The 1,129,361-nt window shown below is 39.4% G+C and overlaps 49 protein-coding genes and 3 long non-coding RNA genes across 110 annotated transcripts in view; 22 read left to right on the top strand and 30 right to left on the bottom strand.

The window, feature by feature from the left end:
* Nucleotides 1-8,497, top strand: part of ccdc81 (coiled-coil domain containing 81) — a 9,646-nt gene extending 1,149 nt beyond the window's left edge. The window contains 10 exon segments of the mRNA XM_023332384.1: nt 1,936-2,044; nt 4,270-4,468; nt 5,552-5,647; nt 6,623-6,792; nt 6,881-6,959; nt 7,213-7,323; nt 7,422-7,478; nt 7,480-7,538; nt 7,623-7,748; nt 8,056-8,497. Coding sequence (XP_023188152.1) covers nt 1,936-2,044; nt 4,270-4,468; nt 5,552-5,647; nt 6,623-6,792; nt 6,881-6,959; nt 7,213-7,323; nt 7,422-7,478; nt 7,480-7,538; nt 7,623-7,748; nt 8,056-8,194 — 1,145 coding nt within the window. The 3' untranslated portion in view covers nt 8,195-8,497.
* A 7,753-nt stretch (nt 8,498-16,250) lies between these two features.
* LOC111608368 lies at nt 16,251-22,824 on the bottom strand. The gene is made up of 3 exons (XR_002752628.1): nt 22,703-22,824; nt 18,011-18,089; nt 16,251-17,826 (listed from the first exon to the last, which is right to left on the bottom strand). It is a non-coding gene; the product is annotated as an uncharacterized LOC111608368 (long non-coding RNA).
* Nucleotides 22,825-28,212: 5,388 nt separating this feature from the next.
* Nucleotides 28,213-32,740, top strand: prss23 (protease, serine 23). The gene is made up of 2 exons (XM_005799725.2): nt 28,213-28,598; nt 29,248-32,740. The coding sequence occupies exons 1-2, from the start codon at nt 28,573-28,575 to the stop codon at nt 30,428-30,430; spliced, it is 1,209 nt and encodes a 402-aa protein (XP_005799782.1). The 5' UTR covers nt 28,213-28,572; the 3' UTR covers nt 30,431-32,740.
* Nucleotides 32,741-33,949: 1,209 nt separating this feature from the next.
* tmem39a (transmembrane protein 39A) lies at nt 33,950-46,567 on the bottom strand. Of its 3 annotated transcripts, none has more exons than XM_023332663.1 (9): nt 46,262-46,567; nt 42,193-42,355; nt 39,961-40,180; nt 39,780-39,863; nt 39,515-39,669; nt 37,960-38,317; nt 37,652-37,839; nt 37,436-37,556; nt 33,950-35,416 (listed from the first exon to the last, which is right to left on the bottom strand). In XM_023332663.1, the coding sequence occupies exons 2-9, from the start codon at nt 42,303-42,305 to the stop codon at nt 35,177-35,179; spliced, it is 1,479 nt and encodes a 492-aa protein (XP_023188431.1). In that variant the 5' UTR covers nt 42,306-42,355; nt 46,262-46,567; the 3' UTR covers nt 33,950-35,176. The 3 variants fall into 3 exon arrangements, with proteins under 3 accessions (XP_023188431.1, XP_023188430.1, XP_005799828.1); XM_023332662.1 differs by having other exon boundaries at nt 39,961-40,183; nt 46,405-46,566; XM_005799771.2 differs by having other exon boundaries at nt 39,961-40,183; nt 46,262-46,566.
* A 2,948-nt stretch (nt 46,568-49,515) lies between these two features.
* On the bottom strand, nt 49,516-56,282 carry LOC102216914 (immunoglobulin-like domain-containing receptor 1). Its single transcript, XM_023331787.1, has 9 exons — nt 55,984-56,282; nt 55,175-55,345; nt 53,584-53,733; nt 53,176-53,295; nt 52,936-53,082; nt 52,667-52,789; nt 51,964-52,145; nt 50,508-51,101; nt 49,516-50,394 (listed from the first exon to the last, which is right to left on the bottom strand). Exons 1-9 carry the CDS (start codon nt 56,027-56,029, stop codon nt 50,356-50,358), a joined length of 1,572 nt encoding a protein of 523 aa, XP_023187555.1. The 5' UTR covers nt 56,030-56,282; the 3' UTR covers nt 49,516-50,355.
* Nucleotides 56,283-62,088: 5,806 nt separating this feature from the next.
* Nucleotides 62,089-78,856, bottom strand: LOC102217163 (immunoglobulin-like domain-containing receptor 2). Of its 3 annotated transcripts, XM_014469029.2 has the most exons (10): nt 78,691-78,856; nt 76,198-76,584; nt 73,848-73,967; nt 70,683-70,739; nt 68,488-68,634; nt 68,200-68,367; nt 67,328-67,465; nt 66,635-66,980; nt 65,827-66,556; nt 62,089-64,084 (listed from the first exon to the last, which is right to left on the bottom strand). In XM_014469029.2, the coding sequence occupies exons 1-10, from the start codon at nt 78,719-78,721 to the stop codon at nt 64,049-64,051; spliced, it is 2,160 nt and encodes a 719-aa protein (XP_014324515.1). In that variant the 5' UTR covers nt 78,722-78,856; the 3' UTR covers nt 62,089-64,048. The 3 variants fall into 3 exon arrangements, with proteins under 3 accessions (XP_014324515.1, XP_023188425.1, XP_023188427.1); XM_023332657.1 differs by lacking the exon at nt 70,683-70,739; XM_023332659.1 differs by lacking the exon at nt 67,328-67,465.
* Nucleotides 78,857-80,379: 1,523 nt separating this feature from the next.
* LOC102217418 (cell surface A33 antigen) lies at nt 80,380-86,175 on the bottom strand. Its single transcript, XM_023331738.1, has 7 exons — nt 85,974-86,175; nt 84,972-85,117; nt 84,684-84,900; nt 84,315-84,479; nt 83,538-83,654; nt 83,314-83,446; nt 80,380-82,057 (listed from the first exon to the last, which is right to left on the bottom strand). Exons 1-7 carry the CDS (start codon nt 86,011-86,013, stop codon nt 81,610-81,612), a joined length of 1,266 nt encoding a protein of 421 aa, XP_023187506.1. The 5' UTR covers nt 86,014-86,175; the 3' UTR covers nt 80,380-81,609.
* Nucleotides 86,176-98,650: 12,475 nt separating this feature from the next.
* On the top strand, nt 98,651-103,760 carry grpr (gastrin releasing peptide receptor). The gene is made up of 4 exons (XM_023332987.1): nt 98,651-98,958; nt 101,983-102,334; nt 102,681-102,794; nt 103,479-103,760. Exons 1-4 carry the CDS (start codon nt 98,651-98,653, stop codon nt 103,758-103,760), a joined length of 1,056 nt encoding a protein of 351 aa, XP_023188755.1.
* Nucleotides 103,761-110,114: 6,354 nt separating this feature from the next.
* On the bottom strand, nt 110,115-114,602 carry vegfd (vascular endothelial growth factor D). Of its 2 annotated transcripts, XM_023331965.1 has the most exons (8): nt 114,346-114,574; nt 111,905-112,121; nt 111,717-111,837; nt 111,526-111,595; nt 111,311-111,438; nt 111,123-111,238; nt 110,822-110,940; nt 110,117-110,387 (listed from the first exon to the last, which is right to left on the bottom strand). In XM_023331965.1, the coding sequence occupies exons 1-7, from the start codon at nt 114,451-114,453 to the stop codon at nt 110,837-110,839; spliced, it is 864 nt and encodes a 287-aa protein (XP_023187733.1). In that variant the 5' UTR covers nt 114,454-114,574; the 3' UTR covers nt 110,117-110,387; nt 110,822-110,836. The 2 variants fall into 2 exon arrangements, with proteins under 2 accessions (XP_023187732.1, XP_023187733.1); XM_023331964.1 differs by having other exon boundaries at nt 110,115-110,940; nt 114,346-114,602.
* A 15,254-nt stretch (nt 114,603-129,856) lies between these two features.
* Nucleotides 129,857-145,125, bottom strand: pir (pirin). 2 transcript variants are annotated; one of them, XM_023332860.1, is made up of 10 exons: nt 145,020-145,125; nt 142,222-142,341; nt 142,051-142,143; nt 140,294-140,374; nt 138,622-138,828; nt 137,223-137,307; nt 136,449-136,493; nt 134,466-134,548; nt 133,883-133,949; nt 129,857-133,772 (listed from the first exon to the last, which is right to left on the bottom strand). In XM_023332860.1, the coding sequence occupies exons 2-10, from the start codon at nt 142,312-142,314 to the stop codon at nt 133,654-133,656; spliced, it is 873 nt and encodes a 290-aa protein (XP_023188628.1). In that variant the 5' UTR covers nt 142,315-142,341; nt 145,020-145,125; the 3' UTR covers nt 129,857-133,653. The 2 variants fall into 2 exon arrangements, with proteins under 2 accessions (XP_023188628.1, XP_023188629.1); XM_023332861.1 differs by lacking the exon at nt 145,020-145,125 and having other exon boundaries at nt 142,233-142,312.
* A 115-nt stretch (nt 145,126-145,240) lies between these two features.
* LOC102218180 lies at nt 145,241-150,779 on the bottom strand. Of its 2 annotated transcripts, none has more exons than XM_023332008.1 (10): nt 150,673-150,779; nt 150,164-150,359; nt 148,333-148,517; nt 148,045-148,260; nt 147,432-147,819; nt 147,097-147,218; nt 146,753-146,992; nt 146,181-146,342; nt 145,984-146,073; nt 145,241-145,875 (listed from the first exon to the last, which is right to left on the bottom strand). In XM_023332008.1, the coding sequence occupies exons 2-10, from the start codon at nt 150,351-150,353 to the stop codon at nt 145,705-145,707; spliced, it is 1,764 nt and encodes a 587-aa protein (XP_023187776.1). In that variant the 5' UTR covers nt 150,354-150,359; nt 150,673-150,779; the 3' UTR covers nt 145,241-145,704. The 2 variants fall into 2 exon arrangements, with proteins under 2 accessions (XP_023187776.1, XP_023187777.1); XM_023332009.1 differs by having other exon boundaries at nt 150,164-150,355; nt 150,673-150,775.
* A 2,324-nt stretch (nt 150,780-153,103) lies between these two features.
* Nucleotides 153,104-158,874, top strand: LOC102218441. Of its 2 annotated transcripts, none has more exons than XM_023332914.1 (7): nt 153,104-153,212; nt 153,310-153,422; nt 154,078-154,171; nt 154,826-155,171; nt 155,495-155,620; nt 155,732-155,865; nt 157,866-158,874. In XM_023332914.1, the coding sequence occupies exons 1-7, from the start codon at nt 153,201-153,203 to the stop codon at nt 158,082-158,084; spliced, it is 1,044 nt and encodes a 347-aa protein (XP_023188682.1). In that variant the 5' UTR covers nt 153,104-153,200; the 3' UTR covers nt 158,085-158,874. The 2 variants fall into 2 exon arrangements, with proteins under 2 accessions (XP_023188682.1, XP_023188681.1); XM_023332913.1 differs by having other exon boundaries at nt 153,105-153,212; nt 155,732-155,871.
* On the bottom strand, nt 158,611-167,795 carry ace2 (angiotensin I converting enzyme 2). Its single transcript, XM_005799778.2, has 18 exons — nt 167,562-167,795; nt 167,306-167,464; nt 167,112-167,205; nt 165,982-166,125; nt 165,541-165,656; nt 165,340-165,445; nt 164,156-164,253; nt 163,869-164,041; nt 163,214-163,440; nt 162,304-162,448; nt 162,013-162,111; nt 161,566-161,688; nt 161,270-161,448; nt 160,689-160,747; nt 160,467-160,564; nt 160,231-160,347; nt 159,607-159,801; nt 158,611-159,521 (listed from the first exon to the last, which is right to left on the bottom strand). Exons 1-18 carry the CDS (start codon nt 167,751-167,753, stop codon nt 159,419-159,421), a joined length of 2,427 nt encoding a protein of 808 aa, XP_005799835.1. The 5' UTR covers nt 167,754-167,795; the 3' UTR covers nt 158,611-159,418.
* A 7,100-nt stretch (nt 167,796-174,895) lies between these two features.
* Nucleotides 174,896-222,338, top strand: LOC102218957 (Nance-Horan syndrome protein-like). 4 transcript variants are annotated; one of them, XM_014469018.2, is made up of 13 exons: nt 174,896-175,502; nt 211,172-211,324; nt 211,411-211,547; nt 211,987-212,034; nt 212,459-212,503; nt 212,592-212,642; nt 212,825-212,887; nt 213,014-213,212; nt 215,258-215,392; nt 215,502-215,654; nt 215,903-219,106; nt 219,532-219,655; nt 219,804-222,338. In XM_014469018.2, the coding sequence occupies exons 1-13, from the start codon at nt 175,223-175,225 to the stop codon at nt 220,435-220,437; spliced, it is 5,226 nt and encodes a 1,741-aa protein (XP_014324504.1). In that variant the 5' UTR covers nt 174,896-175,222; the 3' UTR covers nt 220,438-222,338. The 4 variants fall into 4 exon arrangements, with proteins under 4 accessions (XP_014324504.1, XP_023188796.1, XP_023188797.1 ...); XM_023333028.1 differs by having other exon boundaries at nt 215,261-215,392; XM_023333030.1 differs by lacking the exon at nt 174,896-175,502 and adding an exon at nt 205,921-206,142.
* A 3,705-nt stretch (nt 222,339-226,043) lies between these two features.
* Nucleotides 226,044-252,752, bottom strand: LOC102219219 (polycomb protein SCMH1-like). Of its 4 annotated transcripts, none has more exons than XM_023332865.1 (14): nt 252,421-252,752; nt 248,464-248,515; nt 248,203-248,271; nt 247,764-247,834; nt 242,796-243,030; nt 242,271-242,359; nt 240,738-240,981; nt 232,290-232,603; nt 231,924-232,050; nt 230,471-230,677; nt 229,788-229,961; nt 229,023-229,274; nt 228,680-228,834; nt 226,044-227,879 (listed from the first exon to the last, which is right to left on the bottom strand). In XM_023332865.1, exons 2-14 carry the CDS (start codon nt 248,483-248,485, stop codon nt 227,754-227,756), a joined length of 2,085 nt encoding a protein of 694 aa, XP_023188633.1. In that variant the 5' UTR covers nt 248,486-248,515; nt 252,421-252,752; the 3' UTR covers nt 226,044-227,753. The 4 variants fall into 4 exon arrangements, with proteins under 4 accessions (XP_023188633.1, XP_023188632.1, XP_014324505.1 ...); XM_023332864.1 differs by having other exon boundaries at nt 231,924-232,053; XM_014469019.2 differs by having other exon boundaries at nt 229,023-229,238; nt 231,924-232,053; nt 252,421-252,750.
* A 1,093-nt stretch (nt 252,753-253,845) lies between these two features.
* LOC102227250 (cyclin-dependent kinase-like 5) lies at nt 253,846-286,905 on the top strand. Of its 6 annotated transcripts, none has more exons than XM_023332679.1 (21): nt 253,846-254,397; nt 258,118-258,469; nt 261,595-261,629; nt 269,632-269,677; nt 269,789-269,925; nt 270,311-270,431; nt 270,739-270,798; nt 271,701-271,791; nt 273,343-273,445; nt 274,352-274,438; nt 274,914-274,994; nt 275,097-275,272; nt 276,603-277,465; nt 277,803-278,143; nt 278,845-278,946; nt 279,221-279,326; nt 280,519-280,654; nt 281,226-281,331; nt 282,079-282,201; nt 284,151-284,387; nt 285,465-286,905. In XM_023332679.1, the coding sequence occupies exons 2-21, from the start codon at nt 258,433-258,435 to the stop codon at nt 285,870-285,872; spliced, it is 3,396 nt and encodes a 1,131-aa protein (XP_023188447.1). In that variant the 5' UTR covers nt 253,846-254,397; nt 258,118-258,432; the 3' UTR covers nt 285,873-286,905. The 6 variants fall into 6 exon arrangements, with proteins under 6 accessions (XP_023188447.1, XP_014324528.1, XP_023188448.1 ...); XM_014469042.2 differs by having other exon boundaries at nt 253,847-254,397; nt 282,079-282,240; XM_023332680.1 differs by having other exon boundaries at nt 253,847-254,397; nt 280,561-280,654; nt 282,079-282,240.
* A 1,191-nt stretch (nt 286,906-288,096) lies between these two features.
* LOC102219481 (retinoschisin) lies at nt 288,097-295,777 on the bottom strand. The gene is made up of 6 exons (XM_014469031.2): nt 295,660-295,777; nt 295,333-295,358; nt 295,098-295,221; nt 293,308-293,449; nt 292,247-292,442; nt 288,097-290,848 (listed from the first exon to the last, which is right to left on the bottom strand). Exons 1-6 carry the CDS (start codon nt 295,712-295,714, stop codon nt 290,696-290,698), a joined length of 696 nt encoding a protein of 231 aa, XP_014324517.1. The 5' UTR covers nt 295,715-295,777; the 3' UTR covers nt 288,097-290,695.
* Nucleotides 295,778-296,436: 659 nt separating this feature from the next.
* On the top strand, nt 296,437-297,004 carry LOC106699646. Its single transcript, XR_001351206.2, has 2 exons — nt 296,437-296,603; nt 296,756-297,004. It is a non-coding gene; the product is annotated as an uncharacterized LOC106699646 (long non-coding RNA).
* A 1,248-nt stretch (nt 297,005-298,252) lies between these two features.
* ppef1 (protein phosphatase with EF-hand domain 1) lies at nt 298,253-309,646 on the top strand. Of its 5 annotated transcripts, none has more exons than XM_023332427.1 (23): nt 298,253-298,492; nt 298,844-298,980; nt 299,897-299,929; nt 300,464-300,591; nt 300,691-300,751; nt 301,790-301,953; nt 302,033-302,147; nt 303,154-303,200; nt 303,335-303,501; nt 303,580-303,616; nt 303,734-303,883; nt 304,704-304,855; nt 304,967-305,201; nt 305,278-305,463; nt 305,547-305,689; nt 306,481-306,587; nt 306,675-306,838; nt 306,974-307,058; nt 307,148-307,870; nt 308,078-308,187; nt 308,268-308,441; nt 308,614-308,778; nt 308,867-309,646. In XM_023332427.1, the coding sequence occupies exons 2-19, from the start codon at nt 298,926-298,928 to the stop codon at nt 307,372-307,374; spliced, it is 2,256 nt and encodes a 751-aa protein (XP_023188195.1). In that variant the 5' UTR covers nt 298,253-298,492; nt 298,844-298,925; the 3' UTR covers nt 307,375-307,870; nt 308,078-308,187; nt 308,268-308,441; nt 308,614-308,778; nt 308,867-309,646. The 5 variants fall into 5 exon arrangements, with proteins under 5 accessions (XP_023188195.1, XP_014324490.1, XP_023188192.1 ...); XM_014469004.2 differs by having other exon boundaries at nt 307,148-307,476; nt 307,735-308,187; XM_023332424.1 differs by having other exon boundaries at nt 307,148-308,187.
* A 4,159-nt stretch (nt 309,647-313,805) lies between these two features.
* LOC102219992 (phosphorylase b kinase regulatory subunit alpha, liver isoform) lies at nt 313,806-333,938 on the bottom strand. 9 transcript variants are annotated; one of them, XM_023332414.1, is made up of 33 exons: nt 333,074-333,437; nt 331,511-331,627; nt 328,847-329,005; nt 328,400-328,447; nt 327,087-327,255; nt 326,913-326,995; nt 326,218-326,298; nt 326,041-326,139; nt 325,807-325,953; nt 325,671-325,724; nt 325,382-325,504; nt 324,209-324,304; nt 323,975-324,082; nt 323,736-323,814; nt 323,465-323,599; nt 323,262-323,371; nt 322,976-323,120; nt 321,846-321,924; nt 321,600-321,748; nt 321,345-321,515; nt 320,889-321,007; nt 320,625-320,761; nt 320,358-320,520; nt 319,484-319,563; nt 319,325-319,403; nt 319,110-319,239; nt 318,915-319,016; nt 317,517-317,635; nt 317,410-317,433; nt 316,923-316,976; nt 315,548-315,781; nt 315,269-315,469; nt 313,806-314,827 (listed from the first exon to the last, which is right to left on the bottom strand). In XM_023332414.1, the coding sequence occupies exons 1-33, from the start codon at nt 333,077-333,079 to the stop codon at nt 314,654-314,656; spliced, it is 3,774 nt and encodes a 1,257-aa protein (XP_023188182.1). In that variant the 5' UTR covers nt 333,080-333,437; the 3' UTR covers nt 313,806-314,653. The 9 variants fall into 9 exon arrangements, with proteins under 9 accessions (XP_023188182.1, XP_023188185.1, XP_023188189.1 ...); XM_023332417.1 differs by having other exon boundaries at nt 333,067-333,191; XM_023332421.1 differs by lacking the exons at nt 331,511-331,627; nt 333,074-333,437 and adding an exon at nt 333,852-333,938.
* On the top strand, nt 333,291-336,802 carry LOC102234402 (AP-1 complex subunit sigma-2). 2 transcript variants are annotated; one of them, XM_005815621.3, is made up of 5 exons: nt 333,291-333,472; nt 333,897-334,075; nt 334,526-334,634; nt 334,742-334,879; nt 335,421-336,802. In XM_005815621.3, exons 2-5 carry the CDS (start codon nt 333,897-333,899, stop codon nt 335,466-335,468), a joined length of 474 nt encoding a protein of 157 aa, XP_005815678.1. In that variant the 5' UTR covers nt 333,291-333,472; the 3' UTR covers nt 335,469-336,802. The 2 variants fall into 2 exon arrangements, with proteins under 2 accessions (XP_005815678.1, XP_005815677.1); XM_005815620.3 differs by having other exon boundaries at nt 333,307-333,437.
* zrsr2 (zinc finger CCCH-type, RNA binding motif and serine/arginine rich 2) lies at nt 336,339-341,661 on the bottom strand. 2 transcript variants are annotated; one of them, XM_023332429.1, is made up of 11 exons: nt 341,408-341,661; nt 341,024-341,103; nt 340,860-340,938; nt 340,660-340,768; nt 340,210-340,296; nt 339,755-339,793; nt 339,454-339,584; nt 339,105-339,318; nt 338,948-339,003; nt 338,032-338,141; nt 336,339-337,943 (listed from the first exon to the last, which is right to left on the bottom strand). In XM_023332429.1, the coding sequence occupies exons 1-11, from the start codon at nt 341,449-341,451 to the stop codon at nt 337,102-337,104; spliced, it is 1,791 nt and encodes a 596-aa protein (XP_023188197.1). In that variant the 5' UTR covers nt 341,452-341,661; the 3' UTR covers nt 336,339-337,101. The 2 variants fall into 2 exon arrangements, with proteins under 2 accessions (XP_023188197.1, XP_014330643.1); XM_014475157.2 differs by lacking the exon at nt 341,408-341,661 and having other exon boundaries at nt 341,024-341,380.
* A 904-nt stretch (nt 341,662-342,565) lies between these two features.
* Nucleotides 342,566-350,115, bottom strand: tm6sf1 (transmembrane 6 superfamily member 1). 6 transcript variants are annotated; one of them, XM_023331891.1, is made up of 10 exons: nt 349,818-350,115; nt 349,607-349,710; nt 349,377-349,474; nt 349,191-349,294; nt 349,029-349,111; nt 348,801-348,919; nt 347,125-347,229; nt 346,951-347,043; nt 346,746-346,865; nt 342,566-343,394 (listed from the first exon to the last, which is right to left on the bottom strand). In XM_023331891.1, exons 1-10 carry the CDS (start codon nt 349,907-349,909, stop codon nt 343,203-343,205), a joined length of 1,110 nt encoding a protein of 369 aa, XP_023187659.1. In that variant the 5' UTR covers nt 349,910-350,115; the 3' UTR covers nt 342,566-343,202. The 6 variants fall into 6 exon arrangements, with proteins under 6 accessions (XP_023187659.1, XP_023187658.1, XP_023187661.1 ...); XM_023331890.1 differs by having other exon boundaries at nt 349,607-349,737; XM_023331893.1 differs by having other exon boundaries at nt 349,607-349,654; nt 349,818-349,857.
* Nucleotides 350,116-350,775: 660 nt separating this feature from the next.
* btbd1 (BTB domain containing 1) lies at nt 350,776-357,137 on the top strand. Of its 2 annotated transcripts, none has more exons than XM_005815618.3 (8): nt 350,776-351,371; nt 352,634-352,790; nt 354,208-354,313; nt 354,405-354,602; nt 354,747-354,939; nt 355,024-355,111; nt 356,152-356,298; nt 356,372-357,137. In XM_005815618.3, exons 1-8 carry the CDS (start codon nt 350,965-350,967, stop codon nt 356,528-356,530), a joined length of 1,455 nt encoding a protein of 484 aa, XP_005815675.1. In that variant the 5' UTR covers nt 350,776-350,964; the 3' UTR covers nt 356,531-357,137. The 2 variants fall into 2 exon arrangements, with proteins under 2 accessions (XP_005815675.1, XP_005815676.1); XM_005815619.3 differs by having other exon boundaries at nt 350,777-351,371; nt 354,810-354,939.
* A 7,318-nt stretch (nt 357,138-364,455) lies between these two features.
* Nucleotides 364,456-366,663, bottom strand: fam103a1 (family with sequence similarity 103 member A1). 2 transcript variants are annotated; one of them, XM_005815617.3, is made up of 3 exons: nt 366,569-366,663; nt 365,298-365,468; nt 364,456-365,209 (listed from the first exon to the last, which is right to left on the bottom strand). In XM_005815617.3, the coding sequence occupies exons 2-3, from the start codon at nt 365,465-365,467 to the stop codon at nt 365,020-365,022; spliced, it is 360 nt and encodes a 119-aa protein (XP_005815674.1). In that variant the 5' UTR covers nt 365,468; nt 366,569-366,663; the 3' UTR covers nt 364,456-365,019. The 2 variants fall into 2 exon arrangements, with proteins under 2 accessions (XP_005815674.1, XP_023188319.1); XM_023332551.1 differs by lacking the exon at nt 366,569-366,663 and adding an exon at nt 366,195-366,562.
* Nucleotides 366,664-366,843: 180 nt separating this feature from the next.
* On the top strand, nt 366,844-395,163 carry homer2 (homer scaffolding protein 2). Of its 3 annotated transcripts, none has more exons than XM_023332550.1 (9): nt 366,844-367,520; nt 378,369-378,525; nt 385,054-385,185; nt 385,496-385,588; nt 386,107-386,246; nt 388,150-388,306; nt 388,914-389,024; nt 392,216-392,296; nt 393,003-394,764. In XM_023332550.1, exons 1-9 carry the CDS (start codon nt 367,516-367,518, stop codon nt 393,006-393,008), a joined length of 882 nt encoding a protein of 293 aa, XP_023188318.1. In that variant the 5' UTR covers nt 366,844-367,515; the 3' UTR covers nt 393,009-394,764. The 3 variants fall into 3 exon arrangements, with proteins under 3 accessions (XP_023188318.1, XP_023188316.1, XP_005799786.1); XM_023332548.1 differs by lacking the exon at nt 393,003-394,764 and adding an exon at nt 394,771-395,163 and having other exon boundaries at nt 367,002-367,520; XM_005799729.2 differs by lacking the exon at nt 393,003-394,764 and adding an exon at nt 394,771-395,163 and having other exon boundaries at nt 367,013-367,520; nt 386,110-386,246.
* Nucleotides 395,164-398,370: 3,207 nt separating this feature from the next.
* Nucleotides 398,371-412,921, bottom strand: whamm (WAS protein homolog associated with actin, golgi membranes and microtubules). Of its 2 annotated transcripts, XR_002752663.1 has the most exons (12): nt 412,268-412,921; nt 410,276-410,449; nt 409,959-410,109; nt 409,055-409,224; nt 407,386-407,596; nt 405,296-405,480; nt 403,980-404,066; nt 403,753-403,848; nt 402,238-402,646; nt 401,518-401,657; nt 400,245-400,626; nt 398,371-400,157 (listed from the first exon to the last, which is right to left on the bottom strand). XR_002752663.1 is itself a non-coding variant. In XM_014469020.2 (11 exons), the coding sequence occupies exons 1-11, from the start codon at nt 412,844-412,846 to the stop codon at nt 400,474-400,476; spliced, it is 2,355 nt and encodes a 784-aa protein (XP_014324506.1). In that variant the 5' UTR covers nt 412,847-412,921; the 3' UTR covers nt 398,371-400,473. The 2 variants fall into 2 exon arrangements, 1 of the variants encoding a protein (XP_014324506.1); XM_014469020.2 differs by having other exon boundaries at nt 398,371-400,626.
* A 524-nt stretch (nt 412,922-413,445) lies between these two features.
* Nucleotides 413,446-420,917, top strand: fsd2 (fibronectin type III and SPRY domain containing 2). The gene is made up of 13 exons (XM_014469026.2): nt 413,446-413,523; nt 413,965-414,248; nt 414,405-414,500; nt 415,322-415,555; nt 415,693-415,715; nt 415,948-416,069; nt 416,420-416,584; nt 416,725-416,859; nt 417,841-417,994; nt 418,544-418,677; nt 418,972-419,104; nt 419,202-419,378; nt 420,525-420,917. Exons 2-13 carry the CDS (start codon nt 413,997-413,999, stop codon nt 420,772-420,774), a joined length of 1,875 nt encoding a protein of 624 aa, XP_014324512.1. The 5' UTR covers nt 413,446-413,523; nt 413,965-413,996; the 3' UTR covers nt 420,775-420,917.
* On the bottom strand, nt 420,911-428,149 carry LOC102228031 (protein BLOM7-like). Its single transcript, XM_014469016.2, has 14 exons — nt 427,987-428,149; nt 427,225-427,435; nt 427,015-427,134; nt 426,859-426,932; nt 426,329-426,381; nt 425,986-426,191; nt 425,250-425,458; nt 424,959-425,019; nt 424,633-424,690; nt 424,207-424,445; nt 423,300-423,404; nt 422,593-422,678; nt 422,388-422,515; nt 420,911-421,916 (listed from the first exon to the last, which is right to left on the bottom strand). Exons 1-14 carry the CDS (start codon nt 428,013-428,015, stop codon nt 421,786-421,788), a joined length of 1,710 nt encoding a protein of 569 aa, XP_014324502.1. The 5' UTR covers nt 428,016-428,149; the 3' UTR covers nt 420,911-421,785.
* A 2,198-nt stretch (nt 428,150-430,347) lies between these two features.
* Nucleotides 430,348-488,567, bottom strand: pde8a (phosphodiesterase 8A). The gene is made up of 22 exons (XM_023332532.1): nt 488,155-488,567; nt 456,552-456,608; nt 451,160-451,350; nt 449,357-449,413; nt 449,069-449,123; nt 448,731-448,819; nt 447,647-447,725; nt 447,201-447,341; nt 446,622-446,710; nt 446,485-446,536; nt 446,351-446,393; nt 444,473-444,550; nt 444,220-444,290; nt 442,353-442,517; nt 440,624-440,672; nt 440,361-440,496; nt 440,058-440,256; nt 437,891-438,108; nt 436,164-436,296; nt 434,201-434,365; nt 433,939-434,068; nt 430,348-432,663 (listed from the first exon to the last, which is right to left on the bottom strand). Exons 1-22 carry the CDS (start codon nt 488,305-488,307, stop codon nt 432,557-432,559), a joined length of 2,457 nt encoding a protein of 818 aa, XP_023188300.1. The 5' UTR covers nt 488,308-488,567; the 3' UTR covers nt 430,348-432,556.
* A 7,853-nt stretch (nt 488,568-496,420) lies between these two features.
* Nucleotides 496,421-500,608, bottom strand: gatm (glycine amidinotransferase). The gene is made up of 9 exons (XM_005799732.2): nt 500,460-500,608; nt 499,365-499,583; nt 499,074-499,269; nt 498,791-498,981; nt 498,490-498,627; nt 498,209-498,373; nt 498,031-498,094; nt 497,821-497,937; nt 496,421-497,731 (listed from the first exon to the last, which is right to left on the bottom strand). Exons 1-9 carry the CDS (start codon nt 500,526-500,528, stop codon nt 497,619-497,621), a joined length of 1,272 nt encoding a protein of 423 aa, XP_005799789.1. The 5' UTR covers nt 500,529-500,608; the 3' UTR covers nt 496,421-497,618.
* A 6,096-nt stretch (nt 500,609-506,704) lies between these two features.
* LOC102228805 (very long-chain acyl-CoA synthetase-like) lies at nt 506,705-518,340 on the top strand. Its single transcript, XM_005799733.3, has 10 exons — nt 506,705-507,510; nt 508,638-508,847; nt 508,954-509,112; nt 511,371-511,495; nt 514,730-514,924; nt 515,032-515,122; nt 515,210-515,408; nt 515,652-515,749; nt 515,837-515,967; nt 516,106-518,340. Exons 1-10 carry the CDS (start codon nt 507,027-507,029, stop codon nt 516,280-516,282), a joined length of 1,869 nt encoding a protein of 622 aa, XP_005799790.1. The 5' UTR covers nt 506,705-507,026; the 3' UTR covers nt 516,283-518,340.
* A 1,084-nt stretch (nt 518,341-519,424) lies between these two features.
* LOC102229067 (very long-chain acyl-CoA synthetase) lies at nt 519,425-527,835 on the top strand. The gene is made up of 10 exons (XM_005799734.3): nt 519,425-520,003; nt 520,974-521,183; nt 521,294-521,452; nt 521,836-521,960; nt 524,473-524,667; nt 524,818-524,908; nt 524,991-525,189; nt 525,929-526,026; nt 526,272-526,402; nt 526,489-527,835. The coding sequence occupies exons 1-10, from the start codon at nt 519,538-519,540 to the stop codon at nt 526,660-526,662; spliced, it is 1,848 nt and encodes a 615-aa protein (XP_005799791.1). The 5' UTR covers nt 519,425-519,537; the 3' UTR covers nt 526,663-527,835.
* A 288-nt stretch (nt 527,836-528,123) lies between these two features.
* hdc (histidine decarboxylase) lies at nt 528,124-532,180 on the bottom strand. The gene is made up of 12 exons (XM_005799787.2): nt 532,095-532,180; nt 531,774-531,946; nt 531,554-531,667; nt 531,346-531,468; nt 531,117-531,254; nt 530,886-531,029; nt 530,154-530,220; nt 529,886-530,048; nt 529,655-529,745; nt 529,469-529,567; nt 529,245-529,346; nt 528,124-529,021 (listed from the first exon to the last, which is right to left on the bottom strand). The coding sequence occupies exons 1-12, from the start codon at nt 532,120-532,122 to the stop codon at nt 528,251-528,253; spliced, it is 2,013 nt and encodes a 670-aa protein (XP_005799844.1). The 5' UTR covers nt 532,123-532,180; the 3' UTR covers nt 528,124-528,250.
* A 3,601-nt stretch (nt 532,181-535,781) lies between these two features.
* On the top strand, nt 535,782-550,795 carry usp8 (ubiquitin specific peptidase 8). 3 transcript variants are annotated; one of them, XM_023332626.1, is made up of 20 exons: nt 535,782-535,871; nt 536,448-536,622; nt 538,068-538,212; nt 538,295-538,380; nt 538,488-538,626; nt 538,745-538,787; nt 538,934-539,105; nt 539,307-539,469; nt 539,556-539,697; nt 540,662-540,939; nt 541,025-541,513; nt 541,667-541,741; nt 541,841-542,139; nt 543,025-543,246; nt 543,325-543,535; nt 544,422-544,424; nt 546,040-546,276; nt 548,986-549,128; nt 549,205-549,337; nt 549,413-550,795. In XM_023332626.1, exons 2-20 carry the CDS (start codon nt 536,519-536,521, stop codon nt 549,569-549,571), a joined length of 3,243 nt encoding a protein of 1,080 aa, XP_023188394.1. In that variant the 5' UTR covers nt 535,782-535,871; nt 536,448-536,518; the 3' UTR covers nt 549,572-550,795. The 3 variants fall into 3 exon arrangements, with proteins under 3 accessions (XP_023188394.1, XP_023188395.1, XP_014324498.1); XM_023332627.1 differs by having other exon boundaries at nt 541,025-541,498; XM_014469012.2 differs by lacking the exon at nt 544,422-544,424.
* On the bottom strand, nt 549,793-558,426 carry usp50 (ubiquitin specific peptidase 50). The gene is made up of 7 exons (XM_014469032.2): nt 557,867-558,426; nt 555,074-555,292; nt 554,796-554,991; nt 554,187-554,387; nt 553,958-554,100; nt 552,854-552,983; nt 549,793-551,154 (listed from the first exon to the last, which is right to left on the bottom strand). The coding sequence occupies exons 1-7, from the start codon at nt 558,424-558,426 to the stop codon at nt 550,990-550,992; spliced, it is 1,614 nt and encodes a 537-aa protein (XP_014324518.2). The 3' UTR covers nt 549,793-550,989.
* Nucleotides 558,427-575,039: 16,613 nt separating this feature from the next.
* mapk6 (mitogen-activated protein kinase 6) lies at nt 575,040-588,828 on the bottom strand. 3 transcript variants are annotated; one of them, XM_005799737.3, is made up of 8 exons: nt 588,610-588,828; nt 583,879-584,743; nt 583,447-583,764; nt 578,515-578,659; nt 578,063-578,227; nt 577,751-577,946; nt 577,546-577,663; nt 575,040-577,445 (listed from the first exon to the last, which is right to left on the bottom strand). In XM_005799737.3, exons 2-8 carry the CDS (start codon nt 584,113-584,115, stop codon nt 576,360-576,362), a joined length of 2,265 nt encoding a protein of 754 aa, XP_005799794.1. In that variant the 5' UTR covers nt 584,116-584,743; nt 588,610-588,828; the 3' UTR covers nt 575,040-576,359. The 3 variants fall into 3 exon arrangements, with proteins under 3 accessions (XP_005799794.1, XP_023188017.1, XP_005799793.1); XM_023332249.1 differs by lacking the exon at nt 588,610-588,828 and adding an exon at nt 586,977-587,060; XM_005799736.3 differs by lacking the exon at nt 588,610-588,828 and adding an exon at nt 586,095-586,220.
* Nucleotides 588,829-613,179: 24,351 nt separating this feature from the next.
* Nucleotides 613,180-623,435, bottom strand: leo1 (LEO1 homolog, Paf1/RNA polymerase II complex component). Of its 2 annotated transcripts, none has more exons than XM_014469005.2 (14): nt 623,336-623,435; nt 621,967-622,112; nt 621,448-621,728; nt 620,057-620,265; nt 619,694-619,798; nt 619,507-619,601; nt 619,237-619,385; nt 619,058-619,142; nt 618,874-618,968; nt 618,077-618,211; nt 615,946-616,081; nt 613,953-614,145; nt 613,778-613,875; nt 613,180-613,477 (listed from the first exon to the last, which is right to left on the bottom strand). In XM_014469005.2, exons 1-14 carry the CDS (start codon nt 623,391-623,393, stop codon nt 613,364-613,366), a joined length of 1,899 nt encoding a protein of 632 aa, XP_014324491.2. In that variant the 5' UTR covers nt 623,394-623,435; the 3' UTR covers nt 613,180-613,363. The 2 variants fall into 2 exon arrangements, with proteins under 2 accessions (XP_014324491.2, XP_023187504.1); XM_023331736.1 differs by having other exon boundaries at nt 621,967-622,115.
* Nucleotides 623,436-623,492: 57 nt separating this feature from the next.
* Nucleotides 623,493-628,456, top strand: LOC106699645 (probable tRNA N6-adenosine threonylcarbamoyltransferase, mitochondrial). The gene is made up of 3 exons (XM_023332386.1): nt 623,493-623,502; nt 627,421-627,780; nt 627,845-628,456. Exons 1-3 carry the CDS (start codon nt 623,493-623,495, stop codon nt 628,087-628,089), a joined length of 615 nt encoding a protein of 204 aa, XP_023188154.1. The 3' UTR covers nt 628,090-628,456.
* A 7,689-nt stretch (nt 628,457-636,145) lies between these two features.
* On the top strand, nt 636,146-652,262 carry tmod3 (tropomodulin 3). Its single transcript, XM_005799739.3, has 10 exons — nt 636,146-636,276; nt 640,521-640,750; nt 641,983-642,139; nt 647,406-647,528; nt 648,155-648,229; nt 648,320-648,450; nt 648,528-648,635; nt 648,739-648,882; nt 649,734-649,878; nt 650,404-652,262. The coding sequence occupies exons 2-10, from the start codon at nt 640,625-640,627 to the stop codon at nt 650,433-650,435; spliced, it is 1,041 nt and encodes a 346-aa protein (XP_005799796.1). The 5' UTR covers nt 636,146-636,276; nt 640,521-640,624; the 3' UTR covers nt 650,436-652,262.
* Nucleotides 652,263-658,841: 6,579 nt separating this feature from the next.
* On the top strand, nt 658,842-663,915 carry lysmd2 (LysM domain containing 2). The gene is made up of 3 exons (XM_005799740.3): nt 658,842-659,300; nt 660,061-660,413; nt 663,287-663,915. The coding sequence occupies exons 1-3, from the start codon at nt 659,052-659,054 to the stop codon at nt 663,336-663,338; spliced, it is 654 nt and encodes a 217-aa protein (XP_005799797.1). The 5' UTR covers nt 658,842-659,051; the 3' UTR covers nt 663,339-663,915.
* A 1,385-nt stretch (nt 663,916-665,300) lies between these two features.
* On the bottom strand, nt 665,301-678,913 carry scg3 (secretogranin III). Of its 2 annotated transcripts, none has more exons than XM_023332814.1 (12): nt 678,427-678,913; nt 677,855-677,907; nt 677,644-677,686; nt 677,277-677,504; nt 675,624-675,766; nt 675,177-675,320; nt 674,869-675,094; nt 674,420-674,536; nt 670,915-670,998; nt 669,854-669,964; nt 668,721-668,810; nt 665,301-665,724 (listed from the first exon to the last, which is right to left on the bottom strand). In XM_023332814.1, the coding sequence occupies exons 1-12, from the start codon at nt 678,527-678,529 to the stop codon at nt 665,606-665,608; spliced, it is 1,461 nt and encodes a 486-aa protein (XP_023188582.1). In that variant the 5' UTR covers nt 678,530-678,913; the 3' UTR covers nt 665,301-665,605. The 2 variants fall into 2 exon arrangements, with proteins under 2 accessions (XP_023188582.1, XP_005799798.1); XM_005799741.3 differs by having other exon boundaries at nt 677,289-677,504; nt 678,427-678,912.
* An 11,949-nt stretch (nt 678,914-690,862) lies between these two features.
* tnfaip8l3 (TNF alpha induced protein 8 like 3) lies at nt 690,863-714,331 on the bottom strand. The gene is made up of 2 exons (XM_005799743.3): nt 713,911-714,331; nt 690,863-691,960 (listed from the first exon to the last, which is right to left on the bottom strand). Exons 1-2 carry the CDS (start codon nt 713,954-713,956, stop codon nt 691,398-691,400), a joined length of 609 nt encoding a protein of 202 aa, XP_005799800.1. The 5' UTR covers nt 713,957-714,331; the 3' UTR covers nt 690,863-691,397.
* A 7,419-nt stretch (nt 714,332-721,750) lies between these two features.
* Nucleotides 721,751-725,017, bottom strand: LOC102231498 (aromatase-like). Its single transcript, XM_005799744.2, has 9 exons — nt 724,498-725,017; nt 724,265-724,415; nt 724,021-724,175; nt 723,769-723,933; nt 723,573-723,687; nt 723,378-723,486; nt 723,123-723,285; nt 722,648-722,889; nt 721,751-722,170 (listed from the first exon to the last, which is right to left on the bottom strand). The coding sequence occupies exons 1-9, from the start codon at nt 724,691-724,693 to the stop codon at nt 721,913-721,915; spliced, it is 1,554 nt and encodes a 517-aa protein (XP_005799801.1). The 5' UTR covers nt 724,694-725,017; the 3' UTR covers nt 721,751-721,912.
* A 4,058-nt stretch (nt 725,018-729,075) lies between these two features.
* gldn (gliomedin) lies at nt 729,076-734,599 on the top strand. Its single transcript, XM_014469024.2, has 10 exons — nt 729,076-730,366; nt 730,736-730,787; nt 730,875-730,892; nt 731,013-731,111; nt 732,584-732,685; nt 732,785-732,901; nt 733,056-733,136; nt 733,216-733,341; nt 733,431-733,581; nt 733,665-734,599. The coding sequence occupies exons 1-10, from the start codon at nt 729,842-729,844 to the stop codon at nt 734,128-734,130; spliced, it is 1,737 nt and encodes a 578-aa protein (XP_014324510.1). The 5' UTR covers nt 729,076-729,841; the 3' UTR covers nt 734,131-734,599.
* Nucleotides 734,600-735,303: 704 nt separating this feature from the next.
* dmxl2 (Dmx like 2) lies at nt 735,304-780,405 on the bottom strand. Of its 2 annotated transcripts, XM_023332726.1 has the most exons (54): nt 780,006-780,405; nt 772,333-772,458; nt 772,004-772,075; nt 771,801-771,879; nt 771,454-771,598; nt 769,853-769,919; nt 769,589-769,761; nt 768,258-768,438; nt 767,981-768,161; nt 767,671-767,889; nt 767,306-767,577; nt 766,377-766,646; nt 765,979-766,208; nt 765,199-765,401; nt 764,068-764,189; nt 763,706-763,795; nt 763,497-763,605; nt 763,292-763,411; nt 762,939-763,166; nt 761,831-762,108; nt 761,096-761,268; nt 760,362-761,013; nt 759,954-760,283; nt 759,755-759,874; nt 759,346-759,481; nt 757,950-758,060; nt 757,073-757,242; nt 756,719-756,816; nt 756,445-756,610; nt 755,112-755,373; nt 754,801-755,003; nt 754,311-754,694; nt 752,979-753,161; nt 752,599-752,889; nt 752,320-752,511; nt 751,784-751,860; nt 751,572-751,702; nt 750,212-750,457; nt 745,750-745,940; nt 745,510-745,643; nt 745,318-745,403; nt 744,998-745,199; nt 744,522-744,639; nt 742,669-742,734; nt 740,893-740,979; nt 740,569-740,690; nt 740,313-740,451; nt 738,557-738,617; nt 738,353-738,480; nt 738,185-738,262; nt 737,985-738,076; nt 737,854-737,906; nt 737,536-737,753; nt 735,304-736,973 (listed from the first exon to the last, which is right to left on the bottom strand). In XM_023332726.1, the coding sequence occupies exons 1-54, from the start codon at nt 780,090-780,092 to the stop codon at nt 736,764-736,766; spliced, it is 9,162 nt and encodes a 3,053-aa protein (XP_023188494.1). In that variant the 5' UTR covers nt 780,093-780,405; the 3' UTR covers nt 735,304-736,763. The 2 variants fall into 2 exon arrangements, with proteins under 2 accessions (XP_023188494.1, XP_014324520.2); XM_014469034.2 differs by lacking the exon at nt 742,669-742,734.
* A 50,258-nt stretch (nt 780,406-830,663) lies between these two features.
* On the bottom strand, nt 830,664-835,178 carry LOC111608445. 2 transcript variants are annotated; one of them, XR_002752665.1, is made up of 5 exons: nt 834,226-835,178; nt 833,884-834,145; nt 833,651-833,788; nt 832,428-832,491; nt 830,664-830,814 (listed from the first exon to the last, which is right to left on the bottom strand). It is a non-coding gene; the product is annotated as an uncharacterized LOC111608445 (long non-coding RNA). The 2 variants fall into 2 exon arrangements; XR_002752664.1 differs by having other exon boundaries at nt 833,884-835,178.
* Nucleotides 835,179-1,047,388: 212,210 nt separating this feature from the next.
* sema6d (semaphorin 6D) lies at nt 1,047,389-1,069,915 on the top strand. Of its 7 annotated transcripts, none has more exons than XM_023332638.1 (20): nt 1,047,389-1,047,566; nt 1,053,656-1,053,824; nt 1,054,278-1,054,389; nt 1,056,645-1,056,705; nt 1,056,916-1,056,978; nt 1,057,077-1,057,178; nt 1,057,322-1,057,412; nt 1,057,647-1,057,766; nt 1,058,948-1,059,036; nt 1,059,818-1,060,035; nt 1,060,114-1,060,245; nt 1,060,851-1,061,006; nt 1,062,018-1,062,191; nt 1,062,493-1,062,633; nt 1,062,843-1,062,920; nt 1,063,036-1,063,094; nt 1,063,666-1,063,722; nt 1,064,200-1,064,382; nt 1,065,897-1,066,153; nt 1,066,251-1,069,915. In XM_023332638.1, the coding sequence occupies exons 2-20, from the start codon at nt 1,053,704-1,053,706 to the stop codon at nt 1,067,379-1,067,381; spliced, it is 3,345 nt and encodes a 1,114-aa protein (XP_023188406.1). In that variant the 5' UTR covers nt 1,047,389-1,047,566; nt 1,053,656-1,053,703; the 3' UTR covers nt 1,067,382-1,069,915. The 7 variants fall into 7 exon arrangements, with proteins under 7 accessions (XP_023188406.1, XP_023188405.1, XP_023188407.1 ...); XM_023332637.1 differs by lacking the exon at nt 1,047,389-1,047,566 and adding an exon at nt 1,048,229-1,048,511; XM_023332639.1 differs by lacking the exon at nt 1,047,389-1,047,566 and adding an exon at nt 1,048,229-1,048,511 and having other exon boundaries at nt 1,065,897-1,066,138.
* A 24,496-nt stretch (nt 1,069,916-1,094,411) lies between these two features.
* Nucleotides 1,094,412-1,097,101, bottom strand: LOC102221815 (E3 ubiquitin-protein ligase RNF128-like). Its single transcript, XM_005799790.3, has one exon. It carries the CDS (start codon nt 1,096,684-1,096,686, stop codon nt 1,095,601-1,095,603), a length of 1,086 nt encoding a protein of 361 aa, XP_005799847.1. The 5' UTR covers nt 1,096,687-1,097,101; the 3' UTR covers nt 1,094,412-1,095,600.
* Nucleotides 1,097,102-1,099,961: 2,860 nt separating this feature from the next.
* On the top strand, nt 1,099,962-1,107,561 carry slc24a5 (solute carrier family 24 member 5). The gene is made up of 9 exons (XM_023332786.1): nt 1,099,962-1,100,277; nt 1,101,702-1,101,881; nt 1,103,094-1,103,177; nt 1,103,366-1,103,469; nt 1,103,620-1,103,720; nt 1,105,494-1,105,777; nt 1,105,869-1,106,075; nt 1,106,858-1,106,959; nt 1,107,033-1,107,561. The coding sequence occupies exons 1-9, from the start codon at nt 1,100,121-1,100,123 to the stop codon at nt 1,107,353-1,107,355; spliced, it is 1,542 nt and encodes a 513-aa protein (XP_023188554.1). The 5' UTR covers nt 1,099,962-1,100,120; the 3' UTR covers nt 1,107,356-1,107,561.
* A 384-nt stretch (nt 1,107,562-1,107,945) lies between these two features.
* Nucleotides 1,107,946-1,115,361, bottom strand: myef2 (myelin expression factor 2). Its single transcript, XM_005814760.3, has 17 exons — nt 1,115,159-1,115,361; nt 1,113,960-1,114,162; nt 1,113,142-1,113,194; nt 1,112,263-1,112,270; nt 1,112,067-1,112,160; nt 1,111,080-1,111,271; nt 1,110,838-1,110,991; nt 1,110,704-1,110,753; nt 1,110,551-1,110,611; nt 1,110,243-1,110,344; nt 1,110,061-1,110,099; nt 1,109,889-1,109,975; nt 1,109,698-1,109,769; nt 1,109,508-1,109,552; nt 1,108,837-1,109,015; nt 1,108,461-1,108,512; nt 1,107,946-1,108,318 (listed from the first exon to the last, which is right to left on the bottom strand). The coding sequence occupies exons 1-17, from the start codon at nt 1,115,266-1,115,268 to the stop codon at nt 1,108,155-1,108,157; spliced, it is 1,665 nt and encodes a 554-aa protein (XP_005814817.1). The 5' UTR covers nt 1,115,269-1,115,361; the 3' UTR covers nt 1,107,946-1,108,154.
* Nucleotides 1,115,362-1,121,456: 6,095 nt separating this feature from the next.
* On the top strand, nt 1,121,457-1,124,330 carry ctxn2 (cortexin 2). Of its 2 annotated transcripts, none has more exons than XM_023332585.1 (2): nt 1,121,457-1,121,876; nt 1,122,787-1,124,330. In XM_023332585.1, the coding sequence occupies exon 2, from the start codon at nt 1,122,856-1,122,858 to the stop codon at nt 1,123,099-1,123,101; it is 246 nt and encodes an 81-aa protein (XP_023188353.1). In that variant the 5' UTR covers nt 1,121,457-1,121,876; nt 1,122,787-1,122,855; the 3' UTR covers nt 1,123,102-1,124,330. The 2 variants fall into 2 exon arrangements, with proteins under 2 accessions (XP_023188353.1, XP_023188354.1); XM_023332586.1 differs by having other exon boundaries at nt 1,121,457-1,121,849.
* The last annotated feature ends 5,031 nt before the right edge of the window (nt 1,124,331-1,129,361 follow it).

Below are 1,129,361 nucleotides of genomic sequence, written 5' to 3' on the forward strand. Positions count from 1 at the left end.
CAACAAATCCACCAGCTGTCGACAATATCAGAGGAAAAACACGAGAACGGTCAGGCTCAGATCAGCTACAAACCTCCTCTCAGATTCTCGACTCCTCTAATAGCTGGAATGTTGAACACTGCCGGGTTGTTCGCCTCTCCCTTCAGTGTCCGAGAGACACACAGAACTTCGCTGAACATTTCAATCCTGTAAAAATAATCTTGACATCTGCCTTTTTAATTGTTGCCTGCACCAGAGTCGATATCAAAACCAAATAATACGTTGTGGTTCTTGAACTGTGTCCATTTTTTTTATTACACGCTAAAGATATCAAAGCTCACAAAATGTGCTTTCAAGAATTTGTGTGTTTTATGATACTCCAATCCTTATTCAACAAGTCAAAGAGTCACGGATTTTGAAATAAAGGTGAACTTAGTTCAGATGCCAAAATATAATAAATGTAACGTTTGTTTCCCTTTCAGTTGGTGCGGTTCGTTTTCACATTGCGCCCTTTAAAAAAATAAACCTGTCCTCCTCCGCAGAGCGGAGTTCACTTTTTTGGTCCGCATCAGAGATCAATTACGCATTCACATCTCACCAAGCGAACCGGACTTTCTAGGCAAACGAACTATGAAGTTGATTAAAGCAGACTGAATGGAGCTGGTATGAATGCATCCTAAAAGAGAATGAAACTTTGAAATGTAAAGCGCACCTGTGGGAACCCAGAGCTACTTTCAGCACAACTCCATCAAAACAGTGTATGTGTAGCAATTTTTTTCTGCTACACTTTTTTCCTTCCTCTCAACTTTCCTCAGACAGTTTAAAGAGGCCTGATCCACACGGTGAGGATGAGAGATGGATGGATGGATGGAAAATAGCTTCATTGTGATTTAAGAAACAGAAAGCAAACAGATCTGTTTTTTTGTAATGTCATTTATTAACCAATTCACTCCAGACAGGCAGTAAAATCAATAGTTCATGATCTTATCTTCATTTGCCCTTTGGTCATAGAATTTCCTGCACTCTTGCTTCAATTTACTGATACATTTGTTTTACCGGCAGTGACAACATCGCTTCAGCGTTTCAGGGAAGCTGGTAGTCTGTCATAGTTTTTTTTTAGTACTTTGAATTACAATCAGAACAACATTTTTTTAGTTTTCAGTGAGAACCTCAAGCTGATTATTGTAAAGGATTAAGCTGTATTTCAATATGACCAATAGATACATCTAAAATCAATTAGATTTATCACACAAAATATTTCAGTTATTCAGTGTAAGAAATTATAAATAATAAGAGGTGTATTTGGAGTTGTAATTCTGGGTCATTTTAAAGTTCATAGCTTATAGTAAAAGAAAACCTAAAATCCAGTTTCATTGAATATTTACATAGTACATCAGACTAATAAAAATACATTTGAACACAAAAATATACAGTACAGACCAAAAGTTTGGACACACAGTTGTGTGTCCAAACTTTTGGTCTGTACTGTATATAGAAAAGTAAGTCACTGTTGGATGCATGCACTCACTTGACCAGCTCTTCTTCTTGCCAAGTTGAGTTCGGACTTGATAAAACGCAGAGGTTTGAATGTCTCCTCAAATCACCAGCGACTGTGGAAACTTCACACTGGACCTTGAGTAAGTCCTGTTCTGTAACCTTTCATTCTTCTAGAGATTTTCAAATTCAATCCTAATTATACTTTCATCAAAAAAGACATTGAACTGCTGATCATGTTTTTAAAGTTGCTTATGATGCTTATGGTTCAGAGACAACAGTTATGTGATGGCTCTGACTTTAGCTTCAGTCCACAACTCGTACATGTCCCCCAAGATGTTCCCACGTCGCGGCTTAGATTCAGTTGTTAGAACAACATAATTAATAGCTTCCATTGTGAAACCAAGATAGTTAGCAGAGCCTTAAAGCAGTGAAGCCACTCAGTGTTGTGTTTCTTTGCAGAGGTTCCCCAGCAAAGAGAGTCTAAATCCAATCAGTCACTGCAGATGAAAGCTGTCGGCCTGACTGAGAAACTGAATCCAATCCCCCCTGCGGAGCCCACAAGCAGGTAGTCAACACACACGTGGATGAAAACACACACAGACTTCATACGGCGGGTCAGTTTTCAACACTCCGAATAAGCAGGTTAATTAGGGAGAGCTGAGAGCTTCATGGGGGTCTCAGATTAATGTCACTGCCTCTTTAACAGCTTCAGACGCCATAAATGATGTAGAACGGACAGATCCTCCTCTGTTCACACCTCTTTTCACTTCAGGCGTCTGCTTGGACAAGCACATCTGAAGCCTTTATAATGCAGCTGGTACATGAAAGCGATCTTTGGAACAAATGTTAACACAAGAACAGTGAGTTCATCTAGGAATGTCTGAAGGTAAATCCAGGAAACTCTCAGAATCATGCTCTGTCTTTTCGTGCGTTTCAGGAAAGAAACACAATTTGAAGTGCACATGTACTGTAAGCAAACACCGAAACCTCTCCATGGTTCACCTGAGAGAACATGAAACAGTTTCAAACCTTGAAGTCTTGTGTAAAATTGACTTTATTTGGGCTTTACATCATGTTAGAATGTTATTCCCTCATCACAAAACAAATAAAAAAATACCAGGAGTGTTGCCTTGAGTCTTTCATGCATGTTTGAGAAATACTTTATTTCCCCGTGGCAACCATTCAGTTGTGCAAAACACCTTGGTGGACCCAGCGCCGCCATGGGGACGGAGCTCCTTCCCGGACCTTGAATGTGCTATAAAATGTCTCTATGTGGCTGGAGTAGTGAACTGTTATAAAATTAGGTGTTTTACATATTTCTTAAAATTGTCACTGTGTCATGACAGAATAACATGACACAGACAATCTGTGAAAAAAAATGAGTTCCTCCGCCTTCTCCCTATGGTCCTATTGTCATCTGTAGAAATACACCGCTTGGTCAGAAACAATCAATCAGAGCGGGGAAGAAGGACTTAGCGCTATTAATCACACTCAAATCCCACACCGCATAACATAATACAGAAAGGCCTTGTGCGAAGGCAACAGAGCAGATGCCAGCGAGGCCCACAACCACACAGGACCCCTCAACAATCACCAGTATGACATCAACTCACCTGCCAAGCATCTCCTGACAGGAGGTGGGCTAATGGCTCCAACCGCACTCTTAAACCTACAAACAAACATACATCACTTTCACCGCCCAGGGAGAACCACCACCCACTCCAGCTACATACCCAACCAACCCAAATTCTGACAATCCCGCATCCAAGACGGGTTAACACCCTCAACTCCTCTTTAATATGTTTAATGCTATTGATAGAAATGTGTTGAGGTTGAGAAACGTTTTGTCTTTTCTTTTATTTCAAACATCGTGTTGGTCTTTCTGATGTGTGAAGCAGTCTGCTTCTACTCTCATTCCCACATTCTCTAATCAAAAACAGACCTGGAGTGTTGCTATGATTCTTCCATGCATGATTGAGAAATCCTTTAATCTCCCGTGGCAACCATTCAGCTGTGCAAAATGCCCGGGTGGACCTAACTCCGCGTTCAAGGCGTAGCTCCTCCCTGTAGCTGCAATTTCCAAGCAGCTAATGCTTCTGCATTACAGAGCAGTCCTCCCCCACCACTTAGTTCTGTTGCTTGCAGCCACGTTGACGTTTTTTATAGAGATTAGAGGTCAGGAGGAGAGCGTGGGCTCTGCGGTTCGCTGAATGTGGTGGTTTGAGCAGGGAACACTTCTTGAAATTCTTGACATGTTATAACCACTCCCAGTGCAAAAATACATTTTTCATAGAATGAGTGGAGGGAGTAGCTGTGATTTAAGATGGTGACCAGTGTCACTAAGAGCAAGGTTCACACTGTGTGACTGTCAGCAGTTTTCTACTAAATCTTCCGTCAATGTGGGGAAAGCTTTGGTTGTGAGATTGAATCGTTCAAACAGCCACACCCATCACTGACTTACTATTGTTACATCTAAAGTTGATCTGTGGGGAATATCAAGCATTGTTTAGCGTGACAACATGACTGTTACTGCAACTCATATGTCAATATTGTCCCTTTGTTCTAAGTTATGACCAGACCAAATATAAACATCAGTGAGGATGTTTGCATACTTATTGTTGGACTTATATTTTTTGTTGAATCATTCTGACAAGATTCCACTGAAGCAACCAACTGTGGATTCATTCTGTCACACACACCCAACATATTATGTAACATAGAGTATGCTGACTGTGAGAGGTTCAAGTCCTGTTGGGCATTTTTGGCACAATACTTGCCAGGCTAAGAATACAGCTACTGTTGCTCTGTGCTTCCAAGAAACCTAACTCTCCAGCTCTCTCCGTACAAGCTGTGCTACTTGTGCATGCAGCGGACTCTGAGGAATGTTCTAGAGAACAGACGAGAGCAACGAGACGCAGAGGAGAAAGCTTGTGGAAACCTTTTACTGCTTAAAGAACAACTGAGAGATGAGCAGGAGATGGAGCAAGAGCTAGTGTGTGCCAGTGTACAGCCAGAACACACCAGTTTATTTGTATTTAGAGTATTAATTACAAAAGGCTACATGTGAGGTAAAGCTGTGCTGTGCAAGTCTGAAAAATGTGAATATGACTAAAATCCCCTACGTTTCCTAAAATTTCTTCCTTTAGTTGAAAAACAACTGGGGCTTTAGTGCCATAAGTATTTATTCATCTTGATTACCTCATTCTTTTTAATATTTTTGAATTTCTTTCTGGAAAATCTTCTCCACGTATCAGGGTGAATTGTTTCATGGAAAAGCAAACTTTACTGGCAAAATTAGGGAGTTTTTGCTTGATGACAGGAGTTCTCAGATTGAGGCCGGGCCAATAAACACAAAAGAAATTACCAGGAAACAGAGGACTGGTTTACCCAGAAAAGGACACGTCTACAAGCTGCTAGATCCTGTGGTGGTGATTTACCAGGAAGAAATTCTGCCAATAATGACATTTTCCGATTCCAGAAACAAAAAAATTCCAACGAAAGGTCAGTAATGAGGGTAACTCCAGCCATGGATCTAATACTGAACTAGAGGAAATGAACCCCTCTTGCAAATCTCTGTTTACAAATTAAGAAAGGATACTCTGTAAATAACAATGTATTATAGTGGTTTACTTTACTCCATTGGCTGAGACACAGCTGAACAAAGCAGCACATGTTGTGTGATTTATTGACGTCACCTTACCTCACTGTTTCAGTGAAGATGAGATCTGATCCCCACAACAATAGTCACAAATAGTAACAAACTGCTGAAATTAAATTTGTAGGTTCCCCGTTTCTGTGAAAAACAAGTCACTTTGTCAGCCATGTATGCCAGTATGGAGATGAATGGCCATCGACATTATGGCACCCATTTCAAAGGTGCCAGAACTAATGCTTTTCTCAAAACTGGGACAATCCCAGTATTGGTAAGATGACCTCTGTGTTAAATGAAACGACTACAATAAATTACATTTCTGCATCCAAAAGAGTACGTTTAATTACGCTGATTTATGTAAAAGTGAAAAAAACTGCTAATAATGATCGTCAACATGTTTATTGAAAGTGTGTTTGTCTTCAGGCAAAGCTAACTGAGCGGCGTGAGCAGGCAAAGAAGGTGGCTGCGTTCAACTTGCACATGTCAAGGCGGGAGAAGAGCTCCTGTTTCAACTGTCCTGTGAGTAGAAGTAAACATAAAACCAACAACCTTTACACATCCTTTTTATTGTACAGCGTGATGGCAACTGTGGTTACTGCGGTAGGAGAGCAGTTTGCACCAGTGAGTCGGTTCGTGGGAATTTCTTAAGGTGTTTTTGATTGCTCATCTATTTGCAGTTCAGCGACTTATTGTCACATGCGTCAGTTTAATGTTTTGATCACAACAGAGATCAGTTTTACTTTACTGGAGTCAGTTTGGTTTGTTTTAGCAGGAAGCTTAGATGCGTCTGAATGAACTGTGGGATGAAAAACATGACAAGCAAGCACAGCAGCATTCCCTCTTGAGCCTGTAGTTCACTGACCTCTGAAGACCTTTTAAGTTATATTTAACTTAACGGGTTAAATATAACCTTTTGAAGTCATATTTATCTGATTTATTCCGGTTTCTATGTCTAATCCATGACTCATCCTCACATGCTGTAGTTGCTGAGTTCCTCCTGGTTCTGTGCTTGAAACGAAGCTCTTCCAAGTCTTTGCTTGAAAACTTAAGTGAACTTTATGTCCACGTCGCAGACTCCTCCGGACTGCTTGGCATGAAATTAATTTGTTATCGTTACAATTTTTTGCCTCATTCTCACCGATAAAACAATGATCAAAATCAGACATTACCAAAATCCTGCCCACTGATGAGAGGAACGCTGACATATAGGATTACTGCATGTTTCTCTATTGGACTACTTTAACTGATCACATGTGGGCTTTAACGGTGAACTGGTCTTACTGGTACTGAATACTGACTTTTCACTGGAGGATCTGCAGTGCAGGAAGTTCTCATTCCATGCCAGTGCAAATGCATCGGCGTTCTTTGAGAACACACAACAGAATCCTTCAGATATTTCTTGTTCACGTCAGGAGAATTTGCACAAGACTAACGTAAGGAAAATATGACGTTTTTTTTTTTTTTATTGCCGTGTCTCCTCCGGGTTGTGCTTAGAGATCATTCGTCTTCCCGGCTCGACCAGTCACTCCCCCGAAGAGGATACGGCAGCATCGTTACAGGCGTGATCTACGGAGCCAGATGGAAAGGAGACAGCAACTCGTGGCTCAGGACCAGCAGTACCGCCTTCTTACAGAGCGACTTGACCAGATGCAGCTGATGGAGGAGTGAGTTACTGAGCAACAAGTCAGATATCTGGATTTTATGTGTTTTGCAGCGGGTGTGCGTGTGTTTGTCCATATGTTTTAATTTCAGGATAGCTTTGCAGAGGGCTCAGCGGCTCCAGAAGAAACTGGAGAAAACCGAGCATTACAGGAAGGCTCTGGACGCTCAGGCTAGGAAACAGAAAGCCATCTCTGATTATTAGTATTTCTTTCATTTACTTGGAAAGACTTGTCTTTGTGCCCTCCCTGTTTCTGGAAGTGATAATAGCAAGTAAATTGAGGTTAATGGTTAACATTAACGGTGAATATAGTCTTTTTTTAAATGAGCCTTACCAATGTTCATCCACAACCTCCTCAAACATAGCTCAACATAAATTTATGAAGCATTTGCAACTAAAATGTTTCGTGTTGATTGCCTTTTAGGTGGAGGGCAAGATGTTCACATCGTGTCCCGAGTGTCCGCCTGACAAACCAAGACTAAATCGCTGCGAAACAGCAATTAGGAGGGCAGAGAACTGAAAGAGAGCACAAAAGGTTACTTCCCTTTTGATTTTTAGCTATTGATTCTTTTTTTAAGGGCCTGGGTATTCATCAGAACTTCTCTTTTACACCCGTGTTTTGTACTCTTACAGCTCTTTCAGGCGAACTTCAGTGTTGCCACTCAGAGGGAGGAGATCCAACTACACTTTTTTCTTTTTCTAACTACAGCTGGAAAAAGAAAAGGAAATGCTAAAACACACTAAGATGGAGTGAGGACATAAAATTTGATCCCAGAAAGACATGCAAGGAAAAAAAGTGTGCATCAAAAATGTGCTCCCCCACCCTCCGGACAGGTTAATGCAGGACAACACCAATCATTTCGAAAAGAAGCATGCCTTCCGAAAATCACTGGAGGACGACTGGAGTCGAAGTGTTGAGCTCAAACACAAGCGAGAGGAAGAGGAGAGGCGCTTCCTGAGGTGTGTTGTTGAAAGACACTCAAACTTCCTGAAGCAGATAGAAATATGAATCTGGGTTCCTCAATTTAATTTGTTTTACTGAAATTTGTGGAAATAAAGCGATAAATTAGACAGGTATTCAACAGCGCACGATAAAACCACGGGAAATGAAAGGAAGGATGCAGGTGATTCCTGAGCTTAGACTCTACGTCTTCCGTGGAAGGATTGTAAATCGCTTTTCCATATCTTTTTTTTTCTTTCAAAATATAATTTCATTCGTTTCCAAACATGTTCCCCTTCTCTGCCTTCTATGCCTCCCTGATTACAGATCTGCTGGAAAACTGCTGGTAGACAAGCTCAAAGGATGCCAACGCTGTTGGAGGTGTAAAAGGAGGACCACCAACTGCGGAGAAACCAACATATGGAAGGACTCGTGTTGCCCCTCAGGTTCACAGTTTATGATCTGAAGCAGAATGACGTTACGAGGAAAACGCTAACAAATTGAACAAGTCGCTGCTGCATTGCAGCCCAATGAAATATACACTATTTTAATTGTTCTTGATCACTCTTTCACAATTATAATGCGCAATTCGCAGCTGCTCTGTGTGTTTTATTTTTTTTTTAGTCGTTTTAAACTCTGGAAACTTTTTTCAGAGATCCATAATAAGTGTTTCTACAGAATAAGTTTTAAATAGGATTTGATGATTGTGAGCTTCATTTCATTGCTGTGCCTTTATTATCATTAAATTAAAGAAGCAAATCTGCGATGATACGAGCTTTCTCAGAGAGAATCTGTTCAAAACAGGCGACTTGTAGTTAGAAAGATTTAAAGTGGAATGGAAATACCCTTACTTACACTGCAGAGTTTAAATGAAGCTTAATTAGTACTTAGGAAATTCTTGAAAAAAAGTATCCCTCAGTGTCCCCTAATTTAACCAGCTGCAACTGGAACAGGATTACTACACATTTTCTGCTGCAGTTACTGGGAATGAGTGCAACACCCCCTGCTTTGCAGTATTTATCCTACTTGGAAGCTTTTCTAAATGATACTCTTAAATCTCCTGGGACCACCTAGGAGTTCCTCAGAAACCACAACAAAAGTGAGCCTGCAGAAACCCTGTGTGAAAGATCACTTTCCATCCTACAAAGCGTGGGGATTTTTCTTTTGACTAAAAAGATGGGAAATGGTAAATCAAAACGGCATCTCAACAAAACCACTGTGTGCTCTACATGTCCAGGCTTTGTACATGGCAGTGAAAAACATGATCAAATAACAGAGATTACAGATAATAACAGCCAGCAAAGACATTTTTTCCCCCAAACTCCCCGGCTTTATCTGCCATTCTGTTTCACTTCAGGATGTGCTTTTTTTTTTTAAATAAATACAAACATTAGTCCATAATATTGAATTAAAAAAAAACTGATTTAGGAAAGACTCTCCTCAGTAACTATTTTGATATATTCTGGAATTAAATATTCTGTTTATGCTTGTAATCATCTCTAAAGTGATGATTACAGGCATCTCATAAACTTACTAAGATTCCTGCCTATTTATGCCCCTTACACGAGACCCACCATTAGAAAATATCTACTACAACAGTAAGTTTCAACATGTGTAACTTGGGTAAGGTTCTTGCTGTTGTCATTTTGTCGTCTCCATTTTCATCTATGTATTTGGGTTCACGTTATATTAGAGTTTTACATTAACTAATTACTTCGGGCTCCCAGCTACATTGCCCTTTTTATATTTGGGAATCCTTTTTGAAAGCTGTCTACACTGTCTCTAGGATCACAAATAGAAATTCAGTAATATCTAAAGCTGAACCCCAATGCCACACCTGCATCCCACACTATCCTGTAATCGCTCAGTGAAAAGTCACAAACTGTGCACTAATACAAAAACCGTTTCAAGTAACGCCTTAGGGAGGAGACTTCAACCAGACAGACTGCACATACTGGTAAAAGTGCTGCAGCAAAAAAAAAAAAAAAAAAATAGCAACCACAGATTCTCAGAGCTTTATTTAAACCAGTTAATGTATTGCTTCAAAAGTGTCAGTGTGATTAATTGTTAGCTTAAGCAGGGGCGGCTCTAGCCTGTTTGATTCCCCGTGCGAACAACCTGCTTTAAATAGTTTTTTTTCTATTTTAATTTCAAATACACATTTCATGATGTTTCATATCACAACAAGAAAACTGAATTAATTTTTAAAGTTTGAGTTATTATGTTTTAATGTTATAAACGTTATGTTTACTTTATCATCTACTACTTTATGAACCAGGAACAAAAGCCAGCACTGCCAGTGAGTCAAACAATTGTTGATTCACTGATACATATTCATTTTACTCTGTATTGATTGCAGAGACAACCAATGAAAACTGTTTTGCTGGCTAACTCAAGTACACAATCAGTAATGTATGCCTTCTCTAATAACTTGGAAAATTAGAGCAATAATGCTATAGACGTTCACTAGATGTGTTAAACGGTCTGTTTAACATGCCTGAGACAATTTGACAAGATTGTTCAAAGCAATTAATTCCTGGTCAAAGGTAAGACTTTGGGTACGCAGACATTTGAGTGCTACTGCAAACTTTGACAGGTTGCAAACTTATTGCTAAAATGTCATTGAATGTAATTGTAATCAGGGATAACCCAACACTAATTAAATCTGCTGCAAAGGGATTTGGTCGGAAGACAGGATACTTTGGGGTATTTCCACATGTTTTGAGTAAAACCTGACAAAGATATTTTATCAACTTGTGCATACTTGTGGAAAAGGGCTGTTATTTCATCCTTCACAAATTTGTGAGCCAGTGCAACACAGACTGTCACTTGGTTTCTAAATGTTGTTCTATTTTTTGCTTAATCATACCACATTTTACCACAGAATGTCTGCTTACGGTTAGGAGAGGCTAAGATGTATGTCATTGTTCCAACACCATAAAATGTGTTCTCTTTGGTTCAAAGCGGATCATAGTTCATTTAGTGAAATATGGACACAGTTCTCAGTTTCTCTCTTTCTTTCAGGCTTTCCATGTTTGGATGTCTCGCTGCTTTCTGTTTCCAAGAACAGGAAGAAATCCATTCGAGTCGACTGGCAGCCAGATGGTGCTTGACTTTATTATAGCACCTATCCAAAACATCTGTTTAAAGATCCTAATGGTCTCAGCCTCCCCCACAAGCCATCCAAAAGTGACCAGAAGAGAAACCAGAATAAACAAGCTGCGACATGCAAACAAGATGCTTTCCTAAATGTCAGAGTCCAGTCACTGTTTGAGAAACGAGCAAGAAATATAACTGTTGAGTGAGTCAACACCCTGCAGGGTTTACAGTGGAAAAAAAAGCAGCAAAAACACATTTAATTATAATTGTTCGCATCAGTTTACCACAACATAGAAAGGTCTTTTTAGAGTGTCTCATAAGTCTTGCACGTAATCAAAGCTAAAAGAAATTTTTATCAAAAAACAGTTTCAAAAATTAGATTATTGATGAGTTGGAGTCTTCATTTCAAAATCCCCACTAGAGGGGGTGCAGGAGATGGGAGAAGACATCTTGTGCCTTAGCTAAAAAGTTCAGATGCAAACAAGCAGATATAGATGTTGAATTTCAGCACTTCCGTCAAACACTGCTGACTAAATAATTACAGTAAATGTTTCTTGTATTTCTCTTAATTTTAAACTTTGTTTGCACACACAAATGTGTCAGTTTCATAGATATTAACTCGATTAACATCCCCTTACTTGATCCATGTAAAATGTTGTAAAATGACGTTGCCTCATCGTTTGCAGCTCTTCTGGGATCATTTTTCACAGGGGTCAGGGGTTGTGGGAAGCTTTGATTCTTCTGGAAGTGAATATGTGAGGTCAGACACTGATGTTGGACGAGAAAGTCTAGCTAGTCTATAGGTTTTCTACCAGTTTGAGGACAAGATGTTCCACACTAAACTCGCCTACAGCTGGCAGCAAACACTGGGAGGACAGCATGGATGTGCCAAAGTGGAGACATCTGTGGTTTGTGGCACTGAGGAGTTTATTTTCAAGACAGAATTGATCTCCTAAGCTCAACAGTGAGCTCAAATTTACTCTGAACATCCGAATTAGGCGGAGGATACATCTCATCTAATGTGCTGCTGACAAAATTTAAACAGTGTGGGCAATGAGATCATGGGTGAACATTTTTTTTTCCCTTTTTGCTATGACGTGGGTAAATATTTCCAGTGTTTATTTTAGCTGATGATTTGTGCATATTTATGTGTTTCTCCTAACTCTGCACTCTCTCTCTCCCTCTTGCTCTCCATGTTTCATGCCTAGTTATGGTCAAAATATGACTGCATAGTCTCCCACTGCTCAGCCAGTGGGTATTAAAAGGAAAAGAGAAAGCGATAGGCTGACCGAGTAAAAAAGGGGACAAAAAAACCCAAAACCTTCCCTAAAGACATCTGTCACATAAATGGTTTGATCTGTTGATATTTCACAATATGTTTCCCAAACCCAACAGTATCCCTTTTGCAATTCAGCTACTCCCCTGACTTTTAACTGTAAATAAAGGAAAAGATTTTCACCACTCTACAAAATTTATCTCAAAATAAATCCTGGAACCGCTTCTCTTTTTTGAAACGGCTGAACGTGACTCAAGAAGCTGCAAGAAATGCGTTTCTACGCCGCCACTGGTCATTTAGCAGAGTTAATCAGCTCAGAAAGCGCAAACTAATAGCCATAAGTGGAAGAGTGAATGAGGTGCTAAACTGGAAATGAGTTTGGAAAATGCTGTGCTGGACTGAGTTACCAGCTCAATGATTCCTCCATCCTGCAGGCACTTTTATTCTTTTTTTTTTTCACAGCTCATTGCAGGAAGGGAAACAGTGAGTTGAGTTGCTTTTCCCGTAGGGATATTGCAGCGGTTAAGTTGAAATGTCAATATAACTACAGCTACCAAAAGCTGCTGTGCTGCTACATGTTTGTGGAGGGTGGAGGGCTAGCTAATTGGAAGTTAATTAAGAGTCAGTAAAGTGATTCACTAGTTTTGAACAATTTGTTCAGGACTCTTGCGAAACTAAAGGTTGTGGACGGGACAGCTCACTCGCTGCTAGCAAATCTGACACATTAAGAGAGACGACCGTTTTACCAATTGGTAGGAAATCTAATGTCACATCCAGTTAGAACTAGATCAGCTAAATTTGACTGTTTTGTATCATAATTTTCATTTAATCTGGATATTAATTGGGTTTGAATCTGACTATTGTTGAGACGTTTGCTCCAGACACGCACCATACATGCACGCACACACATCTACGGACACAAAGATTCTGCACAAAAGCCTTTTGTTTTATACGGACACTTTCTGTAGAAACGAAACTTAACTTTAGCTCATCGTCTGACCACTAGGCAGTGACGTAACACATCAGCAGACCAGGAGGCGGACTTTAGGATTTAAGCAAGGTGTCTTCCGTGTTTGAGCAGATGCTGTATAGATTCGGGCCTTTACACTTGACATCCACCTAAGCCTGTAAGGGTAAGCATCTCTTTCTTTTTAGCGCTAAAAAGAATAAAATAAGTAAACTCTGATTGTTCTGTGTTGGCTGATTTCCTGTTCGTGTGCTCACACGTTTTGGGTCCGTCGAGTTTAAATCACAACACTATATAGCTTAATAATTTTGGAATCAAGTTGGCCTGTGGTGGGTTTTTTCTGAAATGAATTGGACAGAGACGCTATGTACTCTGCCTGGTGATGAACACAATTGTAAACCTGTGTTGCATAAAACTCTTGACTTGTCTTGACTTGAAGGATTCATTGGCTGAGGACCAAAGCATTTTGTGATTCCTGTGATCACCCGGTGTATGAGTCAGTGGAAAAATGGAAAAATGAATTTGTACAATATTTGACCTTTAGCTTAAAGGTTGTCCTTACATGAGATCTGGTTCATCTCACACTCATTATTTGAGTCATACGTTTACTGTTCAACAATAAATTACCTTTTCAGTTTACCTGTCGCCAATGTGTTTGCGATAGAACAACCACTAATTTTATGGTGCATGCTGTTCAGACTTGTCTGATGCTAAGAGGAGGCAAAAATAATATTCTCTGTATGCAGAGACAGCAGTTTTTTGAAAATTAAAATGTCAAAAGAAGCTTAAAAGCCATTGCATGAAGATGTTTTCACGAGCACTTATTTACAGTGTGGTGTTAATTAATTTACACAAATATCGAATGAATATGACCAATTTATTCTGCACAGAGTAAAGTTACTTTTTCCAATTATTAAATGTTGGTATAGTATTTGAAATCTTTGCAGTTTATCAGCTCATGCAGGCTTTAATGAATGCAATTTGGCACTGACTGAGAACTTTCAGATTTAATAAACTATTATTTTTGTCATAAACGTCTCTGACTACGTTACAGATCAGAGTAGGACACACTTAGAGTTACAGGGACACGTACAGGCAGCCTGAAGGCTTCAACTTAGGGTTTTACTTCACAGTCTGAGGTTCTGCAGCTCTAGTGCAACACCCAGTGGTGTCTTGAGGATGTGTGCACAAATTTATTAGGTCCTTTGTGATCACACAAACACTTTCTCATCGGAGACTCATTCATTCACTCATCACCACTTGCATACAAGATAGAACAATCTAAATAGCAAGAGGGTTTAAGTGGTAATACGTTAGAGGTCTTATCACAGGAGGAAATATTCACATTGCAGTACTATTTGCAGAATACTGTAAACTATCTCACAGTGCTTAATCTCCCCTTCACACAAACATACACAGCTGTATTTCAGACCTCGCCCCATGTCATCACCTGTTAATCAGCCCATGCTCTCCAATCTCTTTGCACGTGTTATGTATGCTGTGATAGCTGACTGCTATATTGTGAAATAACAGATTAAAGTCAGTCTGGCTCATAAAGCCAAGAGAAACCTCAAAGGATTTCAGCAAATCCACTGTAAATGTATTGCAGCGTGACTAATTACATTTGATGTCAGTCTGATTTGGTCATCCGACAGGAATTAGTACATAAAACAAGTCTAATTGATCCCGTTAATTGTCGGCTGTTAATGAGTGGTGAACTGACAGATAATGACAGCTGGAAAAGAAAAACAGACAGATAAAAACCCTGAGAGCCTTCCAAAACCCGGAGGTGAGGCCCATCGTGTGCTGGGATGCTTTCCAGAACTTGGATTTTATAACCAGATGAAAACACTGATTTCTGGGAACAATTTTCACAACATGGAAATGCAACTTTTGGAGTAAGTGAATAAGATCAACTTGAAAGCTGATTCAGCTAAAAGGCATGACATGAAAATGGCCTCTGTGATGTTTGAATATGAACCTTTATCCTACGCTATTTGTTTCGTACAGAGGGCCTGGGCTCTCGGCTATTGAGAAACAAATGATTCCTGGAGGCACGGACTCCAATGAGGCTTTCAATTTTGCCCAGTTGCTAGCATTTGCCAGTGACGTATGTAATACGCCTACTTGACGCTAAAACTACAAACAGACTACAACTTAAAAACAGAGCAGAAATCGATATTATTCACAACTTCTTCTGTTTACTGATTGAATCTACCAGAGAATCCAAGCATAGGGGAAAAAACCCAGATTGTGCTGGAAGTGAAATTTCTTTTATGCACAGGAAGGCAATAGCCAGGCTCCCTTCAAGCTGGATTTCAGTACAAAAAGATGATCTCCAAATATCAGTGACCTCACATGCAGAGGAAATGTAACTTTCACTTAAATAAGAACTGCTGTACAAATGGTGTCTTAATTTAAACACTCTTTTGCACTTTGACTGCATTTGTTATTTTTCAAACAAACAGCCAAATTTAAAAGCTGGGAGTAAGTTGCTCAACTTCATCTTAAAGATAAAAAAAATCTGAATAGGATATGGTACATCATGTTAGTATTATTTTACCATAAACCGAGCCAAAGTTCTCAGTTATTGTGCCTTTTTTATGTTTTTGTTGCTTTAAACCCTCTGAACTCGGGCTGAACTTGATAGATCATCTATTACTTTTTCAGCTAACTCGACTGCTTTCCACCTGTGAACAATCTTTCCCACAGTAGAGTGATAAACTCTGACCAGTTGGGAAATGTCTCTGTAACTCTTTCCATGTTGAGAACAATTGAAAGGCAGCAACAATTGCCTCTGGAAGAATCATTTGTCATTGCTTTCCTGATTGGCACTGCGGTAACGCTGATAAGAAGGCTCCAAACCAGCCCAATGCCAAAAGCTCTGCGTTTACAGAACTCCACAAATCTGATGTCTATTTGCAATTAGTCGGAAGCCTGATGTATAAATGTTGTCATTAACTGTTCATCAGTTTGAATGTAGATACATTTAATTGCCATGGACCATTTGGTTTCCTTAGGTAAACCCTCAGAGTAGATTTTTTTTGTCATATCTAGTCTAAAATAAATTGTCTTAAAGTTAACAAAAGATCATTAGATCAAATCTGATCACTACTGATTTTTCCTTCAACACAAAAAAAATATCAATATCAGAAATGTGTAATGTCATGGATACTAAATGTAGTACAATTGGAGTGAAATAGAGTGTTACACTTTTCAACTACAGATCTCACTATTGTCATGAATTAATACCTTAAATGAAAGTAAGAGGTAGGGCTGGGCAATATATCAATGAAAATATATCATGATGAACACATGACCAATATCAATAGACAATATGTCTGATAGAATATTTAATAATTTCACTGAACTCCGATCCAGAACCGAACAGCATTCTGGGGGATGTAGGCAGAGGAAAGGCTTTAACCACTCTACTTCTCAGAGCTAGCTAAGAAAGGTTGGGAGCATCAACTAACTCTCTCAATCTTTCGTTACCTAGCAACAACTTTGTTAAGTACCTTGCGCAGCAGCAGTTTCAGGTTTTGCCACAGTGCTTCATAACTACTGAAAAATAAAAAAAAATGCTGTGGAGTGAAAGGAGAAAACGAGTACACCAGCTAGAGAAGAAACTGAGGATAAAACAGGAAAGGCCACAGCCCCAGTTTGGCAATGTTTCAGGTATAATCAATACTTATCAATAGACTGATGTGAAACACTTATATCATGATACACTTTTCAGCCATATTGCTCGGCCCTAGCAAGAAGTCTTATTTGGAAATGTTCACCCCTCATTATAAAAGCTTCTTTAGTTCTGATTGTAGATTAAACTGTTTCTCATGAAGGTCACATGAGTTCGCTCTGTGAGTCATTCGAGTTGTCATAACATGTGAGGTGGTTCTCAAAGCTCAGGATGAAGAAGTATGTCAGAGATTTATGTGACTTTACAACCTCATCAGCCTAATTTTCCAAACAATAACAGAGAGAAATCAAAGGAGAAACACCTCCAGCATGCAGTCAGTAAAGTTTAATTTTCAGGCCACAGATTAAAGTTTGTTGATAAAAAAAAATGTATGAGATGAACTTGATCAGACCATAGAACAGGTTGCAAATTCAATCTATTGTCCTCACAACTATAGAGCAAACAGTCTATAAATGTTTGTGTGATTGGGGACTAAAGCTCAGATCCAAAATCAGCACATATCACAACAAAATTACTCACAGACCTGAAGCGGAGCCATGCTGGACCCCGGCCATTTCCTGCTGCAGGCCCCTGGTTCAAGCATGAACTGAATGCTACAACCCTACAAGCTCAGTGAAAAACAGTCTGAACTACAGGACAATCCTTTTGCTCCCAGGAGCAAATATTCACCAAATCTACCCAATGAGAAGATGATATAGAAAAAAATATGTATGCAATTTTTTTTATAAACTTTAAGTTAAACTCTGAGTTGGCGCTGACAGGGTGGGGCGGAAATAGTTTGCACCTAATCTACACAATAGTCGGAATCCACTTATGGCAACCCTGACAGGAAAAATAAAAATACCTTGAACACAAAGCTGTTTGGGTGGCGTGATGTTGCTTCAATTATTCCAACGCAGGGATGCTTTGAAAGAGTATTCCTACATCAAAACATGGAAAATCCCTTTGTCTGAGTGACGCAGAGGTCTCCCTCCTGCTGTGGACTCACTCCTTCCCACACGGCAGCTCTCATTAACCCGAAATCCTCCACTCTTCCGGCTGGTCAGTCACCATGGCCTGGTTACGGTGTTACAATGGGAACATTGGTTTCGTGGGAGTGTGGAGGAGAGGAAAGATTGATGAGTACACAAAGATCCAAAAGGAATGAGGTTCTGTTTATCATCTGATGCAAACATGTAATGGATTTATTGACTGAAACCGAAAGATTTGCATGAAGAGCTACAGACAGAAGTAAAATTACCTTGTAGATTGTTTAGCGAATCTGCACAGATCCTGCTTTACTGGTGTTTCTGGGTTCTCTGAGTCATGCAGGTAATTTCCTAACAAAAAAAACAAAAAAACAAGAAGCCCAATCCAGCTTTTATTGTGTTAAACCATCGGTATCCTCGTGTCAGCTTGGCCTTTCCACCTGACGTGCTCTGTTTCATAAGATAAACATCTTCCCCCTTCAGCATTGTTTTCTGGATGTGATACAGCACATCTGCTTCTTCTCAAGGCAGATTACTCCAAACACACTATTAAAATAGGATGCCGTGACTGAGTAGACCGTTATCTGCCTGCTTGAATTTGAAATGTAAGAATTCAGCCATCCCGTAGCTAATCAAAGTATGTGGAAAAAAGAGAAATACTTTATATAAACAGATGGAAACAGAGGACAAAACAATGTTTAAATTGGAAGTGGTTTGGAAACTTACATTTAGGGGGTTACAGTTGGGATTTCAGCATCATAATCTGTGTCTAAAATATGTAACAAAAGCTAACTGCAACATTTTCCTTTTCTCCTGTTAAGTTGGTGAAACAGTCATTGAGGTTCTTGCCATATTAAGAAAACGCCTTCATAGGTTTTTTCCTCACTCTAAATATCACTAATCTTTAAAGATTCTTATCATAAGGACTATTTTCCGGTTACAGTGTAGGAAAAATATATATAATTGAGTACTAATATTGAATTAAATGTGTTTCACCCCCAACAGCCTACCCAAAATTAAGGTTTCAATTTTCCTTTCAGCGCCTCCATGGAGTTGCCACAGCACAGCAGCTTCCACAGCTGCTTACACACGCGTCGGGTTTCACATCTTGGTTTTAGTTCCTGCTCCAAGTTTGGTTTTCTACGTTTCTTACTCCTCCATGCTAAATCTAGTCCTGTTTATGTCATGTTTGTAACTTTGTTTCTTCCTTTTGGTAAATCTTCACCATGCCTCAGAGTCGCCATCTTACGTAAAATCTGCACTTCTCAACTTACAAAAAATGTATTCCTCACATTCTGAGTGAGAATATTGAACGTATTAATGCCCTGATAAATGCAAGTTTGTCTTGCCTTCTTTCTTTTTCTATTTTGTAAAAGAAAATGTAGGATATATATTTTTAGAAGTAATACAAAATTAAATACCAAGTGGCTGTCTGTAATAATTATATCAAATTAAGCCCTTATTAACCCACACTCAGACTGACTCATGAGGAAAGGGACTGAACAGATCAAGTGGATCAACAACCTCAGTGACTCACATATTCCTAAGCCCATTATTAACATCCTCCGCACCTCACGCCTGGGGTTTAGGCCCATAACGACCAGCCGGCCCTCACAGTGTAGTGTTTGTTGGAAAAACGGGCCTTACAATGTATCAAATACAAGGCCACACACAGTCAAACAGGCATCTAAAACTCCCTGCAGAACAATGCAGCCAATCAACAAAGCTCAGACATAAGAAATTGTGACCATGTCATGAAATCACCAGTGCCAAGATATTTCATTATGGTGTACTGACTTTTATAGATGGATGACGTTACTGGTCTTTTAATGGACTCTAGGTTTGTGTCACATCGACAGTCCATTTCTGGACAAAAAGAATCTAAGCTTTAAAGTTCGAGTGACAATGAGGCAAAAAAAAGGAGGAAATTTTAACCTGTGAAAAGATTTTTTTTTTATATCCGAATCCAACAGTAAACTCATTGATTTGGAAAAAGGAGATTATTTTCTTTCTCCTTAAAATTTTAAATACTTGGTGAACCATTTGTTCCCCCAAATGCAGGCTCACACAGTTTGATAGCCGTGGGACAAGAGTTCGAACTGAACAAGATGCTCCAACTGTGACCAAAGAATGGATGTCTTTATCTCTGAGAATGTAGCAGGCTTTGGATGGTAGCCATGGAAAAGCATTGAAAAATAGTCACAAGGTTTGAAGATTAATTAAATTCAGAAGGATTTCTGGGATCTGTGGCTCATCAGTGGCTGACGGCTACACGTTCTGCAGTGTGATGTTGCTCTCTCAGGGATGGGTGGATACACTTGGATCAGACAACAATCAACCTTCAGCAAAGACGGCGCTTGTCTTAGTCACCGTCTCTGCAGGCAAGCTGGTGGTTTGATTTATAAAAGCATGTTAATATATTATGGAGTAGTCATGTGAATGGTATGATGACAAGTCTATTAAATTTATTGTGCTTTGTTGGGATTCACGTTGGGGTCATGTTTGGTACTGTTTTCATCTGAGAAACAGAGCTGCTTAAGTGATTTGTTTTCAAGAAACAGATGAAGTTCAGAATCAGTTTCAAGATGCTGTGATGAAACAGCAAGAAGCGGAGTCATAAACAGATTGAAAAATCTTAAACTGCAACATGGCTTTCCTGAATGCGGCTGTTATGCAAAACAGGTTTATGTCATGGCCTGAATTTTGAGATGTTATAAAGTACTCGCATATATATTTATGGAGGGAGTTTGACCTTTTAACACACTAACAAGATAAGATAGTTGACTGTTGCTTGAGATAAGAAATTATAACAAGACTCTCCAAGCAATGGCTGCTGATGGTAAGGGTAACTCAACAAGATATTAAGAGGTGTTAGACAAGTCAGTGGGTCAAGTTAGAGATCAAGAGAGATAGGTCTAAGCCCTAACACTGTAAAAAAAATCTCTAATTTATAATAAAATACTGGCAGCTGTGGTTTCCAGAATTTTACCGTATAAATACAATAAAATACATATTTTACGGTAAAATTTCCCAATGTTTCAGGTTCTTTTGGGGGTTTTTTTTCTCCCTTGCTCCTTAGGACAAGGCATCATGGTTATCTTTTAATTTTCTGGCATAGCGCGCTACAAACAACGATGCTCTTCAGACCATCATACACTACTGGAGATTTGCGTGCTTGAGACTCACAACTTTTGTAGATCAAATTGGCATGCTCAATGAAAACTTCAAGGTATCAGTCCCCCCGAGTCACTCATTTAGCTAAAAACTGGATTTTGTGTGTATTATAATTGCACTGGATTAGACCCTGATCAAAAGGTCAAAATAATAATGCAATGATCATTTGATCTCGCTGACATAAAGCAGATGCTGCACTTGTACATTTGTGGTCTTCGGGGTGGAGGACAAAACATCAGATTTACTTATGTTAATTCAACCCAGCCTCCCAGACGCCATCAACTGGACCTGCCAAGTTTAAGCTTTGCCTCAAAAACTGATTTACCCGCTTTCGTTTTATTTCTCCTCCATCTGTTCTGTCGGATAACTCACATAAAACGTCCTCCCATGACCCTCGTTCCAGTGACTTACAGTTAATTACCACAGAATTGACTCAATGTCAGACGACGTTATGTTGTAACTCTATTACAAGCTCCAGCCTTATGAGAAAAAAAACAACATCAGAGAAACCAAAGTTTAAATAATTATTACCTGCCGATAAAACAAAATTGGGTTTGTGAGAACATCAAGTACAATAACCAAAAGAAAAATTGACACAAGAAAACCCCAAATCTCACAGGATGCCATAAATGCTTTGCCGTGAATTTCACTGCACAATCCAAGTTTGAGCTCTACATGTCATGTCAAACTGTATTTACCCTGGTCAAGTGGCACGCACACACTTTGACTAACCTTTAAATTCAATTCCAACATTCAGTATTTTTGAATTTAAACTTCTATTAGTCCTAGAGTTTTACTAACTGTAAACACAATCCACTCGATGCTTTACAAATTTTTATCTTGTGGTTAAAGCCATAGTTTGCAGAGGTTGCAAAGGATCAATTGTATGAAAGTCTTAGTCACCAGAGAGGCACAAAAACCCAACCATGACACACTAAATGCAGTCATCAGTAATTTGATAAAACATGGAGCCGTTGGGAAATAACTAAAATTGGCCATTTTTCCAAAACTGAACAGAAAACTTTCAGGAAGGTTGCCAAGAGCCCGACAGCACTGAGGGAGCTGTAGGAATTTCTGGTTAGTACTGATCGTTTTCCGCATGTGACAGCCATCTCCTGTTTTCTCCATATGTTTGGTCTGATGAGTGGGGTTGAAAGACAGAAGCATTTTCTTCCAAACATAACATCTCTCCAACGTAGCGGATGAAATCATGAACAGTTCTAAATGCCGCTTAGTTTTGACCCCAAACCTTCAAGTGTCTGCTAAGCAACTGAAGGTAAAAATAAGATTGAACTGTTCAGCATCCTTGTGACTTCAAACATTTAGCAAATTTAACAAAAGAATGGTTTCACCAGAAGAAAATAAAAGTTTTTGAATCACCAAACCAGAATCCAGGAAGAAAGCTGACAGAAAATCTGAGGTCAGCTATAGAAAGCTGTGGACAAGATAACGTCATCACTATCTGGGCAAATATGATCAAGTCAAGCTGTGAAACAGACTCCTAATGATGGAAACTAAATGCAGGAATTGAACTAAATGTCAGGTAAACAATCTTTTAGTTCAGCTGTGCTAACAGTGTTAACACCTACGCAACAAAGATATTATAAATCTTGCTTATTTATTTTAAAGTTTTCTGTCTGCCACATTTGTTCACCACTTTATGCATTTCTACATTATGTTCGTTAAGTCCCATCATCCTGTTGTAAAGGACCAGTATTGTGGAAAATCAAAAACATACCTGGCATTTTACTTTGATTTTTTTCATGTTTGAGAAATCCTTTAAATCTCACCTGGTAGCCATTGTGTTTGCAGAAACGTGGTCTCAAAAGGCGTTGCCTTTTCCACGAAGCTCATCCTCAGAGCTGCAGAATATGAAGAGCTAAAAGCTAGACGCGTACAGACACGCGCGAGATCGACTGACACGTGCGCACAAATGGCAGCAGCAAATACCTGGTGGGGCAGGGGGTAAATACGTCTTCTTCTTCTATGGTGTTTACTGGCTTGGAGTATTACCGCCATCAACTGGACGGAGGTGTAATCCAGAAATTCAATTTATCCTTTAAAACCCTAAAATAACTATATTGTATACATACAGTACATACACACACACACACACATACTAAAATCCTCTCAGCTAATTTCGTGTCATTTAAATATTTAATAAGTGCTTTAATTATTATATCTTGTGATTGATGCTTCCCTAATAAATTAGCCATAGTTATTGAAACGCCTGTTACCCTTTCCTGGTAAAAAAACAAACAAACAAAAAAAACGTTGTTAGAAGTTTGCTATAGCAATGTTGTTGTGATGATGTGCTGAAGGCTGCATGTCAGAAAGAGCAGGAATTTCTTAAAGAGACAGAGACCCCATTTCAAGGCATTGTTCAACACTCTTACCCCTAGTGGGGTCGCGAAGGGTGCTGGTGCCTATCTCCAGCAATCAACAAGCAACACCCTGGACAGGTCGCCGGTCCATTGCAGGACGAGACAGACGGACTGTGGGAGGAAGCCGGAGTACCCGGTGAGAACCCACACAGGGAGAACATTCAAACTCCATGCAGAAAGACTTCCAGGATTTGAATCCAGAACCTGCAGTGCTACCAACTGCCCACTGTGCAGCCAGGCATTAAAAGACGAAGTCAGATTTATTTTATGTCATGTTTGATATACTGCATTTTTATAAGAACTGAATGTAACAGTTACTTTACTGTGTGAAATGAAGTGACTCTATGCGCCCAGAAAGTACAAAATACTGTCCATTTTAATGGATACATTTGAATGCAGTGTTGTGAAATTAGACACCTCATGAGAAAAATACAAAAAGCAAATCTAATAAAGGGTTCGTCTTTCAATGATTTACCTCAGTCCTGATCCAGCCGGGCCCCATAACTTCATTTCTCAGTGGGGGGTTAATTGTTAACACTCTGTTGTATGGAAACTTTGCATTATCTGCATTCATTGTGTGGTGTGCATAACATGAAGTGAGTACATGGCTGCAACCTATTTACCCTGTAACGTTTCTCTCTAGCTGCTGCATGCAATCATAAACACTGTTACTGTGGGAAATCTGCTGTGCTTTTACATGGCAACACAAGGCCTGGCAAAATGACAGCATGTGGCTTACTGCAGGATGGCGGAAAGCAACAACTCCACATGCATGAAAAAGCTCATTTCCTTTGACTGCAACTGAACGAGTGTTAACAGGCTTTTATAAGAGGAAATAAACGCTAGATGTCAAATACGCCTGCCAGCACTTTTATTATCCTTATTATTTATTATCCTTGCAGTGAGTGGTGGACTTGGCTCAAGGTCATCCAAAGATTTCACAGCAAATCATTTCTCCAAAGACCTCCTCGGTTATCTCATTTCGCCTAACAGCTGTTCTGCGACCACAAGGGATGGGTGAGAGAAGAGGTCCAGGATGGGAGAGATTAATCAAACACGAGAGGCACAGAGACGGGAAAACACGGCGACGGAAGGAGGACAGGCAGAGGAGGACCGAGAGAGGCCATTCTCACTGGTGAGTCTGTCCACACTCGCTTGATTGTGCCTGTGGCCAGCAGCGAGAGGAGGACGGTGGGAGGAATAAAACAATTAACATGAGCAGCACTCCGGGGAATGTCGGTTACCTTGACGACAGTCGGCAAAGCCAAACAGACGGGTCCTTTCATAACATTTCAAAACAAACAGACATGTCTCTCATATTAGCACTCTGGCTTTGGTAAGATGGAAGCATCGCCTCCAGTCAAAGTAAAAAAAAAAAAAGAAATTAATTCTTCCCTTGTATCTCATTTAGCTCTGATGCCTCTTATTTCACGCGCTTCTTTAACATGTTTTTATCTTTAGAAAGGATCAAATCAGCTGGTCTAAGGAATGTGGAGCTGATTAGACCCAGGAGAATAACAACGAAAAGGTTAAATTGTGAGTTCTGCCCACTTTTTAGACATGGTCCAAGTGTGTAAATGACTGCAAGCCAATTTGTAGACTTGAGCGGTAGGATGGGTGTGGCTCTTTTCTTTTTTATTCTCAGCAGTGTTTGATGAGCCAGCAGGTCCGCCCTTTGTTCTGGCAAAGGTGCCGATCCGTAATCAGTTACAGAAGACCCTGAACAATGTTTTTGAATTGTATGCGCTTCCTTGCCAAAAACCATAAAAAAAGTAATAAAATGTTTTCTTCTTTGCAGCTACAATGTGAGCAGCTTTACCTTTGGCTTGTTCAAAGGTAAAGCTGCCTTTACCTTTGCCACAGTATATGAATATACTGTGGCATGTGTATACTGTGGTGGTCTCCAAATTGCTCTAACGTAGGAAAAAAAAATCCGTTATGAGGTATCTCAGGTAAAAATGTGATTCCAACAACTTCATATTAAATATTTTGCTGCAAGGATTTATTTGGATGATTTGGTAAATATGACAATATCCCGTCATGCAAAGTGAACTAATGGACTACACTTGTCTTCCTCTGCATTGAAAACAGACGTGTTCCTTATTAAAATCACTCCAAACAGCTCAAAAGTCCTATAAACATTATCCACTGAGTTTTTGCTGCATCTACAAATCCTCCCAAAAATCTGCACCATGCAAAAACACAAACATTCAAACAAGATCCAGAATGCCTCCTCCTTGTTAGGACCTAAACAGATTGCAGGGGATTACAGTGAAATGGAAAACAAGGATCATAATCATGGATATAAGCAACAAGTGTTTGTGGTCTTTTGTGGATCTCATTGTCTAGGTAACATGTAAAACGTTGAAGGCACCGTCGATGATAAAAACAGCAACATCTCACAATTACTGCCAAATTTATTAGCTCGTCTCTGAAGAATAAGATAGAGTAAACAGGTTGGTACTTAAAGCATGGTGTGGATTACAGGTATAGCCAAATTAAGGCTTGGATGCCCCTAACAGAAGTAACAATAACAGGTGTCCAGTTTTGCATCCTGCAAATTGTTCTCAAAAAGGCCATAGAAACTATTTACTCAAGACCAGACCAGGTAATGTCTGTATTTTGTGGCCGCCAGATGTCAAAACAACCAAAATGTGTTAATATGTGTGTCTGTGAGTTTCTACTTAGATTTGTTTTAAAGGCCAAGTACCGTTATTCTCCATTCTTTGCTCAATGTATAGATAAATACATTAATCATTAACATCATGCTGGGAGAAAATAGAAAAGATATTACCCAAAACAATTTGTTAATCTACTTACTGGTATTACTCAAACAGACATTAGAACAATGCCTGACCATAGGATGATCCCATAGGATCTAGTATTGGCCCAATGGGATCATAGGGATGAACTATGTTTCTGATTTTCAGACAGTTTTCCTCCAGAACAGCTTGTTGGATGGGATCCCTTGTGCTCTATATAAATGTTAGAAAATGTAAAACCTTTGGGAAATTGTAATACTTTATTTTCCTGAACTTATGTGTCTGCATTATAACTACTGTTCCAAAGAAAAATCCCACCCCCCCCTCATTGTCACAGTGTAATTTGTACCCTGACAGTAAGGAAGGTTACAAAATGCCCAAAGATCCTTGTTTAAGAAATCCAACAAAAAGTCTCCCTACTAAACACTTTGCCTTTGAACAGATCTGTCTTTTTTTTTCTTTAAATAACACATTTCTCAAATGCAGTTTTACTGTATTTGTATGTTTAATCCGTATTCCGCTTTCCACGAGAATGCAAAGCCAAATTTTCAAACGTATCCTTGAACACCCTGCGAAAGTGTTAGGATGGGTGGAGGCTTGGGGATCCATTAGTGCCTGGCTCACTTCCAGCAACCCTCTTGTTATTTCCTCTGCTCTCCCTTTCTCTCTGCTGGCAGTTCTTCCTACTGAAATCATTAGATAGAATAATATCCACTGACGGTCTGCATATTTTCAGCATGGGTGGCTCAAGTGGAAACACTTCCAACACTGGCATTCGAATCCCTCTTTGCCCACATCCAACATTCCCAACAGCAACGAGGCTGCTGTGACACTGATGATAGAAATTACACCACTTCAAATTCTGGAAGTTTGGAGAAATATCTGCAATGCGCATGGCAGAGCAAACCAGGCGAAGCCTTTGTTTTGCACTAAACAAAATGAGGATGTACAACAATGACCAACGATCAACAATGTCCAAGTCTGACTGGAAACCACTCATGTTTTTGCATTACATTTAGGGAATTTGGCCAGATGCGGACGTATTTGTCATTTTAGAGTCTGCATGAAGGAGTCACTTACAGATAATGTGCAGCATCTCAAATTTTCCTTCAAACACACACACAAAAACAAACACATTCAAAAGCCTGGATATCATTTTCCATCCTCCTCTGTGCAGCTTTACAGTCCCTCCCTTCCTCTTCGGTTCTGGCAGAGGGCTCGGTCCAGCTGTTCGGTCAGCGGATCTCGATTTGAAAAGAAAAGCCTTCAAATGCACAACTTGGAAACCAGTGCAGAAACTCTGGAAGATATCCAGTTTATCAGTGTTATGATAAACAATAATAACACTTTGGATGGTATATTTTAAACATTTCCATCTATTCATTCTAATGAATACAGACACAAAATAACCTCTCTGTCGTTCAAAATATTTGAAAAAAAAAAATTACACAGGACTATCTGAAAGGATTTTAGTATGGAGATGTTATGGCCTACAACACAATCATGAAGAAGACTGTTGATTCAGCAGTTGTGCAGCAGAATGACGTCCGCAAGGAGAATAAGTTACAATTACCTTTGGAGAAGAAGCTGGCTTTTTGGAGAGCATATTCATGGAAAGTTGAGTCTGACTAAAAAAAAGAAAAGAAAAGAAAAATGCGCCACAGTCTTAGCATTGTGAAATAAACGTAATTTAAGAGTTTGGGGAATATTAGCAAGATGAGGTATGCAGCATGCGGACGTCCAAGATGGGAAAGTTACTGCTTCTGAAAGAAGTCCAGATTGGGAAAAAATGTTGTGCAAGAAATAATAATAATAATAATAATAATAATAATAATAATAATAATAATAATAATAATAATAATAATAATAATAATAATAGTAATACACAGAACTACACAAACATTCCGCTTTCTGTGTCATGAAAATGTATATTTTTAATATTAATTACCAAGAACAAATTAAAATTCAGCAATGCCTATTATAGCAGCCCTATGTTGATGAGAGAGAGGCAAAAGCGAATGAATATTTTGATAATATTCGAACTTATTAAGATGCACTCGAAAACTTTTTTGCATGACGAAAACCAACAACATGCATAATTTGACGTAGCTGGACTCAAACCAGGAAGCCTCGCCTGCTCCGTGCAGCAATCGGCAGCAGCAGCGATGTGATATCACATGACGACACTGGGCTTGGCGCTGCGCGCTCTGGATCCTCGTTGGCGGATGTGACACTCTGGAGATCAGGCGGACGGCGGATCCTCCTCCAGCAGCGCACTATGATCCCGCTCATTCGCTCTGGACGCAGTTGCGCGTTGCGGACCGGACCGAATGATCAGGACTCGACATAAAACCCCGACGTCTTAGTTGAATAAGGCGACTTAAAAAAAAAAAAAAAAGAAAGAAAATTCCGGAGACACCGTCGGTTCTTGTTTTATAGGAGTGTCTTGTCTACCTGCGGTGGATTGAGGAGGGGTTGCTGTTCAGCAACAGGCTCACCTGCAGAGGCAGGACCATGCGCTCCAAGGCTGCGCTTCCCCGGTAAGTCACATAGCAGTGATGGAGATGTGAGCGTAATGAAAGGATGGATATAGAGAATTAAACTCGTCTATTTAGAAAGAAAAAAAAAGAAGAATAGTTTATTAATTGAAAGAACAGCAGACAATAGCAGCGCGCTTTTCCCTCGTATTTATAAGCTTTATAGGTTGCAAGAAGCAAAGGGAGAAAAGAAGGACGAGAGGTGAATTTAAAACTCATAGCCATGCGTTGTGTCCCACTAATCCATTTACAACATCCCACCCTCCTCCTCTGTTCTCCCTGCAACTTGCTTCAGCTGCTCTTTATGGTTTAAGGTCAGTCCCTCAGGCCAGTTCAGGAATTTTCCCTCAGAGAGCCGATCTTCTCCTTGTTTGTCGGGTTTACTGCGTTGAAAACAGTGGAAAGTTACAGCTGCAGATGTTCATCTCAGATCAGAATTCCTCAAGATTAAAAGCCCTCCCTCAACTCTCATGCATGTAATTAAAAATGTATGATGGAGGATTCAGGAATGAGGATGTTTGATAAGGGGGGGTCCAGACATCCGGTCACAGTTAATCGCTTGTGTCTTGCAGAAATATTTGCTGTTGCACATTTCACTTATTTCTTTCCACAACGTGGTTCACACGTTCTCCGCTTCTTCATGTCCACACAGGTTTGCCTCCCTTTTGTGTCTCCTTTTCCTTCCCTCGGTTTTGTCCTCCTCTCCTCGGCGTCAGTGGATTCTCCAGCGTATCCCTGTGGTCCTGCCCCAGCAAACAGAGGCTCGACCAACGCCGCAGTTTGTGAATGAGGCACGCCTGGACGTTGCTTCCCCCTGCGACCCAGAATGCCACAAGAAAGCCTCTCGTCCCAGCTACTGGGATTTGCGGAGCCTTCTGGCCTACGAGACCCTAGACTCTAACGGCCAACTCACTGAGACCGCCATTGGGATTTATGGCTACAATCCCTATTCCAATACTAGTCCTGCTTACTCCTCTGGTTCCTCTGGTAAGGCAGAGCGGTCACATGTCAGGAGAAAACGGCAGATATTTGGACATGATGGTCGTTTTAGTATTGCGGGGCAGAACTTCCTGCTGAAGTACCCATTCTCGGTGGCTGTCAAGCTGTCCACTGGATGTTCTGGTACACTGGTGGGGGACCGTCATGTTCTCACAGCTGCTCATTGTGTTCACGATGGCAAAAACTATGTGAAAGGAGCCCAGAAGCTTCGGGTGGGCTTTTTGAAACCAAAGCAACGGGATGTACAACATTCACCTATTTACCTTCCATCTAACTTTACCAACCATGTAGAGGGAGGCCCAGATCAGTACTCCCCACCTGCCAATGACAAAATGAAGTTCCAGTGGATCAGAGCCAAGCGCACCCACGTTCCCAAAGGTTGGATTAAAGGCAATGCCAATGACATCGGGATGGACTACGACTATGCTTTGCTGGAGCTGAAAAAGCCTCACAAACGCCGCCACATGAAGCTAGGGGTCAGCCCCCCAGCTCAGAGACTTCCGGGTCGTCGTGTCCACTTCTCAGGATTTGACAACGACCGCGCTGGACAGCTGGTGTACCGGTTCTGTCGGGCAGGCGAGGAGACGTCGGACTTGTTGTACCAGCACTGCGACGCTCAGCCTGGGGCCAGCGGCTCTGGAGTCTACGCCCGGATGTGGGACGGGCGGCGGCGGCGTTGGGAGCGCAAGGTGATCGGTGTGTTCTCCGGCCACCAGTGGGTGGAGAATAAAGGGACATCTCAGGAATTTAATGTGGCAGTCAGAATCACACCTCTTAAATATGCACAGATCTGCTACTGGATTAAAGGAAACTTTGTAGATTGCAGAGAGGGGTGAAGGGAAAAAAAACGTAGAGAGGACTACACAGGGGTGTAGCCACAAAAAGAACTGTGCCAATCTCTAGGAACCTTTTCACATGTTGTGACGTTACAACCACAAACTCAAGAGTGGTGCAGTTTTAAAAATGAATCTTTAAAAAAAAATAATAATGTGACATAAATGTATTCAGCCCCACTGACTCAGTCCTTTGTAGAACCACCCTTTATTACAGTTACAGATGCAGCAGAGATTTGGGTCATTACCAGCGTAGCAAATCTAGACACAGAAAATATTGACTCTTCTTTAATAAAATAAGTCATATTGGAGCTAAAATTTGACAGGACCAATCAAACCCTTAGATTTAACATATGGTTAGTGTTATACATGGCTCTCCCTCCAGGGTGTCATTAGCATTCAAAAAAAGTTGTCAGCTGCAAAGTTGTACTTGAAAAGGTTTTGTTTTATTTAACTGCAAGTCTAGTCAATGTGGAACTAACCTCTATCCACAGCTCAACCTTTGTATTTTGCATTGATTGAGTACTTAGAAAATATCTGTGCACCAGATGATTCTGAAGTTGGTTCAGAAATTTTCAAAAACACTTTTTAAAAAAGAATCTGGGCATGATTTGATCATCCCAGCTTTAAAATTCAAAATATGTTCAGGTTTTGTTGAACCATCTATAAAATTCTTCTTGTGAAGCAAAAGACTAGCAGCAAACTCATCAGTATATTTTAGTTCTTAATGTTTCTGATAAGTGCATCATATTTCTTTTCCACAATATTGTTTATTTAAAAGGTGGGTGTGTTTATGTGAAGTGGCTGTGGTACAATCAGGATGGTTAATCCAGGGGGGTATTTATGTTTGGTGAACCTCTTTCCCTGCCCCAACATTTCTCCAGCATTGCCCAGCATTTAGCTCCATCCTTTCCCTGCACTGCTGAAAGAAGAGGCTGCCACCTCCTGGTTTCATCGTGGGGGGGTTTGTTTTCAGGGTAATTCACCAAAATAGTTTCCAACCACCAATTTTCCATGTAGCCCAGAAAGTTACATTTCAGCCTCATCTAACCGGAAAACCTTCTTCGTTTGCTGTCTTTTATACGTGACTCGTGGCAACAATAGCTTCCTTCGTCTTAATTTCTGGAATGCCATGCTAATAGTTGTCCTATCAACAGCATTCTCCTACCTGTGCTGTGGATGTTTATCATTTCTACACAGGCGCCCCCGGCATGTGGATTGCCTTATTATAGTTCTCGTACCATGTATGTTTGCACTGTTGCCATATTTTTTGAAATATTGAATTTAACTTTATGGATTTAACTACTTCTTGAGGTGTTCAAAGTCTGGTATATGGTTTTATAAGCTAACATTATAAACATCTCCGTAACTTTTCCCCAGTCCGGTCTGCTGTGTTCTTTGTGTCGTTTTTTGATGTTTTAATCACGTTCTCTTAACAAACCTCTGAGGCCTTGACTGAACACCTGTTTTTAAGCAGAGATTACAGTAAACACAGCTTGACTTTTTTTTTTCCATCGTTTGATTTCTGGGGCCATTTTTTTTTTCTAATTCATTGTTTTTTGGGGCATCAGAGCGATGGGGCTGAATACATAGGCAATGCACACTTTTTTGTTTTCTTTTTCAGAAGGTTTGGAGAACTATTCATCTTTTTACTCCTACATAATTAAGAGCTTACTCTGTTGGTGATAAGAAAATCCCAGTTAAATACATTGAGGTTTGTGATTGTACCGTTACAACATGAACATTTCAAGCCATCTGGATACTTTTGCGAGGCGATGCATTTTCTTTTGGAGTGCTGGAAGCCAGAGGATTCCACATTTATCACCATTTTATGTTCAACACAGACACGGTAAAACAAATAAACGTCATGGTTTTGTCCAATTTCAGGGGAGGTAAAGAAAGCAATGAAAACCCTTGGTAATGGCAAACTATTCAAACCTTTATTTTTATGTTCATTGTTGCACCTTCATTTGCACCTCTAAAGTCCTACATATTTTTCAAAGATTGTATTTGTATTTTAAAAGATGATTTGAATAATCAAAGTATCTGTTAGCTTTTGTGATGTGAAATGCAAACTGATGGAGAGGATACGTCTTCCTTTGTTAGTTATGTTGACTAAGAATGCACTGCCAAGACTTCTACTGAGAATCATACCTGTGGATGAATGTACATGTCAGCTAAGCCAAAGTTGTAAACTGTATTTTGCACCTTCTCCTAGTTGACATAAAAGTTAATCAACAAGCATACATTATTTTCAGTGCTAATGGAGTCTAATAAATGAATCTTTATTTTACAGGATGATTCGTAAACACATGTTTTGTGTGGGCCATGAGTTATTGGAGCTTGTTGTATGGCGTCATCTCCTGGCGAGATAAAGTACTGCATGCATCCGCAAATTTTACCTTGTCAGCTCAATCTAGATTCAGATGAGGCTTTTCTAAAAGTCAAAGACTACAAAAATGTAAAAGCCAATCCTTAAGAAAACAAAAACAAATATATACATATATATATATATATATATATATATATGTCTTTATCTTCACACAGAAAAAAACTCAACTAGTTTGAACATAATTACTTTATTTCAGGTGTCCGAATATCCAGAAATGATTTGCAGAAGCTGAATATTGTCAAAAGCTGAGATATGAAGATTGAGGATCGGGTCCTATAACTTCACCATCGGTGACGCGCTGAATAAACAGGAATCTGAACCTGGATCCTGGGATTTGGCACACTGAAACCAAAACAGAACCCCCCTCCCCCAAGTCTTATTTTCAGTTTGAAACAATTGAGTCGCATTATCATTTTGTAAAATTTTATGTAAATTCATATAAGATCAAATACATTTCACAGCAATGGGATAAAAAAGGCCAACATGTAATCTGTCAACATACAGACTGATCGCTTTTTCTTTTTTCGACCTACTTTGGAGTTGCCAATTGGAAGGGAGTAAAGATAGAGCGTTGAAGTAAACTAAACAGATGCAGAACCTCAAACCCTTAAGCAATGTTACTCAGTTATGGGCGAGTGAAAAGACGGGAGAACCACAACATTCAAAACCAATATTTCAAATCACCGTACTCTTAAGACTGGTTGGAATCAGCTACACAAACATGCAACCTCAACAGAACCATTTCGTTGGTGATATTTACTACATTGGTGTGAAAAATGTGAAACACATAAAGCACCGAAGAGCAAACCTAAGAAGAAAACTGGCACTTGTATTTTTCATTAAGTTTAACCGAAGATTCAGGAGTTTCATTTCTCTCAATGCTGAATCTAACGAAGGTGGTAGTGACGGATCTCAAACAGAAAAGGCAACAAAGAACATGAGGCTGCTCAATGAGTGAGACGAAACAAAAAGTGACCTTTGTTTGGAAACTTTGCATATAGGAACTGGAAATGCTAGAAGTGCATTTCCTGCCAGCTTTCACTTTGGCTTTCACCCCAACCCAACAGTAGCTTCTTCAGATCAGTGTGTGATGACAGCTTTTTCATGTTGCAGTGGAAACAGGCGCTGGGACAGCCAAGAACATCTCTTTATTCGCCACGTTCTCTTCATTTTCTCCACTCTAATCCAACAAAACAGCTAAACTGGACGTTTTACCGTTACAAGTTGTACCATCCTCCCATTTAATTCCCATTCAGGAGTTAAAGTGCTGTGGAATCAATCTATGAAACAGAAACCTACACTGTCACAGAAAGTTGAATTTAGCAGGTCAAATTTAGGTCGGCCATCTGTCAGAGCTTTGAACTAAATAATGCACCTGTTGACGGTACGCTCTCCTAAACACCTCCATGTCGTGCGAGCGCTACGGTTTGACCACAGGCGGCGCTGTAGCTGATGTGAAGAGAGGGGAAACAAACATTTAGCGCAGTTTAATCAAATTAGCTTTTTTGTAGACTTCTAGGGTCAGTTTGCCTCCAGTTGTACTTAGTTTGATATTACTGACAAAACCAAACAAAACTACTAAAAAAAATCTGCTTTAGAAATAGTTTGTCATTTTGAAATTTATACATTTTTGGGTATAGTCGGATAAAAAGTCACTCATGTTTGTATGGCTGAGTTATTCAAATAAAACATGAAAAACCCAGTACAGCCCACATTACAGCTGCATACTTCAGCTTTATTTTGATTAAACTAAGGAATTTAGTTATGATCCCAAAACAAAACAAAATAAGTGACCTTTCCCATCCAACTCTGCCAATGAGAACATTTGGTACAAAATTGCAAACTATTTTAAAAGCAGAATCTAAGGGTTGTCACAAATTGCAGCATTGATGCTGAAATGATCAAACCTGTTGCCTCCCAAAACACTGGCTGCCTGCAGAGAAAAGAGTCTGGGTTGAAGCAAATAATAATAACAAGAAGAAACAACAACAATCTGGATCTCAGGCACAAATCCTTCCTCTCATCTCGAGTTCCCCACTTTATTAACAGTTTAGGGCCACATCTGATGTGCGAGTGGCCGCTTGCACTTGAAGTATCTTTGGTGAAAGTCACCCCCAGGCATTCCCCGACTTCCCTGTCGTCTGGCAACAACGTAACAACATGCTATCGTCAGAGCAGTAATGCCCGGTGTAACACGAAATAGTATACAAAATAAAAATATTCTTTTAAATAGGCATATACAAACATCGCATTAAAAATAGAACCGTATCAAAAACACAGTTATTGAGTTCACAGTCTGCACCCCCTCCGGCCCACAGCTCCACATCCAGAGTTTGTAGGTGAGGTTTTGTTGTCCTTTACTGCGACTTGAGCCCCGAACTGTTGGCGGACAGAGGGTAGGAGTAGGCTTTGCCCAACACTATGCGATCTCGAAGAAGTTTAAAAAGCACGTAATAGTTGCAGAGCAGAATAAGGCCCAGGGACAGCGTGTGGTTCCAGCGCTCAGAGCGCAGCAGAGAGTATAACTGGTACAAAACCACGCTGGACTCGATCCCGATCAGCAGGTTTAAGATCCGCAATGGCTTATGAAACAGGAACTGCAAGGACACAGAGGAGAATTGAGAATAAAAATCACTTTGGGCTTACTGGGTCAAAATAACTGAGAGCTTAACAATTTCTGTTTCAAAATTAAGATGGGTATTTCATTAAACTGACATTTTGTGCTGCGTCTGCGCCTCTTGTATATTCACAGAAGTAATTATTGGTGAGGATAGGAGAATTTTTCTAGACTATGGTGTGTTCATGCAGACCAGGCATAGATTTCTAAAAGCAATGAAGTGGTGACACGCTTCCTGCATGCTAGCTATCGCTTTCTGTTCTGGAACTACAAGATCAAGAGTGTGGAGTGTTTCGATATCTGAACTGCTTTGTCCCGACTAGGACGGCATTAAACTTCACGTTAGTGGAAAGTGCATCGGCTCAGAGGAAATAATAACTGTCAAATAAAACTGTTTTACAAGAGCCCTTCCAAAACAGCTAAAATATGCTCACTTTGAATTATGTTGTGCATTTAGCCTTTAGTGCTACCTGCCGACCAGGGGTATTTTCTAACATTTGTGAACATTTCAGAGCCTGTGTGGGTGCAGGAAATTTTAGAAACAAATTAAAAATCTGATCTTGTGAAGTGAGCAGAACAAATGTTGTAATTCTCATTTTAATTGTTTGGCTGATTTGGAAATTCAGGGTAATTTACTAAATTTTTTATTAGATATTTCTGCTTTTTCTGTGCCTTTCAAAGACTATAAACCTCCCCCCCCAAACGTTGCACATAAATTCAAATCCACCATCTGAGCAGGTTTCCTGTGGGTTTCCAGTGCATTAAAACCTCATTGGTAAAATTTTGAACTCAAGTTTTGAAGAGGAAAGTATAGAAAGTGATATTTAAGTTACATTCAATTCACAATTATTGTAAAGACGCTCAGTTAATTTTTTCTTCTAAAATAAATTTTCTTTAAAAAAAAATATGAAGCTTAAAATGCAAGTATTTTTTTAACAAATCTAATCTGACCTACATTTATCTGTTTTGACTTTTACCTCCTGCTTTCTCACTACAATGTCTTTGACTTGTTAAAACGTTGTCATAGTTTCTGCTTGTCACATAAATAACGTGACATTGTCACACAACCTTTAGACATCAACTCATCAACATTGATGATGATAAATTGTTTTATTTTAGATGATCTTATTTTTTAAATACACTGTTTTTTTCCCTTTTGATGTTAAGCAGGGCCATAATTCGAAGGCTGTGGTTCGTCATTGTGGGTGAAGTTTTATTTGTGTTTTATAATCTCTTTAATGTCAAAACTTCTTGTACTGGAGAAGTAGTTGACAGAGCGCATGCACCATGTGCAGAGGCTGCAGACCTTGCTGCGGCTCTATTCCCATTTGCTGAATATTTTTTGCCCCTTCTCTCTCCTTTATGTAAAATCAACTCAAACGTCCAGAAAACAAAACAAAAAACCTCGTACTGGACATACAGCACTGTTGAACGTATTCTTCCCTTTACAGATTTCTTCTACTTTTGCTCTTGACTCACACAAACAGAAGTTGTTGCACCAACGAAAGCAGAAGCTATCCACTTTCTTCAGTTCCCATCACAAATATTGGTAAATTGTAAAATCAGGCAGAAATTAAACATGTTTATGGCTCCATCCATCTATTTTCACACATTTGGCCTCCTTTCTCCAAATATGCAACACTTGAAAATAAGACATGCAATTAAACCGGCTTTACATATTCACCTTAGGGAAATTCATTTTTCTAAATACTCTATTATTAAAAAAGGGAACTGGTAAAATAAATTGGATTTTTAATTAACTTTTGCCTTCACTGATTACCTTACAGTACAAAACTCATTGGGGGAAGTTCAAAAGTGCATGCATTCAGTTTTTTTGTGGTTATGTTCGTGTAAATAAAAGGCCCCATTTTCATCAGGATCAAATGCTGGCCGAATACAAATCTAAAAAGCACCAATCCTCACTTCCCCATTTCGGGTTTTTTTTCCAAGAACACATGAATATGTAACTGGGTCCGACTAAACAAAATGAGATACTCACATAAAACCTTGAATGGGAAACATCAGAGGGAAGCGCAACATTATAGGATCCAACAGCTTTATATAGACATCGACTGTGTCGTACCAACACCCCCTGGGGCCAAACAGTGCTTTCTGACCACCTGAAAGACACCGACACCACACAAACCACAAACATCAGCTTCATTTGTCTCTGTGAGAATAACATTGTGTGTGTGTGTGTATGTTGGACACCTACACATGCTGAGGTGTGTTACTGTATGAACCGGGCTCCAGTTTCTGCCAGCGGCCCAGGTGAGCCGCCGAGCGATGGAGCAAGTCGCAGTAGCTGGGAGGCAGCAGTTGGCTCATCAGCATCACAAAGGCGTTGATCCACACCATAATCAGATGCTCACAAGACCAGCGCATGTCGTAGTACTGTGTACTCTGTTGGAAGGAAGGGAATGAGATTAGTTTTAACTTGGCCAAAAATGAAGGTAGTTATTGAACAAATGGAGGGCTGGGTATGAACCGGATGAAAGGACCTCATGTCAAGAAAACACCAACCTTGACAAAGCAGAGAGGCAAGAAGGCTACATAGTAAGCACTGAACAGTGAGTTGAATAGCACTTCTTTGATCCGCCGGTTAAAGTCGCTTTTCAGCTCCTCCACCTCTGCTCGAATCAGCTCGGGCGTGTCCGAGTGTATGTGCTGCGGGCAGGTGTGAGTGGGCATGTGTGGGGGGCTGGAGAACTGTTCTCTGATGTTCTCCCGCAACAGGAAGAGGAAGTCGCGAGGTCGGAAGAGCTGGGACTCTGCGAGGTCGGCCTGCTGGTGTTCGGAGGGGTATTCGCAGTCAGATCCCGGCGCTTGGCTTTTCCCTCCTTCCTGATGGAAGCAGCAGAGTGGGACGTACACGCCGAATCTGAAGAGGACAGCGAGTGAAGCGAGAGGGGAAAACAGAGAAAGAAGGAGATTCACATTATGTGTAACGTGAACACATCATGCATCTTTAAAATGTTGAGAGACACCAAGGGAGAGCAAATTGCATTTTCTGGTTCCATTAGCACATTAAACGGAAAGAGTCCCTGGCATTATTGAACTGTTGTGGATAAGCAGATCAATTAGCAGCTTTGTAAATCTTTCCTTGTAAAGATTTCTGATGAAGATACATTTTTACTAGCAATGGCAATTTATCAGATGCAACTGTGAAAATATGTTTTGTTTTGCTTAGGTAAGTGCTTTAAGGACAGTAATGGGAAAAGCACTGAATAGAAATCTTGTTCCAAGTAAACTAATCCAGTTCAGGCTTTACTGAAGTATTTTAGATTCTGGACTGAAGGTGATTAAGTGTAGACCTGTGTAATTAATCACATAATGAGTTAAAACAAGCTGAATAATCTCAATTTACATGATTTATTGTTTTCTCACCTCACTCTTTCTACCAAAACCTGGATGACAAAAGTCTTCAGTGTGGTGGTTTTGTCTCAACTAGACCTTTTTTTAAAGGACAAATTTATTTACTGATACTGCTTAATTAATGTTGTCGTTTCTGTTGCAATAACGAATTTTGAATGATTAGAATGTCTTACAGTTCCAGTGTCAAAATGTTCATTAGAATTTAAATTCATTGATTTTTGAGAATGAGTTCCTGGATTATTATGCCATTACTATTGTCTGACTTCAAAACAACAGTATTATCATTTATCGCAATAACTTCTGGGACAATTTGTCATCCAGCAAATTTTGTTGTCACGACAGTCCTAATTCCACTGGTGGAGCTGAGAGTGGAAGTGTGTGGGAGTGGGGTGCTCTGTGAGGGGGAGCTTTGTGAAAATAGGCTCCATTTTGAATGAGCAAGCGTTTAGGCACAAGCGATTAAAGGATTCCTCAAACATGTAAGAAAGAATCAAAGCAACATTTGTATGTTTTTAGTCAGGGAGTAACATTATAAGATATTAGGCTCAAAAAAGTGGATTTTATATTATACCCTCCTTTAATAAACAGTCTGATGGCAGACTTTCTGACTTTACCTCCCAACAGTCAGTGTAGGTGTAAATGTCTGGAATTAAATATTAGACAAGCACAGTGCTCTAGACAGTGATCTGCTCTGAGGACTCACGGGTATCCCAGGAACAGAAGGTTAAGGACAGAGTGGTTCCTGCACAGGTTGACCAGCGTCCAGCAGAGCACCCAGCCGCACATGGTCAGCAGGCTGAGCCGGGCAGTAATAAGTACTATGTAGCGGAACAGGGACCCTCCACTGCTCTGAGACACCTGAAAAAAGAAAATAAAAGTGATCTAACAACTACTTTACAATCATCAAGGCACATTTTGCAACTTTTGGATTAGAGCGCCAGCCAGCTGTCTGCATGCAGTTTATTTACCTCTGACACAATGGTCCAAACAAGCCTCCTGGCTAACATAACAGTGATGAAGATAGCCAGGTGGTAGTCCATTAGATGAAAGTTCTACAAGGAGAACAGAGTTAGTTATTCTACATTAGAAAAACATTTTAAAAAACCCCATTGTTCTACATTAACTGAACTAATGTCTATGTAATCTCACAAGTGAGGTAGAGGCAGCCGGGTGACTGTAGGGGTACCACCACACCGTCCTGTAGATGTTGATGTACTGGACGAATAAAGCAACCAACAGGTAGAGAAAGAGCAGGAACTCAAACAGGAAGCTGCTGTCCAACGGCAGCTCGGGGATCCGCGAGTGACGGACCGGCTCCGGAGTGATGAGAGTAGAAATAGGCGGAGCAGAAAGACCCACCGAGTTACTGCTTCTGAAAGAAGTCCAAGTAAACAGTGCATTTTACTGTAGTCAAATAACACCTTCAGTAAATTGTAGAGACTAAAACTCCCCAAAACATTTAGTTAAATTTGACTTCCTCACAAACAATGAAAGAAAACAAATGAAATACTAGAAACATAAGCATGTGATTTAATAATCCTCACAGCTTCATAACAAAAAGTGAAAATGACCAAGTTCAACAAGTTTATTAATCAGTGTGCTACAGTTTTTTCATAACAAAAATCCACAATTTTTCTGTGTCAAATTTCTAGCCTTTGCCTGGACTTCTTTTTATGAGACTTGATAACAGAATCTTGACCATGAACTTGCTTTAATAGCAGTGGGATCCTATTACCAGCAGGCTCCACAACACTGGAAAATGAAATGCTAAATTTGGTGTCAGATTTTCAATGTGGTGAGCTACTTCACTTCTTTTGTGACATTTTGACTGGTTTAGTTGGTCTGCTGTTACCTTGAAACCTACTGCACACCTTCTCATGAATACATTTAATATTTGAAACAAATCTGCAATTTCAGGAGGATCCTAAACATCCTAGAGACAGCAGAGTTTAACCTCATTCTGGTGTAAAGCGATCTTCATATCCAGGACCTCGAGGTCTGGCTCGATGCGTCTAAAAGTTCTGCAACTTTTAGATGCGCCACCGCTTCAACGCAGTCGAGTCAAATAATGAGGTCATCGCCAGGACTCTGGAAAATTTGACTGCATACAGGTGGTGATTCATCGATTTGATTCAGGTGTGTTGGACCAGAGGTGCAGCTAAAAGGCACCAGAGCTTGAGGCCTGGATGGGAAGACCCTTGGCCTACAAGTTCAGTTGACAACTTCTCCATCTGTCCTTGTAGTTGGACGGACGGAAAAAGCTCAGCCTTATTTATTTACAAACTGGGTAGGAACCACCACGAGATTGTGACTAATTACTACTCAAGAATAATGTTACCTGGTCGAACAAGTTCAACTGACACCACAATATTGAAAAGCGTGTCTGAACTGATCATTTGAAAGCTACATGTGTTAAAACTGACATAATCTGTAAAACGTACAAATTATATGAAAGTTACACAGGGTAAGACTAAACTCTGGAATAACAGAATGTTATTTCGCTTTTGAAATTTCTCCATTTGCATAACGGTGGACCTATTTTTGGTGGCCGACCAAAGCTGGTAACTGTGCAAAGGTTTGACAAGCAGAGCGTTTAAAACAGGGAAAGACAGAAGGAGCTTCCATTAAGAAGTCCTGATAGAGACACGACGATGTGGCGACCGTCCTGACACATCTGTGGTTGCTGAAACACTGACAACACATGCAAAGGTTCAAATGTGGAAGTTGCCACAGCGACGAGAAGAAGCTCATCATGCAGGGCCAGAGGGATTATTCAAAACCCATCCTCTTATCTGATTCGCAGTTAAAAGAAAACGATGCCAAGCTGTTGATTAAATATCAAATTTCAATGATTTTTTTGTAAACAGGGCCAAAACGTGTTGTATGACAGGTTCAAATTACAGCAGGACAGTTTTTTATATATAGTTCTTTATCAAAATCTGATTCACTGTTAGAGCTAGACATGGAAGCAGCTGGATAGTTTGGCCAAAATTACGTCACATAGCAACAAATGTTTGCCTTGGAAACAACAATTCAGATTTTTGCCACTAATCTACTTCATAACTACATTCACCAGGAGGAAAGTTGTAGTTTTTTAATATTTATTTTACCTTTACAGTTGTAAGAATTTTTAATCAGAATTTAGTCAAACCAAAGACAGCTTGTTTATTTTTTCTTTAATAATCAATAAAATATTGTTAAAGCTCTTTAATTCATTTTCCTGCAAAAAAAAGTCCTTGTATCAACACAGCAAACACCGCCTTGACACAGTTTGTGTTTTATGCCCTTTTCTCCACTTATTGACTATGTTGAGCTCCGTGTTCTAAACAAAGTCCTGTTGCAGCAGCTCCAAGTGTCCTCAAAGCTGCATATGTGCATTACCTGTTCCTGAGGCCCGTGCCATTGCTGACGCTGCCTCCGACCAGAGTCTGCAGGGACGGCAGAGAGGAGCGACTTAGCTGCTGTCTGCTGGGACCCCTGCGGCCTCCTGGCATGGTCGCCAGTTACCGTTCCTCTCAAAAACCCACCATGTACTTCAAGGTCACTGCAGGGTGTAACGAGGAAAACAAAAGGTTCAATTAAAACAAAAAGAAACGGGTAGGGGGAACGAAACAGATCATAAAAAAGCAATTGAAAACCAGCAAACCTGAAAGGTAAACAGTAATTAGCGTAAGGATGTGAGACATTAACTTTACAACCCATATGTAATAAGTACACGTTCGAGAAGTTAATTAAGTGAGAAAAAAATAAGCTGCACAGATGCTCCTGTTTGCCAGTGGGCGGGTTCCCAGTTGTTAATGCATTTATGTGTCATCACTGTAAAAACTAAATGTCACCTTAATGGTGGTGAAAACGCCACCATGATTAAATCTGACAAGATTTTCTACAGAACTTTCTTACTTAACTTTGGGGACTGCCTGTAACTATTTTCACGTTCCTAAGCAAAAAATAAACATAGTAAATCTGCCACGCCATGGCAAGAGTTCAGGAAAAAATACTTAAGAGTATTTTGTGAAAGTGGATTGTGTCTTTTTTTTTTTGGCTTTGGATTGGGATGTAAACAAAGATCTTTACTACAACATCCAGGTTGTAACCAGCATAAAGACAAAGAGATTTATGTCAGATCTGTCCGAGTTTCAACTCAGCTTGGCAACGGAGCGGCGTAGATCTTACAGACCAAACAAAGCAGCTTTCTGCAGATGGAACTTCATTGAAACTCTGTTTGTTTCTCATGTCGCTACCGACACAACCTCATCCAAAGCCTCCCTTATTGCAACATCCCTGGTTTTTGTCAAATAATATCTCAATGACACAAACGGAGCGACCCCCAATTCTCAGCGGAAAAAAAAAGCAGCCCTGCCCGGCTGAGCTCAAACTGGAAAACAACTGGCTAGAAGTGTTTGTCAAGTTAACTTAAAATAAAAAAACCTGGCAAATACAGGAGCAATTCACCTTCATTGTGTTACTATGTACTAAGTACTAAGTACTATGTGTCTGAAACAGAAAAAAAACAATGTAGTAAAAAACAAACAAACAAAAAAAAAAAGCTTTTGGGTCAGACTTTATTACAGTAGGAAAGTTGCAGGTATAACTACGGTATAGTAACCAGTAATGTGCTGCATTTATAGAGCAAGCAGGAAAACACACACAGTAAAATGTCTGACTGGAACATAGACAACAATTATGCGGGCACTTTAATACTTTTTGGAAAGTTTGCAGGTTATTAAAATACTGCAAAGTTCAGAAGCTGCCTTAAATATTTTTCAGCCCCTTTGCAAAGTTGGCACCAAATGTGACACTTTATTAAAACAATGAACTGTGTATCCCTACATCCCAATTGATGGGGGACTTTTGCTTATCTTAATTAATTTTAAAGTAAAAGTGTTTCTTCCAAACCAAATTTAAAAGCCCCAGCGAAGGCAAAATCAACTCGCATAATAAAAAAAAATAATTGACAGTCTCTATTAATGGCAACAAGATTTATATTATGTCCATGTAAAAAAAAAAATAAAGAAGCAAAACAACAAAACTGTCTGATCTCTGAAATGCTACCCTAGTTGAAAAAAACAAAAGTAAGTTTAGTGCATTAAAATAAATCCTCTTTACTCATATTTGTCTGAGTTCATGTAAATTGAATCTTAATATATTTACTATTCACTAAGGACTTAAAACAAATCATTCATAACTTGTTTCTTCCTCTACTTTACCTCTTAAGTATTTCCACTAAGTAGACTTGTAATGTCTCAAGCAACTGATCAAACCTGTGGCTGACAACAAGTGAAACATCACAAATTTAAGCTTCGGAAACTTAAGAAGAAAGCTGTTGACAACGCATCTACAAATACGTAAACATTATGGCAGCACTTCTTAATTAGGTCAAGTTATGAGTGGCAGATGTTGTTGTCCTGGTGCAAAGGTCATTTTTAACGGGGAAAGTAATCTACTGAAATGAATTGAAGTGTTAAATAAGGGTTTTAATTAAATTAAATTGTGCTTCTTGTGTTTGAATGCCACTGTCTTGACTAGAAAACCACATGTGGTAGAAATCAGATTTTAAACTGTGGCGTTCACTTTGCCGCAGAGCAACACAGAAAATCCTTTCTGCCTGTAACCATCAGGCTTTAAGACGCCCAAGTCTGAGTTACTTATAAAGTATATTCTATCGATCCATCTTAGATTACATGTAGCAGAACTAATAAGAACATTTTGCTGGTAATTTCCAGGTAAATCTCAGTATATGGTGGACAAATACTGGCGGCTGCCTTAGGTGAGTCCAAATTCCCTCTGAAGTCCCAACTTCAGTGTGAAATTCAAAACCTAGTAGGATCTGCCGAATTGTTTTCCTCGGCTGCTTCGGAGCAACGCAACACAGCAATGAATTCTTCTGCATTTTGTATTTTTAAACCCTGAGGCAACATGTTCACTGAGGAGGCTGTATAATATTCAGAGTGTGACCAAGACAAATAAATCTGTTCTTGCTCATTTAATCACACGATGTGCACAGTTAAGGTCTGCTTGTGCTGCAATAAATGATAGCTAATCATTTAAGCACCATGCACTCATGCACCATGATGCCTGTAATATGCGCTCAATGCAGCGCAAAGCGTTTTAGAAGGCAGAGAGGCGGCGGTGGTCAAGTCATTAAGAAAATATAGGTGTCAGCCAGAACTTCCCACTTTTTTCAATAATAAGAAAAGGACAGAAATATTTTTAATTATTTTTCCCAGCAGCTTGAATAGACGAGTCTCCGGTCTGTTTGCTATGAGCTGAAAGCCAAACACTTTTTAATTACTTCTTTATCCATATCGAGGTGAAACTGTCAACAATAATCAATATCGTCGCACATTTTTCTAATACAGTGGAGCCCTAACCACTAAGTTCTACATACAAGGAGGCCATACCGGACTTTGATGTTGGACCTCTGACTTTCGCACTTGGGATTTTGTCACCTAGAAACTTTCTGTCAACGTTTCAAGTTTTGAGATGTCAATTTTAAAATAAAAAAAACACACACTAGTTCCTTCAACCAGTTCCACTGTTTTTATATAATTACACTTAAACAGTAGCAGCAGTGGTATTTATTGAGGCAGTACTTTAAAAATAAAAGTTGGAGATCCGTTGTTTTCTGGTCGACAAAAACCAAGGGCTTAAAACAAGACATTTGAATCCCTATGTTAAAACAAGCTGTGAATACAAGCCCAACCAAAACATAATCTGTAAGACCCGATTTAATCGTCACATAAAAGGGGCTTCATTGTGAGTTTTGTGCATATTTCCATTCTTCTCATCATGTATTTTAAATGTTATTATGTTAACTAATCAACCCGGTTTTCCTTGCCGTTGTCACACAAAGCAGAGGCTGACAGCATCCAGCCTCTGAGTGAACCACCATCTCCTCTATGCTGATGTACTTTATGAAACATCGTGGAGATGCTGATAATGGGGATGACGCGTAGCAGCAGCTTTAGGCTGTTTGAGCCGCATCTACAAACAGGAAACAGACGTTAGCATGCACGCAAACACACCACAAGGGACCCGAACTACAGCTGTAAGTCAAAAGTGAAAACAGGAACTGTTGACTACAGACATTAACTACAATGACTCGGTCTTTGTGTGCAACCGCGCGTCTCTCTTTTGGGCTTTCAAGTGGCTTTTTGGAGACGATGACGTCCTGAACCGATGCACTTGTTGGACTCTGCTGTTTTCTTTCCTCGAAGGAACATTTTGCTGTGAGGCGTTTTATGGCCACCGACTTGCTAAGACATGCACTAAAAGCTGCTTGCGCGAATCATGCCACAAGGCAGCGTTGTCAATGTGTTCACCCCACGGAAAACTTGCGAGGACACTTTATAAAGCTTGCTTTGTACAAAGGCACACGCGTGAAGCTGCCAGCCCGCTGTTCAGCCTGTTGGAGTAAATGAGCAGCGTTTTAAAAGCTAGGTCTACTCACACAACATCGACAACATGCGGAGGGCTGAGCTGAGCCGAGCGAGGATGCATCAGTCAGTTGTGTGACGAGTCCAGACAGCAACGGGCATTTCTCCACCTCCCAGCTTCAATATCCAACACTATGCGGGCGTGGCGACGACTTACAACGGCAACGGCGACGCTGGGGGGTCGCTCTCTCCTCCTCTGGAAACATAAAACGGCTCTGAAAGTTAGTGCTGGGCTGGAGGAGCAACAGTGTGAGTGCGCTGCACAGAGACCGACGTGGCAAAGCAGCACCGCCTCGGCTCCCGTCGTCATCCAAACGCGACTCCGAAGAGCTACCCGCTGCGTGGTGACTGGGACGAGAGCGTCGGCCGGTTCTTTTCCGGGATCCGAATCACTTGGCTCAGCTCACCTGGAAAAGTGAATTCTTTCCGCTAGAGATGTTCACTTAGTTTTGCTCCTTGATTTGCAACTAAGACCAGCTTTGATGTTTATTGAGAATATGTCAGTTCACAAAGGTAGCTCACCATATGTTTGTTATAAAAAAACAAGATTTTTTTTACCCCTCCAGGGGTCTTTTTTTTTGTGGTGTCCCTTATATGAAAGTAGGCTGACAGGAAAGGGGGAAGACATGCGGAAAATATCGTCGGGTCCGGGAGTCGAACCCGCGACGGCCGCGTCGAGGACTCAAAGCCGCCAAACATGGGTCGCGTTGTCCCCTACGCCACGCCCATAACCTTATATTGTTTTATAAGGTTTTTTTTAATACTATAGGTTATTATTTCAAAAATAACCTATAGTATAAAACACAATACACTTACTGTATGTGGTACTTGTTTATGTTGTCTGTTAAAGACCTATATCCCTAATGAGGGCCAAAGCCAGTTCCTAATGTTGCAGATCTCATTAAGGAATAGGAGCTTACCAGTTCCGATTTGCATCTTTGGCAGTATTCTTTAAATTAGAAGCACTGAGCTCTGCAACATATGTAAGCATGCTTCTTTAGTGTTTGTATTCCACATTTCAGGCAATGTAGGTACTGCTACTGATGGCACACACCAGACATAACACTTTCTGTAATGCAGGTGTGTCAAACTCATGTTCGTTTTGGGTCAAATCCATCCATCCATCCATTTTCTGTTCACCCTTTGTCCCTAATGGGGTCGGGAGGGTTGCTGGTGCCTATCTCCAGCTACGTTCCAGGCGGGAGGCGGGGTTCACCCTGGACAGGTCGCCAGTCTGTCGCAGGGCAACACAAAGACATACAGGACAAACAACCATTCACACACACCCCTAGGGAGAATTTAGATAGACCAATTAACCTAACAGTCATGTTTTTGGACTGTGGGAGGAAGCCGGAGTACCCGGAGAGAACCCACGCATGCACAGGGAGAACATGCAAACTCCATGCAGAAAGACCCTGGCCGGGAATCGAACCCAGGACCTTCTTGCTGCAAGGCAACAGTGCTACCAACTGCGCCACTGTGCAGCCATACACCAGACATAACACTTTCTGTAATGCAGGTGTGTCAAACTCATGTTCGTTTTGGGTCAAATCGAGGTCACAAATATTCTCAAAGGGCCGTTGCAGAATGTTATTGATAAAACTACCACATTAATAAACTGTTAAAACATTAACAAATGCATTCTGTTGGTATTTGTTAAAATTAAATAGTACTGAGCATCTTTTAATATATTTGGCACTACACAGACAAAAACTGCTTTGATTTGGCTGATAAAATAGCATTTCTGTGTGAGGCTGTTTCCTTTAAAGACCTATTTCCTATTTTATGAGGGCCACATAAAAAAAAAAAATAATGGCCGATTTGGGCCCCGGGCCTTGAGCTTAACACATATACTCTAATGCATGCCCTGACCCCCTAACTGTAAAATCCAACATAAATGTTGTTAGATTATTATTATTATTTTTTTTTTTTACTAAGACTGGTATTTGAGGAAAAACAAGCTGAACTGACTTTCCTTTGTACATGCATCAGTCAAACGTTCACACCTGCAAACGTGAGGGAAAATACTTGGAGGCTCAGAGAGGCTTTTTCAAAGAGCAGTATTTATGTACTTTATGGAGCACACTAGTTGTAATGGCACAATAACATAACGGAAGGACAGAAAAAAAAAGAAGAGGCTTAAAGCTGTTCACATAAATGAGTGGGCAAAATGAACAGGCTCAGTCACAGCTGATGCATCACAACTCCTGAAAGCTACATCTGCACAGTCGCAGTTCAGGCACAGTTTGACAGATATGAGTTATGAGCTGGAGATCAAAGGAAAGCGCAAAACGGCCCATCAGGTTTATTCCTTGTATCATCAACACAATATTGTTCTGGTTTACAGAGTTCAGGAACACTTGAAATCAAGGTTGTTTTTCCTCTCATCCATGAAGCCACAGAGATGGCAAAACGATAAATAGCGGCAGAAAAATAAATAAGACAGACAACCATCCATCCGTGAACTGAGACACACTGAAAGTCAGCTACTCCTTAGTGCACACGGCATCATATCCATGAAAACAGTTAAAGGGAGGATGGAACTGTACAAATGTAGAGTCGTTCTAGTAGAAAAAAATAAATAAATGTAAAAAAATATGGGATTTAATTAGCTTTTCAGGCATTCTTAAACGTATCCATAATACATTTACCTCTTTGTGCGACTGCTGTGGCATTGTAAGGATAAGTTAGAAAACATTTATTGTTACAACTTTCTTTAAATGTTTCGATTTTATCATTTGTGTCGCTTTATATCACCATTTTCTGATATATCTTAGTGGGTGAAGTTGAAATTTACTAGCTGATGGAAAAAAAAGGAATAAAAACTAGAACCAACTGTGCCATTTGATTGTATATGCAGGAGGTTCTTTTGCAGGGAAATATAGTGAATATTTTGTTAAGGGAGTCTTTATTCCAAACTGAATTTACAGCTGATTTCGTGAAGCTGAATATTTATTCATGCCAGTTTTAAACAATGTTGTGGTGATTTCAGTCACAAACAGGGTGAAGTAATTTTATAGATTCAAGCCAAAACAAGACAATTTTTGTCACAATGCTAGTTAAGATTTTGTATCTTTTTCTAAATGATATATGTGGGAACAATTTTATATTATTCTAGGGAGGGTGATGTGATACATCTAATATCTGTCAAATGATTCAAAACATCTATAGAATACATCCCTTACCTTCAATCAAGAACAATATCAGCACATTGACAGGGACAGAATATTTTTCTTCAACTGTTAAGTTTCAAGACAGAAAACAATGATACCTAAAAGGTATAGAGTTTATTAATAAATTCACACCAACTGTACATGATTTTAAGAAACAGAGAAATCAAAGGCAACCATATGTTCATAACGTGCAACTATAAAAAAGAAAAAAAAAAAGTTTGGAGTGTCTCCTACATCGCTCAAAATCATCACTTATTTACACACAAAGCTTAATTTATTTATTTTTTTTCAAGTGAGCACTAAGTGCAAATATGTAATTTATCGCCTCCACAAAGATTTACAAATATGTTCAAAAATAACCCCGACTGCTTTTTGTGGCACAGCTTCCTTCAAAACGTTAAAAATTATATTCATTACACTCACTTTAAGATGTCCAGCAGATGTAAAAATACACTTATAAATTTAAGCATAAGGTGGACAAGGGTATTTTCATATTATGAAGGGTTCAAATAGGTCTAATGTAACAGCTGTAGTTAGTTTTGGCCCTGATTGCAATTGCAAAAGCATTTAATATCATAATATTACCAGGAAAACATCCAACTTGAGGTTTACTTGACATTACACCGACGGTAAGCCGTGACTCCGTTGCTACCTCAGAGTACTTTAAGCACACAAGCAAGCCAGCAGAGGGGAGTGTTACTCAGAATATTAAACAAAGGAAACCATTAGAAGCTCGCAGTATTTCACACTTTACAGGCTGCGTTGAGTCTTTCAAATAGATTTCCATCTTCTTTCCATCTAATTAGGCAAAAAAGTTAAATGAAAAATAAAAAACTGTTGCGTCGTTCTTTTTAAGTGTTTACCCATAGCCAGAAAAGGCAAATGAGTTGTGCACGTTTGCTGAGAGGTCAGAAATGGTTTCCCTGCTGGACAGCTTAGATGACAATACTGGTGGCGCTCCGGGAACTTTTGTCCTGTGAAGGAGAAAACCACTTTAGACCCACTTCAGAAGTGTGAGGGCAAGCCAAACATTTCATCAAGTCTATTTTGATCATTTCTGTGTTTACTTAAACAATGAGTGCCTTACAGAGTACTCATTCCTCCGCGGTCCTGGTTTCTGTCCTGGCTCGTATTCTGTGTACTTGGGAGGTTTGTCAGCCCAGCCTCCTCCTCCTCCTCTTCTACCCCCTGCTGCTCCTCTCCTGCTGCTGGAGTCATCATCAGAGTCCCACGATCCCCTGGAGCGTCTTGCTGCTGGAGGAGAGTAGTCCCCTCTGGACCTGCTATCAAACAAATCATCCCTGGAACGGGAGCGAGGCCGATCCATGCCTGGCTTCGATCTATTGTGACCTCTCCCGTCCAGGGATTCCTCGCTGTAGCTCCGGGGAATTCCTCTAGATCTGGCTGGAGAGGGGTAACGCCGTCCGCCTGTTGCCCCACGCTCATCGTAGCGGCTATAGCCACTGCGGTTGCTCTCGCTGGAGCTGGGAGGGCGGGTATTGGGTGCAGGGGGTCTTCCTGACTGCTTCTCCCTGATCGGCGGAACTGTAATGACGCGGCGGTTCATTGGACCGTCATCGAGAGCGGAGATCATACTGGGAGCCCCCGGGGAAAATGGGACATTCATAGGCATGTGCCTGGGAGGAGGAGGCATGTGCTGCATGTGCGAGGGTGGCACGGACTGGCAGAAAAAGAAAAATATCAGTTTATTTCACCTTACAAATGTATTCAGTTATGCACAAGAGCATTAAATAATGTGAACTGTGAACAAGATCTTTAATCCAAGAAAGTGGGGGGGAAATAAAAATTACATTCTGCATCAGTAGCAAAGCTTACAGATAATCATGCCGGGATAATTCCTACAGTATAAAATAAATCCAACTCCTACTTTTTACGTGGGAAACAACAACAACAACAAAAAAACGGACCTGGACAACATGGCTCTCAGGATCATAGAGGTACCCAAACCAAAACGTCTAGGGAAGTCTGAGGCCATGGATGTTAAACCTGGACTTTTAATATCTATAGTTACAAACTACTGAACTTTTAATTCTACTAACTGTACGTTGACATCAATAGGTCCTAAATGAGCAACAATTGAAAACTGAGGCACATGTGGAAAGGAATGGAAACAGTGGGTGGTGATTTCTTTAGAGCACAATAGGAATAGTCGAAGGAGCAATTAATGCACCCGAACTAATGTTTTTAAAGGAAGCACTACGTTGATGCATGCATGTCAGTAGCAATGAATCTGTGTTAAAATTATGGACAGTGATCTAGTCTCATTTCATGCAGTGAATTTCAGGCCAAGTCAATACCTAAATAATATTTTATCTAATATTTTATCAGCTGCAAAAAAGCTAAATGCTAAAATTATTGTGATAATGTAATCAAAGTGTGTTATTTAATTTGTAATAATTTATATTAGCTTCTAAATAAAAAGCAAAAAGAAGCAAAGAAAATGAATCAAAGTTCACAGGAACAGCAACACATAAAGTTGTAATTTAAATATTCGAGGTTAAGCATTAATATGGGGAATATACCTGTAGAAGAGGACTTGTGACATCTATTCCTCGCACCTGGTTCTCCAGGTAGTCAAGCATGTGATTGGTGTTGGCAGAAACATGGGTGCCTTGGACACTGGGAGGGGGCATGCTGTAAGCTATGGGCTGAGGGGTGGGCAGGGGCATTGGCTTTAGAGGGATGCTCTTCCCAGAGACAGATCCTAGAGAGGAAAAAACAAAACAAAACACAGAACAGTTAAAGGAGAGTACACATCCATTAGAAAGCTGATAGGTTTTAGCGTCAAACTTTTCCCTTTTTGAATGAAACTTAGTGGATCAATAATAATGCCTCAAAGGCCAAATGGGCTAAAGTGAACTCACAGTTTTAATTTTCTCAGTTTAGTCTTTAGCCAAATTAAGTTACTACCCCACCACCAAACCTCACTGATAGCTTTTTATCAATGATTGCAATGATAAATTGCGATAAAATGTATCATTGCAATGACAAATCAACATTCTTTTAAGGAGAAAAAAAAATTACAATGACGATACGATAAATGTCCACCGCTTGTTCACAGAACACAGATGCTGATCAGAACCCCAACAACTAACAATTTTAGTTGTTTAAAATTGTGTTTCTAAATTGTACGGATAACAATAAGACACCCATTTGCTATAGAAGTAGGAAAAAACCAAATACTAGAATCAGTGAGAAGAAGAAGCAGATAAGTTGTTTGTGTACCTGGATAGAGGGCTGGGTTCATCTGTGAGGACACATGGCTCAGTGGTGCATAAACTTGCTGTCCATTCATCCACGGAGCCATGGCCCTCTGAGCCTCCTTCATCATGCGATGCTGCATAACGGCTGAAAGGTAACAAAGGTAATGTTCAAAATAAGTCAGAACTTTAAAAATAAAATGAGGCAAACAGCATATTCCAAGTAGCAATAGCTATGCTGTTTGGGATACGACTTTACTAAATCATTTGATGGCTACATCATGCAACATTTACCTCTTTCAGGACAGCAGCATTTCTGCGGACAGCAGGGACAGCGGACATAGCAGCAGCAAATCTGCGGGCAGCACTGGCAGCAGCAAATACAGATGAGCAAGAGCAGGAGGAGGGCCCCGATGACGATGAACAGCACTGTTAGCCAATCTAGGAGAGAGAAGAAGAAACAGTGGCGTCTGGGTGAACTGTGCTACAGAAGGAACCATCCCGGCTGAGACGTTGACGTTCTCCGTTTCTTACGGTAGACGATGAGCTTGACTTCTTTGTCCGAGTCGCCGGTGGTGTCTCCAGGAGCGTCAACAGCACAGAAGTAAACGCCGTTGTCCCACCACATCACCTCATTTATCACCAAGTCTGCCTCTGTGCAAAAACACACAAACGTACATCAATGTTAAAGTCCGGTTGTCTGGATAAAACCGCCTGTTTGAAACATTTTTTTTTTCTCACATTAGTTGTATTGACGAGTATGGGATGAAGAATGGCGTTAAATTTCAATGAAGAAAATGGACTTTATTGATACCCATTACCTCGCAATAGTTTGAGTTAAGTGAAAATATTTTAAGACTGGGCAAAATAATAAAAGGGTGGGATGATAAAGCAATCTCCTAACTGAAATCAAACATCTTATAGAAACTTGTGTGGACTCACTATTTTGTATCGAGATCTTTCGATTCCGATATTCAGATCCCAGAATCGGCTCATTGCTTCCTCTCTTCTGGATTACGACTCGAACTGTCCGCTGACTGTCTTGGCAATCGTTAGCCGGGTCCTGTCCCAGCTGCAGAGCAGACTGGTACCCTGTTAAAAACAAAAACAGAGGCATGGCTTAAGTCATAACTGTTTCACTTATTCAATTGTGTGTGCTCCAAGGGTTCCTGACGTTTTCAGACTCAAGTTTCAAATGTTTGAAGCATTTTTGATACAAAACTACAAATATAGTGATTTTGTGATTGACTTTCAGTATACCTGTAGAACAGAAGATAAGATTTATTCAAAAACAAAGAGCTGAGTCTCAAGTACCGATTGTTTCCCATAATTTAAACTCTACGTATTGATTAGGATGTGAGAAACATAAAAAGACGACTCGCTCTTTTCAAGACTGAACAGGAGTGTTATATTCAACTTGACACTCTGAATTCATGCTCTGTAGCATAATTTCTTGACTTGTAATTTTCTTCTTGTCCTAAATCTAGTTCCATGAAAGATCAATTGTAAAATTTGCAGCATGTCCAACATTAACTTGTTTTTGGTGCAGATTTTGGCATCCAAATTAAGATACGTTAGCTACCGACGCCTGGTGAATGGATGCACCACTGTCTTTGAAAATGCTACATATTTTGTACACAAATATTTTAACCGCAACTGTTGTTTAGGTCTGACACACAAGCATAAGAAAGAAACCTGCTTCCTCTACTGTGGTATGATTAACATGGAACATTGTTTGTTTGATGTTTACTTGAAATGAAGTTAATTTTGGGTAAATGTCAGGAAGCTTTATGTGCAATGATGTACAGCAGGTAAACTAAGACGGCTTCCTGTGGGGGGGAAGCATTGTGGCCTTTACTGCATCATGTTTATCTTCTACGTGAGGGTGAAACATGATAACAAATTTTAACTTAGCATTTTGATGAGGCATCAATTCATGTCTTAACAAATAACACTTTGCCAACCTTGTCTGTTTCATCAGAAGAAAACAACTGGGTGCTCATCAGTTCACCCCCTTTACCAGTTTTGTGCTCAACTCTTTCAGCTACAAAAAGAAGAAGTCAACCTCAAGATGACCTGTTTCCATATTGTTACAATCTTTATCCACTGCCGGGTAACCAATTATAGTCATTTATCATAATCTGCTCATGGCTTACTGTCAGAAAATGTGGACATGTGACTCAAGTTTTAGCAAGATGTCACTGGGAGATATTTTAGTTTCATCAGGAGTTGTGGTCGCTCATATCTTATATGAACAAACTTGCCAGAACAAGGGTAAGAAGCTCACTCCAAGAAAATAGCATGCCATATAAAAATATTCACAAAAAGCAGCATAAGTGTGAAAGTTTATTTATTTAGCTCTGATTTTTTTTAAAAATATTTGAAAGAAATAAACTGGTTCACATTGCTAAAGTACATGGGAACGAAACTGGTTTGATTGCAGGCATGAACTGGAAGTAGGTTGGGAGGAAATGTCAACACCGCCACCAAACACACCACCTGTTTTCTCTGACATGAAATAGATCTACTTTACCTGTGGAGTAGAACTCCAGGACAGGATCCTTGCAGAAGGACTTGAACCTCCAGGTGACAAGAACTTCATTGGGGTTTGCAGACGTGGAGTAATCGCAGTTGATGATCACTGAGGCGAACAGAGCTGTGGAGCGCTGTGTCTCAGAAACTGTCACTTGAATACAAGCTGACTCTGTGGAGGAACAGATTAAAGAAGCTTCAGATCAAAACCAACGTAAAAGGTGAAGCTGATTTAGAGGACTGGGCTGTCCTTCCTTTGGAAGCGGCTGGCGTCGAGCAATGTGTGCGGGGCCTCTCTTCCAAACAAGGAGGTCATTTCAGACTGGCAAAACCAGAAAGACGGGTAGTACAGACACAAACACCGGAAATGACTCTCAGTGAAACTGCATACACATCTTTCAAAAAAAAAAAGTGGAATTAAAACTCTTTTGGCTTAAAATTAAGTGGTTAAAAGTAAACTGGGCCGGGAAGCAGTGACCTGTAAACATTGTTTATAAAACCCTTTTTTTTCCCTCCCCCTTTTATTTTGGACCTGAAGCTAATGAAGCAACAGGGTGGCCGGATAGAAAATGAATGTTAACAGTAACAACAAACAAATGTATTTAGATACAAATAAAATGTGCAAATGTCGACTGGATACCAAACATAGGCTGTTCAAAAGAATAGTTTCATTTTTATCTATTGAACATCGTCACGTGACCGATACCTTCACTTCAGAAGGTTTAACTCGAAATAAACTAATAATAACCAATTTATATACAAATAGGTTTAATAAACTACGAAGATAGAAAGCAAAAGGGTGTCACTTACCTTTCAGAAGAGACAGTAGGAGGACTGCGGCAAGTATTCTCCACATGATGATAAAATAGACACACACACACCCCCACACACACACCAGAAAAACAACCACCGACTAAAAAATGCTCACTCAAACTTCGACCAGGCCACAAATGTTAAAAACTTTCTGAAAAACAAGCAAAGCTAAGACTTTGTTTCCACCTCGACCTAAGACCAGCTAATCATCGTTCCACTCTAAAAAGTTTAGTTCCCGTCCTCTTGCGCCTGTGGCTGATACTGAGCTCGCCTCTGGCCACACCCCGAAACAGGTGAGCTCATCCGGGGCTGTGACGTAAACAGGTGAACTGAATTCCCCCACACGCGCCTTATCAGCTCTTGGAAAGTAAAACAAAGGCAAATTTGGAAAAGCAGGAACATAAATATGTGATATGTAAGAAAAACCTCCAAGTACAAATAACATCAGCTAGTTTCTCTATGCATCCGTTGTTCTGGAGAAAAAAAAAATACATTGACACATAATTTTGTAAATCCAGGAAGTTCCACCGGGAGAGTGAAGAGGGAAGCAGAATTACAATAAAGACGCAACTTATGAAATAATTGTGAAAAAATGTCATTAAGTTATTAAAACTAGAAATAAGAAGATAAATAATTTATTAAATCTATTATATTTGATATAATTCTACATAATATCACATTTAATTTTCGAAATCCAAAACTAAATGTTTTGGTTTCGTCTTTAAAACTATTATTTCATAATATTATTTAAGTTATTTAATTATCTGTCCATCAAGAACTAATTTAATCTATAAACAAATGGCTGTAAAAATATGCTACACACTTTTACCACACACAAGAGACACAAATATAACTACTTAGCTCATGACAATATAAAGCAAATTTAAAGGACTACGCTTCTCTGCTGCTACCACTAATCTGAAACTGAAGATGCCGAGCTACAAGCAGCTCTGATAAAAAAAGAAAAGGAATAACAAATAACTGCTATTTCAATTTAATTAAATGATTAGATCCTGTTATTCATTGTTCTTTTAAAATTTATTGTGGAGAGTGTGGTGCAGTAAAATTATTTACTTGTGAGTATAACACAAGAATCTCACACAAGCTTGGGGTTGAAGATATTAGACTCAAATATTGTTTTCTTAATATGAGATTCATTTGAGGCATCTTCAGTACAATTTGAATATAGCATCGAAGGATTGAACTAGTTCACTGTGTGACAGCTGTCCCGACTGTCACACACAGACACTATTGGTTTCCTGTTTTCCCTTAATATTACTTTATATATTGATTAGTGAGTAGTTTAGATTTTTATCTTTAAATTTGTTTTCAATAGTCTGACTCTTTAGTTAACTTTATGTGTCAGTTCTTTGTATATTTTGTTAAATATAACAAATTAATTTCTTTCTTTTGAGTTACCAGTTTCCTCTGGACCCGTTGCTGAAAATCAGAGATGAGCTCCAGCTGATTGGTGTCCATATATGGGTGTCAAACGTCCTCAGCGGGCCATTCCATTTGTTCACCAGGAGAGGGGGAAATTTGGTCTTTAGTTTAATTTTACCATTTATTTAATGTTTCTTCTTTTGGAAAGTTAGTTAAATTCTGATATTTATTTTATTTATAGATTTAGTAATTTTCTGACCAGTATTTGTTAGGTTTTTGTGTGTTTAATTACCCCCTAGTGTGTGTTAATGGTCTGATCAGCCACTATTTAAGTTCCCCTCATGTCTTGTTTGTTAGGTCAGTTTGTGCTTGAGTTTGTTCTGTTACCCCTTGAGTTGTACTTTGTTATGTTGACCTCAGTTTGGGCCCAATTTATCATTTTTGGATTTTCTTTGTTAATAAATTAAGACTATATTTTGAATTTTCTCCAACGTCTCTCTGGCTGGTTTATGCAAAACCTTCACACACTGTAACGTCAACAAACCTGCAGTTCTGCACAATGGGTGAGTAGGCAGCTGCATATTCAATAATGATTTTCCACCCCAGTTATATAAGCTTTGCAGGCTTTCAATAAAATCAATGTTAACCCTTAAAAATATATCTAGATGTCTTTCAAAAGAAAAAAAACATTTTTTGTCCCAAAGTTGCTGTCTGTCCATGCTCCTGTCTGTATGTAATATTTTACCAGATAAACATAAAACATGAAACTCCAAAACCTTCTTGATAATTCATTCAAAAAAAAAAAAAAAAAAAAAATGAATCATGCATTCTTCAAATAAACTATTTTATTTTGTTCACTTCAGATAATTGTAGATTATATAAACCACAAAAACGTTTAGTAATCACAAAGTCTGTGATTATTATAAGATGGTAAAGTATCCCAACAGGTCAAATAAATAGTTTCTATTTCCAAAGAGAGTTTATTTTGGGGGCGGGGGGAGACTTGCCGTCACTATGCAGGATTAAGTCTTTGTAGCGCTTACACATTTTTTTCAGAGCTACCACACCCTAGAGAGTTATTTTCTCTGTCTCATAAATATCTGGCTTGCAGACATGTAACAAATAAGAAGTGCTGCTCTTCCTGACTGAAGTTTTTTATCTTTCACCCAGTACTTTTAATCTGTCAAGGTAGAATAGCCAAGCAAATTATAAAAGGATTGATGCAATTCCTGAAAATCTACATAACCCCAAGTGCAACCCTGTCTAAGTTCAAAACAAAATGTTTTGTGACGTTGTTGGATATAAACAGTACGGACGTCTGGTAGTTTTGGGTTGTAGTTTGTTTCTCGACCTATTCTATAATAGACTTAAAATCAATGGGCTTTACATGAAAAACTTTTAAAATGAAAAAAGATAAACTTATATATAAATCATAGGTTTTCATTTTGTAGCGTTTTTTGTGAAGGCGTAATGCTTATTTCAAACCGCTAGGTGTCAGTAAAAACTTTACGCTCCCATTTGCTCACACACATCGGGATGTGGTTGTTTACTTTAGATCACAAAACTATTCACCCTCTTATTACTTCATCAGACTTACCCATCGTTTTGTAAATATACACACATTATCTCCCCAAAGAATCTGGATTGATCTGCATGTAAACTGGACCTCGTGTGTTCCTCAAATTCCCAGAACCTGTTTTGCTTCTGTGCTCAGCCCCTCTGCACCTGGGGCTCCTCAAACTATTTTTCTAGGAAATATCTGCCAAGATCCACTCGCGGTTTCCTGCCTGTGCTCGCACTCATCCTGACCATCTGCTGAGGCTTCAGTGCAAAAACAATGTATTCACTCTCAGATTATTACATTTTTTGTTGTTGGGCATTTTAATAAATTGTTAATCTATATACTAAATATAACTTGTCTGCACATTAAGGTTTTTCGCAACTTTTGTTATTTTTAAGTGCTTTAAATTCCAGTTCGTTTCATGTGTTTCTTTACTCAGACGGAGTCCATTAGAGTTAAAAAGTAGCGATGTTAAATACACATTCATTTTATCTAAGGTTTGGGGTTTAGAACCAAACGTCATTTTTACTGTACTGTGTATCTAACCTCTGTTTTACTAGTTGATTTCTCTGCTACTTTCAAGTTATAACCAGAATGTTTAATCCTGCACTAAAATGCATCACAAGCATACAACATATAACTAGTGCCACATGCGCGTAATGTTTGAAATTATTATTCAGCATATAATTTGTTTGAGTATTTTACTAATTGTTTTTATATTTTTCTAGCTTTCCTTCTTAAAAACTGGTCTATTTCATGTATAAAGGTGAATTATATCTATCTATTATTTTCCATTTCTGTGCAGTGGCTCATCTGACCCAGAAGGGGAATCTAAACATCCACCATCAGTGAAATGCTCCAGGTGTGAATAGAGATTTACTCTGTTCAGCTTTTATTATTTTTAAATTATTATTTACAGCCTCTGCAGACAGTCGTTCTGTCACCTAAAATCTCCCGTGAAATACATAAAAGTATTTGATTGGAAAGGGACAAAAGGTTTATATAGTTTAAGTGCTATGGATGATTTTTCAAGGGAGTCCTGGGTTTACCTCAGGATCTCCCCCCACTGCATGAAGATCCTCTAAAGGCAGGCAGCCAGGAGGCATCCTGATTATTGGGTCAAACTATTTAAGCTGTGTTAAATCCTCGCAAGGCAAACCCATAACAGGAACACAAAAAAGGAACAGATTTTACTTGATGGTGATGTCATGCTGAGCTTCTGTAGAAGTGAGAGCTACTCACTGACATTCCTGAGATATTATCAGGCTGGTCACTGTTGGAGCTCTTCCCTCCGATCTGAAACAAGCAATGAATGAAGGCTAAGGTCATGAAAGGAATTGATGCTCCCTTTCAAATCTTCAACTTTGGTAAAAGAATTAGAACTAAAATCCTGGATTCACCTTTCTGCAAATGTTATTGTTGCAAAATTTCTTTATTTATCAGAATTAAACATGTCACTCCAGACTGCTTTACTTTATATCTATTTGTACAAATAAAAAAAGGAATTCCTGCTCATATAATATGGGTTTGAAATATGTGTTTGAGTAGATAAATGTATAAAATTTGTAAAAAAAAAAGTTCAAAAAGCCCAATCTTTCATTTAAAAACAGGTTCTCCGTAGGAAAAACCCTACATTACTTAAGAGTAGTTTTTGTTAAAATTGTCAAAAACTTTTCACAACCTACATTTGCCAATAAGACAGTGTTTTATTGTCTTACAACATTTCAGATGGTTGAATTCTTTGACCGTTCTTTGCAGAATCTCAATAGATTCTCTCAAGTTCTGGGTCTTCCCAACTCTTTTATTTAGTATTTAGATCTGGAACTTCTTTAAAATGTGTCATTTTAAAGAAATCATCTTGCCTTGCAGAGAAACATCCCAGGAGGTCCACAGATCCTGCAGCAAGAAAACAGTGGAGCTTTTCCACATCTTTTGTTTTATGCCCGATCCACCTGAAACGTTTTTTTAATGAAAAGTTCAAGTTTTATCTCATCCAACCAAGGCAGCTGATATGAGTTGACATTTGCTATTGGTTTAGCAAATATGGCAGATATGTTTTTCTTATGTATTTTCCTTGAAGGCCCCCTAGAAACAGTTGGCACAAAGATAATGGTTGTCATGGAGATTTAGCAATCAGAAGATGCCACATATGAAGATCAACACACATCTGTTGTAACTAAATCGAATGTTTTCTCGTCTTGCCCACTTTGAAAGGTTGCTAAGAGAAATTTTGGATCTGTGCTCTGTGGCTTACAAGCCAGAAAATCATGAATTCATGGATTACTGATTAAAAGTTCTCCAATCAACTCCAGTCAAAAAAATAACATTAATTATAAAAATAATTTAGTTCACATTTTAACTAAATCATTACTATTTACTAAATAGTTACTATTTACTATTCGGTAAGTCGAATAGTAAATAGTAACAGTCTAAATATTTACTATGTAAATAGTGAATATTTACTAAATATTTACTATTTACTAAATATTTTGCTGTTTTGTAAATAGTAAAACATGTACTAAAGATTTGAATATATTTAGTAAATATTAACATGTGAGTAATTATTGGTGATTTTGTACAAAAACAACGATGATTTAATGTGGTGTGTACCTTTTGCTGTCTGCCTGGTGTTTCCCTGAGTTCTTTAAATATTTCTGTTATTTTGTGATTAAAATTCTTGTTGTGTCACTCCACTGCATTTGGGTCTTCAATCCTCGCTAATCAGGGCATTCAATGGTTTTTAGCACACCTTGACAAGAGGTACATTTTTAATGGTACTGCAAAGCCAGAGGTTTATATTTTTGTTTATTTGAAAAAAACCCAATTAATTTCATGACATATATGTCATATGTATATATGACATACATACGTAATATATGACATGACATACATGTCATGAAATGACATATTTGAAACAAAATATAATATTGATGAATTAGTAATGAAAAATCCAGGCAAATATTTGCACTTGAACTGGCAGAATGGTGTGTGACTTTACACACAGCTGCATAGTCACAACAGACGCTCCATGATGACAACAATGGACAAAGGACATGAGTCACACTCAATCACATACTGTTTCTTTTTTCAGAAAAGTAAAGAGTCATCTCTCTCTCTCTGTAATCAAAAAGCACACACAGACACGCAGCAGTCGGTACGAAACTGAAAATATGAAGTATGAAAAGCTACGTTTAATTTCAATTGTCAAACCTAGAGCTGAAAAGTGCGGGACGTACAAAATCACAAAACACAGGAAAAGTCAACATGAACATGTCATCTCCCAATCGAAAAGAAAAATTTGGAATAGATGAAAAACAAAATTCTTGACCTCTGTTTGTCTGTAAAAGGGTTACAAACCAATTTTGTTGTGTTTGGAAACCAATTAACCAAAGTGAGGGCCATTATCCACAAATTGAGAAAACACAGTACCGTGGTGATTCTTCCCTGAAGCGGCCGGCCTACAAATATCCTCCAAGAACGAATCAATGACTCGTTCAGGAGGCCATGAAAGAATCCAGAACGTTTCAGTTTAAGGAGTCTGTTCATGATTCATTATTCAAAAATAGCTTCCATGGGAGATTTTCAAGGCAGAAGCATCTTCTGACTTCTGGAAGGTGTGACGACCAAACATTAGTGTTGTGACTTGTACCGTGACTTTAACGGCTCATTCACAATCAAAACCTTTCCAAAGTGGTTGAACAAATTTTTCAAAGAGGGCCAAGTTAGTTTAAATATATTTTTTCTTTCAATGAAATCATTTGACCTTTTGCTTCTGCTTTATCCCATTAAGACATTTTAATACACAGAAAAATTCCTATTCTAAAAAACATTAGAGCACTGTAAAGCACAGAAATCCTAAGAGCACAGTCAGCATTTTAACTTGAAATGATTTATGTTTTTGTGTAATATTATAACAGCTGTGTCAGAAAAATATTACATATCCAGTCACTTCTTCTATTTTCACTTCAATGTAAAGTCAAGCCTAAGATATGGGTTAGTAGATAAGGCACAGCACGATGCAAACCTGTTTTTTCTTCATATTGTGCTTCCCAGGGAAACAACTAACTTGTTTAACAAAGAGTTTTCAGCTTTTATTTGGATATTAGCTGCTTATAACTCATTATTGTTACTTAACTATGCTCAGGGTAATGTTATTTTTGGATACAGTGATTATTTTATTAAATTTTTATTAATGGATCTTGGATTTTGTGAAGATGAATTATGCAATTTTCCTCAGGTTTAGGTCAAAAAATGCCTTTACTGACATGGTACACATTTCCTTGTTAGGATAGTAAATAATAAAAAGTAGCTGAAAACCTGGACTTCAGTCGTACGGAGCAACAGAAAGATGCTGTAATACTTTGAGATGATGTTTGGCTCCTTTAAAGGAAAATACAAAGAAATGAGAGATTTGCCCAGTGCTGTAAACGAATTTCATTTCAATCTTCATTATTAATAAAACATTTATAATGTTGCTGATGTTTGTCACAACTTTCAACTTTCAAAAATAAGTATCTGTCAAATATCTCTTTCAAACCTAAGTGCTTTAGTTGTTAAATGTTAATAAGTGACATCATGCACATTGTTTTCTGATGCAGTGGCAGGGTGTGAAGGGGTGGGGTGGGAGGGCGGGGGGTGTTGTTTACAATGAGCGTGTTGTCATTTTTATCTGTTCCACTGGTGGGCTCTTCTACTCCCATGTCTCATTAGATAGAAATGAATGCATTCATTGTGCTTGAAGAGTTAGCAAGTATCTGCTGCAGCGCTTTCCTAAAGTGACGAAGAGGAGACGGACTGCCTCCCACTGAGAGGAGCAGCCCAGGCCACACGTCCCGCCGACATTAGTGCTAGTCCGGCAGAGATATGCATGACACAGCGGGTGACTTCATCGCTCAGTGATATCACAGAGTTACTGTCACCCTGTATCTTTACTGATTCAGCTGTTCTTACGGTCCTCCCAGGCAGCTGTCCTTTGCAGCTGCACATAGGTTGATAAACTCAGACTCAAAGACTCTGCTCCGTCACCGTTTTCCAGCTGGCAACTTGCTCCTCGTGTGGAGTTTCACGGTTGCACTCTCACTCGGCTCCGCTCCTTCACTGTCTTTGGCTTCGAGTCGGTCAGACGATAAGAGAGTCTCGGCTGAGAAGCGTGCTCTGGTGAGGACGACACAAAAGTGAATGTTGAGCGGAGAAACGGCGAGAGCAAACATTAAAGCAGTGACGTGAGGTTAATATGGTGACGGAGGACCTGGGACAAACTGCTCTTCAACTGTTCTGCACATAGTTTTTGTTAATGACGATTTATTTTAAGGCCAGAAACAGGAAGGTTGGTTGAGGTTGAACACCACTCTGCCCCAGGTATGACTGTGAGTAAACAACCGGTTATAAATGTTATGGAGAGAAGTTGGATACAGAACAGAGTATTCTACCTAGTTTTCATTCTGGTAGCATCTGAACCTGACCTGTCAAAGGTACAACAACAAAACTTACTGTGGGTTTTCAACACACCTATCGCCCCCACCCAACACAGAATCAGCGGAGAGATAAAAGAGTAAAAACCTTCACAGATTTCTCGACTTTTAGCGTCAAAGATTCGTGTTCAGCACACGTTCAACTGCAGGGCATTTTGTCAGCTAAATAAGAAATCAAATAGTAAAAAAGAAAAAAAAAGGTTGTTAAAGCAGAAATCTGTCAAATCTGGCACAACAGACAAGCACCTACAGCAAAAACAACACCTTTATGTGGGGAAGTAGCTGATTTTGTGACCTTTGATGCAATGAAAAAGCTGCCAACGCATCACAGAGTTTTGGTTGGACCTTTTCAGCCCTTGAAGTGAGTTTTTATTTTATTTTATATGTGGTGAGTTTGATGATTCACATGAGCAGAACTCAACACAGGAGGGCACTTAATTTATAGAAATGTAGCTTTGCTTTTCTGACACAAAATCAAACTTTTAGGGATTTTAAATTTTTTTTAATTTTTTTTACGTGAGGTTCTGTGAAGTGGGTCGGTACCTTAACTAGAGTAGACAGGAATATTAAATTTGAAGGATACTCATAATTACACAGACATTTTACAATGGTGCAATCCATCTAATTATCAGTAGGTCATAAACTGGAAGACATTTGCATCATTGCTTAGTTTGCTTTTGTTTTCTGCACATACAGTCATAATTCCAGGGATATTCCTTCAAAACAGCAGCGAACACAAGCTGCTTTTCTCTGGTGAGATAGGAGGACCTCTCTCTAAGCAGGGACATATGATAACAAACCTTTGGCTCGATAAAAAACAAAAAACAAAAAAAAGAATATTTAGAAAAGACAAGATCACTGTGCAAAGACCAACAATCTACCTCAAGATGCAGAACTGAAATCTTTGCAGTTTTTGCTGCCAGTAGCAGAATATGAAAGCAACTTTACAGTGAATTAAGAGGGGATACCAAACATCAGCTTTACAGATAAATAATAATAATAATAATAATAATAATAATAATAATAATAATAATAATAATAATAATAATAAAATGTCTGACTTAAGTATGCTGGGTCCAAAAGTAAAGAAATAGGTCATCAAAAGTAGCCTTGTCTGTCATCTGAAAGATAATCTACTAGTTTGAGATATTGACTCCATAAGCCAATATTTTGTCTCACATGGTGAAATTATCTTATGTGTGAACTGAATCTCTATTGGCACCATAAAGTAAACTGACTTTCAAATCGAGGCACTTTCTTCACACTTTCACAGGAATGAATAAATGCATTAAAGTTTATACCAATAATACTTTCTTACAATCCTCAACCATTATGCCTTAAACATGTTTTACTCGTAGTTTTGAAGCTAAGCATTTCTGGCTCACAATTCAAACAGGAACCTCAACTGTATCTGATGTTCCTCACCACTTTCCTGGACTTGTCCCTGTGCTCCTCTCTGTGAGCGGGCAGGAGATGAAGAGGCGGAGGGGAGCGGGCGTTTGCGTGGAGCGGCCGCGGAGACGGCCTTTCAGTTCTGGTTCTCTCTGAGTTGGATGGAGACGGCGAGTCCGCCTCTGGCCTGTTACTGGGAGAGTGGCTGCAGTGGCGACTGGACTCTCTGCTGGTTTTTTTGCCGCTCCTTATTGAGGGCCAATCTAAATCTTCCTCAGCCCGGGTCCCGTTTCTCCCGTGGGAAAATCCTCGCAGCTTCGCTTTACGTTCCAACAGGCTGTTCAGGAAAGTGGCATCGTAGTCCCTTTCCTGAGAGGAATTCGATGGTGGATCCATTTTGGGGGGAGGTGGCTCGACCCTCTCCCTTTCCTGTGTGTTCCCCCTCTTTTTGGGAGAAGGTAGAGGGCTTATGTTGTGTTTGCTTTTATGGCTTGCTCTGGTATGCCCTTCATGCTCACTGTTGTCGTCAAGCTCATCCCCATTGCTGTAATAATGCTGAGGAGGACCCTTGCGATGGGAGGGATATCCACCATACTCCAGCACCTCCATCTCATACTCCACCATTTCTTCTTCTCTCCGTTCTGCTCCTCTGCCTCCTCTCTTCTTGTAGGTAGTAGCAAACTCCTCCAGTTCATCCAGAGAGACGGTCCGTCCTGAAGAGTGATACGTCTTCCTCTGCAGATGTTCTGAACGAGGGTTCCACCTACAAAATGTCACAGAAGGTTACTGCGTTCTTGTTTTTAACAATAAAGCCACCCCAGGATTCACATGTTTCCTTCACCTGTCATGCTTGTCTTCATCACTCGAGTTCTGTTGCCTCTGACTTCGGGTAATCCTGTGCGATTGAGAGGAAGACGGCGGGTCGTCACTGTATCGCCGTGGAAGCAGAGGCTCATCCTGGCTGTCGAGGTGGTCTGACTCAGGGTCGTGACGGTAGCGATGAGGCGATGAGGGGTTCCTACGGTGGCGCTGCAGGTCTGGACTGCGGTTCTCACGGTAACCGTGTGGTTCTGGGGAGGAGTCTTGATCAGGGATTGCGGGCAGAGCTTTTTTCTGGACATTCCTGAAAGTTTGGTGGAAGTTGGTGTCTCCTTCGTGGAGGGAGCTCAACTCTGACTGATTACAGGCTGGATAGATTTAAAAAGAATTAATTAAATATTATAATAAAAGGAATCATTAAAAAGAATCTTTGCAAAAGAGCGTACAGGAGTCTAAGAAAGTCAAAAGTCTGGAAGAAAAATGACCAGAGGTTGTGAGTAAGATTTGTGTAAAACCAATCAGAGAGGCTGGCATGCTCATCTGCTACATTTACACATGTGCACAACAAAAAATCCAACAGGCAGAACATTTGAGAGCGGAGAGGCATGCTGCGACAGGCTGAGGAAAATAGGAATCCTAAATGAAACTATGCCACAAGCAGATAGCACCAGCAGGCCTGAGTAGCAAAGCTGCAGAGTGGGTTTACTGAGCTTACACTGTTTGCTGTTGGACCCAGAAGGGTTGAAGTGAGCCAGCTGTTTCTCTACATACTGCAGCACCCTGAGAGAGTTTTGATCCTGTGATGAAGGTACGCGGTAGGGAATCCCTACTGCTTGCATGGGCATCGGAGATACTGCAACAGTCACAATTGTAAGCGACTACTTTCAGACAGCGGTACTTAGCAAGCATGAGTGATGCCGAATGTGGCCTTTGGTTCGTTTACAACGAGCTGGCACTGTCACCAGAATCTGCTACTTCCGCAAACTGTCTGCAACAAAAAGGGAAACACTGTGGAAATCCTAGTTCCAGTGAATTTGTATATTTTGTTTTGATTTATGCCACAAATACAACCTGAAACTGCTCCACTGACTGGTGTCGAGGTGACCAGAGTCAGACCAGTTATTGATGGGACTGTTTGGTGGAGAATCAGCAGATTCAAAGTGTAATTTTGCTTCACTAATGGCACATTTTGATAAGACAGTTTTTACTAATAAAGACTGAAAGTGTGGATTATGTGTAATGTCACATAATCCACACTTTGTCAGAATGAACAGAAAGTGTGGGATTTGCAAAAATTAGATATAGGAACTTGTGAATCAAACTGCAATTGGTTCATTTCTCATTATGGCGCTTAATTCAGCAGCCAAGAAAATTCTTAATCTGAGGCATATTTTTGAATTTCAACATACGATTTTACAGTAGTCAATAAGATTTGGCTGATTAATATTAACAGAGATGCATCCAACAATATTTAAGCAATCACTTCTTTTCCAAATCAGATCTTTTCTAAATACTTTTCAGTTCATATTGAGTCTCGAACCAATAATCTGTTTCTCATAGGAAGAAAAGATAAAGGTAACACCTCACCTGCTGCCACTAGAGTCCCATCTGAGGGGGGGACAGTAGACACCTTGTCCACCAGGGAGGGCGGGGCGATGGGGATCATGGCTGGAAGTCCAGACACAAAGTATGGAGGGTAGGCTGGTGTCTGAGGGGTGGAGGTGCCAGTCTTTATGCCTTTACCAGCTTCATACACTAAAAAAGAAACAATTATACTCACTTCCAAAATAAGAAAGAAGTCTTTTTTTTTTTTTAGTCGGCATCAATAATCTTGGCATGAATTGCGTCCCAGTCCGAGTGTGTGTTTATGCTCACGGTGTCGGGGGCAGCAGCACGTGTCGGGGCAGCACCAGCAGCTGACGTAGCAGCAGCAGGAGTGGGGACAGCACTGACACCAGCAAACTCCAACCAGGAGCAGGAACAACACGCTGCCGAGCACCACGGCCACCACAAACGCCCACTCTGCAGGGACACACAGACAAATACATGCTTGTCATAATATCTGCTTAAGAATCAGGACCTGATTCTGCTCTAGTATTTTTTCTAGAGGATGCCACGTTGTCATCTAACATGGCGGTTTACAACCTTGTCGAGTTTGGGCAGATGTGTAAATGCTTAACAGGGAAAACTTGATAACTTAGTTATATTCAATAAAACAACTCTTTTTGTTTTTTGTTTTCACTACCAGCTTGAACTTTTGCACTTCTGTCCAGGGATCAGACGTTTTATTTTTATGTACATCCTCAGCGCAACTGTTCTTTGACAGCCTCGCTCCATATAAACATCAGCAAAATGAGGATTACTCTTTTAAATCAACTGACTAATTTGTTAGATTATAAAGCAACACTGGCTGGTGACCCGCCAAATATACTTCCCACCTCTCAGTCGTGTGACCACAATGGATAAATGTTGCAAACCTGTGCTGCAACACACACATGAATCCCAGCACCACACAACACCGTAGTGCTACCAACACCGTGGCTGCTACATTTTATTGCAATTTATAAATAATGTTTGAGTCACATGATTTGTGTCAGCAATCAACACCATCTTACTTTTAATTTTCATGAGCAAAATAGCTGCTGTCAAGCTGAGAGAGAACTGTGTCACTTTAGATGAGACAACTAAATGGCAGCAGAGTGATAACATTGTTTTAAAACCTTCGTATCAAATCAGTTAAGTGTTTTAATGAACATATGGAACGAGAGATCTGCAAGGAAAGAACGCTAGATTTAAAATGTGACCAAACCAACTATCATCACATTGTCTGTGACAGAAACAAGAGGTAAACGTTTTACAGACAAACAGAGGAATAACCAACTTGCAGAAATGTAAGTCTTTTTCTACCTTCTTTAGAAATTCGAACAAATGACAAAAAAAAGAGGTCATTTTGCTCAATATTTTCTGAGTGTAACAGCACAGACATGATGCGTGCAATCAGTGCAGCCGATAGACCACATCTGCTGCCTCCGTCCTCGGAGACTACACAAAAAAAAGGGAAGGAGAGGGAAGATAAGGAAACCTTCAACAATGTTATGTTCCGCTCGGCATTCTCTCGCTGTCTCGTAAACAGCCAGCGGTCACGGCTGCCGAACACACACTGACAGGAAGCCTGCTTCTGCTGCAGGAAGGAAAAGGGCAGTTTATGCTGCTCTCTACGACACTGAAGATCTGTGGACGTTTCAGATAAATAACTCGTAATGTGATCTGATTTACAGTCACCGGGACGCCTACGCCAACACACGATCTCGCTTAAGCGTTTTTAGCCCCCACAGAAACCTGTGCGTGAGTCACTGCAGATAACACTCATCGACACAACGCCTGCAGCTGAAATAAGCAACTTCTAACCATCCAGCCTCAGAGTCAGATCACGTCACATTGGGAGTATTTCAACACCGTTCCTTCGGTTCGTCGATCATAAACATGTGTGACATAAAGCCAAACTCCCCCTCCTTTTCTAGCTGCTGCATTTTTACAGACCTTTAAACCAAACGCAGTGGGATGACATGCTAACCCGAGCCATAAATAACTGTAATGACCATAATAACTGTTTTCCAGCACTGCTCATCTTGGTGGGAGCAACGGCCAGCTCATTATTTGATGGGTGTGGACCAGCCTGTTATCTAGAAACTGGCTCTGTTAAAGTGTCCTTGGAGCTAATTCACACAAAAAAAATCTGTTGTGTTATCCATAAAAAAAATATCAAGAAAATAGAACATTGCACATGATGAGCATGCTTAAGTGTGGACAATTATTTATTTTATTTTTGTGGCCCATTTGTAAACCTGATTACAAGATGTTTTGGGAAAACTAAGATAAAAAGTAACCGATATGATGTCAGCCATCTGCAAACTAACTTTTGATTTTAATTTAGCAGACGATCTAGAAATTGTCCTTTGTCTGTTATCAGACAAAGCCAGAAGAAGCCAAGATGCGGTTTAAAGCCAGAAGGGTTAGCATGAACGAAAGACAGCAGATAAAGAGTAGAAGACATTATGCCCCGACTGTACCTGGCATAATCTTCAAATCAATGTCAGGCAGGAGATCTTCAGGCACACCTGAGAAACCTGGAGAGAGACAGAGCAAAGGTGACCAGAGCAGAGGAGAGCGGATGGAGTGAATCAAATCAAGTGATTGGTGTAATTAGGTGGAAGTATGCAAGCATGCCAATAAAGCATAAACACAGCAAAACGGGAAGAAAGAGGGAGAGAGAGAGAGCTGACAGGTCAAGGAATGAAAAGTAGGGCATGTTTTGTCTGGTTTCAGAAAACCGATATATCAGAGCTGCTGATGAGAGCAATCAGCACGTCGTTTCTGATTTTAAAGGTCTTAAAATGTCATCTGTCTGATAGTAGCACAGACTGAAACTCAAAATTATTCCCATGAAGATAAACAGGCAGGACCCATGAGAAAGGAAGAACTGTAGACATCCCAGATATGAACATTTCTTCAGTTCTCAACAGGCAGCAAAAACATTTTCTTAACCTTTCAGGCATAAATTATGATCCTTTGTGTCAGGATTTTTTTCACATTTTTTTTTATTTTCTTAAGGCATAGAAAAAAAGTAGGAATTTTTTTTTGTAAAAATGTTTTTATTTTACTTTTTTAGGTGATCAATTGTAATTTTCTCCATATTCAAAGTTGTCATTTGAAAAATACACCAGCAATACTGTTCTTGAGGGATTATCTGATGATCACAATATTTTTTTACCTGCAAGAGTCGTCTACAGGAGAAGGAGGGACAGGGACATTTTCAGCTGATGGCCAGTAGTTGATTTTTATGATGCATTAGTGTCCATTTCAGTGGTCTGTGTGCATTTATAACATAAAAATCCACAAGAAGCACAAGAAAATGGCTTTTAGATAGCTGTCTAAAAGTGACCAATATGCATGAAAAGGTAGGATTTCCCCAAGTCTGACCAACAGTCATCTCATCAGGTGTGAATACACTTTGTATGTAACCATAATAATTTTAAGTCTTTGTGTTTTTGATTGCAAAATTGCAAAGAGTTGGTCAAAGCTCCTCCGCAATGAAGTTTGCAAGTTTGACAAAGTTATTCAAAAGACAACTGCCTGAATTTATTGGTGCTAAAAATTGTTCAACAACATACTAAGTCAAACAGTATTTTGGAGATGGGAGAGGTGATACACAGTATGTCATTAATCATGCATTGCTATGAGACGTTTTATTTGTGTGTGTGTGTGTGTGTGTGTGTGTGTGTGTGTGTGTGTGTGTGTGTGTGTGTGTGTGTGTGTGTGTGTGTGAAAGTTTTACATAGTTTTTCATACATGTCACAGAGTAGTTTTACTGGTGCAAAATAGTGCATAATGAACAAATAATGAGTTTATTTTCTGTAAATAATGTACCTTTTGATGTTGAAATTTAAAACTTGTACATGTGACTGGCTGACCTGTAGGTTATTCCTTAAAATGTTCTTCTACCACAACATTAGAGGCATCAGCTGAGGTACAATATGGAATATTAGAGGCACTTTAAAAAGAAATTTGGTTACAAAGTGCATGTCATGTGTCCAGGGAAGCAAACTGCAGCTTTGTGAGAAGTGAAACCTCCCGGCAAATGTCTGAGATGCAAACAGAACCTGGTATTTAACAGCTGAGGGTGTGAGTATTGGCAGAAAGGACGAAATGAATATTTGCTGTGCCAGAAAAGAGGGCAGCAGAAACAACATGCAAGCTGATCGTAGCCTGACTCCAGCTGACAGTGCACATACCTCACTTAATATCTCTGGCAGGCTAAAACTGGTCTTTGCTGGATTTGAACAATTTGTTTTTCAGTTGAACAATTACAATTTGTCCTTTTATAGTTTTGTATATTTCAGTTTTGTTTTTTTTAACCTGTTGTTTTGTATTTTTTTTCTTGGTCATGCGCACTTGGACTGACTGAAACCTGGTGATTCTCTAAAATTGACTTCCACGGAGCTTTAGATTGTTTTTGTGCCCCGCACATGGTGATGTTCATGTACCGCTTCCCTTCCTTCTCTCCGTTTCAAGAAGAAGCATAGAATAGACGTGAGCTACGTGGATAAAAATAAAAGGTGGATAATGGGAGGAACTGGATGGTTTTAGAAGAAAATGAATCCGGTATCTTTCAACCTTGATGCAATTTTAACCAGCTTTTAACTGGTTTAACCAAAGAGACCATATTAAACAGCTAATTTTGTACAGTATTCATAGTTTTTGGATATTGGGCCTTACTTGATATAGCTCTGTAAAGTACCAGTCAAGTGTCTATTGTGACGCTGTGCTCTGCTCTGCTTTCTCTGCATCATTAAATCTTCCCTGCCTTCTTTTCCGTGAGGCGATTTGCTGTAAAGACAAAAGACACCCCGAGCGTGGCCTCCGCTGTTGTTATGGGAACACAACAAGCGCCTCACATGGTGCAGAAGGTCAGGAAATGCACATATTTTGGGGGCTATTGCGGATTTAGCTCAACACCCAACAACATAGCAAGACTATCTTCTTCTTGTGCTTTTAGTATTACGCTACCTCATCTTTATCACAGTGGAGAACATTCCCGCAGCTTAGAGAAAGCTGCAGGAGCTGCGTCCTGTGAGTCTGTCGAATACCAACCAAATAAAAGTTCAGCCTCTGGAAGCTGAAGGCACCAAACGGTCCAAAAATGTTTCTTGGCAGTCTTTGTGATAATGTTTGCTACTGAACACACACAAAACACACACACACACACACACACTTGGCATATTAATTTTAAATGTTGAAGTTTGTTTGATCGAAACTGCATTTTGGTAGAAACTGAATGCAGTTCTTGTAGTTTCAAATGAAGGAAGAACTCCTTATTCTTCAGCCCCTCAATGAGTGGCTCATTTTAAAAGTTTTGTTATAAAGAAAAGTCCAGCATAAAAGTTTGTTTCACAGTAAACAGTATGCCACTTGAAAATCTGCAATAAAAAGCATTTTGAAAATGACTGTCAAAGCGGTCACAGAGAATAAAATCCAAAAGTCTAGTGCCGGTAAAAGCATCTATTGAATCGGTGACACTGTTCCAACCGGTATGTCAAGTTGATTTAACAATTATGGATTACCTGACAATATTTACAAATAATTTTTTTTTATAGATCACACGTTCCTATTTGTTGTTGAAATTCGTTGCATCACAACGTGATGAAAGAAGCAATAGGAAAGCAGAAATATCTCACCAAGAACCAGCAGCTCCACCGAAGCTTCATTCTGCCCTTCTATGTCATCAGCTATAGTCACTTGGCAGAAGTACACACCGCTGTCTCCCCACTGGACCTCTCCTATACGCAGATCTGCTGCTGCATGAAAAATGAAGACACAATTTAAAGGCACCGACTCTTTTTTTTTTAACAAACATCCTCTAAAATAAGTGCGTTCTGGATTAGTCTGGAATGAAGCGTTTTTAAATTAATTTTTAGTTTCATTTGCACCCTGAAGGACTTATTCTAAACCCAACAACAAAAAAGTTTGATTGTTCTGGAAATATGTTATAAAGTGACTGCTGGGATTATCGCACTCAGCATGTATATTTTCATGAATCAGGGAGAAAAATTGGTCATTAAAATACTTGTATCCTACTTGTATTGTAACTCAGTCATATATTATTATTAACTTTATATTATTATATACAGTATATTATTATGTTATTCCTATATATTTTGATTCTGATTATCATTTAAAACAACTTTGTAACTTTTACCGATTATGACCTCATATCAACCAAAATAACTAAATAAAGTGATTTCTCCCTGGTCAATGTTTAATCATATAACTGTAGTTCCTTAGAGTAGAATATGGTAAATCAACTGATGGTCAAAACCTCATGATGCATGAACAGAACCGGTCAGTATCAATTTGTACTCGGAAAAATACAAAGTAACCAAAATGACAAAGACATGATATGTTGAAAGGGTGAAATAATCACCAGGTAAACCCTGCGCCAAAACACTTTAATGGAAAAAAGAGAATTCTTCTATTTGGTCAACATTTACTTAGCGTATAATTCAATGTTTCTTCAACCGTTTCAGAAATGGGAGAATATTTTGAGTCGTCCATTAATACTTGTATTATATATTGCATTAACGGAAGATGATGTTCTATCTAGGTTATTATTTCTAAATAAGAAATAAAACTTTCTTATTTAGAGTGAGATTGATCTGGGCAGAGTGAAAAATAGGGGAAAAGTTCATGTAATTCAGACTTTTTAAAAATTTTTTAACCCTGATGCTTCTCCTGATACTTTTCGCTTCGCCCATCATTGGTCTGATAACCTCATTGTGAAGCAGAGTATCCACAGCTTCTTCTCTTAGACAGGCGCAAAGAGGATCAGGAAACTTGAAAAATTACTGACAAATACCACTTTAAAGATTTCATGAGGTAACAAGTCCAAAAGAAATAAAGAATGGTTTAAAACGTTTGTGCAGTTTTACAGATTACAACTAAAATGGCGGTGAGAGAAAAGTAGTTATAAAGAAAGTTACTTCTGCAAAAGTAATTATTCCTGTGAACTGAACACGAACACAGCAATTCAACAAGTATTTCCCAGTTCTAGAGGGGCGGTTAGATTTAATTTGTGTGATTAAAATGTGATTTATAGAGCTGAAATATCATTGGCTTGCTGACAATCCTGGGTCTCCAACTCTATTGTAAGAGGGTCACATGCATAAATACTTCAGACAGGAAACACTTTGTAGAATTCCCTTCCTTTTCCTGTTGGCCAAGGAAAGACAAGCTGGGACCAGTCTCCGATTCACTTATAAAATCTGAGTGTCTACATCGCCTTTGGGTTTGTGGATTAACTTTTTTAGCTAATGTATGACTGTATCTTCTGAGCCGTGTGTATGAACCGTGAAGTGTTGAGCTTGTTAGCCATGTGATTACCAGAGCACCCGACCTGCCCAGAGCCCACTGAGAGAGACTCCAGACTCCAGCCTCCCTGCGACCCTGAGTAGGATTACATGGGTATGGATGACTGGACGTCTCCAAAGGCAACAAAGGATTTTATGTTTTTTTTATTTGGGGGGGGGGTTAGGTTTGCCAGTTTACAACATCGCTACTCTGAAAAGTAAGACAGGAGGTGGAGTGGGACAAAGAAAAGAGTGTGATGTTGAGGGGGGAAAAAAATAAAACTTGGACACAGAAATACATCAGAGGGAACAAACCAGAGGTCAAGATGAATGGAGAGACAGTGTGAAAGCCTTTTCTTTTGTCCAAAAATCCTGGCTCAAGAAGAGAGTTAGAGCTCCGTAAATCTAAGGCCAGCAAACAAGCCTACCTCTCTTTGCTCAATGAGTCTTTTCAGACGCACATGCATAAGAACAGTCTGTCCCATAGTTAGTCTTTGAAGGACATGATGGCAATACAGCGACACAAAGGGAAAACTAAGGGCAGTGGAATGGCATGTTTACATCGAGAGTTTGCATCCACAGCTGAAACATCACCAGGCAGCAACAATGACCATCACCAGGTGATCAAGGAATGAGAGGATGGTTTCGATGACAGAAATCGGCAGAAGGGGGAATGTCTTACTGTTGATGATGGTAACATCTCTGTTCTTGTAGTACTCTGAGAGCGTGACCGAGGATCCGGATATGGAGGCCACGGTCCTGACGGTCCTCCTGTTGTCGGAGCAGTCGAGGTGGCTCGCAGCGGAGCCCGCCTCGTAGCCTCCGCCGACCCCTCTGCTTCCACTCTGCAGCCCGCCTCCGCCCAGGCCGCCGCTCAAGCTGTCGGGGAAGCTGAACGAGTCCCTCGTGCGGTCCCGGCAGTACGACTTGTAGATCCATTTCACCATAGCAGACTGAGTGGAAACACTGGTGTAGTGGCAAGGCAGAACCACTGACTGGAACAGAGTAGCGTACCTCTTCTCATCTCTCACCACCACATGGAGGCCTGAGCATGGAGGAGGGATGATACCTGTAAGGGAAGAAAAAATATATAGGTTGGTAGCCTGAGGAAGCTGGGATGGTAAAAAGAATAACGTGATTGTATGTTAATGGAGCGTAAAGCATAATCACTAGCAAACTAGTAAATCAGCTGGAAAATATACTACGGTGCTAAGAACTCACATCTTCTAGTAATTATTAATAGTGTTTCAGTTTTTTTGATGGTCTTTCAAATGTCTTTGGATTAAGTTGTAATAATTGCTTTAATGACAGTGAATTTATAATAACGTTTGTGCTTAGTTCCCACAATGATCTTTAAGTCAGAGTTCAGAATAAAAACAACATTATCTCTAATGTATCTGGACAGCAAAAAGATGAATAAAAAGGCAACAAAAGCCCAAAGAAAACCCAGAAAATTATGACTCAAAATGCTTAAAGTGAGTACAGGAAAATGTTGCTCATTGGAAGTAAGAAATGCATAAATCAGGACACATTTTGACTAATAGTTGTTGCAACTGTTTGAGCTGCTTGTGTTCGCAGAAACCCAACAGAGCTTTGCTGCCCTGCTGGTCACTTTGCAGCTTCTGACAGCTTCGACTCACAGCATAACATGGAGACTATGCTAAAAATGCTAGGAACTACAGTGAAGCAATAATGTGAGGAAAAAAAAGAAAAAGGACCAATAAGGCATACACACCCAGAAACATCTGTGCCTGCTGTTCTGCGAATATTTTGATTTGTGAAATATAGGCTACAGGGGGCAAAATGATCCCTACCATTAAAAATGACTGTGGGCTGAAATGAGAGGAGGTGTGTGAAAACAGATCGCCTGAGGCAATCTGACATACAGTAGGTGATAGTGTGTTTTCTCTCACATTATCACAATTTAAAGAATCAGTTACATTTACTCTCTTATCTTACCTTATAACCTAAGGCTATGAAAGATCTAGATAGGTTGTGTAAAGAAGAAAATCCATCTCACAAGGAGGTGGTAAAAAATATTAATAGAAAAGGAGAATAAACTCTATTTAGTTGAATAATTGCAACGAAACCACATGTCATTTACGGTTGGATTTTTCATTCGGGAATCAAACTGCTGCAAGTGACGATATAAACTGCCTGGCTCAAACAGGTAGTTTAAACAGGTGGGGGTTCTTATATCATTTAGTCTTAATTACATCATGTCATTACAAGGGAACACCAGGCACACTCTGTTCTTAAAATGAAAAATAACCTGATAAAACAGATAAAACATTGATTCTCTTATCAAGTTATATAAATGATAAACGCTGAGCATCTAAAATCTTTAGCTCAGAGTTGTGGTACTATCCTGCATTTACTAGTTTTCAGCAAAGGAGGACAGGGAGTGTTTTGGATGTTCGTATTAAGGTCTTGTGAGGAAACACTGAGTGTGTTTTTTGCTGCATTGGATCAAACCTGTCTCACTTCAAAAAGATTTAAACAAATTGATTCAATAATCAATATGAGTTGAAGAAATTAGTTAAACTGCTGTTTGCTTTTTATGTTGCACTTTTTTTCCCTTTAACTTTATTTGGCCCCAAAATATTAAGGGAAGACTAATCTCTTTCAGATCTATAATGATATAAACCCATAAATAGAGAAGGTATATTTTTGCGCAGAAAATAAACTAAAGACAGAAGGAAAACGCAGATTTAAAGTTTTTGATTGCTATTGTCAGTTTCCGAATGTTGTCACTATAAGCAAGAAAACGTATGAAGATTACATCACAAGTATTCCCATACTTTTCTAATTTAATTTCTATAATTTGATGATTACTACTTTTTAATCCTTTCTATAAAGTTCTGTTCATACTTGGTCACATGTTTAGTGTATTTTTAGAGTGCTGTCACATATTTCCTCCAAACAAGCAGAGGTCAGCTCCTTTCTCCGAAAAATCCAGATAAAATGTAGCCTATCTGAAAAAACAACAACTTTGATCCCCAACCCCCAAAGCTTCTAACCCGACTCATTCACACATGACTTAATCCGAAACAAACAGTCTTGGCAAATGAAAAGCACAGCGAAACTGGCCCCAAACCTCCCTTAACTAAAACCTGTCTTTGGCAGTCTTTCCGCAGGCTGGATCACTTTTTCCCTACCTTTCTGCTCAGCCTACCTGCCAGAAAAAGGATGAAAATCCGCCACATTTCGGTGGAAACCAGCTTCCAGATCCTCGTGGTAAATATTGTGAAAATTGAAGGATAAAAACTTTGTTTTATTTCCTCCTCCGTCTCATCCCGGGATGATGGTTCAGGATCTCGGAGACAGTTTATAACGGGACTACAGCGCCCAAGAGGACATCAGTCAAGCTCGGAGAAGCTGAACACTTTCCCACTTGCGACCTTTCATAATAAAGTGATCACTGACGCAGACAGAAAAAAAAAAATAAACCACTTGGTTAAAATGTAGCTAATCATTTGCTATGGAAAATAATAAGTACTCGTGTCGCTTTAGGCTTTAAATATAAAGATCAAATTGTGGGATTTCAAAATTTTCCTTAACATGGGTCGTTTAGGACTAGCCTGCAGCACACTTTCTCTTTCTGATTTGAATCTGTTTTACTTTAATTTGAAGATAAAGCTCAACCTGCACATTCCGCAGATTGAGCAAAAATACTTGAGTGTAAAAAACAAAAAGCAAACGAACAAAAAAAAAAAACAACCTTAATTTTATTTTGAAATTGTGAAAATCTTTTTTCCTCAGTAAATAAGAGGCATCTTGGTGCACCAAGTGAGGCGTCAGGACGCTCCCCCAGTGCAAACAAAAGATGTTGGGAGAGACGGAGAGATGTGAAAATGCCTAGATTGAATCCTGACAACGTGGGTAAATAACCGAATCAATAAACGCACTATATAGAAGTTAAACATGTGTAGAAAAGTCTGCAAAATGAACTTGAAATTATGATATGGACTTCTAGCCAGGGGGGGAGGAGAGGGGGAGCAAAACAAAACAAAACAAACAAACAAAAAAAAAACCGTTAAAAAACTAAACAATTAAAACTGGTTAGCTAAATTTCTCGCTATTTATCGTTTAACGCTTAATTTGTTCTGTCAATATATAATTTGTTTATATCCATTTTTGATTCAATGGCAAAGTTCATACTAAATATACATAAATATCTGCAAAAAATAAATAACACATTTTTTACTTTGCACATTTGGTTGTTTACAAACCACTTACTTTTTATGCATGTATTAGCAGTTTGTTTTAAGCATTCTCTTTAGACAACAGATTGTCTACAAAAACATTCTAGAGATTCCTTTTGAAATTCAGAAAATTCAGCTTTGAATTTTGAAAGCAGATGCAAAATGGATAATATACAACTCTGGAAAAAATAATTAAGACACAGCTGAAATGATCAGTTTTCTGATTTGACTTTATCTAGATTTATGTTTGAGTAAAATGAACATTATTTTCACAATGAACTACTGACAACGTCTCTGAAGTTCCAAGCAAATATTTAATATTTACTTACAGAAAATGACAAATGGACAAAATAACAAAAAGGATGCAGTGCGTGCAGACCTCAACCAATGCAAAGAAAGCAAGTTCATATTCATTTAGAAACAACAACACTAATGTTTTAGCTCAGGGAGAGTTCGGAAATCAGTATTTGGAGGAATAACAATGAGGTTTTCAATGGGGTTCAGTGCAGTGAAGCTCCCAGAGCTGCGGGTTCGGATCAAGCAGCTCCTCTAAATCCTTGTGGATTCTGCAGCAAGAAATATTGAAAGAATGCTCTATGTCGCCCTTTAGTGTCAGGATTTTAAAATGTCCTGCTTATCCTGTGGAACAAACAACTTGGATTTTTCAAGAGAAATCTTTAATAAATGTAAACAGCAAAACAGAACAGCACGGTGCATTTAAAAATGTACATCACACATTCAGATTGAAATTATTTTTGTACATTGAGTTTTATTTGTAATCAAGGTTTACTGTAACAGAAAGAAAACAGGACGAGCATTATTAGACCAACGACCAGCATAAGAGAAAGCTCCATTTTAATGATATTATGGTTAAAAAAAAGAAAATTAGATGGTTGAATTAATACATTTATATGCAGTGATACACTATTAGCCTTGTGCAAAATAAACCAAGTAAGCATAAAAAAAGCACCAAGATAAAAGACTTCATCTCTGCCGAGGAGGCAGTCTTTTAAATAACTACAGCTTTTATACCCAGCAGAAGCAGATGTTTAAAGGCACTATAAAAAAAAATAAAATGAAAAAGTATTCAAAAAAGAAAAACACGCTAAAATACCAACTAATCTAATTGCATAGATCACCTTCCACACATTTGGCACCATTTCATAACAGCCTTTGTATTTGTACAAAACAAAATCTCTGACTGGAATGTGATCCAACAAAAACAACTTAAAATGTAACTGAATGTAAAAACTGAAACAGTCTTATATACTTAAAATATTTACATTTTCACTTCTAAGGAGGATAATTTTTCAAAGTACACCTGATATTTGACATAAAATCCCGTGAAGCCTACCATTTACTATAATTAGCTCGACACATATGAGGAAGTTGTTCGGCACTTTAAATAATATGCAGGAATCCTAAAAATATATATTTTGTGTGGTGGATATGTGAAATGTTGTCCACCTCCTGAAGTGTTTATTATCTGGATTTTGCATACAAATGTAACTAATATTTGGCTGCATTTAAAGGGGCAGTATTATGCATTTTGAAGGTACATAGTGCCTTTTTATAGCACAATGCTTTTCACCAGCGTTGCACTGAGTAGTAACTCGTATAATGAGCTCAGCAATCATCTCAAAACAGATTGGAAAACACTTCGTTCGTATATGGCAACAAGATGTTCTGGTCTATTTCCTCTTCTCGTATAATTGATAACTGAACAATCAAAAGAGTCAATATCATGTTTTAAAATCTCAGGAAAAATTCCAATGGGGAATAACTTTTGCATTTGGGTTAAAAAAACCAAAAACATGTAAAACTGTTAAACAAATCTGTGATTTAACACACATTAGCTGGATTACCCTCGTCATTCTAGTCCAGCTTCTCTAAGGTCTGTTGCGGTCATCTTCATAGCGGGGGTCTCTGCGATCATCATAGCGGCGGTCATCATCATAGCGGCGGTCATCATCATAGCGGCGGTCACCATCATAGCGCTCATTGCGGTCACTGGGTTTGCTGCGACGGTCATCGTAGTCACTGCGCCGGTCGTTATAGTCGCTGCGCCTATCATTGTAGTCGCTGCGTCGGTCATCGTAGTCGCTGCGTCGGTCATCGTAGTCGCTGCGTCGGTCATCGTAGTCTTTGCGGCGGTCGTTATAGTCGCTGCGCCGGTCGTCATAGTCGCTTCGGCGGTCGTAGTTGCGTTCACTCCTCTCCTCGTAGTTATCACGTGGATTAGCTGCTTTGGTCACACTGGTATCATCATATTGTCTGCTCTTCTCTTCAATACCTTTGCTACCCTCCCCTTTTCGAACAGACTCTTCGTCACCAACTCTGGAATTGAGACAACAGACAGACAATTAGGGTGAGGGGATAAGCTCCATTGACAGTCCACAAAAAGATGAGCTAGACAAAGCTGGTTGTACATTTGAAGAAAAAAGTAGCAAATGTATCCTTGCAATTTTGTAAAACCTTAAAAAATATCTGAGATACAAATGGACAGTAAACATACCATCTGGTTGTGAAGGCAAAAAGGTTTATAATAATCACTGGGAAATGTATAAAGTTATACTTATTGCTAGCCAGGCTGTGCTTTGTACAGAGGGTTTGCTACTGAGAACCGACTGTTTTCTGGAACCGTTGACTCCAGAGAGCAGGATTTAAATTGTACAGCTTTTAAATTTTACCCAATCACAGCCCAAATAGTTCATCAAACTTGCTTGTACTCATTAGGATTGTGTGAAATAAAGGAATTTGTCACGAGAGAATTTTAGGTAATCAGTACGCGTGAGTATGAAGACCCAAGCGTCCGCGGACAGTCAGCGCGGTTCATGGAATGTGCTCAGTACGCCCGAGTATGTGGGGGCCTTGAAGCTTACCAGAAATTGCCTGCACTGTAAAAAACTATCCCTCACTGCTAAGAGAGACATGCTGAGCTGAACTAGATGGCTGTTAATGTTAATTCAATATTTGGAAGCGTGACCAACATGAACTGAATAGCTTTGTTCACTTCCTCCTCTGCCATTTGCAAACTAAACACGTACTACAATTCTAAAACAGCACGGAAAATCGACCTTATTGTCCACAACTACTTCTTCTGCTTACTGATTGGTTTGATTGAAAGTCTACCAGAGAAATCAACTTCAATGGCAGAAAGACCAGAAAGCTGAAGGGAGATGAGAATCAAGCGGAATAACATAAGAAGGCAGATGCCAGGCAAACTAAAAGATTGTAACGTACTCTTCCTGTAAGAAATTAGAATTTCTTTCAATATTCTCCATTTTTGCCACAGTTAATTCATCATCAAAATGTACAAATATTTCCTGTCAAAATATCTTTTTAGTTATAACCTGATTTTCTTGTAAACTTGAAAGCCCCGATGTGAGCAGCTCACATATTCAACCTCAAACAAATCGCAGCCTCAGTCCGGGACAGTTGAGAATCTTGTCCATCATTTTGGATTTGCATTGTTTTATAACTAGCATGTTTCGTTTAGAGCTAGAGCGCGTGAGAAATAATAATAATAATAATAATAATAATAATAATAATAATAATGATGAATAATAATAATAATAATAAAAAAACATTACGGTGCCAGGGCATAATTCTCCTTCTCGTTGTCCTTCTTTCGGCAGCAACAGCAGTAGATAATAATGATCAGTATGACCAAAGCTACAATGACTACTCCAATGATTGCTGCAGTTGCAGCGATGTTCATGGTTGCTGCATAAATCAGAGAAGATGAGTTGAGACAACAACGAATAGCAGAATTAATTATTTTGATGATCAGATCTGTTAGAAGGTCATATATTACGTGGTAAGACTGAGAGTGTGAGGTTGCAGGAAGCTGAGCGAATCTTGTTTTGTGAGGTGCAGATGTAGAATCCAGAGGTCTCTTTGGTGATGTTGTACAGAGACAGGACGCCTCCCTCTGAAAGACAATCACAAACAAAACAAATAATGATGTATTCTTATATGTAAGGCTGCACTACATCATAGAAACATGCAGTATTACTTCTAAAAATCTGGAATGACGACATCTGTTGCAATCAACCTTCAATACTGTAATAAACCAATAGTGCATTGATGCAGAGGAGTGTAATGGTTCCTTATCTGTGTCTATGAGAGCTGCAAACAGATACCTAATTAAAAAATTAACCAAGGATCAATCTCATTTTATTGCTCTACCGCATATCAAAGTACTAGCTCATAAGTAGATTTCATTGCCAGCAGTGTTAAACAGTTGTCATAAGATATAATTGAAAACTGTTTGCATTTTTCTTCCATTTGTTACTTTCATTAACTAAAAGTTTTCAACACAGTACGTAATTCTGGATCGCTGCATGTTGCTGCAAACCTTTCAGGATGAGTACATTTAAACTTTAATTGATTTCACCCTGATTGTCCAAATTCTCACTGAACTGTCTGTTTACAGTGATCATTTCACAAGAAAAAAAAATACTATTGGCAAAAGTTAAACATCAAACCAATTTTGTCTCGTTTCTTTTTGTCTTTATCAGTTCCACAATTGTTTTGCAGAGGTTTACTCTCCTTTGTGTTTTTGTAGCTTCTGTGTGTCCTAAATACTTACTATCAGTGGTTCTGGGGTCATTAGCGCGAGGATTGTTTAGGACATCATAACTGTTCCACTTGTAAGTTGGAGGAGGAGACCCTTCCTCAGAAACACAGGTGAGGTTGATGTTTTGGCCGTACGTTGCTGTACCCTGAATCTTGCAGATGGGTGTAGATGGAGCCACTTGAAAAAATTAAAAGGATAAAGAGAGTGATATTATTTGTCTTTGAGAAATCTTTTCTTAAAGACAATTAAAAAAAAATTAAAAAATTCCCGCGCATGGTACATTGGGACTATTAAAAAGAATAATAATAAAAACACTGTTACTTACAATCAGATAAAACATGTGCAGCTACACAATATCTCAGAATGCAAATTAAGAATTACCTAGAACAGTCAATGTTGCTGTGTCAGTATTTTTGCCTTTGTCGTCTTTGGGGATATTTATATGACACTTATATTTGTTGTTGTCTGCCGATGTGACAGAGTAAAGGTTAAGGTCAGCTTTCCCAGTTCCACCATTAACATTTACATCCAGAGACGCCCGGCCTTCTAATTGATTGTCTATGTCTCCATTGGGATGATAGTAGATCAGAACCTCGGCCTGTTGAGAATCACAGCATTAGAGAAATATGTCGATTGATTCAAATGAAAAACACACATAGAGATACTTACTTCACCAGCAGACCATGTGATAACGATCAGTTTTGGACTGGGTAGAGCGCTTGTAAATGTGCAGGGCAGTGTGACGTTGTCTCCTCTGGCAAACTCATACTGATCTTTGGGGATGTCAACCTGGATGGCAGCAGCAACTGACCACACTGTAATAAATTAAAACGGCGGTCATTTCCATGATCATGTGATCATATATTGTTGAATAAACAGCAACAATGCTCAACGCTGAAGCTCATCATTAGGACTCAGCAGTGCTTCTGAGTTCACAAAAACACCAACTCACAATTTTAATCAAACATTTATTTTTCGTGTTGATTTGCTTTAAATTATTTAAAGTTAAAAAAAAAATAGAAGCACGCGGCAGTGGCGCGACTTTTAGTGCAGAGGCCTTAGTCCTTGGTGATGTCACCAGTCACTATCCCGGTCGCCATCGTTGTAAGTCTACCCGCCTTCCTGTCTGTCAAATGTCAAATAAAGGCCTCTAGAGCCAACTGAATCTCTTTAAAAGAAGGAACGAGTCATCATAAGAGCGTGTAATAAACCACTTTTCTAAAACGATCGACAAAAATGCTCATATCAAAAATTTTATTCAAATTCCAAAATGCTTCATTGATCCCATAGCGAAATTAAATACATTTGTCAATAATGCCAAACGTATTTGTTAAACCATTTAACAAAAATGTTTTTTGAATATTAACCATCGCTGTTAAAGTAAAACCTTGCATGTTAAGGCCAAAGGTTTTGAATATGGTCTGCTGGGCCTTGCGTTTTAAAATGGACAGTGTTGATTCTTAGAGCTGCTACTTGACACAATGTTTTTCGTAAAACTGTTAGAGGAAGAAGAAATTTAAGTAAAAAAAAAAGAGTACAGTTTAATAAGAGAACGGGGCCTAGGTTGTCTTTTTTTTCCTTCTTCAGAACGTTGATCCTGGATGTGCGCAAACAGGTGTGGTCTTTAGCCAACACAAGGAAACAAGCAAATTCTCATTGACAAATACTCACCCACACAAAGCAGGGCCAGTGTAGAAGTTCTCCTCTCCATGGCAAAGGTGGTAATTTAATCAAACCAAACTCGCGGCTCTATTTTCTTCAACCAAATAAGAAAAGCGGGCAGCCGATCGCCCAGGCTTTCATTTACATCGAAACCTGAAGACTCTCGACAGTGATGAGCCCGATGGGTGCGTCTGCTGCCCCGAGTTGATTGACGGCTTTCTCGGCCAATCACTACACAGCCTGCTCTGTAGGTGACTCTTTTGTCCCGCCCACCGCGCAGGTTTCTGCTTGTCCAGACATCCAGCAGGATATTTTGTCAGGAATCCTCGTTAAAGAAGCCTCGTTTCCACGAAATGGTCGAAAGCAGGAGAACATATTATTCCTTTTCACGTTTCTCTCTCATTCAATTGGTGAAGATATTCAACTTTGAGAATTGTGAGCAGGGGGTTGCTGCTTAATGCTCTCCATAATTGTAACAGAAATGTTTGTTTTCTTCCCTCACCTTGCAAGAATCACCTTAATAATGTTGTAAGACAGACAAAGTTTAGGAGAATTGATTAGCAGACGGTAATTTGCTGTCATAACTAATGTGTGCGACTGAGTAACAGAAATGTTTTTTTCCCCGGTCAAACTGGTTTGGCAGGTGTTGCACAAAATGACAGACGTGCCAGAACAGACACAGCAAAACAAAACAGGAAGGAAGAATTTAAAAGAATGCGGTTTCTGGTTTTGATATCTGTGCAGAATATTTCTAAGTATTACGCACAGATACCATAGCCTGTAGTTGGCACAGGCCTGTGTTGCTATAGCTACGTGTGATGAGTTCAATCGTTTTTCTTTCTTTTTTTAATAAAAAAAGGTTCAAATCATCAGACAGTGTTTGTCTGAAAGCCTTAGTATATTCGTTGTATGTAAACAGCTGCATGTTGATTTGATTTTACATAATAATTTCAACAATATTAATCACTTTCCACAGCCTGTCTTTATCAGATGAACAAAATGAACATCTTACAGAGTTGCCAAGTATAGTCAGTAACAAAGCTTAGGGAAAATTTGACCACCTGTGCTGCCTCGTCGTTTCGTAGCTCAGATAAATAGCTGAGTCGGTGTAAGTCGGTAGCTGCATGTCGGCGCTACGTGTCTAAAACTTTTACCGGGATGTTTACAAACCGAAAACTATAGCAGTTAATGTTAAATATGATTTCTTATCACTCATTTCTTTATGTGACGAGACTGAAGTGGAAGCTTAGAGGTTGTGCTTAGCATAGCATTGGAACAATTTACATGACAAACACTAAAATATCACTTCATCAGAATATCCGACCCGTTTAAAATGAAAAGCTATCGCAGATGTTTGCACTAATACTTTTATGAGAACTCTATATTCAAGAAAGAATTTGATGCAACTTGTACGTGTTGTGATTCTTATCCTTAAACTGCTGTCCACTTGTTTTGTCCCTTTGGTGCTTTTTGGCAGAATCGGTGTGACTTTATCCACAACAACATAGAAGCTCAATTTATGCTGTTATAGGAAGATGTCTTACTTGGCCTCACTAAAAGTTCAACAGTTCAGAGTTTCTCATAAATCCTTTATTGTCACTATTTAAATATCATATTCATTGTTCCAGGTAGGGGAAGCCGTGCTTTGCTGCATTTTACAATGAACTTAAGTTTTATATCCAGACTATCAAAGACAAAAAATAGCTATTAAAACAATTGAACTCTGTACTGCTTTGAATGAACAGTTGGGAACCGAAGCCCCGTAGCTTTTTCTTCATCTTGAATATATTTATCTGAATTTGTTTTTCTCTGGAGGCAGAACAAATGTTTCACTCTGTCGTTGTGCAGTGTGTCTGTGAATAAAGTTTAAAAAAAAAAACATCCCCCCTCCCCCACACCCAACAGACTTCTTGTGGCTTTGATGTCACAGTGATGTCACTCATCATGTCTATGACATCACTGGCGGCTGCCTTTGTATTCCCAGGTTCCACAGAGAAATTCATTTGCAGTCTGAACCAGAGAGCAAAGATGGAAGAAGAACAATTTTTGTTGGCAAAAATTAACAATTTGCAGAAGAACCGCAGCAAGCTGGCGGAGGAGAACAAAGAGCTTCAGAAAACTGTGGAAAGTCTGAAGATTAAACTGGAGCAACTAAACAGAACAAACAACACACACAACTGGAAAAAGGAAAATAACATACTTGTAAATACGAATGACTATTACAAGAAACAAATCAGAAAAATTCATCTGGACCTGGCGGAAGTAAATGCAAGTGTACGCCAACTAAGTTGTGATTATGAAGACCAGTTAAGAATAAAATATACACTGGAAGACGAACAGAAAAAACTGAGATACACTTTAGAGGACGATTTAATAGAAAAAACAGAAAAACTCGAGTGGCTAGAGACAGAAAATGAAGAGTTACATAAAGAGATTGTAGCGCTGAAGATTAAAAATGATAGGATCAAATCCAGGGTGGCAGAAAAAAGCGAAGATGTCCAACAAAGGGAAGAACCAGTCAGGGTACATATCCAGGAAGAGGAACTATCAGTATGTCAGAAAGTAGCGAGAATTTTTATGCATTTGTACGATTCAACGGTGGCGTATTGGGTGCCACCCTGGGTTTTTTTTTAACAGTAAAGGGTATTTTGGGTTGCTGGAAACAGGATGTTTGTGGGATAGTGATGATTTAAATGAATTACAAATATAAATACTCTTGTTTGCTTTTGGAATTTGTGCCTAGTGAGAGATGCTTGCAGGAAGACATCTAAACGGGTCAAACTGGAAGCTGACACCAGATGGTCTGCAGCAAGAGTGATGACTGACGGATAATTAAGGGTCGAAGTTTATGAACCAGAAACAGAGGAACGGTACATGAGACAGGGATGCACAAGACACCTCCTTGTTCTGTGGGTTCATCAGTTCCTGCATCGTTTCTACAGAAGGAAATAAACAAGAACTCTGAATTTTGCATTACGGCAGCTTGCAGGTGCAACACACCTGTGACTCAAGAGAACAGAAGAAGCAGCTGTGATTAACTCAAGATAACCAAATCCAGGGGTCTCAAACTCCAGGCCTCGAGGGCCGCAGTCCTGCAGTTTTTAGATGTGCCAGAGGTACAAAACACTGGATTGAAATGACTTAATGACCTCCTCCTTGTGTAGATCAGTTTTCCAGAGCCTTAATGACCTAATTATTCTGTTCAGGTGTGGTGCAGCAGAGGCACATCTAAAAGGTGCAGGACTGCGGCCCTCGAGAACTGGAGTTAAAGTCCCTCCACTGGCTCCCTGTAGCTCAAAGAATAGACTTTAAAATACTGTTGTTAGTTTATAAATCACTGAACGGCTTAGAACCACAATACATTAAAGATCTGCTGTTGTTGTATCAACCCTCCAGACCTCTCAGGTCTTCCGGTTCTGGTCGGCTCTGCATCCCCAGAACCAGAACCAAACGAGGAGAAGCAGCTTTCAGCATCTATGCACCACAAATTTGGAACAAACTTCCAGAAAACTGTAAAACAGCTGAAACACTGACTTCTTTTAAATCTCAACTAAAAACCCACCTGTTTAGAATTGTATTTGAAATGTAATCAATTACAAATTTATGGATGGAACTTGACTTAATGCTTTGCTTTGATTATTGATTCTATGTTGCATTGTGTTTCTGTGTTTGTAATGATGTAAAGCACTTTGAAATGTCTTGCTGCTGAAATGTGCTATACAAATAAAATTTGATTGATTGATTGATTGATTGAGACCCCTGAATAGGCTCTGTAACTAGGACCGCCCTAAGGAAATAAAAAGAAAGTCTCTGGGAGGAGCTGTTTTAGAGCGGGTAGATTGTAACTAAAGCACGCTGCTGTCCGTTCTCCTTGCAAGTAAATCTAAAACTCACTTGTCTCTCTCTTCTTTTTCAGTTTGAGAATGAGTTTAGAGATCCTTTTCCGGGACTGGTATTTGGTTTATCAGCTGGAATCTGACGCTTGACGGGACTCCGTGGAAGGGGAGAGACAACTGAGAGAAAATTGTCTTTTAAAAGAAAAGCGTGAATGAGTTGATCGCGTTCGCGTTAAAAGAAATCCCGTGTAAGAAACGCTGTGAATCCTGGGCTCTAACAGCTGAAACTAAACGGCTTTAACTTTATGCGGTTGTGGTGATAATTGGATGGCGGAGTCCAGCGAGCAGCCGCTTAAATCCGTCTTAAACGTTTCATTCCGTAAAAAAACAGGGCGGCGGAGTCCTGCGTGAAGACGCTTCAGCTCCGGAACTGAAGTGTGATTGGAGGTATAAACACCTTTAGGTATTTTATCTCATTTAAAGTAGCGGGTTTGGAAGGAGCAAACCAATTGTGGATGCAGAGGCAAGAATCCTCCACTCGTAAGAGTCCAAGAAAGGATTACCACAATCGGTATTTTTAATTGTTACCCACTATAAAAAAGAAACCAGTTTTTAGAACAGCCTAGGTGTTGACAAACTGGTCTAAATTGTTTAAAATGGGTAGAAATAGCAGGAAGTGGAGAGAAGTGTTTCAATATGTGTTCGTTTAATTTCTTTTATAAATGAATTCATTTAAATTGTCCGGAATGGTAGAAAAATAACTGCAGTACTGGAGAATACACAGCAGATGGCGGCATAGCAACCATTGAACGAATTACTGCTTTATATTTCAACAGTAAATGTAAATCAAAAGATTAACAGCAGTGAAAATATTGGGAGTGTGTTGAAGGGCAGGACCCTGATAAAATACAAAATATCTGAATAAATGGATCGTAAAGTACAGGTTAAAAGGTTAATTAAATACTAAAATAGAACTAGAACTATAGGATAAAATAAAAACTAAAGAAAGAGCCAAGAAATTAAGGAAACAGAAGATTGTGATAACAGTGTGTTGGCAAATAAATAGATGACTAAATGAAAAACTAAATAAATAAATACAGGAATAAGTAGATGAATATAATAAAAGAAATATCTAAAAACAGGAACAAAAGTCATAAAGGAAAACAAGTAACAGACAGGAATGTGAAACACAAGAAAGGGGAAAATGAAAGTTTTTTTAAGAAGGAAAAGGATGAGGAAACTTTAAACAGTTAAAGTTTCATAGAAAGAAAAATAATGATGAAAACTCAGTGAAACTAAAACTAACTCTCTTATTAAATAGTAATTGATCAAACAGAGGAACACATAGCCTTCATGGATTTCAAATGCACCATTAGCTCTGCTCTTGAAACCTTTATTTTTATTGCCAATATAAAACAAAAACAAATGTTTGCAGTCCAGTTTAAAGAATCCAAAACAGATTACAGTTTCTCTGGCTACAAGATCAATATACCAATGGGCTCTTTGCACCTGCTGCGCTGACGTCACAACCCAAATACGCTCTCTTTTTTCGCTTGAGTTACCATGACAACTAGAAAAGACACAGTCTTATTTCAGACGCAAATAAAACAATACTATGAACATTGCTGTCTTCCTAATATAATGGGCTTTTAAGTTTTCATGGATTTCCAAACGATCCTGAATTAAGAACATGGTGGCTTGTAAATATTCGTAGCTACCAGTTAAAGCTAACGCAGCACAGCAAAGTTTACAGCCTTCACTTCACTCCGGATCAACTTCGTCAGCCTAAAGAAGAAGGTAAAGGAGCCTCCTGTGTTATTTCCATGGAATCACTTCTGTATTCAGCCTGAAAGAGTTTATGGGAACCAGAGAGCAGACCAGAGCCAGACAGCCGAGCTACTGATCCGCCTGTACAAACCGCTGTAAACACCATCCTGCTTCACAAGAAACATGCAAAACTAATAAAGCGAAATAACACGGAGACCTTAAGGAACACGGCCATATTTTTCTAAACGCAACAACTTTGAACCTGAACAGTCAGCTGAACTAGAACTCCGACACCAGAGCTAATGTTAAGCTATGGGCTTGTTGTGCTTCAGAAGCAAAAAGCCTGAACAGTAAAATCCCCGTTACTTGGTCTCTGACACTAACGACAATAAACGCAGGTAATATACTTGAACATAAGGTAAAAACATTGTCCGTTAGAATGGATGAAAAATGTTTAGATACTTAGATAGCACATTTTTACAAGAAAAATGTCTAGCATAAGCTAAAGCTAATGTTAGCCACAAAGTTTAAAGAAAGTAAAACTCACCTTCGTATCTGTGTATAACGAGGCGAACATCTTAAAACCTTTCTCCAGCTTATTGTCGGGGCTTCGGATCGATGTACATCATTAATTGTTACCTTGGACAAGCCCTTCAGACGCCCAGTGTAAAGAGCCTTTTTCAATAGATCGGAAAAGATTGAGCCGCTTTTCCCCGAACGCGGAAGCTGAGGTGCAAAGAGCCCATTGTCGTTAGTGCCACGGTCTTTTAATTTATTCTTTGCAGGATTCATGCATTCATTTTACTTACTGTTAATCTCACAGATTTCCATGGAAAACAAAGTGATTCATTTTCTTTGAAAAAAATATTCCTTTGAAATTTAGACTCAACAATATGAAACAATTTGTCGAGAAGTCCCTTAAACGTCTGAGACTGTACAAATATTTGGTCCTTTGCACAACAGTGAAGAAACACTCTTTACCGGTGAAGAAGCCTTCTGTTAGCGACACTTTCTGATACTTCTGTCGAGACTCGCTCCTGTCTTCATCACAGCAACGGTGCTTTTCTTGTAACATAATAATGTTCACCTTCTTCACACCTCTCCATTTGTACAAGAAGCCAAAGCCAGGGGTCTCATTTAGCACCGTTGGTTCATCTTCTATATAAGCCTGTTTGTCTTTGACTTGGACACATGCCTAATGAGGCGTAAAGCACCTTTTCACATGAACGCACAAGTAAAAGTCTGAGTGTCTTTATACAACGGAGGGCAAGCTCTGTCAAACTTTCTTTGCAGATGCATGTTTCTTGTTGAAATAATGTAGCATCTCAAGATGAGAACAAGATGTTTTTCTTTCCCTTTTGTTTTCTGAAGTTACAAACTTATAACGTAAACACAAAACGAAGCCAAAAAGCCATTTGCTTTTGGGAAAGATCCTGTTTGTACTTTACTTGCAGCTATTTCCTGTCAGGATCTGTGTTTTTCTGTGTTCATTTAGAGTTTTTTGTGTCCTTGCGTCTCTTCGTTGTCCTGTCCTTCCCTTGATTGTTCCCAGGTGTGTCTCGTTCTGTCATTACCCTCCCGTGTATTTAACTCCACCTGTGTTCCTTGTTCCTCGTCGGGTCCTCGTCAATTATTCGTCAATGTAGAGTCTAGTTTGTCGTCGTCAATGTTCAGTCTAGTCCTGGTCAGTGTTTCCTTGTGCCTGCTGCTTGTGCTGGACTTATTACCATTAAACATCCATTATTCATCTCATCTGGGTCTACAGCGTCTGCCTCACCACCTCACCCGCACCACCTTATGACAGAAGGACCCGACCAGACCGAACGGTGAGGCACGCTATTTTTACCTATCATCATGGACCCTGAGGAGTTAAAGGAGCTAACGGACACGATCAGGGAATATAAGGAGGCGATGGCCAAACCATACGCTGCCTGCAGACGGCTCGGTTTCGCCATCCGCTTGGGGCTCCTACTGGACTACTGGGTTCCTCGTTTTCCGCACCCGGGGTTGGTGGAGTTGCAGAGGGAGGCAGAGTGGGAGCGTGTGGCGGCTCTAGCCGTCATGGCTGGCGAACCTCTGCCTCCCAAGCCACACAGTTTCTCCGCCAGCCCAGATCCTGCTCCAGTTCCGGGACCAGCACCTCCAGCTCCACCTCCGCTGTCTGCCCGGAGACAGCGACGTGAGCCGCCGGCAGACCCGGCCCCTCGTCGTTTCCCGGAGCCGCCACCTCCACGGTCAGCCCGGAGACAGCGACGTGAGCCGCCGGTGGACCCGGCCCCTCGTCGTCTTCCGGATCCGTCACCTCCACGGTCAGCCCGGAGACAGCGACGTGAGCCGCCGGTGGACCCGGCCCCTCGTCGCCTTCCGGAGCTGTCACCTCCGCTGCCGGTTCCCAGGCTCCGCTCCGGCTCGCCCCCGCAGCCGGTTCCAAGGCTTCGCTGCGGCTCGCCCCCGCAGCCGTTTCCAAGGCTTCGCTGCGACTCGCCCCCGCAGCCGTTTCCAAGGCTTCGCTGCGGCTCGCCCCCGCAGCCGTTTCCAAGGCTTCGCTGCGGCTCGCCCCCGCAGCCGTTTCCAAGGCTTCGCTGCGGCTCGCCCCCGCAGCCGTTTCCAAGGCTTCACTGCGGCTCGCCCCCGCAGCCGGTTCCCAGGCTCCGCTCCGGCTCGCCCCCGCAGCCGGCCCCGAGGCTCCGCTCCGGCTCACCTCCAGCCGGCGCACCCGAGGCCGAATCAGCCGGCGTTCCAGCCAGCGCACCTTCCGAGACTCCCAGTGTTCCTTCCGAGACCCAGACCCCCAGCGTTCCTTCCGAGACTCCCTGCGTTCCTCCTGAGACCCTGACCTCCTGCGTTCCTCCTGAGACCCTGACCTCCAGCGTTCCACCCGAGACCCTGACCTCCAGCGTTCCACCCGAGACCCTGACCTCCAGCGTTCCACCCGAGACCGAGACTCCCTGCGTTCCACCCGAGACCGAGACTCCCTGCGTTCCACCCGAGACCGAGACTCCCTGCGTTCCACCCGAGACCGAGACCCCTTGTGCGCCGACCGAGACCCCCTGTGCGCCGACCGAGACCCCCTGTGCTCCGACCGAGACCCCCTGTGCTCCACCAGAGACCCGACCTCGGGGGGCTCGTCATCGCCGTCTGTGGGCGGCCCCAGGGGCTCATCATCGCCACCTCCAGGGCCGCGGACGGCCGCCGGACCCCTCCTGGGGTCCCGCCTCCAGGGTTCCTGCCTCCAGCGCCGCGGACGGCCGCCGGACCGCCTCCGTGGTTCCCGCCTCCAGCGCCGCGGACGGCCGCCGGACCGCCTCTGTGGTTCCCGCCTCCAGCGCGGCGGACGGCCGCCGGACCGCCTCTGTGGTTCCCGCCTCCAGCGCCGCGGACGGCCGCCGGACTGCCTCTGTGGTTCCCGCCTCCAGCGCCGCGGACGACCGCAGGACCGCCTCCGTGGTTCCCGCCGCCGCGGGCGACCGCCGGACCACCTCCGTGGTTCCCGCCTCCTTTGCCTCCGCCCACCTTGTGGGTAGTTTTTTGTTGTTTTTGGACTCTTGGCCCTCCCTGTGTTTCCGCCCACAACGGTGGGTTGTTTTATGTTTTTTCTGGACTCTGGCCCCCCGTCCGGCGCCCCTCCACCCACCCTTGTTGTGTTTTTTGTTTTGTGGGCGTCTGGTAGCCGCCCTTGAGGGGGGGGTACTGTCAGGATCTGTGTTTTTCTGTGTTCATTTAGAGTTTTTTGTGTCCTTGCGTCTCTTCGTTGTCCTGTCCTTCCCTTGATTGTTCCCAGGTGTGTCTCGTTCTGTCATTACCCTCCCGTGTATTTAACTCCACCTGTGTTCCTTGTTCCTCGTCGGGTCCTCGTCAATTATTCGTCAATGTAGAGTCTAGTTTGTCGTCGTCAATGTTCAGTCTAGTCCTGGTCAGTGTTTCCTTGTGCCTGCTGCTTGTGCTGGACTTATTACCATTAAACATCCATTATTCATCTCATCTGGGTCTACAGCGTCTGCCTCACCACCTCACCCGCACCACCTTATGACATTTCCATCATGTTTTTCTGCCCTCATTGTTTAAATTGAGGGAATAAACTCAACTTAGACAAGTTGAGTTTACGTTGTTTAACTTAACAACTTGGGTTAGACAACTTAAGTTGTTCAGTTGTTTTCTTCCTGTTTTCTTTTTTTCTGTGGACTTTAAGTTATTTCTAGCATTCTCATTGTGGAAAAAAAAAAATAAAGATATGGTGAGAAGACTCCAGTTACCAATAATTTTCAAGTTTATAGAAAAATATTTAAGTCTTTTATATTTTTTCCCATTTTTTATATTTTCTCTCTCAGTTTTTCCTTTTTACTTGGAAAACTGCTATATTTTTTTCTGACCTTGTTACTCTGTTTTTCTTCACCCATCCAACAGAATGGCTGACAATCTAAATCTTCTGCTCCACCCCCCATCTCTCCGCTTTCTCTTACGTCTTCTTGTGGCTTCTTTACTACGCGTCGTACATTTTCTCTTTTTGAGGAATTGAGGAACAAAGTATTTACTGATCCAGCGCCGACTTAACAGGTCTTGTGGATTTCCGGTCCTTGAACAAAGCATCTCATCATCAAACATAACCTGTTTCCACGTAATTGGTCAATAATTTATTCTCCTGAGGACAACAAAAGGCAGCCTGAGTACAATCAGTGGTTCTTGTATCAGAAGGGACACAGATCCAGAGGCTTTTATTTGTGAGCTCATCGCTTAGAGTTGTTGGCTGGGAAGATTTCGTCCGATCACCCGCTGCCATTGTTCTCTTTAACTCCTGCTGCCTCAGATGTGTGCTAATTTCCATCACGTCGTCCAAATGTGCTAGCTCATTATAGATTCAACATGGATGTATGTTCTTTTTCAGGAGATGTGGTAAAGGTTAAAAGAGCTCTGTTTTCATTTGTCTGGTCGTGCTCAAAGCCTCGCAGCGTCTTTGCTTGATATTTACATGACATTTCAAGCTTGAAGACAGACTTTTTTAAAATAAAATTTATTAATTTCTTTGATTTTATTTGCGCTAAGCCAGAATCAGTTCATTAAGGGTGATGAATTATCGAATTAGAGGTTTGTTTGTGTTTTTTTCTCACTCTCTTCAGTCTAGAAGTGTAAAATTTCCCCATTAATGTGCCTCCGCTTAACAAAGAGAAGTTTCCGGCTCTCCTGGCTTTATCATCTCACCTCAACATGACTGAAAAAGCAAATTAAAGGTAAAATGAGGCTTGCAAGCACTTACTGCAAATTCAATTTTCTTCCTGCTCTCTGTAAACCATAGCAATAATCCAGGATCATAGATGCTCTTTCTCCAAGTGGCATTGCTAACCTGCTGCTCTGAGTCATTGACGTATTGTGTTTATGCCCAAGCATTTTCTATTACATCAATGTTCCGCTGCAAAGGTGAAAAGGTGTTTCATGGATTACTTTTCTCTTTCATGACCTGCTGCTGAAGTTTTTAGAGGTCCTTTATCGTCTCCTACACCTGTGGAGAGCCAGTTTTCTGTAGCAGCCACATATCTGTTCAGATGTGATGCTGCCTGGAGACCAGCTGAGCATTTGTCGGGTGTGAGTTCGACTGTGTGGTCTTTAAAATCCCCAGCATCTTTTGTCACTTTAAGAAAGAATAAATGCACCTACTCTTTTGGCAATGTCTCAAAAACTTTCAGAAAATGCTGGTTTATGTTTCAAATGATGCACTCAGCTGTGAGTACAGATATGCAACAGGTTGAAAAACAATGGATTAAAAAATGGCTTAAATCAGAAAGAAAAAAAACATTTAAAACTGAAATTACCATTAACATTTACTGAGTAATGGAGGGTTAAATGGTGGGGCCGCTGTTAGTGCTGTTGCTTTGAATCGAGACGGTTTGAATCTTGCATGGTGCCTTTGTGCACTGAGTTTGTAGAAAGTATATATTTGTACATTTGTCCCTTGTCCACTTTAATTTTTAGTATGTACAATAGAAAACCTTTTTTTATATATATAATTTAATGTTACAATGTTACTATCCTGTTTCTTTTTGTAAATATTTAAATATAAATGTAATAAAAAGTAGATCTGTTAGCCCAGAACTCCCAGTCAAACACAACTATCACAGAAATTAAGTCTAATTCGGTATTACAAAGATGAGGGAAGATGTAATGAGAAACATAACCAGGCAATAAACAGAGTAAATCCAAGAATATATATAAATATATATACACTCACTTTATCAGGAGCACCTGATTAATTGATTAATAAACACAGCAAATCACAAATAGAGAGGCAGTAATATACGGCACTTAGACACCTAGAGGTGGTAAAGAACAACATTCTAAACCTTAAAACAAATGGGCTATAACACCAGAATCCACCGGATGCAACTTCTTCCAGCTAAGAACAGAAAACCGACCTCATTGTCTTGGGAATCTTTAAAACACATAGCTAAATTTATACCATTAAGATCGTTCTGAAGGCAAAAAAGAAAAGAAAAAAAAGAGAGAGAAAAACGGAGCGAGATGTAGGCTACCTAATAAAGTGGCCGGTGAGTGCACACCCAGAAATAAGAAAAAAAAAAGGCAACAGGTGCGCTGATTAGGCAGTAAATAACTGAAATGTCAACGTGAAATGAACTTTTAAAAATTAAATCAAGAAACGAGCTTCAATAAAATAACAGGAAACAAGAGTTAATTTGATTTCACAACAAACCCAAAGCATTCGGCCTCCATAATGTCGACTACTGTATGTACACCAACTGGATAACAGGAATTTATTAAACTTTAAAAAAAAAACTTTAATAAAAAAAAAACAACAACAACAAAACTATGTTACATAATGCAAATTAAATTCAAAAGTTGAATTAGTCTTGCTTTGAGCGCACAGAGTGGCTGCGCGCTCAGACCCTGAAGTCATGCGCACACCTCCAAAGTTGGACACTGAGCTTTATCAGCTCCTCTCCATGGATGTACAGGAGCATTACGAGAACATATTTCCCGTCATCTCTTCTGCGTTCTGTGGCAGCCAGAGAGATGGAGAGGATTCACGCTAACGCATCGCGCAGCATCCCTTGATCGCGCAGCTCCTCGCGGAGGATGTGGTTTGCCGGCGCGGCCATCGCTTCCGTTTACGGGGCCATCAGCGTTTTGGGACTCATTGGCAACATCACGCTCATCAAGACGTTTTGCTCGGCCAAATCTATCCGCAATGTTCCCAATCTGTTCATGTCGAGCCTTGCACTGGGGGACGTTTTGCTGCTGGTGACATGCGCTCCGGTGGACGCCAGCCGCTACCTTTCGGACGAGTGGCTGTTCGGGAGGCTGGGCTGTAAGGTCATCCCCTTCATTCAGCTCACCTCTGTTGGGGTGTCCGTGTTCACCCTCACGGCCCTCTCTGCTGACAGGTGAGCTGTTGTTTCACGTGTAATCCGTTGTCTAAGCAAACATCCAGCATTGATCCGCTGAGTATTGTGATCAGCGTGCTTTAAAAGTGACTGTTCTTAGTTCGCAAGCAGAAAATTGGCAACTGCTTATTTATCTTTAGTTACTAAGTGACGCTGCTTAGCCACGTTTCATAGATTTACCACTAAACTAAAAAAAATGTAATGACTGATTATAAACGAGGATCAGAATAAAATAAATAAATAAATAACTAAAAAATGTGTGAGTCAAAGCTGTTGGACAATTCTTTAAACACATAAATCCACGTACATTAGACATTCCTTCCAGTTTTTAGTATTGTAAAATAGTAATTTAAAAAAAAAAAAATCACCATAGTTTTTTTTACAGAGCATTTCATTCACTGAATTGTGCCTGAGCCTTTTCCTTCCTTTTCTGCCATTTGCCGTAGTGCCTTGAAAACTGATTAAGGTTCATCATTATGGAGATTTCTCTAAACCTTTCAGTACTGACAAAGACACAGCTGACAGGCTGATTAAATTTAGCTGATTAAATTAGCTTTAAATTCAGCTTTGCAGTATTTTTTTTTTATCGTGGCACAGGTTACATACATATATATATATATATATATATATATATATATATATATATATATATATATATATGCAGTACAGACCAAAAGTTTGGACACACCTTCTAATTCAATGGGTTTTCTTTATTTTCATGACTCTTTATAAGGCAAGAAATCCCACTTATTAACCTGACAGGGCAGGTTGACCTATGAAGTGAAAACCATTTCAGGTGACTACCTCTTGAAGCTCATCAAGAAAATGCAGAGTGTGTGCAAAGCAGTAATCACAGCAAAATGTTGCTACTTTGAAGAAACTAGATTATAAGGGGTATTTTAAGTTGTTTCACACTTTTTTGTTTAGTGCATATTTCCACATGTGTTATTCATAGTTTTGATGCCTTCAGTGTGAATCTACAATGTCAATAGTCATGAAAATAAAGGAAACTCATTGAATTAAAAGGTGTGTCCAAACCTTTGGTCTGTACTATAATATATATATATATATATATATATATATATATAAACAATAATAAATAGATGTGCATTCAAACTTTGTTACAGAGATATAAAACATATAAAACAAATACTTTCTATTTATCTTCTCTTTATACATTCATTTCACACTGGCCGATTATTTAACATGGTATTACATAAAATGGTTTCCCCAGAATGTATATTTTATTTTTTTTTTCCTTTTTTTGTTGTTTGTAAAGATTTTTACCACACGAAAATATTGGTGACATTTTTACTTTAATGGCAGATGAAATTAAGCTTTACAGTGCATCCGGTAAGTATTCACTGTGCTTCAATAAACCTTGGGTCAAGGTTTATTACTTTAGAGCCTTGACCCAAGTCACATTAAATTAATCTTTTCCTGAAAATTATCCACACACATAGCCCATCATGACAATGCAGAAAAAGGTTTTTGTGCCTTTTGCAAATTTATTGCAAACAAAAAAACGAATAAATCACATTTAAGTAAGTATTCACACCCTTTGCTCAATACTTTGTTGATCCATTTTTGGCAGCAACGACAACCTCAAGTCTTTTTGAATATGAAACTCTCCATCACCATCATATTTGAGATGGTTTCCTTAAATATCAGACGGGATTACTGTGCTTTTTTAAGACAGATGTCACACAACAACTGTGAAAGTCCCTCTACAGCACTGGCCACTCTCTGAAAACACTTGTTGGATCTGCGTCTGTACTTCCCAGTGATACTTTCTGAATAGAATCGCTGTTGAAGTAGGTTTTTCCATGCTGAGGCTCATCAACTTTCTTCTGCTAAACTCACCACAAGTTACGCATCGAACTGGCCAAGGTGATTATGCAAATGCAGCACAAATGCAGACACTCAGCTGTGTAAATGTCAGCTAATTAAGACTTTTCACTCATGACATTGTCGGGACCTCAAATAGCCAGGAAACTCGAATTCAAATTCAAACATACTTTATTAATCCCAAAAGGGAAATTAACTACCATAGGTACATTCCTCTCATGTCAGTCAAATGGTATTTCTGATCAAGTTTTCACTATTACAGCAGTCAGTATGCGAAAAAAAAAATAAATAAAGATCATATGTCAAAGTTATTCTCCAATGCCGTGGTAAATTCAAGTCTCTCTTTCAGGCTGCCTGGCACAGGTCACACTATTGTCCTGACAGAAATGAAGACTGGTGGAACCGGTGACTGTTCTCTGAGCTATTGATTGTGTTGATTATCAAGAAAGTGCTCCATCTTTACTGGCTGTATCATTACATCCTTTGGTGGCTTAGAGGCATAAAAGCAACACTCTTCCATCCCACCTTGCTACTTGCAGTATACCCCACACAGAGAGAAAGAATGGTGTTCAAGTATAAAAGGTTTTTATGATATGTGCCTCGGAAAATAAATTCCCATTCTTCAGCTTAGAAAAAACACACACACATACACACACACACTTTTAGGTGTTTCAACGTGAATTACTAATTTAGTTAAAAGTAGAGGTGTGAGTTCTTATATACATATATATCTAGGAAGATGCGTACATTTTTCCTGCAATTTAAAGCGCTTACAAAATGAAAAAGTGCCCATATAAAAGCTCAAACAAGCCTACTAACATCTGATTGATTTGATTCTATATTGCATTGTGTTTCTGTGTTTGTAATGATGTAAAGCACTTTGAAATGTCTTGCTGCTGAAATGTGCTATACAAATAAAATTTGATTGATTGATTGATTGATTGACAGGTATTCTGTCAAGCAAAAAGAACAGAACTGACTGGAATAGAAAGATTTATTGCCGTTGTACACAACTGGCCTTGCTGCCAGTACAACAAAATTACAGATGCTACATTCAAAGTGCTATTTCATCCTATTATTAAAATTAAAAGAATGAGAGAAGCGTTTTTACATGTTCCCACGAATTTCTCACTTTAATTAACAATTAAAAATATTTATTATCTGTTTTTTAATCAGGTACAGGGCCATCGTGAAGCCCCTTGATCTTCAAAAATCGACCACCACAACCAGCATTGTCCTGCGAGCCGCATTCATCTGGGTCTTCTCCCTCATCTTGGCAATCCCCGAGGCTGTGTACTCGGACCTGCACACCTTCAATGTGACCTCTACAAACGAGAGCTTTGTTACTTGCGCCCCCTACCCCCACGCTGGGAAACTGCACCCTCAGATTCACTCCATGGCCTCCTTCCTCATTTTCTACGTCATCCCCCTGTTGGTGATAAGCATGTACTACACCTTCATCGCCCGCAGCCTTTTCAAGAGTGCGTCCAACCTTCCCATGGAGGGGAATGTCCATGCAAGACGACAGGTAAGCTGTATAGTGGCTTTGATTGTAGTTTCCTTACAACAACTTGCTGTAAACTTTTTGTGTTAATTTCTTAAATTTCACCACTTCAATTACGTCCTCAAAGGAAAACTATCCATCCTGCCTTTCTGACCGTTATACTCGTTTTGCCTCTAATTTCCATCATCTGTTTTGGATTTGCTTTCAAAATACCAATATAATACAATACAGTGTCCACAAGCTGTGTTTAAATGTCTTTTGCCATTAGTTTTATGTTTGTTTTGATAAACATTTTTTAAAAAATCCTTTATTTAATGCCAGGCATGTATTTTGTTCCTCGATAACATTTTGAAACGGTTTCAATCAACAGGTAGAATCCAGAAGACGCTTGGCCAAGACAGTTCTTGTGTTCGTTGGTCTCTTTGCAGTGTGCTGGCTGCCCAGTCACGCCATCTACTTGTACCGCTCCTATCACTATTCCCAGGTAACCATGAACAACATTGTCATCGTTTTTGGTCTAGCTAAAGTTTAAAATCTTCTGCAGTTTCTTTTCTTTAAAAATCTCTTCCTCACAGTTGCATCACTGCATTAAGTTAAATGGACTGAGATGTTACCTCATACCTAAATCTGTTTGGAGCACCAAACCGTATAAAATAAGCAAAGAAATATAGTTAGTCAGGATTGTTACTTACAAAGTTTGATTGAGCCTTTATTGGTTTTACATTGAGGATTTTCAATTTGACTTTCAATCCAACACTTTTTAGTTGTCGATAAATAAAAGCCTGACTATAGTCCTGATGTTCCAAAATGACAAACACAAATAAATAATTCATTTTTAAGGGGATGTAATTCATAATAGGAATAATTCAATTTAACAACAGACTTTGACAAACATAGCATTGATTCTTTACAATGTGTGAGCCGGTTGTAATGTGATATTCCTGAAACGATGCTGTTGAAGTGCCTGCTTGGTTTGCTGAGCCTTTTTCCATGAACAAACTACAATTAAAAAACAAAAAGTGTATTTAGTCCCAGCATGTTTGACTGACAAATACATATGAAACACTAAGGTGTAAAAGAAAAAGGGAAAAAAAAGGAAGAAATGGACAAAATCCTTTTTCACACTACTGTACATATGTATAATCCGTTTCTTTCTCTCCTCTGCCAGGTGGACACGTCTCTGGGTCACTTTGTGTTCAGCGTTGTTGCTCGGATTCTGGCCTTCACCAACTCCTGCATGAACCCGTTTGCCCTTTACCTGCTGAGCAAAACCTTCAAGAAGCAGTTCAACCAGCAGCTGTGCTGCTGCCGTCATTTCATGTTCAAACACTCCCCACAGAGCCCAACACATTATAACACACGCATGACTTCAGTCCACAGCACACGTCACTCTGTGGCAAGTCTGACAATGATCAATGGCAGGCAGCTCTGTCAGGAGGACTGCGTGTAAAAGTGTTTGTGAGAGAGAGATGTAAATTTGTGATCTTTTTCTCCACATGAAAAGCATGTTGAAAATCTAGACTTTGAAAACACTATAGAGTTCTGTGGTGATGACTTTGTGTAAAATGTTCGGTGTAGACTTGCGATTGTGGTTGTGAAATAACTTCAATGCTGTTTACATTTTTTTTTTTTTTTTTTTTACACTTTTAAAGTTTCTAGGCTGCATTTATGCATTTGAGAAGACGGCCTGCAATCTTTCATGTACAGTTTGGCAAATTATGTGGTTAATGATCAATTTGTGCTTGTATATGTCTATCAGTTTGTTTTGATGAATCTCCTTATGGTCTATTCCTAAAATAGCATAAAACATAAGCAAAAGAAAGAAAAAAAAAAACAGAATAGGTACATCAGTTGGAAGCAGTCTCTGTATTTTGATGGACAAGGCATTGAAGAAATGCATGAGAGAAAGACTCTACCTCCCAGAGAAAGAAATTAAGCCCAAATTGCCACCTAAGAACACATTAAAACTTACTTAATTTCCCAAATATTTTTAAAATAATTAATCATTAGTTAGTTTTAAATGGTGGTTAGTGTTTTAAAATATTGTAATATTTAGGTAAAGTTTGTTTTTTTCCTTTCCATCTCACCCTCAACCTGATCAGCATCAATGGGTTCAGAGTTACTTCAAATCCAAATTTTCTCTGGCGCGAGCCAAACTGGGAAACAATCCACAAAAACCAGCCAGGGAGTTGGGCCAGATCTCCCAGTCACAGAAAGGCATATTGGTTCAAACAGCTGTTTGGTTTAAGACCCGGTCCGTTTCACAAAGAGTTGACCGAACAAGATCAGTAGAATAAAAAAGATCACAGCTTCTTTATTCTACTGCTATGAAGAACTCAGTATTTTTCTTCTCCTAATTTTGCTTCTTCAAAATATCACTAGATATAACAACGTCATAGTTAAACTCTGGAAAATCTTCCTTCAAACTCCTGGGAGAGATGAAAAAAAACTTTTGATTAAAGTAAAACCTTTAGTTGGCATAGATAATATCTGAGACTTTTTTTTTTTTTTTATTCCTATTTTTGACAGAATAAAAATTGTGGAGCATGTTATTTATATTCTGTTAACTACATCAGTAGAAAACAGATGTTGATGTGATGATAATGAATGTATTTGTTGACTATGTGCAGTTAATTTGCAGATAATTGTTCTCCTCGTTAGTATAGTGGTGAGTATCCCCGTCTGTCACGCGGGAGACCGGGGTTCGATTCCCCGACGGGGAGTGAAGTTTGTTTCAGGTCCCTCTTGAAAATGAGATCTAGATCTCAACGGGGTTTACCTGATTAAAAAAAAAAAAAAAAAATTGTTTAATGAAATACACCTTCATTTTGACAAATGCCCAGAGCCTCCTCTCTTCTTTTAAATTGCAATAAAATCATTCACTGTCTTAGGTGAAGAATTCACAATCCAAAGAATAATTATGAGATTGAGACTGAAATCAGTTTATGTAAATTAAGTCATACACCTTAGTTTCTGACACCATACAAATAAAAGTTTGCACATGTGAAACCTGTGGTAACGGCGACGTAATTAATTCAATGTTTCTAAGAAAGAAAAGCTCAAGCCATGTTGTGTGAGTCTGTAATTCAGTCTGTACCGTATTTGTACAATTTGAGTATTTGGCCAATTTATTTGAAGACTAAAATGTAAATTATGCTGAGTAAAGTATGTTTTTAATAGTATTTAGGCTTTTTTTTTATTGCAACCATTGTGAAAAAAATAATGGCACTTTTGTTAGATCTATTAGTTTTGTTGGCTTTCTGTTCTTGATTTATTTTTCTATTTTAAAACAGGACGTTTAATGGACAGCATTTTTGAGTAAAGATAAACAAAGTAAAAGTCTGTTTTATTTCTGTTCAAGACAATAAAGCTATGTAATGCAAAAATGACATGAATATTGTTTTAACCATATCACAGGAAAGGTGTTAAGAAACTTCAACCAAGAAATAATGCAACAAAAATACAATTTGTGCAACATAAAACCTGTCAGAGATATTTCAGTCTTAATTTATGGATGTTCTATGTTCCAGGAGCTGAACCTGTTGTTTCTGCTCCCTTAAAAGACCCTTTTCAAACAACACATGCAGCCAGCTGACTCGTTATTAATGCTGATGAACGGAGCTTAATGCGATGATCTTCATCCAGTGAGACAAGGTTTCAGTGGCACGTTAAGATATTTTTAGGTCTTTTAAAAATACAGAGGGGCTCTATCCTGCATCCCGTCAGCCACTGTTTGTCAATTTGCCAACAAATGTGCCTGATGTTGGAGCTAAATCCATTGGAGCCACTTCTGTTTTATCAACAACATGCAAGAAATTTAAATGTATTCACAAAATTGTGATAGAATACCTTAGCCTGGTCTCATTGTTAGCTGGTTTGTAAATAAGCAAGTTCCTGTCCACCATCAGCCTCATCAGACGGGTCCTGCAGCAACCCTGTGTGTGATTTTTGCACATTTGGTGATGTCTGCCCACAGGATGAGTCTTTTCTTGATCCACTGTTTCTGCTTGGGTTTGTTGCCTTTTGTCATTTTACATTTAAGTCTTCTGTTTTTTTTTTTTTTTTTGAAATGCTCTAGAAATGAAGGCAGCAAGACCTTCAGGGACATCACATTATGCCTGGGTCTGACCAACCCAACAGTCTTTAGGGGGGAAAAAGACATCTTTCTTACACCTTTATTACATAAAATTCACTGTATTGCCAATTAAAAAGGCAATATTGGCTCACAGGGGAAACTGAGCCAGTAAAGACTCAACCCTGTGTGAGTGTCACTGTGACAAATCTACAGCTGAGACTATGAACACGTTTCCTGGAAGAGTCAAGTTCTGCCTGCTTATTGTATTTAATGTGGTATCCTGTAATGTGATTTTGCTTTGGATTTGAACTTAAATTCATCATCGTGTTGCCGCTACGCTAAACCACCACTGGTTGAAGTTGTTTGTGGGTCTTCATATTTTTCCGTCGACATATTCTCACATTGTTTTTTTTGATGCAAGTGAAAGTTCTTATTGAAATCAAGGTAGGAAGCATTACGAGTTAAAAACATTAAACTAACCACACACTGGCAATTTGGTTTGAATTGTCCTTTTCAATTAAAATAGTTTTTTCTTCTCAGAAAGACAAGAGAAAAAGCAATATGGAAGAACCATATGTCTGGATCTTGGGTGGTTTGGTTTTTATAGCTTTTATTATTTTTCTGTGTTTTTCCCTTTGATTAGACTGTTTCACTTTAGTTCAGTCTGTTCTTAGTTATTTTAGTGAGTTCATCTTTGCCGTTTATTTCTTGTGTCCAGTTGTGGCCAAGTCTGTTTCCTCAGCTCCTCCTGCTGGTGTTTTTGTCTCTTTTCTCCTTTGTGTTGTTTCCCTTTCCCTCTGCTTGCCTTCTGCTCTTCCCTCACAGCTGCATCCATTTTGTAATTAGTTCTGCTCCATTGTTCCAGCAATCACACCAGTATATAAGCACTTTTGTTTTATTCACTCCTTGCCATTTGCCTCATGTTTCCCCAGACCAACATGGATCCAGGCTTTACTTTTTGGTAACTATAAAGTCACAGCTGAATCCAAGACTTAGTGAACCAAGTACCAAACAACTAAAGAGGGTTTATGTGGAAAAAAAAAGGTGACACCGGGTGTTTATTCGCCCCTAAAACTAATAGCCAAATTTCATACCTGTCATGAAGTGCGGTTTGAAGTGGTGAGGCAGACGCTGAGGACCCAGGTAGGTGTGCAAAAATGATGATCTTTAATGACGTCCAAAGTATAAAGTCCAAAAAACCAGGCAGCACAGCTGAGCGGAAAGCTAATGCTCAATGCTGGTAGTAACTAGAAACACGAATGGACAGCGCGACAGATAGATAAACAAGACAAGGACCTGACAAAGACACAGAAACACAGGTGGCATTAAATACACAGACGTAATCACAGAACGAGACACACCTGGGAACAATCAAAGGGTAGACAGGACAACACGGAGACTCGAGACACAGAAATCCAAAATAAACGCACAGAAAACTCAAATTAACACAGAAGAAAAACCAATCTTGACAATACCTCTTTGTAGGGATGAGATGTTGGAGCCTGTACACTGCTCTTACAGGCTTTTGTTTTGTGTCAATAAGCTAAATTTTCCAAGGTGAAAGGGCTGACTGAGAGAAACTTCAGAAATCTGTCAGTCTGAGCAGATGAGATCCTTTCACAATCCAAACTTTCATTAATCAGCTTGAAAAACAAACAAGGTCAGGATTTTGATATCATCTCAAAAGTATCCATTTTAGAAAGCAAGTTCTGTGTTAAAATAAAGATCTGATCAGATTTCCTCACAAATTAAGTTATAATTTTGTGTATAAAGACACAGTAATGAACCATGGGGATTTTCAGAAGATGGTTTACAGCTGCCTGTTAATTGTTAAAAATTGTTTCGGATAAGTGGGAGTCACTTTAAAGTATTCTAGGTTTGCATCATATTTATAGACAGACAGCCCCACTGTGTAGATGCTAACAATTTTAGTTATGTTTCCTGAAAGGTATTTGGTCATAAATGTATATATAAAAAAACATTTCAAGAATTAGATTATATTACTAGTTCGTTTATGCAATTTTTCCTTGAAACATTAGCAGAAAGAGTTCAACTCAGGTAAACATCAGGAACATTACAAGAAAAAGGAGTACTCCAATTCTACAAGAAGAGGGAGACAAAATTCTTCCTTTTGTCACCGCTAGCAGCAGCTGACTCCTTTTAGTTTGGCTTTTTTGAAAGGAAGAAGAAAAGAGAAACAAATTTGCTCCTCGGGTTTAAAGTATTTTGCGCTCACGACAGAGATGACTGCATTCAGACACTGCAATGTCTGACCTATTAATGAATCACAAAAATCAATTAAGAGCCTTGTACAGCAGGAATGTACCAACATCACGCCTTCCTCTTCACATTTTATCGACTGGAAGCATTGTTGTGGAAAGAAATTTCATAAACCCACGTGAAAATCAATTCTTTTTTCCTGCTTCAACAGCAAAATGAACAGAAAAACAAATGTTGGCCGTGACCATTGAGACTCTGAGTCTTTTGCTCGCCCTGCTTGCTCATGGCTCTGGGGTTTTTAAAGGAGACATTTTTAGATTTGAATAGATTTCCATTAAGAAGTCTGTGTTATTGTGCTCTTTTAAATTAGTCTGAGCAAGACTTTATTTATTACTATTTTTTATTCCCTACATATAATCAACTCTGATTGCAGAAGTTTACTTAAGAAGCTATTTTCTTCTAGTCATTTTTGACTTAAAAGGGCAACGATATAGCCTGTTTATGACAACTAAAGTTAGCATAGTTACTGATTAAGCTATAAAATGGCACTATGAGGCTGGAAAACACTTTTTTGTTGTTTTAAATCACGTTATAATGTTATTCTCTCGTCACAAACATACCTGGAGTGTTTCTTGGATTCTTTTATGCATGTTTAAGGAATCCTTTTGCCCCCAGTGGCAACCATTTGGACACTTGCTCATGCAAAGTGCCGCCTGTTTACTCGATGCTCCTTCATGGGGTTGCAGAGCACCCCACTGTGAACCCACGTTCTCCACTCTGCTCCAGCAGACTAGTGGCAGCAGCGTAAATTTACTAAGTCAAATTTCTTTTCAGTTATTTTTGATGTAAACAGCATTTTTATAGAAACTGAAGGTAAAATGGGCACTTTAATGTGCTATAAAATGCCCCTTTAAAAATCAACACACATCTGTCTTCTTTGAATAGCATGTTTTCCTATTTCGAAGAAGTGAAATGACCTTTATGTTAGCATTCAAAACCACTACTACTAGACTACATCGCTAATGTAATTAGAAAATACTCAAATGATCTGATACTTTAATGGGACTTTAGAGGTGTAACTAAAGCTAGCCCTGATGATTTTATTAAAAACAAAAATTGCATATATTTAGTGTTATACAACTTTTCAATTAACTAAATATAGTCAAACTGAAAACCATATTTTCCATTCTAAACTGTCAGTGCAAGATTGTTTTAAAGCTACAAAATATAACTGAGCCGGTATATACTGTATATATATATATATATATATATATATATATACCGGCTCAGTTTTATTTTGTAGCTATATATATTAATGCCTCTCATAGAAGTGGCAATGAACGTGAAGAGACCTTCTTTTTCTAAATTTTTCCACACAGACCTGCTCAGACATTGGTAATAAAGAATGAAAGAATAAGTACAACTTTGATTATGAACCTGGAGTTCTGGGCTAACTTGGATGTAAACAGCAGAATATCAGAGAAACAAAGATATCAGGAGTTTTGAATTATAAAAATAATCTTTTATTTTGTATACTACACATTCAGCGCACAAGGAATGAATGCAATATCATACAAATTCATACACTGTACACTGATTAAAGCCTAATCCTGTCATGTTAAACCAGTCTATTAACGCGGTCAAGTGAGCTAATATAATTAAAGTGATTTGCATAAATAAGACTAAATAAATTATAGGACATTTTATGTTAGTCATTGCTCTTCATTGAGCAGCTTGTCGTAATTGTTATGTCCAGTGAAGCTCTACTTGGGCAGTTTGCACCTGCAAGGCAAAGAGAAATCAATGAGGATCATGAGGTACAAAGAGGAAGCCTTTCAGACTTTTATTTCCTATGGATTAAACTGAGTTCAGCGGCGGTCTTAGGAGCAGCACATTTTTATGTACAGAAAGCAAACTTTGTTTTTTTCTTCTCTTGAGTCAAGCAAGTGTATTATTACCACCGCAAAGTATTTCGAAAAGGTCTTTCAGGCAGGTTAAATTAATCAAAGCAAAACAATTATACAAAACTATTATACATAATAGTGATTTTGTACAATCAGATTTTATAGGTCTGATCCTACAAAAGTGGAACTTCATAAATTTGTTTCTTTTTCTGAAATGATTTGTTTTTACTCTGACAATATTTAATGTAACTGAAGGAGTAAAGATTTGGGGAAAACAAGGGAGTTTTAGATCAAACTCACTACCACTTCTACCTGAACAAATCTTTATCAAATTCCTGTGGGTGCCCACACAATCGGCTGAGGTCTGGGCAGACATTCACAGCGCTCCACGTCTATCTCACAGTCCGACAACCAGGACCTGAGGGGAAGCTCTGCACAAAAGACGTTACTGATGCAATAGTGGTAGTGACAACATTCAAAACTCAACAAATTCCAGGGGGATATTCCTGCATGGTAAACCTTTCCCTTAAAAAAAAAAACAACAACAAAAAAACATGAGCTTTTAATTCTGGAACATGTCAAAAGACTGAGAAATATTTCACCAAAAACAAACCTGATGTACTGGAGGGGTAAGGTATGCATTTTTCACTTGAACAATCCCAAATCCATCCACTAGCACAAAGTCTCCCAGAATCCTCTGCTTCCAACATCTGTCTCATCAGAGGGCAGCTGAACCACAAGGGGAAAACATGAACTCCAACAAAGGTGATAGCAAAGTGTTTTGAGACTTTCTCTACCCACCCACTGCGCCTGCGTTGCTGAGCGTTACGTCGAATTATTGCCGGCTCCATGCAGCTGCATGCGGTGTGGTTTGCGACTTTTATCAGCACGGGTTCTGGTACAAGTTTAAAAGGTGTAAAGCTGAAAATCTAAATCACAGACACAGAGTTGTTAAATTCAACTACTGAAAACTACTTTTACTCCTTCAAAACTCAACTGCATTGTGAGCTACTCACCGTTTTATTCACATATACAGTAGATGTATTCCTGCAGGTTAGGCCCTCGTCGTTGCAGCAGCCACCACACCTGTCAGCAAGAATCAGAGCTTATCAACAACTGACATGATACTATGGTGTTAGGGATTATTTTTTCTCCACTGTAAAAGTGATTAAAAGTTGGATTACATGAACTTGCATGCAAAACTCACCTGTGGACAGATACACAGGGTGGCTTGAAGAAAACTGAGGTATGAAAGTCCAACTCCTGGGCCACATCGATGCACGTCTCCCTGGGCATACACTGAATACTCTGCCACTCTTCTTCTATGGCTTAAGAGGGAAAGCAATGATGAATAGTATTACAAACCCACATCCAGTGATTTGCACACGATCCAACCTTTAAGTATCTCCAGGCTAAACGGTGTTGCTGCGTAGCGTGTGGAGCGGTGTGACCCGACCGAAGGTGGAGAAGAGGAAGCCTCTGTTTGGACCTTTAGCGGCTGCGGCTTGAAGCGACACTTCCACAGCTTCCAGTCTGGGAAGTCTGTGAGTCGCAGTAGCTCGTCCAAACTGGAGGACGAGCGGACCTGCTTCTCCCACTGTCTCCTTGCCCCCTGGGTTCAAGAAAACACACAGAAACACTGAAACAATCCGTTAACTGGGGTGCAGTTATGATTGATTTGAAAACTGGAAATTTTTTAGTGATAAGCATAATTCCACAATGAAAAAAGCAAACATTTAAATTAACATGATGCAGATGTCTTCATCAAGTGTGGCTATGGATTCAGAATTTAAATTTTATACACAATAGATGGACAATTAGCATGAAAACTATAATCTGTGAATGCTTTAATTTCATTTTCAATATGACGGCTTTTAATATTCAGTATCAAATGAACATGAGAAAGTTGTACTATAAAGTGACATTAGCTGTCCATGCTGAGCTAAACCTTATTGTTTTGTATTATGAAGGTGGATCTTTTTAAAGCCCAGCTGCATTTCTATGGTAACAGATGTTGATCTCATAATCTGCTGTGAAGTGATATCCTGCTGAAATGAGTTAAGCATCTCAGTTTAAATTACATGTGAAAATCCTTCTGGTGCAAAACATTATTTTGTACACAGAAATCTCTGGAAAAACCCAGAGTGTCTCTGGCAGGCAGCTCATGTCACAGGATTGGTTTCATTACCGCTCCATGTTTTCTCCATTTGGGTATATTGACTCTCACTTGACGTTCACTTCAGAATCCCAAAGATTCAAAAATTGCTTTGCAACCATTTATAGACTGATAAATAACTTAGTCTAGACTTACATTTTGTCATTTCCATGTGAAACCACCAACTGCATGCAGGTGTTTTTACACTAAATCTGGATGTAATTGGTATTGATTTAACAACACTTGCTAATTGTCAGTGTGTAGCACCTTTTACATTAAACACATAACATCACCAACAGTATTTACAAATGCTAAAACAATTAAAATGCCAAGACACATGTGCTGGATGTACAAAAAATAGCAAAATGTTGTAAGCTGGCCGTAACATTCTTGCTGGCACACCTCCAAAAGGAGTTTTAAAGCTGGGATTCAAGGGTGTGAGAAACCCATAAACCTCATGTCATGCTACCACAGGAAGGCAGAGTTCCCATGCTGACCAAACCAGAACAAAATAGAACCAGAGCCACTCAGAACCCCCATTGTTTGATAGAATCTAAAGATGCTTAAGTGTAACTAAGCAGCCAAATCCACGTGATTTCATATCAGAAATAGTTTTTTGTGAAAGTAATATTTTTTTCAGCTCTAATTGCTCTACATTTTAAATGGTCAAGCATCTAAACTACATGAGAAGGAAACTGGAAAGCACTTCAGATGAAAACAAGACCTTCCTAGACTAATGTCTGAGAAAAAATATGATCCCATATGGCAGGTCTGGAAATAGGGGTTGAGAACCATGAAATAATCAAAATGTTTGGTGTATTTCCAGTATAAGCTGAAATTGTGGGTTGTGACTGCGACTGAGTATCAGAGTCAATCTAAAGATTGTGCATAAAGAAACAACTGAAATTGAAAGAGTTTACCTGGATATATGCCTGCATAGTTTGTAATAAGTACAAATGAAGCCAAATGCCTAACATATTTCCAACTGGTATTCTTGTTAAAGCTAAATAGATGAGCATGGTTGCTGTTAGGACTAAACATGTGTGGGGGACCAGTTGCTGGGGACTTTAGATCAAGGAACCCACTCCCCCTCCATTAAAATATGACTCTATTCTCTCTCCTATGAATATTTTGTTTTGTTTTGTTATTAAAAAGCACTGTGTTTCATTGTCCATGTTAAGCTGAACATTCATATATATGTTGGTAACTATTCTGGCTGAGAGTGAAATGAGTTTAGAAAGGGACCAGTTTTGAACAGGCGCTTAGGACAGCCTTGGGTCCTAAGTTTCTGTGTTGAAGAACGTAAACTCAGTAGAACATAGCAGCCATAGTGTGACGCACGTCGGATTTATGAATGTTGTTTGTATTTTCAGAAAAAAAGGAAAGTAAAGAAAATGTACAACCACCTCATGTCCCGTCATCACTACTGTTCGAGTGTGCAACACATGCATCAGTCTACTGCCTTAGCAACAAGTGATTAACGTTTAATTTATTATAAAACGTCTGAGCAAGATGCAATCTCAGACTCGTACACTCGTACAATGGCTTTGCTTATTGACCTGCGAGAAAAGGCCATCAGTTGCAAAATTATTATTCTTTTTGTCACTTTGTGCTTGCACATGGAATAAAACCTACAACAAAAACCTACAAAAATGATGCAAAGTTTCATAAATGAACTTACCGTGTTGCCACCATCCCTGTGCATGCTGGAGCTCATGTTTATCCAACCCAGCTCCAACAGCAAGAAAAAGATCCAGCACAGACTGCATTCCATCTTCTTCTTCATCATCCACAGCTGACTCCCAGTTTTCTGTGAGCAGGGCTGTGAAAGCTCTGAGAGTTTACTGCCTCTCCAAATGCTGGATCAGCTGAGAGTCTCAGACCACACACTTTGTCTTTTCACGACTCATCTGCGTCAAAAAAACAAAACAAAACAAAAAAAAACTCTTGATCTTCCAGCTGCATGTAGAGTGTGTGGGGTGTGTGTGCGTGTGTGTGTGTGTGTGTGCGTGTGTGTGTGCGCGCGCGTGCGTGTGTGTGTGTGTGTGTGCGCGCGTGCGTGTGTGTGTGTGTGCGTGTGTGTGTGTGTTTGAGCCAACCTGTTGCAGCAACCTAGTCAGCTATGATCCAAAAGGAGAGATGGGCTTTTACCCAGTATGTTCCTGCTAAAGCTTTGATGGAGAAGTTGAGGTTTCCAGTCAGATAATGAGGCTGCTAAACCTGCTGAGTAAAAAAGCTTTTTATTACTGCTGTATTTCAGGACTTCCAACTTTACGGCTTTGCTACCTTAAATGGCCTTAAATTTTATGGGCCAACAACCCTACGTGATAGTAGCTACGAAATTTAGTTTTGACAAAGTCTCAAGAGTTGCTCGTCTTACAGCACCAAGATATATGTAATATATCTATTAACTTATAAATTTCATTTCTATCATTTGTCAAGCCTAGACTTACTGAGCCGCTCCAGGAGCAGGGACATAGAATAGAAGTACTTTATTCATCCCAGCAGGGAAATTACTTACATGTGTTTTAAATATGATCCAGACCACCGTAACGTGTGACGGGAAATAAGATGCCAGCACCACACCCGTCTCCTAGACATCCTACTCTTCCAGACCCATTCTGTTTAGTATTTAATTTGCTGGAAATGCACACACACACACCTGGCAGACACACACACAAAAAACTTTTTAAAAAAGCTGCACAGTGGCACAGCTGGTAGCACTGTTGATCTGCAGCAAGAAAATCCCAGGTTCAAATCCCAGCTTGGGGTCTTTCTGCGTGTAGTTTGCATGTTCTCGCTGTGGAAGCGTGGGTTCTCACGGGGTGCTCTGGCTTCCTCCCACAGAGCACAAACATGAATGTTAAGTTAGTTGGTCTCTCTAAATTCTCCTTAGGTGTGAGTGTGCCTGGTGGTTTGCCCTGTCTGTGTCTGTGTTCGTGTTGCGCTGAAATGAACTGTCAGCCTGTCCAGGATGTCAAACCTTTAAGTATCTCCAGGCTAACCGATGTTGGTGCGTACTGTGCGGAGCGGTGCGACCCGGCCGGAGGTGGAGAAGAAGAAGCCTCTGTTTGGACTCGAGGCGGCTGCAGCTTCAAGCGACACTTCCACAGCTTCCAGTCCGGGACGTCTGTGAGCCGCAGTAACTCGTCCAAACTGGAGGATGATGCACAAAAAATAAATAAATCAATGGCATGCATATACTGTGTAGTCTGTACCTTCAGATAATACCAGACTGTTTTGGTGAAGGAGTCTGGCTATGAATAATTATTATCTTGTAAGACAATTATTAATAAAACTAGTAATTTAGATGAAAATGACCAAGCTAGGGCACCAAATTGTTTAGTCTCAGTTACTATTTATAAATACTTGCCTTATAAGAGCTATCTTTCAAAACAATGAAGGGCAGCACAAGTGACTTATGCCGAGTAGCAATATTCTGCATATGTGTATGAAACAAACAACTTATCTGGATTATACAAGAGTTTATTAACAAAAGAGTTCAACTTTGCATTTGAAATTTTAATAAAAAAATATAAAATACTCACTATGCAACTAAAGCTACAGAGAAGAGAGTAAAATAATGAAAACTAAGCCTACTGAAGGTAAAAGATTAAAAACATAAAAATAGAATCAATAAAATAATGCAATCATGTCACACTCCAGTAAGATAAACCAGATTTACTTCATGACGTATTTTTATTACGTTAGTTAGTTTCAACTGATTCAGACTTGTACTCTTCATACAAACACCGGATATATGCAAAGAAAGAAACATTGAAAAAAAGAAATTAATTTAGTACAAAGCTGAAACATAACAAAATGATGCAATGTATCCATTCATCAAAGTCAGCTGGTTCTGATTTAGGCCAGACGACACACAGAGTTAGAGACTTGAAACTCAAATAGCTGCTTTAGTCTCAGCATCCCTTCTTATCCTCTGGTGTCATTAAAACATCTGGTTGTGATTACAGTCAGTTAAGTGATTCTTCAGGATAACAAAGGACAGTAATCAAACGTAGCAAGATTTTATAGCAGAATATTAAAATGAGTTCAAATAAACCAAGAAAGCCTGTGAAAAGAAGTCCAGTGTCTGGAAGAGTCTGTTCTCATGCAAAGGGAGTTTCCTGAACCTGAACCTACCCAGTGAGAAACATCAGGAATTTATCCACCAGGTCAAGCGGTTACAATCATATAACAGTTAAATTACATGTTACTGATATGCAGCTTGGTACGGTCATATTTTCTACGTGATTTGGTGATTTTATGCAAATAAAAACACCATTAGTAAGTCACAGTAAGAAGTGGTCAAGTTTTATAGTGCAGTGCATGCTGATCCAGTTTAACTTACTAGACATATTCCTTACATATAACATTTAAACTGTAAAGTTTCCTCAGAAATACTTGTGAAACATCTTTCAGCAAAGTCAAACATAAAGAGTGAGGTTGTTGGTAAAGAAAACCGAACTCACCACCAACAGCACTGAGAAATGAAGCAGGTCCATCCTGTCAAACAAAGAAATGTTGTTACAAAGCAATGAAGAATTAGGCGTATGATTAAAAAAATTACAGCTTCGATTCCCAGCAATAAACAGGATTCTGACATTTTATCATCTCAAAGGTAACAACCAACAACCCAATGCTGGTCTAGTCCTGTTCAAACTACTGAATATGTTAACTCTATAATGAGCATGTCTACTGCAAGAGATACTTGGATAAAGTCATAGTCATACAGTCAAAACTAAATTAAATGTATCAGTTCAGTCTTATATAGGTCATTTCACAGCATGGATACTTCCAAACCTGCACATTTCAAATAGGTCTCAAGTGAACAACTAGGTGTTTTTGAGTAGGTCTGCTGTGATCCTTTTGTTATTTCCAGTCCATCCCTGGTTTGAACAACAATGCTTTTACTAGTATTTATTTAAGGTCAATTCATGAGAAAACAGTATTAGAGGAGAATTCTGAGAGGGGAAAAAAAACAACGCTGACCAAAAAGAGTTCCAAGCTAAAAACATCTTATTCACCCCAACTACTCAACTTCCAGAAGCTCGTTTTTCAGCCACAGGGCAGGATAGATATTTTCGAGGAGCAATTATCCGAGGCCATGAGGAAGTACGTACCGAAACGTTAAATTCAGTTTTGGTCCGACGCAGTGGAAGAATGTCTCACCGTTCTTATTTTCTCATAATGCAGAAAATCAAATCTGATTTTGGAGCTCATCAATCATTGTTCCTTCTGCCTCTAAACTCATAATAGCAGATCCTCTCTGCCATGAATGATTGCAGTATTTATGTTGTAAACCACACACACCATGACGTTTGTCTCAGCGGGAGAGTTTTCACAGGAGTTTGGCTCGGTGTGTCTTGAACACCAGGAAGGGCAAAAACAAACATCCATAAAACACAGGTGACCGTGTGTCCACAGTTTGACTTCGCTCCGACCACGCCAGACACTTTATACTCTAATGGCTTTAAAGAATTCACAGTTTTACCCATTCTTGATCTCCAAGCTCAAAACCTTGGAGATCCCTAAACTCAGTCAGGGTGGAGTTACAGATGATATCTAGCAAAGTCCTTAGGAGTAAAGGCGCGTGTTTGTTTGCGAAAGAATCTTTATATTTCAATGGCCTGTTCATCATCAAATAAACAGAAACCCGTTTGCTGCGGTTCCTAAATCTTCTCATTTGATCCAATAAGCAAATACCTAAATGTCTATATGCCTTATTTGGTCTGTGTGTTAACGAACAGGGCTGCCTGTTTACCACAATGTTTGACCGCGGTGCTTGGAAGGACTGTTTGGAAAAAGGAAGCTAAAAATGAGGAACAGAACATTCTTGAGGAACATTCTTTTGGCATGCGGATGATGACTTGCAGTTTTGTGGCGTCTCCTGGCTGTTTTCCTACATGTGTGAACAGCGGTGGATTCTGAGGTGGCGTCTGATTGAGAAAGTGTGAACTGATGACAAACTGTGGCCAGCTGTGAGGCTGAGAGTGAAGCATGACTACAGGCTCAGTGCAGCTCAGGATAAGCTAACCCCTCTGAACGAGGCATGAGAGAGGCAGAGCCGGGGAGAACCATCGGTCTGGACTGCATTCACCCCAACCAGATTGAGCCGTACACTCTACCTCCTCCTGCTCACCAATTTGACTGGGTAGACATTGTTGTTTTAACTATAAGTTTAATCAAAATGTAAAGTCTTAAGCTAAGTCTTCATAGTCCCTCCACTACTTTTTTTTCAGTGGAAGATTAAACAGCTGTAACAGTAGTAGTTGTATATTCTTGACTCACTACTGAAAAAAATGTAGGACCCTTAAAATAAAGGCTTATTTTAAGCCTTTTAACTTATCTCGACCAAGGCAGTCTAAAAGTGTGGAGAGTGGGGTACGCACCAAACAAACTGCTTACATCAACCTGAAGTTGTTGAATAATTTATTCCAAAGATTTATTCAGAAGACTTGTTAGTGGTTTTGTAAGCTTCCAATGACCTTGTTTACATACAGATAGAGTTTGATGCAGAATTTAGTACTTAATTATGAAAATTGTAAGTCTGATTCTGCCACGAGAAAACATTCACACCTGATATGTTGCCTTTGAAGAAAGATTGTCTGAAATGGTTAACAAAAAGGTTTTGGACTTCCGGTAAAAATCAAGTGAAACATGTTTACCATCTAATTATGACCTTTTTATCTTGATGTGCCCTCAGTATTTAAGTTAAAAAAAATATGTTAAAACGTTATTTGTGGAGCCACCAGTCAGCTTGAGTTCATAAAGTATTAATGAAAGGGAAAATTACAGGCGCAATTAAACCCACAAAACCTGGAAATACAACCAGAAACAATCTGATAGCTGCGTGTGCTTGTCGTTTTCAGAGAAACAAAAATCTTCTTTGAAGCTGAGCTGCTGTATGCATTTTGTTTCAAGAGAACATTTTAATTCTTGATCATATTTTTTGTTTTGTGATGGTTTCTTTCCTTAACAAAATCATCCTTCTAAGAAAAAAGACTGACTTTGAAGAGTGCAGCTTTCCTGACGAGCCCTCGCCCACAGAGGAACACTGTGTGTTAGAGCAAGCTCAGCAGGACACGACTGAATCTGTGTTTCAAACTGAAACCTTGTCCGCAGGCGTGCACGATGATGTGTATGCGTGTTTATGTGTGACTGTGTGCGCTTTTATAATCTTACTGCTTTAAAAACCTTTAAGAAACAGTCATCAGGGCATCATACTTTATCTGTATTACTGTGACATGATTACAATACATGTGTGTTGAGATCAAGCGTATTTTGTATGTCTCCTTAGTTGTTCTGCTAATGTAGCTTCACCTTCATGCACAATGATAATAGTAAAAGGAACTCTGTAACATCTGAAAGAATAGAAATCATCATTTAATGTGGCAAATTTACTGATAGTGGAAAGCATCTTTACATCAGAGCTTATCAGCAATACCAAGATTTCTGGTAGACAGAGAGTAACAAATGTTTCTTCCCCCCCTATTTGAAGTGTTTGTCTAGGCTAAAATAATCTGCAACTTTATAATAGATAATTACTGTCTATTGTCCATTCACTCTTTATTCATTTCTATAGTTTAACCCTGAACCATATCCTAAACCTGATTGCATATGCCTAACTCTAACATAAATTGATAAACTATATGTCCCTGGTAGGAGTTTTGCTTTTACACTTAAATCCTTATCTGGATCATGTTTTAGCAAAATTTATTTCCTCTTTTAAGCAGCAAGACTTATTAATCATTTCGACATAAAAGCCTGAGCACTTGCTCTGAGTTAAATATAACATTCAACTTAACCGAGGAACAATTTTAAGTTTAACCTTCAGGAACTTTGTTATGGCCAGACTGTCACAAAATGACAGGTCCGGTTCTTTTAGTTTTACTCTTGAATCTACAAAAAAACATTAAACTGTCTGACACAAATAACTTTTAGTTCCACCAAGGTGATTTAAAGAAAAAAAACCTGAAATTTGAAAACTTGGTATGTGATCTGCACTTGATGCATCTCGTAAAATTCTTTCCATCTTCTGTACAAGAAATGTAAGAAAACTAAAATAATCGTAAACCTTTGCGCATGCAGTGCTGTCTCTTTTTTTCCCCCAATACTGGCTTCAGATTAAATGATACAGCATGCTGCAGCTTCAATTATTTCTGGTCAATGATTCGTAAAAGAATTGCTTTGTCATCACTAATCCTACATTCATGCATTCATTTCACTTCTGCAGTTGTCAGATGGAACAGGAAGAGAGCTTAAGGTTGCAGGCTCAAAGGTGACCATCTGTGTAAGGGAGGGAAACTCGAGTTCCAGCAGTGAACTGTGTGTTATCCATCTCCACAGCTGTGTGATTTCAAAAGCTGTGTGAGGGTCAGCTAAGGTGCTTACAGAAAGGCATGCTGGGAGTGAAGTCCATCCCTTTTCATGCAAACAGGGAGATGGAGACTCTATTGAATCAAATCAAACATAAGTTGGGGGTGGAGCTGTCTGGGATTTTAATGACAATTTTGAGTGTTTTCTTAGATTTACTTCAAAGACCACACTTCTATTTAATAATAGAGTTTTTTGTTTCAAAGCTGTCGTAGTAATTCCAAATCTGCTGTCAAAAGTGTGATTTGTAAACACTGAAAAGCGATGAACGTATGGGACTCAGTGGACTAATGTTGGGGCTGCACAGTGGCGCAGTTGGTAGTACTGTTGCCTTGCAGCAAGAAGGTCCTGATTTCGATTCCCGGCCCGGGGTCTTTCTGCATGGAGTTTGCATGTTCTCCCTGTGCATGCGTGGGTTTACTCTGGCTTCCTCCCACAGTCCAAAAACATGACTGTTAGGTAAATTGGTCTCTCTGAATTCTCCCTATAGGTGCGAGTGTAGTGGCGATTTTTCCTGTCTATTTCTGCGTTGCCCTGCGACAGACTGGCGACCTGTCCAGGGTGACCCCGCCTCTTGCCCCGAAAGTTAGCTGGAGATGGGCACCAGCAGCCCTACTGACCCCACTAAGGACAAGGGTGATAGAAAATGGATGGATGGATGGATGGATGATTATTGTCGCCATCTAGTGTTTAAATATCAGTTTCACTGTGTGCTGATGTCTGGATTTAGCTGCTCCGCTCAGTGTCACTTTTCTATAAAGAAAATGTGCCATAAATGTGCTATAAAGTTTTGGTTTTATAAAAAAAATGCCAGCATATATATGAACATCTTTACACTGTCGTCAAAAACTGATTTCTTTGTGACAAAGTGTAGACAATCTCAAATGAAATTAAGTTATTGCCATTTTCGTCTGTATCTTTGGATGAAAACATTTGAGAAAAATATTGTAGTTAAGTTCCACATATTATCAGCATACACTAATTTCATAAAAATCAAAAACATGTAATGGTTATTAAAGCTATTATTAAATAATGTTATGTGAGCATTTTGTGAAAAAAAGGTATATACTGGTAAATTTACTTTGAAAGGGCATTGAAATGAGGCGATATATGTGCAAGAATCACCAGATGTGGTGGTACGTGAGGTGAACACTATGTTCAAATTGCTGCGATGTTTCTCGAATGCTTAGCAGAGTGTTAGGACTCAGCTTTGTAAGAATTGAGTCATGTATCATCTCTTGATTCAGCTGGAACCCTGACATCTCTCTGTCCAGCTTCCCATGGGACAATTTCCAAACTGGTTCAGACAGGAAATACAATCCTTCCAGGTGTGGTGTCCAGCCTCAAGGCTGTCCTGCATGTTTTAGATGTTTCCCGTGTCATGACAATTATTTAGAAAGCCTCTGCTGAGGAGGTAATTAAGCCGTTTAACTCAGCTGTGTTGGAGTACGGACACATCTAAGACATGATGGACACCGACTGTTGAGGACAGGTGTTGGACACTCCTGATGAAGACTGACTGATTTGTGACTCAGATGCAACAGAATGTCCAGCTGCAAAAAGGAACTGTTCATTCTACGTAGTCACTTAACTGGTCAGATAAAAACAACTTCCAGAGGCACACCAAAGACAACGAAGTCTTGCTGTCAACTACACAGGATGTCTCGCCAGATTCAGACAATGTTTCTTTTCTTTGACCTTTGTACCATCCCCACACTCCTAATGTATGTCAAAAAAATTAAATAATTTTTTTCCTGGGTTTCATGTTGATAATTAAGACAATCAGGCCAGTAGATGATGGATATAAATGTTCAAAATGTTGCAAAAACAAACAAATTTCCAGGTTTTACCGTAGTAGCACAGTATGGAAATATGTGACATCAACCCATGCCATTAACTGGCCTCTAGAGGGCGTACTAAAGCCATTCCTAGAGTAGCATTGTGGCTCTCTGGTTGGACACTTTATGCGAAAGTTCTTCAGAAACAGAACATTTTGTGTTTTATTTCTTGGTGTCTTTAAACAGTTCCTCACTCTGGGACAGTAGGCTACACAAACATAGGGAAGACAGATGCATAGAAAACAGTCATGGTCACCCGTCGCAAGGAGGGAAAATCGCAAAAGGGCATTAGAAGAAGAAGAAGAAGAAGAAGAATTACTTTATTCATTCCAGCAGGGAAATTCACTAAATTACTGAAGAAGGTGGTTGTTCAGAGTTTTATATGTAAACATATTAGCTGAACATTGAGTGGAAGGAAGAAGTGTAACAGGTAAAAGTACACCAGAAACATGGAGAACTACAGCCTTGAGAGGATTGTCAAGCGAAATCCATTCCCGAGGAGCCACCACACACAGACGAATACCAGACATGAGCTCCAAGCTTAGCATCCCCCGAGTCAAGTCACTCCTGAATCAGAGACAACATCAGAGGAGTCCAAGGAGGAAAGGAACTGGACTGTTGCACATTGGTCCAGAGTCCTCCTGCCAATGAAAACCAGGAAGTTTCAAACCTGACGAGGGGTGATGAGCAAGATGGAAGCCTGGTGAGTCTAATCACAAGAATGCAGAACGTCCGAGGGAGATAACACATAACACATAAATATTATTTCATTTTAAGAAATACTAATTGAATGCCGAGAAGTATAATATTTGAACAGTTTATTCATTATTGTTTGATAGTTTTGTTAGTCCTTTCGGACCCAATCGTCCCTCATTTGGACTTTTATGATTTTGATGGGGTCCACAATGAAAATGGGTTTAACACCCTTGATAGGGTTTTATAATGAAGGTTGTTCCTTTGCATGTGGAAATTATATCCATCGAAAATATCTGAACAACTTAGAATATTGTCAAAAACCCTATTTGTCGATATAAGATGAGACAGTCATTTAATCAATATTGCTATTCACAGCTTTTACGCCCAATAAAAAGAAGAGAGAAAAATGTTAATGTAATAAGTGCCAATTAACCCTTTAACAACCACACCAAGAAAAAAACCTGTGAAAATTTTTTTCTTTGCATTTCTTTTACCCTAGGGTGACTCGTATACACAATCAAAAAAAAATTTTCCAACAGACCCTGTGGTTTTTAAAATATTGATCTCTACCAAACAGTTGAGATGTCACTTGATGGTTTAAGTATATGATGTAATAAAAATACCAAGTACAGTAGATAAATTCAAATAAAATGCTAATTTATAAAGAAATAACCAACAAAAAATGTCTGGGGCATTGGATACAGTTTATTTCTGTCAAAATGCCACAAAACACTGGTTTGAATTTCAACCAAGGAAAATATTGCGTCGAACAAGGGAATATTGCATTTTTAATCTTCCCATCTTGACTGTATCTGTATTAAAGTGCAACAGCACAAAATTCTCACATTCAATCCACTTCTGATTATAGGTAACAGTGCAAAATATTCATTTTTACATTCAAAAAGGAAAAGAAAATACTGCAGAACAATAGAAACATTTGTTGCTTTTATATCTCAGCACACCTTTTCTGTTTTGGTGCAACAGCATGTATTTTGGGACACAAGTGTCACGTATCTGGAGGATTGACTGAACTAGTGTTACTTGTTTTCATTTAAACTTTGAAAAAACATGGCAAACACAGAAAAAACATTACCAAACATATTAAAACATCACATTTCCAACCTTATCTATGTGTTTGCAAAACAACATTCTTTTTGTGCATTAGATGCACTTTACCTCTGGTGATATAACTTAAAGCATTCCTGGTTTGCATTCAAACACAGGAAGACATTACATTTCTCACATTTCCACCTGGACACTCCTTTTGGACACAGACTACATCTCCCTCATAAATGAATGTATCGCCATAACAGCTGGAATCTCCTCCTTGGCATGATGTCAGTGATCAGGTCGAAGCGTGATTCACGGTGCCAGTAGTCCTCCAGTGATGGGAAATTGAAAACACCCATAAAAAGAAGGATCACTAGGAAATGCTCTATCTTTTCAGGACTAGTCTTGATTGGATCCCCCAACTCTTGAGCAGAGTACAAATTGGTGTGATGTGCGATATATTCAATCATCTCATCAGTGAAGAGCATTTTGAAATACTGGAAGGGTGAGGGCACAGCTTCAAGGGGTTAAAATCTTGAATTAAGAACCTGGAACTCATCAATGTCTTCCTGCTTCCAGATTCTTCTTGTGCTTTTGTTGGGGCCTGGGGTGTAACTTGGGTCGGCGTTGTCATTTGGCTGCTCCAAGGGAACAGTTTTTAGTGTGTGTTTCCCTTTCCGGCTCCTTTTACGAGGTGGCTGTGTAGAAGATCTGCTTTTTCAGGGAGCCTCCTCTTCATCCAGGGATTCAGAAGAGCTGTCTCCAGTATCATCTGCTTGTGTGGGCTGATAATCAGGATCGTCTACTTGGTCATCATCACTTAGATGACAATCAGATTCTTAAGGATTTTGTGGTACAAGGGCGAGAAGAGTGCGTGGCTTTGCACCATAGAAGGATTTAGTGTCCCTCTAGTGGTGATTGAAAAGTTAAAATTAGTTAGTAGTTGTGAAAATTATGATTTCCCCACATTTATTCTAAAATTTTACCATATTTGCTAATATCAACTCAGAAAGTCACAAAAATTATTTTGTAAGATAATGATGTTATAATTATTCTTAGTGTATAACACTGTAATAACACATTGTTTCATATTTACGCCAATAGATGAAAATTACTTTTGATTTTATAGCAAAAAAAATTAAATGTTAACTACATTAGCTTAATTTGCAACATTTACCATAAAGTGACAAATCAACCGTTTGGTCAAGCATATTTTAAAAAAATTATTAGACCTTTAATTTAGCTTTTTAGGTGGTATCAAGTAACATAATTCTGTTTAGTAAGGTCTATAACACTATTATATGCCAGAAACCTATTTCTACCTTTCAAAGTTTTACCACAACCAGTCGATATTTGTGACAGATTTTTGTGTTTCTGACTTCCTGGTTGGAGAGGGGAAGAAGAAGAATACTATTTAAAGAAACAGTGCCCTCCAGTGGATTTCTTTAGCATATCGTACCTCAACCAAGCGGCAGACATGGCTCAATCAGGTTAAGCTAAGTTAGGCACTCCTCATATTGAGATATAGAGACTCAAAATGTGCTAAATCATATGGTCGAGTGGGCAGTTAAAGGGTTAATAATCAAATCATTAAGCTCAATTATTTGCACTACCGAAGATGTGAAGGTAAATAAAACTGGCATATACAAGTGCTTTCATCAATCAATAACATTGATTACAGAAACCATGTAATAAAATTTACATGGACTATAAGGAATTTGGGTATTGCGAATGAAGCCGCCATTTTGAGCTCTCAGGCAGGGAGTCGCGTGTCCGCTCTAATATGCGCCTCACGTGACATGGCTGCAGCGCACGTTCGATCTTAGGCCTGTCACGCTCTCGGGCCACGCCCATGTTGCTAGGTAACGTCAGCCGAACTCTGCCTGCTCCAGCACCTACGTGACCTTATGGAACACGTGACGTTGCTTGCCAAGCTGTCGTTTATGACGCTCGGAAGGTCTCCTTGGATGTTGTAGTCCCCATGACGCTACTTCATTTACTTCTTTCGTCGAGAAAAAAACTCGGAAAAGATTTTCTGTTTTTAGTGGAAAGTTTCAGAGACGAAAAGGACATTTTGCATTGAAGTAAAGTCACAAATCTGACAACATGGGTTCGTTTTACGATAACGCTTCAAACTTTATTGGAGGTGGATTAGGACTTTTTTCTGATCAACCAAACCTAAGTATGAGCCCTGAGGTGGGTTTACAAGTTGGACAAAACATCGAGAGATACAGGAATCTTCCGTCTCCATTTCAAGACATGCAGGAGGAAAGCAGCCCTAAATTAGGAAGGATAGGGTTAGTGGATAAAATTAGAGAGATGTACCCTGAAATGCTGGAATGCAAAGCTGCAAAGGAAGTAGATTCTACTTCTAACAAAGTAGTAGAATCTTCTTTGTTAGAAGTAGTTCCCTCTGCTGCTGACTTGAAGCCAGCTGACTTGAAGCCAGCAGCAGAGGGAACGTCTCAGGAAGAGCTAAATAGTTCCCTCTCACAGAATGAGATGACAGAGGACATAGCTACGGTTAATGCTGCCACAGAGGAAAACAAACATGTTTCTCATGACGACCCAGATTTTTTATTCTGTAAACCAACTGCAGTTGTCATAATTATTGGGTCTTTTGGTTTTGGTTTGTGGTTTTTGTTATGGGTTCTTTTTGGTGAATAGTTTTTGCTTTATTTATTTGTTTGTTTGTTTGTTTTTTCTGGTAGGTCTGTTTTTTTACAATTATTCTGGTATCCCCCTTCCCGAATATAGCTTGTTTTGTTTGTTTCTGTTGGTGTATTAGTTTATTCAATTTTTTATATTGTTTTACTGTTGTTAAAGTTTTTTCAGATTCTGTCAGTTTCTTTTACTCCTTGCTCATCACCAGATGTGGTGGTACGTGAGGTGAACACTATGTTCAAATTGCTGCGATGTTCCTCGAATGCTTAGCAGAGTGTTAGGACTCAGCTTTGTAAGAATTGAGTCATGTATCATCTCTTGATTCAGCTGGAACCCTGACATCTCTCTGTCCAGCTTCCCACGGGACAATTTCCAAACTGGTTCAGACAGGAAATACAATCCTTCCAGGTGTGGTGTCCAGCCTCAAGGCCGTCCTGCATGTTTTAGATGTTTCCCGTGTCATGACAATTATTTAGAAAGCCTCTGCTGAGGAGGTAATTAAGCCGTTTAACTCAGCTGTGTTGGAGTACGGACACATCTAAGACATGATGGACACCGACTGTTGAGGACAGGTGTTGGACACTCCTGATGAAGACTGACTGATTTGTGACTCAGATGCAACAGAATGTCCAGCTGCAAAAAGGAACTGTTCATTCTACATAGTCACTTAACTGGTCAGATAAAAACAACTTCCAGAGGCACACCAAAGACAACGAAGTCTTGCTGTCAACTACACAGGATGTCTCTCCAGATTCAGACAATGTTTCTTTTCTTTGACCTTTGCTATTTGCTTACTATTGGACAAAAAGCAAGCAAATATCAGAAATTATTACAACAGAAGTTGTATGCAAATAGTTTATATATATATGTGTGTGTATATATATATATATATATATATATATATATATATATATATATATATATATATATATATATATATATATATATATATATATAGTACATACTGCATATATATGCAGTATATATATACTGATTTATATATATAGATCCATAGATATAGCTATAGATCTATATATAGATATACTGTATATCTATGTCTATAGCTATATCTATAGGACATATCTAGAGATATAGATATATCTATAATTATATCTGTATATCTGTAATTCATTATTATGCAGTCTACGCCATGCTTACTGTCTACAGTTTCCTGTAAGATTTCCATTCAGACACATTCGTCTTGAGCAAAACAATCAAAAACAAAACATATTCTTGTTCTAAATAATGCAGTACATATAATCCACACATCTCATTCATCCAGTCATGTTTAATCTACAGTACTGCCACCACATTCCTCAATAGCATGTGATAGGTTTATTTGTCATAACCTGCAAAGAATCAGCCAGAGACAGAGATTAGGTTTCTTTTAATTTCTTTTCTGCAGAATAGGAGAATTCAGAACAGACGCGACGAATCGCTGTCAAACACTGTCTGGACTCAATTCTGCCAGTTCTTTCTTTGCATTTCTCTTTATTGTATAGAAAAAGGAGGTTGGGCTTCTTCACACAGTCACACAGAGAATTGACCAACCGTCTTTACATTCTGGAACCTCCTATGGACATGCCCTTACAAGGGCATGTGACTGACCACAACTAATCAGTTACATATGGAACTAATAACACATGAATGTTTAACGTTTTTAGCTTCCAAACAAACATCCTAAACAAAGTTAATAATATACTACAAAAGAACTAGAAGTTAAGTAAATATAAAAAGAAGAATAATATGAGAGTAATAATATAAAAGAATAATATGAAAACATAACTTGTAAAATAAACTCATGAGTAAATGAACAGGAGGATAATTTTTCTAACAGCATGCCAGCAGATCGCCAATTTGCTTAAAACTCTGTGTAATCCTTGTACTTTTGCAACTGGGATCTTTAATATCATTTGTTAAACCGACTTACATTCATTCTGCGCTTCAAGTCTTCATTCATACTGTGACACAACATCACTCCACGCACTGCTATGCACATGCTCCTCATGTTTCTGACTAATCTGAAAACAAGGAGTCAGATCAATTATTCAGATGAACTTTACTAAAAAAAACAAAAAAAAGGGTGAACTAATCATAATAGTCATAATACAGCAGAGTGTGAGAGCTCAGAAAAATATCTCTTAGAAAGAAAACCCTCCATCTTCTTTAACTTTCTTTTCCTACTTCCTACTTTCCTATGTCTTTAAACCTTTTTCTAAGATGTAATGAAGGTAAGCCAAAATTCAAAAACACTTTATTAACCCCAAAGGGAAATTAAATAACGCAAACAATACAAATAAGATAGTAAAAATGTAAACAACTATGGGTGAATACGTAGAAGTGAAGGAAGTTTTAAGGTATTTCAGGGAAATTGTGACTGATTATATGCAGTTTTGGAGGAAGAATTGAGTGATCAAGAAGAGGGAGCAGGTTCATCAGGACCAGCTCCCTGGTATCCGAGCAATATTGTTCAGGAAGCAATGTTGACTCAAATAATCCAGTTAGTTTCAGGTAGTTATTTAACCATTCTAATACTAAAAAAACAACAGAAAGAAATACACGTGTTCGTACTCAGAAGCAATGGAAACATGTTTATTTTTCAAGTGTACCTGAGACAACTGCCAGACGATGCCACAGGTTATCAAATGCCAGTCAAGAAATATAAGAAGTGCATTTCTTCTTCACCAGGTTTTAAAAGACACAGTAAAGAAATAATCATACATGAACATTTACCCGCCAAGCAAAGTATGTCCTCATTAACCATAAATAATCCCAATTTGAAACAAATTGGGATTATTCTTTTCTTCAAATTAAAGAATAATCACAAGTTAAGATAAATCTTGATGCTGTAAGACTGTCTTCGTAAAACTAGGTAAGGATTAGTGGATCCAATTTAAAAAAATTGAATAATCCCAATTCAGATTGGGATTATTCTCTTTCTCCATGTGGCTTCACCAGCCTCATGGTGAAATGAAATGAAATCCTGTGCAACGGATAAATCGAATCCAACCTAATTATTCTGGTTAGATTCGAACCAGAATCTCTTTATTTAGAAGAGTTAACAGTTCTAAATAAAGTTTAAAAGTAAATAAAACACACTACAAACATCGGTGCTAGGTGACTTCAGCTACATTTTCTCATTTACATACTTTATTCAGTCACCTTCCTGGCAGCCAGTATCAGCTGGTTTTAACGGTTTTCTGACTCAAAAAACATTATTTGTCAGATTATGGAGGATTCTGCGTGGATTTTTATGCAAGGACTTGTAGAGAGGCATGTGCAGGAACAGTTTGATGTACCGGTGCCAAGACACTTAGCAAGAGATGTGAGGAGAGTGCAGATATTATTAAGGGAGCCACGTGCAAATGAAAACATAATAGAAGCCGTCCGTATTTGGTTGTGGCACGTTTTGCCTATTTTTCATCATCTTTTTCTGTGGTAGTGCCCTCGTTGATTGGTAAGTTAACAAAACCAAGTTAAATAATGTCATTGTTTTTAAAGGACTGCAGTAGTCATGCCGTTGTGGACTTCCACTGGGTATCATGTCTGCAGCAGTTCCAATAGTTTATTGAGAGAGTGTAACGATATTCTGTGTCCTCCTTCTGCAGCGGCTCTGGAAAAGTTCTGTGCCAGAGGGAAGAGGAACTCCGACGACCCTTTCAGTACACCTGACTGTCCTCTATAAGACTTTTTTTTTGTTTGACATACTGCAGTATCACGTTGAGTTACAGTATGCTCTTAACCCCACGTCAGCGGACGTTTTTTTGAGGGTCCTTGCAATAAGCACATTTTCCTCTACTGAGCTATAGATGGTATTTTAAAAATATAATCATAGAACTTCTTGTCCGCCTGTGTTACATTTGGTCTGCTTTTGTTACACAAGATTGGATGTAAAACCTAAACCTAAACTTTATTTTCTGCTCCTTTGACCAATTGGCAAAGGAGCAGTTTTCAGGTGACTGAAAACTGTTTCAGTCACCTTCAAATAAGAAGAACAGAAAATGAAACTATTTATACCGTTTTTTTTTTTTTTTTTTGCATAGTAAATAGTTTTGTGGAAAAAAAAATCTGCATATTTATTTTTACACATTAAAAGTTAAGATAGTAAAAATATGACAATCAAAATCAATAACTGCAATGAACCTTATATTAAAAAAATAAAAATATGAAAGGCTTAAAATAAATTTACATGGTCATTTCTATGTAAAATGTCTAATTGCTCACCAGCGTTTTTTCACTAGCAAAAACACACTAAATGTGCTGAGCTGGTGAAGCATTTTTTTCCTGGCACCCATCTAAATGAACTTTGAAAGCTCAGGTTCAAGAGTGTGAGAAACCCACAAAACGCCACGTCACACTACTGCAGGAAGGTTCTCATGCTAAAACTAAAATTAAACTGAGAATTAAAGTTTAATTGAGAATTAAACAAAGACCTTCCTTCCTCCGTGTTTGTTTGAGCCAAATGGAGAGATGGGCTTTAAACCAAGGCAGTCCTGCTAAAGCTTTGATGAATAAACTGAGATTTCCTGTTAGACAACGAGGCAGTGCAAAAATGCTCTTTACTATTAGTGTATGTTTCAGGACTTAGAACTTTATGGCTATGCTACTTCAGGCAGCTTTGATTTTTATGGAAAAATAACCCTAAGGTTACTTTTAGGGTAATAAAAATAACCCTAAATTATTAGGGTTATTTAATAATCCTAATAATTATTAAATAATTATTAGGGTTATTAATAATGACCTATTAGGCAATATGTAATTTACTATTAATAAAAAATAAACTAATAATATTTTAGTAAACTAATAAAGTTTATAAACTAATACAAGATTTTGTTGTTTTGTAACAACAAAATCTACCTAGTTTTACAAAGACAGTCTTACAGCATCAAGATTTATCTTAACTTGTGATTCTTGTTTCTGTTATTCAAACCTTTGTATCAAGTTGACAGATCATCTGCCTGCTAAACCTTTCACCTTTCTTTTCTCTCTAGACTTGCATGACCCTGACTATGAGCGGGAACACGTGTTTTAAATGTGATCCAGACATGATGGGAAGTAAGAAACCAGCACCACACCCGTCTCCCAGACATCCTATCCACTAACCCTTACCAACACATTAAGTTTAGTATTTAATTTGCAAGACATGCACCACCACCACCAACAAACAAATCTATGGCATCTGTAAGCTGTGTAGTCTGTAGTTTTCAATATTTGAAGATGGAAAAATATGATCGTTATACTTGTCCAATCAAGACAGTCTTCAAAAGATTTACATTTTCAAATGTACAATGCTGGAGAACCTTATGTCCTAAAATGATGAGTTTAATAATATGTAAACTTCTTCTTAACTTTTATTACTCGTATGCTTTAGGTAACACACATCAGCTTCAAAGGGAAGATGGAATACACAGAGCAAACCTGTAGTGAGTCAATAAAATAAAGGAGAGCAAACAAAGTGCTTATTATCCATTAAAAATTAGTCTTTTGCCAAACCTTGTGTTAAAATATCTAACAAGTGTCACCAGGGAAATTTTCCTATGTGGTTGCTTTGGTAACTTCAGTGAAGATGAATTAATCAATAGGAACTATATCCCAGTAGCAGCGACTAAACACTCTCCTTCAGGAAAACATGCTTTAATTAGCACCATCTTGCAGGGGTTATACATCCACAAGGATGAATTTACGCCACAAATTCTCGAAACAGAATTTAAAATCCTTTTTCTTTTTTTTTTAAATAAACTAAGTCTCTGAAGGCGCCTAGCATAAGCACATGACACCATCTCAGCTTATGTGCTAATCTCCATTTCTAAAGTGCTGGTTAAGAACATATATTACTGCTGTGTTATTCTTTTTTTTAGCAAAATAAGAGACATTCCTTCCACTATGATAAAGCCGGTTTGTACAAACATCTCAATGCAGCACTTGCAGTTTGTGTTAATGGCGCCATCTAGCAGTCAAGATAATTATGACAAAAATAGAAGTGAAAAGTTTGGGGTTGAAGGTCACAAAGATGGAAAAGGAAAGCGGTGGAGGAGGATAGACAGAGGAAATCCTACTGAAAAAAAACACACCACAGCTTACAATTAATCAAGAAATCATAGCAGCTCAAACCTAAATTACATGTATTTCTGTACCCACTTAAAAACACAAAAATATAGTATTGTATATATTATTTCTGTAACTACAAACATCATAAGAAAGATACCCGTGTAAAGCATTATGATTAGGTATAAGTATATTTAAAGCTCTAAATCAGTGTCTTTTTTGTTGTTGTTGTACATCAGGTTTGTACTAAAATATCACAACACTCTCCAATCCATCCCCATGTGCAAGACAGAAACAACCTGTATAAAGAGCTGCATTGCTTAAAAAGAATCTCTGATTTTGGACCTCCAGTGTTTGGCTCTTTCAAAGCCATTTGTGCCATTATAGAAGTCCATCTTGGCCTGGTGGATCTCCTCCTGAGTGGTCATTACAAACGGACCTGAAGGCCAAACAACTTGAATTAACACATGAAAGCTGTGGAGAGAATTCCTGCTAATAACAAAGGCATGTTTTGTTTACTGAACAGTAATGGAAAAGCAGAGAACATACCCTGTTGTACCACCGGCTCGTTGATCGGTTCTCCAGCAATCAGCACAAAATGAGAAACTTCAGAGCCCTGGAGGTAAAAACAATCCATCATCTCTCTTGGAAAAAAGGTTAAAGGAAGATTTCAAGTAATAAAAATAACACCAGCGTAACAAAAGGTTTTTTTATAATAAAAATTTGATTAAAAAAAGTGATTTTTTTTAATCTAATTAAAAGTGTTAGATTGTAGATCTAGTGTTCCAAGCAATAAATTAGAACACAAAAAATTGCTAAATTTGAAAGTGGTTGAAATGTCAAGGCTTTCTAGATGCTTTCCTGCAGCAGGAACACCTTTTAAGGAACAATGGGGATGTTCCTTACAGCAAACTGGTAAAACTACTAATGAGTCTGAGACCAAAACTTCAACAATATTGTTAAGACACTTTGCAAACTGTTTATGAGTCTTAATGGCATTTTAAACTAAAAAAACAAACAAAAAAACAGTTGTGGCTGATGTCTTTTTATGATAAATGTTTCATTTTTGACAATAAAGTCCATCTGACAAACCATGTATGTGGAAAAAGTCTCAACATCTGAAGTTTTATACCTTGTTTTCAAACCTGACACAATCACCATCTCCAAACACCACAGTGTGATGAGGCCCCACCGGCTGCTGGTCCTGATCTGAGCCTTTTTAAAAAAAAAAAAAAAAAAAAAAAAGCACATTAATATGTAAACAAAATCATCACATTATTTACATCAAGTATAAACCTATGTGAGGTCAACCATTTATTGCATACACTCTCTTTCTATTTCATTTAGTCCACTTTGGTACTATCAGGTTGTACAGCCTTTGTCATGAGAACTGCTCTACTTCCTCATTGCACAGATTCAACAAGTTGTGAAAACATTCTTTAGAGTTTTTGATCCAAGTTAACAAGATAGCATCACATTGTTTCTGCAGCTTTGTCATCTGCACATCCATGATGGAAACCTCCCATTTCACCACAACACAAAGATGCTCTTGATATAATCTGGCAACTATGGAAGGCACAAGACTACTGTGAGACTTTTATGTTTTGTGACGTGGTAAATATTCATGTAAAGATGGATACACTGTGGTCCTATAGAGGGGACACTGGCAGCACCAAGCAGCCCGACATGTCGATGATGCAAGGCAGGACAGACTAAATAATGGCAGTACACAGGAAGTACCTTCTCTTATGTTCATGCAACTAATCACTAGATATTTTCTCTTCTTGGGCAATTCTCTTCACATTCAGTGGTTGTTGTCTATAGATCAGTGGTTTCTAAATTGCTCATACTAGCCAGTCTGGGAACAAGAACCATGGGACATCAAATAAATCTGTCTGAACATCAGCAAGTCATCTGCACCAAGCACAGCTGCCTAAATGTATTGCTTTGTGCCCTGTGACTGGCTTATTCACGATTTGAATGAATAAGACGCACCTGGAAAAGTAGTCTGTGAGTTTAGAGACAGTTTATGTTTTACACGTTTTACTAATTATGTCACTGTACGTTCTGAAAAGTAAACTAAATACATTAAGTCTAGAAAAACCGAACCGTGTTATTTTATATTTCATTATACTTTTCTAACATGTGTGAACTATCAGTATAATTAAAAGTAGTACAAGTAATTAACATAAAATTAAAATTAAGTAATTGACATGGCATTGATATAATTAATACAACACATTCACATAAGCTGCTCTTCAATTTGTGTTACTTGTTTGCAAACCATTTATGAACCATTTTATGGGTAGTATATAAAGATAGTAGCACAATGAGACTGAATGCTGAGAGAAAAACAATAGCGGCTCTCCTGGGTCCATTCATCAAAGTCAGCTGGTTCTGATTTAGGCCAGACGACACACAGAGTTAGAGACTTGAAACTCAAATAGCTGCTTTAGTCTCAGCATCCCTTCTTATCCTCTGGTGTCATTAAAACATCTGGTTATGATTACAGTCAGTTAAGTGATTCTTCAGGATAACAAAGGACAGTAATCAAATGTAGCAAGATTTTATAGCAGAATATTAAAATGAGTTCAAATAAACCAAGAAAGCCTGTGAAAAGAAGTCCAGTGTCTGGAAGAGTCTGTTCTCATGCAAAGGGAGTTTCCTGAACCTGAACCTACCCAGTGAGAAACATCAGGAATTTATCCACCAGGTCAAGCGGTTACAATCATATAACAGTTAAATTACATGTTACTGATATGCAGCTTGGTACGCTCATATTTTCTAGAAATATGATTGATATCAAAGAAAAACTAAAAACACTATTAGTAAGTAACAGTAATAAGTGGCCAAGCTTTAAAGTTGAACGTATTTAACCTTCTGGTTGGATTTAAAAGGCAAGCTGTTGTTAGTCTCAAAGCACTCACTTACTTGCTATGTAGATTTTTCAGTAGTAGTCAGGTAGTCTATATTACCCACCAAAGCATGTTGGCTCAGCTCAACTTACCAGATATATTCCTATTTGTTAATAACACTTAAACTGTAAAGTTGAGTCAGAAATACTTCCAGCAAAAATAAAACAAAGTAAAGAAAGTTGAAAAAAAAAATCCCTCACCAACATGAGTAGTTCCAGAGAGAGTATAAATGAAGGTGGTCCATCCTGTCAAAAAAAAGAAATGTTATTAGTATGCAATGGAAAATGCAGCTTCCATTATCTGCAATAAATGGTTTATTGAACCAAACTCAAAGGTAACAACACTATCTTGGTCTAGTTCTACTGAAATGACAATAGAACAGGTCTGTATTGTCCCACCATTGAGAAATTCAGGTGAAACAGCAGCATCATATGTAAAAGTTCACACAAAAAGATTAACAATAAGAACAACAGAAGTAGTAATAATGAGATACTGTACAAAACTGTAACAGAAAATACTGTGCAGTTATTAGAAATAGGAATATTGGACTCGCAATAAAAGGGATATGCAACAACAGTCTGATTACTTTTCCAAAAACGTCCATAATGTGCTTCATGTGTACTGAGCATGAAAAAGACAGATTATTTACAATACAGTATTTGAGTGTAAAAAAAACAAACTACAGAAGATGTTTAGTGTGCGATGAACATTTTTACAAACTTACTAAAAGGGCCACTGGGTTTCTACTGTCGAAATCTCATATATTCAAGATTAAATCAAATGCATTTTCCCATCACAAGCATCAGTGCAGCTTTATATAAACTAGATCATTTCACAGCATGGATACTTCCAAACCTGTACATTTATAATAAGTCTTAAGGGAACAACTAGATGTTTGTGAATAGGTCTGCTCCGATTCTTTAGTTATTTCCAATCCGTCTCTGGGTTGTACAACAATACAAGTATTCTCTTACCAGAGGGGACTGGCTGCACATGCATGGCCCCGGCCTGCAGCTTGAAGTCCAAATACAAGGTTGGTGTTCTTGTGTAAACCTTAGACTGTATACAAGAAAAAAAGCATATAGTAAAAAAATGCACAGATATGCATGTTTTATTTCGTACCATGGGCCGTTATGATAAGTTCACATTATAACGGCCCATAGTACCGTTATACTATGGGCAAGATATCATCACATATCTTGTTTGAGTTTGTTTTTCATAGGAATCAAGTTTTAATCTGTGATCAACACCAAATAAACTCAATATTTTTATTCCCCCAGAGTTCCATCTGGGTTGTGAGCTCACCCTCTGTAAAGTTTCTTCTCAAAACATATTCAAATTTAACACGTCTTCATGTTGCATCTCAACTAAACAAAGTGACTGAGCTTTAGTATTGTCGTTATGAGCACATTGTGTGCAAGTAAAAAGAGTATAGGGACATAAATTCAAATCAACCTCTTCCATCAGTGTTAAATCTGTGTTCAGTATTTTATGGGTATTTTGCACCAACTGTGCACTTTTGGTTTGTGTGCCGGTCACACATCCCAAAGTGCACATGTCAAATCACATGGGCTAAACAAGTTGAACTGGATTCTATATTTAGCCAAGAATATAAAAGCCCATTTCTTCGTCCAAGAGCTCCGTCCTACACCTTCTGATTAAAAGTCTGAAATTATTTCAAGCCAACGTGTTTTTATTATTTTAGGGAAGTTGAGAAGTTGTACTGTTCTTTAATTGAAACTAATGTTAATTCTTGGTTTGTGAAACACAGGAACATGCTGTGTCTTTTATGCTCTTGTTTATATTATGCACATATCAGGGCACTTGTACTTTTCCAATCCACTGATCCTCTTTATTTACCAAAGCTGTTATGTTAGCATTTCCTTATGAGCCATAACTTTTTAGCTTAATCTGAAGACCAGCAGATATGTGAAAATGTGATCATGTTTGAAATTACTTCAAATCAAGTAATTTCAACCATAACTAGTTCATCTTCACTCTCAGCCTCTCTGCTGGCCACAGTTTGTCACCAGTTCACACTTTCTCAATCAGACGCCACCTCAGAATCCACCGCTGTTCACATATGTAGGAAAACAACTAGGAGTAGCCACATAACTGCAAGTCATCATTCACATGCCAAAAGAATCTGTTCCTCATTTCTAGCTTCCTTTTTCCAAACAATCCTTCCAACCACTGCAGTAAAATATTGTGGTAAACACACTGTCCTGTTCAGTAACACACAGACAAAAAGGCATATACGTTTAGGTATTTGCTTATTAGATGAAAAGAGAAATCACTTCACTTAAAAATTTCTGCTCCTGCTTTAAGTTCGTTGGTTGAAATACGAAGATTCTCTCACAAATGAACACACACCTTTGCTCCCAGTGCTTCTCCGGATATCACGGCGACCGTGACCCCACCCTGGCTGCGTTTGGGGATCTCCGAGCTTTTAAGCTCCTGGTATGCTGGTTCAATCATCTTTTCTTGTTTTCGGAGGTTCACCCACAGCTGCAGTCCCACCACTGGCTCCTCTGACACAGGCATCTCAGCATGGACCACCCCCCGTCCTGCTGTCATCCACTGGCAGACAACGACACAATTTCTCTCATAATCTCAATCACAAAGTGCATACATGTAACCCTGATGTTGAGTATGTTCGAAAATGTTGAAGCTACAATATTAAGCTTATTTTGAAACTGTGTTTGTGTTACTTGAATTAAATAATGAACTTTAAAAAGTAAACATTGAAAATGTTTTTTCTGACATTTACTGAAGCAAAATCTTTAGTGAAGCCACTAATTGTAGAACCAGCGACCTGCTAAATTTAATCTGAACTGAATACAAATACTCACTGTAGGTCAGTTCATGCAACTGTAACGGTCGACGTAGGATAGTCTGATACAAATACCCTAAATAAATTGCAGGAACTTTAGCATAAAGGTAAATTTATGTTAAGCCTTTTAATGTATGACCAATGCATCCAATAGGTGTTGACAAACAAACTGCTTACAAAGACCTAAAGTTTTTTTAAATAATTTTTTCCATAAACTTGTTAATGATTTTATGAGCTTTCAGGAACTTTCCTTACAGGCAGTCACAGTCTTATGAAGAATTTAGTCCTTCAATTATGTAATTCTCTAGTTGCCTCAGGTCAGATTCAGAAATGAATCCATCAAGAGAAAACATTTACACCTGATAGGTTTAAAAAAAAAAAAAAAAAAAAGATTGTCTGAAAAGATCAACAAAAAGGTTTGGGATTTCTGGTAAAAACCAAGTGAAATATTTAGTATTCACCAGCTCCTCCTTTCTTTTACATCAGCTAGTTATGACCTTTTAATATTGATATAATTTCTATAAATATTCAGTAAAAAACTGACAGTTATACGAGAACCACCGTCCAGTTTGACTTCATAAAGTACTAATAAAAGTGAAAATTACAGGTGCAATGAAACATTTATCTAAAACCTGAGACAGCTGTATGGCTACATAAGTTTGTTGTTTCTTAAGGAAAACAAAATTTTCTTTGAAATGCTGCCGTTATAAATGCATTTTGTTTAAAGAAAATCTTTTAGTTCTTGGTCATATTCATTGTTTTGTTTCTGTCTTTAACAAAACTATACTAACTAAAATGCTTTGGGACATCTGCAGTTTTCATGAGGAGCTCTAGTCCACTGAGGTATGCTGTGTGTTGAAGTAAATTCAGCTGGACTTGACTGAAACTCTGTTTCAAGTTGTGTTTGTTGTACTGCTTTAAAAAAATTTAAAAATCACACATGTTAAAATCAAGGGTATTTGTATGCTACATTAGTTTTTCTGCTTATGTAGCTTCATTCACAGTGATAATAGTGAAATAAATAGAAATTATTATTTAAGGTGGCAAATTTACTGACTGAGGTTTAAAGCTTTAAACAAAGCTCATCAGCAATGTGAAAAGTGCTGGCAAAATAAATTACAATCGTTTCTTTTTTTTTGCCTAAAATAATCTGCAACTTTAAAGTAACAAAAGAATCACAAGTCATTTTTTTGCCCAATTCTTTTTCAGTACTTGTAAATCTCCAGGCATCAGACGTCCAGAATGACCGCAAAAGTCCTCATGGGCTGTGATTCCCCCCAAAACATACGTGACCTAAGACACAAAAACACACACACAGACGAAAACGCCACAAATTAAAGCTGTGGTTAACTGCCAAAATGATTACATTAAATCATAACACACAAATTAAATTAGTTTTTTTATTCATATTTTTTGCTCTCTCCTTTGAAGTCGCTAAACTATGTCTCCAAAGTCGGGTTTTTGCTTTTACATTCATACCAAATCTGTATTTTTTTTTTCTTTGTTAATTAACCCTCTTAACTGTAACTTAATCATTAGGTCATAAAAGGCTCCTAAACTCAAGGAATGTATAGTTGCAGAGTTAAAAAAAAAAAAAAAGTGCTTTGCCAACTCTATTCCCAATGTTCACCCCTTCATTTCATCACAGCAGGAAGAGAAACGCAGAGCTTAAGGTTGCAGGCTCAAAGTTAAACATCTGTCTAAGGGAGGGAAGCTCGAGCCCCAGCAGTGAACTGTGGATCCATCTCCACTGCTGTGTGATTTCAAAAGCTGTGGGAGGGTCAGCTGGGTCCATTGCTATTCATGCACACAGGGAGATGAAGGTTGCATATGCAAAACCAAACACAAACTGGGGGTGGGAGGTGTCTGGGATGTTAATGGAAATTTAGGTTAGGTTTTATTTGTTTTTAACATATTTAGTTCAATAATTTCAGAAAATTTCATTTATTAGTAAGAATTCATTATGAATGATCATAAAAGTATAAACAGCAGTGAAGTGACAGAAAATTCATTAAATCATAGATTTTCTGATAACACAGAACAACTCTTCTATTTAAAAAATTAAGGGATTTTTTTTTTCAAGCTGTCATATTGAAATATTTAACTCAATAATATGTTGACTTAGGTTAAGATTCTCCATAATTCAAAATGCAAAAACATATTTAATACCTACCACTGTCCTAATGTATGATTTTTGAAAATGTGTAAACTCAGAGTTACCATAACTGAATAGAATAATGTTGCTTCTTGTCGCCATCTAGTGTTTAAATATGAGTTTTACTGTTTGCTTGTATCTGGGCGTGGCTGTTCTGCTCGGTTTGAGCCTTTTCAAAAGAAAATGACTCAGCGTTTTGGTTACTTATATAAATAAGAAAAAAGGTAGCACACATTTCTATACGCCGTCATGAAAAACATATTTACGACAAAGTTTAAGCTAAATGAAATTATTCATTCTTTTTTTTTTTTTTTAAATAAGTCGTACTGCTTTTGAAATAAATAATACTGTTGCCTCTTGTCGGAGTCCAGTGTTTAAATATGAATTTTGCTGTTTGCTTGTATGTGGGCTTGGTTTTCTGTTCAGCTTCACCCTTTTAAAAAGAAAACGAGTCAACGTTTCGATTATTTATGTAATTAAGAAAAAGGGCAGCACACATATCTCTACACCGTCATGGAAAACAGTGTAAACTACAAAAAATTCTTTGTCTAAATACATGGAAGAAAACACATGAGAAATGGGCTGTATTTTAGTTGTGAAAGTAAGATAGACTAATACTTTTTATAAAAGACTGGAGATGTCGATTGCTAATGTAAAGACTTTGGTTTGGTTTTTGAAAGCTTTTTTCTCCCTAAGAGAAACAGGACGTAGTAAATGCTAAACTCTATAAAAGATAAATATCCAAAATAACAAAATTTCAAGAATCCCAGTTTTCAAACGAGGGTAGTATGAACTCTTTGTTCCGTCTTCTTACCGTCTCAAATCCTCTGTGAGGATGGTCTGGAAAACCTGCCGGCTTGACCACCTTAAACTCATCCAGCATCAGGAAAGGATCCAAGTTGCTTAGCTTCAAGTAAAATACATAGGGAATATTCATAAGTGTTACTCTTGAAGTGTACAACTGATCGATGTTGCTTGAACTTACTTCCTTCCTACCAATGCTCCTTCGGACCCGAGCGCCGACTCCCTCCGCTTGTTCCACACTGAGAACGGTCTTCAGCAGCTTCCTCACAATCATCTTCTTTGTGCAGAATTTCACGAGACACTGCAACACATACAGTACACTTTTGACTTTTTGAAAGCAGAAATGGCAGCCATTTGTATCCGTCCCATAACTTTAGTCCATGGTTCTCAAACTGTAACACAAGTACCACATGATGCATCTGGGCTTCCCTGAGTTGAATTGAATAGGAATTTTGAATCAGCTAATTAAAAAAGTACATAAAGACATCAATTGTGAAAAACTTATACAAAGTGCTAAAAGTATTTCCAGCACTTACTGTATATATGGTAATATGTTTACTGATGACAGTTGCATATACTTTTTGTTTGCCACAGTTATAGACATACATATTGCATTTTCAGGTTACTGAACCCTCATGAAGTAAGTATGACGTATGATCAGACGTTTTCAGATGGACATGTCATAATAAACTGATTAAAAGTAATATATGATGATTAATTCAACCCAGCATTGCCAGAAAGGCTGGCATAGCATGCAGTCATTGAGAAATAGTGGATGAACCAGTGTTACAGCAGTGCCTGCATCTCCGATGGATCAGCTGATCATATCCACTGCTGGTGAGCTGCGTTAGTTTCTAAAATACAAAACAGCTTGTAATCAGTGGCGCAAAAAGTGGGTATGCAGGGTATGCAACGCATAGGGGCGCTGCACTAGAGGGGGCGCCAAAACCCCGTCTCGAAAAATGTTTTTTTCTTGTTGGCATTTTCTATAATTAACAGAATGAAATGATCAATAACAGGGGAACAGCACTGATTAGGCGCCCCTCTGCTCCTTCACCTCCCCTCCTGTCGCTCTCCTTTCCCATACAGGTGGCTGTGCACGCGCCCCTAAGAGTACGCAGGCGCGTTTTTTTTTTTAATTTTAGACTACCACTCGTAGTGCACTTGACAAAATGGAGCGGCAGAAAAAAAAAGCTGTCCGGGGCGCAAAACAGGAAAAGGGAGAAGGATAAAGATGTTGGCGGGATGAAAAAAAGCCTTTCAATGTGGTTGAAAGATAGTAGGTAAGTACCGTCAGTGTATTAGCAGGACAGGAGGGCTGTAAATAATCAAGTTAGCTAAAGCTAGCAGCTAGCCTAATACGGAATCGTCCCATATTTGCTGTTAAAAGTTGCCTCCCCTATTAAACCATTAAGGGACGCGATTTGTTTTGTATTTCTATGAATATCTGATACATAAAATTGTCACAGACACATAACCGCGCACTAAGTAAGAATGACCGAAATATTAACACAGGAAAGCTAAAGCTGCTGTGGCGGCAGTGCCCAGCTATGGTCCAACACTTAGCCCTCCTGGGTGCATTTTTTCACTCATATGTATTATGGATTCTTTAATTAAAGATGAGTTGTTCAAGTTCATGTGTGTATCAGACAAATTAGTCATCAGAGTCACTAAAGCCCTTAAACTCAAAAAGGTTGGTGACCTATTTTACCAACCTTTTTGGCAGGGGGACACTTGAGTTTAAATGTCTTATTCAATACCACTACAGTGGTGTTGTGATGTATCTGATAAGTCAGATCAGATGTAATGTCCAATCAGTAACTGTTATCCAACAAGGAGTGGCCTTTACCACACAAAATGGGGGACACATTTAGGCAGTACATGGTTGTAAATGGCCCACAGAAAGTTTCTGATGGTCCATATCCAAGATCAGAGAAGAATAAGAGGTGTTTTTCCAAAGCATACTGTTTTCGTTTACTGTCTAATGGAGAGAAAGTTGAACGAGATTGGTTACTGTATTCTAAAAATACTAACAGAGTCTATTGTTTTGCATGTAAGCTTTTTGGTGAAGCTAAAGTTCTTGACACATGCCTTGTGGAGGGGTATAATAACTGGCGATGTCTTTCAAAAACACTGAAGCACCATGAAACCAGTAGTTCTCACATAAATGCTTATCTGACGTGGAAAGAAATGGCATCTCGCTTACGCCTAGGTAAAACTATTGATAGTGAACTGCAGAAAACCATGGCAGCTGAAAAAGCACACTGGAGAAGTGTGTTGACTAGAGTTATCGACTGCATACTTTTCCTTGCAGAGAGAAACTTGACACTAAGGGGGAAAAATTCTCAGTCAGGAAATCCTAAAAATGGAAATTTTCTGGGAATCCTTGAGCTCATAGCGCGATATGATGTAACACTGGCAGAGCATCTTAGAAAGGCTGCCTCCAAACAAACCACTGGATATCTGACATGGTGCACTCAGAATGAATTTTTAGATTCAGTATCAGAGTGTGTTTTGAGTAAAATATCTGCCAAGATCAAGTCCTCTAAGTACTTTGCAGTGGAACTGGACTGCACACCTGATATTTCAAAGCAAGAGCAGGCCTCAGTCATCATTCGATATATGGGGGGGCGCCGAAGATATGTTCGCATCCACCTCAAAAATATGGAGTTGCGCCCCTGCTTGTAATAATTTCACAACAGAGACGCATACATTGTCACATTATCTCTGCTGGACGTCCACCCTTTTCGGCGTCACTTCCCCATATGCGGCTTTATTGTTACGCCGCAATAAAGGTTTGCTGTAACCGCGGCTGCAGACACGTAGTTTTAACACCTGCTGCCACCAATATCTCGTTGAGACGTGCCAGACACACCGTGCTCAATAACGCAACAATGTAAAGTTTGAACGGTTCCAGTTTTCCACCGTCAGCAGCAAAAACTGAACCGAGCCGTCTGCTGTCATTGTGAATCCACTCACCTGCCTGCGTACAAAACCTGTCCGATTTCGTCGGTTTCTAATGCTTAAAAATCAAATAATTTCAGTAAATTTTATCCTAACCAAGATTAGAAGGCGGAAGTGAGGAAAGGGGGGCGGAGCTTAAGACACGACGGTTCAAGGTAAAAGAAGGAAAACAAGATTTAGCAAAAGTTGAAAAAAGACTTTTTTTTTTTAATTGAAATACATTTAAATAGCTGATTTTATAGATAATATTAATTTGTCAATATTTTTTACAAAAAAAATGTATTATTAATTTTTTAAAAAATCACCAAACTGTATTTTAAGGAGTGGGATAAAATCACTCATTTGTTCTGTTGGCCTTTTTTTCAAACAAGGGCAAGCAACACACACAAAAAAAACACCACAAAGAAGCAAAACTGAAATCAGAACAATCACAAGAAAATCTAAATAACACATACATTGCACAAAAGTAAAATAAATAAATATTTTTAAAATAACAATATATTTGAAAACATCTCAAGCTGAAGTTCGCCATACCATATCCAAAAGGGTCTTCTGATTTTTTTTTCTTTTTTCTTCATGTTATTTCAGTCCGTAAGTCTTTTTCTGCACAGGAGAGGGCAAGCTTGGTGGTTTACGTTCAGACCACTTATTTTATTATGTGATATTAGTCTCAGTTGCATCTGTTAACACTTAGTTAACACTAAAGCCAGAAAAGTCCTTTCATCTGCTGGATATATTCTTCAGTTTTGGATTTCCCTCTTCCCATTTCAGAATCCCGTCCTCTGTCCTGCATCTGATGGTGCGTGATGTTCTTGGCAATTCTCATGCTGGCAGCCTGTCCACCAGCTAGATTTACAGCATGAGGACCAACCTGTGAAGGAATATATAAGACTGAAAGCTCTTGAACTCAGAGAAACGCTACAGTTTGTTTCAGAAACCAAGATTTGCTTAGTAAAATGCAACAAAAATGTTTGCCTACCTGAAGAGCAGAGTACTGCCCCATCAGGTAGAGTGGGCATCCTCCCGTCCATTGTAAGCTTTCCAGTATACAAGGCCACCCATCAATCACCTTTAAAGTGGAAAACCCAGATGCACATCAATAAACTTAATGGTTTGTCCAATTGAGACTAAATTCCAAAATTATAACACAAGAGTTAGTTTGGAAACATAGCCCACCTGGACTGGGAAATTCTTCATCACGTCAGAAAGCAGTGGATCCTGTTTGACGTCAAGTTTGCAGCCGGTGGCCAGCCAGATCCTGTCCCCTGTCCAGTGGTCTCTGGTGCTGAGAGACAGATTCCAGGATTGTGACCTGTAGCACCAGCTGGCCTCGTTCACCTGTACAGTTGCCCAATTCAAGTTAACCTTAATTCATGAATAAACCTATTGACTTCAACTGGCAAAGTCAGCTGATTGCTCATCTTGTTATAATGTAATGTTCATCCAGGCATTCATTTATCAGCCACATAAACATTTTCCAATCCAATAGCACTCTGCAGGAAATCAGTGAGCCCTGCAGCATTTGCTTTAGAATGACTTAAAGAGCAAAGAATCAAAGAAATAGAGCATGTATGACTGGAAAGCATGCCTTATCATCTATTTGTTGTGCAAAAAACGAAGTGAAAGTTAACCAAATTTGTTCAGTGAGTATGAGCAGAAAAAGCTGTGATGTTCTTCTGCACATTTTCTGATTTTACAGTCAGTTTTATTCAAAGTTGTCACAGATCTGTATTTACAGGTTGCATTACCTGACAGAATGTCTTCAGCTCCACCTGTCCGCTCTGTATAAATGGCTGCAGGTGGATGTATGCCTCTGGGGTGATGGCGCCCCCTTTCCTCGCCTGCCGGATCATAGCCAGACGTTTGTGAAGGCTGCGTTCGTTGTAGAACTGCCTCAGGTAGGACTGGCCATCCATCTTGATGCCGTGCTCCACGTGGGAGTAACGGCCCACCAGGCTCTCCACGTCGCCAACATCAAACTGTTTCAGCTACGGAAGAAAGGTTGAACACGGCTATGTTTGAAGATCAAATGTGCCATCACTGTGTTGCTTTTATTGGTTGATCCACATGCTGTTTCACGCGGTCACTAGACCTGCAGGTGTTTTCTCATGACCCATGTGACGTGGTCGGCCCCTTGCTGCAGGGCAATCGATACGACATGCGCGCTGGTCAGACCTCCACCAACTACCATTACTCTCTGTCCTGCCTCACATACTACATGTAATGGACACACATAGTGATACAATTCTTGTGAAGGAACTCCATAGATCAGTTTCAGTGTCAACCTTCAGAATAAATCTAAAGGTTTCATGTAAAAGCAAGGCTTAACACTGGGCTTAAAATAATGCTTTTAAAAAGAAAGATTTAGAGAGTAAAAGTTATAACCCCCTTGGAGTTCACTCTATTGAAAGGAGAAATCTATCTTACCTTGACCGGATGAAGTCTCCTCCTGTCCTGGACAATCCATTTCTTGGAGTCTTTGCTTAGAGTTTGGCGGCTTGTGCATGAGATGAACTGTGTGTTGCAGTCGCCCCTCTGGGTAACTTTCCTCAATGCTTTTTACCCATTCGGGAATGTTGGACATTTGAACACGGGTTGGACCTGTTGCCAAAACAACCTGCCGGGCTCTCAAGATGCTGCCGTCTTGAAGTTCAACGCAGAAATGTTCAACCTTCTTTCTTGGGTGAACTTTCACCTGTTCACTCTCTCTTTGGGTTTCCTGTTCTTCATCCATTCCCTTTGTGTCCCCAGTCACTGGGATGATGTGTTCGACTGTTCCCTTCAGCAGAATTTTGTCCAATTTGTATCTCTTCACCTGCATGTTAACAAAAAACAAAAAATATCTGTGTGTCTTGAAATCCTCCAACACTCAGAAAGTCTCACTGAAATTCATAGGATAAAATAATCATTTTATAAAATAATGCCTTGCAATGTTGTACCTCAAAACAAATAGGATTGCAACATTTTATGAAGTGAAGCTACTTCAGAGAGACAGAAGTCACTTTAAGAGACATCTTTATTTGGAAAATATCTTTCCGACCTGTTCTTTAAAAACATCCACGCTCAGTTCGGTTCCCGGCAGGCTGAAGGACAAACTCTTCTTCAGCGTCGACGTGACATTCAGACGTCTCCTTTCCTTCTTGCCAAGCCGCATGTCATTGAAGAACGCGTTTTCATCCAGAATTTGAACGTGGTCCGGAAGGCTGTGAAGCTCTGCTGAACGATCATACTTGAGAACGAACTCCTGAAGCGCATTCTGTCACATGAAAAAACATACAGGCTGTATTTGTATTCCTCATTTCCACTTCAGGGGAAGTTATGTTAATACCTTATTTAAAGGGTCTGTGTGCACCAGTGTGTGAGAGCGCAGGTGAGGGATGTGCAGAGCTGTGAACTGGCTCTCCCACAGACCGGCCCACTTTCCATAGGTGTCCACCACCAGGACACTGAGTGGGGTGCAAACATTGCTTTCTGATATTGTTGGCTTTTCTTCCTGCTCCTCAGTCATCTGTCCTGCAGAGATGAATGATGTATGCATTTGAGCCGATGTTTGTTTCATTTTTGTACAACTTGTTCTTCAAAAAAAAAAAAAAAAAAACCAGCATATATCACAAATCATGATATACTCATATTCAAATTAAATTCATCCAGTAATTTGAAGCATCCACATCATGTTAACATAGTCATTTATTTGGAAATACCAGCTTGAATAAAAATTTTTTCAGAGTTTTATTTTCCCATCATAGCAAATGAATTTTACTCTGTGCTACGATTAAAAAAACAATCAAAATAAGGGGGACAACAAGTAAATATATGAGAAAACAACTTTTTCTAATCATAAAAAATTATTTCATCGAAATATTTTGTCAGGGACAAGCATTGCCGTCCATGCATTGCCCATGTGCTGTAATAAAAGAAAATTAGCAACAAGGTAAATAATAGCCCCTGGTTAAATATAAAAAAAACATAATATAATTCACCAGGTTTATGTAAATTAAATTAGAAAATACAACAAGGATAACCTGCCAAGTTTCTTCTTGGTTTCTGAGCAACATGGTCTCAAAACATAGCAACATCAGTAAATGCCTTGAGCTACGACCACGCTGGCGACCCAGAACCTGTTATTATGCTGTGTGTTCAGCAGAGATATTGCGCTAGAAATAAAGCACTGACCGAATCTGTTGATTTTCACAAAAGGGAACCTGAAGCGTGAACCATCTGGTAATTTCTGGAACTCAGAGAGAAGAGAGTATGTACTAATACTAATTATTTTTTTCTTTTATCAATTATTGCACAGGTGTATGATGTGGTGCCACTGATCCTCAAAAATAAAAAACACAAACCTTCTTTATTTTTGAAAGTGTAGCTTTTGCCCAGAGACTAAGGTGATCCGGTGAATCATAGAAAATACTCATGTTGTAGTGCAAAGGACTTTGTGGTGGCTCTGCACATTTGCAAGTTGAACTTTTAGAGTTTTGTCTTGGTTAAGGTTCTGTTGGCTTTAGTTTTCGTTTACCTCTTATCTTTGACCAGTTCCTGTTTTAATTTTGTAATCTGGTTCCTCTGTACATTCTTTGTGTCCTTCTATTTCCTGATTTGTTTTTCATTCTTGTTTCTGAATGTTAATTTTACCTTTTGGTCTGTAGTTTGAATTATACAAAGCTGGGTTGTGTTCCGAGCGATTCTGAAATTTCCTGGTGTCTGTGGTATTGTGTGTGCAGCCATTCCTCACATTAGTTTCCCTCAGTTAGTTTAGTCTTTTAGTTTTCCACTCAATTTCTTTCACTTGGTTAACTTGTCTCTCTATTTCTCTTCACTAATTTGTCTAATTAATGATTCTTTCAGCTTCTTACCAAACTAAGTCATTAAAAACCTTTCAGGCAGCAGGTGAGCATTTCTACATAACTCATTAAAAAGCGGCAATTTATTAATTAAAATGTTAAATTCAGCCATTTTGTGGGGGATGTTTGGCATTGCTGTCTTAAGAAAGAGTTCATCTTATTGTGGCATCTGTCTCCTTCCTTTGCATTATTTGCTGGAGAATAAATGTTGATTGTTAAAGAAAATCAAAACTTGTGACAAGGTTTGCGACTCTATTAAAGTTCTAAACATGTATGTTCCTGATTCTGCTTTAATAAATTAAAGCAAACATATTGTACCTGCTGTTGTCCTCCTCTTTCCTCTTTCATTACAGCTTTTGTGTTTGAATGTCTCAAGGTTCGAGAAAGGGGGGTTGGAGATACGAGAGTCATCTTCACGGTCAGAGTCTTGAACGGGGTCAAGGCTGTTGAGCAAGCTCGCCAAGGTCAAGGCATGGGGGCCGCCTCCTATTATTAACACATCGAGCATGTCTATCTGAAACCAAGACAGGAACAGACAACAGTACAAGACTCCTTATGTTGCTAGAACCCAGATGAGGGAAAATAGCTGAACATTTAGGGCTAGTTCATCAGCTGAGTCATAAAATCTCCCCAAACTGAAGCCCACCGAGTTACTGGTGGTTTATTTCGATTAGCGAGCAACGTGGTTTAAAATTAACACATATTTATTTTCAGTAATAATATCCAATCTGTCCACTTAATCCCCCTGATCAAATTTCAGAAAAAGACAGAAAAAAAATCCATTATGCAACAAATTAACATCGCCATGCAGAATCTCAGTGCAGTACCTGGCAGACTTGTCACTTTTCACCTGCTTGGAGGAAACTTTTGAGCTTCTTCAAGACAGGCATTATGCAGCGGACGGTGGGAGGCTTGACGTTTTGCAACATGTGTCTCTCATGTAATTCAATCTTCTCCCATTTGCACTTCCCTGGCTCAGCGGGGAAATCCCAAATTAACTTCTGTAAATGTGTGCTTGAATAAATTTAGTAACACATGCAAGTTCTCCAGTATCAACACATCAAAAAACATTATAAGAAACATCTGCCGTCTAATTCATCACATTCACATGCAAACATAAATGTTAAAATATTTTATTTAGAATAGCTTAAACAACTGCCGGCAAAGAAGAAGAAGAAAAAACCCATTAAACAGCATCATGCATCCAAGGCCTTAAAGTTTACGTGATGCAAATTTCCTCAAGTTCTTCATCTCCTTTCATGGTTGAAAGACTGCAACCCCTGTTTTCATGACACGGTTGATTTGGTGCTGCAACAATGCATAGATACATTTCCCAATCACAAGGGAGTACAAGAACTGGTAAGGAAAATCCCATATATGATGCTTTTAACTGAGGAAAATAGTGTGTATGAGAAGATGGATGTGGTGCAAAAACAGGCAGAACATGATTGCATGTGGATCAGTGTGGTCCCAGCACATTGCACATAAAAGTCCATTGATTAAAAATAGAATGAAATCATGCCAAGCTGATTTGAACTAAACTGAGAAATATTACTATAAACTTAAGTTCTGCTATTGTTTTACTATTACTATTTTGCTATTGACTTACACACAATCAGAGTTGATGACATTCTGTGAATCCAGTTTTCTGTTGGACAGTCAGGGAATACTTACTGTAGTCATAAACTACACTCTTAATACCGACTAATCGTTCCAAACATAAACACCTAAAATGTTCTTTTACTAAAGTTAAGACAGGTGTTTAGAGAATCCAAGTTATGCACTGATTGCCTTACAATAAGAGAGACATACTTTTGATCTGCTATAAATAATCTCAGTATTTGTTCTCCATTCCAACTCAAACCTGCTTCAAATATTCAGATGCGATGTTTGTTTGCTGATGTCTTGGGTTTTTATTTAATTGATCACTGGTCTATATTAGAGTGATCATGGTTCTATTAATGATTTCTTTAGTGACTAAATGCCATAAAACAACTTAGTTCAATATTAAAAGGGTGAAAATTGTGATTCTATTAATAAATGCATTTTAAAATGTATTCCTCTCATTTCGGTTTGTGGTTTGTGATGAACAGACATTATCTTTTTGACAGACTAATGAAAAAAAAAGTACTTTATTTAATGAGCATGAGTTTCGGTACATAAATATAATGAATGTATCAATCAGTATCGTGATTTGCAGTTGGATGAGATGAGGTAGAAGCAGCGGACCCAGGTTGAAGGAATGAAATGATGATTTTAATGTTAATTTCAGAAGTACAAAGTCCAATAAACCAGGCAGCACAGAGAGAGCAGAAGGCTAAGGCTCATCGACTGGTAGCAACTGGAAATACAAATGGATGGCAGCAACAGACATAAACCAGGCAGAATGACAAGACAACTTATTCCAACGAGCAACAAGGAACACAGGTGGGTTAAATACACAGAGGGTAATCAAGGAACGAGACACAGCTGGGAACAACCAAGGGGCAGACAGGACAACACAGAGACTCTACAGAACACAGAAACCTAAATAAACACAAGGAAAACCCAAATCACTACAATCAGTTGCTTTAGTTGATTCACCTTGAGGCAGAAAGCTTCTCTGCATACTGATTTTAGTCATGCATCTTGTGTAACAATAACGTTATCAATAGCCTTTCACCGCAGTATTGAATAGCTATAGATGGCATCTATGTAGTGATACTTTTATCACACGGATTTTATAAGTTGTACCTTGCTAACTACTCCCGACTACTTTTGATTGGCTTGAGCAATGACCATAGAATAAGGCATAGAAATAATTATTAAGATCACCTTTAGTGACTAAAGTCTAAAGAGGAAGTACAGTAATATGTCCTTAATATTTCCCATGCAATCTGTGATGATACAAGATATGTTCTCATTTCTTCTTTTCTGTTTTGCTTTCTCTAAAGGTGACTTACGGTTACGTTATTTCGAGAGCTTGCAAAATAACCTCTCTGTTCTCTGTTTTATTTGTTATAAGCACATTCCAGTACAGTGTTGAAGAGCGTGATAAGATCACCTCTTTAGGAACCTCTTCTGCTGGCGGCGGTTAAGGAAATAGCTTTTTTATTATTACAATTCAATCCCTGTTCTTCATTTAATAAGTTCTGTTCTCTTAACCAATTCCACACGACACCCCCTCTTCAGTGAGCGTTTGCCGAACTTTACTTCCTCTTTACAGATCAGTTCCTCTTTTCCAACTGCTGGGGCTCCCCATATCTGCTTCCCCTTGTCCTCAGCAGTTCAATAGACACCAAAGCTTTGACAGTCGGCTGTCGCCACCGGCTTCCTTCAATCTTCCACAACATCAGCCAGAGACTCAGCCTCCAACATGGACCTGGATGTAGGTTAACTTAATACAGAACACCTTTATGCTGTATTTGTTCACACTGGTGACTGAGTTGAAAGATTTGAAGATTGTTTTTGCTCATGTATTGCAGGATTCCACTGTTAAGGGGAGTGTGTTGATTCGACACCAACTCCATGAGGGGAAGCACCACTACGAAGTCGAAGAAGTGGTGAAGTACCAAACCAAAACTGATAGGTTCATAAGGTATGATTTATAATCTTTTCTCCAAACAGCTTGATTCACGTGAAAACATCAAACAATCGTTGGCTTGAGACAACGATTCGCTCTCGGTCATAGTGAAAGTGGGTTTCATTTATGGCTCTGCATGAGATTTATGACCGCTTAATATCATAACAATGATCAATGAAAGAGCCAGGAATAGGCTTCAGTTGTGACATTATTATTATTATTATTTTTTTGTATTTTATCATGTTTCACTTTTAAGGAAAATTAAAAATAAAATCCATTTAAAAATGAGTCTTTTCGGGGTACATTTAATAAAGTACATGGATGTATTTAATTCATTAGTCCCATCTATTATTTTGAGTCTCCTTAAAATTATGATTTCTGATTAAATTGAGTCAGTTTGTAATGATGAGAAGAATTTCTAATAATCCATTTCTTGAAGTGGGTTAAGGAAAGCATTTTGATTCATGAATATTTTAATTCCCTTTAAAGAACTGATGGAAATTTAAAAGTTTATCTGCAGCTAATTTTTCTGTTAAACTGCGTTAATAGTGTTGTCTGAAAGATTTTTTCTTTTAAATCTGGGATTTCTTATCAAATCTTTCTAAATATTTTGCTAATATAATATCATTTCTTGAACTTTTCCTTTTCATTTCCCTACTTTCTCCAAAAGAGGAGATAAGCTGACGGAGATAAATGGGGTTGATCTTCGGGACCTAGAACCTGAGGAGCTGGCCAAAATGATCGCCGAAGGAAATCCATTGCTGGTACGTCAATTGGCTCCCATACAGTACTTTCCAAAACAAAAAACTGTACTTTGTAAACCTTAAATGTTTTAGGATTTTGTAACTTTAGAGTCAGAAGATTCCATCTATTTTGTTGGGTTTTATTCGACATACCAACAAAAAGTAGCAGGTAGCTGAAAAATGGGAGGAAATACATGGCTAAACTTTTATCCCCCTTCCTATCTCTATAATACACTTAAAGATGCAGCCAAAGTTGTAACTGTACAGTTTAGATCAGGGCTGCCAAAGTGTCCTCAAGAGCAAATTTAGTTTATTTTATAGATGGAAGCTCTCAAGGACCAAACTTAAGCCCCTCTGGCTTAGATCATAGAATACTGTAGTCCAGTCAACGTCCAGGCCAAAGGAGAATATGTGGCAAAGCTGAATGAAACTGCATGCCATGGTTTTAGATTTTTATTTGTCAAAACCTTTGCAAACCATGTCTCATTTCCTGCCATGACATGACATTGACATTGTGCCCTACTTTGTACTGATTTTTTCGAAATGGGCTAGGAAATAGCACAAAAAGCAAAATTCTTTCTCTGACTGAGTGGTGTCACAAAGATATGAAGAGCCATTTTAAATGCGATGAACGTCTGTGGGCATTTGCACTGAAAGACATTTTTGTTTCCTCAGTCAGTGCAGAAGAGAGAAAAACAGTCTGAAAAGGAGGAGCAGCTGCCCCTAGATGAGGACACCTTGCAGCCCTACGACAAGGAGTCCACTGTCCTGAGTTTTTCCTGGGAGTTGACGAGGGAGGAAGGTGCCAACGAAGGAGAGAAAAACGGGACAACAGATTTAAAGGGGAATGTGTGCCAAGATATGAGCAAGGAGAATGGGGAGAGCAGAGAGCTCCTTGTAATTCACATGACGAACACCAGCATCGCTGTGGTGGGAACCAGGGGTTGTGAAGAATGTGAGGGGACAGGATGCACCGTCAATGACATCGTGGTGGTGGCAGAATCCAGCGCAGTGACATTTGGTGAGTTCAAAGGTTTTACTTCTCGCTTTGTCTTTGTGTCCAAATTCAATATATTTAGTCCTGTTTAAAATATTTAATTTTAAAGTAAAAAATGTATGATGTGTACTGAATGATTAAAGGATAGGGGTCAGCAGACAAGTTTAGTCCACATATGATCTTGAAGCAGCTTTTCTTTGGTGTTATTTTATGTAAATATTGTTGCCTTCATATTACATGGGATCATTTTGGTACTTTCTAACAGACCAAAGAAAACAAAACAAAACAAAAAAACAAAAAACAAATGAACCAAAGATAATGTTCTCTGTTTCCTCGGCCACTTTCAGTTCCCAGAGGAGATGTAAGTTTCAGGCAGGAAAAGCTGGCAGATGTCTTGATAAAACATGTGCCCACTCATCGCTACCTCAGAACTATCTGCTCGGAAAAGACCGTCTACTCTTCACCAAATCCAGGTTTGTCATTCAGAGCAATACATCTTCCAACCAACCTGCTTCCCACCAATACTGGCAACCGGAGTTGATGTTACTTTTTGTGATGCATGTTTGCTTTTCTTTCGTCCTCAGAAAAGATCACTATCTACTATTACAAGTCGAATGCCATGGATAGGACGTTCAGAGGAATTGCAGTGGTCCTAAATCTCACTGGTTCCAATTGCTTTCTCAGGTGCTGCAAGGAAGGAGATAGGGTGCTCCTACAGGTAGAGGTAAAACTATACGGAACAATGTATTTTTTTGACTTGAAGATGTTTTGTTTTTGTTTTGGTTTTTTTCATTGGGATTTAGCAAGCGAGACGCACTACCGGAGCATTAAAGTTTTCAACTTCAAATTACCGAATATGATTTAGGAAAAGAACCATGTCTCCACTCTTTAGCCCTGGATGGAGCTGGGGTAAAAAGTAAGAGCAATGAATATGCATCCAAACAGCAAGAAAATCAAATTTGATGTGCACAAGAGTATATTACATCCACAGGTAACCATGCATTTGTTTTAAACATTAAAACCACACACCTTACACTGAGTAAGTCCTTACCATGCTATATCGTAGTCTTTGCTTCTCTGAAATAAGAGACTTGCTAGTTTCCAATAATCTTGTTTTATCTCTTAGCAGAAGAAAGCCATAGACTGTCATGTTACTGAACTTTTTCTGCAACACATACTTCTAGTTTGCAAAGCGAGGCATCTGCTGGAGAGGAGTGATGATGCCATATGAATGGATGGATAACATAAAAGTTTCACTGAGTATTAAAATTAGCGTGTTTTAAATGAAGTGTTTTTGAGCTGAACTTCATGTTATTTTTATTTCTAGGGGTTACAATATTGTCAACCTATTAATTTAAAACAATTTTACAGATGTGAGCCTATTTTCAACGTATCATAATTTCAATTGATAATTTAAATTTGCCCATTCCCGTTTATGTAAACAAACTGCGTGGGGTGGAATGTAGAAGTGAATATTGTAGTGAGTATTGAGTAAGGTAGGTGAGCAATAACTAAAAACGTATCAGAGATGAGTTCTGGATTTGGGATGAATCCCTCCTTTATGGTGTTATTGTTTTATATAGAAGACCATTCTTCTTTTTTTCTGTGTTCCTAGGTTGCCATCAAGTTTGCCTTCTAGTAATGGACCTCCCAGTTTCAGGGAGGGGAAGGAAGTGGTGTTTGTATTATTTATTAAATCCACGATGACAAAAAAAAAATCTGCCTTTCATTAGCCAGCTTTTGGTCTATTTTCTCTACTTTTATCTTGCTTTGAACCCATAACAGTCACAAAGTATTTGAATTGTGTCTTAATTGGAAAAACTACTCTCCATGCACTGTGAAGTTAGAACTGGGTTTGTACCAAGTTATGCTGACATGAATAAATTGCTTACCAACTCATAACTTTCTGTGCAACTAGCAAGAGGAACAAATCTCATCCCAGAAAGTGATTTCTGAGACCTGTTCCTCTGTGAATGGAGATTACTGTTTTGCAGGCTCAAAATAATCTTTCCTGTCGCTGTTAGGCTATTAATAGAGAAGGAAACAGTTTGACATTTCTCAATATCCCTATTTTTCCCTATGTTTGTATGCATGCACCAGTACGCCACAGTTTAATTAGACTCACTCATAAGGTCAGTTTGGAATAACCATAACCTAGCCTAGCATGCATGCTTCTGAACTCTGGGTGGAAACTGAAGTAAATGGGGAAAAACCTCACCTGAGAACCACACTATTGACATTCTTGCTGTGACGCAATTCAGCAGATGTACTGACTGTCCAATTTCTTGGTTGTGATGTGCTGTTTTGACATTGCATAAAAAAAACTACTAAATTTCTCAACTGAATTTGTTGTAATTTGAGAAATCCTTGAACTAATGTCCTATGCAAATGTTTGTGGCAAAAAAACAACAACAAAAAAAACACATTCAAACATTCAGTAGAAGGATGCATTCCATCTTCTCTAGGTTGAGTAAAAAAACTATAAGATGTATAAATATTTATATATCTAAATATGTGTAGATAGATAAATATGCTTCATTATTTATTCTCAAGCAGATCTGTTGAGGGCTTTCTGGTTCTGCCGTAGCTGTGCTTCTACAACAGTTACAGCAATGTGATGTTAAGCCAATAAATGCAATATGTCACCAAAGCTAAATAATTCTATTTCTAACTTGAATTCAATAAACTGATAGCAGTTTTTTTGTTTTGTACCCGTAGACGTGTGAAAAGCAGAGACTGAGGCAGATCTCCAAGAATGACGACTGCACCTTCTCCTTTGTCTTCTACATGATGGCTGACCGCACAAAACAGCGGAAATTTGAATCTGCGCTCCACAACGGCTGGTTCATCCATGTAGCCAACACTGATTTGGTGGAAATGGCTGAGACAGATGGAGAAAGGGGAGAGTCATCATTCCTCTTTATCATTCAGAAGTGAGACAGGGTTGTTTTCTACATGCTTATACTCACTTTTTGGCCGCCACATTGTAAATAAAAAGTTGAGTCCTGATAGAAGCTCTTTTTGTTCAGCCCATCTAGTTATGTGACAAATACTAAGGTCTCTGTGTGAAGCTCTGACTTGGTGGACACGTGTCATACAGTTGTTTTACTATCGCTAAGCTTAACATTTTTTGTTGTTTTATATGATTAATATTTCAAATTATTCTGAAAAAAAGTGACTTTCAAACAACATTTTTTATGATAAATGAGTGGTTTTCCCCTTTGATCAAATGTTAGCCCATCCTTGTGTGATGTTTTATTTGAAATAATTTCATGCTATCTTAAAAGTCCTTATGAAATCCAATGTAATGTTTCTATATGACCTGTTTTTTTTATTATATGTCACGACTGCAGCTCTAACATTTTTCCCAGCTGAGACATAAAAACTGAGCTTACAAATATTCATATTTTTCAGAATGGCCTTTTCATGGAAGTATGTCAATTTACACAAAAAATATGCACACTTTGTCAAAGAAGGATTTATTGAGTCTGACCAATCAGAGCAGAGTTGACAACCATTGTTGCATTGATAAATTGTATTGTGTTCCAAAAATTGAAGAATAATTTTTGGCATACTGCAGTTTATTGGAGCATTTGTTGCACTTTCCCCCATTTTAATTTGTTGTAGCAGCAAAAATATTGGATAAAACCTTGTTTTACTATTATAGCTATCAAATTTATTTAAATGAAACCAAATTCCTTGCACTTCAAAAAAAAAAAAAAAAAAACTGAAATGACATGCTCAAACAAATTGTGCATATTCTGCATCAACCAGTAATTTAGATCAAGAATGAAAGCAGAATGTTACACTCTTTAGAGTACAAAGTTACATGGAAAGAAGACGTGTTGAAATCAAACGAATGAGGTGAAGTTTAGCTTAACCGTGTGAATGGAAACTGGCAGAAAAACAAAACCCTCTGAATTACATTTTCCTAACAAACTCGCACCATGTTTACAGCTTCACAGTACTTTAAAACAATATTTACTCCGTCATTATGTTACCATATATAAATGTCACAGGACCAGAAATTGCTTTAAAGACTGAAAGAAAATTAAGAATACGTTATGCAACATCCTTACTGAATAATTGTCATTATTGAAAGTCAATAAATATTAAAGTCTTTGGAGGTTTAGCCTGCTGTCTTGTTTTTGCGTTCATTTTGCCACTGAGGATTTTTACAATACTGAAATCTTTACATGTATTTACATTTAATGTTTGTGAAAAGTCACACAGAACTGACTTGTGAGACCTTTTCTCACTTCCTTGGCTCCTTAAAGTCCAGTTTGCTCGTCCCTAACATCCTCATAGGCAGCGTTACTAATCCCATCAACATCTATGCTGTAAGGATTCTCCGCAGGTGGCTTTGACGATTTCCTGCAAGCAGAAGAAGCAGAGAATGTTTCACCTCTATGAAAGTTACGGGTCACCGTAATGGAGGCCTGCTGAAAGCAACACTCACTTCTTGCGCGCCCTGACACCAGATATGACGAGGTAGACACCCAGCAACGCTGTGACTCCCATGACAACACCGAACACCACCAGCCACACCTCCACTGGCTGCTGTACAGGCGGGGCCAGCGTCGGTACCATACCTATGAACTCGAGTGTATGGTCGTCCAATTGGAAGGCTTCGTTGATTCGACCCCGATATAACCTTGGATTGATAGATAAATGTGCGTGTTACATAATGTCTCTGAAAAATGGTGTTTTACAATTGTAGGCAAACAGATATTTACACTGTATAACAATACATGTAACTTTATTTTACTCAGCATTTTAGTAGACATTTTTAGTGCTTTCTTCAAAATTTGACATTTGCATGCAGCAAGATTCATATACCTCTAAAGAACATGGAAAGGTCCAGCTGGTTATGTCTACTCTGATAGGTTAATTTATAAAATTCAAGATTAACGGATACATGCCGCTTCCTTGTGAGGTATCATGAAAAAGATTTAAAAAATCAGCCAACATATCAGGAAGAAAGTTAGACTGATACCTGGTTTCAGCCCTGCGTAAACCAGCTTTGTGGTGTTTCCACTCAATTACCTAACTGTAAGAAAATCCATCTGTCTGTGTGGCTAACCTGACAGCTGCCTCCATGTCAGACTTGTGAATGTACGTAGAGGGGCTTCCTGGGTTGGTGGCCACCATGTAGAAGGAGATCCTGGGCGTTTCTTCATAAGTGAGAATGTTCTCTGCTCTAGTAGTGGAAGAACAGAGAAGCACTCCGAGTAAGCGACAGAAAGCACAGACTCCACGTTTTAAAAGGTGCGTTAATTATCTTCGATAAACAGCCCCAGGATGGAGCGGGATACTGACGTGAAAGGGAGGTTCTGGTCCTTTTGACTGTAGTACTGCCTCAGGGCGTAGGCAATGCTGGCCTTGAAGAGGTACATCTCATTGGCGTTCCAGGAATACTGAAACGGATATTTGGACTATATTACCATATATGTGCCATATACAGGGAGAGATAGATAAAGAAAGAGAGAGAGAAGCAGAGTGGACTTTGTGTTTGTTGCAGCTCAAAACAATAATACTCACAGCATCGTCTCCCATAGCAGCTTTCAGACTTATTCTTACTTTAATGGCATATTGCGAATCTGTAAAAAAAAAAGAAAAAAAAAAAGTCATGATTTCTTATAAAGTTATGATCATTTCCATACATGTATGTTTAGTAATACAACTGACCTGGTTGATAGCTGAAATTTTTCCAGTCACACTAAGTATCTCTATGTAAACTACTTTCTAGTCACTAATGTGTTTTGAAAAGATTTTATCAGTCAAAACAAGTTCATGTCCAGTGTTTCTCCTCTCCTTATCACTTTTATACTCATGCATCCTTAAATGTTTCTTTGTCACAAAGACTGAAGCTCTCCTTGTTAAAAAGTTGGTTTAGTCAAGCATAAAGCCTGCAGAACAGATGCAACAGATGTGAATGTGGGATCAAAAACAAACCAGGGGAGAAGATGTTGCATTAAAAAAAATGAGTAAATAAGACACAATTGGGCAAGCAGGTGCTAAAAAGCAGGAGATGGGCAAGTATTTTCATTTTCTTTCTGAAAACTTTACTCTGTTTCAGCAAACAGAGTAATAATTTCTAGGGCGATCTAGTTTTTACTCACAGGGATCCACTGTTGTCTTCCAGCCAACAGCCCTGTTGTGTTTCTGGTTATTCTCTTTCAGCCAATCATACAGTTTCTTGAAGTAGTCCAGCAGTGGACCAGCATCCATTCTTGCATTTCCAGCTATTGTTTCCAAAGCCCTGGTCCAGGACTCAGAACTCCCCAGTTCCAGCATGTTTCTATAGAAAAGCAGCATTAATCATTTCAGAATTTCTTTGTGTTGCAACATGTGTAGCACATAAACGCTTTACTCAGGGCACAACGAGCAGGGGTAACAACAAACAGGAAGTAGATACCTCAGCTTGGTTCCTGCTTCCTTGGAACCAGTGATGTCACATGAGGACAAGTCACCAGTGTGACCAGCTGCGTCACACAGCGCTTTCTGGAACTGAAACTGGTAGATGGTTCTTGTAAAATACCTGGAAAAGAACAAACACACTTACTGAGTCTGCATTACACTTTTATCTTAAATAAAAGCATGCTATTTTCTCTTCTGTGTGTTATGACGCCCTCCCTCCCCAAAACGAGATGAACACCAGGTCTTTTTTTGGACAAGTTAAAAAGAACATTTCTTATATGCTGAAACTTAGACCAAGTTCCATTTTGAAGTTACAAGCTAATTTTCAGGTGGAAGATTTTAAAATGCTTAAATCAATAACATCTCTGCCCACAAAGTGGATAGAAAGAAAACACAGAGTCGAAGTAAAGCCTTCATTTGTTTTATGCGGAGCTTTGAAGCAAACCTGATGAAGGAGTAGTCTCCAGATACGTGAAACAGAGCAGGCGGGTCACAATAAGTTTCGTCTCTGGGGACAGGCTCGACAACTCCCACCAGCTCCCTCCTGTTAGGACAACGCTGAATCAGCACTAATGCACACCGACAGACCTGCAGCTAGGCAGGTCCTTCACTGCATAACACCAAAAATAGGTGTTTCATGTTTAACACATTTCCTTGGACTATAACCGGTTCAGTTTCAGAAAACAAACAAAAGGCAGAGCATCATCCGACAGATGCCCCGATAATTTCGGCTTACTTCATCTCCCACCAGCGCTTCATCCATTCATCTTTGGAGATATTCCCTGCAAACACCTGCCAGCGCCACTCCTCCAGCATGTAGGTGAAGGGCAGCGTGGCCACGATGGTGAGAGCCTGTTTCAGCAGGAAGTTGATCTCAGTTTCTACAATCGGAGCAGAAAGTGGAAGAAGTGCAGAAACTGTCATTTTCTTTCTTTTAATTTTCCGTGCGCGCCTAATCTGCGTTGGGTTGTGGAGAGGCTGCTGTCTATCTACAGTGATCAGTGGTCAGGGAACTCCCTGGTCACGTGACGGACACTCATCCATGCACATACCTAAGGAAGATGTAGACTGGCAAAACACGCCAACATGAAAGCTTTTTGCTCATAGGAAGAACTGGGTGATCATGAAAACTCTACATAGAAACCAAACCAAAGACATTTCTGTTAAGGTTGCATCTGTGTGGATTTACATAGATTCACTGCTAAAATAAGGAAGATTTAACACTATTTTCTCATTCATCTTTATGCACATAAATTATATCACACATACAGACAGGTCATGTTATTCTGACACTTCCAGTGTTGCTGAAGCTATTTTTAACAAGGACTCTTGAGAGGCAATAGGAAACACTCATTTAATGTGAGGTTTTGTGGGGACCTAAAGTTTTATTTAACATATCTAAAGTAATAAGTTTTGTCTCTGAGGTTTCCACCAACTTGAATTCTTTATCAGCTACAAGGACATGTGCCTCAATACCTGGATAAAATTAGATTTTTGAAAGAAGAAATGCAGATTGAGATGATTTTTCTTCCTGGGGTTTAATTTACTAAGAAAACACTCTCACATATCTAACTTTGTTTTTTGCTTTTTTAAAATAAAAACAACCCTGCTGATTTTGTGTCTGGGTCAACATATACAGAACATACCACTGTCATAAATGAAGTCACTAGGGAGAAGTCCCAGACTCTGCAGGTGTTTGGGCGTGGCAGCAGAGAGGGACATGATTTCTCCGACGGCCTCGTGGAAACCTTCGTTCGCTCCGTCCCTCAAGAGGTAGGACAGGTTGCGGTAAGCCATCTGGTACTGGTTGTGGCCCATCTCATGGTGCACGGTGAGGAAGTCGTCCATGTTGACCTTGGTGCACATTTTTATCCTGGAGACGCAGCAGCAGAAGTGTGGATGTCAGCAGTTACGCAGGGTGATGCATTTATATCTGGAGCAATAAAACGATCTGGAGCGATAACACGACTGGCTCAGTCTGATAAACACAGTCATTTTTATGGTGAGATTTCCTTCAGTAATATTTACCCAGACAGATACAAGTAGAGTCATAAAATATTATATTTTACGCTTATGCAAATGTTATCACTGTGAATTGCTGGGGTAATAATCTGAACTGATATTTTACAATCCAGACTTTGATTGTCTTTATCAGCAGGAAAGAGTGAGTCAACAATTATCACTTTCTCAACTACTTTTGTATTTTTAATGCTGTTAAAAATAAGATGATAGAAAGTAAGACTGGCACTTAAGTCTGTGTGAATGTGTGTGAGTATGAGCATGTTCTTGACTTCATCCCACCTGAAGTCCTCTCTGTTTCCCATGTCCCAGGCGGTGGGGTGGCAGACCACCTTCCGTCCATCATCGGGCTTCACCAACATGGAGTTAGTCCAGAAGTTGTCAAACATCTTGTAGAGTCCCACAGACATAAAGAACTTCTCTGCTTCCTTAAAAAAACGCATTTCATCCCAACCCTGAAATTCAAGAAGATATTCACTATATGAAGAGAATGTTATTTATTTAATTTACGAGTGGCTGAGAAACACTGGAGTATTTTTATTTAAATTTTACATATACTGGCACTGCACCTGCTGCACCATAGTGCTGCTGACGTCAATGTCTGGTTTTTCAGGGTAGGGGATCGACAGAGGATACAAGTTGGTCCAGAATCTTCCCCACATGTCACCTGAACAGCAAACATAAATATCCTAATATTGTTTTTCTTTTTTTCTTCTTCTTTGTTATAGACATTTGAAGTAGATCCTGATATGTTCTTTCAACAACAGAACACTATTATATTAATGAAATTCAAACCGAGACCATTTTAAAAAAATAATCAACCTGTTTCATGTTTGTTTTTTAGTAAAGTAGTTGTGATACACCATGACCAACAGAGGGAGACAAACTTCAGTTCTGAATTACAGTTTGAAGGATTTAGCGTCCAAAAACAAAATTTAATTCAAAATTTAAAACAATATTACCAAACTTCACATTTTGCCTGATCACTTCTTTAAATTGTCCATATGTGAATGTTTGTGTATTACACTTCTAACATAAGCAATATAATATTTAATGACTGAAAAGTGGGAATAATTGACAAGAAATTAATGTGTGAATCTTGAGGACATAAGTCAGTTCATATGATTATACAGTGACCTTTTGGCATAAACTGTTTTTTACTAAAAATAAAACTTTTTAGAGAGCTTCTGATGTTCATCTTAGTTGAGCAGACTTTAAAACGATCCTTACGTTCTGCTTGTTGTGGGAGCCCTATGCAGCCGATTACATATCCGGTGAACTCTTAGACTTTTATCAGTGTACTTCAATCCCGTATTAGAAACGATTATATAACTTAAACATTTCTGACATGTTTGGATGCAGGACTCAAAAGTGTATTAACTTCTCCATGTTAATAAAAGACTTTAAACAGAACAATGAAAAAAAGGAATGTTTTTTTTTGTTTCAGTGTCTTTGGGTTTCTCACACTGAACTAAATGTCCCAAATTATAGGGAAATGTTATCGTCTTTAAAAACACATTATTGCATAAAAAAAAATTTAATTGTGGGAATAGTGTTACTCTGAAAAAAATTGATACATACATATTGTATTTTAGTGCACTGTAAATTTTTTTTAGTATTTTTAACATTTTGTTTGTAGTGTGTGGATGTGACCGATAGTAGTGTCTATTTTGTGACTCTAAAAAATGGTTAATCAGTCAGGATACTTAGACTTACACTTGATTATGGATTCATAACTAATACTTTAACATACCAAGGAGGTGGGCGGGCAGGGGTCCCTGTGAGTCAATGTATCCTGGGTAGACCTCCATAAGCCTGGATCTTACATAGGTATGCAGCTCTGTGTATAAAGGCATGATCTACAAAAAAATATGGCAATTACAACCACAAGTTTCTTCATGTTGTGACATTGTCAACGGGACCTCATTCTCATTGTTATCGATGCACTGTGTACCTCTTTGTATATTGAGCGAACATCTTCCATCAGCTGTTTTCTGGTATACTTGTAAGGAACGTCTTCATCGAGGGTCTCATAATTGTATCTCCAATAAGCTCCATAGTCTTCAAAACCTGCAGATTTGTGAATGAAAAGAAACGGAAAAAGTTTAAGTTCAAACTCAGGCTGGCTGTTTGAGTAATACATTGGGCCTCAGTGAGGACCGGCTGGTCAGAAGCAAACACAAAGTCATCGCATACAATGTTGTCAGCTCTTCCTGTTCTTGTCTGATTTCATTTTATCTTCTCTAACTTACAGTGAGTTCAGCAGTTTTATTCCATCATAGAAGTTTAATTGTTTTCAGTTCAGATCCTGAAGCTTTTCCAACATCAACACAATAAAAACATTGCATATAACTTTTTTTTTTTGTTTCATGTTTTCTCCCAGATCATCATTTACCATTAAGTTTGGCAGCTTCATTCTTCAGATCCACATAGTCTTCGTACAGAGGCCTCATCCTTTTCCCCACCTCTCTCCTCCAGCCCTCCCACACGTGGAGACGCTCTTCGTAGTCTCGGCTGTTGGACATCACATACTCCAGGCCTGTACACAGAAAGAGAGACAAATCAGAGACAGGGAAAAAATCTGCTCTCATGACCCATTTGTCAAATTTTTAATGGTTCCGAAAAAGAAATCCAGCAAAATGTAAATTCACCCCCAAAACACAAAATTTTAGAAGAAGAATGGACAAACATGGAACAAATTTGGCAAAGTAAAGGCGTGCTGTGCTCACTGGTTCTTTATAATTAATGAATGGATGAAAATACCAATACAGCCACATTATTTTCTTTTGTTTACATAAAAAATATAGGGTGATTTTTTCTACTTTGTTTTGCATGTTATGTAGAGGAGGGAAGAAACTATAAAATTTTGTATATTGGCCTAGTTTCATTAAAAACATATATGGCATTTTAACAGACGTGTTTAAACTTTCGCATTTACTGAACTCAGTAACTAAATGATCAACTTGTCCAGGAAGTGATCGGTCGGATGAGAAGATGGAGACAAAGAAGAGAAAGAGATGACAGTATTGGACGAGAGACATCAGATATTGTGTAGACAAAAGCAGAAATACGAAGGAATGCAAATTAACTGTTAAATAAAACACAAAGGAAACATTCTCACAAAGGGAAAATACACAGGAAACATTTACACAAGAGGAAAATAACAGTTTTCAGTGGCTGAGAAAGTAGGGCGTGATGCAGTTTGTTCTAGGATTATGTATATAACGCCTTTCATCATGAGCTGTTTTACTGTAACAGGACATGTTTATTATAGCAACATTCAATTCACATACCAAACAACTGGGTGCTATTATTTCAGGTGAGACTAAGTCACTTGAAAACATAGCAGAAAACAAAAGATGCTTCATTATTTAAATAACTGTTATGATCAACTGTAGGAGTAAAGATTGCACGTGTGGATTACAGTTTTTAGTATCTTCTGATTCTGGGAAATTTTGTTAATTTATAACTGCAATATCTGCCTTTGTCAGGACCAGGAAGCTTTTTATAAATAACAGACTGTACCTGGCTCCAAAGTCTGGCAGTTAAGGGGGTCATCTTTCAGGCAAACTGTTGCGGTGCTGTAGATCGTACTCATCTCGCCCATGACCTTATTGAGCTGAAGGAAACATTTCACAAAAAAACATAATACAAATATCAGAAAGATATTGTTTTCACGAATGTGACAGAACTGGGAGTGTTTGAGCAAAAAGCCTTACATGTGAAGCTTTGTCCGCAGACAGAGCACCAGAGCCTTTGTCTTGTAAAGAGATGAGCTGTAATTTAATCACCGGGTCATTTATTTGGTCGATGGGATAATTGCGGGATTCTTCTGAGATCTGGGTGTAGAAAGTGCTCCAAATTTGCCCCAGCTCTGACTGCGTGGCACAACAACAGATATTAATCAGCAACTTTCAAACATACTGTTTAGAAACAACATGACAAATGAGTCTGTAGAAGCATTCAAGGACGTACCTCTTTGTCCAAGTTCTCCTGAGTGATGTCGGTGTTGTAGGCCCATGATGCCAGTGAGTACTTGTACATCTTCTCACTGGCATTCTGGTCAAACCTCTCCAGGAACGCCCTGGCCTCAGACTCCACGTCGGCAGTCGCCAGAGAAACAGCCGAAGACACGGCCAGAAACACTACAAGAATCCCGGTGGACATCTTGGCTTCTTGATCCACGCACACAATATGACTCTGAGAAGGGAGCTCACTTTTATTAACCTGCTGAGCTGCCTTGGCCTTTGGACAGCAGAGCAATAACAGAGGGTGTATCAGTTTTCATTTACAGATATGATGTCTTAAGGGATCATTCAATGCCACCGTGCTGAAGTCTGTATCATACTTCGATGCTTTATCAGATTCAAAACAGATATCTCATTCTGGAAGACTTTGTCGGTTTAACATGAAGTGATATCTCTTAATAAAGTGTCACGTTTCAGCCTGTCAGCATGATGAATCAAAATGTTTTGGCACAGAATCCTGTTGTGTACCTTCAAGATCGAAAGCAGGATTTATAAAAACCTGCTAATACTGGGAATAAAAAATAAGTGTAAATAAATGTCATGTGTATTTTTAAATCAAACAATGCATCTTATAAACAGGAGCCAGAATAAGGAAGAAAATTATCAGTATAAACAACTTTTTTTTTTAATTAAACATGCTAGATTAAGAAATGTGTTATCAGTTAAGGTATTTAAATATTTTATGATGTTTACGTAATGGTTTTAGGACTGAGATTTGTGTGTTTAACTTACTGAGTTGGTTTTCCATGTTTGGTTTAAGTAGATTTTGAAAATACTTGTAATAAATGGGTAAATATTCACTAATTCTGTTTCCATCCATTTCTGTACACCCTTGTCCCTAGTGGGGTTGGGAGGTGCTGGTGTCAATCTCCAGCTAACGTTCCGTGCGAGAGGCGGGGTTCATCCTGGACAGGTCGCCAGTCTGTCGCAGGGCAACAGAGAGACAGACAGGACAAACAACCATGCACACACACATTCACAACTAGGGAGAATTTAGAGAGACCGATTAACCTGACAGTCATATTTTTGGACTGTGGGAGGAAGCCGGAGTACCCGGAGAGAACCCCCGCATGCAGAAAGATCCCGGGCTGGGAATCGAACCCAGGACCTTCTTGCTGCAAGGCAACAGTGCTACCAACTGTGCCACTGTGCAGCCCCACTAATTCTGTTTGTGGTGAACAATTTGGGAGAAAAATATTAAGAAAAGAAAAAGATGATTTACAAACATCCTTATCAGCCGCAATGGATTTTCAGGATGAAACATAAATGATACTGTAAGTTATAAATACCGATAAGAAATCAGCAATGAGACCAAAGTTCATTAACCAACATGCCCAGCATGAACGAGCTTTTAATCAAGGATATTTTGATTTCTTTGCTAGGAAATGTTCGATTAACAGTGAAGTGAAATTACCAATACCAATACTAATCCACAGCCAGTGATGGCATAGTTACTTTGAAAAAAGTAACTTTAATCGGATTACTGAGTACTACTTGAAAAAGTAACTTTGTTAGATTATTGATTACTTGATTTGGAAAGTAACTTCGTTACATTAAAAGTAACTTCTTTAGTTACTTTCAGCAGCTGTTGACAATGTTCCACCACCTGTGAAAATTACATTGAGCTTTGTCAATACTTATTTGCAAGTTATTGTGTGATGATAACATCAACTAAAGGGAACCAGGTTGGATGAATGAAGGAAACCAGGATGGATGTATGGAGTTCATCTGGGTCTAAAAGCAGCTTCTCATCAGAAAGGTAGAGTTAAATCCTCACTTTCTTTTCAGATCTGCCCAGCAGGAGAAACACACTGCCTCTCCTCTCTCTTTGAGTGTGACGTAGCGAATCAAACCCTCCCTGCTCAGACACAAATAAAAAGGAGAAACAGAAAATCAGAGATTAATTATTTTCATCAACATGTATTATGTTGTTGTGATGGAAAATAAAAACCCAACTGAAAAGAAAGAAGCTGCTGAGTCGAAGGGAAGAAGTCCTCTTCGTTCTCAAACTTTAAATTCTCTAAATGTCTTCCACTGCAAGTGGAAGACATTTAAAATATCCTAAATAAATAAACAGAAACTATAAAATAAAAGGAATTATGAAGTCTCTGGTCTCAGCTAAACCTTTTTTTAAAAGAACAAATTTGTTTACAAAACACCAGATTGATGACTTTGTTCATCCAGTTTTTGGTAAAAACAGAGCATTTACAAATCATGTAAATGGAAACTGAAGTTGGGAAGGTGACAACAGGACAGGTGCAGGTTCCAAGTCAAACCCTTTAGCGACTCAAGAATGAAATCACTTTTCAAAAACTCATTATTAAATATCACTTAAATAAACAGCAGAATACCTGCAGCATTCCTTAAGAAAGATTGCTGAGAAAGTTTCAAGTCAAAATGGAGAACAATCACCTGTGAAAGCTTTCAGGGTTTTCTCCAGAAAACCTGCTGAGCCCGGTGGAAGAGCTGCTGGAGTCGTCCATCAGCGGTCTGCTGCGTGTTTGGGTTAAAAAATGTCAAGTTACAGAAACTCTGAGTTGCAGGATCAGGCATCAAAACTCAGAACTCCCCAGTCAGTTCAATGTCTCAACCATAAACCTTTATGTTAATCTGTCTTTACACTGTCTTTTTCACTGGTGGAGAAAAAAAAAATCCCCTTTTAAATTAACAACCCATAACCTGGTGAGGGAAACATAAAGCCTGGTGGGGGGAAATAAACCCTGGTGGCCCGCCAGGCTGATAAAACACTGGGAGAAAGTCTGACTTCTGTCTATAGCTCTGGTTGTAAGCAGGAACCCTGTCTATATCGCAATCTCTAAATAGGAACATTCTGTGTTTATATTTCTAAGCGATCTTTGGGCTGCTCTTGGTTCTATCCCTCACCTAGGACCCGTTTGCCCCAGCAGACCCGACCCAAATAGAGCCATGAAGCCTCCAACAGCCGTAGGATCACTGGGACACTCAAACCCCTCCACCACGATAAGGTGGCAGCCCACGGAGGGGAAAAAACAAAGCCAGGAACAGTTCCCTTATCTGAACTGAACTGATCTGGAGAGAGGCCAGAAGGTGGCGCTCTGGTGTTTCTAACTAAACTAATTGCCTAATTAGTTTAGATAGAAACTAAACCTTTTCTAACGAAAAAGTTTAAGTTTTTTGTTTTCTCAGTTATTTTTCTCTCCACAGAAGCTACACCTGGTCTGGCGTTGACTAGCTGTGGTTGTTTACTGGAAAAGGAACATTTGACTGACATGATGCTGCCATCGCCTAATCTTTCTCCCTCTCCTTTTCATTTCCACAAACATGGAAAGTTCTCCTGGTTCAGTTGACCGGTTGTTATGTTTTCTCTTTCATTAATTCTCGTTCATGCTCAGTCGTTAGTGTAAGACAGTTCAGGACGCCCCCTTGTGGATTTAAATAATCCCTTCACTCCTTTCAGAGCCTGAGATTTATTGCTGGTGTGTTTTTTAGAGAAGAAAACATTTAAAACCCATTACGTTAGAGCAGTAAACTGTCATGTAAAAGAAGCATGTTTTCTGACTGCTGGTTCAATACAAACACAAGTTTCAGACAAAATAGGAAGATTTCTGAATTAAAAGCTCCTATTCCATCAATTTTCCACAGGTAAATCTGTAAATGTTCATCTGTAAATGAACATCAAAAGCCAAATAACAAATTCATATGTTATTTTAAAACTCAAAATGCATATTTCACTTTACACTGACCCAGAAGAAGAGCTGTTGAATAAAGTCATTTCGAACTACGAGCTCTCATACATTTTGCAACGTTTTTCTGTTGGATAACAAATTAAGGAACCAAAACAAAAAACCTGAAGGGCCGCTTTGGAGCCGAATGAGCCGACTCTTTTTAGTGATCCGAGCCTAAAGAGCCGGTTCTCTAAAAAGAGCCAGGATTCCCACGCTGTCGTGAGCCCCTCCCACTTCCCCGAGCTCAGACAGGTGGTCAGTCCCACAGTAACCTGATTCAACGTCACCTGCACACAGAGACCCCACCTTCAAGAATACAAATGGAAACTGATCTTAGAGTTTTCGATTCCCAGACGAAAAACTGGCTAAAATAAAAACAAATACGTGAAGAGTGATTTATACTGACCTACATTGTTATGGAGAATTAGCTTTCTCTGATATACATTATGATATACATTTCTTGTTTATAGCAGAAATTCAAGGTAGGTGTCTGAGTACATGACAGGATTTTATAACTTTTGATATTAAAAATACAACCAAAAACTGAATTTTGTGCACAGGTTAGAAAACCTGTGCACAAAACAACAGTGTCTCTGTTTTTTTCGTACATGAAGCATTGTTTAATGTGCTGTCCTTAATTAAATAAATTTGACTTGAACTGAACTGAACTGAACCCCATTCTGTGTCCACATTGGAAATGAATCACGCATGCGCAAAGCTGCTTCTCGTCAGATTTTCCTACCGTAGCACGGATAGATAGCTATGTCTATCTGTCGGTGCTAGTGCTCAGGTAGGATGTATCGATAAGAAATCTGCTGAGTAAGCAGTATGTGACGTAGCATCGATGTGCCCATGCGCATTACCACAAGGTAGGACGGATGGATGGGTAGCACAGTAATGGATAGTTAGAACACCTGTTGCCACTTGACGCATAGAGAAAATAAAATTACATTACAAAAGAAAATGTTTTCATATGTTTAAAAAAAACCCAAAAACTTAAAGCATAAACCATGATGGCAAAACTTTTGTTTTACATTTTCAAGGGAGTGGCTGGAAGTATAAACTTATCAATATCCCCACTCCTTATGCATATATAATCTTACATTTATTATATGTATAGCAACTACACCGTACAACACCATAAATTAACATGACTTTAAAGTACTAGCTTATTATTATTACTATTATTATTAGTTGTAGTAGTAGTAGTAGTAGTAGTAGTAGTATATAAAAATATGAAATGTAATTCTGCCAAAGAATAAACTTACAGCATCATATATAAATAAAAGAACAACCATTCCATTTTCTACTACATAAAATGTGGTTTAAAGTAGTTTTTTTTTTTCAAGTAATAAAAATAATCACACAGCCACCTAAGGGAAGAGTCTCTTAACATTAATAGATCAAACATCTTTACTTAACTAAGCAAATCTCCATGCCAAGCAGTTGTGATGGATTGCTGAACTAATGTAGGGGTTCTAAGGATTCCTCCAGGTACTTTTTTTCATTTTTTCCAGATACATCTGAATGATTTGTAGCTGAACATTTGCTTTTCAGCCAGAGAACAGTTAGGTAAATGACAAGTTCCTGTCGGTCTGCAGTGTCTCAAATTTGCTGTAACTGCAAGTTCACTGCAGACATGTCTATATACAGCCTGAGCCCAGAGGCTATAGGCTAATCAGTGCAAATGAATCAGACAATGACCAGGCTTAGTATCCTGGAAAACCCCATTCAGCAGAAAAAAAACTCAGCAATGACAGCAAGCTGCATGTGAACTTTTCTGGCAGCATGTGAACTTTTCTGCTCTTGTTTGCTGCTGATAAGAGAAACTGACATGCTTTCCGTTGTGTTATTTTAGAACAATGTTTTATCTGTTGTATGTCACTGTGTATTTGCATCGTTCAGTAAAGTCACATTTTGCAGAGAAGAATCAAAGTGATGTTATTAGACAATGACCTCCATAGGCTTATTTATACCTAAAGATGGTCATCAATAACTGGAGCAGAAGTGAGAAAACAGTAACGTTACAGAAACTAGATGTTCCTAGAAGCTTTGAAAACACAAGACAGAAACTGTTCAGGATAGCAGCCAAGGAGCCGAGCAGGAATTTTCAACAAGTGCTGGCTATGTTCTATGTGAGACCGCTCCATCAGCGGTCTCAAACTACACTGCAGCATTTCTCAATTCCGGTCCTCAGGCCTCCCTGCCCTGCATGTTTTAGGTGTTTCCCTTCTGCTACACACCTGGATTGAATCTATGGGTGATCAACAGGTTTCTGCAGCACTTGATGGTCATGCAATCATTTGAATCAGCTGTTCTGGAATAGAGGCACATCTAAAACATGCAGAGCAGGGAGGCCTGAGGACCGGAATTGAGAAGCACTGCACTACAGTAATTGAGGGCCCTGGATCTTCTAAGTGCGTCCCTGGTTCATCATACCACAATCAAATGAGTGATAATAGGTTGTAGCTCAACACCACCCGACAATTCCCCCCTCTGTTGTCATCCAGTTTCAGTCAGCCTGCAGGAATGGCTTCAGTTTTTTTGTTCATAGCGTTGCCATGGCGTGGTCATCAAGTGTGGCATTACTCACTTTGGTTTTAACAAGCAGACATCTGGGCTAGTGTTGCCTTTCTCTCCTCTCAAATGATTATCACCTGAACTCTAGCATCAGCAAAATATCTTAAAGGTTTTGCTCCTTGAGTTCTCTTTTTCAGACCACTCTGTACATTTGAGAGAGAGAAACAAAAAGAGAGAAAGAGAGAGGTTGAGGCTGAATGTCCCAGTAGATCAGCCATGCCATGCTTAAAGTCATTTAATTGCAATGCTGAGGCTTAGTTTGAACACTGCATGTCATCTTTACCATGTCTAGATTGCGTCTAGTGATAGACTGACTTGTTGTTTGTGCTTATGTCAATAGAATTGACAGCTATGCCTAATAAAGTGGCCGGTGAGTGTATTGTTCTGGTGGAATTGATTCATATCCAGTCTAATTTCCTAACGTCAAGAAAAATCTTTTAAAAAAAAAAAAAAAAAAAAAAAGCTAAAAGTCAGTTTTGACAATCAATTTATTAATCTTACTGAGGATTTTTCTTTCTGTTTTTTTTTTAAATAATAAAAGTCCAAATCAGCAGGTATTCTTCCTGATCAGAGGTATTTGTATCACAGTGTGCTTGTAGGGATGAAGCCCTGTGACCGTTCCCTGTCCACAGATATCCACACCTCCGTGTTTTACCTCAGTCAACTCTCATCTTCACTGTCTGAACGCTCTTCAGGCCACGGATACAAGCTGCGTCAATAACCTGAAAAATAACCAGAACGTCATCGGAAAGGAAGAAAGGAGCCTAAAAAATAAAGGTTACACGTTTACAGAATGACCGAAATAAAATAATTGCTTGGCACAATATAATCACGTTAGAAATGCTACTCATGCGGATGTTTTATATTGTACAATTTAAAATTTTTTTTTTTTTTTTTGCAGCCACATTTCTCCTTTTCTCCACCCGACCGTGAGTCTTATTTTGAAATGCCTCAGCGTCTCCTCCTTTGCGCTCTGGCTGAATTGACGCGGCACGGAGGCAACCCATGATCGCAGACTCAACACGCATCCTCACACCACTGACCTGGGCTGCGCTGTGTCCTGCATGTGTGGGGGTGTGCATGCATGTGTGTGAGCGGGAGTGTGAGTGATCCCCAGAAACGAGCAGCAGGATGGAGGATCTCAAGGAGATCCTGGGAACTTTGGATTGACGCCCGGGGATAACGCGCCGTCGGCCTGAACCTCATCGGGCTTCTAGTGGATTTTATATATTTGGATGTTGTCTCTACCCCGTTTTTACCTTTTTCTTCTAGGCAGTGGGGATATACACTTGGCTCGCAGTCTCTGTTATTTTTGGCGAACAAAATGCCATTCGCCAAAAGGATTGTGGAGCCGCAGCTTCTGTGCAGACACCAGATCCCCAACGATGAAGGTCTGCTTTTCGAGGACCTGTGTGCCATCAGTCATGTGGTTCTCTCGCGGACCTTGCGACAGCTGTCCGACCTGGCACGGCATGCGTGCTCCTTATTTCAGGAGCTAGAGAACGACATCATGAGCACCAACCAGCGTGTCTGGGTCCTTCAGAACAAAATAGGCCAGATCCAGCAGACTGCCAATGCCCTGGACCCCAAAAAGGAGGCAGTGCGTAAGTAGACCACCACAAGAAGTCTGTAGCCGCGTCCTCCATCCATAAAAGAACAACAAAAAATGTTTAATCTTCTTTATGTCATAATTTTATTCATTCACATCACATGCGTCCCTTCATGCCACGAAGGGCGCCCACCTCTATATATATATATATATATATATATATATATATATATATTTTATTTTTTTTTTTTATTTTTTTTTTACCCAACTGCACGCACGCATACGCGGCCATGCATTCCTCCCCCACCTCCTCCCCCCAAATTAAAATGTGTCACACGGCTGCTGTTCGCATCCCACCATAAAGTAACATAGATAAGCATTTTCATTGCGCAGGATGGGTTGACTGCTCATTCATTTGGCGGTTCAGACTCGTGTGTGCTTGTGTGTGTTAGCCGTCGACGATCAGTGGGGAGTCTCTCTCTCTCTCTCTCTCGCTGTGTGTGTGTGCGTGTGCGTGTATGTGTGTGTGCGCTCTCTGAGGCTGGCAGCGCGAACGGAGCGGAGGGGCGTGTGTTGCCGCTGCATTGGCTCACCATCACTGCGGGTAGCGCACACCTGAAGCATGTTCTGGCGCCGCTCTCCGCCGCTCGAAGGCCCCGGCGTGGAGTGAATATGTGAAGTTTTACGGATCAGTTGTCTTTTTAACAAACAAAAAACAAAAATGATGAGCAAATGTTGTGTGTGTGTGTGTGTGTGTGTGCGCGCGCGCGTGCCTCTGCGTGTGTTTTGTCTACGGTATGTGATTGTGTGTGAGCGAGGAAAGAGATTTTCTCAGGCGTCTCCCCGTGCGCCAAACCCACCCTTCCCACATGCAGCGGCACCGACACACCATCGGTAACGAACCCAAATACATGTTGCTGGGTATACAAACTTATCACTACCAGATCGCCACAAATAGCCTAACAACAGTAGATATTTGCAGCCGTGGACCTATAAAATAAAAATAAAAAGGGAAAAAAAGCGGGATTGGCAGCGGTGAGAGACTCATTGCAATGCATTGTAACAGCGCGTTCTGTACCCCAGCTACGTATTATTTATGTTCTCTGCAGTCCCTCCAGCCTTTCTCGTGTAGATTGTAGACGATCAGTGTCCAATCCTGTGCACCAGTTTCCTCCTCTGCTGTAGCACATCATAATCTGGGGCAAAACTGAGCATTGTGGGCCAAGAGCGACTGTAGACTTATGAGCAGCCCTCCTTCAGATGTGAAGCCGTCACACAGGGGCATATGTGGCAGTGAGGCAGCCATGTCTTCATCAGTGTTTGCTCCGTTGAGACTTTGCTTCAGATCTGGATGGATGGGGCTGTGGTGGTGAAGGGAACTCACGCTCACATGCAAATAAATTGCTAGACTTTATATATATTTCCTGCAATACTTTTAAGATCTCTACAGCACAGCGATCTTCTCTCTTATCAGCAACTCAAACAAATGTCTGTCTACACTTGTTGATTTTAGAAAGTCCCATAATATTGATTTGTGGAGTAGATTGTTCAGTTAGTCAAGCCACATAGTGCAGCTGTCACGAAGCAGCTGCTTTCTACTGCCCCAGTTTTCTGAATCTTGAATGCACGAAAATCTCATTTCTGTGCTATATCTGCTGATAATAATTTTATATTTAAAAAAAAAAATCAACTTGAAGAAAGGCAGGTTCAATTCAAAATTCATTTCAAATGAATCCACTTCATTCAAAAGAAAAATCCAGTCATATGATCAGTTCAGTTGTACCTAAATTTGCAGCAATCCCTCATCATGAGAAAGCATGCGGTGAAGGTTGAACACGTAACGGCAGTGGAAGCTGTATGAATGACCTAATCCAAGAGAGTCATATAGACAAACAGTCCAGACCAGGTGTACAGTGTTTCTCCCATTCCAGCTCGCAGAATCAGTTCAAATTTTGTTAACATTAGAGCAATTACAGCTGCAAATTCAATATGAGAATATGAGACAATTTGACAGTTGAATGGCATACAAATTATGTGATTTTCAATCATCAAAAAATAAGAGAACATTAATTCCTTTCTGCTTTGGGTTAATAAAAAAAAACAATGAGTTGTCCATTCAGCGGCTAGGAAAGATACAATGAGGTCTATTTTTAAAAAATTACTGCTGTTTTTGGCAACAAAACAACTTGCTTGTAATTTCTAAATTACTTGGCCAACTTTACCTTCTGAAACTTTTTTATTCTTTATTTACTAGTTTCACCAAATCCATAACAGGAATACAGAGCCTGAATTGTAGTGTCTTAATAATTGACAAACATTTATTGGCATTCAAGCAGTTCATCACATTGTGTACATTTTGTGTACAGTGACAACGATAGCATGAATAAAATTCAAGTTAGTTCACAAATGTTCATATGATTTCCCAGATACATTTTTAACAAGGAGTTTTATATGTCTTTTTATTTGTCATTTATTGGATTATTAGAAGGAGAATCATCAAATATCCACCCATCTTCTCAGTTAAACATAACTTACACAAATTAAGAACAGGAAGTTCCACTTAGAAAATAGACATGTTGGGGTTATTCTATTTTGTCTTGAAAGAATATTTTTACCGAGCAAGTAGTGAAGGTAATTTTATTTTGTTATTTTTTTTAACATACTTTGCAAAAGTGTAGATATCGATTTGGGATTTAGCATAGATAAGAAATGGTTTGAAGTTTCCCAAAGAGTTTCAACTGAGTTGGTCTGTAACACTAAATGTAAGGTTTGCAACTTCAACTTATGTTGCTAGTCAAATTCCCTGTATTTCAAAACATTTTGAAGGGAAAAAAAAAATCCTCTTTCATAGTAGCAGCATGAGTTCATGTAAGTTGTTTGTAAATATTTAGTTCCACTTACTGGAACTCTACCAGACTGCTTTAATCGAGGCATTACATTGATTTTTATACGCTTTTATGCATCCACAGCCATGTAAGACTCAATATAAAATTGAAATTCAGTGTCAGTGGCAGTAAAGTTTCCCCACCTGATTGTGAAGAGTATCAAGATTCAAGGCAGTCAATATGGTCCTAACTTGGATTAATCCCCCACAAGGCAGCAGGCTGTGTTCAGATGGCGCTCAAACTGTTTGTCTGTCACATTCATGGGAAAATGTGTTGTGTGGAACAAAACAGTCTGCACTAGTGGCTGTCTGTCTTCTATTAACATTGGTTTGTCAATGGATTAGCAAGTTTTGACTATTTGCTTCATAATGCAAATATGTTTTTCATATTCTCTGGGTTATTAATCCAGCTGTGTACTTAAAGACACAAGTGCTAATAGAAGTTACATTTTTAGTTCTCATGCTCACATCTTGGTTATGTTTGGGTTCTGAGGTCGATGAAGACACATAAGACCTAGAGCTTAGGCCTTAAAGGGCACACGTTCTAATTTTTCTAACTTTTACTTTCAGGCTTGTAGCTCCCTTTAGATATATTAACACCTCACTTCAAAATAAATAAATAAAAATATGTAAAGTACTGTGAAAGAAGAAAAAGAGAAAAGACAGCTGAAAACACAAATTTGAGTTTTGGAAGAGTATCCTATGAGTAGGAGGAAGTCAAGGAAAATGTTTTATGAGAGCAATAGTTTACCACCTAACATTCAGGCACTTTGTGGATGGATTTAAAAGCTTCATATAGTTTTTTATCTGTCTCAGGCAGCATTCAGATGGTCGCATTCATTTTTTTCTCTAGTTGCAACGAGCATTGCTACCCTAATGTGCAGCCACTTTTCAGTTAAGTTCCTACCAATGAAATGTATTCCCATAATATAGCATAATAGCACCATGATATCAAGCTACTTTAAAAGAAAGACATTTCTTACCTGATTAACTTTATGCTCAAAAACAACAACTCCTGTTAAGTTGGTGGCCTGGCTGTTTACTCTCTGCTCAAGCTATTTCTCACTACCATAAACCAAAACATTATGTCCTCCTCTTTCAGGTTAGTTCAGAGTCCCTACCTTAACTCCAAGGTTTCTGTAGTTTGATATTCCTGGAATTAAGTGTTTCCAACAGAGAAACTGTTTTAGTTGCTGAAAAGAAATCTGCACTCCTCACCTGTTTACTTCAATACAACACAATATTGTTGAGATTTGTAGCAAAAGTATTGCTTTTTCTGTTGCCAATAGGGAGCTATGCTTCCTAAAAATGACATTTCCATTCAGTCCCACGTGTAACTTCAATGCATCAGATATTACAGATCCAAATTACAGCTCATCAACCAAATATGGTATTCACACTCTGTTTTTAAGAAAGATGGGGCTACAAAGGGCATTTTTGCAGACAATTGTTGCCATTAGACTTGCTATCTGCTTTGGCCTGTTATGATGTGTCTGGTGTCAGTATTTATAGGTTTTATGGCTCTAGAATCTTCTATTATTTCTTTAATGTAGAATAAAAGGATGTTGCTGCTCTTAAAATGTTCAAGGGGTTTTCATATAGATGTAGCAAAAAATAAATAAATAGATTTGTTTTTGGTTCAAGGTGATATTACATGAACATACATGTCTAGACAAAATTATGCTGCTTGAAATTTGAGGAAAGTAAAAAATAAAGTCTGTTTCCTCGTAGAGACTGTTAATTTCTGCTTTTGTGAAACCTTAGGGGATTTGAGTTGATTTTGCAATGTTGGAACTGTTTGATTTGGTGTAAAGATTAGAAAGTAAGGCTGGAAGAATCCTTCTAACCCTTACCAAAGACGTGTCTAGCCCACAGCATTTGTTGTTTATAGCTCCATTAGACTACCTGCATATTGTGCAAAATGTTCATTTTGTATTTATTCAGACAAATTTGTGTGGTGTAGTAAATGCCATTGTGGGATTTTTAAAATAAATTATATACACGTATTCTGACATATTTCATAATGACATGACAGTATCAAATATAGGCTTTGTAACAAAATTCTAACATAAATCTTAAATTATTGCATATCTGGACTTCATACAGTCCAGATATACAGTGCAGGGTTAGAGGAGGGAACAGCAGCAGCAACACCATTCTCATTCTTTGCATGTATGACTCACATCAAGCAGCAACATACAATGGGTGACAGCAACTCAATATGCATGAATTCCAATATTATTCATCAAAAAGTATGTGTAATATTGATAAACAAAGTGCTTCAAATACAAAAAAAGCTGCTACAGTTTTATATTTAGCAATATAAATATATTTAGTAGTTTTATTGGCAGTCAGGGTAATAAAATCCAGTAGGTTGTTCATGTTCAGTAGTCAGACATGGAATATAGAAATCTGAGGTAATTTTATAATTTCAGGGGATAAACCAGTGGAAATCCACTGCATACACTTTCCAGGCTCTGGACACACACAACCCCTATCACACAAGGTGGAAGAGGACTTTTGATGTGGACATATTCGTCTTTAGCAAATATGTTATACTGCTCCGGCAACACTGGTTTGTTCCCAGCACGCCATTTAAGCAAATTTGACTTTGAATGTGATCTGTGAGAGGATGGCCAGTGGCAGCGCAGGAGACTGCTCCGTCTCGCAAGTCTGCATAGTAACAGGACAGAGATGGAGCCCCACTTAAACCTTTCAGCTGACTCAGTCTCTTTCTGTGGTCATAAATTTTTGCATGCTATCGCTTAGATGAAAAATAGCATTAGTCCAGGAAGATAAAACATCTCTGGTGAATATTAGCAGATATACAAAGAATTAGAGTATGATTCTAGGTAGTTTGGAAGTAATTGTAGATTTATCTCCATGATGTGTTCCTCATAAATATAACAACCTACAAACATATTCACTAAGTTCGGTTTGAGTAACTGCGACATGTACACATTTTTACTGTCTCACACACAACACAATCTAGTGCAGTGATAATTAATGAGCTTTTACATCTCAGCGTATCTGCCTTAGTTTGCACTATACCACTCTATTTTTTATCTTTGCCTATCTGTGTCCATTCTGCATCTCCTTCTCCTCCTCCTGTGCTTTCTCTCCTCCATCTATACCTCTTTCCTCACTGCCCTACTTTCCCGATCATCAGCAGCATGGAGAGACTTCTGCTTCTTGACAGCATATTCAATGTTTAATGCCCTTTGATTTCCACCCAGACACAAGCTGGAGAGGAGAGATTTTTGTTTCCAGAACCAAAGGGGATAGGAAAGACGTATATATATATATATATATATATATATATATATATATATATATATATATATGCTGAATATACATATATACTGAAACGATTCCTCGAATGATTCGAGCACCTCGATTATTAAAATTACTCGAGGAAAATTTATCTGCCTCGAAGCTTGGTTAATTTATGTTTTTATTATTTAGCCACCGTGTTCCGGCCGGAACATTATTTGCGTTACGCGCAGTTCTGACTTCCTTCTCCGAGTTGGTGACGAATGCAAATGTTAGCGGCATAACGTCCAATTTTCTAGTTCAGCCCGTGGGGATTTTATCGATTGATGATAATGCCCGGGTTTTCATCGTTTTGGGGACCAGTAGACATGATTAAAATGACTGGCGCGATGCCTGGATTACTGCAGCCTTCCTCTTCCGGGAGCTGCTGGTTGAAAGCGAACGGCGGGAAAAGCGCTGCGGGATTATTTATACAGGTGAGCGGATGGACTGAAGACGGCGGGCGGCTGAGTAGTTGATGGTTACAGTGTTAGTGTAGCTTTACGGACGAACCGCACAATTAATTTCATATCATCCCGGTCTCAACAAACGGGTGGCGGAGCGCATCATGGCGGTACATGGCTGGTAGATGAGTTTCTTAGTGTGACGAACGAAGGTGCCGAAATATCCCCCCTTGGTCTATCGGTCCCCGGACTTACGTCCGTCTGTCCCCTGGTCTATGTCGTCCCCTCCACCCCCATCCGGTCGTTCGCTCGCCTGCCCCCCACCACGACAACCTCAAGCCCGCCACTCCAGGCGACATTTCACGTATTTTCAACCCAAAGCCTGACAGGTACAGAGATATATACATAAACTGATATATATATATATATTGCTCAAAAAAATAAAGGGAACACTTAAACAACACAATATAACTCCAAGTGAATCAAACTTCTGTGAAATTAAACTGTCCACTTAGGAAGCAACACTGATTGACAATCAATTTCACCTGCTGTTGTGCAAATGGAACTTTGTACAGAACAAAGTATTCAATGAGAATATTTCTTTCATTCAGATCTAGGATGTGTTATTTGAGTGTTCCCTTTATTTTTTTGAGCAGTGTATATATATATATATATATATATATATATATATATATATATATATATATATATATATATATATATATATATATATATATAGTGCATGAGTTAATTGCAGGGCTTATTATTAATTTAATATGATTAGTCACATTTAAATCGAAAACTGTGTATCAACAAAATAAACAATGTTTCAAATTCAAAAAGTCTTTGCTGCTAAATTATTGAATAAATAGACATATGAGCTGTACAACAAATATATTACTTATGTAAATATGTTATTTAGCTTATTTAACCATCAGACTGGTGCAAAGCTTTCAGGTGTTTCAGGACTCTCGGATCACTCATGTAGCTTCTTTAGGAATGTGAACAGTGGAGGCTGATATTAGCACCGAGTCTGTGCTGCTGCAACGTGTCTTGCATTGAGATGGTATTTTAGGCTTCAATAGTTTCAGTGACAGGTTAACTCTTTTTGGCACAACCTACACACAACAACACTCTTTTCTAGAGTCCCATCAGATTGTTTTTTGAGTAAATAATTAACCCCCAGTGGGCCAGGAGAAGCGGCTTTGTCATCTGTCGCCGTTGTTGCTTGTGCGTCACATTTGCAGTCATAGCCTACCAGAAACACATAAAATTAAGTCTGACAAAAACTTTTTCCATTTACATTCTTTAAGATTACAAAAAATATTGTTGTTTTCAGTTGTGGATAATTAAAAAAAATTCTAGGTTTTTTCCAGTTTGAACCAATACACCAAATAAGCATATAAAAGAGACAGCTCTAGGCAGTCTGCCAGTGTTACCAAATAAAAACAATAGTGTTTGTGTGCGTTTGGTAAGCTGCTTTCACTGGCACAAAGTAACCTTTCATTAAATGTTTTTGACATGCATGTGAACACACAAGTGAAGATAGCTCATTTTCTGGTAAATGAATTTTCTGGTATTTACCAAGAATCTGTGTTTGGTTCAGGTTTATATATAAAGAGAAAATTTTTAAAGGACATTTCAGTCACTAACTTATAGAGATAACGCAATGTCACAATAAAAACAAAGTTTTGAACAGTGGTTTTTTTTTTCCCCCACTGCATTTCAGATTAAGAAAATACAGAAAATAGTACATTTTTGTATTTTTCTGTCAATGTTTGTTTGTCAGCTCAAGTTTGGCTACATGCCAGACATTCACAATCAAAAGGAAAGAAGAAAACTCAACAAATTTGTATACTCTGGTTTTATTCCAAAGAAAGAAATGAAACATCACAAAGAGCACATAAAAACATATGGTCAGCACATATTGTCCTCCCATGTTGTCAATGACAGATATGGGCCCAACATGTGAGCAAGCAAACGAAAAGGATGTGACAGCTTTCCTTGTTGTTATTACTGTTTGCACAGGGCAAACCAGCTGTAGTTTTGCTAGACTCACACTAAGCACTTTATTGAGGTCCGCAGAGTCTCTTATGTCATGATGAGTAAAATCATAACTGCACATTGTCTGCTCCCATGCTCCAATTACCTCTGTGCTAATTTTGGATAAAGTGATCCCACTGCTTTGTATACTGCAGAACTCGTACATTTATATCAGGTCTTTAATAGTGTCCGAAAATGTCTTTCCCATCCGACAAACGTAAACATATCCACACATGAAAACACACTGAAAAAAGACAACAAGCTGCTGTTGTCTTGAGGTAATCTTTGCTTCCCTCATGTTAAATGATGTAAGTCAGAAAAAATCTCAGTGAATTCTTATGTCAGATTTTCTTTTATGCTAATTTCAAAATAAATCTATTCTTCAGACATACAATTTTTGACAAAAAATATTCAATTTGAATACAGGAATATCTCTTTGAATTCACTCCACTGATTAAATAGTTTGCTTATCCTTTCTTAAAGAGACCAAAACTGCACATTTTTCTATTTAAAAAAAGAATACCTGAGGATTTTAGAGTGCATAATGCAAAGAAACAGATTAGTTGTTTCCATCCTTGCTGACATCCTCTACTCATAGTTTCCTAAGTTGTATTCTTAAATGGTCTGCAGACAGTAGCAATAAATGTGCTCTAAAGTTATGCGAGCAGATGATAGACGGCTCATGTTTACCATTGGTGCACAAAGAAATCAAGCAATGACAACCATACTGCACTGCATTTCTGTTGTCAAGTAAAACCTGATGCTGTTTGACTGAGACTGTGTTTGGAGCCAGTAGAGTTTGTCCATGCATAAACTCTTTGCCGATGTGTGTATGTGTGCCATCCTCCAGTGACTTGCTACTCTGAACCATCTGAACTGCTGTCATCTGTGTCTGGAGACCACATCATCATCCTCCAAAATGTTTGACAGATGGCTAGAGACCAAAAAGGAAGCTCCATAGTCAGCAGCAGCTCTTGGTCTGTTTGTGGCTTGACAGCAAAGGGAGCTTTGTGTGGCTAATATTTGAGAATATATCAAAAGTCCTTCAACTTTGCCTTTCTACAAACATCCATTGCTACATCTGGGCCCATTGTGTTTCTCTTCCAGTAAAATATCTGTCAGTTGATTATTTTCACATTAAATAATCAACTGATGGATCAAAAATGGCAGAAGCACAAAATCTCTTACTTGTGGCAACAGTCAGTGACATAATCATGCTAAAATTGTCTGATTGAGTGAAACTTTCCCCTGATAGGGAAAGACCAGCAGATGCTTTTTCTAAATGATACCACCCTCAGAAAGGTTTCCAAATGGTCTTGTGACCTAATGGTGCGTTCCTTTTGTAGTCAGAAAGTTGGATCAGTTTCTAACACCGACTTTAATGTCTAATGTGGCGGCTTCTTGTATCAACAATAGTAAGCTGTGGTGGAAATATGTTTATTTTACAAGGTACAGATGTAAGAGAGCGCCGAAGATCAGTGGTACATGTAACTTCTGCAATGTTAAACTGAAGAAATTAAAATTGGTGTTGTGGAAAGTACAACTCAAAAAGATAATTGTCAGAGGTGCTACGAACAATGGCTAATTGAATATCAGCAGACAGGAAATCCAACTTCGACTACGTTGACCAGATCGGGTCATTCTGAGTTCTCACTTCCAAAGTAAATTGAATGTAGCATATTGCCCTTCTTAGTGTTGTTTGCTGTCTTTTTTTTTTCTCACATTAGAGAGACATAAAAAGAGTTGTGCAAATGGAGCTTGTGGAAGAATTACATAGTCATCAATGAGCTATCATAATTTTCCTAAACTGTCATTTTTATTCAAAGTAGAATATGCACAGTTTACGATGGCTTAGTTTATTCTCCCGTAGTTTGGCTGATATGTAATCCCCCCCCCAATTGCTGAAATGGCTAGAGCAGCCAGTTTCTAAAGCCAGTTGCATCACTAATGTTTTAGATATATTGAACTGTGGGAGTTAGGATTATTTATGGAGAGCAAAGGAGAGGATTTTCAGTGGAGGAGACAGTGGTTGGACTTTGGAGACTATCAACGTAAGATGGAATCTGATGGAAACAGATGGAGTCAGAAAAAAGCTTAGGAGGGACTGCCTGCTGCTTGTTTTAAGGATTGATCTGCTCTTAAGGAGATTCTTCGAAACAGATTGTCTTTTTTAAGAACCTTAGCAAGCCATAAAGACCAGCCAAACTAATTGGACTACAAGCAAACCGAGCCTTTAAGCCAACAGGAGCGCCATCCTGTCCCAGAGGTGTGCATGTGTGATGTGGAATGTGAAACAGTTTTCAGCAAAAAGAAAGTTTCTAGAAAAGATATAGACAATTAGCTTTTCTTTAAAATGCCCCCCCAAAAATGTCTGGCTTATTGAAAAGTTTACCTGTGTGTGAATTTTACCATGTATTTAGGCGAGTTAAATTAATCCAATTTCACTGCAGGCTTGAGAAAGGTGAGGACAGCTGACCCAAGGCTGCACTAATTAGCCACATACCTGTCACAATTAATTGAATCTGAGAACCTACGAAGGCCTGGACCTTTGTCTTCATCACAAACACATGTATCCAAATGTCCTCATCACACATACTAGAAAGCATTTTCATTCACAAAGAAAATAACTTTTGCCGTAAAATTTTGGTACTGAAAAGTAACATTTTTCTCAATGGTTGAAGAATTCACGAAGAAATAAAGATTGTGCCTCTAAACAGAATTTCCATGCATGAACGGTGTCCTCCATGATGCGAGTCCTTATGCACTTATGGATGACAGGGCAGAGTTGCAGTGTAGTGATGGCTGCAGGCATGCACAGCTGTTAAAGAGAGAAGAGGATGGGAGAGGTCATGAGAGTGTACTCAAGGATATAAAGGAAAATAAATATTACACTGTGCTTTTCAGCTTACAGGACTGACTACAGCTTTACAGCTGTTGATTTTTTTTCTCACACCCAAATGCTTGAGATCAAACAAATTACAATATTAGACAGAAATAGAGTGGGGAAAAAAACCCTCTAGAATTGCACTGCTAACGGTGGCAGCATGTTGAATTACTTTATGTTCATTCTGATTTGTTCATTTTAGAGATTTTGTTAATCTTTTTTTGGTTGAGGCATTGTCTTTGGCAATTATTTCCTCAGATTATGGATGTACTGCAGCTTAAAGGATTTCTGCTCTTATGTTTTACTTTTGGGCAGTTGTTATAATTTGTAACTGTGGTAACAAAGTCCTTTTTTTTTTTTTTTTTTTACCACCGAGAGCAACTGATTAGCTGCCAAAATGTCCAAATAATACCTGAAATACAATCCCAAATTCCAGAGGCGTTGAAACACGGCTTTACCAACAACTGATTGTGTCATCCAGCATGTTACAGAAAAATATCATCGATGCCGCCTGGATACCAGGCATTGATGTCTGTTAAACATTGATGGCTGCTATCCAGGCATTAAACTGTTAGCTTGTCATCACAGTCTTCTATGATCCACATGCCCAGAGCATCACCATCCACAACAACTCTTTGTAGACACTAGCTCTGTTTCCATTAGCAATAGAATCGTGCAAAGTGAAATTACAAAAATAAATTTGCTTAATGGAACCATGCCAATTAAAAAAATAAATAAAAACTCATGCTTTTCGACAAAAAGTTGTCATGCTAAGATGAGGTGGTTTTTCGCATTAAGCGAGTCATGTGACCGACAGCTGGATGTTACTACTGGTGAAAGCTTCAAAGAAGATGACAGGAAGTAGCCTTCTTTGTGGTTTGTAGTTTGTTTTTTCTTCAGACAACGTGCAGCTGACTCCCCTAGAACTCTCGGCATCGCAGAGTTTATAAAACGTTGTGGCTCATTCTTACGTGTCGAATCCATAACTTTCCAGCTGCCTGTAAAGTCACTGATGACAATTTCCTTCAAGCGCTGCATACATAGCCACTCCCAAGTATGAAGGGCTTGGCAGCCACATTAGAGGCTTTTCAAACCTGAACAGTCTTTATAAGGCTAAATTTTGACAGGGCCAATCAAAAACCACTTTTGTTTAATTTGAACCATTAAGAGGGGCACTTGCTAGCATGTGACTGGATCCAAAATGAGACAAGCTGAAGCAGCGAAGAGTAATGAAAAATAATAAATAAATAGGAACTAAACGAAACAAAACAGGGAATAAATAGGGAGCTGTCAAACCTGTGGTGGCAATGGCAAACTTATCAGTGAGTTTGGCACATTTTGCTGTGTCCACATGTGGACCTTTTAGCTTTTTTCTTGCAACTTTTCTTCATTCTCCATTGTACTTTTGAGATTTATCCAATTTTATTCACTTTCCTCCAATTCCTGTCAGCGCAAGTGGCAAAATGTGATCTGTCTTTAAAATGTCTACTGTAAATTTAGTTCACTGAAACTACTGTCTAGGTATTAAAATGTAAAGGAAAGTCATCTCTCCTGCAATAAAAATGAGGTGGAGGGAAACACACTGGAAGAATGAGTGAAGACAATGCCATCCTTTAGAGCTTGCTTCTTTGTGCCTTTACTGGCATGCCGTTTGGTCAGATCTTTAGTTAGTGTGTTTGCAAGCCTGTTGCATCACCGATTCAGGCCTGATAAGAACTGTACGTTTGGCAGATTGCTAATGAAAATAACCTTTACACGTGTCGGGCTTCTGTAATGTCACAGCAGTGTGATGAAACTTTTGTTAGATGGCAACGAAAACATATTTTCATCAACAATCTAAAACGAGAAAAATGAAAATGTTAGAAACCCTGAACCCCCTCCAATTAAAAGCCTTCATCGGCAGACGGCGGTACCCCATGCCACAGCTATAGCCTGAAGAAAGCTTATGTGTTTTACAAAGACCCACCCACTCAAATCTGATTGAGATATTTCAGTCTGGTTCCATACTGGAGAAAACAGTAGAAATAAGCAGGTAGAGTACTAAAACTGAATTGTTTAGCCAATAAAATGTAGTAATAATACTCTAGATACAACATTTAAAAAAATAATTGCAGTATCCTGACAGATCCTGCTCTCATTCTGTGATCTGGTAATTATCACAGCGCAGTTGAATAATTACAGTAGCAAGAAATTACAATTAACCAATCGTGTCTCTTGCAGGAGGACTCCTCCGCTCTATTGTGTCTGCATGTGTGATTGAACTTTACCCAGCAGATTACTCCACTGAGGCAAAGTCCCCACAGATGAAATGTGACGGCAGATTAATAATCTGACATACAAAAGTCACAATTCCTGTTATGTCCTCCTCTATTAGGGCTTCATAACTAGATTTCTAATAGCTGATCCGTTGGTCAACATGGGGCCAACAATTTTTTACACTTACAGTTGATTTTTATTGAAGAATTTGATATAATGTAAGTTTACAGTTAAAAATCGTTCTTACTGAATGATGTGATCATTGTGTGAAAGTGTAAGATCAATGCCTACAAATTACAGAATAAAAGCACATAACAAATTAATATTTGACTTCAGCCCATCAGCAGTAAAGTGGGAAACTGTGGCAAGAATGGGTCAACAAGACACCAATGTCTGAGTGATATTATTTTATTTTTTATTGCAATATTGCTTCCAGTTCATGCATAGCTGTTTACAATAGAGGTAGCAAAAGGCAGATTTTTAAAAAATTGGAGAATTTAGCTTTTATTTAGCAGATTGTGGGTTAATTATTAAATATGTATTCAAAAGGCATTTACTGAATGAAATGAATTAAAATGTATACCACATGAATTTTGTAGGGATTTGTAACTTTTATCTATAATGCACTAAAGATACTTGTTGATAAAGTCACGACCTCGAAAAAAGTCTTAAAAATCTTCAATTTAATAAAGTAAATGAATGCATTCATCCGTTTGCTTAATCCTGGGATGGTTGTGGGGACTGAAGCCTGTCTCCATCAGTCATAGGGGTCACAGTGAGGTACACGCTGACTACTGTCAGCAGCAACTTTTCTCTAGTAATCATTTAGGATCACGAAAGCAAATAATAGGCTAGGATAATAAACCGACAAGGGTTTTCTTCATAATAACTGATGGGTATGTAACAACATGTGTTGTTCTCATTGTTAGATATGTTTTATTTTACAAAAGGTCGGAGGAGCAAGAAGCGCATTGCGTGTTTTAAATATTTCCTTTCTTCAACACAAACTTGTTAATGAGCAGGTCATTAACAAGTTTCTGATTAACTAGGTGACCTGTCGAGGAGCTAATTCAATCATTTGAATCAGTGGCGTTTGACTCGTCTGAAACCTGCCAGGACCACCACTGAGAAACACCGCTTCAGTCCGTGCAAACAAAGCATTTAATCCATGGCTGTTAAAGTGAAGCTGAGCCATATGGCTCGCCCTGGATCAGAACCAGAGATCCTGAGGACGATACTGCCCCACCTCAATCTTTGTCCAGCGCATTTACACCATCTGACGTTTATCGCTGCAGAGTTGCCACGGCCAGGATAGCTCTGATCTCACACAACCATGTCGCTCATTATCCCCTATGTTAGCCAGCTTATGCATTTTAATGTAGGTTTGGCACTTTTGGTGCTTGTACTACTGAGAGCAGAGGAAAAAGCATTTTGTCAACAGAGAATCAATTAAATCATTGTTTTTACTGATTAGGCTTATTTATCTACTGTGAGGAGTTTTATTCTTTCACTATTGAGGGTCTCTCTCCGTCCAAACGTTCAAAACATTTTTTTTTTTTTTTGTCAGTTTTGTTTGTTACATGAAAGCATATATAGCACACATTTATTTACCGCACCAGACCAAAAACACAGATGCATAAATCTATGACCAACACTTGGATGTCCCACAGAAACTGGCTCTCCTCTCATCTTCCAGATAAAAGGGGAAACGATGCATTATACATTTTCTCCTCTTTTTAGATGCTCATTACAGTACAAGCAGAGCCTTTGCATAAAAACAAGTCTTTTGTAATGAGAGCAAGCTTGCTTCATAAAACCGTAATTTATAATAACAAAGTATAGTGCTTCTCTAGTATCACACTGTGGCCAATAATATTCTGTAAGTCTAGTGTTTTGCAGTTGTCTGCAGTGGATTTGTGTATGTTTTACTGTAATTATTAATATTTACAATGTACAGCATGCTAATATTTCATGTCACACCACAACTTGGTCAGTAAGCTTTACGGATGATTTTTTTTTGTTTTGTTTTGTTTTATATAATTCATTAATAAGGTGAATCCAAGTGAATACTACTTATATCAAACAAATTACAGTAAATATTTGTATCTCCCAAAGATGGTGATAGTATGTTGAATTGGATGTAGTTTTGTATTTTAGTTGCAATAAAAGATGTTATGTAGTTAAGTTGTTTGTTTTAGTTGTCATCTGCAGTTTTAGTTCTTTTCCAACTTTCTTGTGTTTAAAAGTTACTCTGTGTTAAAGTTTTACATTCACAGGAGTCTGGTTTAAATATTCTCTGTGCTAATTATTGAAATACTCCATGTTTTTCGCTAAAGTGACAAAAAACACAGTTCATAGTTCACAACTTTTTAAGTGGATCAAATCAAACTTCTGTGTTCTGACCGGATATGCTCCGAACAAACTTTTTTTTTTGTCCCAAACTCTAATCTGACTTATTTAAGGTTAAATATTTGCATGTATGGAGTCTCTACCCAGTATCTACATTTTTTATGGATCAAACTTGTACACAAAAATGTTTTTGTGAAAATTAGGGCTGAAGTGTATACAAGCATTAATTTCTACCTTCTTCTGTTTCCTCACATAAACTGGATTACAATGCAGATACATTTTAATACAACTACTCTTATTAACATACATTCTTATGTATATGTATATATATTTTTATGTAACTGGACCTGAGGCAGGAAAAGAAAATCACTATTTATTATCACATTTTCAACTTTGTTTGCCTTTTTTTTAAAGGAAAATTACTTCCTAATTTTCAGGAAGTACAATTAGTCTGATGTTTTTTAAGACAACACTTGCAACTGCAGGTCCTCACTAGGCTCTGTGGAGTTACTCTTCAGCTTACTAAATGATCACTAAATCTAAGAAAGTATCTGTAGTTTTATTTCAGCTGGTCTGAAAGAATGGATGTATGAAGCTGTAATTTTGCTCCTTTGCTTGTCTTGGTTTCAAGATACATGCAAACCCACATGCAGACTACATACTTACAGCACATTTAAGTAGTAATGGCAAACTGGGGGGCAAAAGAAACTCATTAAAATCTTATCAGATTTAATGGCTTATTCTTAAACTAAATTGCTGTCCAATTTAAAATGAGTACAAGGACAATTTAGTTCTGTTTAAAGTGAGGGAAGAGGAATGTACAGCAGGATAAATATGGGTCCCAAAACAAACCAAAAACTAAGGCTTCAAGCCCTGTAAATGGATTTAGTGGAAATACCTTGCTTAACTTCGCACTAAATGGATTGGATACTACTGACACTTATCTCATTAAGTAATGTGCTTTTGTAGGAAAAGCAGAATCGTCAGCTGGTTTGAAATCGGAACTGCTAGAAATACAGAAATACGACAAACTCCCTATTGGGAATTATACAAAAATCAAACCTGTTTGAAATTCTGGTCGCCCCTTGTGAATTTTGGAGTTTATGAACTTCGCATGTCTTCAAAGTCAAATAAAAATAAATGTTTTTTTTTTCCCCCAAGCATTTCTGCTTGCATATTAAATTTAAGACACACTCCCCTCTCTCAGATCAACATACATTAATATGTTTTTAAAGACAAAACAACAGCACTAAAGTAAGCCTTTAACTTTTGAGAAGTTAAAATTAAGGTTTCTCTGCACAGCATTTGTTGTTTATTGAGCATTTTCTCCTTTTTGGACAAGAATCTCCTCACATCCAAATGTTCTTCTTTTTCTTCTTCTTTTACTTTGTAGTTCTGGATACAAGACACACATATAGTGCGAGCAGTCAGGTCGCATCTGAGCACTGAGACGTACAGAGTCCTACATGATTCATACGCTGTGGCCTATTGAACCCTGCAATATAGTTGTGTAGTTTGAGCCGGAGATGAAGGCAAAGACTTAAAATGTTGTGCAGTGTATGGTATGAAACACACTGCCCAGCCAAAACAAAAAAAAGCCACCAAAAAATAAATAAAAAGGCCACATGTTTTGTTGTCCCGCCTTTAACTTTAACTACAGCACACATTGGCTGAGACATTGTTTTGCTAAGCCTGTGCAATTTGACACGACTTATTTTCATCCAGTGTTGCATTCATTTACCCCAAGTGAAGATCTTGTATTGATGACGATGAAGTGCCTGGACACTGTGCAAAGTTGTCAGTGTGGTTCAGGTCTGAACTATTGGCTGACTGATACATGTAAGAACATTATGTCTCATGCTCCCTAAAACACTCGCTTTGTTTTTTTTTCTTTTTGCATTATTACAATTCAGTTCTATTAACTACAGATAAAAGCAAAGGAATAATAGTTTGAAGGGCAAGATGATAACATAAGAAAGTAGAAGGGAAGGAATGTGCAACCATAGCAGAGTGTTGTGTATGTTTGTGTGAGTATGACGCTGAGTGACAGAGTGTGTCATGTACATGAAGGGGCAGCTTGTAAGAGAAGAGCAAGAAGGCCTGGGTTCTTGGAGGAGACTCACTCTCTCTGTCACATTGATCAGACTGAAACATCACACACTCCTGCTGTGTTGGTGATCTCATCGTAGAAAATACTGAATGGAGGTGAATGTTCAACGAGCTGCCCCATATGGAAATAATGGAGTCTTCACTTGTAATTGCAGAAATAGTCTAACATTGTGAGAAGGCACTGGCCTCTGAGCATCTTTGTTGGTGATATTATCGCATATTAGATGGTCAACTGACCATTTAATGATTACATTTCAATACTCAATGAGTGTCTTCAGATAATTTAGTCAAATAGTGGAGAATCCCCTAACATTTACATTTCAAGCATCCTGGGGTGAGTGAACCATCTAGAAAACATAACATGAGATTAATAGGCCACTGAATTGATGTTCACTGACTCTGTAGCAGTCATACATATGTACACTGATCAATGTTTTCGTGGAAATGAAAGGCTTGTACTTAATAGTGTGGCAGGGGTTACAACTGCAGAATAAACCATTCATGTTAAACCTTGAAAATTAAGCATAAATTCCACAATAAAATTAAATGCAAAAGAAAGTTTCTAGGTCACGATCATTGTAAGGCATTCAACTCAAACAAGGACAAAATGTGTTTAAAAATTAGAAAAAAATTCAATTTAGTAATTTCAAAAAAACAGTTAACAAAACATCAAGTTTGAATAAAAAGTAAATCAAACAATAAATAACAGATTCGAGCCCAACTCAACAGAGGTCAACTGAACACAAACAAAACTGACCTTCCTACAAAAAATAAATGGCTGCTTACATCTGCCACATGAGGGAAGCACAACATAAAAACTGAACAAAAATTACAAAATTAGCTAAAGCTATATATGAAACAGATAAAGCAAAACCAACTTTAACTTAGCACTATTAATACATTCAAGTTCAATTAATAAGTGAATATTAAAGGTTCAATTAAGTGAATATTAAAGAGACACAATTAAATAACTGAAGTAAACTTTAACAGGCAATGTTCCCCTTTAATCTTTTAGAAAAGTATGCTCTAGGCTTTCTCCTCCAGCTGGTCTGAGTTTGCAGAACTTCAAAACAAAGAACAGACAAATATTAGCTAAAGTGTGCACCCATTAGAAAAAAAACATTCTAAATAAAATTATTTTAACTTGAGCATAATGTAAGCTGTAACTAATAATGTCAATTAAGAAAATCAAATAAATACTAACGCTTTGTGGTGGTGGTAGGAGCATCCACCACAAACATCATGCCATGATTTTTCTCAGTATTCTCTTTGTATCCATCTTTTCCATATACCAACATAGTTTTTTTAATATAAATAATATTCAAGCAAAAACGTACTAATAAAAACTAGGTCTTAAGTGTGGAAATTAGCAGATTTATTCTAAATGAAGTTAAGTCTTTCCAACTTTACATGTGTTCCTGTTGTATTTTGTTGTTTTCCCACAGGGTTGGTGGAAACTATTTTTATTTCAAGCTTTGTTTATGTGTATGCAATGCAGTAAACCACAGATGAGATTTTACCATGTGTATATACAGTATATATGCGTGTGTATGTGTGTGCATGTGGGTGTGTATGTGTATAAAAAGCAAAAAAAAAAAAAAACCTATATATATATATATATATACAGTATATGCGTGTGTGTGTGTATGCCTGCTTTCTTGCTCCTGCTGCCCCTATTGGTTCTTGGCCAAACCAGCCATCCAATCACATTGGGCCTTGCTACTCTGTGAACAGAATTGCAAATAATCTATAGTCTTACAACAACAACCTACAAATGGAAAATTGTTAATTCCAATGCTGTGTAATTTTTGTTACCCCCTGAAAAGAGATAAAGGTTTTGTGGTAATATTAAAATGATACCTACTGTTATTGTGCTCTTGCTGTCTCTAATGCGTATTTTCTTAGATAGAGTGTACTTTGTTATTGTTTCACATTGTTCCATTGTTGCTGCTTGACTAAATGTCTCATAAAAATGTTGTTGTTTCCTCAAGTCTTTTGTTTAGTGAACAGAGGCTTATGAAGCTGTAGTGAATTATTAAACAGGGTGAATTATGGGGCTGCAGCAAGTGAAGCAGAGAGACAGACTGAAAAGGAGAGAGAGGGAGAGGTCTGGACAAAAATAGGTCAACCTTAGCTGTGGCAACCCAGGGACGTAGAAATGATGCTCTCTCTGAGGAGGAGCTCATTCTGTGTGTGTGGGTGTTTGTGTAAAAATGTGTATGTGTGTTTTGTGAAGGCTTCAAATTTGTTAACAGCTTATGTTGTAACGTGAAATCAGTTTTAAAGAGACCTAAAGGCTCGCTACAAGAGTCATTAAAGGGAGTGAAATGTCACCACACCAGTAGTTTGCATCTTGTAAATAAATCTGATTTTGAGTCATCAGCGCAGACTAATAATACAAGATGTGACTTAGAGTAATTAACATGTTACAAACTGTTTGCCGTTTTTTTCAATTAATTTATTTTTTCAAACTGGTGTCCCTAACTTATTTGGAATTTAAAATTGGTCATTTATCAAACATTTTGCCTTTCCCCATACACTTTATTAAAGGTTTAACCAAGTTTGCCTTGTTTCCCTTGTTTCCAACACAAAACTCTGAGAGACTACAGGACTAAACCAGCCCAATAGTTTCACAGTACAATTTCACTTTAATCGTAATTTGTACAATTCAAACACAAATGCTGTGACTTCAGCTTTTTTAAGTTAATATTGCCAAACAAACCAGTGGTTCCTGCTTATTAATACTGTAGCACACAACATTTGATCTCGCCATAAAATCTGCCACATATTTTTTGGGACATGTTGAAAAGTTCTACCACATACATTGCCACAGCTCTGTTATATACGTAAGTTTTACTGCACATATACACTAAAGCCACCAACCAACCTCAATGTCACATAACATACAAACATCATTTAAAGCACCAGAGTTATGCAAAATCGACTTTCTTTGAGCTTGATATCAAGTCATAATGTCACCCTCTCATCGAGCACATACCCAGAGAGTTGGAAAGGATGTTCCTAAATGCCAATTTCAAGGCATTAGCAAAACTATGGTGCAAAGTCAAATTTCTTTTAAGTTGTTTTCAGCATTTTCATACCAACTGAAGGTGACATAGTTTCTTGAATGTGCTATAGAATGGAACCATGTGCCTGGAAAATACATAATACTTCCCTCGTCCCTTAATCCTCACAGCACTTTACTCACTAGGGGACAGTGATGGCAAAAAGGTAAAAAAATAAAAAATAAAACAGGGGGAACTTACTCACTTATTGATTCATTTTGGTAATAATTACCTGTCCATTTTAGGGAACTCAAAACACATTGTGGTATTATTCCCAGATGGTCAGTTGATCCACGTGACAATGCCACCAGTAACAAACTGGACATGAGGCGGCAGATTATTGTGAATTCAACACAACTGATCACAACACACGTCACAACAGCTTGATAGGACATGATGTTCCAAAAGAAATCACTTTAATTTCCTCACATTTAGATGCACATAACACGTTTCCAAAAGGGCATTGTACATGGCAGCACACAGTGAGACAGTCATATAACAAAGCTCAAAATTCAAATGGCTGCGTTTTGCGTACGTTGCATTTGCAGAGGTTTAAGCCTTCCGTGTCAAACATTTGTATTAAAAGTCTTAGCAAACAGCTTTTCAATCTTTTCTTTGAAAACATTTCCATCTTGGTGAACCAGTAGCAATTCACTGTATGTCAGTCTGAGACCAAGTAGAAACTGTGGCATTGAGAACACAGGAAAATGTGTTGTTCAAAACATCAGAACGTACTAAAGAAAATATTTTCAATGATTCTGGTGAAAACTAAAGCTGCCATTTAAAGTTGTGCTTTTTTTCACATTCATCTGGCTTACAAATATTATTTTATTACATAGTGATCTTAATTTAAGTGGGAAAAGAAAAAGCTTGTCGAAAGGATGAGTTGAAGAAAAAAGAATTTCATTCCCTCAATCTATGTAAAAACAATGCTGCAATGAAAAATCTCAGTGCTTGAAAAAGAAATCCAAGTTTATCCTTGGTTATTCTGCTGCACAGGCTAAAGCAGTTCAACAAGAGTTCAAGACACGGCAGGAGGAGATGTTTTTCTGTGTGAATGTCAATCTTTTAATTTATCACATCATTTCTTTACTTTATTATAGAAGTAACCCATCGTTTTTATTAAGCACCCATTCAGTGAAGAACAAATCCATCATCTGTTACCAAACAGGTGAGAGTGTCGCCACGGAGCAACGTCACCTACCTTGTTTGAGTCTGAGGGAATGTTTGCAATGGGACAGATTTATTTCTGTTTGCATGAGCACACATTTGGCTGTCTATAGCAAGCTTTGTGTGCTTATGTGATGAAAATACATGCCTCTTTATCTAGTCCCCCTTTCTGTGTGTTTGTGTACGTGTGCGTGCGCATCAATGACAGGGTGAAGAGGTTTGTGCTTGTGCATGTGTGTGAGTAAAAGTGAGAGTAACAGAGAGAGAGAGAGCGAGAGGAGAAGCATGACCTACATTTGGCAAAGCTCATCGTATGAGCATGAAACTGCCTAACATCACCCCAGAGCTCTTCAGCGCAGAACCACACGATTGGCTGCTTTCAGCTCCAGCCTGACAACAGCACTGGCATCACCCAGGGGGAGGAGGGGTAGGAGTCAGAGGGGAAGACAAGAGAGCGTGGAGGACATGGATGGGAAACACATACATTGGATCCAAACAGAGAATACATGCAAATTGATCGAGAGAGACAAAGAATGGCAGAAAGAGGCCTTGGTATATAGCTAAAGATTTGCGTGTCTCCGTGTGTGGACTTTAAAGACATTTTTGGGATTAAAATACGCACACGTATAACATACAGATTTAGTCGCCACCCTTTGGAGAACAAAAGCTGCTTTACTCAGGGTAAACAACCACGTTATAGGGTTTAGGTACGTCATAGCAACACTTGTATGTTAAAAACAGCACTAGTTATGCTCTGCCTTCAAATAAGCTAATGAAAAATAGAGTGCGTGTCTTTTTGATATATATTTTCTCTTTAAATTATATATGCAGTTTATATACAGGAAGGGCAAAAGACTACTGGACTTTTGGCACACTTGCTTTACTTTTTGTGTTTTGTAGCAAATGAAATTTTTTATGGGAATTAAACTGTTTTGCTTTCATATTCTGTTTTTAGTATAATAATATTAAAACAGGAGTAGACAGTTGCATTGATGCAGCTTTGTGTTTAGCTCCTGTTTTATGTCAAACCACATTGAGACTGCATATACAGTACAGACCAAAAGTTTGGACACACCTTTCTAATTAAAATGGGTTTTCTTTATTTTCATGACTATTTATAAGGCAATAAATCCCACTTATTAACCTGACAGGGCAGGTTGACCTATGAAGTGAAAAGCATTTCAGGTGACGACCTCTTGAAGCTCATCAAGAAAATGCAGAGTGTGTGCAAAGCAGTAATCACAGCAAAAGGTTGCTACTTTGAAGAAACTAGAATATAAGGGGTATTTTCAGTTGTTTTACACTTTTTTGTTTAGTGCATATTTCCACATGTGTTATTCATAGTTTTGATGCCTTCAGTGTGAATCTACAATGTCAATAGTCATGAAAATAAAGGAAACTCATTGAATTAAAAGGTGTGTCCAAACTTTTGGTCTGTACTGTATATATATATATATATATATATATATATATATATAGGGCAATGCATAATCAAATACTTTTGGTTGGTTTGTTTAAAGGAGAGCTGCCTGTAAAGCCTTTTCTTTATTAATTTAACACTTAATGATTCCAAGCTGAAGCAAGAAGCTGCGGGTTTCATCTGGGACCTCTCTGTGTGGGATTTTCATGCTCTCCTCATATATGTGTGGATATACTCTGGAGGGATCAAAGTTTTCTAACATATTCCAACAATATGCATGCAGCATTAACTGAGGCTTTTTTTAATGTATCTGAGTAGTGAATAAGTGTGTGCATAGTTGATTCTCACATGGGGTTTAATGTTAGCATTGTGATGGACTCACAAGCAGTCCTGGATTTCTGCATTTTTTTATGCCTTCTAAAAGCTGCGAAAAGGATCCAGTGAGCCTGAAAAAAAGAATGAATGAATTAATCAATTTGATTTTAGGCAAAGAAGGGTTTGTCAAAGGGTTCCCGAATTTCCAAAGTTAGCCTCATAGTGTTAAAGCTAATCTAACTCAAAAACAGCTGGAACAAAAGTATAAGAGAAAAAAAAAATCATATTTGTCATTGTGTTTTTAAGATAAAGGTTATAGTTCAATTTACAGCATGTCAAGATTCAGATGTAATTATGGTTTCTAGTGAAGGAAATCAATGCAAGAACAGTTCTCTCTGTTTCTGTCAGCTTTGGATTTGCCTCGCTACAGATTTGTACCATAAAGTGACCAAAGACACCAAACTCAGCAAACAGCCCACATGGACTCCTCTTCTTGTTCTTTCACACTCTGTCTGCTTCTTTTCTCTTTCTTCTCCCGACATCCCCAGGCAGAGGGCTTTATGGGAATCGCTCTGGCTCACTCTTCACGGCTTTAATCTTTAAGTTGTTTCCATAGAAACAACTATGTTCACTCAGTTCTGCGGGATGGCTTGTATAACTATAGAAGAAAGTCATCATCCGACACAAACCCCCACTCAGCAACAGAGGATAAACTAAGACACTGTAAACTCATTGATTCAATGAGTTTACATTGAATCAATGCAGCAAAGATTTAAACATAAATGTAGTTTTGGTGAATAATGATGATGTCAGGCACTATTATTGCAGTTTTATTGACTAACATGGATCACGTTTCAATAAAGTCTTACAAACATATGTAGTGATGTGACTGAATAATCTTTATTTTACTAATTAAACAGAAGTTATCAACAAAAACGTATTTTTTGGGTGAGCAAAAACAACTTTCCTTTTTGGGCAGATGGTCTCACATTTTCCCAAAGCGCCATCTGATGCCTGAAAATAATTTGCAGCTCATAACACCTCCACCTCCATGCTTCACAGTTGTTGTGAGGGTGAGGGTCTTTTCTTGGAAGGCTGATTGGTTTAGACCCCTGTGTCGTCTGTTCTGGTGTCCACATATTTTAGTTTCATACTCACTTGTCCAAAGAACATTTCTACAAACTCCTGGAACATAGAGTTCTCTGGCAAGTTTTACTCTGGCCTTAGGCAGTAAACTTTTTCCTTTTAGAGTATGTCCCATGACAGTTTAGCTTTCTTGGGCATGTTAGTAGTTGTTTGACTTGTATTCCGTTTTCTGTGCAGTGGTGTGGTTGCTTTCAAATTCCTTTAAAAATCTCTTACCAGACTTGGCAACAACCTGCTGTCTGAAGGCCTTAGGCAGTTCGCTATGGTTTTCACTCTCACTTCAACAGTCAGGAGCACCAAACTAAATGATTGAGGTTTAAACAGGACAAACCTGCATGTCATGTGAAATGTCTGTGTGAAATTGTGGGGTTATTATATTTCATTCCACGTCAGAAATTGTATTTATTTAATCACATATCAAAGAACATTTTAAAAAGTTTTTTTTTTCAGATTTTATCGGGACATTTACCATTATTTATGCATCTGGTATGTTTTTCCAATATCATGCAGGTCCTGTGTAGCTACATGTCTGAGCATAAGTCATTTCAACATATTTTTCAATTATTTTGAAAAATAAATGGTGGTGAAAATTCTCCTTAAGGAGGAGAGAGGAAATAATTAAATACCCTATAGTCAAAGTCAAATGAATAAAGCCATTGAGAATCAGTCTGGAGTTGTGCAACATGACTTGTTCTGGAGCACAACAAGAAAAATGAACAAAAACAGAAATTCTGAAATAAATAGGCGATTCAATGAAATGTGTTCAAACATATTATACTTGAATGGTTCAAACACCCTTCAAAATTATGAGTGATTATGTTCTAATCACACAATAAATACTGCAGAGTTAAATCAACACTATGTCAACACACACACCTATTTTGTCCTTATCAGAATTGGTGTTAATTTAACTCTTACAGACTTATTTCAAAAATAGTTTGAGTAGTTACAACTTTTTCAAGAGTTACAACTACTCAATTTCTTGTTGAAATAGCTCTGAAAAGAGTTAAAATAACACCAATTCTGATAAGGACCAAATAGACACAGCATACTGTTGATTTAACTTGCTGTGCATGTGCTGTAGCTGGTGTGATTCCAGCCATTCTAAGTGAGAATAAATAATCCGAATTTATTACTCCTCAGAAATGACCGTTTTTATTACGTTCTACAGAACATTTTAAAATGTAATTTCTTCCATTTGTATGACTTATATATATTATCCGCATATTCTGTATCGTTAAAATTGATATTAAATGTCCATATGTTCCCATTTATAAAAATCGCTTACATAGCCTAAGTGAAGGAAGCCAGAAAAGTGCCAGAATAAGATTCCCATTCAAATGTTATATGGCTGATTATGGACATAAACCACTTTATGCAGCAGATAATTGTAGGGAATATTTACAGTAGTTTCAAACATTTGCCTTGCACAGGACATTGCCTTATGATTGATAGTGACTGTGATACTTGTGCACAAAACCCTTCAAGTTGGTCCTGAGATGTTGTCATATGGTGTAATTTGTGCATGGAAAACTGGAGTTAATATACCACTGAGATAGAGACTGTAAAAATAGACTTATGATAGGGGAAGTTTGGTTCATGATCAGATTGTGGGATAATCTGAACACCAATCATTGTGCATGGTTTAATTAAGGAACAGGATCCCCTCAAAAACGAACACAGACAGACACGTATACAGCCGCAGACACACTATGACCAGTGGTAGGAGTCCTCCATAACACATGCTCAGCAGGAGATCACCCCCCTCCCAGCATATGCGCCGGTTTCCATGGAGACACGCAGTTAAAAATAACATGGGCGATGGCTTGTCTTGTGCCATTCCACCAACATGGCTAAAGCTTTTGCAAACACACATACCTTAACACACACAGTGGTGGAATAATGCTGGCTGAAGAAGGCTTGACAAGCACACCCAGAGATTGGTTTAACTCCCACCCCCCTCCACACACACACACTCCCATACACCCCTACACACTCACTGCCGTCAGCATTGGTACCACTGTGACATCTTCCCACACACCTAATGCCGGTCTATACAGTGGTGCTCTCAGATTATATTTTTGGAGGGAATCTATAAAAAGAACACCTGCAACTGCAGTAAATGTTAGGTTGACTACAAATTTTTCAAAGTTGAGATGTTTAACCACATAGATGCGTCGTGCTTTTTTTAAAAACATTTTTGTCTTGGAAATGAGCTTGAAATCCTTGTTTCAATTTAGAAATATACGATTCAGTATCTTTTTTACCTGACAGTGTTAATGCTAATCATAATGGTTTTTGTTTGGCCAAAAGGTGGCACGCAATAAGGGTTGACACACACACCCACACACGCACACACACACACACACACACTTTCTGGAGGATTTGGTGGGACTTAGTAAAAAAAGAGCCCTTTCAACAAATTAAAGATTTTACGGAGAAGCAAGTTGTATTTGTTGTTTAGTTGTTTCTGCCAGCGTCTTTAGATTTCTAAGATTCGGGGCGCCTCTGTTTGCCTTTTTATCTTCACACCTTTCAGTGGGTTTTCAATGAGTGTCAATTTGTCTTTTATTTTCAGTTGTGTTTCTCGTTTGATGGTACTGACGACGGTCGGTTTTAACTTGTTGTTGTTTATTTGTACATCTATTGAAAACAGGTTACCTGACAATGAGACCCTGTGTCTAAGTCAGATTTACCTTGTATAAATAAAGGTTAAATAAATAAAATAAAATTAGTTATATAAAATCTCCAAGCACTGTTTTCCTAAAGACAGTCCTGCACCATGATGTTACCACCTTTAATGATTGCTGTTGGTACGGTATTTTGGGGATGATGTGTGTTGCTCTTGCCTCTCCAAACGTTGAGTGTGCAATGACAGCCAAAGCGCTTAGTTCTTTATTTTTCCCAATATTGGATCAGTTTGCCAACCAGAATGTATAATGAACATCAGCTTTTTCTTGTGAACTGAGTTGGCATGGAGAACGCTGTAGTTTAGTGCATTACTTGTTTTTTCCATGGCAAACCTCTACCAGCTAATTCCAGGTCTCTCTGAAGGTTTCAACAAGTGCTCGTTAACTTTTAGAAAACTATTCCAATTAATTTTCTGAGTTGGTTGGAACAGCCTCGAGAGCTTCTCTTTAATTTCATGAGCTATCATTTAGAACTGGCACTGATTGGGAGCAGGACTACTAAGAGATTTTAGCTGTTTTCTTGGCTTTCTATTCCTTTTTACGGCTAATTGTCTTCATGTGTTTAGTACTTATTTCCTGTGGCATTATACTTTATCACGCATAACCAAATTTACTGACTTACTTGTTTTGATTTGTTTGTCTGTGAGGATTTCTTGGATTTTCACTTTCATGCAAGTAACCGCATCAGAAACACATTTGCTCAGGAAACATTTTGACACGTTCATTGCATTCATTTCATTTCATGCGAATCTTGAGTTTGCAAACAGACCTAACTGCATATATGTTTCTAAGGCGAAAAACTGTCCCAGCACTCGCAAATAACTTAATTACACTGATTTCTGCCAAGCCACAGGCAGCTTTATCTGAGTCTGTAGTTTTCCCTTTTCACCACCGAGGGGCAGTAGAGGAGGTTGTATTTCACTGAGTTTGTAAAGCAAACTTTGAGAGCAGCTTCGGAAAATAATCCTGTTGCATTGGTGATATTTTTCTTTGACTCTGAGTCACTGTGGCATAGAGAGCGCTATAAATAAACCTCTTAGTTTCACTGTCGTACTCTTTGACTCGCCTTAAAGAAAACTTTCACAGCCTAATAAGAATGCGCACACAGTGTTTAACATGAATGCGGTGCAGGTCAGAGCAGAGTGGAACCAAGGAAGAGGAACAAAAAAGGAGCCTCTGTGGATTAGTGAGCAAGAATGATTTATTCATTTTAGTCTTGAGGAAAAGGTGTTGAGGGGAAAATATAGCACAAGATGTTTCATCAGTCTTTTATTAGAAGCAACTAAGCAGAAAAAAATGCTACAAATTGAACATTAAACCTATCAGTAATGTAGTGGAACTACAACTATGAGTATTTTCAAAGAATAGCACATTATGTGTGCTTAAGATGTCTGTGTGACCCAGCATTGATGTTTCACATAAGACATTACAACCTGACAAACAACCACAGGGGCTACAAGCTATTAAGAAGCTCCCTGCAGTCATGTTGGGGAAATCTGCTGTAAATAAATGAGACAACCCGCAAGGAGCATATGCACATTTAAAATTCACAGTGATCTTCTCTCCTGCCTGCTGGTGCTGACCGCCGCGGTAAAGCGTGCAAACCCACGTGTGTGCAGACTTTGCTGGTCTGTGTCGTTCTGGGGCATGGCGGGAGGTTGAAAGCTCCTCTAGCGGGCCGCTGGCTCTGGCGGCTCTATTCCAAAGTCGGTGAGCTGCCAGAGCTCCAGATTACAGCAGATTACCAGGCAGGGTGCTCTTCCACTCTCTCTGCCTGTCTGTGCACGTTTCATGCCGTGTATTTTGTGACCACACTGTAATATTTTACCTTCACCAGACAAACAAAGTTTTCTTGACGGCTTCATTCAACAATACCTATAGGTAATTGGGTTTGTGATTTTTTTTTATTTTTATTTTTTTTTATGTATTTGTATTTTTATGCTTCCTTTTTGGTTTAGAGTTTATCAGCAGCTGGCAATTACAATGAATCACTTTATTCCTGCAAAAACCCTCTCTAAGGTCTTCACTCTCTGATGGCAGCAATAGAGGGCTTGAGCATGTGATACATATTCCCAGCATGTAGTGGATTAATACATTAATACTTTGAGGTTGAATCTCCCCCTCCCTTCACATATTACTGCATCAAAAAGAGATTACGGTCAGTGACAGGCCATGCACAGGCAGGATCCTACCATCTGAGGCACGCAGATGAGGGGGTGAACTAGAGAGACAAATTAGAGGAAAAAAACAGAAATTTCAGTTTGTGAGACAGCATAGGCTTGCCTTACCGCTAAACCATAATGTGGACATAGAGAAGGATTGTTAACATAAAGAAAAAAGGGACAAAAAAACATCTTAATGACAGAACCAATGAATGGGGAACAGAATCGGGTGGGTTTGTGAAGAGGGGGAGCGTCTATGTGTCTCCAAATGCTGTTAGTTTGGATGCTGGACTTGCAAGGGAATGCTTCAGCAAGTTCTGCAGGAGTAAGTGCGGCGATGCTACTGAGCAACAGACTAAAAGGATTCTGCAGGAAGAAAGGAGGGGCTGCGTAGAAAGCAAAAATTGTGGGAAAGACACAGTAGACGGCTTCTAATCATGGCGTTGGCTTGTCTTGGTCTGGGCTGTGCCCCCGTACAGTCCAAAGGTACCGTCTATTACATCCCTGTTTATCTTGTCATGTTTTATTCCCTGTTTAGTTTGTGTTGTTGTCTGGAATGTCAAATATCTTTAGAGTGTATGAGATGTTGCTTTGTTGTTGTTCTGATGTATGAGCATCAGGAAAACCGATGCTATGTGGAGTTGTGCAGGAGGTATATCACACCAGCTTGTTTATCAGCTGATGCAGTGTAATTGTTGTAACATTAAGGTGTTGTGAATGGAAGCTCAGTTTAAGATTATGTCACAAAATGTGACCAGCACCTCCTGAAAGTTTCTAAAGGTGGTACATAGTGGAGCTTTGTGTGTTTTGCATTTTATGACTTTAAAGATCAACTCTGATCTGCCTTACTTGAATGTCTTGTTCTTTTGACTTCAAAAGAACAAGACATTGGGCCCATTGGGCGACATCTCAATACCCCAGAATAACAGGAAGTCAAGGTTTATTGCTATAATATCCCTAGATAACATAATTAATTTAGAAAAAAATATGAATTCCAAAAGCATTTATTTTATAGAAACTGTCTCTACGTTTATTTTTCTAGCACATTAATGTTCATCCATTAGAAATAGTGGATTTATATATATATATATATGGTTGTATTTTATATTTCATCTTAAGATAAGGATTTGCCATATTGACAGACACTAACAACGCCTACACTTAGTTGGCTATAGAAACTCCCTTTCTTTATTTTTTTACAATGTCCTCCATTGCCATATAGAGGAACCATAATCTGATGCATGCTAAAGTGTATCACATGTTGCTTATTTGCACATGCTGTTGTGAAAGGCACATTTAAAGCATGTGACGAATTAGAGGCGAACATCAAGTTGCAGACGAGACCCTCTAAAATCCAAAGTAAATTGTCTCTTGTATTCTGTTATTGGGATATTTTTGGTGGTGCTAAAGCTGCGTTTGCAGTTAAAAGAAAAATAAACGTAGAGGCAAAGGTTTGCTTCGAAAAATTCTGAATAAAAATGCCTGTGCATGTGGCTGGACGCTGCAGGATTTCCTTTGCAGCCAGCTAGTGTTTCTTATATAACAGCTGTCTGCTATGACAAGATTCTGCAGCTACTGCCATAGGGAGTGTGCTGCCTGACCCAGATACACCCTAATACATTCTCCACTAATGACTTACATTCACTCATATCTGTACTAGAGAGATGGGGAGATCATATAGCTGTGCCAGAAAGAGAAACGGCAATGGTAAATCTGTGTTCTCATCGCAGTTGGCATGGAGGATGGGACACTGTTGGGATCTCCTCACAATGTGATGGTACCACTCGTTTTACGCTACAGTTTAACTTCTCATAAAACCTAAAGAGCTGCATCAACAGACTTGCTGTGATTCTGAAGCTCGGTCTATGATTTTTATTTTTAATGTCAAAACTATAGGAGAATAATAATGTAATCTTCTTACCCTTTTCAATCTGTGTGCTTGACGTGCTTTATTCTACATTTAACAGGAACATTAGCTCTTCTTTTAGTCCAAGCGTTGGTGCAGTTAATCAGTACTGCTACAAAGGTTACACAAGTGTTTTACTTTTTATATGTTTCTATAAGAAATCAGGATATTATTAAATAACTAGTGGTAAAAAAATATATATATATAAATGAACCAAGCCTGCATGGTGACTGAGCCTGGAATAACAGGAGATGCACAGGATGATTTAGGAAAATTTAAGATAAATATGAAATGTTGCAATAGTCAAATAGAGTAGACAGGTTAGGGCATTGAGTGTTTCAGAAGTATCATTGCAACTTCTTGTGTCAGTTGTGTCTAATTGGCCATAAGCTTTAATTACTCCTGATTTTTGTGACACTTCAAAATAGTGTCATTAAAATACATTACAAAACAAATATGTCTACCTCCCTGTTTACAGCACTATTCCCCTGTTGCTTTTCTATATACTTCAGCAGTTTTGTTTGTGTCTGTCTGCTAAACCGATCTCTAGTATGCTAAACATGACTATCATTTATTATACTAGCTGCACCTTTTTCTTGCATGAATTTAGAAAATGTGAATTTACTCTCTACTGTATTAAACGCTGCCGTCAAAATTATATTTCCGCTTCATACGAACAGTAACCGTAAAGAAATACCGACTACTCGGGCCCCACAATCCTCTGTTTTCAGTTTTGCAGCGTATATGGCGAATTTATTCACTGTTTTTTTCTGTGTGCCACCGTTGGCGCTCAGAGGCAGTCTTAATGATGACAGTGTAAGCTGCTGACACTGCACCTGCAGACACAAAGATGGGGGAAACAGTTAGAGAAACACAGTAATAATATGATAGGTAGAGCAGAGGAACGGGACTCAATTAAAACAGCGTAGATCTGTGGTCAGTTGTATGTTTGCAGAACATCAAATGCTGCCACAGATAGTGAAGTGCAGGCCAAATAGAGTTAGGGATAGCCAGCTCAGCTTTCTTAAAGATTTATTGTCAAATCTTACCATGACCTGTTTTTTTAACACCGTGGGATTAGATTTAAAATAAATCATAATTAATAGGTATGTACTGTATCTTTTACCACTAAAAATGGCTTCTTAATCCTTGTCATAGGAGACGTAGGTTTTTAAATCCATACCCTAGATTTTAGGACAAAGAATCCCCCAATAATTAGTAAAAAAAAAATTGGATTAATTAAATGCTGAGTATTCTATAGATGTTTGTATGAAGGCAAGTGGATGCATGTGAATTGCATGTGGGGGGAAAAAAAACGATAATGAAGCAAACTGAATTTCAGTTTGTCAAGCAGCTCTCACGTCAATTTATGTTGTTGACAAAAGAGTTACAATAGCTCGACTGTGCCAGAAAACCCTTTCACCAGATACTTTGAAATATAGTATCTATGTCTACATCAATGTATTTATATATAAATATGTGTCTACACACACAGACAGACAGATCGATAGATCGATATAGATATATAGCTTAATATAAAGAACTGTGACTTGTCACTCTTCAGGGCAGGCAGCTGTGCCACTGTTTATGTTGTGTAATGAACTGCTCTAACCTTGTAGTTTCAATCAACCCGAAGCTGTTGATCTGAGCTCACTGATTTAATTGGCAGCAAATAAAAGCCTTGATGAGCGATGAAAGGTTGCTTGGCTACTGATGTACAACATGGCTTTCAAGGACACAACCGCATGTTGAATATCAGGTTAAAAGAGGGGAAACGACTCATAAATAAAGCCAGAGGACTTTTGAGAGCAGATAAGAGGAATGGATAATCACACTCCTCCTCTTCCTCTTCTTCCTACCATGGAGACTATTATACATCTGCCATTCAAGATGGCAGGGGTGCTTTTGTCTTCGTATAATGATATATTTTGGTAATAACCAAACATGAGGGACAGAGAGACACGGTGATCTGCACGTGTGGCTTTCGTGGGTGGGTTTGGCTGCCACCTGCTGGCATCTAATATGTTTACAACATTTATTTGCACAATAAAAAAAAAAGCAGAAAAAGAACATGCTTCACTGTATAATGTTACATCTTTAGCAAATTGTCTAATGTTTGATACAATATGGAATTAAACATGGTACTGAAGGTAAATTACAAAGTTGTATCTGGATGTGAGCTTGACAAATTTTTGCGCTACTTATGTTATAAAGTCACAAATGGCATCTTTCTTTGAAGAATAATGTTCATTATTAGCAAACATTCTTGGCTTATAGAATGTTTATACAGAGACCAGCTAATGATAGTACGTGGAATTATAAAATTATATATATAAAACACAGCCTGAAAACAAACAAGTTGTTGCAAAACACAAATTTTAGCTTCTTTCGGAGAACATAAACTATCACATAATAGTCACTTCATTGTTAAATGTGTTAAAATGTGCTATTTTAACACATTTAAAATATCTATGTGTTATCTTCTGGAACCTCTTTTTCATTTGGGGAAGTGAATGCATGGGCCACAGCTGCAAAACATAATTCATGAAATCTAAAGCTTCATTATCATATTGACTTGAAGCCCCGCCTCGTAAGAGTGTTGTATGTCACAATGTTGCTTCTTGGCATTCAAAGGCTGCTGTGTCTGAGGTTTTCTGCGGGGGTCCAGTGGTGTTTACATTGTTTTGCTGGAAGGGTGGTTGCATGATTCGCCATTTTTGAAGCTGCTGCAGAAATGCATTCAAGGATTACTTTTTCCTATGCAGATAATCCAGCTTTTACTGAAGGAGTTTGCAGCCGAGAGTGAAGCGGCCAGGATGAGGAACAGCGCCTCCAAATCTGAGGCCATCATATTGAACCAGAAAAGGATAGAGTGTCTTCTTAGAGTTGGGGACAAGGTGTTGCCCCAGGTGTAGGAGTTTAAGTATCTCAGGGTCTTGTTCACAAATAAGGACAAATTTGATCGGTAGGTAGATTGGTAATGCATCTGCAGTGATGTGAGCGCTGTACCAATCTTTTGTGGTTCGGTCAGAGTTGAGTAGAAGGGTAAAGCTCTTGATTTGCTGGTCGATCTACGTTTCTACCCTCATTTTTGGTCACGAGGTTTGAGTAGTGTCTAAAAGAATAAGATTGCTGACACAAGCGGCCAAAATGAGTGTCCGCCACCAGGTTTCTGGGCTCTCCCTTGGAGATAGGATGAGACACTTGGTCATTCAGGAGGAACTCAGAGTAGATCCACTACTTCTCCATGTTGAGAGGAGCCAGTTGAGGTGATCTGGCCATCTGGTTTGGATGCCTTCTGGACCCGTCCCAGTCACGTATCACTGGGAGGAGACATAGAGGAAGACCCAGGACACGGTTGAGAGATTATTTATATTTCTCGGCTGGCCTGGGAACGCCTTGGGATTCCCCCAGAGGAGTTGGCACAAGTGGCTGGGAAGAGGGAAGTCTGGTCCTCCCTACTCAGCCTGCATTGACTCACCACTTATCTGGGATAAGCGGAAGATAATTGATGGGTGGATGGAAGTTTCTGTTTGTAATTATTGAAATCATTGAAAAAGTCTTTGTTCCCATTTCATGTTTTCCTGTCTTTGTCCCTTCTCCCTTTAGCTGTGTCGAACTTGGATATAGAGAGCAAGCTGTCGGCGCACTATCAGGCTCCATGGCACCAGCAACACAACGTGTTTCACCCATGCACCAGACCGCCGTGTCTGGAGGAGCTCCACAGAAATGCCCGTCTGAGTCTTAGAGCTCTGCATCGCGGTGAGAGCAACATAGACACAAAGCAGCAATGTATTTGGTGCCTTTTTACAGATGATCAGTTTTTATGTATGTTTTTGGATGCACAGACGAACAACAGCATCAGCCTTCTTCAAGTCGAGAGAGAAACAGGGTGACCATCTCCATCTCTGTGGCGCCACCCATGCCCACCTTTCCCTCACCGCATAGCATTCGGCGGCAACAGAGGAGTCGGCTCGCACGAGCGGTATGCCTTTTTCAGACAGGGCATAGAACTTGTTTCATAAAAGATACCTAGTAAACAATCAGAATCAGCAAGCCATAAATACTTTCTATGGTAAAGAAAAGTACTTGACAGGGTTAATGAGAGCAATAGCTAAATTTAGTGAGAAAGAGAGACAGCTGAACAAAGAATCACTGGGTAGAAGTACTTTATATGGGAAAGGAAAACATCCCCAATGGATTCATTCAAGCAAGATACACAGTTAACACGAAAGCATGGTCAGTTAACTCATGTTACAGACTAAATTTACCTGAGACATTTTCAGTTGCTGCACAGTTTACATGGGCTTTTTATGTATTTTTCAGAGAAAAATTCTATTTAACGCAAATTCATTGTCTTATTATTAATTTATATATAAAATGTAACCTAATAACCTGAAACTTTTTCTAATTTCGTCATGCAGCAAGAGAGAGCAGAGAGGGAACGAGAGCTGGAGTATCAACCCAGAAAGGTGTGTTTTATATATATATACAGTACAGACCAAAAGTTTGGACACACTTTCTAATTAAAATGGGTTTTCTTTATTTTCATGACTATTTATAAGGCAATAAATCCCACTTATTAACCTGACAGGGCACACCTATGAAGTGAAAACCATTTCAGGTGACTACCTCTTGAAGCTCATCAAGAAAATGCAGAGTGTGTGCAAAGCAGTAATCACAGCAAAAGGTTGCTACTTTGAAGAAACTAGAATATAAGGGGTATTTTCAGTTGTTTTACACTTTTTTGTTTAGTGCACATTTTTACTTTATTAGAGTTGGGTTTATTTTGATTTATTATTTAAAGAAAAGAATGGAGTTTATTCAAATCTGTGGTGCTTTATGTCTTGTTTTGTAGCACTGATTTTAATTCTTTCCATTTTGAATCTTCTGAAGGAGAGGACTGTCAAAGAAACAGAGATCCAGACCACAGAGAGAAAGGTAAGGAATTCCATTAATGGCACAATATTGCCTTATTTTTCTTATGTTTACAAAAAAATACATTGTTTTTTATTTTTCTGTTGTTAAGCTACAAGAGAGGCCTGGTAGAGAGGAGGATATGAAAACAATTGAAAGGAAGGTGAGAAGTTTGCAACTACACAGAATATTTACTTACATTTGGAAAGAAGAAAATTCTCATTCATTTGTCATATTTTGATTTTCATTTGAACAATTTTATTTACTAATATTGTTTTGTTGTTTTTGATAACTCATGGTATTGTGTTTTCATTTATTTTTGTTTGTTGTATTTTGTGTTCATAGTTTGAGTGCTTTTACTCACTTGAAACTATTGAAGGTTGCATCTTCATTCCATGGAATAGAAAGGTATCCAAAATTAGTTTTCTTTAAACCTTTGTTTTTGTTTTTTCCTTCTATCTCTTGCCAGCATGAAAAAGTCCAGTGGTTTATAGTGTGCTAAATCACAAGTAACATTTTGCATGTCTCTTCCAGGTTACCTCGATAGAGAAAAGTGAAAGTAGTGAAGTTATTGGAGGCCAAACAGCCTCCAATAAGGCCGTAAACCACAGTGCCCCCTCAGCCCAGGACAAGCAGGCAAACTGGTCAAAGGAAAACGTCCCGCCATCAGATCAGAAGACAAATGGCGATTCTCAAGCGGTCTCCTCATGCATAATCCCCATTAATGTCACAGGTAAAATTAACAAGGAAAAAAAGAATTTGATTGAATGTTATTCACATTCATAGGCAAATGTACTTCAGCCGTTGCTCCACGATAGGAGATGATACAAAGACTATATGTGGAAGCATACACAATTTAGCCACAAAACTAAACTTAGGACAGAAACTACATTGAGTTTGGTCAGTTACGATACTTATTAAGAGTACAATACAGTACTCTAATAAGTACATTTTATACCACTGGGAAGCCTGTTTATTTCCCTTTAAATGGTGTCATATTTAAGCAGCACAGTTTGGTTTGGGGTTTGAGCCCATGAAAGAATTGTTCAATCTTTTCTGCCAATCTCTGTTGTTTGCTATTGTTTATTTGATTAGTAGGTTAAAGTATAACGTTATGTGTCAGGTCGACAATTGTTATGCGTTGGTTTGGCTGTGATAACTATTAATAAATGCCAAAAGGAATAATTAACAAAATGAGTAATTTAGTTCAAAATTTACTACATCTGCCCACCATCTGACTATCAGGAAATAATCGTCAAATAGTTTCCAGTCTAAGTTATTGTTTTAAGAATAAATGCCTGATAGGGCTTGAAATAACAATAAATGAAGGCTTAAGTTCAGCACTGGCGTTCTTGACCAGCTGGCTCTGCACATACATAAAATAAACGCAGACAATTTCTCTCAAGTATAAGAGTATTTTTGACAAAAATAATTCAACCTTCCAGTTAAAGTACGACAAACAATGAACTCACTGAGCTAGTGACTCTCCGCTAAACTGCTAAGTAAAAAAGAAGAAAATAATGAAAACTAACACAGTATCAAAAAGCATTTGAACAGTGAAAATGAACAAATAAAATGATGCAATGTTGTCACAAGTCATTGTGAACTTTAGACGTTCTGTAGAATAGGGGAATCTCTGGTGGTCAGTGAGTTGAGTGGAGAATGAGCAAAGGAAGTCGTTGTGGTGTGATCAGAGGGAACTGGGGAAGCGATGTAGGACTGGTGCACGCGAGCAGCGTGTGGGGGGGCCATGGCTCCTCTTCTCCCAGCTCCGGGGAGCGCTTTCTGGCCTGGGGCAAGCATGATCAGAAAGACCTTGGGGCAGCATTGGGTTGTACTGGCAGATGCAGGCAGCATGTGTGGAGCTGTGGTTCCTCTTCTCTCAGGACAGTGTCTTTGATCCTGCCTACTCAGTTGTAGTAGGCAGGATCAAAGACAGTGTCTTTTTTGGGGGGGAATCTATCATTACTTTGATTATTTTTGCAGAATTTCTAATAAGCTTCCTCAAGCTTATCTTCAGCTGGAATATGGCTGCTGGTTAGCCATTTGCAAACCGATCAGTTTTGATTCCAGGGTTTCTTTGAAGATGAAGTCCTATTTTATTAAACACAGAGAAGCTTCAGTACACAACCACAACAACCTGGTAACTCCTTCTCACGCTGGTCACCAGCTTGGTTACACACTTCTGTAGGATGGAATCCCCCTCACCTAGCATTTGCTGCAAATCAGGCTTTGTATAGTTGTTCTTGGTTACTCTGGCGCAGACAGCACTTTTAAGTTTATACCACAAGTGTTAATTGGTGCTGGGGTCATGACTGAAAACAAACCATTCCATCCATGCAACACTTCCATATTCTGCAGGCAATCTCTGCTATATTCAGCTTTGTTTTCATGAGTATTTTTCTCTTGAATAGAGTTTAGGTCCATAAGAGTACATATACTGTATATGATTGCCAGTATATAATCACACCACATCCTCAACCCTGCAGCTCAACCCACAATTCAATTATTTATTGGGAAATAAACAGACAATAAATACAATAGAGTAAGATTTAATGTCAAGAAGATTTGTTACAACAAGCAAAGAAAGAAAAACACAAATACCTTCTCATTGTTCTAAATATATTTGGCAAGGATGTTTTAAGCAATATATAATTTTGTTAATAATATTTTAAGTTTTCAGCACTAGTAAATCATTTGGGCACATAATCATCAGTGAGAATCTGTACTGCTCTGCTTCAGACTTGTAAATGTCTACTGGCTTCTCTGTTGTCAAAGCAGGAGTCGGGTTTGACAGAGAGGCCAGTGCCCGTTGCTCTCTAGTTCACTCCCAGTCGGTGCTTCAGAGAAGAAGGAAGCTGAGGAGGAGAAAGACTATCACTGGAATACCCAAACGGGTACAACAGGACATGGGTATGTTAATGCAGATACATGTAGGTTGATGTTAGGATTCTCATGACTTATTCACAGTTGCCACATCAAGAAAAAAAATGTATATATACTTTATTTTATTTCATTTCAGACTCAGATGAATCACCTGTGGCAAGAGAGCGTACAGTGATCATCCACGCCAATTCACATCAACTATCTCTCTGTCAAGAGGACCTCTCAATTAGTGGGCGTCTCCATCACACTCGTGACTCTGGCTGCCAGACAGATGATTTCCTTATAGCATGTATGTTTCAGATCACAAAGTATGGAGAATGTCACTGCAAGTTAAAATTTGAAATAGGGATAGATATTTTTAGCAGAAACGATAATTGATTGATAATTGTTTGGTCTAGCCTTTAAAATCAATGCCATTGCTTTTCTAGAATAGAACTATCTGTTTACATTAATCTTCGACTTACTGTATATCTATTGGTTCAGACAATGGAGAAAAAAAAAACACCTGTGATTCTCTCTTCTGATCCTACCTATTAGGTACAGCTGCTCCCTCCAGAAGGCGCATTAGAGCTCAGCGCAACCATCAAGGTATCCCTGCCTCTCTGTCCCATTCTACGGGTAACATTTCCTCCCTGGGTGACCAGTCGGACTCAACATACACAACAGCTTCTACACATGGTGGCCGCTTACGCTCACGTAGCCTTCCAAGAGAAGGAGGCCGTCTAATCGACAGTGACGAAGACGATGATGACAACTATGATGATGATGATGAAGATGAAGATTTATCACCTTATGAAGCAGAGGACTTCATTCCATCTGGACCAAGTCCAAGAATGAAGATGATGATGATGAAGGATGAAGAAGAGAGTACAGACGATCAGGCAGCCCCTGAGCCACTGCAACTTGGAAGCCTAAAACGACTGCAGAGGTCTAGTGAAAGAGACAGGGGTGGTGGAGGAGACGGGAGTCCAGAACATAGCTGGATGGAGAGGGGTCGTTCTCGCTTGCCCCGCAAGGCTGACATGGGTAGCTGTGAAATTTCATCCAGTTCTGATACTTTTAGCAGCCCTATTCACTCAGTGTCTACTACAGGCGTTTTAGGCAGTCATGTGGACCACAAGGAGGACCACCAGTCATCAAGTGGAAACTGGAGTGGCTCCAGCTCCACCTGCCCCTCACAAACATCTGAAACTATTCCCCCACCCTCTTCTCCACCCCTGACAGGCTCTTCCCACTGTGATTCAGAGTTATCACTTAATACAGCACCCAATGCCATTGATGAGGGATTTTCCCTGGATCCTTCCTACCACTCTGACCTCAGGCCCCAGAGTCAAGGCCACAGATCAAGCTCTTTTACATCATCAGCCACAGACCAGCTAGATGATGCAGGGGTCAGTACAGCCAGCGAAGGGGAGTGGACATACCCCCAAGACCAAGATCAGACCGATCCAGATCAAGATCAAGATCCCACCCAAAAGCTAAGTGAAAACCACCAGTTTCTTCAAGAATACAGCTCAATGGAAGGTCTTAATGACCAAACATGTTTCAGTAAACAGAAAACAAATGCTGAAAAAGAGCCTGAGTCTCATTACCCATCTGATACAGAAGGTTTCTACTCATCCTCTGTGAATCTTGGGGAGTATAATCCGACCTACAGAGAATACACATGTAACTATGCAGACCTCGGGCCTGATTGTCATCAGTCCAACACTGTGGCAAAACGATTATCCCATGGAGGTTATCCTCAGCCTCCACTTCAGTTCAAAACAGGCACTATGACTTTAGGGAGGACTTGCCGTCCTTTAAGGAAATCAAAAATCAAACCTCCACCACCCAAGCGAACATCCTCACTAAAGGAAACCAATAGTAGTGTTGATGTTGGAACAGACACACAAGCAGATAAGGATCATCCAAAGATGGTTAGTGAGCAAGAACTTACCTCGTCTTCCACAGATATGAAGCTGGAACTGGACCTGGAACTTGGAGGAGCTCCAGAACCATTACAGTCATCTTGTCTAGTTGCAGAGTCTTTAGGAACTTGGGGCATGGGACTGGGGGGAGCCATGGACATAGTAGAGCCCATGTCCTTTAGCTCTGCAGATACACACTCATTTAAGGATGAAGGTGCTGTGCAGTCTGACTATGCAGATCTGTGGCTTCACAACAGTGAGCTTAAGTCTAACAATGGTGAGTACGCATCAATGTCTAACTCAAGCACAGCTACAGGCACCACTGTTATGGATTGTATGAAGTCACCAGACAGCTCTTCCTCTTCCACAGAAACGCAAATTCAGGCTGTTGCCCAGACCTTAGAGTCCAAGGAAAGCAGTCCATCTCTCCCATCTGGAGACTTTAAACTTGGATCACCTGAGAAACTGGCTGGCCTAGCCTCACCATCAAGTGGTTATTCCAGCCAATCAGAAACCCCAACATCAACCTTACCCTCATCTTCAGCAGCCTTCTTCCCAGGACCTCTGTCCCCTTCAACTGGCAAAAGAAAGCCTAAAGTGCCAGAAAGGAAGTCATCTCTCTCTTCCTTGCAACAATTTCCCAGAGATGGGGCTTCCATTTCATTTTGCAATAAGAGAGATCCAGACTTTCCACCTCCACCTTCTCAGCTCGATCTCAATGTTCTACATGGAGGCTATGTGAGACACACCTTATCCCACCGAGCATACCACATGCACACCCTTCACCACAACAAACACAGAGTTGCAAATGTTTTGTCCATTGGACCAAAAATAATGGTCCCTGAGATAACCAATACCAATCCATCACCAAGTTCAGGCTCTGCTTTAACAAATCCAGGCTCTAACGTTCTGCCAATTACTCCATCAACAATTCGTTCAGTGCAGCTTCATTCAGTTAGCCAATCTGCAGAGCCGCAGAGTACTTCCACAACATACCAGGACACAACGAATGGAACTGAGACTGTGACAAGGCCAAAATGTCCCCCAAGTGGTTCCACCCTGGCTCCTCCCCCTGTTAATACCAGGCCTCTCCCTCCCAGAAGGCCACCTCCCAGGCCCCCATGTCATGATCACACCTCTTCTCCTGAACGTTCACAGCCACCTCCACCTGGTCGCCACCCTGATGGACCTCCATCCTATGAAAGTCTGCTTCTAAGGCAGGACCGGTATGGACCAGGAACCTTTTGGGCTATGACTGCCTTCAGAACAAGGATGGACCCTTCATCAGACATCTCTGAAGACAGTTCACCCCTGCATAGACCAGTTCCACGTGCTCCACACCCTTCACCTGTGGATCTCCACACTCATATTCACTCACACACAGAGTTCAGGGGGCTCACCCACTCAACACATGCACGTTCCGAGTTTAGAGTTTTGGGGGAGCGCTCGTTCTCCCAGGATGACGACGAGGATGAGGAGGAGGATGAGGAGGAGGAGGAAGAGGAAGAAGAAGAGCAGGTAAAAGAGCCGCAGAGGGCTGCATGTTCCAGAGGAGGAATGCGATCGGACCACCCTCCTCCCCCAGCCTATGAATTTGCTGGGGGATCCCACTTAAACTCAGGGTCATGGGCTAGTCCTGTCAAAGTGCCTGGTAACACAACAGAGGCATCGCATCCTTACCTAATCAGCGATGCAAGGACAGGAGGACAAGAAGTGCATGAAGAAGAGAGGGAAGTGATATCAGGTGCTACCAGAAGTGCCCATCCGCACCAACTCCAAGAGAACAAGGATGACTCCACCACTCCTGACACTGAGGATTACTTTAGCAAAGGTAAGCTGAAAAACTAAATCAAACTAAAATAAGTTTGTATACTGCATCTTACAGAACATAAATAGTGCACTGGGTGGGGATCTTGCTTGTAATAGTTTTGAAGCAAACACAGATTATGGTGAAACCAAATCTTCTGTTTCCTCATAAGGTAGACTGAAACAGTACTCTATTGTTCTTTGTTAAAAGTTGTTTTCTTTCCCATTTCAACTTATGTTGTACTGGATCCAGCTTCATATTAGTCCAAACATTGTCTACCCACAGAAAAAAATCAGTCCACTGTCGTGATCTGCCAATGAGCAAAACTCATTTTAGGCACAAATTTAAAGGATACAGAGTAGTATTTAGTAAAGAGCGGTCTGTTTTAGCATGTGTACTAATTAATCAGACAACCAGAAGACATATCAAGGAGATGTTGTGTTCCACAGATTCCACACCAAGTGACAATTCACTTTCCCCTCTGACGGATGACGCCAAAGTTGATGACGACATTATTATTACATCCCCTAACAAGAGTCGTACAACAGAAGACCTTTTTGCCATGATACACAGGTATTTGTACAGTTTGCACTTAGATTGCCTTCATGTGCTTCTAAACTGTATATGTTGCAATGCAACTTTAAAGCATTTCAAGTTTATGAAGTTTATGTTTATTTACTGACGATGTTCCTTTGTACTATTTTGTAATTTCTTTATTCAGATCCAAAAGAAAGGTCCTTGGCCGTAAAGATTCAGGAGACCTAAACGTGAAGTCTCGTCTTTGCCCTGTGTCAGCCGTAACCCCCAGTAATGTTTCCACTGGTGTTGTCCCTCCAGCTCCTCCTCTTAACTTTCCTGCTACTTTAGCCAATGCCGTTGGGTCACAGAGAGCTCCTGTTCCAATCTATCGTAGTGCTAAGAAATCCAGCACATCCAACGAGGAGTTTAAACTTCTTTTGCTAAAGAAAGGCAGCAGGTCTGATTCTAGCTATCGCATGTCAGCGACAGAGATTTTGAAGAGCCCCATTACCCCCAAAACACCCGGGGAGTCCCTTCAAGAAGGTTCAATTAGACAGGCAGAGGAGCAGTCTTCTATGCCTCAGGAGCCCCCAATCTCTGGTTTGGACCCAATCCAGATACCAGGCCTTTTTCCTCGGGCCAACTCGGAAAGTTTCACTCCCAAAACACTCCCCATGTCAGCTGCATCTCGACAGGGACGTTCTCGGATCCCCCCGGTTGCTAACAGCAGTCGCTACAGTACACGCAGTCGCCTCTACACAGCGCCCATGCAAGCCATTTCAGAAGGGGAGACAGAAAACTCAGATGGGAGCCCTCATGATGATAGATCGTCATAAAATAAGCTGATAAGAACTTTTGCCCGTTCTTAGCTGTTTTCTGGATTTTCAAAACCTGCACTTCTCCTTTTCACCAGTGGAGGGATTCCTGCAACATTTCAAATCTGTTGCTGAAATGCACTCAGCTGTTTAAAAGTGGCAGACTGTTGTGAGATAGAGAATCATTAAAGGATTATAATGAAGTCCTGAAAATATATCTAAATACCTTATTTAGTGAAAAATAGTCCCCTTCTTTAAAAGTGCAAGGAATATTTTGATTGAACAGGCTTTTTTCTAAAAATAAAAAAAATAAAAAAATCTCAAGGGTTTGGAAACTGATGGGACATAATATTGTGACAAAGTGAGTGTGCATGTACAGGCACATGCAATCTTTACTAATATTTGTACTTTTTGTGTTTTCAATGGTGCGGGTGCACGTATGTCACTTAGGGACTGATTTACTACTTCATTTAAAAATTCTTCCCACATTTTGTATTCTTTCAACCTAGGGTGCCCACTGCATCAGCCAGACTTCCTAGACTCGTTACTCAGTATTCCTGCCAACAAGCAAAGTCGGTTTGATGTGGAAGTCACTAGCAAGAGTCTCAACTCAGCACCAAGTTTTTTATTATATTTACATCTGCAGACCTGCCATAAAGTATATTACAAAGAGCCAGTCTTATATTTGTCGACTAAAATGATATCCAAATACTAACATGATGCATGTATTTTTGTAAAAATGCGCCTCAGAAAATGATAAGACTTCAACTTGTTGCATGACCTATGTGGAAAGAATCCTTGATCCTAGTTTGTGTCGACATTTTTGTACTTCTTTTGTATTACAGGAGAATTGATTACGTCACTGCGAAAGATATGAGTTGCATTTACGCTGCATAGATCAAAACAGATTTTTCTTTGAGTATCGAAAACAGAAGGAGCAAGGGCTTGCACCTATTTGTCTATCATCCAGACTAATTTTGGACAATCGCACAGTGGCCTTTCTCCTACAGAGTTGGTTGTGGCAGGGCATTTGAAAGTCCCTGAACGGATAAATTTATATGAAGCTACATGTAAAGTTTCACTAAAATTAAATCTCACACTTGTCAAAAGCTGACATTAAAATTTATTGCTCTTTCCAGCTGCTAGCAAAAATTGCCATTCCAGAAAAAGGAAATGTGCGTTTCATTGCAAATTTAAGTGAACCAGTGAGGGCAGATGGTGAAAATGCTTTAGAAGGACTTCAATCTGTTGGACTAGAGTTTAACTTGGCATGGTTTCACAGATCCAACCTCGTTTTGCACTTCGTGATACACAAGAATAGAAGAAAGAAAGATATATCTTATAATGAAATCCATGTATATTTGTACTGAATAGAAAGCTCTTATCTATATTAAAATTACGAGAACTTTTACGGGGAACCAATCTGCGTGTAGCAAAGAACAGGTCTCACTGAACATTACACATAATTTTTTTTTTTTTTTAGCAGTGTACTGTTCGCCTCTCCTTGTTGCCTCTCCTTCATTTGCACTGACCCAGTAGCATTAGACAGGTGAAAGCTCAACCCCAGTGGCCAATAAACCGTTCTGAATTATACTTCAAACTTAACATATCACATAATCTCTCTTCAAAAAGAGAGAAGACAATAATAGACAACAGTACGACATAAGATTGATGGTTCATTTATTACTGCTGCAAGGGTGAAAGAGATTTGCCCTTTGAACAGATATACATATGTGGAAAGCTTGAACTCTCACCTGCCTACCAGAAAAAACACAACACATATACTTCCTATGTTTAGAGACCATGCTTCAATTGAAACCATTCACTGTATTCTGTGAATACCTCAGAAATCATGTCTGTTTTATCATGATAGATAGATAGATAGATAGATAGATAGATAGATAGATAGATAGATAGATAGATAGATAGATAGATAGATAGATAGATAGATAGATAGATAGATAGATAGATAGATAGATAGATAGATAGATAGATAGATAGATAGATAGATAGATAGATAGATAGATAGATAGATAGATAGATAGATAGATAGATAGATATAGATAAAACACAACTGTCTGAAACTCAGCGAATCTAATGCAGAACTGACACTGTGTAAGATGGAGAGCGTAAAAAGCTGTGAACTGACAAGAATTTTGCATTCATCAAATTTCTAAAGCGCACTTGTTCCTGTCCACTGTTTTATTTGTTGTGTTTTTTTTTAATCGCATGCAATAAATAAAAAGGGGAAGGGAGGGCGGGGAGAGGGGAGAAAAGAAAATGACATCACCTATTCATTATTTTTATCTGCAGGATTTCTCCACAATAAAAAAAGATTTTGTATTTTCTGTTTAAATGTCAAGTTGAATAGTGTGTTCTATAGATGTACAAACTGTCTGGCTAATTCTGTTCTGTATAGTTGTGCTCACACACAGGGGTTTATCATGTACTGTATATCTCCTCACTGGACAATCACGCAGTTAAGAGACTGTAAAGTAATGGATATAGGATCTGTCTGGATGGTGGAAACTGAACAGCTTTGGTGCTGGGGCTCCGTCCCCCTGGAGCTGTGGAAGTGAGAAAGCTATTTCCTGAAGAAACCAGTAAACGTGTACAAGTGGACCGTCTGCTTTGGATGACATGTACAAATGAGCGACAAACACAGAAATGGAAACGGAAATATCAATGCATAAACACGTGGTTGGGTGGCCTGATCAGAAAGTCATTGTCTGTTTGACTCATAGTTGAATTTTGTTGCTCCAGCAAACATTATTATTGAACATGATGAATCTGAAAATATTGTAACATATCTGACCATTTATTTAGAGGGATTTGTCCATACTGTACTTCCTACTGGTACGGAGGAAATATTTGACGACTGTTTCTTTAATTTTAAAAGCAGTGAATGGAAGATTTATTAAAACCTTTTGATTAGGGATACAGACTTTGATGTATCCTTGCAGGCTCGTTACACTGTAATATCTGAATCCTGAGAAGCTTGGAAATAACAACATAAGGATCGAAAACTTTATAAAGTTTATTCCCGAGTTTGAAGTATAACAATAACCACATATTTTTCTTCAAATGTGTACAGTATGGAATATCACTAAACAGATAAAGAAAAAATATCTGAGCAGAAAAAAAACTGTAGGTAATGATAAAACGATAAAAAACACAGACACACACACACACTAACTGTTTCAATGTAGTTCCATGTTCAAAACTAGCTAGAACTTAACAGATTTCAATCTCTTTTGTATTTTTGTATAAATCTGTAAATATGTTTTTGAAGGAGAAAAAAAATCATTGGAAATTCTTTTTTTTGTAAAATAAATAAATAAAAGATTAAAAACAAAATCTTGTTTTCTCCTTTTATGTCAAGATGTTACTTTGGTCTTACACATATTTGTTTTTTTTCTTTTTATTGTGATAAACGTTCTGCGATTTATTAATTCATTTATCATTTTTTTAAAGATTTCTAAGTGTTTATTGTGGATTTAAAATAAATGTCATGCAATTTTGTCCTTGCCGTTAAACAGAAAACCTCTTGTTTCACTATTTGCTCCCCATTAGAACAAAGTGTACTAGCAGAGCATTTACACTAGATGGCAGTCTTTTCTTTTATTAGTTGTAGCTAATATATAAAAAGAAAATCAGATGAGAGATTTTCATTGGAGGAAACGAGGGGGGAAAAAAAACGTGATACAAAGAATTAAAAGCACATGACCGCAAAAGTGACTTTTCATTTCTTCTTCTGCTGCTCAGAAAGGGTAAAGACTCGTAATTCGTGTTTTTTTTTGTTCTGCGTGACACTAAAAATTATATGTAAGCATTACTAACACAATGTAAAAGGGCATCTGAAAGAATTTATTGCTGTTATGTAGACCAGAGGTACTCAAACTTTTTAGACAAAGTTTAAACATGAACAAATATGTAGGCCTAAGATTAATATTTAAGTATACATAAGACAGTGGCAGCTAAAAAAAATCGACTTTTGTTGCAGTTAAAAAAATACGGGAGAATTTATAATACATTTACCATAATTCATTATATTGTTTTGAATGTATGATCTTTTATTAACCACTTATCCATTAGTTCATTTTTCAAAGGAGGCATTTAACTATAAAAAAAACATAAAATTGACTGTTCCATTAGTCTTTGTCGACAATAGTAAAACCAAATGTTTTTATATTAATACAGTTCATATGTGAAAAGCAGCGATAAATGTCGGAGTACGTTAACAAACACTGCACTGGCAGAAATAGTTTCGTCCTCCGTCTCTAGGCCCACTGCTGTGTGTTCACGTGCATTCACAACACGTGGTACTACGTCTAACAACTTCAAACTTACTTTATCCTGTCTCGGACACTTCCTGTCCATGTGCCGTTTTGACGTGAAGAACACTTTGTGGCTCAAAACTAGGTTCAGTAGAACTAAAACTACTCAACGTCAAACAGCAGAGCCAGCGGGGCTCCGCAGGGCTCAGTGTCTGGAGCGAGGAAGTCTCGCTGTGCCGCACCTTATCGGGTTACAAATGAACGCTCAACAGGTACGTTGTTGTTACATGGAAAAAACGACAGGGGGCTCCTGCTGACCACACCAACTTCTTCCAGATTAGCATAATTACCCTGAAAACAGCCATGATCATTGCGATTTACAGATAACCAAATTCTAATTCTAATACTTGTAAAAACATTTAAGCAAATCTCTTGTATGAATTATCCCAAGTTGGTGATTCATAAATAAAAAAAAACAACATTTTAAATTAACCATAAATGGTTAATTTTAAATAGGAATCAGTCTGCTTAAACACTGTAATCTAAGCCTGTTCTACATTCTGTAGAATGAGTATATGTCAAGACGTTGCACGGATAACAGTTCTGGCCAGCAGGAGATCTTCCCACGGTGATGGAAGTACCTGTTAGTGCCTTGCGTTCAGCTCCTTTGGATTTTTTTTTGTCTTTTGCTGCCTCCTTGAACATTTCCTTTTCTTTATGTTGTGAAGCAAACTACAAACAGGACAAATAACAGAAAACTTCAGTGTGCATCGCATAACTATGCATTCCCCTAAATTTAGTACTTTGTAGAGCCATCTATTGCATGCGGAAGTCATGATGTTGCTTGATCAGTGTTGGTGTTGCAGCCACGGAGGCCTTTCCGAAAAGATGTGTATGCACCGGTCAGACCAGGTGACACTTAGCTTGCTCACAGGTGGACTTGATGTCACTAAGTATGTGGCTTCTGAAGGTAATTAGCTGCACTAGCGCTATTAAGTTTCATTGCAAAAGTAGTGAGATATAGTGATAAAAAGAGCATTATAAATACAATCTATTATTATTATATGCATGTGCAGATTTTCTTTCTTTTATACATATATATATCTGTTTTTATTTTACTTTACCAAATTAGAATATTTTGTGCTTTACATGCAATTTAGATTTTCTTTTTATTTAACTACAAGTTGAAATGCAACAAACAATAAAAAATGCCAAGATGGAAAATCTACTTTTGCAAGGCACTGTTGTTTAACGCAGCTCCTAAAATTCATAAGGAAGAACTGAGAACTGACGATGGAAAACACAAAGCTAGAAACACACTGCGAACAGCCTAGGCCTTCCACAAAATGGTAATATAAACAAATGTTTAATTGTGTGAATGCATAGTAGACATATTAAACACACTTGTGATACAGTAGAAAATTTGTGTTGGTACACAAGAAATGCTACAGAGCAATACATAGGCATTACAAATAAACATAATGAAAATGATGCTGCAGTACTGAACACAAAATGTTATCATGTAAAACATCTTCTAAGAGAAAACCCTCACTAAAACCTGAGTTTCACATTAAAGCAACACGGCCTCAAGTATCAACTTGTTGCCACTACAGGAGACTGACAATGTGAAAATGCAGACACGGTTTGGTTAGCAAATGATTCTGAAATGTTCAGAAAATAAGTATTTCTGCCTTCAAAAACAGATCAACACTTTGAAACAAGAGAATATTTACTCAAACACCTCATTACTCTGCAGGTAGATATTTGATGGTCACACAAAATACTATTCAGGCTAAAAAAAAATGGTTACACTTGATACAGGTGGATACACTTTGTTACAGTACAAAATGATACAAAATAACAAACAACCTACTTGTTAATTTAACTTTTGTACAAAACTATTTCTCCATTATGTTCAGGTAAAGCAAGTCTGGTTGCTGTACATCCTCCACAGAGATCAGACTTTACTATAAATGATGCACTTTTTATGTTAATATCAAAACACTTAAGGAATATTTCAGTCACTTAAAGTCTTGGTTTTGAGTGTGTGTTTGGCTGTCAGCAGTCAAGATGAGGCTGACCAGCACAAATGTCATCCAGCATGCAGACCATTGTAGTTCTATAACTCAGGAAGGCATTTTGTACAAGACTACCACTTTCTGAATCAAATCAGTCTCCACTCTACCAATCTTAATACATAATCTTTGTCAATAAAACTATACCGTAACGATTGACTTCAGCAAACATTTTTGTCCGGATTAAACCCTTTCAATTCCCATAACTGAGGTGCTCTCGTTGTTCAGTCCCTGTTACAGCCGCCGTGCTCATACATCCTGCAGCATGCATAAACAACGTTGAGCTATCCGTTTTGAAACAGGCTTTCAGAAACCTCATTGCCTGAAGCAAAACAAAATATTTACTGTCAGCACTTAGACTAATGTTTCCAGTTGTTTGTGCGTTATCTCTAGTTTTAAATTGAGATCTGTATACCGGTTTTTACCAGCTAAAAGTAGAAATGTAAAGTTACGACTTATTGGGATTCAGAAAAATGGCCTTCATTTGCTCATAATAAGGCAAAAAAAATACATAAAACAAAACCGATGTCTATGCTATGGAGTCAGATACAAACTGCTGCAGAGCATAGGTTCAACTTCCTACACAAGCTTTGCTTCCTGACTGGTGATAACAATTTAGAAATTATCAGCTTAAAATGGAAATAACAGTTTTCAAACTGGTATTTACTTTTCTATAATTGTGTCTTCTATGCATTTTCCTACACTGAAAGGCTAAATTTTGCTTGAAAATATACTAAATAATTTCATTATAGATAAATAATAAAAGTAGGAGGAATTATGTTTTTTTTCAGCCTCAGTTCATATGATTCACACTATTTATGCAGAAACTATGTTCCTGTTACTAAAACCCAGTATTCCCAAAAAGTACCAGAACATGGCCTCGGTGTCCTTATCGGATTTATACCGCAAAACATTCCTGCAAATTGACAAGAAGGTTTGGGTACCATTGACAAAACAGTCTCATCTTCATCATCAGCATCATCATTCAATGCTTGGTCTGTCTCAGCTTCTCGATGTGATGACACAGTTTAAGAGCCGGACCCAGCTTCAGTCCCATGTACTTCATAATGACATCACTGCGCAGCAGCATCAGAGCCTTGCCGTCGATCTCCTGCAGAGAGGATAGCGTGTCATCAGCAGACTCAGGATTACAAAGGTTCTCATGACAGAAATATACTTGCTTCTAAACTTCATAGCCAAAATGTTCATGTTTTTGGACACTCAAACATACACAAATATCTGATTTGTTGTATTGCAGACAATTGAGATGACGACAATGTAGGAGGGTAGCATTGCAACCGATACAAGAAAATTGGAGCGATCATTTGCACAAGCAGTTAAATAAGCCTTGAGAGAATGACTCTTTCATTGCAGAAGGACGCTGTTCAGAGGAGGAAAACACTAGATATGTAAAAAAATTATTGTTCTTAATAAAAGTGGTCCAACCAACTTTGTACGATTTGACAAAGGTGTTCACTTCAAATCATGTTACTGAATCATTTAATTGTAAAGTTATCTAAACTCTACTGCGTCCACAACCGGAGCCACATGCTTTTGGTCAAATGATACCAAGATTGAGTTTTAATTTAACAAATGTGCTGAAAACACAAGTGGACTTTACTGTCTTCTTTGAGCCTTTTTCTCTTCCAAAGGCCCCGGAACTGTTGCTAGAATATTTGACTTAATGAAATTTAGAACCGTCAGGCAACTTAGTGGTGGACTCCACCAGCAAACTTAAAAGTTTTCATTATTGGATCTCTCTGAAGGATAGTGATCCGAAATGTATGGTCAAATCAACACACAAGTGGTTCATCAGAAACAAAATCAGATAACTTCCATGTGGCTGGCACCACACCTGTTGCAGTCTAAAGCATGCATCAAGACATCTGTTAATTTGACAGAAATACTCACATGTTTCCTGAACAGGTCGACATGCGGACCAAGAGTTTGTGGATCCGCCTCTTGGACAAATCTTATGACCTCATCAACTGACCAGGAGGAAGCGTTGTTCCCTGAAGTTTCTCTGTCCTGTTTCATGTGATCTGGACCTGTTGTTGAGCTAGCTGCTGTAGAATGTGAGAGGAAGACAGCCTAGTCAAAGTAAAGCCCTTTTACTTTTACAAATGGATAGGAGCTCTGGTACAATTGCGTTTCGAAATCTACATGAAGATCTCACACATTTTACAGAGAATTAAAGCTTCACATAAAAAAGCAGTTCAAAACAGTGTTTGGTTGTGCGCATTTTAAAACCTACCTTCCACTCGTCTGTGTGTATTTACAGGACCAAGCTCGGGGGGGTTGGAGCTGACTCGCCGAAGGGGCGGCGGTGTTTGTGTGTGTCCAGGATAACACGGCCGCTCCCTCTTTGCTGCTCTGTAGTCCAGTGTGTTGTGAAGGGGCCGAGGGGAAGGTGTGGGGTCCTTTGTTGGATTGTCATTGGAAACGCCATTCTCAGTGATGGACAGTGGTTCTGTTCCAAGACGAGACGCGGCACATACTCCATGAACTTCAGAGGCAATGTGATGCATGTTTAGTGAGAGCAGCTCATACTGGACTCATTAAATGGCAGTATGGTTAGAAGTGAATTAAAGATGTTAAATTCACTGTGTGAGTCTAGTACTTTATGTAGACAACACAATTCTTCCCCCCGAGGTGAGAGCTTGGTGACTGCTGTGTCTGATGAAGTCATGGTTTTGTTGTAGCTTCTATAATACAAATTGAAGGCTACCGTCCAACCGATCAAAAATAGTCTATGTAACAAAACATGCATTCTTTCGCTTCAATTACATAAATATATATATTTAAATGTATTAATACTGGTAAGTATTCCTGAAACAACAGCACAGATCTTGTTTTAAATTTATGTGAGTAATGTTTTTATGAAATGTATGATTTTATGAAAGCAGAACACCAAGCTTAGAAAGTTTTAAGAATGGCAACGATTGCAAATGTATTCCAGACAAACAGCTTATCATTCAAATTACTATTTACTTTCAGAGACTGAAGGAAATCCCCCCACCTGACTTGGTTCTGTTGTAGAAGCGTGTGCTGTTGCTGTAGGGGTTAAAGGGCTGCGAGCTGAAAAGACTGTCGCTCTCCAGGTGTTGGCACATGTTTTCCAAGAACCGCAACACAGACGACGCACTGGAGGCCGAGGGCAACTTCACATAGCGAATGCCATGCTCTGAGCAAACTGAGGGCAGAGCAGAGCACCGATCACTGGGTGTACATACTGAATTCACACAAGCACATGCATAATATGCATTCACCGCTAAACAAAACAGCAGATGGCTCAGGGTTCGCACCCTCCCTTTATAAGACGTTAGTTTTCACCAGTTCCACGCGGCATGACGCCCTCCCACCCAAGCCAAGCCAGCACAAATTAAAGCCCACCCCCCCCTAACGCCGTCCACAGCTTTCCCTGGAGGAAGACTGAATCCCTGGATCCCAAACCAGGTTAGACGCACGTCAGTTCAGATTACAGAAACGGTTCTGACATGAGCTCCTGCTACAGAAACAATGTTTTGTTAGTCCAATTTTGCCTTTCTGACCAATCTGCGCATGTACTTAAAAACTGACAGAACTGCTTTATTGTGATATTAATTAGGTATATTTTGGCTAAGAAAAAGTTTAGAAAACTAGGAAACTACAGGTAGAAGTTGACTAGCTTTGCAGAAATATGTGCCTTTTCCCTGCATTTACCTCTAATGACCTCTCCTCCCGAGTGGGACTGGCTCTGTAGAAAAGACAACAGCACCGAGGGCTGATACGTACAGTCCACACAGGCCTGAACAGCCTGCTGAAGGACTGCGTTGACCGGAGCTGGACCAAAGTGGTCCGGCAGCTGCTGGACCAGTTTTCGATCTAGATGTGGGCCATAGTTGCCATGTTTGTTGACATAGACACACACTGCAGCGACACAAACCAAGAGAAAACAGGGTTAACAGGGTTCAGAGTTCACAGGGAAAAGTTAAGGATTTTTGGCAGAACTAAAAATGCTTTGGGATAATGTTGATGTTTTTAAGTGATTGGACATTTTATTCACTAGATTACAAGGGAGTGTTGTTTATTTATTTATTTTTTTTGCCATTTAGCTTGATTCATTCTGTCCTAATTTACATAGCACTGCAGCTGTCGCCCACTACGATGCTGCCACTGCCATGCTTAACTAAGAGGATTATATAATATTAGCCATAAGGCTTCATGTTGGACAAGCATGGTTGATTTGTTAAATCAAAAGAAAGTGCCAATTCTTTTTTGCTAGTGGTATTCCAGTGTGTGCTGGTTTTGTATTATTTTATAGGTCATAAAAATCAAACTGTCCAATTAATGACATTGTCAAAGTAGGAAGATGCATTTATTTGTTAAATACATGCAATTGTTTCCTGTGGTTTTGTACCTTTGTAACTTAACTTGCCGCTCACCAAATCTTGTCCCGACCTACATTGTTTTGTTTTTTTTGTCAGGTTTAGCACAACGACACAAGTGGTTAAAAATAAGCCAAGCCGGAGCAAAACACAGACTGCCTTCTGCTTTGGTTGATATTACGCCATAATTTTACTTTATGGAAACCAAAAAGTAGGTCTTTAGACTTTCAAGTTTGTGATTAGTCCAAATGTGGAATTGAATTAGTTACATTTTCTTTTGTTAAACATAAAATAGTTGATGAACTCATTAGCTATGCATGGGTTACAATTATGTTTTAGATCCATCACAGTGTAAAGTAATGAAAGCAAGGTGGCAGCTGCTTGCTTGCGATGCCACCAGGCCTCAGAATTTTGCCCTGAGGTTTCAGAGTTGGCAGTGGCCTGAGGACTGTCAGATTATTTACTCACTGAGGGTCTCCATCTGGCGCTAGCTACCCTACAAAAGAACCAGACCTCTCCCATCGCTGGGCCCTCTTTGTTATACTTCTTTTGTAAAAACATTGATTGGCTGTCTCTAAGTGAACTGATTATTTGTTTTTTAAAAAAAATCTGTTTTTGATTTAGACATACCTTTATTTCAATACACGACACATCAATTTTTATGTTTTTTAATAAATTGAATCACATTGCTTTTTTTATGGTTACCGACTTTCGATAACAACCTTATCTATACATTCATATCTATAGCCACAAACTGTTCACTGGAATCAGCTTAATTTGTTATTCACCTGTGCAAATTACATTTGAGCCGTTGCTGAGGTTGCTGTCCACAGAGACGTGGCTGGGGTTCAGTTTGATCTCTGGAGGCGGGGTAGTAACTGGAGATGAGCCTGGGGATTGCCCCATCAGAGGTTTCTTCTGGAGCAAAAAGCAAACAAGCAATTTTGATTAAATTTCTGTGAGCTTCATTTGGCTCCATGTAGGTTATTATTGGCATGTTGAATCTCTCCTACACATGCATGGCGCTGCAGATAATACAGACACTTATATAGTTCAGATGTTGTGCTGTTTATCTCTGCAAGACTGCATAAAAAAAAACATGACGGGGTTGTTTTTCCATTGCAGGACAGATTAAATATCTTGTGACATCTCACCTTGCCTTTAGGCTTCGGTCCTCTCTTCTTGTGTGGTCTAGGGGCCAGTGAAGTCTCAGTCACTGGGCTCTGCGGTGCTCCATTCACAGCCGCTGCCGCCGCTGCCGCCGCCTCAGCCGCTGCTTTCAGTAAAGCAATGGTCTGGGATTTTGGACGGCGACCTCGGACACCCTTGCGGACGGGGAGGGGTGGCAGGGGATTTGGCAGTCGGTATGAGGTCTGCATGGAGGTCGAGGATGAGGAGGAGTTGAAAGAGGAGCGACGTGTTGCAGATGTGGAAGAAACCGGAGCGAGAAGTGCACCAGGAAGAGTAACTGAGAAAAACCGGGATTCAGTGGGACAGAGATGGAATAAAGTAAGATTTCCACACAGACACAACACTAAAATTAATCAACAGTGTTCTCACAATATCAAGTAGTGTTAGTCTACTGATAGTCAAAAGATTTGTTTTCTGATTTCTTTGCAGATTGTCTGTCAGTCGGGTGTTTTGCATCGCAAATACAAACATAAAATCAACATGCTGCGAGAACCTAATTAATCATTCTCAATCATTGCACTGCTGGATTCTCTGCATGGAGAACAGTGAACCAACTATGTGACTCTATCTTACCAGAAAATAAAAACAGAAATTGTAGTACTCAAATGTAAATATCAAATTAAAACTATCTATATTAGCAATATTTCAATCTGCCTTTAGTGTTTAGGATTACAAACTGAATAAAGGTGAATTAATTCAGCTTTTGTATGTGATCTTCGGAGGGGAAAGATAACAACCATTCAGCCTCCAGTTTCACTGAAATTGACTTATATCCTATAATAAAAAATGTTAATAATAAGTAATATTGCAATACTAAATACTGCATCATTTCTCATTTCTAAAGTTACACTAAGATTAAATGTTTCCTATTTCATGTTTTAAAAAAAGTTATGAGAGTTTTTTGGAGGCATGTTTACACTTTAACATCTGCACACAAACAAAAATTTAGCATATCATATTTGATAGATATGATATATTTACATCAATATAGCATGAAAGGACAAAGAGGGTGTTAGAAAAAAGAAAACAGAGGCGCCGCCCCTTTTTGACATCATTAGCTTCAGCTTGACACTGTGATACGATCACATAATCATCGTAGTGAATGTGGCCAAGACAGAGCAAAACGAGAGTGGAAAAGAGAAAGATAACCATCTCGAATTTCAATAACAATGTGGTGCTTGGTGAGAATGGGGGTCTGAAAGCGCACACTGACTCTCTCGAGGGGGCAAAGCTTTCATCAGAGCCTCCTTGACTGAAGCAATATAGAGTAACTATGGAGTCTTTACAGTACTCTCAGAGGGGCTGCGAGGGGAGCAGTGAAAGCTGCTTAATTGGAAAATGAGTGAAAGTGGGCTCACAATACAACAGTGTCTTGTTTTAAGGAGCAAACGCTCACTCGCTTGTAATGGACGGGTCACAGACAACATGTTTAGAGAAGCACAGCGATGCACCCCGAACGCAGAGAGCTGGCCGCCTTATTTACACACATCATACTAGAAGCTGCAAAACTCTCCCAAAGCGCATTAAAATGTTTGAAGAGTGACAGACAGTGGGTTTTAATTCAGCAAATAAATCTGGGTTGGAATGCCTTCTCTGATCTTTCCCTGTAATATATTCACCTAATGTGACAGCCCATCATACCATTTCCATAGCTGTGATTAATGTCTTATTCCTTCATATATTAGTTTATAATCACATTTATGCAAAACAGATTGCACGCTTCCCTATGACAACACCTTTCAAAGGAAATCTGCTAAAATATGACTTTCATCAAACACTGACATTATCAGATCTAATTCATCATCTAGTTCCTGCTCTACTGTACAGCTATGGGAATTTCACTAAGCAAATCATCAAACTTTTAGGAAGAAATATCATTTACAGTATGACCATAAAATAAAATGGAAAAATTATATGACCAGAAAATATTTCACTGCTCAAAACAAAATGGCAGAAAGGATTAGTAAAAACTGAATGAAGCTCCAAATAAAAAAAAATTAAAAAAAGTATAATGTTTCCATGTTTTCCTCAAAGAATTTCACATCTATTATTTTCTGGTAGCTCAATAATCTGAATAACCTGAAACATTCATACATGTGGAGCCATATGCTGATAGAAAATCATGAAGGATTAAAACTTGTTGACAAAACTGCCACGGTGGATAGATTGTGATATGACCTCTAAGTTGCATCCTCTCTATTGTTGTGATTGATTCCTTTTTCTTTAGCTTCCCATCCTACATTATATTTCCTAAGAATACATCTGACCTGAATGTTGTTGCAGTTTTCCCTGTGAATAAATTCAAGGACCGATTTTAAGTTTGGCTAATCAGCCTGAGATTTAGAAAATTCTAGTTTTCTATAATGCATGCTGGTGAAATTAAAAGTGTTACAAATGAAAATCTGTTTAAAAAAAATTCCCCTTGGCTTAAATGCTTTTCTATATGTTGTTTTATTAAAGGCCATATTTTTCATATTTCCCTGTTTTTTGAAGATGTTTTGTCCTCATTATGTATAGAGGGAAACTACAGGACCAATCCTATTCTCCAGCTGCTAGTAGCAGCCATGTGGCCAATAAGGAGTAAGTAAACAGTGGCCTGGATGTTTGCTATCTTCACAATGTTTTAATTTGCCTATCTAAGTGGTTTCCATGTCGTCAGATTTATTGGACTGATAGCATTGTATTTAAGACAATAAAATGTAGCTTAAGGTCTCTATCTAGCATCAACACTGCAAATCTTACCAGGAATGAAGCGCCCTGAACTCTAAATATCATAAAGCTAATTAAAACCTCCTACAGTATCCTCTCTCTCATCAAAGCCAAACAATCTGAATGCTGCGTGGATTATGTGTTGAGGCTGCAGGCTGTAATTTATCACTGACAGATATTATTTAATCAAGTAGACAACCTGAATGTGTTGGTGCGAGTGTGATATAATTATTAAAAATATTATGATTACTACTGCTACCAATACTAAGTTATAAATATGATGAGTTTTTGAACAATACTCATGATACATAGTTTCAAGGTGGTAAAAAAAGAATTTACACGATTGTTGCCGTTTAGTTTTGAAAGTCAAAAAGAAAACATGCACTTCAGCTCTTGACAACAAACTTAATAAATGTTGATAGAGTAGACAAGTTTTGAAAACTCATTAGAATATGTCTAGAGAAGCTTTTTTAGAAGTTATGAATCCTTATAGGCACATTGAAATAAAATTGTGGTTTTGATTTGAAAATAAAAAACCTGCTATATTGTTGTTATATTGCCCAACCCTCTTTTAAAGGGGATTAAATTAAACCTTCTCACAGTACAGAAAACGGTGGAGAACATTCAAGAAAACTACCACATGCCCAGCTCTTGTCTTCCAAGCACATTCAAAGAACAGACCACAGGATCCTAAAAAAAAAATTTCAAAATCCCTTAATTGTCATTCCAGGACCTATCAAAGCATCTGGTGACTGTCATAGCTGTACAATCACAAAGAGACTGCACAAGTTTAACTTTCCTCGAGGGTTTGCAAGCAGGACACCTCGTTCCAAATGTGATGCATGAAGGTGGAAGTGTTGAGTTTGAGAATATTTTGCTCCAGCAGAACCTGACCAGCTCGATATCAAAGAATCCAAAACTGCACGAATAATATCAGAGACCATCTGTAAAACATTAAGCTGAAGCAGCACTGGACTTGGCAAAACAGCCACCAAGTAATTGTGTTAAGACGAGAAAAGGTGAAACTAGGAAGCGTTGTAGGAAATATACTTATAAAATTTAGATGCAGGAAAACCCTCAAATGCCTCACAGCTGAAAGTGAGGAGTGACGCAAACCTTCCTCAGATCTTCGTCAAAGACTAATAGATGGCTATAAGAAGCTTCTCACTGAAGTTACTTTAGCCAAAATCCCAACTTTTTTGTAGAATTGAAGAGAATTTATTGCCAGCAAAAGTACAAGACAAACAATAGCAATAATGCTTGCCTACAGCAAAGTTTTCCACGAGTCTTTAAACTGGTCACATTTTGCAGAACTTGATATTATGTAACAGATCACGAGAGATTGTATTCTGCACAAAGAATAATTTGTCTTCGGTTCCTGCCTAAGGACAGACTGCTCAGAAATCGTCTGGTGGGAGTTCATCCTTTCACTTTCAAGTCTGCATGCAACAGACGAGCCCGTTTAGATTACACTTTAGTTGTGAGGTTCCCATACCAAGCTGACACCAAACAACCAACGACATCAGTTATAATAATGATGCTTAATGACTGAAACATGATTCATTTTTTGCTGATTAGTGCACTCAAATCACTTTATTGTACTGAGATTTTACTGAGACAAGATCAGAAACATAAGAGAACAATTCCCTTGAATGACCTTTTTCACATGACTGCATATATTATACTTATATGTTAACGTCTTGCATCATCTAACAAACTGGAACCCCAAAAATAATGACTAGTTCATCAGAGAAAGCAATAAAAAAAAAAATAAAAAAAAAAAAAACAGAAATAAATCTGAGCAAATCATGAATGGCATGTCTACACTACAATGAAGCAGGGACATATGGTACTGATCATGAGTATATAATTCGAACTCGACCCGATGACCTGTGTAAAACCCTAGCCTGAGGAAATATGGTTGTGTATGCAAGTTGGGGTGTGTGTGTGTGTGCGTGTGTAAGAGTGTGTAAAGTGGCGCCGCTACAGAAGTGTGTCTGCAGTCTGGAGTCCTGGGGAGGGGCTTCACAGAGTTCTTTCTCATCTAATTAAGCTTACAAACCACACACACGCACGCGCACGCCCCCTCACACACATCAAATATAAATATACAGGCTGCTCTTTTCACTGATTCACACCACTCTGAGACTTCAGGTGTGTAACTGCATGTAAAAAAAGCAGAGAAGGGAAGTTACACAAATGGCTTCAAGCTGCAAAGCATGAATAACAAAATCTGTTCATGCACACATCGTCCAGCTTCATCAAACACTGAAACACAGAATGAATTGCTTGTTTAACTCTTCACCTGAACACAACCACACTTAATGAAATAGTTAACTCTTCATAAAAACATAAAGACAAATCCCAATAGTCATTGATTGTTTCCTAAGCCAGCTGCACACTAACAAAGACATGATTAGAAACACATGAAGCTCCAAACTTAAATAGAGCCACCATTGCTGGGAAACCTTCTCACCCAGGTCCCCTATTTCATACAAGTTTCCTGCTAATAATTTGAAGAATCAACAATGATTGATAAATTCAACAAGGAAAATTATTGTCTTTACCTGAACAACAGATTAACTTATTTCCATTTCTTGTTTTTCTTCAAAACAGTAACCAAACATGTATTAGTTTTGATCACTAATTTGTCTCTTTGGAGACTTTCCCCCTCTAAAATAAAGTTGCAGTGTTAGTTAAATAAAAATCACTACACCCCTGCAATCTCACCAAATCGACAATGGTAAACTGCCATAAAACAGCTATTAATGACAACTGTGCAATTATGTGAGTTGACGAAACGCTAAATTTCAAAAAGTAAAACATAAAGCCAGATAAAAAGTTTTTCCTACAATTATGCAATAGAACAAACTGACACCACTCACCAGGAAATGCAAAAAAAGAAAGAAAAAGAGAAAAGCAGAACTTCAGTGCACTGGAGTACTGGTTAGTAATGTCTTTGGCAATAAAAGTCCCTGCTTCCTGGTTTGTCTTTGTCACCGCTCTGTTTCTTTCAGACGCTGCTTCTATTTCTCCAGCGGCCGCTTCATCTGCACTTCATTGTCTACTTTCGGTGTCTTTATTAGCTGCTTCTCTCCCTGTCTCTCTTCTCCCGGCAGAAAACCCACAACAAAGCCCACGCTGCTCCTCGGGCTGCTGGCTGACGGAGCTGCAAAGCTTCCCTCACCAATGAATGAGCAGAAGGAGGGTGAGGCGGGGTAGGGGTGCTGGTGAATTTGCATAGGGGTAGGGTAGAGCGAGTAAAGGAAAGGAAAACTGGGTGAGGAAGGGGGAAGTTGAGCTATTTATTAATGTTATCTGTTTGCCATATCGACAGTCTGCATCAGTCACCTGCTTCTAAGTAATCCTCTGGGGGAGGGGGAGAACATGTGTGTGTTTGTTAGGGTGGGGAGAGGTTACCGGCGGGACTCCAAGACAGGGTGGGGGATGGTTTAAGCTTTAGGAGAGGGGCGGGGGGAGGGGGTAAAAGGTTAAACTGGATCAGGAGGGTCGAGATTGAAATGAATGAAAACTCCTGGAGTTATGCACACATAAGAAGGATTCTCCTCAGAAAAAGAGACACAAACACAAACACACACACACATATGGCAAAGACCCAGGAGGGGTCCATCTCAGTGTAACCCTAGACTATTCAGGCGGTTTCTGATGAAAGATGGCTGGGTCCTCCTTTGGGAGCTGACCAAGTCGGATGTCACCCAGACTCTGGGACAATGCGGGAAAGACCCTCGAATGACATCTTAATCTGCGTCTTAAATGGCAAAAAAAAAGGAAGTGTCAGATTTCTACTGACTTTTTAAATATATGTTCACCAGGATCTTCAAACAAATATTGAGCCCTCTGGTATTTAAAAATGAAATCATAAGCAGGAGCAAAATCCTACTATGTTATGTGCATATATAAAAAATATACCGATTTTATTCTTTGGGTTTGAATCTTATTAAGACATGTCAGTCACCCCTTTGTTTTTCTATCCATTCTCACTAGTTGAAAACCTAGTATTTATATGCTGTCCAAATTGAAAGTTTGAAAAGAAAATATTTTCCAAGCATTTGGAGCCAAAAAGTGACATTCACATTGGTTTCTACTATTATAAACAAAGAGGAGTGGAGCCTTTGTGTTACACCTAGACATGCATTCATACATTATTCACAAAACACTATTATGCGATTTTTATGCATTACCAAAAAAACTGCATGACTATAGCAAGATATTGTTTGTAAAACTCATTTCACTTGGTCTTGGCATGTTTTGGTTTTGTGAAGGAAAATACAAGTATCGGGGTCAAAAGGATGAACTAAATGAAAGCCAGATAAAGAAGGAGTAATTGCATTGTCTCTCACTTCTTCTCTCGTATGCAAAGTTAATTATCAGCCCATTAACACCTCCACACAGCCCTCACTTTTTCACCTGCTTGTAAAAGAAAACAAAAAACAGAAGTGTTCTTCCGATTATCATTATTCTTTGTTGTAATTGTAATTTTTTTTTCACAAAGCTTTTAAGTTTTGACCCGTACCGAAGACAATACGTTTGTTTAATGTCAACTGATTCAGAAGTACATAGATTCAATATTTTTTACAGTCTCCAGCTTGAGTGACCTAAATGTGCTTCTGAATTATTCTCCGTGCTTCTGGATATTTAATGAAGGATCCATTATTCATCTCACATTATTCAGGTTTTTAGTAGGCAAAATTTAAGCCACAATTTGATTATATTGTTGGTGATTCATTTTTGTACTTTTAAAAGGGTATAATATGTCACGTGAAATTTATTATATTAATTGGCAGGGACAATGCACATTAACTAACATTACTCTAATAAGGCACCAGAACTAATTACTTTTCATCTGTTGTCCCTGGATCAAGAGAAAATCTGTCGTGCTAGAAACGAAGCTAAATTTGAAATTACTTTACACAAATTCTGTTTATAAATACAATAAATATAATTGATACAATGTGTTAAATTTCTTTAAATATACCTTGCATTTTTAATATTTTATAATCATATGTTACACATTTTATGCCATCTGAGTGCTAAACAAAGACACAATATGGATTACAGAGTAAAAAGAGGACATTTTGATTTTTACCGTGTTCATGACTAAATGCATACACTGAAGGACTGGCACAAGCTTTGTTGAATCCATAATGATGTCGAGAAATGATAAGCAACCAGCTGGCAAGTTCAGAAATACATAATAAAAAGAACTGTAATCTGTAACATAAGACTTTATTCTTTAAGCAACTCAGTGTGGATTTCATCTCCTTCTTGCTAATTCACTAAATAGACAACTTTCAAATACAAGAATTTAACATCTGATGCCCTCTAGTGGTGAATTAACAAAAAAAACCCTGCCTGTTCACAACCAAGAATCAAAAGACCAAAGAAAGACAGAAAACCATTATGTCTTCTATTAGGATAGTATTTGTAAAATCTGAATTAATCTTGAATAATTAAGAATGAACTTTCATATCAGACAAGATAAACAGGAATTAAGTATTTGTCCTTTTCTCTACACCTACTGTGAGGTAAGTAAAGCTGAATTGAAAGTGAAAATCTATAGCTGGAAAATGAAAGATTCTTTATTCAAGTTCAATTTTCTATGAACAGATGAAAGATTTACCTAACTCCTGAGAAGTCTATTCAAAAGCTTGATTAAGAAAACAGCAAAAAGCAATGCTTACAGAAGTTTCCTGGTGGCTGTAAGCTGTGCTTCGTCAGGGCACACCAACCAACAGGGAAGATGTCTCTGGAGTCGAAGGGGCACCAGTAGTCGAAGGCACCTCGCCAGCCATCAAACATTACAAAAATCTCAAGGCCTCGGACCTCTCCCACCGTGGCGGGACAGATCAGGTAGGGGTTTTTCCTGTCCACAGCCTCCAGCTTCATGCCGGGCTGGAAGTAGTTTTTATCTGCGCTGGCTGGCTCCTAACACAACAAAATATGAAAACATGGGAACAATGTTATGTTATGACACAATGTAGTGCATAACTGCGAATTGGAAAAATTGGTGTATTATTCTAAGATGTTTTTAAGTGTGAACTCAATGTGTATCCCACACTTCTAATTGAATATGTTCAGCTGCAAGTCAAGGGCAATATCTCAAGCCCATCAGATTGCTCTGAGAGTAATCTAGAGTCATGGTTTCTAACAAACCGCACACAGGTGTTGCTATGGGTTTCCTTTAAGGAAGGAAGGAAGGAAGGAAGTAAGTAAGTAAGTAAGTAAGTAAGTAAGTAAGTAAGTAAGTAAGTAAGTAAGTAAGTAAGTAAGTAAGTAAGTAAGTAAGTAAGTAAGTAAGTAAGTAAGTAAGTAAGTAAGTAAGTAAGTAAGTAAGTAAGTAAGTAAGTAAGTAAGTAAGTAAGTAAGTAAGTAAGTAAGTAAGTAAGTAAGTAAGTAAGTAAGTAAGTAAGGAAGGAAGGAAGGAAGGAAGGAAGGAAGGAAGGAAGGAAGGAAGGAAGGAAGGAAGGAAGGAAGGAAGGAAGGAAGGAAGGAAGGAAGGAAGGAAGGAACCATTTTTGCTCCTCTTCCACAACGGGCAGATATGTAGAGTGTTCATAACAAATATCTATCCTGTCAACAGATTCTCCAACTTAAGGATTAGATCTCTGCCGTTCCTCTTGGCTGCTACTCTGCTCTCCTTGTCCAGCCAGTGAGTTTAGGTGGACAGTTTTGTCTTGGCAGGTTTACATTTGTGTCATACTCTTTCCATTTTCAGATAATGGACAGAGTGCTTTGTGGACTGGTATTGTTTTATAACCTAACTGAGTTTTGTTTTAAGGGTGTTATTAACACGAAGGGGGATGAAGGCAAAAGCACACCATGCTTTTCAGATTTTTATTCTAATAACATCCCAATTATGCACTAATTTGTGTTGGTCTAACTCTAAAACCACAACAAAGTACATTGAGGTTTGCAGTAGTAACATAACAAAATGTGAAATAGTGACATACTTTTACAGGTGCTGTTTTTGATTGATAAATATCTCCCTGTATTTTCTATACAAAGAAAAACAAGTCTTTGTCTAACGGAGGCTTCATTTGAAAATCAATCTCTATAAAATGATAAGCACCTTGTTCAAATATATTTTACAGAAATCTTTGTGAATCTCCTCACTTCAGGTCAGACCACTAACTGAATCCGAGATTGAATCATCCTATGTGACACATGGATCAGACCATTCTACAAGTTAAGTGTTTTTTAGGTTGCCTTCTTACCTTCTTAAAAGCAGAGGCGGGGGCTATCTCTGCACCGCTTAGCGTCCGCAGGAGAAACATGGGCCATGAGGATGCATTCATCCTGAAACCTGAATGTGCAGTAGATACCAAACAGTCACCACTTCTGAATCCTGTTGGGAATTTTTCAAGTGTATTCAAGGGCCTTTCTAATGGAGAAACCAGTGAGTGAGTAAAATCACGTGTAAAGGACAAAACTGCCAAAGCAAACTATGCAGGATGGCTAACAGTATCCCTGCTGTGATTCTGTTTTATCTTTTACATGTTCAGTTAAGTTGAATTCTGCAATTACTCAACCCAACACATATGTTTTTCAAAATAAACATTAACTTAAAACTAAAGAAAAGAAAGTGTTGAAAAGTAAAAAGTCCAATTTTCCTTCCAAATCTCTCTAATGTACGTCACATGTTTTGCAGTTCAAATCAAAGCTAAACTATTGTTATGATTTTATACAATTTCTACTGGTTAGACATCCAGCTGTGAGCCCTCGTGGTTAAAGACGCTCACCGAGGGGCGGCTGCAGCATGTCTCCAGTCCTTTCACAAGTTCCTATTGGCTGGATGTCCGAAGAGTCCACAAGCCGCCAGAAGTCATTAGTGTTGTCACTGCCATCCAGTCGTAGTCGCAGGCGAGTCCCCATCATGCCCATCACCGTGGCGATGCACACCGAGTTAGAGTTGCGAGGGTCTCGAGCCTCAAGCTTCATACCAGCTTTGAAATCATTGGAAGGGGGGATTCTAGACTGCAGAGAGACAAAAAGACACCGTCAGTCATTTTAACTGGTCTCTCTGTTCATATGGCTGCCATATAAAACAGATTTTTACTGAACAGAATTGGTCTGACTTGCTGATTTTGTCAATTTTTTTTATTTTCCTTTAAAAAAAAACTGCTTTTTGTGTGAAAATAAATGTAGCAAAGATTGGCTGTAAAGGAAAAGAAAACTGTGCAGCAGGTTACATAAAATAGGTCGTAGCTTTGAATCCAACAGAAAATAAAGGAATTACACTTTAACTATTATCCTATCGTAACAGTTTTCTCCAGGTCACTTCAAAATGTTTGTGGTAGATTCATGGCCCACAAGAACATTGATTTATATATAGGTGGAACAGAGGTAACATCTGATTTTTATATAAGTTCAAAACTTTTTTGTTAACCTGACAATGCATGCCAGTTGTTCCTCTTATATGACTGACTTTATTTTTATTTTACTAATGAAAAACAATCTAAGATCTTTAAAACACTCTTGATGTGTATGATTAATTCTACCCTAAATGTGGAATAAGATGTTAAACCTTAAATGTGAACCAATTATTTTATTAAGTAAAGTAATAATATCTAAAAAAAAAACTCTGAACATGAAAGCAACCCCAGAGATGAGGAGATATTCTGGCTGCAATAAAAGACTTGGTTTGTCTTGAGCTGTTAAAGGAAAATAATATCAACCATTGTTTTTATTAACTGTTTAAATTGGCATATCTTTTTGCCACAAGTCCAATTCTGATTGGTTAATCAGCCCTTCATGTTGATTCCTCCATCAAAAGCATCAAGACAAGAACAATAGTCCCTGACCTCTATTGAAGTGCATCAAAGAGTCCGCTGAACTTTAATTTGCTTAAGGACCAAATAAATCAACAAACAAGAAAAAAGTCAGACCTTCTACTATTTAACCCTCCAATGACCAGTCAAGGCAAAAAATGACTGATTTTTGCCATATAAAGCATCTCCATAGAGATGCAATATATATTGTCGTCATAATTGACAATACAAGAGGTTGATTTTCTCTGCCAGTAAAAAAGCAAAACATTTTTTTCTTTTACAGTATGTGCCAGTATTAATGCATCTCCACTGGAATGATATTCAGTCGTTACTTGTTGGGGCCTGCCCATAGCAATGCATAAGGAGAGCAGTACTGACTTGCGAAGCAAGTCAGTACTGCCTCCATGCATTGCATGGCAGGCACCTATTATTCTACACCCAATAGAATGTCTCTTTATTTATTGGGGCCTGCCCATAGCAATGCATAGGGATGTAATCCCTATGCATTGCATGGCAGGCACCTATTGTTCTACACCTCAAAATAACTGCCGCTTCCTACTACCGTTAATGCGGCTCGTACCGCTGCATGCCCCCTCACAATATATATATCAAAACGTGAGGCTCAATCCCGTGAGGGGAGCTATTACTTTTGTTGGCATTTCGAGTAACTGTGGCGACATAATTAACAAAAAACGAGCCAAATTTAACTCAAAACAAAAGTCTAACTGACACAAAACAGTGTCAGTTAGACTCAAAATAGACATAGAATTTAGTCTGCCTCTCTGAACTGCTCTTTAGAACTACAATGACTGAAGGTTAGAACTACAACATGGCGGACACTGAGTGCCTACAAAAGAGGTCTGAGCTGAATGTCAGAACTACAACATGGAGGAACTGTCAGTTGCTACAGAGGAGGACTGAGCTGGCCTTTAGAACTACTTGTGTTTTGGGCTTTTTATAACTGATTTTATCCAACCATTGTTACACATGGGATTAGTGTGGCAATTTAAAATGAAGCTTACTGAAAATTTCAAAATAAAAGCCTTGAATATTTTTACATCATGTAGTTGCTCTTTTTGGCTTTATTTGACTTTTTCATCCAAAGCACTGTTACACATGATATTAGTTTAGCTCTTTGAAATGAAGCATACTGAAAATTTCAAAATAAAAGCCTTGAATATTTTTACATCAGATAATTGCTTTTTGGCTTTATGTGACTTTTTTTATCCAAAGCACTGTTACACATGTGATTAGTGTGGCAATTTAAAATTAAGCTTAACAAAAATTTCAAAATAAAAGCCTTGACAATTTTTACATCAGATAATTGCTCTTTTGAGCATTATATAACTGATTTAACCCAGCAATTGTTACACATGGGATTAGTTTGGCACTTTGAAATGAAGCTTAACAGAAATTTCAAAATAAAAGCCTTGAGAAATCTTACATTAGGTAATTGCTCTTTTGAGCAATAAATAACTGATTTAACCCAGTGACTATTAGACATGGGATTAGTTTGGACCTTTGAAATTAAGCTTAACAAAAATTTCAAAATAAAAGCCTCAACATGCCCCTGAGGTTAGTGCACCGCCGCAGGCGGTGCAATAATATTAATCTGCATTATCTTTTTCTCTCAGGTTAGGAAACTGCCTTGCGCAGCAAGGCAGTTCATTAGCATTAGCATTTTAGCTTATATAAGCTATTAGCTATTTATTTGACTTATTAGCCATGTTTAGTCTACTGAATGGAGTAATACCATTATAGAAAACATCCTAGTGATGTCCCACATGCTAGTGACAGCAATGATGCTAACATTAGCATTTTTGCTCATTTTAGCTGATACACTCACTTTATCATACTGAATGGTGCAAGTCCATGTTAGTAAACATTCTTGTCAATCTCCACATGCTATTGATTACGTTGCAGCTTTCTTTAGCATCGATGCTAATTTCTAGCATCAGAACGCTGGGTCCAAACCGACGGGCACACTTTGGCAGGCCCCGGTTAAATTTCTTCAGGAATTTTCTAGTTTATATCTATCTTTATAGATTTATTTTTCTTCCATCACCGTTAATGCGGCTCGTACCGCTGCGTGCACCCCCACAAAAGTGGTATCAAAACGTGCGGCTCGATGCCGAGAAGGGAGCTATTATTTTTATAAGGAATTGGACTTACAATGGCGACGTAAAAAGCGAAAAACGAGCAAATTTTCCAACTGCCAAAACGCAGAGCATAACTGACACCAACTGCCGCTTTTTTAGAATGAGAAATGAAGAGAATTTTTGACCCCAAAATAATTTTGAAATCGCCATCACGCCCATAAATATCGCACGATTAGTATCAAAATCGGTCCTGACATTGATACGCCTGTCTGCTCTGGTAAAATGTTTTCGAAATTTATCTAGACCGTACGGTTTTCTGTCACGGTGCTTCAGAGCAAAGTCATGCGACAGGATTTTCTGTCGCTCTCTCAGGCTCTCTCCCATGTATTTTCATATATTTCTCAAAAATTTCAGATCTGGGCACACCATTTCTTTCTCTTATCGCTGTTAATACTGTGAGTGACGTAGAGATATGAATTGCGGGACTATCGGAGACGACAAATAGCCCTCTCATACGCTTCAAACGCTTTTCGAATATGTATTACGGTTCCCGAACGGGAAGGAGTTGTTTCCAATGCTTTTTTTAGTTCAAACTGGCTGGCTCAAACAGAGAATTGTCTCCCCCTGCATGTCTCACTCACAGCTGACAGTTGGCAGAGAGAATTATTTACCATAGCAACGGAACTCAGGAGGCTATTGGCTGCTGGTTAGGACTACAAATACGCATCACTGTAGTTCTAACTATAGTGGAAGACTCAGTTGAAACAGAGGAGGACTGAACTGGCCTTTATAACTACTTGCTGCTATGGGCTGTATATAGCTGATTTAACTCAGTCACCGTTACACATGGGATTAGTTTGGCCTTTTGAAATGAAGCATAAAGAAAATTTCAAAATAAAAGCCTTGAATATTTTTACATCAACTACTTGTGTTTTGAGCATTATATAACTGATTTAACCCAATGACTATTACACATGGGATTAGTTTGGACCTTTGAAATTAAGCTTAACAAAAATTTCAAAATAAAAGCCTCAACATGCCCCTGAGGTTAGTGCACCGCCGCAGGCGGTGCAATAATATTATTCTGCATTATCTTCTTCTCCCAGGTTAGGGAACTGCCTTGCGCAGCAAGGCAGTTTATTAGCATTAGCATTTTAGCTTAAATAAGCTATTAGCTATTTATTTGACTTATTAGCCATGTTTAGTATACTGAATGGAGTAAGTCCATTATAGAGAACATCCTAGTGATGTCCCACATGCTAGTGACAGCAATGATGCTAACATTAGCATTTTTGCTAATTTTAGCTGATACACTTACTTTATCATACGGAACGGTGCAAGTACATGTTAGTCAACATTCTTGTCATTGTCCTCATATGATTGCGGCTTTTTTTAGCATTGATGCTAATTTCTAGCATCAGAACGCTGGGTCCAAACCGACGGGCACGTTTTGGCAGGCCCCGGTTAAATTTCTTCAGGAATTTTCTAGTTTCTAAATCGTATGCTAACATATCACTCTTGTATACTTTCTGTAGTATTGTATGTGGTCATTTAATAACACAGTTGATTTCAAGAAGTTGTTCTTGCTAATGTGATCATTTTGAGACGAGAACTGCCTGACAATAAGTAGCTGCTATAGTTTTTAACCTTTGCTTATAAAATTGACTACAGGACATTCAAAGTGTCCGTTAAGCAGCAGCAGCAGCATCGACGCAACACTGACTTAGAAAACAGAACAGCTACAAACATGAAGGGAACAATGTAGTAAAATAAAGAGATAGTTTTTGGGGATTGAAGGAATAACAGAGCAAAAATGCATCTTACTGTGAAGATCAGCTACCTGTTTGAAGCAAGAAGGTGATGCTGCAACAGATGAGGTTTCTCTCAGATAGTCTTCCCAGCTAAACGGTTCTGTTAACAAAGATAAGAGCAGTAAACTGATGAATAGCTTCTTACTTGGAAGTACATTATGAATAGCTAAACAGATAAACGCAAGAAAAATAATAAAGATTAAGCCATTAATCAACTGCTGTTAAATAAAACACCATCAGTGGATACACAGCTAATAAAAAAACTTTACAAAATATGTAATTAAATTGCTCAAAGACACAATAAATAGCAGCTTAAGATCTAAATGAAAGCACAGCGGCTAATTCTAAGCAGTTTTGCGGTAGCTTATTTTTCAGTTTTCCAAAAAGTAATTTAAGAAAACCACTCAATAAGGCATTAACACTTGAGTCTTACTGAAAAGTTCAACAATGAAAAGCAGAATATCCGACCGTTTGATTTGTCGAGGGCAGAGCCTGCTGTGATGCTGCTCCGCCTCTCCTTCTTCTCCTCTTTTGGATCTGAAGTCAAAACAATAATCCAACGATGAGAACAACACGACAGAGCGGCAACATTTTGAGCGCATCGTAAACATTAAACACCGACGACATTATTGAAATGGTAGGCACTCTCTGTGATGCGTCTAAGATTCGGATTGGGGTAAAATCCTGAAAGATCTCAGACCGGACAACCCGAGAACAACGTACTCGTACCTCTTTGTGGTGTCCGTCCCATGATGACCAGACAAGAGGGCTCAACAGAAACCTAACAAGAAACAGGAAAAAAACAACCTGTAATTGTTATCACAAGGCTAAAGTAACCTGAATTTAAAAATACTTCAGAATAAATCATAAGTTTAAACAAGTTCTGGTTTTGATTACATCTGAATCCTTTGATCTGATTTCATCCAAACATCTCTGTTTTACGTTAGATTGTCGAAATTACATGTAAATATTAGGACAAAAATCAAAGTGTTGGAAGTTCAGTAACTGAATGGCAAATTTTCTATTTAAAAAAATCACAGCACTCATCATCTGCTGTGTTACTTCATTCTTTGTGTTCAGCATAACGATTGTTGAGAAAAATAGGCTTATAATGTAACGCTAGTGACATTATTACGCTGACATGACAGTGACCTGCCTCGTAAAAATATTTATGATTTATTTTGACTTTGATTTCTTTTTACGATTAGAGATTAAGTACAGAAAAAAAATGTCAAGAGTTTTCATTTTAAGTCACCAGCATTACAATTAGTTTCAACCCAAGCAATTCCTAAAGCTAAAATGTAAAAAAAAAAAAAAAAAAAGCAGGAAAAAAAAGCATTTTGTGCATGTTCCTTTGGTTTACTCTTCAAAACAGAAATGGCGAGACAACGTGCCATTCAAGCAAAGTGGTACGAATCTAAATAAACTCAATCTGCTCTCCATCAGTCAGAGCAAAAAATTTAAATCACGTGGAACAGGGACAAACTTAGTTTTTCCACTACACACAGTGAGAAAAATGGAAATAGAGATAAAACATTCAGACAAACTACTCTATATGTTCATCATTTTTTTCTACACTAGGCACAGCTACTGCAACAAAAGATCTGCGTATTTCAAGGCCTTTTGCAGAAGTAAACTATCTGTGCCAACAAATGTGGGGAGCATCATGTATTGCACGTAAAAGTAATTTTCTACATACGTCACATCTGGGAGAAACTTCTGACTTTATTAAGTTGCACATTTATTCTAAGCTTTAACTCCACTCTATGGTTAACCTCCTGGTTGTTTTAGTTTTATTCTTTTGATCCATTTGTTTTATTCTGTTTTTGTTTATCCAACTGCAGACCTTGTTTTTTGCTACCTTTGGGTCTTCATTGAGTTTGTTCACGGCGGGAAAAAGGAACATTTGTGAATAAAAGCAAAGAGTTTTTATATTTGTGTAGATTTTGCTTTTTCTCTCCTTAACCTGTAACTCTGCATTAGAAGCTAGCCTTTTTTTAATCTACTTTTCAAATTTGTTATTTGCTAGCTACCATCTAAAATTTGCCAACAGAAAAACTGAGTTAAAAACGTACTCGGCTAGAATAAATGTTGCAAGTCCTCACCATTCAGGTTTTGCGGCATTCTTCCATCCCAAATAGCTCTGCAGCAACGCTAATATTTTCCTGCTGCTGCAGTGGAGTGAAGACGTTTAAATAAAGCATTTCTGCAATGTTTAAACTGAAATGTTGTCACAAAAGTCTAAATTAGATTTATGAAAACTGCATGCCCTGGAAAGTCCATAAACAACTCAAGAAGCCCAACAAATGTAATCCATAGCAGCAAAATAGCTGCTACGCGCTACGAACCGGATCCGTTAGTTTGAAGGTTAAAATCTCTGCGAGAGCCTTCGCTTGTGTGAGCAAAGTCTTACGAACTGCAGCACAGCTGTCCTTCCTCCTGAAGAGTGAACCCCATTTAGTCTGAAGGAATCATAAAGCAGCTCAAGCCACCATAAAAAGCCATTAAGTTGTGTGGATGTGAGGACTTGAAAAGGATTCCTGCTCTCTGGGAAAAAAAAGCCCGGTGTGTGTTTGCTCTGGTCTGTGTGCTTCACCCAGGAGGGTCAAACTGAACTGCCCTGCAGATCAGGAAGCACTTAATTTTTACTGCCCCCATTTCCACCGGCTCTCACATTGACCTGGGATTTGGGTGAAGTTTAACAAAATCTAAACTGTGGTAAGGCTTAAAACGTGGCCTAAGGCCTGATTTCATGTAAAACTTTACTTCAGAAAAGTGAGGCAGCTATTATTTCATCTTGTTTTATCAAGTATTGGAAAAAAATCAGAAGCATTTAATGCAGAGACACACTCTAAGTGTTGCTAATTAATAGCATTAAAATGGCTACTTTAGTCATAACATGAATGAATAATGTAATTTCAGTAGGTCATTTATGAATGTTGGAAGAAAACAAAACTTTTAAAGGAAGATGGTTATCCCTCAATCCAAACAACCAGTCAAAGGTTAACGTATTTATAAAAAGAATACACTAAAGAGCAAACTTTGTATTGTGAGACTGTTTTCACTGTAATTAGCTTTCACCCAACAACTACTACTACTACTGGTGTTAAAAAAATAAAGATCAAAAAGACATCTTAAAGTTTATGTGATCACAAAAATATGTTTGCAGAAAGAATATATTATTTTGAATAAAAACCAGCACAAAGGGCCCTACTTTCTTTGCCTCAATTATTTTGAAAATGATCAACAAGGAAACAACTAAAATCTCTGAAAATATGCAATAGTGAAATTTCTCTGATTTATCAAATCATGTAAGAAAAATTATAGTCTTTTAGCACGATAATATATTTATATATTCTATTCAGGGGTTATTGACGATGCTACAAGAATGTTACAAAATTACTTTGGTGCGTTTTTCCACCTAAAAACAACACCATCACACAGTAAGTTTTAGTCATAAGCAAACAGATTAGTTGGTCAATTAATTTGAAAACATTGGCACAAATCAAGGACGGAAATGATTCTGCAGGTTTTTAACAACGTTAAAACGTTGTAGAATATCTCACCAGCATTACAGAGACGCAGCACTTTCTGAGTTCCTCATAACAATGACAAAAATAATATTCATAATTTAAAAAGCTAATAAAGAAAATAGCTAAGCACTGCTGCCACAACTTTTCAACATTTTTACTACTTCTACAAACTATTGAAGCAAATGCTTCAGATCAGTAAATCATTTAGACAGACTGACTTGATCAAACGATTTCTTGCTGGCACAATTTTATGTCTAAAGACTTTTTATTAAATTGTTAGATGCTGTTTTGTCTAATTGTTTTGTTTTTTTCTTCCGAATATCTTTCATTTCTTAAACGACACAAAAAACAAAAAGTAAAACTTGGATGTGAAATCCTCTGAAAGAAGCCCGCTGTTTGGACCCTGTGGGTGTCGACTCTGACTGGCAGAGAGCCTGCAGGCTCATGTTACTGCTGCTCGGGTCCTGGAGATGGGTGTGAGCCGCTGCATCATCACATCACATCAAACAACTTACGAAGCCCCACGAGTTCACATTTGGACCATTTAAACGCCCAGTTCGCCGTGAATCACACCATGAAATGTCGAGGTAATCTCACGCCCTGTGTTATTGATCAGAGTAAACGTCTAAATTAATTTTTTAACTACCTGGGAACGGCAAAAAAAAAAAAAAAAAAAAAAAAAAGCTGAAGAAAGCGTGGCTCAAAATATAGGTGAAGAAAAGTCTGTGACGCATTTTCATTTGGTTTACGGGCACATTTGGTGGGCGGGACGGCGCTCATTACACGGGCTACACACTGCTAACGTTGCATTTCAGCTACGGCGTGGTTCTTGATGCTGCGGGAGGTTATTATTTCCCCCTCCCCCCCCCCCTCTTAGTTTCAGTGCAAGCCTCTGCAGGAAGCCAGCAATCAAAAAGCGAAGGGATATCTGCAGAGTTCAGAGTAGCTACAGTAAAGCGCCAAGCCCCCCTTTTCTCTCTCTCTCTCGCTCTCCGTCCGTCCGTCCGTCTGCACAGAATAGCTACAGTATAAACAATCTATCAGTGCGCGGGGATAAGGAGCAGGGTACGGCGAGCAGCCGCGAAAAGAACCCGGGCAGAGACGCGTCACCTGCGGCCCATGAGACTATTTATGAGATAGCAGCGGTACAAACCGTGAGAGCGGGCTGTTTTGATGAGAGACTCCTCACTTTCCATCAAATGCAAGCCGCCATATTCGCTGCAGCTCCGCGCATGTCCACAACGCAGTGCTGTAATTCATCTTTTCCACCGGAGCTCCGGGGGAAAAAAACAAAACAAAACAGCGGTCACAGGAGGGGAATTAATAATTAGTCGCTCTAGTTGGACCAGAAATGTCCTCATGTTTCCGTTTCATCACAGACGGTGGAGGGGTCACGTGCAAACGAATGTCATTCATGTTTTTAATCGCTCTCTGATTGGCACGCAGAGGAAGTTCAAGCGTCATTCCTGACGGTAATAAATAGCAGCTTGGAGATGAATGACCAATTGACCAGGCGGTAGAGAACCCAACTTTTTCAGCTAAATTATTGTCTGATCCAAAAAGAAAAAAAAAAAAAAAAAAAAACTCGCACCAAAATAAACAATTTCTGATTATATGAAATACGTAATTATGTTTTTTTTATTATTATTATTTCGCCGTGCTTTCTGTTGTGCACAATGTCAGTAAAAGGAATTCTGATTCTGTATTCAAGTTATTATTTAGACTGTTAATGTGTATTTAAGTAGGTGATTTTTACCTGCAAATAGTCATCGTGTTATTAGTTACCTTTTGTATACAATTTACATAACAATTTTGGTCTTCTCAGTCTTTCATATCTATATCTATGTTCTTGTCCATGTTGCCATTTGAAGTTCAATAAAAATGCATTCTGAATGTATTGTTCTTTAATTCATATTAAAATAAATATCCCTCACTTTCAACACATTCAAATTTCTGTGTGGCTTTAAGTGTTAGTGAGAAAGTTTGCTTGTGGATCTGCTCTTCTTCTTCGTGACTTCTCCACAGAAGCGGAGCCAAAGGCAAGGTGTCATCATGACTGTTGAAACTAATAGTAATGCATACGTATTTTGATTATCTTTTTTTCTGATAACAAGTGTCAGTCATATTTAAAAATGTCTTATATTTGCAAAGTTGAACTCTTATATAAATGTTTCTGTTGATTTTTCTTCCTGCAAATGAAATTACGAAGAGAGAAAATATTAATTCCCGTTTTGCTTCAAAATTACAAAAGTAAATGTGGCGAAAAGCCAATATTTATGTTGTTTTTGTTTCAGTCAAAACATTTTACATCTTTTTTTATACTTTATCAAAAATCTGCATTTTGATGTGATAATGTAATTGTAAGTAAGAAGGACCGTTTTCACCTTCAGTTTCAGCTAAAATTTGTTGCAGAGGTCAAACTGCATGGCCTTCAGAATAAGTTCCTTTTTTTTTTTTTTGCACAGCCATCCGTCTGACACGAAGGTGCAGATTAAAAATACGTCTCCTGGTTATGAAACAGGTCGAGACACTGAGGAATTCTGCTAACTCCTCTGATTCCTCAATTAGTCCAATCCTGAAGGGGAGGCGGAGGTGAGAGAGGAAGGATCGACGGCAGGAAGAGATTGTTAATCAGTGGGTCTTGCAGACAGACCTGATTCCGTTGTTCTGCGACCAGAGGAAGGCGAGTAGCAACCAAAAAGACTTTCCATTCAACAGATGCTGCGCTGGATCTAATCAAAGTTTTATCTGATCGCAGTTCACGGTGGATGCAAGCGCACTGCTGGAACGCGCACGTTTCTATTGGCTCTCGGCTGCGTCGCTCACAGGAATGACGATTTTGCTGCTATACCCAGCTGATGCTGAGGCTACGAACGCGGAGCCTCCGAAGAACTGTTGATGGCACACTGACCCTTCCGTCATCGACGTTATGTCTGCGGATCCAGGTCTTATCTGCCCCCAGAGCCGGAGTGGGGAGGACATTTGATCGTGTCACGACGCGCAGGCCGTGGTTCGTTTTTCTCGCCCCTGTCGCTCCAAAGGATGTTTCTTCACCTCCCCACATAATCGCTTTCCCAGGGAATGATGCTCACTGCTTCCTCCACACACAGCCGACACATCGCATATGCAGGTAAACGCTGCTTTGGTTGGATCGCCAGTGCTTTTCGTTACCATCTGATTTATTTCACCTTTGTGCGCGTTGGAAGTGAATGTCATTCTTGTGGATTTGCGGGCTGCTCTACAGCCCTGTCGGTGTATATTGCTGTGCTGCACTGTGGTGAGCGGGCTCCGGCTGCTCTGTATGATGTATGCACTGGTTGCTGTGTAGGCTGAGAAACGCGTGGACAGCGATGGAATGGTGCTGCGCTCCGCTCCGCAGCGGCGACAGAGACGCAGTTCGGTGCAGAGAGAGAGAGCAGAGCAGCATTAGCTACTATCCTATCCCACCCCAACCCTCCAGCCTCCCAGCTTCTCCCTCCTATCCACATCACAGTCACGCGCAAGCGCACACTCCTTCGTGCACGCGGACGCCCGAGCCAAGCTATTAATTTCACGCACACTCAAACTCACTTGTTCCTATTCCGTTTTTCTTTTTGGAGCACACCCTTCGGTTTTCTATCTGCCTCTTTCGACATTACCGGTTAATTCATTAAGTTTAACAAGAAAGCTCATTAAAACAAGTCCTTGACCATTTTAGGTAAAAAAAACAACAACAACAGCAGCAACAACAACAAAAAAAACAAATGTTCAGGTCTTCATGTATTTCAAGTTGCTCCAACTTGTCTGTTACCTCCCCCTCAGCACCATATCCTCCACCGATGGCCTGCACATCCACATCTCATTTCTTTTCCCTGGAAAGCCTAAGATGTGTGGATTGCACACTGCATAGGAAAACGCCCACACACGGGCACATGAGCCAAATCAACATTAAAGTGTTTTCTTTTCTTCTTCTTCTTCTTCTTCTTCTAAATTTTCTTTCTTTTTTCTTTTTTTCTTTTTTACAAATCTAGTTGAGTCATTTCAGGAAGGAGCTTCGATGGTTCTAGTTTAGAAAATAATTTAATTACCAAAGAACTATTTTAACTGTTATTATTTTATCATCTCTGCTTTTTGGACACACAGCATTATTGAAAAATGTATTCCAACAGAACCCGGATGCATGATGGGAATAGGATTTTTATTCCCACTTAAACCAAAGACATTTGCTGTTAGACTCTCAGTTTAAAATGTATTTGTCATCTTTGTTTTGCAGTTTTGTCAGTGTTTATTTATATTATGAAAATATACTATCTTGCAAGAAATGTTCACTCAACCACTCAGAGGCAATAGAAAATGAAAAAGATGCAGAGATCACCGGACTCTGGAGCAGTGAAGACATGTTATCTGGCAATGACTGACGCGTTTCTGTTTCCTCTTTGCCAGGAGACCGCAATGGGTCAGATGTTCTGTCTTGAGCGGAAGAGACTATGGTTTGGGGCTGGTTGTTTGAAACTGGATTTGTTTGTCTTATAATGTTGAGGCTTGAGACATCATTTCCTGTCAAATTTACTTAAATAGTAAAAAACTAGAGTTGAGTTTGTCTCTTTAGTTCAAGTGAAATGAACTCTTAATTATTTGCTCCTGACTCTGTGTGAACAGTTCTCAAACTACGCCCCCCCCCCCCCCCCCACCACCACCACAGCATTAAAACTGAATCTCTATAGACATTGATGAGCAAGTTTGGTGTGGAAGAACTTGACTGGTCTGCACATGTAGTCCTCACCTCAACTCAACAGAATGCCTTTGGCGTTTGCGTTTGGAAGAATGCATTTGGAAAAATGGTAAAAAAATCCCATGAACACATGTTCCTAAACCTTCTGGATAGCCTTTCAGATATGAAGGCTATCCATGAAGGATATGGATGAGCTGAAACTGTAGTAGCAAAGGGTGCGCCTACATGCGATTAATCTCTGAGATTTGGATAAACAATGCTTTAGTTTCCATCCCTACGTCCAGCCATAAAAGACTAGAAGCTCAAAAGTGTATACAATCTTTCCAAACTGCAGTTTCTGAATGTAGTGCAACTCAAAACAGATTGTCTTTGCTTTTTTTTTCCCCCCAAAGATTTTTTCTTAGAATCTCTTTTGTGGCATTTAAGATTTTTGACATATTTATCTGCAGCTTCTAGACTCTGAGGAAATTGTTGATAATAGTGTCAGTGGAGCCCTTGTATTGATTTAGTATTTTAACTGCTTTTGTACAGATCTGTCAACAATTCATTACACACTCATCTCTGTGATTTACCTCAGGAAAACAAACACATCCTTTATTAGTCCCAGTCAGTTTCATTCCAGCTGTGCTAGATCTCATCTCAACACAAAAAAATACTCTCATGCTAAATTGAGTAAATCATATGCTTCTGTTGTTTGATCAAATTTCCATTCTCTGCTTTCTAAGGTGCCTTCTTGCAGTTTTGTTTTTTGGATTAATTTTTCTGGGATTCCGTCCATGAATGTTTGCATAATCCAGTGTCCTTCACACTGTCTGTCTTGTCACAGAAACTTAGATTTACACTGCAGCTCTTTTGCCAAGTCCTGAAGTTGAGTGCTCTATCTAGAGGCTTGGTTTTTATGCTACTTGTAAAAGTAAAATCATGCAAGGCATTTTCAATATGATGTCACTTCTGAATTATTTAAGTTGTTTAGTGTTGTGTAATCGATTGCTGCTGCATCTAATGATCAAGCTTTGTCTTCTGCCTGTCCACAGATATAGTTTTGTGAAGATGTAGCGTTGACCGCTTTTTTTTTTTTTTTTACCAAGTTAGACCATGCAAACTTATCCAAACTAAAAGTCTGAAATTTTAAGCCCAGAAAAATGAAACTTAGTTAAATTGATCTCACTGTGCTAATTTATAATTGATAGATTTTGCTTGGTTGCAAAACCTTTATAACCCATGTGAATATGGATTGTCAACAAGGCTAAAATGTTAAAGTTAGGAACTACAGCTAACAATTTTAGGCTAAAACGGCACTGAATGAATAAATCTATCAGGAGGTAAAAAAAAAAAAAGCGAGGATGTGGTCATCTGAGGTTTCACAAATTGTTTAAAAGTTCAGGAAATTCAGTATAATATGTACAATTTTTATCTTTGAAACATTTTCAGCACAATCTTTAGCAAAATTTTCCCAAAAATCTTTCTCTTGTTATTTTGGCTTTTGCAAATAAAAATGATTTTTGGTAATCCCAACTGATCTAAAACTTTAGACTGACTTAATGTCAGATATTAGCAATAATAAAGCAAGATATCTTTTTATATAGTGTAGCTAAACATCTGGTTTGACATTCTTTTTCTAACTATGTAAGGGAAAAAATCTTAAGAACTGTGCTTAGAGACTCTTAAGAACTCAAAACTGTATGTGGACTCAACTTTGCGTTTAGCAGGTTGTAGCATTAATAATGTTTTAACTTCTTACACCAATTTCTGCCTGTGAGGTTCGACTTTCAACCTAGCACTCCAAAACATTTCTATCTTAGATATTCTGCACTGCAAATTAGAAATAATTCATGCATTAAGAAGTGAAACGAGTTTAATAATCCAACCCCTGGAGAAATTGAATCAGAAGAAGACCTACTTTTAGAGTACATTAGCCTTAACATCACCGCTACTCTGTGACCAGGAATTGTTGCATAAGAAAGGTGATATGAGGTAGAATATGTGTCAAAGTCATGCCTTTACTCTATGTGCCTCATATTTTCATGTGTGTGGTTTACAGCCAGTGCTTCACCAACTGTGTGAAGCATTATGAATTAGAGATTGGAGTGATCTCCAGGCAAAGTATTCAAACACTTCTCTGTTTGTTTTCTCTTCCAGGTTCCCCCATGTGGAGTTTTGGATAAAGGCACAGGAGCAACACAAGGATATGGAGTAAAAGGACATTTAGAAGAACTCCAGTCAGATATTTTAATACAAGAAAACTGACATTTAGAGGACGTTAAATAGTGTGTGCCGTGGGAAAAGCAGGGCTGTGAAAAGAGGAGTAAAGATGGCTTGTTGTCAGAGGCCTGCCATGTTTCTCCGCGAGTCTGCAGCTGACCCGATCGGCTGCTGGTCCGAGCAGGAGTGTCCCTATTAAAGTCTAAGCAGCGTATTTCACCTGGTGGAGGAGACCCCGCTCTCTGTGATGTGATGAATAAGTTTGAAGTCCTTGGCATTGTGGGAGAAGGTGGGTGGTTTCACACAGCAGATTAAATGGTGTTGTTAACCTCCAGCTCTAATGCTGATGATCTGCACCACTCGGGATGTTGATGTGTCATGCTGCGTGTTTTTCATGAGAGTTTTAGTGTTTTGCATTGTGCGGCAGGACTCTATTCATAACTTTTATCGTATATGCTTCCCATTTAGCTTCTTTACAGTTTTATAGCAGGCAGATTCTGAGCAAATATATATATATATTTTTTAATGCTGAGAAATATGCAGAAGCCTGTGGGATGTGCAGACATCAGAAGGAAAATGTTGTAGCTGCAGATGAAAATCATCTACAGATTGTAGATGATATATCAAAATTTTAAAATAATATTTTAAAATTTTATTTTAAAATGACAAAATGACTTCTGCAAACAAATGCAACAAGCCTTAAACCTGATTCTTTTTTTTTTCTCAGCTGGTTTAAACCCTTTACAAAAAGGCTTGATCTGAGGCTTGATCAGACCAAGGCACAATGACGATGAAAGCGTTAATATGGTTTAACCAAACTCCAAGTTTGGTAACGTGGAACAAAAAGTATTTTTCCCTTGCATCACTCTGACATTGTCAATGGGGTTTACTGTTGAGTAGCTACTCATGGAGCTCAACTTTAAAAAAAAAAAAAAAAAAGAGCTTGAAATGCTTCTGTTACATTTATTTTTAGCAAATTGTGCCAATAAAATAGATTGAATGACTATAAACTACTTTCTTAACATGAGAGCATCCTAATCACTGAAAGACATACTAGATTAAAGGTTGCATTTAAAAAAAATGTCATTGTGATATTATAGTTCAACAATGAAAGCGACACTTATTTTAGGAATACTTGTCCATTTTGATCTTGAATCCTTTACTCTACGCTCTGATTGCTTGAACTCCAATTTCATCTGCTGACCTAATTCTCTCCATGCAAAAGTTAACAGTTGTTTCCTAATTGCATTTGCTTACATCTTCTCAAACCTCTTCTCGTTTTGATACGAGGAGTGAAACAATCCACCACATCTTTTGCTGGTGCTCCACATAAGAAGTCCTCCAGCAGCCTAAAGGGCATGTTCCACCCACTTCCAGCTTGGCAAGAAATGTTGAGTTTCACAGGCGCTCCCTCAAACCACACTTTAAAAAGCTACGCTCATGTCAAACATAGAGAAGAAAATAATATCTTAATATCTATCTCTGGAATGTATTAAATTATACTTGAGAAAATTACAAGTATTAGCAGTTAGCAGACTGCAAGAGAATGCAGGTGCTGTTGTCCTTGAAAGACTTTGAAATAATAAAAAAGAACTGATTAAATATATCATAATTCCTTTAACATCTGGTGTGATCTGATTTTGTGGCAATATGCAAAAAAAAAAAAAAGGTTTGCAGTAAATCACAAGACCACATTTTGTTTTTATTTTTATTTGGTATTATGTTTCCTTTAATTTTGATTCATTTTGTGTTAAAATCCAATGTACAGCAAATATTATAATCATTTTTATTATAATATATTGCTACCGTTCTTCAAAACACAGTGTGTGCTTTGGGTTGTTGGCTTGCTTTATGCATAAAGTGTTGCCAAGTTATTAATATAAGCAACTTTTGGCTTATTTTTTTTCTTCTTCTAAAGTCGCTTGCAGGTTGAATGGATTTTTTGGGCTTGTTTTTTAATGTGAAATTGTTTACTTGGGCATGACTATTTTTCTGAAAAAAGATTATATTAAGCTCCCCACAATAAAACAAAACACTAATGGTATGTAGTTTGCAGTGTTGTGTTGTGTTATCCACAAGTATATGTTGTAAAACCATTCTTATTTAAATCTTTTGGATTTGTGTCATCACCATTTCGTCTTCATGGAGCTGGTTGCTTGTTTCTTTAGCAAGGTCTACTGTTCATGACCCACTTTGACTGTTTTGAAACTTTGCATCTGCAGTAAAACAGTCCAAACCATGATGTAATCACCAGCATGTTAAAAAAAAGAGACGTATGCTGAAATTAGATGGGATTTTTTTCTTTCTTTTGAAAGATAATTTAGCTTTTTTTTCTCTTCAAGCACAAAACATCCGCTCTGGTCTTCTGTATTCAAAAACGTTTGTCCAGGCCTGACAACTTCACATGCACTCTGATGTGTACATGTAAGACTTGACGCAGGGTTTTTGCTCACCACAGACCAAACTTGCTCTTCTGGGCAAACTGTTGAACTCGGGGTAGTTGTGTGTTTGCTGCACCGACTAAAGCAAAAGCAGCAACCTGGAAAGAGTGAGACGCTCCACCTTGTCATGAATGCTGATGAGTTCATACAGATGCAGATCAGAGTGGTTCTTTCAAAATGAACTGCTCTGATTCTCAATCCCACGGAAATTACAAAACATATTTATTTTTTATGGGCTGCACAGTGGCGCCGTTGGTAGCACTGTTGCCTTGCAGCAAGAAGGTTCGATTCCCGGCCCAGGGGTCTTTCTGCAAACAGTTTGCATGTTCTCCCTGTGCATGTGTGGGTTCTCTCCAGGTACTCCTGCTTCCTCCCACAGTCCAAAAACATGACTGTCAGGTTAATTGGTCTCTCTAAATTCTCCCTAGGTGAATGTGTGTGTGAGTGGTTGTTTGTCATGTCTGTCTTTGTGTTGCCCTGCAACAGACTGGCGACCTGTCCAAAGTGACCCCTCCTCTCTCCCAGAACGTTAGCTGGAGATAGACACCAGCACACCTCCTGACCCCACTAGGGACAAGGGTGTTAGAAATTGGATGGATGAATTTATTTTTTACACCCCAGCCTGGTACAACTACAGTCACTGCCCTGTAGAAGTCTGCAACCTGATGGTTGGGGATCTCAGGTTTAAAGGACTGATCTGATGTATAAAGCTATTTTTATGTAGCTATATGGACATAGTCCAAATGCCTTAACAATGACAGAATGCAACAGGGTGACTTCTGGGTCAAGGTTTCACAAAGATCCAGGCGTTAAACTGGGAGAGAAGGTTTACCTCCTCTTCACTGCCTGATCTTTACTGCTCTGTCCTTTAAAGACGTTTTTACATGAGGTGACAAGCCAAAACATAATATCAGAGTGGCATCATAAGTGCTTGTTATTGATCTTTGTTTTGTCCCCCCTTCGTTTCTGCCAGGTGCATATGGAGTGGTGCTTAAATGCAGACATAAGGTAAGGATTTCCTCTGATCTTGCTGTCGTTAGTAAGAGTTTTCTTGTGTTTCGTTTTCGGGGCTTTTTAGGATAAAATCAAATTCCCATACAGGATAAAAGAAAATTTATCCCAGAAGAAGAATATGATGATTTGGTTTTGTTCAGTTTTAAGCCCGATTAGCAATGATCCTCAGCATCAACATGAAGGGAGGCCATAAAAACAATCTTTGTGTTCGTTTGCGGTCTTCACGGTTAGGCTTCAGACTTTGTGTGGTGGAATAGGTATACTGTTTTAAATATTTTAAAAAAAATCTTTAAAAGCTTTAAAACCTGTTTGAGCAAATCAGTGGCAAAAACTGGAGACACAGTCTGTGTGTACAACATTTATACACACTCTAAATATTTCATATGCACAACTGAACATAAAGGAATTGGGTTAATGGCAGATCTCTGCTAATATGACAGCCACCTTTTTGATGGCTTCATTAACTTACAGATGTTGACTAAGACTTTAATCTGACTAATAGCTGCTGTTACTGTGCATTTCTGAATCACTGAACGCCCATGCAGTCCTTTTTGCATCTTATTTGTGCTTTACACATAATTTTATAATTCTCTTTCCCATGCAGTGTGAAAAAGTGACTTTTTTTATAACTATTAGATAAAACATGGCACTGTGAACTCATAAAACAGATTGTTCCACTCTGTTAAATAATCATATTAAAGGTTAAAATGAACAATTTTTCATATTGGGGATGAATCATTGAGTTTGTGTTTGATAACGGATTATTCTACTTGTACGTTTAAATCATTTAACTTTGAACAGGCTTTGCATTAGTATGACACAATCTACTATACATAGTGTTGAACATAAACTGTATCGCCAGCCGTTTTCTGTTGTAACAGTATTATATGTTTACAGAATGTAAAGCCTCCTGAGGTTAGAGTCTGTTTTGTGATATTTTTAATTAAAATGAGCAGGTCTTGGTCAGTCAGAGCTGGTAACATTCAGGTGTACAGCTGAGGCAAATACATAATAGTGTATGTACATCATTAATGACCTTAGTCAATTTTCATACTCTAATTTGTTCACAGAAAACTGAATTGTTACAAGTCAGTATTGACAAACTGAGTCAAATTTGGAAAAGTAGCTTATTAATTTAAAGACTAAATTCAAGTAAACTCGATACTGAAGAAGCATCTGAATAACAAATGCATTTTACTGGAACCTTTGAGCCCCTGATGTTTGGTCCTGGATTGTTTTGTGGTTTGATTCTAGTTTTTAGGATATTCTGTGTTCCTCGGTCTCTTCCTTTGATAAGATCATTCTTGTTTCTGGTTTACTTTAGGTCAGTGCTTTCTCTGTGATTCTAGTTTACACGAACATTTCTTATGTTAGTTTTATTTCTTATGTTATTTCTTATGTCTAGTTATTCCTTATAACTCTACAGAATGTAAGGCTTCTTATGTTTATTATGTCCACTCATTCTTTAGTGTTAAATTTATTCCCTAGTCCACTCTTCCTCTCCCCCTGTGCCACTTTTGCTCTCCCTCTCTCTCTCTCTCTCTCTCTCTCTCTCTCTCTCTCTCTCTCTCTCCCTCCCCTCACACCTGCAGCCAGTCAGCCCAGGTACTTGTTCCACATTCACTCTTCCAGTACTTAAACACTTCTGCTGCTCTCACTCTTGTTCCTCCTGTTATCTCCCTGTTGAATCCCTGTCATTCTCTTACCATGGATTGCTGTTGTTTCTGTGGGTTTTATTATTTATCTTTTTCATTAAACATTCATAATCAGCTCTCTGCTTCTGTCCTGTGTTTGGGTCCTACTTCAACCAAATGGAAATGTTGACATTGGCTTTTTCTTTCATAATCAGGTGAAAGCTTATGGTTACTGTGACAATTCTGTCTTTATCTTCAGTTTTCTAGTAGATAAGTAAAGTTTTCATCAACACTGACTGGTATTTGAGCTGTTCATTACTTCCTACAGTAATAAAAATTAGTCTTTTGATGCTGCACATGGGCAACATCAAAGGGCAACTGTTGTGTTTTTTTTGTTAAGCATACCAATTGAAATTGTAACTCAAACTTCAAATTCAGCTTCATCATACTATAACACATTCTACCTCAGGATTTTATAAGATTTTAGCTAGTTTTAGATGTTTTCTGAAATAAAGGGCCACTGTCTTGTACCCTTATTCTTAAGCATACAGGAAGAATACAGAATATTATTTTTTTACCTGACAGCCATTTAAAATTATTGCCCCTCCCATCTTTGTGACTCTACAGGAATGTAGATTGCCTTTAGTAAGAGCTCTCTGTAAGTTCTGTCTTTGTTTAAAATACATTTTCGTGTTTTGGGGAGGATTTCCAATAGTATGTTGCGACCTACTTTCAGGATAAGGTTCCTTAGACTTGGGCTGGTTTTGATCTGTTGTGAATGTCCATGACATGTAGCATGACAGTATCAAGTTATTTTAAAATCCTCTTACCAGACTAATATGCAGGCTACATCTCTTTCAGTCTCATCATGGTGTTTAGTTTTCCACCAAATCACTCTTAGGCTTAAACAGGCCATGCTCTTCCTCTGACTTTTTTAAGTGTTAATAATTATTCAGTATTGATCAAATTGATTATCCATATGTCCAGTTGCTTTACATGACTGTAATATAGCTTACTGCTAAGCATGATGCATTTTTAAGGAGCCGATATTTTATCATCTGTCACTGATTTGTTCTGCATAAAACAGATGCACCATCAATATGCTCGTATATATCATGCAACATGCATCAAGCCAACCAAAGACATCACCATGAAGCGTTATCTTTTGTTCATAAAGAGAAATAACAGTTTGGCATCAAGCTTACCAGATCCTTAAGCTTTGTAATGCTGGCCTCTAGTTTTTCTAGTACAATTGATTGTTATTAGAACCTGGTCTACTTCATCATCCTTGTGGTTTGGATACTAGGAAAGACATTTCTTGCTCTGGGAGATTGCGCCAATCAGCTTTTAGAGCAGTAAATAATGGAGTGTTATGTTCATTTTCCTCAGTTGTTTTGTCTCCAGTATTGCTCAGACTTGGGTTGGTCTATCAGGATGAATCTTATTAGACTAGCAGCTCAAAGACTTTGTCTGGCTGTATCCTGGCAAATGAGCTGTTTTTCTTTTCGTGGAGTTTTCTGTTTCGTTATAGTTGCTGACAGACTTTTTTTCACATGGTCCTAATCTTGGCTTTCAGCCTCTTTCTTCCTGGGGTAATGCCATGATATTGATGGCTTGGTTCCCTATAATTAAACCTCATGTATTTGCACGCTTTGAAGCTGGCCCTAAATAGTCTCATCTACAACAAAGACCTTAAAGCCACCGCACCTGTCCATCACTCAAAGCTTCCACACTAATAATTAAGAATAGCTTTAAGTCTTATTACAATTCAGAAAGGAGAACTGAATGTTACCATGACAGGAAAATTGACTATTGAGAACAAATATATTCATGAGGCTTTGCTGTAAACATGTCAGACGAGGATGGTTTTGGATTGGTGTGCCTGACAAACGGGAAACGAAAACACCTCTGATAATCTTTTCTCTGTCCTTATCTTTGACAAGCATAACTGCAGGGGAAAAAAAATAACAGAATTAGACATACATTTATTTATATCGAGCAAGACATTCAGCATTTATCAGCTCTTGGGCAGTGTGAGCATGCAGTAAGCCATGTCATTTCAATTCAGTTTAGTTTATCAGTGTAGCACCTACAGGTGTGACGATACCTGGAACTAAGAGGACGAAACTCGATACTGAGGTGGCAGATTTTAATATTACGTTCAAAAAAACTTCAAAGATCAAATTTATGCTTCAAACAAAGGCCTTTTTTCTGTGTTTTATTCTACCTCTTTCAGCATCTGAACAACTTCCATTGCTTGCACATTGTTCATGTCCTTTTTTCTCACTCCGTTGCCATTTATCTTTCTGACTGGAAACCCAAAGATTTAGCAGCTCTGTTCGTGGAGGACTGACGCTGGTCTCAGGGATAAAATGAGATTAGCACATAAATAAATACAACCTATGCAAAAATACAAATGTAACAATATAATGTTCAGTTTATTAGCACACCACAAACGTTATGTTTAGAATTTATTGTCAAATTTTCTAAATATGCAACATGTTTGTTGGACAAACAGACTGCAAAAACTAGAGCTAATCAAGTGGCTCTTCAGAATAATGAATTGTTAATCTCTTATGTAGTTCGAAGGTCGAAACTCTGTTCCTTGTCCCAGTTTTTCTGAGAATTTCTGAGCATTGTAAGTTTAGTTTCTTAAATCTTTTTATGATCTCCCCTCGTCAGTGGCTGTCTGCACATTGGCTCTGTTTCATCACCTCTAAAGATGACAGCTTACAGTCGGTACCAGCTGATTCCCGTCTCCAGTCTGTAAACTTCCTTTTCTCCACTGCATTTTGATTTGGGATCTCAGTGATGCCTGACCTTTGGAGATATACTTGCTGCTGTTACAGTTTATGGAGTAAATGATTAAATTAATTAGTCTTCAGCTCAGTGTGTGTTATTGATTTCCAAAACAAAAGGCTGATGTGGTTAATATGAAGCTGACTTGGATACCAAGTCATTTGATGCATGTAGGAGCAGATCAAACATCTGGATCAGCTTTTTAACAGTAAAGTTGACATTTGGCAACAAAAATTAAAACATAAGCCATATGAATAATGACTCCACACAAGACAAGGTGAAAACAGGGTGAATTTCCATTTAATACTTTTGTCTTTTTGTCTACTGTACAACACGAAACATACAGAAAACACAAAAATGTTTCCTCACCTGGAGAACAACTAACAAGGCAAATACTTTAACTGTCTCTCTGGTTTTATTATAGCATTAATGTGTCATTCTCCAACAAATCTGCATGCAAATTAACCAGCAGCTTTAGAAGTAGTCAAGTTAAAGTTAAGGTGCCTTTTCTTTCCTTTGACCCACTAATGTGACATATGACATGTTTCCCACTTATGTAACAAAAGGAAAGACTCGATTTTACACGTGGGAGCCTGGGATCCTGACAATAAATGGTGTTTTTAGCTTTGCTGCAAGAGAGCAGTTATTTTTACTTTTCCCAGCTGGAAGCGGGACGAAAAAGACAGGGTGGCATCAGGAGAGAGAAAGAAGCAATGGGTGCACGTGTGTTTGAGGGAGAGGAAGTGATGCAGAGGGGTGTGTTGAACAGTGTTGGTAAATGGGTCACCCTGTTAGAGGACTACAGCAGACCTGTGTATGACGGAGGGGAATAATGCGACTGTAAATAGGTTGAAACCCAATCAGGAGACACAGTAGGCCTGAACATCACAACAATGGAACGAAATTAATTTTAAATAGACGTGCCAGTGTAATTTATAGGGACTTTACTCTGCAGTGTGTGCTTGATGGAACATTTTAATTAGTCAAGCGTTTGTGTGCCAGGACTTGTTCTGCCGCTTTATGCAAGTGTTGTTTAGCATATGTGGGTGTTTGTATGGAGGCTTATGTGTTATCTTGAATTTGTGCTTTAGGAGTGACAATATCACAACCTACACAGTTGCCTGTCTCCCGGTGCACAAACGGTGTCACTGTGTAGTACTGTCGGGGTAAGAAGACAAATTAATTATTAGCAATTGTCTATACTTGTGTTGGCTAAGTTTCAAAAAAACCTGCAGTGTGTTTACTTGAGTAATATCAGAGTATGAGTCATGGGCATAATTTTAAATTGAGACTCCTTTGAAGCCTCAATGTCAAATTGTATATCAGGGAAATGTTCAAGCATTAGTACTAATATAATGAGCTCATGTCATCAGACAGTTGCGATCTTGAAGGTTATTCTTAGTGCTGACTTATCAGTCGTTAAAAAGATTAATAAGAAGAGGTCAAAGATGTAGAACAAACATAAGCATCATCAACACATTGCAGCTGCAGTTTGAAATGTCATATGTGCTTGATGGGCCCAGAAAGACAGTATATTTTTGATAGTAGGTTGTTGTTTCTTTTTACACTTTTATCGAAAGTCATCACTGCACAGCCAGCATGTACCTCTGCCGTCGCAGTAAATCTTCGTTGTATGATCCAATTTGCTAATGAACATCAAATCTTTAACTGACAAGTTTGTATTTACACCTTCATATAACAATGGGCAGATGTAAGCGAGAGCACTGCCAGTGACAGGCAGCTCCACGCTGCCTTGCTCCATCGCAGTGATTCGGCCAAATGTGATGTCCGACCCGCTGTAGACAAAAAGACAATTGAGGAACATGAGCACAGCCAAGGACACTCTAGTGCATGATGTAATCCTCTCTGGCCCCCTGTGTTCACTGCTGCATCCTGAGGGTGTTACAGATGACAGAAAAAAAACAGCTTTCAAGGATTTAAGCTAAAAATGGAATGGTTGAAAACATTTTGTGTTCTGTTTAAAGAAAACTGTTATGTTAGGGGAATCATAACAACATACAGAAGTCTCTAAAAAATCCTTTGTGTTGAAGCCAGAATTTGCTGTAATTTTTTTTTTTTTTCTAGTTTGACACACCCCTGGTGTGTGATGTAAAAATTGAGGCCATGGATAATCATTTCAGAAATTAATTCACATTTTATGTGACATTTATTTTGTTCAACTGAAAAAAATTCTGTTAGATGAAAAAAAAAATATCTAAAAAAAGTTGTGGACAAATACTTGTAGCGGTGCCTTTTTATTTAATTTTAGCATTTAGTTTTATTTGCTTCAAACTTAACATCAACTGTTGTGAGTCAGATTAATCAAAAATAAAATTCAGCTGTCCCAATTGGACTTTCTTGATAGTTAGCTAATGCTGTAACTTCAAGAGGTTACAATGAATCAAAAATGTACAATGTACAACCTTCTTTTGTATCAGTCAGAAGGAGGTTGTAAACAAGAATGCATTTGTATGTATATAGGTTGCTGTATATTAACATATCACAAGTGTTCTTTGAATTATTGCTAGGCATTAGTTTCCTTTGGTTTGCTTTGTGTTGTTTTGGTCACAGCAGGGAGGTGAGCATCAGCACAGCATTTAGGTATCTAAAGAGTCAGACATTTTCTTTAGAGGTGCTGGAAATGAAAACAAGAACAAGAAATTGTGTCTCATAACTCTAATTTAGCTCTTTGGTGTGACTGTATGCATAATCATATACATTTTATTGTAATCTGGACACACAGTTGTTTGTTTTGTCAAACACATCTGGAGGAGAATTTTTCCCAAAACCAACAGAGCATTCATGAATTTCTGACTTTGTTCTAGAAAATGCTCCACATTTTGATTTCACATACGCACACCTTTACCTGAGTTGTTTCCTCTGCTTCTCCTGGTCCTGGGGTGGAACCCGGCCCACAGCAGAAATCAGTGCCATCAATGCACTGCTCTAAAAGTGCAGGGCTTCTATGCACAACATCACCAGGCAAAGTTTTATGCTCCAGCATAACTATGTAGAATAACACTGGTAGGAGAAGGGGGGGGTCCATATTTTGTATTGCAGTCGAAATCAAGTATCATTGAATTTGTTTCTAATTTCAACCACTGGTGCACTTAAAAATGATACTGAAATGTGTGGTGGCTGTTGGGTTTTAGACCAAGTACAGACTGCTCTAGGATGAAGAGCTTTACCATAGCTCATTAACAAAGTTGTTTATTCTTGTCCGTATCGTTTATTGTTTCATCATGATTTCATCAAACATTGGCTCTATGAATGGCTTAATATCGGATCAATGACTATTATGATGAAAATGACTGATTCTGAGTGCTGCCCATGTTTTCGGTAGTTGTGCATTTCTGTTATTTTCTTTAGGGAACCTGGTTCCAATTACAAATATTCAGTATACAAATACTTAGAGCTCACATTGTATAGCCCTTTTTGTTTTAGCTTTTCCCACAGCTCAGTGTCAGAAGACTAATCACTTCACATCTTTTCTTCTTTTAAAGTCATTAGGCACCTTTGTCCCACTAAAACGAAGCTAAACGGTTGTGCATTGTTCCTCACAGGAAACAAATGAGCTGGTGGCCATCAAGAAGTTCAAAGACAGTGAAGGTGAGTAAAAAAAAAAAAGAAAAGATAAAACATAAAAAACATGGGCACAAATAAGGAAAAATAGTAAAAGTGCAAAAAAACCCACATATTTGTCTTTTAATGCCCACTCAGAAAATGAGGAGGTTAAGGAGACGACCCTTCGGGAGCTGAAGATGCTCCGGACCCTGAAGCAGGACAACATCGTCGAGCTCAAAGAGGCTTTTCGCAGGAGGGGGAAACTCTACCTCGTCTTTGAATATGTTGAGAGGGTCAGGATAACATCGATGCCATGTTTATTTAATCAAGTCTGCATGCTGTACACACAGCACTTCTTTATGCTGCTTCATCCATGGCCGTAGGATGGTGACTGCTCAGTTAAGCATAAAAAAAGGCGTCACCATGGCAACAAAGAAGCTGTGCTGGTAGTAAGCACTGGTATTTCCCATTGTGTTGCCAGGGTGTCCAAACACGGTTTTTCATTATGTTTTTTAAATGAAAATTCAACACAGCATAATTCCCCAGATGTAATATGTACGGATGGATGGATGGATGGATGGATGGATGGATGGATGGATGGATGGATGGATGGATCATTGAAATTGCTGCTACAGAGTTTGTCAGATTTTTCATGATGTCATTATTGTGGTTTTTCAGAACATGCTTGAACTGCTAGAGGAATTTCCCAATGGTGCACCGCCGGAAAAAGTTCGCAGCTACATTTTCCAGCTCATCAAAGCCATCAACTGGTGTCACAAAAATGAAATTGTTCACAGAGGTCAGTATTCATATTTGTCTGCTTCCCTTCTACTCTTTTACAACCATCCATGATTTCAGTCACTGTTTCCTTTCTTTGGTGCCTCCAGCGTCTTGCCCATGTTTATCCAAAGCATTGCTGGTATTATCACTGCAAGGCCAGAAAATCTTTAACACCAAAACAATCCATGTGAATATTATATCACCACTGCTTGTTATTAAGGATTTTTAACCGATGCTACACTGTTAATGACAGAGATAAAACTGTGACTTAAAATTTTGGATTATTGAATTCAAAAAGATATTGATTTAGATCATCTCTCTTTCAGATATCAAACCAGAAAATCTTCTTATCAGTTCAGATGATGTTCTTAAACTATGTGACTTTGGTGAGTGTATCCTTAACCTTCTATTGTTTATAAGCTAATAACATCCTTCATTTCTAATGTAGTATCAATAATGCCATTTTCTCCTATATAATGTCATGCCAGTGTCCTTTGATGCTTTGATTTAGAAAGAAATACTTTTAAATGGTTTAATGGGTGTTGAGTAGACATCCTGATATGTCTTCCATCTTATCATATTGATGGTTATTATGTGTTGATTCTTTAACCAGATCAGTGATTCAGCGGTGCTCAGTTTTGTTTCTGTGGGTTGGTTTAAAATAGAAAATCCCACCTTTTTCTATCTTGTAAACTGATTATCAGAGAAACTAAATCTGCCTCTGGGAAACTGCCAATCAGCACCCTAAATATACCCTGGTGGCTGTTGATGTATTATTAGTTAATTGGTAACATCTCTGTCAAATCATAATGATGTTAGTAACAGAAACCCTCCTGTTCTGAGAAACACATTGATGGAAATGTACTAGTAGTTCATGGATTTGCCCTTTCACAGTGCTCTAGGTGTGTATTTTACATTTGGACGCGTATTTGCAAAACTGACACGGTCAGCTGGCTCTGAATAATTGGCTAATGCCAACCCACTGAGTCAGCTGGGGTGAGATTTGTTTGGTATTCACTGTTGGAGCTGGCATTCTGTCTACTGTGACTTTTCCTTGCTTAAAATGGATTCTCTCTACACCAGTTATCTAAAGTGGAGTCTCAGATCGCCTGCAGTCACATAACTAATTAGTCTGGTCACATGGCAAACATTACCATGCTGTCACTGTGGCTGTCCAAGCAATTTAGATACTGAATGTCCTTTACTGTTATTAATTGGTCATTTATGAATTGCTGTTGACAAAATAAAGTCCACTTGGTGTAATTATCTCTGTCCTCCTCCGGCTCAGGGTTTGCTCGTAACCTGTCTGAAGGAACAGATGCCAACTACACCGAGTATGTGGCCACCAGGTGGTACCGCTCACCTGAGCTGCTGCTGGGGTAGGTCACTATGTGTGGGAGCTTGTTAATTTTGATGTTAAGTATGTAATTTCTTTTTTCTTTGGACTATACAGCACATGTGTCAAACTCAAGGCCCACAGGGCCAATCCTGCCCGCCGTAACTATTTATGAGGGTCTCTAGTGCGTAGGGTCACAAAATCAAATCTAATTAAATTTTATTTGTATAGCACCTTTCAGCAACAAGGCAGTTCAAAGTGCTTTACATCATAAAAACACCAAAATACAAAGTCATGGAACAGACAGTCCACAATTGAAACATTACGTTTTCTCAGGTGCCATCGTTACACATCGAATTGTTGTTTAATTTTTCATTGATTAGGTTTCAAAAGCAACTATCTATATATATATATATATATGTAAATAGAAAAATCTAAATGAGAAGTGTACAGTAAGGGGCAGATTTACAATACTGTAATACTGTAATCATTAAAAATATTTCTTTACACTTTTTAAACAAGATGTGCAACTGCTTAGCACTCTAAATAAACTCTATTAGCCAAAATAAACACTTAAAAATACCTCTATGTGAGACATATCTATAAGTTTTTCATTTATGGAGTTTATTTGCTGAAATAACTTACCATTTCCATCATATTCTAATTAATCGAGGTGCATCTGTAGCTGTTCCTTCTGTTCTCGATCTCCCCAGTTGAGAATGAGTTACATTGTATTTCATAAGGAGTCATTTAGATAAATATAGTGGGTTTTTCATGGTTTTAAAAGAAACAGGGCTCAGTGAGTTCATGTCTACTTACAGATTCATGTAACACCAAGACCAAACTGTGCAGCTTTGTAAAGTCATGATGTGCTTAATTCCTAATGGATTTTAAAGGGCCAACATGATATCCTAACGATATGGACTGATTGTAGAGCATCTCTTATGCTGGTTATTTATTAAATGTTAGGTTAGCCATGACTCTGCCATGTAATCAGATCAGTAGGGAAAGCAAGTAGTAAGCTATGTGCTACATTGGAAGGTATGATGAATCTTCAGTATTGTATTTTGAGATCAAACATCAGATTTATTTTTAATTCTATAATGCGGCTCTTTTTCTCTTTTTTTTTTTTGGGTAATGTTTTTTGCTGCAACCAGTGTCCATCCTAGCTTGGAGACAGATGAACGTCATCTATCCGCACTGCTGTGGCTTGATTTAGTAAATGCCCTGGAACATTTACAGAGACAGTGTTTGAATGCCTCCCACTCAAATACTCTCTCCCTCCAACACCAGCGCTCCTTTGCTTCTCCGCTGCCAGAACTCTCACCATTTCTCACCAGATTCTCCACAGTGCAGAAATCTTCCCTAGGAGCCATAAAATATACAATTTAATGCCACTTATGAAAGATGCATTTCTCTTGCAATCATATCTTCTTAATTTTGTGGCTTATTTTTCGCCCTCATCACCCTCCATTGTTGTCATTATCACCCTTCTATCTAATTAGCAAGCTTCTTGTGTTCACTGAAATCTCTTCCTTGAATGATATTTCTGCATAAATGGTGTGATCATAGGTATTGTTTCCCCTTGTTGCAGGGCTCCCTATGGAAAGGCTGTGGACATGTGGTCGGTGGGGTGTATTCTGGGGGAGCTGAGTGACGGACAGCCTTTGTTTCCAGGGGAAAGCGAGATTGATCAGGTTGGTATAGCAGCAGTAGGTGCTAAATTTGAAAAGGAGGTGAATAAACAATATTTTTTAAATGTGAAAACCTTTTATTTAAAGGTCCTACAACTTTTCCTGTAACCAGTGGAAGCATTTTCTTTGAGGTTTTATTGTCTTTTCAAAGCAATTTTAAAATAAACTTTCTGTGACAAAGATGGTGTTTTGGATCTACAAGAAGCTGAACGATCTGGATAGATTTCATCATCTTCTCCCATGTCAATAAGCTGAAATAAAGTATCAAGTCCTTTTGAAAAATAAAAATTACAGCAATCACTTTTACAGTGACAAAAAAAAAAGAAAAGATCCTCAACTCTGCAGTTTCTTTTCAGCCTAGTCATTTTATTCCGATGTGGTTTTCAGACGCACTCATCCTTCCCATTTTAATGAACAACGTACTGTGATGCAAGGCAATAAACTCATTTTATAGACAGCCAAAGAGGTTGGTGAGAGTGGCAGAGCCAGCCCAAGGCATAAGGAAGCTGTGCAGTTACTTAAGACCCCCAAATTAACAGGCGGGCAACATGAGCCAAAAACTTATATACAACATCCTAGATTATTGTTAATGTGAAGTATATCTGAAATTATTTTTCACGTTGACAGTGCACATTTTTAAATACTAAGGGACATTCAGCACTGTAGTGTTCTGCTAGTTTCAAGACATAAGGAAATTCAGAATGGCTGATAAACTCTGTATAGGGTTAACTTACCATATGTACGACAAAAAACTGTTTTTATCTGGTCAGAGTTCTGACTTTAGGTGATTAGTTGGAAAATTTGACCTCTAAGAACAAAGAAAATGCACCATAAGTTTCTGCTGCAATGTTGTGCCAAGAATCGGATCAGCTCACTCTGCTTTCTTGATTTGCTGATGTTCACCTCCAGCTCTTCACCATCCAGAAAGTTCTGGGTCCTCTTCCTGCTGAACAGATGAAACTCTTTTACAACAACCCGCGATTTCATGGAATCAGGGTAGGAAACACAAACAGTCTTCTTCCCCTCCTTTTTTCCTTCCTTTCACGTTCTCTTCCTTCCTTCTTCTTCTTTCATTTTGTCCTCCCTCTCTCCGCTCTTCTCTCTTATCCTCGTCTCTCCTGCCCGCTCTTTCTATCCGTTTCATTTTTGTGGCAGTGTTCCCAGCACCATGACTGAGTGGATTGCTATGACTCATGAGATAGGTGGTTGGTGTTCAGCTTAACAGCAAGAGAAAATGTCCCAGAAGGCTGAGAAAAGCTACGCGTTTGTGAATGTGTGTGCAAACTCAGTAGTTTGTTTAGTGTGATCCGTGTCATACGAACTGAGAGTTACTTTTTTCTTCTTTTTTTTTTAAATGGGCAGGAACATTTACTTTGTTTTGTGAAGCGTAATATGAGTCTAAAGAAAACAAACAACAAAACCGTTACTGAGAATGAACGTTTCATCCAGGATTTTGTTTTTCCTGTGCCAGTTTCCCACAGTTACCCATCCTCAGACTTTGGAGAGACGGTACCAGGGAATTATGAGTGGTTTGATGTTGGATTTGATGAAGGTAGATTGAAAAACTTCTACAGTAAATGTGTTTTTCACTAGATTCAAAAGATTTTCGACTAATAGCTCCAAACAACCATTTTTGCTTCTGTTTTTCCATCAGAGCATGTTGCTGCTGAACCCTACCGAGCGTTTTCTAACCGAGCAGTGTTTGAACCATCCTGCTTTCCAGCCTTTCAGGCAGGCGGAGAGAGAAAAATCTTCTCCCGCTTCTCCAAACCCACCACGCTCGTCCAAGAGAAAAACACACCACCACGGAGAAAATACAGTCCCTACAAGGTAAGCGCTCTGTCATTTATATATAGTGACAAAACCCAACTTGTTACAAACTTCATGTTATCATGATCAATTTGAAATGTGATTGGAATTTGTTTATTTTGGTAAATAACTAGAGATAGAAAAAAAAAAGGCATTACTAAATTAAAGCTGTAACTCATTTACTACACAGGTGTTCTCAATCCAGGCTAGAAATGTCTACAATCACATTTTTATACATTTTACACCAGAGAAGGTCAGTTGCATTGCAATCCAGACATGTTACCATGGCAACACAACATAGGGAACAAAAGTTTGTGTTCAAAAAGATAAAAGGTTAAAATCGGATGGCTAAAAGGGATTTAAACATTGTTAGCGCCTACAAGGGCGTGACATTCAATGTCTTTGTTTATCTGAAAGATTTTGGACAGGATGAAAACGTTCAGCTTTTAGCATATTTTTCTGGGGTAAATACAGATAATGAATCTGCACTACAAGATTCTCATGATCATCCAGGGTTTGACGGGAAGCGTTCTTCACAGGTCTGCACCACCTTAAGCCTTTGTCTCTTTACTTCACTATACAGCTAGTGAAAAGTGTTTATCTTTTCTCAAACACTTTCCTAAGCAAGCAAGCATGAGCACATTCGGTGCAGCCGTCAGCTGATATAGAGTTAAGATGGGTTACAGAGCAGGTATGAGCTGCTGAACGCTCTGTCCAAAAAGTTGTTGAAATCAGGGCAGAAGGTGGCGTAATTGTACAGCAGGCATCAAATATACACTGAAAGAAGAAGTCAGTTGAACCAACCTAATTGAATTGCTTCAAATGGTAACAAGTAATTCAATTAGGTCTATCCAACCCAACTCATCAAGTTTATCAAAAGTGCACACTTTTGAGTGTACACTACAAAGTCCACTCTAAAATGTGTACTCTCAAAAGTATACTCTCAAAAGAACAGACTTTTTGAGAGTATACTTTTGAGTGTACACTACAAAGTCTATTTGGGGTGTAGTTCATGTTATGGCCTTATTTACATTCGTCTCACTTAATTCTCAAAAGTGTACACTTTTGAGAGTTCACTCTAAATTGTATAAACTTAATGAATTGAGTTTTATGATCATAATATATTGAGTTGGTCAGATGTAGGATATGAAACTGGCACTGAACTCAGTTGTTTCACGTAAAGTCAAAGTAAAAAGTTTCTTTAAGTTAAAGATGTGTAACTTTTAAGTTAATTTAACACAAAACGTAAGTTGTCATAATGAAAGCAAAAGAATTAAGTGAGATTCATCTATACAAGTCCATATGATGATCTAAGAAGTTACAAACTTCACGCGTCTCTCCGGCCCTGCAGGAGTCACACCAAGAGCTCAAGTCGTCGATCAACCAGTAAGGAATGTTCCAGCCTCCCTCGCCATGGAGACCTGCATCACCTCAGCAATGAGAGTTTTCTGAATGGTAACAAACCGGCTCCATCTAGTTTAAGTCCTACACTCCACCCGAAAGTCCAGTACATGTCCCAGACCCTAAATCGTTCAGCCTCGTCCAACAAAGATCTGGCTAACAACAACCTGCCACACCTTCTCAGTCCCAAAGAGGCAAAAAACAAGACAGAGTTTGATTTCAACTTGGGGCCCTCAACAAAGCTGTCAGATCAGGGACATGGGGCAAAGTACACGCACAGCAAACCAAACTCGTCTCGCTCTCAGCAGCAGCAACAGCAGCAGCAACAACAGCAACAGCAGCAGCAACAGCAGGCCAGCCGGCACACCTTTCTGGAAAATAAAACCAACACATTACAGTCTGGAGCAGAAAAACAACATGGCCGCCATGCCCACAGCATGGCAGACTCTGCACATGGATCCATGTCGTCCTCTTCTAAAAGTTCAGCTTCTTATCTAAGCCTGTCCAAGAGTCATGGGGCTCTTAGCGACGCCAAATCTGTGGGGAACCTAAGCGATGGTCGACTTCACCCAGACGACCCAAATGCAAATGCAACAGCCGTTGTAGGACCCAGTGCCCGTTTCTTCCCTGCCAGCTGTTTGGACCTCAACGCCCCGTCGGGTCTTCCAGGACCCCCCGGCAGTCCCTCGACTCGACACAGTGACCGATCAGGACACAGCCCCGCTTCCCGTAGCAGCGTAAATGTACGTATGGAGAGCAGCACGTTGGATTCCTCATCGAGACACAAGTCCAGACACAAATCGTTGGCTCCAGGTATGTTTAGATGAAAAAAAGAAATCTGCTTTCGTTCCCATGAAACGTTTGGATATTAGATCTTGAAATATTTCAGTCGGTACCATGACTACGGTATGTTTATATACTAACTCTTGTCCACAAAACAATTTGATAAAAATCCAAAATGTTTGCAGTATCAAGATGGTCATTAAAATATTCAGAAATCCAATGGATGAAATAAAACCAGTACTTTTTGCATCATCATATTGAATATTAGAAGATCAAATGAGGCAGTTGTTTCAAATATTTTATGAAAACCACTTTAGAAGCCGCAGTCGATGGCAATGCCAACGTAGCGCTCTGCTTTATTTCCCAGAAGACGCTGGTGCTCCAGAGCTCCTAGACCCAGGAGGACCGGCGATGCCCAACACTCACACCCTGCCTTCCCCCCACGAGTCTTATCACTACGGCCTTGGCTACACGTCCCCCTTTTCCTCCCAGCAACGGCCTCAGCGCCACTCCATGTACGTGAGACGGGAACGTCACCGACCACATGGGTCTGAGGGGGTCATGGCGGGCCTGCCGCCGCCTGGACAGGTCATACCGACTCGGGCCAGCAGCCTCCAACTCCTCTCCCCACAGCTGCAACACCGTACCAACCTGACTGGACATTCAGTGAGCTCGTCGAGAGAGGACTGCACCGACGACATGACGAGGGTTAGTGACCAACAAGTTCTGGGTGATTTATGGCTAAAAATGAAAGAATTCACTCTGAGAAAATGCCACCAGAGGAAGTAAAATGATCTTGCATTGCAATAGCATAATGTAACTCTAAAATGTTTAGAAACATATAAATAATGTAGATTAATCATGTTTGTTTTTTTTCAATTATTCTTTTAAAATTGTTCAGAAAATGAGTGATTTTATAACAAACACAATTATTTCTCCATGGACATTTGTTCTCCACCAAAAATAAGGTTACAAAACAAAAGATTGAATTTTCAAAATGTTTTGGTGTGAGATTGTGCTGCTAAAGTAAAATATGACTATTAAAAGGTGTTTTGCACATATTTTAGTGTTGGCAAACATAAATCAATATTATCAATGAAGTCGGTCGCAATCGGCAGATGTGGCCGATGACTGAGAAAAATAATGAAAGCATGATTACATTTCTTTAAATGAAGGGACTCCTGCTTATTTGAAACACAGTACACAGGTGTTAAAAAAACACCTATAAGTGTTTTTGGGTTTTGAGAGCAAACAACATGTTTCTACGTGTGGGTGTGTGTGTGGGGGGGGGGGGTGCTGCACAAGCTGCTGTGTGTGTGTAGGGACTGTCACTGTCACATTGTCATTGCCTCTGCATCGCTCTGCTTCTCCAGTCTGCTTTGACCAGCAACTGTCCGTCTCCTCAACAGAGTGAACAGCCCCCTAAAGACATGAGCCACCCTTGTGCCCCCATCAAAGACTCTACGAGGGACAACTCCGCTGCTTTTCATACACAGCGCTCTAAAAATGAGGTCCGACCCTCTGATTCCGCCTTACCTCCAAATAGCTCTTCTCACTGTCAGGGTTCATAACCCCCCCCAACAGCTTCACTGCACGTTGTCGCTGTTTTAAATGTAACCTCACTGAAAAGCTCTTAGATTGTCCTGACTGTCTTGTGAGGTGTGCCAGGGAAAATGATACTGAATAACAGTCAATTAAGATTATCAAGAAGAAAGAAACTGAAGAAGTTTGTGTGTGTACGTGCGTGTGCTTTTTCTGCATGGTGTGTGTGTGTGTGCTTCTTAGGTCGGTATGTATCATGACCCTCACGGTGAGGATGCAGGTTCCTCCAAGGAAAACCGGATGATCTTCACTGAGTCCATGCCTCGGAGAGTCGGCAGCTTCTACAGAGGTAAATCCTGTTGTTACACAAAATGTAGTGCAAGAAAAAAAAAAACAACACACATTAAAATATGATTTACATCAATGACAAATAGGGTAAATAAGCACAAATTAGCAAAATTTGTTGTTGCTTTTCCAGCAACGGTGCACGGCTACTCTTTAGGAGGTTTTTTAGTAGTCAGACTCTTGTGACAGTGACAGTGAAGTGACAGTATTAATTAGCCCTATAAGTGTTGAAAAATAATAATAAAAAAGACAATCTAAAAGTAAGTTCTGAATATGGAAAGGTTGCGTTGTAATACTTGAAGCCACATTTCTTTAGTCTTGGTCTTGTCTTGGCTTCAAATATGCTGGACTCAAGACCACAGCTGAAAAATGTCTTCTTTTTTTTATATACAGCAATTTAGAGTGAAACCCCCGGCTGCAATCAAATGCAACCAACAAAGTTTTGGGTTTTTTTCATTTGAACTTTACAATGCCGCAACCTGCGGCCCTAGGTGCTGAGCATGAGAAGATGAGAGGAATGAGAAAACAGCAGGGAGAAATATTTTCCAGTGCAAATATATGGCAGATTTTCTATCTGCAGAAGGTGCAGTGAGTGAAATCCTCCCCCACAACTCACTCTGCCTGCAGATAATGGCAAGTCAGATCACGTTTAGCTGGACGTTTTCAGGTTGGTCTGTTTAGTTTGGATCCAGGGTATCGGTTAGCTTGCTAACAGGCTTCTATGGTCAGATCGTCTTCAAGTGTTATAGCAATAATCTTGACAGTTGTTTCTAATTGGCTGGGTCTTGGTCTTGGATTTGGCCTCTCTCTCCTACAATCTTGGTTTTTACCTCCGTCAAAGTCTTGGTCTTGGTTTGGATCTGCTCTGATCTTGGTCTCAGATTGTGGTTTTGACTACAACACTTCAGAAAAATACTTCACAGATACATTCCATCCAATTCATTTTATGTACCTGGTTAATCATGTTCGGAGTTGTGTGCTGGTTTGTCTTCATATTTGTACTCATGCTGGATATATATTTATTAATTTTTTTTGTTTTTTGCCATTTTAGTGGAACAGTTAAAGCGTTCCTCAAACTGTTTCCTACGTATTTTTGACTCCACAGATGAACCCTTCACTGCAAACACAAACATGCCTCACTATAGTGTGGAAACACACGCTGTCAGTCAATTTCTTCCCTCCTTGTTTTTCTTTAGTCCCTTCCCCCAGACCGGATAACTCCTCTTCTTTCCACGAAGGTGTTGGTCAGGGAAGAGGGCCTGGTGTACCCGTTGTGGCCGGTGATCCAGGCGGCATGGCGAACCACTCCAAACGCCAGACGGCTTTTGATTGGTAGGAATTCATACGCTGGCAATGTCTTGTTGAAGCAAACATTACAGCCGATCTGCGCACGGACCCTGAGAGGCTAAATGTAACTTTTCATTCTTTTACCTGCACCACCAGCAAAAAATGTTGTTTGCGATCATCCTGGTAGTTATGTGGAAAAGAGCTGGCAACAGATGCAAAGCACTGATAAATGGAGATGTTTTTCTTCTCTTTCTGTCTACCATTATCATTACTTAAGATGTATTAGAGTTCTCATTGTTGCTTAGCTCTGTTGCTATTTAGTAGCTGAAAGAAAATGAATGAAAACATATCACAGTATACTTTTCTGCAACATGACATTCATTTGCACTTATTATGACAACAGTAGTACCAGAAAAAAGTTTTTTTTTTCCATAGGCACAAAATACAGTATTTACATTTTTTAAATTATAGAGGCATCCTTCTAAATTCATTCTTCTTCTTTTCTTTTTGTGTTTTTTTTTTTATATATTTGTGCTATACCGAAGCAGCTAAATCTTTGTTGTGATTTATTCCTAAGAGTGTAATTACAGAAGCCTTTTCCACATGTGCTCTGCAGGACTGCTGCAGAAGCAATGGTCATGAATCCTCCAGAGCCCACCAAAGAGAAGCAAAAACAAGGCTTCTTCAAAGCCATTAAAAAGAAAAAGAAGAAGACACAAATAGTAAGATTTGCAATTCTGTCAATCATCACGTCATGCAAAAAAGACCATCGACATTTATTTTTTTTGTGGATTCTGTGTTGTTGTTTTTTAAGTATATTCAAGCTCTCAAAAACTGATCTCAGCCATCATCAATGTGTGCAATTCCTGTAAGAATGATGAGTGGCATTAATCACTGAGAGTCCCAAAGGGTAATTCTGATTTGATATGAAAATGGTATATTGTCTGCAATCATTTTTAATCATAATAATAATAATAATAATAGACTGCATAGGTTGAAAATCACTACAAGCACTCAGATAATCAGACGGTTCTAGTAAAGCTCTGGCTCAGTAAAACACATTGTGGCGTTCAGCCGTGGGACAGAATTAGCTTGTTCTATTTTCTATTACCGTCTGTTTTCATGCGTTGTATACTATTTCTGTCATGTCCATACGTTTGTTTTTTAGATTTTTTAACATTTTCACCAACAATTTCTTATAGATGGATGGAAAATCAAAATGTTCTTTGCCAGCAAAAAGTAGGGATTAAAAACAACTTCCAAACAATAAAATGTTTTTTTTTTCTATTGCTTTTATCTCTCTAATGAAACTTTTGTGTCAATATTACTTGTGTCTTTTAGTGACTAATCTTATGCTGCATTTGCAAGGATGATTGTGGATCAGCTGCTGTTTCTTTTACCATTTCTTCTGTATTTACTACCAGAAAATTGTGTTGAAAGTTTGTGGCTGTGCATCTTTTCCTCCACAGACGGACGTGGAGGACGGAAGGAATCCGAGCATCAAGAAAAGCCTTTTCCCCCTTTTTAGCTCTAAGAATAGCTTAAAGCACAACTCAGCTGGAAAAATCCTACCTGTAGTTGCCTCGCCTATGGTACAGCATCAGCCTGCGGCACCCTACCCTGCCTCACCAGTAATCTAACTTCAACTCTACAGCTGCATGTTAACTGGCACGGCTCTCACGCCACAATGACAAGCTTTGAAATCTTCCTCAAAAGTTTCAAATTCCACATTGTGTTCTAGTTTGAGGGGATTTCAAATTATTTCTTTGCAAGCTTAAACCCGTAAGCGTTTCTTCTGGTGTGTGTGCATCCATTTGTCCTGCTAATATGAATGTTAAAATGCCGTCGCACTAATTCATGCTGCAGTGCATTTTGCTTGTGAGGCTGGCACTTTAAAAATCATCGTATCATGGTGGTCTTTGACATTTTCAACAAGTTACATCTTTGGTCAGTCTTTGTAAATTTGTTAGATCTGGGTAGTTTCAATGTACTCTTGTAACTTTTTGTCAGACAACATACAATACAGGATGTTATGATATAATGCAATGTGGATTTGAAAAACACACATTTCAATCAATATATTGCAAAACATACTTTAAGTTTTGGAGTAACATGCAAAGAAATATTCCCACTCATTGACCTCTTTTGCATCCTGTTATGCGAGAGCCAGAAACTTCAATGGGTAGAGCAGATTCAAGATGTGAGGGAAATTACTTGTTTTTAATTTTTGATTCTCTTTTTTTAACCAAAAATGTGACGTGTAACCAGGTTTAGATTCACGTTTTGCAGTGTGGGTGGTGCGATAGTCCTCCTCCTAAAGTTTAGCTTTAGTCTAATGTGACCAGAGCATCTTCCTAAACATGTCGCTGAGTCAACGACGTGGGTTGTGACAAACTTTATATGGGACTTTTAAGGTTCTTTTTTCCTGCCACTTGCCACATAGACCTGATTTGTAAAGTTTTTAAAGCTGTTGTCCTCTCAACCAACATGTCAGCTTAGTTGGACAATCAAGTTTAGCTTCTCTACAACGTCTTCCCAATTTATTCTTTGCTTTAATTGCACAAAGGTGGAGTCTGACGTCTGAAGACGATTGAATCTTATTTAGGGGTATCAGAGTAAATATTGCTGTTGGCAGTGACACTGACAAAAACGTGTTGTTGTCCGGAAGAAGATCCGTGTTTTTAAAAATTATTAGCATATTTTCATAGTGATTAAAGTTGAAATTTAAGAACTTAAATTTCTTAAATTTAAGTTAAGAAATTAACTTAAATTAACAGCTAATATAGACTGTATATAGATGTTAGTCTATATACATGCTAATTCTGTGATACATGTATCACAGAATTAGCATGTATATAGACTAGTGCATTTCTTGATAGTTTCATTTTAGGGACATGCCATCCTGTAAACTACTTGTTCCAGTTGAAGCACAATAACCTTAAAATGGAAATATAATGTTACCTAAATGATGATGAAGTGGTTTCTGAACTCCAGTCCCTCATAGTGTGTCTTGAGACACATCAATGAGGCCTTTGGTTAGAATAATTATAATTTTGCTTTCAAGTTTGAACATTGCACAGAAGGTCTGTTTATGCAATAAGTGGATCAAAAAGTTTTGACAAGTTTTCATTTGGAATTTGGAGAGAAAGTGCTTGTTTGGCAGCTCTGTGACTTGTCTGTTTTCTCAGATAATCTCCCACATCCCATACAAACTATCATCCAGAAAGGGCTTTACGTGTGTTTCCAGGGTTACCAACCCTCTGAAACTGTCCTTTTATTAGCTCACAAGACAATAAGTGGTTTCAAAGATTAGGAAGATGAGGCTTGTCAGCTTTCTTAAACCCTGGCAATGAATATAGAGTTATCACTGATCATCATCATCATCACCTGTTTGCTTTTTTTTTTTGTCAGCTACAAGGGTGCATGTTGAGCATCACCGGATTGTGGATGGCATCTCATTAAGTTCAATAATATTCCAGCAACACTGCAACAGAGTAAAAATATTGATTTTCAGCACTAATCTTCCTTCTTTGATTTTCAGGTTACTGGGAATGGACAGGAACACCTTTCCCTTCAGAGGAGCTCCAAGTCGTCCTCCCACCACAGCAGCAGACGGAAAAACCGCGAGCGATCCCGGGACAGAGACCACGACCGGGAACAGAGCAGGGACAGAGAGCGGGAGAGAGAAAACAAGAGGGAGAGAGAGAGGGAGAGGGGGAGGGAAAGAGAGAGAGTCACTGATTGGCCACCAGAAAAGCCAGTAGACTCCCACTCTCAGGTATGTGACTTTATCAAAAACAGTCCGTAACTCCATTTGCAATAAACATTTAATTGAGATTTACTTGGAAATGGAAGCATTTGATATGTTGAGTTGAAATTAGGAAATTGTTTAATTCTTTTTATTGTGCACTTATTTTGAATTTCTTCTCCCACGTGTGTCTTTAAAACTTAGAGATACCAAAAACCAGAGATGATGTTTCATGCTAATGCTGAATCACAGCTAAGAACGCTATTTGGAAAAGGGTAGATTTTATAACAAACTGTCCAAAGACACAACAGAGCGACTGAGTAAAGTGAAAGAAAAATAAACTCTCATTGTTACCTGCATGATTTTAAACTGTTCTGAGACGTATTGAACGGCAGCTCTATTCAGCCTGCCAATCTGCTTTGAAAACAACTATTCTACCACGGCTGTCTCTGCCTGAGTGGAGAAGGCCAGTGATAAGTAATTTTCATATTCCACCTGAAATATGTGGAAAATTGTCCAAAACAAATTTAAATCGGAAATCCTTACTCAATAAATGCTGCACTGTCATGGCTAAAGAGAAGCATGTTCATCTATGTTTTAGATGTGCAGAAGTTTGAAGCCAGTATCCTGGATGTGCATGCATATGTAAGGATGTCATTACTTCTGGTTAGTAAGCACAGACTTTAGAGAAAAACATATGAAAACCACCAACCCTTGAATGGCTGAAAAAGGTCTTCACGAGACCTAGTTAAACTCTTGACTTAAATCAAATTGACACATTGAGGCATAATCCTAACCTAACCTTGTATGACAAACAATTCTGAAATTCTTGGTTTATTTTTTCCCCTTTTTTGTCAAAGATATCTTTGTCTAATATTAGCATTTGTGTGATAACCTAGCAAAAGCAGAAGACGTTTGTAACGTGATAATAATTTGCAGAACACTGAACACGGTTTCAATTAGTTTGCTGTGATGGCAAAACCACAACATCTCTCAAATTGTTTGTCTTTAATATTGTACTTCTACAATATTAAATACATATTGTATGTTAAAGGTCAAGCCGTTTGTTAAATTGTCTATCAACTGTAAGCTTTTCTCTTATTCCAGAGCCAACCTCTGAAGTCTCTACGTCGACTCCTTCACCTCTCGCCTTCCCCCTCAAACCAAGGGCAGCCTCCTCCTCCACCTCCTCCGGACCTGCGCTTCCAAGCCCCCCTCCCCAACCCGCCTCAGTCCTCCTCCAAAGTCGGCTACCCAGAGGGTCGAGGGCACACGGAGAGCAGGGGCCACTCGGGGATGAGCAGCTCAGGCCAGGCGAAGAACCGCAAGGCCAGCTACACCTTACCGGGACAGATCGAATCCAGCTGGCACGTGTCGGCTTTACAGCGGGTGGAAGGCGCTCAGTTTACTCCAGAACAGCTGGGCATCAAACCGGGTCAGAACGGACCTACTTTTACCCGAGCATCCCGCACCAGGATGCCAAATCTCAACGATCTGAAGGAGACAGCCCTGTAACATCCCCCGACCTCTCTGACCTGTCTCCGTCCTTGGAGTCTGGCCGCAGACATCATGGTACGCTGGCAAAAGTTCAAAGAAATATAGTTATCTGTTGATTCTCGTGTCTCTGAAATCTACAAAGACCGGATGCAAACAGGCCAGACATCAGCAAGGTGGGACTTAACTTAAGACAAGGAGGTCGCAGTATCTTCTCTGGATGTCGGCACCACATCAGCTTATTCTGCTCACATCAGAACAAGCAGATCTTTGCTGTCAAGGAGACGCTGCCTGTGTGGCCTCTCTGCCGCCATCTTCTGCTTACAGAGCGCTACTGCAACGGTTGAGAAGCCGCTGTCGCATCGGTGGCCAATAAACTTAAAGGTTTTTCAAGCACTGATATTTGATAACAAAAAAGAGAGAAAGATTTATATCAATATTATTTATTAAATATTTATTTGTTTTAAATTAAAGGATATAAGCTATAAATGACACAGTATGTAGGTTATATGGGAATAATATAAAAAAAAATGTAGAATTAAATGTGTAATTGCAAGAGCTTTAGTTTCGACACAGAGAAATGAATAGATATTTATGTGTTTATAATAATGTCAACAGGAGTATTTAATAATGGTGAATGTCTTTTTATGTTGAATATGATGATGTTAACATATCTTATGTTATCCTATTTTTATCCGTTTTTATTTCATCAAACTGTAAACAAAAGGAAAAAGAAAAACTACTGAAAGTGAAAAATCTCTGACATTAGATGTAGTACAGATACGACCATCACCTTCATGACATTAGTTGTGAAGTTGTGTGATAATTCGGGACATTTGTAGACATTGTAGATCAACCAGAGGGTGACGGCTCAACGTTGTGCGTTAAGTTCACTGGAAATAAAAAGATCAAAAGTGCACACACCCTTGGCAGGAAGAAAATGCCGCGTTTTTGTGGTATAAAAATTGACCATAATAAGTTGTTTCAAACTATTTCCACCTTCAATTTGATATTTCTTACAGTTCAATCAAAAAGCAAACAATAAAAACCTGCTTATGGGAGTGTGTGTTCAGTTGGATTCATACTTAGCTAAGGCACCTTTTTTATTGAGTTTCAGCATTTCATCTGGTGTGAGTATATAACTACAGCACATCTTACCAAGGTCATATTTGCTAAATTAAAATGGCAACGGCTATAAATGTAACTAATTCCAGGATTTCCCCCGGAAAACGTGCAAAGCCCAGAGCTCAGGATGCCAGGGACACTAGGGCCTATAAAGTCTTTAAACAAAAGGCATTGATTAAAAAAACTAAAATAAATAAACAATGCTAAGCCTGGTGGGGGCACAAGTGAAGCCTGGTGGCCCGCCAGGCTTATAATGCACTGTGGGAAACCCTGAATTCAAAATTTCAGAGTTCTTGTTTTTTTGTAGTTTTTAGCAAACACTTAAACATTTTAGGTCTGAACTAGCTGGTATTTGGAACTGGAAGCAAAGCTGGAAATGAAATCATGAGTTAGAGATTGAATAAAGTAAGCCCACAGCATGATGCTGCCAACAATATGCTTCACTGTGGGTGTGGTGTCATTTTAGTGATATGCAGCTGCATTGTTCTTGTGTTGAACATGACAAGAGTTTGCTGAGAAATAGACTAAAGAGAGTAAAGCTGAGAATGCTGAAACTGAATAAGAAAGTGGTTCTAAAAAAAGTTGATTTTGCCGATTATGACAGATTTTTCTTTTTCTTTTCTTTTTCTCTCTTTAACTTATTGAATTGGATATATCACATTGAAGGTGGAATACTATTTTTTTACGATTATTTATGGTCTGAATTTTTTTACATCACCAACTCATGTCCTACTTCTGGTGACACTGTTTTTTAAATTTACCCCAATTTTCTCTCTTTTATCAAACAACAAACAGCTCTCCAGCTTCATGCTGCCATCTTGGGTGTGTCTACAACCTTCCCATGAGGCAACAGGTGTCTTTGCTCATTTTAACCTCTGGAACTGAGACATATAACATACAACTCTGAAGATTGTTTCAAAAAGGCATACCTCACTTACAGCCGTTAAGATCTTACAGGATAAGTCTGGGTGTACTTTTATACTGTCATTCTTGAAAGCCCAAACTTTGTAACCCTGGCATTGTCCAAACACAGGCTTCACATTGTTCAGTTTATAAATGAATGTTAGCAGAAAAGAAATATATATATATATATATATATATATATATATATATATATATATATATATATTCTGTCAATTTGTACAAGTTAATCAATTTCAAAACTCTTCATTTTAGTGATGGGTTAGGTGTCTAAAGTAGTTGCATCTTCACAGATGAAGAACTTCAAAAAGAAAGCTTCAAATATTTTACTATAACAAAAATGTTGATCTATTCTAACTTTTTAAATGCCAAATGAAGCAAACGATACAATCTTTGTAACTTTGCTTAGTTTTAGGACTGGATTTTACTGTCAAAACTGGCTATAAAAAATGATCCCAGACTTATTCTGTAATCTATGTTTACATCTTCTGTGTGCATTTTAAAGCTTGTGCCATCATCTTTTTGTAAATGCCTCTTTTGTAAACAATTTTAAACATCTGAAATTTTATTTCCCTGTTTGCATTACTTTTAACATCAGCAGTCATGATCAGGGATGAATTTACTCAAAACTCGATTATTTAAAATAACTTTTAAAACGATCAGCTTATCTTGTGACATGTGGGTGGTTAAAAAAAAAGATAACACTTTGAGGCCTATGTGAAGTTATAATGCAATTTCTCCTCTAATCTCCAACAGTGTTCCTTGTTCCTTCCTCCTTTAAAAATATTGGAATCATTACACATTTTATTCAAAGATGAACATAAAGATCACGTCTACCAGAATGCAGCTTTAATTTAATGGAGAACCAATTGACAACATGGCTGATTGAAAGCAATAACATCCAGAAATAATCTCAAAGTAATATGGGTTGGTCACATTTAAAAATTAAATTGAAGCAAAGACGACTTCCTGCAGTATATTGTGAAGCAGGAAAGTGAAGATAGTTCCATCATTCTGCAATATTTTCCCAGTGCTACTGTATCTCACCCTGAGCTTGGCTCATATCAAACACAGTGAAAATGTCCCATAAAGCTGTGCAATTGTGCAAACACTTAGTGCTAATGATTGTAAATGACTGCTGATGTGGGTTTGTTTATGTCCTTTGTGGACAGAGGGGTGACAAAGCTTGCCTTGCCAGTGACCCAAAGCCTTACAGTTAGCTCACTGACTCAACAGTTCTTGGTACAAAAGGCTCCAGTCACTCAAACACGGGAAGATGACGTTCTGTTCCCAAATATGAATGTGTTTCCTAAAACATCTTCTATTTTATTTTCTGTTTTTCCATTAGCTATTTTCCACCTCTGACAGGGTGTAAATACAAATAGCAGAGTGTATCTATGCTGACCATTCTAATTAAAATATGATAGGGTCTCATAATAAATACCGACTGTACATTTTTTGCATGAGTCGTATCTTTTGTTCCACAGACACAACATAAAAGTAATTAAAAAAAACAGACATGACACCTGTGTGGGTTTAATCTAGGAAAACAATTTAAAGGTGCAATAAAGGACACGCCTTCGATTCAGGAGTGCATCCCAAAGCATCGTGGGAAAAAAACTAGACATTTTATCACAAGTACAATATAGCAACAGTGAAGCTACCTGGAAAAAGAACTAACAAAAAATAAGCCAACAAGAAGAAAAGGAGAAGGTATTTAAATGGAAAGCAGGCCTATTTAGGCATCCTGAAATATAAACCTACTGAATGTTTCTGTTTGCATTCCATGGATCATAAAGTCACTCGGGATAAGAAGTTAAATATTGATCACATTCGACAGTCATTGAAATTATGGTTTAAATCACAGGTTTCAAAAAGTTTGAGACGAAGCAAATGAAAATATGCTTGTAGTAAAATGTAGATTTGATCTGTTTTTGTAAACCAACTTTGTCTTCACACTAAATAGATCTCTACCTAAGGAGCTTTTGCATTTGCTCTTTGGAATTATACATAAATTAAAACTTGGCCTCTGCATCATTCTTATTGTTTGCACATTGGCCGTTTACATTCACGTATCATTATTTATGGGTTGCACCTCATCGCTCCATGAGCCCAGTTTGCCAACCAGAGAGAAACAAACTGTACAGTAAGCGCTTTTGACATAACTCTATCAGAAAATAAATACTTAAAATAACTCAGATTAATTTTCAGAACATATTTACCATCTTCAATTTAAGACAAAGTGCACAAGGAAACCTTTCACCTTCTGCTAAAGACATTAATTAATTATCCTTTTTTATGGAAAGAGAATAAAATCAAACTATCTCGCTATTCTGGGTTCAAAAACAGAAACAGTTCTGTTTTTTGTATCTATGTGAGATATTTTTCATAATGTAACATATTTAACTTATTAATAGACTCGGTGTGTATTTCATGGACTGTCTGGTTCCTTCACACAGCACCACAAACCTGTGGCGACGAGCCCCTCATAGCAACGCTGCCTCTTCTCCTCAGCCACTAATTATTGCTTTGAATTTATGCCATTTCATTGCAAACTGAGCCACTCATTGAGAATGGTGAGAGAGACTGGTGTAGCACAGACAAAGCAGAGCGGACTGAATGAAAGCACGTTGTACATATCAAACAAACCTACTTTAATGGAAGCACGTCGGATGTAAAAACGGTTCGAGGTCATGAATATTTCAGGGTCAATTTGTTTTTCAGGAGACCTGTGAATACATAATCAAACGCTACGCAGGGTCTGGGACAACGCTTTGAGGGATACAAGGAGGAGAGATTCACATGCACTTCTTCATGCAGAGCAGCAACTCCAGGCGCAGAGCAATGCGAGTGTGCCATCCGAGGGGGAGAATGCGGATGTAGCGAGCCACAATGGGCGGCCTGAGGAGGTTCTGGACGGATGAAGAGCGGTCAGAGTTTCCATAAAACACCTGAGGAAAAAAAAAAAAAAATCAGGAAGGTGATGTTAAGGTGTGATTAGAGAAGAAAGGAAGAGCAGTGAAGGATTGACTGGATAAACCGATAGCTCAGACATTTTTAAGTGAGGTTCTTTTAAGGTATTATCAGTAATATCTCCCTTACCCGAAGTATAAAGATGTCATGTCGCAGTGAGTTTGTAGACAAGAGTAAATCCTCAGAGTGGTGGAAGGCTAGTCAGAAAGACCCACGTTTTACCTGACTGCAGCTTTTTAAGAACAGGCTGGATGTACGACTGAAGCCTGTCACAATTATCAGTCAAACCGACACATCAACCATCATAATCACTGTTCAGCTGAGAAAACTGTGACAAACTGGACACCAACATATAAAAGTGTAGATGATTCATATGTAATAATATGTCACTGGATCCAGAAGTAATTCATATTTTCAATTTGAGTTGTTCTAAGTTGCTAAAAATCAGCTGGAAGACAAGACTGTGCAATTATCATTACTGCCATAACAACATAATTCAAAGTTATTCCACTATAACATCTTATTTTCCAGCTATATAAACTATATCTGATTTTAGCTTAACAGAACATCACTTCCAAATATCTCAGCTGTCCCTTTAAGTCAAATACTGTTCCTACCGTATTTAGTGTCCAAAATCCAAAAGTTGTTTCAGAATTGTAAGTAAGCGCTGACTGGTTATTTAATTCTTTGAAGATATGATTTTCTACATTTTACAAATCTGTTACATCTGCGCATATATAAACTTAGGTCAAAAATATTCATACAACTGGTAGATTTGGATTTAAAACAAATTGAATTAAACCAAGAAGTGTGGCTGGGAAAAATACAAATAAATCTGCTTGTATTTAAATGTTTTCAATGACTTGTCAAAATTTATTTTTATCCTATTTAATAATCAGTAGAAAAAAATCTTTAAACCCTTTTCATAATTGCTAAGCTGCTTTTTGCATATTCCCACTGGTATTTTGAAAAACACGGCGTCTTGGTTAACCCTCTCCCTATCCCTGACGTTAACGTTACTTTCATTTAGAACAAACATGTTTGTAAGCCTTGAATGTTGCTATAAAACTAAACCTAGCAGGTGTGAGAATAATTTTGTGCTTGAATGTAGCAAGAAACTTACTAAAAGTATTGAGCATGCAATTTTATAAAAGTGTCTGAAAGCAATTGATTGATGTACTTTAAATAAAAATACATTTTGTATGTTTGTCCACTGCTAATTTGTTACGTTATTTTTGGAAAAATTTAAAATTGCTAAATAAAATGATGTTTCAAAAGCATATTTACAGCATCAATGTCACCTAACGACACAGTTTTACACAATACACCCAAAACAGTCTAGATTATTTTTTCCAGGGTGTTGTTGCTCTACTGACCCTGTTGTTTCCAGTTTGGTCTTTGTAATAAATCCAGTTGAGCTTCTCGTCTGTGCGGTACTGGACGCTGTACTTGGTGACCCACTCATCGGCGTCACAGCGGCCCTGAGAGAGGATCCCTGAAACCACCATCACCTCCTTCAGGTCGATCTGGAGCCACTGACTGTTGTCCTGGAATTTGGACAGCCAAGCACACCTTGGAGAAGAAACGGGGATGTGAAAATAAAACTCCTACATGATTACCGGTACTCCAGGCCGCTTTATTATAAGAGAACTAAAATTTGTCGAGTCGTATTCATTTTTTTAGTTAAGGAGGAAAATCAGAAGCTGTTCAAATGTCTTCATTAATATCAATAGAACGTTATATTAAAGAATGAGGACTTAATTTAGCAGAAATCTAATTGATAAAATAAACAATGAGGCTCTTAGTGTGTGTATTTTGGCATTGTGGTGTTCATATTTCCATGTTTTGAACAAAAGGACATATTGCACAACCTTGACCAGTTGTGTGAGCCATATTGTGTTTATCCTTACTGTTCCACACAGATTGTAAGAACATAGTTTTTTGTGTGGTTTTTTTTTTTCCATCATATTGGCACAAAACTCAGCAACATGTGGTAAAATGGAAACAGACTATAAAAACGTGCAGATATTTAAATGTTATGATCACACTGTGCTGTGAAAAGGTTTTTGTTTCATTGTAGGTCCTTTATATGTTTTTGCAACACTTGCTTCAGACTATCAAATTTTAAGACATGACAAAAGATGACCCAGGTAAACACAAAAAACTGTTTTCAAATCATATGTTCTTTCATCAAGAATAAAACAATAATAAAAATAATGTGTCTGGCTCTTTGTGAAAATGTAACTGCCCCCTTATTAAATTATGAACTAGCAGACCACGTTTTATTGTTCAGGCCTGATTACTGCTAAAACTGTGGCCTTACGAGACCACTCAATCAGAACCTGTCAGATACTTATTTAAGTCACTGCATGGCTGTAGTAATGCAAATATATTGTTTCTGTTGTTTTAAATCAATTCAAATTTTACTTTGACTTACCCGAAGCCTTGGCTGTTGAGCCTGGCTTTGCTCGGGAGCCATGAGGAGAACCACCCAGTGTACTGCTCCTGGTTAGAGCAGGTGACTTGGTCTGGACTCACAGATCCTGCCTCGAATCCAAGAGGCCTGTGATACGGACACTCTGCAAGTGAGGCAAAGTTGACCAATTCAAACTTTTTTATTTCTTTTTTATTGTCCCCATTTGTTTGGAAAGAACCTCCCTGGACTGAACAGATGGAGCCCATTGAGAGGAGGACATGCACAGAAGCAGTAAGCCACTGACGTTTTGACCACCAAATGGTCACCACAAAAGCCTCTTTGGATTTTTAGTCTTCATCCTTTCCGCTTTGCCCTCTGGTCCTGCTGACATCCTCGCACGCCCTCCAACACCGAAGACCCCCGCTGCGTGCAGCCGCAACGTGACCCACATTTCTTCCTAAAAGCCAACAGCTTAATTCTTCACAGTGAGAGATCAGTGATGTCCATTAGGACAGCAGGAAAGCAGATGGCCGTCCACTCTTCTTGACTGTAGCTCCGTGTTGCCCCAGTGCTGCAACCTCTCCGTGTCTCTAAGCTGGGTATAGAAATTTCACTACATACATATGAACGAGGGAGAAGATAGAGGTGAGTGAGAGTGGATTTGTAGATACATGCAATAAGACCTGGCTCTTCTGTTTATAGCTGCTTCAAGACTGTCAGGGGAAGGGATGCATTCGCTGTAATCCCAGCATTACAACGTTCACAGTAGAGCTTCTGTTTGAGTCAGGAGATAAGTGTTTGCATAACAATGACTCAAATGCCTCTGTAGTCCTCCCTTTGTAATTTATGAATGTTCGGATGGTTGAAATGATAGAAATTCCTGGAGGTGAGACACAGGGGGGAGGCAAAATGTCGACCGCAGCACAAAGTACTCATTCAGGCCCGTCATTCATCATCGCAGGGTCTGTGTTGTACTAATAGCTAGTTTCTGTTATTCTGTGATTGGTGCAGTCTAATAGGAGCTGCATCATGTTCTGGCAGGATGATTATCTGCTGAACTTGTGTGTCTTCGCTGTCACTGGTTGCCATGCAATTTGTGGCTCAGATGACACTCGCTTATTCACTTGTATCACTTGTAATCAGCGTTGATCTCTTCTGCAAGTCTGCCATGGTTTAAATCTGATCAGGCTCACCGTTGCTGCCTTCACCTGGTTGGAGCGTCTGGTTATTTACAGAAGAGCTAAAACAAACTATTTCTTATGGATTTAATGCTGGGTAAAACCTCAGACCAAAGATGTCATTGGACGTTTTTATGTCTGAAGTTTCCGGTTTTTACTCTTCTGTTCTTTTCATGGCTCTGTCGTCACGCAACGTCTAACATCACCTTCTCAGAGGATACCCAGTGGAGCATGTCCACCCTGTGGTGTTAAATCTGGACTCTGACGCTTTCATGCCCAACGCATCGTCTCTCTGCGTGCGAACAAATGGTTCATCTTTGGATATCTGAGGATTTAGTTTTAATGACTTCACATAATGATTTCATCAAATAATCGACTTCCTCATGTTAAATAGTTTATAACAATCCAGGCAGGGAGAGAATAATTTTCCATCATTCTTAGTTTGGAGGAGCTGGAGTTACTGCGTGGCTACAGTAAGCTCCAACTTGGTGTGAAATTAATATTTGTACTTCTTTAGGTTCTAAGTATAAGTCCAATATGAGATTTCACAAAACATTTTGCAGATTCACTTCAAACAGAACATGTTTGCTAAGAGCGATAGAGAGGTGTAAGCATGTGTGCTGAAGCATTTACCTGGCATGCAATCCACTCCTTTCACCATAGAGCCAGACCCCAGGATGGAAAACTCTGTTGGAGATTCGGCTCCATCGCAGTCGCATTTGCAAGACTTGGTGGTCCATGCCTCAGAAGCGGCAGTCTGATTCCAAAATATTAAAGAAATGCAGTGGCATTTGATGAACTCAACATGTTTTTGTTTGCATGATTTTAAATGGTTGCAATATTTTTATTATCTTAGGGGTTTTCATACCTCTTGAGCATGAATCCTGATGAGCACTGTCCAACCAGATGGCCAGAAAAAGGGGGGGAAAACAGCCAACACCGGGGAGAGAAGAGAAAAAGAACAAGAAGATGCTAAGGACACGACAAACATCCACTCTGTTGATAAAATCTGTTAATTTAACCACATTAAATAAATGTAAACAAAGCCAATAAGAACATGAAACTTTCAAACTTAGACATAAATCCTGCTGGATTCTTCAACAGAAAGAGTCATTCTGATATCAGCTTCCTAAAACTTCAGATTAGGTTTCTGAGCAGGTGAGGACAGATTGAGTTGCTGTCATTGAAATCGTACCGTCAGTTCCTAGAAGAAGTAAAGCGAGCAGAGAATGCTGCATGATGAGCGCCATCTTCCAACCCGCTTCCACACCAGACTGGACTCACAAATGAGTGAGCAGCAGGGACAAGAGAGACTGGATTAGAGTAATCCACAGGACGTTAATGGCCCTACCTAATACCATCCTTATCTGACAAAGCCCCTCCTACAGCCGGTAACACACCATCATGACAGCCATCAGCAGGTTCAAAATCGCTAGAAGTCATTGGGATGGCACAAGGGTCAGCTCAGAAATCCTATACACACACGCACATGTGTGGATGTGAGTGGAGGCTTGTGTGTCTGTCAGAAAGGCTTATGATGACCTTCAGCAAGTTGTCTTCCCCACATCTAGACACCAAAAAAGTGGCAAGTGAGTGATTGAGTATATATATAAATAGCCCAATAGGAGGGATAAAGAAAAAAATGGATTTCTCTTTTAGCCACTCTGTTGTTAAGCTATTAATAAGTCTAGAACATGGAAAATATGCATCCCACTCTGCATCAATTTTTAAGAGATAAACAGTCATAAAACAAAGCGCAGCTCTAAATTGTGTGACCACATGTTGTTATTTCTATTTGAGCCAGATTTTTCTCTCCTGCAGAAAGCTCCTGATCCCCCACTGAGGACTTTACAGCCAGGTGGGTGAAAGTAATTGAGCCTGATTAAGCAAAGCTGTTTTCAATTTGCGTTCATTAAAACCTCCTTTTCAGTACTAACACAGAGCCTCTGATTTTCTTGGGAGCAGTGTAAAAGGCTGTGCTAGCAGCTTTATTTATTTTTTTATATCTGTATCGGATGCCTGTTTTCAACTGAACACAACAAAATGAAGGCACCTGTTCAAGCAGCTCACTGGATTCCTGCAAAAAAAGCGAGGCGAGTTCGAGATCATTCCAAATTCATCTACAAAACTCATAAAGAGGTCAGAGCTGCTAGTTCTGTGTTGTGTCTAAGAACTGTATATGTAAGATATTGTTTTGGATGAGACATTTTTATCCTGTACATAAAAATCAACTTTCAAATCCTTGGGCTTAACATTTTTTTTTTTTTTTTTAATGTGCCCAATCTTAACAGGTTCATTGTGCAAAGATGGAAATTCCAGATTTCCTGTCCAGTCGGCATCTCTGTTTCCCCAGACCTCTCCTACTCAGACTGGTCAGCTTTGAAGCGTCTCGACTGTCAAAGAGCAACAGACTGAAACTCGTCACTCTGCAGGAGGTTGATGCTGCCATCGCGCTCTTAAAAAAGATGACTCGTACAAGAGCTGCTGCATAAAGTATTGGACTTTAAACTTTTACTGTGGTATTAATAAAAGTTAATTTTTAAACTGTAGTGCGTCTGTCTTGCTTTACAGGTATGTAGAATCTAGTGACATCTAGCTGTAAAGATGGGAACATTTCACATAACCGCCTCTTGCCAGGACAAACAAGAGCCACTTGGTGTAATTTGATTGGGCAGATCTTTGACAGGATGCCTGTTGACTCGCATAGAAACACTGAAAATTTAATGGTTGAGGATGTAGTAGGGAACTTAGATGATTTCAGGTGAAACCGTCAAGCTGTATTGCCTGTAGCTGTAAAACAAGACAAATCTTGCAAACTGGCTTAGGCCATATCTGCATTGCAATGATGCTCAAGTCCAAGCTTTCATTCTGCAGTTTCTTGGTCATTATGTCCTGCTGAGAGAACTACACTATTTACTTCAGGTGTTTGAGGAATGTGCCAAAACCAGCAGGATAGGAGGACTGGAGTGTGTTTTGGGCATTTGTCCCTATGCTAATCTCACTACTGCTATGTTCTCATGTTCTCATGTCAAATACAAATACAATTTGTATTTGTTTGAACCTTGAATTTACCCTGAAAACCTTAAGGTTTGGTTCCATTTATAAGGTTGTTTTTGGCAATTGAACCTGCCATGCCTAAGGTCCATTTTTTGTTTTTTTATTTTTTTTAAACATTTTCCTCAAACGTTCCCTCAGAAATGAGGCTGGTATGATGCAATTCTTTCAAGGCTTATTTAAAGCCTTTCAAATAAGCCTTGAAAGGCTTTAAATTTCAGAAAAACTGAATCATCGCTGAACTTTAATCAGTTCTGAGAGTATTTGAGATATCATTTTAAATGTTGGATTTTATGGATAACACAGTTCACTATTAAGTTTTATTTATTAAACTGTGCCAATTATTCCTAGTCTCTATTAAAGAACTACACTTACTCAAGATGCAAATGACTGTAATATATTCTCAAAGGTGTAAATTTCAGCAATGCTCTCTTAAATTGAGCATCACGCTTGAGGCGAACTTAACCTTTGATTTGTGGTTGATTGAGACCGATGTGCTTTACTATATATTTTGACATATAGTTTTACTATTTTAGTTTTTTTCTTTAAACTTTGTACCGCTTAGCTTTACTCACATTTATGAGTTTGTTTAAAAAATGTTTAAAGAATTAAAATCCCTAAGCATTTCAAATGCGTACACAGAGCATAATGTCACCGACTATTTGTAATCCAGATTTGTGACTTTTATGCCACAGTAGATGGCTCCATTTAAAATACGGAGTAGCATGTGGAGCTGCTGCTCCTTTGCGCCTCGTCTCCCAGCTCTGAGCACTGGCCGTGCGCCCTGCTCCTCCTCTTGCCACCGCAGCTTCTCTGGGAATGCTGCGACTTCCTCCTCGCATTTGAACGTCCAACTCCAGCACTTGGAGAGGACGCAGAGCTGGACCTTTCCATGCTGGCTTCGACGCACATTTTTACGCATGAATTGATGCGCTCCCATCATTCCAGGTGGACCGCGCGGATTTAAGCTTCTGGTAAGATTTAACGACTTGCACTACTGGAAGCGAAGCTTTCCTGTTAATGAAACCGTAAGAGGAGAAAGTTTTATGCAATTATTTCCGTAACTGCATATATTTTTGTGTGCAATTTGGTGACGCGTGTAAAGCATTGACTGTTAGCAGCAAGGGCGTTGCTAAGATTTTGTAAGACAGGGGCCTCAGCCCACACAGACAAATTGAATTATTTTCTTTAAAAAAAAAAAACATTTCAAACACTTTTTGGACAAAAAGTGTCTAATACATTGTGTCAGATACTTGCTTATAATAGCTTTTTTATGTATGACTAAAAAGGTGAGAAATGTTGGAATTAACAATAATTGTCATTAGTTACATGCTGCCATCTGAAGGAATCCCATAAGGCTTGGAAAAGAGAGACTAATGTGACCCCTGGACCTCCCTGCTGAGCGTCATGGGATGTGGCACTTCTGTTGCTACTGAAATGCAAGTAAAGCAACTGGAAACAGGTAAAAGTACTTATAAACTGTATATCTATCTATCTATCTATCTATCTATCTATCTATCTATCTATCTATCTATCTATCTATCTATCTATCTATCTATCTATCTATCTATCTATCTATCTATCTATCTATCTATCTATCTATATATATATATATATATACTGTATATATATACGGGTGCTCTGTTTGCAAACAGACGAATTTACAAAGCTTAAAGTTGTATGTTATATAAAATATAAACAAAGAATAAAGATTTAATAGAAGTTAAAATAATATGTTAACTTTTAAAGCAATATCTAAAATATGACTAAAACAGTATAGAAAGCACCTCTAATGAAATAGAAATATACTTTATTGTCCCAGTTGATAAATCCAGGTGATAATATTTAAAAGACAGTGCAGCAGGTGATCAATATTAATAGGTTATTCACTCTACTACTGTAATTACCCATTTGTTTTCTTCTGATGTAAAACCAATCATCTGAATCTCTCGCTTCATTTAAGAGCTTGTTTTGGTTTCTTTTGTTTAGCCCTATTTTAAGTAGCACTTCTTAAAATAGGGTTAACTGTACCAATGTGCGGTTCCATGTGGTTTGTTCCATGTTTCGCTGTTTTCTGTCACTGTGTTTGCTCACATGTTGCAAACACACACACACGCATACAGATGTTTGACAGATAGTAGTTTTTTCTCCTCCCAGCTTGTCTTTTCTCCTCTCTTTAATGAGTGTTGTTACTCCCCAAAGCTTGCTTAATTTGTTCAGTTTTTCCAGTCCCACTGGAAAAACAGAACAACTTCCCTTGTGTCTTGTTATCGCTCCTACTTTGTTTGTCTGCGTGTGTGTCTTCATGTGTGTCTGTGTTTGCACATGACTTCCTTCAATTACCAGCTTCTCGTGCTGACTCGTGTTTCCTCTCACAGATGAAGCCGTTAAAAGCCCCAGCCCGGCTCTCAGTAAGATCTTTTTAAGTCTTTGACTCTTCCCCCTGTATGGTATACATGGATGCATACGTATAGTACCGTGCAAAAGAAAAATACCCTATGCGCTTTCTGAACTACTGGTGTCTTATTGGGATTTTATCTGACAGATCGACACAAAGTTGTGAAAGAGATAGAAAAGGACGAGCTTTGATATGACAGTGGCACATAGTAGTAGGAGTATCCTGCTGTAGGAATGCTTTCTTCAGCAAGAACAGTAAAATATGGGTGATGATAAGCAGGACAATGCTGTAAACTCTCAATGTACACTTTCATGTTGCAATGTGGCAGAAAAAAAAACGTCCAAGGGATTTTAACCATTTTTTGCCGAGATTAGTAGTCCAGAGGTTTGTAGCATGCTTCTTACTTGCACAGTAGTATCTTAGAATAAAAAGGTAAAGCCAATGTAAGTTCTTCAGGGAGCTAACTTATATCATCTACCATGTGGCTGAGCATACGATTCCACTTTTCTTTGCTTTATAAAGTCCAACATCTGATACTGTCCTGCAGCAATGAAGGCAGCTGTTTTGATCCAGCGGTGGTACCGGCGCTACATGGCCCGACTGGAGATACGAAGGAGGTACACATGGAACATCTTTCAGTCCATCGAATATGCCGGCGAACAGGACCAGCTACAGGTCTCAGTCTCTCTGTCTCTCTCTGTTACCTGCATCTGAATGGTGTTTACAAAGAAGCCACCATAAATCTCTCATGTCCTTTTGTCTTGATCTCTCTAGCTGTCCAGTTTCTTCACTTATATGCTGGACAATTTCACCCACCTTAACGGAAACGGGCCTGGTGAGACTAAAACGGTGCTGACATTCAGATTTATTGTTTTCAGTAAATGCTAGATGACTCCTGTCATGAATCATGACTTCCCTTTTAATCCCATCGGTGGCTAAATTTGGTAAGGTTCAATTTTACGCTCTTATTATAGCTCCAAACATGTTGTTTACAATTTAGTGTGGTCTGTTATTCAAAACTGCTTCAGGCCTCGGTAAGTGGTGACATTTTAGTGTTTGTTAGTCATCAGCTGGAGCTAAGTTGCTGAGAAATAAATATAATTTCACATAATGAGCACAATTTTTGTGAAACAACTATGTTTTGGTCTAAATAAGAAAGCCCAACGTACACCCTGTTGCTTAGTTACAATCATGAATGTGGAGGCTAGCGTGTTGGTGTGTAGCTGCCGCAGTGTGTGTGGGGGTGTAGGCGTGTGTGTGACAGCTTGTCGCTTCATCGACAAGCTAGGCCGTAGCTCATCCTCCCGGCCGATTCTGTCCTGCATGTCGTCTTTCAATGGTTTTATATTCAGCCGTCATGCAGACAGGGTGGTCATTGTGTGCCGCGGACATCTGTGTTTTCTGTTTGTGTGTGCAAGAGACCAAGGGCAGAACAAAGGGAATTTAATGGACAGCAGACAATAGTCCCTACTAAAGTGGCCTGTAGGTAGATGTCTGCTTTTTGCTTGCATAAATTAGAGGTCGTTATTTTTTTTTTATTTGCATGTCAGAGTGCTCTCATGTCACATAGAGCTGAAAGTGATACAGTGGCAAGCTACTTACAGGAAGACACCTCGAATTAATGTCTGTGTTGGGGATATTTTCATTTCACAATTTGTCTGATTATAATCAATGTTCCTCTGACCCATTCAGACTCAGAATCTATTATGAAGTGCTCTAATTTTGGTTCAGGTCATACAAGTGGCCTTCATCATTACACTGTACTTTACAGTGACTTTGTACTTTCTAAGCTTTGAGGCAGCTGGGTTCTCGTGGGATAACTAAGAACAACTGAAATGAGTTTTTCAGCTTGTGAACATATCATCTCCTCCAGACCTGATCTCCCAGTTGTTGGATCCCGTCATCGACCCCTGGTTAGACAGAGAGACCTGCTACAAAACAATCCCCATCCCAGAGTCTTACACTGGACCTCGTATTTTGTTTCCTCTGTCTGTCTCTGATACAAACGCCCTCCTGAGTGCTTTTAAAGAGCAGCAGGTACCATTGTGACATTTTGTTTCGTCCTGATGCAACAATAAATGCGTCTTGAATATGGTGGGCCTCTGTTTCCATGCAGATTCTACATGCCAGGTATGTCTTGCAGCTGCTCTACGAGAGCAAAAAGCTCCTCAAACAGATGCCAAATATTGTCCATTTGTCAACGTCCTACACCAAGGAGATCACCATATGTGGTGAGGAGTCTCAATTTCAGTTCTCCTCGTTAACAATTAGATCCAGCATTGTCCTTTCTCTGTACACTAAGGCAAACCTGAAAACATTTGTCATTCTGATGCTGTGAACACGTCAGGTCAGTAAACACATCAATAAATGACCGCTGCTGTCTTTAAATGTGTCATAACTACTACTGCCTGTATCTTAATAGCAGCGCTGGAAGATATTTGCACACTAATCAGGCACTTGACTTCTCGTCCACAGCTGCCTCCTCACACCAACTTGCATCTCATTAAACTTAAGAAAACCTGTGATTAAAGCAAAGAACACATGCTGTTTGTGTTGAGGTGGTGCCAATTGGAGATGTTTGCATAGAAGTTGCGGTTTAAGCCATTTAATTGTATTTTGATTTTTATATCTTTTGGACATGTTCCTCATCCAATGTGGAAACAACTCTGAGATCATCGTCCTACCAAAACAGTTCAATTGTTTCCATGTCTCAAACTTCTTTTAATTGCTCTGACATTAACTTGAAGAATATAAAGGTTGTTCCACATTATTTCAATGACTTTGCAAAGTCCTCAGCATGATGCTACTGCCGCCATGCTTTATAGTTGGTGCAGTTTTCTTAAGCCTCTTGAAGATTTGTGAGTACAACCCAGAAAGTCAACCAAATTGAGAAGATTTCAGATGTCCTGCCAGAATTATACCCACTGTTTTCTTAAAGCAAAGTGCCTAGGTACAACAAGCAATGAATTAGCAGAGCTATAAATATACATAATAGGCCTGTTTGTATAATTCAGGCCCTGTGTGGTTTAAGGAAAATTCGGAAAATGTCCAAATTATTTTGAAAAAAGAAATGTCTGTTTTTTGGAAAAAGAACAAGTCAAAAAAATTCAAAATAATCCAGAAATCCTGGATTACACAAGGTACACAAGTGTGTGTAACCCTTTTACCCAGAGCTGTATGTCCATATCAGAATTAGCAATTTTTGTTTTTGATTTTTGTTGGGGGGTTTTGTCACAGGTGATCTGCACGGCCAGCTGGATGACTTGCTTCTGATATTCTATAAGGTACCCTAAAGCAGAAATGTCCATAAGCAGAAATGTCTCTGTTTGTAGACAGGCACAACAGAGCTTATAACAAATTTAAATGTTATTGTGCTGGTCAAAATGTAGTTAATTTTTTTGTTGTTGTTGATGTCCAGAATGGTCTGCCTTCTGCTGAGACACCCTACATCTTTAATGGAGACTTTGTGGATCGTGGGAAAAAGTCGGTAGAAGTGGTAATCCTCCTACTTGCCTACCTTCTGCTTTACCCAGACCACATGCACCTGAACCGAGGAAACCACGAGGATCACATCATGAACCTCAGGTGGGTGTGAGGGAAGAAAACATGGAGAAAGAAAAGTTCATCCCCAGAAGTCCTCAAGAATTTTCTCTTGCTTCTCAGATACGGATTCACAAAAGAAGTTACGCAGAAGTATAAGGTAAAGCCACTTTATAATGACATTTTTCCTCCTTCACAAAAATAACTTAGGATTTTATGATAGCCTTTGGATTTTTTGGTCCACCATCATAAGATCTATTTGTTTTACTACATGCAGACTCATGGCCATGAGATCCTCCAGCTGTTTCAGGACGTTTTCAGCCTTCTGCCCATCGCAACAGTCATTGATGCAAAGATCCTCATTGTGCACGGAGGAATTTCAGACCAGACTGATCTGGAATTGCTCAGCTCCATAGAGCGGCACAAGGTCAGAGAAAATCCATAACTACCTTTTTATTTTATGCTTTATAAACTGCAGGGATTTTTTTTTCCGTCATGTGAGGGCATAAAAAAATCACAGGTAATTCAGATGGTATTAAGATTCCTTACTTTAGTCTTGCTACCCTTTAAAGTTTGTCACATATTGTCACATTAAAACAAACTTAAATGTTTTTCATTTGGATTTTAAGTGATGGACTGCCACAAACTACTGTACAACTGTGAAATGTCGATTTTTAAACATTTTTCAAACAAAAACCTGAAAAGTATGTTGCACATCAAAATACATCCTGGTTAGTGCATTCAGTCATCCTTTGCTCTGACAGCCTGGAATAAATGAGTTCATTTAAGGGACATGCATGATCCACTTTTCAGATATTCAAACAGTTTTGCTGACCATGTGTCACTTTGTGCTATCCGGAGTATAACGCAGGGGAATGATTACATTTACAAGTCTATGTATTTTCTAAAAAGAAAAAAAAAAGAAGAAAACAAAACTGGACTTAAACAGGAAACTGTATTTTGAAACATATTTCCTTTTTTTGAGTTTTGGTGTGTTTTGAGACAAAACAATTACGAACTGAAAATAGCACTTTTTTAAATTTCTCTTAAAGGTAATTCAAACTGAACAACACTTGAAATTACACCATTTTGTTTGTAGTAAACCATCTATGTGTTACTGTCACAGTTAACCCTAGCTAAAGCTTTTTAAATCACTTCCGTTGAGATATTTAGGGGCTTTGCAGGATGTTCTGCCTTCTTCTATGAACATCTATGTTTGTTGTTGACCTCACATCATGTCCTCTCAGGTGAAATCTGCCCTGAGGTTTCCTAGACGCAGTTTGGAGCAGCTTGACATCGGTCAGTCCCATCGACTGGGCAAAAGAATGAGGTCGACGGACATTTCTCGTCCCAGCAGCAGTCGTAGCTACAATGGGAACCACAGGACCCCCACTCTGAGGTCTGACCTCTTATCTTTATTTGCAGATGTTCCCTTTTTTGGAGGATTCAGTCATTATTTATTCATTTTACTAAAATCCTGACTTTTCCTGCTACCTACTCTCATCCTCAGAAAGAGGAGATGCAGGCTGAGCTGGCAAGATAGCGGAGCCTCCACTTCGTCATCTTCATCCTCATCGTCGTCCTGTTCTTCGCTCTGCTCTCCTCGAACTCCCTCCTGCATCTCACCTCAAACGTACCCCTCATCTCCCAGCACACCCTGCAACATCCTCCAGGTGCCTTTCCTGGACTCTCTGTCCTCTGTTCCTCTCCCATCACCTCCACAACAGGAACGGGAATGGAAACAGGTGAGAGATTTTTCAGCTCTGTTTCATAAGCTGATGTGTCATATATAGCATCCGTGTCCACTCTTGCATTTACCAGATTGTGGATATATTGTGGAGTGACCCTAAAACCCAGGAAGGCTGCAGCCCCAACTCTTTCAGAGGTGGAGGCTGCTACTTCGGCCCTGACGTTACTCAGAGGCTGCTGCACAAGCACGGACTGCAGCTGCTCATCCGCTCTCATGAGTGCAAACAGGAGGGTTACGAACTCTGTCATAGCGGACGGGTAGGACACATTCAACGTGCTCATATTGCCCAAAAAACTGTGACATGTATGAACGGGCACAGACGAACTTGTAAATCTTATAGGTGATCACCATCTTCTCAGCATCAAACTACTATGAGGAGGGAAGCAACCGTGGTGCTTACATCAAACTGGGAAAGGAACTGGTGCCTCGCTTCTACCAGTACCAAGTCAGCCGCACAACCCGCAGGCTTACACTGACACAGAGGTGCAATGCAATCGCTCCTAAATTTTTTACTACTACCTGCAGTAGTAGTACATAAGATTTATCCGATGCTAATCCATGTTTGCCTTCTTTCACCTCATCCTTCTCTTTCTTTTCTTTCTCTCAAAGATTTTTGTGGTCTGTGATCAGTATTGACTCTTAAACCACTGGGACGCTAGGGGAGTCCCTCTTTCTGCACCCTAAAAGAAATGGAATAAACTATAAAACAGACAACAGTTTCCATATTTTAAAGAATCTCTGTTAACGTGTGAAACTATCCAGTTCAGGTTTGATTTGCTCTCGTATTTTGCATTTTGAACAAATGCTGACTATGCCACAAGCTCCCAAAAAAGTGAAATAACTCTTGGATATAATGGAATCAGAACCACCCTTATCTAATACAGCTATGCCTTCTTCTGTAAAGTGGATCTGCAAATAAACAATAGAAAACTGCTATGTTATGTGCAAGTAGCTGATTTCGCCCGAGCCCCACACCACATGCACGTGCCGCCCTCAGGCAGCATGCCACCTGGGGTAGTGAGCCACAGGGCCCACATCAGGAACCACTTTAATCTGTGATCACCCATCAGGCAGAGCTGTCAGGTGTGTGGTTCCCAGTCAGTCGTCACAGAAACATTTGCTGGAACCAGTCTAAGTGCATATTCCTCATCTTTAAACACTGTGAACTTTGTATAGTGTCCCCAGCTTTGGTTATCTTGAATGTTATTATCATTCTGGATAAAATATTGAAATAAAATTGTTGGTTTAGACCTTGTTTTTTATTTTTATTGCAGAGTTCGTGCAGCTGAAGGCTCTGCTCTCAGGGCTCTAAAGGAGAAACTGTTCGCCCATCGATCTGAGCTGATGACAGGCTTCCTGCAGTACGACCCAAATGAAACCGGTACTCTCTGCTCCTTCTAGCACCACTCGGGGGTCACCCTTATCATCACATGAAGCCATTACCTTAGCAGCAACTCCTTTGTTACAGGTTGCGTGTCAATCGGTGAATGGGCCAAGGTGCTGGAGTCTGTCCTGAGACTGGACTTACCCTGGCGGACACTTCGTCCACACTTAGTCCATCTGGCACCAGATGGCAGTGTTGAGTATCAGTCTTGCTTTGAGGATGTGGGACCAGGAGCTCCTCTGCCTCAGGTCAGAAGATAAAGTACCCAAGTGCTGTGTGAACAAATATTTACTAATCCCAGATAGGAAATGTGAAACTAAAAGACAAATCTTATAATGGTAATTATGTTATATTTACTTCATGTGTGTTTTTATTTTTTTTAGGTTGCTCCCAACTTGGCTGAAACTCTGTTCAGATACAGAACCGACATCGAGATCATTTTCAACATCATAGACAAAGATCATTCAGGTACATAAAACTCTACAGCATGTTTTAAGTTGGTTCATCATGTTCTCCGCCAATTAAAGTGTGTTCATGGTGGATGTGGATGTGTTAAGGTCTGATCTCCATTGAGGAGTTTCGCCACACCTGGCGCCTTTTCAGCGCTCACCTGGGAGTTGCCATTGACGACAGAGCCATCGATGAGCTGGCCCGCAGTATCGACTTCAACAAGGACGGCAGCATAGACTTCACAGAGTTCTTGGAGGCCTTCAGGGTGGTGCACAAACTGGACATTAAAGATCATCATCTGAGTGAAAACGTGCATAAAGAGAAGTTTGTTTGAGTATTTGAAAGAAGGCAAAAGAAAAGGAGACATAAACTCGATGCGAAGAGATACACCTGCACTCCTCCAAACGACTGCAACCTCCAGTGTTGATTTTTGAAGGTTCTTTTAATATCTGCTATTTATTTGTTTTGTTTAAATGAAAAAAAAAGAAACCTGCAAAAAATGAACTTTTTTTTTCTTTCCTACATTTACAAATTCACAAGCAGTATTTATCCAGAACCACATTTCCCATGAATGCAAAAAAAAAATTGCTTCCTTTGAGTCAACAATGTTTATTTTTCACAAGTGTTTCAAAGTGACTGCTTTGGTGTATGCTTGCATTGTAATTGGCTCCTATACTCTGGTTTTCTACCTCAGTGATTACAGAGCCGGGCATCCTGTCAGCTCGGGAGTTGGAGTTTTTTGAAGCAGTAGGTTTTAGACGTGTGTGAACACAAAGTCGATGCAAGAAGTGTAGAAACTGTTTTAGCAAAGCTGACTGCAATATAAAGAGGTAAGGCTGTCTAAAGACAGACTTTGTCGCTTCTGTATCTAATTAGCATTTGTGCCGTTGCTTCACTTCCTGCTCCCTACTTCACCTGATTCCTCTGGGATTTTCATTCTTCTGGACTCTACTTTTTCAAAGGCTTCCTACTTGCACTCTCCAAGTCTTTTTTTTTTGTCTCTGCTCCTCCCATCTTCCTTGCTCAAACATTCATAGAGGTGCTGCAGTCCTGATGATTACAGTTATATCCCGAGCGCACAGTCAGACAGGAGCTCCGATGGGACTCCTGGTGCCACTGGTCACTTTGGCTCTGGTCCAGGTTTCAGGTATGTCTTGAAATTGAGGTTGTGGAGGTGCTGAGGACAGCTGTGATTTCAGGCACTGACGGCGAAACTTTGTCTTGCAGTGCTTGGAGACACGGGATGCAGTGGGTTTAAGAATCTGGGCAATGGACAGACATTTTTCCGGTATGGTGGACTCATGGTGATCTTCCGCTGTCATCCGGGATACAAGCTCCATGGACACAAAACCAACAGCTGTGTGTCTGGACACTGGTCTCGAGAGCTCCCGGTTTGTGTTGGTAACATGCTTAATTTTCTTCTAATCGCCAAGATTGAATGATTTTATTCTCTGGATAGATTAGCTGTTTAATTTGAAGTACTGGGGGAGAACAAGGGTAGTTAGAACTTGGACATTTTTTAAGATTTTATTGAAAGGAAAACACATTTCTTAAAAATACCCACCCTGGTCAGGTTCAGGGTGCTCCCATCCAGGCTCGATCAACCACGGGACAAGCAGGATGAATGAGGATGGCTCCTGGACAGAGTTCAGCTGTAATAGAGGCTTTCGCTTACACGGCCCTTTAATGATATACTGCAAGGGCCACACCTGGAACAGCACAAAGCCAGTCTGCAAAGGTGAAGGTGGAAACATCTGCTTTTCTCTCTTAAGACACACTCATGTTGTTATATTATTAAACATGTGACATTTGTCTTTTTGTTTCAGAGGCAGACATTATGAGCTCAGTTTCACTCAGCAGCCTCTACGACTTGAACGCGCTCCAGAAACTCCAGATTTCTGCAGCTTTAAAACATCAGCTCCTCCACTTCAAAGCTGTCGGTGGCGGGGCTTCCAAAGAAGCACGCCTCAGATTCGATCGTTTGCCTTACGCGCCATTCAAAATGTTAAAGGGTGAGAGATATAATCTAACAAACCCAAGAGGCGACCTCATTGAGCGGAGTCAGTGTTCCAGCGATGGGACAGAGACAACCCAAGGAACCAGAAGGTTTGGCACTGTGGCGCAGACTTCACATGATTCAGCGAGAAATTTGGATTAAGCTACACAAATGTTCTCCTCAGAAGATCATTTTCCTCCCACTGTCCGGTCTGCTCATCAAACAGAGCGTTCAGCATACGAGCCGCGTCTTTCAACCACACCTGCACCAGCTGGTCCCGCTGTTACTGCAGCACCTGCAGGTGGAGCTCTGCACCGGTCCACTACTTCTTCCTTGGCTTCATCCTCCTCCGGTCCCAGTTCCACCCAGTCCAGCACACAAACACAGATCTCGGATAACGTCACCTTTCTTTCAGACGTCTCCAACTCAACTGACTTGAGATCCTCCTGGAGGGAAATTCACAACTTCACACAGTCCAGCACCTCAAAGCCAGTTGTGCATGTTCGAACTATGTGCCCATACCCACCTGTGCCTCTTCACGGGACGTTTTACTTCCACAATCTAGAGAACCCAGGCCCCAGTGAGTTTAAATATTACATACAGTACGCCTGTTACAGTGGGTATACTCTGGCTCATGGAGACGTAAGCAGCTACTGCCAGCCTGGAGGCGGGTGGAGCGGAGTCACCCCCTTCTGTCAGGGTAGGTGGTCGGATTTGCTTTTTATTTTTTTGGGGGGGGGGATTACTTGACTGCTTTCTCATGCAACTTATCTTTCTTCTTAATTTAGAGGACATAATTCCAGAAGGTTTGGCTCAGTGGTGCAAACTTCACATGATTCAGCAGGAAATTTGGATAAAGCCACACAAATGTTTTCCTCATAAGATTGTTTTCCTTCCACTTTACAGTCTGCTAATCAAACAGACTTTTATCTAGTTTGGCAGAACTGAATTATCCAGGCCAGCTTTACTACCAACTTTTGATTGCATTGTTTATTTTTTCTTAAAATGTTATGTTACAACATTTAGCGTGAGTCTTCTAGTTCAAATTTAGGAGTATGTAAAATGTAACTGTTTTTATTCCATTATTTCAGTGTAGCTCATTGAATGCACATTTATGTTACTTTTTACTGTTATTTAGGCAGAATTACCACATTTTCATTGTATTTTGTTATGCAGCAATATTAGCAACACGTTTAGGGGTCAAAGATTTTTCATAATGAAAGAAAATTGTCTTGATATAACCAAAAGTTTATACCAATTTTTTTTTCTCTTATCCGTCACAATGTTTAAGCTCATCATCTGCCGTCTTGATTGATTGTTTAAAATTTGCAGATTACAGCGTAAGAAAGCTGCTCAGTTTGTGTAGCCTGTCCTTGAGATGAGTCCTTCACAGATATTTTCATAATAAAATCGGTAACTTAAGAAGCAAAATCTAAGACTGCTGACAACGTTCTTGGTTGTTGTATCAATAATTAAGATCCAAGGTGAACTTTATGAACTAGTTTGATGATTTAAACTATTGATGAGTCCTGTCAGCTCTTGCTGAGTTGCACCCCACGCAGTGCTTAAAGACAATTTTCCCTCATGCTAGTAATTTGTCCAACGGATGATCAGGCCACCTCTTCTTTTTTAGAGTTGACACCTCGTCCAGTTAACAATGAGCTCTGCTCTCACTCCTCAAACTACAACCAGAACTCTAATGAGACACAAAGCAGAACCTGGTGCCAATGTAGATCTGGTTTCGCTCTGCTGGGTGATGAGCAGACCCGTCGAGGTTGAGCATATTGTTTTATACACCTGAGTCTTTTTTTTTCTTTTTTCTTTTTTTTGCCAGGACGGTTTTGTAGCATTGATCCCTCACTGCTGGTACCTCCTAAGTCATGTTCCTGCAAAGCAAAACATTTAGGATGGTTGATGTGTCAAAGTTCACAGACTACCCCAATTATGCTGAGAGATTTATGAGATCACTGCAGCACTTATAGACACCTAGTAGTTTATACACATACCTGCTCCCTGACAACCTGTCATTATTATTTGTTTATTTTGGTCCTCTGCACTATGAGAAAGAAAGGAAAAACCCAAAACATGGGCAGAGATGAGGCTGGAGAAATGTTGGTCTATCTTCCAGCAGAGACTCCTCTCCTCTGCGCTCCTCTGTTTCCTGTCTGAGGGACAGGATGCAGGAAAACATCTGGGTTATGGTTTGCTCATTAGAGGCCATAACAGCAGGCCAACATAGAGACATACCAGTGAAGTTTTAGAATACAACCTGTCATATTTTTTTGCTCCTCAATTTCCTTCCCCTGCAGTCTGTGCAGTTGTCTCAGTGGCTGCAACCAGCTTTTCCAACATATCGAAAGACAGAGTGCGAGTGTAAATAATTCATTAATGCTTGAACTCTGCACCGAGCGTTGATATAATCTGTTCCTCTGGATGCAGATCTGGACGAGTGCGCAGAGGGGCAGCATCAGTGTCAGCAGAGTTGCATCAACACATTTGGCTCCTTCAGGTGCGGCTGTCATGTCGGGTACCAACCAACTCCTGACCAGGCTTCCTGCGTCGGTGCGCCGATGACTGTGTGTCCTTCCACATTCGTGTTTATGTGAGTTTCCTCTTGTAAACAGACTATCTTTCTCCACATCTTTCCAGATGTTGACGAGTGCCTGCTGCCGGCAGCGGTCACAGGTTGTGTGTTTGGCTGTGTTAACACTCCTGGGAGCTTCCTCTGCTCGTGTCCAGATGGCTTCAGCCGGCTGAGTGCAGATGGCCGCTGCCAAGGTGGGAAAACATTTACTCAATATTAAACTGAGCTGTGGCGCCTTATGGTGGAGTGCTGTGAAAAACAGACTCCTTCTGTTTTTCTCTTCTTTTTTTATCACACTTCAGTGTTTTCGATTATTAAACTACTTTTATAATAACCTGACCTTGACTGAAAAAGCAATTGCCTCCAAAAGCTAATAATTGAAACAAGCCTTTTTGTAATTGCCGTCAGTCTTTGACTTCATTATAGGGGAAATTTGGCCCACTATCTGCTTATAAATGTTATCATTCAGTTACTTTAGATTTTGTTTTAACATAAAAGGTCTGTTTAACGTTCTGTCACAGCATCTCAATTGGATTTAAGCCTGGACCTTGACTAGGTTAGTTTGGATAGCCTTGCTCCCTTCATAAATCAAATCATCAATGTTAAAACTTCATTTACAATTTACTTGGGTTCTCTATGATTAATATCAAACTTTGGTTGATGATCTGAAACACTTAAGTGTGACAAAAAGCAAAATGGTTCTAAATGTTCTTATTTAATCCAGACATAGATGAGTGTGCAGTTAATAACGGACTTGGACCCTGCAAGCTGCGGTGCCACAACTTGCCAGGATCCTACAGGTGCTCCTGCTCTTCGGGCTACATCTTAGCAGGAGACGGACACAGCTGCTTTGCAGAGTGTCCACCTGGATACAGGAAGAAACCACTTACACTACCAGAAAATTCAACAGGACAAAATCCAAAGCTGGAGTGCGTAGGTAGGGATGAATTGATGCACTCAATGGGTCAGTTCAGTTTTTTTTTCAAACTGGAGTTATGTTTCTCTGTTGGCAGATATAAACGAATGCCTGGAGAACATTTGTGAATGGCAGTGCATCAATCTGCCTGGCTCCTACCGCTGCATCTGCCCCCGAGGATACACACTGCACCGAGACGGGCGACATTGCAAAGGTTAGTGTAGTTATAAAGTGTGGATACAATTGAACCAGTAAGACAAAACCAACTAAATTACTCTTTTTCTGATATTGCACAAATTAGGCATGCGACTAAACTAGAGTTGCAACGAGGCAGGAATTAGTACAGAAGTAACTTCATGGGTACACAGCAAGTATTTTTGTTTGTTTCATTAATATTTTTTTTCTGTTTCCCTTCTCCAGATATTAATGAGTGCAACCAGAAGAATGGAGGCTGCTCTCATTTGTGTTTGAACAGAAGAGGAGGTTATAAGTGTGCGTGTCCAGCCTCCCATCGTATGTCTTCCTTCAGCTGGAAGAAATGTTTGCTTAAGACAACAGCGCCCTCCGCTGGCTGAGCTCTTCATCTCCTCTGCTAGACATCAGGCTTTTGTTCAACACTGACAACTTGGTATTTTAAATATTTTATTGAAATATTAATAATTGCTGGTTCCTGGTCCTTCGCCTTTATTTTGCCTGTAACTTTTCAGCTTTTCAGGCTATGGGATAGGATAAATATTCTCTATTTTATCTTCCAATACTTACCCAGACTTGGAAAATACTTCAATTCTATATTATTGTAGAAAGCCTAATTCATATTCTTAATATCATCAGTGTCACTGTTAGTGTAAGTCCACACTAACCTGCTGTATTTAATAAAGTATGTGGAATTAATAGTTTTAAAGAAAAAAAAATTGACATTTTAACATGTTATTACAAAACACTAAAAGTTGAACAGTTGGACAGAATGAATCTACACCAAACAGCGGTGAGGAGCTCGGAGATTTCCTGAAGTCTTTCACACATCGGTATTGGACAACACACCATTTTTCTATAAAATTGATAAATATACTATGCTGTAACTACGCTGCTCCTAATGTGATTTTTACTGCACCATCTTTCACTTCACACCTCAGAAAGAGAAACATCTCATCCAGTCATTTTCACGTTGTGCTGACTCATCTCGCCTCTCGCCAGCTTCTCGCCTTTTCTTTTTCCTCACGCTGCAGGTGGTATGGAATAGGACGTTCAGAGCGTAGGCAACGAGAGGAATCCAGGTAGTAAAAGTGTTTATTATTTCAGAAAGAATGCACCATGATCTGAACCTTTCTGTTGTTGTACACAATTGATGGTGCATGCAGTCAGCGCAGATATCAAGTCTGCTGTTTTGTTTATGCAAATGACAAAGTTGTTACTATCTGCAGTTATTAGCAAAACTATTATATTTCTTTAAATAAATATTCGAAGGACTTTGTAAGGACTAGCAATAGACTAATCCTGAAAATAATACCACAAGAGTAGTTGTTCTCACTGCAAACAAATGAACAAACCATCAACATGCTGGATAAATATGGGGTGACATTCATATCCAGACACACCGATAAATAATCTTTTTTTTAATTAAAAGGTTCTCTTTTAAAGAAAACTAAAGTTACTTATTTTCATCATTCTAAGTCGGTCTTATTTATACTAGGACAATAAAATTCAAAAACTTGCGAATAAATAAAACAACAGTAATAAGTAGTGGAAATAAGTAGCGTGGACAAAGATCACAGTATTTTATGAGGATTAACAAATCAGTTCAGTAGTCTAAAGTTTTCACTTAAATCCAAAGGATTTAAATAAATTACAATATGACCTAAAACCACACATCTGTGCTTGCCCTGTTACAAATTTGGAATTTAAATAGTTTAAAATGTACACATATATTTGAACAGCAATCACAATGCAGACAAACAAGGATAATTTGTGAGCTGCCAACGCTGCGATGCTGCATCAGTACACCAGAGCTACTGTTTACTGAATAATTAGCAACAACAAAATCCACACGAGTTACAGATTAGAAGCTTAACCCTTCTGCTGCCAGAAAGGCTTTATTCGGCTTTCTGGAGTCGGTTTCTTCACTGCATCAAACAGCTGGAACTTGGCAGGAAGTCTTGGACGTAAGTGACGACTGCCTTGGAGAGGTAAGTCATGGTGCCGTAGCTGCCACTAGGGGCGCTGTCGTAGAAGAAGTTGCAAATTCCAGTAGCTGGGTCCTTCTCGAGGAAATAATCACTGGCGCTGAGCGATTTCTGGAGATTTTAAATTAGATGGATTAAGCTAAGGGGAACCCACAAGCGTTTGTCATTTATCTAATCTATCATAATCTATATCTATTAGTACAGGGCTGTGAAAAGCAATTCCCCTCCCAACAGTCAAGTTCACTTTTTGTTTCTTTTACTCTTTCAGGTAATCCACACATCAACTAAATTTTATTATCAGGCAAAAATAACCTGAAAAAAATACTGAACACTGCTTCTATTTGTGGAAAAAACTATAGTTCACTGCAGTCCCAAAGTCTAAAAAATGGTTCTGTAACCCTTTCAAGACTGATAATCTTTCATTGAAAGTCGTTATCTTTGTCTGACATTAAACATATTTGGTAAACTGAAACATTTAGGTGACAAAAGGCAAAAAAACAGAAGAAATTTCTAAGATGTCCAATGGTTTTCCATAAGCCCTGTGAGCCGTACCTGGTCACTTAGGAATAGATCGTTGGCCAAATGCAGAATGCGGTCCACGTGGATAATTCCACCGATGCTGTCCACGTCCACATCAGCCACCAGACCCAGAACCATCACAGTCTCCACCAGCAGCTGCCTGTACTCCGGTTGGGGGACGTGGTTCAGGACAGACTCCACTTGCACTGCAAACTTGATCTCTCCTGCTGTCATCTGCACAAGAAGACTTCAAGTCACACATCCATGGACGTGAACGCACCACAAATTCCAGAGCTAGCAGTAGCGTGCTACCTCTCTTGTGGTGGACGAGGGCAGCACGTATCCATCAATGGACAGGCCATGGCACTTCTGCAGAATTTTCCAAACTTTCTGGTAGAAACCCATCGGCACCCTGTTGATTGCTCCATCCAGCCGCCGTCTCCTCAGCCACTGGCCCTGCCTCTCCTCCCAGTGCAGCTGCCCGTCTCCCAGGCCATGTCCCACTGGGGACAGCATTCCACTGGGGGTAGAGGGGCTGCTGCAACGCTGCAGGACCAGCACACCACTGTTCTTACTGTCAAGCTTATTTGAGCCCAATAAACAAGTCAGAAGTAACTGCAGTTTTTTCCACAACACTGGGCTAATGTTAGAGCTCCTTGACCCATTTGTGACTGGTGGAGATAAGTTCTGTGTAATAAAGAGATTAGTAGCACACAGACACACACAGGCTTGTTGTATTCTCTGTCTCACACAAATAGTTGTTTTAATTTATGCAACAGTCCATGCAGTCACTCATGCAAAATGGGCCATTTTAAAAAAATATATAAGTTCAGACTGGCAATATCACAAGTTCTAGCTTTGTAAACAATTGTGTATGCACAAACTGAAATAAGTTACATACATTAATGAGTTATCTTTGTGTGACTACAGCAGATTGTATTGTCTCTGATTAATAAGCAAAATAAAAAGGAGCTACCACTTTAACATAGATGTGCATACGAGTTCACTTAGAACTTTTGTGTATTTATTATGGTGCACAAATCAATTTGATGCCCATTAATATCTGTCCTAATACTAATATGTATTCCTTAGATTGTTCAGATATTTAAGAAGTGCTCTTGAAGGTGTATGTGCCTTTGAACCTTTACATTTTATATTTGTCTTTAAAACTTTGGTTCTTACAAACTGTCTTTTTTGTTTCCTTGCCACACATGTGTTTCTTCTTACCACTTACTAAGGGCTTGTTTTAAGTAAATAATTTCTTAATATTGATGGAAAAGTACTAGTTTCACTATAACAGCACCTTTTTTCCCATAATATAAGTGAAACAATCAGCCAGTGGAACTAATACTTGCTTTAAATCAATATTAAAGAATTACTGACTTAAAGCAAGCTCCTATGTCTTGGTAAAACGTTACCTGTAAATTAGTTTTGTCAAATTTGAACCTAGAACCTAGACAAAATGCTTGGTCAGATTTTGTGTTTTTGCAGCGTTAGTTTAGCAAAACATGTTACCACTAGCCCACAACAACTTGACATAATGCCATTCTCAACCTTTTATGTGGGCTAATCACAGACAGGTGTCTAAATTAAGGATGAAATCATCAAGTATATGTTGCATACTACATTATGACCCTGAAAGGGATGAAGCAAGCCAGTGTGAAGCAGTTGAAATGAAATGGTTTACCGTGGAGCGAGGGGAAGTTACATTGCTACTCAAGGAAAGACCGCCACTGAAGATCTACACGTGGAACATGGATAGAGGACAGATTGAGATGGTTCACATGAATCTCATGATGCAGACGTATACATGGTAAAGCATAGACAGAAAAAAAGGCATGTTAAAAGAAGAAGAAATATAAGGGCAGACGATCCCAAAGCAGCTTAATCATGGCTTAAGTTGGTGAAAGAGATTGTAAAGTTACAGACATTTATATGTGCTGGTCTTCTACAAAAAAAAAAAAAAACACTGCAGATGGATGCATAGCATGCTGCATAGCATGTTTTCCTGCTGATTCGTAATGAGGAGAGTCACTCCAGCTGTGGAGGCCACTGTGGTACACAAAATGTTAACAGGCAGCATGTGATTGGTGGATAGAATTGAACCGGCGACTTGATTTTTATTTTAGATCGAGGTTAGAAACACATGCTAGAAATTATCAAAGATAACCCACACTGAGAGGTCGAGAGCCATCCAGCTGCAATTAAAAGCGAGAACAATGTTAAATAGAGAGAGAGTGAGAGGAAGAGAGAGAGACAGACAATCTTCTTTCTCACTCACATGTTTTATTTCGCTCTTTAACTTGTGAATCCCTGTGCGTTCAGTCTTTGTGGCTCCTGTGTGGCCCAGTTCATGAATAGAGATCGCAGGACTAGTGGCTGTGGACTGGATTGGACGCACTGAAAAACACGCAAACAACATCCATCCATCCATCCATCCATTTTTTGTACACCCTTGTCCCCAGTGGGGTCAGGAGGGCGGCTGGTGCCTATCTCCAGAAAACGTTTCAGGAGAGAGGCGGGGTACATCCTGGACAGGTTTCCGGTCTGTCGCAAGGCAATACAGAGACAGACAGGACAAACAACCATGCACACACACACACACACTCACACCTAGGGATAATTTAGAAAGACCAATTAACCTGACAGTCATGTTTTTGGACTGTGGGAGGAAGCCGGAGAACCCGGAGAGAACCCACGCATGCACACGCAGAACATGCAAACTCCGTGCAGAAAGACCTGGGAATCGAACCTTCTTGCTGCAAGGCAACAGTGCTTCCAACTGCGCCTCTGTGCAGCCCACGCAAACAACAAAGGGATGGAAATATAGCTTACTCTAAATATGATATTGATATTATTCTGTGGTCAGAACCACTGTGACAACAAAATATATAAAAACACCTGCAAACTAAACCAATTCAGAAAACTTCCACACATCAGCTTGGCATCATGTTAAATGTGTTTAATTTTGTAAAGTTTTTTTCTACTTTATTCCTGGTTCATGAATCTAAATTGTCCTGTTTGATTCTTCATGTATAATCTCAAATTATTGTTTGTCAAAATTCAGTTTCTTTTTTTATATATTTTACCCGAGGTATTGGCCCTGAGTCGGGTCAGTCAGTTCATTTTGGTCTGGAAGGGTCCTTATCTGACTGATTGAATTATTTACCTAAATCCATTAGCAGGAGAACTATAATGAAATAATCTAAAATACAAAAGCGCTTCAACATTTCCCTGATTAAATAATCTCTAATAAGAAACATTGGCTTGTCCTTAATGAGGATAAATTAGATTATTTCATACTCCAAAATTGCTTAATTTCATATGATTCAAAGCACTTCAACATTTTCACTAATCAGAATCAATCAGAGGCCATGGTTGAGTAAAAGCAGCAAAGGTTTGCAGCTTGTGAATACTTACATTTTGTGGCTTTAAGTTAGTGTCTTTTTTTTAATTCACCAACTCAACTAATCAAGTAACGTCTGAAATTTCACTAGTTTGATTTATGTAATAAGGCCTTGATGTAATGCAAACAATACGAGCAGATTTGAATCACCTTAATGCAGAGATGCAGACTCAAATCACTCCTTTACAGCATCAAAAGTCTTTCAATAGAGATAAAGTGAAAAAAACTAACATAATTTGATGATAGCTAAAGAAAAAAGAGGTAAAAACTCACTGCTTCTCTCAACCCCAAACTCTTTGCCACTGAGGATGTGATGCAGCAGATTCTTCATATCGAACGGACTCAGGCTCATCAAACTCTCAGACGCCTCCTCTCCTACAAAACCATCACAAAGCGTTCACTGTTTGCTTCCGCTTGTGTCGATCTGTCCACATGTATGTTTTTGATTCCTCCCCGCCACTCCCACACCTGAACAGTGCAGGCTGCGAGCCAGTTCGGTGGCCATCACTTGCATGATGAGTCCGATCCTGAGGCGGAGCATGTCGCCAAAAAGAGCGGGCTGGGAGCGAACGTACATGGCTAAATAAACCATGATTTCCTTTAACAGAAACACAAACGAGTCACAGGCGGACAGGAAGCATCCCTTAAGATCCTGACAGAGGTTTAAAATGTGACAACTTTACCTGAGTGAGAACAGCTATGCTGATATCCTGACCACTGGCTTCATATATCAGAGTGTTTAACTCCTCCGGGGGAAGTGGCCTGAGAAGAACAGGGCATTCATGTTGTTAGTAAAGGCCTTAGTGAAGGAGAGAAAGATCTGCAACTCATGAACATCTTACATGGTGATCACTCTTTCTCTTGGTTCAGGAGGAAGACCAACAGTCAGCTGCTTGTGATGAGAAATCAGATCTGTGCAGGCCTGAGAGAAACACGCAAAAAAGGAATACAGTGATTAAAATAACCCACCATGTGCAAGGCAACAATTCTCACAAGCGAATCACAGTGAACCTCACTGTCCTCAAATCGGTCATTGACGCTATAAAACATCAGAACAGACTGCAAGTTGACATTAAAAGCAATAAAAGTTAAATTACTTCAAATTATTTTTTGTCCAATAGTTGAGTGTTGGAGCTGGAATGTGATAAGAAAAAAAAGAGCCAATCAGAAATTATTTGATCTGACAGCCATGCAGAGTTTTGTCGGTAGTAGTCATTGTGTTTCATTGCTGGAATATCAATAAAATTAAACTAAATAAGCTTAAATTCAGACTGGCTTGGAGCTTCTCTGTGTTTTCTTCACAGCTGCAGGGTTTTCTCATTGACTATTTTTTTTATTTTAATGGGATATGAATTGATGTACTCTGCTAATTAGGAATAAAAATTTTGATCTGAGATCAAAGATATTTGGGATAATGCTCAAAAACATAGGTACTGATGCCCAAAAATAGTCAACTCAATGCTTGATGTGGTGCATCATGCTGAAGATGACATCATCATCATCACTGCATCCATCATTTGTACTTTAACAAATCAGAAAAGAGTCAGTCAGCCAGCCTTTAAAAACATATTTCACACACTTATCCAGACATTTCTGTACAGAACATTTTATGTACTTTTCTCTACTTTTTAAGACTCATTTGGAACTTTAAGGTTTTTATCTGATTAACTAACTGATTGACTGTTGCCATAAAAATAATCCGGACTTCTCACTGACCTCGGCGAGGACCTCCACTCTCTTGCGTAGTATTCCAGAGATGTACCTAATGAGCCCCCACTCTTTGCAGGCTCCAGCTCGCACATACAGTTCCTCGAGCAGTGAGCGCACGCTGACGCCGCCCTGTCCAGGTCCTGACAGCTCCACCACCCACTCCGCTCCTCTTTTTCAGAAAATAACACAAAAAAAAGTCACAGAGCAGAAAATTACGAGGAACGTTTTAAGTATTTTAGCTATATGCAGTGTGGTTGTCATATCTTTGCGTACTTCATAACGTAGAGTATGTAGAGAATGTCAGCCTGGTCCTGCAAAGTCGAACACTCCTTTATCTGATTCACCAGTGCTGCAAAGTCAGTGTTGCCCTGAGAGTCTCTTGGCAGATGTAGCTCAGAAATACTGCAGAGCTTCAGAAACAATATGAGGGTTAATCTTCCACCGTCACAGCAGGAATGGACACACACACACACACACCCACGCACACACACACACACGCCTGCACATTACACACTTCTAAACATATGCTGAGCATGCCTTGGGCTGCTCCGGCTGCTTTGCCTGCGGGCCAGGCTGAGGATGAGGAACTTCAAGGAGGTTCAGGGATCTCCGATGCTTGTTTGTGATTGGAGCCACAGGAAGATACATTGAGGTCTCTGAAATATAAATATGCACAAAAAAGCAAAATGGTGTTTCCAGAATGCTTGCACCTTCACAGTGCTATGTTCATGACATGTCATCTAATGCTCAAATAGACTTGCACATTTTGTAAATTTCTTTTAATTAACCAACTCAGTTCCACGTTCCTTTGGACTGAAGAAAATGTTGCCTTTACTGTACCGTATTTTATTCTTTATTTATTTATTTATTTTATTTATATTATATCTTTATGCGAGTCTATTTGCTGTTATTGTCAGTCACTTTGCTGCTGTTGCACAGAAACGTCTCCACTGTGGGACAGTAAAGGACATTTCTGTTCTATTCTGTACTCACTGGGCATTTTCAAGCCTTGGACCTGAGCCATAAAGGACAGGATGTCCCTGGTGGTGTGCTCAGGGCTGAAGATGTGGTGCTGCCCCCTCTGGATGGGAGGTAGATAGGACTTGGTGGTAGTGCTGTGAAGGAGCTGCGTGATGTACTGGTCAAATGTGTCCTTAGAGCCCACTGTTTTAAAAAAAAATGCTTCCAGTTAATATTTAATAAGACAAATTAAAGTGTGATGGTGGAAATGCAGTGTTTCTAACGTACGATCAGGTGTGTTATATTCAGCTCTGTATTCATCATTATCTTCATCGTCTACGTCGTCAAATAAACTATCGTCGGTGTCTTCATCCAGGAAGGTCAGGCGGGTGTAGAACGATGTAGTCTGGACACTGGACAGATCTGACATCTGCACTCTGAGGTGTCACACACACCAAAGCACATATAGAAGGAACTGTTCTATTTACATGAACGTGTGTGTGGTTTCAGCACTGCATACGGGAGGAAACAAACCTCGCTCCAGCGAAATAGCCATCCTCCAGCTTCCTGAGCGTGGATAAGATACATGGATCTATTGCATCTCCATCCTCAACTGGGAAGTTGGGAAAAGTAAAGTGAACTGAAATTACTTTGCAGCATAATTTTACTTTACACACTTCTATGAGATTCACCCTGTTGTCCCTTTAAATATTTCCAATCTCAAAACAAATTTTACCATTAGACTAAAATAACCAGAGTTCTTAAATTATGATTTCATGTATTAAGAGAACTGATTACGTCACTTTTGGCCGCAACATCTGCCATCAACTGTCTTAGATAACTGGTAATGAATCTTTTATATTGCTGTGGATGAATTTTGGTTCAGTCTTTTTTGCAAGATTGTTTTATTTCAGTGATTACCACCAGGTCATGGAGCAGCATCTTAATTAAGTTTAAGCCCTAGCACAGGATCCTCTAGCAGTAAAATAGTTCCAGACCTTCACATTACCACCACCATGTCTAACTGACTGAGATGCTGAACTCATTTTACTCTAGAAAGGAGTAACAGCAAGCAGCACAACTGCTAAAACTTTCCCCTTTTGTAGCCACAGAATATTTTTCACCAACGTCTGACATTTTTTGTTTTTATTTGGTAAATGTGAGACAGACCTTTGAGTTCTTTTTGGTCAAGGAGAGGTTTCTATACCATTGAACTCCTGAATGGACGCCATGTTGCAGAGTCTCTTTCCAAACAATGTGGGACCATCATTAAAAAAAATTCTAATTTGGAAACTGCTTTTGGTATTTACTCAGATTATATTTGCCTGATACCAAAAATTTGTTTGACGATCAGATACAGAAAACATAAAATCAAGAATAAAAGACATGTGTAACGTTGCAAATACTTTTCCAGCTTCAATAAAAACAGATCAAATGGAATCAACAAGACTGGCATAAAATGAACTTTTACTTTTAACAAGTAATTTAATTTAATTTTAAAATGAGATGAATTCATCAAGCCAATTTGGATATCAACAGCAGTAAAAAAAGATCAATAAGACCTAACAAGTTCAATTTATCCAGTTTATAAATTATGACAAAAGAAGCAGTACAACATGTAGTAAGTGTAGTTTTCTTGAGTTTTGGATGTAGAGAATTCATACCCAGCATGCTGCGTGTGATAGGGAAGGTGAGCGTGGGACGTCCCGTCATCCTCCAGCATGACGACAGATAGGCCAGCTCGGTTCGTAACATCTCAACAATCATCTGGTTGTCCAGTGCCAGGTAGAAATGATGCTGATCTAAAAACTGATTAATGAACACCGAAAAGAAGACAGGAGAGAAACACAAAGAATTCAAAATGTTACTATCATTATTTCTAGATTTTTCATCTGAGATTTTCTGTTGCGGTCACAGATGTGTCATCATCCCAGCCAAATGCCGTTTCACCTGAGGGGTGAAGATGTAGGAACGATTCCTGATCTCGTAGAACTTGGACGTTCCCAGAACTCCAATGTGTCTGTACGGCCTTCCGCTCAAATTCAGCTTCCTGCAGTTCCCTGAGGAAAAGACACCAGTTGTTACTTTTGTTCTACACACATACAGACACACAGATCTCAAAGTTTAAGAAAAAGAACAAAGTATGTGATTACCCAGTCTGACATAGATGTGGCTCAGGATGCGAGCAGGCATGACTCTTATAGGCATAACCTCTGATATGGTCTGCACCGCAATGCCAGCATCTCTTAGCAACTCCTTGATCGCTTCTGACTCTGCTAGCACACAGACTAAAGCAAACCAAAAGATAAACAGGTTTTTGATATTTTTGATATCATGTGTAGTCAACTCTCTTTGAACCAACCGGTTTTGTTTCGAAATATGTAAATAAATACATATCCCACAGGTAATTTACTAATTACCAACCTTGTACCACAACGTCAGGTTTGAAGTTTGTAGAGAATCTCCTGTTGAGAGGATCTATCTCTCCTGGTGCAAGAAAGCCCTTTCAAGGAAAAAAAATTGAAAATTGAAAAAAGTAGACTACCTGTATGTTTATATTTAGAGAACTGATTTGATTTGTTCTCTTTGTCCTTTTAGAATTTGCAACAAACACTTGTAAAACATCATATCAAAGTGATTTATTATATCTTGTCAGCCATTACCTCAGCCAGAAGACATCCCACAATGTAGAGGGATTGTCCCCACATGTGTGGAAGCTGTCCCATGGCCATCCTGTCCACAGAGTGAGGATTGCTGTATTCCTCCTCCACCTGCAGGAGAAACAAAGATTAGTTGTCAAAATCCTTGATTGATAAACTTCTCAGGCAGGTGGAGCTGGAGATGAACAAACAGTGACAAAGCTTTTTAATGGTGTCTTTTTATAAGAATATAGATACCTTATCAAGTGGTACAGCATAAAGTTCAGGCAGGAGTTTGATGCCATTTTTCCCTCTGATTAAAACGCCTTCCAGCGCCTCTCGGTACTCCTGCACCTGTGTGCAAAGCGTGTAGTTATTTAGTAACACAGCAGCACCATTTGAAATCATTTACACTGAATATATCACTGTGTCTCTGAAGCAAGATGGTTAACTCTAAAGAAAATGTTGGTAAATTGAAGGAGAGAGATCTGAGGAAAAGCATTATTTAAATTTCTACAATTAGTAGTGTTTTCTAGTTTCTAATTTTCCAATTTTACTTTAATACATCTGAAAAAAAGTATGTGTGAAGCATTTTTTTTTTTAACAAAGCCACAAACGGCACAACTAGAGGCACTATTAAAAGATCTCAGCATTTTTAAAAGCCACTTTCTAAGTTGCACCTTTTTGTTTTTTCCAGATGGTCATGGACTTTGAAATAGTTAACCCTTGACAGAAACCCAATTATCTTAGCCATTCTTCAAATATGGAAAGACAAGATTTGTGTATGTCTTCATAAGTCAGGAAAAGTTTTCTAGAATACGACGACTTGTCTAAACCTGTCCACATATACAGAGAGGCACTGATATGAAAATTTGGACATCAACAATCATCTTTGATATCTAATATAAATATTGCTGTTGTGCCCTACAATTGATATTCACTTATATTAAATATACCATATATATTTTTCACTACCCTTTCGACACCTTAAAAATAACGACCACACTGTAAACTTCACCACTTCTTCTCTGCTTCAGTAAAACTTCCCACAATCCTGTGCTGCGCCACTATCACTGTCACATGACCAAATAAATACCATATGACCAAACTTCACCCTTCCCCCTCCAAAAGAAAACAGAAACAAGGTGGAAATAAATAATGGTTGTTGATATCAGCCCAGGACAGATAACAATATGTTAAAGAATGACAAACATCGGCCACCATTGATGTTAGTGTAGATATATCGTGCATCACAATACTTAAAGCACCTACAGCAGAACAAGCTGTTACAAACAGGGCTTAATGAGTAGTTAATCTATCGGCCACACGCAGAAACGCTCACTTTTAGAGATTGACAGCAGATGTTTCAGTGTGAGATGATGCCGCTGCAAAGGGGGGATCGTTTCTGTTGTGCTTTATGTTTTTTCCTACCTGCACGTGATCTCCAGTAAAGATGCCGTCGAGGATGAGATACGTCCAGAACACCGGCCACTCACATTCGATGTTCTCAAACAACTTGAGCTCTGCAGGATCGTAGTGCAGCCGAGATGGATCCTAGTAACACAACGACCAGAATCTTGATTTTTCCATCCAATGCAGACTCTTTATGCAACAAGTGGCCTTAATGCTAAAAAATACTCCTTCTTATGACTTTTTTCATATACTAGTATGCACCCTGTCAACTAAATAATTTAGATATTTCGCAGAGAGAATGTGAAACCTCTTTAGGACAGTGATATCCATCCCTGATGAAGCGACAGCAGCCATAGCGACCCTGAAAGTAAACCAGTGGAAAGTTCAGCCTGACTCCACGAAGACAGGGTATACTTTTCACTTGTCTCTAATTGGGCTTGCACCTGCAGCTTGCTGATAATTTCGGACTTAGTGATGGCCACCAGGTCAGCATCCTCCACAGCAAAAGCAGGGAATGAAATAACGGACAGAAGGCCGGCATCTATCTCCTTGGAAGTTGAGGCTCTTGGAAGCATGGAGCAGAGGATGGCCTGAGGAAAAACACACACAGACACGCTGAGGGTGTGAACAAAGGTCTGAGCTGCTGCCAGGACGCCTGGAAGTGAACTCAGCCGTACCTGACAGTGCTCCACCTCGTCTGGTAGAACGTGAATGACTGACTTCGGCCCTCCGTGAGCCCCAAACAGATCCAGCTCATCGATGGCCTCCAGAGCTGCCTGAAACATCAGTGCTCCTGTAAACACTGGCACTGCATTGCTTAAAGACAATGGAAGAAGAAAATGGCGCTCCTGTACCTTGGCCATTCCTACAGAGCTGCCGTTGAGCTCGGGTATGCCCTGGTTGGTCTTATCACCTCGCTCCCACATCCCATAATCCTGCAGGAATCAGATATGATATGTAACATGTTTTATCCTGATTATTAAGCATGTAGTGGATAAAAATGATAAAATGCTACTATTCTCTTTTTTAAGAAGCTTCAAACAATGCTGAACCAAAGTTTCTAGTCAGATCTTACTTAACTAAATTAAGTTTCTAAAAAACAAAGGATGTCAGCAATCCTTGGAAGTGGTCTTGATCTATATTTCTCCAGCCATTTTATACCTGAATCATTTATAACTCACGATTAAACGACTAATGAAGCAAAAAAATAATCCTACACATGGTCAGAACTGGGAGTGACAAAACCAAATAAAAGCCTGAGAAGTATTGATTAAATTGCTACAAAATATAAAAGGTATCATAGTTGCTTTCATGTTGACTTATTCAAATTCAATCCAAAACTACTTTGTTGATCCCAAAGGGAAATGAAATACTGTAACTCATTTAACTAAGGAGTTATTATAGATGGTGATGGATGTGGACAGGAAAGATCTCCTGTAGTGGTCTGTACACCTAATCAGAAGAAGCTTCTGATCGAAGACACCCTTTTTTCTCTCTTCCTCTTTAAATTCCCCTCTTTAATTTACCCTAATTTGAATCTGATGCTTACCGCCACTTTGTAGGCTGCCTCAATGTAGAAAACTAAGTTCTGGATAAAAACTACTTCATCAAGGTTGGAGATTATTTGGAGACCTGCATGACAAAACAGAGAAAATGAATTGAACTAAAACTGTGTTGCCTTGATCATTTATGCAGGAAATGCTTTAATCTGTTTGTGATCCACCTGAGGCTGTCATCTGTGCCAGCATTAGCAGGTAAATGGAGGTGGCGTCCACCTGCAGATGACCCCACTGGTCATCCCTGACCACTGTGCTGCAGGTGGCTGTGTTATATTTGGCATGCAAGCAATCCTTGGTACTCTGGGTGTGTTTGAACTTCTCCACCTTATCCACCTGAAAACACATAACAAAATAGGCTAGGCTGGGGGTAAGTGAAACCTAGAAGGAACATCACAACCAAAGAAACCCGAAGGAAAATGAAAGAAATTAGATTTTCCATTTGCACACTTGATGATTTTTTGAAACAATTTTTGGGTCTGTAAATATCCTTCTTTTAAGACGACCGAGTAGTGGAGCAACCATGAAGCCAATGTGTCTTGGATGAGCATCTACAGTTACCAAAGTGGTTACCATGGAGACTCTGGAAGCAGGTTTGGTGGAACCAAACGTGATGCTTAAAGCAAGTCCTCTATCTGCTTGGGGGTAAAGGATTTTATTTTTTTGATAACCTCCTTTATTAATACATTTTACATTTTCAACATAGATTTTAAATGAATATAAAAGGCCAAATAAAAAAACTTTATACTTGTTTCATCATGCGGTTGCAAACAAATGATATCATAAACTTTATGATGCACTTTCTTTCGGCAATATTTTGGCCTCACTGTACAGTTAAGTCCAGAATTAATCATATCCCTGGTAGATTTAGATTTAAAATCATTTTCATTCAGAAGAAGATTGTTGATCAAAAAGAAAGCAGACATCTCTCAAATGATAGCAAAATAATGTAAAAGGAGTATAACGTTTTTTTAAATTGTTTATAATTTACAATTTATGAAAGAAAATAATTTTCTTGCAAAGAAATTTAAAATAGAATAGAATAGAATTCAACTTTATTGTCATTGCACTGTCACAAGTACAAGCAACGAGATGTAGTTTGCATCTATCCAGAAGTGCTCTACGAGATATAAATATTTATTTACGGATGTACAAGCTATGTATGTATGGACTATAAGGGGTTATAGCAAGAGATATAGATATTGTGTATAAATATAAATATGGGAGCTATATGCACAGATTATACTGATTATACAGAATGTACAAGAATGTTAGGGAATGGATTATAGATAAATAATGGCAGATAAAATTTACAGGTTGTATGTGTGTGTGAAGAAAACAGTCCGTGATGTGTGTGTGTGTGTGTGAGGATAGTCCATGTATAGTTTATGTAAGGACTGTCACCAGAATGCAGACTAGTGACGATCCTTCCATGCGTATTTGAACAAAAACAATAACACACTGAGCTACGGAGTCTTACCTGTCTCATCATGCACTGCAGAAGGCCCTGCATCAGCTTCACCACGCTCTGCCAAATAACAAGATAAGTACCAACAGATACAACTGTAAGTGAAACACAAAACTTTTACATTTTAGCTAATTTACGTGTTAATATATTTGGGCAAAAACAAGATGGACATAAAGCTCTCATTAAATATCCTGCTAATCAATGAGCAAGAAATTGTTTTCTTTTTAAAGAAAGAGAAAATAATGCACCATTATAATTTGAAACTTTATGCACCAGATATTTAATAACCTTGTTGTAAGATTTTTTAAGTTATTCAACATGTTCTGTATTTTTTTTGTTGTCATTTTTATTAAATGAATTTAGTTCAAATAAAAATGCAAGATTCACAAATCTTCTAGTGTTTGCCGTTGCAGACTCTATCACTCTCCATGAAAAAGCCTTTTCTTTTGGCTCTAGTACCTGCTCCAGTTCGTAGGCCTTGGCTTTGTCTTCATCGCGGTCAGCGTTCTTGCGATAAGCCATGCCCAGCCCCCACACAGCCAGGACACTGTACACGTTATCCCTCACCCAGGCATCCTTCTTCTGGATGCTGGCAGGGAGAAGTCCAGTCACTGGGTTCTGAGGAAGGAAGAGTCCAGCTTACAGTCAACAGATACGCTAAATGTGTGCAATTACACGTGCAAAATAAACAAGGTTACAGCTGTTTCATTTCCACACTGATATATTTTTAATTTACATTTTTAAAAATAATTCCTATTTATCTTTAAGTTCGTCCTTATTACTGTGAAATTTCTATTGTTTTAAGCCAATTAAACACAAATGTTCACTTAAAATGAGTTTTATGGTGGATATTTTAGAAAACCCAGGAAGGAAGAAATGAGGGAAGGAAGGAAAGATATAAGGAAGGAAAAAAAAAAAACAAGTGAACAAGCGAACAAACAAACAAAAAAATGAAGGAAGGAACAAAGAACCACAGACTGGATGAATGGAATCCAGCTATTTTTCATCCAATATTTTCGTTTTCTCGTACTTATTTAGATCTGTAAAACACTTCAACCTGTACTTTTCCTTCATTTCTAGTAGAGACACAAGTTCCATTTCTTTCCACGTAGGAAACAACTCGGAGCAACAATGCTCACACACACAAACACAAAGCGATTACATTCAAACATGATAGCTGAGTCGACACTGTAAACATTTCCAGATGAAAAGGCTTAAAAATGATGCCACTACAGTTTGCACTAACTGCTTCAGAAAACACTGCCAGCAATACAACAGCGACCCTCGTGACTTTTTTCAGTTTCAAAATCCTTCCTTATCTTTTGTTTTCAGTTGATGTTTTTTCATGAGAGTGATTAAATCAGTCATTGATCTATCTGCTGTAGGCAGCAAGAGTACACACAATCTTAAATTTTGCCTAAGTCCAAATACTTTCAAGGAAAAGAGAAATAAAGAGCGATGCAAAAGTAAGGAAAAGTCTGAAAATAGGCATTGAAGTGAAAAGTTAGCAGCTGAAAATGTTATAAAAGTTATTATTTTTTTCTACTTCAAACCAAACTCTACTTAGCTAACCCTCAAACCTAATTCAATTTATTCGGAAGATGAATAAAATGTTAATGATTTATAAATATTCATCCAATAATCTGTTTCTTACTGGTCACTTTCTGCATGATTACGCTAAACTGTTCTTCCTAATTTACCGCTAAGTTTGTCTTTTATTCTTATTAACAGATAGCATAACTGAACATCTATAAAAGGCAAACAAAGTGTCCCTATAAAATAGGAGAATGCACAGCGCCTTTAACCTTGATTACAATAACATACTAGTTTACACACAATAGCTTCAGCCTTTTTCAGGTCAACCTGTTTTTAAGCTAAAGCTTGTTAAACACTGTATAAGAGAGCATGGAAAGTTGACCCTGTTTTCTGTCAGCCGTGGACCCTCAGGGTCCCAGTTTCACTCCGCCAGTTTTGGACCGTGTCAGTGTGAACTCAAGAGCTGTTAGTTAGATAAAGGCGCATCGCTTCCCAGGGCTCAGCTGATTCCCGGAACTGAACTTTGTTCCCATGCTGTTTATTTCTCTGTGCAGCTGCTGTGGATGAACTTTAGCCTTTGTAGGCAGCAAAACATCTACATATCTACAATATTCCTGCACGGAGCAGGGGCAATATTTGATTACAAAGGCAGAAAATGAGAGACCATTTCAAACAGCCAATCAGAAGAATGTCAAACAGAAAGTTGGAAAATATATTATCTGCTAACATTCGCACGAGTTTGCCTTGTTTTTAAGGATATTGTTTTCTTAAGGTCTTGTTTGTGTTGTTTTGTTGTTTTTACTCTACTACATTTCGAGGTTATGCATTTTACTTAGAAGTTCATCAAAAGTGCATTGTGAATGTTGTCAATTATTCATATTTATATTTAGTTTAACAAAAAAAAAAAAAGATGTACTGCAGAAATGCACGAATCAGGTGTGTACTGGTCAATACTCACTTCCAGGATTTGCTACATTTTGGACTTATTGACTGGAATTTTACCACTTCCGATTTTTCTTCCCAGTGCTAAGCAAAAGCAAATAATGCGCTGGGTTGATTTTGTATTAATGAATTTATAAATCTAAGAAATAAATATTTCCAATTTTTCTGTTTTTGATGTGCCAATCACCAAACAGAGGTGATCAAGGGAAAATTGTCAGATACCAACTTATTTTTTTATATGTGAAATAAGTTAAATATATATATAACTGTCCCACTAGTCCACAGAAATATGTAATGCAGAAATAGTCCAAGAACAGAGAAAAAAGAAGAGGAAAGTCTTCATTTATAGAATTTGCTTCATAAAATGTACTTTTTGACATTAATCATCACAGTTGTAAAATGTAATACTGATATTACTATTAAAAAATTCAACATGCGTTCAAGTATTTATAAACTAGTCCAACTTGGTTACCCAACATGAAGCATACAAGTGGATTAAACAGTCAGCCTGGGGATTCACAGGTTATCAAGGCAGGTTGGAAATCACTGCAGTAACTTTGTTTTGCATTAATGAAATACTGCAGTTTTCCAGTATTTCATTAAAATTATTTCCTTCATTGGACACCTACATGCGTCTGAACCCACCTGATGACACAGGATAGTCTCCTGGACCAGCCTGGCATATCCGTCCAGCCTCACTCCTGAATTACTGCGGCTCCTCATCCTCACGGGTAACTGCTTAAACTGTTTTCCGTGGACCTCCTAAAGCATTCAGCATTTTTTTTTATCTCACCGTTAAATAGGATAAAAGTAACAGTTAAATTTAGCTTCGTGACTAAGCTAAGTTTATACGCAACCACCCATCTTTCCTGTCCTGCAGAGCCTGCCTGACCTCCGCAGAGGCTACTCAAGCTGCTAAAAAGCTGGCTAGCGTTGTAGCATCCAGACGACTAATAAATAGCTCCTAACTCCAGGTTTACTGTCCGTATTCACGTCCAGGAATTCAGCTGTCGCGGGAAAAAAGTTGTTGCTTTGGCGTGTCGGAGCTTGTGGATGAGTCTGAGTGAGTCAGGCGGCGTATGCCTGCACATCCATTCTGTACATTGTGTTCCGGATTTATCACAGTCTGCCGACAGAGGGCGCCAGACTCCTGTGCTGTTGATGCTGCTGTATGTGAGCAGCGTAACAATAAGCCCGTGATGTGTCGACGGCCAAAAGCGTCACAGTGCATAAATCGATCGTTTTTGCTAAATTAAAATCCATACATGTGCTGGTTTAAATAAAACTGTAATTAATACATTAAAAAAAATAACGAAATAAGCTACATACACATGCTGAATTACGTAGAAAATGTAATGATTAAATCAAATTAAAATTTAATGTCAATGTTTAAATAAGAACTTATACATGCATTAATTTGGTTAATATATCTTATGTAAATGATCACACATACAAATATTGTTTTTGTCAATGTCTTTGTTGAATGACAATACTGAAACTTGACACTGACATTATACAGTTCAGTGCAAAGGTAACTGATTAATAATTCTGCAAAGAGGACAGGACCAGAATTCCTTCACGAAGATGTCAGACTGCCATAGTTGCCAACGGTGAAACAATTTATTGTTTAGTTTACAGAAAAATAAATAATTCACTACCTGATTGGTTTTGATGTTTTTTTTCCCCTTCATAAATGAAACCATTATTTGAAAACTGTATTCACCCGAATTTGCCTGGTGAACTGAAATATTTGAGTGTAACAAAAAGCAAACTCGTAGAAATTGGTAAAGTGGAAAACATTATTTTATGACTCTTCATATGCTTTTATGTGTACCTTCTTTATGGGATCACTGAAGACTTCTGGAAGAGTCTTCAGTGATTCAATGCTTTTTACAATGCGAAATAAACCAAGTGCAACTTCCGTGTGCAGCAAATTACATTCAAATGGAACCCTGGCCTGAAAGTTTGGGGGCAGAAAGTAACTTAGAAATAAGAAAAGAGATAATACACTACAATAATACACCTAAGAGAGTTGTGTTTGAAATGCCTGCTTCAGTTGCTTAAACTGGAGCCCCAGTCACATTTAATCATATCTTAACGCCATTAGCAACGCAAGCCGTTGTTTGAGTTTTTTTACTAATTCGTTTTCAAAAAATAATATTTGCAGTTTTTAGAGTAACGTCTATTTCTTGTATAATTACCTTTTACCTTCATGATTGTTCTCTGGACGGATTTCTCCTAGTTTTAGTCATAAATGTTATAGTTAAACAAAGAGAAGCGAAACTAAGCACCCAGGAAACTTTCAGCCACAGCCATCAGCACCTATTCTCAGTTCCACATTAACGTAACGACTAACGGAACCTCAGAACCAATCAAATTGTAGAGCCGTGACTTTTCCAGCCAATCACAGCGCAGCTGGTGTGTCAACAGTATCCGCTAGGCAGTTTAGCATCAGGCTGGACGGGAAGCTAAGCTAGCTAAACCTCTCTCGTCCTGTGTTGATTATGTGTTCAGCTTTAATTTTCTGAAGCTGCAGCCGGTCAAGTCTCTAACTGGAAGGTCGATTCCAATGGTAACGAATCTTGTCTTTGCCGTCTTGTTTGTGCCGTAAGTAGATAAACGTCGCAGGAGGGGGGCGCAAATGTCACGTAACGTGGTGTTGATTTTAAAAATCGGGCAATTAAGTGACATTAGCTGATGCGAGCCAATAAAACATAATGCAAACGCCCCCAAGGCGAACGATGTACAAGATGTGATCCAAATTTGATAAAATATTAGTGTCGTGTTGTTATTGTTAACATCTCATTCGTTTCCTGCAACTAGCGCATTTCAACTTATTGCGATAAATGAGTTTTTCTGTCACAAACTGCCTTCGTTCGTTTTATGCTAAATGTTGTTGTGGTTTGTGAGTTTAAACCTAAAAAATAAATAAATAAAAAAATCCCCCAATCCACCGTTCGGTTTCATTTGCCCCAGTGCCTCTCACCCATTATGATTCTTGTTTGTCTCACCCTCGGATCTTCCCCCTCAGATGCAGTTCATGCTGCTGTTCAGCCGGCAGGGGAAGCTGCGGCTTCAGAAATGGTATGTCCCTCTGTCTGACAAGGAGAGGAAGAAGATCTCCAGGGATCTGGTCCAGACCATACTAGCCAGGAAGCCTAAGATGTGCAGCTTCCTGGAATGGAGAGACCTCAAGATTGTGTACAAAAGGTAGATGATGTAAAAAGAAACAAAAAAAACTTTTTACATAACAGGTCCCAACTTGTTGCCATCTGTTTACAGCCCTTAGTATTAAAAGTAATATCTTTATAGCTGTCAACCTTAAAACTAGTTTCTTCTAATCCAGTCTGTAAGGTAAACACAACCACTTTCACTAAACGGTAGAGTTGTATTGTCATTTTATACAGGGACTACCTAATACTGATACGCTTTTACAATTTCAATCTAGTTTATTGTGTTTCAATATGTTCTGTTTTTACATTTTGCATATACAACACTTTTAAATATTGTAAATCAATTCTGGATGATTGAGCAAAAATTACTCTTCTAACATTTACATTCTTTTAAGCTGTGGAGAAAATAATAAAAGGCTAACTAAATCTTTTCCAAATGTCTCTGTTGCATTTCCTGCCTTCATTGTTGTGTTTTTTATTTTTGCAGATATGCCAGTCTGTACTTTTGCTGTGCTGTCGAGGATCAGGATAATGAGCTGATCACTCTGGAAATCATTCACAGATATGTGGAGCTACTGGACAAATATTTTGGCAGTGTGAGTCACACAAACACCACGATGAAAACCTGCTACTGTAAAAAAAACAAAGTCTCCTTTGTATCTTTCTTTTTGTTATTCATCTCTGCCATACCGTTCCCACACAGGTGTGTGAGCTGGATATCATCTTCAACTTTGAGAAGGCCTACTTCATTCTGGATGAGTTCCTGCTGGGCGGAGAAGCTCAGGAAACCTCCAAGAAGAACGTGCTGAAGGCCATCGAGCAGGCCGACCTGCTGCAGGAGGTACGATCGGCATTTGAACGGGTCCAGTACTGTGGACATTCAAAGCAAAAGACGATTTAGCAAATTAGAACTGCAAAATTAATTTCCAATAATAAAAGGTTTGCTTGCTTTAAGAAAATTCCCATCTTTAAAGTTTGTAACTAGAAATTCTTTCCATGAAGAAGAAACCTGTAGTCGTTACCTCGTAGAAGTTCTTGGTGTATCTATTAAAAGAATTTCCCTGGGCAGGGAACCAAACAAGGGTCGCTGTGGCATCTTGACGCATTGCATTTTCCAATGTGCAGCCATCTGCACCTGCTGCCATCTGTTTATTCTAAGCCTGCAGCGCTTGAATTAAACCTCCTCGACACCCCGCCTGTTTGTGCTGGTGTCCAGCTATAGCCACTTCAAGCTGACTGATTCCCATCTCAGTGATTTTATTTTTAGCAAAGCATGCGGTGCTATTGTTGTCGTAGCTCACTATGAAGGCCTGCATGGTTATTGCTATTAATTACACTCACAGTAGAAATGCAGGAGATGTGTTTTTGTTTCTCCCCTGCAGGAAGCCGAGGCACCGCGGAGCGTCTTAGAAGAAATCGGGCTGACATAGATCACCCCGCTGCCTCTCGCTACGTCCCACAGATGCAGATCTGTTCACATCCACGTCTTTGTGTCCTTTCCTGTCCAGTGTCGGTGTTGTATGTATATAATCGGCATCGTTGTACTGCTCTGTACTGTAATGATCATTCAGTGTGGTGCCAAATGTGGTGTTTGTGTGTCTCCGCTGTCCAACTTCCTGTAAAGTATTTCTCCCAACATCTTAACTCAACAGAGAGAAATGTAGCACTAATGTCACAACTCCAGCATGTTTAGATCATCCATTGATCACTGTTTGCAGAATTAGTAATTAAGACTTTTAAGTGCTGCTAGTGCCTCTTCTACAGACACCAGGAAGGTTAACACGGCGTAAAGCTGTTCTTTAGGCATTTTCTGAATCCTTGGCTGTACAAATTGTTCGCCATTACAAAGTCCTGGTCCTTTCCGAGGGGGGGGGTTAAAATCATTTGACCACTGTGCAGTCTTGGTAATAAATCTTATTGCAAAATGCATTTGTTGGATTTAAATGTTTGTCTCAAAGAACATAAGTTCCCATTTTGTGCCATTTTGTTTTTAGATCAAATGCAGACACTCTATTGTAAAGTATTCCTGTAGTATGAGGCACCAACTTAGGTCAGTATTACAGTACCCTTTGTACCTGGGTAGATCACAGCATCAGAATTGTTTTCTGTGTCCGTTTGGACTTTTTGCAGATATGAACTGTTTACATATGTTGAACTTTGTGGTCTTTGATTTTGCTGCGGCGTGCTAAGCTTTCTGTTCTCTGTATTGTTGTTTTCGTCACGAGTATGGATCATATCTCCTTTCTGAAAGTGTTCAAGTGAAAATTTTACATTTTTGTGATCAATCTTCACTGGGTCTCTTCAAGTCTTCAGGACAGGATAGTGACTTAAAAAAAAAAGAAATCATAACCACTGGTAAAAGGTTTAGTTCATTCTTAGACTCACCTGTGACCAAAGAACACTGTGTTTAACCTTCTTAATGGTGTCTAAAAAATAAAGCCAGAAAAAGGGACTTCTAACAAAGTATGTGGGTACTATTCGATTACAGATGACTGTATTTTATATTCCTATCTCACAACTATGTAAACTTTGTGGAATAGTAATTATGAGCAGGAGATACAAAGACATCCAAACAGGTTTTAAATGCAGAAGAACAAGATGGATGCTCATCTTAGGTGATGCGTGTTTCTTTTCTGTAATCTCAACCCCATTATTGAACAAAACCATCTTTGCTAAATGACTAAATGGCTAAATGACTTGTTTTATATTTAACACTGCCAACAGTATTTCTTAAATCTGAGACAATAAATGTATTCAAGGACAACCCATTCTGATGTTTTTGTTTGTACCGAAGAGCCAGGAAGTGCTTCAAATCCCAATACCGAGCATTTATTTTAAAACGTATCCAAGTTATTCACGTGTCTATGAGCTAAGCCGCGCTAAAAAGCTGTCTTGAATTATGTTATGAAATATATTTGACCATTTCATAACATAATCTGAACACAGAGTCTGTAAAAAGCTTTCACCAGAAAGATATTACTAAAAATCCATAAAGCATCCATGAAATGTTTACACTACTTATTCTGATGAAGCTAGCAGTGGATGACTTTAAAGACGAAGAAATTAAGAAATGTCCCCGTTTGTTGTCAGTTCAGTCTTAATTTCAGCAGAGGCCTCGGTTTTCACCTCTGAAGCCAAATCATTCTGACCAGCACATTTTTCCTGAGTTCCCTCTTCTTCTTTAAGGCCTCCACTCGGACTTTGTGTTGAAGGATTACCACAAGTTTCTTCCTCTGAGTCTTTCTCACTTCCTGACTCCGTGGAGGAATGTGTCTTTTCAGACGAGAGCCTTTTCTTTTTGTGTTTCTTTTTGCTCTTCTTGGAGCGCTTGTGATGGCGGTAGGGTTTTGTATCATCAGAAAGACTTTTCTCTGATATCTTTGGGCTTCTTTCTTTGTGTCTCTTTTTTTCTCTACTTGCGCTTCTTGATCTCTCCCTTGTTTCTCTTCGAGGGTCCCCATCATCACCTCTGTCTCTGTATTTATTCTCCCCTTCTTTATCTCTACGCTGCTCTCTCTCTCTGCTTCTGCTCCTTGATCTGTCCCTACTCCTGCTATGGTGCAGGTCCGTCCTCCTGTCACTGTGTCGCGACCTAGAGGACCACCTGTCTTCTCTGCGCTGGTGGGACGTCCTCCTCTCTCTGCTCCTGCTCCTCTCCCGGTCGTCCTCCCACCATCTGTGGGATCGCTCTGATCTTGCCGGGCTCCGGCTGCTGCGGCGCTGCCTCCGCGGTCGCTCCCTGTAGCGCTCCGAATGCCACTCGTCCCTGCGACTCCCCCTGATGCTGCGATCGGGGGACACCTGGAGGTCCCTGTCGGCCTCCCAGAATTCGTTGCCCGGGTTTCGAAATACATGCAGAAAGTTACAGTGTTTGCCTTTAGGGCACTTCTGTCTGTCAAACAGTCCTAACAAGAAAAAAAGCATGAAATAGTCAACACACTGAAACGAATGTTGCTTCTCCACCCTTAAGGTGACATGTGAGAGCTAACTCACCACATATGGCGTTCTTCCACCGTGTAACAGGACAGATCTCACACTGAAGCTGCCGGCCTGCATACCACCTCCCGTTGAACTTCACAATGGCCTCTTTGCACATCTCCTCTCTGGACACGAAGCCAAGACAACAGGACAACATGTAATGGCTTCATACCACACTTGAGCTTTTCAACAAATTGTCTTCACAGCTGCAAATTTAACATGTTTTATGGCATACGTAGACAAGCACAAATATCTTAATGGTGAAGTTGAAGCAAAATAATTTAACTATAATAATTTCTTCTTACAAAATATTTATTAAAAATGTGTGCATTTGTATCAAGCCCATTTTACTTCGACACCCCCACATAAAACCTATTAAACTCAATTGCCTTCACACCTAACGAGCAAATAGGGTCAACTTGTGTGTCGTCTAATCTCAGTATAAATGTTCTGTGAGCGCCTAAGATGTTTGTTAGAGAATATTTGTGAAGAGGCATTCTCATAAAAGACCAAGAAACAAAGACGGGTCTGGGATACGACTGGAGAGTTAGGTAACAAAGTTTAGATCAAAGCATGTTCATGTGTAAGAACAGCTGAGTCACAACCCAGATCTTGACACGATCCATATGAAAATGAGTAGCAAGACTTTAACATTGCTGTCAAATATTCTACATCAAGTCTGACATAAAAGAAGAATGGAAAAACAAACATCTAGTAACCTGCACACTGACAGCTATATGTTAAAGTGGCTCAACAAAGTGTTGACTCAGAGAGTTGAATATAAATACACACACCATACTTTTTAGATTTTGAAACCAGGTATAATTTTCCTTGGCCTTCACAATTATCAGTTATTCTGTGCACTATATCACATAAAATCTAAAAAAAAAGTAGCAGTAAGCAGCTTAGAAAGACAAAATGAGAAACTTACGTGTTAAACTGAACGTAAACATTCCCTCTCAGATGTGGTTCATGATTGCAACAGACCTAAAAATAGAATGATCAGCGTACATTATAATGATATCCGAGAAAATCTGGTTTTCAGACCGTTAGATACATTTTCAGTGAACACTCTTGTCTCCCATCACCTTGAACTGCACCACTTTGCCGATGCTCTTGAACTCCGGCAGAACATCGTGGTAAAACTCGAGGAAAGAATCCAGCAGCTCCTCCTCGCTGTGCTCCAAACAGGCATCCATGTCGTAATCGTCCCGCCGCGACTCCTCCATTCCAAACGTCTTGAACATACCGCGGACCAGCAGGGTCGGGCTGGAAGTCGGATAGATGTGCTTCCGAGAACACCTGCGCTTATGGATCGAAATAAACCACCACATACAAAGAATAGTTCCTTTAGGTAAAGCATTACTTGCAATATATTTTATATTTAACTCATATGCTATATTTTTAAAATAAAAATAAAAAAGACACAAACAGAACCTGTCTCCAAATCGGCATGCTCCTGTCTTCAGGAAGAAAGGGCAGTTGGCAACGTCGCGCTCCGTTCCGAAGTTTTCCGAGTTTGTCGTAGCAGGAGCCTCGGGATTCATCCACGGTCCTCCATTTTCCAGCTAAAAAAAGACAACAAACTTTGACTTACATAAGAAGTCAAAAAACACATTTCAGCTTTGAGTCTTCAGTAGCACAAAGAGCTGACACTGGATTAAATACCACATTCTCTGTCTCCTACAGACATAAAAGGTTCCCTGCTCTTATAAGTGATACATATCTTTGTTTTTACCTGATTCTCGGCTTCATCCAACCTTTTCTGAACGGCCTCCTACAAATGTTTTAAACACACGATTTGTGAAAACGTGAAGACGTCAACATACTGCAGCATATCTGTTATCGGGGGTTAAGAGTTCATTCACAAAGCCTGACAGGCACAAAAATCACCCAAGATATCAAGGAAACCCGACAGATGTGTCAATCAATTTTACATACAATCCCAAACAAAGTAAAAGATACATTCTTGATGTGAAAGCTGAAGGTGTAAGCTTTTTTTCGCTTTGAGTGTATCTTAGGGAAGGAACATGATGGTTGCTTGTGCCACAAAGTCAAGGAAAAGTAATAATCATTCACAGAGGAAAAACGTGTTCATCTGATGAACTTATTGTATTATTTTAATTTTTTTTGATAAGTTAGCAGCAGAGGATATGTTGCTTTTATTTTCTATCCTCCTGGAGTCCGTTTCACCTCTCTGTCGCGCTTCTCCCGCTGCTTCTGATCCTTTTCCTCTTGTTCTCTCCTCTGCTGGGCCTCCCATTCCTCCTTTATCATTCGCTGTGAATTCAAGAACAGCAACCATTTGAAATCTACATTTATGACATAGATCGCTTACCCATTTTGCCCGTTTGCGCACCAATATCCACAGAATTTGTGTTTGATGGGTGCAAAATAAACCGCACAAGTCATATTTATTGTATATAAGATACCAAACAACAAAATTGAAGCACTACAGTGCAAAGCAATGTGAAATATTACCGTTTTCTGCCAGGAAAATTATTCTAAGTCCAACTTATTTATTGTTCAAACATGTTGGCAACAGGAAGGGAAAAAAACAAATTCATGTCTGCGTGTTGTGACAGCAACAAATTTGTGCAAACTGGCAACTAAGCTTCTTCCTTTCTAAATCATCAAAATTACCTCCTCCTCCTCTTTTCTTTTCCTTGCAGCTTCCTCCCTCTCTGTCCTCAGCCTGAATTCCTCCTGAGCCAGCCTCTCTCTTTCCAGCCACTCTTCATGTTGTCGCTGTCTGGAAAGCAAAAATACAGAATACAATTGAGGACTGATCTACTGAAGTTTTTGGCAGCTGCAGGACAGCAGCGACAGAAGTGTTGACCTACCTTTCATCCTCAGCAGCCTTGTCCCCCTCGCTATCTCCTTCATTCACCTCTTCCTCTTCTTCAGCGTCATTTTTCAATTCTACAATAAAGCACCAAAAGACTCAGCGTCCCATCGAGGCAACGACGAAATGAATGTTGTCAGTAAGTCTTAATAGGGTTTATACCACATTCTCTGGCTTGAGCAAGAGCTTGTCGTTTCCGTCTTCTTCTCTCCTTCCTCTCTGCAACTCTTCGCTGCTTCTGACTGCAAGTGTAAAAAGAACAACAACAAAACAGTAACATAAACACACCACACACAGCTGTAATAGAAGAGCCGTAGAGACAGTAAGCTCGACTCTGTTGGAAACAACTGACTAGGTGATGTTTTCTTATGTTGATGGATTGCAAGAACAGGGTGATGAAAACCGACATGCTTCAACGTGCTTTTGAAAATTGCCCAGTCCAGAGCAGCGATAGTTTGTATTTAAATAATTGGTCGACTTGTGTTTATAATGTAGCTTTTATTTACTACTTTTTTTTTTAACAAGACAAAAGAATGAGTTTCAAACCTTAATGTAGAAGTAGAGACAAGAGGAGTAGTGGGGGCTGCCATTGAAGCTAGCCGCGGCTAGCTAAGCTAACGTTAGCAAACAGCTCTATTTTAGAACGGGTTTTAATACTCTCCCTGATTAAGCTGCGAGTTTTTCTCAAGACCTTAGCTAATATAATCAGAATATGTACGTATTTGCATAATGAAAAGAAATGCGATTATTCAGTGTCTGTTGGCTACAGGCGAACTAGTCTTCTTCTTCTTTCTCGTTTGTTGGCTGTTAGTAAACAACATTGTCGTTTACCGCCACCAACTGGCTTGGAGTGTAAACCACAATGTCACTCAGACCAAATAAACGATATAATATAAAAAAAATAAAATAAAAACACATTAAATTAAATCCTCATAAAATTTGATACAAAAAGTTCATTTTGGAAATTGAAATAAAACAAGAAAAACACTTTTGAATGATTTTCTTCTTTCTTTCTGATATTTTTAAATACAACAAATCATGTTCTATGGATTTATCCTTCTATTTATATTTTTTACTTTATGCCAGTTGGCAAACAACTTTCAGCTGTTAGTGTTATCGCCACCTTCTCAGTTAGAGAATGGATCATAATCCATTATCATTAGACTCTTTCAAAAATCAAAATTAAAAACATCTGCGGAAGAGGATTGTGGCCACTGACAAAAAAAACATACGTTTCTTTCTTTTGCAGTGGCTCTAATCCTCCACTAAAACTAACTCCAAAATTGAATCAGCTGATTTTTATGAAGTCTTATAATTAGTATTTCCCTCTTATTCTCTTAGTACAGTCTAAAAATGTATGTTTTACTCTTTCTACTTTGCAAAAATCATAGCAGGCAAAATCTTGTGCAAATGACAGAAAGAGGCTCTGGAAAGTACTTCCCTTTTTTTGCCAATCCAAAAACTAAATAAACAAAAAAATTGTTTAAGCATTTTTAATTTAAAAAAAATGTTTCAGTAGTTATTCTCACAAAATCCCATTTATATTCTTATCTTGCACTGTTTATAAAGTCTGCCATTGAAATGCCCTACAATGAACACACACACATTGTTTTTACATATATATTCAATTCATCATATTTCATATTTATTTTACAAACACATGCCCACAACAGTTATTTGACCAATCCAATAATTGAAAAGATTGCTCTGGGTAATACATTCATTATAGTGACTGACTTTGGATGGACATGTATGCAAACAAAAAGACATCAGAGATAAAAAAAATAAAACATGTTCCTGTCCATTTTATGAAACAATGGTAAACAAGCAAGTTTTTATTGAAATCAATAGATAAAGTTGAAATTGTCCATAAATCTTTGTTTTATCCATATTGAGGTGATATTGTGGCATTTGAAAGGAATGCATCAGCAAGTAGTTCTGACTTATATTAACCTCTATTGCTTTGAGAATTGGATTCAAATGGAAAGACACAAAAACACAAATTATTTCTTTGCCAATTCAAATCTTAAGCCCATAAAGCAAATACTTTAGTTGACAAATATATATATTTGAATATATTAGGACAAATAGTTTAAAACCCACAAACATATTTTTAAATACACAAAATACACTTCATCACATTTACAGCATAAACAACCAGACATGGCACTGATTCAGTTTCCTGTTTAACACACACTTTGAAGGGGGTGGAGGGACCCCAGCTCCAAAACCAGAAACTGTGGGTAAATGCAAATATAAATCAGGGCTTTGCGAGTTATTCTGGCTTTTTTAAGGCTTTTAGCCCTCTGTAGTGTGCCTTGTCTGTCTCAGAGGTGCCGAGTCATTGTGTTTTTTTCTCTCCCTTTGGCTTGAGGAAGAAGACTGGTTGCGTGCAGCAACGGTAGCACAAAGCATGAGGCACAAGAGCGTACAGGACATTAACAAGCAAGAAGACAAGCTGACTGTCAGCTGGTACTCTGTAAGAGAACGGTGTCCGTGTGTGAAGGGATGCACCGATGTGAGAGAACTGGGCCTGTAAAACAGAGCAGAAAAAGACGCATGAGAAAGAAATTACAGTGAGGAACAAGCAGGGGCTAGGATTTTTTAAAAATTACAGGAAACGTTAGACATTTAAGGATGTAAAATGTAAAGTTAAAGCAAACGGGATTTATAGAAGCTGTTGCCTAAAAAAAAAAAAAACAATGTCAGGCCTGATATAAAGATGCCAGCAGCTTCTCCACATCTCAGATATTCTCAGAGTTGACTCCAGGGCTGATTATTCAGCTCTGCTCTTTGGTTAATAGGTATTTGATTACCTGAGGGGTATATACAAGTCGCACGCTGATAGACCATATCTGACAAAACACACTGAGATGTGTTTCGACCCAATTCCATAATTCCATTCAGTCCACAGACTGAGTGAAAGTGCACCTAAAGATGGAGGTGGCAGCATCAGAGGTTTTGTTCAAGGCGGATAAAGTTATGAAAACCTCCCAATACCAGTCATATTTCACCCATAATTTTCAGATGTCTGTTAAAAGCTGAGGAGGAAGAGAAGCTGAACATTTTAAGCATTATAGTCAGTCCAATTACACACCCAGATTAACGGAAGAATGGCTTAGTGAGAGGAAAATTCAAGTTGTTGTTGTTTGGGATGACCTAAGCAATTCCAGAATCTAGAAGACCTGAAGGAGAGGGAATGTCATTACAGCCTGATATATTTAAAAGAGTTTTTATGGCAGAAAGAGCAAAAACTGGAAAGTCTAGATGTGGGATGTGGATACACTCCTTTCAAAGAAAACAGATCATTTTTTTAAAACAGTGGGCTGAGAATGAAACCTTGAGGAACACCATCTGTATTCTTTGTATTTATAGCTGCCATATGACATAAAATAGTTCTACTTACTGGCAAATGAGATTTGACCCAATGTAGTGCATCTCAAGCAAATTTTTCTAATCTTTCAATCAGTATGTTTGTTTTCAATCATAACAAAATGCAACATTGAACTGAGATCGGATGAAGAGACTAAAGTTTTGAATGCATCACTGACAAGATGCGCCTTCCAAGTGATTTGGTGAGGCTGAAAACTGGATTTAAAAAATATTTTCTGTCAAATAAAAAAAATATTTAAAAAAATTAATCAATATGACATTGTCATAAATTAGAATTATATGGGAAGCTTGGGGTGCAGTATTTTCTTTTCAATATTGCCATATATTAAACTTCAGCATAGTATATATTTTAAATGTAAAATGAAAGGTTAACACAACAGGAGAAGATGATGTAATTACAGCTAATATTTTCTGTTAGTAAGCCATTGGATCTAGACGTGTAGTTGTTGACATACCCCTAAATAACTTGAAATGTAACTAAACCCGCCCTGTCATCTTTTCTAATTAAGCTACTGAAAATGGACGTGTTTCATAGCAAGCCAGCCTTCTGGACCATCAGCGCTTCTTTTTATAGCTCCCGCTGAGCAGTTGACATTTAAGTGAATACCACCAATACCACCATTCCTCTCGGTCTGAAGTCACCTTCTGCCCTTAGTCCCACTGATGAGTGACGTGGCAGCTTGGAGCTCAAACACAATAGCTGCTTTGTATGGCGGAGATGAGAGTGGCGCACTAGCTGCTGCCGCCAATCTTCATAGCGTTCCACTTTTAGATCTGAATAGATGTCTCTATTGTGCTCCCTGGTTAATTCACTAAAGAACAAGTCAATGAGTCCAGACACATTACAGTAGAAAAAGTTAAAGAATAACCACAATGTCACCATGAAGTCACTCTTTTTCTGTCATCTGGTCAAAATCCTTTGCTTTCCCGCAGAACTCTTTCACCTCTGTGTAATAAGGCCAAAACTATTACACTGACATATTAACTCACTATTTTAAATACCAAGACACAAAGTTAACACAGAAACGGATGCAATTTTTAGAAAAAACCCTGACTGAAGGTGAATAGTTGAAGCCCTTTCAGATACATTCACAAATGTGGCAGTTGGAGACTTCCTGTTAGTTCAACTTAAATCTTTTACACAACCTCCATAAAAAGCCTGTAAATAAAGTGAGAGGCTGCGCAACTCTATTGCTGCATAATCTCTGCAATACATTAAGCAAATCACTTTTAGGTGATCTGTTAAAGGAAATAAGTTGTTTCTTCTGACAGGTTAGTGAGTGTTTTACTAAAGGTCAAGTGAGGTGAGCCAAATTAAGTCGTTTATCATTGATTTTGTCTGTTCGACAAAACTGACCAGCTTCTTTGCATCAACACAGCATAATACTGCTACCACCATGTTTCTTTATTTGGATGCTGCGTCAGCATTGGATTTCCACCACACATAGCATTTGGTTGTGGACCAAAAAGTTGGATTTTTCTCATCTGACCTACTTCTTCCAAATGTTTTGTGTGTTCCCTACAAGGTTTGTGACCAACTTTAACAAAGATTTACTTTGGCATCTGTGATGTTCGCATTGTACTCTGTGTTTTTTGTTTGAGCCAATTCATGTCACGTCCCTCATTTCCGTTATTCCTCGCACCTGTGTTGCTTCCTGATTGTCTCCCTTCTTAAGCCTCTCTCAGTCACAACCACGCTGCCAGATTATCGAACGCTTTCAGCAAGTAGTTTTCCAGCACTTCTACCTCACCCTCATAGTTACTACCACGCTTTGTTCCTCGGATTTGCCCCTTCTGCCTTGCCCTTGTCGGACTGTTACTGATCACCCATCTGGATCTCGACCCACGCCTGTTTCAGTTACACCGCTCTCGCCCACTCCCACGGATTCTGCTCTCAGCCCCGATTGTGTATGACCTCGGCCTGTCTGAGTAAGAATTCGGATCTGGATTTGGTTCTTCTGCTGCTTCACAAGGTTGGTGCGCTGCCCTGCATCAGCGCTTCCCCTTCCCAGGCACTTCCTCCCGAGCCCTGCGCCAGCGCAGCATCTCCGCCTTGTCCCTCAGCCGATCACTACAGTAACTGATCGCCAAGCCAGTGCTGCAGCTGACGATCCTGTGTGCCTGGTTTTAGCTGCCTTTTAATAAATATCTGAGTTTACCGCTCACTCCTGTGTCGTGGCTGATTTTCTGGGTCCCTCTAGTGAATCATTACAGGCATCTTTTCAGCCATAACTGTTTTCTTACTACTCTTCCATAACGACCAGATTTGTGGAGATAATAACTAGTTATCTCTAAAGTGTCTGGTATGTCTTTAAGTATTCTTGAATACTTTCTGTTTGTCTCACGTAAAATCCCTCAAAATGCCTAACAGTTTGTGTTTGAAACATGAAATGAAAATAAATAAAAAAAAACACTTTTTTTGCACTTGTGTGTGCAAAAACGTTTGACTTGCCTACCCTCCGCTGTGCTCAAAATGATCAGTATTACCTACCTGAGCCAGAGCACCTGAGTGCACAAGAGTCAGATCGGGCACCCATTCACATCCTGGGACCAACAACCCATACAGGGTGATGATGTAGTAGGGTCCAGAATACAGCATGCTCGCTAGCATCTGGCAAATGTGAATGCAGTTTAAGACATTAAAGATCAGGATGTGTTTAGATGATGTTTTATCATATTTCATGTCATTGAGTTACCTGGACTTTGGGGTAGGCGGAGGGATCTTTTAGGTATGGCTCAAACTGCTGGGTGTAGTCCTCACACCATTTACTGGGGCAGTCCAGAACAACCTCCAAAACAAACACGGGCCACTGATGAATCATTTCATCAGTCCAGGATTTATACTTGTTGACCCTGTCACAGTTTCTTACCAAGCCTCTGAAGACACAAAAGGCCAAAGCTGGAATGAGGTAGACGATAAACAGCAAATCCAGAGGTCTCTGGAGCAAGTTTGTCCGCTGTGATTCCTGAATGCTCTGAAAAATGACATTCGACTAGTTTTCAACTGTCTGTGCTCCTGACATGAGCATCTACAGCTTAAAGCGCTTTGCTGTCTTCATCATTGAGAGAAAATGACCAAAGATCACCACTGAGATCAGAGCTGTTGTTGAAAAAGTTACATCAGCAATTTGTACTCTTATTTTCTGGACTAGGATCTATACACATAATGGGTGTATAGGTTATTATTAGGTTCATATATACAAATAACGTTAAGTATTATTACATATGAACAAAGCCTACCAATTTGGTTCTATTTTCCTTAATAATATGAATTAGCCAATGGAAGTATAAATCTGCAGTCACCAGTGCTTACTAAATTAGAGATTTAAGATAAGTATGATGACCTGGAAGAATTTAATCTTCAATTAAATTTGTTATTATTATTATTATGGAGAGTATTGCCTTCCCATTTATTGACAGAGCAGGTGTCTTTCCTGTTTTTGCTGCTTCTTGTTATCATAGAGACTGTCGGCTACAGACACGTTCTTGCTATTTGTATTTTTAAGTTTGGAGTGAAAATGTGCAGAAATAAAAGTTCATGTTAAATGCTTCTATTTCCTTTGTCTTTTATTTTTGTGTCAGACATACTAAAGTGTTGCTTTTTATAAGACAAAGTCAGCATGTGAAAGAAATTTGTGATATATTCTCATTTTGACCACTTATTTCAGACAGAGATTCACATTACGAGCACAAATCTGCTTAAAATTTATGTTCAAATTGTTACAGCTGAGTTTGAGAATCATAGTTTTTTCATGTGTAATTAATTTTGAGGCAATGAAATGCCTGTATGTTATAATTAGCACTGTTACCCTGAATGTTTATCCCTGGAACCTAATTACCCCGTGTTTTCCATCGCTCCCTCCAGATCAGATTCGACTTCTCAGTAGTTCTGCCAAGAACTCAATAAACTTGTAGGTTTTGTTTCCATTGTACAAAAGAATCACTGATGAACTATTACTGGTAATAACCACACTTCATAAAAATCCAAACTAACCTTTTGAAATCTGTTATTTATCCACATTCGGCGTGGGTTTGGTGTCACTTTGATTTTTGCCTTTGAAACCAAGAGGAGTAAAACTATCTAACCCTTAAAACCCTACAATATTATTTTGACCACAGAATTTACTCCTTGTGTCTTCACAGACAGGTGGAGGCAGAAGTCATTGGTATAAACTATTTTATACTCAAAGTAACAAAAAGGATGAACTGCAGTAGTTCATCCTTCAGGAAAGTAGAGTTTAAACTGCTTTATTTCAAATGTTTAGCAGCCTGCAACATTCATTTTCTACCCTGGTAATATGTTTTTTCACTTGGAACTATAGTGAAATGCTGATGTTGATGATTGGCGTGGTGAATCAGTCGGTTTCTGGAAATGTTCACTTCTGTGTCTTATATCCTATGCAGAGAGCATTCAGCAGAAGATGTACTAAAGAGTACATGATGAGATTTGACTGTAGCAGATGGTTCAAGTCATCTATTCAAGTGAGTCTAAAGCAACACCCCATGTAGAATAATTGAGGATGTGCAGAGGAATCCAGTAACTTACCGTTAACTGAGCATCGTGTGTAGAGGGTTGACTTAAGATCCGGAAGCAAGCCCAAACAGACACTGTGATATAAAGCATGTGGAGGACGAAGAGAGGAGTGACTTGGCTCCCATATTTTCCTGGACAAAATACATAACAAGATAACATATCACTGTGAGAAACACAGATTCACTTGAGAATTAAGAGTTGCTCATCTAAAGATACCCCCGTTATTTTTGGTGTTCTTACCCACAGCATTCCCAAGAATGTAGACCATGGTGCCCATGAGAAAAGAACCCACCCAGTACAGTCCAATCGCTCGGTAACTGTCCCTGCGCAAACCATATAACACCGCTATTATTACTGCCGGAACCACATGTACGGACACACACTTGGATGGACAGGTCATACCCCCAAGTAATGGCAGCAATCATAAGCAGATACATAAGATAATGCACACAGCCATCCCAATAGGAAATCATATGTCCATGCGCTGTATTAATGTGTGGTTCTGCCTGCAACACAGAGATTTATCTGTAAAATCTATATGTGGAAACATGTTTGTGAGCCACACACTGTATGCACAGCAGTTTTTACCTCTTTGAGGTAAAACGTCACAAAGCCATCAATGATGTTGTCTTGCTCCAGCCCAATGATCAGATTCACCACGCTCAGGAATGCCAATACTGCATACACTGCATTGAAATCTTTAGTTAGTTGATTAGTAAACAAAAATAACAATAATAATAATTTTGTGGTCATGAATAACAAAGTAGTGGATATATTAAGCAGTAAACGTTTTAAGAGTCAAGACAAGGAAATCATACCATAGAAAAGAGGATCAACAGGAGCCTTCTTCTTGAGCATAAAACGAACTGAAATGGTCAGAATGAGGACTGCTGTGCACCCAGCGAAGAAGAAAGCTTCTGCACTGAATATTAAGCAAAAATTCTGATCTCTAGAATAAAGCAATTTTAATAGCACTACACATTTATAGTTTTGTGATCCTCAAACCGAGTTAGTTGAAAATATACTTACCTGTTGTTGTAAATGAAGGAATTGAATAAGTAGCAGAAAGGGATGGACATCAGTGAGAGCATGAACACCCCCGTCCCCGCAGAAGCGCTCATTGTTGAACGTCTGGGGTTTTCTTGAAGAGAAAATACAATCAACAGAAATCAGCTCCAGAAAAGTCCCCGATTAGTCTGTGTCATGTTTGGAAAAGAGGGATCTGTTGCAGTCATCAAACTTTCAGTCCTGCTCTCACTTGTGAACCCAGTCTTGTCCCTCTCGTCTTTCTGGATCATCAATGCGGGTTTTTTTCTTTTCTTTTCTTTTTTTTTTTTTTTTTACCTCTTACCAACGTTCAGGGGCGCTCTCGTACACAACTGCTCATGCTCAGTGAGGCGGGCAATCTGCCATGTTTCATGCTAATCACACAGGAAACAATGCGAGCGGGTTATTTTTTCATTATTGTGAGATTACATACTTTTTTAAAACAAGAAACACCGAGATCTAGTCGTTGACTATAACAAACGACAAACAAAGCATCATCTCCAAAAGTGCAGCGGTATAGTAAAAAAGCTCAATAAACATTTACACACTATAATGATTCAAATGCAGTTAATATGAACAAAAGCATAAAGCAAAATATATATATATGTAATTCCAATCTTGAGTCAGTAATGTATGACGCACAGACTTCAATTCAGGGTTAAATAAATATATGTCAAAAATCATCATAATTAATTATCTTAGAATTAGAATTATTTCAATATTTAAGAATTTCAAATATACACATATTTAATATATGTATATGTAATATCTGATTTAGCAAAACCGAAAAGTGCACTTAATATAAATAAACATTAAAATTGAGGAACATTTATTTATTTATCTAAATTCTTGTTGATGAATGAGTGTAGAAAATTTGTGGAACTACACGGAGGAGCCCACCAGGGGGCAGTAATGCGACTTAAACAAGGCCAGACGCCGTCCAATCCTAAACGAGGAAAATGTGTTTTTGTAGGAAGTACGTCTCTTTAGCAACCGAAGAACCTGAGCAATGGCCTCCTGCGCGATGGACAACACGTAAATAAATTAATCACCTCTGCGGTCGCTACACGGTATCATTAGCACTTTGCTCTTTGCAGGATCAGAGGCAGAAAAACTGCTGTGGCTCGTAATGGCCAGCGGCGGCGGATTGGCGTCGAACCAAAGCGGTCCGGAGGCTCCGTCCAACTCGGTACAATGCGGAGCGGCAGCGGCTCTGTGCAACATGCCAGCCTCGGCTCCCGCACCGTCCGCCTCCCCGCCGGGCCTCGGCCTTCAGCGGGAGCCCGTCTACAACTGGCAGGCGACGAAGAGCTCCCTGAAGGAGCGGTTCGCCTTCCTCTTCAACAACGAGCTGCTCAGCGACGTCAGGTTCATTGTCGGGAAAGGCAGACAGGCCCAGAGGATACCTGCTCACAAGTTCGTCCTGGCCGCTGGCAGCGCCGTGTTTGATGCCATGTTTAACGGGGGGATGGCCACCACTTCGGCTGAAATAGAGCTCCCTGATGTGGAGCCTGCAGCTTTCCTGGCCCTGCTCAGGTAAGGTGGGACAGGTGGTCCCAGACCCCCCAACACAGCTTTCAGATGGCTGCACACCAGCAATGCACAGAGAAAAACAGAAAAGGTCATTTTAATAACAAGGGAACACAAGTTGTTTCCACACCAGCCCCTTCGAGAACGATAAGCGTATTAGAAAATGGATTATATTTACGGAATGGAGAACCTGTATGGAGAAAACTCTAGATTATTTTCATTCAGCAATTCTGCACTACTTTGTTTTGATCTATTGTAGGAAATCCTAATAAAATATATTGAAGTTTTTGTTATGTGACAAAATGTAAAGGGAAAACAATGTAAGGGACAATATAGACTTAAAGTTTCATCACAATATTTTGTGGCAGTATTGTGCATAGGCCTGTCATGATGACAAATGTTGCCAAAAACGATGACATTGTTGTTTTGGGACCATTTTTAAGTAATATAAAGGTAATGGCATAATAATGGAAAAACACATTCTGTAAGATCAATAAACATTGAATTCTAATGAACATTTAACACTGGAAGACATTTTAAATATCCAAAATAAATAAATAAAACAACAGAAACATAAAATAAATTATAAAGTCTTCTAAATTTATAAATTATAGACAAAATTCTTCTTAAAAAATTACTGGCTGAGACCAAAGCACCAGAATGAAGACCAGTTCTTGTAGAAAGAGAGAGAAAAGAGGAAAACGATAAACCATGCAAATGGAAATTATTGAGCTTGTTTTAATTTATCATGCGATTAATTGATTTATTGTTTATTGTGACAGGCCTAATTGTAATAACGATAAACGTGACCATAAAAACTATTTACTACTTCTTTTTCACACAACTTCCTGGCTGTGACTGCATGACAGAGCAGTCACAGCCACACAAACACAAACACTGCTCTTGAAAAACATGCATCTTTAATGCGCTTCTTTAGGTTACCAGTCACATAAAGAAGTCACAGCACACATTAACGGCATTTAATTATATTTTAAAACGTATTGATACTCTTATTAAAGCAAACAGTGGAGAAGATTCTAAAAAGTAACGATCCAGACAACAAGTACAGTATTTTTAGACATTAACTAGAATCAAAATCAAAATTCTTATCATGACAAGAAATTTATCACAGTAAAAAAATAAATGCCCACCCCTCAACCAAATACACGTGAAAATATAGATTTTCTTCACATTTGAATTCGAAGCTTAGGGTAGCTTGGTGAAAAATGCTTATTCTTATTCTTGCTATTCTTATTTTTGCTGTGCAGGTTTCTGTATTCCGACGAGGTCCATATTGGTCCAGAGACTGTGATGACGACTCTGTACACAGCAAAGAAATATGCAGTCCCAGCTCTGGAGGGCCATTGTGTGGAGTTCCTCACCAAGCACCTCAGAGCCGACAACGCCTTCATGCTTCTCACTCAGGTTACTGTCAGTCAACGCAGCTGCGTAGTCAATATATGATAGTAGAGGAACTAAAAACACTGAACAATGTAAATAATCCTCTTGGATGCAAAGTGCCTTTACTCAAACATGAGGTAATGTTCTTTTTAAAGTCATTGTTAACTGGTGAGACACTCACAGTCTTTTTTGGTGGCTGTTTTATGACATAAGTCACTTGGTCTAATCTCCATTTATATTTTCTTGGTATATTAAGTGGCTCCCAGTTTTTCCAAGTAGGCGTTTAATTACATTAGCTGCTCTATTTTGTGTTTATTCCTTCAGGTTTCAACATTTTGTTCTACAGTTGCTTGATATTTCTTTAACATCTTGAAGGACTGCGACGTAAAACATAGATTCTTCCACAAAACCTAAGCATCACACATTCCCAGTAGTGGTTTCCGAGTGTAATTTTTGGAAATGAACCAATGGCAGTTGAAGGATTTTTCCTTATTATCCCTTAATTGGCTCTGATTATCAGGTCATGCACTTAAAATAATATGATTTTTTTCCCCACTGGTTTATTAAATGCATGAAAAATAAGGTGCTTTCTGTTTCAGCCTCAAGACACACTGACTATATTCTTATATATACATATGATTCTTTGGTTTTAGTTAAGTTAAAATTAGGTAACACTAGGGACATGTGCTTCTGCTGTTAGATAAAAAAATATATCAGCTCCACTGAGGAACTTGTTGCACATGTTTATGCAAGTGTTTGCTACATCCTGAAAATTAGTTTCTTTTTTTCTTATAAAATGCATTAAAACTGGAATAAAAACCAACTACATTTTCAGTCAGTATAGTGTTTACACAACTAAAATATAAAATCTTAAGTATTTTTGTCTAGTTTCTAGTGCAAATATGTGTGTAGTGTTGAAATAAGACAAAATTAAGTTACTATTGACATTTCCACAAGAAATGGGACTTTGTTTTGAGTCAATAATTCAAAACAAATTGAATAGTTTGTTTGAATTGTCAATTAGTATTAATTGAAAAAAGTACAGATTCTACTGGCATTTTTTTCACGTCTTAAAGCATAGGAAAAATGCCTTATAAAACTTAGATACTTAAATAAAATTTAGACAAGGGTTAGAGACAGAAACAGGTAGGTTTGTAATATAATCTCTCAAAAAACCTGCAGTTCATTTTTTCTCATGTCTCACTCTAGAATGGGGGGTAAATGGCAGCTTAGACTGGAAATTGGCCATGAAGTGCCTGATTGGTGCATCTCTAATGAAATTACAATGCTTCATTTGATTCATCATATTTCATCACTGGCATGGTTTTGTATTAGTTTTACACACTGGTAAAATTCAAATGTATGCGCGTTATTTAATTGCTGCAGCCAGCCTTTAACAAAATGAATGGCTGTAATCTGAATATTCTGCTCTATTTCACAGGCGAGGTTATTTGATGAGCCTCAGCTTGCCACTCTTTGCTTGGACACTATCGACAAAAGCACTGCAGACGCAATAAACGCAGAGGGCTTCACTGATATTGACCTTGGTATGCGAGTCTTCTTCACTCCGTGTGTGCTGCTCCGCCACTTTGTTGTAGGATCTAACAGTATAGCTGCTCTGTGTGTTTGTGTGTGTAGATACTTTATGTGCAGTGTTGGAGAGAGACACACTCAGCATCAGGGAGAATCGTCTGTTCGAAGCGGTGGTCCGCTGGGCAGAGGCGGAGTGTTACAGACAACAGCTTCCCCCGACCTCGGAGAACAAGCAGAAGGTTCTGGGAAAAGCGCTCCCGCTCATCCGCTTCCCGCTCATGACCGTCGAAGAGTTCGCAGCCGGTATGTGTCCTGTTAGAAGGACCGTTTGGTTATCAGTGTGTCCTGAGCAGATCAGCCGTCACTCAGCACGTTCTTCATGTTTCCTGATGTGTCCATACAGCTCCAACCACAGAAACCAGTTTGATATTTTTTCTTGTGCGACAGGGCCTGCCCAATCTGGAATATTGTTCGATCGGGAGGTGGTAAATCTGTTTTTACACTTTACAGTAAACCCCAAACCACGGGTCGACTACATTGACAGGCCTCGCTGCTGCCTCAGGGGGGAGGAGTGTAGCATTAATAGATTCCAGCAGGTTGAGAGCCGGTGGGGGTACAGCGGCACCAGCGACAGAATCAGGTCAGCTTACGTTCGTTAGTCAACGCCTGGACGAAACCCGTGGTTTGTTTTAATAACCGTTCTCCTGTTTATGTTTCTCTGTAGATTTAATGTTAACAGAAGAATATCCATCGTGGGTTTTGGCTTATATGGCTCAATACATGGACCCACCGACTATCAGGTCAACATTCAGGTAAGGCCTTCAACCTCTGGTCCAGCAGGAATGGCGTGAGTAAAAACGATAAGCCAGATAATATTTTTACATATAGATTTAATATAGCTTTTAGGAGTTGTTTTTTTTTTCATGGAATAATTGCATTACATTTCCTCAGCAGAATGTCACTCAAAGTACCAGAAACGTGTTTTTAAAGCAATTTATTTTTTTGTCATTAGGTTGAAAACTGTGTGTCTTTAGCAGATTTTCCATAAAAACATCCCATGGAAGAAAATATGTTCATCCACTTGTCACAAACTTTTATGCTTTTTTTGTTTTACAACCCAAAACATGTAAATAAAATATTGGTAATTTAAGACAATGCGGTAGAAATTACAAGATGTCTCTTTTCAAAAGGTTATATGATATTTGTGGCTCTAAAGTTTTATTAAGATGGGCTGAGAGCAAGGATGGCTCTTTGGACTGTAAAGTTTGCAAACCTCTGACATAGATAGATTTAGTTACCTTATGACTTCAGCTTTAATCCTCTTTGAAGAGGGCAGCCAGAGGAACTCATCATATTTTCACTCCTAGATGTGACTTTAAAAAAAAAAAAAAATTGCTTAATACAAATCTGGTGGTTTGAAAATAGGGATTTCACTAGCAATCTTTACAATGTTTTCACAGTTTTTAACTTTTAAGAAAAGGCAACAGGAGCAAATAATAAAGCAAAGGTGAGAACTGATTAAACCTCCTTGTAAAAGGCAATCATTAACCTGCTGCACAATCCAAACAAATTGCCCTTGTAAAAGAAGTGCAGTCTGTGCTGGGACCTTTTACCACGCCAGTTTTGTCCCTAAATGACAACTTGCAAAGCAAATTTTATTATTAGACAAGATGGTAAATATATTTTTCAAATGCTGATTTCATCTATTAATGAAAAACAGTACTTATGTGACCACATGTAGGGAAATAAAACCACCCTGCTTGTTAAATCATCAATAACCTCTTTCTTCTTTCGTTATGCAGACAATACATGCAATGCTTCTGATAATAAATCAACAATTTCTTGTTTTCAGATCTTAGAGAGTGACAAACGTATCACACTGGGCCAGAATGATACCGGTTTCAGCTGCGACGGCTCAGGAAACACCTTCCGAGTGATGTTTAAAGAGCCTGTGGAGATCCTGCCCAACATCAGCTACACTGCATGTGCCACCCTAAAGGTTAGCCTGAGCATTTCGTCAGAAGAAATCACCGCGAAAACTTGAACTAACCGATTCGTGTTTTACCTCACAGGGTCCAGACTCTCATTACGGCACTAAAGGGTTGAAGAAAGTGACCCAAGAATCTACAACTGGGACCAAAACTACATTTCTGTTCTTTAGCTCACCTGGAAACAACAACGGCACGTCGGTAGAGGACGGCCAGATACCGGAGATCATCTACTACATATGAACTTTACATGCTGCCATGCAGGTACAAAGAACCAGGGAGACCTCAGGCCACTGGAAGGACTGGACTTCTGTGAATGGATGCAGTGCCTCGGGATCGCCTGGAGTATTGTGTGTGTGTGTAAGTGAGAATGCCGTGTGTGAGAATCTCTGTACATATATACACGTGCAACTCTGTTTGCAAAAAGAAAAAAAAAAAAGTTTTTCGGGCCTAAAATTTTATTTCGTTGCAAGTTGTCTAAATACTGATGTTCTGTCTGTGCAACTAAGCTGCCTGTGGTGCAGAAGTTGCACAACTAAAACAACAAAGATGGCAACACAACTTTCAATGAGGCCAACTCGCTATGTCTGTTTGTGCTGATGCATATTTTTAATGTGCACTGTTGTACTTTATAAAACAGGTGTCTTCAAGTACCTTTTCTCTGTGTTGTACAAAGTCTCCCTGTGCTTAATTTTGCCAGTAGTTCTTTCTGTAACTTATTACACAGTGTTTACTTAGCATTTCACTGAAATGTAAAACAGGAAACAAATGTTCTGAGACATTTATGGGTATATTAAACCGGAATTAGTTTATTTTTAGCTTTTGGGCAATAAAACGCGCTAAGACCAAACCGACTGATTCGTTCAGTCAATATTTCATGTGTGTTCTTTTGTTGTTGTTGTTGTTGTCGTTGTCTGCCACTAGGTGATGCTGTCTCCTAAACAAATTTCAAATCAGTGAAATTATTTAACTGCAGAAGACAAGTAAAAAACTATTAGTGGAAGTTATACATTGAGAAATACCTTTAAATTATTTATTTTTTCTCAAACAATGAATGTATTCAGTAAAAAAAAAAAAAAAGTGATGCAACATTGTGAAAATCCAGCAGATACTCTTTTTTTTTTTTTTTTTTTTTAACGATTTTTTAAAACGTTTTTTTTTTTTTTTTTTTTTGCTCGAAGGCCATTTATTTGACAGTACTTCCACAGACTAGTGGGGAATGAGAGGAAGGACGATATGCGGTAAAGGTCAAAGTGTCCGGGACTCGAACCTGTGACGGTCGCGAGGAAAAATGAGGCCTCCGTACATGAGTCACGCGCTTTAACCCCGCCGTGTCAAAAACACTTTTTATCCCATTTTTAAGTGGAGTATTATTATATTTGTTATTTTGAAGTTGTTTTTAATGAAGATTTTAGCAAAGATCAAAACATTATTTCACAACAACTTTAGCTTCTGTTATTCTGACCCAAATCATGCTGCGAAGGGCCCTAGCACTGCCCTGACGGATTTCCTGCTTGTGTGAGCTGAAGGGCCGAAACATCTCAAAATCCCAAGTGCTCTTGCATTGCATAAGGTGTACATGCATTATGCGGGACACGCTTTGGAAACAAGAGGGCCCTTTTAGACAGCTGTGAGTGGGCTTTGATGAGGAGATGGATCCACGATGGCTGTCAGGTGAGTCACCGAGACCTGAGAGCTTCTCCTGCCGACTGCCCACTTAGACATCCTTTTATAGAAGAAAGATTCTGTAAAATCAGCTTGACGCAAGGATTTTTTTTTTATTACACCCACGATGTAAAACAGTAATAAAAAAAAAGTAGGACACACACTGAAGCTTCTACTCTCACCTGTTTTGTGTTACAAGGCCTGGAATGTGTTGAAATACATCTCCATGTAATATTTAAAGGATCTATTAGGACTACATTTCCATTGAACAAAGTGATAGATGATAAGCTTGAACACAATGCTAACTGTATCATGTGATTTCTTTTTTTTTTTCATTGCTGAAGTTATTAGCTTACAAATCCATGAGAGGGTGTTGTGCTTTAATGTGTGTGGTGGTGTTTGTGTCTGCTATTGTGTGGGTGGGTGTATGACAGCAGAATGAGCTGTCTTTGACAGTTTGAGCCTTCGACTGGAGCACTAACAGCAGGGAAGGCGATTTCTGCCTCTGCTGTTGGTTCTTGACAATTTATGACACACGACAGTGCAGAAGTGAGATGTTTATCACAATGAAGCAGGACTATATTAGGCACTGCTGAGGACTTTGCTGTGCAATAATGATAATGCGTATCTGCGACTGTGGATAGCGTCCTAATCTCTTCTAAAGTGGTTTTACATCCAGGATATGAGTGAACACTTTAACATCAAAGATTATAGCCTTTTTTCTTTTGGGGGGTTTTTAGATAATATGCAACTAAAAAAAAGTTTGAATCAGAAACTTTGTCTCAGACCGGATTTATTTAGACCTATTAAAGTTTAACAATTCACACAGTACTCAGTGCATCATCCAAAGAAGAAGACTATGACACAAACCTGGGGCATTAATCAGAGAACTCTTTCTTGTTTACAGTTTTACAAGCAAATCACTGTCTATGACTGAAAACACCATCACTGTGATGCAGCACGGTGGTGGCAGTATCATGGTCATATGAAGCGGCGAGGTTGCTTTTCCTCAGCAGAGACAGATAAACTGCTTAGAGTTTATAGGAAGATGGCGGTAGCAATTTCTATTCAGATTTTTGACTAAGCTTAGCCATGCATTCTGGGAAACAGGGTTAGATACTTTACATTTCCTGGCCCATCTGCCAATTAATAGTTTTTATTACACAAACGCTAACAACAGCTCTAACTGGAGGAGACCTCAAGGTCTCATGGCTGCTCTCACAACCTGCCTGGGTAGAAAGACAGGATGATAAAAAAAACCCCGATTATGTCAACAAATTTGAACCAAGTGGGTCAGGCTTGATGGTTCCTATAGGTCTTCATTCTTTGTGTCTTTTTCTGTCTCTGACATTTTTGGGTTTTTTTGACTCAGCATCCAGAGCTCAGCTCAGTCAAGCTGCTCAGTGTTTACTATGCCTCATTCGTTAACTGTTAAGAAAAATAGACTGAATCTTTTGTTGTTGTTTTTTTCAAGCATAATTGGTACAACACCGTACAGCTGCTAGGAGTTGTAGATGAAAATTAGCAATTAGGGAGAAATCTACCTAGTCTTATATGATAGACAGAAATGTTTGTGTTGTGTAATGGACATTGTCTGTTTAAAAACAAAGAAAAGAGGAGGATATGAAAAAAAACCTCTTAGAGTCTACAGAAGAGTAGCCTCTAAGAGTAAGAACAGCCCTGCAGGTATGGAAATAAACGAGTTTGATGTATTTGCTCAGCTTTTACATTAAATCTCACATTTTTCCTGTTCTATGACTTTATTCTGAAAATTGTTCCATTTTGCTCAATCTGACTCAGAAAACAGTTTCCTTTTTTTAAGTCCCTCCTGAAATATGTACTGCACTAGTACACATGCTAGGATTTAACTTCGGGTTGCAGCTTGTCTGTTTTAATTTGCTGACATGATTTATCTTCACACTTACATTTATTTAGGTATCCTGTGCAGTGTGCTTTGACACATCCTCCATATCTGTAACTCATTTAAACGGTATTTAAACAAAATGTTCTGGTGTGAAACACAGCTCTGCGTGTGTGTATATCTGGCTGCTTCTGAGCAAAACTAACCTGCAGGGAAAAAAACAAACATGTTTGTGTGTTCCTTTTGTCCAGCTGGTGGAGGTTATGCAATTTGTCTCCTGATGATTTTAGACAGTTGGCTAATTAAACACCATGTAGACAGGACTGCATGGTGAGCATCAATAGCTCCTGCAAGACTCTGAATAGACAGGAAGGATTTTGATCACGTCAGATGAAACTGCTGCTTTGTGACTTCGTTCACATCAGATCACACAAGAAAAAGGAAGGAAGGGATGTGTTTATTTTTTCATTGCATCCGATAAATTGCCAGAGGGGTCTTGATATTGATGCCGATGAAAATCCATGACATCTGACTTAAGAAAAATATAGAAAAGACAAACAATCCATGAGAACTTGGTTTGTAGCTGAAAACAAAATTGAAATGATCAAAGTCTGCAATCACTTTTTTAAAATAATATTTAAATTCATTAGAAGAGTGATGAAAATATCCAAAAATATCTTTTCACTCTTAAAAATGTTTTCTTTTAAAGTTTTAATTCAAGACTCATTTTGCTAATGACACACAAAGCCTATTTTTAGCTGCGATAGCCCACAAAAAAAAATCACTTTAATGGAAAGACGAGAATAAAGTTGTGATCATATTTATTCAGTTTTATGTTCATGGTCTCCCCGCTTTTACATCATCTGAACCACTGCTGTCATAAAGGATTCCTGTTAAAGGCAAATAAAAAACATAATGTAGACGAATTAAACTAGCAAGTTGAATTTAACTTCAAGTTCAGAAAAATAGCATCATTTACTAGATTGAATTTTCTGATTCATTTGTTTGTGGCAAGTTGACATGATATTATAGAGAAAGAAACTAGTAAGTAAATGCAGATTTAGAAAATTAACTGATTCATTTGTTTTCTATGCATTCAAAAAGTAATTGAAGTAAAAAAAATTAAAGAAGCAGGAAGATCTTTCAATCTTGAATATTTTTTTCAGTTTTATTATTTTGTACAGATCAAGGAATCTGTATGGAATACAGATCATTTTGTATTATTTAGGTACAAATTATTGTCAGATTTTTGTGCAGTCACTTATGGATGCTATCAGATATACATGCCACACTCTTAACCGACACAAGAACTAACCTATTATTGTGACCCCCAAAACATTAACAAGAGCAAACCCTGATTCCTGATAGCCAAATTACATTTGTGTCAAAGCATGTCACACATTTTAACAGACATTTAGTAAACTGTGTCAACTTGTTCGTAGGAGTAAAGCGTGTCTCTCATATGACTGGTGACCTGCATGCCGCTGTGACCTTTTCCTGTATCAGAAGCAGTCCTTCAGTGACACATTTACTTGTGCTTCCGGTTTTATTCACATACTACGAATAAACCATTCAAGGTGAAATGAAGTTCAACAGAACTGTGTCAGGATATTTAGCGAGAAGGGAAAAAAACAGCTGACATTTGAAAGGAGCTGAAAGAAACATTTTTAAATGGACCTTTCAGGCACAGAGTATCCCGACACCCTATTAACGTGTTTGAGTAAAGAAAGATACCACCAGATATAATCAGACTAACAAGCTCGGCTCAGTGGCACAGTCCACTCTCTTTACATGCATGACCTGAGCAGATGCATGATTAACTTATAGGGTGTGCAGCTGGATGAACGGAGGACACGATGTTGTCAAACCTCATCTAACAGCAGCAATTTTTTAAAAAGAAATCCCATTCCTAATTTAAGTGCATACTGGTTAGCATTTGCTCACATGAGTTAATGAGATACAACTGTGTGGAGACATGCATGTTCTTGGCACAAACTGGAAACCACAAATTTCGACAAGAGCAGCAAAGCAAGCATGCTTCCACCATTCAGACTCACATGCAACACAAATCCTCTGTACTGTCTGCTGGAGGCTGGGGGCTGGCTGACCCGGGCCGATCTCAGTCCCTGCACTCTCCAACACCAGATGTAGGTCGCAAAGTGCTGCAGGGGCTGGGGGATGCAGGGCCCCGCCTGTTTGTGTGCAATAGAGGGGAGGGGGGGCTGGAGTTCATTGTGTGCAGACATGTATTTCTGTGTGCGGTAAGAAGGGGAGAGAGTGGAGTGATGATTGCACTGGATGAGTTCATCACCAAGGACATGGCCCCCAGCGCACTGTCTCCATTGCTGTCACTATGTATTGTCCCAAACAGGCCACATGAAGCCTGACAGCCCGGCAGATGAGACTGAGGCAGTGCTCCCATCTCTATACATACTCGTCTCTCTCTATTGTTTTTCCTCCCAGTCTCTAAATGATTCGCTATCAGATAACTAATTAAAATGCAGCAAAGGGTAAATATTTTTGGCATTAATAAATCCTAAAAGGTTCTGGAGATTTTTCCATGCAGTAAAAAAAACAACAAAAAAAACATTTGAAATAATGTTATCCTCTATTTAGAAGATGAGAGCAAAGAATGAGCCGATGCTCATGAAGTGAGTAGGTCAACACGTTGAGGTGAGGTCCGGATTAGTCTTTGCAGCGGCATGAACCCCATTTATGGTCTACTTATTGAAGATTTTCAGAGGATGTTAGTTTATCTTTGGATAAGAAAAATAAGTTTTGGACTTTTACCAAATGCCGTACTTCTTACAAGTCCAAAGCAGGCTAAGGGAATGCAATGCGTTTGTTTAAAAAATAAAAATAAAATCTGTAAAAGAGAATGGTAAAATCTCACTTTAGGAATTTTGATCAAAAGAAATCCCTAAAAAATATTTTCATGGCTGTACAATTTTCTAAAACAATGTGCAATGGGTAAATGCCATTATCTTAAGGAAAACCTCAACTTCCAGGATTAGGCAGTTACTCGGTATTAATGTTAATAAGACTAGAAAATGAAAGGCTAAATCCAAACTGTGCCAACAGGACAATATTAAAAGGGCTGGAGACACAGGACTCTGGGATGTAGATGATTTAATCTGAACTGGTTGCTTCGCAGCCTTCCCCTCTCTTCTTTAGTCGCTCACTTCCTCATCATCCAGCTGAATGTGTTGTCCAAATTAAATGTTAGCCTTGTAGACACTGGGAATCTGAATATAAAACTCAGAAATCATCCCAAATCCAGTAGCATTCGAACACAGTTACTGTTTATCACATAACAGAGTTCCTCTGTTTAATGGACTGTAAAGCTCAAAGTGCCGACATTAAGGCTCTGAGTTACATATGCCAGAGCCAACGGTGCATGTTGCAGTAATGTATTAATGATGCACATCAATGTTTTAGCTGCTTTTAAAAAAATGGGAACTGTTCTGAATATTGACTGTGAATGCAGGTTTTTCTCTACAGAGAGTAAAGTCGGGGTTGAGGTCACAACATGGACAGTAGAGGCTGGTAAAGAAATACCTTCTGTGAATCAACTCTTTACGCAGATGCATTGATAAACTTGAGGCACTATAACTGAAATCTAAAGGACTAAGCTGAATGACTAAATGTAACTTGTCCTAAATGATCTTCACTGTTCTCAGGAAGCATTTCAGTGACCCATTTAAAAAGCCCAACTGGAGAACAAAATTGAGACTGGATACCTTAATACATGAAAAGATACTGACTCCAGTGCGTGTTAGCAAACATTTTAGTGTATTTATAAATGCAGAATTTTAATCTATGAACATAAGTATTCTTTAAAAGAACCCTCTGATAACAACACATGTTGGTTTCACCTTTTTAACCAAACAGGTAGCTAACGCTATGCTACATCCCTGATGACTAGGAGTTTCTATTTCTAGAAGCAGTACGACCTTTCAGCAGCGATAGTGATGTGTGAGCATGTGTTATTCATGAGACACCTTTGCACTGAAGAGTATTTAAATATAATCAGGACGGTATATTACTCAACCCCCTTACTAGACCAACATTTATGTTAATACTCCACAATTACAATGTTCACCACCAGTAGATGTGTATGAGCTATAATCATCTCTGTGAAAGAAATGAGTTGGGTCTAAAAGTGCAGATTGCAGATGAGCATTTTAAATGTCTATTAACCTGCTAAAGACATTGTCTTGTAAGTGCTGCATAAGTAAAACAATTTAAAACAAAAAAACATCTTTTCTGTGTAGGACAGTGATTTGATCTTTATCTGCTCCCAAATTAGAAAAAGAAATCTTGTCACAGGAGAGATTAAAACAGTGAAATTGTTTTAAGTGTTAGCTGCTGCTTCATAAAATTAACAGGCATTTCTGGCTTTTTTACCTCATTGTGTTTCTTTAAGTGGATTACAAAAGTAACTCCTCGGGATGGTTAAAATACTGGTCTCTGAAAGCTGCTGGAAAATTCACAGAATGTGGTTTTCTTTGCATCTTGTGAAATAAGCTAAGTATCCTTAAAAAAAGTTTATGTTTTTTCCCAGAGGTTCATTTGTAAGAAAACCATTTGAAAACCACAACCTTTAAGTAGATATTAAAACATACTTCTCATTAAGCCCAGATTTCAATATTAAAATGTTTATTGATCTGATCTAATATCTTAGATGTGTTTTCATTGACTTGATGTAAAAATCATAATTGACATAAATAGGGTTGAATCTATTATTCAAGTGTGTTTCACATAGTGATTTGACTTAGAACACCTAAATTTAAAAAAAAAATCTTTAAAGACTGGAAACATGGTTGACACCCATTACAGTAAGGTTGGTATATGTGAATGGGTTTAAGCAATTAAACTTTATGCATCTGATTGCACAGTCAGCAGTCATTTTATTTGAAAAATACATATTCTAACAGAAACAAAAGTTAATCTGCAAGTTCATACACTGATGGCAAAAGTAAAGCTGTATCATGAATACATTTGTCTTGGAAATTCAGATTTCACATCACAATCACTGCAAAGTTCTGCCTTTACATGCATTTTTGCTATAGGTAAAAACAAGGGACAGGAAATTTAAAGAGCAGCTCTTACTGCATCACCGATGAAAAGGAGAAACCAGCTGAATCCTACCACAAACAAGTGAAGCTCAAGTCATGAGACTGTAAATAGTAGAAATCTGGAGTAATCAGTAGCGATCATAATGTGGACGATTATGGGAGTTGTATCCCTGATTGGAGCCTCTGGACCCAGACTGATATCCACTGCCATGCCCCCAGTTCTTGTCTCTGTCATGCCAGTGCTGTCCATGACGGTCCCCTCGCCATTTCCTGTCTTCTCCCCAACCGCGGTCTCTGTAGCCTCGGCGGTCCTGGTACCTGGAAGGTATTCATAAAAACCCAATTATTGCAGCGTAAAACATTTCCCATGGAGAGGTTGACTGAACACAAACTAGACCAAAGCTACCTGTTGTCCCTGCCCCTCTGGTTTCCCCCACCACGCCCCCGCCAGTCCTCAACAATTGGTGGCGGGTCAGCTGGACGTTTTAGATATTGCTGGTATTCACTGTCCTCTGGTGAAAATCTGTTAGAGAACAGCTCCTCGTAGCTCTGCGCGTTTTCTGAGGTGTCAGACATCCTGTTAGCAAGATAAAAAGAAAAGGCTGTTAAACTTTGAAGAAAACAAAAAAAAGTATGAGAGAAAACTGCCAAGATGATTGTGTTATAGGTGATTTCGACTTTTTCAAAAACAAAAAAAACCCCAACATAACTTTAATACTATGTTTACAAGTTTTATTATACAGAAACTAATTTTAAAACATTTCAAGGTGCTTCATTTTTCACGCCTAGTGAGATATTGTGTTCGAAGCGATTTTTAAACTCAAAGTGGATCAAATTCTGAGCGATTAAAATACCAGTGTCAAGCCAAAACTTAAAAGTATCTGCCTAAAAGCTGAAGATGAAAATTGACTTAATTTCCCAGCATTATGACAATAAATACTTATCCCAACCAGACATGTGTCTTCATCAGAAGAAAATTAAACTTGTGGCCAGAGTTCAGGACCAAGTCAGACAGGAAATCTGTAAAGGTTACTGCACAGAAAAATGTCAAAACCGGATAATGATGCCCAATCAAGATGTAGCGCGACAACAGACCAGTACTAAGGGGGACTGACTGGGTGTGTGCACTTTTAATATGAATTGTTTGTGTCTGTAGATTCCCAGGGGCTGAAACTGCAGCAAAGCCTTACTGTACCAGACAAACTGAAAAATTACACTATGTCCGTCAAGGAAAGAATACTTGTTTAAACAGTGAAAAATTTTTTTTTAAATATTCATTTTTAAGATTAAAATATATAAATACCTAGTGAAAGCAGCATGCTTAGCTGTAGTCCTTTTCGTATTTTCATAATTATTCCGTAAAGATCCTTAATATGTTCTGTCATGCTGAGTATTCCATTTGCCAACAACTAAAACAGGAAGTGATCTTTTCTGCCAAATAATATACAGTCTCTAGTTTGACAATGGACATTTAAACACTTATAGGGGAAAAAAACAGCTTTATAGAAACTACTAAACTGAATTGCTATTATTGCTAACACGGATTTTAAGATGGTTTTTTCCTATGAAGTTCGCAGCTATGAACTCCAAACCAGGCATTGATCCAGTACAATTACCATAATTAAAACATAAACGTTGTCCTTCAAATGCACTTTAGCAGAAAATGTAAGAACGCACCTTCACACGACAGCCGAGCTGTTAGCTTTAGCGTCAACCAGCATCGGAGCGTCACTGAAAATATGTTCCCTGAAACACAGAAGCCTGAGATAATGGTTCCGGGAGCGCGCGCACCTGCTCCTGATTACAAGCATTTCAGGTATTAGAAACCGAATTAAAAGCTTCTTTATTAGCATCATCTGTCCGTGTTAAGTCCGGTTATGAAGACGCAGTTTAACTAATATGCACGTTAGTTGTCCATCTGACTGTATAACGGATCTCAACTTGAATTCAGCATTATAAACATGTAAGTGTTTAAAAAAAACCCAAACCAAAACAAAACAAAAATAAGCTCTGGGTTCTGTTTCCTTGGACATTTCCTGATTTCAGGCCACAGAGTTTGGACACAGTTGTCAGCGTGAAACCGCAGCACCACAGATACCGCAGGTTTAAAGAGAGTGGGTGGTTTTGCAAAAGGAGGCAGGTGGAGGAAGCCGCTCCGTGTCGCTGCTGCTTGCTGCCTCTGCTGCCCTTCATATGAAACACAATCCCTCTGGGGAGGAAGAAACTCCGCGTTGAGACCAGGCAGGCAGGCAAACATCAACTTATTTCATTATCGCCCTACTGCAGGAAGCGAGGAGGAAGCCATTCTTAAGTGGGATTTAGCGCCTCACGTTTGATAGGAGCGACAAACCAGGAGAGGATTTAAAAAAAAAAAAAAAAAAAAAAACTTCCTGAACGTGTTTCTGTGGGAGCGAGCTTGACAACCCGGTGAATCGAGTTTACGGAGAAGTGCTCTCATATTTCACTTGTCTCTCAGCAGCAAGAAGACTTTTTTTTCCCCCTGCTGCGGACAAAGCGGGGTTTGTGACTACGCTGACCACTAATATTTTGAGGAGCTCACTTTTAACATTATTTTTCTATAGCTTCCAAATAAAGAAAAGGAGTTGCACCTCAAGTCCGCCGCAATGGGGTGAGTGATCTGGAGAGCGCCGTCCTTCAGAGTGCCTTTATTAACACCTGACTGTTCAATGTGTGTCGGTTCGCTGAAATACCTCTAGAGCTGTTCACCTGTTCACCTGAATGGGGTGAACTGTCTCGCTTCGACTGTCTGTGAGGAGGACCCTTGCTTTACAAGATTATATTTACAGACATCGTTTCTGTGAGATCATACGACTTTTTATGTAAACATATCATATTGCGTATAGCACATAATTTGAAGTGGATCCCTGTGCGTTTTACGTTCTTCATAATCTGTGCAGCTACAGCTTTGCGGCTGATGATATGGAGGTGTCAGAGTCAACACTGCCCACTAACAAGGAGAGATATGGCACTTGTGGGAGTGTGTGTGTTCTCTGGAGCTAGTGTGCACTTCCACTGTGGTTTGCAAGAAACTGCACATAATTTTGTGTCTATAGTCTGTTGTGTGGAGTGTTGACTCTGGCTCATCTCCATAGTTATGCAATCAGTAGCCCACTTGACATATACTTGATTGGGGTATCTATGTGAGGTACCTACTCTTCCTCTACATTCTGAAAACCTGTCATCCACTTCCACATTATTAGTTTCTACCCAATTACACAAGTTTGTCTCCAACTACATGTTTAATCAAACCAGTTTTACAATCTCGTCATCGTCTTGGAAGTTTTACAGTCACCTAACCGGTTTGGAGAGGTGTTGGTCTTGTCGTGTCATGAAACTGGCCCAGTGGACCAGGAGCCAGGCCAAGACAGGGCAGGTCACACTTCCTGGTGGAGACAGCTCTGTGGCTTCAGTCTGCCTTATAACATCGGCTAGCCGAGAGAATCTTGGAAGGCGGAGACGCCAGTCTCCTTGGAAATCAGGATTCATTTTAGGATTACGAGTAAAGTTTGCCATCACTTTGTTTTAGAAGATGCTTCCTTTGTAATCAGCTGATGGCTGATTTGTCCAATATTTACATGATCAGAGAATCAAAAGTGACTTTCTAAATGGGCTCAGTTCAAAACTTTTGATTATTTTTAAAACTCACTTGCAGTTCCCTAATTTTAAGCCTTTTTTAAACTAAGAGCTGAGCTGTCTTTCTGAAATCGTTTTTCTCTGCAGCACACAATGCTAAGAGAAATCTGCAGTGTACCTATGCCTGTGATTAAACAAGTTTACACTTGAATTTCAGCAAGAAGGAAGTATAGGAGAAGCGCTTTCAGGCAATGATGCTTCTTGTTCTGGTTTTCAATCAAATCCTTTTCTCTACTGTTGGTGTTTTGTCATTACATGAATACCAGGCTGCTCTTCTGAAAATGTGACATGTTTGTATACATGTAGGGTAATAATGATCAAAGTGGCACATCTAAAGCGGAACCTATAGTTGTGACATTATATATTATAGTTATAGCTTTACAGGCTTTGACCAGAGTGTCTGATACGAATATCAAACTGATGGAGGGTCGCAGGTTAGACGCTTGGATGGGGCGTACAGATGCTACGCCTACCTGATGTTGGAGACGATGGATTTTTGACTTCACCCACATGCCAGACAATTACACACCTACTGCTTTGACTGAGTACTTGAAACTCTAATACTAGTTTTACTGTAGGCCACAATTTATGTTCTACGCCATTCCAGATGTTCCAACTTGAATCAAATTGCATGGATACCCAGAGTTATTTTGTTTTTTGATATGGCTCTCCTATTAGGGAAGCATTTCTCATGGGGCGACATGAGCACTCGGTTAATGGGTGATTTCGTTTTACTTGTATTTTCAGCCAATGTGTAGCCGGCACCCCACGGAAAGTCTCGGGGTTTGTTTCACTCAATTTTCTTAGCTAAAAGAAAATCAGGTTTATATTACATTATCTCTATTCAAAAATATAAAATACACGTTCTGGTGTGACCTGAGCTTGGCGGGTCGACATTTGAGATTCATGATGCTTTCATTGCATTTGAATACAGAAAAAAAAGTATGCTCCATGATTGTTTTGGTATTATAAACACTATATTGTAACCTAAAAATGTATATCTATAGACCAGGGCTGAAATGATTAATCGATTATCGAAATAATTGTCAACTAATTTAGTAATGGATAAATGATTAACTGGAGTGCAGAGACTCAAAAAAGGCCATTTGGTTTAAAAAAACATAGTCAGAGGTGTAATCATCCCAAAACTACAAAAAATGAATTTTACTATTAGGATAAAAATATCTTTGCCTGTAATGTTTCAACCAAATTTTAAGTGGTAAAATTTTAGCTTCACCTGGTTCAGATTTACTAATAGAATGCTATATTTTCACATTTTAGGCAATAAAATATTTATTTGCATTATTAGAAAAGAAATTGAATAATTCCTTTTGAATTATTGAGTTATTTATTTTAATCATTTATTGTGTTAAGTGAAGAATCTGAGTAATGTGCCTTTATATTATCTTTAATTGAATAGATTATCTGATTAATTTATTCTTAAATTAATTGTTAGTTGTGGCCTCGGTGTAGACTGGCTGTTTGTTTTTATCTGAACGTTTGGTTTGTGGACTGATGGTTGATTCTTGGATATCTTATCATAGAAAGTTGATTTCGCAGGAAAGCGTAGCAGAAGTTTTACAGAAGCGATCTTACTTGCGCAATGTCTCTGATTACACCCTAGTGATGACGCAACAATGTTGCACCCTAGGGATCAGTCAGAGCTGACCAGGTGTGTCTTACTTTTTGTTTTCGCTTCATTGTTGGGAGTTGTTCTCTACGAAACTATTCACTTCTAAATGAAGTTTTAGATTAATCATTTCATATAAAAATACTTAGGAGAGGAAACACCCAGGATATTTTTCTTTTGTGCCTTAATTACTAGTCTTTGACTATATGAAGTCACTCTGGCGTCATTTATTTTTGTTAGTTTTTTTCGTCACTAAAGTTCCATAGGACTCATTGAGGCTATTGTGAATTTGTCTCAGTAATAATAATATAAACATACGCCTTAATCGCCTACCTGCAATTGAGTACTGCTGAATTTTGGGAGTGAGAACATTGTACTGCTGCAGTGTGAAAGAAAGTTGTATTTTTGGAAGAGGTTAGTAGCTAATGCACCGTGTCTCTGGAAGTGCTGAAAAATAAAGCTTGGATTGCCTGAAGCCCTGTTGTACAGAATAAGCACACAGCCAGCCAGCAGTATAATCAGCATATTGCTATTTAAAGCAAGCTATGCTGGGAGCAGCCCTAACACAGGGATAGATGATAATCTCCTGGCTGGCCAGAGAATGACATCCAAAGGCTTAACACTCATTGATTAGGCTCTGTGCAATGGCAGCAGGTCGCTTGGCTGCCCTGACAGGAGACTGGACTTTAAGCCTAACCAGAGAACCAGAGTGTGCGTCTGGTTTGGAGGCAGCCCTCGTTGAGTTCTTGTTTGCGAGAACAGAAGCAGGTTTTAGTGGTAAAACGGGTAAAGGAAGAAGGACACGGATGGTGGATTGAACGTTATCTCAGCAGATGGTTGAAGCCCAGGAGGCCATCTGCTGTCATACTGGGTTTCTGGGGAGATTTCCTCACTCCCTTTTCCTTGGATCTCTCAGATTAAGTTGGGCTCTTCGTGTCACCTCAGTGTGGCGGTGGGGGGCCTGCTGCGTCTGCTGGCGGGAACCTGGCCCGTCGCCTGTAGTACATGAGATGCTGCTGTATGACAGCAATAACTGGCAAGACTACTGAAGGTCACTGACGATGACTGCAGCTAAAGCAGGCTGATGGGGAATAAAAAAGAAAAAAATGGGGATTCTGTCAATTCAGTTGTTCAGAATAGGTTGTTTATACAATAAAACACTACAATATTATAGAAAATCGGAGTGCAAATGTAATGAGAAGACCCAATCTGAATGAAATCAGATTTTTATGTCATGAGTGATTTGACTGTATTGTGACTGACTCTACAGACTGACTGCAGGTATATCAGGGGTTGTATCACAATATTCAAATATTTCTTGAGGCAAAACTTGCTGATCTGTGAGCTGGTATTTTTGTGCATTGTTTTAATATTTTTATTAACTGAACAATTCAGGCTTAATATTCTATTCTAACTTTGGTTGATGTTTGTCTTTTAGATCCTCATTTTCTTCCATTTTTAATAAGCAGGTTGTTATAATATATCAGATTTATTCCATTATAGGGTCAAAATTTAACATGTCGTTCAAAATCACTTAAGTCACCTTTGGACTGAGAAGTTCAATGGTGAGGGTTTCATCTTTGCTCATCCTTCATCCACCAGGTTTAGTAGGTTGACTTGTAAAAGAGCTGCGTCATGATATGAAGAAGATATGTAATTGCAATACCATCAGTGAAAATTGGGACGACTCAGTTGATTACTCACATTTTTCTCACTCTTTTCTTTCATTATCATTTCAGAACATCCCCACCAGTTTGAGTTTTCTCATCTCGGCCACTAAAAATAATCATCAGGTCTGGGTATTAAGGGCACTTAGTCTGTCCACCTGGGCAAATGTATTATCAATTTGCAGAGTGTGCACTTGAACACTTGAAATTTAGTTTTCTACCAAAGATTACATCCAGGAAGTCTGTTGGAATTTCAGTATTTTAAGTCATTTTGGGATGGCAATTTTGTTAGGAAATAATTTCGAAAATCTACTTGCAGTTATGTTTTGTGGCTGCAGTTGTTAGAACAGGTCTTTCTAACACCTGATCTAAATGTCAGCGTTTTCCCTATCCTTTCATGAAAGCTTGCTTAATTTGTTGTTAATGATGTTAGAAAAAGCTGTTCTCTTTGGGCTTTGACACAGATTAGAGGATATTCTGCAGAAAGCTACATGTAGGGGTGGTAAAGTAATTCAACTTGTATTAGATATCACATTATTTAATATAAAAATATATCTCATTTTGGCTTCATTCAACCAGTTAAATAAAATATTGGCACACAAAAATTGGACTCATGACACTAAGACTACAAAAAGACAATATATACATAAAAAGTTCTTTGCGATACTAATATTGCACAAGTTAATAGTGTGTCAAAAGTATACTTTCATACTACACTGCAATCATGAGATGTCACAATGTAGTCGGTGGGGAAAAGAAACGGCAAAAAATGATTAAGTGTTAACTTGTCATTGAGCTTGTTGCAGCTTCCCGTTTTCCTTCCATATTAAGATTTGATCACCACTGACACCATTACTTGGCGTCACTTCAGTATTAAATTGAGAACTTCCATCCTCAGTAGAAAGTCAAGCAAAGTGTAAAGGCATGTTCAAACATTTAGTAATGTTAACAAGCCTGTTCGTGAAGCTGTCTATGCCGACATAATAAGGTGCCACCATGAAGATGTAGTGGAGGAAAGGGCATCCTCTGAAATAAAACTAAGTGGGTGTTTCACAACATCCTCGACTGCGCACACAGCCCTCTGCTAGGACTAGAAATGTGTTGAGCAGAGGGAGGAATACATCGGCGCTTCTTTCAAAAGCGGGCAGGGGCAGGCTAATTTCATTTGACATGTTTTGTGATCACTTGTGTTTTGATCTGAGTTTGCTTTTTAAGGGGGGAAAGGAAATGTTACATTTCTACATGCTAGCTATTAGGGACTAAAACCAGTCCACAGTAAAATATGCACCAGCCTTTATCTGTGATGGCACAGGGGGTCCATCACTGAATATTGAATCAGTAATTGTCCATGTGTGAAGATGCTATTGATATGACATGCCATAATCAGGATAATGTATTTTTTCCCCCCACATTTCCACCAGCATAGTTTCAGTTTATGTAACCGTCTGTGTTGTTTGGCATCAAATTTATTTTCCTCCTATTTTCTAAGCATGTTGATATTGTCAATTTAAAACTTATTAAACTTGCTGTGAATGTGGCTGGCCAGCAAAGCATTTGTCCCTCCAAAAAAACTGTAATGTTCCTTTTGCTTTATATATTATAATCCACATTTAAACTTTTAGCTGAAAATGCTCTAAAATAAAGATGAAAGCATAGGATAAATATTTCATATTCGTAAGTCTCATTAGGTTTCTATGAATCAGAGCAAGCTTGGTGCCTTTGTAAATGTCACAAGAAGGGGAAAAAATCATTATGCTGAGTTTTGTTCCAGTAATCTTAGCAGCATACAGCAGAAATCCCGCAGCTGAGGTTATTGCATTGAATATCTGGGGGCAAAACTGGGCTTTAACCTCCTGACTTCATTAGAGAAACGGCAACTTTATTGCATTGAAAACCCAGGTGGCTTGTTGTAATGAACAGAGCTCTTCTCTCCTGACTGTCTTGTTCAGTCAAATCTGTGAATTTCTACTGTTCCATAAAATGTCTAGTTTATATCCAGCCTTGTATGTTTGACATATGAAGAGGATTACACACAAACAGAGGCATACTGAGACTTTCATTTATTCATTTTTTGCAGTTTAGGCTCGGTTATGGATTCTGTTTTGGTTCTGACTTGAAATTGGAGAAGTGTTGCATTTTAATGCTGCCATATTGTGTAGCTGACCTCCAAATCTTCTGAACTAGAGGAAATTATTTTCCCTTTTCTCGTTGGAATAGAGAAGATATCCCCCGGTTTTCTTTTCTCGTTGAAAATCCAACTGTGTTCATGTCGGCGCTGGAAGGCGAAGGTAATAAAATATAATTTGTTCAAATTCAGCAGTGAGTAATTTTCCTTCTATTGCTCACGTTCTTGAAGTGAATGGAAAATACAAACGTTTTTTATAAAGCACATGGATCGGAGACAGCGGTCAGCATGTTTCCTATTGGGTCATTGTTTGGACCAATGCTTGGACCATTTGGGCTGCTGGGTGTTCTGGTTTGGCCCATGTCTAATCAAGAATGCTTGATTGTGATGAAAATGTAAAACAAAAAAAGTAGTTTTGTCTTGAACACATTTTGTTTGTTCCTAAATATTCAATCTGCTTGTGCCACTGCACTGGTTTCCTGTGGTTTATTTTGCTTCCTGACGATTTATTCAAATGAAAACCTATTTCTTGGACAGCTGGCCTTAGACTGTCCCAGTGGCAAAGAGACAAATGAGAATATCTTATTATGTAACAAACTCATTTATGTGATGGAGCCTGTGGTTCTGCTTCCATTAGTACCTGAATGCACAGTTGATGTTTTTTTTAAATATACTTACTGCTCTTTCAAAACACCAAACCTGGTGCTACATGGTGTGCTGACTCCCTCTCTGACCTGCAAACTTCAGACATTTTTAACAGCACTCCAAGTCCAAGGTTCTTTAGTGTGCACCAGTAAAATATTATCTTTCTTCATAGGAAGCAAAGCTGAACTAATAAGAATGCTTCTCAGGATTTCATTTCAATGCGCTAATGTATTTTCAGGTCCATCCTGACCATTTATTGAACGAGGATGAATGACAGCGGTTGCTTTATTTTCTTCCTTACGTAGGTTGTATAACCTGTCAGTCAGATACTGTTCACTTTCTGTCGGAAATGGAAATTTGCAGCCTCCGTCTCTGAAGCTGCTCGCTGCAGATTTTCTGTCAAACAGGCTGGTTTTCAATTTCGACATTCTGTTTGTTCGCTTTGACCTCACATTACCTCTTGGTCAGAAAATTTATGAAAACAGCTGATGATTGTTTGGCTTGTTAGCCTGGAGTGAATTCCTTAACTCAGGAATCTTGTTTAAAACCAGTTCCTCTAGTAGCTCTGTCTTCTTTTTTTGTTTTGTTTTTCTTGTCTTTTAAAAACCATGTAGGGGAGAAATGCAATGTGACTGCAACTCGTTGCAATAAAAAGCGCATCTAGAGTCTCAGTCAAAAGTGACAGCTGTGTGCTTTTTATTCACGTTTTCTCTCTGGACAGAGTGTCGGCTTTAAAATGTCTTTTTTGAACATAATCACAGTGCTGGAAAATCTCACTCCCCTTTTAGACCGTCATGTTTAGGAACATCATAGGTGGTTTAAAGTAAATCTTTTACAGGACTTCAGTGTTGTCTGCTGTCATTACATGTTATTAATGTAAAAGCTTGTAATCTATTAGCTGGAGGAACACATTTGACAAATTTCAGCTGGTTTACGTCGGCACATCTAGATTTGTCTTAATGTATTCTTTTTAAGCACGCAGCTCCATTAATGTCCCATGAGTGTTTATAGGTCTAAGATGAACAAAGAGATGATGTATGTAGAGACAGACAGAGCAAATTAACTCAGACTTGCCTCCCCTCACAGAAAGACACACACCTGTAAATTATTCAAAGCACCAGATGGGGACAGAGAGCACTCGACAGTCAGTGGGACCAGAATGTAGTCAAAACATCCCCAGCGTTTTTAATTCAGGAAAAATCAATCAACTTAATGCCTTTTATCCCCAAAAATCAGATCACTGGATTCCACTAACAGTTGTGTAAGTGCAGCCATGTGTTCAGTGTTGGCCTTTCGCTTGTCTTCCCCTGCCAGAGCGAGCTGGCTTCAGACACTGCCGCCCCAGCAAAGGTCAGCCTCTGTGTGTGTTTGTGTGTGTGGATGGAGCAACAGCAGTGATCTGTATAATGGGTTTTGTTGTTCCCAAAGCAGATGAAGATGGAGATTAGGCTTAAAGGGGGCAGCAAATTTATTAGGCTTTAATTTCTCAGCAACCCATAATCCCAATGGAAGGAAAAGCTTTATTAGCTCATGAATATTTGCAGCATGTCAGGCTGGCTCTCTGCTTCACATGTTCCTCTTTTTTTTTAATGGCGCAGCTTTAACTCTGCATCTCCTGAAATTAGATTGTTTGCAAATGTTTTTGACTTAAAAGGTGCCAAAAATGTGGTTTCATTTACATTTTCTGTACATATTCATAATAAATGCAGTGTTTTACTGTCAAGATATCAATTTGAGATTTGGGTCATGAACAGTAAGTCGAGTAAAAGTCAAATGCAAAAAGAGAAAGCTTGGGAAAACATAAGACGGTATTCGGTGAACTGAGATGAGAAATCGGTCGCTGATCTCACAGGTTGTATAAAATCAAATAAAAAAATTATGCTTTTCTCACTTCCAATGTTACTTTATCATAGTTTTTACAAAGGGGCTCTAAAAACTATAGTTGTTCCCTTCTGCGTTCAATATTTTAGTGATTCACATAGGCCGATTTTGAGTGATTTTAATATTTCTGAGGTTGGATAACTTTTGTACTTTAAATTAAGGTCATTTTTAGATGTTAATTTCTAAGTTGATATCTCAAAGGTTCTCATTGGAGGTGTGTGTTTTTAAATTAAATCATAAAATATACACTGCTGATTCTGAACTATTCTTTCTCTGCACAACTTAAATACACTTTTAAATGCTGGAACCTCTGCTTTGCTGTAAATCCAAATAATTTAAAGTCTACCCATTACTTTCTCCAGTCCTTTGCTTTTAGTCTCTGATCATTCTTGTTCTACGAGGTTTTGCAGCAGAACATTTTAAAAGGCTCTCCTGCACTCCTGTGCAGAAGCAACCCTTTATAGTGAATTTGCCTAAAGGTCAGATCCCATAATGCACTGTATTAATATTAAAGATGACTTTTACTTTGCTCCAGTAGTGAACCTAGGTGTCAGCATGAGATGGAGAATTTTATCTTGCTCTGCTCAAATGTGGCAAGTTACTTCAGGTTCTACCTGGAAACATTGAACTGTAAAATCTTGCAGGTCAGTGAACAAAAGCAGCAGATGCATGATGCATTGACCACATTTGATTCCCAGTTTAAATCTCTGCACAACGCCAGGGCAATTGACGAAAGTATGATAAAGGGAAAAGTAGATTCAGTTGTAGACGTTTAAAATGCTTTGGAGCTTTCCGATCATTGTGTCTTAGTCTTTGCTCAGGTGATTATGTTTGTGTGTGTTTGTTAGTGCAATTGACCGAAATGGAGGGTAGTCTGTCTTCAGAATGGGATGTGTAAAGCTGAGGAGCATTTAGGCTGCCTCAAGTCATGCTGCAGTTCAACTGGCACTCTTCTCACAGGCCATCTCTCCCCCCTTGGTGAGAGATGCAGCTAAATTGCTGAGAGGTAAATCATTTCACTCTCAAAGAAAAATTGGTATGACATTAAACATTCCTCCAACACAATCACTTCCGAGTTTGGCCCTGCTAGCCAGTTTTATAGTTTTTATCTTATGCGTACTTTACATTTAACTGATGGAAATTTGTTTGGAGGCAGGTAGACTTTGGCTTTGCTCACGTGAGGTGTAGCATGGCACAACTGAAGTCTGCTTGTAAATTCATAAAATACTATCTGGGATTAAATGTAGTGAAGCTCTGTAGCTTTTTACTTGTTAGTCATTCAAGCAATGGCAGAAAACAGGTTCACATTTCTGCAGTAAAATTTGCAGCTTGTTTTTGACATCTGGTGTTCACATTGAGAAATATAAATATGCACTGACACATGATTAGTCAAAAAACTACTGCATTTTGAAGCTTCCTAAGTTCACATGGATCTTTTTGTCTGAACATGAACTTTTTTTGTTGTTTTAAATTGTCTGGAACTTTATTGAAGATTTGTGTCATTATCCAAGTGAAAATGAAGTTGAGTGGAAACCCACGAGTGCCCGCTTTGTGTTGACATACAAGTAGAAAGGTGTTATTGACACCTTTGAGATGGAGGAGCGTGCTGATGTGCTAATGGCTTTGAGTATCTATAAGGATTTACTGAAGGGTTTGTGTTACATTATCACCTATCCCTCAGAGCCTAGGGACTCTGAAGGAAAGGGATGCTGAGACACAAAGAGATATTAGGCGACTCTAGCTGTGCATGTAGCAAAAACAGTTTGAGATATGACTCATTTATCAGTGGAGCTTATCTTAACCTGTAGATATTTTGCTCATGTTATCTTAAGTCCCCTCTAATGTGGTCCCTTCTCTTTGTCTTCAACTCTGCAGGGAGCAGCCGATCTACACCACCAGGGCCCATGTGTTCCAAATCGATCCAAGCACCAAGAAGAACTGGGTTCCTGCCAGCAAGCAGGCCGTCACCGTCTCTTATTTTTACGACAGCACACGCAACAGCTATCGCATTATCAGCGTGGATGGATCCAAGGTGTGTTTGTGGGCGTGTGTGCGTGTGTGTGTGTGTGTGTGGCTGCGTATTTTCTGTCAATGTAACGCGATCATAATGGCAAACATTTTAACTGCTTTCTGGAGACAAAGATGAGGTTTTGCACTCACAGCTAGAACCGAACAGAATGACTCATTATGGATTCTAATGTTGCATTTGAAGCTCCCACTAATAAGGACCAGCGTAGCATGCTGATGTTTATTTTTCTTGCGCTTTTCTTTGCTTGAAAGGTTATTAATTATTATAGCACTGTTTCACAAAAGGTTCCATAAATTCTGAGCATTGTTTAGAAATGCCTCTTCAGACTTGAGGATGCTGGCTCATTTTTTAATAATGTGTCTGAATGGGTTTTTTTTCTTTCTTTGTTTTAGGTTAGAGTTGCATGGTTTGAAAAACTAAAACACCAGGACTTAAGACATTCCAGTTATGAGCCGCTCCACATGAGTTCTGCTCTCTTTCATATTAAAACTATTTCTCTCAGCTGAGTGAAAGAGTAGATGATGGGTTTCCATGGCAATCCTCTCTGTGTGAAAACCGCCGTGGCATTATGACAGCAATATCACTCAGCTGACACAGCCAGGCAATAGTTTTTGAGCCTTAAATCACCCAGCATTCATGCAGAGCAACTTGAGAGACGGTGGATTAGGATTACCAAGCAAATGTCAGACCGGTGGATCTCACAGGATTTCTGGGTGGTTCTACTGGAATGTGGGATATTGCACAGAAATTTTTATTGCACAGAAAGCCCTTTCTGCTCTCTTCCAGTAAGCGATCAATAAATGCAAACCCTAGTGTTCTTCCAATAGATTTTGTATTTTTGCAAATTTGACCAAATGGATGGAAGTTGTTTTCATCTGCAGGTTGATCTTATTATTTTTAAGAAAAATCCCTGCAAGAAGATTTTAGCCTCTCGTTTTGTTGTTTGATTACTTTAAATCCCAAATAAACAGAAATTTGTCGGTGTAATGTGATAAAATATGAAGAAGTTCAAATGGTTCATAAATATTTTTACAAGGCATTTAGCATCCTCTATATAAATAATGTGACGGCCCTGTTTTCTGCTCCGCTGTCCTCCCTGTCTGCCACATTCCCCCACACTCCTGTAGCCGCCACAGAGGTGTGTCATAACAACTCTGCAGGGAACCATTACATGTCAAGCATGAGGATAAAGATTTATGAAATGTTATCTCAGCTTAAAAGGAGAAAACGTGTTCAGATTTAGATTTTCACTACTTGTTTACTAAGTGAATGTGGCATCTCTAAGAGCCGAGCAACCAAATTCGAGGAAATGTTGAGTCATCAAATGTTAAATATAGTTTCTGGTTTTTACACTGTAGCTGCAGGGGGAACATGTCTGTCCAGAATAATGATGTGTTCTGCTGAACATGACGGACCATCAGCTCACATTTGTCCAGTCATGATGTGTAGGCATCTTACTGGTGATGCTGCTGCAGCAAGAGGAAGAGCACATCAGCACTTTCCGCTGACACTGTCCCGAATCCTACAGCTCAGCCCAGGAACCTGCAAATGCTGTGCTCTTTTTTTCTCTCTCTTTGCTTATAAATTATTCTATTTGTAGTAGGTTTTTATGCCCTACCTTGACATGTAAAGCGACAAATTTATTTCAGGGGTTAACAATCTGTCGTCTTTTAGAATGTCTTTGCAAGCAATGTGAGCTTGTTAAAACTCACATCCCCTCTCTGACTGCTGAGGGCACGAAGAGGGGGAAACCCAACCTAGAAAGGATTAAGTTTTCATTTAACTGGGACTATTGGATAAACTTTTGCAGGGGAAGAGCTTGAAGCATTTCAGATTACATTTTTCCTCCCCAGCATTGTAATTCAGGATTATTAAGTTTAAATTCTATAGCTCATCATTTTTGTTTACTTCCACTGCAGTAGTTTAAATTGACACACATTTACAGTGTGTCAATTTAACTTAAGTCAGTATTTTGGGGGCTTAAACGGTTTTAGAGCCCAAATAAATCTCAATGCATCCTTATCAGATTTTACAGAAGTCAGGCCCTGTGCGTTTACAGTAGAACAGATGTGGAAATTCAGCTGTAACCTGAACCATCAAGATGTAGGTGTACAAAAGTTTGAAAAGTTTAAAAAATATGTAAAAAAAACCCCCCCGATGGATAAGAATAAACTCTACAAGATTATAACATCAAAATACTGTTCAGTTATTACAAAATATCGCACTCACAATAACAGTGTTTGCAACAATATCAGTCCTGCGCATAAAAACATGTGCAATAACAGAAGTGTTACTTGAAAAATGAATAAAAACTGAATTCAGGTTAGACGTAGGGTTAGGCATGTAATAGTCAGGGTTGTGCTATTGAAATAAATGAAAGTCAATACAAAGTCCTTGTGAAGATGGAAAGATGTAATATTTGTGTGCGTTTCATTCTTCTTTTGGTCCAACGTACGTTTTTATTAAATAACTGTCAATGTTAATAATTTTTTAAATTACTATAATTTAGTTTTACGGTATAAACACTGTGAAATGCTCACATATTTACAGTTAGATCGCCACTGAACACGACTGTTTCTTCACATCAAAACCAGAAGAACATGGAAGTCTGTAAAATGCCTTTAAAATGTGCCGTAGTTACACATTTCTGTGGGCTTTAGAGACTCTATGTAAGTGATAGAGTTACAGTTTATTGCTAAAAATCTCACCTTTTCTTCACAATGTAAGTTCCTGTCCCATTCACTGACTAAGACCTCAGCAAATAGAAAATGGCCACAAAAAATGACAGTTCTGGGTGTTGTAGTTAAAATGCACTTGAAGATTGTTTTGCCAAACTTTAGTCTGAATCTTGTTGAGATGTTCTTTTGTTGGGGTTTTCTTCAACCCTGCACATTCTCTAGTGTAGTTGCAAGGAGGTATTTTTTATTTTGACAGTCTACCTCGGTCCTGCTGTTTTTACATCTGTCAGGTTCAGAATTGTTGTTTTGAGAGGATGCTTCATAGTTTCCTACTCATTTACCAGAAAGCTTTATTGTTCTTATGAAGTGTGGTTTTAAAACGGAGCTGGATTGGCTGTTTTGCTGCATGTCCAGCTGTCATGAGAATGAACAGAGCTGATAAGCCCCAAAACAATTACCAAACAGGATCACACCAAACCTAGTATGAGTTAATCTGAAGCTCCAACAGCAGCTATGTTCATAAATGCAGCATAATCTGAAACATTATTTACTAGTAAAAATACTGCTCCCTTTCAGCTGAATGTCAAGAACTGAATTTCCTCCATATTTGGATATGTATTTTTTTTTTATTACTGCAATCTGCAGAGCGATATTCTCCTGAGTTTTCAGCTGAAGTTCTGTATATATGTCCTCAAACATTTCTACAGCTTTGTTCACATTCAAGGAATGTGGGTAATGCAGGTAAAGCGAAAGAAAGGATGTGCACACATTCCAGGCATGATTAGCTCCCCGTCAGCATAACAACCAGGAAACATTCCCACTCAAACCGATTGGGACCAGATGCAGAATATGAGCTTTCACCCTCATATAGATCTTAGTGGGTTCAGATCTTTGATCCCGTCATTGACTGTAACTAAATTTACCTGCTGAAGTACACCTGCGTCATTGCCACCACAGAGACATGTGGGCATGCGAGTGCATTTTCGGTCTTTGCATATCATAGCTTGTGTGTATATATAGTAAGATTGAAAGATTTGGCGAACATACAGAGGCACTTCTTAAGTTTTTTTGTTTTTTTTTTTCCCCACTATGCATAACTGTGACAGGCCTTGCTGTCAGCTTCTTCATGGTTTGTACTTTGAGTCATACTGTAATATCAGGTTATACATTCTGGCTTCTACGATCCTGGAAAAAAAATACTGTGCCAAGTTGTGGCTTTCACTTTGTTCCCCCTCAGGCCTTTTCAACTCTTCAAAATCATGTCATTTCTTTCCTACCCATGAATTTCTTTGCCTGTTTTGCATGACCACTCCTTATTCTGACTTGTCATATTCTGTGGATTCACTGAGTTTTTCTATAGTCTTCTGAAAACCTGGGGTTTTTATCTGCCCCTCGGGACGTGGGCCAGCGACGATCTTGTCTGTGCCTCATGTGCCACTTGATCTGCAGCCCATCTCACCATCCACACAGCTGCCAGCGTCACTCCACTCGCCCTCTGTCACACTCTCCCACTCGCACATTTGCTTGCTCACCATGTTGTGCATTCCTACACGCTAAAATACAGTCAGAGGAAGAAAGTCAGTTGACTGGAGTTTCTTAAACTAAATGTTAATTATCCCCAGAAATTTTGCTCATATGTTTGTACTGCTAACAAAAATCTGTTAAGCCTTGAAAGAAATCTTTTTGTTTGAGCAGCATAGTTCATCATGGAGATAAAAGGATCTTTGTTGTTTTTACATTGTCCAGAGTCCTGGATCCTCTCTTCCCTTCAGCTCACACTACAAGTTTTGTCTTATTATACATTTTAGATCTTGGGGAAGGGATTAATGTGAAAGTTGCTTGTTTTTTGTGTGTGTTTTTTTTGTTCTTTTTTCTTTTTTCATGTGTTGATTGGCCAAATTATTGATCATTCCACTGCTAAAGGCCCAGTGATGATTCATTTCTAGTCTTGCTGGTAGAGACCAACGGATTATTTGCATTTTAAGTTATCTTTGTGTATTTTTCTTTTATTTAAGAGGTCATGCTACTTTATGCTGTTGCAGATTTCAGTCTTTCAAAGAGGAAACGGATTTGCAGCATTACAGATGCTCCATTATGCTCAAGTGGTAGAGGTGATTTTTCAGTATTTTGTTTTACACCAGAGTCATTTGAAGTGAGAATGACAACTCAATCTTTGTTTTTATGATTGCTAAGGAATTTTGGTGCCACTCTTTGCTGCAGTTCTCGAACATTGAGCTTGAGACATTTTCATTTCTACCTCTCTAACCTTCATGCTGATTGTGCAATTTCTGATTGATAAGCTTGGGTTCTTGTCCAGCTTTTTTTTGCAGTTCCAGTTGTTTTAAACCTTTTAACTATTGTTATGACTGAAGAGGAGATTTAGCCGCTTTTCTGATTTTTATGAAGATCAACACAGATTTTCCTCTAATGGGGTTGTGAAGACTGGCTAGGAGAAATAGGCCACTGTGACACATCACATTATTACCAGAGGAGAAACATGAGCACATGGGTTATTGATCATCTAGTCTTTCTCTAGTTAAAGAATAAACTAGAAAATAACTGACATGCATTGATTTTGTTGGGAGTATTATAGATGCAAATAAATCTAGGATTAACTTTTTATGCATTTTTGGGGGGGAAATAAATTAATTAGAAAAGAAATTACTACTGCAATAAATGAACATGTGTGTATGGTGCACTATGCAACAAAAAATTTGAAATTTTATGAAGAAAAAAATCTGACTTTTAGCATTTCTACTGATTCATTTGGATATTGAGGTTTTTATTTGCCAAGCACCAGAATAAATCTCATGTCTGCTTACAATATTCTTTTTTATCTTGTAGTTTTAGCCCTGTTTATTTATTTTTTCATAAGGATAATTAAAATTTTATCTTGTCTTAACACACTGCTTTGAGCCAGCACAATGAGCTCTGTTAAATATTCACTTGGCTGCTTTAAAATGAGAACGTTGTTCAGGTTTCTCTTCAGGGTAAACTGGGTCACATTTGTTTTGCTGAAACCTCTGAAAGAGAGATGCTGTTTTATTTGAGTCTGTCTAGTGGATTGCTTTCTTATGTTTTCTTGCATTTCTGTGTCCAACAGTGACTCAGTGAAAATGTTTTTAACACTTAAGCCACTGAGAAGATGGAGAGTGAGACGGTGGGGGTGTAAAAACGGACACAAGTCTGTCAGCAGTTTGAAATCCGTAATCTGGTGTTCAGAGCCATGTTGCTATGAGACCAGGGCTGCACTGTGATTAATCTGTCTTCTATTGTTTCGTAATTGTTAGGGTAATTAACATGTGCTGCTTTTAAGTGCTGTTGGATCTTGGTCGTGAGAATCTTGTGCTTATTTGCACGTCTCTCCTTGAATCCAGCTTTAGACTTGTCTGTTCACAAACAGTCAGACTTCTGGAACGTCAACAATCCCTTAGTTTTGTTCTGCAGCAGATGATTCGTACCGTCTCATTTGCTGCTTTGCTTCAAAAGATAAATGTGTACCGTCACAAATACAGATAGTTTGAATGTCAGTGGGTCAGCAGCCATCAGAGCGTTACGCTTCATTTTTTGACGTTTGACATTTTTTATCTGGACATCTTTTAATGCGGCCGATTAAAATGACATTTCTTTTCATTTGCTTTTGCAGTTGTTGCAAAGCTGATTGTTGAACTCCCTGTTGCAAGGGGAAAACATAAACCTACTAAAGTAACAGGTTTGATTTAACATGTAAATACAAAAGTTTATACATTTTATTTCAATATTGAAAAGTCTTTTAGCACTCTATTTGTACTGACCTCCTTTTAAATATGTTTTTTTTAAATCTATGATACCAATTGGCTGTTTTATCTGTCAGGTTATTATCAACAGCACAATCACACCCAACATGACTTTCACCAAGACCTCCCAGAAGTTTGGCCAGTGGGCGGACAGCAGGGCCAACACAGTGTTTGGACTGGGATTTGCTTCAGAGCAACAGCTGACAAAGGTAAACATTAAACATTTCAAGTGTCTTCACTCAAACCTTTGTTTATATATACATATATGTTGGAGATGGATGTTTTCTTTAATGTGTATATCTATCAGTGCACAGCTTTCATAGTAATCACATGTTCTGAATACAGTATTGAAACAAAAAAAGAGGTGTGGTTCTAGTATTTTTTTTATTTATATTTCTAAGTAATGAATCTCCTTTCAAAGCAGCCACAGACATCAGAAGCGGATTTAACTTATCGGGAGCTAAATCGGCGTCGGCTTGTTCAGCCACTTGTCACAACTTCTATTTCTTGTGTTTTCAGTTTGCTGAGAAGTTCCAGGAAGTAAAAGACGCAGCCAAGTTGGCAAAGGACAAATCGCAAGAAAAGGGGGACACGCTGAGCAACCACTCCCAGGTAAAGAATCTCTCAGCTGCTCGAGAAACTCCTCCCTGTAAACAACCGATTGCAACACAGAAATTGTTGACACAATGTCAGAAGGAAGAACATTATTTAGAAATTCTCTGCAACGACTTATTATCCAGAAATCTTGACTTCCTTTACATAAAATCATCAGGATCCAGTGATAAGATGATTGGAGGCATATCATTCAGCGGTCTGTCTATTTGTTGCCAGCCCAGCTCTCAGGCTGGCAGTGAGTCCAGATGGTAGCATTCAATCTCAGCCCTGAGACACAGGGCGCTACTGGGCCATATGACATGATAAATACTGGCAAAAATGTCCTCATCGCTTCTGTCAGAGCTCACATGTTCAGCTTCCTCGCACTGTTCATCTGAAAGACGACCCCTGTCTTCTATCATAGAGGAAGCAGAATGTCGGACCCGCATCCGGGTTTTTAATTTAGCAACTGCAGGTAAACGCCAAGCATGCTGTGAAAGCCTGTCCTCATATGCAACTTTATCTGTGTCGTCTAGCAGGAGTCTGGACGGGAGACTCCTTCAGCAAACCAGGCGCAGAGCTTTAATGGGACAGATGATGAGAAAATCTCCTTCAGTCCAGAGGCCGCTCAGCTGAAGAGTGAAAATGAACGCCTCAAAAGCGTCGTGGAGCAGAGGTAAGATTTCATCTTATGGCAACATCAGCAGATCTGATGAAATCTGCGTTTTTTCCACCTCATCATTTAGATTCCCCATTTAGTTATTTAATATTGGCATAAGTTATACATGTGCACATCTTCCTTATTGAATTAATATTTCAAAAAAGAAAGTTCCTAACAAATGTTATATACTTTTGTGTGTAACAAAAGTTATATACAAAATGCAAAGGAAAGTGAGAGACAGATCATGGAGGGACTTTCTTGTCTCCCAGTTGACCAGGTGAGGAAGAAAATGGAGCTTGGTTATCAAGAGAAAAACATTTAATGATGGTTTGTTTGTTATTTTTCATGGAGGATAAAATCACTTAAAAGAGGATAAAATCTGAGGAAAGTTTGTCTTTTCTGAATCTCATCAGAGATTCACTGGAGCATTTTGGATCCGCTGGAGGCTTCGATCGAACTTAATGTTTTTTAGCAACTTATTCATGGGTATTATTATTCTAATCCAGTGAAATTAAAAATTTTAAACAAGCTTCCAAAACACATTTTTCTCCAAACAATCTGTAGGTATTGGGGCAGCAGTTTTACCAACATAGTTTGAACATATTATTGTAATTATATGTTGTTACACTTAGCACCTGTTACTTAAAAATATTCACCCTACAACTTGATTATTGATGGAGGTGAAATAGTTCAGTGTGTTTTATGAAACTGGCCATTTTAACACATGTATATTGTCTTAATGTACAAAAGCAACTAAGATGTTCTTTAGAACGTCAACATGGAGAAGAAGAACTAAATTCATGAAGCTTTTTGTCATTTTTCACTCCACACAAAACAGATCCTCGTCACTTTCATATTTTGTCTTTTTTTGTCTTAAACCCAAAAGATTTTCAATTCTTTTTTTTTTTTTTCTTTTTTAATAAACGTTTGTGTGATGTTGCATTCCAACCAAACATCTATGATCGTGATGATCTGTTGTGATGACTGAGGCTTCACTCTGTTGGGTTATCTGGTCCTCAATGCTGTTGCCAAGTGAGTGAATTATAATTGCATGAAAACACCAGATGTGGATCCAGATGGGAATCCAGGGACCTCAGGGTGGCAGAGCCAATTAAAATGATAGTAAGCAAAATTTTCTAGAACTGGCTATAGGCAGCAACAAAAAGAGTTTCTGCTTCTCCATTTCTTCTTCATGGTTGTTGTTCATCAGGGCAGCAGGAAGATTTGCAGCATGCGATGTATTACACGTTTATGCAGGAAGGTTTACAATTGCACAAATATATAGATCATCTCCAGCAGAAAGATGAATAAAATGGGCACTTGTAAGGCAGATAGATTTTTCATGAATGTCTGCTTTTGTCATAAATTTAATTATTTGAGTTGCTGGTATTTGCTCATCTATCCTTGCATCCAATTGTGCTTATAAAACGAAACGTTTTGGTTCATAGCAATGATGATTTCGATGCTATTTAAATGCCGTCAGCATCTTAAAGGTTAGACCAGATCAGAATGCTTATCTTTAACTTCACTCCCTCAAAGAAATCGAGAATTTTTAAATTAAACACGTAGTTTATTGAGGGAGAACGACTGAATTTCACTTCTGTTAAAGGAATATTTAGCTTCTGCAGTAATACTGCTTGAAACGGCCGAAGGCTGCAGGATGCCGAGGAGCATCCCGGTCGCCATTTCGAGCAAGAACAGAACATGCCAACCCATCCATGCATGAAGAAACACAAAGTGATGCATAACGAATGAACATCAAAACATCCCCAACCTTATTGATAAAATGCAGCTTTTTAAACTTTGAGAGTTCCCAGATTTCCTTTTTGTAGCATAAATAAAATGATTTTGAGCCCCGAGCGGTTTATCTCCTTGAGTAATGACACCTGTTGATATGTCTGCCTCTCTTCCCTCGCAGCAACACCACCGCTAAGAAGTACGAAACGGAGCTTCAGACTTTAAAGGAAAGTAATGCCAGACTGGTGGATTCACTGCAGGAGTCTTCAGCTAATGTGGAAAGCTGGAAGAAGGAGCTTACGGCCTGTCAAGAAGAGAGCGACACTCTGAGGAAAAAGGTAAGGCACTCGCACTGTCCTGCGGGGAAGTTCAAACAAAACACACAAGCTCATCAATCCTGTCGGAGGAGAAGCTGACAGCTCTAAACCTCTGCCTCTAGGAAAACACAGAACCGCTCTGTCTCCAACGGATGACTTTCTCATCAATAATTTGGCTGATTATATTAATTCAAATCCATTCAATAAGATGAGAGGATTGCTCATAAAACTTTAATTTCTCGTAGGGAGGGGTGTGCGGGGAAACGATCATTAAATTCACCACAGTCCTGTACTTTTCATTAGTTGCTGTTTTCCCTGCAGCAGAGTCTGACTCCACTATAAATAGAATCATTTCAGTTTCATAATCAATGTGTGCTGCGTTTGCAGCTGGGCTGGTGTTTCCACCGTGCTTTACCTTTTGCAGCAAACTTTTTCTTATTTTTTTTTTAAATTTTTTATAAATTTAGTAATTAATTTCAAGGTGACCCAGCTTGTAACGTAGAACATATCGTGACAATCACCAACATTTGCTGCATAATAAATGGGTATATGCTCTACACGTCTGCCATACTCCCCGCTGAACTACCTTTCCGCAGACAAAAGAGAGCTCAATTTTCCCTTTGTTCAGATTGCAGAACTGGAGTCCGAGTGCAACGAAGCCAATCAGGAAAAGCAGAAAAACGCCCAGCTGACCGTTCGGGTGAAGGAGCTGGAGGCAGAGCTGCAGGAGAAGGAGCAGGTGAGACTGCAGCACATTCATCTTCAAACAGGCTCACACTCTCCAGAGCTGGCTTCTCTCTAAGAGCTTGTAAAGCAAGTGGTTTACTACCACTTAAACCATTGTGATTTACTCAGTCCCCTCGTATGAAGGCAATCACAGCTTTCAGGGTTCCTCTCCACCTCTTAATCCTGCAACACTCTGTTCCCTCAGGGGGGTTTTATACCTCTGGATAAGAAATCACAGGTGGTGGTGGTTCTTTTTTTCCCCCTGCTGTTTATTGGTGTCTATCTAGCTAAACCCAGACCTTTACTCTGCCTCTTTGTCTCAGTGCACACATCTTGGGAACCACACTATGTCTCTCAGAGCTTAAGTATGTGAGTGGCTTACTGTGCAAGTGGTTTTATCAGCTTGTGGGCCACCGTAGCTCTGATTAGTGTTACTTACCATGTTTCATTATTACTATACTTTATGATTACTGCTCCTTTTGTGTTTTACCTCAACTTTGCAGTTGCTTTGAATATTCCCCTCCACCACCACCAAATGAAGCACAAATATGTAGGTCTGATTTTAGACTTTCCTTATTTTACAGGTAATTAGTCTAATGTAATTATGTATGTAGGCTCCACATTTTTACGCAAATTAGAGGTTAGTGGTGAACCCGGTTTCATTTAATTACATGTTTCTGTGCCTTTTTTCTGTGTTTCTCTCTCTCCTCTCAGGAATGTATAATGTTCCAATTATGCATTTATAAAAGGATGATGCAATTGGGTACATAAAAAAAGGGTGTCAGTTTAATAGATGACCTTATTGCAGCGTTTTCTGTTAAAAACAGGTTTGATTAAAAGATTTTCATTGGCCACAGTAATGTAGACGACATCAAATTCAACCATATTGTGACTAATTTAATCTATGCTTGTTCTGAAAATGTAATTAGGAATTATTTTTACATTTCCAAATGTGACACGTTTTCGCAGTGACTGGACTATGACAGTAGATTAAGTTTTCAATAGAAATGAAAACAATTTGCATTCTAATTTTTTTTAATATTTTAAATTTATGATTCGATCTGGTACCTCTGTGGTACCTCTTAATTTAAACTGACTCTGAGGAAGCACATCGTTACTGATATGTTAAAACCCCAATATTAGTAGTTCTGACGTCACAGGTCTCCCAGGATATCTTTGCTCACATTTTTTTCTTTAAGTCAGGCGACGACTCAGTGTGTTTGAGGCGTGCCTTAAAATTCTTCCATAGGTGTGCCTTTAATTACCTGCATGAACCTATCAGAAGCTTACAGAGACTTGCATGGTCACCTGAGCTCTCTTAACTTGTTTCAAGGCATACAAGTTAAGAGAGCCTTGTTCCAAGAGAGACTTGTTTGAAGTCCACAAAATTTTAAATATTGTGGACTTAATTCCACAAAATCCAATTTTTGTGGATGTAAATATCTGACGTAGAAGAAAGTTATAATGACTAAACTCTTCGTTGTACTGGCATTTAGCAAATGGAAATAATGTTGGTAGTTCTTCTGAGTGAAAAGCTCAGAAGGGTCAGATTAATTTAATGTTGGACAATGAGAATACATTTATGTAAATATTTGGTTTCACTTTAACTTAAATAGCTCAAGTTCATCAAACGTAATATTTCCTTTCACGTTTTTTTAGACAAATTCAGAAATGTTTTTCTAAATCTAGAGGCATCTTCAGGCATCTGTAGCTCCTATTATTATAAAACTGGATAAAACGAAGAGTCACGTTGCCAGGAGACACTTCTGCTCTGACTCTGAGGTAGACTGCGTCTGGAATACACTAGTTTACGACCTGGAAGCTGGAATATTATTAGAACATATACATCTTCCCTTGGATGATGGGGAAGCTCTCACCCTGTCAGGAGGGAAAGTAGTTCAAAGAGGCGTTGGCTTATTTTAAAAGATTACAAGTGAAATATGCGGCCCTCTGGGAGCCCCAGCATTTCTTCTCCGCGCTATGTCGGCCACGGTGTTCCGAACGCTGACCCCGGGGGCTCGGAGAGAGAGAGAGAGGCTCTGCTGTATGCAGAGCGTTGAGATGCAGCAGGCGGCCCACAGAGTCTCATCTGCACAGTGACTCACCACCTTCTGTAGATGCACGCTGTCACTACCTCCAATTAAAAACAAGCCAATGAATTATTTAGGACCACCGTGGTGCTGACCTCTGCGCTGGCCAAATGGAAACTAAAAGGACGAAACTGCCACAGGTTGCGCCAAAGACTGGGGCAATTATTGCCGGTTGAATTGCTGTGAATAAAGAGGAATGCATTGAAGCAACAGAGGATTGACTGTTATATTTTATAATGCATGAAACTTAGGGCTGCAACTAATGATTATTTTAGTGTTATTGATTAAGCTGCCTGTTACTGTGACGATTAATCAGATGAAAAATGGGTACATTCTGTAGATTTTTCATTTAAGCCTTTTTATATAATATTAGAAATGTATTTTAAAGATTGCAAATAAACAATTCAATTCCTTTTAAAAAAAGAAAATATCTTTTTACCTAAAATGCCAAAACACAGCAGTCCTTTCATTTCATTTGTAGCAAATGCTGAATCTGCTGCGAAAAAAATACTTTTAGCATCAAAGTGTGAAAAGATCAGCAATTTCTGCTCGACTTGTCATCGATATTGATCTGCTGACAAATTTTTTATTAATAATTGGAAGGTGACAAAAAATGTTCACAGAATTTGAATAGGTTGAAGTTAAAACTAGACCACTTGAATTTCTCATAGGACATATTTACAAAGTTTTTAGACTTTTTTTAGTATAGTTTTGAGTCTGTATACTCCAGTCAACAATGAATCGGTTACTAAATTAGTTGACGATTATTTCAATAATCGATTAATCCGATGATTTGTTTCAGCCCTAATAAAAATGAAATCAACACAAATAGGGGTTTTGGTGCAGAATTTAAAATTCTAACCCTTTTATCCTCGACTCTTGTACTAGTTTTCATTCTGGCTGTAAAACACGTTACAGTATTGGCGCTTTGTAACAAAATGTCTTAATTGGATTGTTTGTAGATTTCAGCATTTCAATTTGGCATGAGACAAAATGCAAGAAAAAAATCCTTAATGTTTCGAAGTTAATCAAGCAGATTAACTTCAGCCTGACATGATTTTTTTTTTTTTTTCTTTTAGGTTTTGATTAACTTTTTTTTTCTTTTTCTTTCTAGGAGCTGGAGAATCTGAGGAGGCAGGCGGAGATAATCCCTCAGTTGATGGGAGAGTGTGAGAGCATCACTGCAAAACTGAAGGTATGTTTAAAGCGCTCTGTGACAATCCCGTTGCCTCTCCGAGCTTTAATTTGAAGCAGAATAAAAAGGGGAGCTGAGGGGCCTTGAACACATCCCGATGCGACGCTGCAAGGCGTTCGCGGCACTTTCTGAGGTGAAGAGCGAGTTTCTATTCGTCATTCAGCTCGGGGGGCTGGTGACACAACATTCCTATCACGTGTCTCACCAGCACATTGTTGATACTGTATCTATTAATAAAGGTCTGTGCCCTGCACAGTGCTGAGTGGATTATTGGCTCTTTGTTGAGGAAGGAAAAAAATAAAAAATAAAGCTTTTCAGGGATGCTTTCCTCTCAGGATACATTAGTTTCCTGGTGGAGCAGGTTTTCTGTTTAGTGAATAAAATAAAGCACTTCTAGAGGTTTTCAGAGCTTTAATGATCAAGCCTTATAACACTTCAGTAGGGGTGTGTGTGTGTGTGTGTGTGTGTGTGTGTGTGTGTGTGTGTGTGTGTGTGTGTGTGTGTGTGTGTGTGTGTGTGTGTGTGTGTGTGTGTGTGTGTGTGTGTGTGTGTGTGTGTGTGTGTGTGTGTGTGTGTGTGTGTGTGTGTGTGTGGGCTGTGCCAGTCGCTTTGTGTTGAGAAATCATAAAACAATGCAGGTCTGCCTCATGTCGGTCTTTAGAACAAAGAGCTTGCGTCGAAATAGGCTTTTTTTTTTTTCTTCCAGTGGTAACCGGACTTTCTGTAAAACCAGAAGAGCCAGGCTCAGTGAATGACAGCATGGGCTGCTGGTGCCAAGACTAACACGAGCCGCTCGCTGATGCTGACGCTCATTTCACCCTGTGCTGGCTGACTCAGAGCAGGATTGATCATCCAGACTGTCACAAATGTGCTGCCTTTCAGTCGCAGCGTGGAGGAGAGTAAAGCCAACAGTGGCATTCCTGTAGTTGCTTCACATCACAAACTTCACCCCAGGACTGGATTCTGCCAGCTGGGTGGAGAATAATGGCTGGAGCAGATTATCTAACCGGTTATACAAACAGACTCGACCCGTAGCTGGATTCCTCAGATAGCGCCGTCTGTTGAACTTTAAACCAAAACCTGAGGCAGGTTTCCTTTACAAAGTAAATCCCTTTCACGCATCAAAGTTTAAAAGCATGAAAATAAAGCGCCAGCCTCCTGGAGGTCAGTGTGGAGCTCCTCTATTTAAAGCTGACCCCCTCGTGAGGAGATCGGCTTTCAGGAGTCAGCTGTAGGATGCAGTCATGCAGACGAACGTCCCATTTGGCACCCCCTATTTTAATCTCCTCCCTTCAAAAGCATTTGTGGCATTAATGTGTTGCCTGTTTCCAAACCTGATTTACACCACCATCCTCGCACTCTAAACACAAGTCCTTCCTGCTACTCTGCTTTTCAGATCAAAAGGAAATTCATGTGTTCATTCATGCATTTAGGGAATTGAGAAGAAGACGTCACGTTGGAAACGTTTTCACACCACGTTCACATTTTGTCATGGTAGAACTACAAACGTCAGTGTATTTTATTGTGATTTTATGTATAAGAAAATGGCTGATTTTATTATTATTTCTACGAGAGCTATTCTTAGTAATACTGTCACCTGTAGGAATATTGTAGGCACATTATTGAATGTACTTTAATACAGAACTCGAGTAAAACGAATGAACGTATATTGATATGATACTTAGAAATAGGAAGGGATCATAATTGTGATGTTGCCTCAGAAGGAGTCAGTTTTAAAAAGTTTACATTTTTACCAACTCATCTTGACATTTTACCACTTACTGTATCACTGTCATTTTATTTGGACATTCAAAATATGACATGCCTATTCTTATGTGTTAGACCAAAACAAGGTGATTATATAACTATAAAGTGGAATTTCTTTTACAAATCTGATTGTATTCGGCCAGAGGAAAACCTGTTGGAGGGAGAAAAGACGTTAAACTGGGATTCAGGTTCACCTTCCAGCAGGACCACAACCATAACTATTCAGCCAGAGCTGCAGTGGAATAATTTGGATCAATTAATGTCCATGTGTTGGAGCAGCTCAGTCAAAGTCCAGGCCTAAGACCTATTGTGAATCTGATAATTGTATAACTAATCTGATACTTGTTATCTGATCTTGGTCTCTGGATGTGGAAAAGATTCTTGCAAAATCTCCTGACCTTTTCAGATTTTCACTTTGGAAAACTATATTCACTTTCCCTCCACATATCTGCACTGCTTTGTCGGTCCATCACACAAAATTGCAATTAAACATATTGAAGTTTGTGTTTGTAACTCGAGGGGCATGAAAACTTTTTTCCACTCTGCATTGAAGGGCAACATCCCCTGAGCGGTTTCTTCGTTTGGCGTCTCTAAAACTGGACATCAAAGAAATCCATCTACTTCTGTATCAGATCTGATCTTTGAGTCACATTTGGACTTTTTTCCTTTTCTGTATTGTAACTACTTTTCCACTATCTGCCCTGCAGGCAGCAGAATCACAGAACAAGGAGCTGGAGGGCAAACTCGAGGGACTTCAGATGGACATCAACGACAGTCGGCAGAAACAAGGAAACATGAAGGGCGAGCTGAAGAAGTTCATGGATATTCTGGATGGAAAGCTGGATGAGCTGCACGAGTTCAGACAAGGACTCTCCAAACTCGGTGTTGACAACTGAGAGGAAGTGTGGCAGAGCTGAGAGGTTGAGAGGTCGGGCATGAAGGATTCACTAAAATGTCTCTTCAGGGCAGAAACTATGCTGCACCTACTCCCCCAAAGTGATGTCTTTTCTGAATCTATCAGCTTTGGCTTGTAATAAACACAACCTCGTGTGTGTGTGTGTGTGTGTGTGTGTGTGTGTGTGTGTGTGTGTGTGTGTGTGTGTGTGTGTGTGTGTGTGTGTGTGTGTGTGTGTGTGTGTGTGTGTGTGTGTGTGTGTGTGTGTGTGTGTGTGTGTGTGTGTGTGTGTGTGTGTGTGTGAGAGAGAGAGAGAGAGAGAGAGAGAGATGTTGGCAGACTTAAAACAAACAAAAAAAAGTAAAAAGAAGGCAAGCAAGTCCCACAAAATGGCTGCATTTTGTGTACTGGCTTTGTGAGACTACAGAGTCGCACTTCGAGCTTATTCATCCGCTTCTGTGGGGGGAAAAGCGGCTTTAAAAAGCTGGTGGTGGGTTCTTAGATTCTGTCCATCTGTCTCTTTTCTGAAGGCTGTAAAACTTCTACATGAGCCTGGTGAGCTTAAAGTAGAAGCGGGGACTTAAAAGGGCTAAAATGAACAAAAAATGAAAGCATTATTAAAGTAATTAGTGGAAATACCCGTTTCTCCCCCGACCCCTTCAGATTTAACGTTTAAGTCCCTCTACAGACTGTCCTTGCTGCTGCCTCTTATGTATCTCAGGTGTGTTTGAAGACAGTTTGTATATATTAAATTATATGCAGATATATAATAAATGGCCGCGACACAAAGTGCCTCCAGGTAAGTTTAATTCTCCCTGGAAAGGAAAACAGGCCAACTAATGACCATCACCATAATGACAACTTATTTCCATTAAATAACCTTAAGATGAAAACAAATCATCCTTAAAAAAAAAACAAAAAACTCTGGAAGTTTCTAGATGAGCCTTTTGATAATGTTTGCATAAAAGAAGGAAAACTCAGGACCTTTCCTTCGATAAGCATCTAACATGATAGTAACCCCAATCCCACCCCGAGTGTTGTGTTCAAGGACCGTTTTGTGTGCATTAGTGTTAACAGACCTGTGTGTGTCCAGGGTTGTTTGTGCTTCCTTCACATTAGTTTTTGTTATGGTGGTGGTTATTTTTATTTTCCTAGAGGAGGGGATATGGTGCTGCTTGACAGGTGAATAACTTTCACTGAAAACATTTGGTTGGAATGAGCCTTTCCACTAAAAACCCTGTCGACTTTGCTTTTAGTCTTACTTGTATGTTTATTTTTGGTGCCTCTCTACAACTATTGTTTCCAGACCAAGTTTATAAGTCTTGGATCTGCTTTCCACATGTAGGATAATGTGTGATGAGGACAAACTCTGCCGATTTAAAGGTTTTCATAAGAAAGGACTGTGTTGCAGCTGCTTTGGGGAAGTCCAATTTGAGACCATATGTTTGCAATCAAAGTGAAATATTTACCCTGTAATATTATTACACGAGACTATTTTTCATGACTCTTTTGATCTTGTCATAACACTGAGATATTTATCAAATGGACTTTTTTAAAAAACAAAAAAAAACAACACGTATGTCTTTTTTTTTGTTTGTTTTTCCCCCGGTTCGTAACTCACCTGAATCTGAACGATTCTTCCTGTTGAACCGACGCCTCTTGTGCACTTTTGTGATTCTTGTTCTACGCTGTACCCACTGAACTGACAAACTGGTAAAGTCTAGTTTCATTACAATGCTGAGTGAGTGTCTTTTTCTCCTGCTGTAAGGGATCCAGTGTGACGAGATGGGAGCGTTTTCTAACTCACACTCGCGTACGTGTCGGTGTGTGAAAGAAACGGTGAAATCGTTTTACAAATTGAAGCGGGTTTGGGTTTGTTTTTATTTAATTTTTTTCCTGGATGAGAAGTGCAGAGGAGGTGGAATAAACCCTCAGAGCCAACTGCTGTCGAGGCTCCACCGCCGCCCGTCTTCTCCTCTGTTGATGTACATGGAGCCAAACGTAGCGGCAATCATGACGGAGACGCACGTTGAGTAAAGCGAGCGGACATGTTGTCAGTGAGTGGCTCAGACGAAAGCTGCTGGTTTGAGGACCGACTGTGGAAGGGAAACACCTGAAACATCATCACGGTGGTACTGCAGCAGTGGATCAGAGAACATGTTGCCTTGGCAACTCGATCCCACTCAACTTTTTTTTTCTTTTTTTTTTTTTTGTAAATAAAACTGTGACCGATAGACTTATGAAACGTTCTACTTCAGATTTCATTTGCTCCTTCAGTGCGTCAAGTATCAGTAATGGGTGTGAAGTTAATCAATATGCAGATAAATTATCAATTTTATGCCCACGTTGTTTATCTGATGGAAAATTAATTTATGCAAGGAGGTTGTCAACGACAAATCTATTCTTTAGTCCTTTTAAAAAACTAGTCAGTGAAATGTAATAAATCTAGCATGGTAGTTCCACTTTAAATTGAATAAGCTTCCACAGTACAAAACCTTAACGCAAACTGATAGCCAAGTCATAAAACTCCATCAATTATGAAATGTGGCTGAACATTAGTTAATAAACTGGAGCCACATGGAGCCAGTCTGCCTTTTTGCTGACTGAAGCTGCCTTTTCCATTCCATGTGTTGCAAATAAGATATTTTGAATCACAGAATCTGTCACCTTTTTTTTTGTTTTTTAGATTTATCTTCTGATGCGACTGAAATCAAATAAAGAAAAAAATTGGGGGTTTTTTCACTCTACAACAAAAGCCCATTCTATTCCAGAGCTGAAGCAGCATTTCTCTCCTGTCTGCTGTTCGTGGCTGCAGACTTTCTGCGAGGCTTATTGTGTGACTGGTGATGAGTGGGCGAGTTGGTGAAACATCATTAAGACACTATGCTGCTCGGTACATGTGTGAGAGAGAAAGAGGAGGAGAGAGAGAGAGAGAGAGAGACCTGGCACTGCAGGCCACTACAACCAAGACTCACCGTTACTATAGTAACAGGCTGGGGGAATTTCATATTGATGCACAATTGGCTGGGCTTGTCAAAATACCTGCCATCCTCATCCCTGGAGGTGCCCGACCTGGATGTTCCCCCACAGGAAACGCACACACAGAGCCGCCTCCGAAGCAAAGAGGGAGGGAGGGAGGGGGCCGCCGCTAACAGCTGCTCTTTAACATCCACCCGGCTGAAATCAGCCACTCACAGCTGGCTGAAAGAGAGACAGAGAGAGAGAGAGACGGCTGCCTGGATGGACACCGCTCCATGACTCATGTTGGTGGGCGAAAAAAGTCTGCCGGAGAACAGTCAGCAGGGTTTACCCACACTGGCTCCACACTTCCTGTGCGCGGCGTTTAAAGAGCGGGGATGTCGACCCGGGCGCAGCACGTCTGAGCGCATGTCTGAATTCAAGCAAGCTCTGCAAAGGTTTCATATCTGGGTTTATTTTTCATAAAACAGTACACGTGTTTCCAGTGCAGCCACTGCCAGCTCAGTGAACAGATGTTTCATTTACTCTGAACCCTTTAATGCTGTTTGCCAGAAATCAATTCAAACCAAGGCTTAGGTGATGAGACGGGTCGTTATTGCACATATTTATTAAAGACAAAAGATATCCTGCATTCCTAATTGATCTCTTTACGTATGGCATGGTGAAGGAAAAATTAGCTGATTACTTGGAGACAGCAGCTGGTAGTACAAACAATGCCGAATGTTTTCCACACCACTGCTCTTCATAGCTTACAGTAAATACTCTGGTATACAGCGGCTGGATTATATCCGAGGAAACACGTAGTGATTCTTGAGAAGAGGGACAAAATGGGTTTAAATTTTCCCCCCAATTTTTTTTGTTATTCCTCCAGCTTATGTATACAAATATGACAAATAATGTTTTGGAAATGTAAAGATGGCAAGGTGCAGGCTCCCAATCGCAACATTTTTTTGAAAATTACATTTTTAATGGACCTGGCCCAGAACTTTGTCAACACCATCTGACAAAAATAAATATAAAATTATTATTTTTTTAATGACCCTATTAGTGATATTTTTACTCAGTTTTACAGACAAATGCTCCTCAAGAAACATTTAAAACAAAAAACAACATAAAGTCCATCTGACGGAGCTGATGCAGAACTGAACTTGGTGACAAACTAGTGAGTAAAAAGAAATACTTGATACATGTGAAGTAAAGCTATTTATGTAAAATACATTAAGATGAATTAACTGCACATTTAAGTGAGATTTGTCGACACTATCACTGAAAGAGTCAGACTGTCAGCTAAAAACGGACGGAGTTGACGAAATGCCAAACTACCTCAATTTATATGATGTTAGTGTGAAGGAGGCCATATTGTAGCTCATCAGGTCCATGGAATCGTTACAGTTTACTAAAATTAATCATTTATTTCACAAAATTTTGTAAATTGTCAGTTATGGTGTTGACACAAAGTGGTTGTCCCAACTTCTTTAGAAAAAACTAAACATAAGCTAACCAGCCTATTTTAGCAAAGGAAGAGAAAGGAAGACGTCATGGGGTCCTCAGAAGTTCTGATGCCCCCCAATAATGCCTGATTTTTTTTTTTACATTCTTTTTATGTCTGACTGTGTTGACAAAAACTTGGGAGAAAATTCAATTGAGTTGGAAAATATATAAAAATTATTTTAATTCAATTTATTGGTACTTTTATGATTATTTATTTGAATACTTATACTTAATTGTCATAATATATTCTTAGTATTCCTTTAATTGTTTTAAATGATTATAATGTATTGAGTTCTGCTCCAGGACAAGGGATTTTACAGACACCATCCACCTGCAGAGTTTAAAATAAAAAAATATTCAGCAAACACCAAGAAAACATACACTGTTGTTGACTAAACTAACATGGCCCAGGTTAGTTTAGTCAGATATTTGAACATTTTTTTATTTTGTGTAGATTTTATTCAAATTTGTGCTTTATCCATAGGACTTGTTTTGTCCCTCTCCTCAAGAATCACTGGTTTATTACATTCAAGATACTGAGTTAAGATTCAGAAATATGACAGAGGAATTAGTTTCTTCCTGTTGAGCAGCAGCTTCACTACAGGCCTCCAGGCAGACGGCTGTGTAAGTTTCAATCATTCACACGCTGCGCTTCAGTGCCACCGACCGCCTTTGCTTTATAATGCAGAACATCCCATTTGGCCATTCACTTTAAGAATCCTCCCAGAACTAGAAAAAAAAAGGTTTCAGAGGAGATTAAATCCCGATTCTGTCACTTACTACTTAGCTGGATCGGAGCCTTTTTGGATCTCTTACATCTCGGTGCTGCTTTAGGAGGACCAATGGGATTAGTGTGCGACAGCTCCAACAAACTAAAGTGTTTAAGTCGGAGGAGGCGTAATCCCGTCCTCGTCAGAAGAAGAAGAAGCAGCAGCGTGTTTTTGGTTAAATCTGGTCATAGCACGAGCTTCGGCTCACAGCCGTGAAGGAGGGGATTTGGGGGGCGGGTTTGTGTCAGAGCGACTTCATCTGCAGGTTTGTGTTCTCAGCTGTCCCAGTCGGCGCTCTGCGAGTCGTCGCCTCGGTCCTCGTCGTCCGAGTCGGCCGCCACCTTCTTCATTCTCATCATGGCGGCTTTGATGCTGCGCTCCAGCTCGTTGTCCGCACCGCTCGGGACTTCCTCTCGCATGGGAACCACCTACAACATGAAGAGTGACAATGTAATTTTAGACCACAGGCTCCTTCAAAAAGTTAAAAAGTTTCTGAGACACTAATAGCGCAGAACCACTGTCGGTGTCATCTTTCACATATGTCTTTTAAACTCAGCGTGGCTTCATATTATAAATAAACCGATAACAACATCACCCCATGTTACTGTAAAACCAGAAACCGTAGTATTCACTACTGCTGCAACTTCCTGATTGGTCACCAGGCGCTCACATAATTAGACGTTGTGTAATAAACGCCACCTGAGGAGACTTAATAGATGTAATTGCTTTAGTCATAAGTTTATTCAGTCAGAAAATTAAAGTCTTAGAGTAGACTAATGTTTGTGTGAGTTTTGACTGTTTTCACTGGTGAAAAATATTGTGCTATAATTTGTATATTTATTCACTGCAAAGACAGCAAAATATTGCAGTAAAATCTGTGGTTGTTTATGAATTTAGAACATTAATCTCTAGAGAACCTAATTTTAAATACCTATGCTGATAATAAACTGTAAATGGATTTTTTAAATCTTCTTCTGACATAGGTAGACATTGCAACTGGACGACAAAACAAAAGCCACCATGCTGACAAGTGAGACTTTTCATTTGCTTAACGAAAGAGTCATTTTTTACAAAACAATCAAACATCAAAAATGAGCAAAAGCTTTCATGTTTAGCCTGATAATTAAAAGTTGAGTTGATAATTTTTGAAAACAAGTCAGACTGTTTTGGTTTTCCATTTTGGTCAATTTAACAATGCTCTCTCATAGAAAACAGCTGCTCTGTATCTGTATGTACAGTTTAACATGGCGTCAAATTTATCTGACTGATACGAAACATCAGCAGTGAAGTATCATTGGTGACTGTGCAAACATCTTAACCTTCTTCAGTTTGACTCCCTCTCGGATGGCGGACATCAGACTGCTCCTCGCGTCTAACCCAGAGTTGCTCGTAGCATCGGGAACCTTTCGCAGTTTAATCTGTCCGCGTTGCAGCGAGGCCAACACTTCATCCATAGTTCCTGCAGTAATGCCAGATGCAAAAAAAAAAAAAAAAAAAAAAAAAGAACCGAGAAATTATTTTGTTCAGGAATACATTCTGGATTAACTATTTTTTTATTTTGTTTTCTCTTCTGAAAAAATATGAACAGTCTTCTGTAAAAAAAAAAAAAAAAAAAAAAAAAAAAAAAAGAATCTAAGAAACATTGAAAACTGAAAGAAATCAAAGCGTTAAGAAATAATAAAAATGGTAAGAAACAAAACTTAAAACATTTGAAGAAGAGAGACATTAAAAACTGCTGAAAAAGATGTCTAAAAAATAACAACGGAGTCGTGTTGAAGTGGAGCTGAGGGTGTGAAGCAGCAAGACAGCAACTGAGGTAAAAGCCTTCGTCTGTCCTCATGGGAGACGTTGGGAATATAGGACAGAACACCATGTGCAAACACACTTTCCACTAGAACAAACAAACACAACTGTGCCAGCAGTGGGGAAATATTGCATCTCCTGCTCCCTGCCCACAGCGCTCTCAAACATCTTCTTGTGTTTGTACGTTTAATGCAAGCTGCCAAAAGTCTGAACTTTGCTGTACACTTTCGTCTCACCTATGTTTTGCTTGAGCGTGTTCTTGGCTGGAAAAGGAGGCTCCTCTTTTTCGCTGAGAGGCATCGGCGTGTCCTGAGGGGAAGGTGCAGCTCGGACAGGCGGAGGTGGCATGGCAGGAGGCGGTGGTGGAAGCGGTGGTGGAGGTGGAGGTGGAGGTGGAGGTGGCGGCGCAGTGGGGCACGTTAATGTTGGCGGAGGCGGTGCAGAGAAGATCTGAACAGGGATGTCTTTAGGCTGCTGCTTTTGGGGTGTTTTACTGCGTCTAGGAGCCGGGCGGATGGAGGACGGCTCGTCAGGAGAGGCAGACGGAGACAGGCTGATGATGGACAACGGCTGGGAGGGACAGGAGACTTCTGAGGGAGGCTTCCTGGACTGAGGCGTCTTCAGGATGTACTGTCCCTGTCGCTTCTATGAAGGAGGAGATGAAAAAAATCACATATTGAAATATAATGCAAAATCACAAAGAAAGAACTAAATTCCAACATGGGACAAATAATCTCTTTCTGCCTCTTTCTGTTAATTTTAATTAAAAAACCAAAAAAATTTAAATATAGCAAAGTACAGCAAAAACCTGGAGGACAACGAGTTGAAGCATCCATCTAAAGCTACGCAGAGAATGAAGAAAACAAGGTGGATGTTCTGGAGCGGCCCAGTCAAAGCTCAAGCCTCAGTCCTACAGAGAATTTGTGGCAGGATTTGACAACAGCTGATCACAGCCGACCCACATGCAGCTTGACATAGGTTGGATAGTTTACAAAGAAGAACGGAGTAAAACTGCAGCATGCAGACGTAGGGGTGCACCAGTGACCCCGATAAACTGACCCCGATTTCCTTCATTTTGGGATCTCGGTGACCGGCCGATACCAACCCGTGAACCAGATCTCATGCACCGATCTTATCTGCCTCAGCAAAGGTCTAAAAATCAGCCACTGTCCTGTTTTGCTTTGCTGGGAGAGAGGTTTGACAGACCGGCCCACCAGGTCATATCTGCAGTTAACAATAATCATCCCACTGTTATCAACTGAGCGACTTTTGGAGATCAGCCAGAAAACATCCATCGGTGCACCCCTGTCCAGATGTGCAGCTTGATTGTGGCTGATCCATACAGACACCCTGCTGGGATTGCAGCCAAAGGCGCTTCAACAAAACACTGACTTGAAGGAGCTGAATATTTACACCATCATTTATTTTATGTTACATTTATTTTGCCAAGATTTATTAATTTTCTTTTTGTAAAAGCAATAAAAAAAAGTTGGAAACGTTTTACAAAGCCATGACATTTTCATCTGGGCTTTTCCATTTTTTTTTATTTATTAGCATATTATAATTTCAGTAACATCTATAATTTTTACTATTCTCCTGTCATTTAACAAATGGAAATATTTTTGTAATCCTGACCAAAAAACAAAACCGGTGTGTTTTTAAACAGAAACTCAGGTAGCCTTTTTTATTTGATTTTTTTTTAATGAAGGAGGATGTGCAGGAGAAAGAAAGAAACAGAATGAGAAGCTGACCTCTCTGAAGGATCGTAATCTGCTCAGGGTCTTCTCTCGCTCCTGGTCCACCCACTCCTTCCTCCTCTGCTCCTCCTCTTTCCTCTTCTCCCGTTTCTGCAGACAACAGAGGGAGACACTGAGAGCCACTGAAGAGAGGAGAAAGAAACCTAAATCCAGTTACCTCAGTAGATAGAGCTGTGTGTATGAGGGTCTGTGTGGGCTGCCTGGTTGCTGTGGTGACGTACCAGGTGGACCTGATGATGCTGGTTGAAGACTATCGAGCTGTGCTTGGCCACATGCTGCTTCTGCTCCTGGGCGTCCATGCACTGATCCTGAAGACACACGCACAAAAGAAATCCATCAGCATAGGTCATTTTTATTTGAAGCCAGCTTTGTGTTTTATCAGATTAGTGGGTGTTTCTTCTGGGTCTAGAGGCCACAGGCAGTTTGTTAAATGATCCCTAAAACCACTTTTTTTAATGCAGCCCGAGGCCACGGATCAGTCGGAGTACATTAAAATACTTCAAGAGGTCACGATAATTTATGTTGAAGATGAATTGCTTTTAAAATGGGTGTTTCAAGAAGCCAGCGACCCCTAAACACACAAATAAGCAGCAGCATCTTGGTTTCAGACCAACAAGACGAATCCTAAGTAACAGCCGGTCCAATCTACAGACCTTAATCCAATAGAAACTGGTGGAGGAACATCAAACATGCCAAAACTAAAGCTAAATATTCTTCAGTGATTAAGGGCTATTCCTTTTGAACAGCTTGTCCTTTAATTTTCTTTACGTTACCTCGTGTGTGGATGTGGTGACATTCTCATTGGATTTGTGTGTGTAGAGTAGAATGGGACCGGATGACACGGTGGAAAAACGTATCACAACATAAGCGTTTCATGTCAGTTGATATTGATAATTATTGATTTCCTTTCCTCTTTGATCCACAGTTTTCACTTCACGTCATTGTTGTTTATTTTTAAGCAGTTATGAGGCACGGTGGCGAAACCTGGAACTGTTGCTGCGCAAGTTACTCAACAGGTTGTTGCTAGGTAACCAAAGAATGAGTGAGTTGATGCCGCCAACCTTGATTAGCTAGCCGTGAGAGGTTGAGGAGCTAAACCCTTTCCTCTGCACACATCTCCCAGGATGCTGTGCAGTTCTTGATCAGAGTTCAGTGAATATTCTACATACTGTATATTCTATCAGATGTATTGTCTATTGATATTGATTGTGTGTCCATTGTCCATATTTATTGTTATTGATTTACATTTCCTAAGGCTCGCAGCTGGTTACTGGAATTTGCTCCTATAGTAGAAATAAATTGTTCGATCGGTTTAGCTTAATAGCTTTGCAACATTAAGAATATCAACTGATTAGTTCAAATCTAAAATCACACATACTAAAAGCTGCAATCCATCCTCAAAATAAAAATTACACTGTTATGAGCTTTAAATATGTGTATTTGTACCCTAAAGACAAATTAACTTCTACCAAAATTCTTCTTTTTGAAAGGTGCATACGGGTCAAAATGAATAAAGCGGCTGAGGCGCGTTTTGCACCTTTTTGTTCCTCAGGTAAGCCCTCCGAGCACAGATGTTGCCCCTCTTGGTCTCCAGGGTCTGCAGGCGTCGTTTGAGCTGACGCATTAGTGGCGGTTCGGCCTGTTGAAACGCTGTGTGGACCATGCTGTGCAGCTCCTCTGGATCCTCACACACATCGTAGTACACCACCTCCTCCTTCAGCTCTGAAACAAAAATACATTCATACAACATCACTATGTACACTATGGATTTACTTGTAACAATATTCAAAATATGACATCATCAACATAAAACTGCTGACTAATGTAAACACTCAACTGTCAGTGTTTACATTAAATCCTCTGTAAAGTTAGACAATTAGTTTGCAAAATTCATTTTTGTTTGGCCCTTCTTTTCAGCAAGTAGCGAAGGTCACACTGCTATGTTTTAGTTTGGAAACTCTGGAGAGCATAAAAGGTTAAAAATACAGGTGGACACACACACACAGCATGTTAATACTGTACACACACCATGGTGGTAACACCCCATGTCCCTAAAGGAGCAATTAGAGAAATATTTACATGAACGGAGGGAACCATTTCCCCAGAGTGACCCCAAATCAAAGGGCCTTTTCAATGTTTGTGTCAAATTTAAATATGTATGACATCATTTAAATTCAGTTTTTTAAAAACATGCCTAGCTCTTTCCTGCAGCTCTTCCTATAAAAAGTCTGGAGATGCTAATGCTTAAAATAACTACTCCTGTTTTATTACCTAAAGTTGGCATCAGATTTGACAGAGTGTTATTTTATTGCTGTTTTACCAATAACTCAGGACCAACTTTGACCAGCTCCACATTAAAATGTGTGAAACGTCAACTCATCAAATCAGGACTACGTTATTAATGAATTATAGATTCTCTAAAGCACAGTGTTCTATCTGTGATGCTTTTATTTTGTTTGCATATACATTTTTCTGGGCTCAGTTTTGAGATTTTCAAATAATGGCAAATTATATTATTTTTTATCATACACATTTGGAAAATGATTTTAAAAATCTAAACACGTTTTGTTAACAGCAGAGTCAGTTTTAATCTTTAAAAATAATGAGAAGGAGCAGCATTTATTATTTTGTCAGTGACTTTCTACTTATGGCAGCAGTAAAAATCCACTCACCGTTTTTCACTCCCAGTAACTTAGATTGCGTACTTTACCCAAATGCAATGTGAAATATTTCCTAATTGTACAGGAAGAAGATAGTTTGAAGTACTAATTGGTCGTGTCACATGACAGACACGGTCCTGCTGACCTCAGTCTGTCAGCCTTTATTATGCAGCTTTTATGCTAATAATTTTAATATCCCACAAAGATGATATGATTAAATCTGAAATGCTGTTTCACTTGATGATTGCAATTACTCAGGAGAAAAACAAAATCTACAATTATTTTAGCTTGTTTTTATGTCTATGATCATTTTTATTATAAAACTCCATTCCGTCTCAGGACATACATGTTTCTGATGTTGGTATAAGGAATTACAAGAATAGACAACTTTTTAAGCTATACTGAATAGCAAACTGAACTTAATGAACTAATAAATTGAATCAATTAGAAAGCAAGGCACAATTTATTAAGTACTTTCCATGGTTAAATTAAAATAAAACAACCAAACAAAATTATTACATTGCATTGGCAAAGGATTGGAAAATGATGACTCCTGTTCACATCATTCCAGTTATTATTAATCAAAAGCAACTCCAAACAAATGGGTTTTGAGCCTTGATTTAAAGGAACTCAGTGTGTCACCATTTTTTTCCTGAAAGATATTTTAAAGTCTATTCTCTGGGCTACAGGGAACCAGTGTAAGGAATGTATAACTGAATTCAAATAACTTTTTTTTGTAAAGAATTGGTACTATAGAAATAAACTGAGACTGAATTGCATTAATTCCCTCAAAATGATTCCTTTGTTTGCTGTTATTTCTTTGTTTGCAGTTCACAATAGAGTGGGTCAATAAAACTAGGCTAAGCCTAAAACAAGGTGACAAACCCATTATTTAGTGGAAGTGCATTTAAATACAGATTGTTGCATTTCTATTCTATGAAACCTTTTCACTAGATTCAGCACATGCCTTTAATTTGTCGACGCAGGGTGTCTATCTGAGCCACCAGCAGCTGCTCCTCGTTCTTCAGGATCTCAAACTTGGCGTCATAAAGTTCCAGCTGGGTTTCATAGAACTGCAGTTCAAGCTGGTCCACTGTGTCACGTTTCTGACCGGCCTCAGACGCCGACCCCTCCGGTTCAGCTCTCCGGTTCTGGACTCTCCCTGACAAGTTCTCCAGCTGTAGAAAAGAAAAAAAAAAAACAACACCCTTGTCAAGTCAGGCTTTAAAAAGTGTGGAATATTTTCCTTTTTAAAATTCACACCCCGTTTGTACATGTGTGCTAAAAATACTTTGACACAACTGCATGTTTACATGTTTTCAACTGATGTAAAATTATGTGATGTAGAAACGTCTTCAGACAGTTTTCTTCTCTGCGACTCTTAATGAGGGGAGCTGGAATCAGCAGCTGCCTGCAGCGTTATGACAGTAAGGAAAAAACTGCTTGACATTCTTAATTATGAGCTGACACTTTATATTCAAACCCATGTCCCTAAATGGTCTCCGTCATAAAGAGCGCTGCGTGACGCCCAGTACTTTTGCAGAGTAAAATTATTTTTCTCCTTTTTCAGTTCAGACTGAGCGATCCCAAACTGAAAGAATTACTTTAACATTTGCAGTCAGAGTTTAACTAAAGCACAAATGGAGGAAAATTCACTTTAAAGGGTTTTGCTACCGCAGTCTTCCACAGTCAGTGTTTGGATCAGCGTCTCTCACCTTGTTGCTAAATTTGGCAAAGGGGGGAGTTGTGAAGGTGGAGGGACTTCTTCAATTTAATTGATCTAAATGTGGGTTATATTTGCAGCGAGCATCAAAAACCAAAACATGCAAATTACATAAAGAGGTCTTGATGTTTTCCGAGGGCGTCGTGCGCGCACACAGATACGCTCACTGTAAAAAAAAAAAAACAAAAAAAAACAGTCCAACGTGTCACGCTGTGAAATCTGCAGGCACACCGACGCATTCATCAGAGTCACGGTGTTACGGTGCCACCAGCACAAAATCCTGCATAGGTGCAGCTCGCTGATCTCATTAGAAACACTCTCACATAGCCGTCTATGCAAAAGATTCACATTGATTTCACAATGGTGGCCACTTCCAGCATCCTCAGGCCTGACATTTTAACAAGCTTAATCAGATGAATAATGCAGGTGAAGATGCTGAAAGTGTTCTCCTGTTGCCCCCCAAAAAAGGAGAAAAGACCAGCTCAAATGCACAGCATTGCAAATAATCTGCTGCAGTTTCCCACTCCATACTGTGATCCTGACATTAAAATTGCTCTACACCAGGCAGTCACAGAGCACACACAGGCGGTACGCTGTGAATATGTATACACACACAGACACACTGACTTATTTATGCATGGAAGCAGGTTTTTTTTTGGGGGGGGGGGGAGAGAATTCTTTGAGTTTTTAGAGAGAGCTTTATAAATAGATCAAAAGAAGCTCTGCAGCCAGAGATTCAGACTAGAATACAAAGCAACAAAAAAAAAGCCAGCAGTCTCTTTAAATCGCTGCAGAACTACAGCCACTACTAAAGCTGTTTTGCCTTGGTACAAAAAAAAACGTATTAAGTGCAGAAGGTTTTCACCAATTACAGAAGCCCTGAAGAAGCAGCTGAAGCCCCCATCAGACGTACCCGCTCTTTGATGGCGTCCTTCTTGCGGCTGAGGCACATCTCTGCCGCTCGCATGTGCTGCAAGGTTTCCTTAGCTAAAAGGAAGCGCAGCTTCTCCAGTCTGGGAGCTGCAGATGCCCAGGCAGCGGGTCCAAAACGTTTCTTATCCTCCTCCATCTGTTTTACCATGCCTGGACGTATAAAGACAAATCTGTCAAACTGCTGCATCTCTCTAAACCTTAACAGACCTTTTATGGTTACATGAGAATTATCGGCCAGTTGTAGGTCTTTTTGTTGCTCTTGTTTACCAGGGGTTTTTTTTCTGATGGCTCTTTGAAAATGATGTTGATGACATCCAGCTATGCCATCATTACTTTAGGACATCTCACCTGCTTTTAAAGTTTTATTGAACGACCTAGAAAAAAAAGTGGAAGTTTCTCCCACCTGAATTTCAAGCTGCTCCACAAACTGATCTATATTCTGCATGTAGCGTGAAAGCTGGAAAATAAGCTTCTGAAGTCAACTTTTTCAAATCCATGCAACAGATTAAAAAGAGTTCAAAGTTAAATCAGTTGGGTTTTTTTTTGTTTTGTTTCTTTTTTACTATTTACTGAATTGGTTACAAAGAAACCTCAAAGTAAAAAAATTCTTTTACCTTGATTACCAATGAATTCACACCTTTGGCGTTTAATGTTAGCATTTTGTTAAATTCTTTGAATAATTTTAAATTCTTCCAAAGACAGAGCATAGAAAATTGATTAATTTACATCTGAATTACAGCCATTTAATATAATATAAACGGAATGTTTTCTCATATAGCTAAAAAAGATGATTTTATGTGGGGTTTTTTAAACCAAACCCGCCACAGAAATGAGCCTGGCGACATGATCCATACAAAAACAAAAGAAAAGCAAACAACTTATACCAGCCAGGGCCTTTGAAGTCTGTGCAAAGTAGTTGACAGTGATGTCCTGAATGGAGGCGACAGCATCCTCTGCTTTCATTCTCCACTCTTCTGCCTCCTTCTCCAGAGCTGCAATCCTCTTGGGACCCAAGTCCTCAAACTCCAAGGACTTCTGCAGAAAAACAAAACAAAAAAAAGAAAAAGAAAACAAGTGGACCGTTTATGATCAGAATGTCGCCTCGTAGATCTGACCAACTCTGGGATTTAACTTAGACTTGAGATAAAGAGTCTTTAGAAAATGACTTGTTGTGTTTTGTTCAAGCTTCAACCTGACTCACAAGAATCTCCATCTTGTAAAGGCAGGCCAGTTCTCTCATGTCTCTAAAGGGCTGCAACAGGTACTGGAAGAAGCTAGTAGCAACAGTAACCAGGTCCTGATAGGCTTCATCTTCCTTCTCATAGATGCTCAGCAGTGCCACCATCCCATTAGTGGTACTGTGACTCTGCAGCAGCTGTAAAAATAAGAAAATAAAAAATAAGTGAAGATCAAAACAGCATCACCTCAGTTTATTCTCAGAGCCGCCTGTTATTTTCCTTGTATGACTTTTCACAGCTCAGATCGGATAGAATCCGATCGATACCAAACACACAGCGAGTCCTTCTAAACAGGCTGTGGGTGGTCTGGAGTTATAGCCTCGCAAAGCCATATCAATGTGGTCAAATAGAGATAATAAATCAATAATATAAATCCAGTGAAATTTACATATGAACAAATATTAACGTCTTTACAGGTTTAATAAGAGATGACCCATTGAAAATCACAGACAGGCAATGTCTGAGATGCTGACATTTTAACAGGGAATACAAGAAAAGCATGTTATAAATCAATAATTCAGTTTTTAATGGGGAAAATATGATAAAATAATAAACATAACACATTTAAAACGCCTATAAAATGTAGCACCACTTCGCATGATCGCTATTGAATTTGTTCACCCACTTTAAAAAAAGGGGGCTTTTATTCATGAAATCAATCACTGTAGTTTATAGATTTTTAATTATTGACATGAGATTGAAAAATTGTGTTTTCACTTTGGCATCAAGGACTTCCTTTTTGAAATTCTGGCAGCAAAGTCACAGCTGCGTCATGCTAGACCTGATTTTAGATCTTTCCACCACCACTGAGTGGCGCTCTTCATGCAGGCAACTGTTTCCACTTCAGGAACACACACAGCTTAGTGAGGTAAAAGTCTGCAATAATCCAGTGTATTTTGGGACTCAAATACTTACTCTAGGGTAGGTGTTTGAGTCAGGAAGATTACTCCTCAAATAAAAAATATATATTTTATTTCTTAAAATGTTAGGATTATAAACAATGGCCAGATGAGTTGTAGTTTGAGTTCATTTGCATAAATGCTGCTGGAAAAACGACTACCAGATATAACGCTGTATTTTATGAATTGTTACACTATTAAACCCCAGGTGTTGCAAATCTATATTCAATGAATTAACAAATATGTTTCTTAGGGTTGGGCATCATAATGGTGACGTATGTTTGGAAAGAATAAGTGTGTGTTCAAAACTAATCTTTTGGAGATGATACAGAGATGGAAATGTGATGGTTGCATCTGATTAAATATATCTTGAACATAATGGCATTTATTTATGGATAACATATTGGCTCTTTATGCCTTTTTCCATCTTCTTTTATTCATATTTATAATATATAGTTTTCATTTGATGCGTCATTCATCTTTATTACATGCATGTTTTGATTTCTTTGTATACGTGGATTATTTGTATTGTTGCCAACACCTGCTGTAAATTTCATGACAAAAGCCACACTGAAAGATATTTATGTTAGACCATTTGTGAGCTAAAATTGAAATGCAAATGCCTTCAATTTTGGGCCCAAAATGTTGCAAGAGAAAATGTGGAAACTTATTATTAGCCTGAAGAACCTTGAAGAGAACGCAGTATAATTTTTACATCCGATCCTTAAAAAACAAACAATAATCTGAAGATATAACATCAGGGTCGTAGAGAAAATACTAACAGTTAACATATGAAAACAGAAAGATGAACAGCAACATCTGAAATAGTAGAAATCACAGGAAATGTTCACAGAAAAGCATAACAAACTTCCAGTGAAAAGGTGCTTGTTAATTCTTATTAAAAGACAAAAATGTGACTGTTATCAAATGCTTCAGTATTTGCTGTTGTTGTGTGTTTCTTCCATGTAGAAACAATGGATTAAATCAGCCCTTAATGAAAACCTTTTGTGAGTCAGACTGAACTCTAGGACCCCGGACAGCCGTGTGGCCCCTCACCTCCTTCAGTTGGCCCTTGGCCCTTGACATCTCCTCCTGCATGGTCTTCTTTTTGAACTCCTGTAGATTTTCAAAGTACTCATCCACATCCCTCTCATCCTGGGTGAACAAAGTTTCTAGGACGATCTTTCTCCCGCACAGGTCAATGGCGGTGCTGAAGTATTTTTCCAGTTTCCTGCACGGCGTGTCAAAGTCTCTCTGGTCGTCATCCTCTGGACCGGACCTCCGATTCGACAGCAGCAAGTCCCAAATGTTACTTTCCCCAAAGTCGGACAAATCCGGGAAGCAGCCGCCCAGGACGTCCGCCACGCATGTGAACTGCTGGTGGACGTGTTTCAGGTCGTTCACGGAGAACAGTCCTGCCCAGCTCATCTGAGGCTGGCCACCGGCGGGGACCTCAGCCTTACGTTTCTGCCGCTGTAACGTCCGGTTGTGGCAGGTTACTGCGAACTTCGACTCGATAGCGTTCCACTGGACGATAAAACCCAACTTAAAGGGCTCACTCTCTTCAAATATGTTACTTTTAACTGCCACCCACCCCTCCAAGCTGTCCAACCGGTCAAACTCTACACTGTCCATGTTAAAAACGCAGCTTTCACTTTGGCCCCGGAGAAACTGTTGGCTGTGTTTACAACGTCCGCCATTTGTGTGACGTTGCTGCGTTCAAGTGCGTCACAAACACTCGGAAATTGTAAAAGCGTATTTTATCTGAGCTGAAAAACAATTTAAGCCAATTAAAATTAACACACTATCATCGTTTTTAATAATAAAAAACATCACTAAGACTAGGGAAAGCTACAGAGTCCGTCTGGTAACCTAGGATAAAAATTGTTTAATCGTGCCCATGAATGAAATAAGTCGTGCCGATGAAATATTAAGTCGTGGCCATTATTTTATATTTATCCATGTGACCAGACGGGTTCCATAAAAAGCAGCAACATTACAGATATTGTGTCATTAATTAGCAGTAGAATCGTTTATTTAAGTTTCCTGTCAGTTAAGCTAGAATATTTATTGTACCTAAGACAAATGTCAATAATATGATATTACTAACTCAAGACGAAATTAACTGGAACTAAATCATAAATTAGGTCAAAGTCAAATCAAAATGTGGTCATTAGGTTCATGTTGAAAAGTTACGAGGTTACACGAACGCACCACAACACTCCATGTTTTGCATTCAACTTTGACCTTTAAATCAGCTGTTGGGGGATTTCCATCCTAAATTACCGACTCAAATAATCCTGTTGATACCGGTATGGTAATTTATATTTTACAATACCAAGAAAACTTCTCTGTTCGCATAATATAGATCGCATGTTTGAAAGAAACAAATCTGGTGTAGATATTTGAAATACTTGTGACATATGAGCAGTGTGAGTTGCATCTATTTTTGTCACAGCCTCAGCTTTAGGGATTGGACCCCTCACAAAGTTTGCTTGTCGGACACAAAAACAACCCCGGATCAGTTATTCAGAGAAGATTATTTTAGTGAATTACTGAGTTAATTCTTTTATTAATTGCTCCACATAACTCCCAGTTTAATTTATTTATCAGAAGCAAGTCACTAAAACACAATTACAGATTTTTAAATTCTTATTTATTTCTATGTACACATTTTTATAGACCTACGCGCTTATGTAATTTAGAAAAGAATGATCTGAAGGAATCTATTCTTCAACCTGTGTATGTTGCAGACCCCTGTCCACTGTGCACAGTCAGTGCTCTCATGGACTTGAATGACATCAGAGGGGGCAGGCTGGATGTGATCTCAGAAGAGAGCGAGCAGCAGGACTTCAGCAGAGAATCGAGCACCATGGAGGCATACACTGTTGTTCCAGAGCCTGCAGGAAGGACCTTCCAGAGGTTTTCAGTTAACACCAACGAGTCGTTGCGGTTCGAACCCTGTGAAGACAGCTGTCCGTCCCCCACTGGGGCAGAAGATGGACGTGATGATGTGTTTGAGAAGGGAGAATGTGAGGTGAGGGGCACTAACACCACAACAGCATGCCATTTGTTAATTCATTCTTAAATTTGTTGGGGTTTCATTTGCCTTTAAACCAGTTTTTCACAAATAATTCACAAAAAAAAAATTAAATTAGAAAAGTGTTGGACCCTGAGTCTCATCTGCTTTCAGGGTGAGATCACCTCCACCAGGAATCAGTTGCTGGGGAAGGTCGCTGAGATGGAGAACTTTGCTGGTCATTTGGAGGAAATCTTTCTCACTGTGGAGGTAAATCTATATTTCTGTGTGAACGTTTTATGCAACAAACATCTCGAATGATTTAAAACAAAAACAAATTAGGGGAGTGAAAGCTTCATATGTTATTTCAATCCACACAGGTTTCAAATAGCATATGCTGTTGAAATATACACATTACCCTTTTGTTATTATTGGGTTTGACTTTCCTTGGCAAGTCGCAAGTTAAAATGGGTTGGTAAGGAAAATGACATGGTGTGATCTAAATTTCATTTCTAGACATTTAATTTGACTCACAATTTAAATACATTATTTCTGTTTGATTTGCTACAACACAACTATTTGATTGTTGTCCAGTTTTGACATTTTAGTTTGTGAATTAACCACAGGTTACTTCCACTGCTTTCTTGATCTCCGGGCCTTCCTAGATCATAAGTTTTCACCTGAACCTGATTCAATGCAATGGAATTCCTATCTTAGTTTTTTACTTATCTTAGTTTTAGTTATCTTAGTTTTCTGTAATCTCAGTGTTATAGATTTTGAAGTAGGTGTTACTTAAGTTATTGCAACTGGCTAAAAATCTGCAAAATTACCCTTTACGTTTCTGACAAATTAGAATCCAGTTTCTGCATTGCACTGTTTCACGGTTCACCTTACATTAGGTAAAAGTTTTGCACTTAAATGTGATGAAAATCTGCCAGGGAGCAATTTAAATATTCTAGACTACCTTGGAATCTGAAATGGCACATTTCTTGAAGCCCTGGTCCATTCTCAGTGCATGTAGCAGGAGAACTGAACATGCAGATCAATGCTTCAGTCTCAAACTGCATCGGATCGCCTGAATGTTGGTCCAGGAGAACTTCGGCCGCCAGGAGCAGCACTTGGAGCAGCACTACAACGACGTGCTGCAGACGTTGTCCCAGCGCTATGACGACAGGGAGACAGGACTGCAGGAGGAGAAGAAGGGTAAGTTGGAGTCCCTGTACAACCAGCTGGTGGCCTGTGGGCAGGCGCTGGACACCTCGAAGGAGCTCATCGAGACCGCCCAGGAGGTTTACCGCTGCCAGGACAAGAGGCTTTTCCTAAAGGTAACTCAACTTGGTTTAGTTAGAGATTTTTTTTTCCATACACAAAATAAAACACATCAGTCATGATATTTCAAAACGTAAATGTAAAAAAAAAAAACAATCCTGTTTGATAGATTCCTTTTGACTTTTGTTGACAGACAGTTATGCCCGTTGTTAAAAGGTAACCATGAAGCTGCTCTGTGTGTGCATGTTGTGACACTAGCAGGGACTGCAGAGTGATTTGGGAGGACCTAACATTGATAGCACATAGCCAACATATAAACTCTTGGTAACATAAATGTTGCTTTATTTAAATGTTCATGCTAAGGTGTGATCCAGATGGCATGGCACTTGAGTATTCATCTTTGTTTTAAATCTTGTAATTTACCAGAATGACCTGTATGCTTAACTAGAGTCGAGGAGTTTGCCAAGGAGGACGTCGACCTCTCGCTGTCGACGAGTCTGGAATTCATTACGCCGCTGGCCGATCTGTCAGATGTGAAAACCATGATGGACTCCATCAATATTGTGCCAGGTCTGAATCATAAACGAATCACCTATTGAAGTAAATCACAAGGATATCGGAATAATGCACAACATAGAAAACTCTGTGATACAGAGATTGCCCAGACATTATACACATTCCACCAAAGATGCCCGTAGCTCCAGCATAAAAATTATGCGTACCGATTGAAATATAGTCTTCCTTAGCAACAAGCCTGTACGAATTCTCTGATTGGATACTTGAACTTTCTTCTTGGCAAAAGTGGTACTGCTCATTTAAATTAATGTAAAGTTTACTAGATGAAGCTATTTTAACATGTTCTTTGGTTGTTGCCTCGATAACAAGAGTGGACTGGTTGTGTATTTGCGTCATACAAACAGCTCCGTCTGCCCCAGTGATCAACCCGCAGTTGCCCAACTCGGCCACCCAGACCTCCCTGCATGTGTGCTGGAGCTTATTCTCCGACGACACGGTGGAGTACTATGAGCTTTACTACCGACCGGTGCTGGAGGACACGCCCGCAGACGGTACCTGTGCACCGCAGGGTATGGCAAGCTTTCACTGGCTTTCACACTACCATTACAAATATAGTGTTGTAGAATTGTTGTTTTTTTATATATATATTTCAGCAACAGTCCAACTAAATGGATGTGTTTTTTTTTTGTTGTTGCTGTTGTTTTTTCAGAAAGCAAGGTAAAAGTGAAGGAGACCCATTGCACTGTGACAGAACTGCTCCCCAATGCTCAATATGAGCTTTGGGTGACGGCTACCAACACAACAGGCATCAGCCCAGCGAGTGAGAAGGCCTTGTACATGACAGGTAATTTAGTGCCACAGTGTCCTCACAACACTATAGGTGCACTGAAAATCATTCACCCGCCACTGCAAATTAGATTTATTGTCAAATTAAACAAAACTGTAATGTCATGTGCTATTACAAGTGGTTTCTTCGAATTACATAGAAAATGACACTTTCAATGAAAACTGCAGTCTCCAAATTACTCAACCAGTTCATGAAGAGAATATTTAGCACTTAGTAGAGCAGCCTTTTGCTTTTCTGGCCTGCTGCAAATGGGATATATAGCCAGGCACCAGCTTCTGGCAGCATCCTTGAGGACTCTATGCCTGCTGCTCATACACAAGGGCCTCCAATTCACTATTATTTCTGGATTTGTGTGCTGTTCCCGCCTTTTTCAAATCCCCAACTAATGAGAGTTCAAGTCAGTCACCATTGATTTGCATTCTAATATTTACCAGGACATGCTCTGAAACCAAGTCATAGTGGAGCAGGAGCTTCTTAAAAAAAAGGGACGTGAAATTGCAAATTCAAATTGATATTTGATTTATATAACATTTTTATAACAACTGAAGGTAACATAGTTACTTCATGGTGCTATAAATGGCACTATGTGTCTGGAGAATCCATAATAGCACCCCTTAAACTTTTCAAGAGGATAATCTCTTCTCTGAATTTCTTGAACTTAGTCATATTCCTAACACTCAGTGAGATGTTGCCATGAACAAAGTGTTCAGTCTCACAAACCCAATCCAAGTAATACTGGAAAAAACCTCTGATTGTTGACATCAGTTGTGCCTGAGATCACATCTAGTTTTCCAATGTGTGCTCTGATAAAGAATTATATTCAGTTGGTTGAATAATTTCGAGGATTTCTTAGACTTTAAAAGCAAGATTGTTGCATTTGGATACTAGCTTGTTTTTTTTTTTTTTTGCTATAACTTCAGTTGCAAGTATTCAAGAGGCTTGACACTATAAATGAAAGCCCAAATCGTGTTTCCGTAGTGCCGTCGCCTCCTGTGATCAAGCAGAGGGAGTGCAGCAGCTGCCCAGAAGCTGCTCTGATCCGATGGGAGTCAGGGAACACCAACCCTGTAGACTCCTATACCGTGGAGCTCAGTGAGACCGGAACTGTTGGCACAGAGAACAGCATTACTGAGTAAGAACCGAGCTATTAATGCCCACCTCAATCTTTCTCAATGATTATGTAATGATTTCTTAAGAAAAATAGAAAGAAATGTTTAAGGTGTCAGAGATTTGCAACATACTGCTCCCTAAGGTATTAGCACTCTTCATCTGCTTTGGTAGACACAAGGCTTGTTGTTGCATCATCTTCATATAGAGCCAGGGTTGTGCAGGCCTGGGATTTTTCCAGGTCCCTAGGTTATAGAGCTGCTGAATCAAGACGTTCTCTGTCCTAGAAAATCTATTCTTAGCTTCAGCTCCTGCAGCAGTGTTTGCCTCAGCTGGAAGTGTGTCCTCACACTTAGTCATTTCTTATTTTTCATCAGCTTGCTGCAAAATACAAACTATTTAAAGCTCCACATTACAACTCTGAATTTACTTATTTGGTATTTTACAAAGGATGAGGTATAATAAATTTTACCTGGCTGCAAAGAACAACTACTCGAAAAGTGACCTTTGATTTGAACTTGATTTAAGAAAGAAAAATTAGATTTTTTTTTTTTCCTTCATGTGTTGTGTCTAGGTCCATAGTGGCCGTGCCCACCTGTCAGTGTCTGATCCAGCTGCAGGCAGGGCGGCAATACCTCATCTCTGTAAGAGCTGTCAACATTGGAGGTCCAAGTGACAGGAGTGATGCTATAACCATCTCCACAACTGGTAAAAACAGAAAACAACCTCGCTTGCTGGAAATCTTTGAGTGGTTTTGACTAGTAGAGGACACAATATTCTGAGCTATTAATTTATTAATCAAGTTGCTATGTTAGGTTACATCTCAGTCTAGCACTCCATGAAATGAAACTCTATTGGATGCACAGTGCTAAAACAAGGAATTTTAAAATGGATCCGTTAGAAAACACAGTGGGTTATAATGGCCTTGTTTGGAAAAGGAGCCTCAAGTGTGTAGATATCCTAACAAGAAATTCCTTGTGTTATTATGTGATGACTGAACAGGCACCTTCTTCTACCTTCTGGAGGACACCGCTCATCCCTGTCTCTCCATGTCAGAAGACGGCTTCACTATATTCTATGGAGATGAGGAGTTGCCCATAACGGCAATGGCTTTTGAGGACAACACTTTCACAAGGTGAAGTGTCCAACAGTTGCTTGTGCGACAAAGCGTCATTGAAACATCCAGTGGTACCTTTAATTTTACGTATGTATGTGTGTGTGCTTGTGTACAGATGTGTAGCCATTTTGGGGGATCTGATTCCAGTGCGAGGCAGGCATTACTGGGAAGTCGAGGTGGACGATGAGACGGAGTTTCGTGTCGGAGTTGCGTACGAAGACACAGAGAGGGACGCATACCTCGGGGCCAATGGTAGCTCCTGGTGTATGAGACACATTCGCACCCCGTCCAGGTAAACGGTGCACAACTCCAGTCTGTCACGTTATATCCACTGGAAAATTAGGTCACCCATTGCATTTTGTTTAAACCAAGAAATGCTCTTAGTTTGATGCTAGTTTTCTGAATTGCTGTTTGGCTTAGGTCAAACATTTCCTTTGTTCTGGTGTCCAAATAATTACATTTAGACTCATTTGCATAAGTCCTGGTCTTTGTCCTCTCTGACAAACACTAGGTTAGCCCTCATGTTTTTCTCAAGAGCTGGGTTTCCTCCTTGAACGTATCATAAAAGTTAAATCCATAACAGTAGCAGGAACTTTCTGTAGATCATTTAAAAATGCTGAGTCATGATATTCATCATGTGCTTCTGAACTGACTAACTTGTGTGATTTTTATCCATTTAAGTGAGACTAAAAGTATTTTGGTCAGTTTTTGTTTTATTGTCAAATTTATTTCTCTTCCATAGAGTTTTATAGGGCATTATATGTTTTCACCACTGTGGATACCAGCTGCTTTAGTGGAATGTTTAAGTGTAAAACCATTTAATAGTCTGCTCAGGAATTTATTCCTTACTTTTATCTGGGCTCTTAATTTGCAACCTGATCAATTGTTGAAGCATGGCAATTTTCCAACTGCAGCACAAGCAGAGGGAAATTAAACTGGCTCTCATTTTAACAGTACAAAAGCTCAAGCAGATTTGTTTTCATCCACTATCAGAATTAACGTGCTGATCCTCCACAGGACTATTACTGCAGATCCTGGAAACTGGGCCAGGACTGTATTTTTAGCATTTAAAATTCCCTTTCCGAAGCAAAATACAAAAATGTGCATCAGCCCTGTGAAAGCCTGAGCTCAAAGGAACTACCATGAAATACCTCGTCTTGTGTTTCTATAGCAACTGTATTTATTACAAGTCAGGCCGTTTGTCACATTTATCGAGTCATTCATATCATACAAGCTTCAAATGCGATTCTCCATTGTGGGCAGGTTGTTCATTCTGCCTACGCAAACTTTTAAGTCACATTTCTTATTTTCTTTCATCTGCAGCCATTTGGATATCAGTTGCTGGCTCAGTCTTGTGCTTTCCCAGAGCAGGCGGCCAGCCACATGAGAGAAAACAGAACTTTTCCTTCTAATATCGCATTGTCCTCTTTACTTTTAGACATAAGTATGAGTTCCTGCATAATGGCTGGAGTCCAGACTTGAGGATTACAGTGCATCCAGTGCGTATTGGAGTGGCTCTCGACTACGACAGGGGGACTCTGAGCTTCTTCAATGCTAATATGGAGCAACATCTGCATACCTTCCACTGTCACTTTCACAATTATGTCCACCCGTGTTTCAGCCTGGACAACCCAGGAGCACTTACTGTACATAATGGCATACAAGCTCCTGACTACACCTTCATCTGACAGGAAGTCGGTGTTAACGAGGTCATAAACGGAACTAATAATTAACCTCAGTTTGCATTATAGTGACATTAAATGTTACAAATAAAATCATTTACAGTATGAATGTTCAGACAGAAATGCGTCAATAAAAACAATGTACTTTCTGAAGTTGTTTTATTATAGTATTCCATGGGAACAGGCATACACCATTTTCCAAGACAAGAAAAAGGTTTCACTGAAGTTTATATGTATTTAAACAATCTGCGATTGCAGCAAGGCCAGATGTCAAAGCTCAAAATCTGACTTTCTTAAAAATTGGAGGGGGAAAAACAAAAGAAGAAAGTTTCTCTTTATTATACAGCTGTATTCACATCCTAGAGAAGTCCACCCTGTGTACCTCCATACTTTGAGATGTGTGTAATGACTGGGATTTAATGCCATTTGTTCTGTGTTAAAAGTTGATGAGGGCAACATTTAGTCAGATTAAAGTGAAAAAAAGTTCAACTTTTTTCAAAAGCCCAAGATGACATTTGACTACAAGCAAATATCAACCTCGTTGTTAGCTTCTGTATTTACATCAGCTAAAAAAGTATTTTAGATTAAAAGATATATCCAAACAAGTTTAATCTTACTTGTGCAAGAGCATCTAGAGACACAGACAACAAAAACCTAAACATGGATGGACAAAGGAAATAAGAACCTCTGTTTAGATTAGCAAAGTGCAATAATTTGGGAATTTACACACTGTAATCTATATACCGCATACTGTATGTTATTGTTTTAAACCCATCAGGTTTATTTGTATGTACGGAAAGTTTTACCTGAATTTTGGCAAGAGCCAAAACATAGTGAAAACCTGTCCTTTTTGGAAGGATAGAAAGATAAACCAAAGAGGGAAACAAAGGAGGTAAAATGTATAAAAATGCTGGTATGGTCATTTCAGGGCAGACTTCTCCTTTCATTGTGTCGATATGGTGAGAGTTAAAACTTTTGGTCTGTAAAAATCTCAGGGACAGTGGGGGATGACAGACGTTATAGGTTTTCTGTCTTACTGCTGTGTGTCCTCTCATCCTCTTCATCTGAGGAATCTCCGCCGTAGGGCACGAGCCCAGAAGTATCAACGCTCACTTTAGTCTTCTTCACCGACACCTCTTCGTCAACACCTGCAATTACAAAAAAAATGGAGAAAAAGAGAGAGAAAAAAGGAAAGGTGGGAGACATTGGAGAGAAACAGGGGAGGAGTGGGGTGAGCAGAGAGAGAGAGAGAGAGAGAACAAAAACAAATGGAAACCCAGTGAGGAGCCCCACAAAAGGCGTGGTTTTTGAGTTGGTTTGATCCAGAGCCGGGGGCGGGAGGGAGGGAAGATATCAAAATCAAACGGCAGCACAGCACACATCCATTACAGGCACGTCCGGGGGACACATGTTGAGAGAGAGAACAAGGGAAAGACAAAAAACATATACAAGAAGAGCACGTTAGTGAGTTCCAGCAGTGGTGCGGTTCAAGCAGGTCTCCACTCCTCCCCCATTGATCCATGGGGGGAGATGCTACGACATGCAATACAGAACTCCACAGAAGTAAACGTCTGAGCTTTCAGGCTCTCTGAGTATGTTGGAAGAGAAGAAGTGCATACCCGTAGACGTGGGGGCGGACAGGGGCGGGCTGGCCGGGGCTTCTGGCGTGGCGTCCCTCTGCCTCTTGCGCGTAACGGGGGGAGGAGCCACAAATGGCGATGGCGGTGGAGGTGGAGGCATCAATATCCTGAAGAGATACAAATGTCAACATTGTCCCAAAATCAACTTGAAGGAAATCTGAGAGAAAATTTGTAAAAATCCAACCTTTCTACAACTTTCTCCTCTCCAACGCTGGATGAAGGAAGGGTGGATTCCAGGTGAGCAGGACCCTCTGGAGAGCAGCTGGCAGGCTACAGAGGAAATCAGGCATCACTTTAGAAAATTTAACTCATCATGAAAAGATTTGAAAGATTGAAATGATCTATATGCATTATTTTTCAGTGATTCCTACAAAAATGGGCTCATTTTTAAATGTATGAATTAAAACGGGCCACCCTCGCACTCAGTGTTTGATAAAAACGTTGGCAAGAATTTGCAAAGTGGCCCTTACATTTTACACAAATATTTGTGAATATTTATTGTAATTATGATCCAAACAACAATAATAAAAAAATAAAATCACTATTTTGTTTGTTTATGAAGCAATAATTGCAAAGAGTAACAAATATTGTTCCAAATCAAAACTTACCTATGATCAATTATTCTACTTCACTCATGTTTATGGGGTTTGCAAACAGAGTATGTTATCTGGAATGGCTGATATTTTAATAGTATACCAAGAGAGAGGTGTGACGTTCAAAAGGTATGAAAAAACAACAAAAAAATGTTTTATGAGCGACTATGTAACATCATCAAGTGAAACGGCATTGAGTTTCCAGATGCGAAGCTTCAGAAATCCTCATGAAACCCAAACTGATCCAAAACTTGAGCACAACCAGAGTGAGCTTTAACCAATATGCGCTCCAGCTAACCTGCTCATCCTTAGCCCCCTCCTGGAAGTGATCTTTGGGACTTCCTGAGTCAGGGGGGGTGTTTAAAGATCCTCCAGGCTCCACTGTCTCACTGCTGCCCGGATCCTTAAGTAGAGCACAACCAACATATGTGCACTGCTGTGTGTGTTCAAAGCCTTGTAACACACACAGCCTGCAACCCCTCACAGCCACAGATTGAGTCAGCTTAATGTTTTTATACATTTTGTTTTATTCAGATGAAGTGCATTTCGATCTGAAACTAGAATCTCATTTTGAGTAATTAAAATAGATTCGTGACAGAAAGTGATATACAGGGTGTCACGGGTCAATTTCTCTTAATTTTGATGATTATTGATTACAGCCAATAAAATTAAAATGTCTATATCAGCAAATAAATACCCTTACCAATATATATATCTTTAGATACAGGATGTAAAGTTATTACCATATCATACCCTACACATTCGTAGGAAAGACTGCTGCTCATTGCTCCAGAAGTTGCACAATCAACATAGAATACTACAAAAAGGGCCACCTTCATTTAGGGTGAAGTACATGGAGATACTTTTGAGTAGGCCAACATACCTGCTATCAAAATCTATTTTAACTGATTGCAATTTACAGAGAAAATTGATTACAGCCTACAGTTGAAGCCTGTAATCTTCAACATTAACAGAAATAAAGGCTTGGAATACAAACACCGGATGTAATTAATCTATATTATGTGGAAGTTGCGCTTTTTGAACTGAATTACTGAACTAAAATTAATAATAAACGTTCTAATTTTCTGCAATGCAAATGTGTAGATGTGTAGGGATCTGGTAAAACATACAGAAGAAAACTGATGTGACCGAAACATAAACACTGAAAAAATCTCGACATAAAGATATCAATGTGTGGCAGTCACCTGGACAAGAAAGGGATGTGGTTTCCTAGGACACACTGGATACTGAATCATTGCCTGAGAAGATGGAGATGGGGTTGTCGACAGGTTAGATTGACTTGGGGGGCCATTTGCATTACTCCAGTAACCACCGGCTCCTGGATACGCTGCATAGCCGCCAGCATACCCATTTGCTGGGTAGTTATACCAGGACCCCTGGCTAGAGTAACTGCTATTAGTTGGAAATCCATGTGCTGCGTATGCTGAAATGAAATTGTAGAATGTTAATTTTGAAATAAATGGAGTATGGCTTACCAACTCAACTTATTGCTCAACCACTAATGATGCCAAGGGAATATTCTCTAATCACAAGAACAATGCAGCCAACCAGTATCTGATACTGGATAAACTTGTTGGAATTTGTCCAGTAGCAGTAATAATAATACTTACGCTGCGTTGCGCCTGTGGTTGTGTACACTGACACCATTTGGGCATGTTCAGCTCTCACCTAATGAATAAAGATGAAAAATAAAAATAACTCATGAATGACAAGTTTCATAGAGACAGTACTAATTTGTTGTCAGTAATGAGTCTGTGGGTAGGTGCAGAGCACACAAGATCTAAGACTCGAGATCAGGCGGTTCACACTACCACATTGATTTTGGAGGTGGGTATCAGTGGAAACTATACGCTTCAGTAGTTTCACCTTCTTATACCTCCGAATATATTCTCCAACTCAGGTGAAACTTTTCTACATGGTGACATCATGAACTTACAGTTTCAAGCAGACTCTCTGTGAGTTTCTTAGCTGACTCTAATCCAGCTGCATTCGGGTGGCTGCGACACACAAAAGAGCTTTGTTGGACTAGAACGAAGCAGACTCAATAAGGGACTCGCAGACAGCAAAACAAAAGACATTTTGTCACTTCTGTGCAAGCAGGAGCATTAGCTGCTCATTATTTAACTGAAACCAGACAACGTTGATTACAATTTGTTTCATTTAAAGAGGGAAATCCTTCACACTACACCTAAAAGGTTTATGGGAAGGTCTAAAACAGTGAACATACCTGATGTAGACATAAAGAGGCTCAAAAGACTCTCGTTTGGATGCCTGTTCGATGTAACCGGAACCCTTCCCCCTGAGGAAGACTCGAGCCCCCGTCTCAGTCTGGATGTGACTCAGGTACGAACCGGATGGACCCTCGACCTTTTCCTTCACGTTGAATGAGGGTAACGCTTGGTCCAGGCCCACAAAGATTTTAGTGTGCACAAAACTCTGGGGAACAAGAAAAATAATAAACGGTGTCAATAATTATTTCCAGTTACATTAGCTAAATATTTTTTTCCTAGAGGAAAAAGAGGTTTTGTAAGCAAATGCAGCTATCCAAGGTTTTTCACTCCAAACCAAGGATATTCTCTCTGCTAGTTGATTTTGGAGGCGAGTTTCAGTGAAGGCAACAAACTCCATTTGCCTCACTTTCTTTACCTCCGTTAAAAGGCCTGCTTGATTCTATAAAAAATTAGCTAGAAATACATCTTGCACTTATTGCCATAAGTGCAATAATGGCTTTTGATTATCATTTTATATTTCTTTCTTTTTCACTGGTCTAAAAGATGCTTTATTTTAACAGAAATATCCCTGTTGTTGTGATCTGTGTATGTTCCATCGACATAACAGCTGTTATGTAATTTTCCCCATGTGAAAACATAAAAAACACAAGTGAGAGTGTGTTAACTCTGGGTATTTAACCAAAGGGAAGCCTTATTGTTTGAACCACAACAAAAACTATGAGGTTTACCCACCCCTGTATGAGGAGCTGCTGGGCGATGTCCCTGGCCCGGCACACAGTTTGCGTTGGGCAAACGTGGCACAGGAGTGGGAATGACCGGCCGAGGTGGCTGAGGGTAAAGAGTGAGTGGTGGGATCACAGGAACCTGCTGTCCTCCGGATGCTGCTGAGGCTCTTATCACATCTTCAGAAATTATCTCCTTTATTCTCATCACAGCTTCTGATATCCCAAAGCAAAAAGAAAAAAAACGTGAGAGATGGGGAAAAAAAAAAAAACTGACAGATGCATTATGAATCTTTCAAACACAATATCAAATTTGCTCGTTGAATGAAAGAAATAATAATAATCTTACTTACTATTGACTTGCTCTTGTGTTTTTCCCTGAACATGTAAATACAAAGGTCTTTGTCTGAAAGAAATCAGATCACAAATGTTAGGGAAACATTTGCACTAAACATCACTTTCCCCATAAGTCTAATGTGCACAAAAAGGTTTTTCACTGAAACATAAAAAAATTAAACATTTCTGCACTTCCACTTGACATCTAGTAAGACGTTATTACAAAAGTTTTGGAGATGTATTGCATACAAATCTCAATTGTTTGAAAAAAAAAAGACTGCATGACACAAACTATGACAATACAGTAAAGTTAAAGTTCAAATACAGCATATATTTCCTATATTTTCAGATGCATGAATCAAATTATTAATATCCCAGGTGTTATTTCTTGTTTCACTCTTTCAAAACTTCCACTCTGCATAACAAAACTATTATCCCATCACAAATTCTGTCTTTTCTTTTTTTTTTTAAAGAAATCATTAAAAGTGTCAGACGTCTGAAGAACTGGTCATGGAAAATAAAACATTAAATTCCCTGTGCAACATACCCTCCCGCTCCTTTTTCAATTTCAGGCATGTAAAGACCTTTAGTTGAGACTACGGCTCCACTAAATAACCTGATCTGAAAAACAGAAGAAGAAATTAAATGTTACCAAAAAAAAAAAAAGTTTGTTTTTTGTGTTTAATGCCAGTTTTCCACTTACCTCCTCTTGTGTTTTTCCTTTAGTAAGAAGTTCTCTGCAGTTTAGTGGTACGTCATTTATGTCGACCTCTGTGACCACCATTTCTTCTACAGGGGTTGGTACAGGGATACTTGGGGGTTTCTTAATAAAACAAAGTAAAGTATTAGTATTGCAAGAACAGAAAAAGACTTCCTTCCAGATTTTCTTTTTTTTATTATTTAAACTATGCACCTTTGGAAGTAATGGTGGAGGAGTTAAAAGTTTTCCCTTTGCCATCAACATGGCATTTATTTTAGCAGCCATGGCTGCTGCTTTCTCAACTCCCCCTGTTGGTGTTTCTTCTGCCGCCACGGGGAGCGTGGCATTGCCAATACTCTTCTGTTGCTGCACATCCACACTCTTTTTAGGTTGTGCTGGTTGATCCCAGCGACTTGTTAGGCAGCTGAAAAACGTACAGACACACACACAAAAAAGTGCAACAGTCAAATGAAGATACTTTATAAAACGGAGAGTTAAGCTCACGTTAATGTGAGCTTAACTCCTTTCTCCTCTCTCTAATGTACTACTATTTTTACATTAAGACAGTTTATAATATTTGACCAAATGTGCATCTCTGAGCAATAAATAATATTCGTACCTTCCGAAATATCAAGAACACAAACAAGCAATTTAGCATTCCACAGACGCTGAAGCTAACGCTGAGTTAGCTAACACCAATTTGCGATTCTAGTTTAAACTGTATAAACCACCAATAGACTAACAATAAATTTATATAGTAGCAAGTGGAATTAATCCTAACACACTGGTTCTAAGCGTAAGATTTCAGTGAAAATAAATTGTACAGATACGCCCTGAGCTAACTTTTACTACTAGGCCAAGAAGCTATTAGGTGGCTAGCGCAGCAGCTAGCGTTAGCATAGCAGGACATGGCTAACGCGGCCTCGGCTTGTGAGCTCGCTCTTCGAGTTATCTCCAAAATAAGGTAATACTCACGGCGTTTGTCCCGTCATTCCCGAAGACATAGCACGACCCCGGAAAACACAAATGTTTTTAAAACGTCTCTAATATGGATTGTGTTGAACGACCGCAGCCATCAGTCCGATGTCGCCGACTGTTTGCTCTGACGACTTTGTCGCAAAGTCTGATCTGACGGAAGTTGGGCTGTTTTAATGTTACGTAACGTCAGTCTGGAACAATCCAGCGGCGCGCTGACAGGCAGAACTGTACGGGGCCCAAATGTGACACCGCGAACCCACCTGTGCCAAGGTTAAACTTATTCTGCCTTTCACAGTAAAACTTGTTTATACGGCTTAGGTCATTGCAAAGAAAAGAAATCTGATAAAAAGCACATATTTATTTATTTAAGATCATATTTTCTATTGAAAGCAACGTTTTGTTTTTCTGTAGCTACTGTTGAAAAATACCACCTCTTTTAAATCTCTTTTAATGTGTCTAATTGGAAGACAGAGAAAACAGTTTTAATGAAAATAAGAATTGAAGGGTTAGAGGTCAAAGGAAAAAAAAAGCTATGGCCCAGGAGAAGCCTCATCTGTGCATTTATATTCAAATTCAAAAGCAGTTTTGTTAAAGAAAAGGTTTGTATTGACGCATGTTATTCACTTCATATAATAGACGTTTAGCCTTTTGTATTTGGAAAAAGTCTTTAATATAGCAAGGAACATTTTCACTTTGAGCATATTTCACAACAATCAAGAATGAAATCACAAGGCTTATTTTTCCTCTTTTCAGATGAAAAAGGTAAATATCTCTGGTAATTGCAAAGGACTCCACTCACTTTGATCTGACAAGGATCTTTGAGCCTGGTGAAACTCCTTCATACCTTTATTAAAATACTGTCGTTGAATTATTGCAAAAACAATCAAGTAAGTTGGTCCTACTCGTAATATGACTCAAAAAATCATTTAGGAGTGGACAGTGTTTTTTTTCCCCCCATCTTGTGCCAACAGCCAACGTTGTAGTTGACAAACAGACAAACACGATCCCGTCTGTCTTTGTTGGTGCCGTCTCTCCTCATGTCTCCTCACCTCCAACTGGTTGAGGCAGATGGCTGTCCTCTCTGAGCCCGGTCACGCCAAAGATTTCTTCCTATTAAAAAGAAACATTTTCTTTCCAGCCTGGATGTCATTGTTGGGTCTATTCATGTAGTTTTGCAGAAAATGGATTTCAGCAGTAAGTATGAACACCAATGTTAGTTGATCAATTTTTTTTTCTCCAAAAATTCTTATGTTGTCTTTTTGATCTTTGGAGAAGATGCAGCATTCTTGTATCACACGTAGATCGATTATATGGAAGATAACAAAGTTACCCTTACTCTTAATGATGTCACATTACATGTGAAAAGTTTTGTTATTTACACAGTAACACCAGAATTTACTTATTCTTTAAAATGCCAAGGAGCAAATATGTAATATTTTGAGTTGGAGTTGGCTAAACTTAAAGTACACTCTTTTTCCTTTGTGAAACAGATATTAACCACACTCCATGTCTGCATGGGGCTAAAATATTTATAGAACTGAATGCAAATATCCAGTTCACTTATGGTATGGCAAAGTCATTCATGTTTAATGTCACATTACAACCACAAACCTTACTGTGTGTACTTTGAAAATGTAAGTACACACATTTTATAGATGTAAATCCAAAAGGTGTGTCTTACCTTTGACAGGACACATAGTCTTTACACACTTTACCTATCTCTCTACTATGGAGGAGCAACAGAAAGAAAGCCACATGGAGTTCTGTTGCCACAAGACATGCAACAAACATTTAGAAGACGGTCAAAACTTGGTGATGGCTGCATAATCATTCCCTGGAGCTAAATACAAGGCAATAACGAAAGAAAATCTCTGACTTGACACTTGGGTTGGACCCGAACGTACAGTCAGCTACAAGAATGGGCCAGACAAAGTCCAGATGCTCTTCATTCAATGTGACTAGTTTGAGCTAGTTTGAGGAAAATAAAGGACACAAATTTTAGTCTGTAGATGTGCACAGTCGGCGGACAAACCCCCAAAAGACTTTACATCTGCAGGATAAAGGGGTCGTTAAAAAGTATTCATTCTGGGTTGCTAAACCCAAATACATGCAAACGTTTTCCAAATTTTATGTGTAAAAAAAATATGTGAAAACCATGCATCCTTTTCCTTCCTCTTCGTAATCACATACCAATGTGTGTTGGCCTGTCACTTAAAGCCACAACAAAATACATTAAAGCTCAAGTTTGTAACATGACAAACCATTAAAACCCTTAAAAGCTATAAAAACTTTCACAAGGGACAGTATGCGTCATTTTATGCAATACGTGAGAAAGGACAGATGCCAGAGACAAAACTGTTGCAGGAAAAACACTGCAAGGATATATTTAATTTTTTATTGAATAGGTTCTATTTTCCCCCCCGTGCCTTCAGACCAAAAATGTGAATCAGAAGGAACATACAAATCCCCTGATTAAGTGTACAATTCTGTCATAAGAGAGAAACAAAATTAATTGTGGTTAATGCATCTCATTAACCAGTATTTGCTTAGCTGTTATGGGATTTATACACTGTTTAAAGAGGAAATCTTCTCAAGAAGCATAGATCTTTTAACGTAGAAATTAGTATCCTAATCTGAATCCAACTTTGAACAAAAAAAAAAAAAAAAAAATGATGTTACCCAGGTCTATGCATAAGGGTGTTGGACGATGGGCCAAGTATAGTGATGTTTTGATCAAAAGAAAAGACAAGAAAAAAAAAAAAATCAATGCAAGCTGGCCTCCAGGAGACTGCTTTAAAGACAGTGATAGACAACTCTGCGATCCACATCCTGCTTTACCATTCAGCTCTCTATACGCACGCTCTGTGTGGCTTTCTCCTTCACAGGTGTTCAGATAGCTATTATGGTTGATCTCATCTGCTGCAAATCCAGTGTAAAATTCATTGTCTATAAAAATATTGAGATTTACTTGAAGGTAACCTTCTGACTGTGTTATAAGAAAAACTCCAGATGTCCGTAGCAGTTGCACAGTGGGATGTATTGTATAAATATTGTACAAAATAAGGCAGTCTTTTTTTCTTCTTCTTCTTCTTCTTCAGTAGGTCAAACCAGATACAAAAAATTTCAGGGAGGACAAAAAAAAAGAAAAAAAAAAAAGGAAGATTATTCAAGTCCAAAACGATTTTTCACATATTTCTGCTGCTGTTGTCAAACGTCAAGCGGTTTTACAGCATCAAAACCAGGAGTATGGGATTGCTGCAACAATGAACACACCCGCGCACTCACACACCAACGACCAAAAAGAAGAAGAAAAAAAAATAAACCAAAAAGCAAATAAAAACAAAAGAAACAAACAAAAAAAGGAAAACCAAACTCCCACACGCGTTCACACAAGCAGACGATCTAATGATGATCAACAGAAAAACAGCTTTTTCTCCAACGCAACATCCCATTCCTGGACAAATCACTGAGACGTAGACACTTCTAATGTTGTATACAGTGCAATACAAAAGGGTTCATTCGTTTATTCAAACTGGTACTGTACTCTTGATAAGAAAACAAAAAAATGCTTAATAAGGTCGCATGAATAATAATTGTAAATTTTTGAGCGTAGTAGTAGTACTCGTCTTTAATAGCTTTGGCTTTTTTTTAAAATTCTAAATTTATTTTGCTCTTACTCATTTACTAATTTGTTTGTGAATTTTATTATAGAAAACATGGAAATTTAAGAAAATATTAGCACACTAAATAACCTGTAATAGAGTTTTTTTCTTCTTTTCTGCCATCTCTCAGCAGTGGCCTGGGACAAAGGTCCACCCCTGACCCATGAAGGAAGCATCCGCTCTCATTTCTGTTATGACAGCCGTGTGTCAAACTTTGTGTTTCTGAAGGACACGTGGAAATATTGCCTGAAAAACAAAACAAACAAACAAACAAACGAATGAACAGACAAAAACAAACAAACAAACAAAAAAGCAGTGGAGTGTACTTTTATGACGTGGCCTCCAATGGTTTCTAGGAGCGGCTTTGCCTCGCTGCGAGCGCAGGAGCTAGAGGTTGAAAAAGTGATTACATGGCCTTAAATGGACTAGACACAGTTTTTTAGATGCTAACAGCAACTTCACAGGCAGAGAGGAGTGCCTACGCGGTAGTCAGAGGATGGATGCTTTGCCACAGAGGCCAGTGAGGACCCACCCCCCAAAGCCCTCCGCCGTCCTCCATTCAGTTGTGCCAACAGCGACACTGCGAATGCCTATGAGGCACGAGAAGTTCATGAGGATGCTGGATGTCCGTGTCCGACGGTTACAGTTCCCATCCGACAGGCCTGTGAAAAGCCAGCAGCACTTCGGCAGTGTCGGGAAGTCCCTCTGTGCGTTTTTCTGCTGTGGACAGACATGTGAGGCGCTCGGCGTGCTACAGAAGCAGGAGAGTGAAGGCGAGGAGTCCCTGTGCGGCTGGGCTGGGCTGACGGGGGGGTAGAGACAGGGCCTTCTTCCACAGACGCTTTCCCAGCAGGAAAGAAGAAGGTTCTGCACCCGGGTTTCCGGGACTGAGTAGCCACAAGCAGCTACTCCAGAGGCGGTCGCAGGGTGTGCAGCTTTCGATCGTCAAGGCCTTTCCAGTACTTGAAGTTGTTGTCCAAGTGCTGCATAAGATTGGGGAGGTCCGCAAAAGCTGGAGAGGAGAGACAGGAGGCGGCGTGAGGCGTGTAGTGAAAAAACACAAACATCCCCCTTACCTTCTGTCTCCTGAGACATGCAGCAAAATCCTTAGTTTTTACACAAATCTCAGTGTAATGCTGTACAAAATTGTACATTGTAAATTGTAATCCAATTTTAAAAATCAAAATTGGAAAGGCCGTTAACTGCACGGCGTTTACATGCAACGAATCATGCGTGTGGCAGCAAAGCTTCTGGGGAAAAGAATTGTTTCTGTTGGCCTTTTTTTTTTAGAATTTAGTGAAACTGAGAAAATGTTTTTCAATCCAAGACACATTTGATTGAAACCTGGCAGACAGATCAGCTGTGTAGCATTTAATGCTGCATTTACACAAAAAATTACTACAATGGAATCAGTCCACAGGGTTGTTAGGAAGTTTAAGAGCTTTCCTTATGCGTCTCTCCGGGACAAGTAAAATTTTGGAAAATAGTGGCAGCTAAGAGATTAAAATTGCAAGGTTGCTATAATTGAAATATCTAATTGTGTGCGATTATCTTACATATGATGGCAAAATGCAAGTTTCCTCACTGTGACACCAAGCATATGTACAGAACAGGCCTGTTCTGTACATAAACCAACTAGTATCTCACATAGCTTTGATACATTAAAGTGAAATGAAACAACACATAGCAAATTTTTGGACAAAAAAAGTATTCAGTACATACATTTCACCTGTAAGCACATCTTAGAATTAGATACACTAATCGTTAATCGTCTCTGATCGGTGTTTGGAAGGTCAAATGTAAAAAAAAAAAGTTGGATTTCTTTCCCCGTCACAACATATTTGGTCTATAAATCCTTCAATCTACAGCAGGTGCTTTGACAAATGTTTTAGAGTTAGGTAAACATCAAATAAAGACTAGGGACATTTGTTAACAATGCAAGTGGATAACCTTGTAATTCCGCCATTTTCCATTTATTTCAAAACTACAATCTCCATTAAAAACCATGTGGGTTGGAGGTGGAGTAATCAGCAGGTCCAGCCTTTATAAAAAATTGGAAACTGGTGTCAGCCAGAAAAGTCTCATCGGTGCATCCTTACTTAAAGAATCCCCTAACTCAGACTCAGATGGATTTTATACAGTCATGCCTTCTATTTCTTTCAATCCATCGTAGTCTGGCTTTGTAAATTACATTTGTAAACAGTCAAGGAATTGTAAGGAAGTAAAAAAAAAAAAAAACATGTCTGTACAGCGGTTCTGTTGTTTATGTGATGCCGTGTTGTCTCACCATCCCATGCATCAAACATGTCTGTGATGAAGTAGTCTATAAAGGAAATCTGGGACTTTGGGATGCTACACGTGTTTCTGTCAAACACAGGCATGACCACTGGTAGACCTTGTCTCTTCTCCTCATCCGTCTGCGGTAAAGACAAGAGCACAAGTCACCATCATGTCTGACAACACTAAAAAGTCTGTTACGAACATTTTGCACCAAAAAACAGCATGTAATTCTAGAAATTGTATTAATAGTCCTTAGTAAATGTATTTACCTGTGCAAAATACTCCTCTGAGATGCGGCCAGCCCATTCTATGCAGAGCTCCAGGGGCCTGCACGGATTAGAGATGTCTGCACACTTGATCAGCATCCGCTTGACGAGGATCCGGTTCTCTGGGGACGTCAGGACGCTTTTGATAGCCTCCTCGTCACTGCTTCCCTAAACAAAACCAACGCAAGATGTTAGGATATACTGTGTATATATATATATATATATATATATATATACATATATATATATATATATATGTATATATATATATATATATATATATATATATTCCTTTATTTAATCAGGTAAACCCCGTTGAGATCTAGATCTCATTTTCAAGAGGGACCTGAGCAAAACATTTGCAATACATAGCAACCTGGTTACAAGATAAAAACAATTAATACATGTTGATGAACAGAACTCCAGTGCTCCAGATCCTTTCAGATGAAAATGTATACTCTGATAAGTCCAGAACACATACTTTTTGTTTTGCTTCGTCAGCCTGTCTTGTTTATTTGAGTACACTGGACTCAAATGCAGTGCAATAAAAATAGTTTATTGGTGTTGACCCCGTCTTTAAAAAAAGGCCTAAAAACTGGGGAGTACCGGTAACCATCATTTCAGAAGTGAGCGGGCAAAAAGAAGTGAAAGTCCTATATGCAAATTGTTACTTAGCACACAAAAATGGAATGAAAGTGACAGGTAACATGGCAAGGAACCTCATAACTTAATTTGAATACAGAAACTGACGGCACTATGTTAGATAAATGTGACAGCACAGATGTGCAAATTAATCAAGATAAATAAAAAGTGAACGCCCTATAACTGCTGCCTTTTCGAACACAAATAATATCTGAAAATAATTTTTTAAAAGTCTAAATATAAACTAGATACGGCCTTCTCGCTGTGCTACCTATAATTCAGTCAAAAATAGTTTGGAGAGCGAATGAGTGTAATTCTGAAATATCTGTAAAAACCCTGTTCGGATACCTGCCTGGTTTCTTCCTGTAACAGACCTCGTTTTCTCAACACATTATAATCCCTCCTTACCTCAGAAGACCCTGCATCTCTGTCCCTGCTGCTGGCCTCTGGTCTATTGTCTGCTCCCTGACATGTCTCATTCTATTGTGAAAATAAAGATTTCGTTTAAATATGTGGGAAGTAACAGTGAGCACAACTACTGTACATAAATGAAAGAGAGTTGGGTTTATTCCTGGTATTGACTAACTAGCAATGGCTGTAAAATAGGTTAAACAACAGTTTGTGTTGTTAACTAGCTTAATATGATGTACTGGATTAACTGGTAAGCATTTTGTTATCATTATCTGCGTGCAGCAGCGTTAGCTAATCACTTTACTCGGTTTGTTTAAAAGAAAAGTGCAAAGTTTAGTTATTTTCTTTTTTCCTTTGGGGTCTGGGTAGTTGCTGCACATGGCAGGCCGTGAAGCTCTGCTCTGCAGCAGGTTCTGATCAGTGATCAAAACCACAGGTGTAACAGGTGTTAAGCTCGTGGTGCGTTTAAAGACGGCTCGGACAATCACCTTACTACATCTTTACAACCGTTTAAACAGTTGTTAACGGTTGAAAAAAGTGCGGGGGACATGTCCCACGTGTCAGTTACGCCCAGTCCTGAAAACATTTTAATATCCATGTTGAGCATTCCGCACAGAGACGGTAAAGATAGAACCAGGTTGTTAAATTCTCCCGCTCTCTAACACAAGAACCAACGGGTCGTACGTCCGCTTCATATGTTTCTATCATCATTTAAAATCTAAAATTTTTGTTGACTCTCTGCTGCTGGTTTATGAATCTCTAGAGACAGAGTTAGACATTATATTTCTTTCTATTTGAAATAAATCAAAATGGAAATTTTGTACTGTTACTTCTGTAAACGCAACTATTTAATAATTATTTGTCATTCTAATAAAATTACAGTGCTTTATCGTGACATCACGTTAAATCTCACCCCGTTCTCCTCCAGTGCAGCCAGCGGCTTGTTGATGCTGTTCACAAACTTGTTGACGTGTTCAAAGTGTTTGGTCATCTCCGTTGCGAGGACCATGTCTATGACGGCCTGTCGTAACGATCGATATTCGTTCCTGAAGAGAAGAAGAAGAAGATAGCAACGGGGTGAGGGAGAGTGGGAGCGATGGGAGCAGGAACAGAAGGAGGTAGGGACAGCGTGGTGAGTAGCATGGAAACCCGTGTAAACAGTTTTCTCCTTCTGACGACAGTGACAGTGGCGATGAATGGCTGCTTTGTTCGTCGCTCCACCGCCCCCTCCCCCCTCTACCCCCCCAAGGGGACCAGCACATGTGAGCTATTCTGTTTTGGGGCTCAAATCACATTACTGTCCCGCCAGTGCCAACACACAAACATGCGCACAAACACACACTGTGATCTTTCATCAGCAGAAATTCAGACTTGCTTTACTGCCTGTTGCCCTTCCTAACAGAAGTTTCTCCCAAAGATTTATGAATAATGATGAATGCACTCTATTTAAATGAATCAATAGTAAATAACCCCAAATACAATCTGAATGTGGACCTTTTTGTAACACAGAGCAAAACAGAGTCTCAGCACAAAAGCTGCCAAATGAGACAATTTTTTTGCTAAGACAGTTATGCAACATTGTTATAAGAATGTTATTATAAGGTTGCAGCCACCTACTCAAATTATATTTTCTAAAACTATACTTTAAAGTTTGTGTAATAGGCTTTTTTTTAAAGACCTAATATGCTTTCTGAAAGAAAAAATTACAAAAGATTTCCAAGCAGAATAATTTTTTTTCTACTACCGTCATGTGCGTCAATAATAGAATAACTTCAAAAAGTTAGCTTATTCCAGTAATTCTGTTCAATATAGAAAAATCCCAGATTCACACAGAGTGATATGCTTTTAAATCATTGTGTGCTGTTAATTTTGATAACTGTTCATTAAAATTCAACAGTCAGTTCATTAGAAAATGCGAATAGTCCATAAGAATTTGAACTTTATTCAAATAACTCTTTTATGATGTTCTGCTTTCTTGTGATGCAACCATGGATAAACTTCATGTCTATATAAGATCCCTCTAAAAAAAAAAAAAACAAAAAAAACAACTCCATCTTCTCTGATGTGTAAAGAAATCTTTTACAGGAATTTTTGGAAATGCAAAGAATTGTGAATCTATCTATTTTTCAAAACCTGTGCTTTTGTAAAAAAAAAAAAAAAACTCTCTTAACGCAATATTTTTTTTTCAGTTTTAGAATAACTAATGACGAATTCATTTTAAGGCCTTCATACAGCTTTACAGTGAGATGTGACAATAAATAAATCATCAGATCTAGATTTAATATCTAGATGAGAAAACCTGAAATATCTTATCTGATTTTAATATTGTTACACCTCTGACACATGGATGGCATTACAACACTATACCTGAACTTGTGATTTTTTGAAGAAAAAGTCTGAAGCATTTTCTTTTTTGTGATATCATTAGGAGGTAAATACAAATACTCCCTCGACAGGGTGTGGTTTTAAATTTAGCATGAGTAGAAAAAAAAACTAAATCTGGAGATTTTTTTTTCTTTAAAGAGTTGTGTGGCTTTTATTTATTTGTATCTGAGCAGAAAAATCTGTATGTTTTTGATTGTAGAACTTTAAAAAAAATGCATTTTTGAGATAATCTCTGATTATAACACATCTCCTTACCTTTCTATGTGTTTGAAGATGTTGCACTTATCATCTCTGGTGGTGAGCTGGAAGGCCAGGGCAGCATGGTGGCTCTCTAGCACAGCTGTGTCGTTGTAGAGAATGGCCAGCTCACTTCCTGCGTTGCACAGGAAGCTGTTTGTGCGGCCCGGGTGGTCAACATCGTGCACAGTGGCGGCAATCAGAGCAGCCACTTCATCAATGGGATCCAAACTTTGCTGTCAGGACAAACAAGTTTTGAAAAATGGATATTAAAGACTGAGAATAAAACACTATACTATCTTTGAAACTAAAGGTGATAATTTAAACCAAAACCGAGGACAGAATCACTTTACTGAACAGTTATGCTGCAGGCAGCGGTTATGTGCAGGTCAGCGGTTCCGCTAAATAAGGCAGTAGCTTTTCTTTTTCTTTATCAAAGAACATTTAACTATAGCACAATTGTCCATTTGGGCACACATTCAAAAATAATAGCAGCATTTAAGTTCTTAAAGTGCAAGTGGTCTGTAAAGCACAAGTGACCTTCCACACAAACGTTGACCTATGGAATTCCTGGGACTCATTAACCTCGTGTGATGTAACTTCACAGTTCACCGGCTAAAGCCCTGAGAGATCACTGGGTTGAGATCAGAAATAGATGCTTTGGTAATCGGCTTAACGAGTCCCAAACGTCAACACGTTACTGAACCACTGACACACTTGGGCAAAACTGTGACTCTCTAGGATTGAGAAGAAACTGATGGACCGTTATATCCACATTACCTTGTTCTGGCAGCCCCAATAATACAGTATGTATCATTTAGGTATAAACTAGGTTACCACTGACACAACATGTAAAGTGCATACAGTGGCTTGCAAAAGCTGAATGCCACCTAAATTCACACTATAACTACAATGTCAATATATTTCATTGTGATTTTTACATGATATGGGGGTTGTTTTTAATCACCATCCACATGCAGAGATCCATATTTCTGCCCAGGACAGCTTCCCTTCAGCAGGAACAGATTCTATATTTCTGTTGAAAATAAGCATCCCCACACCATGATGCTGCCACTGCCATGTGTCATGGGGACTGCTGCGCTCAGAGTGATACGAGGAATCAGTTTTCCACCACCCATTAAATTTTGCATGTTGGCAAAAAGGTTTTAATTCAGATCTCATCTGACAAGAATGCCTTCTGCTACATGTTTGATTCGTTCAACAAATTCTGAAAGGGAATTTTCTGACCTTCTATTAACAGTTGCTTTCTTCTTGCTACTTGGTGGAGTAGACATTATCACAGTTTTCCTTCCTCGTAGGCTTGAAGATGTGCCATACTCTTCATTTTTAGATGATGGATAGAACAGAACATTTATGTTCTCTAACAAACCTCAGACCTATACTGTACAGCTGAATTTAAACTGCAAAGAAATTGCACACTACACACACTACTTTGTGTCGGCGCATTACAAAACCCCCCAAAAAACATCACATATAAAACACACTGAAAGTTGTAGTCGTAGCATGGCAAAACGTAAAAAACGTTTACGGGATATGAATACTTTCACAATTTACGAAATAAAAATAGTTTTAAGCCACTAACTAATGCATTTAGTTTCCAAGTAGCCAGACGTGAGTATAACAGAATATTATGCAGACTATGAAGAATAAGGACCTGGCAAACAAAATGAAGCATCAGGCCTAAATGACAACTTACAGCATAGGAGAAAATAATTGCGTTAACTCTTATGACACATTTTTAGCACCCTGATTCTCTGTGAATCCCTGTGTTGGTGCAGAAAAAAAACAACTTTTATGGAAAACTGTTGTCTTTGGTAATTTTCATAGATGCAACTACAAAAATGGAAACAGATGACTTGCAAAAAAGTGCATAAATATCCCATTTGAAATGTTGAGTAAGCGGCCAAAGTCCAAGAAAAACTTTACAAGACTTCCAGAAAGCCTGAATGTCTCAAGATGACTTTAAGCCATCAACAGAAAGCCAGACTCTTTAAATAAACAACTTCAAGAAATGAAAGCTGGTTCAAAACTTCTACACAACACTCCACTACATTTCAAGAAAAGCATCGACTTTTTAACTCACATGATTTTGTATTATTTAAAAATTAAAAAAAAGATATCCTCGGAATTATGTGCATTCAAAATGTTATATTTCCCATTTTACCTTCACCCTCTCCTTGGAGAGAAAATATGCCGTAGCATGCAGGACGTCAGCCGCATGGGTGGAGTTGTGGTAGGAGTTGCTGGAGTGGTAGTTGGCTTCAATCACTTGCAGCCAGGAGCGCAACGTAGCTTCAGGGCAGTTTAAAAACTCGCACACTCCGAAGCGGGAGAAAATCTTGAGGCCCAAGAAGGTCAAAGGCCTGCAGGAGGATTTAGGGCAGCTGGTTAACAAACTGTCAGTGAGAAAACTCTTTCCACAACAGGAAAACACCTGTGGTCATCCTTTAAGATTGGGAGGTCTCACCGTTTCATGGTCGCAGCCTCCAAGCTAAAGATGTCAAAGTCCCACGAGTCCTCTGTTTCCATCGTCTGGGCGATCCGAGGGGGGATGTCGTTTAATGACAGAGGGGTCGCCAGGTGACTTGGCAGATGGTGGGGCTCTGCGAGCAAAATAAAAATAAAAATAGGAGAAAAGCAAAAAAAGACAACAAAAACTTAGCAAACAAAGCAGAGGGAAAGGCAACCCGGTAAAGTTTTGGTTGGGGTCAACCATTTCTGTAAACTCACGCTTTGTGGCGAGGATGTATTCGTTTCCTGACAGTCTGCGTATACCATCCTGTTCAGAGGAGAAACAAGAAGGGAAGCTTTAGTTTGGCTTTTTGTAACCATTAGATTAGGAGTTCAGCTCAGAGGGAAGATCATCAGCACAAACTATGGAAGGAGGATCACTCCAGAAGCCAGCGTAGCCCCTTCTGAGACATTACGGGTAATCGTACCAGATATAATACAGAGCTCTTCATGCAGCCCAATGATACAATCATCAGTTTTATGAACTCTGACAGTGGAGTCAGGAATGACACCGTGATTATTTATGACTGTATGGTAACCAATCTACAGGAAATTATTTAACTTGGTCATTTCTCTTCCTTTGGGGATTCCTGTATGTTGTTACAGCAAATGGGGCTTATCAGAGGGAAAACGGGGCCTCACCCAAATAATCAACCAAGCAGAGGGAAGTGTAATGATCAGACTCTCTAAGGACTGTGACTCATACCAGCTGGGTGTAACAGACGGCTTGTTAAGAATTTCGACATCAAGAGAAACAATCATGACTTTTCTAGTGCTTGTTGGGTCTGAAATTTTTAAAATGTACTTTAACATTAGAATTCCCAGATGTTTGAACTTTCAAAGAAAAGCTCTTCCAAATTGGATTCTTAATTGAAAAATCCAAAGTACAACCACTAAATAAATCAAGGTTTCTATGTGAAATGAATGTGGTTAATACTGCAGACATAAGCACTTAAAAAGGGGGAAAAAAGTCTCATCTGAACAGTTCCCATTCAATAAAATATGTACAAAAGACGTTAAAGAAAATATGAACTAAAGAAAAAAACTTATTTAGATATTTGGGTTCTGATAAAGTTGACCGGTGTGCTGTATGTTATGTTGGTTTTCTGTCAGACTTGTTCCGCACAGCACAGGTTACAGTACACACTGGGTGTTGGTGAGTGCATGGGTGTGTGTCACAATGGGAAATGTTTACTTCACAAGTGCAAAAGGAAGAGGAGACTGGCTCATCTTTGACCCATGCATTGTCTCGTGGTGCTGCTGCCCCAGTACTATTTTAGGACTTTTTCTCCCAAAAAAAAAGAAAAAAAAAGAGAGAGATGGCTGCCCTTTAGTTTTTTCAATCTTCACTTGATCAACTTGATTCTACCACGTGAGCTCGGACAAACCGCCTGGCGTAACTCTGGCTTTTATCGCTTCTACCGAACAAATTTTTTTTGGGATGGACAAGCACTTCTGTGCCGCTGCTTTGTCACAGAGGAGTTCATGTAAAAGTAAAGCCGTGCGTGTTCATCTGGTCCAAAGAACAGGATGTTTCTGGGCCTGTGGTCGTGGAGAGGAAAACGAGTGTTGCTGGGTGTATGTGTGCAGAGACAGAGGGAGAGAGAAAGGGCGGGGTGGGCTTTCCTCTCCAGCCTACAGGAGCACAAAGGACAATCTAACACTTCCTCTGGGTTTGTTGCCAAGACTGCCAACTTGGCACTACTTCTTGTTCTTCACCACTAGTGTCTGGTAATCTTTCTTTGCCTCCTGCTCTTTGGAAATAATAATAATAATAAAAAATAATAATAATCACACACTCCTATTATTATTATTACTAGATCACAGATGTTTCAGTAGGAGTCAGGGTGTGTACAAGAACCTTTTCAGTTCGTGCCCCAGAAAAACGGCACTGCCGCTTACCAAGTGTGATGATGACTGAGAATCTACACCAGTGTTTGGTACTCACCGTCATCAGCCCCCCGACGAGGTCGCTGGTGTGTGGATCTTCATCCTTGGTGCCCAGCTGTGGAGAGTACAGCTCTGTGGTCCTCAGGATTTCCAGCACCCGATCTAAGGCCTCTGCCACAGGCATGGGGCTGCTTTCCTGTGCTTGGTTTATGATGTTTATAACCTGATTGAGAAGAGAAAAACAGCCATATTAGTTGGAACAGTGCAAGAAATACTAAAGCAGACTGAAAACATCAGAATGTTTAATTTTCTGGCTGTACTGCAGAAAAAGAATTGGCAAAAACAGAGCCAAAAAACACACTCCAGCCAGCACCACTATCCAGCATGTGGGTCATTTAAAGCCTTTGGACTCTGGCTACAAACAGCCCCTTCCTGCTGTTTCACGCAAGGAGAAAAAGGGCATAAACTACAGCTGAGCACCCATGGAAAAACCACAACGACCCCCCCGCAGCAAAAAGATTCCAGTGTTCCATTGGTAACTTTCCTATTTTTTATCCCACATGTTTTTTTGTTGTTTTTACTTTGTATGTTGCTGAGTAAACATGTCGGTTCATTCCTGTGACTCCTCAGAGCTGATACTGCTAACTTGTGAGGCAGGAAGGAACAGGCAGTTGTTGACATATAGATGATCGATAATACTTTCAGAAAAAGCGTCACGCCTCCTGCACAGACAGGGGAACCGCTAATTCTGACTGCAAACGAGGACGTCTCAGTTTTAATTATCAGAAAAATGCTGATGCTTCTAAATATGTGGCCTGAACTAAACTAAAAGAAATGGCAGCTACAGATATCTGGGGGGAAAACAAAACAACAAAACCTTATTATGTATTAAATAAGCACATGAAATTTGCCTGAGAATAAAGAAATAAAAATCCCATGAGGCCATGGTAGGGTGCCAAAAGTCTGCAGTGTTTTTTTGAAATGTTCTTACTAATATCTTCTTGCATATTATACTGATCAACCTCTTTTTAAAGCTGATTGAATAAGGCTTTCCCTTTCAGAACAACCACAGACCTGAAAATATTCTTCCAAATGTTGCTCATTTGGGATTTATTCAAATGTTAGATTTCTATCCCTTTTGTAATCTGAGCTACAGGTGCCAGTTGTATTGGAAATTAAAAAAAGAGAAAAAACCCTTTAAAATTTCCAAGGAAGCACAAAAAAACTATTTTTTAAATAAAAAACTAAAAGGTTATTTCCAGCTCTTAAATAGGTAAATTGTTAACTAAGCTACAAAAATAAAAACATATAAAGATGTGTATCCTTTTATAACCAACATGCATTCTCTCAAAAGAGCCTGAAAAGTAACGTCGGCTCTAACAATGGGCACCAATGGCAAGGTCATCAAAGCATGGACTAAAACACAAATTTGAACTAATTTGCTTGCGCACACACACACACACACACACACACACACACACCCTCCCCCAACAAACACACACAGCCAGTGTCGTATCTCTGCTCTAATCTCCAGAGGACGACACCCACAGGGATCAACTGCACAGTCAAATGATACAGCAGAAGAACCGCAGTGTGTCATATGACCCCCTCCCTGGGGACTTGGCTGCGTTGGACCATCCAAGCTACACAAACCACTCAAAACGGCGGGTCATTCCGATCCAACATGCTCCTACTTGTCTTGTGCATGAAATGTGGCATTTTATCAACCCATCTCCACTTGAAACAGCCAGTTTGTCGGCATGTATGCGCGCGTGTGTGACTTCTACACTCCATTTCGGTGGTGGTACTAAAAGCGCTCATGGCCTTTTAAGCACTTTTAGAGTACAAGTGTGTAGTCATGAGACAGTAAGAGATAATCATATGACGGAGGCTAGGAGGGACGGAGGGGACTGGGATGAACCCACCTTGGTGATGGGAGCCTCTATCGTCATGGAGTGAATTCGGGCCATTGAGGAGTGTCTTCTCTGTGAGCTACCTGTTAGGATGGAAGAGGGAACGTCTTCAACGACAAAATAAAGAGCCCATTTTCCAGCCATGCCCTAATTAACGTGTTGCGTGTATCCAAACAACGCGCAACACAAACACAAACAGCTGGGCAGGTTTTGTAAGCTGACAAAAAGCAGAGTGTTTCCATCATCCATCTCCCTTCACTCTCACCATCGCTCCCCCGAGACGTTATGGATTTGACATCCAGAGAGCCTTTCCTCCGGTCTTTGTGCTTACAGGATTGTATATCTGGAGGAGGGAAAACACTTTGCGTTATTTACATCAGCACATGTAGTTCACATGCTTTGTTTGCACATCACCATGTCTTTACATAACTGAGCAGGATGCAGCCGTTTTTTTGTGTGCGTGTGTTTTGCTTCTCATAAGCTTAGTGTGAAGATGATTTCTGTGTACATATGGATAATACATATATATGTACTTTTTTTCCCTGTTTGGCAAACGGCAGCGGTGACAAACTTAAAACAGAATAACTAAACCAAACTAAGCAAACCTGAAGTAAACTAGAAGGCTTTTGCTTCGCAAGAACCTGGTGTTATTCCGTCTTGTGTCTTTAGAAATGACTAAAAGCCGTTAACTACATGTTTTTAATATATGGACAAAAAACCTTTCAGACAAAAGTTTCATCAAAGAGTGCAGAGAACATTTATTTGTCCTGTTTATTGTTTTTTTGTTTTTTTTATTTTGGAAAGAAAATTTAAGACAAATTTTTTACCAGTCAGTACATTTATTTAGAGAGAAACTATAAGTACAAAATCACTAACATTCATAAAATAAATGTAAATGGTGCATGTGGAGTTACCATGAAGTATATTAAAAATTATACAAAAATATATTTTGAAAACTTTATACAGCATTACTGAGTCAGATGAGTAAACTGTAGTTTACGTTTTGTATTTCTGACAGTTTTGACAGAACAATCAGTTCTGCTGTAACGGAAGTCTTACTCTCAACGATTTTACAGAAAATGAAACTGTTCTTGGTTTTCTTGAGCATTCAGACAAACCTTTTATGGTCATCTGGCTTTTCATTAAAAAAAAAAGAACAGAAATGACAACAAATAGTAATTGAGTTTTGTGATTTGTTTATGCACACAGGCATAATTAAAGCGTAAGCACTGAAAAAAGTGCAAATTAAATTAAATGACACCGAACATACGCCAACTGGGGACGAAATAAAAACATTAGGAATTAATATGACCAGCAGGATATAGAGATTTTAGCAGGTGAGGCTTGAATTCTGATCCACCAATTCTGATCAGACACCACAAGGTGAAAAGGTGCCCCAGAGGAAACGGAGTGAGATTTAATGCACTGGGACAACATTTAAAGCTCCAGAAACAAACAGAACAGAGCCGCTGACGCAAACCGACGAGAGATACCATCCCTGTTTACTTGTCGGACGTCGAGCAGCAGAGTTTCGAAATCAGTCACAGCTACGGCTTCTTTTTGCATTTGATGCCACAGTGCAGCGGGAAACAATAGACAACATCAAAGTACTTTTTCCAAGGCCCACTAAAAGCGAGATTAAAGTTATTTCAAGGTTATTTCTCAGCGAGCTGAACCTGACATAACCACCGACTGTCATTTCTTACATGGTTTTAAACCCAGTACAAGTGTGTCCTAAGTTATTTGATGTAAAATAAAAATAAGAATGGTGCTAGGATCTTCAAAAATAAAGAATAAATATGTCATCATCTAATCCTGCTGTACAAAAATGGAAATATTTTCAAGATGAAATTGTGGCGTGAGCTTTTACATTTCAGATTCATTTTCAAAGTTTCTAAATTCAAAAATATATAAATAACTTACTGATTAATTTTACATTTATTTATTGCATATTTAGGGGATAAGTATTTATTTATTACGCTTATTTTGGGGGGGGTTGTGACATTTATTTATTTATTACATTGTGTAAGTAAATAAATAAATAAATAAATAAATAAATATTTGTGAACAGCTACCACAAAGAGCTTAGGAGAAGTCTTAAAAGTCTGATATTTATAGAAACATATTAACTTAAGAATCTCACCTGTTTGTGACTCTGCCTGCACACGTTCAGTGGATTTATCACTCTGCACAGACAAATGAGAAAGACACATTGACACATGCAAACAAAATAAACCCTTCTCATTGTTTACTACTTAGCAAAACCGCCAATCTCACCTTATTATTATCATTTAAAGGCCTGTTGATAGACACATAGTGTCTGATTTTTCTGTGGAGGACAAAGGCACAACGTTACATCCGCTAAAACAAAACGGTGTGATGAACGGAGGTGATTTATTCTCCAGCTCACTCACCCTCCCTGTCCAATCACAGGTGTGATTTTCACATTTTGCTGAATGCTGTCTCCATTCTTCTTTTTGGCATAATAAATCCCCTGCCACTCCTGGAACATAACACAACAGGCCGACGGACCCTTTGTAAAACACAATAGGCCGATGGACTTATAAGCTTGACAACGTATGATTGAAAAAAATGAAAAGTGAAAAGTTGAAAGTGTCCCGTTTGTGTGCAACAGGTGGTGAAGACGGAGCAGGTCAGAGAACGGCAACTCACTTTAATGGAGCGAGCGAGCGCAACTGGAGTCCAGCGGGCTCGTTTCATGTCCACCCCCCCCACCCGCAGATTAAAAAGACCCTTCCTGCTGTTAGGCTGTCTGGGATTGACCTTTGCGCTCGGTGTGGTGAGATTACTGCACATGAAACGGCGCTGCTGGATGACCAGCGGCGCAGGCTGACGGAGCACGTGCGTGCAGGGATGCAGATATCTGGGGTGCTTACACAAGTGATGCGATTGCGAAGCAACGTGCACCGGAGACAGCTACAGATGTACAGGGGGCTGATAAAGGATGTGGAATTGTGAAGAGCACACGTTACCTTTCCTTTTCGTATACAGGAGTTAATCGTTTCAAGGAGATCAGGCTTATTCTTCTCGCTTTTAGGCACTTCTATTATTTCCTTCCCTACTAGCTCGCCTTGTTGGTAGCCCATAATGGACTCGTAGGCAGGATTCACATACTGCAAAGGCAGGGAAAGAAAAGTGATGAGTTCAGGCACAGTTACCTACCGTTTCTTAATTAACTGAAGAAAAGAAGCAAAAAAAAAAAATAGACATTTTCAGCTCATTAGCTTAAGAAGAAAACATCCTGAACACACAAGCTGCAGTGTTTTGTGACCATTTAAATGACGGAATCTACTATTAGTTCTGAATGAGATCCCAAGACATGAACAGGAGCTAAAAAAAAGGGTCTGAGCAGAACAAAGGGAGAGAATGAAACACACACACATGGTTGGAGGGGAAAACAAATGAAATAAATCCCCACCTGAATTACTTGATCTTCAGAAGTGATCTCGATGGCGTCTTGGCTTTGTTCCAGAGCTGTGAAAATGGCATTACTAGCCCTGGTAGGGAAAGAAAACAACATCAAGACATTAATGTTGGATCATATTTGAAGTTAGAATTATTCATACCTCTGGCACATTTGTGTTTTTTTTTCAATTTGACCAAATAGTTTGTTTCTGATAGGAAACAATAAGTGTACAAATGAGTATTAATTTTGTAAAAAAAAAAAAAGAAACATGTAAAATATTATTTCTGTTCTTCACAATATTCAATAAGAAACTGAAAATTGGCTGCATGTCACCCTTCTTATAACTGCTGAGCAGCTGTTTACATGTTTCCACTGGTAATTTAACCGTTTCTCTTTGCCAAAGGTTTAAGGTTGGAAGCCTCGTCTCCACCAACGTAATCTTCGGTTTCTTTATCAGATTCAAGTCAGGACACTTCAATCAGATAATGTTACTGCCAGTCAGAGGAAACATGTTGGTAAAAATGGAAAGGTTACTCCAGAACTAAATCTGTTAGGAGTGTGAATAATTTTGTGTTCAGCTGTAGAAAAGTTAAAAATGCATAAAAAAAAGCTTTTAAGCTGAAAAACATTCTCCATTAGCTTTATTTTAGTGAAACATTTCACAAGCTGCATGTCGCTGCATTATTATAAATAGATAGGTTTTGTTTTAAAAAAAATTTTAATCATTATATATTGTATGATATGGGGTGTTTGTGTTTTTTTTCTTTTGTCTAAGCACATCATGTTATAGAGTATTTTTCAATTGAACCAATCAGAAATATGTCAACTTAAATGCACAGCACTTGCAGCATTTGTGTTATACTTACTGTAATCCAAGAGATTCATTCAGCAGTATTATGAGAGTTAGAGTATAAAAAAAGAAGTATCTTTGCAACTGCAGACTATTTTCTTTTGTCTGTGTGTGTCCAAGGATGTGGGGTTAGGAGGCGTGTGTGTGCGTGTGCATTGAGGTGTAGAAAGCTTAAGCGTGATAAGCAAACTTCACCACTGATATAGAGCTCAACTACAATGTAGCGTAATTGGAAGCATGACTCACCTCAGTTTGAACTGTGCCCGCACCTCTCCGTGCTCCAGCTGTAGCAGCTCGTTGTAGCAGGCCATCAAATTGACATTTTCCACATACCTCTAAGGGTCAGAGCAACACAGGCCAGTCAAAAGTGGATAAATAAAACCTACAATATGCAATGCTAATCCACGTGTTGGCAAGTGGGTACATTCTCAAAACAAACAAAAAAAAAGGGACCCAGGGGGAGTATCGTCAATAACTTTCATTTCCCATGGAAAAAAATAAATCATCAGCTGTAGAACTGATTCTTATCAGTGGAAAACCACGTTTTCAGGCAGAATAAAATACACTGTGTCCTTTAAGCTTACCCTATTAAAGCCAGCATTGATCAGCGGCATCACAGAGGCTTCCTCTCTGTCTGGCCTTAGAAAAAAAACAAAAAAAACAAACAAATACGAAAAACACGTTAGAAGCAAAGCAGTATATGATAAATGCTTGTTTAGAGAACATCTGAGGGCTGCTACAGATGACAGGCTGCAGGCATACACATTACATTTCCATCTATTTTTTTTTCTTCCCAACATTTCCCCCCTAATCACGAGCTACCAATGGGGGCAATAAAAAAAAAGAAGAAAAAGAAGAAAGCAAACATGTACCTTTTCACGACGGCGACTATCACAGTGTTTTCTGAGGAGTTGACCGCTCTAAATGACCTGAATGTAAACAGAGGGAGCCTTTTTAGCAAGCGAGTGAGGCGGTTGGAAAAGCCTGTGGCATCAAATCAATGTATTTTCAGTTTTTCACGCTCCAATTCTCATAGGCAGGCAGAGCCCAGAGGTGGAGCTCTGCGAGTGGTGCCGAGGCCTCTGAAAGAATGCAGTGTACAGGGCCGCTCGTCTGCCTGCGGTTTCCCCCAGCCAGTGGTCATAAAGGCCCTTTAGTGCCCCCAACTAGAGCCTGAGCGTGTACACTGAACATATGGATCGGCCAAAGATGAATAGGGTTAACATACCGTCCGGGCATGGCAAATGAATGTTTGTAAATGCACTTTTGGTTTGCGCCGAGGCTAAAGATAGACGGTGGTACGGGCCAGGCACCGCTCGTTACTCGGCGACATAAATCCACAAGGTAGAGAGCGAAGAAAAATCAGCCGGCCGTTCACCACAGATAATGAGAAGCACGGCCATGTGGACTGAAACTTGTAAACGTTGTGCTACAGCTGGTCCCTTCGAGGTCACCTGGCATGTGTTGGATCACGGGCCCTGAATCAGTTGAGTTGTAAAGTTGAATTAGGAGAAGGGATGCACCGATACACCTTTTTTCACTTCTGATACCGATACAGAGGTTTGGTATCTTTAGTATTGGCCAGTACTGAAAAACAGTGCTGGACTAACTTAAAAAGTTTCCTTTTTTTTTTTTAAATAGAAACACAAACATTTGTGATTGTGTACTCAGTCACAAATGTTTTTGATAACTCTACAACAGTACAGCACACTAAAATACACCAATTGATTCAAATTAGTGTATTTATGATTCAAATTGGTTAAAAATGTAAAAACAAGGCAACTTTAATTTGTTCAATCAGTGCAATTAACAGTAAACCAGCCAATGTAAAATAAATAATAAAGAACTTGAAACCGACAAAAGCAACAGGTTGACAACCTTTTTCAAATATGTATAAAATAAACTGCGAAAAACCTTTGTACTAATATGATTCAGAAAGTGCAATTAGGAATTCTAAAATAATTGAAAATAAATAAAGCCCGACAACGCTCAGAGCACAAAGTATAGATCTAGACTGAAAACATATGTCCTTATGGATCAGATACACTGTTAACGATACGCGATCTAGAATTATTTTCATTATCAGGATCGATACATATACTGTATATATATATATATATATATTTTTTTTTTAGGGGGTTAGGGGATCTTTTGTGGGCACTAGTGTCCCTTATATGAAAGTAGGTTGACAGGAAAGGGGGAAGGAGAGGTGGGAAGACATGCAGCAAATGTCGCTGGGTCCGGGAATCAAACCCACGACAGCCGCGTTGAGGACTCAAGGCCTCCAAATGTGGGTCATGCTATCCCCTACGCCACCACAGCACGTCCCGATACATATATTAATATCGGATTGGTGCATTTCTATTTAGGATACCACTAAAGCTCATAAAAAAAACAACCAAAGGAAATAATTCCCAGAATTCAATCTTGTTTTCAATATTTTCCTTATATTAGCTGAATGAGACTATCATAGTTACAAAAATTAAACCAATAATCACAAATGAAACAACTCGGTTGAATGTAAACTTGAGTAAATCTTTCAGACGTCCTTTTTAAAAACAGAAATATTCTCTACAATGTCGGGTTTTCATTTGATTAAACCAGAGGCGTGCAGTTCAAAGGTGTCAGGTTTAAAGGATGCATAATTACAGCAGAGACAAGAGAGCTTGCCTTACCGGCACAGTGCTTCAGCGTCAAAGTGTCTGGAATGTCTGTGGTCAATGATGACGAGGTCGTGAAGCTTCTCTGAGAAGCATTCGAGAGCGAATTCAGGCGTCCGCACCATGCTGCACCTGTAGTTGGCCTTCTCACATGCCCAGCAGAAGCCATTGCTTTGACTGTCCTCTTTGGCAAAAACTAAAAGTACCTGGAAGACAGGAAATGACAGAGGATATGCGGATTAAACGTGGGTTTATTTATTTAAATAAGATCTCCTGTAAGTTCTGACCTGTATTTTTTTTTAGAAAGGCATCCACAAAGACATGCATCTTTCACATTTATTGCAACACCTTGCAAAATCGCCCTAATGTGTGTATTTTATTTAACTGCAGTAGCTAAATCTCATACTGAAAGATCCCAGCCTCTCAATGCCAGTCAGTCTTTTTAGAACGGGGGAAAATCACAGAAATATATTTACTTTATTTATTCTATTTTTGTTGTTGTTTATTTTACTTTATTGATCTTAGTTTGCTAGAATTGCTGGTCCTTCTAATAGTTTATGTAAAATCAAAAAAATGTAAGTAGAGTCTGGACATAACTTGAAAGTTTCTTGCTTGCAATATTTAAATTTCGGAATAATACGAGAACATTCAATGTCCAATTTGTGTTGATCTTCTTTAGTCAGGAAATGGCAATAGGTCAAGGCATAATTAAAACATTACTACCATTAAATCAACCTTATTATCTAGATAATGTTGTGAAATGATAGGCATTATACATATTATAGTTTATTATCATAATATAAGCAAGGCTATGTAAACATGTAGTATTTATTTGACAGTAGTTGAAGCTGTACTATGAAAATGCCAAATTTATTTAAAAAGCACATTGAAAAAAACTAATCAAAAGTAGACCAAAGTGTCATTAAAATAAAAAAGTAAATAAATAAGTTCAGATAAATAAAAAAACAATGACTGTAAAATAGAAAAATCTTTGCATACAGTCACGTAAAAATGTAATAGATAAATAAAAAATTAGGTTGTACTATGACAGCATGTGTGTTTTTGTAACATTTCTGGACATATCTTAAAATAACTTAAATCACACACATGTATGACATCAGGACCACCGGATTAGAAACTCATTACTTTGTCTTGTACATACATTGTAAGTACTGTAAATCAGACAGTTAGACAGACAGTAAAACTGATTGCCGGATTGCAATTCAACAATCAGTTTGATGATCTTGACTGTTGAAAAAGAAGGTTATTGCAGTTCATGAGCCTCAAAAGAACTTAGAAAGAAAATTCAAAACAACTTTCAACAAGTTTAGGTCTGTCTGTCCAAGCAAGTTCAGTCTATAAAAGCAGAAGATGCCGTCAAAAACCCAAAATCTCATTACAGGGCACACTGCAGTCTTGCAGTTCCTTCTTGAACACTAAGTGGACAAAGACCAGGACTTCTGGAATAATGTTTGTGGAAATTTGAACTGGATTATTTGGACACCAGAACAGAGAAGTTTGGCATATATCTAAAAAAAAAAATACTAGTAAAAAACGTTTCGTGCAAACTATGAAGGACAGAGATGAAAGTGTGATGGTTTGGGGATTCTCATCAACAGTAGGAGGTAGCCAGCTCACCATTATTTGAATACACCAAAATGTATGTATTGTATCCAATCATGTTTGGATACAATAATACTACGTATAATAATACATAGTAACGTCTCTTTAACACACTGAAATGACGCTTTGGAGAACAGTGGGGATATGCAGAAAGAATAATGAGTTGTATTTCCACTTGAATTAGAAATGGACAAGTTCAAAGTTAGAAAAATGTAATAAAACTAAAATTTAGGCTCATAACATGTACGGCTTGCACATGTACAAAAAAGGACTAAATATTAAACAAGAGGAGCACACCGACATCTTCACAGTCTCCGTTTCTGAGCAAGATCCTTAAGAGTTTAAATCCACAAAATGAAGATAAATATATGTTGGTATTAGCTCATATTGTTAATGGCAGCCAGAACCACAACAATTCAATCCCAGTGGTTTTCCCACAAGCAACAGGACAAAGGCATCATGAGCTATTCTGTGTTTCTGGGACAACCAAAGCCAAAACGTCTCCATGTTAGTATGGATCCTTGTATGTCCAAGAGAAACTGGCTGGTTGACTAGTGTGTTCCTAAAAGCTAGCTCGAGAAAAAACAGGAAGCCAAAAAAAAATAAACCTCCTTCAAAATTATATTTAGTATGTACGTATATATGCATTTTATCTCCAGGCAGCTAGGATTTTCACCAACGTACACAGCTTTAATTTGGCAGTAACTCTAAAGACTAACACACAATCTGCAACAATAGAGAAGTTAGTTATTCCATTCAAGGTAGCAGGAGAAAGAACAAAGTTCCTCCTCCAAGAATATTTCATACTTCAAAATACCTCAAGCGCAGAATGTTGCTTCTATGGAAGACTGGCAAGTTTGTTGCATTGTTGAAAGAAAGCCAGAGGAGTTCCCTCCAAGTTATGTAGGAGACACAGAAAACAATGAAGGACAACCAGTGACAAATTATCAAGCCGTGTCAGGTATTTCCTGGGGATTCCATGTTTTGTGGCTGCTGCTGGCACTAATTCCCCATTTTCTTCCTACTTGACTTGACCATGAGCACTTTCAATACTCTCAATCGTGTTGTTTAATCTGACATTTTGCAGTGTGACATGGGTAATGCACAGATGGCACAGTATGAAATGTTAAAAGTCCTGTATGATCTTTACAAATCATACATTGTGAGCGAGGCCAGACATTCTGAACATGTCATCTACTCCGTGAAAAATCGATGCGATAAACACCATCCTCACAGTGACACAGAGGTGGGAGCAACATTGGGGATGATTTTCTTTAGATGGACAGTGAAGGCTGTCAGGATGGGCAAATTGCAGGGTGAAGCTGAAATGAAATCTGTAAGAAGCTGTAAAAATGAAGCATGGAGGCAGAGGTACAATGAAAGTTTAGACTGATGCGTTTTCAGGTCTTAGAAAGACTTCAACCTTAGTCTAAGTAAGAGTCTCTGGCAAGGCTTTAAAAGAGCTGATCACAAATGTTCACCATCCACCATTCACAATGAAAATCTGATCTGAACCCATTTTGAGAAGAAAAACTGGCAAATATTTCAGTCTCCAGATGTCCAAAGTTTATAGAGAGGCAATTTCTCAGCTGAAATTGCAGAAAAAAAATGACTCAACTCACTTAAATCAGGAGGCTGCGTAGAAACAAAGGCCACATTTTTAGATTTTTTATCACCAAAAGACTTAGAAAACCACGGTCACCCTTCTAGCTCAAAGTTTATTACTCAGATTTGAAGATTTTCTTTTGTCACTTTTACTTGTAAAATGACTTGTCTAAATCACTTACTGAATGTGTGGTAATCTGATCTCATGGTTTGATTAGCCGAGATGACTATGTGCAGCTCACAGCTGCTGCGTTCCTGCTCGTTCGCGCCCGTCATTCTATAATCAGCCTACGATTTGACCCGCGGGCCCGTAGCGAACGGCCCCAGATTGATTGGGCTTAGCTCTTATTCCTGTGCGTCACAAGTTTTATAGTCCGCTGTGATGATCTATGGCACAGTTAGTCAAGGCGGCCTTGACTGGCTGGAGCCCGTCTTCCCCTACCCTCACCCCAACAGGTCTAACCAAGGCTACATCTGAAAGTGCTGCTGCAGCAACCATCAAGCCAGCCATTGAGCGCGAGCTCCCTCTCTGCCACCACGCTTCCAAGCAACCCCTACCTCCACTCCCACTTCTCCCCCCGTCTCTCCCTCCGCCTTCCCTTCACTTGCGTAAATACTGGACAGGAGATTTAGGCCCGCCTCCCGGAGCGGTGCTGCACTAAGAGTAGATTCATGAGTCACTCTCTCAAACAGACGTCATCTCCGACTGTTGGCAGGCAGCAGAGTGAATGTAAAGAAGAGGAAGCTTGTTCTGCACGTTTAAGTTTGCGTCGCACCTGTGAGGTTGAGTCAGGACAGAAGGGGACAATTTCAGCTCGACTGGCGTAGCATTTAGCTCAAAGTCGACAGAAGTAGCGAATGTGTCTGTCTGACGGAGGTGTTGCAAATGTAAACCATATTCCACATACTGTAGGAGTATTTTCCCTACAAGCAGCAATAAGTGCACAGGTCGTAAATACATCACCTCAGATTCCTGCAACTATGTTTGGTACGCACGGGGGAATTAGATCAGAATTCCACATTGGGATGTTGGGAGGAGAGTCAACATTCCCCCAGAGGTGGTGGACCTGGGTATTGAGGCCAAGATCAGATCAGACAGATTCACTGTGTTGTAACGTGAAAATACATATGTATCTCTAACTTTCAAAAGGCACAATGAAGGAGAAAAGTGCTCAAGAGCGAGGAAAGTCACAGAAAGAGAAGGTTGGCGAGCATTTGGCAGCACCTGATTATGCCGTTTAGGCAACATTATGGCTGAAAAGAGGCATAAGGGCCAGCCTGATCCTGTGAGGCGAGAGAAACGAGGAGGAGGTCATGACAGGATCAGCTGTGAGTGACAAAAACAGGAAGGGGATATCTCTCTACCTCGTTTTCCTACCGTGGCCAAACTCAAGTGCATCAAACAATGAGGCCGAGTCTGTGAACTCACAATACACGGAGCGTTAATTCAGATGGTTTCATTCTCAAAAATACCCCCAGTTGTGCTGGAGTGACAATGTACAGAGTTTAACACTAGCTGTTTTATTCCAAAATGGGGAAAAATCCTCTTATAACCTCATTCACATGACAAAGACAAGTACATTTTAACCTTGTAAATTATAGGTAGAAACTTCTAATATATTCTTGAATCAAGGATTAATGGGAAATATTTCCTACGAATTTGGATTTTCCCGTTTTCACACACAGCAGAATCGGGACATGCTGCTGGAACAAACTGTATCTTGAGAGAACGTCAGAGAAGATCCAGCCTGCGGTGACGAAACTGCTGATCCTCTGCAGTTCTCCAGAATGTGTATTGTTCATTATGGTATGTTCCCAGTCTCAAATATTTGGCCCCGTTGCCTTGACAGCGCCAATGCTGCGTAGCACACAACACGTCCATTAACGGCTGAAATTCCCTCCTCTTCGGTGAATGCGTGCATGTTCCTTAGAGAGGTGTGGCATTTTGAAGATATTCGAGATTTATTGTAACTCCAAACAAAAGCTGTTTTTCAATACTAATCCTTAAAAAAACACAACAAAGTACTGACAGCCATACCAAGTTTAGCTCTAATGCTCAGCAATCGGCTGCTAATGGATGCAGGCATAGACCATAGACTGAAGCACTCCTGGTGTTGCCTTCGGGCTTGTATGCATTAAAGTATCACTCAAACACATGTCGAGCATTGTTTTACAGTACCTGAAGTGGGTCTTTAAATAGCTTCATTGGTCCAAACTGCACCTCTGTTAATGTGGTCTGAAAAATAAAAAGAATAGAAGGGTTAGAAATAAAACAGTTGAGAAATTTCACATGAAATGTCTTCTTCTATTAGTTTAGAGGTTGACTGGAGTTTACAAATCACAGTGACAAAAATCATTCCTTTTCACCTGACCGGTATAAAATCTGAAAAAGCTGAAGGAAAGCAAACTGCATAAAACACAGACAAACAGGAAATATAATTTAATTTTCTTTAGGCTGACAGAAAAATCCAACTTAGATGGAATTTGAGATGATTACTGCCAATTTCACTAAACATGCAAACAGAAAAGATACCCAATTAAACAGCTGGGTTCAATGACATTAAATACAGATGAGATATGATGCACAGGTTGATGATTTTATCCACGGTAAGCAGCTTGTTGTGTCTAATTTTTGTTCTGTTATTTCAACTTAAGTCATTGAGCAAATAGACAGAGAGAGTTTTTGAGGAAGATTGTGTGAGTAATCATCTCAGTCTTAAGAGAAAAGGGGGGTATATTTTGGTTTAGACACTAATGTCTCAAGCAGTTGAATAACATGAAATTATAGTTGTGTGCAATATTACCCAACATGTGGGTCTTTACAATGCAAACAGCCAAGTTTGCCCTTCATCCAAGAAAATAATTTGTCAAGAGCTCCAAACCCAACCTAGTCCTTGTTTATGTCCTTCTGTCTAGAACATGGTAATGTTATGGTTAAATTAAAGAGCGACCATCTTGTTTCTATTTTTAGGTATTTGACTACAGGAAACAACCCAAGCTTTGCAAAAAACAGAATGAATAAATTATATTAAATTCCTAACTTATGTAAAATGAAGGAGAAAAAAACATAACCCAAATGGCACAAAAAAGTGAAAAATGACAACAAAAGAAAACTATGGCCATTGGCTAGAATTTGCAACGCAGCCAATCAAAATGCGCTTTTTTTCCCCTTTCGGTACAGATTGACTGTATCCCCAAGAGTGGAGAGCAGGAAGACCATGGGTGTTCCCATTGTGGGTATTAAAGCTTTTTAAGGTAGATTTGGTGGAATAATTAAAATAGTTAGCTGTATATGTTAAAATAGGTAAGCTGTAAGTAACAAACTGACTAAAGTTCTGATTTAAAATTGGTCTCTGCTACGTTAGTAACCTTCAGTGATCAGTGGAACTCCTCCGGCTTCAGCCAAAATACACCTGAATCATTCAAATTATTTTTCTTTGTTGATTCTTGTTTTTTCTTTGTTTTATGATAGTCTACTGTTTTCTGCTGTATGATGTTCTAATGTTTTCTCAGGAAGGTTGTCGAAAATGACCATTTGGTCTCAACATACTTAAATAAAGGTTAAATCAAATAATAAAAAATAAAATAAAGCATTGATCTTTTCTATTAAAACAAGTATAAAAAGACGCAAAAGTCAAAACATGAAAGAAATCTGAAATCTTGAAGAAATAATCAACACATTAAAATATAACAGGAATGTCTAGTTTACTAGAACTAAGTATTTTAGAAATCTTTACTTATATGAGACATTACTAAATGAAGCAGTTATTGCATTCTCTTATTCCCTCAAAAACAAAAACTTTATGAAAATCCAATGATTTTGTGAGCGCTCCTATCACACAGACACACGCAGTAGCTGCTTTCTATACCTTTCAGCTGATAAAAAAAGAAAACTGACAAGTAAACCGTGTGAACAGAGGTGAAATCTTGCTGAAGCCCAAAGAAATGCTGGATCCTTGCATTCATCTTCTAAAAGTGACTTTGAGTTGCATTACCCACTGAAACCTTCCAGCAGAGACACAAACGCACACCCATGGCAACTGCACTCCCAGACGGCAGTGAAGCAGAGTTACACATTCAACATCACACTGAGGAACAGAACAAAGAGCCCAGATCTACGACCCGGACTCAAAACTCAAGCACAGTTCACTTAGGAATGCTTCACAAGCCTTTGATTAAGACAATTAAAAAAAATTGTAAATGTTACTCTTGGAGGGCTGTTTTTCACTTATACATTATATAATATTTCATATTATTTAATCACCATTGCACACTGCATTTATATACAAAATAAAAGCCTCTAATTTTTTTTTAACCTCATGAAAACAAATTACTTTATGAAAAAAAAATATTTTTTTAATTCTGGCTTTTAAATGCTACATATTTTGAAAAGGTAACATTAAAATGATGCTGACACTCAATCAGCACATCCCACCATTTCTTAAAGTACCGGTATTTCGATTTCTTTTCACTGCACAAATGACAACTAACAAATCAAGAAAACACACACAAATTTCTAACTGCTTTGACTTTCCTTTGGAAAGAACACTTTTATTCTGTCAGCATATGATTTGGCTTCCTTCCTCCTAAATGGAACCCGGGGTTAGTAGCCATCGCAACCAAAGCCCCTCATGGGCCACCGTCCCTCCAGAATTCCTCCTCTCCGTAAACAATCTACACATGTGAGGGGGAGCACAGAGAGGAATTTCAGAGCGTTCCAGGGCCGCAGCAAATCGGTTCTTGCTAAATTGTAAGCCTTTAGAAAACTCTGTGAAACAACAAAGAGGCGGGGGGGAAAGGGTGGGCAGGGAGCAGGGGTGGCGGGGCAAATTAGCCCTCGGTTGTAGCCAAATTTACGTCATCCTGACACAGGGCTGTTTGTTGAAGTTGTCTTCAAACAAGGAGTATGGAATCAGGATGGCTACAAACTGGTGCTCAGAGATCATCTGATGTTCGAACAGACTCGAGGAGCTGGTCGCATGATAGCCTCATGTTTATGGAAGAGATGCTACAAGTGTTAGAAAAATGGCAATGATGGGACTGAAATGGAACTGGTGTGGAGGAAAATTCCACAGGAGAACTTGACTAGGAGAACCTGATGTTCTTTCCAAAACTAGTGATGAATATTTGAGTTTTGCTTCAGTGATAATGAAAGAATCCAACTGTTTGTAACACTGCATTTTACACTGTCAAGAGATAAGTTTATTTGGTTCTTCATTCAAGTTAAACTTCAGCCCTGCAAAACTTTAAGTCTGCTTTTTTGGCTCTTAATTCTTTGGTCTTTGAGTTTTTGATCTGCTACCAGCAGCACCTCCAAGCTTGTACTGGTATTCTCTCACCAAACTCTGGATCTGCGCCAAGGTCTTAGTTCTAGTAAAACATACGTAGAATACTTTCAAAGAGAAACAATTGATTCCGCATCATGCCAGGAAGTGTTTGGTGAAGGCAGTGTGATGGGTGTGGAGCCAAGATTCATAATCATTTAAGGCAATTTCATTGAAAAGCGATATCAATATGAGATTTTGCCAATGGTTATAATTCCATCTCTCTCCTCTTATGGACCAACTCCATCTTCCAAGATGCCAATAATCAGAGACTCGTACCGTCTAGCCATCTTGCAGACCTGACCTTAATCCTATTGAACACTTAAGTTGGTGTTATTCTGGTTTTTATGCCAGACTGACCAACAGAACCGCTTTCTCTGACTGAGTGATGTTATACCATCCCAGCACTGTGTGACCAAGCATGAGAGGAAGTATCAGACTGTTGTGGATGTGTATGGTTCTTCAACACACTAAAGAGACACCTATTTGCTAACTGAATAAATTGTTAAATTGCCAATATGTTTGGTCTCCACTAACCTCAATCATCTAAGTCAAACTGTGCAAAGCAAGAATCAGCAGCACAATAAATTGTTTTGCCTTGGAAGAGAGGTTTTGACAAGACTTTCAACCCACATAAATAAACTTATGTGGGTCCTTACAAATGTGATATCATTTAACAGGGAACAAAAGATGTGTTTTGAATCATTCAGTTTGATTCATTTGTTACGTCTGAGTAAATACAGTAAGCTTTTTTAGAAAAAGAGTGACCCCAAAGCGTTTTTTATTGGAGAGAACCAGTAAATTATTTCCCTTTTTTTTCTCAATCAAGCCTTGCAAAATTATGCAACAGCAATTTGAAAAGAAAAAAAAAACATTTAATAATACAATCTGATCGTTTCTGTGTTCGTTTATCTTGTTTTATGGAGCAAGCTGTGGCTACCTGGAAGTGTCAGATAAACTGGTGATCTTATGCTGATATCTTCAGTGAACAAAATTTTAAAAAAAAGTTCTGACCTTCTTAATTTATTCAGACTCAACAAATAACTTTCTGGTCTCAAAACACTGCATTGCAGCCAGGCAACTTTTGCAAGCAGTGCTAACACAAAAGAATATTATGTAAAAGCTGTATGTCGGGGGAGTTGGTGGAGGACAGGACCTTGACATATTGAGTTTGGCCACAAAGCCTCCAGCTAACTTCAGCCTAGCAAGAGCAGTGCACAACACATTACTGTCTTCATGCAGGAAGACTACTCTCTCTGACTGACAAAGACACAGCCAATCAAACTGCAGCAGAGGTTGTGTAACTTGTATAGCAGGCTTGACACACACAAACTCGCTCACGCAAAAACGGAGCTAAAGCAGTCTGCGTTGTCGTAAGGAAACATACAACATACACACACACACACACGCACCCCTACACACTGCAATGAATCATTCAGCCAGGCTTTTGCTGTCCAGCATTGAACTAGAGGCAAAACCAAGCAAGGAAAGTGAAAGAGCAAGTAGGCCATGGAGGCGAGAAGCACGGACATGGTGTGGATGCCTACGTAATACCCGTGCCATCCTCCTACTATGTTGCTGAGTTATACCAGTCACACCAGGGATTGCACTCTCTACTTGTGTCTGTGTGTGCACAGACCCACTTGTTAATAAGGCAACAAGTTTGAGAAGCAGCAGGAAATGTTGGCTTGTTGCATCTGAGGTCAGTGAATGACAAAAGTTACTTAAAACATAAAGAGGTTTGTCTTTATTGATACCATAACATCTCTGTCTCATGAGAATAAGCTCACATGCTGTTAAATTTCTATTTAAAAACATAATACATTACTATATACATAAAGTTTACATTTAACTTACAACTTTAAAGCTGTTCTCTAATTTGATGTTTTTGGTTTAAAAGTGTGCATGCATGTGAGCCTTTAAAATATATGCTGGTATAACACAAGACACAGTTTTGGTTCTGTGCAACAAAGTGATTTTAAAACGTTGCACAATGTAAATGTTGCACAAATAATACTTTCATGCTTTCAAACTTTTGATATTCAGAGATAATGGGCCAGTAGAGTATGCTAAAACTAGCAGCGGAGCTGTTAAAACAAGCAGTAATCATACTCTGGCAGGGTTTTGATATATTAAAATCAAGCTTCGTACCTCCAGTAAAACAGGCATAAACTGGCAAATCTTGGCAAATGCTAGACTCACTGGAAGAATACCAAAAGGTTCAAGGCTTTAACTTTTGAAGTAAGTTGCTGTGGCCTACTCTGAGTTGGGTGGACGTTGCATAGATCTCAGTTACTTCTGAATACAGGGGAAGAGTAAATTTATTTTGAGTAATTAACAAAAGGAAAGTCTTTTTTTGTTATTTTGATAACAGCCAATGCAAACCCAAAATGCTGTTTCTCAAAAAGAAATGAATTGTACATAGACAGAGAAGAAAATAAAGTTTATTTAACATAGCTTACTGAAAAGTATGTTCATGTGCTGGATGGTATATTCATGAAATAATCAGCCTGGAGTCCTTTTGTTGTTAATAATCTATATATATATATATATCTGAAGACTTAATTTAATCCAAGCTTCAAGCCTCTTAACTCAGTCACCTTCACAAAAACGAAAAATAATAAAGGATGTTCAAGAACATACCACGATCAACAAATTTTGAATAAGAAACAACTGGAAGACCGTTAATAATAATATGGTCTTCCATTTCAATAAAAGAAAAGCCCATGGCAGAAAGTTTGGGGGGAATCTAGAAAAATTTTTCAATTTTAGGAACATTTCACCACATGTCAAGCATGACTGTAGTATCATCATGCTGCAGGCCTGTTTCACTCCAAAGGGGAACTAGCAAATTCTACAAAGGGGATCACATAATGAAGGAACACCATCTCCAAATTCTTCACATGCACTTAAAATGAACAACCAGACAGCTCATTTGAAACAGTGAAACAGTTGGGTTTTCAAAAAGGACAATGATCCCAAACACACACCATAAGTGGTTTTGTAATGGATGAAGCGGGTTAAAAGTGAGCCTGTGGAATGGCTCTGACCTCAGACCTATTAAAAATGTATGGGTATGCTTTAAAGCTGTCTGTTCCAGGAAACTAACCAGTTCAAATGGGGCTCACTAATTCGTTCTGGAAGAGTTGTTAAAAAATGTAGTTTGCTATAAGACATTTATTAAAATACTAGTGGGGATGTGGACATGAACGTACTTAGCATAAAGTGGACATTTGGGTTTGGTTAATAATTGCATTGCTATAACAATGGTTCTTAGCAACAAATCTTGTACTGCTGGAAAGCTTTTTTTAATTTCCCATTAGGTGGGGCCACTTTTGTAAGGAAGAGGCAATTGTGGGTTGAGCAGCAGAGTTAAGATTGTAGGTTGTGCCCATAAAAAAAAACCCTGTCAAATCTTCTCTACCAACACCAAACAGCCTACTCTGCAGTTGACTCTTCCTTAGGGTTGTTTCGTTAGATTGATGAACAAACAAGGCATTTTGACAATTTAGGCATTGACTAATTGAACAAACAGGGGCCCTACTGCCATACAAGAGCCATATTCAACCACAACAGCTTGGAGACTTGTCCTTTAGCTGGTTACCAGTTGATCACACTGCTTCCACCAAAAGCTGTGGACCAACATACTCTGCTTTGCTTAACCCACAAATCCATTTCCTTACAAATGCAGAACCAATTAAAAGGGAAATAAGTAAGTTTTACAACAGTAGAAAAACTTTTTGCAAAGAAGCATTGTTACAAAAAAATACGGACGATGACCATATATAAGTGTCCCAGCTTTTTTTTCCAGAAAGTATATGCATGCATAATCTTTACCAAGTTGTGCAACAAGTTCTTACTTTTAAAACTCATAAAGCCTTTTGTTGTCTAATCACTCTATTCTGCAAAAATACTGTTCAAATAATTTGTTAAAAAAGTGCAAAATTGAAATCACATTTGACCAAATACTTAGGTAAACTGATGGTGAGCTGGTTTTCACCGTTTCCGCCACAATTGTTCCAACAAAAAAAACTCAAAGCTTTACTGTCTCCTAATCATTCAGTGAGGTTCATTGAACCCTTCGTGTCATGAGGCATCACGATTTCCTTGCTTCTTCGGATCGCTCTGCCTGTTTCGGAGCAGGTACAGTAGAGTGATTCCGCAGCAATCAGAAGAGTCTTCAGACTCCTGCTGCCCTCATTCAACACATCTAATGTATTTACTTAGTGAAGTTGCCTCTGACCCTATATCCTGCTCCCCATGTATCCGGCCCTATACATCTCCTCCTCCTGCTGCTCTCCTCCGGCCTGTCAGCTCCTCGGTCTCATGCTCCTAGACCCACATACACACACCAGGCTACACCACACACAGTGGGAGAGCGGCTTTCCACTAAAGTGAAAAACAGGAAATTGGATGACATTGTTCGGTGCGCCGACGTCAGCAGTGAGAGATAGAAAGAGTAAACAGCTTCCTCCACCCAAGTGCTGGGATGCGGATGCAGGGAATCTTGGGATGCCTGCGACGCAAGTGCACGCAGTTCCTATGAACTGCGTGCTCTTCACGTTTTCCAACAATCTCCGGATCCCGCCCTGTGACGCAGCTTTTCTCCGGATCTCACGCCCCTCTTTGGGTTTGGGACTGAGTCCTCCTTTCAAACTTCAACACATGGGGATAACAGGAACACCTTAAGCTCAGGATATACGGCGCAAAGTGATTTTCTCGTTATGCAAAGCGCGGCTCTGACAGCTAGAGTCAGGGGTAGCTTGCATGTGTGTTTGGCCTCTTTGTGTGGTGTGCTTTTCGGGCTAAAAATGTAAATCAAATGGAGATGAATCAATGTTCTTGATTAGTTCTGATTAAGGCCAGCAATCCCAGCCGCAGGTGTGGATGCACACTGTGTCCCAGACAGGCAGGCAGACAGTGGCTCTCACACACACTGAGCTAAGTGATGAGCTAAATGGCACCGAGCGACGCATCGGCACCGGCACACGCTGAGCCACTCAGATATTACTGCGAGCTTCCCATGCTGTGTGTGTTACCTCAAAGGGAATAATTCACTTTCATGTGCCGCCACTCGAATTTTCTGCCCACAGCTCTGTGGTGAACTTTACAAACACAAAAAGTGAAATGGGAAGTGTTTGGAATGATGATCTTTGTGTGGCTGAAGTCAAAAGGGTCTCAGAAAGTATTGCTTTTATTCTGCTATTAAACGTATTGGATTTAGTGAATGGGTCAGATTTTTAGGAGAAAGGCTTGACACGCTCCAATGTCAGAGTAGAAGAGATCCAGTTTTTTTTCTTCAACTATCCTAAATTAATTTCAAATCATGCTGCAATCGTTATTAAAGATGTGACTAAATTACCACCCCCCTTTACAAATAAGGATAAAATAATCAGCATGAAATATTCAAGAGAAAAAAATATATAAAAATATAGATTTAACAAAGACAACTCAGTTAAACCATGATTCAACTTAATAATAAATGAGAAAATATCATATATTTTATTAAGCACTTTTACTTTGTGTTTCTTTACCGTGCATCAGTTTACACAGTTTACTGTAAGGAAACCGGTGGACAACACAGAGTCCTCCATGTGAAGATACAGCCAAAATGGAAAGATTTATACATAAGTTTGCACAAATTTAATAAATATGTACAAAATACATTAAAGTCCAGAATTTGAGGGGTGTTCTTTTCCCACCATAACTACATATGTATTAAGATTCATATACTTATAATTTTTTTTCCCTTTTTCATAAATAACTTTTTAGACATCTGGTCATACATTAGGTTTTTTTTGTGTTTTTTTAGATAAGCTAAAAAGAATTAACACAAGAGGCAATTAAATAGTTAGAAATTGTGTTTTTTTTATCTTAGACATTAACTTGAATACAAATATGTCATCTATAGAAATTGCTTTGATTTTCTAGGTTTAGTATTCACACAAGTTGTTGTATGTAAAAGAAGTCTAAAATGTTCATTAGAGTTAAATCTAGACACCAATGACTGCAGATAATACACATCATGGAAAAGAATATTCTTCCATTTAAACATTTCGACATAGAAAATATGCAACAACACTTGTAACAGATCTTTGGACTTTAAATGCAAATGATCTAAAGTGTGCCAGAACTAAGAGGCTTAAATCTCTGTTACATTTTCAGTGAAACAAAAATTTACAATTAAGGACTTGCTTAATAAAAAGGCTGCAGCAGACCAATAAAAGAGACATTAGTACAAGATCATGGAAAGACCATAAAACTTGAACTGACCCAGCAAAGTTCATAAGTTAGAGCACAATTCAAATAATTTAATTTTAAGCCATAGTTCCAGTCGTCAATGTTCAGACGACTGACATCATTTCTTGATAACAGAATTTGATGCAGAGTCAAATAGTAGCTGAATTAGTTCAAAATCTAAAGTTGTCAAAAAATAAATGTATAAATAAATACATTTTGAACAATGAGAGCAAAAATTGTGTTGAGCCTCAAATATCCCAATGTCAGTCCTATTTATAATTAGAAATTTTTGAACCACAAACCCAGAATGAAGACTAGTGATAAGTTTCAGAACCGTTACCTTAGTTTGATATTGAAAATGGCAATTAACATGAATTAGTGAGGTCAGATTCAGGACAGGAAGACTGACAACCCTTAGCCAACTTCTAGGGTAGCTAGAAACAGAAATCCAAAAATATTCACTTCATTGACAGAAAGATCTTCAACAAGTTTCAACAAACTCTGTTGTTTGCTCTTCTATTTTGCTTTTGCACAGGCACAAATACAGACATAATCATTGCTAGGCGTTAGCAAAAAAAATTGTACAAAGTCGAAAAAAAAAACCATCTCTCTCTCACCCTCAATTCCCCACACACAGAGAAGCAATAATTGAAGATGTCTTACTTTACAGAATTGTATGGAAAGAACTTCACCTGAACAGGTAAGCACAGTGGTGGCTTCATGATGATTTGGGACTGTGAGGCATTAAAATCAATTGACACCTTTGGAGTGAAACTAAGTGAAAGCAGAAGTCCACCCTCGGACAAATTAGAATGCATCTTTTTTGAAAGTCTAGAATATGCAACCAAAACAAATCCAAATACTTATAATGTAAACAATCATTTCTAACTCCATTTGAATTATGAAAGCAGTGAAAAAAAAAATTCTACTTCACTGCTGACTTTCTCATAAAAATATCACCTTCTGTCCCCTTAGATCCAACTGATTTCCAGTACAAAGTCACAAACTTACATGTTCAGTCAAAATAAAAATAAAAAAATCAAAGAAGTTGATATTTTTGCTGTTTTACTGCAAGGAAGAATATTTCCAAGCATGTGTAGTCTGACTCTGCCCAAATGTCTCATCCATAGTGACCCATCCCACAGTCAGCCACGCAGAAGACTTTAGTTGAGTCACTGGCACAGCTGAGGGAAACTAGGCCACTGCAGATCGGTTTGTCCCAGAACATCCCTCCGTGCTTTCTCTGCATCTCAATCGCACTCTCTCTCCTGATGCCTGACAGAATACGCTACAGAGGGAAAACAGGCCTCCTGGATTTAACACTACAATGTGGAATGGACTAAGATCTGGAAGCAAACCTAACTTCAGAGGTGAAGAAAAATGTTCATTCATCAGACTAAGCTAGGATTTTTCCATTTGTTATGTTGCAATACTCCACCAGTACCAGGAGCATCCACTACTTGACGCAACAAAAGCAAGGTCACTAGTAGAGGACAGCGGCCCCTGACTTCAGACCTCGCGGGGCCTGGAGGTTTTAGACGCTTCCCTGCTTGGAAACACTGACTGGGATGTAAATGGAACATTTACAGACTTTTGCTAAAGATGGTGGCATGGTAATTTATCAAACTTACAACAAGGGAATTGGAGGAGGGACACATATCAAAGTTGCAAGACAATAGACTCAGAGAACAGCACAGTCACCCCCAGATGCTTCATTTGATTAATTTAAACATGCTGCAAGTAAAAAAAAAATGTTTTGCATTATTTTATTTGGTGTACAAATTAATGCTTTTTTTTTGGCACACCTCAAAAATCGCAAATCTATGCATGAGATTAAGTGTTGATAAATAAATCAATTGACACAATGGGATGTTTTGATTTTTTCTTTTCCTCAGTTGCATGTTTGGACTTACCGGAAAAGGGAACAACCAGTTTTGAAAGATTCAAATTCCAACTTTTTCAGGACTGCTTAGTGGTATATATTTTCATACAAAAAACAACAACTAAAATCAGATCGTCAAAAATTGTACGTTTTATATTGATGCAACACAAGATTCTGCCATATATAAACAGAATAAAGACAAGGTAAAGAGTACAATTCATTCCTTAATATGGAGAGATGGCTTAATGTCATACTCGAAGCTTATGGCCTGCTTTAATTCTGTTCCAAACTCTTGTATTCTCTTAATTTAGGAGTCACATCACAACAATAAATTGGTAGGAGTAAATTGTCTCAAGGGTTTTGCTCAAATATATCTAAACATCAGCTGCTGCTGATTTAAAGTCAATACATACTCTCCTTTGAGGACAGCGGTAGGAAATGTGTTTCTTTTAAGGAAATTCCATGCTTCATAAGAACTCAGGAGCAGAAAACCTGAGAAGTCCTCATCGGTTGTTCACACCTGTAGTCGAGGATCGCAGAAGAAAACAGTTCGAAGCAGATATGTCAAAACCAGAACTAAGGCAAAAGTCCTAAGTTATGAGTTACTTAAAAGAGTGACATGTAAGCTAGGCCATGAAATAACTGCCACCATACCAGCTTTATTTGTATGGCACACAATTTTCCTCAGAAAATTCTTCCAAGTAAATTTTGTACATCAATGCAATTTTCAGATTGGTTTGTTTGACTTGTCACTGGCCAGTTGAAAACTCAGAAATAACATATTTTTTTATTGAACAAATCAAAGCTAAGGGCTAGCAGGCCATGCTAACTCCAAACATCATTGGTCTCATTTTTCTAAACAGAGGGAGATACGGATCGGTGTTGCACGAGCAAAATTTATATTTTGTGAAATGGTGTGCTTTTTATATTTTGAGTTGAGGAAAAAAACTTTAGAAGACTAAAATCTTTTAAAGGGAGGTATCCTCTATTTTCCACTTTGTTACTACATATATAACTCTGTCCCACTACCTTGGGGTATTTTATTGTAGGATCTTTCCAATCATGCAGAAAGAGACACCTCTGCAACCTGATCAGGTTTTGTGGAAAATCCCAGTTTTATTTTACTGTAAACATTGCTTGGTATGGACAGTTAAATTTTTAAATCCATCCAGAACATATGAAAATATTTTGAATGCTGTAATTTACAGTTCTCCAAGACAAACAGGCCATAATCGGTAACAGCAGGCTAGAAGTCTGTTTGGTGGATCTGCAAAATCATCTCAAAAATATTCCAAAAATTCTGATTCAATGACTTTCTTTAAATGTTGCTTGCTTCACATGTTTTATGACATTGTAAAGTCTCCTTTACTCAACTTATCTAGAACACAAAGTATTCAGATTATACAGATGTGCACATACTTTTCATCATGCTGCACAAGCAGAGAACGCACTGACCCTCATTCCAATGGCAGAGACACCTGTCCTACCTGACGAGCAGAGAACATTATATGTGAACACGCACACACACCCCCACATATGCACACACACGCAAAACAGAAGGGCCACAGGAGACTGAACTTGTCCTGGAAATCAGTCCCAAATGAACCTGAATGACGTCCATGGTTTAAAAAGAAAAAAGGACCGGTTCCCCCCATCCTTGGTGACCTGTCCCCATTTCTCACTGGTTTTCATAGATTGAGAGCAGCACACTAAATATAATAGAACCCTTTGGGGGTTTTTTTGTTTGTTTGTTTATTTTTTTTTTTACATTTAGTCACAGTTACAGGGGGAAAATATTCTAACACCTGACAGATGCTGTAAATTGGAACACAAAGGATTTCAGAGTATCTCACCACGGTTTGAGATACTCGAAATGAGAAATGCAGCAAAACATTCATTTAGCATGAAACATTGTAATTAAATGATTGAAAGTTCTTAAAGCCATGAGGTCAAAAATAATAATCCTTTCCATTTAAAAAAAAAAGAAGAAAGAAAATAAGATCATTCAGTATTGACCAGAAGGAAGTTTGACATAAATGTCGCTACTTTAATTGCTAACGTCTCAAAAGAATTTTATTTGGACCGCCCATTCTAATGAGGATTTGAATCATTCAAATCATGACTACATGTGTTCCAGCTGAGTTTTCCCTGAGCAGATAATGCCCCATTGTTCTGCCTGCAAACACGCATGTCCAACGTGACGCATTTGTGTGTCTGATTGTCACTAAAGAAAGTAACTGGAATTTCTCCAGGTCACGTGACGAGACTGGATAACAAAAATGCTCAACATACGGATGCCTGCTCTTAAGAGTGAGATTTATTTTGTTTTGTTTGGTTTTATCTGAGACAAATTAGCTTGTCTTTGAATCAAAACTGTTTGTCTCTTCAGGGCATTTCTATCATAATTCGTCAGTATTTCCTGTGTTCACATGCTTAAACTGCTGGAGCATTGCTCTCCGTGAGCGCCAGCTGTTTGCAAAATAGCCGATTACACACTTGAGTGGCAGCTGGCTGCTAAATTTTACGTGTGGTCATATTTGCAACTAACCTTCCAGCTGAAGCGGTTCAAAACAATGCGAGCTTGATGCAGAGGGTCAGCTGAGAGGTTGTTCCCTGCCGAGCGGTCGTCACTGTTTCAGTGGTGATGGCTGACGTCTGCTGCGGTAAGCCTTGTGTGTGTCACTCACTAACACTCGCGTTCTGTGTTGGCCTGTTGTGTGTGGAATTCACTCAGCCAGTCTTACAACACTGAATCTGTGTGTACAGATTTAGGTTTATAAGTGTGTAAAGTTTTGCTGTCTTTTCCTTTCTATTCATTATTTTAGAGATGTCTCTAACACCATAAGAAGCTACCATGCTTGCTATAAAAAGAGATTTTGCTGCACAGTAGCTGAACTGGAATTACCACTACCACTGAAAATAATCCATTAAAATGCGGTAGCCAGTAAGGGCCCCAGGCCGGCAGCCAGCACCGATAAAGTCCACCAACAGGTCCCGAGGAGCCGAGGGCCCAGGCCAGCTGGGTGACAGCAAGAAGAAAGCTTGGCCTTGAGGGAAGGCCTCGAAGTTCACAGACAACCAGTTCACATTTCAAATCAATTTGCTTCACTCAATGGTTTGCAAACGCACTCTAAACAGGCAACATAGTCAGAGGGATGTTTGGGTTATGCATCAATGTCAGAGCAACATGGAGCCCAAAAGGGAGCCTAGGTAACTGACCAATGCAGGTGTGGGCATCTATGCTTATACTTTTTGTGCGTCTGCATCAAAATGTAAGTTAGAACTAATGGCAGCAGGATTACGGACCCTAAAAAGTCTCTAGAAGTTTTATTTTCCTCCCATTTAGGCAGTATTTTGAAATAAATACGTGGCTCATTGATCAAGTGTTGGCCTGGGACACTTTCAGACAACGGTATGACCTCAATGGGATTTATTTTAACTGGATATGATTTGGACATGTTCGTCTTGTAAAGTGCTTTGAGATTAATTTCATTTTTAGATTTGAATTTTCCTGGAAAATTTCTCAATTTTTCAACCGTTCAGTCTTTCAAATTTGTCTCAGCTTGTCCTCTTAACTGACTAGCACATGGCTGTGCCTGAAAGTCCAGATCAAAAGTAGGTCAATATATTGAAACCATTTTTTTCTAAAAAAAAAAAAAAAAACGGTCAATGTACTAGCAAACCATAAAGGACAGGAAGAGGTCGCACCTGCAATCATTTGTGCTTAATGAACAATGAGTTCAAACAGATAGTCTCACAGCAATTTCTGTGAATATCCTCTTGACCAAGGATTCTCACACATCTAGAGGTTGTGGGAGACATAGAAACAATCAGTCACATTGTCACAAATTCGCCTGAAACCAGAATTCATCCAAAGTGGCATATTTATAGAACTAATGCCTGTTGATGCTTATTCAACACATACCATGAATCGTTTAAAAAATTACTTAATAAAAAAATGTACACAATGGAGTATCAACGAGATGCAATTCTCAAAATGTAAAGATACTTTGTATGTTTCAAAAAATAAAAAACATGTATATTTAAAATACCATCTACTAATTTAGAATCTTTGGATTAGCAAAAACTATTTGTTTTTCTACATAAACGTAAATAAATTGAAGGATTATGGGGTTAGCTACATTACAAGAGTCACCTGAAATGTTTCCACCACTAGTCATGTGGGGGCAAACAGTATCTTTGTTCTTCCTGGGGAAGACTGCACAATTAGCAATTAGCAAAATAATAATTCTACGCTCTACTGTACAGTCCCAAAACCTCAAACAAAAATTTAAATTCAGTTTCTAAATTACTATGCATGAAACTTCACTCTGCAATGCTCTCTGTTTTTTTAAATGTATTTTTTCCTTATTTTGTAGATTTCAGCCTAAATGTTTCACAAAATGCAGACAAAATACAGAAGTGCATTTAAAAGAATCATGGAGAATAAACTGAACTTAAAAAGTGTAAAACTGATGGTGGAGACGCTTCTCATTCCATTCCCCACCAATCAGTCTAAATTAATCAGACACGAGGGACAGATCTCAAAGAAAGCAGAGCACTTTCACCTTCAAGGTATTTTTGTCCTTATCCAGATTACACAGAAATCCCCATAAGACCTAGACAATCCTAAGCTATCCAGGGCAGCCCCATACTAAAACTCTTCTCCTTCCTTCACTGCAGTTCTCTCCTTTAGCTGTTTCACTTTCACTTTTATTCACACTTCTTTTCACTTTGACTTAGGCCTTCATTTGACTTGGTAAGAACAAACCAAAGGAAAACCTTTCCCAGTGTCCAGATTCCCTGATATTGTTCCAGATCTTCCTGCCACTCCCACCAGTGCGTCACTTACACAGAGAGCCACATTCACATAAATCTGGTGCGTGTTGCTTTCAGTGCACTTCCTCCCTTAAATCCATCCAGGTAAGGTCAAAGGCCACTCAAGCAAAGGGACAAGCTAAAGAAGGCAGTGAAACCTAAGTGAAGCGATGCCTGTTCCAGTGACACGACAGTAATCTTAACCTTCAGTTGCGGTCAACCCCTCCTCATTGTGTATGTCGAGGAGAGAGGAGAACATGCAGGACAAAAGAAGAAGAAGAAAAAAAAAGGGTTAACAAATCTACTGTTCTTGGAAGAAACGTCATGTAAACAAAGCAACTTCAACGCCGTTCCGTCAAGCAACAGGATCAGAATACGGGACCATCCTGACTAGCTGTGACTCTGCCGTGGATCCGCGTTCTGACCACAGCTCATTTGTTTTTATCAAATATCACAAGTGGATGTTCAGTCCTCTTCAGACGGCCGGGGGGGTGCTTTAGATAATCAACAGACCCCCACCCGCCTACCCCTCCCAGCTAAAACAGGAGCACTGATGTCACTGTTGCAAGAGGGATTAGTGAGGGACAGGAGCTGCAGCTTGGCACACAAACCATACTTGATACACACACTCAGACAAATGCAAGTCTGAGTGTGACTGCACGCCAGCGTTGGCTCAGGAACTTTGTGCATACACAGACACGCATGACCATGAAGTTTTAAAAAAGATTCTATTTTCCAATAAAAATAATATGATTTTTTTTTTGTGAAACCAAATGATCACATAGTCAAATTCAAACACAACCCAACTTTTATACAATTAATGGAGGCATTGTTGGAAAAGCTAAATAATGAAATTCAAAGGAGTTCTCTCTGGATACATGTATTCAGTTAGCTGTTACATATTGCTGTTTTAATAAAACAGCAATAAAATGCCTGTTTTAGGATTTTATAACCCTGTTTTGTTGAGCTTGTAACAAAGTAAAACAAATTTGATTTAGTTAAAAACAAACTGGTTTATATTAAAATGCTGAATATGGTGGTGGTAATATCAGTTATGATGAATCTACATTTTCCTTTCTCCTCTTTTTTTCCCACCATTATTACCGTTTCTAAGCTTTTGCTTCTCAAACACTATCTGTGGTTGCCAAAAGCATTTAGAGGCCATCCAAATGGCCAAATATAAGACAGACATGTTGAGTGTGAACTAATGGCACTTCAAGTACCGTGAGGGCGACCCTTTTCAACAAATCCATACACATTGTTTAAGAGAAATAGAAAAAAAAACGGTCATAATGTGAACGGCAAGCCATATTGATAAACAAATGTCTGTTAATCTTCACTTCATGTTTATTGTTAAGTTGAGATCTCAAGATTTACAATGTTGCCTGATGTTTTATATTTATTTTGCATGTGCAATGCTTCCTCATTCAGGTTGTAATTCACACTGCATCATCCTAGTTATCACCTTCTCTGAATTCCAGATAAATCAACTTTTGACAACTGATAATTTCTACACGCCCCGGGCCTATTTCTGGAGTCCAAATTAATCGTTTCATGAGCCGTAAAACAAAAATAAAAATCTAAATCTTACACTGCCTGTGGTTTATAATCCTTTGATTAAGATGCAGGAGACGATGCAGGACTTTCATAGGTCATAACGAGTAGCGTTACCAAGTGCGTTACCAAGTGCGCCGCCTATTTTTCTCAAGTTTCTTAAACAAGTCAAATCAAAATTCAACAAAGATAGCCAAGAATAGATCCTCCGGTCACACAAATAGCACAGCTTATTAAGTAGATACCAGCCTCTCAAGTCTGAAGATGGCAATACCTGCCTGCATGATACATTTTGAAGTTTTTCACATTTAGTTAAGTTAAAGCACAAACCGTAAAGTTGAGCAGTTATTGGAATTTTACATTACAGACCAACACTAAATCCATCCATCCACTATACCGTTTATCCTTGCAAGGTTGCAGAGAGGCCAGTGACTATCTCAACAACAAACACCAGTCAAACCAAAAGACATGTTTATGGATTGGGAGGAAAAGTGTGGCATAAGTATCAAGTTGACCGAAGTCAACAGTCTGCAGAATCAATGTTCCCTGCAATTAAGTGACTTGGGGTCTGTTGCTACCAGTATTGACTATAGGTTTAATTTTCAAGTCTCCTTAACCATCTAGGCCACACTTGGATTAGGTGTCAAGTGTTAGTGAACAGCAATTTCTAAGTTGTGTCACAAATTCTCAATTGAATTTAGGTCTGGACTTTGACTGGGCCATTATAAGACAATGCTAGTTGTATGTTCTTTTAAAAAATGGTTTTCTTTTTGGCACGCTTCAAAAAAACACCAGCTTTGCAAAGCGCATGACTGATGCCTGTCCTGTCAATCTCTAACCGGCGCTTTGGACCTCTGCAGTCCTCCAGAGTTCCCATGGCTACTTCTCCGATTAACACTCCCTTTGCTCAGTTCAGGCAGACAGCCAAGTCTTGGTAAGTTCACAGTTGAGCCATGCTATTTTCATATTGAGATGATGGGCTAAATGAAGTTAAAATCATGTATCATTTTCATTCCACTAAATAATTACACATCATTTCATGTTGGGCTATCCCATCAACTGGCACAAAAACCTTAAAATTTGTAGTGTGAAAAAGTTCAAGGGGTGTGAAGCCAAGTAATGTAAAAAAATCCACTTTAGATCTAGTGGAAGATCGTATCCCTAAGATCTTCCGCCAGTGAGTAAACCTGCTGAAGTTATTTGCTTACAGTCAGAACATCGTCACAATTGTGTGCTCACCGCTACCTTAACATTTAATCAAATACAAATAACTATAACAAAGTCTGCTACACGAGAAATTGTCCCAAGAGTTATTGCTATAAACAATAATATTGTTCTTTCAAGACCATTTTAAAGTAATATAATGGTGAGAGCACATTCTCAGAGATCAATAACTTTAAATTCTAATGAACGTTGAACACTGGAACTGGAAGACATTATAAATATCTTCAATAAATAACAAAACAGAAACAACACAAGTCTTCACCTTGTCCTCCAAAACGAGGTGAAGACCAAGCACCACACTGAAGACTTTTGACATGTAGTTTTCCTTACAGAGGAAAGAGAAAAACTATGAATCATGCTACTGAAAATTATTGAGCTTGTTTTAATTTATCATGCAATTAATTGATTTACTGGTTGATTGCTTACTGCCTGCACACAATACAAGGTCTAAATAATTACAGATATAAAACAGCTTTTGGGGAAAAAACTCAAAACGGATGCAAAGATCCTTCAATTCATGTTTTGTTTCTTTGAATGTAATTATTTAGAAGAGAAACAACGGGACACAGCTGCGTTTGTGGAAACATAATTGCCAACAGATGTCAATAAATCTGAACAAAGGTGAGGAAAATATGCTAAGATACATTTCAAATGGCTACAAGCAGCTATACTGGTTGAACTGCATACAGTCCAAATGAGTGACCTGCGAGGAATGTAATCCGTCTGGTGCAACAGGTGCTTCTCATAGTCAGGCAGGAATGCTTTGGACTTGCTCTTCAACACAGTAACGAACGCATAAAAGCAGTCTTCTATCTTCCATTGCATCTCCCTTGCATGTCATCATTCTTAATGGGGCATGTAGTCGTCTCTTAGTTTCCACTAAAACGTTTGCTGCTTGCCTAGATCTCCCTTCCAACAGACTTTCTCGATCATGTGTTATGCTTTGGACATGTCTTCAAGCATTTATTTATATATACATACTGTATATATGTATATAAATCATCAGACCAAACTGGAAACTGACTGAGCTAAAACCAAAAATTTTAATCAATCTTATAAATTAAGGGTAAATTCCTATGTCTCTGTTTTGATATTGTGGTGAAATGTGCTGGGTAACTACACTTCTGTTTACGGTCAAGAATCTCGATGCTGTTTTAGTTACGAGCTTAACTGAAGCAGGAGTCAAAACGAACAAAAGTCGGAAAAGGTGAGAAAGAAGACAAACTTGTTTGAATGAAGAGAAACTCATCTGAACGCACTTATTGTTTAGCTACGAGGCCAAAACCTGATCTGAGGTGTGAGTGAAAACATTTGTTCTTTCTGAGATAAAATTTATGACCTTAAGAGTATAAAAAAAAACATTGCTTTGTATGATTCTTATGAGCGTTACGTAAATGAACAGCACAAACAATGGGTTTATTGTATGCGAAGCGGATGACGTTAGAGCCAATCAGCTGCTGTCTGTTCTCAAAAACTAAGCGAGGAACCTGTTTGCTCAGAAATGCGGAATACGATCACTGTGGAATTTATTATGTGAATTCAATCTAATCAATGTGGATTTTCTTCAAATATTCAAGTTGATTTCGCTCTGTTAATAATAGCATCCACATGAAAGAGAAGTAAAAGGAAGCTAACATTGGTAGCTGAGGCGCCTGCTTATCAGTTGTAAAGGTTTCTTCTGCGAGGGAACGTTTTTACAGGTGAAGTCCTAGTTCTTAAAATGTCTTTAGATTTGAAGAGAGAAAGAAAAACCCTACACTGAATGCTGCAAGGTAGTTTTAATATGTTTTTCGCTGATCACAGCGAATTGTAATTGTTTCAAGCCTCCACAGCAAAAACAAACCCCAAATAAACAACAGACTTAATGCAATCAAACACAATGCCTGTACCTGACATGAATGTGTGTATGAAGGTTTTTTTAAGCATATTTAAGCATATTTTAGCTATTTTATTAAGAAAATAATGGCACTTTTATAATTTCGTGGTCCATAAGACAACGGCAATTCTATTACATTTATTCTAATATTGTTATTTTTAACAGTATTAAAACTCAAGGGCAAATAATGTATTGATTTTAAAAACCCAAAACTCAATTTTTAAGCAACTTTAGTGAATATTGTCACTATATTTAGACCATACCACCAACCATCAGGTACTTGGAGGCTAGTCTAACCCTATCCCAGCAATAGAGACTTCTGGACTTACACTCACCTGTCCAGATGTGGTTTCTCCACTCTCCTTCTCTATTTTCTTGAGTCCTGACTCCTTCTCTGTTTTCTTCTGTCCTGACTCCTACAGGTCCATAGGGATGGTCAAGTCGTTATTGTTATTATTACCATCATTATTACTATTATTGCATATTGTTGCTATTATAATCAAGTGGCCATAATGCGACGTGAAGGAGCTAGGGTCGCCACCTTTCAGAAATGAAAATAACAGAAGCTCACTACAGCTCCTCAAGGCCATGACCACCTCGGCCTGAGTTGCCCGCCTCTTATGGGGTGGGGTGGCCTCAGCAGGGGTCTGCTTTTTTTTATGCTATTCTTGTAAAAGAGTGATCAAGAAAGCAATCATTCGCTACTCCGGTAAGAGTAGTACAACTTCAACATACAGAAGTAGAAAGTAACTGTCCAAGCAATTAAACGAGCCTAAAACACATATTTGATCAAATGGGTGCTCGAGTACTGAGCAGCTGATCCGATTTAATATTTCAAATTTATGTCATCAGACAATCAAAGATATAAAGTAATGTGGAAATTCTGGTATTTAAAGTCTAATTTTAAATAATAATACATGCAAATAGAATTAGTTGGAAGCTAGTTCAAGGCCATATTTATACCAAGTGGGCTAGGTTTGCCACCTTCATTTTGAATTCATGGCAAAAATAAAATTGTGAAGGCAAATAAGTTTATTGATCTATCTAAGGGAACAGCGAGCTGTGGTTTTGTTGCCAGTGAATACTAACATTAAAAATGTATTTAGTATTTTAGTACTGGTCTGTGTCTAGAACCGTCCATGGACTGTGGGTTTGTGTCTGGTTCATTTTTGAGGGGAGCAATTTTTTTTTCTATTCAGTGAAGATACTCACAGCGGGCAGAGTGATCAAAAATTGTACTCAAGTAAAAATACAAAGTGTGTTGCATTAGAACTACTCCCACTCCCTTACTAAATAAAACAGAAACACAGAAAGCACAGTCACATTTCTAATCTAGAAACTATATAAACATTTTAACAATTTTTTTTTCCTTCATAATATTGATCTCTTTACTTTTAATCTATTAGCATGATATATTCCTTAAATTGTCACTTATATTATATGTGCCAATACCATATACTAAATAAATCATTATTCAACTCAACATCCTAAACAATTAAGCAAACCACAGTTTGCTTAATTGCGGTTTTCTGTTTCAGCGATTCAATCAGAACATTATGTTCTGTGAAAATCAGCCTCAGGAGACGACCGAGAAATGAAGACGTCACACCGAATCGATGCCTGGCTCTTTTGAGCTTTTACGATATGAGAGCCACGGCGCGCCACTGAATATATCGCCGCCATCTTTTTTGGTTTGTTTTGTTTTAATGCCTTGTATTCATCCTCACTGACACTGTTCAGCCCATCTTCCCACTCACGTCTGTATCTTTACAAGAGTTCTCGCTTCCAAGAGGTATGGGTGGACATTTAAAAAAACAAAACAAAAAAATAACGCAGGTTTTTTTAAGGGCAGCTCACTTCGGCTGCGTCACGTCGGTCTCTAGGCAACCGTCACAGCAGCGAAACCAAGGCCCGCGGACCGTTCGTAGGCCCCGCTACGACAAATTTTGTCGGCTTTAATATTCAATGTGTTTTATTTTGGTCATTGTCTATTTAACATTTATATATATATATAATCAAATACGGAACAAATACCATCTGTTCTATACTGAACAACATTTAACTGCCAAATACAGGACGAGTCCATATTGAACAGGACAGGTGGCAACCCTACAATGAGCTCAGATCCCGTTTCACGTGTGCAAGCACGCATGTACAAAGTGAAAAAAAAATATATGATTCTCCATTAGGAAATACTGAACAACCAAGACCTTCAGTAGACGAACTAGTTAGCGAAGTAGCAACGATCTTTTAGAGCAGGAACTAACTTTATCTCGTATGGAGAGAGTAAGTTTTTATTTGTCAAACCGGGAGCATCTGGCTCGTTTATTACGTGGTCCTTTATGCCGTTAGCTGGGGACTGAAACTAACGCATTGTTACTGCCAGCAGTGATGATTGATACTTACTTTCTTGAAAATCTTTCGAATATCCATTGCTCAGAAAAGTTCTCCTGACCTGCTGCACTGTTGTCAAGTCCTCACCAAGAAAAGCAGCTTATTGGTTAAAGTGGCTAGATGACGTCATTGTCTAATTTGCATATTTGGTTTTGTGCGATTTGGATGGCAGAAAAAAGGAATTTCTATTTCGGTAAAGGTAAAAGCGATTAAAAACACTTGAAACATGTAGAGCGATAAATAAACTTTACTAAATAATTTAATAATATCAATTAATAAAACGTGAATACTTTGCCTGAAATACATAAATCAGTTTTGTTTATTATCTTATTTAACCAAAAGACAGGAGGAGGTGAATCGGTGACTGAGGCTGTGCGAATCAAACACGGGGATTTATTTTAATGTAACACTCTCGATGAGAAAAATCCCCAAACATTAGGCAACATAAAATATTCTACATTTATCAGCCCCACCAAATTATTTAGGGTGGTATGAGCATATTTTAGGGAAGCTTAAGCCCTCTAAAATAGGCCTAGTGACACCAGTGGCGCTGGAAATTTTTTTTTTTTTACCTCATTTTGAGTAAATAATCAACTTGTAACTGGAACATGGTCAAAGTAGTCTTTGACCACATTCTGAGTTCCATGTCTTTACTCCCATGGAAAACACAACACAAACTTTTGTGAAATGTTGTGATTGTACCCAGCAGTCGTGGCCCCTCCACCAGTACTATACCCACTCATATTCCAGATATGACACAGGAACAACTTCCTGTCCATACAATAAACCGAAAGAAATGAAAGACTTTTAGTTAGTCCAGTGACTCCAAGAACCCAAAATGTTCCATTGTGATGATTGATTATCTTACGATGATGTTGATCTGGCAATGCTTAAACACAGGACTCCCTCCCTGATTCAAACTGTCTTCTTTAGTAGCCGTACACTGTGTAACCTGTTTGGTTTTAATGCTGTGGCTGATCCTGTGAGCTCGAACAGACAGTGCTGGTGCAAAGTAAACACTTGGAGTGTCTTGTTTTGTAAGAATACCATTTCAGTAATCTCATGAATCTATCACATGCTTACCTTATAATACTAAATTCTTAACCTGGAGGGGGGAGCAGAAGCTTTGAATGAGGCAATATTTGTTAAGACCAGTTCAGGAAACAATGGGAGGGTCTGTTTTGTAAGTACATTCAACAAGTTGGTACCCAACAAGTGAACAAGGGCTTTGAGATAAAGAGACCCACTTTATCTAGACTCAGGGTGACAAAAGGCATTTATCATGTTATACTAAGACGACTCGCTCTGTCAATGGAGACAGCCTATTGAGTAGACTGGGTTCTGGGAAAGAAAATGTATTAATGCTAGTGTGAAACATTCAACTGTGAACTCTTGGACGTCTCATGTACAAACAAGCGAGATAAGCTCCTTCACATCAATCAGTGGAGTGTGGGCACTCCCAGGGCCCCATCTTGCTTCCTCTCAACTCCTTCTGCTCATGTCCCAGTGGAGATAAATGACAAGGCAGAAAAAAATTAGCCCTTTTCCGCCTCACTTATTGCCCTTGCAGACACTCTAAAGGAGCAAGCAAATGCAGAGACACTTGTCCAAATGAAGCCCGTTACAATGGACATGTTTTCCAAAGCAGTACTCAAGCAATTTGCAGAGTTTATTTTTATAACATTGAATTGAAAGTTGGCCATATCCTTGTAAATTGAATCCATCATGTCTAAGAACAACAAAATAAAATTATGGTAAAAATGGTTTTACTGTAACCAGAACTATTATACAACTATCATCATACGGAGTTGTACAATATTAAGACTGTTGTTATTATGGTACCACAGGACTACTGTTGAGTCCTACTTTGCAGCTGATTTAAATAAGTGCAGTGAGACGGCCAACTAAGTGTAGACATTTGCAATTTTAGAAAAATAATCAGAATTGCTCGCACCTGAGCAGCTACACATGTGGTCAGCAACACTTGAACTTCATAAACATATATTGCCTTTGAATACAGGGGACCATTTTATTCATCAAAACACTGGCAGACTACTTAATGTTTATAATGTTTCTGTCTGTTTCTATCCTCTAGTTTATCCAAAATCAGGTTATAGGTTTAACAGGTTTAGAAGGAAAACCAGGCAAACCAAGAAATTCTTATCCCAAGAGACACTCTCCAGCAAATTGCGGGGGGATCGATAAGCATTCTGAGGCTAGAAGGGATATATGACCTCTCCAGTGTGTTCTGGGTCTGCCCTAAAGTCCCCTCCAAATGAAACATGCCCAGTTGAAACACTGGCAGAACGTTGGTTCAGCTCTTTCTTCACAATGACAGACCGGAGCAGTGCTAATATTTCTGCAGAGGAGGTCCCAATCTCCACTTTGTCCAACAATTATCCACTTTGTCCAACTATCACCCGAGAACATGACAAGAAGAGATTTCAACTACAGGGAGCAGTCTACCTTTCTGCAGTTAAGACCCCTGGTCTCAGAGTTAAAGGGGATGACTTCCATCCCAGCCACTGCACAATTAGCTGTGCATGCTGAAAGACATGGCCTGGTGAAACCAACGGAACCACATTATCTGCAAAAAAAAAAAAAAAAAAAGCAATTATCTGGCTTTGAGGTTCCTAAATCAGATCCCTTCTTCTCCACAACTAAACCTTGAACACCACAAAACAGGATCTGAGAAAAGGAGCCGCTCTGGTGAACTCCAATCTCAACTGAGATGAGAACACCAAATACCAGGGTTTCCCCCAGTCTACTATAAGCCTGACGGGCCACCAAGCTTTATTTAAGCCTCCTCGAGATCCATGGAACACCAGTCAACAAAAGTCCACTGATCCCCTCTGCCATCTCAGGAAAGATAAATATCTGGTGCTGTACGAACAGACCCACACTGCCCCATCTGAATTCTACATTTGGCCAGATTTTTAATCAAGTATTTACAAGGGTTTAGAGATGAGAATGGAAAATTTTTAAAATTACAAAAGACAAAAATAAAGTTTGACACTCCAACAGAAACTTAGATTTTGAGAACATGAAACTATAGAACCAATAATACTTCACTTTGTAAACGTTCACATTCATTTTTTTTGTGCGTCAGTGCAACACCAAAAAATAAAATGAATGAATAACTGCAATTTCTCAGTGACAGTAAATGTAGCAGGATTTTAAAACTGAATGAATGTGTAAAATAATAGAGGATAGATTTTTCTACAAGCAGCTTGAAAAGTAATGTTCAAACCTGCTGCAAATCTGGATCACCTTTTGAACATAACATTTTTAACCTTACTTGGCACCAGGTCACATGCCAGGGTTGTGATGGCTTTTTTTTAAAGAATGTGCCACATTCTATAGTAAATCTAGACTGATGCTGATAAATAAAGACAACTTCCAGCTACTATGCAACCAACCAGTTAAGCTTTATTCCTATTATTATTTCACATATTTAACCTTTTAGAAATTGGTCCAAGTAGAACTGGAAACGCCAGCAGCGGAAGTGTACCAGGCGTTAGTGCCATAAACAACCACTGCATACTTTATACTGATGACATCTTCAATAAACAGAGGAGCACAGCTCATCATTTGATCCATTCAGCAACTGCAAAAACAAGATCTGCGAAGAAAGTCAAACATATATGTGTGCACGAAGAGAAGCTGCTCCGGTAGTGACAAAAAAACTACCCACCTACAAAAGTCAGACTTTAAGAACAGCTGTAGCTTAAGTGTGAATTTATGAGTTGACCTTAAAAAAGTAAATCCAAAAAGCAAAAGTAATACAATGCAAGTATGAAATCGAGACGAATCTTTAAAAAGTTGTGTAAGGCAGGGAAGAAAAGAACCAATATCAGTCTGCGTCTTCTCGGGCAGCAGAAAAAGCACAGTGGATTAATTCATCACCATGCAAAGCCTTTGGCCTCGTCTGGAATAAATTACCCAACGACTCTCAAATTAGACTAAACACACACACACACACACACACGCACGCACACGATTGGCCAGAGAAAGCATGCAGACACAGAGGGAGAGAAATCCTGACAAATGCAGTGAGACTGCCCAGGTCAAAGGATTATCATAACCTGCTACATACTCTTAAAAAGTGAGATAGATCAAATTACTCTGTTTTGGGATATTGAGTAAGCAGTATTTTAGGGTTTCCAGCTAATAAAGAATAAACTTTGAGTTCCTTGGCACCTATGGGGTCTAGGTGGGTTAAATGAACTCAGAATTATGGCTTAGATATAGCTAAACTAATTAAATATAGTAATTAGTCAAGGTTTCTAGCTTCACTGAACAATGGCTTGATCCGAAACAGATAATGTGTTATCATAAATGTTTGATCTGGATTAATTGGTGCATAACTGCAAATGCATCCATACAGAACCGTTATAGGTAGAGGTCATTTTCAAAGAATATGTCACTCTCATCCAGAAAGGCTTGTACAAATATCTAATGCTTTCAGCCAAGTGCCATATCATACAATTATTGAAAAACTATTTCAAGCACTCTACACCAAACTAATGCAAGAACGATTGGGAATGATGGCACCAGGGCAGGTAAAGACCAAGTTGCTTGTCTATAATCAACAGTTTTCAGAGGAGGGTTCCGTTAATGCTTAAAGTGGAAAATGTCAATTGGTCATATAATGCTGCAATTATGTCATACATACTGTTTCTTTGTAAATTATTTCCTGGCCAAAACAAGTTAAACAAAATCTAATATTTGCACTCCACACTACATTCATTCATTCACCCTATTACACACGCATTCACTGATCATGGGAAGCTACTACAACATAGCCACAAGCGTCTTCACCTGGGGCAGTCTGACAAAAGGTGAGGTAGCCATGAACCGGCACCACCATGGCCCTCTGACCACCACCATTTACATTTGTTTGCTCTTCTGTTGGTCTGTATCTGTACAGACCAAAACAAAAAGACCATATCTGACTCATGTACCAAACCGTGACTTTTTCTTTTTTTTAACAACCTCATCTATTTCTATTTTATGATGGCGTTTCAAGATCATCCTGGCTGAGAAGACAATGGTCACCCTCATATATACCAACCCTACAGTTAAATACGGTAATGTCAACCTTCTTTTCTCTTTTTTTTTCCCAACAGGTGCTAAAGGTGTAGTCAGGATAAAAGGAAGATTTAGGAAGAGCATTTGGTAGTGAATGGCATGTGTCAAAAATAATAACAATAATAATTTGACATTTTCAGTAATATCAACCCACGCCTCAGCCATCTGGACCCAGTTTAACACTTGATGGCACATTGCCCTGCAATCTTTCTCACTTTTGTTCTCTTTCCATTTCTACTTCTGAAAGAAGGCAAAAAAAAAACACCCTTTGTTCGAGTCCAGTGATCTGTGTTGCCTCAACAAACTTCAATGTGACCCATTCTTTTTTGTGTTCATGCTGAAAACCAGTGTCATACACTGCATACCATGTGCAGGTGTGTTTTCAGGTTAAAGTTAAGGTCACGTATCATACTGAATAGAAACTTGATTTTCTTTTTAAAAATAAGAATTAAAAGAGAGATATTTGGCACTAATGCAGGACACGTCCGACAATAAAGTGTGTAATAAATTTACTGTCACTCTGAGAGAACTTGTGTCACTTTAACCAAAAGTATGTTATTTAACTGCCAAGACTACAAAAATAAATCAGCTGTTAAACATCAAGCGGGAAGGCCTTACAGCTTCGATACTTGTAAACTCCACACCTTTCATTGACCCCTCTCATTTACACTAAGGGTAGCGGTAAGGCTGATTCTACATTTGTTGTTCAGGCAGGAGACCAACTTTCCTTGAGTGGGGGCAATCCGACTGGAAAAGTCAAGGCCAGATAAATGGTGTTGTGTTTGGCTGAGGTCTTTTGCTGTCTGACTGTTCGGCCCAACACACACACACGCACACACTTAAAGGGAAAAAAAGCCCACTATCACAGGACCTTGTTCTTGAGCCTTATCATCACCAGAGCAGCACAGATGGTAACGTACCCTTGACAAAGACTCACATCACACTCCCAAACTTCTATTGAATCTTTCTCACACTGTAGGCGCCTGCACATGTCATCTCCCTGTCGCCTTCTCTCCCAGAATAAAATAAATAACTACGTGTGCGCCAAGAATCAGCACAACTCTGGTGAATTCATGTTCATAACGCGCTAAATTTATGCACCTTATTGCTGATCCTGCCAGCTATGTGAATGTGAATTATTATTACAACCCCAGAGATGCACTTGGGTGCTAAAAAACGCCACCGATAGGAATTAACACATGAACGTGAGATACCCCCAGGTATCTCACCAGGCACTAATTGTCCTCATTACTGATAAATCTGCTGAATAGTCAAATAGTTTGATGAAATTTTTTACAATTAAAAACAGAAATAATCAAATGTACCTTTCAACGATTCTGCTAATCTGACATAGAGTTCAGACGCGTTTTCTGCCGTCACCTCGTAGTATCTCCATATAACAGCTGCGCCATCTGTTGAGCTGTCCAATAATATCGCCAAGTGCTTTTCCAGTAACATCGTGTTGCAAAAGGCCTTATTACATTTATGTGGAAATGTGGCACAGCCAAACAATTCCACAACAATCAATGGCTGCTACTGATCACATTTAAGAAACGGAATCAAAAGAGCTCAAGCAGACGGCAGCAGCATGGGGTTGTATTACTGAAACCCTGGTCGCCACGGTGTGCCGATGGACGCATGGTTTTCGTAATGAGAGCAATGGTAATGTGATTTCCTGCATGTATTATAGTGCATATGAATCTCTCTTCGTAAAGGGTGTGGGGGTGGGGGTAGAGGCAGCTAAAAAACTGAGAGGATGTTAAAAACGACACCTTACAGGACAGGGATTAACCATTTCCAGCTGGTGGAGATGTGTATACCATTAGTCTAACTCAATCAGGGAACTAATTCAATCAAAGGCACACAGTGGGCTGTCCTGACGTAGGGGCATCTGTTACACAGACTTCTTTCTCGCTGCATCCTACGGTGACGCTTGGCCACAAAATGCGGCCTGACAGAGCCTTTTGAGAAGTCTGAAGTTCGTCAGAGGACCCCTTAATGCGCAACTAATTTCACAAAGTCACACTTTTTTGGGGTAGGCCCCAAAACAGGTGTTTTGTGTTAGAGAGATCCCTGTGGCTACAAAAGTGTAATTATTAAAAGTTAGATTTGACTTTGTCCAGGAAATATCACTGCTTTTCTTCCACAGACACAATGACGGCCCTCACTCTTATAATGGCTAATTACCCAGTTTCTATTCGGTGGAATGATGCTTCCCTTCATCGCATTGCAGGCGAGCTACTTGTACTTGTAGTTCCTAAAAAAATAAAACTCGTTTCTTATTATTTAAAATAAATATTCCACTATTTTTGACGGACATGTGCAACATGAAAACAGCAACAAGAAAAGCCTAAGAACGTTTACATCTTCTCTATACAAAGTATTTTGTCAATGTATACAAGCAGGCACATACGTTTTGCTATTAAGTCATGAACTCTTTTGAATCCATTCGTTTTCAGTGTGGAGGAGGAAGGCCTATTAAAACAGAGCACAACTGGCAGAGAGGTGAATCAGAGGCCAAAGGTGCATCAGCTGAGCGAGAACCATGTTTTGAGGATAGATGTTGATGCTTTCTGCTTAGACTTTCGGCCCTGAACAGGCCATGCTCTACTCCGCAGGTGGCCAACTCCAGTCCTGGAGGGCCACTGCCCTGCAACTTTTAGATGAGCCTCTGCTGCACCACACCTGAATAGAATAATTAGGTCATTAGCAAGGCTCTGGAGAATTTATCTACACAATAAGGAGGTAATCAAGTCATTTCATTCCAGCGTTTTGTACCTGTGGCACATCTAAAAACTGCAGGATAGTGGCCATTGAGGACTGGAGTTTGACACCCCTGCTCTACTCCCATGTTGGGATCACACATGTCAGGTATGCTTAGATCGTCTGCAAAAAAAAAAAAAAAAAAAAAGAAAAAACCCCCCGGCAACAATGGTTTGCATCCTCCTGAAACTACAAAGAAAACAATAGTTGAGTCGGAGACAAACGAGCCTACAACGTAGAGATTGCATGAAGGCCTGTTTCCTCTGAGATCCCAAACTGTGTTTTCAAGTTTGAAAAGAGTCAAAATAAAGTGAAGTAAAGTTGATTCAGTCATGTGCAAGCTGAGTAACCACCTGGATGCCTTTTTTTTTTCTTTCCTAGAATGTCCTTCCTGTGGTTTGCAGACATGGTTGTTTTTGTCCCTTCGGCACAGAAACTCTTTTTTTTTTTTGCCTTTCCAGAATAAAGACTGAACAACTCAACTGTCTATAACACAAACAAACACACACACACACGCACACAGACACACACAAAAGCAAACTTCTTCTGACTCGATCTCTCTCACACACACTCGCTCTCCTGTCTCTGTGAATGCAATGAATGTAGGTTCTCTCACCTTGCAGCTAGGGGGTTTTAGGGGTAGTCCGGAGGCAGGATTTCCTTGATGCTGAGTTGTATTAGTCTGCTGGGGTGAGTGGGAATCCTCAGACTCTTTTCCACTGTGGTAGACCACCCTATCAGAGATATGAATACTTGAAGCACAGCCCATGCTTCAAACCCACTTCAGCCTTTTTTTCTTCTTTTCTTTCCAAGTGCGTTACTTTTGAGGCTACAAGAGTGTCATTCGTCCTCTCTGTGTGTTTCTGAAGGTCCACTCTTCCTCCGAAAGGTTAAAATTCTCTCCAAAAATATGTGTTTCTCTACAAATGCATATATGTGTGTGTGTGTGTGTGTATAGAACATCTAGGCCACAGGAAAGCCGGTTCTCCAGTTGCTCCAACATAAGGCATGAATAAAATATCTATCTAACCCCCCCTACCCACCCACCCACCCCTCAACCAGGAAGCTGATTTCCTCTCCCTGTTTTTCACATGAAGTTAATTGGAGAGCTTCAATGAAAGCAGCTGTCTTGTCCTGGAGAAACTTGGGTTCCGTTATTCTTCAGCTACCAAGATCCCCACGGATTTTATCCCTCACTCCAGCTCTTCTTCTCGCCTTCAATTCGTACCACATCATCATTTTCTCACTCCCCCCACCCCCCCATCAACTTCACTACTGCTATCAAGTAGGCCTGAGACCCCCCCCTCCCTCATCAGCTTTACGCATGAGTTTTATCCATTTTTTATGTCCAAGGTTTCATGTGTATCCGTCCTCCCCCACCTCGGAGCCATCAAAAATATTGCCTTTTTTTTGTTTGTTTGTTTGTTTTTTTTGGTCTTCTTCAACAGTCTGGTTGTCCACTTCAGCTCAGCACACGGGCCAGAAAAGCGATTCTCACGACACTTTGCTCCAGTCCTGAGCGGCTCATCATCAACAGGCTGAAATATTCACACTGCGGAGTGTTATTCTGGTCAGTCGCTCCCATGTCAAACCCCGTCGGTGAAACACAAGGCCATGCAGCCCGACAGAACACTCCATTTGTCAGCCCACAAATTCACCAATTTAGGAAGCGGGGAGATCCTGGTGGATGGCTCGCAGTCTCCATTCAGGCATCCGCTCCCCCGGTGGAGGATGATCCGCCTGATTTAAGAGATCCAAACCCGGCTGCAGTTCGCCACAGGCTCCGCGATTTTTCCTCTCATTCTGGAGCTTGACAAAAACAGATGTAGAGGCTGTTTGATTGTATTATGAAGAGGTACCACCTCTGGAGAATGTAGTCGCTTGAGAGAGAGAGAGAGAGAGAGAGAGAGAGAGAGAGAGAGAGAGAGAGAGAGAGAGAGAGAGAGAGAGAGAGAGGCAGGGAGAGAGAGAGACACACACACTCGGAGGAAAAAAAAATCTTCAAAAAAAAAGCAAGGGAAAAAAAAAATCCACGCTCCGTGTCCACAAGTTTCAGATGTTAAAAATCGGTGACGGCAGGATTATCTCAGTCTGACGCGAGCGGACATAAGGCGGGACCGAGCTACATAATGCTGATTTTAATGTTTGTCTTGTCTCTGCCTTTTCTGGCGTTTGCCCTTCCAATTCTTCAGCACTGCTTGACAGCGGCACATCCAATAAAAGCACCCGCAAGGATTGACCTACAGCCTTTACTGACGTTAATGCAAATGAGGAGCGAGCAGCCAATGGGAGGCGCGCTCGGCGCCGCTGGGTGGTCCCCCGAGTGCCGTGGGAACTTTGAAAGCAGGAAGAGCGCTCTCACCCGCCGTCCCCGAGCTGGCTGCAGGTACGCTGTTTACATGTTTCTGTGATTCGCTTCTTCCTGAACCTGGAACGTGCTCATCTAGTCAGGTTTACGTCCATTTATTTGCCACAAGAAGGATTTTCGCAGTGGTATACGGTCAGCAAACGTACTACGAACCTATTATTGTTTCATAAAATTAGATTAAAAAAAACCAAAAAAAAAAAACAAAGTGATATAAGAGGGGCGTGTTTTACTATTTTATGACGTAGGGAATATTAGACCACACTGTAGCTGAATTCAACAGATTAAAATTATAATTGGATTATAATTTTAATCTAGTTAGGTGCACCCTTATGTCATCATTGCTTTTTAGAAATAAAATCCCTATTGAAGCCATACATTTTAGCTACAATAGCAAAAACTCAAACTTCCTGCATACTTTCACAATAAGAGCCCTTTGCGTTTGCTGTAAATGGTTAAAAAAAAACAGAAAAAAACACATTAAGATGGTAAATCGTTTCTGCAGTATCTATGTCTTTAATGTAGTACTGCCATCAGTTCTAATAATTACCTTTGTATTGTTGTGTTTTTATGATGAAACATTTATTGATGGATCCCAACAATCAAGCGACTGTTCATCCCAAGAAATACATATTCTTAACTATCTGCAACCGGTAACGACAGCTTTTTCAAGACCTTGAAAATGTGTTCTTTCTACTCAACAGTTCAAAGAGGAAATGGGTTTGACCATCATCCCAAGATATCTAAATCTAAATATGCCAAAATTCTCCAGTCAGGCTGCAGAGTGGCTCAGTTGGTAGCACTGTTGCCTCACAGCAAGAAGGTTCGATTTCCGGCCCGGAGTCTTTCTGCACGGAGTTTGCATGTTCTCCCTGTGCATGTGTGGGTTCTTTCCGGGTACTCTGGCTTCCTCCCACAGTCCAAAAACATGGCTGTCAGGTAAATTGGTCTCTAAATCTTGTGTGTGTGCATGGTTGTTTGTCCTGTCTGTCTCTGTGTTGCCCTGCGACAGACTGGCGACCTGTCCAGGGTGACCCCTCCTCTCGCCCAGAACATTCGCTGGAGATAGGCACCAGCACCCCTTCCGGCCCCGTTAGGGACAAGGGTGTAGAGAAAATGAATGGATTCTCCAGTCATTCTACTTTTCAGGATCGAGACAGGTTCTGGATCTTAGATTAATGTGTTTTAGTTCAAAATACACCTATTATTCCCAGATCAGCAGCAAAAGTCTTTAAAGAAGCTCACTGAAGCCGGTCGAAGAGTGTGACTGCCTACAGTCAAATGAATCCTTTAGCAAACTCAGAGAAGAAGAGGACACCTTTGCTCAAAACCCAACATAAAAAACAGATGATAGCTTGCAAATGTTCTCCATTCTGGAAGACTTTACAGGCACCAAGTTAAAATAAAGGAGGAGCTGCCAAGGATCTTTGGATCATCAGAGTGATAGTGTAGATTACTTACATAAAGTTAAACTATTTTCTCCCTCTGGCTTTTACTCCTTGTTGGAAAAAGGTCTATCTGACAGAATAAAAAGGGTTCAGACTCCTGCCACAATGTTTACTAGAGCCAATAAAACTATAAATATAACATGAAACATGCTCCTTTGTATAAGTCCAAGTATTTTTTTCATCTGCGGTCTGCCCTCTTATAACAGTGATCTGGATGTGCAGAAAACCTTTGCTTTTTTAAATTTTATTTTATACTTTTAAAAAAATCTTTCACTCAAAGTTGATAGTTTTTTCAGAATTTGCAGGGTTTTTTTAGTCATACAAAACAAGATATTCAGATCTGATTAACCCTTAACTTGTTTGTCCAAATAAGAGGCGTCACCTGCAGGTAAGATACTGCCTACCGTTAACCGCACCTATCCATACTGAATAAAGCCATGCTTTAAAATGAGGTCAAAAAAAGGGGAGATTAGAACTAAACAAACAGATAATTGTGTCTATTTGAAGGGGCCCAATGAAAAACACATACTGTACCTTAATGACACCATAAATAAATAAATATGTGAAATCATTGTGTTGTTAGACACCCACATTTCTTAAAAAGGTTCAAATGATTACTCTTGTTGTGATTTAGTTGGAATTATTTCTACTTCCTGTTCACAACACAACACAGAGGCTTTACACGTTTACTTTAAAAGGCCAGCAGCTGTTTGGTGCCTCAGGAACGTGATTCAAATTCCCCAACCACTGAAAATGACCAGACAGACAATGAGAGAGCATGAGACTTTGGACACGAGCGATGCTTTGAGTGTTGTGCAGATAAAAGATGCTATCAGACGGACGGTAAACCAAACAAAAAACAAACTGTCCTGCAGAGACCCTGCTGCAGAATGCAGCTGCACAAAGTACGGCGATAATAACAGCTAAACACACATAAGTGACAGAAAAGCAAAGACAACGGTAAACATGTCATCCCCTCATGAATAATGCAGCTAGCTTCACTGTAAGCTAAGAGGCAAAAAAGAAAAAACCATGACCTGTCAGTGGTCATGCTTTATATCCCGCCTGCCGACCCTTTATTTTAACATTTATTTAACATTTATATTGTTTGTTTAAGCCGGGGTGTTTTCTGTTTTATAGATGTCGTAAATCACATGAGGCTGGGTATTTTTAGTGGCTTTAAAGCTGCTTGAAAGCTCGGTTTGTTCTAAAAACCTCACTCTAATAGAGTCATGTGATGTGTTGCTTTAAGCAGCAAAAAGCCCCATCACTGCTGGTACAAAATTAAAATTACACTGCAGACTGGGAATACCGGGCACTTCTGCACAGCTCTGGGAGGCATTCAGCCTCCTGAAGCTCCTGCAGCTTGACACATAAAGGTCGGTTTACATGTCATGGGGAGGAAACATGTGATGATGGTTAATCCTACTTTGACTTTGAAGGCTATAGGCTACAGAGGGGAAAAAATGCATTATTAAAAGTTAAGGTTTTGAGTTTCAAAAGATGGCTATTGAACAGAGTGGAGGAGTGTCTCTCGTGTGAAGTTGTTATTGGTTGCTTCAGGTTTAAACGAGTTCTTTCCTCAGCCAAATGTTGGCCTTAAATAAATGCATAAATAAATGTTGCAGCATTTCTTTGATGGTTTTTATTTGATCTCTTCTTCTTCCTTTTATATCTCTATATCAGAATAGTATTTTTAACATCAGCAGTTTTACCCTCAGCAACCAAACCCTACACGGAGATCTGCACGTTCTGTCAGGGTTGAGCTGGATGCTTATATTGTCTATTGCTTTTGCTTCACTTCAACAATAGCATCAAATGGCATGCATGTTTACAAGATCACGCATTCTTTGTTAGTCAACTTTTCTGAAGTTGCCATGGCCACATTTATGGACATGTGGTCCAATTGAGTCACCGTATTCACACTCCTCTTTTTAGCTTTTCTCTCAAATGTACTATAGAGGTCAAGGCTTTGTGATGGCCACTCCAAAACATTGACTTTGTTGTCTTTAAGCTAATTTGTAAATAATTTGTTGGTCATTGTCCACAAGTCAATGTGAAGACAGTTAATACAGACAAATGTTTTTTGCTTCATCCGGCCCATGTCTCAAAAGATAGTATAGAAATAGTATATCCAGAATAGTATAGAAACCTTTAGGGCATTTTCTGCCTCTCTAAGAATTTCATAATGTTTTAAAAGGGGTTGCTTTCATAGATTTGTTCAAAATGTCAGTGTTATGAAAATATACAAAAAAAATAAAAATAAAAAAATAAAGGTCTGTTGGTTATTTGTGAATTACATAGATTTCAAGTGATGTTTTTCTTTTCTTTAAAATCTATTTTCCTGGAATTAGGAAAACAGCTTTTGATCCACCCTCCTCTTTATTTGACTCTCCCACTAGGGGTCGCTAAAGTTCCAGACCTCCCAAATCCTCATTTGTAAAACTTTACGGAAAATATTTCTTCAAAATTGTATTTTTGGAGGAGTTAATTGAGGGCTGTGATTTCAGATATATTTCAACATGCTATCACGTCATGTCTTTAGTGTTTTAACATTTTTTACCTCATCAAACCAATCTTAATTTGTGGCAAAGATGAGATGATTGTTTTTGAAAATCACCCTTTTCTTTCTTAGTATTTATTAGTATAGTATTCTTTCTTAAAACTGCATTTCCATAATGCGGAAAAATATTAACTTTTCCCCAGATGTTCTACAGTCTATTATAATCAGTATTATTGTGCTGTACAATTGTAGAAAACATTCCTCCTGAAAGTATTTGCATCTTTAATCAACATTCCTATACAAGGACAGAAGACATCAATATTCTGGGTTTAGTAAGACTGAAACACTCAGAGTTGTAACTTTTCTATTAACATTGACTGATTCCTGTGCTGCTATTTCTCAGAATTGCACATCAGTGGTGCTTTTTAAGACAGACGGCCTTATTCATCTGACCTCTTAGGTTAATTTGAGCGACAAGGTCCCTCTGAGACATAACATCTATTTCTCTTAAAATCTGATACACTTGAAAGTTTCATCATAGAAAGAAAAGCTTCAGTTGTTAAGACAAAAGAGTGATATGTGGAGACATTGCAAGTTACATCCAAAACATTTTGGGTGCTGATCTCTGAAGTGCAGTTCCTAAACGACCCTCAGAAGCATCAATAGGTAGACGTATTTAAAGGCTGATGGTTTTTCAAATTCACTCCAAACATTCAGAAGTTCGAGGGGGAAAAAAAGGCAGTTGTGTTAAACTCTGAGTTCATCCTGGGAACAGTGTGTTAAGTAGCCGATCTAGTGCCATAGCTGCAAGTGCATTAACTGTTCCTCTTTATGTTTATCACATAGACATCCATACAACTGTCAGGTTATTTATATAGCACTGTTTTATGACATTATGGCATTATCTGAAGCTGTAAATTAAATAAACACACCACAGTCAGGTGAAATAGTTTCATACCAAGGTTTTTTTTGTCTGGATGGTCTCAGGGAAGCCTTATGTTATCCTGTGTGCCGAAAACAACAATTTATAAATTAGATGAGAAATATATTCAGGAACTGGGGAAGCAGTGCTGCTTGGGGACATTTAGAGTTCCCTCTGCAGAGCATTGCAAGGAAAGCTGCGTTGTACGTTTTCTCTCTCCTCTTATCTTGTCCTGGTATGTGTTGAATGATGATCCTGATAGAGGTGTTTTGGTTCCTAGGACAGAATTGTTCAATATAACAAGCGCTGAGGTCCACAGTTTTTGGACCTCAGCGCATTCATATGTATGTATATATACTGCTTCATGCGCTGTAAGCAAAGTTACCGTGCTTTCTTTTGGGTTCATTTGTGACTGTTCTAGTATCTAATTTAATATCTTACTTCACTGCTCTGCTCCTTTGCATTAACAATTTAACTGTAGTTAGTTTCTGATGAACTCCTTCCATTTGCTGATTTTATGTTTCTTCTTCTTCACTTTTATTTTTCCCAAAACTGCTCCACTTTGCTATGAACCGCCTTGATTGCACACTATGTTACTTGGCTTTCTAAATCTATATAGTTTAATTGCAGTAATTTGTTGCATTCTCTACTTAACTGGGTAACCAATATATCCATAAAATCCAAATCATCAGCCCTCCATCATAATGTTGGCATGAAGAGATCTACTTTTCTCTAGTTGTTGAAAATCAAATAAAAACATCACTTTGGATTTTTTTTTTTTGCCTAAGCCAAATTGTTTCATTTTATTTTTTGGGGGTATTCTTTGTGCTTATTTATCACAATTAATTTGTATCACTTTTGCACATCATTAGTACCAAGAGAAACGCTAAAGGCAGGCCACGTAACAGTGGTGACTTCTGTCGGATCTGGGTCAGATTTGGTCCACCTTGTTGATCATTTGAATGGAAAGCATCATCCGTGACATAAATAAACAATGTCATAATGTTTAGCAAATATGAAACTTGTGGGATTATGATGGTTCCTTTTCTGGTATTCCGGATAAAAGAACAGCTAGAACAATCTCTAGATGCGTATCACCAAAGCAACATATCTTGATGCAGTATAGAGCACCACTAGGTGTGACCTCGCTCATTCACTACTCGTTTATGAAGTTTCAAAGTTTCCCTTCTTCATGTTAACGTTTTACTTAATTTTAATGGAAAATTTTAAGCTTTTATCACAGCTATCCTTAAAGGAGGGAATGTGTTATCAAAAATGATCAACTTTCTAAATTGGTGAGCGGATTTTCCCCAGAGACTGCATTTATTTAAACTGATGGTTCAATTTTTCTAATTTTTACAGTGTGAGGTTATGGTATAAAAAGTAAGGAAGTGACATCATCCACAGTGACATGAGTCATTTCCTACCATGGCCACTCAGGGAGGAAGAAGCCATTATCCCTAAAGCAATAAATGAAACAAACAAGCAAAAACAAATATTTAAAGACTTTGTTTCCTGTCGTCAAATTCTAAAATATGGCTCAATGTTAATTTTTGCAACCATAACTCACTCAAAACAATGCAATAAATAACTATTTTTCACAAGTAAATTAAACCTTATAAAAACAATCCAGAGCCAAATCAATGAAACTTGAGACTTTTTAATTACAATTTACTGTCATGACATACTACAAAACATCACTTGCATCACTCTGTTGAAACAAATTTCCTCTGAAATTCATCTCCTCTAAAATATTTTAAGCAGTTTAAAACATTGCAATTGTATAAGCAGTACATAAAATAAAATAATTATACCCTCATGCATTTTCAGTTTGTTGAAGCAAATAAGTAGCTCAGCGGAAAAAGACTGGCAGCATGTACTGTAACTGGCCCAAATATGCAACAGGAGAAAACAGCAGAGGAAAAAGGTATACAAAATCTGATATGGACCTCATGGATTTTTACGAAAATATATAAAAACACTTATTGCTGGGAAATCCAATAAAAAGAGTTGTAAAAGTAAAAGCTGAGGTTTTCCAGTTTAATCAATGTTTCTACAAATGTGATAAATGAATATGGTGTCTTGAACCACCTAAAAGTTGTATACATGTTTCTTTATAAAAGATATTGGAAAAAGGTAGAGTTGTGATTTCTCAGGGTGCTTTTCATTATGCAGTTTCCTTGGTTCTTAAATGTTCCTTCATCTTATTACAGACAAAGGAAAAAGACATGTAATATAGGAGACATTTGCTCCAGATACCTACACCTACAGGTAGTTGTAGCGAGAATGCAAGGAAAAGAAGGTCCTGATAAGAAAAAGCACCCTGAGTGTTCAAACAGAGGTAGCTTCTAACCTCCTGTGCCCAAGTTTAGTGACATTCGCATACCAAATTGTACCTTGTCCTCAAAGCATTGGCTTTTAGATGGGTAAGCTTCACGCCTGCCAGGCCAGAAATGCAGTTAATATTGAGATTCCTGTTTGAAATAAACCAAAGATTCTTGCTATTCAGCATGTGTGTGCTGTTTATCTCTTAACAAAGCTGTTTGCAAAGGCACTCCAAGGTCCAGCAGACCAAAATCATCCATAAATGTTCAATTAAGGCACAATCCGGAGAGGAGCTTTTGGTCGAACCAGCCCACCCCCCCCCAAAAAACCCACCCTACTGTCATTTGTTTCACATGGGTTTAAACAAATTTCCTAAGTTAGGATTTCAGATTTGCACACAGCAGATTTGATCAGATGTAAGCTCAATCTTTTTTAGTGATGTTTAAGTATCTGAGAAGCTTCCGGATTGAGGCTTTAGATTTTAAAGCTCAATAAAAACTGCCTTTTTCTGGCGAGGCTAGTGGAAGTAGGACTCCAGGTTACCACGGCGGCGGACATCGGTTGTCCAGCAGTGGAAGCCACCGCCAAGTGAGTTGGCATGGCGAATGTTCACCTTTATGGTCTTGATACCTGCTCAAAGCAAAAAACAATATATTTATGTTTTTTACATTTATGTTTTTTAATTTAAGAGAAGAATAATTTAAAAGTGTTGCACTCACCGAGGTTTTCAAACATTTTATGAATTGTGCCTTCATTGGCGTCAACCAAGACACGCTTCTCATCCAGCATCAGCACATTCATGGACAGCCATTTGGAGGACATCCACAGTGGATGATCTGCAGAAACGTTTGGGTTTTTTCAGTAAAAAAAGCAAATCAACAAAACAACTTTTTTAAAAATTCGAACCAAGCTTTAGCTGAAGTACACACCATCAGGAATCAAAGGTGTCGGTGGTTTCACAACAGTCCAGCCGGCTTTCTTGAACATGTCAATCTGAGTTGCAGATTTTTAAAAAAAGAAGCACATAGTAATGGACATCGAGATCTGTCATGAACAGTTTATTTTCACATCCACAAGAGGGCAGCAGAGTACTCTCTCTGAAAATACCTGGCGACATGGGCGATCAGGGTTCGACAACACCAATCCGGGGCCGATGATGTTAAAAGTGGCATCAATGTGCATGGGGTTGGGATCCTTGAATGAGATGATGTGCACCTTGTAATCTGGGGCCAGATGGCGCCTCATCCACTCGATACCCATGTAATTTGTAACCTGCATTGGGGCAGTATGCAGAGAAAAAGCCTTATGACCTACCCCAACCATGCATTCAGTTCTGATTCCCTGTGGATTGAATCAGTACTGCTTGGCATGAGAGCAATGCTTTGCACCTGACTCCTCTGGACGAAAAGGTCCCTCCCGGCTCGAATGAAGTCAGCAGCATCGAAGCAGGGCTCATGCTCCGTGGTCACAAACTTCCCCTGGGCAGCCAGCTTGTGTCTGTCCTCCACAGTGCGGATGGGGTAGTCCTGGTTGACAGGAGAAAATAATGATTTACACCAGAGCAATTAAACTGTGTGGCATGGTCTCTCTTCACGTACGACGACAATAAATGGCACGGGGCAAAGAGTTCAGAGGCGATATGAAGAACTAGATCCAACAGCGCTTGCTGCTGCTGTTTGAGTGCCTCACCTGATCATACAGGTCATCAGCCATGGTTGGCTTAGGAGCTGTGGTCCACTTTGCACCTTTTCTAAAGTACTCCTTGATCAGAGGCCTATAGGCACGGTACTCAAAGAACCGAGCCCTCCAGGCCATGGGAGCTTCTATAATTTCATTTCCGACAACCATGAGGATGTCTCTTGGCATGGCAGCATACATTCCTGCAACATGTTCAATAATGCACACTCGTTATCAGATAATAACAGTCAGATTATGACTGTAGCACCAGTCAACGTTACACAATGCTTTTCACCTGTGGACGTGAAGTCTGGAGTTTTGTATTCGACAGACCAGTCGATGGGTTCTGGCCTCTTGACAACGACGCCCTCGTGACGCAGGATATTGCACATTTCTTCAATCTCAGCAAAGGCTTTTTTCAAGTGGTCCGCAGGAAAAGACTGGCCCCCATGCTTCTGGTAGAAGGGCCAGTACTTCTCGTATGTGTTGGCCTAATCAGACCGTCACGACAGGGTGACACACAGTTAACATCACTGTCACACTTTTACAATTTGCGCTTTGTGGACGGGTCAGAGGAGACGCTTACTTTCACTTCCACTGTAAACGGAGGCACGTGGGCGTTTTCGGCTCGCCCCACGATCACCTCCTCAAGAGGGTCCCATTCATTGTAGCTGCAGACGGGACACTCCTGGTGAATGGGCTCAGTAACAGGTTCCTCTTCAGCTGCTTGGCGTTGAGCAGCAGCTGCTGCACTTGAAGTGCTCTGGAAGGTCCTCTGCACCCAACCTGCAACTGACCGGCCAAGCTGAGCGAGAAGAAAATGGATCAGCTTTGGGCTTAGGCTTTGGATTAAATAATTTGTGAGAAAATATTTGCACAAAAATTTTCTTTCTTTTTTTTGTGGAAAATGCATCAACTATTTGATTTTAAAATACAGTTGTTGGTCATTAGCGCTGAGCAGGAAGCTGTTTCAAAATGAGCATATTTATCAATGAATTTGGTTTTATTTTGGTGCAAGAAAAATTAAAACATTTGGAAGAAAATTTCAAAACGACGTGGCTTAAGGCAAAAAAAAAAAAAAAAAAAGAGGATCAAAGAAATATAGCAAAGATGAAACTGCTCCAAGACTCCGACGAAAACTGATCTCAGTTGGAAAGATTGGTTGGGTGCCAAAGTACACGTGTTATTAAGAAGCCTTATCTCTTAGAGATAGAGGTTACAGTATTGGCCCCGCTGGCTCCACACCAGCTCTGGAGTCACAGAGTTTGAGAGCCATCTGCTGTGAAACAGCTGTTCGCTGTCGCTCAGGGACTAAAGAAAATAAAGGGAAGAAAACACCCTGCACCGTTAGGAAAATCCAGTCTTTTTTGTTTTACTTTCTTTGAAGTGATCAGTGCCTTTCTTGTTTTAGTTTTGCATTTTCAGACATCTAAAGGGTTGAGCAGACAACCAGCACATCCATAAATCAATTAACCTGAGTTTAACCCAATCAGCTCAGATGTAATGAAGAAAAAGTCGAACAAAATGTCTTTATTCACCTTTAAAGACTTGTGTTTTCATTGAAACAAAAGATCAGTGAGACGAAATAAAAGCATGATTTCTCTTTCTTTGCTGAAAAAAATAAAATAAAAACAACAACAACAACAACAAAAAAAAAACATAAAACCACCAGAATACAAACCATGGCTCCGATCAGATGGGCAGCCTCGGCCCCCCTGCTACCTCCTCTCAGACATCTGACTCGCAGCATTGTCCACAGAAATAATGAGTGAAACCAAAGGGCAGCGCCAGATCCAACTTTCTCTCTCTCTGTTTGCTATTGAAAGGAGACACTTTAGCTTCAGCAACTTTATAGGAGCAGAGACTACGTGTCTCTGAGGTCATTGGTTGCTTTTCATGTTGTGAGGCAACGTGACTTGAGAAAAAGCATTTCTGAAACACAATCCCTTACGCCAGCAAATTCTTATCAACTGGGCTTTTGGCGTCCAAAGCTTCAAAGAAATCTGAAAATGGATGAAGAACCGGTTCGGTTTGGCCGGATGTTTCTGGATGCGCACATGGAGCGCTCAAGGATGTTTTGCAAGCAACAAAGTTTTTAGAAGTTTAATAGCAGTCTTTGATTTTAACTTTACAGAGTTGCCTTCAGGGCTTCATATATCAGACTATGAACAATGTGAAAAAGCACAAATCCCAAATGAATTAACTTGATAAATGATAAAAATCAATAAAACATAGTATATATATAACATATTTTGCATATTATATTTAATCTAATACACAGCAGCTGGTTTAAGATGATCTCTATGTGTTCCGGTAGTACTGATGACGTCCTGTATTCTGTGTTGTGTGTTTTGCATGAACGTGGCTTTGTGACATTCTTTAATCAGGCTCTTAGGAGCAGTGTGGAAGTCAGAAAGGTTTGAGCAGAGCTGACACAATTGGAGAGATAGAGAGCTTTGCACAGGCTCCCACAGCACATGCTTCACTGGACTGTGCTCACATGAGTTTCACAACCACCCCCTCCCGCCCGCAGACCTCAGTGACGTCTGATATGTTCTTGCCCTCAAAAGAAATCTTTGACTGATTCCTGTGGTTCAAGGGATACATCACGAAGAAGATACATTTTCATCTTCTAGTGAACGTTTAGGATTTGTAACATTTCTATATGCTAATAAGTAAATGCAGGAAAGGTAGAAAATGTGCGTTTCGTCGATTGTATTGTTGTTTGCTACAACAATGCTTAACAGCATTGTACATTAATGTATTGATTGTTACAATATTGTATCAATCAATAATGTTGGAAAGCCTAATTTTTTCCCCCTTCCCTGGTGCCACAATTGTAAGGAAAATGCCAAACAGTATTTTCTGCTACTGACTACTCTGTTGTTTTTATTGTATCAAATGATTGATAAATAACTGATATTTGAAAAAACAAATATCGGTCAAATATAGCATCCTTAAAGCAGAAGTGAACAGATTGCTTTATGGCAGGGTTCCTACTTGAAAGTTCAGCTAAGCATAGCCTGGTAAAAACCAGTACCAAGTTGGCTCTGGACTATTGAGAAATGATTTCACTAAATTGCTAATGAGTGGTTGTGATAGCAATTCGAGGCCAAGAAGCTTACCAGAAACTCGGTGTGCTGTAAACAACTATGTCCCTCTGTGAAAAGAGACGTGCTGAGCTGAATGAAGCGGCCGTTAATGTTAATTTAATATTTGGAAGCGTGACCAACATAGACTGAAAGGCTTTGTTCACCTCCTCCGACCACTGCCAAACTACAGCCAGACTACAATTCTGAAACAGCGCATAAAATTGATGTCACCGTTCACAACTTCTCCTCCTGTTTCCTGATTGGTCCAGTTGAATTTCTACCTGAGAAATCAAGGTCAACGGGAGAAATCCCAGACAGAGCACTGAAGTAAGAAGAGAATCAAGTGGAATTTCATAACAGAAATTCCCAGGCAAAACAAGCGACATATACAGTACATCGGATAAGCATGTAGCTTATGTAAACAGTGTAGTGACCTATGCAGGTGTTATACTTTGCAGGTCGATGGGTACATCAGCATCTGCCGGGGTGTACGTGATTCATCGCCATCCCAGGGGAGTTTCAAGGACTACAGGAAGAGTAATGCCACATCCACAGAAAGAGGCTGAAACTTTCCATTTGTCTCAGAATTATGCATGGTTTCCTTTTTTCTCTCAACTTTCATGAGTTCAACTTTTCTACAGTAAGCACGCAGGATTCCTTCTCATCTACTGTAAGACAGCACAATTTTAGATACCAAGCCACTAAAATATTTCTTAGATGAGAGCAGGACCTTAAACAGGACAGTCTCTTTGTAATAGTTGTGGGTTGTCGAATTTGTTGCTTAATTCATATTTGGTCTGTTGTGCCATTACTTTTTTTTTTTTTTTGATGAGAATAACATTGGAGACCAACATGCCTCATTGTGGGAAAGTGTTACATTAAGCTCATGTATTTACCACATGTCACCATTTGTGTAACTGGAATGTACTTTTTATATCTTTGTGAATTATCAACCACTCTTGGTACAGAGTGGCTGATAAGAGATAGGATGAAGGAACTAGAGGAGGAAATGTGGCAGGTTATGTGTAGATATGAAATATAGTAGTTTGTGATAAAATACAGCAATAAAGTACTATTAATGAAACAAGGGAAGGAGATGTTCCATTTGTGTATGTAAATGGAAGTGCCATTGAAGTTTGTCACTCAGTCCCAAGATTGCCTTCCTGTATTATCCTGCCTGTATAATTAGCTGCATAAATGCATCTGCATGTTATTTTAGTCTTCTCCCTCAATTTGTACCACAAATATAACTGAATAGCTCTTTTAAAAGCATATTTGGTTTTAAGTTGCTTCTGAAGCCAGGTGAACTGAGGTGTCCAAGAGTTATTACTGTCCCACAAAATGTACCACAAGAGAAGCATCTTCACCCCTTTTGTTGAGCAAATCTGATCTAACCTAACACTGCCCACTACCCACCAGCCTAAGCTGGACTCAAAAAGGGGAAGAAAAGCAGAAAAACCTTCACTTGAAGCAGACTGCTTGAGGCCAAAAGGCATTTGAAAGATTCCCCACAAACACACTAACATAATCTACTGCAATGCTTCTGAAATGTATTCATGCCCTTGTGTGTTTCATGATTCTTGTTGCTTTTACAAATCACTCATAAGCAACAAAATCTGCCTAATAGGCAGAGCAACATGTAGTGCACCCCCTCATTCCATAAATTCTTTAGGTTTTGTGTGGATATGGGAGGATCTCTGTGAAGAATTGCGTCTGCAAAAAATTATAAAAAGATTGGTGAGCCCATAAATGAGAATGTGGTCTTCAAATGTGGGTCCTATATGATCAGAAGTTCACAGGCATCCTTGACCTCTTCTGTCCACTAGGGTTAGACTTCTCTTCCTCTTCTCTCTGACAAGTGGGGGAAAAAACTCACTGCAGTATGTTCTCAAAGGTGCATAAACTAAAGTGCCTTAACGTGTGTGTGGGGGAGGAGGACGGCAGGGAGAACCCACTGCTTCTTTTGGGGACCGAAACCTAGGGGAAATGCTGTTTTGGTTCAGGGGTTAGATTTAGGACTTAGATTTAGATAAGGTGTGAATTGAGTTTTGGTTAGGGTTAGGATTGGGGTAAGGATTAAGCTGTAGAAATGAATGGAAGTCAATGGAAAGTCCCCACAAATATAGCCACCCAAATATGTGTGTGTGTGTAGGTGCGCTTCTTTCTAATACCTTGTGGAGACCATTTTCCTGACATACTACATTGTGGGGACACACTGCTCCTTGTGGGGACTGAAGCCTGGTCCCCACAAGAGGAAACGTTGTTTTTGCGTCAGGGGTCAGATTTAGGACTAAAGTGTTAATTGAGTTTTGGTTAGGTATGTAATGGTTAGGGTTAGGATAAGGGTAAAGGTAAGGTTTAGGCTGTAGAAATTAATGGAAGTCAATAGAAAGTTCCCACAAAATAGCTGCGCAAACGTGTGTGCGCATTTGGGGTGTGTGTGTGTGTGTGTGTGTGTGTGTGTGTGTGTGTGTGTGTGTGTGTGTGTGTGTGTGTGTGTGTGTGTGTGTGTGTGCGTGTGTGTGTGGGTGTGTGTGTGTGTGTGTGTGTGTGTGTGTGTGTGTGTGAAGGGGGGATAAAAGGGTGCCTTATCAGTATCGTACCTCTGTTATTGATAATATTATTTACACAAGCACAAACAGCTGTAAAAAAAAAAAAAAAAAAACAGAAATTGCTGACGGGAAATAATTTTTCCACCATCGCTTTGGTGCACCGTCTAGCGTGGCGCCCCTATGTGTCGCATATAATACTTTTTGCGCCAGTGTTGACCCAGTGTAATTCCATGTTCTTCTATCGTCAGAAATGTTACACTGCGTACTTTCCAGTTGATAATTCATGAGATGTACCTTTGAGCTATTTCAGAAAACCGTTAGATTATTGATTGATCTAATATTTCACACATCAACCTTCATTGACAAAAGTCATGGTTAATTTTGGAACATTTCAACCAATTTAGCACAGACTTGGAAAAAACAAAGTCTAATAGAAATACATAGAAATATGCCCTCCATGTTATGACAACTTGCATAAGTCTTCATTTTGCATATGAAGACTTATGCAACAAACTAACACTTAAGTGCTTTGGGGTTATTCAACAGAGAATAACCCCAATGTAATCAATCAATGTAATCAATTACATTGATTAAATGTAATACATTTAATCAACATGACTCAATAAATTGATAATATAAGAAGCAGAAAATTGTACATGGTCGTTTGTGTGGATGTACCTAAGCATGTGACTCAAGTGACTGAAGATTGAACAAATAGTTTTGAGAATTTTAATTCTGATCTGAGAAATGTGCCACAGCAACTGAGAAAAACTCTAAACACTTTGGTTCCTTTATGTGTTAATTTGTTCTACTACACTCATCCTGTTTTTTTTTTTTTTGTAGTAAATCTGTTTTCATTATGAAAACTATTCCTGTTAGTCTGCTTACATTTGAGTCCCACCAATCAATTAGAACAAGCCACATGTAGACGTATTCTAGAAAAACCTGCAGGCGGTTTAAAACTGTCTGATTCTTTCATTTTTACCTGACTCAGTGGTGAAACACAAAACACAATGAAGGAGGCCCTCAACTGGAGAGCTGCTGAAATCACATTTTAAAGGTGGAATAATAAAACCTACCATACACTGCATCCAGCACCATGGTCACTCCTTAAAACCAAAAGTTGAAGTGATTCAAGTATATCTTGATGTACTCATAGTCTAAGGCAGTGGTTCTCAAACTTTTTTCAGTGATGTACCCCCTTAAGAATATATTTTTAGTCAAGTACCCCCTGACACGGGCAAAACATTTTTGGAATTAAAAAGAGGTACAGTGCTGTAAAATCACTGTCTGATTTATTAAAGCCAAACAACTTATATCAGTGAACCTGACAAATACATCCATATTGCAAACATTGCATGGTTAAACAAAAAAGAAAAACAGAAGACGGTGACCACCAGGAAGGTATAAAACCAGTCAAACCGTTTTATTTTAAAGGATATTGAAACTAAGTACTGAATATAAATTTCAGTGCATGAACACACATTTATATTTTATCAAACTTTTTACAAAATAATTTTCCCAAGACTTATTATGAGGAGCCTACTGATTTTTTAAAGATATTTTGAAAAGCTTCACGTACCCCCTGCAGTACCTCCACGTACCCCCAGGGGTACACGTACCCCCATTTGAGAACCACTGGTCTAAGGGATTAAAATGACAGATTACAATGCTGGGAATAAGTATGTAAACTCTGCTGTTTTAATTTCCTCTACATTTTTCAAATGATCGAACCTCATGTTTCAGTCTTTGGGCTTAAACAAGGATGTTTTCTCATTATATCCCTTTAAGGTGAATCTGCGTATCAAATTGAAAATCCCTGTGACGCAATTACATTATAAAGTAAAGGCTGCCCTGTTTCGTTATTATTATTTTTTGGTCCCACCAGCAGCCCGTAAAAAAATAATAAAAATGTTGGACAGAGACTGTGGTGTGAAAGGAAAGGGGGCCCTAACACCTGGACCCTATACCAACTCCTCTCAAACCAAGTACTTTCCCATGAAAAAGAAATCATCAGAATACACACACATATATATTGCAAATTTCATTCACCAACAATACTTTCCCCCCCACCGGACCAAAGTGGGGGTGTCTCCATGTGATCTTCTTTTCTGAACTTTTTGAGCTTAAGTTCTTTGAGTTGCGTCCTCTTCACATGACTGTGTGCATTCAAAACATAAAGTGTTGAACACTTTTTTTTTACATGAACACTCTCTTATTCTCTTTTAATAATCCTGAGGACCAAAATGTTGTTTTTACACAAAACAAAACCAAACAAAAACAAGATATGTTGACGTTAGAATGCTTAGTCAAGTCAACTGAGCTGAACTTAAGTAGATTGACCTGTTTTCTTGTGAGTGCCCTTAAATGCATCACACTGGGGGATTTGGAGGTTTATAAATAAAACTAACTATCCTCGCTGAAAATCTGTGGATCTGTTACTGTTATATCCAATGTCTTTGCGTCTAGAAATACATTTCCATTTCATTCCGCACATTTCTGTGAAACGCTCCGCCCCACTTGTCCGCTTTTTCACCCTGGTTTTGAATGTTTTTTTCCCTCCCAGTCAGGACTGGACATTAGAACTTGTGGAGAAAGTTCACCATGGAGTTATTTTTCACTTCTACCATTTTAGCAGGCGCTTTCATCATCATCCCCTTCGCGCTGAAAACCCTTTTCCCCTATTTCTGGATGGATCTCCGATACGCCGGAGTTCTGGTGCGGATTTTAGTCCGCTACGTAGCGAACCGAAGAAGGAGACCTCCGTCCTTCGCGTTGGAGCGCTTCTTGGAGCAAGCCGCCGCGCTGTCAGACAAGCCCTTCGTCGCGTTTGGAGACGAGACGTACACGTACGCGGACGCGGACAGGGAGAGCAACAAGATCGCCAACGCGCTCCGGTCTCAGCCCGGGTACGAAGCTGGGGTCACCGCCGCACTCTTCATGGGAAACGAGCCCAGGTTTTTGTTTACTTGGCTGGCTCTGGCTAAACTTGGCTCTCCCGTCGCTCTCCTGAACTACAACATCCGGAGCAAGTCTCTGCTGCACTGCTTCAACTGCTGCAAGGCCAAGGTGCTGGTTGCAGCTGCAGGTAGGAGAGCTGCTGGAGAAGTGGTTTTCAGCGGCTCGGTCAGGATCATGTCACTGAAAATTAAACCATTGAACAAAGCAAATCTTGAGAGAGAGAGAGAGAGAGAAAGAAAGAAAGAAAGAAAGAAAGAAAGAAGTTGCATCCATCACCATAGCTATGTGCACATGTGCCCTCTAGATCTTCAAGATAACAGTGTTATTGTTTACGTTTATAATCTCATCAGTCAAACGAAATCGGTTTTTATTCGTATTATGCCAAATTGCATTAATGTGAAAAAATGTTACATATAATTTAAGAAAAATACTGTAATATTTTAATAGTTAGTTTTATTGAGACTTTCTGCCTCATCTGGCCCTTTGAGGAAATTCATGATCTTGATGTTTTCTTTTCTTTTGTGTTCTGTTGTTGTGGTTTTTGATTTGCACGTCACTTCTTTGACTTGTGTGTTTTGGGGTATTTAGTATGTTAAGTACTTGTGGGGATCTGTAAAGTAAAAAAATAAAAGAAAAAATTGTCACTGCAATCTGCTAAAAATGTGTTAAACACAAACACAACCTTCGCTTGAGAAATCATCAAATAATATTATTCATCTTTTTGGAGCTGAGGGTTTGATTTGTTTGAAATAGACTTAAAGGTGTTATTACATTCCTGTCTTTACCTCAGATGTGAGGTTAGAATAAGTCATTTTAAGTTTTACATTTTCATTTTATTACCTGTATGCACAGAAAGATTTAAAAACAAGCAACGCAATTTTTTTTAACCATATTTATTCACCAGGGAGAGAAATCCTACACTAATAAATAATTGTCTTTAACTAAAATTAGCTGTAACACAGCTGAAGGCGGCTACGTTGCTGAATTTGTGAATAAGGAAACTGGACCTTCATGTCACATTATGTTTTTACCTAATGAAACCAAGAAGTCATTGACTAATAATTTAAAGCTACCAGAGGCTCTGAGTTGTTAATAATTTGGTATAAAACAATTAAATAAAGCAATTTTAGGTATTTCAATAAATTTGTAGGGTGCTGTTAGCAACTAATATTTGTAACTGAAGATCTTTCAAATAAATGTTTAGTAATTTGTCTGCGCCTGTCTTAATGAATATTATTGCTCTTTTCTTTGCAGAGCTGAAAGAGGCAGTGGAGGATGTGCTGCCCTCACTGATGGAGCAGGGTGTCACGGTCCTCCTCTTGGTCAAATCTTGCGACACTCCAGGAATCGTGGGCTTCTCTGATAAAGTGGAAGAAGCCGCGGACACACCGCTACCTCGATCCATCAGATCACACGTCACATTCAAAAGTCCTGCCGTCTATATTTACACCTCTGGCACTACCGGTATTTCAGCATTTATTCAGTATCTTGTGGCAACCTGTTCCTATAAGGCATGGAGTGAATCCTTTGGTTTTCAAACACCAGTTATGTGTGTGTTGCTGTACTTCAGGTCTTCCTAAGGCAGCTTTGGTCGATCAGAATCGCCTCCTATCAGCTCTGGTTGTTATATCTGCATACGGTGTAAAATCCAAGGATGTCATGTACGTCAACCTGCCGCTGTACCACACAGCAGGGTTTCTCGTTGGATTTCTTGGCTGCATGGAAACAGGTGGGAACACAAAAAAAGTTACTAACATGGGCCGTGTTTTATTTAACTGGCTGTAAGCTGTGTTAGATTCCTTGCATTTCACAAGTTTCCTTTCTTTCACCCTGTTCAACAAAACAGGAGAATAATCAGATTTGAAAAAGTGATGTTTTTAAAAAAATATTTTTCACATTTGGTAAAAAATCATGAAAACCATAGAAAATATATATATAAACAGATTAAATAGGTTTGGAGCGAAAATGCGTAGTTCAAATTCTAGGTAACATTAAAGAGTGCTACACTCCCTGATGAAATAGATTGGTCATGTTGTATTTGTTCAGCCATGTGACTGTCAGTGATGCAGTGCAGGATGTTTATCTGAATCAATGTAAGCAGTGTGGACACTTTTACACTGTGTCTAAATTGCAGGGAAATAAATATATGAGATATTGATAAATATTAATAAAACTGCCCAAATTTACTCTGTTAAGAATCTGAATTCAAACACAAAGTTAATCATTTTAAAATCTTTGAAACTGCTTTTAAGAGGTTTCTTTAGGATTTCAGCAAGTATACTTGGCAAAAAAATAATTTTCTGAGAAATTGGTGGGTTTTATCTTTTGTCTCTGCTTTTGCTCTACAGACTTGTTTCTACTTTTCACAAATAAGTTTTAAAATAATCTTTTTTTTTTTTTAGCCCACCCACCATAACCTTTTTTGTCTTTTTTTAACCTGTACGCTCAAGGCCGGAAATACAAGGACCCGGGCCCCTGAGCTGAAGCCATTTTTGTTGCCCTATCCACTAAGGAGAAATACTTCTACTAATGCAAAAAATAGTATACTAACAGATAGTCCTTTACATCAGCAGGTACGAACTGAAGCATGGTAGGCTTAATGTGTCCCACAGCTAACAACTCCATGTTGTTCCCAAAGAAATCGACTAGAACTTCATCAATTTCAAATACTTGAATGTTGTTTGTGTCCATAAAAATCCAAAAAATATTAATGCAACTCACCTAATTTGGACCTATGAGTTATGAAGTACAATATTTGTTAAACACACATTCAGTAAAAAGAAATAAAAATCTTTGGGACCTGCTGCTGAGGCCTTTCTGACGTCTGGCCCAGCGCACGCTGACCTGGCAGCCTAAGACACAGATTGATGGTTCTGGCTTTCACAATCTTCAAAATATATAATAAAAAAATTCTACCCATTCAATTGGCAAATAAAAGCATTTACCTAAACCTAAGGATCGTATCAATTATTCCTCTGCAATTTGTGCAATGTCTTAAACTTACGCAGATAAGCCAGGTAAACCTGTAAAATCTTCTGTTACACAAAGATGAGCTTTGTCACATGTGATTTAAATCTATAGTTGCATAACCCAGGATATAATCACTCATTAGCCTCAATAAACAATCAAATGTGTGGCTATTTATGACCAGAGCAATTCTAGATCTTCTACAGTCTTCTTTAAGCTCCGATTATCGCTATAAATCTGCAAACTGCAGATGAATTCTGTTTCTTTGCACACTGCACAGACCCTGATTATCCTGCTCCTATTCAGTCCCAGTGAAAGAGTCTTTTGTCACAAGGAACCAATAATCTGTACTGATCCTTCTCTGGCTGCGCTTTCCATAAATAGGCGAAAGGTTACGCAGAGAGTGCATGTGTGTGTAGAAGCATTGTGTGTGTTTGATGAAGTTTGGTGCTGTGCAGAATTATCACAGATTTGTTGTCTGATGTGTTTATTTATTTGCCACACAGTTTAAAAGTATTCGTTCTTGCTACTATTCAATATTTGATTAAGCAAATGGAAGATCCTTTGATTATTGAAGTATTAAGACCTTTTTCACATTTACAGCTGCACTCCTCCGTGTCTTATTAGGATTTTTTGCGCTAGAATGTATTGTGGTGAAATAGAAGGATGCAATTGAATATTGTAGCGTTGCATTTTTAGGGCTGTAAAGAATCATCGAATGATTCCAGTTCATCCATGGACGCAAAACCTTTAAATGGCTGTGCAAAGTGATAGTTCATCTATTAAATTGACTGAAGATGAATATTTAAACTAAAAACTAGAGTGCACGGTGCTTTTTTATTTTTATTTTCATTATTAAATTGAATATAATATCAGATTTTTCAAAAGGTGAGCTGTTATTCTTACAGGTTAATTTTCTAAGCAACAGGAAAGTATTTGTTGGGGATGCACAATTTAGGTGAATGAACTTTTCATTTATCAGGTACTAATATTTGTGTTCTGTGATGATTTATTTTGAAGGGTCAACTCTAGTTCTGAAAAGAAAGTTTTCTGCCTCTCAGTTCTGGGACGACTGCAGGAAATACAATGTGACTGTCATTCAGTATATCGGAGAAGTGATGCGCTACCTCTGCTGCACACCAAAGGTAAAATTGAAATGATGCCATTAATATTTACAATACGGTCAAAGGTAAACCATTACTGCTTTGCGTACCGGGCTTCCTTTAAAGCAGGAAGCGTGGGTCATTTTCATTCTGGGCCGAGTCAAACATCTGAATGTTCTTAAGGGGCCGGTTGTGCCAGAATGTATCGATAAAACCCATTAAATTGTTAAAATATCAATACATCTGTTTGTTTCAGTGTTCAGTAAGGGTTTCTTAAATTTAAATAATATTGAACATCTCTTCACACTGGTCAGTCCATCCAGGATTTTGTGTCACAGATTTTGTGGTGCTAATTTAGAAATATTTGTAAGATTTTTATATTATTTTTTTTTACAATATTTGCATTAATGAGTGATGTTAAATGTGACTTTTTATTAATCGCTGCATCGATCAAGGACTATAGCTTGACATCAGCTAAGGCTGAGGCAGCAGTCACATAAGCCCAATGTTTTTGGCCAATTTTAAGAAAAAAATGTCAGTAAAATCAGAAAAAAAAGTGTTGATCTGTTGATTTTGTGTGAATTTTGCAGATTTGTGAAAAACTGGAAGGACTTATTGATGTAATTTAGAGTCCGGAGGGCCACATGAAAAGCTTCGGCGGTCCAGATTTGGCTCCCGGGCCTTGAGCTTGACACATGTGGTTTAAAGGGATACTAGGGAGGATTTCTTCAGGCTTTCTGGAGATTTTTTTAAAGTGTTTAATTTTTGTTTTTCACTTAGTTTGAGTTTAGTACCTGACCAGGTTCAGGGGGTTATTTTTGCTTCGTGGGCTGAATGACTCATAGCATGAAAAGGCTCCTAACCAAGTCTTGTGCTGACATTTAACAAACTCTTAGCAAAAAACCAGTTTTAGCTTGGATAAGAGATGCAACCATTAGGCTTTTATTGGCTGATACTAGTTTCAGGCTTTAGATGCAGGGGCAGAATAATAATTTCTCAGAATTTGACTTGTGGATCCCAAGTCAGAAATTCAGAAATAAAATTGGCCGATTGAATGGTGCATAACCGCTCAATCTCTAGGCTATTTTCTATCAGGATCCAGTCTCAAAGACACAACTTTTCCTCAAGTTTTCAGTTAAATCTAGGGGAACTAACAAAAATCTTAAAGTACCAGGCTGACATTATTGTATTCCAGATTGGTCTTGGTTTGGACTACATTTTTTCCTGAGCTTGTTTTAGGTTTTTCTCCTAAAGTCCACCGCTGTAACATCCTTTTTCTGAAATTATTTTTCACTGAAGCTCTTTGTGAAAGTCAAATGCAACACATTTTTTTCATTTTGCTGTAACAAATTGACCAAATCTTTCATTTTTACTGGCTTTACTTACTGGTGCAACTGCAAAAAAACCCCGAAACAAAATAAAAAATCAGGCAAAGACGGCTGCAGAGGCAGAGCGGCTGCAGAGCGGCTGCAACAAGTCGCCACAGAGGCAGGTCTTGTCAGAGGGAACTTTCCAAATCTGTACATTCCCAACGCAGAGCACAGCTGGCTCTCCAAAATAGAAATCATTAAATCTTCACTATCGTGTTCCAGTCTTCACCCACTTCATCTGCCTCGTTCGAGGCAGCATGAAAATAAGATATTTTTTTATTTATTTATTTAAATATCAGAACTGACATCATCGTAGTTACATGTCACAAACGCTTATTTATATTTGGTAGTACTGTATACATAGTTTCTGAGTGTATGCCATTCAGAGCATCTTGTTACATCACATGGCGCTCAGTGTCAGTTTGCATCGTGCACAAGTCGCAGGAGTCACCAGATTTCTTTATCTGGTCATCTCTCGGAATAGATGCTGGCCTTTACTTTGGAAGACATATCAAGTAGCTAAGCGGCCACGTCTTCCTGTACTAGTTTACAGTTCAGGTCGATGGTCATTCTATTTAAGCCACATGGGACAAAGGTCAGGGAATGCACATGTTTTCGCTTGTTTCAATTAGTTTCGATTCTTACATTCACGGAGTAAGAACATGTCCAAAAATGGTATCAATTTTAGCTAAAAATTGATCACATCAACTTGCAAAAAGTCAAGCTTTTCAGCAGTTTTGCAGAAAAGCGAGCCTGTGTTTGATTCTGTCTGAAAATGTAGCTGATAGACCCACAGCTTCAGTGTTTTTCTGTTGCAGTCACACTGCCGTGCAGCGTCAGAAAGCATAGACAAGCAAGGAAGTTCCAGATCTAGATAAGTGCAAGGAAAAAGATCAAACCGAGTATTAAAAATGGTTTTCCAGACTTATTTTTAATTCTCAATTTTCAAAAGTAACAAAATCAAATAATTTCAAATAATCCTTAATAAATGCAGATAATTTTTTGTACATTAATTTGTATTCATAAAAACATTCTTTTAGCTGCTGGCTTTACTCACTAAATGCACATATAATGGAAAAAAGTTCCAGTTTAGAACTTTTTGGATTTTTCTCAACTTCAGGTTGTGGTTTAACTGGATATAAAGTAGGACAGATTAAAATGCTAAACCACACTAAAATGGACTCTTTTTTTTATTTTTAAAAATAAAAGTGACTGCAATAAATATTAGTTAATTATTTTAACCATAAGCACAGCATTTAGGCAATGCTTGTAATATACTTGAAACACAAGAGAAGATTCACCATGTTGGTGAAACTTATTAAATCCAGCGCAATATGGTCAAATCATTTGGGAAACTGCAACTAAATTGTCTGATAAGCAACAAATCAGATGTCAGCCTGAAACAAATATTTAAATAAAATCTTGTTGAGATGTAAATGATAAATTTCACTTCTTTCTTTAGTTGTATAGACTACTCATTATCCGGACTCTGTTTGCTATGACTCAAACCCGACAGACATTTGAGTGATTTATTATTAATTTGAAGTCATGTTATTATCTCAACATTCACCAGTGTTATTTTACATCACACATTTTCCTAACGTAGTCCAGCTGTAACTCCATTCCTTGTCAGGCAAAGGAAAAAGAAAGAGATTTTGTATTAGAGTTGGTCTGTGTTAGTCCAGATCCTAAAAAAATCTGTAAACTAGTTTGGAAATCAAAAGCCTGTTTCAACATTCTGCTGTTTTGTGCTTGTCGCAGATAAAACTACCATTTCAGTGTTTCTAGGTGAACATTTCATAAAAATGGCAATAGAGAATAAATACTTGGAGCCTGTAAACTAGTGTTTCATTTACATTTTACAAACTGCTTGATGTTTCCTTTTTTATTTTGCATGAACCTGTAGAGAGACGCTGACAAATCCCATAAAGTAAGACTGGCCATTGGCAACGGTGTCCGAGCAGAAGTCTGGAAAGAGTTCCTGAGTCGCTTTGGAAACATCCAGATTTCTGAGTTTTATGCCTCCACAGAGGGAAATATAGGATTCCTCAACTACACAGGGAAAATAGGAGCAGTTGGACGAGTTCACTTTTTGCACAAGGTAAGGATGAGAATATGCAGTACATATCTGAACTGTTAAATGTTTACAAAGGCAGCTCATTAAAAGCAATTTTTCTAACTGGACTCTAATTTCAATACTCTTTGCAGAGATTGTTTCCCTACACACTTGTGAAGTACGACACAGAGCGCGATGAACCGCTGCGAGATGCTAACGGTCTCTGCATTGAGACCTCGAAAGGTGAAGAATAATTACAGCCGTTTGTGACAGATCTTTTTTTTTTTTTTTTTTTGGTTTTTTTATTCTGAACTTGGTATTTTGTCCCAGGTAAGACGGGACTGCTGGTGTCGAAGATTACAGACGTCACACCTTTTGTCGGATACGCTGAAAACGAAGAGCAGACGGAGAGGAAAAAGCTGCGCAATGTCCTCAAAAAGGGAGACCTTTACTTCAACACCGGCGACCTAATGAGGATCGATAACGACAATTTCATTTACTTTCAGGATCGTGTCGGGGACACCTTCAGGTACTGCCCTTCTCCTCACAGTGGATTTGTCCTTGTTTAGATAAAATAGCAGAGAGGACACGCTTTTCTTTTAATTCTGCTTATTTCTTTTGGGGGGAGGGGATACGTTTATGAATGAACCAGAATTTATTTTTTACCAAATCCTTAATTAACTTTAATTTTATGTGTTACTAGATGTCTAAACCAGACAAAATGAATAAATAAAAAGACTTCAACTGATTGTAAGTTATTTTGAGGACATAGGTGGAAAGGTGAGAACGTTGCAACAACTGAGGTCTCCGACATCCTTTCGATGAGTGACTGTCTGCAAGAGGCCAATGTTTATGGAGTCCAAGTGCCAGGTAATACTCACTTAGCAAATATTGTTTAGCATAATTTACTTACAGGTGAATTTTGTTTTAATTTATGTTATTTTTATTTTCATTCAGGGCACGAGGGGCGCGCGGGGATGTCAGCTGCCACTCTGAAGAATGGTGCACGGTTTGATGGAAGTAAACTTTATGACCACGTTGTTAGCTGCCTGCCCTCATATGCACGACCCCGCTTCATAAGGCTGCAGGTAATTCAGTCGAGACAAGCTTCATTTTATCTTGATATCGGGGGATGCAAGTGCAAACAAACGGGCTTTTGTTCTGCCGTGAACGCGTGGCTGTGATCAGTCCCGGTGACGTGTGGGTGCGCTTTTCTCTCGTTTCAGAGTTCAGTGGAAGTCACAGCTACATTTAAGCAGATGAAAGCGAAGCTAGTGAATCAGGGGTTTGATCCGGAGAACATCCAGGAGCCTCTTTACATCCTCGACGACAGAGCGCAAAGCTACGTACCGCTGACGGCCGAGATCTACCGCTCCATCCTGTCAGGAAGCATGAAGCTGTAATGAGCTCCACTGGCCGTGCGAGAGGCTTTCATAGCGTTTGATTTATTTTTACATTTTTTTAACCAATGATTTCCAGCTCAGGGAGACAAATGTCAGTATCCTCATGTTCCTTTTTTTTAAACATACACAATAATCAGTGTAGTATTCCGATAAGCACAATCACAAGGTAATCATAAAACTACATTGTTGTAAATAGCATAATAACTGCTCACCATGCTGTATTAACTGCTTGGATTTTTTTTTTTAACTCAGTGTCACATTTGTGTTTAGATTTATCTTTTCAGAGGTGGAATGTGGTGAATCTTGTTACAGCTAAAACACAGCATGGATAATATTTCATAATTTCTTAAAAAATGGGACCTTTTGTCATAAGCATTGCTTTTATACACCTTTAGGGCTCAGTTGAAGTAATAATCTGTAAGCTATAAATTGATGTTATCGACCAATGTCTGTGAAAATAAGCAAAACTGCCTAAACTTAAAGTTACTGTTACAGTAAATTGTGCAGGTTTTCAGTATTTTTGCCCATCAGGAGCCCGATGTTACGAATCCAGATGTCAAAAGTGTCGGGCGAGAAGGAGAACACAAGGTGGCGCCATGCTCTGACCTTTCTCTTACTGCTGACATTTTTTTTATGGTGCATTTTTTTTATGGTGAAAGAGACCAAGGAATATTTTAAAAGCGTTTAGTTGACTGACAATAAAGGTACAACTGCTAACAAAAAATAAATCTAATCAAACCTTTATTATTTGATTTGAACTTCTGAAAATATTGCTTCACAACCAGAGAGTGAAAATATCATGATATGTTTAAAGAATGTTATGTTTTTTTTGTTTTAAATATATATATATTTACTTGGACTTTTAATTTAAACAGTGATAATGAAGATATTTTGGTTAGCAATTTGTATCACTTCCTACTTTTAAATCATGCACGTTATTAATATGATGTGCATTGCAAAAACAGTATTTTTGGTATGTGTACAAATTTAGACAAGATCTAATTAACATATTTAAATGCTTTTCAAAGAAATAGTGGAAGAGCTTTGCATATTTATCTCTGCAGTGACTGTAATGTTGTTATAAAGAGTCTAAGGGATCAGTTAGTTATTCAGTTTATCTATAAAGGGTCAATTCACACAAATGTCCGCTTTTGGTATTTTTAAAGACAAGCAGGTCTAAATAATTACCAGAAATCTAAAATAAACCCAAAACAGTGGAGTTCAAGTCCATATCTGGGGTGAGAACAAAAAGTCTCCAACTTTGTCCTGGAAAGAGACGTCGATAAAATCAGAACTTCTGTCTTGTCTAAGAACATAATCAGAACCGTGAAAGGTTTTAGAGAGTTAGGATATCGGTTTATAAAAACAGGTCTCTACAAATTTCTTGTTTCTACAAAAAATGCCACGCCTGTCTGAAAGGGTTTAGCTAAAATTTAGGCAAAATGTTAGTAAAGTCCAACATTTATTTTGAGACATTGATCAGACATTGATTTGAAGTCCTAAACTGCAAATCGTCATGTGATAACACAAACAAAACAATAATGAATAATTTTCCTGAGTACCACATCACCATTTAAACCAGCTGGACTCATTTCATTGAAGCACATCATTCTTTTTTTCTTTTTTTTTTTTAGATATTATAGAGTTTGTTATTCCTTTATGGACAGTTTACTTAGTTAAATTAGGAATATAGAGAGCAATGAAAGGTAATCTTTGATTTTTTTTCCCCAAATGTAGGATAACTCAACAGATCATTTAGATTCTTGAAAGTTTTCTTTCTCTTATTAATTTATTTCAAACTGTTTAAAAAAATAAAAAAAACCTGAGAAAACAAGTTGTCAGTAGGACAAGAGAAAATATGGCCATACAAAACCAAGAACAAAATAATTAGCTTACCGCTACATTTCTGTTTGAAAAAAAAAGTTTACATTTGATGCATTTTAAAGGCACTGGCTGCTACAACAATGCATACATGAACATTTTCATATGACTATCTCAGTGTGTTTGCACCATACGAAATGAATAGTCTACATTGCAATGTCCAGATACATTAAAAATATTTCAGTTGTTATTTTTAAATCTTCTTTTCTATAAAAAAAAATGCCACAACTAACAGTGTTTAAGAAATGTGTGGTTACTTTGAATTTAGCTGCTACACCAGATGTTTGCATACATTGCTAGATGAAAAAGTTAAATGAAAAGAAACCTCTGAGTGTATGTTAAGACAGCACATCGTTTTTGTCAAACATTGGAAAAATTTAAAGAAATTTTCCTATTCTGCAGAAACAAATTGTGGATATCAACAAATCCAGTTCATTTTGTAAATTAATTTCCAGACGCCTGCAGCTAACATGCTCATCCGTTCTTTAAGCATATGAGTGTGTGGAAAGGAGACATTTTCTGTATTTCAGAGCTGTGCCAATGTTTTAGAGCGAAATGTGAGGGCCACATGCAGAACGAAAACATAAGACAAGTCCTGTATCGATGTGGGGCTGAAGTAGCAACACAGGTTTGGTACTTTAAAACCAACTCAGCATGTTTGCAAATGCTTCCAGATGTACAGTATGACTTCAGGCAATGACTAAGTTTCGGAGTAGCCCTCAAAAGCCCTGAGCTTTGTGTCATGGTGTGTGTGCAGAGCTGAGAATTTAAACTCAGAGATGTGCGAATACATTTCTGACTTTAAAATATGTACTAAAAATGTCAACAAAGCCACTGTTGTTACTCAGGGATTTAGCGGGTAGAAACTATGTTGTTTATTATATCTGATCTAAAACAGGATCAGTTATAAGATTGGTCTGATTTATCACACAATGCAGATTGACGCTTTAAACCACACTGATTTAGTTACTATGAGATAACTTTAAATATCTAATAAAACTCTGATGACTGATCTCAATCAGTGATAATAACTATAAATGGGAAACATGCACGTCATCCCACTGAGTACTTTTTGTCTCTAGACTTCAACAAACCCCTTTTGTTCACTGTTATGTTTTAAATGATCTGACGTTTTAAGCCCAAACGATTGTGCTGAACCCTTGGAACATAGGACCCTGGGAACACATACTTTCCCTTTCAGCAGCGGTTTGTAAATGAAAAACTTATGTGGACCCGTTTTTTTTTCTTTCTTACCACCAGAAGAGGGAGAAGTTGGGCAAAGTTCAGGAGGCGTAAACGAGTCAGAACTTTTCACTGCAGTGTTTGAGGCTCTCTCAACCTTCAGGACTGACTGAGTCTGCAATCCGGAGCACAATGATTGCATACATCCTGTTTACCGTTTTGGCAATTTTGCCATTGTTCATCTATTTGCGAAATCCATATTTTCTGGGAGATCTAAGATACGCGGTCACTGCAATTCGCATCGGCATGCGAATGGGCAAAATCAAGAAGAACTTTTCCAGCCTGCTGGACTGCTTCTTGGATAGAGCGAAGAAGCATCCAGAAAAGACTTTTCTGATCTTCGAGGAGAGCTCCTACACGTACAGCCAGGCCGACAGGGAGAGCAACAAAGTGGCCAGGGCTCTGTCGACGCACGCCCAGCTGAAAGAGGGGGACACAGCCGCGCTGTTTCTGGGCAACGAGCCGCAGTTTGTGTGGCTCTGGTTGGGTCTGGCCAAGCTGGGCTGCGTGGCGTCGCTCCTCAACTCCAACATCAGGTCCAAGTCTCTGGTGCACTGCTTCTCCTGCTGCGAAGCCAAGGTCCTCATCGCCGGTGCTGGTAAGCTGGAGCCACTTTTCAGAGGGGTCCATTTGTAGAATTTCTGCAGTTTTTATTTTTATTTTTTTGTGTGTCCCATTTTTCATTGTCACGTGACTTGCTCAGAAATGAGTGATTTTGTTCAATGAGCTTTCTTTGTTCCTGTTTTTGAGTGTCTATTGAAGCCAGTGCTAATGTTGTAAGGGATTTGTGTTTATTTCGACACAAACAGAACATGAACTAACTACTGAAATTAGTTAGACTATGGTTCTCAAACTGTGGGCCGAGTTCCTCCTGTGGTACGTGCTTCTATAGTGTTGTGTTCTTGTTAAGTTTGATCTTGGTTGGGTGATATTAAGCCCAACCTAATTTTGCTCCAGTTTGCAGCTGGAAAAACGGTGGGCTTTGGTAATCAGTATGTTTATTAACCAGCACAATACACTGTTAAGAGCGACACAAGCTAATAACAATGTATTTCTCTGAATTTTGACCTTTCAATCACTAACATAGTGTTCACTAAAGGAGCTTGTAGAATATGTGTGATTTGAGACACAAATGTTTAGAAAACAAGATAAAAAATATTTTTTTTGTCTTTATTTGGGCATCAAATTATATTCAAGGTGGCCATGTTGGATTTTTCAAGTCTCCACTTGAAATTTTGACTTCTGACTTGTCATACAAACCATTGACAGAAAAAAATACAGAATGCATAGTTTAACGACATTGTTCAACCAAATACACAATGGCAATAAACACGATTTTTTTTTTGCACTCTGAAAAGTGCTGTTAAAAGTTTATACTGGCATAAATGTCACGTCTGTTGTGCAGTTTCCTGTTTGCTCTCCCCCGCCCCTTTGTGCCACAGACAATAAATCAAATAATTTTAGATTAAACTACATTTGCAACATTTGGATTTATTCGTAACTTTCTTGAGAACTACCGTTCATATTTGCACAGAGCTCCAATGCCACTTTTGTTCTCTTTCTCTGAGACTTGCGAGGAGCCGTAGAAGAGGTTTTGCCAGCTCTGAGAGAGCAGGGCATCCGCGTGTTTATCCTCAGCGACCACAGTGACGTAGAAGGCATCGAAAGCCTCTCCGATAAGCTCGAGAAGACCTGTGACGAGCCTCTGTCACCGCAGCTGAGGGCAAACATCAACCTCAAAACTCCGGCGCTCTACATCTACACGTCGGGGACCACGGGTAATCAGCCGTCCTCGTCTGACCTTGACCTGTTTGTTCTGTAGCGTTTCTCGCTACTTGTGGCCTTGAACTACACATAAAAGGCTTTTAATGGCAATGTTATCTTTTAGGACTTCCCAAGGCAGCTGTAGTTAACCACGAGAGGGTATGGATGTCATCTTTTCTCCAGGCTATGGTTGGTGTGCACTCCAGCGATGTTCTCTATTTGTACCTGCCTCTCTATCACACCTCTGGTTTTCTGATGGGACTCTGCGGAGCCATAGAGCGAGGTAATTCATGAGAGACTTAAATCAGACATGTCGTCTATGACAATGAAAGAGTCGATGAGTGAACCATGAGTAGCTAGAGCGTAAAATGTGGAGAAGAAGCTAAAAGAAAGTTAATTATCTTAAATCAAAAGCTTAAAAATGTGACAATGTCCTGTAGCTATTTAGTCACTGACTGTCCGCTGCTCTGCGTCCATGATGATATCAAGCTTATGAACGGTTAAACCAGTATACGTGACCTCAAGTAACGAGCAATCTGGTTCTGGTTTCCAATGTTTGTGTTTGAAGGACTCAAAGCTCAGTTTACAAACTTGTAAACACTACTGAGCCCTCAGCTAGCCGCGTGTCTCCTTTTCTGCTGATATCTGTGCATCTTCCTTTTGCAGGCATCACTGTGGTTTTGAGACGGAAATTCTCCGTTTCCAACTTCTGGAATGACTGCAGAAAGCACAATGTGACCGCCATTCAGTACATAGGAGAGATCATACGTTACCTGTGCAACACACCGAAGGTAAACATTAGTTTGATATCACATGATCCCAAAAGATCTTTATTAATTCTGCTGAATTCAGAGCACATTTTGATCAAGCAGCAGACCCAACCTTCTTTAAAAAGTTTCATCATTGCTTAAATATCCAAGAACTTGGATAATTTAATCATCTCCCCAACAGTGGAGAAGAATGACTCTCTTTTAACAGGAAGAAACCTCCAGCATAACCAGACAAGGTTATGTTATTAACAGAATAGCATTACGTTAAAGATATTTGCCATTTTTCAGACTTCGTCTACCTGAGAAATGGCAAAAAATTGGCAATTTAAATGCTTCAGTCAATCATGTGAATTTGAATGCTAGATAACCTAAAAAGATTCTCTTAGAATATCATGACAATGTGATTAAACCCCTTTTTAGGAAGCTGATCTCACTTATTTTAGCTGAACACAGTCTGATTCCAGACTCCATCCATCCATTTTCTAACACCCTTGTCCCTAGTGGGGTCAGGAGGGCTGCTGGTGCCTATCTCCAGCTAACGTTCTGGGCGGGGGGTGGGGTACACCTTGGACAGGTCGCCAGTCTGCAACACAGAGACAGACAGGACAAACAACCACACACACACACTCACACACTCACACACCTAGGGAGACCAATTGACCTGACAGTCATGTTTTTGGACTGTGGGAGGAAGTCAGAGTGCCCAGAGAGAACCCACGCAAATTCTCATAAATACCCCGGGCCGGGAATCGAACCCAGGACCTTCTTGCTGCAAGGCAACAGTGCTACAAACTGCGCCATTGCGCAGCCCATTGCAAGACTCATTAAATTAAATAAAAGTAAAAAAACTGAACCTGTCTGACATGAAGGAGGCTAAAAACATTCAAAAAGCAACACAGTTTGGAAGGCAAGAACAGACTAGAAACAAAGCTGAGTCACAAGCAGTTGTTAGGTTTGATACTATTAGATTTATTAGTTTCTTATTCATCGGTTTGGACGTTTCATTTTTCCTTAATAAATGAGATCACAATTTCCAAACCTCTAGCTCTCTAGCAAGTTAGCTAGCTTTAGCTATTTACTCCTGTTTGTGTGAAATTAAGATTTGTTTGATAGCCCGAAAACATTTAAATTACATTTAAAAACCTGTAGAAATATAAAAGGAGCTGGCCTACACATACAGGAGCACTGTGTTAAGAGTGCCGTGTGGCTGAGGACCCAGTGGAAGGGGCTTGTTGACACTGATATATTGGGAGGGATGTGAAAAGCAGGGAGAGTTTATGACTGTAACAGCCTGGTGTGAGAAGCTTGTCCTCAGCCTGGTGGAGCCAGCCTGTGGGCACATTGTGACAGAGACCAGGAGGCCAGACAGGGGCGGGTTGTGTTGTTTATGAGGTCGGCTGCTTTCCTGTTGATTTCACTCTCTGTATTCTATGTACAACACAGGGTTTTTTCTTTGCCTTACAGTGTAGCAATGCAGCTAACCAGAATGGATTCAATGGGGATGTAGAATCCTTGCTGATAATTTCTTAGCCTTTGAGCCATTAGTTGTTGATATGTGAAAGTTTTGTTTTTTATGTTCAATTATTATAATGTTTCCTTTTCTTAATGTTTTTCCCTGCCATTTTACACGCTCGAAATAAAGATTTGCTTTCCTTTTATTTCATATATCTTACAGCCAATCAATCAATCAGTCACATTTATTCAGACACAATTATGGTCCGTAAAAAAACAAGAAACAGACAGAACGACAACAAGAACAATAAAAATAAAATAATCATCCACTGCCATATTAACTAAGGCACCAGTGACTCTACAAACCAGAGAAAAACCTCACTGAGTTTTGAACAGGATTGGTCAACGTGTGAATGATGCTGTACACAGTCTGTTAACCTACACATACATCTGTACGTAATGTTTCAAAGCACAGCAGCACAAGTTGGTACACTGACATTTACAAACGTCTGATTGGCTCTACTCCATCGCTGCATCCTCAGGCCATCATCGTAAGAGACCTGAAATTTATGCATATTGCTTTTCCTGTATGCATAAAGATTGAAGAGCCAGATTGAAGAAACACAAACATCTTATTAAAATTCCAGGAAAAAAAATCACAAATAAGCTTTGTAAACTCAGCAGCACTAAATAGCTAAGTAGCAAATGCTCAACTTTTCATTTGTGACTTCCGAACCAAATCGTGCGTGCCAGAAAGTGTAAGGACAAAATAAAATCCACAGTTTTTTCTCTATTCAAAAAATTTATTTAATTTCTATTCAGGCCAGTTTATCTAAATAACCTGAATTGAATTACTATAGTCACTTTAAAAAAGCTTTTAAAATTCCAGATGCTATGTTTACAATACTGCATTCTCGTTCACGCGCTGACCGATTTCTCATTTTAATTTGTCCAACAACATGGCGATACATTTTATAAGCCACTAAAATGACAACACCTAACTCTGCTCTTGCATCAGTGTGCAACATTGCTCGTAAAGATGTTTTATTTGTGTCTGATCTCTCCTTCACCCTCCCCTCAGAAAGACAATGACAAGGATCATAAAGTGAGACTGGCTCTGGGGAACGGGATAAGGTCGGACACCTGGGTTGACTTCCTGCAGCGGTTTGGGAACGTTCGCATCTGCGAATGCTATGGAGCGACAGAATCTAATGTTGGATTTGTCAACTACGTTGGAAAAGTTGGAGCCATCGGCAGAGAGCATTTTCTCTACAAGGTGAGAAATTAGCATCAAATGTGTACATGTATATTGTTTGTGCTTGTCAAATTTTTATCTTTACAGGACACATTGTCATATACATTCAAATTGCTGTCAAATGATTTATTATTTTTCATTTATCATAATAATCTCCCAACTTCTTTTCAGATGTCATCGCCATACGCCCTTATAAGGTATGACACAGAAAAAGAGGAGCCAGTCAGAAACTCCAGAGGATTTTGCATTGAAGTCCCTAAAGGTGAGTTCGTTCAGATCCAAATCTAACATCCTGCCTTGTCTTTTTTCAAAACTTACCGCGTTTTCTTTTCTCTAATGTAAAGGCGAAACTGGTCTGCTGGTGGGGAAGATAGGACAGAAAACCCCTTTCTATGGCTATGCCAAGAACAAACAGCAGACGGAGAAGAAGAAGCTGCGAGACGTCTTTGAGCAGGGAGACCTCTACTTTAACAGCGGCGACCTTTTAAGGATAGACGAGGAGGGATTTGTCTACTTTCAGGACCGCATTGGAGACACTTTCAGGTCCGTGGCAGGGACAAAATGGAAAAATCTATACAGATGGACACTAAGAGAAGACAATGAGTCTATGAAGACAGAATCAAAGTTGGTTAATTGATAGTGTTTACCACCAAAACAGTTGCTCTTTTTGGTGAAATCATATTTAATGCTCTTGTAACACTGATGGTATCACAATTTCAATGAGAACATATAGATGTATAATTCTAATGATCTTGATACAGAGATTTCTGACTGATATCTTGTGTTAGTTTTTTTTTTTTGTTGTGTTTGTGAATCAGGAATTCTTGTCTGCAGTTTGTAGGCAGGGTTTAAATATTCTGCATCCGAGCCTGGCCTGTTGGTTATACTTATAGTAGACAGGCATAATGGACACATGAGATCATCTTTCGTCATTATTTTTCCAGATCTGAACATGATTAAGGCACAAAAAGGTCTAATGTAAAAGTGGTATCAGCTGGTATAAATGTTTGTAAGCTAGTTTTCACTTAAAATACTACTATTTTCTGAGGCCTGAGTTGTCTGCGGCAGAATATATAATTGTTGAAATTGGAATTTTTTTTCGGTAATCTAACCACTCTATGGGAGACATTAGCTGTTGAGAAATTTAAATATTTGACTTTTTGCTTTATTGATTATTCTCCAGGTGTAATAGTTTTCACAACATTGGATTTTTTAAATTATTATTCTTCCAACTTGCAGCTAACTTTTCCATGTGCTCAGGCTGTGTTGTCGTCTTGTGCAGGTGGAAAGGAGAAAACGTGGCAACCACAGAGGTGGCTGATCATTTACTAACAGTGGATTTTATTGAGGAGGCTAATGTTTACGGCGTGAAGGTGCCAGGTAACTTTTACGTCATTACTACCCGTTTCACAACTTTGTAAATAGAAATATAGATTTCTGTTTTTAACTGGGCAAGAATATGTATATTTGTTTTATCATTGTAGCACATCAAATAGAAAGTAATGAAAATATTGAATATGACTTCTGGGGATAACCTTTTCTACCATTGTTGGAAAAGTTGTTCTCAAGTTAAAGATTTATGGCTTAATAAAGTTGTTTTTTTCACATTGACTGGGACTGATTAGGGCACGAAGGAAGGATTGGAATGGCGGCGCTGAAGCTGAAAGAAAACACGGACTTTGATGGCACAGCTATATATCAGCACGTCAAAAACTACCTGCCCAGCTACGCCAGGCCACGTTTCTTACGGATCCAGGTAACCCAATGGAGAGAGAAAGACGCAAAACGTTTGTCAAATCAACTTAAAAATTCTCATAGTGACAACAATTGTTCCTGGGACAGGATGCTGTAGCGGTGACTGGGACATTCAAGCAGCTGAAGGCGAAACTGGCTGAGGAGGGTTTTGACCCTGCCGTCATCCAAGACCCTTTGTTTTTCCTGGAGGACGGTAAAGGCTACGTACCCATGACTCAGGAGATTCTCACCGCCATCACAGAGGGAACGCTTAAGCTCTGAACGAGTCGACTCATGTATCTGATTTTATACGTTTTAGGTAATATAGGCTGCAGAGTAATGCAAAATGACCAATTCATTGAGCGTGTTTACAAAGGGTGAAAGGGAAAATATTTCATACAGGAATATTTCATAGATTATAGTTGTTCTTTTTATATATAATTCAAACGTAAATAAAACATTTTTTAAATAAATCCAGTTCATATTTTATAATTTATAATTTTGTATTATTTATTTCCCCAATTTACAACGGATATCTGAAGGCAATTTGCAAAACCATGGATTCAAACAAACTTCCAGCAGAACCAGGCTAAGCATGAGCATCCATTTTCAGCAACTGAGTTTTGAGAGGACATGTGGGAGACACTGAACCCCTGAGCCAGGAGTTTATTCATATATGGCAAAATAAAGCAAGAAAAAAAAACATAGCAGTTCCTCCCTAAATGATAAATATAACCTTCTGTATATTTAGTTATTGGTAGTGTCACGACTGGCGTCGTAAAATTAATCATGCAAACATGAGTGTGCAGGTGCCCGTCCCTGATTGGCTCCCAGAAGACACCGGAGACATCCAATTGGTGGCCTCCCAGAGATGACGGATGTAAACGCTGGAGACGAGGACTTCCTGCCATCCATCCTCAGCTCATCTCAACCGGTCACACTGTTTGTCTGTGAACCCCTTGTAAAGTTCTTGGAGTTGTAGGAGTGAGCTGCCGTTTATGTTTTCTTACTTTTCTCATGTTTTTCTTAATTATGGAGGTAAGTTTTTGTCATTTGGTTTATTTACTTTCAATTAGGCAAGTTGGTTAATATTCAGCTACTTTCATTTTGTTTGTTTTCAGAATTAGCTCACTCTGAAGCCATATGCTCCACTTGTTGTAACACCTCAATCAAAAATACATCTTTTTAAAATAAATAACATTATAAAATGTTCAAATTCATGTGTGTTGGCTGCTTGGGATCTGAAGAGGATGGATCCTTCATGTTATGATCTGGCCACCCCTAGACGGGTCATAACAGCAGAAATAGCTTTTGTTCAGTAAAAAAATAGGCTAGACACAAAAAACCGAGTTAGAAATACTTTCTGTGATACAGAAAAAGTTAAAGTATAGAAAGAACATGTCAGCTCTAGCTCCATTCCTGGCTCAGTCAAAATAAATAAAAGGTTGATAACTATGGCATTGATCCACGAGTCATTTCTATAATAATGAAACACAAAGAGTTATGGTACATAATTAATGGCATTAGAAGTTCGAGCTGTGACTCAATTCAGATAAACAACCAAACAAAAAAACTGGCTAAACTCAGATGAACTAAGTCAGAAGTACTTTCTATTGTCTAAAGAAAGAAATAATGTACTCTATAACAACTGAGAAACAAAAAACATGTATGCTTACAGTTAATGCTAGTGATGGCTCCATCTACGACTCGAGACGACTTTGTTAAACCAAAGTGAAACTCAGAAACGGTGAGCGGGGTGTACTTTTATTGGAAATAAAAACAAAGAAGACACAAAGTGTACAAAAATGTATTTTTGTTGACATTGTTGAAGGTTGTGAGCTGACTGAATTGCTGCTCATTGATGTGAGAGTTATTGAGGTTCAGCACCATTGGCACTTTCCAGTGGCGAGGTAGAAGGCATGTTTGCAGCAGGAGAAGAGAGCATGCAGTTCACCCTCCTGCAGCTGGAGGAGAGGGGTTTTTGACTGGCGTGCGCGACCTTCAGAGGGCAGTTTACCGGGTGTCTGCTGCACTGGGCCCACTGGTTGCAGAAACTGGGAACACTGTAGAACTTTGTAAGCTTTTTCAGGACCTGCTTCCCCGGAAGACTTGAAGGCATCTCGGCGAGTGTCGACACAGGGCTGGATTCTGTGGCTGACGGCACGGGGAGGCCGTGTGCTCCATCCTTCAGACCAGGTGTCGTTTCACAGTCAAAGCTAAACAGCGCCCAGTAGGGCAGGGGCTCGCTGCTGCAGCTGAGGGAGCGCATCGGCCTTCTGGGTCGATTCCAAGCTTTGTCGATCCACAGATCTATCTGAGCTTTCTCTAGCTGGGTGACAACATCTTCCTTTTCGTCAGCCATGGCGTCCAGGTGGGGATCTGGATTCTCTTCTTTCCCTGCCGCCTTTGGCTCGCCGGATCTCAGCTGGTCAGCTTTGTTGAAGCCGTGCTTCTCAGTGAGCAGAGTGGTAGCAGTTTTAGAAATAAAGGCCCAGTCCTTGAGGATGTCATCTGCCGTGGTGAACTGTGAAGTCACTGTGAACCGAATGATGCGTTTTGTGTGGATTTCTGCTGGGATGAGGTACATGGTGCCAGAACGGGTCAGTCTCCTCAGCAGCTCCTGGGTCAAAGCGTTTCCTCCCTGGGATAAAAATAAAGAATACCAGCATGTGCAATAAAAATAGTTGAAGAGCTAAATCTATTTCAAACCTTTCTTGCTAAGCAGTATTGCTTGACCCTTTGACCAAGGTGTGATTGGGACATTCATGCATCTCGCCAGTAATTAACCAACGGGCATGTTGCCTCATACAAAAGATACATTTTCTTTTAGCACATCTTTATTGTTAAGTGTCATGTTTGCATACTTTCAGACAGAAAACCACCAAGCCAAGGTGTCTCTCAGCGGGAACCTCAAAATTTGGGTCACTCCTTATGTGAGACTCCAAGAGTTTCGCCATCTCAATGCCCTAAAACAGAAAAGAAATATGTTCCTGAACCTCCACTAAGTGGATAGTTTCACATTTATTTTGTTCAATATGAGATATTTGTTGCATAATTGTTCACAATTGAAGAGCGTAAAGTCACTTGCATGTCTGACATGAGCCTGGAGGTTTTTCAGCCCAAAGGAGCGCATGACGAACCAAAGCTTCAGAGATCGGAAACGCCGGCTGAGGGGAATTTGCCAGTGCTGGAGGTCAGGAGGAAAAGAAGTGTTACTGGACGAAGAAGCTACTGACTTTGTTAGACTTTGTGAAAAACGCAATGATTCTGGTACCATAAAGTCTGTGGCTGCCCTCGAGTTTTCATGTCTGAGGTAGACGGGATCCACACTGAAGGTCTGCTGGAGTTTATGTTTGTTCTTTACCCTAAAGAAAAGCAATTGATTCCATCATCTTCACTCAAAACATCTGATTGATCCCCCCCTCCTCCCCTCTTTGAAATGTAAAATGTTAATTTGATTCTGAGGGTGAGATGTTATGTTATATTATGTTATGTTCTGACTCACCAGAAAGCTGTGCAGTCAAAGTGAACCATCATCCACTTAGAAGGGTTGAAAACAAAAGACTGTGCGAACTCAATGCCCTCCAGGGACCAGCGTAGCTCCGGACAGAAGTAGGCTGAGCCGGCATAGGCAGCATCAACATGAAGCCAGAGTCCCTCTTCTTCACCTGTGTTAAAAAAAAATATATATTATTTCCATCACTGCGGGTGATGCAAAAACACAACTTTTGTCTCATCGATGATATATTTTAAAGTGAAGCTTGGAGACTCACAGATTGGTCCCAGTTCGGAGAGCTTGTCGAATGCACACACTCCTGTCGTTCCTAGAGTTGAACACAGCTGAACAGGAGAGAAACCAGATCACAGAGAGACGTGTCAGGAAATGTTACTGCAATTAATTTACCTAATTATTAACAATATATTCCTGTCTATTTGTGACTCTTGTATTGTTTTTTTAAATTTGCTTTTCTTAGTGACGGATGCTTCCAGTGCCTCTCTAGGTTTTGATCTTTTATATTCTAAGAGGTGAAATGTTCTATTTCTTAAAAAATATCCTCCTTCTTTTTTTTTTCTTAGTGTTTTGGGCAAATGATCCAAAGCAGATCTTGCTTTGGATATGGCTACTCAAACACACATGTAGTTATTAATACAGCACTAAAATGCAATTTATAGTTGCTAAATAAATCATGTTATTTGTTTACTGGGTGTTGGTTTCACATTTTAAAGAAACCATAGACATTCAAAAGGAGATATGAGAAACAATGAATTACCTGGTTAAAACACTGCCAAAATTAACATTTTATGACTTTTCCTGACTGCACTTGATTGTGCTCAATGCAGAATAATCAATATGCTTTAAATTATTTTAAATAATTACAAAGTGTACACTGTGACTTTCTACTTAAAGAACTCAAAACGCTCTAAATATGTTAAAAAACATAAAACTCCAGTGACTTTTCCTCTCCAAAACTCACCAAAGCATCAACAAAACGTTTAAACTATACCATGAAAGGAACGAGGCCCCGTCTCCTGTCCTCTTGAATGGCTTGCTGCAGAGTTTCTCCTCTCAGAGACAGCTTCTCGTCTGCGGGGAGAAACCTGATCTTCACCAGAGCGATCAGACCTGCCTTCTCGACTGACGAATGGGCCTGCAAGAGCAGCCACAAAACAAGTCCTGGTTTGTTTCAACGGATCAATGATGGGGCAGTCGCTGACAGAGAGGAGGCAACGTGGACCTGGTCTGAAGCGTAGGCCACCAGTGTTGAGTTGAGAACAGAGTCGTCCACTTCCTGGTCCAGCTCGGTCTTCAGCTGCAGGATTTTGTCCTTCCGAGCCGCCAGAAGAGCAACTAGTGTCCCCTCACTGACTGTGCTCTAAGAGTTGTTAGATCGAAGGGGGAAGAGGTGGGGATCGTGAGGTCCAGGCAAAAGCAGAGGATTCAAAATGGAAAATGCAGTCGCAAACCTGCAGCAGACCTCCACCCATGCTGTCAGGATGATGATGCAGGAAGAAAAAGGGAAGACCCAGCGCTTTGCACAACCAGTCCATCATATTCATTTCCAGCTCTGTGCAGGCTGGGCTGGAGGCCTGTGTTGACAGAAAGTCAGAATCAGAATTACGTAAGATACACAGCCTCCACTTTGGAGGGTTGTGTGTCGTGCTGGGCTCTTACCCAACTGAATCCCACACAATTGATGGCGTCGGCTAACATGTCCCCCAACATGGAGGGCCATGAGGTCAGACTGGGGTAATAGGCGTGCATGTGAGGGCTCTGCCAGTGAACCATCTGGACAAAAACAGAAGAAAACACTCAAACTGCTGAATTAAGTGCATAATCTTCTTTTTTTTTTTTCAACGTTTCTTAGCATGACGGGCAGTGACAGAAATTTCACCCCAGGCATGATGACTTTCTCAACGTCGTTGAAGATGTCCTCCCAGTCCTCCGGTTCGGTGGGCGCAGCTTCAGGAAGCAGCTCCCTCATGTAGCCGGGCTTCACGTCTGGGATGACTCTCCTCTCCCTGATAGAGCTCAGGTACTTTGTGATGTAGTCCACCAGCTCCTTACCTGCACAGTAACATACACTGAAATCACACTGATGTCCCCAGTTGTATTTTTTTATTATTTCATTTTTTTTTTACAAATTTCCAGCTGACTTTGCATGCTTATTTATCATGAAATGGAGTAAATGCAGTAAAAGAGAGCCTGAGGTTACCTCTGCGATTGTATTCCTCAACCTGCATTTTTGGAGACGAGTCCTCTCTTTAACTGAGCAGAGCTACAACTGGCTGCAGAGATGTGTTGTGTACTCGGCATCAGGGATCACAGGACTATATAGACGTCGTTGTGAGGAACACGCCCTGAGTAAATGACGCAAGTGAACCATCAAACAGATGCTTTTCATGTGTTATTCTAGTCATCCTAGATTTCTACCTTTACTTGTGCCTTAGCTCTATGAGTATTGAAGCATTTATGTGGGCTACTTTGAAAATGTAAGCTCAGACAAAATATTTGGTACATAAAAATAACAGTATTTCTTCAATGAAATATATATATATATATATATACATTTATTCTTTAACTTGGAAAATATTTTTCCAAGTAAAAAATGTTTTACTTTTTACTTGGAAAAAGTAAAACATTTTCCAAGTGTTTTACTTGGAAAATGTTTTACTTTTTCCAAGTAAAACAGAGAGGACAAATCTTTGTCCTCACAAAGATTTGTCCTCTCTGTTTTACTTTTTCCAAGTAAAACAGAGAGGACAAATCTTTGTCCTCACAAAGATTTTCTCCATTTTCATGTATTTTTCCCCCACGAAACAAAACTTATCCTCAAACAAAGATCATTATCTTATAAAGAAAAAAGATCCTTAAAAAAAAGGGAAAGAAAACTATCCAAATTAACCTGGCCCTGTGGAGGAGATGTAACCCCTTGTTAACTTATATTAACTATTGTTGAGTACATGTTTTGAAAAGTTAGGTTTAATTGCATCAGGCATTACCAGGTCTAATTTTATTCAGTAGACAAGTAGGCAACGAGATCTCAAAAAATCATCACATTATCCCCAGATATTACTACATGCAGAAGTGGTTCATCTTTATTAAAAACCATAAGTTTTAAGCTGCTTAATTCACAGTGTTTCATCCTACTCTGCTTTCCTATTATGTTCTTCCTCCAACTCCCAGGTTACCTTTGTTTTTCCTCAAACCATTTTACCGTACCCTCCTGGTTTTTGTCTCTTCATTCCCTGGTCATTCATTGTTACGCCCCCGAACCCAGCTAATGCTGAGACTCCATTGAATCACAGTGAGAAGCATTATTCATAAATGGAGAGAACACAGAAGAAGGGCAGACATTCCAGGACCATCAACAACTCATTCAGAAAATCACAAAGGATCCCGAACAAGATCTGAAGCTCATTTGAGGCCTCCTTTGACCCAGTTGGGTCAGAGTTCATAACACAACAAGAGTATGGGCGTGTTAGATTTCCAAGTTTAAAACCATAAAGCCCATAAAGGCGCTCCCCTACTTTGCAAAAACATTTTCATGATTCCCAAAACGTTTTTGAAATTATTCTCTGCACAGTTGTCTGACACAAAACTGACAAAACATTTTAGAAAATGCGATTCCGACAGCTGTGGAAGTGTGACGGTCTGGGTGTGCTCTGCTGCTTCAGTAACTGGGTTCATTTTGCACCAAAACAAAAGAAAAGAAAATGGCTACGGTACAGTAGTGCTGACGTTTTCACATCTTGCCTAAATGCTGTTCCAAAGCATTGTTTCAGCATCTATAAGAGCCGATGAATGTAGAAACCAGACAAAAGTGAGACGCAGGCAACATTATGCAAAATAAATGAACAAAGAACAAACAATGAATTGTACAAAGATGACCAGACCAAAACCATCACATGTCGCAACTTATCAATGGCTTTTAAACGGCATGACAAAAGCTGCAGCATCACCTGGACTGTTCACACACCGGGCCGTTTCCAGGGCTTTGTGCTCGACATGTGATACCACTTACATGATCTCACTAGTGTTTATTCAGGGAGCTCATTCAGTTTCAAGCAAACAGTACTTTGGAAAAAAAAACACTCAGGAAAATATTTGAGGCATTAAATCCTACATCTTCATTCATCAGGACAGAAACTACTGGTCTAATAAACACACAATGTTATCAGGAACCTTTTTTATAGAAAGCTTTTTCTCTCTATCATCTGAAAGCATTAGGATTTTTTTTTTTACATATTAGAGTAATGCTATATTTCTTCTTTATCTTATCTCATTGAAAGGACCATGTATTTTTAACTTGACCCAACTTTTCATTTGCCCTATATTTAAATTTCTTATAGCTCTTTTGGGTCTATAAATTAATTGTTATTAATTGTCAATTTAACACACATGAACTTGGATGAAGTTTGAGATTGTCTCAAACTTCATTACAGAAATAAAAAAAAGTATCTCTGTAACAGAAATGTTTTTTTTATAGCGCTGCCTAGTCGCTGCTTGCTCATAAATATTCAAACAACTGTTACGTGAAATCGAAAACACTGCGACTATTGTGCCTTTACCCTTTTGTTGCTTCACGTCTGAGAGCCTGATGAAAGCAGGCTGAATTATAACTGCACAATCGAGGACGGACTGCTACTTGGTGACATCAAAGACAAAGTGCTTTACGCTTGGTCCTACTTTGGTTGTTTTATTCAAATAAGCTGATAAAACCTAATTGCCATCTGCCTTTATTACAAAGAAAATGTCCATGATTCAGAAGAAACAAAATGTCATTATTTACATTTTTGAGTCAACTTTAGTGGTAATTAAGACAAAAATATAAAAGAAAACGGGAACTGTTCATTACTCGAATGCAATGTAGTATTTAAATCTAAACTAAATACATTTACACAACACTGCAGGTGCTTAAGTCACATTGTAAGCCAAATGATCCTACAAATGTACTTCAAGAAAAATATCCACTTGAAAATATTAATGTTAGCAAAACTTAAATTGAAAGGTGAACAGACTAGGGAAATATTATTGTAGGACAAATTCTTAAGGGGTCATTTTGTTAAAGCTACATAAATTCCAATAAGTTTCTAAATGGAATAATGTTGATTAGGAAAGTATTTCATTTGTATGTTGTCAGGATTTCTTTTCAAACAGATTAGACATTTAAATAACATCTCATTTTCAATGAATTTCTGAATGAAATTAAAAATTGTACATTATTTAATTAATAGGGTTTACCTTATAGCTCATAAATATGGGGGCAAGAAAAAAACACCAAATACTATTAGCTAAAAAGTTTATTTTAAGCTTTACTCCTACTGTTCAAGGGCTAAAATAAAAGTTGGATTATAATATTTTGGTATGTTTTTCCTTTTGTAAATGGCTACGTTCAGATATGCAGCTGGAATATGGTTATAAAATAATGACTGGAAAAACTGTCTAAACAGTTCTTTCAAACTACATAGTGAAGGAATTTCACTACAAAGTGTGAAAAAATTAATTAAAATACATTGAAATACAAATTAACAGTTAATAACTACTCCAGCTGCATCATTGGCATTACATCATATCGCCTTTTTCTTTCAATAATTTGGTTATTCTTGCTTTATTGAGTTTAAATTGTAGGTTTTAAAGGACAAAGTGCAAGTGTCTGTGAGACTTGTCTGTTCTGCAGGGTAAGCCTTTTCTACCACACAGTACCTTAGTTAATATGCATTTTTTGTTTCGATGAAAGATATACGTTTTTATTAGTATTATTATTATTATTACAAGGTGATAGTTCAGAAAACTGGACGTCTTTTTTTTCCTTTTCTTTTGTTTTTACGCTCCAGTCCAGTTGGTGGCGGTATTGAGCTGCCAAGCTGATTATAAGCAATAACAGCCTAATGCTAAGAAGAAGAAGAAAAAGGAGGAGGAAGCAGAACAAGAAGTCAGAAATCAGCTGTCAGAAAAGTAGCTTAAATGTAATCAGCAGGTCGGAGAAAAGGTAATTTGTGTTGGAGTAAATTTTAGTAAACAGCTCTTGCTACGTGTTTTATTGTAAAAAAAAAAAAAACCGGGGGAAATCTGTAGGCGTCGCGTTGAATTCAGTTGTAGCTGTGAATGTCAGAGCAGTAATAGTTGTGTAGTGCGCTATTCCACAACGCAACATGCTAACGCAGCTAGGCAGCTAACTAGGAAGACAACAACAAGTTCGCATTTTATTTCCTAAACGGTTCATTTATGAATAAAGCAGTTGGTGCATACAATTTACAGCGCAAGCCCACTTTAGTACTCCGTCAGCTTAGGTTTGGCTATATTATTAGAAGAAGTCGTCTTAGCTAACGTTAGCGAAAACAACTTAATGTTGTTGTCTACAGCTAACCAAAGCTAGCTAACACGATGATAGTGAAAGTAACGTTTACGGTTGTTAGAAATGACGCTACATGGAAACCAAGTTGAATATATGTCGCCCGAATTGTGTTTTATCGTAATGACATTTTTTTATGTGAGCACATTTTTTTTTATCTTCACACGAATACTGTTTTTTGTGTCCCTTTAATTTTGCTTCTGATGTGTTTAGAGATGTCCAGAGGTTGTGTGAGACACTGACTGGTCATCGGCTTGTGAGCTCTGAACTCATCACCTACCAAGATGCCTGCAGTCTCCACAGGGGCCAAGGAGTTGTATTTATCCACATCTCTAGGCGACCTCAACAAAAAAGCTGAAATTAAGCCAGACAAAACGAGCACCAGAAGGTAATGATGTTTACATTCATTAACCCAGTGTGAAAAAAGAAATACTAACGTGCAAAAGGTGTCAGTTTTTTGTATTTATTCATATTTACTCTCAATCATTTATAAAAGTGAATGTAATTGAGAAGTTTAATTGAAAAAGTAAAATATATAGATACATTACACACCGATTGACATATTTGAAGTATTTATTTATTTAGTAAAACCCATGTACCTTTTTTGTGTCTGGAATAAAGATATGATGATGATGATGATGACTAAATTCTCCTTGAGTATAGATTGGCACATAAATGCAGCATAGACTGAAGGCAATCTGGCTGTGACTGATGAGGTGTTGAGGAACCTCAGATTGGTTTAGTGGCCCTCATCAGCTTGCTTACCATTTTTTGTCAGATGTCTCTTGCTTTTAACTCTACCCAATAGATTCTGTACGGGCTTTAGGTCGGGCAATTTGCCGGTCAAACAGGCAAAGTAATACCATTATCATTAAAGAGAAATGGTTCTTGTAGGAATGTGGGCAGGTGCCAAGGAGAATGAAATCAGCATCTCCATAAAGTTTGCGAGCAGAGGGAAGCAGGAAGTGCTCTGAAATGTCCGGGCTGAATTTGGAGCCGATAGAACCTGTTGGTGGACCAACAGCAGCAGATGACACGGCTCCCAGAGCATCACTGGCTAGCTTCACACTTAGCTTAGATTGTGTGCCTCTCCGCTCTTCTTTCAGATTCTGAGAACTTGATTTCAAAATGAAAGGCAAAATTTTACTTTCATTAAAAAGATTAGAACCACTAAGCAACAGTTCATTCTTCTTTCTGCATATGTTCAAACTAAGGCGCTTCAGTCCTCACATTTCCTGTTTCAGGAGTGGCATGAAGAACGCAACAGTGATAGCTCGTGTTTTGTGTGTTTGATAACTCTTGAGGCTCTGACTGCTGTACCAGCTCAAGACCTGAGTGAACTTTGGTACACATTATTAGATGTTGTTTCTTCTTCTGCTTGTGCAGCTTTTTCTGCCATAGTTTTTTCTTACCGCTCACCTTTGTTTATATTGTTGGATAGTTCATTTTTTGAAGTCACCTGCTTTGGCAATGATGTTTTGTGACTAATCTGTCTTTTGATGTCAGACTGTCCAGTCTGTAGTCTTCTCATGATTGTGTTGGCCATAACACAAAATAACATTTCTGTATGAAAAAATCATTTTCTTAATTACCTGAAATCAGAATATTGGATATCACCTTGTAAAAAAATCGATCTATCTATATTCTGTTTTACTATTTTGTATCTCTTTATTTAATTTGTAAAATATTTCTAAGTTAAATCAGTTTCACCTCTTAAATTGAATTAATGAAATAAATGAACTTTTTGATGTTTTATTTTAATATGCTTTACCTGTAAGGAGGGAGTTTAAAAAGATTAAATAAAGGTTCTCTTTCTTCTTTTCTCCACTGCAGCTATGTTCAGAGTGCCTGCAAACTGTTCAAGGCGGCAGAGGAGTGTCGTCTTGACAGGGATGAGGAGAAAGCTTATGTGCTGTACATGAAGTACTTGACGGTTTATGACATCATAAAGAAAAGGCCAGAATTCAAGCAGCAACCGGTATGACAACTTTGATTTGAAGTGACTAATTTAATAACGTTATCTCGATTAAAACTTTTTTTTTCTGTTTTGAATTGTTTAGGATTATTACATGACTATGCTTGGAGCAAATAGCTTCAAGAAAGCCATTGAAGAAGCCGAGAAGCTGTCTGAAAGCCTTAAACTCAGGTTAGAGGTTGTGCTCATCTTAGATCACATGTAGTCTGGTCATGCTTTAAGATTGCACGTAAGGAGTTATATTTTATTAATTCAAATTAATTTTATATTTCACTCAGGTATGAGGAAGTTGAGGTGCGGAGAAAGCTTGAGGAGAAGGAGCGATTAGAGGAGAAGAAGAAAAGGGAGGAGGTAACGGAGAAAGATGGTCGAAATTCTCCAAAAGCCTCAACAATAAACAAGAAGGACAGCAAAAAGGTGAACAAATCAACTACTCAGCATTTTGCATCAGAAAGTGAAACCTGAATACAAAAATGTTTAAAATCCTGTTATTATACTAATGAGAGAATTGATTTTGTGTGTGTGTGTGTGTAAGGCGAAAGGAGAGCAGAATGAACTGAAAAGTGTCATCACTAAAGGTAAATTACACAAAAGACAAATCACAAAGTGATTGCTGTGAAATTTTGCTGCTTGCACTTCTTTGATGTTTTGTGCTGATTGAGCTTCTCTGGGCTTTGAAAAAGTTTGCACAGCCTGATTAAATATGGCTTGTTTTTCATTTTAGCTGCACAACCAGCAGGTGGCATCACAGCTGAGAAACTTTTTAACATGATGAAAGATCAGACCATATCAGTACTGGTGATGGATGCTCGCAGCCACAGGGACTACGAGGAGTCTCACATGCAGGTCCCGGCTCAGACCTGCATCAGTGTGCCGGAGGAGGCCGTCAGCCCAGGGTGAGAGACGACACTCCACTTTATTTATTCAGCGTCAAGCCACAAAAGAGTCATGTTGGGGGAAGAAAGATGGGTCCAATTCATAAATGTACAATAAAATAATTTTACACAAGAAGTGAAATCAATTTGTGAAAAGATTCATCTTTTCTGTATGTCTCAGTTCAGTGTGGCATCTTAATCTGTTTTGTTGCAACTTTTCAGAATCACTGTGACTCTGATTGAGGCGAAGTTGCCTGACGCATCTAAAGATCACTGGAGAAGGCGAGGAGTTGTTGACTATGTGGTTCTGCTCGACTGGTTTAGTTCTGCATCTGACCTTAAATTAGGCACCACTTTGATGAGTGTAAAAGACGCCATTTATAAGGTAATTGTGTATTTCCTCTGCGTTATGTCCGAATGAGGAGATTATTTTTATAGTGATACCAATGATTTTCAAACACTTTTTCACAGTGGGACAGCCTAACCATTATGCGTAGTGAGCCACTGGTGCTGGAGGGAGGCTATGAGAACTGGCTGCTGTTTTATCCAATGTATACGACCAACGCTAAAGTCCGACCGCCGAGGCAAACGATCACCAACAGCCTACCACAGCGTGAGTATCACCAGCCCTGCGTTTACAGAAACAACTAAACTTCAATGTTGATTCTGACAACATCCATTCAATGATTGTTTTTACAAAATCTGGGCTGTGTTGTCAAAATTAAACCTGACCGGCATTACATCTGAAGACAAAAAACTGGGTCAGAGGAAATTAGTTCTTTCGTCATGAGCTAGGGTCGTGTTCATGGAGATCAACATCTGTTCAAAGAGGTCGTGAACGTCATGTTTGGAAATCTTTGTTCTTGTTTTTGGTTGTCCTTATTTGAGATAACGGGCAGTAAAAATAGATAATGTCAGAATGAATCATGGTAGTTTGGCCTTGGAACAACATCGCCTGGCTGTTTCTGCTTGTCCCTCTATTTATTTTCATATCAGTAATCATTTAGTTTAAGTACATGGAGCTGCGCTTATGGTTGAGATTTACTGCTGAATCCATAAACACAATTTCAGATCTTAAACCAGAGTGACTGTCCCACACAGCTGGATTAATGACATAGCTATCTCCTTGGCTTGTTATTAACTTCATAATGAACCATTCAGTTGGCTCAGATATGTTTTGAACGATAGGAAGATAAAACCATGCAGCTAGATCAAAGTATCAACTGATTGAGATCTTTAAGTGTAGACAAACACAGTTTGTTGTTTAAAGCAGCATAAACAAAGAAAGCTTTTCTCATCAGGACATATGTTTGCAGGGATGCAAAAATAAATATTGAAACTTGTGTAGTTAAAATACCTCCTTGCAAAATGATGAGCAACAAAATAGAAAGTTAAAGGATCAAACATCTACTGGATGAGACTTTTACAGTGACGTATTAACGAGTCTCTAGCAGAGACTCTAATTACGGCTGACCACTGCAACAACGTTGCCATACATCATAGGCCGTAGTTATTTAAGCACAATGAGTTATTAGTATTGCCATGCTTATGTTTGTTATATGCCATGTTTTGAACAGTGAACTTTAGCTACCCGTCTTTGGAGGAACCGAAGCCTCCGACTCCAACTCCACCTGAGCGAGAGATTTCACCTGAACCTCAGGAACCAGCAGCTCCTGCTCTGGTGAACGGCGTCTCACCCGCTGAGCCGCCAGCATCCAAAACCTCCGTGGTTGCTGACAGGTTGCCAGATACCGTTGACCTCCCGATTACAGTACCTACTAATTCTGGTTTGGACCTGAGTAAGAAGGATCCTGCAGTTAGCCAGTCGCCTACAACTGCCAGAGTTTTCCCCCAGGTAATTCATCCATTCTGGAAACTTAAATTTTATTAAGTATTCACTCAACTGTTGCTCATCAGATGTTTTCTTCTTCACGTTTCAGTATGACAGAGCCAAGAAACCGTCTGTCCCGGTGTCCGATCAAACCAAGAGCGGCCAGAACCGGTCTGCGATAGATTCAACCCAGAACGGCCCCATCATCCCTGACCGCTCAGCTAAACCTCCACTCAGCTCCGGCGGTTCTCTGTCCAAAGACGAGCAACAACAGATACACTCCGAGGCGGTGGCCGTGATGGAGAAGGCCAAACAGGAACAGGAAAAACGCAACCAGGAGCGCCGCTTGGAAGAGGAGCGGCGGGAGAAGGAACAGAAGGAGAGGGAGGAAAGTGAAAAGAGGAAGAAGGAGGAAGAGGAGAAAAGACATCAGGAGAAGAAGAGACTCGAAAGGCAGACGGCAGAGGAAGAGGAAGACAAAGAGAAGAAAGTATGGGACGACAGAGAGCGGAGGGGGAAAGAACAAAACCCAGACACGCCTTCGAAGAGCATGTCTCTGGATTCTCCTGCTCCCAACCATATTGTGAGTGAAATCAAGGTGAGACATTTTTGCTTTGTTTGGTGATTTATTTTCAAGGGCAAAGCTGGAGACACAATGACTTTTTACGTTTTGGATTTTATTAATGGGGGGAATCTACCTTATAACCCACATTGATTGCAGCCTTTATGTGAATGTTTGTTTGGTTCACAGAGGGAGCCTCTGACTAGAGCAAGGAGTGAGGAGATGGGTAGGAGTGTGCCAGGCCTCCCTGATGGTTGGATGAAGGTATCACTTTAAATCTTGTCAATTAAAATTTCCATTTATTTGACCATAAGTGTTGCCTATTTCAACTCAAAAACTTTCTTCCCTCTTGTTTCCGGTTAGTTTTTGGACACAGTGACTGGGACCTACAGATACTACCACTCCCCTACAAACCGCGTCCACCTTTACCCTCCAGAGGTCACCGTCCCTCAGACCCCACCGTCCACCCCGCCGACCGCCAAACCTCGGTCCCAGAAGCCCGCCGAGCCCGACACGAGCCACGACCGAGAGCGGGAACAGTCCAAGCTGAAACGTTCCTACTCTTCTCCGGACATTAGCCAGGAAGTGAGCGAGGAGGCGCAGAAAAAGACGACCGCTCCAACCGCTGCTGCAGTCATACCCACCATCAACAGAGAAACCAAGTAAGGAACACTTTTGTTATTTAGTTTTTCTCTGTTTGGTATTTCTTAGAGCTAAATTGATCTGTGATAGATTTCTTAATAGGCAATTTTTTATCGTTTAGTTCAGTTAAGTATACATACACTTTTCATTTAGTCTCTTTTCTTTGAGCCTTTTGAATTTGTCTCCGTGAAGCAGATATACCGTACTATTGTACACATCAGAGTGAGAAGCTGTTTTCATTAGGTAGCATGCAAATCTTGTTTAGTTGGAACTCCTTTATTTGCATCCTCTTGTACTTGTTTCTGCCCATTTGTGCTTAACTTGGCTTTTAATAAAGGAAACTTAAAAGTTTGTAACATAATTGTTGCTGTAAGGGGTTAATTTATCTAGAAAGATTTACCCATTTGCAAGTGTAGGTAGATAGAAGTACCGTTTTCTTTTTTTTTGTTGAATAAGGTTTTGTGCTACTGCAAAAACAAATATTGAGTCATTTAGTAAATTTTGAAGGAGTCCTAAGTGACATTTGTGGCCCTGCAGATCAAAAAGGACCTTGAATGCATCACTTTAAAGTAGTGAGTAACTCTTTGGATCAAATTGGGCTCAATTTACTTTAGAATTATTAATGCAAATTGGAGCGCAAGTATACTTTAAAATAAAGCTGATTATATGAAATAAAAGCACTTTGGTGCTTTATGGAACAGCAAAACCATTGATTGTACTCTAGTAAACAATGTGAAGTAAAATAATATTAAAAAACACTGGGAATTTATGTAGTAGGTGTGCTATAATAGTCTGTTAGACAAAAATCCCAGTGTTTTAATCAGCTTTTTCTGCGTCTTTGTCTTGCTGTTCTAGGATAGTAAAAGGTCTACTCTCTGTTAAACTGGCCATTCTTTCTCTCCCAGACCTCCCAGTGTAAAGGTTTACTCTAAAGTGGAGAGCGTGCGGCCGTCTGCGGCTAAGCTTCGCAACCTGAATCCCTCCTTCGGAGGCTTGGGCGCATCACTGACTGGCCTTCGAAACCTAGGAAACACCTGCTATATGAACTCCATCCTGCAGTGTCTCTGCAACACTCCTCGCATGGCCGATTACTTCAATAACAACTTGTACCTTGAAGACATCAACAGGTGAGGTCCTCGTCAGGCGGAACCCGGCGATTCGGTGTAAAACGGTCTGACTACATCTCCGTTACCTCTGTCTGCCAGGTCCAACATTCTTGGCCATAAAGGGGAGGTTGCAGAGGAGTTTGGAGTGATAATGAAAGCGCTGTGGGCCGGTCTGTACAAGTGCATCAGTCCCCGGGACTTCAAGAGCACCATAGGAAAGATCAATGATCAGTTTGCAGGCTATGACCAGCAGGACTCCCAGGAGCTGCTCCTGTTCCTGATGGACGGCCTGCATGAAGACCTCAACAAGGTGGGACACACTTTCATTTAATACACACACTTTCATTTAATAAACGGGAAGCATGGAGCTTCCCGTTTATTTAAAAGATAAACATTCATGGCAGGATGTGCGCTTTCTGAGTTAACATTTGTTTCAAAAATATTCATTTAAATCAGGGCTGAAACAATTAGTCAGATTAATCTTGATTAGTGGATGATTGAAAGAATCAACTAATTTAGAAATCAATCATTAATTGGAGTGTACCGACTCAAAAATATGCCTCTTCCTGAAAAAACACTGAGCACTAATTAAGCCAAAACTGTACAAAAAATAAATACATTCTGCTTTTATGATGAAAAATCTTATTTGTTTTGCCCAGAACTCCCCAAATTCTGTCAAATCCTCCAATTAATTATCTTTTGGCCTCCAGGTACTAATTGGTTAGTTCGAAAAATCGTCAGCAGTTCAGCCCTACACTGAATTTACAAGTAAAGCAGAAAAGGTTTATAGAAGTATTTTAGTATTTATTTAGCTGCAGATGCGTCCTTTGCTACGCTATTACATTTGAGGAAATAAATGTTTTTCTTACTTAGAAAAGGGAATTGAATTCTTATTTTCATGTTTTAGATATTTTTTAATATTGTATAGAATAAGCATAGGTGGTTGAAGAAGACGCCATTTATTAAATTCGATTAATTGTCTGAATAATTCATGTAATTAAATAATAGTTCGCTGCAGCAATAATTTAAATCATGACTTACCTAATTCTTCTACACCTGTATGCTTTTGCTAATGTGTCTGTAAACAGTTAAAAGCATAAGTCAATTATCATTTCCTTTCTTTCTTTCTTTCTTTCTTTCTGTTTTTCTTTTCGTTTATTTATTTTTCACTGGGTATCATTTTGATGGAAATTTAGAGAGTAAGTAAAGAGCTGTGTGTTTCTGGTCCTCCTGCAGGAGTGTGAATGTGCTGTGTCTACATCTGTCCAGTCCGATGCTCTTTCAGAACCTCTGTGCATGTAGACCCAAAATATTCTCATTGCCTGCGTCTGATTGTTGTTGTTTCTTTTTTTTTTTACCAGCTTCATGTGCATTCGAATAAAGAAAAAGGTCTAGATAAAATTCTGAGAGAGCAAACAAAAGTTCTTCAGTTTCATTCCTAAATCTGTTGGGGGTTTTTTAACTCCATAAATAACTCAAGACTTAATATTTCCAAACACTTGTTCTCAAAGCCAGTTTTTAATCAGAGCTGTTCATTAGGAGCTCAGTCTAGTACTGTGACGACAGTGAATCCTGACACGTCTGCTTTGATTTGGAAGATAATGTAGTGAAAACTTTGGATCAGTCAGGAAAGTGCATCTCTCATAACCCAATTTCCATTCCATCACTTTCCTCTTGTGTGATGTCCAGACCATCTGCCATCAGGTTGGCCCAGTTCAGTGTCCATTTGACTCTTTCTGAGATTTTAAATAATTCAACAACAATTTTTTTTATGATATTCGTAACCTGCCACTTGAACCGCCTTGCAAAAGTACTAATATTCATTCAACTTCATCATGTTTTTGCTGCATAGCAGCCAGAGACTTCAGTGTATTTTATTGTAACTTTGTGATAAATCAACACAAAATGGTGCGTACTGTAGTTGTGAAGGGGAAGGAACGAGACACGATTAATGTCCTAGAGTCCTGAGATGAGTGTTTACTAATTAGGTAAATAAATTATTTCATTTACAGATGGCAGTAAAAGGAAAAATAGAAACACATAATACACATTTGTTAAAAAAAAAAAAAAAAAAAAGTGAAGTTATGTATTTTCCTTATATTTCAGTTACTTTGTGTTCATTATTCCTATGAAATCAGAATAAAATAAACTGAAGTTTGTGGCTATGCAACAAAATATAAAAAGTTCAAGGGGTGTGATTACTTTTGCAGGGCACTGGATATTTTCCTGCCCTTTCATGGTTGGATTGATCTCGTTGAGCTGCATACTGAGGAGCCTACAACACTGCCTGACCAAAATTTTAACTATACATTTACATTTTCCTAAAACTACTGCATATATAATTACAAGTTAAATTGATCACATGTTAATATACCTTGGGGTTTTTTTAGTTATAGTTATCTCATGGAGTAGTTTCACTAAGCTTGCATGTATTTATTTTCCAGCAGATGTTGGATTGTTGATGTTAGTTCATTAGCAGTGAAGGAATCCTAAAAGTCCTAAATCATGTTGTGGCTCGTTTATCTGTGAAAATATTCTCTTAATCAATCTTTTAACATGTAACTCAAAAGATTCACTCATTTTCATCTCATAAGATGATTCAACACTCATTCATTTGAGAAATCAACACTTTGCAGCACAGGCACAACAACTTGTTTGTTTAATTAGATGTGATGGTTCTTTATTTTTGGCCAGGCAGTGTATAATATATATAAGCAGGACATTCTTTGAGTCTTTTCTGACATGTGTTACTAACCTGACATGCAGCGGTTTGCCGTGTGCCATTAAGGTTTTTTTTCTTGCCTCTGTTGTCAGGCCGACAACAGGAAGCGGTACAAGGAGGAAGAAAACGACCACCTGGATGACCAGAACGCGGCCAACGTGGCCTGGAACAAGCACAAGTTGCTGAACGAGTCCATCATCGTGGCGCTGTTCCAGGGTCAGTTCAAGTCCACGGTCCAGTGTCTGACCTGCCATCGCAAATCACGCACCTTTGAGACCTTCATGTACCTGTCGCTGCCTCTGGCCTCCACCAGCAAGTGCTCCCTGCAGGTCAGTCACGACATGAACGCAGCGCTGGGAGTTTTCTCTCTAACAACTGCAAAGTAGTTTGTTTTTAAAATTATTATTTACTGGTAATTCTTAAGTTGAGCAAACTAATTAGATTGTCTGTCTACTCGTGTTCCTCTGCAAGTTTTACTCAGGTTTTGTGAAGGACAGCCATGACAAACATTTGAAACTTTTCCCAAAATATTGCACTTTGTTTTGAAGCACCTTTTAGCATTTTTCAGAATTCTGTCTTCTTTGGTTTGATCAAATTTGCTAGGTTCTCCATTTTTATCTCACAGTAAAAACATGTATTGTCCCTAAACCTTTTCATCCGAGTCCCCAGATTCTCTGTTGGGTCTGTCTTCATTGTAGCTTTAATTTTCTTCCCAGGAAGTCATTTTTTTTTTATATTTTTGATTTATGATACTTGCCTCATAGCTTGGGGTTAAACTCACTGGTATTTCAAGCGTCATTAACATTAACATAAAACTTCAATTCAATCTGAAGAATCAGGGCTTACACAAGGCCCTAAGGGGGCTCTACTGAGGGGGCCCCTTAGCTCCACTAAGGAGATAAGGGGCCCCTTAGTGGCTACTCCACTAAAGGGAGCTGAGGGGCTAAATAAAAAATAAATATTTTTTATTTTTTAGTAACAATTTCTATGTCATTATAATAACAAAAACACACAATTTCATCATGAAGTGATTTGTTTTTGCAATTTTATGGACAAAAAGAAAAGAAAATTTGTTCTTGGGGCCCCCAGAGTGCATCCAAACGTCCAAAGCTCCGGTAAAAGATAAGTTAGCAAAACAATGTCTCAACAAAGGACTTATCCTTCAGGGAGGGAGAAAAGAAAGAGGAAGAATAGAAAAAAGCCCAGATAAAGGTTTGTTTTAATGTGTCTTGGTAATGTAATGTTTATAAAAAAGATTTGTGAAGCTGCTGATAGAAAATTAGCTTTATAGCGACCTGGAATGGTTCAGTTCAACAGCCAAACATTTATGTTGGGGTCTTTGTGTGAAACTGAGTTTAAACTTGAAATTGGTTGATTCTCCTACTTGGTTCTGTATGTTTCTGAGGTTTTTTAGCTTCAAAACGCCACGTTTGATGACATTTGATAAGAGTAATTAAAACTTCTCAATGTTTGACATTGTCTAGCTTTTTAGTTTTACATCAGGCTACATGGCTACTGCATTAATATATCAATGAGCTGCTCTAAGCTGTAGTTGGGGATTTGTTGTTTGCTGCTGATCATTCATGTGGCTAAAACAAACATTATTTCTACATCAACTTATAAGTTATGTGAAACTTCTGTTAAAATCATTTGAACGCTCAGAATCAACCCGCTACCTGTCTACATCCACAGGGGAGAAAAACTCGCAAAAATTAAATTTTTAGCTGTTGGAGTAACGCTTAAGAGAAATTAATTTAATCAAAGAATGTCATGAATATGTGTGAAGGGCTGCACTGATTGCAGTTTTCTGGCTAAACCCAGTTACTGATCTTTAAAAAGCCTGACCTGCTGATTTTGATTTTGGCCTATACAATTTTTTTTGTCTGAAATGTGGCCCGGTCTGTCAGTCAAACCTCTCACTGTGGAGCAGAAGAGAACAGAGGCTGATTTTAAACCTTTGCTGACGAAGATAAGATCAGTGGATAAGATGGGCTTCATGTGTAAGTATCGGCTGATCACAATCCCCCAAAATTAAGGAAATCGGCGCCCAGAAATTAACTGGTCGATAAATGTATCCTATATTATACACGCATAGGATATAATGCAAACAGCACTGCCAGCGATGCAATAAGTTTATAGCAGGTGTGTGAATGATCTAATTTTCTAACTGTTCATTCCAGCCGGTCCACATTGTTAGCAGAAACAGAGGGCCCCAAAACCAAATTTCACTTAGGGCCCCATAGAGGCTTGGGTCAGACCTGTGAAGAATATTAACCCCAGATCATTCTGCTGCCACCTGGTGTTCATTTATGTACCAAACACAACTTTTTAGAACAAGAGCCTGTATTTAGTTTCATTTAACTCACATCCCACCAGAAGGTTTGGGGAGTTTATAGCCAGGTCTGGATGCTTGTCTTTTTTACCAGAAAATAGCTCCAGTGGTTTAAACTAGAGAATACAATAAGTTAAATGTAAAGAAAATCCTACTGGGCAACTGGAATTTATTTCAAGTCCATCAGATTTACTATCATTGATGGTACGTGAGACAAAGAGACTAAATGTTGGGACTAAATCACAAGTGCCAGTTCAAGAGTGTATACAAGTGTGCAATTAGATTAATCAAGCTTTGTTTTTAATGTTTTTTCTCTATTCTCTATTGTGATATGTTGAAAACTCTTTAAAAAAAAATTTGTAATGCTCTTTACATTACAAAAAACGGGGTTTGTTAGCATGGGTGTTTGACAGCCATTGGTTCCTGTCAGGGTCATACCCAGTTTTCCAAACCAGAATTTACAGTCGAGTTAAATTAAATATGATATTTGAGTATTTTTCATAACTATTTATGTTAATTATTCCAGAATATACCTTAAAACGTAATTACCTAAAACTGTGGTAGTACATGGATATGAAATGGTTTGCTCACATATACAAAATGAATGTAGAAAGAGACAAAAAGGCAATTCTTACAGATACAACGAGCAGCGCTAAAAGTTTTAATTTGACATTTCTCCAATATTTTTCTGCTCTCTTGTTGGTAGGATTGTCTGAGGTTGTTCTCTAAAGAGGAAAAGCTCACCGACAACAACAAGGTGTTCTGCAGACACTGCAAAGCCCACAGAGATTCCACCAAGAAGCTGGAGATCTGGAAGGTTCCTCCTATTGTCCTGGTTCACTTAAAACGGTCTGTCGTCGATGCAGGAGGTTATGAGCATTATGAGCAAATACAGACTTTTAACTCGTTCAACCTCCTTCTAAAGGTTCTCCTATGAAGGCAGATGGAGGCAAAAACTACAAACATCTGTCGATTTCCCTCTAGACAGTCTGGACCTGGCCCAGTATGTTATCGGGCCCAAGCAGAACCTGAGGAGATACAACCTTTATGCCGTGTCTGTGAGTAGGGACGAGGCCAAACTGCTTCTATGTGAGAAGTAAATCTCAATCTAACCTTTTTCTTTTTCACTGCAGAATCACTACGGGGGCTTAGACGGCGGCCACTACACGGCCTACTGTAAGAACTCCCTCAGGCAGCGCTGGTACAAGTTCGATGACCACGAAGTGACGGAAATCTCCTCGTCTTCGGTCAAGTCGTCCGCAGCCTACATCCTGTTTTACTCCACCCTGTGATGCCGCCGCAAGACACGAGGAGCAACCGCACAGCAGCCACGCTTAAGCCTAGAGGTTATTTTCTTCTGCTCCGTGAAGAGCCTGGCGCGACGTTAGTTGTGGTTAATCGATCATGTATGGAAAACGAGGGGGGTCGCGGTCGAGCGAGCCACTTTGGGATCATGACGAGCGAAAGGTGGAGGCACTCTGTGCAGCGCTTCAGCTACTAGAGGACCCGTTAGCTGTTAAAACGATGCCACCTGTATACATCACTGATCATCCAGAAGCTGAACCGATGCTCATGCTAATCTGACTTCTTTAGTTGTTTTAGGGCCGATGGTCGATTCAGTCATTTCTGTTGCAAATAGCAGCGACTGCATACGCTGGATTAACAGTTAGATGCCTTGTACATTCTTAGCATTGCCGAGGTTGCACACTAAAGATGTTTCTGTGTAAATAATTTTGTCTCTTGACCAAATTGTTTGTTTTTTTTCTCTTAAGAGTAGCAGCCAGTGAAATATGACCATCTATGTGAGGACAGACCATTGGCTTCTGGGCTCTAACTGTATAACCTTCTGCTGTTTGAAGGCAATAGGAGAGGCGGTGTGATCTTTTATTGAGATTAAGAGGAGGCCTGTTGTTGCTTGTTCATATTAACCCACGTTCTTGCACATCCAATATGCAATTGCTTTAAGTTCAGGTAAGACACATTATTTGGACAGCAGACCTTTATTTCCATCTCAGAATGCTTTAAATCGATGCTGATGCTGGGATTTCATCTGTCTCACTCCAGCCAGTGCAGAACACTCAACATGTTCCTGTAATGTTATATTTACCTTCAGATTTATCATATTCAAACACTATTAAGAGTATGACTTAATGGGATAGATTATCTAGATCTTATTCATACATTTGTTTTTGCATATTTTTTTTTTGTTTACTGAGCCTGACGATATGAAGAATTGAGTGAATTTTCAGCGTTGGCTGCGTGACTCTTTGACCAAACAATTATGTGAGAAACAACAAACCAGACTGATGTTGCTTCTTAATGGAGCCGAGATTGAGAGTTAAAAGGATTTAACTACATCTGAGTAAACTTTTATGGCCTAGCATGAAATTATAATCAGTTTTTTTTTTCTTCATTCAATCTTTTATTCTTAATTCTCTAAATACAAATTGCTTAACATGATTATATTAACCTCAAAACAACTTGTATGACTATTTATTAAAACTGCTTCAAATAAATTGTCTGTGCATTTTTTTTTCTCAATTTGATCCAGAATTGGATTACATTGTCAATTTAAGCTGGTTTTTTAAAAGTTTTTTTTTTTTTCGTCCTACAGAGGAGCCAGCTGAAGAACAAGCAACAAATTTTGCGTTTGTGTGGCAATGCATTTTATTATCCGTTGCTGAGGATGGAGATTTCAGAGCTCTTGGATCTAGAAAGGGTCGCAGCTGTAGAACAGAACGTAAGCGTCTGGAGACTGCACGACGCTCCCGTGCACTTCCTTGACCAGAGAATCGTCAAACCAATGCCACGTCTCCAGCACCGAGTTGTAGCACAGAGCCGTGTAGTGACCCATGTCCAGGTTACCTCTGTGGATCTGGAGAAAGAAAATGGTTCATTTGTCGTCTTATTAAATTTTTTTATTTTATTTTGCTTTCCTTATGTAGTTTCCAAACCAACTTCTAATTTATGCTCAATAAATTAGAACATGGGTTCCAGTTTTTAAAAATCAGATTAAAAGTAGCTTTTAAAAAAAGTCGTTACGCAAGCTTTTCATTAGACCCACATTTCTGCTTTAAGATTTTTTAATACTGGTCTGATAATTTAAATCTTAAATGTCATCTTTCCATCAGCTGTAGGTAAGAAATCTTCATCAAAAGAAATAAAAGCTTTGAACATCAGTCTGTGTGTAATCTACATCATGTTTCTCCTGTGAAGTGAGTTACTGAAGTACATAAACTTTTCATTAATTCATTGAATATGACCAACGACTGGGATAAAACTAAAATATAGACAGTGATTTTCTTGTCTGGTAGTTTGTGATATTTAACAGATTTCCAAGTTTTGAGGGAAAATGGAAAATGTTTGCATGTTAACTTTTCAAGTTAAAAGGTTTTAGGGTTGATTCATATCTAGGTGCCATTCTTTATCTTTGATATAGCAAGTCAAAGTGTTGTGTCAAAGTCACAACACTTTGTGATCTTGCATGTAGATGCATAATTCTAAGAACTATTTCAGAACTTTGTTTTTCTCCAAATCTTGGAGCCAAAAAGATTTTAGCTCCAAATCATTTGGAGATTACAAAGGGATATTTTCGAATTTATCTTAATAATTTACAAATGAACCAAAAACAGTGAAAGTGAATTTGTTTAATGCTCAATTGCAAGTTTTGTTAACTTTATTTCTACAAAGCCCCTCCTTGGAGCTGCAGCCTCCAGCCAAGCCCCCGTCTCACAGCGAACCCCTCACCTTCCCCACTCAGCTCCTCCAGACTAGTGGCAGCAACAATAAGCAAATGGTGGTAATGTCTGGTGAACTTTCACAAGCTGCTTCTCAGTCCAGGGCGTCTAAGAATATTTGTTAAGGGCATAATGAAGAACCATGTTGTAATGACATGCTGAAGGCAGTGTCAGGAAAAGCAGGAGCTTCTTAAAGAAACAGACGCAAATTTAAAGGCGTCAAATTACAAAGTCTAATTCATTTTAAGTTTACAGCATTTTTTATAACAGATGAAGTAAACATAGTTACTAGATTGTGCTATAAAATGTCACCACATAATACTGCCCCTTTAATAAATAAATCTTTGATATGTTCTCTCTAATTATTAAGCCATTTAGCAAATGGAAGGAATTTTGGTAATTCTAACCGACCTAAAACAATATAAGTTTGGTCTGATTTGACTTCAGACAGTAATAAAGAAGAAATATGTAAATAATGGGTTTCAACTGTATTTGTAATATAGTTTATATGAAACTGACTGTCTATTTGTTAAACTGCATTACTCAACGAGTCCCACATCTGACGTAGGCACATATTTTTGTTCAGAGATGAGATGAGAGAAAGATGCAGCAGAGCAGCACTGTCCGATGTTGGGCCTCGAGGTCCTGCATGTTTTATTTCTCTCCCTGGGCCAACACCCTGCATTACCTCCACTACATCCTAATGTTTCCATGTAGGTGTGATGAACCAGGAAGAGAACTGAAACATGCAGGATGCCGACCCCTTGAAGACGGACTTTGAACACCAAGATAGCATAAGTAATGCAGCTTATTGCATTCTGTCGTCTGGTCACTCACCACAACAGCATACAGATGGTAAGATGACCAACTCCGCACCGAGCTGGACAGAAACGGAGTGATATCGAGCTCCATGGAGAACGACACATTGGCTGACAACTTGACCTGTCTCCTCCCCTTACAGCCAAACCTTTAAAGAAGATAATTATGTTGGATAAATAAAGACATTTACATTCTGCCTACACAGGGTGCTTGAGCCACTTTATTAAACACTTAAAGGGGCAGCATTGTGTGTTTTCCAGTCACATGTTATCATTTTACAGCATAATCAAGTAACTGTGTTACCTTCAGTTGGTGTACAAATGCTATTTATCCAATATGACTTAAAAAAAATTTGACCGTGTCATTTAACGCCTTAAAATTGGGCCACTGTCTCTTTAAAAAAAAGTCATGCTCTTTTCCCAATAGTCTGCCTTCAGAAAGTCCTCACATCGCTTCTCTATTAGCCCTTTAACAACGTTTTCACCAGCTGAGAAGCAGCGTCTATAATGAGCTCAGCACATGCGCAGTTCCTCCAGGTGTTTGCTAATTGCTGCCGACTAGTCTGAAGCAGCTGAGTGGGGAAGTTGCGTCGCTCGGTCGCACCTGGCGTTCAGCACAGCTGAATGGTTGCCACGGGAGACTAAAGGACTCCAGGTATGTTTTTGACGAGGGAATAACATTATAACGTGATGTAAAGCTAAAAAAAAAAAAGTTGACTTTACATAATACTGCCCCACTAGCCATTTTTACAGCCAATTCCGAAACCCGCATTTATTGTCACTTTGAAGGTATTGTATTTTTCTTAAATAGACTTCTTAACAGATTAAAGAAAGTACCCTAAATGCAAACAAACAAACAAACAAAAAAAAAAGGCTTTTTTTTAAAAAAAAAAACACGCTATTCCTTCGCTTTGGCCAAAGCAAACATGGTGCTGAATAATGAATAAGGCAAAAAACGATCACTGAAGCTAATTATTTAAGCCCAGTATTGTGTGAAGATTTCAATCCCCATTAGCTGCTCTTCTTCATGGATCAGTAGGTGAGATGTTACATCCAATTTAACGAATTCAATAAGAACTTCAGAATTACAGCTATAGTATTCTTCGATGATGTTCTTACCCACCGTTTCAGGTGCAAAATGAGAATCTCTGGAGGTTTGTTTAAATAAGTTTGCACTGTTGCTTCTCTTCTTAGGCCACAGTCTGAGCAGTAGGTCTGCTCCGCCCCAGTCAGGACAGTCTCCTCGAAGAACAGGGATAAGCAATCCTGCACAGACACACAAACTGGATGAAGGTCAGGACGAACCACCAAGACCCAGAAGAGCACCTTGCGACGAATCCGGTAAAACGTGCCTGAATGGACCACTTCTTGTTGCCGTTTGGGATGGGAAGTGACAGTATGGTGAAGGTTTGACTGTTGCGCGCCTCATGACCACAGTGGAGGAAGCTGGTCAGGTAGCTTAGCTGGCCTTCAAACAGATCCGAGACAATGGTGGACTCAGTTTTGGAGCTTCTGCTCTGATTCTTTCCTGGCTGTTTTCTTGACAAATGCATCTGACGTTTTGCAACCAAATGAACACAAATATGAACTGGGAAAAGGAGTGCAAACTTGAAAGGTTGAGATGTTTTCTTAAAATGCAACCAGAACTTAAATCTACATTACTACTACTACTACTACTAATAATAATAATATTAATAATAATATTGATACATTTTATTTGCATACCGCTTTTCTAAAAACTCAGACACTTTACAGGAATCAAGCAAAATTGCAAACAGAACATCAAATCAAATCATTAAAGAAAAACAAATCCCTTAAATACACCGCATTGGACTCCCAAAAGCATAAAACATGACTTTAATCATACATTAAAAGTTGAGCTAATTAATTAGAAATTGTTTAATTGGATTATCTGGACACGAGCAGAAAACAGTGTTTGCAGATGAGAGATTTTGATGCACCTTTTTTAAGTCTTCGTGCAGAGCGTCCAGAAGGTGGAGCAGCAGTTCTTGTGCGTCTTGCTGGGTATAGCTGTCAAACTGGGGGAAGACGGAGGGCAGCGTAGACATGACTTGCACAGGGGAACAGCTGGTGCTACTCCCCTGCCACATCTGCTCCAGAAGCTCGATGAAAACCTGCGCGATCCCGCACTCGCACCTGCACAAACAGAGAGGTCAGATCACTGGGGAAGGCTCGTCTGGTCTACGAGAGAAGAGGTGGTTTGTGGGCCGCCGCGTACTTTGCCAGCTCTCTGCGTGTTTCCTGACTGAGGAGGTCTTCTACAAAGGGCATGGTTGAACAGAGACACTGCATCACAGCATTGAAGTAGCACGAATTGCCGATGTTGTCTAACCCAACAACTCCTGGTTTGCCCTGCTTGTTCGATGGCGTGCATGGCCTACTTCTCAAGTTGTAGCTCGTGCCCTCCATCATCTGAAAACAGCCATTTGTGTTTGACCTGCAGCATCACACACAGAACATGCATCAGCCTTTTGCTTTTTTTTTTTGTTAATCATGATCAGTTCGGTTCTAAAGTGGGGGGGGGAAAAATGAAAAGCTTTCGTTTACCAGGCCAGACTCTTTTGGTTCCTGCCAGATCGAACGGTAGCCTGGTAACGGAGACATTACACCAGTTCTCAGCATTCTGCATCCACTCAGTTCAAAAGAAAACAAGCAGAATGCCACAAACCAATTCGTCTCAATCGTGGCAATGCTCTCGTTTGAATGTGGTTCACTTGAAAATAGAAATAACAGCTTTGCTTTCAGGACAAAAGCAACGAGTCCTCGAGAGAAAAATGTCACTTAGAGAAAGATCATCTTAATTTAATCCCTAATTTGCCTCTAAACTGTCCTGGAGTTTTAAGTGATGACTATTTTAAAACTTAAAAAGTACTACAAAACTTAAAATTTTGTAATTTGATATGTATGGTTTTATAATTGGAAATCAGAAGATAAGATTTGATAATGCTGTTTTTTGATTTAGCTCATCATGATGGCACTTTTATTACTAGTTTCTCATAGAAACTTGTAAGTTTAGAAATTGTAAGTTAGTTTTGTCTTAAAATAAGACAAAGATACACTGCCTGGCCAAAAAAAAGGTCGCCACCAAAAAATGGTCACACTCTCTAATATTTTGTTGAACCGCCTTTAGCTTTGATTACAGCCCGCATTCGCTGTGACGTTGTTTCAATAAGCTTCTGCAGTGTCACAAGATTTATTTCCATCCAGTGTTGCATTAATCTTTCACCAATATCTTGTATTGATGATGGGAGAGTCTGACCACTGCACAAAGCCTTCTCCAGCACATCCCAAAGATTCTCAATGGGGTTAAGGTCTGGACTCTGTGGTGGCCAATCCATGTGTGAAAAAGATGTCTCATGCTCCCTGAACCACTCTTTCACAATGTGAGCCCCATGAATCCTGGCATTGTCATCTTGGAATATGCCCGTTCCATTTGGGAAGACAAAATCCATTGATGGAATAACCTGGTCATTCAGTATATTCAGGTAGTCAGCTGACCTCATTCTTTGGGCACACAATGTTGCTGAACCTAGACCTGACCAACTGCAGCAACCCCAGATCATAGCACTGCCCCCACAGGCTTGTACAGTAGGCACTGGGCATGATGGGTGCATCACTTCACCTGCCTCTCTTCTTACCCTGATGCACCCATCACTCTGGAACAGGGTAAATCTGGACTCATCAGACCACATGACCCTCTTCCATTCCTCCAGAGTCTTATGCTCCCTAGCAAACTGAAGTCTTTTTTTCTGGTTAGCCTTATTGATTAGAGGTTTTCTTACGGCTACACAGCTGTTCAATCCCAACCCTTTGAGTTCCCTTCACATTGTGCGTGTGGAAATGCTTTTGCGTTGACAATTAAACATACTCCTGAGTTCTGCTGTTGTTTTATTTCGATTTGATTTGACCAAACGTTTAAGTAATCGCCCATCACGATCATTCAGGATTTTTTTCCGACCACATTTCTTCCTGGAAGACGATGGTTCCCCACCATCCTTCCAGTTTTTAATGATGCGTTGGACAGTTCTTAACCCAGTTCTAGTAGTTTCTGCAATCTCCTTAAATGTTTTCCTTCTTGATGCATGCCAATGATTTGACCCTTCTTAAACAGACTAACGTCTTTTCCACGACCACAGGATGTGTCTTTTGCCATGGTTGTTTAAGAAATGAGGAGTTACTCATTGCATCAGCTGGGGTTAAATAACTTGTTGCCAGCTGAAAGATAATCGCCTATGCAGTACTTATCCAACAGGAGGCTTGTACCTATTTGCTTAGTTAAATCCAGGTGGCGACTTTTTTTTGGCCAGGCAGTGTATCTTACTAGTAAATTTGTACTAGTAAGTTAAGATGTAGAAGCTTGTTTTAAGTGAATGATTCTTGAATCTAGATTAAAAATGACTATCTCCACTGGCAGATTTTTTACATATAACATTGGAAAATGTATTGCTTTAAGTGAAAAATCTGTCAGTAGAATTAGTACTTTTAAAATCAATATTAAAGAATTATTGACTTAAAACAAGCTATTACGTTTTGCTGAAAAGTCGCTGGTAAGTTAGTTTTGTCTTATTTCAAGTGTACTGAGATATTTGCACTCAAAACTTGACAAAAACATTTGGTAAGATTTTATGCTTTTTGCATATTGATACAGTTAGTGGCAGCTAAAACAAAAAAAATTACATTCCAACTATAGAGCCATTTTCTTGGGTATATGTTTAACCAGGTAAACAGAGGAGTCTAACTGAGAAAGTATCCTGGTTCTGGTAAAGACAGGAGAAGACATGAAAATAATCTTGAGGTTCCCAAGATATTTGACATTTCTCTTGAAAAACACATCTCAGATCTAGACTTTTTAGGAAGAGATCATTTGAATGTATTACTGACTGTAATGGACAGGATTCTGCTGCAGTAAACGTTTCACTAATACAAACGTTATAGAGATTCAGTTATTGAAAAAGAAACGTTTTTACTCCTCTCGTGTAGCAAAGACTGCAATCAAACAAACGTGATTGACCTTTGCTTTGAAAGATTTGTGGTTTCCTGGTTGGAGCTGCTGTTCAGTCGTGCCAGGACGGGCACAGCCATGCTGCTGTCTGCGGCCAGCTGAGAGGCCAGAGCCCTGGTGAACCCCGGCAGAGGAACTGTTCGTCCTGAGGCCCGTCTCTGCAGAGTGTGGAGCACAAACGTGTTGATGCAGACGGTGTGAAGGGCCACCCAAAAGCCTGGCATGAACGCATCTTCCCCAGATCCGCTCAGGTCTGACAGAGGGAGCAGAACAGGTCCAGTCCAGCCCTGAAGGTGGGCTGTGAGTTCTGACTTTGACTCCTCTGAAGGTTTAGACGGAGATGAAGATGATGCCAGGAATATTGTTTGCTTTTTTTTTGATGATGACAATTGAATATTAATCTGTAATTCAGAGAGGATTGTTTTGAGTCTGCCCTCCATCCTCGCCGAGTTGTCCAGCTGAACAATCCGCCCTTGGCCGCAGAAAGGTTCTACCAATCGTTTGACCACTTGCACAACTACAGGCGTGTTACTCTGAGTCTGCAGCTGCTCTGGAGAGTACAGGTACATGTTGCAGATGAAGCCGGAGTTTGAGTCACAGAGGAGGGCCAGATGGAGGGAGCAAAGACCATGCTGGTGGGAGAGCATGTATTTTTTCACCACCAGTTTGGGACCAGGGTTGTGTAGAGTCTGGTAGCGGCGGAATAAATGCTTACAGAAAGCAGAGAGAGCCTCCAGCTTGTCTTCATGCTTCAGCCTGGTCAGTGACAGCAAGTGGGTGTGGATGCTGTTTCTCTTCAGGAGACCGTGCTGTCTGTCCAGTTTCAGGGTTAACTCAGATGCAAAGGTGCAGCTGTCCCCAAGAGACAAACCACTCTGCAGAACAATGGAGAACAACGTTAAAGCCTCACCGTACTCCCTGTCAGAGACAGAGATGCTCCGCTCCTTATTCAGGCTGTGCGGAAATCTCTGAGCTCCAGCCCTTGTTTCAGATCTCCTAATCAGCTCCTGGATGGCTTCTACGTCCAGCGCTTCTAGGAAAAGTTCTCTGGCGGTGTAGTAAACCTGAAAACTGGGGCTTGTTCCCGTCTTTATGAGTGACTTCCATTTTTTGGGCCTGAAGATGTTTGGTAAGCAAACCCTGACCCTCTGTAAATCTTGCAGATTTCCATCCACTAGATGGCACTCCTTGGATGTCCAAACACACTCCTTTACTGACAAACTGCTGGCCTTCATTTTTAGCCTCTTGATCCAAAATCACCTTAGCATTGAGAGACAGAAAGAGCTTTCCTGTATTATAAAATTCTCGACCATCCTCTATTTGCGTTCAAATCAAAATATGAAGTTAACACTGACTAGATCTCTGACAAATACGAGCCAGAGGGTGTGCACTGCTAATGTACATGACAGCTACATTGTCTCAGTTAAAACACATGAGAATCTGCTGTTAAGGTAAATCATCTGGGATCAACAGTAGCCAGACAACACAGTCTTGGCAACATACAAACAGGAGACTTTACATGCAGTGTAACTCTTTATGATTGGTTTGTTCCCATCGATGTCGCTTCTTGGTTCAGTTTAAGACGCTTACCTTGAAGCAGTGTGTAAACAATGTCAAACACAGCAAAGATCAGCTACAATCTGTCATACGATTGCTTTTAAAAGTTTACACATCCCTGCTACGTTTCAGGCATATGCCAAATAATTTCATCTTCCTCCACCTTTAATGTCAGTTTTGGTTTAAAGTACAATTCATCAACAAACATATAAGCTAAGAGGAAAATACAAAAATAAAATAAGCTGCAAAAACCAGGTTGAATACGTCCTAAAACCTACAAACTGCTACTTAGTTGAAGCACCTTTCGTCATGATATGTTGTCTCACATCATGACGGAAGTGAGACAACATATCCATCATGTTGGCAGTCGCATGTTGGCATTTAGTTTTCAGGTAAAATGTTAAAATAATTGGAAGTGACAGGTGGAACAGAAACAAACGGCTGTGGACAGTAAACAGGCTGAACAACAAAAGGAATCATTGTGTCGTCTGTGTGAGAAAGTTTCATTTCAGCGTTACCTGAAAACCAAAATGCATGTTCCTTTTATTTAGCAAGTCGTTTTCTTTAAATGGTTTGGAATTGGTTTAAATGTAAATAAAAAGACCAAGCTATTTTTCTACAACAATAAAACTTCTTTCTTTTATGAACGACCAACATTTAGTTTTATTTGACAAGCATGTAGCAACAGCGGACAGCTGCTCGCATTGTGTCATTAACTGCATCAATCTCTCATGCTCTCTCATGCATTAGGTCTCTAACAATAAATACAAAATATTTTTACAAGTTGTGGCATTTACAATTCGATCTTACATGGCTCTGTTTCTGCAGTGCTTAGGTTTTATAAGAATACATATTTTATGACATCTTAGGTGTTAAAGAGTCTTTGTGAATGTTTAGTATGTTGCTAAAAAGCGGAAACAACATGAAACTCTACCTAGAAGCTTAACCGCTTTAGGTTTATGGATTCATAATAGGGCTTTGGCGCCTCCTACAGACAGAGAAAAGGAAAAGCTACAACTAGAAAAGTTTGTGGTGGTTAAATAAAATATCAAGTTTTATTTAAATAAAATATATTAAAAACGATTGCCACATGTGACATATCTTGTACTATTAAATAGAAAAAAAACACATTTAATTGAGGGGAAAGTGTAAAAAATAAAGAGCTACAATAACTTGATTTTACAAATGTGCACCCTATCAAATTAACACTTTGTTGAGTCACATAATTAAGTGCTCTTCAGTTCCTGCCTGCTGTAATCTTTAGAGGAAAAAGTTCAGCTGTCCTAACAATATTTTCCAGATATTTCCTCAGTTGCATCTTTTAGACCAGCGTTTCCCAATTCCGGTCCTCAGGCCCCCCTGCTCTGCATGTTTTAGATGTGCCTCTATTCCAGAGCAGCTGATTCAAATGATTGCATGACCATCAAGTGCTGCAGAAACCTGTTGATCACCCATATATTCAATCCAGGTGTGTAGCAGAAGGGAAACACCTAAAACATGCAGGGCAGGGAGGCCTGAGGACCGGAATTGGGAAACGCCGTTTTAGACCAAACATCGTTTACAGGGAGTCTATTATGGTATAACATGGTCTAATTTTACAAATAGGAAAGGACAAAAAAAACAACTATATATACCAGGGGTCCCCAAACTTTCTCCTGTGAGGGCCACATAACTTGTCCCTTCTCTGATGTGGGGCCGGGGTCAGTTTGTAACAGAAAAAGTGTGACGATTGTAAGAGTGCTAAACATAAAAATGTATTGTTTTTCAGAAAGCACAATCAAATAACCTTTTCTGGATTCTTCAGAGAACAAAAGTCAGGAAATAACACTATTTATGAAATAAATAATAACCAAATAACACTGGGTTCTCCACATAAAAAAAGGGATAGGGTCAATTATATGCATGTTTATAATAGTTACTAACTAGTAGTTAATAATAAATAAAGTTCATTACTAAGGAACATTTATTTTATTGCAAAAGTCCAACTTATCAAATAAAAATGCACATATATGAAAATACTCTGGTATTGTTCAGGGGGCCGGACCAAATGTGGAGGCGGGCCGCATCTGGCCCGCGGGCCGTAGTTTGGGGACCACTGATATATACGCTCAACAGCATTAGTCTGGAAGCTTTTGACTTGAGAAACGGGATATGGAGGAGAAGAGATGAGTCAAAACACTCCATGATATGGATAAAAGCTGCAGCTGTTGTTAATGTCTGACTGAAGGAGAAGCATCCCAGGATGCAACAGGTGATCTTAAACTTAAAGATGGGGCGTCTAAGTCATTGCGCCGTCTTCTCACAGATTTGTTTGTCACCGATTGATTTATACGACGTAAATGTCTCATTACTTTAATATACACTTTTTAAAAAATGAGTTTTATACATCATAATTGAATTTTTTTGTTGTTTTTTTGCGTAACTTTTGAGAGCCGCAGTAAATGTCCAATGTTCGTTATTAACTTATTTTGGACTTTTTTCAGTTAAGTTTTTTTAGCTGCATCATTGTAAGTCTTCACATTTAAATGAATGATTAAGCATGAAGAAAGGTAAATAAATTATTGAGGAAAAAGATAAGTCACCAAGGTGTGAACACTCATGCAGACCTTCACGTCTTCAGGTCTCATCTGCATTTCTTCTCTCCTATTCTCTGAATACGGTCAAGTTAAACGTTCTCAGGCTTGAAATTTGACTGAAATCCTAGAAAAGCTAACCACACAGACACAAGCAAAGTAACTGCATGCTTGTGGTGTTAGTATCTCTTTGATGTGACTCTAGACGTTCTGCATGTCTGCAGAAAATACTGGCCTGTGTGGTTTCACGTTTGGAAATGTACTTAGTTGTAGGAGCTGTAAGTTAGGCTGAAAGTCCAAAATCAAAGCTGTAAGTGTGACCTTACAGGTTTGATTCCCGGAGGTTTTCCTTTTTCCTGCATATTAGTCATAAGTTGTCTTCATACACTTTTCTAAAATTACTTTAACTAGTTAACAATTAAAGTGATTAAACTGGTTGTTAATAAATTGTTGTACATCAACAATTAGTAAATGTAATTACACTAAAATATTAAGGATAGTAAATTTAGATTTTTTTAATTTCATCTATCATTTGCTGTGTCTATGAATAAATATATTCTTTCTTCTATGAATACGACTTAAATGTCACTAAATGTGCGCAGAACTATAGCACAGCCCAATTTTATTATTCATATCCCTGACAGATTGGGAATTAAACCTTTCTTGAAGTTAATTAAATAATTCTTTTACAGCAGGAAAGAGAAATAAATAACATTACACTCATCTGAATTACGTTTATTTAAACATGTACAAACTTATATTTGACTCTTCAAATGTTCTACTTTCTGCAGTGCAATTTGCATTTCTGTCAGGATTAAACAAATGATAGAGCAACACTTTCTAAGATGAACTCTGTTGCTGTTTCCTCTCCATTAATATTCAGCTTGTTGAAGCATCAAAATGTTGTGATAAATCCCAGCTTTCTGTCACCATTGGCGACAGAGTCACACAATTACCCCTAAGGGCTCCCGTAAGCTCTGTTGCATAAAATCAAATCTGCATTCAATCTGAAAATATGTTGATCCGTTTAAACCAGAGGTCGTCTTTTCCCCACGTTCAGCACATCCTTTCAGCTCTGAGTCGTTTCTAATCTCGGCGCCTTTTCGTTTTACTGACGGAAACATAATTGAGCGTCCACTGAAGCAGGATGAGCTGCAGTCTGAAGAGGCCGGTTCAGGTCACCCACACGACGCACGAGAAAGCAAACTGGTGGTAATTTTATCCCATGTGGGAGTCTGATGTAACAAGTGTAGGTGATATTTAGCTTAGCAATACCACACAGATTCTCAAATTAACTTCTATGAACCAAGTGGTAGAGAAGTATTGTTTACTCATGTTTACTCTGTTCTCTCTGCACACTTTTATTCTCTAATAATCATCTGTAACAAAATGCACTCCTTGCATTATGTACACCTTGCTAGTGCTGGGTTGGACCAATACTAATGTCTCTTTTTTGGACTTGGGGTTCAGCAAAGTCTCAGGAACGTTCCTTGGAGATTTTGGTCAGTATCTATGTGATAATATCCAGACAGACGCTCGCTGAATTTTTAACCGCACAGCCAAGATGCTATTCTCTCATTCCTAAGGCGCTCTGTTGGGTTGAGTCGTGGTGACTGTGCAGGCCGCTGGGTCACGGTAAACTCATTGGTGTGTTTAAAAAAACAGCTTGAGAAGATTTTTGCTTGCAACATGGTGGTGATGATGATGATGGTGATGGATGTTATCATGAGAAGCTGGGTGCACTTTGCTCATAAAGTGATGGACATGAGCAGCAGCTGTGTACTCTGGTATGCCGAGGCATCTCGACCTGGGATGTCCAAACAGCGGCCCAGGGTTAATTTGTGGCCGTCCGGAGGATTTTGTTTGGCCCCATTCAAGAATGGAGCAAATATGCTATTAAATCAAGATTTTTTTTAAAGAAAAATACCATTTTGCAAACATTTATTCATGTACAATTCAAAGTTATTTTTCTTTTATTAACAATGTTTTTGTTTTCATAGATTGTGCTTCAATCAAACCAGGAAGTGATGCCCAACCTTTGTTGCCAAAATAACAAAAAGAGGAAAAATTGAGGACTAGAAGTTTTCAACACTATTTACCCATTATTTAATATGTAAACTGTGCACAAGAAACTGTTTATGTTTTTGGATCAAGAATAATTCACAGATTCATTTTTATACCAAATTTTGTCTACATTTCTATTTTAAAATATTGTTTATTTAGTACCTTATTGAGGAAATAACAACAACATATGTCTTAGGGAGTAAATCTGTTCAGTTTAAGTTTGGAAAAAAATGTGGCCCTGGATTTTGCTCAACTTAACAATTTTGACTGCAATGGCTACAAGTGTGGACTCTGCTGGTCGAAACAGTGCTCAATTGGTAAAATGTAGTGTACCAAGAAAGGTTCCCCCCCACCATTATACTTCCACTACCAGCTTGAGCTGTTGATGCAAGACAGGATTTGTCCATATATTTTGTTTATACCACATTGTGAAATTCCACAGCTGAAATCAACTCTAATTGAACCAGGCAATGTTTTTCCAATCTGTTATTGTCTTGTTTTGTGAGCCTGTGGGAACTGAAGCCTTGGTTTCCTCTTGACAAAAGTAGCTCTTGCAGCCCGTCTTCTGCAAGGTTTTTGCTTTCAGAGATTGGATTCTGCTCGTCTTGGTTGTAGATGGATAATTGAGTTTCTGTTGTTTTTGTGTCTTCTCACACCAGCATGTAAAATTTTCTCTCACCTCCAGCTACAAAGCAAAATGATTGTGAAAATCCCAGGACAGTCTGACACCAGCAACAACAGAATGCTAAAAGTCTCCTAAACTCCTTACTTTCTTCACCCGGATGCTCAGTTTACATGTTAGCAAGAAATCTTTTCCATGATTAAATGTCTAAATTTATTCAGTCACTGCTATGTGATTGGATCATTTCCATAAGTTGAGAAGTAACTTATTAAGTGCCAAGTAACTGTACACAAGATCTATGTAGCAAAAAATAAATAGTTTTATTCATGTTTTTAAACACAATATGGAGGAGCTCTCAAAGTTGTTCAGCTTCAGAGATTTTGGTGCAAAACAAATTCAACAAACAAATTCAGAAACCCAGCATTTAATCTAATCAAGTTCACTGATAAGATTTTGTCTAATCAGTCCTACAACATAATTGTAACCAAAGTATTTTTACATATGATGACAACTCATTGATTTCATAGTACAAATATAAAGTGGCATACTATCCTTCGCTTATTCACCCTTAAAATTGGGAAACTCAAGAGAACGTATCATTCAACTGAGGCCTAATGTGTTTAGATCTTAATAGACGATGGAAATTAGGACAAAAAATTACATGGCTGCTTGTCAATAGTTTCCCACATCTACTGTTAGATCAATAATATAAAGTTTAAAACATCTTGGAATCCAGCAAGGCTGGAAGACGATGCATGACGGTAAAGGAGCAGCAAATAGTGGCATCTACCAACAGGTTTCCCAACACCAAAACATATTCTAATGTTTTTGTTCACATCTTTACCAGCGGGCAGCACCAGCAGACGTAGAGGCAACTGTAAATATGCCGGTGGAAGACAACAACCTTTACTTGTTGTCACTGTTAATGACATATTTACATGAGCCAGCACACCACTGACGCCTCTCGAAATAAAGTCCCTTCATGTGAAGTCATAACTTGGTCTCTTACTGTCTGAGTAAGAGTCTCATAAAACCACTTATTATCTGCGTACAGAGCGGACACACACACACACACCCCCACACACCCACACTCAAACACACGCATGCAAACACAAGTAGCAATTAGCACCTCAAATTTTGTTTTGAAGTATCTGCAAGAACACAGAGTGATCTGCTGTGAAAGTGCTGATGCTGCGGCAGCCGCTGCACTCTGGTGGGTTTAATAAGGCACATATTCATCTGTGTTCTTCCGAGAAGAACAAATTGTCTTAACCTCACTGTAACTGAACTCTGATCCAGGATATTTACTAATTTATGAGCAGGGTCAGCAGCCACGGACGAAGGCAAAGTGCAGAAATGAGTGAAGCGGGGTGTATAATCATTGCTGCAATACTGCCTGGAAAATTTCTTTGAGGCCAAAACCATGTGTGTTTTTAACCTGCAGTGGAAAGTCCATGTCCTGAGGAAGGCTGGTTTTGTTTGGAAGAAGTAAAGGATTGTTACTGAGGTTCAGAAGCCTGCTGGACGTTTTGTGACCTTGGGATGAGTGGAAACTGAGTAACGAGAAGTCCAGGTTTTATATTTACCTGTTTTAACGACATCTGACCTGGCCTCACCTGTCTCAGTCAGGTCTTTGTAACTCACCTGACAGTTAATCTGGGAAATTATACCACGAGAATACAGACGGCATTACTCAGTCCCAACTTTAAACAACTGGGACTGCACCATGCTTACCAGTGTTGCAACACTGATGTTTCTTATAATACTAGTGTAACCCAGGCTTTCCCTCTTTAACCCTGCAGCTGCTGGAAGACACCCAATGGACTCTGCGTTGTGTTTGTGTGAGGGTGGGATGTGCTCCGTGCAGGAGAGGAATCAGACAGGCGGCTCGTCGTTGTGGGGAGACTTTGGCGCGTTTATTTTGTTCACCTTACAGGCAGTAAACACACTGTCAGCATTCAATCGTTTTTCTTTTTACAAAATAATCAAACATCACCAAAACAAAATGTAATTTATACTTAACAGGCAAACTGAACAAACAGAAATGGATCGGTATATTAATATACTGTATATTTTACACCGAGCTAGCAGAGCTGCTGCTTACCTTACAGGCAGTAAACACACTGTAAAGAGAACGGCAGTTCGCGCGCAAAAAAAATCCCCTGTGCTACGGTGTCCCCGGCAGGACAAACATGTCAGAATTGTGGTAGTGCCAGCAATTACAGAAAACAACAGCACCCTCTTTTGGAACATTTATGCACTGCTTTACACTAGCATAAGATTTAATTTACTCAACGGTTTTGGACGTCTAGTTGTCAACGTTTAATTTCCTAATCAAGAAATCACATTTGTCTGAACTCTACGTGTGTCAGCACCAGAAACCATTCTGTTGTGATACAATTAGAAAACATTATCTAATATTAAATGGTTCTGACCTTCCCTAAATGAATCTTAAATCTGAATGGAAGTACGTGTCACACATTTTTAATATGCTGTCATTTTCTTCTCGCTCTTTAATTCACCCTGATGGATGTTTGCCTTGCCCTGCCTCCACTTTGCCTCTGTCCAGTCACTGCTGTTGACTTTCCACGGTGGTGCTTGTTGGATGGTGCCTCTCCACTTTGCCCTGCAAGACAGTTTAATCATTCCCAAAGAAAAAAACAAACTACAAAGCAAGTTTGAATTGTGCTTTGTCATCTGACAGGACAGTTTTCAAAGGGATAGCTCAGACTGCTGAATGCGGGGTTCTGTTGCAGGAACGTCTAATTTATAGAAACGGATTAGTTTAAGAGATAACGGCTTGTCAAAGTTTTGGCATTACAGAAGTAGATTCATGCAAATCCTGCCACACACTTTAAACAATTGGCGTTACATTAGTCAGTTATTACAATAAAAACAACATTAATTCATAACTATAATGACATAGTCTACAATGCATAGAACATGATGTGCATCAGTTAGGATATTAATCATATCGTCATCATCTTTGACACTTTGTTTACGTCTGTTCAATTCTCTCCTGCTCTCTTCGCTCATAATAACTGTAATTTAATAGCTGGTACATTTTTGTTTTGCTTAATAAAATCCTCATTGTTATTAAACAGTGAGGATTAAGCAAAGTCATCACTCACATAATGTGAAGACAACATCAAATACATTGTTGTAACTTATGTTTCCTGTCCTTACTGTACTGGTGAACTGCCTCTTCCTGTGGGCATCGGACTCTTTTGCAGTAACACAAACACAGCAGTCACCCGGGCCTCAGCTTTAGGGGTAAATGTTAAAACTGCATAGAAAAAGCTGAAGTTTGTTTTACAGGTTATTCAGTTTACATGTCTCGTTCACTTCCAAATACAGCACCATTTAATGAGGTCACAAGAGCTGTGCTCAGGGTTTTGTCATGGAAAAACAAGGCAGGCTTAAAAAGATTAACACCACAAAACAGTGTCTGTAATAATTACTTTCCCACTTGAACAAATACTGCAAGGCAAAATGCTGTAACTGCAGCTGGTGTAAATGTGAGTCAGTCATCACATTCACTTGGATTTTTATTATGTTTTTTTTGTTGTTCACATTATTTTAAAGTATTTTCTCATAATACCCTTTGCACATTTCATTTTCCAGGATGGATTTTTAATGGGAGACTAATCATAAAGCACACCAAACCAATTCTGACTTCAGAGTCATCTAATGAAGAAAGGAGAGTCTTTAAAGGTTTATGAAACAGCAGCAGCACATCAAGCATTGTGACATTTCATGAATTAATATTGATTTAAAAACAGTGAAATCTTGTTTTGTCTCGGCCCCACTGTTACTGACAGGGAAATTCATCATTGTTTAATAAAAGGGAAGTTGTTTTTGACTTCAGGTAAAATATTGCCTGCTCACAACCCCTTTATGAAAGAAATATCCCTCTAAGCACAACTGAACCCAGAAAGGATGCCTGAGTTGCTGGGAAGCTATTTTTCTCAGTGTGAGATGTTTTCTCTGAAAAAGGCTAACCTCCAAAAATATAACACAAAACAACTTTGCTTTCACTCCTATTTTTAAACACATTTGGCATGGAAAACAGGACTTTGATTTCAAAATGGCTAAGTCATATAAACCACCCAGTTTCCTCCTGGGAACTTTTCTAAAGCTAAAATAGTTCCTTGTCAGTCATTTCTCTTTCACACAGCTTTTTAAAGTTTTGGAACAACTAGTTGGTTTGATCATAAAGTCAAGAATACTATTAATTGTGTCACAATTAATAGTGACACAATACTTTAAGCTGGTCAAAACGCATGAAAGATTAATCAAAATTTGATTACAGCTTCTATAAGATACTTTCATGAAACAGAGCTTTAAGACTTATTGAGTTTTAGAGTTTATTCTTTAAAAAAATATTATCCCACTGATGAGCTCAGTTTGCACGTAGACCTCTAAACACTCCTATATTTTTGTTTTTCAGAGCAAAAAAAAAAAAAAAAAAGAATATGTGTTTACTTGAAACCAGAGCAGCAGTATAGTAATTATCCCTTCTTCGCGAGCAAGCTGCACAGTTGGGGCCGCCGCTCAGCAAAATGTCATATTTTGCGGCTTTTATTTGTTATGCAAACAAGCAAAAAAAATGTTCTGTTTTGGAAAGTCTACAGCTAACCAGCACAGCCCTGAGAAATAAACGTGCTTGATCAGGAACAGCTGTGGCCACTTCAGACGGAGGGAACATGGAGTTATTATGAGGACGTTGAATATTAAAAGGCTCTTATGATTTTTTTATTTATTTTTTATTGAACAAGGCACAAATTACTGTCGGCTCTGCCGTTTGTCACGTCAGCTCCTGTACTTGGGCCTAATCAAGAGATGACTCATTTCGGTCGTTGGCTGTGGCTCTTTTAAATTCGTATGTTATCGAAGTTCAGAATATTAGCCTGTAACTTTAGCTGTTATAAAGATGGTCTGCGTTAATGGTCCCCAGTTTGGGAAAGCAGTGAAGGATTTATAAAGTAATGTAAAAACACAGGCTGCTTAGAGGTGTAAAAAGTGATACACTGATCTGATATCAGTGGTCAGGAGGCTGCGTAACTCTGTCAGGGGCCAAAGCTTTTAAAGTGCAGGACCCTGAGGGCTGAGCTCTATTTATGAAGGCACTTTGTGTTCTAACTTTAGCACCTGCAGCTCTGCTCTGAATTAGGGTACATGTTCTGACACTGAGGAGCCATCTCAGGTTTTGGTGAATAACCAGGTCGTCTTCCTTTTGATTCATTATCTCTCAGAAATCAGTTTATCCAGTTATTTTCATATGTTTACTTAGGTAAAACTCAGTAGTTTGTTATTTCTGACATTTCTAAACTGATTTTTTTGATTCCCTCCATTAGTGAGAGAACGCCACCCATCATGGCCTCCATTAAACAAGTGATGTGTTGTCAACGGATTGATGGTGAGGGAAACTTCTAAGCACAGAAAAGCTTATGCATTCATGAAGATTTTGAATGTCACATTCATTTTGGACGTTTAATGACTTACATTCAATCCACTTCAGCTAACTTTAAAAACTGGATACAGTTGTTTTGTGTTGGTCAAGATGGCGCCAGTGCAGCTGGCTGCCTGCAGACGCAGCTCCCGTCATGTGTGTTGGTCTGTGTATATTTGCTGTAACCGATTAAGGATCCGTGCTTGAAGAACCCATGGATCATCAGTTGGGCTTTCTACAATGGCTGGATGTGGTTCTGTCGATGTTCTCCGCGTTCTTCTGCTACTTTTTATACTCTTGGTGGCGGAGAACCTCGCCGAGCGGTGTAGCGGCATTGTTTGCTCGCGTGAACAGCTGATTGCGCTGTGTGGGCCTCTGCTGCTGCCCGGAGACGGGCCTGTGGTTCCGGAGGAGTTACGGAGGAGACGACGGGGCTGCAGGTCTGGAGTTAAACGGAGGTAGAAGAGGAGACAGCGCAGGCCAGCGGTACCGGCGATTATTGTGGGGAACGTGAGGTCTTTGGGAAATAGGACAGACGAACTCACGGCGCTGGTTAGGACGCAGAAGGAGTACTGGGAGTGCAGTATCTTCTGCTTCACGGAAACCTGGCTACACTCGCTTATTCCAGACTACAGCGTGGAGGTCCCTGGATTTTCCTTGGTGCGGGGGACAGGGACTTTTCCAAGAGTCGGAAGAAGAGGGGCGGCGGGATTGCACTTTATGTGAGTGAGAGGTGGTGTAATCCCGGTCATGTTAACGTGAAGGAACAGATTTGTAGCCCGGACATTGAACTTCTGGCTGTGGGAATGCGGCCGTGCTATTTACCGAGGGAGTTTACGTCCGCCATTTTGATCGCTGTTTACATTCCCCCATCAGCTGATGCAGTGGTGGCCTGTGACGTCATCAGCTCTGACACAGCCAAACTCCAGACTCAACACCCAGACGTTGTTATTGTGTCTTGTCTTGTCTCTATGCTATAACTGCGAAGTAATTTCCCTGCTGGGATGAATAAAGTACTTCTATTCTATTCTATTCACTTTATTCTGATTCACACTGTCAAAATCATGTTTCAAGTTTTGTTTCCAGATGACAGTTTGGATTTTCTCTTAGGACTAAGCAAAGTTGTGAAATATTAAAATAACTACATTCTGACATAGAGTAGCTTGAACCAACAATCTTGGAATGACACCAAAATCCAAAGGCAACCAATTCTTGTTTTAAAATCAATTACAGCTTATTGAAGCCATTTAGAGTGTTTCAAATAAATCAATAAATGCCTCAAACTAATATGACTTTCATGATTACGATTAGTTCTTGCTAGAACTGTTGGTAGTTGCAAGACTCTATAGCAGTATATTTGCTATACTTTAGTAAACAAAAGCTCCCCAGGTGGATGGATTGATGTTGTGAGCAGAGGAAACAAAGTGACATGTTGTGGAAAGAGAAGCGGACAGATGACACTGAGTTGGTTAAAGAGAAAACAGCGTGTCTGACCTACATTTTTATTTTAGCCACTCGTTCTATCATTAGATACAAACATTGCACCTCAGTTTTCATCAGTGTTTTGGAGGGCTAAGTCATTGAGAAACATGTGGTTGGAAAAGATGGGAAACGTTGCAGACGGTAGATGGCCTGATTTATCCCGGCAGCAGAGAGGAAAAGCCAGCTGCAGCTGGTTAGAGGGAGAAACCCAGATCCAACCTTTGTACTACATCTTCTGTTTTCTTGTCGTGTTTATGTTTCAGCCAGACTGGGCCTGTAGAAATCTGTAAAACAGTTTCCAGCGAAATAGGTTCTTGCTTAGTAAAAGGCTTGTGGAAGATTAACATAGTTTAATATAAAGAATGTATTCTACCCGCTAAAAAGCAGCAACAAACTTACTTGATCAGAGTTTGACAAAAAAAAAGCCACTCACAAAAACTCTGGATTTTTTTTAATCCTCACTGACCTAAAACATTAAAAGTTTTAATCTGATTTCATGTCATACAGTTAAGGGGAAAAATATTTATGTACTACAGTATTTGTAAATGTCAAGTTAGGGTAGGAAATAATACCTTCAATCCTGAAAATTGCTTGAATCTAGACTCCAGTGTTCAAGACCACTCAACAGATTCCACACTTATTACACAAATAAATATTGTCTAGAAAACAAGAACAGTCCACAATTCAGTTGTTTTTGACTCATCTTTAGCTTCCCTCTAAATAGTTGTTTTCTGTCTGACTTCTCCAGCATCATTGTGAAGCAATTTCAACCATTCTTTTTCATAAAGTATTGCGCCCATGACCTATATTTGGCCAATATTTAGCTGTTGGACAGACGCCCTCACAGGTGACTCTGGAATATTTCACATTATGGAGGAGTTTATGGTTTACTAAATGACTACAGTCACCACCATACACCACCTGAGTTACTGTGGTTAGTTTTCAACAAACATGGCGCTGCACATTATGACCAGTCTTCTCTACTGCGGTCTGTCTCATCTGTCCAAAGGACATTGTTGTAGAAGTCTTGCAGTTTGTTCAAATGTACATTTGCAAGCCTAGGCCAAACACTGGCATGTTTGGTTTTTAAGAGGAGAGGTTTTTACCAACAACTCTTCCTCACAAACCATTCTTGACCGGGTTTTCAAGTGTCTCTTAGGATTGTGCAGTATGAATTAGAAAGGAAACCCATTCCTGAGACTGAAAGTTGTCGTCCAAAATCTTTCCTTGTTGTGAACACGATATGAAAAAATTTAAATATTCTTGCTTAAAGAAACAAGACTTCCCATTTGAAAGTGTCAAATTGCAGAGACAAATTTCTTTTAACTTATGTTTGACAAATACAACATTTCTATAACAACTGAAGGGAACAGTTACTTCATTGTGCTATAGAGGACTACAGACCAGTCGCTCTCACATCTCATGTGATGAAGGTCATGGAGAGACTGGTCCTGGCCCTGCTGAGGCCTCAGGTGAGGACGTTTCTAGACCCCCTGCAATTTGCCTACCAGCCCCACTTAGGAGTTGACGATGCCGTCATCTTCCTGCTGCAACGAGCACTGTCGCACCTGGATGGTGGAGGAGACACTGTGAGAATCACATTCTTTGATTTCTCCAGTGCCTTCAACACCATCCAGCCTCTGCTGCTGGGTGAGAAGCTGCGGAGGATGGGTCTCAACGACTCAGTGATCTCCTGGGTGACTGACTACTTGACAGGCAGGCCACAGTTTGTCCGTCTGGGCAGTGTCCTGTCTGATGTGGTGGTCAGTGACGTAGGAGCTCCACAGGGAACTGTGCTTTCTCCCTTTCTCTTCACCTTATACACCACTGATTTCCAGTACAACTCTGAATCATGTCACCTACAGAAGTTTTCTGATGACTCAGCGGTTGTCGGGTGTTTGGGGGATGGAGGGGAAGGGGAGGACAGGACACTGGTGGACAGCTTTGTGGAGTGGTCTGACCAGAATCACCTGAGGCTCAACATTAGTAAGACCAGAGAGATGGTGATTGACTTCAGAAGGAAGAAGATACCTTCACGGCCACTAAAGATCAAAGGGGAAGTGGTGGAGGAGGTGGAGGATTACAAATACCTGGGAGTTGTAATCGGCAACAGACTGGACTGGGCATCTAACACTGACGCTGTGTGCAGGAAGGGGATGAGCAGACTCTATTTTTTAAGGAAGCTGAGATCCTTCAATGTGTGCAGCAAGATGTTGGAGACCTTTTATCACAGTGTTGTTGCTGGTGCCATCTTCTTTGCTGCTGTGTGTTGGGGAAGCAGCATCAGAGCCAGCGACTCTAATAGACTAGACAAAATCATCAGGAAAGCTGGCTCTGTACTGGGACTAAGGCTGGAGTCCCTGGAAACTGTGGTGGAGAGGAGGACACTGAAGAAGGTTCTGTCTATTATGGACAATAAGCAGCACCCTCTCCACCACATAGTGGACACGGCAGAGCACCTTCTCACATAGGCTGCTCCAGCTCTGCTGTCGTAGGGACAGATACAGGAAGTCCTTCCTGCCACATGCCATCTCACTGTACAATAAAAGCTAAACCATTGTTCTGCACTAATCAGTCCAATTTTGCACAACTGCACTGTGGCACACTTGCTGTACATATATTTACATATACATACTGTTTCTGCATTTTGAATCCTTGCAAGGTCTGCTCTACTTTTTATATTGACAGCATGTCATATTTTATTTTATCTTGTCTACATTGCTACTCAGTGGTGGTTGTTGTGTGTCTTGTCTCTATGCTGCTGTAACTGCGAAATAATTTCCCTGCTGGGATGAATAAAGTAATTCTATTCTATTCTATTCTAAATTGGCACTGTGTGTCTGAAAGATACTTAATACCACCCCTGTAAATAATTTCAGATAGTGGAAAAGTTTAAAAAATAAATTTAAAAAATCTAATCATGATAGTGACATTTAATGTGAAAATTTGATTTTCCCCATTACTGTGCCGTTAATAGGTTGTTTCACTTATTTTGTATCTGGCCTTTTTCAGCCAATGAGACCTTGATACCATTACAATCTATCATGCATTGTTCATTAATTAATAATCTGGAAAGTTTTAAACTTCAATTATAGTTCCCAACCCTCTGAAAAATTACTTATTTCTGCAGAAATGACTAAAGTAGCCCTGTAGAGTCACATGTGACTCTTGGCAGAAACAGGAAATTGCGACTTGGATCAGTCCAGTACGGTGACTAAGCAGATCTCTTCAGGTATTTTCACATCTTTATACAGAATGAGAAAAGTTTTGAGTGGTTCAGTCTCAAACTAGATTGAGCAAATGACTGAAGCCAAATGCCAAGCGCTCACTAGTCTAATAATTAAACAAGAAGCTAAACAAGAGAGTGCGTTTCAAAGTTTATCCTTTCTGAAACAAGAGCATGTCTGTAAATGAAACAAAGAGTCAGTGACATTTTATTTGCCAGTAATTTTTATTTTGAGATATTTTGTAGAACAGGGGAACCGATAATTACAAAAAAAAGTCTGTAAGTGTTCTACATGCTACACCTTAACCTATTTCATCATGCTTGCCTGGAAAAAGTACATAGAAATTTAACAAAAACACCCCAACCCCCCCAAGAAACAACATACAATTAAAACTGACGTACTTTAAACCCACCGTTAGCTTTGCTTTTTAATGTACCTTTCCGTTGCCTCCATGGCCTTTTTTTTAACACTTAGAATTTCTTAAAATAAAAATAAGACTTTTAGGCGCTTCTTCAAATGAGACAGGTTTTCACAAAAAAAAGACAGAATGCACCTATATGTAAAAAACAAAACAAAAAAAGACAATACCCAGTAGAACAAAAGAATGGAAAGCCTCAACTTCATAAAAAAACAAACATGAATTTGCATCCTACGTTAAAAACAAAAAGGAACACCTGCACATCCTTATAGTGCCGAAATGAGAATGGAAGTCTGTTCAGCTCTTCAAACCTTCAAGAATCACATTTGACATAACAAAGTTTCATAAAATAAATATCGCACATCTGCTAGAAATAAATAACGATTACTGAAACACCTCACTATGTTAAATGCCGAAGTGAGACATATTCATCTTTGCGACCACTTCATTTCATGGTATGAGGATGGTCATGTGTGTAAAGCACTAGTGTGGCTTCGAGTGTCTCTCACTGCTGTTACCTTGAGGTAGATAACACGTTTACATTTTAACGCCTACGATAATGGTTGCTGCTGGCATCATGTGTCAGATTTACAGTATGAAAGGATTGTTACGGAAGCTTTCTTCAGGGAAACATGTTAGAAAGTCGAATAAGAAGGAAAAAAAGAAAAAAGAAAAGAAAAAGAACCCACCCAACCCTCTTTCCTTTTCCCCAAATGTATACACCCAACCCAGAAAAGGCCGTTTGAAAGCACTTGAAAAGCCTACAGCAATGTTTGTTCACCGATCTTTCCTTCAAAATCTCCTTTCTTAAATCCTTTCCTTCTATTTTTTCGCCTCTCTCCTCCCTCCATCCCTTCCATCTACAGTACTTACATGTGCAACGACATGCCGGTTTAGCAATGAGGGCGTAGACAATAACCCATGAAGGCCAGGTGATCAAGGCTCAGAGTGATGATGAAACTCTTCGAATATAATAAATCAGCCCCCATCAACTCCTCAAAATAAAACTATAATAAAAAATATGGTATGAAATGATTCAAGTACAATAACACCGTATTAAAATTAAAATAAAACTGCCTAGATTTTGCACTGTGAGGGAAGATATATTTAATTAAGATGCTTGAAGATGCTGCTGTAGGTTTTGTGGGCTATCTGAGGGGAACATTTGACGGCACAAGGGGAGAGGGACGCCTGGATGGACTTTAGAGGCAAGTCGTCGGGGCCGTCAAACACGGGCAAGGCCAGAGAGTCCAGCTGCATATTGAGCACGATCTCCGCGCTAGTGTCCAGGAAGCTGTCGTCTAGCTCCTTCACCACCGAGGGCTCCATCTCCAAGCCAGTCACGCCCTCGGCGACGCTGTCATCTTTCCGGCTGAAGAAGCGGTCCAGGTAGCTGGTGTAGGAGCTCTCCTTCTGGAGTTGGTCCGCCTTGCGGAGGTCCCAGCACGCTTCGTCTATCAGACAGCCGCCGTCGCCGAGGCTCTCCCCGGGTCCGAAGCTCTCCCAGGGCTCGGTGGGCCAGACGCAGTCCCCGGCCACCACTCCCAGACCCCCGCCGCCCAACTGGGCGAGGTTCACTAGGCACTTCTCCTCTTTCTCCTGACTAATGGTCTTTGACATGGAAGTAGAGCGGGGCGCCTCCAGCTGGGAGACGGAGAAGTTGAGCTCGTTGAGGAGGCCCACCTCGCTGAGCAGGGTCACCTCCGGACACGGCTCCGGCTGCAGGCTCAGCTTGATGGTGCTGGCGATGAAGGAGTCGAAGTCGAAGCCTTGGTTCTGCTGCCTCTCCGCCTGGTGTTTCTCCTGCTCGCTGTCCTTCTCGGCCGGACTCTGGGTCTTCTCGGCCTCCTTCAGGGCGATCTGCGCCTTCACCAGCCCGTTCTTCTCGCACTTGCTCTTGGCCTTGCGGTCGGCCTTCTCCTTGCTCTGCTGCTCCTTCCAGTTGGACAGGTCGATGATGAGCTTGGGTTCGTAGTAGTGGTTGACTTCACTGTCCCTCCAGATGAGGTTGTCCAGGTAGGAGGGGGACACGGCCTTGTAGTTGCAAGTGTGACTGCACTGCACATCACAGTACTTGTTCTCGTGGTGGTCTTCCTGCCAAGACCGCTCCGACGGGAGCAGGGTCGAGTAGTCGAAGGAAGGCTCGTCCCGGAACTTCTCCCGATCGCCGTCGGTGTATTTACGAGGATCGACCTGGAGAGAAACGGAGAAGGTTCAGCTTTTGTTCCTCTTTAAATCTCATCTCACTTCTTCACCCTCTCATCCCCACTTTCATCAAGTCCAAGTTACATACCTGGACCTCCTCTTCATCTGTAACGTCAGAGAGCGCCCTGGGGTCAACCTGAACTTCATCTGGGTCATGGGTGCTGTGCAACTGCCAATCAGCCTCTGAGAACTGGCTCTCATGATACCTAAAACAGCAAACACACAGTTTAGTACAGAAATAAATAAATGGTTATCATGGTTATCAGATCTTTTTAGCAAGTTTGCCAGCGCACCTTTCCCAGGTATGGCTGTGGCTCTCGTCCATGAGCACGATGTCATCTACTTCGTCTTCAATGTGAAAGGGGTGCAGAGAGATCGGCTCATCCAGGGGGAAGGAGTAGTCGGCCATATAGGGGTGGGCCAGGGCCTCTTCGGCAGTAAGACGGTCCATGGGGTTAAAGGTGAGGATCTTCTCCAGAAAATCCATGGCTAGAGAGGAACGAGGAAAATTAAGACTGTCAATCAAGGAACTGGAGTAGCGACACACGAGTAACCTGACCTTCAGCACAGAGTGCTGGGTGACTCTGCAAGTGGTTGCGACTCACCCTGTGGGCTGACACCAGGCAGCAGGTTGACCAGCGGCGTGTGAGGCTTTGACATGTCGCTGCGGATGAAGACAGGGATGACGCTGTGAAGCTCTTGCCGGTCTTCCTCTCGCAGCACTGGGATGGATTCCAGGATCAGCTGCATCTGCTCCAGTTCATGTGCTCCTGAAACGGACGGACAAACGTTGGTTTGTTCCCAGGGTTACACAACAGCCACCATCTGCATGACTGAGGGGTAAGTGTGGAAGATCATGGGAACAACTTTTGTTTGCCTTGTGCCCAGCTTAAGGCGGTTCTTACAGAAGCGGATGGTTTCATTCGGCCCCAGTTAGACTTAGAATGGAAACAAGCCGCCTCTACCTTTATCCCCCACCGTTCCTAAATTTATCTCCTCCGCCACTTTCCTCTGGTGCTATGGAAAGTTCAACAATTCAAACAGAGCCACTAATTACCTGCAAAAAGAGTTTTCCCAGTGAGCATCTCGGAAAAGATGCAGCCAGCCGCCCACATGTCAATGGCTTTGGTGTAGTTGTTCGGTGAGAGCAGCAGGCGAGGAGATCGGTACCACTTTGTGACGAGACCTTCAGACAAATGGCCCTGTGTAGACAAAAACATCAAACCTTCAGAGGACAGTGCAGTAAAACTGATTCTACGTGTATGGGAAGTAAAGGTTAGAAACCAGTACGTAGACATTAACAGCCTCTTTGCTGCGGCATTTCTTCTTGATTTCTGCTTTTGAAATGCAACATGGCAAATGCTGCATGTGAACTCTGCCCTTTAGAGTGAACTAAACTCAACAGTAGCAGCAAATATTAGAAATGTCTGCTAAACTTTTTTGATGTGCTGCTAATGTTGAAAAACAATTCCAATTGCAGTGTTTCCATTTAATAAGAAACGCAATTAAAATCACACATGGTGAATTATTCAAAATCATGGTGATGTTGTGAGACATTTGGTGGAACCTGTTGTGCATTTTCCAAAGAGACAAACTTTCCTGATGAGAAAACAGTGTTTGCAATACAGATTTGCAAAAAAACAACAAGCAAACAAAAAAAAAAACAGCCAATTTTGATATGGCTGAAAAACCAACCTCGTCCCAGCACAAAATGTGAGTTTTTTTCAAATTGACGCATTTCCATTAATCAAATTTGTTCTCGTAATTCCAATTTACATAATTCTAAGGTAAATGGAAACGCAGGTAGTTTGGTGGAACTTCCCAAACAGAGCTGCTCTGTTCTGGTTCAGTACACCGTTAGACCCCAGAGAGGTGGTGGTGGTGGGGAATGGGGGGGGGGGGGGGGGGGGGGGGTAAATGAAAAGAGGGGCAGATAAAGCACGTGTAAGGCCATGTCAGCAATCTGAGAGCAGGATAATCCCCCTGCTGCCACAGCGGTGACACCAACCTGCCCTCCACAGTCGGTTCGACAAATCACAACCCACTGAACACAAAGGAAAGCGAACTGTCCATCTCCTCCCCGTGTATGTGTGTGTGTAGGGGGGGTGTTGGGGGACTATGGTCTGGGGGAAGGGGTTGTAGTAAAACGACACCCTTGCTTCCCCCACCTGCAGCTGTAGTTCATGGTATGACAAAATTGGTCGGCTCACCACTAAGCAAGGCTCCTCTTTCTTGCCTAATTTAGCTGCAGATAGTTGATGTCACATTATCCTCAAGTGTATCGACGCTCTGCAAGCCCTTGTTTGACAGAGCTATAAATGGCACAAAGTGCAGACATATCTCCTTCCTCCAGGTAACCAGCTAATCGGTTTGTCGAATAGCGGCTTGAGAAAGAGGCCGGACATAATTAGAACGCAGTATGGAGGACAGACAGGGTTGCACCTAACTATTGACCCCAAGTTGGAGCTGGTTAGTTGCTAGTAAAGCCAACTTAAACATTAGTTGCGTTTCCACTACAAAAATGTGCACAAAACTGTCAATATTCCGCTAATGTTGAAAAAACACAATTTTATAATTGCTGTGTTTCTATTAAATAGTAAACATACTTAAAATAAGACACGAATAACTGTGTGATATTCAAAACCACTGTCATTATCATTCGCTCGTCTTCTTCATCTTTTCTGCCAGTAGTAACATCCGGTTGTTGATCACATGACTTATGTGATGCAAAAAAAAAAGTCCATTGTAGTGTTGCAAAAATACCTTGATTGATACAGCTGAAAAACCTCCTCAACCCAGTCCACAAACTTTTTAATCGAGAAATGTGTTGGTTTCCCCCCCCCACATAATAGGCATGAATTCCAATAATTAAATGTAATTCCAGTATGTGCAGTTATATGGTCAATGGAAATGCAGCTGCAGCTGACTACAGTGGAGAAAACCATATAACCAGTTCAGAAAAAGGGATGCAAATTAGGTTAGCATTCATGGTTGTGCAAAGATGATTCACTGTGGAAACAGAACTGAACGAAGAGGAGCAAATTTAAAGGTCGCCAATAACTGAAAGCATAAAGTGGGTCGGTAAACATTTGACTCTTTTAATGAAGTGGCCCATTTACCATAAACAGACCAAGTCAACGCATTAACAATTCAAATGCCTTTGGCAACAGTTGGTGAATAAGTCAACCACTTGATCAAGATCAGAACAGGCTGACTTTTATGACTCATAACCGGCTCGCTCGGTGCGTCTGAATGCATTAGTCTAAACTTCCTGAATATGGTCAAACAAGATGTAATAAAAACAAAAAACAATACAAATACATCTTAATTTCCCGACTGGAAACTTATGACTAAAATCATTCAGATCCTTTAAATTTAATTTAATTTAATACAGCTCAATTATTTCTGACGTTGAATGCGTCTCAACCCCATGAAACACTTTCCGGTTCTACAATGTGACTTTTAGGAGGATAACCAGAGCAAACCTCAATACAGTGCCATGACACACTGCATAACATACATATTCAATACACATAACAGATTACAGTTAAACTGCTTTCTATTGCGACAAAGCGTTAAGAGCTTGTGAACAGAAAGCCGGTATGTGTTGACTTCTTGCTGCATATTTCTCTCTGCCAGACCAGCCTGTTGCTGGCACAAAAAAACTGGGTCAAATGAGTGCTTGAGTGTAACTGTGCTTGTGGTTTGCAGTTTCAGGAAGCTCGTGCAGCAGAAAAGACCTCGGTGAACTTTCCTTAAAGGATCACTGAAAACTGAAGTCATTCCTCCAGCATCTCAAATTACTGCCTCTTTCACCAAACATCAAGCAAGCACATGATTCTAATAATCATGAGCTTACTCTGGTGGAGCTAACCCTGACTAAATGGAAAACCCCCAAAGACTAAAGAATGAACCCCGCGGGTTTCATTCCAAGAGATTTCAGTTGATCGCAGTTAAAACAAATGAGTGTTCACAATAAGGAACAAATCTGAACAGGTTAAGTAGAAGAAGAACGTGCAAAAAGTGACTATACAGAACTTATTACAAATAACCTGGAGTAGCTTAGAGCGTTCAACAACAACAAAAAAGCTTGATTAAGCAGAAGTAGGTGAGGACTTTCTGAAGTCTAGCTCTTGTTGAAGGGCAGGCCAGAACTGGAAATTTTAAATAAAGCCCTGAGCAACTCCCCCTCCTTATCCCCCCTACTCCCAAAACAAGACAAAGAGCTGGCTGGGGAAAGAGGAGGGCATGGCTTGGAGAAACTGTATGAGTGCACGTGAATTTTTGTCATTCTTGAGCCTTGGTAAATAAGGGACAACTTTTAAGCTCACACAGGAAGAAAAAAAGCCAGCCTTTTCAGAACACTTCAAACCAGCACAAACACACATCAGAAAGTCACGAGGAATTAAAAACGGGGTGAAAAAGGTGAGAAAAAAAACGAAAAAGACTGAAGCCTGGTGGCCTGATCACACTACTCAAAGTAAACCAGGAACTGAGGTTCGCTAGAAAAAGAGCGCTTCTGTTTTTAGCGATGCTATTTAAATACGCTCACAGTCACTGTCTCGCTATGACGTGGATGGTGCTTATGAAAGCATATTTGCTCCAAGGAATTCTAAAACAACATTCCAGGCTTTCACCATCACTATGGATGGAAATCTTAAAAACAAGTGAGGCATCAAACAATTATCAATTTACAGGAACTGCAATGAATCACCTTTAACTCCCCTGCCACAATAGCAATACTGACATGACTAAATGTGTACAAAGACCAGAGGACGTTCAAACCATCTACACACAAATAAAAACTATAGAGGCTACAATGAAACAAAAGACCACCCCCCTCCACCAGGCAGCTGTAGAATACCAACTTGCATGCATGTTTCTCATTAGAAATCTGCCTATACAGAGAAAACGCCCATAATGCAACCCCCACACTCCACTCTACAGTGTCTGAATCGTGTGAAAACCTCACTTCTTCCAGTCAACAATGAGCTTCCACCTTCCCTTTCCTATTGCTCAGTGATAGCGTCTCTACGGATATGATTCATAAGCACACACAAGTCATGAGCTTGTGAACCGACTAGACAACTGTAGTATAGGTGTTTCCTTGAAAACGTGGTGAACCAGTGTGTGTCAGACGTCTTGTATGAGGTGCCAGAGTCCTGGCTGATGATGAAGCCATACCAGTCGAATAGATCACACCACGTGAGCTCACTCTAGACCTACCGATGACTAATCTGAGACACGTGTAAGCATCTGACTCCCTCTACGCTTAACGGAGGTCCAGATCCAACCACAGAGAGAGTGGGGGAGAGAGAAAAAGGGGCCGGCCAACCTAGATTTCCTCACCTCACACCACCATATGGCCATGGACAGGCATTTCCTCATCCTTTTGATAAAGTGTCAACAACACAGCAAAGCTACAGAAGACTATCACCTCGTTGCAATCAACAGGGTGAACCTTGATCTTTACATTCAAAGGAAAAAGCAACAAATGCAGATTGTATACAGAGCTATAAAACATGCATTTGACATGTGGTACATAAACTTGTAGCCTTTAATGCCAAGTCCTTTTTTACCAACATTATGAAACTCAATTACTATATTCAATTAGTTGCATTAAAAAAACAAACTTTTGGCAAAAACATGGGTCACCCATGCTCCAGTCTAAACCAATTTAACTTCTAATTTTAGAGGTTTTCCTTTGCATGCAACCGACCAAGGAAAATTCTCAGCGCTTGGCGTCTCCAGCCCCACTTCTGCTGAGAAAGGAAGCCGAGGCGTCACCTCAAGGAACCACATCCTGTCTTATTTACTTCCTGCTATAAAACTGCGTCACCCAGGGGAGCACCACGCTACCGGCCAATAAACGTGCTGAGTTAGAGCAACAACACCCTCATCTCACAGCAGAAAGTGCAGAACCAATCGAGGTACAGATAACAACAGTGTTTTATGTGTTTTTTCTAAGCTAGAAATAACTGTTCCTTACCTTGTGGGAGTAGTGAGGATCCATAATGCGGGCCAGCCCAAAGTCTCCAATCTTGAGTACCAGATCCTCCGTGTTGACAAATAGGTTGGCAGGCTTGAGGTCACGGTGAAGCACATTGGCTGAGTGGATGTACTTAAGGCCCCTTAAGAGCTGGTACATGAAGAGCCGTGCGTGGCCCTCAGACATGGGGCCCCTCTCCAGCAGCTGACAGAGGTCAGTCTCCATGTACTCTTGCACGATGTAGACTGAGTTCACCTCTGTGAGCGACGCCACATCCTCCGTTAGTCTGCGGCCGCAGGGGCCTAGGGTCTCAAAAACCTATTGGTACAGACCAAAAGGTCAGCGTTAGCACGGCCTCGTGTCATCTTGTAAAAACAACCATCCCGTCGTTCAGACGCTCCATCAAATATTCTGTTTGACGTTGAACCATACCTTGACAATGTTGTCATGATCAAGTCTTCGGATGATCTTGATTTCCCGCAGGGCATGCTTCACACTTTGAGGATCGGTCAAGATAATTTTCTTTACTGCCACGCGCTTGTCACAGTCGGTATCGACCGCCGAGAACACCAGGCCGTTCCCGCCGTAGCCCAGAGGTTTCAAGTCCATGTAGCGAGATCCCAGGTCGAACCCATGGATATTCATGAGTGACTCAAACTTCTCCGCCATGACGACTGGTTTTAGGGTTTTACGCCAAACTTCTGCCTATTTCCTGGCTTGTTCCTAGTCCAACTTTAACACCACCACCAGAGGAATTATCAAATAATTCCCCCTTTGCTTCAGAGGCTGAACTAACTAACCCCCCTACAGACGACTACCAAGTCCCCCCTGGCTAGCCGTCACTCTCAAATATGGGACTCTAGTATATCATATTTTCTTTCCATGTTTAATGTTGGGAGAAATTTTAAAACAGAAATTTCTCCTCAACCCTTTTGGTACAAGGATATATTTAGCTGATAAGCTCTACGATTTATAGACTACAATGGAATGGACTTTGAGGCCAATTGGAAAAGGAAAAAAAATAGCACTGGTTATATTAAACTATAAAAGCATGTAGTTGCATCCTCACAGTGCAGATACATTCAGTGTATGACTGGTCCTGAGCAGCTTCATAAGAAATGCACAATTTTTCTTCCTGTTTTAGTATTTTTTTTTTCTGGTCAAGTCTCCTGATATATAAAAATGAAATGCGTCTGGCCTTGTTAAATCTTCAAAATAAATTTTTACTCAGTGATCAGGTGGCTCAAGCTCACCACAGTCACAATCAAAACTATCCTCCATTTTACTTGGATATAACCTGGAAGACAAGACAGGGATGGGGGGGATAAAGAAAAATACAGTTGAGAACTTTATCAAATCAAAATGTTTTCAGAGACACGCATTCATTTGACTTCGAGTACAAGTCTAGTTAAGAGTTTTTACCTGGACAAAATGGGCTCATAAAATCAGAATATTAAGGAAAACTGATTACAGCCCTAGAAAAACTTGGATCGCATCATAACAGTGAAAAAAGTTTTACCTTATAGCATTTTTATTAAAATACTTAAGATAAATATTCCAATCTCTACCAATGATTGAGTAGAAGGAATTCTTCCTTAAGCTCCTCGATCATTTTCATTTTATATCCAAATCCATAAAAATGTGATTTCTAAATTGTGTGATTCATTTGGTACCGGTATACACATTCAATTTTAACATTTTTCCATATCAAATCTAGCATAACATATAAGCCTCTCAATAAACACTACATCTACCAAGTAACATGTAAACTATTCTTATTTTAACTTTCGTTTTTATTAAGACAGTTTTAAGTGTGGCTTTAAATTTTCCGTTCTAGTTCATTTCTGCCCTCTAATACTCTAGTTATTCATGCTGCGCCTTTTTCAATCATGTCTATTGCACCGCTTACACTGGTAGTTTGCCTGAGGCTTTTGTAAAGTATTTGCTCTCCCTTATTAATAAGCCATTTATGAATCTGGAGTATTTGGGCTGTTTGGGAACCAACAGAACCGGTTCCTTTAGGCGAGTAGAGTCCCACGACTCGGAAAAGAGCCGTAATTTCCATCTCTACTTGCCCCTCCCCTACCCGGCAAAAGGCGCTTGCCAGTCCGGTTTCTGTGCATGGATGCATTTCAGGAAATAAAAAATACAAGACTTGATAAACACGTATAAAATAACACAATGTAAAAATCATTATGTGTTCTAAGATACATACTAGTTTATATGCTGAGTTATTAGCGGCTTTATTAGCCTTTAGCGGATCAGGTAGCGGGTGGCGGAAAAAAAAAACGACAAGACCGCTACCATAACGACAAGCCGCTCCGGCTCGGTGTAAATTCATCACAATACCGCATCTATTAAGCAACGTTTACGCGGCCGAAACATTAGATACAAGACATTTTATTTCGACGCTGCTTTTTTTTTTTTTTAAAGTAATTAAAGACAGCGTTAAAACGCAGCCCTGGAACAACACGAACAAAGGAACCGTTGTTGGCTGAGGCTTTTGACTACGTGGTCCGGCTCTCGCAGTGCTAAGCAACACAAAGCCGAGCTCCGGAAAAACGGCTCAAAGCGACACGAACCCAGCACTGAAACAACACACGGTGGACGAAACGACGAGGAGGATCAACATAGGAGACGTTACTCACAGTCTTTATTCGTTGCATTAGCGGGGTTATTGTTAAAACCGAACCCGGACTAGGTTTGCGTGCGCTTCGCTCCCCGAGCTCTGCGGATCTGCTGCAAACGCCATTTAGGCTGGCTACGAAGGGAAGGAGTGACGTAACGAGGCTACTTCATGGATTGTCGGAAATACTCCAATTATGGTGAAAGCACGTTATGAATGACTTATTGAATCAGGCCAATTCAAATATTTTTATTCTCTCCAAAAATAACCTACTTGTTTATTTTAGATAAATAATAACAAACTTAATCGATTACTTTAGAGGGTTTAAATTAGATATTTTTTTATGCAGTTTTATTTGGCAAATTATGAATCTCACAAAATTAAGTATGCTTTTGTTAGCTGTAGTAGGTAAATATTCATAAAATATTTTCTTATTAATCATATAATTTATTTCCCCAAAAGCATTCATTACAAAGTCTTTATCAAATTTTAATCTTTAACTGTATTTAATTAACTACAACTCATTATCTTGTGGGGTTAAAAGTTTTGTTTGTTTGTTTTTTGTTTGTTTGTTTTAGCAATTAACTAATTTAACAACAGTGCACTAAGTGTATACACTTGCACCAGGATCTTGGATGTTGGAGCTTCGAGCAGTACGTGAAAGCGGCAGAAGTCATTCAAAACTCGAGAATCCTACACGGTTTAAATCCAGTTAAGTGACCACGAATTTGACACTATCTTCATCAACACGTTTCGTTACAAATACAGAGGGAAAAGGAATGTGTGGATAATCATTCATGCTCCAAAGTAAGAATGTTTTTTAAAACGAGAATTCCCCGCTGTATCTGTATTTTCCGATTAATCTAAAGCACTTTTTAAAAATAAGTATAAAATACATACTGACCTATAGTATCCAGTGCTGTTACCGTGACTGGTCTTTGACTTTATCATCCATGCGATCACAGTTGTTTTTGTTGTGTTTTTTTTTTGTGTTTTTTTTTTGTGCAATTAAGCCCTTGTTTTCAGCATTGCTTAATCCCATTCATCTGTCTGTTTGTTTTTGCATTTAGTATGATTTAATGTTGTTTTCTCAGCAGCATTAGGCCACATTTGCTCTGCAGTGAGAAAATCCTGCGGCCATGTTATTCAATGCAGTTTGCGGATTTGGGAAGCCCATCTGGCACTGAGATGAGCTGGGTGACTCCCCCTGGATCTCACATCATATCCGCCACGAGGAGAGAGAAGCAGAAAAAAGCCGAGATAAACAAGATATGAATCCTTGAGTTACTTTTTGGTATATTTACAATCCGCACTTAAGATCCTGATCGCCAGTAATCCAGACTGTGGATACTGTGAATGGATGAGCATGCAGGTGGGCGTGTGCAGGCAGGCATGGCAGCATCACAGCCGCAGCAGCCTACATCAGCATCCGCAGCCAGACCATGTGAGAATCCATGTGTCCCTGAATGCAGATGCTCCTCACCCGCCGGGATGGGCTCTCCGATGGAGTAAGCTGCATGCGGACTGAAGCGTGGTGCGGACCGGAGCGCGCTGAAATGTTAACAAAAAGCTAGAAAGACTTTGTGTTTCCTCTGGTGGCGTTTTGAGTCGACTTTCATATTGCTTTCCCCAAGCACCGTTTCCAGATTCATAAGACTGATATAATAAGAGTCAACATCCCATGATGCATTTGTTGGCTGCTTAAGACCGGGGGATACAAGAAACGCAGGGCTGTCTTTTTAAGCTTATATAATTTTCCTCATTTCATTTTAAAGAAAGAAATAAATGCTTGCAGCTTTTTTTTTTTTTAACTTCAATGCACCAGTACTACATGGTTTATCCTAAATAGACTCAGAAGTAAACAACATTTTGTCTCTTACAGTGTTTTTATCTTTAGGAGGATCCAGACAAATTTCTTAAGAAGAAACTAACTTGAAATTAGTGAACTGACTCCCTTGTGTCTGACCTACTGGACTTTCTGATTGTTTCTGATAAAAGCTTAATTAATGACTAAGACTCAGATCAAGGGCTTTTCTTGCCCTGTTGCTGCTCTTTGCCCTACTTATGAACCACAAACTCCACCTTACACCAGGTGTAAGGTGTAAAATGATCCAAAGTCTCTACTTTGGATCATTTTGTGACTTTCTCCTAAATGCTAACAATGTGTCCCCGTGCCGACATAATTTCAATCCGTTCTTCTGGCCTCTCCTGTTACATCATGAGACAAACAGTTGACATCAAGTCCTACCGGCATCTGACTAAGAGCTTTCTATTTTTACCACTCACAGTTAGCCCTGTGTTATAATCTGTGAACCCAAAACAAACGCAGTTGCAGTCATGCAGCTTTGTTCGTAGAGCCATCTGATTACCAAGAAGCCTCTTTAATGCAAATGTGCATGAAGTTTTACCTCTTACAAAGTGTCTGAGTACATGCAACAGTAAGTTTTCCTGATTCCTCTTTTTTCTTTAACTGTTCTATTTGAGTGTTTGACTGAATGTACAGAAAAATAACTATACACCCCAAAGTGTTCACTTACCAAGGCTGAAATTCTCCTGGAATAACCGGCGCAACATGGTGAAAAAAAATGTTATAAATCCAACAATGAGAGGGATTAGTCATACATCAAAAATAAAAACAAAACAAACACATCCAAAACAGCAGGGGGAAAAGTTCAGAGTAGTCCAGATTTCTACATCTGTGTGGATATGCGCAGGTATTCTCAGTGCCTTGATGGTGCCTTCTCCCACTCCATGTGGCTTTAGTTGTGAGGTGGAGCTCCATGGAAAGTTAATATAGGCCAGGCCAGAAAGGGGAGGAGACTGCTCTGTGTTTGGTTCGGTCTGTCAGCGTGTCGGATCCATAAAAGCTCATCAACGTTGCCTTTTCCTACTCAGAGCGTAAACTGAATATTTTCTATTTTATAAAGGAAAAAAAAAATCAGTGTTTCTTCTGAGCAATGCTTTCTGAGAAGAAAAAGATAATATTTTGTAACCTGCAATGATCAAATTCTGCTGTTTATTGTCCATCCATCCTTTTCAATCAGTCAATTCAAATATAAGAATTATATGTCAATTATGTTTTTTTTCTTGCTCTTGATAAGATTAAATATTGAAGCTCTAGTTTTATAGACAAAATCATGTCTACATTCAGAAGCACAACATAGCAGGAGAAGCTGAAATTGTTTTACTACTGTACATGCTTGACAGCAATTTTTCTTCTTCTTACAGAACAATGCGAAGACGACAACACAAAAACTTCAAAGTGTTTGTCCATTGGTAGGGAAGTCCTGCTGCTTCACAGCTCTCCTTTATCTTTGGTAACCTAACAGTATCAGCAGGAGGTTCATGAAGCTGTGAATTCACAAATGCCAGGCCTCAATATCTGCCCGCTTTTCTATCTGATTCCTAATAAAACCAGAGTCTGCAGCCTCGCACTCATTATTGGATCTGCTGGCAGCGCTCCTCAGTCTTGATCAGCTGGTCATACGGCCGTTTCCTGGCATCGCTGCCTGTTGGCGTGTTTGATCTGTGAGAACGTGTGTTTGCTTGCCCATTTGTTTGATATTCAAACCGGACGGCTGCCGGGTCTAAACACGTTGTGTTTTATCAAAAATATTTGCGTGGACGAATGAGGACATGTGGGCAAGCTGAAGTTTTGTCTGGCGACTGTTTTGCCTTTTCATGCTATTGTCTCCGTTCCAAATATATTATTAATGATCTGCAATGCATCAAGCGTAAGCTTGGGACTCGATATGCAAGATGCCTTTAGTAAATGAATCATTGATTGCCCAGAGTACAGAAAGGAGATCCTTATGCAACGCAACCTGAAAGAATTCTGCCTACAGATCAGCAAACAGCGATGCTTCGTCTGCATTCCCTCACAGCGCCTCTGGTTGTATAACGTTCTGCCAAGGAGCAGAAACATCAAGTACAAGCAGCAGGTCTTGCACTCTAGTGAAAAACCTCTTGACATACACATAGGCAATGCTATCTATACACACACTGCTCATGTTAAATAGAATGCCACTCTGGCATTTCAGAGTTGTGTGAAAGATGCCTCTACTTTCCCGAGCACTGCAGACTCTCCACTGCAGGGGGCAAACAGGTTGATGTATTTATGCAAAAAGTGTTACTTATTATCTCGGGAAGACTGGATTGTTTTTCTGTGCACATCGTCTTACATAGAGCTTTGCAAAGACATTCATATCCAACAAACCTTTTCAGGTTTTCTCACACAACGTGATCCTGATGTGACCATATCCCACTGTGGACATGGTGTCTTCAGGGTGATGAGCAGTGTTAGCATATGTAGCAGTTCTGGTTGACTGCCATGTGTTTTGTAGGTTTGCAGCTATGTCATACTCATTCTATTTTCAGATGATGGATTGAACGGCGAGTCATGAGATGTTCAAAGCTTGGGATTTTTATTTTACAACCTATCCGTGCTGTAAAGTTACCCCACAGCTTTATGACACACCGGCTGTGTTCCTTGATGTTCACCATGCTACTTGTTCACTATTGTTGTGAGAAAAAAAACCTTCACAGGACAGCTGGATTTATACACATATGGGTTGTATTTACTACTTAGTTGACTTTTGAAGACAGCTGCTTTTACTTGACTTTAGTTAGGGATGTTGTTAAAGGAGGCTGGAATGAAAATGCACACCACACTTTTCAGATATTTAGTTGTAAAAAAAAAAAAAAAAGTGTAATCTTTATTTTATTTCATATGTGATCAACGAGTAGACAATTTAATTTATTAGTGGAATTGTGATCTCAGAATTAATCTGGATGTTTCTTCCTGCACCAGGATGTGTTGTTTGTTGAACACCTGCAAAACTGACATGCACAAAATGTCAAAATTCGGAAAGAAATAACATTTGCATGCACTACTTTTTTACTCTCATGTTTGTTTCAATAAGCTAGTTCACTGGTTTACGCTGCCACTGTCACTAATATTATGCAATGCACATTGCTTCCAGCACTGACCTGGAAACTGCATGTTAGATCAAGATTTTAGTTATTGGGTGCTGTACACTTTGATCCTGACGCAGCATTAGCTCAGCACTACACTGTAAACACGCTGTAAACACGCTGTAAACATGCTGTAAACATGCTGTAAACATGCTTATCATTAATTCTTATCAATCATGAGAGGGCAGGAAAAAGGATATTGCCCTTCATTGCTGATTGATTAGGTGTTGACAGAAAGGTGCCGCAAAAAAACCCTCAAATAATCTTGTCAATAAAATGACTAAGATGAATGTCAGGGTTAAAAACGTCCACGTTTGGAGGGAAAACAAAAAAACTAACTTGCAGAGCTGCAGCAGATCTTACATCTTTGATACGACCTGACAGCAACTTTGCATCAGAGGGTCATAGAAATCGGGAATAATCAGAGGGGGTGCAGGAGAAGATGACCATCTGCCTTCGCTCTCCTCTCACCATCTGCGAGCAGAGCGTCCTGAGGCCCACAGCCCACTGTGGGTGCATCTCAGCTTGATGTTATTTACCCCCTTTCTGTTATGTAACTGGGAAAATGTGTTTGTAATTTTACTGGTGTTTTGCACTTACTGTCGTAAAAAAATACACTTGGTAATGTACCTCATCAGAGCAAGTTTTTGGCATTACTAAAACACCAAACGTTTTTCCATAGTTCATGACAGATTGTCTAAAAGTCAATATAGAAAAAGTCTTTCAGAAACGTGCAGAAAAAAAAATCATTATGTATATTTCATGACTGGTTAGGTTTTTTTTTATGTAGTTTCAGATTCTCTTCTTTTACCTCTCCGATGTTTGCAAGCAATTATCATCAGATTAATCTGTACAAAACTAAACTTTAGTTGCAGTCAGTGATGTTTTGGTACAGTCGCAGAGTCTGTAATGTATCCATTGTAATGTAGAACTTTAATGTTTCTTAACTTACTTTTTTTTTTTTCCAAGCAGCACTTTCTCAAGCTGACTTTTCACCTAATTAAGTATATCTACAGCTCCCTCCTCTGAGATGTGATGTAACCTGTCTGGTCCACTCTTTGCCATAGGATTAGAAGAAAGAAAGAAAGAAAGAAAGAAAGAAAGAAAGAAAGAAAGAAAGAAAGAAAGAAAGAAAGAAAGAAAGAAAGAAAGAAAGAAAGAAAGAAAGAAAGAAAGAAAGAAAGAAAGAAAGAAAGAAAGAAAAGAGCAAATTCTCAGGCTATTTTGAAAAGAAACTATGAAATAATCTGGCAGGTACATGGGAGGCGTTGTGGCGTGTGTGTGTGGACGTGTGGGTGTGTGTGTTCATTCTGACGCAGTGTGTGTATTTGATGTGACTGGATTTGTACGTATGGGGTCAGAGATAAAACTGCTAGTGATGTAAGAGGATCAGCGGCCCTGGGACCAGGCGTTCTCTTAACAGGACTAAAGCAGGAAACCTTTTACCGTTCACAGCAACAGTGTTTGGGTCTTCCAGGCAGGCTGAGATAATGGAGCAGCTATCTCCCCTCCTTGCCCTGTCTGCGGATCTGTTGAGTCGACACAAGAGATAATTGACTAATTAGAAGTGAAATAAAAATCGCCGCCATCTTTTGCAACTTTGATTCTATTGGCTTTTTGATAGCAACCCTCCGATTCTTCCAAAACGTCTGATGCCACACATGAGTGGAAAACTGCCAGCTGCAATATACTCATAAAGATTGGGAGAAAGAGGCCAAAGTTACAAGTTCTCTGACGTGTTAGCAAAGGCAGGAGGACTGGACCCTGTCTGGAAGCGGCCATAAAAAACCTGAATAATTACTCCTGGAGCAATCTGTGCTCACTTAGCAACGGACATATTGTAATTAATCCCCTGATAAAATACATTAGATGCTCAATGAGAAACTTTTAATTTAAAACACTTTGTGTTTTATCTTCCATCAGGTAATATCACAGCTGCAGCTCGGTCATAATACTTGGGTTCCATTTAAGATCAAGGACACCTTATGTCATTGTTATCAGCAAGCCGATGTCCAGGCTTTCACAACGCCTGCTTACATCTTCCTCTGTCCAGTTCTGCTCCTGAATCAGATGCTTTCCTGTCCTTTTGTGTGTATCAGTCACTAATTTGCATTTTGCACATCGCCTCTCTCAATTTTAGTAAATAAAAAGAAGGTGTGATTAAATTTTTGACAATTATGCCAATTTCTTCCTCTCAGCCTTTCCTTCACATTAACACATTTCCATTTGCAGGATCGAGCAGCTCGCCTTCTTGCCCAGCTGCTGCCACATCAAGCCTCTTATTGCACTCTGGGTCTTTTGCAGCTGCATGCGAAGGATTGATTGGCCTCTTCGTTTTGAGTGTGTCACACAGCAGCACTCCCGATTAATCTAAGCTGAACCCGAAACCCTCAGACTGCCCAGCAGGTTGACATGCTGCCATCTCCAGCTTCCTATCGGCTAAACTCAGGAGAACTCTACAGGGGGTGGCGTGCTGACGAGGGGCTTCTGCAGATTGTTTTTTTTTTGCGGAGGTGTGGGGGGGCTTGCCAGCATGAGATCGGTCCTGCCTTGTCGTGGTTGTCAGAAGTTAACGAATACTACTGCAGCTGCTCATACTGCCCTGCTTTGGCTCCGTCTGTCACTGCAGATTGATGCGGCACTCTGGTTGAGGAAAAAGCACACAGTGTTCGCTCCTATCAGCAGAGCGGCAGCTCTAAATGGGTAGCCTGTCTGGCCGAGCCTGGTTCTGACCACACCAACCTGTCAAGGACAGCTGCCCACCCGCAACAGAGGAAATGCAAGGATCCGCTTTGACTTCACATCTTCATCTGTGGGGGGATATCACAGTTACCGTCTGAATCGTTCAAAGTTTAAAAGTCAGCACACATCTCGTGTGATAGTAAACAAAGATGCTCAAGTGGGATTTTCCAGTCACACACACACACGCACCCCCACACACAAACAGGTTGTCACCTGGTTCGAGCAAATCAGTGATCATTAACTTGTGCCACTAACACATGATGTGACAGGAAGGTGGAAAAACACCTGCCTCCAGGTCTGCTGCACTCCATCCTTCCTCTAACGGAGGACACTGAACCCAGATTTGTTTTGCAATATCATGTGATGTGCAATGTTAGCGCTCTTGGACTCACTGAGGAGTGTGTTCATTGGGTAATCTGGAGAAGTGTCTGTGTTGTTGATGTCCGTATGTGTTTTCTCAGCTGCTGCTCCACAGTGCAGCCGGCCGAGCGTTGTGGGCTGGTGGGCTGGTGCGGGGTTCCTCGTTGGATAGGTCACTGGAGTTCAGCTCATTTTCACTCCTCTGCAACCGCAGAGGAACATGTTGCATAATGGACGAAATGCAAATGAAATGGCATCGAGGTCTGCCTCAGCCTCTTTTTGAGCACTCCTCTGCTCCCCGCACAGCTAATATGAGAATGGATTCGATTGGATGGAGTTAATCTGCAGCACTTGAGGAGTGAATCAGTCTTTAGGTTGGATGTATATCCCACCGTGGCGATTATATAACAGCAGCAGAGAAGGTCCTACAGGCCTGCTGAACCAGTTCTCTGCTCAAATGAACCCCACCGCCTGTTATGTCAGAACGTAGATGCTCAGCTAATGATAGAAAAAAATCAATAGACATGGACTGCTGCAATTATGTGCCGTGTGTGTGTGGGCGTGTGTGTGCGTGTGTGTGTGTGTGTGCCTGGACATGCTCTATTTATAGCTGCCAGTGACAGGGTGTCTGCATGCTTTCAGACAAATCAAATGCAAGGCAGCAGGTCAGGATTGAGTGCATCTCCCTCTGGTCCCTCAGCGAGCGACTTCATCAAACTTAGTTTGATCAATTTTCCGCTTCAACTTTATTCTTGCGTGAAGAATTTGTCTTTTGATTTTAAGCCACCATCAGAACGACGATCTAGAAATTACGATTCAGATTCATCTGGAGGGATTTCTAACAATATAAACTCAAAGGCATTGCCATCTCTTAGCTGCCTCTACTAAATGTGCGTCCATGTAAATTCCTGTCCTCTGTACCAGTTTGCAGAGGACAAGGTCTCCCAGGGTCCTTCCAGGTCATGCTTTAATTTTGTGCTTAAATATTGTCTATGCTCACCTATTGCCACAAGGTTGCAGTGGGCTATTGCCTCACTCCAACAATCATTAGGCGAGAGGCAGGGTATGTTCTGAATGGGCCTGAACGCAGTCCTTTGCAAAAATAAGTTGGAACGCTTTAACTTTAAGGCAGCTATAGCATGGCCTTAGGAATTATCACCAAAAATGTAAAAAAAAAAGATCATCATTGCACTCTGAGCCAAAAACGTTTCTGATGAGAAGAAGTGGAAGACATTTTTAAATGTTTTCCTAACTTTACTAAAATCCAACACAAGTAGCCTGATGTGAAATAAGTACATTTGATTTTGACTGCAGGTTCTAGCATACACTATTGCAATGCAACATTTCAGCATCAACAACTCACATCACCTGGGCGTTGTTTGCTATGTGAATCTATCCTCCGGTGTATCAATAAGGACATGAGTTCCGGCAAAAGCAAACAGCAGCAAACCAGCAGAGACTCCTGTGAGCACATGGAGTTCATGAGCTGCTGTTTGCTGCTGCGTCTTTCTCTAATAGGCAACCCACTTATTTCAAAATGGACTGGTTGTAAAATTGCAGGCCACGGTCAGACTTCGGGGGTAAACACAGCCCAAATAAACCGATGAATGTCATGTACTATCTGATAAGTAAATAGACTCAGGGGCCACTGTCGCAGAACTCAGAGATTTCACCATATAAAGTGAAATGCGTCACATGTGCGAACAACAGAGCGAAATAGCCAATCTGCATGAGTGGAAACTGTGACCTTTTGTTGGCCCAAATCTGCTTTGAAAGCACGTTGTTTGGAACAAAATACCATAAAAAACTCAACTGACGGCAGCTTCAGAGCGCTGCCTTCGGTTAACAGTCGTATTGTTTCATTCAAACGTGTTATGAAATGTCTGGTACCTACCTGACATTTCGGAGCGTTATGTCAAGCTGATAAATATCTTGTGTCACATTCGTCTTTGTGAGGCTCCGTCCAAAGGTCAGTAACCAATGACAGCAATGTGGACACCTGAGCTGCTGCGCTGTATCAAACACCTGGCATCATTAATCGGACACCTTTCCAGATTTAGTTAGAGAAGATGTTTATGAAGATGTTATCAAATAAATTTTAACTCTATAATTGTGTTTCTTTTAAATGATAAGCCTTATCTAATCTATCCCACTGGGTTTTATAAGGCTAAGAAGAGATTAAATACTGAAAGCAATTTAGATATGTTGAATTTGCGTCACCTTCTGATGAAGTAATAGAGCTCTCACTGCATTGTCTTCTTTCCACGAGTTTCTGGGCTTATACGGAGCAATTTGCTCTTCAGTTATTCTAACTTCTCAGAATAATTTCCTTTGATCACCAAAGGATGCAAGGTTTAAACGGTAAATGGTATTACCTTCCTCATGAATCTCCTTCATTAGAAAGATTTGCACTTGTTGGTGTGACACAGAGGCTGCATTCAAAACTGCAGACTAAATAGTTTGCAGTACGCACAATGCGCTGTTTTCCACAGCTAGTGTTTTCTAAAGATCAGCATCTACTAGGTAGATAGATAACAGTTTCTGTTGCAAAATCATCAAGAACTGGAGCAAATTTTTTTTTTTTCATTTTATTTCCATTTTTGCTTTTGTTGCTATGGAGGAGTAACATCTTTTTTTTTCTCTCATAGTGACTTGGTTGTTGGGTGTGAGGTGTTACTTTTTCTCTTAATATTTATTGTTTTAGACAAACATGACTTTCAAGGAGAACAACCTTTTGAAATATTTTTTATGCAGTTTCTTGATAATCTATGAGAACCCAAGAAAGGCAACTATCAAAATCTTTTAATAGTTTTTTTTTTGGTCAAAATGTGGTGGATTAGTCGGTAGTTAAAGTTTGTTTTGGCTATAAAAGCTTAAAAAATTGTATAACATATGGAACTTTAAAATATCACTAAACCCAAGTACAGTTAGTATAAAGCTATAGATTTTTAAAAAAAATGTTTGTACATGTTGTGGGAAAACAAAAGCTGCACATTGCAAACTGTGTCAGCCCCACTGACAGTTCCAAAAATAAGAGACTGTATTTAATGCAAAATGATTTTTAAAAGAAGAGAACATATCAGGACATTGTACCGTCTAAAAAAGATGCAAATGATTTTATTTATTTCTGTCCAACATTAACATCCATATCAACTGGAACAGAAGTCGATAAATGCCATCAACGCCTGCTGAGATTTGACCAAGACAACATTGTGACCTTTTGTGCTAAGGATAAACAACAGATTGCAGAGAGTTTTACTTATTTTCTGATTAGAAGTTTACGATCATGGTCACAGGCACAATTATCATGTTAACTTTAGCTTTCTAAAGCGTTATCGAAACCGTTTCCTTTTCGGGGTGGATTTGGTTTAAAGCTGACAATCAGTCCCGAAGTTTAAATTTACTGTGGCTGTTCAGACAGGATCAAAATTATACATACAGACTAATGCACTCACATTGATATTTTAATGAAAGCTCTCATAAAGCTGCAGCAAAACATATCTTTTTAGTAGCAATCAAAGGTTCTAGGCTTCTTTCTTGGTTGGTAGTTAGACACTTTGATGACTACAGTTTCAGCTTTTATGCTCTAGAGCAAAGTTGAGCCTTGCAGGTTACTGAGTCGTTTCCTAACAGCCTAGCCAATGTCCAGTTTAGGTCAAATGGTTGAAACCTGGCTAATTATGGGTGTTTTAACAAGAAAGTGAAACATATTATCATCCATAAGGAGTTTTGGCATGAATAAAGTAGGTTAACATTAGGTTTCAATTGTTTTAGGGACAAAAGTTAATCATCCAGCAGGAATTTTGGCAAAAGGATATATTAAAATTATATAATCTGTAATAAAATAATGCAGAAAGACATTGTGCTGCTGCTGAGACATTTAAATCCCCGGTCCCCCTACATATATAGGCCTCTCATCTCCTATAGCAGAGCCCTTCCTTTCAAGGCAGACTCGCTCAACCTTTCAACTATATGCCATGAAGACTTGGAGAGACAAGTTATTCAGAGACAGGGAAGCATAATTACCAACCAGCTGTCAGACAGAGTGGTACAAAAGAAATCCAGACACCAAGGCAATGAAACGAGGAGAACAAATGGGTTGAAGAAGCTAATGAGGGACTATCAAGGGGGGTTCACCAAGGAGACATGCCACAGTGGGCAAGAACGCAGCCAATCTGATTAATCTAGTCACAAATCATGCGGTGGAAGTGTTGGAGAACAACTCTGTAAAGTGTTAACAACAGATGCATTTGAAATAATAACAGTAATAATCAAAAAGAAAAGGAAGAAAAAGGACAGATTTACAATGCTATCATAGGGGGTTTCACAAAATATGTTCAGCTACACTGTGTTGTGAAAAGGATATTTCAGATTTTTGTTTGCTTTGTTGCCCATGCAGTAACTAGAACTGGCTCAAAAGAAAAAGTAAAAGTTTTGCACATTTTGCTTAATGGAAATCTGGACCTGAATTTGATTGATTGCTATAGCGTAACCTTAAACAAGCTTGAGAATCGCTCGGTTTGGCTTCTGCAAAAGAGAGAGACAGAAACCCTCCACAGAGTTAATGGACATTGTCACAACCAGATATAATGTTTAGGGGCAAAATGCAATTTGACATTTAACCTGGACGGATTGGATAGCGTTTTCCTTTAGAAACAAAATGCTCATTACAAATGTGCAGTTTCTTTTTCTTCAGGCTGTTTACATCTGCTATCAAATTTTATTTGATCATCTGACACACCGAGGTGAGGCAAAGAAAACAAAAATAGAACAACTCTGTTGTGGGAGTTTTTCAAAGCACTGCATTTAGTGCAGCCTATTTTTAAAAATTTTCTACTTCTAAATCTCTGTCAATTCATACAAGGTTGCCAAAGTTTCCTGGGTAAGTGACCTGCAACTTATCATCTTGTCTGCATTATCATGATACCTTTGTATTCACCGAAATAATGATAATAATAATAAAATATACAGACAGATGGATGTCTTACAGTCTGCAGCAGCTATAGCCATTTTCCCAGCGTTCTCCCTTTACACTGTTTTTGCTCCCGCTGGCCATTATTGAAAATAAACACAAGTGAAATTCTTGGTTGTAAATGAGGTGGGTGTGACGGCCTGGGTTCAGTGGGTTCGCAGTGAGGAAGTCTTTGACTCTGGGGAGGAATTTGAGTTCTCAACAGAATGTGCTACTGTTCCCCTTTGGGATTGTCATGGAGATTACTCTGCAAAGACAGAGGGAATACCTCCCAGCATGCAGCGGGGCCTACTTACAGTTGTTGCTCATTTCGACATTTCCATTTCATGTGGAAAGATGTTAATTCAGGGATTAACAGAAAACATTTAAATAGATAATAAACATTTTTTTCTTGAAGGTCTTTTTTTAAAGTATTACATATTTCTTGAATTTCTGACAGTGGTAAACACATTGCTCTGCAAAACACATTGTTCAATGAACATTTTCATAATGGGCTTTAATATTTATTTTAAATAATGAGGTTTATTTAGGCTAAATTCTGGAATTTGTGAAATTCCAGAATTTCACAAAGGTAAAAATGAACTAGTTCACGTTGATAGTTCACCACTCAAACAGGATCCAGTTCTTATTTCTAGTAATCTAAGACAGTTTTCGTAATTTCACTGAAATGAGGTTGAAAAATATGTAGGTCATGACGTCATTCACAAGTCATGGATTATCCCATTGCCTAGCAGCCATCTTATTCTTTCATATTATCTTTTCTCATACAAACTTTATTTTATTAACACAATTGCTCATTCATATATCTTAATAGTTTACTCAAAATTTTCCCACAAAAACATTCAGTTTGGGCAATGTTTGTAGTTGTCACTTTTAACCCAATTATTATCATCAATTCAGGGGGAAGAAGGTTTGCCAGGAGTTTTTTTTCTTTTTCTCGCCATTTAGCGTGTTAATGTCGATCTAAAAACCAATAATAATAGTAAAAACCGAAAGCTGCATCTGTCTTAGGCAAAACCACTCAAATTGTTTATTTGTTGGCCAATTCTACAACAATAAAGTAAAAAAAATATTTTGGTCATAATCAGGGCAACCCACTACGATGTTCTTCTCTGATGAAATCTAGACTCAGCTTCAGGATATTAGTTCATTTCTGTTCTTTCCTACCTGCAGAACGGCTGGGCTGACGACTTGGAAGCTGTAGATGATTCTCTGCTCGTCTTTCCTCCATTTCTTGTACATAAACTAAAAACCAAAAATTAAAATCAGGTAGGAAAGAACCTCCTTAGTGTAACAGGATGGCTCTAAGAGTTGAGTCTTCTGCCTTCAGTTGTTGTCTTTACCTAAAAAGCCAAATCAAAGGCGATGTCTAGTCATAGTCCAGTCTGAAGTGAGAGGAGGTGCAAATAGGCCTAAATTGGCTCTCAAAAGCCGAACTGTGCGCAAGTAGACACTCGGCCGATAACGAACGCGCGCCAGTCCAGATAGCTCAAACTCTCATTTGTGATTGAGGCCCTTTCGATTGGGCCATGTTAAACAGCGATCTTTTTAATGTAAAGTGAGAGGAGATTTAGAAAAAGCTTGGCATTTTCATATGGTAAAAAGGCACAAAACCTCCAGTGGGTTTTTTCTCAAGCTGTTCTATACGCTCAAATTATTGGATGGTGCCCCTACTGACAATATTCATGCCTTTGCCATTTCTCTCGTCGTAACAAGAGAAACAGAAGCAGGATGCCCTAAACGTTCAAATTGAAATTCAATATGGAGCTCTGCCTGCAGTGTTTGTGTGAGTGAGTCCAGATCTCATCAAGAAGGCTAATTTTAAAACGGAACAACTTATAATTAGCCCAGCTGAAAACAACTTGTTTTTGATCAAATTATGAATTTTTGACCAAACTAGCTTGTTGTTCTAGTGAAAAATTGTTATATTGCAGCCTGTCTTCTGTTTGTCTCACGTGGTTTTAGTTACATTATCTTTGTGATCAGTAGTGCAGAGCAGCGGGAAGGAGAAAGTCCCCCAAAAAATAACATCCAGTCCTCTTTGAGAAGGAAACGGGATTAAAAAGAAGGCTCACGAATTGGATGGATTGGTCCAATTAGGACAAAAAGTCAGGAAGTACATAAGAAAGAAAACTAGAATGGTTGTGGTTGAGTAGGCAAAATATTAGCGAAAAATAAAAACAGAAAATGAAGCATTTGGAAACAGAACAGGGAAGCGGCGCAGGCAGCATTGTGGCATGGTGGTTAGCCGTGCCACAGGAAGTAGATGCTGAGTTCAAGTCTCTCCATGCTAGGTTTTCAATGTCTTATTATGCATATGTGGCTTTTCTGTGAGTATTCATGTTGGTCCATGAAGTCCAAAAACATTCATGCTAGAATAAATGGAGATTCTACTGCATGTAGTAGTTTTTAAAATACCTGTTTGGACTGTGTGTTTTGATGTTCTCACTATGGCACTGTAGGCTTGCACACTCACAGTCTACTTGTCTTATTTGTCAAAAATACAAAAAAACACCAGCCTTTCATTAAAAAGTTAAATGGTTTAAAGGTTTAAGTCTTAATTTATTGGATTATTTTCTTTTATGTAAGAGAACAATGAAACAGTTGCAGAAGACTAGAGTTGCAAATATCAGTGTAAAACTCATAAAGCTCACATTTAAAATGCGTGTGTGTGTGTAAGTTATGCTACATCAGTTTGAAATTAGTTTTTACACAAAATATAACTCAGTTTTTATCTGCTCCTACCGAATGCCTATGTTGTGGTCCTTCTGGAATGTCTGAGTGTTTAATCTTTGGCCCTGATTATTAATATGATGTGGAAAGAGAAAATCCCTCCATGAAGGTATGTGGCCTTGCAAATCAATCCTCTTAACTGATTAAGGTTTTATGGCAGGTTGCAGTCCTTGCATTCATGCAGTTCATCTGGCTGGAATTGTGGAACAAACTTGGATCAATGCAGATTAGGATTGTTATCAGCTGTTAGATCTGTGGAAGCGGCATTACAAAAAAATGAATGTTAACAACTAAAAGAAATGCAAAGAACTGCGTTGAGGCAGGTTTGGCTTGCAGTGCGTAGAAGAATCCAAAAGATTTAATGCAAATATCACCTGAATGATTCCGTTCTCTTCAGGTCAAAGGTAACGTGAACTTTGACACACCGTAATGGCTTTTTCCAATGTCACTTGCGTCTTTGCCCAATATGATAATGTCAATCATTCAACCTTCCTTTTTCTGCTCTTATCTCTTCCTTCTCATCTAAAGAAAGCGGGCAGACAAAACACCCAAAGTGGACTGAGCAGAAGTCAGGCTGTACTGCAGGGTAAATCATTTTCCAAGGAAATGAAAAACAGTAAAAAAAAAAAAAAAGAAATTGGGAAAGGCAAATTTAAGTCCTCATAAACCAAATTCAAATTGTCTCCATTAGTCATGGAAAAATGACTGTGCGGGTGTGCTTGCATGCATATGCGAGTATTTCTCACTAATGCACAGGGTGTTCTTATTCAACTCATGCTCTATTTGTGGAAGTATCCATGGTGATAGTGATTTGCAGGCATGGAAAAAGGTCAAATGGGCATGGGGATATGTCTATTCGGCACACTTGGCGACATCTCTGCTCTCGCTGCCAGTCTATTTACCTAATCAAACAACTGCGGGGGGCAGTGGGTTGAACTCGATATGGGTTACAAAAGTAAGGATGACATGAACGTTCTGGAAAACTCAAGACGACTGAATTATGAGGTGACCGAATAGCTGTTATGGAGTTAAGCTTGACAGCCTATAAAAAAAGAAAGAGAGAAACAAAGAAAGAACATAATGCAAAGAGGGAGGAAAGGAGAGAAGAAGGTATAGAAGGAAAAATGGGCGAACAGAGAAGGAAGGACATCAGGAAGTTTATGAGGAGGATAAAACGATGAATAGAATGAAGGAAGGATCTGAAAAGGACAAAACATTTATCTCTTGCGAAGAACTTTTTTTTTTGTTGCCCTCGTGCATGTAGAAAGATTTATAAATAAAGATTGACAGCTTGGTTTAAACAGTAGGGTGGCAATCTGAAATCCAAAAATACAGATGTCTTCCCTTTTCTTTTCCTTCTATATTGACCCAGGCCATAAAATACTGAAACCAAGTTACACTCTTATCCAGGCTGGGTAAGAATTCTGACAACTTGTCTGTCCCTGCAGCAGAAGCTCTTTCTCATTCTTATTTGTTGTTTTGTTTCAGTTTCATGAGAACTGTGAGGCTACGGATTTTCTTTACATGTCTGCACCAAACTTCAAATCAATAAGTTTTTGTCTGCAGGTTTAATTTGGTGGAAACCAGAATAAAAGCGATTAGATTTGTTTTCTTTTTTTAAAATTATGACTTTCTATTTAGAAGAAAAAAAAAATCAATTGCGTGTTTCTAATTTGCAATGATCTAATGATTCTTGTTAGGTTGTGTCCATTTAAAGAAGTTAGATAAGCCTTCAGCAGATAAAATGAAGAATCACTATCAAGTATGATTAGAGTATAATTTATCTTTATTTGTTTAGTACAACTATACTTCTGTATGTCACTTTGCTTATCTAACCAAAACGATAAGACAGAGGATGGACAATAGATGAATCAAGAGAGAAAGGCAGGGACTTGGCATGGTGCAGGCAGGGTGGTTAGATAAGTGAAGGTCAGAAGCAGAGAGCGCCGTGGCTGTTGAGTTGCAGCGAGCTCTGAAATACCGCAGGCCGGAGAGACTGGGCGTGCTCCCTTCCCACACCTGACCTCAGCACCTTTTTCTCATACCCCTCTTTCTTCCACACTATGCTATTTCTATCGCTCCACAGCAACACCAAACCTCTCACTCTTCACCTCCTGACTAAAACCTGCACTCTTTGGTCTGCTAGCATGTGGTCGTTTTTTTTTTCTTCTTCTTCTTCTTCTTCTCTTTGGTTCTCAAACATCACAGATCTGCTAATGTGTGAGTGTGAGCTAGCACACTAAACAAAACGCAGCGACTTTGTACTCATAGCCACTGTTTTGACCAAGATATATATAGATTTTACTAATTCTGTGACCTAGTTTTGTCAAAACTATTTCTACACTGATAAAACACAAAAGCTACAGCAACTTTTTCCAAGACTGAACTACTTTATGTAAATAATTCCAACAACATTTTCAAATATATGAAATATATTATTTGTGAAATATGACACACGTTGCTCCAAGTGACCTAAAGAGATTAAATATCTGCCTTTGGAGCTGCAGGCTTGGATTTAACAATCTAAACAAAAGGCTATCATGAGGTAGTTAAGATTTATAAGTTATCATGACTTTAAAGGAGATGTGCCAAATTGGTGTCCTTGGAAATCACCGTCCTGCAAGTTTTAAATGTTCAATCCTGCTGCCGAAGGCGTGTCAAACTTTAGCCCCAGAGAGCCGGTGTCCTGCAGCGTTTAGCTGTGACCAAGTCCAACACATCTGAATTAAATAGCTAAATGATCTCCTCAAGCTCTCAAGCTTCAGAGTCCTACTAATGACTTCATTATGTGATTTAGACATGTTGATCAAAGACAAAGGTGGACATTCGGTGCTGAAGCTACACACCTCTGTCTTAAAGGGACATTTTTGTTTTTCCTGTTAGATGAAGGGTTACCTGTCATACTTATGGGTAGTCAGTATCTAACCTTAAGTAGAAAATATAGAAATTGATTTGTTTGAAAAATCAGGGAGGAATTCACTTGGGGCCATCAAGTTCCACGGTTGCAACTTTTTAAGCACTGTAGTATTACAGTACAAGAAGTATTTTTTTCACCCTGACAGTTTTGCACAAGCCTTTTTCTAATACAAGCCATGTTCATTTTGCCTAACCGCGCACATTTTGTTAAAGCAAATTGGACAGGTTTTGACCCATATTGAAGAAAAAGCTGGTGGGTCTTTGTTTGAAAGAACTCTGATGTGTGAGGAAGCAGAGACTTTTCTTTCTGCTTCCCAATGCCTTTAAAGTTGCTGAACTTTCAAAATAAAGAATGAAGAATCGTTTTCTATCGCCACAAAAAAGCAGTTTCATCGCAAGCTTACAGTGCACCATGAGACCAGTAATAAAGAGCACTTCACATTTTCCCCACAAAATCAAAAATATTTAATGTCAGTAAAACAAGCCTGAAGAAGACTCAGAAAATATAAGATCTCATTAGACGTGCTGACCCCATCCGAAGGCTCCAGGTTTTCCAGGCTGAAGCTAATTTACCACCATTAGAGCCTCGTTGCAAAGTGGAAGAGGACATTTTACAATTATGACCTTTTTAATGGCCCGTAACTCACGTATTGCATGGAGCTCACCTATTTAGGTCTTTGTTATGCCCAAACCCCATATCCCATGACTGCCCTCATCTAAAAATGTTTGCATAAGATGCAGGCACAACACTGCGGTCATGAACTAGGACACATCAACTTCCGCTGGGTATTTGTGTCTCCTTCTGTGCTTATGTACATGTCCCTTGACAAATATTTCGCTCAGAGCAATAATCCAAATGTTTGTTGATAAAATCGTTATTTTAAAATTAAATATTCTATAATTTAGATGAATTTTGTATACTGAAACATGTGCAGTGGGGGTAACCAGTAGAAACAGACTGAAATCTCTAAGTAAGAACATTTGCTGTGTAGAAAGCTTATCTTAGACATAGTGTTCAGTGCAAAAATGATAAATCCCATAAACCAGTGATCTGACCTCAGCCTCACTTGGGAACAGAGTTAAATAGTACCTACACTTCTGGTTCCCCAAAACAGACAGACAGCAGTTGTGCTGTGCTAAAACATTTCAGCTCTCCACATTAACATTCTGGGGAGCTGGAGAGTCTTTAAAACACCGATGGAGATGACTTGATGTGTGCAGTGCTGTCATGTACCCAAAGGCAAAGGAACCAGCATCTGAGGCACAATGAGACCACCTAGTCTCATGTAAACTCTTACTGTAGCAATGCTGCCTAATGCATCTGTGAGTAGACAACTTTATCTACTGTTTTTGGCTGACTGCTGAATCCTTAAAGGGGCAGTATTATGTGTTTTCCAGGCTTAAATCCCAGTTTATAGCAAAATCAAGTAACTATGTTACTCTTACTTGCTATAAAAATGCTATACTGTATATATTAAGCATGACTTAAAAGAAATTTTAATGCCTGATTTAATGCCTTGAAATTGGTCCTCTGTCTCTTTAAAAACTCCTGCTCTTTCTGAAACTCCGCCTTCAGGAAGTCGTCACAACATCGCTCCTCTATTAGCCTTTTAAAAACATTTTTACCAAGCGTTTTACTGAGAAGCAGCTCATATAATGAGCTCAGCAGATGCCCAGTTCCACCAGGTATTTGCTAATTTGCAGCTGGCTAGTCTGAAGGAGGTGAGTGGGGGAGCCGTGGGGAAAGGCGGAAGCTCCGAGGAGGAGCTGCATCTCACAGGCGGTGCTAGGTCCAACCAGGCGTTTTGCATAGCTGAATGGTTGTCATGGAGATTACTCACTTCTATGTATTTTGTTAGTATTTTCTTTAATAGGCCAACATAAAGTAGAAGAGCAAATAAATCACTATACTTTATATATGTATTTAACTTTATTTACCCTGATACCACTAAAGAAACTCCAGTCCAATTCAATGTCTTTAACCTTTACTTTTATTAAAAAAGAAAGACACACAAACATGCATGCACACACATGCAGACAATTTAAAGATGAACTTAACATGCATGTTTTTATATGCTGGGTGGAAACAGGAAAGAGCCAACTCACGCACTCACTTGGTGCTGGTGCAGAGTCTATCTGTGGGTAAAGGTCTTCTGAAACACGGCAGAAAAGGGGAAATTATTTGGAAGTTTTATTCCTTAAATCTCACCTCTTTTTCAATGTCACCAAGTTCTTTTTAAAAGGTTAATTAGATGAGACCAATTGGGGCAATGACTGAGGCCTAACAGCGTATCATCCACACAGATTCAGAATACATTAAAACACTTACGGAGACTTGCCAGTTTGCGCTTTGGGCTTTCCATGCACCAGCTTTGCTCAGGGGTAAAACACTAAACCCCACGTTGCTTCTGATGTACTGCCAGCTGGTTGCATGGCAGCACTGTTGTCTATAGCAATGCATGGGGATTTCATTGCAAAGTTGAAAAAGAGTTGCTTCTGAGCAGACATCTTACCGTTTCGTCAAAAAAAAAAAAGTTTCTCTGTCTGTGAAGGAACTGTAGCACGAGAGCTCACCTTCCGTTCCTGTTTGCTTTGTTTTTCCTCTTCTTTCTCAAAAAGCTCAAGTGAAATCTTTGTTCTGAGCTGCTCACAGTTGAAGGTAACCCGTTGTTTACAGATTAGGCTCTGTTCCTTCGACAGAACAGGCTGACCCAAATTGCTGAGGTCACATGGAGCAGAAAAAACAGAGATGATACTGAATTGGCTTGTTTTCCGTGAGGTGTGCGCGCGCGTGCGATTGCTGGCTGCACACCTGCTTGTGTGAAAATGTTCCAGCTACAACCCTCGCAGCAAGCTCGGGGTCACTGTCATGTGTGAGTGTGTAGGGATCCTGTTGTGAGAGTAAAGTATTGTGTTTCTTTTTCTTATTTATTAGCTGCTTATATAAGCACCAGCAGGGGAAGGAACAACCTGAGACAGGAGTAAAGGGCACCAAGCTTAGAAACGCAAGCAGGGTAGTGTGTCTAGGTCGGAGGTGGTGCAAACGGCAAATAGGTGAAAAACAGACAGAGATATCGATTGGAGTGATTGTTTGAATTAATGTAAGAAAAAAACAGAAGAGACTTTTAAAAAAACTATTGAATCCTACCATCTTAGCATGAAAACTTTTCCGTAATGCCGATCAAATAAATATTTAAGAACTGATATCTTTGCATATTTTTGCATCTATTTCACTAATGTCAGCCAGTCAGAGCATTTGACTAATTGATTACTTGTGTTAGCGTGTGTGTATGCTTCTTGAAGATGTGTGAACTAGACAAACACATATTTAGCTGCATTTTTTATTACAATACTCTGACTGGTGGTTGAGCCTTGAATGATTACTGCATGATGTGTTGCAACTCCCAAGAAATCAAGTGAACAACTCATGAGGCTGCATTGCTACCAAATCAATACAAGTATAAAACAAATATTGCCTCAACTATGGGATGAAATATAATTTAATTCCCTGCTATACCATGCAGACGCTCTGTCTGTGCTGATTAGGATTTACCCACCTCTGTGTGCTGCATGCCCCTTGGGGGGTTTCTACATATTTAACTTAACAACATAATGGCCCATTGTGATTCGTTATAGAACACTGAATATTTATCCACAGAGGGTTAGGCGATCAATAAGTATGGAAAATAAAAAAATGTAATGAAGCATGTCATGACGCAGGAGAAACATGGAAGTTCTACACCAATTACCCCAATTTATATATATATATACATATATACTGTATATATATATATATACACTGCTCAAAAAAATAAAGGGAACACTTAAACAGGTGCTTAACACTTAAAGTGTTCCCTTTATTTTTTTGAGCAGTATATATATATATGTACAGTATATATGTATATATATATATATTTATGTATATATATATATATATATATATACATATATACAATATATATATATATATATATATATATATATATATATATATATATATATATATATATATATATATATATATATATGTACAGTATATATGTATATATATATATATATATATATATATATATATATATATATATATATATATATATATATATATATATATATATATATATATATATATATATATATATATATATATATATATATATATATATATATACATATATACAATATATATATATATACATACAATATATATACTATATGGCGCCATATATACGTCATGACGCTATATGGCGTCATGGCGAAAGCCATAGTGCTCCACTTGTGAAAGTAAATATATTGGGCCTCACCTTAACACTCAAACAACAATTCTGACTGCCACACTGTTTGGCCATGTTAAAAAAACAAAGAAACAAAAAAAAAAATCCATACTATTCAAAGTACACATACTCCAGCATCCAGGTTGTTTCCAGACTGTTTTCAAAGTAGAGGTCACCTCAGGTTAGCATACCAAACCTAAAAGCATAATAATATTTTCATAGTTTTATTATCCTATTGGCTTAGATTATTTGAAGAAGAAAAGCAAACTATCATGCAGAATTTAAGGAATCGCTTTCTGCAGCAGATCTTTTTCAAATTATTTATAATAATTGTACTTTAAAGCTATTTTACTCATTGGGAATGATGAACAGATTCTTCACATTTTTTAAATATTTTGTACCGAAGACGGTGCAGCTTCATTTATAATGGCCGTTGCTTTCACTGGTCCCCAACTCTTATACCTTATTTTCTTTGACAAGTTTCTGAAATTGACCACAGCTACGCCTAAGCCCTTAACAAACTCCTACGCACGGACAAGCTGAGGAGGTAATTCAACTATCTCCTGTGTAAGACTCTGGTGTGTTGAAGTGCAGACATGTAAATTTGCATTGATGCATATACTGTATGTCCATGCATTGAACACTCTAGTTCCAACCTCTAAACTACACTATGTTCGGTCAGTTGGAGGTTCTAAATTGCCCTTTTAGTGTGAGCGTGTTCATGTTGTCTGTCTTGTGTGTCTCCGTGTTGGCCTGGGATGAACCAGCGACCTCTCTGGGGTATACCCCGGATATCGCCAAAAACCACTCGAGTCAAACATCCTTGAGACCCTGCAAGGATTAAATAAAAAGCAGTATTAAAAAATGGTTGGAGGACTGTTTTCTCTCAGGCAATCTGGCTTACTGCTGACCCAGTCAGTGTCTTTACTGTGATCTAATTGGCAGAATGGTTGCCTATTTAGCTTCTTTTTTTAATGTAACTTGTATCAGCCATTTTCACAGTCTGCCTGCAGGGCTGCACTTTCTGTTGCAGAGAATGGGATGTTCCAGTGTTCCAGACCATGTTGGGACAGAAAAGATTTTGGTTGCTAGTAGAGGAAAAGAAAAGATTCAGACAAAAAAAAATACAACTGGGAGGAGAAAACAAAAACAAAAAAAAGAAGTAAAATGCTGCAGCCCTCCCCTCATTTCCACCTCTCTCAGGCAGTGCTGACTGTAGCAGTGCCTTCCCCTCCCTTCCCTTCTCCTCACTGAGTGAAACTGGGTTTACATAACACACTGCAGTCTGTGATAACGCAGCACACACCACTGCTGATGGCACTTGCTCTTTAAAGGCAACACACACACACATTTCCATTCAGTGTAGTCAAATTTGAATTCTGCATCTGTCACGAGGTGATCAAGCTGTAGGTTGAAGAGACGCTTCTTCAGTCTTCTACACACAGACCTGTTGTGAGTTAATGATGGGAAAGTTCACGTTTCCAGGGATGCGCTGCCCACCGCAGCCTCATTATGAATTTTTTAAGGGACTTTCAAACACTTGATAACATGAACAGCTCTGTTAAAACACTGCAGTCCTGAGTAGATGGCACATAGGGGGAAGATGCAGACATTTTATGTAAGCGAGTAACTTCTCCACTCTGGGCTGCTGCAGCCAGATCTGTCTGGACAGGGTGGTGAGACCGGTCCCATTGGAGGACTGTCGTCCGACTCTGCTTGTCTGTGTGTGTGCGTGCGTGAATGAAAGAGAGAGAGAGATGCTGTGCGTCATTCTGGCAGCTGAACATGAATCAGTAACCACGGGTCTTGTTCTCTCCTTTCTCCTCTTACTGTGCGGCTCAAAGGGGATCAAGTCACAATGCCTCACCTCGCTGGGCTCCAACAGCTGGAGCACTGACGTCGATAACTGAGCTGCATACCTGCTGATGGTCCTGCCACAGCTTCAGGATCTGCCGGAGGGTAAACAGTATAATGCTACCATTAAAACGATCCAGCCAGGGAAAATGCTTCTGAAGGGGGTTATTATCTCCCACAGATCGCCCTTCTTCTAAACTGCCTGATTTGCCCTGCTTGAACTCCAAGCTTTTACTTAGTTACTTAACAACATTAGCAGTTGCATAATACATGCCTATGTCAATGTTCATCACACGGTACAACTTGACTTGTGCCATGTGACGAAAGCGCTTCACTTTTCACTACATGTAGGACTCGGTTCTCGAGGATCACTTAGTGAGTTTGTAACAAGCTCGGTGAAATTCTTTGAGTATTTTTTCAGACGGAGCTTGAACTTATCCTACCTGAGTGGATAAGGACAATTTGCACCTTCTGCAAATTAAACGAAACTGGTGTCAAACATTTGTACTGCAGCAGCAAAGATTTTTGTATGTGCAGCTGACATTTTAAAGATATTTTAAAAAATTCCAGAGGTTGTCAAAGGTCAGACAGCCCAAATAAATTTGGTGTCACAAGAATCTCTGCTGCACAAATGCAGCACAATTAATTCATATCAACTTTGTTCGATTTTATTTATGTTGGGGGTCGAGGCAGGTTCTTCAATTTCTTCAAACAACTTCACTCAGGTCCTGTTTTCACAAACGTTCTGATCCTTTTACAAAGCCTTATGCAAGATAGAAAATGAATGTACGCATTATGATTTACTGCGAATAATAGGATGGCTTGAGCTGAATCAGGCAGCATCTCAGTCAATTATTTTGAACTAAGAGTCTAAATGTAGTTAGTTCATGGTAATTTCTCTCTAAAGGATTTAAAAAGTAATAATGCTGAGAAACAGGGAATACAAAGAATAACTCCTCTGAAATGTAGCCTTCATGATGGACATTCGCTTTCTTTAGCTAAAGTACTATTTCATACAGCATTACAAATTTGTTTTTATTTTTTTCTCATATATCCCCTAAATACCATAGTGTTTCTTTTTAAGACATCTTCGACATCAAGGTTTTTAGGATTTTAGGAAAAGTCAGAGTATATTCTGCTGGTTAAACCACAATTTTTTTGTTTTGTTTTAGAAATATGACCTTATTTACGGGAAATATGTGGGCTTTCCAACATTATGACAAAATTTACCAGGAAGAATTGCTACAATAAACAAAGGGTCAACCAAACACAATTTCCCTTATTTGTTATGCTAACTACATGTAGGGTAAAATAAACACTTTTACATTAAAAACATCAACTTGATAAAGTTAAGACAGCAATGTTTTTTCCAGAAACCTAATGTCATCTACTCTGGGAAAGAGAAGATGGAGTCACATGATCAAAACGTGATAAAGGCCACAGTTCAGGCGTCATGAGTTATCCTGTTGATACATTTTAAGGTTGCTGGAGGTCATACTGGCCACTTTTGCTTATCTCTGTTGTCTTCATGTTATGCATTCTTCATATATTTTGCAATGATTGCTGCAGTTCTTTTTGCCCTGAAAAGCTCACATGGTTCAATGCGTCTGCCTTCTCTCTGCTCTCAGCCAGTCGAGGCAGCTGCGTCGCTCGCTCTCAACCTTGTTCTGCTTCTCACATTTTTTGGTGAACTGCTTTGAGAAACTTTTGTTGTGAATCGGTGCTTTACAAATAAACCAAGTTAATTTTCTATGAGCTGCATGTAGATCTCTGCTGGCATGGCATTCTTCAGAATGAATGAGCTAAAGCAGAATCCAGGCCCTGGATAATAACATTTAATGTTCAACTGGATGTTTACGGTAAATTGTATTCTTAATGTTTTTATTTGTAAGAAAATGAATACTGGGAAGGGTGATTTAGTAACAGTGGAACAAAATGTATTTTCTCCGCCAGCGCTACACTCTCTCTCATCTCCAAATCTCAAATCAAAAAATGCCCTTCGAGCTTCGCCGTTTCTTGTAAAACCACATTGTCGAGTCCCTTTGCCCAAGGGTCAGTTTCGTCTGCTGAAGCCGCACATACTCAAAACCAGCAGAGCATTTACTAAAACTAAATTAGCAGTCGCAGCTTCTAGGTTCCTTCGAGCCGTCTAATGAAGGTTTTGTTTGTTGTCTGGAAGCTGAACTTAACATTATGTTTTCTAATCTCACAACAACCGTGTGATTCAATGCATGATTCATAATGCAAAAATAAAAACAAGCGGAGGCTTCCCGGGGAAGCTTCGGTTACATAAGACGACCGTTTATTTCTCACCTCTCTGCTGTACAGAAAATAAACAAACTAACACACACACACCCACAGATCATAAGAAAATATACAAAACATGGCTATTTATACGCCAGATGGACTGACTACTGATGATACAGTGGAAAAGGTAAAAAAAAAAAAAAAAAATTCAAAAACAAAAAACTATTCATCGTCCTCATCCTCATCCTCTTCGTCACTGATGACATACTTCTTAGCCTTTTTAGTGGTCGTTTCTTCATCGTCTTCTGCCTTCCTCTTGCCTGATCCCTCGCCCTCCTGAGAACAACAGAGGATAAGAAGAGATTACAGAGCTGACGGCAGAAGACGTTCAGTCTGGCTTTCCAGCGATTTTCGTTTATCACGCCAAGCTGTGTGTTTTGTTTGACACCGTCTTCTCTTGATTTGAGGAAAAACACCGCTGCGGGATGTAAACAAACACGCACGCACTTCGGAACAGTCAGGACTTCCTGTCCGGCTCAGTTCACATCAGGATAAGTGCAAAAGGTTGGCGGTTTACCGTCCACAGTGTGCTACCTCACACTGCCCCCTGCCTGTCCACCGGGGCGCTGCGCCTACCTCGTCACTGTCCAGCTTCTTGGCCTTCATCAGCCTTTGGGCTCTGTCATCATCAGAGCCTTCGTCGCTGTCCGATGAGTAGATCCTCGCTCGCTCCTCTGGAATGAAGATGGGGGAATTGTTAAGAACGAATATCGGCGAGAGACAATGAACAGAAGAAAACGAGTGCGGCTACCTCTCAGGCCTCCTCCTCCCTTGTATTTACTCTTGATGGCCGCCAGGCTGATGGCCTCCTCGCCCTCCTCCTCGTCGTCGTAGCGGTCGGGTTCCAGGTAGCTGCTGCTCAGGCCCCTCTGGTGCTGCTTCTCCCTCATCCTCCTCTGCTGGGACTCTCTGCGGATCGACGCCCGGAGACGCTCCTCCTCTTTCTGCCGATACAGACATCGGACGCAATTAGAAGATTTCATCACCAACAAAAAAGGAACAAAAAGGAAAAGGAACAATTGAACAGCAGGTTAAGGCCTCAAAATTTGAAACAACAGATGTGACTCCAGTTGCAAAAGCTTTACTTTAGTTTTTAAAGACTTGTTTTTACTATTTTTAATTCTCAAATTAGACAATAATTGTTCACATTTTTTCAATAAAGTGTTTTTTTTTTCTAGATAAAATTATTTACAAGAAGTCCTGTATTTATGTTTGGGGAATGTTAGATATTTATGCCTTCATATGGAGGAATGCTTACCAAAATCAGAGGACGGCTTAAAAAATTACAAATCCAAGCTCCACCTCAACGTATCATGTCGAAATTCCACAGTTTAGCTCAATTGTTCAGATTTTTCTGTCAGTTTCCAGATTGCTTTCACGTCAAAGTAAAATATTTTAAGAGTATTTGCAATGAGCTAGTAATAGGCCTTTATTATTCCGTATAATATAATAAAACTCAATAGAAGGTATTTGAGAATCAAGAGAATGAAAGCAGAAAGGATCTGCAAAATAAAACAAAACCTTTTCTCAACATTTTCCCTCTTCATTAGTATTTTTAATACAGTGGTCTTAATATATTTTTTGGGGGGGGATGCTGACCTGTAGTTAAAGTTTTCTAATTTCATTTAGATCCTTTTTTCTCTAGAAATCTGGCATATAAGCTCCTGCTGCAGGAGATAAGTTGAAGTATCTAGATGTTATTTTAAAAAAATGTGAAAGCATTGTTTACTTTTTTTTTTTTTTAATTCAGGCTTCGGTCTTTTTAAAATTTCAGAGTATAGGGTCTAAAACTTATAAATGCGTTTCCTATTCCCTACATTTATAGCTGAAACATGCTTCACCAAGGAAAGCACCTTGTTTTCTCTCCATTTTCATTTCTAAGCCAGCAACAACCAAATATGCAATAGACGCATATGTACCATAAGTAACTTAAGCATATGGGAAATGTTTAGATTGTTTGCAATGGGGCTCAATTGGGCAATTATGGGCAGTAATTATCATACCTGCAGTAGATTAGTTGCTCATGGAGGCTAAAGTTCTGCTATTCAGAGCAAATATTTTATAAAACTTCAACCCACATCACATTTACTCAGCCTGCGGTGGATTTCAGTACAAAACAAAACGATACACTCAAAGATATCAGTTCCCTTTATAAATCTAAAAGTATCCCTGCAAGACGTCACTGGTTTAGTAAAGGGGCCCGGTCTGCTTTGGCTTGGAAAAAATAAATTCTTGTGAACCAAATCTTGTTCTCAGGATTCCTTCGCTTGAATAAGCTGTTCCTCTGAACAAAAGCTGCTTTGCTGACTCTGTCTAATGGTAACACTGCTGTTTACTGAGAAACAACAGGCGATAAGCCACATGTTACGATAATTGTCAGGAACACACTCTGACACGCTGACTGAAGATTCACTCCCTGAGGCTCCTCCTGACCAGCTGACCCCCACAGGGCGCATTCAGGCAACAAAACTTTACGCGACGCCATCAGTCGGGCTTGTCCGGGTTGACCGCGGATCCCCGTCCAGTCTCGGTGTTGATGCCGACAGTTTAAATTTCGCTGACAGCTGCTTGACCTCGTTACGTAAGTGCGGCAGGTTATGCCTTTATGTAACCCAGTACGATGCTTATCAGCAACCGGCCTTATGCAAACCCCTTCAGCCTCAGCTGAGACAAAAGGATTCCACAAAGAAAGGTCAACATAAAAAAGGAAAGGCAGAGATGGACAGAATGCCAGCGAGCATTACTTTGATCATTTCGTTGCGCTGTGACTCGGGATCTCTTCCAGCCATGGGGAGGATTCTGATCTTCTGCGTCTTTGAGCAGCGGTCGGCCAGAGACAGCGTCATCTTCCTGTGGGTGGCGCTGTCTGTGGAGTGGGGTCTGGAGACGCACAAGAAAAACACAATAAATGGTAGTAATGAACGTGGATAGTGATGTTTATTGGAGTTGACATTTTCTAAACTAGAATAACTTTAACAACACCAAAGAAACAAACAATCTAAAGGAAACTTTCAGATGTTTCATTTTGGATCTTTATTCACCATCATAACAACCCAGTTCAAACTACTTCATTGTGAAATTTGTATTATCAAAGATGTAGCACACATTTTGTACTTTCTAGGAAACCTTTAATCACCAGGCTTCCAAGAACCTGGTACTATCTTCTGTAAAGTAATCTGTAATGACCAGAGTGTGTCAGGTTATGATGCACCTCATCATATGGGCTGGACTCCCTAAATTACGCCTGGGTGTTCCAGGAAAATTCCTGAAAAGTCCCTTAAATGTTCTCGGAGGAATGGGAAATTTTGAGGTTTTTTGACCATTTAGATTTGGAAAGGTATTTTCTAAGCGCAGAGCACAGACCTCAAAGTTTCAAGAAGTTACATGCCCCTAACGGAAAAGTATCCAAGAAAGTTCTTGAAAGTGAAATGTTAAGATAAGCAACAAAAGTATTGATACCCCTGGCAGATTTAGTCTTTATTTCAACTAAAAGGTGAGATGGGAACAAAAGATGACAAAACAATGTAACAGACAAAGTTCAATTGGCATCACAGCAACCAAAGCCTTCTTCTTCTCCACTGGCATTTTGACTATTTTCAGCAATGACGTCCAAGTGTGTGAGGTTGTCAGGCCTCCTTGCCATCACCCTAATCTCCAGATCTCTCCACATAGTCTGAATCAAATTGAAGTTGGAGGAGCCCAGTCAGAGTCAAACATGTTGGTAAAATTTAAAGGTTACTTTAAAGTTAAATAAGCCAGAGGCATGACTAATGTTGGGTATAGCTTTAAGTTCTGGAATTTAACTCCTACGTTATAAAATGTACCGCACGAGTTTAAGTCCGAAAGGAAGGCTTTAACTTCTGAAATTACGTTTCCAAATTCTGTACGTTTCTGAACACAAGTTAAAAAGATGAGATCTAGAAAAGTACCATAAACATTGATCTAGATTATCAGTCCTTCAGGAGAAGATACTCTTAACATGTTTGTTCCTCAAACTTTCCTCAACTCTGCTCCAAAACCGTCTTTCGTTTCTGATAAAAGAGTTACGGGTATCAGGCTTATAAGTTTCCAAGAGAACAATAACAGTAATGATTGTCTGATAAGGTTTTGGAAAACTAATCTGTAAGTTTCTGTGCATAACCTCTACATTTCTGAAAAGTGCCACAAATGCTCTGAGAAAGTGTCCCATCAGTAAATGTACGGCACGTAAATTATGGAAAGCAGTCTCTAAGATCCAGAAAATAACCTTCGACGTCCGGTACCTTGAAAACTCCGATTCTTGGAAAGTTATGGGAACATCTTGTGTGGCTTGTCCGTCTGTTTCAATCAATTCAGCTCAAAGATAACCTAAACATTGTTTTCTTTACACTAAAGGAACAATCTTGTAAATTAAAACATCTTCCAAGTGAGAGAGAACATTACTCCAAACAGTTGGCACTCTGGGAACAGCTTTGGCTCTAATCTTCCCAATAATCCATATTTTAATGTTCAGTGTGGGAGCCGGCTGGGTCGAGGCACACTAAACCAGGTCTGGACGACGGCTGACCGCACTCGTGTGTTCTGAGAAGACAGAACATTCAGGTGGGCTTGAGGGGGCAGTAAGAGGCTTAAATGGCTCTTATTGAGAGAAACCTGCCCAGCTTGTACAAGGTGATCCAGAGACTTACAGCATAGAGTACATTTCTGAATAATCCCTGATTGTTGTTGTTTTTTTTATTGGCACACTGACGCTTGTTTACTGCTTGTTCTGCTGTCAGAGCGCCAGACGCAACAGGGTTATCTCCAACTACTCATTCTGTGCTGCTCAAAAAAAAAGAGAGAGAGAGAGAGAGAGTGTGAGAGATTTCAGTCCTGAGAGCAACGATTGCACGGTACCTGAAGGTGAGTTTGGTTTTGAACACAGCCTGTCCCTGCAGTCCCGTTCCCTGTCGGATGAACAGGTGGTTGTGGTCTCCCTGGAGAGGAGCTTTGTACACGTCAAACACCTCGTTGCCCAGGTGGAGGGACATGCTGCGGTGAGAACGGGACGCTTAAAAAAAACACGTCAAACACAGATAACACCACGACGGAAAAGCTGCAGCATGTTACTTCTATTAAAAAATATATGTTTTTACATACTTGACATATTACTATGTCACAGTGTAATATTAGATAGATAGTCTGTGGAAAAACTTTTTAAAAAATCACGCTCATATGCCTCCTCCAAGTGCTACTATTGCCCTCTAAAGAAATGCGCTGCTCCCGGGAGGAGGAGGAATGCCTTAGCGCTGTCAATCATCCTTGAGTATTCGCTACTCAGTGTTCTAATGGAAGAGAAACAACTCCGTAAACCGTTTATCCGCCATCATCCTCACTAGCCTGAACGTTCGTGGCAGACGCTGGAATCAGAAAGAAAGTGCAGAGAGCAGAGCGTGAATGGGATGAGCAGCGCACGCATGAGGGTGACTGACAGCGCTGAGACGCTCCTCCTGGATCTGACTTATTGTTTCTAGTTAGCAGTGGGAGAAGACAGAGAAGCTCGGTTTTTCACACACAACCTGTTTCATACCACACTGTTTTGACATGGTGACAGTTTCAATAAATAAGTAAAATAAAATAAAAAAAATTTAAGTTACATACTGCAGCTTTAAGCTGGCTGTAATGCATTAGCACACACACACACGCCCACACACCTGCCGTCAGACCACTTGACAATACGCGCGTTGCTCTCTCGTGTTTCGTTGCCCTCCTCGTCTCGTTTCACTCTCCACCTGATCGTGTTTTCCACCTGTGGTGGGATAAAAGGAACATAAAAGAACAAACATTCAGCTACAATAACAAAAATGTCTGTTTTATTTTGATTCAGCAAAGACGTGCCTTAAGTTTGAGTCTGGTCCGTCCCTCCTCATCCAGCATTTCTTCATCCTCAAACTCATCCTCGTAGTATTGAGGATCAAAGGGTCTATGAAAGGAAAAACTCCAAATAAATCTCTTTTTTTTTGTTTAACATGTTCGACCATCTCCAGTGTTCATTTCTACATTTTGGGGGTTCTGACCTGGGCTCCACTGACAGGAAGTTGGGTAGCTTGACAAAATAAAGGTCTGACCCCAGGTCTGTGCTCACTTTGGGGATCTCCACTTCTATGCGCGTTTCAGGCGCAGGCTCCTCCTCCGCCTGCTCCCCCTCCAAGCCGTCCTCTCCATCCTTTGCGGAGGCAAACACGCAAACACACACACACACACACAGTAGGATTCAATGCAGAGTGAGGCTTCTACGACTAGATCAAGAAGAAAAAATAAATAACCAAATGAGAACAGATGGATACCAGAGGCTGCCCCGGGGTCGGCGGCTTCTCTGCGTCGCTGTCCGAAGAAATGTCGTCAGCTTCTCCAAACAGATCGTCCGCAGCCGCTTTTGTTGCTGCAGATTCAGAGGGTAGTATAAACCACATTGAAAAAAACAAAAGGAGCAACAAAATGTCAGATCTAATGGGGAGGAGGAACATTCCCTACGTTTCTTTGAGTCACCGTCGCTGTCTGAATCTGAATCCGACGCGGCTTTGGGTTTGGTTTTCTGTCTGATGAAGTCATCTTCACTGTCGCTGCCCTTTGCAGACTCTGCAACGAATGAGATCCAGGGCATGTGAAGGAAAAACAAAGCACATGTTTCACTGAAGGAAGGCTTGTGATCACACCCGAAAGGTCAAGCCAAGAACTTCGTCTCGTATTAACCACAAGATAAAATAATCACATTGAACAGTAATCCGCAAAGAAAAAAAAACAAAAAAAAACAACGTTTAAAGATTAGCGCGCCGTCGCCTCGCGATCTGCTTCACATGCCTCGGCCCTTTCATCTTCAGAACCACGGGACGGTACCTGGCTTCCTGGTCCGCGGCCCGTCGTCGTCAGAGTTCTCCCTGTCCTCGTCGGAGTAGTGACGCTTCTCCTCCTCGTCCTCAGACTGGTCGCTCTTGGCGCCGCCTTCCCACTTCTCGTCGTCAGACTGGTTCTCCCGGCCCGAAGCGTCCCCGTCGGAGTGAGGGGTGCCCAGCCCCGACTGCGGAGTCCCGGGATCGCTGTGCATGCTGGTCCCAAAACACAACGAAGGCAGTCAAGGACGGCTTAACAACAAACATTCCCAAAATGGAGTAATAAGGTCATGTTAACAGCGAGTTTTGTTTGTAATTCCCCTCAAGCTTTACAGTTATGTAAAAAAGTTAGCACCAATTAAATCAATTTTCACATATTTCAATGCTTTTGTTTCTATCTCTGGGAAAAAAGTAGCAATTATTATATTAATTAAATATAAAAAATGTGTTTCCTAAAGGAGGAAAAGTTAGGACACCATGTAATGGCTAGCTCAAGTCTCTGACATCATTCTGAAGAAACTTCACCCTCTTCACTTCCAGCTCTGAGATCCTTGAACAGTTTCGATCTGGGCTTTGACTAGGCCGAGGACTTTCCATTTCTTCCTTCTCAGCCAGACCTGGATGGATACGCTGGTATGTTTTGCGTCATGTTCATATTGCAGACCCTCACATTTTCTGCTTGGGGAAAATGTGAAGTCGATGAAGTCTACATGGAAGACTTCATAGAGGATGGTACGATGGTGACTGCCCTGGTCCTGCTTTGTCCCCCACACCATGACGCTTCAAATTGTTTTCAGTCCTCTGTATTAGCTCATATGCTCCAACAAACTGTCCTCATTTTTCCAGATGACTTGTCTGGTCCCAACAGCCATCATCCGCATGATAAGAAAATGTCATAATTCACTTGTCACAAATTTTACCAACCAGATTTTTTTTTTTCTGGCTGATACCAATTCATACTTTTTTTTTAAGTCAAATTCTATTTTCTTAATACAACAATGTATAAAAACGAGCTGCAGGTGTTGTTTTTGAATCCGACAGAAAATAAAAGACTTTACATCAAATGTAAAGTTTGCTTCAACGCATACGTCCCTGACAAAGGACAATTTTGTTCACAGAGACTACGTAATTCATCTTATTTGTTGTTTCTGGAGTTTTGTTTATTCATTTTGGACATTTAAAATGTCTTACAGTCCCAGTGTTAAATATTCATTAGGATTTAAAGTTTATTGATCTTTGAGAATGTGCTGAATTATTATGCCATTACCATTATTTTCACATTATTACTTGAAAATGGTCTCAAATCAACAATGTTATCGTTTATCGCAATAACTTCAGGGACAACTTATCGTCCAGCAACATTTGTCATCGTGACACAGTGCTGGTTGTATCCCATACCTTCTGTCTGAACGAACGCTGCCCCTCTCAGAACGAGGGCTCCCGCCACCGGACATCCCGCTGCTCGCCGGGCTCCCTCCGTCTGACCGGTTCCCTGCGTCTTCATCGTCCTCGTCCTCCTCTCGCTGGTCGTGCTCCGACCCGCTGTGCTGCTCTGCGTCCGAGTGATCGTTCTCCCCCTGGTCAGAGTGGATGCTGGCGTCCGACTGGTTCCCAGAGCGTTCCGACTGGTTATCGCTGCCACTGCGCTGCTCGTCCTCGCTGTCATCGCCGAACAGCTCCTGTAAGGCGGGAGGGGGAGGTCGCACTATCCTTCACTTTTGATGCAAATTAACGCTACCTGCATTTTATTTATTTATTTATTTTGAAGGCAGCTTTTTATCCAATAAAGTTATCTGTGGGTAAACTCCTATGCAACTGATAAGTCTGAAACAGTAACAATTTGATTTGTCACAGCATGAAACTGAGATGGAAACTTTGTAAAAGTGAAATTATGCGACTGCACAGAAGGGTGCCAACCTTGTTCATGCTCGGCTTCCCTGCCTCCTGCCCTTCATCATCGTCGTCGTCATCATCCCGCTCCCTCTCACTGTCGCTGCCTGAGGCGTTGCTGGCAGATCGAGGTCTCTCCTGCTCCGAGTCTGATCCAGAGCCGAAGTTGGACTCTGCTATGCCGTAAAGAAAACAAATTTTTATTATTGAAGCGTGGCACAAGAGATGCACCAATCAGGCTTTTCAGGACAAAATGTGGGCTTCAGGTTTTGTCCTGTCGATTTCAAGTCTGACCAGATTAATTTTCAAGAATTAGTAGGAGCGACAGAGAAAAAAAATGCTGTAGAATCTTTGTTAAAGTTCATAGTTATGAAAAGAAGTAATACCAAAATTATCTCAACAATCTTGGGATGCCATATTAAAGAATACACCTTTATTTACCTGGTCTTAAGATAAAGTGTTGGTTGATGCAGTTAAAGCCAAAAGACTGAAGAGAACCTTTGTTATAATTGTTTAATTCATTTATGAGTTAAATATAGAAAACTACAATCATATCTTGGGTTCTCGTGTCTTCAGTCAGTCAGTCAGTCAGTCAGTCAGTCAGTCAGTCAGTCAGTCAGTCAGTCAGTCAGTCAGTCAGACAGACAGACAGACAGACAGACAGACAGACAGACAGACAGACAGACAGACAGATAGCATTTATTGTCATTGAACAGAATTCAACGAAATTTCCATTGCAGCTCCCGTGCAAAGGGTCAAATATATACAGTAAAAATAAGCAAACACACAATAATAATAACAATTTATACAACTAAATTAACTAAAGGCACTCAACCATCCAAAGAAGTAGCAGCAGGTCCAATTATGGCAAAGTACAGATAATGCAAAATGCAGAACAATATGACTGTGTGGGGGTGGGGGATATATATGTATGATCCAACCAAAACAGATGGCATTCATGTTGCATGCTTGCATAAACTTAGCTCTGATTAGTGTTTGGAGACTGACCGCTGTGTTTCACAAAACCGATCAGAAATCAGCGCTGTGAGTTAATGCTTTAGCAAATGAAGAGTTAAAATATTTTGATCTCAGATGTTTAATGGAATAAACTACGTAGCCCGTTTGTGGACATCGGAGAAAAAAAAATAGAAATCATGGCCACGACTTGTTTAAGTTTCAGTGTTAAAGTTTTTTTTCTCTCTCCGACGTCTTCAGACATGTCGCCGTAAAAAACAGACAAATATAAATCACGTTGATTAACGTCTCATGCACAGAGAGCCGCGTTTAACTTCCACGTTCACAGGTCAGTCATCACGCTCACATTCTGATGGTCACGTCGCAAAAAATATTTACATTTCCTAAAGAGACAACTGTACAACCCAACACATTTCAGTACCTCTTTGATCGTTGTCGCTGTCTCCATCACTGCCGAATAATTCACCCCGGTCCGCCATTTCTTCCAAACTGTTGGAAGCTCAGATCTTCAGGAAGTGATCGCCGAGCAGCAGGAAGTGTTTTACTTCCGGGTCACAACCACGCTGTCGTAGTAAGGCATGTCGGACGGTAGGAGGCGGTATTGCACACGATAGCAGGACTTTTGCCGTGAAAGATTCAACTTCTTCAGATGATACTGATGCCGTTTCTCTATTTATAGGTTTTCCTACTATCCTGTCCTTTTGAGAACAAATAAAATAGTAGTAATAAATAAGTAAATAAACTAAAATTTCAAGATGGAGATATATACAGTATGTGGCTCAACTCCACAGTGTGTAAATGTAATATACTCCATTATTCTCATGTACACTTTATTGTCACTGTAACGTTGCATTTATTTATACCTTAAATGAGCATCTCCATTTATTCACAATGTTTCAGAGTTCCAGTTTCACTAGAGAGCTGCAGAAAATATCATATGTAAACTGAGAATGCACATCTGTATGATGGAATTCAGGAAAATATGTTTATTCAACACTTCACAAATGAGGACTAATATAATAGCTACGATTTGGAGATGTATATTTACATTTATATGTTAGGGGTGCACTGATTCATAAACCAGACGATTTATTGACCAGTTGATTTATGGGCCCGATTTTCTTCCTTTTTTTTTTTTGATCGGTAATCTGCCGGTACTTACATGTGAAACTGATCTTATCCACCAGATCTTATCTATCTCAGCAAAAGTCTAAAAATCAACCACTGTCCTCCTCTTCTCTCCCATGACAGAGGTTTGACTGATAGACTGGTCCATCTGGTCATGTCTGCACATTTGCAGTTTAACAACAGTCACGCCATTGTTACCGACTCAGCTACTTTCTTGCAATATTTAGCAACATTCAGACAAAATAGCAGGTTTTTTAAAAATCGGTAATTGGCGATTGGCCAGAAAACTGCAATCATGCATATATATATAAATCCAAAACATAGATAACATTACCAAGTCAGTATCCGATCGAGATTAAGACGAATACTTTAGTTTCATATTCATATTCAACATTTTAAATATTTACAAAATAGTCAAAAGAAATTTAAATATTTATATATTTGAAAAAGTTTCTAAATAAATAATCAAACGTCAGAAATATAGTCACATTTGTGTATATTTTACATTTACCATATATAAATAAATGACTATATGCCTCTTTAAATTTAATTTAATTTAATTTAATTTAATTTAATTTAATTTAATTTAATTGTATTTAATTTAATTTAATTTAATTTAATTGTATTTTATTTTGTGTGAGGGCGGGACAAGTTACGCCATTGGTTTACGTGCTTACCTGTTGGTCAGAGACCTTACACAGACAAAATCACAAGGATCAAGATTAGAGAAGCAAAATGATGGAAGCGTACAGATACATTCAAAAGTAAAGAAAAACACGTTTCGGTACATCTAATTTATAAACGCCAGTGTTTGATAATATGCTTTTCATGTTTTACAATAATATCACATCATTATAATTTGCATATTCATCAAAACAAAAGTCTTTTCACGTTCTTAGAATTTCCAGATAAAGTTGAAACTAGTAATAAAACTTCCGTGTTAGAAGAACTTCAAACACGAAAGTTCTTCTAACACACAAGTTCATATGTTTATTGTTTAAACATATTAACGTTGTCATTATGATTATTTGTGTTCCTTAGTTTGAGTTGTTTACGCATAGAAAAAATACATTTAAAGTTGCGGTATGGAGGAGAAGACCGCTGATTGGATGAGGAATTATGCTGTGGTTTCCTGACAAACCGAAAATGTATATTTAAGAGAATTCAGAAATCTTGAGTTCCGAGTTACGCTCACTAAAACAAGTGTATGCACACAGCAACAGCACCTTGGATTAGTTTGAGCAAATAAAACTTTACCATGGAGAAGAGGACTTTTGTCTCAGCCCTGTTTTGTCTTGGTAAGCAGGTTTTCTTATTAGAAAATGCTTTTGAATGACATTTTTATGTCATCCTCTCAAATTCAAATTCAAAAAAGGGAAATTAAATGTTGTAACTCATTAATTCTTCAAAGAGTTATTGTAGATTGTGTAGATTGGCAGAAATATGTGGAACATTTGGTAAATTATTAAACAAATAAATCTGCCATGTCATTTTTAAACAGTAATGCAAACCACAAACATTTTTAATAATGACTTGATATAGGCACCGTGTTAAAAATCATTATGCAAATTGGATTTAAAGATCATTAAGATTAACTTTTTTGTTGTGCTATTAAATATATAGATGGTATTGTGTGTCAGGGCTCTTTGAACCACTATAATTAATTTCAGAGAGCTGGGTTGATTAGTTTGTCTGGTGAGCTCAATTAAGAAGGATGTTCCACATTATTAAACAGGCCACAGGTTTCAAGCTATATGGGAAAGAGGAAGGATCTCTCTGCTGACGAAAGTCATCAGATAGTGCCGTATGACAAGGTATGAAAACATTAACATTTAACGACAACTGAAGTGTTATCGTACTGTGAAGAGATTTGTGGCTGATTCAGAACAAAGATGGGTTTGTACAGATAAAGGCAGAATGAGGAAGGTTTCTGTTAGTCAAATTCATCGGATTAAGAGAGCAGCTGTTAAAATGCCCTTACAAAGCAGCAAACAGTTATTTGAAGCTGCTGGAGCCTCTGGAACCTCAAGGTGGAGGATCCTCCAGAGGCTTGTGGTGCATGAACCTACTATTGGGCCCCTAACCAGAGCTCACAAGCAGAAACGGTGGCAGTGGGCCCAGCCGTACATGAAGATTAATTTTCAAACAGACTTGTTCACTGATGACTGCTGTGCAACCCTGGATGGTCCAGATGGACACAGTAGTGGATTGGTGGTGGATGGCCGTCAGCAAGGAGGTGGTGGAGTCATGCTTTGGGCCGAAATCATGGTCAGAGAATCATTGGTCGGCCCCTTCAGAGTCCCTGAAGGTGTGAAATGACGTCAGCAAAGTAGATGGACTTTCTGACTGATCACTTTCTTTCATGGTTCAAAAAGAAGAGATGCACCTTCAGCAGCAAAATCATCTACATGCATGACAATGTACCATCTCATGCTGCAAGGAATACCACTGTGTCATTGGCTACTATAGGCATAAAAGAGGAGAAACTCATGGTGTGGTCACCATCCTCCTCTGACCTCTGACCTCTGACCTCAACCCTATTGAGAACCTTTGGAGTTTCCTCAAGCAGAAGATCTGAGGGTGGAATGCAGTTCATATCAAACCAGCAGCTCTGGGAAGATATTCTGACATCCTGCAAAGAAATTCAAGCAGAAACTCCACAAACTCACAAGTTCAATGGATCAAGAATTGTGCTGTGATATCAAAGAAGGTCCTATGTTAACATGGAACTCGGTCTGTTAAGATGTGTTTGATTGAAATAGATTTTGATTCTAGTACATGTGACCATTTAATGCTGCACATTCAAAGAATGACCGTTTGCAGTTCCTTATAATCCATAAAATGTTTAGAAAATCTGCTGAGCATAATAATTTGGAACAGCGCATTTTGAGTTTTTTATTTTTGAAAAAAATTTGTTCTCATGGGGAGCTTTGTTCAGTAAAATTTGATTTATACTGTAATAATTCATGATTTGAAAATTATACTGACCATCATTTGCATTGACCATTTAAGAAAATCTGAAAAAATATCACTGGCATAATAATTTGGAACAGGGTGTAGAAGACAGATAAAAGGGGTTACAAAACAGTTTTATCATAAATGTTGCTTCTTCTTTTTTCAGATTTGTCAGTCACTTGACTTGTGTGGCTCATTGCAAAATCTTATCGTGTCCTTGTTCCCTTTTTATAAAAAGTAATAACTCAGTTAGGATGAGGTGTCTTTGTGAATTGCTGCTTTTGCATAAAATTCAAATGCTGCTTTCTTCCAAATCAACAACAGATAATCAAGTGATCGTGGAAATGACCGTCGTTTTAATTTATTACAGTGTGGTCAGCTGCTGCTGCCATCCAGGTTAACATCCCTAACGATCAGTATGAGTGTTTGCAAAATGTTTGTATTTAGTGTTTGTTTTTGGAAATGAGCATTTATCTAAATATGAGAACACTGTACGTGCATTAACACGCCCTGGGCAGATTAGGTGTCGTGGTTCTGTTGCTGTGGTTCTGAACCGACCGTCAGCTGTTTTCCCCACAGGTGTCGCGCCACCTGTGGGGAAAACAGGAAACGGCCGCGCTGCGCTGAGCGGCGGCCAGGCCATCGAGCTGCTGGCGCAGGACGGCGACAGGAAGAGGTTCCGCTTCAGGACGCCGATGGGACAAACGCCCGACTGCTGCTTCTCCTTCGCCGGGCTGCGGAACCAGGTCACCTTGCTGATCCAGAAGCAGGAAGTCGAGGAAGGTAGGACGGTTTGTGGACTTCCTGTGCAGCTTTAGCCTTCCTGACCACAGCGATCCCTTTGTAGGCGTAGAGGAAGGAACGGTGCTGTCGTGTGTGAACGACATCGACGCAGCCACGCAGCACACCGTGGCCTCACACCTGGCGAAGAGGACGCACCGGGCCGTCCTGTTCTGCAGAGCCAACCGACTGCTGCCGTCACAAAACCCGATGGTGGTGAGAAACCGTCCACTGGATCCGATTGTTTCTATTTCATCACATTCAGTTCAGTTAGCCGCCAACCAGAGCATCAAGATCATCAAAAGTTTCTGAGGAAACCAGCTGGGCTTCCAGTCTTTGACACGCAGCGATCACTCCTCCTGACCAGCAGGGGGCGACAGCAGAGAGAGAAACTTCCCTTTAACAGGAAGAAACCTCCAGCAGAACCAGAACCACCACCGGCTCAGACTTTGTATTTTCTAGTTGTCATGGTAACTCAAAGCGGGAGGGGGGGGGGGGGGAGAAGAGAGCCGTATTTGCGCATGCGGTTGTGACGTCAGCGCAGCAGGTGCAAAGAGCCCATTGGTATATTGATCTTGTAGCCAGAGAAACTGTAATCTGTTTTGGATTCTTTAAAGTGGACTGCAAACATTTGTTTTTGTTTTATATTGGCAATAAAAATAAAGGTTTTAGGAGCAGAGCTAATGGTGCATTTGAAATCCATGAAGGCTATGTGTTCCTCTGTTTGATCAATTACTATTTAATAAGAGAGTTAGTTTTAGTTTCACTGAATCAATTAAAAGTAAGTCCTGTAGATTTAATATTTCTCTATCTTAATAAAGTTTTGTTCATTATTAAAATAATGTTAACATGTCCAGAATCAGCTGCAGCTTGTTGTTTTTTTAATCTGCGCAAAGAATAATTAACATTCTTATCTAATATTTTAATTCTTATAATTCTATATAATTATTACTCAGATTTTCATAAACATCCTTTGGACCATGCAAAGCATTTTAGCTGTTTCTCTATAAAATCTATTTTCTATTTCCAGTTATTAAGTTCTTCCAAACTGCTATGAGAGCAACTTGAACACAACGATCATTTTAATTTGATATTTGTTCAAATCATCTTTCCATTCTCTTACTTTGACTCACTTGCTCCTTGCCTTTCTCCTTATTTCTAAATCACCACATATGCCTACTTACCAAACTTACTACTCAGTTTGTTAATTCCTGCAAACCATGAGCTAGAAGTTTTCATCATTATTTTTCTTTCTATGAAACTTTAACTGTTTAAAGTTTCCTCATCCTTTTCCTTCTTAAAAAAACTTTCATTTTCCCCTTTCTTGTGTTTCACATTCCTGTCTGTTACTTGTTTTCCTTTATGACTTTTGTTCCTGTTTTTAGATAATTTTTTATTCATTATATTCATCTACTTATTCCTGTATTTATTTATTTAGTTTTTCATTTAGTCATCTATTTATTTGCCAACACACTGTTATCACAATCTTCTGTTTCCTTAATTTCTTGGCTCTTTCTTTAGTTTTTATTTTATCCTATAGTTCTAGTTCTAGTTTAGTATTAATTAACCTTTTAACCTGTACTTTACTATCCATTTATTCAGATATTTTGTATTTTATCAGGGTCCTGCCCTTCAACACACTCCCAATATTTTCACTGCTGTTAATCTTTTGATTTACATTTACTGTTGAAATATAAAGCAGTAATTCGTTCAATGGTTGCTATGCCGCCATCTGCTGTGTATTCTCCAGTACTGCAGTTATTTTTCTACCATTCCGGACAATTTAAATGAATTCATTTATAAAAGAAATTAAACGAACACATATTGAAACACCTCTCTCCACTTCCTGCTATTTCTACCCATTTTAAACAATTTAGACCAGTTTGTCAACACCTAGGCTGATCTAAAAACTGGTTTCTTTTTTATACTGGGTAACAATTAAAAATACCGATTGTGGTAATCCTTTCTTGGACTCTTACGAGTGGAGGATTCTTGCCTCTGCATCCACAATTGGTTTGCTCCTTCCAAACCCGCTACTTTAAATGAGATAAAATACCTAAAGGTGTTTATACCTCCAATCACACTTCAGTTACGGAGCTGAAGCGTCTTCACGCAGGACTCCGCCGCCCTGTTTTTTTACGGAATGAAACGTTTAAGACGGATTTAAGCGGCTGCTCGCTGGACTCCGCCGTCCAATTATCACCACAACAGCATAAAGTTAAAGCCGTTTAGTTTCAGCTGTTAGAGCCCAGGATTCACAGCGTTTCTTACACAGGATTTCTTTTAACGCGAACGCGATCAACTCATTCACGCTTTTCTTTTAAAAGAGAATTTTCTCTCAGTTGTCTCTCCCCTTCCACGGAGTCCCGTCAAGCGTCAGATTCCAGCTGGTAAACCAAATACCAGTCCCGGAAAAGGATCTCTAAACTCATTCTCAAACTGAAAAAGAAGAGAGAGACAAGTGAGTTTTAGATTTACTTGCAAGGAGAACGGACAGCAGCGTGCTTTAGTTACAATCTACCCGCTCTAAAACAGCTCCTCCCAGAGAATTTCTTTTTATTTCCTCAGGGCGGTCCTAGTTATAGAGCCTATTCAGGGGTCTCAAACTCCAGTTCTCGAGGGCCGCAGTCCTGCAACTTTTAGATGTGCCTCTGCTGCACCACACCTGAACAGAATAATTAGGAAATCTGGAAAACTGATCTACACAAGGAGGAGGTCATCAAGTCATTTCAATCCAGTGTTTTGTACCTGTTGCACATCTAAAAACTGCAGGACTGCGGCCCTCGAGGCCTGGAGTTTGAGACCCCTGGATTTGGTTATCTTGAGTTAATCACATAGCAGCTGCTTCTTCTGTTCTCTTGAGTCACAGGTGTGTTGCACCTGCAAGCTGCCCTAATGTAGAATACAAAATTCAGAGTTCTTGTTTATTTCCTTCTGTAGAAACGATGCAGGAACTGATGAACCCACAGAACAAGGAGGTGTCTTGTGCATCCCTGTCTCATGTACAGTTCCTCTGTTTCTGGTTCATAAACTTCGACCCTTAATTATCCGTCAGTCATCACTCTTGCTGCAGACCATCTGGTGTCAGCTTCCAGTTTGACCCGTTTAGATGTCTTCCTGCAAGCATCTCTCACTAGGCACAAATTCCAAAAGCAAACAAGAGTATTTATATTTGTAATTAATTTAAACGCATCACAATCCCACAAACATCCTGTTTCCAGCAACCCAAAATACCCTTTTCTGTTAAAAAAAAACCCAGGGTGGCACCCAATACGCCACCGTTGAATCGTACAAATGCATAAAAATTCTCGCTACTTTCTGACATACTGATAGTTCCTCTTCCTGGATATTTTCCCTGACTGGTTCTTCCCTTTGCTGGACATCTTTGCTTTTTTCTGCCACCCTGGATTTGATCCTATCATTTTTAATCCTCAGAGCTACAATCTCTTTATGTAACTCTTCATTTTCTGTCTCTAGCCACTCGAGTTTTTCTGTTTTTTCTATTAAATCGTCCTCTAAAGTGTATCTCAGTTTTTTCTGTTCGTCTTCCAGTGTATATTTTATTCTTAACTGGTCTTCATAATCACAACTTAGTTGGCGTACACTTGCATTTACTTCCGCCAGGTCCAGATGAATTTTTCTGATTTGTTTCTTGTAATAGTCATTCGTATTTACAAGTATGTTATTTTCCTTTTTCCAGTTGTGTGTGTTGTTTGTTCTGTTGAGTTGCTCCAGTTTAATCTTCAGACTTTCCACGGTTTTCTGAAGCTCTTTGTTCTCCTCCGCCAGCTTGCTGCGGTTCTTCTGCAAATTGTTAATTTTTGCCAACAAAAATTGTTCTTCTTCCATCTTTGCTCTCTGGTTCAAACTGCAAATGAATTTCTCTGTGGAACCTGGGAATACAAAGGCAGCCGCCAGTGATGTCATAGACATGATGAGTGACATCACTGTGACATCAAAGCCACAAGAAGTCTGTTGGGTGTGGGGGAGGGGGGATGTTTTTTTTTTTTAAACTTTATTCACAGACACACTGCACAACGACAGAGTGAAACATTTGTTCTGCCTCCAGAGAAAAACAAATACAGATAAATATATTCAAGATGAAGAAAAAGCTACGGGGCTTCGGTTCCCAACTGTTCATTCAAAGCAGTACAGAGTTCAATTGTTTTAATAGCTATTTTTTGTCTTTGATAGTCTGGATATAAAACTTAAGTTCATTGTAAAATGCAGCAAAGCACGGCTTCCCCTACCTGGAACAATGAATATGATATTTAAATAGTGACAATATGAGAAACTCTGAACTGTTGAGCTTTTAGGTAGGCCAAGTAAGACATCTTCCTATAACAGCATAAATTGAGCTTCTATGTTGTTGTGGATAAAGTCACACCGATTCTGCCAAAAAGCACCAAAGGGACAAAACAAGTGGACAGCAGTTTAAGGATAAGAATCACAACACGTACAAGTTGCATCAAATTCTTTCTTGAATATAGAGTTCTCATAAAAGTATTAGTGCAAACATCTGCGATAGCTTTTCATTTTAAACGGGTCGGATATTCTGATGAAGTGATATTTTAGTGTTTGTCATGTAAATTGTTCCAATGCTATGCTAAGCACAACCTCTAAGCTTCCACTTCAGTCTCGTCACATAAAGAAATGAGTGATAAGAAATCATATTTAACATTAACTGCTATAGTTAACGGTTTGTAAACATCCCGGTAAAAGTTTTAGACACGTAGCGCCGACATGCAGCTACCGACTTACACCGACTCAGCTATTTATCTGAGCTACGAAACGACGAGGCAGCACAGGTGGTCAGAACAACGGCTCATGTTAGATCCTTTCACCTGCATACGGTTTGATCCATGATCAATTCTTGTTGAACTTCTGTCTTTTTTTCCCCTCTCAAAATATCCAAGGATTCTTCTGCAAAGCTGCTGGACGACTTGACTTGTTTGGCGACACTGAAGCAGTTCCTGCATTTACTGTCTGCCCTCACAGAGGAGCAGCTGAGAGACTCACCACAGCTTTTACTCTGATTTTAAACGCTTTTCTTTTTGTTGCCTTATGTGACCTTGAGTACAGTTTCTGTTATATGTGGAGAACCTTAAATCCTCTTTTTACCAGATCACACAGATAAGTTTGTAAAAATGATCAGAGGTACTGTTGCAAATTAAATACAGTTTATTGAATTCACAAGTTCAAAGATAGTCCGTTTATTTTATTATACACAAATGACCATATTAAAATAAGAGTCTATGCTGGCCCTGGAAACCTTGTAGCTGAGAGACATAGTTAAAACCCAATTAAATAAAGTTAGACTTTTTTGGGGGGAGGAATAATAAAGAAAACACAAATACAACTAAATGCACCAAGTGATCCCCAACAAAAACACACTCACACAAAAAGCCCTGGTGAAACAGCAAAGGAAAGAAAATGTCCCCTTCCACTAGTCTCCTCAATCTGAATAAAACAGCCTGGGACCCAGAGACAGCAGATCCTTTGATTGTTTAAAACAAGCCAGAGGGCTGGACAATAAAAACTCCCTTTCCTCCAACAAAACCAGCAAAAAGAAAATACTTTTGATCAATAATAACTATCCTAAAGCTAAAGCTAAAGCAAGAAACGTTTGATCAGCTTTAACTTCAGACACTGAGAAAAAAATGTGTTTGTGTCTTTTTATTTAGTGGACGTAAATATTGGGGTTCAATTATATTTGCACACAAAGTTTTTTATTTTAATTGCAAAATGTATAGATTTTTTGTGCAGGTTTGGCTTAATGGTGCTCTGAGAACGTTTTTTTTTTTCAGCAGATGGTCTTTTTGATGCCTGTTTACATCAATTAATAATCAAATATTAAATAAAGTATTTTTCTCAACACTGACTCTGAGGGACCGTGCAGCAGAGATGTTGGTCGTGGCTTCAGACCGACTGGATGTTGTAACTGTGATTTTCAGTTCATGTCATTTCTGTTGTAATCTTTTGATCCCACGTCGTTTTCATGGCCTGCTGCTGTTGTGCATTTATTTTCAGATATCAGGTTTCATTTCTGCAGAAAAGTCGCATCAAGCCTTCACCTGAGTGGGAACTTTGGCTGAACTCGCGTTGTTTCGTGATTCAGTTTCACAGTAAATCTTCAGCTACTCAGAAGAGATCACTTTTAAACCTTGTCACATTTATCAAACACTAAATGCTTTTGAGGAAGATTTAGGGTGAAAGTCATTCAGCCAGTTTGCTTTTCAGAAAACCTGAACTGAATTTCACTGGTTTCATATTCATGTTGTTTCACTGAAGAATAGAGGATAGAGAAAGGAGGTGATTATGCAACTGAAACAGAAAATCTGATGGCGAAGCCCTAACCTAGAAAATGAAAACAAGTCGAGCTGAGAAAACTGCTATGATGTCTTCAACCTTAACTCTGCCAGTTCTGTTATTCTTCTTTATGTATTCTCTATAATACATTCTCTATATCATAAGTTTTTTTTTTTAAAAAGCCACTAGGGGGCAGATATATACTTTGTTGTTGCAATAAATTAGATTATTTTGAACAATATGGTTCTGGAAGTTCAACTGAGTTTTGTTTCATTTTTTTCTCCGTTCATTTACATGAGCACATTAAAGAGGTGTTTGTGTGCTTCTCTCAAGAACACCAAAAAACCATTTAGATAAGATCCAATGAAATGAAGGGGCGTGAGGCTGGGAATGGAAGGATCTGACTGAAGGAGAAAAAGAAAAGACAACAACGTAGAGACTAGAGAATTTTATCAAAGTCTAGCCTTTACCGTGGGAAAAAAAAGTCAACAAATTGTCCCTCAGTCCCCTGAACTTTCACTTCAGTCTCTGCAATCTGCAGCCCCAGGTGACAAAGTGGCTGTACCTTTGCTGCAGCAAATAGTTGACTGGTTGCATCTGTTTGTGACTTAGATGAAACAAGAGAAGAGCTGATCATAAACAGCAGGAGGGAGGAGGACAACCGTTTCCTCCATTGGATTTCTTCCAGCACTTCTGTTCACAAGACCGGAGGGAAACAAACAAACAAAAAAAAAGCAGGACAATGTGACAACAGACCTATTCTTTTATAGCAGAATATTACCTCTTCAAGCACTGCAGATTGAAGGGAAAGAGAGTTTATGACAATAAATGAAAACATGGATTTTACATGAAGAGCTCCCTCAGTATTGTCTGACACGCAGAGTTGCCTGCGTGAGGTGGTGAAGATAGAAGGATGTGCTGCTGAACCCTGATGTAGTGAGGGCTCTGCTGTCTGACTGAGGGAGTATTCACCATTTCTCCTTGTTTTACTGAGAGAGTCGTTTATGACAGAAGACACGGTTACCTCAAATGTTCAGACATCTATGTATCTGCTTCTGATTTACCCGGAAACCCACTCAGACTAGCTGAGGCTCATCCAGGTTTGACTAGCCCACTGTTTTTATGCAGGGCAGCGCTCCAACAGATGCATTGAAGAACTCCACGTTTCTTAAAAATAAACATATAATAATGGCACAGACTCCTTCCTCACCTGAGCCAAACTCCATTGACAACATCTTGGCTCTTTATTGTAGATTTCGGGATAGTTTAAACAAATGGAGGATTAATTTTATGCAACATACATAGGGTGCGTCGAGAGTTTCGTAGGATCCAACAACTCCTTTTATAAGTTATTCGTTGCAGAGCCTCAGATTTTCTCATAAACGATGCTGCGTGCTTAACTTCTTCTTCTTCTTGTTTTATGGCGGTTGGCAAACAACTTACAGGTGCATTACCGCCACCTTCCAGGTTGGAGTATGGATCACACGCTTATACCCTCCCCATAATACCCGTCCTTCTTAGAAATCTAAAAACACTCTCAAATATTATATCTCCTGACGATTTCTGAAATATTTCTTCTAAATCTAATTTACAATTATTCATCTCATTAACCAACATCTCTCTCTCCCTTACATACTTATTGCATTCTAAAAATACATGCTGTATTGTTTCCATCTCTCCACAATATTTACAACAACCTGTACTGTGTTTATTAATTACCATAAGAGTACTATTTAACCTTGTGTGCCCAAATCTGATTCTAGAAATAATATTTTCTTCCCTTCTATTCCTATTACCTTCTCTATACCCCCCAACTCTTTTTTGAATTTTATAATAAAATCTCCCTTTTTCTCCTCTATCCCACTGTTCTTGCCATTTTTCCTTCATGTACTCCTTAACAACACTTTTTATCTCATTTCTACTTATTTTAATATTTAACTCAACGATTTCTTTATCATTCTGTCTTTCTATTGGACATTCTATTCCACATTTCTATTGGAAAGACATTCTCTCTTTCTATTGGTTCCTTTCAACGCCAATCAGGGCCCCCTCCTGTTCCCTCTTCCTGTGTTACCGCCCTTGGTTGGACCGAGTGACAAACCTCAGACACACAGGAGTATCCGCCACTACAGTCGATTTAGAGTCTGGTGCTCTTTATAGTTTTACCCAGCGACGTGTCTTTTAACTCAGGTGAGGAAAGCTGTTTCTCTGCGCCGACTGGAATAACTATGTGAATCTAGTTTTGAAGCCAGCTGTAGAGTTTTACCGCCGTTGGGTTTAGCTCGGCGGCTAGCGACTTGAGTCATCTGCGAGCGCTAGCGTGTTAGCTTCTACATCTCATTCACGGTGTTCTGCTCCCAACAAATGTAGCCTAGTTACCAACGAAAGTGTCCCATGAACGGCTTCGTTTGGGTTTTAACTTTTACATAACTAAGGAGTGGAAGGTTTCGCCTGGTGTTGATAATTTCTATCAAGACATTTATTGCCAGTTGTAAGTCATAAACATGTCAGGAGGAGTTAGCTAACGCCTTTCGATAGATACTTTAACCAGAAGATGCTGACAGCTGAGGTGTCATCAAAGTGACATTCCTGGTGGACGTATGCGATTAGTGGCGTTATTATGTTATGTTTATTGTCGGAGATAAACAACCTTTGGTCATCTTGGGATTTATGAGGGAACGGGATTTTAAAATCTTAAAGTAAAGTGTGGCTGATTTTATTTCATTATTATTTGTGGACCAATTCTGTTACATAGTCAGACAATGCGAGTGCGGGCATGTTGTGTCCACTCTGTGTTTGTCCGCAGGACTAGGACGGGCGTTTCAGGGTTCCTAAGGTGCATTCTTCTGACTCACACCAGGGTGGAGAAAGGTGGTTTTTATCAGTTTCACTGGTTGTTGCAGATGCTATTGTACATTTTTGTCAGCAAGTTTTTTTTTTATTCACTCTCCCGTTCAAGAGATAAAACGAGCCTGTGTGTTGCTCACAAAAGGCAGGGTAAACTGCAGAGTGGTGAATGAAGGGTGTGGCCCAGATCTTAGAGAAGTGAAGCTTTTCTTTACAGCCTGGTGGTCTTTATGCTGTGAGAAGGGTATTCTAATATCAGGTAGGAAAGGGGTTTTGTTCCTTGCCAATTTTAGATGTCTTCTTCTTGCACCACGTTATCAGCCGCACATGAATAAATGGCCTTTGTTTTTTTTTCCGCATACCTTTTCAGTGGGGAGTGTAGGCTGGCATTCGGCCAGAAAAGTGAACTAGAGCATGAGCTTTTGAGCAGAGATGTACATTTTTCAAGCTGCACTGTTTGAACTCTGGCATTTGCATCAGTTTCCTGTGAAGAAGTAAAAGATGAAGCCTTGTGTATATAATATCACACGGTGGATTTGGACTGCTGGGAAATGTACAAATTGTGTGTTGTTTGTTGGAAAAACTCTCCACTTCCTGTCTTGGAATTGTTAAGTTTATTCAAACTCTGAAGAGACATGTATGTTTGTGTTAGTCTCTTGCATAAAAGTGGATATTTGTTTTATTTGCCTTCTTGTTGCTATCTCAGTCCATCTGTTTTCTATCATTTCTCTCCCACTGCTGTTCACCTCTGGAGACCGAACATAGAAACCAGCAAGAAGAGTAACAACAGGATGGAGAGAAAGAGAGGGGAGAGTAAAACTGGAGGAGGAAGTCCAGTGCTGAGTCCCATGGGCATTATATCTGGGTTATTCTAACTATAGTCCATTTCTGTATGGTTGGGGCGTTGTTCCATTATAATTTAATTCTACTCACCACTTCCTGTCTCACCGTTGAGCTTACCAATTATTCTTCCTCCAGCTTGTGTCACTGAGGAATGCACAGTGGAGATAATTTGGATATTTGTTGAGAGAATTTAACAATTTGTTGTTTTCACTAACATGCTTTGACCTCGAGATTGCTGTGATTAACGCAGTCTGAAGGTGGAAAACGTGTAGCCTGTACAAATGACATGAAGTTGTCAGGTTTCTGGTTGGCTGAGTCCACAAGTCGGCAAAGGAAAGGTCAAGGTGAGCGTCGGGCTCAGGAGTTTGCTGTATTGCTGGCGTCCTGCCATCTGTTGTTGTCCGGGAGGATTAGCGGAGAGGAGAGGGAGAAAGGAATCAATCAGGTTGGACTAATGTATCCTCTCAGTGTCTCCACCTCAGCTTGAGCCCATCCTCTGCCATCATTATCCCTGTATGCATGCTCCATTACTCCTCTGTCTGCACACTTGAAACCACCGGGCCTCACTTACAGCACAATGCCTGTGGAGCGCCATGAATGATGCATCGTGAACATAAGGGAAAGTTGGGTAGCGTTATTCAGACTTAGTCTCGGTGTAAGAGCCTTAAATATTGGTGGTCTTTTTCCGGGTTCTTGTGTCACGGTGTGCCAGCTCGTTTCTTTACCGAAACAAGCTGGAGGGTTTGCGATTTCACGAGAAAACAAATCATACCACTGATGTCTGAGAACAGCACCAATGACTGCTGATGTATTTACTGGGTGATTTAGATTTATTTGCATGTTATTTGGATTTATGGGACTTTTTTAGACAAAGGATTGAAGCAGATAGCTTGATTATGTGTGATTCCACACCATGGAGGCGCAGGATTCTGAATGTATAATAGCACAGAGTCAAAGTATTTCACAAAAAATAAGCAAAAAATATACAGCACGATAAATTGCTTTTGTTAAAACATGAAAAAAAATACTCAATAAACACTTGCGAGATTTTATCGTAGATTTGATCAGCAGTTCATATTTAGATTTATAATATAATTCCTCTGTATTATCAGGCCTGTCACAATAACAGATTTTGCTGGATGATAAATTGTCTCAGCAATTATTGTAATGATAATATTGTTTTTATGAGACTATTTTCAAGTTATATATTAATAATAGCATAATAATGCAGGCTCACGCTTTCAAAGTCCAATAAATTTAGTTTTGTAGAGAACACTTAGCAGTGCAACAGGAAGACTTTAAACAATAAATAAAGCAGAAAAAACACGCACAACCAAAACCAGAAGTAAAATGGATTATGATGTCTCTGTAAGCAAAATTGCCCTTCAAAACATATTAATCATCAGTATGGAAATGATCTAGCTCCTTTTAATTCATTATGTGATTAATTGATTAACTGTGACAGGCTTGATTGTTATTATGTATTTGCATAGTATTGTATCATATTATTGTGTTATGTTCTGATTGTTTCTTTGTGTCAACCATGTGTGAATTAGATTTAATAATTTTTTTAAAAGTTTGTTTGGATTGGTTTCCTGTCCAAACCACGAGGCCAAAGAATAAAAACCCACATTCAGATGGAAGTTGATTGAACTGAATCTGTTTTTCGTTGGCGGTCCTAGCAGAACATTTGGGAGAGATTAAAGCAGCAGATTATCAGATTTATTTGCTTTTGATTATAGTTATTAGTAACATTTCGGTTCACTTTATCTGCTGTAAGTCAGTTTTATAAATTCCCTGTGATAATTTTCATAATTTCATGAATAATTAGATGCAGGAGTAGAAGTGATCGAGGAACTGACCAGTCTGGGAGACTAATAAAACTCTCTATGCAGCTCTCCGGACAGAAAAACAAGAAAGAATCTTTGCAGCAGCGAAGCACAGAGTTGAATTTTTTTTATTTGTTTTTCTTTTCTTTTTTTTTTTAGTTTGTAGATTTGAGATAAATCAAACTCCCCTGTAGTCTGGCAGCATTCAGGATTCCCAGCTAAATTCATCTGCCATAAAAACATAAAGATCACCTTGAAATATAACAGGTGTTAAACACAAAGCTTTTCAGAGCGCTGCATGTGTGAGCCTGTGTATAAACACAAACGTCCCTGCGTGATAGGCAGGAGGACCTTTGGGGAAGTCCTGCTGATGATCTGGAAATGATGAGGTCATTATAAGATTTAAAGTGTGGCGTGGGAGAGCGAGCTGCAGGCTGAATCCTCCTCAGTTTCTTTGACTGTGAGCCTATCCAGACTCCAGCTCCTCCTCTTATCTAGAACTTATTTAACTTCAACTGTTGTTGTTATGTTTAATCATTTAGTCCCAAAACAAATGTATCTATCTGGATTTGCAAAACCACTAAAAGCTTCTGTTTGTTTTCTGAAGTTGATCATGTTTTCCATATCACTACCAGAGTTTTTTTTTCCCTCTTTCTGACCCTTATGGGTGTAATCGGATGATTTGTCAGAGCCTGAGAAAGTTCGTCTTTTGTTCCAGCTGCGTGTTGCATCGCTGGAAGGACAAGGCTGCTTTCCAGCACAGCTGTGTCCCACTATTGTTCCACAAGCACGGGTTCACGTTGTTTATCTCGGCTGGGACTGCGCACGCACGTTTATCAGCTCCTAGCATTTTTTTTTGTCTTCTACGCTACCTGACGTGAAAGCATAAATAATTTGTTCGTTTTTGTCCCACAGACAGCCCCCCTCCTCCCTGATCTGGAGCAGAAACACTGAGCAGGACCAGAGTGGCTGTCGCGGTTTGTTTGCCGTTCGCTGTCGCCTAGCAAGCTATAGCCACCATGGCGCTGTCGTTCAAGAAGGACCTCGACAAGTACAAGGATATCGACGAAGATGAGATCCTGAACAAGCTGTCGGAGGAGGAGCTGAAGCAGCTGGAGACGGTCCTGGAGGAGGTGGATCCTGAGGTCAGGACCCGGCGAGGGCTGGAGGAGCTTCATGGCTCCTCTGTGGGGACGGGGGAGGTTTCTGTGGTGGAGATTTGACTAAAATGTCAGATAAAAACCTTCTAATTGAACTGGTTTGACTGTGACATGTTAAGTCGTTTTAATTAGAAGGAAATCCCTCTTCAAATTATTGGCGTTTTCCTGTTGATTCTCCAGGAATGCTTTGAACTCCAGTCTTTCTCACACAATTGAATTCTTTTCTTTGCACACCTCTCACTCTGAAGCCGCTATAATCGGAAAATGAGCTAAATCTGCAGCAACCTCCCTCAGTCATGTTGCATGAGTTATCTTATAAACTGTAGAAAATCATAAATTGCCTCCACAATGGGTGGAGGCTTTATTTAAAGTTCTGTTATGTGATGTGGGACAAATAACCTCACAAGACCAACAGGAAGCACTTAGCAACAGTAGAGAAAGGCTCCTTCTGTGCTGCATGTCAAGAGAAAGACTAAACTCATCGGCCTTGCAAGGAAGCGTTGGATTTCGTTGGAGACAAACTGGCTTGACGAACGTTTCTAGAAGGCATCCTTCTTTAGTGATTCAGGTTTTCCTTCTGCATTGCTTTAGCAAAACCATCTGGATCCTGATAAACTGGTTTATATATCCGTTTTCTTGTAGTTTTTAGGGAGATGGTTTTTCATTTGCTGCTTTTTAATCCATGTTTTAGCATTTGGTCATTGCTCTGCATTTGGTAGTATTTTCTACTCGTTTCCATCAAAAACAGTTATTTAGCAAATGGATCTATTTTATTTCTTTATTTCTTATACTATTGTAGTGGGGAGTTCTTTAAAGTTTTTTGTAACATTTTCTGGGAGCGAGGGAAAATGTTGCAATGAATCAGTCAGTCCCCTTGTTTGTTTTCTGGGTGTGAACTGATTTCATCTTTCTGTCCGATCACTTTAAAAAGCCTGATCCGACAATTCAGATTTTTTTTTTTGACTGAAAAGTCGCCAACAGTAGCAACAACGTCTCTAAGTTGGCAACAGTAAAGTGATTTATACTACATGACGTGTGTATTAGCCGATCTTCAAAAATGAAAGAAATTGGCCCGATATATTGTCTTTTGCACGATACTCACTTAGCTGCGTTAATAAAGTGTTTCTCCAGACACAATAAAATGTTAAAAAAATGTTGGCCACGTGCGATGGTGAATCGCACATGGCTTCAATATACTCCTTGTCCTTCCTCTGCAGAATGCGCTTCTTCCGGCCGGTTTGCGGCAGAAAGATCAGACCGATAAGTCGGCCACTGGGCCGTTCAACAGAGATCGGCTGCTCAAATACCTGGAGAAGGAGGCCATGGATTACAAGGACAGAGACGACATCGTTCCCTTCACTGGGGAGAGAAAAGGTGAGTGTCAGGGTTCCTCCTAGGACTAGGATGTTGTTTCTAAGGTTGTTTTGTTTGGCTAGATGTTGCTGTTAATCTGGTGGAGAATGAAACGGAGAGAGCAGAGAAAAAGGATTCTCAGAGAAAGAGAGTGATTTGTTCTCCTTCTGGACAAAAAACGCCGACACAGATCCACTCGGTTGAGGGGATTTCTGACCTTAATTCATTTCTGCAGGTTTTCAGACTCTGTGTACGAGTTCTTCAAAAGTTTAAAGATACAATTTCCTCACTGGTTGTGTACCAAACGCCAATCTGCTGCAGAATCCAAACCCTGGCTTTGGCCCATTTATTAAGGTAAACTGGTTAAACCGTAACTGCAAACGTTCTAGCCGGGTCATTGATATAGTGTATTTATGATAGAGCTGTTTGGCTTAAGGCACTTTTGTTTTTCTTTTTTACTGGGTAATGTTAGTTTTAAAAGCTTATTGCTCCTGGGGTTTCTGGAAATGTTGATCCTCCATGTTTTGTTTACAGGGTTTCTGCGTACAAAACCTCAGTGGCATTGTTATCCTAACATCAGGACATGTTACCCAGTCATTAACATCTTCCAAAATCCGCCCTGCACACCCTCAGCTTTAGTTTGCCATGTTGTATAGAGTGATTGAATTTGCAAGCTTTCTATTCACTAAAAAGTGACACGAGATCGTACTAAAAACTAAAATTGGAATGAAGTAAATCTTCTCTACTATTCTTCCTTCAACCTGCCTATACTTACATATTTTGGTTAAATTCTAAAATACTTGTTTGATTTGTTTTGCTATAGAACAAAAATAATGCTAAGTTAAGTTGCGTATTTTGACCTATGCAGATATGACATTAATTCTGTGATATTGTGGTATTTTCACTGGAACTGAATCTCAAGTCTTTACCCAACAGAAACCCGGCAGCCATGTTGATTTGCAGGTTTTTGTGGCTTATTTTTAATAAAACCACCTGAGTAAGAACTGGTTAGTTGCTATCACATGCTAATAACTGTATTTCTTTGGAGAAAATGATTCAGGGTGTTTCAGGAGAACACACACAGCAGTAATTCCTGTTCTACTGTTTGTTGCTGGGATTACTAATGCTTCTCTGTGGCAGAGGAAGGTTTGTGCTACGTAATGGGAGGTGGAAACCAGTTTACTACTTCATCATGACCATGTGTTTTTATTACCAGCACTCATTAGGTGTGTGTCTTAAACCCCACTCTGATGATTCTGACTTTTTATGGTTTGATCCAAATTTGGCAGAAAAAAGTTATTAAACATTTGCCAAAAATTGCTAAAAACATTTGAGCAGTTCTGTTTTGTTCTCCAATCATTTTAATTTTGTTTAATACTATTCAGCATGCTTTGTGTGATGTTAGAAATTGACAGCTGAAAAATTTCCATGCTGTCGTGTCAGAAATGAAAGTGAAAAGTGAAAAATCTGGTTTTTCTCGTCTTGATAAATATTTCACTGGCCTACAGTTAAACTCTTTGGAGTGTAACGCCGGCTGTTCATTTAGCTTCAACCTTTCAATATATTGAATCACAATCATCATCACTATCAATGTGTGCAGAAATGCAAACCCAAAAGAGTACCTAGACTATATTTGCACAGTTGAATCATTCCTACTTCCCTTAATGTGAAGAATAGTTTTATTTCTTTAATAGCTGACATGTTAAAGCTCATATTGAGTTGTTGAATATTTACCCCAAATCCTGCAGCGTGTGTAGCTGCTATAACAACCCCCTCCTTGTGGCACATCTATCTGAGTTATCATCCTGGTATCATGTTTGTGTGAGAAACCTGTAATACTAAGAAGCTTTTCTAAAATTATAGCTGACACTTAGCATAATGTGTAATCTCACACTGATACAAATATCATTTTCACACTGCGGCTCTTCCCGTCGCTTTCCCAGGCTTCTTACAATAGAGTGTGAAGAGCACGAACGGGAAAGTCATCAGTGTGTAAAATGCTGATTGTTGTAGCATTTACAGACTAACAAAGATGGATTTTACAAAGGCTTGAGTTTCCAGTGATCTGAAAATCTCAGCTTTTTCTGACCAGTCTGGATGATCGCTATTCTTTCTGAGAAGCAGCTATGCAAATCTATGCTTAAGCCTTATTTGAATTGGGATAAGACTTAAAACATTTGTTGTTTTCACAATATTTATTCAACTGTTCTTATCTAATAAATTCATCTTCAACTTTAAGAAAATGAAATTTTGTCTCCATTAATGTCATAAGCTATCAGGTTTGCAACATTTCCTATTTTATCAACACTGAAGCAGGTTTATAATTCTTCCCAACAATTATTAAAAAAGCATTCCCCAAACAAGCAGAAATCTATTTTATCAGAGTGAATACACTCAGGAAGGAAGCTTCTCTTACAAAATAAATCCCTGTAGAACCGGATGGACTGCTGTAAAAACACAAGCTAGACTTTTATTGACATGTCTGCTCTATTCTTACACAGTTCTGGTAATCATAACCACTGTTTGGATGCAATGTTTGTCACAAACACAGCAGAAGAAGCAGCTGAAAATCTGAAATCTCATAAAAAAGCAGAGGAAACATGGAATTGACATCTTTCCTTGATTTACCCACAGCCACATAGTAGAGAGTTGGAAATTAAACTCTCTCCCTCTCTCTCTGCTTCCTTCTCTCTGTCTGCCCATGTGTTCAATAACTTCCTATGACAACATGGAAAACTTGGATCACTGTTGGCCGGTGGTTCTGTGGATTCTGTCCTCCCTTGTTATACTCGCCCCCTACTGATATTTAATGTGGTTCTGAGTGTGTGAGGCTCACATTCAATGATGTTAATAATGTCTACAGAAGACAGCTTTGCTCAAATACCATAGAAACCACTGCAGCTCTTTAATGACTTATTTTCAGTGCTTATTGTTCTAACTTTCAGTTGCTCTAGAGTTGCTTCAGGGTGTGTCGGCCTTATTAACTCATGTTGTGGTCACCGAAGCAGAGAATCTGTGGTGACTTAAACATCTCTTAAGTTCGCTTATTTTTTTTTTTTTTTAAGTTGGACATCTTTGAAAGCATAGAAGATCCAATAAACATTTTGGAAATGAGTTGTTATTACACCATGTATTTTGCTCTGGTCTGCTAAAAGGAGTAAAAAACAACATGTTGGCCAGAATAAAATTCAGTTTTACTCTCTATGCTGGTAACATAGACTATATCCTGTGTAGGGACAAAATGAGAATAAAACAGACTTTAATTGAGCCAACCTCCCATTTCACATTAACTTTAAGACTTAGGCAAGAAGGGTTACAGCACTCTGTACTTTATGAAGAAGTTTATGATTACATTTTCTTTGCCATCACCTTTTGGGGATCTGAGTTACAAAAGTTGAGCCGGTGACAGGACACCGGGGTCAGCTCTGGAGATGAATGCACAAAGAACGACGTTCTGAAAATGGAGGACATGACGGACACACTGAGGCTCCTGTTCATGGGACTGCCCTACAACAACAATGTCTTCAGAGTGAGACTCTTTCTCATCAGCAGTAATACACACTTCTACAGGATAGGGGTCGGCATTTATTGTATTGTCACAGTAATTGATGGTAAATAAAAAAAAAGTTGTTTTGTTTTTTTACTATTTTCTGCATAGTTTGTCCCTCAAGAGCATCAATAAATATCAGTAAGCTTGAAAATATGATTAAATGGAGTTACTGTGTCCACTGTTTTGGGAATGTTTTCCAAGAACAATATTTGTGTTTGTGACGCTATGAATGCTCTCTCATGCAGTCACAGCCACATAGTTACCTAAAAGATAAGTAAAAACTTCACATTGTAGCTGGTGTGTGATTTGTTTAAAATGTCAGACAGATTCTTCATGGTTGTTCTGAAACAGCTGAACAAAAAGAGTTACGTTGTTGTGGTGGTATCTGTTTTTTTAGTTGCCAAATTGTTCTGACACCACATGTCCTGTCATGTGGTGTCAGAACAATTACTGTTCTATGTTTTCCTGGGCTCTGTTATTTTTTATTGTATTTTTTTACTCTAAGGTCCAGTGTGACTTTCCCATTCACTCAATGTTTGCATAAGATCGCACAGAAGACACATTCTTTACTTGACAGTCCTTTGGTCTCTGTCATTTGTCCCCTCCTCTGGGTTAAATATCTCCACTGAGGGGTTGGCTCTGAATGCTGCTTAATGACTGTATTTAGTGTTTACTGGGTTGCAGGAAGTGCCAGAGCCCCCACTGGGGAGCACTTTGAACAATTTGAGTGACTTGAGTGAGTTGGAAGGAAGAGAACGAGGGAGGGCCGGTCGTTGGTGGGTTTTAGTGTGGAAGGGGACGGGCATATGGAGGCAGCAGAGAGCTCCTACTGCATGGCTGCTCTGCCAGCTGTAAGTGCTTGTTGCCTTAGCAGTGCACTTTATATTAGACTCAAGTTTTTGTTGCATGACTTCCTTCACACTGTTGGCTCCTTTCCTCAGATAGGTTGCCAAGGAAATCCTGTCAGAAAGTCATGGCTGCTCATAGCTCAGTTTGAGACGTTTTCTACATCACAATTAATATTCCTTCCAGGAACGCATCACTTAGAGCTGGTTAAATTAATGCTAAAAATTTCCAAAAAGAAAATCAAGTGCAGTAATTTCACTCATGTTTTGTTCCAATGAGCTATTAGGTTGAAGCTTTCACGTGCTAGCAAGATTCAGCATATGTAGGTACATTTATTTCTGATTAAAAACAATTTAACATGATTAAACAAATTGAGTTTTGCAGATTTAAATGGGCTTTTAAAGTCTTCAAAGCAATAAAACACATTCTAAGATCCTGGTTTCTGTCAATATTGAAGAAAAATCTAATTTGCAAAGTGTAGAAAACTATTGTGTCTTAGATGGTAATTTGCTTGTAGGCCTTCGTACTCAGAACAAGAAGGGATTTTTCAGTCTTACGACTTTCAGACGATGACAGAAGGAAATAAATAACAGATCCAGTTTCTTGTTTTGAACTTTGGAAAGGATATTTAGTTTCTTCATCTTACAATAACTTAACTACTTTTTTTCCCCCTCACCAAGTTAATTTTGCACAACAAATCACTGATTCACATAGCAGGACAAATGGTGTTTGGATGTAATACTTTGACATGTAGCGAGGGAAGATTAAATTAACCCAGCGACCTTAATCAGAAGACACATACCCTACCTCTCCTGAGCCACTGGCTCCTAATGAATAACAAATCTCATGCAAGTTTCCCATCTGACTGGCATTTGTGTCTTTCCTCCACAGGTAAAGTATTTGTTCCCAAGCAGAAACCGAAAGACATGTTCCAGGAAGAAGCCACAACCCTTGATCCAGAATTAGAAGAAGCTCTCTGCAGCGCCACAGACACCGAATTGTGTGATTTAGCAGGTAAGAATGAAAACGTTTAATAAACATTTCATGGTGGCACTTTCAGGTGGGAGAATCTGTTTCCTGGACAACTTGATTCTGCATTCATTAACTCAGACCTGCATGGAAGAGTTGAATGGGGAAAACCGCTGTTGATAGAAAGCCGTCAGAAAGCGTTTTCGAGAGCTGGTGTCCTGCAACAGATCCGTCCACACTTTCCAGAGTATAAAACAAAAATTGCACAACTTTCCTTCCACTTTTGAATTATTACAGATGATGTGTTATGTGGGGAAAGGAATATAAATACTCTTGCAGGGGAGCAGCAGCTTTTGAACACACATCAGTATGACTCATTGAAAAGAAAATCCAGTTGTAGCCGCATCCAGCCAACATCTGTCCGATCCGAGTCTTTCCTTGGATGGAAAAATACAAGTTGTTTTCCCCCCTCAGCCTTTTCCTTGGCACCGTCTTTCACTCCGTGTGCTGATGGATGAAAGAAAAAAGGGCTGACTGAGCAGCGCAACACCTCCCATATGCATTGCTATCCAGATTAGATCATCTTACCTTCACACCAAACTGCAGAATTTATGCTTACACGGTTATTTCTCACCAGTTATTGAACAGATTTTCCTCCTTTGGGGTTACAGCTATTCTGGGTGTGCACACACTGGTCACCAGTAATCAGACATATGATGGAACTGGAAGTAAAGAGGGCTACAACAGTGAGTACAGTGAAGTTTTGTTTTTTTCACTCTTTATAATTACCCCCAAAGAGGTCAATATTGTGACCTCAGGCTCTCTGTCTTTTCCAGATGTGGTGAAAGGAGAGAAGATGAACCCGGTGTTTGACGAGCCTCCCAACCCCACCAACGTAGAAGAAACACTGCAGAGGGTAAAAAACAACGACGGCTCCTTAAAAGAGGTCAACCTTAACAACATTAAGGTACGCACAAGTCCAAACGCAAAGTTGACCCGCGTAGGGTACAGCCTCCACCAACACCAGCGTTTTTCTTTCCCCAGAACATTCCCATTCCCACTCTGAAAGACTTTGCCAAAGCAATGGAGAAGAACACACACGTCACAAAGTTCAGCCTGGCAGCAACACGGAGTAACGACCCAGTTGCTGTGGTGAGATGGAGCGGTTTGTGGGCTTTTAATGGTTCTGTTGACACGTCGTAACTGCGTATTTACACCTTTCTTTTTTCTTTTGCTTTCCCTTTCCGTCTTCTAGGCATTCAGTGACATGCTGCGGGAAAACAAGACGCTGCGAAGTTTGAACTTGGAGTCCAATTTCATCACTGGAACAGGAGTGCAGTCTTTGGTGGAGGCGTTGCGAGATAATGACACACTCACCGAGATCAAGATAGACAACCAGGTGAGTAAAGTAAAGCGAACAATTAAACTTGCTCTGCTTGTCACATGCAGCTCTCCCTACGGAGAAGTACAACTATGAGATTTTAAATGATATTTTCCACCATATGTTCTAAGCCAAAAATAGATTTGTAGGTAATAGTAGCTGGATATTAGCTGGTGATGTTAAGGAAAATATTCTTAGTTTTCCATCTTTTTCTGCATGGTAGCTATATGACAAAGTTACAGGTTTAATTTCATTTTAGTCGAGAAGTAAAGCAACAACACAAAGCCCTTCTTCTTTGGCCTTTCTTTACTATGTTAGGTCAGTGATGTCCAAGGTCAATTTTATCAAGATGAAAACCCTTGAAGTTTACATACACATTTCTTGTGCTTTTTTAATTGTATCGGCTCAATAATAAACTAAATGTGCGAGGTTCTCTTTAAATTAAATAAAGAGACTTTTGTAAAAGAAGGATCTTTAAATCATTGTAGATCAAAAAACACAAAGGATCTTTAACTCTGAGTTGTTACAAGGCAGACAGACTGTTTGATTGTGGGCTAGAATATCATTTTTTAGCCCCTGTTCAGGTTGGTGTAACGTCAAGGTGAACAGCCACACAAAATCTTCAAGAGGGCCACAAATGGCCCTCAGTCTGCAGTTTGGACACCCTGTTTTAGATCACTGTGGTTTGATAAACAGGCAAAAATTCATGTTGATGATCAAATAATTAGCTGTCATTTGTCCATGTGTGTTTTACTAGTACGGCGCCGCGAGCTTCCGGCTGAAAAGAGGAAGTTGAACTGTTTCTGTGCGGTCGGAGCTTCTTCCTTCTGTCATCCCCGTTAACCTCCTTGTGACTGTGTGTTCCTCAGCGGCAGCAGCTGGGCACCACCGCGGAAATGGAGATAGCTAAAATGTTGGAACAGAACAAGAGCATAGTGAAGTTCGGCTACCACTTCACCCAGCAGGGGCCTCGGTCCCGGGCTGCTGCGGCCATCACCAAGAACAACGACCTCGGTATGATTCACATACACGCAAAGACGGGTGAAATTAACCTCCTATTTAAAAAAACCCTCAAAATACTCAGTTGAGTTATCAGCTGGCATCTGTTGCTATGGAAATGTCCTGACAAGTTAAATTTAGACCTCTGTGAACATCTGTTCAGCTTGCAGTGACCAACTCTCCTCTTTCATTTAGCTCCTCCCCCTGTCAGAGCTGCCATTGCACAGGTCTGATGCATGGGGTGTGTCAAAGGGTTGATCATAACAGACTTTTTTCACAGTGTCTGAGTGATGCATTCACTGCATTAACAGTTTGAAAACCCTGAGAGTGACGACACCTCACTTCTTGTTTCCTGAACATGCTGACACACGCTGTTGAAATGGTTTAAACTTTAACCACAAAGATGTCGATGGCTCACTTCCTCTCTTTAAGTCGGACTAACAGACCTGTGAAGCTTAGAGACAATAGCGCATGCTTGCTTTTTGCTTATCTTTGATATGTTAATGATTTTTAAAAAAATGCTTTTTATGCTGTTTTCAGTCCGCAGGAGGCGAGTGGAGAGGGACCAGTAGAGGCGGAGCGCTACCTTCCTCCGAGCCAATCCTGTTCATCTCATCGCGTGGAATAATTTCAGCCGCTGCCCTGGTCTCATCTCACTGTGTGAAAGTTTTAGTCCTGTGCCAAACTATGGGGCAAGGCTTGCTCAGCCTGAACAATACATCAGAGAAGAAGGGAAATAACTGGAATCGCCCTCTCCCTGTTCATGTTTCTTATGTTTGTTCTTGATGTTGTAAATCTCATTAGTTTTTAAAACATGTCATTTCAGCTGCTCTTATTTTGAGCCTTTATATTTACCTGTCCAGAATTTTTACGTTTGTTGTTTTTGTTTTTTCTTTTTCTTTTATACGATGCTATAATACATGTGAATTAGTCATGCACAGTACTACGTAACAAACAACAGCTTTGAGGAAAATCTAAAAAACAAAAAGGAAACAAACAAACAAACAAACAAAAAAAAAAACATTTGGAGACTTGTGTTGCGGCTGAGATCAGAGCTTCTTTTGAAACGATGCGTTAAAGCAGTAGAATTTGTCTGGAGTTTGTGCTTCCTTTTGACGACTCTTGGTTCTAATGGAGCGCGGCAGCATGGAGCTGCACAGGCGCTGGTTTTTGCTGGTGTTACTAAAAACCTCTTGTAAAGCTGGCAGGACTGGACCTGGTGTGCTGCAATGGTTGGTCTGAATCTAGTCAGTGACGTGTGTTAAAATCACGTGGATAACCTTGGTTTATCTCCTTTTGTAAAACAAAAACTGTAATTACTTATTTACTGTTTTAACCTAGCTGAAGTTCTTGCTTTGATACAGTTGCAATTTTAATATTAATTATTTCGATCAAAAAAGTATAACTAGGTCAAAGTGTTTAGTATAATGCAAAAGTGAGCTTATTTTGAAAAAAAAAACGTAGAAAAATACAAATTAGAGAAGATTTTGATGCTCAATCATGCCAAAGACTAACACACGTAGTGCAGATGATGCAACAGTAGACCACTTGCTTTTAACTCCACAGTCTAGATCCAAGGAAACAAAATCTACTTATAAAAAAAAATTCACTTGGACATTTTTACATGAAGCAATGCTGTTGACCCCTTATTTTGTTTTGACCTTTTCATAACAATTTGCTAGCTCACTGAGACATGTGAAATGTTTTCTTCCAGCTCCATCTTGCAGATTGAAGTTGTAATTTGAAGCCTTCGTCCTCCCCCAACACAAACTGTCACAGGTTCAGTGGTAGAGCCGAGTTGAGAATCCAGGTGCATCGAACAGAACGTTCCTCTAACCTGCTAACCAGGATATATTCAGGAGTTACTTGAACCTTGTATAAAGTGTCTATAGGAACAATATGCTGGCATGACGTCCTCACTTGTGAACATCAAGTTTCTGTTGACCAAAAAGCTTCACATTCCTTAGGAAAAATATTTTACTCAGTTTTTCTTTTTTTTATATATATTTGTGCACTTTTTCCATGTCCACATCTGCTAATATTTCCTCCAGACAGATTGCTTTTATATTCCTTTGTTTTCTGGTGAGCAGTCACCTACAGTGGATAACTTTTCTTCTTTTTTTTCTTGGGCTTGTTGGTATCTGGTGGCTTGTAATATGTAATATTAACTGTAAAATCCCATCCCAGATTGAAAGTATGCACACAGATACACACACGTGTGTCATAACCCACAAATCACTGCTGAGATTTTTTTTTTTTTTTTTGTACCTGAACTCCACACTCTGTTAACACAAAGAATGTGTATTATCATTATTATTATTATTATTATTATTAAAAAAGGACAGGTTAAAAAGCACTGCTGAATATAAAATATCCTCAACAATAAATGTTTATATATACATATAGTGTATTTGGGATTTGTTTGTATTAATTTATAACTTGTTCTAAAATAGTAACTTTAAGCTGCATGGTATTGTAAAGACTCTTGGTATGTTTCGTCCACAGGGAAGATTAGCCATAAAAGCAAGTGGGGTCGGTTCACAATGTGCTACATCAAAGAATAATGGAAGGTTAAGTGGAAAGAAAAAAGAAAAGCCACATGGATAACCCCAACATTGAGAAATTTGTGAAGAAAAGACCAAAAGTGATTATAACAATGCAGCCAGTGAAAAAATCTTACATTAGAAATTAATAACACAGAAACAAAATGACTCAAAATTATGCTCCTATTGAAAGATAATAAACCTACATCAGAAACTGTGCTTGAAAATATTTAATTATGTTAAAAAAAAGAAAACAGAAACCAAAATCTCTAAGTTGTACGTCTGGAAATCTTGATGTGATATTTGCATGAATGTAAAACAGCTGAGCCTGATTCATGTGTTGTTTACTTAGCAGGTCAAACATGATGAATGGGTAAAAGTTGCATTGTTGCTGACTTCATTATAAGATCAAAGGGAGCAGACATCAGAGCAAAAACATGAAATCCTCAGAGAAACTGGAGAACCTCCTTGGCAACACACCAACTAACAAACAAGCTAATTTTGCCGTCTTCAGAATCAGAATGTTTACAAAAGTCACTCTGTAGCCTTGTGATTACGGATCCCAAGTCTCCCATTTCCAGATTCCCAGCTTTAGGAGTTTATAATCACTGACGGGCCTTTCGGGCTCGCCGTGGATCTGCGTGTGGTGCACATATGCAGCTTTTTAATCAGATCCAGTTTTCTGCTTGTTTGCGCATGCCTGAAAGATGATGTAATGAACATGACTCCATCCCTCTGTAGGTTTCCTGTGCCAGAGCTTCGCTGTCAGAGAAAATGCTGCACCTCTGACACGAAACTTTGACCCGGCGAGGGTGGGAGGTGAATGACTCAAGTGTTTCAACACTGAGAGCAGAAAGAACAAGAGTCTAATGTCGTGTCTGTTTAGTCACAAAGGAATCATTTCGCAAAGGAAAAATACAAACCTAGAACTGAGAGTACAACACACACATTTGTGCTTATGTAAGCACAGTACAACTGCTCCTTTAAACTGCCTACACATGTGGAAGAAGAGGCTGAACATAAACCTCGCAGCCTTTATTAGAGGTTGTCATGTTCAAACAGGACTCTCAGGAAGCTATATTTAATCTCAACTTTAAAAAAAACAGCCTGAGAAGAGTTTGTCTCTTATTATATGTAGCAAAATGTGCAGTTTAGGAATTGCTCAAGCACAACATGCTATCACAAAACTAAGAGTTGTAGAGCAAAAACAAATATCTGGAAAACAAAGCTGCGTCTCATTTTCATACAAAAAAAAAAAAAGACAGATAGACAAAACCAATAAATAAGACCTTCAATGATTACAGAGGCAGAAATTCTCAGACAGAATCTGCGTTGGCAGCCACTGAAACTTACAAAGACTGGAGAACGCTGAACCTCTTAAGGTGACATCAGCATTTAAATTTTGCAAACACTAAACCTTAATTCAGCTGGGAAGTCGTGGAGTGACATCAGGAGGTTGCTTCAAAAGCAAAAACAAGACATGCAGATACAATATGCAACCATGCACTTAGTTAACATGAACGTTCCTATTCTAACTGAGACAAAAGAATTGGAAAGTTGCTGGATTAAAAATAGACCCAAACTAAAGAATTGGAAAGTTGCTGGATTAAAAATAGACCCAAACTAAAGAGCCAAGTAGCCAGAAGATGAAGTGGACATCAGAGCAGACTTTTATTATTAAATTTGTCCTCTATAACAGTCTACAAGCTGTATTTTTGTTTGTCTCTTGGTTCATTTGATGTATAATGTTTTCCAGTGTGAGTTTCTGTTGTCCTTCAGCCAACACAAAGGAAACAGGAGCCTCTGGCTACATCTGCTTACTAATCTTAAAGGTTCATTACCGGATTTTACACTCTATAGGAGCAGCAGCTGTATTAATTGCTACACCGTGAACTCTGCATAACTCATCAGTCATTCATAATTAACTTGGCTGCTGAAATGATCTTGGATAAATAACCACATTATAAATTTGTGTGCAGCTAAATCGAGATTATGTCAGAACATTCCTCCCCAGCAAAGCGGACGGCTCGTTTTTGTAGAGCGAAGATAATGTTAGAAAAAGAGAAGCACTCATGTAAAACCGATATGCTCCACTTTAAGATTAGTAAACTAACGAGCGCCATCTGCTGGAGGAAAAATTAAGGCTCCAAAATCCAGCTGCCTGATTTTCAACAAAAACCATCACAAATTTCAGACAAATTAAAAGAATCTTTACTTTAAAGATTTGTTATATTTTTTAAATTGAATTTTAAATTAATTTTTACTTGTTTTTAAAGCTCTTTCCTGGGTCAGTCCATCGTGGTTCATGAACCCATAAATATAATGCCAAACATATCTGTGTAATGTAACTTTTATCTGAGTTGATTTTGACGTTACTATATTTATTCAGCTTTCAGTGTAGCTTAGATCTAAGTCTTTTATCGTATCTTATATTCAAGGTATCAACTTACAATTATTATTATTCTTTTTTATTTGGTTTTGAGGCACACAAGCAATAGCATTTTATCAGCAATTTTAGCTCTGAATTATTTATTATTTAGTTATGTTTATTTTATTCTATAGTTGTAGTAGAGTGGCTATTCTTTACTGTTCTTATTTAGTTGGCTTATTTTATGTTAGTGTTCTAAAAATGAGACATACATCTCTCATTTTTTAATCTGCGGCGCTTTCTTGTGAAGTAAAGATAGCGTTTCTTTTCTCCTCTTATTTAATAAGAATGTTTTCATTGCATTTCAAGTTAGTGTTGGGTATCCATCCCATATCATGTCCATCACCATTAAGCATCATTGTATTGTATTTTTAATCAACGAATCATTGTGTGTTGTAGTTTGTATGAAAAGTACCACATAAATAAAGTTTGCTCAAACGATTGAGCTGCAACACTAAATATTCCCAGTAGGGGTCAGAATAAGACAAACTTTCCATTGCACTAGTTGGATAAAACCTTGAAGACGTCCAGAAATACATCTGTGTATATTATGGCTTTGCAAAGACGTCTATGTTCACCCATGAATAGTAAATAAATATGTTATGAATCAATCATTTTAAACAGGCTCTGCTGTTGTACAGAAATGCTCTCAGATTTTTAAACTATTAATTTGGTTGACTAATTATGAGAGGAAACAAACTCTAGAAAGGCTACACTCCATTGGGCCTGGAGCCTTCCCAGCTATAAACCACGGGTAGGAGTGAATTGGCACGGTCCGCCATATCCTCTCTCCTATAAAGCTGTAGGTGGACTTGGATCAGGAGGCTGATTGTTATCATGGTTACAACACGAGAGACAAACTGTTCCTTCTCCTCCGTCTGAAGGAGACAGCTGTTTCCCTTGCTATTTTTACAGCCTATAGACGGGATGGAGTTGTGTAAGTGGCCTTCTGTTGCTTGCTTTCGAAACTAGCCACGACTAAAGAAGGGGAAACAAATATTAGGTGAATGCAGAATTGATTTTTAAAAAGTGTCATGTCATATTGAAGGCTTCGTGACTAATTAATGCGCCACGCTCCCTCTTCCTGGTCCGCCTGTGTTCCCTTGCACACGTTTAATGACCTGATTTCCATTTGAAAATGTCATGCAGTGAGATGAGCACGGCTCCATGTATGTCCTGGAGAGATGCTGATTGAATCAAGAAAGCATTCAAAGATCATGAATCCACTTATTGCTCCACCACATTTGTTCCACGCTGGATCAAGTTTCACCTCTGCACATCCTGTTCATCTCACAGAGTCACCTGCAGCCTTTGTGTTTCTCTTGCAAAACATGCTATCTCTTACTGATGCCACATTTAGAGCCCATTTTTCACCCATCAGTGATTAATGTGGGAAAGCCCTTTGAGTGTTTTAATAAATGAACAAAGTTCCGTGACAAACCGAGCAACGTCAGAGAGCTTTCCTCCACTTGGCCGTCTGAATAACCAGTAACAATAAAGACTGCACAGACGGCAGTGGCAGGTGGCGATGAAAATTTCCACTCACTGTCCGTCCAGTAATGAATACATGATTAGAAGGCCTCTGTTTTTCACAGGATCCCAGATTGGAATCACATAATGGAGTTTTGTCCTATTTGTAGTTTGCCAAATTGCATTACCTATCAAACCGTCAAAGTATCCAGATGACATGTAGTCCTAAAATCTAGGTCAGAAGACGCTGCCTGACAAAAACAAAACTTGCTGATTAACAACCATTAAAAAAAACAAACAAACTATGTTTTATTTCACATTGAGGTTGGAAGTAGATGGTGAATCTTTCCATTAACTGTGAATATCAATGCAGATAAATCTATAACATCAAACAATGCAGCCAATTTTGATCAAATTCACGTTCTAATATGCTTCAATTCAAAGAGGTTATAACATACAGCTGAAACCAGATATTTATATACAATGAAAGAAAAGACACAAATACATTTTTCTCTAATTATCTGAAGTCAAATCAGAGCAAACCTCTCTTGCTTTAGCTTAGTTGGAATTACCAAACTTATTTCTATTTGTTAAATACCAGAAAACATGGAGAAAAGATTTAAAAAAATTTTTTAGATAACTTTCATTGAATTCAAAATGTTACATACACTAGGTCAGTATCTGGGATAACTGTCTCTTGAACTGTATGACAAACAGACCCCTTTTCACACAACCGCAAACGCTCATTCACACACAGTGTTTAAAGATTCATAATCCTGAAGACTGAAAGTCATACTAACTGGTTTCTGCTTGGATACCAGAGGCATCCGCGATTTAATAAAGTCGGTCACACAATTTGGATATCATCCAACAAAACAAATAAACAACAATCAAATAAAAAGGAACCATTTTCTGATCAGACATAAGGCCAAAGCAGTGCTTCCTTACCGCCATGTAAACATCAGACTGAAGTACTCCACCAATTTGGAATATGATCACAAATTTACATCAAAATCCCCATCTTACAACAGAATTAATTAAGTGTAATGCTTAATATTTTCTGGTCATTGTTGTAATGTCCCAAGGAAAGTTCAAGATACTGGACACATGCTTCCTATAAAATCAATCAAAGTCGCTAGTTTCTCACACCAGGGTCAGTTTTTGTCTTTTGTTGCTATTTTGTCTGTTATTGGATAAAGTTACTATAGTGGAAACAAACATATTTCTGAGTAACTTGTCAACATACATCAGTGAATATCCGTACATTTTTTGGTTTGTTTAGTCGATGTCAGCATGATTACAGTGAATACTGGACATTTTAAACCAGTACATAAACAGTCACTTCCTTATTTAGGAGACTTTATGATGTTTTTCCATCTTGGAAAAATCCTGTTCATCATTTATAGCCTTTGTTAGCCATGTTGGGAGGAGAAAATACATAGTTTCTATCACATGCCTGTTAACTCATTTAGTTTCACAGTGTCTGGCCAAATTACAGGAGTCACATTTCCCAGACAGGAGGGGAGTGATCACAAAGACCTGCGAAACCTTTCCACACAGCGTGAAACTATTCCGTTTCTTTTAATGAAACATAATTTGTGTTTTTATGGTCTGAGAGTAAACTGGCATTAGCTATATCACATGGTGACTGAATATGTTGTAATGTTTTAAAATATTTTTTTAAAAGTTAAAAAACATAAAAAATATGTTTCCTTCTCTTAAAGATAAGTTGACTTATATATACAGTACAGACCAAAAGTTTGGACACACCTTTTAATTCAATGAGTTTCCTTTATTTTCATGACTATTGACATTGTAGATTCACACTGAAGGCATCAAAACTATGAATAACACATGTGGAAATATGCACTAAACAAAAAAGTGTAAAACAACTGAAAATACCCCTTATATTCTAGTTTCTTCAAAGTAGCAACCTTTTGCTGTGATTACTGCTTTGCACACACTCTGCATTTTCTTGATGAGCTTCAAGAGGTAGTCACCTGAAATGGTTTTCACTTCATAGGTCAACCTGCCCTGTCAGGTTAATAAGTGGGATTTCTTGCTTTATAAATAGTCATGAAAATAAAGAAAACCCATTGAATTAGAAGGTGTGTCCAAACTTTTGGTCTGTACTGTATATATATATATATATATATATATATATATATATATATATATATATATATATATATATATATATATATATATATATATATATATATATATATATATATATATGTATATATATATATATATATATATATATATATATATATATATATATATATATATACACACACACACACACACACACACGCTGCGTCTCATAATATATATAATATATATAATATATATAATATATATATTATATATATATTATATATATAGTATATTATATATATATATACATATATATATATTAGAAGTAATGTCATTGTTAGAAATACTATTGGTAAATGTAATTTTTCTGATAATGATCTGAAAACTATTTTGAAAGCCTAACCGGAAGTTCGACGTTCCCTCTGTACGTACAACGATCAACGTAGCGGATCTACGCTAGAGAGGGGAGCGGTGAGGCTGTCTCCCCCTAAACATGCGTCTTTTCCCCAGGGTGGACGTGCCCACAGTGACCCGGGATGGAGCTCTTCCTGCCGCCTAAACCTTCGCTGTAGTTCGGCTGCAGAGAGACACCCGGGGCTTTAAGACAAACAGAGGTATCTGCCCTCTTTATTTATTCAGGAGAGAAGATGGCGGAGTTCTCTCCCGTCCTGCCGATGCGGGATGGAGGAGGAGGTCGACTTGCCCAGCCCATCTTCCCGCGGTCCAGGTCGGGTTCCGAGTCCGAAAGCGAACTGTCCCAGAGCCTGGCCCGGACCAAGATCCGTTCGTACGGAAGCACAGCCAGCGTCACTGCATCCCTGGGGGAGAAATACATAGAGCATCGGGTTACAGACAGCGATACTCTGCAGGGGATTGCTCTCAAATACGGTGTGACGGTAAGGCTGCTGCCCTGCTGCGTTCATGTTCATCACTGTAACTAAACATGACGGTAATTATGACCGCCTGACACATAAGCAGCAACCAGCCACAGCATCACTTTGAAATAATTTCGCCAGAGCTCTTCTAGTGTGTCTATTCACCAAATTCATCAATTTAAAGTCATCAGTGCACAACAGTATGAGCTCAGAAAGTCCTACGTGAAGCCCCTCTGCACTCATGTTGGCGACTGTGGTTAGGTGCATTTTTGAGCACTATTTCCCACAGGAAGCTCTACCACGGTTGTAATTTCCCCTCACTTGGTGCGAACACGATCTTAGTTCTCGATTTTACACTTAGTTTCTGTGTTTGTGCCAGTTCTTATAGCTGACCTACAGAGATGTTCACATTCAGAACAAACACGGCAGGTCATTTTTCCTCTTTCCCTTTAAATCTGCATTTTAAGTGACAATTTAATTTTAAGATCCAGAGATTGGAACTCCTATTCTTATTTGTGCAAATTTAGTTTTATTCAACAACTCATTCCAGTTGTGCATACAACAAAGCAAATGTCTCTAACTCAGAAAAAAGTTATGGGTGTTTGGTTTTGATGCATTCAGGGGACAACTCATATTGTAGTTCCTTACCTAATCATCAAGAAAATGTTGCCTGATTCAGTTGGTTAAGATGCTGTTTTAAGCATCACTATTAAAAACCTGAACCCAAACATTGTGTTTTTTAATTTTTATTATTATTTTTTATTTCACTCTCATTTTGCAGATGGAGCAAATCAAACGAGCCAACAAGCTGTTCAGCAACGACTGCATCTTCTTAAGAAACAGCCTCAACATCCCCGTGGTGTCGGAGAAGCGCTCCATTTTTAACGGACTGTCTCTGGAGTCTCCTGACGGGGACGGGGAGACGGCAAACCAGGACGCGCACGTACCCCACGTTATGACGCAGGACATCGAGGGACCCTCGCCCCCCTCATCGCCGCCTCCCGAGAACTCCAACGCCCCCCAGCCTCAGCCTCAGCCCGAGGAGCTGTCAGCCAAAGACTTCTTGCACAGACTGGACTTGCAAATCAAACAGTCAAAGCAGGCTGCACAGCGACTGAAGGAAGAGGAAGTAAGGTGAGTCGCCCTCCTCCCCTCACGATGCAGCAGCTTCTTTGATGTGAGTCGCCGCAGTTTCAGGCCTCGCTGCAAGAGCTTCAGGTTCTGTTTTACAGCGTTTCACGAATCACGCCCTCTCTAACCGTCCAAATCTGACAAATTCACATCAGAACGTTTGTTCAAGGCGGTACCGTTGACTGAGTATTGCTTCGTGAAACACTAATTGAGACAAACCAGTTCTTCTTGGTGTGATAAAGGCTGGCAAATGTTCAAGTACTGCAGGCGAAGCCAGTGTTGGTGGAAACCCTCCTATTTTGGCACGATCCCTGTGGGAGCCTTGTTCTGGTCCGTTGAGCCTAAATGGAACTGTTATTTGGGAAACTTGTTGGCTCAGTAGAAAATGTGCTGTTTCTACAGAACAGACCTTTTATCAGCGGCAAACGAAAAGCTAAAATCCACAAATGCTTCACACGCCCTCTACAAACGCTTATGGCTGCCTTTTTTAATAGTTCAAACACCAAATGTAACTTACTAAACATTAATACGCACAGTGGAAAATGTCTTGGCATTGCCACAGAAGTTTTCCTTATCTCAGCCAATCAGCACCAAGACACATGAATGGCGCTTCTGGATTGGCTACTTTGCAAATGGCGGCAATGCATATGAGCCCCTAGACTTTTTCAGCTTCCTGTCCTGAATTTTTGTTTCAAATATTTTAGATATACTACACAAAGAAATGAGCTACTATGTAGATTTTGTGCAAATAATTTGGAGTCATGTTCCAAAAAAACAAAAACTGCAGATATTGAGATCCACTATATGTGAATGAAAGAAATCCTCATGTAAAATGTTAGATGATTAGATTAAACGTTTTTTTGTTATATAAATATTAGAATACACAGTTTTTCTGCTTGGCACAGTGTCTGAGAACCAGGAATTCCTGTTAATGCAGCACAGCACAGAAACATAAAGTAAAAATAATGAAGTAAGTGATTTCCAAACTACAGCTTTCATATTTCCAAAGCTTCCCATCAGGTCTAAAAGAAAGTTGATTTTGCAGAATAGTCTGTCATGAAGGAAGAAGCAGCAATCACTGCTATTCCTCCCCGAGTTAATCTGAGGTTTATGGTTTATTTTATTAAAAGAGGAAAGTTAAACAGGGATGCAATGTGCGCCTGTGTTTGCCCTAGGATGGTGTGGAAACAATGACGCACGCCTCTGTTTGCCTGAACACACAGAGGCTAAAAGCTCATTTACTCGTTAGACAGCAAAACCTGGTGGAACAACCTGAACGCTGGGGCCCGAAACAACGCTGCTGTTTTAGAGGAAGCGCTACGTTCTGATGATAACAGACCGACTGAACCACTTTGAGTGAGGCTGACATGGAAATAAAGTATGCAGCGTGACTCAGTCCACTATGAAGCTGACATGGACGAAAGCATGCAGTGCAGCTCTGCGGCTGAGCGGCCCTCTGTCTCAACACGCGGGGTGAGGAGAACACGCCGAGGCTAAATCTCCCGCTAAGTACTTGACAGTTGCATAACACGGCGTCTGGCTGCTGCAGCACACAGTGCCTTATGTGTTAGCCTCCCTTTTTCTGATGACATTTTACTTTTCTTACGTGCTGAGTGGAACTTCTGGCAATCGCACACTAAGCTCAGATAAGAGTCTGAACTGCAGTTTCTAGCAGGGATCATCTTAACGGACACGCAACTCTTTGGGCCGTGGCCATCGGATTTCTGAGGAAAGATTGTGATGAAGAATCAGCTCCCTTGTAAAAATATTCATGCTCTTTGAACTTTTCAGACTTTGTCACATTACAAACACAAACTTTAATATGTTTTATGGGTTACACCAACACAATGTAGTTCGTGTGTCAGAATTTGAAGGAAAATCTTTCTGTCGACTCTGGGAATCAAGAGCAAAATCTTCTCCATGTTTTCTGTGAGCAAACATGGCTGATGGCAAACTCCTAAAGGGTTTTCTTAAAGTTTTGCAAATTTTCTAAAGACTTTTTTTTGTATTTGTTAAAACTGTCTCCATGTTGTGACTGTATTGGATGAGACATATAATCTGTGGAGAAAATTAGCTCCTCTGCATCCTTCTGCACGGGTCTCAGTCAGAAACAGCCAATCAGAACCAGGAGGAGGGTCTTTGCACTGTCAGTCACCCTTGTGTATGTGCTGCTCTCACCCTCTCCTTTGATTATCTGTCTCATGTTGTACTGTCGCAGCATAGTGACAGTTTGAACGAATATGTAAATAAAAAAAAACCATTGTTCATAAAAGTTTCATGCTTCAGCTTTGAGGCTTTCTTTCAGTTGTCGTTTTCATCTTGCTGTTGTTCAATAAAATCCGTAATTGTGAATGACTAGGTCATACTGTAAAATGATTTGGTGGAGATTTGCGTCCACCACCGTGTGTTGGTAAGTTTGCAGTTGGGGTCGTACTCTCCGTTTTACGGCGGAATGGGTACGGACACAGACAGACTCTTGAAGCAGCTGGTGGCAGCAGATTGTTTGAACGTCTAAGAATAAGGAGAGGGCAGAAGACAAATCCATACAAAGAAATAGTTTAAAGTTTGTGTCGTTACATTCAGGGGGTGTGAATACTTTCATAAGGTCTATGAACCTTACTGAAAGTTTCTTCCACCTTACTCAATCCAGGCAAAGCTTTATGTCCTTCTCATTGGGACACTTTGGAAATTTACATCTATAAAATGGCACACATGCACATTTTGAAATGGCTCTTTCATAAATGGTAGTTTGCCTATTATTCAAATACGTGCACTGACTTAAAACTAAAGAAAGAAAGACACGAGTTCACGTTGTCGTGTTGTGCTTAAGCCTCCGATCATATCTGTAAACATGTTGTCTGTCTGTATGTTTTCAGGAACAACGAGGAGGACGACACAGCCCCCAAAACGTCATACCATGAGCTTTAAGGGAAGCAGTCCGTTCATGCGACCATAAACACAACCTCATCCGTTTCAGTTCATCTTGCTGAACAAGTGTCATGTTTGCCTTCTTATTTATTAGACGGTAATTATATGTTTTATTATTTCTTTTTCTTTCTTCTTCCTCTCTTCTTTTTTACCGTTTCATCTGCTTCCTGAGCGTATTCACGCGAAGCTGCTGTACAGAGCACACCAGCCGCATTCGTCCTCACAGGGAGACATGACGCGCTGAGATTAGGCACCATAAAAGCCCCCGATGTTTTAAAAAAAAAAAAAAAATGTTCTCAGAAGAAACCAATCATTGGAAAGCTAAAACGTTTCTCATCAGTGTTTTCTCCCTGCGTGAGCAAAATCCTGCTAAAGTGAGGTGATGGATGGACTCAAGCCTTTGAACACATTTGCCTCATCAAAGTCTTTGTGTCGGAAAAAGAGAGTTCTATTTTTGAAGTGTGAATGCATTATTTATGTGTGTGGACAACATGTCTGTAACAGCTGTTTTATTGTGCTTTTAAACTTCTTTGGTTGTATTTGCGGAAATAATAAAATATGTATTTAAGCCATACCACGACATGTCAAGTGTGTTTTTATCTGGAGGAGCGGATGGATTTTAAGTTTGGTTTAGGCCTCCAAAAAAACTTGGATTTAAACAAGACAGGTTGGGAAACGCACGATTTGTTTAGCCACAGATTAAAGATTATATTTGTTGTTTGCGTTGAAGCCTGTCGCAATAACCAGTTAATTAATTGCGTGACAAATTAAAACTGCGCTCTGATATTTTTTGAAGAGCAATTTTGTTTACAGAGACGTATTAATTCATTTCATTAAAGGTTTTGATTGTGGATGGTTTTTTACTTCCTTTTTTCTTATTGTTTTTGGTTGGATAATTTAAAATGTCTTCCAGTGTAGCGTTTTCTGCACAAAATTAAAGTTTATTAGTGTTTGAGAGAGCGAACTTGCATTATTATGCCATTATTATTATGTTAGTAAAAGTGGTCTCAAAACAATAATATTATAATATAATATTTTCGGGGACAATTTGTAATTTACGTTTAAGCTGGTAAGCCGTAGCCTTTTCCCATGATTTCCTGTGAGTACAACACTCGACTTTCAAGCATTAATGTGCTATCTAAGGTTGCGCCACAACATCTCAATTGGATGCAAGTTTTGACTTTGACTAGGCCACTCCAAAACGTTCTTATGTTTTTTTCAAGCCACCCAGAGATGGACCTAAACATGCAGTCAAAAAATGTTGCTACCTCTCTGTTTATGGCCAAAAAACCAACCATGGTCACTGAATTAACTTGAAACTGACAAAAGTGATGAGAAAAGAATTTACTGAAAATAAACTAATGAAAATTTTGAAACGTGGTTCAAGAAAATAATAAAAGCAAAACGGTAACATAGACAGTAATAGTTCTAAAGGCTGTTTAGCTTTTGTAAGTCCTAAAGTTTTTATGTCATAACTTATGATACAAAAATGCGATGTTTATAATAATGAGCTATTCTATAAACTTTAAAGGATTCTATTGAAGGCTCAATAAAAAAAACATTTAATATATTTTTCTTTCATCTGGTGTTTCGTAGTCAAGCACAATGCAGACCACATATAAAGAAAAGGCAATGTTTTATTTGCTTTTACAACTTTAGGAAAAAAATCCACAAATATTTACATTTAAAAATACTTCTATCATCTGCCTCTACATTGATGGAGATGTAAAACACATAGTAGAGACATACAGAGAGAATTACTGACTGCGACACCGCCCCCTAGCGGGCCCCAGGTGGATTACAGCAGAACAGGAAAAAGAAAAGGTAGCAACAAGGCGCACAGACATCATAACGTCACAAACGTAATTATGGTAAAATAAAAAGCAAGAATACATAAAATCTCATATATGCGCTGGAAAATAAGATAAGTATGGCTGACTAAGACAGGTTTACACATTAGTATAATTTGATATCTGTGGATTTATTGTTGCAATGCGGTTCTAGCAATTACATTCGCAGACTTCACTGTGTGATGTGACAAAGTATTCAGGTTCCTTATGAAAGGATTTTAGCTAGCTGTCTTCTGTTTTCGGGTGAACATTTCAATTTAGTTGAGACTAAATTTAAATTTTGGTTCATTTTGGGAACATCTGGGAAATTGGGTTTCGATTATACTGCAGGTAATTTATCATACAATTTAAAATAATTTGAGAGAATCTGTGTTCTTGTAGGAGATCTTAGTGACGGACTTTGGACGGATTATCTTGTCACAGGCTGCTGTAGATCCTTTTTATGGTGTCTCCTTCGTCTTTGGCGATGATTCCTTTCTCGATGTACGAGTCGACTTGCTGGTCCATGAAATCCTTCAGCTTGGACAGGTCATAATCTGGAGGGACGAGAAGTAGCACATGAGGGCGGCTTATAATCTGACGTTCACAGCAGGTTCATTAAGGATGCTGTGGTTAGGGGACCCCTTGAGATGCCACACCCAAACAAGGTCCAAGGAGGATTAGGGTCAAAGGATGTTTGTCTGATGCCAGATTTGCAGCCATCTAATGAGAAAGTCATGCTGCAAGATGATCGCCAAGCTATGCTTCTGAAATGTAAATACTGTTATAGATCATTTTATTCGCATTCATGCTAAAATATGATTATTGAGGGAAAAAATTACATTTAATTTCCTTACATCTATTCAGTGCTGGGAGAAAATCCATAACATGAAGCATTATGAACTGCACACACACACAGCATCCAACATCAACTCTAAATTGATCTGGTGTCTCAAAGTGTCTACAGCAAATGCAGTCGGGTTTCCATTATTGCAGCTACAACTATGACGTAGGCTTTGTAGTTGCAGTTTAATGGCGTATTTGAACAGTCGTTGCTCAGGTAACATAATTTAACTCTTGTAAATATCGTGGAAACAGAGCACAGAAAAGGTTCCTGCACGCAAAATGTGGCCAAAGGTTGAACTTTCTGATAAATGACACTGCAGGTGGGTTTGGTGTGAAACGAAGGTGAATGCAAATAAAAGCACCTTAAGCCCACTGTTAAGTATGGCAGAAAATCTGTGATGTTGTGGACTTCAATATGCCCTGGGAATTCTTGCTGGAGGGCACAAACTCTGAAATACCTGAAAATATTAAAGTGAAACCTTACAAATTGGGTTTCATTGGTTGTTTCAACAAGATATCCACCAAAGCATGCGGCCAAATCAACGCAGAAATGATTCTCCAGATGAAAAATCAACCTTCTTCAGTCTGCAGACCTGAATTATATAGAAAACCTATTAGATTCTGGATGACGTGGAGGGATCATGTAAAAGAAATGTTCAAAGTTCCCTTTTCTGCTCCAAAAGTACAAAACATTATAAAAGACTGGAACCCTATTATACATTATTGGTAATGTGGAAAAACTTTAACAATACGGGTGCCAAAATTTTTTCTAGCTAGATGTGGAGATTATATTTCTCAGTGTGAGATTATTTCACTGCAATAAAAAAGTACATTTGAAGTATTTTTGCACATCTTAATCACGTGCCGCAACATATTTCTTTTAAAAAATGCATTAAACCCTACTAACGTGTGATTTGTTTTCAGTTTGTTTCAGATGAAATAATCACAGTGAGGAAAAAAAATCAGTTTCCCATCCTTTTCTTTTCAACTTCAAAATATATATTTTTTCAGTTTCGAATCTTATTTTGAGTTCATTTTTTCATTTCAAATACTTTTTTTTTTCAGTTTGAAATAGTTTTTCTTTTGAACAAACTTTATGGCCCCAATGTAGGTCCATAGACTCCAACTAAACTAGTAGTGGACGAATAGAAAATGGCTAAAAGGTCACTCTGCGACCTCCCAGCATTTGCAGTGGGGCGGATCGTTGCAGCGCTTTAGGGTTAGAGTCACTTGTGGGCCGAGGCTTGTGGGAAAACATCAAAAGGACGCGACTAGACGCGGCGTCAGTCGTCGTCACCAGGGCCGTAAAAAGCCAAGTGGCAAAAGCCAGGGTGTTTCCGTGTGTGTCCATCTGCTCCTCTGGCTAATCTTTACAGAGTGTAGGCGTACGCACCCGCGTGCGGATGAACTTATATGAACTCATTAACACACACAAATGTGTGAGTGCTGAGATCGTCCTAATGGAGGCTTCTGGTAGAGTAAACACAACGAATGGCTCGGATCCCACTCTGTTTCTATGACACTGTTTTCAGCCGCGACGGCTTTGTTCGCTCCTAAAAAAAGAACAAGGACGAGGGCTTCAAAGAGGAGTTCAGTGTGCTGCAGAATGAGCTACAAATGGACACCCTCATGCTGCTTTATTTTAGTCCTAAATGGAGCCTGATCATGGGAAAACTGGGTGATTGGACACATTTTGTCAGTGTGTGCCTCTTCTTACACCATTATCCGTATGTCTTGGTTCGCTGGCAAGAAGGCGGGGAGCCCCCAGTTGTCCCGGACAACCGTTGCACACTCCTGAATGCTAATGAAGTGTCCTATCTAGGGCAAGGTTAAAGATGAGCTCCCAACAAAACATCCCTGCTGATCTGGCCTCCCATGGCCCCTCTCCTCCTCAGCACCACACTTTCAGAGTCCCTCTGCTTTTTCTTGTTGTTGTCATTTTTATTTCTCCTGTGTTTAGTAGGGAAGCCAGAATCTGGGTCAAACTTGGTTCTAATCCGTAATCCCTCTGTCTTCACCTTCTTATCCTTGTTGTTGAGCTCGGATCAGATCGGCACAAAGGAAACATACTGTACGGATAAATCTCACGGACCCTGAACTTTTGTTTTCTTGTCTGGGATATCACGCTGAGATCATCTGCCGCACATAGATCTGAATGGTGAGAACTCATTAGCGATTCACTCCCCTCTGCCTAATTAAGCAGCGCAGGGCATTGATTTTGCAACATGGCGACGTCCGACTGTATCTGGCCTCACCATAGACGCTCCAAGAGTTTTTACTGCTCTGCAGGCCAAGGCTGACAGTAAGCAGCATCAGAGAATAACGCCTTTCCTTTCAGCTACTGTATCTTTGGTGTTTTAGTGAAGCAGATTCAAGTGTTTTGTCTGCAAGCAAGCAGCTGTTTCTGGAGCAATTAGGATAGCATGATTAGGGATGATCCATATTGATGAGATCTGGAGAGAAGCATTTATTTTAAAATGCCACGCTCCTTTAAAATGCAAATAGGGGATAATAAGGGTCGCTGATTTTCCTGTGCCCCAGATGTGGCAGTTTATGAAAAATGAAGAAGCGATGATTTGGAAATAAGGACCTTTTTCTGCGTGTTACATCAGCAAACTCATATGACCTCCAATGATATTCAGCAAGATGAAGGAATCAGGACTAAGACTGCATCATCAACTTTCCTGTAATGGAAAAAATACCTCACCATTTTTGCCTTCGTCTTTGTTGTGCTTCTTCAGCCACTCGATGTTCTTCCTGATGGCCTCCAGATAGCTCTCCGATTTGCCCGGCTGATCTGGGGTTTCAAAGAAACGGAGAACAAAGGTGAGATATTTCCCTCACTGAAGCACTATTATTCCTGAAAGACATTTTCTTGTTTGCCAAGACTGTGAAACTGGCAAGGATCTTAATTTTACCAGCTAGTAAAACAGTCAAATAGTAGATTTATAAATTATTCATAATATTAAAAATGTAACCCTCATGCTTTCTTTGTTTTCTCTCCCCAGTTGCACAGAAAACACAACGGCTGCAAGGACGGTATCAAAAAGCAAGCCTCATCAGAAGAATATAATATATACAGAGTTATATTCTTAATTTAGGCACAGATCAAATCATTAATACAGACGTTTTCTCTTTTTTTTAATAAAAGTTAAATAGGCCAAGTCACTGCAGACTTTAAAACCAGCCAGTCAGTTTTCTATTTAGTAATTGATGAACCTGACAACCCTAGTCTGCGTTTTATTTTGTTCTTTATATGTTTCTGTCTGGGTGGAAATGTGGATTATATTGACGTGCAGTGTGTGAAGTGTGTGCAGTCTGCCAGGACACACACTAAACGAGGCTGTGACAAGCTTTTCCGGTGACTGTTATTGGACTGGCCTAGTTCAGAGACGGGCAGGGGCTTAATTATGATTGGCCTGAACTGTTTATTTCCCAGGAGCTCTGCTGTGAAAAACAAAATGTCTGAACTGGTTTTCACTGCAATGAAACCAATTTTGTGGTAGACTGAGTATGATAATTTACTTAATTGAAGTGAAGTGGTGAGGATTTGTTGTGGGTTTTTTTTTGTTGTTGTTGTTGTTGGAAAATTGTATATTTATTTGAGAGATGAGAAGGTACAAAACAAAAAAACAATAAAATTGTAATTTGAGCAAAAAAAAAAAAAAAAAAGAACAATAACAAAAACACAAAGAATGAGTCATGCAAATTATGTGGCCGGACATTGCCATTCGTGAAATGAAAGAAAAGGTTGAAACTGTCAAAGAGTTTTAGCTGGCTACGTAGAACAAAACGCTACGCGTGTGTCTGGTGGTCGTCAGGGTTTCTCTGTGGACTGACTGGTCTCGGTTGACGTCTGCTCCTCTTTGGTCGAGTCCTTCAGGTTCTCGTACTCCTTCTGCATCTTGGCAGTCTCGGATTTGGTGTTGTCATCTTCATCAAAGTTTTTCCCTAAAGCAGAATAAAAACACAAAAATGGTTAAAATTCTTGGCGGAAACACTTGGTGGTTGTTCAGTGAATTGACATTTTATCTGACATTTTATCTTAATTTTATCTGATTTGCAAGGAGCTAGCTGCTTCCGTCCTTAAATAGCCTTTCAAATAACCTCTCCCCTCCCTACAGTGTTTCCTTTATGTTCTTAGATTCACTCTTCTCTTACATTTTTGATACCAACATAAAGTTGAGTTAAAGTAATCTTATTGCAGTGGAATAATTATCTAACAGAAAAAAATGAACTTAGTACATTTCGTCTCTTGCTATCCTCATCATTGTCTGTGTTGGAAAAATTACCTGGCCTTATTGTTCAGTCTGATTTATTCCAGTTCATTTAAAGTTTTTAATTGTTGCATAAATGCAGGTTTAATTGCTTAGCTATTTTCTTATTATTTCAAGGGCCTGTGCTCAAGTCCTTGAGCAAATATACTTAGAGATTGGATTATTCAAAAACTTTCAGATTGATATTATGCAATAAAATAATCTATTCTAAGGTTGTTAACATTTTGATCGACGGTGTAACTAGATGTGGAAGGCAAAGTATAAAAAGCAGGTAAGATGTAAAACAACTTTATTTTATTGCAGGTTATTTATGAGCCTTTTGAGCCATTTTGAAAGTGTTTAGCCAAAGAAATGATCTAACTATGTAGATTATTTCTATATAATTCCTTTCTGACCAAAGAAAAGAACAATTGATCGTTTTTTCTTATCAACTTTTATATACATATTTATCCAGCTTGGGCCAATTTACTTAACTATAAGTTTTTAGGATAAAGTTATAAAGGACTTTTTATGCGCCTTTTTTGAATTCTGTTAGTTTTCAGCAACAAAAACTGAAAACTTTTTTGAAAACCTAAAAGATATCACTTTGAAGAATGTTTGACACATTCAAGAGGAAAACGTTACCCGTAAGACCCGAAATGTCCGGGACCACGAGGGACTTTCCGAGTTTGTTCTTTGTCTGCATGGCGATCATAGCGTCCAGGTTCTCTGCAGGTGGACAGAAGAGAACAAACATTTACTTTCAGATCTCATCGGTCGAGTGCGGTCGGTCAGTTCTCTCTGCGGACGATGAATGGACGCCTTTTGACCGTTTCGGTGTCTCACGCTGTTCCTGTGTGACTCAGAGGGTTATTATCATGAGAAAAAGCCTCGCTCTCATTAACGAATATGAGGCTCAGGAGCATGACGACAGTCATAAACATAACATTGTGGGTTTTTTTTTTTTCCTCCCCCATTCTCATTTCCAGTGGCTTAATTAGCAATCTCAACCAGAGTAAAAAACACTGGAAAAAAAAAAGAAAAAGCCTTTATAGGAATAATTTATGTGTGGTTTAATTATCTGTATGTGTGCTGGACCTGTTTAACATCACCAAATGCTGCTGTTTGTTTTAGAAATGTTTACATTTCTGCATGAATTCATCAAGTAATCCTCAGGTTGTGTTGTACGTGTAATGGGGGTTGGGATATTATGTATTTGCAGAGCGATTATGAAACGAGGAGACAAACACAGATCATATGGCTGGACAGGACAACAGGTCCTCTCTGGATTAACGAAGGCGGGAAACATTACGCGTAAAGATAAAGGAAGCAGATGTTCTGGGGATAAATGCAGCTAAAGTCATCCTCTGTGTTGATTTCCCATTAGTCTTCTAATTCATCATTTAAAAGCTTTACATAAATAGTTAACAGACAGATTAAAGTACTTTCTGCTTTAAATAGCTCCGAGAACCTTTGCAGTGTTGATTGATTTCCTCTTGACGTGAGCAGAAATATCTGCTAGTTATAAACTGTTTACCAAATGTTAGCACCTGAGCTGCTTTAATTAATATTCTGCATACTGAATAAAGAAAATGTTTTTGTGGTAAAATGCTTGGAGGACAAAATGCAGATGAGACCAGAGGTGTAGTTTTGTTTTTCTGACCGGGTCCACAACTGTGAGGAATTTTGCGTGCGTCTTTTTATTTTACAGATCAAACAGAGGGCATGACAAGGGTTGACGTTGAAATGTTTTCCAATTTCCTCTCTTGTGTTTTCTTCTTCTTACTATCTAATCAGCCCACTTTCCTCCGCTCTTTCTATGTATACCGTCCACCTCCTCACACCTGGAGGCACACACAAACACAGAAAAACCCACTCTTTTTTTCCCTTCCCTTGCTTCCTGCCTCTGCATCTCGCTCACTCTCTGGCTGCATCTTGAAGCAAGCAGCATCACCCGCTGCCAGATTAGAGATGATTGGCAGCTCTGAGTACTCAGTGGTGAACCTGCTGTGACTCACTGGAACATCACAGCCAGTTCAGGGGTGGGAAGGAGAGAGAGAGAGAGAGGAGGAAGGGTGTGTGCATGTCGCTAGGAGCTGGAGGAAATCCATTTCTGTGTCTTGCTTTATAATAACCTGGACTAGGAGGATGCTGGGGCCCGGTTGCCATGGAGACTTGCATCTTTTCTAATGGTGGATTATGTTCTGTAGCGGCTAGCGCAGCAGCAGTTTGAGACAGTAAAGGCCATCTGTTGGGAACGGTCATCTGAAGGAGAATTGAATAATCCGTCTAAAGGCTAAACGCAGCGGGTCAGCCTTAGTGGGCGACAAACTTGGGAGCTAAATTTGTTTTCATCTCATTCATGTCAACAGCACAAGTGAAAAGGAAACATGGCGGCCAAATTATTTACGTTTTAAATAAAAAAAGAGAAAAAAACCAATATAAACTATTAGATATCACATTGTATTTATGGATAGAATTAAAAAACAAAATGAAAGAATGTAAATAAATTCAATTAAAATCAATTAATTAAATAAAAAAAATCAATAAGAAATTCGATATGTATATTGAACCTCTTTTTTTTCTCTCCTAAATATTGTGAGATGAAATTAATATAATTTAAGGGATTAAAAGAGCTAATCATTTAATCAAAACTTCTCTCTCTCTCTTTTTTTCTTTCCTTCTTTTAGTTAATTTTAAGTTTCAATTTCTCTTTTCAACTGGATGCTGATTTGAACTGAGGGAAGGATTATGTCACAGAGAGAGGACCGGATGGGTTTGGGATTTCCCAAGGCGAACATAGAGATGACGCCTGTGCTGTCTGTGAAAGGTGGCTGACCTTTCCACTGGCTACTGATGCCCATAACGTAACCAGTCTGGTCATACTGGAAGCCCCTGGGCATTTATTATCTGCCTTCACTGGCTTTACGCTCGACTGCTTTAGACCAACAGCACACAGAAAAAAAAAACAAAAAACAACAACAACAACAACAACAGTGTTGTTGTTTTTGGATGCACAGTGTGCATCCATTTTATCCAAAACATGGATAAAATGGATGCACACTGGATGGATTAAAGTTTAAATCTGAAATCCTTCGTATTGCTGAAGGCCCCATGTCAAAAAAGCTTGAGCAACAAAGTTGCCACATCATTTCATAGCATTCCACACATATACCTTTTGTATGTAGAGAGATTTTTCACACAACCCCAAATGTTTGAGTCAATTTTAAAATAACCTGCCAATCAAGAAGTGCAAAACACTGTAAAAGAGGTGAAAATATTGTATTTTTTCCTCAGTTTTTTATTTAAATTTGGAATAGACTATAAGATGTTTTTATAAGATGGAAAAATTCAGCCGTAGTTTGTTACCCCCTAACAAAAGATGTCTGGCAACAAATCACTTAGATATTATTGTCAACATAAAGTCGCTGAAAGGCTGAACATGTCCTCTTACAAGGAAAACAGAACAGTAACCAAACAGTAATAGGATAATCCTCGCTTATACGCCGTTCCAGTAAAGTATTAAAACTGTAGCTGGAGCTATGAGATAACATGACTGGAAGGAGCGGCCACTATAAATGAGTGATTGTCTCGATCTAAAGGTGGTCTGAATCCAAATAAATTTATAATGAACATGTTTTATGAGTTTTCACAAACAGAAAAAAGGTTTTATGAATCTGAAATTGTGTTTAGAATGAAATGTGTTCAGTGTGGAACAATAAAGATTAGGTTTAAATTCTTTAGATTGTCAACTAGAGATAACAAAATAAAATCTAGCACCAAGGTTCAAATTAGGTAAAGGTAAAGCTTCATGATGTTCAAATGGACAACAGAAAACAAATGTGGGACATAACTAACAGGTAAATTGCCTTGTTGTTTTTGGAGCACTCATGTTGCCCCTCATGGTATGCCGCCCTGGGTTTAACGCCCACAAAAACACAAAGCATCATATTTATGAAAAACAGGATGGATTGATGGTTTTAACTAAAATAAACTGTAACGCCCCAAGAGAACTGAGATCCACATCGACCACATGCGCAATAAAACCTGTTCAATCAAAGTCTAAAAGCATTTATGTGGAATAATGATTCAACAACCTGATAAAGTACCTTAAAATTTAAACCTCCAAATTATTGTTTTAACATCTTACCGAGATATGAAACTCCCTCCTCTGGAGTGATGGTGCCATACTTCACCATCATCTTCACAAAATCGATCAGTGTCTTCATGATGGTGATCAGGGTTTCTCTTTCCTGAGCGTCTTGCTCTGGAGAAACAAAGCAGAGAGCAGGAAGAAAATGAGGACGGACGTATGGATGGATGAAAATGGTTCTAAAACGTTGGACCGCTGAATTCTTCATAACTGGAGTGTCGATAATGAGCTCACTGGAGTGCCTGGGTGTGTGTCTGTGTGTGTGTGTGTGTGTGTGTGTGTGGGCGTGTGCGTGTGTGTGTGTGTGTGTGTGTGTGTGTGGTTGAGTGGTCTTATCATCCACACTTTCTTTTCTGTGTTGAAACAAATGTGGGGAAAAAAACCCTGACTCACCCTCTAATGACTAAAATGAAATAATCTTCTGTGAGGAGGATTTGAGTTTTCACCTGAATCAAGGCTTTTGAGCAGGCGGTAGAAGTTTGGGAAGTACTGCAGGTCCTGGAGCCCATCTTCAGGGTTCACCTCGTTGCCCTCCTCTTTCTCTTTGTCCCAGCTGTTGTCCATGTCTTCTTCCACATCCCTGTCCACCTCGTCCGCAATCTCATCGTCGTTGTTGGCTACTTCGTCATGGTCTTCTTCATCGTAACGCCGCCTGGGTGTCTCCCATGCGTCCTGAGAGAAAAAAAAAACCCCGGCAGGTTTTAAATTCTAGCAGCTGTTACCATGACTATGATTTTTTTGTCTCGTGCCGTACCGTGTCTGGACCCAGGTCGTCCTGCTCTCCCCTAGACTCCTGGTCCATGTCCTCGACTTCATTATTCTTCGCATTTTTGGTGATGAGATCCTGGAGCGCCTCGGCCACCTGGTATTCCAGAGTATCCGCCTGGTTTTCAGTGATCTACAGAGAAGAAGAAAAAACAAAAAACAGCAAGTTTGTGATGATAGAGTCCAAATTATTGATCGGTGACCTCATTTCAACAGAGAGGGCAAAGACAAGCTGTCCATCGAGTGACAAAACACTAATTCACAGCTGAATTCGTGGAACAATAAATGCAATTTACACATATCTTCATCTGCTATAGTGACAGTAGAGGCTGTGCAGAGGGAGGTGGAGCGAGCCCCCGCGGGGGAAAATGTCAAGCGACCCGCTGGGCTCAACTCAATCCGAGTTTCAGAGGGCGAGGTTGAGCTCGGCGCTTACCAGCCCCAGTTTGAGCAGCTTGGAGACGATCCTGTCGAACACCCCTCTGTCGTCCTCCTCGTATATTTTGTTGGCAATCTTCTGGACGATATCCTCAGCAGTCAGCGGGGTGCCGTCAACCTGCCGGAAGCTTTCTGGGTCATCTGTGAAGAGAGACCGTCGATGTCATTCCTTTCAGCCCCGCAGAGCAGAATTATTTTCTTTACACATAAAAAAAAAAAAAAAGTGTTTCTCATATTCGGCGTGTCACGGCAATCCCGAGCGACAAATGTGCAACTGCGACAGTCTGACACTTGCATAACGGCGCCGGCTGCTCCCCGCCGTCCAAAACTGAGTGAAAACGAGGAGCAGTGCCAGATTATTTTTGTCCGTGTGTGCAGGTTAAATCATAAGTGAGACGTTTCCTTCCATCTATTTTTGGCTCACTTTGAAAAGATCTTGACTGCTGAGCTTGCCACATGTAAGCGGGGGAGAAGAAAAAAGGTTTGTGCCTCTGCTGGATCGAAGGCAGGAGCAGAGGAAGTGATGCTGCTCTATGGTTTGACTTTCAGTCACCTGACCTCTAAGAGGGCGTCAAAAGGTCAGACTGCAGTAAATGTGGGACCCCTTGAAATGATGATAGGTGTTGAGGGTGCTCTTAGATAACATGACGGGCAGACCTAACGTGAGAGTAAATGTAAAGTGATGTGGAAAACAGTTGAACGCCATAAATATAACTTATTTTATTAGGGAATATTTGCATGTTGATGCCTAATCAGAAAGTAATTTATTTGCACTTAAGCAACAGAACTTAAAATTGGTTGACTCCTTAAGCAAAAAAATAGCTACACATATAACAGAAGCTATACAAAAATGCATTTAGACTCTAAGGAGAAACATTTTCCATCTCAACTTAGAGAGATGGAAAACCAATTCTGATTGTAAAGGCAGCTCAAAACAAAATGTATGAAATAAAAGAAGAAGTAAGAGAATTCTCATTAAAAATGTTCCCATAGTAAACGTAGGATGTGATACATGATTTTAGACATTTTAAGGACTAAATGTCTGGGGTTCTATCCTAATTCATTAAAGAAACAAACTAAAACATTTTCCTCATCATTTATACTCACTACGAGTTACCTGTGTTGTCACAATTTATATTAAATACTCATATGTCGAAACATGCTTAAAAATACACAGGCGTTATAAAGATGTTGTATTTTTTCTACATGAGCGATGAATGCATTCTGCAGAGTCGTGGAAGACAGAGCATCAGCTTTCACCACGTCGGAGTCGAGGAGGAGGAGGAGGAGGAAGAGGATCATTTGTTTCTGCTGGATTCACGTGTCCTGTCTCTGACTCCTTTCTTTCCGTTGCGGCTCAACTCCATTATACCCCACGTGTCTCCTACTCTTTCTTAAAATGTCTGCCTGGTGGCCTGCCAGCACACGGATAGAGGCAGCAGCCAGCGTTATGGGTATGTCCTTGATGACGGAGAAGAAGAAAGAAAGAAAAAAAAAAAAACAAGACAAAAGACGCAGACTGGAGACTTGTGTCAGTGACTTGTGGAGACAAAGTGCAGCATCGTTTTAATGGGAAGCGCTCCTTTCTGCGTTTTGATGGACGAGAGGAACAGAAGAATCGGTGTGAAGTGCATGTCGAGCCTGCGGATACCCCGGTACTTGCCGTAGTCCATCCCGTTCTTGGTGGAGTCGTAGTCGTCAGCCAGACGTCTGCTCTTCGTCGAATCGGACTCGTCGGGGACGTACTGATGATCCCCCTTCTTCACCGGCCCTTCCGGGGCCTCTTTCGATTTCTGGCCGTCGGCCAGAGACTTGAGCATGGTGAAGTCGTCGCCTTGCTCTGACTCCGCGTCCTTGGAGGTCGCGGGTTGTTTGCTCTCTGTCAGGAAGGAGAAGCAAACAACAGTGAATAAGGGCGCAGATGACGGCTCCATTACTGGAAAGGCTGCTGCAACCCGAATCTGCACAGCAGGCGGAAACAGAGTCATCAATTGATTGGCAACGAGGTGTCCTCTTACCTGCTGACTGCACCGCAGCCTTCACGCTGTCTGCCTCTGCAATCTGGGCAAAGACAAACAATTGATTGTCACTCGGGATATGAGGCTTGATTGTTAATGTTTGTAGGGATACAGAAAAGAAAATCCCCAGCTTGTTTGAAAAGTGACCTTATAGCACATTTGGTCGGATATTAAAAGAAGAAAATGAGCTGACAAAAGGGACGTCACCAACCTGTTCCTGTAAAGGTCTCTCTTCTGTCAGCTGTCTGTTGTACACAGTTTTATCTGCAACGAAATCACAGCTGTAAGCGTTCAAACTGGTGGCCGAAAGCAGAATATATTAACCGTACAGATGATTTAATTACGAACTTTAATTCACTGGAGATATAATTTAAAGTCGCTTCATTGAAAAATGACCTTTCAGGTTGACGTGATCTGCTGGGTTTCTGCCCTCCTAACTCTCCACCAGAGGCAGAGCTTAATCGGATTATCAAACAAAAGATTAAACTGTGGCGAAAATAGACCACAAGCGGCCTAAAGCGACAGGGCGCATTAAAAACACCACCAGCCGCTACCGAGTTGCACGGAGCTCAACTCTTAGGGTTACACGACAAGTACATTTAATTTGAATTTAGACTATACGTACAAAACAGGAAAGGGAAATAAACCAGCAGACCAAATTTATGCTTCTTTATACGCTCCATTTAGCGTTTCGTGGTACTTTTGGGAAGTTTTAAGCAAATCTTAAAAGCGACTGCGCACATTTCTGGCTATCAAATGGTGCCCCAGTTCCCGCGAACTCACCATCCGCTGAGGCTGTAGGTGTGGGGAAGGCAGATGTCTGGCTCACTACATTCAGAACAAGAAGCTGGAGAAGCACGAAAAGGCCAACGCGTTTTGACGCCATCCTTGGAATGATCTACTCCGGAGCGCGCAGGAAACCAGTTCCTATCAGCTTGAGTGAGTGAGTCTGGTGGGGGATCTCTTTTCCTGAGGAACAATTAAAAAAAAAAAAAAAAAAAAAAAAAGAAGTGCTGAATGCTTGGACAGCTCCAGAACCCGGTGCTGAAACTGCCGCGGAAAGGCTGCGTCTTGATGGGGACGAAGCAGCTCTGGATGCTAGACGCACCGTGCGGGTAAAGGCTGGGAATAAAAAGATATGCGCTGCCTGGAGCTGTTGACGCACGGTGGTGCTGAAAGCAGGTCACCTGTCTAATTAAAAGCAGATAAGCAAGGAGGCTGTTCCAGCCCCGTGTGAGCTGCAGCATCACCTGCCAAGGCAGTAATACAGCCCACTACAACAAGACCTGCCCCCTCATCAGAGAGGAGGGGGAGGAGACGGGGGGGGGGGGGGGGGGAGACAAAGGAGAAGGAGGGGATGAACACTGCAAGAAGTGCGCAAGTTTCACTCCCTCTCTCTTCTGGCTGCATTATGAATAGTATTTGTTAACCTATTTTCAGATTTAGAGCTAAAACGCGATGCATTACAAACACTAAAGATTCAGAAAAAAAAAAAAAAACGCAAGTCATGTCCAGAATTTCATTTTACTAATTTGCACCATCAAACGCGTTTCTTGCTTTTAAAACCTGCTGAAATGAGGAATACCACAATTATAATGCATCTATACCAGGTTGCTGTGCTGCAGGTAACTGTTTGCAATTAAATTGTCTTTCCGTTTTACAACAGCCCCCAACTAGATCCAATTACTTACGTGAAACATTTTTTGCAGCGTTTGACCAGGAAAAAAAGCAAACAACAAAAAGACGCCCATTTCGTGCGTCACCCACAATCTGCGTCATGTTTGTAGATCTTCCACTGAACTGTCAATAACAAACGCTGTTAGAGCAGCAATTAGCCACATAAGCAAAGAGAAACATAAATTATATCAGTTTTATGGCTGCTTTACTTTAATAACTTTCTCTCGTCTGATGACATTTGAAGGGGCTGTCGCACATCATATTATCTGGTCGGTTTCCATAACCTTAAGCTGCCCCTCTCAACAATTGTAACTTGAATTATTATTTCCCCCACCCGCTTCTTCTTCTTTTATATGTTGTGGAAAAAGATTACATCAATAATATAATCTGATATATTCACAGGAGTGTTTAAAAGAAGTTGTATTTAATATTTTGATCTTGGACATTTTGTCATAAACATGTGGGGGGAAAAAGTAGTTAGTAGTATCACTTTTACCAAGGAGGGCCAAACAAGAGTACAGTGCAGGGACCCAACTGTTTTTTAGGTTTTTTTTGGTATTTTTGTTTAAACTCAATGAAAGTGTGCAGTCAGCCAGAGGCAAAGCAAACCGAGCCAACAGGGGGCTCCCAAGAGTTGGTGTTCTCACATCCATCCATCCATCCATCCATCCATCCATCCATCCATCCATCCATCCATCCATTTTCTTTCACCCGTGTCCCTAGTGGGGTAGGGAGGGGTGCTGGTGCCTATCTCCAGCTAACATTTGGGGCGAGAGGCGGGGTCACCCTGAACAGGTCGCCAGACCATTGCAGGGTGGTGTTCACACAATAACCACAAAGTCATATGAAAACATCAGGACATGCTACTAAAAATCCCTCCACTTATCCACTGTGTTTATCCACATTTACCCCTGCATAGGTGCCTCTCTCCGGTGGTAATTGGATGAAAGGTGTTCATTAAAAATGTTCATATGGTCATTTGCATCTGTCTCAGTGATTTAAAGGCACTTAAATAAACAAACAAAACAAAAAACAATGAAACACTGTTTTGCTCCATGAACAAAAGATAAGATAAGGACACCCTGCCTTCTAGAGGCTGGTGTTTACAGCCTTACCCTTTCTCCTCAGGAGCCAGTCGAGGTGGTTTAGGCATCTGGTTAGGATGCCTCCTCTGGGAACCAGATGAAGACCCTGGACTGTGTCCTTTGGCTGGTGTGGGAATGGATTCTCTCAGAGGATTTGGCCTAATTGATTGGGGTGAGGGTAGTGTGAACTTCTCAGGTTAAGTCACTGCACAAGCGACCCCAATGAAGCAAAAGACAAAGGATAGATGGATGGTAGTTGGAGTCAAAGTCAAATTTCAAGGATACTGTGTGTGAAAATAGACAGCACCAAGTAAATGCTAGTTTCAATAAGAATATAAATAAATAAATAACACCTTTTATTCGTTGTGCCTTTTTCATGTTCTGGGTGTGTGGAGGTTTGAGTGTGAGGAGCAGAGGGAGCATGTTGTGTAATCCTTTTGTTTTGATTCAATTATTATCTGCAGAATTAAGGCATGTGATTTGGATGATGTGGTCCACCATTAATATCCCTTTGATTTATGAGAGCTTTATGTGAGATTAAAGTGCATCCCGTCGCTTCACTCCCTTTGGGTGCAGAGTTTTCATGCAGCCAATCTGCTTCTCAGGCTCAGGCTTTAGGAGGAAACAGATTTAGCTGCTGCCCTACTTAAAGACCTGCGCACATTCATGGTCGGGTCTCCGTGTTTGCCTTTTACATCACATCAATTATGGCCACAAGTTTGTCCAACAGAACTTGTGATGATAATTCATCTCAATACACAGAGACGCATTTTAACAAGTATAAATATATAATTCAGTTTTCTCTGTTTCCTGTGAAAATATTAGTCATTTTGCACCTAGTCAGAGTTATCTGACATTACTGATCGTTTTGCAGATCGCGATGCTGATCTGTCTCTGAGCGGTGCATGATGGGATGTTGGCCTGGTTCTGTTCGGTGACTGTGCTTCCTGCTTTCTGCTTACCTCAGCGGCCTTGAAAAACACAAGTCCTGCCAAAACCAGAAATCACGGAGCTTTTCCTGAGATTAAAGTGCAGCAGCAAATGCTCAGTCTACTGGATCCCTAATGGACACTAAAAATATCTAGCAATCATCCAAAAACAATGTTAGATGCGGGAATGTTCATAATCCGAGGGGGGTTTGCTTTTTTTAAAACTCCTGTTCAAATATATTTACCACTTATTTTTAATCTTCTTCCCATTTCCCTGTCATTTCTTGGTTCAGTCTCAGAGTATATGTGGTGCATCACTGACCCCTGGCGGCTAAAATTGCGGCCTCTTAGAGGAGTTAAAAAAAGACTTGCACAATAATATATAAAGTATATAAACCAAACATGCAATATTGCTCTTTAAAATGTCTTACATTACACCCAGATTATTATCCTATTCTGGGATGGTAAGTATGCATGTAGGCATACTTTTAAAGGATACATTTCTGTATTGAAAATGTTTTTCTATTGGTCTCATGTAATATTAAAATCTTAAATATCATGTTTTATTGTCTGTAAATGTAAAATCATCATGATTAACTTAGATAATTGCTTGTAACCATCAGTCTGTAATTAGAATCATATTTTTTGGGTGTACAGTATGTGTTTATTTTTTGTTTTGGTGTAATACCTAAAAGTCACAGCGGGGGGCATCACACGGTTAAATGGAGTCACAGGTGACCTTTCAACAGGTGTGCTGATTGCGGCGGAAACACGCAGTTTTTTGTCCGTCGTCATCGTTGTGGTTTGTTGTTGATCACTGGGTTGGAAACCTTTTGGTTGTACTAAGTTGATTATAAGTGTTCAACATTAAAACTCGCATCTTGTTGGATGTTTTAGTGCGAACCATCGATAAATGTTTTACAATCAAAATAACCGGAAGTGTTCATTCATTGGATCCAGGAGGAGGACGACGCGTCAACCCAGTGCCAGTCAGTGATTAGGTTCGTTTTGTTTTCTTTGATTAAGAACAAGTCATTACACTGTGTGTATTTCATCTGTATACGTTTCATTTAATAAGTTGAGTGGAAAAAAAGTCAAGAAATAAATGAAAATTTCAAATTTATTCAATATGGTTGTATGCATAAGCAACTGTGTTAGTAACAACAACACTAATAAAATGCATCAGTCAGTCATGTTTGTTCTTGCAGCTGAACGGATAAGTAGCTTTCATCAAAACTAGTCAGTAACCTTTGCTGACACATTCGACCACCATGATAAAATTAACCAGGGATTTTCCAACAACCAAACAATAATGGCACTTTTCTTCTAGAGCAAAAAGTTTAAAAATGGTCTCTTTTTGGTCTCTGCTCCAGCCAGGCAGGCTCTGTGTGAATGCTGTTCACATTGATGCATATTAGGAACTGTGCAGCCAAGAAAACACGGCTTCCTGGGCTCTAAAGCGTCAGGATTTTCTATGGATGAGAATAAGTGACTGATATGAAATGGTGACTTTATAACTGAATAAACTTTAAGGGGTTGTCCTTAAGTTGAATCCTGTTAGGTTTATTGGGACACAAAGTTATAAGTAAAATTATTTTTCTACTACTCATTGTGTAAAAAAAAAAAAGTAAAATAAATTTCATCTTGTATTGTGGACTAATTTCACACTTAAATACTTAAAAGTCCATCTGGGATTTGGGTGACATTTATTGGGAGTGGAGCCCATTCTAAGAAACATTTAACAAAAAGCTGGGACTATAATTATTACCACTGCTGACATCTATAAGATAAATACAGCTGAAGTGTTTCTTGAAAGCTTTGGTAAACCCAGATTTTCTGCTTCTGGAGACCCTCTTCCTTTACCTACTCTTGTCAAATTGACAAAAATAAGAAGAAATCACTAACTATATTGTAAGACAGATGTTTGCTCATCTGCATAGTTAAAAAAACCAACCCTGATATAAAACAGCTATTTGTCCATATTTATACTATATTTTCAGCAGTGGTTAAAATATTTAAAACTACAGTAAAAATAAGGCCACCACTCAGAGTTATGGTAAGGATATTAAAAAAGCAAAATAAAAAAAGTAAGTTTGGAGGTGTATTGATGTTGAACCTTTCAGCAGGATGAAAAACCAGCAGTAAGAAATAGAACCATGATCAAAAAAGGCAACATGGAGAGCACAGCAGTTTCTCTTAAATTTTAAAAGAGCTAACATAAGAGAGGACCGGCGTCTCTGGATGATAAAGATTGCACAAGAGGAACGGTCAAGGACCTCTCTGTATGACTCCAACCTTGTAAGATCTATTGGAAGAAATGTTATTTGTTTACAGCACAAATGGCAGGAACAAATAAATGTGTCACTGGCAAGTTTACAGTAAAGTGGGAATAGCTTTGCAGATGGTTTTTGATGCAACCCATGAAGCCACTAGGTGTCATAGCAGAGCTGCAGAATAACAACTCAATCCCAGTCCAAACCATTTAAACAGATCTCCCTGAATCAGAAAACCAACCTCTTTTCTTTCTCTTAGTGAAATGTTTTTCACCTGTTAGGTTTCTCGTGCACTTGCAAGGTTTCTGCTCATTCAGGTGTAGATTTATGACCATCTGCACAAATGTGTGTGTGTACGTCATTGAGGGAGTGTACAAGTACTGTGTGCATTCTACATACAGTGATATTCTCTGAAAGTGGAGAGGAAGTGATTTTAAATGCAGAAATAGCAACAGGAAAACGTTTTTGGATTTTATTTTGGCCCCACTTCTGGTTTCAGTCTTTGGCCTTGGTCGGCGCTCTCTGCTGATAAGCTTCGAGGAGTGTAGTCGTCTCAGGTTGCGTTCAGCAGCTGCATTTCCTTTGTGTAGTTTATGCCTTCCAAAAGAGTCGTACCTTTCATTTACTTCCCAGAAGACCTTAAATGAGGAAGGAACAAGCTAACAAGTGTGAGAATCCTCTGGGATTCTGTTGGGCATGTGAACTTGAGCTTCTATTTACGCAAACGAGTGACGCGGCACACCAATGGCAGTATTTGTTTGTCCATTCAGTTTCTTTATAAATGCCTTTTTGACCCCGGGTTTTGGGAACGTTTAAGCACGAGGTTTCTCTGGGAAACCCCTGGGACTGAGACGGCAAGAGAAACATTTCCTCTTATTATCAGTCTCAGGGGAAAGCTGATGGGACATCAAAGGCAGTCTGTGACAGCAAAAAATCAGGGAGCAGTCGGCTCTTTATTTGCAGGGTGGAGAGCAGTGCTTCATGTATTAATCCTGGATTGCAGCTTCACCAGTAGAGGTCTATGCTTTCCCCCTTAGTCCATGACCTCCGCACTGCCATAGAAGTAAATGGCTGCTCCTTAATGAGGCTTAATTGTGGGTGAAATGCCACTTGGCATGCATTACACCGCACTGCCTAATTAAGCTTCATAATGACCTTTTTTCGGGTTTACCATTTAAACATTTCACCACCTGTGGGCAGCTGCAGTAAATGAGCCAGCATTCCTGTGTTCCTCCAGAACATTTAAAAGGTCACAGGTCCTGCAGTGACACACATATGACCTCCTAGGGGCGTTGTCAACAGCCCAACATCTCATTTATCAGCTCACACTACCTGTTTAAGCTGCTTTTCTAAACTGCTGTCATAAAAATTGCACGAGTTTGTCATAATTTGGTGGTTTGTGAAGTTTTTTTCCCCTTTGTTTAAGGTTTTGTTTGGTTTTTGATGGTTCTGGTCTACTGCTCTGTTGGTTTAGGGTAAGCTTTGTTTTATTCTCAGCCACTTAGCACATGTGTGCCATAACTTTGCTAGCTATAACATATTGAGAGTTTTCTCTGGTTCCTTGTCAGATCTTTGTCATTGTCTCCAGTTCTCTTACATTCTTATTTGCTTTGCTGTTGCCAATTAAGCGACACACTAATGCTTGGCAGGTCAAATACAGGAAAATAAAAGCTGGATTAGTGCGTCACTAATTGTTTCCTCATGCCAATTCTTTTATAGGGTGCTTAGTCAGACTCTACTTTGACGCCCTGTTTCTACAGCTTGGGGTGACAGTGGTTGGAGTTCGTCCTGTAACTGGTGGGCTGCTGGTTCGTCTGTCTGAGTTGTTGTGTTCTTGGGCAAGACGCTTCACCCGCTTTGCCTGCTGTTGGTGGTCAGAGGACCCAGTGGCGCTGGTGCATGGCAGCCTCGCTTCTGTCAGACTGTGGCTACAGCGTAGTAGCTAGCCACCATCAGTGCTAATGTGTGTGTGAATGATTAGTAAAGAGCTTTGGGGTCTTCTGGACTTGATAATGCGCTATGAAAGTACATTTGTTATGCCTTTTGTTTGCTTTCTCTACCTTTCCTGTGTTTTATCCCTGATCTTAAAACAACGCGCCGTAAGTCACAGCTATGGAGAGCTTCTCTTTTGACCATTATTTGTTTAGGAAACAATCTTATTAGGACTTATTCATAAAGCTAGAGCAAAAGATTAACATTTAAGGATTGTGTGTAAAGAAAAATATTGAAAATGGTTAGTAATCTTATTTTGTTTAGAAGAATCTTTTGTGCTGTAGGCAATTATCTGATCCACATGCAGAATCACTCAAGAACAGTCTTGATAGTTAAAGGGAGGGTATGATATTAAATGGACCTTTTGAGCTTTACATCATGTTATTCCCTGATAAAAAATACTTGGAATGTAGCTTTCATTCTTTCATACATATTTGAGAAGTCCTTGAATCTTTTGTGGCAATCACCCAATGATGCCTTTGACTTTTTTGAGCTTTACATCACTTTGTTATTCCTTCATCAAAAACAAACCTGGAGTGTTGCTTTAATTTTCACATGCATGTTTGAGAAATCTTTTAATCTCCTGTGGCAACCATTCAGCGGTGCAAAACGTTTGGATGGACTGAAGGCGCCTCTCCTAATCTTTTTTAGGTGCAGTTCCTCCTAGAGCTGCGGTTTCCTAGCTGCTGAGCTTCTGCCTTACACAGCAGCCCTACCTACTCAGATCCTTCAGGCTAGCCTGCATCAATTAGCAAACCTCTGGTGGCACTGCATGTTTGCTGAGTTCATTATAGGAGTTACTTCTAAGCGAAACCCTGGTTAACACGTTGTTAAAGGGTTAAGAGAGGAGCAATGTTGTGATGACTTCCTGAAGGTGGAGTTTCAAAACTAACAGGAGTTTTTAAAGAGACAAAGGCCAAATTCAAAGTATTAATTTAGGAAGCAACATTTCTTTTAAGTCATATTTGATGTACAGTATTTTTATAACAACTGAAGGTAAGATAGTTATGTGATTGTGCTGTAAAATCCCTTATTGTATTGGAAAATACAGTAAGTAAATATGCATTCAGGAATAGATCTCCGTAGTGTTTGGTTCAGGTGTGATGAACCAGGGACACATCTAAGAGCTGCAGTCGCAGAGCCCTGGTCTAGATGACCCCACCAAGTAGAGGAAAACACACAACTGACCAGCGTGCTAATCTGCAGGAATCTAATCTGCAGGACCTCAGCTTGCTGCAGACAGGGGACCTGTGGCCTTGGCCAGAAAAAGTGCTAAGTGGTGTCTGAGAGGAACTGTAAGTGCTGCAAAAAAAAAGCTGTTCTGCTCTAGAACAGAAAACAAGCCATTTGGCCAAGGGCTTCTGATTTTGTTGCTTTCATGGCTTCATTTGTTGACCGCGTGTCCTTCAGCGCAATCCACAACAAGATGGAACCATTAACTGTACAAAAGGCAAAAACCATCTTGGATCTGGGTTTTTTATTTTTTTTTGCCTCTCAAGTAGGACTGAGGGCAGACTGGACGCTTCACTGACTCCATGTCTCATATTAAGGGCCATTGTGAAAGGTTACCATTTTTTAGCTCTGTAGAGTTTAGAAGATACTTCAGAAAAACAACATCTTAGCATCCTTTGCATTTGTTTTCATTTTATACCATTGGTTCTGTTTTGCTAGCTTTCAAAACAATCTCTATTTACATACAATATATAAATCTATAATCAGATTATACACTCCTTCTTTTTATAGTTGTTTATTTTAGCTAAATGTAGGAACAATAAGTGACATTTTGTGTTTTCTGTTTTTCTTCCTTCTTGCTTTGCAGATTGCTTTGTGTTTTAGTTCACCTCCCTCTGTGTTCACTGTGGTAATCAGTTCCCCTGGTTGACTCTGTCTTTTTTCTCAAAGCTGTTCCAAATCCCCCTGATTAATCTCACCTGGAGGGAACTAATATCATTCAACACCCTTGTGTTGGTATAAACTCTCTGGGTTTTTTATTTTTATTGCTGATTCTTCCACTATGATTCCTTTGATTCATTTCCTGTCTTCCTCATGCTCTTTCTGTGAGTTTATTGTTTTCATCCAGATTTCTATGTTAATCCTGAACTCCTGACTTCAGATTGATCCAACAGTGCATGACACAAGCTGAAATAAATCTCTCTAATATACTCTAATTTCTCTAAAAAAATGATTATCTCTCACACATGTGAATGTCTACATCTGTCCTTTTTGCTTCTGCGCTACCCCCCTACAGCCTGTAAGTTCATTACTCACATCCGTACACACCCCTTACTCCCAATTTAGATTTCTTTATTTTAACATCCATGTTCATGAACTTAGTGGAAAGCATAAAGCATCATTTGGAAAACAGCAGAGGCAGAGAGAGGTCATTTCTACTCCGCAGAAATCAAACTGATCTTCACCATCTACCCAGCCATCTTTTTGCATACACTGATTAGAAAAGAAGCAACCCCTAAGAACTGTAGCAACAGATAAGATGGAGGGATTAAATTCAAGGAATATATGTGTGTGCAAGTCTAGTTCTCCTTTTTCCCATGGAGGATCATTATTTGAACTAACAGTTTATATCACGCCTCATTTTTCCTGCGTGTTCAGACTGTTATTCATCAAGTCTCAGGATGAGCCAGGAAGAAGAGAGGTTAAAGGGAGCAGATTATGTTGAGGGTTAATGAATCAGTGTTACTCTCCAGAAACGTAAATGACATCAATGTGCATGTGTGACTGTGTGAGCGCAAACGGGGGCTCAGAGGGTGGGTGGTCTGTCTGCTCTGCAACACTGCAAGCAGACAGAGACATGAAGCTAAAAGTCTTCTCTGCTGGCTGCAGACGTTATCCAGCTGGAGTCGCACCAAGCCACCAGTAATATGTTTCCCCAGACAGGAACCGAACGGAGCAGAGGGCATCTAATGAACCAGAAATCTCTGCTCCCTTCTTCAATTTGAAAAGCTACTAAATCTTTACTCCGGTCTGCATGCGGATCAAATGGGCAGGAAAGAAGCGGCTTCATGGGCCATTTATTATTCCTTCTTCATACCCAATATATCTGCAACCTTACCGTTTAATTTCCAAACACAACATCCCACCAGAAAAATCTTTTTCAGTCTTGTCGACACGGTGATTTATGTGCTTCAAAATCAGATAAATAAGCAGCCGACACCTCGTCAGAGCTGGTCTGTCTTGTGTATTCAAATAGTGTTTTGGCTTTCAAGGAAGAGGGAACTTTCAAAGCTGGAAACTACGAGCGATGTACGCCGATTTACTTTTTTCTGACGCAACGCATTATTAGCTGTGTTATTTAATTGGTAGTCAAATCAAATCCTAAAATAATCCATCAGCTTTGAAAGTCAGCTTAGTGTGTCTATTGTTCAGCTGCTCCTTTTTGCATTTCTGTGTTATGTGTGTGTGGCTCTCCTTACCCTGATAGTGTTGTTACATTTAGCTCTGTGTGTCCACACTGATGGTCGGCTTTGTAACTCCATGCAAAACCAAGGATCTAGTTCCTCTCTACATGCAGCTTGAAAAATATGAAAATATGCTTTTCAATCCAGGCAGCAAAAACTTTCACCAAGTTTGACATTTTCCTGAAAATGACTAATCTGTTTTGAGCCAAATCTCTATTTTTTTTTTTTGTGGACATTTTGACTGGAGAATCAGAACCACTGCATGTACCGTGGAAATAGAAAAGTTTACACAGCCTGCAGAAATGTTTGATTGTTGTGCCTGGAAGAATATAAGACTGTGATAAATTATTCTAAAGCCTTTTTCAGATATGATGCGACAGCTATTTTGCTAAATTCAATTATCAAAATAGAAGGACGGATATAACAAATAAAAATGCACAATAAAGTGATTTCAACCCTTAAGCAGTACTCGTGTTGGAGGAGCTTTTGAGTTCACCTTGAATATTAAGTCATTTTGAGGGTAGATCAATCTGAAATAAAAGTTGATTGTTGGAGTTTCTTGACATGTACTCATTGTTATCCTATCACTGAAGTCATAGTTTGGAGAGTCTGCAAATTATTAAAATTATCTAATTGTATGAAAGTCCAAGTCAGGGGAACTGACTGATAGCTGAACTGTAGGACTTATTGTATGTTTAAAAAAATTAGAATTGATAGTTGCAAAATTATGACTTGGGAATCCTTTTCCTTAAATAGAAGGTGGATGATTTTTTTGTTGTTCTTCCAACAACCTGATTTCACCCAAAACGTCCAGTTTCCTACAAGAAAGATGAAGCGAAATTTTATTTTTCAGCATCACAGTTAGTCCAAGCATCACTAAATGTTATGTTTTGTGAAGTCCAAGCAAAAGTTGAGAACTAAATCTGCCTGAAAATCTCTGCAGTGGACAAAAGAAGACTCCACAATCTGATAGATCCAATGCAATGGATCTATCAGAGTTTGAGGGGAATGTTGAGATGTGACTGGGATTAGAGGGGACAGTTGCATCAAACCAACTTTGGTTACTAACTTGAATTTCTGCATATATTTCAGGATATTGTGCATTCCTTCAATCAAACAGAACAAGTGTAAATATAACTATTTTAATAATACAGCATGTCCAAAAAAGTTGTCATGACTTAACACTCTCCTGTCAAAAGGCTCATCTCATCCCAAATCTAACATTTTGACTTTATTTGCTAAAGTCCTTTCATGCTAGGTTTCTGTTGTAGCTCAAAGACACCACAACTGATGTATAAATCAGATTTTAAAATATTAATAATGACCTTAAACATAATTCTTATGAAACATATGGTAGACTATATTCACTTTCACTGACGAAAAGTTTTTTTCTTTTTACAAATAAAAATCTAGCCACTTTACCCTTGTGGTTCTTACCTTCACAGACTCCATGAAATGATGCCTTCCTCCTAACTATTTGGTCACATGATGAATATTTTTGATTGTTTCCTAGCAGCAAGGCGTGACTCAACTCACCATTTGGCTGAGTTTACCCCAGTGAATGGAAGCAGGAATGCCGATTCAATAACATTTCCAGCTGAAGGGTTTGTACTTTTGTGCAGCCAAGTTATTGAAGCATTTTTTTTCCACAATAAATGTTGAATAGCGTATGAAAATAGTTTTGAAATCATTAATTGGATCCTCTAAATCTACTTCAGGGGCACGTGTGTGAATGTGTTTGCATGGTTTTGTGTCTCTCTGTTGCTCTGTGATGCTGGTGACCCACTGACCTCTTGAGATGGACACCCACCCTCCCCCTCTTGGATGAATGGATGACTGTGCAGTACTGATTTAAAGAAATCTTTAATAAAAGACAAGTGTTATCACCCTTTTTGAGAAGATTGACACGGACTCATAACAAACATACCATGATACAGTACGCAACGCTACACAAGCAAATCGCATACTTTTGAACACACTCAAAACACACAGAGACTGATTACTACCACTGATTATCTTCCATATCCAAACACTCTACTACAGTATTGTAATTTTTTTTTGGCTGTTGGTACAGTGCAACTTTAGCACACACAGGGAATGTATAATGTGTATATTGTGAAACAGGGTGTCCTGGTTTGCAGCAATGATCCACTGAGTGAAGAGACAGTCTAAATGGGGGGGAAAAAAAGAAATCCCTCACTGACCCACAGCAGCAGGATGTTACAACAATCTCCATGGAAATGGATGGGGAAGAAACAGGAAGACAAGAGACATAAGGAAGAGGCAGGGTGTTTGCTGTCAGGAGTGGCAGGTGAAATGGGAGGCAGGAGACACTGGCAGGGAAAGGAGCGAGTAGAGAAGGAGCAGTAGAGGTGTGAGAGGTTAAAGCGTTCCTTCATCTAGCAGTTTGTTGATGCCATTGCAGATCTTCCTTAGAGAGAGTCTGTACTCCTCTCCGTCCCCGTACAGCTCCGCCAGGAAATCCCCGTTGGCAAAATGGTTGAAAACATGATCGATGCGTGCGTGTGAGCGCGCGGTCAGGTGCCCCTCCACCAGGGTGTGAAGCAGGTCCCTGCACTCCAGCAGGAGCTCCGCCAGGATATTCCTGTCGAAGGTATATTCCACCTCGTAAAATGACACCGCCGTCATGGCCGCCTGGTTCATCTTCTTCTTGAAGCGCTCCACGGTGTCCAGCTCGTCGGGACTGAACTGGTGGTTGCGGTACAAGATGCCAATCTTCAGGGCAATCTTGATCACGTCCTTGATGATCTTGTGCGCTTCTTTCTTGCTCTTGGTGAACTCCCGGGTCGCTTTGTAAAGCTCGTCCAGGATCTCACTGCTGGTGTCGTCTGTAAGCATGTTGGCCACCGCCATGGTCGCCATCTTGCTCAGGATCTTCTTTTGGGCTTGCATGGCCAGGGAGCGAGAGTTAAAGCTCTCCTGTCCTGAAGGAAGACAAAGGCAACAGAGAGCAGGATGTGAGATGAGGAGGTAATTCAAAGTTTCACAGCAACATCAACAAACAGCTGAAGATATTGGAGAAATATTGCTTTTCCAAAGCCTGTGCGTTCAACCTGTCATTTATCAGAGCTTGCCTTACAGGGTGCTTACTCCTTTTTACAGAGTACTGCATGGTGAGGCAACTTATTTGCACTTTGAAAATGACACATAATTACATGCTTACTTCAGATTACCAAAATAATTCACACTGTGTTTAAGGAGTACTTAAGGGATACTTTACTTTCCAAGAAAATTACATGTTTCTGTCACAAGCTGGCAAGTTACTTCCTGAGACTTTGTGAATACGTCCTTGGACCTGGATGGTAATCTTCCAGTCCTTCTAAGTTCATTTTCTGGAACATCAAGGATACTTCTGCAAAACCTACAGGTTCACAAAACTGCCAAGTATGTTTGCTCAAGCTCCAAGAAAGATTATCATATTTATTTCTTTATTTTATTTCCAGAAAAACCTGAAAATATATGAGTATTCAAGAGATTTTTACGTTCTGGAGAGTACTCTTTATGTTAGTAGACTATAAATTGAGAAAAATACCCTGCAAGTCATTTTAGCCTACCTGAATATTTCAGGTTACTGGTACAGGATGCATGTAAAGCAAACACCCTCTTGTCTTTAAAAATGGTAATTTCCAAGCAGCACCTTGTAAGTTCTGGGAAAGTAAGTTGAATCTCCTAGGAAATTACTTTGTATTGCCAATTATCAAAAAGTACCAGAAACCAACAAGCTGTTTAAGAAAGCTGCCTGTAGGTTCTAGAAAGTACCTTGCAGTCTTGTCTTTTTTTTTATCTTGAGAACAGTGAGTCTTTGAAATTTTATTGTGATGCTGTAAACAAAACACAGAGTGCATCCCTGTACGTGTTTATAGTATGAGCTTTGATTAATCTCTGTGGTGTTCAGTGTGTTTGCATAAACCAGCTGAAGTCCATCTGGATAAACTAGCTTTTGAAACTCTGTTGACCTTTTTAAAAAAATTAAAAAACATTTCCAAACGTTTCTTTGACCTTACATTCATAACCCCCTAAAAGTATGCGCTATTTTATTTTAACGAAGCAAAGCAGATGTAAAACTATGTTCTCTGAATTTATTGTTGTGCATTTATGCAGCTGGATGCAGTTGAGGTAGTTTCAGTAAATATGGCAGCAAAATACAACCCATTCATGAACAACGGACAAATGTCAGGTAAACATCTGTTTATGTCGCAGTGAATAAAGCTCATATGAAACAAAACAAATTAGAAACATGAGCACACAAAAGGAGGCGCAGCCTCTTTCTGCGGCAGGGCGGCGGCCTCCCTGGAGCAGGCCGCCGTCTTTGGGAGGATTCGCTGTCGGCTCTGGATCACATCAAACAGCTGTCTTCTGATAGGAGTCTTTAAAAAGTCTGGAAAAATATCCCCCATTTGGATCCACAATTTGTCCTGTAGAGGAGAACATGAAAGGCTCTGTGTTCGGTTATCCAGCGGCAGGCTGGCACGTGTCTGTGTGAATGTGAGGAGCGGGGCTTTATTTAGGTGCCACCCAACTTCAAATTACACACCGGATAGCTTCCTTTATGATTAAAGGCGAGGAGAGAGGCTTCACTTTTCTCTGCTGCTCCACGGGCACATCACCAGCCTCCTCTTCCTCCTCCACATGTTCCTCTAAAGACAGGGAGAGGAGGAGGCCAAATTCAAGGAGCAACACGCGATTTGTTGTCGCTGTGTTTTGTTTCTACCAGATGGATATTTTAAATGTTTTAAATTCACATCCTCTGCTTGTTTGCTGTCGCAATACAAACACAGAGCAGAGGTTGAATGGAGCCCCTTTTCCCCCACACCAGGGAGAAACCTAATCCGTGGCATTTCGCATGAATGTAGAGAAGTGACATTTCATCTGTTGGTCTGAAGCTAAATGACATTTCATGAAATACAATTAGCCCACCATGACATTTAACAACAAATAAGGCAAATTCCTTTGTCTACAGTGGTTCACCGTCCGATCCGCTCCCTCAGCACCACCACAATGACGCCCCTCCCACTCCTTTGACAGATCTGGTGCTCTTAACCAAAAACATTAACTGGGCTAATGATGAACCCACATTTGGTGGCTGGGAGAGACATAAACCAGCTGTTGGATGCCTGCGTAGTGTTTTGAGTTCATGCCCCATTTCAGTGGCATCATGCCCCAGACTTTCAGTTTCCAGTGGTTATACTTTAGGTTGGCCGATCAAAGCTACACGGTTTGTTCTGGGGAGAATCATTCATCCAGATGTTTGATCTGTTTGGACAACACCAGCAGAGATCTTCATTTAAATGAGTTTGCAATGTCGCTTGGTGGGTGTGAAGCTGCCACTCTGAAGTTGTCCTACCTTTAGGAGTTTTTAGACCATTTCTGAGAAATTTGATACCCAGGAATAAATATTTCTTTTCACATTTAAACAACATTTAATATGAATATGAGGGATGTGAGGAATAAAACTGATAGTTTCAGGGTGTTTACTTGATTCTCAGGGAGTTACACAGATTGGTGATGGATTTTCACATTTTTTTTCACTTTTTTTTCAGGAGAACTAGTAATTATTGCCATGTCGAATAATGTTTTAACACATTTCATCAAACTCTTAAGTGTTTTATGTTTAAATATTTCTGTGGCCATTTCATCTGCTCAGTTTTAAAAGGTAATTACCAAAACTCATTATATTTCAGCTATTTGTTTAATCACTACACCACAACAGCTATTTTTTCCAACTATGTCTTTATATTTATGTGCACCAAAAATACTTTTCAGCAGCTATCAAATCAGCCGAGAAATTAGATTTACCTGGTTCTTCGCTTCCTTTTCTGTAAAATCTAATTAAAAAAGACATAATTTCATTACAGAAATGATTCCAGCAGGACACCTTCAACACTTTTAAACAAATTACTGAAACTTTCTCCTTCTCACTGCTCTTCATGTAAGGAATAGTGACAGCGCAGCATGGGCTAAAAAATTTATCTACGTGAATATCACAACAAGTGCATGCTAGTTTCCATGATATTTGAATAGCAGCATGAGTGAGTGTAACTGGTTTTAATTAGTCAGATCTGCGCCGCTCATCAACAGGCTTTCTTTGTCACTGTCATTTCCCGTTTCTATCAAGCGGCTCTTTGTTCCAGCGAGCCTCTGATATTCAGAAACCCAAAAGGACGCACCGATAAAGGTGACATCCTGCTGACGTACCCCATGGTTGCAGAGTTGCTCTGGATATGAAACTTACCAATTTGTGGAACCACTCGCTCTCTAAGTGCATTCATCTTTTGTTCATTAGAGAGATCCCTGATTATTACAATCAACACAGATTGAGATAATGACTGCAGAGAAAGTTTGTTTCTGTTTCTGCTTCTGCGAGGCTATAAACAGGCCTCTGACGAGGCGGGTGATTCAGAGTCTGGCTAAAGATACAGAGCGAACGAGGGTGGATGATTCCCAAAAGTGCACATGAAGACGCTGAGATGTCCAAGCTTTCTCTCTCACACACACACATGCCCCCACACACACACACTCGCATACAGCCTGTCACCCAGAGGCTGGGATGAACGACATGCATGAACCATAGTGTCAGAAGGAGTTAGAGAAGAGTCCAAGCTGTCAGGAGAGAAAACTGTCCGCCCTGTTCCTCGTCCTCATCCCTCTCCTGTACTGTCTCTGCTACCTGCTCGTTATTTTTACTGCCTCACTTGTCCTGAACTGTTAAATAAAGTAGGCGCTCTATGTGGCATGTGGGAATACGCTGCTGGGAAACAAACCGCCGATGTTGGGGCCGTTGCACAAGCGTTGGCCCCATCAAAGCGGTTACACACGAGTGCTGTGGGAGTTTGTGAAGTTTGCTTTAACATGAGGATTAGCAAGGTGCTTGCTGTTCTCTTCCCGTGGCTGTTGACCAGACAGTCTCTCTTTGTCCCGCCTGATGTTTTTAGAGGCCTGAGTCAACATTTTCTGCTGCGTTGCATCAGAACATGCATCCAGTGTGGAACCTGGAGAACAGCCAGGCCAGCTCTGCTAAAGGTGTCTTTTGGCAGAAAGCGTCCAACTGGACGGATCGTTTCCATGTTAGCCAGAAACACTCGCAGTGTATCAAAAAGAGGGTCTTAGATTTGTCATGAATGATGAGCTTCAGGATGCGACTGAGATTAGATGTTGAGCTTACTGCCAAGAAAAAATGATCCATGTGTGAGGCAACAGCAGCATGTTTAAACAAGCCTACGCATTTTTTATGTTTAGTAGGAAAGATAAATACTTGAAAGTTTTTGTGGTTGGAGTAGTTTTTATTTTTATCGAATAAGTAATGCAATGTTCTCATTCGAGCCCTTGTGCGCAGCAACTCGAACAAAAAAAACAACAAACACTTCTCCTGTGTCCCCCAAACTGACCAGAAAATACTGCAGGTATACAGAGAAGCTCACAAATCCATTTTCCAAAAACAAGTCAGGTCTCATTTCTCTGATCACTTAGATAAACATTCTCTCGCTGGATGCATGCCATCTTGTCTGTCTTTAGCAATTTATTGCTATGGGGCACAAATTAAAATCATGCAATTGTACAGCGGTCTTTTAATATGTGTAGATGTGACTTGTTAAACCACTAAGGAATAATGAAAAGCTGTGACCCTGCAACAATAAACGTGTAAAGATGATGGATGGATGGTGTAAGAAATTATATTTAGCCCATTAGAAATGTAAATAAACATTTATGTAGAAAGAAAAATGGCAACAATGAGATGACATTTGTTCTACGGAGAATCTGTAAATGTATTTGTAATAACATACAGTAGCTGGCACTTTTTAGTCAGTGTGTTCAAATTGGCCGGATGTTTAGAGTCGGAGCCTTTTCTTAAGAACGTTCTGTGTCGTAGGGTTTACAAGCTTATTTGAAAGCCTTGTGTATAAAGTACACAATAAGAGCAACTTATTATAAGTTACAAAATAAGTACACAAAGTAGTGCGAGAATGAAGGCGTGTTGTTGTTGCAATGCACTGAACAGGAAGTGTTATTTTGAAGTGACTCTGTTTGACTGACGCCAGCTGAGCAGCGAAAGAATGAAATGTCAAAGACAAGCTAAGCTTTGAAAAGACCTGAGTTAAGATGTTTAAGAGTTAGGCTTGAGAGAAATCCATGAGCTCATGACTTTAAATCTACAACTAACATAATTAAATAGTTATGAGTTATTAATAAGCCACATCCAGGAACGTCCCATGGCTAATAAATCAAACGTACCATTTTAAGGGAAAATATGCAAACCACCTGTCAGAGCTGCTCTCTGTGGCTTATGCATAATGACTTGCCTCTATCGATTGATTACTGAGATAAAGATTAACTTCGACTCTCTCAGGAGTTGAATTCTGAGACTTGAATCATAATTTCCTAAGTGAAATAATGACTACTTCACATTTCTCGACATCAAAATTCCATATCTGAGCCATGGCTTTTCCTCATGTCGTTTTATTATTGGAGTCAATCTTTCTATGATGAAAAGAATCAGCAAAGAATAAATCAAATTTGTATAGTAAAAAGAAAAGGAATTAGATTTTTTTCTGGATTTTTTTAATTCGGAAAAAATTCTTCCAGAACAGGAACATTTAGTTTTTATTATTACTTAGAAACTCATTACTTTTACAAATTTGGAGCACATTTAGAAAGTCCAGAGAATACCTACACTCATTTATCAACCCAGAACAGGGATTAAAACTTACAATCCAGAACAATTACCTCAGCAACTACTTTTTAGACTCCTATTCTCCCAACCCAGAAGAGGAATTACTTACTAACTTATACTTATCTACCAACCCTGAACAGGAGTATCTAGTTTATTTACTTTGGATCAACATTATAAGTTTTTTCTTCTTTTGCTTTTTTTTCTTTGGTTTGTTATTTTGTTTGTATTTCCTTTTAATTCCTGTAAAGCACTTTGTATGGCCTTGTTGCTGAAAATGTGCTATAAAAATGAAATTACCTTTTACCTTTAAAAAAAATGAGGATCACTCAATTATTTATAAAGTTAAAAAAAACAGCCTTAGCAAAGTTGATTTTGACACCTTATTAGATTTGAATGCGTTGCAAAAATAAACATCAAGTCAGTTACTGATCTGGACATTTTCTTTAGTAGACTGAACGCTATATGGAGCTCGGATCCCAAGGCTTATCTTGGTCTCATTCCAGAGTAACCAGGAGAGTGAGCCGTCAGCGGGGGCCGGTGGCTAACGCAGAGGAGCGCGGCTGGCCTTCACTGAGTCAAAGCCAGGGGGGAATTATCCGCCGGATCGCAGCAGAGCACACAAGTCTGACTGAGACGGCCCTGTAAGCCTGTGAATGCAAGTTATTTTGGGTGTGCTTTGCTTCATGCCTCAACGGCAGAAAGAAGCACGTTCAGGGCAGCTGAATATTTACAGCCGTCGTCATGAAGAGAATGAGTATCTGTCAGGATGTCTGGAATATTTTAGGAACGGGTGGATGATGGCGTCTGGAGGGACGAAGGAGAAAATAGGGTTGGTCTCTGCACCTTGTGGCGGATTTGATGACATTTCTGTCACCGACGTAAAAAAGTGCCTGCTTTGCAAAATATTTTTACCTAATAATTGAGCATGCATGATTCGAATTAGTTGTCATGTAAATTAGAAAAAAAAATACCTCCAGAAGCCCAACTCTGCTTAAAATACAACCTAACATGTCACAAGGATCGAAATGGGAGGCGTTGAATGGCTTATAATATAAAAAAACGCATCAATTTAATTAAAGCAGTTTAAAAATGACACACATGATCCCATGTTGAATAAACCATGGATCACATGTACAAAATACTTTAGCACATGTGGAACATGGGAACCACATGTGAATTTCATGGTATTTTCTTTTAAGGGGAAAGTATCAGAAATCTTCATTAGTGCAAACAGCACAGTTTAGCATGGGATTAAATAAGGCTATCATTAGTTAAGTGCTGCTACATTTGAGTTACAGTCCTGGTTATTCTGTAGAAGTGGTGCACACGTGAGAACTAAGGCCACCATTAAGAAAGTAAACTATCTGGATAGAACAGGGAGTGCTTTCATTTGGGAAAGCCAGATGTGTCTTTTTAACGATGCTAGCCGAGCAACAACAACAAACCTGATGGAGACGCGTTAATATTTTTACTGACTGTCAGAACAACGGTGAACATATGAGCAATTAATCGCCTGCATTCTGAAAAAAAAGTTCCCGGGTAATAAATCAAACGCACCCTCACATAGAAGACTCAGCACTGCTCTGTCAGACATGTGGTCTGTGGCTTACAAATGGTTTACCTTCACCGCTAATTATGGGTGATGGTCTGTAAACCACAGCCTCACATTCTGACTCCAATCTGAAGACTTTGTTTTTGGTACTTAAGTGTAACTCAAGTCCAACTCTGAGACGTATCGTTCTCTGCCACGCAACGATAAGCAACAAGTATGTCTCGGACAAAAAGGCAGATGAAAATAGTGAAGAAGAAGGAAACTTGAAGTTTGACTGCGGTCACCAAAATGACAAAATCTGCATCTGCAATTGTCATCTAAAGTCGGCTTTACCACTAAAATGAATTGATTTATATTATATAGACTTATTTTTTTCTTTTTGTTGGTTCCCTCACAGTAATGTGGGTCCAGTTCCAGCTGGGGCCTGTCTGTGAGGAGTCTCCATAATCTCCCAATGATTTGTGTGGGTTTTCTCTGAGGACTCGGGTTTCCTCCTACAGTCCAAAACAAGCGTATTTGGTGAAAAGGAGATTCTAAATTGCCCTGAGTTGAGGGCGTGTGGCAATTGCCGGTTTCTCTTGTGTCTGTTCCGTGTCCCGTTCTGGTGATCTGTCCAGGTTGGGCCCCAACTCAACCTTACAATCATAAGGTCGACATGGACAAACTCGTTTTGCCCCATTAAAAGGACTACTGTTCCTAGACAGCGACATTGAAAAAGAAAAATATGAGTAATGCAAACACAGATTCATACACACAAAACCTGTTTGAGGTTGTTGCTGATAACATGTGTCGAGTATGAACACAATGTGGTACCAGGACAGGTGCAAAAGACTCATTTTCATCCAACACTGAACATTATTATCTGCGTACAGATAGAGACATAGGTCCATGGACATTCATTTCATATGGCTATACCTAAAATTATTTACTTTTCCTCACAATAGCTTTGCACTTATTGCTCTTTCCAAAAATTGTTACTTCAAACAGCCAAACAATAAAGGCTGCTGACAGACGGCCTGTTTTTGCAGGAAGGAAGAAGAGTGCTCTTTTGACGGCAACAAACAACAACAACAAAAAAAAGCTGTTGATTTCTGCAACACTTCTCCAAAACCCATTTATTGCCATCAAAAGTTTTGGCTGGTCATTTTCTTTCCATCTGCAACCCATTTTCCATTCACAGGCAGCCCTGTTTTGTGAATGCGCGGCTCTAAAGCGAGTGGATACCAGGGCACACTTTGAACCCCGTAGAGGCTGATTCGGCTATAATTTCTCCAGACAATTTTTTCCGTTTCTTGCAATTTCCTTAATTTCCTGTGGGCCTCCAGGTGTGTCATAAAGTCGACCTTTAGAATTTACGTTTCACATACAAGTAAGAAACTCGTGTTTGGACCGCGATTTAAAAAAAAAAAAAGGCTATTATTTGTGAAGTTTACATACACAGAGCACAAATACAACTTCAACAAGTCATGAAAGCCAACAGGGGAAAGAGCTCCTCACAGAACAGGAGTGAGCAGGGCTGACAGCTGAACTTCCTCCTGCATTGCCTTGGCTCTCTGGTTTGCCTTTGGTTGAATATAAGGAGCTGCAGCAGAGCCTCTCTGACTGGATTTACAAGGCTTGAGCACAACAATGGAGTGGGTCACTCGGCAAGACTTAAACGGGGGTTTAATAGCTTGCTGGGAAAAGTGTTAAACAGGCCTGAGAGGCCAGTGGATTTAGGAAGGGAGCAGAGGAGGCGTCCTGTGCCAGCTGGTAGCACTGGAGGAAAGGCTTTTATTTTTGGATCCAAGACTCAAGAGCTTCACTCTTCTTCTGCCTTTTCTGGGGAACACAAATAGATAGCAAACACTGTAAATTATATACCGACTTTCATATGTGATGGGGAAGGGGGAAAATAAAACACCAGATGAAATGCAGTGTCTTGTAGTCATTTTTGTCTTCTCACTTTGGATCTGCACCATGAAAATGTATTTTTGACTCCCACAACACGACACGGATGACTCAGACATGCCGCCCCTGCACAATCGCAGTCTGTTATATTGCATGTGTGTGTTTGTTTCTGGATGAAAGTAAGTGACTGCAATTGAGAAAGATGTAATATCAAACAGCAGAAGGACCACAGGGACAATGTAGCTTTGCAGCACGTGTTATTCAACGATGCGTAGTCGGACCATGCGGCAGTCTGCAAAGGCCAGGCCTGAGCTGGAAGATGTCATTAACAGCTGCTCAAGATGAAGGGGAGCAGTCGGAGCTTCAAGGTTAATAAATAACTCGGTTTGAATATCTCGATGACTGGTACCTGAATGAAGTGGGGTCATGGACTTTCAAGTCAGCAGCTTTATAGATGTAGATCATTTAGAGTTTCTTGCTGAAGCAGGAACGTGAAGGCAGAAGACGCCTCAGTGGGTTTAAAACCTTAGGAGTCACTTTCTCACACAAAAAGACAAAGTGATGCTTTTTTTTTGCTGTGTTTTACTTTTATGCAGGTGATACTCTCTCTGCTTAGCCTACTTTTTATTTGTGGAAACTGTAAGAGGCAAAAAATAAAATGCAGCGATTACACAATGAAAACATCAGTAACTTGAGGACAAAGAACAGAAATGAACGAGACAGTAAGTGAATAAAATTGCTCATATTTATGCTTAAAGTAATCTTGTCACAGTATGTAACAGTTACATGACTTAAATCTGATGGCGAATCGGTGGAGGAAGCTAAAGATTAGGGTGATGGCAAGGAGCCCTTCCATCCTTAATAACTTACAGATCACCTTTAAAAGTAAACATGTAAAAAGCTGTTGAGCAATTATAAAACGTCTGATCAGTTTGGTGTCAAAAAATGTTTTTCTATTGATTAGAATTAAGGTATCAATAATTCTCGACATGCCTTTTTCTAATACAGTGTGAATAAAAGGACAAATTATTATTTTTTCAATTAATATCTATTTTACATGGTTTTGACTGTCTGGCTAATAGTTTTGAATCAAGGTGCTGGCAAAAGATGATGGTGCTTTTTAATCTCTAATGTGCATTTTAAACCACTGAAATTGTGAATACGTTTCCTATAGTTTTTGCAAACAACTTGCATACTCAATTATTTGACAGCGATGCGGTTTGTTCTCAGAACCAAATTCTCTGGCGCAGAAATGCCAAAAAAAGTTACAACGGTGACATCTTCACTCTCTTTTGGCAGAATTTGAGAAGTGAATAAGTTTCATTTCCTTCTTCCATTAAAATGTAGTGATAAAAATTACTTTTCAAAACAGGCTTGATATTTTAATTGCATGGGTCAGCTGCAAAAAAAAAACAACACATTGCCTCAGGCGTTGTTGAACAAGATCTGCTGATATCTTTGTTACAGGCTTGTTTATGTAGAGCTGAAACCTTAAGGCCGTGTTCGGAGCGGCTGCAAATACGACACGTTTCTAAAATCTGACATCTAGAATGTCTGGAGCAGCAGAAGGAACAAACTGTCCCTTCTGCTGTTTTCACATCCAGACTCCAATTTCATCTCAGCAAAAGATGATGTTTCAGCAACACAGTGTCTTTAGATGTTCAGAATAACAGAGAAAAAGCAACATGTTGTAAGTTGCTGAGCCTTTACCCAGTGCTAGAACTGCTTCGACACATGAGGGCATTGATTTTGCAGATGTTGGAATTACCAACGAAGGTTGGTTGCGCTGAAAAATTCACTTATATGATGATGGGAGTTGAACACATTTGTCTAAAACAGAGGTGCCCAAAGTGGGTCCTCGGGGGGCCGACATCCTGCATGTTTTAGTTCTCTCCCTGGTGGTAGCAACAACCTTTTCAGCAAGTCAATGCTCTTCTTAGGTCATCTAAGGAGCCATCATTTCATCCAGGTGTGTTAAACCAGGGAGAGAACTAAAACATGCAGGATGCCGGCCCTCCAGGACCAACTTTGGGCACCACTGGCCTCAGCCTTCCTGCTGCCTTTCAGTTGTTGGCTGGAATTTGGAAAATGTAAACTTCATCCTCAGTTGTCCTCGTATTTAACGAAAAATGAGTTATTAAGAAACTCTCAGTCATCTCGTCGTCATTTGGGAGTTCTCAAATTACTTCAAAGCACATCAGGGTTTCTGTATGGAAACGTCTAAAATTTACAGTAATCTCAGTCAGCATCATTATATCCTTTCTGATGACAATTATTCTGTTCTCTACCGATCAGCCAAAATGCTGCCACAAGAACAATTTAAAAGTGGTACAAGAGTTGTCAGCCAGAGCCACAGACCTCAGAAGCTTGTAGATGAAGGCACCTGTAACAGACAAGTCTCGCACTATAAGACACGGTTTGAAAGAATAGCTCTATTTGTCTAGGGAATGGTCTAAATGTCTCTTCTGTGAGGAACAGACCGGCGGTGAAGTCACTTAGGAACTTCTCTGAATCAGGAAGGACACAGAGCAGATTGCCTTTGGCCGCCGCTCAGCCTTATTTAATGCTTCATACTTCATCTCGTTCTTTGTCTCTCGGTTTTAATGGCCATGTCCCTAAAGAGCTGAGCCTGAGAGACGAGGCGAAAGGAGGAAGAGGCAATAGACGTTTGATTGATTAATGTGCCAAAGGCCTGATGCGTCCGCGAGAGGAGCAAGAGAGGGAATGAGAGACGCAGCGGCGATTAGAGCTGCACCTTTCTTTTTGTGAATGCAAGAGAAGCTGATGACGTCAACAAGTGGTATCCAGGACATCCGGAGAGGGCACAAGTACTGGACCACAGGGCCCTGAGAGAATGCGACACTCTGACCCTGTGCAGCTGATGTCTTCGGCAGATGTAGTTCCCTCCTGTGCGCTATTGTTCGCCTAGCAAACGGAGTCAGGCCAACAATTAGCTGGTTAGCTGGGCCTGTGAATTGGCTGGAGGCGAGGCCGCTTCTCGGTTTCCCTCCTCTGGGAGCGTCTCTGGAAAACTACTCCTGTTATGTGGGTGTTGGTGGAAGCCAAAAATACTCGAGGCTTCCAAATGAGAAAATGACAGATTTCCTTCTGTGCAACGTCAACTTCCGCCACACATTTTTCTTCCTTTCTTTCTTGCTTCTTTTCTTTCCATCTTCGTTTTTTTCCTTCCTTCCTTCGCTACATTTGCTGTTTGGATTGCAGACACGCAACGATTTGGATATGCAGCTGAGCAAAGAACCAAGCCGCAGCGCTTCCCCAGAATTTATTTGATTCATAAAAGAGCTCCTCTCTATTTATAGAAAGACGGTCACCAGTGTGTGTCTGTTTGTGCGACAGAGAGAGTCATAATGACAGACCGTGAAACCAGAGCAAAATAAAATACAGAAGATGATAATAAAGTCAAAACGGTCTTGCGGCCCCCCGAGTCCCGAACTCAAAGTTTCTTCTGTGTTTTTCATCCGAATGAAGGAAGCTGCGCGTTTTATTGAGAAAAAGAAAAATGTGGGGAAATGAGCGGAGCGGGCAGTATGTACGTTTTAATTTCACAGCTTTCAGTCAAGAAGTTGATAGAAGCTATCCCGTGAAAGTGGGAGAAAAGAAAGGGAAGACATTTGGGAAGAATTCCCAAAGACTTCTTAATTTTCTAAATTTTTGCAAGATATTGTGACGGGATCCTAGAGAGAACAAAGAAGGTGTTGATGTAAGAGACAGGATGTCCATATTTAGACAGTCTATGTCTGTTACTTCAGAGACAAACCTGCACCTGAAACACTGTCGCCAACATCCATCTGCAGCTGCATGAGGAGCTGGCTGTAGTGTCTTTCTTTGTCTGCCTCTCCCTCTCTGTCCATTTCCTACCACATCCACAAAGCAGAGTGGCAAGGAAGCAAGCATTTTTCAAAATTTTTATTTATTTTATTTTTTATGGACCCCTTAGTAAGCCTCTCCTTCAGCGACCCGTGGCCAAGTCTCTGTGTGGCAACGCATCGTTCCAGAGTTGTGCACACAAACAATACGCCAAGGTTCACAGATGCAACAAGCACCGACATCTTTCCTCAGACCTTCCTCTTCCTGGTTTGTTTGAGTTTTAACTGGGTTTTTACACGAATGAGAAATGCTGCCTCGACCACTGACTGATTTATACGTCGCCCCATAACCGTCTCTCCAACAAGAAAGATGTTTCCAGGATTCTTGACCTATAATCTGTGCCGTTTGATGCCACATGTTTATTTAAAGACAAACAGGACAGTAGCAAACAGATTGAAGTAATCCCCAAAGCACACCCAGTTACAAATGTTAAGAAGGCAAAGGTTAACCCAGAAATGGGGCAGGGCTTCAGCTGCCTGTGCGCCTAAATTAAAAGGTTGCTCTCGCTTTGATTGGAGTCATAAAATTGGAAATGCTGTGAGCTTTGGCCTTTAAGGAGCTCAGCCTGCTTGACACGGCGTAGTGTAAAAGCCAAAGCTCTCTACACCCAACTTTTACCCCTAACTAATGACCAGGAAATAACTGTGGTTCGCTCACACTCACATAAATACCCAGATGCACATTTCTGCTTTGTGTTCTGACTGCGTTCTTTCTTCTAATGCTTTTTTTTTTGTTGCTCTGACCTAAGCCTAATTATTGCAAGAGTTCATCTAATTCCTGGCCCCCATGTGGGGAACTTTTTTGATAAAGTGTTCAGAACTCCCAGGAACAAAGCGCTTTCATTTGACGTACTGCTGAACCGGTTGTTCATAGTTATTCCACTTTTTCCTGCCACAGCCTTAAAAATGCTACAATCAGCACACTTCACCTCAGCTGTGCCAGAGCGAAGTGTGAAAAGCTGTGCGTACAACTAGCCTCCTCCCTCACCTTGCTTCCTGAAACACACTTTAGCTCCTTCTGCGGAGAGCAATTTCAGCTTAATACCATCTGGATATGCTGTAGTACGCGTGTATTTTAGGAAAAGGTAGTGAAGACGAAACCCAGATGGCGGCGCCTTTCCATAAACACGTCACCAAGCTGAAACTGAAAGCTGAAGAGAACTATTTTTGAGCAACGTGAAAACATAAAGCATCACATCTCACACTTTTTGCATCAGAGCAAATGTTTAAGACATGCGGACCAGACGTCAGATGGAGCCCAACTCTCCATTGACACACACAGATCATAACACACACAATTTAATATCAGTTTTTAATAACAGCTCTGCCGTGGGAGGGGGGACTAATCCCTTCTCACAATGTCCCACTATCCCTATAAAATGCCACTGAATTATAGTGTCAGCAAATGCATCTGCACACAAGGGGAAAATGTTCTAGCAGTGACCTGGGAGTTGTAGGAATAGTTTTCTGCAACAGCGATTGGAAAACTTTCTCCTGAGTCGTCTTTTCCACTTGCAGCTAAACTCCCTCCTTTCTTTCCTCTCCTCTGTTAGTGTTATATTTTTCCAGACCCAGCTCTTGGTGTCCTGAACCTGTGTGTAGGGGTGTGTGTGTGTGTGTGTGTGTGCAGCTGGTTTTGTGCAGACTGCATCTTTGGGCCAGATTAAAGGCAGAGGAGGGGAGAGTCAGGGTTGCATGCGTTTGTGGCGATCAAGACTGGAGGACTGAGAACAGAGTGTGGATGGTCATATATGAACGTGTTGTAGTGACTGCAGGCTGACTTAAGCTAGCTGCCGCTCTCATGTGCGAAACATTTGGCCAACAGGGCCATTACAAAGCAGACGCTGCGCTGTACATGGCATGTTTCGACAGAAATAGATTGATGGCAATAAATAGCGTAATACAGTGCTTCATAAAAGTGAACCCTTTAGTGTCACAACTATAAGGTTCAATGTATTTTATTGGGGGATGAAGCAGCCTTCACTGTCCTGCAAAAGTGAACAACAACAATAAACGGTAAGGTTAACAAAACCTTAATGTCAAACAACAACAACAACAATACTACTACGAATAATAATATAGTGAACAAAAGTACGACAGAAAATACTGGACAGTTATTAGAAATAGGAATATCGGACTCGCCATCCAAGGGATGTGGTACTGATCACATAATGTGCATTATGTGATTTTGTGTGTTGAAAAAAACAAGATACAGACTATTTACAACAGACTGTATCAGTGCAGAAACACAGATGTGCAATAACAATGGAAATATTGTTTAAAAATTAGTAACAACAGAGTAGATGATGTACAAATGCCAACATAGATGTATAAAATACAAAATTAAATGTAAATACGTATTGATTTTGTTGGGTGCAACCCACTTCTGACATTCTGTATTCAAAACAACCTTGTGAGGTTCAGGCGAAAGTAGCTTAATAAGTGACTCTATATCCAGCAGCTGCTGGGAGGAAGGATCTGCGGTTACGCTCCTTTGTGTTTTTAAAATGTGGCAGTCGTCTCTCACTGAAGGAGTGTGCGATGTGATAGGCCAGCAAAACAAATGCATGGTTACAAAGTAGAAGGAAGTTTTACAGATTATCTAGTGGATTTATGTCTAAAATAAGTCTAGAACATTGTGAGAGTTAAACCCATTTCACACCAATCTATTTTTTTCACAGCTTCTAATAAATGTATTTTATAAATGCTCTGTTTTAATCTCGTCTCTGCTAAAGAAATGGACCTCCATAGCATGATGCTGCCACCACTGTGTTATGCTACTAATATGTCTTTTGTTGCATTTGGTAAGATTAAGTTACACACTGAATTTCACTACAAAAATCTGTTTTTTTCTTCTTCTTCACTCATCATGCAGTGAACGAGGTGGGTTCATTATTAACAAGTCAACATGTAAAGGTAACTGATACGTGTATTTAAAATCATGGACAACCAGAGACAAATAGGCTAAATGCAAACGTCAACTTTTGTGATTTTTATTTTTAGAAAATGAGAAGACCGCACGTCCTTTTCCTTCCACTTTAACTCATTGCTGAGCGGGTTGACCAGTCACAGAGAATCCAGTTAAACGTTTGTGGTTGTCATGTGACAAAATGTGGCAAAGTTCAAGCGGTATGACTCGTTTCTGGTAAAGCTACTGTTTGCGGGTCTGTAAACATGTGAGAGTTTGGGACTCGGCTGGCTGAAGATTAAACTTTAGCTGCGCCATCAGAAACATCTGCTGGTACGAGTTTGCGTAATAATAGATCTGTGATCTATTATTACGACAGCCAAGCTTTTCATCAACACCATCTTCCCTGGAAAAATGGGCAGAAAAACAAAACGCTGGAAATAGTTCTGCAGATGGCTGATTGGGGTTCGGTGTTAAGAGTCGCATTACCATGATGACTCAACCAAAACTTCTCCGTGGGTTGATTATTCACTCTCCACCAACATGATATAACAACTCCAGAGGCATTCAAACCGGACATTAGAGATATCTGATAGATCAGTGAATTGCAGCGTCTAGTCTGCGTGGGCTTCAGACCAACAAGAGATCAGACTGTGACCGTATAATGAAAAGAAAGAGTTATCAATGGATACAGATATAGACAGAGGCTTGATGAGTGATTATAATTAAGGGAAAGAAACCAGCTGGGATTGAGAAGAAAAAAAACCCTAAGATTTTTGTAGTGAAATTCAGTGCTTGTGCTCTTCCTAGACAGCATGTTGCCTTATTGGCACATTTTGAAACTCTTTTCTTTGTCTCGATTGTTATTAATTTAAGATTTAGTACTTTTTAAGTTTTGAAATTCAGACTTGTCTTTTGAAAACTTAAAATTCAACCAACCAACTCAAATGGGATAATATTCTAAGACTTGTACAAACATTTAAATGAAATCCAAAAGTAAATTTTAGCTACTATAACAATTCACTCCTAAAGACATTTCAGCTAAAAGTTGGGATGAGATAGTAGTCAAACAATCATCTGCTTAGTATGAACATCGAGCATCAAATGAGCTAAATGCTAATTGACGCACCAATTCTACACTCCTTACATGTTAAAAACATCTTGTAATGTTTCAATGCTAGTTTGAACGTGAAGAACAACTTAACAACTATTTGCTAATTAGTTATTAAGTAATGTCAAACGTCTAGTAAATGAACAAAGGAGAGATCATACCCAATGCTAACAGTTTCTAATGCTAATTGTTTTTAATGCTAACAAGTTACTTGCTACAGTGAATGGTTTGGTAACATCACATTGCAGAACATTGGTCAGCTGTAGAGCGAAGGATCAATCCCATCAATAAAATTGGCATTTTTTAAATTTTGTTTATTTTTGTTTTTTTCCCAAACTGTGCTTGCTTTGCTCCAGAACGTACGATCATCTAGACTGGAAATAATCATCTGGCTTTGTTTGCAGAGTGAACAACAAATTTCTGGATTAAAAAGAAACAACAACAAAAAACCTCATTATTAAAAAAAAAAAAACGTGGTGCTTTTAGCAATCCAATCCAATCATATCATTTATCTTAATTTAATTATCTTAAGACATAAAGGAACATGTATACAAGTATATATTTGTAACATTTTGTGCACCTCAGGTCCAAACGGATACAAACCATTAAAAGGACCATTAAGTAGAAAATACCAGCAACTTTTGCTTCATTGTGTCACTCAGCCATGTTTGACATCAAACCATTTCATGATGAGCTCTGACTTTCTTAAGCAGGACTTTGGACTTCAGGGGATTTTGTTGGCATTTTTCTGACTGGGAACTGTGAAAATCTGACTTATAAGTACAAACAGGATGCACTATTATTATTTGTGCTCTAAATTACAGACAGAATAAAATTTTGGGGCCTTTTTAAAAAAAACAATCAGTCAGATGTTAGATATCGAATAACTTAGCATGTTTTCATATTCACCATTAGCTCATGCTTCACTAGAAAGCTTTTGTTTTTCCATTAGCTTCAATTGAAATAAGTAAATGATGTGGTCTTTCTTTGTAAATGCCTAGAAAAATAACTGAATTTGCATCAGTACTTACTTCCTGCTGTGTCACTGCTTAGCATAAACATGTAAGTTGGAAAACAAAGCAGGAATCGCTGTCGTTTTTAAAAAATGCTGGACCCGATTCCTATAAGCTTGGAACCACAACTTGGAAATATTTAATGCTGGCATTTGCATATGTATCTAAAAAAAATTCTCTCCCTCTGAGCAACATGTGAAGGACTTGTCTGACTTTGAGATACAGTCTATCTGAAATAAATTAGATGAGAGGAAACGTTCACTTTATTTATAGACCATTTTGAACATATGGCAGCATTTACATTTGGCTTGGAAGCAGAAGCCTTGTAGCATACAAGCCTTTCCTTCTGTTCGTGTTTATGCTGCACAGGCGTCTCAGTAGACTTTAAGCTAGATTTGCATTTATCTGTATGACATGAATAGAGCATTTCAAGAATAAGGCCTGTGTTTTGATTTGCAATTTGGTGTGGTCTCGAAAAACAAAGATTTAAAAAAAATAAAATTCCCACATGGATTGAAAATCTCAGGTGTATTTTTTGATGGCTCAGATGATTTGGAACTAGTTCCAGCATGGTTTTATCTGCTTTATGAGCTGGGGGTGCACTGCAGCCAAACCAGCACTTTCTTGTGACAGAGGAAGTGGATCTGTGCCGTGCTGCTGGAACTCCCTAGCAGGTTTCATGTTGACATACAACAAAATGCAAAGAACACACGGTCGACTACCTTTATTTACAGTTTTGGTGTGCGTAGCCGCACCAGCTTCCCCCCTCAGGTGATTAGAACCGTATTTTCCTTTCGTCAGCAACAGCGCTGTCATGACTTCACCTTCCAAATGTTCTCCACAAACATCATAAAACTCTGCTGTGTTTAAAACAACTGTGTGAGATTAAGGTAAAAGTAGCTTCATAAGTGGCTCAATGTCCAAGTGCAGTGAGTGCAGTATGACTTTTGTGAAATTCGGAGAAAGTAAACTGTAATCTATGGCTCCCGAGCAGAAAAGTGAGGGTGAAATAAACTCAACAAAGAAATGTTCTGCACACAGCAATTATCAGCGACTTGAGGCCAGAGCTGAAGGCTGACTGGTCACCTGAAACAAAATCCCTCGGTGTTTATGCGACTGACGCTGTGGAGCAGGGTATGCGCGCATCAAGCAGAGATCAATCACACATCGTCACTGGAAAAATCAAAAATGGTGGCAGTGTGTGAGAGTGAGAGAGATTCCAAATAAACCTGTTTCCAGAATACCATGTATTAGGTTTCATTGCGGGATAAAGTGAGCCACTGATAGCAACACAGGAGCAGGAACTGCAGCACAGCAACAAAACATGATGCTTTCTGAGAATGAGTCAGGCTCTCACTGACTCTCGATCTGCAAATATATCCGGCCTTCACAGTTCCTTTCAGCATGAGGAACAAAGGTAACTAACAAACGTTGTTCCTGTCAGACGCAGTGTTGGCTCCAGAAGGTTTTTAAAACCTGGGGAGTGAAGGTGACAAAAAATCCCCACGCTATTAAGCACTGAAAAATTATGCAAATTAAATTAATTGGAACTATCGTTTCATATATTCATACTAAAAATATGCTTGGCACAAAAACAAAGGAAGCTTTTTGTTTTTTTGGTATTGTTGCCACAATGAATCTCGTCTAAGTAGGGCTAAAACTAACAATTATTTTAGTTATCGATTAATTTTCCGACTATTCTGACTATTAATCGATTAATTGGATGAGAAAAGTGACACTTTTTGTACATTTTTTATTGAAGCCTTTTCTATGCAATATTAGAAATACATTAAGATTCAAAAAACAAGTAATTCAGCTCATTTTTTAATCTTTTTATTGCCTAAAATGCAACAACATAGCCTTCCTGGAGTATAAACTTGATCATTTGTAGCAAACGAAGCACTGGCAGCTAAAACTTATTTCTAACATCAACATGTGAAAAGTTCAGCCCTCTGTGGTTGAGTTGGCATCAATACAGGGCTGGTACGTTGATTGATTGTTTTTTTGTTTTGTTTTGTGGATTAGCCAATTACTAATTGGATAGCAAAAGGTGCTTAATAAGATAACTTTATTTTGTTTTTTACAGAATTTGAACCAGGTGAAGCTAAAACTATGGCATTTGAGGAGTTTTGGACAAAACATATTCACAAACAAGGGTTGTTATTATTTTAAATACTATATATTAAAATAAAATGTATATATTTTTTGCACAGTTTTGAGCTAATTCCTGCTTTGAGTGTGTTGTTCTTTCAGCAAATGACCATTTTTGGGTTTATTTATAAACAGTATACTCCAGCTAATGATTAATCTAGCACTAAATTAGTTAGTTCAATACGGATTAATCACAATTAATCCGATTAATCGTTTTAGCTCCAAGGCTACTAAGTCATATTCCACAGGAAAGCCTGTTGATTTTCCCCTTTGTGGATTATTCATTCATAAACATGGAGTTTCTTGGTGCTCCTCCACATGCTGGCCAGCAGCCTGATCAGACACTGCTACCCCGCAGCAGTGTCAGTAATTGTGACCAGACAGCTAATATGGTTTTGTTGGCATCTCTGTCACCAACAGCACGCCCAAGCTGATCACTTGGTATACACAATCACATCGTGTTCAATACGATTGAGGTCAGGAAGTGCAGGCTGGCTATGCTAGCTCCTTCACTCTACCCTACGCTGCTCTGTAGGGTTAGCAAACACTAGTAGTAATGATGTGGGATTGCCTTTGGTTGCAGAATTTATTTTCTCCATTGACTCCAATGACAACAAGCCTTTTTCATCCATCCTCATCATACATTTTGTTGTGCATTGGTAGATTGAATTTAACACATTTCTTTAGGGCGCAACCCACAAACTCATCCATGAACGTTGTGATTTTCCGTGCTCAGCTTGTATTATTACTCTCTTCTTATGATCTGAATAAAGCTGTAATAAAGCCTCTTATAGTCAGGTTCCCTTCTCCTTTCAAATGGACCAATTGGAAAGACAGACAAAGGTCCAGATGGACAGACAGATGGTTCATCCGGGCATAATTAATACAGAAAGCTCCATGTTGTCCATGGAAAAGGCCACATTGACATGATTAAGGAATGAATGAAAGAAGGAAATCATTAGACAGCTATGGCTTCTTTCCTAGCAGAGCTGAGCGACAGCTTGTCTGACTGCATACACACAAACAGGAGAGAAGCACCTCACTTGTCGATGATGTCAAGTCCTGCAATTTAACTCAAAATGTGTTAAATTGGCTTCATACCCCCCTTCCCCCCTTCTTGCTTTAAATTCTATAAAGATCCACAATCCAGATTACCGCCCGCAGTAAAACCCTGCCTGAGTGTTTAATGTGTAACTCGCCTCATTATTGCTGTAAACTTTTGCCCTGTGAGCTCACACCGTAAACTTTCCTCCTTTTTATGAAACAACATTTGTGGATCCACTGGAAAAGCCTTTCATCCTCTCTCGCACCCTGCGATGCATCAGGAGGATCGGGGCGTTCGGGGCGCCTGCAGTCTCTCTCTCTCTCTGGGTGCATGTGTTGATGAACAAACCGGCTGCACGTGTCGGAGCTTGCCTGTTCCTGGTGGTGACTGAGGCAGCTTTCATGCAGACACTCGGTGACGCTGTGCCTGCCACCGGCATCAAAGCACATCTTCTCTCCAACATCAGGAAAATGTCAAATGGTTTGGTTGCTTTGGGAATACATCGCTGGTTCAGATGTAGTTTGGGAGTCTGACAATGTGTTTAAAGCTGATGATGAACTTTTTGAATCTTTGTAAAACACTACAAAAGATGAGTGTGTGTAACTGTAAGTGTTGCCTGCATGGCGGTAAAATGACTCCTGGGGCTTACCTGCTGAGATGTCTCCGTCACTTTGCTCTCCAGAGTCTGAATCCATCTTCCCCTTTAGGACAAGCGGAGGCTGCAGAAACTCTTTTAGTCCTCTCCCGTCCTTTGTCTCTTTCCTTCTCAGAGAAGAGTGCGATTCTTAACCGAGTGGGAAAAAAGGAGACATAAAAAAAAAAAAAAAAAAACTTCTGGTGTTTTATTCTCTCCCTCTTAACGAGCTCAGCTTTCTCCCTCTGCCTGGATCTTTGTAGTTGTGAGAGGAAAGCTGGTGGTTTGCTGAGCTGTCTGTCCTCTTGGGTTTTGTTGCGCTCCCTCACTTTCCCTCTTTACTTCTCCATCTCATCTACTTTCCCGTCTCTGGTGCTCCCTCCCCTTCGCTTACTCTCAGTCCGTCCCCCTCTGCGTTTCTCCCTGCCTTTTTCTTGCCACTCTGTCCCTCCTCCTCCTCCTCATTGCTGTGACACTCTTCTCCCTCTACTCAAACTGGTTTTTTTCCCCCTTTACCTCTCTCTGTATGCTGCGAGCGCTGTCTCTTCCTCTTTCGCTCTTCCTCTCTCCCTCCCTTTCTGTCACTGGTTAAGAGTGCTGCCTGTGTTTCAGCACAGCAATGGGAAGGACTCATTCACGGAGACTTGAAATGCAACTGCAGCACCAAAAATCCCATGACCTTTTTCAAAGCTGGATGTTTTAAAATCATGAATGTGGTATTTGTTTGTGGTCACCTGGCGTCAGACGATCACTGGTTGGTTCAGATATGTTTGGGTCACTTAGCGTGCTATTTGGTTGATGATTCATAACTGAAAACTGCATCTCAGTTTCTATTTGGCAAAGAAACCGAGACATTGTTAAGATTTTTCTTCTGAAACTACGTGGAATTATTCGGTCAATTTACTGAATACTGGTCACCAACATTCATAGATCATCTCAAATATGTGGCTGGTGACTCAGTAGCCAGGTGAGTGCCACTGAAATGTATGTCAGCTGGTGCAGATCAGCAGACTGAGACTCATGTAGGGAGTTTGACAATTAGTGGTTTGAAAAGAAGACCCATCATGGAGGTTATGCCTTAATGAGCGACTGAGCAGGAGAGTCCAGTTATGGTTAAGTTATCTCAGTGTAGGTGCAGCTGTTCTGTGAGGGAGTTTGAGCAAAGAATAGGTTATAAAACAATATGCATACATTTACATATTCAGTCTGTCATCTGAAGACAAACGGCGCATGGTGCGACTAAAACCGAACTAGGAAGTATTCAGGCAAGGAGAGAGTTCAGCAGAGAAGCAGCCAAGAGGCCCGTGGTCACTTTGGAGGAGCAGCAGAGAGCCACAGCTCCAGTGGGATAATCTGCTGACAGTATTTATTAGTTCCATAATTCTGGCCTTGTATTTCAATACAGGATGCCGTTGCTGGAAAGGAGTCAAAACAAATTGTGTGTACAGCTTTCCAAGAGAAACAAAAAAAGTAACTTCAAATACCATGCACACTTAATTTGTGAAGACAAATACAGAGCAATCAGCTTCATAAAGTACCACACCAGACAGGTCACAGGTAAAATAAGAACGACCTGAGCATGAGGTTCCAACTACAGTGGATTGGTTTGTATCAGAATGGTTATGTCCATTTTAATATTTGCTGATTTTTTTCTCCATAGAGCATATTTAAAACATTTGAAAGAAAGTGCAGCTTGGGACACTACTGCTATCTTACTATGCTAGTCAACACACCATTGGCTCGCATTTCAAAAGCAGCCAATCCAGGCTCATTTAATTTTGCTTGGTGCTGATTGGCTGTACTCTGACTGTAGATATTGGCTTCTGCAGTGGTGCAGTTTCCAATGAGCCTATTAATGTTTATTAATGCATTTTTGGTGTTTTGACTATTAAAATATGCAGCTGCAAGCATTTTAGAGGGGTTTCAAATATTCACAGGCTTCAGCTATTCTCCTCCGTGAATATCAGGAGTCACTGTATCGTTTTTCATCACTTTCACAATTTGGCATTACTTTATGTCTGTCCATCTCATAAAATCCTAATAAAATACTTCTGGTTGAATTGTTACTACAATTTGGAAGATCAAGTTGTAGTAACACTTTTGCATTTCACTATAAGATTTAATGGGAAAATTTTACATCACAGAATCAGAATTAATTGTAGAAAGCTGATGTGTAGAGATGAGGTAAGGATCATTGGAACAGAGAGGATTTAGTCAAGACCACCGGGCAAAGTGTGCAGTATGGGAGCGTCTGCTGCAAGGATTATTGGGAGGTGATCAAAGGTGTGATAGAGGCTTTATGTTTGAGCTTAGAACATAATAACACCATCACTTTGGTTACATAAGAAACACCGACTTTCAAACACAAAAGGAAGAACTATTTCTTCTCTTTCACTGGAAATGTTATCTTTTAAGTTGAGAACAAGTCCTTGGATACCCCACTGTATCCAAGGATGAAAACTGAAGGATGTTTTCATTCAGCTGAAATCACATCAGAACTTAATTAATATTGAAGGACTCAGAATCAGAAAGAAACATGAAGGTATCTTTCAGATTTCTGAGGGCAGAAAACAACCTTGAAAGAGCTGCATTCAGTTAAAGAGTTGAAATTTTTTATAATCTTTCCCAGCCTATCACAGTAAAAGATTAAGAAGAATCATGTTGCATTAAAAAACCAAATATTTCACTATCTTGTCTAAGCACATATTTTTTAATGTTTCCACAACGATTTGTAAAGAGTGATATAATTTCACAGCTGAAACATCTGTGGTCATTTTAGCTAATGCTGTTAAAATGCCTTTATAGATCCTATGATTACAAACCCATCAGGACCCCTACTGGAACCTGTGGAGGGTAATAAATGCAACACACCGGCACCATGCATGTGTAAACAGATTATAAGTTGCGTTTCTTTTTAATCAACGTGAATTAATTTCTGCTGGATGAGGCTGGGCGGCGTGTTGGGGGCAGGTGGGCGTTCAGTCGGTGGTCCGACAGAACTCAGAGGCATTACCGCCGTCCCAGGTGTGGACCTGAAAGCTGCTCAGCGGGAACGCTGGGGACCAGATGGCATCAGCCTTCCTTCCCACTGCCCGAGGCTCACTTATCTTTGACTCGGCGAGCATTTGTTGCCTGTTTGCGTGTCACGTCGACTCGCCTCTGCAATTCTGCGGAGGCAATAAAATAATAATAAGAAGAAGAAGAAGAAGAGGGAAAAAAAGATGTGGCAGTAATAACAACAAGCTGCGCTTCTTTGATCCTGGCAATATAGCCTGCTCTCTATTTTTTTTTTTTTTTGACCTGATGTGAAATGGAGAGTGGATGTGAGGCCTGTGTGGGCATGAATAGAAGCACACACCGCTCCTGGCCTGAGACAGAGCAGCATTATGATTGCCTGCTGTACCTTTGTGTGTTTGGAGAAGCAGAAATATCTAACCAAAACAGATCTTATCAGTGAGCATGTTTCTGTGTAGGTCATACCAGCTGTGCTCTAATTTTAGCCTTTTGATGCCGCCTATCATCAGCACTAACTGGGTTCTTAAAACTATACTAATGGCAGCTATATTTGTAGATTTGTGAAAGCTAAATACAAATTGACAAATGAAATAAACAGAACATGTAATCCAGTCAAATTAGTTTTAAAAGAGATTATGCTGCTCATGTGTGTCTCCATTAGCAATCAACAGAAGTATTGTATTGTAATTAAAATGTTTGAATCAATATACAAACAGGATGAAAACCCACTGCCAAGATGTAGAGAATCTCTCTGGATGGTGGCAAATTCAGAAACCCTCCTTCAGTTTGAAGGGATTCCTCATGTTGCTCCACTCCTCATTTTAACTGCATGCATCATAATCTACACGTCAGCTGCACATTCCCACGACCACTCTGTCATTTATATGATCGCATCACATCCTGACTCAGGCCTGCTTCACAGTCTTGGTGACCCGGCCATGCCAGTGTAATGTCCACACTCCCACCATTTCCACCATGCTCCTCCACGCTACACCCAGATCGTCAGTGCTGGCGCTGCAGGATTAAACCACCACGACCTCCTTACACAAGTTTTGTACCATGTTTAAATTCGCCCCCTCTATGTGGTTTTGAAATTAAACTCTATCTAAAAGGTTTAAAAGTGCGCTTGGGAAATTTATGGCCATCCTACCAGAAATGCATTTATGAGGTCAGACTCTAGCCTAGGCATTGTCTCCTTACACTATTCTGGGGTGCTTTACATCGCTGCAGCTAACACTACCTGAACCGATCCATGAAGCTCTCTGTGTGCTGTTTTTTATTTAATCTGGACATAGCATGACATTTAATCTGTAGACTTTGAATCTAACCTGTGCGCACCCCAAACCTTGGATTCAAGATGGGTCACATTGCTCCAAATTTCTTCCAGATTTTTATAATACCACCAATAACTGACCTTGGAATATTTAGTGTCAACAAAATTTAAAGACTAACTTTGTTACAAGAGCGGCATCCCATCAAGGCACCATGCTGAAGTTCACAGAGCTTCTCAGACTGACCACAAATGTTTGTAGAAGCAGTCTGCAGGCCAAGATTAAAGATGCATCTCAGTTATTTATGCCTTCTTTTTGGGAATCGTGCATCCTTCAAAAGCCTGGTTTTGCTAATTTGGTTTATAATATATGTGATAAACTACATCTCTGCAACTATTTTTGACCAAGAATGTCGCAGATTTCTACTCTTAGAGCTGTTCATGTGGGATGCTAAGAGCCAAATTTAGATTACTAAGGGGAAATGTTTACTCTGAAAATCTTCAAACTTCACCCTCCATGGCTTGTTTGTAAAAAATAAAAGAAACAGAACATGAAGCAGAAAACTGTGCTGGGATGATGAGAGTCACCAGTCTCCTCTGCTGTTTAACAGGAAACAAATGAGTTGAGTTTGGCAAGTATAAGCTTCATAAAAGACTGTGTCCTGCCTGTCTGGGTTTCCTGTTACAAAGCAGCTTGATGAGAAGGACTGTGAGATATTTTGTCCCACTTTCTTATGAAATGTTCTGAAAATTGGTGCACTCATTACCAGGGAGGCAGAGAGGCATGCAAAAAGGCAAATGTCTGGGAGCATCATGGAAAACAGTGTCACTGCTGACTGTAGGAGGTACTATTCACAGTGACAGCGCTCCGACGATGAAGGGAGATGAGTACACTGCCAGTTTTTCCTTTCTGCTGGATGTTTCCATGACCACCAGTGCTCCTTTTTTTTTTTTAATGAAGCACTAATCCAGCAGGGGACTTAAACAGAAAGACAGTATGGCCGCTGGCATTTGAGAATCTAAGCTGAAAATGATGTGTGGGTGTGTGTTTGTCTGTGGCTGTGTTTGTGTGGGTCCTTAGCAGTATGTAATCAATCAGATTGTCAATCAGAGTACGAGGCAAGACTGTGTAAAGTTTTGCTGAGAGGCTGGAGTTTGTTGGGGTTTTTTTTAAAGGCCATCTGTCATCCTGGCTCCATGAATTTGTAATTGGGAAGCTGAATTAGATGCATACATAGACCATTAGGCTTCCAATAACCACAAAATAAACATAATAGACCCTCATAAGCAAATACATAAAGTTTAGTTGGTATTGACAATCGACTCCAAGCGAAATGCAGCTCAGCGGGCTGTAATACAGACGACTCATCATAGACATTCCAACAACAACATGACACTGCATGCAGCAAAATGTTTGTGTCATAAACAAGCACAGATGAACAAAATGAAAACACAAGCATTTTTCACTTCCTTCTTAAAAGTATTGCATAAACTGTAGCTCACACACACGCACACACACATCAATGCAACAACAGCAGCGCATGTGAATTAAATGTTACCACAGATCTATTCAGCAGATGTCTGGCATCCCTTAGTTTGGAGCCACATTTCTTTTATTATTTTCCATCTTGGATCCCATTATTCTCTGTGAAGTCACTTTAGAAATTCTTCTGTGTCATTTTTTTTACATGGAGGAAACAATTTGAGGCTTTGGGTTCAGCCGTGCATTTACTGTACGTTCAGCCTATCTCGGTCAAAAGTTGGGAATAGAACCAACTTTTGCTGCAAATCCTTTATCGCTGCAAATCCTTTATCGGATTTGCACAATCTGCTTCACTAACATCTATCTGTCCATTCCTCTTGACAGAATTGGCCAAGCTCAGGTAGATTGTATCATGGGCATGTTTTACCACCACCATGTTTCAAAACGGATATGACAGTAGTTGGGTTCCTGGGGTGAGTAGTCCATAATTTTGGCATGTTTTTTTTTTTTGCCTGAAGCCATTTCTGTACCCTTCAGTAGGTGTTAACACATTTGTCAGATCACGTTTGGAGGAAACACTTCGGCTGAACACAGATCCTCTTCTATTCATTTATTTTTTAAACTTAAATCAGCCTCTCACTGGACCCAGCTTGTCCTCGTCAGTGGCCCAGGCTGTGGTCAAACCTCCCAGTATGTGACAGGTTAGCTTAGCAAAGCAAGGAAGAAGGAAAAAAATGCTGGGAGACGAAGCAAAACACAGATGAGGAACTGTCAGATTTAACAGGAACTCAGTGACATCTCTACTGGATGCTCATGCTTTGTGTTTCTGGAGAAACTGTTTTCAAATAGTGGGTGTGAGCAGGTTGGAAATCAAATCACATTTTGTTCTTTCACACTGTTTCTATACTTTACACGTGTTTTCTTTAATAAGAAAAGATAACACGATTTTTTAATATAAATAATAATTTTAACACATACCCAAGCCGTGTCTATCTACCTCTATAGCAGTTTCTCATTTGTGTTTTAACGTAAAACTGTTTTGTTGCAAAGTTTAATAACTTAACCTCCCTTACAGATGTGAGTTTGTTTTTTTTAACATATATCTGTTTTTGTCCTACAGCAGGAATCAATGCAGATACAAAACCCCAACCCAACCTGAACACAATCAGTAAATTTGTCGCTGACGTGCTGGAATGCTTTATTGCAGATGCTGATTTGCTCCAAAAAGTACATGTGTCTCTTCTTTCCTCGTCTATCTTTAGTCAGCAAAAGCAGGTCTCAGGTGGTTTTGTGTCAGTAAAGGACGGAGCCCACTCATTCATTTTAGATATTGCGCCGTCTTGCATCCCTGACAGACAGCTGACAACCGACATCTCCAGAGGGACTGTGCTGTGCAGAGGAAACCTTCTCCCACCATTTATCTCTGTTATTGTTTTAAGGGCATCCTGAGGCAAGCAAACCTCTGAGATGTGCTCTTGAGTTTTCTTTGTCTGTTTGTTTTGGGTTTTTTTTTTTTTTTTTGCTAAATTCCTGAAGTGGTGTTGACAGCGAGAAAGCGAAAAAAGAAAGAAAGACTTTCTTTCTTTTTTCATCAGCATCAGGTTGTGAAATTTGCCCAGAGGAAGACCAATTAAGCATAATGAACAGACTGGTTACTTTATTTAGACGTGGCTGCTAAACCATAAACTGCAGGCCCTTTGGAAGTACAATAGCGCCCTCTGCTGATCAATATCATCATATACAAAAAATTAAACTTTTTGTTAATGTTTTGGCTTTTCAAAATTCATCTGAACTTATAAGTAGATACTTATGGTACATTACAGATGTCTAGACCTTTCACACTTAATTTAACTTCCATTAATGTTTCTAATCTTAATGCAACATTAGAAACATTTCTGTTTAATTTTAGTTGTACTGATAAATATATATTATGTATTACAATAACTGTTATTTATTAACTATTTTCAGTTACATTAAGCGATTTTCCTTGCCCTTGCTGTATTTCGTATAGCGTTAAAACCACCAAAAGAAAGACGAAAACACACATCCTTAACATAATAATTTACATTTACTTCAAAGTTAGCATATAGACACTTACATTGTACATAGTTCATAACAACATGAGTATAAACACAAAATATATGACTCGTAAAATGAAACAGCAGTGCTTTGTACAATCACAAGACAATAAACAGATGTAGTGATGGAGGGCGTATCCATACAACATTATGTGAACATTGTTGGTGCGTCTAAGGCGTTTGCCAGCTTCCTCTCTGTCGGGGTAAGAATCTCATGCTGAGCTGCTCGGCCTCCTCCTGATGCTCCACGGGCTGCTGGGAAAGGTTGTTGGTCTGTGGGAGGCAGTCCAGGGTCAGGCCCTCGTGGGGGCAGACGGAGTACTGCGAGAGCAGAGTCGCCAGGATGGATTTCATCATCACCATGGCGATGTGCTTGCCAACGCAGGCGCGAGGGCCCGAGCCGAATGGCTGGAAGTAACGGCGGGGAGTCTGGAAGAGGACAGGCGGCATGTTGAGGGGGAGGACTGAGCAGAGAGCCGGTTGAAACGGTCAAGTTTAAAAAACTAAAACCAAAAGCTGCAGTTTCAAACACTGTAACTATTCAGGCAGATAATGCATGCCATATTTCAGTTTCTCTATAGCTAATATTTGCAATGACTAACCGCCGTAATCATCAGTGTTTCCAGCAGTTAGTTATATTTTCACATGCATTGGGATTTTCTTCTGATACGATTCATTTTCCAGACTGAAGATTCAAAATGTTGCAGCAAAATCCCCAAATGCCTCGCTGAAACTTCTGCCAAGTGGTTTAATCAGATTTTAATCCACATCAATGAGGAAAGTAAAGAGGAAAAAACAATCAAAGAGTTTGAAAATGAAGTTTGTTCCCTTACATTTACATATTAAACAATTAAAAGTTCGTTTTTGAACCGTGAACCTTGTCCAAAAACGAGGTTCACCACTCACATTTTTCTGGAAGTTCTCCAGACTAAATTCGTCCGCCTTGTGGAAGAACTCTGTCCGGTGCATGCGGCCCGTGTTCAGGATGATATTTGTGCCCTTTGGCACCCGGTAACCTTCGATGACGTCATCCGACAGGGCTCGCCGCATGGTGAAGTCCACCACCGGGTGGAAGCGCAGGCACTCGTTGATGAAACTCTCCAGCACCTGCAGCTTCTGAAGGTCCCCATTCTGCATCTGTCTGTCGCCTTCAAAGAAAAGACAAAAATCCTGTTTCATTACCAGAAGCTGGGATATTCCACAGCTAACGGAGTCCAACGAACTAAGAAAGTTGTTTGAAATAAATGTCAGGAAAAACAACTGAATGCAACCCTTTTAGTTTAATGTTGAATCCAACTCATTTGGTGAGCAAAAACGTCATCAATGCAACACTACGGAACGAGTTGCAACCTGTGTTTATTCAGCACAGTGAGCAGCTCACCTATGACGGTGTCTATCTCCTGCAGCAGCTGCAGCTCCACGTGGGGAGTCTGTTTGAGGAGCAGCAGCATGAAGAAGAGGCTGATGGACAAAGTGTCCGGAGCAGCGATCACCATCTCCAGCACGCATTGCCTCACGTTCTCAGCCGACAGCTCTCCGTGGTTCTGAGCGCATACGCACAAAGAGTTGGGGAGAAAATAATAATAAAAAGAAACACTCAAGGCTTTGTTTGGAAACGTGCAATTATCTCACTGACTTGTGCAAATATGAGGTCTGCCGTGAAGTTGATGTCCAGCTTATCTGCCTGCTCCATTTCCCTCCTCTTTTGTTCCACGAGGCTTTCTATGGCATCCTGAAGCTCCTGGCTGTGAGAAGGTAAATTAATGTTGCCTTGCAGTTAAAAATAACCCCATACAGGTCAACATATGCACATGGCAGCACACTGACTCACGCTGCTGTCTTGTGTCTTTGGTGAATCCAGCCAAACTTGAAGTAGATGTCAGGTTTGATCAGCACCGTCTGCCACGTTTCGAAATACCTGTGAATCTTCAGCAGCAGCTCTTTCTCTGCAGACAACACAAATGATTAGCTTAACGTGCTCTGAATCACCACTCCTTTTATTTTTCAAGGTGCCTGGTTGTATTCACCATTGAGCGGGACATCCAGGAAGAGCCTGTTGGAGATGTCAACCACAGTGCAGCGCAGCAAACTGAGGACGTCCACATGAGCCAAGCTGTCCAGGTTGTCCAGGTGGGACTGCGTGGAGGACACGCAAACCTCCACTGTCTGCTGCAGATTGGGACCTGTCAGGGCTAAAACATGGGCCTTTTTGTTTGTGATTTACAGTCGTGTGAACTATCTGCACTCTACAGCGCCGGTTTGAGGCTCTAAGATGATACCTTTGGCAAAATAGGTGCGTATCTTTTTCCACAGGGCTACGTTGTTGTTGAAGATGATGCCTCTTTCATTCATGCCGAGGCAGCTGAGTCCTGGTTTGCTCCCAAAACGGGAGGTGTACTTTCCATTCTTCAGAACATGATTAACTGCTGAGGCCCTGATGAAGGGGGGAAAAGGGATACATGGGTTGTCATAAAAGTTGAGAGGATTTGTACAGTGTCTTTAACGTTAAAGGAGAAAACCAACCTGCTGAGTATAAGGGTCTCCTCTCCGTTGAGCCAAACTCTGACAATGTCTCCGTACTTCTTGTTATAGTAGTTGCTGGCTGTGCCAATCCCAGTCCAGATAAATCTCAAGTATGATAAATGTGGACCAAAACCCAGGCAGAACGAAGGGCCTGTTGTGGTAGATGACAGTGAATTTCTTGGCGCTTACGCTAAGCTCGTTGTCTGAGGCTAAGAAACTAAAGCCGGACCTACCTGGAACCGTGTTTTTCTCCGTGTGACTCCAAGCCACCACCAGCAGACAAACGAGAAGAATGAGGGTTCTTGTTGCTATCGGGATGCCAGGTGACAGGTGTGCTGTGGCATTTAAGGAAATGGACACCAGGTCTGTCACCACATCATCCATATCCACAGTAGACATGGTCCCACCACAGGAAGAAATCGAATCCATAAGACGGAGGGTATGAAACGATGTCGACGTAGCTCCTCAAGCCCAACCAGTGTAAAATGATGAAAGCTGTGTGAGCTTTCTCTTTATAGGCTCTTTGAGCTGGTGACGAGCCAGGTCAGGGTAAAACAAAAGCCACAACATCTTTGGAAAATGGTAAACAATACAGGGAAGACCTTGAGAAGCTGGATTTGCGCCTGTGCCCTTGAGCGTACAGGTCTTAGTTGAGCGAGTGCATGTCGGCAGGACCACTTGTTTGTCATTTTGTTGATGAGAAGCATCGCGTCGTCCTTTGAACATCAGAGGAATGTGATCCTACACCCAACAGCTGGCTTCAGAGTGTATGGGAAACCCCGTGTTATCGCTGCCATTATGGGAGGTTTATCTCTGCAGCCAAATTCGTTGGTAGTTTTCGTCTTTGCAGGCCAGGCAGGGCTGATAAAGTTGGAATGATGTACTACAAGCTCACTTTTTATTTAATACAATTTGTCGCTTTCAGTTTGGTCAGATTAGGATTTCTAATAGCTTTTTAACGAATTCCTGAAAATCACGACTTGCTTTTTGTAAATTGATTTGGATAACATTTTAGCAGAACATGAGCTTCACAGGATCTGTGTCCTTACTCATGAATCACTCAAAATAAAATGTTATGTGATTTAAACTAGGATTTTGAGATCTACTGTTAAGGTATAGATGGGATAAAAAAAAGTTGCTCTCATTAATCGTTTGTACGTACTATCATATTTTTTTCATGCATTTGCCTCAGACATTACCTAAAACATCTGTTCTCCATGTTTTAAATTCAGTTTCCCTTTCCTAAGCTTCACAGTTTCACCACATTTGATCCTTTTTTATTTTTTCAGGGTGGAACATCTCTTTGTCTTGGTCAGTCATACACGTTACCTGCTACTATATTATAATATTAACGCCTTTTACACAGATTCTCTACATTCTTACTATAATGTAAAACTGGCCCACAACACAATACCACCACCATATCTCAGGTGGATAAAGCTTTTATAAAGAAAGGCAGAAATCCATGCTGCTCTGGGATTTTGTTGTCTAATGATCATCACCAACAGCTTTCCTGGCTTTAGGAAGCCAATTTGTTCCCATAATGCAATTCAACAAATATGATTTTTAGAATAAAACTTTTGATTTTTATTATTTATGGAAATCATCTCTTTCAGGATTATCATTTAGTTGATTGAGAAACATTAAAGAAACAAAGCAGTGTGCAATCTTCTTTAGAAGCAAAACTTTCTGCTTATCAAATGTTGAAGAATATAAACAGTAAGAAAAAGTCACTTTTAGCTAATGTAGTGCAGAGAAGCCTATATGCTAAAATTAGCTAAAGTATATTAAATATTATCCTAATGATTGTGGGTCACTACCATGTTTTCTAACATTAAGTTGTTCCATTTAGTGTGACAACAGTAATGTATAAGATATTAGCTAAAAATGAAATGCTGTCAATAGCTTCTGACCTTCACCAGCACATTGTTTGACATTTACTAAATTTAGCAGGTTATCATAAAATGTACTCAAAATAATTTGAGCCAAAATTTTAGCCCTCACTTGAATATTGACTAAGTAAATTAATTCGTGCAACATGCAAATGGTAATGTATCAGTATATGAAAACCAAATCTTTACTTAATAAAATGCTAACACTAGCAAGAGGGCTATCACTAATGTTGGAGGGAGGATTGGAATGTAAGGAGGATGGAGAGGAAGGTTGGATTAGAGTTAAAATTAGGGTTGGACAGAGGGTCAGGGTTGGCATCAGGGTTGGAATTAGAGTCGGGCTTGGAAAGAGGGCTGGGAGGAGGGTTTGACATAGTTGAATTAGGGATGGAAGGAGTATTCAGGTTGGAATTAGTATTAAACTGGAAACCCTTTTAGTGGGTCACTGTTTTTTCTGAAGACTAAGGTTGATGAAAACAAAAGATTTCAAGAGTGATTTTATGAAATCTGTAGAAGGTGTGAAAAACCTGAAATACACAGAAGTAGTGGAAGGATATGACCACATTTTAAAGTTTTAACGGCGTTTCAGGCTGATAGTACACAGAATGTTCTGTACTTAGTTGTTAAAGAGTGCAAAGGTTTTAGCAGAATTTTTCAGAAGTTATCGGATGTTCCATTTATTTCAATGGAAACCACGATGATCACAAAAAGCTAAATATTTCATAAATCATGCCAATATAAAAAAAATATCTCCAGTGTGCTGAATGAGCAGAATATGGGAAAAGTTGAATGGTTGAAATAGCAGAAAGTATACAGGGGTAGTTCAGTGGTGAAAGGTTTGCGGGGAAAAAGTGGAGGAACTCAAAAATGTGAATGCCTACAGCATTATTGCCAGAACTTTATGTTTCCTTCTGTACGTCTTTCATTTTACTTGGAACTAGCAAAGCAGCCATTAGGCTTAAATTCTTGCTCATACAAAGCACTACCTCTCCCCACAAATATCCTCCATGGAGTTGCAGTCTCCAGCTGAGCTTCCACCTCACAGAGCACCCATCCCCAGTGACACCACCTCTCAGCTCCTTCAAACTAGAGGCACCAGCAATTAGCAAACACCTGGTGGACACAACGAGGCGCGTTGTTGTGATGACATCCTGACGGCGACGTGTCAAAAAGAGAAGGAGCTTCTAAAGGAAACAGAGGCAAATTTCAGAGCATCAATGCGAAGTCCAATTTCTTTCGATTTATGTTTGATATTTACAGCATTTTTATGACAACTGAAGGTAACTTAATAGTTTCTTGATTGTGCCATAAAATGGCACCATGTGCCTGGAATATACATAATACCCTCCTTTAACATCTTGTTTTGGGAGCTGAGGGTTGTAATTCAAGACAAAGTCCGCAGTGTTTGGCTTCATCTCTCCCTTTGCTGTGTTTAATCGCTCTGCATGAAAGGCTCTGTCAGTTCACTCACCGCCCACATTCGAGTTCAAGAATGCGCACGGTTCAAACGCGCGACTGTGCGCTCAGGGCCTGCCACAATAACCAAGGCCTGTGTGATGGCTAAGACCAAGATTGTTCTGGATGATTAGGCAACGACAGCCCCTCGGTAAACTTGTCTCTGGGTTCAGGGCTGTGGTCAAGCACATCTTTGTCTTTACTGCATCTGGAGATTAGGTGATGATTGAACAGTTAAATGTTAGATGATGACATGTTTGCCTTTGTCTTGCAATCAAAACCTACAACTTTAGAATCACTTGCTGGATATTTAATTGCACATATTTTATTAGATAAAATATGAAAGATGTGCATTGGATTACCACACAAAGAAAATGTGACTATACTTCAGTTTAAATCACCAACTCAATGCGGTAAGACTTACTTAAGAAACCTTGACAAATGTATCTCATCAAGTTTAGAAGGGCTTTGGAAGGAAGATATGATAATGGAGAGAAGATTGCCTCGGCCCTAAGCTCTCATAAAAACGTGGAGATGGCAGCCAGAGAGAGTGCAGTTTTATGGTCCACTCCTAGAATTTTGCAATTAACTTCACTTACTGTATGCAGTAGCAGTAACTTTAAAATCTTACAGGCATATTTATCATGCGAGTCTCACAGGATTCAATATGAAGTGAAAATGTTTTTGTTCTGATTAAGTTCTCTTTAACTCAGACCTTTAATGACGTTTTACCAGCTGCTGTCTTTGATTAAGATTTTCTTTCTAAAGCAGTGTTTTAATGTTGATCATGGTTTTCTGTTCAGCTGGCCTCCTCTCTGAACTGTACCAGACAGGCTTTAATAAAACTCAACCTTGGAAACACTGAGCAGGAGGGTGAACTTTCCTTGAAAATACGCCAGGTTATCTCTGTACCCTTCATGAACTCTGGACTGGAGTCTAACTGCCTGGACGAAGACATGAAGATGCTCTGCAGGAAAATCACTAAAACTGGAGATGATCAAAACACCAACGTTTACTGTGTAAGTTTAAAACATCGGCTATAGCAACATCTTCCAGTTAAGCCATCTGTAAGGAGTCGACATTTTCCTTTGGCGTTCATCTGCTAAATGGCGGCATCTCTCTGTTTTTTATCAGCTAAGCTTGGGGCAGTGAATGACGCGCAACAAAGGAACAGCCTCCATGTTTTTAAGACGTTATCTGTGCACATGTCTACACATCTGGAGGAGCAATTCAAGCTGCTTGTCCATGACCCACAGCCTCAGGCATGAGCCCCCCACACTAACTCTAAAAGCAGTAGTGAGAATCTGCTTTCTTCCTTCCTCCTTCCATGGGAAATCTGTACGTCTTTATCCGCAAAAGTTACAGAAAGTAGATAGGAAAATCCATCAAGTCTGTTTCAGTGAACATCTCCAGAGACAAATTAAGTGGTTCGGTTTTTGAACAACTCCAAAGCGGTACCGCTACCAGCTCTGAGGTCTTTTAGCATTTGGAAGGTTGTTATTTAAGTAATTCCCTCCTGAACTGTCACTCCTCAGGTGAAATGGCCCGTCGTGGGCCAAATTGAAGGAAAAGAAATGGGTCAGTGGTGCAGTCGATGAATGAAAGCCGCAAAGATGTGACAGGGTTGAGGAGCCGGAGGGGAGGTTCGGGGAGGACAAAGGCGCTTGGAAACTGAGGGAAATGAACCAACTTAGAGGCACCGCGGTGACATTGATGTTCTCTGATGTTGTCTGCTTTCTCTGAATCCAAATTACAACGTGACGTCACAGAACTTTGTCCAGCGTGCATTGAATGTTTGCAATGTGTTGTGCATGCGAGTGCCGTTGCGTGTGCATCACACAAATAAAATGTGCATGCCTGTGTCGATGTGCGTGATGTCAGTCTGCCCACGGCGGTGCAGTAGAATGGCTTCTGATGAATATAAATCAGGTGACTGAACAGGCTGGGGTTTCTTCCCAGACCAGCTCAGAAGATTGTGTAATGCCCACTCCTACACTGGCCGTGCACACCCCTACACACGACCCCTGCAGCAACTGGGTGCACAAACACATCCACAACTGTGTTTACCAGTCAGTCAGTCTTCAGATTAGACCACCATGGTAGAGGGCACACACTGAGGCTCACCGGGATTATTTGGAGCACTCGAATGGCTTTCTTTTGAATTCAATCGACCACAGTGATTTGGCCTTTTGGACTTCCGACCCTAAGCTGGAACTTTATCCTCCAGTGAATGTTGAAGCACGTTGTGGACCCTCAGAAGCGAGGAAGTGAGGTTCTGACAATGTGGATCCCAACCCCCAGCATGACCGTTCCGCAGCGGATGGTGCTGTACGGGACTTGCGTGGTGGCGCTGGTCAACTCCGTGGGCCTCCTCGTCCTCATGGTCCAGCAGAATCAGCAGCAAGCGCGGCTGCAGCAGACCGAAGCGAGGCTGGCCGAGGTGGAGCAGAGCTCGGTGGTGGAGTTCTTCCGGGAGGTGCCGAAGGGAGCGGCGGGGCTGCGAGCGGGCCCCGGAGACCGCTCACAATACCAGCAGTACTCCAGGAACAAGAGGAGCGAGGAGCTGGAGAAGGACCTGCAGCGGGAGCGTCACCATGACGACGAAGGGAAGGGGTTACGGCTGAAGGAGGCCAGCCAGGAGGTCGGGGAGGAGAAGGACGAGTTGAAGCTCGAGCTGAAGCACAAGCATCGACACGGCCAGCATTACAACACACAGGATGACATGATGATGATGATGACTTACTCCATGGTGCCGGTGAGATGGTTGTACTGTTAATCATTTCATTAAAGTCAGCCACCTTCCTGTTTTAAATCCTGTATTTAAATCTAATTGAGCTAAATTGGCTTATTCTATGATCACAGGCTGCAGATTTCATTTTATCCCAGTTTATTATGACACATCCGAGACGATGACAATGTGCAGATTACAAAACTACTATGACAACAGGAGAATTTTTCAACCAATAAGATTCCTACATTGTTATTCGTATAGATCAGCATGGGCATAAATCAAAGTAATGTTTATCTGCACGATCACCTAAAATGGATTTAAAAATCTGCTCTTATATTAATCCAATGTATTTTACTATCATCATAAATTTAGATATTCCTTCTTCCTCTTCAGATCAAATTGTTGATTGACATCTGCAACAGCACTAAGGGAGTCTGCCTCGCCGGTATGCCTTCATGAATTAGCTACATATTTATATGTAAAGACATAACTCACACTTTACTCATCAACAACCTCTCACTTTGCTTTGCAGGACCGCCGGGGCCACCAGGTGAGTGAAACCTTACATCTTAAACCCAAATCTGAAATTTATCTTTCCCATCAGTGGAGGAGCTGCTTGTCTGTTCATTTTTAATTTTAATTTTTTCCTTTCTATCCATTTGCTGTGTAGGTCTGCCTGGTGCAGACGGCTTGCCAGGCCACAATGGGACCGATGGCATTCCAGGACTGAATGGACTGCCTGGAGCGGATGGAAAAAGAGGGAAGAAGGGTATGGAGAGAGGGAGGATCTACTCTGGCCATTTTTATTAAAGCTCCAGGCAGTTATGGGCATAATAGAGAGGCATAATGGAACAATGAAAGGGCCAAGGATAACCTGAGGTTAAAAAGTCCACTACGATCAAACGCGCTCTACTCGAGAATTCAGATACATACGGGATAAATAAACGTAAGCCCCACTTCGAGAGGGCTGAGGACGGCTTAGCAATTTTTGGGGGCTGAAACATTTTTTGCAATCTTGCAATACACTGGTATTACATATTGTTTTTACACTTTTGAATTGTACTGCTACGTCCTTTCACTTGAGCATAGGCATGACCTTCATAGTGCAGTTTATTAAATGCAACCATTCAATTATTGAATTATTTAAATCAATAAGTAAATAAATAAATATTAATTAGGTTTATGGCACATACTGTCTGTTCTCTTTGATCCAGGTAAGACAAGTAAGACAAATCAGCTGGAACGCTGCTTAAAATCAAGATTTCAGTTTCGAAAAGTTTGAAGCCTCATCATTCTCAAACTCATATGGCTGCTGCTCGTCCAAAACCTGAAGGTATCTGTGGTAATAAACTGAGCATCTCAGGTGGTTTGTGCTTCATAAAAATTGTTGGCACACTAGAGGTGTGTGATGCTGCATATTTCGGTATTAATCCAATACCAAGAAAATACAGAGCCCATATCGTCAATATCGATATAAATACTTTTTCATTAAGTTTGACACGTTGTCAAACTTCTGACCTTTAGATGCTTCTGTGTTTTTTTTCTTTTAATTATTTGTGTTCAACCCTCGGACAGCATTTAGACAAAGTTAATCTGCGAAAAACGTTAATGAGATGCTGACATGATTATTTTTGCAGTTTTTTCTAAATAAAAATGCAAAAATGATCCTTTGAGAGCAAATCCAAACAAAACATTTTTTTTGAGGTAGAGTTGAGACCTAAAACTAAGACTAGACTGTGGTACAAGAATAAAATAAAACTTTAAGAGGGAATCTGAAACTAAAGTATTACGGACATGTTCATTTTGTGTTTGAATCCTTAACATGCAAAGAAATATAATGTTTTTGGCTCTTTATGTAAACACAGTAAATCTGCAACAATAAAAAGGGAATGTATTGATTGTTTATCTGTGTGAGCAGGCTGACTCTAACTGTAGATGATGATCTTTGTTTTGCTAGTTCGTCTCTCTTAGTCAGATATTTCAATGCTGCATTGTCTTACTCGTGAATGGCAGAGGAGGTGGAAACAGCTCTTTTTTTCCCCCCCACACTTCCAGCAAATATTACTCATTACTGTGGTTTTGGCCTTCAGCTGAATGACTTAGGAAAATCTCCCAATTCTCCCACTTCCACTTCACAATGGATCGCATTATGGATGCAACAAAGCCTGTGTATTAGTATTTCATCCAAAAGAAATTGTATATTGGATGAGTTTGTGCTGTTTAACATGATGTCCTCTACAGGACCTCCGGGTGAGAAAGGAGAACCAGGAGAACAAGGAGAGCCAGGAGAGCCTGGTCCACCAGGAGAGGCATATGAATCATCCAATGATGTCATTGTTGAGGGTAAGGAGACAAAGTAAAACCCAAATGCATTTTATTAGAAGCCTTTTTTTAAATTGCAAAGGTTTAGACATCTTCATGTTGCTATCTTTTGTTGCTCAGGGCCTCCTGGTCCGCCTGGCCCTCCAGGGCCTCCTGGACCCATGGGACCTCCTGGGCCTCAAGGGCCTCCAAGGACAAGGCACCACAGAGCTCACCTGCAAACCGCTCATACTCTGGGTAAACTTGGACTCTATAACCTTAAGGCTGATGAAACAATCATCCCATATTTCTGAATTTGACACGTTTACTGCTAGAAGATTTCAAGCAGTTCAGCCTAACCTTCAGTAGTGAGAAGGGAAGAACATTAAACCAATCACACTGTGCCTGACAGGGTTGTTGCACGCCGTGCCAAACGACGAAACTTTGACCGTGAAACAAGCTGTGAAACTTCACGAAAAGCCGGTTAAGAAGGGTGAGCGTGTTGTTTTCCCGACGCTAATAATCAATGACCTACAGACGTAAACGTCTGATCGTGTTTTGTTTTCCCTCAGAGTGCCTCATAAAGTCCCTGATAAATCCCAGAATTGTGGCGAAGATGGAGAGCACGTTTGGCACGTGGATGAAAGACACAGCTCACATGAACGATGAGAGGATATGGGTGGCAGAACACTTCTCAGGTGAGCCGCTTTGACTCTCTTCGTTTCTCCCAAAGAGGCCTCACATTGAGACAGTGGTTGGGTGAAGGCTGTGCCTAAAACTTCCTCAGGTCGCATGGTGAAGGAGTACCAAAACATGGCTGCTTTCCAGAACGGCAGCAGCGAGACGGTGGATGTTAGGAAGTTCTACCAAGGCTGCGGTCACACCGTCCACAACGGCTCTCTCTATTATCACATCGCTGGCACTTCTACTATCGCCAGGTAAGTGTTATTTGTCTTAGAGCGGTTCCATTCCAGTTCCATTAGATTCACTTTTTTTCGGTAAACTCTTTATCCCTTCCCAGATTTGACTTCAGAACCAGGAGGCTTCACACTCTCTACATAGACAACGCCTTGTTCAACAACCTGTCGTATCTGCTGACAAACTCCAAGACCTATTTCAAGATGGCGGCAGACGAAAACGGCCTGTGGTTGATATTTGCCTCGGGAGCGGATGAGAGCATCATGGTAGCCCAGCTGGACCAGAAGACCTTCTCCGTCACGTCCTACATAAACACCACGTACCCCCGCACCAAGGCCGGCAACGCTTTCATCGCCTGTGGCGTCTTGTACGTCACCGACACCAAGGACACCAGAGTTACCTTTGCTTTCGACTTGCTGAAGGGGAAGGCAGTGAATATGACATTTGACTTGAGGTCTCCTGGGGGAGTTTTGGCTATGCTCTCCTACAGCCCGAAGGACAGACACCTGTACGTTTGGGACCAGAGCTACGTCAGGCTCTTTGTGGTCCATTACATCTCAGATGAGTGATAATCACGCAGACACAACCATTACGTCATGCTCTGAAGCAAACCCCGTGTTGACAAAAGTTACGCACTACTAGATTTAGAGGAGGGGGAAAAGTTTTAACGTTTACAACAATTATATACATTAGTCTTCATTGTCATGTGGAACATTTAGTCCAAATGAGTCTGAACAGATTTTAAATATTTTTTTTTTCTACAGGAAACTGAATTTATATCGTTTGTGCGTTTGTTGTTGCATGAGTTGAAAGTGGGATTTCAGTGTTACTAAGACTGAATACTAATTGGTTTTTTTTAATATAATTTTGTATTTTTTCACTGCACATGTTAACATTTCAATATCTTTAATGTTGCAACTTTTAACAGTTAGTCTAAGTAAGGCAGTGAAGGCACCACAATCTTTTTAAACACCATAAAATGACTCGTTTACCCCACTATAAGTAAAAAAAAAAAAAGCTGTGATAAATACCTGTTGTTACAAACTGAACCAATGATTTACCTTCTGTATCTGTTTTTGATGACAAATGCATGGCAATCCATATTTTGTAGAAAGTTTATACCCCCCAATTATCCATATCCATGGCAGATTTACATTTAAACTTAATTTCACCAACATATTACTTCTGTTTAGAAGTAACATTACAGTTTGCTGTGGCTGTAGATAATCTATGGAAATATGTAAATAAGCGGTTACAAAAAAAAAGAAAAACACTCAGATTTTGAGGAAGGCTCGTCTCACTTCCTTTCAGAAACAAACTTTTAGGTTAAATGAAAACGATTTTAAAGCAAAATCTGCCAAGAATATGAATAATTTTGGCCTTAGCCGCACGTTTGCATGTTTTCTACAGTTTGTGGTGAAACAGCGTCAGTGCCGACTGATTACACTGCTCAATAAAAAAAAAACTTCTAAAATGAAAAAGAAAGCAAACCCAATGAAATAAAAATCATTTATTCACTTTACAAAGGTAAAACTGTTACCTTGACCCGTCTCTCACAAACACCCCCAGGCTCGATGGGCCTGGCAAACGTCTAACGATGATATTGGCTTTCTTTGCATGCACACACACACACACAGCCACCCCCCCCCCCCCCCCCCCCACACACACACACACACACACACACACACGAACAGCATTGGTAAAACTCCTAAAACACATACAGCACATGTAGTGGGCGGAAAGAGGGAGGAACACTAATCTCTTTAATAAATACCACACACTTAACAAAAGTCACAACTAATCCAACTGGTATGATACAAACCAAAAAATAAAGAAATGTCTTCATGTTTGTACAAGCTGTTGTTGTAGTTCGTACTGTATATATATATATTTATATATATTTATATAATTTATATAGTAAAACTATCTTAAACGCTTTACTACCAGGGCAAATAAAGCCAGACATTCATTTGTATACAACAGTTTCTTTGATAACTTATATATTTGAAATAAACTTTTAGTGTCTTCAGAATTTGAGTGCAAATATCTATTTTCTCATGGATGAAATAAAAACAGCTGGCGAAGTAAACACACAAACAGTAGACTGTTGCACGTTGTCCAATCGGAAACAGTAAAAGCTCTTACATTCCTAAAATAAAAGGCAATAAGTTAAAGCAGTTCTTCAAAGGAACAGTAAACCAAACACAAACATATACATACTTTAAATATTAAAATCTACTCAATTAAAACAACAACAACAACAACAAAAAGAAAACAACCCACAAACATACAAACAGAATTGATAACATTTTGTGCAAAAACCAGTAGTGAACCTTTTGTGTTTCTGCTCTGGGCGGTCGGGTGTTTAGCGTTGGACAACACAGATGAAACATTAAAAGTTACAGTCACGGGGGAAGCGGGGCGTTCGATGTTCTAGCATGGAGGCTGTCGCACTAACAGGCGGGCGGGTAGGCAGACACGGCAGAGAGAACACACACTTGGATCAGGTCGAACTCAAACCAGGAGAGGCCACAGTGAGCGATGGGCAGCCAGTGATCAGTGGACGGGGAGGGGAAGGGAAAGAGAGGCGTCGCCGTTAAGAGCGACGCGCCGTCGACTCTTTGGCGAGAAGCCGGAGGGGCCAAAACTATTGAAACAAAAAGCAGATTCCAACGACTCGAATCACACCGGAAACCACCGACTTAATAACAAACCACAGTGCTGGTTACAGTAGAGGCTAAAAGATTTCAGCTGTGGGCACAAAATGACGACAGTTACACACTTTTTTAAAATTTTTGCTTGAGCACTTTTACAGAGCACTATCAATAGACCTGTGATTGCACCGCGGAACGAGAACAGGACATGCATAGCTTCCCTATGGACACACTCTATGAGAAGAGATTCATCAATAAAATTACAACAAATCTAGCTTTTAAAATCAAGTATGATACCGTTTGCTTGTAACTTTTTGTTTTCAGCCTTTTTGGCGAAAAGAAACATTTGCAGCTCTGGTTTTGTCATTCTGGACAACATCTACTTCCGCAGAAAACCCATGACCTCTGCACACTCAAAGGTGCCAAAAAGCGTGGCAAGCTGTTGACGATATATCCTCACCTAAAGGCTGTTTGACGAGCCTTCGCATTGTTTTGTTTTTTTTTTACTTGTCTTTTCATCTTTGGACCCTGAGTTGTGGAAGCAGGCATCACAGGATGTCAACAATGCTGCTGGCGATGTTGTAGCGGTCAGGGAGAACCCTCATCTTCAGGGTGCCGTCCGCGCCGCAGGTGAAGATGCGGTTCCCCGGACGCGTCTCCACCTTCGTGACGCCGTTGCCGATGTTGCGGAAGATGGACTGCTTGGCGTGTTCGTTGCTGAAGGAGTGCATGAGGCCGTGGCCCGCTAGCTTCCAGACCTGGAGAGAAAAACACAGATTTGATATCTCTTTTTTTTTCTCCAATCAACATTTACAAACCTTTTCGTAGAGGACGTTTCAACTGATAAAAAAAAAAAAAAAAACACCTGCAAAAGCACATGTCTTAGCGTGTGAGCATTTAGAAACCTGTTACCTTTTACAAACACTGGAAAAAATGCCGGGTATAATAATTTATAACATTTACAATTTACTTGATTCTAGTTTGTACTTTAGTACCAAGATTCATTGACTCAATCTATTGTGATTTTGATCTGTAGTTCCACATAGTGCTATACCTAGCATAGTTCACTTCTCTGACTTTTATTTCTTTTTATGCGATTCATTTTTGTTTCTACAAACAGAAACCGGATAGAGACCAAAGAAGGAATGTCCAAAGACTTGCAGGCTGTGGAATGTGATCCATTTTATTTCTTGTATTTTTTTACTTAAGTCATATCTACTACTCTGTATTTTGTAAGTTACCAAAAGAAATATGTAAATCAGACTAAAAATAAAACATAAGATAAACTCTTTTTTTAAAAATCCAATAAAAATTGCTTACCTTTATGTTTCCCTCTGCAGAACCGGTGACAAAGAAGTCCTCAAAGGGATCCAGAGCGAGCGCCTTGATGGCCGAGTCATGGGCCTGGAAAGTGTGCAGCAGCTGTCTCTGGCGGATGTCAAACACACACACAAAGCCTTTCCTGCCTCCAGTGATGAGCAGCTGCTGCTTCTGAGCGTACTCGAGGACAGTGGCCCCGTTCTCATGGCAGGGGAATGCTGAGGGGGCGCGGGAGGGAAGAAATATGAAGGATGCATCACAGAGCAGCTTGTTATGGTGGAATAGTACCTTTTTTTTTATGAACATCAAGTTTCTTACCGTGGACTATAGTATTGCCAGGTGAAATCAGAGTGTCCCACAAGCAAACATTTCTGCAAATATTAACATAATAATCAACCTGACTTAACAACAAAACGTCTTCGATTTAGTTTCTCGGTGCGAACGCTTGCCTGTTGTCGTTGGACTGTCCGGCTGTCGCGATCAGGCTGGAAGACGTGATGAACGCAAAATCACCGCAGGTCTTGGAGTGACACTGCCAACTCTGACAGCAACAAAAGAACAAAAATGAAGAACAATGATTTCAAGATTTACTTGGAAGCTTTTGTTTTGTCGCTAACAGCCTGACATGAGGGCGGGGAGTCGACCTCACCAGGTAAGGTTTGGGGTTGGAGGACGTCTGGTTGACCTGCCAGAGACTGAGGAATCCCTCTCCGTCAGCAACTCCGCACTGCAACAGGAATTCAGAAAAATCAGAACAAGCCAGCAAGCAGACAAAACACAGCCAATATTCTCTCCCTTTCTCAGTACGTGTGTGTACCTTATTGCCTTGGGAGTTAAAATAGAGCCGGGTGATACGAGCGTTGCCTGCTTGTCTGAAGCAAATGAGCTGCTGCGGCCTGTTCCATTCGAACATCCTCACACTGCCGTCCTGAGCCCCCGTCATGTCTGAGGCACAAGCCAATATGTCAGAGGAAAATTCATCACAACTAACGGTTGAAACCAGTGAAGCGGAGTCACTTACAATACTGATAAACAGGGTGCGATGTCATCCTCTTCACATTATTTAGATTTCTTTTCATAATCTGGAAAAAAAAAAGTTAAATAATAAATAGTTAATATTGATAAAGTCTTCTAAAACATCCAACAATCCAGATTGGCAAAATAAGAAAATACGGGAAGTGATTTAGAGCATTAATAGAGTTTATGTACATTTATAAACAGTTAATTTAAATCAGCTTGGTAACCGCCCACTTTAAATCTGTACAATTAGAGATGAATCTGAAAATATTCAACCCCCTATGCAAATTTTTGCATAGGGGGTTTACTGGCAAAAAAAAGATTTAGCATTGTACTGGTGTTTGCGTGGCCTGAAGAGGAAGTAACGGCTGAAACCAGATTCCTGAGGAGGCAGATGCTGAAAAACTGTGACAACACCTGGTGGCTGCGGCCACTGAGGTTTCAGTTTCCACAGTAAGGGACGCACTAAACGAGCCCCACTCTGTTCTGTGGAGCGAGGAATCAAAACAAAGAGTGCTTTGAAGCTATGGATGAGGAAAAATAATACAGAAAAGAAAGAAAGAAATCTGTGTCTACAGTGAAGCACTGAGGAGGCTGGGTGATGCTCAGACGGCTTTCGTTCATCTGGCAACTTTTTAAGATTTTTAGCAAGAAAGTTAAAATGTCATCCAAACACATTAGGTGTTAAAATAAATCTGGTGCTTCGTGTCTTTTATTGCTGCTGTGAACCATTTTTCTTGTCATTTAGAAACTTTGTAAAAAAACAAAGGAGTAAAACAAAAAAACACGCAGCAGCAAAATTTGATATACTCCCTAAAAGTGGAGTAAAAGTTTCCGTCTCCTTTTGTCTTTCTTTCTGTTCAGCTCAGGTTAAGCCACCTTCAAATTCAGCTGTATACATCATATATGAGCTGAATGTTGCCCCACCATTGAACCACACATTTCCGCAAATCTATTTTCCAAAAAATGCTCCTGGATGGGTCAAATATTCCACACGTCAGTAAGTTTGTCCTAATAAGTAAATAAACCATAATTTAGAAAAACAATCACAAATTTCTAGAAAAATTCTGCTTTTAAACTAATTTTTCACCTGCTAAAGATTCAAAAGCAAACACCAGGAACATTATAAAATGAACCCCTGTTTTTTATTGCAGAAAGAAACTCCACTATTCAGCACACGAGGATTCAGATCTGTAAAAACGACAAAAATAAGGCAGAGGATCACCGCCTGCCCCGTCCTCTTCAGTGTATCGCACCGCACATTTATCAGCCCGGCTGGGACGCCGAGGTCTCTGGCTGTAAGGTACTGTGACGCAAATCTGCACCTTGGGCAGACGGCTGTGAGAGCTATCTGAGTTTATAAGCAAGCCATCTCTGCCGCGCGGAGCTGCCCTCTCCTCTGTATCAGCGCTCATAGACTCAGCAGCAGGTCAGGTGTTTAGTCGGCGTGGCTTTGTTTGGCTCGATGTTGATAAGGTTTAAAAACATAAACTTTGTCTGCGGATGAGCGGAGACTTCGAGCTAAAGATTGAATGTGACGTTTTATGTTCCTTCTGCAGTTAGTAAATACGAGGAATTTTTAACCAGACCAAAATAAAACAAACAACAAAAAAAAAGACCAAGAGTCACTTCACAGAGTTTTACCCAACAGCAGAATTGGGAAAAGAACCTGGTTTCCCCCTATTGTTAGAGGCTAAGAACTACCAACTCAACACTGCCTGGTGCAAAATTTGGAGATTTTACAACAAAGTAGCTCATACCACGCTGGCCCCCATGCTGGTCTGACCGCTACCGAGCCACGGCATGGATGCAGAGACTGGCATTGGAGGCGGTGCAAAGGACACGGAGCTTGCCTGGGCGATATTTGTGTGAGAGGAGCGGGGGTCTAAGTCGTCAGAGCTGCAAAACAAAACAGAAAAACAGGCATTGTGCAGATTTAGTAGGGGTAGGGTTTTTCTGTGCTGGAATTAAACAACAAAAAACTAAAATTATTTTTTCATTTGATGCAACTCCGACCTTCGGGATTCCTTATCAAAGTCGTCTCCTATCCAGGTGTAGGGCTGGACGGCCACTAGAGTGGAGACGTCCACCTCCTGGACGTCGTGGGTGGATGCCAACACGATCTCATTGGAATTAGCCTGAGAAAAGAAGGAAGCAGGAAGGAAGAGGAGGAGGGGCAATGATTAACTGAGGGGAACTGCTTCTAACTTTATTGAAAATGACACACATTTGTTAAATTCAAGGACATTTTCTGACAAATGCCAATACACTTCTTGCACGTTGGCAAAAAAAATACATATTTCCAAGAAAGATTCTGACATAAAATGCAAAAATACTTACCCAGTTAATGGCAAAAGCCATAATTATGTCAGACTCCTTGTGAATGATTTTAGCCTTTCCTCCAGGATAGCCCAGATCTGCCTCTACCTGAACAGCAAAAGAAAAACCAAAGCTGAGGAGATATCAGAGCTACAGCTCAGGGATCTGAAGCTAGTCAGTAAAAGGCAGAGAGATTTGCTCTTTGAAAAGAAGATTAAATTAATTTCCCGGTAAAATTAGTGAAGCAGGAAAGGACTGTAAATTTAAAATCTTGGCTTGGGGCATTCGATTTTTTGAGTTGCTTCAGAAAAGATTCCCGCACCATGAAGTTTCATTCAAATAAAAGAGAAAGGCAGTAATAAGAATATTACAGATGCATCTCAGTAAATTAGAATTATATCGGAAGGTTTATTTATTTCAGTAATTCAATTTTAAGAAATGAAACTCATACGGATTTGTTACACATAGTGATATATTTCAAACATCTATTTCTGTTAATTTCTATGATTGTTAACTCATACAATCAAAAATGTATTACTCTTTGAATATTTTATTGCACAAAACTAATAAAAAACATTTTTTACACAGAAATGTCACGACCTAGCAAGAGCATTAGCAAAAGCTGTTATACTGGTTGTGCTAATCCAATCCTGAACCAGACATCATGACAAAACAACTTAGCTAAACTGAGGGGGGGAAAGGACTGGAGGATGGATTTTGTATTTCATTTGGAAATCAGGGTGGCCGGCGGAAGAAGAAGGAAATGCAGTGGGTGACCAACCTCTTCATGGTAGGAGAGGCTGCTAGCATGTAGCCTCTGCATGCTAGCAGCCTCTCCTAGCAGGCAGAGAGGAGTTAGCCTCTCCAAAGCTAACGCAAGTGAATATCCTCCTCCTTATTTGTGAGTGTCGTCCGCTTGCTCAGTTACCGGTGTCGGCCCATCATTAATCAGATCGTATCCGGTTATGTAATGGATATAACCTCCTGCGACAAGGAAGTTTCAACCACTGGGTGCGCAATACTGTAGTCTTAATTTTGGCGCTGAAACCGCCCATTTGTTTCAGTAGGCTAACACTTTCTTGCATTACAACTATTTTGTTCTAAGAAACTGAATTTTACATTTCTTTTTATGTCAAAATTGGTAGAAACAAATATGTATCACTCTATGAGCAGTGGATCTGTAAAATTGTTCCACTTTTTCAACTGAATTACCAACAAAAATGTCACTTTCTGATAGCACTTTAGTTTGTGGAGATGCACCACTGCATGGTAGACGCATGGCTTCAATGTAAGTATAAAGGTTTTGTAAAAAAACACCGCACAGCTACAAAAGCCTCCGGCAGCCCTGACAGTGAGCATGCAAGTTAGTGGATCTACTGAGTGTGCCATCGCTTGCTTGCTTTAAGTCCAGCAGAATCAGTCCAGTTAGGCAGGAAAAAAGCAGTGAAAGGGAGACGTGTTATTTTTAGGATTTGGTTGTGAGGAGAAATGTGAACGGATGTCCCAGTGAGAGGAAAGGATCAAAAGCCAGGAGGAGACTTTATGGAAAAATAAATTTTAAAAAAATCAAAAAGCCAGAACGGTCACTATTAGGCCAAGCTGGAGAGGAGAAAACCAGTACTTCACCCAGTTTGGTGACGCCACAACCCACAAACCAAAACCTTATGCGGCAGACTTTTTATTTTTTACTTTTTAAAATTTTTTATAAACATTTTCATGCATTTCCTCCTTCAAGCTTGGCTTTGCAGTGATGCTCAGAGACAAAAGGGCCCGGTCTGGGACAGTAAATGATACTACCTTATAGGGACTGCTAGCTCCAGCTATGCAGTTTGGGTTTATACGGTCCACATGGTTCTCTAAAGACTACACAACACACAGAGGCAATATAGACACGGAACAAACCAACATGGCACAACACAAAACACATGCACAAACAGAAAAAAAAACATGAAATGAAAATGAAGAGGACTCACAGAATCTCATTGTAATCTTGTTAAAAAATAGAAATAACTAAATTTGTCTCTTGAAATAAAGTCCTCGTCATTAGAATGGATGAACAGTGAATCTGAATGTTATAGATAATTTGTAGCTGCTGCCTGAAATCTCACTCAAATCACTTATAATAACACGAGACTAAGCACACGAATCCTCTGGAACGCGTCTCATAGGTATAAAAGCTTTTCTTTTTCTTTTTTTGGGGGGGGGAATAAGTTATTACTTTCTTCCAAACAAATCCAAACATCACAGAAGGGAGTGATCTGCCTTGTGCTTGATTAAAGATGAGAAGTCAAAGCAAAGATAATGATACTAAGAAAAAACATAACTAGAGAGAGAAAAAGCTCAGTGGGCAACTCCCTCTGTCTGACAGCATTATGGTGGATGGTCAGGTCTCCACTCTGTTTGATGGACGATTCCTCACTGGTCCAAATAATCACACTAAAAGGTCTCAAAAGACATCAAAGCAGGAAGCTTTCAATGCAAAATTGCATGAGCTCTTTGTAGATCGTTGGTTCATACTGGAGGAAAACTGTACAAACATGGTAAAATCATAATAAAGATTCGATGCTTTCTTCCTTCGACCAAACAAAATAATGCCTGCTTCATTTAAATGAGCCTAATTAATCCTTTCACTGAGCATATAATGGTTATTGTAATCTAATGTTGTGATTCTTGGTCTGTTCATCTCAAAAAATTAAACTGGTTTGCAAGATAAAGTGAGAAGGTTAAAAAACAATGTCATCAAACATGGATAGTTTGCCCCATCCTTACAGGAATAGTTCAAAATTTTCAAATTGGGGTTTTATCATGTACTTGTGAGTAGTCAATGTCTTATCTGCAGTAGATAACTTTCATTAGATCACCACAATGTTTTTATTCCAAAAGTAAAACCATTTTAAAGTTTTATAAAACAGTTTTTGCCTGTGCCTCTATGACATTTATTAAAATTGATATGTTTTTGTAAAGTTTTAATATGTGGACTTGACACTGATTCCAGACTGGAACATTTTAAGACTTTCTTAAAGAAGACCAGCTTTGTAGTCATGGTTACCAGCACGATGGTTCCATGACTTCTCGTTTCATTGTGGTCTACTTCAAGTTAATTCTAGGATTGATGCTGTGTATAATATTTTATCTTGCTATGTTGTTTTATTGTCTTATAGTGTTTTGTGTTGTTATAGGTTGTGGTAATGTGTATTGCAAATTTGCTAAGGCTACAAATGTTACAGTGTTCTGTAATTGTTTATATTTAGCATTTATCCGCATGCAAATAATAATAATAATAATAATAAACAATTAAGAAAGAAAGAAAACAAGCTGAGATTTGATTTTGCTTTAGTCCTGCTCTGATTTTCAACCAGATGGAAAACTTATGTGTTATATTAAAGTGAGAACATTAAGAAGGTTATTCATCGCAGATAAGACTCTTCACAACACATAAATAAAACCCTCACTGAAAGAATCTGAAGAATCTCTTCTAACCATCAAAATAATCATGTGGGAGTTTGTTCTTAATTACGGACAAAATATGGAATAAAATCGATCCAACGGGCCAGATCAAGTAAGAACCGTTTAATAAGTAGATATGTTGTTTTTAGTCAGCTAATCAGGGAAAACTGAACCAGGATTCTCTTTTTGAATCTTCTGCTGACCTCACTCTGCTTCCTTTTCTTGGTGAAGATGTAACGAATCAAAGCCTCCTGGAGAACTTCCTGTTTGACCAGGAAATGCCAAAGACGTCGAACTGGGAAGGACTGATGGCTTTTATTCCTGGAAACAATAATAGAGAAAAAAACAAAAACGATCCAGTTAATTTTTTAATTAAAATTTGATTTTTCCAGCAATTTGTAAAACACTTGCCCTACTCTAGTGATACTACCAGAATAGTATTTTTTCCCCCATAATTGTTTACAAACAAACAATCTGACTTTGATTTTCCAAGCACTCACAGCATCCAGTCATAATTACACATATACAAACGGTAGGCAATTGTCCCCAAATTTTATGTAATTGCATCAGAGTAAAGGGGTCTGAATACAAATGCTTGTGAAAATAGAGTCTTTAAATAAAAATGACATTTTTTTTCAAATAATTCATCAACCCACACTGTATGATTGAGTACACTAACTTGAAGGGCGTGTTGTCCGGCTCCAGCATGGCCTTGTGTCGCAGTATGGCAGGCCCAGATCCCGTGCTCAGGTCAGTGGGGTAGGTGTTGATGTAATTGGGAGGCGGACCTTCAAACTTGTTCATCCGCTCCAGTAAAAGTTGTTCCCAGTTCTCCAAAGTCTTCAACACTGCGTTGCTGAGAGGGGAAGTGACTGGTAGATCTGAGATCATAGCAAACAAAGAGTGTGTGGTTAAATATATTTAGAGGTGTACTGATGTGTTGCATGTGTGGGTCCACATTCGATTTAAGCAGCTGCTTAGAAATAAGAAAGGGTGTACCTGTGAAGTCAAGTCCAGTGAGTGGAATAAAGTTCTTGACGTTGTGATGAGCCAGTTTGACCATAACCAAACGGATCAAAGCCCAGCTGAGTCCAAAAAAACCCGAAAAAAAAACAAACGGTAAGACTTCACTCTGAAACACGGGCTCAAAAAAAAAAAAGTTATATCTAAGCAGGAGAAGATGGAGCCAACCTGTAGGAGTTGGAGTCCGAATGCTCCGTCATCTGTGTGTCTGAGAGGAAGGCATCGTCGTCATCGTCGTCATCCTCAGCGCCACTTTCGTCTGAATCATACAAAGCATTGCTCTCCGAAAGCGGGAGGAAAGGCTGAGAGGAAGAGAGGAATAAAGGTAAGGGGGAAAAAAATAATTCTTGTTTTATATAACAAGGAGGCTGTGCGTCACACGAACCGCTTGTCAGTTTAATGTCTTACTTTCGCTACGAAGTAGTCCCACATGCTCAGCTCGGGGGGAATGAACTTCTCTCTGTAGGTGGGTCTCTCTGCAGGCACAGGAGGCGGGGTGGCGGGGGTCTCCTTCACAGGACGTCCAGGAACCAGCATCCTCATGTTGAATCTGCGCCTGTATCGGTCCACATCCTCCGCAGGCGGCTGAGGGGGGGCCGCTGGCATGTGAAGGAGCAACAAGGAGCTTAAGATATTTACGATTAACCTCAGAAAAGGAAAGCTGTCGGGAGGCTGCGAGAAGAATGAGGATGAGCTTAGGCTCAGCCTCATTTCCATTCCAGAAGCAGGTAAAAGCAGATCAGAAGGAGGAACACTGCATCCACACTCTATCAGGGGCCTAAGCCACATGGACTTGGAGTTAACACCGCAAACAACGATCTTACTCATATCAGAAATACCAGGACTGGCTGCGTCTCTTTACCACCCAAATGAAAAGTGAGCCATTTGGGAGAGGGTGACATGAAGACAAACACACAGACATTTAGGATGGAGACACAGGGCAAGACACTGTAGGGTATGCACAAACCTGCACCATCATCCTGGGTGACTATCTCTGGCATTGCACCAGACAAAACAAGACAACACACAAACCAGAGTAGACAGTGCAGTTAGACACACAGATACCACACAGTCTATTACATAACAAAAAAATAAATAAATAAATAACAGGAAGTGATACTTAAAACACACAAACGACAAACACAGATGACACATTTGCCGAGTAGTCATAAACAAAGGATTGTCTTCAATCCACAGCACTCAAGTGAGACAGATATAATTGTTTATTTTATTAAAAAGTGTTAACGATGTCAATAAGGAGCTAAAATAAATGTAGTTTCTGCATGGCTGAGTTTCTGCAGCATGAAGGTGAGACTGCAGCAAACCTCAAAAGGGCAGGGTTTCAACAAGAGATCTCATTCAACAGTCTGACATTTACGATCATCTGAGCTCCAAACAAGCTCTTTGTAGCTCCCGGCCGCGCTGAGAGCTACATCAGACATGACAGAGATGTGCCATCCAAATGCCAGCTCCAATCTTCTCTCCACACAATAACAGCTGGAGAGTGCAATACTATAAATGAGCGGTGTAAAATTCTGTCCATAAACCTGGATTTCTAGCAGCATAGGTAGTGCAAGTGTGGATTAGGTTATACGCAAGTAAAAACACTTAGTCATGGCGAAAGAGCTACACGTTAAATCTATTATTTATTCAACTTCTGCCATATTTCGCTCATTGAGGACATTACGGCTGTCTTTTAGTTTGACATCTTCTACTGCACATGGAAATATTCAGCTTTTTGTTATAATCTTAGCCTCCATTGAATTGAATGGAACATCTCATAATTTCTGGAAAAATTGTGGCAAAATCTTTGCGCTCCTTCACATCTAACTACTTCAGTTAAAAATGCCATTTAAAGTGTAAAATGTAGTCATATCCTTCAGCTATTTCTGTTTATTTAAACCTTTTTGCATCGTTAGAAGATTTCATAAAATCCCTCTTCAAGTTTTTGCTCGCATTATCCTATCTTCAGGGGGGAAAAACAAACAAACTAATTTTAGCTTTTACGTGGGTTTTTTCACACTGCATGGATGTTGCTGAGGGTCGACATGTTAGCTCATGCCTACATGCTACCAATAGCTAGGCGTAACGTTTAAGATATTTTTTGATTTACATGAGTTTTTCAGATTTCACAGAACATGTTACTTTCAGCCTTGATGCTATTGGCATTTTAGCTAGCTTTACCTTTTTTTGTTGTTGCTAATTTTAGCTTTTACATGTGGGGTTTTTTTTTACGCTACATCGGGTATTTTACTGTAGGTCAACTTGTTAGTGACAACCTACATGCCATTATTAGTATAGCTAGTTTTGTAGCTCATTTTATCTCAAACTGACTTCGCAGTTTAGATTTGAAAGCAGTATTCTGTACCTACTTCTAATTTGGGTTGGATTTTTGCATTGACTGAAAGTTTTTCACTCCTCTTCAACTGCTCTACTATATATGTTTTGCGGGCTTTTGCTTTCTTCGGATGCATTTGCCCATTTCTTACACTTTTGCAAGTCTTCTGCAGTTGACTTCAAATTCTTCTCCAATTTTCACCAAAAAACATTCAGCTTACAGCATTCACACTACATTTTCGCAAGAAAAGCAAAATGTTTTTTGTTCATATAGTCTCAAATGCTAGTTCATACTTCTTAAACCTTTTCACTTTTTGTCACAATACAAAGTCAAACTTCAATGTATTTTATTGTCATTTTACTTTGTAAACCAACACAAAAATAATGCATAGTTTTTAAAATATCTTACAAATAAAATGGATCGGCTAAACCAGGGGTGTCAAACTCCAGTCCTCAAGGGCTGCTGTCTTTGAGCTTTTAGATGTGCCTCTGCTGCAACACACCTGAATAGAATAATTAAGTCATTATCAAGGCTCTGGAGAACTGATCTACACAAGGAGGAGGTAATTAAACCATTTCATTCCAGTGTTTTGTACCCGTGGCACATCTAAAAACTGCAGGACAGCAGCCCTTGAGGACTGGAGTTTGACACCTGTGGGCTAAACCATTCTAATTTGCTGTGCTGCTAGAAGGTAAACCTTTGCCCCAGTCTTAAGACTCCTGCAGCCTCTTCCACATGTTGGTTCCTTTCCTACATAAAATTTAAAGAAAACTTTGAATGGTACGTTTTTAGGCTTTCAACAATGAGTTCTCATTGTTGCTGCAGATTCTCCCACCTATCTGTGAATCTCTTCAGCTCTTCCAGAGTTGCCTATTGGTTGCTTCTCTGAGTTAGGCTCTCCCTGAACAGCGTGTGGATAGTCATGTTTTGGTAGGTTTGTAGATGTGCAACATTTTTTCCATTTTCAGATGACACAACAGTGGCACATAAGATGCTCTAAGCTTAGACTACTATTTTATGACCCAAACCTGCTTGAAACGTCTTCACAACTATTCCCCGGACCTGTTTTTTGTGGTCCTTGGTCTTCATGAGCTTCTGTCTTACAGAGCAGCCCTCCCTTCTAACGCCCCAATTCAGCTCCTTCAGACTAGCCAGCAGCAATTAGCAAACATCTGGTGGAAGTGCTCATCTGCTGAGCTAATTATACACACTACTTCTTAGTCCAACACTCCTAAAAACGGTTGCAAGCGCCATAATGAGAAGCCCTTTTGCAATTACGTACTGAAGGCAGAGTGTTGTGAAGAGTAGGAGCTTCTTAAAGAGAAAGAGGCCTATTTCAAAGTGTGAAATTACAAAGTCAAATTTTTTTCAAATCATGTTTGATATTTACCCCAATTTGAAACAACAAATGTAATGCAGCTACTTGATTGTGCTCTAAAATGGCCCAGAAAATACGTAAGTGACTTTTGAGTTTTTTGTCAACGTTTTTTTATTCTTTTTATTTTATTTCCCCTTCACTTCACATGCACTCTTTTGTGTTGGTCTACAACATAAAATCTCAAAACCCAACCAGGTGTGTAGTGGTAATGTGTCAAGATGTGAAAAAGTTACAAGGCACAGTACATTCAGGATGAAATACAGCTATAAATATAGTAGACGTCATTCTAGTATTCTAGATAACACATAGTTCTTTAACCCTCTTCAAGTGTACCTGGTTTAGTTTCAGATTCAGATCTAGTCTGAGAGGGCTGCTCAGCCTTGGCCACTGAACACTCCTGGCTCAGGGCAGCTGTTTAGTGACACAACAAAAATGAGCATAGAAGACATTACGACATGAACATGCGATGCTGCGTACGCACACAAATCCACTCACACCCTCACATGGTTGCTGCTTATCATAACAATGAGCACAAATGTCTTCATAGCACTAATCAGCTCTAATGTTCTCGAAGGGCATTCAGCAGGAGCTTCATGAGAGAGAGAGAGGCAGGAGAGTCAGTCAAGCATCGGCAACAACGCAAACCTGTACAGTTACCATGCACCGCAATCCTGCAAACCAGCACTGCAATCTACCAGCCTCGTTACTCACAGCTGGCCTTAGTTGCTGGGGCCACAGTGCCCAGCCCCTCTCCCCTTGAAACAGGAGGAGGGGGTCGATTGGGGTTCTGGGTTTCAGTGGGGATGGGAGAGGGGTTTGGGGAGAGGTTGCTCTGCTCAGGTCTTCCTGTCTCCTGAGATTCCTCTGGACTGGCTGCCTCAAACTCAGCTGGCACTGGGACACAGGGCAGAGGGCACACTCACACAAGACACTACACACCAGTGGCAGCAGCAGCATCTTTGGAACATCATCAGGTCAGGGGTAGGTGAATAAAAATGATGGAGACAGACTCCGGAAAGATGGAGCGGTCGCCTCGGACGCAAGATGAGATCATAGTTAGTTGGGATGTGAATACCCAGAGGAGGGCAAAGGGGGATGAAGACGATGTGAGGACCGTGTGAGTGTGAATGCAAAACTGCATTTTCTTTTTTTACCTGGTGGAAGTTCAGGCCTCTTTGGCTTAATAATGACTTTTGCTCCTCCTCCGAAGACAGCCGCCCACATGCGATTGTTGAGGGGATGCGCGGCCAGGCGGAAGAGTTCGTTGCTGTTGTGAGTGCCCAGGCCGTGGATAAGCAGTGAAAGATAAACAGCCACGACCGCCTCGCACAGCCTAACGCTGAGCCTCGGCTGGTCCTCCTCCCTCGCAGACGTCAACAGGGAGATCAGGGAGGACACACCTGCAGCGAGGGGGGACACGGTGCTTTTTTTCTTTCCCCAAAATTATTTGCAAAGTCATAGAAAAAAAAGAAAACAGACACAATGAAGAGCTCTTTCATGAAACATTTGCATGATAAGTCCCTGTCTTTCTATTTCTTTCCTGGAGGCCATGGAGCTCCTATTATACAACACCATCTGCCTCTCTGCATAAACACAGATTGTCTGCTTTGCTTCCCCAGCTCCCTGCACACACACACCCACACACACACAGACCTCCCTCTGCTGTTCACATTTCCTCCAGGTCATCCCTTTGATGCTTTCATATATGCTACTTCCTCATCCCGCTCACCCAGTGAGGATTCTGGAAAATTATTATAGTCTCTGTCATCTTTATTGTTCCATGTAGAGCAGGGCTTTTCAAAGTAAGGGGCGCCAGAGCTCTACAGGGGGGGTCAAAATAACTGCAGGTATTCAACCAACTTCCACCAAGCCTATAAGCCTGTTCATTCATCCAGCCACCGGTGGCGCTGTCATAAAAGTGCTGGCTGTGCTTGGCAGGAGTGAACCTGTCTGGTTTTTACATCCCAAAACTCAATAAAACCTGATTTGGAGTTTCAAAATTCAGCAGGCTTTGTCGAGGGCTGTTAATTTTACTGTTGGTGAAATTTAATTATTTTTTGATAAGTTTGTGATAAAACTACATAATATCCTGAAATAGGACAACTGATTATTTTCAGTTAATGTTTCAATTCAGCTAAACTGCCCTCGACTCATTCATTAAGGTTTGTGGCGTTTTTGGCATCTTTTGAAATGTTGATGTTTTGGGGGAATTGTTTCCGTCACTGGTTTAATTTAGTCTGAATATACGATGTCCATTTATTCATTTCTACAGTACATTTTGCAACTTAAATCAAGTTCATTGTTTGTCCATAAGCTCTTACTGTAATCTAAAGCAGGCAAACCCTACAACATCAGTGAAATATGTGTGACTGGAACATCAAGCATAAGAACAGCAAAATGTTTACGGAAATAATCGCACTAATGTAGTTGGGGAGGATGCATGTTTTGATTTGCTCCCTAAGGGCAGGGAAGCTCTCCTTAATGTTGAAAACCCCAAGAAGAGTGTCTGGTTACCAGGCCACTGCGCAGGAGCAGAGTTCGGAGTAACATGTTCTTCAATGCTTTCTGTGCGAAGCCGCTTCCTTTCACTTAGCAGCAGCCCCTGGTAGACCATCCCTGTGAACTGGTTGGCTTCTGTTTGACTGCTGAGAGGACAAAACAGTGTTTATTTTCACCATGCAGTGGGTTAAATCAAGTCTCTCACCGAATGATGGACCTGTGGTTACCTGTAACTGTGACTGTCACATAGGGCTTGGTAGACACAAGCAGAAAGAGACGCTGCTAGGGTGTGAAGAGCATTTACCTGAGGATGAAAGAATAGTTATTATATCATGAAAATGAACAACAAATACAAGGAAAAGCTGCACACTTCCAACTCCAGCAGTACTTTCCTTAAAAAGAATATTTTTTTGGCAGAACATTGGGTTGTGTTCAAACTCAAGCACACATGAATTGACAAGAAGCTTGCAACTTGTTCTCTGTTTTAAGCATCAGTGACATTTGGTACTGGTGGTGCCAAATGTTTTCCAAGCTGCTCTCAAACTTCTGCCATAAAATATGAATAGAGATGAAGAGAAAAAAGCCACTGCTCCAGTTTTCAGTGCTTTACGGAGTAGATTCAAAAAAATCACCTTAGTTACGACACAGAGTTTCTGTAAGTTAGCATATTTTTAAAAAAGAAGTCCTCTGAGTAGTCACAAAAGCATAATTTATTCAATCCCTGCAAGTTTCAAAAGTAAAAATTCTCGTTTTGAGTCCTGACCCGATCGTCGATGATGTCCGGATGTGGCGGAGCCTCCATCATTGTGATGGTGTAGAGGATGTCGTGAATGTGGTTGCTGAGGTGGAGAACGGGATTGGCTATGACCGTCTTGGTGGGGGCGATACACGCCGACAGCAGAGGCAGGGTCGTAGGCAGAGGCAGAGGGGACTGCAGTTGCTTCACCGTGGTCTCCTACACAAACACAGACGAAGCGTTCAAAACTGTGCCAAAAATTCAAACAGCAAATAAAGGATGTGTGAATGGCAGCATGGCGTGCACCTGCTGGCTCTCCTGCAGAAGGAAGAGAAGCTCCATACGGACGGAGGTGACCCCTCCTCCTTTGGCTCCGTGAAGGCTGCAGTAGGACAGGAAGACCCTCAGCAGGGCCTGGTTCTTCCTCAGCCAGGCTTTACGCCTCTCAGAGTGCTGCTGCTTGGCTTGAAGACGACGCCGCTCCATCTGGTGACGCTCGTAAGCCCCGGCCTCCATGTTCTCCAGCGCCTCGTCTGAAATGTCCACAGACGCCGTACGATCCCTCTCGACCTCTGGGCCTTCCTCTATTCCCTCCACCTGTGTATTTTAACCAATATGTACAGAGAATTACTAAATGAGAAAAGCTTTCTGATCTCCCCAGCTGAGTTCATTTTCTTGGCGTTTACCTTGTAGTTGCAAATCTTGTGCATTGCTGCAATCTCCTTCTCCAACCAGCTGTAGAGTTGAAAGCGGAGCTTCCCTCCATCTACCTCAAAACCCGTGGCCAGCGTTCGCAGCTCGGTCATCAGGATCTTCAAACACGCACGAAACTTCAGCTGCTCTGCAATCACATCCACTTCGGACTCACCCTAAAAAACAAGAAAACTGAGTGTTTATAGGGTTTAAAAACGATATAAAAGAAGAAGTCCTATAAAGTATGAAATATTACTTCATCTTCTAATAATAATCCTCTAAGCCATGGTTTTCAGGATGTTCTATGAGCTCCACTGGTGGTACTTGGGCAGCCTTTAGTGTCATAAAGAACAAATCTTGCTATTAACTGTTTTCAAGTTAAATACAAACATATCAACTCTGATACAGTACATGACTGTTCATCAGATAATGAGACAGTGGCTATTTTTCCATCAAAATAAGCCATCGGTAGTGCTGCTAAGGGGGTACTTGACATAAAAACTTTTAGAGACATTTCTAGAGGATCCTCAGAATTTTAGAGCAAATTTATGCTGAACTCTGAACCATAAATTATTATTATTTTGTTTATAGTAAGATTCTTTCATTCATTTATAATGCCACAGCCACTTATCATAGATCTCTTTAAAAGCATTGGCCAAATCACACATTACTTCCTCAGCTGGCATTTTATTAGACACATTTATGAGTAAAGTAAAAAAAAAAATGTCAAAAGTGTACCCTATTGGTGAGATAATGGAAAATTAGAGGCAGAACTTGCACACATTTTTTGAAAATGTGATAAAATAATTTAGGAAGAAGTCACATAATTTGTTACTGAAAATACTTGGGTTACAAGAATCCTATGACTTGTGCAACACTAAGCCTGTGTAATTTATCTACAGAAAGTATAAAAAAGGATACGGATATATGGTTTAAATACACATAGTAGTGTTGGGTTACAGTAAAAGATCCCTTACTGTAACCCAACAGATACAAACTGTAGAAGAAACTGCAAAAAATGGAAAAAATGACACACTACAGGTAGACCAACACAAGGAAAAATGGCCAAAATAGACATTTACAGAACAGCAACAAAAAACACAGGACAATTTGATTGAGTCAAAGAAAATAAAGATTGATGTTTTGGTGGGATTGCTGCTCCTGACTGAAGACATTTATTTTATGTGCATGATTGTTGTATATATAGCAGTTTGTTCAAACTGATAATGAAAAGAAAAATATGAATATTAAAGCAAAGTGAAAACAAAAATAAATAAGGACAGATTTCATCTGAGATTTGAGCTGTTTTTAATAGCTATATATACCTGTGAGTCTTCTCTATGCAGTTTGGGACCATCATTCTTTGAGCCTTTGTCCTCGATCTCTGGTTTCTTCATGGTTAAGCCATCTTCATCCTCATCTTCATCATCTTCCTTGTCATCGCCCCAGTCGAGCTGCAGCTCGTCTTCCTTCACCTTGACAACAGGCTGGCTCCAGTCCAGCCCACCAACGCTATCGTTGGCTCCCCAGGCAGGAGCTGGCGCTGCGGAGGAGCCCCAGTCCAAACCGCCTTGGGTGCCATTTTCTAACAGCTGGCTCACATTCACATTTGCCTTCGACGGAGCTTTGCTGGGAGACGAGGAGCCAGATTTCCGGCTTACTTTGGGAATCTTGGAGAGCACTTCCAGAGCCAAAACCGGGCAACCCACCTACAGAACAAAATAAACATGGTTAACAGATCAACCTCACATAATTATGACAAATCAAAGATTAAAGACATCTACTGGATAGTAACCGTTTCAGAACTGAGCTTACTTTAAAGTGTGCATTGGCAGTAGTGAAGAACAGTTTGCGCTCTATAAGGTTGATCTCATCGGCACCGCTTTTCTCAGCAGTAAGGCCCACATTTGTCGCCGTGCCTTCTGGATTCGCAAAGTGCCGACGGATGATCAAAGGATGTGTCCTTAAGTAGTTATAGAAACTAAACACCACAGGGTTGCAAGACTTCACCATCACATCTGACGCACAAGAGGGAAGAGAAGGAGATGAAGAATAAGAATTACATACAACAAAAATCATGATGAAAGCAAGTAAGGCTCATTTTATCCCCGAGGTTTTCTGCTTACCCGGATTCTCCTCTTCTTTTGGGTTTCTCTCCAATAGTGTGTCCAGGGCTCGAGTGTAATCTTTCATGATCCAGTAGGCTATGCTGCGAAGGAACGGGTCTGGATGCAGCCTGGAGCAGTGATAAGCGCTCCCGTCCCGGTTGCAGCCCAGAACCTTCTCGTACAGGAGGCCTTGGCAGGTGGACGAATTATCAAAGTCGGCTTCGTACAGCCTCGCTACTATCATGGCTAACTGGAGATCCTCCATCTTCTCCATCAACACCTGCCCATCATGAAGGAGCATTCAGTCTACAGTACTTTACAACTAAACTTTATACGAAGGGTAAAATAACAAGACAACATGACACATTTTCAAACGGCTGAACTAATAATACTCAGGTATTCTGATCGATGATAGAGCAACAGTTAATAGAGCTAAAAGTTTGAGGATTCTAACAATTGTTCCTAACACATTCTAGATTAGATCCTGTAATTTATGACAAGCGATACCTTCATTTCACAAATCAACTGAATAAATGCAGAGTTAAGCTGAAGTAGTGACCAAAAACAAAAGACAACAGCCTTTTTGGATTTTGTTTTAAATGTTTAATTGTAAATATGTTTGTAAGTCATAAACTACTGTGATCAAACTGGACAAAAAAAGTTATGATTAGCATTACCAAATACACAGATGAACATCTTAACATAAATTTATGTAAAAATGCTTTAATTTTGCTGGAATGCCATTATTTTGTCTTTGCAGAATAAGAAAGAGTATAGAAACTCAAACTTTTCTCCAAAATCAAGATGTAATTTTTCCATACTTAAAGACATGGAATGTGATAAATAAAAATGTCCCCCATTTTTTCATACTAATAACAGACTATGTAGAAACCTTGTTATTTTGTTGCTGTGAAACTCCAACAGAGCTCACAGAGCATGGACCTAAGAATGCAATTTGCATGTAGTCATCCTAGATTTCCTTAACTTGGTTATTCTTGTCTCACTTTACCTTGAGTTAAAAACACATAATGCTCAAAGTTGCTTTCTTGTTATTTTCTATCTGCATGTTTTGACTGTGTGGCTGTAAACCTAAGGCCAAAGAAAAATATGCAAGATTGTTATGAATTTTATCAGCGTTCAGTGTTTACTCAAAGGCTGCTCTCAGCAACATATATCATTATTATGCTTCATGTAGAAATTTAAATTTGATAGACTTTTATTTCTTTCATTTTACTGCCACTGTGAGGGAAATGAAAACAGAGACCAGGAGAAGACTCAGAAGTAATAAGCTGTGCCTGGGTATCTATGTGTGTAAATCAGAAAGTGTGTGTGTGTGTGTATTTCTCTTCACCTCTATTGCATCTTTAAGGGAGCCAGCTAATAGGAAAAAAGCAGCAGACTGTTCAAAGCGCTGCTTTCCCAGCAGGGAGAAAGCGTTTTTTAGAGCTGCTTTTCGCCACCGGTCCTCGGTGAAGTTGTTTTTGAAGAATTGAGTCATTTTCTCATCATGCTGAGACCTGAGAGATGGAAATGAGACTGTTGAATATCTCAATGAGGTTTAAAAATACACTGGAAACAAACATACAATACACAGAGCAGCAGTGTATCCCGTGACGTGATCCTACCGGAACAGACCCCACAGAACAGCTTTTTTCTTCATGGCCAAGTAGAACAGCGCAGCATCCAAAGGGTCGCTGTTCCTCTGGAACGCAGCTTTTCCCAGCTGATGTCACACAGAACAGTTCAGTTACTTGGTTTCCTTGTATCCTTAATCTGATACTTAACAGCAAATATACAGACATGCTGAGCAAAATGTTGATAGTAGTTAATCTAGCAAATTTGTACCATAAATATGTAGATGAAGCAAAAAATGAATTAGAAATTTTTCTCGATAAAAATTATAGGTTACTGTACATTTTCATTCTAGATTTTCTGAATGTATTCAGACTGGATTTTTTTTACATTTTTTTTATCGGTACCTTCTCCACCATCTTCCGCAGCGTGTTGATGTTACGTATCCACCATCCCACTCCCACAGCTCTCAGCTCAGACCACTGTGGGTCGCCTCTCTGCATGGCAGGAATCATGTTCAGCAGCTCCTCCTCCGCCTCCGAGTGGAAGGCCCATGCAAAGTGGCACGTGGAAAGGCCTGGCATGGAGATGGATGGAGGGATGGAGAGAAGAGAGAAGCATGATTGGCTTGAATTGAATTTGGACAGAAACAGATTTAATAAAAGTGAAACATGAACCCGACAGTTTTGTAAAATGCCTTGAAATAACATGCGGCTAAAACATATCATCAAAGAGGTTCAAATTTCAGCTAATTAAAACCAAAAACTAAGCTTCTTGGAGGATTTGAACGTTGCATAGGGGCAATAACAGTGGTATTAGTACAGAAATAAAAATTATGTCTGACAAAATTGTGAGACAGATTACAAGGTTGACAGCAGAAGGTCAGTAACACCCTCTACAAGGAGGATAATTAATAAAGGATGACTGCTTAGGAAATATATTACATTTCACTTAGCCATCTCCTCCTAATATACATAAATGTCAGGATTAAAGACTTTCCAAATAGGTTATACAGATTGTACCAAGTAGAAGCTGCAGTAGATTGGAGACAGAAAACATGTGTGTACGTGACTGTAACTAGTAGTACTTCTCTTCATTTTAAATGAATAAAACTTCTTTAACTCCATACACACACAGTTCACAAACACCCATACATAAACAACACTATTAAATACTTTTTGGTGCTCCAGATCAAGACGGATCAATATATTGAAACCTATTTGATTCACCCGACAGCCTTAACTGGTGATTTTACAAACTACGTTTTTTCTTTTTTTTTTTTACCCTGGTGAAGCAGCTGCATACGATACAGGGGAGGCAAAGACGTGAGCAGGCAGGTGTGAAGACGCATGGCGAGCAGGTACCTCAGTCCACACTCATCAAGAGCCTCACCACCTAAACAAACAGAAGGGATTTGTTATTACCAAGTAACAGCTACAGAATAAATGCAAAAAAGTACCTCCTGTAATATTTCAGTTCATGCAATCCTGTCAAAGAAAATGTGTTTCTTGACCCTGAACCTTCTTCTGTGATTACTCTGCCCTGGAACAACCTGCTTATGTCTTGCTCTCAAAAGACTAAATAAACAAGAGGGAAAATTGGAGAAGAAGAAAAAAAGACAATGATAATGAAAAAGTACGGAGGAACAGTTCAGGCATTTTTTGCTGATTTGGTCATTGAAGATTTGATGGTTGGAGATTAAAGACACGCTGGAAAAAACGCAATCAAAAAAAGCATGTTTGTCTTACACGCTTATAACCTTTAGACAACTTTTAAAGAGTATTGTCTCTTACAAAGGTTAATACCTGCAGTGATGGTAGACAAAAAGGCAGGGCAACACACCACATGTTGATTGATTTGTCGTGTCAGAGGCATCCATGATCTTAAATGCGAGCTGCATAATCCTAAATATGACAATATGGCCTACACTGGAGGAAAGGCACAGTGTAATGTTAGGTTTTAAAAAATGCTGAAACTGAACGCTGTTAAGTTTAATTATTGTGATCCAAGAACAATTTTAAGAAATAAATTTCTTACAATCTCAAAGTCAATCGTTACTGAAAAACTAAAAACTTACTTTAGAACTGAAGAAGATTAAGTTTTTCTTTTTTAGAACTGAAACTATTTTCTATGGAAGCATGTCAATCAAGTTGCTACAACAAGGAGAAATTACAGTACACAAAACAAGAGCTAAGAGATTTTCTTTTATTCTTTTCAGTCTTTATCTGTTACTGCCCATGCTGGATTTATAAATGTTTCTAGGGTTTTGAAACAAAATAGAGTCAAGATAAGAGTTTTCATTCTTTGAGGAATAAACACTGGGATTGTTTTTAGGGTTTAGTAATGATAATAGCCAATATACGTTTTTAAAGTCAGACCATGTTGTTTTAAAAAGAAGCTTGTTTTACAGCAACTGCTCGTTCTCTCACACAGTGTGACATCGCCTCTGGTATTAATATAAATGTTCAATGACAAGAATCAATGCAGGAGCAGAACACCTGCTGCTGTTCGCTAGATAGCATTAGAATTACCATCTGATCTTTGGCTTTTACTATGAAACTGAAGCAGCATTTAAAGTAGAATAAACACATTGTAGCCAGAATGCTCACTCATGTGTAACCGTTAAGGTACAAAATAAGAGACAGCAGCGGATACAGGTAAACGCAAAGCCTATAGTAACCTGTGTACTGCTGATCAGCGGAGCTCGTAACTTCAGCACTTGTGGTAGCAATCGTGTCGGCCAAGGCCACCAAAAACATCTGCTCCAGCCTGGTCAGTCCTGGGAGGCTCGAGTGCATGAGGTGGCTGGATAACACCTGGAGACAAACAAAAAAGAAAACAACTGAAACAGAGAACTGAAATATATATATATATTCCTTTTTGTGCAGAGAAGCAAACTGCTGAACAAGTTAAGTTTCTCTCAGCTTTCAACCCACACAGCAATAAAATTATGAGATTATCAAAATAAAGTATTAACATGTCAAAATGTGCTTAATTCTCTTTATTACAGTATTATTTGCTCTACATTTATATACATAATAACAAAAAAACTGTACAGAAATTGCAAGGTCAATAAAGAGAGCAATTACCTGAGCATGCTCCGGTCCAAAATAAGAGGGTCCATACTGAGAGAGGTTGATGACTCGAGACTTCCTCTCTGGTTTATCAGTAGCAAAGTTCACAAAGTCATCAGTAGTAACTGTTGGCACCTGTTTGGACATTCAGGAAACAGTTTTAGTTACCTAAAAATCAAAATGCACAGTGAAGAGACTAATTCTAATAGCTCACCTGGAAGAGATCGGCATACTGGTCTTCTGAGGATTTTTGAGCTGCATCACCGTCAACAACCTTAGCCGTTTTGGCGCTTTCTTCCGCTCCCTTGAACGAAGTGTCGAGGTCAGCCAACATCAAGGCGTAGAGGGGCAGTGGAGGGATGGAGTTGATCTCCGTGTAATCCCTCCCTCCGTCTCGGCCAGCCACAATGGTGTCCTTCGCCGTGCTTCCGGTCACGCTGATTGTTCGGGAGAGATGCCTCCTGGATCCGCCTTCACCTGCCTCCACATCCCTGACCACAGCGACTTCTCCGGCTATGCACTTCACCAGATGGGCAAGTATGGCCTGAACAAATTCAGACATACGCTTCAGATTTTAAGTAGCTATTTCTGAGCATTCATTTTCGAGCGGAAAGGGACCCACCTTGGCCCGTCGGACCTTCCCCAAGTCCATGAGTTCCAGCAGCTGAGTTGGGTGGTACTGCGGAAGAGTGGGGGAGAGAGAATGAGCCGCCTCAAACAGTCCACCTTCCTGTAGTCCTGCGGGGGCGCGGAGCGCCTCATCCACTCCAGTGCTCCCTTCAAAAACACTCTTGGACCTGGCTCTCCCTTCAAAGACGGAGGAGGTAACCGCGCTCTGACCTCCGGCGATGTCTGCGGATGACAGGTTGCCCTCTTCTCCTTCACCGGGCTTCTTGTCCTGGTGCCACTGGGCGTACACGTGCATTTCACAGTCCATACCCACCACCAGGATGCCGTCCCTCACCCAGGACAGGGAGACCGGCAGAGAAGGCGTCCCGTCCACGGACGACAGGAGGTCAATGGCGCGAAGCAGGATCCAGCGTGAACGGATGCCCTGTTTGATACTGCCCCCTAGAGGAAGGGTGATTACTGCCACCCCCTCTTTGCTGCTGGTCTGCTCATTGACCATGCCAGAGATGCGGCCGTACATGAGGATGTTAGAGCCCACCCCAATTGTGAGAATGTGAGAGCCGTCCTCTTTCGATAGCCAGTCCAGGTGGATGAAGTGCTTGATGTTGGGCGAGCTATGGTCTCTGCTCATGTACAAATCAGACCTGAAGGATAAAAAAATAACAAAACACATCCATAAAATACAGAAAGTATCAAATAATAAAAAGTAAATGGTTCCATTCTGACCTGCTGTAGACAAAAAGGTTGGAGTCCACACTGACTCTCGGATCCAGTGTTGAAGAAGGTCTGGCAAAGTCATCAAGGTGAACAGTTTGCTCTAAGACCCACTCAGAGCCTCCAGTGGATTCACACTCATAGATGGAAACATGCATGGAGAAGTCTTCGACAGAATTGTGCAGCTGAAGACAAAAAGGAGACTCTTTGAGAATTCTGCCTGAGAAAAAGTAAAGGTCCTGAAGACAATCGTGATTAATCAATTATAAAAATGATCATTAACAAATTTAGTCATTGATTAATCACTAACCGGAGTATGGAGTAAATATGTTTTACCCAAAACTTCTGAAGTGGTGTAGTTTTAGCATTGCATTTTAGGCAATAAAGTGTTCATTTAAAAAATAAATTTGATTATTTGCTCATATCCATGTCTAAACAAGCTACAGTGGTTAACTGAAAAATCTGAGAAATGTGACAACTTTTTTTAATCTTATTAATAATCAGAATAATCAATAGATATGACAGAACTAATGATCACATCGAGTTTAAATGCATTATCTCCTCTAATCTAGTTCATCTTTCTGCTCCATTCACTTCTTTAGCTAAAGTGCATTTATATAATATATGCTGCTGTTTTCATCTATGAGTGGTTAAGCAGAACTATAATATTACAATGTTTACCATATGAAAAGGTTTCAAAGAGAATCTCTTAAGATGGTAATAAAAGACAGAGTTCTCATATCCTACCAGTCCTTGCCATGGCTGCTTAAAGGCCACGGCTAGCCGGCCGATGTAGGAGCAGGAAACGGCGACAGGCCGTCCCGACACAGACACTGCGCTATTGTTGTCCTCCTCCTCGTTCATGAGCACCCACGGTTCCCAGCGGTACACCCGGTTGTCCGTGTCGTCTCCATCGTCGCCCTCCACAGCGCAGCGCCAGAAGCGCACGTGAGAATCAGAGCAAGTGGTAACGATCAGGTACGGAGCCAGACACACAGGGTAGATGGAGGAGGAGCTCAGGTGACCTGGAAGAAGGAGCAGGGAGAAGATGATTTATGAAATGTTTCATCTAAATACCAAAATTAACCAAATGTCTGGAAACATGCTTTTCCAAATTATCCATGACATGGAAAAAGTTCAAATCTAATTGAGTATAGCTAAAAAAGACAGAGGTGAAAAATGTTGTGCCAGCAAGGCAAAAATAATACTGTAAAATATTTCTGTCATTGGAATGAAGATCTGGAATAAACTCACTAAAGAGCTGAAGCAAAGTCCAAGCATGAGACATTTTAAGAAAATACTCAAAATGGTTACTATTCAAAAGTATAAGGATGAACAGGGATGATGAATTTGGCTGGGAATTATAGCACTGTGGATGACTTGGGCAATTGGGTGTAGGGGTGTGTAAATATATGTGGGTGTGTAAATAGGTATATATTATTTATGTATATATTTAGGTAGATGCATATGTAATACATAAATACAGTATATATACTGTATATGTATGTATTACTTTCATCTGGTTCAGGAAATATTATTATAGTCATTATTATATATTATTATAGTTATTATTATTATTGTTTTATTTTTTTGGAAAAGATACCAGAAACAGGAATAATATTTATGCTATGAATTAATGAATGGAAAAGAGGTATGATTATATAAGTTAAACTTCATCATACTCCTTTTCAGACTGTATTTACATGTATTTGAGTATGTAGATTTAATAATAAGGTATTGTATTTACACTTAGAAACATGAAAGTCTGTTTTGTTGGTGAAATGTCTGTCTGAAATAAATTATCATCATCATCATCATCATCATATAAGGTAGATAAAAATGAATTCTGGCCAACCTGCAGATGGCGTTGCCCTGGTAACTTCCACCCCATGCGGTAAGTCTAGTCGCTTGCTGCACACCAGCTTGGAGCTGAGGATAAGTTTGCTTGCTGATTGCAAGTTGGCTGAAGAAGCAGATCGAGGCAGGGGTCTGATTGGAGAGGTCTCCGGGGACGAGTCGGCATTCACGACCTGACTGGGAACCAGGAGCTGGCTCTGGAAGCTAAATGGTTGGCTGGGCTCATCTGGAAAATTTTACATAGATTTCTGGCCTATAACTCCGCAGAAGGAATTCAATATGATGTTCTTCAGTGTTAATAATATCCAAAATAAATCTGATTTCTATCTTTTGCTGCAAAGCTGGACTTACCAACGCAGGCCTGCACAGATTGGAGGTGCAGGTGCCACATCTGCAGCACAGAGTTCCCATTAAGATCCTTCTCTATTACCACCAAGAAGAACTTCTCAGAAAATGGGGCAGGTTGGTAATCTGCATGCACAGAAAAAAAAAGGGTATTTAATGACCAAATTGACAGAAAGAAAAAATCCCTGTTAAATTTGCAGTTGCCCTCTACCTTCTCCAGTCGAGAAGGCTGGTGTGAAAGCCTCTGATTCGTTCTGAGGTTTGTAACCTAAAATGAAATCCTCTTGGAAGACATGAAGCAGCTGGGTGTTGGAGCCGCACTGGATGCACGGAGACGTGGGATCAGAAAGGTTAACAAGGACTTCACTGAACTGCTGCACAACGCTGATGTGAGCTGCGTGTGAAAGCAGAGCTGCTAACCTGGTTTGTAATGACATCCAACTCAATGATACATCCAGGTCTGGCTGTGGACTGCTGACTGACAATGTTGAACACTTCGCCCACCAGTTTCTGGACAGAAATATGCATGAGCATTCGGTAATTATCCGTGAACGCCACTAATTGTTATGCATAGCATGAATTAGGTGTAGAGGGTTTTAAAGATGTAAAGCACGTTTTAGTCTTTACAAAAAGAAAAAAAGATGAGAAAGATGAGAAAAACAAAAATCCAGATTCCTTAGCTTTACAGTAAAGAAATTTGGAAAACATATTCTCATAGGTTTTATATGTTCAAGAGAGAAATAACATATTTCAAATGAGCAGCAATGAATGTGTTCACTCACAGATGTTTCTGGATCTGACAGCTCATCCAGTAGTTTTCTGGCATCCACAACGGCTTGATAGAGACGCAGGTTTTTACCATCTGATGCCACAAAGCAGGCGCTGGCACTGTTACAGTAGGTTCCTGGCAGAAACAATACGGTTTATAGCTCAAGTAATGTTACAACCAAATTACAGGCTCATAAGAACACCTAAATACGACATAATATCAAATTAATTCATTATTATGTGCTGATAAATATATTTCAAGTGAGAAGAATTGTGTTAGGCGATACAAGGCACTCTCATACAAACATGTTTATGTCTAGTAAGCAGCTATGATACGTAGCTAGAATGTCTTGATATTAGGTGTATATGTGACATTATTTTGTTCAAGCATATTATCTTAATATAATTTAACTCTTTTGTCAAACACAATTCTGATGTTTTAGCTAAATAAAAACTTGGGTTTTAATATAAGAAGAAAAAAAACCCCATTATTGTTACAGTTGCAAATGCAACAGTGTGATCTTTTTCCAGCCAGTGAATGTACTTTGCCAAGTACAAGTTGTGCTGTTACTGAAAAAAAATAACACTGAAGCATTTAAAAATGTAATCATGGGAAACAGAGACGCAATGAGCTGTTTAAAAGAGAAACAGCTCATTTTAAATCTCCTGATTAATTCAGGCTTCCATAGAAAAGTCAGTGAAACTTTCAGCTGAAAGGAGCACAACACTGATGTTTAAGCGTTACGCCTCTTTATGAAAATTGCTAGATTTGGAAATGTTGGCATTATGCTGGAAATGTCTGGGATCTCTTCTTCAATAAACACAGATCTAATCACGCAACTTTTAACTTTGTAACAATCCTAATTTGACATAAGTTTAATGACTGATGAATGTTTAAGAAAAGTGTAATGGCTACTGACACATCCACCAAAATAAAATTTCACGTTGAGCTAGAACAGACCAATTAGTCTGTTTAAAGATAATAAAACAGGTTAGAAATGAGACAAAATATTGATTAGTACAATCCTTATTATGAATATAACATCTAACAGAATGCTAGATGTCCTTTACAATATTAACACTGCACACATTGATGATGATATATTTGCAATATATCATCCTTCAGCCTTATATGAAGCACTTACCAAGTACTGTGCTGGGTACCAGTGTAGGCAGCCAAGCCACATTGCTGAAGGCAGACGTGTGCAGAGAGTTGATGCGGGCCAGTTCAGAGACCCCTCCAGTGCAGGACAGGGGTCCGATGTGGTCCACTCGCCACAAAATCAGCTCACTGTAAATGGCGTTTGGGTCGTGGAAAGTCCTTGTAGCTGCATTACGAAGCTGCTTCCTGTCGGTGCAAATGTAGGTGAAATCTTATTTCAAGTAGACGGGAAGTTTAATCATTATAATCGTCATTCAGGATTTGTTGCAGTAAGCAAGTTCTAACATTTTTACAATAAGCTCCCAGTTAATTTTTTTTTACATTATTCTTGAAAAAAACTGCATTTGTAAACACATACAAAGACTAAGAGAAGTGTGAATTTTCCACACAAAGTAAATTACCCATCAGGCTCTGGCTGGACACAGCCTTCATCTGACACAAAAAAAGCAATCCATTTCTTATCATGCAGAATGCTTCTCTGAGTGCAGGATGGATTTTCTTTTGCCATTTTTAGGCAACTCGAGTGGCAGTATTGATTAGTCTACGTGCTGGAAGCAAAAGCAGCAGTAAACAAAACACTGCACTTCTGATCTGGAGGACACAGCAATGATTGTGGGCGTCGCTCTCATTATGCAAGAAGATCCTGACATACAGAAGAAAATGCTTCATATTCAGATTGGTATCACAATGATTAGCAGTCTATTTTCTCTCTCAGCCTGACAAATAAAGGATGTGTTGTTTGCATTATTTGTCTGTTCTGTACCTGGGAAGTCCTTTTGGTGGAGGAAAGGACTGGGGCTGCTCCCCTTCTAAACTGCTGGGGGCAGAGGGGGGAGTGAGCAGCGCGTTGTGGTGGGAGGAGGTGAGCAGAAGTGGCAGCACGGTGTGACAGGCCTGGTCGTTTAGGTGGAAACGGTGGCCGCAGTACCGAATCTTGTGAGAAACAGTCAGGACGTTGGAGAAGCCGGAACGCTCAGCAAATGTCACTGCCCACTGTAGTTAAAGAGAACGAAGACAGATTGTGAGGAAAAATATAAAGTACTCGCCAATCTGCTCAGTAGGATGTTATAGCTTAAGAGGAAGCTATTAAATTATGTAAAGTATAAAAGATGTCATTTGAAATTCATGTGCGAAATAACACGGTGATTCCCAGGTTTGTACCTGGTTGAGAGATCCGTCGACGTGCTTCGAGACCATCATGACGGCAGGGCTAATGCCAGGGCGAAGTTTTGGTGAGGGGGAGACAGCGGTGGAGCCCAGGCCGGTGGATATGGACGCTGAGCGGGACATCCGCTGGATCATTCTTCCCTGTTCGCCGGTCCCGGCGCTCTCGCCCTCAGTCAAAGTGCAGGCGTACATCAGGATGTTTTTACTTAGGGAGTTAGCATCACCCGTAGGAAATGCTACCGGAATGCGGGAGGAGAAGGAGACCTGGCGAAGATTTGGGGGAGGCAAAAAAAAAAAAGTTAATAGTGATTTCTTTTCTTTTTATGCCTGTAATCAAATTGATACTTCAAAAATGCTTTGTTGTATTCTGTACAGCTGGATAAAACATAAAATCACAGTAATATGACGGAAGGTGATACAAGCTGAATATGGCATTTGCTCATTTTACAAGTGGTGGATGTGGACAAAATCTAGTTAGAAGGAATAACTCAAAACAGAAATATAAATAGATTCAATAACTTGACACTTGGATGCTGCAGAATCTGTCAAAATCTGTCAAAGGTCTCTCAAACTGCTCACTAATACCACCTGATTAGCTCTTCTGCCTCTTAAATGTCATTGACTACGAACACTCAAAGCAGAATTTGTTGTATTTTTCTTCACTGTGTTTTTCAAAACTTAATTTTTTGTGTGTTTAGAAACTCCACAGTGGAAATCCATGTTTTTTTTAATGTCACTCTACATTTGTTAGCTTTGAAAAAATACATCACTGGATAGTATCTTTAACAAACAACTATCTTATTGCAGCGCTAGTTTCTTAAAATTGATGCTCTTTAGCTATTAATGCTAAAGAGCATCAATAGCTCTTTAGCATTAAAGAGCTATTAGCTATGAAATTATTCATAGCTAATTTTCTTGCTTACCTGAACTTGTCTGAAAATCCCCTGGTTGAATTCGTCCAAGTACTTTACATGCCAAACCAAGAAAGAACCATCAGTGGGGTGTATCGTGAACAACATGTCTGGACTCTTGTTCCACTCTATGGTCAAAGTCTCCATCTTCCTTTCCAGTAGCATGGACGGTAACGGCATGCTGGAGCTGGATCCCGGGGAGGATGCCTTAGTACTTCCTTGTTCCCCTGAATCTCCCTCTTCTCCGTGCTCTGAAGATGCTTTGTCAGACATCTCATCCAGGTCTAAGATAAAGAAAACATATATTTTATTCACCACTTCATTGGACTTTTAGGATTGTTTAGAAAGTCATTGGAGGAACTGAAAGTGAACCATACCAAAATCAAACTTCATAGGGGATCCCTCAGCGTCTAGAGGCTCGTCAGTAGTCTGGTCCAGGTGCTGCTCGGTGAACCTCCGGAGCTGCGTCATAAAAAGGTCCATTGATGAAGTGAAACTGAGGTCCTTGTTGTTAAGCCAGTGAACCACAAAGCCTCCACCACCAGTGCTGTCTTCAGGGTTGAATACTGAGGAGTCAGCCAGCGTTGAGGGGATGTCTAAAAAGGAGCAGAGGGAGCAAGAAAGAAACTGTGGTAAAGATGAAAACTCTGCATGAAGGTGAAAACAGCTAAAGAAAAGGAAACCTACCTGTATTTGGGTTAATACTGGCAGAGATATGAAAGTGACACAGGGCGTTGGCATGATGAGCAATGTGGCGGTGAGTGTGAGCGTCTTGTGTGCCCAGCTGAGAGGGCAGCAGGTCACTGTGGGCCACCAGAGCAGACGACCGCCGCCGGCCCCGGCGCAACTGTTTCAGGTGGTGGATTGACTAAGCAAGCAAAGTTCAGAAACAAAAACGATGAGAAATGCAGATTTACAAATATCTCTTTCAGTTTTCAAATTAACACTTTGAGGCAGAACATACCTCTAAAGCGTGCTGGATTTTGTCCTTATTTCCCGCCAGGCCCGGGAGGCTGGAGCTGAAAGTGTGTGTGTTCTCAGTGATCTGCCCACCAAGCAGACTGTCTTCTGGTAGCAGGGTCTCTGACCATAACCTGCACACACCATCCTCGCAGGACGTGAGCAAGACATTGCAGACCGTTCCCCTAAAAATCAGAAACAAATCAAATGTTCGTGATTCATTCACTAAAACTTTCTGAATCGCTTTTGAGATGCAAAGATGTCAAGACAATCATTGTAAACCCAGACAGAGAGTCATAGCAATATGACTATCGGCCCTGGTTTTTAGAATATCACTGGCTTTCAACTGATTAAGTTCAGTTTCAAATCAAAAATACTTTGACTCATCAAGCCTTTACAGCATATTTTTGCACCAGGCAAATATTAGCTGAAATATTTGCTAATATTTGCAGATCAAGAATAATAAAACTTTTATTTTATGTTGGGTTTTTTTTTTATATCTTTTTAGTGGTATTTCTGCAGCATTCCTGCCAGAAATTTAACTAAAAATAGGAAATTTCTTTGGGAGCAGATACATTGTGATCAAAGATTAAAGAGATTGGATCAAAATAAACCTTAGATTAGAAAGAAACGTCATTAATATTTGAAAATATATATGCATATTTTCAACTGTCAAACAAATCAATGCAGGAAGCATCTCATCTGCAACAACACAGTCTGATCAAGCTCTTCAGAAAGCTTTTTCTTCTGCAAGAGCTATTTAAAGCCAGCTCTGAATTATCCTGGGATTCGGATGCTGTCTGAAACACAACTCTCTGAGAGACAGGTTGACTATGTTTTCATTTTGGATTTTAGTAGGCCAAGGGAGAAGCGCTATATTGCTGGTTATAACCAATCCCTGTCAGGTCACTGTGTAAGAATGTTTTTTTTCTGCTACCTGATGAAGATTTTCCAGTGGCTTCATGCAATTACTACTATGTGATTTTTGTAAAACAAGGCCCTTCAGTAAATCATCATTAAGCTATGAGGTAGGAATAAATATTTAGTTGTGATTGTTAATTTAGGGAAAGGTCCAGCATGTGTTAGCGTATTCTGTAAAAAGAATCATGCATAAAAAAGATGCACTGATGTAGTTTTCAGAACATTATAAATAAAAAAAACCCCAGTTTGGTAAAGATTGTAGGCAAAACCATTAACGTTAACATTTTTTATGACAGTCTGTTTAAAATATATCATGGATTAAACAGCTAAAAAGAGTGCACTTATTGCATGCAGTGATGACAATAAAAGAAAAAAAAAAGACATTATTCTCACTAGAATCCTGTCTTTTCTTACTTGGGCATGTATTTGCTGGTCTTCCTCCAAGACATACCAGTGACCGAGCGAGGATGGGCCAAGTAAACAAAGGAAAAGTGAACAGGTGGAGACTTTTTATCAGATGGGTCCTGGACCACCACCGCTGAGCGCCAGGCAGTGGTGGGATACCACACCTTAAGTAGACAGTCATCCTATGCAAACACAAACATGCAGCATTACATCAGACAAACATCACAGACAATAATTTTTTGCTCCATTTTTTTTTTTAAGTGAAAGCCATACCTTCCCAACCGTTGCAAAGTACTCCCCATCAGGAGACCACTTGGCGGTGTGAATAGACGCAGCGGTCCTGCAAAAGAAAAAAAAACAATAAGCACAAACATGTTTGGCTATGTTCACTTTTCAATGGGGAAGACTGCTCAAAAACAAAACAAAAGGTATTTTGGAAGTCCAGAGTGCTGTTTCATCGTGAGCTTGCACTTTTCCCTGTTTCATTGGCTTTCCATGTGTCATCACATACCAATTAGTGTGTGTTTACCCAGCTTTAAGCTAGGTCTGGTGACTGTGGAGTGGCTTACAGCTGGGCATAAAGTCATTTTACGTAAGTGTAGATGAGATTGGAGAAAACATAGCTGCCAGTAACATTTTACGAGTAAGAGTTACACTTCCACAAGGTTCAGGGTGTAAAATGTAGGTTAATAATTTTCTAGAATACAGGGAGGTAATGGAAAAAAAAATTGGTTTCAATTTTTATCTATAAAAGCAAAAACACTTAGAAATAGTAAAATTTCCCACAGCAAAAATGGACAGTGGTTTTAGAGAGGTAACAACATTCTTTATATCATGTGACATTTAAAAACTAAAGGGTAAGGTGCAAACACCTTCATAATTTTTTTGTGAAAATCTTGAAAGTATAAAACATAAAAAATGATCTCAGTATCTGTTTTTCAAAGTGATCAAGTAATTATAAAACTCACTTTTCTGTAACAATGAAAAGCCTTTTGAGTCACAGGAAGGCAATACGACACACGGACAATGACGTAGTGTCTTCAGTTGCATAATCTGGAAACTTCCACGGCAATCACAGAAGGAACTGAGACCTTTTAACAGAATCATTCAAATTCATGTGTAGCCACCTTTTGGCAAAACAGAAAAAGGGAAGGAGTGAGAACTCTTAAGATCATCTAGGCAGGATACGTGGAAAAGCTTTGTGGAAGTGAACACAGTAAAGAGCGCGGATCTCTCCTCACCAAAAGACACTCCCTATGATGAAAAACCGCTTAAACCCCAAGCTAATGACACAACTGAAACCTTAGACTTAAGTTGAGGAATAATCCAAATGTGATGTAAGAAAAACCAGCACAGTTTCAAACTAATTACCTTTAGCATCATTGATTTTTTCCAAATGAAATCAAATGAAGTCGAGGCTATACGAGTGCAGATGTCATCTTGGTTTTAACTTCCCTTTCAAACCATTTATGAGAGAAAAATATGGGAGAAAAATAACTGCATACAATCTAAGAGTTTGAGTGTTTTTGACATGTTATTGAAATACTGTCACCTGTAGTGTAAATAAAAATGACAGATTCATTGGGAGATATTTGCACAACCAGTAAATGGTTTCTTAGTATAATGTGAACTTTCCTGGTCAATAAATTGGTCTGAGTAGGTACTTTATGACTTTGGACATGGCAGTGAACATAACTACCATGCTTGGAGACAATTGCAAATGAAAAGTTGTAAAATTATGATATATGCTCTGGATCAACAGATATGTTGTCAAAAAGACCTTTTGGTATTTGTTTAACTGCCATTGCTGACTGTAGACAACAGACTCGTTTGATGATTTACGCTTACATGGATATAAAAGGGCAAACGCTTACTTGCACTGCCAGACACAGTTCCAGTCACTGAGGACAGGGTGAGGTTTGTCCTCAATCATCTGCCCATCCTCCTCTTCTATGAGAGTGTCTGCCAGTGGAGGAGCCCACAGCTGGAGTCGTTCAGCTGCTGCCAGGATACGGTTCCCTGAGGTCACAAAAGCACTTCATTAACACACCCTACGTCCCACGACGACTCCCACAGCACACGACGCAGCATGCATAGGGTCATGTTTTCACACCACAGATGTCATTACAGACAAATCGAAGGGGCTAAGGGTGGAAGCTGTGTAAAAATGTGGATCATTTTATTCTGGGAAAAGGTTAAAACACAGAAAGCATATGTATACCTTGCGGGTCCCAGGCCAGGTTGTAGGTGATGGCATCAAGAAAGAACTGTCCTGTCTTTTGCCACTGGTAGTTAAGTTGCTATTAGTCGGTAGGAGAGCGAGACACACCATGCAATGTTATTTGCACACAAGTTTAATGAAAATCCACTGAAGGCTGTCTGAAATCACAAAAATATGTGAAATATGCTGGTGTCCATACTCACCTTGTGGCGTTTATTGGGATTGATAGAAAGCGGCTCAAAGATGCAGACCGTGTTTCCATAAGAAGCGGCAATCTAAAAATAAAGAGCCATGTTCATCATCACAGCATTACTCACCCCATCAGCGCTTATGCACAGTCATTCCCAGAAGACAGAAGGGTAGAGAGAGGAGTGAAACAAGAGCGCAGGATAGCAGACAGGGCTTGGGCAGAACAAGACTGGTGCAAACAGGGCTGAATGTTCCTCATTCTGCTCAACATAATTGGTAATATCCTCGGTTTTCAGACAAAAACCATGTGCGAATGAATCTGAAGGGTGTAATCAACACTTACCCTGCCAAGCTGGTGGGAGCACTCCACACAGCCCACCTGTATGTTTCCATTCTGAGCTCCCGGGATAATCTGAACGCAGTCGAAGTCACTAGCCAAGATGACTACATCGCATCCTGATCCATAGGCCTGAAGATGAGATGGACACACAGGAAAGAAGGTTGAAAGGTTTTAAATTTCACGCCTAAGATGATATCTTGCACTCTAGTTCTTCACAACTGTGTCCACATTTTTGAAGCTTTCAATTTCGACACAAGCCAATTAAAATTCAGGATATGCAATTCATGTGTATATAGAAGTAAATCGTCATGCCCTTCTTTAATATGCAAAAAACAAATGCACAGTGTGGGAGGCTCTTGTGCACCTGTCATGATGACTCGCATATCCAGCTGTGCAGTTGGTAAATGGAAAAAAAAAGCATCTCTGGCTGCAACAAACTACCAGGTTTCCATTAACAGAAACATGAGCTGTTATAAATATGCAATAAAGTCTGACTAAAGCGGAATATTAGAATCCTGTATGCATATCTGCAGGTCAAAATGAGGCATGAAAGCAACAGATCAACTCTCTTATGTCAATTTAACTTACAATTTTAAAACAGCATGTTATTCTTTTCTGGAAGTAGAGAAGCAAAATTGTAACTTAACGTCAAAAATAGTGCTGGATAAAAACAGAAGTGGATATTTGCAAAGTTCTACTTTAGGAGAATAATTTGCGTCCAACTAAGCAAAAAGAACCTGCGGGAGGTGCTGCACAAAAGCACATCAGTTCGATAACTAGGGATGAAGATTTTAGCACAACATTTTTCTGGTCTTCATTACAATAACCATAACAGTGGCTGAAAAGAGGCTTAAAAAAATTAATCACAAACATTCTGGCAATACATCTCATTGTGTATAATCAGAGCTCCACAACTGCAAATAGTGCTGTAATAAAATTTTATTTAAATTGCACAGCTACACTTTACACAATTATGGCAAATCTTCAATTGATATTTATTGATGATTTGGAACCAACCATGAAAATAAAAACGGGCACATCATCTTACAGCGTTTCCTCGGTGTTCCTATATTTGCCACTTTCCCAATTTAGTTTACAGGAAAAACCTCGAGTGTGCAAGAACCTGCTTTTGCTCTGAAATGTTTATGTATTTCGCAAGTGACCAGATTGGTTGTAATCATTAGAAACATTCCCAGGGTATTTTAAAATGCAAGCATTAAAAACATTAAAAACCTAGTACAGGCCTTTCTTTCAAAGTCTGTAACTACAGTACATTGTTAATTCCTAAAGAGACATGCAAAGCAGCATGCTTCAACTCGCTCAAACATCTTGCTGCATATTTTGAGTGACAACTGATCCGTATAGCGGATAGCTTTACCTGTCGTCTAGGTAAAACACTGAGGTTTCCATAGTTTTAACTTTCTTGCAGGGAAGCAGTGTTTTTCCATATTTGTGCTTCTTCTAAGCATCCTTGAAAGATTCTCTCTTGATTTTACCATCTTTGAAAAGAAAATATCAAACGTGGCTCTACTTTGACATTAAAAATATTGTGAATTACTGTATACTAATGTTGATTGAAGGTTTGATTATTGATTGATTATAGGTTACTTTTGGTCTATGTCACACAGCCCTGCAAAACAACATGCTGATTTTGTAAGGTAAGGTGAAAAAGGGAGAGAAACATTCTCAAAGGAACAACAGAAGAATAATTACTGCAGCATTTTTATTTACTGTTAAAGAAAACCAAAAGTCCAACAGACCTAATTAATATTAAACATTGCTGCAGTTATATAACATCACCAATAACACACACACATTGCAGAATTCAAAAGTAACCATCTGCTGAAATAAATACAGCACCGGCTTAGATCCCAGGCTCAATGGGAGGCTAATGGGAGGACCTGTATTTGGATTTGGAGCATGGACTGAGAGGTAAATTGATCTGAGAGCAGTTAGAAGTGTCAGCTAGCGTGCAATAGTAGAATGGCAGAGACGATAACAGCACCTGGTAGACAGGCAAGCTTGGCCTCACGAGCAACAGCGCAGCCGAGATGACGACTCGTGTCTTTCATTATGCAGGAGAACAGGAGGAGAAGCTGAGAACTGCTGGGTCACGGAGCAGCACAACGCCACAGCCACTGGGTGAAGTTAATACTGGAGACCGCTGCTGGCTCATGTTTGGTCCTCACTAAGATTTAGGTTATGGGACGTAGAAAGCACTAAGGCAGCTGCTGCTTTACTATTGCTGCAGCATTTCCACCTGCACATTACAGAAGAAATTAAAAGCAGTCACCGTCACGCACTGTCTAAGACTGCTTTGCACCTCTCTCTCTTATTCACACACACATGCACACCCTCCCCATACACACACACATACACAAGCATAATATGAGAGCTCGCTCTACCCAGTTTGTCGGCGGCACACCTCACACCTTGGAAGTGTTGAGCTTCGGTGCGTTTGCATCGTTTCTTTCTTCCCACAAAAGAAGACGTGTTAAAAATATTCAACGTTTAAATATTGCTTTGGGATCACAAGGCAATTTAAAATTTGGTCCCATTCAAAAGTTAATTTTATTGTTACACAATGATACAGAGATTCAGGATTGTACTTTAAAAGACAATGTGGCCCAAACAACAAACTCTCCAACTCCAACCAGTTTTATATTCACTAAGTTCTGTGGCACGCGAGTCATTGTGTGCCTTGATTTGAAACAAAAAAGCATTTTAGCACAGACTGGTTTCTGTGAAAAAGAAGTACGTGTTAATGTGAGAAACAGCAATAAGGGGAAGACTTAAGAGTCAAAATTAAAATGAGAAATCATTAGAACATTATATTATAATCGTCTTTTTTTTTCTTGAGAAAACACAAATGGACAATTTGCAGGTTTTTACTGAAAGATGTTCTTAAATAAAAGCTGTTTATAATTGTCAGTAAACCATCAGTAGCTAACAGTTGGGTCTTAGATAAGGGCAAAACGTTATCCTTGTGTCGGCTATGGCCACATGCAGGACTTAAGTAAAAACAATAATGTATCTGAAAGCAGTTCAATGAGAAACTAAGGTCCTAATATTAGCATGTATTAATGTTTTTAAATCAGAACTCTAAGTATAGAATCACAATCATCATCCCAAAAACAACAACCTACTTTGTACACCTGCACCAGACCATTTCCTACTAATATACCTTTGCATTTCTGCTCATTGTTTCTTGGTTGTTAAGTACGGTACTCTGAAGAATTGTGAAGATACATTTCCATAGCAATGCTCCAATAAAATAACCTGAAATTTAATTATCCAGATATTTTTCTGAGGATTTTATCATTTTGAGCAGTTCCGTTTCTCGTTTGGGCCACACCTTAGAAAAAAAGGACAGATTAATCAACGCACAATGCAACAATAACACTAACATATTTGCAGAAAGATTCATTTTCATACATAAAAAGTTGGTTATGAAATATCCACAACAACAAATGGTTTAATACGGACAATAAAGATATATATAGAGAGAGATTATGGAACTGATCGACAGATGGTTTTATTTTCCAAATGAACTGACCTGAAATTCTGACAACTTTTGAAAACCTCGTCCAATCAAAACACTATAAAGCTAGAAAAGCTAAGTACTTGATCCAAGATGAAATTAGATCAAATAATCTAATTAGATCAAATTAGATCTAATTTGCAATCATTGATCAAGTTAGATTAATGACTGCTTTTGATCGTTCCACTGAATTCAGGCAGCATAAACATTCAGTGGTTTATTTAGTGCAATGCAAATGCAGCAAAATCCCCAAAGTTGTTTGACATAAAACCATTATTTAGCAAGAATACAAGTCGATATGGTGTAACAATAAGCAGAGCCTGAAAACAGGGAACTGCACTTTAGAAAGCCATGTCAAAATAAACTATTTTCTAAAAAGAAAATCTGAGGTTTTTGAGGTTATTCTAATTTTGTACTTTCAGCTGCACTGTCTGAAGAAAACAAAAAAACAGTGCTCTAAGAAAATCAACAACATAGTTTAGATTTAGAATTCTTCCCGTATCACTTTTGAAAGCCAAGTCAGCAGACTGCGGACTTTTGAAAGATAGCAAAGGTAAACTATCACAGGACAAACATGAAGCTGCTTTTAACTGTGTGTATTTTCAACAAAAGGAGCAGAAGCAGTCATGTGCTTTGATGGAAACAGATAAGAGGAAGGAGAATGATAAAAATACTTCTGCCTTCATACATCAAAAACTGCCTCTTCTCTATGCATAAAAAGCACATTTTCCACAACCACAGCTGCTAGTATCACGTGTGAGATCCATGCAGGTTTAGAGGGAACATTTTTGACAACCGTTGATCAGTTCTGTCCTGCAATAAGCTGTGGTGATTATGTCAGTTTGTAGGCACAGTTTATCCCTTTAACCTGCACTTTGACCCTCTGTGTGCAGTTATACTTTTGGGGCCTTTGCTGTTGTGTCACATGACGGCAAACAAAACAGATGCTTACAACGAGAAAACTGCAAGAGATCCGGATCACGCTTGGTGCCTCTCCATCAGGCTTTCACCTTTGAATACTGGTTATAGTTTAAATTCACATGAGAGAATATTCCTTTGAGAAAGAAAAACTTGTACACCTTGCCCAAAATGTTTTGCTTTTGTTTTTTTAAATTTGGTGGGTTATTCCTGTAAATCAAGTAAGAAAAAGTAGACATAAACCTTAAAAAATAAATAAATTCAGCCATTATTCAATCCACACAGTTATATATGGTAAGTGTACACATAGAGTCCACACAGCTGACTTGACTTTCACCATTTATAAAACATAAAGTGCTCTGCACCTGCTCCCAGACACTATTTAACATTTTCCATCAACACAATAATCCTACAAACAGCACATTTAACAGTGGCCTCTTTGTTCAGCCAACTATAAGACTCCTCACACACACAGACACTCTACAAAGTGCGACATTGAGGTGAAAAGCAAGAATCCCCAGCCATAATTACTGCTAGATAAAGTGTATTTTGTCTGCATTTTTGATTAGTTTTGGTGATTTGTATTTAGGCAATAGGCAAGTCATTGTCAAATGTCCTAGATTTACAAAAGCCCCTTAATGACTCAAAATACAATTTAATTTTGTTTAATAATAATAAAAAGAGGCCTTCAGTAGTCTTGTTATTTAAAGTTCTTCAACAAATAGTCCAATTAATTCAACAGAGAACAGAATCGTACAATTTCTCATGCGTCACGTTTAGTTCTGTTCAATGATGGATAAATGTTGAAAATTAGATTTTTGTTTTCCTCCTATTCATTACATGAGTCAAAACAAAAAAAAACTCCTATAATTTTCAGGTCACACAGATTTTCGTCATAGATTGGCTTATTAGGTCCACACCAGAGCTCCAATAGCAGTCAATCTTGCTCAAACAAATTAGATAATCCAAACAACTCTGGTGTGAAAGTGCCATTAGTCTGCACCAAAAACAAGCACACCTGTAAAAAAAAAAAAAAAAAAAAAAAAAAAAAAAAACCCCCCCCAGCAAATTCATAAAAACAGTGTCACTTTCTATCTTTATTTTTTCTTTGTAGGGGAAAAATTGTGTTAAAATGCTGGTTAAAATTTAGTCAGCATCATATTTTCTGATATCTATTTTTTTCTCAGTTACTAATACAAAAGGCCTTTAGCTAGTCTGGAGGCAGACTCTAAAAAAAACAAAACAAGACACCATCTAACAGGTCAGAACAGGTTCATTGTCTGTGTTACTTTAAGGAAATCTCTTATCGCATCTAAGAGAATAAATCTGGCCACGAAACGCTTATCCATTCATGGACGATGTAAGCTATGTATTTGTGTGTGTGCGTGCGCGCGTGTTTTGTCAGGGTCAAGCCTAGGAGCCCTAGGGGTCAGTGTGAGCATAAACGCATTGGACATGATGTCTAGTGCTCTTCAAATAACCCTCTCAAACACAGAAAGAAAAACACCAGACATAAAAATCAGGGCCCTGTAGCGACTACCAAGGCTTTAGCTTTACAACCATCCCTGTCCTTTGCTGTTGAGAAGATATGGCTGCGGGTTCAACATCCGCCTGTTTACATTTCAACTGCCTTCATCTGGAAACCAGGTTCTAGGGCAAGGATGGATAAGACCCCACCATAGTTTAACAATATTTATCTTGTATAGTCCATCAGACTGGGGAAAATCAGAAAAAGAAGAGGAAAAGCGATCCATCTGCATGTTTTGATGTGAAAAGATGTTATAAATAACACCATAAGTAATGTGTTTCAGGAACAGGTCCACAGAGTTTCGTTTTTGTTTGCTGTTGTGCTTGAAAGCTGCTGAAGCATTTCTAAAACACATTCAGCAGATTCAAGTCATGCAAACAGGTACAACACAGGCTACCTTCAATACTTCATACTGATCATTTAGCAAAACAGTATGTCAGAATATTGTGTTATTCTAATCAAGGTTTTTATGGTTTTTTTCTTCCAAGATGTTCGATACGTTTCATACTGGTATTCATAACACCTGATTCAAGAATTCCTCCATTTTGTTAGTTATTTACATTCCTTATCTCAGTGCTCTGCCTGGACCGATCCATTTAATGCAAAAAAACGCCAACAATGGGTGTTGGGAGTAAGAGCACGTTGCATACCAGAGACTGTAGATTTTTGCCATCTCCCACTGCACAAAATGGAATATTGATTTGGCTTCTCAGTGCTATCTACTTGAGGCACACAGTCATTTTGGGAAGCTGCCAGAACACAGACTGACACATTGATTTTTACAACCCAAAGGGGTCAACAAATCACAAACACAGATTTTTTATTTATTTATTTATTTATTTATTTTCGTGCTCCTAGTTTAATCAGCATTCAGCAGGTTGTTACTGAATGGCCGCTGTCCCACACCAGTATCTAAAATATAAATAATTCATATTTGTCGGCAATATTCGTCTATAATCCGATGCATGCGTGTCAAAACGGTGGCAGACACAGTTCGGTTTTAAAACGGACTATTTGTTGTTGAATCTGAACAACAAATAGTGCCAGTCAGGCTTTTTTAGCGCATGTGTCCATATATGGCTCTCTACGTCACGGCAGGCGCAGCTGATGCTGCGAGCTAATGATGCGTGAGGAGGATTTAACGCCAAATGGTAGCGAGCTCAGCCTGAGCAACGACCACATACAGCAATATACATACAGCAATATACAATGCTTAACGCTGTTCTGGCGTAGAATCACGTCAAACACACTTTCTCGGTAAAAATTGCACCGCCCATGTTTACTCATTTAGTCGGAGTAAATATGTTTCCACAATAACCTTACGGCTGCGCGACAAAGGGATTCCCTTGCGGTAATTCTAACGTTTTAAGATGCAGCTAAAGGTCACCTGAGTGAGTGCCTATAATGTCTTGGGTTGGGAAAAACATGTCATTCGCAGCAATATTTAGCTCATCAATGCCTGACTGGCCGTGGGAGTAAATCAGAAAGGGGATGTGATTAGGATGCTACTTGTATTCTGGACTCTGGGAATATGTCGGTGCGGCACTTCTGCCGAGGCAACCCGGCTAGCTGGTGCGTTAGCATCGCTCGCCAGCCCCGTCAGCTGGCGAACCGTCCCAGCTAGCTAGTCCGCGGTTAGCCCGGACGGCTGTCGTTTTGTGCAAACGGCAATAAAATTCAAAGCCTCACCGTGAAGGGGACGTCGTTAACGCTTCCCACCGAGTAGCAACAATCTCCAGGGTTCACCGCTCCCGTCAGCACCTGGTGCAGATGCATGTTCCTTCTGTTTCAGCAGCAGATATGTTCTTTAATTATTCACAACGAGTCCACCCTTTCGGTTTCTCCATCTAGCAGCGACTGGGAATCCCATCAGTAGTGTTGGCGTCGTCCTGGGTCCGACAGCGGCGTCTTTTCCTCCGCAGGCGGTCGGTCGGCTTCAGCAGGTTTCAGAGTCTCGTGTGATGTCATCGGCTCCCGACATCTGTTTTAAAAACAGAAAACGAGGCGTCCGTAGCCGCTCGCAGACAACGCCATCCTCCTCACGACTGATCGTGAGAGCCAAGGCAGCAGGATCTCTGCAGCGATCCTGACATGCGCGTTCCCGACGTTGTCAAAGCACGACTGACTGGCCATAGATCTGTGCAGTCTAGATGAGGAAATGTGAGTTTCTGAATACCGCGGGCAGCTTGCGTGTCTGAATCCCTCAATAATAATCTGTTATTGTGTCTATGAGAGAACGTAGCTGAAATAAATAAGTTTCAATATAGTCTTAAACTCGCCCTGTTACCCTTTACAGCTCTTCTGTAATTGTTGCTCTATACAGTTTGTGGAACTGAGGATGTTGATCATATAAGATAAGATAAATCTTTATTGTCATTGTCACAAGAACAACGAAATTTAAAAAGTGCCATCAGTCAGTGCATATGCTTAAAAACGAAAAATAACTGTCTCACATATGAGGCAAATAAGTGACAGTAGTAAGAGTTTATATGGAGTCATAGACAAAATAGCAAACAATGCGCACGTAATAATAAAAACATATTCTAACAAAAAGAAATTGTGACTGGAATGCCACAGCAGGGATGTTTCCTCATGTTTTCATTAACTAACATGGTCCTTGTACAATAAAGCTTGATCTCAGATGGCTTCATCACTTAAAGCCAGTTTTCTTGTCTTGCATGCTCAATTGTAGCTCCAGTTCATCATTTTTCATATTTACTAAAGTGAATTTGTGTAGCATTTGGATCAAGACACTATCTGGTGGTCAGCAAATGGCCGGTAATTTTAGAATCCTGAAAATACTACTAAATATGGTATTTAGTAGTAAATACTAATACATGTTTTCAATTGTGGGCGACATGAATGCAGATATTGCTGATAAAAGTTCAATATTTGCGAATCATTTGATGCAATTCTGCCTTGATAATAGTCTGGTTCTATCTAGTAAGGTTTCTACAAACAACATAATCCAGACACTAAGATATTTCACAAAACTCAGTCAGGTTTAAGTCCACAATGTGGAATCACTGGCAGTCTAGCCTTTCTGTAAACCAGTGACTTGTATATGTGAGTTGCTATAGCAAATTAATACAAATGGAGGCCCAAAAAAGTATATAGTGCATAGAAATGAACATACTTTATAAAAGCTTGATAATTCTCTTTAAAATATATGTTTTTTTTAATTGATCCTGTAAACTTTCAGTTTTCTGACACTGAATCTTTGGTTTCATTTCCTGTAAGCTACAGTCATCAAAATTTCAAGAAACGAAGGCTTGCAGTATTTCCCTCCCCGTGTAATGAAGCCATAGAAATATATGATTTTCACTTTGTCAAAATGTTCTACTTTAGGAGAAAAAAAAACAATCTTTAGAACATTTTCAGTTCTTTGCAATTGCCCTGTGTTTTAAAAGCCACTGACACAATAAAGGGACAGTGATTCCTAGTTGTCATATTTTGTAGAGAGTATAAGGTGAGTGAGCCAGGCCTAATTAAACTTCACGGTGACGGTCTCTCATCTCCTTATCTGCTCCCATCTGTCTCACTGATGTGATTAAGAGCAGCACACAGGGAGTTTTTGCTGTATAGCTACGCTTACTTTTACACCCCCATTCACAGATTCACAGTAGCAATCTGCTTTAAATAGGGGCACAGATCTATACAACTGATACACAGCTGACAGTCACACTGGTGGCCTACTTATTCACACCTCACTGATATCATGAGGCAGGAGTTGCCTTCAGGCCACAGTGACACGTAGGACAACAAGAGCAGGAAGCTGAAGAGCAGAAGTTCAGAAAGAACGTGACGTATGCATAAACGTGCCGACAACAACGGCATGGTTAAAAGGGTCATGAAGTGTTTTAGCATCTCCACATTTCCCATTTAGTGTCACCAAAAGTCTCACACAACTTGGTTTAAATTTTAACAGCTGCAAAGAAATAATTTTAAGAAAACGTAGAAGCACGGATCAGTCATATTGGCTGTTATTTTTTTCCTTTCCTATTTTTAGCAGTCAATGAACTAAAAACACTTGGTTAAAATTGCATCCAGGATGCTATAGGCCCTTGAAAGCAATATTAATCAGCAAGGCAGGGGGAGGGAAAAAAAATAAATAAATCCATGTTTGGCATTATGTAACCTACGGACCCATCCAGTAAATTGAAACTCAGTGAATTCCTGCCAGATATCTGCCTCATTCATCTTTTTAGTCTTTGAATAGTTCTAAAGGGCAGGCTGCTGTGAGCCAGAGTGACTAAGGATGTGACTGCATCCCTTGAGGCTGCAGTTTTGAAATGTTTTCCTTTTAACTGAAAAGGTGATCGTCCTAATGCATCTATTTCTTGACAGTTTGTGGCTTAAACTACGCTAATCAAACAAGAGAAAAACAGATGGACAGCTCCACAGATTGCTTATTCATGGAAGGATCATGAGAAATGCGGTGTAGATTATAAAAAGCTATTAACGAATGCTTAAAAAAATACTGATTATTTGGCCAAAAATGCTGAAATAAAAATATATGTCTAAATATAAATGTAGTAGTATTGTGAAACTCAAATACTAAAGTGCTTAGTCAGAAGAAAACAGTGTGGGAGGACTGGTCAACATAGGAGTTATTGTTTATTTCAATATTGCAGAAAGGACTGGGGAAGGTTGTTTGCAGGTTACCGCTGCTTGCAGGCCTTCTCGTGTCACTTGGAGAGAAGGCCGTGATCTGCAGAGAACAGAATTAAGCGCGTTATAGATTTTCCCATTTCATGGATGGCTGCTTGCTGAAGAGAGTTCCAGTTTGGCCCCCGAGGTGCAAAAACATCCAGCTCCTAGTGGCAAAAATGTAATGGACCTTCTACAGGCTCCCAAACAGATGTGTCAGTAATATTGGTGAAATGTAATGTTTGCAAGCTGCAGATAATAAAAAAAAAAAGAAGCACAGTGAAAATGATGTGTGAAATGCAGGATACACCTGTTTGCTAATTAGATTACACTTCTCCCAAACAAGCAGAAATTTCTAAGACATTATTTTTGAACCATCAGAGATCGAATTAGCGCAAAAACACCAGATCAGAACTTTTTTCTTCGTCTTTTGGTCCCTTTAAAATGTTGTAAAGAATGTTTTAGATTTAATGTCCTCTTATCCCTTGCGAGTGGCATCCTGAGCCATAACGATATGAACGTGTGTATGACCCTGAAGTGTCTCCATGTGTCAACACATTCTGATATATGTCACACATGGTGTCATTCTAACTTAAACATTTGAAAGGCTTAAAAAATGATAAAACAAGTAAGTCTACAAAATAATAAAAAATGTTTTATTGATACTTTGAGCTTGAAAGAGCTTCAGCCAGGAGATATTTTCTCTCCCATGAGTCTGAGAAATGTGATCAGAAAAAAATAAAATCAAATTCTCATTGGTTTCCCTGAAATGTGCGTACATGTTCTTTAAAGTCTGATTCTGATTGGTTGATCAACACCAACTACTTCAGTACCTCTCCACACAAATACTACAACTGAGAAAGTACCTGAAGGAAATGTAATACAGTCAAAGAATCAATAAATGAAATTTGCACAGCCAAATCTATTTCTTCTGAGGTCATAAATAAACCAAATACCCCAGCCATCGTCAACAGCTGATCTACTTCCTTGAGAATGGGTCACTGACAGCAGCTCTTTGGCCATCCCAGTCCTGTGCCCTCCTCTCCTGCTGGATCCAAGTATAGCCCAGTTTCTTGCCTCCAGGTTCCCCTGTCATCTTCACTTTCGTTCCTTCTTACCATTCCCCTGGGCAAGCTAAGTCAGTTTCCTCTGTCCACCATGTTACTATTTCACTAATTTCTCTCATTTCCAGGCAAGGTTGAAGTTTCTCATCTAAAGTGCTGCTCATCTGATCTTTTTTCCCTAGAGTAATGTGACCTTGTTCCTTCTGCTGATGTTAATTTTCACGCTTGACAGAACTGAGTTGGCCCCGTGGCTCCTCACGTGGAGACCCCATTTTTATTTTGTGGTTTTGTGTGTTTTCTTCTTTATCTTAGCGGTATGTAAGCCGAGTTCACAAAATTCAGCCTGAAGGACCACAGCGCACACTTTGGTCTGGCCGATACTCCTTAACCTGTCCAGCAAGGTTAGATCTACCAAGAGCACCAGGCTCTAATCCGACATTAGCAGTAAAGGTACCTGAGGAGCAAAAGTAACCTCAGTATGACAAGATCTCTGTTGTACTGGAATTTTACTCCTCTGGCTTTGGTTTCAAACTCTACATTAACTACAGATCATAAAAAAAAAACACAATTTACCTCTGAAATTTTAAAAATGTTTTTAAAAAACTACAAAAAATTTGGAATAATAGGCAATTAAAAAGATGTGTTTTGATGTGAACTCTTAACATATCAGATACAAATCTGATTGTTTTTTTGTTTCCGTATGAAGGTTTGCACAGGATGCTAAAAATAATCAAAGCAAAATGGCTGTAACTTATGACAATGCAAACATGTGCATTTCCTTTGCAGTAAACATTAAACCTCATTCATTAGAATGATAAAAGCACTAAATGAGTAATCATACACACTCGTATTCAGCTCAATAAAGCTCGGAAAATTTATTCATCCACAACTAAGAACAATTTACAAGAGACCACTTAAGATCCCTGTCATGTTTTTTGGACTGCAGTAGAAAGCCAGAGTAACCTCAGGACAAAGTTCTCCAGAAAATCTTTAAACGAAACAGTGAACAATCTTTTCAGAGAGAGAAAGAGAATGAAATCTCCTTTGTTAATGGCAGATATGCAATATTAAATAACACAACTGAAACGCGTTGGCTGTTTTTACCAACGCCCGCATGGATCTCAAACTGAGCAGAATGAGTGAGGGACGTACAAGCAAGCTTTAAGCAGGACACTCGGCTTTTCCTCCCTCTGCACAGATGTGCTGAACACACTCCCAGCCTCAGATCCGGAAGCGTTTAGTCATTTACAGCGTCTTTATGCTCCTCTTTTGACTGTTTCACAAAGCCGAATGTGTTCAGCTGCACGAATGGAGCCAAAAGCAATCGCATGATGGCTGCTCAGATAAAAAGAATATGTGAGTAATTTTTTAAAAATCATTAACAGTGAGATAAATGTATAATGAGAACTCAGGTACCGTTTAAAACGTGGGTCTGTGAGCATTACGGGCTAAGAAAAATAAAAAACTTGGTGGCACGTTGGGGTATTCACTGCTTTCTTTACTAATTACTGCATAATGATTCAGATAGTACAATGGTTATTGTTGATTATTGTTTATATAGAAAGAAAAAACAAGTGAAACTTTTTACCCTCAGCCATTTACTTACGAAAGTAAATATCTACATGCATACATAGTCATCTTATGAGGACATTAATTGCATTGGGACCTCTTATACAATATTTTTCAAGGTCTTTTCTAAGTTTTACTTTTGATCTTTTATACATTGCTTTACAAGGATCCCTGAACACTGAATGAAATATAGATGAGTCAACGGGTGCGTTCAGACCCGCATTTGTCTGAGATGATCCGATAATGTCCTGAGGGCAGATTAAAAGACAGGCCTTTTTAAAGCACGGTGGTGAAAGGACCCACAGGTTGTGTACAAAGGACACAATTTAATGAGCACACACACATTTTTAGTTTGTTCTTGTGGTAAAACTCATTTAGTTTGTTTTGACATATATCTGAAGTCATTGTGATGCTTTATTCTCAGCTTTGTTTGTTTGCAGATTTCCTTCAGCTAGACATTTTCCCTCTGACAGCTTTATTTGTTTTTAAATTGAAACAATATCTCAAAGTAAAGATGAAAAACATCTTGAATTGGTTTGTTTTGGTCTCATTTCTTGGCAATACATAAACCTGGCATTATAACAAGTGTGTGTACACTTTTTAAATCCACCATTAGTCATCATTACTGTGGATTACAGTAACCAGTTATTAACTGGGATTGTTGCTGGAAGATTATTACCAGTTGATTGTAGACAGGGTTCAAATCCATTGAGGGCTTGTTCAGTTATGGGCTTGATCTTGTAGCGTCTGCAAAATAATTTGAAAAATAATTTGAACACTAATGTAGAAAGAGCTTCATTAAAGATCTGTTCTATTTGGTTATATGCTCATCTTTTATTTTTCGTCTTGGAGTAAAGTAGCAACAACGCACATCTTGTAATTCAAATATATTTCCTTTTGTAGGAGCAGCAGTTCCGCTTTGAGTCTCCAGTGAAGTCGCGTCTCCTCGTCCCACGATCTAATTAATGCTGCTCTCCACGTCATTTGCTTGTGCTGAGGAAGCTTGATTTGCCAGAGATTTCTGTGCCTGCAGAGATAGAGAAGATTAATGGCAGCTATTTCAGAGGACGGTCTCCGTCTCTGACATCGTCCCTTCATTTCCCTCTCCCTCTTCACACTTGCTCTCCTCGCCTCTCTCCTCTCTGAAGAAGGTCAGCCTCTCTTACTGTGGTTAAACTAGTCCATCTGTCTCTGCTGCCGTCCTGTCTTGCCAGCCTTGGACCAGCTGATGGATCTCTCTCGACTGCAGTTGTTTCAGGGATGATTCACGGCCCTTTCTGGCACCCTGTGTGTGTTTGTGTGAATTAGTTCCTACACTCTCTGGGGATTTAGATTTCTATTTAGGTCAGATATGCAATTCTTGCAGTTCTCTCTGTGTGAGAGTTATTGTATTCCCCACCACCCACTGTGCTTTAAAAGGATTACCTGTTTTATCCCAACATTATTGAGCTTTAAGATGGCATCTTTTAGACTGTATGTAGATCTAATTTTATCAGGTTTTCGTCTTACATTATGCGCATGAGCATGTTTTCAGGATATCCGTGCAAACGTATGACATATACGGACACACGGTGAGCTGTTAAATACAAAGCCCAGTATTTAACAAATGGCCAGATGGCAGGCATAAACAGATTTGCAAGGTCACTCTAAAGTGCGAGGAGAAGATCAAGGGCTTGGCACGCACACATTTATACAGACACACTTCCACTAATAATACCAGGCTCATTATCTCACATTAAGATTCTCCAAGTTACTCAGACACTGATTGTTATTTGTTAACAAAGCAGCATATCAGAGAAAACAGATGACATGCTACAAGAAAGAATGAGATGTTACCCAGTTTATTTAAAGATGCTCCTTCGCTTAACATTGGGATCTAATGGTACTTAAACATATGTAAATGTTGCACAACCCTTAGTCTGTAATCCAGGGTAAACATCCCACTAGATTGTGTGGATTTTAATAATTGCACTGCAGCAGCAGAAAGCATCAGTCAACAGTCACTCAGTGATATTCAGTCTGTCCAGTAGGGTTAAAGGCTGGAGCAGTTCTCTGGTAAAAAGGCTGGACACCTGTCAGCTAGACTGAGTCAGTCAGTGGATGAAGCCTTTGTGGCTGCTGCATGTTCCTATGTGTGTGTAGTCACACTAAAAAAAAAGAGAAGTTTTTTAATTACATCGTTGGATGAATCTGTTGTCCACTATCTGTTAATATTATCCATCTTTTATGATATTGTTTGTTATTCAACCTATCTTTCTTTGCAGTCATTCATTAAGAAGAAAAAAATATGTAGTATATGCAAAGCTATTTTAATTATAAACTGTAAGTCATTATTTGACATGGTTATACACTAGTTGCTTTTGAGAGTATAAATCCTCAAAAATGTTGTGTTTGTTATTTTTTCACATTGGACCAGATTTGCTTGGATAGTTTTATCTTTAAAGTCAGCATTTGAAAATAGTCTTTTGTGTTTCTCAGGTTATCTGTGATGTGAAATGTTTGATTACCTAGAAAATCTGAGTGTAACAAAAAAAAAGCAAAAACTAATGAAATCTGTAAGCACTTTAGTATAATGTAATCTATAACGGAGTCATTTAGTTCTGACGTTTTTTTTAATTCTTCCACAAAAAGGTGTAATCACTTACCACATTTTTTCACTCATTCATTTCAATGAACATTACAAACACTCTAGATGAGAGAGAATGATTGCAAGAAATTCAAATATCTTCCTGTAAAATACTTATGTATGCATAGATTAGGCATAACATTATGACAGCTGACATGTAAGTATCTATATAATAATTGTTCAAAGAAACTGGTGAACCAGTGGAGTCTGATTACTCTAACGGTAATAAAGAACTTTCCACTGATTATTCATGAGTGTATAGATAAATTTAGACAGTTTTCTTAAAATATAAAACAATCAAATAGTCTTTTCAATATTGATACTCCTGTTTTTTATTTTTAGTGAGAAAGGCCTATTTAATATAGTAATGTCAAACTTCTTTGTTGTATGAAAATAACTTTGAATCTTAATTTGCCATAGATATGAAACACTTTGTGTTTAACTTTAAATAGCCCTTCCTCAAACAGTGTGTGACTTGTCTCATTTAAAATTTTTCCATTTTCAATTGCAAAGGTTTCTCTTTGAGTCAGTAAAAGTGGGACACATGCTGTCTAAAGTGCATGCCCTGAAACTCCAGTATCAAGGCTAAAATGTGACACGTAACCTTTGTCCAGCCTCGTGTTTTGTGTGGTTTCTGCCCAGCGTTCCACCTTCATTTATGTGGTCATAATGAATGCTTTAAGCAATTTACACAGTTTTGAGGAATTTCTTGAGCTTCAGAGAAATGCGTGTCATGTAAACACATGCTACAGTTGGTTGCTACATAATTTTTAGCCAAGGCTCTGTGACATAAAAATTACTAGTCGTTTTATATTTTAAGGTTTAGTGTTCTCACCCCAGAGAGGAGGAACTTGTTAAACTGTGTGTAAGACATAACTAACCTTTCCTGGACCTCAAGCATGTTTTCACAGGTGTTTCTTTAGGGGGCCTTCCTGAGATACTCCTTAGTGCCTCTAACTGTCCCTTGCTTGTTATCAGGGTAGCCCCCGTTCTTGTGAAGATCACTCTCCCACTTCCCATTCACTGTTAATAAAAATAAAAGTTCTGCAGCAGGATGGCAGAACGCAAGGAGATCGGCTTGTAGGAGCTGATCATCTGTGCCTTCTCAATTCTTGCAAGAATTTGGTTGAAAACTAAGTAACGTTGCCTGTGGCTCTTTTTATATAGGTTGAGAAAATACATATCAGTTTACAATTCAAAGCAGAAATTTACAGTCACTGTATGAAAAATAAATATATCAAGCAAAACATTTAGAATAAAATTATTTCTGTCATTGACAGGTTTAGCAATAATCACGATTGTAGACTTGCGGGAAGTTTCAGAACCTGTTTGACTCATTAGACATGAGAGAGTGGCAGCATCATGCGGTGTGGGTGTTAGCAAGGAAAGAACATTATGTTGAAATAATGAACATTTCAAAACTTCACAACCTTAGCCCGAAATTATTCTTTTTAAGGGTTAGTGACCCTAATCATACAGCCAAATTAGCTAGAAAGAGCTTAAGTATTTGGAGTGGCACTCACAGGTTGATCTCAATCCCATTAAAAACTTGCACTAAAATGTATGTACAAGGAAGCCGGCCCACAAACCAGACATGGATTGAATGAGCCAAAATTCCAGGGAACTATTGTTAGAAGCTCGAGGAAGGAACCAATAGGTTTGAAGCTAGTTTTAAAAGTTAGAGAGAATTAAATGTAAAGTTTAACTCTGAAAAAAGTAGAAAAAATAAATACATTAGTTGTCATTATCCAGGCATTTAGGAATAATTTCAGTAATTTCAACTAAATTAGGAAAATATTTTGTCAAGCAATGATTAAAAAGGGTTATGTGTCATTTTATACATAGAGTGAAAAGTCTGCTTCCAGATCTGATCAGAATGTCCTACTGTGGACAGTGAATGGCTTTCCTGACTTAACTTTTAGTGGATGTGGCATTTTGATAATATACTGAAATTTGTAACCAATAAAATGTAAACAGTCACATTCTGTCGTTTATAAGTTACAAAATAAAGGATAGGTTGCTTAAGTAAAAGCCATGAAACAAGTTCAGCATGTATTAATGAGTCTCCACCTGAAGATGGCACTGTTGACAAAGCCTCCTCTCTCTTCCGGACACATGAAGATGTTAGACTATCGGATATGCAAGAGTTTTTCCTGAACAAGTAAAACACAAAAAGAAGCAAATCATACCTGACATTTCTTGCTCTTTTTTATTTTTTGGAAACCGTAGTGGAAGTTTAGAAGTAGAAGGAAGAATATTTTTGTGAGTATTTCTGCACATTGACAATGCAATAACTGCATATTTGCAGCTCAGTTCACACTTAATGTCTTCTCCCACAGTGCTTGTGGGTAGATTAATTTAGTGAACATGTGAGGGTTTGTGTGTCCACTGGTGAGTATTTTCCTGGCAAGCACACATGGAACATACATACATGTTCTCGGGTGTCTGGCATAGGCAGATGGGTGAACCACAGGAAATTAGGAGCCTATAGGGCAGGAGGAAATTATTATCCCACATGGCTCCACTGCTGCTGCTGCTGCTGGACAGCTCAGCCAAGCTGCTCTCCTCCTTTTATTTCTGCTTCTGTTGATTCAACAATCTATACAGAAATTACCAGCGTACATGTTCTCTCAAGCATGTTTTCTGTAAGCACCTGTTAAATCGTCTATGTTTGCTTTGATTTACAGAATCACCGATCGCCAAAAAAGATAAAGAAAAAGAAAAAAGAGAACTGTTGATATAGGAGGACATCAGGACACGACGGACCACTTTTGTAAAGCTGGCTTGTAAAAGTTTCTCCTGGGAAAAACTCAAAGGTATCAGGTGAGCAGCCAACGAGAACGGGAAAAGAAAAGCGGCGGTAGGGAGAGAGACCACCAACGGAGATATGTCTTGAGGAAATAAGGACCAGCACACAAAAAAGGCTCAAAAATAAAAAGAAATGTGATTGTATGACCTGTAAAGTTTTATGCAACCAATCATCTACAGTCCAGGAATGTCACTTTTTATATAAAATGGGTAAAACCCTATAAAATACCTCACCCATATTGACACAGGTGTGCAAACATCGTAATGAATCTGCTAAAACATGAAGGTGTTGTGTCTTTCTGTTGGCACTTACTGTACATTCCCATTGACATAAATCACTGTCATTAAGACAACAGATGTTGAACTAAAGTGTGTTTTTGCAGGTTTCCAGTGCTATGATCCAGCTCAGTGTGCTGTTGGGAGAAATTCACTCTCCAAACAACACAACACTGTTAAGGTGCTGCTCTATAGCGAAGCCTCGGCCTGTTACTACAGTCTGCTTCTCACTTGCAGCTGTTCTCCTCAGGCTAGTTTATTACATCTCGCCCTGGAACCTCAGGTGGTCTTCTGATATGATCTGAATGAGAACAGCCAATGACATTTCAGCAGCCCAGCCCTGGCCCAGAGCAATGAGCTGCATGTTGTTATCCACAAAGAACTAAAGCATTACTCATTATCCTGCTGCTCCACATAAACAAGCCTGTCTGATTTAAAATAACTTGGAGAAATGGATTTTATTCTGGTTCTTTCTGTACAGCATCATTGGGTCTCATTATTTTCATAAAATAAATTTATTGTCATTTCATTGTAAAGCAGCTTATATCATGATGATAATGCTGGTGTTGGTGATGTTGATGGTTATGATGATTTTAAATATCACTTAAAGCCTACTGAAGAGTTTTAATGCAAGAGCATACATGTTACATTTTCTTTTCAAACAACATATCAAACCAAAACCACAAAAATAGAATCAAACGGTTCTTCTGAGTTTTTGAACTTTAATCAGGCTTTAAAAAAACACACAAAAAAACCACTCTTCATAACAAAGATTAGATGTTATGGGGAAAAGACGGTAATAATAGATGGTGCTTTTCACCAGGGCCATGATTTAAAAGAGGTCTGTTCTAAATGATCCTGTCTGTCTGTGTGTCTTTGTGCTCCGGCTGATCATTAATCTGAACTATCAGGTCTGATAAGATGTTTCTAAAGAGGGAAAGCAGCTAAAAGATGACTTCCAGGGTGACACGCATGTACCCAGACAAAAGGAGTGTGTGTAAACCTGTACTGTTTCAAAGGACCTTGGATTTGACACTGGTGGTCATTTTGCTTGGCCCTTGTAGAAATTTACAAGAACCTCGTAATTGACTTCTTATCTGCTTCGGAGACAATGAAAGCAGGAGAGGAAAAAAAAAAGCACAATGACAAGTGGTCTGTGATGAGAGGAGGGAGTGCAGCCGACCTTATAGGGTACCTGCTCACACGAGCTTCGTTAAGCACCGCCACGAGGGAAAAGGAACAATGAGTCCCACAAGCAGCAGGAGTTTAACTCCAAATATCACTTTCCAATTAAGGTTTTCAGTTTCAAAAACATAAATAAAAAGTAAAAGAAAAATTTTAATCCAGCCTGTCCCTCTTGGGACACCCAATCATAATTTAGACGTGGCATCATTGGTTTATGGGTTGATTTTTTGCAACTTGATAACATATATATATAAAACTGATAAGAGGTTTCTTATTTGAAAAAAAAAAAAAGCCTAGGATGACATGCAGGACAAAGGTTAATAGTCAGACTCACCCTTAGATTAAGCAGTAGCTCTGTGTCAGACGCTCCTTATTATCACCTTCTTCATTCTGCTTGACACTTACTGATTGGTGGATTGGACTGATAAGTTAAAAACACCAATCTCAGTCTGATAATTTCCCCTGACAGCAGGAGATTGAAAAAGAGGTCACTCAGCATGCACGGAGCTGCACGGCATGTGATTTAGCAGACTCAGATATGCTACCATGAAGTTTTAAGGCTGGATTTTAAATTTTCTTTCAGATCTTTGTGCGATGTCAGCGCTGCAGTATTATTATCTGATGGCTTCTGTGTGAAATGTGATTGTAGAGAAGAACTGATTATTTTTTACTCATTTTAAATTAAATGACTTGCATGCATTTTATTTGGATGTTTCTGCATGAAAAAAAAATCAGTTTGTTTGATAAATGGTAGATTTGTTCCTTTGTACATCAAGGTGAGTGTTTGTGTTGCCTTTAGGGGGCAGCAGAGACCAGACCAAAAAAAAAAACTACTGCTAAAAGTGTTGTTTTCAGCTTAAGTAGAGATTTTTTTTTTTGTCATAATTATTTTGTAGATTAACTCATATAAGCAGATGCGCAAATCACCCAGAGAAGGGACAATGGAAACTTATAGGCACAGACGCCTTGTGTGAGGATGGACAGCGTCCCCATTCAAGCTTTGCTTTTTGTGTCCTTCGTGTCTCTGCTGACAGACTCACATTGTTATGACTTTATTTGTGTCTGGCAGCGATAAATAGTCTGAGAAAATGTTCCAGTTGATCCAAACTGCTCTTCGCCCAGCCAAGTGTTACTCTCCTCCTCTCTGTATTCGCTCGTGTCAAAGTGACTGAGTGTTTGGTAATGTGTGACCGGATACTGATAGGCATGCCACCATAAGCGACTGGCAGCTGTGTGCTTCTGTGATTACAACTTGCTGTTTCGTGATTTTATTTTCGTAATCACCTTATAAACCAAGCCTTCGCCCCGTCAGTCCCTGTTCCCTCCTTCCTTGTTGTTTCATCCGTCTCGCCTTTGTTTCCCCTGTCACAACACCCGTTTGCCTCTTGTCTCCTAACGTGGAGCATCGTTTCAACCCAACGGTATGGTTGTGGATGCACCTGGTCTATAAGAATGAGCAATGAGTGAAGGGAAACTGTGGAGCATGTACTAGCTCAGGGCACGCGGTAGCCATTATGGGGCTAAAGCACTGCCAGCGTGCTTGATGAGGGGGAACAACGGAGCCTCGCCCTGGGACACTCCATTAAACTCCCCCTCTTTGTCTTTCTGTCTTTGGCTAACAGGAGCACACAAAGAAACACATGCACAGAGGTCTGATCTATCTCCGGTGTGTTCTTGTACATGGCCAAAAGCCATGTCCTTGCTCTTATCTTAAACCCTAACCTCATCACCTGGACAATTGTGTTAGCACCAGCTTATTCCCTCAGCACTGGAATTGGCTCTTTGTGTCTTATAATCACCTCTCAAACAAGAATCTTTTAAACTCTTTCTAATACACAGTGGAAAGAAACAGCCTTTAGCTATTTAACAAGAATGCAGGTCATTCAAAATAGAGCCATTGACAATGGATTTTTAATATCCGTTTCTTTTTGTGCGGAAAACAGCCATTTGATGAAAAATGAGTCAAATATGATTGAACAAAGACAAAAATAAATATCCTATGACCTTTTGAAAACCCATCTTCTCTGGATATTGGAACCTGATTTTTTTATTTTTTATTTTTAAAACAAAGCAAGAATTTGTTAACACGGTCTTCTCATTGCATTCACAATACCAGTTTTTGGTAGCGCTATATGCAGTGTTTCTAAAATTTATATTAATAATAAATGGGTTATTGCAGCATGTTTGAAGACATTTAAAACACACTTTGAGCGTGACCTGGCAGGGTTGTTCTTTTTCAGGAATAATTGCCATGCTAATGGGTTAATAAAAGTCTCCTCATCCTAGGTTCCCTTTGGAGTTAAAGTATAACAAAGTACTTTTTAATGAGGATGTGCTTGTGTTATTGCTTCATATTGGACTCATCTTTCATCATAAATGTTTTATTGAAAATAAAAGAAGAGAAGTTTTTCCAGAAGATTTCTCCTTCTTTTGTTGAGTGAAAATATTGGATTCAACCGTTGGGTGCCTACGGATTTAGACCGGAATAACTCTCACAAAATGAGGAGGTATTTTTAACAGTTACCTGGGAAAGAATGGAAGCAAGGAGATGCGGCTGAAACACTGTGTATATAAAATATTTTTTGATCACTCATTTCACAGAGTGAAACTTACAGACTAACATTTCAAGCTATTATTTCTTGTGATTTTGATAATTATGGCTTAAAGATAAAGAAAAACAAAAACGTTCAATATTGAAAGTTCACAGTTTAACACCCTAATCAGCTAGATAACTCATAACACTCGCAATGGTTTCCTGAGCCACTTAATCGGTGGTGCCCATGTCCAGACCTAAAGATTTACTATCCTGCAACGTTTAGACGCATCCCTGCTTCTACATACCTGAATCCAATGAGTCCTATTGGAAAATGAAATCAACATTTCCATAAAGCTCGTCAACAGAAGGAAACAGGAAGTACTCTAAAATTTTCTGGTAGATAGCTGCATTGACACAGAGGACCAAAACCAGCAGATGACACCATACTTTCACAGATTTGGTTTTTTGTATGCCCATTTTCCCCAGATATTTTATTCTTGCATTTATTTCACCTAAATTAAAATGGTTATTTAATAACTTTTCCTGTTTGTAGAAGAAAGTTGAGCATTATTTTTGGTTGGATCAGGTCATGAATCTCATGGATTTTTGTAGTAAAAGCCAGCAGGCCCAAACAAGGACTAGAATTCACTTAACAGAAATGCCAACAAAAGCTGTGAAACTTCACAAATAGCATGAGAGTTAAAAATGTAAACAAAGCAACCATCAACCATTACCAAGCAGGTAACGTTTAACTGCTTGGGTATAAACTGGTTTGTTTGAGCCAGTGTGTAACGGGAGGGGGTGTTACAGACCGTCAATTTGTACTGACTGTCAATGAGAAGCCGTTGTAAAAGGCTGAATGAAGTTGAATAAACAGGCTAATGACGGTTTCTTCTTACTGGTTGTGGGAAGCTGGGAAGTTGTCAATCCAAAGATTTTGCCATCGTGGGAGAGAGCAGAGGAAGAGGTCTGAGGACAGTATGAACACAATTTGAGGTTGGAATAATGACCTACTTGTTTTTCCTTTGTTTACTAGCAGGAGAGAGGAGGTGATTAATCCTGGAAGAATAATCCTTGAGGATGAGTCTGTGCTGGTTTGTTTGTTGCCAAGTGGGAGTTGGGTTGGAGGCTGTGAAGAAGAGGTGAAGATAGGTGTTGATAGGAAAAGAAAAACATAGAAAAGAAACTCATCCAGGTATGTGTTGTAAGTTTGCCTTCAAAATTTCTGTTACACAAATAAAAGGTGCAAACCACTGGAAACCAGAAGAAAAGGTAAAAAATTGTACTGAAGTTCTGCCACAACCACTGGGGACAATCAGGCGAAGATAAACTTAGTTCCTGTACAACACATTTTTCTCCTTGACATTATGGAAATAATTGAAAGTTGGCGCTGGTCTTTTTTCCAGAAAGAGAAACCAAAATGCTAATATGGAAATTTGTAGATCAGCTTTCTTTCCATCAGAAATGACAGGCAATATGATATGCAACACATCAAAAAGAAAAAAAGGTAAAATTATTGAGAATTCTTAATATCTTCTTTGTTCTACAAAAATAAAAGATTAAAAACATTTGGTGTCACATTCTCAAAGCTATGATCACCCAGTTGATCATAACAGCATTTGTTTAGTGTCAAACATTGTCCTCTGTTTTGATATCCAAATAATTCAGTCTTTTGCTATGAAAGGTAAACTTTCGCAGCACTTTCACACCAACAATAACAAGAGCCTGCTGATGGCTACTTTTTGTATCTGCTCGTGGGATAAATGTGCTTGGATGGCCAGATCAGGGCAAGTAGACAACCGTTTCTCTGAAAGTCAAACTGGATTGATAATTTAAAATTCTTTTGAGGCCTCAAACGTTCAATAGGTATGAATATTTTTGCACATCCACGCAGCTTATTAAGAACGTTTCAGTCAACGCGGGTCAGCATGGTAGCTGGAACTGGACACCCTTGTGCTTATTAAACAGCTAATCCGTTCGTCTTCAATTAATGTAGCAACGACACAGGATAACAAATTGCTCAGGCTGAAAAAGGTCATGAGATTATTCAGTTTCTCAGTTATGATTAATTTGCATTGTACAAACTTAGTGTGCCAATTTTACAATGAGGTTTTAGTCTGGCTTACATAATAACTTTTACTCAGAAGACAAAAGCCATCAAAGTGTATTTTAATATGAAGTAATTTGCAGGGCTTATCTTTAAAGTAGAATATGGAAATCTGGATTTTATTTGTTAGTAAACAATACAGAAATAAAAATACAAACCTGACAAAGGTATATTTGTAGCTCACACATATTACATCAAGTCTTGGCAGCTTTAGTTGTAGTCATAAAAGTTTACTATCTTATGCACATAAAACAGCTTCAACGTAAGGATTTTATTGTTGCATGCAATGTGTGTATTTGGGTAACAAAAACAAAATTGTATATATGTACATGTCTACGATGCTGTTACAGCACAGAAAAGGTTCCAACAAGGAGAAAGGAATACGATCCATTTCCCATCAACGCAGGGAAGCATCTAAAATGCAAATGACTCTGAATCATCTTCAGATGCATCACAGTAAACTGAAAAACAGATGTGACTCAATTTCACAGACAAATTTTCATTTCCGTATGTTGGACAGCTCACAAGCCTCGCAAGGTGACATCCGGGATTTGATATTCATGCCATCCTGCAAACCTAACAGCGTTCAGAATGTAGGAATGACTCGCCATAAAAATATCAGCGATGTCGAGCAGCACTGAATCAAGACCGAGAGAAAAAAAAATGGTATGAAGAATTGTCTAGTTATGAGGAAACAACGCTAAAGGAGCTCGTTAGTTTTTCAATGTAGGTTTTGTGTGTTTACAAGGACGCTGCTGCACTTATTGTGTGTAATAAGAAGATGTATGAGGGTGCTCACAGAGCTGGGAGAGAGTTCATCGCTTTGTTTTATAAGCCTCATCATTTTATAATGAACTGGGCAGCAAACTCGCCACCGTCCACCAAATAAAACTGTCTCTCTAATAACAAAAATAAAATAACCAATGTGATCGCTCGTTGCGGAGTGGTAACGTTACGCTACAGCACGTGAAAATCTTGTACCAGACAGGTCAGAAGTTTGATGATCCTCCCTTGAGACCAGGGAAATATTATGTAAAGTTATTACACCCTCCCTGAAGCACCTGATGCAACATCTGACCACTGCTCAGCAACATGCAGAAGAGAAAAGCCTTCTGCTAATGGTCCCTACCCGCTCCTCCTGTGCTGACATTTCTTTCTTTTCATGCTTAAATAATTCTCTCTCATGAGTCCACCTGAGTGAAAATGGGAAGCGTTGGGAGCACCGGCCTGGATATTAACTCCAGGTTAAGAACAGGAGAACCGTGGATCCTAACTGCTTTCACAGAGCAGAATTTAAAGCAACACACGCCGGGTGTGTAAGCAAAGCATAATGTGAAAAGGACAAGATTAAAACTGTATAAGTCTGCAAGTGGCTCTTTTCCTAATGAAGGGAACTGAATTTGGGCTTAGCACATCAAACCCATTGCTTGAGGTGAGACAGACGAATTCAGTGCAGAATGTGCAGCATTTAAGCTGACTTTGCATTTAGTGGCTTAAAATCTGTAAATGAATGCCAGTTTGCTTTGTAGCATTTATTGATACTGGTTGTTTGTGCATTTTAATTGCTCTTGACTTTGTATCTGAGGGACAGAAAAGGAACAACATAATTCATCATATATATATATAAAAAAAATAAAACTTACACCATGTAGCTACTTTATATTTATTTCATATGATTCCTATTGCTTTCAAGATGACCTGCAGTTTCTGAAATCACATGTGGGTGCGATTGCTGAAAGCAATGCGGGCATAAGAGGAAAACTGACCTCTCAGGGTTACTTTCCCTAGACTTAAAGGATAACAAAGGTGCATGCGTCTGTTTCAAAAACAGCGACAATCCATGAATAATTTGCCTCAAGTTGTCTTTGTTTCCACATATATTTAAACTCTGGCAAAGTAATCGAATCAATTATGTAAATTTCAAATCTTTCCCTTCATATCCCACCCACGCACCACATGTGGCCTATAGCATTCAGATTCAAAGATTTCTGCCGTTTGCTCATATTTTGGACACAAATATATTTCCATTTTACAGAGAAGAAATACATTTTGTCCACCACAGATGATGTACGTACCAATACATTAATTTACAAAGTGAGAACAAAAATGTCATATACAACAAACTTGCATAAATGGATCATACGCCTATTACCTATATCTATTTTTGACTTAAACACATTAAAGAAATTACCAAGCAAGTTCAAACAGCTCCATTTCAAATGGTCCAAAGCTTAAATTATTTTTTTTCCCAAAAATGTTACTGACAACCGTTAATCCAGAACGTAATCATCGACATACTCTAAAACTGTTTTGAGTCCACTAAACGCACAGGCCTTAAAGGACAAACAGCTTTCCAAAGCTGCATTTAAACTGTGCCTTTGCCAAGAAGTCACTGTCACCATGACACTGAAGACGACAACAGTCTTGTCTATGGGTCACTTTGTTCTGCTTGTACATCAAGACACTGGCACTTAAACTGTGTAGCTTTCATTTAAAAAGAAGCTGAACACAGCTTAGCAAGCACATGTAAAGAGTTTGTATACAGAAATATAATCACTTGGGTTTGTTTCTTTAAAATATTCCTATTAACCCCTTGACATATCTTTCCCTTTTTGCTGTCTTGATCAAATCTGATGCAACAAGAAGTCAGAGCAAAACTGTTTGAAAAGAAGGCCGTCCTCAAAAGATCTGTGATTAGTCCATTATTTTATTTTCTAACTTTTAATGTTGGAATTTAAATGATACACCTAGTTTACAAGTTTCTGATTCAATCAAAATAAAAACAAAAAAATCAGAGCATCTAAACACCTTGAAACAGACGTTTTCTTTTCAATGCTAATATTCTGAGGCTCTTTAAAATGAATCTAAACTTAATTAATACAGGTGGACTTGTCTTGTATACTGATCTTTTTTTTTTTGTTGGGCAGTTTTTATTTTTCCCTTCATCCTTGATGGGATTTTAATTTTTGCCTTTGGGAGTTTTATTGTCATTTATTATATAGCGATATATACTAGTTATCAAGTGAAAATTTTCTGCCGATTTCTCTTCCAGTGGTCTTCTGATGGGAAAATCCTTTTGTCTACATGCCTTGCTTTAAAAACCCGCTTATGACAGTCTGGTCACATAAACAGAGGAGATCTCTCTGCATTGCACTTGCATGCAAGCAAACATGTTTATACTGAAAGCTCCAATAATAAAGCTTCCTCTCACTCTCTCTCTCTTAATTGGGTGTTAAATCGGTACTTTCATGTTACCCTGAAGGCAAACATTTCCATAATACTGATAACAGGTTCCATATTAACAAAACTATTCATCAAAGTGAATGTGTTGAAAATCAGGCTAATGAGGTTAGATTTTAGCTCAACCCGTTGTTACAATGAGGAAGTTTAAAATGGCCAAACCTTACAAAGAAACAATATGTCACTCGATAAAACATAAATTAATGATATTCTATCTTTTACAGGTGTTTGATGTTGCATAGAAAAATTTGAGTGTCTTGGAGAGTTAATCTAAATTTAACATGGCAGCTTTCCTTGAGAAAGTGCCACTCAGAGAAGCCATCATGGTTAGATGGTTATCAAGCAATGCCTTCAGGCTTTTATGCAGTGAGAGCACCAGACTCCTAGAATCAGATGTAAGTACTGTCATTAAGTTAATACTACAGTACATGACTTAGCTAACTGTTCCATTAACCTTTATATATTTAATAGTTCAGCAAGAGACAATGACGGAAACAAGGCAAGGCCTCCAAGCAGCAAAGACGAGATACTGACTCTTAGTTTCTACAAATGCTGCAGTAAATGAGCATTCAGCAAGAGGCAGTCATTATCTCAGGTAAGCAAAGGCATCGTGGAAGATTGAAGAATGAAATAACAGAACCCAATTCACTATTTAAACCTATAAAAATACACATTTGTATCTAGAGAGCAATCGAAATAGATCAGACAGAACAACTTTTTCTTAAAAAAAAATCTACATTAACTGAATAAAATACTAACACGAAGTGCTGGAAGTAGAGATTATTCACGTTTACAACATTAAAGCTACATCAGTACTTTGTGTTTTATTCACGCTCTGTCTCCTGAAAGTCATATTGGGCGTTAAATCCTGTTGTAGGAAGCATGAAATATTTTGTTACTGCTAACTTTTTGTCAAGTGATTTATTTTAAAGAATTCAGGATCACCAGAAAGAAAACCGTGGGGAAGGATGTACTTGTGCTCCAAGTCAGACCAAAAACTATATAAATAGCAACCTGTGAAGTAAAACAAAAGTAAATTTCAGCATTGTTTGAGTTTATTGAGATGAAAGCTTTTCAGCTCACACTGTCGTCTGTTTTGCCTGAAAATATGCCTGAACGCTTTATGTTTATCTTTCCAAACGATTATATGCAAATTATGAACGCCTTGGGAATCGCTTGGTCACCATACTGTCCAAAATGCAGATGTCTGCTGTGTCCCAAATTGAATATGTGTCGGTGTGAAACCATCTTAGCTGTGAAGTAGTGTGGAAGTGGCAGCATCATGTTTAGTTTTGCTGGAGGAGGGTCTGGTGCACTTCAAACAATGTTAATGCGAGGAAAGAACATTATGTGGAAATGTAAAAATAAAATATTAAGAGGTCATCCACAAAATTGAAGCTTTGGAACAAATTGGTCTTCCACATAGATAAGAACCATAAACATGCCCCTAAATTAGTAATGACATTACTCTTACTCATTTGGTTGATTAGTTATTTTGTCATTTACCTGGTTATAGTAAAATATGCTCCTTTTTGTGGCACTCTCTGCTCATGTACCAGTATAAAGATAGGTTCTGTGGTTTGTCAAAACCTTAGCCACATGATGATTATGCAGCAGAATGGGTGAAAAGTTAAACCTTCTGTTTAACACATATACCTTTTCTGCATATGTGGAGAAACCGACTGGCACTTCAAACAAAGCCCTTTGAGATTCTTTTTTTTCTGCTCTTCAAGGATTAACACAGGTCAAGTCACGGAAATGACCCATCCTGCAATGGCGAACCAAAATGTAGCATGAGCCACTTAGTATAACGTTTCTTAATGAGTTTTGGTTGTCGTCGTTGGAAAGTAGTGGCAATTGTAGGTTGTGATTTTGACGGATTCAGGAACGGTAGTGCCATCTTAAGAAACTTTTTACAATCCGTTCCAGTTGGCCATTTGGAAAAGTTTTATTAACCTCTAGAGACATTCTGAGAACATTGCTGATTTTTTTCTCGCATAAGGATTGATGCTGTTTATCTCCAACTGAAAAAAATGAATTTATTATAAGGATGAATTAACTTTTAAGATTTGCCTGAAGATGGTTATCTGAAAATGATCACCTACTGAAGAGTTAAATGGATCCGTAGCTCCTAACATGTTGCCCTGCTCAAAAAGAGGGAAAAGAGACACATTTCATATTTCAAGGGGTGCATAACACAATGCTCACATTGGTTGTGCCTACACATGTGTGAAATTAAAGCTATCACGACCTTCCATCTGACTGAGGACGCCATTTCTCTTGATAAAACATTTCGGTCTGCAAATGTATCAGCGAGGACACATTTTCCTGTTTGATGCCCTGCTAGTAACAGGGGTGCTATAATGGCAACAAGATGCATCTACAAAATGAGTGTGTGTATGCACATGTCCATGAGCAAGATTATGTGTGTATGAGTATCCATATTCATTAGAGGTGTGGAGGAGAATCCAATAACGACTGTGTCAGTGGAGATTAAAGAGACTGACCTTTGGTGACTTAGTAGCAGGAGCAGGGGTTTGGGTGTGTGTGTGTGAGTGTGTGTTTGCCAGGTTGTTGCGTGGTAGCTGACAGTGAAGCAGAGGAAGAAAGAAGGCAGAAAGGAGCAATAAGTGAAAAAGGGATGCAGGAATGTCACAACTCGAGATAAACGTTGCCTAGGATCCAGTATGATTTATTCCCTGCTACACTCTACCATTTTTCTTTTTTTTGGGTTTGGTTCACCAGGTGCGATGCAAGCTGTTGTTTTGACGTGTGAGGAAAAACACTAGGAATCGACTGGAAGTCCTCACATTTATTTTCTGGTTGAACGTCAAGCTGGAGAGAAAGCGCAACAAACTCAAAACGAGGCAAGCGTCAACGAGTGGAGGGGTAAACCTGCATAGCTTTGTAATCTTTGTTAACTTTTTGTAAACTTAGTGGGGATTTTGTGTGACACACAGAAATGGATAATTGTGAATTTGAAAGAGGGATTTTGATATTTGAAAATAATAATTAAAAAAAGATATGAGAAAGGAAATTTCTGTCTGGCCTCCCTGAGTCATTAAAGCATTTCTGCAATTAGAGCTGCAAATCTTCAGAGTCATGTCTTTACACTTGAAAACTCAGACTAGGTCACACTGGATTTCTGAGTTTTTAAAGTTTTTCAGTTGGATTTAGTTCTGTACTTTGATTGAGCCAACTTTGCAAGTGAATATGCTTTGACTAAACTAATGTTTATCTAATAATAATAATAATTATAATAACTTTTTTTTCTACTTTATTCATCCCAGCAGGGATTATTTCCCAACATCCTATCTTTGTATATTTAGGTTTTCTTGTGTGGTAGCTTAGATATATCTATAAAACAACAATGTGATTTTTGTTTATCTTTTTTTTTTTTTTAGTTTATTTCGAGGTAGACAACATTTTGAATACAAAGAGTTGTTTGTGGTTGAAAAGAGACTACATGGGACCTGCATCAAAAACATGTGAAAATTTGAGTTTTACTCTTGCACCCTTAGTGATTATTAATTTGTGAATCTAGTTAAAAAATAAACCAAATGATGGGATCTTCCAGAAATGAAAGACATGGCACTGCTATATGAACACCCATAATTCCCTGCTGCCTTGCCTCACAGCGAACTGCTTTTACATCAACAACTGGAATATATTCAAAAATATAGAATATTATCTAAAAATACCCCCTTTATTAATATCTGTATTTTATGTTTTTATTTTATCACTTGTCCTTAGAGATACAAACTTATATAAAGTACACATAACCCTGCATTAGTGTGCTCCATAAAAACAGTCAGATCTGATGAGAGCGAGTCTCTTCCTGGAACGGTTAATGGAGTTTTTAGCTTGGATCGCACACAGAAAATGTCAGAATGACATTTTTCTTCCATCAGAGGAAAGTACAGTTGAGGCCGGTGCCTTGTCCACAAATGGCACGCAGGTAATCAAGCAGTCTGAACATGTGTCTGGGGCAGTAAAAGAGCGGAACAGGACTCATTATTTTGGGGGTCGAGGAAGAAAAGTGGACAGCCTTTAAAAAAAAGAAAGAAACAAACAGAGAAAGAAGGAAAGAAAGAAACATTTTTAACAACACATTTATTTTTCAATAAAAAAACATTTTAACATAGTTTACTTCAACATTTATGCAAACATTGAATAAAAAACTAGCTTTCTATCAACCACAGAGCACACAACATTATTAAAGCACCACAAAGATAAAAATTCAGTTAAGTTATTCTTCATTGAAAAAAACATAAATTCTGCTTTTACTCTATTTTTTACCATCAGAATAAACATCCTGTCGACTTTTCCCCCAAAACTCCATTAAATTTATTTCTTCTATTAATATAAATGGAAAATTGTGCATGTCCAATAAGAAAATTTAACAAATTTCACTTACTAGAGGATTCTTTTTTTGTATAACCTGCACCAACTATAAGAAAGAAAGAAAGAGACAAATGGGAAATTAGTTTTACCACAGAGAGACGTCGGTCTGCTTTAAAACTTTGCTTTAGTCAGCAATAAATCCTACATATGAAGAGCACACACTAGCACAGGCACCACGAGTTTCCCATGCGATTCAGTTTCTGCTTATGAAATTGTGACATTATTAGCACAACCTCTGCCATGAATGCTCTTTACTGCTTTGACTAACATTAAATCTGTGCTGACTCATGCTGCAGATTTGGGGTCACTCCTCTGACTTTTACTTGCCATGGACTTAAAGTGGCTGATGAGAATCAATGGACAGGCACACGCAGGTTCCTACCTGCACCTTCCCTGCCACGGCCATCCTCCTGACGCTGAGCGGACACGAAGTCGTGCCGTGTCCCTTGGCGTGCCTGCCGCGTCCTCTGTCAGGTGGCCTGACATCCAGCACATCACTAAGCCATCGATCCACACACAACAGTAAAAGCGAGGGAGATCATGAAAGCTGCAAGGTGGTAAAGGAGGAAGGTCGGGGAGCTTCTGAGAGATGGAGAAGATACGCTGCAGGGGTGATGGAGTGATACCGAGGTATAGTAATAGATAGCCTGGGGGAGTTGATAGAGAGCTATCAGAGAGATGCTGGGAGGACTGCTAGAAAGCTGAATGACTGACACACTGGTAAAGGCGTGATAGCCTACCACCTGCTGACAGCAACTCTCGTTTTGATCACACACTTTGCTGGTTTGCTAAACTGGTTTAAGGTGTTTTCAAAGTACCGGGCTTCCCTCTTTGATCTGCACTATTAAATGACAGGCATTAAAAGCTGAATTGCTAAGGGTGTTATATAGTATTTATTGAAAGAATAACAATTTGAGGTTATATGGAGGTTATATTTGATGTTTGTTGTGAGTGTACATATACTCACAAACAAACGAGGAAATTAGTTCAAGTTTATTGTTTCTTGAACGTTCAGAAACTGCAACGGTTTTAAAGCACCACAGCAAAGGTAAACAAAGGTAAAATAACCCGAACAGGTGATCAACTCAAAGCCACTCCTACTTTTTGCTCTCCGTCTCTCTGTCATTTTTAGCACACCTGTTGCCGTGGCAACCGCCTGCACCCCTCAAGCCCAGCAGAGATTACATTATAAACATAACATTCAGTCCGTTATGATATTAGGTTTCCAAGCATGATACTTATTTCTCGATTATTAACATATCTCTCCTCCGTAGTGGTTGAGTAGCTAATTTAAACTCCTGCTCTGCTAGTCACTCGGTCTTTGAGTCGCCTTTTTTTTTTTATTAATGGAGCCGAAACGCACTGAATTGCACAACACCTTGTTCAAACAATAATTACTGAGATTATTAATTTTAACACGTTTTGTTGATTTTATTATTCTTTAATGAAGCTACAAACGTTTAGAATCTTAGTGAATATTTTTGATGAGCCTATCAGAAGAGGAAGTGCTGGTCTCAGCGTCCTGATGGCGTTCAGTTTGTTACCTACTGCCGAGATCGACTCAAAACCTTCCCATGATCGACCGGTAGATCGATCGTGGGAAGTATTGAGCACCCCTGCTTTAAAATGTCAAAAAAAAAAAAAGACATCAGTTTTTCTACATTATTTTGACTAAATCTCATTTGCAGTGATTCATTGATGTAATTTATTGAGATTTGTGTTTAACGGAGATGGCATAACGGAGATGCCATTTACATGGTCTACTCTGTCATCTACTTTTGAAAAATCCTTCCATTCAGCAAGCTATTTTCACAAAGAAGCAACCAGATGGTTTTGTGCAACAAACCATCTGGTGTGTCAGGTTAGTGAACCCTGCGTCCGAGACGCCACTGGCTTTGACTAAATGTTGGTATTTGATGACCTTGTCATAAAGAGAAATGAAATAATTATCATATGCTCTCAATTTGAGCTTTTGTGTGAGTGCATAAATTTGCCTGCAAGTTGAATTGAAGCCAAGAGCTAGACATACTACATGTAAAGCCTTTTCTATTCAGCTCAGTTTAGAGTGTGTCACTCTTGTTGGTACAGTATTTTGCATCAAGCTTTTCTTAATCATAATTTATACCTTTAACTTTCAGTATATTTTTGTTATTGTCTTGATGTTATTTCCACTTTGTCTTGTTATTGTGCGTTATTCCTGCAGAGGATCTTTTGATTTTGTCTGACAATTACAGGTAATTAATCTAGTGCCTTATTGTTTTCATTGTGTTGAGTCAGTGCAGTCTTTCCTACAATAAATGTAGTCATTCTGTTTCAATGTAATATTAGAAAACGTTTTTACTACACCCTTATATCTCACTATATGTGCATTTTTTGTAACTTTTTTTATTTAATCAAAAGATAAAACTTCTGTTCCCCCAAATAGATCTTTCTTTGATTTGGAGGTAAAAATCTGTTCTTGGGATCCATTTTTGGTTTAGTTCCAGACAGATTGCCACTAATGACTGCCGCTGGTTCCAGTCGCAGTCATCCAGGATGATTAGGACTATGACCTTTATCCCAGCCACATAATTCAGAGCTTAGAGATTTTTATCTCTCTATATATTCAGACAAAGAGTGACAGAGAGGGGAATATCTGGACTTATGAAACAGGAAAGGAGGGCGGGCAAATCACAGAAACAAGGTGAAGAGGGGAGTGTGAGGAGAGAACTAAAAAAGAAGAAGGGAGTGTACCCATAGACGAAGGGAAAAAGATCACACTGAGCTACTCACCCCGAAGGCACTGACATTAGAGACAGACATCATGGAGAGGGAAGGCAATGAAAGATGAGGATGGAGGGAGGGAAGTGAAATAAAGAGGAGTGAAATGTAGCCTATGACGTTCTTTAAAAACACCTGACATTTACCTGAATTTCAGATTTTTAAGTCTAGACAGTTGAGTCGGAGAAAGGCCACCAGTCTTGGCTCTGTGCAGCAGGAATGTCGCCATCCTCCTGGGTTCACTGCATTTCCATTCAGAATAGAAAACAGCCTTCACAATCACAAAGATCAATCATTGAGCAGAATGGGGGAAAAAAACTAGAAGAAAGAAAACCTCACAGACCTTGTTCGTCAGACCCAGGGGAATCAATGCCTCATCCTAACAATAGCTGCCAATATAAATTGTGTGGCTTACATCAGGTGGAGATCAAAAGGGATTTTTCTTCATGCAGGCTCCTAACAATGTTAAGATACTGATGAAAATCTTGCTTAATTAAGTTTAGAGTCACTCTGGTTTAGGTAATATGACTTGACACCACCTGAGAAAAATTAATCACATTGAAGGTGCCCCATCAAAGGACGTTTGAAACCCTGAAACTGGAAAAACTGCCAGGCCGAGGAAATCAACTTAAGAACAGACTGGGGAAACAATTACTCTGGAAAGGGGCAGACCTACCCTGAGCCAGCCAGAAAGCTTAGCATTAGTGATGTTTAAGGTAATGTGTTTTTAAGGTTGTAAGTTCATCAGTCTGTTTCACAAAGAAAATAGGATATGATAAACAACAAGTTTGTAGCAAATTAGTTTTTTTTTTGTTTTCAATTTGCTTCAACTGGTACTGAAAATGCCTGATCCAATTTTAGGTACTTTGACCTTATGTCAGTCAACCCAATTTAGATACGATGCAGCAAGAACACGTGAAGAGGGTATAAGAACATCTACTACAAGTCTCTGTTTGAATCGCTCAATGACTATACGGTATGCAATGAGCGGAGTTAGAGACTAGCTTTTAGAAGTTCACTGAAGATTATCCACACATGTAAGATCTATTACGAAGCTCCACAAACATGGGATTCTTTGGCTCGCTGCAAATTAGTATGTGGTCTATATTCGGAAGAAGGTAAACACTTTCTCTGTGATGTGTCGAAAGCAGGTAAAGCTTAAAAATTAACTAGTAAGGGCTTAATTGTGTTGGCTATCAAAGAGGGTCAGATGATGAGTAGTCAGGATCTGTCAAAAGTAATCCAAGGAATGAACTGCGATGAACTGATTACAGGGTCATGGTAGGTCATTAGTTCAAACAACTGAATGAGTTAATGCTGGTTCTGATAGAAAGTGTCAACATACAGAGTGGAACACAATTTGCCGCATATGGGGCTGCATAGCTGAAGACTAGTCAGAATGCAGTCCAAGGAGACCTCACCTAAGGGATCTGCTGCCAGAAACTTGTTGCCAGATGTCACAACAAACCTTCACAGGTTTAGTGGAGTCCATATCTTGATGAGTCAAGGCTGGTTTGGCAACCAAAACTTTATTAGCTACGGGGGCTCAAATTATGCCTAGTTAAGGTTATGTCATTATAAACTTAAGGGCCAACCACCTGATGAGCTCCAGTGACACTAAACCTCAAATTTAAATACCTATTTATAGCAAACAGACGTCGTCCATCTCCCAGTTAACCACCTGTGTAAAGCTGCTAAATCAGCACAATGAACTGATCTGTGGGGGTAAAAAGTTCAACCTTGACTTGCTGGGAAAATGTCCTTTCATCCTCATTAAAACTCAACAGTTTGAGCCCCTGTCGGATGCCACACAATTAGTCTAAATGGCAAATGGCCAAATGTGGAGCGTGTGTGTGTGTGTGTGAGTATAAGCACAAACTAAACAAATGCTTATTCCAGATTACCCTTATTATGATAGGAGCAACACTGAAAAGGAAAAAGTAACTAAGTGTTGAGATCCAGCTTCGCCTGTTTTGTAAAGGTTTCATAAAGTAAGGCTGTTTAATCGAGGCAGTAAATAATCTTGCATCGAAAAGTATAGCTAGAAATATTTACAGTCTGGCATCTTTGTCACACATGGCCTGATCTGGAAGCTATTCTCCTTTCCAGTTAACTTTTCACAAGAACAATTCGATAAAATAATCATAAAATCAGCACCAAAGTTCTAAGGACCAGCTGTTCCTCGCATTACTCTAACAGTGAAATGCAAAATTGAATGCAGTTCATGCCCTTTGTGCCAGTGAGCCTTCCATGAAGAGACATATGGTTAGACTAATTGTGCATTACCCACAAGGGAAATATGATATTTCCCGTCATACATTTGCATGTTGTCAGACAAAAACAGGAGAAAAAAAGGGATGAATATGCATCATAGAGATGCATACATACCAGATGTAGTGTAAAGTGGTATTAATATACTTTGAGTCTAACTTTCAGAAGGAATGCGAAACCTGAAACAGTAAGGCAAATACTCATGTGACAAAGAAGGATGATTTTAGAGTTCCAACACCTTTAATGGGTTGAGATGTTATCAAAATGCTTACCAAACTAATACTATTACTTATGAAGACCCACACCTAAGAAAAATAATTGATATAACATGTAAATGTTATATATAAGCTGTACATAGAAAGACTATTCACAGCTAAAGTCCGATATAGTTGAGGGAATAAAAAAAAGCCTAATTTTTAGTATCTTTGCTCAGGTTACCTTTAGAAGCCAAGCAAATATTCCTTTGCCCATCTCAACACTCTTTTGAAAACTATCTTAATCTACTGTAACCACCGTTGTTTCACAATTTCTTCTTTAGAACATGCAGTTTCCACAATAAATGGACTGTCTACAATGTTTGGATATAGTTATTATCATTAATGCTTAGTAAGACTTACTCAGGCATTCACAATCTTGTCCAATTTTGTCAGACTGTTTGCAAAATCTGTTTAAATATTAAAACCCCCATAAACAGCTTGATTCCTTCGGTGTTGATCATATGTTACTTCAAATGACAAACTTGGGATTTATAGAAGACAACAGATTTCCTTTCAGAGAAAACGAGGGCGCACAAGCTGTACTTGTGGGAGAGTCAGATGCAGCAAACATGTGCATACTTTCTTCGCAATCAATTAACGAAAAACCAAGTCACTCCAGCTGCGTTCTAAATGCACATTTTGCCGATAACCTGAACATGCTGTGCAATGAGGATTCATTCCTGTGATGATGCCTCGACTCCACCTCCATGCTGCTTGAATGTATAAATGTAAGATCTGTGCAACCAACTGTTCTCACTGATGAAAACGAACAAGACGCCATACAGAGGCACTTAGGGATGTGGATCTATGAAGTGTTGGGAGTTTCCACAGCTCAGAATCAGACATCAAACATTAATGAACTTGATGCCAAGAAACAATGCCAAGTATCCTCATTAGATGTTATGGAATAATAGCAGAGAAAGTAAGACCTAGTTCTATTTTGGTTTAGTGTGTCATTATGTTACCATTTGTTATATGAAGAAAGCAATACTTTTAAGACTTATATTTGCACCAGCTTCCCCCCACCACCTCCAAATATTAAAATTTACATTGTCGATTGAAACACAGCTGCAATGAAATAAGCTATGAAATTTAGACGCTAAACTTTTGAAAGATTTCTTATACACCTAATTTTTTCCAAGTACAACATAAATAAGGGCGAATGATGTTGATACTTCCAAGTAGTTGACGTTTATTTAATCTTTGGCCCTTACAAAGTCAGTATCGGTACTAAAACCTATACTCAGAAATACATCTACATCCAGTATTTAGACTCACAGACACTGCAGCTTGGTAAAACGTGGTAAACAGAGATTACAAAGAAGCACAATGTTCTTTTATTTTAAGCGTTGTTCCTCTTCAACAGCAACATAGTCCATATTTACACTTTTGGCCAGTTCTGTGATTGAGTTTGATGCTTCTGATCTAAGGCAAGGTCAGAGCTGATCCAGGCGTTTGTGTGGATTTTGATGACTGTCCATCTTCTCTGTTTATTACATTTATTGAAAGACACACACATCTCCATCAGGTTAAATTTTCAAGAGATAATCACATAGGGTTTAAGTAACTCAAAGCCAAATCATACATCAGATCTCTGATATTTTTCTATTATTTTTTATTTTAGTTATCCATCCTTAAATTAACTTATATTCCCCATTTAACAACCTTCTGTTTTCATCATCGAATCTGAGTACAAATAATTTTTGCAATCGCAGTCAAACTTGTACCTGATGATCAATTCATCATTGGCCCTCAGTGACACATACTGTTTGTTGTCTTTCTGACCGAAAGTTAAAAATAAAGTTAGTGAAGAAGTGTACAGAAGTTCCCATGCATAATAAAACATGTTTCAACTCTTATTTCCCCTATTATTTATCCCAATCATTAGAAAGGATTCAAAAGGACATTAAATGGGACACATGGGACTACATAATTTCATAATCATAGGAAACTGCAACATCAGTGCTAAAGATCTGCTTTGATATGACTCAATCTTTTCTGTCCCTTGAGCATCTGAAGCCTGTTTTTCACACAAACAGCAAAACCACAGAGGAGATGAGTTTGCTAATTAGAAGACATTTTTGAAACAGCGGTGTCTTTTGAGAATTGAATAAATCGCATTTCAAAATATCATAAACTCGTACTGGTTTTGCTTAAAGGAACATCTGTTGAAAATGTAGCCCCTTGCCGTCCTCCTCAATCTGCAATATATTAGCATAATTTATTCATAAGTAATGTGCATGATACTGGAGTATGTAAGACGATTACAAGAACTCTACATTAATCCATGGCTGGATTATACATCCTATTTTTTCTGTTGCATATTAATTGTAAACTATACCTTCATGGTCATTTGAGCAAACAAGAAATTTGTCACAAAACAGTTCTGTCTGTTTTGTTGTTTTTAGGACATCAGAACAGATCAGTAATGTGAGCATCTTGGTGAGTTTGTGTAAATACAGTACAAGGTGAGCAGCAGGTTCACTGTTATTTGATGAAGTAAGCTTCAGAGGACAATCCAGAGGATAGAGGAGTCAAATGTCTGTGTTGACCTGTGTTTGTGTGGGATCTGTCTGTGGTCTCTAAGCTCTGGCACGCTGCCATGTGTAGCAGCCCACACAATGAAATCCTAGGAATGTTTCATGTCCCCCCGTGGATATCACCATTTCAGTAATGTGTGGATTATACAACTCAAATCAATTCCTATTGACCAGCCAGGAGCAACAAAGTGAAGTCAAAACCAAAAGAAGAGATGTGCCTAACTTTAAAAAAATAAAAGATGCAGCCTCAAAAGTGAAAAATAACTACCAAATAAATCTACTCATGCACAGCTTCAAAATTACCGTTCTCAAGAACTACTGTCTCAGTAATTATTACTTCAACTATTAATCTATTAATAGAGTTTTAGGACAAACATGTCTCATCCTTCTCTTTGGGATATCCTACTTCATCCTTCTTGAAAAACATCAGCACTGCTCTCGTTTATGGACTCTTGTGTCCACATCACAAATAAATATAATTTGATTTAAAGACTCTGCCAAGAGCTGTCACAGATCACAGGTAGTTCAACTATTAAAAGTACATGTGAATTCCTTTTACATTCTTTCTTAATCAGAATTTGAACAAATAACTATCTTGTGCACAAAACTGTTCTTGAAAATCTGACATTTACACAAATGTATTATTTTTACTTCTGCTGTTAAAAATGTGACATCAAGTCAAAATGTATTAACTTGCACAATGCAATATCCTGTAGCACTGAGCAATAGAACTGCTCACACGCATTAGTTTGTATCTACAACACATTTTTAAAATTCAATTGTGTTTGCCTACAACGATAATAAGAAAGTATAATTACTCCAAATGACTGCGTTTCCATGTATTTGTCTTGAATCTAGCGACATGTGGTTTATTAACCTCTGACACATGATTGGTTAAAGCTGGCAGTGTGCTGGTAATTTATAACCAATTCCCCCCAATCAGAGGCTGTTAGTCTCCTCTGCAGCAACAAGCTGGGTGTCATGGTGAGATTTCACCTCTTTCCACTCTGATTCCAAACGGTCCCCATTACTGATAATTTGGACTATTAGTTAGGAGCTGCCATCTGGGCTCTATAATTATCCTCTTATGCTTACTACCTTCTTACTATTTCATGGTTTCTCATAGACCACTTTTATCTCATTCTGTGATTTTTGGAATGAAAGATGTGAATCTGGGGACATAAAAGACCGGGAGCGCTAGTGATCAGAGGCAGTGGGTTGTGAAAAAATGTTGAAGTTTTTATGAAAGGAAGGAATTGATTTTTTCTCTTACTTTACATTTTCTCCAATCTGACTGCTTTGTCTGCATTTAAGAAAACATGCAATGAGGCTCAACTTGAAAGCTTTTGGATGTGGAGACTATTCCAAATATAATAGTCAGAGCTGGTCCATTCAGTCATCTTCTTGATGCAGATGCACATCCACAAAATCAAATGCACATAAAAAAAGCACCACTTTCACAAATATCACGCAGCCTTTTAACTGAATTATCATTAAAAACCAAATCACAAGCAGTAATGCAAGCAGTACAATCCTACCATCTTCAATCATTAGCTGTGTAAAAAACTAAAACATACTGATCTCAGCCATGCAAATTCATTCATCAATGTATCCAGGCCTATTTGAAAGGTAAATATTTTTTTCAGAGAGAACAATAGAAACCTTGAAACAAAGGTTTCAGTCTTAGTCCCAACAAACCTAAACCAAATAATTCGGTCATTAGTGGGGGAGAACTTGACTCCAAGTTGAGAAGGTAATTCAGTTTTTCAGTCCAGATGTTTTGTACAAAGGATACATCTAAAAGTTGCAGCAAGAACACTGGTCCAGGAGGTCTGGAGTTTGACATCCTTTATCTAATGTAGCTCCTTCATAATCCATAATAAATGGCTACAACACTATAGTATTCTCATTTCTTAAGTCAAGTAGAAGAGAGAACATTTAATTATTTGTACAAATCAACCCACAGTCACATGTTAATAAATCCCTGTATTTAAATCTGTATGTCATAAATAATAATTTTTAAAAAATTCAAACCCATATATAATAGTAACTGACCATTAAAATATATGGCAAATCCAAACTTAATATTTAATGCTTAATGCATTCTACAGCACTTTATCGTAGCTGGTTTCTCCACAGGAACAAATAATATATCTCATAGAAGCAATTCTTTGAACCATAAAGAAGAATAGCATCAGTCTATGTACTTTGAAAGTGAGTCTGTTCCTGTAACATTATATAAATCAGCGTTTGTGTGACTTTTGGTTATGTCATTGTTAAATAATTAAAGCCCTGAGGTGAATGATAAACAAAATGCTTCTACCATCTTGTTCCTCTTTCCTAGTACATAAAGAAGAGTATGGACACTAAGTTGGTCACTCAGACTTTTTTGACCTTGCTTTCCCTCTAACTTTGCTCAAGTTGTTCGCTCAGCAGGTATCCTTCTGTTCATTTGGGATGCCCTTTTTTAGAGAGCAGAAGCTAAAACCCGCAGCCTGAGCTGTCTAGCAGTAAAAGACAAAAGGTTATTGTCTGATTTTTTTCTTTTTTTTTTTTTTTACTTTAAGAAAAAAAATTGTGGCCCACCAATCAATGAAGATTGTGCTTTACTTGTATCACATACAGTTTAAAATCCTGACAAAACAAGCACCCTGAAAGGTTTTCATTACATTTAATTGTCTGGTTTTTAGTTAAAATTGAATGAGGAGCAAAACAGGTAAATCGCTGCCTTGTCTCTAGATAGAGCAGGGATTGAAACAACAATAGATGTATAGTAGCAAAAGCGCACAAAGACACAAACAGAAAACAGTGATTCTTTGGGTCCCCGGTCTGAGCTGAATAGCTGTTATTTTCAATCATATGCACGATACTGACAGCTTGCCATTTCTACACAGTCAGTGTTTCAGTCCTAGTTTGACTGGTTCTGTCAGAATCAATGTGCTAGGATTTAATTTGAGCTTTATGCTGCTAGCACCTGTCTCTCATATGCACAAACATACACACAAAGGCAATGTAAAGCACTAATAAATTTCCCTGGTTGAATAATTGCAAGTGTCAATCATACTCACAATTATTTTGTGGATTTTTCATCTCGTCACTGAAGAGGATCAGTTTTGTGGGGGTGGATGAAGTGATAATCTTCCTATATCTTTTTTCTTTTTTTTGTCTTCACTAAAATATATATATATATTTACTTCCATGCATCAGTTATTATATTCTTACTCCCAACATTTAAATCAAATTTAACACTGTCAGAGTCTGTCGTAGCAGAGCTGTACGAGGTTGAAGTTTTTTCTTATGGTGTAGCACCCTTAGTATAAAATATATTTAGACCCATACACCCCGTCTTAGTATTATATGTACAGTGCATACAGAAAGTACCGACAGTACTTCACGTTTTCCACATTTCTTAATGTTGCAGCCTTATTCCAAATTGCATTGAATTAATCTCTTTCCTCAAAAGTCTAGACTCGCATACTGATTTTGAGGAAAGTGATGAAAAAATAACATTTGGAATAATGCACTGTATAGCAACTTAAATCAGACATTACAATAAGTGTCAGGAGAAAAATATTTTTAAATTTAAGATGATAAAAAGAACGTGGACACTTCATCTTCACATGAATAAAAGTAGGGTTAATTAGTAATTCCCTATTTTTTCAAGCACTAGCAAAATGTATTTGTAAAGATGTGAACTGGCAAGTCAGTCCACTCTCTGTACTTTACCACTATCAGTATTATTGTTAGTTAATACACTCATTTTCTCCCAGGGATGTAAATGATGGCTTGCATCCTGAACTGCCAGCCTTGGCCTGCTAGTAATTGGCTGTGTCTGGCGATGCCAAGCATTGCTGGTAGAAGAGCATGATTTCTAATGAATCACTGCCTTAGCATTTCCTCCCACCAGCCTGTCAATTGTGCAACACCAGTTTATCTCAAAAAGATCTCCATAGACGTTTTTCAATAGATTGAATTTTTGTCCCTTTTTTTTTTGCTGTGCTGTATTTTTCTTTTATTTTTCAGCGGATAAATTTTAACTTGCCGTTCCAGGAAGCTTGAGTGACACGAACACACTTGTGTTTGCTCTTTATTTCCTCAACGCTATTTCACAGCAAAAGAGAAGAGGTGAAGAGAGTGAAGAGCAGTAAAAAGACAGGACTGAGGCTGGGTCAGCGACCTCTGCTGCAGAAGCACAAGGCAGGGAGGTATCAGAAAAAGACGAATGCCATGTTTAAGTGTCTTTGGTATCACTGCAGGGCAAACAGGACTCCAATACTTCCCTCAGTTGCCTTTTATTTCATACAGTGACACAATATTACAGACTGAGAAAAAGTACTGGTCACTTGCTTGGTCTTTTTCTTTTTTTGTACCTTTTTCTAAACAATTACATCTTAGAGCCAAAATTATGTATTGGCTATGGGTATTAAGAAATTAGACAGCAAAGATTTGAAAATTGTAAAAGCATGCTATAATTACCACAGTGATAGCCTGAGGCAGCATGGGGGTATGGTGCTTAGTAAAGGTGTTATTCTGCGGCTGTTTAATCAGAATTGGGGGTTGGGAGCTTATATTAGCCCAGATAACTGGCAAACACAGCCATATCACTGGCTTCCAGCTAAAGGAGGTGTGACTCAATCATTGCCACTGGCTTGATTAACCTGCCGGAAGACATGGCTGCTTGTGTGCAACTGCGTCAGACATTTTGTTGCCGTTTGTGCACATTCAATGAATGTTCTATGTTTTTGGCAACATTTTTACTTCTCCCATCAAACTGGACCTAAGCAGGAATTTTTAAATGTGTCAAAAAAGTTGACATTTGAGTACCATATGTCAAATGTGCAACACCTCGAAAGAATCAATACCACCGTGAGCCAACCATTGCAGCAATGAACCAATAACATCATGGGGTGAGCGGCTTCACTCACCTCCGCATGCGATGAATAAAAGGGAAACTGGCAGATTTGCCACTTTCTGATTTATTCACAACATAATAAGAGTATTGAGTTCTTCATTTGGATTCAATTACTCATATTTAGACCACATAAAGTGTTTTACAATATATCTAGTGAGATGGGAAACATTGCAGTAGCAGTTTACAGTGACCAGGGTCGGTTACAGAAAGCCATCAGTATCGAGGCAAGAATCAAAACACTGATTCTGTGTTTTTTCATGCTCATCTGTACAATATTAGCAGCAAATGTAAACAAGGTTATGTGGGTCCTTTGGGACTCAGAGTGAGAAATTTTCTCATTTTCCACAGTGCAGTGAGACGGTTTTGACTTACATGGTTTGATCATTTAAAGTGACACTGATGACGGCATTAGCCAGCTGCTATGAAGCCTGTCAGGCATACTTCATGAAGAGGGACTGCAAACGTAAAACCACCATGCATCAGGCTCTAAAACTCAACTTTACCCTTTTGGTCGTTTCTGTCTTTAATTTTATTTTGCTCACTTTAAAAGGTCAGGATTCAATAGAAGCAGCTCTGTGTTGCCAAAAGAAACAGATGACATTATGTCCAGGCTTTTCTATTTAAAGCCTCAAATAAAGCACATGCGTAATTTGAAAATGGCAGAAAAACATTTCTGATTTTGCCCCGAGCCTCTTCAAATAGCTCCCATTTGTTGAAAAAGGTTTATATATTTGCAACAGAGGTTCTACATGAAGCCTCTTATCTGCAGAGCATATCTCTGCTCCCTGAGTGGCAAAATGTAAACCAATGGTCCCACTGATAGTTATTTAATCAGCAGTACAGGAATTGAATTTTTCATTGTAAATTAAAGGCTGTTAATGTTGACAGAGATTCCTGCAACCTGCTAAAGATTATTCAGACTACAGACATTAAATAGAGCTGCTGCTGTCATCATAATTAAATAAGGATGAAAAAAAGAGTTTTAAAATCACAAGATTCATACAGTTCTCAGATTAATATAGTTTAATAAGATTTCAGAAGAAAGACCAGGAAAGACTATGTACTTTGCTCTTTCTTAAAAGAATAACAAAGTCAGTTGTTCCAGTCGCCCCACATGTGGAGGCCTTAGTCCTCGACACGGACGTCGCGGGTTCAATCCCGGTCCCGGCGACCTTTGCCGCATGTCCTCCCCCCTCTCCTAGCCCTCTTTCCTGTCTGCCCACTGTTGCAAAAAAAATACGAGCCACTAGCGCCGCAAAAACTCTTCGGAGAAAAAAAACAAACTATAATTGTGACCATTTTAGTCCCTCTTCAGGCTTACTTAATTATAATGAAGTATACTTATATGTGTATGTAGTTCTCTATTCCAAACTCATGTTTGTTGCATGTATTAGATTTTGCTCTTTAATTTAATGCCAGTGTGACAGGGTTACCCAAACTGCCTTCTCTCAACTGATCTCCTTGTAGACGCAATTGTGAGAGGGAGTTTAATTAAAAACGATGAGTCATAAATTGCTCTGAAATATTGAGACACCATGGACTTGGAAGTTGACATTGGCTGAATCCAAGCTTGTAATATTTAGTAGTGGAACCACTTAGCATTTCAAGTCACCTTGAGAAATTGTTGATAAATAAGTGTGAGGTTTACCAAAATGGAAGAAAGCTTCTGTTGAGATAAAAGTGAAGTCAGTTTACTGACAGTAGCACTTAATGCCGCAGGAAGTGTGTAGATTCACTTTATGTTGTTTTATGATCTACTTTACCAGCTGGTAAAAATGCACTGTGGTCTTTTGGATTGCACTTTGTTCTGATGAGAACATCAGCTAATGTGTTGCTTTTTTATTTATTTTTTTACCACAAACAAATGGACTGCTGTGTTATTGCATGTTCCACGCATCCTGGATGACATAATTTTACCAGATCTTCAACCTATGGGACATAAACGTGTTCTATAATATTTGGTATATGTACTGTAAATGGAGAGGCAGTCGTCCATGAGGGGAGCAGAGAGAATGTTTTCACTTCTACCTCATAGGTCTCAACATTATCTATGTATGTATTAGACAGAAATACCGTCTCTTGAAGAAAAAGACACACACTATAGGCACATCAAACAGTCCACCTTAAGTAGCTGCATTCTGTGCCAAGCCATACATTTTTCATACCAGTCAGCATCAAAAGCCACAGAAATAAGGAATGCCTGGCTAGGCAGTCGGGTTAGCTCCATGCCCCACTTCTTTTCTAGTTCAGCCCTTTCTGTTTTTGCAGAGAGCTGGACAGAGAAAGTGTCGTGGGACGGAAGCAAGAATGGCAAATGTGAGAGAAACTAGGATCCAAATGGAAAACCTTCATGCCAGAAAATTCCACAGTGGCCCATGATTGCATGGTTAACTATTGATGTTTTCAGGGGCGTTTCTTTTCCCCTCGTTTTGTTCGTCTTCTGTGAAATATAAAGTGAGGTCTGTCTTAAATACATAATGGTACAGGAGCATATTCAGCACTTACGATTTCTTTTAAATGTAAGTTACATGCACAGTGACTGGCAGCAGTGATTGACGGCAGCAGCTGGGATCCATGAGCGTAAAAATGTTTACCGAGGTGGGGTTTTTTAGCTCAAAATTACATTTTGCTCCTTGTTTAGTTACTGGCCTCCTCTTGTCATTGGTGTCACTGTTATGCATTCTGCTGCAGACTGGGTCAGAGGTAAGGCTGTTCGGTTATTGCACCACGGTGGAGTGCCGCCTTTCTCATGCTAGATGATGGTGAGTGTAAAAGTCTGAGGTGATATGAGGGTCAGTCCTGTCACACACACTGTAAGGACTAAGGACCCAAGCTCTCTCTCCTTCACAGGACACAATTCCCTGGGCTGTACTCTCCTCTACCTCACTGCAGAGAATGAATATTTAATTTTGACCCTTGGTTTATTTTTGCTAAGAGCTCACAGTGGCCTGTGTGTGTGGGCCTTTTTATGTGTATGCAGTATTGCTTTTGATAAGCTGATCTAATTGTATTTAGGTTTTATTGTACAAATTTGAGGATTACAAGGAGACAATTTCTTAGTCTTTAAATAGATTACATATATGACGAATTCTGGCTTACATTGGACAAAGTCCTTCCACCACTGTCGAGCCGTTTCATTCATCATGTCTTGCCAGGAGGGTCTACATTGCTGAATTGTTGTGGAGCACTATGTACCCTGGGGTGAATGGGCAAATTTTCTATAAATAGAGTTATGTTCCACCGAAAAATCTGCAAACAGGTGAATCCATGAATACCGCACATTGAATAGGTTGGGGTCGACTGTACAGCACTGTGGTGCAGTGCTTGTTATTATAGAATCTAATGTAAATAAAACTGACTGACGTTAAGAAAAAAAGCGAAGACTGTCTTGGAACAATCTTCAACCAATGTTTAAAGCAGTTTGTATGTGAAAACATCTTTATAATGGCGTAGAAGATCAGATAGCAATATCAAACGTTTCTTTTCACAATATCTCTGTGGTAGAGAGAAATGAATTGGTGCTAAAAAGGTTAGATCTTGTTTGGAGAAATGAAAGAGAGTACCTTAAGCAGAGGATTTTTTTTGGCCAAAGACATCAGCCTGATTTTTTAAAAGACCACATTAAAGAGGAGCACACATCAGACAAGATATATTACCCCAATATAACTTGTCAGTTTGCAAGTTTTAATTGGCACCTTTAGGTGACGTGCATCTAAATAAACAGATTTTTAAAAGGAAACCTTTGCAGTGTGTCTTGAAGCATCAGCTGATGACCAGACACCACTGCTGTCAGTTGATTAAAAAATATAATACTTCGTCAAACAAATAAAAAAACCTATCTTTCACTGCCATGTTGGTTGCCCTTTATGCCACAATAAAACCATACAATATACTGTAAGGTTATTGAAGACTGGTAAAGGTTTGACCTCCCAAAATATTGACGACGTTTTGGGCAATAAGAAGGAATGAAGGCCACAAGGAAGGAAGAAAAGGAAAGACAAGGAAAGGAAGAAAGGGGATCAATCACATAAACAATAGCTGTAGGACACAAGTAAGGCAGGAAATAAGAAATAAATATAGAAAGGAAAAAAAGACACAGCCAGGGAAATAAATTAGGGTAGAGGGAATAAAAAGAAAGAAACATAAGGAACGGAGAACAGAAGGAAATTTACAAGAAACAAAAGATGGGGCAAGAGGAACAAAGAAGGAAGAACAGAACCTGCGCTGGATGAAAGAAAAACATGTTTGCTGAGGACAGACAGAGGTTAGGACCAATTCTGAGGAAAACGTGAGACCTTAAATAAAGCCGGAGTGGCCAAACATTCAGTAGATTTAGTGTGACCTCCTGTAGTTGTACATGCTCTTAGTTCCCCTGTATAAAGTCACTGTTGCTCCTCCTTGGCCTCTCACTGACACTGTGACCACTAGTGGGCATTGACTTTTAGAGGACAATGTAGATAGCAATTATGATGTATTTTATGGAAAAACTGCATTTTTAGAGTGACTATGATGTTCAAGATTTCACATATGAAAGCAAAATATTAATTGATATGGAGCGTAATTTTCTAAAAACTTATCCTCATCAGAAGTATGCAGTCTAGCTTATAAATTGGCGTTTTCTCTAAAGCTGTAAGGGAAGGAAGGCATTATCCAGATTGAGATCAGAGAGGGAGTGGGACATCTTGAAGTGTCATGCTGTGCAAAAGAGCCGTAATCTGGCATGGATCACCTCCAGGATACAAGGCCCTGACTCCAGGTTGGCTCTGGAGGTGTGTGTGTGTTGGTGTTACGGTGTGTGTCTGTCTGTTTGTGTATAGCTGGCATGTTGGGTTACCATCTGTAAACCCCAGGGAATCTGGCTGAGGTGAACACACATACTGCACTCACACATACAGTACATACAAAGAAAGACATAGGGGGGCCTACGCATACACAGAAGCACATAACCACCTACTACCACACGATTTCTGCACCCTTGCCTCTTTGGATTGCTAAAATTTCTCTTCCATCATATGCAAACAAAGTGAAGTTTAATCACACTCAAAAGATCAAAATTCTATTTCTAGGAATCCAGAAAGCAATAAGCCTCCAGGAAAAACCACCCTCCATCTCTCAAGCCCTTTCCTCTTCTCTCATTCTCTTGCTTACAGTGTCTACACACACACACACACACACACACACACACACACACGCACACACACACACACACGCACACACGCACACACGCACACGCACACCCCCCAACACGCCAGCTTGTGTCCTGGAATATTAAGGAATGTGTTATCACTGCAGGCAATCAGATATATTGGCCAGAAAATTTCTGAGATCTTGTATTATTCACATCTTTTATGACTCCAGTGATCAACGGGGGAGAAATGTATAAAACATAAAATATAAATGACTGAGATCTAGCATGAAAAGTTGGCCTTCCAAAGGTGACGTTGAAGTTCATTACAAAGCTTTTAGTGATTTGGCAAGCATACTGAAATGCCAATGCCATTCCTTGAAAGTCCACTTTAGCAGTTGATTAGTGAAGGTCATTTGATAGATTATGAGATTAACTGAACACAAAAGATCTGTGATCATACAAACTTAGTTGAAGGCGGAGGGGGGGGGGGGAAACGGTGCTCCCCTCCCTTGTGGCCTCTTTTTGTTCATGTATTGCTGTTGAAGAAAATCCAGCCCCAAGCCAACTTTTCTGGCCCAATCACCGCTCTGATTTTGCAACAGCTCCGTATCTGTTTGCACCGATGCAGATTGAACGAGAAGTTGCAGATCATATTTGTTGTAGACAATGATGCTGATTGGAGAGAATGACTTCAAGGCCTAAAGCTGCTTTTCCTAATCCGGAGATTAGTATTAATAAGAGGTCTGTCTTTTCCGCTCACTGTCACATGGAGACAAAACTGTGGTCTTGGCTCAATCCTGAAAGCGGAGCTGGTATCTCCTCTCTGTCAGAACAGTTACTTGGCCACAGTAGTGACAGTCTTAACTGAGAGAGGCTCAGCAAGCCAGTAAAGCTCATTGCCAGACCAGCGTTTCCAGTGTGAGCTTTGCATAGAAACCAGTTTAGGACTGGGGGGGGGGAGATTAACCTACTAGCACAATTGGAAAAGGTTCCAGATCTTTTCTTTCAGGGACTTTATTGTGAAACTGTCTTCTGTTTTGTGTGTGGACATCCAAAATAAAGCAAGCCCAACAAAATTCCCACAACTGAATTTGCACAATACATATCACTCCATATTCATTGACTTTAGGAAGGACGATTTCTTCACATTAACTGACCCATAAATTTCCCTTGAATGAGAAAATCAAAGGAAGGCAAATTTACTTGTCATTAATTTGACAATCCTGTTGAATTATTTACATTTTTCAGCCATAGGGGAAAAAATTAGACAACAAAGATTTAGATAATTATAAAAAAGTAATGAGAAAGGGAGTTTGTTCTAAGGAACCTCACAGTACAATGGCACTTGGATCAGATCCGCTTGCAAAAGAGTTGGGCAGAATCTGTAGTCCGATTCAAAGTGGACTCAGACCATGAAAAAGCCTCTTTCCCTCCACCCTTTCATGTCGACAAAAAACTGCCACATCTCCTTTCCATGTCTGAATCAGGGCCGTTAATCTGAATGTGGGACAGAGCTTCCCTGCCGAAAAACAAACACTCACCATGAATAAACGTATTCATATGCTTTGTAGCAAACACCCACAAACACAGTGAATGAGGGCAGGCCATATGGTAGTAAGGGTTCGCTACTTGTATCACAATAAAGGGAATTCGCGATTTGAATCTACTAATGTATTCTTTAAAAAAAAACAAGTTTTGCCCAGTCGACCGTGAATTGGGCTTATTTTTATAAGAGTTCATCTCATACTGGTGTGAAATGAGGTGAAAATAAGCAGGCTTGAAAGTGACGGCTTAGCAGGAAGTCTTCTTCGAATGTGGGTTTGCTGAAGTGACCCAAACAAATCAGCTTTTGAAGCATGTTTCACTGGGAAACATGCACATGCAGGCTTGTCTTTCCGTTCGCAGAAATGTGTGCCTGAGCTACTGATGTCGGGTCACGTGGTTTGTAGTTCAGTCTTGCAGGAGCATGCAATCCCAGCAACGCCAACTGAAACCCCAGCACAATGCAATCTTTCGAGCTGATTGGCATAAACCTGCTGAAACGTTATCGCAAGAGATACCAGCAAAGATTCATTTTAAGCACAAAACAAGCAAAATATTTAGGAGGATTTGTACATTTTGAGGAACTTAAACTATATAGAAGCTTCGAGCTGTTTTCTGCGAGGGCACCTAGGTGTTGCGTATTTATCAAAGTGACAGCAGGCGCCAGGGATACGGGGTTTCCAACATAACTACTTACTCACTAATGGCTTACACAGCCACGGATCATTATCCCTCACAGCATCACGCAGCACAACACAACACGGCCCAGCGCTGCACTGCACTGCACGGCTACACCATCAGTCTCGAAGCTGCGCTGGCTTGACTGCAGTGTGAAGGGTGTAGGAGGCTGATTAGATTCTGCCTCCCCCACCTTCCCTCTTACTCCCCAACCAAAAAAAAAAAAAAAAAAAATCTCTCTTCAGATCTTGGCACCAAAATTTCTCCAGGCAATAACTTGTTGGCTTAAAATGAATAAGCGAGCAGTCTATCTCCATATTGTGTGTTCCTAAATGCCACAACTGCTGGTTTGGTTGAGCTTTGGAACAGTTTAAAACCAAATCATCAGCATCACAGTAATTAGTCACACTTAAACAGATTCACAAATGTGAGTTATCCCATCCAACTGTTGTGAGGCAGCCAGCCATTTAGCAAGATTATTTATGCCTCGTTTTGGAAAGCAGACATGCCTATAAAGTTGGCACAGAATGCAATTTTTTTTTTTTATACGGTTTACCAGATTTCTAAAAGCAACGTGCAAATTTTTAACTGAGTTATTTTGGACTGAACCATTTTGCCCATTCTTAGAAGCTGATATGTTGTGAACGGTTCTTTGTGCATTTTCCAATTCCTATCCACATCTTCCCATTTCATCCCAACCCACTCCAAAATTATACCTGTAAACAAATCAGTTTGTACCCATGTACTAAACCATTATTATGTTTTTCTCTTGGCAGTTAATTACTGGATTACTGAGATAATTACAAGATGGTCACATCTCTCTCTATTAATCTACTTTTATTGTACGTTCTGAATGTCTTATGTTGTATCCTGCTTCCATTGTGGTTCTGATCTCCATTTTAGTGAGTCGACTCTGATGAAACAAGAGAAGTCATGGCCTCTTATTGCAGGACCAAATTCCATTATGGTAGAGTTGACCAGGGGTATATTTTAGATAAAATGAATATATATTAGTTTTCAAATTGTGTGTAAAAAATCCCGCGGTTCACATGCATGGATTGTGCGACATGAATCAAATGATCCCCACCCTTCAAATTTCAAAGAAATTTTGTAAACAGTTATTCAACCATGAGCACAAGTCGTCATATAGCTTATTTAGTTCTTGAAGAAGAATTAAAATAAAAATGTAGAGAAAATAAAAAATAAACTAGAACAAAATATTATAGATGCTGTGCTATTATTAGTCTATATTGGAATACAGTCAGTCTATATTTATAAAGATTATGCTTTTCCATACCAGGCAAAATAAATTATGACCGACCACAACAATACTAGGAATAAGACTAGAATGTTTATTACAACAATAATAATATATACGTAGCACCCAATGCAAGTATATAATAACCCTTGGTCAAAGTGATGGCAAGGCCCGGGGAACACTAATGTCTCACTAATAAGCAATTACTGGTAAAGGAGGAACAAATACTAATAGGTTTTAACCTTTTACACTTATTTATGATTTTTAAAGTAAGTGGTGTCTCCAATAAGCAGAAAAAAATAAGAGCTACTTTATTTTGAACTCACTAAGAATAAAAAATGTCAGCTTTTAAACCTTGTGTATGTCTGTAGCAATAAATTTAAGACGCAACCCCAAAAAAGTTTAACATCAAAAGTAGACTTTAGTAAAAAAAAAATTATTATTAGGACATAAAATAAAAAACAAATGAGAGTTTAGATTTGTTCCAACACAGGTGGAATATCAAGGAGCATCAGTCCCAACAAAAAACAAAAATGTTGAATATCACAGTCCTACAAAATGGTTCCCCTTTAAAGTCAGTTCAGAAGTTGACCATTTAAATAACAAGGTCTTTTACTGAAATAAGAAAACTCGTTGCAGGTCTGATACATGGCTTGTGTTCGTGACCCAAAAACACAATTGGTCGCTCACTTGAAACCAAGCAGAAAAGAAATGCACATGCTTGAGTTTACTCACAAATCCTTTGAGTTAGCAGAAAGTGTGAGGGATGGATGAGGCCTTGTCCTCACGCCTGCAGCACTCATCAACAGATGATTTGGAGTTTGCCTCACATCACTGGCAAAACACGACCTTTCAATAAACGGCAGAAGAGTCCAGAGAAATCCTCTTAGTCCGTAGAAGTCTCTGTTTAGCTTGATATATCTGGCTAATGGTAAACTGTACTCTACATACCTTTAGCAATGGCTCGAGCAAAAATGCTAAATGCTAACTCGAGATTAGCACCATATTCATGCACTTGCAGCGTTTTAAATCACTTACAGCCGGTACTCACTCATCTTAAACAGTCCAAACCAAGAATGTAGACTCTGCGTCCACAGATATTTCATGGCCGTTTCCGCTTAGCTTAGCTCTTGAGTCTCTTTTTAGCACCGCTTGGCAGCAGAAGCTTAGGCAGGCTAAGATGACCTTTCACCTGCCTCACTTAGGTCCCGCCCTCACACATATGATTGGCCATTTGGTTTAAATCAACCAATGAAATGAAAGAAAATACAAGGCAGACAGCAGTACAACTCAAGCTGTGGAAAGAACGCTTTTTATTTTTAGTTTCAAACAAAGACCCGTCATTTTTACCCAAAATAAATGACAAAACCTTTGGTGGCTTAAAGCACTTTTTAAGACTATTTATAAACTATTAGCTAATAAATGTACTAGAAATTCTTGTACTTTTAATCCAAGTTGCAGCATTTTTATTTGTTTTTAATACATTTATTAACACAACAATTACTAACTCCAGCAATTTTTGCCTTCTTAGTCTATAATGAATATTTTAGACAGGGCTTCATATAGAATATTCTGTCTTTATTTAAGTGTGAAGCTATACTTTGGTCATGCTTTGACAGAAGAATATGCACATTTATTTTGAATAAACAGTTTTCTCTGTTGCCTCATTTAACTTTGCAGATAAACAAACTAAGAGTTAGTTTGTGTTTGCAGTTTCATTGACACACTGAATTAACAGAAAATGCAATATATTAATTTTTTTTTTTTTAAAAGAATAAAGTTGGCTCTGGTATACATCTCTGCAGGAATGCACTGAAATGCTATACAGGCAAATCAAAGAAGCTGCTGTTGGCAGTAAAACTGGGACTGAACCAGTGCAGTAACATCATTTAGATGTTGTGAGTGAGAAAGCTGAGAGTGAGGGATTCATACCATAGAAGAAGCGACAAGGTTAGACGGAGAGCGACAATGACGACGGGCAGAGAGTGGCAGTGCCCCATCTGTTTGCTACAGGCGATGGAGAGATGGATACATAGTTTAGTCAGTCAGAACTCAGAGGGACTGGGGGAGGCCAGGAAAGAGAGAGGAAGAGTGTGGCATGTTGAAGAGCCCCTGTGAAGAGAGTGTGATTTCACAGGCCAGGTGTGAATGGCTAACAAGGCTGAGTGATGGAGGTGAGAGCCGACCCTGAGGTGAGACAGGGCTGCTCTGCGAGATGAAAGAGCCCTGCGGATTGAAGGTTGATCGGGCATTGAGGCTGAGCAGAGCTGCAACTGAAACCCCATCCATTAAAGGTTTTATTTTATTTATATTATTCTTAACAATATTTTGGTCCCTTTCTCCATTCATAGCTTGCGTTTCCTGGCCTTCACAGATCTCGGAAATGCCTCCATGAGAATTTAACTATAACACAGCTGTGCGAATGGACAAGCAACGATTCTGGAAAAATACAATGAACTGAAACACAATCAGTGAGGAAACACAATCACTTCCAACTCTAACCAATCACACACATTTTAATTTGTACACAGGCTTCAAACACAGCTGCAACGAGAAGGTCACAGGACGGGGGACAAAAGTCAGAAAACAGTCTCACATAATACTTAAAAAATGTTATACAATCTCAAAAAGGGTCAGATATCGAATCTCAGAAAATCCCTGTTTAAAATACATACTTTAAGGCTTAACTTTCATCTTGTCACCTTATTATTAAGTACCCCTGTAAGACACATGCTAAGTACTGTGTAAACACATACTGTGGTTGGTTTCATGATTGTTTCCAGGAAGTCCTTAGACATCTTCCATCAATGTTTTGCTTTTACCTTTTTTTACTGCTTTTTCCATTTCTTTGTCAGCTATTTAATCCGGGAATGAAATAAAAATAGGGGTCATTTGTTTTTCCAGCTAAGAAAGCCTTGCACACACATTTGCAAATGCCATTCTGTTTGAGACCAAGACATAGATCTCAGTTTAAGTGCAGTGAAGCTGAAAAGGCGGATGAACTCACAAAGACTTATGGGTAAATGGCAGAACTGCAGAGGTGGACTTTACTGTCCTGGTACTGTAAATGATGGAAAACAGTGGTTTTTGGGTTTACTCACATGTTTCTACTGATTTGCTCGTGTTGATGTTGTGTTATGTTCAATAGATATATGGTTGGTGTTGCAAATGATGGTTTTCATAAAAACCATAAACATAAACAGCCCTTTCCCTCAACAATAAATAAATATAAAAGATCCTGGACCATCATTTCAATATCAGATGTCACACAGGTGATATTCCAACCTTGAGGAGTGCTTACAAAGTCTCTTCAGGCCAAAGAGAAGAAAACATTTCCAAAAAATTATAGAAACGTTTTATTTTGTCTGTCGTAAGGACATAAATAAGTGCCAGATAAAGCCGTTTTAGTGACACAACATTACATGTTAAGTCATGTTCTATGAGGATCTTGTGAGTTTCCTGTCAGAACTAAAAAAAAATTGTGACCACAAGTTGAAATTCAACCAGAAAGTCTCTGAGCAGTCCTGATTTTGATATCCAACATCATTGTAACACTTAACACAAAATTAAAGTGTTACGTATAAGCTATTTATTAGAACTCCTGACTCTTCTGGGGACTATGGTGTGGCCCTTTAATTGGTTCATTTCTGATTAAATTTGTGACTCACAGTACTGCATAGTGTTTATCAGTAAACATGTTTCATCACAGACCATTGAGCTCTGAATTTGAGAAGAATGAAACACTGACAGTAGCATGGGGAAAAACATAACCAAACCAGGATCATAACAGGAAGTTATGCTAAAATACTCTAAGCACAAAAGAATCTGTTCTGTTTAATAATTTAGTAATAAAAATATCAAAAAGTGCCACAGAGTTACTAACATACGTGAGGTTTTGTAAGTATTTGTCTAACAAAAGCTACTCAGTCTTCACAGATAGAAATCCCACCAGTGGGAAAGGGTGCAAAGAATGACCGAAAGGTGCTCCTGCCAGAAAGATACTTGTAAAGAGCGAGAATAGCAATGGGACACCAGCAGAACTAACGGTTAAGCCTTGTTTCAGACAGCTCCGTCCTCCCCTAAAGCCTGCTAGGAACACAGGGCTCTGGGACTCTGCAGGGTAACAGCATTTACATTTACTGCTGCTGTGCTCTGCTCTGCAACAGTTGCACATGGCTGCTGGTACACCACTACTCTGTTAAGGATGCAATGCTAATTCTGTTAACCCGGACTGTGTAGCTACTCTGCGGCAACATCTGAATTTAAAGCAGCTAAAATTGTTGTATTTGCTTGCTGTGCCGTTTCCAGCACAGAATGGTTAGCTTGTTTTAAATGCAATTTATTTATATTTAACACTGATAATTATTTCATAGTAAAAACCACACAGCAGAGACTTTAATGGAAACATTAAAACACACAAGCTGTTTAGTTGTGGCCCACCACAGGTCAGAAAGGAATTACATCTTTTATTTATCCACACAAGGAAAAACATTGAAAATCTCCAATGAAATTCTTAAGGCAGATTTGTGTCTCGTATCCTATCCGCTTTCACTCAGTCTAAGAGGATAAAGCCATGCTAGCAGCCCATCGTTACAGGTCTTCAAGGTCCCAGACTGGTGGGCGGTGAGAACAGATCCCTCGCTGTGAGCAGTGAGCCTTGAAGAATGGAGAATATAACCTCTGAGAGCTGCTGAGACATAGAGGACAGAGGATAGTGTGGAATGAAGCAGAAGAAAGGGGAAATTAAAGTTACAGAGGGAGAAACTTGAAATGATCTGAGAGCTGTCACAAAGAGAGAAAATGTAACACTCAATTATTAACTTAATACGACTTGTTCCGAGGTGACAGCAGTAAAAGAAGGATAATACACTATTTTACCGACGATATTTGTTTACCCATCCAAATCATTTAATTCACTTTCACGGCTACAGGTTTATAAAATCCAGCACCGATATGCAGACTGCTTCTATGAACAGTTGTGGTAGAATGGGTCGCTCTCGGGAGCTTAGGCATTTCCAGCGTGTGACAGGATACCACCTGCGCATGAAGTCCAGTTGGAAATGTTCTCGTTAGTGAAGTCAAAGGGTGTTGAGGTGCATAGAGGCCACCAACTTTCCAGAGAGTCTAATTTCAGACCTTCAAGCTTCATGTGTTAAAGAATTCAGATTAGCTCTTCAATAGTGCAGACAGCTTTATCAAATGGATTTCCGATGCATCCAAGCCTCAATGCAAAGCCTCAACGCATCACCACTGGACTCTAGAAGAGTAGAAACATATTCTCTAGAGTTTCAAATCATCCCACTCTGTCTTGCATTGCAATGAAGGCATCTGAGTTTGGCAGGTATCAGGAGAATGGTACTTACATGAGTCCATTATGTCAGCTCTAAAGTTTAGTTCAGAGGGGATTATGGAGTGGGGCTGTCAGGTGTTGGGCATAGTGCCTTAGTTCCTTAATAAAAGGATTTTAATTTAATGCAAAGCCAGCTGAGAAACTACTTTTGAAATTGCTAGATTATGGAATTAATTTACAGTATATGAATGCCTCCATCCCAGTGCCAAAATGCTGTTAATGCAGTTTACCATAGAGTCTTAAAAAGTATTGCAAATCTTAAAATTATGACTCCTTATTTATTGTTATATTCTATGTTCCGTTTTCTGCTTTGCCAGGGCAAAAATCAATTCATTGGCATATTCTCATTATTATATATAAAAATCTGTCTTCCTAAATCCCTCAATTCCTGAATCCCTGTTTCTTTCCATAAATGACAGTGCATCAAAACATAAAGCAAGGTCCATAATGTAAAATGTGTATGTATAAGAGTGAAGAATTTATCTGGCCTGTAGAGACACCCAAACTCAAAATGATGGTGCACTTTTCAGATGAATCAAAGAGGAGGCAGGTTTTCCGTCCAACATCAGTGTTTGACCTCACAAATGCTTATTTGGAAGAATTGTCAATGCTTTCCATAAACCTTGTGAAAAAATCCTAAAGGAGATGGTGTTGCAGCTTGAAATGATAAGCTGCAAAGCCAACATAATTTGAGACCCTATGAAAAAAAAGATGAACTGTCACTCAAATTTATGTGTGTTTGTAGGCCGATAACTCAATTATTTTGGTTTTAATGTGTTTTCATTTTATAGAGATGCATCCGATAAAATAAAGAGAAAAGTTGTCACTTTTTCATATAAATGAATCCCAGTCCTGTCATGCTTATGCTACATGCTTTGACAGCAGGCTTAGTTTTATTGGCTCTAATATACCGTACTTTCCTCTTCATGAGGCTTAAGGTCATCACATACCTGTCTGTCTGGAACTCCAAACTGCTCCCTGGAGTCTTCTTAGATGGTAAAGCAACATCTGGAACTGTCAAGACAAAGAAAGATCAACACAGAGTACCTTCAATTAAGGAAGAGCTCACAAACCGTGGGGTCAAAATCGAACAGAAAAGCTTAGCAGGTGGATGTCACAGGGAGGATTTTGTTCATTGCCTGATACTCCTGCCAACTTTCCAAGCTGGCTGATCTCGAGAATTTGCTGTAGGGCATGTCGTGCTCGGCATATTTCAGGCACAATAGGTACCGGGGGACGGGTAGTTTGAAATTACATCCCAACAGATGGACACAAACTGCTTAAAGATTCTCCTTTAATTATGTAAAATGCAAACTATTATTAAGGCTTAAATAAATAGATTAGGTAAAGCCCTAAATCACCATTTGGAAATCAGCATTAACATTATACAAATGCAAGTCTTCTCACTGGGATTATATGAGATGCAAAATCATTTCATCCCGATTGTCTTTATAGCAATATCAGAAACACATGAAGCCCCGCCTCAAAGTCAATAAGACTGTTTTCATAATGTACCTGACTCTGATTGTTTACCTTTCTGATCTTGAAACTGTGGTTATACTTAGCACCATACAAGACAAAAGAACATCAGACAAAGACAGACAAGGACAGAGACAACAATAGACGGACATCGGAGAGTCACAAAAGCTGAGTCACAGTGAGGGTGAGGATATTCTGCTGCCCTGTCCTTGGCTAAGATTCAAGGTTTTTCTAACAACCAAAAAAGATTACTTTTTGGGTCCAAGTTGATCTGAACGCAGGTAAAAGTCAAAATTCATTTGCAGCATGTGTATGCTCGAATAATAAAAGCTCTATCTGTGGTTGTACAGGAAGTTGTGGAGATTGTGTATGCAATGTTCGTTTGAGAACGGGTGCGAGTCACGGTATGAAGCGTTTGATTGCTGTTACTCCGAACCTTTTCTCTATGTTTTTAAGAAGGGCATGAATAATTTTAACCAACAATTTTGTGTTAAAGCATCAACAAAAACAGGAAATTTGATTTGTGTTTTCAAATAAGCTCTTGCTTGTAAATGGTCTTTTATTTTGGCCGATATGATATTTCTTGTGACAAAAATCTAAACCTTCCAGGAGGATGAAAAAATGTTGGACTTATTTCTATGATATGGCATATTGACACTTTTTTTGTTGTTGAAATTCTTTAGTATTAACTTACCTAAACAGTGACTGGAAGCCAAAATGACTAACAAAATCAAAAGCTCAAACTCTTCATGCACTTTCCTTACTTCGGTACGGATGCTCTCAGGTTATGCACAGTCATTGTAACACATGCATGCTGACGTTCGTCTGGGCTCTAAAATACGGACACAAAAACAGTTGAATGGTTACACGAAAGCTGATGCATATGTATGGACTCACAATAACACAGAGGACACATTCACTGCTCACTTTAAACATCCACAATGATTGAGGTCGTCACACTCTCCCACACAAACATGTGAAGCTTTTTATCTGTTGACCAATCTTAATTGAAGCTGCTTCGCCTGTCCGATGAGGTTCCCCTTCAGTCTCAGCCTCCCTCCTCCTCCCCTTCTTCCTCCTCCTCCTCTTCATGAGTCTTCAGATCGTTTCCACCCAGTCTTTTGTCCTCTACCCGCCTCCTTCGCGTTTCTGTATCGGATGAGCTGAGCCGACCTTTCTCATTGTGCATCTGCAGGAGATCCAGAGTTCTCATCAAACGTGACCTCCCAGGCCCATCTATCCCTGCTCTCTTCTTTTTTTCAGCCTCACTTTCTCCTTCCTCCTCTGTACGTCCTCCTCCAGCCTTTGTTCTTCAGCGCATTGAGTGTGAAGGACTGAGGGTTGGGACCTGCGGGTGATGCTGAGTGAAGACTTTGATCAGGAAGAAAGCTAAGAAAGGTCGCTGACAGACTGTTAGAGCTCATCATCTGCAGCCTTAAGGGTCGAACTGTAGCTCAGTCTGTTAAACAAACAGTGGAGATTGTGCATTATAAATAAAACATTGTTTTATTGGCTGCATAACTGTAGTTTAATCTCTATAAATATATGCATTTTGTATCTCCTTAGGTGACAGTAAGATTATTGGTTGCATCTAGAAAAAAGTGAAATTTTTTTTTTTATCATTTAAGGAAAACAAATGTCTGTTTTTAATGTTTACACTCTCCTCGTTGAAGACATCATGCAGATCAAGGCCATTGTTGCTTTAGGTGCGACTAATTACCAGAACAAATAGTAGATATGACAGCTTTCCAATTCCTCAGTGAGTGTGCAAATAAACCTTCGCAGTTGTAGTGATGCGATGCATCAGAATTGTGCACCAAAATATTCAACGACAGCAAGTGAGTGACGTGAGCTAGACAAGCTTCTAAATCACTACAGGAGGTAGATATTTTGGTTTTATGTGCTTTTTTCCCCCACAAGCTTAAAATAGCTTAGGCAGGCAGTTATTGTATTTATGGCAACTTGTGAACAGATTTACATTAGATAGTCAATGGAGCCTGGCTAAGACAATGTCAACTGGACATTTAGTTCATTCACACTCATCTGGAACATTGGGGGATTTGTTAAAATCGTTTTTTTTAGACTGAAAGCCTCTGTCCTGGTTTTGAAAGTATAATATATACACTCAGTAGCCACTTTATTAGAGATGACTGTTTATGAGCTTGTTCACAAAAAAAAAAAAAAGCTAAGAAAAAACAAACAAAAAACTCAGGAACTCGATGCATCGAGACCTCGAGACGTGGGATGCAAATGAAGTAACATGTATTCATAAAACTTTGAATAATCTGCATTTAGTTTCTCTGCAACAGTACAATGTTTCTTCTTGCCAGCGTTATTTTCTGTCTGTGCTTTAGAACATGAGGTCAACAGGACAAGCGGCCGATTGTTTATTCAAAATCCAGGCAGCATCCAGCTGGCATTTCCTTGAGCTCAAACCGAGAGGCACAGACTCAGAGCTTCATCGATGTGAGCCTAAACCATTGTGCTGTGTTTCACACTGTCTGCTGACCCTGCAGAAAGGAAACCTGTTGAATAACTGTAGAGCAAATAAATAAAAATATTTAGTTAATCAAAAACTGAGGTAAAGAGCAAAACATCAGGGAGAGAAGGCAAAAGAAAAAAAAAAGAAAAGAGGTTGTGTGGTTTGAGGTTTGGAGACTTTCTCCCTCCCACAGGGAAGCGGACACAGAGTCAGGATGCAGCACAGGTGAGTGCTGGCCCAGGTGAAGCTGTTATTTCCTGTCCGTGGTGTGTGTGTGTGTGTGTGTGGGCTTCGCACCTGCTGAGAGACAGCTGCTCTTACTCGCTGAAGCAAAGTCCAGCTAGGTAGAAAACATGACGGCAGAAGGCCGAGCTCCCACGTTGAAATGTTTAGGTTCAGTCTCTGCTTTCATGTGCGCAGTCCTCTTCCAGTGTGTGAGCAGCTCAGTGGGTTGAGTTCAGTAAGCTGTTGGCAAGGACAAAAATTAAACTACTATTCTGTTTGTACTAAATAGCAAGCGTTGGGCTCTTGGTGAACATTAAGCAACAAATTTGAGGTTGGAAACCAAGTGGTCTGGAAACACGATTAACGACTTAGTCAAACTACTTTCATTCCATTAAGTGTCACACTGAAAATAAAATAGTGCCTAAAACTGGAGAAGTGGAGTTTTTTTTTCAGGGGGGGATAATCAGAATTGTGTGGATAATTTAAATCACTAAAGCTTTTAAGACTTTCAATCAGCTGCTGTTTGCAAATGTAAATGGAACATATATTTAGCCAGTAGCCACAGTATTTCGCCTAACGCCCCATAATACCCAAAATGCTCCTGCATTAGCGGGTGTGGCCTCATGAAATTATTATTACATTACTTCCAACTGGAGTATGCTAATCGCTCAGTGATGTTTTACAACATCTGGGGAAGAATATCAAATGAAATCACCGCACAGCCAACTTTGTAGCGCTTTCCTCACTATGAATATTAAAACCGACACATCCACACGATAAAATAGTGATGATTAGGAGTGCTGGTATGGGCGGGTGTGTTAGACGCAGCTAGTGTCAGGATTTTCAGTCGTAGATTGGATAAATCCAGAAACATCAATAGACAATAGCCTGAGGTGCGACTGAATAATTCAGAGAATGAGGAAGCGATGTGTAATGTTGTCTTTCTCCTATTATGGGGAGACACGATGTGGCAAGCTCGGTTGCGCCGACTTTGATCGTTGCTTCTTTTCTTTCTGAAGGGGAAGCAGTTAAAGCAATCAGATCTAAGGCCACTCCACCACAATGATTAATGTTCTTACCGCTGGAAATGTTAAATGTGACGGGTTTGTTCTAATGCAAAGAACCGCACTTGACAGACATTAGTGGCATGAGATAAATTAGGCTATTCAAGGATTTTACTGACAGCTTGCTTTAACCCGCAACGATGCAAAGACAACATCCTGAAGGTCAGGAAATCTTTTTTTTATTTTGGTATTCTTTATAAAGGAAGTTGAGTACAAACAGATTTTTTAAGCTTGTTTCTGAAGCCACAGGGAAGAAGAGGGTGTTTACTTCACTCATCCTGTATTCTATAACAGCAGCAGACATCAACATTTGCTGTTGCTCTTAGAAAGAAGCTCTAATATTGGTGACTTTGCATAGGATTCCTACAGTGTCTAGTAAAGTGCGGAATTTCATTAAGGATTTTTCCAGGTTTGAAAAAGTATGAAAATATATTGAAACTTACAGATTTTATTCTCTGCGCTCATTTCTAAAAATATATCCATTAATCTAATTGACCAACCAACCAACCAACCAACCAACCAACCAACCAACCAACCAACCAACCAACCAACCAACCAACCAACCAAACAACCAAACAACCAAACAACCAACCAACTCTTACTATGCGGTGATTACTCTGTGCATTCCTTATCTAAAGTCTCACCCCTCTTGGAAAAGCTGTGGTAGATTCACATTAAACTGTTGTATTGAACTAATATGTTAGAATCCTGAAAAAGTTTTAGAGAACTGGAGACAGCTTCCAAAAAAACCCACAGGATCTCAACTGATTGGAATATATTGCTTTACTTGTGTTACGATCCTTTTAGTTTCTATTTCAACAATGATTCCTTCTTACAACTTAAACCGAACTCTGTCATACAAGTGCCCTCAAAACGCCCAAGAAAACTGTTGAAAGAATGGAAACAGAGGAAACTGGAGTGTTTATAACTGGTAGGAGTGACAGGCTAACAAGAGGAATATGATACTTCACCGTAAGTGGTGCTCTTGGGCGGAGGAGGCGGGGAAAAAGGTCCCAAAAGGGTTAAATGAGGTAATTGGAAAAGGACGCAAGGGCAGACGTTTCCTCAACTTCTCCTCTTGAAATCTAAGACACACATGCGCATTTGGGCATGCACACACTTGACAGCAGTCTTGTAAAAGCTAAAACCTGCCTATGCCAATTAGCAGGTGGTGAAGGTCAGTTACGGTCGGCGTGTGTTCAAGAGAGATAAGTTTCCCATTAGGTGAGAGCTTCTATTTGACTGTATGGGGTCTGAGTCTGTCACACACACACACACACACACACACACACACACACACACACACACACACACACACACACACACACACACACACACACACACGCGCACACACACACACACACACACACACACACACACACACACACACACACACACACACACACACACACGCACACACCCGCACACACACACACACACACACACACACACAAATGCCGCCTACATGCACAGAAACTAATCTCAATATCAGCTAAAGCATGGCTGGCTTGATGAGAATGTTACCCTGTTGAATACAGGATATTTGTAGCTTCTGTCGTAATAAACAGAGGCGTCTGTATCTTATTTCAGGTTGAACTAGAACTTCACATTCAATGCAGTCTTAAAATTGAGTTGTAGAAAACTACCAAATGGAAATTTAATCAAGTACCTGCAACAGTTATAAAAAAAAATGAAAACGTGGATCGCAAACATTATTTATTAAGCTAAACATGTTTGACAGGATCTTCTGCTGTTATTTGAACTCCATTAAAATTATCTATATGTCTGTGTAACATCCGTTACTGACACTTTTAAGTGTAAGCATTACATTTCTCAAACATCTTTCATGTTAGTGTGCAAGGTTTTGTAGATATGTAGGTCTGTTTTTTTCTACTTTTGCCTACAATGAAGCTCATAGTTTTGGGGATGACTGTGTCCCCAGCTACACCAGTAGCTGTCTGCCACTGCTCTGTAGATTTATTCACTTTTCTACATGTTCATAGCAATATTACCTAATTTTAACCCTTGAGCATTTATACCCCAGAGGTTTTTTGTTTTTGTGGTGCTTCAGAAATTGACAGTCTAACGAGGACAACCCCGCAGCTTCGCCGCTGTCCCACCATGACATTTGCCGCGCTCCTTCTGAGCATCATGCTACGACCGCTGGAGGGTTGAATAAAAAGACTTCATTTACCATTTCTTTAGGTGTCAACAAAATGACATAATAGTCTTGGATTTTTGTTTTTCTTTGAACATGCTTGTTCTTGTTCTGCCAAGCCATGCATACCTCTTCCTGCTCTTGGTCTGTCCTCGTTTATATGGCCACCTCTGCCATCATAAGGAGGTTTGCATCAGATAAGGCGGAAGATGAAGAAAGGACAGAGAGATGTGGATCAATAGAGTCCATATACTGCAAGAGCTAAAAATCAATGGCAAAGGGAAATTAATCTGTAGTCATTGAATAAATTAAGGAAACTGAACTATGCGACCGAACATCCTTTTAGAAAATTGGAAAACCTGTCCAGATTAAAATGTAAAAGATCTTTATTAGGCAGTGATCCTGAAATCCTCTGAAGCCTAAAACGCTCTGTGTGCTATCTGTAGTTAAGACACTAAAGCTGCCATATTCATCACGTCCTGAAACAAACCCTGACATTCAGAAAGAGGAAAATCTAACGCATGAACATGATGCTGTATTTGACAAAGGAAGCATTTTGTATGCCAGAAATTTATGTAGGGAGAATATGAAAGAGCATAATGTTGTAATTGTCTTTTTTCCATTATTATTTTTCTTCTTATAGTTCAGACTATAAAATAAACATCCATCCGAGGTCTTATTCAGACGAAGGTGTGAGTTCATTGTTGTCATGTGAAAAACACTATTAAATAGTAGACCAAAGAAAAGGTTTGCTTATTTATTTTTTACACATTGCATCTTGCAAATGTAAAAACCCGTTCAAGAACACATTCATTTAATTTTCAGTTTACTTTGCGTTTCACTAAATTAGCTATGGCAGGATGCTGTGTAGTAAGGATTCAGTCCAGCCTTTTCGTTGACTAATTAAAAGATAACTGTAATCCAATGCACAGCACGATTAATAGGACCTTAGTCTTCCTCTAAAAGCCTGCACCATGATCAATAATTCATTTAAACCCTGGCAGTTTATTTAAATTAGTCAGCTAAGAAAACAACGTCAACAAAATAGAAGAAGAAGTGAGAGTGAGACAGGGACGAAGGAAAAACAACTGAAAGCCAAATGAAAGACCAGCGACAGAAAGTGAGGAAAGTATGAGACAGAAAGAAAAAAAGAAATCAAACAGAGGGTCTGATGGCAGATTGAGTAAGACAGAGAGTATGAGAGAGGTAAGTTCTGTTATTTCTCTGCGGACCTGTGTGAAGTAGCTCGTACTAAGGCCTCTGGCATCACATCACTCCAACCAGCTTAATTGCAGTCCAACGGGAGTGAAGAAGGCTGGTATGAACCCAAAGGATTTCCACATGAAAACAGCACCAGAAACAGGAAACCTTGTGTTGCATAACCAAGTCAAACATCTTTAATTTGCAGTATTTCTATAATTACATTAGCCTTAAATTTTCAAAAGTATTTTCAAAATATAAAAGTATAACTGGTGCACAACTTTGGGTGAAAGATAAGGCTCTCAAGTCTTGTGAATGGCATGGAAAAGTTGTGTGAAATTGACTTCTGTAAATTCACTACAGAAGTTAAGAAGTTTCTAATGATTTTGTGCTGTTCGTACTTTGTGAACATGTTCACTGCGTGACCTGCGTTTGTCCTTGGTCAAGGCACTGAACTCTACATTTGCCCTTGTTCCTCATTAAATCTGTAAAGCGGTGTGCCCAGTTTAAACAGCTCAGAATAAAACAGCATCATGATAAAGTAGAAAGTTTTCCCAAGATGTCTATATAAAGCTTGAACTTTTCAAACTTCATTTTTCCATACATTGTTTTTGACAGTTTTCACTTGAAAAAGAATGAATCTAAAATCTGAAAACTGGCTGATACTTTAAAAAAAAAAAAAGAGGTCTGGAGTACGGGTCTGAGACATCTATTTCCTGGTCAGCAGAAGTCATCAATAAAGCAGATTGAGAATGAAATCTGTTTTATTGATCCCACTGAAACTTTCCGCTACTCCTCACTCTGACAGAGCCTCATTAAATTTCTATGGAGTCAGCAAAGCTGTGAATTATTCACCTGTATGGAGCGCACAGGCAAACAAACGCCGTCCACACTTTCACCAAATGGTGTGTTTCCAAAAAAAGATGCCTGTAAAAAAAAGAACAAAAAAAAGAGGAGGGTTTGGAATAAATCATTGTATTTGCCATCTGTATAGGAAAACAACATGCCAACATTTTAATTTATGACAGGGTTTTGCTTAATGAACACCCAAGTGAAAATAAGGGCCACTAAAACATTCTTATTTAACTTAAAATGGAGCAAATAAGGAAAACAAGGCTTAACAAAGAGCAGATGTTAGTAGTGTTACTGAGTTGCTGCTATTCATTGAATCCCACATTAACCAAAAGTTACATATCAAAAACAAACACTTTGTTCGCATATTAATAGATATAGACAATATAGAAAGTTAGCCTAATGCTTATGCAATTTAAAAAAAATCAATTAGAACATCTTCTGAAGTCAGATTTCTGACTGAAAAACTGGCTTTCTTAGCCTTGTTTTTTTCTAAATTCAGCATGGTTGTCTTGTGGACAGAATGTAGTGACAACATTTTATTTAACCTGCACTTAATACATCTGGTGGCAGCACAAGGACTGTCTAGGGTAGTTCTGAGATTGCCTTGTGGCTGGTATGCAAGCCCGCTGTGCTGTGGTACATCTGACTCATTGTCCTATAAGAGAGAGCGATAAAGAACTGGCCCACACACACTGTCCACTGCTGGCCAAGCAGCCAATGCCACCGTTCCCCTTTTTGTTTATTCAACTGGCAAAACTGCAAAGACTGCCCTTCTTCCGTCCACCACAATTACCTTTCCCTTGTTTCTCCTTACTGCGAGGGGCTCAGTTTATCACAGCTTCCTCTGTTCATTGAAGAACCTTCATTTTTCCTTAAGACGAACTAAAGTAAGGCTTTGTGACTGGGCAGAGGTAGCCTGGTAAAAAACTGCCCTCTGTCCTACGCAGGCCTGGCCCAAGCCTCCATGGGGCCCTAAGTGAAATGTGGTTTTGGGGCCCTCTAGTTCTGGTAATAATGTGGACTGGCTGCAATCAGCAGTCTGATCATTAGATCATTCACACACCTGCTATAAACTTGTTGCATCTCTGACAGTGCTGTTTACATTATATACATAATAGGATACATTTATTGGCCAACTGATTTATCGACTAGTTGATTTCTGGGCGCCAATTTCTTTAATTTTGGGGGATTGTGATCAGCCGATACTTACACATGAAGCCCATCTTATCCACTGATCTTATCTTCGTCAGCAAAGGTTTAAAATCGGCCTCTGTCCTCTTCTGCTCTGCAGTGAGAGGTTTGCCTGACAGACCGGCCCACCAGGTCAGGTCTTCACGTTTACAGTTAACAATATTCATCCCAATGTTGCCAACTCAGCGACTTTATTGCTATATTTAGCGACATTTCAGACAAAAAAAAATCATATCAGCCAACATCAAAATCGGCAGGTCAGGCTTTTTAAAGCTCTGGGGATCGGCCAGAAAACTGCAATCGGTGCAGTTCTACATACATATTCATGATATTCTTTGATTAAATAAATTTATCTTAAGCGTAACTCCAATAGCTAAACATTTAATTTATACCAGGCGAGTATTTCTCACCTGAGAATGTGGATTGGTACTGGACTGATTTTAAATGATTTTAACAGAAGTTTCACATAACTTAAAAGTTGATGTAAAAATAATGTTTGTTTTAGCCACAAAATGATTAAGCTCAGCAGCAAACAACAAATCCCCAACTACAGCATAGAGCAGCTCATCGATGTGTTTTTGATATTACAACAATATAGAAATTATTACTAAAAAAAAAAAAAAATCTCCACTGAGGGGGCCCCTTAGTGGCCTTGGGGCCCTAAGCTGATGCTTAGTTTGCTTATGCCTTGTACTGGTCCTGGTCCTACACCATTGTAATGCACCAGTTTGATAATATAAAGCTTACCGGAAATAGCATGTGATGTAAACAACCGTCCTGTGGAGAGAAGTGCCAAGCTTCCTCTGTTGCCATTGCTAAAACTAGAGGCAACTCTACAACAGTGCAGAAAATTGGCGTCATCGTTCGCAACTTCTCATTCTGTTCACTGATTGGCCCAGTAGAAATTATACCAGAGGAATCCAAGTAAATGGGAGAAAGTTTCTTTATTTTTATGTAATGACATTTTTTAGAGTGTCTAGATAACGAACTGGAATTGAACAAATGAACTGTCCTTTATATACCTTATGACCTTTCATCTCATGTAGAAAGTATTTCACATATGATTAGAAAGGGTAATTAAGTGGTCATGTAGTACATTAATGTACATAAAAAAGCTTCATATACACTCATAATTGTATTTGTAGATCAAGGCAAACTGGGAGTGGAAAAACAATAATGGGCTGCTGTTATACATAATTAGAGTACTGGCCCATTTTCACACATGTATATGCATAAATTAAGATTCTTTTCGTTGTGTATGCATGAATTTATAGTCAGGGCGTGTGCGCATTACAAATGTCTTTCTCTGCAAATTATGGGGTAGGAAGTTAATTTAGTTAGAAAGCTAATTAGTATGAATAAAAGATAGCTGGGAGTCCCTCAGGGTACCACACACTGTCAGGCTTTCCCTCAGATTCCCCACATCCCATCGGCTCCTCTTTCTACATCTCCTCCATTCAAATTCAGCTTTGAGTGCACAGAATAGTTATTGGCAAGACAAACTAAGCGTGTTTAACTTAACAGAAACTTACGGCAATGTTTCTGTCGGCATAAGAGGGCTTTCAATTATATATTAGATGTAAGAGAAACAGAGACTTACAGACTTGATTCCACTACAGTTGGCTCCATCAGATTTGAGCAAAATCCCATCTGCTGTTCATTATGTGTAGCTAAATATCACAACAGAGTTTGATGTTCTAGTTAAATGTGTAAACTAGACAGTGGCCAGGAATTAATCTTTAGTGTTAAAAGAAAGCTGAAGATTGTGCCAAATGTGGCAACGACAGCCCTGTAACAATTAACTCAGGGAAAAACTAAAAAATGCTGTGGCTCACAGATGTAGTGTAGTGATAACAGAGAGTCTATGCAGCCATCTAACTGGGGAGTAGAGTTGGGACGGGGAACACTCTGAATACTGTGAGCTGTGTCATTTGATATCCATTAGTTCTATTTAGACCTTGGACAGATCTCCTGCATCGAGAAAGAAGTAGGTTTTGCAGTAGCAATAAAGACTGAAAATACACAAATGTAGTTCTGCACAATACACCGAGTCACAATAATCGCTGCAACTTTAGAGTGTGTAAAAATTGTCACCAAAAAGGACTGCTTGGATATAATCTATGGTAGGCTATCACATTTCCCCTAGCATCCATCACCATCTAAATCCTAATAATTTACTATTTGGTCAATTGGATGGGCTGTTACACTATTGGGTATCTGATTATTGTTTTAATGGCCTTGGGGATCTCTCTGGAAATTAACACTCCCACCTCACCTTTCCGACTCACTTAAGACGCATTTTGATCGCCTCTAAGCCAGCCTGCCACAGATTTTTATTGGACATGTCTAAAAATCCTGCAGCATTGCGCTGCAGGTTTTACTTTTGCCCCATTGCAACAGAATTAATGCAACTGCATCTCAGCATTGCAGTGGTGACCCAAATAATGTAACATAATTTCATGCAGATATGGAAATGCTTTACTCACCTGGATATGCAAAATTATTGCACTTGACCTACTTTGATTATTTCGTCTGACATCAATTTAACCATTTGGCGGCACTCACACATTATGGAAATGTAAAACTCAGATTGTTAGTTAGTCCCTTGATATTGTGAAAAAATGATTAAGCAGTCACAGCAGATTGCTATAGACTCTACTCCACTGATACCAGTATACCAGCACTATGTTTCACTAAATACACTTTATTCAAGAGCATATATGACAAGATATAAAACAGTATTACCACTATTTTAAGAAGAGTTACGATAGCATTTCTCTGGTGTCCCAGTTATAACCACTTGTCTTGTGAATAAGGGGACAAATTTAGAGTTGTCCTGTACTAAATCCTGGACTAATTTTTCACTAGAAAAATCAGTGTCGTATTTTGTGTCTTTGCTGTATGCATGATTTTGTTTTATTTACCTGCCAATTTCTTTATCCTTTGAATTGAAGTTTTATTGCTGTTTTCTAGTCTAAAGTCACAGAAATCAGATCTGTAAGCACAGGATCTTTGCAGACAGGGAAGATACAGATGACAGAATTTCTCATAGAAAATCTCAAAGGCTCCACCATCAGACAGTAGAACAGACTGGAAGGTATAAATGTATGAGAAAACTGTCTTCACAGTAATGCATTTTGGGAATTTTCCTTTTTTAAACTGGTCAATGTAATTGTGTCTGTTTTGTTTGACTTTAAGTACTACGCCACACATTAGTTTCCAATGTGCTACTTCTCTATCCGTCTGCTGTTTGCAGAAATCCATTTGTCATGCGTTAGTGCGAACACCAAGTAAACTAAAAGTGAGCATCAACAATGAGCCGTCTTCCCCCACACTTTGGTCTGACCCAGTGAAGCCAAGCTGCAGGTGTGAACACAACCCAGTGTGTGTTTTGTAAAGTGATGAGTTGTTCTCAGCGCCGAGTCTTCCATTGTTCATGTTGCAAGTCAGCAGGAATCTACCAACCCACTGCTCCCTCCTCTTCCACTCAGCGTTTTTCCCTTTTACTCATGCAGTGGCATCACCTAAAAACGAGAACCAGACCTGGCACATTAGTAGTTTAATTTTAAAAGACATAAAGAATGTCCTAAGCTCCTGTGAAGCCAAATGAATAGAGTGGAAAATATTCTAAAACTGACTATTTTAAGCGTCTTGTGCTCCATATTTTTAAGAGTAATTAAAAGAACAAACAGTTTTATTTGTCACCAAGAAAAAAAAATAGATGTACTTAAAAGCTGAATGCCTATAAACACTTTTCTGGAATATCATTCAGGTGTTCTTACTAACAAACTTAGAGTAAGTTTCTACACTCCTAGTTACAGACGTGCAGCTCCAGGAGGATAATGTACCCCTGTGAAGGAAAGCAACAGCAGATGTATGGCACTCCTCCATCGTACCTCATGGCTCATTCTATAATGCGCCTGATCAATGTGATTTATCTGTGGCAAGGGGGAAGAACACTTCTTCCCTCTGACATTCACTCCCGATACGCATGTACAAAAGACGCCCGGCCGCCATGGAAGCACTCTGCCGTCTGTTCACTATTCCCAGTTCTGACATTTTCTGGCTGCTGCGTTACATTTTGTCTGTGTGGGGATAAATTCTTGCACGCACCCCATCTCAGCAGGGACGCCACAAGGTGACAGCATTCATCACACATCAAGCAACATAGTTAATCTACTGACTTTTCCCTCAGAGCAAAAAAGTTGCAGTTAATTAAAACAGTGTTTGCATACAGTTACCAACAGTAGCCTCATTTTTACAAACAAGACCAAAAACCTTATTTAAAACCCATGTTCTATATGTGTCTTTGGTTTTCAACACACAAAACACACAAAAACACTGACACACTCAATCAATCTCCATCCGTCCTGTCCTTGACACTTACTTGTCAATTGTGCCACTGCTTGACCTTCCCGTCTGCATACTTAGCTAGCTTTTTTGCTTCATTAGCATGATCAATATATTCACATAATGGCTTTCGACATTGGACTGACTCAAAGTGTGTAGTCTTAGTGTATAGGCGTAGTCAGGGAATACATATACAGACATAGTGGTCAGCAATAGAGACGTAGTTCTCTAAAGGTCAACGGTGCCGTAATTCTGCTGCCACACAAATATGTCGCAGAAAATGTCAATTAAAAATGTCATCCTCTGTAAAAAAAACTCTACGCAACAATGTTCCGTAAAATGTCACTAGCACACTTTATTTTTTTTCAGTCTTTTTACAATAAATGGGACAAGCTGACCGTCCCAGTGCCTCTGGCAGAGAAGGGTTCTTCCTCTGAGAGAGTTATTGTGTTGTGTCTGTCTCAGGCAAGCTGCCCGGTTTAGACAACAAACTCCTGACAGGCTGGATGTGGCAGAGAAAGACAAATTCCCACCTTCAGTCAGAAACAGATAAGCAACTGGACACTTTCTATTTTCCAAAACTCCATGCGAATAGGACTGAAGAGAGCGGAAAACAAAAGAACAATAACTACCGAACACAAACACCACAGAGAGAAGCAAAAGATAGACATGCAGAGACACATGAAGGCTTAATTGGCCCCTTCAGAGATGGAGTAACACATTGTGAGTGTACAGTAGGCACATGTGACTCAGATGTGTGAATGTGCTCATGGTGGAAAACCTCAATGAAGACATTTTAAATACATAACTTGGTACATTGGTCCAAGTGAAATTGGTAAATGCACCAAAACAGAACAAATTTTGCAAAATGTGCACGAGCTTGTTAAAGCAAATAAACAAGAGAAAAAATCTACTTGACTTAAAGGAATTGTAATTTATTTCAAGATTAATATCTTATATTTGGAGCACTTATATACAGCCTGATTGATTATAGAAGAAGCTAAGTTCATCACTTTGGCAGAAGTTTCCATTGTACTTAAAAAGCTCCTTGGTAGCAGCCCAAAGGATTTCACACAAGAGCTGGTACTGAGGTTTAGCACTATGTAAGTAAGCTGAATTGTAATGAATTTAAATGAGATCCTGGAGGCTTCCTTCTGGCTGTGGAACCATGGACCACATCTGTACCATCAGAGTGGCAGATTTGTTGCCCTGCTTTATATGTGTTTCAGAAAATCCTTACAACCATGTACTCAAGGTATTTAGTTGGGGGTTCTTCAAGTGACAGACGTGGCTCTTACAGGCAATCTATTCCTTGCATACCAAGAAAATTTGCTCCCAATGGGTGTTAGACTCCACCTAGGCTGCTTGATATCCCTGATGCCATTTGTGTTGTTTGTGGACTGGAACTCAAGAGTTTAGTCAATTGAAAAGAGTGTGTGTGTGGGCGTGCGTTTGTTTCTAATACCTTGTGGGGACCATTTTCCTGACATATACTACATTGTGGGGACCCACTGCTCCTTGTGGGGACTGAAGCCTGGTCCCCACAAGGTTAAACGCTTCTTTTTGGGTAAGGGGTCAGATTTAGGACTAAGGTGTGAGTTGAGTTTTGGTTAGGGTTAGGTATGTAATGGTTAGGGTTAGGATAAGGGTAAGGTTTAGACTGTAGAAATGAATGGAAGTCAATGGAAAGTCCCCGCAAAGATAGCTGAGCAAACATGGGTGTGTGTGTGTGTGTGTGGTAAGTTTACAGACTTCTCTTTGCATTTTTCAGATGATGTGTCTGTGCCAGATAAGTGCAACACAACAGATGGATGGATTTTAAAAGTACTTGGACTTTATCAGCCTCTTTCCGTTCAGTTATAAGATGTTCTATCTCTTAGACTTTGATGGCTATGAAGACTTAGCTTAGTCAGAAATGATCACCTTGGAGCTCCTATGGTGATTTTAAGATGCCTAAAAATCCACTGAAGGCTTATTCTGTATTTTTACCAATCTGTTAAGTAAAGCTGCACAAAGACCAGCAATGAGAAGGTTGTGGACTGGTAATGCTACTGGAAAGTGGTGGACATTCCTAAGAAGCAAAAATGAAGGAAAAAAAATCATATCAATATAAAGCACACTATTTTCAATATTTTGAACATTTGACTTTTAAGAAGATTATGCTGCCATGACGTAATCGGCCAATCAACGTTACTTAAGGTCTATATAAAGTCCTGTGCCCAGCCATCATTTTTGTGTGATAAATGCATGTTCCCCAAATAAAGTTTGGGTTTTCTGCAGATACTCTGGTTTCCTTCGATGGTCCCAAAAGTGTTTTGTTTAGTTTGTGATTATGAATGTAACTTGGAAAAAGTTGGAGGACTGCATATGTTTCCTGCCTGTGTTTATGGATTTGCAATTTGTTCACCTATCACCCAGTCAGAACTGTGGTGCCGACAGTAATCCTAAACTCAAAACAGACACGGATATAGACTAATTTCGGAAAAATCAGCACAAAATAAATGAATACATGTAAAAGTCTGTAATCAAACAATTTGTTCTTATTTTTCTTCTTGGCTCTCTTGCTGTATTTACAGGATGCCTATGAGGCCAGAGTGTCAAAACCACGATTAAACATCAAGTTCTTCGGTCAAAGGGAGCTGGAACCTTGTAAGGTTATATTTATACCTGTTGGTATAATAACTGCAGGAAACAATATCATATCACAATATTGAACTATACAGTTGGAAGTAAAGAAGTAGTTTTTTTTTCTGTCAAGGTAACCACTTGCTAATCTTCATATATTAATATACTCATCATGGTTACACTGTACTTCCCCTGCTGGAGAGGAACTGTGATTAAATTACATATCCAGGCATAAATCACTGTCATCCATCTTCCATCTAGCCTTTGTCAGTGAAAAGCGACAGCCTCGGTGAGCAGATCCTTGAATATTCCCTGGTCCCAGCTTGGTGGATGTCCTTCAATCAAATCAGCTCAAATAAAAACAAAAAATTAACTTTCGTTAAACATAATTCCACCAGGCACCCCCTCCTGCCACAAAATCCTCTAAACATGACGTCTTTGACAGCGGCTTTTCAGTCAAGAACAAACACAATCACTCTCTGGGCGCAAGAATTAAAGTCTGAAATAATTACCCAAGTCAATGGGTGCCTCTATCTCTGATTGGTTGAGTGCTCGGGCAAAAGCTATTAAGTTTTCTTCCTTCTTTTTTTCCACAGGATTTCAATTAAAATCTGTGTGAAATTGCGGGCCTATCTTTAAATGATAGACCCTAGAAATCCCTTCTCGAGGGAGGCCCTATTGTAGTGTCCTCATCAACACTCCAATTAGAGTTCGCCTATTATCTCTCATGATAAAAACGGGTATTACCAGAAACGCCACCTTATTCTTCTCTCCTAAAGTAACTCTTTAGCTTTTCACCCTATAATTTCATTACAGGCAGATTGTCATTTGTCAATTAGAATAGTAATTTCCATTAATGATGCTTGGTATCACTAAATTTGGAATAAATTGCTCCTTCACTTGGATCTCATGTTTCGGTTCAGTAATATCTAATGAATGTAGAATGAGATTTGAATACAAACACTAAAATGTATATATGCAAAAATGAAGGGCAATTGTAAGAAAGAGAACTAGAAGTTGAAAACAGTAATGCAGAGAATTAGGAAGAGAGCTTCTTTGACTATAATTTAACCATCAATTTAAAAAAGTGGTTTTATGTTTTTTACATAAAACCATATGGATAAATATATTTATCTTTTCCCTGCTGCCTTTCTGAGATCAGGCTGCAGAGGTAACAGGTCCAAGAGGGAATCTAGACATCGTGTCACAATCTATTCTGTTTCTGCCACATGTCATGTCAGCTCACTGCTTTGTCCTTCCACAGCCCATTATCCGCCTGAAGGCTTAATTGTTTTCACCTGTGTTCTTGGCTGCTTATGCCCATGTCTTCCACCTTATGGGTGCAGGATCGTCTGTCGTCAATTCCTAACACAACTTTCAAGCTTTTTCTTTTCTATCTACCTGATCTACTCCTGATCGTTTATCTGACCTGTTTGTCTTTTAAAGATGGTCTTTGCCTAATCCTCATCTGGTCTCAGTAGCTCTCCTCTTGTGTCTATGAAGTAGTTAAGAAGTAGTCCTAGCACCAGGCCTGGTTAAACACTGGACCGACTTTGGTGGAAAAACCCTAAAAGAATGGACTGATGTCAGAGGGAAGGTGGGGAAGAGGATAGGTTTGTGATGTAGTTTTAAAAGTTTCTCGATAAGTACCTTTAACTACAAATGTAGTTGTTTCTTCAGTATTTAAAAGCACACCTTCTAATATTTTCTGAGAACATATGAGCATAATGGAGGCAGCATCAAACTTGACTTTTAATAGAAAACTGAAAGAGTTTGGGATTAATGAATAGCAAAAATGGAAGATATTCACTGCACTCTGAGGAACGTTCATCATCAGCTGCGGCACATGCTGGTTGTTTTCTTCCCATAATGTGCCTCACTGTGTGGCTTTTTTTGTCAGCAGCAACCAAACTTGGGCATTCACTAATGTTTTTATTACTCCATGTGTCCTGCACAGGAACTGGATAAATTGGCTTCTTGGTAAAGGGTCTGGGGCAACGAAGTTCGACAAAGTGCTTTACAGCTAGTCTTCCATTTGCCCACTTACATGCAGTGCAGACTGGTACAGGCAATGTAGTTGGCTACCACTGGGAGCAGTTTGGGGTTCAGTGTAATTCACAAGGACACTTTAATGCACAAGGTAGACGAGTGCCCAACTGCTAATTTTGCAATTATTGAGCAATCTGCTCTTATAAGCTGAAAGATGACCAAATATTTGGTTTTTGTTGGGCCCCGGAGGGCTAAGATTACTAGTTTGAAGAAATGTTTCGGTGCTGGTTTCATCACAATCACCGATTTCCTGAACCTTACTCACATATTAGGTACTTTGCTGAACACAGATCCACTAGTGGGTAATGACAACCTTACCATTCATATAATCCCTTAGGGCAGGGGTTCCCACCTCTAGTCCTTGAGATCTACTGCGCTACAATCTTTAGATGCTTCCCTGCTCCGACGCAGCAGGATAAAATGGTTGAGTTATGTCTTCAGCATGACACCAAGTTTGGAAAATGCTTGGTAATGAGTCATTCATTTGATTCAGGTGTGTTGAATCAGGGTTGCGGAGGAGAGGCTGAGAACTTGCAAGGCTGTAGATATCCAGAACTAGGGTTGGTGACTCCTGTCAGGATATCTGATTGTCCTTATTCCAGTATTTCATTGTACCTGTTGGTACTTAATTTATTTGACTACTTTTCTACCTCTTCTCTACATTAGTTAATTATTTGCTTCGGTGCACTTTTTTGTTCAGGTTTCATCTAGGTGACCAATTGTAAGGTTAAAATAAATCTTTGGAAATCTAAAGATTTCTAAATGCACAAAACTGTATTAAATGTTTTTCAAATTTTTTCATACAATCCAGTTTGCTCAATTGACACAGTGGCTTTTGTCAACCTTTCTTCACAAAGTCACAGTGGGTGACAATTGAAAGAGAATGGAATTTCCTACAAATCCATTCCCCATGCTGTCAAGAAGCATCATTGTGGAAAGCTGACGATGGCAACCTTGGTCTCTATCCACCCAGACACCTGCTGCTCCAACATCTGTCGCAGCCAAACTACCTAATCCTTCTTCCATGACGTCCTCCTATCATCCCATCAGTGGTCCATCCATTCAGTCATCCATCTCTCACAGAGGTTCTGGTTTGCTAAAAAGTCGTTCTGGCTCTTAGGAGTAAATCGATTTCCAGAAAGTTATGAAGGCTGCAAACCAAATTCTTTAACTTTTTACTGTAACCAAACAAAAACAACCAGAGTGCCTCTGCCATCCAGAAGAGATTCTGAATGCACAAAGGAACATGTCAAAAATACACTAATGTTGAGAAACAGTTTGCAAGTGCTGTAATGGGGCACGGACTGTCACCTACCCCTAACTCGGCAGCTCCAAAATTTGCATTAGCTTTTCCATTAATGCCAAATCAGGGGGAAGAGGGTTGACTGGATCAGCAGAAATTAAATGTGCGTCAGCAGGAGGATAGAAACATCACATGCTCAAAAAATAAAATTAAATAAAACCATGAATGCAATGTCTCTAAGGGAATAGAGAAATATAGATCCTGCAAAGAAAACATTTCCAGGGTTGATGCCGAGACAAAAAACGCCATCGCTTTGAATGGAAAGAATAAAGAAACAACACGAGTTGTTTACATGCGTATTAAAAAAAGAAATTGGATGCTGTCAATATCGGAACATAAAATACAGTGCTTTTATTTATTTATTTTTTTTTTTCATCTCAGGCCTTAATACGCAAATCCATTAAAGTAAGGGTGGTGTGAAATTTCAGCTCGTCCAAGAACATTGACTTAATGATGAATGTGTCGTCTCAGCTCAGGGGGCTTGATGAGAAACTGCAACCTTCTGACAGTATTTCTATATTATCTGTGAAAAGCTGCATGGCCACAGTTATCATCCATTAAGTCCTGGGATTCATGAATCCAACTCAGCAGAGATGGAGCAGAGAAAGAGAAACCATCAAAAAATGTTGTTTTGGTTGTCAGGAACGTGTGGGGTGCGTGTGTGTGTGTGTGTGTGTGTGTGTGTGTGCGTGTGTGTGCGTGTGTGGGCGTGGGTGTGTGTGTGTAGGCATCAGCGAATTATGATACTAAGACATAAATCAGTTTATACAGTGCCTCTATGAGTGCTCTGTTTTCGTTTTTGGAGTAGAACAAAAGAAAACTACATCATACAAAAATATATCATTGCTAAGATTGCAAACCTTTTTACATAAACCACAGATTTTGAAAGAGTTTTGAGATTTATGGATGAATATAGTGGGAGAAAAGTTAATACAGTTGGTTGCAAATCTTGTCGTAGGCCATATAATACATGATGGAGATCAAATAAATAACTTATGCAGGCAGTGTGATGAACGTATAGTCAAAGAGCAAGTCGGAGGAACTTTAGCCCATGTCTTCCCAGACTCGTCATGAGAAAAGCAAGATAAATCACATAAAATTATACGTGCTTTGGAGTTCTGGCATAGAGATTTATTATTGAACAGACAGTGTTATTACTCCTCTGCATGACAACGTTTCTTTGAGATGCAAATTGTAGCGAGATCTGCATCATTGTGACCATGGCCTCGAATGATGGTCAAAAACTCCTGATTTTTATAAACTCTTTTCTGGTCTCATAGGTGTTGTGTCATCACTACTCTAAGCAGGCTATGGACAATTTATATTTTGGTTAAAAAAACAAAACAAAACAAGACAAACAGCAAAATCTTTAACCAAATGTAATGCAGAACTGGTTAAAACCAAACAGGCTTAGAAAGCTAGGCGATTTGGAAACACATCAGCAAAAAACTTATTTTAAGGGTGTCTGTCATCAGTACAGATAGTATACTCTTGAGTTATGAAGTCACAGTTTATGAGTAAATATGCTCTTGCTAAAACCTACCTAAAAATATCCATCCGACATTCATCTGACCTCATCTAGAATGACTTCTAGAAATTAATCTTAGTTTGTGTAATTCAGTTTATGGACAGACTGAAGAAAAGATCCACAAACAACAAGCAAAATGCATAGTTGCATGAAAACCAGGATTTGAGAATGTTAGGCCTTTATGTCATTTTATTTCCCAAAAGAAAATAAGTCTAGTTTGTCAGTACAAAACCAAGCTGAGGTCACCTCTCCTGACTGCATCTGTCTTAACTCCTGCTTTGAGTTTATTTTTCTGAAAAGGAAACACTACAGCGTGATACCATTTCTTTAAGGTTTGTTGCTCCGGCTCACTTGAAAAGTGACAGGCTGAGATGCCCTCAGTTTGACTTAAGCACTGCTGGAATAAAAACAGTGTGTGAAACGTCATATCTCGACAGAGGGTTTATTCATGCCTTTGTTTTACCGTGGTATTCTGAAAATAAATCACTTTTCATGGCGATGTCAAGCAGGCAATTCCCAAAGAGAACCACAATCCGAGAAGTAAAAATCTTGCTGAAATCAATTTAAATATTTTGCCAGAGAGTTATACTATTCTTTAAAATGATCTGTTGTTAACATTTAGTGTTCACGTTTTCGAGTAAAACTTTAATGCTTGCCATCTGCTACAATGAAGAATGTTTCAAGAACTTCTTGCTGTTCTCTTCTAACTAGAGCTGCCGAAATATGTCTTACTCAACCCCAATCCGAACCCACAAAGAGAATTTAACAAACCCACCATGTTATGGATTTTTAATGGTTTGTGGATAAAGAATTGTCTTTTGCACAGCTGAATACATAACAGAGAATATTATCACCAAAAATCTGGACCATTGCAGTAATTCTGTAATCCTTCCAGGCCCTGTTGTGCTGCTACTTGCCAGCCCATTTTGCACCTATGCGGCTCAGCCCAGATGCTCTCCACAGTGAGCAGGAATCTAATGAATGAATCAGTTATTTCAGTTCTAATGGCTGCAGGGATCCAGGGCTGCAGGTGTGTTGTGGTACCAACGCCGCACAGAGCAAATGCTATTTCTGCACCGCACACAAGGGTGAGTCAATGCGACCAGAAGGACCCTGTAGACTTTGCTCAAACATTTATCTTTGAGTGTAAGTGTTTATCTTCTTGAGGGTTTTTGTGGAGTTTGAGGTCATGCTTTGGGACTGGGACATGATTTGGGCCGTTAAAGTGTAATTTCGCTACTTAAACAAATTTGTAAATTTTAGCCGAAGCTGTTTACAGAGATCCAACCGTCAATTTGCTATATCTGTTTGACTCTGCTCAGAGTTGTGGCGAATGTAATATAAGGCGGCTGCCATCAGGCGTCCAACAAAGCGTTGAGTTTATTGCAGTATGAAGCAACATAGGTGTCAGTAAATCTAATCCACTGAACTTGAAAATGTAGGCAATGTGAAACAGAAAAGAGCATAGAGAGCAACATTGGCAAGAATAATTCTAGTATTTATAAAGTCCTTTTAGAATAGGTTTAAAATTAGCAGGTAATTCAGTTTTTAAGTGAGCTGGAAAATTTGGTGCAATTTTAAAAAATAAGAAAATGTCTGTTGGCTCAGAAATAACAGTTTTGTGGCATCACATTATTACACACATATTCCTTTAATGTCTCTTTTACCAAAAGACTGCATCATTGTTTATTTTTTCATGAATCCCGTTATTTTCTGCTTTTTAGGTTTATGGCATAACCTTTATGGGTAGGGTCATTATTGCGTTAGTATTTGCGTGATTATTGCAAATACTATTTAACCCACATTTTCTAACCCTTTGCTTTCCTCAACACCACACGTCTCAAACCCTCTTTATTAGCTTTGTTAGCTTTAGCATCTCTGTCACTGAAAATACACATCCAGGTGTGGATGTCAATAGATGTCCAAAAGGCCAAACATATTATTGTCATTCAGAATTTGAACATTTGGCTTTTGAAATACAGGATCCTACAAAAGCTGGACTCCTGTGCTCAATGAAAACAAAGAGCAATTGACTATTGCCAGTCAGTGCTGTTCTTTTTCTCTTAGACACAAAAAGCATGAACATTACATAAAAAAGACAAAAAAGGGAACAAAAAGTGGCTCTTAGATGTGAGCAGTCCCATCACTAGTCTACTTGGTAGGCAAAACCTTTTCACAAGACCCTTCATTGTGAATCGTAATGATTCACAATGAATCATATGATTCATATGCGATTCATATTCAAACTTCAAAGCTTTGAAGTTTTGAAGTTTGTGTGCATGAATGAGTCATTCAAGCACGCATGGTGGTAAGTGACTACATTGTAGCTACGGCTGCCCGTCTGGCAGAAGTGAGGCTGCCTTGCACCACCAGCAGGCGAGGCGGGTGAAGTGTCTTGCTCAACGACACAACAACTGGGACAAAAGGGATTTGAACAGGCAACCCACCAATTAGAGGACAAACTCCCACCACCAGGCACTATCTCGTTTTCCTGGATAATCGCAAATCGTTGTGAAGTAATAACTTGCTAGTGAATATTAAAATAAAAAAAATGTAAAAATCATTAAATAAAATGAATTTCTAAATTTTAGATTTTATCATTAAAATGTTGCAAGCAAGTCTTTGCTTCATAACCTCCATCGCCTACAGCTACAGATAATATGTGTCAAAATAAAAGAACAAATGTCTGAATTTCTGCCTGGTCACATTCTGCGTCTGCCTAGAAAACACAGAGAAAACAGTGACCTTGTCTGATCTTGAGCGTGTGTGGTTACAATCATGCAACAGTTGCAAGACGGCATCTGACACAGGGCTTTGTCTTCATTAGAGCAACATCAGGTTGTGCACCATCCAGTACAATGGCTTCATTTACTTCAGCGATCTGCTGAGAACTGCTCTGTAATAACACGGGTCAGGACCTGAGTGGGAGCGAAGCCGTCGCACTGCAAACGCCCTCTTCAGAGATGAAAGACGCTGTCAGCTATCTCCTCTGCTGCTGCACTAATACAACCCACTCTGGTCCTCACTCAAAGCCTTTGCTTTTGACTCGTCTTCTGGTTCTGCTCTCCACTTCACAACTTTCTGCTCCGTTTCACCTGCTCTGCTAATCATTTTTTTCCATTCTGCCCCCTTTTCTTACAAGTCAAAATCTCTGTAATTGTTTCAAATTTTCTTTCATATTGTTTTGTTTTTATTTTTGTTCTGAAAAAAAAAAGATTTCAAAGGTTTGAATGCCACCTGTCATCTTACTTTTTGCCACTTCTTGTAAGCTCTAAGAACTGTGTTTGCAGAACGCTGACAAAGGTTATTGCCACTTTGTCTGACAGAAAGGGAAGTAAATATAAAAACACATTGAGTGTTTGTTTTGTTTTCTATTTAGCATAAGGTTGTGGCAGGATTACGACACAATTCATCTTCAACAACAGCAACAAAAAAGAAATTCAAACACAAAGATATTTTTAAAAATCCAGTATTGTGTTTGGTAAATATCAAATATGGGAAATTTCTTTTCCAAATAAATCAGATTTTACTGAAAGTTTTTAGGAATACTTATTTCTAGCTGATGTCAGAAAAATTGGTTAGAGCTATTAAAAATCCCAAAACACCTTCCTTTAAATAAATTAAATCTTTTATTGCGTAAGCATGATCTGGAAAAATAAAAAAGAAACATACATTTATTCAGTGGGGAGACTATGTTAAAAAAAAAACACTTGTATGTTTGCTTGTAATTTATTTACTTTTCATTTTTGATCAGAATGTCGAGGAACCTTCATTAATGACGCATCACTTCCATCTTTCCTGCATAAGAACTGTGATGTGACAGAGGCTCATTTCTATAAACTGCTTTTCAAGATAAAATAGACAGAAAACATGCCAGTTTACTCATCTAAACTTCAAAGCATTGAGTACAAAGTCTAAAACAACAACTCTGACAGGCTGGCATGTGCCATCACACATAATGAGGAGAATGGTAAGAGAAAATATCCAAAATCTGCTTTTAGAAAACTGCAGCATATAAGTCTCTACACATCTTTCCCAGGTGGATCATAACCTTTGAAATGTTGAATATTCCCTTATAGATCACCATGTGGTCTATCATTTAAATGATTTTTGCCTTCTGCCTCGTTGAAGCAAATTAGGATTTTAACCAGAAAGGATAAGAAGGGGAGGAGATATAAAAAGATGGTTACTAATTCATGATGTCTTTACTTTTACTATTCATTGTAAAAAAAAAAAAAAAAGGTAAAATAAAGCAGACACCTTAATGGGGGCCTTTTGACCGACTAATTAAAGAACTAAAAAAGTTCCTCAGCCTTTCCTGATATCATTACTCACATCTGTATTAAGAACTGTGTGGGATAGTTATTGTAATTTTTCAGGTGTGTGTGTATGTTCTGGACTAAGATGACGAACAACATACAGCTGGATTTCTCTCTCTTCCCTGATGGATACGATGGTTTTCCTCCAGACAGTAGCTCTCATAGAGATTTACGAGCAGTCAGAGACGGGCTCACACACACCGGCAGTCAGAGAGATTGGTGAGGTTACATCGAAGCGTTGGGTATGGGAGAAGGAGGAAAGCCAACCTGTGAGCTACTAGACATAAACAGGTGAATGATTTCCTGCTACTTCTCAGATGGTTTCCTCGTCTTTCAACTCACAAGCTTGATCTTGTCCCTCAGTTAGAGCAGATTTCTACTTTGTATTTTCCTAACCATAGTGTGGCATAAGCTAAGCTGGTGTCATGTACAGCCTCATTCTTTGGTCTGGATTGTATCATCGATGGGATGTCGCAACAAGCTTTTTGTGAACATTTGCCCTTTTACCTACAAAAAATATACATGACCTGGAGCAGCTGCTCTCAGACATACAGAATCCCCGATTGGACACAGACAACTGAACGAAAAACCCGAACAGTAACCTGTAAGGACAAAACAGCGACCTTTCCAAAGATCCGGCTCGTCCGTTTCTCTCGTTTCTTGTCCATTTTCCATTCCGTCTGGCAGGGTGTGAAAAGCCTAAAGAGCCACACAGAAGTCAATTTCTTTCTATAAAGCTATTATTGAATCACACACTTATTGTGTGGAAAATCTGAGCTGCTCAGACCGGATGCAACTTTAGCAACACCAGACGCAAATAAGCTCATCTATTTTTATGGGGAACACCAACTGGTTCTGTCTCGCTATAGACGACTCATTTTAGGGTAATGTTTAAAAATGTGCAGTGCAGCTGCTTTCACGTGCATCTACAGGGAGATAAATGCATTGACGTCTAAAATAACTATTAGTGCTAAAAGGTATTAGAGAATCATAAGCAATAAATTATTAGGAAGGGAGAAAATAAATACTGATTGAATTTTGAAGACAGGAATTCTCATTTTAATGGATGGAAGAATAAAAAAGGTTTTAGGGTACCTGTACCTGTCTTCACATCATCATATTGAACCTTGTTGGCACACTCTTCAAGTGAAGCTCACATTTTTGAGAACTTTGAACTGAACAATATTGTTTTTTTAAGTGGAACAGGAAATAAAGTTAAAGTTATTCTGCCAGAGCCTCTACTTTGGGAAACCTTTTTAAAGTCCCAAGCCAGGATTGAAGAGATGTGTTTTGAAATATGACTCACTTTCCAAAACGAACAAACAAACAAAAACCCAAAAAAGAAACAAACGAAAAAACACACACAAGTAAACGGAAGGAAATTCAATTGCAAATTAGCGATTACCATTGATTTTTAAAAAGGCCAGCAGCTTTATTTTCCTTGTTAAGCAGTTGGCAACAATTGGAGCAAAATAGAAAAAAGGAACAAGAAAATGTGTTCTGATGAAATGCTGTTTAAAAAAATACTTACATGCCATTTGGACAATTTATTGTTTGTTTTAATTCAGTTTTGCAGAATCTAACTTGAGAAAATCCAAACTAATCGATGAAGAACAGTTTAAATTTAAAGCCAAAATGTTTTGCATGCATTTTCATGTCTTACAGTTTGAAGGCCAGTTTCAATGTTTCCTTATGAAATCTCTGTTGTCTAGATAGCAGCTACAGCATTTTATTTTAAATAAGTAAAATGTGTTACTAACTAATACAGGTTATTGAAACACTTACTTAAAAAGAAACTATGATCTGTCCCATCAACAGAAAAGCTTGTGAAAACAGGCTGGCTGTGATGCATCCTTCAGTCAGTCTCCAGACTGCCGGTCTAAACTAGTTTGCCATCTCCCTGCTCTCCAGATCATTGACTCTTCACTGGCTTGAAAGCACTTTTTGCCCAGACCCCTCTCAAATGATGCATTGTGAAGAGGGACTTGTCATACCGGACAATATTGTCCAGCAACACAGTCTTAAAGGGAACCTCAGAGAGAAGAGCTGGCTACTTTACTTTTTCTTTCATGTTGCTAGGTTAGTACTCCACACACAATCGCTGGGGTTTTTATGGACGACTGGCATCGTCTGGCTGCTCCCTAACTGCATGCAAGAACGAGAGTGGGCAGCCACAGAGGGAAAATCATTCCTCTCACTCAGGGTGGCGTGCTAGGACTTCCAATGCTCCTGCCGGCCCCTTTATGCCCCCTTTTTTCCTTTGGCATTCCCGCGAGTGTGTCTGATGGCTGGTATCCGTGGCCGTGCTCTCTGGCTCTGACCTCAATCCGTCTTATTAAACCTTAAGTGGGAATGAGGAAGACATCTACCTCTTGAGATATGTATCTGTGAACTGGTAGCCCACAGGGAAATCTGGGCCTGTGTGCCCTCTTGCTAAATCAAAGACTGGGATTTCACACCTTGAGCTGAAATCATTTAGGCAGATATGAGCCGAGGTGGAAGCCTGCACGGTTGTGAAGATATTTCAAAGAGTTGGCCTCGAGCACTTTCTTTACAACTCTGGAGACAGAAGGGCGAAATGACATCCACTTACCGTACTGTCTTTTTTTTTTTTTAGATGACAAATTGATGTGGATGCTGCACCCCATACTGTAACCGTATCACAGTATAAATCATTTGTAGAAGGAAAATGTAATCAATGCTTACTGGCTTAACGCTCATTCAGAGACAGCCGTCATGCCGCTATTCAATATTCAGCTCTGCTGAACGCGACGTGAGGAAACTTCCCATTGCTTAAACAAAGGAGGAGACTCTCGTTGCTCAGAAGGCAGCACTAATATCAAAAAGCATGTCCTGTAATATAAGACCCCCGCATAGCTATGTTAATTTAATTTGCGCTGAAGCAAGTCTCTGTTTCTCAAGTGTGCAGTTTAGCATTACAGGCACAAGCGTTCAAAACCCCTTTAATAACACAGACAAGAACATCTGAAGCAGTAAAAGAAACTTAGAACATAAAGGATAAACGGCACAAACTCGATGACGTCTTTTACTTTCACTCTGCCTAAATAAGTACAAACACCTCCAAAATCAATAGTGGTGCCCTCATAAACAATATTGCCAAAAATATTTGAGCCTGGACCTTTACACTTACAAATGGTAAATGGCTTGCACTTGTAAAGCACTTTACACAACGCTCAGTCATTCACTCACACATTTACATGCTGATGGCGGTAAGCTGCATTGTAGCACAGCTTCATCTGTTTTGGGAAGGCTTTCCACAAGGTTTAGGATTTTTTACCATTCTTCCCAAAGTACATTTATGAGGTCAGACACTGATGCTGGATGAGAAAACCTAGCTCACAGTCTCCACTTTAATTTATCTCAAATATGTTTTGTCGGGTTGAGATCAGAACTGGGTGCTGATCATTCGAGTTCTTCCACAAAACACTTGCTTAGCCATGTCTCTATGGATCTTGCTTTTTACCCTGCTTGAGTCGTTCTGTATTGTTCCCACAAAGTTGAAACATGAAATTGTCGGAAACGTCTTGGTAAGTTGAAGCATTACAAATTTCTTTCACAGGATCTAAGGTGCTAACTCTAACTTCTGAAGCTCTACACCGCAATCCCCTCTGCAGCAAACTTTGACACAGTCAAGTCAGAAAAGCGCCATTTTCCCGGCCAATCAGAATGGCGCGATTCATTACTCCAGAAAACACATCTTCACTTCTCTTGAGTGGACGTCTACAGCATCTATATGTGCATCTGTATCTGCTAACCCCACTCTGTGATCTTACACCACTTCTTGGTTGAGTTGCTGTCATTCCCAATTACTTCAACGTTCTTATAATTTTATTAACAGTGGAATATTTAGTGGTGAAGAAATTTCCTAACCGGTCTTACTGCAATGCTGGCATCGCATCACGCTTTCATTTAGCTCCTGAGAGTGACCCTTTCCTTCTCAAATGGTTGTAGAAGTACTCTGTATGTACAGGTTCTTAATTTTCTAAATCTGAGTACAACTGATTGATCAAAAGACCAGAATTCAATTATTTTAAGGGGTTAGTGATTACCTTTGGATTTTTCTTTTTGTTTGTTTGTATGCTGGAATTTGAACAAAAATCTTTTTTTTTTCTTCTAACATCAAGCAACAAATACATAGAAAATAAAGCCTGAACTGAACTGCTGAAGTCAAAATGTGGAAGAGAGCATAGCGCTGTCTGAATAAGACAATTCCTTGGAGCTTACCATTATTCCGACATAACACAGAAGAGAGAAAATATTTACCTAGCTGCTTCCTTCCTCTGCTCCAACATACCTTTACACCATGTACTAACAAAACCTTGAACATTTGCCTTTAAAACAACGCAAAAAGCAAAACAACGCATAATATACTGACAGTGAAAAAAAAATATTTATACAGTATATATATGTATGTAGATCAGCAGCTGTGGCTATACTTCTACAAACTGTTATTTTATCTTGAGTCACAACATCAAAGACGTCGACTTTCTATCAGAGAAACACCCTGAGATGAATCTCATACTTGAATAATAATAACATTTCTCTAAATATACAGACCTGTTTATCCCCTTGGCAGAGAAGAATACATATTTATATGTGCATTTCCACACTCCTGTTCACAGTGAATGATAAATTTATGTCTAATCCATATTTTGCCTCTATTATTGTTTAGGCCATAAAGTATCCCATTCAGCCAGGAAAATCACAATACAAGCCACAGCGTGAGTATTATCAAACAGGTAGACTCCAATAAAGGTATGATTGGTGAGTGAAATGAAATTTATGTTTGCCCCTGCAGAATCTTTACTGTCTCAGAGAACATACTTTATTCTGCGCTGCGTTTTACCGGAGGGGAGTAGTTTGTCGGCGCGCGCTCTAGCTGTTGCATGTAAATGGCTTTTTGTCACATTATGGCTCTGTTATAGTCTTTTGTTGTCTCACGGAAGAAAGAACAATCTAGAAATACATGGGTACAAAACTGCCTTGAGATCTGTGCTATAAAAGTTTTGCTTAGCAGTATTTGTTGCATTTTTTTCATACTTTTCATAAAATTATTTTAACAAAATAGCAACAAACCACTCAAAACCTGTTTAACTTTGGGACAAATACCGCAGCGTGATCAATGACGGAACGTGAAAACTTGTTTTCTATCCCATTTTCCGTATGGTTTAAAATTATTTCGACTCAATACCATAGAAACCGTCAGAGGAGTCAGAGCGTACAATTTTGCGGTCGGTTTGTTTGAGTCGGCGAACCAGCAGAAGAACATCACCGACGTCTTCAAGAGCAACTGTGGTGATACAGGAGGATGAGACGCAGCAAACGAGAAGTGGCTTCAGTCACGGCTGGAGGAAGGTGTAAACTAGGGGAAGAACAGAGTCTGTCACTCTGCCCTGCCAAGCCATGAGGAGTGGTGCTCTCCTCTTGTTTTGAAGAGACGCCTGAAAGAGTGAAGTCAGAGAGGAGGAGCTGAAGAGACTGGGAGGTTTATCTAAATGTTTGCCTACTGCACTAGATTTTTAGTTTGGACTTCAGTGGTTTATTTTAAGGGATTTAAAAGTGACCGAAATAAAAATCATTTGGTTTCTGTCCGCATTTCTTAAGTTTATTTTGGGCATTTTTGACAGCAATAGTAGATTTTGATTCCTTGAGAATCTAAAAAAACTATCCAAGCAGACCATGTTGCAAGTATTGGCTTCCTAACTAATTAATGACAACGTCGACCAGTCCTAGCTCAAAATTTCGACTGTGAGCATTGATACATCAATACAAGCCACAATTAACAAAATCTGCATAAACTGAACTCACAAACTTCTGAAGGGATTTTTATGCGTGTCAATTTATTTTATTGGTTTCAAAAATGTCAAAACTGATCACTTTGTTGAAATACTGAAAAAAAAATCTGTTATTTTAATCCTTGCAACAAATTCTCCCTATTCCTCTTATAAAACAGGAGCTACTTTGCCACCATGAAGTCCATGGCTGACCTATTTCAGCCCCATAATGATGATGAAGCTGCCAAACTAATGACCATTTCCCTGTTGCATTAGAAAGCACTTCCCCTCATTGTGGCACAGCAGCATCAGCTGAATGCGTAAGCCACTATTATAACGTCAGCCTGACTCCTAGTCCACCCACGCAGACTGGAAGGACTTAGTAAGATAAACCACTAAAAATGACTCACTCAAGATCATTTTGAATGTAATGAACATGGATTAGCTGCCCTCTCATGTAACTGGGTATCCCGCTCTGCAAAATACGTTCCAGTGAGCCAAATACTGCTTCTTGTTCATGATACAGAAGAAACGTAAAATGGAGATGGAGAAAATTAGAGAACTGTAATTTAGGGAAAGAAGTAGACATCTTTTATCCCATACCTATGTGTAAATTACAAATGCAGCAACACACTGGGCTTAGACGAAGCAGAAAACATATTGGTATTTTCTGGTGAAATCTGACGTAGTTTCACTTTTAGCGTTGCTTTTGTCTATGCTTAATTGATCGTACATAATATTCTCATAGGAGGCTGTCAGTCTGATACTGGACATTCAGTTTGGCTGCGGTCCTGACAGCCGCTCTGAAAGCCTCTCTTCCAGAACTCCTCAGCAGAGCGGCACATCATCCAATATGGACAGTCAGTCCATGATGCAAACAAACAGACTATCAAAACAAGTGGAGCAGAAAGCACATAAATCTGATTTTATCTGTTTAGATGCTTCTCAAAGAAATTTGACAGTAATGAGTTGAGCGGATAGGTATGGCAAGAATAAATAACATCCTGAATTCAGGAAATTTACGTCTATAGATATAATATATAAGAGATAATAAGAAGAGCTGAGATGCTGCTGAGGGCTTAGCTTTAGAGCTTTATGCTAAGTTTAAGCTCAAGATCTGTGGAAATCTACAGAACTATGAATAAATCTTGATGTGGATGTTAATGATTTTGCATCAAAGTTAGTTTTTTCCCCCCTCATCAGACATGTTAAATTTAAGAAATGTCACAGCTCCAACTAGAAAGATAAGAATTTCTGAAGAATTACATCCACATCCAAAAAACAATGGCAGTATTCAGAGCTGATGATGTAGCGATTCATTTCTTACTGTTAAAGTGTAAGAGATTGAAGTGCCATAAAATGTTTTAGGATCATAAAAAAGTAATTAAATCAGGTAATCCAACCGAATAACAAAACTTCATATAGTTTATATCCAAAAATGATTTATGGATGTTACTAGTCTAATTAAAAATCATGCTTGGGTCTGTGATGTGAAATTTAAATAAGTCATCTATAGTAAAAATAATAATAATAATAACAATAATAATAATAATAATAATAATAATAATAATAGACAACTTGGTCTCTGAGGTATGATGAGAGGCAATTGGACACTTTTGTATTTTAAAATAAGACCGGGATGTTTGGGATTGCATTTTCCCCTTGATAAATAATGGAAGCATAAACTGGAAACAGTTCTTTTATATTTATTTAGCAAGGTAATTTTTGTCTGACATAAAAAATTATAGAGGATGTAAAACAGATCAACAAGAAATAAAAATGATACATTTTTGGTTGTTATTAGTTGTAATGTATAAGCTTAAGGTTTAATTGAAAGAAATGTATGAAATATATTCCTCTGGTGTATTATACACCAGAGAATGCATTTAATTTGAATTAAATTAAATAAAAAACTGTTTGGTGATATTTTACTTTATCAAGATATATCTCTAAGTTCTTCAGTGTGTAAAAAGCACCAGCTAATTGGCTCTACTCTTAGTCACTACATGTGTTTTGTGGTGAGCCTAGTTATTGGAGTTGAGATTATGGAGTTATACGTATATATATAAAGTGGCTCTGTTGTTTCTTTGAACGACTCATTATAAATGTGCTCCAGGTCATTTTGCTGTCTCTGTGGAGCCAGGGTTGCAATATGCACTGCAATAAATAAGTGACACAACTTAAAGATGGACTGAACATAAAGATGCTTGAACCACAAGCTGATGAACTGGAATAATCAAATCAGAAGTTCAGCCAAGATTAACGGCTCTGTTTATACGTGGGTTTGGCAGCGATGTCCCTTTAAGGCAGCGTTTCCCAATTCCGGTCCTCAGGCCTCCCTGCCCTGCATGTTTTAGGTGTTTCCCTTCTGCTGCACACCTGGATTGAATATATGGGTGATCAACAGGTCTCTGCAGCACTTGATGGTCATGCAATCATTTGAATCAGCTGTTCTGGAATAGAGGCACATCTAAAACATGCAGAGCAGGGGGGCCTGAGGACTGGAATTGAGAAGCACTGCTTTAAGGGAAGCTACAAGGCACAACGTGGAGGGCAATTCACTTACAAGTGGCTGTACCAAAGAGTGAGGAACTATAGAGTAGGGGCCCTCTGTGGGACTGTTTTCTTAATTCCACTCCTGCTGGATTTTTGACCATTATTGTTCACTCCCACAGTGGGGTTGTTCACTTCCCACCTGCACTCACAAGTACTCTGACTGTTCGCAAAATACCTACAATGATTTTGTGCTTTTCTTGTCCTCCATTTGTTGGACTGAGCATGTTAATGTTCCTCTATGGCATATTGCAAGAGGAAAAGGAAGCATAAATATGGCAGTTTGCTTCAGCTTTTTATTGTATATTAGCTTTAAATGTCATTGAAGGAACCATATATACATTTTTTGAAACTTCATACAAAATTTTGTTTTGTGTTGACACGAGTTTCATTTGTTACTCTGCTATTTGAAAAAGATGAGCATCTGTAATTGTATTGTGTTTAAGCTTATTGCGTGGTGCCTTTTGATTGGTTATTGACTAATTAGTTTATGAAAGATGAAAGCACTTGCTCATTGTAGAAGACTGTCACCTTGACAGTAACAGTCTTTTGACCGTCACTTTCTATTTGTTTTGAATCTGTGTGTTATTTTTATTTCCTTTTATTAAGTCCAGTAAAGATTTAAAGATGACAGTCCGATTCAAGACCTCTTTTTTTTTTTTTTTTAGAAGAAATGTGTCGCGTCAGAAAGAGCTTTAAGGATCCAGACTAGTGAGAGCTTGCCACAGTTACCGTCATCATTTGGAATCATTTGCTGACTCCATCATAAGGGTTAGGTCCCCTAAATTCAAGTCAAAATGTCCACAAAATCTACTTAATTAAAGTATCAGTAATAATAAATGTACATATATGTGAATAAATTGCTGCCTACAGGGCAATTAAAAAAGAATGAAACAAAAAACTGTGCAATATTTCATCATTTAATATATTTGAGCCAGAGAGCCTCTTCTGTTAGCCTGTGTCTAGAACCGCCTGTGGGCTGCAGGTCTGAGGCTTTTTGTTAGCATGTTTTATTCTTATAGCTTGGTAGGAAGCCAAACTGGCAACCCACATTAATAAAGTGGTGAAATAATATTGACCACAAAACACTGTAATTATAAAAGATATCAACCTTCTTCCTACACAATCCTAACAAACGTTTTTAATGTTAAAAAAATAAACCCTTCTCTTCTCTTCTGACGGGTCTGCGGTTCCTCTCCTGATCCATTCTGTCTGATATCAAACAACCCACTGTGCGCCACTGAATGTCGCCGACACATTTTTTTTGAATGCCCCTGTTAAACTTCACTGTAATTGTTTAGCCTGGAATGTGTGTCTTCCCACTACCGTCTGTATTTTTGCCAGAGGTTTTGCTTCTAAGGACGGCGTAGTATCGGGTGGACATTTTAAAAAGACTCGGGTCGATAGCAGCTCACCGCGGATGCGTAGCAACCGTCTCTAGGCAACCGTGATAACAGCGGCAGTTCGTGGGGATAAGAGGGGGGAGATCCTAATTAGGTCCCGAATTGACTAGTAAGGTCAATTTAGCTGACCTTACTAGTTCCCGTGTTTTGTTTTGGTCATTATTATTACACTTATTGTTGAGATGTGTGTGATAGGTGTGTCTATCAGATATTTATAGCAATACGGAATAAATCGCGTCCCGTATTGTTTTAATACGGGGCGGAGACAACAACAACCGCCTGTCATTTTAGGCTAGCTTAAGCTAACCCGAATATTTACAACTCTGTTATTGATACACTGACATTACTTACCTTCTGTCTTTCAACCACTTTGAGAAGCTTTTCTTTGTCTTTCCAACATCTTTATCCCTCCCCCTCTTTCGTTTTCTATTTTGTGCCCCGGAGTTTTTTTCTGCTGCCCCATCTTTAGCTCCCTGTTCTCGAATGCACTACTACAATTCAAATTTGAAAGAAAAAAAACGCGCCTCAGCGGGTTCTCAAAGGGACACGTGCCCAGCTACCTGTATGGGAGGGGAGAGCGGCTGGCAGGAGGGAAGGGGCGCCTAATCAGTGCTGTTCCTCTGTTATTGATCATTTCATACACAAACAGCTGTTAAGTACATAAAATGCTGACTAGAAAAAAAATTCCCCACATCGTTTTTGCACCCCCTCTAATGCAGCGCCCCTATGCGTTGCGTACAGTGCATACCCACTTTTTGCGCCACTGATGCCCGTCAGAATCTCCCTTTACATTCTACTGATAATTTCTTATTCTCCTCAATCCCAAATGTTCAAGCAGTCTCTGGGTAAACCGTTGGGATAGTACTACAAGCGTATTTCCATGACGGGAGCCATCTGCCTGTTTCTCCCCTCCTGTCATTAGCCCATCTCTGAGATGATTCCCAACACATATCATTGGCTGCAATCTGTCTGTCTGCCTTTATCGCCAACCAAACATCTGAACAGCTGAGCTCTCTGATGGGTGGAGGGCTGGAAACTTCTTCTGTCCGTCTGCCTGATCTGCCACACTGTACCTCCCATTCTTCTCCTTTTTTTACCTCTTCAGTTTCAGCAAAAAGTTATTTTCTTTGCTTTGCCTTATCTTTTGAGTCATCATTTCTAAATGTGTCTTTAGTCCTCTGCTTTCTTCCATCTCTCTGTGGCCTTCAAAGCCTTGGTCTCCCTACTCTTCCTTCACTCCGTACACCCCCGTCACCCTCTCCACTGCCTCCCTGCCTTCTGCATTTTGTTCCCGCTGGCAGGGTGCAGCCATAAATTCATCTGTTCCTGCGAGGGAGTGAGCGATGCACGTGTCGTCCATGGTGGCAGAGGGAGCAGCAGAGCCTGACGTGAACATACGCTGTGAGAGCTCCCATTTATAACTCCTTCGACTAATGAACAACACGCAGAACGCAACACGGATGCAATTACCTTCAGGAACCCATTTTCATCAGAACAAACAAACGTGCTCGGTCGCTCCACAAAATGAGAAAGTCAGAATTGATACTAATGGGATCATGGCAAGTGGATATATATGTTTGGGGGTCAAGGGGCTGGCACTTGGACTTGCTTTGCAAATTAAACCTACTGGTTTCAGGTTCGGCAACCTGAAACTGGACGCTGCGCAGTCAGTTTTGGCATCCTTTGGCCTCTTGGGCTAACAAGGCTGATATCTTATTGCCGTCCACACACCTGTATTCATGTTGCTTATAACTCAGTTGAACTTTTGTTCTATTCAAGAGTGAATGGAGGCACTAAGCACACCAGCTGCAACACGTCTCCCCCCCCTACGTTGTGTTTGCAAGTCAGATTCAGGATGCAGTAGAGGAGTGCTTCAGGATCGGAGAATCCATCCTTCCTGACGTAAAGAATGACAGCCTGGGGAGCAGAAAACAAGTTTCAGACAATGTGAGATTTTTTTGTGTCATGATACCGTTTCAATGGATTGACACTCTCTTATTAAGGTGGAAGAGAAAATACCCCCATTTTTGGGGGGCTATTGTGTTAACATTAGGTGAAAAATGTACAATGCATCTAAGACCAGAGGGAAAATATAGGATGATGACAATAGCCGCAGCTGGTCCATAGGGGGTGCTGGGCTGCTCCACCCTCTCATGTGGAGGGGGCAAAAAAATATACATATGTATATATTTATACATATGAAGATAAGCCTTGTATAGGATATAATATGTATGTGATAGCTACACATTACTGTTCATTTAGAGACTTGAAGTTCTACTATAGCTTTAAATGAGTCAATGGTGGTTTGTCAACTTTCTTCACCAAAGAGAGGAAGAAGAAAAAGATTTTCTGACCATTATATTCATTAAGCTTTTCTGTGCAGTTTGACAGAGAAATTATTTAAATCATCTTGGAACTTCATCCTTAAATTTCCCTCCAAATATATGCAACTTTCTTTTGCATTCGAAAAGTAAAGATACCTCAGTCCCACCTTTAATATGACAGTCGTTGTAAAAGTGTCTCTCCAGGTGGATGCTCTATGCCTGCTTTTATGTTTGTTGGTGTATTTCAATCAAAGTGTTTTGGAGCTTCATTTAGCCCCTTCTGCGTTTCATACCACTGCAGATTTGCTTGCTTTATACCTGACTTTTTTGGCTATGAAATGGTGCTTTGACAACCAGCAATTTACAGTAATTTTCAGTGCTCTACTCATAGTCAGGGAATGTGGTATCATGACGCTATTATATAACGCCTACCACTCAGAGTTATTATGGCTTGATCAGAGGAGTCATCATCTGTCATATTTTATAAGAGTCAACTGCCCCAAAGGCTGAGAATCAGAATATGAGTAAAGGAAAACTGAGTGTAACATAAAGTGTATAAAGTGGTCAGATATTATTTATCAGTTATAAACTGCTGCTTTTCTATAAAATGCATACAATAACTCCTGCTAATATTTACTGAAATCGAATCCAGCTTGAGAGTCCAGACTTGAATCTGATAGAGGAGGGAGAGAAAGAGGAAGGAGACCTCACAACCTCAGAGACTGGGACCTCATTGGAAGAGATAGATCACTTACATGTGGCTATGCCCATGCAAAAGGCTAGCCAGCAATTGTAAAAATGGCATGATTCCTGAAAGTCCAATAGTATTTTTTTCAACAATATATTTTTTTAGGACAAATGCATTGGTAATATTTGTCTCATTTTCTGTCAGAAACAACAAGATTGGTTAAAAAAATATAGATTTGAAATCTTTATCTGCCAGGGTATAAATAATTTTGGGCTTACCAATGAAAAATAGGCAGAAACACTTGAGGAAAATTGACAAAACATGGATGTTTACAGGTACAATTTTGAAACAGGAAAGCACAAACTCAAAAAGTGAATGCATGAAATTGGGGTAAATACAAGTGTAATATGCTGTCATTGTTACACTTGCATTTTAGGTGCTTTTCTGTGTTTTTATGCTTGTAAAAACAACACAGTTAAACATTTTTGCAAACAACAAATTTAGAAACAGTATTTTCCATAAAATGTCTGACAGGTTTGCATGTGAAAAAAACAAACAAACAAACAAAAAAACAAAACCTGGTTCCTGTCGCTGGAATAAACTGAAATCTGCTGAATGACCAAAATGTCAACAAACATGAACAGATACCTCATGTTGCTTTCCACATGGTAACGGCAAGGTGTGCAAACCTGTGTTCAGACACGAAACAGCATATGCTTCTGAGCTCAAATCATTTGGAGGCTCTCCTCCCGTCCACACCTGCTGCATCCCCTCCCTCCAGCCCATCCAAAATATACACCGTAAGGAGGTGTCAGCAGGTTAATTAGCAGGAAGAAGATAGTTGGGGGATTGGAGACATCTGATTCAGACAGGAGGCGCTCACTCTCCTTGGCCTCTCTCCTCTTCAAAGCTGCCACTGCCAATGCCGTGACCCCACTCAGCGCACTTTTTGGAGAGGGAAAAAAAACGACATTTGGAAAGACAGAGAGACAGTTGGAGCAAAAGCTGGCTTCTCCACGGAGTAAATAGAGATTCATCCCCAAAAATATCTTTCTGTCATTTATGCTCATAAAGCCTCTCAGCTGTGAAGAGCTGATCCGTGCAGCCCTGTCCATTCTGTTGACGTCACTTGTCAGGTGAAGACAGCGACTCTCCAAAAATCCTCCCGGGCTCTCAAGGTCATTCAGCTGGAGAACAACACAGCATGACTGCAGGCAATGGAAAAATAAGCGCAGAACATCAATCCACATTGACAGGTAGTGAGTATAGTTCTCACACTGCTAGTTATGGATTACAGTTAGCCACCTTGTCAACAAGTTTTAGACAAAAGATACAGTAAGATGGAATGCCCTCCTGTAGCAATGCAGCTCAACCAAACGCATTCGCTATTGTCCCATTAGGAAATAAGTAGGGGGTGGGCGGCATGCGGGTGGTGGTACAGGTGTTTGATAGAGTAGCTCCATTACCTCTTGTGAAGGGCAATCTGGCTTCAAGTAGGGAGAAGAAAAGGAAAAAATGAAGAAATGTTCCATAAGCCAGATTTTTAGCTCTCCTTTTAGAATAACTTATTGTTTTGTTTAAAACATTGCAACACAACAGGTGTAACATAAAATATAAATCCGATCAGATTGTGGAGGGCGCCCAAGTCCACCCATCAAAATCTACTATCCTGCGGCTTTTAGATGCCTCCGACATGCCTGAATCAAATGGCTCATCAGCCTCTTTTAGCTCTGCAGAGGCCTGGTTACGAGCCATCCATTTGATTCAGGTGTGTGGAAGCAGAGATGCACCTACAAGTTGCAGGATAGTAGATCTCGAGGACAAGACTTGGGAACCTCTGGTGCAGAGAATGACTATTTGGTGCATCATTGTAGCCTAGCTTGGCTACAGGAACACCCACGTCCCAAAAACTGAGTCAAGATGCTGTTCTAATGTACACGCATTATTGTTTAGAGGGAGCGTATGGCAGGGTGCTGAGAGAGGGGCTGTGGTGTTGAATGAGGAAGTCTGGAATGGCAGAAAGGAAGTATGACAGAGTGGTGCAGTTCATGAGACTGGTAAGACAGCGGGGCTCCATCAAGGATCGACTCGAAGCCCCTTTTTGTTTACTTTTGCTGATGGACAAGCTAACTGATAAGGTTAGACGGGAGTCTCCATGAACTATGATGTTTGCATATGGCATTGGGATCTGTAGGGAGGGCAGAGGGCAGGAAGAGGAAATGCTAGAGAAGTGGGTGTAAGTACTGAAGAAAGAGAAGTAGAGATGAGTCAGAGGAAGACAGACTGAATGTGTCCAAATGACATGGCCACGAGTGGATGTTACAGAGCACTGAAGGGAGTAGAAGTAAAGAAACTGGAGGACTTTAAGGACCTATAGTCAGTGATTTAGATGGAGAAGATGGAGAGTGTGGAGAAGAGGTGAAGAAGAAGGTCCAAGCAGGTTGGAATGGGTGCAGAAATGTGTTAGGCATAAGAGATCAGCAAGAATGAAAGGACAGGTGTACTTTCATTCAGGACAGAAGTGAAACAAGCATTGTTGAATGGTTTAGAAACAGTGTCAGTGATGAAAAGAAAGGAAGCAGAACCGAAGGTTAAAGAGTTACAATGTTGAGGTTCCCTTTGGGAGTGACGAGGATGGACACTATGAAGTACTCACTCTGAAGTACTCAGGAGTGAGTACTTCAGAGGGACATTTCGTGTTTTAGGGATAAAGTCACAGGAACCAGACTGAGCTGGTTTAAAGTAGAGATGATGATTGTATCCACAGAAGGATACTGAGGTTGGAGTCACAAGACAGGAGGCAGAGAGAAAGACCAAAAATGAGATTTATGGATGTGGTGAAAGTGGACATGAAGTTAGTTGGTGTGACGGTAGAAGATGCAGAGGAGAGAACTAAATGGAGGCAGATGGCTCTTCTGGTTTTTCCCCTCAAGAAAAGCCAGTAGATAAGAAGAAGCTGGGTCTTCAGACCCCTGGGAAATTTTGATTTAAAGTTGACTTTTAATTGTTTTAAAGATTTTGGGGGAAATGTTTCTTCTGACGAAAGTTGACATTAATTCCTGGCTGGACCACTCTAAGGACAAAAAATATGTTGGAGAAAAAGGATTGGGGTGATGGGAAAGAGGACTTCCAACCTCAAAGACTTGTGTGTGTTAAAAGAATGGTATTTGTTTATATGTTTGCAGACTAGAAAGACAGGAGTTTTCAGGTTTAACAAACAGAAATGAAAAAAGAAAAAAAAAATCTAATTATTCAATATTTGACTTCCTGAAAAAAAGTCAAAGTGGATCAAGGGAAAATACAAGCATTGTTCCTGAACGCTCTTGTTTGGATGTAGTGCCAAGATTGGGTGCCAACAATTAAGATTTTGTTTGTTTATTCGCTGCTCGATGTTGTAACTCACTGTTTTTAATTGTTTTAGTTGTGAACATAAAGACACAGTGGAGTTAATGTCAAACTAATGTATGTTGTTTATTCGTGGGAATGTCCACAGAGATTAATTAATTTGTGTGCTAGCAGCTGAAAATATTCTCTTAACAGCTCAGCTTTTAATGTCGACCTTCATCCGGTTTCGGGGTCTTGAGCTTACATACGAGCGAATGAGAATTTATGCAGGTGCAGATATCACCATACACAACGGTAGAGCTACTGATTGCATTATCATAGATACGTTCACGCACAGAGATGGAAAGTAGAAACCTAAAGCTATACTCTGTGGATAAAGCTTTGCCGATGGAGTAATGTGCTTTCCCGACGGCAAGGGAACTATAATATCCTCTAAAGAAGTTATCTGCAGACTGGAAAATGAAGAAAACAGTGTGGCGTGGGGGATGGGAGGTGCAGCAACCATACGTAGTGTGCTTCACCCAGAGACTGGATTCATTTTGGGTTATTTATGATAACCTGATGTCTTTGTCTTCCAATTCTCCTTCCTGCTTTTGGTCTCCTTCTCCGCCTCCTCTGTCCTTCAGAACGATTCTCCTGGCATACAAAGCGCAGAGTAATGATCTGCCTATCATAGCTCGGCCACTGGCCACAACTCATTTGACTGAAGAGGCAGAGGCAGAATGTAGGACAAAGGGAGGGAGCAAAGCGGAAAGGGAGGAATCAAACTGGCATAATCGACGCCACCATAGAAGAGGACTTTATTCACTTGGCGTGTGCGCTCTTAGTTAGGCTAACGGTGCATAATGCCAGCTGTGAATACAGTAAACACAACTGGGAATCAATGCAGCTGTAAATCCTGTAGAGGAAAGCACTGCGGTCAGTTGAAGGGTGCACTTCAGCAAAGCCCAGAGGGAGCCGACCGCAGCCTCCCTGCAAGAGGGAGCAATATAAGAAGGTATTCTCATCTTGGAGGCTCTCATGCTCCGCTGAACATCATCAGTGTCAAATTACACCTCAAACTGAATCAACTCTGCATACATTTCAAGTCATTTTCCACCCACCGTCGTTGCAGCTCCCGTATTTGTCATTTGTTAACAATATCAAGCTCATCTGCAGCTGATGACCTCTGTAATCCAATTTGAAGCTCACTTCCTTTTTCAGAGCAGTACTGCAGGGAGCATGGATAGAGATGAAGCAAGAGTCAAGATGCAGTCAAGACATTTCTCCCATTTTTAAATTTTTTTTCCAATTTAACATTGAATCCTAACAATAATCATCAAAACGAGTTTCGGCGGGGGGGAGGGATTTTTAAGACGTGTTTTTCGGCGTCGGAGCATCTGCAGCTCGCAAATCTTTGGACTGATGCAGGACAATTCCATTAGCAGCCTTCCTCCAGCTGAGAGCTTTCTGTCTATCATTCATCACCAGCTGCAGTACAACACAGCAAGAGCATCGGTGAAAATTAACTTTCCCCGACACACTCCTCCATTCGTTTGCCTCTCCCTCCCAAACCTTCCCTGTCATAATTAACCTCTAATTCCAGCAGTTTCTATTCCAAGAGTGAATAACAAATGGGAAATGGTGTCTTCCCGTGACATCTGGTCTCAAGCTGCTCCCTCTTGATACCACAATTTTATGGCAAAGGGGTGAATATCAATACCCACAGCTCCAACTTCTATCCAGTCCACTGAAACAAAAGCAATTTCTTTCATGAAAGTTTAATTCGAAATGGCTGTTTTACAAGAGCATGAGTCATTTTGCGTTTCGGCACTGTTCATAAATGATAACCCTGCGTACTATTTCCTTTAGAACTGCAGAGCTTCTTTATTTCTTGTTTGAAAACAACATGAAACAGAATGTAAATCAGTAATTAACTGCTATTTCTATAGTGGGGGAAACCAATTAATTGTCTCCAACTTGCATGGCTTTTATGATGCCAGGACCTTTAGCACAATTCAGGCAACTGCATAAACTGAAGATATTATTTTTGTTTATCTTAACTTATGTTGGCCTGGGTAGGTGTAGAGTTTTCATTCTCAGTCTTATCTTTGGTTAATATAAAAAAAAACAATAATTAAATGTCATCCTACCGTCTTATTATTGACACAATCTAAAAGAGACGATTTTTAGTAACCATAAAAGTCATTGCAATCCTCGCAGGAGTTGAATGTGTTGTGGAAATTGGGCTCTAAGCAGAAGAAAATGTCTTAAGGACTTTATTTTTATTGCATTGTGTGCGAACATGTTGGTGAATTGTCGTTTATGTTAATCCATTCATTCCCTGTAACCACTTAATCCCATTAAGGTTCATGCTGGTGCCCATGTGTAGCTGTCAGTGGATGAGAACATCATAATTCATCACACAGCAACGCAGAGGCACGTTTTCCAACTAAGACCAATTTAAAGTTTATAGTCTCAGAGATGCTTATGTTTTCATGCTGGGAGGAAACAAGAGTAACCTAAGAGAGTATCTGTACAGGGAGTCCCTCAAGGTCTGAGAAGACATAAAAAAAATAACAGAAGAACTAATGTAAGAGTACTTTCTGTACTGAAGAAAAGCATAGAAAGAAGTTAATAGAGGAGAAGGGGAACGTTTAGTTGTTGGCAGCAGTATCTCAGCCCATGTCCCCGTTCATAAAAGGTATAACAACTAAACAGAACGCCAGACGTGTCGTACACCCTTTCGCGTCTCTGTAAAGAAAATTACTGAAAGAAAGCGTAAGGTTCACTCTTGAAATAGCACCAAGTAATGCAAATTATAAAGAAGTAGAAGAAGAAAGTAGCAGAGTGAGGAAAAGCGGTCAGTTTGTCTTCCAGCAGCCTATTTCAGCATAACTACAGAGTAGCTCAGAATAACCTAAGCCACTCTAACTGTAAGCTTTATCCAACAGGAAAGTTTTAAGCCTAATCTCAAAAGTAGAATATAGTTTACTTTATGCTACTTTATTGATTCCCAGGGGGGAAAGTAGACAGGGTGTCTGCCTCGCCAACTAAAACTGGGAGCCGTTTCCACAGGACAGGAGCCTGATAACCAAAGATCTGCCTCCCATTCTGCTTCAGGAAACAGCAGCAAACCTGTAGAGTGAGAGCAAAGTGCTCCCTTAAGAACAAATGGACCAATCAGATCTCTGATGTATGATGAAGCTTAATTGTTAATGGTTTTATATGTGAGAAAAAAACATCTTAAATTGAGTTTAACAGGGAACCAAATACAGGAAGTTAAAATAGGAGAAATATGAACTTTAAAAAAAATCATCAGAAGTCTTGCTGGAGTGTTTTGGACCAGCTGAAGGCTTTTAGCCACAATCTGATAGTTTTTCAGTGCCTGGACGGGACACTTCTGGCTTTTGAAATATTACATAGGTAAAAGAAAGAAATCTTAGAAACCTGTTAAATGAGGGATTTATACCTTTGTCAAATATAACACAGATGGTCTTTACTTTATTACCAGAGGTCAACTTAACGCTCTCCAAATTAGGTGATTAACGAAGCTGTTTCCTTTAGAGGTTCTGGTCCAGAGGCAACAACGTCTGCCTGGTCGTTTATAGAGTCCTGGTAGACAGCTGCACTGACTTAGGGCTTGTTAAAACACAGTCAACCAACACCAGCAAAATGACCCACTTCTGTTGAAAAGCCACACTAGACCTCAAGAAAACTAGTCGTGCTCCTCCAGACTCTGGGAACATTGGTCCCAAAAATAAAGTCCACTCTTTACTTCTATCTGAAAGTGAAGGCTTTGGACTACGGAACAACAATCCTGTCGTTTTTCTCCTGAGTTCGGGTGAGTAGATCAGATGTTGTCTATTGTTTGGGAGTTTCTTTAATCACATGGAAATGGGCATTCTCCAGCAGCATAACAGAAGAAGCATCTACAGCTTGTATAAAACTTTGCTTCCAGTCTGCTCACACTTTAAAATATCCATTAGTGAAAATCTCAAACCACATAAAAGAGGAAAGTTACAAAGACCTGTGTTATAGTGGCTGTGGGAAGAAAAAGGATCAGACGTGTCCATGTGACACGTTTATTGGAACACAAATACATGCACACACGTATTTGCCTGCGCATACTCAGTGCACAGCACTGTAATGACACACTTTTACTCTGTTCTGACATTTTTATTACCCAGTTTATTCTTTTTTACACTTGCTGAAGCTCATCTGTTTGCACACTCTGCTCTTGTTAAGTGTGCAAATGAGATGGTGTGTATGAGCTTCCAAGTGCCACAGCACACAAGCATAGACCCAACAAGCTCCCTTGTGGGCCACTAGAAAGCAATAAAAACAAGGACTCATTAATTAACAGTTTGAATGTGTTTCTTGGGGGTGAGCGTTATCCCAGAGCAGCCATGCATCCATGTGTGCAGGGTAGTGAGGACGGCCACAGTCTCTGAAGGGTAAGAGGCAGAGCTTCTGCCTGTAGCTCGATGGTGGAACTGATCCAGTCCTTCAACCATTGTTACGTAGGTTAATCCAAATTCTGGCAACTGGCGGCAGCAGCAGCACCATGTGGGCCCGTCAACAAGTAGAAAAAAAAAAGGACTGGAAGCAGCAAAGAAGTAAGAATCGCCAGCTTCAGAGAAGTGCGAGTGTTTCAACTGCAGCAGCACTGAAGAAACTAACCACACGTGTTTTTAAAAAAAAAAAAATCCAACATGAAGCCATATGTTTTTGTGTATGTCAGTGAGATGCATGTTGGCAAATGAAACTTTATGTTTTTATAACTTGGAAAAGTGGTGCTGTTGTCTTGGAGTAAAACAGTCTTGGGTTTAAATCCTGGCCAGTGGGGTGTGTGAATGGACTTTGCATGGTTTCCCTGTGCACACAACAGATACGGGTAGAGGGCCCAAAAACTGTGTAAAGAACATGCAACCTATCCAAGGACAACCTTCGTTCCACTACCTCTTGCCCAACGACTGTCAGAGAAAAGCTCCAGTCAACCTACAATGAATATTCAGGCATAGAAACTGGATAGATGGATGAAAACCAAAATGTGACAAATCCCTGACACCCGCATCATAACCCACACACATGTATCATATGGGGTGTCATAATGGCACTGACCGCACACTCTCTGAATAACTGCTCTGGACCAAAACATCTAATGAATGTGATGCTGTTTATTCCCTAGGGCTCTATGATGTTAGGAAAGCATGCAGCATGCAATTATGTTGGCAAATGTCTTCATAATGATATGACTTGTGACAAATAAAAAATAAGTAAATGGACTTAATGTCTTTCTGTGTTGAGTTCAAAACAACCACAGACCTCAGATAATGAATAGTCCATCCAGCTACTGGAAGAAATAGATTATTAACATCTCAAAAGGATTTTTGTTTCTGGCTGGCATCTGTTGTTTTTTGGCTCTAAAACAACTTAATGTCATGTTTGTTAAAGTATGACGCAGGAGCAGGCAGATAGAGAAGCAAACAGGCGGTGATAAGTGGCTTTAATGAAGGAAGAGCAAACGTACAAGCAGACACGATAAACATCAGAGTGGAACACGAGAAAACAACGAGGGAGGAGAAGACAAAATATACTGGATAAAAAGATTCTTTTTGTAGGCTATCCATTATGATCTACATGTAAGAGTACATTGTAAAAGACCTTTATCTATTTACCATTATTAACAGTGTAGATGCTATAAAAAAATTACATTGAATTTTATAAGAACATGAAAGAGAAGGAACACAACAAAATAGTGAAAACTAAATTGCCTAACAGTCATTTGGCTTAAAATTCAAAATTGTAACAGGATAACATGTAGAGTTATCCTCAGAATATTTAAAAAGGTTTAAATATTCTGTGCTACAAATGAACAGATCAGCAATACCATAAAGGGGAGGAGCACAAAGGCAGACAACAAAAGCACCTGCAACCCAGCCCATAAGGCCCGGGCCGCAACGCAAGGATTTGTTGATTCTAGATGTCAGGCAGCAATCAGGCCTGAGTCCAGAGAACGTAAATTTAGCTTCCTGAAAATATGATTAAAATTATTTGTTTCATTTGCATTTTTCAAAGGATCTGAAACAAAAAACACACACACACATACAAATCTGTTAGCTTGCTTGTATTTTCAAAATGGTATATTTTTAGTTCAGTGGTTTAGCTGACTTGTGATGTTTGAGCTCAACACACCGGCAGGAACGGCAGAGCAACGTCTATGTCATTAGATTACGCTCCCAATAGTGACAAAAATGACCTTCTCTGATTTCCTGTGTGTGAGTTTGTGGGTTTCAGCAGGAAGATAGTCCTATAAATGAAGTCTTCTGGAAAAAAAGATTTCTCTGTTTTAATCTGAGTCCAAATGGGCATGAAGGACAATGCGATTCTACTGAGAGTTCAGAGTGAACCATATTTCTGCAACCTCAGGGAATGGCTTCGGCAAGTAAACAGAAGAAAAAACAATGCATGACCTACATGCGTCCCAGTCCTAATTCCTCCAGTCAATGCCGATGATGTGAGTTTCAACCGACTAGATGGAAGACAAGAAAACAAGAGGGCACAACAGAATGGAGACTTTAAAAACGACTCCCCTCCCCGTGTCATGTCGCATGTTATATCTTCTACACATGTCTGAAAATTTAACACAGCAAACGGATGGCCGGAGTTTGCACACTGAAGGCCCCAAAAGCGTTTCGTTTTTGAGACTGTATTTGTCAAATACAGCCTTGGAATATCTCCGATGCCTTTGAGACACACATTTTCTTTTTTTCTCTCTCTCTGCAAAGTCCGGCATAAATAATCCAGCCAAGTGGAGATCTCTTTTCTCACTGGCTGCGCTCTCATGCCATTAATCTGCCTCGATCGGTTGGATCTTCGCCTCCCTCCCTGTGAGAGAAGGAAGAGGAGAAAGAGATAAACAAGCAAACAGACAAATTCAAAGCACAGAGAGGAGAGGGCTGAAGAGAAAACAGAAAGATAAACACATATGAAGAATGGGGGGATAAAAGTGTATTAAAATGCAAATCATTTTACCTGGAGAACACTGGTGTTTTTCTTCTGCTTGTCTTCTAAGAAAGTAACTAATTGATCCGTCCATGGTGGGGATTGCCTTTCATCACAGGCTGATTGACTGTCTGTCAAGCGCACTCACTTTGGAGAACGCTCAAATGCACAAGGCATTCATCTCTATCAACCACACACGGCGCGCATGCATGTGTGCCGAGACGCGTGAGCCGTGACAGGACCTTCCACACCTAAGCGTCGGTCCCAGACGCAGGCGGGAGAGACGGAGAGACAAGTTTGACAAATGAAGACAGAATTATTTAGATGGGAGATGCGACCAAGTGAGCGTCCCAGGCATGCCTGCGCACAGTGTGGGACTTGGGGCCTCACAGATGGAGAGTCTGCTGAGGTGAAACCAGAGAAAAGCTCAGAGATGATGGTGGTTATAGCTTCAAGTTGGATCGCCAGTAGAGAAATGAACAAATGCAGCGTAAAAATTGGGAAAGTGATGCTGCTTGTTGTTACCTTGCTCCTGAAGCATTTGTGCAAAATTCTCCTCCTGTAAGGAAAACAAATCTCAAAGAAGTGTTGCTCTCTGCATTAGGGCGGCTGCGGGGCTCAGGTTGTAAATGGGTTGACCTCGTAGCCGGTCAGGGGTAAAGCTCCCCGTTTGACAGTCAGCTGAGGCATAAGCTGAAAGAGAGGTAAGCTCAGCCTGAGGAGGAACAAAAAGAAAAGGAAATGCATCCTTTTTATAAAGAAATGTGACCCAAGGGGCAAATGGTGCAAGCAGAGTGTTTCATGGCCTTGTCTGCTAGTGGAAACTAAATTATTAGATTTATTTGAGCTTTTTCTTCCTGAATTAACATGTCGAATAATCAGCTTTATGCTGGGTTTATTTAAAATAAACTGATCACATGAGCAATGCAGGAAACAGAATGCAGCGGCGTGTTAGAGAGCCGCCCGCAGCATCCTGCGGACTGCTCAAGATGGAAAATTGTAATCAAGGCATTGTCGGGTTTGATGCCTGTTGACAGTCTGAAACTCAGCATCTCGGTAATGACGTATTGCGTGCTTCACGCTCCACCGTGCTGTGGACAAGCTGCCAGCCATTCTGCTCGCCACATTAAGGTCAGAGGCCATGTTGGGATACGGATGGTGGAGGGAGAGCAGCTCGAGGCAAGACTGTGTTTGTGGGCGGACAAAAAGACGCACTGTCTTTGTTTTCATTGTTCCCATTTGCCCACAGGACTGTTATCATCCTGGCTTGCTCAGTCCGTAGGATCCTCGGTGGTTATAGGGTTGGGGGGGGGTTGAGCAAATCATCCAACTGTGCAAAGATGGAAAGCTTTCCCTTAAGGAGCTGGAGTAGATGCACCACAGTGAACCCTTCTCAAAGGTTGACTCATGGTCTTGTTTTCAATTACTATTGTTGTATAAACACAATCCATCAACTAAATTGTTCTTCTTGTAATTTCATACTATACAGGGTATTTTTGTGATACTATACTAGCACAATGTGAACATACAGTTTTAATATTATTATTTTTATTTTATTCAAACTTTCTAAACTTTCACTGTTTTTAAAGCTCTACTGCATAAACCAGGTCATGAAAAGCTGCATACTTTCCCCTCAGCTGTGTGTAAAATACATACATTTTCTGTATACTCTTTGTATAATACACAGTAAGATCCTCTGTATGCTCTGAATGCTAGAACATACAGTAAGAGATAAATAGTCTACTTTTCATTTAAAGCCTTTAAGTACCAATAACTAATCAAATAATCTGTCTGAAATTTTTTTTTCACAGATTATCAGTCACATACTGCCGTGGCATGGTGACAGCTTTAACAAAATGTGTGAAAACATATTGTTACATACTGCAGCATAAAAAATAAAATAAAATTTGACCCTATAGTATATATTCTTCTAGTTTTATTTCTATGATATTGTTGTACATAATTTATTAAAATATGATTAAAAGCTTCAAAAACAACTAAATGTTTCAATTAAGGATAACATAAAATTATATATGAGCTTAAAGTAAATTTCAAAGGAGCCAGTGTCTCATCAGTCACGAATCTTTGAGGAATCTCATGGATCAGAGTAAAAAAGACAGATGGCTTGCATCATCATAACATCTAAATAATTGCAAATGGCAAACAAATATTGTGTCCAGTCACTGATATGGTATTGCATACCATATCAGTTTTTAATTCAATGCCATTTGACATAGGGGCAGAGAGAAAAAAATCACACACAACTTTTCTATTCATAAATTTGGTCACTTTAAAAGTTGGTTTGCAACAAGTTTTTGAACAAGTTGAAATATTCCACCACATTGGCTCTTGAATATCATATGTGCTGCTGCTGCACATACTGTATGATTTTCAAGGGCAGACATTTAACTCTGCTGCCACAGAATTAAATACCAAAACAACGACCCAATAATAACGTTACCTAATCAATCAATCAATCAATCTTTATTTCAGACACAAAAGAGGTCCATAGTAAAACAAAAAGAAAAGAAAAAAAAAACAAAAAGAAACATGACAGTCACTGAGCCACAAATAAATGATGACGCCAATGTTTCCACAATCTTGAGAAAAATCTCGCTGTACTAAAAACAGGGTTTACTAAAATTGCTATTATATTATTGTATGATACGGGTAATCTACACATACATTTATACATGAGATTCCTGAGCGCAGCTGCACATGTGGGAACAGCGTTATGTGCAAACATGTGGCTGGCACTGCTCCATCTAGGCACTTTGAGTAGGAGCCTCAGGCCATCATTGTATGCCACATAAAGTTTGTGCAGGCTACTTTTTTTATATCTTCGCCATAGATGGGCTGTGTAAAATGAAGTACAAAAAACTTTAAAAAGAGCTACCTTCACAGAGGATGAACACATACCAAACTTTCTTATCAAAATATTAGCCTGTGCATACATCATGCAATACTGCCTACAAATGTCATGATCATCAGATAGGTCATCAGTTATGTAATGTCCCAGATATTTAATTTCATTGCATATATTGAGGACAATGCCAGATAAAGAGAAGTCAGGGGTTATCAGATGCTTATCTGCTCTACTTCTAACAATCATGACATTGCTTTTCTTAGCGTTATATTTGACATCAAAATCACATCCATATTGGGAGCAGACCCTTAGTAATTGTTGAAGGCCAGCACTATATGGGCATAAGATTACCAAATCATCCGCATACATTATGTGATTGATTGTGCGGTCACCAACTACACAGCCTGTTTTACAACAATTCAGGCGCTTTGATAGTTCATCCATATAGATGTTAAAAAGGTAAGGGGACAATACACTTCCCTGCCTAATCTCACACAACTAAATTTAATTCCCAGTTGAACAGTTGATTCGCCATTATAGAAACAAAATGAGACATGACATATCCAGTCACGACTTTGCAGAAAATGTTGATTTCCATTGATCGCCGTATACACCGATTATTCAGAACGGGAGCACATCAAAAATAAATAACAGGATGTATTTCTTTGTTCTAATGAAAATTCCTTTCCTCCTCATTTAAACCTACATGATGTGTTTTTACAAATGTCACCTGTCGGTGCAAGATACTCTAGGAAACGTTGTGACAGCGGCTTCAATTTAAAGTAATTTTAAATTAAGGCTAATTATGAAGTAGCTGTGATTATTATATTATGTTTTCAGCAATAGATTTTCTGAAATTTTACACATCGAAAGGTCAAATTACTCTCTTAGCAACACTGATGTGATGCATTGTTGAATTTCATTGCAAGATCTGCTTGACTTCCAACTGGCATCCGATTTCTTTTGTGACTTTACCAAAACTTATCCTATGTTCCTAAGAACACTGAAGCATTGCAGGAATGAGCTCAAGTTCTACCACTTTTGCGAAGCAGGAAGGAAGAGAATGAAAAAAACAGATAATGAGAGTGATGCAGAAAGACAAAGCCATTCAATTGCAATTACCACGCAGTGCCTGGCACAGCTGACAGAGAGAAGCGATCTTAATGTGTTTTATTCTTGCAAACAAAAGACAAAAGAACAACGCAAGCGGATGCCCAAGAGCTGAACTGCAAAGCGGGGAAGACTATTCATCTGATGCCCTTTGCATGACCCCACAAACCCGACAAAACTACCGGCGTTTTCTGGGAAAATCTCAAAACTAAGGTTAATAAGAAACTCCAGCATCATAATATTAACCGGAGCTCTCGTTGAATTAATGACCCCGACTTTTTCCACCTTCTTTCGCCATTGAATTTTTCCCCACTTTGGTGTTGTTCCATTCCTAAAAGTGCCTTTTCACACATTCATCAACGGCTGACAAACTGTGAAGTGCCTCCCTGCCTTTGTCTTCAAATCCAACCACATAACCCTCATCATCGCCACCTACGCTATTTTTGTCACCGTGGCACGCTGCTCTAGGATAACAGGAAACAATGAGAGAAGCAGAGGGGTGTCTTGGTGTGGGCTGCCACTCTGACGCTACTACTAATGAGCTGTAATCTGGCGCTGCAGGAGGCAATGCCTTCTCAACAAAATGGCTGTTTCTCAGTACATTTATTCGCTAACAGAGGAGGAGACAGCCGACCTTGGGTGCTCGTTTCAGAGGAACAAAGGGAGAAAATGGAGAGAGTGCAAGAAAAGTCCTTACTGTAAGTGAGGGACTTTTGGAAAGACTGAAAGTTGAGTAAAGAAGTTTTCAAGGAGTCCTGCTTTGAGTCAAATGTGGAGATCCAAGGAGTTGATAGTGAAGCGCTTTTTACCTTTTATAGAGCCTAGTAAACATGTTTATATTCTCTGAAGTTTTCCTCATTTTCTCACCACCATATCCTCTATTTCTTTTTATATTAGGATTTTGTGTAATAGTCCAACTCAAACTAATTGGACTATTTCCAAAATGCGATGTGTGGAAGAAAAGTGACACCATGAACACAGCATCCCTACCATGAAACAGTACAGTACAGGCATCCTGCTGCTGTTATGCTTTTATTTAGCAGGAATAGGGAAGCTGGTGTAGAGTTAAAAGGTAAAATACCAGAGATAAACTGAGGGAGAAAACCTGTTTGAGGCCTCAGAAGAGTTGAGTGGAGGTTTTCCAGCACCAGGAAAATGGATCATATCACAACAGTTTCACTGTTTCACTGCTCTGGTTCCCTGTCAAAGAGATTTTAATGTTTTGCCTCTGATCTAAAAAACACTCAATAATCTTGGGTCAATGTACATTTCTGATTTGAAGCATTTAGACCTGTCAGGTCTGTAGACCTGCTTACTCAATGAGCACCAGACCACAACTGAACAAACACCTGGGAAACTTGATATGTGAAGAAACTATTCCTTTAAATCTGGACTGGAAACATTTTGGTTTACAGAAGCATTTGATAGACAATATAACAAATGAACTTTTTGATACGTTTGTTTCTTTTATGCCTTAAAATCTGCACTGTAGCACCTTGTCGATGGTCTGTAAAGCCCTTTGGACTTCCTGGTGGTACAACATAAGATGCTTTGTTTTCCCTTTCATCAGGACAATGACCCTAGAGTCAGGGTTACAGTGGAACGGTAACTCTAGTCAGGAGTCTCAGACTGCACTTTTCAACTCCCAGATTTAAATGTTTTGTTCAATTGTGTTGAAACAGAAATAGACCTGAAAGTCCCCAGGCATCAGCTCTTTGAACTAAACCAGACCACCAGTTTAGATCAACGAATATTCATTGATCTAATTGGATCAAATTGAGAAAACTGCTGTTCTCATGCACTCTCCATACAATTTGAATGGGTATCTGTCTCTTCTGGAAAAGAGAGAGAAAAAAAACCTAAGGTGCAATGCCAGTAGCATCGTCTATATGAACATTTTTACTGCATAATGAAAGACGCCCTGTATTGTCCCAGCCCTTCTACCCCTCTCTGTGTGTCATCACCTATGATATGCTAGCAAATTTAGCTTAAATCTACAGGGGAAACAAAAGACAGCAAACACAGCTGACCGTTTTGGTTAGGAAAAGGGTTGTCATCAAGAAACTGTTTCTGCTCTTTTTCTGCAGTACTGAAAATATGACACCACCCTTGTGAGAGAGGGCAGGAAGCAGAGGTGATATGTTTCTATGACAGCACCCACTTCTTTGAACGGAAAAGGTTTTTTGTCCGCAGCAGCAACAACATGACACAAGAAAAAATATCCAAATCTGTACCAGAAAGAAAGTGTCACTTGGGTACTAAAGCAAAAAAAAAATAAATAAATGCTTTGAAGTAGAGAGCAAGAAAGAAGGAGGCTGAGTAGGCTTTTCCACCTCAGGGTAGCTCGCTAAAAGCTATCTGTTCCCCTGGAGATGCTGCACGGCACGGCTCTGAGGTTGGAAAACACAGGCTTAAGATAGCTTCATGCGCACGCTCCCCACTCGTTCGCTCATCAGCCTTTTACCCTTTCATTTTCCTCTCTTCCTCCCATCATTTTCCATACAGTAGCAGTGCTCCCCTCACCAGACCTGTCAACACTTCATTAGCTGACATCCCTCAGAAAATAATCTCATCTTTTTGGGTGTGGAATGACCACGCCGCTTTTTTATTACATGTCAGCGTCTGATCAGCATCTCCCTTTTTTTTTTCTTTTGTATGGGGAAGAGATTACACCTCAGGCCAAATAGGGATGCTGAGAGGGGAGGAAAGAGGGAGGCTCTGGATTTCTCATTGCTCAAACCACAGGTGTTTCTTCAATGCCAAGCCTTTTTAATGGGAATAACGAAGCACGAGGAGGGGAGCGATTCCCTTGATTTTTTTTCTGCCTCTCCTTCGCCTCCAGCCTGCGGAGCGCTTCCCAGCTTTCTCTTTACTTCAGACAGCGCCAACTTGATTTCCACTTTGCAACATATAGTGCTGCGCTCCTTCTTCAACCTGCCTGTCGTCCTGCAAAGGCCAGTTCCTCAATATATTCCTTGCTCTCCATTAACAGGTTCATCAAAAATTAAAGCGGCCATCACGGAAGACTGCGGGGCAGCGGGAGACTCCTGAAGCATGCAGACACTGCACCAAAAAGGTGAAAATCTGCTCCGGGTTGACCATATTCTCACAAAAACGAAAAAAAACCACTTCCGCATATGGCAGGAGAAGGCACGGCTGCCCTGTTTGTAGTTGACAGGCTGTTATGTGTGACTCACGACGTTCATATTCAACACACCAGGCTGCTGCCACCCGCCTTCCTTTTCCTCTCTCATTTCACTTGGTGATAAATATGAGTAATAAAGCAGATACATTAGCGGAAGATTGTCTTTTTTTCATTTAACCGGGAGACAGAGATAGATATTGATCACGCGGTGAGACACTGTCTTGCCGGGGCCGATCCGTCTTCTGCTGCAATGGGTAACACATCAGCAATAACGTTCAGTGCTACAGGGCGAGAATCACTCTTCCACATATATGGGGGATATTTATTCTTCACTTTTAGCATAATGTTAGATATTAGACTTTTTTTATGAGCCCCCTCTACAAATATAAGGCCAAGCAGGTTATATATTTTAAGCTGGAGATCATCGCCTTACTTTTAGAAGTTAAAGAGAAAATAAATGAACTTTTTGGGGAAAAACTCCATGCAAATCCATTGCCGGAATATGGATTTACTAATGTGATTTTTTTTTTTTTTTGTGCATATTTATGCTCTAGAATCTGAAAAAGTCACTTTGGTTTGGACAAACCTTTGTATTTTATTCCTCCTGTAAGGCAGCCAAGCCCTCATGCATCCTCTCTTATGGTGACTTTAAGTGTTCAAGCAGTCTGGCCACAGCATAAAAGCAACATCACGTTGAGATGAGAATGTGCATTGATGTGGCAAAAAGGACTGTTTGTAGATATAAACAAGTAATCTGGGTGCAGTTACAGAGAGAGAGAGGGGGAGATTATATGGGAGCAGGTGAGGGTTTTTACAGCTTCTGCTGCAGGAAGCACCTGCGCCACAAGTGACCCCCGGGATGTGCCTGTCAAATCCGCTTCCCCAGGTGGCAGTGTTGTGTATCCATATGTGTCTGGGCGTATGCATGTGTGAGTGAAGGAGCTCTGTTAAAAACTCGCAGATTGAGACTGCGCTCAGGACAGACAGATCTGTTTGCGTGCATTTGTGTGCAAGTTTGTCCAGAGGTTTCTTTTTGTTTTTACACACCTCTGAGCGACAAACAGAGCTCTTACAGGGGTGAAGCCTGAAGGCAGCCAATGAGATCCATGCAGTGGGCTGTGACCACCAACAGTTGTGCAGCTTTTTACTGTATTCATCCCCTCATCACCGTTTTCCTCAGTAACGTCTCCACTTTCTAACCATGAAAGGACAAAGTCTCACTCTGTCACCCTGCATGAACAGTGATGCGTTTCTGTGAGCATGTGGCTCACAAAAACGTCATGCCTCAGACGTTCAGGCGGACTGATTGAAATGACCCAGAATTGATTTGAACTTTGTGTTTCAACTGTTTGAAAACTAGCAGGCTCTGCTGTGAAGTTTATTTTGATAATACTTTGAAACTGAGCTGCAAAGTGAAGCCACCGGTACTGTTTGAGTGTAGCAATTAAGTTCTGGGCTCGAATCCTGTCCTCATAACTTTCTGCATGGAGTTTACATGTTCTCCCTCTGGTTCTCTCTTTGGCTTTTGACACAATTCATTTCAAAAACATAACTTGGGTTTAACATAACACTCTAAAGTCGCCTTTAGAGTGTTATGTTTATAAAGTGTTATGAGTGTGTGGGTGTGTCTGTCCTATGATTGACTGGCAACCTGTCACGAGTGTACCCCACCTCTCGCCCAATGACCGCCAGAAATAGGCAGCTGATGGATGGATGGCTGAAAGTTTTAACCTGGTTCTACCTGCTGCAGTCATTGACTTATAGAATAACTCAAAGCTCCTCTACAAATGGAATATCCTGTTGCCTTTATGTAGAGCAAGGTGCATAAACAAAGGTGTTGCGGCATGCATTGAGGTGTTTTACTGTGTGCTGATCTTTACTCTTTGCAAAGATTTTGAGCATTTTAAGGTTCAACATCATTGATTCTCCTTGAGGACGCAAATGTTAAGCTACACAAAAAGTCCATCAAGAGTTTCTCACCAAAACAACTCCAAAAAACTGTATCTCAGATGTTGAGGTCTAAATAATAAAGTAGTTCAAACGACTGTATCTATCCAAGATTTTAGAGAATCATCAATTGGACTTTTGGAGTCCTGACAGTACAAGTCTTAATAACCCACCAATACACCAACTTAGATACTTAGAAATATCTTGAGCATCTAAATATTGACAATCAGTTTTAAATGTACTATGAGGTGGAACAGGTAAATTAATTTAATCAAACTAACCACAAGGCAGCCTTGCTAAGAATGTTCCTGTAGCTTTTCTGAAAATGTCATGATAAATAAATAACCATATATATATATATATATATATATATATATATATATATATATACCAAAATATAAGCATATTATTTTCTGTTATTATTTTACAAAGAATTAACTGAGGTCAGATGCTGAGGTCCAGGTCTCTTTCAGCATGCGATAAATGAGGAGAATTGTTTGATTGCGCTGATGCAGAATATTGTAACAGAACGCTTTTATAACTGCACCCATTTCACTTGTTGTACCTCGTTTAAACCTGCTACTTTTATTGCCGACTTAATGCATAAAACATTTTAAGGGTGTGGAGAGAGCTGAAGCCTCTCCCAGCAGCCAACAAGCTTCAGGCTTCAGGGTTCTCCCTGGACGCGCCACCGTTCCATCACAGGGTCAACACAAAGTAACACGAGATTACCATTCACGCCCACACTCACACCTAAGGGCAATTTAGAGTCGCCTGTTTTTGCACGCATGTTTTTGGCCCGTGGTAGGAAGACTGAGTACCCAGAAACAAACCCACGCAGGCACAGGGAGAACATGCGAACGTTTGGCACAAAGCCCCCAGCCGAGATGTGAACCCAGGGCAAAGTAACTTCAATCATTGCCAAGTTTTCCTTTAGCATGAAAAAGGTGAAATTATGTGTCTGTAGAACGATCACAGTAGGTGATTTTCTTATATGTTATGTATGTGAGTAGAATTCTCAATAATAATCTGATCATTCCACTAAATAAATATTTTTTCATGAAAAGTAACTTAATTTTAACCATCTTTATTTCTTTCTCCTCTGTTTAACATGTTAGAAATCTTAGCATATGCTCCAACAACCCTAAAGCCAAAAGCTTTGTGTGTTGGAGTTTATGTTGAAGCAAAGACAAACAATAAAACTGAATAACATTAACAACAGGAAATACACGCCAGATAGTGATCCATTAATTGAATTTATGGGCAGACCTGCTTATTCAAAATAAAAGCCTAGGCATCCAAACGTTTGACTGCTACGTTGCTGTAAATAGAAACACACACAGAAAAACACCTACAAGTAAATGTTGGTGGCCAAAGAAGTCCGGAACAAACTCCTCTCATCCTCCTCAGAAACATGACGCAACTTTATATGTAAAATCAGATTCACCTCTTTAGCTTCTATGCTATTACCCAAAGCACACCGTTTGAACTTTACAAACTCCCCCATATTCAGGGGGTGGAAGAGCCCACATTTTTGGCAAAGATCCATTATTGCTGCAAGGCAAAAACCACTAAAATGCTATATACCATACAGTACACTGTAACAACCAAATACATTCATGTAAGGTTTTTTTAGTTCAAAAATACATAAGCATTACAAATCTTTTCAACCAACCTACTGCATAGCAACATTTACCTAGTATACTTTTCTTTCTCAGCACATCTGTACAAAAGTATCAGTAGGCCAGCTACCATCCACAGGAGTCATGAACGCATGGAAGTCGGATTTTATTTATGGTGATCTTTGTCCTGCTGCCTATCCAGAGATAAATCCATCAAACATTTGGGAAACAGTCTTAAACTGATCCTCAAATGATATATAAAGCAGTAAATCTCTCTGCACATAGGTCTAAAGAAAGTCCAATGACTGCTGGGTGAAACCAGAACTCAAGCAAGGGGGGAAAAAAACCCTGTTATTTATGGTGACAGCGACACTTCTTTTTCCAGCTGAGGAGACGGTGGGTGAGCTCCAAGTACTCCAAGAGAGCAGGTAATGAGGAGACGTCTGCAGGGAGAAGTTTCCATTCGCCAGTTAATTGTGGAACACTGACACACAGTTTGTGTGAGTTCAGAAATACACGCACATTAACCGTATCGCCACACAGATGCAGATGAAGTCAACACTCGCACTTCACGTGACTGGAAATCGCCTAACTACCCCAACCCTGAAAGAGAAAAAAGTTAAAAAATTATTCTGCGAAAACTTTGTATTTGAACTCCTTGAACTTTGCCACCATTGCGGTAATAGTGTTTAATCTGTCAGACTGATACATTCTTGTGCAAAATAGTAAAGCAGAAGGAAAATGGCAAATATTTAGTACAATAAAATCTGAAATGCCTGGCATTTATTATATTCAGTTAAGTTAAGTCTTTTGGGGCCTGTCTCCACTAAGTTTTGCACATGTGGAGTCTGAACTTTCCACCCATTTTTCTTTTCAGTAGCTCCATGTCAGTCAGATGGGACATACATATAAATTTTCAAGCTTTGCAACAAATTTTAATTTGGTTTTAGGTCAAGAATTTAACCAGGTCATTACATGAATAACCGTTGATCTGATCTATTCTGCTTCACCTCTGCCCAGGTTTTTAAGGTTGATGAAATCTCTGCCTGATCTCAAGACTTTTGCTGCCTCTAAAAGGGTTTCTTCCAGGATTAGTCCCGTATTTATCCCCATCCATCTTTCCATTCACTTTGACCAGATTTTGTGTCCTTACAGCATTATGCTGCCGCCACCATTTTTACAACTGAGATGATGTTATCAGAGTGGCAGAGTGTTAGTTCTCTGGCACATGTTGCATTTAAGCCAAAAAGTTGCATTCTTGTTTTACTTCACAAAAGCACTTTGGTCCATATGTTTGCTTTGTAAGTGGCACTGACATACAGTACAGACCAAAAGTTTGGACACACCTTCTAATTCAATGGGTTTTCTTTATTTTCATGACTATTTATAAAGCAAGAAATCCCACTTATTAACCTGACAGGGCACACCTATGAAGTGAAAACCATTTCAGGTGACTGCCTCTTGAAGCTCATCAAGAAAATGCAGAGTGTGTGCAAAGCAGTAATCACAGCAAAAGGTTGCTACTTTGAAGAAACTAGAATATAAGGGCTATTTTCAGTTGTTTTACACTTTTTTGTTTAGTGCATATTTCCACATGTGTTATTCATAGTTTTGATGCCTTCAGTGTGAATCTACAATGTCAATAGTCATGAAAATAAAGGAAACTCATTGAATTAAAAGGTGTGTCCAAACTTTTGGTCTGTACTGTCTGATGCCTTTATTTTATTGCAATCTATTATAAAGGTTAGACCAGAACAACTGTCATGTCTGCATGTTCTCCTGCCTAAGGTATGGATCTCAGTAGCTCCTCCAGAGTCACCAAGGGCCTCTGCTCTGATTATTGGTTCCCTTATCCAACCAGTTTATGATGACAGCCATTGCTTTTTGCATCCATTTTGACAATGAACTGACCAGCGCTCAGTTCATTGGACATTGTTTAATTACCCAGGTTCGTTTTAAACTTTTCCCCATCTTTACCTTTGTCTGGTGGCTCTCTTCCTTTTCAATACTGTGTTTGGTCATAGCAAATGTTTAACACCTCCACAGAACAAATGGATATTTAGATTCAGCTTCACACACTCATCAGTGACCTTTAAAGGCAGTTGGATACAATGATTTTTAGAGATATCCTAGTAGAGGAGTTGTAGTTGAAATTTACACAACATGTTTTAGGTTTGTAACAACTGAAAACCACGTATCCTCCTGCTATTTTGTGTTAATCTTTGCCATAAAGTCATTTTGCATAGAAAAACATTAAAAACTGATTTAAAAAAACAAAAAAAAACTCTAAGAGGTATGGATATTTTTACATGCCACTCTATACACCCAACTCCACTCCGAAACTTGAAATTACCCTTCTAACCTTTCAGAACCCCAGATATAAGTTGGCTGTAAATAAATGCACTTCAACCAGACGCACCAATACTTCAGCGGCTATATGTAGAGGAGCTAAAAAAGTGAGGATGATAGGTGTCAGAGATCATGTTCATGCTTCACATCTTGAAAGCAATATCAATATTCCATGTCCATTGAGGTGTCTGGCCATGAGAGATGATTGATGCGTTTCTGTGGCGGTGGATGGAAACAGAGCCTGGGGAGACGTGGGGGCAGCAGTGAGTGAGAGCGCCTGTCTGAAAAACACGGAGCTCCATTTACAGGAAAAAAAATAAAAAAACATAAACTCAAGACGGATCGATCAGCTGTTCACTGCATTAACTACCACGTATGCATACGCACATGTGTGTCTCTGGTAATGGATGCACATGTAATATTTAAATGGTAGATATGCCACCGCTTGGGTGATTATTACTCAACCATGGAAATGTTAAGTAATGATGCTGTCACTAATGGCACTTCAGGCATCTGTTACTACTTAGCATTCAGTAGACACTGCAGCCTACCACAGTTATTATTCGCATAAACCGTCTTATGCAAATCACTCGTTTCATGGTTTCTTATAGAAAATGTTTGAAAAGGCTTTAATTACAATATTTGCATTAAACAGATTAGTTTTTAAAAAGTGAAAGTTTTACTTACTTCCACTAATAGGAGTCCTTTCTCTCGGACAGCTCCCATGTGGACCGCTTCCCAGTTGATTTAAAGTTGTTTGGAGTACATTTGGAAGCGTTTTCCAGGCTCTACCTGAGGCATTTTTATTCTGAGCTTTAATGGATGCAGTTGAAATTGTTTTGATAAATATTAAAGTACAACAGAACCCATGGGGCCAAGCATGAGCCTACACGCAAGAAAACAACACGTCGTAAAATGAGAAGAGTGAGGGATGTGTCTTATCTGAATGGAGATAGACGGAGAAAAACACAGGAGTTTTTATGTATGCAGGTGTGTAAAAAATATTCTACAGCTTACAGCATGGCTGGGACTTCTAGAGCAGAGGTGTATGGCCGGTGAACTGATGTAACTTTACATGTTTTCATTTCTTGGTATGATTAAGGACTTTTCTAGGCCTCTTACTCCAGCAAAGTTGTTGTTTTGTTGTCAGCAGTGGAAATGACAACATCTTTCATTTCGGCTAGGCTTGCTATACCCCCACATTACCCCGTTTGCTGCGAACGTGCCGGAGCAAAGGACTGCGGCTGCAGTTCAAACCAAAACCAATAACCAGAGATTTTTCCTGTGGATGCAGCACAAGCAAATGAACGGAAAGAGCACTCGTGTGTCACAAAAATGCTACAAGGTGAGAACTTGTAAAAACGTGTTTTTTAAAAGCTGTACTAAAAAAAATATATTTAAAAACTGCTCCTAGGGAAAAGATCGAGAGACTATTTGGTTGTGGTGAATAGTTATCAGTTTCCATTTACCTGAATGAAAAGCAAGCATGATTGTGGTTTTAGTATCTTTATGTTTTCCCCATTATATTCTTCCCAAAGTTGAATCTCTTCATAGTATTTTTGTTTGTGGTTCAACAAGATCTCACGAGATACACCCATAATAAAATGTCTCAATAATTTTTGTCCAAAGGAAGTTTTTTCTTCATGTAGCTTTTCAAGAAGCCACTGCCACGTGTCATTCTTTTGTTAGAAGGAAGACGAACAAGAAACAGCCACAAAGTGACATGAATGCTGCATTACTCAGCAATACTGTGGACTAACAATAACTTGAAGCAGATTCAAATAAATACTTCAACAAACAGCTAACGTATATTTTTAAATCATAAGCATAAGTTGTTAAACAGATGCAGTTTGTCGAAACAGACCATTTTTATGCATTTTTGGCGTGGTGATGCAAATAGCCCTGAGGCAGTGTGATCTCTCAAATGAGCGATAAAGCAAAATGTGAATTTATTGTTTATTTATTACCTAAGAAAAAGTGATAAATCCTTAGCTCACAGAGGACAGACTTTTCTGATTTGAATGTTAGTTTTTTTGGGAAACACTAGCTGCATGTACCCTTTAAAGAAGCATCATGACAGCTTTTATGTCTTCTTTTTTTTTTGCACATTATTAAGCTGTGCAATGTGCATTTATTGTGATGAGACATCACAGCTGAAGTGTACTCCCCTCTCCCCCTTCATTAAAAGTTGTTCTACATTGATAAAGGTCCTTTATCAAAAGGCCCCATTGTTCTTTTTCAGCCATAGCATTAAAGTTAAACACCGGCGCTGAAAGCCGAAGTGAGATCTCTGTGAACAATATGAACCTGTCTCCCCGTCAGACACCTTGTTGCCTTACATTCAGTCTCTGGTTGGCTGCCTTACATTCAGTCTCTGGTTGGCTGCCTCAGCAGGATTCTGTCTCAGTGTCTAAGCCTCAGTTTTAACCACTCACTCTGTCTGAAAAGTGAAGAAGCGTATGTGCTTTTCAGTCTGGCTGTTCTGTCCATCAACATGAGCTCAAGAACTCTGTCAAACAACAACCACAACTAACTCACCTCCCTTTTCTGCTTGTAGAAAACTTCGTTTGCTCATCACTGTCACTTTCTAGGGCACAATGTGCATGTTTAGATTTCTGTTGATTTTATGATTACAGTGTTTCCCCAGCAGCTCTACAACGTTTAGGCATCTTTCAGTGATGCGTCTCATGAATGACTCCTCCTGAGCTGTGCGTTTTGAATCATTTCTTCTTTCCTGTAGCTCGCCCTGCTGAGGTGTTTTTCTATCTGCTTTTACCATCCTCCCAAGACTTACAGCCTCGATCCACAATTCCTCAGCAGCCCACGCAAACAGCCCTGCTCTGCTTACCTCCACGAATATCTCCAGCACTAAGAATGCCCCCATAATTTCCGTCATGGCACCACAGTTTTCTTTCAGAATCAGTTGCCTGGCCACCCACAGCCTGTCTCTTCTGACTCAATTCTCCATGCTGAATCCACAGCCATTGGGGCACTTTTCCACTCCAACTCATCCCAGGCATTACGTTTTCTTGATTGGGTTCTCGGTACCACCAGGCTCGGTGCTCAAACCCAGGAAAGCTTTCCTGTCCGTGCCTGGAAGACTTTGATGTGAAGTTACTAGAGTCTTTATTATTTATTTTATTTCCACTTACTTTTCTCTTCTACAGAAGCACTCACACTTTGACCTGTTTTCTGTTGGGTTTTTTTTCCATCAACTGAAATTTTTGGGTTTTTAAACAGATAAAATTTGTGGAAAATTCATCTGAGATTAGTATATCTGTTTCATTCTCAGATCTGTTCAGAGTGTCAAAAAAAACAAAAACAGAGGTGAGCAAATTGATCCAAAATATCAATAATATCGATACCAAGTCTGTATCAGAATCAGATCAATACTAGCATGCCAAGGTCGACAATTTAGTTTCAGATTCTGTCTTGAAAATGTATTTCATGTTGTACTGTAGATTCTCAGCTCTCTCTTCATGAAAGATTTTGCTTTGATTTGCAGTCAAAGTTTTTTTGTCTATCAAGGAACAATGCACACAAAAGTACTGTTATTAATGTGTTTAATAGATATGCATAAACTTCCTTTAAATTCTGTCCCTGATTCGAACAAAATAATTCAAAACCCACAAAAACAACCAACCGTCAGAAGTTTGATGATATATCAAACATAAATAAAGAGTATAAGTATCAGCACTGCAGTATTGCACGCCTGTGCTTATCTGGGTTCATTATTTGTATTTTGGTTAATTTTGGATTGTCTTGAACAGAACTTGCTTATTAACAATTAAAATGATTTTTTGCATTACCATCTGAACTATAGTGTTGAGACACTACATCATTATATTGTGAAATTTGTGTTTATACCATTAAATATGTAAGCTATAACAAATAGTAGCATTACTGTAAGGATACGTTGGAAATATAAAACGGTTATAAATAGCTTTACCTTGATTTTCTTTTCTTTCTTTGTTTTTCTGTACGTGATAAGTAAGCTGTTACCTTACCGGGTATTTATCCCCTCCAACAGCGCTCTACAAAGAAAGCCCAAGAACAGCTGACTGCAGATCAATTGATCCATAGGTAGGAACTATTTGTGGAAGCACTGCTTCCCACAGTCATTGGTTTTCGCTACCGAGGTCTAATTAACATAACTCAATATTGAGTGCTACCTTAACAATGATAAATAACACCAGGTTTATCTCATAAACTCCTTTCCCCAAACTAAAACAACAAGAGAAATTGGCATTTTTTTGTCTCCGTTTTTAAGCTGGATCCTCCAGCCCAGTCAGATGGAGGGAAAAGCCTCGGGGAATTGGCTGTCCAGATGACCCCGGGGTGGGACACTGAAATGTCCTTCACTTTGCAAACAGAGAAGCACCAGAAAAAGAAAAAAAAAATCTCATTCCAAATTTTATTATGGCTACCATCTTGTCAGTAAGTGACTCCGTTGTAATCACTTTATTGCAAGCACAGACACTTTTGCTTTCATTTTCTTTGACTTAAGGTAAAGAAAGTTATTATCATGACTATCTTTGAATCATTTTTGCAAGATTTTTTAAGCACTTCTATGTAATATACTAAAAAAACCCCACTCTTACATTAAATCAGTTCTTTAACAAAACATCCTGTGTGATAGTTTCTCAGAGGAAATATTTGCACTTATTCTAAACGTTAAATAGTTTTGTTTTCTGTTCCTTTTATTATATAAAATATTGTGAAAATATTAATTCACTGCCACAATTTTCTGTTGATATGCGACATAAAATGCAATAATTTTCTGATTACATTACACTATTGCTATGAATTAGTGAAGTCAGACTCAAGCACAGACATTATTATATAACTCAAATCATTTAGTAGAGGTGCGCAATATTGCATATTTTTGTTTCCTATTGAAGGTGATATTTTTCTAAAAGGAATTTACAAACAAGAAACAGGTCTGACAGGAACTGAAGGAAACAACAAACGGCCAAAAGGTGGAGAACAGTCAAACTGGCAAGACAGGTAACTGAACGATCTGACAAAGAAATAAGGAACCATTGGTGGCACAAGGCGGGCCGAGGGTGGCGCCGTGTCTCCTTTAGAAGCTCCTGCTATTTCCGACACTCCGCCTTCAGCACGTCATCACAACAATGCCTTTCCGTTTTGTTGTTTACAACCGTTCTGAGCAGACTCACCAGGCTCCCACAGGTGTTTGTGTAACACTCACAATGCGTTTACAGTTAATAGAACAGACAATAAGACCAGTGCTAGGTTCGGCTACTGGAGCAGAGAAATGCGTAAGTGTATTAATGACCACAGATCAGAAAATGAGTTTAAACAAACGGCTTATTATTTGTTGAAAAGAAAAGAAACAATATTACAAACAGTTGATGTACAATGACACAAAAAATCAATCCGAAATAGTTTCTGTTTCTTTCAGAATATTTTATTTCATCCCTGTTTGAAATTTAAACCTAATATTCGGTATTAAAGGATACTATTTATTTAAACCTAGGTTATAGTTCTATTTAAGTTCAAGTTGATACCGTTAATCTATTTAATTTACAGTTTGTTTTTAATCTTTTTAAATTTATTTTAGTTATTTAGTGTTCTTTTTAAGAAGTTATGGATTTTTTCATTTCCTGTTTTAACCAGTTCTTGTTTCTATTATAACCCAACAGACAATTTTACATTCCACACACTAACAATGGATATTGAATGCGGTTTGAGAAAAAAAAACAACAATAAAACACAACAGAAACAATCCTTCAAAAGACCGAATAACTTGTGCTTCAAATCAATGTCTGTTCTCTCTGATGGTCCTGAAGGGTTAATCCTATGGACCTTACCAAGCTCCGCCCACAACCGACCCACGTGACCGCAAGTCTCACAAGCAAAGCCTCGCAGCCCGTTGTTTCTATGTAAACATGACTTGATTAGTGCATCATCATCTACCGGATTTTCACAATATATCAGCTACTACAATGGACAGAGGAACTAACAAGTTCATGTCATTATCTGGGAGGAGGTTACTGGTTTCTCAGTCACAAGCTGGTTGCAAACCTGAGGCCAGCAGGTGTCAGTCAGTTATGGTAGATCTGAAATTTGGTTTGATGACGTCAATATGAGAAGCTACAGACTGATAGGAGGAACCAAAGAGCTCTGTAAAGGTAAAGGCAAATCTTCTGAAGCTGGGATATAATTCATTTAATTTCACATAATTACTACGGTAGAAGCCATTTGTTTGTTAAAATTTTATGAAATGTATTTGTTATTTGTTGTGAATGACGTAAACTCACAAACCAACAAGGTAATTAGTCCAACGTTTAGAAACTACAGAGGCTGTAATGCGCCACAGCAAAGGTAAACAAAGGTAAAATAACCGGAACAGGTGATCAACTCAAAACCACTCCTACCTTTTTACTCTCTCTCTTTGTAGTTTAAGCACACCTGTTACCGTGGCAACCGCCTGCGCCCAGCAAGACGAGCAAAGATTACGTTAAAAACATAACATTCAGTCCCTTACGATATCAAGTTTCCAGGCTTGATATTTATTTCGCGATTATTAATCAGCGCTTCCCTGAACACAGCGATGGTTGACTGACGAGCTGTACTTGGAGCTAACGTGGCTAACACGAGTAACAGTTTAGTCCAAAGCCTTTTCTGCTAAAATAAAACCTTTAGTGTATGTCAGATACAGACACATTGCATATTGATCTTTTTAGCTAACGTAAGACTGTGTAGCAGACAGGCTTCAAGGTGTAGAAGTTGTATCAGTTCTGCCATTATGCTGTACTTAGCTAACGGGAAGCTAACAGTGTGTTTGTGAGACGGCCACGCACGTGACCACGTAGAATGGGCAACAGCCAATGAACTGTCTGGTAAGGTCCGTTTCTCTGAATCCACTGCTTTTTTTTCAGCAGGAAAACATGGGCAGGTCATACCAGTTTGGATGATTTGCAATGTCCAGCAGAGGGCGCAGCTCCTGCTAGACGGCGGTTACAGGGCTCCTGGGTTACGGATCGCCATCTTGTTTCTCACCAGCTGAATCCAACTCAGCAATCGACTCGGAATTCCCCGGTCCAATTTCCAGCAGAACCTTAAAGGCCTGGTTTAATAACCAACAAAGCATAACAAAAGTTATTTTAACTTTGCTTTGTACTGAATAAAGTAATATACTCGCCGATTTGGCGGATGAAAATCATGTGTGGGGGGACATGCTTCACCCACACCAGCTCATCCGTTACTTCCACGGTTTTTGAACATAAAACACTTTTTAACTCACCATGTCCAGTTCTGTAACATAAAACACTCCCGAACGCAGTCAGTAAAAAAATACGGAAAGCTCCTCCTCCAAAAATGGAAAAAGGTTTCCAGACAGCAGGTAGGCTTTTTAATCACCGATTTACTCTCATCTCTCTTTCACAGCACAACTCTTTCAGCTTCTTCGTTTTCTCTGCTTCTTCTTCTAGCGTCAGAAAACGTAGCAACCCGGTTGGCTGAAGCAGGTCACATGGGCTACACATCAATGTGACCCTTCAGAATAAGAGATTTTTCTCACACTTGACCGTTTTAGCTGCTGACAAAATAAATCTCTGTTTTATACGGGTTTAAATTAAATAAAATATCATAACATGAAGTACAGCATTTATAATGTCTGTAATTATTTTTTTTAAATATTTTTAACAATTTTAAGACGCATTTATTCTCTATATATTTATTTATTTCCTATTTATCCATTTTATAGTTATTTTTATGAAAAGGCTTATATTTACTGAGGGCTATGTTTACCTGGGTCACATTTGCTGTTTGTCTTGACTAATGTAATGCACCAGGTCGACAATGTGCAGCTTCCTGTAAATTGCTTTTGCTATAAACAACCATCCTCCACTGCAAATCAAGAAGTGCGGCGCGTAACAAGATGACTCTTAAAGTTAATTGAACATTTTTAGTACTGAACGGCTTCACTTCCTCCTCCGCCATTGCCAAACTAGAACCTTATGCAGCCTATAATTCTAAAACAGTGCAGAAAATCAACATCATCGTTCACAACTTCTCGTTCCTCTTCGGAGTTGAAGAGCTAATTTGATCTTTATATGAATATGGGGCAGATTTATGCTTATGCTTCTTTCTGCTTCTTTTCCTTCATGATTTATTTTAGTTGTTACATGAACTATTCATATTTATGACTGAGTAAATGAAATAAAATAATAAAATGAAATGATTTGCCCGGTTTAAATACAAAACTTAAACTCCTCAAACTCCTTTAGTGTTTGATGATATGGCAGAGGAGCAACTGCTTTCAGGCTCCAAAATAAGGGGATTTTTAAATCCACATTGCTCTAACATTCAACGCACAATTAGTGGAATATCTGGCTGTGTCTTGTAGAAAGACGAGCAAAGGTTGACCAACAGGCACGAAAATCCAGTGAACCAGCATAACATAAAAGAAATCTCAAAAATATACAACTCTAAAAATATAAAGTTTTATAGGAAAAAATCATGCCACAATAGTTTCCTTTTTTTCCCGTAGGCTGGCGTTTTGAGAACTAAAAACCCCTTTCTTTTAACCACAGCTATGCGAAGGAAATAGTTGTTTTGCTTGGTGTAGACGGTGGAGTCTGTGTCCAACATGCATTTACAATATAGACTGATGTATTTTAAAGCACAATGTGCATTTTGTGTATCTTATAGCGTTATTGTCACAAGCAACATCAGAAACATTTTTATATCTTCCTTGTCTAATTTTTATATTTGTTGTCACCCTTTAGCAATGAATAATACTGCTGTCAGATTTGATAAAAACAAATAATTGTGCTTCAAGGTGAATTTGGTGGAGTCAATTTTCTTTCACCTCCCTGATGGAGAAAAGAGCAGACTATCATGAGCACCTGCAGGAGCTCAAGTTATAAATGCCAACGTTCCAAAAATAAGACGTATTGAATTTCTTGCAGATACCCTACTGATGTCAAAACAACTTAAAATAGCAGACGGTAAAGAATAAAGACACCCGGGTTCCTGCTGTTGCTCAAAGGAGAATGAAGAATTAACTCACACAACTGGATTTGGGATTTTTAATACGAGAGCAGAGTGAAGTATTAGAATTTCTACTTTAAAATATTGACACAGCTTTGTTGCACTAATCCAGTACACAATATGAGGTTCTACATAAAAGCCTGTTTAGTAGGCTAATTCACGCATTTTCCACCAGTTTTCACTTGTTTGGTGTATCCCAAGTGATTGGCATGAAGGACATCATGGCCACCAGTCTGAGCAAATCAATGCTCTGTCCAGAGGTAGCGCTAGACCTTTTTGTTGTCTGTCATTCAGATTTTTACCTGTCAATTCTTTTTTTAATGACAACATTCATTTACATTTAATTTACATTCAGTATAGTTAATATTCAGTCCAACCAATCTGAAGAGAATCCACATTGTGGCATCACACGTCAAGCAGCTGACAAGAAGTACCGACCGTGGTTCCAGTAACTACTGCAGGATGCGGCAGCCGCTCTCAGTCCACTGGAGCACCGGTCCACACGTTAAGTGTGCAAAGCTGTGGTTCTGAGTGCTGTATTCTTCAGGGCAACACAAGGAAAACCGCCTCATAATTACAGATGACCCTACTGCAGGATATAAGCCAGTTGCAGGCGACTTTAGTCTTATTTTCAGCCACAGTACACAAACAGCAGACCGTACTTTAGTTTGGTTCCAAGGTTTCTTCAAAGATGCGGTCTTTTACGTGCACTGAGAGATCAAGACGTTCGTGCGTGTGTCTTCCCCCAATCCAGGCTGTTGGCAAATTGAAAAAGAATCTGCTTTATACAGTTTTCTAGCTGTATGCTGTAACACAATGTGATGTGAAACTCACTGGAATCTGTTAAGAAACTGGGTTAAAACTCAACATTCCTGAATTCATAGTGCTTACCTCTCTCTCTTGCTTTATGTGCTTAGCTAAGTCCTTCTTTTCTTTTCCAGGACTGAAAAAAGTAGCTTTTATCTTGCGCTTCACAGTTAAGCGCTACTTTAGTTTCTGTCGCATAAAATCTTCCAAAAACACTTAAATTTTAGGTCGTAGCAAGACGAATGTGAAAATGTCAAAGGATCTGAGTCCTTCTGTAAAACAATGTAGCAGTTTTACACAAATGCCTTGCAAATTGTAGGCTGCATTGCATGATGGGACAAGTTGTGTTGGCACAGTGTAAATTAGAATTCAGGGTAAGTATTATAAGACGAAAAATCTCTGTCAAAACACAATAAATATATTGTCAAATACAAATTAAAAAGCAAGTGAATACGGCTTTGTTAAACTTTTGACTCAGCTGGTGGAAAAAGGGATCAGACTGTTTAAATATATATATATATATATATATGTAAAACCTGATCCTGTTGCTCAGCGATACATTTAGCAAAAAAAAAAAAATCCAAAACAAAACAAAAAGCAAATCCATAATAATGATAATAATTTATGTTAATGGACTGCGTTTGTTGCAATGATCATAATAATAATAATAATAATAAGAAGAAGAAAAATCACGCTACAGACTAATTCATTGAAGCCAGAAATTCAAGCTAGACTGTAAGGCAGCAGAGGGGGACATGCACGAGCTAGCATAGAGCAAACATAAGGCTGGTTTAGTTTATTGGCGAATGCACTGGAAAATCAAAGCTCCACATTAGTCACTGCTTTCACACAAAAGGACAGAACAATTGCTACCCCATCAAAAAGGGAAGACGAATGTGATCGTTTTTTTTTTTTTTTATGTTGTAGTTACTGTTGACAGGGGGTCTGTGTTTAAGATGGGTTGCCTTGACTACAGTGCTTGTTGCTAAATTGCTCCTCCCTAATTCCTCTTAAGTGGCGCAGCAGGATCTAAAAAGCATCCACAATAATAACGTCAAAGACCATTAAACAAGACCTATGATTTGATCTGGGAGCCGTTCGAGCAATTTCTGAACAATTCATCAGACTTAACCAATCTCACAGGACAGACTCGGCTTTGCCACACTGCCAGATCTGTATGCATACACAGACTGTGCAAGGAAGTCATTACACCCTTCAGAGGGCCAAAATGCAAAAAAAAAAAAAAAAAAAAATCATATTTGAAGGTTATATTTAGTCTCTATGGTCTGGTAACTTCCTTTATGTTCTTCAAACTCAATCATAGACACAATTTAGAGTCCTACAATTGTTGCTGGAAATGAAATGTGGACAATTGCAGTTGGATTTGTTCAAATAGATCAGCAGAGCCAAAACAGCATTATTCAGCAACCATTTATGATCAGAAAACCAGCAAAATATGAAAGTTTGATGTTTAACCTTTCTGTTGCTGGCACTCATGATGTGATTTTAAATATTTTAAGTGACCTTTAAACAAAGTTCTTGCAAATGTTTCACAAATTTATAAAAAAAATCTTGCTACCAACCCCCCCCCCCCCGAATACATGCCAACATGTTTGATTTCTTGCTGAAACAGAATCACAACACAAATATTTATGTGTGATCGTCCAACATTAAGGGGAAGGAATGAGAGGGGAGTAAGTGTGAGGAAAAGAAAACAGATGTGAAAGATTTTACTGGTGAAATAAAAACTTCAGAAAGATGTAGGGTAGAGTGATACATGCAATTCATTTAATTTATCAAGGTTTGATGACTCTTGTGACAATATCATGAATCTTAAATATACATCTGCAGCTGTAAGCTCTGCTTCTGGTGTTCTTGAACACATCCATCATAAAATCTCACACACACTGTGTATCAGGAGGCTGACAGTGCAACTCTACAACCCAATAAAATTTACCAAGTCTTCATTTTCAGGGATATAACATGAATAGAATAACAACTTATTTATGTAGGCAAACAGATCTGGTAATAAGGAGAAGAAACTAAAGAAACAGGAGCTAATTACAGAGTCATTTTTGACAACAACATTACTTTGTTGGGACCAAAATGCTCAAATTTTGAGAAAACTCCAGTTTGACTGATAATCATAACAGAGAGGAAGGAAAGGTTGCGAACAGCTGTTTGTCTGAAACGAATGGGCTCATGGAGACATTATGGGTGTTTTTTATCTTATACCTAAATTAGTGGCTTGAAATGAACACATTAAATGTTCGGCTCCTATGTTGCTCTTATGCTGCTTCACATGTTGACATTTAGTACAGCATATGAGTGTTTGTTAATAATTCAGTGCACTTGTCAGCAGCCAGTAGTAGTTATTTTCAATTGTTTTCTTTGCAGACATTCGAGAGGCTTTTCTACAGTTTTCTATGGTTTTCAATAATAAGTGGGTAAACTGTTGCTTAACAAGTAGAGTTTGAACGTTGCCATGTGACTGCTGCCCTCACACTAATTACTCCAGGTTTTCCTATAATTCTTTCGTGCTGAAATATTTTGCATCCACTGGTTGTAAATTTGCAGAGAATTACTGTCTCTTCTATTGTTGTTTTTAAAACACTTGGTTTTCAGGTAAAAATTTTAAAAAGTACTGTGTGTATGCACAGTTTTCCTCTGTCGTGGGAATTCTAGAAATTATTCACTATTTTGCAGTTTTGCATCTGTACATATTTTCATGTATTATAACTGATGAGTCTATGCGTTGCAGAAGTTGAAAAACGTACAGTAGACACTAAGGACGCAATCTAATTAATCTAATTAATCCAGGTGCTGAGAAGGAGGAGGTGAGGCATGTTTTGATCCAGACTTGAGGTTCTCATATCAACACAGCTGCTTGGTTAAATAGGGATTCACATTAGCTACAAGAAAAAAGTACTGAAGTTAGTATTCAAACGGGCTCTTTCAATGGTGCAATCGAGAAAATCCTTCATCTATTAAAGCCAGATTTATCAGAGAATAATAATTCACTGGAAGCCAGACACTTCAGCTGTTTGAGGAGAAGAAAGAAAAAACAAAAACGATGAATTATGAATAAGTTCCAGATTCTTGTATTAATTGACAATCACAACACTGTTGTGTTACCTGAACCTCTTCCCTTCCTACAGTTGAAGCATGTGCTGAATCTTTATTGATGGTACCACACCTACCCTTCAACTCGTAATGGGTTCATGGAATCGCCTCTATAATACTCTTTAACTTAAAAAAAAGAAAAGAATCTGTTGGCATTGTCCATGAAGGACCAGGGGTGTATTGATTCTTGTGATTGGATTGTAGGACTGTGAGCTGCATGGTGGGAATGCAGTGATGTGGGATCTTTGCAGGGTGCGACATTTAGTCCAGGCAGGCACAACCGCACAGTGGCAGAGGGCGAGCAAGTTGAATAAAAGTACACCCTGTGAGGGCGCAGATGTGAGACGATATTAGACTGTAATCTTTCCTAATAAAAGAAACAATGAGTGTCAGTTAGCAGGCCTGTACTGGGTTATCTAAGGGCTGGGGGCTATGTCACACTATGTCATTACTTCACCACACTGGAAATGAGCAGCACAGAGTGTATAAAAATCAGCTTGGAGCAATGTACACCCAACAGTTGACCCAAGCATGCAATTTGTGTTACTGCTAGTGTAGAGTCCTGAAAATATGTTAAGAACGTGATAATGTTCAATTAATAGGTATAATGATCTGATTGGGAAAGCATTTATTTGATTTAGTATTTAGTTAGAACAGTTTAATTTGATTTATGGCTAAATATGTGCTAAAACTACTTAATTTTATTTTTATTTCATAGATTTCTGTTATGGTAAAACTCCTTTAAGAACGACACAATGCATGATGGGAGTTGAAAGTTCATAACTCGTGATTGTGTACGAAAAAAAGAGGAAAACTACTCATGCTGTATGCTCGAACCCTGGACTTTGTTTAATAAAATCAAAAGCGAAAATCTATATAATTTTTTCAGTTCTTTTTAGGGGTACAACACTTATCAGGTTTTTGTGCTTCTTATATGTTGTGTGTAATCTTTGTTTAACGTCAGATAGAAAGAAAACCTATTTAAACCTTGACACTTAAAGTTCACGGTTTCTGCAGCTGGACTCATTGTGGAAGAGTTAATGGTTTGCAGAGTCACTATAATCTAAGATGCACATCTGTAAAGCCACATACTTAGAGGCTGCCTCTCCACTGGTGTGTACTAATGTGTCAGTGTTTAATCTGGACGTATGCTTTAAGACCTTATTTTTTTTTGTTCGTGCCCGTCTCCCATATTTGCGGCTCTCCGCATGTGGCCTGTAATCTGTCGTGCTGAAAACACGCCACAGCTAAACACATGGTCAGCTCTACTTTGCAGTCCAATCATTAGCCTGAGGCCTAATCCTTGGTTATAATTCTGATGATGGGCCCTGTCAGTGGGGGCCGGCTAATAAGTAACATAAATCACTGCGTGAAGCAGCGGCGGCTGGATCTAGGGTTGGCGATGTCAGCCATGTTCCCCATTCAACGGGCACAAGGATCTCCATGGTGCTTGATTACCAATAAGAGTGGCTGAAAAGGCCAGTTCCAAATCCACACACACACCCACCCACACGCACACACACGCACGCACACGCACACACACACACACACACACACACACACACACACACACGCACGCACACACACACACACACACATCCAGAAAGAGAGGTAGTCTAAAGCTGTTCGTGCTTTGAATACTGAGCGCAGCAAAATACCAAACCTGTACAGCTGAGAGATGGGGGAGATTCTTAAGAGTCAGAAAGCATTTAAAGTGATTAAAAGGCAAACAAAATCATCCAATATAAATACAAGCATCACATCTATCACTTCCTTGGTGATTCTCCGCCTTTTTCAGTCAGATATTGATAGATGACCTTGGGTCACCTTGAAGTGTCTTCAGACTTTTGTTCTGTCAGTAATTACAACCAGAAAAGAGGAACAGGCATTTTCCAATGTGGGATTATCGCTGTTCCCTAATGGGCAAAGGACGGTTTTGGATTAAATCTCACACCAGAGATGCAAAAGGACATCTGCTATAACTTGGCCTAATAACAGGATTATTTGCAACTGACTAATTCTCTAACATATGTCTCTACTACTTTCACACATCAAATATTAAACTCTCTATGAAGAAAATGAGGATTCAGTGGCGATCTAAGATGCGTTCCATCTGCTTGTTTGTGTTTTCCTTCACATACTGCCTTACCTGAGTTTAGTGACATAATCCAATTTTACTCAGAAAGTAGTCAGATTTGTGAGCAGTAGCAGGTCGCAGTCACAGGATTAGGATCTGAATCCTAATTCAAATTAATTGTCAAGATCTTGATTCAGCTGTACAGATCCCATATGAACAAAAATACGGAGTTAGTGCTTTATCATAAAACCTGATAATCTTTTCTTTGTTATAATGAATCTCTTTGTTCACCAACAGAGCAAAAGGATTCTCATTATTATTTGTGTTGATGGAATTGGAATTTGTAGTTGATTTGCTTATTTCTTAAAATATGCTCCTGCAAATACTCTGTAATCATGAAAAGTCATATTTTTTCAAGTATCAACATTTGCTTAAGAGTCTGGCCAATTTAATAACCTCCTCCCCTATAACATCTTGTCTTTGTACAGCCACAGAGGGCTAATTTCTCACAAAAAGACGAAAAGAGGCGAGCTCCTCCATAGATAGGTCAGCAGTGGATAAAATCTATTATTTATCCACTGGAAAATATTTGTTATGAAACTACATTTTTTGAAATTGCGTTGTTTTAAATGGACCTAAAAGAGCTTTAATGAAATTAAAATGTCCTCACTGTGTTTGACCTTATGTCAAGAGTACTTGTTAAAACAAATAAAAATATGCAAACATTACCACAGCTGTGAGTTTATAAGGTGCTGATGACATGATATTGACTTCTTCTGGCATGTTTTTTTTTTTTAAGACAAAACATCCTTTCTGATGATCTATTATTTGCAAGCAAACTCACATAATACTGTTTTGAAAAAAAAAAAAAAACTAAGAGTGAAACAAAGCAGCTTAAAGACGACTACAATAATGTGACCCATTAAAACTGAAGGAAGCAAGTTCTAACTTTCTTCAAAAGTTGGGGAGAAAGATTTGTAGAAAACACAAAAGCCACAGTGTGGTGCAATACCCAGCATGGTCTCCAGCACATGCAAAACAAGGATAAAAGTATTGTAAATGTTTTAGCCAATTTAACACAGAAGGTAAAAAAAAATATCAGATTATCAGTTTTAGGTAGAGCTGTTAGCAATGAAGCTGCTGCTGACCTGGATTGACATTGTGAAAAAAAAAATGCAACAAAACATGACTTCTGAGGTCTAACTGCACAAGTTTATTTCATTTTTGTAACTCTGAACATTTATTCCTCTATCAAGCAAGAATTTCTCAAAAAACAAAAAATATTTAACCTTCAAGATGAAAAATACTTTGTATAAAGTCAACACGAATAGCTCTTTGCGGCTTCTCCATCAAACTGCCAAAGATTTGTTGCCGTAATTTTCTTTATAACAGCTACACCGACAAAATCACAAAATTTTGATTTTGACACTATACTTTTTGTCTGAACTGTTCAGACAAAAAGACTGAACTGATGCAACATTTGAAATACAAAATTATACTGGGAATAACACCAAGCAAAGTGCAACTAAGAACGCATTCGGAAGGGAGGACGAGGCAAAGAACATTCAGTAACAATTGAGTTCGTCAACACCTGCAGCCAACGCTACAGAAGGGACTCATCAATAAATGTAAGGTGTTCCAAAATATTTCAACAGTGGCACAAACACCACGCTTCTCTTCTTTGTAGTTTCGCCGGAGTGCGAGTTAAAAAATTTAATCCACGAATAACAACCTCATTCATGTTGGGGAAATGATGAGCAACAAATTAGCAGAACATTAATGCATCATTACGGCTGCGATATTTCTCACAAGTTTGAAACCGCTCGGCTCCTGGCCTTGTGATTAGCTATTTACAGCATAACGCTAACTGACATATAGAGGTCTCTGGAGCGGTGGCTACGCAGGCAGAGGAGGATTAACTGGCTGTCACAACTCTCGCTTTCTTGCAAGCATCGCGCTCCCTTTCATTAACTGAATAAACCAGCCCTTCACTCACAGTTGAGGAGAAGAAAATTAGAGGCTAAGATTTTGGAGGTCAGTGGGACATGTATGTCAGCAGAGAGGCAGAAAGCTGTTTTCCGGAGTAAAACAGGAAGATTTGAATTTAACATTTTCATAAGGGTGGGATTAGGTTAATCCAAAACACAGAGTGAAGATGTGACAAACGCTTTATGGGACTCAATGGGAATTAGGGTGGTAAATGTTTTAAACTGTTAAAGTGGCTCCTTAAAAAAAAATAAAATAAAAAACAAAGAAAAAGACAGATGAAACCTTATTTTGCAGATAATGGAATCTGTAAATCTAAAGAGGTCTACGATTTTGTTATGGAACCAGTTAGCTATTTTGGTGAGTGAAAAGAAATTGCAGAAAGCAGTAGAGTCAATGTTCCAAAGTTAATTACCTTGGATGAAATAATATGATTTTGGCCTTGACTTTGACCACCAATGACTTGTGACCTCACTCAGACTTGACCCCTTCATATCTTACACCAAACATAAATTGTGCTACAAGGAGAAGTGCTGGGGTTACTGAAAGTGTCATTTCTTACAAAAGAAACAAAAATAGTATAGTGGAATATCCTCTCCTTCGCTTCAAGGTGGGTCACTCACAGAAAATGTGTTCTTTGTCTATTATTTATGTCACAAATGCAGTGTTTGCAACGTATCAGCATTATTGTTTGACCTAATGACAAAATAATGCTAAAACATTGTAAATCCCATGCATGTTCATTTGTTTTTCCATATTCAAATTTGTAGTTTGCAAATTTCCTGTTTATAATACATGTTTTGTTCAGATGATCTGTGCTTTACTCAGTGCCATGTATATACTCAATATACTTTAGAATTAGTTAAAAGTAGGGTTTTCTGATTTTGTCGGTGTTTAGTACATTTTAATAATACCCAGATTTAAATTATAATTTAATTTGCTCACACAGACTACAAGGTGATAAAAAAGATACGTTTGAAGAAATGCAAGCTGAAAACTAAAGTAGAGCGGCAACAACACTGACCCTCCTTTTAAAATATAAACTTATTCAAAGATTCATTATTTAAAGGTAATAAAGGAAATGCACTTTAAGTTAGCCTCTTTTTGTGCTCACTAATATAATCATGGAGCGTGGAAAGTCACAGTTTCCAATGTGTACATGGGAAATCTCTGCTTTGAGCCTGAACCAAGGACAATTGTTCCTCCCCATTTCCAAAGTGTAGTACTTTCTTCACTTCTGTATCATTTTAACTATCGTAAGGTGTTTTATGTATTCTAAACACTTACATTTTAAACCAACAAATCCAAACAACATATAGTTTCTAATCAATTGACTTTAAGCTACTTACATCTGCTAGAATCTATAATTCACAATTTCCTCTGGCTGACAACTGATAAAAGATAATTTGTTCTTCAATTTTTGTGCTTGTAATATTCCTCAGAGTACATCAAGGTACACCTTGCTTCACAGGGGAAATAATCCTGGAAGCAGCAACGACAGTAAGGAGAATTATCTACAATTATCACAGAGTTTGCAGCACACAGTTCGGCGTTAATTAAGACACCGAGACGAGTGTTTGTGTGTTAAAGAACAGAATGATAACAACAGACACAAGGGCAAGAACTGATCATTTGTCAGTTTGTCAGCAAATACCATTTCAAATGGTACCAAATACCGTTTTTAATTGCTGCTTATCCCTTGATGGTTGCACAGGCGTCAATAAACCTCTGGACTGGTTACCAGTCTCATCACTGGGCAACACTGAGACAAATTTAAATAGACCAAATGACTAAACCCACGTAAGTTTGGATTATTAGTCTTTGCGTGAACTTGGAGAACATGTGAATGCTGAGGCCAGGAACACAAACCCAGGGCTAATTTTACAGTTTTTCCAGTTTGCTTGGGTTCTAACAATGTCTTTGCATTTTTTGTTTTTTTTACATATTTTACATACAGATTTACATATGCTCAGAATATATTTGCGAAATTTTAAAACCTGATTTCTGATTTTGTTACACTTTCACTACCTTGTTGAATTTTTATCTTACCAGTACTTCACAGCGTTTTAGTTTTTAGAACTGGGAGGAACCCATGCCATGCCAATGTTTAGTATTTCTTTAATCTGCTTATGAGACCTTAAAATGTCCTGCTGCTGGACTTTTTCAGGATTATGTCATAACAAATGATACATCTGACAAATCTGATCATACAAAAGAGTGATAAATTGGAAACAATAGTTTAGGGTTCAAAGTGTTGCACGTTTGATTGTTAACTCAAAAACTAATTATGCATGATTTGTTTATTAATGTCTGTCTTATCACAGATCAGTGTATATTCCATGTAGATCTTTTCCGTCTTTTTGTAAACTTTGCATTTTACCCAAATTTGTTAAATCAAAGATTCATCTGCGTATGCTAGATCCCGGTTGGTAGGAACCTTTTCATTTTTCCTTCAACTTTTTTCAACTTTATAATCCTTTTATTTCTGTCTGCACCACAGGAGCTGCAGTGAGTTGTAGTTCATAGAAGTGTTTGATTCAAGATAAAAAAAATTAAAAAAAAACATCCCTACGACGAGAAGAAGAATTTGGTATGCAGTGACTAGTTAAAACAACCAGTGATAAAAAGAGTTTTTGTAACGCTTGGTTTTTTGTCCAGAAAACATAGCGTGTTTGGGTTTTTACAAATGTTCCCCACCAATCGGTGTGCTGTAAATGCAAGTTGGAGAAAATATCTCAAAGGTAAATTGTCTTTTTTTCCATGTGCAGTGTAGATTTTGTAAATCTGACAGACTGTAAAACTGGTCTGAAACAGCCAATAATTGTATGAGTACAAAAAAAAAATCCCAGTCCATCTGGTCTTTGTAGGAGTTTCTCTGTTTCCTTCAGTTATTTGATGCAGGTTTACACAAATAAACATGAATCACAGTTTCTCCTTTGCAGTTGGACTTTTGAGCACATTTCCACGATTAGAGCTTAAAGGACTAGCCATTACCAAACACGTGTGAACTGGAGTTTTGTTTGTATAGTGGACCCTACCTACTCCTGATTCAGTTTTTGTGGATTCACTCATTCAATAATTTCTTCTCAGAGGGCACGTCCAAAATACTCGAACTAAAATACCTTTTGGGAAATGTGTCTCTACAGCTACTTGACTAGAGACACACTAGAAATACGATTCTTTGAAGCATATTATTCCTAGAGCTTACCGCTATTTTAAAATTGGGCATGAGTGGGACGTACAGTAACACGACTCTGCCAACAAAACTAACGAAGTTGCCAGGAAGAGGAAAACGTTGACGAGGTGATGCTCATCTCCTGGATTTAGAGCTTGCAGCCGGCGAGGGGGGTCCGTCTTCCTTCTCCGTGTGAGATAAGCATTTTAAAATTAAAGCTGAGGAGCTTCTACAGCCCACAGTCATGCCAACTATCCCTCCTCATTTAGTTAATGAACATCCTCCTACACTTCCCATCTCCTTTGTCTTGCTTCCCCACATCCCACCTTTGCTTCATCTATTTTTCTTCGCCTTTTGTCTTTGACTAACTCTGTGTTTTACTGATTCTCTCTCTCTCCTCGCTGCTGCCGCCTGTTTGTCTTCCTCAGCCTTCCTGTTCTGTTCGCCCGGTCTCCCGTCCCCTCACTCTTTCTCCAACAGCAACCCTCCTGCTAATTACGATAACGTGACATCATTACAGCAGCCATCACAATCTCCGCCATGGCAATCCCACAGCCACCACAACCCCTGCCTGCCTCCAGGCCTCGCAGCTACGTCTTTGCAGGAGCTGACCACAATGACTCCATCAACACGCAGCAGTGTTTAGTGAAGCCTAAATGGCTTAGGGTCTACGAGGCCAGTAAACAGCTGGGCTAATTACCGAGTCTGTCTTCACATAACCTTTAGGACAGAGTCTCAAATGAAAGCCATTAGTCTTAAAGCTGTTGGAAGTCGCAGGGTTTCCAAATGCTCATTAGATCTGAGCACAGGCACGCCACCTCAATGATTCAGAAATCAACTGTACCAAACTACCAGAGGCTATAGGTGTAAATATTCTTCAGATGACAGAAAATCGTTTTCTCTAATAAACACAGAGTTCAAATTATACGTAGAGGCTAAGATATGGTAATATTGGATAAATCTCCATCAATTTCCTATTCATAAGTTTTAACAAGCAACAGGCTTTTATCACAGTTCTGACTGGACATCACTCTTCTGACCAGGATTGCTAGAGCTGATTTCATAAGAAAAAGTCCATATATTTTCAAGTTTAGGTAAGGGTCTCTTCAAATCTGTAATGCCATCCTTCTTTTTATCCACTCCAAAACCAGTTGTGATGTGTGTTTGGGATCAAGGTTCTGCTGGATTGGTCTGGTACAACCATCTGACTTGCACTGTACCCCTTAAATTACAAAAACCCACCAGCCTAAGCTGCTGCAACTCTAATGCCAATGTCTGCAGAAAAAAACTGCTACAGATCCAAGAAGACCAACCCATCCAAAGGTTATCAAACCTCAGAACTTTGTACTAGCTGTCGAGCATGGTGGTGGATTGATTGTGGTACTTGTGCATTTGCACTAATTGGACTGAAGGATAAAGAAGAAAAAGCAGAATTAAGATTACATTCCTGCTGGTAAAGAGCACCTGTAAACTTCTGATCACCGTATTTACTGATCTGAACACATTAGAGTCGCCTTGTGCTTATTCATCAAGAAAAGTAAAAGGAGTGAAAATTATTCTGTGAACATTTCTTTTTTTTTTTTTTTTAACAATTTCACGAGCTGTACTTGCCTAATTAATAGATGCGAATCTTGATTGCTGGATTAGCAGTCATTAGCTGATCGTTCCGACGAGATGTTTGAAACAACGTGAGCGTACGCTCGGTGAATAATGCCGTTTCTGTCTGACACAGAACGGCCCGACGAGCTGTTGGACTACGCTGCCGTAGAGATGACCCCTCTCTCTGCATGTGTCCAGCCTGGCCATGATTCTGCATGCATTACCCTTGAGTCGAAGCAGCCAGAACGGCAGAATATAAAAGAGGTTTCCCTCCTGCTGACAGCTACTTGTATTTTCTGCCATCCATGGCTCTATGAAATGTCTCACAATCCAATTTGCGTTTCATGGGGTGTAAGAGGCAAACACAGGAATAATATTGTCAGCAGGAACGCAGAGGTTACCCGCGGTGTGCTTATTATGCACAAACCCTGTCTGTGACTAAAGCACGCAATGAATCAACACACTCCTTGTGGGGGAATGCAACTGTCCTCTGATTGGCAGGTGTCTGAGCCACTGTACGATGTAGTTGACTATTAAAGCAGCAAAACTCAGCTAATATGGCCCGACAGTGCCACCTCATCACTATTTTGACCATATGCTGACCTGCAATGGGTCAAGTTACTGCAGGCTTGTCACATTGAGTTTGGTTTGCCTATTTGGAGCTGTGACATTGCGCTTCCCCTTCAGTCTCTCAGGTAATAATTGGTCCTGAGCTGTAATCCTGCTGTAAACCCAGGCTCAGTCCCTGACAAGGGATTAAGATGACAATGTTGCCAAAAGTCATGTGTGTTCCCACTTTCTTTTTCACACATCTACCCTTATCTGTCTTCTGTTCTCAGTTCTGTGTCAGCCGCAGCTCACTTTCACCCGTCACAGGAAGCCTGAGACGCACAAACGTCCCACAGTTGAGTAATTCTGTACCTGAGAACTCCCATTGACCGTTCAGGTATGTGTACACACACTCGTCAGCCCAAGGTAGATCGGGCAGAAGAGGATTAAAGGATGACAGGAAAATAATAAAATTCATAAGGACGTTGAATAGACCGGAAAATGTCACAGTCACAATTCTGATGTGGTTTTACAAGGAAGCCACTGATCCTTCTTTTATTATATAGGAGCATTAGTGGGCTCAGATGTCAGGCTGCTAACCAGAGCATTTCCATTAGACTGATGAGATATCACATTAATAAGTGTGGGTTTAATAACGAAACTATAACCTGTAGAAATATAACAACAAAAATGTTTAAACACAAAAAACTAAACCAATATGTGTGTAGGCATGTGAATGAATGAGAGGTATTAAAAGGATTTATAGTAATAATTACACTTTTCTATGTACAAAGTGTAGATATTGTGTGTGGATTTAAAAAAAATTAGGAAGAATATTAATTTTGTCATGAGGATTCTTTGCTCTTTTAAAGTATAAGCCTACAGTCAAAAAGATCCAAAGGTGCATGACTAATAGAAGTCTAACATTTTATCCCATCTGGCTTCGTTCAGACACGACACAACAAACAATACTTTGAACCTCACAGAAAAACCTTCTTGTAAAATCAGTCAAACTCACTTCAAAGCTAGCTTCTCAGTTTTGTCGGTTTGCTTTGTATTTCTGTTCCAAATTGTGATTAAATTAGAAAATGTCTAATCTGGCAACCAATAAACAATCATGCTTCTAGTCAAGTTAGCAAGAAAACACATGGCCCTTCATTGCATTCCATTGAGAAGGTGAAGCTAAAAGATAAATGTTTTTAATTTTTATTAATAGTACCTGCCTGGACTTCACAGCATTTCTGAAACCACCATGACCACTGCAGGATCATTCCAGTCAACATCAGAGGGGAAAAAAATGAAAACAAACAGAAAAAAATCACATCTCTGATTGGAGGACACACGGTGCGGTGCACTGGCTTTCCAATTTGGTAGATTCAAAGAGCATGGCGCTGATTAGTGGTGAACACACATGAAAATGAATCAGAATTTCAAACAGTAATATTAGATTTATCACAGCTCAATTCACCTTAGTTTCCATATTGGTTTGGAGGCCAACGTCATTACAGCTCAAACTGTTGCATTGGTTGATCTTTTTCTTTCTTCTGGGAATAAATCCAACAGACTTGATCTGTGGTTCTCAAGATGTGGCATACAATCCACTGGTGGTAATTGGTCAGCCTCAGACAATCTGGTGTTGAAGTTAAATATTTTTACTGAAATAAGTAGGTAACAATGAACAAAAAAGGGCTTTATTTTACTTACTTCTGAATTATGATTAAACCAAACAGAATATTGTTCAAGTTTCTATTTTGGGAACTAGTTTTGTTTGCATTTCTCTGTGATTGAGTTAACTACTAATAGCAACGCGAGCTATCAATGTACTTCTTTGTATTTTTACTTTCAAGCTCTTTATCAATATCTAATAACACTAAAACATTTACCAGAGATGCAAATAAACTTTTTTTTAAAAGCTCTCTGAGTTTGATGTCCAAAATCCAAGTTTGGGACTGGTTAGAAAAGATGCCTGGCAATTGTTATGCATAACATTGTTATGCATAACAATGAATGAAATATATATTTATATATACTGTATATATTTATTTATTTTTATTAAACCAAAAACCTACTATCATGGTTTCAGAAGGCTATGTTTTCTGTGTGCAAAAACATAGGCAAAGATGGTCTTAAAAGTGAAAAAGGTTCACTTGGAATAAAAAGATAAAGCAGGGGAAGAGTGCTCTGGGTTTATGGCAGAGAGGAGTAATTAGTGGAGATGATGGTAAGTTGAATGTTTTATATTGGAAGTGATGAGGGAAAGTTTTATGGTTTGGCGGTGAAGTTCCAGTGTAGAGGGAGAAGTGGATCTGAGGAGGTAAGTGACTGAGCCGATGATTCATTGTGTGAGGTCCTTATTATCCTGAACAGAGCGTGTTACAGAGCGGGCAGGCTGACGAAGACTGACAGTGGCTAAGCTGCAGAGAACAGCTGTGGGTAATGAAGGTGAGGAGGGGGAAGGTGAGGCTAGGAGGGCTGGAACCAGTGTGGCATGGGGATCACAAAGAATCCAACCTGTGAAGCACACGGAGGACAAAACCATGAAACAAGGAAGACATAAACTCTAAGATTTCTTCTGAACATTCAAGGAAATGTCTGTCTGCGGTTGATCATCAGGCACCAAGTAGCTGCTCACTGCATCTTAAAAGTTACAGGAAACAAAAGACTTGATCACAGCCAGGTGTGGTGGCTGCACCAGGTGGACCGCAGTCTACAGCAGAGATCCTTTATTCAGGAAAGAACTCACACACGAACACACACAAAAAAAGCCACTCACATGAATCTAGCACATACTGATGATGATAGTAATAATCAGAAAATACAGGTGTTTACTGAGATGCTACTTGGAAAACTTTAAGAATGATTGGGCTGTATTAAATCACTGTAGAATACACTTTGAAAGCTGCAAAAAATTCCTTATCCACCACAACTAAACCCACAAATACACTAGCTGTTCATTCGTCATTCTTGCTGTTCACTCGTCATTCTTGCTGTTCATTCGTCATTCTTGCTGTTAATATTGCCCTTCTTTGTGTTGTCGGTTCTTGCGGTCCTCTGTGATGTCTTTGACACTATGTGGAAATTGTTATTTTAGCAACTTTTTTTATGAAAATGAAATGAAAACAGTAAGTGTAGCACTAATTTTATCATAACACCTTTCCAGCAGTTAAATATGTGACATTCCCGTCACTGCTAGTGGGAGGAATGAAGCCCGAGAGGGGGCAACAAGAATGTCCCCTGATGGGATGAACAAAACGAACAGACAGGAAGGGAGTGTTGTCAGGGAAACAAACATCCATAATCATTATGAGGTAGTATTGTGTTGCCAGGGAAATAAAAATGTGCTGTCCGCATGTGGTTATGGTGCCAAAGTGGACCAATCAAGATGTAAAAAAAAACAAAAAAGAAACAGAACCAATATGAAATGTAGCAACGCCCGAACTGTGGGCCCTCAAAAAAACAAAAGTTTAAAAAGAGATGGAAAGTTTTCCACGCTGTTGAGCGCAGAGGAAGAACTGTGTTGAACTCCTTTGTTGAAGCCAGCTGCACAGCAGTGTAAATGCTGAGGGGTTCAACCGGTCCCATTTTCAACGCAACAAAAGTGCAATTTTTTGTCATCCGCTTCAACATATTTATTGTCACAAGAAAATGCACCTCGAGATAGTCTTGGATTTGTGAAATGGAATGTAAGAGCAAAAGTTGACCATCACTGTCATTTGTGATTTTCATGTTCCCATTTTGTCAAGATAACAAATCAGAGCATAAAATAAACTTATACATGTATGCTCAGGTCAGGTCTTTATCATTTCTTTAATTCTGCAGAATGCAACTTTCATAAACAATATGTTTTTAAACATTTGCTAAAACAGTCACTATGTCGTGACACTGTGGAGCTCCTCTGCCTCCTCCATGTGGTCCTACTGCCATGTGCAGAAATGCACCAGTCAGAAACGACCAATCAGAGCCGGGAGGAGGGCCTTAGCGCTGTCAGTCATGCTCGCATCAGGAGCAGAAGATATCAATGATATGAAGGCAAAAGCCTAAACATAAAACCTGTCTTTCTATTTTGGTTAATTCAGCCTTCATCCTCCAACTTGTATTTACCAGAGGGACAAGTTAAGATGAAATTTGTTTTGTTTTTGTATGAAAATTCTAATTTCATACAAAATAATGTCAGACCATTCCCAGTTTTTAACTCTAAACAAAATCAATTGTATATTAAGTTTCTAAAGAGGAAATAATATTCAAAAAGCTGATTGGTAACAAAGAAACTTCCAGAAGAGAAGGAACAAACATGGCAGGTCAGCATCTGCTCTCTTTATGTAGATCCACAGCATAAGAATGGTTGTGCTGCATGGGGTAATGTTTGTTACAACATTAAAACCAAGCGCTTGCTTCTTGTCTTGAACCATCTAAAGGACTGTGAGGTATGTTCAGTCACTGAAGCTGTGCCAATAGTTTTTACTCAGACATATGCTGCCGGAGGCACCGCTAACATAAAGAAAGAGGGAAAAAAAAAAGTGGTTTCTGGCACGGGCATCAAAATATGCTTCTTTTTTTTTTTTTACAAGCATGCCCTTCACATCTTTGCCAGGAAAAACCCAAAGCCCATTTCCTCTTTAAGAGGACAAAGAAATAAGAGTTCGCTCATTTCCTCCTCTGGATTTCTAAGAGAGTTTGACATAAGAGGCAGGTTATTGAAAAGCTAATTTCCAAAGAGCAATACTGGCCTACTTAATAAATAATTGCCATGATTTCCATTGGCACTTAAACCCCACGTTGAGACAGAAGCACTCACATCCCTCCCTCACACACTCACACCTATACATGCAAGAGAAAAAAAATCAACCCCTGCTGAGTGAAAGGATTCCTCTGAAATTCCACAGGGAGGAGAGTCATTGGTCCTACTTGACCTGTCAGTTTTACATATTCATAAGGAGATGGAGAAGATGGCTATGGCCTGCTGTCCCATTTGCTCCAACTTAATTTCCCCTCTCTCTCCCTCTTCATCTGTCTCCTCCAGCTCCTCAGCCCTCCTCCCTGGAGTGCAAGCACAGGCCTCCCCAGCAGGAGGTGCGGGTGACAGACAGCAGGGCTCCTCCTGTCAGACTTTTGCCAGTCACTGCATGTCAGCATTAAGCTCCAACAGGCAGCGACACAAGGGATGTCACAAGAGCAACAGTGCTTTTCTGCCACTCACATTTCATCATTTTCTTTTTCATCCTTTGCGATTATGAGTTTGTTTTCTTGATTTATAAAGCGTCTGTGTTTTCTTCCCTGTATTTGTCACCAGCTCCATATGTTGTTTTGACAAAGACGTTCGTGTTTTTGCCCTCACGCCAGCATCGCTATCTTCAGATTTCGAAGTTTTTCCGGGGAAAAGCAGCTTTGTGGTCCCAAAGGATATATTTCAGCTATGAGTTCGACTTTGGCTGGTTCTCATTTTACCATATTTTTTTTAAAAGTTCCAAACATTTTGCACGACAATGTTTCTGCAGCTTAATAACATTTCAATGAGAATCCATAGACAACAGGGCATTTCTAGTTGGTAGGTGCACAGAGTAGTGCTCCCCTCTCCCACATGTTGCTGCATGATGTCTGTCAGGTGTGTATGCAACCCCCCTCATTTAAATACAGGACAAAATCAGTAAAGGTTTTCTTTCATAATCACAACACAAATGCAAATAAATGACTAGTTTGGAAAAAGATTTGAAAACCCCCCCTTTTTTTTATGCTTTGTAACCCGAATGATAAAAACACTCATGACCGTGATCTCATGGAGCTGGAGAATATGATGTAGGGAGGGATAATGATTATTTTGTCGAATGTTTTTTTTTTTTTGTTTGTTTGCTTCCTGGTTTGTTTTTGGGTTTCTTGGAAATATGTCCAAATGTTCTGTTGCTGAGCTGTAGTGAATATTAAAGAATATGCGTGAATACACCAGAGCCGCATCTTTCAGGTCCTCTGACATCAAAGCAGCATCCCTCTGCTTCCCATGAGACAGCCGGTTTCTGCTCAGCTATACACCACAGATCCACGCTACGCAGACATGCTGTGAGCTCCACTCGCACATGGAAACATTTCTCCTGTTGTCCTTGAGCTGGGCATCATTTAGGGAGATTCAAAGGGCGAGTTTACGTCAGCAGGAAAAAAAACCAACAATGTTGTCATTTTGTTGCCTTAACAGGTTTGGCAGTTAATGACAATGCTATAAAGTAAATTAGTTTGGAATCACTTCAGTGATTCTTATTGCAATAAATGGCAAAGGTCAATGATCATTGTCATGTCTTCTCTATGAGATTTGTAGGACAAAGTTAAGTAGCATGGTGTAAACAGCAGCAGTGCTCTCGGAGACCCATCCTGAGACTCAATCATTTAGCCTCAAAACTAAATTTATTTATCTACAAAATGCTCATCATCATCAGAGTCACAATGTACCAAACTGAGTAGTCCAGGTGTTGGCTCATACATTTACAACAATTTCAAGATTGTTTTCAATCGCACTTGTTCTATCTGCAAAAAAAAAAAAAAAAAAAAAAAATTACAAAAAAATCATTTTGGACTTAAGGCTCTAGTTCTCCTGCTTGCTAACTTTATGGAAAAAGCCATCAAACTGCTGTGTTCACAGTAGGGGTTTCTTTCTACTGCTTTGCTGCCCCCGTGGCAACAAGCCACAAGAGTTTTAAGGCTTAAAAAAAAAGTACTGCTTTAAAACAATGAAAAGTTTTGGTTTTTGCTCCCCCTCCGACAGCAGGCGTTGCAAGTCGTCAGTCAGCTGTATATGAGGGGTAAAGGAGAGAAAATCCCTAAACTTTTCTCTTGATGTGGTTCCTACTGAGCTCCTCATACACATGTCAAGTTTCTGTTTGTCACAAAATTTCTTTTTTTTACTTTTTAATAATCGTAATCATACTAAGATTTTACTTTAGCTGAATTTTCTAGCCATTTTCTACCATTTCAATGGTTCTACTGGTACAGATTCTGTATTTCACTTATGAGTGCATTTAATGAACCAAAATCTAGACAAAATGCACAGTGGTGGTGAAACTTAATTGCTTTTAGCACAAGCTGTATGTATTGGGAGATATTTTGATACCCTTGTTGAAATGATGTGCAAAGTGAAAACATTAATTAAATTTAAAACAGGCCAGGTTTTGGTTCGAGTCTCACTCTTTACCGTGCCCTTCATCTGCAGTAGCAACCGTCCCTGGATGCTTCTTTGGCGGAAATCTTCAAAACTTCCCAATCAGCAGATCTATAAGATAGAGTTGCCAATAAGGTATTGATCTCTTAGTCATTATTGGTAGAGTTCTTGTTACAAGTGGAGACTGGCTCTGGGAATCAAGAACAGAAACAAAACAGGATTAGTAGAGAATGGGTGGAAGCTCTACTTACAGTGCATTTAGAAAGACTGCATGTTGTGGCTTGGCATTGTCGTGTGTACAGATTGGTGAGGGTGGAGGAGGTCTCCAACTCCGCATGAGAACAAACAAGACCAGGGTTCACTGCTCACCTCTATTCCACTACCACTCTCCTTAAGAGGCAAAACACCCTCATATTTGCTCTCTAGACTTGTGTGGTCCCGACACCCATCATTACTGCCGTAGTTCTCACCATCCATCAGTGGACAGATGAGAGGGTACACACTGTGGATCTGCCGCATCTCGGGCTTAATGGGGATTTGTGCAGTGCCAGCTTCCTCTTGGCTGCTATACATGTAGCTACTAATGTCCAACAATAAATCTAAGCTGTAGTGGTCAGTGACAAAAGGAAACTAAAAGGTAAATACAAATTTGTTGAAGAGATGTCTCACACAAGATTTTGTTACAGGTTATATTTTTAGGCTATTTATTGCCTACAAAATAAATTGCCACTGCTGTTTTGGATGCGGTGGTGTAAAGCACACAGTAATCCAATGTGGGATTGCCATTTGACCTTTTCTGACCGCATTTCGCCAAATATAAATGTTATAAGAGGGAGGCTAATGGGTTTTGGATGCGTTTCAGGGGTTTGGTTTGGCCCCATACTTCCAGTGAAAGAAACTTTCAATGTTCCAGGGTCCAAAACAGTTTGAGAAAAAAAATTATGCTCCCGACTCTGAGGGAACAATTTGGAGATAAAACCAGGTACTGATGTCGATGACCAAGTTTGGTGTGGAGGAACTAGACTGGAACTATCACCCTGATAGATTACCTTCAGGATTAATTAGAGCAGAGGCTGTGAGCCAGACCAGACCAGTCTGTATCTGACCACATAAACGCGCCTTTTAAAGTACGGCCAAAAATAAACACCATCCTAAACCGACTCGACTTCAAAATGTTAATGCTGCAATGCATTATATTAAAACAAGATGTCATTGAATGAGGGTGGAAAGGCAACTGACCAAATACTTTTGGAAAGACAGAGTATAGATGAAGACTTTTTGGAAGTGTGGAAGATGTTTTAATCATTCACCATTTTAAAGGATAATTAATTAAATAGTTTGAGCTGTAATGTGTTCTGCCCTTTTTTTAAAAAAGAGATTTAAATAAAAATAAATAATGTTTTTGCTTTACAACGCAGCAACTTAACATTCCTCCCTTTACAAAGATACTCGGGAGTATCAAAGAAACACTTGTTTCAGCAAAAGCACCAAGACAACATTCATAAGTAGGAGAGGCTAAAGTGTCTGAAGTGTCTGCTGTGAGGATATAATTGGGGCAAAAGTAGAGGTCACAGAATACATCAGGTACTTTCAACAGCTTTGGAGAGCCCTCTGATCGGTCCATGCATCCATTGGGAATGTTCTGCTTTCATCTTCACCTCGATTCTCACCCGACATTCCTCGAAACAAACTGAGTGAAGAAGGTAGATGATTAAAAATGCTGCATGCACATTAAGACACAAAAGATGGGCATTCCACTTAGCATTCTATGTTTAGTTAATTTTGAAACTTGCAACAACAGTGAGGAAAAAAAGAAATATTGAAGCGGGCTGCTTACATTTGCATCATGCATCAAAAAAAGGTTGTATTGTATCCCCATCTTGGATGATTATTATAGTAAAAGTTCTCCCACAAATAATCATTCAGAAATGATAATAGATTAGAACAAATGGTAATGCCACAAATTCAGGCACAAACAAATGGCAACAAAAACACACAGAGGCACCTTCCTTCCTACAAAGTGTTATTTTGGCATATTTCAGCTGATAATAACGACCCTGCAGAGACCTACATCACGCCATTACAGTTCTAATGGGTTTTGTCACAACACACTGTCTGTCGTGGTGTTTCCACACAGCCCGTTGTGTGTGCAAGAGAGAGTCTAAAGTTCCTGTGGGAGCTCCCTGTACGTGCTTGCTCGGTGCCACAGCCAGGATGGATGGCAGTTCAATTGAATAAGGGGCTCACCGCTGCAAAATAAAGCCAATGTGCTGAATGCACAATGAGGACTGGATTTACGCCCTGTGCATGTTTGTCCCAAATTAGCATTTTGAACTCGTTCTCCTCGTCGTGCTTATGTGTTGTTGTCTGCGCATGTGGTTTTCTGTGTTCGTGTGTATGCCTTTTTCAAATGAAACCTCTCAATAAAGTATTACAAGGTATAAATTATAAGCCCCCTTAGGGGAATATATTAGTGTAGTTACAGGGAAGCAACCGAGCTACAGGACTACAGCCCAAACTGAGAAATTTCAAAAGAAAACTAAGAAAGAAATAGATTTAAAGGAGCTGCTAGATTTATACGGATTTTGTTAAACTAGCATGGTTTAGCTGTGGAAGAACATGGTAATGTTGAGACAATTAGCAAAAGCAGGAAATGGGCTGAACTAGCATGTAGAGCTGCAGTGAGCCTCCAAAATATTCTTTCATATCCTTTGGGTTTTTTTCCCCACTTTTTGTCACATTCTTGGGGGGATTTTGTGGATAAATCACAAACTCTGGTGCATGTCAACAGGCAACGTGACTTCTGCATTCATCTGATTAGTAATTAGTTAATATTGTGCCTGTTCTGTGAAGGCCCCCGAGGTTTGTCAGGGAGCATTTTTGAACAAGATTTGAATATTGCTAATCACAGGAGCCCTCCATCCTGTCCAACTGAGCTTAGGTCATTTCACAATGAAGATGGGCAAAACAATCTCTGCTTCTGGTGTCTCTGCTTGTGCCAAGTTGTGGTAATACTTTAGCAAAGACCTGTAAATAAAAGCAAGGTCATTTAGAGTTAAGAGAAAAAAAGGTTACTATGAAATTTAACTGAATAATGCACCCTTTCTTGCTCATTATGCACTATATTGGCATCTAATGCCAAGCAAGTTTTGCAAATGACATCGTTTGAGAGTTTCTGACACAGCAACATTAAATTTTCCTACAGAGATGAGAAAAGCTTGTTGTGTAAGAGCTTCCACTGTGGTAGTGAGGACACAGTGGAACAGACTAATTCCACACCTGCTATCTTTACACTCCAGATTTCTATGTCTTCCTCACATTCTCTGCAACAATGCCCACACGGATCTCTTGTTGCATGCTGCAAAAAGCTTTCCGCACTCTCCAAAGGATAAAACGCCAGGAAACTCTGTAAGACTCAAAATTGACTTAATGCAGCATTAATAAAACATCTTGTGTATCTGTTAATGTATCTTCCCACTAAGCCGATGGAACTCTGCATTATGCTCATTTACAAAACTACTGACCAAGAGAACGAGGAATATCAGATTGTCACCAGCAGCTTCTGGTGTGAATAAAATCCAAATTTCTTATCTCTTCGAAACACCAAAACTCCCTGGCTGCTCTTAGCCGGCATGCTTTCATTATTTACCGATGAATCGGTATTTAGCAAGAGGGGGGAAAAAAAGCCAGCAGAGTGTGGCATTATCTGCATGGTGCTCAAACTCCAGCTGAAAAGATCGGGACGCCTGCGTGTTTGTATGCTCACCGATAATAATGCATGCATCTGGTGGAGGGAAAAAAATAAAGCTTGGAGCTGAATGCACAAGAGCAAGTTGACTAAATTTATCTGCAACAAGCCCATCCAAGGAATCCCTGATGATACGAGTGCACCCCCACACACACACACCCGCCCACTTTTGGAGCGTGCAACACAAAGCATCACCAGCAGAGTGAGTGAAACTGCCAGCCACATGTCACCACTTTCCTTTTCTTTTTCCATTTCCTGTCTCTTTTTGTCCACATGTGTCAGCGGAGGTTAAAACGTCTCAATCAGGCTCAGAAAAATAAAAAAATCACTAGAGCACCTACTTTTTGTCTGCAGAAACCTCACTCTGTAGTGTTTCCTTTGTCACTTTCCTCCTTTCTCCTTCAGATCTGAGTGAGCATTTGCCAGTTAGTAAAAAAGCAAAAGACATGACATGGAGAGAGATGTTCTCCGCTCTCCCTTCTGTCCTCTTTACACTTCTTTCCCTGGTTGCCGTATCTTATTTCCTCTTGCTTTTGCACTGATTGAGAGAAAAATGCATCTCCATTCTGTTGTGATGGCAGAGGCTTTGTAAAAGCGACAGCAACGATAAACTCATGTGAAATGCAAACAGGGAGACACTGATAAGTCTTTCTAATTCTAAATTAAAGTGGGGGGTTCGCCTGTGTGTCGATCTCTATCGTTGTTTCTGAATGTGTAAACACTATCTTCCTTCTTTTCTGGCTGCAGCACATTAAAATGCCCAACAAGTCACAGATTCGATTTGGTTACATTAAAAATGTATGCGCAGAAAGAAGCAGTATTTCCATCTGTCAGACAAAACATAACATCCACAGTATCAGTGTCTACATTACAAGTTGAGTGTTTTCCTTTTCTTTTTTTTTTTTCTCTCCCTCCAGCAGGCTTTGTCTCAGTGGCTTACTGTCCTGCCTGGCTGCAAGGACGACCTAATCAGGCGACGCCTTGCAACGCTGCAGGAGTACAGTTTCCGCATCTCGTTGATTATTTCATTGACTTATGCTTGTGATGCCTGGCAGCCCATCAATGCGAAGTAATTACAATAGGCCACTGTGAAGTTGAATAATTGATGTTCTTTTTGGAGCTGATGTATGCTGAAAAACCCATCTGCCTTAAGTCGCGTCAGTAGTTTATCATGATGGGAGCGAGGGGAGAGTGCGGCCTGACTGCCAATGCTTAATGCTGTAATAATGATGCTGGTCCAGGCCGTGTCAGCAGCGAGGAACACTGGGAGTTAGCTCCCTAGCTGCTTGCAGCTCAGCTATCAGCCTTAGCCTTACCCATCAATCAATACCTGGAAGGAAGCCTGTTCTAAGCAAAAGACATCCCTAAAGTCTTAAGACTGTCTATCACCCTCCTGTTAGCAGTCCAAGCCGTACACTCTGGGTCTGAACGCCCTCTTTCAATGAAAACAGGTGTCATTCCACAGTTCATTTTAATGGGCAAACGTCTCTCCAAACAGCCGCACAAGTCGGTGATTCATGGTTCAACTCGCAATAATTATCCTAATGAAGTTATTTCTTTGCCAAACCTTTCAAAGATTTACTCCAGTCTGTTTTATAGTTTTGACATTTTTCAGTCTAATTTTTCATTCACTGTCAATGCAGCCACACCCCGGATCGGTCGCCAGTCCATCCCAGGGCAATATGTCTTCGACCAAATGTCTTCAATCATTAAATACTGTGTATCATTGCGCTTTAAGATTTAAAACCGGTAGTCGATGTTTGACACATCATTGTGATTTGTACGCAAAAGCTGAATGGCCTCCTTTAAGTGTACGGAGAAACAATAATTTAATGATCCTGATATATAAATCTACTCGGTCTAATCTACTCAGCATATTTATGCACTCTCCTACATAGAACTGTCAGTTTTCGTTCTCTTCGCTCCAATAACATTATTCTTCTGCATGTCCCACGCTTTCGAACTGAAAAAGGGAAGCAGGCATTCAGTGTGTTGGCCCCCACAGCGTGGAATCAGTTGCAGTCTGAACTTAAGATGTCAGAAATAATTTCACTGGACTTATTTCGAGCAGTTCTTAAGATTCTATGAAACAGTGTCATTGTTTTTAAATAGTTTTTATTGTTTTATACTTGTGCATATGTATTGTTTTTATCTTGTAACCAGGTTGCTATGTATCAAACCCAGAACCTTCTTGCTGCAAGACAGCTGTGCTACCAACTGCAAAGTGTGCAGCCCATATATGCATATACATATAAAAGTGTGTGGAGTTGATGGCCTAATGATGTTACGCTTTGGGTCACTTGGAGGAGCTGTGCGTCCAGGATACTATACATGCAAAGAACTGCTATTATGCATTAAAGTGGATCATCTTGTAATCCCTTCATTTTCTGTTTCACTCCAACCTACAACCTCTATCAAAGAACCTGTGAGACATTTTTTTTGTGGTCCTTAGAAAAAAATATATTTTGCATGGCATTCAGTCATATGCTCTACATGCTACTATAATTTTATAGAAGTCAAACAACAGTTAACATCTCAGTGTAAAAACAAAACAAACACAGCTTTAAGATCTCCATCATGTGCTGTGAATGAAAAGTAAAGCAGACCAAAACAAAATTGCCATCAGTCTTTTGAGAGCGATTAGATAAGAGAGTAAAATGCACATCTGGTTCTGAAAGTGACAATGGCAATTTTTCTTGCTTTGGGCTCAAAACATTAGAGATCAAAATGACTTTTATTCTGAGTGTGTAGGTCAGGTTGTCCAAAGCAATATTGTTTTCAAAGCTACTTCAGGTACATCTCTTCTTTGGTAAATGACCAAAGGAAATCTTGCAATTTCTTGGAGCTATGTGAAAAATAAAAACACTATTGGAAGAGATTTAAGACTATTATTTTACTCAGCTGTACTACTTGCATAAAGTTGATATGAAGCAAAACATATTAATGTTTTGACATTTTATTTTCATTGCCAAACAGGAGTCATAAACAATGGTCCTGCCACTGTCAGCTATGAGTTTTTTCTCCCAGTGGCAAAAAAAACAACAAAAAAAACAACTTATTTTTCTTTTTTTGTTGGTTGTTTGTTTAGTTGCCAAGGCTTGGCTCAGACTCCAGGTCGGTCTGTGGCTCTCCACGTCTCTCTCTCTCGCTGCAGTGCCCAAAAGGCCCGCAGTCTGACTCTGTCTTGACGTACTCACATAGCATCCATTATGTATGGGCGAGAAATTGAAGAATAACAGGCTCGGGGCAAAGAAGTGAAACATAAATAAAGTGCGATAAATTTAGAAAAACAGATGCAGCGGTTATATCAATATTTAATTTGCTCATCTTCATCGTGACAAATTATCTCCGAATGTCATTTTTAAGTTTAGGTAAAATGAGGAGTTTCAGACAGACAAATGCAGAAAAACCGAAGCACATCACAAGAAATCCACCCTTCTCTGCGCCTCAGTTAGCTTAGTGATTTCATTAGCATGCAGCAGCTAAGATCCCGACTGCTCATAAATATGCAATATGACCCTATTAAAAAGTAAATAAATGAAAAAGTGTGAGATCATGAGGACGGGTCGAGTGCAGGACAGTCTGGAACTAAGTCTTCCCACAACTTTTAATTCAGCTGTAACACATTTATCCCACTTACAACCACATCTCGTCTAAATTCCTTTTATTTCTTGTATTAAATAAAAAATAAAGGATGGGAAATGGTTTAACAGGGGGGGGAAAAAAAGTCAACAGTGTACCGCAATGTGACCAACCTCTCTTACGAAGGGGTCTGCTGCATATGGCGGCTCGCTAGCAAGTCCTATTTTTGAAATAGCCATGCAGGAGTACGTTGGGCGATTTTCCAAAACATCATTGTCAGCTAGTTTGGTGGAAGAAAATGACATTAGCATATGTGAAGTCACTGTGCTTGTGGTGTAGAGCATTACCCATGCACAAGCACGCATGCATGCAATGCATTTCAATTCGCCCTCCATGTTAAAAATATGTCATTTTTTATTTTAAAACACAATGAAAGATTCTGTAGCGCTTTAGTTTAAAGGGTGACTGACAAAATAAAGATGACATAACACCTGACACGAACAGGAACGAGTCCTCATCAATGTTTATGAATGTTACCATGAAGGGTCATTCGGTAAATAATGACACTTTTAATACAAAGTTGTACTAAAGGTTGCACTAAAAGTCCATCAAAATTGTCAACTTTGAATGACTAAGTAAATTATGACACTTAATGCAATGCTGTACCTGCATTAAAACCTGGATTAAAAGTGTCCTTATTTACCAAATGACACTTTATAACAATAATCAAACATTCAGAAAGACTCCTCGTACATAACCGGTGTCATATCATGTTTATGACAGTCTTCTGCACACCCCTTCAAATAAAGTGTTACCACAAATTCTAACACATTAAGTGACTTACATCAATTTAATAGATCTTTTCATTTCCAAACTGACACATTCAAGCTTGACTTGATTTTTGGGGGCAGCTGATCCATTTTCTCTTTTGCTTTGTAATCCTTAAATCTTCAACAGATGTTCCAGAGGGACGAGGCATGCAAGAACTTCACCATTTGGTTTCTACTCTTTTTGAAGAGTTTTCAAAGCAGTCCCCCCTGCTGAGACGTCTGGAACAATCAGCAGGTTAGAGAATGTGCGAATGCAGCAGTAAATCCTCTGGCGGATGACTGAGTGACCGAGAGGGAGCGCTGAGAGCGGCTGGCGCTTTATCCTCTATTCTGCTGACCTTTTTTGTTCCTTTCCGCTCGACCATCAATAATGTGGGCACGATCCAATACGTGTCGCATTGATGCCAACATTAAAATAGCCATCAGAGAGCATCATCCACCTCCCTCAGAGAGACGGGGAGAGATGTGCATCATGTTCCTCCACTTCTGTGGTGTATTCTACTGTTTTCATTAAAACGAGGGAATTTCCAGGAAAATTAAATGAAATAGTTTTTTTTTTTTTTTAAGTTGTTTACAATGTTTAATAGATAACTTAAAACAAGTAAATGGTTATAAAAAACTGTAAATGTAGCTGTAAGATGTAAATAAATTTTTAACATGAACTGCTTGCATGCAGAATCTCAATATGCCATAGCATGACAAACAATTGTTCACGTAAACTTCTGCGGTCAAAAATTACATCATTACAGGGAAAATAAAGTCACGATAAAAATCCACTTGATGTTTCACGTTTACAGAAGAGTTCATGCAAGTGTTTTTGAGATTTCAGACAAGCCTTAAAGCACAGCAAATTTCCTGATACACTCTGTTGACCAGCCAGTGCTAAATCTAATATATCCAGATCTACATTGTATGTGTGTGTGCGCGTGTACGTGGGTGAGAGTCTCTGAAGCAGCAACTCTGGCCGATAAGCTGACCAGCTGAGATCAAGAGACGCCTGCAGCCTTAAGGTGGGTGGAGGCGGCAAAAGCTGCAGATCAGAAGTCAGAGCGACTCCGCCGGCGGCTGAAGCCTTGGGAATAGAGCAACGTCTTATCTGCCTCTCAGTGAATCCTCAGCACTGAGCCAGATGCAGGTTATTTAGATCACAGAGGGCAAATCTCAGTCAAAGCCAACTTCGGTGACACAACTTTGCGTCTAGTGTGACGGCAAAGTTGCTCGAGTCGTCCAGTTAAGGTGTTCCCATGTGGCATTGTTGGAATGGTTAAGACATGAATTTAATTCACAGAACACTTTTTACAAATTCAAAAAAGGTGAAAAAGTGGACACAAAACATCTTTGGCCATCTTTAGAAGAAAAGCAACTCGCTTTTCTGCTGTATTTATGTTAGGTTAAAAACACATTTTCCCACCTTCAGATATGGTCGAATACTTTAATTCAGTTTCTGTTTCTCCTCAGCCTCTCATACCGGTCAATCTCATTTCATTTCAAGCTGAATAAATCTCTGTGTTTTTGTTGTTGCTTTGGTCATTTTAGAAGAAAAAGGCAGGTGGAAAAAAATAAGTTCAGATTGAGCCTTCATCCTTTCTAGTTCAGTGCAAGTAGGGCATTGATATCCTATCCCAAGGTGATTGCAAAGCGAGTGTGAACACAGGATAGCAAACAGCTTTGACCCAAGGCAGAGCTGAAACAGAGCGGAGACCTCGTCTATCGGGAGGGATGCTTCAAACTGATCCAGCTAAAGACTTTGTTTTTAACTAACGCCCAGCAGCCTTACCAGCTCCCTGCTGTACCTCTAGGTGAGAGTCAGCGTGTCTGTCTGCCCACATGAACCTGTGAAGTATTGCAAAGCAAAGAGGATTTGTGCTTTTTTTTCAATATTCCAGAGCACACCGCTGCTTTAAGCCTCATAGGTAAACAGATTATTGCCATATCAATCATTTATACTGACATTAACTGGTTGAGACCATAGACAATATTGACCGAAACCCTGACAGAGATTAATGCTGGTGCTCATAAAAAGACCTTTTCACCGTCTCCTCCTCTGCTGGTTCTTTTCTGCACTTCTTGTTGTTTTCTCCTCTTTCTTTTCACTTCTCCATTCAAACATGAAGGTGGAGACAGAGTCAATTCAAATTATGATAACAAATATGGACAGCTTACATATTGCTCAAATTCTTTTAATAAAATTAATTCTTCTGGGTTTGAGCCTCTACAAGTCAAATGATAGATTTGGATTTATTTTATTGATCATATTTATTCTCCCATTAATAACATTCAGAACTGCTATGGTGGAGATTTTTATTATAACACATTGTAGCTTTATTAATCTGATGGTCATATTACACCCTTATTCTAAGTGACAATAAACTCTCACCAAATGAACCCGTCTGGGTTACACACACACACAAGGTTGGAGGTTGTTGAAGCCAGACTGTCTCCCCCTTGTTTTGGATTCTTTGGTATAAAACCCGAGTTAATTCTGTTTTACTCTGACTTGTTCATTATTGATGGTCTGGAAAGCTTGCCATATTTTGTGCAATATATAAACAACCCCGTGTTATTTCATCCAACAGTGGTTGGCGATTTGTTTCCACAACACTATGCAGTTTTTTGTTGCGTTTTTTTTTTTTTTTTCTTAAATCATTGACAAAACATTACCTCCAACCAAACACCTTTTAGCATTTGAATTCACTGGTCGTGCCTTTTTGAATAAAAACAAAACCTTCTGTGTAATTTTCGTATATTTTTATTTCACCGTCAGACTTTATGAAAGATGAAAAAATCCTCACAATATTGGAGTAAACGCATAGTTTTTTTTTTTCATCCATCCATTTTAGCCAGACTAACCAGAGAGATCCCACACATGAAGGCAGAGAACATTGAAAGTCCCTGCAGGAAAAAAAAAACAAAACATTGTACAGTGTGTAGTTTGACCAGAGCTGTGATCAAACTATATTGTCCAACATGCCACTTCTGACTGCATACTGGAAAAAAATGCAAGAAGTTACAAGGGTAGAAACTTGAGAAAATCAATGGTGTTCAATATGAAAATCATTGAATTCATTTTAAATAAAAGACGACACGCCAATGCAAAATAAAATAAAATAAATAAAATGGGGCAATGGGCTCCTGTTGACTTTGAATAATTTGCAAGCTATGATGCGGATTGATCCAAGCATATAAACGTATTTATTGCAAATAAAATCATATTGAATATAATAACTGAACCATTGGTGTACATTTAGACTTTAATGTCCATTTAATTTAATTTAAATCTAACTTCTTTAGATGTGTTGATTTCAAACATTATTTACTTTGTACAGTAACAAGGGAACAGTTATTATTATTATTATTATTACAAACTGTAAAATTGTACAGTAGATTGGACTTGCACCATGCTGGCAGCCCACACTAAGATTGACACTTGAACAATTCTTTGCACACACTGAACAGAGGTGAATTTGCTGATGGAAAGAAATGTTTTAATGATGACTCCGACCCTCTCCGGCTGAGAAGTCATATGAGTAAAGCATGTGAAACCAAGTGTTAAATGCACGAGAGGAGGACTGATATATTATTAATGATCTGTGGCAGTGCATGACCAACCACACACAGAGAGCCATACTGACCTATATGCACCAGAAAATTACAAAATACACGCAGATACATAAATATGAATGTGCTGCTGATTGAAAATGCCCCACCGGCTGCATATGCATCAGTACACACGCTTGTCTCACTTCTCTGAAAAAGGGGATCCATATGACCTCATCATATACTGCACAGTGACCACAAAAAGATTTTGGTATTAAAAATGCATGGCTGTGGTTGCATTGGAAGGAAAGTATTCTGGGAAGGAAGAGCGTGCAGTTGATAAGGAATTGTACAAAACATAATTGCTTCTAAAAGGATGTACAAAACTCTAAGTACAGTAGTTGGGCCATTTGAGCATCTCAAGAACAAACTGTTCTGTTAGATCAGGTGCTCAGTGAGATTTAGGTCAATATTCTTCTGGAAAAATAATACACTTTCAATGAGTAATTTGTTTGTTGTGGATCCTTACACTGAAAGACTCAGCTAATACTTTTGTTTTTGGTTAGTCTTAAAATTTGAAAGTGAAGTTCCTCAGTGCATGTCAGAGCTTATTATTTCATCAAGCACTCCCTTTTCACTTGCACTGCTGCAAGACAACCAGCCCGCAAACTCTAGTGGTCCCACTAGAGTACTTTAACCTGCCCTTAAGGCAGTCTGCTTGTAATTCTTCTGCTGGCTCGCTCTGCACAAACTCATCAGATCCATGTGGACCAAAGATGGACTTATCCAATAACAACACGCCAGAGCTTCTCTCTGTTTTCACATGCTTTTCAGAAAGTGTGAATGTTTTATCACTTGAAGTTACTAATGATGGCCACAATCACACTCCCTATTGGTCACCTCTTGTTCCAGTAGATCAGTGGTTCCCAAAGATTTTCTTCTGGGCCCCTCTATGGATTACAATAAAATCAACTGGGCACACGAATCGTTCACCCCGACATAAACCTATACACATATTTTGTTTTCAAACTCCACTGAAGTTTATTTCACACTTCAGGTTGCAACAAAACACACTACAAACCATCTTTACAGTGAAACACTTTTGTGTAACTTTTTTTCTTCATTCATCCATACTGCTTCCCCCGCCCCCTATGCAATGGCACTGTGGCCCCCCTAGAGGGCGCGCCCCACACTTTGGGAACCACTGCAGTAGATTGTCGATCCCAATTCTGACACGTCTTGCTACTTCTGTGAGTTCTTACCGGATTATCACCAGCATGGCAAACAGTCTTTGGACTGCTTGCATGTCTTCCTTTCTCAAACGTTTTTTCTATTGATCTAAGTGCAAAGATTTTCAAAATAAATTTGGTTTGTTGTGTATTTTTGCTCTGAGTTAAGACATGATGATTAGACAAACTCTTGCCTCTGAAAAACTAATCTTGCAGTGAAGACGGTGAGTCACGTTTTAGACTCAAGTCACATTTAAATCTTTTTTTCTGATTTAGGACATTAGACCACACTAAAGACATAAAACTTTGACTCTGGCTCATGTTATATTATCGCACAGCAACATATTAGGTTGTAATTCCTAACGAAAAATGGAACAGAGCAACATTTACGGAGCGTTTAGCATGCAGTAACTCATTACGAAGATAAAATAATAGCACCTCGTTTGACTCATTTACATATTTGTATTAACAGGCATTAATCTCTCTGTATAAAGAGTTTCTGAAAAATAAAATCACATTCATTTTGTACTGGTGCTGGAGACCCAGCCATGAAGGGTTGAATACAGAAGGGTATTTAATCCATAATTCCCTGCATTTTAAACCACTCTGGTTCCAGAAAAGGTTAAGTTTCAGGAAGAAAACTCTGTGATGTCATGGAGACCTTTGACCTCACAGCATCAGGAGAGGATCTTCATTTGCACCAGATGAAATAATCTTATGATCCCAACTGTATAAAGCGAATTGCCTAAAAGTTGTTCAGATGTTTTGAGAAGCAAAAGAATTAGAATTTACCTCTCTTTTCTTGTTTTAGCAATTTAATTTGAGCAACATCCAATTTGTTTCAGTAAGCTACTTTTCATTGCATCTAATTAACACAGCCATCACCATGGAATGGATCAATCTGGGAACAGCTCTACCCATTGTTGTACTCTGTGATGCTGTGTGGTTTACAGAGAATCCCAAGATAGCGCTGTTAAAAAAGGAAATTTTATTTTAAGAATTTCAGCCTTTCTGATCATTTGTTTATCGTAGCATAACTTCAGAGAGGACTTTTTTTTTGCTTTGTTTTGTTTGACAACATCAAAGCAAGTCGCACATTTCTTGTGCTAAAAAGCAGAGACTTTTCTCCGTATTAGTAAACCTAACCTGCTTTGGGTTATTTCATGTTAATTAGAATGATAGCTTTACATATTTTTATGAAACACCACCAGGGCACCAGAAAGAAATCCAGTAAAAAAAACAAAACTGATAGCAATGATAGATTCTTCTATCAATATGAGCGAAAGGAGTAAAAGACCCAAAACATGCCCAGGGATATTTTTAACCTCTGTTCGTATGTCATCACAGCTTCTTATTTTCTTGCTAAACTTTGCCACAGCCGAACATTGTTACACAGATGCATGCACAGTCACAGTCTAACTCTGCAGCAGCTTGTAGCTCACAGTTGTTGCTGTGAGTCATGATGGAAGCTCAACGACCTAGAAGGACTTTTAACCTAAAGATGATTTATCATTTCCACCTGTTCTTCTAATTTGGAAGAGCTAGTTTACTGCACATATCACCTACTGAGCAGTCACATGTTTCCACTGATATGCAGCCATTTCATTTCCCTTGTCAGACATTTTAAAAGGGGGAGACTGAAAATCAATTCAGGCCAAAAATCCTTAGATGTTTAAAAGCTCAAAGCAAATATTAAAGCTGAAGAAGCAACGACTCTGTTCACGTGGATCCCGGCTAATTCACATTTACATTTTAACATTTTAATCTGTCCACAGTGATCGTATGACAATTACTCATAGCTTCTTGTTTCAAATAAACAAGTAATCATGTTCAAGGACTTTTGAGTTGAATCTGTAAATCCTTCACAAAAGTAAAAGAACAACCAAGTGACGACTCACTAGCAGCCGTCAGATGCTTTATTAAACTTTATTGTGCGCCTGTAGTTCTCCATTGCAGTGGCTGATCTCATGACACATTGGAGCAGCTTTTACAGCCATCTAAAGGAGAAATATGACCAAACAACGTGAACGATGCGAAAGAAGAATAAGTCTTTTTTTTTGACATTTCAATACTAAATGTCAAGTTGAAAAATGTTTTCTTCTCAGTAATTTCATAATAATAAAAAAAAATCTCATTTGGCATTGCAGCATTCAAAATCTTATGATCACCGTCTTTCTATGCATCTAATGATTTCTATGTATCTAATGATTTCCCTTCAGTGATGAGCTCCAAGTGTTTCAGATCGGAAGGCCTCCTTACCATCACCCTAATTTTGAGCTCACTTTACAGTTTATATATTAGTTTGAAGTTTGGACCTCTCCAAAATGCTAAAAAAATAAATAATAAAATGAACATGTTGCTTAGAATAAATATCACTTTAAGTCTAACCCTGGGTAATTTTGGCCTTAGCCTTGCATTAGAAGCAAATACAATAACTTCATTGAAAACAACACACAATGACATCTAATATTTCTTATTTAAACAAAAATTTTAGGAAAACTGATTAAGAGCTGCACTGAGTTACAGTTCATTTTGAGGACATGTTGGCCGCCTCAGGATATCAGACCCAGATAAAACATCCAGCGATGATCTCAGTCCCAGTGCTGATGAGTAGGATGTGACTGTGTGCAGCTTTTTAAAACGGAGCAAAAGAGAGAAGACAGGCCAGACTCTACCGGTTCGTAATAACATTCTCAACTCAAGTGCAACCCAACTCTCAGAGTGGAAAAAAACTTGGATCACACACGTATTTTCTGCAATCATTTTCTGTTCAAAGGTCATAAATGCTGTAACTGCACGGCCCTGGTCTTTGTTTCAGAGTGTTTTCAATCAGATCAAATCTTGGGTACGTTTAACATTCATTCAACACAACGTTATAAAGACAGAAGAATTTCTACTTGACAATATAAACAAAAATATATATATATATTTTTTAACACATTAACACATTTTATGAATATAATAAAATAAATTCAAGGCTACCGTCACCAAGGTTTACTCATATTCCACTACCTGCAGCATCCCTCCCACATACATGCAAGCTATGCATCTACACTGACACCCCCACACACTTTTACACACAACAGGTGCGAGAAGGAAAAGGAAAAGGGCCTGTGAGGAATACAAAGGGTTCAGTGATAATAAATTAGAGGAGTTCGCTCTGTGGCAGATCGGTGGTTCCCTCTTATTATCGCTAATTAACCTCAGTGGAATTGAGCCACCAAGCACAAAGGGATTAACGCAGAGGCATGATCTTTGTAAGTGTGTGCTGTATTCATCCATGCGTGTGAGAGATCTGGCTGTGGGCTCACTGCAAACCTGCCAAACTTCAAATAACCCAGAACCGGGTTCTGCCGGATTCCAGCCGTTCTCACACACAAATTCTTGGGCTGTCGTTTCGCTTCCCGTCTCACGGATCCACACTGGCAGATGAAACTAAAAGTTGACATACGCCGCTTAAACTAAATAGCCTTTTCTTCCTTGCTGTGTGTGAAATATGTCAAATTGCGCAATGCCAGTGCCAGTCTTTTGGTGTGAAATTTGCATTAAAACCTACAACCAATTTAACATTTATCTAAAATTAATAATAATCAAGCATCACATTAAATATGCAACTTTGCTAAAAAAAATAAATAAATAAGTTTTTACAAGTTTGTTGAAACTGTTACTATGTTGTGACATCATGGTGTGAGACAGAATCTGAAAAAATAAAAAAACAAAAATCAAGCTCCTCTGTCTTCTCCCAGTGCTAACTAGGAACAACCAGTCAAAGCCAGGAGGAGTGTCTTAGTGCTGCCAATTGTGTTTGTGTATGTGCTACTAATGGCAGAGAAACAACTTTCAGGAAAACAGTTTATCCAGGAAACAGGAAAACAGCATGCTGTGGTGGCGCAGGGGGTTAGCACGCCCTACATTTGGAGGCCTTAGACCCGCGGATGTCGCGGGTTCGACTCCCGGTCCCGACGACCTTTGCCGCATGTCCTCCTTCAAAAATGGCGCTGGCTCAGCTGGCTGCCTGCAGACGCAGCTCCTGTCGTGTGTGTGTTAATCTGTGTATAAAAAATTCTTGCTGTAACTGCGAAATAATTTCCCTGCTGGGATGAATAAAGTAATTATTCTTCATTCTATTCTTCCTCTTATCCGACGTCATCAGTGGCCATGCTAACTAGCCAGAACAATTCTTGTATCTTTTTGTTGCCTTTTGAGCAATCGACTGGTCAGTAATTAAGTTCCCTTTTTTCCTTAGTTTCTCAACCAGCATTTATTCTGTTAAGTTTGGGGTTAGGCTCCTAGAGTTGCTAAGGTTAAGTTCTGTTCATGTCAGCTCTTTTATGGGCCCTCAGTCATCATTCATTTAAAAAAATATATAATAATAATTTTAGATTTCAGGTCAGAACTGGATAAATGAAACGAACTTTTTAAACTGTCCGCAAGACTAACTAGCTTGGTCTGTCACACTTGCTTTTTTTCATAAATACAAGTTGTGTGTTTGCCAGGCTCCCATTGCCGAGGGCGATGTGTTTGAACTAGGCAGCCTGTTAAAGTGCCTGATTAGACCTCTGTTTGAACAGAAAAAGACAGAAACCTATCAGCACACAACAGGGACCAGCCAGTCGTTGCAATAGCTCATCTGCACTGCTGCTTCTGCACCTCGCTGCCGAACACAAAGAGACACATTGGCAGAGAAAGTCGCACCCACAAAAACCAGCAGGAAACATTTAGCCTTTCTCCCTTGGAGCCACAGAGAACCATACAAATTACAGTGGGATTCAATTGATGATGACCTTCCCAGGGTGCAGCAGGTGTGGGTCACTATGGTAAGCAGCTGGCAGGCAATAAGATAGCAATCTTATTCTTTGCTCTTTTTTTATTGTTCAGAGTTGGGATATTACTCTATCTAATCACATTGTAGCTTCTAATAAAACTCTCTGGTTTCCTCGTGGCTGAAAGATATACTTTTAAAAGCTGTCTCTTATTTACAATGATCCTTTTACCACAGATAAAGAATCTGTGATTCCTCAACAGCTTGTGGCAGCAACTACAGAGGACCGTCCAATGAGTGTTGAATGGCCATTAAACAAATGTAGGAAAGACATTAACAACGATATTAGGTTAATTAAAAGTTATTCCTTCATGACACTCAACAAAAACCTTCCTTTCCTGACCTTCGTGAAACAATGAAATGATTTTCAGTTTTCCTTTTTTGCTTACAACACCAGAGCAAAGCAATGCAATCCCACTGACCAGGAAACTCACTTTTATGAGAGCGGTCGTTAAACCTACTTACTTGAACTTACAGCAGTCCATTTGGAGAATCTTGCGACCCCAGTGCAAAATAAGCCACAAATAATACCGGCCTGTATTTATTTCCACAGCTCAGTAAAGGTAGGCTAGAACAAAACCACATTTTCCTTACACTCCATGGCTTACAATGCTAAAACCTTGCAACAAACAAGATTTGTCACATTGTTATAATTATCAATAAAACTCACCTGAGTGTCCCCAGCCCCACTCAGGTCTTGAGGTTCTCAATAGACCTCAAGATCTGCAAACATTTCACTTTACAATAAACCATTTAAACTTTGGCTCTAGTCTTTCAAGCAGTTGAGTCACAACCTCAACCACATATGACAGCCTGGCAAAAATTACATATCCAAGTACTGGCATCCTCTTTTTCACAAGAAATTATTTACAAATATCTGGCTTCCTTCTTTAGCAGTCAACGTACTCGGGTGGAAGGCATAAACATTCAGCAACTGCCTGATGTTTTCTTCTCCAGGTAAAAGTCATCATCCGTATGAGAGTTTGGGAAACAAAAATGCAATTGAAAACAAAATTTTAATGTCTTTTACACATTAAGCAACTTTGACAAAGATTAGGTTTGTTTAAAGTTTAAACAGAAACGCAATAGATCAAACCAAAGCCCTAATAAGTTTTGTTATGTGTGACACAGATATAGTGAGCAGTGACAAAATGATGGATTGTTTGTTCTTGTAAATTTAAAAAAAGGCAAACATTTCACAATGCCTAAAGTAAAACTTATTTGCTGATCCAAATTGCCTTTGCATGCACATTCATCTTGAGTGACTGGGTCTGACATATGGGGTAATGAGTTGAAAACTTCTGATCAGTTGGCTTGCAATTAGGATCGGGTAGTAATGCAGTAATAAAGCATATCATGGCGTCCGAAACCAGCAGGTCACTATAAACACATCTTCCAATATATTTTCTCACCAACATCTGCAGCTCTCTCGTTATCTTGACTTCACAGTTTGTTTGCTCTATGATCAGCGCATGAGAATAATCTGGCATTAACCCCTACATTTAATAAAGAAATAAAACAAATTTATGCATGTTTATGCTAATAAGAAGCCTGTGACCTGTGGAATCCTTTCATAATAATATGAAGGCAAAGCAAGTAGAAATGCCTAAAAGTTGTTAGCGATGCATTTCATTCATGTATATTTCTTTTTAGCTCAATTTAATGTTATGCTGATAGTGTTCTTCAGGACTCTTGGTCATGGTAGAGAAATGTGTCCAAATAGTCGTATTTCTAAGGGTTGCGTACACCACAAGACTGAAGTTGATAAAGGTCACAATTCCCTTTCTCTCTCAGGGAAACCATTCCCCAATCTATAGTTCTGCTCCACAACTATTCAGACCTGATCATGTTAATATGATGTAGAGTTCAGCAAAATGCTTTCAGATTTGACATATTGATACTATAACTTCATTTATTGGTACATCACTTTGTTCAATGATGCAGTAGCAATAAGAAACCACTACATGTTCCACATTTTTTCTGATAAAGCTATATGAACTCTTACATTAAAAGCCTAAACACACTAAAAAAAGAAAGGTTTTAATTTTGGGGATTGAATTGTGGCTATTTTCTGCAGAACGTAAGGACACTGGAGGAGTTGTAATGAGTTTTCCTTGTTGGCTTCTTCCATTTGACTGTAGTCTAGACCGGCAGCTAAAGTGACTGAGAGTCGCTGAGATCCTTAGTGGAGAAGAGACAGACAGTCTGTCTCTGTCAGCATGCTCTGTTCCCCTCTCAGCAATGACCCTTCACATTTAATCATTCTTAGACAGACCCTTTAACCCTTCACCACGGGTTCGTACCTCGGTGCCCTTCTCACCTCTGCAGGCACACCCACGCACGTCAATTCCCCAATCTGCCAATCCCTGCACATAATCCATCTTTTTTCTTTCCCCTTTCTTCTTTTCAATCGTCTAATTTCTCATGCTAAAAAACATAATTAAGTGTAATCTACCAAAATGAAAGCACTAGCAGGAAACGATGACGTCTTTTCCTTTTTTCCAGAAGCGTCAGCTGTAATGAATGAACAAAAAAAAAAAAAAAATCACAATGCGAAGAAATTTGTGTGAGAGCGAGTTGAATAATGGCACCTGTTAAATGATAAGGGAATTTTCTTTGTCTTTAAAAAAAATTATCATAATTAGCCAAAGTTGCAGGGGTGGATAAATATGCTAACGGCTGTTGTTTTGCTTATGTAACAAAATGACTTTGGAGAGAAGGAGGAGGGACGGTGTGATGAGGGCCAAGCGCACAGAACAGCACAGTGATTGAGCGTAGAGGGAGAAATAATCACCACACTTTGTTCAATTTCAGCCTTTACAGGTCATTTAAAATTTTATCTGATGTTACTAATAGGCACCAGGCAATGGACGGCGTACTAATTTGATTGAATAATGAGAATAATTAGGTTTTAATAAAGAAAGGAGGCACATGGAGTTGGTGAAGGATTGCTGTGCCTTCTATTTTGCAGTGCATATATATTTCTCATTGCCTCTGGAACCAGGCCTTTTGACAAGAACTTTCTCTTTAAATAATATCTCCAAAAACGGGACTTATCAAAATAATGTGTGACCTGAAATAGAGCAGAATGTTTCTGAGATAAACTACGCACAAGGACAAAAAAAAAAAGTTTGTTTTTTTGTTGTTCTTTTTGTTATCACCAAACAATGAAACAGGCTTAATTTTATCCTCACACATCAGGCATGTTTTGAACTTCCATTCTCTGAGAACACCACACATTTTCTAAATGTATTTTAAAAACTAGCTCGGTTCGGCTACATTTCGGAAGCTATCCTCATTTCTGTTCGTTTCCTTGTAAACTCCAGCTGTCAGAATACCATTGTTTTTTTAAAATGAGTAATTTCTTGTGAAGATGTGCTTGCTAAACCTGCAGTCAGTTAACTAAAGTCAGGGTTACATTATCTAGTTCTTGACTGTCTGAAAAATATTTTGTTGTGACAAAATATACAGTAATACCTGCTGTAAATTGGAGGCCAGTGGCTGTTGATGCACCGACAACCTACGACAAATATCAAGCAGTGTCAGTTATTATGCAGTATGACCGCTGCTGTGATGATAGACATCCGTTTATTGATTGTTCCACATTAGCACCCATAACTTGCTTTCCACTTATTTCTGGCCTGATCTTTTTAAATTCTGTATGAATCTATTCTGCTGCAGTAACAAATCTTGTTGTCTGGCTAAACATTTGAGTCCTGTGCAATCTTTGAAGCCATGCTCCGTGCGTTGAGTCTGTGGCTTGTCAGCTGTAGTTTTGAAGCAGTGTTTAAGTTTCCAAGCTGTGACTGCCTGTGAGCTGTGAGAGAATAACTTGGCAAACAGATGATATGTAAATGCTGTCTTTCAGCCAGCTGACCAGAAATGTACAGCAACAAGCTGCATGGAATTGTTTCCATACAGACAGAAAACCCTGCCTCTTTGTCTGCTGTCTCATTGAAAGAGCTTCACTTTAAACTAAAGGAACACGACAGAAAACCGCATTTTTAATCAGAACTTTTTAAAACTTTGGAATCCCTGGTACAAACAATCACCCAGTGCCAACTTAATTTTTGTATTTTTGTCCTGTGAAATGATTTAAAACTTGTGCTATCTCCTTGTTGTAGATCCATCACTGGAAAAACATCGCCACACAGCATCACCTGCATATAAAGCAACTTTATAGCAGTTGATCATTTGATTGATGAATTGGTTAAAGAGAGATTTTAATTTAAAAAAAGTGGCGACAAAACAAAAACAAAGCGACTAACAACGTTAGTGGAAATATCCTGGAAATATAAACGCGTTACAAAACTGAATCAGTCTGAACTCATAAAGAAAACAAAAGGTTATATGAACTGTGAGTGCAATATTAACAGAGGGCCCTCGCCTATCACCACCAGCCACAGGCGAACAGAGGATGATATTGTGTAGCAGCTGCAGCTGCTCAGAGGAAGGCAGCTTGCTTTTTGTATTTCCCTTTCATCACTAAGAAAAAGAACCCGACGCTGGTTGCCAGACACCGAACACACTCTTGTTTCTGAGTTCTTTTTCACCCGCAGCGCATACTGCACCCGTGCCTCTCCCTGCACTTCATCTCCAGCATACTCGTCCTCCGTCCTCCGCTCTGCATATGCCCTCTACATGCCCCCTTCCATCCCTCCCCGTGGTCATCCCAGCTGGGATGTAAAGCATCTATCTTTACAGTAGCTCCACGCTGCTTTTCATTCTGGCAAACTGCATAGATGCATCTTTCATCTATGAAGCAGACTGACCTATATTCTCAGGCTGGCCCCATGCTGCCATAGTTGTAAGCTTTGTCCTGCTGCGTTTGCCCTGTGCCCAGGCAGCAGCAGTGGGTGTGGTGCCCAGGCAGAATTAGAGTGGGCACTGCATTTCACAGACTCCACTTTGAAGAAATCTATCTCGCCTGTCTCGGGCATGCTGGATTTAAAAGATGAAAATCACCAAACTAAATCACATCGCAGAAAGAAACAGAGAGAGAGAACAAGTAACACGACCGCACCAGTGGCAGTATGAATATTTCAAAACTGTAGTTTTGTGAAGGAGTTGCTCTATTAAGTACTCCGTGCTTCTGAATATAGGTCAACGCCTTTCTCGCAGAACGTGGCCCAGTTTACCTGTTTTCTTTTTTTTCCCCTTTCACAGAGATAATTGCATGCTCCAATATGGTTCAACTAATTATTGCTTGTTAAAAAAACTTCTGTAGACTCATAAATACACAGTCAAAATAGATCAAACAGAGCATAAAGATGTGTCAGTAATGAAGGCAATTTGCTAATCAAGAATGCAGTTCTTATTAACTGCTTGTTGCCCTTGACCCACAATTGGATGCATATAAATTGTTTTGGGGGGTTTTTTGTGGTAATTTAAATGCAACCATACTTGCAGTAATCAAGGTCAGTGGGTCGGAGTTTCTCTGCATTCCTGCTGACACAGTAAGCATCCACAATATCTAAACATTTGATTTGATAAGTCCAGCTTGAGCACACACATTGCACATTTGGCTACATAAGAAGTATTTTTGAAGAAGGACAGAGTCATCCCATTCTTTTTTGATGAGTACACAGCAATTTTGCATATCAAGAAGAAACAAAACAATAGTAGACCCTTTTTATGTATTGGATCTTAAATGATTTGAACATTTTTATTTATATGAACTACTGTAGTAATTTCATTAAAATATTTGTTATTTATTGTTGGCCAAGCAAAAGTAAAGAATCCCCCCATAATGTAACTTGCTTTTAATAAAGTCTAAAAAAGGTTGGCCACCACTAACCTAAACTGTGGCATTGTAGATCTGGATGTACGTTTAGGATCATGATTTTATTGGAACATGAACCAACATGTTCCAACAGGGGATTTTGTGTTCAGTGTGACACAGTTTTAGGCTGAACATAACATGTTCCATAAAAGTGAAATCCAAAAGGTATCAATTCTTCTGCAGGAACTTTACAGTGTTAATAAAACAGACGTATCTCTCTCTCTTTTTTTTTTTTAAGATGTCACTGTCAGTGTTTTGGCTTTTGTCCAATTTCTCACCCATCAAAACAAACCAAGAGAAATTTCCTCAGAATCCCAAGTCTTTGGAAAATATGGGAATTGCGCATGGTGGACATTAGTGAGCACAAGAGATTTAAGATATCATAAGTCATGCAGGCAAGGAGGTGCTACAGCATACAGATATATATTTAATGTTCTTCAGAAGCATCTAGGATTTATTTGAAAACTGCATAAATACTAATTACTTCTTTCAAAGGACTAATTTAATTATCGCAGCATCTGCATCATGATCCATATCATGCAAGGGAAGCGGAGAAGAGACAAAGTAAAGCAAGAGCTAATCAAGTGCTTAGTTCTCCGAGAAGTAATTTGTTTTGCAAATATAGTCGCAGAGCTGCTGAGTCACGGTTGTTCCCACACCCCCAGACAGTGACCTCTCTTTCAGCTGTGGACAGGTGCCTGCCCCTTCCCTCAATGGCAAGACCCTTACTAAAAGTGTCTCACACACACAGCATATCTGCATGCATACAAACACACTGGGTGACTTCCGGGTTATTGGGTCACTCATACATTCACAGGCCAAGCTGTCGTGTCAGGCTTTATTAAGAGCCGGACTGTCTGGAAGATTTAATTAGCGTGGCCGGGGTGAGGCGAGTCCCCTGCACAGGTTTCTGCTGAGGTCTAATAATTTGTCTCTGACTGGAGCTGGGCCACGCTCGGTTAAGAGCTGACAGTAGCGACACGGGCGCCAAGTTTTCCCAGTTTGGATGTCGCATTCCAACAGCGGCCAGATACACACAGCAAATACATTTTAATCATAATACCTGATCCAAAGTAGAAAAATTATTTAGCCCCATTAAAATTCCTGACACGCGAGTATGTAACGTACCATATGCTGAAGGGTTCTAATGTCGGACAATAAAAATATCTGTTCTTCTCATTATAATACGGTGTAGCATTTTTATCATATTATATATACCGTTAAGGACAAGATTGAACCAGTCACTGCTATTATGAGTGATCTATCTGAATGAATAACTTGGTTCTCCAGAGACAACTTTGTCTTTGATGTAGCTGCCAGCCCGCTTGTTGGATGACTGATCAGCTGTTTCTGAAATGGGAACAAGAGCCTTTCAGGGATTTCAGCTCAGCAGCCACAGGCAGATGGTGTTTTCTGCACACACAAACATGCGCACAAGGATAGATGTACTGTTCCAGAGAGCGCAGAGCTTACATATGTACCACACGCATGTACAAGCACTTACACTTGCAAATGGAGAGAAAGTCAGTTATCCTAACCTATCCTGACAGATTCACCTACATTGCAGCTTTCATAAGGCGCTACAGGTTCAACATTGCTAATTGAAAAGAAAGGAGCCTTCTTTTAGGTTTTAAATTACTCTGTAAAAATTTCATTAGGGAGACGAGCAAATGAAATGGCAAAATGGTTGTGTAGACTCTGTGGCAGGACGGCTCTAACAGCCTGTTATGTTGTGAGCCTGTTGGACGTCAGAGACCGTTTCTGTTACACATTAGTATGTCACAGACACTTGCACACACAAACACTGACATACCATACACAGACATGGTTTGTTTCCAAAATACATAGTCAACTTTGTCAACACGGAAATCCACAGCTAAAATGGTGCTATTCACAACTCTTTGCCAGCTTGTCCCACGTCGTTTCTTCTGCAGATGCACCTCAGTTTACAGACGAACACCTGAGAATACAGAACAGGCAGCCACGCAAATACGGTACAGATGGATAATATTTGCAAACTTGCCTGCTTGTTATTGTATCCATCCACAGGCATTCTAGCAAAGCAGTAATAAGCACCGTCAGCCAAGTGTGGGTGTTATGAGCTTTTATCTGTGTCAGATATCGCGAGTCACATAACGTCAGGGGTGTCTCCGGTCACTTGCTAAGGGGCTTAGCCAGCTGGTCGCCTGTGACCTGTTAAACAGCAGATAAGCCCTCCCAGCACATCACCTGGTGAGCTTTGAGCATGCTACAGAGAAGATTAAAACTGTTGTAAAACTTTCAGAAGTGTGAAACGGAAACTACAGAGCGTCAGAAGTCAAGCTGAAGTTGGATGAAAAACGTGGCGGATGACTAACTATTGGCGTGACTCGGAAAAACACACTTTTTGTCTCTGCCATCAGGCAGACAGACCTGGGTTGGGATATTGATTTTAAAATGGAGGATAATGGACTAATCAGACAAAAATGGAGCTCTCATGGTGAATGTGTGTATGGTCACTGTGGGGATAGTTCAATATTATAGAATGAAATGCATCTATGTCCAAAGAAAAATCCATACAGTAGGGGTCCTAATGGGAGCACATTGACGGTCGTCCGCATTTCTGTGCTCATATTCAGAGTGGAGCGGAAGGCCATGATCCCCAAACTGTCCAATCCAATTTAGACATAGGGATGTAGGAAAGAGACGGCGTTGGTGCACGTGAGCTGGAATGAGATCAAACCGAACGACGAGCCACGGTTCAAACCTGCAGCCTGGGCTGCCGTTCTGTCCACCGATAATGCCATGTTGCTCGCTGATGTCGCTTAAACTCACTTTGCTGCGATAGCAATTAAACAGCACAAATCCAAAAGTTACATGAAGATTTTAAATTGAGGAATTATTTGAGGACATGATAGCAAGACATTTCTTAGGATGTTTCTTATGCTTCCCAAATCCATCATAAAAAAAGCTGGAGATAAAGGTTTCTAAAAACAATCTAGACTATGTTTACAGAAAATGGCAGCGACATTTAACATTAAATTATTTTTCCTTCCAGTCTCATTTACATTTTACTCAAGATTGTCTACATGGAGATGGAGTAATTTATTCCTGTTACTACAGTGTCTGCTCCAGTTTTGAGCAGAGGATGCTATTGTGGCGTGACTCGCTCTCCACCGTTGTGTGCGGAGCAACTGAAGGTGTCCTAATGCCTGCGGCAAACTGGCACACTCAGCAGATGGGAGAGAGACTGATCCCTGGTTTGTTGACAGTGCACTTAAACACGGATGCCTGTGTATGTGTGAAGAACCTCACATTATAAACCATCTCCAGCGAGTAGTAAATAAATCATAAACAGTTCGTTCATTTCTCGGATCGTGCCTCCTTTGTATGTGCTTGCGTGTGGCGGACGGAGAATTTCCACAAGCTTTGCACCTCAAGTATGGAGGTTAATACGTGGATAAATTATTTACTTTCGTCGGAAGCATTTTCAATCTGTGTCGGCGAAAGAATAAAAATGGAAATGTGCTCAATGGGAGGAAGATAAACACAGGTGTGTTATTTTGGACAAATGAAATTCACGTCTCCATCTGATATAAGGACAGAGGAAGTCACGCAGATGGGGCGGTGGAAACCATGACGGGGAAATAGGAAGGGATGACGTCCGTCATGAATGTTTCATCAATCTCTCAGAACTGTGAAGGATTCATCAGACCCAGAGGGAGGTCGCTGGCCTTCCTACCACTCCCTCCTGCTCCACTGCTGGCATCTATTTTCCTCCTCTTGCTCTCTTTTACGCACACATACATATACAAGAGGGTCACACATGAGCGTAGACGGAATGAGCTGCAGCGTTATCATCATCTGACTTTTCATTTACCAGCTCTATTAGCCCCATTACCCTCTCAGCCAGACCCTCTGCTTGCCCTTCTGCTCCCTTTTCACAGGAAAACCACGATTATCACTCTGAAACTCATCCATTTCAAATGTATTCAGCTGCTTCCTGCGACTTGGCTGAATATGTTAGAAGCCGGCTGACGTGTCTACTTGCTGGCTGGCAGGCTGTCTACCCACTGAAGCTCGCTGGTGGCTACCTGGCCTGTTGATATTTAAGGTGCCTAAATGACGAATTCTGCCGGCAGATGGCTTGGCCGGTCGGCAAATATCCCTCCATGATTTGATGCACTCATTTCTGTCACCACTATACCCCGAAAACAAGAGCTGCTTGCATCAGACCATGGTCCAAATCACAGAGACACATAGCATACCAATACACACACACACACAAAAAGATGATCACTAATTATGTTTTGCGATCCTTCATGTAGATCAAAGCAAGCCGGTATCAAATTGGTCACATTCATTACCAGCCATGTTTAATGCATAGCGGATATTCTGAGGCAGCATGGTATGTTAATGAAGTGAGAAGAACGTTAGAATAAAACTAATTAAAATTCAAACGCATGTGTGTTTGTAGGGGGTGGGAGGGCCGACGACCGTGTTTGTTGAAATACTCTGCCGTGTAGCATGTCTGCTGTAGTTAACTTTACATTAATTGTGTGATTAATCTGAGTGCTTAAGGACAACCATCGGGTTAGGGATAAGCCACCAACAAAGGTAGGCTCTCTATTGCAACTGTAAAGAAAATGATGTCTTTGACAAACGGCCATGCTTCTGGTGTTACCAAGCAGGTCAAACGGCTTACTTAAAAAAATAAAAAATTGTTTGTTTTTTAGGCATGTCACTTAAGACCATCATGAAATCGAATGAAAGAAACCAAAATTTAAATTAATCACGTTTGGTTGTGATTGGAAGTAACAGTTTTACTAACTGGACTTCTGAACGAGTCCAGACAAAAAAAAAACAAAAAAAAAAACACTCTACAAGAACTGGTTCTCGATTCCCATCCCCAGTGTGGGAGGTGGCCAAAGAAAATCCACTTTTCTTTCTCCGACTTATCCAGGCTCTGTGTTTCTGTTGCAACCTGCCGACGACACTCCTTCAGTCTTAGAACGCCCTTTTGGAAGCCTCCCCATGGCGCGGTACCATTGATCAGTGGTTAGGCGTTGTCTGGGTCTCATGGTGTCAAAAGGTGAACAGCGTGATGAGGAGATCTGTTTAAGTGTCAATTCTGACTTAAGCAGGACATTTATTTGCCAATTTGCGGTTCAAACACATGTTGTGAAGTTTAAGCTCAATGTCATAATAGCAGCAAGAGGCAGAAAAAGTAGTGAAACTACGAACAGTTGGATATTTTGCATTCATAAGCTTAGAGGTCACATTAAGTTAACCAGTAAATGTTATTGTGCATCTTAGGTTCATCTTGAAATTTCACCGGAAAGCCAAATATCTAACTTTCTGTGAGTAATGTAACTTGAAACTCCGCCCTTTTATTCTGCCTCAGCAGTAATTATTATCTCAATCTAGCCAAACAGGTAGAGTTGTGAGAAAGTAATTACTTTCTTAATCTGGACTTTTGTTTTTCATTTCAGTTAGTCGTTTTCGGCTTGTTCATGCGTTCACTGTTATATTGTTATAGAGGAATAGGGGGTTTAATATTTGTTGTATGTGGGACACAGGGCATGTGTTGAGTTGCATCACATAAATAAGGATGAGAAGACAGTGCATCCACAATGCAGTTAATGCAATGTTTTCAAAACACACTGTCAGCTTTTTCCTCCTCCTGAAGGTCAGGCGAGTTCAAAATAGTCTCAGCTGTTGTGGCTCAGCCGCGTGTTTACAGTGTGAATTAGCAATACAGAAAATACAACTTTTCAAGGTAAACAGCAAATGAAAATGACCATGAAGAATCTGTAGAGGAAATTGCACAGATGAGATGGAACAGGCCAAAACTATAGGAATACAATTCTTGCCTTAATTCACTTCTCTGGTTCTACAACTGAACATGTCCTTCAGATTTCTGGGTTTTTGGAGAATTGTCTTACAAAGCTACAAATGCTAAAAGCTAAAGTGAAGCATTCACATGCAAATTAGTATGAATAGAAATGTTGAAAGCTTGTTTGTTCACAAGCAAACAAACAAGGTTAAGTATGCAAGTGCAACAAGTCCAGCTGTTCCGCTGACTGCCAATAGACGAAGATCACAGAAACATCTGGACTTTCTTCATCTGAACATTTGTAAGGTAAAAGGAAAAACTCAATTCCTCTCTGGAGGCTTGGAATCTCTTTTTAAAAGCAGATTTAAAAGAAGTGGAATATTTTACACGACAGAAAGAGCTTTGAAAGACACCACAGGTGCTCTTTAATGTACAAAGAACTAGTCTGAGGGAACCTGGAGATCAATAATAAATTAAAGGCCGCTCCTGCCGCTTTACACTAAAATGACTCTCTGGTGGTAGAGCTAACGTGTCTTTATTTCATCCTTAAAGCAAGCCTCTTAATTTTCTCTTTCTTCTACAAGAGGGAATACAATTAGATTTTTTAATTTATTTATTTACGTACTTTACATACTTCAATGTCTTTGGAAAATGTTTTTAGGTGTTTGTTGGCAATTGCTTGTGTAAATGTTGAAAGTAATTAATCAGTTGAATTTATATGATAGATTTTTGGGTGTTTAGTTTTCCCACAAAACACATTTAAATACTTTTTAGGTTGGGTAAACACAGTGCAGAGTTTTATTTGCAAAATGATTCAAATTGACCAGAAGTGAACAGTATTGCAGCACTCTTATTGTTGATATTCTGATGCTGCATTTTGACACTAAATGAAAAACAACAGTCCTAAAAGACAGAAGCATACAATAAGTTAAAATGATTTGATTTTTAATAATTAAAGAGCACAGAAAGAAGGAAGGAGCATTTTATTCAGTTTGTAAAGGATTCACTGAGGCCTTTTAGCTCTGACGGATCTCTCTTTCAGATTAGTGCTGGAATTAAATTATCCATGCCCATAGACAAGGGTCTCCAAAATAGTTTTTAGTCAAAAAAAGTTTGTAATGTGGTTATATAATCTCTTTTCTTTCAATTGCATTTAATTAGATGAAAACAACATTTGTAGGAAATGCTCGATATTGCGTGATTTAAGGAAATGGGGTAGGCAAATTGTTGGCAGAGCAGCTGAGTGTTTACTTCTGCCAGTCACTCAAAATAATTCCCATGACTCACTCGCTTTCTTGTTTGTTTCCACTTTCTCTGCTGGGCATTTTGCTTCAATGTGTTTCCTTCTGTCTCTGCCTGCTTCCTGCTGTGGCAGAATGCATTTACAGGGGGAAAAAAGGATGTACATCCCGACTTTGTCACTTTAAAGCCACATATTTAGTTTTATGAGGTAGAAAAACACAAAGCAGGGAAAGAAAAAAAAAAGATAAATCGTTGACAAACTTTTTTTTTTACAGATAAAATCTGAAAACTGTGGGTTGTATTTGTATTCAGCTGCCCTGAGCAATACTTGGTCAAACCAAGTTGTGTGTCTCCAACCATCTCATTTTGAAACCAATTTTATGATTTTAGAACTTGAAACTCTAAGACATGAATATGCTTTGATTTAAACTTCTGTATTGTAGCTTTGGAAGGATGTTTTATTGTGTTGTCCTGTTTATGTTTTTTTATATTTAGCCATTTTTTCCCCACTATTTCATAAAGAATTATCCAGATTTATGAAGTGGACAACAAGCAACAGAACTGTCAACATGTTCCTTGTCTTAAGCCATGAATCTCTGCAGCTACTCCAGATTTTTAATGCGTCTTTTGGCTGCTTCTCTCACTAATGTCTCCTCTGCCCGGTCTCAAGGTTAAGGAGGTCAGACATGTTGTGGTTTATTTGTAGCTTTGCCTTGGTCTTTATTTTCTCTAATGTTCTCTACCAAACATCTGAAATCTTCACAGAACAGTTAGAATAAAATCAAATATGTTTACTAATTAGGTGACTTCTGAAGGCAATTTATTGCAATGGGTTATAATTTTGGGTTTTAAAGTAAAGGTTACAAAAGTAAAATCAAGCTAAAGTTAAATTTCTTATTTACAAAACAATAGAAAAAGTAATAATTTTCCCTCCACCTCTAATTTTGTACTTCTGTAGGTCTGTAGCTTAAAATCCCAATAAAATACGTAGACGTTTATGATGGTAACATGACCACATCTGGACAGGTATAAAAACATATCTCTGGTCATGTCACTACCTAAAGACCACAATATACTTTATCCAAAGTGCCAAATTCGGCTCTTGATGTAGACGAGTGACAAAAATAGTGTCAGAACATTTTTGCTGTGTTTTTTGCCATGTTTGATTCAGACAGGCATGTTGATGTTTCTCTTCTACTCGTCCACTTCCATTATCCGGGTTTTGTATCCGCAGGAGACAATTTTGAGGAACATTTATTTAACACGGTGGCAAAATATGTACATTTGTGTGATTCTTCACTATAAGACTGGTGAATAGTTAATAATTCGTAGATGTAAACTGTAATGTTGTTGTTCATCACCTGGAGAAATGTGCAGCAATATGTCTGTGGCCTCAAAACAAAAAAACAGGAAGAAATGGGAACTCCAGTGGGTAGGAGTCGTCCAGGTGGACTGCACCGCATTAAAGGTTTGCGAAAACGAACATACTGAAACGTCACTGGACGATGCCTGTTCGGCTTCAAATTAAATATTTAGGATAAACGTCTTGCAGATTGAAGTGACCACAGGTACATAGAAGTCCCCTTTTGGTGAAACAAAATAAAGGTTTGCTTTGAGGGTGAGCAAAGTCAGTTGATTTATTTTTTGGTTTGTTTTTGTGGTGTTTGGCTCATGATCGTCTCCGGCATAGTAGCCCATTCCAAAGCAAACAAGGTCCCACAGCTATAGCTGTCACACATACATGACGGAGGACACAAGATCCATGACCCCAGAGGTCATTAAAACAGAGACAACATCACTGCTCCCACTCAGTCTGAATATGAATCATGCGTTGGTATATGGATCCGCCGACACGATTCTCAGGAGAGGAAGCCCTTGCCTGTTGCTTGACACTTTGGCTCTTCCTTTTCTGGCAGGAACCATTGAGATGCAGACCGAGGGGTATGGATAATGGATTGTTCCACAGTGGCAAAGTGCTCTGCACACTCTGCCGTCCCCTCAGACAGACACTCCTGCTGAGGTCTGCACTACACATCCCCTCTTTTCAAGCCCAGGGAGGTGCTGGCAAGGGGCCAACCATCGCTGAACGTACGAGTGGTGGAATATACGCTTTGTGTGTGAGATTTTACTGTGTGGGAATGTAGGAAGCACTTGCTCGCCAAGAGCTATGCTTATTAATGCCCTACAGACTAAGTGTTCTCTTTTGCACTCTCCTCCTGCTCACATTCCCTTCTCTGCCAATCTCTCAAGCCTTGTGAGTGGTCATTGCAGAGAGAGAGAGAGAGACAGAGAAGGGGGGTGTTCCTGGGGTTGCTGTAATACACAAACAAAGCAGAATATGAGAACAAGTTCGCCAGTGGGCTTCGTCAGAGTGGAGCTCTCCTGTCGTCTCCCAGCTGCCGTCCCTGCTTGATGCTGCGAGTGATCAATATATTCTCACCTCAGAACTGTGCCTCAGATCGCCTCACAGTGCTTGCCCCAAAGACAACATTCATAACTCATCAACTTGCACCATGTTCGACACTAATAGAATACAGGACCACTGCCAAGCGCACCTGATTACTTCTATTCATACGCTCATTAAACACACAGCAGCATGAATGAGTCATAAACCTTCACACAGCCTGCAAGGGCTTTCTTTTTGTATCAGTGGGGTTTTACCAGAAGAACCCCACGGTTTTTGCTCACGGTGGAGCTGAAATTCTCTCGCTCACCCAAAGTGCACGCCCGCACACTGATCTGACTCCATAACCTTCAAACAAGTAAAGAAAAACAGACAGCTTTCTGTGGTTTGCCTTTGTGCATGGGCTGACTGTTATTCCAGTAGTTCAGCTTACACAGGCTGAGATGGTCATAACTCTACTTGATCACGTGTGTGCGTGTGTGTGGGGGTGCGCGTGTAGGTGTGTGCACGAGGTGGCAGTGTAACAAGTCACCTGGGACGAGGTGTAAAGAGGCCCATAGCTCCTTTCTGAGTGAAGGAGGGCAAAGAGACCGCAGCTAGTTTAAGCATATTTAAGGCCGTCATAAAGAGAACGTGGCCACTTCCATCTTGAAATATGGACCAGGTTGAGTCCTGTTGTAATGTTTGGCTGGCTGTGCCTTGCTAAACTGCTTCCCCCCATCATCATCATCCTGGATGTATGAGGCCGCCGTGCCACTTTGCCCTCAAGGCGCCCTCATCTGATTAGGGAGAAGAGGCTTTTGTGGCCATGACATCTGGCAGGGTCAGCCCGTATATTAGGGAGAATCTTACAATACGTTCTCCTGCACAGAGCAAACAGATAGAAACGGTCCGACTGGACCGAGCTGAAAGAAATGCATGAATGAAAACAGACCCCAGTGCTGCAGCGCGGACCCCTGAATGAGGGGTCCTGTTTGAATTAATCCCAGCAATGTGCCCCAGACCCCGCGTGCACACAGATTTCACAGGCATTACGTGGGGCCGCTGTTTGCACTGAGGCTATAGCACAACGCAGAGAGGTAACCCACTGAGGATGCCAAAGGTTTGGATTTTCCCATGATAGCAACCACTCTCAGTGGATAGAGGGTGAGTAACCAGGAAGGAATCTGTCCCTTTCAATGGCCACTGAAAAGCGAAGCTGTGAAATTGTCAGAAATTTCTCTATGTGTAAACAGAGGAGCACGGGGAGAACCCAGAGACCCCGCCTGGCCCAGACTCTTTGCTTCCCTGGACGCTTTCTCTGCTCCCTTTCTATCTGTCTCTGCTCCTCCTTTCATTTTCACAGCACACTCCTGTCTCAAATTAATTTTCAGTCTGTCTGTCCCTCCCTCCCCACTGTGAACAAGTCCCACACTGTGAGGACATGGGAGCAGTTTTGCACACTTTTCTCAGATGGTATTAATTAGTTTTGAGCTTTTCTTGTCGAGACACAGATGCTAAATACTTAATAAATAGCAAAGAACATTGCAGCGTGTGTTTACCTCCCAAACCAAAGTATTCTCTCATGAATAAAGACCAAAGGAGGCAGCAGGAGAAAAGGACACCTGCCTGAAAGCCCCACGCCTTGCCGTGTGTCTGACAGGAGTGCCCCAAAATGTGAAAGTGTTGCTCTAGTTTAGCAGGTCGAATCATCATCACATTTCTTTAGGGGAGCACGACCACACAGAAGAATTTCCCTGAAACGTTCTGCTGGTTGCTAAGAGAGGGCCTGAGCTGCTGTGAGCATGTTGTGTGAATGAGGAGGGGGTAACTAATGTCCTAACCCTACGACCACCCTCTCAACAGACTGCCCTTGTCCAGAGGGAAAAAACATTATGCTACTTCCTTAGTGTAATCAAACAGATTGACACAGAAAGGATGAAAAGCGCTAATACCCAACAAGTGTTGTCTAATGCATTCTAAAGTTTTGTTTTTAAAAAACAACCAATGCAAAGGCATTTAAACACATGAATGTCACATGAAAGGTGGGAACCATTGATCTCATTGCTTGTGTGCAGTATACGAAATAAGTCCATCACAGACACACTTAGGACAATTTATACACATCAATTAACCAAACAGTCCTGTTCTTAAACTGTGGGAGGAAGGAGTACCCAGAAAGAAGTCGTGCATGCATGGAGGGAGCCTGCAAACTAATGCAGAAAGACCAAAAGCTGACTTTTAAACCCCAGACCTTCTTGCATTATGCAACAGTATGACTGACACCATAGTGCAGCGCGACACCAAACATAATAGTGAAAATATTTAATTTCTAAATTTACTGTTAATTTATGTATTTAAGTAAATAGAAAAAACACAAGGTATGCAGACCCCCCTCAATAAAGATGTGTAAAAAGCCTCAAAATAAATAAATCTTTTACGAGAGACAGCCTTTACTTTACTTTGTTTCGGTAGTGGGGAGATCACCCGATGATACTAAATAATTATTTTTTGCCAAAATAATTATTAGCATAATTATACTTTTAATACTGTACACATTATTTTATTGAGTCTGTCTGTGGAAGAGAAACAGGCCCAGAGCATCACATGTCCTCCACCATACTTAACAGTAGGCATGAGGCTTTTGTTTCCTGCATCTTCTTTCTTTCTTTTCATACCAAATTCTCCTTACCGTTTGCTGCTAAGAGATTCAGTTTTCATCTCTTTCACTAAAGCACACAGCTGCAATTAAAGTCATCGCAGAGTTTAGCAAACGTCACGTTTTTTTAATACTTGTGGTGACAGGATGGAAAACACTTTCTCCCTACCAAGCCACACAAATGACAGGCTAGCTTGTAGATAGCGTCTAATGGTTGTTGTGAAGACTGGGCGACTACAACATGTCACACTTTGCTGCAGTTCTCCAACAGTGAGGTTTGGAGACTTCCTTACAGTCCTGCTCAGCATGTTTTTGATAGATAAATATGGGTTTTTCGCCCAGCCAAGTTGCTAGTGAAGCATGAGAGTGTGTCTCTTGCCATATTTATGCCCCAGGGAGACAGAAAGTCATGGATTGATAATTAGAAAGTACTTTAAAATTCTCGTCCACTAAAATATATAATGAAAAAATATTCTGGGTTTTTTTTTTATTGTTAAAGTGACAGTTATTCTCAATCATTAATATGTTTCTGTTCTTCTGCAGCTTGACTGCATTAAACGATGGTATTCAAATGTGCAAAAGTCTTATGTGAAATATTTATACATGTGTTACATCTCCACAATCTGATGCATTAATAATTTGTTAAGAAAATTACTTAACCTGATGATATGCTACGCAGACATCGTCTTCACTGATGCAAATTCCACTCACCTCAGCATGCTGAATGCTTGCTATGGCTCAAACTTACAACATATCAATCTACTTTATCATTAATTCAGTAATAATTTGACCACTTGCAGGAAAACATACAGCATTGAACTTTAATACCCGGATATTAGACAATCATTAAATATAGAAAAATAAAAATAGAGTTAGATGTCCACTAAAATCTACACTAGTTATACCAATACACTTGCACTGCAGAAAATGAGGGGTAGAAAATTCAACTCGCATAATTCAAATATGTGACTGAACTTGATTTTGAACAAAATACACAACATTTATTTATGCTGAGTCAGATACAAGAAGGAACACTGCACTGTAATTCAAATTTCTTATGTGGTCTAAAGCTCATATGCAATCCTACCATCAACCACCTACAGTTCAAAATACCATCTCTCCATTTACTTTTTACTGTAGCTTCTCATTTCTCTTCACAATTTTGCTGATCTGCCAACAAAAAAGTGCTGAGCAGGAACCAGAAAATATTTTTGAGGTTGTATGAATAGAAGACAAGAAAGGGCTACAGCAGCAAAAAAATCAAGATACTTTTTACAACCTTGGATTTACAGAAATACATTACGGACATAGATGATTGTTACTTTTTTTATCTCCAACTTTCTAGATGAGTAGAAAGTGCAGGCATAAAACAAGAGTAAAAAAAAAACATGTTTTGCTCAAGTTTATAAATTACAGTGTTGCAACTGGAGCCAGACTTGAATCTTCACCTTTAATATGTTCATGTTGTTGCTTGCTTTGCTCAAACATAAAAAAAAATAAAAATCAGGCACCAGGGGGCTCAGTGGTACAGCGGGTGAACCCTGTACCGAGGCTACAGTCCTCAACGCTGCTGTCCCAGGTTCGATTCCCAAGTCTGAGTCATTTACTGTCAACTACTAACAAATAAAGGCCACTAGAGGCAAGAAAGTAAAAAGAGGCAAATAATTAAAAACAATAATTCTTAGATCAGAGTAGACATGCAAAACTGTCTTTGCCGTCACAAATTTTCACTTTCTACATGCTGCAGTTTCAAAGGGTTGTAATTCCTCTAGAAAAAAATAAAACATGTGAACTAACTGATAGACATTTTAAAAGATTTAAAAAATGTTCTAGCCTTAGCGGTAAACAGAGAAGGACCACAATAGAGAGGAAGCACACACCTTATCAGTTTTTTGGGTAAGGTGAAGTCAATGGAAGGATTTTTTTTTAGCACTGTGCAGGCAGCATGCCTTTCCTCGAGCACTTAGCGCATTCTTGCACGCAGACAAAAGCTGATGCAGCCCACAAACACACAGACTGTTTAAAACAACTGGAGCCCATTGAGAGGAATAAAACTACCCCCAGTCAACGTGGTTTATTTCTGCCATCAGGCAGCCTCGGCAAAAACCTCCTCATCAATATTTCTGACAGAAATGATTTTTCACTCATTTGCTTCAAAACATATTTGTGTCGAGCGAATGACGCTACAATCAATCTCTCTGCCAATGTCAGACTCAATGACAAACCCATCCTGCATCAAGTTGTGACTGCACTGTTACAGAAAGACACCCTGATGAATTTGTGTGCAATAAAAGTGAGGTCAGACACAGTGCTGCTTTGTTTAGCCCAATCAACTGCATTTATTTCATTTTAAATAAGGGAATACAAGAAATGATGGAAAACCTAGAGCTGCGCACTTCAGCTAAATCTTAATTTAGTGCACTCCTAACACCACTAAAAGCTTAGGTGATGTCCTCATAGCACGAGTAATGGCTCAGAGGACTTTTTAGGCAGGCTACCCTTAAGCCAGACTGAGATGCCAGATGTTTATGCTAAAATGTCTCCCATAGATACCAACTTCATCCCATTTATCTGCCATATGCTCAGACGTCTGTGTCTGAGAAATGTATTATCCATTTTCTGCAGTTAAATGAGCCTTTCAAAGTGAATGTACTTGATGTATTTAAGATGCAGAACCATGAATCTTTGCATGCTCTTCCAGGAAACAAAAACTACGGAGTAGAATAGAACAGTGTTTTTCAACCACTGTGCCGCGGCACACTAGTGTGCCGTGAGTGATCGTCAGGTGTGCCGTGGAAATTTCATCATGGTCTAAAAAAGATTTTTTGAAAACAAATTAATTATCTGCAAATAATATGCTATCTTCGAGTGTGTGTGCTGTAGTAGTGACTAGCGGCATAATCATGTAATTTCCTTACCACTAGATGGCAGTAGGTACATAGCATTGTACGTTAAAACAAGAGAATTAGTGATGCGTGAATGTGACAGGTAGCGGTGAGAGCATTGTATCTGGCAAGACTTTGATGACAGTGATGGAAAAGTTTATGAAAAGAAAATTGACTATATATTTAATATAGGTGGCGATAGAGTATCATTTGTTTACATTTTTGGTTGGTGGTGTGCCTCGTGATTTTTTCAATGAAAACAATGTACTTTGGCTCAAAAAAGGTTGAAAAACACTGAATTGAGGTACCAGTTCAGAACAATTTAACCTGCCTGGAGCATCAGTTGACTCCTGAATATTTTCACAAGAAAAAACTTTGTATCTATGGTTTTTGTTTTCTGGTGGAAATCTTCACTATTGATCACATTTTACATCTGCCTGTGGTTCCATTAAAAAATAACCAGTGAATGTATCAAGAATAGCATAAAACTTAACATAAGAAAAGATTAGAAATTTAGATTCAAAATCAGCTTCTGAATATAGCAAATTTACTCCTAGCAGATTATTAACTAAGATTATTTTATTCAAATAAAATGTCTGTGAAATGAAATGAGACAAATATCATACAAAAGATTATAAAACAATTTGAAAAGTTATTGTTCTCTTGTATTGATATTTCAGAAAAATCTAAAATGATGTGTAATGCCCAGCGCACACGACACGATCTTAGAGCTATCGGCCGATTGTCGGCCCATTTTCAATACCTGAGAGATCACACATTAGCCCACAGAAAGCCTAGGTATAACGGTTCGATCGGTTCAATCGTGCCGTGTGGTGTCCAACAATGGGCACAAAATAATGGCTACAAGTTCAGTTAACTAATTTTAAAACCAGGCATTAATTAATGCTTTACTACAATCTACCTGCAGTGCATGTGGCTAGTGTCAGCGTAAAGTCCTGACTGAATGAAAATCATTAGAACCTATTTATGTCACGTTAAGGAAGAACAGCTGAAAAGTTACCTGGTTTATCAACTGCGGTAGCAATTTTGCTCTAACTCCTCACTTTGTCATTTCTATATTCTTTGCATAAAATGTTGAATAAACATTAATGTTGTTTCCACATTTCATCTCCTATGGACCTTACCAGAGGGGCCGCTTTTCATTGGCTGATGCCCATTCTACGTGGTCACGTGCGTGGACGTCTCACAAACACACCGTTAGCTTCCCGTTAGCTAAGTACAGCATAAAGGCAGCACTGATACAACTTCTACACCTTGAAGCCTGTCTGCTACACAGTCTTACATTAGCTAAACAGATCAATATGCAATGTGTCTGTATCTGACATACACTAAAGATTTTTATTTTAGCAGAAAAGGCTTTGGACTAAACTGTTACTCGTGTTAGCCACGTTAGCATCAAGTACAGCTAGTCAGTCAACCATCACTGTGTTCAGGGAAGCGCTGATTAATAATCGAGACATAAATATCAAGCCTGGAAACTTGATATCTTAGCGGACTGAATGTTATGTTTTTAACGTAATCTTTGCTCGTCTTGCGGGGCGCAGGCGGTTGCCACGGTAACAGGTGTGCTTAAACTACAAAGAGAGAGAGTAAAAAGGTAGGAGTGGTTTTGAGTTGATCACCTGTTCCGGTTATTTTACCTTTGTTTACCTTTGCTGTGTCGCATTACAGCCGCTGTAGTTTCTAAACGTTGGACTAATTACCTCGTTGGTTTGTGAGTTTAAGTCATTCACAACAAACATCAAATAGAACAAATATATTTCATAAAATTTTAACAAACAAATGGCTTCTACCGCGATAATTATGCGAAATTAAATTAATTATATCCCAACTTCAGAAGATTTGCCTTTACCTTTACAGAGCCCTTTGGTTCCTCCTATCAGTCTGTAGCTTCTCTTATTGATGTCATCAAACCAAATTTCAGATCTACCATAACTGACTGACACCTGCTGGCCTCAGGTTTGCAACCAGCTTGTGACTGAGAAACCAGTAACCTCCTCCCAGATGATGACATGAACTTGTTAGTTCCTCTGTCCATTGTAGTAGCTGATATATTGTGAAAATATCAGTTTCCTCTTCCTTCTGCGTTCAGCCAGAGCCGACAGGACGCAGTGAGCTTGATTAGAGGACAGAGATTCACACTGTGACATGAGCCAATGATCCTGCATAAACTGTCTGGGTTTTTTTGCATCTGTTGGTGCATCTTATTACATCTGAGGACAAATGTTATATTCATAAGATGATTCTTTAAACTAAGTAAACGTCCTAATTAAATCCTAAATACGCTGCAAATCTCCAAACGCTGATCATTTATTGACTGTTTTTTTCATCAAAAACTGATATTGGGCTACAAGATTCAAGTTTTAATTGGTGTTTTCCATGAAGTTGTGATGAATGAGACCAAATACATTAGTATATATATAAACATAAATATATATGTGTGAAAAATTAAAATTTTATTAGTCATGTAGTCAGGAAAACTTCTGTTGCCTTGTTTTTGCACAGGACCTGTTTAACGTGTTGTATACTGTTCCTCTTTCTGCTTTGAGATGATCTCTGTCTTAATTTACATTTTATGTAAATCAGTGATGACAGTGATACAACAATAAATATCTTGAAGTAAGCTTTGTGCTGCTTGTCTTTTTTTCTTTTATACGTCACACCAGAAGCAGAACAAATGTTTTTCTGATAGGGTTAGAAATTCCACAAATCACAATTTCAGCTAAAACTCAAAACTAACCACACCAACGTTCTCTGGCATCGGTTTCTACTGTCTGACGGCCGCAGTTACCATGGTTGCTGAATGTTTTTGTTGTTCACAGGTTGTCCCGAGGGTCACCGACAAAGACGCATCTATGTACACATACTTAAGATTAATTTCTATCTGTTGTGTCCCACTAGCCTGGAAAAACCCAGCTCCTTGATTTACGCTTTGCTTCATACACCGGGTCTAGACCCTGGGCTACTGAGAAATGATTGTCTAATAGAGATGTGAACTTCAAGTTTCAAAGAATTAGATTACAATACCAAATTGCTAGTGTAGTGGGTTGTGGAAAAAAGGTTAAAAAAAAAATCAATAAATAAATAGAAAATACACCCCCTATTTTTCTATCGGAGTTGGTCTTGTCTTTTGTCTTTGTTTTTTTCCTGTGTGTGTAGACGTGTTTGTTGTGTGCGTGTGTCTTCTTGCCAGTGGGGGCGCTCTCGCGCCGCCGTGGGTCTAGCGAGGAGAATGAGTTTCCTGGCTCTGGGCATGCGCGGCTCAGAATAAACGAGCTCTGCCAGAGTAACATTGTTTCAACTCGGTTCCTCTGTGATCCACAGGTAAGATAGAAGGCCACTCTCATAAGCCATGTAAAATGATCTATACATATATAAAGATTAATTTCGGAGTCTATTGTATAACTTACATGTATAATTTGCAAAGTTTTGTATTGCCGCTGATCTGTGTCGGCGTGTAGCTTGCTTTTTGTTGTTGGAGCCTTGGGGATTTTTAAATTTATTTATATCACTTGATCGGTCAGTATTTTTTGGGTAGCATTATAATATTTTTGTTTCTTATAACAGTGTATTTATTTGTGGTGGGCTTGATCTCTTTTGTGGCCGCTGTAACAGTTACAACTGACAAACGTTAAAAAAAACAGTTGTAACTGACAGACGTTAAAAAAAACAGTTGTAACTGACAGACGTTAAAAAAACAGTTGTAACTGACAGACGTTAAAAAAACAGTTGTAACTGACAGACGTTAAAAAAACAGTTGTAACTGACAGACGTTAAAAAAACAGTTGTAACTGACAGACAAAACAGTTGTAACTGACAGACGTTAAAAAAACAGTTGTAACTGACAGACGTTAAAAAAACAGTTGTAACTGACAGACGTTAAAAAAACAGTTGTAACTGACAGACGTTAAAAAAACAGTTGTAACTGACAGACGTTAAAAAAACAGTTGTAACTGACAGACGTTAAAAAAACAGTTGTAACTGACAGACAAAACAGTTGTAACTGACAGACGTTAAAAAAACAGTTGTAACTGACAGACGTTAAAAAAACAGTTGTAACTGACAGACGTTAAAAAAACAGTTGTAACTGACAGACGTTAAAAAAACAGTTGTAACTGACAGACGTTAAAAAAACAGTTGTAACTGACAGACAAAACAGTTGTAACTGACAGACGTTAAAAAAACAGTTGTAACTGACAGACGTTAAAAAAACAGTTGTAACTGACAGACGTTAAAAAAACAGTTGTAACTGACAAACGTTGGTGTTTACTGTGTGTTGTAGATGGAATGTTTTGTTCAGTTGGGTTATGTTAATTTAGGATTAGATTTTCTTAATTTCTTTTGCTATTATGTTATTTTATTTGAGGATTTTATTTTATTTTATTTCTTTGTGGAAACTCCGGATATTGTTGACTGCATTTGAATTGTACTGTGGTTGTGTTTGTTTAATTGAGCATGCGCGGCTCAATAAACGAGCTCTGCCAGAGTAACATTGTTTCAACTCGCTTCCTCTGTGATCCACAGAAATTGGTTGCAAAGGATTCATGTGCCTTTGCACCGCTTGATACTGGCTCAGATTCCCCTAGGTCTGGTGCCAATAACACTAGCGTTTGGCCGTGACGTATAAAATGTGCCAGTTCAATCATGAAGGAATCATGAAGCTTAATGGTAAATGCAAACCATCCAAAATAGAAATGCCAAGCCAAATGGCATCTTTGCCAGGAATAAAATGTCTTGAACATTCTTCTTGGTCCGACTTTAATTTCTCAATGCTAGGAGAAGTGGCCAACACAGACTGAAAGACTTTGTTCTCTGCGGAGTCAGTGAACAAAACTACAAGCAGATTATAACACTAAAGGAGCCCAGAAAAGCGATATCATCGTTCACAACTTCTCCTTCTGTTCGCCGATTGGCCTGGTTGAAATCCTACCGGAGAAACCAAGGTCAATGGGAGAAATCTCAGACAGAGTACTGAAGGGAGATGAAAATCAAGCTGAATTGCATGGAAAGGCATTTGCACAGCTAGTCTTTCGCATCGAGTTGAAGGTTTAACAGGTCCAGAAAGGAACCACAGACATCCCTCCCAGGCCAGACTTGACACATAGACCATCTTCATCAGTTCATTTTAAATCCTGCATCGTATTCAAAAACAATCTAATTATTATTAATAATAATGTTACCAAAAGCTGCTAATGCTGGTCATCTGATGGAGACATAAGAGAGAAGCTGCTATTCTTTTAAAAACAGATATAAATATTTGTTTACCAGTTTTAATAGTTAAAATACACAAAAAACCAACAGACTCATAACCAGTTTACAGGAGAGCATAGAAATGGACTCATTTATCTCCTTCCCGGCTATCAGCAATGTGGGCTGCTGTTGGTGTCAAGCTCTCAATTACACAGAAAAAGCTGGAAGACATTACATTCTGTCTATTACTTACATTTCCGCACCATACAGAACAAATGTGTTGGAGTGGGTTGTTTACAACCCATCAAATATGGAGCGGCAGCATCATTTCTTTGGAATCATTCTTTATTCTATATTTATGCTAACGTGTAAAATGATTAAACCAAAATTATTTCTTTGTAGCTCTTCTTCAAGCGGGCAAAATTTCTTGTCACATTTTACAACAACAGCAGCAAATGTCTGCAAGTTACATTTAATTTTACTTTCAAGATATTTTTAAGTCAAGTATGATTCAAAATTTTAAACCTGATAGAATGATAAAAAAAACCTACTTAAATGAATGGTTTTAATATACTATTGTCAAACTAAACTTAATATTTAACTATTAAAATCCCTGTTTTAATCCCCAGCCTCCTGAAATATACACTTGCAAAGGGTTAATAGTTTGAGTCATGCAGAACTGATCTGACCGTTTCCATAGCAACGTTCAGAAGCAAGACATTCCCCCAGAACTACAGTGAGCTCATTGTAGCTATGACGACATCTATGACACAGATCTATGTCATAGATCAAAGAATATCTGAGGTTATGAATGCGTCCATCTCAAAACATCAGGTATTTTACAAATAGCACTTTGACAGATAGCATTTCAACCCCTCGCTCTCTTTTGCAAAGATTGTAATATGGAGAAACTTTTAACAGCTGCCGTCTTTTTTCCTTTATCTTTTGGCGCCGGGTATTTAGTAACGACTGGTGTGAGAAAACTTGTGACCACACTATTTCCTGGTGTCACCGTTGATTGTAGCAGCTCTCAAGACGAGAACGTGGATTACTCCGACTACCTTTTCAACACTTTCGGGGCTCGGAAGCAAACGTTACCAGATAGAGAAGACTCGCAGCACGATGAGTCTTCAGATGATACTGAAGAAGAGACTTCCCCGGCTGGGGAAGTTTGCTGTGAAACAAAAATTACTTCAGAGGTTGAGCCCAAAGACACCAAAGACTCAACCTCTGGCCCAACCTCTGACCCAACCTCTGGCCCAAACTCTGACCCAACCTCTGGCAGAACCTCTGGCCCAACCTCAGATCTGTCAGTGACATTAAACAAAGAGACCCAGGAAGAGAAATCTGTTGTATTGGACAAATACCCCCCCAAACTTCCCAAAGCTCCCAGGATCCGAGAACCCATCCTACCTGGCTGCGACGTCTGCAACGCAGAACGAAGACGTCGTGAAGAAAGGAAGAAACGTTCGCGCGGACGTGAAAAAAAAAAGAAGTGCTGCATCATATTTTGAATGAACATTGCACGATTTTTTGTTACACCCATTCAGAGACGATATCAAAACAACGGGGACGCCTGCTGGAGACTTTGCCAGTCTAAAGGAGCCAACCACTTCCATGTTTTTTGAGACTGCCAAGTAATAAAACCATATTGGGAAGAGTTCCACAAACATATTGAAAATATATTCAATGTAAAAATTTCATTCAAATGTGAAACGTTGTTCTTGGGCAACCTACAGTTGCACACATGGACCAACCAAGACAAAAAACATCTGGCTATACTACTGGCAGCCAGTAAGAAAGCCATCACAAGGAAATGGCTAAAACCAGACCCACCCACTATCGACGAATGGATTGAAATTGTTGATCAGATTTATGTTATGGGAAAGATTTCTTTTTCCCTCCAAGTTGAAAGAGGAAAGTTTTATAAGATCTGGACCAATTGGACTGAGTATGTAAAACCAATTAGATCTGACTTCATTTGATTGTTCTTGAGAGCTATGTGCCCTGCCCTTGTATGTTCTTGTGTTTTTTTTATTGCTCGAGATGGTGCAATCCCCGTTATTGTTCAATTCTGTTCATTTTTGTTATTGTTCACAACAAAATTTAGTAATAGTCTGTAAAAGAAAATACCAGAAAGGCAGTATGGACAAAATCACTTGGATTCTCCGGTTGTATACTCATGTACAATCTCAGATGGGTAAAGCTGTAATTAACGAATGTGATGGGAATCTCTTTCTAAATAAAAAAAGAATTACAAAAAAAATTGCACAAAAATCCGTGAGGGACGGCGGAGTCCCTGCTCGAAATTCTGTGAACGAGGTGTACGGAGCCTCGTGCCAGAAGCCCATTAAAATGCTGTCTACATCGTTTTAAACTGTGTGATTGTGAATGGGAATAAAAATAGCAATAGGTATTTTGTTCCATATAACACAGTAGGGGTGTAACAGGTAAACCTTCTATGGATGCAAACTCGACTAAAAACCCACCTGTTTAGGATTGTATTTGAAACGTAATCAATTACAAATTTATTGATGGAACCTGACTTAATGTCCTATTTTGATTGTTGATTCTATGTTGCATTGTGTTTCTGTGTTTGATATGATGTAAAGCACTTTGAAATGCCTTGCTGCTGAAATGTGCTATACAAATAAAATTTGATTGATTGATTGATTGATTAATGGGTTCTCTCCGGGTGCTCCAGCTTCCTCCCACAGTACAAAAAGATTTTGTTCACACTAGATAATAAATGGATGTTTTTTAATAATAATAAGAGTAATATTAATATTGCCACACAAAAAACAGAATATGCAGTCCATTACAGTTTTATGTTTTTATTGCTTGATGTTTATTTAAGATTATTAATAAGTGACCAATGTGGTAGATTAGCTACTGCTCTACTGATGATCTGTTTCAGATCATCAGTAGATGATCAGATCAAACGTATGGAAGCCCGTTTCCACCACTCTGTTAAAAAAATAAAATAAATTATCTTATTATTTTGAGATTGACGCTTAAAATAATGAGATATCTCAAAATATCTCATTATTTTGAGATGATATCTCAAAATAAAATATTATTTTGTATTTTATACAAAATAGTATTATATAGTATTATATCTACAAAATAGTAAAATATCTCATATTGTGTATCTTATTATACATTATTATTTAGTATCTCATTATTTTGAGATTATTTATTTATTTATTTTTTAACAGAGTGGTGGAAACAGGCTTCCATGTTGTATTGACATTTTAATGCAATACAAAAATGTTTTTAAAAGTAAAAAAAAAAAAAAGGATGCAGACCCTGAATAGAAAATAAAAAAGGTGACTTAAACAGCAAAAAATCGATTTTAAATCAGTGTTTTGCACCAAACAGTTAATAATAATAAACAAGTTTTCACTGAGGCTCTGTAAGAGCCTTATGAATGAAATAAGTAATTATTGATATGACAGGAGCACGCGGTTTTGACACTTAGGTGTGTCGAAGTGGGAGTGACGTCACCAGGTATGAATGGGAAGGATACAGGCTTTGTGTGTATTAGGAAGCGGTGAGCGGGGCGGTCAGTCCTTGCAAAGTTTGGAGCATGATCATCAAAATGGAATAAATCGATAATTGTGACAGAACAAAGAACAGGTTTGGAGTTGATTGATACACGGACCGATGAGATTCCCCGAGTTAACCCAGTGCGGCCCTTTACCATCATTACTTTGTTGTGTTTTTAATAATAAAAACTTGTTAACAGTAAAAACTGTTTGGTGCAAAACACTGATTGAAAATTGATTTATTTTTTACTGCATGTTTATGTCTGTTAAGGCTAAGATGGAGCGGCACTGAAAGCAGCTCTTTAAACCATTCAGACTACGAACACAACAGAGACACAATCAAAACTGTCAGATGACTTATTACCCACGATAATAACTCAGAAATAGTCCAAATTAGGTTGTATTTTTTATTTCTTTCCTACTTACGGAAAGTTTCTGTTTATATTGTAGGTTTGTGGTGCCTTTCTAGCCTAAAGAAAGATATAAAACTTCAGATATTTCACAAAAAGATTCTAACATTCACGGAAAAACCTCACATAACCTTATATTAAAGCATAAAGTATGGCGCCCACCGTAAGAAAGGCTTACAGTATTCAATTATGCTGCATAACTGACCAGTACAGTATTGCGAGGTAACGCAAAAGTTTTGCGAGGTAACGCAAAAGTATCGCGAGGTAACGCAAAAGTATCGCAAGGTAACGCAAAAGTATCGCGAGGGAACGCAAAAGGAAGAAAATTCCCCATGTCCCCTAGGGGGCTCCGTAAATAAGGAAATCTCTTTGCTTCAGTCTCGCTTTTATTGCTTCAGTTTTCCCCAATATTCCCTCAGTCACCTCTACGCAAAGATTAGACCTGGAAATCCTCTCTGACTGACTTCAGAGCAGGGTTTTAACAGATTAGACAGCGTAAATCGGAGCTGGATTATTTTACTTCTCCAGTTTTTGTTTGCTACAAAAGAGAGTAATGTGCTCGCTAACCTGGTTGTTTTTAAGGGTCTAGAGTAGAAACTTTAGTAGGTTTTCAGGTGAAACAAAATAATACCAAGCAATTGCAGTAACTGGCACCAGTGATGAGAAGCTTTTTCACTTTTGACAAATTCACAATTGAGATTTTTTTGAAGTTGCTAGAAAATATTGCTTTCCAGCACAAAATAAAACAGCAATTCAATAAATGCCCAACATTTGCCTAAACAAATACGGGAATACATTCAGTAGCTGAGTCGTTTTAAAACTAATCTAGTGGCCTACTGCCAGCTGGGCTGTATACTGACACCAACACCAATCAATTCTCTTGGATTTTTACTTTGTGGAAATTACCTTTGAATAAACACGGAGCCCCTGATCAGTCGCAGATTATATTTAATGAAAGCTATCTGTGCGACGACGCTTGGACCTCTTCTGCAAACACCACTGACAGCGCAGGGCTGGCGTCAATTAAATGGTTTTCAGTCCGTGCACTAGAAATAAAATCCGTTACGAAACAGCTGAGGTTTAAATCAAGGTAGTATGGAGGAGAGCACGTCTTTCTAAAATAGATATATAAACGTTTCAAACTGTGAGCAGTTTTCAGTTACTTCAGACTCTTAGTTTTTATTTCTTAGTCCAAAAACTGTAGTAATTGAGACAGTGTTTTTCAACCACTGTGCCGCGAGTGATCGTCAGGTGTGCCGTGGAAATTTCATCATGGTCTAAAAAAGATTTTTTGAAAACAAATTAATTATCTGCAAATAATATGCTATCTTCGAGTGTGTGTGCTGTAGTAGTGACTAGCGGCATAATCATGTAATTTCCTTACCACTAGATGGCAGTAGGTACATAGCATTGTACGTTAAAACAAAAGAATTAGTGATGCGTGAATGTGACAGGTAGCGGTGAGAGCATTGTATCTGGCAAGACTTTGATGACAGTGATGGAAAAGTTTATGAAAAGAAAATTGACTATATATTTAATATAGGTGGCGATAGAGTATCATTTGTTTACATTTTTGGTTGGTGGTGTGCCTCGTGATTTTTTCAATGAAAACAATGTACTTTGGCTCAAAAAAGGTTGAAAAACACTGGAATAGAATACACAAAAAAAATAAATAAATAAAAACTTTTCAGGAACTAGAGTTTCAGATTGCCTGGGCCATTTGCCTGTATAATCTGATTTCAATTACTTCTGATCTAATTGAAATCATTGAAAAAATTTAAAAGGTAATTGTAAATTTGGCCATATTGCTGAATAAGATGTTTGATTACTTAAAATACTTTTCCTACTTGCAAATCTACAGTTCTGGATACAGAACCACTGGACAAATCATGTTGCAGACTTGATGGCTACTTTAATATTGTTTACAGGATCCTCACGCTCAGTTCTGATGGAAGACATCTTTATTTATTACAAAGAAAGAAACAATTGTTTTGTATGGTGATAAAAAATAGTATTTGTTTATTGATTAAAACACTTACATTCAGTCAATAATTTGATGTATATTTGCTTGATTTTGATGACATTTCTCAAAATGTGTTTATTGCTTCTTACATAATTAATTTCTATTTTATGATTTAAAGCACTTTGAAATGTGCTTTAAAAATAAGTTTGACTTAGGCAAAATAATCTAGAACTACTTTCTACAAATTACCAACATGAAATTTGCTGGTTTGACTGAAGGTTGTCTCCCTGGTGGAACGGGAAAACACAGTTTGCACGACTTTGGGCAGAGTTGGACAAACAGAGTGTGTCCAGTCCTGGTTGGACAAGTATTCAAGCTCTTCTGGTGGATTATTAGGTTTGAATCTAAAAAGTGTAGGTAATCGAGATATCATAAAGAGGAAACCCCACCAGGCATAATCTGTCAATCAGAAACAGAATCTTGGAAATTGAGGCTCCAGGTCGCATCACAAGTCAGAAATGTTGAATACTATTTTCTCCGACCCGTTTAAACTCTGAGAGAGGGAAGAAACATGTATACAAGCTGTTAGTTAAGATACACCGAGCTGAAGCCGCTTACTCATTTAAGATTCCAAAACATGTTAAAATTTTAAGACAGGCTTGCAAATTCAGAATTTAACATGTTATTTCCCCTGGGACTAAACATAGATTGTTTTATGAAGGTTTTCTGGATTGCTACTATTAACAATTAGGATAATTCTTTTCAGAGAGATTTGAACAAATATCCACAGCTATTCAGTCAATGTCAGTGAGTGCAGGCCACAAGAGTTATAACAACAATGTTTATTTTGTTTAAGATTCTGCTTCTTCTAATCAGTCTGCTTAGAATAAGATGTTATTAGTAAAAGTCCAGCAAGGGCATTCTCAATCCACTTGTAGGACACAGCTAAATGCATTAAGGCTTAAATCTGAATTGTCCCTGGTTACAGAAACTACTTCGTAAACACAAATCTACAAACATATACGATGTAGTTGTACTGGTTTATCTTTCTGCTGACAGCTGACTATTTGGACTGGTTTTACTTTGTTGTTTTGAGTCTCTTGCTGCCAAATTGAGGGTGGAGTTTGTCGGCTACCTCCTTCTGATCAAGGTTTGGTTCCAGAGATTCAGCACCAAGTAGAAAACCACAGGCAGTTTAGCTCTGGGTGTTTGATTCAGGGCTTCATAAACTGGTTGATGGTATGTCATTTTACTCCTGACCCAATTTGCCTTAAAAAATTACTTCATAAATGTTAACACTTTGAAAACAATTTAAATTCACAACACCAGTTTGGGTTCTTTTATGTCCTAGATTGTAGTTATGTATTTATATTGCACAAAACTAATTTGACATCTTTTTTTAAGCATTAACAAGACTTTTTCTGCATTATACAATAAGCACAACAAAGACACTAAATGCATCAACAAATAAAGATGTTTAATTTCTTGTAAATTCTAAAAATAAATAAAGACAGCAATAAAAATATATATTTTTTAAATAAAACATTAAAATAAGTCATTCCAACATCTTATGGAGTTTGTAACTCAAATTTAAAACAGCTGCTGCGTGACAAATTCTTAACTATAAAACTCTGACTACTCGGATATTGGGGATTTAGAGAAGTACAGATTGTGACATATTACTAGAAAAACTGCAATCTCTCTGTTTGCAATATTGAAAACACATGTGGAGACAGTTTTGTACATTTGTTTCCAACGGTGTCTTCAAAACCCTTCCAGTTTGGATACGCTCCCATTGTTAACCCTAAAGCTAAACAGATTTAATGATCTCGAGAAAAGACCCCTGCAAACAGCTGAAAGCAAATGCTTCACATTTGCTATAATTAATAAACCAGAGTACATGGAGAGTCTTAATAATCTTACAAATAAAGACTTATCTCTATACTTCTGGCAAAAATAAGGTGATTGTTGCCAACACCCACCAGCATATACCAAAAACAGGTCACATTTCTACATACAGACGTTATAGCTTCTAACTAAAGCATTGTTGAACTTTTTTATTTTATCAACTACTTAGTTTGCAGTGGATGCATGGCTAATTGACTGCAAAATCCAGTCTGCTGGATTTTCTATAGTTGCAGCTGACAACACAGTTACAGCCAAACATGCAAACTCCATGTGGATAAAGCACTAGCAAGATGTCTCACTAACATACACCTGAAATTTGTCTCTGTCTGGTAAATTTTTGGCTAAAATGCATTCATTCTTTCTTAAGTGAAGCAACTCTAGATGAGTAGCTAGAAATTGTACTCAAAGAAGATTCATGTTACCTCAAAATAATATTACAAGTTAAGTAAAAAATATGATGCAGTAAAACTACTCCGAGAAGTACTTTTTTTCATTTCACCACTGAAACTTTTCCTCCAGGGCCTCATATATTCTCCACATCATCTTGACTTTAATCCAGACTCCTCCTCTAAATTGTAGTGCGCTTATTTCCTTTCTCCTGTCTGAAGAGTGGTTCTCTACAACAACATTTTTTTAAAAAGCAGGCATTAAGAGGCTTAGTAGAGGCAGTGATTTAGCAGCCAAAAGGTCACTTTTGCAAATTGGGTTCATTAATCTTTGAGCGTATGGCAGCCGCAGTGGGACACTCTTCACACATGGACGCAGATTATATTGGGCAAAGAACTCATAGATTAGCCTCAAAAAATAGAAAGTCTGGGAATAATAAAGACTCTTCTGACGAAGTTGAGACGTGGTTCTCAGAAGTCCCATTGCCAGTTTCACTCATATCAGAGGGAGCTTTGCTCAGTTGTGAGAGGAGGGGGTAGAGGAGGCAGGAGTAAAGTTTGACTGAGCTGTGATTATACCATCACAGATGATTATAGTCAGACATTCCTCTGACCCAGTGCATGACAGAATCTCTCACTTTCTCCTCTCGATTTCTCTTTTTTTCTCCCCCTCACCCCAGATATTAACTTTGGTGCCAACTCGCTCACAAAAACACCTGCTTGGGACATGATCCTGTAGCTTATACTGCAGAGGTACGGTTATCTGAAAGTGTTTATTCAGAGAGCACAGATTTTTATTACATTTGAATTAAAGCTGTAGGAAAATGACTAAAGAAAAGAATTTGGATTCAGTAGCTATACAGCTGAGACTCGGCATCAAAATCAATTGATATACCAACATTTCATCAAAAATATTATTGTGTCTGAAATGTACTCTCTATTTCTAGAAGAAAATACAAACCAAAAAAAAATACCCCAGATAAACAATTAGTAATTCTTTGTAGGTTTTGTAAAATATAAAGGAGACAAAAGTGTTTTTCAAGAAATAAAATCTGAATTTATTGTTTGTGCAGCAGTTCAAACTGGTGCTGAAATTTTGTGCGTTAGTGTCATACATATATTAAGGAAATGCTGGAGAACGTGTCCTTACAACATCAACTCAACTATAAAAACTTAGAAGAAATCATACATTGATTAAAATCCTCCTCCTGAGGTGTTAATATCATAACCAACGCATTGCATCTAGTTTGATTCAAACAGTAAACTCAACTCTGCTTTTAAAGCCTGGGGGAAACACCTGAGACGTTATCAACCCACTGATGAAACAAACAATTTGGACAAGCAGCGATTGGAAAAGTACAGAACCTTCCATTCATCAGCAAAGTAATGGAAACAGCTTCGTATCAACAACTAAATAGTTTCTTAACAATGACCAACCACTTTGATGTCTTTCAGTCTGGATTCTCAAATGTTCAAATTATCAAAATGTTCAATGACATCAATATCAACAAAAACCGTGAAAGAACCTTTTGGACCCCAGTGCAGCATACAACACCGTTAACCATGACATCGATCAGAGAGCTGGGTTGGATTTTAATAATTACTTAGACATAATGAGTTTTAGTCTGGATTACTTCTCTTTATTATTGCAATGTAATAATTTTTTGTTTAGTTATTGTGTTTTCATCATGTAAAGCACTTTTAATTGCCTTGTGGCTGAAACGTGCTGTACAAACAAACTTGACGATGATGAAGCCTGATGATGATGCTGTAACCCAGTGTTTAAAAACACAAGAAAAAAATAATAGATGTTGATTCAATGTCTTATTCTACCAAAATAGCTAAAAGGTAATTACGTAAATCTTCAAAAAATGTGAAATATGCTTTTAGTGTTAGCTTCTATTGACAGATTAGGCAGCCAATGGCTGGCGCGGTCTGGTTTCGTGTCGGCCAATGGGGTTGATCGTCCCGCCCCTTTTTAACAGCTGACGGTTGCTTCGCTCAGAACGCTTGAGAACAGCTGACGGTTGTTTCGCTGCGAACGCTTGAGAGCTAACAGCTGACGGTCGTTTCCGTAAAGAGGTAGAAAGAAATTGACGAATCTGGAAATTGATCTCGGAGGGTTTCCCCCGTGAACAGCTGAAGCCCGAAAAATAGCCGTTGACAGCTCGGAGCATCGGTCAGGTTTTTTTTTTTGGAGTTTGTACAGTACACTTTTGGCTTGGAGGGCCAAAGATTCCAAGACCCTCTTCACCTGAAACTGGATGGCGAGCCCCAGCCCAGAGGACCAGGCGCACGGATAGATAGTGACCCGACTGGTCACCAGCTGAGAGACTTTGAGACTGAAGAATTAATTCATTGGAGACTGAAGTATTCAATTTATTTATTTATTTTATTTTTTTTTAAAAGCGCGCAGTATTTGTTTGTCTGTTTTAAATGTGGATCCACAATTGTTTATTATATTAAATATTTGCTCTTTTCTTGTAGACACTGTGTGTTCTGTTGTTGCTCACACCTGGGTTCCCTAGAATTTAATATCTTCTGATTAGGCCCAACTTCCTATATATATAGTATAAATTAATTAACCTGTTTTTGTGAGTTGCAGGTTACAATGCTCTCGGTTTTTAATTTACTTTCTAATTTCTGATATGTCAACATACTGGCTAATATAGAGAAATCTAGTGGTTGAAATGCTACACTCCCATGTTTTTAGTTTATAACAAAATGAAAATAAGATTTATTTTGCTGGGATTACTTTAAAAGGTCACCTTCTATCCCAAGCACCTTTATCTGCTGCCATAATTCACTGCCACGTCACTACAGCAAACCTGTGTGGACAAACTGAGGTCACTTTAATTTGGTAAGTAGGTGTGAGTTTATAGATGTCGTGTGTGCTTACGTCACTTTTCTGTCATTTAATAGGCTGGTTGTTTGCTTGGACTCAATATCAACAATGTATCTGCAGAAGGAGCAACAGGACTCCTTCTGTTACTCAAATTCAGAGTTTTGTGCAGAGAGGAACTTTTAAATAATATCAATACTTAAAGCATTGCAATGAAATGCTATTACGCCCAACACTTAAATTGATTAAGTCAATTAAAACCACACATATTGATAAATTCTATTTTATTGATCTTTGTTTTGACAAAACATCTTAGAAGTCCAGATGTCATCGTGTGTTCTCAGTCTCTCCTCTGCTATTAGGGCGGTTTTCAATAATTCATGTTGCATAAATGAGTTATCAGCTCTTTCTCTTTCTCCTTCTCTCAGTTCCTTTTCTTCACTTATGTTATGGCTGGTTGCACTGGTCCAAGGGGCCAATAAAAATTTATAACCTGTTCTGCAGCTCTAAAGCTCCAAATTGGTAATAAAGCCGTTGTTTTGTTGCTTGTGGTTCTGCTTTTGTTAGAATTGACTTTTCGAATCCTGAAGCCACATATTGAAACATGAGATTCACACTGATGATTAGTTATAGAAAGGTGACTATATGTAAAAAAAAAAAAAGAAGATTAAAGAGAGTGTTGGAGTCTAATGAAACTAAACTCATAAAGACTTCCCATAATAATCAGCAAGGGTGCAGATGCGATTTGATGCTCCTCTCCCTCCCACATACAGTACAACACACATAACACATTTGCATCCAAAATTAGTATTTCATATTCTATCCACTGGGTGTGTAATGATGGCCGTTATTAAAGTGGGTAATTGTCTTACAGTGGTGCCGTGTTATTGGATCTGTGGGCAGTTCTGCAGACACAGTCGGAGGCAGCTGGATGTAAAGTCGCTGAGCGGTGAAATAGGGAGCAGCGCTAAGCACACACACGGATGATGGTATCAGGATCAAAGAGAAATGCTAGCATTGTGCAGTCTGACCCCCGTGAATGGCACTCAGCCCACCTGTTACCCAATCCCCCACGAGACTCTTGCTAACTCAGTCCCTTTGCCTCCTGGAACCAGACACTTGGCTCAGAGGAAAATCTGATAAAGACTCTGCACGGTGAGATTCAGCCATCAAAGGCTTCAGACAGAGCGGCTCTAAGACGGTCTACGTCGGAACAAACTGGGCCCTTTGATTACAGCAAAAGTTTGGAACAGATTGCATCCATAAAAGGACATCTGAAGATTAATGAACAATTCAGTCTGAGTCAGCAGTAACAAGAGTGTTTGCATTGTTTCTTTTTTTTTTTTTTACATCTTAAATATACATCATCTATTTTAGGCTGACTAAACCTAGAGAACCATAAAAAGCATTTTAGCTGATAGTATAGTTAAAACAGTGAGCGAATACAACAGAAGCTAATATGATGTGTATGATGCTATAACATTTTATAAGACAATTTCTATCATGAAAATATCTTACTGCATTTAATCATCATCGCTGTTCGTAATTGAAGCTATAAGGACTTTGATTGTTTCCATGAAAGAAGAAAACTCTGGCATGGGTGGAGGGATGAGTTCTAATTATCCAGCAGTGACCCCTGACGTAAACAAACGGTCACAGTCTGACATCACCTTTCACTGCCCCTCTGGATAAACAACAACAAACCCAACCTCCGTCACACCGTCACACACTCTTAGTTAACGCTCGCCACACAAACAGCACTGCTCCAGATCCTGTCCAGCTGTGCACAGCAGGAGACCGAGCTGGCAGGAGGAGGAAGAGGAGGAGGAGGAGGAGAACATGGACAATCCCTAACGCCCTGCAGTCTGCGCTCCGGCCAGCCAGCTGGTGTCATTGGAGACTTGGACCATAAAGGTGATTTCTGAGAAGAGGCTGTAGGTTGTAGCAGCTCTTTTCAGGGTGGTTATTTTATCAGCAGGGGGTTTTCTCAAAGACTGCATGAACAAATTGTTCTGTGGACTGGTCCCCTTCAAACTATAGCTACATATAACCTTTCTAATTAGACCCATCATGCTGTTGTTAGGGGTCAGTGAGGCCAGTAATCCAGCAGGGAGTCTGATGGTGTCACATTTTCACTTTTAGAGCAGAAATAAGGATAGAATTTGCTCTGCTTCTCCAGATTTAGTTGTTTTTTTTAAACACTCCTTTCCTTTAAATGAGAAAACCTACAATATGTGCCCATAGGAGGAAAATACTACATCCAGCAAGTACTGCGGCTTTCAAACATATAACCCACAGGAATGTGTTTAATTCTTTCAAGCCAAAAACCACTGTGTGGATTAGCTGTGCCTGCTTGTGAAGTTAAATATGACCTGTAAAAACAACATGCTGGTTTTTTTTTTGCTAAAGCACAGTGGCACACTTCTTCGAGTATTTACATAGTGACTTGAAAAGCCAAGTTATTTCCTCTTTTGCCAGACCAAAGGCAGCCAAGACATGAAAAAACAAGTCTTTCAGTCCATCCTGTGGGAATTGTTTTTCCTTTTGCCAACCACTACATGCATTTTACAACTACCCGGTCAAAGCCAGGATTTCCCTTTGGTAAAGTAAAAGAGGGGCTTTATTTGACTGCTGTCTTAATTTATGCAAAGTCTTAAAGGAGTAAGAGGAGGGACAAACAGCAGGGGGCGACTAAATAAAAATCTGTACTTGAGATTAGGGTGTAGGATTAATAAGGAGGGGGCCCTGAAGACATTTTTGCCCTCCTTGTAAAGTTCTTCTGTTTTTTTTAAATTGCTCACTGTAAAAGCAATGAACCCACCATGAAACAACTTAAAATCTTACAAAGATAACCTAAATAAACGTTAAATGCAGCTTTCAAATGCTGGTTTCCTTTATTAAAAAAGTTATCCAAATTAAAAGCCTTATGTGAACAAAGTTACTGCCCCCTAACCCTAATAACTGGTTGTGTCATCCTTGGCATCAACAACTATCATCAAATGTTTGATTTAACTGGCAATAAATCTAAGAGAAATTTTGGTCCACTCTTCTTTGCAGAATTGTTCAATATCACACTGGAAGGTTTTCTGAGTACTAATAGCATTAAGCTTGCCTAAAGTCATGCAACAGCAATTCACTCAGTCCTGGACTTTGACTGGGCCATGCCAAAATGGTTTTTTAGCCATGGAGCAGTGGGCCTGTTGATGTGTTTAGGAGCAACTCGGCCCCAGATGTTACATTACAACTATCATGGTTGACTGTCAGTATGATATTTTTCCTCTGAAATGTTCTACACAAAATGCACTCCTTTCACCACTGTTCCCAGTTTTCATCATTTGTTCTGGTGGTTCTCTGAAGTTTGAAAATGTTTGGAAATAGATTGAGAATTTTTTTCCAGACTGATGGACATAAGTGAGTTTGTTTCTGATCTGTTCTTACATTTTCTTAGGGGATGAGGGGCTGGTTTTTGAGATTTTTGAGCCAACTTTATCACACAACGCACATATTTAGAAAGTAATGAATCACAGGTGTGGCAAGTGAAACTAAACCAAATAATTCTGATAATTAAAGGGAATTTATCATGCAAAATCCACTTTTTAAAAGAGATTTAAAAAGACCAGAACAAAAGAAAGAGTGTGATGTACCTCAAAACAGAGGTAAAAGACAGGTTTGTGGAGCTACAATAAAGAGGAATTCAGACCAAAGCATTGTATTTCCACTTTGCATAGACAACTGAACATTTTAAATGTGAAAAGGAAGGATTTAAAAGAATGACATGTCCACTTTCAACTTCATCTGTGATTTAACAAGCGGTGTGAGGGATGAAAATGATGTCTCTTCACACAGGGCCTGATTTGTTTGTATATCCTGTCAAACTGCTTTTTTAATATGTTGTCTGGTTCTAAAATGTTTTCATCTGGAACATTTAAGAGGGTAAAAACATTTCACAGAAATGTGTGGCTATCTCCAAAATATTGCTACGGTGGATTATATTTATATACAGTATATATACTGTATGTACAGTGTCGCAGCCTTCGGTTCCAAAAAAGCAAAAATAAACTCCAATAAAGGCTGTGGGTGGTAACGGGTGGTTTGGGCTTTGTACGCACTTTTACTCATTCATTTATTGTTAAAGTTGAAATAAAAAGTCTTGTAACTTAGTTGAAATAAAAAAATAGTCTCGATTTAATGTTCAACTGTTCCAGTGTTCAAGTGGTCAAAAAATCATTCTACCAAAGCCTCCCGTCCACACCAGACATTCACCAAACAATCCACCCCGCACCCGGTGTGTTCTTAATCGCTCAAATTGGTGGGCGGGTCTAACAATTAACAATGTAATCTAAATAATTCCAAATATAAAAATGAATTGCAAATTTTGAATCTAAATTAACTTAAATATATTTCCACTACACAAAGAACAAAACAAAATTGGTAAAAATTATAAACTACAAAACCTTTACATAAATGGCCACGACATCCCGGCCCCTAATTCATGTACAAGAATTACATCTAACATCTGCATAAGTGGCCATTAATAAATGCAAAATTAATATCATTAGCAGACTTAGCTCTTCAACAATATTTTCTATTAATAAATATTTCATTTAAACATTAACTTATGCAGTAATCCATGTTATACAATTTTTTTTTTTTTTTTAAGTCCATATGTCTTCTTAGTGAAAAAATTTTAAAAAAAAAAGGGAAAAACAGTCAATGTTCCATGACTTCCACGTTCTTCTCTTGTCCTTGTGCATGGTCTGTGTGTGTATAAAAGTGTAGGTAGTAGAATGAGATGTTCAGCATGTCAGTAAATGAGTATCAGTGTAAATGTAGAGCCAGAGGTTCCAGAACTTAGCTCAGTTGGAGACAAACATTTGCTGTCGTCTCTACACAGCCTCCAGCAGGAGACATATCTTGTTGATCGGCTTCTCCAGCTCATTTGTTCTCGTCTTGACTCGCACATGTCGAACCAATCCACTTGCATCTGCCATGGTTTCTGTGATGCGTCCAATAGGCCAAGAATTTCTTGGTGCAGCCTCGTCAACAACAAGCACCACATCATCAATGGCAAAGTTCCTGCGAGTCTTGTTCCATTTCCGTCGCTCTTGCAACATAGGGAGATATTCTTTCACCCACCGTTTCCAGAACAGGTCCACAATGTATTGGGCTTGCCTCCAACGTCTCCGCATGTACAGGTCCTCCTTTTTGAACAAACCTGGTGGCAGCACAGGCTTACCTTTTAACTGGAGCAAATGATTTGGAGTAAGAGCCTCTAAATCATTGGGATCTTCAGAAGAAGGTGTAATCGGGCGATCATTTAATATAGCCTCCACCAAAACATCTGTTTTATTGTCCTGTTTATCACACATTTGATTTCCACAGTGTGCAGTTAGCAACTTCTTTGTTTGTAGCATTTCTTTTAGTTTCAGGAGCCATGCTACACATCTTTTTAGCTTTGTCCAACTGGAAAAGTACATTAGCAGCTTGGTGGTGGGACACACTTCTTCCAGCACAGCTGCACATGTCAGAACTTGATCTTTAACCTCTGGATCAGTTTCCAAATGGACAGGTAATTCTTTAATCACTGCTGGCCATTGGATCTCAGGTTTTGTAAGGAATTCTGGCCCACTGATCCAGGTGGAAGACTTTAAAAAAGAGCCAACCTTCATGCCTCGAGAGGCTGCATCAGCTGGATTCAACTTTGAGCTGATGTATCTCCACTGAGTAACCTTTGTAAGATCACGAATGGTGGAAACTCTATTAGCTACATAAGTTTTGAACCGTGTTGTTGTGTTTGCAATGTACTGCAGGACGGTTGTGCTATCAGACCAAAAGACTGATTCACTCAGATTGAGTCCAAGTTGAACTAACAGCATTTTGTCCAGACATACAGCTAAAACTGCAGCAGCAAGTTCAAGTCGTGGTATAGTGATTTGTTTTAATGGTACTACCCTTGCTTTACCAATAACAAAGGTAACGCACACTTCCTGTTTGCTATTAGTTAGCCTAAGATAAGACACGGCACCAAACCCAGTTTCACTGGCATCACAAAAGTGATGCAGTTGTGCACTTCTTATTTCCCCAAATCTTTTGGGTGTGATGCATCTTCTGACACTAAAGTTGTCAAGAAGAACTAAATCTTTGATCCATTTTTTCCAAACTTGTGCCATTTCTGGTGGAATTGTCTCATCCCAGCCAAACTTCAGTTTACATAAATGTTGAAGAATCTGTTTAGCAGGGAGAATAACTGGAGCTAAGAAACCCAAAGGGTCATAAATAGAGCTGACAATGGACAAAATACCACGTCTTGTTAGTGGTTTGTGCTTGTTTACAATGCTAAAGGTGAAAACATCCTGGTCAACATCCCATTGTACCCCCAGGGCTCTTTCAGTGGGAAGCTGGTCCCGGCTAAGATCTAGCATCCTTACACCTGTTGCTCTGTTTTCCTCAGGGATCTGCGAGAGGACAGAGCGCTCACTACACACCCATTTATTGAGCCTAAATCCCCCCTTGGCACACACCTCAGTGAGCTGTTGATAAAGAGAAATGGCCTGCTCAACTGTCTGTACAGACCTGAGACAGTCATCTACATAGAAGCTGTGTCTGATTGTATTAATAACCTCTTCTGGGTACAGATGTTGGTTGTCATCAGCAGTCTTTAAAAGTGCATATGTGGCACAACTAGGGGAAGAGACTGCACCAAAAATATGGACCAACATTCTATGTTCAACAAGCTCTTTTGTGATGTCACCGTGGGGCCACCAGAGAAAACGTAAGTAATTTACATGTTCCTGAGCAACTTTGACTTGGTGGAACATCCCTTTAATGTCCGTCATGAGGGCTATTGGACCTTGCCGAAAACGAATGAGTACACCTAATAAGGTGCTAGTCAAATCTGGTCCCTGTAACAGCTCTTTGTTCAGTGATGTTCCAGCAAACATTGCAGCACAATCATAAACAACCCGCAGTGTTTTCTTACGGGGGTGGTAGACCCCATGGTGAGGTACATACCACACCTTTCCTTCCTCATGTTCCATTTGATCTTGTGGTACAATTTCTGAATGCCCTTCCACACTAACATTATGCATAAATTCTTTGTACTCTTCAAAGAATAACTTATCCTTCTGAAATCGTTTTAACAGACATTGCGCCCTCTGCTGGGCCACCTGTTTGTTGTTGGGCATTTTTACTTCAGGATTACGAAAGGGTAACTTCAGGTAATAATGACCATCTTTAAGCACCGCTGACTCTGACATGATATCCATGAACTGTTTGTCTTCTACAGACATTTCAGTTCGCTCATTGCACTTGTGCTCTATAAAATCCTGATTATACTGACTGACCAGCATTTCTTCCAAACTGCTTATTGAGATACGGTTCACCTGAATAGAATTAGCAACATGTCCATTTCCTTCACTACCCTGATTGAGTGGACCATTAACAACCCAACCAAGGCGTGTTAGCACAGCATAAGGCCCACTACCTTCACTGTTAACTACTTTCCAAGGTTCCAATGCTTTGGGAGAATTTACACCAATGAGCAGCCCAATGCCAGCATCTATTGGTGTCAACTCAACAACTTTCAAATAAGACCATTTTCTTAAGTCTTCTTCTTTAGGGATGTTTTCTTTAGTGACAGGAATGGACTGTTGAGTATAAACATCAGGCAACTTCAAGTACTCATGTTCTTTTAAAGCAGCTACTTCCAAACCAGATAATCTATAGCTACTTGCAGGTTTTTCCTGACCCATGGTTTTTAGCATGATTTCCACTTTCTTTCCAGATGCATTTAACTGCATCATCAAAGCCTCTGTACAAAATGTTGCAGAGCTGCCTGGATCTAGAAAGGCATAAGTCTCCACAATCTTTGTCCCCTTTTCCAACTTTACTTTTACTGGGACGACTGACAGAACACACTCATTAGACCCGGCCCCAGTGTAGCTACCAACATTCAAAGATACAAGAGCATTTGAGATTGGTGACTCTTTACCCTCAGCCTTAAATGCTTGGTACTGCTGCTCTGTTGGTTTAATATGCAGAACAGTAGGGTGACTTTTATTACAGGTGAGGCATGTTAGACGTTGTGGACAGGTCTTACTCATATGTCCCTTCTGTAAGCAACCAAAGCATAAACCTTTACTTTTAAGGAATGTCACCTTTTCTTTGTTGGCTTTCTGCTTAAATGAGTCGCATTTTTCCATGCAATGGTTTCCATCACAAAATAAGCATCGAGCTCGAACCAGCTTTGTAACCTCATGGTTAAACTGGACCTGTTTGTCACTGGTCTGTTTAGAAACCACAGCAACAGAAGTGGCAAAACTGCTGCTTTTAGTTTTAAAAGGAACCTTTGATGGTTTTAAAGCCATCTTTTCTTTTGCAGTTTGACCTTCTCCATAAACAGGATCTAATGCAGCTTTTGTTTGTTTTTCCAGAAAATCAAGAAGATCTTTAAACTTTGCTCTACGATCATACTTTTCTGCTATGTCAACCACAATTAATCGCCATGTATCACGAAGTCTAAAAGGCAACTTTGAAACAAGAATTCTCATATTGGTTGAGTTTTCAAGCTCTTCAATAAACCCAGCTTCATCCATTGTGTTGAAACAACTTCTTAAAAAGAATGTATAAGCTCTTAAAGCTGCAGCATCATCAGACTTTAAGACTGACCAATTCAGAGCTTTGTCTATAAATGCAGATGTTATTTTTGAACTGTTACCAAAGTTCCACTCAAGCTGTCTTTTTGCTTCCAGATAAGCAGTTTGTGGACTCATGTGCATACAACTTCTCACTAAAGCTCTAGGCTGACCTGTGGTAAACTGCTCTAAGTAATAAAGCTTGTCCTGCATGTTATCTGTCTTAGTTTCTATTCCTTGTTCAAATGCCTTAAGAAAGGACCTAAAATGCAAAGGATCTCCACTAAAAACAGGGATTTCTACAGATGGCAGGAGTGACAGTCTTTGTTGTTTTACAAGCATCTCAGTGATTTCATTCTGCTTCATCATAATCTCTGTTAATGCACTACTATGAACATCAACCTGAGAAGATATTCGTCTTGGGCTTTCCCCTTCTGGTTTCACTTTTAATGTTTCATTAATAGGTGTATCTTGGGGCATTGGCAAAGGTACAAGAGTAGACAATTGTTTCTGTGTTCTTGGAGCCTTTTGAGCTGTAGCAGCGGGTATGAACTCAGTAGATATCGCAGAAACTGATGTATCCTGATTTATGACACCAGAGCTGGAAACATGACTTTTCTGATCTTGCGTAGAGTTGTAGATTTTCATCTTTGCATCCGCCTTCACCAGCTTGGTTCTCAAAACCAATGCTTCTTTTCTTGTTTTTAACTGAAGTTCTTCCAGCTCAAGCGCATGCTTTTCTTGCAGCGCATCCACCTCCGCCTTCAGAGCGGCTCTTTCCACCTCGGCTTCCATCAGCGCCATTGAAGCCGCACGGGAACTTTTACTCCGCGAACTAGAAGCCTTACTCACTATACTGGGCGCTGTGCTGACTGGTTTAGCTGCGGACCCAGATAGCCTTTCAGAGTCTTTGCCGACCGTTTGTTGCGCAGTCTGTGAGACGCTGTCATCCGGCTCAACGTTACGGTCATGAGATGCCGCCTTTGATTCAACGTTCAATGCTGAACATGCTTCGCTCTTCTGTGCATCTCGATCGCCATCCATCCAATTTTCGATGTCATCCAAGAACTCTTTAAAACTGATCAGCTTTGGTTCGTACCAATCGCCGTGATCAGTTTCTTTTTCTTCATCGCTAAGCAGCCTTTGAACTGAAGATTGCAAGTCCATAAACTCCGCTAAATAATTATTAAAAGTTTTCATATGCTCCTCTATGGAGGATTTTGATTCTCCCGCATCAATTAAAGCATGAATGTCATTTCTTTTTCTTGTCAGCACGCTGAGTTTGGCTCTGCGCATTTTAATTAAATTAAAGAGTTCTTTTTCCTTTTGAAATCCTTCATCTTGTTCATCCATTTTCAATACAAATTTCGTTTCTCCAAATCCAAACGAAAATTGTCCAAAACAAACTTTTCACTTTGCAGTTCAGGCTCTGCTCTTTCCAACAAAGCACCGCATTTACTCACGAACTTTGCGTCTTCTCCAAGTCCATTACGTGAAGTTTCAGTCCTCCAAGTTCGATCATCCAAACGTTCCAAGCCAGTCCAAGAAAAATAAAAATATAATGATTTTTTGACTTAAATGTCGCAGCCTTCGGTTCCAAAAAAGCAAAAATAAACTCCAATAAAGGCTGTGGGTGGTAACGGGTGGTTTGGGCTTTGTACGCACTTTTACTCATTCATTTATTGTTAAAGTTGAAATAAAAAGTCTTGTAACTTAGTTGAAATAAAAAAATAGTCTCGATTTAATGTTCAACTGTTCCAGTGTTCAAGTGGTCAAAAAATCATTCTACCAAAGCCTCCCGTCCACACCAGACATTCACCAAACAATCCACCCCGCACCCGGTGTGTTCTTAATCGCTCAAATTTGTGGGCGGGTCTAACAATTAACAATGTAATCTAAATAATTCCAAATATAAAAATGAATTGCAAATTTTGAATCTAAATTAACTTAAATATATTTCCACTACACAAAGAACAAAACAAAATTGGTAAAAATTATAAACTACAAAACCTTTACATAAATGGCCACGACATACAGTAATTAAATTCCCTTCTCACCCACCGCGGGTGGTTCTTATCCTCTGAGCTCGGGTCCTCTACCAGAGGCCTGGGAGCTTGAGGGTTCTGCGCAGTATCTTGGCTGTGCCAAGGACTGCACATTTCTGGACTGAGATGTCTGATGTTGTTCCTGGGATCTGTTGTAGCCATTGGTCCAGTTTGGGGGTGACTGCCCCGAGGGCCCCGATGACCACAGGCACCACTGTGGTCTTTACCTTCCAGGCCCTCTCCAGTTCCTCCCTGAGGCCCTGGTATTTCTCTAGTTTCTCGTGCTCCTTTATCCTGATGTTGCAGTCGCTTGGTATTGCTACATCTACCACAACGGCTTTCCTCTGTTGTTTATCCACTACGACAATGTCTGGTTGGTTCGCCATTACCATTTTGTCTGTCTGGATCTGGAAGTCCCACAGGATCTTAGCTCTGGCGTTCTCCGCCACCTTTGGGGGTGTTTCCCACTTTGATCTCGGGGTTTCCAGTCCATATAATATGGACTGTACAGTGTATATATATATATATATATATATATATATATATATATATATATATATATATATACACACACACAGTACAGACCAAAAGTTTGGACACACCTTCTAATTCAATGGGTTTTCTTTATTTTCATGACTATTTATAAGGCAAGAAATCCCACTTATTAACCTGACAGGGCAGGTTGACCTATGAAGTGAAAACCATTTCAGGTGACTACCTCTTGAAGCTCATCAAGAAAATGCAGAGTGTGTGCAAAGCAGTAATCACAGCAAAAGGTTGCTACTTTGAAGAAACTAGAATATAAGGGGTATTTTCAGTTGTTTTACACTTTTTTGTTTAGTGCATATTTCCACATGTGTTATTCATAGTTTTGATGCCTTCAGTGTGAATCTACAATGTCAATAGTCATGAAAATAAAGGAAACTCTTTGAATTAAAAGGTGTGTCCAAACCTTTGGTCTGTACTGTATATATATAAAAGTACGCCATATGCATCAAACACTACACACAACTGGCTTAGAGGAACATTGGTCAAACATTTCCTTTGCAATTTTACAGAATCAGTCTAACACAAAGTGTGCTCCCATCTGCGCCACTCATGCGTCACATCCTTCAAGTCAACTCCGTCGTCTCTTGTCTCATGAAAGGCAGTCTATTACTGCACATTAGCAGCAGAGTGAGGCAGGCAGATAAGGGAGGCTGCTGATCAAACACACAGACAAATCACCAGTGACAGAAACACACATTTGTTGCTCAGCATTTAGCTTTGATCTCCCGCTCTGCCAAGAGCCAAGGAGAAGCGAATCTCAGCCTTTGAACTGGAGCTTTTCAGTCGAGGTATTTCTCTGCTCTCTTACGGAGAAGTCTGCGAACACTTCACCGAGTCATCATATGCAATCCCGCTCCACAACCGATGCAAGTAGGAAAGGCTGTGGATTGATGCGATGTAGGCGACAGCAAAAATGCTCGTATCATCAATACTAAAACATGACATGCTTGCTTTAGCGCTGATTGTTTGAGATTTTAGGTCTCTAATGGAGATAATGGAAAGGGAACAGACTGGAAAATGAATTTAAAGCTTCTACAATAGCATGCTTAGTAATAAATTCCATGCTATTGAGTTGTATCAACAGGTTGGAGCTAAATCACTGAGCTCAGCTTATGTTTCACAGGCAATATGAAGCACGCACAATAATCTGATCAGCTTTAGAGCTAATCTTCTGATCTCTGATCTACACTGATCTCCAACGCGCGTTTGTTTGTGTCCCGGCAAACACATGCACAAATGTGCATGCGCCTCCCCACAGACAGGGGAGAGTAAACTGTTTTTGCAGCATATTAATAACGGATACATGGCAGCTGTGTCTAAGCTGTCAGCCATGGATCATCTCATTTCCTGAGCAGACCAGCCCGGGCCCCCTGTGTGTTATTACAAACAGGCCAGATCATGTGACAGGAATGGGAGATTACTGCAGAAACTAATTGAGGCTGCTCCGAGTGTTCTCTGCTGGAGAACAGTGGGGTGACTGTTTGGTCAGGCGGTCTGATACTCGACCCTCAGTGAGCCTGCAACCACAAAATGCCCATTACAAACAAAGACTCTGTCAAAGCCTAACGGACCTGGACAGTCTGCAGCGAACTGGGTCGTTCCTTTCAGATGTTGGGGGATTCCCCTCGTCCTGTGGAAGATGTAGCATGCGTTGTTTAAAATAAATCCAGCACATCTAGCTCAGCGTGTAATTTCATTGCATTGAGCCCATTGTCCTTGAGGTTGTGCGCATCAAACACAAACCACTCTGAGTTATGGATCTTGTTTACTCTGGCTCTACATTTTCTCTGACGCAACGCTCGCGCTGAATATGTCACTGTTGACTCCGTCCTCTTTCGTGTGTCCAGACCCAGCTGCATTATTTATGGTACATGATGCTTTGGCTGCTGTGCGCAATATCTGCCCTGGCTGTAGCTCACCAGTGTTGGCATAGAACCACTCTGTGGCTTTTATTACCTACAGTACAATGACGCTGCAGAGAGGCCAACAGCAACTGCCGCAGCCAGCAAGCTCCTTGCACAGAAGCAACTGTCAGCTCATATTTGTTCTGAGTGGACCAGTATGGTTGTCACACAGAGATATTATTATGATACAGCCCAGGGTCGGGCCGGGACTACGGGGTGAAACAAAGTGAGCCTGTGTCATCCTTTTCCGTGCTGCTTTTCCATGTATCAGCATACTGTCAGGCCTCTACAAAGACAATTTCACATCAAGAGCTACAGAAAATCCCTTCTGACAGGTGAGACATCCAGAAAGTCACACTTATAGAAAAAAAAAATCTGTTTCATGTCTGAGGAAAAAGATCGGATGATACGGAGGCACAATGTGTCCTTTTCAACACTTGGACTCCTAAAGCTTATCCTGCCCATATATAGCACAAGCAGCCACATACACGCCGGCGCTTATAGCCAACCACAAAACCAAGGGCCTGGCTTCAGAAGTAGACACTGGGGGAAGGGGCAGCAGTATTGTATTTCCACAGGACATAAGTCCCTGTGTTTGTATCTGCTGCTGGCCCCAGGCATAGCCCCGGTTCCAGGCTAGTGCCAGTGCCAAGGCAAGCACAGGCGCCGGAGCTGGCTGGACAAGTCCGATAGCACTTCTACACGTGGGAATCTGAGAGCCACTATGCTTTTAAAGCTTGGCTACTTGTGCTGCATCTCCAGTGGCATACTTAAGGCACCAATAAAGCAATAATCTTGACCACTCCTGAGTCAAGTGGCTCTCCTGTTTTAAGTAATGCACTGTGTGAGAGTCTGGTTGATTGAATCTGGGCGCTCGAGTGTGATCAGCCTTTCTCGGACATGGCTCGGGGTTTTTGTAAGAGCTGAAATGATGCATGGCACTCAGTTTATCATATGTGGAAGTTGCATATTGACTGCCGCTTTGTAAAACAGCGACAGCTCAGTCAGCTCGAATACCGACGTAGATAAATTTGTTGGCAACCCAGGACAAAAAAAAAAAAGTGTGAACAGCCTTAAAATCAATCACACACTGAAAATTTTAGAATAATCCAAACTTCAATTTCAGAAAATTGATCAGCAAAGAAGAAATGCCATCTATTATACTACTAGCCCTGGTTTAATTTATATTAATGTGTTATTAAATCAATCATTTTGTTTAACTCGGTTCCACTTGCAGTCAGAAAAAGGCCTGATTCAAATATGGAGAAAAAATATCTCCTTGAGCTGCCAAAAGAATCAATGGGTAAGGACATTATTGATCAAAACTAATTTATATTGACATGTATTTACTGATTATAACCCAGAAACAAACCATGATGAGAAAACAATCTACTTAGAGTGACAAAAATAAAAGGGATCCGAGTAAACAGCAATATTCAGCATTCTTATTGTTCAGCCGGTTTAAGTTTTGCTGGTTATCGGATTTCATTAGGGTTTTGTTAAACCTAATATGAGAAGATCTCAGCGATCTTATCTTACTTTAAGTGATCATATCTAATCTAAGAAAAAGAGGGAAATATTTAATGAGCAGAACTTTTACTACCTCATATCTGTGAAAACATCATCCTCCGTCTAGATCTCAGGCTATCAGCGAGCAAACAGATTAGCAGCCTCTCTCCTCAACTCTCCGTCACTCTCAGCTTGTTGCTCTTCTGAACAACCAGAGTTTGTCCGAAGAATGAGGGAATCTTCGGACAATGGACTTGAATGTGTGGATGAAGCTTTTTGTCTCACCCATCAATATAACAGCAGATGGGTAAAAGTTACTTCCTAGGCTAAATTACAAGAGGTTCCAAGTGCATTACAAAGTAGACATGTTAGGCCAAAATGATCAGAGTGGAAATAGCTATTACCTGGTGAGGCTTGCACCTTTCTCTCCTTCTTCTTCTTGTTCTTTTCCTCTGCTTCCAATATGTTGTTGTGTCTAACTTTGACAAGCTCAACTAAACTTCATGAAGGATTGAGACATGTTCCCAAAAACTGTCCAGAAAACACTTAAAAATAACTAGACATCAAAATATGCAACGTCAAACAATAACTGGGTAGAGCAAGAAGCACAAAGTAATGATATGATGATTCCAAACTATACATTTCTGCAAGATGCACTGTGTCCATGGAAGGAAAATTGTCTTGCAGTAGTTTGTCTAAGGCTCATTAGCCTTTACCTCTGCGCTACATGATTGGTAAACAATACAGATACGGTAGGCTCCAACTGGAAATAACAGTCCCTTAGACAAAATGAGAAGTTAAAAATCTTAGCACTGCACCCACCATGAGAAGCAACTCGTTTTTTGGCAAAATGACCTTTTCCACTAATTTTAGTACCACTGCGGTCAAACCTCTTTTTCTAATAGAACAGATGTAGCCTGTAAAATACCACAAAGTTCAAGCACAAAAAGAAAGAGGCATCTTTGATAATTGTTGTTTGGCAAAATCTCTCTAAATTGTCCAGAGTCGTGAGTCCTCCTTAAAATGTTCCTCTGGTCGTTTTGAAGGCAATGGGAAATTTTATATTTTGTGTCTAGTGAACCATTTATAACTGTTGTCCATTATCCTTTGCGAATACCAAGTGATGACCCATTTTCAGTGTTTTTTCTTCTTCTTTTTTTTACTGTAAAATCTCCTAATATTTCAAATCTTCCAAGAGGCTGTGCACTCTAACAAGGTTCCCAGAGCTTTGGGAAAAGAAACAACCACATGGAATCACATATCCTCCATCATACTGAACAGAATGAGGTAATTTCCAAATATTCCTTTTTTGTTTCATGCCACTAGCATGTCGAATTTAGAACTTATCCTATTGCAATAAGAGATTAATCAACATTAAGAAATACAACATCGTTTCAAAGGGCGTGGATAAATTTGCTCGCATGCAAAACGTTAGGCTTTTTGAAAATTTTGATTTTAGAATACTCCTGGGCTCGAAAGAGGCTGACAAAAACTAACATGAACAGAAAAGTGAATTAAACTACACACTGCATGCCATGCTGGTAATTTTCAGTGCACCAGATTTCATGCACAGTAACATCCTCTCTTGCCGACATTACTTCCACTTTATAAATTTTGTTACCGGCCTCGTTTGAGAAATCACCACAGTAACACGTAAAGTAATTTTCTGAGCAGACATCCGCTAATTTCCTGCACTCCCTTTGGCTCCCCAGCCAACAGGACGGATGATGATTATGCAAACTGAAAGATCCAGACTCAGTGGGCCGAATAGCAATGTATCTGAAACATGAATCCATGTCTAGGCGTGTATTACCCCGCTCTGCACTCATACATTATTACAACTACACTGCACTGATTTCAACAAGCAAGTTACCTAAAGTGATTTGTTATTTCAATTCGTATAAAGTTGGCGAGGCTAAAAGCAGAAGAATTGTGCATAGATGGAAAAAAAAAAGCCATTCAACAGAGGTTTCTGTGAGATCCTCCATGTCCGGTGCATTTATTTTTAAGGCAAGTCCTCCATTTGGACTCGCTGGTCAATTTATCAGGCCCATCTGTTCAATTACTTGTTAACACAAAAAGCAAACCTGCCAAGACCAGAAAGCAGCAAGTCGATGCATTTAGACACGGTAAAAACTTCCTGCTGAGGTTCACAGTAAAAAAAATCAAAACTAACTAATAAACAGAGTAATACATACTCATAGCAGTTTTCCTTGACATTTCAATAATCATAGTCAAAATAAATCCAGGTAACATTTTTATAATTCTGATCTTTAAGACCTGGATCATTCCTGCCTTTTATCAACAACATTGCTTCCCGTTTAATGTTTATTTTTCTTAATTATCTGTGGAGTGTAAAATAATGTATTCATCTCTACTGATCTGATAAGTTAGCGATAAATCTCACAATACAAAAAAATAAATAAACATACACACACACGCCATCACGCAAACAAGAGAATGTCTTTCATCATTGGGTTCATACAAATAAACCCCTAAGCTTTGAAAAATAATTATACACACTATCGAACTGTAGAAGGTGAAGTTGAGAATATTTTAAATTAAGTTAATTATATATTCATGTCAAATAAAACATTGTTCTGTAAGCTATTTAAAAATGTTTTCATTTGTCATTGGCAGATGACAAATGAAGTCATCTAAATGAAAACATTTTGCACGTAAAGTTTTAAGCAAAGTGAAAGACTTGATGCAATTAACAAGTTTTCCTAACATAAAAAAATGCTTTAGTAACTGACAGCAAACTTAATTCAACTACTGTGTATTACATATAGGTTAAACACAAATGTAATTGAATTAAACAAAAATCTAAATCAATCAATCGATACCAATCAGTATAGAACATTTCAGCAGCAAGGCAGTTCAGAGAGCTTTACATCATGAAACCATAAATCAGAAACACAGTTGTGAAAACCAGTAACAGACGTTGCATTTTGTAAAGTACAATCATAAAAGTCATCAATACACATCTAATATGTTGGTCAATGTTCCATTTATTATGGTTCAAAGTAAAACTCTAAGCAGGTGGGTTGTTAAAGGAAGTCAGTGTTTCTGCTGTTTTGCAGTTTTGTGGAAGTTTACTCCAGATTTGAGGAGAATAGCTGGATGCTGCTTCTCCGTTTTTTATTCTGGGGATGCAGAAACGATTGTATGATTTAATTATATATTTATGTATGCAACCTGGACCAGTTTGCCTTCTGATGAGACTATATTCACGAAATAAAAACTTAAAATAAATATTTTTTGAGTGACAGCAGATAACATCCTCATAATTATATCAGGGGCATTTATCGTTCAATAGCACAAGCTTAAAAGAAAAAAAGGACTGACAACAAATGGGCTTAACGCCACTTAAGTTTCCCATCCATTACATTCTCCAAACCTTTTGAGCTAATTGGAGAATTAAATTATTCCATACAAGAGGCTGAACAGACACATCCACCTGCATCGTAGGTAGTGTTACACCCTTACAGGGAGGCTAATGCACCACTACAGACATGTGACCCCTTTAACCATTGCTCCCATAGGCACTTTCATTACTGCACTGCTGTGATATGAACCAGTTGGTGTTTTACAGAGATTGGTCGCATTAAAGCCAATCTGTTCACGGACGCAGATAAGCGACAGAAGCCGTTAGAGCAAATTCAGAGGTATATTTGTGATTCATTACAGAATTGTCATTAACACTGACCATTTAGCAGAACCATGAAAGGAAATACTTCCACCACCCCCCATTATGAGCAATATTGTGATTGAGCTGATTAGTATGCCAGGGGGTAGTGAAGTGCATTTGTTTATTTACAGCTGGCTGGCTTCTGATTACTCAACGTTTGACAAGAAGCAAATTTACAGTCATGCCAATTTTCATAGAAATCATCCAGCATGATAAAAAGTAACAGGGCTTTGATGGTCTCTCTCAGGAGACTGATTGTGTCAGACTGATTTCAGAGCGCTCGTTAAAAGACACATACTGCTTCTTTTGAACACATTTGATTAGGTTTGTAAATTATTTCCATTCCTTGTGGAGTTCACTTCAGGAGGCAGAATAACTTGATGCGTAAATAGCACGTCGGATTGTGATTTCAACCTTGCGAGCAGCTACAGTGACTTGTACGTCTTCTTCCTTTAGACCTGAAAGAAATCTTCAGGTTATAAGTGCTCTATAATGCTGACAAATCATCATCAGCAAAGTGAAGGCAAGGCTCGCTGCATTAATGGAAGAATCATACAGCCGTGATGCATTGACCAAAAAGCATATGAATCAAGAAGGGAACTAGTGAGTGAATTAGCATGGAGACGGGTCTCCTCCCCCAGCCTTCAGCCAGCCTCCCATCATTCATTATGATGATCTATGGCTGCTCTTTATATCCTGACTTGATATTTCAGGCTCATGTGAGGTGTGGATCATTAGGAAAAGCTTTTACCATTAATAAGCAGACGCTGTTTACATGACTAATATTCCAAAAGGCAATGAGGTTGAAGCATTTAGAGCAGGACATTCATCTTCCCCACACCAGTAAATATCATCCAGATGCTATTGATATTTGCTGGGCTGTAAGAAAATATGCCTGAAGTAGACAGACTTCCTTGCGAGAGGCATGAAGTCATGTATGCCTACAAAGAAGAAAGATGGGGAAGTATTGAAAACTAGAAAGAATGACATTCAGACATATTCTAAGATTCAAATTCCTGAGTAACACTTTTGTTATCCAGGGCTTTTCCTGTGACGTTTGATCAAACACTTAATGACACTATACTCACTTCAACTAACACATGCGCAATCTCCAAGAAACAAAGACATATTTATTTTAATAGTCAAAGTAAATTGGTAAAAAAACAACAAAACAAATATAGCAGGTTTATTAAAAAGAAAATGCTGCAAAGATATTAAAACAAATATCTGGTGTTGACTAATGATGGGGTTTAAAGGTGACCAAACATTCCCAACTTGAAAAAAAACAATTGGAATAACAATGACCACACATATGGGAATACAGGAAAAAACAACAATGGGTAGGTGCTTGTATCAGTTACGAAGTTGTGCAATCTGAGCCAAAACCACTGTGAAATTTTTTAATATTTATGAATAATTTCATTTTAAACATGTTTATTTTGAAGGAAACTGGCTGTAATGAAAGGACGTAGCAAGCTGAAGTGATTCATTTGATGCATGTGGTAGCAGCTTTGTCCATGCAGTGCAAGTGAAGACACACATTTGAAACCTGCAAACTCCAAACGAAGGTGTGAGGTACAGTTACTCAACAGAGCACCAGTCACAACATCAGCATGCTTGTCCTGCTCAATGCTTGCAATTTATCTTCCACTTCCTGGACCCTCTGACTCGAGTGGAGTCCTATAAGCTTGTCGCAGCAATGAGTCAAAAGTCAGAAGAAATGGAACATAACCATTCAGACAGAGGTTTCTTTGGATACATCAGATATTAATCGGATCTAGAGGCGAAAGTGAATTTAATTTAATTTAATTTAATTTAATTTAAATCATCAACGAAAACAATCAACTACGGGAGCAATAAATAAAAATCAGAAAGGCGCAAAAAAAATTTATTCATAGGGTCTTAGGGCAGGATTATTGTCCGCCGATTACAGATTCTTCAAAACAGTTTGTGATTTGAGAAGCTTTCTATATCTGTGAAAAATATAAATTTTTAAGTTAGGCTATGTTTTCATGCAGTGTGTTACAGATACAGTCAAGTTAAAAATTATTCACACCCCTGCAAGATTTAGGCTTAAAGTAATATTTTAAAAAATCTCCATTTCCTCTGACTGAAATATTAATAATGCTCTGAAATGGCCTAGTCTAAGTCCTGACTTGAGCCTCATACAAAATCTGTGGAGAGAGCTAAGGATTAGGTCGATGCCAAGAAGAACATGGAGCTCCTCATCGAAGAAATTTTCAAAAATAAGAAGGGTTTGATTAATGTAATTCCAATAGCATTTTTCCTCTTAATTATTGAGAAGCGTATCAATATTTCTTTTGATAAAATGTAAAACTGAACTGAATATTTTACTGGCAACATTCAAATCATGTCAGAATTTGGAAACTTGATGGAAAAAAGGGGAAATGTGTTGGAAAACTTACAAAGAACAACTACATGGGAAACGAATGGTTGTGCAAGTTAAAAGCCCTCTATTGGAGGTTAGAGTGCATGCATCACTTGACCTTTTTACATCTTGTTAGGTTCATACAGCAGCGTCTACGATAGCTATAAGAATTAGAAAGAGTCCTTTAGCGCAGCTCAAACTCTAATAATCCCACAGGGCTCTTTAAGTTTAAGGTAATGCCGTCCTCATGAAGAGATCACTACTGCCCATTGGCTTTGTTGGACATGTCATTGTTGAGGTTTAACGAGTCCCTAAGTTCCACAAGACAATCATATGTCTTCTCTATCTGTAACTGTATTAAATTCCAATTATGTGCTTGTTCTCTCTGTAATAGAGTAGCCCGCAGGGGAGAGAGGGTGAGGAGGGAAGACCACAACTGTAAAGTGCCAAGCAGGGACACATTTTGAATCCTAATGTTCCTGTCTTAGCCAGCACAACACTAAGATAGTTATTTCCCTCTAACCAATCGTCGGTGCTATTTTCACCCAATGGGTTATTCGTGTTAGCCTTTAGGGGCGAATCCGCGTCTCAAAACCCAACCACGAAAAGAAAGTGGCTTAACTTGTCATTCCTTTAGAGAACGATGTAATTAACAGACTCTGATGAGCAGTTCAATCTCTGCAGACAGGAGGAGATTGGCCCGATTTTGTAGAAGAGCTCCAGAGTGAGTGTAATATGTGTGACTAAGAAAAAAGAAAAAAAAAACCGCAGCAGGAAAAGGAAGAGGAGGAAACACACCTGGCGAATATCTGCAACATCCCTTGAGCTGACTCGCCCTTGGATGCGACCTTGGAAGTTTGCTTCACATATCTTACAGTTTAAATTCTGATGTCATCATCATAAAAAAATCTATGTAAAAATAATTTTGTGCTCAACTTAAAGCCGTGTCAAGATGGTCTCATGTATGACTCCAGCGGTGCAACAGAGGAGAGCAGCACATCCTCCTGCATCCCCCGAGGATTTATATCTGAAACAGATTGTGTGTTATTTCTGTCTCTAACAGTGACGTTGGCTCTCAGCATCAGGGGAACAGCTTCTCATCCTGAGTGTACATGCTTACACAATACCTACTGTAATTGGAGACAAGCCACGTCATCATTATAGTACACAAGGACAACTTTTTAAGTCTAAAAATTCCTACTGTACATGTACCGTGGGGAATGATTCATTGTTCTAATCTGCTTCACTTTAGAAAAGACCATCGTCCCTCCAAAACTCAAATGTTCTTTGAACATCTCTTCTTTCTATTATGCTTTTCTTCACTACAGAAAAACATAAGACACCAGGGTTATTTTATTTTATGATAACGTTTTTCACTTCTATGGAAGAAGCAAAATCATTATAGCGGAAGAATATTTTGCTAAATCGGTTTGGGCTACAATTACAAACCACACTACATTAGTTCTGATAAACTAGTTTTACAGGTTTGCAACTTTTTTTATGCTTAGGTTCTTCTGTTTTTTCCTTTTCAGTCTGAAAATCAACTATAAAAATACATAGCTGGTTTACAACACCTAAAGTTAGGCACAACACCACACTTTCGGCCTGTCTGCATCTCTGAAGCCTCCGTTTCATTGCTATATTAAAGTCAAAAAGAGAAATATTTGTATTGAAGATACGGTATGTGGATTTTATGAGTTATAAAAAACATATGTCATCTCTATTTTCTTTATATTTTGCTTCCAAGGAGCCAGACTTTATTGCAGTCCTTATGTAAGGGACAAGAGAAATACAGTGCCTATAAAAAGTATTTGTCCCTTTGAAAGTTTGACCCTTTTATTGCTTTTACAAATCAGTCTTGTTATCAGGAATTTTGGACAAACAAAACTTATCTGATGTTCTACAACATAATGACAAGAGAAAATATGCTACAAAAAATAAGTGAATGCATAAATATTCACCCCTTTTAAAGTGACTGACCCAATTCAACAGAGATTCAAAAAGGAATATGAAATATGTGTAAATGTAATATTACTAAATCAAACCATACTCACAAACAGACTACACAGAACACAAGCTTTAGCAGCTGAGGTGGGAGAGACTCTGCAGACAACTGTTGGCCAGATTCTCCACCAATCAAAACTTTATGGGACGGCGACAATGAAAAAGCCACTGCTGAAGAAAACTCAGATCAAGGCTTGATCTGAGTTTCCCAAAGAGAGTTTCCTGTGGGAGACGCTGTGGTCAAGGTGAAGAAAACTCTTTGTTCTGATGACAGCACAATTTAGCTTTGTGACAGTGGGAGAAGACGCCATGCTTTGCAGACACCAAACATTGAACATCAACACAAACACACACCGCCATCTGAGATGCATGGCAGTGGTGGCATCATGCTGTGGAGATGCCTCTCGGCATCAGCCGTGGAAGGCTTGTAAAAGTAGAAGGTAAAATGAATGCAGGAAAATATTCTGTAAAAAAAAAAAATAATAATTGACTTTTGGTTAAAAAAAAAGGTACCTTGAGATTTTAGAAAGGGAAGTTTTAAGCTCAATATATTGAACCATAACACTTTGTTAATTGCCTTTTCATTGTACCCTTAAAAAAAAATCTAGATTATGACCATAAAACCACAAAGCTCCATCACATGATGTTTTATCAACTCCAGGATCTACTTTATTAAATATTTCAATTATTACCAAGAAAAATACTGGGCCACATGCACAAATACTCGTTTCCATTCTACTTCTAGAGGTGATGAGTATTCAAAGTAAGGGACTATTTATCAGAAGAGCAGAGATACAACATGGGAAGGATCAGGGTTGTGTTTCACTCAGACAGAAAAGTAGTGCATATTTATGTTATAGATGGAAAAGCTATTTACAATACATACATATTTACAATACATTTCATAATCAAAACTGGTTAAATTTTACATCAACCATGGCATTTCCAATAAGTTGATGATCAAATTCTTTAAAAAAAAATGTCCATATGTTAATGAAGATAAAAACACAAGTGGGAATAGTCCAGTTCTGTTTATCCAGTAACCAATTCAAGAATCAAAAGACTGAACCAGTTTTAATACGTTTCAATGTTGATCCCAGAGAGAAATTAAATAAAACAATCCTTCTTACCACAACCATGGAGAACCAGCAGCTCAACTTCCAGTTCTTTGGGCCACAGGCCTAATGGTAGCTCGCCATCAAATGGGGACCTGGCCTATATAAATATGACCAACATTAAGTCCATTTCCTCTTAATATTAGCCATTATTAATACTACACACTTCCTTCTAATAAATAAATGTAATTATTAGATAAAAAATATGCATGAACATGATTCACTTCACTGCTTATCATAACCCAATATAATGACAATGATTCAAACCGAGTACTTTTTCATCTTAATTAATGTTATAGAATTGAATGTTAAATATTGCATCATCAGACAATATATAAACATCTCTATCAACAAAAATGCTAAACAAATTAGCTCAATGGCCAACAACCAAACATACCTTAACATAGCATGCTAATGTTAGCATTAAAGAACAATGCTAACATTGGAGCATGTTAATGCTAGCATTAGCATGCTCCAAACAATCTGACAAACACTCACTGCTTTGTTATGTCCAGTTTCTAAGCCCAAGAAAACCGATTCTCCTGAAGATTACAGACAACTAGAAACTGAAAGGCATACCAGTAAGCATATCACAACCAAAAACGAAAAATAAATGAATTAAAACAATTTAAAGCTCACCTGCACGCCCCTGTCCACCACATGCTCTCCCAGACCAAACATTCTTCTTCTTCTTCTTCTTCTTCTTCTTTTCCTTTTTTATGGCGGTTGGCAAGCAACTTTTAGATGTGCATTACCGCCATCTACTGGAATGGAGTGTGGATCGGGACGCTAACTATATACACCCCCCTCTAGACCAAACATTAGGCACCGCCCTACTTTTAAAACTCAAATCCCACAAAATCGCGCAGGATTTCATGCTTCTTCAAGAATAGTGGGCAGGATAAAATATACAAAAGGAGACATAACCTCAATTATTAAAAATATCTGGGTTGTCCCAAATAACCTGGGTTACACATATAAAGGATAAACTCTAGTCCAAGAAAAGGACTATGAAAGGAATATTAAAACAATTGTATATTTAATATTTTTAATAGTTTAAGGTATATTTGTTTACCCTATGAACAGAGATACAATTTCCTCAAATGGCTGCTCCCCTTGATATAAATTCTCATACCTGTTGTCATCGCTACTAAATGCATCCTTCTAAAACTGACTGAAAATCTGTTCCCCTTACTCTATTAAACTATGCAGCATTGTTTTTCTTGCTGGAATGTGCTTTATTTTCTTCTAAATCTCTCCTGACAACTCCTCGCTGCTCTCTGAAAACACAGCCTGCCTCAAATATACAGAAATGTTGTGACATCAGTGCTGGTTGTACCTTAATCAATCATTACTTCTTAGATTATTTTGTCCAACTAAAAATTGCTTTTTTTAGGAATTTGTAAGTTAAAACAAATATTTGCCCACAAAAGCAAATTAAACATTATATTTTTATAATTATTCACTGCACAATCTGATCCATACTGGGCACTCAAAGGTGTGCTTATAGAGTCCTGTATGGCATTTATCTGCTACCTTTGGGGTACCATTTATGTTTTATTAGTACGGCACATAAATGGCATTCTCCCAAGCGTGTTTATGGATTTCAAATATGTGAGTGTTAAAGTAAACGATGTCATGAAGAAAGAGGACTCCATCAAGATTCTCAACCAAGCAGTCTGCAGAGAAACTCAGTCTTGCGTGGCATTGTTCGAGTCAGCTTGACAAAGACCTAAAACAAAAAACTAAAGAGGTGAAGAAATGCTCAGGTTACAAAAATATTTACATTTCAGATCTGCCTAGGCAGTGTTCATACTTGAATATGTCAGAAAATTAGTGAAGGGAGCTAAAGCTTGGGGTGAAAAGCAAGGATGCATTTCAATGTCAAAGACTTGGAGTTCATCAGAAATAATAAATCATCTTTGCTGACCAACCATAACATGGCTTAGATTTCTAGAATGCCAATAAAGATTAAATATTTCTGATGTATAAGTTAAGTATAAAAGTTAAGAGTTGTGCTTTGCCTTTGATATCTCTAGTTATCAAGATTTAAGGTATAAGCTTAATGTCTCGATGATCAGTAATATTTAATTATAAATAATCCTTTAGATGACCTGGGAATCACTCTTCTGATTACCATAGCCATCCAGGTTCTGTAGAAATAGTAGAAATCTGGGTGAATTATGTCTTTTAGTAATCTACTGAGACAGTTGGGAATATTTAGAGGCAAACGTGGTAGGAAAAAAAACACACACTATGGAAAAAGCTGTCAGAGCCTTATCTAAAGTCACATCAAAGCTCCCAGTCATGGGGGATTTAACCAAACCTACAGTATGTCATGGCTCATTGCTGGCATGACTCGAAGAATTTAAGCTGCTGTTTAATGCGTTTGAGCTTTGGTACGGCGTCAAATACACAAGCATTCCCCTCTGTGACAATGACCCGGAGTTTGAAGCATTTGCACGACGGATTATTTGTCAAGGCCACTGTCAGATAACTGAGCCTGAGCCAAACAACCAAAAATGTCGCAGACAATAAAACTTTTTTATTATGAACTCCTCTGCACTCGACTGCGCACAAATCTCACATTTATCACACCGTATTTCACTCTCTCTCTCGACGTAGATGAAATATGATAACTGAAAACACGACCCCAGAAAGCCGCAAGAAAGATGAAGAGTAATGAATTTAATGTTTGCTTGGTGTGACTTCAGAACTTAATCTTTTTAACGCAGCTACAAAAACTACATCCGCCATTCTTACAATAACTCAAATGTGACATACTTTGCTTTTCAAGCTGCGTGGGAGTTTGCAGAACTCTACTTACTATGTTTCTCTAACTAGATGGAAAGTTCCCGCCATTAGAGGGGTCGGATCTCAGCAGTAAGCCTGCGAAAATAGATAAATGACAATGCTCAATAGGACACTGCTCTGTTCTAATGAATTAAACCACAGATGTCCCCTAGACTATGTAGATACAAATTCAACAAACACTAAATCTTGTTATTCCGGGGGTTTGTGAGAAAGAATATAAAGTTGTTTTATGACATAGTATTGTTCTGGTATATATTAATCAACTAAAATGAATGAAAAAACAAACACTTTTCAGTAATTACAGCAAGCCGGGTGATAACATGTGTAGTTCACAGTTATTATTTTATCTCATCCTTTTACTTTTTTCTCCCACCTGTCTGTATGGACTGTCTCGGTTAAATCAAAATGAAGGTAATTCTTCAAATGCATACATGGTGGCCACTTTATTAGGCACACCTGGCTACTACTCCCATTTTGTGCTTAGAGGTGTCTTGGTCTCTGAATGATTCCTCAGAGTTTTTCTTTTTCATATTAATATGATGGCTGTTGGAAGCAGGGAGATGGGTACAGTGTGGTCTTAAATAAATGGACGTGGCTCGTAACAACATTCAGGTAGTCAGTGGCCTTTAAATGATGTTCAATTGATACAAAGAAGTGCCTATTCCACTCACTATTGCACCATCACCAGCAGCCTGCACTACTGATCCAAGGCAGGACGGATTCAGCTTTCAATGTTTTTAACGCAAAGATCTGCCCCTATAGAAACTCAGGGGCCAGGTAATTTTTTTGTCAGTCTCTAATTGTCCAGTTTTGGTGAGCCTGTGCAAATTATAGGGACGGTTTTCTGTTCTTAACATTCAGCAGTGGCACCTGGTATAGTTTTCTGCAACTCTGCAGTAACCTAAAAACCCATCTGCTTAAAGGTATGGCCTGTTGACTCGGTACTCCTTGGTTGTAAGAAGTGTGTTTTTTGAGTTATGGTTGAGTTATCATCTCAATCAACTGGATTTCATCTCCTTTTTTTCATAAATATGAGGGATTGTTGTGCATGAAAATCATAAACCAGTACAGTAATAGTCATAAGTAAGCAGTAAAGTCACATAATATAATGCAAATCTATCATTTTTTAATTACTACTGCATGCTTTATGTATGCAACAAATAACTCCCTGTACTGCAATAAGCCTTTAGTGATTATTTATGTAACATCCATTCAGGTTCTCTATGCCTGAAATCCAATTATAGATACTTGCTTAATGCAATATAAAGCGATATTAAGGTGGTCTAGTCATTACTTCATTACAGCTAAGTTGTTTCAGTGCCAAAACAGCAGACACTGACTAGAAGTAACTTTTTCAATAAAACATTGTTTTTAATAGAAAACAACAGAGTTGGCAAGAACAGAAGGTTCTTTTTGAGTAGCTGTATTACTTATTAAACTGGGTCCATGTTTGCTATGAACCCATGTCTGCTATGGGTTCATAGCAAACACTATGAACCCAATGATTTTTTAAAATTTGAAACTAAAGTTGTTTTTTTTTACCACAAAGGTCACTGTATCTGTTTCACTTGTACAATGTTGCTTCTGTCATTTCGTTGCATCACCAAGTGCAAATGTCAAGTCTTTTCTTTGATTTATTGTGTTATGGGCTGCACAAGGAAACTGTTTTAGTGCTTTCATCTCATAGCAAGAAAATCCTGGATTCAGAACCCAGCTGGGGTCATGAGCATGTTTGGGTTCTCACTGCTTCCTTTGGGTTCCTCCTTTTGTTCTCCCTCCATTTGAGGTTCCCCATGCAAACCTGTAAGGTTTAAGCAGGTACTAAAAATGGATTGATGAAGACAAAACACAACATTTCTTGACTCGCTTTTTTTAATTCAGCAATGTTTTACACAATAATCTAGTCAGCTGATAAAATTTGCTCTTAAAAAAGGACAATCTAAACGAACTGCTTTGTATTCAGAGCTGCATAAAAAAGAATCACCTTTCAGACCAGATCCATTTAGGCTTTCTTCCTAATGACATCATTCTGTCTGGACGTAAGCCACATAATGGACCTCTAGCTGCTTTCAGACATTACAACATACTCTTTATCTCAGCTCCAGTACAACGATGCAGTCACAGAATAATAATATGAGAATTAAAGGAAAAATACTTCCAAAATAAAATAATATGAACACCTCTACTGTATGTCCAACATCATCTAGTTTGACTTTTACCTCTACTCATTATCAAGTATTTTTTGTAATATTAATGTAAAGGTCAAAACTGCCCAATGTGTGCAAAGAAACGAGTGCACTAGAAATGTTTACGCGTGAGGAATTAATGTTATAAGAGATGTTACACAAAAGAAAATACTCATACCCCTGGAACTTTTTCATAGTTCATCACATTATGATCACCAGCATAAATTGATTTCATAAGGGTTTTATGTAGCAGACAGGCACAAAATAAAGTGAAACAACAGCGATGCATGGTTTACAAAGTATCCAAATAAAACGTTAATGGTGTTTACGTGCTTTTGTTTTCAGCTCTCTTTACTCTAATCTCTCTAAATAAAATCAAGTGAACTCAACCCCCTTTAGAAGTCACCTAATTAGTAAATCAGGTCAATTTGTGTGTAAACTGATCTCTGTATAAATCAAGCTGTTCTGTTAGAGAACATTAGTAAACAAACGGCATCATGAAGACAAAGAAAAGCAGAAATCCACAGCAAACCGGTCAGGGAGAAAAGTGCTGAGAAGTTTAAACAGTTGTAGGCTAATATTTGCCTTCAGCCAGAGAGCCACAACAACTGAGAACCTGAGGACTATTGCATTAGTTGGACATTCCCCAAATCTGGCTTTTATTGTTAGACTGACAAGAAGGAACCCATCATTGAAAGAATGCCGTAGGAAGGCTTGTTTCAAATTTTTGGGGCACACAGAGAACTTGTCCAAGAAGGTAGTGCAGTCAGATGATGGCTACGTTTGAAAGGTCACCCATAACAAACCTTACCCATGCTGCAGTGCAGGAACATCATCCTGCGAGGAGGAAGTTGAGCAGCAGGGAGAGCATAGCTGGTCAAAGTTAATGAGAAGTTCAGATGGAGATAAGTACGGGGCAGTCCTGGAAGAAAACCTGTCGGTGGTGTCGAAAGATTTCAGAAGTCTCCTTTTTAGCAGAAAATGACACAACAAATCCACAGTGGGATTATTTATATCAAAACACATCTGTGTTATATTGGTTTCTGATTGCAATGCAACAAAAATGCAAAAAAAAAAAAAAAAAAAAAAACATGAACACTTTGGAAAGGCATATATCCAGTTTGGACATATGACATTTTGTAGATGTTAAACTATTTTTTGTGTAAATGGAGATAAATCCTAATTATTTTTAACTTTTAAAAAATGTGTATAGTTGCAACGAGCCGTTGCTCTCCAGCTACCCCAGAATTTTGAAACCATAAATTTCACTTTGACTTCTGCTAATTCCTAGTTGTTCTCAACAGTGTTTGTGCCACACTAATACACATTTGCACTTACACAAAATGTACTCGTTAGTCATTCTGTCATAAAAGCGGTGTCAGCATGAACAATAAACATACCTCATCCAAAACAAGGCTTTTTGTCTGTCTAAAAGAAATAGTGTTGGCAGCCAGAACCTCTAACAACGCAGTCCAGCACATACTCACACACACGCACGCCCACAAACTGCGCTACATGTAACACAACTTCTTTACGCCTGTCTGATTATAGTAGATGATAAAGTAGCGGAGAATTAGCCTATCTAGCAGACCATCTGAAGCTAAAACAGTGCGAGATGCTGGAAAGAGAAGAAGAGGGAGGGATGAATAAGGTGCAGAAGACAGGAAAGAAAGAAAAGGAAAAATAAATGTGATCAGCTGGTTCTTCCAGCCCAGCCGTGAAATCCTAACTCAGGTAAATATGGACATTTCACACACCTATGCACAGTAGTTAAGTATCCTCTTCTCTGATGTTCACACAATGCGCAGAGAGACAGCTCAGCATGACACCAGATGGTCTAAATTCTCACACTCATGTTGGTGTACGCACACACATGCACCCCCCCATCCCCACACACACACGTACCCAGACTAGCAAGATTGCGTTACTGGTGAATTTCTCTGCTCGTTTAGACGCCACATGAGCAGAGGGAGGCTGGTTCCAGCAGCTCCTCGATGCATAATTAACAGGCCCGGTTTGGCACCTGGCACCCCCAAAGGTCGCGGCGTCCTCTCCATTAGCCCGGCGCCAATCAGCCTCTGGATCACCTGAGCGCGTCCTTGTCCCAACAGCAGATTGCCCAGAGGACATCAGTCACATTATACAGCCCAATCAGCAGCTGAGGCTCACACAAAGGCTTGAGCAAAGACAGCAGGAGATGGAAGACAGCGGCGGTGTCTCCCAGATGAAGCTGGGCTGCCACTCAGGGGGGTCGTAGAGGGCACGACAAAACACACACCGCACAAGGACGCGACCTTGTACATGCGCAAACAGCCCCATCATGGCGCAGATCAAAGAAAGAACACTCTGATGGACACAAACTAATTCAGCCCTAATGTTGGGGAAAATACTTCAAGGTCTTTGCCCGGCGCAGGTTATATTAGTCTGTCTATTAAACAGGATTTGTTGCAATAATCCTTCTGATGGGTGCAAACATGTTTCTTTTAAATGCCATTCCCGTCCAGGTCAGTATAATTGTGTTTCTGCAAATGCCACAGCAGGTGTCACCAGTTTTAATTTATCTTAGACATTCCGTGGCATTTTGTTGAGACGTGTCCAATGAGTTTTTGCCACATCAATAAGAAGTGTGTGAACTTTTGCTGGTGAACCTACAGCCCACCTCCGCTGATGAAGCAATAGAATCTAATGCAGAGCCCAGCACCTCCGTCACCGCAGTCATATTAGTGCTGGTGTAGCAACACTAAATACTTCAATCAGTAATAGCTTTGGTCTGATGACATATCTAAAACAACGTCTGAAGCTCACCAAGCAAACTATTTGTTTGCTCCCAGGCTGCAGCACTACATCTCTGGGCTCACTTTGACCTGGAGCCGGGGTCCCACAAACAAAGCTGAAAGACTCCCTTTGAGAAGGGGCCGCTGCTGTGACAGGCAGGAGAAGGAGGGGTTTGAGGACGGGGAAGCCGGGTCGGGGTTCTGAGTTGAGAGTCCCTTAGCTCCTGTTTTCCAGCTTAGAGTGATAGGCTCTAGAGAGATGAAAGCCCCTCAGTCTCTGTGAATTGAGCTCTAGACAGGTCCCACAAAACTTGATGTGCTAACACAGAGCCTCCTTCAAAGAACTACAGAATGACCGCTTTCACTTGGCAGGCCTATTGTTTTTGTTTAGAAAGCCAGTGGTTGACTTTTGCAGGGCGACAATACACTGGACACATGTTATTGTTGAGGCTTAGCTGAAGGCTTCATTCAGTAGATCTAATGCTATTTTTAGATTGCAAAATTTACTTTTGTTTCCAACTTTGGCTTTGAATGAAAATCTCTAGCCTTAAAGAAACATTGAAATATGTTTAAATACATAAGAAAACGTACTTTTGTTAAACTTTGGCTGAACGATCCAATTACTTCCCACCACATGATAAACAATTCAAATTCTTGCTTTAAGCCTGTGACAAATTGCATTGATCACCCAATAAAAATCAGACACAAGCCTTACAGTAAAATCACATTTTATGGCAGCAGAATAATCTCAAACAGAAATATTCAGAAAAATACAATTATTTTTTCTCATCATGGTATTTCAAATTGACTTTTTTTTAATTATTAATTATTTTATTTTTAAAAACAATCATACTCTTATTGGCTAAAAAAATCTATTAAAATTTCTCTGTAATAAGTCTAACAATAAGTGCTTTTTTGTTGAAAGTTGATTAATAATAATAATTATAATAATAATAATAATAATAATCAATAGTAATAAAAGACTTTGTTTCCCTGGTATACAGTTAGCATTTATTGTCCATAACTTTCATCACACACTAAAAAAAAAACCCTCAACAAATAAAATGGCTTTTGAGAAGCAATGCTGCTGCAACCAACATCTGATTTTTTTTTTTGCTCAACTTTAAGTGACTACTTTCACCTTTTCTTTATCCTTCTTTCCCTCCTTTCAGTGTTTGCTCCAATAATATGTGTGTTAACATCTGGAACTCGCCGTCTGTCTCTTTATTGACAAACTGAAATCCGTCAAAAATACCATGACATGACTCTGCTGCAGCATCAGGCCTTACAGTCGGGCATATTTGAAGGGCGGCTGGATTCAGGGGCGTACTAACACGACTAAGCCCTCTACAGGTTTTAAAATCACGCTCCATCAGCCAGACTTTGGCCACTCAACAAAATGGGAAAGACAAGTGAACAGGTCATTCACTTGTTTATCTTCATAAACCAAGAAATAGTTACAACTAAATAATTATTTACTTGTGCTAAATTTGCAGGTTTGATCCAACTGGAACTGTGATAAGCAAGGCTGGAAGAGGATCAGAGTTAACTTGCCACCACGTACATAAGGGACATAAAAACATCTTAAAATATTTCTGTTACAGAAGACAGCAAAGAGTGGCATCTTGCGTTTCTACTCTGAGATTCTTTTCAGTAAATAAAGCTGTTTTCTGGGCTATTGTTTCCCCGTGTATTTCTGCTTCAGTGACCAAGAGTAGATCAGACAAAAGAAGGTAAAATCCCAGCACCTTACTGGAAATATTGAATGAAATTAAGCACAGATGCTTACTCCAAAGCATCGGTGCCAACAGAGGCGCTGCTAACCATTTAAATAGTTGGTGGTGTCTCCCCTCACCACTGCGGGAAAATGCAAAACAATTCAGGATTTTTCAGCATTCAAAAGCTTATTTGGCTGGAAAACTAATGCTGATGAAAACAAACAAATTCCAAGTGGAATTAAATTAAAACGTAAAGTGAATTAAATCTAACAGCAGGGAATTTTAATACAGAACCAAGATTCATCCAATAAACTACTCTCAGAATAGAACTGGCGCCATGGGGAAGAACCAAGAAGATTCATCTTTTACTGGAGCAAATTTGCTGCTTTACTGTCGCATATAACTATCAAAATGCTTCACACATTTTTATTTAAATGTGGTCATCATGATAACTATAACAATAATGATTTTTCACCAGCCTGATTGTTCTGTATCCTACGTGACGTGTGTGATGTACGTGGGCGGAGAAACGCCACCGGGTTCCAGTTGATTTGTCCGTAGTGAGAAAAACTTCCACTACTTATCGTGTGGGATGGAGGATGTTCAGATTAAAGAATGCTGTTAAATGTTGTAAAATAAAAAAGTGAAAGATTTAAAAAGGCACCATCAGTGTGGAGTGGGTGATTTATGAGGTTCTTTAGCTAAATAACCGGGATAAATTTGTTCATTTCTGAAAGTAGGTTAGTTTTTTTTTTCTTCGTTTTTTACCTGAGCATTAATAATAAGCGAATCCAACTTTGAATTACTGCTTTACATCTGGAATCTAAATCATCCATTCGGGTCTGATGAGGATTCTCTCTGTTAGTAATTTGCTGCAAATTTGAAAAAGTGAGCAATCTGACGTTCACACTTATTTCACGCTGTGATTAACGGCTCAGATTATTCACAGAAGAGCTTTTCTTGTATTTTTTTTTTTGGAGAAACTTCATTTGTATATTATGCAACTGAAATTACTACCCAGTAAATTCAAATCTGTGAGATTTAATGTATCCAATAAACTTTACCTCCTTCTTATTATCTTTACTGGAATGGAGGTATACATAATTAAAAGGAAATGTAACTATATATTGTTTGTTTTAATGTCTTTTTAAGTTGCTTTCTGGTACAATTGCAGGGGAACACTGCAGATCTTTATTGTCCTCTTTTTAGCATCCTTACATGCACAGCCACCAATTTGTCAACCACAAGTGAGAGAAATGCTATTTAAAAGTAAAACTGAGAACATCTGTGATGTAGATTTGGCCAAATTGATAAAACAGAAACGCTACTTTATGCCTGCTCATCAAAAAAAAAGCTATTTCGTAATTAAGACCAAAATTGCGACTGAACATTACGATTCAGTGGACTAGATACTGAGCAACTTAATAAACAACTAACTATCATTTGGCAGGACAAAATCCAAACCAATTAAGTTTGAAATCGTGGAGGGACACTTTTGTTCAGGAAAAAATAGTAGGATACATTTATTTTTCAGAAAATTGCCACCAATCAGCAATTTTTTTTTTGTTTTTTTGTGGCAATGATATTTTAAAACGCTTTGAAATAAAGATAATGAAGAGTTTGGTTTTGAAATCCTTATTTGCCAGGTAGGATTTGGATCCTAGACTTTTACTAGGACAATATAACTCATGATTATTGTTTGAGCTGAACTGCTAAATTGCAGCTCTGGTTGTATGCTCAGAGTTTTCTGCAGCATCTAACGAGTTTTCTTAAAGGATCACCCTCTATTTAACTCCACCCATCTCCCGATCAACACTGACACACTTCCCTGCTGCTCCTGCTGAAGAAAATCACTTCTCTAAAGTCCCAGGGGAAAAAAAGAAGCTTTTTTCTTCCACTACATCACAAACAGCACTATCTGATCCTATGCCTCCATATTTTATGGCAGCTCAGAAGAACCATCCAGAACCTGTCATTGATCACATAAGCAAGATATCTTTGAGTAACAAAGGAGCGAGGACTCCATTAACCCCTGTGGCATTGTTTCCTTTGTCTTCTCAGCCAAGACATCGCATTGCTCTGTCCACTCTTCCATCCTACTTGTTGCTCCTGCTCAGATTTGGAGTTTTTTTTTCCTTCTATTTGGTTAGAAAGTTCCTTTAATTCTCTCGCAAGTCTTGAAGCAGCTGGCTGGTCAGTCTTGATCGTGTGAGAAGTGGTCTTTTGCTTTGAAGATTCAAATCTGGATTTATAGTAAGTGCAAACACATGAAAAAGGTTAGCAGTTAAGATTAGCATCAAGTGATTGTGCAGAGGAGAGATATGCATCACCGTGCAACGTAAACAATTTACATGATTGTGAGGTTTTGATCTTTCAACATGAGGTAAGCTTGCATGAGTTTGCGGTGTAAACAATTTTGCTCATTTATTTGAAGGAATAACCAGTCTTAATACTCTGGCAGGAATTTCTTGGGTATCTTAACCTATGCACTCGTTTTAGTCTGAGCGCGCACAGTGCCTTTTAAATATATTCACACTCTTTCATGTCAAGCAGTTTATCACAGGGAAATGAAAGAAAGCAGAGGCGGAGGGTTTTTAAAATACTAGCACATAGAAACTCAAAAGGTGGCGTGTCCACAATTATTCAGCCTCTTTACTCTTACACAGCTAAATAATTTAATTTATAAAACACCTGATTAGTCGTCAACTTGTGTGTAATTCATTCTCAGCATGAATGCAGCTGTTCTATGAAGGCCTCAGAGGTTTGCTAGGGAACATTTAGTGAACGAATGGCATCATGCAGACACTGAAACGTCAGAAAGGAGGCACACAGAGCTCTGTTCAATCTATCATTCAAAAATGAAAAAAATACGTGGCAGAACTGCTGTCCACCTAAATTATCAGGCCAAACAAGGAGATGATAAATCAGTAACGCAGCCAAGAAGATCACAGGGACTGCAGAAATCCAAAACTCAGGTGAGAATCTTTTGACAACTAATAGGTAAGCAGTCCATAAGCCTTACAGAGGCCACAGCAACCATGTGGAAGAAGTTGCTTTGTTCAGATGAGGCGCAATTGAACTCTACATGCAAATTACTGTGAGTGGATAAGAACAAACATTGTACATCACCCTGAATGCACCATCTCTGCAGTACCACAACTTATAAGTGCTCTACAGAATATTTTATATTTATTGACAGAACTCTGAGTGGATATGTTACCAGAATTTAGATGAAGGAATATCTTGACTTGACTTTAAAAACAACTCAGACTTTTTTCCGCCCACTAATACAGGGATATTATCAGTGTCATGTCAGAGCATGTACTGTACATTCAAAGTAAAGCTGGAGTCTTTTCTGTTTGGTATGTTTATCGTTTAGACTGTGTGGGTTTCCTCAGGGAGCTCCAGCTTCCTCCTACAGTCCAGATACCTTCATGTTAGGTTAATATGGATTCCAAATGGTCCGGAAAAGTGCGGCTATGAAGATGTTTTTCTTTTCTTTGTCACGTCGAGCCAGGGAGGCTGACCTGATTGTACCCTGCCGATTGTCGGAGACAAGCGCCAAGACTTTGAAAATATGTTGAGTATTGAGCATGTATGTAATAATTAGATTTAAAATGAAGAGTTTTCACAGCATCATTAGGTCACCAGCTACCAAAGGATAGTTTTTAAATTTGACCTTAGTCAAAGCACCTTCTGATGGTAAGGCTGCTCAAAGTCTTACTGGGAAAGTTGGGCGAGTTTGAATACCATGCGGTACCACTAAGTCTTCCTGGCATAAAAAATTTAAGTCTGACACAGTATTGTATATACAGAACATCAATACAAAGATCTTTTCAGACCTGACTGGAAGACTCCAGGGGCCGGATGAATCAAACTCTGTGCACAAAAATGGAAATAAGCATATGGACTGTTTCTAAAGTTTTGTGTTTGTACCTTCATAACTTTGAGAAATCTTCACCATCATCTGCAAATGCTCACTGTTCACTATCGGATGAAAAGTGTGAACAAGGTGACAATTCTAGGGATTAATAAAGGTAGTAATTTGCTTCAAGCCTTATTAGCAGTAACATTATAAAAGGAACAAATAAATGTTTTTTTTTTTAATTATTATTAACTGACGAGTATTTTAAAATACCCCATTTGAGATTATGATAGCAATAGTAACCGGTGCCTTGCAGGAAGTTTTGAATCCCATCCTGGGGTCTTTCTGAATGAAGTTTCCATGTTCTCCGAGCTATCGCCTTCTGCTCACGTCCCTCTCACACATCAAGAATATGGATTTTAAATTAATGTTTCATTAAACTGCCCTTATGAAGAGTTTGAAAGAGGAGGTCAGGACATGGAGCACAGGCACAGGAACAGGAGGAACAATGAAAACCAGCTGGTCTTTACACTGAGGGAAGAGAGTAAAATACAATTCAAAGCAGGTGAGTTAATCAGGGGGATTAGGAACAGCTGTGCAGGAGAGTAAGTCGACAGGGGGCTAAAGATACACAGTGAGACCAGATTCTGTGGAGTTAATTTAAACTAATTGGTTCTTTGGCATGGGCACAGTTTTTAAGCATTTTACTTAGATTTTTGGAGCAGCTTATTGTCAAACTGCTTTATTCGTTCCAAGACCTCATTATGTCTCATTATGTCTTCAGGTTTTTAGATGAATTCCTATTATTATTTTGTTATCTCTGTGAAATGTACCAGTGTCACTGATAGTGACACAGCATGATGCCATGATGCCATGCTTTTTGCTGAGTACAGTGTTCTTCGATTGGAACGTTTTGACTCCTACAAACATACGTCTTCTCTTTGCGAACAAATAGGGTAAACTTTGTTTCCTCTAGCTATATCACATTTATCCAGAATGGCTTGAATCTCAATGGTGCTAAAATGTTCGTTAATGAAGGCTCTATAAATTTTAACAAGAAAAGTGGTCAAACAGCCAACCATGCCAAAACCGTACCGATGAAAGCAGAAAACCTGCCGGGTTTTTTTTTGTTTGTTTTTTTTGCAAATCAAGAGCATATATCTAAATATTATTGGTGTTGTGTGGATCTATGTAAGCTTTTTTTAGCTAAAAATATTTCACCAGGGGTGTTTATTCATGATAGTCAGAAAACAGGCAGAGAGAAGGGAGGGAAACATGTAACAAAGGTCTCAGGGTCAGGAATTGAACCCCACTTGGCTGAGTTGAGGACTTACCCAAAAAATTAAAAAAATTAAAGCTTTTACTTTTTGCTCACCCTCTGGTCTTTTACTTGCAGAAAAAACAACATGATTCTTGAGTATATTAAATGTACATAGTGGAATAATTATTAATCTTTCGTCAAACAATGACTTTCTTGGCTTCTTTGTTTGGCCGGCTGTAAAAAGGATGTGTGTGGTTAAATAAACATTTTTTATCTCGTCACATTTTAGCAAAACTGTACTTTCACCTCGTAAGCATGACCTCAGTTAACGGCTACATTTTTGCAGTGTGACATGACTGCCTGCTTCCTCATTTAAATCTGTTTGTCTGCTTGTGTACGTGCGGCCGGGCTGAATATATGCCTTGTCACCGGATGGCCTCCTGAGCCAGGACTTTATTTACTGGCTCTCTTTAGTGTGCAGCGGGAACACAGCCGCCACAGATCACTACACGACCTTAATTATGTTATCAGTCAGGTCCCAGTGTAAATATCCCAGAGAATGTATTTGACCCAGTGGAAAACAAGCACACACACACACACACACACACACACACACACACACACACACACACACACACACACACACACACACACACACCCCAGCAAGTCTCAAACTCTGTGAAATGTGTTTGGGACTTTTTGACGCCTTTCGTTTCAATCTCTTTCTGCCTTCTGACTTATGTGTATTTGATCAATATGTCAGAGGAGCCCCAGTGCGTTTCGTATTGGGGGGAAAGAAATGGAAATACTGCAGCAGATTTCAAACAAATATCAACAACGGGAAGATGGTGAAAACAGAAAAAACTAGAAAAGGACAGTTCAATCACTGAACAAAGTAGGACTGCTTCAGGCAGAGCTGCTCCATCACTTATCACTCACACACACACACGCACACACACACAACCACAAACTGAAGCATCTCAGCATACTTCAATGTGAGCAGCGCTATTAAGAGCCTGCGTATCCAAAGTGGAAATACAAAAAAACGGAGCTCAGCTTGCTGTATCAGGCAGCCCCGAGCAACGAAGCCTGTATCTGTGGGATAAATAAATGTCCGGTGCCAGCGAGAGTTCAGCTTTGTTTTCAAAGGACTTTCAAGCCAAGACTGTTGTTTTACCTCTGAGGGGCCTGCCCAGACCCATGCTGCAATAATAACTCACTCTGGGGATAACTTTCAATACTTTCACCTTCACAGCTGAACAGCAAACAGTGATGGGGAGGTGAGCATGAAGCACAGAGCGCAGGATACAAACAGGACTCAGTTTATTTAAATTGATTTGTGATTTATTTCTGAGCCGGCTCAAAAACATACTCTCTGCACCTTAATTAAAAAGTTGCGCAGATTCATTATGGGACAAATATCTTTTAATTAAATTTATCTCTGTACCTTTTGTCCCTGATTTAGCCATGTGGAAAAATTAGGACACCTTTTTCGAAGCTTTTGCTTTTCTTTGGATATTTAGCATAAATTGTGGCAATACCAAAGGAAACTTTTTAAACTTGTTGGAAAATGTAATAAGAAATATACTTTTTGGTAATGAAAAAAAAATAGGACACTCAAATTTATTCCCAAGTAAAATAGACAAAATTTGCGCTCTCAAGAGGTCACTATGCAGTCGACAAGTGGAGGACATTCAGCAGAACCTCCAACACACCCAGGCTGTGGTCATCCATTCAACCCAAGAGCAGACTGCAAGATGCTGCAATAAGTCTCCAAAATCACTGATATCACTGAAATCTTGGGACTTACAGTGGAATGCAGCTACTATTGATGTTAAAGAGCATATCTGTGAAACACTGAGCTGGAAGTGTCATGGATAGAGGATGCTATCATGCAACAGGACCTGGCCAGCTCACCATGATATGATTCACCATAAATCTAAGGCCATATTTATATACAGATCTGGCAAAAAATAAGAGACGACTCTGAACCCCATTGAGAACCTTATGGACATTTCACCAAATATTAAATTCTGAACTCTTCGTGAGTTAAAACATTATTATTGTTGTTTCTAAAAGAATATGAACTTGTTTTGGTCTGAAAGCACTGCATCGTTTTTGTTATTTTGACCATTTCTCATTTTTATAAATACAAAGTTTTTCTTGGAATTTCGGAGACATGTTGTCAGTAGTTCATAAAATAAAAGAGTAATGCTCATTTTACTCAAACATACTATCAAAAGTAAAATCAGACAAACGGATCATTTTACGTGGTCTCTTAATTTTTTTCCAGAGCTGTATATGTATATATTGAAATAAACTGGAGCTTACATGACATGAGTGACCAATAAGATCATTTTCTGGGAATTAAGAAATGGTCATCTCCTAGTTTAAAGTAAGAAATGGGGCCAACCTTTCTCAGATTGATGTTAAGAGATTGGGAGGTGCCAACAAGAAATGTCTCACTCCAGGGTGGGTAAACACTAGATGTTATATGCTAACATTTCCGTCAGCTAGAAAACATATTTTTGCTAAGGTATTTTGTCTAATAAGTTAAACAAATGTAGTTTCTTGTTGTTTTAAATCCATTTACTTTCCAAACAATTAGCATCAGACAACAATATGTGAATATTTCCAAGTGGCTATATGTGTGTGTATTCATTTAATCTTAATTACTAGGTATTTCCACCTTTCCGTTTTATGAGCCACTGCGTCGGACACAAGCCTCCAGTGACCATCACTCCCTTCGATAGTCTCAGCAGTGAGCCTCTATGAGCTGTTTTGGTGTTACCAGCCTCGCCGCGGTGACTAAGTAATTACAACGCGTGTGACCCGCTCCCATCCTGTGCTGTCCCGCTTAATTGTGGTTGTCACCACGACTTCCATTCAGCCTCAGATAAGAAACTGCAGGATGCCGGAACGTGTCGACTGGAGAGCCTTTTCAAACCTCAAGCATCAGGAAGATAAATGTGTTTACTAATAACTCTTTCACGGCCTCCGTTTCGGCTGCTCGGCGCACGCTGGCTGATGACTCAATCTCATCAGTGCAGGACAGGCCCGAGGTGTGACATTGCCGAGGTCTGTTCAGCGCGTGATAAAAGCCGGTGATGCAAGCTTTTTTTTTTGCTGAATTTGATTAATGGAGGCAAAGTTGACACGTAGTTACAGCGTACTAAAAGTACACAACATGCAGTCCACTCACACATCATACGACATATATGGAGCTGATAAGTGGGCCAATCTGTTTGGATATTTGCACACGTCTGCTACGAGTGATGGATAATGACTTCCCCCGTCCCTATATCTGCTCATCATGAGTGAGGTCTGACAGCAAAACGCACCATTAAACCTTATGCTTACATAAAGAGCCTTACATAAATCCAGGAGGTAGCTAAAAATACAAAACCCGCCAGCCATCTCCCCATATATAGACCTGCCGGTGAATTATTCAATACAGCTGAAGTCTGACAAAAAAACCCAAAAAAACCCCAGAAAATACACAAATTTACGCAACGACTCCAGTGCGCCGCCTGCCTGGCTGGCCGCCTGCTGAGATTTGAGGTCACCGCTGTAAAGAGGTTTGAGCAAAGTTTGCAGCTGCAGTTTTTAGTAGGCAGTAAAAGGCGGGGAGAGTTGAAACGGAGCCGGAGATAAGCACAAAGTCTGGCTGTAAAAGAGGAAAAGTAGAGGGGGCGATAAAAAATTCATGATTTGTTTTTATTTTTCGCTCTGGTTCTGTTTGTCCATGGCACGCTTATGGGCCACTTTATTAGGTACACCTGGTCAAACGGATGTGAGCGCGAATAGAGTACTAGTCAATCAAATGGCAGCAAGTGAACGCTTTTAGACGCCTAGACAAGGTGAAGATGGCCGTCAAACTCGGTGTCAGGACGTGGAAGGAGCAGGATTTAACTTATTGGTCAGTCTACTGCTGGTAACCAGGCATCAGTCCAATAGAAAACCTTTTGGATATAGTAGTGGAATGGATGTGCAGCCAACAAATCTGGAGCTACTGTGTGATGTCATCACATTAATATAGCTAAGAATCACAGAGGAATATTAATGATACATTGTTGAATCTGTATGGTTGAATTAAGTGTGTGCAACCTGGAAATTGAAAGGTTTATCTTATAAAATTGCTGGTAAGCATAACCTTATCTTGGACTGTAGCGTTCCTTCAGCATGTCCTTTAGTTTATCCACTAAACTAAATGTACAGTTGTTATTTTTTGTCTTAGTGCACAACACGGAGGAGGCATACATGTGTTCTCGAAGTAACGGGCCGACCTCGTCACACCAGGAAAGAATTCATCAGCTGTTGGCCTTTTTCAGCACGAACGTTCATTTATGCAAACATGGCTCTCTGGCCCGGAGGCCACCGATCCAGATAAATGACTTTCAAAACAAACACAGCCGCACCGGAAAGGAGTCATTATGGATTTACTTCAAAGCATGATGACTCAAACAGTAATGCACAGATCATATATTTATTTGGAGGTTTACTTTTAAGGGTGTTTATCAAAGAACAGTGTGCAAAACCTGCTTTGGAAAAATCTGTAGACTCCTCCCATTTGTCCTTAAAGCAACTAATAATAAAGCCAAAAACAGCAATGGTAACAGTCACTGCAAAAACGCAAAATTGTAGCCTCAAAATTTTTCTCCCTTTTACACATAGGAACAAGTAATATTGATGTTTAACTTTGTGACCGGGACAGAGACTATATGAATAAAATATTTACTCGTAAGCCATGTCAAAGAGACTTCTGGCTCAACCTTGAAGTTGGAGCCAGCTGAGGTGTTTGGCGTTAATTTTACAACATCTCAAGATGCTACAAGTGTCGGTAAAATACAACATGAGCTGCACAATTCCCTTTGAATGCGTCTTTTCAGATCCAGAACCCATCCATCGATACGGACCCTGATGGATGGATGGGTTCTGGAAATAGTGCAAGCATGCAAAATGGGGTGATATAGCACCCTGATAAAGAGTGAAAATATGATGGTTCCTCGATGAAAAATAAGATTTTTTTATGAATTAGGTAGCAAAAACCCTTTGATTTTTCTTTGACTGAAAAGTCAGTGTTAAGGACATCTTAATAAATACGCAGGAGGGACACTTTTTACTTCTACTGGATCACAAGACTTAAACTTTCACAATTTATTCAACCCATAGCAACTTCATATATTCTTTTCTCAGACTCTTACGTGTATCTCATCTTCATACAAATAAGTAAATACACACCAAAAGAAAAATATCTGTATTTTATGCTGCATATTTAAGTTATCTGGTTTTCCTTTTGAAACTGCTGTTGCGGTATCTAACCAGGGAAGTCAAACACAATAATCCCCAAGCAGGAAGTCCAGACAAAAAACTAGGAAGAAATCTGTCACCACACTATTCAGGCAGCATCTTGACTCAGTGTTGAATATAGGCTTTTGTGAATAGCAAGTTGACCCTGGATCTGTTTCTCATACCCGGAGGAGAGCTGACGGACAGAATGAGCGGTACACCACTTGGCCAAACTTGAAAGCTCTGTTGCTTGGAGGACGTTGGGTCTGTTTGCCTCTACTCAAAACACTGTGCATGACTCTGTTTGTGCGTTCAGAGCGGCTGTGACTGTCCCTCTGTGGGTTGAATGCTTTAGCGCATATTTGGATTGTGGAAAAAGCTTCCTAGAAACAAACGATTGTACATGAAGCACTCGTTTTGATCTGGTTTGTGGTGGTTCAAATGAGGCATCTAGGAGAAAGTCTGGAACAAAACCCAACACATTTCTCTCACCCGAAGAAACGAGTGAACACAGGTAAACTTCAGAATCGCCAATTAACTCAGCCCTGATGAGGGAATACGGCAAAACGAGAAAAAAAAACCTTGAGTGTTTAACTTTTTTGAGTTAACAACACTGTATATTGCAGAATAAAACTATCCTAAGGCACAATAGACTTTAGGATTAGAAAAGAAAAGATTCTGGAAACATTTCAGGAACTATAATGGTTACCAGAATGGGCAATCCACTGAAAATTCCCATCTGGATCTCATCAAAGGGAGACCGAAAGTGGCTTGCTCTTGCTGCGGTGACTGGACTCTCTACACACACACGCGCACGCACACACACACACACACACACACACACACACACACACACACTATGAGTCATCCGAAGCAGGAAAGGGAAGTGGTGTGCAGCTACAACATGTATACCAGTACCTAAAATAATTGTAGAATCCTTTAAAGGTCCAGCTAAGAACTGCGAGAGCATTCCTGTGCAGGGCAGTGTCCCATTCATAAAAAGGGTAAAAAATGTGCCTTACTCAAAACTCACTATAGAATATTCAAGAGCTTTTATTCAGCCAAAAAGTACTAAATGGCATGCTTTATTCTTTTGGTAAGGTTTTCAAACTCTCTCTATTTATTTCTGTTGAAAAGTCAGAAGGACTCTACAGATTTTGTTTCATGTAAATGTAATCCCTATAGCCAATCATCTTCACCACCTGAAGCTACACAACTAGATGGCTTTGTAGTCCTTTTTTGCACCACCTGCAAGACACTAACTTGATCTACACAAACAAACATCTGCTTCGTGTATTTATGTTGAGTAAATGAGCTTCGGTGCAATTTTGTTTTTTGAAGTGTCTGTGCGGATGCGAAACACACCGTAAACACAGACGGTATAATTGTGTGAAACTCATATGGAGAGCAGATATAAATACACATCCAGGCGTGCATTTCGCTGCAATCTTAAAACAGAAACATTGTTACCGGCTCCGGAGCTGCACAGCCACGGCCGCAGCCAGGGGACCGGCTGCTGGTGCAAGCGATCATTTATCAGGGCAGAAATTAGAGAACAGAGAGCAAGACAGGTGGAAAACATCAGCTCTGTTTGCTCTTTACCCCGACCACTTGACTTCAAACGGCGCACTCTGCTCTGCTTTTTCTCTTTTTTTTCCGTTTATCGAACACCCTTACGAAAAGATAAGAAGGGAGACAGCGAGGAAAACACGAAGGCATGAAAAGCTTGCAACGAGGACAGAGTCCTTTCTGAATGGGAGAAGCAGACTTGAGCAAAGGGAGAGGGGACAGATGCTGCCCTGCTCAGCACACTACCTCCCTGACAGAATAATAATGATTGTATGGATCATCAAAGTGTTGCTCCCCCCCCCCCCCCCCCCCCCCCCCCCCCCCCCCCACCCCTACTTACTGCTTGCTATAATTAGACCTGGGCTCTCTCTGACAAACCACCACCTACTTTGGGAACTCTGCCTTGAACAGCCACAGACACATGTTCAGATTTAGAGCCCCCTCTCTCTCCCTCCCTCCCTCAGCAGTGTGGGACCGGCTAGTTGATGGGAACCTGGTGAACTTCAAATCAGCTCTGTTTAGCACTCATTAGGAGAACTAACAACCCGCCTAACAGCTTCATGGCCCTAACCACACAGACCCCATCTAACAGCACTATCATAACTCACGCATCCACTCACATCTACATAAAAAACACACAAGCACGCGCAACCCCCCCCCCCCCCCCCCCCCCCCCCGCATACACACACACACACACACACAATTCCAGCCTTTAACAAGGGCGTAAAAAGCCCTACAGTTTAAAAAACAAACTGTGTGACCTGCAGCAGAGCAAATTCCCATGTATCTAATGCGAGTCTGCATTTGTGCTTGTGAGCATGCGCGTGTGTGTGTGTGTGTGTGTGTGTGTGTGAGTATGCATGCGTGTAGGCGTGTATGCACTTGTGTGCGAGGAGGAGAGGAGGAGTTGAGGCTTTTCTATAGAGAAAAAGCAAACAGTCCATAAAGAGGCCCTGCCACTCTCCCATTTCAATGTAAATGAGACTAACTCTCTTAGGAGGTTAAAGAACTCTCTAGGGGCCTGGCGACTACCACCGCTCTGGTCACACATGCACGTGCACACGCCTGCAAGCGAAAACACACTAGTTACAAACATGCACACGCACACGCCCCCACGTGCACGCCCACACACAAAAACACCAAAAAAAATCTGAGGCAAGAGACCCAGATAAAGAGCTCAGAGAGCCTGTCAGAGTGTCAGCTCCCATTAGGCCAAAGGCTGGTGTGTAGGCGTGTGTGTGTGTATGTGCAAGCAGGCGTGCCGGTTTTTTACGTTCATTCAGCACACACACACACTCGCTTTTCTCTCTCTGTCTTTCACACACACACACACACGCATCCTCCCCTGAGCTGCCCCGCCTGGCTGACATGCTGTTTCAGACAAGACACACAAAAGACGACGGAACCCGCCTGAAAAGACAAACATCTCCTACATTTCCTACATCGCACACAGCGGCGAAAAAAAAAAAAAAAAAGAAAGAAGAAGAGGGAAAACAAAACGGCCACTAAATGATTTTAGTTGAGGAGAGTCTGCGCTGGAAATCTGGGAGCTCTCAAGGTTTCTCCTCACGACGAACTGCTCCGGTCCGAAAGAAAGACCAAGGAGCAGGACATTTTCTGTCTCCAGTGTGAGACACGGGAGCGCAGCATTTGTGTGATGTCACACGTTTTAAATGCTCAGTTGGGCTCCGGGTCAGTTCGCCTTCCACCAGTTTACACCCCATTTCTCCATTTCATGTTGACACGTCATCCTTCTTGCTTTCCAATCCAGTTTTGTAGCCATGTGGTTAACCATTTAAATATTCATTTATTTTTCTCTGCGGTAGACAGTTTTTTTTTAATCAGTTAGAAAATAGTTATCAAATTTCACATTCAATTTGTTTTAATTGAATATTAATTTCTTAGAAGGTCAGTATTATGTTTTTTCCAGCCACATAGTGACATTTTGTAGCACAATCAAATAGCTTGTTATAACAATGCTATGTATATAAAATATGATTTAAAAGAAATTTGACTTTGTAATTTAACACCTTGAAATTGGGCCACTGTATCTTTAAAAACTCCTGCTCTTTCTGAAACGCCGCTTTCAAGAAGTCATCACAACATGGCTCCTTCATTGACCCTGTAGCAAGGTTTCTACCAGCGCTGCTTTGAGAAGTAGCTTGCATAATGAGCTCAGCTGATATGCAGTTCCACCAACTGTCTGCTAATTGCTGCTGGCTAGTCTGAAGGAGCTGATTGGTGGAGTCGTGGAGTTGGAAGCTTAGCTTGCAGCTCCGACGAGGAGCTTCGTCATCAAAGGCGGCAGTAGGTCCTCCTAGGCGTTTGTCACAGCTGAATGGTTGACCTGGGAGATTAAAGGATTTCTCAAACATGCATGAAAGAGTCAAAGCAACACTTCATGTATGTTTTTGACAAGGGAATAAAGGTCAGATAGTCGATTTTACATAATACCGCTCCTTTAACATATTGTGTTTCAACCTGTTGCTATTTATTTTGGTTCTAATGCCAGACGAACCCTTATGATGATCTTAATGGATCAAGTCATATAATCTGAAATTACAGAGTGCTTCCTTGTGGTTATATGTGGAAATATGCTCTTAAAGAAGTTGAAAACAGATACAAATGGGTCTACAAATGTCAAAGCATCTAAATAGTACAGAAAAACTCTCTGTACACCTGTAGTGTCCTGATATCAACTCATCTATAAAGTCTTACATTGTTGTTCCATTGAGGACGATTCCAAAAAGTTTATATAAACGTTTAACAGAAAAAAAAAACTTATTCTTATAGTATATCTTAAATTTTCTTCAAACTAGCTGACAAGAGTGCTGATTTTGGCAATGCAGGATGTTAGAGATCTCTTTTTTTTGTCTAGGAATGAGGAATGCGTCACTTTAGGTCAGCTGGTGGTCGTTCAGTGTTTGCTTTGCCTTCAAACGCCTAAACTAATGTTGTTATAAGTCTTCCCAACCACTTATTAAGATGGTGTGAAGGAAACTATCCTCAATGAGTCTTGCGTGTTGACACCGTAATTCAGCTCAGGAAGGACATTAGTGCCAGTTTTGAGTGAGAGCCACGAATCAAAAGTAGAAAATAATTTCACATGGTCAGTTGTTAAAGCGAGTATGAAACGCTAAACTAGGAGTTTTGATATTTTTGATATTTCACATAGCAAAAAAGTAAATGTTTGACACGGCAAAGAGTCAAAATAAGCAGTACCCACTCAGTAATCATAAGTGGAGAACAAAGGGTGTTTTCCTGTGGTCAGTGAGATGCGGGGCTGTGAAAACACAAACCCACAATGGAGGGCCTGTTTCCGCTCACAGAGCCTTGAAAAACATAAGCTATTACAACATAAGGAGGAGAAGCACAACAACAGTCCGCAAGGGGAGAAAGACAAAGAACGAGCAGGCAAGCGAGGAGGAGAAAATCCTTCTAATCCCATATTCATCCCTAACTCACTCAAATGACGATGCACACACCCATATTACTCCAGTCACACATGTCCTGACTCAGCTGACTCAGCCAGGTGTGTCAGGGATGCAGCCTCAAGCACGGGGCATGCTGAGGCAGCAATGTTGTCTCTCATAATCAAAAGACTGTATGCCGCACAGAATAGGTTGAATTAATGACTGTTTTTTTTTCATCTTCACTCTTTGGGTCCCGGCGTTAAGATGTCGTCCTTCTTCCTCTTTCATGTCCAGATCACAAGCCAACAGCTGTACCTAAAAACAGTGATCTGAAAAGACTGGAAGCTTGATGTAGGGGAACTCCAGCTTACCACAGAGCATTCATCCTGGGCTCACATAAGGTTTGTCATGCCACTGACACACAAATCAGTCTGACTCTGCTGCTTAATCACAACTTCTGCTCAGAAGATTAAAACCACAGGCTCGACCCCCCTTGGGCTGCAGATTCGTAAGCAAGTAGTCAGAACTTTGTTCATACACATTAGCTCACTTTTCACCCACATATGCTTCTTCTCAAGCCAGAAGTCCTGCCCCTACATGTAACAGGGGCACAAAACCAACAACAAAAAAATTTACTCTTGAGGAAATGCTCACAAGGACTCAGCAATACACACTAGGAACAGATATTTTTCAGGAACATGTTGGCTTTTGAAAAATACACTGGTCCCAAACTGGGAAGAGCCCACATAAAATCTGTCAAAACAGGCCTTAAATTTTGATGTTGGGGGAAAAAAATCGAGTTGAAAAGAAGAATTCAAGTTTGCTTGAGGACGAGGGGAGAAAACACTCACCCGTCACTTCATTAGATACGCCTTCAATTTATTTTTCACACACTTACAGTGAATGACACAATCACCTGGCACTAAATCAGATCATGTAGGCATCAAATTGCCAATGTCAGGGTTGTAAGATGAGACTGATTTTCACACAGGATGGTAGGCTTTCAATCATTTGTGAGACCTTATGAAGTTCATGTTCAAGGAAACTTGCTTGCATAAGTTTGTTGAGACAAAGATGGACAGAACCCCAAAAGCATATTTCTTAATGTTCATACATGTTTTTTGAATGGCACTCCAAGTTTATCAAGTTTTTGGAGGTTTCCGATATCATCTCATTTGTGCGCTTTAGCGACTTCCTTAATATCCACTTACAGGGTTTTGAACTTGAAATTTCTTTATCTTTAAATAATTTCTTATCTGCTACGTCAGGCAGTTCAACTTCAGCTTATTCTTGTCAATGCAGATATGTTCAGGAAAGCATTGAAAGTTAGCTTACCGTAAGTGCTGCACACTCAAGCTTACCCCCTGCAGGTGAGGCTGATCTCATATAGATGTGACAGGATACTTTATTGACATATTCTAAAAGTGTTTTACGATTTTCATTTTTAAATTTTATCTCAAACTCAACCATAGCAGCAGCCAGGTTGGCTATCTTAACTAACAGAATGACATATAGAAACATCACAGTCTAGTATGACCGTTTGCATTTGCAAAAAAGAGGAAATTTACACCAGTTTAACCAGTCTGCTACCTTAGCACCTATAGGGACTTTTATTGTTTTTAGAGCAAGAAGCCAGGATTGCAGAACCAAAGGGGCTTGGTGTATAACTCATTGGCTTTCACCCGAGTGCAATGAATAAGTTATGTGGCAGGAAGTTTCTCTGTGCTGCACTTTTTTTGCAGCACTAAAGCAGGCTCTTCTTACCTAGAACCAGATAAGGGTAAGCTCAGGATAAGAGTAAATAAGATTGTTATTCACATTGGTGGTAATGACACCTGGTTACACCAGATGTCACTAAAATTAGTGTCACTTCGGTGTCCATGTTTGCAAAAGCAATGTCGAACTCAACAATGCGGGTTGCCCTGATAATTGATGAACACTCTGGAGAAAACCTTGTCTGCTCTTCACTGGCTTAACTTCTGAGATGGGTCTGTCCAACTTTCTATGAACAGATTGTGAATTCTGGGAGAAAATTCAAGTCTGGCTGCCATAAAAATAAATGATGAATCTGGCAGGAATTGACATCCTTTTACACATTTTCCCCCACTCTCATTTCCAAAACTCCATCCACGCTCTATTTTGCCAAACAAACTCCAGATCCCCGCCTCCCACCTTCACTGTCGCACAATACCTGTTGTTGCGGATGCTGGACTCCTAACACAAGGACAAGCAATCACAAAGAAGGCTGGCATTCAGCTCTGCTTATAACAAGGGCAAGGCTGATGCAGAGAAAACATGCTCCATCAGCAGCATTTGCCTTTTAGACAGATGAGAAAGCGCAGGCCGCTGGACAACAGCATCATCGTCCCATGAATGTGGCGTTCAGATAATTGTTTTGAAAGCCCCCGTTGAGAGCCGCTGTCTCGTTTCCAAAGCTCCATAGCATGATATGGTATAGCTGATACCATGATCCGCTGAAAATGGCAAATGGTACAACATCCAGCTGACGGCTACATGCTGCTCAGCTCTCCTTTATCAAGCACCGGATGTGTGAATTAGAGGGATTTCAGAGATGAAAGAAAGGGAAAAAGCTTAAAAAACAAAGCAGACAGAAAATCCTTGAATTTAAAAAAGGGATATCGGGGGATAAAGCAGCTCATTGGTATGACTTATCATCTGTTCAGATCAGTGACTGCAGCTCATAACCTTTGGTAAATGACTCTACTCGGTCCGCCACCCAGCCCAGTAGATGATAAAATTAATGTCCCTTAGCAGAAGTACATTGCCACCCATAACTTTAGTTTCTGCAAAGATAAAATCGTACACTCATCAAGTACATTATGAAGATTGAAATAATCTATATTTACTCCTTCATTATGCATATTTACTCCTTTTAGCGAAGAAGGAACCAAGATAAAATGCGAACTCCTATTGAACTTTCTCACATAAAACAGCAAAAATCTATTGCCATTATTTGCTACAGACCCACACAAAATATTGCATAATTGTAGCTTCATGTTTGCAAATGTAAATGTGAAAATAGAGCCATGTGCATTTTAACCTAGCTTATTTCTTTACCCTCAAATAATATTAAGTACAACCGAATGTCTGAAAAAGTAACTTAATTAGAAAGCAGAGTCCAACTGAGTGCAATTTATTATCAATAAAAATCCAGCTGTTATATGAAGGCCCCAGAGGGTTTAGAGAACATTAATGAAAAACAGCATCATAAAGACCAAGGATCACAGCAGAGAGGAGAGGAAGTTGGACAGGCTAAGGTTATAAAATCTCACCCCAATCTTCTTGTTGTGCACTGTGGGTGTTGGGCATCAGCCGTATTTCTCAACGCATCAAGTTGCAAGTGATTCTAAATCAATTAACAACTATAAAACTCCAGTTTCTTATGTTGATTTATGATGTAATTTTAAGGGAATTGGGGAAAAAATGCGTCTGGAGATCTGGCTTTGAACATATAACAAAACCAGCAATAAATACAAGCTGCAGCCTCTGCCTCGCTAAATACAAGCCAAGTCAATTTATCCCCAAATGTTTTGAAACACAATAATCATGAGAAACAATAAAAGACCTTTCCACCCTGAAGAGGAAAGGGTGGAAAGTGATTGCACCTGACGCCGTCATCCACAGGACCATGGAGCGAATGATGCTGTCACACTCACCTAATTTGGAAAAAGGGAAGCTAATAATAGAGTTTATTTCAGCTTCTACTGTGAATGATTTAAGAACAAGCACCTTCGCACTATGAAGCATGCTTTAGATATAAAACATCCCACCGCAAAGACATTTTACTTACACTGCGACACACACATTGTGCAATAACATGACAACAAAATAGCAGATCGCTAAGAAGTGCTTGAGGTTTAGTTACTGATTTGGAGAATAAGGTCAAACATCCCTGTTCTGAATATGTAGAAGTTGATGGATTATATTTTTCAGTATCCTTCTGAAAGGATACTGTTTTAGTTTATTTTGATTGAGGTATTTATTGTCTGTGTTTTTGTTCAACCAGGTTGTCTTTTACACACACTTTTTTTTTTTTGGAATCCATTTTGTAATTTAAACTGAGAGATTTGAAAGTACCTAAAGATTTCCCACTACTGCATTCTTTAGTCCATCACCAGACAATTCAATTCAGTTCAGTTTATTTATATAACACCAATTCTCAACGCACAAAAAGGTCCATTCAGTTTAATCATACATGAATTCAAACTCATCCAAGTCATCAAACAACGCCATCAAGTTCAGTTGATTATTCTGATTGATTGAAAAAGTTAAGTGCAAGGATTGTCTCGTATCTTTCAAACCTACCAATACATGGACATCATCTCCAAATAGACTGGCCTGATATTTTATTCTATCTTTATTCATTATTCTGATTCTGCCAATGAAAGCATTAATGAGAGAAGCACACAGGTACTGACAGTGTGGAGGAGCCGCAGAGAGCAACAAGCTCAGAAGGGAGAATATATAAACAGGAGACTATTAGTCGTGTTTTTGTTTTTTTTATTTGCCCACAAGCCATGTGCGGGACACGGCAGACACAATGGAGAAGGTGCGTTTATCAAATATACCTAAAACTAAATGTTTTGACCTTCATGCAAGTCAATATGTGGGCTGGAAAAATAACACACCACCCCTGACATGAAAAATGACGGGGGCAGCACCACACTGTGGGAATCATTTCCTTTAGCGCCGACAGAGAGGCTGGTCAGTGTTGATGGGGAGATGGTGGGAGATAAATACGGAGTAATCCTGGAAGGAAAGGTGCTGCAGGCTGCAGAAGACTTAGGACTGGGCCAGAGGTTCAGCTTCCAACAGCAACACGAATCTAAACAAAGAACTAGAGCTGCAAGCAAATGGTTTGCATCAAATCACTTTCATGGTTGTCAAAACTTTTTGCCACAGGGGCCAAAACCGTCAAGTCCAAAATACTTACAGGCCACAAAATTATGTGTTTCTTCATTAAAATGACAAAAAAAGAAATCTTTCAAATTGTTTTTTTCTCTACTTGATAAAGTAAACGTAATATTTTAGTAGGGGGGTTGAGGTGAAGGATTTTGATGTTCTTAGAAATGAAAACATGATCTGGGCCTTTATTTTTTTGAAGACACTTGGGGAACTTACATAAAGTAATTAATGGAAGCAACAAAGTCTGATTTTTAGTAAAAGTTTGTGCTCCTATGAAATTGTAGCATAAAGCATGAATACTAAAAGATGAATACCAAACATTTTCCATTTTAGAAAGATTTCAGTTTGCAAAACTTTTGTTCTTATCAGACAAATTAAATCGCTCCATCGATCGCCTGACCTGCTGAGCTGACAAAATCAGTCCAGGGGCTGCAAATGGCCCCAGGGCCGCCCTTTGGACACCTGTGGCCTATGTCTAAATGTAACTGAGAATCTGTGTAAAAGAAGAAAGAGTGAAAATGTCAGATGTGCAAAGCTAAATAAAAGTCTCTCCTTCCCCTCTGAAGATTTTCACCTCTCACAGTAGCACAGAAGTTGTCTACGAAGAAATGACTCAGGGGACTGGATAAGAATGTACTCTTCTTTACCCAGAAGCTTTATTTAAAAAAAATATAACAATTTATCATTTTCATTTCTCTTGGCAGTTGTGAACTACTTTGCATCCTAATAAATCCTAGTAAAATACATTAAAGTTGATGGCTGTGATGTGATCAAATGTGAACATTTTCATAGGGAATGAATCACTTTTTAAGATGTTTTTTTTTAGAAGGAGGTATTGATTTAAAGATCAGGATTCAGGGATCAGAAACTGGTGAGGGGTTATCTTTATTTAACATGCAGGAGGCCACTTGTCTGCAGTCCTCTGTAGGACAAAACCCCCTTAGCTAAGCTGCTTCAGCTCTCCCTCCACCAGGAAAAGTGCAGAGGAAGGGTTTTCCCTCTAATGGAAGCCATTAATTATCATACATCCTTATACTTTATAGTCATCACTATCTGAAGCTGAATCCTTCCAGGACGCGGGTTTTCTGTTCTGTCTCTCTGTCTGTTTGTCCCTGTGCTTTAACCGCTTGTACACACGTCTGAGCTAACTCATGGAGCTGGCTGATGTTATCAACAGATGAATGGCCATGCAGGTCAAAGGTCAAGTCCAGCTCTGTTGTTGTGACTCCAAAACCCTGTGTGCTCACACAGCTTCCTCTCCTCTAATCCCAACCATCTGGATGTGTACGCTTACATGCACTTTTGTGTGAGGCTAATAGACGGGAAGAGAAAAGCTCAACTGAAGGTGGATCGCGTGAGAGTGCTGCGTTTCATACGCCTGCTGAAATCAGTCAGCTTAAAGGGGCAGTATTGTGTAAAATGGACTTTTTTTCCCTTTAGCTTTACATCTTGTTAAAATGTTATTACCTCATCAAAAATATACCTAGCATGTTGTCTTGATTATTTCATGCATGTTTGAGAAATCCTTTAATCTCCATGGCAACCATTCCGATATGCAAAACGTCTGGTTGGACCTCGTGCCGCCTTCGAGACGCAGCTCCTGCTCAGAGCTGCAGTTTCCATGCTTCTGAGTTTCTGCCTCACAGAGCAGCCCTCCCCCGTGATACCCTCCCACTCAGCTCCTTCAGACTAGCCAGCAGCAATTAGCAAACACCTGGTGGAACTGGCACTTCTGCTGAGCTCATTGTACGAGCTACTACTCATTCCAACGCTGGTAAAAACGTCATTGAAGGGTTAATAGAGGAGCCATGTTGTGATTATTTCCTCAAGACAGAGTTTCAGAAAAAGCAGGCATTTTTAAAGAGGCAGAGACCCAATTTCAAGGCATTAAATTACAAAGTAAAATTTCTAAAAAGTTAATTTTAGATATTTATAATTTTATATATTTTTAAAAAAATACACAATACTGCCCCTTTTAAGAGAACAACTAGTAAGGTTTGCATCATTTAACACAACCAACCTGTGGGAGACATAAAATGTTATATTTTATTCAGTATTATCTGGCATTCTGCAGGAACCCAAAAATCTATAGAAATATTCATTTGGCACAACAGGAAGGACAAATCAATCCCATAAAAACAGAGCACTTAATAGAGTTCCATTAAAGTGAATCTAAAAGCTACACAGAAATGGCCACTCCACTACGGCGAGGGCACCGAGAGGACACGCTGTTTCACCGGGATGCAATTTAGACAGAATAAAGTCATGCTCCGTTTTCAGCCAGCCCTGACAACTGCTTTTTTAAATGACACCTGATACCATCACCGCCACCCCGACACCTCCTCCCCGCAGCGTCATTGAGCCAGCGCCTGTGTGGGAGAGAGAGGGCTGTGGGATGTGGGGGGTGCTGAGTGCTGTTACAGAGGAGTGAGGGTTAAAACAGGGGGGAGGGGGAGATCAGACGCCAGGGCTGCAACATCTCCGTCCCCCTGCCAGCCGCCACATTCAACTGTCTCCAAGTGTCTCCACTCTTCTTGGTGTGTGACAGTCAGAGTGAACGTCTCAGACTGACTTGGTTGTGCAGAAATTATACAGCTGAGGTCTGTTTAAGGTTACAGAAATTAGGCAGCGTAAATAAGGATGTCTGCTTTAAACATTCATCACAGCTGAAAGAGTTCAAACAACAGCCTGGTTAAAGCTGCATGCATCAGTGTTTCCCCATCCACTCATGCAGGATGTCTGGGTGGTTCATAGTTATGAACATCCCACTGGTGACTGCATGCACCCCAAAAATATCAATGCTGTTGTTTTTTTTGTTTAGTTTTTTTGAAAAAGATGATCGCAAAACATGACACTACAATCAACACATTGAAAGGATTAAACAAGTAAATAGTGGATGGTTAAAACAAGTCAGAATTGCTGTTCTTTGCTGTGTAACTATTTCCATTCATTTTTAATATTCACCAGTTTTAGGGCAATTTTTGGCTTCAGTTCAAGAGTAATGATTACTAAGTGGCTGAAGAATCCATTTTTAAGATTAAGGTAACATTTTATTGTAGCAGAGAAAAAAAGACTGACCTATAAATACTGTCAGTATAACATAATCATTACCAGAGACCAAAATATGCAGCTTATAGATATTTAGAAAACCATTGTTTATTTTTTTTGTGTGTATGTTGTGTGCTGGAATTTCAAACAGCTGCAAAAAACAAGGAAGCGTGTCAATGGGTTCACAGCTGCAGCCTGCCTATATCTTCCAGCAGGGCAATGGGATTACATGCACAGGGGCCCGTTCCCAAAAAGTGGGCCTCTGTGATGGACAGAAGAGTTACGATGTGAGCTTGTATTTGATCAGAGGCAAATAAAGCCTGTTTCCAGCACAGATTTCAGAATAACTATCCTTGCATTTTGGTGGATTCTTATTGCATAAAAAACAGTTTTTCTTTTAGCTAATTAAGTCATAAAACAACCGGAACTGTAAGCCACGTCTTTAGCTGATGTAGAAATCAGATTTCACTCACTCGCACGCTGACGTGCTTTTTATTTCCCTTTGTTGCCAAATTTTGAATCTTGCTCAACTTTGACGCCGAATAAAACCCATGCCCTTTCTCACAGTGCATTAAGCAGACAAAGGTGTGTCAGCTTGAACACTGGTGTACAAAATGAACGAGAAACTGCGTGAATAGAAAGTACAAGCAGATGTAAAAGTAAGGGAATGAACTCACTGCTGTGAAGAGTGAGATTTAATGGAAAACCTTCCTTTCACCGTTCTTGCAACATGTCGGTGCACTGCAAACAATTAGGCTTTACATGAGTAAAGATATTAGACGGCATAGGAAACGTAATTTCGTAGATTTTTTAACAGTAGGCCTTTGAGTAAAATCTCAGAAACTTTAAGGTATTTTGACAGCAGTGCAGTTCAGATGTTATGACATGCCCTTAACAGAGGAGAGGCACCGTTTCACTGCCTTTGGGCTTTGAGGGGCATGTTAATGTTAAACCATAGCAATAAAACTTCCTTCAGCTGGCAAAATATTTCTATGCTTCCTTGATGTGACTCTAAAATGATGGGTCCAGACATGAAAACTCATAATGAAATGCATAAATATGCAGCAGTTTCTGTTTGCACAATAGCTCACAATCTGGATAAATAAGACATACACAGTTGTCTTTTTTACAGGGTTGCAGAAAATATTGCAAAAAATATTTGCAGAAAATATTTTCGATTTTCCTCAAGATTTAGTTCTTCCATTATAGACTGACATGTCCTCTCTCCTTTCAACAGCTAAACCAAAACACTGGACATATTATTAAGATCTTAAAATAACCCAGAAGCTTTATTTTCTTCACTATTTGTTGTTTTAAGATTGTTCAAAAGTAAATGGTGATATTAGGGGGTTTTTTTCCAGTTACTGGTAACCTACTGGATGGTTTTGTTATTGATTGAGAACAAACAAATGAATAAAGATCTCATTCTACTTCTTGCTTCATGCTGGAGTAAAAGAACCTTGAGCCTTGACATTGATAGCAAATTAATCAGTCCTACATTTTGCGCACAACATGCACATCATTCCATGTCTTTGGATTCCTTATCACAGGGGTTTCTTTTTTTGACCCATGAGAAAAAGTGACTTTCTCACAATTTGAGTCTTACCAGATGAACATCTTCTGACTCATCAGCTGTTAAGAATTTGTGGTTTCCCATCTGTTAAACTTCTCATCTGCTTTGCTCTTCCTTTCTTGAAGTCCCTAAGCAAAAAAAACAAAAGTGTTAATAATTTCTACTCTAGGTCCATATTCTCTTGTTTTCTAAACTTTCAAAATTGTTGCTGTATTTTCTCAGGGAGCATTCATACCAGCAGCGTTTAGTTCGTTTTAATTGAACCGTGGTTTGTTTACCAAGAAAGTCCAGTTTGATCAGGGCGGTGTGAATGCTCAATCGAACTCTGATGAGGACCAAACATGCAAACTCTGGTCCACCTAAAAACCCAGATCTCGGTTCGGCTGAAGTGAATTCTGGTGCGCTTTGAATGCCAGAGTCCACTCCAGAAGCAGGAAGTGGGCTGCTTCAGAATACCCTGGGTTGTATTTACCCAGGGTATTCTGGGTAAATACAACCAAAACAAACGTGTCTATAGCTAGAAGGAGAAATGGCTGGCGGTCTTTTGCCAGCAGCCTTTTCTGGTTCTGGTCAGACAAAAAGCCACAGACTGAACAAACTGTTCAACATAGCCTTCATGTACATATTGTTGGTTTGTGTTTATGTCCCATACAGATCACGTCCCACTACTTTTCTCACTCTGGGGCCGCCCACGATAAACCCACAAGAGCTGTTACTTAATTCTAATTAAAAAAATCCCCAAATTATGTACACTAGTGCTAAGTTGAGTCAAACCGCACTGTAAAGGTGCTAGTGAGCGAGGCTTAATTGGGACCAAAATCCAGTTAAAATGTTTAAAACCTTTAGCTTAGTCTTGTTTTTAATCTGCAAAACTAAAAGCTCTGATTCTGACATGAACAAATGGAATGAAATGGACAAACAGAACATCAATTTTCTCATTTTGTTTCTTTCAGTTTTGTTCATTTACATGGTGAATGTAGGTCAGGCCTCTACAATAAGTTGTGTTTGTAGTCCCTATTTTCAACTGAGTTTATAATCAAAGTTTAAACAGAGTTGCAGTAATAAAGTACAAAGTGAGTTAATATAAACTGAGTTTATAAGCAAAGTATGTTCATGCGCACTCTGGGATCTCTTTTTAATCACCAGGAGGCGTTTATAAATCCTGTTTAAAAACAATGTGTGTAACTCCTCACCAAGGTTTATAAGCTAGATTTAAAATGTTGGTTAGTGTTGCATTTACAAGCACTGCATCTTGCTTAAATTAGCACTGGCATTAAGATGTGAGTTTAAGGTTGTTTGAGACAAATTCTGGCACGGATATTTTTAGTGATGAAATGATGTGGCACTGAGCTGGCTCTGACTGTAACAAACCAAAACACTTCGCCACTGTTCTTTCCCAGACCTGTTTCCCCACTGGAGCTGCCGAGGTTGATAAAATAATATTCAGTTTTACTTACTCAGGCAAAACAAGGCTAAAAAAGATCTGTATTCACATTTCGTTCTAGTGACATTTTCTTTTTCCGTATATATTTTTTCAGATTTTTCGGGGGGCTTTAGCTTCCTAAATTGACAGGAAATAGGTAGAGAGAGAAGCAGCAAAGGTTTCAAGGTTGGGAATCGAACGCGGGACGGTCTCGTTGAGAACTATAGCATCTATAGTCTACTGCTCCACCATGTGATACCCCTTCTAGTTAGATTTCTAAAATTCCTTTCAAATTGACCTGACAATTATGTAAAAAATATCAGCTAATGATGATCACAGTATTTATGTTTCACTGGATTTACTTTCAGCTTCTTCAAAACAAACACAAGAATGTTTCCTTTAAACAACAAAAAAAAAAGAGTGCTTAAAATGCATGGCTGACCCAAAAGGATACGTGAAAACATTTGGTCTCACATTGACACACACACGCACACACACCCACGCCTGCAGGATTGTGACACACACAATACAAATTTCCTTGGAAAACCTCAATCATGCACGATTTACTATCGTAGTTTATCAATGTGTTTTGTGATTCCCCGAGGAGGCATGACACAGAAAGCTGAGCAAGTTGAAGCTGGTCGAACTCCTGAGTGTGGAGCCAGGGAAGTAAGAACCCTGAAACAGCTGGTTGGAGGACTGGATGTGTGGGCCTAAGTAGAGAAGATTTCCCTTTGGTGTGTGTTAATTAGGCTGAAGTTAACAGGGCCTGCTGCAGCTTGTGTGATGACTGACCTGGAGAGATTACCTTCTTCAGCTGCCCCTGTTAAAGCTGCCTCTACTAATGCCACCTTTATTGCAGGGACAGGAGATGCTGGCACCGTCTCCTCCTCGTCGCGGTGGGGGCCGAAAGGTTTGTCACAGCCAACTAACCGGGCACAGAGCAAGATAAATCCCAGGAACACCTTGGGTAACAAACACAGCCCTAATTTACTTTCTGCTCTCAGAATATGTGACACTGTGTTGAAGGCATTCAGTACTTCACAGGTTCACCTGGTTCTGTCTGTGCATGCTGGCTCAAGATAAGTGGGGATCTTGTGCAACTGATTACACAAGTAATGGAGCTGGTGGAGTGGGTAACATCCAGAGCGAGAAATGGGGTAGCGCAATACGATGTGGGCGTACGCGTAAACATTTGCTCTGCGGTTAAAAACATATTCGTTTATATAAAGAGTTGATGTGAATGTGATGGGAGCTGAGGACGGTCCAGTGAATTCCTGCATAGCGGTTCCCCCTTGTCGTAAAAGACCCACCATTTGCTTTTGTCATGCAGGCGAGGCCATTCTTGTCATTTGCAGTAACAGGCAACAACACAAAGGCACCAAACACACCAACACCCCCACACCCACACGCACACACCCCCACACCGCCCTGCTGAGTATGTGTGGACACCTGGTCTGGATCTCAAAGCCCACGGCATTCCTGAGATCTGGGAACTTAATTCCCTTAGATTAGCCTTTAAAATCCACCTAAGGGTTAATCGGCAAGTAGCATCACATCCCTGCAGCACATTTTCCCCGTACACCCACACAAGTAGAAATACCTGCAAGGATATTTAACAAATACATATTAATCAGTTTTATTATCGTGAGAGTAAATAGTCACTTCATGTTGCTTCTGATGATTTATTTAGCTCATAAAATCACAAACCTATACACACACACGTGTATACGTTTGTGCTTGTGGAAGTAAAAAGGCAGTGGAAGGTTTAGGAGGCAGCAAAAGATGCCATTTGCAGTATTTATGGTGTTTTGCTGACATGAGACATTTGCTGTGGAGAAAGTCCAGGATAAAAGGCTTTTCCCTCAAATCCCAGATAGTCCCAAAGCACCAAGGACTTAACTGGTGAGTGACAGCAAGAACGGGAGGTTAGGACAGGACTGGGGTCTCATGAATGGAGCTGCTGTTGTGGAAGCAGGTGGGGGAAAAAAGTAAGTTAGGCCAGCATTTACAGTATGTGTGCTCCTTTGCAGGTTTTTGGGTGACTGGACACAGTTGACGGATATTTCCCTGACGGTACAGATAACAAGCAGAAGACGACTGGGGCAAATGACGCAGGCGGATCTTGCGGTGGGTGCAGTTGCCTTTGGGGGTCTCCTGACTGGCACCTTGCAGCTGCCCTCTGAGCATGTGTCTGTCTGCATCCACAGCTGAGGTCAGCGCTCCAACGCCCAGCTGTTCGTTGTACAGTCAGTTCAACACACGGCACCTGTCTGCATGTGTAAGTTGGTGTGAATGTCTGTATCTGTGCGCTTTCAGGCCAGACAAGGGGAATCTTACTTACACTTAAAAAAAAAGAAAAAGTCATAGTTTCTCCTACCGAGTTGTTTAACTTCTTACTTTTATTATCAAGCACAAAAGAGGAGGTCGTAGATCATCTGTGTGGTTCACTGCAATGTTTAGGGGATTCATTAACTGGTTTACAGTGATGGATTTTTATTGAGATGTTAAGAGATCAATGCTGTAATAAAGGGCAAAGTGTGTGGGTGGAAGCATTTATTATCATTATCAGGCGCAATAAAAGTTTTGCCCCTGAACGTCGGATTTCCTCCCACGCAGGGTGAATGTCAGTGTTAGGTAAGGTCTGTCTGAACTGGTAGGAATGTAATCTTAATGGTGCCAAGGTGGCAGAACATTATCAGCCTCTCATCATTCATCTTCTACATGTGAAACGGCGCGACCGCGTCACCGTCAACTCTGGTTCGCGACCCACCTCGCACGCCTTCCCACATGCGCGAGAGCTTCTCGACGGCCAAGCGGATTTAAACATTTAGGTGGGAAATGATGTGGGATCAATAAATAATGAGTCAAAAAATGTCATGTGTGCCACTCAATCATCAGAATTTCACCGATACGGCCCCCAGCTCATCTGCGGTGGCAAATTGCCCACAGCAGCAGCTATGAATACGATTTACATTCTCATTTCCCCTGGAAAATTTCAGATAAACACAATTACATCATATCAGGATTTATTCCTTCCCTTTCTGTGTATTTCCTGGAGTTAATGTGGCAGTCGACGTGGTTCCGATATCAAGGCGGGCCGGAATATTGTAATTTCCTCAGGTTCACAGCGGAATACAACTTGTGACAAAACAGATTTGCTTTCGTCACTCCCTCAATCTAATCTCGGAGCTGAAGGAGCAATCTGGGAAAGGAGAGCGCAGGTCATTTTGTAAATTATAGATATATGTTTCGATTCCACCTGCTGTCAAAGCATGAAACAACAGGAAGCACGAAGCGTGAACCCAACCATGTTCCTGTGACTTTCTGTAAAGAAGACTTTTTGTAAAGGAGCCGTTTTCTGTAACAGCATCTCATATAGTTAATTTGATAGACTTGTTATCAATCTACAACACAACCTCATAAAAAGAGTCATTACGATTCCTGAAAATATAATGAACTCATGATTGAAAGTCAGGTTAAATCTTTCCATTTTTGTTCACTTTTCTTTTTTACATTAGGATTAATATTAAATAATACTAAATAATTTATTGATTCTAGAACTGCGATAGACTCATGGTGGCAGCCTGTTGGGTTAGCTCTGTGACTTCTGTTCTGATTTATCTTCTTGTAGGCTTTTGTTCATATTGACACTGTGACTAGTGACATATAGTCATAGTAAATTGAAATCATAAAACTATTGAGAAGTAGATAAACCTTTATTTCTGGACTTTTGGCAATGCCGTGCTTTCCTGGTGAGGAAGTTTCTTTTTTAAACGCTGAATCATTAAGAATGTTTCAAACCGCATGGAAAAGGGCAATTTGGATATCTGAAGGTACATCACAGGCACATCGGGTGCCTCGTTTAAAATGTTGTTCACTTGTATCCTTAGAAATTATTTAAAAAAAAGCTCATAAACTTTCCCATCTTAGCTGAAAAGATCAGGAAAATCAATCAACTGGAAGATGCATATCAGTTAAATTTAATTTTAAGCATAGATAAACTTCCGTTTAAGTTTTAAACAACATTTTGAGAAGAAAATATAAATTTTAACCCACAACCAACATGTTTATATAAGGCCCACTTGGTTTGACTAAATATGACAAAACCAGTTGGCCACTTAATCTAAACCTAAGCTGGTCCATGAAAATCAGGTCAAATTGCACATTTCATCTCATAGCACAATTTTGTTTTATTGTTGTTGTTGTTATTATTATTTTTGAAGGATATGACTGAAGGAATATTCCAGTGAAATGTTTTAATAGAGAATTTGTATTTTGTTTTAAAAATGGCAGAAATAATAGCTAAAATAATAATTCACTTCCTGATCTGCTGATGACAGATAGTGTTTTAAGAGATGCTTTGTTAGGATAAATGTTTATATCTCCAATAACCCATGTTATACCTCTTCAAAAGGAAATTCCTACTCACGCAGGAGTGTTTAGTAATACCAAATGTCTGACTTGTCAAATTTCATGCTTGCACGACTCCAATAACCTCAACAGCCTGCGCATGATTTCATGCAATTCATTTCTGCTAAAGTGCTCAATAATTTGCTACTACTCTTAAAAGATACATATAATATTTACTCTTTCCTAATTAGGCCCCTTTTTAATTTCCAGCCTACTGAGACGGCAACGGTGACGCATCCTTTGCAGGGAAAGTGTTCCGGCGTTTGTACATTTCTATGGCATAGAGTAGCATTTGGTGCTTGCTCTAATCCAAAATACCAGAGAGATGGGACAGATTTCTGACACGGGTGGCCCCGGTGGATGGGGATTTAGTGGAAAGAAGTCTGCATGTAGACTGGAGGACGCGAGGCATCTCGACAGGAGTGCACAGTCAGGTGACAAATGGTGCCCCAGGCCAGGCGAGCGCCAGAAATGGCCTCTTAATCAATCAGGGGTCAGCGTGTAGGCTCAATCCAGACTGTCTCCACAGTCAGAGGCAGCCATCTGACAGAACACTTAATGCCAAGCCAAGAAGCAGGAGCTTTTACTCTAGCCAGTGCGGAACCATTAAGGATGTTGTTTTTGTCCCTCTGTTTTTCCCCTTTTGAGATTAAATTCAGTGACTTTTCTAATCGGTCGCTCTGTTGTGATATGTTTAAATTTTATACTCTATAGCTGTTTAGTCAGCTGACGAAAGTTCGATCACGGTTAAGCTTGGCACCGAACTTTGGCTCAAAGCCATCTGGACGAGCTATGAAGTCAGTAAATATCGGAGTGGAGGGTAGCACACCTCTCTTGTACAGGCATCTTAAGGCCAAGCCCCACACATTCTGCTCTGCACCCCTGGGCCAACCCACTCACACCCCCAGGGGTCGACCGACACTGTGAGGTCCCAGGGGGAGCTTATCAGAACAGAGGGAGTAGCACAGGCCTTCTGTCTTCTGTCCACCCCTCCACCCTCCATGCACATAACTCTACTTTCCCACCATCTATCTCCCCCATCTCCAAATATCAACTCATTCATCTGTCCACTCTCGCTATCTGTGTGAGCCTCCCAGGCTTAAGGACCTTTGTGATTCACCCATCTGTTTCACCTTTATTGCCGCCATGTTTGTAATTGTGTCGCCGTTTAATAATCACGTCTCCGTTCACTCAGGAGATCGCTTCGACTTCTTAAATAAAAGACATGATGAGATTTCAGCAAGTCGAATTAGCACACAGTTTATCTACAGCAAATTAGTGGACACGTTTTATTGTGTTACCACCACAGATTTTAATTTTATTGGGATTTTCTGGAGTAGTCCAATGAAAGTAGTTGGTTGAAAAAAGAAGGATGAATGGTTTTCAAACTTTTTTGTTTTTTACAATGCATCTCTATTCAAAAATTTGTTTGCCTATTTGTCTTACCAAAATATTCCAAGTTCAGTCAGATTTGATGGAGAGTTGTCATTCTTAAGTTTCACCACAGATTCTCAAATGAATTCAGTGCTGGACTTTGACTGGGCCACTCGAACACATGAATATTCTTTATGACTCAATAGGAGACTGAACATCCACCATCTTATTGTTCTGCAGCCCTAATTTGGTGACCAACTTTCCTACCTTCTATAGGAAGCTAGGAAGCATAATGCTGTCATCGACATGATCCACCATGTGTCCATGGAGATAAGTTAGTTTTCCACCAAAAACTTCAGTTTAAGTTTTGATTTGCTTTATTTGCTTTGTTGGCTTTTACCACACTACTCTTGGAAAACCACAAATGAGATTTCTTTTGATTTTCCCTCAACCACATCAGTCAGACATGTGAAGTGAAAGACTAATAGTTGCAGATTTTCTCAGCTGAGCTGTGCATCTCTGCAGCTTCTCTACAGTGACCATGAGCACCACTAATTACGCAAGATTCACAACGAAATCTTTACAATATTGTAAAAAAAAAAACAACAAAAAAACACCAGGTATCCATTTGCAATTATTTCAAAAATGATGCCACACTTTAAGTGGGTCATATAAAATTCATAGATAAATACACTGAGCACTTTTGCAAGGGACTAATGTGAAATGTTTATCTGTGTAAAAGCTGGTTTGTCTGAAAATGCGGCTCTTAAGTATTTAGAGTAAGACTGAAACGGATACTCCAGCAACTGAAATTCTATCACATTGTCATTGCATAACCAATTAAATGGCCAATTCCCCGCAATACAAAGGCCAATCAATAAGCCAATCATTGCACACCCACAGATCCAGATATTTATTCATCCATTTTGACAGATAAGACCTCCCTCTGCTAGACACATTGATTTATCTATGTGATACATCCTCTCCCACGTAGAGTCTCATGCTGATTCAGTCCCCACAGGAAACCGGGACGGCACACAGACGTAACCAGGACTGACAGCGACACCGGAATGATTAGATGGTGCAGAGAACGACAATAAGATGCTGATTGAAAGTCACATAAACAACAAAAGAAAGCGCATCAGCTAAGATAACCTCAGCGAGATCAGACCGTGTTTGAGAACAACAGCATGTGGCACCTTAGGAGAAGAAAGGGTTTGCATCAGAACAGATAGAATATTGTGAAAGACTCAAAAAGAGAGGAAGAGGGTGGAGCAAGCCAGGGCAAAAACATGCCAAACCAGGATCAGCAAGTATTGAGATGCAGATCTGAGTATTGGAGCAAATAATGGGGGCTGTCAGGAGCATGTGTGCCGGTGGGTGAGGAAGTTCAGTGCGGGTGGATTCTCACGCATCTGCTAACCTGATTCTCTAACTCGGTGCAAATGGGCTTCCTTTGTCTGGCCTCGCAGACCCGACTGGAACGACCCGTCACTTTTCGGGGGCCGTTTCAGATTCGCATGCAAACGAGAAGATGCTCACACTGATACGTTGATGTTTACATGCACACCCAAAAATGCGCTAGACGTGTGTGTGTAAAAGCTGGCTACAAAGAGAGGTTGATTAAAGGGATAGTTCAGGTTTTTAAATAAGTTATCCCACTGCACTCTTGATAGCTTAATTTAGAATAAATCCAGAGTTGTCGTTGATTCTAGACGAATCTAGCAGCTACTTGGATTAAGTGGGCCTAAGTGGACTTTTACCATGTTAACAATGTTTATACATTAAAAACATAATTTGTGAATGTTGTTTTGTGAATCCTTAAAACTGTTATGTTACCATTGAGCTCTTATTTAGAGAGAAGCAGACGATTATTTATATGGATAATTTGTTGTAGGAGGCATTGTGCCACCATTTATCTTCCTCTCTGAAACACAAACAAAGAACCAAATATGCAAAAGCGCTTTCTGCCAGATTATCCAGGAAAACAAGGCATTTTCACAATTCAAAAAGATACAATTTCTTTTAACTGATCAAATATTTCAGTTTTTCCCCAACATTTCACTTTTAGATGAGAGATTTCACCGGAAAGGTTGTCTAGCTGTCACACAGACTGCGGCTGCGTTTAAATACATCAGATATGTATCTGGTTTAAGGCCAAGCATGTAGGCTGGGTTTGAATTACAAGAACAATTTGTGTTTGTGATCCTCAAACTGTTGGCGAAAAAATATCTTAGAAAGGTTAAAATTGGTCTAAAGAGTCAGACTTTGGGGTATTAAGCATAGCTCAAGACTGTAAGTGTCCAACTGGATCCTGGTATGTTAACTTTGGCTTCCAGGTCCAGCTAATCTGAATTTATAACAAATGAAAATGACAAATAAGTTACTTACTTCAGGTAACATATTAACTACTTCTAACCTTTTCACGTAACCTCGCTTGAGAAATCATGAACTATCTCACTTTTGCAGCGAGCTTTAGATAATCACATGCGTTACTCGTGTGTATGTAAACATCTGGATCAGTGTGAATATCTTCTGATTTGCATTGGCACCTAAAGTGGTCAAGAGAGATGTCTCGACTGATAAGACATGGCCCACTTATAACCTTAAAACAGAAATTGAAGATCTTGTTTGCAACAGCTTTTATTTTGTGAGATTGAACGTGTCTGTTGTTTTCCGTCTATGTTAAAACAATGCAGAGAAAAAAAAGGAAAGAATTCATATAAAAGTAATTCTGGTAAAACTTCAAATTTCATTTCAATTAGCTAAGTGATTCAGTCACTATTTTCATTTTTAAAAAACATAGTTCTCAAGAAGAAGAAGGACATTTAAGATAATTCTCTTTCTTTAACCCAAACAGGTCTTAAGCTGTTTTACTGACTTGACACAACTCAGCTGAAATGATTTTAAATGGGATCCCTTCTCTTTCTGACTTCAAGAAGGGGGGATGGGGTTTAGCACTGGGAAGTTGGGGAAGGGAGGGGGAGGGGGGCAATATAGGGTCACAAGCAGAACTGAAAAAAAGGGGGGTCAATTTTTCCTTTCTCTCCAGGCTTTAGGAAAGAAAGGGAATGAAGCCAGAGTAAAGCAGAGAGAGAGAGAAGCCCAAACCAACCGAGGCGAGATGGATGACTGTGGGGGGGAGGGACTGGAGCAAGAGCGCTGCTTATTGGTAGGCTGCGGTCCTCGCAGTGGATGGATTGACTTTGCTCGGGTCGAATTACACCATTTGCCGTGCATTAGTTTGTTTTTCTCCCAGCCAGGAGAAGTTGATTCACTACGAGGCGCACAAGAGATTTTCTGTTTTTTGGATTACCAAAAGCGGCGCGTAAAAAGGATATATATACATAAAAATATATATATATAAGCCGTTTCAGATGAGGTGAGTCCCTTGCAGATGATACGTGGATGTACTTTTTGTTGCGCCACACACTGTACGGTGTAAGTCGAAGAGGGAGGAAAACTAGAGAAGTCTTTTCCTAGGAAAACTATAATATATTCCCTCTGACAGGGGCGCTGTGCTGATCTGTAAAAAAAAAAAAAAACACTGGGGGGAATAGTGGGACTCTGGACTGTTTTTATTTCAAGCCAGAGTCTGTTTGTTATTTATTTCTAGGTGACAAAATTAATCTGCTCAGCTCGGACGCTTCTTCCCACTGAGCGTTGGAGAAAGACGGGACCACGTTTGAATTGTTTACCCTGATATGCAACTTTTAATAAGATAACTAAATAAGTGAAAGCGGTTGATGTAAACATGCAACTTGGACTGCTTTATATAAACAAAGTGATTAGTTTGCGATAAACATCGGTGGATGGGAGCCATTCCTGCGCGCTGCTCTTTCCAAATCAATTCGTGCAAATAAAGTCAGAAAGCTGGATAGTAAGGAAACGATCGTTCCTGTTTATGCCCTTCTTCACTGGTTTCCAAAGTTAATAGTAGTGGAAGGGGCTGGTGTATTGGCGTACGAGAGGGAGAGAGAGAGAGAAAGAGAGAGAGAGAGAGAGAGAGGGAGGGGATGGTGGTATAGTGGGGGCTGTGTGGTCGTGGCAGAGCTTTGAAGATCACTCATCAGAGCGCAAGGGGGGCCCGGGGAACGGAGACCGAGCCCGAGTCAGAATGCTCCTGCGTGCGGAGAGCGGAGCTGAAAAATCACAGAGTGCATCTGGATGAAGGAGGGACAAAAAAAAAGAGAAAAAAGTGGGGTTCCGGATGGAGCTTAAAACAACAGGAATATCACAGGCTGGGCTTTTCCTCGCATATGGATTATCAAAGGATTATAACGTTCAGTCGGAATATCTCATTCATGCGTGAATTTGGCTGCTCAAGGTAGGTGGCATGTGGGGTTTTCTTAAGGACAAAGTGTCTAATTTCCTGCGTTTTGAGACCAAAGCTGTGTGCGATCATCAAGGCGCACCTTAAATTTCTAACTGGACGGTTTACTGCTCTTTTTTTTTCAAATCCAAAAAGCTAATCAATGGCTGGAACGGCCATGAAATTAAAAGTATTTCTCGTTGATGATTGACTGTGGAAAAAGGGTTACAGCCCGTTGAAGCTGTGCGTAAAATTCGTATATTTCAACGTTTATTTTTTACAAACATCCATATTTGCTGTTACTAGAATGAATCAAACTGCTGATGAAATGTTGAGTGAAATTATGAAAGTGTTTTCTCTTATTTTTATGTCTTAAAATCAACTTCTGGTGGCGGTGCACATGACTGGAGGGGTTGGTAAAGAGTGGGCTGTTAAACAATAAGAGGAGATGGGCGGACAGTTACCAGGAAGGTGGTTCCTTTTCTGATGCCTCTGCTATTTTTAAAGCATCCTAGCTTTTTTTCTTTTTTTTCAAAGCCATCTTGACGTTGAATAGTAAACAGCAGAAGCGCTGCTAACCTTTTCGCAGACAGAGGGGGCATGAAAGCCCAGCTCTGGGCATGAATAAAGCGCAATGAAGGCAGTTAAAAAAAAAAAACCAAACGCAGCCCCATCACCGTTGTCACTCCACCGCTGTCCCCCGAGTCTTTGTTGTTCTTTTGTATGAGTCCTACATGTGGACTAAAAGGGCTATGAAAGGATTTACCACGGACAAAACTCGAATGCCTTCATGCTCCGGTCTGCACAATGCATGCATTAGAGCAGGGGCTGGAGCATGGACTCTGTAGTCAGGACAGGGGTGAAACATCCTCATGCAAAGTTGGAACATTTGGAGTGAAAGAAGAAATATGCGGATTGGGATTTCAGAAAGAGTCCTGGAGTAATTCCACAATCTGCTGTGTTAGAAAATGTGGGCAAATTTGATGAAGAAAGCAACAGGAAGTGCTTATATTGTTTTGTGTTTTTTTTTCCATATCATTTTATTTATTATTTAACAAATGCACACAGCTACTCCTAAACTAACTTGATTCTTCTTTTTGCTTTCTCAATGAATGTTTAAGCATGATGATAGTTGACTCATGATCTAAATGCTGGTTCCATGTTTGCCAAATAATCTCGCGCTCTCCTTTAGAAATACATCTAAATCCCCAAAAGTCTAAAGGATCTGAACTCCTGCCACAGAGATCACAGAGCTTAGCTCATGCTGTAATTACAAACTGCATGTAGTGGAGGAACACCACACCATGGGCCAGATGAAACATCAGAACAAGCCCTAATTTTTATTTTTTATTTTTTCCACCTTTTCCGGACAGCACAGCTGGTCTGTGTGTCCCGCTTTCGCCTGGCTGGACACAGGGTCAGAGCTCGGTGACCAGAGCGACCACCGTTAACCTCCTCTACAGCCGGCCGTAACCCCGGAACAGCCGCCATTAAACCATACAGTGACCACTTTTATCCCTTTATGGTGTCCCTAAAATGCTGATCGCTGATTGCCTGGGCTAAGTAGACAGAGTGGTAAAAGCTTGACCATGTGTGCAACATTTGGCTCCAGTTTGTTTGTTTAGTGATCAGAAACATCCAATAAACATGGATCCACAGGCCAGAGGGGGGTGCGGTTCTATTGTGTTCTATTGCCCAAAGCCCCCTTTTGTGTCTTCGTCACACCTGCAATGTACGGCTTTTGTGCAGAACTACCGCTGAGAGCAGCCTTTCTCCTGTTTCACTCCCCTGTTCGTCGAGCTATGGAGGAAAAGTTTGGAAGCATGCATTCAAGGAAGCAAAAAACTTCCCTTTATGCCAAATCTCTGAAGCAACAAGTCCGACCAAGCCCGTCAGACGTAATCCTGGCATAAATAGCTGGCAGTTAGGAGTGCTATGCTTATTACTGAAGTGGGAAGGGAATAGATTTCGTTTCTGTGCGTGTTTGGTAGCTGCTCTAATCATCTGGCCGACTCAGCCTTCCAGTGGAGCTGCATCTGGATTAATTTCACCAAGCCAAGTAGGAGAGCACCAAAAACCACGTTACAGGATGTACACAGCTTTAGGCCTGAAAAGTCACGCATGTTTGCATGTGTTTTTAAACATGCACAGGGTAGAGAAATGCCTGAAACCCCACTCCTTAGTTATCTGGTTTCCTGTGTTAGGTTCACAGCTCACGTAGTGTGAGATGACAAGTGGAGGAGCCCCCGAACAGCAGCCGTTGTTCTGCTGGGATTACATCCACGCCACAAGTTCACACACAATTTACAAAATCTCATGCACTGCTGTTTGCCACTCTTTCTTATGATCCCCAATCCCTCCGAGAAGGACCTCCTTGCAAGTAAAAAACAACTTCCATCCAGTGTCACAATGGAGGTGAGGTTACATGTGCCAGTGAAAACACAGCTAAGAGGAGGATAAGTGTTAATCTGTCGCGTTAAGCTTGGAACATTAAAGCTAGAGCTGCAACCACCATAACTGGGCTAGAGACCCAAGTCACCCACTGTCAGTAGAAACAGAAATCCAGCAGATCCCTTCCCCCCTCTCTGTTTCCCCCTCCCCATGTATAACACCGTGGACCGGAGCCAGCGGCGTCGGCAGTGAAAGTGCGTGGTTGTAGGACACTGAAAAGCCTGTAATAACAGAGTCAGAGCGAGGCAGCGCTGAATGGCACTGAGTTGCGTGACAAGCCGAGCGTCTCCAGACTTGTTGAGGCGTTGTGTGCACGCACGCACGCACACACCTACGTGCACATGGCCTCGTGCACATGGCCCCGTGCACACACTGGAGGGCAGGAACCAGAGAGCGCGAAGGCAACTGAAAACAAACTGGGCCTCATAAGAGAATAAGAAGTAATTTTAGATCACTGACCTTATACTAAAGTTTCTATAGAAAGCTCCTTCAGAGTTCGGTGGCGATAGCCGTGCAAGGAAGATTATATCCGAGTGTCACCCTGAAGTGTTTTCCTCCTGGATTGTTTAGTAAAAGAAAAAAAGAAAAACTGGAATGTTTTTGATGAGGCAATGAATAGAAGCGCTGCAAAAATTTTTGACAAGTGAAGAAATGATCTACCTGCGAACACCGCCAAGTTTGGGATATGTGTACAGCCTGCAGCTTTCATGAAAGCACCATAAAGTAGAACTGCACAGCTCAGTTTATTTACTTTTCATAGCTCTCCCGCTTTTTTCCCCCCACTGTTGAGCATTTGGTATCTATTCCTGTCTCAAGCTTCTCTTCGAAACTCAGCAGTTTATTGCACGAGATTTTAAAATAGCACAATTCTCAGTGCAAGAGTGCATCCAAAGAAAGAAGGTAGTTCAAAAAAAAAAAAAGATGTGATGCTTTTAAGGGACACCAGCAGGCTTTTTTTTTTTTTTTTTACAGAGCAGCAACATCACTTCTCCTTCTGATTAGGATCCTAACAGGTGCTCGGTATAGATCTCTGTGAAAATAACCCTCTGGTCCCAGAAATCTTTCAATTTCTGCTGAGACATCAAACCCCTAATTTAACTATTATGTGGACTGATGAAGCTTAAGCATCATCTCATACAGGCATTACATTACTCAGAGTTAATGACACTGCTCTTTCAAAGGCCTCAGTATCCCACAGAGCGCTGAATAGCCATGATTACACACTGCTCATGACTAAAACACATGGGCTTTACTCTGATTCCAGCTAACAACCCTTCCCTTTGATCAGCGAGCTGTAACTGTTTAGATCAACACAGGATTAGGGTGAAAAAGCAGCATGTTTTATATCAATGTGTTAGCATAAAGGCCGTCTTTATGCACTCTGCATGCTCACATGACGCTCTTACTTTGATTTTACAGTCTAATTTGGTACCTGACAACCATGTGGTGTAGGTATTTTTTAATACCTGAAGAATTACTCCGGCGGCGCCGGCATCAAATATGTGATTCTTTTGAAAAGTTGAACCAATCAGATTTCAGTTTACAATGTCTTCACATTGCTACAGTGATTAGGGTGAGGGCTATAGATTTGTCTTCTCTGGCCGCTGATCAGCCATGTTTCCTGTGTGGATCAATCAAAGCGCTAATGGCTTGGCAGGGCCGGGCACACAGACAGCAGTGGAGCAGGTGTGCTTTGGGGCTAATTGAAAAATGAGTCGATACTTTCTCTCTGTGTGTGCGTTCCTATTTGTGCGTCCAACACAGCCCTTGCATTCTAGCATTTGAAAGTGCGATTATGCATGCGCAGCCTCATGTATGCGTCTGGGTATCTCAGTGTGCTCCAAGCTAATCCATCCCCCTGCCTGTGTGACGTCTCTCAGTAAATTGTTTATATCCGTTCAGGCTTTACCTCCATGAATAATTTGTTTGCCTTATAAATATTTGAATGTACACCAGTCATTAATATGCACAGACAGAGTCTGTCCCTAAAGTACTCCTTCACACACCGACTCACACATTAAACCCCCCGCCACGCCCACGATAAATTATTGCCGTTGCAACCGTTGGCATATCATATCTCCAATCAGACACTGTGTAAACCATTATCTCCTAAAATTACAACCGTGTCAAAACAACTGTACACATGTCGCAGTGCAGACGCAAGTGAGGGAATCACTGTCTTGCGATAAAAATAGAGCAGACCAGCTCCACGGAAAGCCCAGAGTGACACCTGCCAGCAGAGCACTGATAAAACTCTGCTAAGGTCAGAGCAGAGGCTGCACTACCAGTGGCGATAAAGCGCCAATGCGCTGATTAGTGATGGGCCCGGCCAAGTGAAACGAATCAGAGCACAGATGTACGGCAACAGCAGGCGTCCCTCGCAGGGTGGACTTCTGCTGTCTCCAACACACACAGAGACGCCCCCACCACTCTATTTGGCTGACCTTCCTTTTAGAGAGCAGATGCAGCAAGAGGTTATGGGAGGAAAGTGGCCAAGCCTCGCCATCAACAACCCAGTCATCAATAAATCAGAGGCAACGTTAAGTGTGCATCATTACGTCACAGCTGAACTTTTTTTTAAAAAATACATTCACCTGCTTTTCACACGCATCTCGTAGGACTAGAGTTGACGTCACCGTTGAGCCGTAGCACGAAATCCACCAACATCCAAGGAAACAACAAGCCTGCATTTTTCTCCATGTCTCCAGGTAACATCTCCAGCAGTGTGCAACAGGAAGCGTCGTCTGTGAGCAGCCATGGGCCAGGGAGCTGCGCTTCTGCTCAGCAAGCTTCTGCTGTTGCTGGCAGCCTCGCGCACTCTCCTCGCAGTCAGCTTCCCGGAGGACATCGTGCCCCTAGACGTCGTTGACGCGCACTGTGAGTGGACACACACAAAACTCTCATATCACATGTAATACCTCTTCACCTCAGGCTCCACATTTTTATTCATTTCATTTACTACACCGAATTAACACAAAAGGCAGAGTCCCATCCATTTTGCCTTGTCAGCAGTTCACACTCCATGGTGCCACATTCATAAAATCACTCTGCTGTACGGCCAGTTGTAGCGTTGGGAAGATTTCATTTCCATTTCCGCTACGCACTGGAACAACGAAGCAAAAACGCTGACATAAGCAGCCTGCACCTAACACAGGAAACTAATGACATGCAGGTTTGATTGTTGAGAACGTACACAACAGTGCAATAGTGATTTGCAGTGTGTCTTAAATACAAGCCTTTGTATGAACTTAATTTTAATCAGAGCAGTCACGTTAACGGAGTGAGATTATTTATTCCGACTGAAAGTGCGTGTGTGTGATTTCTCTGCAGTTACACGGCGGTACCCTGTGTTCAGAGGCAGGCCCTCTGTCAACGACTCCCAGCATCGCCTCGACTTTCAGCTGATGACCAAAATCCAGGACACGCTATTCATCGCTGGCAGGTATATTTAACGCACACACACATTTGCCATCTCGATCTGTCGTCTTTCCCTTTCTCACATCCCCCCACATCAATATACTCAGTCACTGCTTGGCACGTAAACACAAGCATACTGGTGAAAAAGCTCTTAGTGTTATTGGATCTGTGGCTTCCAGCCCTGCATCTGATGTATATGGCTGGTATTGATTCAATGAAGGCGTCCATCACGCCTGCCTGACGTGCTTTCAGGGGGGTTTCTTGGCATCCTTACATGTCTTTTTCTGTATTTATGGCCAGCGGAATTAACGTGACTGCTAGCACTAATGTTGTTGCTCAAAATTGCTTTGACATCAACAATATGAAACGTCTTTCTAAAGTCCCTGCAGGCACCACATGGTGCTTTGTTGTCAGGTGTGATCCTATTCCTGCCAGTTTGTGCCTTCAGTAAAAAAAAAAAGAGTCAGAAATATGTTGTCCAAGCGCTGATCAATCGTCAAATGAATGAAAATAAATCAAGAGCAATCAAAGCGAGCCCTAATTGTTGCCTGTCTCTATTTCTTCAGAGCCATTTCACTGGTAGACAACATGCTGGGATGCATTTTTTCATTTCCTTATGCTAAAGAAACCATTAACCATATTGATCTGTTTGCTGTGTTGGGATGGTTTTTACTAACCTTTTCAAATTATAATTCATTGATTATCTACTTGTATCTACCCGCCGTTGCTTGTTTATACGGACCACCTTAAACAAGCCATCGACATTTGAGTTAACTTATCGAACCCTTGGTAATATTCATGCAGAGAGAGCGTTCAGGACATTCAGAGAGGTAATCCTGAACATGAAGTTTCCCTGTGTGCTGATGATCTCTTGCTTGTTATTTAAAATCCTCATTTTTCTTTGACCTTTGTGTTTTTAACATTGAGTCATGGCGGTGTACATCCAGCTCAGCAGGTGTAGATAAAATATGTTGTAGACATATGCTACCCACATTGCAGTCCTAAGACCTTCTGTCTGCCAAGAGAGACATTATGGTCTCTATTGGCACACCATTATCAACAGAACATAATTCATATAAATCAAACATGGATAAAGTAATGATTAAAGAAAAAAAATGGTTCTCAATAAATAGGACACAGATAATCAGGGAATTTTGAAGTCGGGCAGTTCTAGTTTATCATTTACTAAGTCAAACTCATCCTTCACTTGCATAGTTACATTGGGTGGTATGATTGTTAAAGGTATCATTTTGACATGATTAAGTTATAAATAGGATGCTCCAAAATAACACCGCTCAGTTCCTTCAATGAAGACTGAATGGTTGGACAGGCAAAATATTTGCCATTATATGTGGAGGCATGTTTATACACCATGGACTGTACAAAATATATAAGCAATGTCTTTCCAGCACATCAAACAATCAGTGGTTTTTAGCTAAACCACAAAGTGACAGTTTGTGGTCCAGTCGGACATGATTTTAGCTAACATTTTAATTTGGTTTTATTCCACTTCAAGATCAATTTCTGTGCTGTTGAAGGTTCAACCTTGTTGAAGGTTGTTACACCTTCAACAATATGGAGTAAACCGGAACAATATATTAAGACTTGTGAGGTTTCAAATGTGTGAATATATCTACCATTTTATTTTGTGTTTTTTTCCCACCTAGTATCAATTTGGAGCATTTCTGGGACTGAGTTCTGAATCTGTAATTAAGTTTTAAAATTAAAATAAGGTCAGGTGTGAAAAATGTTTCATACCGGATATTGATTTTCCATATTCTGTCAGAATATTTACTTAGACCATGACTTAAATGAATATTGTCTACCAGTTGGAGACCATTTTGGTTGTCATGAAGAAACAACTGATCACAATGCAAATTAGAATTGCAGCCAATGAGATTAGAGTTTAATATTGTGTTTTGTTCATACTGTAATTTTCGGTTGCATTAAAATTTTAATGAGATTAAAGTATGTTGACGAAGACCTATTTAACTATATTTCTTTTGTTTTAAAAAGCTAACATTCGGATTCTTTGTGGTTTTAGTTTGAGGTTGCAAAAGGAGTTCATTTTTTTTTTACAGGTGTAAACTCTAATTGAGAATAGTGAAAATTGTAATGTAAACTGGGTTCCAAATTGGTGAAGTTGTGAATTGACCCAGAGCCTCAGAAAAATCGCAAAAAAAAAGAAGATTAAAACAACCACGCCATTTGAACCTCTCAGTGTTTTCCTTGTTGTTGTTCTGACGGAAGCGTGCGTGTGACGTTGTTGTGTGTTTGCAGGGATCAGGTGTACCTCGTCAGTCTGAGAGAATCCTACAGGAATGAGATCATTTCTTACCGGGTAAGATTCTCGCCACAAGCTGCTTTCTCAATCCACAGACTCTGAAAGGGCTCCTCAGAAAATACTGAGCCACATTCATCACAAACTGGACAGGTTGTAAAATGAGAGTGGAAAAACTGAGGTGGGGGAAGAGGGGGGCTGTATCTGAGTGCAAGTCTGTGTATTTTGTTTGACATGCACATGTCTAATGCGCTGTGTGCGTCTTTACAGAAGTTAACATGGCGATCGGGCCAAGGTGACAGAGAGATGTGTGCTGTGAAGGGAAAACATAGAGTAAGTATGGGGAAAAAAAGGGACTTGACAAAGTGTCCACTGTGAGGAAAGAAGCGGGTGGATTTTCATTATATGTGTGTGCGTGTGTTTGTTTTCAGGATGAGTGCCACAACTTTATTAAAGTGCTGGTTCCCAGAAATGATGACCTGGTGTTCATCTGTGGCACCAATGGCTTCAACCCCATGTGCAGATACTACAGGGTCAGTGGACCGGGACGATTTCAGTTTTTCATTTGAAACCCGCTTAGCTGCACAAATTTGACAAATTTATGCAGCCGCTTAGATGTGCCCATGTTTCCGCTGGGTCTCCTCTGATGTGTGGGTGATTTCTGTGTTTCCTTTAGCTGGATAACCTCGAGTTTGACGGGGAAGAGATCAATGGTTTGGCGCGGTGCCCGTTCGACTCCAAGCAAACCAACGTGGCCCTCTTCGCTGGTACGGGTCGAACACACAGCCGCTGGCGCGCATATGTAGTCTTGCAGGAGAACAACTAATGTGTTTCTACTTATGTTCTCATTATCACCTCCGTGTCTTTGCTATGGTAAAACTGCCTGCAGCGATAACAGCTCGCCCAATTAAGTGTTATAAAAGAAAAAAGTAGCGAGAAGCAGTGGTATCTGTTCTTTCTACTTTTTGTGACCGTTTATGTATTTGTTTTTGGCTTCTTAGAGGGGAAGCTGTATTCTGCAACAGTTGCTGACTTCCAGGCCAGTGATTCTGTCATCTACCGTAGTATGGGTGATGGATCAGCACTGAGAACCATCAAATACGACTCCAAATGGCTGAAAGGTGAGCAAATGGCCCTTTCTGTGCTTTTCAATTGTACGGAACAGTGCAGGTGGACGTCAGTCAATTAGAACATCGTAAAAACGTTAAACTTAACACATGTGGATTCCTTCACACAGTGGGTGAACATTTCAAGCCTTCATTTCTATTCACTTTGATGGTTGCATCTTGTGGCTAATAAAAATGAAAAGTGTAGTTTCTCAGAAAGTTTGCATATTACATTAAGCCAGAAAAAAATAACCCTAATACAGTCTACTAGATAGTTTGTCCGCTGCTGGAAACCAACATGGCAGATGATGAGCTTTTGACTGCTGAGGTGTTAAGGAGAATCACTTTGGTGGCATCCGTAAAAATCTACTTTGATCTTAAAATAGGTTTTTGGACGACAAGATTCCAGATATCCATTTTGGATACTTTAATGTACTGATTTGAACTTGAAATGTTGTGCAGGAAATGTAAATGAGACAATTTGCAGCTGAGGTTTCTTGCATGCCAAGCTTTTTCATTAAACTACTTCCACACATGCTTGTTTTATGAAGTCCCCTACAAGTCCATTTCATAATTTACGACACAGTTACCAGAAATCTCATTGTGTGGCCAATGCATGAGGAGGTTTATTATATACGATATACAGATTCATCTCCTGGTTGATCATGTTTGGTTGGGCTCCATAAAGTGCCGTTTCTGTGATCAATCAAAAAGATGTAAAAACTCCTCACATAAAAACTGAACTGTATGAATAAAAATCAAGCTCTAAACTAAACCTGTTAAAGGGAAGGTGATTCATGTCATTGGCTAAATTTCAACCAAGTCTTGAGAATATTGTTGCAGAGGAGGAAACATTTCCAGCAAAACTATAGTACCGTATCATTTAATAATAAAAAAAAAGCCATCCGTCACTCTGAATTCTTCTCTGGAAATACATGCCAAAAAACTAAATGCCATGGTGCATGTACGTACGTGACTGTCAGAGCTGTTTTTGGAGTGATAGAGAGCTTCTCTGCCTTGCCAAGCTTCACGGGAGTATGGCCTGTTCTCTCCCAGGCAATCTAGGTCACCCCTGTCATATACGGCCTTGTACAAATCTCTGAAATATTCAACATCCACAGCAGTGGTGACATTGCAGAAATACACTTTAACTCTCTGCCTGCGTCTCCCCCCGTCTCCCTCTCTCTTCCCCTCAGAACCTCATTTCCTGCATGCAGCCGAGTTTGGGAATTACGTGTACTTTTTCTACCGGGAGATTGCCGTGGAACACAGCAACCTGGGAAAGGTAAGACAGTGCAACCTCTGATCTAAACACCATGGATGTTCCTCCAAAACACAGTGTGCAGGACGTCCCTGCTTTAGTGGACAGGTTAGAATCGCTGCGATAAATGAGCCTCAGTGGTGATGGAAAGACGGCTATAAATCACATCCCAGTTGAAAGGGAAATTTCAACATCCAGCGTTTACTGGGAATGACTTTCAAATGTAAGACCATTACACAGTAAAAGGATTTGCCCCCTACAGGCTTTGTATTTTGTATCTCCCTCACACTCCAACAAACAGTCATGTAATGGGAATTAGGACGGTCCACGTTGGAGACCAGCTTTGCGTTTGACCATACCTCACCCTGGGTTGGGCTGGGCCGGCCACAGGAAGCCCGCGTCTTCCATCAGCCACTAGCTACTAAATATTTTACCTCAACTAATGCTGGGGTGACACCTGGCTTCTGATGGAGGTTTGCACTGGTGAATTATTAAAGCGTCTAAGCCGACTGCTTCATGTACCTCATTTATGCTCTCTGCCCCTGTAATATGTGCAATCAGACACACTTTCGCACAGTGCTGCTTTAAGTACATTTTTTTGCGTTTGTTTCATTCGGGGTGAACAATCTCCTCACACGGAGTTAAATATGAGTTGTGTGTGTGTTAAGTGATTTGTGCTGAGTTGCTACAGGATGGAGTTATTCATTATTCAAGAACCTGAAGTGTTTTTAGTGACACTCATGGAGATGCCGTCCTCTTCCGCTCGCCTCAGTCCTCTCTCCAACCTTCTTTTATCCCCCCGCAGGTTGTTTATTCCCGAGTGGCCCGGATCTGCAAAAATGACGTCGGCGGGTCGCAGCGAGTACTGGAGAAGCACTGGACCTCTTTCGTGAAGGCGAGGCTGAACTGTTCCGTGCCGGGGGAGTCCTTCTTCTACTTCGACGTGCTTCAGTCCATCACTGACATCATCGACGTCAACGGAGTTCCCTCCGTGGTGGGTGTGTTCACCACACAGATGAACAGGTGAGCCACAGAGGGAGGATCTTGGGCTGTATATTTTTTCAAACATCCCTATTCACTGGTGTCATATCCCTTCCACAGTATTCCGGGGTCAGCAGTGTGTGCCTTCTCCATGACTGATATAGAGAAAGTTTTCATGGGCCGGTTCAAGGAGCAGAAGACCCCTGACTCTGTGTGGACGCCATTTCCAGAGGAGAAGCTGCCAAAACCTAGGTTAGAATTTTAACTCAAGGCAATACGCCCACCGTTCAATACACAATCCTAACAGGGAAAGGGCATGCGCAGTAAGGTGGTTAAAGAGTATTATGAATTACTGAACTTTTGTTTTTTTTGAGCAGCAGCTGTTAACCACCTCAATTTTCTCTTTCTTAGTCCTTCTTTGTCATGGTTAAACCCAGTGAAATCAAATCTTTTTCACAAGCAAGCCACTGGGTTATTAGCTTTGACCCAGCACACACACTTGCCATCTGCTGGCAATTAAATTATTAATTTGGCATAATTAAATGCATTGAATATTTAGCTAGTTTAGTGTTGGCGCTTATATCGGCAGCCTTGCCCTGCTTCAAAAACACAAAGTCCGCGTTGCACCTCATTACCCCTGTAAATCATTGATGAGGGATAATCATGCATATGTATATTTTATGTTTCCAGCTGAGGCCTTTTCCATACCCCAAAAGACACCTGCTACTCCCCCCTCCCTAAACTGTCCCGGCGCTTTCATTCATTTCATTGTATGTTATAATTGCTCCTTGGTTTGACAGTATAGACCCGATCTTTGACCTTTTGCCCTCTGTGCATGTGCACTCTCCATATCTTAGGCCTGGGAGTTGTGCAGGTCATGGTCCGGCTGCATCCTTTAAGAGCTCTGTGGAGTTTCCAGACGACACCCTGCAGTTCATCAAGTCCCACCCCCTTATGGACACAGCTGTGCCTTCGATTGGGGACGAGCCTTGGTTCACCAAGACACGTGTCCGGTAAGCATACATGGAAAAACATCTGACACACACATTTATGGGTGTATGTCCCAGTGTGATATACAGTACGGTTCCAAGTTTTTTATGTCATTACTGACATGTTTATATGTCATTTTGTGGATAAAGGCTTCCTGTTTGACCTGTTTGAAACCTAAAATGTTTTTCTAGTTTTTTTCTTTTTCTTCCTTTTTTTACGTCGTTTGTGTTATGACTATTTTTAGAGGGACTGAAAGGTTTCTAAATCAAAAAGAAAAACAAGACTGTACATAACAGTCTCGCATTAGGATAAACTATGTGCAGTTTAGATGGCTATGGGAAAAGAACATGCCTTTTTAGTAAGGCAGGTTTGTGTTGATCTTCATTAGTCAAGTAATGGATATATACTCACCAAAATATCTATAGTGAAAAGCAGTATTTTCAAAATATAAAACAACCCCAACTTGAAGTTCACAAAACTTGGAATCACACATGAAACATGCACAAAAAACAAGCTCTTATCTTTATGGGGTAAATATCACGACTTTTTGGTGCCCAAAGTTTATCCAACATGTTTTCCAGTTTACATTTTTTTACTTACAAATACTGGGAATTAATAAAATCTCGGTTCTATCTAAAAGCTAAACAAAATATTCACCTAGATAAAAGATGACACCCGTGCGTCTAATTGGGCTGTACCCCCCTTTGGGTGGTATAAATGAAGGGTCCACATAGAGGCAGGGATGTGCGATGTGACACTTCTGTTTGCCTTAAATGTTTCCCACTGTAGATCTTTGGTTCACTCCCAAATAGATAGCCGTTTTGCAATTTCAGGAAAAGCTGCATTCAGTTGAAGTTCCTCATGTTTAAATATCAGTAAGAGTATGCAGTAATGGACTAGACACACAATGAATTATGAAGAAAAGTGTTGGCTTGAGAGCTATTGCTTTGCCTTGTATTTTGATTCTTAGCATTTGATTAAACATTATTTAGATATATAATAATTTCACTGATGTTTCTCTGCTACTTATGAAGGTACCGACTAACAGCGCTGGCTGTAGATGGCCAAGCAGGACCCCACAAGAACTACACGGTGGTCTTCATCGGCGCCGAGTCGGGGGTCGTCCTTAAGGTCTTAGCGAAGACTTCCCTTCTATCCCTGAATGAGAGTCTGTTGCTGGAGGAGATTGATGTCTTCAATAGGGCCAAGTAGGTCTACCTTAACCTTCTTCCATCTCTGTATTTGCTTTTCTTCTCTGTTTCTCTTCCCATTGTCTTTCGGTTGGTGAGTCAGCAACTCTTAAAATAAAAGCGCCCGGCACACATGGCGGCGTCTGCCTGCCTGCATTCTCCACAATTGCAGTGCAAGTGATTATTTATCTGATGAAGCGTCACATGTTAAAGATTAAATTGCTGTTAGGCTTGGACAAAAGGTTACACCTTAAGTGTCCCCATCTACTGTCACTTAGAGGATTGAGTTTGCTGACAGGTTTCTATCGTCTCCTTCCAGGTGCCCGTCTAACCGTGAGGATGATAAGCGTGTCCTCTCGCTTCATGTGGACAATAACACACACAGCCTTTATGTTGCCTTTTCAAGCTGTGTCATCCGTATTCCCCTGAGTCGCTGTGAAAGGCACTCCTCCTGCCAAAAGTAAGTGAGACCGTACTCATTGCACGGGGTTGTACTGTCACTCATAGGTGTTTGACCTTATTTGAGGCATTTTTCACGTAAACATCATAAAGGGCATCATAGCTGTTTGACCTTAGGCGGCCGTATGGTTAATGTTCAGTCAGTCACAAATGATAACGATGTTCTTTCCATAATCATTAAGCCTGTTTTTCACTGTGTTTGTGTGCCAGGTCATGCATTGCATCAAGAGATCCTTACTGTGGCTGGAAGCCTCATGGAGCCTGTGAGAGGATACAGCCTGGTGTTTTGTGAGTTCAAGCGCTGGTTTCCAAAAAAAGAAAACAAAATACCAAATATGAGAAAGCAAGACTACACGTTGCAACTCTTTAAGTAACAGGCAAGCTTTTCCCTTCATATTTTCAGGAAAGGATACGAACAGGATGTTGAATATGGAAATACCACTCACCTTGGAGACTGTCAAGGTATGACTCTCATCGCCATGCCGTGCCATTGATCCTGCAACGCGGACAAACACATTCACTTATGCTCACACTTACACAGACTGTACACAAATGAAACACAAACCCATCTCTGCATACACCATAAGCCTGCACACTCACAACCAGTAACCACTCCAGTAACTTTACCACTTACATGTATTCGCATTATTAACACACACATCTACATACAGTACATGGCCACCTGTAACTATGGCTGCCTGTAAGGCCCACACATGGACATGTACAATTAAAAGGTCATGCTTAGCTCATGCAAATGACAGAAGTCTTATTACATTTTATGAGTGGACAATTATAATCCTAAGGAATCTCACTTAAATGCACTTTTCTCTTCATGTGTATTGGCTAAACATGACCAAGGCTGAACCTCAGTATTGATCAGAACCAGAGGGCTTCCAGTCAGAATAAATAAAAAAACAAAAAAAAGCTGCTAGGAAGCTAAATATTAGTTGTCAAAGCAGGTTTTAAGTGTTCAGTTTTATTTTTACCTCTGAATTCCCTTATAATGATTTCTTGTCCTTTTAATTGTTTTTAGTGTTTTTGGGCACTACCTCAGCGCCAGATTACAAATCATTTGGCGACCCTACCTCTGGTTAGTTTGATCTTTTACTCAACTGGTTTCTTTCCTTGAGTTCAGCGTTTCCCACCCTTATTCTTTCCATCCTTGCTACTTTTCATCTCTTGTTCCAAACAACTACTGAATGCTAACGCTTCATTTTTCACCGTCACAAACAACGTAGTCCACATAGGTGCTCTAACCACAGCACAGAACCACTCATAGCATCACTTCCTTTCCTGATTCATCTATCTTCTCTTATGCATGCCAACCATTCAACTCTTAGCATCCGTAATGTTGTGTACCAACTCCAACACTTTAATCCAATATTTTTCTTCTTGTTTACAATATTCAATGATGCACTGTTTTGGCTCTGTAAATGTGTTTTTTCTTTTTTGTTTTGCTTTTTAAAGTTTTTTTCTCTCACAAATGCTCTGCTCATGCCTACTAATTGGGATAACAGTATGCTTTACACTCCTGCACAATTTGTTAACCGTTTGTTTGTCACCACAGACATGGCGTTTTCATCTGCACCAGTCACTGTCCAACCCAGTGGGCCCATACAGCCCCCAGTACTCATACCCAGTCAAAGCCCCAGCTCAGGGCCTCGTCCAGAGCTCTACGGCTCAGGCTTTGTGCTACAGGATGACCCAGCCACATCCCATTCTTTAAACTCTCTCCCAGGGGGGCCAGAGGGTAAGGCTCCTAGGGAGGCCAAAAATGCTGCGTTAAAGCTGGTCTAATAGTTACCAGCAAAAAGCAAGAATCGTCTTTCATATCTATTGGCAACCTCGGTAGAGATAGATTGAAAGCCTTAAAAATGCCTTAGCTTTTAGAAAACACACTTTAATTTGACTACATTTATTCAGTGCTATCAAATTACTTTCTTGCTGAATACCCAGTGTCACAACTTACACAAAAATCATATTAAATAAATGTTTTTTTTGTGTATTATGGGAGTATGAGTAGGTATATAAATATATGCATATATGTTGGGTTCATGAATATGCCTATTCTTAAATAAATAAATGTAACCAAATCAGTTGTTTATATTTATTTATACTTTTATTGAGTTGATAATAAAGTTTAGAAGTATTTAAAGGGTAATCCACGACCTGGGGTATAAATATTACATGACACTCAACCCTTTTTTTCTTAGTCATTTTTTCTGAAAGGAACATACAGGAGAGTGTCTTTAAAGGTAGGCAAATTTGTGTTGATCTTAATAAGTCAGCAAATGGCTATAATAGATACTCATCTGAACTTATCTATATCCACAGTCAGAGCAGTATTTCTATTAGAAAAAGGCTGAAAAACATATAAAATCCAAACTCACCTGTTTGAATACCGCAAAAAAGAACAGCACATGTCTCAGCAAATGTCTCCATAACATGTGTTTCCATGATTTTTGGTGTTGTCGTTATCTTTACCCGGGGTGCCAATAATTGTGGAGAGCACTTAATGCACAGAATTTCTACATTATTTGTGTTGCTTTTGTCTGTTATAGTTTTGTGTCACCACTTTCATTTTCTTTGCTTTTTTTGTTTCCTGTCAAGTTATTTACTTCCTATCACCTTCTTTCTTTATTTGTTTCTATCCTTTTTTCTAGAAATCTTTTGGCTAGCTTTAGTGACACTTTATCCTGGCTGGTAGATAATTGACTGGGCCTCCTGTGCCACACCACTGCTGTGGCTGTACAGTGGATCACTAACCCCCTTCCGTGTCTGTGGTTACTAACAAACCTTGTGTAGAGCAGAAGCTTCCTGAATGCTCTGAATGCAAACATTGCATCTCTATTCTCCAACCAAGATCCTGCTGCAAAAAAAAGTCAATTTGCTCCATCTCAGATAAGAGAGCACTCTTTTCCTGTTGATGCTTAGAAGCATGATAGCCTCTTGTGGAATGCTGGTCAAGTCAACTCTTTTGAACTAACAGTGCTTCCTGATGGTGAAATGGATGCAGGTACAGAGCAGTGACTGCCAAATTTCACCATATGTGTCCTTTACTGTGCTTTACTAGTTTGAAGAATGTGAAAGTAGTTGACTTGCATGTAGGTGCTTTGTATGGGAGAAGCGTAAAAGTGAAAAATCCAGCATGATTGTTTTACACACAAACATTTCTTCTGGTATATGGTGAAGTGTGTGTCATTCAATAACCCCAATGGCAAGTGTATTCGTTGAGGTGTTAACCATTGTGTCACTGTATTGTAGGTGTATGGGATATCCGTACTGGTGATAGTAACCAGATGGTCCACATGAATATCCTCATCACCTGCGTCTTTGCTGCTTTTCTGATGGGGGCTCTCCTGGCTGGGCTGATCGTTTTCTGCTATCGAGACTCTGTCCTTCGTAAACCAAGGCACGTCCACAAGGACATGGAGTCTGCACCATCCTGCTCTGACTCAACTGGGAGTTTTGTCAAACTCAATGGTCTATTTGACAGCCCTGTAAAGGTACAACAAGAAAACGTAATTTATCCTTCAACATGTTTTGGCAACAAGTACCTAAAAATTAAGCAAAGCTGTGTCTTATCTTACTGTGTTTCCTTTACGTTTATGTTCTTAGGAATACCAAAGCAACATCGATTCTCCCAAGCTGTTCACCAATCTGCTTAGCAACGGTAAAGACTTGAATACGCCCAATGGTGACACCAAGACAATGATTCTGCGGGATGGCTGTCAGCCCCCGGAACTGGCTGCTCTACCCACTCCAGAGTCCACTCCTGTACTTCAGCAGAAAGGCCTACAGCCCATCAAGAACCAGTGGGAAAAGGCTCATGGAAAGGTCAGCGGGCCCCATAAGGAAGCCAACCCATCAGCAAAGAGTCCACAGTTTCTTTCTTCTTCACCTGCACCTGCTAATGCAAGTTCCAACCACCCTCATATTGCCCTGGGACACTCCAACATCCCCAGTGCAGTTGTGCTGCCCAATGCTACACATGACCAGCCTAACCTTGACCATGGTGATGAAACTTTGCCACATTCTTCTGAAAAGCAACTGAAGATTCCAGATTGTAAAGGAAACAGGAAAGATCAGAAGAGGTCTGTGGATGCCAGGAATACCCTGAATGATCTTTTAAAACATCTTAATGACTCTGTGGCCAACCCAAAGGCCATTCTACAAGAAGAATCAGGGCCTCGCCCAAGGCCTCATCTCATGCTGGAGCCAATGGAGGAACTGACTGAAGTACCGCCAGCTGTGCCCAGCCGTGAAGCTTCCTTGTATTCTCCCTCCTCCTCTCTACCAAGGCACAGTCCCACTAAAAGGGTTGATGTTCCCATGCCTTCCACTCCCACTACACCCACAGGAAGCCTAAGCATGGGTGGGACCCTTGAAAGGCAAAGAGGGGGTTACCAACTCCACCGGAGTGCCTCCCACAGGCAGTCCTTATCGACCTCACCAAATGGAGTAACCATGGGGGTGTCTGTGTCTCGTCAGCACAGTATGAACAGAGGGGGATACATGCCCCCAACACCCCCTTCTAGACTTGACTCTCATGGTGCAATGGTGGCATCAGGGATGCACTCACCCCACCCACCTTCTGTTTCTCGACAGAGCAGCTACAGTGGGCATGGCTCGCTTCCCCGAACAGGGCTTAAAAGGACCCCATCATTAAAGCCAGATGTGCCCCCAAAACCCAATGGGTTTCCTCCACAGACTCCACAGATGCGAGTGGTCAACAAGTACAGTTATTAACATGGACAACCATGGACATTTCTAAACAGGCTCTTGGTCTGCAGAGCTTTGTGCTCAAGGGCTTGGGGTGTCTGGATGGGATAAGGCCTTGTGTGTGTTTGTGTATCACCTTGAGGTGTTTAAATGCTCTTTAAATGGCATGTGCATTAACTTGCACTGGAAAGGCAAGACACCACACGGCCAAAGAAACCTACTGGGCCTCCCTCCAACCCCAACTGCTTCCCTGCACCCAGTAGCCACAAGGGAATGAATAGCAGACAGTGGTGAATTTGCTGCTCACCATTGTTCCTGGGTTTTGGTGCCACCTGTTCCAATGTAAGGTACAAGGTTTAGGGCATCCTCAACAGGCCAGCGTGGCATACGTGTGGGCAAAAGTAGTAGAATACTTGAAGAATGGTTCTCAATTGTCACTGCCCTTGAGCACTGATTTCCCACTAATGTGAACTGATCAGAGAAGAGGTAGGCGATGACTGTGGTTGTGATACGCCTGGGGAAATAAAGAAAGTTAATATTCATTGTGTGCATTCTGCTTTAGCTACATCTGACTACAAGCAACTAAACTGAGTACCAGGCAAGGTGAAAAAGGATGTGAATGCTTGAATGTGTCTCGGTCGACCAGAGAAGCAACTTTCTGAAAAAGTAGCGTATATATGTGGTCTTGAGTTTCCACTTGTCAGTGAAAGCACCTTAAGATGGGTTGAAGACTTGAGTCACTGTCTTTTATTCCAACGTTATAATCTGAATCGAGGATGCATCCATTTTTGTGTCACACACTAAAGATCATTTGGTTGGGTTGGGCTGAAGTTGCTTATGTTGGGTGTACGGCTGAAAGCAGGGACTCTGTTACTCACTGGGAAATTTGACTTCTTGACATTTGCTGCTATGGGTTTTAGACAGAGCATTTGTCATTAATGCATTGTTTCCTCAACCAATGCTAGGACAGCTGATATGGGTGTAGACATTTGCTTGTGTCTGAGTCTGTGTGTTATACTGTAAACAGAGGTGGAAAAGTACAGATCAACACACTGTTGAGACTAGAACATTGGATAGAATGTTTTTCTCCAGGACTGAAATGCATCCTTTTCTTAATTGCCCTTGTCTAGGAGTTCTACTGGTCTTCTCTCATTAGTAATAGTATTAAAAATACATAATATCGCCCCGCTTTGAAATACTTTTAAACATTATTTTCAAGTGTTTCTTGTCTCTCATTAAATGTACCACTGTGAAAGTAGCAAAAGAATTTTATACAATGTTGACATTTCAGTTTACTTCTGTTCTCTTAGACTTATACCCCCTAAAAACACAAGGCTACCAGGAGTTTGCCCCTGCAATAAACCTAAGGAGGAAAAACGAATCTGAACTCAGTACAGTGCAACAACATAATATTCTTGTCATGTGCTCCACAGCCTGTGTTTCTAGTGCAGTTCTTTTCTGCAAAAGGCCAGTGTACAATCAACTCAACATTCACTAATGTGTCCAAATAAGTCATGCTGGGAATGACAAGGTCCTGTATATACTTAAATAATATAAATAAAGGGTATAAATATTTTTAGGCAACTGAACCTGAATCTGTGCATTGTGTGCCTTATTCACAAAACAAATTAGTACAGTATATATTGTTGGCAATGTTAATTGGTTCTCTGTATGTGTCACATGTTCTGCAAATGTTTTTATACAAGCAATTTGAAATTTAGCAGGATGTCTGTCTAAAAAAGTTTCTAACTAATTCCACTTGGGAGTTTAAGTCCCCCAAAAGGACAGTGGAAAATACTTATTGGGTTAAAATTATTTATTCCCTTTTACTGCCAGTGTTGCGAAGATTTGTGATATTCCACGACAAAGTGGTGCCATGCAGTGAATGTACTTTCATAACTACGGGATGTAGGGGCGGTCAAGACATTGCGCTGTTGAGTAGAAGGCTCGACGTCCAGCCCGTCCTGCTCACTGCCAATGTATTAACACAGTATTCAAATGTTCAGATGAAAGCTGTCCCTTGGCATAGCCGGCAGTGGTGCAGATTCTGTAATTCCCGAGACGTGTTGGGAAGGGGATTGTTTCTGTTTGCCAGAAAGGACGATTTAGGGGGATCATTTCTTGTAGCAGTGAGTACATGATTTGGGTGACTTTTGCAGTCTTTTTTTTTTTTTTTTTGAGTGTCAGTTGCCTGTTAGCCCAAAGCCACGTTTTGTTTACAAGTGATGATTGTATGTAGAGGCTTTCTGCCTGTCATCTAACCAGTGTTTATGCTCTGTTTTCTACTCGACACATGCACACCGACATCACAGACATGCACTCATCAAACACTGCTCAACTGCCTTGTACATTGCAATATGACCTGGGTCTTTTCGTTGCAATCCAAACTGAAGCCTTTATATTTCAGTCAGACTTTAATGTATGTGTAGATGAAACATTTTATCTCACGTATGTTTGTTTTAAATACTGTGCATAATGGCTATGCACAGCCAGCTGTATATTTTATCTCCAGAGTATTTGGGCGTGTAGATATGTGTAAAGTTGTACTGTGAATGTGTAAATAATAATGTTTTTTGTTTTTTTTTTGTTTCATGTTTTTGTTGATTTTTTTTAACTCGGCACGTATAGTTGAAATAAAATATTACTGCACAGAAATTGTTTCTCTGTGGTGTTTTTCAGCCAACAAAATAAAAAAAATAAAAATTGCATTTATTTAAAAAAAAATACCAATAATGCATCTGATCCTTAGAATCTGACACGGGAACCATAATTTGTGTTGGTTTGTTATTGCATGAAAATGAGGGCCTGATGCTTTGTCTCAGTTGGTTTCTGTGAGCCCATCAGACACACGACTGAGGAACGATTAGGCCTATTTTTAGATATTGGCTGTTGTGATGTTTGAGGTCAGCACAGAGTCGGCCACACAACACAGCATGTGGGAAATACTCCAAAGTAATATGTTTTTCTACTCCCCAAACATCTGGACAAACTACTTCTTAGGGCCTAAGATCTAAGCCCGAATGAGTTGTGGAGGAATGTACAAACAGTGGTCATTTCAGATGCATGTACTGATAATATACAGGCATGATTTTACAGACATTTCTCTACTAATTAGACCTCCAAACACCTATAAAAAAGGCAAGATGAGTGGATAACTGGTGATTATTTTTCCATGCATCCACACTGAGTGAATTGAAAATTATCCAGCTGTCTATCTAAGAATATATATATACACAGACATTTAGTAGACAGATATATCTGCATTGATTCCAACAGCTGCATATAATTGTTCATAAGAGATCTGAGACACAGGAGTAAAGTGAGAAGACATTGAATGAAGTCCCATTTCTCACAACCCTCCATCACTCACAGATTTTATAACTATGTTTACTTTTGTGTCAAAGAAATAATCATAATCTGTGTACAGATTAAAAAATCATACAAAACTTAAAACCCAACCTTTCTTCAATCCAAGATAACTGCTATGAATATTAGTCAAAAACTTAACTTGCTCGAGAGGAGACTTTTTCTGACGTGTGGATGCAAACGTGGTGTAAAAGATAAATTGCACAGGAGTAACATTCGTATTTTCCTTCAGAGTGGAGCAGTAAGCTTCACCACTCAGAACTGAGCAAATCTATTGTTGAAACATAGTCTCCAAAATGTTAAGAGCAGGTTAGTGTGCTCTGTGAAATAATTGTACTTATAGAAAACCTGAAATATTTAAAACACAAAGCAATTTCCGCCAGAAATTAACTACCTCAAACCCTCCCTTAAATCCTCTCTTGGACTATTTATTGTCTGGACTTTTACTGCCAGCGTCATTTATGATGCGATAACTAATAGATATCGAGACTTTTGTTCCTCTATCTGCCTCATTATGGTTGTTGGACAGCATAATGAGGACAAAGGAAAAAAGATACTCCCTGGGTGAAAATGGAATGACATGATTTTCAGCAATTAAATTATAACTAATAATAATAATTTCACAGCAATTGACAGGGAAACTGAAACAGAGTGACTGTATACGCTGTGCAAAGGTTTTAATTGCGGAAGGCAGATGAATGAAAATGTCAGTCGGAATTACAACAACCTGATTCTTGAGTTACCACCCGGCTTCTGAATTCTTTACAGCAATTACCCTCTGAAACCAAACAAGTATCCCTTCATAAACAGAAGGAACATGCTACCTTATCACATTTGTAATAAATTAGGCTGGACATGTCACTAAATGGTTGTGTGCCTGGTCTGCTTCAATATCAACACCTGCTAACAATCTGTTTTCTTTTTAGTTTGTGTCTCCACAGATAACTGACACCAGCAGCCAGTTATTTAAGACCAATGCAGTTAAAGTTAACAAAATAAAATATGTGCTCTGGAAGAATTTAAACTCATTGAAACACTTTTGTTAAAGCATCTCTACCTTCTAAAGCTCTAGACAAAATGCTTAAGGTTATAAAAAATGCTATCTAGGTGAATGTCTTAAATTTCTTTTGACCTTGCAGTCATCATAATTCAGCTTCACATGGTAAAAATTGTGACAAATATTTCTGCAAATCCATGTCAACCAGAACCGTCTCCTCTCCTTCTTTAAAAACAAAAATAACATGCAGTCCGTATCAGCAAAAATCCCCATAATGTTTGTCATAGTTCACCTTCATGTGGACTTTGTGACTTTATATGGGTCATAAAATGTTATTGTTGAGAGAATTATTGGTTATTGTTGTATTCTTGTGACAGGAACCTCTATCTCTTTCACATTCAGGTACTAAGTAAAACACTGTCAAAGATTCCTGCTATGGGAGGAGTGACCCACATTACGTAAGAATTTTGATAAACAGAAACTGCGAGAAAGAAACAACAGCAAAATGGAACAAGTTGCACAATCAAAATGCTCCTTAATAGGGTCAATATCTTGGGTAAATTCTGACCCAGATGATCTTCTTCAGACCCTTGGGAACAGTGGTAGGATACGTTAGTTCTTGTAGTTGCCAGATCCTTTATGGAAAGCTTATGGCAAATGATTAAGTTTGCTGTTAAAAATTTGCATAAGTTCCCGAAGAGCATACCAAATTTTCTGCATGCTGAGAGGGAAGGCACTGCGAGGTTTTTACAGCGTCTTTGCAGGAAGTGACCTCAAAGTCAAGCCATTTTCAAAAGTAGGATGCAAACTAACTCGACATTTACTCTTCTACAGTACAAGCATTTGAGTTTCTAATGTTTGAAACTTTTGTTTCCCCATTTCTCTTACAAAATTTGCAAGCCTATTCAAACAGAACAGGAAAGGCAGAGCAGCCTGAGATCAATAATGAGCCGATGATGTAGGACGCGGTGAACGTCAGGGCGCCGTGAGAGAGCACCTCCTGCTTTCTTACAGGCTGGTGTTGGAGCCATTCGGCTGCTTGGCCAGGGGGCTTTGTGGCTCATCATTGCTGTCAGAATGTTGACACAAGTACTCCTTCATTTGCTTTCAACAGGACCTCCCGAAAACTCGCACCTCTTGGCAACCAGGCTCATTCTTTCTCTCTCTCTCACACACACACACACACCGAGACACACACATGAGGAAACATTCTCCCCTCGGGGTGTTCTCGCGGGGGTTGGGGTGTGATTTGCTTGTGAATGGGGAACAACAAAGAGACGCCTCTTGCTATTCTGATGTACATCCCATCCTCTCAATTTATCAGATGGTCTATTTGAATTAGTGGAGGCAAATCAAACAGAGCCAGTGATTCTGTAGCCGTTTCATTCATTTGTCTGTCTGCCTCGCCACACTTAGTCTCATTACCAGCAACGACCGTTCCCGGACAAATAGCATGTGCATGTTGTCATGCAGACGTTTCTGCGTGGACAAGTGCGTACTTTCCGTCTCCCAAAGGACATCAGAGCAGATGCAATATTAAAAAAAATCAAAGCACATCCCTTCATTACGTGTAAGTGGAACACAGCAAGGTCACTCATTTAAATGGAGCCAGATGAAAGTGGCTGTCTACATTAAAAGTTTAGATTAAGATCTGCCTCTCTTGCAAACACGAAACACAAAAATAGAAGAATAAAGGCCTGCAAGCCACAAAAAGCGCATTCAAGGGAAATAGTCAGCGCCACATCTTTACTTTACGACTCTACCCACCACATCTCTTCAAGAGAAAAGGATGATGATTAAACTAAAAGTCATCCAGACTATCTGCTCCTCTTCCTGTCCTTTTTCCTCAGAAGCCCAGAGGAGAAAACCCACCATTACTTTTATATGCCACAGTGACAGTAAAAGAGATTCTCTGTGAGCTTAAACAAGAACGCTCGTTCTTTTAGATGCATTAAAATCCGAGTGTTCAGGAAATGGGTTATTTGAAAGTAGAACTAAATGACAGGGAAGGAGAAGCCAAAAGTCCTTTAAGCTGGATTGAAGAAAGTTTTGACACTTCTGCAGTACAGCATCCACAGCCATGGAAAAAAAAAAATACCCCATCACAATCTAATCCACCTCACGCTGACAGCTGGTTAATGGCAGTCATTGCTTTCAAAAGTGACTTTAAAGGCTGCGGCAGAGAGAAGACGGGAGATTGCTGAAATGCAAGGACTGGAACCACGGAGAGAAAAGCCCACCGCCTGGGCTTTTCTGAGTTAATTCAGGCAATTGAATTAACTCATAATAATTTATAGTTATATAAGCTATAAACAAAGCAAACTAATAAGAGAAAAAACCGCTGCTGGCATTCACATTTCTTACTCCCCTGTAAATGAGCGGCTACAATCAGTTCCTTTGACACAAAAGATAAAAACAGTGAGGCAGAGAGGACAGAGAAAAAAACTGGGACACATATATCTCACATTGAGGTTGTTTTTATTTTGATATCAGTAATTGGAGAAGACAATGTTCAGCATTGTTTAAATAGATCGTAACATTTTATGACAAAATGCGGCAGAGATTTCTTTAAATGGAGTTCTACTGAGCTGTCATTAGCGGTAAGCGTTTTATCTGTGGTAGACAACTTTTTAGAAAAAGTTTTCAGAAATTCTCGTTGGAGAATCAAGCTAACAGGATGGAAGAGTTAAAGTCAGATTTCAAATCAGATTTTGCCCTTTCTAAAACAAATGTCATTTTAATTGCATGATAGTTCATAAGCCCCTCCACTGCTGTCAGCCTAGCCTGATCCTGCCATTCAAACGACTCCCGTTTCTCTAAACTAGGGGCATTCAAATAAGCAAGTGAGATGCTAGCTTATCTTCATTGTTTTGCAATAAACACAGACACCCTCCACCGCTCCCCCCGCTACCTCCTCCTCCTCATTACAGATCACCTCAAAGGAGCTGAAATTTCCCTGCTTTACCTTGAGCAAGAAGAAATCTCCCACACATGTGAGCCATAGAAGCACAACGGATTCTGCAGAAAACATGACTGGAAAAACTACACATGCACCAGTCAATTCACCTGAGAGTAGATTTTGCCAGCTTTCCCCTGAATTTATCAGACTGATGATCAACTCAAAAAAAAAAAAATACTGATAAAACCATTTGTCTCCCTAATAGTTACCAGCATCATAAGAACTACATCTAGTTTTGGTCTGTGAAGGTAATGACCAAAAGCTTGTCTTTTGATTCAAGGTATTGTGATCTTTTCATTTTTGTTGAATTCAAAACTCCCTGCTCTGAAATCTGCCACATATGTTTTGGTTTTTGTCCTTAGAAGGCAGAATAAACAGTTGAAAAATCGAATAGGCAGAAACAAGTATTGGCTAGAAATCCCAAATCGGTGCATCTAAGAAATACTTTTGTTTCTTCTTTGCTAGTCTAGAGGTTAGCCAACAAGAGGGAAAACTCATACTGACAATGTTATTTGGTCAGGATTTAAATAATTTAACGTTCTGCTGCAACATATTAAGCAAGGATGTATACCAGTCCGAATAAAAAGAACCAACAGACAAAGCGAGGGAGCAATGCAAAGCACAGAGGGGGAGAGTGAGATTAATATCTGTCCAATGTGCTTCTTTTAAGATTCGCAGAACCTGCTCCAGCACCTGCAAGGAAAGGTGCTTATCTGTCAGATTTAATCTGCTCACCAAGATGTGTGAATGTGTTTGTGTGTGATGAAAGTGTAGGCTTTGGAGAAGAGCTGGGCTAGCAGAGCAAGTTGCAGCAAGCCTATCAAGCTCACACTCACTGGCTGGGACTCAAACACCTCACAGAGTCCGACGCTTGTGGTGAGAGATATCATGTGTCCACCTGATTTAGGATTATCACAACACAGCATCTAGAAGATATAACACTGTGACCATTAATCTGTTTTTATCAAGATATAAAACCCTCTCTTCCTTTTTTTTTAGGTCTTTCTCAACCCTCGAGCGAAACCCACTCAGACCATTTACAGTGTGGGTGTTCTGAGAGCTTTGCTGGTAAACCAGTAGATTATCCCAATTGCTTTATGACTACAACCTACCCTACCATTACGGGACTTTGTCATTGGGAAATTGCATATTCCCAGATACACATCCAAGAGACGCACCAACAGACACGCCCTGCCTTGAGGGATAACGAGGAGATTCACGCAGCTAGGCAACGGACAGTCATCACCTGTAAAAACCTGCGCATGGGAAAGCACAAAAACACCCATAAAGAGCTTTTAATGTGACACCACCTTCAATCAAATAAATTGGCTGAGTGAGCAGCACGCCTTAATAAAGATAAACAGCTTACAGCAAATTAAAGCAATAGTTCTTCACCTAAAAAAAAAACTAAAACTTTTTTTTATTACTACTCTAGCCAAATCTATAAATGTATGTAACTGTACAAATAAGAAAACCACTATTTACTAATGAGTGAGGAATATACCAAGATCTAATTATGTCCCATGGATCAGATAAAGTAGTCTTAAATGCTTTCCTTTCCCTTTGTTATCATGCTTAAGTGAACATAGCCTTGATCAGACGCCGACTAGTAACATGAAGTTTGCTCCTTTCTGCATTAGTGCTGGAGCAAATTAATTCCCCCATCAGATCAAAAGCCTCATAGACGGCTACATGCACCAATGAGCAGATTTTACACGCAGGCGACTGTATCCAAAACTTCAACCTCAACTCTGCAGTCGTCCGGCAAACAACCTTTCACGTCACTGAGACAAAATGATAGCAGCACACTGGGGCAAGTGCACATCCAACATCCTCCTGCAGTTTTCTTCTTTTATCTATTTAGCTACCAACATAAACTTGCCCTCGCCGCCCTGCCCAGAAGTCCAGATCAATACGTAATGGGCGCCACACTGAGCAGATGAGCTCCTTCTCACTATTCCCACCCTCTCCGAACACTGTCTCTTTGTGCTGCTAAGGCACATCTACGGCCTCAGACAGCGCAAAAAAAAAAAAAAAGAGTGAGGGAAGGGTAGCTGGAAGGAGAAAAAGAAGCAGGGACAGAGAGCGAAGGAGGGGAGAGAGGATGGCACGAAAAGGAGGGAAGAGCTGAGCGCCAAGATGTTGCACAACAAGCCCTAGTCTTTCCAACAGGCAGCATTATCATTCAGGGCAAAAACACATCGACACAGATCCAAAAACCCTGGGTGCACAGGATAGAGCTTAACGCCACCCCCATCCCCACCAGCACATACCCACACATAATCTAAAAGAAGCTTCCAGCCATTCTGATGTCTGCAGTTGAGGCAGAAAATTTCTTATCTTGCTTCTTTCCACAGCATCTCCTTCCTATTTGAAGTAATGACAAAACATATCCCAAGTAAGGAGATAAAAGCAATACATTCAATGAAATACAATCATTGAATGTGTTTTCCTTTCAAAATCTGTCAACCAATCAAACTTTACTACAGAGCACTCTTAAAAAATCGCATACAATATAGTTTGGTTTGGGAAAATTAGGATCAGAACTACAGTATATCATAATATGATATAGTTTTAATGGCTTCCTTAGGTCATGGCCTCCAGCATGCACAGCAGTGACTCTGGAGCTCTTTTAAGTCTAAGGGACGTTGCATGGTCAGGCCGAAATCGGCTCTCATTGCTGCAGTTGCATAAGGAAAAGAAAAAAAAGTGGTAGAAACTGGTACCAAGGAACTGACAACAAAGACATAGATGGAAGACAAGACGAGGACTCGACAAGGAACACAGGTAGGATTAAATACACAAAGGGTAATCAAGGAAATGAGACACAGCCAGGAACAATCAAAGGTCATGGCGGATCCGGGATGAGTACACAGAAAAAAACCAAATCCTCACAATCTAGCCCTTTAAAGCAGACCACTAGTACAACCTGGCTAAAAAATGTTTGTTTTTTGTTTTGTTTTTTGACAAAGACATCCACTGCTACATTTCGTTGTCATGACACCATCTGATTTCGAGCAACAAAAACTTTGTGTTCAAATATAGTGACTTCTGAACCTGGAAAAAGCAGCATTGTTGACAACTAAATGTTGGCCAAGAGCAAAATTTGCACCCTGTGTTGGAATAAATGGAGTCCATTAGGAAGAACAGCAACTGATTTTTTTTAAAACCTAATGCCCTCACCAGAAAACTCATTTTAGTTCCAAATACCTGCTTTTCAATTATATTTCATGCTAAATCTTCATGCTTCAAGTGCTTTTTAAAAACTACATAATGCAGGGAAAATGGCCAAAACCTTTAGGCCCCGACTGCATGCCCTTGAGTGCTGCCTTTACAATGCTGGCAAGTGGAGTACCGAATCTGGCTTGGCGTTTGTGCCTCTGCACGATGTGGGAAGTAAAAAGGCTGTCGTCTGGCCTTAAGAACACTTCAAAAAGCCCAAAGCAGTGTGAGCTGCAGCACAAGTGACAGACACTCGCAGGGGGTCACAGGCTTGTGTGCATGCATGCCGCGCACTGTACACGTGTGGGGGTGCACAGGTGCATGTGTGCTTGCGTGCAGGCTATGAATGTGTGTATATGAACTAGAGCAAAGGAAAGAGAGGCCTATTAAAAAGCTGCCTGAGGAGAGGACTTTCAGTTGGGAATCTATGGGAGGGCAGAGAGGATGGCAGGGCCATTGTGTGTCACAGTTTCATCCTGAGAGCTGGAATTAGAGTCTTTCTCCTCGGCTCGGCTGGAAGACCCCGCACCACCGCAGACCTTGTATTTAATTAGAGCAGCTTTAGAGAGACAGCCTAAGAGGAAGAAGTAGATGGAGAAGGATGAGCAGGTTGGACAAGATTAAAATAAGAAGCAAAAAAAAAAAACCCAACATAATTGCTGGTGAAAAGCAAAAGAAACAAAAATCAATTTGCACATTTTAGCAACTCTGGGCAGGTCCGACTGGAAATGTAACTAGATGAATACAACAGTACGTAAAATCTGATCAAGGTTAACTCAAATGATAGTATCCCGCCGACTGAAAAATGAAGTAACATAGGCAGAATATATTCAACTTCCCCTTCAATTAGCTTCCACTCCATCAGGATTACTCACATCCAGGCAAGCCGAGCAGTGCATTATATGCATGTGTGAAGGTTATAGTCCAATAAAATAAGGTAAACAAACATTAATGGATGGTAATGAATGTGAGCATTATCTCAAAAATAGGCTGGTCATTAATATTGATGAATGTTTTTAATCCAGTTCATTAAATTAAAGAAATCAAACAAACAAAGAAGCATCAATAAATGTACCAAGGTGTACATTCATCAGCTAAAGACTAAATGGATGGGGGCGATAAACACAGGCTGTTATCTCACCCCGCCTGATGATCTATCCTTTTAAGCTAGCAAAGTTCATTTATGTTAAACAGGTTGACTGTAATGGTAAACAACATGTAAGGCTTTACTGCTGTAAAAGTCATTCTGCTTCACAGTTAATGCTATTAAGGCCAGATAGTGCAACGTTTTGTCTATGAACCTGACCTTGCTGCAGCACATTTACTTTCTATCTTCCTGAAAACACGATTTTCCAAATCTGTGCTCAAGTGGGATTATATATATATCTATATATATCTATATATAGGGGAAGTTACAACCAGAATGTATCAGACAATGTTCATGTCTCAAAGCAATAATCCTGGTTATTGTTTTTCCATCATCAAATAGCCCCACTCGTAGATTCCAGAGACTGCTGGTCATTATATTGTGTAACTCTAGTTCTCATGTGTTATCCAACAGCGCATAAACTATTAATAATAAACTGGACCTGCCACCTCCATAGCTAACATGAGCTGACCCTTTGGATTTTCAGTAATAAAATTGCAAACGTCATGCCGTTTCAGTGGATTTGTTGAGTTCATAGTTTTTAGTAAAGCTTCAGCTTTTTTTCCCTCATTGTAGCAAATGTGAGTGGAATTGCATTTTTTTTCTGTTTTTTTTAGGACTATGTCCTTGGTTATGGTTTTGAAAATGTTATGTTTGAATTAGAACAAAGCTAAATGCTCTCCAGAAAGCCAAAGCTGTTCCAGTTGAGTTGGAAAAACACTTCCCAACTCAAGAAATATGGTCTGTGGTGTAAACAAAATAAAACAGTAAATAGGTTCCTTTTCCTCCTTTTCTAGCTCAACCTTTGCTAGAAAAGAGCTACCTTGCTGAACCTGAAAACTGTCACGTTGACGCCGGTGTCCTCAGGGAACTATTGGATAACATTTTGGTGTTTTTGGGGTGACAATTAAGGGGTTAAGTATTATAGATGTTTCACTATAGACCCAGTTGCTGGTTTTTCAGCATGTTTTAAACATATCCTAAAGACATACAGTAGGAAATGAAAACAAGGACTTATTGAGCGAATAACTAGGGGGTCTACAGTTCTCTTTTTTTCAAACACATGAATGTGTCTTTCCTGCTTGTATTTGGGCTTTCCCTCTCCACCATGTCTTAATCCTGCTGTCTGCTCCGTTCCACCTGATTAATCTGATCATTCACTTCTGACAGACCCATTTCTTCACCCTCCACAGACGCACACACACTTAAAGTAAGTCATGATACCCCACACACACGCGCACGCGCGCCCTCACACACATGCAGCCCGACTTGAAGGGCAAGAAAGCCGGAGGGAATGACAAGTTGGCCAAGTCACTCACAGGGAAAATGTCCCATCATAGCCTGCAGTTACCACAGTTACAGATCACTTCACATGGATGCCCAGAAAGGCTGGCTTGTTTAATGTACAACACATACACACACACATACACACGCCTGCAATCATTACCAAAGCTGATCAGTGAGTAAATGTCCCTCAGGACAAGTTTTAAAAGTATGAATAATGAAACGACATATATTCTCCCAGGGGATTTCAACACAAAAGCCTGGAGATCCATGAGTTCACGAGCAAAGACCCAAATGCAAATGTGAGGTACAGCTGTGGGTTTGAAGCTACATTTCTCTTCCAGTGTCTGAACAATATTGTCCTTCACCTGCTGAGATCTAAAGCAGTAATCAAGAAGCGCAGAGGGCCATGGCGACTATTTCTGTGCAGGAGACCTCGCCGACTCTTGCTGACACCCTCGGGCTATCGATATGAGTGAGATTGCGTGTGTAAACGTGTGTGCATGTAAGTGAAGGACGTCTAGCTATCCCTCCCAACTTCCTTCCCCCACAATTCAAGCCGTCTCTCTCTGTCTGTCTCTCCTCTTTTCCTCTGTTGCTCCTCTGCCATTGATCTGGTATCCAAACCGTTCCTCGATGACCGGCCTACTGCGGGAGCTGTTGCTGTTAAAGTTGATTTAGTTGGGCTAGCTGTGCCTGAACTCAGAAGACCTCTTGTTCTCAGCAGCTGTAAATTAGATTTATTTACGAAGAGGATCGGGAGCGGGAGAAAAATGTGCCGGTGCTATATCGGGGTCCGCGCCGTGTGTGTTCAAGCCTAGTCAGAACCCCTTTCTAATAAGTCACCCTCTTTGAAAGTTAAAGTACCAACATAACAACTTTTGGGGTTCCCAGGTTGTGAAAACATCCAGTGTTTATCCTCCTCCTCCTGACAGCCGCTTTGTCTTTGTAGGCAGTATGTTAAAGAAACTGTGAGCCTTTCACCACTTTTCTTTGGCTTGCAAAAACAACTGAATCCACAAGCATATCTACAAGACAAAATGAAGCTAGAGCCAAGACCCAGTTAGCTCTGGAAATTGCAGGATGCGGCACAGAACCGCAGCTTGCCTGGTTTGTTTTGCTTGTGCCAGAGAAAGAGTGGGAGATGGGATACTTTCCTCAAGAACAGGTTTAGACCTTTTCCTTTTATTTTATTTTAAAGTCAAAAGACCCTTGTGTTATGTGTCATATTTACAGACCACACGTGTTTCTGGTTCTACATGGTTACTTACCCATAATTCCCCTTTGCTTCCATGGAAGAGTTCTGCCCAAATGGATGCACACCCATGCACTACTCATGGGGCGGTTGACTCAAAACGTAGGAGTTTTTGTCCCGGATAAATAAGGTTTCTAACCCACCAAAGATTCTGGTCATACTTTCCTTATGGGTTAAAGCACCATTACTAATTTTCAAAACAAAGTTTCAAAGGAAGTCAAGTTTCCAGCGGTTCCTCTTGCAGTTTCTGTTCTGTTCTCAGTGCAATTCCAGTTTCTATAATTTACAAGAAAAAAGTTGAAAGATTTGAGCATTACGGTGTGAAAACCAAAGGATCGACAGTCACTAATCTTATTTAGTTTTTTTAAAAAGGTGGCATGCTAAGTGCCTTACAGGTATGGTAAGCAGTAAAATGCCGGCTAATTAATCTAACCCTTCATGACTTAAATTGGACCTTCATCTTAATTGTACAGATGCATTACTTTTTGTCAAATTTAAATTATCAATCATCATGTGATTGGTATTATTTTTCTAATAATGGAAACATTGTTGAAATTATAAAACGAATCATTTTTATCGCTATGTAGATTTTATGGTTGTGTTGAACTCCAACACTCTGGAATAAGCTTCCTGCTCACTGTAAGACTGCCTCTACCTTGAGTTTATTTAAAACAAGGTTAAAAACCTTCTTATTTGACGTTGCCTATTCTTAAATTTTATTTTATTTTATTTTTTAACTATATTCAAATTTGTAATGTTTATTTTGTTTATTTTTATTCTGTTGTATGTTGTTTTTAACTTCTTTGTACAAGCACTTTGAATTGTCTTTGGCTGAAAGGTGCTATATAAATAAAGTTGCCTTGCCTTGCCTTACACACAGTTGTAGCAACTGTGTGTAGTTGCAACTACACACACAATAAAACTCTTTATTTTTTAACTGCATGTTACTGAAATATTGTTGCATTCTTAAGCTAATGATGCAATACTGGACAATTGAAACAAATCATCAAATTTTCACCTCCAGACATCATGCTAGCTGTATAATAATGACTGAAAACCTGAAATCTATTGGTGGTTAGAAAACTTTGACCCAGAGAATCTGCGGTTTGAGTCCCAACCTATTGTCACCTTAACCACAAATCCCTGTTCTGTCTCGGCCACACTTGGGACGCTAATAAATAGCTGCGGTTGTGGTGAAAAGAAGGTGAACACAAACAAACTTTGCCAGGTGACGCTTCCATTGTGTGACATTGATGTAACAATGGTCTCCCAGCCTGAGGCCATGATCCTCGTCATTTATGCAGCATCACAGGGTTGTTCTCGATGACCCGACCTGAAGCTATCCATTTCCCAGATTTATCTCCACACCCCTCCACCCCGCTCGGGCTTCAGCTTAGCCATAGACCAGGTATCCTGTTGCTTGGACAAAGACTTTGTTGAGAGGTAATTTTGCCTGCACCTATGAAAAGTCACAACAAAGCTTCCAGTTCTCCTGCAGCAGCAACACATATTGTTCCCCTCTGACAAATTTGAAATCTACTGGAAAAGAAAAAGAAGTAGAGATCAGGGTATGGAAGCAACACAGAACACTGCAGAACATTTCACATTTATCAGACATCAGCTAATTTAATATATAATCAGAATATCTTAAGAGAAAATAACAGAGTTTCTGGTATCACAATCTCATCTTTGACTTTGGATTCCCACCTGCCGTTTATCTGATTGCCACGTGAGTACTAATGTGTGCAAGAATCAAACGAAATTGCTCTCCGTAAATGCTGAGGTCATAAGAAAGCAGCGTGATGATAATTTTGCTTCCACAAACAAGATAAGAACCTGAGACAACACCCTTTGAAATGCTACTTAGATGTTGATCACTTTGGGCTGTTTCTCGAAAATGAGTCGAGGAGTTCAGAATATTAAAACCAAAACTGAAGGCCTCACTACCTCAGCCTTGTTCACCATCCAGGGTTCAGTCAGTGTAGAGAAAAAAGTATCTGCCTCCTTGCTTTTCAAATAGTGATTACATTTGTTAAGGAGAAAAGCAATCCAAACTAAGCTGGTTCTACATGAGGAAGAAGTTGTTTCTATTTTTGTTCAGTTTTGAATCATTTTGCTTCAGCATGACTTGACGTTATATTACAATAGCTCAATCCAATTTAGACCTTGACTAGAACATCCCAAAACTTTCATTATTTTTAATGTGCACTTGATGTTTTACTATGCGTGACTAACTTGCTGCATAACCTGAGTGTGTTTCACAAACTGATGGTAGGACAAGACTTTCTGCTTAAGACCAAAACTCCTTGTCATGTCAAGAAAATAGAGGATCCTAAAACAGCAGAACAGTCCGAGACATTACAACACCACCATGTCTCAATTCAATTTAATGCAGTGTACTTAGATATCTCCAATTCACAACTAATGTCATCTCAAATGTTTTTCTGTTAGTTTTGCGCCAGATATAACAAGAGGCTTCAACAAAGTAGCATTTTTGTCTTGTTAGTCAACTGAATACTTTCCCAAAAGTCTTACAGATTTTTTGTATCAGCGATGGCTTTGGCTACTGACCTTCAGTGCTTCCAGTGGTAATCCAGATATTTTTTTTTTTTGTGACTTCCTGGATGAGTAATTTTTTCTGCCTTAAAGTAACTTTGGTAGGTTGGCCTCTCCTGAAAAGGTTCATTACTGTTCCACGTTTTCCCTGTTTTGTGGAAAACGGTTCTCACTGTTATTGTCCGGAGTCCCAATGAATTAGTAACAACATTGTAACCCTTTGCAGTTTGAGGAATTTCTTTAAATCGGGGCATGGTGTGTCTTTTTGAGTTTTTCTTTTAGCCTACCTCATGTATTTAGATATTATTATATGTAGGTGACTGCTTGATTTGGCTGGTTTAACAGGAAAATTACAAGAAAGTGATCCAAAAATGTAACAGTTACTGTTTCACATTAGACCAATTAGGTTTGGCAGAATTTCCTTAATATATAATAATGATTTGAAAACTAGACTGCTTTCTGCATTTACTCATGTTTCCTTTGCCGGATATTAAAATTGCAAATGATAATCTGAAACATTTACGTGCGACAAAGAAAAAAAAAAAAACAGAAGGAAGCTCTCACATTATGGAAGCATCTGCTGCATTTGCAAACCATAACCTCAGGCTGGCACGGCATGGGTATCAGCACAGAGGAACCTGATATTGCTAAAAGAAACACATGGCAGATGCAAAAGAGAGAGACAGAACAATAGAGGATGAAGAAAACAGACATTTTACACCTGCTTCAACATTATCATAGAGAACGATTGTTTAACAGAGCAGACATTACGTAGGTACTGCCCCATATAGTGTGTTATGAATTTCACCTTCAACACACAGATTCAACAAATTATTCTCACATCATTGTAACAAGAGTCGAATCACAAAAACATTCTTTCATTTATTTTGTTTTCTGCTTATCTGTGTAATAGGAAACGGCGTGAGTGAAAATGCTTTGTGTTATGAACAGGAGACATTTTACAGTTGTAAAAATACGACAGGGCTGCAGATGGTAAGTAAAGGGACAATACCTGCTGAGGAAAAGCATAATGCTGAGGAAAAGCATAATGCTGAATAAAAGCATGATGCTCCAGTGAGAATGAGGCGTTCAGATGGATGCGTGGTGTTAGTTTTCCACAGCACACAGTGTGTTTTGCATGTGTGCCAAAGGATTCACTTCTCATCTCATCTGATCTGTCAGCGTCTCCCGCAAGTTTTTGCTGTCCCCTAAATGATTTGTGGCAAACCGCGAATGTGACTTATGGGGGTTTTTTTGTCTTCAAAAACTTTCTTCATGCCAATTTTACAACGGCTAGAATTTTGGAATGCATTGCTACAGTAATAAATGTCCTGCAGATTCTTCCACCGGAGCTCTACTGTTTACCATGGCTGCTTCTTCTCTGACAAATACTCTCCTTGCGAAGCCTGTCAATTAAAGCCATGAAGGTCATGGTTTGGTTGGTTGGTAATTGATCCATACTCTTTTTATTTTCATAGAAAGCAATGGGCAGCACTTTGTGAGATATTCAAAGCTTTTGTATATTGCTTTATAACTTAATCATGTTTGAAAGTTGTCCCCACCTTTCTCCATGACCTGGGCAGTGGACAACAGATGGTACAAACAGAATACCTCAGGAATTAAATTACACATTCTAGCCATGCTAACACTGTGTCATCTTTTTATGTTACTATTTTGCAAACCTGTAACCTGAGTTGGAAAAAAAACCTCACAGAGCTCACACAGACTGCAAAGTTGGAAAACTGTAAAAATCCATTTCTAAAGGAGCAGATGGATGAGCTAGCGGCTGAATAGAGGGCATCACTTTGAGTCAGGCCCAAGGAAGATGGAGGACAAGCACTATATAAGTCGCTATTATTAAGGATGAGCTGCTTGGACCCCATTTAAGAGGAAGATGGACAGGAAATCCCAAACTCCCAAACCTGCTGCCAGTTTCAAGAAGAAACATATCTTTCTCCTGCAGCACCACATGGAAAATCTGCAGCGTTCAACAAGGCCACAATCCTCATCACATACATACGAACTGAGTCTTTATTCATGCCAGTGAGCAAATTCCCCCTTAATACTCCTAAACAAAAAAGGTTCTGGTTTCTTTTCTTGGCTGGTTGATATTTTTGAGAAAGAAAAAAAAAATCCTTGTTCAAATAAACAAAGGTTACAGTGAGAGAAAACAATCTTTCTCTCTGCTTCAGCAGAATTTGATCCTGGCAGATTATAGCACGTTATAACCCTGCACTTAAGAAACGTTGATGCAGTAATTAAAGAAAAGCATGATTTAGAGATGGGTGGAATTATTATTATTTGGTGGAATTTATTGCGATTACAACAGAAGTGACAATAAAGTATTTATAAATATTTTTCAGTCTGTTTTATACAATTGCATATCACTGCAGTCAAAGCACATCAGGATTCTTCAGGACACAGATGACATAAAAAAGTGAGATTCTTTCCACTACTACACACACACAGCAATCACATTTAATCATATTGCTACATTTATTGATATTTACTGATGCTCTCACTGAACCATCAATGAAGAAAAAACCAACAACAATCTTAGGGTTTTCAAAGATCATTACTTGGAATTTATTGTTGCTACCATTTTTTAAATTTATAATACTGTAATATTACATCAGGTAAATGTTTTGCATATTAATGTGGTCAGAAAGAGTTGTAAACAAGTTTCAGCTCCTGACTTGAAATGAATTCACCTACAGGTCCACTGTTGGGGCAACAATGAGACGTTTTGCCAAACAGGTAGAGTTCCTCCCTCCTCATCTATTCTGACAGGTTTTCCACTTGTTTGCGGTTGACACAGTCAGTTTCACCTGCTGCTAGCAGGAGATCTCAGCTCCCCCAGGACGGCGCATCAGTGCATGCATTTATTTTATAGGAATTGTTAGTAGAGTCAGTAAGTGTGGAAGTTACAGTACATGCTGAGTCTGATTACACCTAAAAATCTATTTCTTCAAATTAAACTCCTAAAGAAAATAATCCATGTCGTTTCTATACATTATTTTTGTTACTGTATCATGATCAGATTTCCTCAAGCTAAGATTGAAGTAGAGTCATTTCTTAGCAGTGACCCTTACTGAGCAGAAATTAGGACAAACTCCACACAGAGTTGTTTTGTTTTTTTTCCAGTGATGAACCAAATGGCAGACACAGCTTGTGGACAAACTGTGTCGGAAAGCCCGAGCAGGCCTGCGACAGATGGTCAGAGTGAACGGGTGACTTTTGAGAATGGGCACAGCGTTTAGAAAAGCACAATCAGCACAAAGACTCGCAAGGAGGCTGAGAAAAACCTGAGGCTTTTTGCAGTTTCGCAACAGACATAAAAATGTAACACTCGCAGGAGAGCGGGTCACACTCGCAGGCACGCACATGCACACTGCGACAGAGCAACACTCCCTGGTGCAATCAGGAGATTTTTGGACTTGTACACGCCAGTTTACTTTTTTTGGCACCTGATCTTAAGCTTTGCATCCGTATCAGCATCACACCCACTTTCCCTTACAGCCAAACCAAAGGATAAACATTACCTTGCAAATCCCCACGCAATCACTCTTTTGCTTTTCTCTTTGTCCTCCCGGCTCTTTGCAATTAGGCAAATGGGTCATTAATTAATCGCTGCAGGCAACAGGACACACAAGGAGTTAATCAGGCTGGATGGATGGACTGCTGGGAAACACGGCGACACACATACACACCCTTCGAATGCCGACTATTGATATTTCAGAGAAGGGAGCCTCCAGTAAGATGTGCATGAATAAAATTACAGCAAATGGCAGGAGCTGATGAAAAGCAGCTTGATCATTGATTCCTGTTGTCAAACTGTGCTGAGTGGCAGTTTTTACCACGCGGAAATTTAGCTTGAATCCTCGCCTCAGGCCATGAGAATTCAGAGTAAAAAGGAGATATTCTCTTGCTCCTGATGGTTTTCGGCTCAGCTGTTGAGTGTTACGGCTAAACCGTGCTGACAAATCGTTTTTATGCAACGTATACAAATAAGACTATTGACGGGAAAAGCCAAACAGGATTTCTAAAGACTGGATTTATATTGTTTGAAGTACAGTACTTGTTAGTACAGCTCAGTGCTGAGGCATCAGTTTGGGCTGAGTTTTATTGTGAGAGCAGACGAATGTCTTAAAGTGTTTCTGACTTAAAGATGAGCTTCTGTACAGACACACAGAGCTTCTCTTTTTGTTGACTGACATTAACTTTCCCTCCATCTTTGATGTGGATCACATTTGTGCAATAAATATGTTTAATGGCGACAGAGGCAGTAACACAAATGTTGGGAATGTTTAGCACTTGGACCAAGAGAAAACAATCACAGATGGAACATCAACACCCAGAAAGAACAAAGAGTTGTGATTGTGAAACATTTTCGCAAAGTTTGACTCAAACTAAGGATCCTATAGATCATTTTTTATTTGGAAAATAGTGACCCATAATGTCCTGTGTCTTTAAAAAAAATATTCAAATGTATCTCAACTTTTTTACATTTAGAAACTTACAGTTCAATTGTTTTTTTCCCTTTCATATAGGTCAACTAGTTAATATGAATTAATAAATACAGATCCTGAACAAAATGGAAAAGTTCAACTTTGAAAAAATCTTTAATAAAATCATCAGTGGCAAAATTATTGAGCTTCCTGCTGTGAATGCAACTTTGCTACATTTCACAAGGTTAGCATAAGGCTGACCATTTGTTTTTGGATCATCTCTCTTCTGCTCTTCTAGTCTCATCTCATCCGACAGGTTTTGTCTGGTGAACTATCTCTGTGTTAATTTGGGTCACCATCTTGCATTTTCATGCCACTGGTATGGTTTTGCGGATTTTAATTTAAAATGTGCTGGTATTTCAAACACACTTGCGCACTTGATTTTTTTAAATTTATTTTTAATTAATGAGGAATGTCGCATTTGAGATACAGTATCTCGACTGTCAGCTAGTCACGGTTGGACTGGTGGCAAAACAACAAACTCAATGACAAGCACAGTAATCACTTTATGCAAAACGAATGGATTTGAATTTATGCAGACTATAAGGAAGAAAACCAGGCCCGCAGCATCACAGGTCCTCCAACCTACTCAACAAAGAGCATGGGCGTTTTTCCACATATTCTTCATTTTTTAAATGCCAGACCCAACTGGACAATTACATAATTGATAATAATTCAACATAATGAAAATGTTTCTGTTTTTTTTTTACTTCGTGGCACTTTGCTACCAGTGACACACACACACACACACACACACACACACACATATACATTTTAATAAATTTTAATAAACGGGTGTTCCAAGTCTGATTTTCAGTAAAAGGTAATGGATGTTTACATTCCTATTTACTTAACATTGATTAATTAAAAGTCGATACAAGATGAATAATGTGTATTGGAGCTTATATTTTCCATTTTAAAACTACTTTAATTGGTCCACATCGTTGGACTGCCCGGCTCCAAAAGGCAGAAGATGAAAAGGCATAATGAGAATGGTGAAAGAGGTCAGCCCAAATGTTTTGATCTTATAACACCCCTACCATGTCAGGGTGTGCTTGTCCTCTGCTCTCATTATGCTTTCTGTGACAGGTAGAGATGATGAGTGAGACATTGGCTCCTAAGAGTTATATGTTGTTGTAATAAATTGATGAAAAAATGAATTTTTTTTGCCTTTTCTATTCTCAGCATTCTGAGCTTTCTAGTCCAAGTCGTGACAGACGGAACCGTCATCAACTTGTTGCTAATGACGTTTTTCAGAGCGGTATCACCTGATGCTAAGTGGGCGTGTGCACCCTGCAAAGCTTCCTGAACTCCATGAATCTCAACCTCTGTTTTCGTCCCATTCAAGGAGAAACTGTTTTCATAGCACCACATGACCTGCAGCTTCACTTCCTCTTGCTCATTGTTATCTGTGATGAGGCATGCTGCTTTCATAGCATCAGCAGGGTGAACAACATCAGGAAAGACACCATATAGGGTCTAACTACATTTTCAAAATTTTACACAGTTTAAGCCTGGTCATAATTTCAAAACTAACTATCACAGTAGTCTGCTGTAAAACCCCTACATTATCTGTAAACACCTGTTTAACCAGGAAGCATTTTAATAATGACCTGCAGCATAAATATACAGCTGAAACCACATAATTACAACACATACAGGTGGAAAAAAACATATATAACCTACTTCTCTTCACTGCTTGTCATGAAATTTGGCTGGACTTATTTTAAGTTAGTCATCCATTAATAAATCGTCTTCCGACTATCCAAGATTGGATCTTGGGTGTCACAGATCCAAGTCTCAATAATCCCTCTCTCTGGCGACACTCAACCTGGGAGATCCCAAGGGGTTCCCAGACAAGAACGGATGTAATGTCCCTCTGCGAGATCTGGGTCTTTCCTGGGGTCTCCTACCTCTGGGACATGCATGAAAACCTCCAAAGGCAGGCGAACGGGAGAGGCCTCCTGATCAAATGCCCAAAACATCTCAGCTCAACATATAACAGGACATTATTCTCATAAGTGAAAAATCTGCCTGTGGAACTACAACTTTTTTTTTAATCAATATTAAGGATTTTTTTTACTTTAACTCTAATATTGACTAAAACTCTAAAAAATGGCTGAATTAAAATAATTCTGCAAAGAAGAGTAGGTCAATATTCCAAACCAACGATGGAAAAGACTCATTCCCAATTACTACAAGCGCTTAATATCAGTTATTGTCAACCAGGACGCATTTTGGGTTTAGGGGGCAATTACTTTTTCTAACAGGGTCATATTCAAGTGGCTTGTTTATTCCCTTGATAATCGAATTCAGCTGACCTGCGTTTCATATTAAAACTTTGTTGGATGATCTAAAACATTTAGGGGATCTAAGTATGACAAAAAGCAAAAACAACACATTTGTAAGGTGGAAAACACCTTTTCAGTCCAGAAGAGGTGCAATGACTTTTCTCCAGTAGGTGGCAGGCTAGAAATATCTGTAGTCTATTAAGGACTCCTAATAATCTAGATTTAATTCAAATGAATACAGAGCAGCAATAATGACAAGAAGCAGACAAACAGACGATGAGGGCCAGCTTTTTCCACCTACTACACGGTCCTCTCACATTGTGACAATACTTCCTTCCATTGAGTCAAAGGGGAAGAGGTGTCTCTTCCTCAGACATCCTCTGATTCGCTTTGACCCTGCTCTCCTGCCCTTTTTCTGTCAGCAGGAAAGAAAGAGCAGTGCGGACTGAGGCGGGAAACATGTCAAAGGACAGGGCAGCAGGGGGAAGTAGCAACAATGACACCGGATGAGATTTGCCCTGTCCGGTGCACTCAGCAGTATCTGTTCTGCTGGACAGATAACAATGGGAAGGAAGAGCTTAAGACATCAAGTGGAGGCTATAAGTTTCCCTCCTGGACAAACCTGAAATTCAGTACCTGTAGTCGGTTCATTAAATGCATGCATCGATGATACCAGCAGCAAAGCTACAGTTTAGCCGACAATGTGAGCAAAAGCTTTGTGTGGCATTCTTTGTAACTTTATTTCTGTGCATTTTCACTTCATTACTAAGCTAAGTTGGTTCCGCACAAACAAGAGGCTTGCGATCCATCAGTTTATCTGAGTAGAATATAAATGTTTTTGGGGTTTGTAAATTACTCAGTGCATGACAAAATGGATCCATTTAGGTCTTACTGCACTTTTGTAATCTAATTTCTCTGCCTCGTTTAGATAATTACTAAGACAGTCTGGGACGAGAGAGGCTGAGACAAGACTTACTGTAATTTGATTAGGAAGACTGTCTTTTTGCCCTGCTGAAGCAGTGCAGCAGAAAGAGAGACCGCACGCAAATATGGGTGCGCGTGCGTGTGTGTGTGCGCGGGTGTGCGCTCAAGCAGAGATGAAAATGAGGGAGGCCTGTGAGCTGATTTAAAGTTCACGAGAAAAAAAAAAGATGAAGACCAGCACAACTCCATTAAACTCTACATAAAATTAAGTTTTCTATTCTTACTGCAGAAAATGTGATTATTCTGTGCATTTTGACTGGAAAATCCCTTGGTATTCCTGCACGGCAAAAATAGGAAGGCCAGGCAGTTAAATGCATTGCAAGTCATTTTCCACTAGGTGGTGCTGCAAGACAGCCATAACTGCATCCACAGAGAAGGAAGACCTACAATAGGTTTGAGTGTATTTAGACATAAACACTTCTCCACTTTCCGTATTTGTCACCCGGGTGCAAGCCACCATTCAAGTTTATTTGTTGACAACTGAATTTCCTGTGCTGTAAAAAAGCAGATAAGCTAGTTAATTCCAGCATTTTGACTCTTATCAAGAAACTGAAGGTCAAGTTTTGGAACTAAGGCACAGCCACCAACCACTGTGCCATTAAATGAAAACCTTCTGACTCAATTTTCTCCTTAACAACGGCAATAAATCAGAGGAGCGACACTGCTGAGCCGAGCAGTGCCTCTAAACTCGGAGCTTGCCAGTTGTTTCCAACCCAGCCAGTTAGTTCTCTATCGATTCTCTGTCTTGATGTTGTGCCAATATAACCATCTGACCAGGGAGCGTAAGACTCGCAGCAGAAAACTGAAATTCAGAACATGCTGCCCAGAAAGGAAGAGGAAACACCATGAGAGGCGAGACCCACATCTGTGCTTTCCGACTGTAGTGTTGTCACAGGAAACATCTTGGCTTGTTATTCTACCTGCTGCTGCCTCAACACCTCTCAGCCAGCGTTTCTCAGCACTCGCACAGGTAGCGCTGAAATGAATCAACATCTGACTTGTACCGAAAGGCCCTGAGGCACAGAAAGTACTATTTAATAGGAAATGATTGTGCGTGTGATCTTTGCCTAGAATCTGTGACAGGATTGGTTAAGTTGAGAAGCACAGATAAATCAGCGAGAGGTTGTAATTCTTCTTTATCCTATTTTTTTATGGATAAACAGATAGTTGTTGCAGACATGTAAATAGTTATAATACCATTATTCATTCATTACGCCTGATTGGTGCATTTCTAAACTTTAAAACTGTGGCTCCTTCTTTATGTTTCTCAATAAAATGTTTAAATAGAATTTAACAGCCAGAAACATCCCTAAAATATCTGACTGCTCACTTTGTGTTCACACTTGAGGTACTGTCTGCAGCAGAGTATTGTGCAAAAGTTTCAAATCAGCCCTTTTTATTATGCTTCCAAGACAAATCCTAATTAGAAGCCCTAAGTACAAGTTGTCTGAGTTTTCTGGAGATCTTTCAAAGTACATCTTTTTCATGATCATGACTATGTTTGATTTAGTTTGTTTGTTTTTTGCAGTGTACACTTAAAAATGAGAAAAGTTGGTGCTGTTATGGCACATAAGAAGACCTTAGTCTTTGCGTGGCCGTCGCGGGTTCGAATCCCGGCCTGGTGACTTTTACCACATGTCTTCCTTCTCTCTCATTACTTAAAAGTGTCTCAGCACTTTCAAGTAATGGTCACTAGAGCCAAAAAAAAACCTTAAAAAAATTACAGAAGTGCAGGAAAAAAGGGGAAGAATAAAGCTTTAAAAAAAACTGACTACAGCGCATGAACCGCATCTTAAAGTCATGTGCTTGGGAAATTCATAAAAGATCTGACACATCACCTGAGAGCTGTGTCATTTTACTTGATCATAATCTGCCATGTGCTAACGCTTACGGAGTTAAAAAAAAAAAGAAAGCTGCCAACCTCTAAATAAATGTTTCGCCAAACCATAAGAAAGCCTGTAGAACTGTTACTGAAGGTCACATTAAGGGATTACTGGGGTTATTGGACTTTCTGGAAGCCAAACATAAGGAAGTAAGGGATGACTCAAAGAGTTTCGCATTTGTGACGTTACAAGATAAATAGTCTGAACATCAAACACCACCCACCTAAAGTTCTTTAATAAATTATTACCAGAGGCTTTCATAACCACTCAGGTCTATTAGCGGCTGGACTGTGAGGACACTCAAACGCTTGACAGAAAGCTCATGGAAACATTCTGTGTTTAATAATTCGGTCGGCATGCAGCTGCATATCTCGACCTGTCCTGTCAGGCCCCCTTTACTGGTGCAGTGTGATGATTATCCAGCTCAAGTTCATGGTTTCTGTTCCCACCTGGGGAGAGGTAATTATTGTTTCCCTCCTCTCCAACGGCTGAACCCAAAACTCGCTAAATGCTAAATAAGTACAAACGTCACCAGACGCACACACCTTTCTGATGCACACAATACACTCTCCCCTCGTTTACACACAGATCCATGCAGACATCTGTTGTTCAGAGTTGGCCTCATTTTGAGGGATTTATTGAATTCTTATAAACATCAATGTGATTTAATACAGAAGTAATATTTGTGTTTACAAGTCAATTTAAGACTCCTGTAAAATACCCGCGAAAATAAATCAGCAATAGAAAAGGGCTGTTAAGTACCATTTTCAGCACATTCATAGCAATCAAAGAAAGGAAAAAGCTCCATCATTTACAGAAAAACATGCCTGTATTGAGATTCATATCGGCTCATTAAGAGGTAGACCAGATTCGCCAAATGAACTCTAAAATGTCAAATGAAAACCAGGAAGACAGAGATTTTGTGCTTGGAAATCTGTTCTTTAGACATGGAAGATTACACAAACATTTTGCATCGTCTTATTATAATAACAAAAAAAATGAATATTATAAATTACAAACAGGTCTAAATATACATAATTTAAAGAACAATAATGCATTATTTCCCCACTACCCAATAAAACAATTCTATAAGGTCTTCTAAAGTCTAAAAGACATTCATTTCACTGCCGTGTTTAGGCTTACGCCAGTTCCAGAACAAACATTTCTAACTAAAGCTTCACAGATTTCAGGTGTTTTTTTTTTTTGGTCGTAGCAGTGCAACGTGAACCATCCTGCTTTTCCACTCAAGGGCGTGGTCATGAGGGAGTGTATGTAGATAATGTCCTGTTGCTTGAGTGAAAATGGAAAGATCCAGACCAGTTTTAACAGGGACAGAAAGAAAGTGAAATAATCAAGTTTGTCGATGAACAGACATTTGGTTTGCTCATAAGGAATCAGTGTATTAGCTGAGAGTAACTCGAGCTACGGGAAGAAATTTGGCCCCAACAGCAAACAGATATTCAAATCCTAAACCACACCTTGAGTCCATAAACAATGACTGTGCTTGCTATGCAAAACAGAAAAGTGACACTTGTGTCACTCTGCAGCTTGTTGGTTTTCATAGCCATCTACTGATAAATCTGTGAAAACATGTCATTCATGCATTATAACCAAAGGAATAAAATAACAGAAACCTAATTCCTAATTCATCCTTATTCTTCACATAAATTCTTCAAGTTGTTTTCTTTTTAAGTATGTCTGGATTGGAAGATCATTTTCTTTGATTGGAACCTTGATTCAACTGTAAAGGGTTACAGTTGTTCTTGTTCATTGTTTCCTTCCTGTTGTTTTTGCTCATCCTCTAGCAGTCTCAGAGTCTTCCACAAAGGCAATGTTGTCATAGAGATTCTGCTGTTGCTCTGGTTCATGGCTCATGGGCTCGTTCAGTGGGACTTCATACAGAGAGTCTCCTCCTGTCACTGTGATCACAGTGACCTCTGGTGGAGAACTCGTAGACATGTCGACTTTGACTTCTTCCTCCACTCCCAGAGCCTTCAGGATGTCACACTTGCACATGGGGCAGGTCCTCCTCTCCAGCAGCCAAGGTTCGATGCAGGCTTTGTGGAAGACGTGGTCGCAGGTCAGCACCGTCACCACCTCGCCCGCTTTGTAGGATTCAATGCAAACGGCACACATAGCGTCAGACGTCGTGAGCTCATCCCCTCGTTTCAGTGTGATCACCTCAAGGCGCCCAATGGCCTTCTTGGCCTCAGATTTCAGCCTGTTCTCGGTGCGCCTGTGCCTGTTCATGCTGTACAGACGGTTTGCGGAGATGAACACAAAGTAGGCAATTGAGGCGGCTGTCACGATGAAGAAGGCGATAGACAGAAAGTAGAGCCAGTACGTGTCCATCCAAGGCCCGTGAGGATTGCCCACTTTAATGTCCATGTACACAACAGTTCCACTTTTCACCAAGTTGGCGATCTCTGTGCCCTGAATGTTGCCAATCATGATAGCGACAGCATCATCTGTGTCGGGGTGAGACATGTAAGTGGTGCCATTTCCAGTGCCGTCCACATTGTACACCACCACCCCAGCTGCTCCCTGGTACATGGCAGTGTTGATCTTTTCGCTGAAAGTACAGTTTCCCCTTTTCACCAGCGCGATCCATTCCTGGCTGGAGTTCCGGCCGTAGGAAGTGTCTGGGTTACAGCCTGTGGGATCTCCTTTGGGAACAGCCACATAGCCTGAGAATTTCTCCACTTCAGAGTTACGGCCATACACCCCACACTCACACAGCTTTACCACGGTGTCATTGCTGCTGTGATAATAGCGTGTCTCCAACAAGGCTGTCCAAAACACGAAAGCAGCAGAACGAGGAACAAGCCCCGACATACACAGCAAAATTAGCAACAACGACGGTTGTGTCTTCTCACCCATGGTAACTCTTGCCTTCAAACAACAGGAAATAGTCTGTGAGTTGTGAAAATCTTCTTAATAACTCCTTTTATTAGTCCCAGTTCCTGTTTTGCTTCAAGTCACAGTGATCTGAAGGCAGCTAAAGTTTCAGCCAACCTGCTGTCACCGGTAATATGATCCTCTGGTAACATAACACAAGCTCTGCGTCAGCCACTCACCTCTCGTTATCTTCCTGAACCTTGAACACTAAGCGATCCGCATAGAGGGCGGGGTGGTGCTATTCAACAAGTACGAAAAATACAGTCAAAGGTGGGCTGTCAGTGAAAGGAATGGAATGATGTTCTAGAAGAAAAGGTGGGATAAGTCCACTGATAAGGAGAAATTCGTAGATCAGTAACTCAGAGCGAAACATTAAGACTAATAAAAGCTCCTGACTTGCTTTTGTAATGATGACCAAAGCAACTCGACCAGTTTTTCTCGTCTGGCTTGTTTCCTTCCCCTTTTTCTCAGAAGGGAGACTCACTGTTATGTAAAGCAAACTGGCAAGTATAGTGACTATTCACGTCATGGTTGAGCCAAGCAAAGACCGCCTCCTCTTGAGACTTTATTAAAATCCTTGTTGTTTTTTCAATCATACAATTTTATAAATGACTGTAAGTTACTGAAACGAACGGAGGCTCACCACGCTGGTGATAACTGAGATGGAACTGGGCATTGTTTAAGTTTCCATTGTATCTTCTTACGCACAAGTGAAAACACACAAGCAGTGAGAGATAGACACACACGCAGAGGATTCCAGTGACAGATGAGATGGAGAGGTTTCCTGCCAAGCTGATATTGTACCTCAGCCCACCAACAAGAACACAAACCACAGAAGGCAGCAGGTCTGAATAACTTGCTTATAATAAAACATGACCGCAGCAATATCTGCAAATAAAAAAAGTCTTGCATTTATTCTTTGTGCAACTGCAGCTCACAGCTCTTGACAAAAGAAACTATGACCCTCAAATTCCTAACAACACAGGTTGTGGCGTACAATGAATTAAAACAACAATGTTTTGTTCTCTTAATAAATTTCTCCTGTTGTGTGGAATTAGATAAAACTTTTTAGACTATCAGCACAGGTTTCTGCTGAAATGCTGGCATCTGCTGGGTTTTTTTAATGGTCTGGACTGGGGCAATAAACTGTTGTGCAAGCCACACTGAGAACAATTTGACCAGATAAGAACCCTTGGCAACGGAGTGGTTTCAATGTCCAAATATTTAGAGACATTTCAGTAGCCAGTTCGACTCATTGAAATGGGGCAGGCAAGAGAAGCAGGCACTTATAGGAATAAAGATAGCAGAAATTCCTCTGGGCAAGATATATAGAAGTGAAGAAATGCCTGAGTTTCAGAGACAAAATATGAGAAATAGCAATCAGATTCTTTTTTAGGTCCCATGTTGGTTCAAATAATAACAACATGAGAGGAACCAAAACCAAAACAGGGGACCACACTAAAAGACAATTACTTTAGCTGATCCAATGACTAAGTTGATTGGATGTTAAGAAAACCAGTGAAAGAACTGAAACCAATTCAAAGACATCTGGGCATTAAAGTACAACATTCAGCTATAAAAACCTATTAAATAAAGGCCCATGGTGTTTCTCGAATGTCTGTTAAAATGTGTTTGTTTTTTTCAATAAAAGAATGTTTAATGGCAAATGAATTCAAATCTTTTGTTTTCCACCTTTAATGTGTAATATTAGAAGAAAATGTTAAAAGAGCTACAGTATAACCCGGTTGAATGAGATTGTATTTTTAAACCAATACTTTCTTGAAGCACCTTGTAGAAGCAGGACACTACAAAACACATCACATGTTGTCTACATATTTTACAATATAGCCTATTTCAAAAGTTCCCAAATTCTGTCAAGTTGTGTGGGAATCTCCCCTCTTCAAGTGACCCAACAGGTTTTCTGTCAGCTCTAACACTGCACTAGCGAGTCCATTCTAAAAATTTACTTTCTTTTGGTGAAGCCATTCCATTGCTGGCGCTGGCCCATATATGTATGACTGCACTCACACTTTCAGCTTTCTAGGACTGAAACTTGTATTGAAACTGTTTATTGTTCTATCTGCTTTGATTTAAAAAAACAGTAATCCCAGAGCTTGATGCCCTATCACCACCATAACTTATTGTAAAGATAATTTTCTGTTAGAAATCTCCAGCGTTGTTTTTGTGCCAGACATATTTTTTGGAATTATTATTTTTTTGGTTCAATCATGGTGTGATCTCAGGAGTCACATAAACCTTGTGTACCAGCAATGGGGGTCTGTCTATTGAGAATCACTGAATCAAACATTTCTGTGTGTTTCAGCAACAGACCAAGCGACATGACGGTTCAAATCCACTAAGGGGCGCCATTGACTCAGAGATATTTATGAACCGGAGGAAATGCACACTGCTGTTTACATACAGTACATCCATACTGACCCATCACAACAAAATAAGCGTGCGCTTTATGGGCCATCCATCATGCAACACACACAATAAATTGATCAACGTTACTTCTTTAAAATATATTTTTGCTGATATTATATGCTCCTGCAGAACAAAACACAAGCAATCTTAAGAGTAACTCGCATTGAGAACTAACAAGCAAACTCACCCATTGCTTCTTGTGGATTAGTGCGGTAGACCTTCATTCTTAGCTGAATGATTCCCGATATTACCAGGGATCAGGAATGAGAGCTTCGGAAATGCTACCTGCTCAAACTGGGGGTGACTTGAGGCATGTCCAAACAAGTCCTGTCCATCAGACTCTGAACACACCCCCTCTTCTGGCACAAGACTGGTAGTGAAAAATATGTGGATAGGCTGTCTTGTTAGTTAGGAGTTTACTTTTATTGTCAATAAGGTGACTTTGCAGGATGTCATCTCAATATACGTCAAGATAAATCCAATTGCCGAAGATATGAAGACCATAAATAATTATTTATCCTCATTTTTATAGGTTTATGCCATCAGTTGGGACAAAGGTGAAATCTAATCCATGGCAGCGTTAACCCCAAAATCCTCAGCTTCAGACCTTTTTCACTGTGGTTCTTTCACCACTGAAAAAATAACATGTTTCCGCCTGTTTAAAAAGTGGTAGATCTGCGCTAAAGCCTGCTTATGAGGAATTACACCCTCTGATGCGCCTCAGGCAGGAGTCTGTTCAAGTCAAGTGGAATGACTCGCAACTCGTGATCCCCCCCTCACTCTCACTGTGGTACCACCAGACCTTAAAGGATGCTTCCCCTGCTTTGATATCCTCTCTGTACAGATTGTAGTTTAGAGTAGTTAGATGCAGCTTTAACAAGCAGTTTCAACTTTCTTTAAATCCCTGAAAACTGCTTAAACTAAGACGACACATGGTTCTCTGGAAGTGCTGTTAATTTCAGTTTATTTTATTGATCTGTCAAATTATTATGGATAACGCTCCAGCTGTGCAGAAAAAAAGGAGGAAGGATTTTATACCTTACTTTTTGGGCTTTGTGCTTTTTTTGTATGCATGTGTTCATCTTGTATCATTTACAGCAAAAACTGCTCAGGAGAACCAGTCTGTCAGGGTGCGCCGGGCTCTTGGTAAGCACATGCAAATATTCGGATTTGTGTGGTAGATTAAGGTTTTGTCTACTCACAAACCCTATAGAAATAGATTTTCTTTAATTAATTCCATAAGATTTCTTTTTAAAGCAACATGTGAATTAACGTGTCATCATTTCTTTCTTTTAAACTAATGGAGTTGGAATAACTTGACTAAATCTTAAATTTTAAAAATATTATGTTTGTTCAATCATCCTTTTGAGAGTGAAATTGAATATTCTGATGTAGCTTGTTGTTAATAGTTTAAACAACACAGACAGACTATGGCATCTAGGCCTGCTTTTACGAAGGTATTTTGAGAGAGCTCCCCAAATCCTTTTAAATACATTAAAGACCAGATTTGCATTGCACCAGTAAATGTTGCATGTAAAAAAAAAAAACAATTAAGGAACATGGAGACTCATCATAGTAAGATAAAGTCGCAACAAACAACAATGCCAAAATATTCCCAGGAATAGTAAAATAAAAGTCGACAAAAAAGTGGATTACAAGAAGGTGAATATTAGGAGTAGTGGTTCAATGAGTTTCTTAAAGAAACAGCAACCATATTTTGTCATATTGGCTTAAATTGATGCACTTACAGTTACCCTACTTGAATCTTTGGTAAATGTGATACACATATAGAGGATCATTATCATTGCACAAAGGTATCAGTAAGAGGAAGGGTGCAATCTTGCTTTGCTTTTCTATTTGTAAGGTGCCATTGAGTACTTTAAAATGGGTCTTGTGAAATAAATTCGTTGTGAAAACAGAAATGTGCAAAAATCAAATTACACTATATATATATATATATATATATATATATATATATATATATATATATATATATATATATATATATATAAAGTTTTGGGATGATATAGGATGTTTTCTTAACTTCACGACTGGAAATTTATCAAGGCTTTGTACAATTTTGAGAAAGTGGAAACATAATTACATTATTTGTTATCTGTCTTTTCCCCAGGTGATGAAAATCTTCCTGCATCCATAAACAGAATATCGTTTTATTAACATATTTCTTAATCAGATGACATAACTAACAAATCAGTGTCCTATACAAAACATGTAATACCCCTATCATCGCTTATCACAGACTTTTCATGTGACCTAAAATCAGCAGAGTTCTGTATAATAACACAGCTAGTTTGTAAACCTTTTGTACAAAGAGCACATTTAGTTTTTTCCATCAGAAACACGTGAAATATAACCAAATGTATCGTTGTAAGAAGATTTAATCATGGACTAAAGATTAATCAGACATTTTATTTGGCACAGAGTAAATTCCATCAAGAATTCAGACAATCTTCCCAGATTCCCCAAACTGCTTGAGTTGTTTGATTGAGCAGATTTTCCAAGTGATGGCTCAAAAGGAGTGTGTTTGTGTGTGTTTTCTGTCGTTTTAGAGAATGAAACAGAATGCATCGCACCACAAGCCTCTGAGTTTCCTGAAGGCTTCTTCACGGTGCAGGAGAGGAAAGATGGGGGCCTGGTCATATATTTCATGCTCATATTCTACATGCTTTTGGCTGTTTCCATAGTCTGTGACGATTACTTTCTGCCATCTCTAGAAGTAATAAGTGAACGTAAGGGCCATGAATATGTGATTGAAAATGTGTTTGCTGAAGACGTGCGAATGGCACATCATGTGGTTGTAACACATTTAGTCCTTAAGTTGTTAGGCAAGCAAGAGTTTATCAACTTCTACTTTCAATCAATAAATAATTTCCTGTTTAATTTTTTTAAGTATTTATTATTTAAAGTAAGACAAAAACTTTAAAATGGTCTTACTTTGGAGTGGTTGTATTACCCTAATATCATGTGCAAATCAGACTATGTTCGCTTTATTAAGTTAAAAACGATTTAGTGTTCAATCTGCCTGGCGGCCTGTGACTTTCATTGATAACTGCTGTGCCAGGACTAAAGTGCTCGCCAGCGTGTTTTACAGAGGCTGGTTGTGTAAGCTGCTCGCTGTCCTTGGCATTGTTTTAGGACTTTTGCTTAACCTCAGTTTATTGGCACTGAAGTTCCTGTTCGTCCCTCACCAGCCACCACAGCGCCGATGTTTCTCAACCCTGATCATTTGCCCATTGTGCATTTCACACAACCACTTAAATTATCGATGTTGCATAAAGTTATTGTGAAGCACTTGTGATTATTAGCTCACATTACTTATTAACTCAGTTGCAGTGATTGGAAGATACCAGCTGTAAAAATATTTGTGAAGATAAGATTGTTTTTCTGATATAATCATTTGGTGTGGCAGTACAGGTTTCTACTCTCCTTCAAAAAGGAGAAGCCAATTATTCAAATAGCAAGTTGTAAATTATTTATTACAATGATTTGCAAGACAATTGCCTAGGAAAATCTGATCCCTGCAGAAATCCAAGCAGCAGAGCTGACTACAGCCATAGCGATAAATTATGACCTCTAGAGCGTACTTATCAAACTATGAACATTTTTCTTTGTAAGTTTACAACTTATGCATTTGGAAGTTTTGTCAAGAATATATATATATATGATTTAAAATACTTCAGAATATTTAAAATCTGCTATACAATAATCATCGAGCTTAAAAGTCGTCCTTTTTCTAAAATATATGTGACACAAAAGCGATCTTTGTGTCTCCCTGCTTAATTTCAGATTTCAGTATGTTGTGGGCCGGCACTGCAGATAGAAATTCAGTATTCCTACTTAAGTAAATGGATTACAGTAGAAATCTATACATTATCTTTCTTGCTAGCTATTTGTTTTTAGACAAATAGTTTATTATTTTTTATTTCTCGGGTCTCTCTCAGGTCTTGGGCTTTCTCAGGATGTGGCAGGAGCTACGTTCATGGCAGCAGGGAGTTCTGCACCTGAATTGGTCACAGCTTTTCTTGGTAATCATGCATAGGGACAACATTTGCACATACACTATACTTTATGTAGTTTGGATATATGCTCCCTGACCTGGTCTGGTGTGACCTAGTAACCTTGCATGCTCTTTGTCTTTTTCACTATTTTTAGAAATACTTCCTCATTGCTCCTGGATCCAACATCAAACTTTGTTGTGTGCTTCTTTTATTAGGGGTGTTTGTAACCAAGGGGGACATTGGAATCAGCACCATTGTAGGATCCGCCGTGTACAACCTGCTCGGAATCTGTGCAGCCTGTGGACTTTTGGCCTCTATGGTACATTTTAACAAACCCAAAGATCTCAGTAGAGATTACCTCCTTATCACCTCCTTGTGTATGAGAGCAGCGTCTTTACTAGGTCAGAGATTGTCTGGCTATGTTGCTCTATATAAAATATAAACCATTTATTTTTGTTTCCCTTATCAGGCAGGACGACTCACCTGCTGGCCCCTGTTCAGAGACTGCTTGGCATACGGAATCAGTGTTGCCGCTGTTATTGGGATCATTTCCGATAACAAAGTGTTCTGGTGAGTTTTTGTGTTTGATTTATATGCAGTGACTCTGCACCTGACGGTTACATGATCTTCAGACCTTGCACAACATACGATGGTTGGTTATAAAAGACAAATACAGATGCTTATTGCAAACCTGTGACCTAGAGAATATGAAAATAGATCACAAAACAAATGCACAGTCTTCTTCCTACCCTTCTTGTATTACTTTGATTGCTTACAGACTGTCAGTCCAAAAATAAAACAATCAACATGACAATATAACTACGAACATGTAGTAAAAGGTCAAAAGATATGTATTATTATCAGCTGATCCTACTAGAACCTCGACAGACAGGAGGGCAGATCAGGAATCACTGTTTTGTTTTTTTCTACAAAATGCTCCATAAAAACATTTCTATTATTTTTCTTCTACTTCAAGCATGATTGACAGCAATAAGAATCTAGAAGCAACCGCATGTAAAAATGTAAAAAAAATATTTTTATTGTTTAAAGAAACATGCATAGTTAGATGCTGCCATAGATTTTGGCTTTATGCTTGGTTCAGTTTGCCTCAGATCTGAGAAACGTCACGCCAAAGTTGTTTTGGTGAAATGTACTATTATCTGTTTCTCTCTATTTTATAGATTTAAAAACCGAAAGAACATTTTCGTGTATGTAGATGATATTATATGTGTCACTGCAGACCATCAGTAGTGCTGATAAATAGTTCATAGCTGCACCCTTCACTTTGTTTTATATGTGCAGCAGCCATATTGGATATGGAACAGGGGGCAAGAGTGGCAACTTCTCTCTTTACCAACCTGCCCAGATTGGTTTGGAAAGCACTTCCCTTCATATCATTTGAAAATGTGTTTTGTATTTATCCATTTTGGGTGTTTGTATTTGCCTGATATTCAAATTAGTTTGATGATTTGAAACATTTAGGAGTGCCAAAACAGTATGAACTTAAGAAACATATGAGAGGTGAAAATCCTGTTTTTTTATGGCACCGCATGTCCTTTCTTTGAAATAAACCAGAAGTTATTGGGTTCAAAGGTCCTGGAAACAATATAAAGGTGGACCTTGCTTTTTCTGTTGTGATTTGGAGTTGCACCAGTTCAATCTGGTTTCTGCAAATTTCAGCGCCCCAAAATTAAATTCTTACCTGAAAATATTCCTAAACTAGCTTTTTAAATCAGTAGATTGTTTTCTTCTTTAGTGACATGTAGTTTATGGATGGGAGGACCAGGGTGCATTGGGCTCAAGTAGTGAATTACTGCAGTAGCACAAGCCCGATGAATGTTTGGGGTTTTTCTGAGGAGAGCCTCCCACAGAGATCGATTCAGATATCAATTCAATTAAATTTATACAGCACAAATTCTCAACATCATCCCAAGGAACTTACAACAAAATGAAAAGTCAATTCAGACCAAACACATGCAGACACATTCAAAGTAAAGTACATACTGTACATTCCAATTGAACCTACTTATAAAGTTGAGTTTATTATTCAAACTGGTTTAAAAAGTGTTTTGTCTAAGAAAACCCAGCAGATTGCATCGAGTCATTGACTTGCAGTATTCACTTTTCCTAAATGAGCATGTAGGAACAGTAGACAGTCACATGCCTGGTCATTGGCTTTGAGGCAATCCCTCACACTGACCATTCATGTTGCGAAACTTGAGGGGAAAGTTTCCCTTAAACAAGAAGAAACTTAACTAAAAGATGTGAGGCTCTCCATGAAACACATCATTAAGGGATTTTTCTTCAGCCGGTACTGAATGTTTGCGTCCATTCTGTTGACAGGTACGAGGCAGCCTGTCTACTGCTGGTCTATGGGGTCTACATTGTGGTTCTGTGCTTTGACCTCCGCATCAGCGAGTTTGTCCTGAGGAAGCTGAGCCCATGCTGCACCTGTCTAGGTTCAGGTTCTGCTGAGAAGCGTGAGACGCAGCCCCTAATGGGCTGGAACGATGATACCAGCCTGCGAGTCCGTGGACGCTCCAGAACAGACAGCGGCATCTTTCAAGACGACTCAGGGTATTCTCACCTGTCGCTCAGCCTACATGGTCTCAATGAGATTAGTGAAGGTACAAAATACAAGGCCTTCTCAGCATGATGTCTTTGACTGCAGCTCTAATCCCGTGTCTCAGATCTTATTGTCAACCTTCATCCCAACAGAGCAAAGAAGTGTCTTTGCTGTGCCGCAGAGCGACCTGAAAAGGATCTTGTGGGTTTTGTCTCTGCCAGTCATCATTCTGCTCTTCATCACCATCCCCGACTGCAGGAGACGCTTCTGGAAACAATGGTTCATGATAACCTTTTTCATGTCAGCAGTCTGGATCTCAGCTTTCACATACGTGCTGGTCTGGATGGTCACAGTTGTAGGTAAATGGCCTGTTTTAAGGTGATCTCAATACAATTTTGGAAGGTCCTCACTTTATTTCAGTGTTATATAAAGCATTTCTCAAAATTTTAAATTAGACTACCCAAATTCACAAGCCATTATTGTCCTATCCTCCATAGTTGTGCATTTTCAGTATAAGGAAGGCTTAAACCAGCAGGATACGTAGCAAACCATAGAGGATCACAAGTGTTTGAGACTTGTGAGAAAAACGTCTACTTTGCAGAGTCACATGTGGGTCTGCTGGTTAATTCCTGAGATGCCATTGTCCCAGAGAATGGGGGGTTATTACAGTGTAGCTCCAATGGGCTGTGTGCCAAACCAGTCATAGAAGGATTACGACCCTGAGGAAAGCAAGTCATGTGAGCGCAGAATGTACACACAATACCCAGCAAGTGTTTTACGAACAGATTCAGTCTCTATTTACAATAGAGAAGTGAACTACAAAGCTGAACTAAGATATCAGGACAGATGTCATGTGAGAGCCATAGGTCTCCTGAAGCATGAGATTAGTATCCCATCAGAGAAGAACACACTGAAGACAAAAGAGCACTGACAATAATTATGTATGTTTTTTAAAACTAATGAACTGCAAAACTGATTGCTTCAGATTAAAGAGACAGCAAACTATGAAGACTGATTACATGAATGGTTGTTCTTTTAGATATCATGCTCTGGAAGGTCTGTAGAGATTCAATAAGATTTATGGTAACTCCTTCCAAGCCTGCTTTTGTTGGTGGAGATGTAATCTGATTTCTTTTCACAGGTGAAACCCTGAACATACCAGACACAGTGATGGGACTCACTTTACTTGCTGCTGGAACCAGTATACCAGACACAGTTGCCAGCGTGATGGTGGCTAGAGAAGGTAATACTGTCAGAAAACCCAGCCAATGGGAGTGGAATCAGAACAGCATCCAACCACATTTTCTGTTTTTCAGGCAAAGCCGACATGGCCATGTCCAACATTGTGGGCTCCAATGTTTTTGACATGCTGTGCCTGGGCCTGCCTTGGTTTATCAAGACTGCCTTTGTGGACACCAACACCCCAGTCGAGGTCAACAGCACTGGCCTGATCTTCACTTCATCCACACTACTTCTCTCCATCGTCTTCCTTTTTGTAGCGGTGCATATCAATGGATGGAGGCTGGACTGGAAGTTGGGAATTGTCAGTCTTATCTGCTACATCCTCTTCGCCACTCTGTCCATTTTATACGAGTTGGGGATTATTGGGAATAATCCCATACGGTTGTGCAGTGACTGAGACCTGACCTTCTTAGGACTGAAGATATTTTCTGAGGCCAACAGCCCCAGCATCCACCAAAAATGTTAAGCTGTTGAGATCAACAAATGTCAAGGAGCAAAGGCACCAATTACAAAACTACCACACAAGCAGATGCATGCTTGGTTACCTCTTTAGATCTGTACTATGCAAGATTTTAACAAAAGGTGGAAGTGTGACAAGTTCAAATAAACATGTCCAAAAATAAACTGAACATCTTAAGGAGTATCAGCTTTCAATGTGTTGAGTCAGAAATGCAGCTTGATAAGGTTTTATCACCCACAAGGATAAACCAGAAATAGTAAAACATTTCCATTTATCCTGTTACAACCATCCTAAACTCTGACACATCATTCATGTTTATGACTAAAAGTAAAAATCATCAAGCGAGATGATTAAAACAATGGAAGTTCATCCTCCCCCACTTCCTCAAATATACAAAACTTTGCATCTACTAGTGTCCTGATAAATATCATCACCAATTTGAAACTGACATACAAGGGTGTTGAGAAATGACACTCATAAGAGCAAAATCTTAGGTCCAGCTTACAAGTTGAAGAAGTTTCCAAGCACACAGTTTAAAAATTAAAGTTTATTTGTTCAAATAAACTGACAAATCATAACTGGGTTTATAAAACAAAGATAAAACAGCTATGTCGTATACTAACAAAACAAATGAAATCAGGGAAACATGAAGTCATAGTGTTTTTAAAACAAAACAATGATTGGTACGGGGGTCTGAAAGTGTAAAGTGAGTTACGAGGGGGTTTCTACAAAATCACTAAGCGTTGCGATCAATGCGGACGTCCACCTCTCGGCCGTTGATCTTGGTTCCGTTCATCATCCTGCAGGCCTTCTCTGCGGTCTCTGGAGAATCAAATTTCACCGTCCCGCAACCCTTTGACCTCCCATTTTCCATTTTGATTTCTGCAAACAGCACCTGACCTGCAGGAACCAAGAATCAGCAATGACTGAATGACACAACTAGCGTCAATTAAAAATGGTTTATGTTAAGGCTGAATAGAAGTTCATCGGTCAATCACAATGAAATGTCAAAGTATCAAACAACAAAAAATGTAATTCATACCACAATGACTGAACTTGTCTTTCAGCTTTTGCCATGTCAGGTCATAGGACAGCTGCAACACAGATTTATCATTCAGCATGTGGCAAAGAACAGAATGCAGATGCTGAAAAGAAGTACGTAAGATAGAGATGCACCAATGCTTTCAAGCAGAGATTAAGATTAGCTCATTTTCAAATGATCAGCTCCAATTCATGACAGAAAGGTCAAATACTAAAAAATCTGACTCCCTGATCAGTACACCTCAAACATACAAGTGCTACAAACATTAATAAAGTAGTAAAAAAATAAAATAAAAGAATCAGTCAGCTGAAAGTTTCATTACTAATATTTACTAAATGAGATTTTAGCAGCCTTTGAAGCCGTTAGCCACACTTACATTTCGTACAAATATCTGACAGCCACCTTTGGACCCTGAGCCCCTGTCCGACATGCCTCCACCCATGTGTCCGCCACCTCCGTAGCCTCCAAAGCCACGGTTCATGTCCATTCCCGACATGCCTACACGGTCGAAGCTGGGGCCCATTCTGTCCATGGACATGGTGCCCATTCCACCACCTGTTATGCAGAAACATGAATGCTTTACCAAGGTAATGGATCCAGCAGTACACTCTTTATGCTTTATATGAGCGATCTTAATACTAAATGTCATTGGTCAGTGCCCAAATAGCTTTTGATTCTATTTGAAATAACCAGGTCCCAATGAAGCTAAAACAAACTGTAGTTTGAAGCATGATTAAACATGATTAAAAATGCAGAGGGATGGAAATTGTCACACAAATAGCATTGTTTTGCAATAAAAATGTGGTCATTTTTATTGCAAATGTATGAAAGCCATACATTATTTGGGAACCACACTAAGGCTAAAAAGACTAGAGTTTTACATGTCATGATGCTTAAATGACTTTCATAAAAAATTTTATTTCAGGTTATACATGACCTCACAGCTTGTTTCAGATTCTACTGTACAGGATTGTGCTTTATATTAATATGCATTTAGATAGAGAGTTGTGAAACATTCAAAATAATTGGCTTGAGTTCTTACTGTACCTAAGCCACTTCCCATGTGTCCCATGCTTCCTCCAAAACTACCACCTAAAGGACAGAAGGTACATTGGTCCATATTTAATTCATTTAACAGCTAATTTAGACAATACTTTAGGTGTGATGAAAAATTCAAAGAAGTCATTAGACAAATTAATAAATGAATATGAAATCGACAGATGAATTTCACTCTTACCCATGCCTCCAAAAGAATCCCCAAATCCTCGGCTCATGGGCATGTCAAAGTCCCGATCCAATCCGCCCATTCCTGATCGATACAGATCTCCACAGATTAAAACCTTCCCTCTGCCTGTAGTGGCTAGTACATCTGTATGTGATTGAACTGACTCTAATTTGTGTGCATTTTGAGTGAAAATGCCCACTTACCTCCCATTCTGCCAACTGGCGCCATGTCCCTGCCTCCAAAGCCCCCCATGCTGTCCATGCTGCCGTAGCCTCCACCCCCACTGATTCCTGTTAAAAACAGCATTAACTGGGATCAGTTTTGTCGTTAACAGGGACAATTACAACTAACCTAAACCTATAAACAAAATCTTACCTCCAAGCCTGCTCATTCCGCCGTAACCTGAATCCATACCTGTGGCAGAAGAATGTCTCAGTGAGGCTACATCAAAGTGATGCACAAAAATGTATGCATTTATGAAAATCTTCTTTAAGATAGTTTGTATTTGCATCAAAATAGGAAGAGTATGAAGCAACTAAAACATGTGTTTGACTGACCTCCAGGTCCCATGGAGCTCATTCCTCCTCCACCACTAAGGCGGTTTGCATTAATGGGCTGCCCTCCCGGCCCCAGACCCATGCCAATGCCACCCAGGCCCCCTGAAACACAGCAAAACAAGAAAAAAAATCCCATGAAAAAAGGTTGCAATTTAAAATCATCCACCTCTTTCATGATGTTTTGCACTTCAAAGATCACAATGAAAATGTCCTGCAAAGGTGCTTTCCGTTTACCAACATCTCTAATATTTTCAACGTCTACATTTGAATTTTCTGAAGTAAAAATAGAGCGCAAAAGGTTCACTTACGTGGCAACTGTGGTGCTTTTTCTACTGGAAGGAAATCATCAGGGGGAAGAGACTTTTCATCCTACAAGGCCATAGACAAAATGTTACATTTTTTTATGATCTCTGCCAGGGTTTAGAAGCAATAATTTCAAAAACGATTTAAATTCAACATACAATTTTAACGTGCATCTGCCTTTCAAAAAGCATCTGGCCGTTGAACATGGCTGAGACATTAGTTAAGGACAAAAGTAAAATGAAATATCTGCAGGGCTGTTTTTTTTAATATATATTTAGATTTTAAAAGATACATATGGCCTGCACAGCTTCCAGAGGCTGATCAAAAGTAACCGTTCCCATTCCACGACTCTTCCCGTCTTTGTCCTCCTTTACATCAGCTCGCTTCACCACACCTGCCATGCTGAACACCTCCTTCAACTTCTTCCAGCCCACTTTGAAGTCCAGCTGCAGAACACAAACACAAATGTACATTAAACTAAACCTTTTTTTTTTTTACTTGGATGGGAGCAAAGGCCTGCGGTTCTGTTCTTACATTAGCCACAAACACGGTGTTTCCCAGTCTGCCAGCCTGCAGCGCGTGGATGACCTCAGGCGGGATGTTGGGGTTGTTGGCAATCGAAGGAGGAATGTTCATCCCACCAGGCACCATGTCCTGCCCACGACCCCCATGCTGACCTCCTCCCATGCGCTGCAGAGCACGTCGGGCGTGTTCACCATCATAGTCCTTAAATACAAAACATGTTTCAAGACAAAAAAAAAACAAATGAAAACATAATCTCCAACTAAAGGCTTAAAGTTTAAACTTAATGCCACTTTGCAAAAATTAATTATGCAGCCTTTTATTACACTGGATGTAACTTGATAACCTAGCTGGTGAAGGATGAAGGTTGTCACTCGGGAAAAGAAATTTGGAAGCTGCAGCAATCTTCTATGAGGACATCAACAAAGTGGTCTTAAGAGCAATCCATCATGTGGAGATCAGTTTACACAACATCAACATGATCCATATTTTGCTGCAGATTCCACTGCAGCTACAAAAAGGCTGAACTGATGAATCAGACTCTGTTCTTATAAACACAAAGGTTTTAGCCATAGCAATTCTGGTAGTAGGCATTTATGCATTTTATTTATATTTGTGTTTGAAACCTGGCCCTAAAAAAGCAAGAGGGAAGACTTTAATAAGCTTTTGATGTTAAGAGAATCTTAGAGTTGTACATGCATAAAATATAAATTTATACAGCTATCATTCCTGGATTAAAATATTCTACATGATTAACATTTATAATCTTTAAATTTTCCTAGAATATTTTTTGTTCTTGTGAACCACTATAGCTTTATGTATCGTTACATCCACATTGTAAACTTAACTTCAAACTTGAAATCTGTTATGGCTAGAGACAATTAAATCCGCTCAATTATTTCCCCTTAAATTAGGACGCTACTAAAAGCAAACCATGAAAACATTTGGTTAAAACTCATCACAAATAAAATGTTTAGACAGAAAATAATTTATGCTCACCTCTTTGATGTTGAGAGGTCTTCCACTTAAGTCATGCTTATTCATAGCTGACACAGCTTTTTTAACATATTCTTCATCTTTGAACTCTACCACACTGTTATAAGCAGACAACAGGAAACACATTTTTTTTTATTTTTTTTTTAAAAGGGGAAAATCAAAAATTTAAGATGCTTGAAAATATAAAGTAGATTCTTACCCACAACCCTGAACAGAAAGCAGCAGGAGAATCCAGGTGGCACCCAAGGAGTAAACAAAATACATTTAATATCATGTTTAAAGTCAAATGGAACAAAATATATGTAGTGTATGCATCAACAGGTTTGTACAATATTCAGAGATATATTGTCATAATATGTAGATTGGCTTGAGCTGGAGGTTTTTGGTTGTTTGTTGAAAACATTAAAAGCATAATTTTATAAATATTGAGCTCATCTGTGATAATATACAGTAGAGTTTAAAAAGTAAACATGACACTTTGGTTCAAATTCATTTAAAAAGGCATTCATATGCACAGCATATTACTATCAATTAAAGCCTTTACTCTGCAACACAATTACACTAACGAAAAAATTATTTTAGCAACTAAGGAAACTTACATTAGTATGCAATTACTTTCTGAAATGCAGTTGTGCAAATTAATATAAAAACACTGAGAAAACAAACAAAAAAAAAGTTCAAAACAGTTTCGCTCCACTGAAGAGAAAGCTGTGCCATATTGTGAAAAATACAATTCTTTGACATGAGGCTCAACCAATCAGATAAAAATCCCACAACCCACATTCCAGTTTGGAAAAATGGCCAAAAACAATCAAACTTTTATACCAATTGAAATGACAACAACAAATGCAAAAATTTACTCGGCAGAGTTCTTTGCGCTACATTTTCCAAAAGTCTACAGGACATCTCCCATTTAAATGAAAAATCGATCTTTATCCATCTATTAGGCTCTAAAGACAACATACAGTATCTCCAGTTCAGTAGAGCCAAAGGATCAGAACCTAAAAGAGCACATGATTAATGAGAGCCTGCTGAGGGCATTTAAAACCTCGTGCAGCAAGTTGGCCACATCACTTACCCTTGACTTTCCTTCAGCATCCTTAAAGAGCTCCACGTATGTAACCTCACCAACTACATGAGACATACAAAGGAAAAATACCAAAAGAACAAAAGTAATTTAAATCACCAAATCTTCAAGTCGCCGCTGGCCTTGGCAATGCCGCTACGGATGGAGATGTCCCATTAATGATCAACAGTCAGCCCAGACCAACATCCCACCAGACAACACCATGCCTTTCTGGGCAGTGACTGAGACACCCAAAGGCCAAGGCCAGAGAGAAACACAGCTACAATCAACCTGGGAAATTCAAAACACTTCAACATGATCAGTTTAGCAACAGATTCCATTCATGGCAGTAAGAGTGTTTAATGCTGTCATTTAAGCTCAAAAAAGGCTTCTTGACTCCCCTCTAAGTTAAAAGAGAAAACATTACAATATTTTTGATTCACAATCAAGATTTGCCTTGCAGCACATACACAAAAAGTAAATAAACATTCAACAATCAATTCTAAGACTGGTTTGGAGATTCACTTTGGAGCTGACAATCCCAAAAAAAAAAAAAACAAAAAAAAAAAAACAAGTGACAATGTAACCAAGTTCATCTCCCTTTTATCACATATCAGCCCAAACTGAATTTTACTAAAACACCAATAACCTAAAAATCACACTATTATATTTCTTAGTTTCTTGTTTTTTTTGCTATAAGAACTACCAGAGAAACTACAAACTAAAAGACTAGAAGGAGGATGTCCCATCTGGTAATCAGAAGGTCAAGAACTTCTAGTCAGATCAGATGATAGAAGGGAAGACACCACCCCCATCCCTGGGGACATTACCTTTATCACGCATGAGATCTTTAATTGCCTGCCACTTCATGTCATAAGGTATATTGCTGATGAACACTCGATTCCTATGAGCACTCTTCTTCTCCCCTCCATGTTTCTCCTTGTATGGATGATAGCGATTTCCTCTTTTGCTGGTGGACGATTTCTCTTTCCCATCATGCTTTTCCTTGCTTTGCTTGCTTTCTTCGCTGTCCCTAAGGAGCGACAAGAGCCAAACATTAAAGAACAACCCATCAATAGACAAGACAACATATTGTAGTCATGCAGTCGTATTATGCAATAATACGAGTATAAGTAATTGCATTTTTTATTATCTTTCACTTTAAAGTCAGTACATTTTAATAGTACTTTTGCTTAATACAGAATAGGTGAGACAATTACACCAAATTACAAGATGAGTGATATATTTTTTAACACTGCTGTGCTGCCAATTCCAAACCAATAAATTTAATCATCATTATAATGTCATATTAAGTCTCAATTAAATTATTCAAATTACTCAATTTTATTATTACAGATGCTGATATTATGTAAACAAGTCTATATGACCAAATATTGTACAATAGGAATGTGATTACGTTCAAGTGTGTGAAAATTGACATTTTAACGTTTATAATGCAGAACAAATGTTTGAAAAAAGACTTATTGAATTTTTATATATCTGGTAAATGCTCTCATTCTCAAATTTTCGGGACGACCTGATGTATGCTATGGGATTTTGACAAGCTAATATGCTAGCTCATCATCACTGGGGAGCTAATCTTCGCTACCTGACGGCCACAGAAAACACACCTCCGAGTTAATGCAGCGCTGCAGTTGCGTGCTTTCGACCAACACATTTTTATCTACGAGCCTGATATAAGTTTATTATACAACTGAACAAGATTTGTTTCCAAGCATTGAATTTTAAGTGTTCGCAAACCCTTGTTAGCTCCAGCGAACTGACAATTAGCATAGCATACCCGCTGCTATGTGTTTTAAATTAGCACCACGCTCTTAAAATCTGTAAAGCAACTCTTCTGACTTAAGACGGTGTGTAAATCCACCACACAGTCGAAAGTATAGATTTTTTTTTTTGCAGCAGAAGTCGATAACTTTTAGGCTAACAATAGTTAGCACCCGAAGCCTCCATTTTAGCTCATGTGGTTAGCAGCTCCTGCAGGGAGGAGCACAGCGCCGCTCTTACTCACGTTTTCACGCCGTTGGGTGTTTCCTGGGATGTCTCATCCGTCTCGGAGAGGACCGATGCGGTAGTTTCTTCTTGCTTCGGCTCCTCGTCAGCAGTTGCAACGTCTGCCATGCTGAGATTTTCCTAAAGCAACCTCACACACTTCACGAGATGCTCCTACGCAGTTGAATTGTGCAGGCTTTGTTCCTCTCCTTCGTGGTGCGCGTAACTGGAGGTTTGCAAACCCACTGAAAGGTGCATTACTGCCACCTGCAGGGAGGAAGTCAAATTCATTTACGGGGGGAAATGTTGTGACCAAGGTAGCATAGTTAGTAAGGATTAAAAACAATTACAAATCAAACATGTGGCATCTGTGTCGTTCCATTTAGACGTTAAGGCAGAGGTAAGCTTCTTGCACAGGTTTAATCTAAAAGATATATGTTGTTATATAAAACAACATAAAAAAAAAGTGCAAGCAAGAAACTCCAGAGTCATCCAGGAGGCATCCTGATCAGAAAACCACCGCCACTGATTCCTGTCGATGTATAGGCTGAGCCCTGCTACCATACGTTACATACTGGATTAATGTCTCAATGAAGGCAACAGAGCCCCAAACTGTCTTTTCATTTCCTGTGCCTTCCATCAATAATTTAATATACTATAACTTTTACTCATCAGGCAAACACTGACTCCTAATCCACATTTTCCAACTCGGAACCACGGCGGCATCGGACTTGGAGGGCAATACTCTCATTCCAGTCCTTTCAACCTCACCTGCGGAGTGCCTCAGTGTATGCTAAAGGTTGTGGTTTGAAGACGCCCCCAAAGGACCAAATCATTTGCAAACAAACAGCTAAGATGAGAAAACTGAGATCTCTGAGAAAGACACCCCCTCTCTATCACTACGCCTTGAGATCCTGATCATGAACGACACAAACAGCAAGAGCACAAAGGGCAGCTCAGGCGGAGGAAAGCAAACAGCTCTTGCTTTGGCTGTATAGGGATCTATATACATCTGGACTGGACAATTAATTAGCATGTGAAATTATAAAACCAAAACAAACAACAACCTGAAACGAAATCTTGGGGTGCCCACGTTTGAAGGGTTGCTGTTGGTAAGCACATCACCTGGCTCAACAGATTATCTGAAGGGAGCTGAAAGCAACTATTTAATCCTTGAAACCTTTGCTGACACAAGTGAGAACACCTTTCCATTTTTCAACACCTTTATTAAACCATCATAATTTTGATGTTCCGGTATGTGAATTTGTTTTATTAGTGTTTCTTCACTTCTTCTGAAGGCTGTTGTCGTCATATGCCATGAGTGCCAATTTAGATAAGGTTCATCCTTATCTAAATTGGTAGTTCAGACATTTTCTTTATGTTTTTGGTGGATTCAAATTGCACACCAGCAAAGAGTAACCTGGATTTTGTAACATTTCAAGAATGGGCAGAGACTGCTCTCTGAATGTTCTCAGAAACTCTCTTCTCCTTCAGGAGGCCCTGAGCCACTGGAGTTTCTCCTCCTATAGACAAATCCCTTATTAAGGTATCTGTCCAATTATGTAGTTATTATCAAGACAGTAAAACTCCTGTAAAAAGACAAGGAAACGATGATGTTATTATTTTACTGACTTTTCAGTAAACAGAAAATCTTTAGAAATGGTCGGTGGGATTTGCCTGAAAAAAATTATTTTAAAATGAAGCGAGTTTCTGCTTTGCTGCAGAAAGAGCATGCAGAGGAGATATTTTCTGCACTGGAAAAAACCTAAATGCAGCTACACCTAGTGCCAGGAAAGGTGACCCCTCCTTAACTGCTTGTGTAATAGGTTGTAAATTATATTTCATTTTTATATAAGATTTATAATACAGCAGCATTTTAATTTCCCTTTTGGGGAATATTAAAATATTTTCATGTACCATTCTATTTGTTTTTAATTTCGGAGAGTAATTCATACTTTTAGCATTGCCTTAAGCCTACAATTTAAGCCTACAATTTCCTAGGCAGCACAGTCACAGTATCAGATTAAATGCTTTCGTTTATTGATTGTAATATACCGCCAAGTCAATTCATCATTCCTGAAACTATTGACCGATGCACTTTTTCTTCACTGGAGGAATCATTTCAGTTCTTCTATACGCACGGCTTTAATATCTACAGAGGCCTATTAAACAAGTCAGAGAAAGCTCCACTGCCAAAGAAATACAGTTACAGCTGACTTTTCCGTTAACAAACAATTGTTCTGAACAAGAAATGTGACAATTAGATAACAGCTGCACAAAGTAGCAAAAACACATCAACTTAGTGAAGTTCATAAGCAGACTGATGATTATTAGTTTAGCATCAGCAAATAAAAAGGAAATACACTAATCCAAACTGGATCAAAAGAGAAACTTCCATCACAAACCCAGAAGCAATCGATGTACAGTACAGTAAGAAAGTCCATTTTTAACATGTAAGGTACATGCATGACTTTGTGAATGAAATTGTAAGGTCAATAAACTGATAACATGATTCACAAGATGTTCTCTCAGTAGGAATTCTGCAGTTGAATGCTGCACACTGAAATAATGTCGGCTTGCCTGACAGATAAACCTGATTTGCGACCCTGGAGTGAAACTCGGTCCGACTGAAACTGAAAATATTGTCACATTTGCAGATAATTAGGTTTTAATACTTGGAGAGAAATCATAGGGGTGGATGTAGATCAGGATTCTCACTGTGATTTGTTAATAAAATACCACTCTCTGTTGCGGCCCTTAAAACTAAGTCTGCATAATACTTACTTCATTACAGTCATACATCAAAATGTCTTAAAGCTTTTTCTTTTTCTTTGAGCTATGTATATTTGATGAAGCTTGGCCAAATTTAGTTTAATAATGGCTTCAATTGTGTTAGTGGGATGGGCGGGTCACTGATGATGCATTTAAAATGTCTGCAATTTTATCAGCATTTGTCTTTGTACTTACTTGTAATATTTCATTATTATGCACGGGGGCAGCATAATGTCCTGTAGCTTTAAATTGGACACTTTATTGGACAAATGTTTTATAGTTTCCAGTATCAGCTTTGCTCCTGACCTGTTGTCTGGGTAAGATGAAAGTCTAACAATCTTTCTCCATATGTCCTCTGGATGCTGGATAACACTGAAGTATACTTAACGCAACAAGTTTGTGGCCCTGCAGTTTCTCTTTCAGTGCCAAAAGATTACAATCTCTGCACCGAGACACAAAAAAAGAAGGCGTTCTCCTTTTGTCTACTAGCAGACAGGAGTGGACCAAAGTTGAATTGGGTACTGAGGAGAATCTGATTTGGGAGCATACCTTTGGATAGGACATTTGTCCATCAGTCACTACAGCTCAGTCTTTCTTATTTATTTTTACATGGTAAATAGCCTGCATTTGTAAAGTGCTTTATTAAGTTCAAAGAATCTAGAGCGGTTTACACAAAGATCAGTCATTCACCCATCCGTACACACATTCACATTTCGATGGTAGTAAGCTACATTTTAGCCACAGCTACCCTGGTGCAGACTGTTAAAAGAGACTGCCATACCATTGCTGCCTCCGGGTCCTCTGACCACCAGGATTTATAAGTGTCTTGCCCAAGGACATATCCATGGAGACGGATGGAGAGAGGGTTCGAACCAACGACTCATACAGGACAAACTCCCTCTCCCTGAACTGCCCTCACTCCATTTAATAGACCAACCAACAAGGAGTTCCCTTGTTATTTGGCGATGTAAATCAGACTGTATTATTTGCCATCTAAAAAAACATATGGAGTGTTTAGGAAGGTGAAAACTTTACATAAATTGTTTATAGTCGTAGGCAATAAACTAGAATTCTGATGAAGCTCGTTTGTCAGATCAAAAGTACCTTTAAAAATAACAGCTATTAAACATATCTTTCATTAAGCCCACATTTCTGTCTTTAACTGAAGTAAAGGCTAGAACATTGTGTGAATATCTTTGTGTAATTAATCTATGTAATGTTGTTTGACTTATTGAAAGAAATTAACTTTTCAATAATTAACTAACTGGTTAAATTTGATCAGATCAGTTTATTTCTCAGACATACACATTTGCAGCATGCAGCGTTTCAATCCAAACTCAAAGTTGTAAAGGAAGAAACAAGTTTAATTGGTTGTCCTTTCAAGGATCTACGCAACATTGAGCACAAAATGTCAATTACTCGTCGAGGTTTATTTATAAACCGTATTGGTGTGCTTGAATGCGACCCTTTTTGGATATGAACACTAAAAATGCAGAGCTGCGGGGCGTGCTGTGGTGGCGCAGGGGGTCAGCACGCCCTACGTTTGGAGGCCTTAGTCCTCGACGCGGACATCGCGGGTTCGACTCCCGATGACCTTTGCCGCATGTCTTCCCCCTCTCCTCACCCTCCTTCCTGTCTGCCTACTGTCGAAAAAATACGAGCCACTAGCGCCGCAAAAACTATAAAAAAATATATATAAAAAAAAAAATGCAGAGCTGCAAAAAACCTATAGCTACCAACACAATGATCAATGCATTGTGTGTTTAAGCATAGAGCACATGTCAGGTGTTGGGTGAATTTGTTTCTTTGGTATTTGCCTCTATTTCATAGCCATGTGTTGCCATTTGGTATCTTCCTGCTTCTCTTCATTTTCTGTAAGCAAATTATTTCATGCTTATGTACCTAAAGTTTAGATACCTGAGCATGAAATGATTTATCAGTGGGGCCAACCTTTTTGTTGAAAGTATCTTCTGTAAATACACAGTTGTTTATGTGAGTTTCTTTCTTTTTATGTGCTCTGCAAGCAAAAACAAGCAGCCTTTAATTAAGCAAAGTAAAAACAAAAGTATGTTGTTGAGACAAGCTTCTCCATTTTCTGGATGTTTGTGACCCTCCTTACTATGATAACACTGAAGCCCAAACATTATTGTTATTTAAGAAAAAATATATATTTGCTAATAGCTCAAATTTGCACCTTTTGTGAACTGCAGTCATAAAAGCCTTTTTCTCCTCTCTCCCTGTTTAAATCACAACAACTCTAAGTGACTTTCTGCTGGTATATTATAAACGGTGACATCTAATCCCATTTTCTTGGAGCAGACAAAAATATTATCAACAGTTGGTAAAGCAAGCATGAAATGGGCCCTTGGCGTATGCATTGACACTTGGCTGGAACACAAGTTAGCCACAAAAGTGGGGTATAAAACAACAAAACCTACAAATATACAAAAAGGTGAAATGACCAATGAAAAACAAAACAAAAGCTCTTGAACATACAGTATATGCTGTATGGGCCCCCTGCCCCTCTGAGGGACATGAGCATCGGCTCAGCTTGCTTTGCCACTGGCCGGCTCTTCAGATGTTATCAAGAAAACAAATATAGAAAAATAGAAATCTGACCTAATTATAATCTGCTTGCTCATGGCAATAATAGTAACAGAATATTTCAAACCAGTCTCTAATGTTCACTCACTGTAAAAAACAAAAAAGTAATAGTCTAATCAAAATATTTATGACCATTCATTACTGAAAGCCATATACTGCAAGTGTCATGACATCTCATGACTTCCCAGTAAATTACAGTGTAAAACAGCCTTATTTTGTTGCAAGAAAAGTCTGTGAGTTGAATATGAAATCTAAATGCAGCTCGTTTGTTTGTATTCCAAAGCTGCAACACAGCAAACTGAAAACTGCTGTCGAATCCAAATATATATATGTGTGTGTGTGTGTGATAGGTACTGAGAAAATGCATAAACTTGAAAGGGAATATTATCTCTGGGAATCGTCCAGCTGTGCACATCTGAAAAATTAATGATGGCATGAATTATTGTACATCACATCCAGTTTTATGAGCACCTCCCTCGTGTCATTTGTTAGCTGTAGAATAGGATCATTCAATTCAAAACGCCTGACAGCAAACAAATTGCTGGGTTTTTCTCTCTGCTGCAATATCTTACTGTGGACAAACAGCTGACCTGCTGTTTGGTTTCCTGTGTGATGCTGTTTTTCATCCCCTTCTGAAAATGCTCCACTTTTTTCCTCAGCAGGTTTAGGTTACCTGCATCTGTAAGTCTTTTGAGCTGTGGTGTGGGGGGGCTAATTCAATTTGTCCCCAGACAACTGCACCAATTACAGACACACCATAAAACCAGGCTGTGCTGTACCAAAAATACCTTTGCAGCAGGTTTTCGTGGGCAGCAGCAGCCAGGGATGCTTTCATTAAAGCGTAGTACTCCTGTCCTACAATAAACAGAAAGATGCAGGTTGCTTTGTTGTTTGCTGCTGCATTCGCCCTGGCATTGCTGAGATGGGTGTGGAGTGTTTGTGTGTGTGTGTGGGATCTGTTGTGAATGAGTGAGGCAGCAGAGCAGCTGAGTGAGACTAACAAGTGGTTGCCATGCAGCAGGAGCAAGCGTGCGTGCTTCTGGAGGGAGAGATAGAGAAACAGAATGATAATGAGCAGGAGGCAGCAGCGAGCGCCAGGACAGGAGCCGCATCTCTCAGGAGAAACATGTAGAACGGATTGATCCAGCCCCACGCCTCTGCTCCTCTGTCTTCTCCTTTTTTTCCCTTTACCCTCAGCTTTTTTTTTTGTTGCTCAGATGTGAGCTGCTAGCCTGGCGCATCCAGTATGCCAGCAATGGGTGGATTAACGGATACACGTCTGAGAGCTCCAAGGAGGAGGAGGAAGAGTTGCTTGCAGGAATCGGCAGCAACAGGTCTGTAAGGATGGCATGGAAATGATGGTGAGGCACCTGCATTTTCTTCCTCAGACATCCTAACTAGAGAATCTGTCAATGCAGTGCTTCTCTTTCACCCTTTCCCCACTCCCTCCCTCAGCATACTTGTGCAGCGTCTTCCTCCTCCTCCTCATTCCACTTCCTTCTCCCCGTCCCCCCGTCTCATCTCTTCGTGTGTATTTCCTAGCCCATCCACCCCACCTCCCATTATAACTTCACCCACCTGCTGCTTGCCATAGAAGCAAATTTGACCGATGGAGGCAGACGTGTGACTGAGCTAGTTTTGTGATTATCTGTGGTCAATTACAGTCGCTCTCTTCTCACTGCCTAACAGAATTATGCTGTCTGGCAGGCATCTTGCTCACACGCAACAGGTAGAGATGTGATCCTCCTAAGCCAAACACATGCAGGGCTGCGTCTTCATGAGAGGTGACGCTTTTTGTTGTTGTTGTTTTTTTTAAATTCGCACATCAGCTCTGTTTGTGTTTTAACAGCTGGCTGTGCACTGCGACACACTGTCATTCTAACCTGACCTGTATGAATGCATATAGCCACACAACCTTGGCTCATTTTCCTGCACCCAGTTCGCAGGAAGTCTTGATCGCAGCGCCTCTGTGCTCCTGCTTGCTGTTTGCAGCTTTCTGCAGAGCAATTCCCAAAGGGGCAGAGCTGGACAGATCTCTGGACATCTGCTTGATGTCTAAATCAGAAGGAGCTATTTAAAGATACCTGTAGTCCTTCATGTTTTATTCAGATCTGCAGTTAAATAAGAAAGTTCTGCATGCCTCTCACAACACTCTTATTCCTCCTCATGTTGTCAGTGCTAATTGTGAGTTATGAGGTGCATTACACAGATCTCCCCCAGGCAAGAGGCAAAACAGGACTAATCCGAATAAATCCTTTAACCCCTGTCCAGGTGACATGCAGGCTTCTAAACGCCTGACCCCATCTGTGAAGAGATGAGGCACCTAGACGTGGGCTTACCATGAGCAGCGTCCACTTCAACCACTCCCTTGCTGCCATGAGTGGAAACGACATAATGGCGCACTCTCTGACTTTGGAGCAGAAGACGGCATTTGCCTTCGTGGGGATGCTGCTGGTGTTCTTGGGACTGCTGATAATACGCTGCTTCAGGATCCTGCTGGACCCCTACAGCAGCATGCCCTCCTCCAACTGGGCCGATGGCATCGAGGGGCTGGAGAAAGGGACGTTCGAGTACGCCCTCACCTAACGATGGGACAAGAATACACACAAATTACGAGAAAAGATGCCCAAGCCTGCACAACCACCGCACCTGACACCCCCATTCAGACACCCCCAAGTGATGAACCAAGCTCAAGCTGCAAAGCTGTGTGTGTGTTGTGTGATGTGCGTGAATTGCTAGGTGAGAAAGCCTTTACTGTATGTGAGTATATGCGAACTGTGTGTGTGTCTGACTGGATGTGAGGCAGATGCTGTGTCACATTGGGTGACCTTCTGCCAGAGGGTGTGTATTTTAGCTCATCAACTGACACAGAACTTGGCTGTAGCTCCCTTTAACCCACACCAACAAGGTGAATGTCACGATGAGGTGGATTTCTGTGGAACAGGGAGGGAGACTGAAGACTCAGGGACAAGATGCCTCACACTAACTTAGAACAGAAGACAGCGCGGTTGCACTTCTGCACAAGCGGAACAGTTCAGCACAAGACTGCACCTGGATGGATACAGGGTATTATGTCAATCTAGTGCTTTGCAAGCTATTCAAACCCAGTCTGTCGGGAATCTAAAGGAAAGCAGCCACTTTTTGTTGGATCGGTCCTTTTTCTGGTGTCTTGCTTCCTGACGTCCTGCGGCAAATAAGCAAACTGTGACCTACATTGTGGTATTCCAGTTTCTAAATAATGCAAAATGAGCTCAGAGATTGTACCGCTCCTGCGTCAGAGTGATGGTGAACTGAAAGTGGCCAAAGTTATATGGACTGACTGACTGATGAGCATAAGACAAGATACTTTTTTTCCCCCCACTCACAGCACTGTTGTTCCAGATCACTGGGAGGAGCTAACTCAGCAGAGGTGTCATATAAAACAAGGATGGGATGTTTGTCAGCTCTACACTTGACCATATTTTCAGACCATCCCAAAACTCCACCCTGCCCCAATCTCTTCCTTCCACTCGGAGGAAGACGGAACGGTCCGGAAAGCAGACCGTTTAGAGTCTGGACTGTTCTGTTGATAATTTTTACGGTCTACTGTTTCTCCTTAGTGCTGTGAATCTGCCTTACTGTGACCTTCAATGGGTTTATGTGCCTTCATCTAGAAACATTAGAGCACCTGTTTGTGGGTGTGTGGGAGGGAGGGGGTGTGTCTGTGAGTGAGTGTCACATCATAATGACAGGCCAGTTGCTTGCTCTGCTGGTGATAGAGATTTTGCATTGAATTCATTTGATTTGATGATGTGAAATAAAAAGGATTTATTCACTTTAATGTCTCAGCTCACCGTTTTTGCAGTTTGGGTGATTAATGGACATGTTTACTAGGATATCCTAGTGTAGATGTATAAAAAGCCTTTAAAAATGTTCAGATTTTGTTGAAGTAGCATGTTCTCATATAGAAAATGTAAAGAAAATCACACAATTTAAGAAGGAAGGAATCTATAACGTGAAGAAATAGCTGTTTTTATCAAAATCACTGGTGCCATGTCATTGACAGCTTTGCTGCAGATACTTTACATGTCCCCTTTTCCTGTTGGACATCACATCATCTTCTTCTATAACATTGTAAAAACTTGGAAAAGTTGGAGACAGACCAAAGAGATAATTTCTCTTTGTGAAATCTCTCTAGTTAGCCCACAATCCCAAGCCCTCGCTACTCTCTTCTCTTCAGCTTCCTCTAAGGTTTTCTTTTGGTTTTCTGAGAACTGTGATGGTCATTGAAGAAAGATGATTTTGTTGTCTGTTGAACCATTTCTGAGCTCATTTGGCCATATATTTTTATGTCTTTTAGCCTGCCGAAATTGTGACCCGTGTACAGTTTTCAGATTTAAAAAAATCCTGGTATTTCAAAGATTTCACAAATCTAAGAAGGTTCCCAGATCAATTGGAACTAAAGCAGGCCCCCAGCACATGAGATCCTCCAACATAATTAACATTGGATATGAAGCTTGATCTGACTCTCACTGTCCAGAACACATGGTTCAAGTCAAAGTCCCAAAAGAGTTGATCATACTTCACTTGTTTACCTTTGTGACGGTAGGACAGAACTTGCTTTTTCCTTGCATGCGTCACAAAAACGGCCTGTGGAAGCTTCTAATGGTTATTATGCTGAGGTTTTTGTCATAGAAATCTAACAGTGAGTAGTGCAGAAATCACATGAAAATAACAACAGCTTAATCATCCAGTCTATTCTCTAGCAGCTAGGAGAAAAGGGCTACTGTGCCATGCTGTATTTATATTCAAAATAAAGAGGAGTTATTCATTACTAATTACAAGTTTACAGAAACTCTGAGCAACTTAGAAAAGTAATATATGACTGAAAAAAATTGCTTAATTTACATTTATTTGAAAAGGATACCAATAATTGTGCGACAGAATCGTATTTCTTTCAGAGATTAATTTTCTTTTTTCCATTGAATAAATGCCTTGAAACTAAAGGCAGGTTTCTCCAACAGGTTTTAATATGAGATTATCCTATTCAAGTAAAACCTGAATCTTTACCAGAGCTGCCAATTAATGCAGAGAGCACTTTATAATCTGTGGTGTAACCGTGACCCGTTCTACATCAAAGTTTCACATTAGGAATTTAAATATTTGTCCAAAAAGGAGAGAGTAATAAAATGTTTCGTTTTCATCGTAATCTTCATGACACTACAAGCCCAAAAGCCATAAATGTGACTACTGGGTAAAACATACGTGGAAGAAAGCTGAGAGGGATTCACTCAGGCCTTTATCCCGCTGCAGTAGGACACATCCTGGGCTCATCCCAGGCACTCCTCCCGCATCGTTAGTCAGGAATGCAATTGTTATTGCACCATTACCTATATCACCTATGTGACAGTCTTATCTTTAAATATTTGCAGCAAGATAAAAACTGTTTTTTTTCCTCTACTGCGACAGGGCTGAATGAATGAAACAAGGATTACTGAGCCATAAATCTCTTCCTCCTACATTTTTTTGTGTTTCAATTTAATTAAGTTCAATTACTACTAGTTGAACTACTGTTAGAAAAGTTGCATTTTTGTAGAAAAATCTTTGTGAGTTTTATGTTGGTTGGACAAAACCAAACTTTCACTTTAATACAAATCTCCTTTTAAAGATTTATTGCACTTTCCTTCATCACAACACATTTATTTGATTGTTTTAGTTACAATTTACTTTCAAGATAAAGTTTTGACACCATATAAAGGTCTCTTAAAACGAGCCGTGGTTAAAATTTAACCTAGTTTTTTTTCCTACCTTTTTGGCTTCTTACCCCGTGTAGTTCAGGGTCACATTTAGATGTCTGAGCTATAAAATGCTCTGCTATATTTGGATTTTTCCCCTGTCTGAAGCTCTTGCAAGATTTTACAAAAATACAAATAAAAAAGTCGATCAGACTTCTGTCAGAGAGGACAGAAATCTGAGACATACTTTACCTTACTATCTGTAGACATGCATACGTATAGAAATAACACACTGAGTGAGATCATGTGGATGTGTAACGATTACTAACAGTGGTTCACGGGTATAAAATAATATTTCCATGCAGTGCTCAAACACTGTGAGAGTGGAGTTGTTTTAAGATAGCAATCGGCTCCACTGTGACCATCGATTAGTCGCAACCTCTCTGGCAAGGTATTTGCTTTTTCTCCAAAACTCAACTAGTTACTTACTGCAGGTAAGATAATGATTCTCATGACCTTCTCCTTAAAATCTGACAGAATGAAATGCTCATGCTGACCTTTTGAAATGAAACTAGGAAGCCTAATGTTGCTAATCCATTAGAATCTGTGATTCTTTTACAATTGAATATCACAGATTGATTAAATATATTTTATTAACAAAATTGACATAACTTCTTTTGCAGGTAGACATTAAATTGATGACCAAAAATCAGCTTTTGTTCATCAGTAACTAAAACCATAAATAATCAGATTTTTTTTAATTGACTGAGTCAAAGCTTCCAGATTGCTGCATAAAACAATTACACTTTTAGTTTCTCTCGCTGTTCTACACACTGCAATGAATTTATATAATCCAAATCTTCTGAATTTTTGTTTATCTTTCTGCTTATTTATTTCTACTTTGTTTTGTTGTGCGGAAATAATTACACTTCTGTAAGTGCTCATGAGAGCTTCTTTTTTCATAGAGCAGGTTGATGAAGTGGCAGAGTAATGGACCTTAACTTTGCTGATTATCAGGCATTAGCTTTATTACTTGTGGTCTTCAAACTTCACAGGCTTTCTCCTTGATGGTTTTTGTGATAAGGCCAGCTGATATAATAGATATTTTATTACTTTAGTCATCAAAAGTTATGTGATTAATATATTTATAGACTTATCACAGCAATTTCCAAAAATAGGTATTGCCACTATTTTGCTTGTAGAGATTAGTACGGTAGTCAATTGCTAAGCTTTATTAGGTTTTGTTTTGTCCAATCAGATAACAGCCCCCTGGTTGCTAGGTGAAAGGACCTGGTGAGGCAAGTTGAAATCTTAAATCAATCGAGACTTTTCTCAATCTGATTTATAAACTCAACCCCTCTAGTCGCCTCTGGAGTCCTGTGAGGAGAGATACATAATGCTTACCAACTTTGACATATCTTCATGTTTTATAATAGGCATTAATGATTAGAAAACTGTTAAGTTTAATTATTTACTTTAAATCGATTAAAAGCTACACTTTTCCTTGAGCTAATACATACTGTTCTTGGATTTTCTGCTATGTGGTTTTTGGCCATTACCTTAAATGAATATTAACTTTTTCATTGAAGACCTTAGAGTGAGCAATTTCAGAGAGTTTATTAACATTAAAACATTTATCAAGCTTTAAAATGACACCAGATTCTTATAGAAGATTTGTGTGTTTCTATGTGGAGTATACAGCTGAAGAGCATGTGTTTTTTTCCCTTTGACATGCACTGGGCAACAAAGCAAACAGAAAAGTGATGGCATTTTCCAAAATCTTTAAACTTTTGTAGTCTTATCCATCCGTTATCTTCCGCTTACCTGGGGTTGGGTTGCGAGGGGAACAGCGTGACAGTGTAACCTTGACTTCCCAGCCACTTGGGCCAGCTCCTCAGGAGAAATCCTGAGGTGTTCCCAGGCCAGCCGAGAAACGAAGTCCCTCCAGCGTGTCCTGGGTCGTCCTCTAGGTCTCCTCTTGGTGGACGTGACCAGATCACTTCATCCAAACCAAATGCCCAGGTCACCTCAAACTGGCCCCTCTCAATGTGGAGAAGCAGTGACTCTACACTGAGTCCTTCCTGAGTGGCCGAGCTTCTCACTTTTTCTGTAAGAGAGAGCCCAGACACCCTGCGGAGGAAACTCATTAACTCATTTCAGCCGCTTGTATCATCAATCTTGTTCTTTTGGTTACTACCTGAAGCTCATGACCATAGATGAGGGTACGAATGTAGATCAAACAGTAAACCAAGCCACCTCTTCACCACGACAGAGTGGTACAGTCACCAAAATGGATCTCTTCAACATCTTGAGTGGGTCTAGAAATTTTGTCCATAAAGATTATGAACAGAATTAGTGACAAACGGCAACCTTGTTGGAGTCCAATTCTCACTGGAAATGAGCCGGACTTATTGTTACAAATACGAACCAAGCTTCGACACCAGTCCACTCTTTCGATAAGCAAGATAATTTGCCTTACGAAAGATGTTATACCATTTGAACTTTTTCACATTTTGCCACATTACAATCAGACTTTATTGTATTTGTTGGGATTTTATGTGACGGACCGAGAGAGAGTAACTTTTAATTATGATCTAGGTGTGTTGGAAAACTAACTCACATTGCTCTGGAGGCAACATCCTCATGGTGATACAGATGGTGGCACCATTATACTATGGGAATGGTTTTCTTCCACATAGAATGGTGAATAGGGGACAGAGAGGTGTTATTGGACCAAGGATAGTGAGAACTAAATCATATCCCACTACTTAGCATAGCAAAGAACAGGGGAAGGTTTGGTGAATCAGCAAAAGTCTTCCCTTCCCGGCACACAACCACAAAACAAGCTCAAAATATAACAAAGCAGAGCATTATTCACATATTTGTTGTGAAAACAAACTGTTGTGCTCTAATTGAGAAGACGAATGTTAGGAGTTGTGCTTAAGTGGTAAGTCCATTATACACTGACGTCCTTCTTTCTCCAGCATGACTCGGCCTTTATCACGATTGCAGAGAATCATTCCAACCTTGTTTTGATGCTGGTGAGCCCTGCTGTACAGTTGTTTGTCTTCTTTCAGTATTCACATAAAAACACGTGCTGGAGCGTGTTTCTTTTGTCAGCAAACAATACAG

The sequence above is a fragment of the Xiphophorus maculatus genome, chromosome 4, assembly GCF_002775205.1.
Source record: "Xiphophorus maculatus strain JP 163 A chromosome 4, X_maculatus-5.0-male, whole genome shotgun sequence".
In the NCBI taxonomy this organism is placed as follows: domain Eukaryota; kingdom Metazoa; phylum Chordata; class Actinopteri; order Cyprinodontiformes; family Poeciliidae; genus Xiphophorus; species Xiphophorus maculatus.

Bases quoted from the DNA above. Each gene is read 5' to 3' on its own strand.
- prss23 (XM_005799725.2), top strand. From the start codon at position 28,573: ATGCGCTCCAAGGCTGCGCTTCCCCG. The intron at 28,599-29,247 runs GTAAGTCACATA...ATGTCCACACAG, and splicing joins TCCAAGGCTGCGCTTCCCCG to GTTTGCCTCCCTTTTGTGTC.
- tmem39a (XM_023332662.1), bottom strand. From the start codon at position 42,305: ATGCCAGGAGGCCGCAGGGGTCCCAGCAGACAGCAGCTAAGTCGCTCC. The intron at 39,670-39,779 runs GTAAATAAACTG...TTCTTTTTTCAG, and splicing joins TTTGGACCATTGTGTCAGAG to GTGTCTCAGAGCAGTGGAGG. The intron at 38,318-39,514 runs GTGAGTCCTCAG...TGTCCTCTTCAG, and splicing joins CTTCTGTTCCTGGGATACCC to ATTCGGCGTGTACGTCCCAC.
- LOC102216914 (XM_023331787.1), bottom strand. From the start codon at position 56,029: ATGTGGAGAATACTTGCCGCAGTCCTCCTACTGTCTCTTCTGAAAG. The intron at 53,734-55,174 runs GTAAAGTAGATC...TGTTTTTAACAG, and splicing joins CCTGGAGTTCTACTCCACAG to GGTACCAGTCTGCTCTGCAG. The intron at 53,083-53,175 runs GTAAGAAACGGA...TCTCTCTCCTAG, and splicing joins AGTCAAGCTCATCGTCTACC to ATTGGCTAACAGTGCTGTTC.
- LOC102217163 (XM_014469029.2), bottom strand. From the start codon at position 78,721: ATGTGGCGGATTTTCATCCTTTTTCTGGCAG. The intron at 70,740-73,847 runs GTGAGATATTTC...GTCTCTCTCCAG, and splicing joins GGTGGAGCTGCTGGTTCTTG to GTTTCTCAGGTGTGCCTGAA. The intron at 64,085-65,826 runs GTGAGGAACATC...CGTCCTCACCAG, and splicing joins GGGACAAGTCCAGGAAAGTG to AGCACGCTTCTCAGCCGAGA.
- LOC102217418 (XM_023331738.1), bottom strand. From the start codon at position 86,013: ATGGAGAGGAGAACTTCTACACTGGCCCTGCTTTGTGTGG. The intron at 84,901-84,971 runs GTAAGTATCTCT...GATTCTCAACAG, and splicing joins TCACATGGTCTGCTGGTGAA to GCCGAGGTTCTGATCTACTA. The intron at 83,655-84,314 runs GTAAGTATTTAG...ATTGTCTTTCAG, and splicing joins TGACCCCAGAACCACTGATA to AGGGAGGCGTCCTGTCTCTG.
- grpr (XM_023332987.1), top strand. From the start codon at position 98,651: ATGTGGTTTGCCGGCGCGGCCATCGCTTCCGTTTACGGGGCCATCAGC. The intron at 102,335-102,680 runs GTAAGCTGTATA...TTCAATCAACAG, and splicing joins ATGTCCATGCAAGACGACAG to GTAGAATCCAGAAGACGCTT. The intron at 102,795-103,478 runs GTAACCATGAAC...CTCCTCTGCCAG, and splicing joins GCTCCTATCACTATTCCCAG to GTGGACACGTCTCTGGGTCA.
- vegfd (XM_023331964.1), bottom strand. From the start codon at position 114,453: ATGATGAAGAAGAAGATGGAATGCAGTCTGTGCTGGATCTTTTTCTTG. The intron at 112,122-114,345 runs GTAAGTTCATTT...TCTTGAACCCAG, and splicing joins ACAGGGATGGTGGCAACACG to GGGGCAAGGAGACAGTGGGA. The intron at 111,596-111,716 runs GTGAGTTTTGCA...TCTTGCTGACAG, and splicing joins CCCTGTGTATCTGTCCACAG to GTGTGGTGGCTGCTGCAACG.
- pir (XM_023332860.1), bottom strand. From the start codon at position 142,314: ATGATTGTGAGGAAGCTGCTGAAGACCGTTCTCAGTGTGGAACAAGCG. The intron at 137,308-138,621 runs GTGTGTGTTCAT...TCTTGTATACAG, and splicing joins GAGAAGCACTGGGAGCAAAG to TCTAAGGTTTACACAAGAAC. The intron at 136,494-137,222 runs GTAAGAGAATAC...TTTTTTTGACAG, and splicing joins TGTGCAGCCAGTCCCCTCTG to GATGGACCACCTTCATTTAT.
- LOC102218180 (XM_023332008.1), bottom strand. From the start codon at position 150,353: ATGCTCGATGTGTTAATAATAGGAGGCGGCCCCCATGCCTTGACCTTG. The intron at 148,261-148,332 runs GTATTAACATAA...TTCATGTGACAG, and splicing joins ACACAGACCCTTTAAATAAG to AATGCGCTTCAGGAGTTCGT. The intron at 145,876-145,983 runs GTAGGCAAACAT...ATTCCTTCACAG, and splicing joins GGCAGTACTCTGCTCTTCAG to GTTGGTCCTCATGCTGTAAA.
- LOC102218441 (XM_023332913.1), top strand. The intron at 153,423-154,077 runs GTATGATTTATA...TTTCTCCAAAAG, and splicing joins AAAACTGATAGGTTCATAAG to AGGAGATAAGCTGACGGAGA. The intron at 154,172-154,825 runs GTACGTCAATTG...TTGTTTCCTCAG, and splicing joins CCGAAGGAAATCCATTGCTG to TCAGTGCAGAAGAGAGAAAA.
- ace2 (XM_005799778.2), bottom strand. From the start codon at position 167,753: ATGTCCACCGGGATTCTTGTAGTGTTTCTGGCCGTGTCTTCGGCTGTT. The intron at 165,657-165,981 runs GTAAATGATGAT...ACAAATCTGCAG, and splicing joins TGAAGCTGCCAAACTTAATG to GTTTTGAAGACTATGGAGCT. The intron at 160,748-161,269 runs GTGAGTAAAAAC...TTTTTTTTACAG, and splicing joins GAAGACAACAGTGGATCCCT to ATTCGCAATATGCCATTAAA.
- LOC102218957 (XM_014469018.2), top strand. From the start codon at position 175,223: ATGCCATTCGCCAAAAGGATTGTGGAGCCGCAGCTTCTGTGCAGACAC. The intron at 211,325-211,410 runs GTGAGAGCAACA...TTGGATGCACAG, and splicing joins TCTTAGAGCTCTGCATCGCG to ACGAACAACAGCATCAGCCT. The intron at 219,656-219,803 runs GTATTTGTACAG...TTCTTTATTCAG, and splicing joins CTTTTTGCCATGATACACAG to ATCCAAAAGAAAGGTCCTTG.
- LOC102219219 (XM_023332864.1), bottom strand. From the start codon at position 248,485: ATGGGACGGACACCACAAAGAG. The intron at 242,360-242,795 runs GTGAGCGTCTTT...CTGCACATTCAG, and splicing joins CATGCTGCAGCCGCCCCTCG to GTTTCAGGATGAATGCATCC. The intron at 228,835-229,022 runs GTAGGTTTTAAA...CACATTCTACAG, and splicing joins TACACACAGACGAGTGGAAG to CAGCTAGCTCAACAACAGGT.
- LOC102227250 (XM_014469042.2), top strand. From the start codon at position 258,433: ATGAATAAGTTTGAAGTCCTTGGCATTGTGGGAGAAG. The intron at 280,655-281,225 runs GTAGGAATTCAT...TGTGCTCTGCAG, and splicing joins CGCCAGACGGCTTTTGATTG to GACTGCTGCAGAAGCAATGG. The intron at 284,388-285,464 runs GTATGTGACTTT...CTCTTATTCCAG, and splicing joins CAGTAGACTCCCACTCTCAG to AGCCAACCTCTGAAGTCTCT.
- LOC102219481 (XM_014469031.2), bottom strand. From the start codon at position 295,714: ATGGCGCTCATCATGCAGCATTCTCTGCTCGCTTTACTTCTTCTAGGA. The intron at 295,359-295,659 runs GTACGATTTCAA...CTGGTTGGACAG, and splicing joins ACTTCTTCTAGGAACTGACG to TGCTCATCAGGATTCATGCT. The intron at 290,849-292,246 runs GTCAGTAGAGCA...TTTTTTCCTCAG, and splicing joins ACCAAACTGGAAACAACAGG to GTGTTTTATGGAAACTCTGA.
- ppef1 (XM_023332424.1), top strand. From the start codon at position 298,926: ATGGGATGTGGCACTTCTGTTGCTACTGAAATGCAAGTAAAGCAACTG. The intron at 299,930-300,463 runs GTAAGATCTTTT...ACTGTCCTGCAG, and splicing joins AAGCCCCAGCCCGGCTCTCA to CAATGAAGGCAGCTGTTTTG. The intron at 303,617-303,733 runs GTAAAGCCACTT...TACTACATGCAG, and splicing joins AAGTTACGCAGAAGTATAAG to ACTCATGGCCATGAGATCCT.
- LOC102219992 (XM_023332414.1), bottom strand. The intron at 327,256-328,399 runs GTAAGACTCCGT...ATGTGTTTTCAG, and splicing joins TGCAGTGCATGATGAGACAG to GTGGATAAGGTGGAGAAGTT. The intron at 320,762-320,888 runs GCATGCTCAGCA...TTGTTTCTGAAG, and splicing joins AGCAGCCGGAGCAGCCCAAG to CTCTGCAGTATTTCTGAGCT.
- LOC102234402 (XM_005815620.3), top strand. The intron at 334,076-334,525 runs GTAGATGATGTA...TTATTTTTGCAG, and splicing joins CTCAAGATTGTGTACAAAAG to ATATGCCAGTCTGTACTTTT. The intron at 334,635-334,741 runs GTGAGTCACACA...GTTCCCACACAG, and splicing joins TGGACAAATATTTTGGCAGT to GTGTGTGAGCTGGATATCAT.
- zrsr2 (XM_014475157.2), bottom strand. From the start codon at position 341,270: ATGTCGGTTTTCATCACCCTGTTCTTGCAATCCATCAACATAAGAAAA. The intron at 339,794-340,209 runs GTGAAACGGACT...AAACATTTGTAG, and splicing joins GGGAGAAGCGCGACAGAGAG to GAGGCCGTTCAGAAAAGGTT. The intron at 339,585-339,754 runs GTAAAAACAAAG...GTCTTTTTTTAG, and splicing joins TGGATGAAGCCGAGAATCAG to CTGGAAAATGGAGGACCGTG.
- tm6sf1 (XM_023331890.1), bottom strand. From the start codon at position 349,909: ATGAGCGCTTCTGCGGGGACGGGGGTGTTCATGCTCTCACTGATGTCC. The intron at 349,295-349,376 runs GTAAAAACTGCT...TCTGTGTTGCAG, and splicing joins TGACGTTTTACCTCAAAGAG to GCAGAACCACACATTAATAC. The intron at 343,395-346,745 runs GTAGGTAATACT...TCTGTTTTACAG, and splicing joins ACTCAGGTGCTCTGGCTCAG to GCCCAGTTCTCTCACATCGG.
- btbd1 (XM_005815618.3), top strand. From the start codon at position 350,965: ATGGCCAGCGGCGGCGGATTGGCGTCGAACCAAAGCGGTCCGGAGGCT. The intron at 352,791-354,207 runs GTTACTGTCAGT...TCTATTTCACAG, and splicing joins CCTTCATGCTTCTCACTCAG to GCGAGGTTATTTGATGAGCC. The intron at 355,112-356,151 runs GTAAGGCCTTCA...TCTTGTTTTCAG, and splicing joins ACTATCAGGTCAACATTCAG to ATCTTAGAGAGTGACAAACG.
- fam103a1 (XM_005815617.3), bottom strand. From the start codon at position 365,467: ATGTCTGACACCTCAGAAAACGCGCAGAGCTACGAGGAGCTGTTCTCT. The intron at 365,210-365,297 runs GTAGCTTTGGTC...AATACCTTCCAG, and splicing joins CAGAGGGGCAGGGACAACAG to GTACCAGGACCGCCGAGGCT.
- homer2 (XM_023332548.1), top strand. The intron at 378,526-385,053 runs GTGTGTTTGTGG...TTTATCTGTCAG, and splicing joins TCAGCGTGGATGGATCCAAG to GTTATTATCAACAGCACAAT. The intron at 392,297-394,770 runs GTATGTTTAAAG...TCTGCCCTGCAG, and splicing joins GCATCACTGCAAAACTGAAG to GCAGCAGAATCACAGAACAA.
- whamm (XM_014469020.2), bottom strand. From the start codon at position 412,846: ATGGACAGTGTAGAGTTTGACCGGTTGGACAGCTTGGAGGGGTGGGTG. The intron at 410,110-410,275 runs GTGAGTCAGGTT...GTTTTTCTGCAG, and splicing joins TTTACAAGATGGAGATTCTT to AAGTCCTTGGAGTTTGAGGA. The intron at 404,067-405,295 runs GTGCAAAACGCG...GTGTGTCTTCAG, and splicing joins CTTACCTGAGGAACAAAAAG to GATCAGTGCATGGACGCCCA.
- fsd2 (XM_014469026.2), top strand. From the start codon at position 413,997: ATGGACTTGAATGACATCAGAGGGGGCAGGCTGGATGTGATCTCAGAA. The intron at 419,105-419,201 runs GTGAAGTGTCCA...GCTTGTGTACAG, and splicing joins GAGGACAACACTTTCACAAG to ATGTGTAGCCATTTTGGGGG. The intron at 419,379-420,524 runs GTAAACGGTGCA...CTTTACTTTTAG, and splicing joins CACATTCGCACCCCGTCCAG to ACATAAGTATGAGTTCCTGC.
- LOC102228031 (XM_014469016.2), bottom strand. From the start codon at position 428,015: ATGTCTTCGGGAATGACGGGACAAACGCC. The intron at 427,436-427,986 runs GTGAGTATTACC...TACGTTTTTCAG, and splicing joins GGAATGACGGGACAAACGCC to CTGCCTAACAAGTCGCTGGG. The intron at 424,691-424,958 runs GTAAGTTCATGA...TTTATTCATTAG, and splicing joins CAGAGAGTCTGCTTGAAACT to GTGAGAGCTGAACATGCCCA.
- pde8a (XM_023332532.1), bottom strand. From the start codon at position 488,307: ATGGGCTGTGCTTCAAGTATTCATATCTCTGATAGGGTGGTCTACCAC. The intron at 451,351-456,551 runs GTACTGTAAAAC...CCTGTCTTCCAG, and splicing joins TATTTAAAGACCCACTTCAG to GTACTTTTAGTTTTTGCCAA. The intron at 449,124-449,356 runs GTACATGTTTGC...TTTTTTTCTAAG, and splicing joins ATAGTCGCCGTCGTGAAAAG to GCCAGACAGAGAGGAAGCCT.
- gatm (XM_005799732.2), bottom strand. From the start codon at position 500,528: ATGCTGCGAGTCAGATGTCTGAGAGGAGGTAGCAGGGGGGCCGAGGCT. The intron at 498,095-498,208 runs GTATTTTCAGAG...TCTGCAACTCAG, and splicing joins CTGATCGCCCATGTCGCCAG to ATTGACATGTTCAAGAAAGC. The intron at 497,732-497,820 runs GTGAGTGCAACA...TGCTTTGAGCAG, and splicing joins TAAAATGTTTGAAAACCTCG to GTATCAAGACCATAAAGGTG.
- LOC102228805 (XM_005799733.3), top strand. From the start codon at position 507,027: ATGGAGTTATTTTTCACTTCTACCATTTTAGCAGGCGCTTTCATCATC. The intron at 508,848-508,953 runs GTATTTCAGCAT...GCTGTACTTCAG, and splicing joins TTACACCTCTGGCACTACCG to GTCTTCCTAAGGCAGCTTTG. The intron at 509,113-511,370 runs GTGGGAACACAA...TTTATTTTGAAG, and splicing joins TCTTGGCTGCATGGAAACAG to GGTCAACTCTAGTTCTGAAA.
- LOC102229067 (XM_005799734.3), top strand. From the start codon at position 519,538: ATGATTGCATACATCCTGTTTACCGTTTTGGCAATTTTGCCATTGTTC. The intron at 520,004-520,973 runs GTAAGCTGGAGC...TCTTTCTCTGAG, and splicing joins GGTCCTCATCGCCGGTGCTG to ACTTGCGAGGAGCCGTAGAA. The intron at 525,190-525,928 runs GTCCGTGGCAGG...CGTCTTGTGCAG, and splicing joins CGCATTGGAGACACTTTCAG to GTGGAAAGGAGAAAACGTGG.
- hdc (XM_005799787.2), bottom strand. From the start codon at position 532,122: ATGCAGGTTGAGGAATACAATCGCAGAG. The intron at 531,469-531,553 runs GTAAGAGCCCAG...CTGTCAACACAG, and splicing joins ATTGTGTGGGATTCAGTTGG to GCCTCCAGCCCAGCCTGCAC. The intron at 530,221-530,885 runs GTATAGTTTAAA...TCTCCTGTTCAG, and splicing joins GGGGCCTCGTTCCTTTCATG to CTGTGTTCAACTCTAGGAAC.
- usp8 (XM_023332626.1), top strand. From the start codon at position 536,519: ATGCCTGCAGTCTCCACAGGGGCCAAGGAGTTGTATTTATCCACATCT. The intron at 538,788-538,933 runs GTAAATTACACA...TTTTCATTTTAG, and splicing joins GAAAAGTGTCATCACTAAAG to CTGCACAACCAGCAGGTGGC. The intron at 539,698-540,661 runs GTGAGTATCACC...TGTTTTGAACAG, and splicing joins CACCAACAGCCTACCACAGC to TGAACTTTAGCTACCCGTCT.
- usp50 (XM_014469032.2), bottom strand. From the start codon at position 558,426: ATGTACCTGTACTCTCCAGAGCAGCTGCAGACTCAGAGTAACACGCCT. The intron at 555,293-557,866 runs GTCAATCACGTT...GTGATGCTGCAG, and splicing joins ACAAATCTTTCAAAGCAAAG to GTCAAACACAAATGGCTGTT. The intron at 552,984-553,957 runs GTGGGTAAGAAC...TCTTCTTTAAAG, and splicing joins CTCATTTTGCACCTGAAACG to GTTTGGCTGTAAGGGGAGGA.
- mapk6 (XM_005799737.3), bottom strand. From the start codon at position 584,115: ATGGCGGAGAAGTTTGAGTCACTCATGAATATCCATGGGTTCGACCTG. The intron at 577,947-578,062 runs GTGAGTCGCAAC...GTTCCTCTCTAG, and splicing joins GCCTGGTGTCAGCCCACAGG to CCATGGATTTTCTGGAGAAG. The intron at 577,664-577,750 runs GTGCGCTGGCAA...TTGCTGTTTTAG, and splicing joins CACAGCCATACCTGGGAAAG to GTATCATGAGAGCCAGTTCT.
- leo1 (XM_023331736.1), bottom strand. From the start codon at position 623,393: ATGGCGGACCGGGGTGAATTATTCGGCAGTGATGGAGACAGCGACAAC. The intron at 620,266-621,447 runs GTATGGGATACA...TTTTGGGACCAG, and splicing joins AGCGTTCGTTCAGACAGAAG to CATGCACAGCGATCCCGGGA. The intron at 618,212-618,873 runs GTGTGTGGGCGT...TTCTCACCGCAG, and splicing joins GTCAAGTGGTCTGACGGCAG to CATGTCCCTCCACCTGGGCA.
- LOC106699645 (XM_023332386.1), top strand. The intron at 627,781-627,844 runs GTAGGACGGTTT...ATCCCTTTGTAG, and splicing joins GAAGCAGGAAGTCGAGGAAG to GCGTAGAGGAAGGAACGGTG.
- tmod3 (XM_005799739.3), top strand. From the start codon at position 640,625: ATGGCGCTGTCGTTCAAGAAGGACCTCGACAAGTACAAGGATATCGAC. The intron at 640,751-641,982 runs GTCAGGACCCGG...CTTCCTCTGCAG, and splicing joins TGGAGGAGGTGGATCCTGAG to AATGCGCTTCTTCCGGCCGG. The intron at 649,879-650,403 runs GTATGATTCACA...TGCTGTTTTCAG, and splicing joins CACCAAGAACAACGACCTCG to TCCGCAGGAGGCGAGTGGAG.
- lysmd2 (XM_005799740.3), top strand. From the start codon at position 659,052: ATGGCGGAGTTCTCTCCCGTCCTGCCGATGCGGGATGGAGGAGGAGGT. The intron at 659,301-660,060 runs GTAAGGCTGCTG...CTCATTTTGCAG, and splicing joins CTCTCAAATACGGTGTGACG to ATGGAGCAAATCAAACGAGC. The intron at 660,414-663,286 runs GTGAGTCGCCCT...GTATGTTTTCAG, and splicing joins CTGAAGGAAGAGGAAGTAAG to GAACAACGAGGAGGACGACA.
- scg3 (XM_023332814.1), bottom strand. From the start codon at position 678,529: ATGGCGTCAAAACGCGTTGGCCTTTTCGTGCTTCTCCAGCTTCTTGTT. The intron at 670,999-674,419 runs GTAAGATGTTAA...GTCCACCTGCAG, and splicing joins GGAGGGAGTTTCATATCTCG to AGAACCTGGACGCTATGATC. The intron at 669,965-670,914 runs GTAACGTTTTCC...ATTCTGCTTTAG, and splicing joins GGACATTTCGGGTCTTACGG to GGAAAAACTTTGATGAAGAT.
- tnfaip8l3 (XM_005799743.3), bottom strand. From the start codon at position 713,956: ATGGATTCAGACTCTGGAGAGCAAAGTGACGGAGACATCTCAGCAG. The intron at 691,961-713,910 runs GTAAGCCCCAGG...GTCTTCCTTCAG, and splicing joins TGACGGAGACATCTCAGCAG to GACAGGAGAGCTTTAACTCT.
- LOC102231498 (XM_005799744.2), bottom strand. From the start codon at position 724,693: ATGGATTCGATTTCTTCCTGTGGTGGGACCATGTCTACTGTGGATATG. The intron at 723,934-724,020 runs GTATCATCTTAG...CCCATGTTTTAG, and splicing joins ACGCACCTATTTTGCCAAAG to CCCTGACAGGTCCCAATCTG. The intron at 722,171-722,647 runs GTGAGTGGTGAA...GTCCTCTTCCAG, and splicing joins TGGAGAACTTCCAGAAAAAT to ACTCCCCGCCGTTACTTCCA.
- gldn (XM_014469024.2), top strand. From the start codon at position 729,842: ATGTTGAAGCACGTTGTGGACCCTCAGAAGCGAGGAAGTGAGGTTCTG. The intron at 730,367-730,735 runs GTGAGATGGTTG...CTTCCTCTTCAG, and splicing joins TGACTTACTCCATGGTGCCG to ATCAAATTGTTGATTGACAT. The intron at 732,686-732,784 runs GTAAGGAGACAA...TTTGTTGCTCAG, and splicing joins CAATGATGTCATTGTTGAGG to GGCCTCCTGGTCCGCCTGGC.
- dmxl2 (XM_023332726.1), bottom strand. From the start codon at position 780,092: ATGCATCTGCACCAGGTGCTGACGGGAGCGGTGAACCCTGGAGATTGT. The intron at 763,167-763,291 runs GTAAGTCCAGCT...AAAATTTTCCAG, and splicing joins ATCTGTGCAGGCCTGCGTTG to ATGAGCCCAGCCAACCATTT. The intron at 752,512-752,598 runs GTGCACGCCATG...GTGTTTGTGTAG, and splicing joins TTCTGCAGGAGAGCCAGCAG to GAGACCACGGTGAAGCAACT.
- sema6d (XM_023332638.1), top strand. From the start codon at position 1,053,704: ATGGGCCAGGGAGCTGCGCTTCTGCTCAGCAAGCTTCTGCTGTTGCTG. The intron at 1,061,007-1,062,017 runs GTAAGCATACAT...CTACTTATGAAG, and splicing joins TTCACCAAGACACGTGTCCG to GTACCGACTAACAGCGCTGG. The intron at 1,063,095-1,063,665 runs GTATGACTCTCA...AATTGTTTTTAG, and splicing joins TCACCTTGGAGACTGTCAAG to TGTTTTTGGGCACTACCTCA.
- LOC102221815 (XM_005799790.3), bottom strand. From the start codon at position 1,096,686: ATGGGTGAGAAGACACAACCGTCGTTGTTGCTAATTTTGCTGTGTATG.
- slc24a5 (XM_023332786.1), top strand. From the start codon at position 1,100,121: ATGGATAACGCTCCAGCTGTGCAGAAAAAAAGGAGGAAGGATTTTATA. The intron at 1,103,470-1,103,619 runs GTACATTTTAAC...TTCCCTTATCAG, and splicing joins GTGGACTTTTGGCCTCTATG to GCAGGACGACTCACCTGCTG. The intron at 1,106,960-1,107,032 runs GTAATACTGTCA...TCTGTTTTTCAG, and splicing joins CGTGATGGTGGCTAGAGAAG to GCAAAGCCGACATGGCCATG.
- myef2 (XM_005814760.3), bottom strand. From the start codon at position 1,115,268: ATGGCAGACGTTGCAACTGCTGACGAGGAGCCGAAGCAAGAAGAAACT. The intron at 1,109,770-1,109,888 runs GTAAGTGGGCAT...TGTATCGATCAG, and splicing joins GCCAGTTGGCAGAATGGGAG to GAATGGGCGGATTGGATCGG. The intron at 1,109,553-1,109,697 runs GTAAGAGTGAAA...TCTGTCCTTTAG, and splicing joins GGATTCTTTTGGAGGCATGG to GTGGTAGTTTTGGAGGAAGC.
- ctxn2 (XM_023332585.1), top strand. From the start codon at position 1,122,856: ATGAGCAGCGTCCACTTCAACCACTCCCTTGCTGCCATGAGTGGAAAC.